General features: G+C 46.8%; 3 protein-coding genes and 2 long non-coding RNA genes across 19 annotated transcripts; 3 read left to right on the top strand and 2 right to left on the bottom strand.

Annotated features, from left to right (window-relative positions):
* Positions 1-470,188: 470,188 nt before the first annotated feature.
* KIRREL3 (kirre like nephrin family adhesion molecule 3) lies at positions 470,189-1,042,925 on the top strand. Of its 9 annotated transcripts, none has more exons than XM_058289311.2 (18): positions 470,189-470,654; positions 472,967-473,404; positions 907,966-908,043; positions 948,801-948,950; positions 953,657-953,806; positions 1,000,574-1,000,731; positions 1,010,000-1,010,150; positions 1,016,121-1,016,226; positions 1,021,528-1,021,676; positions 1,023,337-1,023,464; positions 1,024,807-1,024,933; positions 1,028,414-1,028,514; positions 1,031,097-1,031,295; positions 1,032,547-1,032,582; positions 1,035,422-1,035,529; positions 1,036,872-1,036,981; positions 1,040,781-1,040,867; positions 1,041,542-1,042,925. In XM_058289311.2, exons 2-18 carry the CDS (start codon positions 473,350-473,352, stop codon positions 1,041,695-1,041,697), a joined length of 2,049 nt encoding a protein of 682 aa, XP_058145294.1. In that variant the 5' UTR covers positions 470,189-470,654; positions 472,967-473,349; the 3' UTR covers positions 1,041,698-1,042,925. The 9 variants fall into 9 exon arrangements, with proteins under 9 accessions (XP_058145294.1, XP_058145288.1, XP_058145292.1 ...); XM_058289305.1 differs by having other exon boundaries at positions 1,041,468-1,042,925; XM_058289309.2 differs by having other exon boundaries at positions 1,035,422-1,035,604.
* Positions 1,042,926-1,050,537: 7,612 nt separating this feature from the next.
* On the bottom strand, positions 1,050,538-1,090,777 carry ST3GAL4 (ST3 beta-galactoside alpha-2,3-sialyltransferase 4). Of its 7 annotated transcripts, XM_004469221.5 has the most exons (13): positions 1,090,662-1,090,777; positions 1,083,944-1,084,031; positions 1,082,725-1,082,794; positions 1,059,572-1,059,647; positions 1,059,263-1,059,347; positions 1,058,767-1,058,847; positions 1,058,478-1,058,575; positions 1,058,288-1,058,348; positions 1,057,686-1,057,781; positions 1,057,391-1,057,580; positions 1,056,162-1,056,305; positions 1,051,510-1,051,653; positions 1,050,966-1,051,203 (listed from the first exon to the last, which is right to left on the bottom strand). In XM_004469221.5, the coding sequence occupies exons 2-13, from the start codon at positions 1,083,994-1,083,996 to the stop codon at positions 1,051,117-1,051,119; spliced, it is 1,185 nt and encodes a 394-aa protein (XP_004469278.2). In that variant the 5' UTR covers positions 1,083,997-1,084,031; positions 1,090,662-1,090,777; the 3' UTR covers positions 1,050,966-1,051,116. The 7 variants fall into 7 exon arrangements, with proteins under 7 accessions (XP_071068515.1, XP_004469278.2, XP_071068516.1 ...); XM_071212414.1 differs by lacking the exons at positions 1,082,725-1,082,794; positions 1,090,662-1,090,777 and adding an exon at positions 1,084,119-1,088,681 and having other exon boundaries at positions 1,050,538-1,051,203; XM_071212415.1 differs by lacking the exon at positions 1,082,725-1,082,794 and having other exon boundaries at positions 1,090,662-1,090,741.
* Positions 1,069,477-1,070,150, top strand: LOC131276334 (uncharacterized). Its single transcript, XR_009183838.1, has 2 exons — positions 1,069,477-1,069,697; positions 1,069,799-1,070,150. It is a non-coding gene; the product is annotated as an uncharacterized lncRNA (long non-coding RNA).
* Positions 1,090,778-1,095,605: 4,828 nt separating the features above from the next.
* Positions 1,095,606-1,098,552, top strand: LOC105747168 (uncharacterized). The gene is made up of 2 exons (XR_009183836.2): positions 1,095,606-1,096,434; positions 1,097,116-1,098,552. It is a non-coding gene; the product is annotated as an uncharacterized lncRNA (long non-coding RNA).
* Positions 1,098,553-1,100,449: 1,897 nt separating this feature from the next.
* On the bottom strand, positions 1,100,450-1,148,875 carry DCPS (decapping enzyme, scavenger). The gene is made up of 6 exons (XM_004469223.3): positions 1,148,648-1,148,875; positions 1,146,641-1,146,815; positions 1,114,437-1,114,582; positions 1,107,800-1,107,913; positions 1,102,753-1,102,863; positions 1,100,450-1,100,864 (listed from the first exon to the last, which is right to left on the bottom strand). Exons 1-6 carry the CDS (start codon positions 1,148,843-1,148,845, stop codon positions 1,100,598-1,100,600), a joined length of 1,011 nt encoding a protein of 336 aa, XP_004469280.2. The 5' UTR covers positions 1,148,846-1,148,875; the 3' UTR covers positions 1,100,450-1,100,597.
* Between the last annotated feature and the right edge of the window lie 4,558 nt (positions 1,148,876-1,153,433).

Here is a 1,153,433-nt window from a genome sequence, read left to right as displayed (position 1 = left end):
TGAGGGAATTGAAAAATAAATAGTTTACCAACTTTTTTTAATCAGGTTTTTCGAGGCCTAATTTACATATAAGGAAATTCATACTTTTTAGGAGTATGTTTTGGTGACTACTCGCCATCATAAACAATATATAAAATATTCCTGTTACCATAAAAAAAACTCTCTTGTGCCAGATTGGGGTCAGCTACCACCCCAAAACCCTGTCCTGACAATTGTTGATCTGATTTTGGTCTCTGAAGTTTACCTTTTCCAGAATGTCATATAAATGGATTCATATGGTATATAGCCTTTTATGTCTGTCTTCATTCATTTAAGGTTATGTTTTTTATGTTTTCCAAGGAAAAACATAAAATAAAGTAAGAGTTTTTGTGAGTTTGTCACCTTGGATAGATATAAGGAAGCAATAGTTTGAAGTTAGGCCATGAATCTTATCATCAAATACTCTAACTAGATGGCTACATGTTTTTGCATGCATCAATAGCTTATTCCTTTCTATTACTGAGAAATATTTCATCACATGGATGTATCAATTTGTTCACATTTTATTTCTTTAGTGGTGCATTTTATTTTTATGCTTTTCATTCTCTTGAGCCCAGGAATACTTTTAAGGCCAATAAAAGTAGGAAGTCTCTAGGCTTTCTTCTTAAAAATTTTTTCCCTAATTTTTTTGGAGTAGAACTGGCTCTAAATTCAACCTATCTTCATTGGGAACCTATTATGTACTGAATATTATATGAGGCATTTCCTTTTTAATGTTATAAAGTTCCCACAAAGTAAGAATTAATATTAGCATTGTTATTTGAATAAAGAGAGAGCTTAACTCATTCTCCAAAGCATAGACAAGTGGCAGAACCCAAATTCTCAGATTCTAGGTTCAGTGCTCTTCCTTGGATGTTCATAATCTCTCAACCAATTTTGGCCATTGGCTTAAGATATAGAAGAAATGAAGGGAACAAGGTTGAGCAGGATCAAGATAGACACGGTGATATCATTGCAGCTCTAATAGAATCCTAGCCAGCCTTTCCATTGCTACCCATCATCACACTCCATCTCCAAATGACGCCAATCTGCACTACCTACAGCCCTTCTCAGTCACAAGCTTGCTAGGTTGAGTGATCCCTGGGGGTCATAAGAAACAAACTCAGTCATTTCAAAAAAAAACCCAGAAGGGTCTAGAGAGAAAAAGGTTCTCTCCTTTAATTCCAGTGGGGAAAACCTCTTGGGTCCTCCTGAGTTCAAAGAGGATAATTTTGAGTTGATTATCCAGCTCATTTAAGTCTTCAATAGAACCATGTAGATCTCCACTCTCTATTTTCCCAAATAGCAAGAGGCATTGGGATGCAGGCAGGACTATGCATTTGGGAATTGTGGATCTAAGGATAAAACATACCTTTTCCCCACACTCTAAAGGACTAAAGGCCAATACTCAACAATCCTAGGATCTAAGAAATTACCTCCTTTGCCTGAATTAAATTAAATCTAATGAAACAGAAATCCAGGTCAGTGTAGTTCACTATCAAAACTTTAGCTCTTGCATTGCTGGCAGCAACCCTTGTAATAATTAAACTGAAAGCTGTAGGCAGACAACAGTGAAATCCATTGCTAATCTTGCCCTCATCAGCCTATCTTCGTAAATGTTTCTTAATTAAAGTTTCTAAATGCTTCACATTCCCTCTGCACCCAGAGTACCAAAATGAAGCCGACTGCTTCAGGGATGCCCAGCAACCTGAGGTGGAAGGTCTTCTAGGTTTTTTAAAAATTTTAACTCATCCAGAACAATGTAAATCATAGATAAAACCTAATAAATGAAAATGCATATGAGGAATGAGTAGGGAGATGGGAACAGAGAGGACCGATAAAGGATTTTTTTTTTCTGGAGGATTTCAGTTTAAGGATTCTGAAGGCATATCACTGGCTTTATCACGGCTTCTCCAACACACCAGGGAGCGAATGAAACAGCTGTCACATTTAAACACACACAGCGGTAATCCTCCACTGAGCACAATGCCAGGATAGAACAGAAAATCTATCAACACTTACAATGCATTCTATTTATTTAGAAATGTGTCCCCTTTTACCAAAAGTTCCATCTGCAGGGTTGAAATTGGGGCCACATGCCACTAGTGGCTTTTTGTGGTTTGGCAGCTACTGAGGGAGGAAGTGTGGGAAATGGTCAGATTTGCTTGGGGGCTATCTGAAGACGTTAAAAATCACAGAATTGGGATTTTAAGGCAACCAAAGGTCTATGGCAGAATGGACCCAAAGGCTTTTTGCATCAATAGGCCAAAAGAAAGAGAGAAATGCCCTAAGCACCTCTGCATTGCCCCTTCTCTTAACTAGAGTTCTCATTTAAAAGGATGAGAATGTTCATTTTTTCCTACACAGGGACCAAGTCTTTTATCAAAAGATGTGTGATCGCTGGGTGCCTATGACAGAAAACAAAGCTACTTCATGGGGTTGCAAAGCAAGCTGTATGATCAGGCATTGCTCAGGTAAAAAGACTCTAGAGAGAAACTCTGAAATGCCTTTATAATAATAGGATCTAAAATTATTTACTAATTAATTATAGTACACTAAACAATACGAATTGCACATATTGTATCCCGTAGTCTTCTTTAAAATCCTAAGCACAATTTGCCCATTAAACAATAAGGAAATGAAGCCCCAGGAAAGTTGTGGTTCCCTTGATGTTCACCCCTACTCCCCAGCTAATGAGGTGCAGAGCAGAGTCAGAACTGAAGACCCCCTAAGCTTGGTAGCACCTCTCCAAGGACTCTCTCTGTGCTGGTGTCAATGAAATTTAGCAGGGGAACAGCTGTCTGTAAGGGGCTCTGAAATGGAACAACGAAGCTGATAGAGAGAAAGTGAAGAAAAGATAATTGGGAGTCAAATATAATTAAATCTAAACTTATTGGCCATAAAAGGGTTCCCAGTGGGGTCCAGCACAGAGCCCAAGGAGTCTCAGAGAACAAGTGGAAGAATTAGGAGAGAAACAGGGAAATCACTAAAGGGCCAACAAACCAGCATCAGATTAATATTTATGAAGAAAGCTTCTGAAAGATCAATTAATTAATAGCCCAACTTAATTCAATTATATCCAGTGAATTAATTTATATAATATTTTTTCACTAGATTTTGTGCCAGGCATGATAGCTGATATGAAGGTAAATAAGCAAAGCTCTTCCTCCAAGGAGCTCCAATCTGGAATGGGAGAGCATAATTAGAGCAAGTAGTGAGATCTGATTGATGGAGCTCCAGATTTAGACTCAGATACATGTACATGCGAACCCTGATTCTGGCTGCTTCTACTTTGTGATATTAGACAAGTCGACCTCTACACCCTCACCCTATACATGATAGATATATGATGAAACTTAAAGAAGACATAAGGAAAGAGCCATACATATTCTGTCTCTCAGCAAAACTCAGTAATATTAGCTTCCTTTGCCCCACAAATAATATGCTATAAGGCAAGAAATGGCAGGGATAACAGAGTTCACTCCATGGGGGTGGTGGGTGGGGCAGGAGTCATAAAATGGAGGGCAATTTGGTGGAAATACAGTTTGAGAATAATCCATGAAGGAAGGGCCTGGGGTTAGGACTTGGCTGTGTAGGCAATGGGGAGGTTATAAAGACTTTTATTTAGGTCACTGATGACCTCAGAGTTGGCTTTAGGAAGAGAAGGGATACTCCAGTTAGAAGTATTGTCATATACCAGATCATGGTTTATGAGTTCCTAAGTCACTCGCAATCCTCCTTAGTCTGTTCTACATTTTCTTCTCCCCTCTGTACTTATGACTCTCTACCTTACTACATTAGTTATATATTTATAATATAAAGTAAATTTCATGAGGACCGCCATCTTGGTTTTGCTCACAGATGTTGTCCAAGCACATAGAACAGTGTCTGGCACATAGTAGGAACTCATTAAATACTCCTTGGAATGAAAAGAAAGGACAAAGTACAAGGTGTGCCTAAGGAGCTAGAAGAATGGTGTTTACAGAGAATTATATAGGAAAGGCAAGTGAGCAAGTTAGTTTTCCAGCAACCTGACCAGCTGCTTTCTATTTCCTCTGAGCACAAGTGGACTTAAGGGCAATTGTGGAAGGTTTGGGCTTAGGTTAAAGATTTTCCAGGCCTAGCCCCATGCATTGACTTGGAGGAGTGGAGAAATATAGAGATCACAGCCAGGGCCCTGCTGTCACTTGGATGCTCTGATGTCTGATACCAAGGGGCAGTTTGACATGTCTGGGGAAACACAAGAAAGGGTTGATGGAGAATCTTCCCAAATCCCAGCTTCCACTGGCTGAGTAATTCTGGGAAGGAGACCACCAAGCCCATTCTTGATCACTTGCCCCTCACTGAGACCATCTAAGCTAGAAGTCTTGATGGCAGGGGTGATGCGGCCGTTTGTCTGCCTCTGCCTCTCACGCTCTTCTCAGCACCACCCCCACCAGCAGCTTTGGAAATGTGGAACACGTTGTAATCCTTAACGCCACTGTTTTGAAATGTCCCCACAATGGCCATAATAATCATCGAACAAACAACCTAGAACAAGCTCTAATTGCTTCTAATGCTGTATTACGGTTGGGATATGGGAAGAGCAGAGCCACGCTGACTGCCACAACGCTACTCTGATTATATGGTGCCTCTGGGAGCATTTTCATGGAGGCAAAAGCAGCAACCTATTTTTTTCTCTTCTTTTTGAGCCCAGCTCAGTGGAGCCCTCCCCACATCCAGGCAGCAAAAGGCAGAGCATCCCGATGCCATCAGAGGAACCCAAACCTCCTGTTACTCTGTGAGTTTTTAAAGAATAATCTGAGATACAGACAAAAATGCAGTCGTGTCTTCTCACTTCTCTTAACTCCTGCTGGGGTTGATGGTTATGAGCCAGCCTTTTACTCCTGAAAAGTTCCTTCCCTCTTAATAACCTCCTGGGTCAGGGTACCCACTCAAGACTGTGAGACGCTCAGAACCAATGAGGGAATAAATGAATAAATAAATGGATTGCTGTGTCAGCTCTTATTGGGACCCTAAAGTGTGCCAGGCTTTCACACCAATAATTGCATTTGTCCCTTCCTATAGTTCCTTCAGATAGGCTCCAAAATCAGCTCTCATATCCAGAGGAGGAAAATGGTGCTCCACAGAGCTAAGTGGATTTGTCCAAAGATCACAATAGATGTCGTAAGTGAAGGAATCAGGCCCCAGGCCCCAAGCCCCTATGTTTCACTTATACACCACCACTTTCCTTAAAACTCAGGTTTGGGGAGATTGGTTTGGATCTGGTTCAGATGCTCATCACTGGTGGTCTTGGAGGGGAACTTGGCTGGACTTCATGGCCATTTCCTCTCTCCACCACTGCAATCTATACTGTCTTTCTGTCTCCTTCCTCTGGCATAATTTCTTACCTCTGAAGCTGTGGTGCAAAGGCTACCTTTCCTGCCTCTAGGAGCCTTTCTATTTTGCCTCCAGTTCTTTTCATAATTATCAACATGAATTACAGTTGCTAAAATCTGCATGTTAGAGGTATATATAGTTTATGCATTTCAAGGAACTTTCCCAATTATTGTTGCCTTTCATCTTCACAACTGCCCTGGGTGGGTGAGAAAGCCAGTTATCATCAACCCCATTTCATGGGCAAGAAAGCTGAAGCCTGGCAATGCTAAAGCTCCCACTGGAGTCAAGTTAGCGAGAGAATTGGGACCTGCACTCAGCCTGCTTGACTCTCTCACAAATGCAACACTCCCAAGCCCTGGATTAAATTCACCCGCAAACCCTGCCCCAATTCATAAGGGTATTTGAGCAAAAGGCACAGAATACATCTTTATTTGAAGATGCAGAGAAAAGTGTGGGAGAATTTGGCAACAGGGCTATGGATACTTGTTAGATTCTCGACACCGTGATGTCTTCCTGCCAATGGCATTGTCCTATCGCAGAAATAAAAACATCAAAATCTTAAAATCTCTGGAGATAAAAGCTGAACCCCAGTGCCGTGCCCTTGCTTGACTTTATTTGAAAAAAGGTGCAAATGGTTAAATGGTGGGCAGCTAACAAAGCCCCGGCTTCCCATCCAGAAGGCTTCCCTAGAGACTGTTTCCCCAGCAGGACCCCACTCCTGTGGGATAACGTGTGGGGCTGCCCTTGCCTGCTCAAGGGCCACATTCCTTCAACCTGGCAGAGGTAGGCTGAGGCCACCTGGCTCCTTCAGGCTGTTTGGAAACCATCTCATAAAGGCAGAGGTGTAATTACTTACTCTGCTATTCACACCACATTAGCCATTCCCCTCCATTCTCCAAGCATTCTGCAGATATTAACCCTTCAGATCTGTAGGCAAAGCAAGGCTGTGATTGCAGGAAAGACTTATTAAACCAACGTTCCATTGAATGAGTCACCCTAGGACCCCCGATTTAAAATCTTGTACACTGAAGTGTGAAAGTCGCTTGCATTCAGGGCTTTGACAGCTTGGGGTCACCAATGAAAATGAATGAAAGACACCCAGCTCTGGACAGAGATTTCACTCATCACCTAAATATTAATTGTCTGCCTACTATGTGCCAGGCACATGTTTACCAAAGTTAGAATAGGGGTCAAGCTCATGAGGAAGACAGATGATTGCAGTTTCTTTTTATAATTTATTAGACATTTATTTGAGCCTTTAAAGTCATGGGAAGACCCAGAGAGTGTTTAGAAATCAGATTGATAAAAATAAATGCGGTCCTTGGGAGAAAGACGGTGTCTACAAATGAAATGAAAAATCTCAGCCCTGCTGCAATAAATAAATAAATAAATGACAATAAAGCATAAATAAATAAATAAAAGGAAGAAGAAACGAAAAAGCCCAATTCGCCCATATCAGTTGACACTTCCCATAATGCACTGCAAAGTCAATTTCCGTAGACATGCACAAAAGGGTTCTTTTCATTTGCCACGGTGGATTGCAGCACACTTTGCGTTTCATTCATGTAATTAAGCTAACGTGTTAAAACAATTACCTCTTACGGACAGGGACTGGGGTATAAGTCTTTCCTTTTCGTAAGTTTCCTTGGGCAGAGTGATCAAGACCATTGTTTGCAGAATGTGGGGCCGTTGTTTCGATTTGCCTTTCCCTTCAAAAGGCCAACACACCACCCCACGCCTGGGACCTCAATGTCTGCAATTCCATCCCACTGATATTACACAAGGTGAGAAGCGGTGTCACAGGCGTGTGTGCTGCCAGGTGTATGAGCTACAGGAGAGCTATTTGGCAAACAATCCGGGGTAGCGTGGGGAACGATCCTTTTATAAATGAATGCATGCTGTTGGTGGCTGGGACATAAAAGCATCTTGTGAGAGTAACGAATAAAAAAAAGCTGCCAAGTCAGGTTGAGGCGTTTTGACACTGGAGCTATGAATGCTACAACAATCTGTTACCATAGGAAGCATCCTCCGTTCGAGGTGTGTGTTTGTTATAAATCACTCCAGCTCCTTTCCTTTCACGTGCAGTTAATATATTTTCTTTCAGCAAATATTATTTTCTGTGCATTACCAGCTGTTAACATTTGTGTCGGTAGTTAGCATTTTTATTCAGCTAATATTTTCATTCAGTAACACTCACCAAGCGTCAGTTTTATTCATGTCATATTTGCCAGGAATATTTTCTTTTGTTAACATTGGTTTCTCCTGTTAAGATTTTTATTTGCTAGGTATTTTTATCCTGTAAGGACTGTCAGCTTCATTTAGCATTACATGAAATTCTGATCATTTACCGCAAAGTTCTCAGAGTTAGTGGGTATTTCCCAGTGGAAACATCTGTCTGGGCATCTTTAAAATGGAGCTATAGTGGGTTTCGAATTCTAATCCCTCACAAAGACATGTTGCAGTTCTAACAACCAATCCTGTGGCTATAAGCCCATTTGTAAATAGAATGAGTTTGTTTGTTTGTTTGTACTATTTGACAGAAATAAATTTATTATCCTAGATGACCTCTGAACCAATAAGGTAATAGAGAATATTGTAACAATCAGTTAATGATTCTTTTTTGTTTGTTTAATCATTATTATTATTATTATTAAAGAAGCTTTATAGTACACAAATTTTACACCAAAAATATAGGAGATTCCCATATACCTCACCCCTCTCTGACTCCCACACTTCCCCACATTAACAACATCTTTCATTACTGTGGTACATTTGTTCCAGTTGATGAACATATATTGAAGTACTGCTACTAACCATGGTCGATAGTTTACATTATGGTTTTCATTTTGCACTTCACAATTTTATAGGTTTTGATAAAATGTATAGTGGCTGTATCTGTCATTTCAATATCATGCAGGGCAATTCCAATGTCCCAAAAATGCCCCACGTTATACCCATTCTTCTCTCTCTCTCTCTTCTCAGAACATCTGCAATCACTGCCTTTATATCAATGTTACTAGCTCTTCCATTACTAGAAAAATTAAAAAGTCTACTTAAGTCCATAGTTGCATTCCCCCCTTGTGTTTATTCATTCCTCAATCTTGAGGCTTTGGGGATGGTGATGCCCACTTTGCTTCCAGTTGAAAGGGGGCTTACATCCCTTGGGGAAGATGAATGGAAATGTCTTGCTTGCAGCTGTACATACTCTCTGTTTTTTGGGGTGGGCATTGTCCATTATCATCCTTTTGTAATTGTCCTGCGTGAATCTGATGAATTGGAGGGTAGATGTTGGCTGCAACTCTGTTGAGATTCAGGACTCAAACAGCATGTGAACAGCTGAAAGACTTAACTCTGGAATGTATATTTAATCAGTATAGTGCTAATTACAGGTTCAAATAAAAGGGGCATAAAAACTATGTGTAGGAAAACTATAAATGAGTCCAACTCCAATATATTGGGGGGAGAGTTTATCATATATTCCAAAGTAAGGAATATACTGACAGGGTTCTGAATTTCTGGAGTTACCTGCCTTGCCTATTATGACTAGATGTCTTTAATGCTCTCAGGAGTCCATCCACCCTCAACTGAGACACTGTTTCCTGCAGAAGTCAGTGACATCCTCCTAAGATGTGCATAAGCATAACCTCTGGAGTGACCTCCTGACTCACTTTGAAATCTCTTAGCCATAAAAACTCATTTGTACTCAGTATTTCTCCCCTTCGGTCAAGGTCTTTTTCCAAGTCCATCACTAGTTAGCACTTAGTAATAATGCCTCAGTGTCAGAGAGGATAATCCCTGGGAGTCATGTCCCATGCCAGGGGGAAGGTAGTAAGTTTATATACTGAGTTTGGCTTAGAGAGAGGCCACATTAGAGTGACAAGGAGGCTTCAGGAGATAACTCTTAAGCAATACATAAGCTATGTACAACTCTTAGGCAATATATAAGTTTGAATTTCACGAGAATGAGGGTCATAAGTATCAGCATCAGTATCAAGGGCCTGGTGTATTGGTCTGGCCTCCTTTGCTAGGCACTGCCCATGTACTCCAGTGATTCTTGCTATTCTATTAGAGAATATAGCAGGACTCCCCAGGATGGAAATTCAATATTCTTTTGGTTATCATGTGGGTCTCCATCTCCACTCACCAAGACAAAACCCCAATACCACATGAACACATTCATATTCCACAGAGGCTTGCCCCAGGTGCATCACTCCCCACATATCCTTCCCTGCACAGTTGCGACTCTTCTGCAGTCCACAACCTCCCCCAAAACAAAGCCAAAACAAGTTAAAATAATAACAAATTAAAATTAAATACAATATATATATAAATTAAAAATTTTTTAAACAATGGATGTCTTTCATTCCTGTAAGATCTGTTAAATTTTATGTACAATGACAATTTCTTCTGTATATTCCCCCAGTGTACTATTTCCTTCACTTTATTTTCAAAGAAGCTTTAGGTAACAGAAAAGTCATATAGAAAATATAGGGGATTCCCATATACTCACCTCTTCTCCCCTCACATTTTCCCCTATTAATAGCATCTTACATTCGTATGGTATATTTGTTACAATTGATAAACAAATATTGAAACATTACCACTAACCATGGTCAATGGTTTACATTATGGTTCACATTCTGTATTGTATACTTTTAAAAGTTCTAACAAAATGCGCAGTGGCCTGTATCTGTCATTGCAAGAACATATAGTACAATTCCAATGCCCTAAAAATGTCCAGTGCTCCATACATTCTTCCCTTCCCCTCCCCTCAGAACCCATGGAAACCACTAGGTTGCAGTTTCTTAAGAATAAGGTTCATGGGAAGCGAACTTGGCCTGGTGGTTAGGGCATCTGTCTACCACATGGGAGGTCTGTGGTTCAAACCCTGGGCCTCCTTGACCCATGTGGAGCTAGCCCACATGCATTGCTGATGCGTGCAAGGAGTGTCCTGCCACACAGGGGTGTCCCCGTGTAGGGGAGCCCCATGTGCAAGGAGTGCACCCCGTAAGGAGAGCTGCCCAGCACAAAAGAAAGTTCAGCCTGCCCGGGAATGGCACCACACACACAGAGAGCTGACTCAACAAGATGACGCAACAAAAAGAAACACAGATTCCCATGCCGCTGACAACAACAGAAGTGGACAAAGAAGAACATGCAGCAAATGGACACAGAGAACAGACAACTTGGATGGGGGGGGGGAGGGGATAGAAATAAATAAATAAATCTTAAAAAAAAAAAAAAGATAAGGTTCATAGTTACATGCATTGATGTTGGGGGCTTGACATTTTTGTCCACCTTCTTTTATTGTCTATATTCTCAAGAGACCCTTGCCCCTCTATTTGAGAACCTAACAGGACCCCTGGATGAGAGTTAAATATTTTTTTGTTTATTCATTAGGTCTCCACCCAGTGAGATAACATTCTATGACAAGATGAACGTTTTCATATAAAACATGCCCTAGGTGCATCCTTTCCCACATAACTTCTGACGTCCAATGCCCTACTCTAATAACCCTTCCCTGCCATATTTGCTAAAAGAACATTCCCACCATTGTAGTTTTAACCACAGACCTACACATCCCCAGAGTTCACCTTTTTCTTCCTCCAGCCCTCCCCCCATTTCCATGGATAGTCCAACCCAAAATGCCCCCCACACTGCTCACCCTCATTCCAGCACCATTGAGGCCACTCATATTCCTGTACCACTATCGCCCCCACCCATTGCCAAACCATCCCTTTCCACATTATCATAAGTTTTGCCCATATTCAGCATCAGCTCACCACACTCTACTCCCTTTCTGATCCCGATAATCTATCTTCCAGACTCTAGCTCTGTGAGTCTGCTCAATTTGCTTAGTTCATATCAGTTAGGTCATGTAGTATTTGTCCTTCAGTGCCTGGTTTACTTCAGTCAACATAAGGTCTTCAAGTTTCACCCATTTTGTTCCATATGTCAATACTTCATTTTTTATTATAGCTGAGTAATACTCATTGTGTGTATGTACCACAATTTGCCTATCCATTCATCTGTTGATGGGCACTTGGGTTACCTTCAACTTTTGGCAATAGTGAATAATGCTGCTTTGAACAATGGTGTGAATACACCTGTCCATGTCCCTGCTTTCAATTCTTCTGGGTATACACTCAGCAGTGGGATTGCTGGATCATATAGACGTTCTCTAGTTAGCTTTCTGAGGAACCAGCAAACCATCCTCCACAATGGCTGCACCATTCCACATTCACTCTAGCAGTGAATGAGGGTTCCCTTTCCTCCACATCCTGTCCAAATTATAGTTCTGGCTTTTTAATAGCCAACAGTCTAATAGGTATAATATCATATCTCATTGTAGTTTTTGCATTTCCCTAATAGCTAGTGATGTTGAGCATCTTTTTCATGTGCTTTTTAGCCATTAGTATTTCCTCTTATGAAAAGTATCTATTCAAATCTCTTACCCATTTTTAAGTGATTTTTGTCTTTATTTTTGAGATGTAGGATTTCTTTATATATAATATATATTAGGTCCTTATTGGTTACCAAATATTTTCTCCCATTGAGTAGGCTGCCTTTTCATCTGTCTTGACAAACTCCTTTGAAGCACAAACATTTTAAATCTTTACAAGGTTCTATTTATCTATTTTTTTTTCTTTCATTGCTTGCACTTTGAATGTAACATTTATGAAACCATTCCCTTTTTCAGGATCACATAGATGCTTTCCTACACTATCTTCTAGAAGTTTTATAGTCTTGGCTCTTATATTTAGATCTTTGATCCATCTTGAGTTAATTTTTGTATAGGGCATGAGATTGTGATCCTCTCTCATTCTTTCGGTTATGGATATCCAGTTCTTTAAGCACCATTTGTGGAAGAGGCCATTCTCTCCTCTTAAGTGAGCTTCATGGCCTTATTGAATAGCATTTGACTGTTTTATATCTTTTTCTTGCTAAATGCACAAGAAAGTACTTCTAACACAGTGTAAATAAGAGCTGTGACAGTGGTTATCCTTGCCTTGTTCCAGATTTTAGAAGGAAAGGCTTTAGTATTTCACCATTGAATATGATGTTAGCTGTGGGTTTTTCATATATACCCTTTATCATATTCAGGAAGTTTCCTTCTATTCCTAACTTTTGAAATGTTTTTCAAGAAAAAATACTGTATCTTGTCAATGCTTTTTTTCTGTATCGATAGAGATCATCATATAATTTTTTTCCTTCAATCTGTTAATGTGATGTATTACATTGATTTTTTAATTATCTTTTTTTTAGAGATACATTAATCACACAAAATGTTGCATTGAACAATATAAGAGGTTCCCATATACCTCATTCTCCAAACCCCCCCATTCCTCCCACATCAAACAACTTCTTTCCTTAGTATGGTACATTCATTGCATTTGATGGATACATTTTGGAGCACTGCTACACATCTTGGATTATAGTTTATGTTGTACTTCACATTCTCTCCCAGTCCATTCAGTGGGTTATGGCAGGATATATAATGTCCTGCATCTGTCCCCACAATATCATTCAGGACAACTTCATCCTGAAAATGCTCGCATATCACACCTCTTTTTCACTCCTCCTGCCTTCAGCAACTCCCACAGCCACTGTCTCAACATCAATGATATAATTTCTTCCATTGCTAGAGTCTCAATAATTCTGTAGTAGAATACCAGTAAATCCACTCTAATTCTTATTTTATTCCCCCATCCTGAGGACCCTGGGATGGCAATGCCCACTCCACCTCTAAATTGAGAGGGGCCTTAGGATTGATTTTCTTATGTTAAACCATCCTTGCATACCATGGATGAAACCCACTTGATCATGGTGTATAATTCATTTGATAAGTTGTTTAATACAATTAAAAGTATTTTCTTAGGATTTTTGCATCCAAGTTCATTAGAATAATTCATCTGTAGTTTTCTTTTCTTGTGGTGTCTTTATGTGGCTTTGGAATTAGGATGATGTTGACATCATAGAATGAGTTGGTCAATGTTCCTTCCACTTCTATTTCTTAGAAGAGTTTAAACAGGATTGGTATGTTAGGTTCTTTCCAGAATGATTGGTAGAATTCAGCTGTTCAGCTTTCTGGTCCTGGGCTTTTCTTAGTTGGAAGTTTTTTGATGACAAATTCAATCTTACTACTTTTGATTGGTCTGTTGAGTTCATCAGTTTCTTCTTTCATACATATAGGTCACTTGTGTTTTGCTAGACATTTGACAATTTCATCTAAGTTATCCATCTTGCTGACTTATAGTTTTTCAAAGTATCCTTTTATATTAATCTTTATTTCTGTAGGATCAGTGGTGATAAACCCTCCCTCATTTTTTATTTTATGTATTTGCATCTTCTCTCTTTTTTCTTTGTTAGTCTAGCTAAGTGTTTGTCAACTTTATTAATCTTCTCAAAGAATCAGATTTTGTTTGTGTTCATTTTTTCTAGTGTTTTTTTTTCTCAATTTCATTTAGTTCTGCTCTAATCTTTGTTATTTCCTTCTTTCTGTTTGCCTTGGGATTAGTTTGTTTTCCTTTTTGTAATTCTTCCAGCTGTGTAGTTAGGACTTCAATTTTAGCTTTTTTTTCTTCTTTAATATAGGCATTTTTGGTTTTAAATTTCCCTCTCAGTACTGCTTTTGCTGTGTCCTATACGTTTTGATATATTTTGTATTCATTTTCATTTGTTTCAAGGTAGTTACTGCTTTCTTTTGCAATTTCCTCTTGACCCCCTGATTGTCTAAGATTGTGTTGCTTAATTTCCATATCTTTGTGCCTTTTCTGGTTCTCTGTGCCTTACTAATTTCCAACTTCATTCCATTGTGGTCAGAGGAATTACTTTGTATCATTTCAATCTTTCTGAATTGGTTGAGAGTTGTTCTGTGACTTATGTCCTGGAGAATGATCCATGTGCAGTCAAGAATAATGTATATCCTACTGTATTTAGGTGTAATATTCTGTATATGTCTATTAGGTCTAGATCCTTCAGTGTATTATTCAAGGTCTCTGTTTCTTTATTGAGCCTCTGATGATATGTTCTATCTAATAGTCACAATGGTTTATTGCAGTCCTCCTCTATAATGGTAGAGGCATCTATTTCACTACTTCATTTTTCTAGTGTTTGCTTCACATAATATGGTACACCATAGTAAGGTGCATAAATGTTTATGATTTTTCTTTCTTCTGATGGATGACCCCTTTTATCAACATATAGTATCTATCTTTGTCTCTTACAATAGTTTTCCATTTAAAGTCTATTTTGTCTAATGTTAATCACTACTCCTGTCTTTTTGTGGTTATTGTTTGCATGTAAAATCATTTTTCCAACCATTCCTTGGCAACGGTCTTGTGTCCCTGAGTCTAAGATGAGGTTCTTGTAGACAGCATAAAGATGGATCATATTTCCCTATCCATTCTGCCAATCTCTGTCTTTTAGTTGGACAGTTTAATCCATTAATATTCAATGTTATTACTGTCAAGGCAGTACTTACACTAGCCATTTTTTATTTAGGTTTATATATGCCATATTTTGCTTTTATTTCTGTTTTTATCTTTTTAGTTATTCTTACTAATAATCTTCCTTTCCACACTCTCCTCCAACCCCCTTTTCCTGTTTTTTTTCCCTTTCAATCTGTAGAACTTCCTTTAGTATTTTGTGGAGGTTTCTTGTTCACAAGCTCTCTTAATTTCTGTTTATCTGTATTTATTTTGACTGCTCCCTCATTTTTGAAAGTTAGCTTTCATGGATACAGAATTCTTGGCTAACAAGTTTTTTTTTTTTTTCTCTTAGCACCTTAACTACGTCATACCACTGCCTTTTTACCTCCATGGTTTCAGATAAGAAATCAGTGCTTAATAATATTGAGCTTCCCTTGTGTGTGATGGATCTCTTTTCTCCTGCTGCTTTCAGTATTCTCTCTTCATCTTGACTGTTTGACAGCTGGATAAATATATGTCTCAGGGTAGCTCTGTTAGGATTTACACTGTTTGGAGTGTGGTGTGCTTAATGGATATGTACATTCATGTTCCTCAAAAGGGTCAGGAAATTTTCAGCCATTAGATTCTCCAACACCCCTTCTGCTCCTTTTCCCTTCTCTTCTCCCCTCTAGGATGCCTATAATGCATATGCTTATGCATTTTGTGTTGTCATTCAATTCCTGAGTCCCTGATGATTTTTTTCTGTCTTTTTATCTGTCTGTTCTAGTATCTGTCCCATTTTAGATGTACTCTCTTTGACATCACTAATTCTTTACTTTGCCTGTTCAAGTCTGCTGTTATGTGCTTCCAACATATTTTTTATTTCTTGCAACATGTCATTCATCACTATCAGATCCATTATCTTTTTATATGCATTTACAATTTCTTAAGTATGTTCCCCAGTGTCTTCTTAATATCCTTTATCTATTCCTTCACTTCATTAAGCTGATTCATTATATTTGTTTGGACATCCTTGATTAGTTGTTCCATGTTCTGCATCTCCTCCTATTTTTTTAGTTTGTTCATTAGACTGGGCCATGTCTTCCTGTTTCTCAGTATGGCTTGTAATTTTTTGTTGGTATCTAGGCATCTGTTTATCTTGACGGGTTTATTCGAATGGTTGGCTTCTCTTCCTATTCTAGGGACTTATTTTGTTTCGTTTTGTGTTATGTTTCCCTTTGACACTTTTTTCCACCTATTCTATATCCTTTTAGTTATCCATATTCCCTGGAAGAAATATTAAGACCATAGAAAAAGAGAAGAGAAAAAAAATAGTAATAATAAAAAAGATAGAAAAGAAACTATAAAAAGCCAGGAAAAAATAAGTATTTTAAGAATGAAAAATCATAAAAAATACAAAGGAATAACAATAAAAAAGGTGTAATAACAAAAATGAAACAAGTAAAAATAGAATAAAATAAAAAGACTGGAAAGATGAGAAGAGGAGAAGAAGAAGACCAAATAAGAGAAGGAGGAATGAAAGAAAAGCAATGGAAGTGGGGAAATTGAAAGAAAGAAAAGAGAGAAACAGAAAAAAAGAAAGAAAGAAAAAAACAGAAAACAACCAAGGAAAAATAGGCTTCCCTCTTAGGCCCCTAGGAACCATCTCAGGCCATCAGTGCCTATCAATTACCCTGCAGCTTGCCCTTCGGGGTACGGTAACTACTTTTAGTGAAAAAGCAAAAAATATATAAAATATATAAAATAATAGATGGAAAACCCTAAAACAAAAAGATCTCAGGCTATAAATTTCCTGTTGCAAGGTGTTGATTGGGTGCCTGAAAACCCAGTAGATCACTCTCTGGATCTCTTCTCTTAGGCAGTGCCAGGAATTGAACTAGGGACCCAGAATATATGAGGCAGGCATTCCTCCACTGAGCTATACCCACTCCAGAGTAGAGAGGCTTCTGAAATCTTACCTGCTCTCCCCAGCCTCTTTTCCCTCAGACGAGTAGGGCCTCTAATGGTTTGACAGCACTCTCCTGGCTTCCTTTTCTCCCCAGCTGGTTAGGCACCTGTCCACCTAAACCATCACTGACCTAGTTCCTCTCTCTCTCAGGAGGGTTGAGTGTGACAGACTGCCCAATCTGATCTCTGTTCCCTCTCCCTGGGACTGCTTCAGTGCTGGTCAGGCTCATTTTTGAGATTCAAAGGGGGCCCAGCTGGCCAAACTTACTGAAGAGAAACCACTCTCCACCCTCTGCCAGAACATTTTTCCTCCCATAAAGAAGGACCTTCTTTTCCCACTCAGTTGGCTCAAGTGAACCAGAGGTTTTATGGGGGCTATTTGCCTTGAGGGTGGAGTATATGTGCCATTCCCAGCCACCAAAGTCATGAGAGAAGTGGTCCTCAAACTTTCCGCTGGGACACCCCAGAGTTTAGATTCAGTATGTCTGGGCGCGGTCTAGAAATGTGTATTTCTATCGAGGTGTTGGTGCTTTTGCTGGTCTGGGGACTCCACATGAGAACCACTAACTTGGGGCATAAGAGAATAGCCTGGCAGGGATGCACAGCTCCTGAAAGAGATTTCCCTTCTCCCTTCACTTTCCCTCTTGTTTTCTCTGTTCTTTTCTTCAAGAACCTTTTGTCTTTTCTGTGCCCCTACTTTCTAAAGGTAGAATCCCACAAGAGTTGACACTGAAGTTCATGCTGGACAAGGTAAGGAGGGCGATGGAAGTAATGAAGTGGGAAGTGTAGGCAAGATGCAGGCAAAATATTTGCAACAACCTGTAGGTAGACAAAAATATTTCCAGCGACTTCGATACCCTCTACAAGTCCTGTGGCATCTTTTTTATGTAAAAGTATGTGTCCTCATGTAGATCTATAACCAAGTAACAAAGTTTGTTCTTTGCCCCCTATGACTAATGTGCTTCTCCATGTTATTACATGAAGGAAGAAAATGTTCAGTGCAGCTGCTGGCCCTACCCCTGATGTCATCTGGACTATTGCAACTGTCCAGGTTTCTTCCATCCAGGTCCTTCTTTAAGACGTTTTATCATCCTGCTGTGGCTGAATGACATTTTATGAACGCTGATACCCAGGAAATTAACTTAGATGACCCCACATATTTATCGAGAGGCTTTGGCAACCCAACTGGGTTTCCCGAGGCCAAACCTTTGAAGTCCTCTTCAAAATACTTTATGCTATCAAAGTGTTCATATTCAGTCCAAATTGGCGGTTTGTGTTTCCCACACCTGCCTTTTGGAGCTTGGTCTTGGGACTACTTGAGTGAGCAGTCGTTCCCATAGCCAAGTAGGATCCTGTCAAACCTATCCACAGGAAACCAAGTAGTGCCATATGGCAACAGGGATGGGTGATCATCCTCTGGGTGTGAGGTCTGGGAGAGGCCTCGTGCTGAGTCCAGTGACTAAAAAAGGGAGGGCACAGGGCTGGTGGCTGGCTGCCTTTCTAAAGAATACATTCTGGCACTATGACAAGTACAATTGCAGAGCTGACCCTGGGCTAGAGGTGACATTAGAAAGCTGCCAGCCTCAATTAAATTCTGGCAGACTTGGCTAAGATTTTTACTCGACAAGAGAAATGCCATCTCTTCCTCAGCAGAGTCCACCACCTCCAAGTGCCTTCCAAACCCCAGCAACAGACACCATTGTTAATCTGCAGAGATCTAACTAAAATGGGTTCCCCAAGTCAGACCCTGGGGTGCTGTTATACTATTTTACTCTCAATCATTTTTTTTCCCCAGAAAGAGGTTGTTGATTGTCCACCTGGCAGAAAGAAGCTCATGTCATCTCATTGGTAGCCCTGTTTCTATTGTCCTGGGAGGCTTACTAGGGTTTAATTATACCAGTGTGATTCTTCAGACACAGCTTCCCTGGGGATTTTTCCTTGTGTTCTATTTTGCATTTCTCACTTGCTTGACATTGCTCAGCTGTCAAAATGATTTCCTTGAGACTTGGGAAATCCGGATATGAAACCTCTAGGTATGTGAATTCTGTTTGTCGGAGAAGAGCATCTCTACTGGAGGTACCAGGAAATCTGGATTCCAGCAAGAACTTGGGAGGGAGGAAGGTTGGCAAAATGGTTCTGCAAACAGTAGCATGACAAGCTGATGAGAATTTGCTTCTCTTCAAACTGACAAATGTCCCCAGATTTCATAGAGTTTATTGGGGGGAAAAGTGGGGAGCAAAAAGGTGTGCCTGAAATGAGAGACTTCTCTCATCTACCATTCCTGGGGAAGGTGGTCATTTAGGTTGATATTTCAGTGATCTAATTCTCCCTATTCTGTGAGGATAAAGGCTTTTGTTATGATGTATTGGGAAAAACACATTTCTATACACATGCTTCAGCATTATTTAATTCTCAGTTCTGATTCCAGCTACAACCCTTAAAGGTTGTGTGATCTCAAGAAAATTATAGAAACTCATTGCACCTTACTTTCCTTATCTGTAAAATGCAAGAGGAAATAATATCTAATACCATAGTCCTTAGGGAGTACATGGGGCCACAATGGTAAAATGACTATACAATACCTGCAAGAAACTGAAACACCATTGTTTACCTCCTCTCCACCCTCTGCCTCTTCATTCATAGGCAAGGAATTCACCCTCAAGATATATACTTCCCACCCCACTGGTTTTCCTCTCTAAGAGGATGGATAACCTCTGTCCACATCTGTTAGGAATGCATTTGTGTGCAAATAACAAAACCCTGACCTAAGCAGATAGGATTCAATTTTCTCACATACTGGCCTGGATTAGGGTTTTGTTGATATTTGATCGATACTTCCCTAGGTCAGAGCTGATGGCTCCATTATTCCCCCAATCTTTCTCTCATGGAAAAATGTTGCCCTTGTATCTTCAAATACCAAACAACATGAAAGCAGAGGGACAACAGCCATGACTTTCCTTAATCAGGAGAACTAAAAGCCTTCCCAGAATCCCAGAAGACTCTAACTTCTATTTCATAAGTCAGAACTATGTTTCAGGACTATGCCACCTCTAGCTGCAAGGGAAGCTAGGAAATTCTGTTATGATTTCCCTGACCCTGTATTGGAGGAGGGAGGGAGAAAAGAAATGGGAGGTGCAGTGTCAACCCATAATCAGTGGCTGCCACCATGTTCAACAGAAATGAACGTCTCATTTTTTTTCTGGTATCTCCATTTAGTATAGATAAATACATAGCCACAAGTACAGGAGACAGGGCAGCTTCCTGGAATCCAGCTGCAGTGAACACAGTTATTGATCATGAAAGAAGCAACCACTACCAAGAATTCACATGATGTTTAATAATGTTACGGAAATTGCCATCTTCCAAGGATTTCCCTCCCATGAGAGTGTCCTTTCAATAATAATAGCCAATATCATTATGTTCTGCCTAGACGCAGGGTACTGTACTTCATGCTTTATGTATATTATTTTAATTCCTCCCAGAAGGAATTTAAAACATAGTCTTGCAGAATTGGAGGCTGAAAGAGAACCCAGGGAACATATTAAAAAGATGAGAAGCACATATTGAAGTAAACAAATCTTCTAAATAATTATGTGTTAAGGAGTGGGAGTTAAGAGCATTGAATTTGTAGTGAGATTGACTTGAGTTATCATTTCAATTCTGCCTTGTAGTTCCATGAGCAAAGATCTTATACCTTATCTTCTCTGAACACCTATTTCTTCATTACTGAATGGGAATACTAACCATACCTATGTCAGAGTTGTCTACAAGCATGAAATAAGCAAATGTATTTTGTGTCAAACACTGCTGTATATACAATGTGTGTGCACACACACACACACAAACTCACAAAACATACTATGAAGAACTCTTATTAGCCCCATTTTACAAGTGAGAAAACAACATTGTGAAGGTTTTAATGTCCCAAGGAATCAGCCTCCAGTTTGCTAATACTTTGCAAACCTGTAATATACTGATGCATTAATATCGAGTCTTTACAAAGGTTGCACGTAAATCCATTGCCCTACACAGCACCCTACAGGTATTATTAACATCCTCTTTCACAGAGTTGTCATTTTTTATTTTCTTCAAGCAACCTTTTTGGTAAATACCTTTAGACTGGTGGTTTTCAACCAGGAATGACTTTTGCACCCCCTCCCCCAATGGGGGACATTTGGAAATATCTGGAAATATTTTGTGTTGTCACACAGGGAAGATGGGATGCTACTGGCATCTAATGGTGCCAGGGATGCTTCTAAATATCCTACAATGCACATGACAGCAGCACGACAGAGAAAAATCTGGCTCGAAATGTTGATAGGGTAGAGGATAAGAAACCCTACTACGAATTAAGAACTCTTGGCAGATTGTGAACAGGAAATAGCTTAAGGAAGTAATCACTAAAAGAATACTGTGCTAATCAAAGAATGTTGTTAATGGGGAAAAGCGTGGAAGGGGAGGGAGTAGGATATACACGTATCCCCAGTGTTTTTGATGCATCATTTATATAATCTAAAGCTTCTTTAAAAATAAAATTTTAAAAAATCAGGGCAAAAAAAGAAGACCATGTGGAATGATCGGGAAGAAGCAGACTCCAGACAGAGGCTTTTCTCTTGGTTAGGGCTGAAGGTGTAGCTAGTAAGAACTGGAAATTGATATCCAAGCCCCACTGTGAAGCTCACCCTTTATGATATAGGCTTATTCTTAAATTAAATATATTGTTCTCAGGCTGAGCTGTAGATCCATACAATCTTACAGATGCTTTTTCTGTAAAGTCCTTGGTTAAAGAACCCCTGAGGGGTAGTTTTCAAAAGGTAAAGCTCTGAAATGGGTTGCCACTACCAATTAGAGTCAAGATGTTGGTGCCCAGACAGGGCAAATAAAGCAAATAGCTCTGTTTATAGAACCCACTAAACCACAGGTTTTTCAGTCTGAGTTTTCTCCATGCACGTAGGACTCAGAGTGGTCCCAGCAAAATCCTCCATGGGCTCTTGGGGTGTCTGTGGGGGAATACCCTGGAAGCTATTTTGGAGGGTCACATCTGGATCCTTCCTCCTGCCCTGCCTAGCCCTGAATTCTAATATCAGGCCAAATCTTAACAACAGCCACAATAATAACACATGTCCACATGTATGGAAGCTTTTTCCATACTGGACACTGTGATAAAGTACCTGGACCTGAAAGAGCTCCTCTAATCTTCACAACAAACCTACAGCATAAGTACTCTCTTTACCCTTGTTTTATATAGGGGGAATCTGAAGCAGAGAGGTTAGATAACTTGCCCAAGATCATGTAAGACACAAATAATGGAACCCAGACATGAACTTAAGCAATAAGAATCCATGGATTCTGGATACTGTCCTTAGACAGGACTCCATACTGCCTCCACCTGGGCCAATGCACAGATTACTTCCCTGGACCACACAGCGCTGGGTGCAGTATAGAAAATTGTGTCCATTATCCAAGTGGAATCGAAGCACCCTCTCGATACAGAGGTGGAGTGGACCTAACCATCCCAGGGTCCACAGAATGGAGAAATAGAGTATAGATTAGAGTGGACTTACTGATACTCTATTCTAGAACTAATGTGATTAGTAATGGAAGTAAAAGTAGCACTGAGATGGAGAAAGTGGCCATGGTAGCTGCTGAGGGTGGGAATGGGAAGAAGAGATGTGATGTGGGGGCATTTTCAGGACTTGGAGGTGTCCTGGGTGGTACAGTTACTGGACACTGTATGTCCTCCCATGGCCCACTGGGTGGACTGGGGGAGAGTGTAAACTGTAATGTGGACCATTGACTATGTGGTGAAGCAGTGCTCAGAGATGTATTCACCAAGTGCAATGAATGTCCCATGATGATGGAGGAGGTTGTGGTTATGGGAAGAGTGGGGTGAGGGGGGTGGGGGAGTATATGGGGACCTACCTCATATTTTTTTAATGTAACATTAAAAATATATTAATTAATTAATCAAATAAAGAAAATTGTGAAATACTTGCTCCTTTGTCTGCCAATTCAAAAAGCGTTCAAGGATGGAAACTACAGCATCCCTGGGGACTATTGTCTGTCTCACAGTGGGGCACCACGTGATTAAATATGAACCCTCAAAACTTCATTTCCCTCCGTAAACAATCAAAGAGTCTATTGGACCCTAGCCAAAACTCTAACATTTTAACATGGTCCACCTGTAGTAGAAATGGATTCTACAAGTTCACTTCCTACTGTGCACACAAAATTCTTTTTCTAGTACAAATTGCCTCTTTATTGCTTCAGAGGGCATACCTAGTTCAATTGCAGGCAAGCCTTGTGAAACAATCTCCACATACTGATTTCCGTACCTTTCATGTAGAACAAGTCTCTTCTCATGTCAATATCCCCACCTCCTTGATCACTGAAGAGGCCCTTCTCTGATTGTACTCAGTTCTGTTTCAAATAATGCCTGAAGACCCAGAGGAGATATGGTGCTCTCAGGCAGTGAGCATCCTACAAATCAGATGCTCTGTTTAATCAAATTTATCCTCTTCAGGAGATTTTTACTAACACCTGGCATAGGGAGGCCTGGAGACAGAAGCAGTTGGAGGAATTTCATGCACTCCTAAATCTATTTCTCTAATAACTAAATAGAAGAAAGAGGTGGAAGGATTGCCCATAAGAAGGAGCTTTATGATCAGCTCTACATACATGATGTAACATAAGAGTCACAACAATTCCAGAAAATGGGTGCTATTAAATTCACTTGACAGAAAAAGAAATGGAGCTTAAGAAAGATAAGGTAAGGGAGCCAAGGGTACCTGGCTAGGGTTGGTCCTGCTCTTTCTGCTCTGCCTCATTGACTCAGTCATGCCTATTGAAGACCAGGGGGTGGAGGGAGACTCTTTCTATTTCTGCCCTATGTTAATCAATACCCAGAGTGATCAGAGGGGATTGCGTCCCATTTGGACCATCAAGAGCCTGGGTTGTCCTCAGGGTCTCACCCTCCTCAGCCTGTTCATTAGAGGATCACACATATTTGGACTCCTTGAGCAGGCTGTTACTTAGCCCAGAATCTCTTAAGACACCATAGTCAAGCTTTCCATGATTTGGTAAACTTGCAAAGATGGGGCAGCTGCCTACCACCCAGAGGAATAGAAGAGGATCCTGAGAGGGGATGGAGATTGGGGAGTTAGCTGTTGATAGCAAAGCATTTGCAAGCAATCGCTACTGTCATCATTATCACCACATTTGGGATGTGACCATTTCACTATGACTGCTCTCAAGCAGAAGTCCCTTCTCCTTTTGGCGTATTTATTAGCTATCACTTCATCTATGTGCCAGAAACATTCTCAAAGCTTGACATACATTAATTCATTTAAACCTCAAACAACCCTACAGCATGGATATCATTCCCGTACTATCCCTAATATTCCTGTTTCTATTTCACAAAGGAGGAACCTGGGATACAGAGATGTTAAGTAATTTGACTGAGATCACCCAAGAACATGGCAGAGCTGGGATGTGAACCAGGTGATCTGGCTCCAGAGTCTGTGCTCCTAATCACCTTGGAAAGTTTCCTACAGCATGCAGTTCAGGAAGGATGGAGGTAGTGGTTGCAGTTCTTCATGGGTACCATTATCGGGACTGAGGGCTGAGAAAGGGAGAGGCTGAAACTTGGGAAAGGACATGGACATCTGTGCTTAGCTCTAGTGCCAACAATTGAGACTGTACCTTGTTTCTCAAACAGAAGCACCCTCAGCCTACACCACGCCTTACACTGTGTCCAGTTTTCCTTGGAGATTTTGGGCTTTGGGGCACTATATCTGATATCGTATTCTCCCTCATTCCCCCTGTCCCTGTGATTCTGATATCTCACCTTGCTTTATATCCCCACCCTTTTCTAAGGATCAAGGTCCTTCCCCTAAATCATAAGCCAGAAGCGGGAGAGGTGCAGTTGGGAGGGCCTGATAAGATTTTTGTGTCTTTTGACTTCTGCATGCTGCCCATTCCAGGATGTCCTCATTGCCTGTCAAGGCACAGTGTTACTCAGTCCCCAGCATTCTTAGTGCTCCAGTTCTTTGCTGAGCTTGTTACCTGTGACCTGGGCCAGAAGAAAGCTATACTCCAGCCTTATGGTCAAACTATAGACTTTGGTTAGTAACGATGCTTCAATATTGGTTCATCAATGACAAAAAATGTACTATGCCAATGTAAGATAATAGGGATGGAGTCATAGGAGAATCCTCCTTACTTTTGATGTAACTTTTCTGTCATCTAAAACTTCTCTAAAAATAAAGTTTATTATTACCAAAACAATCCATGCTTGTATGAGAGATATTGGCACTCTTGGGAGGTTTTGAAGAAGACTTAGCTTCTACTGGGGGTAAAGGATATTCTGCTAACCTTTTGGCCTGAACCTTTCGGTCTCTGTCAGTATCTACTTTTACTGGTATGCCCCTAGCTTTCCTGTGCATGAAGAATGCTTCCAGCTTTAGAGATGGCTTTATTTTTAGAGCCTGGAAGGTCCAGGATTGGGCACAGAAGGCAGGAAGAAGAGAGCCTGCTGTTAAACAGACCTTAGACTTATGAGGAAGTAATTAATTATGAGCATGATAATTATTTACTGCTGTTGTTATTGTTGCTTGAATCTTTCAGAAAGACAAAGATTCTGCACCATTTCATTCCATTTTTCAACAACTCTAATTGCTAGAAGTTCCTCTTTAATTAGTTGACATTAGCCTGCCTATAATTTCCATGCATTGGTCCTTGTTCTGCAAGATGAAATAGTACAGGACAGATATACTACCAAGTCTCCATGACAAGTCTCCAAGTCATTGAAGATAATCTATGATACCCTTAAATGATCTATTTATTTTTCTTTTTCAAATGATTATTTCTTTTCCTTGCCACATTATAGTCATTAATAGTACCCACATTAAAACCTCAGGGATGAATATGAAGTGGTATCCTTTGTGTGAAAATATCCCATAGGTTTTGTGGGGGGTTTTGTGGGGGTTTTTTGTGTGTTTGTTCTATTTTTTTCCCATGTTTGTGAGCTGGCATAAATAGAGGAGCACAGTAGAGGAAGATACTGGGTCTAGACAGAGCCCATTTAAGAGGGTGTAAGGACATGCTTGTTAGCCCCTACCTAGCTGATACACTTGAGTGGCAGCCCTCTGAAAACATTAAAACAGGAATGGATCTGATCGAAAGCAGTACTGAATGCATAATATGGCAGGTAGGGCACCTGATGGACAAATTCCAAATGGCAGGCTAATGTGCCAGTTGGTGGGACATTGAGAAGCCATTAGAGATCAATACATAAGTATCTGGGTCTTTAGCCTTTGACCAACCCTAGAGAAAGAGACCAGACAGAACCTTGGAATGATAATAGTAATAATGAAAATAATAATAAAATTAATAACATCTAACAAATATTAGATCATTATGATGACTTAACCACTGAACTAAGTCATTACATGTATTAACTTCCTTAAGATTCACAACTACCATGACAATCCTCAATTTATAAATAAGGAAATTAACACTAGAGAGATTAGTAAATACTTTGAGTGGAATTCCATCTCTGCTTGTCTGACTCCAAATCCTTTCACACTAACATCTAAACAATACTGGTTTACTTATTTTCTAGAGCTCAGAACATGCCTCTAATAATAATAATTTTAAAAGATGAAGAATTAGGTAAGTAAACTAGACGTGTTTAAAAGTAAGAAACTTGGTTCAAAAGAGCAGATTCCTCCAGGCTAAAATGAGGGATGGTTACAACTCAAATCTCTGCAGATGGCCCATGACTTCTTGTGGCACTAAAGAGCTCAGCTTCATTGCAAATAAAGAAAACCTGGAGCAGAGATGCTGAAGTAGTACACCCAAGAGGCCAGCATGCCTTCGGTTCAAGACTGAGATATCTTGGGCAAATTACTTGTCCTCTGCCCCCATCAGAATTGGATCAAGAGCCCCGACAGGCTGGATGTGCAGCCAAAGTACACCTGTGAGTTGCAGGGAACTGGCAAAGAACAAACAGGGGAATACAGAAGGCGTTGACCTGAGCTGGAATATAGACATCCAGAGCCAGAGAATCTTGACTCCTCTGCCCTCTTATTTTCCCCTGAAAATAACAGAAAAGGGCCTGCATCATGATGCATCTCTCTGCCTCACTGTTATCCTGAGGAGCATGCAGTTTTGCCATTTTGTCTGGGCATTTTTAACTTTCTTCCACAAATGTCATTTTGAAGCTCTTTGATCAGGTCAGCAATTCTCCTCCCACATTCCCTGTGAGATGATCATCACTCTTTCCAGGAACTCTTTGTTCTGGAAGGCCTTGGTTCAGGAAAACAAATCTTGCCTTGCCACCATCTATAAAGCCAGCTGTTCCCGACTCATGTCTTACTTCCCCTGCCAAACATACAACATCCACTTAGAACAGGAATTGAAAAGCAACACTTATTACTTCCACTATTTTCTTTTTTAGTTGTCTATCCAGAACTTCAAAATCATAAGAGAAACATACCATTTGGTGTCATGTTAAATTAGCAGAAAAGTCGAAGATATGGGTTTGTTGGGTCTTGGAAAACTTCCTATTTCTGTATCCCCTTGGACATATAACCCAGTTATCTTGAGGAGCCAGCCATGTCAACTCTACTTCCAGTAGAGAGTCAATGACTATTACAATCCTTCTTTTCCTTTGGGGAGATCAGAAAGGATACCATCTTGTGTTAGTATTTATATCTATTTAATTTGCCCTGTGAAGCACATGATGTTATTTTTTCCAACAATTCAACATTGCCAAATATGAAAATATATTCATGCTTATTGTACTGTTCCAGGAGATAATTCCTCTTATTTGGATTTGAACTAGCAAGTAAGATAGAATTTGGATGGGCAGAGAGGATGGGAGAAGAGAGTCTATGCTGAAATTGATGTCACCATAGCTAGCAAGGATTAAGAGACAGCGCAAGCCTGCCATGCTTAGGAGACAAGCAACTATCTAGCCTTGCTAGAAACTTTAATTTTGGCAATAGTATAAATAGGTTGTTTGTAAAGTGTACTTTTCATGCTCACATACTAGGTTGATTTGTCTGGACTTTGCAAATAACTAAAGAATGGATATTTGACAGCTTATGACTAGGAGAATTGCTTAATAGAAGTAATGTTTCTGAAATATTTTCTCAGAGGTTATACAGCGTGTAAGTTACAATTTAAGTGAGGAACTTCTGCTATTTTACCCATGAGCTTTCTCTCCACTTTCTAAGAGGGAGAAGAAAGGCATAATGAGAATCGCCTTGGTGAACTCCAAGATGATAAGCACATTCTCCAGGTCTTGCAGCTCTGTGCCCAGTTCAGTGCTATATTCAGGCAAACACTTTACAAATGTTTCTTGGCAACAAAGAAGAGTGTGATTATTTCCAGACTTAGTCTCTGGTCTCTGTTCTGCTGAACCTCACTTCCAACAAATCTAAGGAAAGTTCCAGATGCTTCTTGCTTCTTCAGAAATAAGGCAAGCTGCATACGTGTTCGTGCGTCAACCCACTATACAAAAAATGTTTGCTCTAAGCAATCATGGCCAATGGGAATGACCTTCCACCATATACCATGGTGTTTAATTCCCAAGAGATGATTGCAAGAACTGGCTTCTCTTTCTGGTTTATTAGCCCACAGCACATCAGAACTGAACAAATGTCCTGCCATGGGCACGCATAGCTCAAGAAAGAGGGGGAGAAAAGGCAGTGATTCATAGAGATGAGCCTCTCACCTCGGGCTTCTCACTCGCTCAGACCCACCCCCTGAAAATTGGACCTTCATTGTGTAATCTTTTGACAGCTTCAACTTATACCACAGTATTCTTGGAAAGTCAAAAATGAAAAGTATTTAGAAAACAGTTCCTTTCCTACAAGCTGAATTGGGGGTTTGTTTACAAGTGGAAGCCGCCTATTCTGTCAGGGAGCAGTGAAACAGATGGATAAAGTATAAGTCCTGGAGTCAGTCAGGCTTCAGTTCTAATCTCCTTTCAGTCAGTTTTTGAAAGTGGACTGCTTGGTAAACACATGAGTTGCTTAACCTAATTTCCCCATCTGTAAAGTGGGAATAGTGACTTACTCATTGAATTTTAGTGAGTATAAAATGAAGTGATGAAGGGCGGCAGACTTGGCCCAGTGGTTAGGGCGACCTTCTGCCACATGGGAGGTCCGTGGTTCAAACCCCGGGCCTCCTTGACCCGTGTGGAGCTGGCCCATGCACAGTGCTGATGCCTGCAAGGAGTGCCGTGCCATGCAGGGGTGTCCCCCACAAAGGGGAGTCCCACGCACAAGGAGTGCACCCCATAAGGAGAGCCGCCCAGTGTGAAAGAAAGTGCAGCCTTCCCAGGAATGGTGCCACACACACAGAAAGCTGGCACAACAAATGATGCAACTGAAAGAAACACAGATTCCCGTGCCACTGACAACAATAGAAGCGGACAAAGAAGACGCAGCAAATAGACACAGAGAACAGACAACCAGGGTGGGGGAGGAATGGGAGAGAAATAAATAAATAAATAAATCTTTTTTAAAAAATGAAGTGATGTATGTAAATCATCTAGCACATTTGAATATAAAATTTGGCAGACTGACTCACACGGTTTTAGACATGGATGGACAAACTGTGAACCTCTTTCTCTTAGGGCCTGTCCTTGTAAAAAGATTACATAGAGGAGAAGTCCAGAATGGGAGTGTATTCATCTCCCAAAGGGGTGCCAGTGCAAAGTACCACAAATCTGTCGGCTTTCATAAAGGGTATTTATTTGGGACAAAAGCTTACGGCTACAAGGCCCTGAGGATTCCAACTCAAGGTTGCTTTCTCACCGAAGTCACTTGCCACATGTTGAAGCAAGATCTTCGCTGATCTCTGCCTGGTCTCTCCTTCCCGATCTCAGCTGTAGGCTGGCATAGGGCTTGTCTCTCAAGGCTGCCTATATCAGTCTCTGGCATATGTCTCATTTCTTTCTGGGCCTTCTCAGCTGCTCCGTTCTCTTCAGCTGCAAACTCTTAGGCAGATGGGTCATTTCTCCCCAGGGCCACAGGATCAAAAATGACCAAGTTCTCTCCTCTTCTGTGTGGCCTCTTGAGTGAGTGTCCATTTATATAGGCCTACCAAGGGATGGGGATTCAACCTGAGGCACGTCTTACTGATATGGTAGAATCAAAGCCCTAATCTTAACAGGGAATTTAATCAAGGACCCCTCAACTGAATCCAATATTATCAAAGGGCATCATATTCAGAATAGATTAGTTTACAGACATCATTTTCTCTTTTGGGATTCATAAATAATCTCAAACTGCCACAGGGTGCTTCTTTGAGGCAGAAATATATGAAAAGAGAAATGCGGAAGGAAGAGCTGAATGTGCAACTCCACCCATCTGTCAAGTTATTCTTTTCAAACAGTGGAGGGGTGAAGGGGAAGAAAAAAATCCAGAAGTAACCGTAACAGATGTACTTTCTGTCCACCCACAAGGAATATGAGCTAAGGAATAAATCCATCTCCAAAATTACAATGTATATAAGTGCTTAGATGATTTTCACTTAGCATCATGCATATTCTCCCATGTCATTATTTTGTGTATGTGTGAACACTCTTTCTAATGGATGCAAACATTCCAACATGTAGATGATTTATTTAACCATTACCCTACTCTTGGACATTTAATTTATTTCTAGTGTTCTACTGTGATAAATAATACTGTGGTGAATATCTTTACATATAAATCTTTGTCTGCATTTCTGATATTTCCTTAGGATAAATGTATATGAGTGGAATTACTAGATCAAAAATGATTTTAGGATTCTCATTACATTTTGTTACATATGGCATAAAAGAAAATGCAAGTTACATTACTTCTCAATACCAGTAAATGGAGTTGTTAGTTTCACAAGCTCCTTTCCAGAATAAAATTTATTATAAACAAAGCAGTAGGATTTTATTTGTAAGAAGCAAGTATCACATCATTAAAATGTGTATATATTTGATTCGGTAAAAATCTTTTTATGTTTATCAGCCATTAGCAATTTATCATTTATGAATGTCTGTTCATGTCCTTTGTCCAAATGTTTGAGTGTTTGGTTTCAATTTGTTTCTTAACAAATTGCAAGATTTTGGAAAGTATAAAACAGGATTTTGACAAATGCAGAAAATCAGAATGGGGCCGTGATATCAAGATTGATATAATTGCAAATTTTATGGAAATGATCGAAATTTTATGAGCAGAAATACATTTATTAGAGATCCAAAGTATATGAGTATAGCAGGTAGTTCAATCCACTAATAGTATCCATGTGAGAAAAAAATTTAAACCATATATGGAGCTTCTTAAAAACTGAGTTAAGAACTTGGGGCCTCATCCAAAAAGTAACGGGTGGGAAAACATTGAAGCTTCTCACATGACCAGTCAGTGTTTCTTAATTCTGAATGCATATTAAAATTTAGGAGCTTTCAAAAATGCCAATGCCTGAGACCAATCCCCTGCAAATCAAATAAAAATCTTTAGGAGTGGAAACTTACATTGATATCAAAAAGAAAATCGACAAATGAGTGTGACTATATGTGCCACAAGGATTGAAAACAAATATTCTGAGTGAGAATTTAGATAAAATCAAATTTACCTAATGGAAATCTTTGGAAAGAATGGAATGGAGTAGAACAGAACAGGGAGAAAGTACAAGAAGAAGAGAGCGATGGGAAAATTTTTTGGTAGCATAGGAAAGGGCCTCACAGAAATGGATGGCAGTGGGATAGAAAAGAGAATAGATGTCAAAATAAAACATGCAATTTACTAGTTTATGCATAAATCGAGATCCATGAAGGTAGAATAAAGTTTGAAATATGAACCAGCAGAAATGTAAAAATCAGCAGTTATTAGGACTTCCCTGGGAGAGAACAAGACATTAATTCAATGATTTACAGGCAACATTGAAAATTAAAATAAGGAGGCAGGCAAAGGAGAAGGAAGCATCAAAGATGATACATAGATATAGTACCTAGCACAATGTTTAGTGTATAGCAGGTGAGGTGTTCAAGAAATATTTATTCAAAGGAAAAATAAAGAAAAAGAAGACTGGGGATAGAATTCCCAGGGCCCCCTTTCAATGAGTAGAAAAAGAAGGCATAGACCTGGGGATAAAAATGGAATATCAAAGAACAATTTATTTTTATTATTTTCAAAACCATTTGGGGGATGGTGAAGAATTCAAGTGATGCAAAGAGTACTGATATGGTGGAAATGGAGGGAAGTCCATTACATTTCACTAAGACAGTATCTGTATTAGAGAAGAGTTGGCAAGATAGTTGGCTGCAAGGCCTGTAAATGGTTGAAGAAAGAGGGTAGAAAGTGGAGGAAGTGAATATAGATTATTCTTGGCAAAGAACAGAAGGAAGGGAGGATTGTGGGAAGAAGGCAGACTAGGGAGCTCCAGGTCTCAGTCCTTCCAACAGAACAATTATTAAACAGGCAGGAATGTCTGAAACCACGATTTAAAAACTCTGGCAGAGAGAAGAACACTGTACAGTATCCAGGGAAGAGAAGGAGGAAGAGGCTGATAACCTACAGTACAGAACAGTAAATTGCTCTCTCTGCAAGGCAGCTATTGGCACCCTACCCCCACTGGCATGGCAGGCTGCCATGGGATCCAGCCCCTGGCTAGCTCACTGCTGACAGAAAGGGAAATAAAATCCTCTTCCTCATCACCAAGGTTGGACATGTCAGATCAGTAATCACAGCTTTATTAGTGACTTGGATTGCTGGGGGCAGCCATTGTTTCAACCTCCCCTGCGTGAAGGCAGACACAGCCTTTATTTCAACACACCTAGGAAAATGGCCATGGCAAGGGAGATAAGAAACTGGGAGCCTACTCCAGGCTGTGGCGGACAGTTAGTTGAAGGGTTGCATTTGCTATGCAGGCTAAGAAAGCTCAGCTTTAGGGAACCACCAGAGCAAGTCTTGGTGCCCGTTCTGACCCCTCCTTTAGGGCACTTTGGGGCTTGTCTGTACCCCCCGTGTAGGTCTGGCCTTGTTTATAAAGACTGGGAAAGACTGACCCAGGAAAGTCCTCTTGGGGTGACCATCTTCCCAGAAATAAAATCTGCTGTATAAGAAATTACAGAGGCAGACAATCTGAGGCAGAAATTTGCTGTCTTCAAACACTGGGGAGAGGGAGATCTGTCTCCTGGGAAACAGGGGTGGCAACCAATCACCTGTTAAAGGGACTCCAAAACAACTAAGAAGCAAAGGTCCAGGACAAAACACAGGCCAAGAAAGACAGGGAAAACCTTGCACACTGCATTTGCCTTGGGCAGACCTTCCTGATAGGAGACCTGAGCTCAAGAAAATCTCTGGTTTATCACCAGGTGGTTACAAAATCAAGAAATAGACATCTAAGGGAATAAATCCCTGAGTTAGCATTTTAAAATATTAAAATGTACAGTGTGCAACAAAAGAGTACAAGGCAAACAAAGGTACAGGAAATGATGGCTCATCCAAAGGAAGATTATAAAAATCCAGAAAACACAAATGAAAAAGTTGATACTGTGGAGATACTGAACAAATCTTCTGTAGCAGTTTGATATAGTTATGAATTCCAAAAACAGATATTGGATTATGTTTGTAATCTGACCTGTACCTGGGCATGACTGAGTTATGATTAGGTTCATGGCATGGCAAAGAACAGAGTTGAGGGTTTCTGATGTTGGAGTTTTGATGTTGGACTTTGATGCTAAAGACTTAAGCTGGAGCCCTGGGAATCCAACACACAGAGGAAAGAGAAGCCAGCCCCAGGAAGAAAGGAACCTTGACCTTGAACCCAGAGAAAAGCAAGCCCCAGGAACATAGGAACCCAGGAAGCCTGAACCCTTGCAGACATCAACAGCCATCTTGCTCCAAATAGACTTTGGTGAGGGAAGTAACGTATGCTTTATGGCCTGGTATCTGCAAGCTCCTACCCCAAATAAATACCCTTTATAAAAACCAACCAATTTCTAATATTTTCTATCAGCACTCCTTTGGCTGACTAATACATCTTCTTAAAAAAAAGATCTTAAAAATGCTCAAGGAGATGAAGGAAAGTACACAGAAAGAACTAAAGGATATCAGGAAAACAATGAATTAGCAATATGAAAATCTTAGTAAACAGAACAATTTTGAAAAAGAATGAAACAAAACTACTGGAGTTGAAGAACACATAACTGGAATAAAAAAGGCCCAGGAGGATTTCGAGGGCACATTGTAGCTGGCAGAAGAAAGAATCATTTAAATTGAAGACAAGACACTTGAAATGAGTGAGGCTAAGGAGAAAAATGAAAAAGGAATTATAAAAAGTGAAAAATAACCCAAGGTACCTCTGGGCCACCATCAAGCATACCAAAATGCACATTATGGGAGACCCAGAAGGAGAAGAAAGAGAAAAACAGAATATTCAAAGAAATAATGACAGAGACTTTCCAAACTTATATATAAATTGTATCAAGTATAAAAAAGATGTGGGGGGACAGAGTATATAAAAAAGTATATGCATATGCTACTGAATTTGTATTGGGATCAGATCATATATGATTGTTACATATTAGGATTTAAAATTTTAAAACCATGATAATCACATGGAAAATAGGTGAAAAATACATACAGATAGAAAAAATGGCACTCAGTATGCTACAACACACACACAAAAATGAAATAAATATAAAAGTGGGCATTAAAGGAAGAATTGAGGGACAAAATACTATAAGACATACAAAGGCTAAAGAGTAAAAAAGTTGGCAAAATTCAGTTGCTCATGGGCTGTTGGACTGATTTTCTCTGTTCTTTGCTGATTATAAGATGCCTCAATTTCTCGCCATGTAGATCTTTCCAGCATGACAGCTTAAAAAATTGTGCCACACAAGAAGGCAATAAAGAGTTGCCTAGCAAGATGGAAGTTACAATCTTTTCTAGTCTAGTCATGGATGTAACATTTTGTTGAATTTGTCTTATTCTATTGGTTACAATCAAGTCACTGGGTCCAGCCCATACTCTCAGGAGGCAGGGGTCACTGGGGGTCATCTTAGTGGCTGCCTCTTAGACCAGGATTATATTAGATGTGAGTGAAGGAGTATTCTTACAAGGCACCAGAGTTGACTTCAAGTCCTTTCTAATACTGTTTTAAAATTATGCTTCTGCTTAAGAATTCTTGAAAAAAAAGTTACATCTCTGGGGAAATAAACCACAACAACTATTTATCCTTGAAAGTAGCCTGGATAGAAATATCCTCAAGGAAGGAAGATAGGCAAGTAAGAAGAAAAGAAAAGAAGGAAGAACAAAAGGGGGGAAAAAACAACTTTAAATTTTTAATGTAGAGGCCATCATAGTGAAGATGAGATATAGAGTTCCATGACTCCAAATAAGTGATAAAGTGCAATACTCAGATAGAGATAAAGATTCAGGAAGTTGGCACTTTCAGTTTTGTCTTAATCAAGGTGAAGCTAAGATCATTGATTATAGTGATTGAACATATTGAAGGTCTATACACCCCAGTCACTGTGCTATGCACTTCATATAACAATTACATGATGATGATGGCGGTGTTGATAGCATTTACCAAGAATATTATTAGTTTCTTTCAGAAGTTGTACTAAATATTTTATATAGATATCTCATTTAATCCCCATAATAATTCTATGGTTAATAGTATGTTTGTTTGACAAATGTATGTTTAGGAATTTTAGAGTTTACATAGCCTGTCCAAGGTCATCAAGCTAGAAAATGGCACAGTCAAGATGAGCATCTGGACCTTGTTACCATGACACTAGGCATGTTTTTAATTGCCCTGCTATAATGCCCTAACTGCTGGAAATAGGGTGAGGAGCTTGAGGTCAATAAGGAAAGGCATGATTCTGGAAGTCAGAATAATTCCTCAAAGGGCATATGGAGAGATGAGTACATTTTGGAAGATAAAGGAAGGTAAATTCAGGTGGCTGATGAATAATGATGGTAATAGTCTTAAAAAAGGGAAGAAAGAAAGATGATTGGAAATAGTAAAAAGAGAAGACTGGTGCCTTCTTTTTCACTAATTACTTATATTTAACCTAACTTTAGTTATTTAGGAAGGATGAGGAAATTCACATTTTCGTAGGGAGAAAAAAAATCTCATACGCCATAGTAAATTAGGGATGGAAACCACCATGTTTTAGACAATCCCTTTGTATTTAATGGTGGTAATTTAATCATGACCTCGTGAAGCTTTCAAAAGAAATTCCCCTCTAGGAACTTGATAGGCATGGATGAAATAAAAGAAACATTGGTCCTGCTCTCATGATGCTTATTGTCTAAAGAGCAGGGTGACCAATAATATATTGTCCAAACCTGGACATTTTTAGAGTGCGAGTAAGTACCTTCAATAAGTTGCTTGAATAAGTCCCATAAACCAGGGCTCTTCCAAACAAACTCTAATTTATGCTCATCCTATCAATGGAGAAAATAAATAAGTAAAGAAACTAATAAATATGTAATTATAAGTATATTTGGTTTTTTAAAGGAAATAAATTGTGTTTGTATAAGATGATCAGGAAAGATTTCTCTGCAAAGGTGATGTAAAATAAAGACCTAAAGGATAAAAAGAAAGTATTCCTCTGAAGAGAAAGTAGTACTACGATTTAATAAGCCCTGAACTGGGAAATAGCTCATCCTTTTCAAGGAACTGAAGGAGGTGCAATGTTGCCCACAATTCAAAGAGGGCTATGGCAAGAGATGATGCTGAAAGAAGATAAGAGTTTAGGTATACAGGATTTTATTCTAAAAGCAACAGGAAGCCTTTGAAGGAGTGTAAGTAGTATAATGAGATTATCCGATTTACATTAAAAATGTCAGGGAAGACTACAGTAGCTGCTATGTAAATGTATTTTTGTAGAGGGCAAGAATATCAATGAAGATTGAGAGAAGTGAATGGAATCTATATGTAATCTGTAGACAAGAAAAGATAAAAGGTGATGTATGCATATAGGGATTACTAGAGAATAGAATCAAAAAGTGTTTCCAGTTTTCTGGCTTGAGCCACAAAATGGATATGGGAGACAATTTCTGGGATGGAGAAGACTTCCAGACAAGAAGTCAGCTAAATAGGAGGGGTGAGAGCATTTGTTCCCATTGGAAGGCTTATTTCCATTTCTCTACCCCAGTTTGAAAGTAAGATCTCAAACACCCACTTTGTCTGAGTTGTCTGGCTGAAAGCAACAGAAATTGATTCAAGGAAAGGCAGTTTTTGGGATGCTGGATGCCCAAGTTTGGAAACAGGCAGAAACCAAGCGACTTCAAGGCAGGAACCACAGGTCCCAGGAGGCAACTTCTGGAATGAAATGGAACGCCAACCACTTTCATTCTTTTCTATTGCTTCTCAAGAGCTCATTTTCGAGGATGTATCGGTGTAGCTTACTTTGTGTTATGTGCCCAACCAAGACCAGAGAAAAACCAAGAGGAAAGTTAATTTCATAAATGAAATGCAGAGAGCACTTTTGGAAGGTAGGCAGCTCAAACCAACATCTGACTGTACACAGGAGCTTTTCAGTGCAGAGTTTTAAAACTGATACCACCAGTCCAGCCAGCAATCTGACATTCACCCAGCCACTGGGAATATCTAAAATGGGGAAGTGGTTAGTGGGTAAAACTCTGAATTGTACTTAGGTGGGTAATGAATATAGGTACAAGTTCATGCTTTCTGGGATGCAGAGGGGATGAGTTATTTTCCACAAACCACTTTATTCCACACTGATATAAAAATAGCATGCATACTAGCATTTTATCAGACCTATTTAATTTCCTTTCTAGTCTGCATTTGGTGGTAATCCAGGGGAATTAGTGAACCTGGGTCCTCTTCACTATGGACTGATTTACCTAATGATCTGTTAATGAGCTGTTAATCACTTATTCAAATTGGGAGGGTTGGGTGACTGAGCAGGTGCTGAACCTGGAGAAAGAATCTGCTGCAATAAAATTTTCCAATTTCCATTTCATTGGGAGCAGGCCCTTCCTTGCTTTCATTTTCTGACCCCCCTCCCCTTTTTTTCTTTCATATTCTTGCAGGATCTTGAACAAACTTGGCTCTTGATGTGTCCTGAAGTGCTGAGAGCTAGAGTGTATGAGTCTTGAATGTTATATTTCTGGTTGTTAATATAGACAGGAATTAAAAGGAATTTTAAGGGGAATCATTGAACTTCAGGAAAGTAATAACTTGATTGATCCATCAATAAATCTTCTGAAAATAGCAAACTGTGAAATTCAATATGACCATATAGAAGTATATAGTATATTGAAAAATCTCACAGGCACATTCTCATTTGATCAGAAGTAGCAACCACATGAGATGAATAGAAGGGGAGGTGTTTTCCAGATATATGATGGAGGATTAGTCATGCCTAAGCCCCCTCTCAATTAGAGGCAGAGTGGTCATCACCATCTCAAAATCCTCAAGATTGGAGAAGGAACAATGGACTAAAGTAGACTTAATATTATTCTACTATATATTCATTATTCTAGCAATGGAAGAACTTTTATCTAATATCTATAGACATCATATATACCTACATCTACATCTAATCTACATCTATATCTATATACATGGCCAGTGTAACAATTTATCTGAACATTCATGTTCCTAGCCTCAGTTCCAACTTGAAATGAGAGATCTTGGGAAAATTCCCTTCACTTATTTGGTATACTTTCTTATCTTCAGAATAGAACTGGAAGTTTCTATTAATTGTCTCTCCAAAAAAAACGTATCTAAAGAAAAGTTTAAAAAGCCTTCAAAAACTGAACTCTTTGGCTCTCCCTGCTTCCTAGATGTATAACAGTTTTATTATAAGTCATGAAAAAGTAATTTCACTTAAGTGGCTGAGCATCAGAGCTGATAGATGACTGAGAGCACTCACATAATTATGTCTTTTAAAATTGAACATAGAAATTGTAAAACAATCATTCCACTGACAAGATCCAAGGAAGACTTTCAGAGTATGGCCAAAATGGTCATTTAAGAGAACTACTTCTGCTTTGTTGCTTTGTCACTGCTGTTGTTGTATGTTTGTTTTTATTGTGTTTCCTGGTTTATTTTGTTTTGTTTGTTGGTTTGTTTTATGATTCAGGATTTCTTTGTGTCACTGGCCTGAAAGGAACCTAACTAGGGTAGTTTTTCAGAGATGAACAATATTTCTAAATCTTCTATTTTTCTACTGAGCCCTAAATATTCTCATTTTCTAGAGAAAAATGATGCTTGCAGCCTACTGACCAATAAGTTTTGTTCAATAAAAAAGAAACAAAAGCTTCTCAAACCAAAAGGAAAATGGATAAACCTGTCAACCCAGCAATAGTGAGGGAGTTTTTCATTTTCTTATTAACTCCTTGTTAACACAATGACATATACAGGAACAAGAAATCCACATTTTCATATAAACATTATGGTTTGTATATAGTAACTAATTGCATTTTCTTTTAACCCCAGAATCAGAAAGGAAAATTTATTTTATTCTTTAATCATATCATCCAATGAAAGCACATAAAATCATCCTGATAGCCTCTTTAACATCATTTTGTATATTTTATCCCAGTTAAGGAATGAAAATTTCCCTTGCAATTCCCCTTCAAGATCATGAGCTTCTGTTAGATAAAGAAGAGTTTGAATTCCAAGTTGTTAACCAAACCCCCCCAAACAAAGGTTTTGCTGCTATTTTTTTTTTAATGTAAAGGAACATGGAGGGAATTGGCTAAAGGATAGTCAATTCTCCTTTGTGCTAGAAATTTCTGTTGATTTCCATGCATCAAATATACATTAATCAGAACTAAGGATGTAGTGAAATAAATGAAAGTTATTAAAGGATAGAGAGGGATGGCATTTAAAGCAACTGTTTGTTTTGCCACCACCAAATCCATTTCCAGACAACAAACCATTACCAATTTCCAGAGAATGGTTTATTCTGTCCTGGTAGATGCAGTGTTAATGTTCTGAGCTGGTGCAGTGACACTCCTCTAAATAAAGGAGAGGGAATGGCTTGATTATGCCTGTCACTGACCAGTTATTAACATTTTCCAACAAGGACATTAGAGGAAAAATTCTGAGAGGTCAATTTGTATTTCAAGAGTGGAGCCAAAAGAGAGAAATATTACTTGAAAGTAATGTGCTCATGGCAAGAGTAGGTGTGTTAAGTCCCATTCAATTTGGGCAGACTTTATTAAGCTTCTTTTATGTTACAGACTTCTTTTGAAGTCCTTGATCCTTCAAGGAGTTCATTGTGTGGGGAAGAAAAATAAATTCAATAAACGTTTGTCAAAACAATTTGACTAGACATATATACAAGATACAAAGGAGGGATTGATTAACTCTTCCCAGAAAAGTAAGAAAAAGGACAGACTTGAATTCAAAGCTCAGCTGTGAGAGATAAATCTTCAGGCAGTAGAAGTACAAGGCAGACTCCAGGAAGAGAGAAAATGTATAGACAAAGACTCAGAGGTGTAAAACAGCATAGAAGATTCTGGAAAACATGGTTCTATACTGATGGAGCATAATGTTCTTGAAGAAATAGGAAAATATTTAAGAGACAGACAGGACCTTACTAGGCAGATGTTAAGAAGCCCCTAATGGATTTCTCAAAGGGGCATTGTGTAATCAGAACTGAATTATGGTAAGATTGCTCAGACAAATTTGTAGAGGTAAGATTAAAAGACATCAAGAGTGGAGACCTGGAGATTAGTGTGGAGAATATGGTTGGAATTAATAGTGAGGGATGTGATGTTCTAAATTAAGGTGGTGGCAGTGGAATAAAGGACAAAAGTGATGGTAGAGATTGGAGAAATATCAGCTTTGCTTAGTCTTGATGTTGTTTTGATTTGGGCTAGGTGATTGACTAGATATTGACCTCTAAGTCCAAATCTACCATACCTGGCATATGTATTTCTCGCTGGCTGTCCTTCACAATGCTTCATTGCACAATCCCATGTAGTTCCTTATTCCTTCATGCCCCATTCCCAAAGCATTCTGTTCTATCTTCTGGAACTGCCAATCCTCCTACATGTGTGAAATACTTAGAGTACGTTTGCTACCCCTACTTGGTTGGCACCCCATCTCCCCTGAGGCTTTTTCAAGTGGTAAATAATTGTTCTCTCCCATCCATCTTAACTTGATAAAAAAATTATGGGTGCTGTCCCCTGGATCCTCATGATTTCCTATTATTCTTTTTGTTTAAACAAAACTGTCTGCTTTGAGGTTTCTGCCGTTCGGCGTACTGTTCTCTTAATACTATTATTTATTGACCTCCACTTCATTCCTCTTCAGTCACTAGTGTGTCCCAAGAATGTGCAGGCATTTAGATTCCATCCTACACTCTTTATATACTAAGCCATGCCAACATTCTCATATCAACTCCCATCACCTCACATTCCACAAGAATGATTTATCTAATACTTTGGTTTACTTCCATAGCTTCCTCATCTCCAAATGGCTCTCTAATCCTCTCAAGCTTATTCCTTGAACCTTGTTATAAGGTGCACTGTTCCACATGCTAAAATTTCTAAGTCAAGCATCCCTCTTTCTAAACATTTTTGCTAAATATTCCATTTGCTTATTTAATTTCAGCTTTATGGGGACCTCCACTCCATTGACCCTTCCACCTATTTCCAATCCATCAGTTCATTACTTCTCTTCCCTTCTTATATTTGGGTTCCACAATCCACACTTTAAATAATATTGTCTATACTAATCTAAACTGATTTCTCCAACCATGTTTGGCCCCATCTCTCTTTCAGTCCCACCAACACTGAATGAACCCAAATAAAGAAGTCTCTCATGTGTGCACCTGAGGTCCTGACACAGATAGAAAAAGTACCCAACAGGACAGCTTAATTCCACTACACTGACTTGGTCTTCAAACTCAAATGGGTCATCAATATTTACTGGCAAGTCTACTGTTTCTCTATTCAAATCCTTCTTTCAACCTCCAACGTTTGCATCTAAGAGAAAATATAAACCATCAGACTGGAATTTTTTCATCTTCCCCTTACCAGACATTAAAAAAACTTCCATCATCTGCACTCTCTCTTTCTCTCTTCCTTCTCCTGTTATAGTTGAGGGCCTCTCTAGGTTCCTAAAACATCTACTTTGAATTCCCTCCCTTCTGACCTTCTGAAGACTGTAACACTATTTGTTAACCCTTCTCAATTCCATACTTAAAATATCCTCCTCAAGTAGATAATTCCATCCACTTTTAATTAAGCTTAATTTACTCCAGTCTAAACAAAGCAAAAACTAAACAAAACAGAAAAACTTCTCTTGATCCAGCCATTTATCTCTAGCTACAATGCTATCTTTATCCTCCTCTTGACAAACATATCAGAGTGTCTATATACCTTACATCATTTCTTCATGCTCCGTTCTTTCCTCAACCTACTTCTATTTTCAGTCTCCACTGAAACAGCTCTAACCCAAAAAACCAACTGTCTTCAAGCTGCTAAATTAAAAAAAAATTAGTGCTCATTTTAATTGATCATGATTTAATATCGAAATACACTCTTCTTTAGCTTCTAAGAACTCTTGCTGGTTTGTCATCACTACTATGGTTTTACGCTTAATTTTTCTCCTTTTCATAGTCAAACTATTCACCTGGGCTGGTAAATGTTGGAGCTGCCAAGGCATAGCCATAGGTCTCCACAAACTATTTTATATCTATAGAGCATGGATCAGCAATTATTTTTTTTCTGTGAAAGGCCAAACAGTAAGTATTTCATGCTTTGCAGGCCATACAACCTCCTGTTGCAGCTACTGAATACTGAACTCTGCAGATGTAGCATGAAAGTAGCCACAGACAATATATAAATGAACAGACATAGCTGTGATCCAATAAAATTGCATATGCAAAATCAGACAGCAGGCCAGATTTGTCCCATGGGCCACAATTTACTGAACCAAGTTCTAGATTATTTCTTCCACATCCACGGTTTTAATTGCTAATTAAAGATGAGTCAAAAACATATATCTATCTATGACCTCTCTCCCCTGAAGACCAGACTGTCACTGACATAACCACTGGAACGTCTTAAAGGAATCACAAATGTAAATGAAGGATGTGTAAAACTACAGTCCTTACCCCACTGATATATGGGAATATGTGTGGGGCTGTTACGTGCACCCACTCATTTCAGACACAATCCCTACTCTTCTCCCCATCACTAATTCCACTCCAGCCACAAGGCCTCCTTGCTGTCCCTTGAAGATGGACATGCTAAACAGGTTTCTGCTTTAGAGCCCTTACGCTGGCTTTTCTCTCTGCTTGGATACTCTACCCCAATATCCACATGGCTAGCTAACTCACTTTGCTCGAATGTCTCTTTTTCCGTGAGAACTCCCCTGACCATCTTATTTAAATTGCTGCTCCACACCAGGACAGTGCCAATACTCCTTATTCTGCTCCATTTCTATTTACACATCACATTCTATTTCCAACACGTATCACTTTCTAAGACACAATATGATTTGCTTATTTATTTTGTTTAATTTTTTGTGTCTTTCTCCCCATACAAAACTGTAAGCTCCAAGAGAGAGCAGTGATGGTTTTTCTATTTTAAGCTCTGATAAATTCCAAAAGCCTAGACAAGTGCCTGATACCTAATAAGACTTAATAAATACCATATGATTGAATGAATGAAAATATCTAAAACCAAGCTCAGGGCTCCCATTTTATGTCTTTCGTAAAAAACAACAACAACAACACAAACAAAAAAATAAACAAAAAAAAACACCTGGCCCTCTTCCAGTCTTCCGGTATGACTCAATTCTCTCCTTCACTTCCACAGACAAGCTTCCTTCTGATTTTACCCTCAAAGTTCTCTGAAATTTCTTCATTCTATTTTCTGAACTGGCAATGCCTTGTCTAACCAGCCAGGTCTTCTCACTTGAACAAACGAATGAGGTGTCTGCCTGGTTCCAACATTTACTCTAGTACATCTCCAAAGCCATTATCCATTCTCTATCTAAAAACATCATTTTCAATGTACCTTTTTACCTCCATGCTCCCTTGGATGAAATTAATCCTTAGGTAAAGACTGAAATCCTGCTACCTACCATTTCAGCTTCATCTAGCATTCTTGATATTTTTGCTACAGTTAATTATCAGATAGATGAATAAGCAGAATGTAAGTAAAGAGGAGAACACAAATCCTTGGTTTTATTCGAGAATAACAAGATGAATGGTGCTATGTCCAAGTAGCTTAAGGAAAATAAGAACAAAAACAGGTCATGTAGCAATATAATGGGTTTGTGCTTTAATTTGTCAGGTTAGAGGTTCTTGGCCATTTGGATTAGTTGTTATTTGGCTAGGTAGGTATAGTACTTGGGGAGAGATCAAGGCCATGAAGAGAAGTTTTAAAATAATCATGGGATTGGATGAAATTCCATAATAAGAGTACTGACAGAAAGAAAGCAGGGATGGGTCCTTAATTAATCCCTTTTTTAGGACTAGCAAAAATAGATGTTTCAGCCAAAAAGACTGAAAAGAAGCACTTAGAGGAAGAGGAGAAATAGCAGCAGATGTTAACAAGGAAACTATAAAAGGAAATTATTTTAGGTTGGAGGATATGGCCACTTATTCCAAGTGCTACAGATAGGTGACTTAAAATATTTATAATTGAGGTAAAATTGATATAGCATAAAAGTAATCTTTTTAAAGTAAACAATTTGGTGGCATTTAATACATTCACAATGTTGTGCAACCACTACTTCTATATCATTTCAAAATATTCTTAACAGACTCAAAGGAAACCTTATACTAATTAAGCAGAAACTGAGTATCTTGGTTTGCCCCAAGGGCCACTGATGCAAAGTACCAGAAATGGGCTGACTATTATAATGGGGTATATTTAGGGTAAAAACTTACAGTTCCCAGGCCACCATGAAATGACCAGATCAAGGCATTAGCAGAGGCTTTCTCACCAAAGTCAGTTGCCACATAGTGAAACAAGATGGCCACCAAGCTCTGCCAAATTCTCTGCCTTCCCCTCCAGAATCTACTGTCTTCTGGAGCTCAGCTTAAGGCAACCAGCCATAGGTTTTGTCTCTTACCAGAGCTCCACTCTCAGTCTTGGCTGCTCCACTTTCTTCCTGAGCTCAGCTGTGATATGTCGGCCATATGGTTCATCTCCCCCAGGGCCTCAGCTCTTTGAGCCTCTTGGGGATTCTCTCCTTGAGCTCAGCTGTGGGCATACCTGGAGTCCTTTATCTCACAACGCAAGATCAAATATAATATGGTGGTTTTTCTTGTGTGTGTCTCTTTCACTGTCTCTGTTTATATAGACCCAGCGAGAGGGCAGAGACTCAACCTGAATCATGTCTCACTGACATAGTCTGATTAAAAAAGTCTCACACCCACAAGAATGGATTAGTTCAAATCATAATCTTTCTCTTTTTGGGATTCATAAAAGAATTTCAAACAGTCACACTGCTTATCCACTAAACTCTGCTCCCAATTCATTCTTCAATCTGCCTTGTTTCTCCATGGATTTACCTATTCTGGATATTTCATAAAAATGAAATCATACAATACGTGATCTTTTATTTTTCACTTATTTCACTGAGCATAATGTGTCATTACTTCATTCATTCATTTCATAAAGTGCTCATCTCTTTTTAGGGCTGCATAGTATTCCATTGTGTGTGTGTATATATATATATATATATACACACACACCACAATTTGTTTATCCATATATCCTTTGATGGATATTTGAACTGTTTACACCTTATGACTATTGTGAATAGTGCTGCTATGAACATAGATGTGCAAGTATTTATTTGAATACCTGTATTCTATTCTTTTGGGTATACTACTGTGACTGGAATTGCTGAGTCATAGGTAATTCTATGTTTAACTTTTTGAGGACACAACAAACTGTTTTCCACAGTAGCTGAATTTTATATTCACTCTAGAAATGTGCATGTATAAGGATTGAGATTTCTTCACATCCTCACTAATACTTGTCATTTTCCTTTTTAAATTATAGACATTCTAGTGGGTATGAAGCAGTATTAGTAGTGCTTTTGGTTTGCATGTCTCTATTGACTAATGATGTTGAGCATCTTTTTATTTGCTTATTGTTCATTGTATTCTTTTTCAAAAATTTATTGAAGTATATAATAAGCAATACATATACAGTAATAGTTGTGAACTTACAAAACAAACATATAACGTACACAAGGCTCTCATACCTTGCGCAGATACTTTGTTTAGTAGTAATATTTTAAGGATGCTCTTAAATCATTAGTACAAAATGTTTCATAACAATGTAAAGTATTGGTGTGTTTTTTCTTTGTAGAAATGTCTATTCAAAGCCTTTGCCCTTTTTTAGTTTTTGTTGAGTTGTAAAAAGTTTTTATATATTCTGGATACCAGATCATTATCAGATATACTATTTGCAATAATTTTCTTCCATTCAGTAGATTCCATTTACACTTTCTTAATAGTGTCCTTAGATGCACAAAACCTTTAAATATTATGAAATTCAATTTATCCATTTTTTTGGTTGCTGCTGATGCCTTTGGTGTCATATTTAAAAATCTATCATCAATTTAAAGGTCATGAATATTTTAGTTCTTACAGGTAGACCACTGACTCATTCTCAGTTATTTTTAGATTCGGTGTAAGACAAGTTGGATCCACATCCAACTTCATCTTTTATTTTCCTGTGGGTATCCTATACTATCCAGCACCATTTTTTGAAGAGACTATTCTTTCCCCATTGAATGGTGTTAGCACGTTTGTCAAAATCAATGGGCTACAGATGAATATGGGTTTATTTCTAAACTTGCAATTTTAATCTGTTGGTCTATATGTCTTACATTATGCCAGGATCACACTTTTAATTACTGTAGCTTTATAGTAAATTTTGAACTCAGATACTGTGAGTCCTCCAGGTTTAATCTTGTTAAATATTGTTTTGTCTATTAGAGACCTCTTGCAATTCTACATGAATTTTAGAATTAGCTCTTCCATTTCTGCACAAAGGCCCACTGGAATTCAATGAAATAAGAATTTCATTGAATCTATAGAACCCTTTTATATCTTAACAATATCAAGTCTTCAAATCCATAAACATAGGATATTTTTCCATATATTTAGGACTTATTTGTTTTTTTGTAAGTTTCAGGGTACAAGTCTCACATCCTTGGTTAATTTTATTCCTAGGATTTTATTCCTTTGGATGCTGTTTTAAATGAAATTATTTTCTTAATTTCCTTTATGAATTGTTATTACAGATGTATAGGATCACAAATGACTTTTCTGTACACTATTGATTTTCTTGATATTGTACCTTGCAACTTTTCTAAATTTGTTATTAAGCTTTAACCCTTTATGTATGTCTATATGTATATGTGTTAAAAACCTTTGGGATTCTTTTCCTCAATGTAAATAGATTCAAACTTTATGAGAATATAGTGTTACATCTTCCTTTTCAATTTAGATGTCTTTTCATCTCTTTTTCTTGTCTAATTTCTCCAGCTAAAACATCCAATTCAAAGTTGAATAGCATTGCTAAAAGAAGGCATCCTTGTCTTGTTCCTAATCTTAAATGGAAGTTTTCAGCTTTCACAACAGAGTATGATATCAGCTGTGAAATTTTCATTGATACCCTTTATCATGCTAAGGAAATCCCTTCTATTTCTACCTTTTTGAGTGCTTTTATAATGAAAGTGTTTTGGATTTTCTCAACTGCTTTTTCTATGGTAATTGAAAGGATCATGTATTTCTTTCCTTTCTTCTATCAACGTGGCATACTACATTGATTAATTTTCTTATAATGAACCGCCTTTGCTTTCCTTGACTAAATAGCCACCCCAGTTCTCTTTTGGTTACTACTTGCATAAAGTACCTTTTTCCATCCTTTAACTTTCAACCTATCTGTGTATTAGGGTGAAAAGTGAACCTCTTATAGAGAGTGTACAGATGGATAATTCTGCAGACTGTAGCTAGTTTTAGTGACTTTTCTAAACTAATTCTGTAAAGTCTTTTTTAAAAATTTATTAACTTTTTTTTAAAGATACATAGATCACAAAAAATGTTACATTAAAAAATATAAGGGATTCCCATATACTCCATTCCCCACATCTCCCACTCCTCCCACATCAACAATTTCTTTAGAATGGTACATTCATCGTTGCATTTGATGAATTCATTTTAGAGCACTGCTTCACAGCATGGATTATAGTTTACTTGTAGATTACACTCTCTCCCAGTCCATTCAATGGGTTATGGCAGGATATATAATGTCCTACATCTGTCCCTGAAATATTATTCAGGACAAATCCAAGTCCCCAGAGTGCCCCATATCACACCTCTTTTTCCTTCTTCCTGCCTTCAGCAACTCCCGTGGCCACTGTCTCCACATCAATGATATACTTTCTTCCATTGCTAGAGTTACAATATTCTATAGTAGAATACCTGTAAGTCCACTCTAATCCATATTTTATTCCTGCATCCTGATGCCCACTCCACCTCTAATATGAGAGGGGGCTTAGATCCCACATGGCTGATGGATGAGATTCTCCTGCTTACAGTTGTAGACTCTCTCGGTTCCTTGGTGTGGTGGTTGGCCATCCTCAACTCCTTATTAGCTAACCTAGGTAAGTCCAATGAACTGGAGAGTAGTTATTGCAACTCTGCTGAGCCTCAGGACCCAGCTGGCATATGGACAGTCCAGAGATTCTAGTTTCTAGGACATACACTGACCCCAGTACCTACCACAGGTTCAGTAAAAGTGACAGAAGAGGCATGTGTAGAGAACCCACACATCTGAGTCCAACTCCATTACACTTGGGTATACAAATTCCTAAGTAGGGCCCAATGGCAAGGCACTGAACTCCAGAGCTATCTGCCATGATTATAGGACCTGGGTTTCTCTGTAGCCCTCAGGAGCACCACTACCTGAGGTTGTATCCACTTTGGCTGTCTCTGGGATCCTGCTGAGAAGTGTGTAAGTGCCACCCCTCTGAGGATCTCCCGACTCATTTTGAAGTCTCTTAGCTATATAAACTCATTTATCTTCACCATTTCCCCTTTTATTCAATATCTTTTTCTAGTTGCTTCCCCAGTCAGTGCTTGGTTGTAATCCCTCAGCACCATGGATGCTCATCCCCCTGAGTCATGTCCCAAGGTGGGGGGAAGGTCATGCGTCTACATGCTGAGTTTGGCTTAGAGAGTGGCCACATTTGAGCAACATGAAGGCCCTCAGGAGGTAACTCTTAGGCACCCTGCAGCTCTAGGCCTAGTTCATATTTTAGGCACACAGACTCATAAGCACAGTCATCAGTATCAAGGGCCATCATGGGACCATCCTTTTTCCCTGGTCTTTACCCTTGCACTTGATGATTTTTGCTGTTCCATTGGGAAATGTGACAGATCTCCCCAGGTTGGGAACTCAGCACTCCCTCAGTTGTCATATGAAACTCTACCCAGTATGTCAATACCAATGAACATACGAACATATCTATATACCCTCTATGCATGCCCTGGAAAACTCCCTTCCACCCATGCATCCCCCATCAATGACACCCCACACCAATGTTCCTCCCCTGCCATAGTTGAACCCCTCTCTGATCCAAAACTTCTTCAAAAATGAAGCCTAATATGTTGCCAAATTCAATTAAAAGGAAAATGAAATAGTAATAGCTTAAAAATTTAGAAATAAAATACATAATAATTTAGAAAAACTAAAATAAAGTAAAAAAATAAATTGGGATATTTAAAAAATGAAAAACAAAAAATTATTTTTAACATTTTGCCTTTCATCACTGTAATAGGTGTTGCCCTGTATGTAAAGTGACAAGGCAATCTCTTCCATTTCTTCCTCAGTGTCTTATATCTTTTTTATTTTTATTTCTTCAAAAAAGTTTTAGGTCTCAGTAAAGTCACATATAGAATACAGGGGGCTCCCACACACCTAACATCCTCCCCAGCAATGATCTTTTTACTTATGGATATTACATGTGCTACAACTAATGTACAAATTCTTTAATCTTTGTCATGTGTCATTTTTGAAGCTTCTGTTACTTTACCTTGTGTTCAGAAGGTGTTTCAACACAGATTTCCTTAAATATAATAAGACCAAATGGTAAACAGAGAGAAAGAAGAAAAAAGAAAGCTTTTCTAACATGGGTCCTACACTGGCCATGCATGTGGCTTTCTAACTTCCACAGTATACATGGGTATATTCAAATATCCCAATTCCTCAAAGAAACTCTATTTCCCAAAACTTCCAATGCATTTAGCACTCTATTTTATACCACAACCATATTTTTACCCTAGATTATTCATTCACCTTCCAGCAGTGCTTTTGAGGAATGACCACCACTTCTCCAGTGTGGGTAGTTCTGAGTTAGGCAAAACAAAAGCAAGCATCTTCCATCAGTCCTTCAAGTAACCCCAGACAGGTTAAAACAGACAAACACTATTCTTTGTGATACAATGGGCTCTACTCCTTCTGGAACTAAGGATCAATATCCCAAACTGGAATGACAGCTGCCATCATCAGAAACAGAGTGAAGTGGGGGATGAATGGTGTGGCAAGGGCAAGTAAAAATGCCACATCTTTCTTACTATACTTATGGTAACTTTTCCTTGTTTGATCATTTGCTTGGGTGCTATAAACCTCTGATTATATTTTAGACAAAAAAGTTGGGTCTCACAATTTTGCTTGACTTTTTAATGCTTCTGTGGTGGCACAGATGTTTAGAGTTGCCTACTCCTTTTTCATTCACTTCCTGTCTTCCTAACTTAGTGATTTTTTATAGAAGAGTAGAAGACATTGCAGCAAAATGGTAAGTAGGTGGGAGTCAGATTGCAGTAGGTGAAGAAGTGAATGGAAGTAGAGGAAATGGGAAAAAAAACTATATCCACTACCCTTTTAAAGAGCTTGACTGTGAAAGAAAGAAGGGGAAGAGGCATGGGAGAATACAGATTAGCATAAATTAATTTGATTTATTACAGTATGTTTCCCAAGAGTATTTGTATATTTAAATAATAGTAACAACACTGACCATTAACATTTATTGAGGATGTCAGTATGTATCATACACCATGCTAAGTTACCCCTTATGTTTGTGAGGTATCCTAATTTTGCAAATGGAGACCACAAAGAAATGAAGTAGGTAACTATCTCCAAATCACACACCTAATAAATGGTGTGTGAAGAATTCAAACTCTTACCTACCCAACTTTAATAGCTATATTTTTAACTCTTAAAATGGAGTTTTCCAAATATTGGTTATCCACACATCTTCTTCCCCATTTTTGCTTAAACCCTCACCATGAACTAATTTTACCATTATTTACTCAATACTTTTTTAAAAAATTCACTCACTTTTCACAGTTGATTGGTTTCTTTAATGTATAAGGGGATTACTTTGTATAAAGAAAAACTCTCACCAACTGTATTTTATTAAATACTCAGTTTATTAAAATTATACATATTTAATAAAATTTAAACAATTTTATTAAGACATGGGTAGACACTTATTAATAAAATTCCCTTAAACAATTTGAACCACAATTACAACTTAGTATGACTAATCCTTCTAAATGTTTCAAGCACCTTAAATAGAAGGTAAAATATGCACAAATACAATTTTTAAAAATCACACTAAAATCTATTCTAAATTATAGGTTTTAGTTCACTTTGTCATTATTTATATACTTGATTGTATACTTGTCTAAACAATAATTGACTCTTCGTGATACTTTCCTAAGGTTGTTCAGAGTATTTTTTTTAAGATATTCCCTAAGGTTATAGTATTTACCAAAAAAAAAAAAGAAAGGATATCTAATGCCATTTCCCACTAGCCAAGATTATAGAACCTGGGTTATAAATTTATAAATTGATGAACTCTTAGTCAAGGTGCATACGGATGCTTTTCTCAAAGATGACTCAAACCTGAGCCATGTGACATCATAATGAGCTTCCTTTCATATCTTAACTTCACTAGCTATGCCAAAAAGCTTTTGGGGTTCATGATTTTCATTTAGCTTTAAATATTTTGCCACTTGAGAGAGCTTTTCCCAAAATTATATTCTCTCAAATTTTGTTTGCCTGGCGTTGTCTGGCTGTCCTGCACCATACATATTATATTAACTTGCCATTTCTCTGACATCATAATATATTGACTCACATTGTTAATATTATTCAGTATAAATGCATAACTTACCAGCATTTCATTCTAATGACAAGGGACAATTGGAGGTTGTAGGTTCTAGAAGATGTGAAATAAATTGCATATTTAGATTGATTTAGGGGCACAGGGAAGTTGAATCATCTATCACTTTGATACAAATTAAAAAGTGGTAATTTGGGGGGATTGAATTATGTATCCAAGAAAAACATGTTATTCATCTTTATTCATTCGTGTGATGTGAAACCAATTGCAAGTATGACCTCTGAAGATGCTGTTCCTTAACGCATGCTCAAAGGGTATAACGGTGGATCTTAATCCAGTATGGCTGAAACCATGAGCCAATGAATTCCTGTTGTTCAGCCACTCCATTATATAGTATTTGTTTTAGCAGATAGGAAACAAAAACAGCAATAAATTAGATAACTTTTGCTGATTAGCCAGCAGACCTCTTTTTAACTGGATATTCTACCAAGATACGAATAATCAATTTTAATTATTCTGTGTTTTAGTTCTCAATTTGTATAGGACTATTTAACTTAATCCAAGTTTCTTCTAATTACCCAAATCTATTTAAATATATAGAATTAAACAGTATCTGTGTTTTGCAAACATACACTTAGAGTAATAAAATAAAATACATATAATAATATTTCCTTGCAAATTAAATTAATAAAATAAAACTTTTCTTTGTCTTTCATGTATCCTTCTTTTGTATAACTGCCTAGACTTTCAAAACAGTTTTAAATTAATGATAATTATTATCCCCTTTAAATTTCAAATTATCATAAATTGCCCAGTAGAGCTTCTTTAAGTCAGCTTCTTTTTTTGTTATTTCCCATGAGATTCTTAAAAATATCCTTGCTTTCTATCAATATTAGTAATTTCCATGGTTATACAGAATTTTTATTGTCCCAAACAATTTTCCAGAATCCTGGTCCTTTTTTGTGGAGCACATTAGAGACAAAAATCCACATGCTAGAACTGAACATCAAAGTTGCTGACAGCCAGCAGGGCTGGGTTATATTGGTCTGGGTTCAGAGTTATAACTAAATATATATTTCTTTTTAGGGTTATGCATTCACTTTAAATTGTTTTCAATTTAAACTGGTATATTGGTGTTATAAACTATTTGTAGAGGAAACTATGATTTTAATTATTACTAAAACTGCCTATTACATAGTCATATACTTTAAAATAATTGATTTTTAAAGGAAGCTTTAGATCAGAACTGAATATTGCTACTAGTGTCATTTCCTTTATATACATACATAAAAGGAAATGCTAAAAATAAAAAATAGAGTCCAACGCACACACAAACACAAGCAAAAATACGATGTCTGAGACTACTTCTGGCAAGTAGTTGAGTCTGAGGACTACTCTATCTCTGGAGAGAAAAGAGATAGAGCAAATGTTAGAGAAAGTTAAAAACTAATAGCACCAAATTGAGACTTTCTAGTTGATTTAAGCCTAAAAAGAAATGAAAATAGAATTATAATAAGATTTCTCCGTATAGTATTCCATATTATTTAACTACATGTCTTTACCATCTGAAGTCCCTTAGAAATAGTATGGCACGATATGCCACCAAAAAAGAGAGCCAAAGAGAAAAATATGCTTCATATTGAGATTCCAGTTGTGAGAATAAGGGAGGGTTGGACATACCCAGTGGATTCTCCAGCACCTCTCAAATTATATTTTATGGAAGTAATTTTGTTATATGTAAATGTTAGGGACACAAAATTCAAGTACTGTAAATTTTATGGCTTCTTACAATTATTACACTTGTTTCATATTTAAGTTCAACTAATACTAGCCAATATACATGGCCACAAAGTGGAGAGCCAAGATTTAAACTCAGGCACTATGACCCTAGAGCTAATACGGCCCCTAATTATTATACTACTCTTCCTGGAGTCTTGATTCATCAATATTTTTAATAGTGTTGAATCACTATCAAACAGACATATAAATAGGTGACTCAAAGTGAGAATTAAATTCCTAGTTCTATTTCTGGAATAGTGGCATGATAAGCTCTGTAGACACAGTTCCTACTAAAATAACCATAATGAGTCAAACTGTTAATGAAAAAAAAACAAAACAAAACAAAACAAAAAACATCTATTTAAGGCCTGTGTAAATTTTTTATGGACTTGAAGCAAAATTCATTCAGGTAAATATACTAATTCTTGATAAGAGAAGCAAGACTTTGTGGCACATGAGCCATGACGTGCTCAATCCCTACCACCTAGCTTGGCATGATGGAAACTCCAATCTAGTTGGATGTGGCCAGGAAGATGGAGCACACTCCGCCTATGTAAAAGATAGAAGTACACAAAATATACAAATGATTTATGACTGAAAACATTCCAAATTAGAAGAAAGCTATTAATCTACACATCTAAGAAGCTCAATGAACTCCAAATGAAACAAACACAAATTGACACCCAGATAGCAGAAACACAAAGACAAGAAAAATCTTAAAAACAAGTAAAAAATGACTTTCATGTGCAATGGAACCCCAAAAATATAAACGGTTAACTTCTCATGAAAATAATGGAGGCTAGGAGGTATTGGGGGACAAATCCAAAGGGTTAAAGAAAAGAAAATGTTAATTAAGATAGTCATATCCAATGCAAGAATCTTTAAAACATGAGGGTAAAATAAAGACATTTCCAGGTAAACAAAAACTGAGAGAATTTGCTGAAATATGCCACCTAACAAGAAATACCAAAGGAAGTTCTTCAGGAGGAAAGCAAGATATTGCCTAAGCAGACTAGCTCCTATAAATCAAACCCACATGAAAAAGCACAGTGCCAGTAAAGTTAATTGTGTAATTATAAAAGACAGAATAAAGGCATATTTATGTTCTTCTCTTTTATCCATTTGTAGCTGTAAGCATGTATTTGAAAAAAAGAAGAAACGTTTCAAATCAATAACCTAATCTTCCACATTGAGATGCTGGAAAAATTAGAGCAAACAAGAAACCAACAATAACAGAAGGGAAGAAATCAAAGAGATTAGATTTGAAAAATAATGAAATAAAGAATAGAAAAGATAGAATTAACAATACCAATAGTAGTTTTTTCCGAATATCAACACAATTGACAAACCTTTAGCTGAACTGATCAGGCAAAGCAAGAGAGAAGATAGAAATTATAAAATCAAGAGTAGCAATGCTTCATTCAATATGTGTTCATCACTTGTAACAAAGGTCTCACAATGAGGGATGGTGTTGATGTGGGAAGGTGTGGGGGGGGGAGCGGGGAATATGGGAATGCCTTATATATTTTATGTAACATTTATGTCATCTAAAGCTTCTTTAAAAATAAAAAATAAATTTTAAAAAAAGTGAAATTGGGGGCAGTGTAGGGAGTTTCAGTCCTTCCACCACACTGGCTGTTGAACGGGCAGGAACTGTTGGAGACGACTCTTCTGCAGAAACAGTGGGAGGAAAAGCCAGGTTGTGTTCCAGCTCCTAACTTGCTCACTAGAGACAGACATAAAAATCCTCTTCCCCAAGAACAGGGATGGGCACAGCTGATTACAAGTTATGGTTTTTGACTAGCAAATTCTGATCACTGGCTTCCAGCTCAGAGCTCCTGTTTCTACCTGCCCCAGACAAAGGTGTCAGCAGCCATTGTTTCAACTCCCCTGGACAGAGGTGGAGGTGCTGGAGATTTAAAGACACACTACTTTCCTCATGGTTGTGGAGAACAGTTTGCTGAAGGGCTGCATTTGCTAGGCAGGTCAGGAAAGAACAGTTTTGGAAAGCCAATTGACACTAAAAGCCTAGGTAAGAGAGAAGAACTGACCTTCAGAGTAAACTCATCAAGATAATACAATTCCTAGACATCAGCAAAAAAAAAAAAAATTATATGCAATACTAAGAAACAGGAAGATATGACCAGCCAAGGGAACAAATCAAAACTTCAGAGAAAACACGGGATTTGTAACTAATCAAAGATGTTCAAATGTTCAAACAACTCTTCTAAATAAATTCAAGGAGATGAAGGAAAATACAACTAAAGAGAAAAAGGAAATTAAGAAGACAATCTATAAGCATAAAGAAAAATTTTAAATGTAAAAAGAAACATAACAGAAAAATTGAGGATGAAAGGCACAATTGAAGAGATTAAAATACACTAGAAGCATACAACAGCTGATTTGAACAGGCAGAAGAAAGAATCAGCAAGCTAGACTACAGGACCATTCAAATTTTATAGCCAGAGTCAATAGAGAAAAAAAATGGAAAAAGATTGAGCAGGTTCTCAGGGATTTGAGTGACAACACGAAGTACACAAACATGAGTGTCCCAGAAGGAGAATAGAAGGGGAAAGGAGCAGAAAAAAATTTGAGGAAATAAAAAAATTTTCCCAACACTTATGAAAGATATAAATATACCTGTCCAAGAAGTTCAATGTTCTCCCAACAGAACAAATCCTTATAATCCTACTCTAAGATACATACTAATCAGAATGTCAAATGCCCAAGATAAAAGAATTCTGAAAACAGTAAGAGCTTGGAGTAGTGTCAAAAAATGAACATCTTTAGTAAGTGTAACTGAAAGAGTAAAAAGAGAGACAAAAAAGATGTGACATATAAAAACCAAAAGAGTCTGGAGGCTGTCAGAAGGATTGCCCTTATGCACAACTGAGCAGAGTCTGAGAGACAGATAAAGCAGATACAACCCCCAGGTATTGGTTCCTTTGAGGGCTAAAGAGACCCATGGGAGTTATGGTCATCGCCGATGGGGTTAACTACCAGGTCAGATGGCCCCTCTTTGGAAATGGTGTTTATGTGTGATGAATCTGGACTCAGAAGGGATCTCTCTTCATAAGACTTTCATGCTAATGTGCTGGAGTTGCAGTTAGTGTTGGGGTTTAAGATATATTTAGGGGATTTGAATCTCTGGACTGACAATGTGATAGCCAGGTCCTGAGCCTCAACAGACTCCAGCACCTACAATCTGATTTATTGGACTCATCACACTCAGCTAAGATGGAGTTGAAGAAGGACAACCACCACACCATGGAGCCTAGAGTGATTACAACTGAAAGTGGGAGGATTGCATCCAGCATCCATGTGGAATCTGAGCCTCCTCTTGACATAGAGGTGCAATGGACACAACCAATCCAATGTCCACATAGAAAAGGTGGCATTGGATTGGAAAAAGTGGACATGGTGGCTGATGGGTATGGGGAAAGGCAGGAAGAGATGAGAGGTGGAGGCGTCTTTGGGACATGGAGCTGCCCTGGATGGTGCTTCAGGGGCAATCACCGGACATTGTAAATCCTCCCAGGGCCCACTGGATGGAATGGGGGAGAGTATGGGCCATGATGTGGACCATTGACCATGAGGTGCAGAGGTGCCCAAAGATGTACTTACCAAATGCAATGGATGTGTCATGATGATGGGAATGAGTGTTGCTGGGGGGGGGTAGAGGTGGGGTGGGGGTGGTGGGGTTGAATGGGACCTCACATATATATATTTTTAATGTAATATTATTACAAAGTCAATAAAAATAAATAAATAAATAAAAATAAATAAAAACCAAAGGATAAAATGTCTGAAGTACTGAATGTAAGAACATTGAATGTTAGTGGATTAAACTTCCCAATCAAAAGACATATATTGGCAAAATGGATTAAAAAAACAAGATCCAAAAAATTATTTACAAGAGACTCACCTTAGACCCAGGGACACAAACAGGTTGAAAGTGAAAGGTTGGAAAATTAAATTCAATGTAAATAGTAACCAGAAAAAGAGCTGAGGTAGCTATACTAATATCAGACAAAATAGACCTTAAGTGGAAAAATGTTATGAGGCAAAGAAGGACACCAAATACTAATAAAGGGGGCAATCCACCATGAAACAATAACAATCATAAATATCTATGCATCTAACCATGGTGTACCAAAATACATGAGGAAACACTGGCAAACTGAAGGAAGAATTAGAGGTCTCTAAAATAATAGTTGGAGACTTCAATACACCACTCTCATCAATAGATAGAACATCTAGACAGAGGATCAATAAGGAAACAGAGAACTTGAATAATATGATAAATGAACTAGACCTAAAAGACATATACAGAACATTGCACCCCAAAACAGTAAGAGAAACAGTCTTCTCAAGTGTGCACAGATCATTTTCCAGGGTAGATCATATGTTTGGTCACAAAACAAGTTCAATAAAATTAGAAAGATTAAAATTATACAAGGTACTTTCTCTAACCATAATGGAAGGAAGCTAGAAATCAGTAATGGGTAGAGAACTGGAAAAATTAACAAATATTTGGAAGTCAAACAATAAATTCTTTAAAAATCAATGGGTCAGGGAAGCAGATGTAGTTCAAGCAATTGAGCTCCTGCCTACCACATGGGAGATCCCTGATTCGGTTCTCAGTGCATCCATAAGAAGGCAGCAAGCTGGCACAATGAGTAGGCATGGCAAGTTGAAATAAGATGATGCAACAAAAAACCCAAGAAGAAAAACATAATGAAAGACACTACACAACAGGGAGCAGAGGTACTTGGTGCCTCATAAAGAAGACAGCAAGCTGACAAAACAAGATGAGGCAACCAGGGACATGGGGAGGAAAAGCATAATGAGAGACACAACAAAGCAGGGAGTGGAGGTAGCTCAAGTGATTAGGTGCCTCCCTCCCACATTGGAGGTCCTGGGTTTGGCTCCCAGTGCCTCCTAAAGATACAAGGAAGACAGACACAGCAAGTGCAGAACATCAAGGGGATGGGGAGAAATAAGCCTTTAAAAAATATTTTTAGAAATCAATGGGTCAAAGAAGAAATTGCAAGGAAATCAATAAATATCTGAAAACAAATGAAACAGAAAATAATCTATCAAAATGTATGGGAAGGAAGCGGCTGTGGCTCAGTCAGAGGAGCTCTGGTCTACCATATGGAAGACCCTCGGTTTGCATCCCAGGCTTCCTTTTGAAGGCAGGCTCGGTGCACACCGCAGAGCACAGCCCAGCCCACAAGCACCATGGAGTGCCACCCAGCCCGCAGACACTGTGGAGAGCTGACTCAGCAGGGTGATGCAACAAAAAGAAGAGAGACAAGCGAGAACACAGAAGAACCCACAGCAAATGGACACAGAGAGCAGAGAGCAAGCAAGCCACAAGAGGGGGGATAAAAAAATGTATGGGAAGCAGCAAAGGTAGTGCTGAGGGAAATTTATAGCCCTAAACACTTACTTTAAAAGAGACAAAAAAGCTAAAATCAAAGACTTAACTGCACATCTGAAGAAACTACAAAGAGAACAGCAATCTAATCCCAAAACAAGGAAAGAAGGAAAGAAATAACAAAGTTTAGAGGAGAAATACATGAAATTGAGACTTTTTTAAAAAACAATAGAAAGAATTAGCTAAACCAAAAGTTTATTGTTTGAGAAGATCAATAAATTTGGTGAACACTTACTTAGACTGGAAAAGAAAAAGAGAGAAGATACAAATAAATAAAATCAGAAATGAGAGGGTGGACTTTACTACTGACTCCACAGGGGGAAAAAAGATCACAATAGGATACTATGAACTGTATGCCAACAAACTGGACAACCTATATGAAATGGACAAATGCCAAGAAACACATGAACAAAGTACACTGATACTGAAAGAAATGGAAGACATCAAACGGTCAGTTACAAGTAAAGAGATTGAATCAGTAATCACAAACCTCACTACAAATAAAACCCCAGGATGAGATGGCTTCACAGGTGAATTCTACCAATCATTCCAAGAATTAATGCCAATCGTGCTCAAACTCTTCCAAAAACTTGAAGAGGACAGAGCACTTCCTAACATTCCATGAGACAGAACAGCACCCTAATACCAAAGTCAGATAAACATATTACAAGAAAAGAAAATTACAGACCAATTTCTCTTATAGAGATATAAAAATCCTCAAGTAAATATTGCAAATTGAATCAAATAGAACATTAGAAGAATTATACACCATGATTAAGTGGCTTTTCCCCAGGTATGCAATGATGGCTCAATGTAAGAAAGCAAATTAATATAATACACTACATTAATAATATGAAGAAGGAAAATCACACGATCATCTTGATTAATGCAGAAAAAGCATTTGGCAAAATCTAACATCTTTCTTAAAAAAAAACATTTAGAAAAAAGTCAAACTTCCTCAATATGATAAAGTGCACATATTAAAAACCCACAGCTAACATTGTACTCTATCATGAAAAGCTGAAAACTTTCCCTCTAAGATCAGGAATAAGACACAGATGCCCATTGTCACCACTGTTATTCACCATTAGGATAGAAGTTCTAGCTAGAACAAATAGGCAATAAAAAGAAATAAAACATATAAATTGGAAAAGAAGAAGAAAAAATTTCACTATTTGCAAATGACATGATCTCACATAAAAAAAAAAATCCAAAATATCTACAAGTAAATTACTGGAGCTAATAAACATGTTCAGCAAAGTGGCAATATACAACATCAACATGTGGAAGTCAGTAGTGTTAATATACAGTAGTAATGAGCAATCTTAGAAGGAAATGAAGAAAAATATTCCCTTTATAATGGCAACTAAAAGTCAAATATCTTCTAATACATTTAACCAATGATATAAAGGACTTATACACAGAAAATTACAAAACACTGCTAAAGGGAATCAAAGAACACTTAACTAAATGTAAGGACATTCCATGTTCATGGATTGGAAGAATAAATATAGTTAAGATGTCAATTCTACCCAAATTGATTGCAGAGTCAATGTAATCGCTATCAAAACTTCCAATAGCCTACAATATAGAGATGAAAAAAAGTCAATTATCAAATTTATTCAGAAGAGTAAAGGGTCCCAAATAGCCAAAAACATCATGAAAAAGTAGAACAAAGTTTCAGGTCTCACACAGTCAAAGCAGCATGGTAGTGGCATAAGGACAGATATATTGACCAGCAGAATCAAATTGAGAGTTCAGAAATAGACCCTCGTGTCTCTGGTCAGCTGCTTTTTGACATGGCTGCCAATTCCACTTATCTGGGAAAAAAACAGTCTCCTCAATAAGTGGTACTGGCAGAACTGGATATCCGTATACACAAATAATTTAAATAAGACTCCTATCTAAAACCATATACAAAAATTAAAGATAAATGTATCAAATACCTAAATATAAGACCCAGAACTGTAAAACCCCTTCAAGAAAAGGTTGGGAAGCATCTTCACAATTAAAAAATTTGTCCATCAAAGGACTTTGTCAAGAATGTAAAAAGACAACATAAGCAATGAAAGAAAATATTTGGAAAACATATGCCCAATACAGGGTTAATATGCAGAATAAAGATATCTTACAAGTTAACAATTAAAACACAAACCAATTAGAATGTGGGCAAAAGATAAATACACATTTCTCCAAAGAGAAAATACAAATGTCTAAAAAGTAAATAGGGAAGTGGATGTGGCTGAACTGACAGAGCATCCACCTACCATATGGAGGGTCCAGGGTTCTATACCCAGGGCCTCCTGACCTGTGTAGTGAGCTGGCCTGTATGCAGTGCTGCAGCATGCAAGGAGTGCTGTGCCATGCAGGTGCGCCCCCACATATGGGAGCTCCACACGCAAGGAGTGTGCCCCAAAAGGAGAGCTGCCCTGTTGGAAAAAAATACAGTCCGCCCAGGAGCTGTGCCACACACATGGAGAGCTGACAATGCAGCAAGATGACACAACAAAAAAGAGATACAGTTTCCCAGCGCCTGACAATGAAAGCAGATGCAGAAGAACACACAGTGAATGGACAGAGAGAGCAGACAACACCGGGGGGGGGGGGGGGTGCATCGAGAAATAAAAATAAACCTTTAAAAAAAAAAGTAAATAAAAAGATGCTCAACATCACTAGCTATTAGGGAAATGCAAAGCAAAGCCACAATGAGATATCATTTCACGCCTACTGTAAAGGCCACTTTTAGAAAACTACAAATGTTGGAGAGGATGTGGAGAAATGAGAAGACTCATTCATTACAGGTGGAAATCTAAAATGGTGAAGTCACTGTTTGGCAGTTCCCTATTCAGGAACCTGAATATAGAATTTTCATATGACCCAGAAGAATTGAAAGCAGGGACTCAAACAGATATTTGCACACCAATGTTCATAATGGAATTATTCACAATTGCCAGAAGGTGGATGCAACCCAAGTTTCCATCAACCAATAAATGGATAAGCAAAATGTTGCATATACATACAATGGAATATTATTCAGCCATAAAATGGGATGAAGTCCTGATGCATGCAGCATGGATGAACCTTAAAGATAATGAGTGAAATAAGCCAGACATAAAAGGATGAATACTGCATGGTCTCATGTTATGAACTAATTATAGTAAGCAAACTCATTGAGTTAGCATCTAGAACACAGATTACCAGGACATAGATTGGAGGTAGAGAATGAGTTGATTCTTAACATACAGAATTTCTATTTAAGTTGATGGGAAAGGTTTGGAAATGGATGATGGTGATGCTAATACATTATTGTCAGTGTAATCAACAGCATTGCACTGTATATGGTGAATGTAGTTAAAAAGGGGAACTTTAAGTTGCATATATTACTAGAATAAAAATTAAAAAGATAAAACACAAGACTGTACAACACAATGAACCCTACTGTAGACAATGTACTATATTTAATAGTACAAGTATAAGACGTATAAGAAGGTTCTTTAATGAATTAAAACAAATGTACCATGCTAATACAAGGTGGCAATAATAGGGTGGTATGTGGGAAATAATACACCTAATTTAAATAATAGATGTTAGAACTATTTTAATAATCCTTTTTCAATTGTTATAAAGGTAGCTACTTTTTCAAAAATAATACAATTATTTTAAAAAGTGTCATCATCCACTGTAGCAAGTGTTTCACACCAATGCAAAATGTTGGTGTAGGGGGTGTACGAGAATCCTGTGTTTTATGTATGCTTGTTTGGTAAACTAACTCCTCTAATTAAAAAAAAAAAAAGCAAAAGATAAGACATCACAACCAACCTTACAGAAATGCAAAAGAAATGAAAGAATAATATGAATGCTTCTGTGGAAACAAATTAGATAATGTAGATGAAATGGACAAGTTCCTAGGAAAGCAGCACATGACTAAAACTGATTCAAGACTAAATAGAAAATCTAAATAGACAATTATCAGAATTCTTTAGAGAAGTCAGGAATGAGGCCTAAGAAATGAAAATTGGATTTAATGATTAAGAGATTCCTCCACTGATCAAGTGAAATTTTTCTCAGAAAAGGCAAGGCTGGAGACAGAAAAAAAGTAGAGTAGGAAGTTTACTCCCTCCACCAAAAAAAAAAAAGAATGAGCTGGAAAAAGAGGTTGAGAATTAACTAGGTGGTGGAAAACCTGGAATCAAATTGTACAGTTAGAACAACCATAGACTGCTGGAGGAAGAGAGAGTCTGCTGAAATTCAGTTTTTCTCAATGAAGCTATGTGAAAACCAGCTACCAGTCCCCATGCTGGTTATGGAAACACCAGCCTGGTGTGGTCAGGGCAGGCAGTGGAGTTTTGTGAAAATCCATCAAAACAGAAAATGCCCAATAATCTTATATCAAAAGACTTTATATTATGAAGATGGCAATACTTCCAAATTGAGCTACAAATTCAACACAATCCAATCAAAACCTTAGCTGGTTTCTTTGTAGAACTTGACAAGCTTATTTCCAAATTCTTGTGGAAATTCAAGGGACCCAGAAGAAGCAAAACAATCTTGAAAAGGAAGAACAAAGTTGGAGCACCCATACTTTTAATTTCAAACTTACTACAAAGCTACATTAATCAAGACAATGAGGTACTGGCTTATGGATAGACACAAATACCAATGGAACAGAATTAAGATTCCAGAAATAAACCCTAATTTTTACGGTCAATTAATTTTCAAAACTGGTGCCAAGACAATTCAATGTGAAAATAAGAGTCTTTTACCCATATGTAAAGCAATGAAATTGTTCCCCTACCTTACACAATACACAAAATTAATTCAACATAGATCAAAGACCTAAATGTAATAACTAAACCTCTAATATTTTAACAATAAAATAAAGAAGTAAATCAGTGTGACCTTGGATTAGGCAATAGTTTTTTTAGATATGACATCAAAAGCATGAGCAACAAAAGAAAAAATAGATAAATTTGATTTCATCAAAATTGAAGGGAGCTTCAGAGGACATTATGAAGAAAATCCAAAGACTTCTGTCTGACAAGCACTTTATAAGATGCTTAACATCCTTAGTGATCAGGGAAATATAAATGAACGCCATGAGATGTTATTTCACCTTTTATTGTTTTTTTATCAAATGAGAAGATAGATAAATTCTGGCAGCATGTGGAGAAATTTTTAAACTGCTGTTGAAAATAGAAAAAGACACAGCCATTTTGAAAAACAGTCTGATAGTTTCTTGGAAGTTTGAAAATAGAATTACCATATGATTCAGCCTTTCCATTTCTAGGTATATACCAAAGAAAAATAAAACTATATATCCACCCAAAAACTTGGACATCAATGTTCATAAGGCATTTTTCATAAGAACCAAAAGGTAGTAACAATCCAAATGTCCACCAACTGATGAATGGGAAAATCTGTCATGGTATATCCATACAGTAAAATATTCAACAATTAAAATGAATGAAATACTAGTACATGCTACAACATGAACTTTGAAAACACTTTGCAAGTAAAAAATCAGTCACAAAATAACATAAATTGTACGATTCCACCTATATGAAATTTCCTGAATTAGGCAAATATATTGATACAGAAAGTAGATTGGTTAACTAGAGTTGGAGGCATTGTGGGAAAATGGGGCATGACTGCTAATGGGTACAAGGTTTTTTTGGACTGACAAAGATGTTCTAAAATTAATACTACTCAGATACTAAAAACTATTGAATCGTACACTTTAAATGGATGAATTGCATGGTATGCAATTTATATCTCAAAAAAATTGTTTAAAGTGCAATATAAGGAGCATAATTCTTATGGGAATATAGTTTTATGAGATGCACAGGTAAGTGGTCCCCAGCTCAACCTGGTCGACTGGGGCTTCAGTGAAGGCAACGATTTCTGAGTTTTAAGAGTCACCTGGCCAGGAGTTGTTCATACGCATATACATACGTGTGGATGTGGTTGATGTAAGAGAGAGAGAGGGGGGGTCCTACTGTGGTGGAATAGTCCATAGAAAAACAACATATAACTCAGAGACTACGATGAAAACAAATGAGACTGGAGAAGTAAGCAACATCAGTGGTTTTAACGCAGAGGTCATATTTCATAATGCCGAGATAATGTGTTTGGAATTAGCCCTTTGCCCACTGTAGTATTCTGGATGGAATTTTGGTAAAAGGCACAATATGACACATCTCAATTCTGAATTGTGGTGGATGTGTTGTTTGGGAAGAGAAGTAGAGAGGGCAAAGCTAACCCAGAATGCAAACTGCAGTATAAACTATAACCCACGCTGAGTGGCAATGCTCCAAAATGTGTTCATCAATTGTAACGAATGTACCACACTTATGAAGGATGTTGTTAATGTGGGAAAATGTGGGAGGTGTAGGGAGTGGGGCATACGGGAATCCCCCTTTTTTTTAATGTAACATGTATGTAATCTAAATATCTTTTCAAAAATAAAAAATATATTGAATAAAAGAGAGCTCACTGAAACACAGGCAAGAAATAATGACAACATGAGAAAGATCAGTGGTGCTAGATGAAGAGATGTAGAGGAGGGAACAGATTCAAAAACACTGAAGAGGTTTTAAAAAAAAGTGATTTAACGTCCTTGGTGGTTGGTGATGCTACAAAGGGAACAGGAGAAGATGGAAGAATCAAGAATCAGGCCAAGGTTTCCAACAGGATGACCCAGTAGGGTACCTGAACCAACAAGTGAGGGAGAAAGGAGGAAGGCCCAGTTTAGGACAAGGTGAAACATGTTTGCTCTTAGAAGACTGGATATATGTCATGTTCATCTGGTATCTCCAACATACAGCGTAAGTGTACACCAAATAGCTGACGGGGCAAACTGCAATATTGCTAGATTTCCAAGTCAACTGTCCAGAGGTTCAAGTTCCTGTTGGACCACTCCCCTAAAAGCCTAAAGAAAGTAATCAACATTTGTGAGGCACATGGCAAGTAACAGCCAAGCAATCTCCTATTTTCTAAGCCTGCCTGGTGTTCTATAAAATGAGGTCCTTGCCAAAGTTCATGATGACAAAATTGTAGAAGAGAGATGGATGCTTTCGGAGTGGAAAAAGGGGAATGCTTTGCAGAATTTTGATTTAGAGCCTCAGCTGTAAATGCCAGTTGTTCCACTAACTTCATTTTGCTAATGCAAGAACAGCTTTTGCAGTAATAACATATTTCAGTGTGAATGTCTTTTTAATAATCCTTAATTTGAGTCCTAATTCCCTTGATAGCCACTTTGAGGAGACAACTGCACTTCCAAAAGTAACACTGCGTGAGCACATTTGAGAAAAGGCCAACCATATGTGCACCCCCCTCCCAATCACACTCATAACGAGAGAGAGATGTTATATATATTTTAACACATTATCATATTTCTTAAAGCCAATGTCATCAGAAGACGGCCCTGAACCTCTTAATAAGCAATCACTCAGAAATTTCATAGGCATCAGCAATTAACAGCACATACCTTATCATCAGTCAGAATCTAAGCAGGATGGGGATAGAAGACAAAGATGCTCTGATAAAAAGAGCAATAATTGAGAAAGGGAGAAGAGCCAAAATCACAACTCATAAAGCCAAGGTAAGCCCACAGCAATGGGGACAGCTAGATATATTTTACCATAGAATCCAATATAATTTAGCAACTGTTTTTGTATTTTGTTCCAGTGGAGAAAGCCAACAACCTAAGGTGGGATCGATGAGTTGACATTGATGGGTCCAGAGTAACAGAGCTGCCCAATAAATAAATAAATAAATGTCAACAAAGAATTATGTGTGTGCCATCACCTTTCCCCTCCTGAGCCCTTGGTAGAACAAATTTATTTTTGTGTTATAGAAAATGGCTCGCAGAAGCACCCACACACTCCTCATCCATTCCCAACTGTCTACCTTTCTTCTTAGCTGCAGTAATTCTTAACTCTTGCTCAGAGAACATTTCGTGTGTCCAGGCTTACAATTTGGGCCAGAAGACTCAGAGAGGCTTAGACATATAATATACTTATGCAACACACATTACCTAGCCTGTCAGGTGGGAAAAAGGAGAGGCCCTTTGATTAATAAAGGATAAACAGAAGAGCCATGTAACGATATTCATTATTCTTCCCTTCTATGCCCTGCCCAGGCCAGGTCAAGTCTTCCTATTTGTTGGGGATTGAATCACAGCTCCCATGAAAGGCATGTTTAGGTCGGAACCCTGTTTCTGCAGATGTGAACCCGTTTGGAAATAGGATCTTTGAAAATGTTATTAGTGAAGGGATGCCCACATGAAATGAGGGTGGGCCTTAATCCAATACTATGGCTAAAGTCCTTAAAAGAAAAGGAAATAGGACAAGGGAAGCGAAGCCACAGGAGAAGCAAGAAGCTAGAAGTCAATGAAACCTGGAAGAGAAAGAAGCCACTCTGTGCTTTGCCATGTGACCGAAAAGTCAAGGAACCCCAAAGATGGCCAGTGAGCCAGAAGATACTGAAACTGGTAGGAAAGAAGCCTTCTAGACTCTGAAAGCAGGAGTCAATAAATACCTGCTGTTAAGCCAATGGACTGCATGTATTTTTTTTAGCAGCTAAGAAATTAACACACTCTTATGAGGGTGCTTTGTTCATTTGATTGTCTATCATTCTACAACTTTCTTTTATCGCACTTACCAAAATGGTTTTTGAATAATTTTGTAATTACTTTCTGTTGTCTGCCAGCTCCTTGAGAGCAGGGACTGTCTCTTTCTTGTTCACTGATCTCTTCTCAGATTCTCATGGGCACTCAATGAATATGTGTTAAGGGTGGAAAGAGAAAGCTAGGGATGGAATAAGGTAGGAGGGAAAAAGAAAGAAAGGGAAATGGAAGGAATGGAGGGAGAGAGGGAGGGAGAGAGGAGAAACTAACTGTAGAGTTAAGTATTTCCCAGGTGGTTTGGTTTGATACCTTTGGACCACATCATCCACCAGAGTTTTTGGCTATACACAACAGGAATCTATGTTGAGAGTCACACTTAAGTGCCTGCCATTTCTGCATCTATTACAGTGGACAAGTAAAAGGAAGAGCAGCTCCATATTCTCTGGAATTTCAGGTTCAAGGCACAACAATACAAACATTTAAGCAGAAAGAAAAGAAAAGCACAGCACAGTGATCTTCTGAAAAAAACAAAAATAAAGAAAGCATAATTTTGTCTAATCCCTGTATTAGGTAGTTCTGTTGTTTACAAGAGAAGTCTCAACCATCAGAAAAAATCACCTCCAAAGAGCAAATCAATGATGTCCTGTTACCAGAGTCCTCATAGGGGCAATAAATCTAAGGATGACCTGAAAAGTCACCACTTTCAAAGAACATAAGGTCTACAGTGCTGTCCCTGAGGGCTTTCTTGTTGAATGGAATTATTCTTTTTATGTGCTATCCAAACTGGTAGCCATTTGCCACATGTGGTTGATATGTGTCTGATGTGACTGAGTTTTCATTTTATTTACATTTAATTCACTTACATTTACATTTAAATAGCCACATGCAGCTAGTGGTTATTGCATTGTACAGTTCATGATAATTACAAAACAACTTGATTAATGGGGAAGTCTAGCTTAAGCCTCATGCTTTTTGGTTTTTTGATACTTAAAACGGTCTGAGTAGATGCTTCTAGCACTCTCTGACTGTATTTCAATTGGTGAGTCAATAATTGCAGATATATTAAATATAAATAAATCTTCATTCCACCCCTCCATTACCTGGGTTGAAATGCCCATCATTGGCATCACAATTTAGGTTTGTACAATAAAGAATAGGGCATTTCCCTTAAATGTCCCTGTTAGAATGCTCTTGTCTTCTGTGGGAGAAAATGCATCATTATATACCCTAGTGGACTTAGGCAGTACCAAATGGGGAAGCAGATTCAAGAGGATGGATCGGTGGAGATGGGGGAGTTTAAATTAGAGAAGCAGGGAAGTCAGTCAGCACTGAGTCCTATAAAATCGGGCTGGGGAGAGCAGGAGGTGGTCATTCTCAGCAGGGCTAAGCAGACAGGTCACCAAATTGTGTACAAATGACCTTCCATCTGAAGGCCACCACTGGCAATATAGGTTATCAACCCTTGATCCAGATTATGGGTCAAAATGAAATACATTTCTAGCAGATATTTGCTTCTAAAGTTTGGGAATTATCCTAAGGTTTCTATTACCCACATTCATTTCATTTTCTTTCTTTATCCATCTCCCCTCCCTCTCATATTTAATCAAAAATCTTTTATTGATGATCAACTATGTCCAGACTCTGGGAATTTAAAGACACCTCAGTAAACTACTCCTAGCCCTTACCTTTAAGAATGTCACATTATGTTAGGCAAACAAATAAGTAAACAGTATTAAAATGCTGTATAAAACCCATTAAAAACTAACAAAGTCTTGAGCTTCTGCTAAATGAGAGCTAGAAAAAAACACATGGAATTAGTACTTAGTTGCAAGCTCAGAGATCGAGATCACCAAATCCACCACCTTTACACACGTGTGTGCACACACACACAAATGCCTTTCCATACTCCAATTTAAAAGAAAAACAGTAAATAATATGGTAGGCTTGTTTCTCTCCTTTACTTCATTTTTAGAGAACACATCAAAATGACGATTTCGTCTACCTTTCATTTTCAAGACTTTCAAAAGAAATTGCTATTTAAAAGATCTTTTTTATTAATTTATTTTTTATTAATATAGTACTTTGTTATTAATTTGTGTTGCCCTTGCTTCAAATTTTTCATTACTGAGGATACCAGGCATTGGTCAAAATGATGAGATGGGAAACAGACAAAGATGCCGATGCTGCCACCCAGGCCAGCAAGCTCTGTAGCCACACACATTTTTAAAAAGCATGAGGTTGGCCATTGGTATTAGATTGCTGACACTCATGTGGAGAAAGGGGATATGGTCCTGGCCTGGCATTCTTCTCTTCCAGAGGGTCCCACTGATTTTATAATTGAGTTGAGTTCAAAATGTGAACAGATTGGCTTTGCTGGCAAACTCAGAGCACAGGTGTGTTTATTTCTTCATAAAACAATGATGTTCCTATACAAAGCTCCAGGACCCCAGGTGAATGCTCCATTTCTCTTCACACAGCCTAATCACCTGAATTTCTGATGGAAACTACTTTACTCACTCCTCATTCCTCCCATTCTTCTCTTCACTTACCTAATTACCCCCTTAGATATTGCTTATTTTTTAAGGACATATTTGGCTGGTTTTTAAATAAAATTTTATTCGAGTATGTCATACATACATGCACATACATAACAGTGAGTGTATAGTAAAAGTTGAGAACTTAAAAAACAAACATATGGGGTTCCCCTACAACACCCTGCCACTAACAACTTGCATTGTTATAAAACATGTTATAAACTATGAACTAACTACAGCCCGTATCTTACATTTGGTGTATATCTCCCCAATCCACCCAATTATTAACATCTGTAATAGTATTTTATATTTGTTATAGTTAATGAGATAACAGTCTTATATTTGTTCTGTTAACCACAGTCCTTCTTCCATCATTGCATTCTCTGGGTAATAGTCCCGTGTTTTTAAAAATCCATTCAAAGTGTACGTTCAGTGGTTTACATTTTCATCACAGAGTTACATTGGCATCATCTCAGTCAATTTTAGGACATTTTCATTACACAAAAATTAAAAATCCCATTCCCCTTTATACCCACCTATTGTTATCCCTTAGAAGTGATATACTTATTTGCCATTGCTGCAAAAACTTTTAATATTACTGTTAGCTGTCATCCATAAGGTATATTAGTTGCAATTTTCCCATGTATCACCATATTCTTAACACTTTGTCAAATAATTTATACTATTAACCACAATCTTCATCCACCACTGAAATCACTACATCCCCTAAATTATTCCCTAGTTTCCTTTCAATTGACATTCACATCCACAGACTGCCCCTGCCAGCCACAATCACATTTATGAATCACAGCGTTAGTTCTACTCACATGAAAATGGAAAAACATGGGAGGGGTTTGGAGCTCAGAGACTGTCAGTGATTTACTAAAGCCACACAGGAAGACACAGAGTCAGAATTTGAATCCATGTCTACCTCACTACAAAGTCCAGCTAATCTTTCCACTATAGTTCTTGGTCCTATATTTTGAAAGATGTTCTTAGCTTTTCAAGCTGCTTGGGAAACTGGCTTGGTAAGCAAACACCCTCTCCCCATCCCACCACCACATTTTTTTCTTGTACAGAATAATAGGGCACCAAGTGAACTTTCTTCCAGGTGACTACACTTTGACATTCCACAGGCAAGACCTGGAAGCCCAAGATTTCCAGACTCCTTTCTGATAGGTTGTCATCTCCCACCAAGTTCTTCATTTCCTGTAACCAATGTCCCTAAATTTTAGGGAAGCTGTTGGCAAGTTATGCTGAGGATAAAGTTAAATTCTGCTTGACTTTCTTCAGGCTCGAGGCTCTGGAAGTCAGTCCAAAGTCAAGAAAGCCAACAGTGCTTTTCCTGGTCATTAGGTTTATCAACTCTCTACATATAGCGTACGCTCCATTAAAGGAGCTGTGTGATATCTCCAAGAGAAACAAAACAATACTCAGGATGACAGTAGTGGCAGCTCAGAAAATAATAGAACCACTTCCTAAGGGGGGAAAAGCGCTCTTAAAAGTTAAGTCACTTTCTTATTTAGTGATCTCCACTCATTCACATAAGAAGCACTTATTCACACTAAACTAAACCTAGCAAAAGAAATACAATTCAGACCTTCACTGCAGTGAATGGATCCTAACTTTATATAAGATGCCAATTTCCTGACTTCCGTGGGGTTGCTCTTGGAACTTGTTCTTCTTTGGAATTTAAACTGATGTCTTTTGTCCATGGCTGGTTAGCTTTGGTGGTGAGGGCATTGTGCTAACAGGGCCAGGCTCTGGGTCAGATGCCAGCCAGACCCAGTCAACCATGTTTCAGCCCTTTCCATTCATCCCACAGCCATTTACTGAAAGTTCGAAAAGTGCCAGATTATGTGCTAGACAACAAAATGAAAAGGGCTCTGTTCTTACTCTAAAGGAACATGCAGTGGAATGAAAAAGACATCTAAGTAAAGTGAGAGAGACAGAAAAAGTCATCAGAGGACAAAAGAACAAGTTGTACCAATGGACGCATGCAGGAAAAATCTCAAAGCCTTTGCTGTTGTCAGGAAATGGAAGCATCTTGGGAGGATGAATTAATAGTACAGTAAAGAAATGATGTGGCCCGCCAGCCTGCCAGACTCTCTGAGGTCATGCACACACCCATAGAGAAATAAATTGCTAATTATGACATAGTCCTCCTGGAGGAGCTTTGGCCAATTCCATGAACTCCTGAGGTCATGATCTGAGAATTCCAACTAAAATTAGCACAGGGTAGTCAGAACTCAGCATCTGGAGTGAACTGCCCCAAGGTAGACTTGGGCTGATGCCAGAAACTCTTCCCCCAAAGATGAATTAGGATTAGTGAGGCTCTTCACTTTAGGCATTTTCACACTCACATCCATTGGCCATGACTTGGACTCCAAAGGCATTGCCCATTCCTAATCCACTGTATCTATTATGAGCTTAGCAACATAGGTCCCCAACTTAAGCCCTGAGAGTACCATCAGTCATCAGTGTAGTAAACCATGCCCCACCATGCCCATCACACTATCATGGAATAAGACAGCAGTGCTCATGTGGCCAATGTCTGTAAGATAAAAAAGGATAAGTGGATCAGTGCAAATCGACAACTCATGGGGAAAAAATGCAACTTATATGTTGTATGAAAAATTGATGCAGAGTGGTATGTAGTAATGTAGTATTTATATTACTATTACGTTCAGACCAAACTACCCTGCTGAATTTATATGCTATTTGGAGTAAGAGTGTTCTTTACATTTATAAATAAGGTCATGGAGTCAGGAAACATTGGAATGATTTCCACAAGATTCTGTCATAATTCAGAAATCCTGCCAGTGAACAGAGTGGCCTAAGAAGAAGGAAGCAAGAGCTCTGTCTTGAGGAGTCAGCTGATCACTCCAGAATGAAAAATGGGAGGAAGCTGGGTCTGTCTCCAGCTGGTCTTGATATCTAATCTTAGCTCTGCCACTGAACTAACTGTGTAAACTAAAGCAAGATAACTGAGCCTTCCTTTGCCACAGGTCTTTATTTGTAAAATATTAATAATAATAATTCCACTGTCACAGGATGTTGGTGAGGGTTAAATTGGAGAATGAGCATAAATTATCTTAGATGACACAGAGGAGAAACAAGCATATGCAGCTGACTTGACCTCATTTGTTGGCCATCTGAGAAATGTATACTACCTGCCCCGATCTTTGTGGTAGATTGAATTACATCCTCCACAAAGACATGTTCAAGTCTTTAAGTCTTTAACCCCCAGTCCTGTGAGTGTTAGCTCACTTGTAAATAGGACTTATGAAACTCCTCATCTCTTTGAAGATATTAAGGCCAAACTGAGCTAGGGTGGACATTAATCCAAAAAGAATGGAGACTTTATAAGCAGAGCTAATTTGGACCCAATAGGAATAAAAACCAAAGGAGGAGAAAGAAGACAGTTGGAGGGAGAGACCAAGTTATGGATTGCTGGCAAGCCACCACCAGAGAGCTCCAGACGTAGGAAAAAGTCTTCTGCCACCTTGATGTTGCTCTTCTAGTCTCCAAAACTATGAGACAATAAATTCCTGTTGTTTAACCCAACTGGCATGCACCATGTTTTAGAGCAGACTTGGCAAAGTAAGAGAGTCTTGAAGAAATCCAAAGTGATGATTTGAGTTCTCACATCATTCAAATATTCAGAAGATCTCTCCATCACTGCCCCAAAAGGTGTGGGTGACAGTGTTAGGGTTTGCATCACCTTGCTCCTGTTGAACGCTATATGATAACCTTCTAGAAACAGACATCCTTATATTCAGTCTGAAGACTAACCTGAACCTGCCTCTAGTCATAGCCTTGATTACAAACCCCGCATGTTAACTGCTGCCATTTAGCAAGCTTGGGCATTGCAATTATTACCTGAAGCAAATAATGCAGTCAACACTTTATAAAAGACACACTCGTCACCCTGCCTTTAGTTCTCAGGGCAATACCGTTAATTATGATGAATTCTTCCCATATTTGTGTGACTGGGATAGGTAATTCCTCAGTTATTCCTCTGCAATTTGACATTAATCACTGTCCGTTCTGCATAAAAATTAGGGCCAAGATTTCATGGCTACATTCAACACTTATTATATCTCATTCAGGGAAGCAAAATCCTTCCTTAACATAGGAAATGAATTGTTTTTCAGAGTTTTGTGGTTGTTCTTTTATTTGCTTGATTTGGCACAGATGTTTTCAGGCCAGGTATCAAGTCTGGGTTCCGAACACACAGAAGTCTTGCCTGGGACTATCAGCTACCTTGTCTTCCACCCCATAAGAAGGATAAACTTCTTGGAAGAGCCCTAGAACTTATACAATGCTTAATTAACATAACCACTTTCTCTAATTGGTCTATTGCCTTCCTCTCTTATTCACAACTCACTTAATGAACCAGGCAAGGTTGAATCTCATTAACTGAAAATCTGTGAAATTACTGGAGTGTTGATCACTTCTTGCCAGTGGACTTAAATTCACAGAAGATATTCATTCCCAGGAGGAGGGGCAAGGCAGCATTTCCTCCACACAGCAAGGTCACAAGACCCTAGACTCCAAGCACAGCCACCTGAAGAAATGTGTCCAACTTTTTTTCTGCCCTTCCTCCTAAAGATTAAAAAAAAAACACCTCAAAGGTGCCTCTGGGAAAATACCTGACAGCTCTCCAGAGTGACAGGGTCATGTGAAGGAATCTTCCTTATCTGAGCCTGCACTTAAAAAGGGAGTAATCCTATGGCTTCTAAAACCCAATCAGTAATCAGCAAGCATTAATGTAGCAATGTTCCAGGTCTAAATGGGGCCCTGTTGATACTAAGTAAGTAAGAAGTGTGGCCCACTGAACAACACGCAGACTGGTACATGAGACGTGCTCCCGGAACAGAAAATATTAATGGCACTTCCTATAGCTCAGTTGTCTGGTATTGAAAAATAGCTCTCCAGGTGATCAGAGATGGAAGACCTCATGGGTCTGGGAAATAAAGGAGGATTCATTAAAAGGGGAGGGAGATACTTTGAGCTGCAGCTTGAAGAATTCTTGTTCCGATACGGCATTTAGGGTGTGGGGATAAGGTAAATATTTAGACCGGCAGGAGGACAAGTAAGTAGGTGAAAAGAAGAGTGACCACTGAGATATGTCATGAAAGTGAGGAGGTCAGTCTATTTGGAGGGAAAAATTCTAACTGGAGAGTACAATTCTGGATGGGTTTGCTGAAGTCAAACCTATAATGCTCATTCAAACCATAAAACAAGACACGTTACACACTGAAGGCAAAGGGGTGGGAATTTTCCATTATTAGACATGGGAGGTACTCTAATAACTACTCCACAGAAATATCTTACAATATCTTACAATTACCAAGGACCCTGGCTACTAACCAGGGGAAACAAAAGAATCATTAGAATTTAAAATTCTGGAAAACAAACTCTTTACTTTATAGAAGAAACCAGACCCAATATCCTTTAGTGACTGATTAAAGTTGCATGGGCTTGGTAGTGGTGAGAAGAGCTATATCTCTTAATGGTCAGTTCCAGGCTCTTATTTCTTCTATCCTCATCACCTTCCACACATTCCAACTAGCTCTCCTTTCCCTTGAGAAGGAGGGAATTCTTAAACACCATTTATCAAGGCTTTCCCTTCATCCAAAAGTCCCTCTCCCATGGCAGCTTGTTAAGGTCTTACCATATTCTAGGATCTAGCTGCAATGTCAACTTCTTAAAGGTTTTGCTGATTCTGGAAACTGACTGTCATATCAACCCCCCAGAGTCCATCCCCTGTAGCTTTTCTGGCTTTTGCTCTCATCAAGTCTTGTTCTTACTCACTTGTATATTTATCTCACCTTCCAGATTAAAAATCTCTCCAGGACGAAAACCTTGTGCTGTTTATCTTGGCATCCTCTATCAGCTTAGCATGATATCACCATATAGTAAACTTTCTAAATACTTAACGAATTTGTTGAATACTGAACCAAATACATTTATTTGATAAACCAGTAGCTAAAAGATCCATGGACCACAAGTATAATGGCCAAGTGTAAGAGAGCTAAGGATGATGCCTCTGAAATCCATTTCAGAGTATTTCCTCAGATAAGTAGCACTGGACAAATAATAATAATGACTGCCATTGTTATTGTCTGCAATGTGTTGGGCATTCACTGTGACCTGGTACATTACAAATTTATGGGGATTCTGCCTATAAAGGAGCTACCAGTTCAAACAAGATATCCTCACTCTGCGAAATGCTGGCAGGTCTGATGGATTTACCAAGCTAAGCTGGCTTGGTTGTGAACTGAATTAATTTGTTAAGTTCCAAGGGGCTGTGAGCATGAATATATATGGAGGGGAAGTTTAATGTCACCCGGAATGTGAATCCAGAAATTTTAGCCAAGGCCAGGCATACCAGAAAGAAAAGAGCCCAAGGACACAAAAGTGGGCAACACAAATCCCTGTACATTTGGCTCTGGCTAAAGGTTATTGGCGGGAAAGACTGACATCTTTGATTTATAGGTAGCAAGAGTGCCAGGTTCCCATAGAAATGGGCCCCTGCCTCAAATTAAAATAGTTATTTATAGGGATGAAAGGGGAATTGAATCCCCAAACCACCACTCTAGCCCCTGACTTCTCTTCTGAAGCTTCAAGTGTTTGGGGAAAGTGTATACTGAGTCAACAAGTACAGCGAGTTGGGAAATTGCATGTGGTAGGAGCATGAGATACCTGCTGGTGAGCCCACAAGGGACCAAGATGTCCATCTTCAAGGAAATTGTCATCTAAAAAGCAGGCTAGGATCATACATGGAATAAAATCCAAATGAGGGTGAATATGCACTAGGAGGAAAAGGCAAATTGAAATTGTTCCATGTGCTATGGAGAAGGGTATTAGTGTGGAGATGAGCTGAGTATGGGGGGGTGGGGCGGTTAGGCAGCACTAGAGCTTGTTTACTCTTGGCATTTAGCAAATGTAGTTTATTCCTAGACTGAACCCTCACTCTGTATTACCCAGCATCCCAAAGTCAATTCATCCAAATCTCTGCCTAATCCTCCTTAGGTTATTTTATCAGTCAGAACTCTCCAAAAAAAAGAAGAACCAATAGGATATATGCATGCACGTATGTATTTAAATATATGAGTGTATATATGCAGATTAAGAGATTTATTGTAAGGAATTGGTTCACAAATTGTGGAAACTAGCAAGTCTGAATTAATAAAGTAGTCTGTAGACTGGAAATTCCAGAGAATGAGAGCGAGGTTGAATTCTTTTTTTTTTTAAAGATTTTCCCCCTTCCCCTCCCCCTGCCCTGCTGTTTTTGTTATCTGTGTCCATTTGCTGTGTGATCTTCTGTATCTATTTCTCTTTTTGTCTTCTCATCTTTCTCCTTGAGGATTCACTGGGATTTGATCCTGGGAATATCTGATGTGGAGAGAGGTTCCCTGTAAGCTGTGCGACCTCAGTTCCTGGTTTCAACTGAACTTCACCTTGACTCTCCCCTTTGTCTCTCTTTCGTTGCATCATCATCTTGCTGCATAACTCACTTGCATGTGCACTGGCTTGCCACACAGGCATGCTTTCTCTTCTTCTTTTTCACCAGGAGGCCCCAGGGATTGAGCCCGGGTCCTCCCATATGGTAGCAGAAGCCCTATCACTTAAGCCACATTCACTTCCTGGTTTTGAATTCTTGAGTCTGAATTCCTTAGACTAGAAACTCAAGATGAAGTGGAGAGTGTCATCTTTCAGCAAATTTCTTCTAATCTCTGGCACCATTGTTATTAGGATTTCCACCTGACATCGGATGAAATTGATGAATGCTTACCCACATCATGGAATGTTATCTCCTTTACTTGAAGTCAACTGATTTCTTTTTTTTACATTTTTTATTGTATTTTTTTGAAGAACATAGATCACAAAAAAAGTTACATTAAAATATATGAGAAGGAAGCAGATTTGGCTCAACTGATAGAGCATCTGCCTACCACATGGGAGGTCCAAGGTGCGATCCCCAGGGCCTCCTGACCCATGTGGTGAGCTGGCCCAAGCACAGAGCTGATGCACACAAGGAGTGCCATGACACAGAGGGGTGTCCTCTGTGTAGAAGAGCCCCACACACAAGTGCCCCATAAGGAGAGATGCCCCATGTGAAAAAAGTGCAGCCTGCCCAGGAGTGGTGCCCAGGTGATGCTGCAAGATGATGCAACAAAAAGACACAGATTAACGGTGCTGCTGACAAGAATACAAGCGGACACAGAAGAACACACAGTGAATGGACACAGAGAGCAGACAACTGGGGAGGAGGGGCAGAAATAAGTAAAAAATAAATCTTAAAAAAAAACAAACCTATACTCTAGGCTTTAAAAATATATATATATGTGTGTGTGCGTGTGTACATATTATATATATACATATATATATGAGGTTCCCATACATTCCACACTCCTCCACCCCCACTCCTCCCACATCAACAACCTCTTTCATCATTGTGGCACATTCACTGCATTTGGTGAATACATTTTGGAGCACAGTTGCAGGGCATGGATTACAGTTTACATTGTAGTTTACACTCTTGACCAGTCCATTCAGTGGGTTATGGCAGAATATATGATGTCCAGCATCTGTCCCTGCAATATCATTTAGGACAACGCCAAGTCTCGAGAACCCCTCACATCATATCTTGTCTTCTCTCTCCCTGCCATCAGCAACTACCGTGGCCACTTTCTCCACATCAATACTACAGTTTCTTCCATAATCTGAAGTTAACTGGTTTTAGATGCTAATCCCATATATGAAATACCTCCCCAGTAACAACTAGGCCAGTGTTTGACCAAACAAATGGAAACAATAATTTAGCCAAAGTGACACTTAAAACTAACATCACAGTTATCAGTGTGGTAGAAATGCTGGGATGGTTTATTAACTGACCTCTGTTGAACCCTGTCAACAAAAATATTAATAATAGATAATATTTGTCAACTGTTTTCTGTATAAAGAGTATTATTCTAAATATATTAAAATGCAAAGAGGTAGGAAATAGCACTGCCCACAGAGTCCAGGCATTTCACTTTGAAATCCCATGTCTATTGAAACTTGGTGCTTGAAACAAAAATTCTGATCCAATATCCTGCTAGGTTGGTGAACATGAACCGAGCAATTATTATGTGCCAGGAACTAGCCTGAGTGTTTTAGATGTATTATATAAATTAAGTTTCAAAATAATCCCAGGAAGTAAGTAATACCAATACCCATATTGAAAGATAAAGAGACTGAGAGCTAGATTGTGCACTCAGTTCTATGCAAAGTTAGAGCATGAGATACCTGCTGATGAGCACACATGCGACCCAGGGTTATTTTGGGGCTGACTCATGACCAAGGAGAGAATCTGGACTTGTGCATAAATTGTCTTCCTTTGTTACCTGCACCATTTTACTCTGTGGTCCATTTCACTCTGGCTTTCATCCTTCCCAATCCCATTAAAATAGCTTTCTTGAAAGCTATCAGGGACCTCCTTGTTGCTAAATCTTAGCATTTTAGAGTTTCCTGACCACCTTCTCTAGGAATTCATGACACTACACTCTTTCTGAGTTACTTCCCACCTCAAGGCTGTCTCTTCTCAGTTTCTCCTTTGCTACTTCTCTAACCAGACTCTGAATGTTAGAAAGACCTGGAGCTCAGGCCTGGGCCTTCTTCCCTCTGTTATTTACTTTCTTTCCTAGGAAACGTGCTTAAATACCATCTCTATGCTGATGATACCTGTATCTGTAACTGAGAATAGAATTTAAAAATTACTGTAGTACTGAATCATTATAGAGATGCCCTTTATTTTCTAGCATATTGTGGAACAGCCAAAAGTAAATACCTGGAACTACTGACACACACTGAACTGTAACCCAGATGCCTTGATCTTTGATAATGATTGTATAACTATATCGTTTTTATCTTGTGCCTGTAAAAGCCTCATAACTCATCAATGGTCCCGCTTGTATCCCACTGTCTTGTTTTACAACTTTGAAATCTGTTGATCACACAGATAGTCCCTTAATGTTTACTGATGAAGGAACACGAGTCAGCCCAAAAATAACCCACCCAAATTTCTAAGCTCTGTTACTAAACAAAGCTAGTTCTAACCAAAATTGGCCTGCCTGATATGTGTAATAACTTAAATCTTAAACTATAGGTGATCTATATATACATCATTATAATATGAAAACTCCTACCCATCATCAAGTTAAGGCTGTCATTTTCTGCAACTAGTCATGTGTATTAGTCAGATTTCTCTAGAGAAGTAGAACCAACAGGAGATATCTGTAAATAACATTATATTTCATAAAAATTGTCTCACATGACTGTAGGGATGCACAAGTCCAAATTCTGTAGGGCAGGCTGTACGCTAGACACTCTGATAAAGGTCCTCAATGAGTTCCCTAGTTGACATGGACTCACAGAAGTGAGACATGAATTCTCTCTCTGAATGCTGAAATCACTTCTTCTTTTAAGGCCTTCAACTTACTGGATGAGATGTCACTAAGTGCTGACACCAGTCTCCTCAGTTGATTGTAGATGTGATCAGCCATCTATGCAATCAACTCACTGATGATTAAAGTCCATGAAATGCCCTTGTATTACAATTAGTTCAGTGCTTGCTTGACCAAACAACTGGGCACTATTACCTGGCCAAGTTGACACATTAACCTAATCATTACAGCATGTAATCAATCTGTGCATGTTCAATAATTAGACTTTCTCTAACTTCATCATTTTGAGCCATTATACTCATTACCCTAAACCTGCCTGTCTTTAGATACTATAAAACTTTCAGAGTTACTGCAGTTCAGGGAGACAGATTTAAGGCCCATAAGCCTTCTGATAGCCTTGCTTTGCTCTTGGCAATGAAACTCTTTCTCCTTTAGAAACCTGGGTATCACAGGAATTGGTTATTTGTGCACATCAGGTAGATGTGTACTGACCAGTATCATATCTCTCTCTCCCACCTCTACCTCTCTAAGTACCAGACTTGTGCATTTTCACTTGGAGATCTTAATAGTTAAATCAAGCCAAATCTGCCCAACAATAAGCTTTTGCTGACCCAAACCCTATCCTCATCTCTTCTGCCTGCCTTCTCCCCTCTCCTTTTTCCCACTTAAAAAAATGGCATCATAATGCTTCTAGATAAATTGTTACATCATTCTTAAACACACTGATTCTTAATTCCCCACCTTTTCTCCATCCTCAAATCCTGTTGGCTGCATTTTCCAAATCTCTGAAATATATGCAATTGTTTCCAACTTCCTGGCCCCCACTCAAGCCCAGGTCCCATTTTCTTTTTCCCAGATGACTGTGATACACTCCTGCATAACCTCCCTGTTCTACATTCTGGCTCTTGTCTTATTACAATATATTCCCCACATCCAAAGTGATCTCTTCCAAGTGTAAATCAGATTGTATCACTCCTGGGCATAGTATCTTTCAACACTTTCCCATTGTACTTGCAATAAAATCCAAACTTGTTCGTTAGCCTACTTTTTCTTTCTTCTCATCTCACATTTCTTCTCTTCACTATGTTTCATTTCCACTCTGCTCCCTCTTTATTTCTTAGCATTCTAAACCTTTTTTCACTTCTGTATGCATGTTGTGTATTGTCATTGAAATACTACTGCCCCAGTTTTATGCAGGATGGGTGCCTCCTTTTTCAGATAGCACCTTAAGCTATACTTTCTCCAAAAACCCTTAACTGACCACTTTATTTGTAATGGATTTTTCCAGTTATTCTCTATCTCATCACTCTTTATGTCCTTCATAATACTATCACCACCTGTAAATAATCCCATTCATCTATGAATTTAATGGCTTATCTCCTCCATTGGTAAGAAAGTTCCATGAAATTCAGAGATTTTGGACCTCATCTCTGGTACAGTAAGTGCCCCATACACAGCTTTGAATGACTGAACAAATAATTAAGGGAAGGAAGGATGGAAGCAAGGAAGGAGGGAAGAAAGGAAGAAGGATGGATTAAACATGATAAGTAGATATATGAAACACACTTTAAAGTAGGTCACACATCAAATCCCAGATTAGAATCTGAGAAAAAGTAACACCAGAAAAATTATTAAATATAAAGATTGACGCTCATTTAAATCCCATTCTCACCCTTTCTCCAGATAGCTGAGCTCCTTCAGCAGTCAGAAACCAGAGAGCTCTCCTCCTCTCGGGGGTTCAGGGAGAGGCCCAGAGCAGGCATTCTGGGCATCCGATGAGCCTTAGGCAGCCTGGGAGAATGGCAGTGGGAGGAAAGTACCCTTTCCATCAGAAGAAAAAGTCTCCAGTAAGCCTTCAGGATCCTGAATTATAGCAGTACCGAAGCACTTGGAAGATTTTAATCTAAGAAAAATGGTTTTAATATATAACATGCTGTGGGGATATTTATTTTGGATCAGATTGAGCTTAAGCCAAATACTCTGCATTTACAAATCCAACTGATTAATAAACAGCCACAGAATTTTGCTCTTTCTTTACAACACACTCAGGAAAATGAATGGATTTTATTTTTCTACTTATTATTTTTTATCAGCAAAAAGTGAAAAAAAAAGTTATTTCCTCCATTCCTCCCAAACTGTAAAATGAAAAAGGCTGTATGATTATGTATTGCTTGAGAGAGATGCAATTATAGAAAATTATAAATCATATTCTTTTGTTTGTTTGGCTTTTTTAAAATTTATTTCTAATTCAAAGTGCAAGAGATTTACCATAATTTGTGTTCTATAACCTGTAGTACATGTGACAGGAGAAAGAAAATCTATTAGCAAAAATGTGTTTTGCTTCTCTGGGCCCAAAGCAAAATAGCACCAAGTCGAAATATTCATCTGTTTCTTCTACCAGAGTTCATTCCTTTTATTGACAGGCCCCTGCTCTTAAACAAACAAACAAACAACAAACAAAACTTTTAGGGAGTTTCCCAAAAAAAGCCATATTGGTCAAAATATGAAACTTTGTCTTCTGGTCTACTTTTCTCAGATCATTAATAACTTGGTGATACTCTTCCTTCCAAGGAAGAAAAAGATTATTTTTTTTAGGTTTTGTTTATAAAACAAAACATGAATGACTAAGTGCATTTTTTACAGTTTCTGAAAGTAGGAAATTGTGTCTGGGAAATACTTCTGCAGCATCATATCTGCTCTGGGTAGGAACACTGTGGAAGGAAGAAATGTCCAAGTCGGTTTACATGTGCTCTGCCTTCTGAGACAAGATTTCCTGGCAGCATTCAAGTCAGGGAAGGAACAATGCGTGTGTGGTAGGAGTCAGTTTTGTGGTCATTTTCTCTAGATCCATTCAGGGCATGTCAAAAGGATAAATATTTAAGTGATCACAGAAAATATTTAAGCTAGACAACTGGAAAGATTTCAGACTCAAAGGTAGTAAGAGATGAGACTGTGTTCCTAAGGGAGTCTTGATATTATAATCCATTCCAAAGAATATGCAGCTTGCAGTTTTGTGTTACGCATCACATGAAACACCTGAAGACAAAGGTGATGGTTTGGAGCTATGTACCCCCAGAAAAATATGTTCCTAAATTTATCCTATCCCTGGGGGTGTAAACCCTTTGTAAGTAGAACCTTTTGATGAATTACTTCAGTTAAGGTGTGGCCAAACTCAATCAGGATGGGTATTAAGCCTATTACTGGACTCTAAGTGGAATTAAATGCAGATACAGAGAGAGAAAGCCACAGAAGGAGAAGCCTTATAAGCTAAAAGTCAACAGAACCCACAAGAGAAGGAAGAGGCCAAGAGAGGTTGCCATGAGCACTGCCATGTAACAGAAAAGCTAAAGACCAAGGCTTGCCAGCAGCTACTCCCAGAATGCCACAGACTTCTGGGAGAAAGCATTACCTTGGTGTTGCCTTAATTTTGGATTCTAGCCGCAAAATCATGAATCAATAAGTCATCATTATTTAAGCCAATCCATTGCATGGTATTTGCTTTGGCAGCCAGGAAAACTAAAACAACAAATATAAATCAAGTAAACCAACATGTCTCTTTGTGATTTATACATTTACATACAGAGATGCACTGAGAAATAAAAACATGTAATAGTGGTAACAATATTTATAATAATAGAACAGTCAAAATGGGATGAGATTTTCGAGATTTTTAAGACAACATGAATTTCAGTCATATGTGATATGAAACAGAATTCTGAGAAGGATAAAATCCAGGAAGAGATAGTGTTGATTCTGAAGAGGCTGATTTGAAGAAGCTGAGAGTAAATAACTAGGAGAAGTACCAGAAATAGCTGCAGAAGGATAAAAACATTTGTTGGTGCAATCCACCATAATCTGCCTGAATTTGATGCTCTGTCCTGGAACTGTACTCATGCTGGTTCTAGCTCCTTGGCTTCCTAAAGGCACCACTTGTGCTCTGATAGTTTTGAAGTGACAGGTTGATTGCAGGACTGGTATGAGTTTGGTTAGATCAAAAGGAGGCTTGTTTTTAGCAAATACACAAATACACACACACGGAAACATGATGCATAGGCGCACTCACAAGCTCTTAACTCTGATTAGTTCTTTTTTTCTGTTTCCTATAGTTTCAATATCCATTGCTGCAGAACAAATGGAAAACATATTTTTTCATTACATGTGCAGATTCTGTGGGTAAGGAATTTGGACAGTGGAGATGGCTGGTCCTCTTCCATGATGTCTGGGGTCTCAACTGGAAAAACTCAAGGGCTGGGTGACTTTTTGGCTGGTACTTGGAATCATCTGGAGGTGCCTTCCATGTCTAGCAACTGATGCTGGCTGCAAGCTGGTCCTTCAGCTAAACCATCAGCCAGAACACCTACTCATTGCTTTTCCATGTGTTCTTTTGTACACAGGCTGGCTTAAGCTTCTTCAGTCAGGAAGCTCATTTCTAAGAGTGAGCATTCCAAGAGAACAAGGTGGAGGTACATAGAATTTTTGTGATCTAGTCTCAGAAAACACATAGCATCACTTTTGATGAATTCTATTGATTGGGGTATTCAAAAAACTTGGCCCAGTTTCAAAGGGAGGTACATAGACATAGATAGTTGGTGGAAAGAATGTCAAGTCATATTGGAGAAAAGCGTATGAGGCCAACTCTGGATAACAAACGTTTCCACACCAGTAAAACAGTAGAAAGAATCTGGACAATTTAGCAAGAGTAGAGAAGTATAAAAAACTCCTGACCTTTAAAAAAGAGTCATCAATATTGGGCTCTGCCCCAATCAAGATGGTGAAGTGATACACTTCAGGACTCTGTCACCCCATAGAAGCTTTGAACAACCAGCAAGAACTAGGAGAAACATCTTCCTTAAAGCTCCAGAAAACAGTTAAAGGACTGCATTAACAGAGTAAGCATCACGTTAAGAAAAAGACTGCTTACAAGTGGAAAGATTTCCTGGCACCCTGGCTGGTCTCTCCCCACCCCCTACCAGCTCAGTGAAGAGTCAGTTTGTGCTGCCAGTGCAGATCCCTGGTCCTGGATCTGCAAGCAGAATAACCCTCGTGCAAATACTGGGAGTTGTATGTCTGACTCAATCTGTCTGGGGGACTCACCACCCCAGAACTTGCCTTATGTATAGAAGGCAGCTCACTGAGCTCTCTTACAGAAGTCAAGTTGTGCTGCCTGGGGCAAGGGATTGCTGGCTATAGGATATATAGTACAATGCTCAGGAATGTGAGGAAACTGTTTCCTATGGAAGATAGGACATTTGAATCTATGTAAACAGGGGAATTCCTAGGGCCATAAACAAACACCAAAGACAAAATTCATATGTACAAAGGATCAAGGGGAATCCTAAATTTTAACCTGGAGCTATTAACAAAACTCATTGTATGGATGAATCCTGAAGGAGAGCACTTGCAAGAGTTAAGTCAAAGATTGGGAAAGATATTTTCTTTCTGTCTTTTCTTCTTTTTTTCTTTCTTTCCTTCCTTCCTTCCTTCCTTCCTTTCTTTATTTCTTCCTTTATTTCCTTCCTTCATTTCATCTCCTGGTGTTCAATGAAAGCTCTGTCACAACACTAACTGGACGCAAGCTAGCTTAAGGAACAGATGCCAGAGTGTCTAAATTCCTGCAATAATACATTGAAATGTCCAAAAATCCACACTTCAACTAAAGATTACAAAACATACCAAGAAACAAGAAGTGATGGAAGATTAAAGTATTAGAAACATCAGTGAGGAATACCAGACTTTTAAATAATGATCCTAAAATGTTCAAAGAACTAAAAGAAAAAATAGGTCATGAACTGAAGGATATCAGGAAATCAATAGATGAATGCAAACAAAATACCAATAGATAAATGTAAATTATGAGAAGGGACCAAGAAGAGCTCAAGGCCACAATAACAGAAATGAAAAATTCCCTGATGGGATTCAAAAAGAAAATTGGATCTGTTAGAAGAAAGAATCCATGAACTTGAAGATAGGACAATTGAGATCATTCAGTTTGAGGAAAAAAAAGAAGAAAGAAGAAATGTCATCAGGGTCTTAGGACTCGAATTAGCATGTCAATAGAAGAAATTGTGATAGGAAAGAAGGAAGGGAGTGAGTAAGGAGGAGAAGAGAAAGAGGTGAAGAGAATATTCAATGAAACAATGGCTATAAAACTTCCCAAATTTAATTACAAAAACAAAAAAACCCCACGAATATACTATCTAAGATGCTCAATGAATTCCAAACAGGATAAACCCAAATAGACTCCCACTGAGGCATATTATAATCAAACTGTTATATGCAAAAGATAAAAAGAAAATTCTGAAAGAGGCAAAAGAGAAGAAATGAGTCATGTACAAAGGAACCTCAATAAAGTTAAGTGCCAATGTCTCATTGGAAACCATGGTTACAAGAAGACAGTGGGATGACATATTTAAATTACTGAATGCAAAATCTTATCAACCAAGAATTCTATATCCTGCAAATCTGTCTTTCAAAGTTAAAGGTAAGATGAAGGCATTCCCAGATAAACAAAAACTGGGGGAATTTATTACCACTGCACCTGCCCAAGAAGAGAATATAAAGAGAATTCTGCAAGTTGAAAGGAAAGGACAATAGACAAGAGATCAAAGTCACATGAAGAAATAAAGACTTCTGGTGAAAGTACTGACATGGGTAAATATAAATGCCAGTGCTAATGTATTTTTGATTTGTAACTTCACTTTACTTCCTATGAGATATAAAAACCACATGCCTAAAATGTAATGATAAATCAGTGATTTTGAACTCATAATTTATAAACTAGTAATTTGTGACGGGAACTAAATAAAGGGGGGTGGAGAGGGATATAGGAACATAGTTTATGTAGACTATTGAAGTTAAGTTGGCACTGAAGCAAACAAAACTGTTATAGATTTAGGATGTTAAATGTAAGCCCCCTGGTAACAACAAAGAAAATATTGGAGAATATGGAAGCTTATAAAGACAGAAATTAAAATATAGGTTGCCAGTGGAGGGGGTTAGAAGGAATGGGGATTTAATGCATAAAGGGTATAGGGCTTCTGTTTTGGGGATGGGAAGGTTTTAGAAATAGAAGATGGTAAGGAAGTGTACCACAATCTTGTGAATTTCATGAATCCCATTGACACTGGATGGAGTCTAGCAAGGGAGGAGAAAAGACACAAAGGGGCATTATTGGAACAAGAAAAAAATGGAATATACATTAATAGCTTTACATCAATGTTAAATTTCTTGAACTTGATAACTGCTCTTATAGTTCTGAGGAAATAGACAAGGCAGTAATAGGTGCTCAAGGAAAATGATACATAAATCCTACACTCAAGTGTTCAGAAATAGATTAGATAGAGACAGGAAGGAAAGAAGAAAGGAAAGAAGGGAGGGAGGGAGGGAGGAAGGGAGGAAGAAAATGTGGCAAAATGCTAAAATTGGTGGGCTTGGACTGGGGAGTAGACATAAGTTGGAGTTTATTGTATGGGGATATATACGGGGTTTATATTATTTTTGTAACTGCCTTGTAAATTTGAAAGTATTTCAAAATAAAAAGTCAAAAAATTTTTAAATCATCAATATTGAGGTAAGAATGGGACAGATTTAAAATTCTCTCACACAGCCAATGGAACAGTTCAGTAAATTAGAGCAACCACCTCTGGTTTTCTACTTTGAAAAAGCATGTTTTACTGCATTTTTGGGCCACTGTTAAGAAGAAAACTGCTGGTGGCAGACTTGGCGCAGTGGTTAGGGCGTCTGTCTACCACATGCGAGGTCCGCGGTTCAAACCCTGGGCCTCCTTGACCCGTGTGGAGCTGGCCCATGTGCAGTGCTGATGCGCGCAAGGAGTGCCATGCCACGCAGCGGTGTCCCCATGTAGGGGAGCCCCATGTGCAAGGAGTGCGCCCGTAAGGAGAGCCGCCCAGCACGAAAGAAAGTGCAGCCTGCCCAGGAATGATGCTGCACACACGGAGAGCTGACACAACAAGATGAAGCAACAAAAAGAAACACAGATTCCCGTGCCGCTGACAACAACAGAAGCGGACAAAGAAGATGCAGCAAATAGACACAGAGAACAGGCAACTGGGGGGGGGGGGCGGCGGGGAAGAAGGGGAGAGAAATAAATAAATAAATAAATCTTTTAAAAAAAGGGAAGGAAACTGCTGTAAGAAAGAGGTGGCACTACAGCTAGTTACTAAAAAGTCTTGAGAGTCATGTGAATACTCTTGCAATCATAAAAGCAAGAATATGTACAAAACAGGCAGGACTTCCAAGGATCTTCGGGCCGTGAGGAAGACTACTAGATAACTAGATTTTTTACTACAGACTAGATACATCAGAATAGGGCTCACTAACCTCCATCCCTCTCCCACATTCATTGAAGGATTAAGCACCTGGCTGACAGCCTTCATACTTCCGCAGGCAATACCAGGACGCTAGCAAACATCCTTGTCCATCTGGACTGCCTTTTCAACATCAGGGCCTTTTAGTTCCCCAAACTCATGATCTCTGATGATGTTTTCCATCCCCCTAAGTTATGCATTTCTATAGTTTTTGGCCTTGTCATCAACTCATACCTGCTCAATTTCAAAATTTTCAATCTTCCACGTACTAGGAATGTTCCTCAAACTAATTAAGACTTTCAGCAGATTAATCATGCACTTTCCCTGAGCCATTATCTCTCTTTTTTCTTCTCTTCTCTTTTTATCTATCTTAGATTACCCCCATATTACATGGTCCACCTTGCCAATACCCTTAAACTCTATTTTTAACCCTTCCTTTCCTATAGGCTTAGAATTTTGGAAACTAAAACCAGGCGGAGCCCTTTATTCCTACCTTCAAACAACATTTTAAAAATTAGCTTTGCAAGCTACCCTAAAGGAGATATTTAGGTTACTTGCATAGCACGGCAGTGACCCTATCTCTTCCCTGATCAAAGGTGAAGAGTAATGGAGTGACAGTTTCTGCTGGATACATGTAGGAGATTTGGGCCCGAAGGGTATTGGGAATGAAGACAAAGAGAGATGGGATCGGGGATCTGTGAGTAGAGACTCATCAGACTATGCCTTTGTTTCCAACAGATACATAGATAAAAAAAACTTCAAGCTGGTAAATCTGTCCCCCATCACCAAGAAAATATAGGTGGTTTAGTCTTTCCTCCTCCAACAAAATTTTCAGCAGTCTGCCAGTCTTATGACTTCTTTTTGCCTTTAGGGGTTCCCTAAACAATTGCTTACTTTCCTCTAACTTTTCCTGATAAAGAATGATGGGTTTTTGTGTGCACGTGAGGATGGGTAACATGGGAGAGGAAGACAGAAAATATCTCTAAACCCAGCCTCCCCTTAGGATGAATCTTGGCTCTGGATTTCCACCTAGTACCTGCCACAACAGCAGCAGAAATGACCACGGATGCAGGTGATCGGGTTGGGGAAAATTGACATTCATCCTCTGTTGAGCCTTGAGAAAGAACACTAATTCCTGAGCATAAGTAGTCTTTCTTTAGAAATTAATGAGAGACATTTATGTTCCCAAAGATGGAAAAGGAAATGAGAGCAATATCCTAAATTACCATTAGGAATTAGCAGCAAATCCTGAGTCCTGATTCCAAACCCCTTTCACTCTGCCTCCAGATGATTCACTTTCTTCACACTTGCTGATCATCAGCTACAGATCACTGGCTTGGCCTGTAGCAAATTCAGGACACAATGGAATCTGTTTCCCAAGTCTGAGTACCTAAGAAAAGTCTACCAGCCCCCCCTTTCAAAATGTGTTCTCTTTCTCATTTATTTCCTGGCACCAAATCTGCCAGTCTCCAGAGGCTGGGAGGAACAAGATAACTATAAGACCCCATCCGTGTATATGGCCTGTCAGCTGCCCAAATGGGCCCATGGTGGTGGGCCCTTCTATCCATATTAGAAATCATAGCAATTCATTTAGGCACCGCTGTTCCTTCCAGGCAAATGTGCGATAAAGCAGTTGGCCCATTAGCATTGCAGCTGTATAGCAGATTAGTCACATTGTGCTGTGCTGCCTGGTGAAAACATCCACAAGCCACTTAGAAATTAGAGGCTGGTGTTGTTGCAATGAGCTGGTGCACTGTTTGCAATCATTTCCCAACACAGACAACACAATCCTGGTTTCCTGTGTAGGCTGGGTGGCTGAAAACATTTCCACCCAACTTAGTACTTTCTATATAGTTCCAGAATAAAGGAACAAAAGCCCAACTGAAGTGCATTCTGTAGGGTCTCTCCATTGGAGTAAAAAACAGGTTATAGGTTGAACCATGTGTCCCACAAAGACATGTTCATGTCTTAACTCCTGGTCCTGTGGGTGTGAACCCATCTGTAAATAAGACCTTTGAAGATATTATTAGTTAAGGTGAGGCCCAGCTCAATCAGACTGGGCCTTGATCCAATATTACTGAAGTCTTATATAAGTGGGGGAAATTTGGAAACCAAAGTAGGAATGAGGAGAGGATCAAAGGAAAAAGATGGCCATGAGATGGAGGCAGATATTGAGTTATGGATGGCCAGCAAGCCACTACCAAAATTCTACAGCTTGGTCCTGCTACCACAATGATTTTAGACTTTTAGTCTCCAAGACTATGAGATCATAAATTCCTATTGTTTAAGCGGTATAGTCTGTAGTCTTTGATTATAGCAACCCTGGAAAACTAAGGCTAAAGCTGATCGTCTTCACATATGCACCCAAGAAATTAGGCTGATTCATCCTCAAATAAACTGTGTTTTCTTATACACAGGAAATTTGATTGTTTATTAAATAGCCTGAAAATTCTTACAGGACAAAAATTGTGTGTGATTCTTCTTCTCCAGGGTTTATCATCATGGCATATGCTATGAGGCTCCCTGATTTAAATTCATCCGGGGAAAAACATTCTCCATTTTTACAAATAGCTTGTAGAGATCCATTTATGAATCTTTTTAAAAATTTAGGATCAGTGGAATTCACATGTGCAGATGCCACTTCCACTTTTGCTTTACATCTTAAATGTAAGGACAAATTACCCGGGCATCAAGGCTGAGCATGTTACAAACCCTTACTAGGGAAGGTTCTTTGACACTCTAAGTCACACATAAGGCCTAATGTGGAGGAGCTTTAAGTGCAAAAATAACTGATCGCAACTGATAGAATTTGGCCAAAGATGGCATATTCTTTGTCCTGGAGTTTAGCAGGAAAGTTAATCATACCTCTCAGTTTCTAAGCTTGGAACAAAATGGGGGAGGAAGTTCAGAGAGATGGAGGAAGGGATTCAGCTTGATAATTGGTAAAACATTTTTAAGAACTCCCCTTAAATGCATAGCCACACTTGGGTTTCCTAATACTTTCCCTGAAGTAAATGGACATATTCAACCCTTTTGTTCACATAGGACTTACTGCAGGGAAGCAAGGAAGAATCGTTTTTCCTGGGACAGCTTGACTCATAGTGTCTCAACACTTGGTTACACTTTAGAATCAGCTGGGCAACATTTAAAATTACCAATGCCCAGAGCTCCATCCCAGATGAATTAAGGCATAAGCTCTGGATATCAACAATTTTTTTAAAAATTCACTAGGTGAATTGAGATAGACTGGATTAACCCTAAAGAGGCAGAAAGAAGCTGAGAACTATATTTTCATTGTTTTTCCCAAATCACAATATCTCCTCTGAAGGGTAAAAGTAAGAAAGGGGCCAGAAAGAAAAGGGACAGTTACTTTCCCAATATTGTTTCTTCCTGAGAATGGAATAGAAATTTCTGTAGCAGGGCAGAATGCCAGGAAAAGGAGAAAAGAATTCTTCTTAACTCTTCCTCTGGCAGACATTGTAAATCCATTAAAGCCCTCTTTCCACTGAGCCCCCACCTCAGAATCTTTCTCAATAGAGCCATATAGGAAGTGTCTGATTATTTGGAATTAAACAAACAATGGAAATGCTTTTCCACCCTTCCACTGGATCCTGACTGCTCAGTCACTAAGGCTGGGTTAATCACTCAAGGTGAAGTTCACTTGCACCAAACAATTCATCAGGTTAAAGGAGAAGCTAGGAGTTATCAGCTGGGCTGAGCTAGATACAGAGAGATCACAGTGTTGAGGATTGAAGGATGTTCCCCATAAAGTCATGGTCAAGTCTTAAAGCACATTCCTGTGAGTGTAAACCCATTGGTAAATAGGACCTTTGAAGATATTATTAGTCAAGGTAAAGAGGATCTTTGAAGATTCTATTAAGTGAGGCCAAATTGAATCAAGGTGGATCTTAATCCACATGATTTATAGAGCAGAGGAAATTTAGGCACAGACAGTTGAATCTAGAGGAGGTCAGCAGTAGTAGAAGACAGAAAGAGCGATTGCCATGTGATAGACAGTTGCCATCACCAGAAGGCTAAAGACTTTGGAGAAAGCATGGCCCTTAAGACACTTTGATTTTGGACTTCTAGGCACCAAACAGTAAGCCAAAAAACTCCTCTTGTTAAGCCACCTGGTGTGTGGTATACGTTATACCAGCCCTGGAAAACTAAGGCATGCAGTATTAAGGCAAGCAGCAGTAAATGGAAAATGTATTCAGAAAGGCCAGGGAGAAGGGGATCATTGCTCCCCCACATTCCCTTAAGAAAAAAAAAACAGGAAAAGAACATGTCAAATTAGAAAACATAGGAAAAGTACCATGGCTCAGACACGCAATGGAGAAGAGGAAAGACTGAGCTCCACGAGACCAGGAGGCAGACATTCAGAGAAACAGCAAATGGACTTTGGAATCAGAAAAAAAAAAGATTTTTGTTTTTGTTTTTGTTTTATTCCATTCCCTGCTGTGAGGCTTTGGGCAAATTTACTGATTCATTGAATAGCTACTGGGTGCACCGTGAGTGCCATCTAACTCCAGCACAGTACTAGGAACTGGGGACAGGAACGGACACACAGAAAACTTCTAGTGTGGGGGTGGTGGTGAAGATAATACAGGAGGCAAGTAAGTAAAATATACAGTACATTAGAGAGTAAGTACCTGGAACAAAAGCACTTCTGGAAGGATAGCCCCTGGCACAGGAGGAGTAGCCAAGGAGCCAGCGTAACTGGAGCAGGGTGAGGGAGGGGAACGGAGTCAGATTAACACCTCAGCTTCATTCTTTTTTAATCTGTTAATGGAGGATGATAGTGCCTATCCTATTGGGAGTATTGGAGCCTGTGCCTAACGACTCATAAGAGATCTAACACATTAAATAGAACTAACTTCTTTCCCTCCTCCATTCCTCCACCTGACAATGCCTTGGTGATGTGATGGTGGACCCCGGCTACCTGTCCCCAAAGGTTCCTGACATCCACGGGGAGACCTAGGTGAGAGCTAGTCTTGAATAATCAAGCCTCATGTTTCAGTCTACAGGCACAACCTCCTTGACCATCTCACTGGGGCAGCCAATCCCCCACGCTTGGTATTCACGCAAAGCATTTGTGGACCATGGAAAGATGAAACTAAATTTTTCCATTTCCTGCACCATTCTGGCAACTGGATCTGAATTCTGGGCAGTCGGTCAACACCTCAGGAAGCCACTAAAGCAAATCATTTTGCTTCTCCACAGCAAGCTGACTTCAGGAACCACCAAGAATTCATTACAGCTCTAGCTCTGTTTATACTAGCCAGGAACAGACGGTGTTGTGGATTATTTGGAGACACCGCATTACCTATAAATTAGTTTCAAAAGATGCTTCAAATCAATGGGCCAGCATGAAGAGTTTCCTCTTTTTACCCTAACCTTCCTTAGACAAATGGATATACAGGCCTTTACAGAACATGCCATACGGGGGGGGGGGAGGGGAGGGGGGATTAATTTTGATAAAGCAAATCCTTCTTTACATGTACTTGCTTTTCTTTTTTACAGAGGTATTTTATCTTCATTTTCAACTGATTTCCAATTAAAAGTGACACTTATCTCTCTACCTTTACACATATCTTCCCTCCAATTCTGTTCTATGTAATATTTATCATCTCTAAAGAGATACTTAAATGATTTAAAGAAGATGATTATTTAGGGAACCCACAAATAAAACTTTAAAAATCAAAGGGAGAAATCATTTTTCCAAGTATGAATATAGTTAGTAGTGTTGATTACTGCACCTCATTTTTTGTTGTTGTGCATTTTAAGCAGTTAGGACCTATTAAAGGTAATTTGGCAAAGAGTTCTAAGCAACAAGGCCACTAGCACCCCTCTCCCATCTAGTGCATATCCAATCCAAATGCAATATATTGCTGCTGGAAGCAAGGCCAAGGCATGTGGAAAAAGCAAAGCCCTGTGTTTATGTTTCCTGTTTTGGGGGCAAATTCTAAAAGAGCAGGGGTTACAAATCAAACAGTCTATTTCTACCTCTGCTTAGTGGAAGCAATGAATAATAAAATGTTCAGCTCTACCTTGTACAGCAGACAATTTTAAAGAAGCTTTAGAAATGAATTGGCAGTTTTATCCAGTGATATGAACACTTACTGGAATGCTGAGCTTAAGTCCAAGAAAGCGGAAGTAACAAACACTCCTTGCTCAATGGTGACACTGCAGGTGGAAAAGGGATGGTCCAGGAAGACAAACATGAAAGTGTGGGGTTTTTTTCTCACCCAATCTGCTCATGCAGTTTTGAGTTCTGTTTATATGAATCACTAATTTTAATTAGAAAGATTTTAATATTTCTGTTTTGTCTATAGACCTTAAAATAGCCCAAATGTAAAAGAGATTATCCAGAAATTTCTCATATTTCTTCTCCCCTCACTTCTCCAAAACTGGCTGTGCCCCTCATAATCTTCTCTCCCCTCTGGGATGACCAGGCTCTGTGATAATGAGCTTGATTTTGGCAACTGAAGCAAAAATCTCACTGAATCTTTCTCCCAGGAATGCATCACTTTTTCATACCGTGTCTCATTTTACTCCCTTGGGAAATGAAGGCAAATGAACCATTTACATCAAAGATGCAATTGACAGGGGACACAAGATGGCAGAGTGCAGATCGGCGGGCTGCTCTCTTCCTCCAGGAACTGTGGGAAGGTAGGCAAGCTTGCCGGGCACAACGGAAGCTGGGGTGTTGCAGGGCAATAGGAGAAGGCAACTGGAAATGGAGATACCCAGCTGGGCGGTGGGGAGAAGGGCTGCCACCCAGCCGCACCCAGGGAAGCTGGAAGCAGCCCAGCCAGCCCTGGGAGAGTGGGGGGCTGCTGAGGGGCGATCCCACAGGCCAGCCTACTTAAGGGAGCCAGTGGTGGGGAAGCAGGCAGAACTGAGGGAACTTAGCCAGAGGGGTTTTGGTGGTTTTTTCCTCCCTCTTTTTTTTTCCAATTTCCTTTCAATCTTTTTTTTTTTTTTTTTTCTCTTTCTCTTCATCTGGGTACTGGTGGAGAGGCTCGCCCTGGGGTGATTGGTGGGTACAAGCATCCACGGAGAAGAGTGATTAGAGGTCTCTGGTGGCACAAGACGTCTGTTTTTCTTTTGTTCTGTTCTTTACTTTGTTTCTCTCCCGTCTCCTTTCCCCCCTCCCCCTCCCTTTTTCCCCCTCCCCCGCTCCACCGCTCTCCGGTACCCCATACCCCATCTCCCCTGCAGAGACAAGGGCTGTGGGGTGAATGATTGGCCAAAACAGGCAACTGTGAGGCTGAGCCTCGCCAGTCTTTGTGGTCTGAGAGAGAGCCCTCTTCTTCCTTATTTTCTTTCTTTCATCTCCTGTTTTTTCTTTCCTTCCTCTCTTCCCATTTCTCTTGTCTCTTTTACTTTTTTCTTTTTCCTTCCTTTCTTTACTCATTATTTTCTATTACTATTTTTACCTTATTCTATTTCGTCTCTCATTTTCTTTTTTCTTTTTTCTTTCATATTTTCCTTCTACTTTTTTCCCTTTATTTCTGCCTTTCCCTGCTTTTATTTCTTCTCTTCTCATATATCTGGTCTATTTTTCTTCTATTTCCTTTTTTCACCATTTTAAATTTTTCTTATTTTCTGCTATTTCCCCTCTTAATATTTTATCTTTTTTTGTTCTTTTTCTTTCTTTATTTTTTTTAAATTTTTATTCTTTTTTGAGATATATCTCTATTAATCTTTAAAAGAGTCATAGATCACACAAATGCTACAATAAAAAATATAGGAGGGGGAAGGCAAGAGGGTGGCAGAGTAAGGAGCTCCTAGAGTCAGCTCATGATACAAGGCAGTTGGTGGTCACCCTGACCTACCTCAAGTACCTGTTTGGAGGACCCAGTAGACCAGTGGAGTATCCTGCAACATCCTTGAGAGTGTAGAAGGAGGAGATTGCCCATCTACACAGAGGATATATAAGTAGAGCCTTCCACACTGAGGAGGTCTGTGCCCAAGGTCACAAGCCATCTCAGGAGCTATTCCATGACTAGAGTTGGAAGCTCCATTTCCCTCAGAAAAACAGGGGAGGAAGACATGGTGTGGCACTGACTTCAGCTATTGATTAGTGGATTTGGTGGACTGGAGTAGAATCTTAGGAAAAACTAAACTTTGAGCCTGTCCAGGTGAGAGGGAAGCAGTGGCCGCCCTTTTGACTCTGCCCTGGGCTCAAGGGGAAATGGGAACTAAATTTTATTTCCCTGAGACCCTGTTCAATTTTTTCCGTTCTTTTCTTCATCTGTTCTTTTCTTTGTTTGCTTTTGGAGGCCATGTCTTCAAACTCACCAATCCTTTCTTCTGCTTCCTCAAATCTGCTGGTATATGCACCCAGTGTATTTTTAATTTCATTTATTGCACCTTTCATTCCCATAAGGTTTGATGTTTTTCTATGTATGTTTTCAAATTCTTCTTTGTGCTCATCCAATGTCTTCTTTTTTTTAAAGATTTATTTATTTTTTATTTATTTCTCTCCCCTTCCCCCCCCCCCAGTTGTCTGCTCTCTGTGTCTATTTGCTGTGTGTTCTTCTGTGGGAATCTGTGTCTCTTGTTGTTGCACCATCTTGCTGCACCAGCTCTCCATGTGTGCGCAGTGCCATTTGTGGGTGGGCAGTACTTTTTTCACTCTGGGTGGCTCTCTTTATTGGGTGCACTCCTTGTGCATGGGGCTCCCCTACACAGGGTACACCCGAGTGGCATGGCACTCCTTGTGCACAGCAGCACTGTGCATGGGCCAGTTCATCACATGGGTCAGGAGGCCCTACCTTTGAACCTTGGACCTCCCATGTGGTAGGCGGATGCCCTATCCATTGGGCCAAATCCACTTCCATGTCTTCTTAATAGTCATCTCATTGAATTTACTAAGGAGATTTACTTGAACATCTAAGATTAGTTGTCTCACCTTCTTTATGTCTTCTGCAGGCTTATCTTGTTCCTCTAACTGAGCCATCTCTTCCTATTTCTTGATATGGATTGTAATTTTCTTGTTGGTGTTTCTGCATCTGGCTTGCTAGATGTATTTATTCTGGGTGCAGTTTCTCCCTTTAATTTAGGGATTGCCTGTCTTTTCTCCTTTGCTGGTTTTGTTGTAGGAGCCAAGGATGTAGTTGGTGCTGTAAACTATGGAGGCTGAAGCTGCCCATGTTGCACCAGGAATTGATGAAGCTTCTCCCACCTTTCTCCTCTGTCAAGGGTACAGACAGAGCTGCAACCATGTATAATAATCCAATCTGGGCACAAGAAGATTGTAATCACCCAGATACATTGATGAAGCTTCACACCCCTTCCTTCCCTACCTTGGGTGGGGATGGAGCTATACTTGTGGTCAACAATCTATGCTGTGTGGGTCCAAAATAACCACAGTTGCTCTGGTAAACTGATGTAGCACCAGGCCCTCTCCCTGCCAGGGGTGGGAATGGACTCTCTGGAGTGCCCAACAATCTAATCTCTGTGGGCCAAATATGTCTGCAGTTGCCCCTGAGAGGCTGAGGGATTATTGTCCCTTCTGCCCTTTAGGGGGTGGAAATGGAACCACCAATGCTCAACAGTTCAGTCCTGTAGGCCAAACCCACCTGCTGTTGCCCAGAGAGGCTGAGGAAGCACCAACCCCTTCCTGTCTTATTTGGTGGTGAGGGTGGTTCTATGGGCACTCAACAGTTCAGTCCCTTTAGGTCAAGAATACCTGCCATTGCCTGGAGAGGCTGAGGAAACACAAGCCCCCTTCCATCCTCTTAAGGCATGGGGTGGGTCTACAGGCACGCAACAGTTCAGTCTGTTGGCCGAAAGTACCCACCATTGTCCAGTGAGGCTGTAGACACACCAGACCCCTCCTAACCTATTGGGAGTAGGGGTGGCTTCATAGGCATCGAATAGTCCAGTCCATGCAGGCCAAAGGTCTGCCATTGCCCAAAAAAGGCTGTGAAAACACCAGCCCCCTTCTTTCCTATTGGGGGGTGAGGATGGGTCCCAAGTACTCACCAGTCCAGGTTGGGTGGATCAAAAGCACCTGCAGTTACTCAGAGAGGCTGGGCAAACCCAGTCCATCTTTTGTCCTATTGGGGATGGAGATGGAACCACAAGTGGCCAACAGGCTCGTGTAGGTCGAAACTACCTGAGATTGCCCTGAGAGGTTGAGGGAACACCCGTCTCCTCCTATCCTGTGGGGGGACAAAGATGGAGATGGGCTCAAAGGCACTCACCAAATTTCCCATTTGGACAGGCTCAGACCCTAGCTGTCTCTAGGATTATACTTTAGCCAGCCAAGTTCACTAATTAGTAGCTGAGGTCAGTGGACAACTGTCTCTTCCTCCACCATTTATAGGAAATTGAGCTTCTAACTCCAGCCATGGAATAGCTCCTGAGGTGGCTTGCACCCCTAGAGTAGGTTGGTCACCAGCCTCTGTGGCACAGGTTGCAGCTTCCCAGAGAGGTGGTGTTGGTCCCCCAGCTTCCTCCTTGCCGGAGGTGGGACTGCGGTTTAGGCTAGACCTGCAATCCATCCTGGGTGGAAAGAAGATGGTCCTTACAAGCACTGTGATTTTCAGTCTGTCCCACTTCCCCTCGAGCCCAGGGCAGAGTCAAAAAGGACAACCACTGGCTTCCCTCTCATCTAAAAGGTTTAGTTTTTCCTAAGATTCTACTCCAGTCCCCCAAATCCACTAATCAATAGCTGAAGTCAGTGCCACACCATGTCTTCCCCCCCTGTTTTTCTGAGGGAAATGGAGCTTCCAACTCTAGTCATGGAATAGCTCCTGAGATGGCTTGTGACCTTGGGCACAGACCTCCTCAGTGTGGAGGGCTCTACTCATGAATCCTCTGTGTAGATGGGCAATCTCCTCCTTCTACACTCTCAAGGATGTTGCAGGATACTCCACTGGTCTATTGGGTCCTCCAAACAGGTACTTGAGGTAGCTGAGGGTGACCACCAACTGTCTTGTATCATGAGCTGACTCTAGGAGCTCCTTACTCTGCCACCATCTTGCCTTCCCCCTCCTATATTTTTTAATGTAGCATTTTGTGTGATCTATATATCTTTAACACATATGTTGCAAATGTGTCAGCAAGAGATGTGCAAACATATGTCTTATGAGTGTCCCAGAAGGAGAAGAGAAGGAAAAGGGGCAGAAGAAATATTAGAAGCATTAATAGTGGAAAATTTCCCAACCCTATTGAAGGACATAGATATCCATGTCCAAGAAGCACAATGTACTCCCATCTGAATAAATCCAAATAGACCAACTCCAAGACACATACTAATCAAAATGTAAAATGCCAAACAGAGAGAGAGAATTCTGAGAGCAGCAAGAGAAAAGCAATGCATAACATATACGGGATACTCAATAAGATTAAGTGCTGATTTCTCATGAGAAACCACAGAGGAAAGAAGGCAGTGGTGTGATATATTTAAAATAATACAGAAGAAAAACTGATAACCAAGGATTTTATACCCAACAAGATTATCTTTTAAAAAGGAGGGTGAGAAATGAGAATATTCACAGATAAACAGAAACTGAGAGAGTTTATAACACAAAGACCAACTTAGCAGGAAATACTACAGGGAGTTTTACAGCCTGAAAAGAAAAGACAGGAGTGAGAGGCTTGGAAGAGAGTCTAAAAATGACAACTGTATCAGTAACAGTGACTAAAGAGTCAAATATAAAATGACAAATAAAACACAAAGATCAAAATGAATGAAAAAAGAACTGCCTTTACAGTAATAACATTGAATATTAATGGATTAAACTCCCAAATCAAAAGACACAGATTGGCAGAATGGATAAGAAAATATTAGCCATCTATATGTTATCTGCAAGAAGCTTACCTTAGACCCAAAGATACCAATAAATTGAAAGTGAAAGGTTGGAAAAGATATTCTATGCATGCAATAACCAATAAAAAGCTTGGGTAGCTATGTTATATCAGATGATAAATATGTTAAAAACAAAACTGTTATTAGATACAAGGAAAGACATTACAAATTAATAAAAAGAATAATTCACCAGGAAGAAATAACAATCTTAAATATACATTCACTTAACCAGGATGCCCCAAGATACATGAGGCAAACAGTGGCAAAACTGAAGGGAGAAATAGACATCTCCACAATATTAGTTGGAGACTTCAATACACCATTCTCAGCATTGGATAGAACATCTGGGCAGAAGATCAATAAAGAAACAGAGGGCTTGTATAATATGATAAATGGACTAAACCTAATAGGCATATACAGAACATTGCATCCCAAAATAGCAGGATATACATTCTTTTCAAGTGCTTATGGATCTTTCTCCAGGATAGACCATATGTTGGTACATAAAGCAGATCTCAATATATTCAACAAAATCAAAATTATACAAACCACTTTCTCTGATCATAATGGAGTACAGTTGGAAATCAACAAGTGGCAAAAAAAAAAAAGGAAAATTCATATATATATGGAGATTAAACAACACACTCTTAAATAATCAGTGGGTCAAAGTAGAAATTTCAAGAGAAATCAAATATCTTGAGTCAAATGATAATGAGAATACCTCCCATATCAGAACCTATGGGATGATGCAAAGGCAGTGTTGAGAGGAAAATGTATAGCCCTCAATGCTTACATTAAAAAAGAAGAAAGAGCTAAAATCAATGACTTAACTACACAGCTGTAGGAACTAGAAAAAGAACAGCAAACTAATCCCAAAGCAAGTGAAAGGAATGAAATAACAAGGATCAGAGCAGAAATAAATGAAATTGAGAACAACAATAGCAACAACAAAACAATAGAGAGAATTAACAAAACCAAAAGTTGGTTCTTCAAGAAGATTAACAAAACCAACAAACCTTAGGTAGACTAAGAAAAAAAGAGGAAAGATGCAAATGACATAAAAAAGTGGAAAAGGAAACATTACTACTGACCCCACAGAAATAAGAGCACTCATAAGAGGATAGTATGAACAACTTTATGCTGAAAAACTAGACAATGTAGATTCCTAAGAATGTACAAACAACCTACACTGACACTAGAAGAAATAGAAGACCTCAACAAACCAATCGCAAGTAAAGAGATTGAAATAGTACTCAAACAGCTCCCAAAAATGAAAAGCCCAAGACCAGACAGTTTCACAGGTGAGTTCTACCAGGCATTCAAAGATTTAATACTAATCTTATTCAAGCTCTTCCAAAAAATTGAACAAGAAGGAACATTACCAAACTCATTCTATGAAGCCAATATCACCCTAACACCAAAGCCAGAAAAACAAAATAATAGACCCATTTCTCTCATGAATACAGATGCAAAAATCCTCAATAAAATACTTGCTAATTGAATCCAACAACACATTAAAAGAATTATCCATCATGATCAAGTGGGTTTTATACCAGGCATGCAAGGCTGGTTCAAAACAAGAAAATCAATCAGCATAACACACCACATTAATAAATCAAAGAAGAAAAATCACATCTTATCAATTGATGCAAAAAGGCATTTGACAAAATACAGTATCTTAATTTAAAAAACTACAAAAAATAGGAATTGAAAGAAACTTTCTCAACATGATAAAGGCCATATATGAAGAACCCACAACTAACATTATACTCAATGGTGAAAGACTGAAAGATTTTCCATTGAGATAGGGACAATACAAGAATGCCCACTGTCACCATTATTGTTCAATATAGTGCTAGAGGTGCTAGCTAGAGCAATCAGGCATGAAAAAAGAATAAAAGGCATCCAAATTGGAAAGGAAGAATTAAAACTTTCACTATTCACAGATGGTATGATTGTTTATCTAGAAAGTCCCGAAAAAATCTACAACAAAGCTGCTAGAGCTAATAAATGATTTCAGTGGAGGGTCAGGATACAAGATCAATATGCAAAAATCAGTTGTGTTTCTATACACTATAATGTGCAATCTGAGGAAAAAGTCAGAATTTACAATAGCAACTAAAATAATCAAATATTTAGGACTAAGCTTAACCAAAAATGCAAAGCACTTATATTCAGAAAAGTATAATGCATTGCTAAAAGAAAAACCTAAATAATTGGAAGAACATTCCATGCTGATTGGAAGACTAAATATCATTAAGATGTCATTTCTACCCAAATTGATATACAGATTCAATGCAATCCCAATAAAAAATTCACCAGTATTTTTTAAGCAAATGGAAAACATAATTATCAAATTTATCTGGAAGGGCAAGGGGCCCCAAATAACCAGAAATACCTTAAAAAGGAAAAGTAAAGTTGGAGGACTCCCACTTCAGACTTTAAATCACATTACCTAGCTACAGTGGTAAAAAAAAACAGCATGGTATTGGCATAAAGAAAGACACATAGACCAATGGAACTGAATTAATAGTTCAGAAACAGACCCTCATATCTACAGCCAAGTAATTTTTGACAAGCCTGTCAAGTCCTCCCAGTTGGGGCAGAACAGTTTATTCAACAAATGGTGTTGGGAGAACTGGGTAGCCAAAGTCAAAAGAAGGAAAGAAACCCCTACCTCACACCTTATACAAAAATTAACTCAATGGATCAAAGATCTAAATATAAAAGTAAGTACAATAAAGCTCCTAGAAGAAAATGTAGGGAAACGTCTTCAGGATCTGGTGGTAAGTGGTGGATTCTTAAACCTTATACCAAAAGCACAAGCAACAAAAGAGAACATGGATAAATGGAACCTCCTCAAATGTAAGCGTTTCTGTAATTCAAAGGACTTCATCAAGAAGGCAAAAAAGGCAACACAGTGAATGGGAGAAAATATTTGGAAACCACTTATCTGATAAGGGTATGATTTCCATTATATAAATAGATCATACAACTCAACAATAAAAGAGCACGCAATCCAGTCAAAAAGTGGGCAAAAGATTTAAATATATATTTCTCCAAAGAGGAAATACAAATGGCCAAAAAGCACATGAAAAAATGTTCCATATCACTAGCTATTAGGAAAATGCTAATTAAAACAACAATGAGATATCATCTAACACCACATGGAATGGCCATTATTAAAAAAACAGACAACAATAAGTGCTGGAGAGGATGCAGAGAAATAGGAACACTCCTTTACTGTTGGGGGGAGTGTAAAATAGTGCAGCCTCTGTGAAAGACTGGCAGTTCCTCAAGAAGGTAAATATAGAACTGCCATATGATCTAGCAATTCCTCTACTAGAACTATATCCATAAGAACTAAAAACTATGACACAAACAGACATCTGCACACTGATGTGCATAGCAGCATTATTCACAATTGCCAAAAGATGGCAACAACCCAAGTATCCATCCACCAATGAATGGATAAACAAAATGTGGTATATACATATGATGGAATACTATGCTGCAGTAAGAAGAAATGAAATTGGGACACAGGTGATAACATGGATGAGTCTTGAAGACATTATACTAAGCAAAGTAAGCCAGGCACAAAAGGACAAATATTGCATGGTCTCATTAATATGAACTAAATACAAATAATAAACACATGGAATTAACACCTAGAGTATAGGTTATTAGGAGGTAAGAAGAGGGTTGAGAAGAACTACTGATGCTTAATGTATGTAGAAGTTTTAATTAACTTTACTGTAAAAGTGTGGAAATGGATAGAGTTGATGGTAATACCTTATAGTGAGTAGCAACTCATTTATAAATGGGATTGTGGCTGACAAAGGTAGTCTGGGCAAATAAATGTCAATAGAAAGAAAGCTAAATAATCATCTAGGGGCTGAATAACACAGTGAACCCAGAGGTGGTTGAGGATAATGGTTAAAGGTACAAATGCAAGAGAGTCCTTCTGTGAGCTAGAGCAGGTGTACATCACTATTGCAGTGATGAGAATATGAAGAAACATGGGAAAACTACCATTGGTGTGACCTATAGACTGTTTTTAATAGCAATACTGTAATATTCTTGCATCAGTGCCAAAGCTGCACTGTGTTGATAATGCAGGTGTATGGAAAAAGTGTGCTAAATGTATGCTATGGGCCATGATTGATGATAATTGATGATATTATCTCATAATCTGTAACAAATGTTCCACCATGATGTGGTGTTGTATGGGAAATCTACACTTCTGTATGATTGTTTTGCAAGGTCAGAACACTGTAATAAAAATATGTATTTTAAAAAAATAGTATGAGTTGGGGAAAAGTACACCAAATGTAAGATAAGGACTATAGTTGTTAGTAATACTTTGATGATGTGCTTCCATAATTTGTAACAAAAGTTTCACAACAATGCAAAGTGTTGGTGGAGGGGTGTTGTATGAGGCCCCTGTGTGATGTTATGTATGTTTATTTTGCAAGTTCACAATCTTTACACTTATTATATGTGTTCATGTATGAATAATATACTTCAATAAAAAAAATTTTTTAAATATGAGGTACCCATATGCCCCACTCCCCACTTTTCCCACATCAAAAACTTCTTTCATTAGTGTAGAACATTCAGTGTAATTGATGAATACATTTTGGAGCACTGCTTCACAGCATGGATTATAGTCTTTGTAGTTTACACTTTCTCCCACTTCACTTAGTGGGTTATGGCAGGATATTTAATGTCCTGCATCTGCTCCTGCAATATCATTCAGAACAACTCCAAGTCCCAAAAATACCCCCATATCACACCTCCTTTTCCCTTTCTCTGCCTTCAGCAACTCCCGTGACCACTGTCTCCACATCAATGATATAATTTCTTCCATTGTTAGAGTCACAATAATTCTACAGTAGAATACCAGTAAGTCCACTCTAATCCATATTTTATTCTTCCATCATGAGGACCCTGGGGTAGCAATGTCCACTCCATCTCTCAATTGAGAGAGGGCTTCAATCCCACATGGCTAGTGAATGGGACTCTCATGCCCTATACTTTTTCTTATTTTTTCTTTTTTTGAGGATCTAACATTTTTTCATTTGAACATGGGAAACTAGAAAGATATAGAATCTGTAAAACCAAGTGTTAGAGAAGAAACTGAAAGCAAAAACAAGTAAAAATAAAACCCTAGACTAGAAAGAAAAACTAACCAACTAAATAAGCCCATCAAGAAAAATAGATGCCTAGATATCACCTAAAAAAATTAGAACCAAAATACAATCATACTAAGAAATAAGAAGGCTTGGTCTAGTCAATGAATGAACACAAAAGCAGGAGGAGACACACAACATGGAACAACTAATCAAGGATATCCAAACAAATATTCTTAATCAAATGGTGAAATGAAGGAAGAGTAAAGAATATCAAGAAAGACACTGGGGTGACAAACAGAAGAAACTGGAAACATACATAAAAAGATAACAGAACTTATGGGGATGAAAATCACAATGCAAGAAATTAAAAATACCCTAGAGCACATATATAAAGAAATTTTACATCTTGAAAATAAAATCATGAAGAACACACTTTTTAAAAATGGGCAAGAAATTTGTATAGACATTTTTCAAATAGAAATACAAATAGGTAAAAAGCAGTTGAAAAGATGCTCAACATTACTAGCTATTAGGGAAATGCAAATCAAAGCCACAATGAGATGTCATCTTACACATACTAGGCTGGCTGCTATTTAAAAAAACAAACAAACAAAACAAAACAGAAAATTACAATTGTTGAGAATGCAGAGGAATAGGAACACTCATCCACTTCTGGTGGGAATGTAGAATGGTGCAGCCACTGTGGAGGGTTGTTTGTCAGTTCCTCAGAAAACCAAGTATAGAATTTCCATATGAACTGGCAATCCCACTATTAGGAATTTCAATTCTTCTGGGAATTGAAAGCAGGGACACAGGCAGATATATACACATCAATGTTTATCACAGCATTATTCACAATTCCCAAAAGTTGGAAACAACTCAAGTTTCCATCAATGGATGAATGGATAATCAAAATGTGGTATAGACATGCAATGGAATATTACTCAGCTGTAAGAAAGAGTGGAGTATTGACACATGCAACAATATGGATGAACCTCAAACACCTTATGTTAAATGAAGTAAGCTAATCAATAAAGGACAAATATTGCATGAATATTGCATGATCTCACTGGTAAGAACTAAGGATATTGAGCAGAATCATGGAGGTAGATTCTGGAAGATCAGTTACCAGAAAATAGAAAGGGAGTAGAGAGTGGTGAGCTGATGCTCAATCTGAGCAGAATCTATGATAAGTGTATGATGGTGGTATGACCATGCACAAGGGTGGTGGTGATGTGAGTGGGGTCTGTTGTACTGGAGTAGGAGTAGGAGTGGGAGTGCGATTGGAAAAGTGGGTTGGGCTATCTATAGAGCTGGGGGAAGGGCAGGAGGAAGGAACAAGTGAGCTCTGTGGAGGGTGAGGACTGTGGCTGAGAATACAATTGTGGGAGTGGTTTTTGGGGGCAAAATAGCAGGGGAGGTCACTGGTGCAGTGTATCAGTAGTGGGGGGAATGTGTGGGAAAGGGTGTAACTTGGGCATGCCTCTGTGGATAGGAACACATCCACATCGTTATCAGGTGTTATCTCAGTGGGTGGAGATCCATATGATAACCAACAAAAGATTAAACTTCCATTCTAGGGGGTCCTGTTACATTCTGTAATACAGTGGCAAGAATCTCTAAATTCTAGATATTAGACAGTGTCTAATAAAAGAAAACAGACCAATATACCAAGGCTACAATATTAGTGCTTGTACTTCTGAACTTTATTTGCATAAAATTGAAATTTAGCCTAATAATACGCTTGCATAAGAATTACCTCCACAAAAACCTCTTTTTTACGCAAATGTGGCCACTTTCTAAAGCAAACTCAGTATATAAACTCACTACCTTCCCAATGGCATGGGACATGACTCCTGGGGTTAAGCCTCCTTGGCACCATGGGATTAATACTAAAAGCCAACCAGTGATGCATTTGGAAAAAGACCTTGACTAAAAGGAGGAAATATTAAATACAAAAGAGTTTACACAGTTAAAAGATTTTAAAGTGAGTAAGGAGGTCTTTTCAAAGATTATGCTTATGCACATCTCAGGCAGATCTCACTAACTACCACAGGAAAAAATAAAAAGCCTCATACCAGGGTGCTCCTGAGGGCTCTAAAGACATCCAGACACTATAGTCAAGTCACACAACCCCTTGATATCAGCACTGTCAGTGAGCCTTACCTTGGAACATATAATAACCTATTTCCTCAATGTAACAGAGTTAGACTCATTTATAATTATCCTACACATGATTTGTCTCCCCTTTTTATTTGAACCTGTAATTATCACTATCTCTTTTAAATATATTTCCCAGAGACTTAAATATTCAGTCTGTTCATATGCTTATTGAGTCCTGAATCTCAGCAGTTACAGCCAACACCTACTTTCCAGCTCATTGAACTCACCAAGAACAACAAACAAAATTATCATGATGGGCAACCCCCAATCAAAAAAAACAATAAGAGTTCTTAGAACTGTAAGCAAAACAGATCCATCTGCTCCATAACATCTAAATTCCCTCTCACTCTGAAGCAGAGCAGGCATCACCTGCCCAAATTCTCAAGACTGGGGAATGAACAAGCATAAGGGGGCACTGCAACCATGGAACAAAGTAAATGTATTATTATTGTAGTAATAAAGAACTATAATATTGACATAAAGATAGTGGTCACCAGTGGTTCTGAGGGGAGGGGAAGGGAAGAATAGGTGGAACACAGGACATTTTTAGGGCCTTGGGATTTTCTGTATGATACTGCAATGACAGATGCAGGCCGTTATACATTTTGTCAAAAACAAACTTTTGTACGTGCAAAGCGGAAACCATATTGTAACCATAATTGGTTAGTAGCAGTGCTTCAATATTTGTTCATCAATTGTAGCAAATGTACCACACTAATGTAAGCTGTTATTAATAGAGGGAAATTGGGGTGGGGTCTGTGGGAATCCCTTATACTTTCAATGTAACTTTCCTGTAACCTAACACTTATTTAAATATAAAGTTTATTATATGAAAAAGATGAAATTGAAATGAATCAAGCAGTCAGAAACATCCATTCAATAAAGTATTACTTTGTGTCCATGGGGGGACCACGTCCATTGAAGAAATAAATACTCACTGCATTATGCATTAAGTCCTTTTCTCTCCTCTCAGAAAATAATCCTGTCCAGGAAGCATTTATATGTTACTCATCTCTTTACCCCCTGAAAAAGGCCTGGCACCCAAGCTACTCAGTAACTGAAGAAACACTGTAGACCCAGCTAGCTATAGAGGCCTGGGCTATAGGATACCTGGATTTTAGCCACAGTGCCAGTGTTACTAATGATATGAAATTTGGAAAAGTCACTGAGCTCATCTCCAAAAGGATGGAAGTATTAAACTAGCCATAATTTATATGATGTGAAAATCTCTGTAGGAATATCAACAGAGGAAGACAAAAGAGAGATATTGGCTATTTTTTAAAATTATTTAATTAAATTAACTAATGTGTAATTGATTACTTACTCTGTGTCAGGGAATGTGCTCTAGTGTTAGGGTATAATGAAGGATAAAATATGACCCTGTGCTGAAAAAGTTCACTTTTATAAACAGACCTTGGTTAGTATGGAACAAAAGGAGGATACTTTAAGAATGCCTCAACAGGGAAACGGATTTGGCTCAATGGATAGAGCATCGGCCTGCCACATGGAAGGTCCAGGGTTCAAACCCAGGGCCTCTTGACCTGTGTAATGAGCTGACCCATGCACAGTGTCCATGTACACAAGGAGGGCTGTGCAACTCAGGGGTGTCTCCCGCGTAGGGGAGACCCACGGGCAAGGAGTGTGCCCTGTAAGGAGAGCCACCCAGTGCAAGAAAAGTGCAGCCTGCCCAGGAGTGGCACCGCACACACAGAGAGCTGATGCAGCAAGATGACACAAAAAAAAGAGACACAGATTCCTGGTGCCTCTGACAAGAATATAAGCGGACACAGACGGACACACAGTGAATGGACACAGAGAGCAGACAACGGGGGGTGGGGGGGGGACAGGGAAGGGGAGAGAAATAAATAAATAATAAATCTTAAAAAAAAAAAAAGAATGCCTCAACAGATTTTTTTTATTTGAAAGAACCAAAAATGAAGGTTCTGGCTTCATTTATATAATGCTTTTTGGGAGATCAAAGAAGCACCTTTCCCCAGAGACAATTCAACTAGGAGCAAGGGTATAAAAAAAAAAGAAAAAGTAAAACAGAAGCCCAAACTGAAAGAATGGTATCAATATTTAATCACTACTGTGAGCAAGAGGTATTAAATGTAATTGAAGCAAAGTATCCTTATTCCCATAGTGGGAGTGGGCGGCAGGAGACAGGGCCTGTTCTCTGCGGTGTTTCCTTCCCACAACCTGCTTCAGTATTCCCTAAGTGGATTGTGCCTATTAAGAACACATCCAATCAACATTCTAGGACGTCTGGGTGTGTTCAGGGCAGAGAGCTACCTCAAGCAATTTTGCCTCATGTAACAAATCAGTCTCTTAGTAATTCAATACAGAAGCATTTTTTTTTTCATTCTACAAAATGGATAGCATGAAAGAATAATCTAGCTGCCATACTAATAATGGGAAATAAAGGTGCCTGGGAAAACTCTTTGAAATGCTCAATGGCTAATTTGGGAATTCTAGATGTTGTGCACTGTAAAGACACAGTAAGGATATTATTATACAACTCTAATACATGAGATGTATTACACTGAGGATGCACTTTTATTTTTTAATTGCTATTTATCTCAGACCTTTTATTCATGACCTCAGAGGACATTTCCAAAAGCTAATACTGGGACCACACTCTGAACAGGGTTATGGGAGGCGTTCTTTTTCATATAGAAGGATTACCATCGTGGTCTGCTCACCTGAACACTCCAGTTTAATGGCTGTGCCTTTTCTGCTATTAAACTGAGGTTCACGGTCACCTCTTGTGAACACTAGTTTAATTATTTTACCTACTGTGAGCCAGACAACAGCTTCTACATTTCATACTCTTTTCCTTTTGGATGTCAGCCCAAATTACAGCCTTAACTGTGATTGTACATGTATGTGTGTATGTGTATGTAATAGGTAGGTAGGTAGATAAATGGATAGGTAATAGACTAGACAGATGAGAGATAAATATAATGTGTGATGCATAGATAGATGGGAAATAGATGATTGAAAATAGCTAGATGACAGATAGATATAATGGGTAGGTTATAGGTGGATATGCAGAGATAGATAGATAGATAGATAGATAGATAGATAGATAGATAGATAGATAGATAGATAGATACACATACATACATAACAGATTATTGATACATAAATAGATGCTAGATAGATGGATCAGTGGATGGATGGATGAATGGATAGATACATACATACATAATAGATTATTGATAGATAAATAGAAGCTAGATAGATGGATCAGTGGATGGATGGATGAATGGATGGATAGATAGATAGATAGATAGATAGATAGATAGATAGATAGATAGATAGATAGATAGAATAAAGCATAGTTTTAGACTTCCATGTTCTCTACACTTGGATTTTAAAGGTCAATGACTGTGGTTACATTCTTGGCCCATAATCAGAAGTTCACTTCTCCAGGTACAAAGCATTAATGCATCTGCAGGCAACGGTCACACATTTGGCAGAATCAGACCCAGAGTCAAAACAGAGATACTTTGCAGATCAAGGGAGAGATGCAGTGACCCCCAGTCTCAGGCACAGTCACATGTTTGATGACCCCTCCACTAGATGCAGATACTCCTCAGGCAGTGGTACTCATGGGTCATCAGAGGAGTCCACAACACATCACTCTAATAATATCCAGTGAATCAGGAGCAGAATTTGATTTCCCCATAACTTTCTCATTACCAGAACTGTGCTCTGATGCGATACTCAAAATATGCAGCCAAAAACATGTTTTGCAATCTGCTGGACCAAAGTTATTTAAAGATTGTTTTTCCCAAGAAAGAGAGAAATTCTAAGGAAAGGATACATACTCTAGCACAGTTTGTTTCAATAAATTGAAATGTTCTAATCTCCATTGTAACAAACATTGAGACTCTAGCTAGGCAAGACACAAAACTGTGTTCTGCCTCTATTTCCCCATCTATAAAATAAAGCAGAGTTTACTGTGTAAGGGAAGGGCAATCTATATATCATACGCATTGCATATAGTGACAAGCAAATTATACACTGACTCAAGGATATATATTATAATTATTTTTAAGAAGGTATTTTTAAATAAGAAAAATAACTGAACATTTCAGTAATATGGAATTATAAATTTCTCTTCTTCCTTTATCATAGTGGATGCTCAAATGCTACTGTAGCATCTCATCTCCTGAGCCTCCAACATATGCCAGTTCCCACACAGATGCTGTGGGGGTTCAGCAGGTATAAGATTACCCTGGAAGAGAAAGCAGTCAAAGGCCTATAGTGAGAACTTGCTGTCTCCAGAGTCATCTGGAGAATTCTAGGTGAGACTGCAAATCTGCAGACTTTCTGCCTCCTCTTTCTGGGACCTGGATGATTCAGAGCATCCTAGGACAGAACCTGTGTCTTTTCCCCTAGTAAATGGCCTATATGGAATTCAGAAATGTATGTGGCCTTAGTCCAGAGCAGACTGGTTGGGTGGAGAGAAGACAGCTCAGGAGCAATGTTTTATAGAACTAGATTAGACAAGAATCTGCAGTTTAGAGGTAAGCTCAGAATGGAACTTCTCAGAGGAAAATCAGACATTTTCTTGACATATAATCTAATAATCTGATTTTAGAGACTTTGGAGATGATCTCATCTAACCCCATTTTATTACAGATTAAGTTACAGAGGTCCAGGGACGTTAACCTATGAGCTAAATCACATTGCTAATAAATGAAAAAGTAGAAATTGATATCAGATCCTCTGTCCCAATAGCCAGTATCTTCCCCCACCATAATGTGCTGCCTATTGGGAACCTGGTTCTGGCTTCACAAAGATCTGTCCAGTCCACTGGATGTAGTTGTCCAAGTACGATTGCACCGCCTCAAGAAGCAAAAGCAATGTCATGTTGCACACTGCTCCACTAACCTACCCTATGCTCAATATTGTTATGGCATCTTTATTCATGTGCTGATTAACTCCATAAATATGTATGGAGTATACACATTATATCAATTACTGTAGAGGGCTTGAGGATACAAAATCAAAGAAGACTTAGCCCCTGCCCCTACGAGATCACAGTGTAGTAAAGGAATTAGAAAAATAGGAAGGCAAATAAATACTATGCTATGAAAGACATAACCACAGAGGGTCATGAGAGCACAAAGGAGGAACATTCGATCAGATGGGGAAGGTAGACGAGACTCATCAGAGGAGATGGCCCCCAAGCTGAATATTGAAAGAGGAGACAGAAGATAATCAGATGGAGAGAAAATATCACTATTGCCAGAAGACCACAGTATGTTTAAATGAACAAAAACACTACAAGACTGGAATATGGATGCAGCAAAAGATGAGACTTGAGAAGTAGGAGGCAAATATGAAGGAGCTTGTATGCCTTCCTGCTAACAGGCTTCACATGTAATTGGAAGGCCATATGGGAAGGCACTGAAATACTACAATAAAACATCTTTCTTTAAAGGTTCAGTCTAGCAGCTGCATGAAAATGGATTTAAGGAAGAGAAATTGAAAGCCAAGAGAGACCAGAAAGGATGCTGTCTCCAGGATCCAAAAAATTATGTGTGGTGAATTCACTGTTGTACCACCCACATCCCCTTTCAGGAACAAAGAACTTATACTTGAAGACAACCTTCTGCAGTGAGCCTACCAGAACATTGCCTCTGATAAGAAAAACTATCTTGTCTGAGGTCACACATTATTCCAAGAGCCCAAATCACTAATCCCAAATCCCAATTTGGAACAACTCGAAGGACCATCCAGCTACAGAGTTCCCTCCTGGGATAGCTGAAGCCTTCATTGGGACTGCACTGCAGTTTAGCTTCTCCTGCCAGGCCTACTCCTTTCCCCTTCATCCCAAGGCATTGAACCCAAAAGCAGTCCCTAGTAAATGAAATGCCTGCTAATCCTTTATCTCCATCTCAGGGTTTCCGTTGCCAAGAAATGAACAAGTCTTAGACTTGAGCACTGAAGAATTCTAATAGCCATGGATCTGACAGAAGCAAGTGTCTGGCAAAAAAAAAATGAGAAAGAGCAAGCAAATATATAGGAGGAAAATGAGGGTACTACGGCATCCCAAGTGCTCAGAGAAAAGAGGCAGGGAATTTTCTAATGAGATAAGAATTTAAAGTCTCCATTGACTTTTTCAATATGAAAGATATTGGTAGCCTTAGCAAGGGCAGTTTGGGTAGTATAGTGGAGATGAAGTCAGACCAAAGTGGGCAGAAGGGTGAATGGAGAAGGTATTTTTGAATAAAGATATGGGAAGGGGTGAAAGATGTATGAATGAGTATTAAGTGGAGGCTACATTTCTACAGAAATCCACAGAAATTAGAAAAAAATAAATATATATATATATATACACACACATATATTTACATCTATGCTAGAATTGGGGAAAAAATCTTTCAAAATGGGACAGAGATTGGATAAGATAGAATTATGATACCAATCCCAAAACCTGTGGAGGGGAACACAAGGCAAGAGTGTATCTAGATTTGTTCCATATTCTAAGACTTTAGATATAAAAAGGAAAGGCCAGAAAATGCTGAACTGGAGGATGACTGGCTGTAGAACAAAAGAAAGAATGTCCATAAAAGGCCAAGATAATTAAAAATTTGGCAAAGGACTTGAAAAGACATTTCTCCAAAGAAGATATACAAATGGCTAATAAGCACATGAAAATATGCTCAACATCTTTGATCATCAGGGAATTGCAAAGTAAAACTCAATGAGATGCCAATTCACAACCACTAGGACGGCTATTATTAAAAAATAAAATAACACCCAGAAAATAATCATTGTTGATAAGGATGTGGAGAAATTAGAACGATTATACGTTGTTGGTGGCATTGTAAAATGGTGCAGCCACTGTGGAAATCAGCTTGACAGTTCTTCAGAAAGCTGAAATTAGAATTATCATATGATCTGGAAATCCCACTTTTGCTATATATCAAAAAAAATTGAAAGAACAACTCAAATAGATATTTGCTCACCAATATTCATAGCAGCATTATTCACAATAGCCAAGGCGGAAGCAGCCTAAATGTCCATCAACAGATGAAAAGAAAAACAAAATGTGATCTATACAACAATGGAATATTATTCAGCTATAAAAAACAAGTTATGGTGCATGCTACTATGTGGATGAACCTTGAAGATATCATTATTTTGAGCAAAATAAGACAGTCACAAAAAGACAGATATTATATGATCTCACCTGTATGAAATATCTAGAATAAGCACATTTCATAGAAAGAGAGTAGATTAGAGGTTACCAGGGGCTGGGAAGAGGGCAAAGGAGTTATTGCTTAATGATCACAGAGTATCTGTTTGAAATGATGAGAAGGTAGGGATAATGGATATTAGTGATAGTAGCGCAAAACTGTGGATATAATTAATACCACTGAGAAATAAGCTTAAAAGTGGTTGAAATGGGATTGTTTGAGTTGTGTATATGTTACTACAATAAACATTTAAAAATAAATAAATGACTGTTCTTTCTCCGTAAAGCAGAAAAGAAGAAGAGGAGGAGGGAGAGAACAGCAAGAATGAAAGAGAATGGAAAGAAAAGCCAGGAAGGAAGGGAGGGACAGAGGGAAGGAGGGAGGGAATGAACAGTCAGGCAGTTGGTTTCTCCCTCCCTTCTCTACCTAACAGCCACAACAAGGTCAGACCAGTGAGGTAGAGCAAGGGCTTGTGTCTTGTGATACCCTGAAGGAAAGAACCATCCAGAAGAATTGCTACTGGGACATTCCTCTAGTATCAAGACCTTCCCATCACTACAGAAGACCAATATCTGAAGACAGCCGAAAGGAAAATTCCTGATGAATCATCAACATCTGAGAAAGAACCACAACAACAAGAGAGGCATCAAAATCAACAGATGGGAATATTTTTAAATATCAGCACGGTAAGGCAGGATGTTACATTCATGACATGAGAAGCCATTAGGCAATGTTACAATGTGAAATGAAGAAATGAACAGAGTGACATAGCTGTGGAGCCAATTAGTAAAAAGGAACATTAAGTTGAGAAGTATGCTCACAAAGCAGGAAAGTTAGGAGACTTGGAGGATAGATTCAAAAGTTTGACACATATTTCATAGCAAATTCAGAAGAAGGGAATCAAGAAGTTTCAGAACACCAAGGAATAAAGAAAGTCAAAATAGCTTTGAGAGACTTTTTAAAAGATTACCTGTTTATAAAATAAGAAGGAGCTGGAAATAAGATTTATCACTGGCATCACTTGTTTCAAGACGATGACAGAGATTCTCTCTTAATGAATGAAAACATTTTTGAACAACAACAAAAAGATATCCCCAGCCATATTATCATTCAAGTGTGAAATCTGAAGATATTTTTGGACAGGTAAAGTCTCAGAAATGCTGCTGTTCACTGAAAATGTGTTATTCACTCAGGTGACTAAAAAAGAGGATAAGAGTAAGACAGTGGGCCAGCCACCTAGATCCCATCCCTTCTGAAAACTCTCTGAAATAACTGTAAAGGAATTTTAAAAGCATAACCCTCCAAAAATAAGGAAGATGGGGGAGGACACAACTGTCATAAAATTTGGGGAAAGTAGAAATCTGAGGGACAATGAGCAAAAGATTTTTGAGGATTGAGAAACCTGTATCCCCAGCAGGCAGCAGGGAATACCAAGAACAAACCTAATTTATACCAGAATCTCCAAAAGATGCAACAATTGGGGAAGCCAGGCACGTCTGAGGTCAGGTTGGACGGAAGTAGCTAAATTCATGAGGATTGCTTGAAAATCTATTTAAGAAGCAGTCAGATCCTCTCACCCGCTCAGTTTAGCTTGTTGTCAGCTTCTCCCTTGCCCTGGTAAAAGACTAGAGATTTATATTTAGAGAGAATATAGCAACAACTCTCTGCATTGGCAGACACCAGGCCCCGTTAGTGCAGGAGTCAGGACATTAAAACAGGGGATTACGTGCCTACACTGGGTACTGAATATCTAAACCCTTCGCCCGTTTTTCTATTCAGCTCCAAGAATGTTGCCAACCAGTTCTTTACCCACTAAGTAGGAGACTATTAGAGTCTTCTCTGGAGAATCTGACAGTTCTAAGAAGAAGGAACTATAAAAGCCAGCACTCGTGGTTTCCCAACTAGATGACCTGGCTAGATACTCTATGTGCCACTCCCATGCACTCAGAGCTTCCAATAAGCTTTGTAATGGCCACTCAAAAATAAGAGCTGGAAACCAAGGATTACCAAACATTTGAAGAAAGTTTATAACAGGAAATATGGAGGTCAAAACAAATATAAATAACCACCATTCAGAGGAAACAGAGGTGACACAGGAGAAAAACAAACTTTTTATTTCTGCTTTTCAAGGAGAAAAACAGCAGTCATGAAACAGGAATAGGATGCCAGATAAGGCTGCATAAGGAGTCCCCAAAAGAGGTCCCAAAATTTATCAATATAATACAGCAGAAAGGAAAAACTAAGGAGAATATTAGAAGATAGCATTGAGGAGCTCTCATAAAATATGTATCAAAAAGGAAAAAAAGAAAAGAGTGATGGAAACCAGGAGAATGAAGACAATGAAATTAGAGGACCAGTTGGGGAAATCCTAAATTAGATGAATGCAGCCAGATTATTGGATTAGAGGCCCTTAGGAAACTGAAGGATTACAATTTGAATGAACGGGGGTACTTGAAAGCATAGAAGGTGGGAGGAAATTAGCCAAGTGTGGTACCAGAAAAGAAAACACAAGAGGAGAGATTTAGCATTAGTGTTCTTGAATGCTGGGATGAGGGCATCTATAATAAACACGGAGAAGTGATCATTACATTTAGGGGTTGTCAGGTTAGTCTTTGCCATTAGGATCTTGGCAAGGAAAGTTTCATCACAGTCCTGGGGGAAGAATAAAGATGGCTCTGGGCTGAAGAGTGGCTGAGAAATGTGCACGTGGAGGAAGTGCCTTGTGGACACTGTGACTTTTTACTGTGACGGATATAGGTGGGGGAAGGTGTAGGCGCCACAGATGATGGATCTTGGTGACTTCACTCCAGCCAGAGGGCACAGTTGGCTGGAAGGGCCAAGACGAAAGACCACAGAGACCTGCCTCCCGTGCAATAGGCCTACAGGATCAAACCAAGCCCAAATAAAACTAAACCAGCACAAATGAAGGGAAACAGAAAGGATAAACAGCCACGTCTGCGTTGGGGAGGGAGCCTGAGAGCTGGCTCTTGTCACAAACCCCACAGAAGCCTTCCTACTCACCATCCATGATCCTGGGCTTTGAATACTGTTGCATTTTGGAATCCTTTCAGATCCTTTCCCTTGGTTTCCTTTTGACCTATCTTTACAACTGAATAGCACAGACTTTTCGACTTCAGTTCTGGATCGTATCAACTCCTTTGCCTTGTCATGTCAGACCTCCCCTTGCCTCTTGACTCACCTTCATATACATAACCTGGGCATCAGCAGCCCTTTGCTTCGTGCCCTTCCACAGCAGGAGGCTGCCGGCTCCGACAATCGACACCGGCAACTAGAATCAGGGCTTCGAGCAAGCTCTAACCTCTGCCCCGCCCAGGCAAGAAGCCAAGGGATGTGAGTGCCAGGCAAACTCTACACGCAGCAAGTGGTCGGAAGGGGGCGCTTGGAGCAGGTGCTGGTCAACTATGGTATCTCAGAAACGCCTCGAGGAGACAGGAGGTGATCCCTACTAAAGCACTCAGCACACCATCGGTTGTTTTGTTGGTGGTTGCAATTCAAACAGAACAACCAGCTCACCTACCCCCAGTAATCACAAAGAGAGAGGCGGGGTCATGGAGAGGCGAAGATGAGCTCATAGATATGTGCCAGGCTCCTGGAGTGGATTCAGTATTTCCTGCAGTCTTCATCATAATGCTGCAAAGCATCGATTCCACTCTAAATTTTACAGAACGAGGCTCAGGGAAGGAAGAAACTCGCTTCAGTTATGAAGTGGCTGAGCCGGGATTTGAACCGGTCTGTCGTGCCTACACCAAGAGGGAATCATTCAACAATTAGTGGAGATGTGACTAGGCACCTCATTTTTAATGTATTTGCTTTTTCCTATTAAGGTAACCTCCCAGGCCCAGATGCACCTCCCACAATCTGCAAGGAAACAAACTGACGGCTCCTTCAGGAGTTGAATGAGCGAAAGGTATTCCAGGGGCATGTTGTTCTGCGCCTCCGCCTGCCGAGGGACTATGAGATTACAGAATTAGGCCTGGAGGCCTTGGCTCCTCTCTCCTTTTCCAATTCTCCCTAAATCAGTTTTCATTTCCTAACAGTCATTAGCTGAGCTCAGGGAATGAAGTGTAAAAATCTCCGCTCACCTCGGAGCCCTAACTGGCAGCAGTTCCTTGAAACTCGGGCAATCAGCGCTCCATTTGCGCATCAAAACCTCATCAATTAGGCCTCGGTGTGCGGCATCACGTGGTGGCGGCCGGGCCGAGACGGACGCCGAGGAGGACCTCGGCCCTCATTAGCGGCCTTGGGCTTTTGTGAAAAAATTCCTGAATAAGCAGCCCACCGAGTGTCTGCTGAAGGGCTGCATTTTTTTTCCCGGCTTTCACAGCCGCTTTTGCGCACAATTTAACACCGAGGGTTGCCAGCTGTGTTAAAAAGCCTGACCCCCTTCTCTCGTCAAGTCGCGCCCTGCGAAGCGGCCACCGAGGGTGCGTCCGCGCTCCCTGTTCCCAGGAACGCCGTGCTGACTTTCCCTACACCCGGGACCCGGGCTGCACCCTCAGGACCAGGGCACCCGATGTGCCAGGTGCGGGGCGCCCACCTGCCCAAGCTTGGGCACCTGGCTCCTTCCGGAAGTGCAGATGGGGTGGGAAATGAGCTAGAGATAGAAGGGTCGAAGTGCGCAGAGGCTAGGCATTCCTTGGTGGGGGAGGAAGGAGAGCAGGTGAGGAGGGGAAGAGAACGCGAAGCCTCCACGCTGATCGGCCTTCTCGGCGTGTTTATTTCATTTGTTCCTGCTCCAGCTAAGAGATGGCCACGCCGTGGATATGAGCTGAGCCTGGCGTAAAGGTGTCCACCCGGATCCAAGGCTTGCTTCTTAGTGTTGCAGAAGCAGGACTGACTGTTATTGCTTTTTGATCAGCCCAATGCTGTTCTAAGGGGTTTTAATGTACCGAACACATTCTTGTCACACATCCTGATAAGTCAGGCTGACAATATGATTAATTTACAGTGAAGGATAAAAATGCCAAAAATGTTAGAATATTCATGCCCAGTGTCTTCTCTGGCCTCAAGTAAAAGAACAAAAATGAAGGAAGAGAATGAGAGAAAGAAAAGGAAGAAATAAGGAAATAAGGAAGGGAGGGAGAAATGGAGGAGGGGCAGGTGGAAGGGAGAAGGAAAAAAGAAAGAAGGAAAGAGAAGGGAGGGAGGGAAGGAGAGAACGAGTTTACAAACTAAGAAACTCTAAGGAAATTATTGGGACTATATACACAAAGATTTAGTTATAACAAGTGTTGTTAATTAAAAATCTAAAAAAAAATCCACAAATAGAGAGTTGCAATAGAAACATAGTATGGGACTTTAAAGTTAAAAAGCAGGAGACAGACTTCAGTTTCCTACAATATCAGAGTAAATAACCTGAAATTATCTCCTACTGAAGAAAAATGCTGGATGAAATATATATTAAATATATATTAACCTATTGAAGGCCTAAATATAATGAACAAATAATGAATTTAAAACATCTAGATGCTAAGCATCTAAAACATCAGATTATGGTTTTAGAATTCTATTTTTCACTAAAAGAAAACAGGGAAATAGATGTGGCTCAAGTGATAAGGCCTCTGCCTACCATATGGAGGACCCAGGTTCGATCCTTGGGACCTCCTGGTGAAAAAGAAGAAAAGAAAGCTAACTTGCCTGGAGAGCCAGTGCCTACCCAGAGAGCCGAGTGCCCATGTGAGTACCTGTGTCGTGAGCTGAGTGCCCACAGGGCACAAGTGCCCATGTGGTGAGCTGAGTACCAATGTGCCGAGCCGGGTGCCTGAGCAAGTGCCTGCATAGTGAGCCAGTGCACATGGTGAGCCAAGTGCTCTTGTGGTGAGCCAGTGCCACACAAGCGAGTCATGCAACAAGATGATGATGCAACAAAAAAGAGAGACAAAGGGGAGAGTCAAGGTGAAGTGCAGCAGAAACCAAGAACTGAGATGGCGCAATTGACAGGGAGCCTCTCTCTATATCAGAGGTCCCCAGGATTGAATTCCAGTGAATCCTAGAGGATAAAGACAAGAAGAGAAGCAAAAAGAGAAATAGATACAGAAGGTCACACTGTGAATGGACACAGAACAAAAACAGCAAGGTGGGGGTGGGGAGGGAAGGGGAGAGGGAAAAAAAAGAAAACAGGGCTTCTTGGAGAAACAGCTAATTCTGGTCTAGGGCAGGAAATGTACAGGATTAGCCTGGAACTTCTAAACTTACTTGGGAGAAAACTTGAAGACTATCTTACTGGCCAAGATGGAGTCATTTTTTGCCTCAATAAGGATAATATTTGCAAATGATTGAAATTGTTCAAATATAGTTAAATCTATGTGTTTATGTCTTCATAATTATAGATACACTATAAAGTCATAGACATAGAGATAAATGAAATTATAATGATGATAGGGATCAAGATATTAGTCACTTTCCTGTCAATGGAAAACCAATTCATTACCATAACTGGGATCTGAAAGGAACAATCACTTTTTCTGTCTGTCCTTTGTGAAGTGTATCAGTAGATAACCAACTAGTTGATGAGATGAACTCTCTGTAAAATTATTCCAATAAATGCAAAAGAATGACAATATAAGAATATTATTATTTATTTACCACCTCTCTTAATTAATGAATAGATGCATTGATCACGTAAAGGTAGACAATCAGGTTAATATGTGTTCTTGTTAAAAGAACACTCCACAACCTAAGACCTGCCAGAGGGATGGAACCTAGGACTGATGTAGCCTCTGAAGTCCACAGACAACTCACAGGAAATACAGAAGACAGAGGAATATGCTGAACATCACCAAGAATATGTAATCAGCATAATACATTCTATGGATTTTTGGTTTCAATAGCTAAATTATAAGGAAAACAAAGGGATGAAGGATGAAACTGTATATTAAAAACAGTTTATAACAAATCAAATAAAATGGACAAGACTAAACGTTAATGTCCGGGTCTACACCTTGAAGTGATTAAATTATATGGAAATGCAAGGTGATTAATAAAAAGCCAGGTAATGATTATTTGGGGATGAGAAGGAAGGGGTTGTGATTGGTAAAGAGCAAACATAGGGGCTTCTGAGGTGGCCGATAAAGTATGATTTCTTGACCTGAGTGTTAGTATAGAGTATTCACTTTATAATAATTCATTAAGTTATATATTTTTGTGTGGTTTTATGTTTCTATGTTCAATTTGTCTGAATTTTTTACAATGAAAGGTTATCATATAGTAAACGAATCATTGAAACGGCAATAAATCAAAGAAAATCCTGAAAGTCCAAAAATGGAGTAAAAGAGAAAATTCATAGAGGTCAGTGAGGACAGCTGCAAGCTTTTAGCCTGAGGGCAAACACTGAACCTTGATGTCTTTGAGCTTCTGGGTTTTGTAGGCAAAGTAAGGCAGTGGATTGGTAGCACCACAGGATCCCTTTGCGAAGCAAATTAAAATCTCTGAAAGAACACAGCTGCAAATCAGGCATCAAAAATTTCCCACAGATAAAATTCCAAAGAGCATTAGCACATAGTAAAAATGCCAAAACCCGTAAGAAAACAAGGAACTGTGGAAAGCAGAAAAAAATGGGAGCAGAATCAAACCAGCAAAGAATTCAGATCCTGAATTAAAAGAAAATAATAGATCACAAGTATTCTTGATATATGTAAAAAAAACAAAGAAGTATTGAAAGTCTATCCAAATATATAGTTTTTAAAGCATCAGTTTAAAATTCTAGGAGTGAAAAATAAGTAGAACTGAAATTTGATGTAATGGAGATATCCAACCTCAAATATGATGAGAGCAGAGCAATCAAAATAAGACTACAATACATGCAAAGGCTTTTTGGAAGAAATTTTAGAATTGATGAGGTAATTGTGTTTGGAGGGAACCACTTTTGAAAAAGGGGTAACCTCAGCGGGAACTGTACCAACATTCTGCAGCAGATTTTTACCTCAAAGTATTTGCTAATTTATGGCATAGAACAAGAGTCTGATGATCCAGGGACAGAGCTTAGACAGGGGGACACTACCAGAATGCAGAGAAACAGAACAGTTTTTGGTACAGAGAGACAAATTACAGACTTGAGGAGCCAGATACTTGTGTGGGAAGGAAGGGGTGAAGATCTGAACCTAATTGTCTGCCTTGTTCCCCCTCAAGGCATATGACAAATTCTAAAGTTGCTTGGGTGAGGAGGCTGACAGACCAAGCAAAAAGCCACTGCCAAAACAGAGGGGTGATTCTGACAGCCTCACATTGCTGAAAGAAGAAGAGTTAGATTTGGGGACCTGACAGGAGAGAGAGGCCTTAGTGGTCGTCCCCAGCTATCATTTGGAAAACCTGGAGCAGAGGCAAACCAGAGGTAGATGAAAGCTTGGAAAGCTATCACTCCGGAACTCAACCTTGAGTCAGTTCATCCCTCTTGGGATAAAGGTGAACAGACCTACATTTGTCTAGTAAAGGAAAGTGTGAAACATCTCTAAAGAAATATAACATCTTCCGAAGACTTCTCTATTGTTAATGCACAATATATGGCATTCAATAAAAAATAGCCAGACATGTCAAGACAGTATCAAATGACCAAAACCAAGAGAAAAGTACAGAATAGGAACAGATCTACAGGTGAGCCAGGTAACGGAGACAGCAGAAAAGGTCTTCAAAATAAATGGTAATATAGTCGAGAAATAAAGCAGAGGGATGGAGAATTTAATAAATAATTGGGATCTATCAAAAAGAATTTCCAAACTGAAAAATACAATAAAGGAAATTAAGGGCTCATGGATTCCACTGTAAATTATATATAACAGAACAGAGGATAAGCTTCATCTTTAATATAGTAAAAAATAACCACACTGCAGCACAGCATGAAAAAGGTCTTGAAAAACACATGAAAGTTCCCAGAAGGACAAAGAAAATTGATACAAAAATATCTGAAGAATAGTGACTTGGATTTTCCCAAGAAAGAGACATCATTACATGTATTCAAGTAGGCTTGAAAACGTCAAGTTACATAAATGAAAAGAAAACCACACCCAGGCACATCCTAATAAAACAGCCTAAAACCAAACACAAAGGGAAAGTCTTAAAAGCAGCCAGAAGGCAAAAAAATAAGGCACTATATTCAAAGGACCAACAATAAGACAGATTTTCCAACAGGAACATAGGACATAAGAAGACAATACAAGACAATTTTAAAATGTTGAAAGAAAATAACTGCCATGCTTGAAGGTTGTGACTAGTGAAAAAAATCCTTCAAATATAAAGCCAAAATAAAGATATTTGACACAAACAAAATCTGATGGTTCTCCTTATTACCAAACTTAGACTAAATGTAATAATAAGGACTGTTCTTTAAGCGTAATGAAAATTATTCCATATAGAAGGACAGAATCGTATAGAAGAATGAATAGTAAGAGAAAGAGTAGATATGTAGTTAACTCCTAATACAAATTAATGGTACAAAACAATAGTGATACATTTTGGAAAAGATTGATATATATGCAAGAATTAAAATGTAACATAATAACATAAAAGGCAAGATAGGTTTAATGGAGTTAAATTGTTTGATTTATGTATTGTCAAATGATTTTAAAATATTTCCATTAAAATGTAGGGAAGTTTGCTGTGATCTCTACATTTACTACTGAAACCATAGTAAAATATGCACAATCTAATCCAAAAGCAGGCAGAAAAAAGAGAATAAAATTCACACGGACCAAAAATATTATCAAATAGAATCCAGTGATAAGTGAAAATTAAAACCACATTATAATGGCATTTTACATTCACCAAATAGAGAATAATCAGAAAGGGTGACAATTTCAAGAACTGAAGAGGATAGAAAATAATAAGAACACATACATTGCTGGCAGAGTAAATTGATAATTTGAAAAAAAATGTGGCATTTTTCCAAATTTGGAGGAAAAGTCAATCCTAAGCATATTCTTACAAATATGCTTCAGGAGGCTTTTATAGGAATGACAGAAATCTTTAAGGGAATGGATAAATAATATGCAGTACCTTCACACAATGGAATACAATATAAGCAATAAACATGAAGGGATTCCAATTATATGATAAATCTCAGGAACATAATACAACATTGAAGTTTTAAAAAGCAAGTTACAGAAGAATATGTCCACTATATTCCCAATTATATAAAATTCAGAAACATGTATTTGTAATAAACTCTAAAGAAAATTAAAGGAATGCAAAACAAAGTTCAAGTTTGTAATACTATAATTAGTTCCAGGGAGGTATGCAAATGGCTCAGGAAGTGCTTTCAGACATTCAAAGTAATGTAATATAATTTAATTCTTATACATGGGTAGTCATTTAATTGTTTGCATTGATTAAAACAATTTATATGTATTAAATATTTCAGCAAATTCTCTTTAAAGCCAGGCTATAAAAAGTGCATATGATTATAGAACAGAGAAAGGGAGGAAGGAAGGGAAGGAAAGAGAGATTGTAAAGTTTTCAAAAAAAGCACAACAAATTGATTATTTTAAACAAACATTTATTGAGTAATAAACATGCCCCAGAAAATAAAATTTTAAAAAGACAACTTATAATTAGGTAATGATTATGTCTTTAACAGATTTTACAGAGCTGAGACTAAGAGAAGTGATTTTTCCCCAGGGTTGATTAATTTCTAAGCAACAAATCAATATTTTAAGCCAGTTTCTTTTATTTCAGATTTTGTTTTCTTTCTATTTTACTAGCATGACACCTAGAAAAATGAAAATCCAAAGTTTGGAAGTTTGTAAAAGTCTTGAATATTAATTAATATCCTCCATTATAAAGATGGCTCATGTCAATATTAAGTTTTAAAAATGATTACCGGAAAATGTAAGTGCATTACAAAATAACTGTTTATAATTCAATACCTTAAAGTCCTCATTTGAAAAAACAAGATTAGTTTCTAAGAATGATGTAAAATATAAAATCCATTCATTTAAAAGTTTGCTTAAGTAAACCACATCTATTTTTTAACTACTCTATGGAAAAAAATCACCTAGTTTTTGAAATGCAAGTGGAAATTTGGAAAATGAAACTGCTTATATCAGACAAAGATTGTATGTCCCCAATACATAATGATCTCTGAAAAAAAAGACAAAAAACATACATCTTCCCTAAGTACACCCCCCCCCCCCCAAAAAAGGAACTAAAGAAATGAACAGGTAATGCTTGAAAGAATAAATGCTAAAGATCCAAAAATAGGTGAGAAAATATCGGTATCAATAGTAAATCAAGGAAACTTGGTTAAAGAGGAGCTAAATTTTTTTCCATTAGTTTGCCAAGAATGGAATGGTTTACAAAGTATAAATTTGGTAGGTTTTGTCCATACTTATATTACTATACATTATTGGCCCTAAGATAATATGGTTTAATTTTTCAAGACAGCATTTGGAAATATGCTGCAGATTTAAAATGTGTACCTCATTTGACTAAGAAATTATACTTCTAGAAATGTTCTAAGGGGGGAAAAAAGAACTTTTCAAAGGTAAATGTATTGGCTTGTTCATAACAGTATTATTTAACATAATGAAAATTTGAAAACAACATTCATCAATAGGAATCACGTAAATCATGGTATTACATAAATGGAATATCATGCAAACATTTAAATCATGATATAAACCAATATTATTGATGTCAAATATCTGTGGTTTTTGTATTTGTTTTTTTAAAGGTTTATTTATTTATTTTATTTCTCTACCCTTCCCCCTGCCACCCCACCCCAGTTGTCTGTTTTATTCGCTACATGTTCTTCTTTGCCCGCTTCTGTTGTTGTCAGCGGCACAGGAATCTGTGTTTCTTTTTGTTGCATCATCTTATTGTATCAGCTCTCCATGTGTGTGACACCATTCCTAGACAGGCTGAACTTTATTTTATGCCAGGTGGCTCTCCTTATGGGGTGCACTCCTTGCACGTGGGGGTCCCCTACGTGGGGGACACCCCTGCATGGTACAGCACTCCTTGTGCGCATCAGCACTGCATGTGGGCCAGCTCCACACGGGTCAAGGAGGCCCGGGGTTTGAACCGTGAACCTCCCATGTGGTAGATGGATGCCCTAACCATTGGGCCAAGTCCGCTTCCCTATCTGTGGTTATGAGTGAAAAAGTAAGCTATAGAACTTATACTATTTTGCTCTGCATAGTGAAATTTTATGGAATTTTCATTTTCTTCTTTACAAATTTTTCTATTTAATGATGAGTGAATCAATCTATAAATAAGAAAAAATAGAAAATGAGCCCCATAGCACACACGAAATATTATTTTATTAGAAGAAATTATTAACAAAGGGATTTTCAGGAATATTGTAACTTACTGAAAACTCATTTTGTGTCAAATACAATTTTCATGAAAACACTGCAAAGTAAATCTCAGAGATGTTAAACAATATGCCCAAGCCTAAACAGGTAATAAGTAGTTCATCTGGCACTTTGAATTCAGGTGCCTTTGACTTTCAGCAATCTGGGCAGTTGCACAAGGCTGGAACTCTTAACCTTGAACCAATGGATGGATTTGCCATGGAGAGATTTTAAAGGGTCTGTCAACTAGCTGTAACTGAAAGCAAAACACCATTTGTATGGGAATTTTTCTGGAATGGAGAGCCTATACCTTTTATAATACATTTCTCCTGTCCACTCCCAAAAATTTAAGGACCCCTCGCTTTGAGGGAATGTGGATTCAGACAATCACTGTCCCTTTCATGATGCAAGCAGTTCCCAACTGCAGAAGACAATACTTTTTCCACGCTACCTCCTGCCTTCCATTTCTACCCCAGTCCCTTGTCCCTATGAGCTTCGAGGGCTTTCTTTGAGAATGAACATGCAACTTGCCCTGACCTGAGGTGGCTGCCAACTTCATGTGTAGATAGTAGAGGTCGTCTTGCCATCCAGTGTGCATCTATGTAGCCATGACCATGGCCTTGACATCCCCTGCATCCATCTGGTGATGCCAAGATACCAGACAGTCCATCAGTGAGGGCTCCAAATAGGACCATTGCTCCTCACCTTCACTCTTTTTCCTTCCTCTTTCAATTTATCTTTTCCACATCTCCCTTTCCCTGCTTTCCTTAATTAGCTCCCCATTCTTCCTTTCATCCCTTTTTTAATTTCTCCTCTGAATCTATCCTTTGATTAGTGTTTTGAATCAAAAATGCTGTCTCATCTTTCTCTAATAAAGCAGAAACATATAAGAGGACCACACACATTTACAGACTGCTGTGCAAAAACCAACAATCAACCTCATCCAGAGAAGAAGGCTATGTAAACAAATCCTCTGCTAATTGGTGGCAACAGTTATGAAACATGGGATTAAAGAGGAAAAGCACATTACTTATTATTTTTTTCTTGATGGTGAAAAACAATACTTCTTAAATTTTAGAACAAGGTTCTTATTAGCATGCAAATTTATATTCAGAAGTTCTCAGGTAGGAAATGGAAGAGTTTGCACAGAAATAACTGCATAATGTGTGTGGCCCAGTGCAAAGTGAAAATACAGGGCCTCCTGTTCAAAAGGTGGATGATCCAGGTATGATGGTTAATTTTGCATGTCTACTGCATAGGTTATGGCATCCAGTAAGCAATCACTGGCCTGACTGTTACTGTGAGGTTAGTGTATAGATGGACTTGCATCTATAGCAAGTTAATTGCATCTGTGACTGATTGGTTCTATAATCAACGAATAAAATGCCCTCAGCAATCGGTTAGAGGCCTAAAAGGAAGAACTGAAGATTTCAGCAGTCAGGAAGAAGAATTCCTATCTCTACTTCAGTCAGTGAGCCTCTGCTGAGGAATTCACAATCATCTTCATTGGAGTTTTCCAACTTGGGACTATTCCTGGGGAAGTCAGCGTCACCAGGGAATTCCCAACTTTTGGCCTGCCCTACAGAACTTGCCCCATGATTGCAAGAGCCAATTCCTATAGTAGATCTCTTAATAGTTGCCTAAATATTATTAACACACCATGCGAGGCAAATGAAACTGATCCATGGGCCATACTTTGAGTAACAAAGGTTTAAAGATCTTCTACGTCACCTGCCCTTTATTTTGGACTTACAGCTTATTTATTAACTCTTCATTTTGCTACAAATAAGATACTCATTTGGGAATTTAACCAAGGTATTGGATGCTAGAGTTATCTCAGAGAATAATATTTGTTTTAGTTTTTGCTGTAAGATGTTCAATAAGTACTTGTTGAATTAATATCACGGTACATGAATATGTAAGAAATTTGTCCTTAATTTCTCTTCTCTCTTTCTGTTCCTTCTTCCCTCCTTCACATCACTGCCTTTCTATGCCAAATTCTGTTTAGAACCACCTGTATGAGAATTTCCTTCTTCTCCTGCCTTCAGGTCCATTCACACTCGTTTCTTCTAGGATATCTGTACTACTCTCTGATATTCTTGTCCACATGGTTATGACTCTTCATCAGGCACATTGTTGCCCAAAATATGTGGGTAATGAGTCTGATTTCTAAAGGGCAAAGTCTTTTACCTCCTTAATTTTTTCAAACATTTTGTTATGGAAATATGTCTAAAATATATTATACAAATTTGTTGCTTTGCAAAACTGAGGATGAAGAACCTAATCTAGTCCTAGGAAATATTTTGTGAAGGGCTATAATAGATAGAACCCTTAGCATTATTGTGATTGGTCAGGCTACCTGTTCCTACAAAAAATGACCCAGGCCACTAAAACTTTGTCTCTTACATTTATGTGTTGTGTGTGTGTGTAAGTGATTTTAATTCTCCCCAAATTGGTACTTCTCCACTTCTCAGTGTTGTCAGTTTGTTTGCCTAGACCAGAACTTCCATTGTCAAATTTTGTAGTTTCTTATATAGCTTTTAAACATACATTTCTATTTTTCAAAACAGGAAGTTAAAGAAATAAAAATTTAAAAATATATTTAAAATGAATGCATTTTTGGTGCATAAATTGTACTTCATAAAACTATAAATTATCCCTATATCTGTACCTATCTATCATCTAGCTAGCTAACTATCCATCTATATTTTATTAGTGAATTCATGGGTTTACAGAAAAATCATGCATTAAATACAAGGTTTCCCCATACTACTCCATTATTAACACCTTTCATTGATAAGTACATTACAATTGATGAAAGCATATTTTTAATTGTACTATTAACTTCACTCCATTGTTTGAGGTTTCACTGTTTATGTTGTACAGTTCCACGAGTTTTTTTAATCTAGTAACATGAATACAATCTAAAATTTCCCCCTTTTAGCCACATAAATAATCAAATAAATAATCAGTGTTCTTCATGACATTCAAAACATTGTGCTACCATCAGCACCATCCATTACCAAAATGTTTCCATCTTCCCAAAAGAAACTCTGTACATGTTTACAACTAATTCCTTTTCCTTTGTTCCTACTCTGTCCCCTGGTAAATTTTATTCTAGATTCTGTCTCTATGAGTTTGCTTATTCTAATTATTTCATATCAGTGAGATCATATAATATTTATCCTATTGTACCTGACTTATTTCACTAGTATCTTCAAGGTTCATCCATTTGAACCTATCAAAACTTCATTTTTTTTTTACAGTCCAATATTATTCCATTGTGTATATATACCATCTATTGTTTATCCAGTCATCATTTGACAGGCATCTGGGTTGTTTCCATCTTTTTGCAGTTGTGAATAATGCTGCTATGAAGATGGGTGTGCAAATATCTGTTTGAGTCTCTGCTTTCAATTCTAAAGTGAGATTGCCAGGGCATATGGTAGTTCTATACTTAACTTTCTGAGAAACTGCCAAACTGTCTTCCACAGAGGCTGCACCATTTTACATTCTTGCCAGCAATTAATGAGTCTTCCTACATCTTCACATCCTCTCCAACACTGATAATTTGTTTTAATAGTAGCCATTCTAGTGGGTGGGAAATGATATATCTCACTGTGGTTCTTATTTGCATTTCCCTGATGACTAATGATGTTGAGCATCTTTTCATGTGCTTTTTCGCTATTTGTATGTCTTCTTTGAAAAATACCTATTCAAGCTTTTTGCCCATTTTTAAATTGGTTTATCTTTTTTCATAGAGTTGAAGGTTTTCTTTACAAATTCTGGACACTAAATCTTTATCTTCCATTGTGTAGGTTATCATTTTACTTTTATGATAAAGTCCTGTGAGGCACTGCAGTTTTTCATTTTGGTGATGTCCCATTTATCTTCTTTTTTTCTTTTGTAGCTTGAGATTTGGATGTAAAATCTAAGAAACCATGACCAAACACAAGGTTCTGAAGATGTTTCTCTCTGTTTTCTTCTAGAAGTTTGATAGTTTGGATGTTTATAGCTAGGTCTTTGTTCTATTTTGTGTATGGTATAGATAGGGTCTATCTTCTTTTTTTTGCAAATGGGGAACCAGTTTTCACAGCACCATTGTTGAAGAGACTATGCTTTCCCAATTGAATGGTCTTTGCCTCCTTGACAAAAATCAGTTGGCCATAAATGTGAGTGATGATTCCAGAGCTCTCAACTTAATTTCAATTTCACATATATTTTTCGTTGTGACAGTACCATGCTGTTTTTGTTTAAGTGGCTTTATAATAAGTTTTAAGATCAGGAAATGTCAGCCATCAAACATCATTCCTCTTTTTCAAGATGGTTTTAGCTATTTGGGGAGCCATATCCTTTCATATAAATTTGATAATTGACTTTGGGATTGTTTTGAATCTGTAAATCACTCTGGGTAGAATTGATATCTTAACTGCATTTAGTCTTCAAATCCATTTAGTCTTCAAATCCATTAACACAGAATGTCCTTCCATTTATTTATGTCTTTGATTTCTTTTAGCAATGTTTTATAATTTTCTGTTTACAGGTATTTTACATCTTTTGCTAGATTTATTTCTAGATATTTGGTTCTTTAAGTTGCTATTGTAAATGGAGTTTTTACTTAATTTCTTCTTCCGATTGTTCATTGCCAGTATATCTAAACTATTGATTTTTGGTGTTGATCCTGTACCCTTCTACTTTGCTGAATTCATTTATTAGCTCTAGAAACTTTGTAGAGTCTTCACGAGTTTCTGTATATAGGATCATGTCATCTGCGAGTATGGAATGTTTTACTTCTTCCTTTCCAGTTTGGATTTGGATACCTTTTATTTCTTTTCCTTGCCTAATTGCTCTGGTTAGAACTTCCAATGCAATATAGAATAACACTGGTGTCAGTGGGCATCCTTGTCTACAAGACAAGGTATGATAAGGGCTGTGGGTTTTTCATATATGCCTTATATCATGCTGAGGAAGTTTCTTTCTATTCTTAGTTTTCTAAGTGTTTTTATCAAAAAGGAGGTCTCTTGGGCTATTTTCTCTTTTTGTAATTCTTTATTCTTTCTTCTTGTCAGCCTGACTCATTTCAATTCTCTTGTCTTTGAGTTCACTGATTCTTTTTTTGCCAGCTCCAATCTGCTGTTGAAACTCTCGTGGGACTTTTTCATTCAGTTATTGTAGTCTTCAACTGCAGTAGTACTGTTTGGTTACTTTTTAAAGTTTCTATCTCTTTATTGGATTCTAATACTGTTTATTCATTGGTTTCCTAATATCCTTTAGTTTTTTCTCTGTATTTTCCTTCTTTGCCTTGAGTATATCGAAGATCATTTTTTAAAGTCTTTGGTATATTCACTGTGTGGTCTTCTTCACCGATGTTTTCTGGATTTTTATCCTCTTCCTTTGGATACATCATCATTTTCTGTTTCTTTTTCTTGTAATCTTTTGTTGCAGATGGTACATTTTAAAATTTTAAACTGTTAACTCTGAGTTTAATTCCCAGAGATGTTTGTTTCTTGAATTTGTATCCAGGTAGTGATATGATGGAAATTTTCTTGAGTGTCAGGAACTAACAAAACCAAGCAAACCTAAGCAAAAACAAACAAACAAAAAAATTTCACTTATTTTGCAAATAGGCTTTGAATAGGGTAGTGCTCTCCTTCAGAGTTCAGGAAGGTAAGCCCAAGGCAGATGCAAATTTCAGGGTCCTTCTAGCCTTTTCTGGGCCTCTGTCTTGTCCAGGGCTTGTGCTTGCTAGTGGCCTTAGGAGTTCTCCTGTTTTCAGGAATTTGAATGTCCCCTCTACCCCCCAAGAAACAGAATTTCTCCCTTTCAAGCATGTTCTACTGAAGAAATTAAAGCAGGTAAACCTTTGCTCCAAGCCACCCAACTCAATTGTTTCTTTCTCTGCTTTCGCTAGAGAGAATTTGGGAGGGTGGGGAAGGTGGGTGAAGCATGCCAGAGAGGAGTTTCTCAGGTCAGTCTTACCCAGATATTACAAGGCCAGGAGTCCACAAAAGGAATGCCGGCCAGCTCCAGCGTGTACTGGGGGGGTGATAAAGGAGTGACCAAGAATGAGCTTCTCCCACACTTTCCCAATGCTGTGCTTTCTTGGCTTGGCACCTGCCTGGCAAATGAAGCCTTTCAGTTGCCCACGGCGGCTCTGAGGAACTGCACCGTCTTTAAGTCTCCTCCACTGCCTTTGTCCAGTGCAGACTGGAACAATAACTGCCCTCAGAGCCATGCCCCCAGCCATCTGAAACAACTAAACAAAAGCAGTGGTCACCAATCAGACTATGCCCTGCCCTGGATCTTAGGGAAGTGGATTTTTATGTCCCTGGCTGGTACCAGCAAGGTACAAAAGGGTCCAGATCCTACTGCCACCCGGTGCATTCACTGGTAATTATCACAGTTTCCCAGCCTCTTCTTCCCACTATTCCCTGGATTCTGCACATCACTGGAGTCTGGAGTTTCTAAATAGTTGATTCAGGTAGTTCCTCCCTGTTTAACAGCTGTTCTGGTGAAGGTATTGATTTTGGAGCTCCTCCTCCACTATCTTTTCCTCTTGTATGTGGTTTTGAAAAGTCATATATTGAAGCTTATTAAAATATTTCTGGGTCAAATTCATAGATTAGCTGTGAATGTCAAGAATTCACTAATGGCTAAAGAAATAAACATTGAGATTTGGGTATGTGGATTCTTTGACATCAACTTTGAATGTTCATGGGATTTTAAAAAATTATTATTTCTGAATTCTTGGTGAAATTATCATCAGAAATCCAAATAGTGATAGTCTTTCCATGAATATTCCTGACCAAAAACAAACAAAAAAACCTCCAATTTTAATTTGCATTTGGGTTCGTTTAAGTTCCTATATAAATTTCAGCTTCCTTTTTTTTAAATTGTTTTGAAAAGTTGAAATATCTTTAGCCTCTGTCTTTAAAAGCTTCCAAATTCATGTGTAACAAATCCCTTTGATATTCAACTGTGCAGAGATTAATTATCCAGTATATGGATAACTTGGTACTTTTTTATCTTCACCCTATCTTCCCAGTTGTCCAATATACAGCCTCCATTTTCTACTTGCAGTGATGATGCTCCTGTATTGACACTTGAAACAATATACTAGTTGTTAAACTTCTCCCCAGCTTTCATGACAAGTCTCAAATAGGCTGAACTTGATAAACAGTCTTGGTGCACAAGGGGAGAGAACTGGGCAGGAGTGCTGATGCTTTTGCCTTCAGAACCTACCATGAAGACTATAATTGAGGAAAGTCCAGGGGTGGTGGAAAACAAGCCGAAAGCATAGTTAAAAATCTTTAGGGAGTGGATGTGGCTCAAGTGATTGAGCACTTGCTGCCTACACAGGAGGTCTTGGGTTGAGTTCCCGGTGCCTCCTAAAAACAAAAAAGCAAACAACAAGCAAGCAAAAAAACAAAAACACAACTCCTGGGAGCCGATGTGGCTCAGTGGTTGAGTGCCAGCTTCCCACATACAAGGTCCCAGGTTCAATGACCAGACCCTGGTACCTAAAAAAAAAACAAAAAAACTTTAAGGACCACTCACTCTTAAAAGGCAGATATACCATTTAAATATATATATACATTTTTTTCCAGGAATTTAAGTGTAACAAGAGAATATATACTACCTATACACACACATATAAGAATATAATTCATGTTAAAGAGAAATTGGAAAAGAGAAATGAAAGAGGATATCCTAAGGTATGTAATTTGGGGAAAAAAGATGAGATGCCAACAGTGGTGAAATAAAAACACAGCACAGACTCCTGTTCCTTACTAGCTTATGTTCCCACCAGGATTACTGAAGCAGCTAGTGTTCATTTTGGCACATTCAACTAGAATACCGAAAATTTTCAGAGAAATGAAAAACTCTCGAGGTTTCTTTAAGGAAAGTAAAACATAACCTGTGAAACAACAGAGCACCTTTTGCATCTAAGGTAAGAGTAGTTAGGTGTGGAAGTTTTTCTTGATTGAACAGTGGCCCAAAAATGCAGAACCTTATAGGTAAAAAGATATCCCTCTGTCCAAATACGGTTTCTGTGCTAAGGAGACCAAACTCCTAAAATTACCTAAGCATAAAGGGAAACTTGATATAACTTCACTCTGTATCAGATGCATCTCCATAGCATCATTTCTTTGTATAATTATTTGAGTTTCTTATCAGAAACACTGTTGCTTTCCAAAATCCTCTGCCTTCTTTCTTCTTGACCTCAGACAGCTCTGGGTGTGTATACCCAAGAAGAGAGAAATCATTTGGGAAGATATCTAAAACAGTGCACGAATCTGTCATGAGCTCATCCTAAATAAGGTAGGAGCAGCGGAAGAAATCGCTTGAAAACAAAACTAGAAAACTGCTTTCTTCTTCATTCGTTTAGCTTTGCAGCCACCAGATGGCGATGTTGCAGACCAGCTCCTGGAGCCATCCACTGTAGTGGGAGTGTGACAAATAGAAGTAGGTTCTAGTTAAAGTGAACTGTGGAGAGCGTTCATGGATGTATCTGTGGCTGAAACAACAAATGCAAAGAGCAACAGCAACATAAAGATGGGAATGGCTTTTCTGCTTCATCGTGAAGCAGCTGGAATGTACAAAGCACCTGCCATGCGATTAGATCAGTTTAACTTCGCCAGCCAGGTCTCTGACAGGAAAGGTGTTTTCAGAGATCCAAGGTCAGGGTTACAGTGAAGTCCAGACAACTGCTCCAGGCCAAAAGGAGCTTCATAACACTGCTGTCTTCCACTTCATTCTTTCCATTGATGGAGTCTCTCCTGACCTCTCTCATCCCACCCTGTGCAAAACCTGTGCACACACACAGCATAAAATGCCAAAGCTGCAAAATTACCAATAACCACACTAGCCAACCAAAGAAAGCTTCCATTGATTTCCTGTGTTATAAATTGATCCAGATAATTTCTATGGCTTAAGGGGCTCATTAACTCACTAATTTGAAATAATCTGAAGATAAGCTGAGTCAAAGTTTTCTCTTGCCCTGTGTCCAGATTCATTTAACTCAATTGCTCAAAGCCCAATGCTGAGGAGCCTGAAACTCAATGTTCAATATCCACTTGATTTTACTGTGTTCCCCCACAGATTCCTTGCCTGCCACCCAGGCTATCTGTCTAGTATTAATTGAGATCAGAAGAGGAATTTAGAGACTGGGCAAGGAAAAGAGACTGTGGATGGAGAAATGCAAGCAAATACAAATTACTGGAGAGAAAGAAAATCACTCAAAATCCAATCGCTGGTTTGGTTTCCAGGTAAGATGGAGTGGGCGCAATTCACACTGTCTCTCCTACTGAACACAGCTACCTTCACAGAATGCATGCACAAGCACTTTGAGGGCTCTGGAGAGTAAATCATAGCAGAAGGATTGGGGAAGTGTCACCAAATTGTCAGGGAGAGTCAAATTTTTCTTCCAGTCTCCCTAGTGCTGACAGGTGGCAGCATAAAATCTAGAGGGGTCAGTCTGTCCCAGACAGAGAGCATTCCAAGGGAAGCCCTCTATTTGCAGCTTTAGAATGAGGGAGGGGTCCCCTTATGCTCATGAAATGGAGAAATCCCACAGTGGCAACCCCATAGTGGCAGCAGCAGCAGCTTCTAAGACCACACAAGTGGGTAAAACTCTGAGAGAGGGGAACCTTCCTATCTGATTGAACGAAGTGAGGTCTCAGAGGGTCGAGTGAACCACAGTTGATTTTTGTCTCTGCCTTCCCACCACTCTGCCCCAAACACAGAACAATTGCACAGTGGAGAATGATAACTAAAGCCCCAGCTAGAGGACCAGAAAGGAAAGATCTAGGGACATAAAAAGTAGAGGGGATATTGTGATGAGGGAGTAACAGAAGACTAACAGCTTTCACCCTATCAGGAGGAACAAGGCAAAGATGTCCACTCTCACCAGTCGTCAATATTGTACTTATAGCCCTAGCCATTTCAGTAACAGAAGAAAAACCAGTTAAAGGCTTACAGATTGAAAAGGACAAAAAAGAAAACATTCCTACTTACAGATGACATGATTGCCTATGTAGAAAAATTCCAAGACATCTACCATAAAGCTCATGGAAATAAGAAGTGAGTTTAGCAAAGCCACAGAATGTTTATATATTGTGTTTATATATATATATATATATATATATATATATATATATATATATCATTATATATAGTAATGATGAATAATTGGAAATGTAATTTTTTAAACCTGCTTACAAAAACTTAGAAACCATGATACCTATGAATCTAACAAAAACTTTTTTCTGGATCTCTATGCTGAGCACTACAAAATGCTGGTGAAAGAAATCAAAGAAGACCTAAATAAATGAGGAGTCATAAAATGCTTATGGATTGGAAGATGCAACCTAGTAAAGATGTCAATTCTCCTCAATTGGTCTATGGGTAACACAATTCCAACATTAAAAAATAAACAGTCCAATTAAAAAATAGGCAGATATCTTGAACAGATACTTCATTTAAGAGGATAGATGATAGATAAGATACAGATAATGATAATGATGAGAAAGAGATAGAGTTGACAGTGATAGAGGTAGAGATAGAGATAGATACGAAAAGGTGTTCAACATCATTAGGGAAATGAAAATTAAAACCACCATGTGTATAAGAATGGCTTACAAAAAGCGTACTGATAATACCAACTTCAAGTAAGGATAGGGGACAACCGGAATTCTACCACATTGCTTGTAAAATAGTAAGTCACAGTGGAAAATAGTTTGTCAGATTTTATGAAGTTAAACAAATGTTTACTATATAACCTAGTCATCTCATTCCTGAGTATTGTTCTCTAGAAATATGAAAATATTTATTCACACAAAACCTTGTGCCCTGAATTTTTATAGCAACTCTGTTCATAATTGCCAAGCCTGGGAACAATACAAATGTCTTTCAATAGGAAATGGATGAACTATGGTACATCCATAGGATGGAATAGCGCTTAGCAATTAAAATGATCAGATGATTTTACGCAATAACTTGACCTCTCAAAGGTATTATGCTTATGAAAGCTCATCTCAACAGGTTACAGTCCATAATTCCATTTATACATTAGTCTTAAAAAGACAAAACTATAGTAAAAACGAATAGATCAGTAATTGTCTTGAGTTAATGTTGTAGAGAGTCTACAAAGGGATACTAGGAAAGAGATTTTTGAGGGTGATAAAACTATTCTGCATCCTGATTGTGATTATACTAATCAATAAATGTGTTAAAATTTGTAGAACTGTCCATTCAAACAGATTTGATTTTAATGCATGTGAATTTAAACAATAAAATTTTAAAGATCTAAAACTCTGCTGACAAGAGATCAGGGACATCGAGTTGGAATATGTATGAAGAGAAGCACATTTTACTCTTTGGGGGAAAAGTCTGCAAAGTAAATGAATTGTTCACACCCCTCTGTGTCTGATACTTAACGTAGATTATCTCATTCAATCGGTGCAACCATTCAATTGGTTGGGTTTTATTATATTCATTTTAAAAATTAGAAACGGGCATTTAGAATGGTTAAGTAGTATGTCCCAGGTTAGAAAGCTAAGGAGTAAAGGAGTAAAAATTCTCCTTCAAAGATTATGTGCCTTGCTGCTATGCTATAGCTTCCCTATACTTGACAAAAGGGGTTATAGTAACTCTACTTGAAAACTTTCTAATCACACTTAAAAATATATTTTCAATATAAAACTATTTATTTATTAAACTAGCCCCAGAAAGACTTCTACTTGGAAATGCCTTATTAGCCACTGATTAGTTTTTCTGTTTAGTTCCAGAAAGTACTTTCCTAAATCCTATAATTCAGACCACTATCTCACTCACATTGCCCCTACTTTTACTTACTGTACGTGGATAAGATTTTCACTTCAAGGCATACCTTTCAGAGATGAAAGGATCCATTTCTTAGGTTGTTCTAGCTCAAAGCTGAAGTCACTTACTCATTTCCTAATTAAACATGGCATGGATATTTAAACCCTCTCATTTAATCACAAGATGTAATGGTGTTCAAAGCTTTGAAGTAAATCACTACCATACATGCAGTTAGTGGAGAGGTACTAATTCATGTCTAAGTCTGAAACCTATTCACACCCTCAGATAAGACTGTCCTAATTCCCTCCTGTATTAGTTATCCAAAGGGTGTTGATGCAAAATACCAGAAATTGATTGGTTTTTATAAAGGGTATTTATTTGGGGTAGGAGCTCACAGATACCAGCCCATAAAGCGTAAGTCACTTTCCTCTATTTAGAGCAAGATGGCTGCCGACGTCTGTGAGGGCTCAGGCTTCCTGGGTTCCTACATTCCTGGGGATTGCTTTTCTCTAGGTTCAAGGTTCCTTTCTTCCTGGAGCTAGCTTCTCTTTCCTCTGTGTGCTGAATTCCGGGCTTCCAGCTTAAGTCTTCAGCATCAAACTCCAACATCAAAACTCCAACATTAGAAACCCCTCAATTCTGTTCTTTGCCATCCATGCCTTTTATCTGTTAAGTCCCCACCCACCAAGGGGTGGGGACTCAACACCCTAATCATAACTCAGTCATGCCCAAGTACCAATCAGATTACAAGCATAATCCAATATTTCTTTTTGGATTTCATCAATAATATCAAACTGCTACACCTCCTCCAATACACCTTACCAAATTCCTATCAGCACCTCATCACATGTGATTTATGGAAAAAAAAAAAATCCTAACACTAAAGCAAGTAACTTTAGTATCTTCTATGACAGACACATTCCTAGTGCCACTGGATACGTCACCAGGCCCTGGGGTCTGGCATCCCATGTCCAGAAACAGAAGAATCTAAATAGAGCAAGCATCCACATTCTAGCAAAGAGATCCCATGTAGGCAATTGCCATTGTCAAAACTTGAACCTAGTTCTAAATCACTTGTAAAGAGAAGAAAGAGCAGAAAGGAAAAGTACATATGCATGTTGGCATGGCTCTGACAGGAATCTAGGGAGGGAGATTTGTTAAAGCAAACATATTGTTTCTGACTTGCCTGTTCTTTCTGCACCTGCTTTGATTCAAGGGCTTACCAACTCTTTTCAGAATTATTTGAATAACATTATAAAATGGTCTTCCTAACTACAATTTCTCTCACAACCAAAATCCCAGAGATATATTTCTAAAGCTCAAATTGAATTGACATCACTTCACCACTTCAAAACTCTCCATGGATGAGATAGCAGCCAGACTCTAAAGCAGGACATGCAGAAGCCTTCAAAGTCAAATCCAACCTACCTTTCCAACACCGTCCCTCATTGTTCTCTGTACATCCCATGATAGAACTACACACATCTGTTTGCTATTCTCTGAACACACTTCAAATCCATCCTCTGAATTTCCTTATGCTAGTCCTTCTGCCAAAAAGGACCTTTCTCCTTTCCACCACCTGGGAAGTACTACTTGGTTTCAGAATCACCCCCTCAAAGAGGACTTCCCCATCACCTACAGTCTGAAAGAATTAAATAACCTGGATACATAATTTGCCCATCAGCATGTGTAGCATATTCTAGGTACTCAATAATATGCATTGCTCTTAATTAAGCCTTCTTTTGTTCTCTTATAGTATTTCTTCATATTCTTCCATAGTTCTTATCGCATGGCATTATATGCAGCAATTCTTCCATTGTAAGAACAGGGTCTTTCCAAGGACAGAAGGTAAGCACTACTCATTTTGCTAGTACCTATCATCAAGGAGCCTGGACTATAACAGATGCTCAACAAATGTTGAGGGAAGAAAAAAAGGAAGAGAAGGAGGACAGGAAGAAAAGAATAGACATCAGAGAGCTTGCTGGCCAGGAGGTGAGTTTGTCTCTCAATTTTCTGGAATGGATGAGTTTGCAATTAGCTTGTAACTTCAGAGGTTTCTCCAGAAGGCCCTGGTAGTGTCTTTAAATGCCTCCATTTCTCTAGATTTTACCAGTGCCAGGGAAGCAGGTAAAGATAATCCTCTTATGGTTGCTAAAGGCTGTGAAACACTAGGAGCTGTTTCCCCTGCTCACTTCCTAGACCCTGGCAGGAATTCAGTTGAGAATAAACCCATGCTCCATCATATCAGCCTCTGTAATCTCCTGTTCTGCAAGCTATTTGAGTAGATAAGACTGCCCTTATGAACAACTTTCACTGTTTTCTCTTATTTTTCCTGCACACACACAGTGACAAAAATAATAACTAATAGTTTTAAAATATTATTAATATTATGGTAATATCAATTATGCACTACTATACATGCAGGCTGGGTGTATTTTCTATAAATTACCATAGAGATAATGGAAACATCCACTCAATTTCTGTTTATGTGAATATATTAGTCAAGGTTGTCCAGGGAAATAAAACTGACAGTATGTAGATAGATAGATAGATAGATAGATAGATAGATAGATAGATAGATAGATAGATAGATAGATAGAATATATTATGAGATTTATTATAGGAATTGACTCATGGAACTGTGAGGATGGGCAAGTCTGAATTCCATAGGGTAAGCTGCAAGCTGGGATCACTGATGGTTTTTGATGAATTCTCCAGGAGAAGCTAACTGGCTGAAGTAGAGATGGAGATTCTCACTTCTGACTGCTGAAATCATCTTTAAAGTCTTCAGCTGATTGGATGAGATGTCTCCTTAGTTGATTGCAGATTCCATCATCCATAGATGTAATCGAATTATGGAAGATATAAATCCACAAAATGTTCTCACATAACAATCAGGCTAGTGCTTGCTTGACCAAATAACTGGACACCATCATCTGGCCAAGTTGACACATGAACTTAATCATTGCAGTGAATGAAGGGCCATTATTTTATCAGTCATGAACACAAATCTACAAATGAACCATAATTCAAAGTGTGAGAGAAGAAGTATCATAGGGAGAAGACACCAGGAAAAAGTGGATGGTAGGTACGCTCTGCTTTGTCGAGTGTAACCTGAGATAGTAACTTACCATATCAGGCCCGTGGTTTCCCAATCTATAAAATGAAGTGTTTGGTCTAGAGAAGTGCTTCTCAAACTTCATTATGCCTATGAAACACTTGGGTGTTCTGTTAAATACCATGATCTTATTTGGTAGGTCTGGGATGCATATTCTATATTTCTAACTAGTTCTCTGGTTGCAGCAGAGCCATTATTCTTGGGGCCACACTTTCAGAAGCAATTGGTCTACGTAATCTACAAGGTAGCATTTAGCTCTACAGTTCCAAACTAAGCAAGTGATTGCCTGGAGGTTACATGATGGTCTCCAGAATATAGTTTCAGGAATTCTATCTAGAACAAGAGATAGAAATAAGGGGCACCCCTCCTTCAAGATCTGAGAACTTCATTGGTGGAAGAGCAGTTATTTACCCCCATCCAACTGTCAAGAAGAAATGTCATGGGGAGGAAAGCAGGAATGTGGATATCATAAAATCTGCTGTCATTCCAGTGATTTCTAATGATACATTAGAAAAATCTTATTGGATTCTGAAATCCTCCTTTTGCTGCCTCCTACTGCCCACACTACCACATAACCCAATTTCTTAGAGAAATCCCTGTGGTGGCAAACCAGAGCTCAGAGCAGTGGTGGGAGTGGGGAGCTGCCAGGATTTAAATACCTCAAAATCATTTTCTCCTTTTTCTTTTAAATCTTATTCAATTCTAACCCTTTATAGACTATAGCTCATTAAGAAAGAAAGAAGAAACTCTGAGCTCTATCCCCTCTTTCAATTCCCAAAGCAGTGTCTTTCCAAAAAGTCACACCAGCCGAGTTGCATGACGATACCAACTTTATGGGAGGGGAAGCACTTGAGTGGGGGAAAAATGGATTAAAGAATATTCCAGAATCATGAAACCAGTCATCCTATTTCATTATACATCCTAGGAATTAATTAGAACCAGTTAATCTCTTATCTAAGAAAATAATATAGCATATCTTGCTTTAATATGTTTGAGCTTTGACTGACATTTCATTTGTTCAGGAAGTTTTTTTTTTTTTTTTTTTGCTCTTTCCTGACAAGAGACATTGGCAAAGCTGTGTGTAATCAACTTCTTCATTCTGTCTGGCAGGGACTGCTAGATGTTAAGACAGGAGATGCGCAGTCTCTGTCATGGGTTTGGCTCTACAGCAATATGGATATACACCAGCAAACGGGGAAGTTTTTAATGAGGCACCTCAGCCCCCAAATGCGACCTGTTTGAATACAATTCAGACTATGTCTAACTCCTCCAGTGCTCTCAGCTGACATTTTCAAGGGAAAGGAATTAAACAACAGCAAATTGTCTTCCGGAGTCTGCAAATGGCATTCCCTCGGAAGGTGCCTCCAACTCCCCCCTCTGGGAAATAGTGATGGAGATGACTTACCTTATTTAATCAGTGTTGCTAATACTTGATTAGCCCTTCAGGGCAAAGCAGCTAGGTTTAGCTAAGAATGGAAAGTCCTCTTCAAGGGGCTTTTACCTTGCCTGCTTCTGGGAGAGATGCTGTGTGCTCTAGGGCAGCTGACAAGAGCCAAATGACATTCCTTTCGGTCCAGCCTGGGTGGATGGAAAGTATGGGAGGGAGTTAAACATGAGCCACAGCTCCAATGGACTCCCAAGAGAGTGTAAAATGGAAAATGGGCCAAACAAAAGAATGTATATTTTTAACTCATAAATAGGCCAGCAAAATTTTATTCATTCCTTATAAAGTGCCCTGGCACAAATCTGGCTGCAAACAGCCTTCTTTGCCTGGCCATTCCTATGTGTTTAATGCATTTTATTTTCCTAAGTGAAGAACATAAAAGGAGGCTTTATTGGGTAATGAATCTACATTCAAAAAGAAATAAAGAATATAAGTAATTACTCTGATTATTTAAATTAATATGGCTGTTTAATTTAATCACATGGGTATTTAAGGAAAAATATATTATTTACCAATAAAAATTGCTCCCCTACCCCCAGTGAAAATTACCTGGATAAATATTGCTGTTCTCCTAAATACACTAAGTCTTCAGATTTCCCACTTAGAAATCAATTATTATATCTTTCTTGCATGAAATGCTATGAGAATCATAAGTTTTATGTTACATCACCTGCCTTAGAAATTAACAAATCACTCACTCATTCACTCGTTTTTTAAATTACATATTGACCATCAATTATTTGCCAGGCATTAAGCTAAACATAGGTCATACAAGGGTTGCCAAAACCAAACAGCTCCTCCCTCATAGAGCTTAGAGTCTAGTGAGGAAGACAAAAATCAAATAATCGCACAAATGAATCTGCGTAACAATACTAAGTACCAGTGCTATGGAAGCTTTTAAGATGGCAGGACTTAATTGGTTCCATGAAAGTAACATTTGAACCGAGAGCTGAAGGACAAGGAAGGAGCAGCCTGTACAAGGCTCTGCAGTGGGAGTAAGCATAATGTAATAAAATAACTGAAAAAGTCCAAGAATCTAGTTGCATGTGGCACTACCTGTCCAAAAAATAAGTGCTACAGACCATCAGAGGAGGAATCAGGATGGGGCTCCTTTCAGGAGGAGTGCTCAGGCAAAGTTTCTTCAGGAAAATGCAACCTGGAGCTAAACTTGAAAGAAAATGAATACATTGGACACATGGATAAGAAGATACTGGGTACTCCTGGTGGGTGGCACAAAAGAGCAAAGGTATGGAAGTTGTCTTAGTTTCCAGGATTCTAAGACAAATACCACATAATCCATTGACTTAGTAACAGGAATTTATTGGCCCCTGGTTTTGGAGCTGGAAGGCTTGCTTCCTCCCGGGTCAGGAACCTCGAGTGGTGGCTTTCCCACCGCATGGAGATGTCCTCTCCTTTCTATTTCAGGTTCCGGTGAGTAGCAGGTTCTGACTCCTCCTTATGGCTTCCCCTCACTTAAAGTCCTTAGCTTATAAAGAATTTCAATAAGCAGATTAAGGCCCATCCTCATTCAGTTGGGTCACATGTTACCTAAAGCAACATATTCGAGAGAACCCATTTACAATGGGCTCTACACACCCACAGGAAGAGAAGAAAAACATGTGATTTGGGATACATAACTCAATCTACCACAGAAGTACCAAAACATAAAACACGTTCATCTCCTTCTTACTACTTTCTTTGAATTTATATATATATGAATTTATTTATTTGAAAATCATAGATAGAGATTGACTTATGTCAAAATTGAATTTATACAGACAGGGACCTACAATGAAAAGGAGCAGTTCTTTTATACTGAATTTAACTAGAAATGGATGTCAAACTTAACTCTAAAGGGTAACTGTAAAACTTAGAAAAAATTGGGGGGAAAATCTTCAGAATTTAGGGTTAAGCAAAGAGTTCTTACACTTGACACAAAAAGCACTGTTCATAAAAAGGACGAATTGAGATAATGGGCTGCATCAAAATTAAAAACATTTGTTCTGAAAAAGTCCATGTGAAGAGGAAAAGAGAATGAAAAGGCAAGCTATAGATTGAGAGTGAATATTTGCAAGCTACATATCCAACAAAGGAATAGTATCAAGAATATAAAGAATCTAATTAGAAAATGAGATAAAGAAAGGAAGAGACTTTTAACTAAATAAAATATACAGATGGCAAAAAGCACATGAAAAAATGCTCAACATATTAGCCATCGAAGAAATGAAAATGAAAATCGTTATGATATACGGCTACACATCTAACAAAATGGCTAAAACAAAATAGTGACAATAACGAATGCTGACAAAGGTGTGAAAAAAAGTTTATCACTGCTGGTGATAATGTAAATGGTAAAACCACTCTGAAAGATAGTTGGGTAGTTTCTTATAAAACTGACCATGCAATTATGACACAACCCATTACCAGTTCTCTTGAGCATTTATCCCAGAAAAATAAAAACTTTGCATTTACCCCAAAATGTATGCACATATGCCCATAGCAGATTTATTTATGATAGCCAAAAAACTGGACATAGCCCTGGGGTCCTTTAATGGGTGAATGATTAAACAAATTGTGGTCCATCCATGACATAGAGCAATATTCAGAAATGAAAAGCAGCAGACTATTGAGACATGCAATCCTTAGATGTGATGGAAACAAAACCAGTCCTCAAAGGTTACATGCTGTGTGATTCCATTTATATACCATTTTGGAAATGATAAAATTTTAGAGTTGAAGAGCAGACTGGTGGTTGTCAGGAGTTAAGGATAGAAATTGAAAGGAGGGGAGACTGTGGTTATAAAAGAGGAACAGGAGGTTATATGTCTTCCCAATGTCAGAACTGTTTTGTATATTAACTGAGATGGTGGATACATGAACTCACACATGTTAAAAGGTACAGAAATAAATACCCAGATACATAAATGAGTACAAGTAAAACTGGGCAAATCTGAATAAAACAGGTGGATTGTATAAGTGTCAACAGCCTGGTTGCAATTCTATAGTTTCACAAAAGTTTGCCATTGAGGGAAACTGAGTCAAGGGTACAGGGACCTCTCTGTACTATTTCTTATACAACTGCATTTTAATCTACAATCATCTCAATAAAATTTTCAATGCAAAGTAGCCTTAAATCATGGCACAGCTTTCTCCTAGGAAGAAAACAGACAAAATATAGTATAGGAAGAAAAAATGAGGAAGGAACTTGCTTGCCCTACCCTCAACGCCAGACGGGGCTACTGAAACATCAGAGAAGCTCAATGCAAGAGTGGCAAGCTTCAGGGATGAGGCTGTTGAGGTAACGAGGCACAAGTGGTCTCCAGGAGCCTGAGCAGTCAGGGGATTCGAGGTCTCAGTTTAAAAGCAGAAAGCATTAATCAAAGTATTGAAATAGCAGGTATAAAAATGCCTTCAGGCAGTGTAATTGTAGTGAAAATTGCAAGCCTTTGCATATGAACCTCTTTTATCTGAGTAGCTGACATTCAGAGTCAGTCCTTCTGTGAGACCCTCAGACTGTATGGGCATCTCCTACTTTTTCAAATAAAAGGACTTGTGTTTCATAAAAAAAAGGAACAGTCTGCTGCTTTTTATTTATTTCCAAATAAAAGGACTCGCGTTTCATTTTTTAAAAAAGGGACAATCTGCTGCTCTACTTTGTCATTATGAACTATTCATACCCATCTTTACAAATGCTTTTAGCCTTAAAATATCCTATCTTATTAATACAGAGTTACACCTTCTTTCTTTTGGTTGGTAGTCATGCCATATATTTTTTCTGATCTGTTTACTCTCAGTTTTTCAGTGCCCATTTATTTTAGATAAGTCTCTCATAGCAGTTGTTGCTGTAATTAATAAAGTCTAACAGCCTTTCAATTGGAGCATTTAGTCTTATTTTTTATGTGGTTAACCATATATTTGAACTCAAATAATTAACTAGGACTGTTTGTTTCCTATTTGCCCCATACATTTGACTCTTTCTTTACTGTTTAAAAAAAAAATTCGTATGTTTTATTATTCCATTTCCTTCAATTATTTTGATGCCTATGTCTAATTTCACTGCCTTCAGTAGTTATGCTATAGATTACAACGTGGGTACATGATACATCAAATAACTATTCTGAATACCTTTATCTGTTCTTGGATAATGCAAGGACTTTAAAACATTTAACTTTCTTATAAACCCCTCCTGATTTATTTGCTGTTGCTGTCAAATATTTTATTATACATATGTCATGTGTAACTTCATTAGACATTTTTAAATTTTTATTAGACATTATTATTATACATGAAAATTATTTATTTAGATTTACTCTCATATTCACTTATATCACTGCTCTGCATTCCTTTCTACAACTCTGACTTCCAATATGACAAAAATATTGAAAATTTTAAAGCAAATTAGATACAACAGTAGAGAGAATTACCCAACTAGAAAGCAGATCCAAATAAAATATCAAAACCAAAAGACATGAAAGAAAAAAAAGCTTTGAAAATACAGAAAAGAGATAAAGGCAAATGTGGAAAAAAATGTCTAATATGCAGATAAACAGAACTTCAGAAGAGGGGCATTTAGAAAATAGGGCAGAAATCACTGAATCTAATCTGCTTTTAAACTTACATCCATTTAACTTAATCTCAGTTAATGATTATTTATGTCTAGAACTTCCATTTTGTTCAGTTTTATCATTTTCAGGGTTTTTTTGCTGAAGTTTCAATTTTATATTTCAATTCCTTTAACATATTAAGCAATCAGATTTTAAAGTTTGTGTCTGATAATTCCGTTACTTTGATCCTCTGTGAGTTTCTCTCTAGTGTCTATTGTTTCTTTTGGTTTTTAATTAAGCATTCTTATTTCCCGATATGTGATTATGTTGAACATTATACATGAAAAAATTGTAGATATTTGAGGTCTAGAATGACCTTATTTTCCTCAGAACATCCTACCGTATAGTCCATCTCAACCCAAAGCATTGGGCATTCACCAAGGCCAATATTTATTACAAATTCACCTGAATCCACTAAAGTTCTGCTAAGCTATACTTCTTGAAGTCATATATGTCCTTAAAGTTAAAAGTTTGCTTTCATAAAGACATGTTAAAGACTTAACCCCAGGTCCTGTGGATGTAAATAGGATCTTTAAAGGTGCTATTAGGATGAGGCCAAACTGAATCAGGGGGACCTTAATCAGATATGAGTAGAGTCCTTATAAGCATAGTAAATTTGGGGAGACAGAAGGAAACAGGCAGCCTTATGGCAGAGAAAGAGATGGATTCCTAGCAAGCTACAAAAGAATGCAACGTCTCCAGAGAAGGTGTAGACTGCCAGTAGCTTGATTTTGGACTGCTAGCCTCCAAAATGTGAACCACTTCCTGTTAATAATTCCTGTTAAGCCAACTCGTTTGTGGTATTTATTATAATAGTCCTGGGAAAGTAAGACATTGTTGTTTGTTTCCTCAGGAATCTTGACTTTATACATCTTCATAGACTTGTTAACTTTCAATGATTAAAATGTATTTTTTCTCCAAATTTAAGTTTTGTCTCAGTAGGAGGGTTGATGTAAACTTTTTCATCTGCTATTACTGGAAGAGAAAGTCTCAATTACCTTTTTCATATTGATTTTTGTATAATGCCACCCATTTATTCTCTGTGACTTTCTTCCAGGTTGCTCCCTTCTCCTGCTGCAATCTGAAAATTTGCTCCCTAAGCCTGTTTTTGTGAAAGGTAAAAATTCTTTGCCACAATTTCTTAAAAATATTTGTATCCCATTTAATTGTCATTCTTTCTTGATACAGAAGTTTAGTTTGACGATCATTTTTCCACACACATTTTTGAAGTCATTTGCCACATTATCTTCTAGCACTCAAGGTTGTGGATGAGAACTCAGCTTCTTTGCATCAGGGGAAATTTCTTCTTCTTCCTTTTCTTCCTTTGCCTCTTCTCATCCTTCTCTTCTCTTTTCTTTTCTATTTCCTACTCCTTTCCCTCTACTTCCATCTGTTCCACCTCCTCTTTCCTCTTTGCTGTTAAGTACTGTGATGGTTTGGAGTTGTATGTACTGCAGGAAAAGATATTTTTCAACTTAACTCATTCCTTTGGTTGTGAACCCATTGTAAGTAGAACCTTCTGATGAAGTTACTCCAGTTAAAGTGTGGCCCAAGATGGGTCTTAATCCAATGAATGGAGTCTTTTATATAAAAATACTGAACCTGAGGCAAATAGAGAGAAAGCCACAGAGGCAAGAAGTTGAAATTCAGTGGAACTCGGAAAAGAATGGGGAAGCAAGTAGAGACCACCACATACACTACCACATGGCAGAGGAGCCAAGGACCAAGGATCACAAGCAGCCAGCCCCAGAATACTACTCTTTGGGAAGAAAGCATAGCCTTGATGACACCTTGATTTGAACTTCTCCAGAGTTTGGTGCCTTGCCACCGGGACCTACTTTGGAATTTGTGCTCCCAAGGATGATGGAGTTGGACTCCGATGTGACTTCTCTACAATGCCTCTACTGTCCCTTTTATTTGAACCTATAATTGGTGCTGTAGTTGGTAGGTGTATGTCTAAGAGACTTGAACTGCTAAGCTGTCCATGTGCCAACTGGGCCCTGAGCATCAGCAGAGTTGGCAACACCTACTCTCCAGTTCATTGGACTAACCCAGGATAACTAAAAAGGAGGTGAGGATGGACAATCACAACACCAAGGAAGCAAGAGAGTCTGCAACTGCAAGCAAGAGAGTCCCATCCATTAGTCATATGGGATCAAAGCCCCTTCTCAATTTGAGGTGGTGTAGGCATCACTGTCCCAGAATCCTCAGGGTTGGGGAATAAGATAAGGAATAGAGTGCACTTACTGGTATTCTACTATTAACTTATTGTGATTCTAGCAATGGAAGAAATTATATCATTGATGTGGAGACAGCGGCCACTGGAGGTGCTGAAATTAGGGAGAGAAAAAGAGTTGTAATAAGACAGCTTTTTCAGGACTTGCAATTGTCCTGAATGACATTGCGATGATAGATTAGGCCATTATATATCCTGCCACAATCTACAGAGTTGAGTAGGAGAGAGTATAGACTACAATGTAAACTACAATCCATGCTTGGTGACAATGCTCCAAAATGTGTTCATCAGTTGCAATGAATGTACCACACTAATGAAAGAAGTTGTTAATGTGGGGAAAAGCGGCAAGTATGGAGAGTGGGGTATATGGGAATCCCTTATATTTTTTGTATACCATTTTGTATAATCTAAGTACCTTTTAAAAATGAATAAAAATATATTTTAAAAAACATGAGCTAATAAATTCTCGTTGTTTAAACCAACCCATTGCATGATATTTACTTAAGCAGTCAAGGAAACTAAAACATATTTTTCCCTCGGTTTTTTCATGTTGCATTTCCTATTGATTGGATGTCTGATCTTCATAATTGATTATCTATTGTCTTATTTTTGCTCTTGAAATTTTTGTCTTTATTGGTTTTCATAAAAAATTCTGGGCAACTTACTCAATGTCATGTTTTATCCCTTCTGTATATTTGCATGTATATATTTTAGCAATTATATTAATATTTTCCCTTAACTTTCAGTTTTTTTCTTGCTCTCTGTTCCATTCATATAGCATTCTGTTCTTATCTTAGAAATGAAGAATCTTCTTTTGCCTAAGAATATTGATTTCCTTATATATTTCTGTGTGATGGTTTAAAAATGTGTCCACAAATCCTTTGACATGCAGTCCTTTAAAAGATGGAGACTAATTTCCTTCCACTGGGTGCAGGCTGAACTTGATGACTCACTTCTAATGAATGCAATATGGCGGAAATTAAGTCAACAGTAAAATGGCAAGTTAAACCATTTAACCCCAGAATACCAATGTTTGTAACTTCAAATCTCATTTATCGGCACTCAAAAGATAGGGAGTAAATAATATCTCTGTTATAATGCTTTAGGACATCTTCCATTTAATACAAGTTTGAATATTTTAGAACAAGAATATGGAATTTAAAATTATAGGAGCAGGTTACTTTAGTAGTGAACTTAAGTCCCACAAGCTATTAAAGGCAGATTGTGTATAATCAGGTAAATCGAACATTGCTTGCCAGCAAAGCAAGGTTTATCACAAAGTCCCACGCAGAAAATAGATAAAATATTTAATCAGTGGAATATATGGGAATATATTCCACATAGAACAGAGGGTTCCAGATATATGGTTGACTGAAATCGGAATCACTCAGATGTATTGTTAGAAGCATGAGAGTAGAAGGATTTGTTTCATAACCCATTTGAGGCATGAGGCATAATGGGAAGCTTTGCTAACTTAATGGCATAAATCACTAGTTCCTGGTTGTGTGGATATTAATTGACAAGTATTTTTCTAGTACTTACCATGTGCCAGGCAGCAAGCTAGGTGCTAGAGATACAAATATGAGCACAGAAGAGACATGAACCCCATTTTGAAATTTATGCTCTTGCAAGATTGAAGCATTAATCAAATAATCACACAAGTAATCATTTGACTAAGTCAGCATTTCCAAAACTTTTTAACACAACGCGTTTTAAAAATTAAAATGTACTGCTGTAACACCAAGAGATTATAAGATATAATGGACAAATTAATGGAAGTAGACAGCAAGAAACAGTATCACAGATTACTTAATTACCACATGAAATGGTAAAAATTTGATTCATGTGAGTTTTTAATTCTTTAATAGGAAAAAAAAAGTCCAAAGTAGAGAGATAAAGTATTTTATTAAAAACAAGAATAAACAAGATAATAAAATATCTCAATATATGTTAAGAAATAAGACAAGATATACATGATAGAAAAGCAAAGACAAAATAGACCAATACATCAATATGATAGTTAGTTGATAAACGTTGCCTATGCATCAATGCACCAACCCAATGTCATTTATGTGTGCATCAGGTGATCAATCACGCGGCATTTTGGCATTCTTCATGATGGCACCCCATTTCTTAAAAGGAAGACTATTACATAGTAAAACCAACAAGGATATAAATGTTCTTAATATTTTTTCATACATAGACATTTAAAAACACTTTTTATAAGAACACCTATTTTGTGCCTCACTTTCTTTTTTTATCATGTACATTCCATTCTACACTAAGTGATTAGAGGGACATTCTGTAGAAGCACCAAATGGGGAATTCACTGGGGGAACATCTTTTAATTCTTTGCAGAATAACAAGAATGATAAGAATAAGACTAGGAGGCCTCGCCCCAAACACGATGGAGGAGTGAGCTGCTCAGGGCTCGGTCCCCCCACAGAGGCTTTGAACAGCAAGCGAGGACTGTCAGAAACATCTTTCTCAAAACTCCAGGAAACAGTAAAAGACTGTAGGAGTAGGGTGAGTGCTGAATCAAGGAAAACACAACTTAAAAGCAGTAGGATCTCATCATGCACGCTGGCTGGCCCCATCTCCCCTGTTTGCTGCTCAGCACAGAACCAGTTCATCCACCCAGTGCAGGTTCTTGGTCCCAGTCCCAGAGGGAACAATGCAACCTCTGTGCACATGCAGGGAGCATGTAGCTAAGTCTGGCCCAAGCTGTCTGGTGGTAGGTTGAGGGACTGACCGTTCCAGAACTTACCCTGCTTATAGAAAGCATCATAGAGATTTCTCGGCAGAAGATGGTGGGAGAGCAGTCAAATCATGCTGCCTGAGCAAGGGACTGCTGGCTGTGAGTAAATTGTTTCCTAGGGAAGAGGGAACACTTGTAACCTTGTTAACAGGATATTTCTTAGGGCATATGGGCATGCCCCAGACTAAACACAGGTGCAGAAAGGATCAGGGAGGCCCCTGTGCTTTAGACAGGAGCTGTTCTCAGGCTGCCCATTGTATGAATAAGCCCTGAAGGAGGACACTGGCTTTGGTCAATCTGCAAAGACTTGGAAAGGTGTATTCCTTTTTCCTTCTTTTTTTTGTGTCAGCTCTTGGCAATGAAAAAAAAAAAAAACTCAGCCGTAATAGTAGCTAGATATAAGTTTAGGGAATAGGCGCCTCAGTCTAAATTTCATCATTCATACTAAAACATCAAAATGTCCAGGTTTCAGCAAAAGGTTACAAAACATAAATGAACAGGAAGAAATAGCCCAGGCAAAGGAGAAGAATAAAGCATTTTAAACTATCAGTGAGGAGGACTGGTCCTGGGACATAAAAAATACTTTTAAAAAATGATCCTGAGAAATGGATGTGGCTCAACTAATTGGGCTCCTGTCTACCATATAGGAGGTCCAGGGTTTGATGCCCAGGACCTCCTGGTGAGGGCAAGCTGGCCTACATGGCAAGCTGGGCCATGCAGAGTGCTAACCCACATTGAAATGCTGCCCTGAGCAGGAGTGCCCCCCTGCATGGGAATGCCACCCAGCATGAGAAAGCTGCCCTGCACAGGAGTACTGGCTGACACTGAGAGCTGGCGCAGCAAGATGATGCAAGAAGAGACAAAGGGGAGAGAAAATAAGAAGACATATTAGAACAGGGAGTTGAGGTGGTACAAGAGAGTAATTGTCTCTCTCCACTCCAGAAGGTCCCAGGATCAGTTCCCAGAGCTGCCTAATTAGAATACAAACAAACACAGAGGAACACACAGTGAATGGACACAGAGAGCAGACAATGGGAGGAACAGGGTGGGGGGGCAGGGAGAGTAAAAAAGAAAGATCCTAAATATATTCAAAGAACTAAAGGAAAACATGGGCAAAGAATTAAAGGAAATCAGGAAGTGATAGATGAACACAAAGAGAATATCAAAAAAGACATAGAAATTATGAAAAGAAAACAGAGCTGAAGACCACAGTAACAGAAATTTAAAATTTCCTAAAGGAGTTCAATAGCAGATGGGAGCTGGCATAAAAAATATCAGTGAACTTGAACTTAAAACAATTGAAATAATTCAGTCTGAGGAGCAGAAAGAAGAAAGAATGAAGAAAATTAAACAGAACCTGAGGAACCTGTGGGCCACCATCAAGCATACCAAGGTATCCACTGTGGGAGTCCCAGGAGAAGAAAAAGAGAAAGGGGCAGAGAAACTATTCAAGGTTAAAATGGATAAAAATCAACCATATTTAACAAAAGGCATGGTTATTCACATCCAAGAAGTTCAATGAACTCCAAACAGGATAAACCCAAATAGACCTACACCTTGCTATATTATTATAATCAGACCGTCAATGCCAAGGAACAGAGAATTCTGAAAGCCACAAGAAGAAAGTAATATGTCATGTACAAAAGATGCCTTCATAAGATTAAGTTCTTACTTCTCATCATAAACCAGGGAGGAAAGAAAAACAAAAAAACAACCAGTGGGATGCCATATTTGAAATGCTGAAAGCAATAAAAAAAAAATGTCACCCAAGAATTCTATATCTGGCAAAACTGCCTTTCAAAAATGAAGGAGAGATTAAGACATTCCCAGATAAAACAGAAAGCTGAGGGAGTTCGTCCCAACTAAACCAGCCCTCCAAGAGAGGCTAAAGAGTGTTCTGCGTGTTGAAAGGAAAGGACAGTAGACAGTAATCAAAGCCACATGAAGAAATTAAGATCTCACTGGGGGAAATGATATGGGTAAAGATGAATGCCAGTGCTATTACATTTTTGGTTTGTAAATTCACTTTTTACTTCTTACAGGATCTAAAAGACAAATGAATAAAATGTAATGATAAATCAGTGTTTGGGACTCATAATACACAAATGTGTAATTTGTGACAAGAACCCCATAAAGGTGGGAGGATGGAGGGGTAGAACATAGTTTGAGTAGACTATTGAAGTTAAGTTGGTATCAAAGCAAATGAGATTGTTACAGATTTAGGATGTTAAATTTAAGCCCCAAGGTAACTACAAAGAAAATATCATAGAATATGCAAGTTCATGGAGACAGAAATTAAAGTATGAGTTGCCAGGGGAGGGAGATAGGAGGAATGGGGAGTTAATGCATAATATATATAAGGCTTCTGTTTGGGGAGATTATAGTAAAGGAAGGAGGTAAAAGTACCACAATATGGTGAATGTGATGAAACCCATTGAATGGTATGCTTGGGAGTAGTCAAGATGAGAAAGTTTATATCATATATATGCTGACACAATTAAAAGTACAAAATAAACAGCAACTAATGAGATAGTGACAATTAAATGCAATACATGATCCTGGATGGTATCTAACAAGGGAGGAAAAAAGGTCAAAGGGACATTCAGGGCAAAAAAATGTAATCATAATATAGACTGCAAATTGTATATCAATCCTAAATTGTTTGAACTTGAAAACTGTACTTAAGGTGGTCACATAAGTGAATACCTTGTTCTTAGGAAATGCACATGGTAGTAATAAGTATTCAAGGACTATGTTATATACAACCTACACTCAAGGGTTTAGAAAATGGATTGATAAATTAGATGGATAGATAGATGATAGATAGATAGATAGATAGATAGATAGATAGATAGATAGATAGATAGACAAATGAATGGGTAGAATGATACAGAAAATGTGGCAAAAAGTTAAACTTGGTGGATTTGGGAATCTGGGATGTAGGGGTATGCTGGAGTTCTATTTATGGATTTGTATTATTTTTTAACTGTCCTGTGAGTTTGAACATATTTCAAATTTTTAAAGTTCAAGAAAGAAAAAATATGAATGGACTTTAGAGATCATTTTGATTAAAATCCATAATTTATAAAGAGAAAATTCAAATTTTCAGGAAATGTCAGTGTAGCAGTTTGGTATTATTTATGAATTCCAAAAATAGATATTGAATTATGTTTATAAATTGGTCTGCTCCTCTTAGTGTATTAGATTGTATTATCTTCACTGGTTTCACTTTTATTTGATTAAATTACAATTAGGGCTTTAATTGGTCCACATCAGGATGTTGAGTCCCTTCCACCTTGTTGGGCAAGGACTCACTGATAAAATGATGAGGCAGAGAAGGGGGGAGTTTTGGATGCTGGAACCCCAGGAAGTAAATTCACAGAGAAGCAGATATGTGAGGAAAGAGAGAAGGCTCCAATAGATACAGCAGAGACCCCAAGAACAGAGATGAGCTATTTGTCTGATAGTTTCCAGGTGGCCTTGTGGAGAGAGCAGAGCAGCTGATCCCCAAGAGAAATGAGCCCAAGGAGAGAGACGTGACTTATCCAAGCCTAGTGCTGAAACTGGAAGAAGTTGGGACCATGGATCCTTAAGGGGAAGACAAAGGTTCAACCCTTGCAGACATCAGCAGCCATCTTTCTCCAACACACGGCAACAGACTTTGATGAGGGAAGTAACTTAAACTTTATGGCCTGGTAACTGTAAGCTTCTACCCCAAATTAATATGTTTTTATAAAAGCAAACAGATTTCTGGTACTTTGCATCAGCACACCTTTGACTGAATAATACAGTCAGTGTTTTAGAGATGAAAAGTATCCATGCCTCTCTCTGGGCTTCTATTGTTTACTGGTAATTCTTGGCTGTCCAATCTCTGCCTCTTTCTTCACATGGTTGTCTTCCATCTTCTCTCTCTGTGTGTCTCCTCTTCCCTTCTTAAAAGCATACCAGTGCAATGGCTAAGACCAATAAGGAAGGATAGTCCAACAATGAGTCCTTAATGCTAATGACTCTGCTTGTGAGCCTGTGTGCCTGAAATAAGATCTAGGCCTAGAGCTGCAGATTGCCTTAGAGTTACCTTCTGGGAGCCTCCATGTTGCTCAAATATGGCCAGTCTCAAAGCCAAACTTAGCATGTAAATGCATTGCCTTCCCCCCAGCATGGGACATGACTCCCAGGGATGAGCCTCCCTGGCACATAGGGGTTACTACCAAGTATCATTTGATGATGTGGCTGGAGAATGACCTTGAATAAAAGGGTCAACTCAGACCAGCAGAATATCTCAACCTACATGTAATATCAGGAGTTAAAAATGCTTTTTGAATCCTCACAGGGCCCACTGGATGGAATGGAGGAGAGTATGGGCCATGATGTGGACCATTGTCTATGAGGTGCAGAGGTGCCCAAAGATGTACTTACCAAATCCAATGGATGTGTCATGATGATGGGAACGAGTGTTGTTGGGGGGGGAGAGGGGGGGTGGGGGGGTGGGGTTGAATGGGACCTCACATATATATTTTTAATGTAATATTATTACAAAGTCAATAAAAAATAATAATAAATTAAAAAAAGAAAAAAAAATGCTTTTTGACCTTGAATAAAAGGTGGAAATGGAAAGGACAAACGAGTTTATATGGCTATGAGTCTCCAAAAAAGAGCCAGGAGGTCATCAGAGGGGTCACCCTTACACACACCTCAGCAGAGTCTCAGAGACAGCTAAAGTAGATACAACCCCAGGTACTGGTTCTTCTGAGGGCTACAGAGACCCACAGGTTCTATGGTCATGGCAGAGGGACTTCAGTGCCATGTCAGTTGGCCCTACTTAGGAGTTTGTGTTCCTGAGTGTGATGGAGTTGGACTCAGATGTCATCTTTGTTCACAAGCCTCTCCTGTCACTTTTACCGAACCTGTGGTTGGCGCTGGGGTTTAGTGTATACTCGGGGGACCTGAATCTCTGGACTGTCCATGTGATAGCCAGGCCCTGAGCCTCAAAAGCCTTGCAACTCCTATCCTCTCATTTATTGGACTTACCCCACCCAGCTAACAGGGAGGTGAAGAAGGTCAACCACCACACCAGGGAAGCCAAGAGTGCCTACAACTGCAAACAGGATAATTGCATCCATCACCCAAGTGAAATCTAAGCACCCTCTCGATACAGAGGTGGAATGGACATAACCATCCCAGAGTCCACAGGATTAGAGTGGATTTACCGATATTCTATTCTGGAACTATTGTGATTAGTAATGGAAGTAAATGTAGCATTAAAATGGAGAAAGTGGCCATGGTAGCTGCTAAGGGTGGGGAGTGGGAAGAAGAGATGTGATGTGGGGCCATTTTCAGGACTTAGAGTTGTCCTGGGTGGTACTGCAGGTACAGTTACTGGACATTGTATGTCCTCCCATAGCCCACTGGGTGGGCTGGGGGAGAGTGTAAACTATAATATGGACCATTGACCATGTGGTACAGTAAGTAGTGCTCAGAGATGTTTTCACCAAGTGCAATGAATGTCCCATGATGATGGAGGTGGCTGTTGTTATGGGAGGAGTGGGGTGAGGGGGGTGGAGGAGTATATGGGGACCTCATATTTTTTTAATGTAACATTTAAAAAAATAAAGAAAAAGAATTAAAAAAAAAAAAAAAGCATACCAGTCCTATTGGATTAAGGGTCCACTCTACTCCAGCATGACCTCACTGTAATTTAATGTCATAAGTAATGATACTATTTCCAAATAAGTTCTCATTCGGGGTGCTAGGGATTAGGAACTCAACATATCTTTGAAGGGGACACAATTCAATCAGTAACACAAATCAATAAGAAAATAGAAAGGGAAAAAACTGGAATAGTATGCAGAATAGATTATTGAAATGGCCAATAAAAATATGTAAGAAGTACAATTTTATTAACAATTAGAGAAAATGCATCAAAATAACAATGACATATTAATAAAGAGCACCACAAAGGCTACAATTCATATATATATAGAGAGAGAGAGAGCCAGTTCCTAGGATTGGCAAGGATGTAAAGCAATCAAAGCACTCATCTACTCCAAAGAGAGTATGAATTGGCTTGATTAATTCCAACAACAATTTGACATCATCCACTAAAGTCATATCCTATTACTTATGAATACCAAGAATCATCTACAGGAACATTCACAATAGCTTTTTTTTTTGTTTTTTGTTTTTGTAATAGCTCCAAATGGATACCACCCAAATTTCTATCAAGAGTAGAGTGGAGGGGAAGCAGATGTGGCTCAAGTGACTGGGCTCCTGTCTACCACATGGGAGGTCCCAGTTTCAGTTCCCAGGGCTTCCTGGTGAAGGCAAGCTGGCCTGTGCAGAGAGCTGGCACATACGGAGAGCTGGCACACAAGATGAGGCAGCAAAATAAAGATGCAGAGGAGAGACAATGAGAGACACAGCAAAACTAGGGAGCTGAGGTGGCTCAAGGGATTGAGTGCCTCTCTCACACATCAGAGGTCCCAGGATCAGTTCCTGATGCCTCCTAAAGAGAAGACAAGAAGAGAAGACAAGCAGGCACAGAAGAACACATAGTGAACGAACAGAGAGCATAGAGTGAGTGCAAATAATAAGGGGGGAGGGATAAATAAATAAAATAAATCTTATAAAAAAGAGCAGAGTAGATAAATTATATTTACAAATGGAATACAATACAGCAAAGAAAATTACTTAACTACAGTTTTGTACAAAAACATACATGAATCTCATAAAACATTGAGGAAAGCAGACATGAAAGAATATAAACCACATGATTCTATTGATATAATTTCAAAAATAGGCAGTACTAAAACATCAGGCTGGAGAACTATGCTTTGGTAGTAAAAATCTAAAGAAATTCAAGGAAGTAATTCTTAAAAATCAGGATAATATTTACCTTGGGAAAAGTGTGGAGCCAATGATTGGTGGGAGCACACAGGCAGGCTCTGGTTTACTAGCAGATTTTATTTCTGGGCCTGGTTATAATAACAGGGTATTTTCTTTTTGATCAATGAAGAAGACTAAACTTTTTTTTGGTTCATTTTTTTTTCTCTGTGCTTTACTTAACATTAAACATCTTAAAAATAAAATTATCACTGTTCACATAAGAACAAAACTAATTGATTTGAATAAAGGAATGATGTTATAGTGAAAGATGTGTTTGGGGAAGATGGGGCTGCCTGGAAGCATGGATGGAGTGGAAAGGCCAAAGAATGACATGAAATAATCCAGCTTAAATAATAAAATCAATGAGGGCATGAACATCGACACCCCAAATACTATGGTGGACAGACTTAATGTGTTGGTGAGGGCAATGATAAGTTACTCACTACATTTCGCAAAAAGTTTTTTTTTTCATTTGTGTTGCATTCTCAAGTTATATATAAAATAGGAGTAAAAAGTGCACCAGAAAAAATTTCCATATAGTGAACTAAAATATATCTGGTTCTGTCCTTTGGGATGCACAAAATAAACTTCACCCTCAATGTATGGTACAGTCCTTCAAGGATTTAAATATAACAAATCTAGCAGCTAAGATTTCATAGCTGTTTAAGCAATAGAATAACAGATTTGAACATGATGTTCAAGTTTACTTTGTTCAACTATTCATCCACAAAGTAGATCCTTGTCAAAATGTTTATTCCAGAGTCATCTAGCCAATAAGTGGATGGATCACATGCCTGAGAATTTCCTAAGTTCCTCAGCTTTTGATCCATCCACTTATTGGCTAGATGACTCTGGAATAAACATTTTGACAAGGATCTCTCTTAGATGCTAATAATTGCAACTAATTTCAATGATTTCCACTATTTCTTTGTGAAAAAAACTCATTTTAGAAAACAAGGTAAAAACTGATCAGAAGTCACTAGAAATAACATTTTCCATGGTGCATCTTTCTAACAATAGATTTGCCAATCTGCCAATCCAGTGAAGTAGTTTTCACCTTTTCCCAGGGAGGTTTTTTTTTTAAATGACTTAAGACAAGAAAAGAATGCTTGGGTATAAGGGAGGTAGGATGTCTTCCAAAGCACAGGAAATAGAGGGTGGAAAATTTTAGGACCTATCAATTTTTAATAAGTATGTCACATATTATAATTAACCTGTTAGAATGCCCTAGCTTAATCTTGTAGCTTGCTGTTATTTTTTATGCCTATTAGTGCAGAGAGTAGTAACACAGGGGTTTTTGAAAAGTATTTACAATAAGGTCAGTCATGACTCACTACCACCAATTTAAGATCTTGTAGGCTTGGCTTGGGGCTCCAGTTAATTCCACTGAATTACTTAAGTGAGAATAAATTGCAGCTGTTTCCTTAGCCTCTTTGCAAGCTGATAATTTAAGAGTTTATTACATACTGCCTGTGTTGAAAACAGCTAGAGTACTCCCACCTTGGAAGGTAAATAGACTTTCCCCAGAAACCTGTGGGGTAGCATGTTAAAAGGAAATAGGAGGTTGAGTCTTGGAAAATTTTCCAAGCAATATGGTATGAGAGGGATATATACTCAGCCTTTCTTTGTGCCTGTATTCTTGATATGTCATCCAAGATGTCTTTGTTCTACTTTCTCCAACTCACCAAACCCTACCAAGGACACAAAAATGTCTGGTTTCCTGCAGGATGTCTCCACTACCCACTCCAGAAAATTTTACTTCCTCTACTTTGTATGCTCTATGATTTACCAGTTTGTACTGCAAAATCCAGTTCTGAAAAATGTATAGTCCTGTTAGTAGTGGGTTGCCACATGCAATGGTTATTTCAAAATCAACCTTATAGACCAGTTCCAGTTAAGATGGAGTAAGCACACTTCACCCTGTCTCTCCTATCATAGATGACTAAAATCCCTGCAGAGAATGTACAGAACAACTATCTAAAGACTCTGAAATCTAAGTAGTGCAAGTGCTAGGGAGAGAAACTGGAGCTCTATGTGCAATCCATTTGGTAGTGAGTTTTCTGATTTGCTTTTCCTTCCAGCCTGGATCCAAAGGCAGAATAAATCCCAGAGCTGTGTACCAGGTATAGAAAGAAAGATCTCCAAGAGAAACTATCTTATTCTGATCCCTGAAATGGGAAAGGGAGTCTCTATAGGACGGAAAATTGGGATTCCCTGTCCTTTTATTTTTCTTTCCTCTTTCTCACTTTTGCCCCCGGGCAACTCCGCTAGCAAAGCTACAACTATTCTTTAGTAACAACTATGGTGGCCAAACCTTCACCTGAAACGCCAAGGGAGACTCCTCCTCTCTGACCAGAAGAACTGTACTATAGACTGAGGAGCACACAGGAATCTATGTATCTGTTTTTTATTAATCTCACTGCAAAGTCTTTGAAAACTGGGAAAACAACCCATAGAGGGCAGGTTGGAATTTGTAGCCTGAACCTAACTGGTTTGACTGCTAAACAATAAAAACAATAAAGAATTTTTAGAAGATTTTTAAAATACCCAGAATCTCATAGCAAGATTTTCAAAATATCTGAAAATTAGATGTGTTGGAACCATGAAGATATAATACTGGATAGTCTTGAAACAAAGGAAAAAGAATTTTTTTAGCAGAGAAATAGAAGCTAAATAAAAGAATCAAATGGAAAAATTTTAATTGAAAAGTGAAAGTACAGTAACTGACAAAATTGAATGGATAGGTTCAATAGCTGAATGAAAATGACAGAGGAAAGAATAAGTGAATTTGATGATAGATCAAAAGAAATTATCCAAGAATTACAAAACTGATTTTAAAAACAAGAACAATGCCTCAGGATCCTGTGAGACAATATGAAAATGTCTGATATTCATGCTCTCGCAGCCTGAGGAATGATTAAGAATTTGGTGCAGACAAATGAAGAAATAATGACTGAAACTTGCAAAATTTATTGAAAATTGACAGGTAAAGAAGCTAAGCAAACCTCAAACTGGTTACCATCAGAGAAGTAAATGCTTAGTCATATCACAATCAAAGTGCTGAAAATAAAGACAAAGACAAAAAGAACAACTTAAGTTGACAGCAATAAATTGAGATTACTACAGATTTATTATGAGGAAACATAGCAGACAGAAAATAGTAGGACAACATTTTTAAAGTACTGAAAGAAAAGAATTGTCAATCTAGAATTCTATACCCAGTGAATTTATATCTATATTTAGAAATTAAGGCAAAATAAAGACTTTCTTAGATGAAGGAATACCAAGAGGCTTTACTGCCAACAGACATTCTATTGGGGAAAAAAAGCTAAATGAAGTTCAAGTGAAAGCAAAATGTTACCAAAGAGAAACCTGGCATTTTAGGAATGAAGGGAGAGAGAAAAGAAAGTATATATACTTTCTTTAGGAAATAGACAAAACAAAATATATATAATAGGCAAATTATCTTCTCTTAAATTCTTTAAAATATTTACCCCAGTTAACAAAAATTATAATATTTGTGGTGGGATTTTCAGTTTACGCAGACAAGAACATAAATGAGGAGGATAAAAGGCCTGTAGGATGGCAAGGTTTCCATACTCAAACTGACATGGTAAAATATTAATGCTAAGTAGACTGAAAGTTTGGTATTTATATTGTATCCCTTGAGCAACCATGGAAAAATATATACAAAGAGATAAAGTCAATAGAAGACATAAGCATGGCCAGCCCTACTGTGCATGAATTGGAGAACTCATCCTGGTAATGATATCTATTATTCCCAAAATGATCTATACATTCAATACAGTTCTATAAGATTTAGAAAAGAGGTCTCAAGTTAATATGGAAAGGCACATAAACTAGAAGAGCCAAAACAATTTTTAAAGGAAACAAAACTTAGGACAAATCTATCTGATTGTCAGACTTACTATAAAGCTACAATAGTCAAGACGGTATGGTATTGGTGAAAGGGTAGATAGACATTGATTAATTGGCCAGAATACCAATACACATGTACAATATGATAGCTTAATTTTTTAAAAAGATTTATTTCCTTTATTTATTTATTTATTTATCCTCCCCTCCCTCAGAGGGTTCTCTTGTCTGCTCATTGCTTACTTGCCTCCTCCAGGAGGCACTGGGAACTAAACCTAGGACTTCCCCCATGGGAGGCGAGTGCCCAATGGCCTGAGTCACATTCGCTCCCTGTGGGTGTGGCGTCTGCTGGCTTGTGGCATCTGCACATTTAGGCATCTGCTCATTGTGGTGGGAGGCAGTATCTGGCTTCCTGCAGTGAGATGCAGGCATTGACTTGTCTTCTTTAGGAGGCACCAGGACCCAAAACTGGGACCTTCCATGTGGTAGACAGATGCCCAACTGGTTGAGCCACATCTGCTTCCCAGATAGCATGATTTTTTGTTATTGTTTTTGTTTTTTTGTTTCCTTTCTTTAAGCAAATTTTTTATTGTCTTTTTTTTTTAAGATACGTAGATCACACAAAATGTTACATTAAAATATGAGGTTCCCATCTGGCAATATATTGGGCTTCACTTTTCAGGAAGTTTTGGATCACAGAGAGTTTCAGCAATAGCACCGGAGGAATACTAGTGTGGGATGTTATTGACAGGGGACACATGGTTGGCAGGGAGTTCTACAGGGCATATATCCAGGGTACATAAAAATGTTTGGATATTTTCATAGTGGAAACAATTAAAAACAACAACTGAGGGAGTGCTGAGTTCCTAGCCAGGGGAGCTCTATCACAGTCCCTAAAGGAACAGCAACAATCCCCCAAGTGCAACGGCAAAGACCAAAAACGAATGAAGGTCCAACAATGAGCCCTTGATACTAATGACTATGCTTGTGAACCTGTGCACCTGAAATAAGAACAAGGCCAAGAGCAGCAGTGTGCCTAAGAGTGACCTCCCCATTACCCCACTCCTCCCACATCAACAACCTCTTTCATCAGTGTGGCACATTCATTGCACTTGGTGAATACCTTTTGGAGCACTGCTACACCACGTGGATAGGAGTTTCCATTGTAGTTAACATTCTTCCCCAGTCCATTCAGTGGGTTATGGCAGGATAGATAATGTCCTGCATCTGTCCCTGAGATATCATTTAGGACAACTCCAAGTTCTGAAAATGCCCCCATATCACACCTCTTCTTTCCTCTCCCTGCCCTCAGCAACTCCCATGACCACTGTCTCCACATCAATGATACAATTTCTTCCATTGCAGAGTCATAGTAGTTCTATAGTAGAATATCAGTGAGTCCACTCTAATCCATATTTTATTCCTCCATCCTGTGGACCCTGGGATGGTGATGCCCATAGCACCTCTAAATCGAGAGGTGCCAGATAGCTTAATTTTTGATGAAGATACAAAGGCTATTCAGTGGGGAAAGGATAACCCTTTGAACAAATGGTGTTCAAACAAGGGGAATATACATGCAAAAAAAATCCCCAAAGAATCGAGGTCTATACCTCATATCTCATATAAAATTCAGTTAAAATGGGTCATTGTTTTATATGTAAAATACAGAACAATAAAACTTTTAGAAAGAAACAGGAGACAATCTTGATGTTTTTTGTTCTAGGCAAAAAATTATTAAATATGATAGCAAGAGAAAAATTATATAAAAATTGGTGGATTTACATTAAAATCTTTTTTCTCTGTAAAGGACACTGCTAAGGAAATGAAAAGACAAGAAAATATTTACAAATCACATATTCAAAAAATTACTTGCATCCAGAATATATAAAGAACTCTCAAAACTCAAAAATAAGAAAACAAATAAGTCAGTAAAAAAAAAAAAAGGGGGGACAAAATATTTGAATAGCACCAAAGAAGATATATGGATGGCAAATAAGCACATGAATAAATGTTCTACATCATCAGCCATTAGGGAAATGCAATCAAAACCATCATGAAATACCAATACATACTTATTGGAATAGATCACTAAAAAAAAAGATTGGCAAGGACTGGTAAGGATGCAGAGCAATTAGAACTCTCAGACATTGCTGAAGGGATTATAAAATGGGACAACTATCCTGGAAAACAGTTTGGTAACTTCTTTTAAAGTCAAATATGCAATTATTATATGATCCAGAAACAGCACTCTGAAATATTTACCCTAGAAAAATGAAAAGTTATCATATAAGAGCCTGCACAAGAATATAGCATGCTTATCCATAATTGCTAGAAATTGGAAACACCCCAGATCACCTTCAATGTTCAATAAACTAATTGAGTCACATCCATCTAATGACTGCTACTTAGAAATAAAAAGAAAGACACTGTTGCTGCAAAGAACAATAGAATGAATTTCAGTGAAAGAAACTAGTTTCCAAAGTTTGCAAGTGGCATGATTCCATTCATATGACATTTTAGAAAAGGCAAAACCAGAGGGACTGAAAATAGATCAGTGGTTGCTAAGGGCTAGGGGTGGGAGAAGGATTTGAGTATTAAAGGGCAGCAACAGGAAATTGTTTTGGTTGATAGACATATTTTGTGTTCAGATTTGGTGGTGGCTACATAAATCTATACAATATGTTAAATTCATAGAAGAGTTCACAAAAAGTTAATTTATAGTATGTTAACCTTGAAAAAGTGGCATTACAAAGTCACTTTCATGATTGCCAACTGATACTTCTTCTAAGACCAACAACTGAAGTACATGCTAAGCAAATTTTGACTATTGCTTTTTAAATTCTGAATAGGCAACCATATGATTTGAAACAATTTATGACAATTAAACACATCTGAATATTTTAGCAGTATAATCAAGAAAATCATATCAAGTCAAATTTATTATCACAAAGTTAATTTAGCATGTTATGAATCATCATTACTGGCCTGCATAGTATGCACCCCATTTAAATTACTGTAATTAGTATTATTTTTATAGCCAATCAATTTAAAACATTTCTCCAGCATCTATAATCATTGCCACTGTTTTGTTTTCAATTCCAATGCTACCAGAAGTGTAAGCCTCATCGTACACAAAATCTCTTGTACATCACTCATATTTCTTGTAACAAGGGAAAGGATTTTCTGGAAGAGGTATAAATGAAGTGTTGAGCTACCCAAGAGAAATACAGGACTGGATAAAGAAAGAAGTTAAGACTTGAGGATTCCACTAACCAGCAATGATTTTGTACAGGGTAGTGTTAGATGCTTTGGAGGATACCATCAGATTCAATCCAAGATTTCAGACCTTCAAAGTGATTCAAAGAAGAGTAAGAAAGACAGTCCATGACATGGTAGATGTGAATTTTGTAAACTCTGAAGTGTTATGTGATAAAAAGAATTTAAAGCAGGCGTTGGTATACACCAGAATGGAAATAATAAAATAACCCTTTAAGTTTTTATAGAAGGAAGAGATCATTTCTAACTGGGAAGATCTAGGGCCTTGTTGGGAAAGTAGCAATTGCGTTAAACAGCAGTTAGAGACAAAAGCAGAGAATTCCAGCAGAGGTGACTGGAAGCTACAGTGTGGAGGTCAGAAGGGGCAGAGTGAGTTGGAGAAAGAGCATTGCTGGGGAATAAAGCAGTTCAGGCCATCCTGAAGAATGCCAGGCAGGGTGAGAAGCTTAACCTTTGTTGAGAATATAGTTAGGAGACAGTAAAGGCTTGGAACAGGCAAATAGCAGGCTCAGAAGGTAGTTTTCCAAATGAATCTCATGGTATTGCAAAGGACCAACTGAAAAAAGACAGACTAGAGTGTTAAAAGGAAAAAGCCCAGATGGGAAGTAATTGAAATATTCAGGTGAGATTGACTAACCCCTGAATTAGGAAAGTGTCATTGGGAGTGGACAGTGGAAAGTGTGAAAAGCATTGCAAAAGTCCAATTGCCAGCTTGTGTGGAGAGGAGGAGGAGTCTAAGATCTTTCCAGAGTATTGAGGCTGAACAATGAAGACTGTGATGCCAGTAACCATGCTAGGACATTGGAGCAGGTGCCGGAAAAAAGATGAGAAGTTTGGTTGGGATGGATTAAGTTTGAGTCAAATGGAAACCAAGTGAAGCTTGGGGTTGAAGTAAAAGGATGAGGACCAATATATAGAAAGGCTAACTGAAAAAGGAAATAGATGCTACCAGGAAAATGACAGAGTGAGAAGACAGAAGGACTATGAGCAAACACATCCATTGTATGAGTTTTAGCAGGAAAAGGAATAAAGGATACAAGCTGAGAAATGGCTGGAGAGGTCAGAGGAGCCAGAAGATTTTACTAAAGAGCTAGGAGAGAAGACCATTGCACACCCTCATGATGTTTGTGAGTTACTTTTGATAAGTGGTTTTAATGGAAGCCAAATTTCACACGGGTGAAGACTGAAGCAGACGAGAAAGCAAAATCACAGCATGACAATGTTTTAGGAGATTTGAACATCGAGTGGGAACAGGCTCTGCAAACTTGATTCTTGAAGACATTAGTCTCAACTGATGGCTGGATTGTATAAAGCATTGTCCCATTTTTCCTTTGAGCAAAATACCTGTCCATGCTCTGCCACCGAATTTGAGCCATCAAATTGAAACCTATACTTGTAATGGGACAAGATCAGGGCCCAGTGACTCACTGGGAGAAGCACTGTGATTCTGATGATTTGAAGTGATTTCTCTAGATAGAAAGAATGAGAAAAGAAATCTAAACAGGGCTTGTCCTGTGACCTATTCCCCTACATGCCAGTAGGACAATCAGCCTGGGACCAGGAACTCAGATTTGAGCTCCCAGTCTACCTCATCGTCCAGCCAGTAGAGAATAAGCAGGCATCACCCTTTCTCCAATTGTGACTTTCATTTTGGAGTTTAGAGCACATTGCTACAACCTCCAGGACTGATTATTGGGAAGGTCTGCCAACAAGATTTTATTGAGATTTTCAAGGCTCAGAGTCCTGGGCTAATCTGAAGATCATTTTCTTATTTGCTCTGACCTGCACTCTAGTCAACCTGGGGTAGAAATATTCACTTTTCTGGAGAAATTTTGGAAGAGCAAGGTCTTATTGGAAGAGGCCCTAGTTCCAAGTTTTTCAGCAGTCAGACATGAGGCCTGCCCCATGGAATGGAGTATGACAGTGCACATCCAAGCAAACAAATAACAAACACAATACAAAACAAAACAAAAAAGTCCCCTCTGTTATGGTGACAGCCTCTTACCCCAGAACTCAACCTCTTCAAGACAATAAAATACCCTCATGGAGACAGGCTAAGTGGATTGTTCTCTGTCTTTTTGTTTCCTTTTACACTTTACTATGGTTTTATGCTACTGCTGCGCAGACTTTGCTTGAGGGTATTGGGTAAATGCTAAATAATAATCAGGCAGAGAAGAAGAAATGGATTTCCTGACATAGCGGGTATAAAGAGAACAGGCTTAATTATTGATTCTCGCTCCTGCCTTGTTCGTACCTCACTCACATTCAAATAACTTAAGGGAGAAAATAGTTCAGAATCTAGTAAAGCTGAAACTGTTCTAACACCGTTAGTGTGTCGATTCCGTCTTTCCTTTAATTTGGAAATGTATTTCTATGCCGTGGTACCAGATCAATGAAGAAAATACAGGGAGCAGGTTTACAAATATATGGGTCTACCACAGGTTCTATGGTCATGGCAGATGGGGTTCACTGCCATGTCAGATGGGCCTTCTTTGGAACTGGTGTTTCTGTGTGATGGAACTGGACTCAGATGGGATCTCTTTTCACAAGACTTTCATGCTACTTTACTGGAATTGCAGTTGGTGTTGGGGTTTAAGATATATTTAGGGGATTTGAATCTCTGGACTGACCATATGATAGCCAGGCCCTGAGCCTCAACAGACTTCAGCTCCTACACTCTGATTTATTGGACTTACCCCACTCAGCTAACATGGAGTTGAAGAAGGTCAACCACCACACCATGGAGCCTAGAGTGCCTACAACTGAAAGCAGGAGGATTGCATCCAGTATCCATGTGGAATCTAAGCCCCCACTTGACATAGATGTGCAATGGACACAACCAATCCAATGTCCACAGAGAAAATGTGGCATTGGTGTGGGAAGGGTGGCCATGGTGGCTGCTGGGTGTGGGGAATGGGAGGAAGAGATGAGATGTGCAGGCGTTTTTGGGACTTGGAGTTGTCCTGGGTGGTGCTTCACGGACAACTACGGGACACTGTAGATCCCCCCAGGGCCCGCTGGATGGAACGTGGAAGAGTGTGGGCTATGATGTGGACCATTGACTATGGGGTGCAGCGATGCCCAGAGATGTACTTACCAGGTGCAATGGATGTGTCATGATGATGGGAGAGAGTGTTGCTGTGGGGGGAGTGGGGGGTGGGGGCGGTGGGGTTGAATGGGACCTCATATTTTTTTAATGTAATATTTTTTAAAAAAATGAATAAAAACATATATATATTAAATAAATAAATAAATATATGGGTCTGCTGCTGAAGTTGCCACTTGCCAGGTAGGAGATATTTTTTTTTCAACTTTTATTTTTTTATTTTTGTCTCTGTTATTTTGTTTGTTTGTTTTTTTATACTTTTTTAAATTAAAGTTAATAGATTACAAAGAACGTTACATTAAAAAACACAAGAGGTTCCCATATAACCACTCCCCACCCCCCTACCCCCCTCATTTTTGTAAATTGTATTTTTTTGAAGATATTTACTTTGCAAAAAATGTTACATTAAAAAACATAAGAGGTTCCCGTATAGCCCCCACCCCCCCACCGCCCCACTCCTCCCACACCAACCTCCCCCACCACTGCGGCACACTCATCGCACTCAGTGAACACATCCTGGAGCACTGCTGCACTGCATGGAAAACAGTCCACCTGTAGTTCACACTCTCCTCCAGTACACCCAGCAGGCCATGGCAGGATACACAAAGTCCAGCATCTGACCCTGCAACACCATCCAGGATAACCCAAAGGCCCAAAAATGTCCCCACATCACATCTCCTCCTCCCCCCCCCCCCCCCCCCCCCCCGCCCTCGGCAACTCCTGTGTCCACTTTCTCCAGCCAAGTGGGAAATTAAGCAAAGGAGGTGTCTGAGCCTGGCCACTGAGAAGTTCTGAAGCCACTTTTCTATAAGATTTTACCTTATTTCACTTTAGAAACTTGTGCCTTTAACTCCCAAGGAAAAACCTCAGGGAAACTTTTGGGGCAGTGGCTTGAATTTTGCTGTGTTTTTTTGTTGTTGTTGTAGTGAGTTTTGAATCACTCTAGCTTGCTGTTTTGTTTTTGTTTTTTAGCTACTGACCCCATATTGAAAATTAAAGTCTCTTCAATTTATGACACTAATTCCAACCAATTTCATGGTGTGTAAGGGTCAAAACCAATGAGTTAATTTGGATGGAAAAATGCATCCAATTGGCATATTAACTTTTCCACTTCAGAAACGAAATAGTGGATTCAGGCTTTAGGGGAAAAAAAAAAAAACCTGAGCCGTAGAATAACAGGAACATGTTTGTAATTGTACCACAGGCTTGGCTTTCAAGATGTTTCTACAGAAGCACAGTGAAAAAGAGAATTGAAGCAATTATGTATTCATTCTAGATGTCCACTGAGGTCACTCTGTCCTTTGAGATTTACATGAAATTAACTTCAACCATTATTCTCATTTTAATAAGAAGTTCAATAGCCTCTCCAAGATTTTTGCACACATCTGAAATGTACCTTTTCATGGTCATCTGTATTTTTAATTAACTATTACCACTGAGCTTACATCTCCCCTCCCACGGCTGTTCTCTTTTGGTTGCCCAGTGCCAGCTCATACACAAATGCATCCTCCTACCTCTATTTCCTAAAACTTTATTCTCACAAGGCACTAGTGTGTAGTAAATAGCTATCACTTGGAAGCAGTAGACAGAGATAATTTTAAGATTAGGGTATGCATTAGTCATGGTTCTCTAGGGAAACAGAACCACCAGGAGATAATCTGTAAATAACATGGGATTTTATAAAATTGCCTCACACGACCATGGGAATGTACAAGTCCAAATTCCATAGGGCAAGCTGCAAACCAGGGATTCCAATGAAGGTCCTCATTGAGTTCCTCAGGAGACACTGAGTATCTGAAGGAGAAATGGGAATTCTCTCCTTAAATGCTGAAATCACTTCTCCTTTTAAGGCCTTCAACTGATTGGATGAGACATCACTCATTGCTGATGGCAGTCTCCTCAGTTTACTACATATGTAATCAACCATCTATGCAATCAACTCATTCTTGATTAAAGTCCAGGAAATGCCCTGGTATTATAATTAGCCCAGGACTTACTTGACCAAACAAATGGGTGCCATTACCTGGCCAAGTTGACCCATTAGCCTAACCATCACAGTGCATTAGACATATTTTTCCTAAAATTCCTTCATTCACTCCTGCTTCCAGGAAACCCTTATGGTTCAGCATTTTTTCCATGCAACTCTTCCCACCTATATTCCACCTTCTTCCAGGTTCTTGGGCCCTGTTTTCTTTTCTCAGAACACTTTCCCTAGCCTTACTTTTGCTTCCTCAAATCAATTTCAAGCGATTGAACTCTCTTTCTTTCTTGGTCTTCTTTCAGAGCTTCATGTTCTTAGAGCTTCATCTTCCACACTCAGAGTCTGATGAAGTTATTTTGCTTGACAAAAGACCAAACTTAGAAAAGAAATCATGCCACTTCCCTAGGAGGCAAAGTGTCAGTAGTTGATTGTGTTTTGTTAAATTCTTTTCTTGATGTCACATAGAGAGATAAAGCATGCAACAAAATCAAGAATCCCTAATGTCTAGATGTTTTAGATGATATGTTATGGAGGTCTGGATTAGTCAATGAACTCTGAATTGTGTACTTCATGCTTATGCCCAGCCTCAGGCAACTAAGGGTGGTAATTTGAGCCATGAAAATGACATTAAATTGGATGTGTGCGCCTGTGAAATTGTTAAATATGTGCTCCTTTTCCAAAAGAGAAGCAGATAAAGTTTGTATACATAAGATATAATAGGCAGCAGAGTAGTAAGTTGCTAGTGAAAGAGAATGTGTTTCACTACACCTAGTTTTCTAAGCTTGTGGACATCCTGGGATGAGGACCCTCAAGAGATATTCCAGTCCCTGTTTATACTTTCATTCCTTAAAGTATGACCATGAGTTAACATATCATAAACCCTCAGTATTGGAAGAGGGCTTACAGGATATCAAATCCTCTATGAGATTCCTTATCATGTCTTTTATGGAATTTTACTAGATTGACAATAGTGCATTTGGAGAACATTGAATATTAGAAATTAAGATATATATAAGTAGAAAGAGCAATACAGCATTTTCCAGACAGTAAAATCTCAATAAACAAAATATTAATTTCTTCTCACCCTTCCCTTTAGTTCTTATTGAGACCAACATTCCCCTTTTGAACTTCCACTCATTGCGTATGTTTTCTACTCCTAAGGAGAAAAGAGCAGGTCTACTTCCTCATTCATGTAAGAATAGTTCAGATACTTAAATATAACTGTTTTTCTCCCCATTACAGTCCCTCCAACATTATTTTACAACCTTCACTATTCTAGTTCCACAAATTGCATTGTACACTTTGGTTCTAGGACTCAAGAATATAATAAAAAGCTCCAAATATTGTCCAAAGCAAAAGAGCAAGTATAACCTCTATTTAGTGTTGACAGCTAAACTATTTTTTAATATACTTTTTAATTTTTATTTTTTAAAGAAACTTAAATTACATAAATGTTACGCAAATAGTATAGGGAATTTCCATATGCCCCAATCCCTATCCCTCCCACATTTTCCCACATCGACATCCTTCATTAGTGTGGTACATTTGCCACAATTGATGAACACATCTTGGAGCATTGCCACAAGCAATGGTGGTAGTTTGCATTGTAGTTTACACTCCCTCTGCACATTTTTGCAAGTTATTACAAGATATACAATAGCCTGTATCTGTCATTGCAATGTCATTCAGGATAATTCCCAGGTCCCAAAAATGCCCCCAAATTACCCCTATTTTTATCTCTCCTTCCCCTCAGAACCTTCAGTGGCCACTGCCTCCACATCCACGATAAATGTTCCTCCATTACTAGGATCACAATAAGTCTACAGTAGAAGAACTTTAAGTCTACTCTAGTTCATTGTCCATTCTCCAATCCTGAGGATTCTGGGATGGTGATGCCTACTCCACCTCTAATTGAAAGGGGACTTAGATCCCATTGGACAGGTGGATGGGACCTTCTTGATTGCAGTTGCAGACTCTCCTTGTTCCTTGAGATGGTTGTTGTCAGTCATCATCATGTTATTAGTTGTCCAAGGTGAGTCCAATGAACCGAAGAGAAGGTATTGCAAGTCTGTTGAGATTCAGGGCCCTATTGGCACATGGACTCCCCAAAGACTTAAGTCTCTTGGACATACAACTATCAATGCTAGTTCTAACTATACGTTCAAATAGAAGGGACAGAAGAGCCATGTGTAGGGAAAACACAACTGGGTCCAACTCTACCACACTGGGGAATATAACTCCAAAGTAGGGCCCACTGGCAGGGTGCCAAACTCCTGAGCTCTGACAGTAAACTATTAGCACACAAGAGAAGTCATTATTGATTCTTTTTCTATGTTTTTTTAATAGATTCTTGTTAGGCAACATTCCTCCCATTCTTCATTTAATGCGTCTTTCTCTCTCTTAAGGACTTTACACATATACTTTTTAAAACTTCATCCTGTGTTATTTCCATTTATAAGTCCAACCTTTAAGACGTTTGAGACTTTTAATTCTCTTATCCAGAATTTAATGTATTCCAGTTTTAATTGATCTGAATCTGTGCCTCTTTTTAAATCAGGGTTTTAAAAATAATATTGAAAAAGACAGGCAGCAGCAGACACTTCTGCCAGGTCAGTGAGGTCTTCTATCAAGCTCCTAAGACAGCGGTCATTACAGAAGCCTCCCATCCCCAGCCCCAGGTACTTCCTAGGAATTGACCTTAACTCCACCTTTTCTATCCAAGGTAAGTAGATGATCCCCATTGAAAGATGGGAAAACTGAGTTTCAGTAAAAGTAAGCAATTTGTCCAAGGTTCGTAAACACTGAGAGTGGGACCAGTAGGGTAATTCAGGCCCACTTTGCTCTCAGACCCTAGTTCTTTCATCAGTAGGGACAGTAGCTCAACCAGCACCAACCCACTGTACTCTACCTAGACCACGTTTGTCCTATCATCCAAAAGGAAATCAAAATACATCTTGTGGGAAGCAGCTGTGGCTCAAGCAGTTGAGCTCCCATTTACCCTATGGAGGACCTGGGTTCAATACGACATACCTCCTGATTAAAAAAAGAAAAAAAAAAGGTATCCCAGACCTGCACGGTGAGTCACAGGCCCCCTTGCCGCGAAGCATCACACCGAAAAGAAAATGACGCAACCAGATTTTTTTTTAATCACCTTGCCAAAAAGCATGTTGCAAGTAAAAGTATACTAAGTCTAAAGCTTAGTTTAGCAACTACTCTCTTAGCCCCAGATTTTAAAAAATGAGTTAAAATTGGTATGTGGTCTCATAACAACCTTTTCATTCAAATTTCAATTCAACTGTCTCCTATGCTAAACACCCATAAGAGTAAAATATTTCTTTTCAAGATTCCAGGGATTATTGTCAGTGGTCCTGGTTTTGAATCAGTTAAATTGGTGTGGTGGTTTGAGATTATTGATGAGTCCCCAAAAGAAAAAGATTATGTTGTAAACTAATCAATTCCTCTGGTTTTGATACCCTTTGATTGTATTAGATTCAGCAGAGATGTCTCTGATTAAATTACTTGGCTTTTTTTTTTTTTAAGATTTATTTTATTTATTTATTTTTCCCCTCCCTCTTGTTGTTTTTGCACTCACTGTCTGCCCTCTGTGTCTGTTCATCTTCTTATTTTAGGAGACACCAGGAACCAAACCCAGGACTTCCCATGTGGGAAAGAAGTGTCGAAACACTTGAGCTGCCTTCTCTCCCTGCTTGTTATGTCTCTCGTTGTGTTTCCTCATTGCATCATCATCTTACTGCATTGTCATCCTGTTGCATCTGCTTACTGTCTTGCTCGTCATCTTTAGAGGTACCAGGAATTGAACCCAGGCCCTCCTGTGTGGTAGGCAGGTGTCCAACTGGTTGAGCCACATCCACTTCCCTAAATCACCTGTTAAGGTTTGGGCTTTGATTTGACCATGTCAGTAGGGCATGACTCAGGTTGAGCACCTGCCCTCGTGGTGGACAGATAGTCACTCAAGAAGACACACAGGAAGAGATAGAGCTTTGTCATGCTTGATCCTGGGGCCTTGGGGAGAGATGAGCCATTCGCCTGATAGTTTACAGCTGAGATCAAGAAGCTGGATCTATGGAGCCATGGAGGAAAAGGAAGTCCAGGAAGGAGAGACCAGGTAGAGATCAGTGACCATGTTGGTTCAAAATATGGCAACTGACTTTGGTGAGAAAACAACCTTCAGTTGGAGTTTTTAGGGCCTGTAACTCTAAGCTTCCACCCCAAATAAATACCCTTTTAAAAGCCAACAGATTTCTGGTACTTTGCATTAGCACTCCTTTGTCAGACTAATACAGTTGGATTTTTTAAATTTGGGTTCAGGTAGACCTCAGGTATGGCACTATGGGAAACTGAGGCCATAATGCATGAGGAAATATAGTTTGTTACTAACAGATCCCAGAGAGAGAGGGGTGGCAGTAGTGGGTGACAGGAAGTGTCATCACCTCGGCACTCAACCAGCAAGTAGAGAGCACAGAAGCAGAGCAAGGGGCACCCATGTACTAGTGCCTTTATTGTTGTGCAGGGTGGAGGCAAGTAGATTTCCCTTGCCAGCCAAGGATTGGTTAGTTCCAAGTAAATACCACAAAAGACAAAGTGGCTGTAGACTCGAAAGTGGTAGGGATGGTTGGTTTTTCATTTGGAGCCAGCTGTGGGTTTTGGGTCAGGTTTGTGGGTGGTGGCCACAGATGTGCTTTCAAGCTTTGGGAGACTCTTGTGCCCCACGGGATGGAAAGTTGCTTATCAACCAGGCAAAAGTTCAGTGTTGAGTAAGCAACTTAACCAAAATGAAATGGATGCCAAGGTGTCATACAACAAATACCACTAAAGATTAGGACTGTGCTCATCTGTAAATTAGAATTCATCTTTTCTCCACATTTAAATACTAAGACTACATTGCCTATCTCAAGCAGCCAATCACATGGCTCCTTTCCTCAAAGTCCATCACAATTGGTTCACCAATTGTTTCTGTCATTTTTTCTATACCCTAAGATGTAATTTGTTTATGCAAAGTAACTTGAGCCCAGTTAAAATAGCCAATTGTTACTTTACTCTTTCTGTTGTTATGGTTAATTTGTCCTCTCCATTTTGCCTCTGCCCCTCACCCCCTTTCTTTCTTTTTAAAATTAATTTATTGAAGTATATCACTCATACATAAACATATGTAAACAGTAAGTGTATAATAGCTGTGAACTTACAAAACAAACATATATAACATCCTACAGGACTTTCATAACTCGCCCTACCACCAATAACTTGGATTGCTGTTAAACATTTTTAACTAATGATTAGAATTGTGATTGATGGTACAGATGCAAGAGTGTCCTTTGTGAGCTAGAATAAATGTATATCACTACTGCAGGGTGTTGGGAATGTGGAGAAGCATGGGAAAAATACAGCTGGGGTGACCTATGGACTGTGGTTAAGGTAGTAATAATATAATATTCTTGCATCTATGCGGAAGATGTACTGTGTTGATAATGAGGCAGTATGCGAAATGTGACACCCCCCCTTTCTTTTTATTTTATTTTCTGATTATAAAACAATGGGGTTAAACAAGAAAGATGACAGTGGGTATGAGTCCAGTTCTTTTTCCTTTTTATTTAAATTGTGTCTACTATTTCATCATTTAAGTATGATGCTAACTGATGATTGCAGATAATCCATTTGCTACTGAGGCCTTGATCTTCTAATCCTAGTTTCCATAATGTGTTTGTATTTTTCTTTTAAAAAATTATGAAACATATTATTACCAAATATTTTACAACATGTTTTGATATTATATGTTTTGTGTTTGTGTTTGGCTTTTTGTTTTGATTAGGACTCAGTGATAGGATGTACTACAATCATAGCTCTCCTGCCATCCAGTCTTAGGACAAATTCTAGTTGGTTATGGTGAATGACTATTTCACAATACCACTGAATTTGTTGCTGTTGTCATTTTGGTCTTTGTTGTTGTTGTTTGTTTGTTTTGAAGTACAGTGGGGCAAAGATTGAACCTAGGACTTCCTATGTGGGAAACAGGTATCCAACTGCTTGAGCCACGCCCGTTCCCACCACTGAATTTTACTTGCTAATAGTTCAAGGTTTTAGCTTTAATATTTATCAAAGAGCTCATTTATATAAATATATATCCCCTTTTCAGACCTTTCATGTGGCATTTAAATTAAGAAAATGAAGTATATGGCAGACTGCCTTTTTCAGTACTTTAGATCAGTTTATGTAACATAGGAAACAGCTGCTCTTTGCAATTGTACCAGTAAATGATTTGATCATGTTATTGAAGCAAACTTTTTGATCATTTATTTTATATTATTGGTCAAATTACGTTATTTACTTTTCCTTAACTTAATTTTGGCCTTTGATTTTTTTTCCTGAGAAATCATCCTTCTAATGTAGATTTTAAGTTATTTACCATAATTAGTATGTCATATGTCATATTATCTTGAATTTAAAATATTCTCTGGTATTAGATCCCCTTTAAAAATTACTAGAGTTCTCTTTCTTTTGTCTCAGTTGGATTTTCCTTTTGCTTTTTTTCATTGGTATTATTCTGTGTGCTAAAGGAAACAGCTTTTGATTTATGGACAAATTGAATTTGTCTGTTTTTTAATTCATTAAAAATTTCTCTTTATACTTATGACATGTACTTCTTGTTTCCTAGGTTTATTCTGTGGTTTCTTTTCTAATTTATTGAGCTGATTGCTAAATTCCCCTATTCTATTATTTTAATAATGGAAGCATTTAAGATTATTGCCTCTGAGAACAACTTGGCTGTATCACACTACAATAATAAGTAATTTTTTAAAAATTTTTCTATTATTTTCTAAATAGTCTATCATTGTAATCTTGATTTCTTTTTGTCCTAATAGATTTTTTTTTTCAAATTACCAGATTGCTGGAGGTTTTCGTTTTTCATACTTTGGTTATTAATTTACAGTCTTATTATGTTGTGACCAGACATTTTCCTGCTCAATTTCTGATTTAAGAATTTTGTGTATGAGGTAGAATTAACTCATTTTTACAATTGTTTACTGAAATTGGAAACTAATAAATACGTTCTGGGTGGTGCATACAAAGTTCAATATATCTGTGTCAAGACACTTTAATGTTTAAATACCAACTGAGTTTCAGTCAGATTTATTCATGTAACAAGGTTATGAAGCACAATTTTGTGCCACGTACACTGCTAGGTGATGGAAATGTGGCAAGAACATGCCCCGAGGAGGGGAGAGGGAAGAGAGGAGCCTCTAGGCACAGGAGCTGAAGACACCAAGAGAGCAAAATAATTTGCCCCAGGTCACACAGTACAGGAGGCCTAAGTAGCTATTTGAACATACATACCTATATACACCCCCCTTTGTTTTTAACATAAATCCTGTGTTTTCTATATCTATTCTTGTATTCTTTTCTTTTCTTTTTCATTTTTATTTCAGTTACAGTTTTTAGATTTGCTTTCCCCTTCTTTTATTGTGTTCATGGATATTGCAATGAAGGATACTGGGACTACTAACCAGACATTTGCCAATGCCTTCAGTTCTCTCTTAAACATGCTTGGGTTGTCTGTTTTGGTTTCAGGATCTTTCCCTTAATAGAGAAGTTGTGTTTGAGCCAGTTTTCTTCCCTCTTGGCTATCTGTATACATTGCATGGTCTTCCTCAAGCACGTTCCCTAGTCCTTCTTTATTAAATACCTTTTAGTTAAAGCTTCAAATCCTCAAGGCTGTACTTCTTACTCCAACCAGGACTGCAGCTACCAGTTCCAAGAAGACTGCCATCAGCTCTGCTTCCAGCCCAGGCTGGATGGGCAGTTTGGTCTTCTCGGGCACAACTTGGAAGTGCAGGGAATAAACATCCTTGGCCTCTGAAGGGCAAGGACTGATGTATAAAATACCTGATGTCCATTTCTAGGTCAGACAGATATGAGAACCACCTGCAAGGCTCCCAGAAGGTACCATGGGGTCCAGCCCTAGTCTCTCTCAACAGTGACCAACTCTGTCTTACATCTGCCTTCCTTGGCTTTCCCTCCTTCCCTGTTCCATCCCTTTGTGCCTCATGCTTGCTCCTTGGGATCGCTCCCCAAATATAACACCTGCATGCAAGCGCTTGTGTCATTCTCTGCCTTCTGGGAGACTCAGGCAAAGACACTTTTCCTTATTCTTGCTCCACACGTAGATTTAAAGTCCCTTTGGGTTTTTGTAACCATCTTTCTCAAATCTTGTCTTATTTTAACATTTATCTACCTAACATTATTCCTGCAAGCTGGTGCTGCTCTTTTGTATTGCTCCTTGATGTTTATTCTCATCCTTCAATATTTTATAGATGTCCTTTTAAATTATGAACTGAACTTTCAGCTCCATAGTTTCCTTTAGATTTATGTCCCTTTTCTTAAATATTAGACTAATTTCTGATAATATTGCATGGATTTTTGGGGTTTTTTTTTTGAGTTTTCTTACTACCTTGTCTCTCTTCAGCTATACTATCTTTAAGTTTCTGTCCTTGGGCTCACACTCCCACACCGATGCCCTGAGGATTTTTAACTTTACCATCCTAAAGTCAAGGTTGTGTCTTTCTAGGCTTTCTCTAAGCTTCCCACTCCTCTCCTGTCAGCAGGCAGTTTTGCCTCAGTGATCAGAATTAAATCAGTGTCGCAAATTCTTCTTTGTGACTTTCTTTACCATTTAAAATGTAAAACAAAAGCAAGTCTTGTGGCTGAACAAGATGCCCCACTTTTAGAAGAATGAGACGCTTAAGTGCTGCCTGGATCTTCACAATATCCCTGATGGTCGGTGCCTTTCCCCTGACGAGTTTTGAGCTAAGTTCAAGGAGCATTTCTATGCCAGGTGCAGGTAGAGAGTCCACAGCAGCCACTACCATTCTAACACTCCGTTCATTTCTGCTTTCATGCCACATGTGCGTCATCATGCTTCCATCCTCCAGATTTCTACTCAAATGCATATCAAAGTGAATCTTTCTGTTACAACAGCTCTGCTCACACAAGCTTGTCTAGCATTATCTCGTCGTCAATTGTGGCTATGCTTGAACCCGAACAAGCTTCAGTGATAGTTTAATGAGAATATATGGTACTTTGTATCAAAATATAAAGTCGTATTATATTTATTGATTTATTGACAAGGTTCAGTGTCTGACATGTAGATATGTAAGGTCCACTGATATTGTTCCCATTTTAATCATTATTCTATCTTCTCTTTTTTTTTTTTTTTGCTGCCCTGAGACACACTTTTTGCTCTCTGTGTTACTGGTTTTGTAGTTTAATCTGAGCTAACCCCTGCCTTTTCTTAAAATGTTTATTTTGACCTCTTGATCACATTAATGAATGTATTTTCACAGTCTTCCGGATATTTTGAATGATGTCCTCCATCATTTGCTCAGAGAATATCATTCTTTTGTAACGAGCCATGATCCAGAAAATCAAATTATTTTTCCTCTTATTATCAGTATAGTCAGTAGATCATTTCTCATATCCTCTTCCTAGAAATAAAAAATAATAACAAAAACAGTTATAAGTAATTGAGCTCCTTCCATACACCAGGCTTCATGTCTTTTATGTATACTATAGCTAATCCTCCTAGCAACCAAGATATATGGGGACTCCTGGACATTTTCCCAGTAAAAACACTGAGTTCTAAAAACCAGGCTCTCAAACTTTGCCTCATCCCAAATATCTTACTCTTTCCACTACTGTAACATCCTTGGTGCTTATGCTTGCGAAATTGTTCTATGCCCTTTAGTTTTATAATCACAGGGAAGATAAGAAAGAATTTTTTTTAAAAGCCTGTATGTTTTGATTCTCATCAGATATTTAGATAACTAGAGACATTTTCTAGTGCTCTTTTAACTAAATATTTTTTCTTTATGAACAGTTGAGATAAATAATGATCTGTAGGTTTGGTGAGTTTCTCTGTCACGTTTTGGACCAGGAAGGCAGCATGCTTTGCAATTAGTCATGGCATGTACATTTGGACATTTCTTTTGTGCTCCCCATTGTACATGTTGTCCTCCTGGGGCCCATAATGAGATTCCTTATACCTGCTCAAGTATATTCATCTTTCTTATCACTGTGGGTAGCACAGATGCTGCTAGTTCTGCAAACATATTAGCTTGGTCTTCTGTTAGAAGATACCCCAATCTCTTGGGTATCCCGTTTTCTTGTTTTATTTGCTCCAACTACACAGTGATGGAAATGTAGGCAGAAAGATTTACCAAAGTGAGTAAACTAATATTAAAAATAGTTGGACATTATAAAGTGGTGTCCAAATAGAAAACTGTACAATTAGATCCATCCTTCTCACTTGCAAGTTATTGAGAGGATGTTGTGAAGAAGTATGAGAAATGGGTTGCTGATTGTCTTTTATAGGATCTCCCTTATCTTTCTTATGAGAACAAATTCTTGATAGTCAAAAAACAAGTCATTTATTTAATTTTCCATCTTAAAAAGAGTGGAATAGGCTTTTATTGTCTAGATGAAACAAGAAACTAGGGCTAAGAAGGACTAAGTAATTTACCGAATGCCATATGTCAATACCTAGGAAAGCCAGGACTTAAACTAAAGTCTTCTGGACACCAAGTACTTTTAATCAATCTCTACATTATCATTCCTGGGGCAAACACTTTGCAAAAATATATACCGGAAAAATACAAGTCCTATACTACAAAGCGGACAAATTTTAGAGAAAAGTAGGGATTTTGGAGAGTCTAGAAATTAGGCATGGGAAGCCCCCACCAAGGTAGTTTTACAAGGAATTCCACATTGCTGAGCTGGGAGTATGATGTGTACATTGAGAGTTCTGAGAAAGAAAGTCTAAAGAGGAGAACAGCAGCACCGAAGAGGTGGAAGTTCTCTGAGGACAAAATTAGCCATTTCACAAATTTGTCTACGGTAGATACTCTTGAGGTTCCTCAGAGCTCAGTACCCAAAGCATTAACCAGGGGAGAGTTCCTTCTGTTGCTTAGATAATTAAGCATTATCTTACTTTGTGGAAAATAAAATATGTGGCATGCCCAGTAACCATAATCCTTAATAAATATTAATGGATGAGGAGGTGGGAGGAGGAGTAGAGATGGCAATGGTGTTTGGCCTTGGGACACCAAGCAGAACTCACTTCTTAGTTTCAATATCCCCAGTGGACTAGATACTAGTTTTGCTGCATTGATTCCTGTTTCATAATATAAAATTTAATTATCTCTATTATTTTACAATAAGCTTTCCTGCCTTGGGGCCTCTGGCACAGGGTACAGTTAGTAACAAATCTAATAAATAAAGAAATAAAACACTTCATTTCTTTTTCAGAAGTAAGTTGTGTTTTGTTCTATATGCTTTGAGCTTAAGGAAATTCACTTTAGTTTTCCAAATACACTTGTTCTTTGACTCAAATGAGGCAAAGGCATCTTCCAGAAGATGTGCTTCAGAAACACTACCCTACTCAGGGCTCCAGGATTTTAAGCCATGGGAACCACTGTGCACCTTCCAGCTGGGATCACAGTAAAATGGTTGCATTGTCACACACCCTTTCAAAGGCTGTTTCTTATTCTTCATACATTTATTATTGAATTCCAACCCCCATCCCCTTTACATTTGTTTAGTCCCAGGGGCATAGAATTAAGAGCCCTGACTCTGATTAATCCTTCACCCACCTATGCTTTTTCACCCAATTGTTTTCTTTTAAGCAAAGCTTTCAATATTAACCGGATGCAGGTTAGCAGAGACAAAATACTGCTTTTGAGAAGATTGAAAAAAATGCTATTGAGAATGTAATTGAAGTCAAACACTAAGCAAATTGTGCACAATGGCCTAGTAAGATGAGGAATAGATGAGATGTGTTTATTATTAAGCTACCCAGGCTTTGGGGAATAGGAAATAAAGGGTCCACCATTCAAATATATGCCATAGGTCTCAACATCACACATTTAATGAGCATTTTATTAGCATAAATTATGTATAATCACTAGGTCTGGTACTATTGGGGATACAAAGAAATCTGAGACAAACAATCAGCCTTTAAAGGGCTAATAAGCCAGGAGTAAATATAGGAGAGATGCAAAATAAAAATCACAAAGTGGAATATAGAAAATCCCAGAAAATAAAGAAAAAATATTTTGTCATAGAGCAAATTGCATCTGGTAGAGAAATTGAGAAGACTTTCTGGAGGAGGGATTACTTAAATTTGGCCTTGAAAATGAATGATCTATGGTTACCTGCGTCAACATGAATGAAAGTGAAGCATAATATTGGATGAAGAAACAATACAGAAGAAAACATTCAATATAATCTATTTCTATGAAGTTCAAAAAATAAAATTGTTTTTAAAAAGTCTAAGAGTACATACACAAATGGTATCAGATAAAAATGTAAGTGGATACCTTTCACAAAAATCAAGAAAACTTTATTTTAACTCTAGGGAGGGAAGCGGACTTGGCTCAATGGATAGAGCATCCACCTACCACATGGGAGGTCCATGGTTCAAACCCAGAGCCTCCTTGACCCATGTGGAACTGGCCCACGTGCAGTGCTGATGTGTGCAAGGAGTGCCGTGCCACGCAGGGGTGTCCCCGCATAGAGGAGCCCCATGTGCAAGGAGTGTGCCCCGTAAGGAGAGCCACCCAGTGCGAAAGAAAGTTCAGCCTGCCACACCTGCCCAAAAGCGGCGCAGCACACACGGAGAGCTGATGCAGCAAGATGATGCAACAAAAACACAGATTCCTGGTGCCACTAACAAGAATAGAAGCGGACACACAAGAACACACAGCGAATGGACACAGAGAGCAGACAACTGGCAGGGGGGAGAGGGGAGAGAAATAAATAAAAATAAACCTTAAAAAAAAAAACTTTAGGGAGAGGGAACAGGAGATAACTGTGTTTGGCTTTTTAGGAACTGGCAATGATTTATTATTAACCAAGTTGGTCATTAATAGTTTTTTCTTTTCAAGTACTCCTTGAATAGTATGTAACTATGTGTTTTATGTAGACTAATCCATATTATGATGCATTTCAAAATAAAAAGATTTAAATATACATTTATGGTATATTATAATTCAATTTAAAAATTGAAATGTTAAAAATAAAATGGTGGACCATTGTAAAGACCAAACTATTGGGGGAAATGAGAAAAATCAGTTCTGCCTTATATGATTAAAAAATAAAGGGGAGGGAGAATCAGAGTCTTTGACAATGTACAAAGTGTATTGGTTAGAATAATTTTAGTTTTAAGCCACACACAAAGAGAAAGCCAGTTAGCTTAAAAAAGAGAGATCATAAGGCTATAGTGGGGTATTATGGAGTTGAGGGCCCTAAATACAAGCAGGTCTTAAGCAACTCATAAAGGACCCACCTAATATTTTCTGTCTGTCTCTTATCTAGGCTTATCTCTGAGCACCTGTTTCACTCTTTTTTTTTCTGCTAGATCTTTTTTTTATTTATTTTTTAATTGTCTTTTTTTATTTTTATTTTTTTTACAATTATAGTGGGAGATTTTATTTATTTTTTTAATTATTTATTTATTTTTAAAAATTACATTAAAAAAATATGAGGTCCCGTTCAACCCCACCGCCCCCACCCCCCACTCCCCCCACAGCAACACTCTCTCCCATCATCGTGACACATCCATTGCACCTGGTAAGTACATCTCTGAGTATCACTGCACCCCATAGTCAATGGTCCACATCGTAGCCCACACTCTCCCACGTTCCATCCAGTGGGCCCTGGGGGGATCTACAATGTCCCGTAATTGTCCATGAAGCACCACCCAGACATCTCCTCGTCCCGAAAACGCCTCCACATCTCATCTTTTAATTGTCTTTTTTTAAAGATACATAGATCACAAAAAAATGTTACATTAAAAAATATGAGTTTCCCATATACCCCATACCCCATCCCCCACTCCTCCCACTTCACATCTCTTCTTCCCTCTCCCTGCTTATCTCTGAGCACCTGTTTCATTCTTCTCTTTTCTGCTAGATCTTTCAGTCTATGGAGAGACTGAACCTCTCTTGGTTTTAGCTCCAAATCTTTGGGAAATGAATCCTGATTGACCCTATTTATATAAGGTATTCACACCTGATCCAATCCACAATGGCAAAAAATTGTTATTCAGAATTCCCCTCCATCTCTGAAATTCATTATCACCCACTTACCCCTTATCTCTTAGACATACAGCCTGGCCCCCTTGAATGATCTTCACCTCTACTCTGCTTCATCATCGTCAGGAGGTTGACCTTTACTATGCAAAATTCAAATTTTCCAATTTGGAATTCAAAATTTTGTAAATCCCTTCTTTTAGTCCAATTTCCTATCCTTCCATCTCTCCCATGGCCTTTCTTCTCATTGACTTATATTTTTTACTACATGGAGACCTGCTGTTAATTGAGCCCTCTCATCCCAGATACGTGCCAGTGGAACTGCTTACCTCACTTCCCTGAGCAGTAAACCATTTTAGTTACACTTTCACTAGCATTCCGGGTTTCTTCACACACTGAAGTTCAGGAGCACCTATTTTGCTATTGCTCTCAGTCAGTAAAGGCTACTGTTTGTATCACAGTTCCTATTTTGGTATTGGATGGTAAGCATTTCTGAAGATAGTAGCATGATAATGCATGTTGGCTTGATGATAATTTTGCATATTTTTTAAATCAAAGCTTGACCTTTACTGGTAGCCAGTGATCATTTCATTTCCTCCTTGATGACTCTGCTTTTATGCCTCAGAGACACTTACAAAATCTTTTCAAATATCAAATCCTCTAACCATCCACCTTACTTTCAGCAGATGACCTTGGCTCATATTTTATCCAATATGAGTAAAATATGTCCCCAATATTAATTCCTTAGTATTCTCTATTGTCTATTCATATAATTCATTCAAAAATAAATTACTTCTGGGGAGTGGATATAGCTTAAGTGGTTGAGCACCTGCTTCCCACATAGAAGATCCAGAGTTTGATCCCCAGTACCTCCTAAAAACAAACAAATGAAGAAAACAACTCTTTGGGGAGTGGATTTGACTCAGTACTTAGCACCTGCTTCCCATGTTTGAAGTCCTGGATTCAATGCCCAATACCTCCAAAAAAAATAAAATAAAATAAAATAAGAAGAATTACTTCACCTTATCTATGAGTTAAAAATAAAAGACAGGGAAGCAGCTGTGGCTCACTCAGTTGGGCTCCAGTCTACCACATGGGAGGCCCTGGGTTCACGTCCTGGGATCCCCTTGGGAAAGAAGGCTCACCCACACGCTGTGGAGCGCCACCCAGCCCACAGGCACTGAGGAGAGCCAACTCAGCAAGGTGACGCAACAAAAAAGGGAGACAAGCAAAAAACACAGAAGAACACAAGCAAATGGACACAGAGAGCAGATAGCAAGCAAGCGGCAGGGGGAAGGGGAAATAAAATAAAATAAAATAAAGGACAAAATTGAATGTCCAAGAGGGACTTACATTCTGGCAGAGTTATACAAACTGAACATAATAAACTACTAATATACAAAATATTTTGTCTACTATGGTAATAAAAAGGGATCTGGAGTTTGGCAGCGAGATAAAGAGGAGTAGATATTTAAGGAGTGATTAAAATAGACCTAGCTGAGAAGTTGAAATTTGAGCAAAGACTGAGTAGGTGATAGAGGTACCAGGGTCGAAGGCATTCAGATAGACAAGAAGAGAATCTAGCTCCTCTGTCCCTGCAGTGGATGGATGTCTGATGTGCTTAAAAAAGAACGAGGAAGCTAGTGTGACTGGATCAGAATAAGCAATGTGGACAGTGGTAGAAGATAAGGCCAGAAAGGTAAGAAGGTACAGAGAAGGTGGATAATAGAGTCTGTCACCAATTGTAAGGACTTGGGCTTTTACTTTGACCAAAATGGGATTTGGAGCTAAGGAGTGAGTGACGTGATCATGATTTCACATTGAGTTATAAGGGGTCACTCTGTCTACTAAGTTATAGAAGACTATGGGGGTTGGAGTGAGGAGAGACCCACATAGAAGCTGGGAGACTGATTAGGAGGCAATCACAGTACATCAGGTTAGAAAGATGATGGTGGTTCAAACCAAGGTGGTAGCTAGAAAGATGATGTGATGTAGTTTGGGCTCTGGATATATTCTGAAGGTAGAACCATCTTATCAGAATGCTGATAAGATGTGAGAAAAAGGAGAGTTAATGATGGCTTAAGCAACTGGAAAAATTAAATTGCCCTCATATGACATGAGGCTGGCTATTAGTGAAGTAGGTATGGGAAGAGTGGATATCAGTAGTTCAGTTCCAGGCACACTGAGTCTGGTGGATCTGGAATACAATCAGTGGCCCTGTTGAGAAGGCAGTCAGATACACAAGTCTAGATATGCCAAGTCCTGGGTTTTGGGGGGTTATCTAAACCAGAGATATTGCCTCCACATTTCTCTAAATCTTCACCCACGAGTCATACCTCCTTTCTGGACCAGGGGAAGAAGTGGTTTCCTTCTCAGATCTAACACCTAACCCATGCCTTTGATTCCATTCTTTATGTCACTGCTCCTTTTGTTCCTGAAGCTATTTTCTCTTTCTTTTGAAATATGAGTCACTAATTCTACTTCAGCTTTTCCCCCCTCCCCAAAATTGACTAGCACCTTTTCTATTTAAATCAGGAGTTCTCAACATTTTTTGTTTCATAGATCCCTTTGCAAGTCCAGTGAAAACCATGGACTCCTTACTAAGTCCACACTATACTGTGTATTATTTAATAAATATATCATGCACCAATACATCTCCACAAGAATAATATTGTTGTTTTTCTCCAATTTCAATTCAAGCTAACAGGCGCCTTATTAAGATCCCCTGGCCTAACTCCACCTCTTCCACCCACATAGATTAATGGAAAATTTAAAACTTTCCATTGTTCCTGCTTTACCTTCTTGCCTCAGTACATCTCTCTTCCATCTTTCAAAGCTCAAAGTCTTTAAAAGATTGTCTATGCTCAATGTCTCTAATTCCCATGAATGAACTGTAGGACATAGGACCCCTGAAAGTCTTCCTGTATTCCAAGTTCTCAGCTTTCCTAGCCTGGTTTTATTTACCACCACTAAACAGAATCTGACATATGGCCACCAAACTTCATTCTCCATTGAAAATGTTCATACCTTAAGATGAAGACCTAGGCATGGTCCAAAGTAGCAACATTGCTAGAAATTGGCCTTTGGTACTTTAGAACCAACTGGAGGAATCATTATACCTCTCCTAATTTTTTCACTATTTTCAGCCACTCTGGCCTCCTTGTTAGTCCTCAAATACCCCAAGTCCTAGACTCAGTGCCTTTGAATAAGCTTTCCCTTTTACCTTGCATTCCCCTTCCCCCAAATATCCACATGCTTCACCCCCACACTCCCCATAGGTGTTTGTTCAAATGTCCACTCAGAAGATTTCTCAACCGGCCTGTCTAAACTACCACTTCTATCATTTCCCACCCCCTTACCTGACTTTTCTTAATCCTTCATTCACATTTTTACTACCAGACATTTCATAGGTTTAGGTTTTTGTTTTGTTGCCTGTCTCTGCATGCTAGAGTATAAACCCCATGATTGCTCACTGCTGAGTCTCTCTACCCTTTGAAATAGTGCCTGGCACATAGTAAAGTCTAATAATTATTTGCTCAATTAATTTGTTTTTGCTTGAAGGACCTTCAGAGACTTGTTGGCTCTTGTGCCCAAAGACCTGGCAGCAAACCTGACAAATAAATGCCATGAATTCCTTCCCTCCTTGCTCAAATTGCTGGGCATTTGGACACCATGCATTTGGACAGATGCAGCTGGAGTGAAAGAAAAAAAAAAAAGGAGGACAGCAGGGGTATACAAAAGAATCTCTCTTTCTACTTCAAAAAGTCTTATAAAGGATCCAGAATTCCTAGTTTACCTAGGAGCAGGACCTAACGTGGTAATATGCATCAGCCTTTCACAGCCACTCTAAATAAAGGAACAACAAAAACAACAATTCCTTAATCAGTCAATAAGAACTAGGCCAGGAAGTAGATTTGGCTCAACTGATAGAGCATCTGCCTACCATATGGGAGGCACAGGGTTCAAACCCAGGGCCTCCTGACCCACATGGTGAGCTGGCCCATGTGCAGTGCTGATGCACACAAGGAGTGCCGTACCACGCAGTGGTGCCCCCCACATAGAGGAGCCCCACATGCAAGGAGTGTGCCTCATAAGGAGAGCCACCCCACATGAAAAAAGTGCAACCTGCCTAGGAGTGGCACTGCACACATGGAGAGCTGATGCAGGAAGACAACGCAACAAAAAGAGACACCAATTCCTGGTGTCGCTGACAAAAAATGCAAGCAGACACAGAAGAACACATAGCGAATGGACACAGAGAGCAAACAACTAGGGGCAGGGGGATGGCAGGAAAGGGGAGAGAAATAAAAAATTTTTAAAAACTAGGTCTGCAACACACAAGTGGCTTCAGGAAAAGTTCCTTCTCAGTCATTCCTCCCAGCCCTGGCTCCCCTCCCAAAAAGATTATCCCTCCAGTATAAAAGTTCAGGAGTCACCACTTTTGGAGGGATGAGTAAAAGGCACTTTTGATTCCACTGAGCAGAAGGAAGCAGTTTCAAGATTTTGCTAAAACAGGAAAGGCAGCTCAAATGTTGGAATAGAGAGGTTCTTCTGTGTTCCACTAGAAGAAAAGAAGTGGCGGAGTGGAGATGAGAGGAGTGGGCAAGAGGAACATTCGAGGGGTATCTAAGAACAAAGATTGTGGGGTGAGTGGAGAAGTCTCCTACTTCCATTTTCAATCCTCAGCTCTGCATAGAGTACTGTCTAGGCACCTGCCCTTTGTGTACCATGCTGATCTGCTCCTTTGCCTTCTACCAGCATCACAACCTAATGCAGGTGGCTCATTTTCTTTGTGCTTTCATGAGGTTTGGGTCGGTGAGACAAGCCCACTGTGTTCATATTCTGTTTACCTACAATACCACCATACAGTATTCAATCAAAGAGCATTTGAAAAGTGGGATGAAAGGATATGAAAGCTTCATCCTCACCTTGAATCACATATCAGGAGCTGAAATTAGATCCCACCCATGGGGAAGGGAGAGCACCGGTGTCACCCAACAAAGCTTAGCCCCCTTGGCACATCCAAAGCCTCACATCCCTGCCCCCTGGGCTTTGGCACCAGGGGTTCCTCGGCTGGGCCCAGGATAAAAGCACTGTCCCTAGCTTGCTCTGAGGCAAAGACAGTCTGCTTTTAATTAAAAGCAGGAGCCGTTGCTGGATTTGTATTTTTCTTTCATTCTTTTTTTTTCTTTCCTTGATGGCATGATGTGTGTTACATATTTAATTAAACAGGATCTAATGAACACTTCTAACAGCCCTAGGGTCAGAAAAGTCACAGCCGAGATTCATGAAAATGAGCTGGGCTTTATTACTTCCCCAGGGAAGCAGCAGTGATATTGTCCAAAATGGCAGAGTCGGTGGGAGACCAATGGCTTTCCAACTTCCACAGGAAAAACCAAGAGGAGCCAGACAAAGATGTGGAGAGTAGAATTTCAGGCTTTCATTCCGGGCCCAGAAATAAGTCTAAACATATAATGAGGTTAAGTCTAAATTTTATGAAATAAAACACAGGAATGAGCCCAATGGGGCTACAACTTGGCCTAAGAGCAACCCAAGAGAGAAAAGACTTTGCATCAGAACACACTTTTGGAAAAAAGAAGTTGAATCAGAAAAGAAGAATGGAGGACAGCACACAAAAGCAAAATGTGCTCAGGCACTTGGGTTTTATTCTATGAGAAATGGGTCATTAAAGGTCCTTATATGTATTTTCTTCACCATGCTTGAGTCTAATATCTGTTATTGCACTTGCCTTGTGAATTATCTGCAGGCATATCTATATCCCCATTAGACTCTGTACTGACTCCACGAGAATGAGGGCCATATATCTCTCTGCTCCCATGGCTCCTACTAGACTTAGTCTATTATACCAGATATTACACTATATTATAATTGTCTATTGAGTTTCTGTCTACCCTGCCTGATTGAAAGTTCCTTGAGTACAGGGATTTTTTGGTAGTATTTTTGCCATATTATTTTTGTCTTGTTTACTTGTATATTCCTAGCTTCTAGCACAGTGCCTGGGACATAGCATGCCCTCAATAAATTATTATTGAATGAATGAATGACTCAAATGTTCTTCTTCTAAGGCCAGTAAGACAACCAAAGCAAAGACAGACTACAGATTTGCCCTCCAAAGCATTGAAGAATGGTTTTGATTTTTATTGAAATTGAGTTAGTTGGGCAAATGGAGAATGATATCATATTGCAAATTATATCATATGATTTCTTTCAAACCCTCATTAAAATAAAAGGTATAAAAAGAAATGCAATGTGCCATCCTTGGATGGATCCTAGTTTTGAAAGAAAAAAAAAATCAGCTGGAAAAAACATGTTTGAGATAATTGGGGAGTAATTGGTATTAGATCTCAGGGAATTATTTTTGTTAGATATTCTAATAGCACTGTGTTGTTTGGAGATTGTCATTGCTGTGTTTGTGAAATGTGGCTACAATTCTTTGACTCTTCCTGGTGGAGAAGCGGGGATTTATCCCTTTCACTTGAATATGCCTGTGTTTCTGATGCTTTGGCCAAAAGAATTCAGTAGAGGAGATGCTGCAAGGAGCCCAAGACTTCATCAGAAAGTCATGCATTTTCCCCCTGGTCCTCTAGGAACACTCATTTTCAGGAGGTTCCTTTCTTGAGAGACTCCTTCTCAGAAACCTAATGCCATGCAGTGAAATGCCCAGGCCACATGGGTGGGCCACCTGTGAGTGTTCCATGTGACAGACCAAGCTTAACCCAGACTTTGAGTCATTTCTGGGTTTATCCAGATCATTCCAGCCCCAGCCACTCAAATATTCCCAGCTGAAACCCCAGATACCATAGAGCACATACAGCCATCCTATTGCATCAGGTGTATTCCTGACCCAAAAAAAAAAAAAAAAAAAAACCACAAAGACAAAAATGCAATAAAATTTTTTGTGTTTGTTTGTGCCACTAAATTTAGGGTGGTTTTGTTAGGCAGATATAGTACCTGGGACAGTCTTTGATATTTTTCGAAGATGCATCCCAGGAACTTAGGGATGATGTACTCTTATTCTGAAATGGTTCCAATAAATGATGGGCAAAGATAGCCATAGATAAATAGATTGAGCAAAATATTGACAATTGTCAAATATAAACAGTAAATATGTTGTTCATTGAACTGTTTTGCCTATTTTTTGTAAGCTTTTAATTGTTAATAAAAAACTGGAAAATAAATACTTCTTAAACATCTTCCTTTCTGAAACTGAAATTTATCCCTCCCATATCTTTCCATATACCCCGTCTCTGAATAGGCCCTGCCTCTTCTTTCTTCCTCCTTCACGAGCTCCTGTTTGCGAGTAGCTACGCCTTTCCTGCGAGGGGCAATTTAGTGCCAGCAAACCGTTCTTTTCTTTGGGTTCTGGCAGCCTACAAGGCACATGAAGGGATTAGGATTGTAAATAACTAATGCCTTAATGGTTTTTCTTTCAAATTAATGACATAATTTTTAAAAAGACCTTTAGGGACTGCTAAGATTAGAAAACAGAACAAAAGATCTCCTTCATTAAATTTGTAATTTATTGGTAAAACAAGGGCAAAACACCTCCTGCCTTCAAAACTTAAAATTTTCAAATCAATGTCACAGATTGTTATTCTTATCAAAGGAAAGCAAATCATTTTCTAATTCGTTGCATGGCAAATCAAGCAAAAAAAAAAAAAAAAAAGGGAAAATAGCACTGATGGGAAGAGTTTCTGCCTCTGCCCTAACTCCTAACACCAGCCTTCCCTTATTGGGTATCAGGGCAAAGCTCTCCTTCCTGTACCCGCCCCTGTCCCAACCAGCTGATTCCCTCTCTTCTTCAAGGCCACTGCTCCCCTGAGTAGCAGAACCTATTCCATATAGGCAAAATCCCTTATGTCCCTGGTATGTTCTTCAAATACTCCTGTCCACTTGCCCCGTAAATTGAAACCTAATTTTCCCCCTTACCATGCCACTTCCAGCACATCCTTTTGAATGATAATGATAAGAAAGCTTTTTTTAATTGAGGGTTTACTATATGGGGGATTCTAGGCTACTCTCTTTCATTAATATTTCATTTGTTTCCCATAGTAATCCCATGAGGTATATACCACAGTGTCGCCATATTAGCGATGAGAGACGGATGCTCAGGGTGATTAGGTAGATTACCAGTGCCCACCCAGCTAGGAAGTAACAGAGCAAGGTTATAATGCAGGTATGACCAAGAACCCATGCTCACAGCCATTATGCGTTATTGTCTCCCCCAGAGGCCTGCCTTCAACAAACCCCATTTCTGCACTCACACAGCCCCATCTCCAACACCCACAACCAGAGGAAGGGGTCAGCCTCTGATCCCTGCAGCTTCCAAACCACCTTCTCCAGGCATCTGCTAACTTTTGAAGCCCATTCCAGATTGTCTTAATTATCTCCATAGCTCCAGGACACTCACCATCTCCTTATTGACTTCAACATGTAAGTGATATTGTACTTCTTCAACACTTCCCTAACACAATGTGCCAACATCCATACTGATAAGCTTGACACCTTCCAGCATTTTCAGAGACTGCCTATACAGACACACATCACTGAACGGGACCCTCGTGAGTTCCCTGGGTTCTTTTTGTCCGGCACAGAAATTTGGGGACCACAACAAGGTTTGATCATGCAAGGGAAATAGTTTATTAAGCTGGCAGAGGTCTGGAGGCAAAGTCTCAAATCAGCCTCCCTGTACAGCAGAAGTAATAGCTCTATATTGGCTTGTGTAGGGGAAGAGTTCAAAGAGTTGGGTTACAAGATTGACAGGTGGGAAGGGGTTACATTTTGTGCATGTTCTATAGCACTACATGCTTTAACATGCTTCGTCACACATTGTCTGTATAGAAAATGGCATCTAACTCCCACTCAGAGGTGGAGAGATTACTATTACAATGAGCTGAAGTTCTGCTAAGTTCATTCCACCATCCTACTGAGACTGCTGAAAACTGGAAAGTCCTAGTTCGTGTCTATGTAGATTTTGCTGTTAGCTTCTGACCGCAGCTATTAACTGTCCTTTATTTTTGGTTGGTTAGCTATTGCTGCAAGGCTAAGATTAGCTTAACAGGGCCTGTCAGAGGAAGAGAGAAGTTGAGTGAGGTGGTTCTTACAAGCGGTCATTCCATCATCACCATTCACCACCAACTTTTCTATCTCTACTGTCTGGAATTGGTTACCTTTCTTTTCTACCCTTTATTCTCTACTCCCCTTCGCCCTTCATTCCACTGGTTCTTAGTTCTAAACATAAGCTCCGGTAGTTATACCAATCTTTATTCCCCTGTGATATGACCTTCATTTTTATCTCCCTCCTCTCCCTACTCATTTTAATGTTATGCTGTGTCCTCTCAACACCACCCTCAAATACCTCATTACCCTTGCCATTTTTCTCCTTCCCAATTCTCCACTCTGGGAAACTATACCCTTTGCTTTTTCTTTTCACCCTCCCAGGCTGTGACATAAAACTGGAAAATTTCATGAAACCATGTTTAATCATTGTTAACTATGAGTCAGTTAAATTAGTCTCAGCTTGCCTTTTCATCTCATCTGACATCTCATCACCTACTTATCTCATACCAACTCCACATTTCATTTTCCCTTGAAGTTGTCTGAAACCTTTCTATTTCATCATTCATCCATCCATCCAATCCACCTATGTGTCAGTAGATGATCTTGAGAATATTTACATGACCTGCCAAGATCCCAGGATGCCTTGCTTTGCTCACTGTCTCATTCATAACTCCTAAGCAGAAGCAGTCCCTGCTTCTTCTTAAGACCAAGCTCATCACCTGGGTTCTTTTCCCACCACTTCCTCCTTTCTCAAAGGTCTTGCTTCATCAAAAATATCCCCACCCTGGTTCAGAGCTTCAATCAGTCTTTCTCTGGCTATTTTTACAAACATGCTTTCATTTCCTCTAACCTATAAAATAAAATGTCTTTCTGTTCTCTTGCTACCATATCTCTTGTTATCTTTAAGCTGCTACTCTATCCCCTTCCCAGCAAAGCTGTGCCCCCAATCTCCCCATCAAGAACCACATTCATACCCTAATCATTCACTCTTTAACTCTTTGCAAGATGCTTCCCCCACCAATCTTTCAAAATGGTTCTCCTGAGGATGCTTATCACTCCAAATAACCAAATCCAACAAAGATTTCTTAGTCATCATTCTGCCTTTTCTAAAGAATCTGAGCTCCTTCATTAGCCACTGTATCATGAAATTCTCTCCCCTATGCATCTCTTTGTTCTCTGTCTTCCCTCTCTGTCTGTCCCTGAGGTTATGTCTTTTCACACCAGGTCCTGTCAGATCCCTTCCCTTTTCAATGCTCACCTCTGTGTAAATTATATGCAAATGAATATTTCTATCCCCTGTCTATTTTTCTGATCTCCAGAATTAAATTTCCATCCGCCTCACAAATGTTTCCATAAATAGCACGACATTTCAGACTCAATATCTAAAACAGAACTTCCAACTAGCTTGTTTCTGTTTATGGCATCACATGCTCCTCAGAGAAGTAAGTCACCAAATCCACTGACATTGCCTCAGCACTCCTATGTACATCCTAATGAATTATTTCAGTAGCCCTCTAATGTCATCAACAGCACTTATAGTGCAGCTCCAATCATAATGTTCCTCAACTAAAGAAACTTTGAAGGCTCTCTACTTCCTTCTGAATCAAACTCCACCTCTTTAAACTTGTAGTCAATTTCTTCCAGGTTCTCATCCTTGCTGATTTCCCAGCATTATCATTTCCTCTATCATTTATGCATTCATTTATCTTATAGATCAGTGTTTGAAGAGTTTAAAATATTTTTTAAAACACTGAGTCATCAGAATATTTGTAAACCAATGGCACCTACTTCAATGATCCTCTAAATACTCCACAGGAGGGTACAGTGATTAACCATGTGTATGGACTATGCCGGGGATTGTTTTAGTTTCCAAACTACTAAAATACATACATTACAGTGATGTAGCAGTTAGATATTATTGGTGAATTCCAAAAAGAAATATTGGATTGTGTTTGTAAACTGGTCTTTTTCTCTGGGCTTATTAGATTATATTGGATCCAGAGGTTTACTTGATTAAATAATGATCAAGGCTTTGATTGAGCCATGTCAGTAGGATGTTGCATCCCCACCCCCTCGGTGGATGAGGACTCACAGAGGAAACAACATGGCAGAAGAGATAGATGGAGTTTTAGAGCTGGAGCCCAGGAAGTGAACACACAGAAGAACACAGAGAAATAGAGACAGCTCCTTAGACACAGAAGAAGCCCTAAGGGGGAGAGACAGAGTTGGTTGCCTGATAGTCTACAACTGACCATGTGGAGAAAACAGAGGAGCTGATCCCTAAGAGAAATGAACCCTGGGAAGAGAGGAATCCAGAAAGCCTGAACGCTGGCAGACATCAGCAGCTATCTCGCTCCAACATGTGGCAAAAGACATTGGTGAGGGAAGTAAATTATGCTTTATGACCTGGTAACTAAGCTTCTACCCCAAATAAATACCCTTTCTGAAAGCCAACTGATTTCTGGTATTTTGCATCAGCACCCCCTTGGCTGACTAATACAAATGGGTTGGCTAAAACAACAGGAATTTATTTGCTGATGGTTTGGAAGCTAGGAGAAGTCCAAACTCAAGAAATCAGCAAAGCAATGCTTTCTTCCCAAGCCTGTGCTATTCCGGGGCTGGCTGCTGGTGGTACCTGGTCTTTGGCTTTTCCTTCACATGGGAATGCACACAGTGGTGTCTTCTCCTTCCTTTTATGGGTTCCACTGACTTTCAGCTTCTTGTTTCCCATGACTTTCTTTCTGCTTAACTCTCACTCTTAAAAGGACTATAATAAACTGGATTAAAGCCCAAAAAGATTCAGTTGGGCCACATCTTAACTAAAGTAACCGCATCAAAAGGTTCTATTTACATTGGTTCACACTCACCAAAAGTGATTTAAGATTTAGTACAAATTTTTCTGGGATACATAACTCCAAGCCACTATAGGAATTGAATTATGTACCCCAGGAAAAAAAAAACATGTTCTTAATCTTAACTCTTGGTCCTGTGGGTGTGAACCCATTTGTAAATAAGAAATTAAGATGCTATTAGTTAAGGTGTACCCAAACTGAATTAGGGTGGGCCTTAATCCAATATGGTTTAAATCTTTATCAGCAAAGGAAATTGGATACAGAAGCCATGGGGAGCAGCCAGACGCTGGAACTCACCAGAACCCATAGGAGACAGGATAAGGCCACATGATGTGCATTGCCATGTGAAAGAAAAGTCAAGGAACCCCAAAGATTGGTGGCTAGCCAGAAGATACCCAACCAGGGAGGAAGCAAGCCTTCTAGCCTCTGCATCATGAGTCAGTACATTCCAAGCCACCCCATTATATGGAATTTGATTTAGCAGCTAGGAACCTAAGACAGACTGTGTAGTCATATTATAGCAGTTTAGGATGTTAGCTCTGCCCATTTGGTAGCTGTAAGACCCTGGACAGATTACTTAATCTCTCCAAGCCTCCACTTCCTCATCTACAAAATGGGTGATTTAAAAATCTAATGAGATAATGCCTACAAAATGCTGCCCACAGTATCTAGCACAAATGTAACATTCTAAGTGCTTATTTTTATCTTGTCAAAGGCCTTTTGTAACAGCCTGTCCTAAACATTTTACAGTAGCAGTGAGCTTAAGGAAAGGCACAGCAGCCGTTCTCCTACTGAGCAGCTCTCCTTGTATTACCAGCACTTGGGGGATCTAACAAAACATCAATAATTCCTCCAGAATGCCTGTTACCAGCTTCCTTTTGCATGAGATGAGGCCAGAGAGCTAGCGAAGCACTGGCTCCTATCACCGGGTCAGTCTGCTCTCCAGGTGACCCCAGGCTGTGAGTGAAGCCCCAGAGGTGCCTCCCTGGCATGCAAACCCCTGCTGATTGGCTCCCTCCGGGCTGGGCTGCAAGGACCGAGGTAGACCTTGGCACCACAAACACCACAGCCATAAATTTCATTTACATCTAGTGAAACACAGGCATCCAATTAAACCCATAATCCTATAAACTTGCCGGCAATCAAGCTCCCGGTTTAAAATGAAGATGGACAGGTGCATTCAATCAATACCATCGAGGTTACAGCCTGCAGTCTGTAGGCTGTCCTACGTAGAATGTTCTGCTATTCTTGCTGTTGTTTGTTTTCTGCCTGGGTAGAAATAGCAAATGCCTACCTTCCGCTACACTGTCCTATGTGGTGGCCTGTGACTGAACCCTGAGACCAGCCAGAAGTGGGATGGCAGGAGTAGAGAATCCCTGCCTGAGGGTAGCCCTCCTCTTCTCACACTGCCCCAGGTCCCCCAGCTGGTCCATGGCCAGACCACAGACTCAAGCTCTTGAGATCAAGGGTAATAAAGAGACACTGCTGTCCTCAACTCAGGGTGGGAAACCTCTGCCTTGAGGACCTTATCTGACCTTAACTTTGATTTCCTTGTCCCTCTGGCCACAATTGCTGCTGCTACAGGGACAATGTATACTATGTTGGGATGCTATGGCTATCCAATTTACAGGGGATTTAGTATTAAAGATTACACAGTTGAAAGAGTGTGAAGAAAATGGTTAATCAGTTAAACAACTTTTCAAAAGGCAACAACCTTCTGGAACTATAAGAAGAGCTGTGGAAACTTCCAGCACTTTCCTCAAAGTTCATCAAGTGAATTCTTGCAAGTCGCCCTCCCTTTCCTGTATCATGGCCACACCTTCCTCTCCTTCCTTCTCCTCTGTGTGACCAATGCTTTCCTCTTCTCCCTCAGTCAATCTCCTTTACTCTTCCCCCACTCCATTCATTTGACCAAATCTTAACCAACACCACTGGTGCAGAAGGTCCTGCTTGCAGGCTTTTCTCATCCCTGTAACCCTGTCCAATACTAACCAATCTTACCTGAAGTTACAGTTTTGTCTTCGCTGTACTCCCACTTTTTCCCAGGAAAAAAGAAAGTCTCTATATATACCCTTCAATAGATTTCCTTGAATTAGTGAATTAGTGTTTCCCAAAGCCCTCCTTGCCTCTCTTATTAATTCAGATAGATTCATAATGGGAAATTTAGAAGATCAATAAGGAAAATACATCTGGGAAATAGATATAGAGCCCGTCATTTGCTAGAATCAAATGATAGTGGCTCTAATGATTTTTTTCTCTGTATATTCCAAGCGGGGATTTCAGTTTGGTCTTCTGACTGTAGGCTTCTCTCTTTTTTTTTGTTTCCCTGATTTATTTATTTATTTATTTCTCTCTCCTCCCCACTTCCCCCGCCCCAGTTGTCTGTTCTCTGTGTCCATTTGCTGCATCTTCTTTGTCCGCTTCTGTTGTTGTCAGCGGCACGGGAATCTGTGTTTCGTTTTGTTGCGCCATCTTGTTGTGTCAGTTCTCTGCGCGTGTAGCACCATTCCTGGGCAGGCTGAACTTTCTTTCGCACTGGGCGGATCTCCTTATGGAGCACATTCCTTGCACGTGGGGCTCCCCTACACGGGGGACGCCCCTTCGTGGCACGGCACTCCTTGCGCGCATCAGCACTGTGCATGGGCCAGCTGCACACGGGTCAAGGAGGCCCAGGGTTTGAACCACAGACCTCCCATGTGGTAGACGGACTCCCTAACCACTGGGCCAAGTCCACCGCCAGCTTCTCTTTTTTGGAAGTCTCTTGTTGCCTCAGTTTATCAGGGTTCTCTAGAAAAGCAGAACCCAAAGAATATAGATAGACGATATAGAAATAGAAATGGAAATGGAAATGGAAATGGAAATGGAAATAGAAATAGAAATAGAAATAGAAATAGAAATAAGTATAGGTATAGGTATACAGATTTATTTAAAGGTATTGGCTCACCTAATTGGCAAGTCCTAAATTTGTAGGGTAGACTAACAGGCTGGAAACTCAGGCAGGATTTTATGCTGCAGTTTTGAGAAAGACTTTCTTCTTCTTAGGTAAGAAGTTTGTGCTCTTAAGCCTTTAAATTGATTGGATGAAGGCCACCCACATTTTTGAGAGGCAAAATGTTAACCACATCTACTAACCACCTTCACAGCCACACCTGGCATAGCCAAGTTGACCACAAGATAACCATCTCACTCAGGGGTCAGGGCCTGGCATTTGCCAAGTCTTGTTCATTATACCAGGGGACATGAGTCATGACAACATGTAGAAGAAATATTTCTGGCAGCATGCACATCAGATCCTTGCAAGTAATGACTTTGGAAGATATCCAGGCCAATTTCTTACTTAAGCGTCTATGTTTCTCTTGTCCAAGGATCAGGAAACTCTTGAAAGTGAGGGAATAGGGTGAGTAGGTATCATGAAGAGGCTTGTTAACAAAATCCAACCAGGTAACAATAGTTTTCCCTTACAAATATACAATTCACATTCACAAAAATAAATTTTTTTATATTCTCATACAGACATGGTATTGCTGAACAGTAGGTTCCATTGCCTATGCCTCACGGGACAGATCTGAAGATGACAGAAGAGGAAGTCTTCTTTTACCAGCTCCACCTCCCAGAAGAGCTATACGTGGGCCAAAACATAAATTCCACCTGACCCAAGTCAAGACAGCTGATCTGGCAAAAATAGTCATGAAATAGGTCTTCAGACATTGGAGTTAACCAGATGAGAATATATAGTGATCAGAACTGGTGGTCTAGGCCCTTGATACAGTGCTTCCTTTTACATAGTTTTATTTAATTTTCAAGACAAACATGTGACTTGAATATAACTTGTATTTCCATTTAGTAGGTGAGATGTCATAGACAGAACTGGGACATCAGTGGGGATCTTCTGAATCTGTAGTTTGAATGCTGGCCCCTGGCTGCTGCCACTGGAATTGGGCTGATTCAACACCACAAAGAACAAGTCTAACTAGCATTTGGCAAGTGGGCACCAGAATGTATTATCTGGAAGACTCAGCCCCCGAAGAGTAGCCTTAGCAGCTTTCCCCGCCTACCTCCTGCCTCTCCAAACCTGTTGACAGGAATAAACCCCACAAAGAGGATAGACTTAGCTAGTGTGGATAATCTCCTTCAGACACCAATGGATGGGAAATATAGAAATAGAGATATGTATACTGTGTCATTAAAAGAACAGCTTTTATAAGAAGCTAATAGGATTATTCAAAATGTTTAAAGCAAAATCCCAAAGCCTGTTAATGGTTTGCCAAAGAAACGAAGTCCTTTTTATTATTTATTTTAATCTTTCTCTGAATGTTGATTCTGAGTCAGACAAACCAATGGGTGCTCGTTTCTCAGCTCTGCCAGTTGCCCATCATCCAATAACTCCCAAATTCCACTGCATTCCACCAGCATCTGAGTTCCTAGGTGATGGTCCCTTCCTTTAGACATTCTCCCACCTCCTCCCACCTCTTTGACTGCCTTGTTCCTTCTTTAAATCACCAAAAAACAAATGCATCTAAAACCAGCTCAGCAAGCCTTCCTGAGATAATCTTGGAGATAAAGATTATAATTTTATTCTTCTTCCACTTGGCATTCATAGGTAACTTGGGTAGGAAGTTGTCTGAAGGTTATTTCATAAGTGCTTTTAAATCCCTTCAAGAGAGTGTGTTTTCTCCCATCAATCAGATTTTAAGAGTTAAGGGTTAAAGCAGATCTCTGTTTCTTAATATGGGTTATTGTGTCCCACTGACACCACTACCTCATGACAATCTGTGCATTGGTGTGCACACTTTACAGAGTACTGGTCAAGCAGGGCATATGTGTCAGGCTTCAAGGCCAGCCTTTGCAAAGAGAACTGCTTTTTGTCTAAGGGAGTGACCGTAGGTTAAATTACACAATACAGGACATAGTTGTAAAAGAGAAGAATGCCGAACAGATGAAGAATAAAGGAAGATGCATAAAAATATAATATCCAGAGTGGTCAAAACATGAGGGAAAGGCATGGGCTTGCAAGGTGTTTTTAAGAAGTAGTTCATGAAATGCACAACAAGTCAACTCTCTGGATACATACATAGCTCCCGCCTGCTTTTTCTGCCTCATCTCCTCTACTCACCATTTTTATCCCCGTTTTCCTTCTTCTCCCTCACCCATATCATCTATGCCACAACCAGATAATATTAGTGAGAATAGGTTTAAATGGCTCTTTCTCCATGAGAGTGTTCCCTGATCATTACCTCCACTGCCCCCTCGCAGCTGCACAGCTCCTCCTCCCAAGTCAGAGGACTCATAATACTTTGGGTTTAGCTTTGCTTGCTCTTCTCCACTTTAATCAGTTCTTTATATTTCTTATTCATTTTTTTTTAATTCCCATTGCCAAGGACTTAAGGTGAGGTCTTCGAGCACATACTAAATTCTTGATCAGATAGGTGAAAGAATTATCAAATGACTGAATGAAGCAGACCGGTATGTCTTACTTCCCCTCAGGAAGAGTCTATGTCTAATTGTCATTATTCTGTGAACTTCTACGCTAAGTTCAAACTGCTGAAACTGGATTCCCCACCTTTCTACCTGACATGCCATTGTTTTTGTAAATATTGGTAGGAAATTAGAGTAAAATAATACAATGATATTTGTTTTTGGAATAGGATTTCCTCCTCTAGCCTTATGGTGTAACATCTATATGCACAAAAGCCAGCCTAATATGGCGGCATTCTACTAGTGGATGAGGGGGTCCTTCATAGATCTGGCTTGAAGGGTCATTTTATGTACTAGTAAGAAACAAGAGGAGGAGGAGATGATATTATGGTGTAAAAGACACACAGCATCATAGGGCCATTAAATTAGCAATGGAAGAAAGCACTGTTTGGCATTCCCCAAAGCCATCAGGGTGCACTAAAATGAGAGGCAGCAGTGATACTAAAAGAAATTGAACATACTCTTCCTTGCTTTTGTAGCCCCCAAGGGTCTTGAGTTCAGTAGAATCTTTATCTAGGGAGGACTCTTGAGTATGTTTGCTACACTCAGATACCTGCTTTTTTGGAGCTAAAGGATACAAGGAACAAAAGAAGATGGTAGAATTGCTACGGGTAGGAAATTAGAAAAATGATCAGTCAAAATTTGCCAGCCAAAAAAAGTGAAGGGTTTTAGGAGAAGCTAATGATATTTTAAAACAGTTTTAACATTTGATCAGGGACCTTGAAATATATGGGAAAAATAGAAATCTTCACCCATAAAACCCCTCATCCTCTAACACCAAACCTGCAAATCTGTGTTCCTTTCATGTATCTTCTCCTCTTCTCTATTGTTTTCATGTACATCAAACCCACTTTTTCTCAAATAAAAATAAATAAATAAATTATCCTTGATCCCTCCTGCTTTTTCATTCCCCTCAACCCACAAAGTTGTCAATTCCAAAGACCTCTTGGATTTGTCCACACCACTCCATCTTGACATGGTCATAGCCCTTCTTGGGTCAATGTTTCTCTCTTGCCTGGACTAATTAATACCTTTCTTACTGATGTCTTGGTTTCCATTCCAGGTCCTCTCTAGTCTATTTTTCACCCAGAAACCAGAATGATCTTTCAAATTTCCAAGTTGTCTAATGTCCCAATTCTGCTTAAAACCATCCAGGTCCTTCCTATTCCAATAGAATAAATTCCAAACTTCATATTATGGTCTTTAAAGCTCTGATTGGTCTGGCCCCAGCCCTTCTGTCTAACTTCTGGCCACAGTTTTCTTTGTTCATCACTCAACAGGCACATTAGGTTTCTTATGGCCCTTAGAAAACACCAAGCTTTTTCACACTTATACTTCAGGTTGAAATTATCCCCCTTGCTACCCATTTAGCTAACCCCCATCTTTCCCTATGCCTCCCTTCACTACTATGTCTAAAGCAGACCCTTCCACAATTCTCCAATTCTCAATGACATTGTTCCTTAGAGACTTTTCAAAGCTTGCAAGGTAAGGTCCATGAGGGGGGTACCATGTGGGACTGTCCCATGCATTGTTCTATCCCCAGGGTCCATGAGCATTCCTTGAACATAACCCAGGTTTATGTTAGCTGAATGAATGAACTCCAGCAATTCGGGTGAACTTAGAGATAAAATGTGAAAGTGATGTAATTTTAAAGAAACGCATCCTTATGCCTTTCGGGACATATTATGCATTCCTGATGAGGCTGACTTTATTGAACAGATAAGATTCATTTGTAGCTGGCAGCATCTATTTGTACCCATCTGCATCCCAGTAATTAATGCCATATTCTTAGAAGCAGTCTGTTCCTTTACAGAGGGCAGAATCTGGGTGTTTAAATTTGATGGAAGTGGCCCTGATAATAGGAGAACTTGACTATATTGTCTTGAATTGTTCTCTAGTTTTTTCCACATGTGAGAGGTTTTTTTCCAAACCAATTATAAGTTCCTCAATAGGAAAGATTTTGCCCTATATTTTCCCTATTTCTTTATTAGAGCTCTAAAAATGACAAGCTCTTTTTTGAGTTAATTCTAAAGAAATAATGTACTCCTAATGTATGGATAAGGAGTCTGTGTGCATCCAAATAGTCTGTTAGAATCTGTTATCTTTTAATTCAGGTGAAGAATATACTCACACTGTGCTTTCAGTTGTCATTCAGAATATAATTGAAAATAAAATGTTTAATTTCATATAAACAATCTGAAATATTTATTTCACGAAGGCAGGAGACAAGGTCTGATTTTTGGTCATTGATTTGCCAGTCGGTGTACACACTGGCAAATGTCTGGGCATTGCAGATGCTCAACACTAATGGCTGAAACAAAGAAAAAGCCCCATAAGTTTGGACTATTTCCATAGGATCTTTCTTTTGCTTCTTCATTCTGGCCATGTACTTTACATGACGCAGAGTACATGCCTGAAAAATAATCCTCAATGCCTTAGATTCTGTCAAGCTAGTACCTTTCCATGAGTCCTGCCTTCCCAGCTCTTCTTGAGAAATAATATCTTCCTGGAAGTTTCAATGGCCACATAGTTTATCTGTAGGCAGTTCATAAAAGGAGCCAAAAATAAAAGGTCCCAGGGATCCGAAAAGATAGTTTAGGACTGCCCAGCTCATAGGGGCATCCCACGGTTCTGAACCCTATGGCATCCCCAGGAGGGAAGAAACTTTTCCTATTTCAGCTCCCTCTGGCAGTTCCAGAGTTAATGCTTTGAGCATTTATCCCTGTACCTTTTCTGTTCTCAGATAACTCAGAAATGGCTGGATTAAGAACGTCAAACTTGGCCTTTGGGTAATCCTCAGTGCAGAAGGCAGCAGAGTTAAATTTGAAGGGAAAAAGGGCTATATGATAAAGAAGTTCTGAAGCAGCGTGAAGAGCTGGCATTCTTATTTTAGGATACATGGAAACATTTCAAAACCCTTTTCAGCAATTTGGTATCTTGTTATTTTCTGCATATTCACCGCAGTCCATGAGGGGTGGGCTGCACAATGGCATACACAGAGGGAAACCTTGAAAACCCTCGCATGGCTTAAACCCTAAAGCTTTTGGGTTCTTTCTGTTTTCAGTTCTGGCTCTTTGTTCAACAACTTCTGGGCTCAGATCTTATTCTTGACACTTGCAGGCAGTGGGACCTGGGACAAATGGAGGGGTTAGTTGTCTGTTTTTGTTTTTACCCCTAACAATGCTTCCTAGAAGGCATGGCACACAGGGACATCTTAATAAACATTACCCATATCCCATCATCATCATCACCAATCTTCATCCTCTTCCTCTTCCTCCTTATCCTATTTTCGCTCCTCCCAGCACCACAGAGTGGAACATCCAGGCTGTCCTACCCTGGCAATAGGGTCAAGACTCACTCCATGGTTCTTCCCACCACCACCCCCAATCCCCAAGTTCAGGCTTTTACCAGCTATTGCCTGGATTAGGACAATAGCCCTTAGTCTGATCCCTCAGCTGTCAGAGACCTTGCCCCACAAATTCCTCCTGCCCACCACTTCCAGATGAAGCTTCCTTTTCCACCTTGACCCCCATGATTTTGCTTGTTGGGGATTGAGCCAGGACCCCCACAAAAGGCATGTTTAAGTCCTAACCTGGATCTTCTGGATATGGACTCATTTATGAATAGGTGCTTCAAAGGTCCTCTTTGGATAAGACCAAATTGAATCAGGGTGGGCCTTCATCTGATATGACTGTGATCCTTAAAAGGACAGGAAATCTAGACAGAGAAACCGACGACTGAGTAGGAGATGTAGAAGCCAGAGAAGGTCAGGGAGACATACGTGTGATGGAGGAAGAAATGCACCTGTAACCCAAGGATCTCCAAGCACCAGAATGCTACATACACTGGGAGAGAACTTGGCCTGGTAACTCTTCTAGCTTCCAAAACTGTGAGCCAATAAATTCCTATGGTTTAAGCCAACCAGTGTGTTTTATTTCTCATAGCAACCATGGCAATCTAAGACATTGTTACATGAAGTCTCATGACTGAAGACAGTTTGGACATCTCACTGCTCCCTCTTAACTAATGCCAACACTATACTTTTTGCTTGGTTCCTCCCAACTCCCTAGATTGTCCTCCCTCAAAAATATAACTCATTTAAATATATTCAATTTAGGTACCACTTTTCCATGAAGTTTTCCTTGACTTTAGTTGAGCTCAAACTCTAAATTATCCCTAACACTTTATAGCCTATTTCTCTTTCCCAGAGACTTTGTCTAATCCAACACCACCTTTATTCATGATTAATGTAGAGTGTTATGATGAAAAGCAAATGAATCTTGGTTCTCCCCCCTACCTTTTTCTATGTTTATGTTTGTAGTTTTTCATGCCACTGATTTTTTTAAGAGTTCCAACCACTTATTTTTAAGAAAGTTATTTAAACTCTATGTGTCTCATTATACCATAAATAAAATAGAGCTAATTATATATATATAAATATATACCTTGAATGGCTGTTGGGGGAATAAATGAAGAAATATAAGTGAAATCACATAGCACAGGGCAGGTTCATTTTTGGAATTTAATAAACAACAGTTACATTGAATTGTTTGTGTATGACTTGTGACTCCCTCAAGGGCAGGCCTTTTATCTTATATTTCTTTACATGTTCTATGCTACCTACATAAACATCATATTTGCCATAGAGCCTTTGTTTCTGATATTTACTCAATACCCATTCGTTGAATAAATAAATGAAGTATACCTTTAACCGCAAACCATAATTTCCTTTTTCAAATAATGTGTTTGCCACACAGCTAATCTGGTGTTTTGGGGGTTTGTTTATATACAGGTATTTGACAATTCACGTCATGTATTCAAATACATTACATAAAATAATTCAACCTCTCTAGGGAAACTTAAAATTAACATCCAAGGGTAAAGAGTCATGAAGACTGAAATTCCACCTTAGAAACGCTTTCACATGAGTTCAACATTGGGCTCACCCAGCAGTCTTTGTGTGTGTATGGTTTAGGAGATGGACAACAATTATTTTGCTGACAACTGTGCAATTTGGGCATTGCTCATCAGGGATGGGCCCAGTCTGATTCACTTGCTGTGGCTTGGTTGACTTAAAGGCTAAGGTCTGGAGTCTCCACTAGGCAAGTTCATGCACATGCCTGTGGGTGAAGCTAACTTTCCCCTGGGCTCCTAGCTGGGACTGCCTGTTGGCTGGAACATCACACACATCTGCTCCATGTGGCCTGGACTGTCTCGCAAGGTGGTGTCTGGACTCCTAGTGTGAGATTTCTGAAGGGAGTTTGCATGTTGAAGATGTCTCAGCTTCCATGACATAGTCACTTAACTATACAGCACATTCTATTGCATTCTATTGATTAGGAAGGAAGCCATGGAGGCAGCCCCATACTCACTAGGAGAGGAATTAGACTCCACCCTCTGATGGGAGCAGTGGCAAGGTTCTGGAAGAGTCCTTGGGACTGGAAATATTGCTATGGCCACTTTTGAAAAATATAATCTGCCTTCCCTCCCAGTTCTTCAAATGATCCTGTGCCAAGCTGGCCCCTCCACTTGCACACTAAACCTTATCCCTTAGAGACTTTTGTATAAAATGTCCCTAAGGGACCTTATCACACACACATACACACACACACACAAACTGTATCATTCTCTTCTGCATTATCAGTGTTTCTCTTTCTCCTGGGTCAATGGAGGTTACTCACATCTGAATGTGGATTCAGTTTGCAGGAACTCTTTCCAACCGAACCAAGAGACAGTGGGCTAGGCAGGGAGAAGGGTTCCATTCTTGGAGACAAATTTCACCTAGGACTTCCAGAGCTCAAATTCCTCATGGCAAAAGTATTGCCCTTGTCCAAATGTACTGTACAATCATTCTAAATGTGTCAAAGCAGCTCCTACTCCCACCCCCAAACCTTCAGAGCTGTGGGAGAGCAGACTAGATATGGGTCAAGAATGCTCATTCTTACTACCCCACCATTTCCATTTAACCTTGGTCCACCAGCAGCTGCAGCTAAGAGATTGTATCATTTATTTTCAAGTAACTGTCTCTATCCTCAATGAACACTCCCCTTGAGCAACATCCTGATACCTCTACTCTCTCTGCTCAGAACATAGAGCAGAGCTCTCAGGAAAGAAGGACAAAAGAAAGGAAAACAGCTATTGAGTTTCCAAAACACAGTCTAAAGAAGCTTTCAAAGATAGCTGCCAGCTCAGAGGAATTTTATTTTTGTTGGTTTTTGTTTGTTTGATTTTGCTCTCTCTCTCTCTTAAACTAGACTCTTCCCCTTACCTTTATGTTTGTTGTTTTTCATGCCTCTGATTTTTATAATCAGTTGTCTGATAGAATTCTCTCTGTATCTGTCTCCTATGGCTTTGTAACAAATTGCCACAAACTTAGTGGCTTAAACAACACCCATTTGTTATCTCTTCATTTGCATGGGTCCTAAATTTAGGCTTGGAGTGAGTAGGTGGGCCCTCTGGTCAGGGTCTCACCAGGCCAAAATCAAGGTGTTGGCTGATGCTGCAATCTCATCTGACTCCGAGGGTTGACTTCCCAACTCACTAGGTGTTGGCAGAGCATCTCAATTCCTTGCAGCTATAGGTCTGTGTCTCTCAGCTCTTACAAGCTCTTCCCTGTCATATGGCCCTCTCCACAACATAGCCATTTGCTTCCTCCAGGCCAAAATGAAAATATAAATGTCTACTGCTGCTTCTCTCCCCGGTGAAAAGGCTGAGTCCTTATTTAAGGCCTTCCTACTGATTGAGTAGGTCTACCCAGGATAATTTCCCTTCCAACTAATTAACTTAGAGTCAACTAATTAGGGGCTTTAATTACACATGAAAAATCCTTTCACCTTTGTCATATAATGTAATACAATCAAAGGAGCAACCATCCCAACATATTCATTGTCCCTGCCCACACTCAAGGGGATGGGATTACACAGGCATGTAGAAGGAGAAGTATGAATTGTGGGGTCTATTCTTAGCATTTTGTCTACCACAATCTCCGTCTGGATTCATCTGATTGAAATAGGTCAACACTTTTGGCAAGTGTACTGATAAGGCATTTCAGACAGGTTGTCCTGGTCTCTCCCCATCCCTTTCACTCATGCACACCCCACTACACAATCAACCAATCAACTCACCTATCAGAGCCTCTAGGGATCCTGTTCTGCTTCTTTTCATAAGGACATGGCAAGAGGAGGAGAGGGAGGGTTGCCCACCAAAGCAGCTTCCTGCTAATAACTAATCCCATCAATGTATTAGCTGACTTGAATGGGCTCCACTCCAGGGGAACCCTTATGAGAGGAAGTATCAAGTGCGGGTTGGGATTATAGATCCTGTCATTCAAATTCTGATTACAGAACTTACTAGTTTGGGATCCTTGGGCAAGTAACTAAACTTTCTATCTTCTCAAATGTAAAATATGGGTGTTAATATCCCCATATCAGGACCACCCTGAAAAGTTTTAGGGCCCAGGCAAGAGTGCAAATGGAAACCTATACCTCATAGGCCAAAATATTCCAAAGTTAAAATCAAGTTATTAAATAAATTATTAACAAATTATTAAATTATTAATTATTAAATATTTTATTATTAAATAAAACATGTCCATGCATGGAAAGAGATTCAGTATTATTGGTCATCAGGGAAATGCAGAAATGCAAATCAAAACCACAATGAGATACCACTTCACGCCCACTAAGATAGCTGTTATTAAAAAAAAAAAAACACTCGAAAATAACAAGTGCTGGCAAGATTAAGGAAAAATTGGAATCTTAATACACTGTTGGTAGACTTGTACAATGACTCAGCCACTGTGGAAATTACTTTTCCAGTTTGCCAGTTCCTCAAAAAGTTCAACCTAGAATTACCAGATGACCCACCAAACCCACTTCTTGGTATATGCCCAAAAGAATTGAAACCAGGGACTTGAGCAGATACTTGTGCACCACCATTCCTAACAGCATTTTTCACAATAGCCCAAAGATTGTTGAAATCTAAGTGTCCATCCACAGATGAATGGATAAAAATAAGTAATATTTCGTTGTCATAGTGAAATATTATGCAGCTATAAAAAAGGAATGAAGTTCTGCTACATATTACAACATTGATGAACCTTGAAAGCATCATGTTGAGTGAAATAAGTCAGAAACAAAAGACGAATATTATTTGATCTCACTTTGAAACATCTAAAATAATCAAATTCGTAGAGACAAATAGTAGATAACAAGTCACCAAGGACTGGGTGGAGAGTAAAATGGGAATTTATTGCTTAGTGAATGTAGAATTTCAGTTTGAGGAGATGAAAAAAATGAGGTAATAGATGCCGATGATGGTAGCACAATGTTTGGAATAAAATAAATATCACTGAATTGTATACCTGAAAGTTGTTGAAATGGGAAATTTTCAATTGCATATATGTTAAGACAATAAAAAGTTAAAAATACATGTTCTATCTTCCTACCTTGACAACTATACTTTTCAAATGAACAAGAAGCACAAGGGTTGAATTTAGACTTCTTGGACTCTATGGAGTTCCCACCTGAAATGTGGTAGTGTAGGGGAGAATGGACCCCAAGCTCGTGGCTCACCCTCCCCACCTTCTCTTCACACTTCTGGCTCCATCCCATGTTGTAAGTCACATGCAATTAAGTTTGTGAACAGCCCAGCCACCCAGAAAATTATGTCCACAGCCATGCAGTTGGCCAGTCCTTGATTTCGAGACATAGGAGTATGCTGTGAACAGAGTCTGCCATCAGAAGGACAGACCCATGTAGGAGTCCTGATCAGAACCTGAATTGGGCATAGAGTCATTAGGGAAGGGTACTCCAGGGTCCTAGGCACCAGCTGGGTATGTTCTCTTGCCCCCATGGAGCATCACCTTACCCTCCCAGCTGGAGGAGGGCCAGAATGAGCTTACTAATCCAATCAGCTTGGGGAGGAACATTTCTTGTCTGAGTGTGAGGTCAACACTGACCTATCTCATTGGGTTATGTGGCAAATAAATGAGAAAATATGTGCTAAGTGCTTAGACCTGGCTTTATTAAAGTACTCATTAACTACTAATTTTATTATTCTCAGATGCCCTAAGGATTGGAAGATGGAGCAGTGGGTGGACAGAGACCCAGTTCCATGGGGTCCAGCACTGGTTGCTCCCCAGGCACTCTTGCATTGTCTAGCATCTTCTCAAACCTGATGACAAACAGTGGGAAAGGAAGGGAATCTGCAGGCAGGCAGTTGTATTTTCAAGCCAACCTCTGCAGCCAGGGATGGCATTGTGTTCTTAAGCCATGCAAGTCCAATTAAAATCCTCATATATTCCCCAACCTCAAATAGAGCCTGCCTGATCCACCCACTGATCACAGACAGGGACAAAACACACATCACAACGTGTTTGACATCCCAGATCCCTTCTTCATTTGGCCTTATTCATTTGCTGTCTCTCTGAATCCCTCATTCTGTTTGTGAGTTATTGCTAATTACAGAATAAATCAAGAACACATGAGAATCTGGGGGATCTTGTCTTCTAAATACTTCTTTCTGCCTTCCCTGTTTGTAGAGAACTGCATTGGGAAGGCTGGCAGACTTTGTCTTCCTTAGAATTTAGGTGTGATCTATATTCAAATGACAGTTTAATGAGCCTTTTCCTATTTCCAGAAACCTTATCACATCATTAAAGCATAGAAATGAATAATACATCTAGCAGTTGAATTAAGCTGAACTTGAGACCTGATGCATATCTTCAAAGTGGAAAAAAATTGGAATAGGGGCAAAATCGAGGGATGCTGAGCTGAAGAGAAGGGGTTAAATCAAGGGGTCAGGGCAGGCTATTTTTATTCTGATGTATCAACATAGGTAAATGTCACCAGCATTTTTCAAAGTCTTAAAGTGGCATTCCTATTTTACCAGGCATGGGCTGGAAGAGAATTTTGGAAAATGATCTGCCACCAGCCGTCACGGCTGAGGATCCAGAGTTTACCTGCCATGACTTCATTGTCAGCAAGCTGTACAGCTGCCTGCATTAGCACCTTCGGCAGGTCTAAGCCCCTTCCCAGGGGAGGGGGAATTCACAGCGATGGAGGGGCTTGCGTACTAGGGTTAGAATTCCTGTTCGGTCTCCAAGAGTCTATGTGTCTTTGGGCCAAGCAGCCTGACCTCAGTAAGCCTCAATGTTTTCACCTATAAAATGAAGTAATAAGGGTACCTGCTTGGATTGGGGGGGGGGGTGAGGATTTTGTGAGTGAGCCTGGACCAAATTCTTACCACAGATCTGAACACATGGCAAGAAGGCACCTAACATCAGCTATCACTTTTCATTCCTTGGTACCTTTGCATGCCTCATTTCCTCTGCTGGGAAGGATCTTTCTCCCCTCAGCCAGGACAACACTCCAGCCTTTTCTTGTTTTGATAACCCCTTCTCATCTTTCAAAACTCAGTCAACATGTGTTCCACCGTCCTACTCCCTGATAACCTCAGTCGATGCAAGTGCTTCCTTATCTAGACCCTTAGCTCCCCTGACAAGCTTTGTGAGCAAATGAACACTTCATTGGGATTTTGTGTTTACAGAGTGTATTGGTCAACTGAAAAGGGTGCTGATGCAAAGTTCCAGAAATCTGTTGGCTTTTATAGGGTATTTATTTAGGGTGGAAGCTTACAGTTACAAGACCCTAAAGAGCCCAACTCAAGGTTACTTCCTCACCATTCTCTATCGCCATATTTTGAAGCAAGAGGGCGGGCCATGGCTGCGAGGGTTCAGCATTCCTCTCTTTCTTAGGGCTCCGTGGTCCCAGCTTCTTCCAATCTCAGCTGTAGGCTGGCATAAGTCTCATCTCTCAGGGCTTCTCAGCTGTTTTGTTCTTTTCAGCTGCAAACTATCAGGCTCAACTCTCCTCCCGGGTCCTCTGCCATGTCTACGGAGCTCTCTCTCATCCTCTGTGTTCTTCTCTGTGTGTCTACTTTTGTGTTCTTGATTGTCCATTTATATAGCACACTAAGAGAGCAGGGACTCAACTCTGCATGCCCTAATGACGTGTTCAAATCATAGCCTTAATCTTGACTTAATACAGTAAAAGTATACCTCTGAATTTAATACAATCAAAGGCATATCACATCCAGAGGAACAGATGAGTTTAAAAGCAGAATCAATATCCCTTTCTGGAATTCATAAATAATATCAATCAGCCATTCAGGATATTCTTCATAAAAGTTGGTTGAGTGAGGCCAGATTCACTTTTCTTTCTCTCCTGATGTTTCAGGTGACAGAGGTGACAGCACCATTTTAGGTGGCCTCAAGCTCTCTGTCCAATTCTGATAGATGTGCATGCTGGTAATAGAGCTCCTCACTGCCACAGAGAGAAACCCTTCGATATGCACAGTGTGATGGGATGAATTGTGTCTTCCCCAAAATGTATCTATAATTCCTAATGCCCAGTTGCTCCCAATGCCAGGTGTTTGGAAAGAGCATGGCTGCAGATGGAATTAGGCAGGTTAAGATGAGGGCACACTGGGTAGGATGAACCCTGAATCCAGTGTGACTGATGTCGTTATAAGAAGGGGAGAATCAGGCACAGGCAGACAGACATAGGAAAAAATTGCATGTGACCACTGAGGCAGAGAATGTCATGGGTTGTTGGCAAGCCTCTGTTAGAAACCAGGAGAGAGGCATGGCACAGATTTTTCCCCTCAGGGACTAAGACAGAGCATGGCCCTACTGTTTCCTCGAGTTCAGACTTCCAGCTTCCAGAATTGTGTGACAATAAACTGGTTGTTAGGAAGTTCACAGTTGTAGTACTTGGTTACAGCAGCCCTAGGAGCTAAGATCTGCAGCCAATGTAGCAGACCTTCCAACCTCAGCCACACCCCATCTAGAGCATTGGTGTGAAGATGGCAAGCTAAGACCATTCCCAATTTCATCACCATGGACAAAGGGTCCTGGAGAGGCTGGAAGCCTGGAAGGCCTCAGTGACTTCTCCCCTTCTGCATTACACCACACCCTGGGAGCTACTAGGTCTAGAGGCTAACTCCTGTTTCTCCCACCTCCCCTCTCTGCATCTGTCTCACTACATTCTAAGTTCATACACCCAACACCTCAAGGTCTAATATCTTCTCCCAAATGGCTCCCATTCACTTCCTGAGGAATAAATCTAGCAATATTATCCTCCTCTTTTCTAAAAAAAAAAAAAGTATTTTTCCTAAAAAAAATGAGCTCAAATTTCTAAGCTGAATTAAATCTCTCCATACTCTGATCTCAGCTCTCTTTTAGACTTGCTTCCTTTGTGAATGTTGTGTTGAAGCTAAGCCTCTGTGCCTTTGTGACCCTCCAGCCAGTGATCTTTTAAATGTGTAAATCAGATCATCCAACTCCTCTATTTAAAACCTGCCAATTATTTGTATTACCACATTGGAAAACCCTTGGGCAGTTCTACTAAATCCAATCATGTTTATGCCCTATGACCTAGCAATTTCTCACCTGGATATATACCCTATATAAATTCATATACACACTCCCCTAGAAATGGACAAAGATGCTTATAGTAGCATTATTTGTAATAATACCAAGCTGGAAACTTCTTAGATGCCCATAAGATAATAATGGATATATTGTGTTAAGTTCACAGAAGGATATACTATACAGCAATGGTAATAAATTTTCTGGAACTATGTGCAACAAAATGAATGACTCTTATAAGTACAATTTTGAGAATAAGAAGTCAACACAAAATAGTCCATACAGTCTGGTTCCATTTATTTAAAGTAGCACATCAGGTGAAACTGCTACAAGGCACGCCAGTGTTACCCTTGGGGAGGGTGGTGACTAGAAGGGGCTGTCATGGTTTTAACTCCACCCCTCAAGAAGATATATCCAAGTTCTAACCCCCAGAACCTATGAGTGTGGCTTTTTTAGGAAACAGAGTCTTTGCAGATATACCTAAGTTAAGGACCTTGAGATGAGATCCTTCTGGTTGTGGAGTGGGTCCTAAAGTGACTGGTGTCTTTATAAGAGAGAGGAGAGGGAGATTGAGATGGAGGAGAAGGCCATGTGAAGACAGAGATTAGAATGGTGCCCCCACAAGCCAAGGAACGCCAAAGATGGTGACAACCACCGGAAGCTGGGAGAGAAGAAGGGATTCTTCCCCAGAGCCTCCAGAAGAAACCAACCTCGCTGACACCTTGCTTTTGGACTTCTGGCCTCCTAAACTATGAGAGATGAAATTTCTGTTGGCGTAAACCACCAAGCTTGAAGTATTTGTTACAGTAACCGTAGGAAACTAATACAGGCACCTGAGAGGAGCTTCTGGGATGCAGGTAAAATTCTGTTTCTTGTCCTACATTCTAGTTAGTTATGGTCATTTTATGAAAATGCATCAAGCTGTACACTTTTCTAAATATGTACTTTCCTAAATATATATTATACCTCAAAAGAGGAAAATATGTATATGTATGTGTGTACGGTATATGTAATTACTTTTCATTACACTTTGATAAAACCCTTCATACCACTGTGCAGCAGTCAGGATAAAATAGTGTGTTGTACAGCAACAAATGATCCCAAATGACCCCTAACAACAAAGGTCTATTTCTTACCCAGGTAACATATCCCTTGTGAATCTGTGACTCTGCCCCTCATCATCTTCATCTTCATGAACCAGATCAATTGTTCACTCCTATGTGAAATCTTTCTACAATTCTCTAGCTAGACATGGGATACAACAGACATGCCTCTCTCTGGTTATATCACTTTTATTTTGGTGCACTTTTATTTTTCACATTACATATAAACTCCCAGACTGCAGAAATAATATCAACTTTACAGAGTATAGCTTGATGATTGACAGCACAGATTTTATATCAGACTCAGTGGGTTTTCCTTCCATCTTTGGGACCTCAGGCAATTTATTTAATCACACTGTGCCTCGGTTTCCTCATGTAAAATAAGGATAACATTATTATGAACCTCATACTAGTATTGTGAGGATTAAAATTGATAGCACGGGTAATGTTCTCCTTAGACCAATGCAAGACCTATACATGCAACAACCATTACCTATGCGTGCATTCTGAGAGTCAGGCTCTGATCTAAGAATCTAAGATTAATGTTGAACAAGGCAAGGTCCTATACCTCAGCAGGAAAGTTTTGTTATTACTATTACTAGATGTTATGTGCATGCCAAGTAGCTAGCACAGTGCTGGGCACGTAGTAGGCCCATGATAAATAATTTCAAACAGTAATATCCAACCTTTCACTCCAAAATGCTAACCACACTCTTAACGTCTTGCCCTCACTGGAATTTTCCTTAATATTTTTGTCTCCCTTGATTCTCATTCTCATTTTTTCATGAGTCATTCTTTTATAAAAATTAGCTTTTTGCGTGAGTGTTTGAGCCTAATCATGTTAGCATCGCATACATAATAATCCATGTTAACAGATGCCCTGTTTATGGGGAAATGTAAAACCATGATGTGGGGATATCATTCATCTCATGTTTTTGTTGAAGAAGCAAAACACACAGTAAATTAAGTCTGGTCTTCTTGAAATTCTGCATTTAAAAAAATCATGATAGGAACTGGGGCGCATACTTTGTACAATGTGGCATTAATTATTTAGTCATTCTGAATAGGTTTCAATTGCATTACATGGAAAAATATAAGAGCCCTCCAGTGGCCAAATAATCCCTCTCAAATCCCAAGGGTTATTTGCTGCCGACAGCATCTCCAACTGAATGAAATGCCTGCTTCATCTTCTGTAGGGAAAGAGACGGGGCAAGACCTATTAAAGTCCCATTTTCCCATTTTAAAAAAGGAGCCTTGTCTGATTCTAAACACTCAGACAAGTTTGAAGTAAACTGTTTTATCTCCTAAAGGCAAGATAATACATCCTTTTCTGATAGCCAGTACATCCTTTCTTATTGCAACCAAATAACACATTTCTATGGAGCATCTATTGTAAGTCCAGCATACTGCTGGAAAGAAATAGACCATGGGGAGAGAGAGAGATGAAGTAGAGCACATGCCTCTATCCTCAAAAAACTTATGGTCTCTTGAGAAGACAAGACAAAGTCTCTTGGACCATAGAATGATCACATGTGCTGACTTGATCTTTCTTATAAAAAGCCTGTTTGGGGAAACGGACTTGGCCCAGTGGTTAGGGCGTCCGTCTACCACATGGGAGGTCCGCGGTTCAAACCCCGGGCCTCCTTAACCCGTGTGGAGCTGGCCCATGCGCAGTGCTGATGCGCACAAGGAGTGCCCTGCCACGCAGGGGTGTCCCCCACGTAGGGGAGCCCCACGCGCAAGAAGTGCGCCCCGTAAGGAGAGCCACCCAGCGCGAAAGAAAGTGCAGCCTGCCCAAGAATGGCGCCGCCCACACTTCCCATGTCGCTGACAACAGAAGCGGACAAAGAAACAAGACGCAGCAAACAGACACAGAGAACAGACAACCGGGGGAGGAGGGAGAATTAAATAAATAAATAAATCTTAAAAAAAAAAAAAAAGCCTGTTTGGCTCTCTCTTCAGGGCAGGAGAAAGAAAGAGTCTCCTAAGAATAAATAAAGTGTGTGATTGTTGATTACCAAGGGCAGGCACTTGGCTAGGTCCTGCAGGTGGAAAATCCAGCACAAAGTCCCAGCTTCTTGGCCCTTACTGTCTCGTGGGGAAGAGGATAAGCAATTGCAAGGTTTGGTATGTGTTGGGACTGATAAAATTCAGGAGCTACAAGGGCACATGGAGGAAGCTTTTAGCCAAAACCGAGAAGGGAATAGTGGTCAGGGAAGGCTTCCTGGACAAAATGACTTTTAAACCAATGCCTGGAATGAAGAAGCATTTATTGGCCAAATGATGACGTTGTGGTTAGAATGTTCTGAGAAGACAGAAGGTGTGATGATCAGGTGGTGAGAGAGGGTATGGTTGAGATCCCAAAAGATATTTCGTCTGGCTGGAGCCGAGGGATTTAGGGGTATGCAGAGAAAAGAAGTAGGAGCCAACGTCACATGGAGGGCAACTGTAGCTAAATCAACACGATCGTTGGCTCCCTGTCAAGGCTCTAAACAAGCACATTCTTTAATTTTCTCCTGCCCAAGCATCATTCTGTCTAATCAGAATTTATTTTTGCTACTGCAGTCATTTGAAGCTGTCTATATCCCCAAAAAACAAGTTCTTCAACCTAATCCATTCCTAAGGGTGTGAACATGTAGTACGTAGGAGTTTTTGGTGAAGTTACATCAGTTAAGTATGGCCCAGCCCTATCAGGATAGGTCTTAATACCATTCCTGGAGTCCTTTAAGGGGGGAATGAAACTCGGAGAGAGAGACAGCCAGAGCGAGCAGCCAGATGCTGAACAGCAATGGAACCCAACAGAGAAGGAAGAGACCAGGAGACACCACCACGTGCCTTGCCGTGTGACAAGCTAAGCACCAAGGATCTCCCGCAGCCAGCCTCAGAAAGCCAGTCTTCTGGGAGAAAGTGTCACCTTGATGATACCTCGATTTGGACTTCCTTTTAGCCTCAAAACTGTAAGCAAATAAATCACCCTTGTTTAGCGAAACCATTTTGTGGTTTTTGCTTGAGCAACCCTCAATACTAAAACAGGTACAAATCTCCAAATTAATACACACTTTTATTTTTGATCTTGGCTTATTTTCTAAATCCACCCCGATATTTAGGCAAGCTCCTTGGTGCCAACTTGCTCTTAGCTGCTGGTCCTCACTTTCAAATCTAATCAGGAAAATTCAATCCTCTAAACTTGGTCATTTTTTAATCATTGCTTTCAATAATGTTTTCCTCCCTTGACCCTCAGCACACACCTGGCTTAGCCTCTTGCAATGACCAGATGTTCCTAGAATGGAGTCATCTTTGAGACCTGTATCAACCAGAAGCTTCCACCACTAAACACGAGGGAAATTAGCACCATGGATAAACCAGGCATTTGATAGGGGTATACTGAGGCTTTTACTCGAACACAAGAATTACTAAATCACGAAAGTGTAAGGAGATTCTCCCACAACAAAGTCAGGACAAGAGAAAATCGGGGGTGGTTTGGGTATGTAATTTTTCGGTGGAATGAACAGCAAATCCCTCCCGAGTCTGGTACTTTGCTGTGAAATAATATTCCAGTCTCATATCCCTCTGTGGGAGCCCCTCACATGAATCCATCCACAGGAACAAGAAGAGACAACACCCTTTTCAGGTTGTGACACAATGACCTTCCCCAGTATCCCGGAGACTGCATCCCAGTGGCTATTAAACTTCCCCATACTTCACTGCCATCCAGAAAATGACCTCCGCCCTTCAGAAGTGTCAAAGAATGGTTCTCAAAGGGAAGTAAGCACACTTTCTTCTTTCATCACAGAAAACACTTTGCAGGGGTGACCAGGAAGGCGAGACCTTGGAGCTAAGTTAGCCTGAAGGGTCAGGATGACAGGGTCACTCATTCATACTTGTGCAGAAAGTAATTTGGGGACCAACAGCTTTCTGCTCAGTAGAGGGCAAACCCAGCAAATTCCATCAGCCAAGGTTGTGCGTTACCTGCCTCCAGATAACATGGTCGGGGTGTGCAGACTACAGTGACGGTGACATTGCTTCTACAGAAAAAACGCATGCGAATTTGGAAATGGAGGAGGGTTTTTAAACCACATTCAGCATCCCCAGAATTCGTGGATCCTCACATAATTATTGCCCAAAGTTAAAGGCAACTGGAGTGAGCGTTTAATTCCCTGCATGCCAACTCTGATTTCTTTCAGCCAAAAATTTCCAGGCTGGGGCTAGTTCAATCTTTGATAACATGATTGAGAAGGGAAAAGGGTACATAGATTCATATCTAAAAAATTCTAGATTTTGGCTGCTTTGTCTGAGAACCCTGGAAAGCAAATGTGGTATTAATTCCATCCCTCTTCCATGGTTCTCCTTTTCTTCCTCCTTTACTTCTGCATCATCTTTAGAATGGAGAAGGGAGAGGGAGATTGAACCCAGGGCATCTCCAGATCCAATGAGCTCAGGACAGTGCGAGGTGTTGTGAACATGTCTGTAGAAGAGGCTCAGGGGAAGGAGAAATTGGGAAATTGCAGCAGGCTTGGGCAGTGGATTCGCAGAGACTGTTTTATGTGTGTACTGGAAACTAGATGCTTTTTAGAGCCACTCAAGAAGTCGAGTTTTATCAATGATACAAACTAGCTGTGGACATCGGTCAATCTCTTCTTTGCCAGCCTCAGCTTCGTGTACTGTAGAAGGAGAATTGTAGCGTCTGCTCCCTATAAGTTGTATGGGTTGGGAAATATAGGTCACAAACTCGAATAAATAACAATAGGGCCCAGGCCATGCTGCAATAGTTAAATGCAGCTGTGTGCAATATAAAGGAAATCAGGGGCTGGGGCAAAAGGAAAATACCCATTAAAGCCTTTGCGATTCGACTTAAAACCAGCCACTCAGTGCATATCTGTGGGGCAAATGTGGCCTGCAGCTCACCAATTTTATTCCCCAGGGTAACTCCTGGCCCTGAATAAGGGGCAGTGGTTGTTTTGTTATTGTTTTTCCCTCTAGCAGAAGCCCCAGCTCTGATGCTCCAGACCCTTCCAAAGACACCTGGGCAGAACTGGTGGCCCTCTGCATCTCACATAGCTACAAGCCCTGCCTCCCTCCCTGGAGAACACAGGCAGGATAACTTCTGATTCACAGCTGACACCTGACTATTGGCTGGAAACATCTCTATTTCCAGATGTTGCCACAGCTTCCTTCACCTGCAGTGCCCCTTCCCCTCTGTCCTGCCTCTCACCCCCACTGCCAGGCCAAAGCCAGTAACCTACAAGAATGGCTGGCAAGAAAGTCTGGCAGAGGATGCACAGATGCAGCACAGCTGCATCTACCCACTGCCCACTTCAGTGTCCCCTCACCACGGTTCTCTGCTGGTTAGAGTCTGACCACGCCATAGGATTCAGCTTTCAGGAGAGAAGCTTGCCCAACTGGAGTTAATCAGGAGCTGGAGTGGAATCTTGTAACAGCAGACTCTTGACCTGTGGACCAGATCAGGAGCAAATTAGGTGGAATGTCATCATACTCTGTGGGAAAGCCTTTTATCTTTGAGGTTAGAAACTGAAAATAGCCTTTGACTCACAGCCGACCATCTCTGCAGGCCACAAGGCTTCCTCCCAACCCAGATTTATCTTCCAGTGTTAGTCCCAGAACAAGAAGTAGAGGGAAAAAAGAGGATGCTTTAGTGTTCATCTTTTAACCTGATCACTTCATTATAATCCATGGTGTTCCAGAGACCCAAGCATTTTGTGACTAGCTTATGTCTTCACTTTTTATTCTTTCCAGAATCCCCAGGGTCCAAGAAAACGGCTAGTTGGAATGAGTGACTTGTTCTTAGTTCTTATAGAATTTGTAGTTCTAAAACCCTAAAGACATTATACAGGATATTTTCCAGGTTAGACTGGGAAGAGAGTAGGGAAAACAAGTCCATCTTCAGCCGTGAAGGTTTCTTCCACGTTACCAACAATACCTCAACCTCGCCACCTCCCTTCCTCTATTGCAACTTCACTGCCTCCTGCAACCATCTCCATCCATCATTAGGATACTGTAGAATAAATCTCCACTGGTGGCTGGAATGGGAGCTTTAGAACCACCACTTTGGAGGATGGAGGAGAGATAAAAATTGATGGCCAGGGCAGTCTCTCAGTTTCTGAGCTCTAGGAGACAGAGACCATGTCTTCTAAATGTGTTGTATTCATTAGGACCTACTACTGTGTTCTAAGCTGCACTGTCCTTTGTACAACAATTGCCTAACAAATGCACAGCCCAAATAACCAAATACGCTGATTAAATCCCCGTGTTTCCTTTGGAAATTTTGGTGGTGGGGGAAGGTATGCTGAGGGTGTCAAGTGCACCAGACAGTAATGTGAGTTCCAGCCTTGGTCCTGTTACCTCTTAGCTAAACAACCTTGAGTGAGGCACTTGAACACCTTTCTAATTCCAGTTCCTTCACCAGTAGTAAGATGGGGTTGGAATAAAAGATGTATAATTCCTTACCAGTAACAAAATTATGTGATTAAATAATGATATAATGTACTTTCCATGAACGTAACTTGTTTTCCCCTTTGGAGTATCATTCCTTGGTTTCATGGTCTAATAGCCCAAACAAAAGCACTGAGAATAATATCAAGGCTATAGTTGTAAATATGCCATCAGAGTACTTTATGACCTTGGATAAGTCTCTTCTCTTCTCAGTGCTCATGTATCAAGGGAGGATATTGGGGAAAGTATTTATGCTAACAGAGCACTGGCATGTCCCCACTCCCAGAATTAGAAATGGGACTGGTAGCTTTAGGTTCCCTGATATCAAAAGGCCAAACCCAAACCAGGAGACTCCAGCTCAGGAATGCAGGAACATTGTTTCTGAAACTCTTGTCCAGTAAAAGTTCTTTTCCCATTCAAAGGTTTTGCAAAAAATAAGTAAATAAATAAATAAAAATAAAGGAGGGAGAAGAGGGGAGAAAATGGCTGTATTTGAAGTAGAATCATGACTCTAAAAAGAATGTTTTCAAAGACGTCTAAGATGCATCAGCAGCTCCTTAAAGTAATAGCAAACTGTTTAGATCCATTATTTAGTTTCCGTGGAAAATAAACAACAAGGTTGAGTAGAATAGTAATAGTGGATTTAGCTCTGAGCCCCCATTCATCTTCTGTGCCCATGCATTTTTAAGACAGGAAAGCATTTTCCCAATTATAGCTGGAACAGGAAGGAGAGAGGGAGGTGAGGTGGCTTGCCAGGCGCCTTGGTTATGTCTGCAGGACCTGAGATCAGCAGGGATGTGTTGCCGGCTGGCTGGCAGCTCAGCGTTATCTTTAGGAAACAAGGTGATGCCTGTCCACTCCAGGAAAGACCAAACCCCGGGGAAGGCCAGGTGGCTGTAGGGTTTACAGGTCTGCTTGGGCTGTGCTGGTGGATGAGCTGTTGTGTGACTTCCTGCTTGTCAGAGCTCTGGGTATCTCAGAATTCAAGTGTCCCCATTCCCTGTGTTTTGTGCCCTCATTTCCCAAGGGTGCCTCCCTACCACTTGGGCAGGAGACTTGAGGTGTCTGGAAATACCTACTCGACACACTGCTAAGTGGCCCCACCCTGCACTCTTGACCTTCGTGAACCATCGCCAGTTGCCTCCTGGGAAGCCAAGTTCTGAGACTGGCTCTGGCTTCAAGGATCAATGCTGGAGCTCCTTTATGCAGACACTGCCTGCCTGACCGCACTTCCTCACTTAAGAATAGAAATGACTTCACAAATCCAAAATAGCAGTAGCCATGAAATAAAGCACAGCGAGGCTCAGGCGATAAGAGCCAAATTGAGAAATGAACTCCAAAGTTAAAAAGGGAGGTAACCATTAGGGATGGACTGTGGGGTTTGGGTCTCATCGTGGGTCAGCAATGGGGCTTGCTGATGATCTGGGAGGCAGGAGACAACTTTGATTCTTCTCATATTCTGCTCTGGTCATTTTTGCTCAAACATTGTAGAGATATTTTGACTAAATCAGTTTTAGTATCAGATGGAGTTGTTTGAGATTTTGCTATCATTGGGGGCCCAGGGAACCTAGAATTCAAAATTCATCCTATCTTCTGGGTCCAAAGATTTCCATCCGCCTCTGTCCATGAGCGTTACCCCTGGGAGAGGGAAAAAGAACTGCAGTCCTTGTTGCTCTCATTTCACCTTTCAGACAAATTCCTCTTTAGAAATTACTGCCTAGAATATTCTCAGCTGTAACTATCGGTCAGCTCTGATCAAGAGAGGTGAGCAGGGAAACGGACTTTGGCCCAATGGTTAGGGCGTCCGTCTACCATATGGGAGGTCCGCGGTTCGGACCCCGGGCCTCCTTGACCCGTGTGGAGCTGGCCATGCGCAGTGCTGATGTGTGCAGGGAGTGCCCCACGCAAGGAGTGCGCCCGTGGGGAGAGCCGCCCAGCGTGAAAAGATCCTGGGCGCCACCCACACTTCCCGTGCCGCTGACGACGGCAGAAGCGGACAAAGAAACAAGACGCAGCAGATGGACACCAAGAACAGACAACCAGGGGAGGGGGGAAATTAAATAAATAAATAAATCTTTAAAAAAGAAATAAAAAAAAAAAGAGAGGTGAGCAAAGCAGTGTTTCCCACAGCAGCCTCAGAAAGGGTCTTCATTATATTTTTCCTTGATTTTTCACCCTGTGGCTGTTCATAGAGTATCTCCTCTCCACAGGGCTGCTCTGCTACTCCCAGGCCTTGACTATATACCATTCGCCCCTTCCCCTCACCAGACCTGAGAAGAATCCACAAGACCAGATGCTCCTTCAAGAGGTAAGATTGAGGCCTACTGGACCATTTTTGGAGAGAGCCTTAATTTGTGCATCTCTCCTCCCTGATTCCCAAGGCTGGGCAGTCTGCATCCTTGCCATTTAACTTAGGAGACCGCATGGCTCTGAGGCCCAATGTCTTCACCAATAAAATAGAAATCAATAACACTTAACTTGTAAGACTTTTATGAGGATTAACTTACATAATACATATTTTTAAAAGGTCACATAGTAAAATTTGACTTAGTTTAGCATCTTCGGTCAGTAAATGGTAGATACTATTGTAATTACAATTTCAATTATTGTTTTCTAATGTGGTTTTGTTATGAAATTTGAAAGCAACGGATAGTAAGCCTAAAATAATCCCCAACACATTTGCTGTCCTTCTCCCTTCCCCAGGCCATTCTTTGCCTCACCAGCAAATGTGCCAACCTGCCAGGAGAGGAGATAGGAGCTTGCCCACGATTCAGCCTTCTAAAGCATTTCTTATATTGCTCTCACAGTGCAGAGATTTTACATACATGATATTACTGAGTATTGCGAGAAGAACATTCTAGTCTCTCTTCAGTTTTGTCTCTGCTCAGCTATCAGTGGCTAGATCTCCAAGGAGAGGAGCTGTTAACTTGATTAGTCAGAATACACACATTTCCTTGGTCCATTTTTGCCAGCCAGCAGGATTCACATCTAGATAGAACCATGTTGCCATGTTGCCATGTTTCATCTTTTTTTTTTTCATGTTATCATTTATGTAAAAACATGCACAAAAATATTAACTTTGCAAAGACATACACAAATTAAATACACTTAAATATACATTAAATATATATAAATGGTTGCCTAAATGATTTTACTTCCAAAATAAAAATTCTATCATCCACCATTTTTTTTAAATTTTTTAAAGAGCTTTATTTATTTATTTATTTATTGTCTATTTATTATTTTAGTGTCGTGTTTCATCTTTATGCCAGCCTGGATAGGAAGATATTAGATCCATGTTACAATGATTAAAAAAAAAAAGCTTGGTCTGGTTTAGCAACTTGTCCTTGGTCACATTAAATAGAAATGGTGAGAAAAGGATGGGAATCCTGGGTGGCCATAGGATTAGAAGAGGTGGCATGCGGAATGCCAGAGCAATACCTGGAACATGCACTCTCAAGAAGTCTATTTTTCCCACCCCATCTCTGTAGCTAAAAAGAATGGTTCGCCCTTCTGCTGAGAGCACAGAGGGTAGAAGTGGGACATCTTCCAGCTGCATCCCACAGGCCGGGTTCAGCCCAGGGGGCAGCAGTGCAGAGCAGGCATGTGGAAAGGTGAAGCCCTTTAGATCAACTCAGCGATAAAATTGTATCACAGGCACTCTCCGAAGGCACATTGGACAGTAATCCTGGCCCAGTTTGTGTGCAGCTGCAGAGAACTATGTAATTTCCATGAGGGGGCTCTGGCACAGATGCACTGAATTTCCATTTTTCTTTTTTCTTTTCTCCATACATATTCCACAGCAGGACTAGGCAATCATCTGACCAGATGCCCACAACTGCCCAGCAACATTGCAAAAACCCAGACCAGATAAAGGTAGAACCTTGCAAGGCCAGGAGAAGGAAGGTAAAAGAGACTCAGGCAACTAAACACATTCAGGGATGGAGAATGGTCCAACCAGTTGCCTGGGACATGGTGACCCATAGAAACTTCAGGGCCTGAGTCACCGTCTCTCAATGAACTTGACCTAGCATGAAATCTCATCAATAAAATCAGGAGAAGAGCATTTTAGAGTCATCGCATAAGAAGGAACCCCAGAGATCTGTTAGTTTCTGTATTAACCAAAGGGGTGCTGATGCAAAATACCAGAAATTGGTTGGTTTTTATAAAGGGTATTTATTTGGGATAGTTGCTTACAGTTACCGGGTCATAAAGCATAAGTTACTTCCCTCACCAAAGTCTATTTCCACGTGTTGGTGCAATATGGCTGCTGACGTCTGTGAGTGTTCAGGCTTCCTGGGTTCCTCCCTTTCTGGGGCTTGCTTCTCTTTCCTCTGTGAGCTTACTTCTGGGCCTTCAGCTTAAGGCTTCAGCATCAAACTCCAACATCAAAACTCCAACAGTAAGAACCCTCAACTCTCTCCTTTGCCACGCCTTTTATCTGTGAGTCCCCACCCACCAAGGGACAGGGACTGAACACCCTTATGATATGGCCCAGTCAAAACCACAATCATAATTCGGTCATGCCCAGGAACAAACCAGATCACAAACATAATCCAATATCTATTTTTGGAATTCATAACCATATCAAACTGCTACAGACCTAAATCCCTAATTTTAAGTTTGAGATCAAGTCTCAGAAAGATAAAGCACATTACATAAGATCACACAGCGAGTTTGTAATAAAGCTGGAATGAGAACTCAAATCACTACCTCTATTTGTCAATCATCATGTTTCCTATGACCAGCATTTCAGATTGTTAGAGGACAACTCTCCATGCCAACAGAACTGACAGGCTTGCTTTGTGTTGATCCTAGTGGACGCAAGGAGTTAAACCCCAACTCTAATGAGGCCAGGGGCCGCTGAGCCCATTTGTCTAAGGGTTGTACCTGTGAATTTGTGTTTGTGGCTAGATGCTGCATTGAACATTAAAGTCAGGTAGTCTAAGGGAAATATAACAATCAGATATTTCTTCCCTTGTTCATGCTCTCTAACCCCAAACTTGATGAGGTCCCTAAGGATTTTTTTTAACTGTGCTTTCCTTCCAGAAGCCTCTGCAATTTGACTTCCCATCAGCTCCTGCCCTCACCGTCCTGGTTTCACATACCCACCCACACTTACCAAACAGAAATAATTTATAGTGGTCCTGCTGCAGATTGCTTCTAAACAGCTGGGCTCAGACAAAGCTCTGGGGATGAGTTCGGATCAAGAGTTATCTTCCCTGACATGCTGTTTCTGTATTTGCATACATGTGGATTGGATGTTTTAATTAGTCCTGTCAACTGGTCTGGTCACAACTCCCCACCAACTGCTTTGCTTCTAAGGTGAGTGGGTGATGACTGTTATTGAAGAGGTAGAGTGCCCTGATTTCTAGAAAATGAAAATAACACCTGGGTATCTGCATCTTATTTGTTCATGCATGTTCAACAACTACTTATGAGGGTTTATTAAGTGTCAGGCATTGGGCTAAAATGGGGGACTTCTAAGAGAAATTAGCCATGGTCCCTGGCCTTAAGGAGAGCACAGTGTTCTAATGGGCAGCAAATGTGTAATCATGACGATACAGAGACACACGGGGTGTCATGGAAGACCAGAGGAGATGCACTTCAGCCAGCCCCGGGGGTGGGAGTAGGGGGGGGGGTATGTGAGGGAGGGATGGTGGTGTTCATTGGTGAGAATTAGCAAAGGCTTCCCAGAGAAGGAGATGTTTAAATTCAGTCCCCAAGGATGTGGAGGAGCTGATGAGGAACAGGGTAGAATTGGGAAGGCTTTCTTGGCAGAGGGAATAGAAGGAACAAAGAAATGAAGGGGAACAGCAGAATGGGAGAAGAGGCCATAAAGAATAGAGGTGGTGTCATTTTCCAGGAGGACTGACAGTTGAAAATAGCACTTGGGAATGTGTGAGACATAGAGAAGGGGAAGAGGAGGAGGTCCAGGCAGAAAATACTCTCCTGACATTTGCCTAATATTTCACGTGCATCATATTGCTTTCACATGCATTGTTTTATTGCCTCCCCGCCCCCCAGACTAGCCTTATAAAGATTATAGAAAGCTGCTAATCCTTTCTAAGTTCACCAGTGACCCCCTGATCACCAACCCCATGACTCAATTTTCTATCTCCTTCCTGCTTTGCCACACAGACTACCTTGCCCACCGCCCATCCTCCCTCAACCCCCAGGATCTCCCTCACTCCTGATCTTCCTCCTAGCTGTCTAGTTTTCCTTCTCAGTCACCTCAATGCCTAGTCCAAATCATGGCTAATGTCTCTTACCTCTGCAGGTCCTTGGTCCTCTTGTCACATCACTCCCATGACTTCAGTTGTACTCATATGTTCATGATTACCAAATCCCAACTCCAGCTCCTGCCTTTCCCTTGAGGTCTAGTCATGAACTTCCACCTGACCAACCATTCACCTCAAATCTAACAGATGCCTCGCTGAATATGTCCACACCTGAATTCGTGATCTCCTTTGTGAAACCTTCTTTTCTGGCTAAAGTCTCCATATTCTTTGGGAATCAGGTACTACTCTCCAACCAGTCTTTCAAAATGAAAGTCTATAAATTACTCCTCAGTCCTTTCACCCCCAAATCTCATCAATCAGTAAATTGTCTCTTCTAATTCAGAACCATTTCCTAGATCTGGCCTTATCCTTCTGCCAACTCAGTTGCTGCCACCATTGCAATATATTATTGTCCATATGCCATATCACCTGTACCCTGCTCACCCAGACAATTATTTCTAGTGCCAGAGGAAGTCATTCCCAAAAAACTACTGTTTGGCATGTTCCCCTGATTAAAATCCTCCTTTGACTTTAAGTTAAAATTCAAATTTTAAAAAATGTTTTACTGTAGTGTGACCCTTCACAGTGTGACCCTTGCATAGTTCCCCAGCCTGGTCATCTACAGTTTTACCCATGAACACTGCACTAGAGCATGCTGTACCCTTTCATGATTTATCACCTTGATACACACTGTTCTCTCTGCTTGAAACTCCTCCCCCCACACTTCCATGGCTCAAGTTGGAGGTCCTCCTGTGTGCTCCCATTGCAGTTCTTATTCTCCCGTATTGTACTTACTTGTCTCCCTAGTCAGACTGCATGTCTTAGGAATAGGATCTTTGTCTTATCCACAGTCATACACCCAGTGCTTAACACAGTAACTGGCGCATAGTAGGTACACACACATGCACACTCCTACCTGTTAAATTGATTTGTATGCCTGTCTGGTCCTTTCCTACTCATGCCGCAAGACCTAATTCAATATTACCTCTTCTGTGAAACCTTCAAGCGAGCATCATTATTTATTTCCTCCCTAGGATGCCATAGTAAATTTTTGGTTCTTTATTATTACACTTGTTAGGCTGAATTAATATTACCTTTTCTATTCACTAGCCACTGGATTACATTCCTAAAGGGTGGAGAACAACCTATGTTGAACTATGGCTGGCTTATGGTTGAGACTGAAAGATTATCTGGCAAACAAATGAATCAACAAATTACAGAAAGGTAAGCCAGGGCTTGGAGAAATTGAACATCTTGTGAAAAGTCAAACATGTGATCACTGGTATATCTGCAACTAAAAATTCTTGGCTCTGTGTTCCCAGAGTTTTCCTTTAAAGCATAAACTGGAACCTGTGATTCCTCCACACAGCACCACCTCTTCGAAAACCCTCTCCAAGTTCTCTCTCCTTTTACTTGGATAGCAGAACCCTCCGGTGGCCATCATATCCCACTGCACATAGGGTAGCCAGCTGGTCTACCATGCAGGTTGCCAGGTATTGACAGCCCTCACAGTTGTGTAGCACATTATGCTTTTCAGATGACTGCTATGAACAATGAAGCCTCCTAACAGGTACACTGAGCCAAGCCTATGCTTCGAATCTTGAGCTGAACCAGGCTTTGAATACCAGCTCTGCCATTTACCAGCTTTTACAACATTGAATAAGTCACACACCTCATTGAGCTTGTGTTCACTCACCATGAGAGTAAAAATAACTACCCTTCATGGTTGTTGTGAAGAAAACTGTTAAAAACATTAGCAGTAACATATAAATTTTTCTTATGCTTTGTTATTGAACTTATGTAAATGTATTTACATAGCAGAAGTTCAATAATTAATAACTATGAATGGCATCAAACTATTCACTGCTTTCTTTTCAACTTTTTATTTGAGCCCTGAATCCTCCTTTTCTCTCTTTGTTGGCCTCCTAGACCCCAATAGCATGAGGGAAGAAGAATTCAGATTTAAACGAAGAGAATATTTACAGTGCCTTCCCCTACATTATAAATCTACTATGTACATGTCCTGTTCTAACATGACTTTTGAAATCCTTACTGTCTTCACTTTTAGAAAAAAAAAATGTTAGAAAAGACATGCAAAAGAAATCCAAGAGTAACGTGAGGTAAAAGGAAACCTACAGAAGTTTTCCCCAAGGGTGCCAAGCATCTTCCCCAAATGGGAGATACAGCCAAAAGGTCCAAGCATTTGGGATGTGTTAGGTCTATTTCAGGGAATTCTCACAGATTTGTTCATTTGTTCAATATAAAGCCAAATCTTGTAGGCTTTATATTATAAACCAAAAGTTCCCAACCTATGAGCCAAGGACCCTTAAAAGATAAGGAGCTATTACAAGGAGTTGGAAATTTGTAAGCAAATTGTCATCCCTCACTTGAAAAAATTATGCTTTGCAAATACACATACACATGCATTTTATTTTCAAATGAATGGTTGTAAATAAAAAATATAAACATAAGCAGAATCATCACTGAATTTATAGGAGCTGTTTGTCACTATACATTTCCCTAAAAAGTAAATTTTAGAATGATGAACAATAATACAAAGGCTTCATTCCTGGGGGGTGGGGGGGGGACGTTGGCAGGGCATATGTTCTGCAAAAAGTTTCGCCCGAAAAGCAATGTCAATGCCAGAACACTTTTTTTTAAGCCAGAACCCAGGATATTGGCTTCAAGCTGAGATTGTAGTGGATCTGGGAAGAGGCTTCCCAGAGCAACTGAGAAACATGTGCATGTGGTGGAGTCACCTTGAGAGATTCTCCTGCTCCTGAAGATGAAGCTATTCAGGTCTCTTTGCCAGCTTAATCCCCCACACAGCCCTGGCATGAAATGCAGGAAGAGCTAATCTTCCCTCCCGCCCATCTGGGGGGCCCGGGAGGGAGTACAGCAGCAGCTGCCAACGGAGGGCAAGCAGGAGGATGAGCAGAAGAGGGCAATGGCCACGCCACCCAAACAGACGCAAGCATTTCTCTTCTGTTCCTCCCAGGTCCCTCTCCATCAACCCAGATGACAGGGCACCAGCGAAAAGTAAGTCTGGCAAGCATGCGGCCAGGAGAACACAGTGGTAAAGAGCGAGGTGACTAACCTCATCAAGCCATCACAAATTAAATACTGCCTGCGCAGGGGTGTTCACCTCCCAGCTGGCTCTGGGAGCAGGAAGCTGAGATTTTCTGTGCTCTGACCAGATAAGAGACTGCAAGTCAGCTAGTCTGCCTAGGTAGGAAAGAGAGGACTGAACTGAAGTCACAGCAGGGTTTGTGTTAGGTTGGCAACTAATTACCAAGACAACACACCAGTCGCTCAAGCAGGTCACCGCCGGCCATTTCAGGCGACACGAACGTGGCCCGCGGTAGACGAGCCAAGGTCTCCTTTCTTCTATTGGGCTGGCAAGTTTGGAATAACAGGTCGCTGGTTAAGTCACTCAGCTCCACCATGTCTGTGTTTCAGTGCTAGGGGAAAATGATGCTATAAATACCTGCTTACGGTTGACGGGGGTGAGGGAGGCGGGCGGTTCAATTAAGTGTGGTTTGTGAAGTGCTCTGAAGTTGCCGGATGAAAGCCGAACTCTGAGTGCCAACTGTTATTGTTAATTAATTATTGTCAACGCAATTATTTACTCTGTGTTTTCAGGCTGACGAGCCCTTGTTTATGGGTAAAAGGAGGCTTTATTTCTATATTTCCCTTCCTATTCTTCCACTCACAGCAATGGTCCATAATCTGTCACCGTCTTTTTCCTGCCCTTTGCTTCCTCTTCATTTTTCCCATGTCACTACCTGGAAAGCAAAGCATTTAGCCTCCCCCTTCCACCCTGGAAGCCTTTCATAGGAGAGAGAAATCCTTATTAATGTAAACATAAACTGGAAAATACAACAGGAATCTGAAACAGAGTATTCTTATTGTCAGCCAGGAAACACAGAGACCCTTTGAGGAAAAAAATATGCAATTAATCCTCAGCAGACTACATAGCTAAAATATGGAAGTCTTTCTGCTAGGATGGCTTCTGCTGCTGGCGTGAGCATGACCTCTGTGGCGCAATGACACCCCCCATCAGAAAGCTGAATTGGAAATTCCCAGAGGCAGTGACTCCATCAAGAGGGCCGGGCTCCTCTCCTTTACAACCTCCTGCCCCCTTCCCCCAATAAAACAAGGCCAGCTCAACTCAACTTCAATTTCTGTCTTCAGTTGGTTCGGATAACAATCCTATAGAATTCCTAGAATAAAGTGTGTCTCTGAGATGAAAAGGAGGGAGACCGGGCCAATGAGCGGAACAAAGCAACTGCATGGAACAATGCACGTCTTCCCTTCTTGGCTGCCACCTGGCGCCCACCACGTTGGCAGCTGATTCAAGGGCATTGTGATGCCAGGCAAAGAGGATCCCCAGTGAACTGTAGCTTTTATGAATAAATTGTTCTTGCCAAAATTGGTCGGTTGTTTGTGGACATTGATTTATTTTCTCTGATTCTTTCTGATTGTTATATTTTGGATGGTGCTTACTGATGTGAAAAAGCCATCTAGTATTGCTGATAAATCTAGAGATAACGGCAGAGGTCAAAGAAAAGGAAAAGGAAGCAAAGAAGGTGTGCTTGCCATGCAGTGGTGAAAGATTTTACTGTAAAGAACAACTCCATTTCAATGTCATTTTGTCCTGTGTCATAATGAATAATTGGCTGAGTTATTTACTTTGTTTATTTTTCCTTTTGGAGTTAAAGATAGACTAGCAATCACAGTGGAAGGGCTTTGTTTTAGCTGACTGTTCAGACATCTTAGCTGTGACTTCTTTTTCCTTCTTTTCCCTTGAACTTGTGCATTTGTGCATGTGTTTGCATGCCTATGTCTGAGTGTTTGAGTGTGTGTGTAAGAGACAGAGAGGGAAAGAGAGTGAGAATGGAGTGGAGAGTAGAGGAAGAGGGAGGGAGGGAGTTTGCCAGTGTAGCAATAGCGCCACTGGAGAATGGAACATTTTTCCTGTATTGCTTTGAGTATGCACACTTACATTGTCAAGGTTGTGTGGATGGGAGCATTTGGCACCTTCAAGGTGAGCCAGAACCTCTCTCGGCCTCAGTGCTCCTCTGTGCTAGACTCCCAGTGCCAAGCCTGCATCTGGTGGGCTTTCTAAAAAAAGAGCATTGAACTCAGTTTAACTTCCAGGCAGGATAGTTTGGTTTCAAAGGAGGAGAATTAGGGAGGGGAAGCATGTGAGGAGAGAGTGGCAAGATGTTGCCGATCGACTCTGACTTCTTCCACCTTTGGATCACGAAAATTGAAACATGACACCTAAAATAGGTCAAAAGGTATTTGGGATAAAGCGGGATAAGCTTTAGTCAATTACCCCAGTGTGCAGAACGCCTGCTTTTAAATCCTGAGTTGGGTTTACTCACAGAAGGTGAAATGATCTGCCAACATCCAAATCCATTTGAAAATTGACCGGAGGGGCACTCTAGCCAAAAAAGATAGCTTCTTCCATAATAAGGTAACAAATGCAACAATTGCACAGAGACTGGAACTTACAACGGCTCATCTGTGTGCTGGCTCTCGCTCTCATTTTAGGTGGCAGCACAGCAGGCAGAATTAAAGGAGCAAGTGCTGGTTCTGATCATTTTCCCACATCCTCCCTGTCAGGCCGGGTCTCCTGAGCAGAACAAACCTCAAATTCAATACAACAGAGACAAAGAAGAGAAGAGGAACCATCAGTTGAGAGGGAAATATTAATAATAGAAATGTTGAAAATGGAGGAGGGGAGAGATTTTTTAAACCTCACTTTTAGACACACTGAGTATTTAGTATCTTTACTTTTCGATAAGATTCCATGAAGGCACAGGGTAGACCTATTTTAAAAAGGCATAGGTCTTCTCCTTGGATAAATTTTTGCTACTTGGACTTTTTGGCCATAGGTCTGGCAGCCAGTTGTTTTATTCAAGAAGCAAGTTGAAAACCATCATGCACAAGTTTGGCTTAATCTCTACTGATTACTCTTTTTTTTTTAAGGTTTTTTTCTTAACCTTAACGAAGCAGAGAGTTCCAGAACAAAAGCTCTCACAGATTCTTTCCCCAACTGCTGTCGATCCTAGCTGTACGCTTAACCCACTCCGCTGGCAAAGTCATTATCCACAGCAGCTCTAACATGGAAATGCCACTGCCAGGGGCCATATTTGTCTGCAAGCTTTATGTTTTAAATATAGTTCTGTTGTTTGTCTGCCTCCTTGTTATATATCCTTAATCATGTGCGTACAGCGGGCGAGAATTACATTCATCTCATTTTCTTTGTCCAAAACCTCAAAGAGAACTATCACTTGAAAGAGTGTTAGGCATACAGCTCGTATTCAATAAGTGGATACACTGAACTGAATTGATCTACAAAACTTTTATTGAGTGTTCAATATGTTCAAGATACTGTAATTTTTGTAAATGTTCAAGAGCCCATACCTTTAGGCAGCCTGCAAGCTAATGGAGGGGGAGGCATAAGCAGAAGACACATTAAAGAGCAGAAGACAAGGTGGACTAAAATGAGTACTGCATAAGGGGTGCAAATAACCTGCATAATAACAGCATAAGAAGGGATTGGAGACAGAGGACCAGTGGAGGCTTCGTGGAGAAGGTGGCATTCAAGTTGGGTGTGGAGGAAGCATCAGGGCTCTGATAAATAGGACAGGAGAGGGATTCCTGGCTGAGAGAGCTGGGAGGCGAGAGTGATGTTCAGGGTCCACTAGTACTGCTTTGATGTAGGTTACCTAGAAGGATATGCTGACAATCGAATCCAAGCCTTGCCTACAGAATTATTTCACTGGGCTGTTTCTAGAGTTAATAAACTCTCTTCAACCCCCAAGAATGAAAGAAAGGAGGTAACTTGCAAAATCAGAGTTACTCCAGGGCAGAATCCACCACGGGAGTCATGGGGTGCTGACTCCTCTAACTATCATGCAGATGAGGACTCTGAATTTCCCAGCTCTCCAACTATTAAATCCCTGAACCACACTGACACCCTTCCCACCCCCACCCATGGGTCATTTAAGAGAACTCACAGAATCACAGATACAGAGCCTTCCGCCAGACTTTCAGAACAATTTCACCTCGGAGGTGAGAGCGGATATGAGAAATTTCAGCCCAAAGAGTGATTTTTTTCCCCCAAGGCTGTCATGAGCTCCTGAAAACAGGGGTTTATAATGGAAGTGCCATCGCAACTGCAACTACGTGGCTGGGGAAGTGAGACCCTGTCCTGAAGGACAAGCACTATAATAAGAAGCAACACTGAAGGGATGCTTAGAAAGACAGCCAGGATGTGCAGTCATCTTTTTCTAGATCATCACCTCTCCCAGTAGCTTCCACTCCTAGCTAAAAAGATACACAAGTTTCATGGGAGAAAATGGAGTGTAAGAATAGGAAGTTTTGTAATAGGAGGAAAATGAATTGTGAAGGACATCTGTCTATGACTGGAGGCAGTTGTCACACGGAGGCTCTGATAACCTCAGGGCTCTTGAAGGTTCACTGTGGGTCAAGTCCCTCCTGGCCAGCCTCTGAGCCTCTGAGCAATCCAGGAACTGTCCCTGAACCAGTTTTCTTAACATTCCATTTGAGTTTAAACTCAAGGTGGTGGAAATTGGGCTCTCCTACTAGACACAGCAGCATTAAATGCAACCCTTCAAAGAATCATCGCCAATGTTAGCACAAAAAAGGAAGTTCTCTCTCCAAGAGTCATATGACCTTCATTAACCTGCCTCCATATGCCAAGACCATGTGGAGCTTCATCAAATTACTAACATTGCCCCAATTCATAGAGAAGAAAACTGAGATTCACATGGAACGTCAGGTAGAAAAAAGTCTGCAGAAAATAAAAATCACCCTTTGTCATCAGGAAACCAAATACATATATGCATACAAGCATACGTGCATACATTCTATATCTATCTGTCTGTCTGTCTATCTATCTATCTGTCTATCTATCTATCTATCTATCTATCTATCTATCTATCTATCTATCTGGATCAAAGCTATAAGCAAGTCCCTACATTGCTTGTCTCTTTACCAATGGCATACAAACACCCTTTTATATAACAGAAGGCCACACAAAAGCTGTGGGCCTCAGGCTTTCCCTCATGCTAAGTGGGGGCAATTGCTTTCTGTACTATGCTGTTCTTAAATACCTCATTTCTCAGTGCTTTAAAATAAAGATGATAAAGCCAAGGATGTTTCTAACTTGCTTTGTTTTGTTTTTGCTGACATGTTCTCCTTTCTCCCACCTACTCTGAGCTAGATTTCCTTCTCACTTTTCTTTATCACTAGAATCTTACTCATCACCTTCCCTGGCTCCTATTTGGATGAGTGCCTTATTTTTGGAAGTGTATTGTGGTCTTGGTCCCCTTGTTACTTATACCATACCCCACTTCCATGGCCTTGTCACAAAATGGGAACCCCTTGCCCATGGATGAAGCCATAGTTCATACTCAATATGTAGTAATTGGAATGAGCCTCTTGGGTCCAAAGCTTCTTTCTCTGCATGAAAGCCTTGCCAGCCTGCTCCTAAGACTTCCTGTGGGGAAAAGGTCTTAGGAAACCAACCTCCAAAAGCAGCACTTTTCTACCTCTTAACAATTTCCAGGATGGGAAAGCTGTGTGTTATATTAGGATCGTGTTTCTCAACTGGAGACTATTTTGTCTCCCCGGGGACATTAGACAATGTCATTACACATTTTTGGTTGCCACAACTGGGTAGAAGAAGATCCTGCTGGGAAGGTACTTCCAGGCATCTGGTGGATTGAGTGAAGCCAGAGATGCTGCTCAACCTCCTAGAATGCTCGAGACAGAAGCCCTCCAAGGAATTAGATGGCTCCAAATGTCAAGAACGCCAAGGCTGAGAAACCCTGTATCATGGTATTCTAGAAACTGTGGATATTTCTAAGACACTGTAAGGTTTCCATAAGACTTTGACCGTGTTCTCTCTTTGATGTTACAAAATTTCTCTGTCATAAGGGGAACAGGTTCCATCATATTCAAGCAGATGAAGAACAAGTCTCAGAGCATGGCTACTTGTTTGAAGTGGAACAAATGCAATGCCAACTCCGGAAGCTATGCCTTCCAACACAATTCGAGTGTTGCTAGTGCAGACTCCTACTGCTATGTAGCCAGGCTGTTGCATATGCTCTCTCTATAGCTGCCTCTTTCTGGACAGTTTATGTAGTTACAAACCCTTCCAAAAGCCTACGTATATCACAGGGACCACATGTTTATTTCTTTCCCAATCGTATGATAGAGCCCAATAATTTGAAGTTGGTAAGGCACATCTTACATAAATAAGTTTAACAATTTATGCTTTAAATCAATGAATGCAACCTTACTGGCAAGCACACACAATTTACTAGTTCCCTCTCATCTTTCCATTGCACTCATTACTGGCAGGTAGGAGAAATGATACCAGTCCGTGTATCTGAATGTTAAAAATTCCCACTTGCAAAAGAACCTTTGGTTTTAAAGGAAAACTAAATATGTGGCTTTGTGGTTAGTCCCACTCCCCAGATTTTTGCTCCCCATGACCTGCTTGCACACATACACCTGCATGTTTAATGAAGAACATGCAGAGAACCACAATACTTTTTTTTTTTTTTTTCATTTTTCCAGAATGGACCACGACCCTTCCTAAGAAAAGAGATTTCGGCAAAGTCACTCTAGTTTTCACAGTCCATGTATGGTCATTGAGAGGTAGTGCAAAGAGGAGCCAGGGAGGGGGAAGAGACCAACAGAAGCTCATGTGTAAGTATAGTGTTTGTGATGGTATTTGAGAATTGTCCTCTGGATCATCCCCAACCAGAGACAACTCATTCCTCAAAGCTGAAGCGAAGTCCTATCATTTAGATATTCACCTAATTTAAGATTTGCACTTCTAAGAATCTCCTAAAAACTGATTAATATTCTTGGAGAAGATTCCAAATGTAGCCCTTAGCAAAACAACACTAGCAATAGAGTGCACCAGACAAGTCAAATGGACCACAATGCAAATCTTGTGTCTACCACTTAGCATGACATTCCAACGCATGCCATTACACATCATTTGAAGCTTGTAAAGATTAAATGGCATAACACATGTGTAAATGTGACACTCTATAAATATCATTGCCCTCTATTCCTTAGCATGAACTAATACATCAGGTCATGGATGTCAGGGATTCCCCCTGGTATAAAGAAAAGGACAGGGCACTCTCCATGGAAGAAGGCATAGGTTTAGGGAAGGAGCTGGGACTAAGTCCACAGGGCTCCTACATGGAACCAGTGGAGGGGCCACTGAAGAGTGGCATGGAGGAACATCACCACAGGCTCCCGCTGCCTCTTCCATGGCCCTGTCTGTGTTAATTCTGATGAAATAGATCACCCAGCACCTACATCTCCACCTCTGGTCTATATCTTAAGACACTGAGAAGGCTGTGAAAGGTACAGGGACTAGCTCCAAGACATTCTGCTCCAAGAATTGGCTGAAGATGGCCCCATGCCTGGCAGCCTCCCGCCCAGTCCCTCAGCAGGCTCCCAGCCTCCTGGCCTCTTGGTCTCTTGCAGGCCTCCATCCCCCCTTCCCACAAAGCCTTCAAGGGTAGCAGCAGCCCGTTGCTGGGAAGCCTGGCTTGCAGTGTATGTCCTTTTAAGCCTGCACCATCTGTTCTGGGTCCTCATTATGAATTCATAATGAACATATGTGACAATTACCTCCCTAAAAGGGAAAAATCAGATTTTTGTGATTTCGGTTCAGGCAAATGCACTTTGTGCAAGCAAGCATCTATTGGAGGTGGGTTTTCATTATTCCTTTTGTGTTTGTTTTCATCTGTTATTTCTCTTAACCCTTGAGAAATCATTTGCCACAGAAAAGTTGTAGACTGAAGCGCTTGCATTAAGTTCAGAGTAATAAAAAATGAGATGCTAAAATTTCTCACCCTCCAAATAGGGGGAAAATTAAATGAAATAAAATAATAAAATAATAAAATACATACATACATAAATAAGTAAGTAAATAAGATAATATAAGTAAGTGAAAATTAATGGAATGGAATGGGATGGGATGGAATGGAATGGAATGGAATGGAATGGAATGGAATGGAATGGAATCAAAACGAAACTAACAAAGAATTAAAATCGCATTGGGGTGCAGCAAATTACTGTGCTGGAGAGCAAGGTCTACAGAGTCTGATTTCTGGGTTTGAATCTTTGCCCAAGTGCTTCTCCGCTGTGTGCTTCTCCTAGAGCAAGTTGCCCTAAGTCTTACAGCTCCTCTCCACATAAAAGAAATAATAATAACTCCATCATAGAGTCGATGTCAGTCCTGAGAGGACCCATACCAAACGCTACCTGACATACGATAAGGGCACACTAGGCCTCAACTTTTATCATAGGTTTTCTGAGCCTCAGTTTACCAACTGTGAATTGGGAGGAAGTTTGACATTTTATAGATGAATAGTTTGGAACACACCTGGACCTCATTTTCCAGACACCTAGAATCCTAAAATGATGACCTAGAAACTTTGAAACCCAGACAGATGTTTTTATTGTATTTTTATGTAAATATGTATGTATGTTGATGGAATAGATTAATATAGATAGGTAGATAGATGAGAAAGAGAGAGATGAGAGCTAGAGATAGATGAGAGATAAGAGACTAGATAGCTAGATAATGATAGGTAGATAGATGATATATAGATAGAGATATATATAGACTGATATAGAGACGTGTTTTCACATAGAGACAGTTTAGGAATCATATTTATCACTTTGATAATGATTATCTCTTTTGGTATGATTACAGAGACAGGGTGGAGAGAAAGTTTAGAAAAACAAACCAAAAAATCAAAACATGTAAAAGGCCAATGTCTTGGAGACCAATGTCTTGACTTGGAGCTTCAGCACAGGTATGACTATAACTGAGTGGGTCCTCCCCCTAGCAGACTGCACAGGGAAACTTGCAGAATGCTTTGGATTTATTTGCACATATGTGAGCCAGGTTAGATAAAAAGGAAGCCATTTTTAATACACAGGAAACAGAATTCCCCCACTCCCTCCCACCACTCACACACCCCTCAGCATGGCTGGATGACTGGGGAAGGCACAAGCCGGTCTTTTCCTGCTGCTCACAGAGGACATCACGAATGTGGTCAGAAGAAGGCTGTACAAACCAGCTCAAAAACAGCAATCAGGGTGTGTGAGATCCAGGAAAACACCTGGACGTGGTGGTCATGGAGCAGTTAATCCCATCCAAGCACAGCAGAGCAGGGAGGTGTTTGACCTCTGAAAGTGGGTTCAGGAAAGACCCACACTGTGACCCTACCACATGGGGCAGCTTTCATGAACTTACCACATCAGTTAGTTGCCTCGCAAAGCAAAGAGAAAGCTTAGCACCACCTGGTAAATGGAATTGCTAGCTCTCCATCCAGGAGCACATTAGGCATAGCAGTCACAGAAATGTGTTTCCCAGAAGGAGTAGCAGTGGACAGCTGGCAACACTCAGCCAACCCAAGCTCTGTGCAGCCCAGGGCAGCACAGTCTACCAGAAGTTCAGGAGAGTCTAGCAGAAGTCTTTGCACCAAGAGCACTGCCTAGGGAGCATGGGTGAATACTCAGTCCATTGTGGTAGCAGCATGCCTCACAGACAGGAGGGCATTGAGCCACATGGAGGAAGATCGTTAGTAACAAGTGTTAAGTGTTTGAATTTTCCTAACCCTACCCTTCACCTATTTCCCTCCAGAGATCTGTTCAATGTAGATACACAGATGGCCTGCAAACTGGCAACTGAATAGTCCTCTTATTCATCAGGACAATCACCCTCAGATCCCCCAAAGGCAGGGCTTTTGGTAAACTCCATTAGAGAATACAGCTTTGTTTGTTGTAGACACAAAGGTAGCATCAAATTTCCTAACTTACATCTACACTTTGTCCTTCGGTGACTTCCTTATAGAAATAGGAAATGAAAGAGGACCCCTTGGACCTGAGTCCAGAAAAAAAGCACAATTAGAGGAAAAAAATGCTGCTGGACTGGTTTCTGGTTTTTAGCTATGGGAATCCCACCTACTAGCAAATATGACCTCTACAGTTTTGAATAGGCTACTTCTCCTGTGGCCAGGGAGGGAACAGACAGTGGATTGGAATTGATCTCTCCAACAGTTTTCTGGTGGGCAAAAAAAAAAAGGGCAAAAGTTCTCTCCTTTATAGAAATGGGAAGCAAGGAAGATGAGTTCCCCTTTCCATCACAGTCACCCAACAAGTTGGCCAACAAAGAAGATGGCAATTCACCCAAAGCTTCCTTTTCTCCTGGGATCACCCCAGGAAGGGGAGTCCAAGATGTCTTCACTGTTGTAAAGCCAATTCAGAGCTGGGTGCATTCTAACCTCCTTCACCCTCTTGATCTCTTCATTTCCTTTCCAGGTGCATTGCAGTGCAGCCAAGAGAAGGTAAAGGTGAGTACAGGGAGAGGTATAGCAACACAGTCAGTGCCGAAGGGACACTGAAATTTAAAATTAGTTTTGGTTTGTTTGGGAACGAATTCCAAAGATAATTTGGGGAGAACCTGGCAATGCAAACTGCTCACACCCACAAACCCACATCATCCTTTATTTATTTATTTTAATTGAAAGTTGGGTTATTGTGTGGCCACTAACATCTTAAAGACCCTCTGGTTCAATCCTTCTCCCCAAGAACTGAGTCCTGGAAAGGGGAAATGCTTTGCTCACGTTCATCCAGCAAATTACTGACAGAGCTGGGCTCAGGATGCAGGCTTCCTAAACCCTGTGGGGTGTTCTTTCTTCTGCCTTGTTGATGAGCCAGTCTTCCTCTCTCTCATTACTTCTCATTCTCCATTTGCCAGAGATGGAACTTACTCAGTGCAATAACGCCCAGTTGTCAGCCCTCAAGTTCCTGCAGCTCTCATGTGCAGCATCCCACACCATTCGGAAAGGAAATGAGGTGTGGCCTGAGTAATCTGGTCTAGGTGGTGGGGAGGGAGGACGCAATCTCACTGTTTTCCCTCAGTCGGATCTTGAAATTGTAGCTGAGATGCCCTGGAAAGAACGCTGACCTTGATGTTCTCCGATCTCATTCTCTGGCCTCTTATCTCCTCTGCCTCCACACCATATGTCAATCTGATCCTCTTGTTCCCTATTTATTGATCTTTAGTTGGTCCCCACCTGCATGCAGGTACAAGGCACTTGAGTATCTTCAGAGATACTCCAACAATTTGAGGAAATATATTTTAATTCCTGTTTTCATTTTCTCTGAAAATATAAAAATTAACACAAACATATTCTGGGTCACCTGGATGCTGACCTTATAACATAATCTTGCCAGGCAATCAGAGTGCTTGTGTTTGTGTTTACAACAGCAGCAGTGACAAGTTACACTTCTTTAATACTGAAAACTAATGAGAAAAGAACAGAGGCCGACTAAATACATAAATTATGCTTTCATTTCAACGGGAAGGTCAAATGACCTCAATGTTCAAGGCAGAAATGAAGATTTCCCAGTAGTTTGAGCAGAGAGAGAAGGTAGAAGAATTGAATCATCACACGTCACATGGGAATAGGCATATGCCAAACTGAAAAGACCCCACGTTGCAGCAGTCGGTAACCCACACATAATTACAAATTAGTTTAGGCAAACAACCTAATGAAGTATTGAAGTATGCTGCTAATTTATATCTTGCTGGTTTTCAGTTTCATGTGTATTCAGCTGCACATTTCTTTGGTTCTCTGGTTTTACGAGAGCCACAAAAGCTGCCTTCCATAATATGTTTGTGCATATTAACCTATATTATAATAAAAATATTTAGACAACATTTGAGACTTGATGAAGACATCAACTGGGGTCCCCACAGGAAAGAGATGGCACAGGTAGAAGGATTTGCTTGAAAAGGGTTTATTAAAGAGGCCGTTTACAGGAGCATGAGCAGTTTACGGAGCCCTCAAAGGTTGGTGACAGTGGGGAACCCTTATCCCCTGGGTCTGAGGGAACAGAGCGAGGTTTCCCAGAGGACAGGAAGAGCAGGCACCAAAGGAAGGTGGACCGTAGCCTAGAGAAACTAACCACTTCCAGAACATAGCTCAGAAGCAAGGAGGGACTGGGGGATAAATACCCCATGCACTCTTTCTGCCACCCCAGCGGCTCCTATCAGCCCAAGCATCTGGAAGCCAGAGGGCAGAAGAACCTTGATGATGCAGTCCATACAGGTCAGACTTCAGGCCCAGAGAGCAGCTTAAGAAAGTAGAGACTGGATGGGGAGGGGGAGAGAGAATAGCCAGCACAATGGGGATTTCTTTTTCTTTTAAAAGTGGGTCATGGTGTATGCCTAGGCAACTTGAATCTCCATGTGCCAACTGGGTCCTGAGCCTCAGCAGAGTTGCAACACTTAGTCTCCAGTTTGTTGGACTTACCCAGGCCTGCTAACAAGGAGGTAAGAATGGTCAACCACCACATCAAGGAACTGAGAGAGTCTACAGCTGCAAGCAGGAGAAGCCCATCCACCAGCCATGTGGAATCTAAGCCCCTTCTCAATTTAGAGTGGGCATCACCATCCCAGTGTCTACAAGATGGAGGAATAAAACATGGATTAGAATGTGGATTTACTGGTATTCTACTATAGAATTACTGTGATTCTAGCAATGGAAGAAATTATGTCATTGATGTGGAGATAGTGGCCACAGGAGTTACTGAAGGCAGAGAGAGGTAAAAAGAGGTATGGTATGGGAGCATTTTCAGAACTTGGAGTTGTCCTGAATGATATTGCAGGGACAGATGCAGGGCACTATATATCCTGGCATAACCCACTGAATGGACTGGTGGGAGAGTGTAAACTACAACATAAACTATAATCCATGCTGTGTAGCATTGCTCCAAAATGTACTTATCAAATGCAATGAATGTACCACCCTAATGAAAGAAGTTATTGATGTGGGAGGAGTGGGGATGTGGGGAGTGGGGTAAATGGGAGCCTCTCATATTTTTTAATGCCACCTTGTGTGTGATCTATGTATCTTTTTTAAAAAAGGAAAGATAATACAAAATAAAATAAAATATAAAGTGGGTCATATAATTTTCAAGTTTGAGAAACACTGTCTTGAAGGCTGTGGTCCAATCTTCTTAACATAGTCCCCAAGACATGCCCTGGACTGGGCTTTGCCTCCCTCCCTCCAGACTTTTATCTTTATGTTTTCTACTCTTAGCTTATTTGCTGGCCATGGGAAACCACTAACAATTTCCATAATAAACAATGTTTCAAGCCTCTATCCCTTTGCCGACATTAAATTCTTTGCCCAAAACAGTCCTCTTAATCCCACCTTGCAAGATTCAACACAAACATCGGTCTTTCTATGAAACCCTTCCTGCCTGCTCTCAGCTCAGATGAAACAATTAACCACCACTCCTCAGTACTCCACAGCGATCTCCACATACTTCTGCAGAAGGACGGTAATTCTCCTCTTTAGCACTGTCTCAGTCATCTTTTTATTCACACCAACTAGAAGTATAAAGGAACGCAATAAACACTGGAAGGGAGAAAGAGGAAGGAGGGAGGGAGTGCTAAATGAGATGATACGAAGATTTAAATGTTGTCCTTAAGTGTTCTTGGGCAATTTACAACTTCTCCGGGTCTCAACATGCTCATCAATAAAATGAAGAGAGTAATATCCAGGTTCTCATGTGTCTTAAGAATACTGAAAAGGAATGCTCCTAGTGCAGTAGCTGGCTTCCTGGAGACACTCTTTTAAAAATGCTCATTTATCCATTCCTCCAGTATCTCCACATACCCACTCTCTTGCAGGAACTGAAAACACTGTAATTCTGTTCCTGTCAGCTTTCTAGACTGACTCCCTAACCTACTAAAGCATATGGGGCTCCTTGTATAGATCTGCTCATGACTGCCTCTAGAGAGAAGCACAGACCCTCTTGTTGAGAACAGGAAGGGAAAAAGTAAGACGTTAAAGATGGGTACATGGAAGCAGATGTTTTTACCGCTGAAGGCCAAAAACCCAGCAGAACTTTTTCCTTCAGATGTGAATGAATATGCTACTTTTATCCCTGGAGGGAAATTTTAGACCAGAGCAAAACCCAAGGGAACCTCTGGCTAAGTGAGATGCAGCACAAGGCAGTCAACACCAGCTGCCTAAAATCAAGTCAAATACACTCAACCTTAAGCTCTTATCTACAAGGTCAATCACAGCTAAAAGAGATTGTTCCAAGGACAACAGGGAACAGGACTAACATAAACTGAAAACAAGAAGTGCTCTGAGGCCCTACGCCATTTCAAGAGTTTTGGCTTTCCATATAAACTCCCAGATGTCCAATGGAACTCTATTCCCTGTTGCATTTCTGCCAAAAAGCTTTGAATGAATATCAAGGATCTGCTGGTTGAGAGAGGATATTTGCTCCCAGACTCATTCTGTTGGTGATATTGGACTGACTTTGTGAGTCTCCATTGGAATGAGACAACTCAACAGACACCAACGTTATTTTTTAGTAGACAACATATTCCATCTCTAACTCTTTGCATTGGCAAAGTAGGGAACTTACTATTCAAGTTTATGTAATTTGAATTTCAGACTTGTGTACCTTCCCAGGGAGCCAAAAATTTTACTGGTGGCGCCTTTGGATCAATGTTTTTCTGCAGCTCAGTTTTATTTAATGTGAGAGACAAGAGGAGACGGACTCACCAGGGAGGGAGGAAATCCTTCTTCATTGAAGATACGTGAGGTTGTTACTTTTCCAATCTCCTTCAATTTTTATTTATCTCCTTCAACATACTATACATTAAATCCTAAAAACATAGGATCTGAATAATAATCTCTCTTGTGGAGAAATTTTTTTTAAACATTGACAATGTCTCAGTATTTTTATTTTCTGCCCTCCAGAACATCTTATGATGACTCACCTGCAGTTTGTGATTGGTATGTACATTTAGGTTCTTCCTTCCATACTTACCAGTTTTACCACATCTTATCTTAATAGTTAGGTTTTATGACCTGACATGTACTACCTTGTACCTCTCCTTATTGAGTTTTACTACAGTTTGAACTTGCCAAGGCCATTTTGAATTTTCTTTGTATTTGCTACCACAAGCACATTAGAATTATTGGCACATTTTCCCACTCTGTACTTATGTCCTGCAATGGACTATCATCCAGACATCTTTCGGAAATGCCACATGAAATGCCGTCTGCTTACGTGTAAGCAATAACCACATTTTTAGAGTAGTCTTTCAAAGAATTGTTCATCCAACGAACAATCAAACTCATACGTTTTAAGCCTGTAGTTGAAAATATCATATGCAACACAGTAACAAAACTTACTAAGATGAATTAAGATCAAATTATTACTTTTCCTTGGCCTACTTTATCCAAGAGTCATAACAGGAAATCACAGGAAATCTAGAACCTTCGCTACTCAAAGTGTGATCTGTGGATTAGCACTACCAGGCATCATTTGGGAGCTTCTTAGAAATGCAGAATCTCAGGCCCCATCTCAGATTCCTGAATAAAAATCTACATTTAACCAGACACTGGTGATTCATTCGTACATTCAAGTTTGAGAAGCACTGCTCTAGATGATTTATTTTTTGATAAAGTATCCAAAGCTTTCCGAGGTGATTATAAATTGATAGGTTAATGATTTGCCTTATGATTGCCTTGATATTGATGGGACTAAAATTGTCAGGACAATCATTTTTCAAAGTTGGCACCACATTTGCCCTCTATCAGTCCTCAAGGAATTTTCCTATATGATTTCCCTAGGAAATGTTTAGAGGTTCTGCATTATCAACTCAATGTATTTCAAACTTTACTCCATCTCACTCCCTTCACACTCAAAGGGACACTCTGAATAGTTTAATAAATTTTTAAAGTAAAAATATGATTATTGACTGACTTACCATTGATAACAAATACCAAATTTTTAACTGATTGAGGAAAGCAATGCTTAAGGAAAATAACAGGCATAAAACCCACATTTGCACCTATGTCATTTTATTCAGAATACTTTGGCTTTTCTTCTGATAGAAAATGTTCAGTAGACAATTACTCTACTTCTCTGAACCATTGAACTTCACTGTGTAATACAGAAAGTATGAGATTTGGGGGTAGAGCTGGTTTTCAATACCAACACTTACCAATTAGGTAATCTTTGTCATGTTGTTTAATAGCCCTCAAATTCTGATCTACTATCTATAAAATAGAGTTAATAATAGTACCTACGTGTTAAGCACACTTATGAGAATCAAATAAAGTAATTCATGAAAAGGACCCCTCTGGATCAAATTGCATAGTCAATAAATGGTTGTTAATTCTGTTGCTATTGTGCTAATAATAATCTAATATTATTAAAGTCTCTGAAGAGTGAGACCCCAACTCATTCAATATTTTTTCCCCAGTGCCTGGCATATAGTAGGGACTCACTAAATAAGAATCAAATTAATAAATCCATTAATTCATTAATAATTGATAAATACTTAAGTGAATTTCTGGTTACATAGATGAATAAATGAATTGATGGAAAGACGGGTGAGTCCGGTTTCCTAATCCGTAAAATATGAGAGTTGAATTAATGATTAGCAAGTTCTAATTCTGAAATTTTGACCTAAATTATACATAATTTTAGGTTATCAGTGATTTTCAGATGTCCCAACCTAATAAATGAGAATGGGGCGTATTTAGGCGGAAAATTGTATTATGGGCCTAGGATAAACTCACGACGCTCACTGAGGCGAAGGCAAGGGACAAGCCCGCGGCCGCCCAGGGAGCACGTCCCACCAGTCACTCTGGTTGCGAATGTCATCCATTGTTGCTTTCAGCAAACCAGGGATCCAGAAAATAGGTAAGTGCTAATGACCCCAAGGAAAAAGCAGCCTATCTATTTTCATACGCACACCTAGAAGAAATTACACCTTCCTGACAACTTGATTTAGATGAAATGTCATGAGAAAAAGAATGTGCTCAATTTTTCAACAGGGAGAAAAAAATTCCAGTAGGGAACTCTGTCAGGTCTTCGGGGTGAGTTTTTCTTGGTATTAAGCTGATGATGCTCTGTGTATAATAACAGCCCCTTGACTTTTATTTGTATAAAAATAGTTTTCTTCACAGGTTCAGTCATTTGTAGCCACGGTCCACACCTGGGACCTGATCGTGAACAGAGCAAGAGCTTGGAAAACATTCCTTGAATAGCATTATCTCACTTAACCCTTGCAGCTACAGTGCTATGTGGTAGAACTGGCAGACTTGGGTATTTTATTTTGCAAAAGAGGGTATCGAGGTTCTGAGACGTTCAAAAATCACTCAGGAGCACATGGCTAAAGAAGCGGTAAAATCAAGGCTGGGGGAAGCGACTGCGGCTCAAGCAGTTGGGCTCCTGTCTACCATATGGGAGGCCCTGAGTTTGTGTCCCAGGGCCTCCTTGTGAAGGCAGGCTCACCTGCACACTGCGGAGAGCTGCCGGCCCACAAGTGCCATGGAGGGACAACCCAGCAAGGTGCAAAAAGGGAGACAAGGAAAAACGCAGAAGAACGCGCAGCAAATGGACACAGTAAGCAAGCCACAGGGTGGGAGGGTGGAAATAAATAAACAAAATAAATACAGAAGATTGCACAAAGAATGGACACAGAAAGCAGACCGCAAACAAAAAGCCACAAGGGGGGCGTGAATAAAAATTTTTTTTAAATCAAGGCTTGGACCCACCGAGTGTTGCCCCAAAGTCAATGCACTCACCATTGGATGACACTGCCTTATGGAGCTACAGAAGATAGATTGAGAACAGGGTTCATTTCTTCTCTTGATATTTATTGAGCATATCCTAGGTGCCAGATACTTTAGCACTCCCTATGTCCTGGGTTGAGACTTTTGTGGACCCCAGAAAATTATGTTCTTAAGCTAACCCATTCCTGTGCATGCAAGCCTATTGGATGTGGGTCCTTTTGGTTAGATTCAGTTAAAGCAGATGTTCTTAACCAGGGGTCCACAGACCCCCAAGTGGTCAGTGGAAAGATTCCAGGTGGTCCGTGAACCTGAATTGAAAAAAAACTTATTAGCTTTATTTTCTCTGACCTCTAACTGAAATCTAGCATTTCCTTCACTTATGAATGTATGCAATAAATTACAGTAGTATTCATTTCATATCACATTACAGTTGTTGCATATCTCGAAAAATCACTTATGCTCATCCCTACTTCAAAATTACAATAGTTAGTAGATCCAATGCTAAACAAGTGTCATAAAACTATCTGCTGCTACATCATGAAAAGTGGTCCGTAGTTTTCACCTGACTGGCAAGGGGTCCATGAAACAATAAAAGGTGAAGAACCCCTGAGTTAGGTGACCCTTTGATTGGATCACTTTTGATTAGATCTCCTCTGTTAAGGGCCGTTGATAAGATTGCAGGACCTGGGTGGGTCCTAATCCTTTTAGTGGAGTCTTATCTAAACTGAGGACTGAAAGCAGAGATGCAGAGAAAGGGAATTGCAAGCTTTCATCCTGCCATGTAAGAGAGGAGTCCAGGACCACCAGAAGCTTGCCTTTGGGAGACAGTATCTCTGAGATGACTTTATTTGGGCATTTTCACACCCTTAGAACAGTAAGATTTTAGCTTAGCAAATTCCCATTAATAAAGCCAACCCATTTCAGGTATTTTGCATTGGCAGCCTTTAAGTGCTAAATATGTCATGGTAAATCAAACATAGTAAATGCCCTCGGGTAAAATTGATAAAGAGCTATAGACAGGAAAAGGACAAAGAAATATTGCCCATTTCCTACCAGGGCAATCTTTTGACAATTCGATAATCAATTTTAATTCTTTGGGAAAAAAAATCTATAACCCCTCAAAGAACCCTGGGATAGACTTTAAAGTGGAAAGGATTTGGGCTTTGTAGTCAGGCAGATTTCTGCAAAAATCTGTCCTTTACCCCTTGTTGGCCAAGGGACCTTGGGAAAGTCAGAAAATTCACCTTTCTCAGCTACAGGATATAACATGCATTTTGAGGAATCATGAGAATTCAACGAACTTTAGTACAACAGAGCTGTAGGGTGGGGTCTGTCACATAACAGGAGCGCAATAAGCTTTATTTCCTTCCTTTTTATAGCTCCCCATCCTAAATATCTATGGTAAGCTCCCTGATATACTTCACAGACATAGAGTCCTATGAAGAGCTAACAAAAGAAAGGAGAAGCAAGGTGACAGACGCTTAATTGGAAAATGGCTCCAAATTTCAGCCAAGGTGCCTTAATGACACCCTGTCCAGTGATCTCTGAGACATCTGAATAAATGCATAAGAGTGTGATGGAGCTTGAGCAAGGGGGCAGCCGTGATTTCATGTCCAGGGGCTTTAGGGGTTGCTCTCCCCAGAAACCAGACTCAACCAGGACAATCACCAAGAGTCTGACTCCCAGCATTCTCATTTCTGTGTAAAGTGCCAAGGGTCCTTGATGAGAACATGATTATTAAAAATTATTATGGTGCTTCCATGATGTGTTCCTCACCTGCCTCACTCTTCAGTCCCACTCTTCATTCCTTCCTAAACATCCTGTGCTCAATCCAACTTGGAATTACTTGACTTTCCTTCAATGAGTTCTGAGTTTCCATGGCTTAGAACATGCTGTGTCCTCCCCCATGAAATGACTTTTTCCCCTTGATGCTTGGATTCTTATCTATCCAACGCATGACCCATACCTAATACCCCTTTTGCCTTCTCCTTTCCCTGAAATGTCCACCTTTTATCCTGCCACCAGCTGAAATTAAACTATTCCTGCTTTGGTTTTCCCAGCACTGCTATCTCCCTCTCAAGGCACTCACATTTTCTATCTGTAGTCATGTTATTCTTGTAGATGTTTTCTCTTCCTGTTTTGACCTGAACTTCCTTGGGGGGAGAACCACATTGGATTTGATTTTACATCCTGATGGAACCGGGCACAGTAACTAATGCATAATGAAGGCTAAACACATATTTGTTGAATGAATGGAAATGATGACAATGGTGTTGAGGTGATGACAAAGATGATGATGAGCAACTAACACTTACTAAAGGAGTACTGGGTGTCAGACACCATGCTTGACTTACCTTGCTGGCTCACAGGTATCTGACCGGCTTGTGCAGTAGATTACTAACCTCATTTAACAGATTACAAAATCGAGGCTCAGAGATGCTGCCTCCCACCCAAAGTCACATAGCTAGGAATGGAAAAAGCAAGGATTTTAACCAAGTTATTTTTCTTTAGAGGTAGTATTAAGAACTATAATAAAGAATTATTATGTCCCTTGTCCTGACATTCTCATAATTTTAAAAGAGCACTCCCATAATTTTAGAATCATGTAGCCTTTGAAGAAAACTTTTCAGACTTTTTTCTTCTTTTTTTCATTCTTTCAAAAATAAGACTTTTAACAACCACTTAATGAAAGAATATTTGTGGTTAATTCTGACTAGAATTGAGCTGAGAGGAAATCACCTGCTGAGCCGACTGGGAGCTTTGATGCCTACCAATCCTGGCTGAGATAAGTGCTTTTAAGTCCCCTTTAAAGGGAGGCTTTCCCACGGGATTCTATTCAAAGCCCCACAGATATTCACAAAAGCAGACAGCCAGGAGCAGCGCCACATCACTGAGGCTAGCTGGACGCTGGGGTGGGTCTCCCTAAGCCCCTTCCCCTGCTCCACAGGTCAAGGTAAGCAGTTAGTCTCCTTGCTATCTCTAAGTACCCCCAGATGATAATGAATGATTTTATGATCAAAGGCCAACATGGGGGCTCCAATACATTTCAGGCAGAATAACTGAAGAAGCAGAAAAATAAATGACAACAGCAAAACAACAATGTATTCATTAGGGTTCTTTAGGGAAACAAAACCAACAGGAAATATCTGTAAATATTATGAGGTTTTATAAAATTGCTTCATACAACAGTGGGATAGCACAAGTTCAAAATCTGTCCGCAGGGCAGGCTGCAAGCTGGAACTCCAGTGAAGGTTTGCAATAAATTCTCCAGGAGCTGGCCAGCAGAAGCAGAGAGGGAAATTCTCCCTTCCGACTGCTGAAATCATCACTTCTCCTTTGAAGGCCTTCAACTAATTGGATGCGCCATCTCTTATTGTTGAAGGAATCTCCTCAGTTGACTGTAGATGTAATCAGCCACAGATGCAATCAACTTACTGATGATTTCACCCTGTGAAATGTCCTCACAGTAATGATTAGACCAGTGCTTGCTTGACCAAACCACCAGGCGCCATTGCCTGGCCAAGCTGACACATGAGCTTAACCATCACACACAAGAAAACCTGGGGCCAGGCGCAAGTAGGGGATGTTGTATGAGGGGGACTGGACCCAGGAGCCCAGAATGTCTTTGAGTTCTCTACAACTCAGCTTCCCCATCTGCAATAGCCCTCAGGAGTTCGAAGGCATGGGGAAGTAGTACAACTTGGTGGTTGGCTGGAATGGTGTGGACTGCTTTTCTACTAAAGTTCTTAGCACACAGATGGGGAGTAATCATCTCAGCCATTCTTTCATTTCTCCTGACCTTTCTTGCACTGCTGTCACATGGCAGCTCATTTTCCATTGGGCCTCCATTCTAGCCTGGGGTACCATTTTCTCTGTATTCCAAATTCCCTCAGCTGTGTTCTCTTACACACTCCATAGCAGAGCACAGCACATGACCTCTCACTCTGTGGGTACTCAAGAAACATTTATGGCGGGTGATTTGTCAAAGACATCTCATCTACTTTTTTTATCTTTGGCACCAACTGCTGGATCAATAGAAGCTGATTGGAGTAGAATGAAGCACTTATGGCCAAAGAAGGGTCTTTGGATGCTCAATGAGCTCAATTGCTTGATTTCAGATAGCTGTTGTTGCCTTGGCAAGAAGGTATCCATTTCCAAATTTGAAACATAAATTCCATTTAATTAGTGACATGAACTGGATGGCCACAGCTGCTGTTTCTTGCCGTGGCCAAGGGCCTGGGGGAAAATGGCAGCAACAAGCATGACCATGTCGAACGGGTGGGAGAAGCAAAGCGTGGTGGGCACAGAAGGTTCTACAGGCTTCCCCCTGCTCTACTGAGTCTGGGCCCCTGGATGTGATGTCCAGAGATGCAGACACACACAGCTCCTGGCACACTGGCCTGCAGATTTGTTCCAGGAAGGTCTGGGGAGTCCAGCAAACCTCCACCTTTTTTATTGTCCAGAAGAGGCACAGCTATGCAAAGAGAAGCTGCAAAGTAGCAAAGTTTGGTGGACTAAACACAGAATTTGGAATCAAAAGAGTGGGTTGCACTAACCCTGTGCCCTTCGGCAGCTCCCGGAACTGCTTGAGGCCTTGGCTTTCTAAACTGTTAAATGGGAATGACAATTCCAATCCCTCCTGCCTCAAAAGCCTGCCATAGGTATCAAGTGAGTTCATACAGAGATTAGTGCCTGGTAAAGAGTAAAGTGTTATATAAATGCAAAATTAAAAAACAAAGGCCAGGAACTCGTGTTCTAATTGGGACCTTTTTGCTCAATTATCGCATCTGTTTCTCACAAAAAATAAAAAATAAAATCCTCTGTGAAGTTAACACTATCCGTGATTTACTATGGAAGGGAACTGAAGGTCTGGTATTTCCTGCCAAAGATCACACACCCATCTGGGCTTACAGTACCTTATTATCTTGCAACCCTTTTCCATCTATTTTTTGTCCCCACGCCAGTCCGGCTGTCTGATTCTCTCTGGGGACCCCCTGTGGGCTTAAGACCTTAAACTACCCTCTGAAGGACCAGGATTCCCAGAAAACCTTTCTGCATAATTCGTTCAACCCTTTGGCCAGCCCACTTGCCCTTCGTGTAGCATCGTTGTAGGCTCTGTGGGGGACTGTAAAGGGTATTACTGGCAGTCTCTTCCTTCAGGGAGCTTGCATTCTAGGAAGGGAGACAAACCGGGAAAAGACAGTCACAATATCACAAAGATGTCAACAGAACAACCTGAAGTATAGAGTGTTTACTATGTTTACCTCATACCAAACTCCCTTCTAAGCCTTTCACATATACTAATTTATCGATGCCTTGCAATAGCCATATGGCAGAGATAGTAGTGTTAGCCAGAGGAAAGTGAGGCACAGAGAGGTTAATTAACCTAATCAGGGCCACACAGCTAATAAAAGAGAGAACCATGATTCTGACCAATTCCCTCCAGTACCTGGACCATCATCCACTACATTAACACAGTTAAATTGAAACAATCAGCAACATGAAAGAAAATGGGAAAACAATCTGAAGAGAGTATTTACAAAAAAAAAATTTCTATGTATTAAAAAAAAGTTCAGACTCAATCAAACAAAGGGAATAGAAAATAAAATTACAATCAGATACTATTATTTACCTATCTGGTTGGCAGATATCAAAAATTTTGATAATACACACTGTGGGTGAACTTGTAAATTGAAAACTCTTCTGCAAAGGGAAATTAGATAATATCTGTCAATGTTACAAAGATAACTCTCTTTGACTCACCAATTTCATTGCTGGATATTTATTACACAGATATACATGAGAGGAGTGACATACATATAAGGATGTTCATTTATTAGAGCAAGGTCTGGGAACAACCTAAACGGCCATCAGAAGTGGATCGGGGGAAGAAGATATGGCTCAAGGGATACAGCTTCCACCTGCCGTATGGGAGGACTCAGGTTCGATCCCTGGGGCCTCCTGTGAAAAATAAGGAGAGAAACTGTGCATGGTGAGCCAGTGTCCAGGAGGTGAGCTGAGGGCCCGCGTGGTGAGCCAGTGCCCACACAAGTGAGTCACACCGCAAGATGAGGACGCATCAAAAGAGAGACAAAGGGGAGAGTCAAGGTGAAGTGCAGCAGAAACAAGGAACTGAGGTGGCGCAATTGACAGCAAACCTCCTTCCCCATCAGAGGTCTCCAGGACTGAATCCTGGTGAATCCTAGAGGAGAGAAAATGAGAAGAGAAGACAACACAGACAGCAAAAACAGCAGGGTGGGAGGAGGGGAAGGGGGAAAATAAATAAATAAAATAAATCTTAAAAAAAAAAAAAAGTGGATCAAAGGATTAAGTGTATGTCTGAAACACCAGGAACACATCTATGCCTCTTACTATGTGACATGGATCATTCTAGGTGCTTTACATATATTAACTCGTTGACTCCTCAGAGCAGCTCTGTGGGTGCTCTCATCATACCCACTTAGCAGATGAATCAAAAAAGGAACAGAGAGATTAAGTAAGTTGTCCCAGGTCACACAGGCAGGATTTAAATCCAAGCAGTCCAGCTCTGGAGTCTACATCCTTTATTTTTTTTTGAAGATTTTATTTATTTATTTCTCCCCCCTCCCTCCATTGCCCGCTCTCTGTACCCATTCACTGTGTGTTCTTCTGCATCAGCTTGTATTCTCATTAGGTGGCTCCAGGAACCAATCCCGGGACCTTCTGGAGTGGGAGAGAGGCAATCATTCTCTTACGCTACCTAAGCTCCCTGGTCTGCTGCATCTCTTATTGTCTCTCCTCTGTGTCTCTTTTTGTTACATCATCTTGCTGTGCCAACTCTCCACGTGGGCCAGCACTCCTATCCAGGGCAGCACTCCTGCGCTAGGCAGCACTTTGCGTGGGCCAGATTGCCACACGGACCAGCATGCCTTCACCAGGAGGCCCTGGGCATCAAACCCTGGACTTCCTACATGGTAGACGGGAGCCCAACTGCTTGAGCCACAACTGCTTCCAGAGAGTATGTGCTTAACCACTAAACCCTGCTGGCCACTCCACAGCTGTTAAAAGAATGAGGTAGTTTCCTACATACTGATAAATAATAATCTCCAAGTATATTATAAGGAGAAAAAAAACCTACAAGGTGCAAAATGGTATGCATGTATGATAATCATTTGATCATTTGTTTGTATGTACTATATTTTTTTTCTTGGATTTGGATATGTATGGAATAAGTGGTTATATAGAGAATATATCCCAGACATGCACTAAATTGGGAGGTGAGCTGGATGGCCAAGGACTTGAGAAGGAATGAGAAGGAAGGTCTTTTCACCATAAAAAAAATCGTCCTTTAAACATTTTTGAAAAAAAATGAAAAAAAATTTCATTGACTCAGAGACATGTATTTCTATTAAAAATGTAATTATAAAAATTACATCAATACATATTACTTTCCTGCTTTAAATCCCTTGATTGTTGCCTGTGATACCCAAATAACAAAATCCAAACTCCCTAGCACAGTCAACAAGAGCCTGCCTAATCTGCAACTCTCCCTTGCAGGGAGAGTTAGTTCACCCACCTTCCCAGGCCTTCTTTGCACTGATTAGACACGCCCAGCTCTTCCCCACCTCAGGGCCTTTGCACTAGCTGTTTCTTAGGCCTAACCTCTTTTCTCCAACTTTTATTTTTACTTTTAAAAAAAATTGATTAAAGTATATCATTCATGGCGGTGGACTTGGCCCAGTGGTTAGGGTATCCGCCTACCACATGGGAGGTCCACGGTTCAAACCCCAGGCCTCCTTGACCCGTGTGGAGCTGGCCCATGTGCAGTGCTGATGCATGCAAGGAGTTCCGTGCCACGCAGGGATGTCCCCCATGTAGGGGAGCCCCATGAGCAAGGAGTGCACCCCATAAGGTGAGCCGCCCAGCGCAAAAGAAAGTGCAGCTTGCCCAAGAATGGCGCTGCACACACGGAGAGCTGACACAAGATGACGCAACAACAACAACAACAACAAAAGAAACACAGATTCTTGTCCCGCTGACAACAGAAGCAGACAAAGAAGAAGATGCAGCAAATGGACACAGAGAACAGACAACCAGGGTTAGGGGGAGGGGAGAGAAATAAATAAATAAATAAATCTTTTTAAAAAAAAATAAAGTATATCATTCATACACGAACATACATAAACAATAAGTGTATAGTAATAGTTGTGACCTTACAAAACAAACATACATAACATCATACGGGACTCTCATACCTCACCCTACTGTTACCGGATTTTATTTAGGTTCTTGGCTATGCTGCAGAAATGAATTTCAAAAGCAGGCTGGTTAGGTTAGTAATTAATTCAGGTAGGGAGGGAAGAGAAATGGGAGAAAACAGCAGAGCAGGGGTCCCAGGTAGAGAGGAAGGGGGTGAAAAGGGATAGAGAGGGCTGATTTACAAGCTACAATTCCCCCATTATAGGTTATAAATGCCCGTGTTTACCTGAGTGGCCATGTGGCAGAGGAAAAACAGCGAGAGTGGCACACAGAGGGCAGGAGCACGTCCAGAGGCAAGAGAGAGGGATGAGAGACTGATCGGTCGTCCTGGTCTGCTTTATAAAATATTAATTATTCCGCCCCTTTGTTAATGGCAGGAGAGCGGTTCCAGCTGTTTGCTGTTATGATTGTCACCCCCACCCATCAATCTCCCAGGAGGGCCCAACGATAAAGTCCTTAGGAAATATCCCAGGCTTTTCCTTGCTGTGTCTTTGCTCTGGATGGCAGAATCCTGGGGGTGGGGTCCTCCAGCAGCCATCTTGGGGGTTACTGATGACCACGTGGACTCTCTGCCAGGTTCCAGATTCATGTATTATTTCCCTATCTTACTAGCCTGCTTCACTAACACCAATATCTTGCAGGTTCTAGACATTTTTAACTAATGATTAAAGAGCATCTTCTTTATTTATTGGTTAATATTACTCTTAGCCAAAGTATTCCCCCCCAACCAACCCTATTGTTATTATTATTGGGGTTTTTTAATATCATTTATACATGAACTCCCACGTTTTTCAAGTGCTTGGTTACTCCTCAGCCTTCAGACCTTTTGGCTTAGCTTCCCTGAGCATTCCATGTAAAGAAATTTCCCCACCCCATTATTATCTATCACAGCACACTGTTCTACTAATTTTTTTATGCCCCCCTCCTTACAGCATGCTTGCTCTCTGCTCTCTGTGTCCATTCACTGTGCATTCTTCTATGTATCTGTATTTATTTATCTTTATTTATTCCCCCCCTTGCAGCTTGCTTGTTATCTGCTCTCTGTGTCCATTCACTGCATGCTCTTCTGTGTTGTTGTTTTTTTCACTTGTCTCCCTTTTTTTTTTGCATCACCTTGCTGAGTTGGTTCTCTGTGGCTCTTGCAGGCCAGGCAGCACTGCACAGAGCTTGTGGACTGGTGGCTCTCTGTGGCGTGCAGGCAAGCCTGACTCCACGAGGAGGCACCAGGACACAAACCCAGTGCCTCCCATATAGTAGATGGGAGCCCAACTGATTGAGCCACAGCCGCTTCCCTGTTCTACTTATTTTTCAAGAAACACTATTCATGAGTTGTAGTTATTTATTTTGATTTTACTGTTTTAGTGCCTGTTTGTGGGTTTTGTTTTTTTTTTTGTTATTTCCTTTGCCAGAATAGTGCTTTGTCTTGTTTTTCTTGAGAATCCAAGAACCTAACCCAGTTTCTGACCAATAATAGACTCTCAATAAATATTTGTTTAATTGTTTTATTAATTTATGGATTAACCCTGTCATTCAAATAGAAAGAAACCCAGTGTGTAAGGGAATTTGAAGGACAGGCTTTCCATTCCCAGCCTACAGAACAACAGGTGGAGACAAAACGTGTTCTCAAGATAGAATTCATCAAGTCATTGAAAGGGGCCGAAAAATCTTGAACTGAAATGGTTGCATGGTCTGTGAGAGAAAAATCAATGCATAAGCCTGGAAATTAAATGGGTCAGAATTCAGATTCCTGTCCAGCCACAAGTGTGATTTTGGGTAAAAAAAAATTGCTTAACACCTCTGAGCTTCAGCTGTATAGTCTATAAAACTGGAATTGTGGAAATATTGTAAGGATAAATGAACCAAAATATGTAAATTTTGGCTCATGGTAGTCCCTCAGTTAGTGACAATCGTAAGTATTTCCTTCCCCAAACTTTTCCTCATGGCACTGAGGCTTTCAGAGGCCAGAGACACCAGCTCCTGGCATCAAAGCCTGCCCCAGGCCTGGGCATCCTTCAAAACCCAGAAGGAGGGCCCTCCCCCAAGGCCTTTTTTATTCTGTTGTTCTGAGTCTAATGATGACGCTGGGACAATAGCAAACCCTAAAGCATAATGGCCCTTCACTCTATGCAGCCCCCATTGTATTCTCCTCGCAGTGCAGAGCTGCATTTCCATAAATAGAGCATTGTGTTCCAGCAGATTGCTATTTCATTAGTATTACCCAAGTTCTGTTGTAGTAATAAATTTGGAGCACAATGACTGCATGTCAGGTCCTTTCAAATGCTCTGATTAAGGAGGATTTGGATGTCATTTTTTTTCCTTATTATTCTACTTCCCTTTGGGCTGTGGAACCAAAGTTGGCTGGGAGGCAACCAAGTTTTCACTGACCCATTATTTTCCCTTCCTCCCTGGAGAGCAGGGTGCTTGTGCGGACCACGTGGCTGCAGAAGCCAGGATCTCAGGCAGGCCTGGGCAGTAGGGCAGGCTGAGAGCCCTCATACAGGTGCTTCCCCTGACTGTCCATCCTGACTCACGGGGACCGTGGCAACATGAGTTCCATGTGATCCTGGCGAAGGGTATAATGAAGATTGAGAGAAGAAGCGGGAAGCTGGAATTTCCTGAATGGATTTGCCCAGTGTCAGAAGGAAGGGCATGGTGTTTTCCTAAATCAAGTTTCCAAGCCCCTCAGCCTTCTTCCTACCATTACATGAGGAACAAAGTTAGACTGATACCGGCTGGGGGGGGTGTGGGGGAGCTGTGTGTTTCTTCATAAATAACCTGGGCTGTGTGTGTAAGCTAAATGTGTTAATTCAAGCTTATCTGGAATGTGGGGGTATGTGTTAATTCAAGCTTATCTGGAGAGTATGTGTTAATTCAAGACCTATCTGATACTCAGATAAAACACTTGAAACTCTAGGAAACTAACACAAAGTCCTTTTGCATATAAGCACCATTTGACTCTGCACTCCTACACCCTCTATATAAAAGAAACCCAAAGACCCTATTTGGGGTTTGGGTTTTTGAACAGGAGTCCCTGAGCCCGGCTGGTAGTTAACAAATTTTCCTTCCCAAGAATGTTACTGAGTCCTGGCCTTCCATACATGATCATTGAATCTCTCTGCTTCCACAACAACATAGCTAGCTAAAGGAAGAACTCTGCCAGCCAAACTCATTGGTCTGTCGTCAGGCTCTGGGAGTGTGAAATGGAAATGGATGGTATCCAATGAGCCTGCTCTGATTTTATTATTTCAGAATGCTCTGGACACAGATTAACTCTCTTTGCCTGATGTTTCACTTTTTTTCCTTCTTCATCTTCTAGGGAATGGAGACAAGATGCTCAGTGATAAAGGCGTTGGACAGCAGTATGTCTCCACCACAATTCCTCGACATGTTCCCCTCATCCCTTCTGGATAGAAACGTGCTGTCTCGGAGCCGTGCTTCCTCAATGAATTAACCCAGGAACATTCCTTCAATGCCACCCTATCTAAGCTACACCAGTCAGGAAACAGGGAGGAGGGAGGGCTGGCGGGATGGCTATTCTTCTCCACGCACGGGCAGATGCCACACATCCATCTCCCAGCAGTGTGCTTTCCACCAGGGTTTCCATCCATCCTACCATGATGCACAAGTTCTCTGTCTGGCAGTGTTTATCTGCTTGGCTTCCAGCACCTCGAGGAACCCTGGCAGGAGGTGGGCCATCTAGGATGAGTGATGGCCTTGGTCTCCTCCAAGCTGTCACTGAGGGAAGTCACACTCAACATTCCAGACACCATCTGTGTGGAATACAGATGGCTCATTCTGCAGAGAAACCACTGCCCCACTGCTGGGGTTAATGGGAAGAAGGCTGTTTTAGGCATTAAAGCGAAGAGTTTCCCTCTTTCAATGACAAACTCTTGAGTTCCAGGGCACATTTGTCAGTCTTAAGTTTAGTATCTTTTAAATGGGTCAACTCTCAACTGAAAGAGGAATATATATATTTTTGATACTGATCATATGCTGCTTTGAATCATTTGGCATCTTTTACTATGTGTAATATCTTTTTGTGTGATCTATGTATCTTTAAAAATAATAATAATAAAAAAGGGGGGGGGGGGAAATATGTGTAATACCTACTTTTCCAAGGCAGCATAGTTTAGTGATAAAGCAGAAAAGAATGCTTTGTTGGACCAAATTGTTTTTACCTCTTTGTGTCTCTCTGTTCCCATTCATGGAATGGAGTTATCTATCTTGGAGAAGATGAGATGATGGTATGGAACCACCCAAAACATAAGTGATAGCACCTCTCCTGAAGAGCTCCTTTCATATAAATTCCCATTTGCCTTTCATACCTAGCCCAGTGTTGGCATAGAGTAGCCACTGAGTAACTATTTGCTAATTGATGGGCTCTCAAGCTTCCAGGCAGGACAGAACTGTATCCACTAAGAGTGTCCTTCCTGCAGAACGATTTTATAACCCCGTTAGTTGGAGAGAGCTAAATGGAGCTAAAAATGTTCACGTCAAAAGTCGTAGTATCCAGGCCACTAAAACATTTGATTTTCTTCTTTCCGCCATCAAGGGCCAACATGTGAGCAAATTCATCTCCACTCTCCATTTTGATGTCTGTCTTGATTCTGGGAATGAGCTGATGAGACCCAGACTGTATCCTATTAACACATCTTCCTTACAGAAGCTGCTGCTATTTTACAAAATGCCTTTGGGTGCATTGCAGAGAAAATGCCTGTGACAAAGACATCCGGGCTTTGATCAGAATTGTTTTCCTTTGCACTTCTCTTCGGGCACTGCAGGAAGTTTCCTCTCACAGATTGACACAGTTATCAGCAATTCTCATAAAAACAGTGTTGAAATGTTGCTTCTGATATCCCAGCATTTCTGGTCCCAAATGCTGTTACTAAGGAGAGCAAACAACACAAGCACTGTAATGTCCTGGAAAGTGTTCTGTCCAGCTCTGATAATATTGCAACCGGCACTTAGACACAAGAACTGGATACTCTATGGAGCCCTGAATTCTCCCAGGCCTATGAAGTTGGGGCCACTTGGCCACCATCTGCAGTCTCAGGGTCTCAGAGACCAATGCCATTCCTGGGCAGGAGGGAGCTCAAGTTCCCAAATTCAGCATCTAGTCCTACAGTCCTAAAAACATTGACTGAGTCTATTACACAAGTGGCCTGCCTTGTCTCATTTACTCTGCTCAACAGCCTTGCAAGAAAGATAGTAATAGGTTTTCCATTTACTTATAAAGACACAAGGTTCTAAAGACACTGTAAGGTTAAGTAGCTTCAAGATCCAGAATTCAGGTCACAGAAAAGGAAATCAGAGGTGAGTTAACTGAGAAGTGGGTACGCTGGTCCATACAGGCAAAATAACAAAGGCCAGTCAAGAAGTGGAAAGACCTGGTTTAACATAAGACTTAACGTTGGAAGGATCCCAGAGAATTCAAGATGCAATGCGTCAATGAGCTTATCAGCCAGCCAGAGTTAGCCAAGCCAACAGCCAGGGAAGGCAAAGTTTCTGGCAAGAAAGAAGTTCTTGATAGAAACATCTGGTAGACAATCAAATAACCTGCATTCACTAGATTCTTGTTATTCAGAACATGGTCTGAGACATAATGTCACCTCTGTCGTGCTCCTGCCAAAATATATAACCTGAATCTAATGATGAGGAAACAACAGACAATCCCAAATTGAGGGCCATTCTACCAAAATAACTGGCCTGGCCTGTTCAAAATTGTCAAGGTCATGGAGGACAGAAACAGCTGAGCAACTGATCCAGATTACAGGACTTGAACGAGAAACTGCTGAATTCAGTGCATGACCTTGGACGGGATTCTGGATGGAGGAGGCTGGGGAGCGGGGATCACTGTGAAAGATGTTACTGGGGAATTTGGCAGAATTTGAATATGGACTGTGGACCAGACAACAGTACTGTATCCACGTTCAATTTCCTGGCTTTGGTAAATTAAGGTAATGTCTTTGTTCTACAGAAAGATACACCAAAGAATTTAGGGGTAGAAGAGCACACTGTCACCAACTTATTCCCAAATTGTTCAGAAAATAATACATAAGCATATAAAGAAGGAATAATAAAGTAAATGGGGCAAATATAAGCAATTGGTGAATTTGATTGGGGCAATGTATACAAAAGTTTCTTGTTCTATTGTTGCAAATTTTCTGTAAGTTTAAAATTATAGAAAGAATTTGTTAAAATAATAACATTTAAGAGATGTAAATACAGAGTTGTCCTTTAAGCAATGGTTTGTTATGAAGGCAGACTCTCAGACCCCAACTCAAACCCACAGAATCAGAATCTACATTTTAACAAAGTGGCCAAGTGCTTTATATGCACATTCATTTTGAGTGTGTCTGCTGCATTACATCAAGGCTGTGCACCTGATTCTGGCTAGGTGACATCCACTTCTCCTGCCATGTCCCAAACTCCTTCTCATCCTCCAAAACACAACTCAGAAATAATCTTCTCTAGCCTTGCCCACAGCTCCCTTACAAACGATTGCTCTGTATTCTGTCCTTTCCATGGATATTTTGTATGGTCTCACCATTTTCCCATTCTAAGGGAATTCAGTTTTATTTTCCTCTTATACCGAGAGACTCTGATTCTTTGTCATTTCCTCAGTACAGGGTCAGGCAAGCACTAATGCTAGTGAAACTTTGGAGTGAATGAATATTTGAATGAATGACTTCAACCTTGTGTTTTCAACTCCCATGACATATTCACGGCTCCATGAAATACTGCAGCGGTCTCCGAAAGGACCACTGGTAATTTAGGTTTTGACTGCAGTCTCTCCGTCTCTCTCACCAGCAGGAAACTCATTTGTGGGTAGGAAGAGGAGCCACAGCGCAGAGAAATCCAGCCTCCAACGCCACATCGCTCCAACACACTACAAAGATAACTAGTTTCAAGCTTCCTCACAATTCTTAGCAGCTGTATAAATTGCCACTGGCTTTATGACTCAGTAAAGCATCGTTATAGTAACAATTCATTGGTAACATCCACTTGCCACAGATGTGTAGGTGTTAAGAAAATACAATAAATAACAAAAGATAAGATTAGCCAATGAAATGGTCTGATCACAGTTACTTGGGGGGGACTGGGGACCGAAGAAAGAACAAAGAGACAGATATTAGGACAGGCTTGTGTGAAAGCTTGTGACTCTGTTCTCCTAATAGATCTATGCCTTTAAGAGACAGCCCTTTCTCTCTGTTCTGGCAGGTGTGGGTGGAGATGGAGGGCTCGAGCCTCAGAAAGCTCCAAATGACTGAAAGGAAAGGAGAGGCTTTGGTTAGGAAGGCAAGAGCTCCCCTTTTGCCTTCAAATGCACAATAAGGAATGGATTTATAATGAGCTGCTTCCATCCAAGAAGTCAAGCAAATTTAAAAGGACCTACTAGTTTCAACCCAGCCTCCCTGGTGTTTTCAGTGAGGGGCATCATTTCAGATATCAAACCCGAGCGGCCGTGGCTCCGTGAGGCGGTTGGACCCCGGGACCTTTAACGCAGACAAGGTCTGCTACCAGCGTCCTTGCAGACGGAACACTTTATTGCAACTCGATGTGGGACTTTTTAAGAACTCCCTCAGGAGCTGGGTTTTGCCAAAAACTGGAGCTTAATTTAATGAGGGTGAAAAGTTTAAGGAAGAAATATAAAAGGAAGCCCCTGAAAGGACAAAAGAGACTTGGAGCCGGAACCTGTGTCCAACTAGCTGAAAAATATCAGAGATGGCAGCGGGCAGATTCAGGCCATTAGGCGGTTCCGAGCCTCCTCTCCAGGGATTTGCAATGAGCTGATCAGCCTGCTGCACGTGCAGGCAGCTTTGCAAATGGACAGGCTAAAGAAGAGCCATGGAGAACTGCTGGAGGGAGCTCGTGTTTATTTCCATACCTACTATGTGCCCGACAAATTCCTTTGAGCCTGGAAGCCAAACAGGATGACCCTGATTTTGCTAACATGCAGGGAGAGGGAGACTAATGTGACTTGCCCAACTTCACAGGCACAGTTTTCCTAACGACCCCATTCTCTAGCAAGGGGGAGGCCAGCCCTTTTAAGAGCTGCCTCTTTGTTTATGGAGCAATCAAGAAACATCTCTGCCGTTTTCACCGCTCTACCTCCTGGTCCTTGCTGGCTTGCTGACACCCGCTGGGACTCTTCACCTTGGACCTTTTTCCCTCTCTCTGGGCCTCTCTGGATTTGTCTCTTCAGCCTCCTCCTGCGGTTTAAAGCCCACCTGCACTCATGGTGCTCCCAGTTCCTTTTGGTTCCCATCACAGCAGCCGAGAGAGAGCCCATGCCCCCAGCTCCTTCGCCCAGTCCTGGCTCCCAGAGCTCCAGCAGCGAGAGCGCAGGTTCCTGGTCCACGGCAGAGCCAGGTGAAATCCAGATCTTGCCAATTCGGTTGACACTAAGGAGGTTAAACCTCTTGTGCCGTTCAGTCTCCAGATGTGTGGGACTCGGTTCCCAGACCTCGAACAAGAGCCTGGGTACGGCTGGGTCAGTCACGCAGGATGCGGGCTCACGTGGTGTCCTGAGGCTTCAAATTTGGGCTCCCTGATGAAGAGCCTGTGATCACTCCAGTGTTGGCAGGCCTGCAAATCACCTCGGTACCACCTATGAAGAAAAAATCTGTTAAGCAAATGACTGATACATGTGGAATCCAAGGGGAGAGGAGGAGGGCTGGGGGGAGAGTGGCAGCTGAGAAGTAGTCAGAGCAGAACGGGAAGAAGGAGAAAGCCCATGCTGGGGTCTGGTGATGTCACGGAAGGAGGAATGAAACAGGAAGAAAATCAGAAGCAATTCCTTAACCCACTTCAGAGAGGAAACCGTGTCCAAATATGGTGTGTGATGCGTCTTAATTATTCACATACTCATTTTCATGTTTTGTTTTTCATTCTAAGCTGGTAATGGAAGATTTGCTTTGCAGTTATCGTCCTGTTCTGAAACACACGTTTGTGCTAACCATTCCTTTTAGACTCCGCATCCAGTGTGCTCGTGTCACATGGTGCCTGGCCCACAACTGCCCAATGGATGTAAGGGTTAGTAAACACATCGTGCTTTTAAACAATGCACTAGTTAGTTATATTGCTTATTTAATTATCTTTCTCCATACATACCGCCAGCCTGTAAACCGCATGAGGTCAAGGCCCATGTCCTGTTTTGTTTTGATCCTCAGAGGCAGCCAGAGTTACAACAGAAAATAAAAGCTCTTTTTTGTAGATGATAATCCCCTAATGACTCAGCCTGGCATAAGAGATATTTAACAATCTGACCCAATGCAGACTCATGAACACAATCTCCCATTAATCCATTACCCAAATACTGCACTTCGCTCCAGCCAAGAAGTCTTCTCATCCATCCCCAGGCACGCCAGGGGCATCTCCATTCCATCATGCCTTTGTACGTTTTGTGTCCCAAGCTAAATGGCCATGATGCTCTGCCTAGCAAATCCCTGCCCTTCAAAACTCAGCCCCATTAGCTTCCTTGGGCCCCTCCTCTTTGCTCAGGAAGCATCTTAGACTTAGTCTAACTTGTCTAGTGCATTTCTTTATCTTTTTCTTTTGCTTTTTTTTTCTGGTTTTTTTTTCCCCCCGTTTATCTTTTTGAATGCATATCTGGTCTTCTCAATACAGCTGGTAGAAATATGGCAGCAAAAACACATCTTATATTTCTTTATATCTGCCCATACCTGAAATAAAACCAAGAAAACAATAAGAATTCAATTACTTTCTGGGATTGGGCATAATGATGACAATAGAGTGACATTTTTTTTAATATACTTTTTTTAAAAATTTAAGATACTTAGATTACATAAAGGTTACACTAAAAATGTAAGACACTTCCATATGCCCCACTCTCTACCCCTCCCACACTTTCTCATATTAACAACATTCCTTATTAGTGTGGTACATTTGTTACAACTGATGAACACGTATTGGAGCATTGCCACTAAAGGTGGATTATAGTTTACATTATAGTTTAAACTTTCTTCCACACAAGTTTATAAGTTATGACAAGATATATAACAGCCTGTACCTGTCATTGCAAAGTCACTCAGGATAATTCCAATGTCCTGAAAATGTCCCATATGGCACTGTTTTTCCCTCCCCTCAGAAACTCCAGAGGCCACTGCCTCCCCATCAATGATAAAAGTTCTTCCATTGCTAGAAAAACAATAAGTCCATAGTAAAATAACAGTAAGTCTAGTCTAATCCATCATTCATTCCCCAATCCTGAGGACTCTGGGATGATGATGCCCACTCCACCTCTAATTTAGAGGGGGTTTAGATGACATGGGGTAGAGTGACATATATGTTATCATAAATTCAGAATGCATTACATCTAACATTCAAGACCTTTGACTCCATTAGTAGAGATAAGTTTCTAATAGTCCTTGAAATAGAAACAGGGCGACAATGATAAAAGAAGTTGTTGATGTGGGAGGAGTGGGGGGTGGGGTATATGGGAACCTCATATATTTTTTAATGTAACATTTTTTGTGATCTTCAAAAAACAATTAAAAAAAAACAACTTAAAAAAAAACAATTTACCAAGTACCAGCTGATGATGTAACTAGAAAATGACCTTGAATAAAAGGGTCAACTTGACCAGCAGAATATCTCAGTCTACATATAATACCAGGAGTTAAAAATGCTTTTTGACCTGAATCAAGGGGGAAATGGAAAGGACAAATGAGTTTATATGGCTATGAGTCTCCACAAAGAGCCGGGAGTTTATCAGAGGGGTTGTCCTTATGCACACCTGAGCAGAGTCCCAGAGACAGATAAAGTAGATACAACCCCAGGTATTGGTTCTTCTGAGGGCTACAGAGACCCACAGGTTCTATGGTCATGGCAGATGAAGTTCAGTGCCATGTCAGTTCACCCTTCTTTGGAGTTGGTGTTTCTTGTGATGGAGCTGGACTCAGATGTGATCTTTTTTCACAAGTCTCTCCTGTTACTTTTACCAGAACTGTAGTTGGTGCTGGGGTTTAATATATACCCAGGGGATCTGAATCTATGCACTGACCATATGATAGCCCTGAGCCTCAACAGACTTCAGCTCCTACACTCTGGTTTCTTGGACTTACCCCACTCATCTAACATGGAGTTGAAGAAGGTCAACCACCACATCAGGGAGCCAAGAGTGCCTACAACTGTAAGCAGGAGGATTGCATCCAGCATCCATCTGGAATCTAAGCCCCCTCTTGATATAGATGTGGAGTGGATACAACCATTCCAAGGTCCACAGGATGGAAGAATAGAATATGGATTAGAGTGGACTTACTGATATTCTATTCATGAACTATTATGATTAGTAATCGAAGAAAATGTAACATTGGTGTGGAGAAAGTGGCCATGGTGGCTGCTGGGTGTGGGGAATGGGAGGAAGAGATGAGATGTGGAGGCATTTTCAGGATTTGGAGTTGTCCTGGGTGATGCTGCAGGGACAGCTACCAGACATTGTATGTCCTCCCATGGCCCACTGGGTGGAATGTGGGAGAGTATGGGCTATGATGTGGACCACTGACCATGAGGTGCAGCGGTGCTCAGAGATGTATTCACCAAATGCAATGAATGTCTCATGATGATGGACGAGATTGTTACTATGGGGGTGAGGGGGGTAGGGGGTATATGGGGACCTCATAAATTTTGAATGTAATATTAAAAAAATAAAGACAAAAAAAAAACAATTTAAAAAAAGAGTAAATGACAGGAGAACTCCCTCCAACCATGTGTCCCCCATCAATAACACCCCACACCAGAGTTCCTCCCCTGCCATATTTGACCCCTCTGTGGTCCAAAACTTCTTCAAAAATGAAGCCTATTATATTGCCAAATCCAATTAGTAGGAAAATGAAATAGTAATGATAGGCTTAAAGATTAGAAATAGAATACATACTAATTTAGAAAAGCAAAAATAAAGTAAAAAATAAATTGGAGTATTAAAAAATGAAAAACACCATAAAATGTTGTTTTTGATGTTTTGCTTTTCATCGCTGTAATAGGTATTGTCCTGTATGTACAATGGCAAGGCATGTATATAGGGTATATAAAAATGTTCAGATATTTGTTGGGTATTTTCATAGTAGTTATAGTTACAAATGACAACTGGGGGGTGCTGAGTTCCCAGCCAGGGGAGCTCTGTCACATTCCTCAATGGAACAGCAACAATCCCCTAAATGCAAGGGCAAAGATCAGTGAAGAAGGATGGTCCAATGATGAGCCCTTGATACTGATGACTATGCTTATGAGCCTATATGCCTGAAATTTGAACTAGACCTAGAGCTGCAGGGTGCCTAAGAGTTACCTCCTGAGGGCCTCCATGTTGCTCAAATGTGGCCACTCTCTAAGCCAAACTCAACATGTAAATGTATTACCTTTCCCTCAGTGTGAGACATGATTCCTGGGGATGAGCCTCCCTGGCACCAAGGAATTACTACCAATCACTAACAGGTGATACAACTAGAAAAAGACCTTGAATAAAAGGGGGAAATGGTAAAGACAAATGAGTTTATATGGCTAAGGGTCTTCAAAAAAGAGTCGGAGGTCATCAAAGGGGTTGCACTTATGCACAACTCAGCAAGATCCCAGAGACAGCCAAAGTAAATACAACCCCAGGTACTGGTGCTCCTGAGGGCTATGGAGACACACAGGTTCTATGGTCATGGCAGATGTCTCTGAAGTTCAGTGCCTTGTCAGTGGGTCCTACTTTGGAATTTGTGTTCCTGAGTGTGATGGAGTTGGACTCAGATGTAACTTTTCTACACATGCCTCTTCTGTCACTTTTTCTGAACCTGTGGTTGGTGCTGGGGTTGGTGTATACTCAGGAGACTTGAATATCTGGACTGGCCATGTGCCAGCTGGGTCCTGAGCCTCAGCAGAGTTGCATCTCTTACTCTCTGATTCATTGGACTTACCCAGGTCAGCTAACAGGGAAGTGAAGATGGTCAACAACCACACCAGGTTACCAAGAGTGCTTACACTCCAAGCAGGAGAATCACATCCATCATCCATGTGGGATCTAAGCCCCTCTCTATATAGAGGTGGAGTGGACATCACCATCCCAGAGTCCTCAGGACGGAGGAATAAAATATGGATTAGAGTGGACTTACTGTTATTCTACTATAGAACTATTGAGACTAGTAATGGAAGAAACTGTAGCATCGATGAGGAGAAAGTGGTCACGGTAGTTATTGAGGGCAGGGAGAGGGAAGAAGAGATGAGATGTGGGGGCATTTTTGGGACTTGGATTTGTCCTAAATGATATGCAGGGACAGATGCTGGACATTACGTATACTGCCATAACCCACTGAATGGACTGGGGGAGAGTGTAAACTACAATGTAAACTATTATCCATGCGGTGCAGCAGTGCTCCAAAATGTATTCATCAAATGCAATGAGTATGCCACAATGACGAAAGAAGTTGTTGATGTGGGAGGAGTGAGGGAGGAGGGAGTGGGGGGTATATGGAACCTCTTATATTTTTTAATGTAACATTTTTTGTGATCTATGTATCTTCCAAAAAATACAATTAAAAATTTTTTTTTAAAAAGAGTAAATGACTGATAACTTTTCTTAGCAGTTAATTTTGGTAGGAGGAAAGGGAGGACAAAATGGAGGCATTAGGCAATGGGCAGATCAAAAAGACACAGCTGGGAAGCGGACTTGGCCCAGTGGTTAGGGCGTCCATCTACCACATGGGAGGTCCGTGGTTCAAACCCCAGGCCTCCTTGACCCGTGTGGAGCTGGCCCATGTGCAGTGCTGATGTGCGCAAGGAGTGCCCTGCCAGGCAGGGGTGTCCCCGTGTAGGGGAGCCCCACACACAAGGAGCGCACCCCATAAGGAGAGCCGCCCAACGCGAAAGAAAGTGCAGCCTGCCCAGGAATGGCGCCACCCACACGGAGAGCTGACATAACAAGATGATGCAACAAAAAGAAACACAGATTCCTGTGCTGCTGACAACAACAGAAGCGGACAAAGAAGAACACGCAGCAAATAGACACAGAGAACAGACAACAGGGGTGGTGGGGTGGGGGAGGGATTTAAAAAAAAAAAAAGACACAGCTGTGAGATGGCAGTCACGACCTCCAACTCAGAAAGGCAGTGAGAGAAGAGACAGGATCAACTCCAGGGTGGTGGGTCCCACACTGTTACTGGGCTGGAAGCACCTGCTGACATTCTTGCTAACTCCTGGCCCCTCTGGAAGAAAGTAAGATACGCAGATATTGACCCCACCCTGACCCTGCTTAGCGTGTCGAAGTCTTAGCAGACAAAGGCTAAGTAGGGGCTTGGTTTGATGCTGGGCTCTGTGTGCCACCAGGTCAGCAGGGGTCAGCCTTTTAATGAGAATCAAATAAGCTCAGAGAAAGCAAGGAAGTGCTTTGGCTTAGTGCATCAGTTATCCTTTGTCACCCTCATGCCATATATAATAGGAACAAATTGAAGGACTTAAAAAATGAACATGTATTGCTGCTCACAGGGACGGGGCTGCTGGGCACATCTCTGGGTCTCAGCTAAGCCCCCGGATGGATCCGTATCTGGGGTTCGGCCACCTCTCCTGTGCCCTGTCCTGTGTCCTGGTGTCAGGATGCTGGTGGGCAGCTCATGCTCGGCAGGCTGGCTCAGCCTTGTTCTCAGGGAAATCCAGGCAAAGAAACAAGAGAGGGAGCAGAAGTCTTCAAGCCTACTGAGGCTCGGGCTCCAACACTGTGACTTCCAGCACATTCCATCTGACAAAACGAGCCAGCTCAGCTTGGAAGGGTGAGAAAATAGACCCCACCCCTCAAAGGCAAGCCTGATGTTGCAAAGGCTGTGGACACCTGGAAGACATTAATTGGGACCCTTCCTGGAAATTAACACCCTTACAAAGCAGGCCGGTAATGTCTTACTATTAACCCAGTCCCCACCCTCCATCTAACTTGATGACTAAACCCCCCTCGTGGAAGAGGGGCCTGTGTGACTGTCATCTGTATCTGTGCTAAGTATTCTTTGTCCGTGCAGCTAGGCTGTTAAAAGGAATCAGTGCTGTCAGATCAGAGTATCTTGACTACAATAATATATTGATTTTATAGTTCCATATATTGATACAACACTTACCAGTTTACAAAGCTTTTTTACACACCTCATCAGCTTCCATACACAAAGCCCAGGAACTGCCGAAGGTGCAAAACGGAACAAAAAAAAACCCCAACAAACAAAAGGGAGAGGAAGGGGTGAAGAAAGAAGGGCGTGGAGGCTTAGAAACATCTGTGCTGAAAGACATATGCTAGCAAGAGCTTTCCTGCAGAGAGTTCTGTGGACCCAGGGGACAATTCTGAATTGAATTTGGAGAAGGATAGTGAAGAGATGAAGATGACAGATGATATCAGAAGGCATATAGGGCACAGATTCCAGGAGCAAGAGAGCAAAACAATATCTTTAGAAGATGAATTTAAGGAAGACCGTCTTTAAAGGTATAAGCCGAAGTATATTAAACACAGATATGTTTTTATTTGTTTGAAACACATTTCTTTCCATTTCTCCATTCTTAGAAAAAGGTGAGGGAAACAACAGGGGCACAGTTGAGGATATAGAAGAGGGAAGGAGATGGGAAAGCCGAATGAGGGCTCCTCTTCAAATTACTCAAAGAGCCAAAGGAGAGAGGTGGGAGCCACTGGGTTGGACCACACCACAGTTGGAGCAAGCCGTGCCCAAGCCAGAGTCAAGGAAACCGAAAGCAGCTCTGAGGCGTTCACAGCTGGAGTTCTCCTTGGAATGACAAGAGATTTAGGCAGATGTGTTGCGTCTCAGAATCACTGCCACAGTTGGCATGCTGACAGAGCTCCCATAATAGCTGTCCCTGGGGTAAGGTCAAGTGTTACATGTGTCCAGGATTCAACTGTCTGATCACGGCAAGTAGGTCTTTTCAGTGGCTCGAGAATACCAGGGCAGCAGTTTGATATTTATTGGACATCAGCAGGATGGCTTGTAAAGTGCCAATCCCCTGGAAGCTCAGGTCCCAGCCTGGGGAAGTCCGAAAAGTGTGGAGCCCACCATAAAGTCAGGCTGCCCTTTGATATGCTGATCATGTGAGCAGGAGAGGGACCTGCTTTAGGAGATGTTTTATTAACCTTGACTTTCTTGGAAACTTTTCTACAGAGTCAGCCCTCAGAGAAAGCCCTGGATGAGCAGAAAAGGGTCAGCATTTTCTGGAAATCTGTGATGGTGGCAACGGCCACCATCCTGCCGTTCCCTCGTCCTTTGCCAGTCACGTGTGTTAGTGAAATTTCCTAGACTAGAGGGAGAGGGTCTGCTGGGGACAGATAGAAGAAGGGAAAAATAAATGAGGCTCAGTGAAATCGGACAAGGAAGTTCATAAAAGAAAGTCTGAGGAAAGAAATGTTTAAAACTATATCCCACACCCAGAGATCAAAATAGTTATGAATACAGCATGGTATTCAAAAAAGCACAAAACTGGGAATTAGTATTGGTGTCGGTTCAATTTTTGACTCTGTCACTTACCAGCTGTTACTTAATCTCCTTAAGTCTCAGTTTCTCCCTAGTAAATGGGATAATAATCCTAATTCATGTGATTATTGTGAGCAGGGAAGGAGACAAGTCCTATGAATGTGCCTCCTAAGCTATGAATTTAGCTATTCAAATGTTAATGTCCATAATTAGTATTAGCGTTGAGCTTGATAAAAAGGTGATTCTGGAACATATATTTGCATATTCATTAAAAGCTCTGAAAATGCTGATGTTATAACTGTGGTCTCTGCTGAGAAACCTGTAGCAGTCTAGATCTGTCAAAAAGAAAATTATAAACCTATGACTCCCATAGAACTGCCCTGCCTCTGATGCTGATAAGAGAAATGAAAAACGGACCACATCCTTAGCAGGAACATCACTCTGACTGCCTTTAAACTAAATATTCATTCTGGCCAACTCTCCAAGCCATTCGGAGACAAAGCAGAGATCATGGTTTCTCTCTTGAGCTTTTAATATCCCCCATTTGTGTGCACTGAAAAATTGAGGTACGTGGAAATATAAGACAGTTCATACCAAATCCATGTCTACTGGACGTAGTCAAGATTTGCACCCAAAAGAACGCCCCTTCCAAAAGCCTGAGCTCCAGGCTAGGGCAAAACACAGAAAAGAAGTAAAATATTAAACAAAGACCAAATAGGGAAAAGCAAAAGATGTATTCTGAGACATATTTTCAAAATAGGAAAGATAAATTCCGAGAATGAAACATGCTGGGAGAACAAGACAAATGCTAAAATAAATATGAAAAAAAGACAAATTTCATCCACATAGAAAGTAAAACTCTGAAACGTTAGGCAATGGTTGAAGAAAAGGTGAAATTTGGAGAGGAAGATAAACACCAAAGGGCCATAAATCATAGAAATAACTCTTCTGAGAATTATTGCGAATAAAACACATCCCACGAAGTAAGCCAGCGGAGGAGTAAGACAAATGCAATGTGACTAACAAATGCAGATATCAGGACAAGAATGTAAGCCACTATTAGGAAAAAAATACCCAGAGTAGAACTGACCTCTCTGGCCTTCCATAGGGAATCCAATTTACATGAATTTCCCTGAACTCTTCCTCTGGGGTTGTTCTCTAGTCTCTTTCTGTTCAGTGCAAGAGTGGAGGTCACCTCTCCCTGAGCTGATAGTGGCTCTCATTTACTTTGTAAGTGACAGCTGGGCTCAATCCCTTTAGGAGAGACTGTTCTCCTTCTATCACTGATAACTTTTCCCTGGGAAAAAAAGCTGAACACTGCTCTCTTGTTCCCAAATTGGGCCTGTCACATGGAGGTGGGTGACTTCAAATGTGGTGTGTGCTGTCACACAATTTGCCCACGTATCACAAAACATGGTCTCATTGCCCTACAACAGGGTTATCAGAATCCAGGCTCATCGCCAGAGCGCCACTGCAAAATCCTTGGATGAGAGGGATGAGCAAACGAGTGTCATAGTGAATGCAAGCCAAGCATAGAAGTAGACATACTGTTTCAGTTTCTTAGGCTGCTTAAGCAATATGATGAAATGGTTGGCCTGAACAATGGGAATTTATTTGCTCATGGTTTGAGGCTGGGAAAAACTCCAAATCAAGGTGTCATCCAGGTGAAGTTTTCTTCCCAAGGCCTGGCTACGAGCATCCTTGGCTCCTCTGTCACATGGCAAGACACATGGTGGTGTCTGCTGGTCTCTTCCTTTTCTTCCAGGTTCAGTTGACTCCAGCTTCTTACTTCCATGTCTTTCTCTCTGTCTGAAGTTCATCCTCTTCTAAAGGACACCAGTAATAGGATTGAAAGACATCCTGGGAAGCAGATTTGGCTCAACTGATAGACCATCCATCTACCACATGAGAGGTCCAGGGTTCAAATCCAAGGCCTCCTGACTCATGTGGAGCTGGCCCATGCACAGTGCTGATGTGCACAAGGAGTGCCATGCCACGCAGGGGTGTCCCCAGTGTAGGGGAGCCCCATGCTCAAGGAGTGCGCCCGGTAAGGAAAGCCGCCCTGCGCAAAATAAGAGTGCAACCTGCCCAGGAGAGGCACTGTACTCACAGAGAGCTGACACAGTAAGATGGCACAGTGAAAAAGAGATGCAGTTTCCCAGTGCCGCTGACAAGAATACAAGCAGACACAGAAGAACACACGGCAAATGGACACAGAGAGCAGACAACTGGAAGGGGAGAGAAATAAATTTTAAAAAAACAAAAAACACATCCTGATTGAGATGGGCCACAACTTATCTGAAGTAGCCTAATTAAAAGGTTCTACTTAAGATGGGTTTGTACTCACAGAAATGGATTAACTTTAAGAACATGTTTTACTGATGTACATACAGCCCCAAACCACTACACTTGCTAAGACTTGAATCCTGTACCAGCTCAGTTTTAGTTGTGTAATCTAATCTTGAAGTAGTTATTGAGAACTGGAGGCCCCTGCTCCCTCATCTTTAAAATGGGAATAATGAATTTTCTGAGGTAATTAGAAAAATGCTTGTGGACAATGTCCACAAGTTGATCTTAGGACTCAAATTGCTAGCTTGTCCAACAGTTATGATTCATCACAATCATAACCTTTGCCTGAATGTGGGATCTGGGTCCCAGTGGATTGGGACCTTGCCATTACAAAAATAACCAGAAATGGCAGGGATTAGGATGGGGAAGGACCAGCATCTCATCCCTGAAAGCAGGAATGAGGGAAAGATAAGGAAAGATGCCAACATTCCAGGGCATAGAATAACCATTATGCCTAGCATCTGCACCACACATTACACATTTACCAAGTGCCTTCACTCAAGAGGGCGCTCAGACCTTGGATGATGGGTATAAATGACAGGATGATAAGGCTGCTCTCTTGATAGTACAAATTTTTTACTTTCAAGTAGTCTCACATCCACTCTCTAATGTGATCGCAATGACTCTGTAAAGAAAATGGAGCAGGAATTTATTCATCTCACTCTTTTCAATGGGGAACCGGAGTTGAGGAAAGCTGGTGACTTTCCCAAGGTCATGTAAGCAGTAGGTGGCGGCTAGTGAATGGCTCCAGATCCATAACAGAGGATGTGATTGCTCCCAGCTGTCCCCATCCCTCTGGAAAGAGAAATATTGCTACTTGTGCTGGATCAAGAGGACCTTCCTTGCACCAGAAAAAATAGCTCATGCAAATGAATTCTCATTGTGGGAGGATAATGTATAACCAAACATTCTGAGCACAGTGAGGGGTAAGCACAGTTAACACAAAAATGGAGAGCGAGGCAATTGCCTGGCCACTTGCCATTCAAAGAGCGTTCCTTGAACCAGCAGTGAAATGTGCCCTGGGTGCTTGTGCAGAATGCAGTTTTAGGGTTCACCTCAGACCTACTCATGATTCTTATGTAGATTAATATTTGAGAAGTGCTGGTCCAGAACAATTCAGAGAGCAAACCATTTTGCCAGTCATGGAGTCCTGAATTCAACATGTCAGTGAAATCTTCTGCTTTACAATGACTAGACCAAGATGACTTTCAGTATGTACCTACCTAATTGCCTACCCTCACCCACTCCCTGTCCATAGCTATCCAATTCACTATATCAATGTGTCTACCTGATCTTCAGGTAGCTTTTGTCTTGACAGAACACATGCAAGGAGATGATAGTTGAAGGCAACTTGGTCTCAGAGACAGACTTCCAGGAGCTAAAAAGCAATGAACCAGACCTAACCTAGATGATTTTAAAGTCTCTTGCATACCTAAAATTCCATGAGCTACGTTTCTCTGTTGCATCCTTGATTAGAGTCCCTTATTCTGCATAGCTTTCTGAATCTGTGCTTGCCCTGAGCTCTGGCACTTCCTGGCCCCATCGCCAAATTACCTAGGGTAAATTTACATGGTTAACTGACTACTCTCTTAACTGCTTTTGACCTCTAGTATCTGAAGAGTCACCCAACAGCAACTGCCTGTACATGGTCACTATTATTTGAACTGCTACTGCCTGGGATCCAAAGGAACTGTGCCCTCAGAATATTCTTGAGAGATGCGGGCTTTGTCTATGACCTAGTTTCATTTGTTTTGCAAAGATAAGGCAGCTGTACCTGGCCGTTCCCCCTGGAGATGTGGGGATACATTGCATCATGCAAGGGAAGGTCTCCAAGGGTCTTACACAAAGGTGCCCCATTATTGCACAGTGTTATTATCCTATTGCCTCTCAATTATAATAAGTGCCACTTTAAAATACAGTAACAGCTGCTCCCAGCAGTATCTTCTTGCAGTGCATTTGTGTTCTCAGTTTTCACTTTTCCCTACAGCCTGTTACATCTTTGTTTAAGCCATGCTTCACACTCACTATTGTGAAATCCATAGGAATCCCAAATGCAAAATGCTCATCAGTCCAGAACCAAAAAATGGACCAGGAGAATGCTATACAATTCTGACACTTAGACCCTGAAATCACTTTGCCATAAAAGCATGTTCCCACAGAAACGTTACGACACCCTACTGTGACACTGCGAATCCCACAGGCTTCACACTTGGGCCCTATAAGAAGCCGGTGGTATGCTTTGGCAACACAATATGTCAGCTACATATGCTTACCATTGAAAAAAATATCTGAATGCATCTGACTCAAAAGAGAAAGATCTTTGTGCTTATTTTCCATGGTACACATTATGCCATAAAATATTCCATGCCAAATATGGAAAACAAAACACAATCAATAAAAGTTAACTCTACTCAAATCTCCAATAACTCCTTCCTCCATATTCTGGGCTGATGACCTTGCTTCCTATTTCCCTGAGAGTTACAGAGAAGAAGTTTCACAAAGTTGTATCTTAGTCCTTAGTCAGCCCTCCTTTCTGTTAAACACCTACTCTAGGGCACTAAATGCCATCCTCTCACCCTGCTCAAGGATATCACTAAGAACAGTCTCTCCCCTCTCAAGACATCATTCCTTTTTCCTCTCTATTCCTGGATCATTCTCATGAGCACACAAACATACTGCAATTTTTCACATCCCAAAAATTAAAGGCTGTCTTTAAATTACATCCACATCTCCCTCAAATTATGGACACTTTTGTTCTACATCCTTCTAAAACAAAAGTCCCTGGAAGTTATTATGAATTGTCTATATTCACTGCCTCCAATTTCCTTTCTTTTATTCTTTCTTGAACATTCTCCAATCTGGTTTTTGCAGCTTCTGCCCAAAGTTGTCGAGGTCAGCAAAGACCAACATGTGGCTAAATCCAATAACAAATTTTCACTCCTCATTCCACTTGATCACTGGCAGTGTTTACAGAGTTAATCACTTTTTCTTCTGTAATAAACTTTCTTCACTTGACTAAAAAAAAAAATTTTGGGGGGGGGGGAGTTCATTTTACCTTTTAACCTTTGAGAATTCCAAGACCCAAAACTTAGTCCTCTCTATCTTCTGTCTACATTCATTTCCTTGGTGATAATAGCAGTATCAAGGCTTCAAATGTCAAGTTCATGCAGATGACTCCCGATTTTATTTAGCCAGCCTAGGCATCTACCCTTAACTTCACAACTTGGATATTGAATAGGCATCTCAAACTTTATATGTCCAAAATTGAAAAACCAGACTTTCTCCTCAAAGCTGCTTTTCCCATAGTTGCTCCGTTAGAGTTAATCACAACTCATCCATTATTTGCTCAGGCCCAAAACCATGTTTCATTCATGACTTCTTTCCTTCTCTCACACTCAAGAGCCAATCTATTAGAACTTTTGACTTATTTACCATTAAACTAATGAGAAGGTAACTACTTCTCATTAAAAACACCATTTCCACTTCAGTCCAAACCACCACCATTTCTCACCTCCTAACTGACCTCTGGGCTTTGATGTCTCCTCATCCCCTATGTCCACACAGCAAAGTGACCCTTTTTAAATATGTTATTATTATGCTGCTAAATGTTATTCTATTAATCACTATTCTGCTAAAAATCTTCTAATGGTTTCCAGGCTTCCAATCTTGCTTAGTAGCTAGGTCAGCTTATCATTTCCAAGATTCCTCTTATGCATTCATAAAATGATGATAATAATGGTATCCACCGTATTAGGTAACTGGAAAAAGTAAGTGTGATAATGTCTGTGGCTTGCCTAGAAGAGTGCTAGGATGTTTTAAGAGCTCAGAAATGTAAGCTATCTTCATTATCATCATAATTATCCATCGCTAATATATTTAACCAATAGGATTAGTAATGTTTTATGTCTATAAATCATAATAAGATCTAAATATAAAACTAGAAATTCTGCTCTATTCTCTGTCCACTTATTCCTAAAGAGCAAGATTTTAATGCCAGGTAATGGACACCATAAGCCTTCTTTGGTACAGGGCATGTTGAAGGATTGCTCTGCTGTCTCTAGCAGTGGAATAAGAAGAAGCAATGGCAATGATAATACTAAAGTCAATGGGGAGGAGAAATCAGTGAAAACCAGCAGTGTTGGGATTAACTCAAGTCCTCTATAAAGAATGTTCAAGGCTTCATCCATGTTCCAATGGGTGTGAACCCATTTCTAAATAGATCCTTTGAAGATGTTATGATTAATTAAGGTATGGATTCATTTGTAAATAGGATCTTTGAAGATCCAGTCATATATTACAGAAGTCCTAATGTGGACACAGACCATCAGAGAAAGTCACAGAGAAGACCAAGAAGACACATCACCCTGTGACAGAGGCAGAAATGCAAGCCAAGGAGCCCCAAGGATTGCAGCCAGCCAGCAACAGAATGCTACAGACTCCTGGAGAAAGCATGACCTTCAAGAACATCAAGTTTTCCAGCCTCCAAAACCATGAAACAATAAATTTGTGCTGTTTAAGCCAACCCATTGCATGGGCATTTGTCCTAGCAGCCCTGGCAGAGTAAAGTTGACAGCAAATCCTGGTCACATCCAGGGTGGTTCCACCTCCCTGTCTCCTCTTCTGTCAACTCTAACTAGAGGCAGCTCTGTCTCATGGGTAGTAGAAGGCAGTCAGAAATTCTCAAGACACTTTGGACTTGGACCACACTAATCTCTCATCGACTTACCCTTCTCTCCAGCCCTTGGTTCTCTCCATTTCTGTCCTCTTCTTTGGTCCTGCTAGCGAGGTCCCTTTCAACTGTGCTGTGCCTGCTCTTTGAGAAGAGCTGTGTCAGCTCTGTGCCAGCTGGCAGAGGGACCCAGATGAAAAGGTGAGCACATCTTTGTGCTAGCGTCTGGTATTTTTTTCCCTGTGTACATGCTTCCTTCCTCTCCCCCTGCCCTCCCCCACGCCCCCCGCCCCGCAAATTGACTATTACAGTTTTCTTACATTTTTCCCTTCCCGTCTGAATGGTGGTACTAATGCACAAAGAGAGGGAGAGAGAGAAAAAGAAAAAGAGGCAAAGTCCATTAAAATATAAAAACAAAATAGCCCAAGATTCAGAATGCTGAGGTGGCTTAAGGAAGTCTCTCCCCTCCTTTCTTATCTTCTCTCTTATTCAGTCACCTTTTTTTCTCACCAAGTCAGTTCTATTCCTTTTCCTTCTTATTCTGCTGCCCCCCTTTTTATGATCCTTTGTTCCCCTTAAATGTATTCCCCTCTATTTGGCTGCCTCAGTCACACTTTCTGTCTTCCTTCCTTCCTTTTTTTCATCCTTCCTTCTTCCTTCCTTCCCTCCTTCCCTCAAAGAATTCTCTTCACAGCCTCAATCTGTTCCTTTCTGCTATCTCCTGGGCTATTCTTACAGGGTCCTAGGTACCATTAACTCTCATAAAAAGCAACATCCCAGAGGACATGGTAAAGATGGCAGTAATGAAGAATAAGGGAAATAGGAGACCAGCTATTCCTCTTCAAAGCAAACCAATAACCAGAGGCAACCGAGAAGAAAGCTGTAATGGAGATGAAGAACGCTGATGGGGAGAGGGTGGAGGGGATGGCAAAGGGTACCGGGCTCTCAGGCAGCAAACTGTAGAGAGGAAATTTTGGACCAGAAGATGGAAGATGATTTCTGCCATTTAGGTGTTTTGTAGCTACATCATGTCACTTAACTCTGTGAGCCTCACCTATAAAATAAAATAATAAACCCTCCTCACCTCTTTGCAATTGTGAAAATCAAATGCATGATGTGTGGGAACAGTTTGTATATCTACAAACAGCTGTGTGAAATAGAGCGGTTGTTATTACTTATAGTCCTAGAATCATCAGATGATGACCTCACACACCATAGGCAGTTAATGAATTGAATTCCTATTTTTCGCACACACTCTGGACCTCCCTAGCTGTTTTATTCCAACAATAGCCATGTCTTCTACTTCTCAGAATTACCAGGACTAAATAAAACATGTGACTGTCGAATGATGAAGTACTAGGCAGTTCTTTAAAATTACTCTTTTAATGAGTTTGAAAAACCTGACAAAATGTTCTTTTACTTATTAAATTTTAAAAGTAAGGCACAAAACTGCCTATATAGTATGAGCCCAATTATTTGTCTTGTGTATTACATACTATAAATATTAATATCCAAAATATCAATACTCCAAAATATTGATTTCTCTTATTTCTGGATTGTGAGCTTTGGTTGACTTTGATATTTTTGTCTTTTGGGAGTTTTCAGCAATGATTAAGAAATACTTTCATAGTTTAAAGAAAACATGAAATGCGCTTTTAAGAAAAGATTATAATGGTCAGGAACAACTATATGTATATCTCTCCACTCCCATCTCACCAGAGTTCTAAGGCAATGAGAATCTCCATAAAATACCAACGAGGTTATGAATTACTTTATCTCCAGAGTGTCACTCCTAAAATCCTAATGCCTCACTCGCTGAAATACCACCAAGCCCATCTTTCCATTCAATAAATTTAGCCTGGATCTCATGTTAGTGAGTCCAGAGATGGGATACCATACAGAAAAGAAGCAAGTGCCCACATTCATAATTCACATGGACTTCTAATGTTTCTCTTGATCATCTGAGAGCTAAGGTCCTTAAGTGATTTGTTTCTGCTTCTTCTTGAAGGAGACCATTGAAGCAGATTTAGCCAGTTGCTTTGGCCAGTGTGGGATTGACAAAGCTAACATGGCAAGGCCTTGGTGGAATTATGCAAAAGAAGCATAATCTGGGTAGAATATTGCACTTGGTAATAGACAACGAAGAGAGAATTTATGAAAAACACCTTTCGACTAAGAGACTCTTACTTTGCTGTGATACAACTTTTATCCAAACACTGACTCATTCAATATCATGCTCCTAATCTTCCCAAAGAGAATGGGGAGAGCTCCCTTGTACATGTTTATATAAGTCCTCACAGTCCAACCACCTTGGTTCCATTATTTGTTGGAAAGGGCTTCCATCTGCAATTCTGGGACCATTCCTAAATTAAGTGAGGATTTCTGCTTCAGTGAGAGAATACAAATTCATCCTCCCAAAGAGAAGTATTAAGTAGTTTAATCCTTCTAGACATTCTGGGCTGAATCAGAAGGCATCGCAATCTAAAACAGTGGGGTCAGAAAGTAGGCCTCCTGTGAGGCTGTGACTTGAAATGTAATTCCACTACTTTATGAAAAGTGAGCTATTGGCAAAGTTAAGCAAGAGCTCTGAAGATCAAGAGAAATTTCTTGGTTTCCAGAATTTACCTTGTTCCCCAGAGATAGGATCCTTGCAGAGAAAATCCTATTCTTGGCCTTGCCTTTTCTGGATAGTTTTGGAAGCATCTAAACAGAAATGTGTTTTATTTTCTAAGTAATCACTGTGGCTCCAGTCCTTTGTCTTTTAACCAGAAGAACAGCTCAGAACAGAAGGACCACAATAGTTATTCTTTGGTGAATGTAGGCATTTCACCCATTTTAATTTCTGGTAAGAACTTTGGAAAGGGAAGAGAGGTTTGTAATGGCCTCTCTTTTGCATTCAGGCCATGTTTTTGTCCAGTGTAGTTGCATGTTTGGTACCTTCCAATGAGTACCCCCAGTTTACCTGATCTTCTTGTAACACTGAATTAATGTAAAGAAAGTAAAACAAAACACCAATGACAGAAATCTGAGCCTCAAGGATGTAAATGGTATGGCGAACATTCTCTCTTAGTCCCTCTAAAACCTTATATATTCCATTCCTAGTATGTTAGTTTTATTTCAGACTTTTACCTGGGCTCACTCAACTCTCACTAATACCTGAGCCATTTATCTTAGCTTCGATTCCAAAAAAAATTTTTTTTAACTTATAAGGTTTCAAATTGTGGTTGAATACAGCATCTAGGACACGTCTCAACCTTCAAAATAAATCTTTTTGATTTCGGGTCACTGGGTACCTCATACTTTCCTACAGTGCTATTTATCTTAACCAATGTATTTTCTCATTGACTGTATAAGTACATATATGTTTTCTTGTTCTATTCTCCTTGCAGGAGAGGGACAAAAAATGAACTCTGACAATATAACTTGGTTATTCCTCTTCTGCTCCAGTCACAGAAAGAAAAAAGTAACAGAGAATGTCGAAAACCAAAGAATGCCTGAAGTGCAAAGCCTTTTATAACTAGATTTTACAACATAAACCACTTTGAGAAGCTTCCAGAATGGCAGGCACAACAGTAAATCGACAGTGCCATCTGCCAAATGGCCTGGAGATGCAGAGTACCATTGGACTCATTAATTATTGATGACAATCATAGTCGATTTGACTTCATTATGGGCCAAGGAGAGGAAATCATTGAGAGCTTGTTCTTAATGGACTTAAGTGTTATGGGGGCTGCAAGAGTCCATCTATCCCACCTCTCTTCTTCCATCTCCTTGAAAGCAGCTTTGTGATCAGAACTAGATAAAGTATCTGAATAATTTAGGCAAAAGTCAGTTGGTAGGAGGCCCTGAATTTCCAAAATCTAACATCTGTCTATACCCCTCACATTTCATCAGATACTTATCCTATCTTCTCTCCTCTCTTTCAGGGAGTGTAGTCATTTAACCAGAAGTGGATTTCTTCAAGAAAGTTTACTCCTGTTTTTATTCCCCCTCTACAGGGAATGAGGCAAGCCTCCTCTCTGAAAATAAGAATGTGGAGGTAAAGCATGCCTTTCATCTGTGGGAATGGAACAAACTGCAGCGACCGTCAGAACTCGCTGTCACAGCTCCCCAGGTTCCCGGGCCGTTTGCACAAGCCTTGTGTGCAGCTTTTATTTATCAGTGTATAGGCTTTGGGAGAGAAATGGAGCTGAGTACCATATCTGATTGGAACTGCAGGGGGGCGTTCGGCAGGCAGGATGCAATTACTCAACTTGGATTTCAGCCAGTGCCAACACTCCTGTGATCACGTGGATTCCTTTGTATTTCTCTAGCACCTTCTCTAGCTCATTGCAGCTCTCCCATTTGAGCTTAAGAAGAGCTTGTGCTTCCCCAGCAGCCCTTCTTTTAAACAAATCACTTCAGCTGAGCAACACTGAGCCTGTGATATCTCCCAGTGTTGTATAAGTCAATCTAGGAGTTATAAACAAAGTATAAGGCATAACTATGATACCAAAAAATATAATTTGCAGGAGCAATTTCTGGACCAAAGGAATAATGAGAGAATAGAAACCATAACCAAGTGCAAAAACAAGGGACCACAAACTATACTGTTATTGTTGCTCCCAGATATGAAGGAAACTCATATATTCCTTTTGGCTACAGGGGACATAAAATTTTTCTTCAACTGAGTTCATTGGGTTTTGGTCAAATCAGTGGAAGAACTTTTAACATTGATATAAAGACAGTGGCCACTAGAGGTTCCAAGGAGAGGGAGAGGGGGAAAAGGTGTAATATGGGGGTACTGTTGGGACATTGGAATTGTCCTGAATGACTTTGCAATAACAGATACAGGCAATTATATATTTCATCATAACCAACAAAACTGAGCATGACAGAGTATAAACTATATTGTAAACTAGATTCCATGGTTAGTAGCAATGCTTCAATGAGTGTTCATCAATTTTAACAGATGTCCCATACTAATGGAAAATGTTGCTGATGTGGGAAAGTGTGGGAGGGGGAAAGAGTGGGGTATTTGGGAATCCCCTATATTTTTGAGGTAACATTTATGTAATCTAATGCTTCTTTAAAAATAAAAAAAGTTAATTGTTTAATAGGTGTGGTTTGATGATCTACTATCCTGATTAGTTTCTAAGTGTGTAAAGATGGCCTTTCCCTCAATCCTAAAATTGTTTTTTAAATCGTTCTTCTCTAAGATCACTCTTCAGCAAGTCACTCCGTCACTGTGATAATCCACACTGCTCACCCTCTCTCAAAAATGGATCTGTTTTGAGCTTCTAAGCAATATGCATTCTCCTTGATCCTTAGCATGGTGTCATTTCACTCATATCTTGATATGTACGCTCACACCTTGCTCATTGGGAACTATAAGCAATTAAATCACAAAAATATCTTCTGCTTATTTTTGAAGAAGTGCCCTGTGCTATTCATTTACATTTGTTCTTTTTAATTATTACTTTGGATTTTGAAATAGACATTATCATTGAATCTAATGAGAGGTAAATCAAATGCAAAATGAGAAATATCCATACCCCTTGATATCCACTCTGCATCTAGTGTGGTCCTTCCCAAAATCTATCCTACAAAGAATATGTTCCTTGGAAAAACATGTTAGCAATATCACATTTTTTCAATGTGATAACTTACTTCATTACTAATCAAAGTACTTGCATATGCATAATCACAGTTGACTCTCACAGAGATCTTCTAAGGAAAATAAAGCCTATTTTATTATCCCAACCATTGTGGCAAAGAAACAGGTTTTGCAAGCTTATGTGACTTGTACAATGTCACACCACTAGTAACTATCACAGCCAGCTTTTCTGACTCCTGGTCTGGAGCTCTCTTTGCTATTACCTCTTATGACAATTATATATTCTAGATTTTAAGAACTGAGAAATTAATTAGGATAGATTTCATACTACTTGCAAGCTAGCAAGTTAACCTGCCACGGTTTCAGGGATGCTGTCAGAAGACATGAAACTCCTGGTTCAGAGATAGAGGATTTTATTAACTCAGAGCAATAGTCATAGCCAGAGCAAAAACATTTTCTGTCCTGTTCCCATTGACCCAGGCACAGGCACACTGGGCCAGGTGACCTCTGGCCATGCAATAACTTTGTTAGGGGATAGCACCTCCAAATTTAGGGAACCCTTTTACCCTTTTTTTTTAGGAGGCACTGGGGATTGAACCCAGAACCTTATACATGTGAATCAGGTGCTTACTCACTGAGCTGCACCCACTCCCCTAAACCCAATTTTTTAAAAATTGGGTGAGCAATAAGCATGCTTGCCCTTTGCTCTGAAAGGAGACATTATCTTTATTAAACTGGAAAGTAAAACAATCTACCTTTTTCCACAGGAATATTTTCTACACAGAGATCCTTTAAAGTCTGGAACAAGGATAATTCTGTTTACCAGTGTTAGCATGATGTGCAGAAATGAGGCCCTCGAAGAGTTTAAGTAAACTATTCTATGTGTTAACACTATTAAGCGGTTGAGTTAGAATTTAAACTCAGGCCTTTTGATTCTAAACTTCATATTCTGCTATTATATGTTGCCTCTCCAAGGCTGAGATGGTATCTAGGGACAAGGAGTATTTCTACATCCATCAGATTATACCTTCTGATCAGCCAACCTCCTTTAGTTCTGGTATAGAGGAACCAACAAACATAAACTTCCCATGCACCCATGCAATACCCCGTACATAATAGGAAATTGCAATGCTGTCGGTAAACGTGTCCACTCTCTAGAGAGAATGGATCACGACAGGAGATAAGCTTTTGATCTGCTGAGCTCCTTTTCATTTATGTAAGTCTAAGATTTGGAGCCAGAAAAAACTAGATTGAACTACATAAAAGAGTAAGCAGGCATTGAAATGGGCAAGGGGACTAGGGAAAGAGGCTGAGTGGTATAAAGTCAGAGAGAGAGAAACCCTGGTTGCAGACACTTAAGAGAACAGAAATATCTCATTTTAATTTTTCTGTTGCAACCTAATGCTTTTTGTAGGAGTGGATTCTTTTGGGGGGGAACTGGCAGAAGTGCTGAATTTTATTTCTGGGATTCCATGGTAGAAAAGCAGGGGTTCTGAGGGAGAGAAAATCAATAGCTCATACATTTCCAGAAACTCGCAAAAGTCACAGGAAAAATAAAAAACAAAACACACACACACACAATAAAAGTCCCAGGAAGGTTTAGACATTTCCAGGGATGACCTGTTCCACCAAAGATGAACACGTATGCCCTGTATCAGTCGGCTCATTCCCCCTCCAGTTTCCAGTCCAATTCAGCTGTTAGAAGAACCTACAGAAGATCCAGAGGGTAAGGGAATAATGTGGTCAGAGAGTTTATCTTCCCAGCATCCTTCTACAGTTGAATTCCTCCCTTTACCAAGATCACAGTTCTTGTTGGCCTGTTGTCTCCATACACCTAGTTTCTCCTAGCTCTTGATCTCAAGAGTAGCCCAGTTGCCATGAGGGCCGTTTAAAGTAAAGTGCCATCTCTTGGGTAACTGGGTCTCACCATTTGCTAACTGTGTGATGTTGGATGACTAATATCTCTGTGCTTTGACTTCTTCCCAAGAAGTCAATGGGCTAATAATCATATCCACATCAGAGAACTGTTAAGAGGTTTAAATAAGAAAGTCTCGAACACAGTGCCTGGCATACAGTGAGCAGTCAAGAAGCATTAACTACTTCCTATTGTTATTATTATTGTTATTGCTATTCCTAATTTAAAAGAAACAGTGTGGAAAGAAGCAGGGAGCTTTAGTGTCAAAGGTTCACCTAAACTTTAAAGTTGGAAGATTTCACCAGGAGCCCAGTTAATGTCAGTGGACATATGTCCTTCCCAAATTAGGAGAATGTCTAGAACCTACTCAGTGCACAGGTTGCAAATGTTACAACTGGCATGTCAAATATTAACAGCCCACGTTTGAATATGTTCATTCAGTTTTAGAAAATTTGTCATCTCCATATCAAAGGATTACTATCATCGTGTGAATGTTTCCTCTAAGCTGAGATTTCTTTCACATTATAGGATTTTCTGTTATTAATCATTTTCTTTAATATCTTAATAATATGATAGGAAAACCAAATTAAGCTGATGGAAATTTCCCACCAAACTGTATTACCTTTGCTTAGTAAAGACTTCCGTGTTCCTCCTACTGAGAACGCTGACAGCCAGCTCAGGCTGCATGCCGCTTGTATCAAACTAGCTTGCAGTTCCCACTTTTTTGGAGAGTCACCTTGGACATCTTTGCCATTTACAATCAGTCAGCTTCAGGTGCTTGCCCCTTCTGCCTTTAAATCAATTTCCTATTCTCTGATCTCTATACCATTGCATGGATCTTTATTAACATTTGTCAAGGATCCTACCATCGCCTCCAACAATGCCCCCCAGCTGGTCTGTTCACACTCTAATCCATTGTTGCCTAATTAATCACCCAAAGCTTACCTCTGATTAGATCATTTCCTTGTTCGAAGGTTTTCTAGGATTACTCATTACCAATTGAAGTGGGAAAAGCATTTAAAGCTCTCTATATTCTGGTCCTAAATTACTTTTCCAACTTTGTTTTTCACTACTAACTTTCCTTGCTATCCAAACTGGATTTTTAGCTATATGAATATTTTCACTGAGTCCTTGCAGATTACTCTCTACTTTCTCTGCCCTGCTCTATGTGCCAGGAATCTGAACCGTCCAGTCTTCCTTGCCCTCTGGCTTCCAGGTGGGTTTGGCCATTGGAAGATACCAACGGGAAAGCAGAAAGCTGGATGAAAGTGAGTAGTCATCCCACCTCTCTACTAAAAGCCACATGCAGTCAGGAAGAATTCTCCATACAGCTCTCTATTCATGTTTTAGGAACCTTCTGGAAAGAGCCAGTATATTAGACCATCCTTTTTGGTTTCCCTGAAGCCTGAACCACAGTTTTGTGGTTCCCCTTTTGGGGATTGAATCATAAAAAGCATGTTCATGTGTAACCTGTTTCAAATTAGTTAAGTTGGATTTTGAGTTTTCATCTGGATGAAAGTTAGATGTGACACAATGGGAAACTGAGCCCATAATGCATGAGAAAAGATGGTTTGTTACTCACAGTTCCCAGAGAGAGAAGGGTGCCATGAGGGGTCAACAGAAGGCATGATGGGCTCAACCAGCAGAGCAGAAGGACCATGGGTTTTGTGCCTTTACTGTGATCGAGGGGTGGAGGTTAGTAGATTTCCTGTGGGAGTCAAGGACTGGAGTTAAAAGCAAAGATGTGCAAAAAAGGAAAGGAACTGGAGATCTGAGCACAGAAGGAAGAGTCAGCTTATCATTCAGGGCCAGCTCTAGGTTCTGGTGAGGTATGTGGACAGTTTTGTGGTATTTGCAGGTATGGGCTTAAGCTCTGGGGAGTCTAGGCCCTAAGGGTGGAAAACTGTTTACTGGTGGGCCAAAGGTCTCTGTTGAAGCAAGCGTCTTAGCCAGATAAGATAGATGCGGGCACAGCACTATCTTTTGATAATATTTTGATAGTTATGATGCAACTCTTGGTCCATTAGGTGTGAACCCACTTCTAATAGAAGCTATGAACATTTTAATAGTTAAGTGTACACAAACTGAATGGTCCTTAATCCAGTATGGCTAGAGTCCTTATAAGCAAAGAAAATTGGACACAGAGAAACCACGGGGAGCAGAAGTCAATGGAACCCAGAAGAGAGAGAAGATGCTGCCATGTGCATTGCCATGTGAACCCTCAAAATTGTCAGCCAGCCAGAAGATACAAATCTTGAGAGGAAGCAGGCCTTCTAGTCTCTGAAACCATGAACCAAGAAATTCCTGCTGTTAAGGCAACCTACTATGTGGCATTTGTTTTAGCAATGGAAAAACTAAACCAGTCCCTGTCTTAGTTTTCTAGGGCTATTGTAACAAAGTAGTACAAACTGGGTGGCTCAAAATAAGAAATTTATTAACTCACAGTTCTGAAAACCAGAAGTCTAAAATCAAGGTGTCGACAGGACCATGCTCCCTCTTAAAGGAGAGAATCGTGCCATGCCGCTCTTCTGGCTACTGGAGGGTGGTCGGCAACACATGGCTTTCCTTGGTTTGTGGCAGCATGACTCACTCTCTCCCTCTGTCACATGACCATCTCTCTGTGTCTTTCTCCTACTGACTGTATCCAAATTTCTTCCTTTCCTTATAAAAACACCAGTCATATTGGATTGGGACCCACTCTAATCCAGTTTAGCCTCATCTTTACTGACAACATCTTCAAAGATCCTATTTCTAAATAGGATCAATTCTCAGGACCAGAGCTTAGGACATGAACACATTTGGGGAGGGGATAAAACAATTAAATCTGTAACAGTCCCTTTATTAAACTCTCATTAACTACACAGTTTGAGTAATTTGTGCCCATCTGTTTCCTGCCGGGACCCTCACTGATACAGTCACAGGTACCTGGAGTGGCTCCAAGAAACTGACCCTCAAGTGTGATTAACGGATGGATTTGAGAAGCAGCACTTAGATAACCTCTTGCAAGGGGAAAATAAATGGGACACTGGTTATTGTCTTGCAATGGCATTGGGATTATTCAAATTAACACCAATCATAACATGGGGCAGGTGGCTATCATGCCACAGTGGGGCATAAGGCTCTGGGATGACAGTAGCAAGCCTAATGCTGTGGAGTGAGATGGCACTGCTCCTGGCATCTTGGAGAAAGCACACAGGGAGGAGGGCACACTGAACACCTTCACTTTCCAGGTCAATACTTGAGAAGAAAGTCAGAAGTCTCCCATGACAGCTTGGAAGGCATCCTCATCCTTGGAGTCTCAGGGCAGATAAGGCTGAGCAGAGTCACAGAGTCGATGAAACATTAAACTCCTCCAGATAGCCTCTGCAAAGGTAAGGAAACTGGTGAGAAAGGAGTGGAATTCTATGGCATGAGATGAGGACATTGGAGCAGATGAATCAGACGAAGCCAAGAAGTCTGAATCCCCAAATATCTCTGACTATCCCTTATATTAGTAGAGGCAGCTACCCCTCATTTCCACTTACTGGACAGATTCTGCCTTCTGCTGTATATGAAAAAAAAAAAACTTTAGAGACTTATGGGAGGCAATTACTTCACAAGGCAATACTGATCCTCCTGAGGAACCATCCCTTCCCGTCCACCACCACCCTTCATCACTTCTAGAACTATGGTAAGTGCTAAATTCCAGACTAAGTATGAGGCCTGATCTTAGAAGGCTTAGCCTATTCACAAGAAGAGTTGCAAGACCTTACCTATTTGTAAAGGTGTGTAAGGAATGTGAGGGTGTTAGAAGAAGGCTGCCATTGATGAGGTCATGCCATCCAGCCACAGTCATCCTTCTCCCTATAGGTCTTCTCTCTGGGTTTCGGTAACTTCTCTCTCCTTTTGCCTCTTAGTGCTCAGGGGTGGCAATGACCCCCCGTTGTTCCTAGTCCCAAGATACTGCATTATGCCTTGCTGACTCTCCTACACCCTGCCCTCTACATTGCTCTTGTCTGAGTGCCAATTCCTTTCCTAACCCTGCCCCTGATGAAAACACCTCCCAGTTTCCATGCTTTCTTGCCCTTGTGTTTTTTATTCATACCATTCCCTCAGTACAGAATTCCTTTCCTACTCATCCTTCAAAGCCCACCTTAAAAATCAGCTTTTGAATAATGTTTCCCTATTCCCTATCCCTTCAGGGTACTAATTTATCCTCTTGAGGCATGTGGCCCTTCTACATAATTTTTTATATTTCGTAGTGATTTATCTCCTGCATTGTTATTTCTGCACATGATGTATTTCCTTTCTTAATTTATAAGCTTCCTGAGGGCAGCATTCATGCTTAATTATTGTTCTCCTCACTGGACCTTCTCAAACTCCTTAATAAGTAATAATAACCAACTTTAATTGAATCCTTTCCTCATTTCAGACACTTTTCTAAGGAACAAATATGACCTTACTCTATCTTCCAACACACTTTAGAGGTAATTATAATGTCTACCTTACAGAGAAGGAATTGAAGTACCAGTAACTTGCCATAGATCATATATCTAATAAGTGGCTGAAGAGCCTCTGAGCCCAGCATTCTGGTTCCAAAGTGTGTGCCCTTAACCACAGTAATATACAATCTTGCTAAAATGAATGGGAAGAATGAATGAACAAATTAAGAGACAAACTGATTAACGAATGATGAAGACTTTAGAGTAATAGCAGCAAACAGCCTGACCAGGTAAGTCAGGACCTCCTCTTGGCATGCAGCTTCATTGTAGAATGCAGGTCAATATTGCCTCTGAGGCTATGGTTTACATTCCCATGTATGTGCTGCTCTCATTTTAGGGACCTTAGAAATTACCAATACATGGCATCACATAGCTTGAGGGAGTCACCTATGCCCAGTCTTAGAGGTAAATGTCCAATTGTCCTTATCTGTAAAAGAACTACTCTGGATATATCAGGTTTGTCAGAGGAAACAGTGTTATTACTAGGATTATAGAGAATGAGAATGGAACTTCATGACTTTTGATAAGAAGGCTTCTTGCGGGGGGAAAGTCCACTAACTCCCAATGATGGAAGGACCAGTCTCCAACATTGACTCCCTTTTCTCCTATTATCTGCCCTTTCTCCCTGCAGAAACTAATGTTGTCATGAGTGTTAAATACCCCTTACCTGCCAGTAATTCCCAAAGCTTTATCTTAAACCTTGACCTCTCCCTGGAAGTCTAGATACATATTTCACCTGCCTGCTTGATATCTCCACACAGATGACTAATAGTCATCTTAAACACAAAGTGACAAAAACAAAATCTGCTCCTCACCCCAGCCCTCCCCATCCCCTTTGCAGTAAATAGTACCACTCTCCAACCAATTGCTCAAGCCCTGCAACTAGAAATTATCCTTGATTATTTCACTCACTGAACCCCCCGTCCCCTAGCACATGGTGATATACAAATCCTCCCTATCTCCAAAATTTTTTCATCAACTCTGCTAACATCTCCTTTATCCAATTCACCCTCAATTTCCCCCTCGACTATTGCAGTAACTCCTCACTGGTCTCCCTGCTTCCATTCTTCCCCACCCCTCAGTCCATTTTCTCCATTTGAAGCAAGAGACATGACTTTAGACCTAATGAATACCATGGGTTTAAAATCCTCCAGTGGTCTTTTTTTTTTTTCACTGTGAGGGACTTTTTTTTTATAAGAATTATTTCATTTACTTCTCTCCCCTTCCCCCCTCCCCCCCAGTGTCTGCTCTCTGTGTCCATTTGCTGTGTGTTCTTCTATGTCGGCTTGCATTCTTGTCGGGCGGCACCCGGAATCTGTGTCTCTTCGTTGTGTCATCTTGCTGTGCCAACTCTCCATGTGTGCATCACTCCTGGGTAGGCTCTGTTTTTCGCACGGGGTGGCTCTCCTTGCGGGGCACACACCTTGCACATGGGGCACTCCAATGCGGGCAGTGCCCCTGCGTGGCATGGCACTCCTTGTGGGGGCAGCACTGCACGTGGGCCAACTCACCACATGGGCCAGGAGGCCCTGAATACCGAACCCTGGATCTCCTATATGGTAGGCGGATGCTCTATCGGTTGAGCCATGTCCACTTCCCAATGGTCTTCTTTTGAACTTAGAATATAGTCCAAATTCCTTATGTTGCCTTGAAAAACCTTATGTAATTTGCACCCCATCTACCGCTCATACTTCATCTCTTATCACTTTTCCCTTTACACTCAAGTATCTCTGGCCTCCTTACCATTCCTCCAACATGACAAGCTCATTCTTGCTTTTGGGCCTTTAACTAACTGTTCCTTCTGTCCACATTTCCCTTTCCTAGGATGATCGTTCATATTATTCAGATTTTATCTCAAATATCACTTCCTCAACAAGCCCTTCCTTGGCCATCCAATCAAATGTAACCACCAACTTACTAATTTTTCTGAATTAAATTAATTGACTTTATCACATTTATCATTATCAGATATTTTCCTCTTTCCTTCCTTCCTGTCTGTTTCCCCAAACAGAATGGATGCTTTATACAAATAGGGACCATTTCTGTCTTGAATATATTTCCAAGAATATAAAACAATGCTTAATACATAAGTGCTCAATACATATGTGATGATTGTTACATGTTGAACGTATTTTTTTGTAAACCATTTTTACAAATGGAGTTCATATCCACTTACATTTCAATTTATGTACGAGCTTCATTGAGTTCCTAGCCTAGGAACCAAGCAATAAGTTCAAACCCAGTGTAAGGCATTATTCATAATACCCAAATGTGAAAACAATCCAAATATCCATCAGCTGGTGAACAGATAAACAATATGTGATATATCCATATAGTGGAATATTATTCAGCAATAAAAAGGAATGAAATACTGAAATATTGCTACAACATGGATGAACCTCAAAAACCACAGTTCTAAGTGAAAGAAACCAAACACAAAGGACCACATACAGTATAATCTCATTTACATAAAATGTCCAGAATAGACAAACGTATAGAGACAGAAAGTAGATCAGTGGTTGCCTGAGGCTGGAGTGAAAATGGAAATTAACTATAAATGGTCATGAAGGATCTTATTGGGATGATGTAAATGTTCTAAAATTGGATTATGCTGATGCTTGTGCAACTTAGTAAACTTGCACAAAACCATTTAACTGTGCACTTAAAATGGATGATTTGTATACTATGTAAATCACTGCTCCAATAAAGTTTTTAAAAAAGACAAAACACTATTCCTCTAATTCCAACTCCACAACAACAAAACAACATTCCCTGAAAACCATCCCAAATAATGCTAAAGAAAGAAAGAAGGAAAGAATAATTGTCTTCATTCAGGAATCTACAGTTTATTCCATTGCCAGTGGCATCATGCTTAGCTCATCAACTTTTTCAGCTTTTCCCTTTCACTGACACTTAACACATCAACTGCTGTAACAGAAACACAGAGCAAATGAGTTGGAGTTCCAATTTATAAAATCCACGGAAAGAGCAAAAGATTCCCAGAAACTGAGATTTTGAAGCAGTAACATGTTTAAATATCTTATTCTAGTAAATGGCATTTAGAATTTTTATATTTACTAAATTGCTAAAGAACTGTTTTTCATCTTTTAATCTTACCAAAGACATGAAATTTTCACTGTTAACATGACACCACAACCCTTGTCCATGGCAACATTCTCAATAACTAGACAAATTATTCCTAACAGTGGCTTCCCTACCTTGAGCAGAGAGACAGAGGAGGGAGTCAGGCTATCCTGGTAGCACAGGAAAGATTCCTATGGTCTGGAGATAAGTAGATGGAAGGAATGAGGGCACCTAAAGGCCAAAACAAACAAACAAACAAACAAAAAACCTCCAAAGGATCCTGGAGGCTGTAAATTACTTCATAAATCCAAAAAACAAAGAGTTAGCTATGAGAGAGAATCCAAAATTTTTGGTAGACATCATTTTCATGGTATATTACACTCTTGTTCAATCATAAAAACTAAATATTATTTACCAAAAGATTTCAGTTGTATCCATTGTTCAGAGAACAAATATTCATAGAACATATATTATTCATAGAACAAATATAGAATATAGGCCTACTACATATCAGACACTATGTAGTGGAAAGCATAGTGGTGACCCAGACGGAAAGCATATGGCATGTTTCTGAGTACAATTTCCAAAGGCAGACTCCTCAAGGTCAAATCCAGGATGTTCTGTTTATTAACCGTGGAGGCTGAAGGCTCAAGAAATAATCTTAGCCTCTCAAAGACTGTTTTCTCATCTATAAAATGGGGATGAAATATGATTTGACTCATAGAATATTTGGAGAATAATATAAGAAAAGATATGTGAAATTCTTAGGTCAGAAGCTGGTAAGAACTCAATAAAAGTTAACTTTTATTTTCCTGAAAGAATCTGTGAAGAATGGTATTCTTTTTACTAAAATGTTTGAAAGAAATCACCAATTTTTCCCTAAAATAAAAGAAATCACCAGTTGTTACCTAAAATGCTTGAAAGAAATCACCTGGGTCTGGAACTTTCTTTGTGAAATAACAAATTTAATTCCTTTAATAGATATAGGACTGTTAATATTTTTCTATTTAATTTTGTATAAATGCTGGTAATTATATTTTTCAGTGTTCATTTTTGCAACTACATTGTCAAATTTATTGACCTAGGTTATTCATAACATCCCCCTTGTAGTTCTTTTAATATCTGTATTCTCTATGGTGAGATCCATGCTTTTATCCCTGATGTTTGTAACTATGTTTTTTCTCTTGTTTGTTCTTTTAGAGTCTAGCAAAGAGTTTATCAATTTTGTTGATTTTCTTCAAAGAGGTAAATTTTGACTTTGTTAATATTCTATATTTGTCAGTTTTCTATTTCATTGATTTCCATTCTTATCTATTATTTTCTTCCTTATACTTATTTTGGGTTTACTTCACTCTTCTTTTTCTAGCTTCTTAAAGTATAAATTTAGACCATGATTTTATACCTTTCTTCTTTTTAAAAAAAGCATTTTAATATTATAAATTTAGGTATTGCTATAGGTACCTCCTTAGCTGGGAAAAAAATCAAACATATTGTACTTTCATTATTATTTAGTTATATATTCTAGTTTTGCTTATGATTTCTACTTTGAACCATGGGTTATTTAGAAATATGTTGTTTAATTTCCAAATTAAGGTTTTTCTAAATATCTTGTTATTATTGCTTTATAATTTAATTTCATTGTAGTCAGAGTACATGCTCTGTATGACTTCAGTCCTTTTAAATGATTGAGGTTTGATTTGTGGCCTAACGTGCTCAATATTGGAGAACATCTCAAGTTCACTTGAAACGAATGCGATCTGCAATTGCTGGGAATAGTAGTCTATGAATATTAATTAGGTCAAGGTGGTCAATAGTGTTCAGATATTCTATATCTTTAGTAATATTTTCGTCTTAGTTTAGTTGTTCAATCAATAATTAAGGGAGGAATATTTTAAAAGTCATCAAAAATTGTGTATTTTTCTATATCTACTTCTGTCAATACTTTCTTCTTATGTTTTGAAGCTCCACTATTATTAGCATATTTATTATTGTTATCTAGACCTAATGAATTGGCCCTTTCATCATTATGGAATGTGCTGTTTTATCTCTGTCCTAAGGTCTACTTTAACCATCTCAGCAGAAGCCAAGAGGTTATCCAAGAAGGTAATTGTGGAGAACCCTTGCATTTTATGGCAGGGATCCTCTTGACATCCACTGAAGCCTGGCAAGATTTGTAAGAATTTTATAACAGTAGAAATGCTGCCAACCTGGACTTAAAGGGACAGAGACAGAACGGAATGAAGGAAGAATGTCTCTGAGGGCAGAGCCATAGAAGCAGAGACCAGAGAGGGCAAAGTCACTTCAGAGGGTCAAAATGATGGGTCATAAGACAGGGCTACCCCGATGATCCCAGAGGACAGAACCTTGACCACAGAGGATTATTCTCAGGCCATGAAAGCTAATGAACTTTGGCCCACTGGGCTGCAAACTTGCTTTAGAACAGTGGCCTCTTTCCTCTCCATTTTCTTCCTTTTTATAATGGGGGTATCTATCCTATGCCTGTCACACCATTATAATTTGGAAGCAGACAACTTATTTATTACTTTCACTGGTCCACAGATGGAGATGATTTTTCCCAGTATGGACCATATCCAGGGTCTCACACATACCTAATGTAGATGATTTAGTTAATTACATTTGGGACTTTAAAAAAATAATAACTTTATTTCAAATTTAAAAAATTAACTGAAAGGCAGCTCAATAAGTTATGAAGCATTACTCCTAATAAGTTCTGTACAGGCACTTTTATCTCATCTAATTTCAACTACTAATTCAATTGTTCCTCCAGTGTTTAGAAAAATATGCGGATAAACACAGATTAGTTAAATGACTTCTTAAATTGACATTTAAATGAGATTTGAAACTTAGAGTTGACGTTGAAATGGGTTCAGAATTTGGGGGATGTTCAGATGGGGTGATTGTATTTTTCATATAAAAAAGATGTGAATTTGGGGGGACAAGAGGTGGACTACAGTTGAAGAGTGTCTCTCCAAAATCTGAGAATTCTACCCAGAATCTGAGAATGTGACCTTAATTGACCTTAATTGGAAATAGGGTCTTTGAAGATGTAATTAAAGATGAAATCATACTGCAGCAGGGTGGGCTCTAAATCCACTTACATGATCTATTTACAAGGCCATGTGAAGACACAGAGACATATACACAGGGAGAATGGCATGTGACACAGAGGCAGAGATTGGACCAAGGATTGCTGGCGACCACCAGAGCCTAGGTTAGAGTCATGGAACAGATTCTCCTTCAGAGCCCACCGAAGAAATCATTCTCTCCAACACCTTGATTTCAGACTTCTAGCTTCCAAAAATATGAAGCAATAAATTTCTGTTGTTTATATATAGCTACTCCAGCCTTCTTATGTCTACTATTCATAGGTTATATCTTTTCCATCTACTTACTATCAATCTATCTGTATATTTTTGAAGTGCGTCTCTGGTAAATAGTATGTAATTTTGTTTTAAAAAATCCATTCTGATAAGGTTTGCCTTTTAATAGGAATGTTTACTCCCTTTACTTTTAATGTAAAAATTGGTAGTTTGGATTTAGATCTTCCATTTTATTATTTTCTATTCATACTACTGTATTGTGTTTCTCACTTTCTCTTTCTAGATTTTTTAAACTATTATTTTTTTTATAATTAAATTATAGTTTTTCTCTTGGTTCATTTAGCTAAACCTCCTATTGTTTGTTATTGATTACTAGGGGATAACACTATACAGTTAATTTCCCATGGTCCTCTAGTTAATATTGGACCACTTCATGTAAAAATGTAATAACTTGGCAATTATATGGATTAATGTACAAACCTCTAGTTTTCTGTGCTATTGATGTGGGCTATGGGTGGGAGGCTCTTTGTCTCTTTGGAGATAACCTTAACCTAAGCTGTCTGTCCTGACTTGTGGGTGTGGGATGGTGAGAGGCTGCAGCCCTACCCTTGGTAACCATGGCAATGACTCCAGCCCCAGGAAATAGTTTATCAATGCAAACTCTATAAACTTTAAATATTCAAGGAAAACGCAAACCAAATGTGCTAAAAGCTTATCTAGAATGTATGAAGTCCATGCTAAAAGCTTACCTAGGATGTGGAAGATATATGCTAATTCAAGCCTATTAAGAACTGAAACAAAAGGACCATTTGGCCTTTCCTCTCTGTATAAAAGGGACTCAAAAATCTTGTTCAGGGCTCGGGTTTGAAACAGAAAGCTCCCGAGTCCAGCTGGCCGTCAAGAAACCATTTTTCCTTCTCAAAATCATTCCTGAGTCCTGGCCTTTCCATATTCAAATAATTGAACCTTTCTCAAATTCTACAACACTATGGTTGTGATATGTAGTATACCTACATATGATATAAACCCTGTAATACAGTATTATACTTTTGTTTAGTCATATGTATTTTTAAATGAAGATAAAAAGTTAATTTTTATATTTACCTGTGTAGTTACCATTCCGGATACCCTTTCTTTCTTCTTGAATACCTAAATTTCCATCCTATGTAATTTTCCTTCAGCTGGAGGAACTTCATTTAGTATTTCTTTTCATGCAGATATGCTGGTGATAAATTCTTTGTTTTTGTTTATCTGAAGATAATCTTTTTTTTTTTCATTTTAGAAGGATGTTTTTGCTGAATATAGAATTCTGTTGTCAGTTTTTACCTTCAGCACTATAAGGATATCATTCCTCTGTCTTCAGACCTCCATTTTTCCAGTGATGAATTTGTATCACCTTATCATTGTTCCCCTTTAATATTATGTCATTTTTCTCTGGCTGCTTTCAAGATTTTCTTTTAAACATGGGTTTTCAGTATTTGATGATGATATATCAAGGGAGAATTTTCATTGTATTTATCCCCCTGGGGGGTTGAAGAACATCTTGAATAAGTATATGTGACAGTCTAGGACTTTTTATGAATTCCAGACAAGATCATATTATTGGAGTTGCTCCATTCCTGTGCATGTGGGATGCTTTGATTGGATTACTTCTTTTGCTGGAGTCCTTTATAAACTGAGGAATAAAAATCTTACAGAGACATAGGAAAAGCCACAGAGAAGCCAGGAGAGAAGAGCAGAGCTACCATTGTGTCCTGTCATGTGCCTGATCACCAACAGCTGCAACTTGGTGAGAGAGCATCTCCACATCTTCTCCAACAGTTGATATTTTCTATTTTTTAAAATAATAGCCATTCTTGTGGATGTGAAGTGGTATCTCATTGTGGTTTTGATTTGCATTTCTCTAGTGACTAATAATGTTGAGCATCATTTCATATGTTTATTGGCCTTTTTCATAATTTCTTTAGAAAAATATTTGTTAAAGTCATTTGCCCATTTTAAATGTCTTTTTGCTGTTGTGTTATAAAAATTCTTTATATATTCTGAATATTAGCCCTTATCTGATATATGGTTTGCAACTATTTCCCCCCATTCTGTAGGTTGTCTTTTTACTTTCTTGATAATATCCTTGGATGCACGAAAGTATTTTTTTTTATTTTGATGATATGCAATTCATCTATTTTGTTGTTGTTGCTTGTGCTTTCAGTGTTATATCTAAGGATTTGCTCCTATATGTTCTTCTAAGAGTTTTCTTTTAAGAAACTCTGAATTAATCTTTTAATTCAGAGTTTCTTAAAACTTTAATTTAAACTTCTGAATTAATTTTTGTATATGGTGTGAAGACAGGAGTCAAATGTCATTCTTTTGCATGTGGCTGTCCATTTACCCTAGTACCATATATTGAAGAGACTGTTCTTTCCCCATTGCATGTATATGGTACCCTTGTCATAAATTGACTTGCCATAGAGGTGTGAGTCCATATCTGATGTTGAATATCATTCCTTTGAAATATTTGTCTATCCTTTTGCCAGTACCACACTGTGTTGATTATTGTAGTTTTGTAGTACTTTCTGAATCAGGAAGTCTGACTCCTCCAATTTGTTCTTCAATTCCAATATTGTTGTGGATATTTGGGGCTTCTTGCAAGTTCCATGTGAATTCAAGGATCAGTTTTTCCATTTCTGCAAAAAAAATCTGCTGTAATTTTGATAAAGGTTGCCTTGAGTCTATAGATTGCTTTGGGCAATATTCAACATCTTAACAATATTAAATCTTTCAATCCATGAATATGGAATGTCTTGCCACTTATTTAGGCCTTCTTTCATTTCTTTCAGCATTGTTTTATAATTTTGAGTGGACATGTCTTTTACATCTTTAGTTAAATTTATTCTTAAGTGTTTTATTCTTTCAGATGCCATTGTAGATTAGCTTGTTTTCTTAAAATCTCTTCAAGTTGTTCATCACTACTGCATAGAACCACAGTAAATATTTGTGTGTTGATTTTGTTCTCAAAATCAATTTGTGCTGAATTTGTTTATTAGCTTTAGTGGTTTTCTTGAGAATTATTTTGGATTTTCTACATATAAGATTATGTTGTTTGCAAATAGAAATAATTTTACTTATTCCTTTCCACTGTGGATAAATTTTATCTCTTTTTCTTGCCTACTTCCTCTGTCTAGAATTTACAGAATAGTATTAAATAGCAGCAGTGAAAGAGGGTATCCTTGTCTTATTACTGATCTTGGGGGGAGTCATTCAGTCTTTCATTACTGAGTTTTATTTTAGCTGTGGGTTTTTCATATATGGCCTTTTCATGTTGAGAAAGTATTGTTCTTAGTTTTCAACATATTTTTGTCAGGAAAAGGTGTTGGATTTTTTTTTTTTTTTTTTTTTTTTTTTTGAGGAGGTACTGGAGATTGAACCCAGGACCTTGTTTGTGGGAAGCAGGCACTCAACTACTGAGGTACACCCAATCCCCAAGGTGTTGGATTTTGTCAAGTGCCTTTTATGTGTTTATTGGGAGAACTATATGTTTTGTTTTTTCCTTCATTCTATTAATGCAGTGTCTTACATTGATTGATTTTCATATGTTGAACTGACCACCCTTGCATTCTTGGGATAAATCCAAACTGGTTATCTGGTATAATACTTATAATATATTGTTGGATTTGATTTGCTAGTATTTTATTGAGGATTTTTGCATCTATGTTCATAAGGATAATTGATAAGTAATTTTCTTTTCTTGTAATGTATTTACCAGGCTTCAGTATCAGGGTGCTAATGGCCTCATAGAACGAATTAGGACATTTTCATTCTTTTTGAATTCTTTGAAAGAATTTCAGGAGGCTCGGTATTAATTCTTTAATAAGTGCTTTGTACAATTTACCAATGAAACCATCTGGCCCTGGACTTTCCTTTGGCAGAAGTTTTATCATTATTTATTCAATCTCTATTTTTATAGTTTTTTTGAGGATTTATATTCTTTCTGGGTTCAGTTTAGGTCTAGATTCCTTTTTCTAGGAATTTTTCCATTTTGTCTAGATTATCTAATTTATGGTGTATAATCTTCATATTATTCTATTATAATTCTTATTTCTGTAAACTCATAATGATGTCAGCATTTTCATTTCTGATTTTAGTTATTTACATTTTTTCTCTTTTTCTTTGTCAATCTATCTAAATGTTGACTAATTTTATTGATTTTTTCCAAAGAACCAACTTTTAGTTTTGTTGATTTTCTCAATAGTTTTTCTATTCTTTATTCATCTCCACTATCATTTTAATTATTTCCTTCCTTCTGCTAACTTTGGGTATATTTTATTTCTTTTCCTAGTTCCTCAAGATGTGAGTTTAGGTTTTTTATTTGAGATGTCTCTTCTTTTTAAACAGGCATTCATAACTATTTCCCTCTGAGCCTTGCCCTCACTGTATTCTGTAAGTTTTGATATGTTGTGTTTTTATTTTCATTCATCCCTAATTTTCCAATTTTGCACATAATTTCTTCTTTAAATCATTGGTTGATTGTTTAAGAATGTGGTGTTTAGTTTCTACATATATGCAAATTTTCCAGTTTTCCTTCTGTTATTGCTTTCTGGCTTCACTCCATATGGGCAGAGAAGATACTTTGTATGATTCAAATATTTTAAAATTTATTGAGACATTTTATGCCCTAACATATGTTTTAAACTGGAGAATGATCCATATGCACTTGAAAAGAATGTGTATTGTGCCATTGTTGGGTGGAATATTTTCTCTCTCTTCTCTTCAAGTTTCAAGCCTTCAATTTCCTGGTTGATAGTCTGTCTAGATGTTCTCTCCAGAAATCTCCAATTATTAATATACAACTCTCTGTTCTGCCCTTCAGTTCTGTCTCTTTTTTTCCTCATATTTGTTTGGGCCATGTTTTCAAATTCATATATACTTATAATTGTTATATCTTCTTATTGAATTGACCCTTTTAACAATACATAATGTCCTTCTTTGTCTCATGTAACATATTTTCTTAAAATATTAATATACCATCCCAGCTCTCTTTACATTTATATTTGCATTGAATATTTTTCCATCCACTTCACTTTCAATTTGTTTGTTTCTTTGAATCTAAGATTAGTTTCTTATAAACAGCATATTATTGGATCATGCTTCTTTATCCACTCTGTCAGTCTCTGCCTTTTAATTGTAAAGTTTAATCCTTTTGCATTTAAGATAATTACTGATGAGGCAAAACTTACTTCTATGATTTTGTTAAAATTTTTGTATGTCTTATTCCTTCTTCCATCCCTCTTTTCCTCCATTACTGCCTTTGTTGTTGTTTTGATGGTATTTTGTAATTAGCCTTTTTGAATCACTTCTCATTTCCTGTTGTGTAGCCTTTTTTAGTTATTTTCTTTGTCATTACCATGAGGTTTAAATTTAACAACCTATATCTACAACAATCTTGTTTGCTTTGATATCATCTTAATTGCAGTGGTATACACAAATTTTATTCCTATCACTTCCATACCCCACTTTTCATGTTATTCTTGTCACAAATGACATCTTTATACGTTGCATGCCCAATAACAAAAGTTTATGGTTGTTTTTCATGCATTTGAATTTAAACCATATTAGAAGTAAAAGATGGTATTATGAATGAAAAAGGCAAAAATACTGGTATTTGTATTTAAACATATAGTAACCTCTACTGAAGGTCTTTATTTCCTGATATATCTTCATATTACTCTCCAGTGTCCTTTCCTTTCAACATGAAGGACTGTGCCTGGTATATATGTTAAGGCAGATTTAGTGGTAATGAATTCCTTCAGTTTTGTTAATGAAGAAATATCTTTATTTCTCCCTTATTTTTGAATGACAGTTTTGCCAGATACGTTATTCTTGGTTGACATTTTTTTCTTTCAAGATTTTCAATATTTAATCCTATCATCTTCTCTCTTTCATGGTTTCAAATGTGAAGTTGAATGTTACTCTTATTAAAGATCCCTTATATGACACAATTGCCTCTTTCTTGATGTTTTCAAGGTTCTTTCTTTGTTTGGGTTTTGATCATTTAGCCCTAATCTGTCTCCATGTGGGTCCATTTGTGATTATCCTGCTTGGATTTTGTTGAGCTTCATGGGCTTCTATATTCATAGCTTTCATCAGATTTGGGAAAGTTGGGGCCAAATAACCAACTATTTTTGTACTCCTTTCCTTATTTCTTCTTCTGGAACACCTATGATGTATTCACTTGGTACACTTGATAATGGCCCATGGGTTCCTCAGGCTTCTCTTTTTTCCCCGTCATTCTATTTACTTTCTACTCTACTGACTATTTTTCTTTCTTCAAGATCAGCAAATCTTTCTCCTGTCTGCTCCAATCTGCTAGTGAACCCCTAATTTAAAATTTTCATTTGTTATTGTAATTTTCAGCTCCAGAATTTCTAATTGGTTCCTCTTTATAATTTCCATCTTATTGAAGTCTCATTTTGTTCATATACTGATTTCCTTTCATCTTTGTTCATATTTAAGAGTATTGATCTAAGATCTTTGATTAGTATTTCCAGAGACCAGACTTTCTCCAACATAATTATTATTGATCTTTTTTCCTGTGGTTGGGCTATACTTTCCTCTTTCCTGGTATGTTTTGTAAGTTTTGTTGCGAACTGGACATTCAGAGTTATGTTGTGGTCACTCTGAAAATCCAGTTCTCCTACTCAGTCAGACTGAGGAAGAATCAATGAAAGAAATTTTTAAAAAAATAGGAAAGAAAGAAATAGAGAGAGGAAGAGAAAATTGCTAACAAACAAAACAGCTACAGGAAAGAAAAGAAAAAAAAATGCACTGCCTTTTTAAGTCTCTCAGTAGATGTCAGTGGGAATCCAGAAACTGCCTCTGTTAAGGCTGAAACTGAGGTCACTGACCACACTCATCTCTCAGGGAAGAAAGAAAAAAAAGAAAGAAAGAAGAGAGAAAGAGAGAGAGGAGGGAGGGAAGGATGAAGGGAGGGAGGGAGGAAGGAAGGAATTAAGGGAGGGAGGAATTAAGGGAGGGAGGGAGGGAGAGAGGAAGGAATTAAGGGAGGGAGGAATTAAGGGAGGGAGGGAGGGAGGGAGGAGAAAACTCAGCCAATAAAAAAGGTGCACTGGTACCTTACATTCTGGTGTGAGTCTCTCTTTATTGAGAGGAACAAAATTGAGACTAGCATCAGCACTGGTCCCTCAAGTATCCACCAAACCAAGAAACACCCCCAAACACACACACACACATACACATACACATACACATACACATACACATACACAAAAGAACAAGAAAAAAGGAGGGAAGGGAGGGAGGGAGGGGAAATATAAAGGAAAAACAACCAAAACATCCTGGTGGATGCTGGTGCCAGACTGGAACCCTTGCTGCTGAGCAGGCTCAAACCCAGGCTAGTATCCACCCTGGTCCCTCAGGGATCTGCCAGACCAAAAAGTACCACACACACACACACACACACAAAGAATGGAAAAGGAAGTGCTCTGGCTCTTTACAGCTGGTTGATGCTGGTGGGAGGCCAGAAGCCAGTGCTGCTGAGAGGGTCAAAACAAGCCTAGCGTATGTGTGAGATTCCTCAGACTGACTTCTACCTGGAACCCCAACCTCAACTCTTGGAAGATGGTATTTCCTTTGCCTACTCTTTCTCCAACTAGCTCCTCCCAGAATCTGGGCCTCATTTCTGCAACCAGCGCCATTTCCATAGCCAAGGTTTTAGGGTAGAGGAGCACGGGCTGGTCGCTAGTTTGCACTTGCCTTCACTTATGAAAGTTGAAATCTTGGCAGCTCTCTCTTTCTCCAGCTCTGCCATCATTGTTCTCAATGTCCAATCTGGTTCCAGGGTTACCATCTAATTAATTGAGCCTCTTTTCCCAGCTCATTCATTTTTCTGGTGGAGGGAGGAATCAGTAAACGATTCCTACTCCACCATTTTCTGTAGAGTTTCTTTTATCTGGAAATCCTTTCTCCTACTTCCGTACACCCTGAAAGCCAATTTATCCTTCCAGACACAGTTCAAGCCTCCTTACCTAACATACTATTATTTCTCATTTCCACAAAAAATCAAGCAACTTCCTAGGGTTGTGTCAGGTTCTGTGGAGGAGACACATTATGCTCTCCAAGTTGTTTTCAAACTCCCTGAAAGTAAGATATATGCTTTACTCATTTTTAAATGTAGTCATAGTGCCTATATTAGAGTAGGTTCTCCATAAATACTTTTGATTAGTTGATTCTCCTCCTAATTTTGCATCCCATGTCTCTGATAATAGAGCAAGAACTCCTAAACACCTCCATGCTTCACCATGCTTTGTTAATCCTTGTTGAACCTCTTTTCAGAAAGAATTGCTATCCTTGCTGAAAAGCTTGCTGATCAGTTTATGGCATCAGGTTTGGTTGAAAGTGCCCATTTTAAGGGAACTTGTTCTTTTCTAATAGCTACAGACTGAGGAAATATACTAGACTGGTAAATATGTCCCTGTAGAATGATTCTAGCAACCCAGTGCTGTCTCAGATGAGGAAGAAGGAGAAAGAAAGAAAAACATAGTTTTTAGCCTTGGGCACTCCCTTTGCCCCTTACCTGTTGATATGGTTGCAGAGTAAATCCTGGACAGCTCTTACAAATGTTGATGCACTAGAGTGCAGGCATAATAAATGATAATCTGTAGCTGCTCACACCCAAAAGCTTCTTAGTATAATAAGGAAATGCAGAATTATAATAAATGGAGCATGTGTACCTCCAGAAATTTCCAAGAAGGAAGCAAATGGAAGTACCACCAAATCCTAAAAGCTATACTAACAAAGGAAAGCCAAGGTGCCTTGAATTATAGACCTCTCAGTGAAACCAATGGAGATTTTCCCCATGGGAAAATCCTAGGACTAGCTGACAATATGACAGAACCTGTTTTAAAGTTATGTGCACACATTCTACTCCCTCCTGCAATGAATGGAAAGAGGCAAGTGTAAAACACAGAGAAGTCTCCTACTCTCATTTACTTCATCTCTTCATAATACCAGGATTTGTCAGATATGAAGAGAAAGAACTTTGTTAGAAACCCCTGCAAATTAAGGACCAATTAGGGGCCAAGAGAAAGGCAAGCATGGAACAGGACCAAGAGCAGGTTAACTAACCCTCACCACCACCATCCCAACTCTCCTACACACCATTCCTAAATACACAGTTGACAGTGCAGTTTCCCTCCAGCTTCTCTTGGGATTGAGGAGGATAGAGTGAGAAATCAAGGGAGAAGAGAATAAGAGTGGATGAGGGCCTCAATACATCTATATCAAGTGAACCCAAAAAACTCTGACCATGCCATCCTTCAAAACCCAGGCAATATGACGCCTTCATTGAGATTTTTATAATCTTTCACACTAATAAAATATGTCATCCTCTCTGTTCTTCTTTATATGGTACCTAGTTCTATTGTTACTATCCACATTTTTACTCCATACTGTATAAGAATCAAAAAGGGGGGGGGGGGGGGGAAGGAAAAGTAGAAGTTGAGAAGAGAGAAAGAAAGTGAAAAAGCTCAAAGCCTATGAAAACAGAAATGGGGTTGAGTAAAAAATCCAAGAGCTTGGAACTGCTTTAGTTTGTGACTTCTGGCATGTGGGTGAGAGGTGAGAGCCCAGGAATCTATTGCTCTAATGCTAAAGAGCAACTGGGAACATGGAGAGTTGCTCCTTGGGTTAGGCAGCAATCAAGAGTAAAAGTTGTCCAATGTGTTTTACTTTAAGAGGAGGGTCCCTTATCTCAACCCCCCCACCCGGGCTCACCCCCAACTTCCCTCCCCATTTGGGAACACAGAATCATCACACCTGTGTGGCACCTCCTTTTGCTTGCTCACCATCCTGCAAACGGGAGTACAGTAATCCCTTGCCTTTCCTTTTTCTGGACCGCTCTAGGACATAAGGTCCATAAGAGCAGGGCCTTGGCGTTACTGGTTTATCCCAAGCACCTGGAACAGGCTGATTTATTTCATATTCTCCACCTGCTAAAGGTAAGTAAATCAATTTATCACCAGCTGTCTTTAGGCCAGGAGACAGCAGGGAGGCCCCACAGCAATCTCCCACCTCATTGTTCCCAGTGGTCCCTGCGTCTCAGGGCTTGTGATGGCTAGGTTCACATGTCACCTTGGCCAGATATGGTGTCCAGTTGTTCGGTCAAGCAAGCACTGGCTCGATTGTTACTGTGAGGATATTCCCTATTTAAATCATCAGTAAATTAATTGCATCTATGACTAATTACATTTACAATCAAGTGAGGGGATTGCCTTCAACAATAAGAGACATCTCATCCAATCAGTTGAAGGCCTTAAAAAGAGACGTGATGATTTCAGCAGTCAGAAGAGAGAATTTCATCCAGTCAGCTTCTCCTGAGAAATTCATCGAAAACCTTCATCCATGTTCCCAGCTGGCAGCCTGCCATACAGGATTTGGACTTTCCCATCCCCATAGTCACATGAGCCAATTCCTAGAAAATAATTTTATCATATTCACATCGTGTGTCTGTGTGTGTGTGTATTACCTGTTCCCTAGAGAACACTGACTAATACAAGGCTGGAGAAAAAGTACTGATCACTCAGCTATTAGCAAAGATAAATTTTAATTCCAATTTGAATATTGAGCCTTATGTCTATTCTTTATTAACTAGCATGTGAAGGGAGAACAAGTGCATTCAGGTACCCCGACATTCCTGAAGCTTCCACAACCCTGGGTGGAATCACTTCAGCCTAGGGACATGACCTGTTCCTACGTCGCTCTCCAGTACTGGATTATGAGCCCAGGGAGTTCAGGTGCTAAACTCAATAATCCCTGTAGCCCTCCTGTATGCCAAGCCAGATGGGATTTAGCAGACAGCCAGCATATAGCACATGTCACTGCCTAGCTTTGCGACCTGTAGTAAGGATGTAAGTGCTTTGTGCCTCAGTTTCCTCATCTGTTAAACAGGTATAATTAAAGAAACTCATGGGACTGTTATAATGCATTAAATGAGTTTAAATAGATAAAGCATTTCAAGAAATGCTACACCATGGCAAATATCCAATAAGTGTTACTCATTATAATAATAGCTGTTATTGCTCATCTTATTACATTGGACCAGCACAACTGGTCTTTTGTGAAAAAAGTCATCTGATTTTAAGGAGACCTAAGAAGACTCCCCCTTTAGACATCTTGCCCTCATTGAAATAAAGGTTCCACATAAAGATTAACATCTTTTGTTGGCAATTTTCTCCTTTATTTACTGATATTGTTTTTTAACACAAAACTTCTGCATGGAGAAAAAACATGAGTTTCTACGACTTTGTTAGGTTGGAGTTTTAAAATATGACTATCCCCTCTTCAGAATGTAAACACTGAGAACTTCAGGGAGTAGGAGGGGAGACAAGGATAAAAGCTGTTGGAGAAGGTGATGACAGGAAGAATAATGACAAACTTCTCTGGGGGTTCAGTGTTTTTTCATTTATAAACTAATTGATTAGACTAATTGATTTCTGTTTCAGTTTGCCAAAGGGCTGCAGATGCAAAGTACCAGACATGGGTTATCTTTTATAAAAGGGATTTATTTGGGGTAAAAGCTTACAGTTCCAAGACTGTGAAAAGTTGAAACCGAGGCAACATCACATACACTTTCTCACCAACATCAGCTACGGTTGATTCTGTTGTTCAGGCACATGGCAAAGCAAGATGGCCGCTGATCTCTGCTAAGGTCTCAACCTTTCCCTCCAGGCTCACCATCTCTTCTTGAACTGCTCTGTGGGCCAGTCTCTTTTAGTCTCTCAGGGGCTCGTTTTCCTACAGTCCTCTACCTCACATTGCAGAATAAAATGTGCTGGCTCCCTTTCCCTCTACCTGTCTGAGTGACTCTGTGTTTCCATTTATATCAGACCTAGGAACAGGGTGGAGACTCAACCTGAGTCATGCCACATTGACGTAGTCCAGTCAAAATCCCTAAAGCAATCTTATCAAGTAATCTAGTCAAAGTCCCCTCAGCTGAATTTAATGCCATCAAAGGGTATCACTCCCAGGGAAATAGTTTATTAACATATTTCTCTCTTTTGGGTTCACGAAATAATTTGAAACTGCCTCACTCCACCCTCTGAATCTCAAAAAGACTTTGCAATATTCCAAAACATTTACATCATTTCAGTAGCAATGCTAAGTACAAAACCATAACAAAATCAGTTATAGAAATGCAATTTGTCTTGGGTCAAAAGTCTCCTCTGGCTGAAGACCTATGAAACTTACAAAACAAGTTACCTGCTTCCAATATACAAAGAAGAGACAGACATAGGATAAACATTTGCATTACTATGAGGAGAGATTGCGAGGGAATCATATGTCATGTATCCCCAACACTTCTGAAACCCTGCAGGGTACACTCCAAGAGATTTCAAAGTCTAAGAGTCACCCTTGAAAGGATGGTTCCATCTTCTCCTTGGGGTCTCATGACAGCCCCCCCTTTTCACAGGCTTGCCCAACATTTATTTCCTCAATTCCACCCTTATCAAGCATCTCGGTGGTGACTGAGCTCTAGACCTCACTCTCCAAGAACACTGGGGTCTGACAGCCCCACTTTTCCCAATCTGTGTGAGACAGTCTCAACCCCCCTTAGTACAGGGAGGTGCCGGAACATTCTCCCTAATCTCTGGCAATGGGGTGTCAACCTGACTCTTCCTAATCTATGGGGACTAGGCCAACACCTCAGAGAAGTGGGGTGGTGGCCTAACTCTTCCCAACCACCAGGGAATGCATTCCACCCTCTTGGCAACCTGGGGCAGCCAGATTCTCCCTGAACAATGATCTAGGAGATCAGCCCTCTTCAAATGCCAGGAGAAATTCACCCTTTGCATACACACATAGGTGGAATCCCTCTCTTGGTCTGAGCAGATGTCTTCATTCCAGACCTTAGCTTCCATAGTTTTTTCTTGATACTGTTTTCCCTGCAGTCTCTCCCCTCCTTATTCCTTTTAGCCAGGATGACAGCAGCTTCCTTCATTCAAATTTTGCAAAAAGCTTGTTGGTTTAGCATTTAGGAAACAGGGGTCCAAGCAATCAGAGAGTAAAACTTTCCTACAAGTCCTTCTTGGATAACTGCATTTCCAATCCTGACTTTCAAATTCCACATTTAGTAAACTTGGGAGTTTGTTTCCTGGAAGCTTGGAATTTCTGAAATCAGTCTCTGGTTTCTTTGTGCCCCACAATTCAGTTCTAGTTCTCAGTTTTTCTCTTTCCTCTCACATTTTTCTTTAAGCTACAGGGAGAAGCCAGGTCCCATTTTCCACATTTACTTTGGAAATCTCCTCAGCTAAATATCCAAGCTTATTGGTTTCAAATTCTGCCTTCCATCTAACATCAGGAGTCAATTTTGCCAAGTTCTTTGCAATTTTAAAACAAAGATCACCTTTCCTCCAGTTTACAATAATATTTCCATCATTTCCTTCTAAGGTCTCACCAGAAATAATTTTAGAGTCCATATTCCTACCAACAGTTTCTTCAAAGCAATCTAGGTCTTTTCTATCAAGGATCTCACAACTCCTCCAAAAAATATCTCTTATCAATTTATAAAACCATTACAGGATTTTTTATTTATTTCTCCCCCCACCCCCAGTTGTCTGCTCTGTGTCCATTCGCTGTGTGTTCTTCTGTGACCACTTCTATCCCTATCAGCAGCACCGAGAATCCATGTTTCCCTTTGTTGCGTCATCTTGCTGCATCAGCTCTCTGTGTGTGTGGCACCATTCTTGAGCAGGCTGCACTTTCTTTCATGCTGGGCGGCTCTCCTTATGGGGCGCACTCCTTGCACATGGGGCTCTCCTATGCGGGGACACCCTGCGTGGCAGGGCATTCCTTGCTTGCACACATCAGCACTGCGCCTGGGCCAGCTCCACACGGGTCAAGGAGGCCCGGGGTTTGAACCGCAGACCTCCCATGTCATAGGCAGACGCCCTATCCATGGGGCCAAGTCCACTTCCCCATTGCAGCATTTTTGCAGTAGCACAGATTTACTCCTGATACCAAGCTGTATCAGTCAGGGTTCCCTAGGGAAACAGAACTGACAGGAGACACCTGTAAATACTATGAGATTTTTATAAAATTGTTTCACACGACAATGAGAATGTGTAAGTCCAAATTTCATAGGACAGCCTGCAAGCCAGGGACTACGATGAAGTTCCTTATTGAGTTCCCAAGGGGACATTGGCTATTTGAAATAGAGATAGGAATTCTCTCTCTGAATGCTGTCATCTCCTCTCCTTTTAAGGTCTTCCACTGGCTGGTTTTGCTTTGGAACCAAGTTGGTTGATTATTGAGCTTCCTTTGTCCTATCTGTCAAATGGTATGAGCAGAAAGACTGAAGGGTCTCCTCAACAATGAGGAGACAACTGCTATCAGTTTCTAAATGAGGGTCTAAAGAAAGCCCATGTCAGGAATTCAAGCAGTAAGGGCTACTACAGGGAGATGGTCAGCACTATACCAGCCTACAAGAATCTGCCCAACTGTTCTTAGAGTTGTGAATTCATCGTTACACATAAGCAAGCTCTTCAATACAAAATCCCTGTGTTCCTGCACCGGTTGTGTGTGTGTACATGGGCTGGCATGACACAGGCTACCCTTAAACATTCTTCCAAACATGAGATTGATGGAGACACATTGTATTGTACCCATTTTACAGGCAGACAATATAACTTAGTGTCCTATGCGAAGGTGGCCCAATCCTGAGGACTATGCTTCCTAGTTAGAAACTAGTACAGCAGTCCTTTGAAGCACTCTTGTGCTCCAAGAATAAAGGAACGCCTTGAGACTTAAGTAACTTATCACCAAGAAGCAGTGACTGTAAGACTCACATAAAACTCATCAGTTCCTGCCTTTGCATCACTCCACCCTCCAGAGAAAACCCATCCTGAACTGTAAAATACTGCACATTCCCCAAAGAGCAATTCTATAATAAGAGCAAGAAATCCTCCAAATAGGAAAGAGTGAAAAAAAAGGCTGGTGTTCCATCTAAACATGCAAATGAGACCTTGCCTATAACATCATGCCTGGCCTCACTGACAGTCACAAAGCCCGCTCTCCCCATCCCAGCCTGGCCAGGACCTGTGGCCCTGCTCCAGGCCATGCCCTCCTCCTCTTTTCTATCTGCCCACGAGATGAAGAGGCCCAGTGAGTGTTTTCAATCCTTCAGCCTCTTCACCTCCAAATTTAAGAAAAAGAAGTGGGGGAGGAAGGAAGGTTAAAGTGCTGATCTTTCTCCTCCCTCTTCTTTTAGCTTTTTAAATGGAAAGAAGAGGGGGAAAGGTGAGCTGGTTTGGCTGATGTCCAAACCAAGAAAAGAAAGATCTGAGGCCCTGCTTGGGAGATGAAAGAAAAAAGGTCTCATATCCAGAGGTGAATAATGAGGTATTTCTGCTGGCCTGGTAGAATCTGAGGAAAATAGTTATTTACTGAGAAGCTCCCTGGGCCCTTGGGGTGATTAGGAGAAAGACGCTAGCTAGCTCATCAGCATCCCATTGGCAACTGCGGGAACTCTAAAGGATTCAAACAAGGAAGAGCTCTCTCTAGCCCAGTGTAAGAGACAGCAGTGAGAAAGAGGGCTGCTCAGGGCTGGGCCATGTGTTGTGGGTTATATGAGCAGCCCCAGACAAGGTGAAGAGCCAGAGACCTCTAGAGAGCTGGGGGTCTTGTTGCAGGCCTTAGATGAGTGGCAGAACCACGGCTGTAAAGGTGAGTCCACACTAAAAGGGATCCACGCATCTGGCCCAGACACCAGGTGGGCAGCGTTGCGGCTGAGCTCCCAGAGAGGTGCGTCCGCCTGAGCTTGAAAAGCTCCTGTTAATCCAGAAAGCAGGTGGCGCCGGTCGTGGAACAAAGACATTGTGGCTGGAGAATCAAAGAGGGGAGGAGGAAGGAGGGAAGGCACCAGGCATGGCACACTAGCCGGCAGTGGTAGACAGGTGCAGGTGAGCCATAGGCTGAGGCTTCTGGGTAAGAGCTCAGACCTGTATCTTGGATGACTTCTGAGAACTGTTCCGTTTTCTGGCCCTCTACCTGGAATCTTCTGGGAGGCCTTTTGGCAAGGGAATGAAAAGTATTGCAGCTGCACACAGTGACTTTCCTGGGGAAGGATATGGCAGGGAAATTGTTTGGAGTCCCTAAAATCTGACTCCGATCTGTAGATTCTTTTCAGCAATAGGGTGACTAACCTCACCTTATTAAATTGAGAGGAATTCCGGATTTCTGTTTTTGATAGAAAATCAGAGACACTGAGGAAAATTTCAGATATGAATGTTCGTTACACAAATAAACGTAGTTCAAGCATTGTAAATTAAATGGTGCAGGGCTAAAACTGGCCCCAGAAATACTGTTTTGACCTCCAACCTTTTTTTTGCATATTTTTTTGAATGTTTGCCGAAGCGGCGTGCATCTTCCAATCCAACATTCACATTGTCAGCTCACAATGGTGAATTAAACAATTCACCATTTCCTACTGTAGGCATCGTAGGTAGTTAAGCCTGTTATCCCTTGTGAATTTACTCCAATTCCTTTTCTTTAATGTAGGAGGACACTGAGACCCAGAGAGTTAGGGCAAGAGATGCTTTTTCTTCAGGGTCCTTTCCATCATGTCATGTACCTTCCTCTAGGGTAAATAAGGACCTGCATTAACTCTCCTAGTCACCCAAGGTTTTAAGTTCCTTATTAAGAATTGAGTCTTTTTCTGCCCAGAAATCCTTTCCCTCCCTTGCATTGGCTCTGGAATGGCATTGTTCCTTTGTAGACGGAGTCCAAAGTACAGGTCCTGGACCTGAATAAACTTCTCCATTTGGGTCCTTCTGACCTTTCCCAGCATTCATCAAATTCTGCTGGGTTGTAAGACAGGTAATAGTGCCTTTTCTCTCTTCTGTTCTCACAATTCATCACCTGATTCTCAATTCGAGTCTATTACCTTTGAAAGGATCGTGAAGAATTGTTTTCCTTTTGTCAGCTCTCAGGTGAAGCAAATACTCTTATTCAAGCATGGGTCGGAGACTTAACTGGCTTCATTTCTAGGATCACCTGTTAAATACCTCTTGTGGAAACTAAGTTACCGCTAACATGGTAAGAGCTCAGGAGTTTTGTTAATTAGGCAGGCTTTGCCTTGGTATTCTTTACTACCCTGAACTGAAGGGTGCGAGGACCATATGTTAGAGAGATGGACTTCCTTCGAGGCCCTGGGGCACCTCTGTCAGCTTTTGGGGCAGTACACTTAAACCTGCTTTCAGAGAAAGGTTGGAAATCTATCTGGGTTTCTGATCTCACAGCATCCCTTTTATGGGCACCTCCACTATTTGATTAAAAAACAAATATTTGAGATATTTTATGAAGCAGATGAATGAATCATTGAATGAATAAATGAATAAACACATAAACAAATGCATGAATGAAAAGAAAACAGCAAACCATGTAGGGTAAGACCTCAATTCATAAGTTGAGCTCTTCAAATGATCAATTCTATAGTCCTATAATTTCAAGAAGAAAGGAGCTGAGCATTGTGTAGTGTAGACAGAATTCAGTGCTGCAAGAAAACTTAGAACTGAATTCATTATCTCCCTCATTTACAGTGAAGAGACAGAGTTTCCAAAACATGATGTCACTTGTCTTTTTCATGTGCTCTGAGTCTAAGGCATCCAGTTAAGAGATGAAACGGGGAATGAACCCAGGTCTCTGCTCCCAGGCCAATGAACTGTCCACCATCCCGGGGCCCGTCCCTGGCTGAAAAAGTGACAGGGAATTGCTTTTTAGTCTAACAATGCAGGTGATCCAATAGCCATTCTGTAACTCTGTTTTTAAAGTACTTGTTTCTTGCTGTTTTCTAATGCATATGCCAATCTATGAAGGATAATGCACCCTTAAAAACAATTTTTGCCTGATACTATAGTCTCAGGGAACAGTCAATAAATATACATTTCTCTAAAATGCAACAAAACGACAGAAAAATGATTACCTATCAAGCCCATTTGGCAGCAGAGAGGTTGGCATTATGCCTAATGGGCAATAGCCTGGGGTCACTTAAAAAAATCTGTAATCTTGACCTGAAAACCCACGTACTTCCTCAAGGAAAAAAAAAAGACTGCTTAGACCAAAGGAGAGCCTGCAAAGTAGGAGCAGATAAACAGCAGAGAGAAGTGATGTGACTTGAGTTGCCAGTGTCCCTACCAAGACTGAGCAATAGAGTTAAACAGGGAAAGGTGACAGGACCTTTGATGGACCAGGAAGGGAAGTTAAGAGTAGTTGAGGACCTCTCCCCCACTGCTGTGGGCAAGTCCTCTCTGTCACTCACCAGTTCCCAAAGGCCACCATGCACTCTTGAGCCCTTCTGTCTGACCAGGGTGTTCTCCAGCTGATAGCCTGACAGACAGGTGGCTCACATATTGACAGCCCAGACAACCACCTGCCACCCGACTGGTCATCCATCAGTACTTCCAGAGGAGGCTGAGTGTCTCTTAGAGGAAACAAAGGAAAGCAAAGAGGGAGGGACACGCTTCATTAAAATGCAGTCCCAGAATATGCTCTGATTTGAGAACTGCCCTCCTTTCCCTTTCACGTCAATTAAAGTTGGGCTAGGAGATGGGCAAACACATCTGAGGCACTCAAATAGTGTTGAATGAATGAATGAATGAATGAATGAATGAACGAACGTTCCCATGACAGTCATCTAAGAACTACTCCAGGAATCTTGGCTTCATCATCTTTTGGTCTAACCAGAGCTGGGTAGACGCTCACCCCTCTGAATCCCCACGCTGTCTGTAACTCATCTATGGCAGTTGTCATTCTGATTTATTATAGTTATTTTTACCTTAGTAATGAGCTCTTTAGAGCAGAAAGACCTGGGCTTGATTCATCTTGACATCACTCATTGGACACATACATACTGAATGTTGACTCTACTTAAGGGTTTTAAAGAATAAAGCTATAAATGGGTATACACTTCCTCCAGTGTGTGTGTTAGTGAGGAAAATAACAGTGCCTGGACTGCAAGGTAAGGAGTAGGAAAGTGGATGAGAAGTAGATAATCATAATAATAGTTCATATTTATTGCATACTTACTGTGTAACAAAACCTCAACAAGCATTATCTCAACCTTCACAAATAAATTCATTTCATGAGTTGTACCCATTTTACAGAGGAAGAAACCAAATGAGGCTCGGAACGGTTAAGTAATTATCCAGGCAAAAGAGCCAGGAAGACTTTTCTGATTCCAGAACCAACTTCCACCTCCCTCCCTTCCCATCATACACACACACACACACACACACAATGTTTTGGCTGAATTTGTATATTAATGACAATAACATCTAAATTATTTGAAAAGCAAGCCTTGCATGCGTAACAATTTTGCTGAATGAACCATATTTGATAAAGTGCAACCCAAAGAGTGAATTTATTCTTTCTCCCATGGTCCCTCCAAAACCGCTCTATGCATTAGTCTTCTCAATCCCTGGGGCAAACATTCAGAAAGTCTCAAAGCTTCTCAGGTTACTTCTCATCACAAAAGCAGTTTCGATTGGGTAATGAAAATATTCAGTTCCCTGAAATCATCCAAACTTCAACTGAAGGATCCTCCCAGACCCAAGGCCGGCCTCCTTTAGATTTGGAAACCTGAAGTGGCCAGTGGGTATGGATGGCTTCCTCTCTACATCCCGCCCTGCTCTTCCCTTCCTCTACCCCATACCTACCCAGACAAAGAGGGAAGTAGAAGAAAAAGGCAACAGTGTTCAGGGAACGTAAAGATGCAATGTAGAGATGGTCACCCTCTGGCTAGCTAGACTTTCTCCTGTGTTTTGTTTTGTTTTGTTGTATTTTGTTTTTAAAATCCTTCTGCTGGGACCTCTAACTAAATCTCCCTTTATATGAAAAATGTCTCTCCTCCCAGGGTCACCTAGGATTCCCCTCTTCCAGATGCCCAGCCTACCCAATTCTCACCATGGAGCTTTCCCCCCCTCCAGGCAAAATCCCCTCTAAAACATCCGCACACCAGTGCCCCCTGTGGAGTCACCATCTGGGTCCTGGGAACACCCACCTTTGTATTAGGAGAAGAGCAGGTCATTCCAAAGAGCCATCTGTCCCAGCTCTGACACCAGGCAGCCACATCCAGCCACAGCTTTAGCCTTCACCAGACAGAAATTAAACACCATTCTCCAGGGTTCCCAAGCTTTAGAGGCCCCCGACACCTCTGCCTTGGGATAAAAAGAAAGAGAAATGCCTCAGTACTACAAAGACTCCTTCCAAGGAGCCCATCTCTCCCAGTCTCTCCAAACTGAACTGTTCCTATAGGTTGGATGTGGGTGAAACTCTGGAAGAAGCAGTTTCAGAAATCCCTTAGAACGTTCTGCATAAGTCGTGCAGCATTCGGGAGGCAAGGTACTTGGCTCTTTCTAGAATGTTCTCAACCCAGCAGGTCTTAGGCTAAACTGAGACAGAGGAGTCACATTTTATCATCCTGTTACACGTGTGTGGCTCCCCCTCTCTCCAATCACACTTACCCACTACTAGCAACACTGTCTCACTCCAAGGTTGCTAAGGGCATACCTTGTTCATTACCCTTTTTCTAATTCTCGACATTTGAAAGAGACCAAAAGCAGTGTATATAATATACATAGCACTACAACTTCAGTTTTTAGATTGAGCTAACAAATGATATTTTAGTTTTAACTACACAACTTCCCTCTTGTAATCCATAACATGTAGCTGTGCATTGTTGCTTATTAATGAAAACTGCTGTTTTTAGTCACAAAGCAAATTCCTGTTTTCTATTCCCTAGCAAGTTCCCTAACAAGCTCCTGGTTTTCTTCTCCCTCTTACCTAAAACCTAACAAAACATACATCAGATGGAGAAGGCTGAGACCAAAGACACTCTAAGGAGTGGCTGTGAGCTCACTCCTTCACCCACCCCATAATGTCCACTTTGCAGACCCCAGTTTGCAGGTGGACTCAGCCAATGGCATGCCTGCCCCTCCCCGCTTTGTCTAATTCTAATGAAAACACTCCTTGCCTCCTTTTTCCGGGAAAGCAGACTTAAGTCTTCCTCTTCTGACCTCTGCTGACTTAATGAACTTTTTCCCTTGTGTGATCAGTCTTGGTGTGGACTTCAAGTCTCTGCAGTGTGCAAGGACCCAGAGGACTCACAGGGTTCCCCTTGACATTTGTGTCCTCCTATTGCTTCCAGTGGAAACAAAGATCCTCCAGTCCCTGACCCTGAGTCTTCTACCCTGCTTTCATCAGGCTCAGAAGCAGCTCCAAGGGGCTTTCGAGGTGGGACTGACCACTGCTCTTGGACATCAAGAAATGCCATGCTTATAATCACCAAACAGGTGGCCAAGCTAGAGGAGACCCATTTTATGGTTCTAGAATCTCAAAGGTGGAGAGATAGGAGGATGTAGAACAATATGAACCAGGGCTTTGGGATAGAAGGCCGGTATGATGGTAGGGAAAGTTTTATGACCATAATGGCTAACTTTGGTCAAATATTTATTACCTGCTAGACATTGCTCTGAGCACTCTACACGCATTAACTTCTTGAACCCCCACAGCAATCGCAGGAGGTCTTTACAACTAGCTCTATTTTGCAGATGAGGACACTGAGGCACAGAGAGCCTGCCTAGCTCGTTTGAAGCCACACTAGTAGTGGCTGGCCAGCAGCAGCCTGGCTCTAGAGCCTACAGTTATCTGCCTCTAAATATAAGGTTGTGGCAATTCAGAGGAGAGCCCCTGTAGCAGTTTGATATTATTGATGAATTCCAAAAAGAAATATTGGGTTATGTTTATAAACTGATCTTTTCCTCTGGGCATATTAGATTATAGTGGAATCATAGGTTTACTTAAGTAGTTATGTATCTTGAGTCAGTTGAGCATTGAGTCCCCACCCCTTGGCAGGTGGGGACTCACAGATAAAGGCATGGCAAAGGACAGAGTTAGAGATTTTTTTTTTTTATGTTGGAGTTTGCTACTGAAGCCTTAAGCTGGAACCCCAGGAATAGAGGAACCCTGAACCCAGAGAGAAGCAAGAGCCTAGAAGGGAAGAACCCAGGAAGCCTGAACCCTTGCAGATGTCGCTATCCATCTTGCTCCAACCCGTGAAAATAGACTTTGATGAGGGAAGTAACTTATGCTTCATGGCCTGGTTCTGTAAGCTCCTACCCCAAATAAATACCCTTTATAAAAACCAACCCATTCCTGGTATTTTGCATCAGCACCCCTTTGGCTGACTAATACAGCCCCTAATGTCTTAGGGAGTCTTGGATTATCCTCCGCAGGTGTTAGCAAACTGCGGCCTGTTTTGGTACAGGCCAGGTGCTAAGAATGGTTCTTACATTTCTAAAGGGAAAAAAAAAAAAGATGATGCAACGAAACAATGCAAACTTTATGAAGCCTGCAGAGCCTGAAGTACTCACCACCGGTCCCATCACACAAAGGTTGCTGCCCCAGCGCTGGGCAATGGTTCTCCCACCGTATAACCTCGAGTCCTAGGGCCCTGCAAGGGTCTCTGTGGTCATCAGGGAAGCAGCAGAAGGCGGGTGCAGCCAAGCTGTCAGTGCTTTGAGTTTCCACCTTAAAATCCCCTCAATGGAGCAGTGCAGCATTTTTTAAAAGTTTGGGTTTTGCATTGAAATTTTGTTTAATAAGGACTCTACACAAAAAGAAGACTGCAGAGCCACAAGTATGAGCTAGGGCAACCATTGCAGGGCTCTGACTGGGGACCTGGTCTACAAATCAGGGAGGAAAAGAAGCTTCAGCAGGCTTCAGGAGCTAGCAGAGGAGGAGAAATGCACAGAGAGAGAAAAAAGCAGGAAACCGTTTTAATCACCTTCTCACGAGACTAGGGAGGGAGGGTCGGAAGGGGGTGATGGCAGAAATGGAAGGAGAGCTGAGAACACCGCACAGGAAGATCCTGTAGGACTTAATCAACTATCACACTGGAAGGCGATGGAAATCTCTAGGATAATGCCAAGATTTCAAACACGAGTGCTTGGAGGAAAAGGATTCTATTGATCGAGGTAGATAATATTAGAAGGAAGACCCGGTTTGGATGACGAGATGTGGGACCAAAGTTCCTATGTGAGGTTCCTTATAGAGCCTCAGAAAAGAACTGGATGTTGGTCCCTTCCATTGCCCAACCTAGGGATATAGGAAGATACTGCAGAAAGTCACAGAACACAGGCCAACATGTGACATTTGAAATGCAGTCAGCACAGGGGAGTTAACGGATAGCGTAGTACTAAGATGTACGATAAACACTTCCCTCTAAATTTTGCTTTGGAAGAGGAAACCTGGAGTTCGTGCGTCATAGCTTTCTTTCATCCTCCTTACTTTTCTCTTTTAAGAGCTATTTTATCAGCAGATAATAACGGCAATGACAAGAAGATCAGATGTTTAATCTGCATAGCTGAAATTTTTTTCCATGTGTCTTTATTTCTACCCCTTTAGAGCTTTCTCTTTCCCTCAGAGGCCTCCTGGACTCCCTGGTACTGGATTCGATTTCTGGGAAAAAATTCAAACCTTCAGCCCAAGGACTTTAATTCTCTCCCACTCTAAGATCGGTGCCTGTGTCAGCAGGCTACTATTACAACAAGAGACTTTATTACACTCCCAACCGTTGGCAAGTTCTGAATCTTAAAGAGAACTGTTTTGTAGTACAAAGATTAGCGTGCTCCACAGAATACTAAAAAGGAAAAGAGAAAAAAACGAAGTCATCAAGAAAAGTTTTTTAAAACCCTCTCTGCCTAAGCTTATCTGAAGAGCCTGTATTATATTATGCACTTGGAATTTACTTTAATTATTAACAATGAAAGACTTTTTTTCTTTCCAAGCATAACAACATCAAAGGGTAAATAGTCATCGGGGTTAAGGTGCCTTTTGCTTAAGTACCATCTTAGTAACAGTAGCAGCAACGCAGCCCTGTGAAGGGGTCGTTGATGTTGTTGTTTGTTTTGTTTTTGTTTCGCTCAATAATTGCAAAATGCTTTATAAGGAAAAAATCAATAAAACTCCTACCCAATTGGGGCGAACTGAGACACCAGCTTTTTCTTGGCCAGAGGTCATTTTGGTAACCCTCAAAGAATAGCCTCTTCTCTACACTCAGCAATGACTCAGGAGCTGGCTTCCAAAGGGAGAGTCAAAGAAGGGCTGCATGAGTGGCAGCTTGCTAAATGATATATATCCAAGACAGGCCAAAGATACTGATGCCAGGAGGAGCAAGATTGATTCATGATACCCAAACAGGGAAGGATGCTAAGAGTCAATGAAAAATTCCCCTGAAGTAGTTTCCATTGTTGGTGCAGTTTACGCCAAAACCAAAGACCACACCAGCCCTCCTGCCCAAGGACAAGAGAATCGCCTGATCCTTTTTTTATTTTGCCATTCTCACTTCTTCACCTCCATAGGACTGGGCAGCTGGAGTTAGAGTTTCCGGTGTGAAACAATTGCTCAGAGGTCAGGAAAGTGGTTGCAGGGAATGCTGACCTCTTGAAAGAGGTCGTCATCATTTTTTAAGTTATAGGGTATTTTCCCCTCGAGCTCATGTTTGTCCTGGTTTTTTCCTTGCAGTCCTTAAATATCCATTTTCACCTAGTTACCCTTAGCTGAAAACTTTCTTTTAAATTTTAGTCTCATGACCTTGTCTCTGCCTATTAGAATCTATCTGACTCTCCAGGATTAAGCTACAGTGGAGAATGTAACCTTTAATTCTCATTTATTCTCTGCCAGTGACAAAGAGACCAATGGCTAGAAATACTGGAAGTCACCTTTTCATTCAGGTAGGAGACATACTACATTTACACACACACACACACCCAACACACTTTGGACTTTTCTTTTATTCATTTACTATGGATTGTTTTGAAGGGGGTAGGAGAATGGAGAAGGAGACCTGAGACATGGGCAACACTGAGCATTTGGTCACCAATTCATTCACTGAACAAATATTTATTAAATCTGTAAACTCAAAATACTTGTACAAACCCTGTTCCTCAAGGAACTTGATTCTACACAGAGTTCAGCAGAAACAATTATCTAATCAATTCAGTCCTTATCGATTGACAATCTAAGCAAAGCAAACACTATATGCTCTCTTTTTTGTAATAATAAACCCTATTTTTAGAGAAGTTTTAGCTTTACATTTACAGAAAAATTACACCAAATGAATAGGAAATTCCCATATAAGCACCATACCCATATGCATAGTTTCCCCCATTATTAACATCTTAACGGAAAAAAAAAAACCCTTTTCCTATTTTGCCTTCATTTTTAGACAAATGCAGCAAAGAATCATAGGCCCAGTTCTCCTAATATCACCCATTTGGCCTAAGTTCAGGCTTCTTATTCTGAATTAGATGGCACCATTTAATTGGTGCCATCATTATCACTGGCATTGTCATCAATAAATATTTATGGAAAACCACAGGGCATCTTGTACTGAACCAGAACTCTTAAGGGTTTTATAATCTAGAGGATGTATAGTCCCTGCTGTCTAGAAGCTTAAAGCTGTCGATGTTAAACAGATTAGCTAATTAATGTCAGAGAATTTTGTGAAGAGGCTAGGGAGCTGCCCAAACCTGAAAAAAAAAAAAAAAAAAAAAAACTCTTATGTATAATCAGTTATTTGTGATTTATGGAAAATACACTCTCTTCCCCTCTAATAACAAGCAAGGAAATAGCTATTTTCTGTTTTCACCCATAGGGATTTCTGCATACAAAATATTCAAACAAAACTAAACTTTCTAACTTCACGCTTTCTCAGGGGAATCATCTTTTATTAGAAATAGTCACTTCAAAGGTTTGAATAAATGTGGTTTTCTTTTTAAATACTGGAAGCAATTTACATTTTTGTATGTACATTCACTAAATGATTCTGATCAGATTCTAGGGATTCATTCTGCCAGGGTGCTAGAAAAGTGTGAAACTTCATGGCACAGCAATATCAAGCAATTAGTGACAGGAATTGGCTGGGTTTTCAAACCCCCCAGATAAACTTGAGAGCCAATGAATGCCCAACCCAAACTCAAGCAACGATAGTAGGAATTTAAATTTATTTGGAACCTCTTCTCCAACGACATCAACGTCTTTCAAAGACATACTAGTTTCTGACAGATGCCATTTACAACAAGAAGACCCTGCCATTTTCTGTAGCACCTTATCAAGGATTACAAGTGCTTCCTCAACCAATATTTTATTTATATCCTCGTTAAGCAATTCTTTGAATTTGATCTTGTTTTCTTCTCATTTTATAATCAGAAAATGCAAGAGCAGACTCAAGAATTACACAGCTAAAGCATAGGACAACAGGATCTTGAAGCCAGATTTTATTTTTAATATATTGGAATCTATCTTAAGCTGATCGGGCCCAAACTGTTCAAATGGTCTTATATCAAGCAGTATGGAGAGAGTGATGGAGGCAAAAGGAAGTCACATTCCCCAGGATGAAAGTATCCTGTGGCAAATATGTAGACGAAGAGTTTTTTAGCCCCGTGGTGCTGAGCAGGCCTACACCAATAAAAGACGTATATCAAATTGCTGACTTGTCCAGTCTTCTTAACCATTAAAATCTTGTAATGTGAATAAACCAGCAAAAAAACCAAGACTCCGTTAATATCCAGAGCTGGTCACCACGGGTGCTCTTTGGCCCAGCTATGCCAGTCGTTAATGCCTGGCATCCTCTCCAGGTAGGGTGTGCCTCGGCAGTAACAGTGGTTATGCACTGACAATATCACACCTGGTTAGGTCTGAAACGCTTTCTCTAAGCCTGACTCAGGGCTGGGTAGTTTCTTGTATTTTAGCCCATAAAATCCTTACACCACCATTCTATGGTTAGCATCAGCCTATTTCTTGTTGCGTTTTCTGAATTATTATTTCTTTGTTTTTAACACCTTCAATAAATTGTAAAATTTGTTAACGACAAGGTTCTGTAATGCACACAGGCTGGAGCTATAGGGACATACAACCAGGAAAAGCAGAAGCCAGCTATATTTAGATGGAGAGGAGTAACAGTAGGTATTTTGTACTTACGGTAATTATAATCTCTTGTAGAGTTATTATAGGAGATTTTTTAAAAATCTGCTTATCTTCCATTTAGGCTTTATTTGCCTTTGATAAGACCTCATTCCTAGCATCATCTTGCAAAACACACAGCAGAATGCAATGAAGCCTGGATAGCATTCAGTCCCAGAAATCCTAAGGAAATCATCAATTCTCCACAGGGACTGGAGTCATTGATTCCCTCCTGGGAACTGCCTTTAGAAAGAATGATCTCAGAGGAATTTAGAAGAAGCATTAGTTTTGTCAGTAAGCCCAGAGGGAAAACGTAGAGACAAATTCTACTCTCAGTTCAATTCAATGCAGCAGGTATTTATTGAGCTTAACACAGTCTTCAGGAGGTAAAAGTAGAGGGCAGTCCTTGACCACAAGGAGCTTGTCATCTTAGGGTGGGAGGAAAGGAGGCTGGTCCCTGGGCCAGGTTCTTGACCCCTTTGAGCCTGTTTTCCTCCAGAGTGGACAACTAATACCTACCTCTAAATTATAGTTTAAATGAGATAATGCATATAAAATGCCAACTATCTGGTGAGAATGCAACTAAGTGCAGTCATCATTACAAAGCAATTAAATACCGTTGCTCTGTTGACAAGCCGAATGCTTGTATAAACAAAAACTCTACCCTATTCATAAGGATCCAGATGAGTTGCTCAAGTGGTGAGCTGAATATGCCTTTGGTGATAAACTAACTAACAGATGTGTCTAAATGGTCACAAGGAGATCTGTGCACTAAGAATGAACAGGGCATATTCTGAAATATTTTGGATAGAGCTCAACATGGTCCACTGACATTCCAGCTGTTCTCTGGAATGTGCTCAGTCGTTTGACTGTTCACAGTCGTTTGTCAGCTTCCCCTTGTTTGGAAGATTTGTTTAGTACTGCAAACCTTGATAACTATAGCATAATAGTCTCTTAACACTACTGCTTTTCCTAGCACGTCACCAGCTTCTATCTTTTTCTTTTTAATTTTATTTTATTTTATTTTATTTTAATTTTCTTCTTTTCTGTAGAAAGGACAGGAGTGTCTAGACGTACTCTTTCCTTTGTATTAATAGTTGGTGTTTGGCTTAACTCTGATTTTTATTGTGCTTACATATGAATCAAATGTCCTAAAAAATAGAGCTAATAGGACAAAGAGGGCCAAGCATGCAGGGGCAGTGCTTGGAAAACAGACCTAAGTACCAATTAAGAAAGATGATTTTGAAGGGGAAAAAATAATAAAAGCTCACTTTCTACCAAAGAGTGTGAGGTGAGTTATGCAGGTCAAAAAATACTAATTAGACTTGCTTAATTTTCCTGAGTTGGAAAACACTTCTTGTTGAAGTGTCTACTTCACACACAAACACAAACACATGACACAATTGTATCAGCCATAAGGAGGCTTGCCTCCAAGTATTGTGGGGAGATGTGCATAAGGAGACCCGTGGATATGTCTAAATATTTAAAAACATCTAATCAAATAATAAACTATTAATTAAAATCTGTTCTATCCTCTTATCTAAAAACATAAGTCACAATGCCCTGAAAGGTCAGTTTTGACTGTGGAATTCTGGACTCCTCTGAGTTCTAATTTTTATTCCATTGTTCCCACCTCTGGCTCAGATCCTCACCACAAAGAGCCTCATTTTCAAGTCTGTGGACCCCCAGCCCATATGCTGAAGCTCCACCCACGCCCCTGCCAATAGCCTCCCCTTGGTTACCCTCCATCCCAGTGGTGTGCACATAAGTGCAAAAATACCCTCAGAAGGGCAAGGAAGAAGACCAGGGAGATCAGTTCAGATTCACCAAGTTCAGAGCCATTAGGGAAGGGAATTCTGGAATCCTGGGTACCACAAGAATAATGTAGGTGATGGGTGCAGGTTCTGGGTATGCACGGAACCTGGGGCCCATGGACTCCTTACCCCATGGGAATAGATAGGGCTCTCCCCCACCACAGAATGTGGTCTGTGGGTAGCAGTACCAGCATCACCTGGGGGCTTGCCAACATGGAGAATCTCAGGTCATCCCAGACCTATGGATTCAGAATTTTCACCTTACCAAAATTAAGGAAGAATCGGATGCACACTGAGGGTTTCGGAAGAGCTGCTCCCAAGTGTGGAACATGTACTCCTCTGTCCTTCTTTCCCCACCCCTAAAGCGTACAGCAGAGAGCAGAAAATCAATGACTTAGCATTCTTTCCTTATGGCGTGACCACCCCTGATACTGGTTGGCGGCTAATGATAAATCTGATAAGAGATGTGAGTCATTCAATAACAAGTGAGGCTACCCAGTTATTTCAATCCATTTCCTGGACTCCTTGTGTGGGTTTTGGAGGGTCTGAGATTAACACAAAACACACAACTTCAGTATCAAAGAATGTCTCTCTTACTCTGAGTTTTGTGGCCCCAATGCAAAGTAGGTTCGAGAAACTCAGAAGTAATCAAAAGCATTTTAAATTGGGAATCAGCTCCCAGTGCCCTATACTGGTTTACATATGCAGGTTTATTGCTTCTCTATTGAATTCCTTTCAGTAGATGCTGGTAGAGAGAGGACTACTTTATTCTTCAGTTACAGCCCCTAGATTCTAGGTACGGAAAACATTACAGCATCGATCAGGGCTATGACTCCAGGCTAAAGGGTGTCTATTATTGGAGGTCCCTGCTGCTAAGCAACATAAAAAGTGCTACAGGGAATTTAAAAGGATTTAAGAGGCTCTAAGATATGAAACAGTCCTCCGTACACTCAGGCCTCGGATGTGCAGATCCCTGGAAGAGGAAAGAGAGAGCAGCGCAAACGCCCTGTGAGAAAATGAAGAAACTGACTTAGAAGACTCCGTATTTCGGAGAGGTTTCTTCCAACCTCTTGAATACTTGAAGCTCAAGTTTTCAGGAGGATCAAAAGGAATTGACCTCAGGTCTTAGAAAATTATCTTCTTCAGCCAGGGCTACGTCTGCAGCTCTAGTAAGCCAGAAAGGCTGCATGTGGCATTTCAGCATTATTTTCTTTTATAAGAACTTTCTTTAGACATGTTCCCCAAAGTACAGGATTTTTTCATCTGCATTTGCCAATTCATAAGCAAATAGAGGCATTTGCAAAGTGGAGTTTTTATTTTGCTATTTAGAACAGGAAGATTTTCCTTTCTTTTCTAGAAAGCCCATTTTTAGGAAAATAAAGAATTATGTGATTAGAGTCTTTACTAATAGAATAGATTGACATGTCTCAATGTGGAATGTGTAAGGGATTATCAAAATCCTTTATAATTTGGCCCAAATGTGCACCAGAATGACTGCTTTATAATCCCAACATCTAGAGCAGTGGTTCTCAAAATACAGGGCCCAGACTAGCAGCAGCAGCACTTGGAAATGTGTCAGGATCACAGATTTTCAGACCCCACCCCACACAATCTGTGTGTTAACAAGCCTTCGAAATAATTATGATGCACAATAAATTTAAGAGCTGCTGCACTACATCAGCGATTCTCAATCCTGGATGCTCATTAGAATTACCTGGGGAGTGTTTGAAAAATACCAAGGCAGGGTCCATCCTAGGGCAATTAAAACACAATCCAGGGGAGTTCTCAGTGTTTTTTAAACTCCCCAGGTGGTTCTAAGGCAAGGCTAATGGGTGAGAATCCCTATGCTGGATAATTATTTTAAAATAATCATTTTTGCTCTCATTTACTTCTAAGCAAACTTTCGTCTGTGAATTGGTTGGCCATTTTAAAAGGGGGCATGTTCTGTCACCAACGCAAGGTCTAGATGTGAACGCGGCTTTGTCCCATCACCTCACTGAAGACTCCTGTGTTCCAGGCTAGGTTGAGCATCATTTGCACAGCTACAATTATTTCAACCACGGTTAAAAATAAGAAGAGAATTAAATTAGCTTGCACTCTTTTTGCATGTTTCTAGAGAACATGTCACCTGTCACTCGGAATGAGATGTGCTTCTCCCTCTCAGGATGTGGTGTAATGAGGTCTCTCTCTGAGCTCTGAATGCAGAAATGTGTTTGTGGCACAAAGGGAGATTTATGTATTTTCTAAAACTCTTGGCAGCCAATAATAGCCTTGACTGACTCTCTAGGGCTCCAAATGCAACTAGATTGTATTTGGATAGAAATCTGGAGGCATTGTAATTTTAGCCTTGTTTCCCTCTATTAAAGGCCAGGTGGGGTAAAGGGGCTTGGAGGAGGAACCATAATAATCTTACTGATAAAATGTGTAAAAAATAAAACACTAAACCGGAGTAGGCCATTTTGATTTAATCTTCGCAAAATCCTCAGATAACATGCCTAAGTCCCATCTTGGTGGACTGTGCTAGTGGAGTCTGGGATAACAAGGACACTCCACAACCACTGCTTGGTGAAGAACTTATTTTTTCCCCCTTAATGTCATAGGAAGTTGTAATGAAAGTATACTCAGTAGAGGATCTGTCCCAGGGTAAGGGAGAGATTCCCAAATGGTTCATCACCTGCCATGTGATATTTCCTCTCACCTTCATCATTTTGTCATTCAAATATTCTTGAAGCCCAGTCTGTCATAGAGGGGATAACCCTGGCCCCCTAGAAGACTGAGGGTGAGGCAAGGGCACAAAGTCTCAGAATCACTGTGCCTCTGGGGTGAGGCACGTATGACAACAGATAAATAGTATAAGAGTTTCATAAGAACTGAGAAAGGGTTGTCACCAGAACATACGCAAAAATGTGCTAAATAAGCAGCACAATCAGTTATTCAGAGAAGGCCACATTTTGTACAATGGGGAGTTAGAATTTCAACATATCTTTTTGGGGGTCCAGATCAACTGTTAGTAGAGACCTTGTCTTGACTGTCAGCCAGTGCATTCTTTGAACTTACTTATTTTCAAACTAAGTATCCTCCAGCACCTCTTGATTCCAACACATTGCATGCATCACCCATCATCTGGAAGCATCTGTAGGTTCGTGATGACACACAGAAAGGGGACATCAGGAGAAGACCAAGTTAGTGGAAGCTGGGTGACAGAAACCCGAGGATAACTGTGAGTGTCCTGGCCAAGGGTGGCAGGTCAGCATGGCCATAAATTCCCATCCTCCTGGATGATGACCTATATTACTTTCGGCCACTGCCATTTGGGAACTTGATATATTTAAAAAAAAAAAAAAAACCCTGCCCTGTAGTGCTTAACTGAGTATAGCACAAATGCCTAAAGACATTTCTTCCAACTAAATTGCATGCATTTATTTTTCACCATGGGGGTCTGAATCGAAAAGCTAACAGGCTCCAGAGGGACAGTGCATGCTAATTCCCCTCATGGTAAAGGTCCTTTCAAATGCCACTCGTGCCCGGAGCAGTGATGGGTTTGCAAGGCTCGCATAGGTGGTGCAGGCTCCCGTTGGACCCCATTAGACGGCTTACAGCTGAACGGGCGCTGCACAGCCGCACATGCACACACGCCGTTCAAAAGTTTTTAAAAATTACTCAGCAATTACACAGATTTCCCAGCTCTAACAACAAGGCTAATGGCAGCCCATTTGCAATCGAGTACAGTAGATTAGTGTGGCACAAAGAGAGCTAAACTGTTTAGCATCCGGCTCAAAGCTCCCATACAAATTACATTCAACTCTGATTCATAGAAAATGATGGGGAAGGGTTTTGTTTTATGCCACATACACTGGGTGCCACGTTCACCCATTGTGGAGGCAGCCACACTCAACCCCCCAGCCTGCATACACCAAAAGTTACACGGATGCTCTCCTAAGCATCCAGTGAAATACACATTTTTTTAAGCACCATCTTCAAGTACCTGTAAGGAAGCATAGACCTTTACAGCTGGAGGGGAGCTATTCGCCCGCCTCCCATTTTACAGGTAAGGAAACTGAGATCTCCAAATGTCTACACAAACATTTGCATGCACCTACACAAACACATGGTGATAAACTGTCCCACTTTGCCTGGGATTGTCCCAGTTTTAGTACGGACAGTCGCACAGGCTGGGAAGCCCTTTAATCCCAGCAAATTGGGATAGTTGTCATCCAGACACACACATGCTCCTGTCCTGAAACCCAGTCGAACTTCCAAAGCCAAAAAAGGCTGAGTGTTGTTAGAGGGTCTTCCAAAAAACTGTTACACCAACCAAATTCACTTGGTGGGGAACCCTAAGCCAATTACCCAGGTTGGGTTACTGTGAGAGCCAAAAGAACAAAGTGTAGACGCTAGGTTTCAAACTATTCTTGCCCCAAGCATAGTGTCCTGCACTTTTCTCTCATGGCACTATTTGTAATGAGCTATTTGTTTGCACAATTGCTTTTAATGCCCATCACTTGCTGCTGCAAACTTCATGAGTGTAGGACTGTGGTCACTGGTCTTGTTTACGGTTTGAAGATAACATTGGAACAATGTCTGATGCCTGATAGACATTCCATAAACATGTGTCAAATGGAATGAGCAAGTTCAGAAGAGAAGTCTGTGGTGTGTCTATGTGTGGACATTTCCTCTCTCTACACAGGAAACCTAGACAACAGGTAGTAGATCCTCCACAGGCTCAAACTCCCCCTCCCCACCCTGAAGCCCTGATCTCAATCTTTGCTTCCCATGAATACCTTTATTTATAACCACCATCATCATCACCATAGTAAGAAAATCGAGTGCTTTCTACACAGCAATGAAGCATAAGGTAGATCCCTCAGTCTGCCTGAGGGCAGAATCATCATTTCTATAGTAAAGGATATTTGGGACAGAGTTTTCACCTCCCCCTGTGCTATCAGTCTCTGGAAGGGACTGGCTGAACTCATTTAAAAATAGTAAGCCCATCACTATCCTGCTATAAAATGCACGGCATGTGAGCCCAGGCCTGCATCTGATGCTGGAGGCTGAGCACTGCTCAGATGGGTCCTACACCCCCATCGGCATTCTCCAAGTCTAGAAGGAGAGTGAGCAGCACAGAGTAGGAGCTCAGATAATGTTCAGGTTTGGAATGGGGTAGTAAGATATGGTCAAAGGTAGAAAATAAATGAGTGGTGACAGAGGTTATGCCTTGCTTCCTTTGTGTCTCCAGTCCTTGTAACTATACAAATGGACACTATGAGAGGAGATCACAGTTCCAAACTCAGTCCGACCTTCCTGAAGTCAGGGGAAGGATCCAACTCCTTTTGACTCTCCAAAGTGGTAAATGCTATGATTCTTCACCAACATATGAAGGGAAATTATCTGGCTTCACGAGTTCAGCAAGTAGCTCAAGTCTCACAGCATGAAGCTCAAGCCATATATGATACAATCCATTTGCTCATTTCTTCTACAAGAAGCCTCAGCATCCAAGGGTGGCCCATCCACTTTCTCTCCTCATCTGTTTAATTTCCTCCTGCAAGACCAGCTGCAGGTCAATTGCAGACGATGTAATTCAATAGATTCACAGATACATCTTGAGTCAATTCTAATTCTATTTAAAGGACAGTCAATAGAGTCATCTCTGGGGATTTCTGAGATGAATTTTATATCCCATACACTGAACAAAGTAGAAGGGAGAAATGTACTTCTCTTTAAAGATATTGCAGATTGGGTTTCTAAAGTATTCCATGTCCATCTCACTTCTCCATTTCAATGAGACTCAGCCTCAAACTTGGGAGATTATTTAGGAAAGCTGCATGGCAAAGGAGGCATATAGATGTATGTGCAGAAAGTTTTGGAATAGCCATGCTCTTTTGAGTTTGCCACAATGGAAGTGGCAGTCACAGTCCTTGATTTCTCACACTTTCCCTTCGTTCAAGCTCTTCCCTCTTGGTTTACTTCCTTCATGCTATTTCCTCTACCCAGGATACCATTCCTCACTTCCCCATATGTTCTCATCCCTCCATTCTTCAAGTTTCAGCTCAAAAGCCATCCTCCCCTTGAAGCCTTCTCTTATTCTGTTTTGTCCCCCTCATCCCCACTCCTTTACTGGAAGGAACCTCCCATGGGCATTAACAAGTGATGTGTCACTTATCAAGTTTGATCTCATATACTTGCTATGAAATCTATTTGTCTTCCTTTCCTTACTCAACTGAAAGCTCTTTGATGGCAGGATTTATCTCTCTGGTACATTTTAGTATCCTACTGTATTAGTCAGGTTTTTTGGTTGTTGGTTTACCAAACAAATATCCCTAAAGACTCACTAACTTACAACAACAAATATGGATTCTCCTCTCTGTCATGTCTGATAATCACCTGTTCTAGGGGCTAAGTTCAACCTTCCCCATAGGTCTCTCAATCTGGGACCGAATTTGAAGAAGCAGCAGCTCCTAGTGCAAGCTCTTCCTGTGGCAAGGAGCAGAAGCACAAGCACATTTAAAGCCTCTGTTTATGTCATGTCCACTCTCAGGCCATTAATCAAAGTATGTCATATGGCCAAACGCAAAGTCAGTAAGGCAGGAATGTATCCTCTGCCTTCTCTACTGGGAAGCACTACAAAGTCATATGGATGCCTGATTTGATTCCATTTGCACACCCCACAGCCTGCCAGCTCTCCATGGCACTTGAGCAAGTTGCTAGAAAGTTCAGTGGTGGGCACACCTATTCCCAAGGGGTTTAAACACACTGTTCACTGCTTGTCTTTGGCCCAGCACAATTTTGGAAGTGACTTGAGATTTCAAGCCACAAGTAAGTGAACGGGTTCAAGTAAGTGACAATTTATGTGTTCTTTCAGCCCATTGTGTATACACGATGGATAAAAAGGGTAGATGGAGAAAGCAGACAGCCTTTGCTAGAATCTGGTTGGAAAGCTTTGGGAGAAATTAATCTATCTTCAGACATTGGTACTAGCAAGAATAATTGCCACTGGTCTTTATTACTGGAGTTCTGATGATGATACAAGAACTGTGGTTCTTAAGATTTTCATCCACTCCTGCTGCTTTTTCCCACCTGAAGTGCTAATCCTCTGTTGGCCGTGTCCTAGCTGTCTCTGTGGCAGGACTCACTGCAGTATCTGATCAAAAGATTGCGGGTTCAGGTGGTGAATGACCAGCAGGTGTGTCTGAAACAGACAAACAACCATAATCACAGTTTCTCCAGGACTATAAAAAATAAAAAGAGGGAAAGGAAAGCAGAGGCTCGAAGCCTGGTCTCTTGCGGGGACTTGTCTTAGCCAAGATCCCTGTGTTCTCCCTGCATTAACTCATGAATACTGTAGAGCAAGTAGGATGGAAAGATGCTCCATACACACCTGCACTTTCTCAGTGGAGGAGAAAAGAGAGGCCCAGAAGAAGGAAGTCATTTGTGGAAGGTCGACAGGATTCAGTGGTTGGCAAAGTGTGGCTTACCGTGACGCTGGCTCTCAAAGGCACTGAACTTGTCCCCAGACCACAGTCTGTAAAACGTTATCATTAAAGCACTCTTTCTGCTGTAGGGTTTTATTCCAGACAGTGTCCAGGAGGTTTTCGTTTGTTTGTTTTTTCCGTAGGTTTTTAACTGTATAATAAAACCCATTTGTTTGATGCGTGGTTCCAGGCTTGCTAAATTGCATTTGCTCCCATACACTCTAATCCACGCCACTCGCTGCTCAGTAATTAGTCAAATCTATCCCAGCCCATAATGCCAGTCAGTGAGGTTCAACCAGAATGGGCTTCGGAGGTTTTGATGAGAACACAAGAATGGTTCTCTCTCCCCTCCTCCACTCTCATGATATATGATCAATTTATTTTACTCAAATTGCATTTTCAATAGCCCTCTCTTTCCAGAGTCAGCATGTCTGCTGTAACTTATACTTGACAAAGAGCCAGTGGCAGGGTGGTGGGGCTGGAGATAAACTGGGTGGAAATAGAAGTGCTTTCCTTTATGCCACCTTGGATAAGTACAGAGACATTTTGAGCGAAGACAACAAAGTCTGGGGCAGCCACAGTCCTCCTTAGCCAGGGACAATGATCAGAAGAGCATGCTCTGTAAGTCTCCTGGTCTGCTGCTATGGGAATAATTTATGTCTATCAAAGTGGAGCCCAGGCTGAGTGAGTATTTATACAGTGTGCTGGTTCCCTTGCAGAATGTTTTTTTTTTAACTGCATAGAAAATCCCAAGTGAACACTTACTTTTCTATTATGCCTTAGAAATGAACTTAGATCGGCACTAATAATAGCATCCCCTTAAACATAAAGTCGGGAGAACATATCCTCCAGTGTCACCAGTATGGCATATTTGTCTTCTGCTTAATTTGCCCTCACTGTGTATTATTAGGAGTTAACACTGTAGTTTTGTTTAATAACTGGCTTCGCTGCCCATGGCTGACTCCAAACTGATCACTCAGGCCTGCTGATGAAAGTCCTAATTCATCCTTGTTAGAGCAATTAGGGGGAAATTGGATAACCGTGCTACGTCTGCAAAGGTCTACAGGCAGCTAGAGCCTATCCCCCGAGAGGTTAAGCAAAGGGTGGCCTTGGCCGCAAATGAAATAGATACTTGCCCTGTAAATGAGATAGGACCAAATTAATGTAGACTTCAAGAAGTTTTTAACTGGGAGCTGGAGGTTGGCTTCTCGTCTGCCCCTCACTCTGTTCCCCTCTTTCTGCACACGTCCAGGTTAAATGTTCTCTGCCATTAGAAATCAATTACACTTCTCTGTCACACTGCATAGGCTGTTGTGGCACAAGCCACACCTCAGGCCCACTGACTTCAGATGACTTTTCATATTGCCCTTGACATTCAAGCTGTAATTTGAAGGTAGAAATCTTCTCAGAGGGTTACGGTACGGCCTGTCTCAGATGGAAGAAATTTGCCTGATGGGAATGTGGTCATCTATGGTTTCAAGCTTCTGATTGGGAAAGTGGTGTTTCCTGTTATAAATGGATTTTTAACCAGACTGGAAAGTTTCAGGAAGGAAGGAGAAGGCTAGGGAGGTTAAGAATGAGGGGAGAGGGAAGGAAAAGTGTAAAATTATATGAGATGCACTGAGGTATTTATTGGTGTCATAGAATATTAATTTGGATCCAGGAACACAAAATGAACAAGCAGCAAGTGTCATCAAAGAACCACGACGTTCTCAACCCCTGGGCCAAGAAGACCCTTTTTGCTCATTTTGTTGCAAGCCATGAGTAGAAGTGAATTTCTTTGGCCTCAGTTTCCTTATCTGTGAAATGAGAGCCTGTGGTCTCAAAGATTATTTCAGGAATGCTTTTTGCTTCCAACAGAACAAATGGATTACTTTCTATTACATCATGAGGAATCGAGAGGTAAGTGGTCATTGACAGTGGTTGAGAAGCCCGAAGTTGCCAAGGCCAGAATTTCTAAAGTTCTTTGGGATTTGTTCTCATCTTGTCACCTGGTTGATGGCTGACAAGATGAATGCTGTTTTTCAAGCATGACACCATTGGTTCATTCGTGCAAAGGATCTTTATCTTTGTAAGAAATAGGGGACCTCCCAACAGATTTCCCATTTCCCTTTACTTGTACATTGGTGGGTATTAGAAAAGATGGGAAACTGAGTTTTCAGCTTTCCAACCTCTGTAGAAAAAGAGGCAAAGCAGAAGCGTTGGTAATAAGTATTGAGTCAACCGACAGGCTCTCGGGCTCTAAAGCTTGACATGAGAGCCCCACCTCAGCTCGCCTATCCCATCACCTGTCTCAGACACAAAGTAGGAGCGTGACCTCTGCTCATAAATACCGTCACCCCTTTTCCCCTTCTGGCCACACTGCAGGATGGCCCTTCCCCATCACATGAAGCTAGCTGCAGCTATGTACCTTGCTTTGGCCAGTTACACGCCTGCAGAAGTAACAGGTGCTTCCAGGTGGCACTTGTGATCCAATGTGCATTCTCCACGTATTCTCATCTCCCCACCCCTACATCTGGTGATGTTCCCAATGATGGATCCTCCATGAACTGGAGTCCGGGTATGAGAATGAGATGGGCAGAGCTCCTGATGGCATCCAGTGGATAGGTAGTTTGAGTGTGACTTGGGGCTTTCCTTGCTCTCATACAGTAATTCAGTGTTTCTGGACTCAAACAGGCTAGGAAGAGAGTTAAGTACCTATTGTCAAAAACCCACAACTAATGTTATGGTATGCATTGTATTCACCAAAAAGACATTTGAAGTCCTAGCCATGAGTCCTGGTGACTGACACTTGGAGTCAGTCATTGCAGAAGGAATTAGGCAAGTTAAAATGAAGTCATACTGGAGTAGGATGGGTCCTTAATCCATTATGACTGCTGTCCTTATATGAAGAAGAAAAGAAACACACAGACACAGTGGAAAAGGACACTTGAAAATGGAGAAGGCCAAGAGTGGAGTGATGTATCTATAAGGTGAAGGACACCAAGGATCATCAACCAATAAAACCCAAAGCTGGAAGAGGCAAGGAAGGTTTCTTCCCTACTGGCTCAGAGGGAGTGAGGCCCTGCAGACACCTTGATTTCAGACTCCCAGACTCTGGAACTGTGAGGCAATACAAGGTTGTGATTTTAAGTCACCAAGTTTGTGGTGTCCTGTTATGTCAACCTTAGGAAATGAAGATGGCCCTCAGTCTAGAGTCACACATCTCCAGTTTTCCCTGCATATGGTCATTTTCTTTGTGCCTTCCCTCATTTCTTCCCTGCAGCCTTGAGAGCTCCCCCAATTCCCAAGTACTACATCAGCCACAGAGAGAGGATGACATTGACAACTACTGAGACGAGTGCCTCGCAGAGCTCTGCATTTTTGTGTAGTGCTGTGAGACCACTCTGAGGGCTTCCTTTCAACCTCCTTTTTGTTAGTTTCTCTCTGGCATCTCAAAGGGGAGAGACCATGGGGATCTTTCTTGGGCTGCAGCTCTTGAAATCATTTTTGTGCTCCTGCAGATATTACAATAATAATGGCGATGGTTTTGCAACAAAGTTCTGTGCGATCCATTATCACCACTATCATCATCACCACCACCATCATCATCATTTTATATATATATATATACACACATATATTTTTTTCTATCTGGTTACATCATCTTTTAGGTGTGTTGCTTCAACCCCCGGGGGCTGCGCCTCACTGTGCAGGTCTGGGAGGCCTTTTTTTTTTTTTTTTAACCAGTCCCGGAGATCGAACCCACGTCCTCCATATGGTAAACAGGAGCTCAATTGCTTGAGCCACAGCTGCTTCCCATTATTTTTATGGTTGCCTCTAATGACATTTAACATTTAGGGAGCAGGATCCTAAGGCTGAGACCTGAAACGTCATCTTTTCCTACCATACATCCTAAAAACACCACCGGGATGAGCAAGTCATAGACGCCCCAGGAAAGGTGGATAATCCTCACCTGTAAAGAAAGGCACAGTCGGGGAGTGGAGAGAGGGGTGGGTTTGGCATCCAGGAAATGTGCCAACTCCTCCCGTGACACTAAACAAGGCTCTTGTCTTTCAGGGTTCCAATTTCTTTACTTGACTATTAAATATAAAGGACATATAGCTCTCTAATCCTTTCTGTATTTTAATAGACCCAGAGAGACCAACATCGAACTTAGAAAAATCTACTCAGTAGCCAACTTGCCTAAGCCACAGTCTGTAGAGGTAGTAAGTAACATCTCGGGGCAGGTGGTAAGTAACATCTCGGGGCAGCCACTTCTGCAGATCAAAGGCCGGGTCTGAGGTGGTAAGTATGCCTCCCTGCCCTGTCGGAGCTCTTTGCTTATTTGGAAGGAGAGAAATGAGCAGGCAACAGGAAGGGCTAAATAACATTAGGCTATTTATTTGCAAATATGTACAGTCCTGTGGAGACTGTATATGTAAGAAGATATTGGATAGGAAGGAAGCAGCAGGGCTGGTCACAGCAGCTTATCAAGCCTAGAGCTCCTCATTTCCGGCTTCAGACTCTTACTCCTGCCACTGGGGGCTTGTCGCCAGGGGACTTCTCTTGCAAGAGGCCTCGAGTATTCTGATGAGCAGTGAACCTCTTCCCCCTTCTCCCTTTCAGGTTAAACAGAGTAAAGGGTAGTCACCATCCCTAAAGACTTTCAAGTATCTTTTCCGTGTCAATTTCCCTTGGAAGGAAATATGTGTATCATGACTTCTTCCTGTGATGCTTCTCTTTCCTAAACTTTTTTTTGGATTTTACTCTAACTAGACTATAGACGTCATTTGGATTTCACCAGTGTTTCCATTGATGGCCTTGTATTCCATTCCAAGGTCCCACACTGCATTTAGTCATCATGCTATCAAGGCGACTTACCCCTGGGGGTGTAAACCATGCTCACGCGGGTAAGGGGCTGTCTTCCAGGCTTCTCCGCAGTAAACTGTAAAGTCAGTTTTCCCCTTCCAGACTCTGGTCCTTGGAGGGGAAGTCAGTAGGTCCCGCCTACACTCCAGACAGGGAGCTTACTGGAGGGAGGATGGAAACATATTATTTGCAATTTGTAAGGAAGATTTGTCCCTTCTCCCTCGTTTATTTGTCTACTCAACCATTTATTTATGTATGTATGGACTTACATATATGTGTTTTGGATTTGGGGTTATAATTCAATATAATGTTATTTATTGCTTGCTCAAAGCGTACCAGCTTTAGTCGGGGAGCGGGGGGACTCTTCAGGTTCATGCCTGTGTCCTTTTGATATACCCTCCCTTCCTTCCTTCCTTCCTTCCTTCCTTCCTTCCTTCCTTCCTTCCTTCCTTCCTTCCCTCCCTGCCTCCCTCCCTATCCTTCCGTTCTTCCTTTCTCCTTTCAAATTTTAGCACTTCCTTGCTTTCTGGCACTACAGCATGTTCCAACTCTTCATCTACTTTCCCACCCCTGCACTAGAATCAAGCATTTCTCCAAGGAGCCTGATTCCTTTCACCAGGATTTGCGTGTAGCTGTGTGTGCTCCCTGGGGTATCACCCCTTCTAAGCCTTCTCAGCAAACTGAGCTAGGAAATATCCGTTTTATTATATATCTATACTATAGACATGCATCTATAATTGTCTTGCTATCTGTCTATCTAGTTTTCTCTATCATCTACCGATCTGTCTACAAACACACACACACACACACACACATATGACTGCATCCTGATGTCTCTGGCATGCATCAAAGAGTTCCTTCTAGCCTTTTTCTACCCCTTAGTTACCAGGAACTTCTTTCTCTGACGGTGGGAAATGTGGCTCCCATTATCTAAATTCTGTTTACTTATTTGTTTCCCTCTGAACCTCATTTTAAGTCTCCTTCAGTCTAAATTGAGTTCCCCTGCTGTAATTTCTCATCACACCATTCCCATCTCATTCGTAATATTTGGCACAAAGTTACTGTCTATTGAACATCTGCCTCCACCACTGGACTGAGCTACCCTGGTGGCAAGACCAGCCGTGCTGACTTACTTACTCCTTTATCTTCTGTGCTTTGCACTGTACAAGTTTTTACTAAATAATGAAAGAAGGAAGTAAGAAGACAAGTTAAAGTCATCGCTGCTTTTCCAAAAATCCCGCCATCCAGTCCTCATTTATATTACTGTTCCCATTTTACAGTTGGAAGGTTTTCCTTGATAACCCAATTTACAGGTGGCTTTAGCACTCCATCACATCGTGTCTTATGATGCTCATAGAGATTACCTCGCTCATTTTCTTTCTGTCTTCCCCCACTAGACAATAAACTCCATGCAGGCAGAGACTTTGTTTTATTTATCACTCTATCCTAGAAAGCCATGTGATTCAAAGCAATGCATGAAAAAATTCACTGATTAATGGATAAACTGCATATTCACAGCATGTAGAAATGCTATCAGAGTCATTGGTAGTCTTACATTATATCATTGCAGACATTAACCAGATGCAGGATTAAGTATTGTTTATTTTTAAATATTTTTATAATCTTGCCATAGATGTGGAAGCAAAAAACCTAAGTAAAAATGGAAAACTAAATTAAAACCCTAAATAGCCAATGGTGGGCATAGATAAGAAAAGAATTTTTGAAAAGTGTAGGTTTTAGAATTACAGAGACCATTGTTTAAGTCCCTCACTGCTTGGCTGTGGTTTTCTAACACTTTTCTAGAGCATTTCTCCTATTTGCTTGGGTAGCATAGTTTGTGCAAATTGCTGCTTTATGCTCCTTCTTATTTCCCCTCCATCATCCATCTATGCCTCCTCCTTCAAAACTTATGAAAAAATATAAATCATTTCAAAACACAAACTGGAGATGCGTTGGCTGAAGCAAAACAGGAAAAGATTTTCCCAGGGGTAGAGATTGTGGGCAGGTTTTAAGAATTCACCCATTAATAACTGGTGCCTTCATCCTGGTTCCAAGTCTTTCCGCCTGAGTTTTACTTCATAGATCTAAAAATGGTCTCCCTTTTAGAGCTGAATCTTGTTAATTCAGGACATTCTTACATCAACCTCAGGAAAATTAAGACAGGAACACAGATAACGCTCTTTGCTGCTGCCTAAAGAACTGGTTTCCTACACTTGTGCTGGTCACAATCTCCTGAATCACCACTCACTTGTTGAAATACAGTTTCCTGGAAATCACCCCACACCTATTGAACCAGACTCTCCAGAGGTGGAGTCCTGGAACATAGATTTTTTTTTTTCTTCTCTCTTTATTTTTTTAAAAATGTTACATTCAAAAAATATGAGGTCTCCATATACCCCCCACCCCCCTCACCCCACTCCTCCCCATCAACAACCTCTTTCATCATCATGGCATATTCATTGCATTTGGTGAATACATTTTGGAGCACTGCTGCACCACATGGATAGTGGTTTACATTGTAGTTTACACTCTCCCCCAGTCCACCCAGTGGGCCATGGCAGGACATACAATGTCCAGCATCTGTCCCTGTAGTACCACCCGGGACAACTCCAAGTCCTGAAAATGCCCCCACATCATATCTCTTCTTCCCTCTCCCTACCCTCAGCAGCTACCATGGCCACTTTCTCCACATCAATGCTACAATTTCTTCCATTACTAGTCACAATAGTTTCATAGTAGAATATCAGTAAGTCCACTCTAAACCATACTCTATTCCTCCATCCTGTGGACCCTGGGATGGTTATAGATTTTAAACAATTTCCCCAAGTGATTCTTAGACCAGCAGTCAGCCTTGGGCTGGACCATCCATGTATATACAGTAATAATATAAACAAGTTTGGGACCTTTTGTTTTAACTTAATCATCGAAACTGTTTCAGCAATTGGAACTCGGTTTCTGCAAACAACCAATGACTTAATTTTAAAATATTCATGTTAAATTAAGGAAGTCAAACTTGCTTTTGACCATGACCCACAGTAAGAGATATAGTTGACCCAGAATTCCAGTATACACATGCATACATACATGTGCGGGTGAGTATGTATATAACCAATAAAAAAATCATGAAAATTCAATGAAAAAATCATGCTTACTTTACAGCATGTAATAAACACATATTTAATATCAAATATAATGTTATTGATGTTCAAATAGAAAACAGAAATAGTACTACATAAACAGTAAAAAAAATTCTAGTCACAATCTATAAAAATTGATTTTATAAGCCTCTAATGAATGAGTTGCAGCCTGCAGTTTGAAAAACCCTGTGGTTCTCACCCTGAGAGCTCCTTTCGCTAGTCCCTCCATTTCAAGTACTTGGAAATGACAAAACTGCATGTTTAAAAATCCACAATTTAGGAAATATGCCCATATTATGAGGTGCTAGCAAATTCATGAAAGTACTTCAAGCGCTTTGGGTAAAAAGAAGCATCCTAGTTATAATATTTTACTGTCTGGTGTCCCATTAACTTTAATATCTCACTTAAAATTCACCCCACTTTCCCACCACCATTTCCCTTCTACTTACTAAATTCCCTTCTCACTTTGGATAAGGTTTTGGGGTATTATTTACTCTGTAAATAATAGAGCAGACCTGACTCTGACAATAACTTTTAGACTTAACGCCGTAATAAACTGCTCTCTCCTGAGGTTCACTGACTTTGCTTTCACTTATTTGTGAGCCATTTCAGTAAAACAGGTACAACATCCCGTATGTTGTCACCCATCTCCTCTGGAACCCTACTTCCTTTCTACCTAGTCTACAAAGTCTTAGCCAAACATAGTTTGTCCAAGCAGCTACTCAGACCACAAAGCTTTTCTTTTCCCCTGCAAACATTCTCTTCCACTCCTGTATGCTAGTAGCTAGTGCTCACCTGTCCATTTACCCTTGATTCTTTTATTTTCCCTTTTTGTGATAAAGTTCATGAGGTCAGAAGCAATAACTTCACCTGGCTAGATAATAATATCAGAAATGTTGATAATGATCATAATAAATAAAATTTATTTCAATCCCTCCTCCAGCACTTCAGGAGGGCCCAAGCTTATAAAAATAAAGAAATCCCTCATTCTTTCAGACCAGAGTCAAACAGAGAGGAATGCATTCTTTAAAAAGCTGAAGAACATACATATAATAAAGAAGCTCAGTTTAATTTATTTCAAATACAATCAATAAGGGAAATCAGGATTAAAATTGTTGCTCACTATAGATCCTAAGGGACTTGCTTTAGCATATAAATAAATGCTTTATGCTTGGCATGGTTGATACTAAACCAAGTTTAAATGCTAGTTATCAAAACTAACCACAGAGATCGGAAACTTTTCTCAGGTGCTTGCTATGGTTTGTCCCAAAACCTTACAACAGTGTGTTATAAGTATCTCTATTTTCAAATGAGGTAATTGAAACTTCAAGAAGGAACTTGCCCAAAGGCTAACAACTAATACGTGCTGAGACACAAACACCAATTTTAGAGCCTCTGTCCTTATCCCCATTTCCTAAAACTTCGTTTATTTTTATTCACTTGCTATGAAACCCCTATAATAATAAACGCAATTTCAAACCTTTACCCAAATCATTAAGAGCGAGAGTGCTTAAAATTGGTGAAATGTTACCACAGTTGATGTAGGATTTTAGGATATGGGAAAGGAATGAATTGCTAGAAACGGCTCCATCCTTTCAGTGTTCAAAACAATTCCCCTGTGAGCCTTTATTTTCAACTCTTGTAAATATTACTAAAGCAAGCCTTTGGGGATGCCGCTTGCTCCCATCTGGCTTTGCCTCAGCAGAGAGTCATTTTGAAAAGTTTCAGCTGAAGCGGAGGTGCCCTTTTGTGAGTTATAGACCTGAGAAAAATTAACGTGCTTTGGTTTGCTTGTTTGGTGTGGGTTGTTGTTTTTTTTTTTTTTATTTTGATTTTAAAAAGTCAAGACCTTTTTTTCGCCAGCTTCCCATAAGTCACAAATAGCTTTTCTTTCAAAGTTCAACCTTGTCAGGCCGTTAATCCTCCATGAGGAAAAGTGCACATGATAGGTTTAGAAAGGTTTACCTTTCAAATATGGAAGTCCTTAGCTTTTACATTCCTGTTCAGTCACCTGCCTCTCCATGGGTCTGGAAGCCCCTTAGGACTAAACATTGGAGACGCTCCCTCCCTGGGCCACTAGGCAAACCACTTCCTCTCTGACCACTTGCCCATAGCTCTCTACTTTCTCCGGGAGAAGTGGTGCCCTCAGCATAAGAAATCATCATAGAAAGCAGGGCAGGATGGGAAAAAAATGGCAGCCTCTCAGAAGGACACCCAGGGACTAACCAGCTCTCTGGGAGGATACTCGTGGGAGCTGAAGAACGTAATTTAGGCCTACAGTGTTCCTTCAGATTCCTTATCTATCAGTTAACTCAGTTACTACTAAAACTGGATTTTTCAAGGAAGCTTAGAAAAGAGTATGGAGATGGGGATTTTAAGTTAGGACCTCTGGTTTTGAATCCCAGCTCTAGTTTAGACAGCTCTCTTAACCCTTCCGAGCTGGTGTTTCCTCATCTATTCCTTAAGGTTTTCGATGAGAATAATGATAAAAGCTGGCAGTAATTGTGTGTGCTTGATGTGGCTTTCTTATTTACTCCTCACAGTAACCCTAGGAGGCAAGCCCAGTTACTATCCTCATGTGAGGAAACTGAGGCTTAGAGAGATTAGATACTTGCCCAAGTGAACAGAGTTAGTTCCCTAGTTAACCCATTCTCCTGGCCATGTACCACATCAAAAGATGGCATAGTTGTGAAAGCATTTTGCAAACTGTAAAGGGCCACACAAAAGGGTTTTTCTGTATCATCTTTATCAATATGTGCCACGCCGAATATAATTCCAGACTCTCAGAATAAACCCAGCAGGCAATACACAACACCAGGAGGCATTGGAAGATGATTTCTTAAATGCAGGTGTTTCTCAAACTTTGGAATGCTTCAGAATCACCTGGAGGGGTTCCTGAAACACAGGTAACCAGCCCTGGGTCCAGACTTTCTGTTTCCGTAGGTCCAGGGTGGGCCCTTGGGAATCTGCATTTCTAACCATTTCCCCAATAAAGTTGACATTGTCAGTCTGTGCATACTTTGAGAACCACTGGGTTAGTGGGTAAATGCACAGCCTCTGCCGCCAGAAGGCTTAGGTTCAAACACCGATTCTGCCACATATACTGACCTAACAGGTTCCTCTGTGACTCAATTTTCTCATCTATAAAATGGGAAAATTATTAATACCTACCTTCAAGAAATTTTATCGGTTTCAAAACAGTACTGCACAGGTCAAGTCCCCAGAAGAGGAATATAAAAAACACTGTGGTTCCTCTGTGCACAGGGAGAGCCTGCCCTCGGCAGACCCTGCTTTGTGCTCTGTAAGGAACTTTAATACCAAATCCTGTAAGAGTTAAGTACGCAATCTTAATTTTGTGTCTTTTAAAAGTCTATGATTTCACATTTCTTTTGGAGAAGGGATGAAGTAATACTAACACATTGGATCTGCCAGAGTCCCATCAGGAAACAGATGGTACACTCAAAATAGGAAAAGTCTAGAAGGGTTTGTTTACAAAGGGACTATTTGTAATGTGTAAGGGTTGGGGAGTCCCAAGGGAGAGTACAGAAACTGGGGGCTTAATAGCGGCTCAGCTGATACCACCTCGAGGTCAGAAGGCATGAGAAGAGAAGAAGGAATTATTGGAAACTGCAGAGAATTCTTTAGGGTTGGCTGCCTTGCAAGAAGCAGTTATCCAAGATCAAGGGACAAAACCGGCTCCAGGTCACCTGGCAAGAAGTGAGCCCGGGAAATTAACACCTTGGCCCTCCCTCCCATCCCTGCCAGAGCTCCCTACTAACTGCACCCGACTGCAAACCAGAGGGCATGGGCTCCAGGGATGAGCCCAGCAAACACACCTTGACTGTTTGCTATGAATACCAGCCACCCCTTTCATGGCTTTTACATGCCTGATGTCCTTTAATCCTGACACCAACCCTGGATAGGTAATAAGAGTATCCCGTTCTGACAGAAGAAGAAACGGAGTTTCAGTGAACAAACTTAGTTTACAGAATTTGTCCAGTGCCATGCTGTTTGGAAGTGGCTATATACCCGAACCCAGGCAGCCTGACGCCTCAGCAAGTACAGTAGAGGAAGCCTCAGGAGAGAAATAAAAGAAACTGAGATGAGTAGTCTTGGTTAGGGTAAAAATAAATCCTGCCATTGGTGGCATGATAGATTGAATAAAGTACTGGGACGCAGACATGCCCTTCATGGGAGCCCGCATGCCTGTAAGTTGGAACCCACTGTAAACAGAACCTCTGGAAGACATTATTTTTATTAGTTGGGATGTGGCACAACTGAACGAAGATGGGTCTTAACCCATCTTAACTCACTCAAAGCCTTAGAAAGAGCCAGAAGGAGGAAGTCAGGCAAAACTGGAGGAGGAGATCCAAGAAAGAAGAGGACCTTGGCATGTGACCAGAGGCAAAGATAAAAGCCAAGAAACTCCAAAGATTGCCAGCAGCCAGCACCGAGTGCCACCAACCCTAGGAGAAAGCAGGGTTGCCAAGGCTTTGTTTTGGACTTGGGCCTCTGAAACCATGTGCCAATTAGTGTTTGTTTAACCCATTGTGCGGTATTTGTGACAGCAACTGTCTCAGACAAAGACGGGATGTGGCTATGAATTAGTTGTGGAATCTCCTCTGTCATAAGCTTTAAAAAAAAATGAAAGGAGACAACAACATCTGTGCCCTCCGATTACGAGGTGGTAAAATATGCATGTGATAATTGATAACCATGACTAAAACAGGGCATTAGGCCAATGAATGATGTTCTTTCTATTTTCTCTATTTTCTAAAGGTCTGTAATATGGCCAGATTGAACTTACATCTTCTTAGCATAAAAGCAATCAAATAAAACTTTAAAAAATAAAGTAAAATGAAGGGTGAACCAGACAATCTCCAAGTTCCCTTGAATGTTTTATGAGCCTTACTTTCTTGGTGTCAATCTCCCTGTCTCTCCTCTTTTAATATTAAAGCAATCATACAACTATGAATAAAGGACCATAGAAAGCCTGGCAGGACTGAAGGACTCAAGCTTTAAGAAAATTCAAGCACTGGGAGAGAAGCCATGGAAGAAGTGACGGGGAAAAACTCAGAAAAAAGTCCTGCAGAGTGGGAAAAGTTGTTCTTACGCTCCTGCTGCATCTGATCCATCTTCTGTGACATTTCCATGACCTTCAGAAAGGTCACAGAGGTTTAGAAGAGGGCTGGGGCAAAACAATTCCAGGCAGATAGCCTGGATTTGGAAGCATCCTTGGTGGAAGCTGCCCCTGGAGCCTTATTTACTTGAAATGAGAGTGGGAGCTTCCCTTGATGGGAGTTGGCAAAAACGGCTGAGAAGGGAAACCTTTGACAGGTCAGAACAAGATATTTTAGAGATGTCCTCCCATAGGCACCAACCTTCTACAGGGCTTAGGCCATCGTCCACAGGTGTTACCCTACAGGGAGGTCATGGAAAGCCAAGCCCAGGCCTCTCCTATGAAACAGCACATTGCTCAGGAAGGAGAACTCCAGGTCAAGTCTCTCCTTTTCTGATGGTACTTACACATATGGGAAGCTAACAGAAGACGAACTATCAATTCGTAATACTGCGATACAGTGAGGGCATCGTTTCCTTTATGTTCTCATTTGCCCACCACCCCTATCAGAAATAGTTTAGCTCTATTCTTAGTCAAGAGATTATTTCTTCTGGCAAATTACCCAAATTTTGCTCAGCATCTCTATGGGGCACCAAGTCAGTTATCACTCACGGGCTATCTTCTCGAGCCGTATTTTCATAGAAACAGTACAATCTTTCCACACAGGCAGCCCATCTTCTATTTTTTAAAACCCTGCAGAGTTCTCTATGTAGAACCCCGTAGTGGCGGCAGGCAGGGGTGAATATCCAGAGAAGCCCAATAATCTTAGCCTTCGGTGTTCCTCACTCGCAAGAACTCACTCATGGCCCTAGATTTTAAGTTTGTAAACGTTGCCTCCCTTATTTAAAGAGAGTTCCCTCAAATTGTCTAGGTTTCAGAGCTCACAAAACTTTGATCCACCACTGAGTGTGACAGTAAAAATTTCAGACTATTCTGATGTCTAAAATTCAGCTATGTTGAAATAACAAAAGCATGTTATTTCCCATCAAGATATGTTTTCCTCCATCTATCCCTGATTCCTTAACAAGTAGTCAATAAATAGAATGAGAAGAGGAACATTGGTTACCTGAACAGTAACAGGGACTGACAGGCTTTACTTCAGGGAGGGAACAGGTTCAAGCTGAGCTATAGAGACAATGAAGGGTGAGAACTAAGCAGACCATGTCTGTCGGGCACCAAGGTCAGCTCAGGTTCATTACAAAAGCGGGCTTCTTGTGTGACACCTTTACTCCTATTATGTCCATGACCCTGTGCCTCGACACCTAAAAACTTGAACCTCAGTTTCCTCATTTATAAAATAATAAAGGCAGCATCTACCTTGTGGGTTTTTTTCTTTTTTACTTTCTTCATTACCTTTTTGAAAAATAATAATAAACTTGATTTTTAGAGAAGTTTTAGATTTACAAAAAAAGTATACCAGAAATATAGGGAGTTCACATATAACCCCCCCCCAAATACACACACACATAATTTCCCCTATTATTAACATCTTACATTAGTGTGGTACATTTATTACAATTGATGAACCATTATTGAAGCACTGCTACTAACCAAAGTCTACATTATGTAGTTTAGATTATGAGTTACACTCTGTGCTACAGTTTTATAGGCTTTGACAAATGTATAATGTCATATCATCTTTAAGTATCAAACAGAACAGTTTCACTGCCCTAAAAATGCCGATTCCACCTAGTCATCCCTCCCCCTGCCCTCTGAGCCTCTGGTAACCACTGTCTTTATACCAATGTTACAAGTTACTCCATTAACACGCTAGCTACAATAAGAATAAATCTACTTTGGTCCGTGTTTACACTCTCCCCTTATCTTTGTTCATTCCTCAGTCTTGATGGATTGGGGATGATGTCCACTCTGACTGCTTCAGGCTGAGAGGGGACTTAGATATTATGGGACAGATGGAAGGAAAGCCAGCAGAGCTGTGGCCAACTCTCACCCTCCAGTTCTTCAGGCTTTCCCTCGGCAACAGACAAAACCATGATGATGCCCAAGTCTGATCCTCTGGGGGTTTGTATGAAGACAAAATGAAATAATATATGTAAAATATTTGATGGTGTCTGACTCATCATGACTTCTCTGCAAACAGTAGGTACTGCTTTTATAATTACACCAGAAAAAACAAAAACAAAAAAACAGACCATCTCAATGAAATGTGATGTTCAATGTCACGTCTACTTGGTAACTTATATTATTCCCTTGCTGCTCTCTTTCTCATGCCTTTACTCAGTTAATCATTATAATGATTTTAACCATTTACTATCATTTTAATATTTTAAAAATATCAGCATTTAGGAGGAAAAAAAAGTGTGTGCAGCACTTCTCAAACTTATTTAACCATAGAAGTCTTTACTCATGAGTATCTTAATGGTCTAGTGTTCCAGGAGGATGCTTTGGGAAACACCAGATTAGAGGACTACAGCCAATACACAAATGACTCCAAGACAGGCTAAGTGAAGTTCCACATGTTATAAAAGTTGAGTAGAGAGAGCAAGTGTTCTGATCAGTGAGATTCTGGGAAGACTTCAGAGAGAAGAGATGATTTGAGATGGACCTTCAAGGTAGCATCAAGTTTGGTTTGATCAATACACAAGAAAGACTGTTCCAGGTGGCAAGACCTGCTCAAGTCAGGAAGGAATGAGGCCAAAAGGGTAGAACAGGACACTGGCTTTTTTTGATAAGTTCATAAAATATTTTTCAAGCATGCAAGAGAAACCAAGTCAGAGAGATTAGGTGGGGCCATGTCATGGAGTAGAATGAAAACCAAGGCAAAGAGTTACCAACTGTGATTGGGCAGGGACTGATCCACACTTTGGGAAGGAAAGTCAGACCAAGTATGAAGACTAGATGGGAATGGGGAAAGAGGATTCAGGGAAGACCAAGTAAAGGTTATTTCATTAACCTCAGCAAGAAGTAAATATGTCCTGGACTAAGTAGGTAACAACTAAGAAGTTGGGGGCAAAGCATTTTAGAGGAAAACATATCAGAAATAAAATCTGGATGATTTGGCAGCTTCTGTGTCTCATCAACTTGAGAGACATCATCTATGGTAGAGTAGTGTTATAATGAGTTTAAGACATGGAACTCAGTCTAAACCATTCTTTGCTAGCATGGTGTGTGCTTAGAGAATGTGGTAAAGATACTAGTGGACAGGTACATAAATTCTCACAAGAGAAGATTTCATGGGCAGGAACCACTGGCACAGGGTGAGACCAGATGATGACAGACTCCTCTGATTCCCCAAAAAATGGCACTTGGATGAAACTGACCAGGAAGAAGAGCTGAAATCAAATGTGCATTTCTCTTCCTTGACAGTTGAGGCTGCCAATAGCTGTGAGGGTCCCTGAGACACCACTCATTTAGACTTCAAGGTTCTACAAATAAGAAACCATATTTGAAATTTCTCCCTGCACTGCATACAAGTAGACCCTTAGAGCAATTAAAGCTCCTGGTCTCTGCTCTCTTGCAGACTAGTTGGACACAGTGCAGCATGTGGTGTTGTGAATTTAATTGTGTAGAGAGCAGCAGGCTCTCTCAGGTCTCCTGACCTGGATTCCGCAGCCCAGAGATTGCTCTCCCACTATTGTGCCGGAAGAACACAAGTGAGCAGAGAGGCCCAATACTTCACGCATCAGATGGAGACCTCACTGCCCCCTACTGTGGGTGGCAGATGTTCCTCCTTAATTGTTGAAGATTAAAATTTGCAAAGCAAAAAATAAAAACACTTCCCCCAGGCAATGATGGCCAATCAAAGCACAAGCTCTGGGCAGAAAGGCAATGGCTACATCCTCTGCTCTACCCGTGAGTGACTGACCCTTCCTAGGATTCATGTGGCCACGTGGGGACTTGATTTCCTTCATATCCCACGTTCTCTCTAGTTGTCTCTTCCAGGAGCTGGGGCACATGAGAGAGCAGGGAGGCTAGACACTTCTGCCCTTAGACAATTTGTGTTTTCACCTGTTCGTTTATTCGGAACGCAGATGGTTTCAGTGTCCCTGTGCAAGGAGCTGTGCTTCAATAAGAAAGAAAAGTAAAAGGCAGAATATGGCCAAATTGAGGTAGAGATTAGAGTGTTAGAGAGACCACAACTAAATGAGAGAAACAGGGAAGTGATCAAGGAAGGATTTTAATAGGCAAAGATGAAAATAGAGGGCATTCTTCAGGAGAGAAATAGTATGAAGAAGAAAATAGTAGGCAAGGAATTAAAGTCGTGTTTGGGGTCCAGTATAGGTAACCCAATCTGCCTGAATTCTGACAAACTGATAAAACAGTAATGACCATATTTAGGTTTTATGAAGACTTTGCATAATCTAAGAGGGCTTTAAAAAATTAACTTAGCTTCAGAACAATGTACAAAATCTAATTAGATTTTAAAACACACATACACACACACAAATTCCAATTGTCCTATAAGAGGAGCAAATTGATTTATCAGCAATCTTTCCTAATTAGACAAGTCCACTCCACTGTCTGTCTACCCAGCTGGCAGACACAATAATCTTTACACATCAAGCCTTGGCAAAAAAGAACTACCATTCGTTTTAAATCTCCAAGTTTGTTTTGGAAGCATGTACACCTCTGTAGTATAATGAGGCACATTCTGAATGATAAATATTAGTTGATTCATGTATGCAGAACTTCAGTTTAATAACTGTTTAACAAAAAATTATTTGGCTATTGTTAAATCTTAATAAATGTTTTAAATAATAAATTGACCTGTATTAATGCCTGGTTATTAGCTCTCTTGCTGGTTATTATCCACAAATGTAACTCTTTAGATTGAATACGGTATTTATCATTGTTTATTTTCACAGTTGTTGCTTAGACTTATTACAGCATTTTCATTCTTGCAGATTCTCAGAGCTCTGGTCTAGTATTAACAATGGCTGCTCTCTTTTTCTAATCCTCTCACGACCTCCAATTAAATCCAGCTGCACAACTGGGCTTACTTAAGGAACTACCAGATCAAATGAAGCATCGACTTCCAGAGTGTATCAAATGAAGCACCAGCTTCCAGAGTCTAGCCTGACTCTCACCTCTGTAGGCCATGAGGTCCAGTTGGTTTCCTTTCCATCGACCCCTTCAGAGCTTACTGCAACCACAGTTCCTAGGGGTGATGGACACCTGTTGAAGGGACATCTTGCATGAGACTCTCCATCAATATGAATCGCACTTCCTGGTCCTTTATGACAACGACAACATTGAGGAGTGTATCTAATGAGAACGAATCTAGGCACGAGAACAGAGGGTGCTGCTGAGAATGCAGCCAGAGGCCAGATGGTGCTCCATTCCAGCCCTCTATTGGGACATCTTTTCCACTTGAACCTTTGGAACAGGCCCCGGTTCCTTTAAGAGCCTCCAGTGAGAATTCAATAATTGTCTTGGTGGAAAGTACGAGTTCCCCCTAGTGCAGCGTGATAAATCACGGATAATAATAGCTCTTTCCAAAATAATCCTTAGGCAGAAGCAAAATCCAACTGAGAAGGTTGTTCAGAGTCAAAACGTGGGACCTGGATCTGTCTTTTATTTAGCTCTATAAATACAATGAGTGTCTCCTTTGTCACCACTGTTGACATTATGTATTATTATTACTATTCAGCTATTATCCCCTTAATGCCTGTGCTTTTTTGTCTCTTTATTTCCTGCCAGGCCTTCATTCAATGGGCTCACTGTCCACTTTTAACCCTTCATCTTCTGCTGACTAGATTATAGGCCCATATCTCACCACTTTTCCCACCAAGAGTTAGTACCCGACTTCAGGGAAATTTCTAGAAACAATTCCCTCGTGTGAGTAGAGCAGAGCCAAGGTTCTCAATTACCTTATTTTCACTTCCTGGTGGTGGAAGTTACTAGAGATGGGATTTCATTTATAGCCATAATCTTCATAATATTTGTTTCATCATTTTCATTGTGTTGAACCACTTATGTTCATACAGGGGGATGCTTAAAATGACTTTGAGCACTTTTCTGATGGTGATTTGAATTGGCCAGAAATGGTTTTAGAGTGATTTAATTGGCAGAGACTTGGACATTTTGTGGACAAGGAGTGGGCCTATTATTCTGAATTTACCATAGTCTGGATGGTTTTCTGGAAGATCAGGCATCCCATCCTAAAGTGTCCTCCACATATCTGCATGCAAAGTTTTCCCTCTTCTCTAGGGTAACTTTAACTAAGGGTTAAATCAAAGTTTAAGACCCCAGGTTATTACCTTACCCATAATTCAGTGCTTTGCTTCTTTTTGACTTTAGGAGCAAACCAGAATCATAATTCTATTTTAAAAGATCATAAGGCAGATTGTTTCATTTTCCTTCTTTAGAATGTAATTATTCCTAATTCCACAATTACTTTGCAAAGTGACAGTGTAGTGATTAAGAATGTTCACTTTTAGCAAATTTTTCTTATCACCAAACTCTATAAAAATTTAACTTCCTCCTAAAATTATGACGTTTTGGGTAGTTTTTATTAGACAACTTTGGGACTTGAACATTCTTTGTGACTAGCTCTCCCATACTCCAGCACATATATAATTATAATTAATTGCTTCTCTGCACATTTCCCTTTTCTCTGGAAGGAAAGAAACAGTTTGGGGAAAAATAAGAACTGTGGGAAAAGCAAGGAGAAGCCCTTTTCTTTGTTAATTGTATGGGGCTGACTGCCTGTCTAGTGTACAGTTAGCATTTCAATCAGTCCAACTTTTCAAATCAGGGCTCTGAACAGCTGGAATGTGCTATGAGACATGGGCCAGGATAAAAGGCCATGGCATTGCATGGTTTCAAACTACCAATCAGTGTCTCTTGCTTTCTCTCTCTCTCTCTCTCACACTCACACATACACACATACATACATACACACAAACTGGGAATAGAAATTGAACTACCCCAGAGTCTGCCATTATGCTGAATGGCATGAGCTTTACAAGCATGTGAATGAGCAAACCTCTGCTCATAACCATCTTTGTGTCCCAAGTCAGGAAAAACCCGGGAAAACAAGTAGCCTGGTCACTCAAGTGCATGTCTCCCAGTGAGCCAATGGACTATGCACACTCATGGTTTGTAAAAATCAAGCTGCCAGGCTCTGGATCCTCGCCCCTTTGAAAACCTGGGGGTGAGGAAGGGAGAGAAGGTTCAGATGTCAAGGCATATTTCCAAAGAGCCCACAGCTGTCCAAGGAACAGGCTTGCCGATATTGGCTTTTTTCTTTTAACCAAAACGGAATCAGCCTCAGTTTATGGGCCGTGGTTGTGGGTTCAGAAAAGAACCATGTGCCTCGCTGAGCCAATTACAGCAGAAGGCTCCCAGAAAAGCTTGGCATTTGAAGGAGACCAGAGAGATGAATACTTCCTCATCCGTGGTTCAAGGAACTCCGGATAACCTTCCCTTCATTATCTGTGACACCTGATTTTTAACTTCGGACAATGGAATTTGAAGCCGAAAGCTGGATGAAGGGCAGGAGCAGATCCTCAGACTTTTTCCAGGAGGAAGTGCCGGGGAGCTTGTGAAACTTCTGTGTTAGCGAGCCCAAGAAGTGGGGATAATAATAGCTCCCTGCCTTGCGTGCGGGCGTGCGCGCCTTCAACGCGCTAAGTGCTTCCCAGACATTACCTCATGCAGCCTCACAGCTCCCTGGTGAGGCAGGTGAAAAGCTCCAGTGCCCGTCGCACACGCGTTGAGCTCCAGCCACGAAGGCAAACCCACACTGAACCTCAGGGAAAGTCATCAGGGCTGAGCCTTTCGATGGGTACCCTAAGATCTGCTCTACACACACGGATTACATGCTTAGTGTGGGCCTCACATTGGTCCGAGTGAAAAGGATGTGTTGGAAGAACGAGAGATGGAGCCCTTCATCTTGAGGACCTAATTCTCGCAAGTCAGGAAAGAATACAAAATAGGTAGGTAAAGCAACTAGAGAGGAAAAGAGGCAGTGCGTGGGCACGTGTGACAGGTGGGGCGTGGACTACAACTGCCACTGAAATCCTCACCGCTTGACCCCAGGGCTATGACTTGGTGGGAGGCTGCTGAGGTCCTCTTCTCGGCTTAATGGTTTGATGGCTTATTAAACCACTCGGGGTGCGTGGGCTCCTCTATAGAACCATTTCACTGGCTTCTATTAGAGCAAGCCTCCAGTGGTTTTGTTTTTGAGGCGCTGGCACTGCTCTCAACATTCGATCTCCCTTGGTGTCCTCCAGCCCAAGTCCACAAGGACAAACACATGCCCTGGAAACTGCCACATGACCCCTCAGAGAGGCAGCTGGCACCCCCGCATGTCCTGGCGTGGGTGGCTGATGGCTTCCTGTGGGGAGGGCGCGCTTCTTGTCGTGAACTTAGTCGCCGCGGTCCTTCCATTAATGAGCACATGGGTCACCCCGAGAGGCAAAGGTGGAGCCCGACTCCGCGCCGCGCCCCCACCTCCCACCTTGGGGTTGCGGAGGGGAGCCTGGAGGGCCCAGCTGGGCGGGGAAAGGCAGTCCCCCCTGTCTCTCTGTCAAAGAATAAAACAATAATAATAATAATGATGTTGATGATGAAAAGCCCATTATGCCTTGAGGGCGAAAATAACATTCTCATTCTGAAGTCTACACGAGGCATCAGGACATCTTCCGATAGAAAGTGATGAACTTGCACATCGCCAAGTGCAAGGACTATTTAATCAAAGCCTTTAAGAAGATCAAATATAATCATGAGATGTTAAAAAAATATATAAAAGCAGATAAGATGAGGTTTGGGCTGCATGACCAGAATCTGAAAATCGGAAAAGGGCCTTTAAGGTTCTTCCGTGACAAGTGAAATGTGTCACTTTTTTCTCCCACTCAGCAATCCAATTTATTCGCCACAGAGGCTATGAAATAGGACTTGAGAAAGCCTGGAGAACTGGGGGACTCTTCCCAGGTTCTTGCTCTCCAGATGGTTTGCTTTGACCATCCCTGTTTTCTTACCTTGATGCATTTTATATATGACATTTTAAAGAGAGAGGTTCCATTTGGTACGAATGAATAGGTGCCATGGACAGAATAAATGAAGTCTGAGAAGGAAGGATGTGAGTCCCCCTTTGATTGGCACCGGAGAGGCTCAAGGGTTCAGACCCTCACTCCGAAGTTGGAAGCAGCTTCACAGGAGGCTTCCTGAAGAGAGAGGGGCTCAAAGAAAGCCTGTAGTAAACCACAGTGGACGCAACACCGTGAGGACAAGATTGAAGGCTTTAAGGTGGGCCAAGAGTTCAATGCCAATGATGTTTGGTATGTGTTCCTATTACCGGCATGCCAGCGGGATCATAGGAAGTCATTGCAAAGCAGTATGGGATGGAGAATGTTAACACCTACAGCTAGCCGCCACTGAGCACTTACTTAGTAAGTGCCAAGCATGAAAAAGCACATGCATGCGTTATGTCTAATTCTCTCCATCATCCCTCAAGATATGTTATTATATCCACCTCATTTTGTCAAAAGGTCAAAAGGGTAAGTCATTTGCCCTAAATCTTTGGAAAAGCAAGGCCTGGAACCCAGCTCAAGTCTGCAAGATTTCAAAGGCTTTGCTCTTGTACTTGCTGAGTGACTTCTCAACTCTTTACTAATATGAGGACCCCTTACTATATCCAAAAAAGGTCTTAAAAGTTCTAGCAACTCTTTGGAAAAGTAGTTACAAGCCCATGTATGCCGTCTATGGGCCACACTGGGTATGCACTTGCATTCATAAAGGCCCCTAGCAATCTCTTTCCCCCCAGAGGCTGCCATCCCTCGTCTCGAAGAGCTTACTATCAGAAACACTCGGAGAAAAGTCAACATGAGTGAGGACCGAGTTTCCTGCATTCTCCCTCCCACCGCACTCTGCTAACGAAAACAAGAAGGGTCAGCTAGCAAGCCAGCCAACCGTAGTAGCAAACCCCACCCCTCTTGGAATTCCTTCAAGCTTTTTACCCTTTTGTAGTGTTCTTTTCCTCCAACATGTTTGCCAGTTGACTGCCTTCTTGCCTTTTACTCTCCAGGTTGCCTTGATGGCAGCAGCTGCTGTTGTTTCATCAGGTTTCACGGTTCAGAAAACCAAGGAGTTAGGTTCCCAGGTCTCATACCCTGCTCAGGAGCCCATGGGTGGTATCATGGTTAAGGAAAACACATCAAATGCAATGGCTTATGAGTTCATATAAGGAATGTAGGTATGCATATATGTATATACGTGTACTTAACCAGATATATGATATATATATTAATAGGATTCATTGCTATGCATAAAATACATAGATGTTCTAAGGGGGTGGGAAAAAATAGAGGAATGGTAGCATTATCAAGTTAATTATTTGCGATGTTTCACTGATGGAAGGGCATGAGTTATTAGCAGATTGTGAAAGGAGGAGAGAGAAGATAAAATGAACACTCCTGCTATGAGAAGTATTCATCAAGTAGTAGTGAACAGGCAGAATACAAGACATGAGTTTTGATATGTTTACAGTTTTACAGTTTGAGGACAAAAGAATAATCCATGTTAAAAAAAAAGAAAGAAAAAAAAAAACCTAAAGCAAACATATGAGAGCCTATAAAATATCACCACTAAATTTGGCATTGCATAAATGCTTTCTCTTTTCTACATCACCTTTCCAGGGAAAGGATGACTCTGCAAAGGAAGGAAAAGGATGCAGGCCAAATGCTGGCTTTCTACCCTGCCTGGGTTTCCTGTCCTGCCTTCTTCCACAGCCAAGTCCAGGCCCAGCAGAGCCAAGCAGAAGCTGCACGTGGTGAGAAGACACTTGCTTTGAAAATCATAAATGTGCCGTCCCCTATTTGGAAAAGGAAAAAGATGGACATAAGAAGTGTCCCAATGTCTGCATGTGTCGTGATTTCTCTTTTGCTCTGAAGGACATGAAAACAAGTAGCCTTTCGAAGGGGAGGACAGGGGCTGGTTTGGCTCTGCGTTCTCTGAGCAGCAGCATCTGCACCAGATGCCTGAACTCTGCGACAACTGATTCTGGGAGCCAACCCATTACCAAGGGCCTCACGGTGCTTTGGAAATGTTCATGGGGCAAGCCTCCCACTGCTTTGGGGAAGCTGCCTTTAATTTTCTCAGGACATATATATAAAATCAGAAGTGCTCAGAGATTATGGATCCAAACCTGAAAGGAAGTCATTAGGATACAGAATGGGAAGTACTTATCTCTGCAGGGCTTTCTTGCTACTTTCTCACCTCGGTGACTAGATCTGATTGCAGGAGAGAAGGCCACCCAGGTTTACTGAGCGCTTCTCTGCATTACATCTTTCCATGTGCTTGATCTCATTTAATCCCTACAACAAGCCTTCAGGATAGATAGTATCATTAGTATCCTTACTTATCAAGGACGAAGTTTCCTTGCCTACTATCAAATAGCCAATGGGAGGTTGATAAAAGAACAGAACAGTCTGATCCAAACCCCAGACTCTTTCCACCACAACGTGCTGCCAAGACAAGAAGGCTGATCCTGGGACAAATTTAGCATACAGAAAGTTATGTGTGATGCCTTAAAAAAAAAAAGACCCTTTGGAAAAGGGAAGTCTGCAAAGTGCAGACTTGAAGAATAAAGCACTCAGTGTAGGCTGCTACATTATTTGCAGCGAGGTAGGTTAGGACAGTGAAAGGGGGAAGGTGACTGGCCCAACAGACAGAGAGGTCAACAGACCATGTGGCGGTGAGACCCCGCCCTGGAAACCTCCTGAAAAGAAGGCTGCCAGAAGCACCCTGCGAGATTCTGGCCATGAGAATCTCATTTGGAATGAGAATCCGTTGGGGTCAAGGGGAAGCCCAGGATACCCTCAAAAGGCCTCACTATTGAACCCCTGAGAAATGGCAGGTGGGGCAACCAATCAGAACAGCAAATGCTAGGGCCCCACCCCAATATTATGACACAGGAGGAGGAAAGACTTCAAAAAGCCCTGGCCAGAATCCTGAGTTGATGGTGTGCCCACAGAAAATGAGGCTCATTGAGCAGTGTTCTGAGGACATAGGAATACCTTGTTGGATCGTACCAATGCCAACGCCCTTCTGGCCAAGGAACCACTTCCTTTGACCTTCAGCAAAAGAAGAAAGCAAGAAAAGTTTGACACTGGCATGCCTTTCCATCCATCCAATTACTTTTCCTTCCCTTACACTTCTCCTTCCCCACCATTGCTTTATAGGCACATTCCCAGAAAAATCTTTTTGTTGATATTTTTGTTTCTAGGTGCATGGTCTTTATTTATGCTCTGCTCCTAATCTGAGATCTTTTTCCCATCCTTCTCATCTTGCCTTTTGCTCTCTGTAACATTCTCCTGCTTCTTGCTCTATTTTTCTCTCCTAACATGGAAAGGAGAACAAAAGCATGAGAATGGGAGTGATCCTCTGCCTCTCCCTGAATGATTCATTATTTGATTTTTTTTCTATTACATTCTTTGAATGAGCCTCATAAGATCTATGGTAACTAGATACCCCATTTGTGTCAAGTGACCGTTTGATATGTTGGCACTGTCGAAATAAGCATTTCAGAGCCTCTTCATTCTGCTTTCTCCATTTCATGAATCTCATGGGTGGGTTTCCAGCTAAAGAGAGAAGGAGAAGACATGACGCGAGGAAAGGTTTATAGAAAGGGCAGACACTCAGAAAGCAAGCTTTTGTCCAGTCCTTAGGTTATTCAGCATCTTGTGATTTTTTTGGAAGAGGGAGAAGTAGGCAGCAATTCAGTGTTTTGTGTACACACACACACATTCATAGACTTAGGGAATGTTAGAGTCAGAAAGGCACAAACTCATGTAGACCTGTCTAGACACGAAGACACAGAGAAGCAAAGTGACTGTTAAAATCATAAAAACAGCTTATGATTAAGCTAGGAATAAAATTCAGGCATCCCAACTCCCATTTTTCAGTGTTCTTTCTACTAACTGTCTAAAGATGGAACCCTGAATCTTTCTAACTTCCCTGTTAGCAATCATTCAGGGCTCTATTATCCAGGAACTTGTCTGAAGTCTTCTTGAAGCTATTTCTGTTTCCAGTGTCATGCTCCCAAGCAAGAGCCTGAAGCCACAGGGACAGAGGAAGATGGGGAAATGAACGGCTTTATTTTTGTACTCTCTCAGATACATGACCTCGTTCCTTCTGAGGGAGTCAGAGGCCTTGCAACTTATGAGAGAGATCTAGTGGCAAAGGGTTTTGTTTGGGTGGCCTCCTGGCAAGCTGTGTGTTAGAATTTTCCAGGAAATGAATGATCATTCCTCCCACAGACAGAGGTTGGCAGCAGACCCAAATATGAAGGAAACTTCAGTTTGCCTCTGGTCCTGGACACCTGTCCAGTTCTTACATCATACAACCTGCAGGCTCCAAGTCCAAGTAGCTAGGGAATAGATGTCAGCCTGGGGCTCACCTTGCTGCAAAAAGTGCATTAGCTTCTTGCGCATACTAGGGCCACACTGCCCAAATAGCCCCCAAATTACTGTAGGAACAGCCAGCAGAACAACTGATTCCTTCTCCAGGACCAGCTCACTGGAGATTCAGGGATAGAACCCGAGGATCCAGATGCACAGGCAACCAGAGCCAGCTGGGCCTTTGTTCCAGCAGAGGTTTTTTTCCTTGGTCAGCTGTTCCGAACTGAAGGATTTTCATACGTTTCTACAAAATCAAAGATTGGGAAAGGTCTTCTTTTTTAATGATCTCAGTCCCCTCCTGTTACTTTCCCAGCCACGCGGCCTTTCATCTTATCTTGGGTTCAGTATAAATGGTTGGATCTGGTGGAGAAATAGGGAGAAGGAGCTAAACCACGGGGCTTCAGGCTGGGATCCTTTTCATTTGAAGGAAGAAGATCCCAGCTGCTTGGGAAATTTCTTTGATTAAAGGAGCCAGACTGTGGGTGCAAAACTTGGCGTGGCGGGGGATGCACACGTCTCCCCGAGAAAGAAGGGGTGGGGGCTCATTGGAGTGGTGAGTTACGGAAGTAAAAAGAATTCAGACTGTGCCACAGGGAAATAAACCAAACTGTTCCTTTTCCTCTTATGGAAATTATTGTTTCAACTTTGCTTTGTCTTCTCTCTGACCATTTTGAGGAAAGAAGACTTGCAATCTGCATTTAGATGGAATGATTTCAGGAAACTCAGAAGAGACTGGTGGCTCTTTACCCCTCCTCTGGAGGAGAATGTCTCCCAGGCATTAAAAAAAATTTTTTTAAATTTGTTTTTTAGTTTATTTCTCTTCCCTCCCCCCGCCCCGCCCTGCCCCCATTGTCTGCTCTCTATGTCCTTTGCTGTGTGTTCTTCTGTGTCTACTTGCACCCTCAGTGGCACCCGGAAACGTCTCTTTTTTGTTGCATCATCTTGCGGCATCAGCTCTCTGTGTGTGCGGCACCACTCCTGGCGGGGCTGCACTTTTTTTCACGCGAGGGACTCTCCTTGCAGGGTGCACTCCTTGCATGTGGGGCATCCCCACACAAGGGTGCCCCTGCGTGGCACGGCACTACTTGTGCACGGCAGCTCTGCGCATGGGCCAGCTCACGTCGGGAGGCCCTGGGTATCCAACCCTGGACCCTCCCATATGGTAGGCGGCTCTATCAGTTGAGCCACATCTGCTTCCCAGGCATTAAAATTAACAACTGCTCTGTGCAGAGCTGAGGACAGCAGTTCCCTTTGGCTATGGCCAAGGCAGACCACGGCCTCGGTGATTTGGTTTCAGGGATGGAGAGGAGTGTCCTTTGCTCAAAGCCAAAGCCTCCCCTTCTGGTTGAAGGCTGTCTGGAATGCTACCCTCTGATTTCACAGATATTTTCATTTTAAAAGCAGGATGCCCAGCCTGGCCCTGGACTAGTTTCTGAGAAGAGACTCGGGGTCAAGGCAGGGACCTTGGTCGAAAGAAATTCACAGTGGGTGGGTTTGCACCTTAGTAAGGTCGGAGGCCACAAAATGGAGAAAGAGAGAATGTGAGAAGAGTGGGAGGGGCAAGAAAAGAAGGAGAGGAGCACCAAAGACACACTTTAATGACATTTTCATGATTTTCCACTTCCATCCGGAACGAGTCCTATCTCTGATAAATGACTCCCTGTTTGACTTCTGGGGATAAAATCACTCTGTCCTTATCCTTGCTGTCACTGAATGGAGAACAAGGAAAGGAAGAGGAATATTTAACAAACACACCAGGCAGGGTGCCCCTCCCACCCCCACCCTGAACCCCTCAGGGCCTCTTTGCCGCTAAAGCCAAAGTCCCATCCTCCTCTTGAAATGTCCCCATCCACCCTGCCCGGTCAGCTCTGGAGAATGAGCCTTTTCATTAAGGTCATTTCTATTTCTGACAGGCCCCCAGGGGGTCCACCGGGATGGACACCCCAGGCCAGGACTGAAGAGCCTTCTGCCGAGCTGTCCCAGTAAACGACTTTCTGCTGGCACCTGGCACGCCTGCATGGCCTGGGGACCAGGGAGGAATCTCAGCCCCTCCCGGTGGGCTGGAGTTACAGGAGGAGCCCCTGCTGGGAGGTGAGAGCCAGCAGGCAAGCTGCTTAAAGGCTAGCGGGAGCTGCGCGCGAGCAAGACTGCGCTTCAGGCAGGAGAGGGGTGAGGCCGTGTGCCCCTGTGAGGACAGCCGGGAAGCCCCCCATCCCGGGAGGGAAGGATCAGGGCTCACCGGGGGCATCTCTGCCAGCCTGGAAGCGTCACCAGGGAAACAGAACCTCCTTCACAGGACAGGCTCCTCATGGCCCCGCATCAGCCACACAGATAAGACCTGCACTCCATTCTTTTCTTTTTTTTTTATAAAAGGTATTTATTTGGGGTAGCATCTTACAGTTTTTTTTCCCAAATTCTACTCAATTTATTCATGTTTTAAAAAGATATTACATTAAGAAAATATGAGGTCCCCATTCACCCCCACCGCCCCCACCCCACCACTCCCCCCCCAATAACACTCTCGCCCATCATCATGTCACATCCATTGCATCTGGTGAGTACATCTCCGGGCATCACTGCACCCCATGTCCCGTATTCCACACCATAGCCCACACTTTCCCACGTTCCATCCAGTACTCCATTCTTTTCTTCCGAGAAATTAATTCCGAGTTCTGGCTTGGTCCAACAGGACTTTGAGACTTTGAGAGGTATCACAAGGTCTGCAGCCGTAAAAGGCTCGCTCTGGGGCCGCTGTCAGATGATGGCGGGGTGGTTGGCAACAGGCATCCATTTGGAACGGCCCTGGAAAGTGGCCATCCTGTCCGCCCACCATCTGGTGGGGCATGGGAAGTCTTGAGGATTTGTCAGGTGGCTTGGGGGGGCAGCGGGGGGGAACGTCACATAAGTCAACACCTAGCCTGCAACTGTTCTCATATCTAGGTCAAAGTGGGACTGGGCCTGTGGTCAGTCGGGGAAGTTCCTTATTATGTTTATTTTACAGCTGAGGCAAGTAAGATCCCAGCAGTGGGAAACGGATGTGGCTCAAGCAGGTGGGCTCCCGTCTACCGTATAGGAGGTCCAGGGTTGGATGCCCACGGCCTCCTGGTGAAGGCAAGCTGGCCCACGTGGGAGTGCCTCCCTGCACAGGAGGGCTGCCCTGCGATGCAGAGAGCTGGTGCAGCAAGATGGTGCAACCGGAGACACAGAGGAGAGAAAATAAGAAAATAGCAGAACAGGGAGCTGAGGTGGTACAATAGAATGATCGCCTTTCTCCCACTCCTGAAGGTCCCAGGATCAGTTCCAAAAGCCGCCTAGTGAGAATACTAGCAGACATAGAAGAACACACAGTGAATGGTCACAGAGAGCAGACAGTAGGAGGGTGGGGGTGAAGGAAAGAAATTTTAAAAAAAGGTCCCAGCTGTGACAAGATTTGCCCAAAGTCCATCAGGGATAGACAGGGCTGCTAAACCTATCTCCTACCCCCTAAGGCAGAGATTCTACTAAGGCCTCCGCCTTCCCCATTAGGGGAATAAGACAGGCACAGTTTCCTGGGAGAAGGAATTAGGGGCTGTGCAGATGGAGGGGGCAGTGATTTCACGTATCAACTGGTGAGGTTGTGGTGTCCAGTTGTTTGGTCAAGCACACACGGGCCTGAATGTTACTCTGAGGGTATTTTTGTAGGTGGATTTGCATCACTGGCCAATTGATTGCATCTAAGACTTGCCCACTGCATCAAAAATCAACAAACAAGATTGCCCTTAGCAGTGAGGGGCATCTCCTCAACCAAATAGTTGGAGGCTTTAAAGTCAGAACTGAGGATTTGAGAAATCAGAATTTCTGCCTTTTCTTCAGCCGGCTGGCTTCTCCTGGGGAATATAATTTCACCTTCATCAGCGTTTCCAGCTTGCGGCCTGCCCAATAGAATTTGGACTTGTCAATTTCCAAGGTCATGTGAGGCAATTCCTATAATGCATCTCTTAATATTAATATATATATAAAGAGAGAAATAGAGATGATAGATATAGATAAGATAGATCTGATAGATACACAGATTTAGATTTAGATTTAGATACAGACATATCCCATTGGTTTAGTTTCTCTTGAGCACCCTAATTAATATTGGGAGTCGTGCCACAACAGACGCCCCACCCCTTCTAGTTCCTCGACTTTCTGCTCACCCTCCATAGAAAAAGGGGAGAGGAGTCAGTGTTAAATAAGTCAGACAAATGGGTCAGGTTTAGCTTCTTTAGAGACACCATGTAGTATCAGATGGAAAGAAAACCTGGACTAGATAGGGAGAGATTTTATTCAGAAAAAGAGATGACTGCAACAGGGAGAATGCTCTGATCTCAGGAATCTGCAAGCATCTGAAAGTCAAGCAGAAAAGAATTTTTCTTTTATAAGGTAAGGAGGAGCAAGTGGAGATAAGCGAAATCTTCGAAGATCAGCTGAACAAGCCCTGGGGAGACAACCGGAGAGGCCTGACAGGAAGTCTGGCTGTGGTCAGCCGCTTCCCGGGAGGAGCTGACAAGGGGCACCTTCGCTTCTTAGTGCTTGCTCAGGCTCGGGACCCCAGAGTTGGTCGAGGCAAAGCAGAGGATGAGGAACGGGCCACTGGGGGCACTCAGCCAGCAGCTACTGGAGCAGCCTTTCTTGGGGACCCCAAGAAACCTTTCCCACAGGTGCTTCTCCCTCTCTACCGCAGCTCTGTCTTGACACAGGTGCCAGAACCTCATGGCAGCCGTGCCAGTTCCGTTTAAGCCTTCACATGTTCACCCGCATTGGGCAGCCACGCCGAGGACCGGTGGGGAATTCAGGACACAGCCCTGGCCCTCTGGAGGCGTTCTGCCCAGTGGAGGCAAGAACCTCCTCTCCTCCCCTCAGAGCTAATGTGTAGAAGCCCCAGTCCCTGCCTTCGTTGCTTCACACACACCATGTCCTTACCCCGAACAAACCCGCCAGGTGGGTACCAAGCGGTTCGCCAAAGTTGGGATTCAGAGTCCATTCTCTGCTTCCATGTGGCCACTAGGCTGGACAAAAATACCCAGACCATGAGGTAGAAAGTGAGAAGGGGTGGACAGACAGAGCTGGGGTAGTTCGAGGAAGTCCTTCTCTTCTACCGCCCCCAGTCGCTGCCAGGGGGTCTTTGACAGCTGCTTCTGGATGCCCCACTGGCAATGACAGACTGGCAGACAGCTCACAGTCAGGAACACAGGGACAGATGAGTTGGATTGCACCCTGTGTCCAAGAACAGGAACTACTTCTCACTCCCCACCTTCCATTCCCCAGGCGCTCTGCCTCTTAGAGATGACATAAAGATTTAAACTGGGAGAGGTTTTGGAGATCATCTGGTCAACCTGTCCTCTCCAATTCTACCTCCCCCAACAAACCGACTGGGAGGAAACTGAGGCTCAGGCCAACTTATCACCATTCGCAGCAGAGGAGGAAGGGGAAGCCAGACCTGGTCCCCTATGTCCTGACCCACTGCTCTTTCCCCAAGTGGAGCTTCCCAGAGAAATACAAAGTCCTCCTTGAGGGAGGGAGTTACTGGCTTTAGCATGTGCCATCTCTTAGGTCAAGATGATGATAAATAGAGAAGAACTGATTGGCGGGGGGAGTCTTAGCTTCTGTCCGTCTTAGCTCTTTCCCAAGCCTTTCACTGAACACCAGCCTCTGAAAACTCCCATTTAAAGAAAATCTCCTTTTGCTGATTAGCTCTCTGCTTTATCCTAACCAACAGCCTTTATTGAATACACCCTGCTAAGCTAAAGGTCTCTGGAGAATTGATTGTACAATCCTTGCTCTCCTAGTCAAGGGACTGAGTCTTTGGGAACACCTGGACTGGAATTTCTCTAGACGGTCTGGTTATCAGTTGCTCGTCTCACCTCCAGCCCTGAACTGGCAGTGAAGAGCAACTTGGAGATATTCTGGGACTAACGGAATCTCTGTGTGTGTGAAATTAACTTTCCGCTGTCAGGGGCTTTCTGAATGTAGACCCAGGTGCAGGCTGGACTTGGAGTTTGGAGAGGATGTGATGATGAGGATTGCTGCTATAGTAGGAGAGGTTAGGGAATAGCAAGGGACGGGAAAAGAATGCCAGCGGCAGAGACGGCATCTGCATCTGAAGACCAAGGGCACAGACTCACGGGGCCTGTAAGGCTAGAGCCTGCATCAACAGAAACCCTCTGTTTTACTGCACCCTGTGAGGTTCAATCATTCCCAAGGCGGGCCTTTGCCCATGAAGCGGGCAGATCTGGGCTCCAGTGGAGTTACGATTACATTACTCATTGCAGCAGATGAAAACGGTTCTCCCATTTGCAGAGAGTGCCTGGAAAGGTAGCTCAGTTCTGTCAATGAAGGGGCTGTGGACAGGAGGAGGGTTTGGATGAGCTTCTGGGGACAGACCATTCTATCTGGATACTTTAGGGCCCCTTGGACTTACCACTTGGACTCTCACATTTCAAAGGGCCAGTTTCTTGCTGGAGTTCCTAATATGTCTTTCATATTTCAAAAAACCAGAGGATTATTTTCTTTCCAAGTTGGCACAGTGAGGGAGGCAAGGAGAGGACGTGTGAGCCCAAGTTCTTCAGGACTCTTACCCTAGGGGTGTCTTGTGGGTTTTGGTATCAGTGGCAAAAAATTGCTTGGCCTTGGCCCTGGAGACTGATGTTACCCCTCTGAGCTTTCTTTCTGGAAAGCTGGGAAATATTCTCATCCTCCTTCAGCTCACTCCACTGCAGAGGCTGGTCCAGCCTTTGTTTATTCGCTCGTAGAAAAGGGAGAAAGATAGCTGCTAGCATCGAGGGGTGGTATAAAATTTCATCTTCAAATATCTCCATCTAAAATGCAAATACAACTTAGGCCAATGACTCATCAGGCAGCACATTAGCTTGGCTTAATAGCAATCAAATGAGACCAAAAACGAGGCTTAGCATACACAATAATGATATTATCTATCAGCTATTGAATAATTACTACATACCAGGCCTTTTGCTAAACTCTCTACAAAACAATATTTTTCTTCCTTTCCTTTCTTTTTTTAAAAAATCCCCACAATAGCCCTGAGGCAGGTATTATATTTTACAAGCCTAAAACTTTCAACCATGTATTTAGGGTTACAGAATAAATAAGTACAGAATGGAGTCTAACCATGGTGTTCTCACCTTATGCTACAGGTGCTAGGGGTTGAAGCAAAAGTTGGAGAAAATGCAGGGGGTTGCAACAAATGTTGGTGGGAAAGGAACATGAGTGAGGAGAGATGTAGCTCCAAGGTGAGATGGAAAGGAACTGAAAAGAACATAATGTGGTTGAGCAATTGATTTCCTCAGAGTCTCAAAGACCCTGTTTCAAATCCCCATCCATATATTAGTCATCCAAAGAGGTGCTGATGCAAAGTACCAGAAATCTGTTGGCTTTTTTAAAGGGTATTTATTTGAGATAGAAGCTTACAGTTACAAAGCCCTAAAGAGTCCAACTCAAGGTACCCTAAGAGGTACTTTCTCACCAAAGATGTTTGCCAATCTGCAAGAGTTCAGCCTTCCTTGTTCCTCTTAAGGCTCCATGGATCCAGCTTCTTCCAATCTCAGCTGTAGGCTGGAGGGCTCGTTTCTTTGCAGGCCTTCTCAGCTGCTCAGAGCTGTGGTCTCTCCAGCTGCAAACTGTCAGGATGATGGCTTAACTCTCCCCCAGGGCTTTAGCTGTTTGTGCCTTCTCCTTTCTGTCACCTGGCAGGACCGAAACGACCAAGTTCTCTCCTGTTCTGATGATTATGGAACTCTCTTTCTTTCTGTGCCTTCTTCTGTGTGTCTTCTTGAGTGTCCATTTTTATAGCCCACCAAGGGGGCAGGGACTTAAACTGAGTTACACCCTACTGACCTGGTCGAAGCAAAGTCTTAATCTTAACATAATTTAATCAGACATCCAGCTGAATCTAATACAATCAAATACAATCTGCACCCAGAGGAGCAGACCAGTTTACAAATATAATCTCTCTTTTGTGGAATTAATAAATTATCTCAAACTTCCACAATCCAAAAAATAACCTCTTCTTGGCTTTTGTGCTATCTTGGGCCACTAGTCTGTCTCTGATTCACAGTTTCCTTCTCTGGTAAATAGGAATAATGACATCCCTTTCCACCTATCTATACTTCAGGTCTCTGTTTAGGGGTTCTTGGAACCCCTTTTGAAAACCTCCACTAACCTTTCACCCCACACCTGTTTTATCCTCTTCTGAAAGCTCATGATATTTATCATACTGTATTTTATTTTTTGTTTTTTTGTTTTTTTTAAAGATTTATTTATTTATTTAATTCCCCCCCCTCCCCTGGTTGTCTGTTCTTGGTGTCTATTTGCTGCGTCTTGTTGCTTTGTCCGCTTCTGTTGTCGTCAGCGGCACGGGAAGTGTGGGCGGCGCCATTCCTGGGCAGGCTGCTCTTTCTTTTCGCGCTGGGCGGCTTTCCTCACGGGCGCACTCCTTGTGCGTGGGGCTCCCCCACGCGGGGGACACCCTTGCGTGGCACGGCACTCCTTGCGCGCATCAGCACTACGCATGGCCAGCTCCACACGGGTCAAGGAGGCCCGGGGTTTGAACCGCGGACCTCCCATATGGTAGACGGACGCCCTAACCACTGGGCCAAAGTCCGTTTCCCTATCATACTGTATTTTAAAAACCACCACTGGACTTAAACTATTCAAAGGCAGGGATTGTTTCCTGTCCACTATTATATCCTCAGTGCCTCATAAACACTGAATGAATGAATAAATGAATGAATGAATGAACAAGCTAAAATATCATGTCGCACAGAAGACATTCAAGAAGTTAGCTCCATCCACCTGCTTGGCAATTTTGCCTGGGGTCAGCCTAAAGGGTAAGGATCAGGGTAAGGACCTATGGAGTATTCCATAGGTCAGATAACAGCCATCTAGGACAGAGAAGACCTTTACAACACTTCTTTACATTTCCCAGTGTTGGTCCCTCAGGTTTTTGATCTGGGGCCAAAGCATCCAGTGGGAAGGTGGAACTTTAGAGCATTAAACTTCTTGAAGGCAACCACAATGTCTTCTTCAGCCTTGCTCAAAAAAGTCTTCCCGTGAAGGCTGACATTTCTTGAGGAGAGGGCGTTCTCTGTCCAATGCTGAGGCCATGGAAACAGAGTGGAGAGACCATGGTTTTTCTGTAAAAGGAATAACCACATTCCAGAGGTTAGTCAAGTACAGTCTCTATGAACATGGATATAGGCAAGTTTGCAGGAAGGATCTAATCCACAGAGCTGTCCAACTTAGACTGAGCCCCTTTATGAAGAAGGGAGCCTACAAAGAACATCCCAGGAAGGTGTGGGGGAAGTAGGTGGGGGCAGAGGCTTAAGGCAGAGACATAGTCTGGTACCACTGCCCTAGAGCAATGTCCACATCCCCATGATGCAAACAGGGTAACCACCTAAACTTGAGAAGGCTCAATCCCATCTTTCTAACTTCTCCTCTCCTCCCAAGTGGCTCTTCCTATCCTCCAAACTAGCTCACATCTAACCATATGCTTCCCATCGATGCCTCTACTACTCCACACAGCAATATGTGGCAGTAATGATAATAACAAAAGCTAGTATACATTGAGACCACTACATACCAGGCACTGTTCTGAGCTCTCACAATAACCCTTGAAAGGAGGTAGGTACTGTTATTCTCCCTAGAATAATGAGGACACTATGGCAGAGAGGTTAAGTAACTTGCCCAAGATCACACATGTAAGGAAGCCTAGAAAGAAAGCCAGGTAGTCCAACTCCAGAACCTGTGCTCCTACCTACAGTCTGTGCTCCCAGGAGATAGAGGACGAAAAGGCAGAGAAGGGGCAGAGGATGTTGTGTCAACAGGAAAATGAAAACATCCATAGGTGGGCAGTGTGGGTCCATGTAAAGGTACTCTTTGCCCCCACGGCTTCTTATTTAAATGCATTTGTTTCTCCCACTCACAAACTAGTATTATGCTTGTTGGTGAGTGTGGTAGGTTGAATTATGTACCCCAACATGTTCCTAATGTTCTTAATCTTAAGCTCCATTTCTATGGGTATGAAGCCATTACCCGTAGGACCTTTTGAGATGTTATTTTTACTTAAGGTGTGGCCCAACTGAATGAATGTGGGTCTTACTCCAGATTACAGGAGTTTTTCTAAAGAGAAGACTGGAGTCAGTGGGAATGAGAAGGAGAAAAGAGAGGACATCATCATGTGATGGGAAAGTCAAGGATTTGCCAACAAAATCTCATGGGCAGTGCCAAAATGCTACCAATCCCCTGAGGAAGCAAACCTTCCAGCCTCCAAAACCATGCAATAACAAATTTCCATTGTTTAAGCCAAACCACCATGTGATATTTGTCATAGGTGCCTGGGAAACTAGGACAGTGGGCATGACAATCCAAGAGATTCTTTCTACATGGAAGGCAGCTGACGTCATGCTCTGTCCTCTAAGTAAACATCAGAAATCTTCCCTCATCCAGCAAGACCAGTGGGTGGACAGCCCTCTGCCAGTCTGTCCGTAAGTCCTTCAAAGCATGCTGGAAGTGAACCTCTCAACATCTACTATCTCTGTTTCCTAGGGCTATTGTATCAAAGTACCAAAAACTGAATGGTTTAAAGCATCAGAAATTCATTATTTCATGGTTTTTAAAACTAGAAGTCCAAAATTAAGGTTTTGGCAGGGTCCTCCTCCCTCTGAAACCTCTAGTGGAGGATATGTCCCATGAGTCTTCCCTGGCTTCTGGTGGTAGCCAGCAATCCTTGGCTTGACTCAATCCTTGGCTTGAGTGGCATAACTCAACCTCTACTTCCATTGTCACATGACCACTTTCTCTCTCTAGGTCTGTCTCTTTACATGGTGTTCTACTCTCCTGTGTCCAAATGTCCTTTTCCTATAACAATACTAGTCATATTGGGTTGAGGCCCACCTTGATCTAGTTTGGCCTCATAGGACCAGGCGTTCATATTCAAAAGACTTGCACATGTCTTTCATGAGGGAACAGAATTCAATCCATAATATCTACCTACCTTTGGTCCTGCCATAAACAACAATGCTCATCCTCACCAGAAAATGGCCAGGTCCCCTGTGCTACCAACACAACTCTTCTTCCTATGTACCTTCCATGCCGGTATTGGCTTCTGACAACCAGGCAAGTTTTCAAACCCCTTTTGTTTTTTTTCCTGAACAAAGAATTTTTAAATTATTCCTCTCATTGTTCACTGTGCTGTTCCTTCCATTAGCTCTGCTAAAATGCACCCAAAGAAAAGAAAATACAATTGCATACAATTAACAATGGAAATTATTAATAGAAGCAAGAGATCCAATCCATTCTACAAGTAATTCTGTAGTGATTTTAGTAATTGATAGTAATTAAACACTAATTAATTCATTTCCTATGTAATGTATTTACTTTATTTATGGGTATTCACTTTAATTACACTTGTTTGCATTCCTCGGGCTAAGTAATACAAATTTGGTCTCTTTTCTGAAAATATTTATTTGGGCTTCTCAAAGTCATTCTTTGAGAACATGTGGGAACAAAACTAATTGCCCCGAGTTGCAGCTAAGTACATTGATTTCTCACATTGGAAAGTGGAGCTAATAATGGAAGGTGAGGCTTTGCTACCTCCTGGGGTTGGACCTTTCTTTCTTGCTCCTAATTTTGATCCAGCCATCTGGTAAACTTTTTCTCTGAGTTCTTCTCTTGGAAGATCAGAATATATGTTCTGCATGGACCTGAAATATCAGGGAATGAAAATTTAACCTTTGGACCTCATTTTGGAATGAGTTTCCTGATCTTAGAAAGACATGGCAGATGGGTGCCTATTCTTTAGATTGAGAGGTTGTTAGTCATTTAATTAGTAGATAAAAAGCATAGTCTGCCAGGTCTAGAAGTGAAGTATAAGGCTGCCTGGTCCTGCACCCCATCCCCACCTGAGGCTCACAGCCCTCTGTCAACTGGCCATGTGACCTGTCTAGACATCGCCCCAAAGGGGCTTACCCTTCCAATGTTCTATCTCTACCCTGTTTCCTCTATTCAAAATCCTTCCTTCCACTGAGCTGAAATACATTATCTGAAAGTATCTTCCTCCCCTCCTACCTCTCACCCTCAACTCTCTGCCCATGGGGACATAGAGAGTAAGCACAATCTTTTTCCCATAGGTCAGTCCATCTGACCCCTCCCAGTTAACACGGTGACACAAAACACTCCAGTTCTATTGTTCTCAGGCAGAATGCTTTTGCATGCCTTCAGCATCCTCTTTGCTGAAGGGAACCTAGCCTATTTTCATCTGCCTTAAAGAAAGTGAACGGCTATGGTCCGACCATCACAAAGAAAAATGGAAATGACCTTCCACTGTCGGCTCTGTACTTGTATTAAAGAGTGCATTAATTTGGTTTGGCTACATAACAATAATGACTCATTTTCACTTGTTGGACCCTGCTAGGAGCAACAGGCAGTGGGCTGATCTTTCTGAAGTCTGTTTTGAATAATGGGTAAGTCAGGAGTATGAAAGAGATTCCAGGTCATGGAAATCCCAGCCCCGGCATCAGCTATATGGACAGAGAACTTTCTGTTTGACTCATTAGGCCTCCCTTCTATACAAGTCACGTTTTCTGTCAGTCCTGCCAGGAGCAAAGGTGGAAAGGGGCTTGCAAGGACACAAAATATGTAGGATGCAAATGGAAAACAAGTCTACACTCATGATGAATTATTTTAGCACCAAGGTTGCCCTTTAAGTCCTCAGCATTCCAGGCCTCAAGCCTCACCTTCATCCTGAGAAGGGCAGGGAGAGCAGGACAGAGAGCCCTAGTTGAAGTAGGAATGGTCAGGCAAAATGGGGTGCTCCCATTCTAAGAAGGCCAGGGTTGAATGTCTACATCAAATTCAATGTCAAAAGAAGAGATCTCACATACACTTAATTCCTACACTTCAGAGCCTGCCCGTAATACTGAGTCAGTATGTGTTCCATATTTTTGCTTTAGAGCAATGGAAAAGTTAATTGGTCTGGGTGAAGACAGATGAGAAACTGAGGCCAGGCAGCAGGCTCATTGCCCATTCATTGGCCTGCCAAGCTACAGGCGCTCCTGCCCCTTAAGCTGGCACCAGGCCTGAGGAAGGGGATGAGAGGGCAGTGGCATGTTGGGTCAGAGGTCTCAGTCCTGGATTGCCTGGCAGGGCAAGTGCTGAGTCAGCCCTCCCCTCGGGATGGAAGGTCTGTAGAAGATGCTGCCAGGTCTGATGTCTGGCCATTCATTTTCCCAAGGAGGACAAGTGGTGGTGGAAATAGCCACACCACCAGATTATTAAAGAATGATAATTGGAGTTTGAACTCTGATGGAGAAGGGGTAGGGGCATCACCATGGAAGAAAGATCCATTCCTAGCCTAGGGACACCTGTGCACATCCATTTACATGGAGGACATCTGGAAGTACAAAGAAGGCTAGCAGGAGTGACCATCATTCCCTCCTACTGCTAAGTAGAACTGAACGTATCGGTGTGCATTTTAATAACAATTGTGTGCATGTCTGTGTCTGTGTGTGTGCACACCATCTAGACATACACAGAGATGTGCAGTCTGGTTTCATCAGCATGCAGTTCAGGATTTGCATCTGTTAATCAGTTCAGGCTCCAGAAAAGTAGCTTCTGATAGAAGAATCCCATTACTAGTCAGCCGGCTGTGAAATACTGTACCTGTTCCATACCTTATAAAGAAAGACCAGCTTTCACCTCCTACATGCACACACAAACACACACACACACACACCATGTGACCCAGGTATGCCACAAGGGAAATCAGCTAAGAATTCATGATAAAATCCCTAAAGTGGGAAAAATCAAGGTTTTTGGATTTCGTTTCTCTATGAACTGGAATGAGATTTCTATGAGATTCAGCACCAGAATCTTCAATATGCTGTTTGTAATTAAAAAGAAAGAAAATGGAAGGGAGAGAAGGAGGCAGGATTCTTGCAGATACAGAGGAGTATGTGCTCAATAAATAGATGTTAAATGAAAAAGCACAATTTGGGGGATAAAGTGTCCGTGATAGGGATATCACCCAAATCATCTCACCCTCTTTCCCTCTCTTGTCCCTTCAGGTATTGCCTGGGGATTCAACTCAGAGCCATTCCTTACCGGGACCTGGTTCTGAGAGTTCAATGTTAACTGAATTTTAAGAAAAGAAGAGTAGAAGGAGAAATGATATCAGGTGGAATATTATGGAGTACAAATATTGGGACACGACTGAGAGTTCACTCCTATTTTGCTAGTGATGAGACACCTTGGTCTCTCGACTAAATTTAAGACAGGAGATTCCTATCCCAGAGAAACAAGTGGTACAAAGCAACCCTACCACAGGGGACTAATTCAAATGGGAACTGGCACTGTACCCAGCCTGGAGCACACATGCCGGCACAAGCTAAACATTCTGGCCAGCTTTCTGTTCAAAGTGAATTTCATAATCAAGGGCCTAATTACAGGAAGGCTCTCGTTGACATGTGAGGAAAACTGGAGCAAAGCAAGTGCCCCGGCAATTCCATCCCTAATGAAAGAGTAGGAGCCTAAAATGAAATGAAATTAGCCGAGGACACCAGACAGAATGTAATCCAGTGTCAGAACCCAAGAAAAGGGTTTGGGAAACCAATGCAACTATCAGAAAAATATCCCTTTGGATATACATCTGTTCTGGTAGACGATGATTCTGCTTTCTGCTTATCTTCCCATTAACAATGGCACCCCTCTCCTTTCCTTTTTCTTTCCTCCCCTCCAAAACTTGAATGTCCACCTACATGCCAGCATTGCAGGTGCCACCTTCATCTATAAAAATAGCTGTTGGTCCACCATGTGTGTTGCTGTCTTCCCCTGGTTTTGACATCAGTGATCCCCTCCTCTTACCCTGGTTGCTGAGATACTATCCCTGTGGAGTTGAATGTATCAGTAATCTGGATGCAGGTACATTTTAATCTAAGTTCTGTGTGTTTTGTCAGGCGAACTAGGAATACGCTGATGCATTTCTGCCTCCTCACTCTTCTCCCTCTCTTCCCTCTTCCTGAATATAAATATTTACTCCCCGCCAGCCCTTTAATCCTTTCCCTGTATGTTCTCCCATAACAATTCTATTGGCTTATAAGGCTTCAGCTATCACCTCTATAAATAAGATTTTTAAATTTAAATTCAGTCCTGAACTCACTCCCAAGTGCCACTTTCAAATATCCAGTGACTTGCTGAACTTCTCCATCTAGATGTTTCCACCCAGTGCTGTTAAACTCAATGAATCCAAAACTGAAATCACCAATCCTCCTCAACCCTGTCAATAGAGAAGTGCACTCCTCAGCCTATGGTCCCTATTTCTGTTACATTACCTCCATCATTCTTGGCTCCGAATCCTCCTCCTCATCCTTCCTCTCCCCTCCTGCTGCTCATTCATTTTTGAGCTCTGTCCATGTTAATTCCAGGATATTCCCTTTACCCACTTCTCTGCCACCACCCCAATTCACGCACAGACTCTCTTTCTTCCATTTACTGTAATAGCCTCTGAATGGCTTTTTGATGCCTCCAGCCTCCGCATCTCTAATTTGCCTTATAAATCCCTGCCAGAGTGATCTCCCTAAATCACTACTCTGATCATTCTACTTACCTGCTTAAAATATTTCAGGGTCTCCTGATTTGCTAGATCCAAACTTAAAACTCTTTAATCTGCGTCCATAACCCTCTGCAGCTCAGCAAAATCTGACTGCATCTCCCACTGAGCCCTCGGTCCGCCCTGTCTGAACCACTTGTTATTGCTGTGTACTTGTATTTCTATCTCTGTGCCTTTGTTCATGAGGCTCACTCTGTGAGCCCACTTCTACCGGTGCAAATGCCATCTCCTCCTCTAAGTCATCCCCGGTCTCCAGCTGAAAGCAGTGTGATATACCTCTGCTTTCATTTTATCTATGTCCTCCATGACCCTTATCACTGTCAACTTTGTCTTAAAATTACATGATGGTATCGTGTCTTCTTTAGGAAACTGTAAAAGTCCACAAAAGCAAAGCCTCTATCTCTACATCTCACCTAGTACTTCATCTAGAGCCTTCAACCCACAAAGTGCTTAATATGCACTGAATTTTTGAGAACACGTGAATACAGGTATATGGATGCCCGTCCTTGCTCATGATACATACATGCATGGCAATAAAAACATAAATCAATTATGATACAGCTGAATCACTTCACCCCAAATTTACCCTGGGCCCATGGTGAAAGCTGTGGGTATATAAATGCATGCCCAGAGACACCTACTCTTAAAAAGACAGGAAAACCTACTCTTTGAACAAATGGGGAATGACTGTTGCTCAGAGTCCTGCAAACCATCCTAGCATGGACACCTGAATGAAAGAAAATGAAAACACTGGATTTACTCCGAAAAATGCCCAGATGAAAGAGCTGCTGGGACTGGAAGAAATCCATTTGCACTGAATAGATAAAAGAGCAAGGACTGGGAGCCAACCCTGGCTGCCGCTGATGGGGTAAGGAAACCCCGCCCAGGAAGGTGCTTGGAGGGGAGAAAACGAAACTGCAGCCCCCAAATATACAGTGAACAGCAGTGACAAGGCAGGTGTGTAACAGTGTGTGTATGTGGGCTTGTGGGATGAGGAAGAATATGAGAATGAATGAATGAATGAATGGAATTCAGGGTACCCTGATCAATTCCCCCAAGGATAAAATCCAAAGCATCTGCTTCTAAGAGATAACCAGAAAGCTCTGCTCCTGGGAGGCATGGCCAGTGGCTGAACACCACGCTAATCTCCTCTGTACCGGGGCCCGGGCACCACAGCAGATGTGTGTTAAAAAAAAAAAAAAAGGGAGGCGAAGAAGAGAGATTCTCACTAAAGGCAATAATGTGAATTCAAATACTCCTTGCAGTTTGGATCCAAGCAAGCAAAATTGATGTTGTTTCAAAGGGGGAAGAGGAACAAGAGCAGAGAAATAGATTAATTTGGCTGGATAGACGGAGAGGAGTCCCTGGCAAAAGGGGTGTGGCCGGGCCAGCTGCCAGGGAGCATAAAAACGCCATAAATTTCCTGAGCGCTGTGTGCTCGTCAGAGCTCCTTTCCATTTATTGTGTCGTTTGATCTTCTGAACGCCCCTGAGTAGGCAGCGCAGGTGCTCTCACTCCCTTCCGTGGAGGAAGTCCACTGAGGCCCAAGAGAGTTACCAGCTGACATCTAGTAGCCTTTACACTGAACCCAGGGCTCCTGGAGCTTTAATGTATCACCTGAAGAACGTATTGAAATTCAGCTTCTACCCCAGGAAGCCTGAGGCGGAGCCTGAGATTCTGCATTTTACAGGTTCCCAGGTGCTGCTACTGCTGCTCATTATAGGAGCCAGTTCAAAGAGGAAGACTTCCGACGGCGCGTCCGTGGGGGCTGGGTTTGAAGGAGTTGTCGCAGAAAAAAGCTAGACGATAAGCCCTTCACTCCGCAGGGACCCGTTTAACTTAAACCGCTGACAATTCTGCAGCAAAGGTCACCAGCAGACCCCAGTTAAGGCTGAGGGAGCATAAAGCGCAGCCGCGAGATCAGCCGGGAGGGCAGGTGCCTTCCCGGGCCTTGGTTTCTCCGTCTGTGCAGGTCAAAGCACATCCTCTCTGTACCTCAGCCCTGCCCCAGCTGAAGGAGCCGAAAGGAGACTCCTCTTTTGACTTGGCTATTGTGGGGCCCAGGAAACATCCTGGAAAACTGGGGCCAGAGGGAGCCAACGTGCACCACTACCCGAGGAGAATGGAAGTCCTCATCGCCTCAAGGATCTCAGCACAGGTGACTGCCATCGCCACCCCCTTCCTGGGTAAAGGCCAACGCAGGTATATTTACCTCAGTCTTTCCTGAGTGAAAAGGGACACACAAAGAGCAAGTGCACCTTATCCAGCACCCAAGAACGGGGCAGGGGGGGAAGCCAGAGAAGGCGCCTGATGGCTCATCTAATGCTTTAGCGTTCAGAGGGTAGAGAAAAGGCTGGCTCTTCTGCCACCTGCGTTGGCCAATCGCAGTGCCTGCCTTCCATCATTTGAAAGACAGTCCTCCGTTGTGATGAGTGCACAGCATTGTGAGTACACTAAAAACATTGTGATAGAGCATATGCTATGTGACTATATCTCAATAAAACTGCCTAATAAACAAATAAATAATTGTCCAAGAATAGCCAGAAATGAGCAGCTATGTACAGCAGGGGAAACAGAGAGATTGAGTGGGAGGAATCTTCTTGTTTGTTTGTGGTCTGCTTTTTGTTTATTATTATTATTATTGAAATAATGAAAATGCTATAATAATGATTGAAGTGATGAACACACAACTGTGATTACACCAAATACCATTGATTGTACATTTTCGATAAATTGTATGCTTTATTAATATGTAGCAATAAAACGGATGTGCTTTTTAAAAAAAAGAAAGATAGTCCTTGGGAACAGATGTAGCTCATGGTTTGAGAACCTGCTTCGCATGTACCAAGTCTGGGGTTCAATCCCCAGTACTTCCTAAAAAAAAAAAAAAGATAGTTAAAAATACCCCAGGATGTCAAAAGGATTTTAAGTCCTTTTTAGTTTTAAAAATATGTCTTTCTAAGACCATAAACATAAAATATGGATTAGAGTGGATTTACTGGTATTCTACTATAGAACTACTATGACTCTAGGAATTGAAGAAATTGTATCATTGATGTGGAGCCAGTGGCCACGGTAGTTGCTGAGAGCAGGGAGAGGGAAGAAGAGATGTGATGTGGGGGTATTTTGGGGACTGGGAGTTGTCCTCAATGATATTGCAGGAACAGATGCAGGGCATTAGATATCTTGCCATAACCCGCTGAATGGACTGGGGCAGAGTGTAAACTACAGTGTAAACTATAATCCATGCAGTGCAGCAGTGCTCCAAAATGTATTCACCAAATGCAATGAATGTGCCACAATGAAGAAAGGGTTGTTGATATGGGAGGAGTGGGGGTGGGTGGGGAATGGGGTATGTGGGAACCTCTTACATTTTTTAATGTAACATTTTTTATAATCTATGTATCTTAAAAAAAAAAGACAATTTAATAAAAAAAAAACATAAAAACAAAAAACCATGAACATCTCTGGAAGGACTGTTTAACATCTTTAAACTCTCATCAAATAACAACCTGGAGGGAATGTATCGATTAGATTTTGTGGGACCACCAGCTGATGCAAAAGCACTACTAGAATGGTGAGAAAGGGAACAGGTGAGAAGAAAACTGAGAATGCCTAGACGCAGTGGTGAGGAGGCACTCAGCCTACCACTGGCTGCTTCCCAGCTTTGCTATTTTCATGTTCCCTGGGACCACCTGGGAGCCTGGGTCCCCGGGCTGACCTCAAAGCTCATGTGGCCACCAGAGGCTCCCAGGACACATGCAGTCCTTGGTCCTTGATCCTCCCTGCCCCACCCATTCTTGGGCTGAGCTACCATGGATTCCGGCTGGGGAGAGCCTTGGAGCCTCCATGCTGTTTCCAAACGTCATGCTTAGTCCAACCGCTGGCTGATTTTGTAGCAGCTCAGAGCAGAGCAGACTGCCCTGAGTGGCTCACAGAGGAGATGACAAAGAATGAGAATTCCAATGTCTTCATTCTCTGCTCCAGGGTCTGCTTCCCTGGCCTCACAGCCAGCCGCAAATGCCCTTCAGAGACCGCAAACCTCCAGGAAAAATTAAATCCTTACCAAACACCCTTTAATTTTATCCACTTGGCTTAATGAAGATTCTGGTATTAATGACCTCGGAGGCTCTTTGTCTGACAGTTCTGCTGGTAACTAAACCCTGTGCTATTTTCCCCCCCTGCAGCCTGAAATCTCAAGCGTCGCCTCTAATCTTATTTTCTATTTCTGGGCTATATTGCATTAGCACCTTTTTATTTCTCCTGGCATGTTTGACAGTGAGTTCAGGCTAGTGAGAATCATCTCTTTGTGCTGGCAAATGGGGATTGCATCGGTTGTTTTAGAATAATGACTTATAGTTAAAATTACCCCCAGGATGTCATAATTACATGGTTGCAGCTTTCTTCTTTGACAAGGTGGAAAGGCGGGGCTGAGCTGGCCTGGGGGAAGTTGCTTGAGGTAGAAGACAGAGGAGGATAAACAAATATATCCCCAGACCCCCCACCAGGAAGCATGAGGACAGAGAACAGAGTCTATGATATGATGTGATCAGGAAAGAAATGGTTGTTCACCACCCCTGATCTGCATCCTTCCTTCTGCCCATCCAGGCTGGAAATGGGAGAGACACAGCATCAACTTCAGCAAAGGTGACACAATTTTCAGGATCCCCTCCAAACTCCCCAGTGCCAAGAATAAATATCACACCCTCTGGAATCCACCAGTGTCTGGAATTCACAAATGGAGCTTACCTTTGGCCTAACTCGTACAGCAAAAGGTCTTTACTAAAAGACAAATGTTATTTGTGAGGGGTCCCACTTCAGCCTAAATGATATAGGCTACACACATTCAGGGTGTTCTATCACAATTTTTTTTAAAATTTGCTTTTATAGAGAAAAAAGCCTTATCTCACCCAAATGTATCCAATAGGGCAGTAGGTAGATGGCTCTATGGGTAGAAATCTGCCCACTTGGTCCTCTACCCAGCCTCACCACTGGAGCCTTCATTGAGGAGGGACTCTTGGTTTCACAGCCATAGCTCTGTATAATCTTCTAGCAGGGGCCTGAGGGGGTAAGCCGTAAGCCATGGAATTAATGAGAGAGGGAAGGACAATCATTTAAAATGCTGATTTTGGCCAAGGTAGGAGGTCAAGGGACAACTGCTGGGATGTGGGAGGGTACTGGTCCAGAGGATATGGCCTAGGGCAAGGAAAGCAGAACTGGAACATGGGACCACATAAGCACACCCTAAGAAAGTAGCATCATACCAAGGGGTCAATAGGGTTTAGCGTGTGGGAAGGTAGGCTTTGGAGGCAAATCTGGGGCAGATTACCTAACTTTTCCATGGCTCAATTTTCTCATTTTCTAAAACATGAAAAATAAGTACCTAACTTGCAGAGTTTCTTGGAGAACCAAATATTGTTAATACAGGCAAAGTGCTTAGAATAGCATGTGGCGTGTGGCTTACTCTTAGTAAGAAAATGCTATTAATCTTATTATTTTAATGTAGCTACTGGTGTTCTAGTTGCTGCCTCCCTGTTCAAGCCCCCAATCATCTGCTATTATCTGGTTCTTCTCATTTGCAAGTCTCAGAAATGCTGCATTCAGCTGTAACCCAGGTCCTAGGAAGAGGGCCAAGAAACAGTCCAGGGGAGGTATGGAAGCCAGACCTGTTGAGTCCTAGGAGGCCATCGTGCCCTGGCAGGGGGTAGGCTGGGAGGCCTGAATGTGGTGTTGAGACAGGGGCCCCTACCTGCATTTGTCTGGAAAGTAAGCAGGAGCCCAGTGGAGTACTGAGAAGGGAGGCAAGATGAGTCTTTAAACCCAACTTCTCATCTCTGTAATTACTGTCTCTGGGCTGGGGTACTAGGGAATAGGAACCTTGTTGACCATCTTCTCTTTTAATTGTCTTCTCCTTCTCCTCAAGACCTCCTCAAGGTTTTGAAAAAAAATTGCATTTTCCTGTAGCAGATTCAGCCTGCAGGAATGAGCCTGTTTCACAGCTCCCAGGATTGTCCACTGAGTGCCCAGCAGGAGCAAAGGTGCAACAGGCTACTTTTTAGATGATACTAACTAATAGAGAGTTATCAGGAGCACAAATCTACTTTGGTTGCTCAACTAAAACCCTCTGGGCTGGTTTCTGGTCAACCAAGATGGTGGCATAAGACCCAGGGATATTCCCTTACAGATTCATTAAGCAACTTGCCAAAACCAGAAGAATCATCTTCCACAAAACTCCAGAAAATAGTTGAAAGGTTACAGTAAGTTAGTAAGGGAAGAATCAAGAAACAACAGTTTTAAAAAAGATAGGAGAAGCTTGCTGGCCCTTCCCCCTCCACAGCCTGGGGTGGTCCCAGCCGGTGCTCTAACTGTGGGTCTCTGGCCCTGTTCAGGAGGGGGCAGAGTAACTGCTATGTACCTCCTGGGATGCCTGTATATTAGTGCCATTCTATCAGGTGGCAATCTGAGAGACAGAACCAGGAAACCCTTCTTGGGCTCATCCTCCCAGAACCTGCCTTACAGGCAGAAGGAGTGCAGTATAAGAAACAATTAACTCAAGGCAGCCTGGCTAAGGACTACCTGCTTTAAGTCATAAAATAAAGTAGAAAGAAGGAAAGTCTGTTTCAGTGGGAGCAAAGGAGCATTCAAATTCCTTTTAAACAGGGAAATTCCTAAGGCCTGAAGAAAACACAAGCCCCGGACAAGCCACGGGTTCAGAAAAGACAAAGAGGACCTGAACTTTGCATATGCCTCAGGTTGATCTTGATAGGAGGGCTAAACTCTGAAGGAACATACAAACCAATGCAGAGCCAATTTGCAAAGACTGTGAAAGGTGTTAGGTTGTTTGTTTTGCATTGCTTTGTTTGCTTTTTGTAGCTCCTGGAATTAAAGGAAATCTCTGTCATATCATTAGCTGGATGCAAACTCAAGGAACCCACAGCTCAGGGGCTAAATACCAGAGCTAACAACTTGAAATATTGAAACATACAATGTGCAACAAAAGATTGCAAGACAAGCAGAAACAGGAAATGATGGCCCATGAAAAGAAACAAGATAAAAATCCAGAAGTGATCAATGAAGAAGACCAGACTTCAGACATATAGAACAAAGTCTTTAAAATATGTTCCTCAGTGTGCTCAAGGAGATAAAGGAAAACACAGAGAAAGAACTAAAGGAAAATGGGAAAACAATTAATGAGCAATATGAGACTCTTAATGAAGAGGGAGAACTTTTTAAAGGAACCAAACAGAAATACTGGAGTTGAAGGGGGAAATTCCCTAAATGGTTTCAACAGCAGATTGGAGCCAACAGAAGAAAGAACCAGTGAACTCAAAGACAAGGCAATTGAAATGATTCAGACTAAAGAACAGAAAGAAAAAATAATAATTTAAATGGCAAAGCCCAAGAGACCTGGGGGATACCATTAAGAAAACCAATACATTCACTATGGGACTCCCAAAAGGAGAAGAAAGAGAGAGAGGCAGAATGGATATTAAAAGAAATAGTGGCAGAAAATTTCCCAAATTTGACAAAATACATGAATACTCAAGAAGCCAAGTGAAACCCAAACAGAATATACTCAAAAGGAACCATATCAGACACGCAATAGTCAAACTGCCAAGTGCCAAGGACAAGGAGAGAGTCCTGAAAGCTGTAAGAGAAAAAGCAATGCATTATGTACAAGGGAGTCCCAATTAGATTAAGTGCTGATATCTAATCAGAAATCATGGAGGCAAGAAGGCAGTGGGATGAAATATTTAAAGTACAGAAAGAAAACAGTTGACAATTGGGAATTTTATATTTGGTGAGACTGCCTTTCAAATATGAAAGGGAGAGACTAAGACATTCCTTGATTTAAAAAAAAAAAAAAGCAGACCTGCCTACAAGCAATGATACAGGGAATTCTTCTAACCAACAGTAAAGAACACTATGGTCAAAGCAACATAAAAAAGGAAAGATCCCCAGTAAAGGTATCTATAGATGTAGTTATAAATGCCAGTACTATTGTATTGCATTTATGGGTATATAACTCCACTTCCTTCTTACAGATTCTAAAATGCAAATGCATAAAAGTCATGATAAATCTATGATTTTTGGACTTCCAATGTATAAATATATAATTTGCAAAAAGTACAATACAAAAGTGGAGAAGAGAGGGAGATAGAAAAAATGTTTGTTTATGCTATTGAAGTTAAGCTTGTAGAAAAGTAAACATGATTGTTACAGATATAAGACATTCAATTTAAGTCTCATTGTAACCACACAGGAAAAGCCTGAAAATATATACAGAAGGAAATGAGAAGGGAGTCAAATCATATACTACTAAAAAATTTTTTAAAATATGAAAGTAAACATTAGATGAAGAATTGAGGTGTGAAAAGGTATAAGACTTACAAAGAAGAAATAGCAAAATGGCATTATCAGTAATTACTTTAAATGTAAATGGATAAACTTTCCAATCAAAATGCAGAAATTGGCAGAATGGATAAAAAAGCATGATCCAACGATATGTTATTTACAAGAGACTCACCTTAAATGCAAACATACAAGAAAGTTGAAAGTGAAAGAATGAAAAGAAAGAAAAAAAAGAGTATCCAAACAGACAACAAAAGAAAGCTGGGTAGCTATACTAATATCTGATAAAATAAACTTTAAATCAAAAACTCATAAAAGGGACAAAGAAAGTCATTATATATTGATAAAGAAGTCGATTCAATAAGAAGACATAATTATAAATACATATGCTCAGAATGACTCAACCCAAAAATATATGAAGCAAATATTGACAGCTTTGAAGGGAACCACAGATAGTTTTACATTAATAGTAGCAGACTTCAATATACCACTTTTAATAATGGATAGAACATCTAGACGGAAGATCAATAAGGTAATAGAAGACTTGAATGATACTATAAACCATGTAGACCAAACAGACATCCAACAGCTGCAGAATACATATTGTTTTATGGTGCACATGGATAATTCTTCAGGACGGACCATATATTAGGTAACAAAACAAGTTTCAATAAAGTCAAAAATATTGAGATCATACAATGTATCTTCTCTAAGCACAATGGAATGAAGCTAAGAATCAATAACCGAAAGAAAACTGGAAAATCCACAAATATGCAACAAAGAAGACAGTCAAAAAAGAAATCACAAGGGTAATTAGGAAATAATTTGAGACAAATAAAAAGAAAAATACAACATACTGAAACTTATGGGGTGCAGCTCTAACCCTTTCATTAAAAAAGAAGAAATATTTCAAGTCAGAGAACTAAACTTAGAACTGGAGAATCTAGGAAAAGAAGAGCAAACAAACACAAAGCAAGCAGAAAGAAGGCAAGGACAAATTTTAGATCAGAGCAGAGATAAATGAAATAAAAATTTTAAAAAACAATAAAGAGAATCAACAAAACCACAAGTTGGTTCTTTGAAAAGATCAATAAAATCAACAAACCTTTAGATACACTGACAAAGACACAAAAGAGAGGACACAAAATAGCTAAAACAAGAAATGAAAGTGGGTCATTACTGCTAACCCCACAGAAATAAAAAAGGATTATAAAAGAATACTATGAATAATTCAATGCCAACAAATTAGATAAGCTAAATGAAGTGGGAAAATTCTGGAAACATATAAACCAACTTCTCTGAGTCAAGAAGAAATAGAAGATCTGAACAGACCAGTAACAAGAGATTAGATCAGTAATCAAATAGTATAGCTTCCAACAAAGAAAAGACCAAGACATGATGGCTTTACTAGTGAGTTTTCCCAAACATTCTGAGAAGAATTAACATCAGCCCTGCTCAAACACTTCCAAAAAATTGAAGCAGAGTGAACACTCCCTAACTCATTTTATAAGCTCATCACCCTATTACCAAAACCTGTTAAAGATACCACAGGAAAAGAAAATTACAGACCAATATCCCTTATATAGAGAGATGCAAAATTCCTCAAGAAAATACTAGGAGACCATATCCAACAGAACATTAAACAGTTATAAGCCATGATTAAATAGTGTTTTATCCTAGATAGGATTCCACATAATAAAGCAATTAATGCAACATACCACATTAAACATAAAAATTAAGGGAAAGAAAAACATACTATCATCTCAATTGATGAAGAAAAGGCATTTGACAAAATCCACCATCATCTCTGGTAAAAACATGTAGAAAATATAGAAATAGAAGGAAACTTCCCCAACCTAATAAAAGGCAGATACAGAAAACCTACATCTGACATTATATTCAATGGTGAAAGACTGACAGATTTTCCTCTAAGGTCAGGAACAAGACAAGGATGCCCACTGTCACCACTGTTATTCAACATCATACTAGGTATTCTAACCAGAGCAATTAGGCAAGGAAAAGAAATAAAAGGCAACCACCTTAGAAAGAAAGAAGTAGAACTTTCCAAATTTGCAGATAACATGATCCTGTATACAGAAAATCTTGAAAAATCCACAACAAAGCTACTGTAATAAATTCAGCAGTGACAGGGTACAGGAAGTAGATGTGGCTCAAGTGATAGAGCTTCCACCTACCATATGGGAGGACATGGGTTCGATCCCTGGGGCCTCACGGTGAAAAAGAAGAGAAAGTGTGCCCACACGGCAAACCAGTACCCACGTGAGTGCCTGTGTGATGAGCGCAAGTGCCCATGCAGTGAGCCAGTACCCATGAGAGTGCCTGCGTGGTGAGCCGATGCCCACAGAAGTGAGTCACAAACACACATCTTTTGATGATGTCGCATCAAAAGAGAGACAAAGGGAAAGTCAAAGTGAGGTGCAGCAGAAATCAGGAACTGAGGTGGCATAATTGACAGGCAACCTCTCTCCACATCAGGAGTCTCCAGGATTGAATCCTGGTGAATCCTAGAGGAGAGAAAATGAGAAGAGAAAACAACACAGACAGCAAAAACAGCAGAGTGGGAGGAAGGTAAGGGGGGAAATAAATAAATAAATCTTTTTTTAAAAATAAAATAATACTTACATTTTAAAAAAAAAGATCAACATGCAAAAATAGTAGTGTTTCTATACTCTAGTAATGAACAATGTGAAGAGGAAATCAAGGGAAAAAAATCATTTTTAATAGCAACTAAAAGAAACAAATACCTAGGAATAAATTTAACCCAGGATGTAAAGTCCTAAAACATGGAAAACTACAAAACACTGCTAAAAGTAATCAAAAACTTAAATTAATGGAAGTATATTCCAATCAATGTTCATTGATTGGAAGAATAAATATTGTTAAAATGTCACTTCTACCCAAAGCATTGTACAGATTCAACAAAATCACACTCAAATTCCTACAGTCTTTGCAGAAATGGGAAAACCAGCCATCAAATTTATATGAAAAGGGAATGGGCCCTGTATAGACAAAATCATCTTGAAAAAGAAGAAGGAAGTTGGAGGAATCAAACTTTTCATTTTTAAAACATACCATCAAGTTACATTAATCAAAATAGCATGACAGCATGATACTTGCACAAAGACAGGACATCAACCAATGGAATCAAACTGAGAGTTCATTTTTTAAAAAACCCTCACATCTGCATCCAATTAATTTTTGATAAGTTGCCAAGTCCACTCAATTGGGGAGGAATAGCCACTTCAAGAAATGGTTCTAGAGATGTTGTCTGATGATGCCTTGATTTGAACATTTTCACAGCCTCAGAACTGTAAATGTGTAAGCTGATAAATTCCCAGTGTAAAAGCAAAAAAACAAAAAAATGGTTCTGGGAAAATTGGATAGCCATATGCAAAAGAATTAAAGTCGACCCCTACCTCATACCATATACAAAAACTATCTCAGAATTGATCAAATACCTAAATATAAGGATAAAAACTGTAAAACTCCTAGAAAAAAATATAGAGAAGTGTCTTCAGGACTTTGTATTAGGCAATGGTTTCTTAGACTTCACTCCAAAACTCAGGCAATAATAACAACAACAAAAATAGATAAAAGGGACCTGTGACCATTTGAAATTCTTTATGAATTCCAAAAAAAAAAAAAAGAGAGAGATTATGTTGGTAAACTGATCTGTTCCTCTGGGCATGATAACCTTTGGTTGTGCTAAATTCAGAGGTTTTATGCTTACTTTATTAAATCAAGATTAGGGCTTTAATAAGACAACATTAGGATGACTCAATTTGAGTCCCTGCACCCTTCGATGGCTATATAAATGGGCACTTACTCAAGAAGACAAGCAAAAGTAAATACTCAGAAGCAGATAATTAAGTGTTTCCACAGGATGGCTTCAGCTTAGGTGGGTACTCCCCAGCTCTTTCTTAAAAAATGGCTGAGAAGGGGCAAAATCCTACCTGAGCAAGCTGGTTTGGGAACCTACAGCAGGAGGCTTCAGGGCATAGATCTGGTGGGAACTGGAAAAAAGAGATAAAGGTCCCAAGGAATAATCTTGGTGTTGGAGTTGATAGGTGTACATCCAAGAGACTTGAATCTTTGGGCTATCCATGTGCCAGGTGGGCCCTCAGTCTCAATGGAGTTGCAACACCAACTCTCCAGGTCATTGAACTCACCCAGGATAACTAACAAGGAGGCAATGATGGACAACAACCACACCAAGGAAACGAGAGAATCTACAACTGCACGCATGAGAGTCCCATTCATTGGCCATATGGGACTGAAGACCCCTCTCAATTAGAGGTGAAGTGGGCATCACCAACCTAGAATCCTCAGGATTGGGGAATGAACTGTGGAGAGTGGACTTACTAGTATTCTACTATAGACTTACTATGATTCTATCAATGGAAGAAGTTATATCATTGATGCGGGGGCAATGGCCACTGAAAGCTCTGGGATCAGGGAGAGCAGAAAACAGTTGTAATATGGGGGCATTTTCAGAACTTGGTAATTGTCCTGAATGACATTGCAACAACAGATACAGGCCATTATATATCTTGCCATAACCTACAGAATTGTGCGAGAGCATAAACTACAATGTAAGCTATAATCCATGCTTAGCGGCAATGCTCCAAAATGTGTTCATCAATTGCAATGAATGCACCACACTAATGAAGAATGTTGTTGATGGGGGTAAATGTGGATAGTGTGGGGAGCAGGGCTTTTGAGAAGCCCCTATATTTTTTATGTAACATTTATGTAATCTAAATATCTTTATAAAATAACTCTTTACTTCTTTGCTTAAAAAAATAAAATAAAATAAAAAGCTGCTAACAGCATTGATGTACAAAAAAAAGAAAGAAAGAAAGCCCCAGGAAGAGAGGTGAGCCTTATCCCAGCCTGCAGCTGAGATTGAACAAGCTGGGACCATGGAACCTTAAGAGAAAAAAGGAAGGCCGAACCCTCGCAGAGATTGGCAACCATCTCTGGTTAGAAAGTACCTCTTACAGTACCTTGAGTTGGACTTTTTAGGGCCTTATAACTGTAAGCTTCCACTGAAAATAAATATCTTTTATAAAAACGAACAGATTTCTGGTACTTTGCATCAGCACTTCTTTGGCTGACTAACACAGGACTCAATAAAATTAAAAACTTTTGAGTGTCAAAGGACTTCATCATGAAAATATAAGGACAACCTACAGGATGGGGGAAAATATTTGGAAGCCACATATCTGAGGGTTTAATATACAGAATATATAGAGATAGCTTTCATTTCAACAGCAAGAAGACAACCTAATTTAAAAATGGGCACAAGACTCAAATAGACATTTCTCAAAAAAAAAAAAAAAGGGTACAAATGGCAAAATGAAAAGATGCTCAGTGTTATTACCCATCAGAGAAATGCAAATCAAAACCACAATGAGATGTCATTTCATATCCACTTGAGTGGCCATTATTCAAAAATAGAAAATAATAAGTTTTGGTAAGAATGTAGAGAAATAAGAAAGTTCATTCATTGGGAATGTAAAATGGTACAGCCACTGTGGAAAGCAATTTGGCAGGTCCTCAGAAAGTTAAGTTTAGATTTGCCATATTATCCGGGAATCAATTTCTAGGAATGTATTCCAAAGAATTGAAAACAGAGACTCAAATATTTGTTTAACAGTGTTCATAGTGGCATCATTCACAATTACCCAAAGATAGAATCAACCCAAGTGTCCATAGCAGATGAATGGAAAAACAAAAATGTGGTCTATACATACAATGGAATACTATTAACCATAAAAATGAAGTTCTGATACATGTGACAACATGAATGGATATGGGAGACATCATGTTGAGTTTGAAAAAGCCAGACACAAAATGACAATAATTGTGCTATCTCATCAATAGGAAATAATTAGAATAAGAAAATCCATAGCATCAAAAACTAGTATACCAGTTACAAGGTTCTAAGGAAGGGGTAGGGAATGAGTGGTTCATACTTATTGGTACAGAATTTCTGTTTGGGGTAATGCAAAATTTTTGGTAATGAATGGTGGTAATGGTAGTTCATTTGTTAACATAATCAACACCAAGGAATCTAAGACTTCTCTAATTTTAAAAAGGGAAAAAGGTGTATGCCACTAAAGAGGCTGCATGAGCTGGTAGGGGCGGGAACGTGGTCTTTGGTCAGGCCTTTGTGATAGGGCACCTGGTTCATGTATTGGTACCCTCTCCTTCTTAGGACCAGTCTGTTACCTGCAAGTCTGATTCAGGTTCCACCTGCTCTCTTTCCATGGAAGGTGTGATCAGCACTGAGGAAGGAAGAGACAGTGTGCTCTCCTGCAAGGACCCAGAAAATGTACATCCAAAGTCACCTTTATCCTTTGCTGCTCAGGCTACATAACCTTAATATCCTTGACTGTTAAAATATTATTGCTGCCCAACTTCCAAGTGCATAATGAGGAAGAACCATGATAAAGGATAATGAAGAGCCTTCTAAACCCCAGTGTACAGTTCAAACATGATCATTAGGGTGACATTTGGAGACACGGGAAGAGTGGAAAATCAGATCCATCTATGCCATGGCATCCTGTGGAAGTCTCAGTGGAGTAGGAGGGGTGAGAGTCATTGTCTAAAGTGAACTACAGGGTAGCCCTGCCCTGTATTTCTCCAGGGACAGCAATAGGGGTGTGGTATTAGGGAGAATGCCAGGCCAGGCTTGGCATTCAGCTCATCTTCTGACAGTACAGACAATGTCTGAGTCAAGGTCTTCCTAAGCCCCGCCCCTCTGGGAGGGACCCCAAGGACAGCCAGTGCATCCTCCTCCCCCAGTGGTCACTCACTTTTAGTGACACTCCCGTGGCTCTTAGGTCCAAGGAACTCTTGGTTTTCTTTCTGATGTGTAGATGTCTTGTCTCCTTGCATGCACAGTACACATTCTGAAACTCTTTCTGCCTTCCATGTACCGTTTTGTGTTTGCACCCATGACCTGAGCACATAGGAGGCTCTAAAAGCAGAGTTGCATGAGTGGGTTAGACTCTGTTCTACCTAATTCTCTTAGTGCCTGGCTATGTAAAGACCTCCTGGGTTCTTCATTTCCTAAGCTCTGCACCTCTATGGCTCTCCCTGCCTCCAGGGGCTTCCTGTAGAGAAGTGATGCTCTTAGAGATTGAAGCATGTACCCCACAAAAGGCATGTTCAGGTTCTGTGGGTATGAACCCATTTGTAAATATGACCTGTGAAAATGGTACTAGTTAAGGTATGCCCAAATTGAATGAGAGTGGGTATTCATCCAATATGGCTTTAACCAATATTCATCCAACATACCATAATGGATGAAGCAAAGGAAATCAGACATGGAGAGGCCATGGGAGAAGAAAGAAGCTGGAAGTCAAACGGACCAGGAAATAAAGGAGAAGATTCGGCAATAGGCATTGCCATGTAACGGAAAAGCCAGGGAACATCAAAGACTGTTGATCAAACTGACTGTGGCAGTCTGAGATTATTAATGAATCCCAAAAAGAGAAAGATTATGTTTGTAAGTTAATCAATTCCTCTGGGTGTGATATCCTTCAATTGTATTAAATTCAAAGGTCTTAAGTTTACTTGATAAAATCAATTTAGGGCTTTTGATTTGATCATGTCAGTAGGGCATGACTCAAGTTGAGTCCCCAGTCACTTGGTGGGCTGGTATAAATAGGCACTCACTCAAGAAAATAGGATTGGATTTGGGGACCCCAGGGAGAGATGAGCATTCACCTGATAGTTTGCAGCTGAGGAGAATGGAGCACCTGAGCAGCTGAGAAGCCTGGAACTAAATGAGCTCTAGGCCGGAAACTGATATAGGAAGCCCTGAAGGGCAAGGCAGAGATCGTCCGCCATCTTGCTTCAACACGTGGCAGCTGACTTTGGTGAGGAAGTACCTCTTGTGGTACCCTGAATTGAACTTTCCATGTGTGGTCTTGGGACTATAAGCTTTTACCCCAAATAAATACCCTTCTAAAGCCAACAGATTTCTGGTACTTTACATCAGCACTCCTTTGGATGACTAATATACCCACTCCAGAAGGAAGCAAGCCTTTCAGATTCTGAAACTGTGAGCCAATAAATTCTTGTTGTTAAACCAACCCACCATATGATATTTGTTTTAGCAACTGAGAAACCAAGACAGATGACTTCCCCCAACCCTCCATGCCCACCAGAGAAAGAGCCAGGACAAAACTTTGCAGTTTACATGTAAGAGGAGAAGATCATCAAAAGATGCATCCTATAAGTCAGCAGAACCAGCTTACTTTCTCTTTATATTTAGCTCTCCTTTTTTTTCTCTGAGCTTAACTTCCTTATTTGTAGAAGAGAGGGCCTGGACCGGGTAATCTCTGCCAGCCTGTCCCACCTCTGAGATGCTATGCCGCCTCCTCAAGATAGACAGGGAGAAGAGCCAGAAGACACACAGAAGCGCTGGTTAATCCATTTGACTTCAGAGTTGGCAGCTGCTGTTGGAATCCCAGATTTGCCACTGAAGAGCCAATATGCTTTGGGACAGGTGATAATGGCCATGCCCCCCGGTTTCCTCATTTTCAAAATGGATGGCATTTCTACCTGCCCCATAGATTGTGGCTAAAGATGAAATAATGCCCATGGCACAGGGTCGGGTCCATTGTAAGGGCTCAGAAAATGGTAGTTCAGGTTAAAAAAAAAGAAGCCATAACTGCATGCCGAAATCAGAACCAGGACCAGCTGAAGTTTTACCCAACTTCTGAGCTCCAGCCTCGTTTTTATGAATGCTCTTAAGTCATTTTCTTTTAAATGGTGGAATTCTTCAAAATCGCCCCCTGGGTTCTAAGATTAGGAGGGTGATGTATTGGGGTCTAGTGGTTGGCTAGGCTGGTTCTGAATCTGGTGTGCCAGGGCTTTTCCATGGATTTTCACCCGAAATATAAGCTGTTGCCTGGTTTCTCTCTAAAGCATACCTGAGACACTCTGCCTCTCTATGGCTCCCGCACCACACTGCCTCAAGGCACAAACTCCAGGTTACGACCCCCTGTTCCGGGAGAATACAAACAGTCTGATTTCTTGGCATCATAAAGCTGCGTCATGCCACTCTCTGGAGTTGGCAATTTCTTTTCTGTTGTTTTGTTGAATACATTTTTTTAAAGAAGATTCCTTGGGCTGCCGCCGCCACCGCATCACATTTCTTTGTGGTTAGACGCAATGACTAGAATCCTGCACATACTTATAAGTCAATTTCCCTTTAATGATGATTTTACCTGCTCTGAAGCTTATCAGAAGAAGAGTTCACGCACCCGGGGTCTCGGCTTGAAGCTTTTAGTGGGCCCCGGCAGCTGTTCTCTAGGCAGTTGCACCTGTTTTGAATGTCATCGATGTAATGCTAATATGCGAAAGCGATTTTCAGGGCAGGAAACTGGAACCAAAGAGTGAAAGACACTGTGTTTGGGATTATAAATCACATCCCCATCAGCCGCTGAGCTTTCTTTGGGATGAAGCTGGGGAGGTTCTGTGGGTCTTGGGACCCCACAGCACCCCCTTTGCTGATTTCAGGTCTCCGAGAGAAGGGTCCAGAGTCACAGTGTTAAATCTGGGAAGAAGGAATTAGAAGGGGCTAAGTGGAACAGAGGCCTTAGGCAAAAGGAGTCGGGGGGGAGGGGAGGCTGGAGGGGCACCTTATATTAGGCCAAAGGCACTTGCTTAGATCTGCTTTTATCTGTGGCTCACAACATTGGCAGAGGTTTGAATGGAAAGTTCTAGAAGGGCCACTCTACCTCTTGCCAAAAAGGGTTCCATTACAGTTCATGGGAAATGAAAGCCTATAATCCCCACCCCAGACAACTCTGCACTTCAAAGAGTTGCTCTTGCAAAGAGTTTTTCTACTTCCCTTACAGCAAAACAGGAGGGGTGAAAGTGAAGGGTCCAGTAAATGAAGGTGATAGGCTGGCTAATTCAGAAACCAAGTTTCTTGACCTCTGGGGACCCCAGGAGATCTCCTGAAATGCAGTCTAGGGCATGGCTGCCTCAATTTGCACATCTGGAAAACGGATCCAAGCCATCTAATGAGGAGTCAGACCTCGAGAGTCCCTCTCCAAAGAGAATTTGCTATTTACCTAGGGCCAACCTTGCCCTCTCTATTTTCTCAGAAAGTATATGGATGGGAATAGCATGACCAATGGGACATAGCTCTAAAGACCATCACCACCCTTTTATTGCCACTTCAAGTGAACTCTCAGGCACAATTCAAATCCATTTTTGGGACTAGGCTGGAATTCTTCAGGCCACGACATAGAGTTCACGCTGGGTTGACAGTGCCAGAGTTATGGGTTGTATTGGGTCTCCCAAAAAGATCTGTTGAAGTCCTAATCCCCACTACCTCCAAATGTGAAGGCCATGGTCTTCTGAGAGAAAGCATCACCTTGACTTGGAACTTCTCCTAGTCCCCACTGGGTTGTTGAAGCCATCCCATTGCACGGTATCTGCTTCCCCAGTCAGAAAACTAAACTGGAGGCCGAGATTGAGTTAGGCCATGATCCAAGGAACACCAGGAAGCCCGGGGAGAGGCACGGAGCAGATTCTGCCCTAGAGCCTTCAGAGGGATCATGGTCCTGCCGAATCCTGGACTTCGGTCCTGTGGCCTCCAGCCTGTGGGACAATCCATTTCTGTGGCCTCCAGCCTGTGGGACAATCCATTTCTGTGGCCTCCAGCCTGTGGGACAATCCATTTCTGTTCCTTTCAGCTACCCAGTGTGTGGTAATTTGACTGGACTTTGATTGTGGTAGGAAACTAAGACAGCTGGTAACCCCAAACCCTCTAGAAAGTTGACAGAGACACTTTGGGTTGAGGGAGGTGGACAACAAGCTGTGGAAGAGAGGGAAGCCCCTTGATGATATAGAAGGTGCTCCCACCACAGGGGCTGAAGCAAATGTTGCTGCAAGGCTTCAGTTCTGTGACGTAAGCGAGCACAGGGCATCTGCTCCGTGCAAGACCCCGGTCCACATCCTACCTTCAAAGAGTTTGCACGGCCATCAAATAAGCTAAATAAAAACACAAGGGCAGGTCTCAAACCTAAGATGTTGGTGCCTTAAATGCCACAGAACTTGAAGGGAAGGAGAAATTCTTACAGTGCGGCACGAAGACAAGCTGAAAGTCGACCTAGACTATTGCAGGAAGAGAGAGTGGGATGAACAGAAGTGTGGAGATAAGAAGGGGCGAAACGGGGAAGGCACTGCTGCCTGGGAAACTGCCTAAGGAGAGCCACACAGCATGGGAGAGATGAAGACCTTGGGTATGGGGTGGGGTAATGAGGGGCAGTTTAGCAAAAATGCAATGGGGCCACCGAGGAACTCAATAAACCCTAAACCAGGAGTTCTTAACCTTTTTTGTTCCACGGACCCCTTTGCCAATCAGGTGAAAACCGCAAACCCCCTACTAAGTCCATACTACACTGTGTATTATTTAATAAATATATTGCACCTGCACCAACATGTCCCCACAAGAATAATGTTGTTTGAATTTCAATTCAAGCTCACGGACCCCTTGTTAACAACCCCTGCCCTAAACTGTTGGTCTTAATACTGTGTGCCCGAGAAGCAAGGCCTGGAATGTGGGGGAGGGAAACCCACACAAGGATTTAGCACCCAACAGTCCAGGTTCCTTTCCCACAGCTGCAAATAATCTATTGTAACCAACACTAGAGGGGGTTGGCTCTCAGTGTGTGAACCCGCAGGAGTCGGGGAAGGGCAGATCCAGCCCTGCGCACTCCGAGGCTAACACCTACACTTGTTGGGTGACCGCAGAGTCCTGTCCTCTCCTGAGGACAAGGATGAGAATCACCCAGAGTGTGAGCACGGGAGGGTCTCTTGGCCCCATTCCTGGCATTGTTTTCAAAGTTGCAATCAAATTCTAGTCCCTCTGGGTTTCCTGGGGAGAAAATAGTTATTTTCTTATTGGGTTTATTAAAAATGCACCCATTACCTGAATGCCTCTAGGCAATAGCACACAAAAATATATTTTTAAAAGGATGAGAACTCAGTGAAGCAGAGAGGCAGGTGCTCATCCTGCAAGTATGACATCGGGGTCAGCCCCTGTAGGGTGAATGAGGCCCAGAATGAGCAGCACAAGAGGTGCCTTCACCTGCAGGTCAGTACATCCTGGCGCCCTGAAGCCAGGGGGAGCAGAGCCACAGAGAGGGCAAGCTTCACAAGTGGTTCCCCTCCTCCCTGCTCTTTCCCAGTCCATTCCAGGGCTTCAGCAATGCTCCTCAGACTAGGCTTTGGGGCCAGAAGGAGCTCTGAGGTCTCCAGTGGTGAAGGTAGAAACACCAAGGGAGGGAGTTTGGAAAGCACTGATAATTAATCACTTGCATCTGTGATTTTTTGGCTTCGTGCTCAGCCACAATCTGAAACAGTCTTGTGGTTAAGCTGTGATGATTCCTGCAGAAATCTTGTGAGGTAGGCAGTGATGTTTCTAAAACCGGAATCGGATGACGTCACTTTCTGCTAAAAACCAGCACGGGTCCCCCATGCTTTAGGGTCCACGTCCCTTTTTTACACGGTATGTGTGGCACTTTAGGCTTAGACTCCATCTCTTTCTCCTCTCGTCCTTACTCCGGGCACACACGACTTTTTGCAGGTCATCAAACTGTGCTGAACGAGTCTATCCTACCAGGTCTTGGAAGATATTTTTTCTCTCTGACATAGTTCTGTCTTGCTCCAGCTGGGTAATTTACTTTCCTCCTTCAAGTCAGTAAGGAGTAGACAGTCACCTACTCCTGGAAGCCTTGTCTCCTCTTCCTTTCTGGGATAAATGGTCCCTCTCAGTGACCCTAAAGTACCCGTACCACCCTGCATTAACATCCTTTGTCTTTCTCCTGGATCCCAGTGTGGTTCACTCAGAGGGGCCCAGGTCATTCCTTGCAGGAGTCCCAGCACCTACTGGTAGAACGTCCAAGCTAAAATAAAGGCTCCGGAGTCAGAGACCTACCCCTAACACCGGCCTCGTAGCCTTCAGTTCTCTAAAGCTCAGCCTCCTCTTCTGTAAAATAGGAATTATAATAGCATCTAGCTCATTTTTTAAATTTTTGTGAGGAAGAAATAAGACAAAATGGGAAAACCCAGCACCCCTTCTTGTGCCTGGCCCATGGCCAGATGGAGAGGACAGGCACCCAGTTTACGATGGGCGAATTTTTCAAGAGAAGAGACTGAGATGTAGAAAAGTGAACTGATTTGCCCCAAGTCACATGGTAAGGAAGGACTTGGCAGAACTGGAATACGAGTCTGGGCTTAGCTGAGGGCAAAGCCCGTGCTCCATCTTCTGGGCCTTTAAAGGTTTGCAGACCAGAGGCCCTGCTCCCAGGGTCCGTTGTCCACACAGATGTCAAACCCAGAGGCCAAGCGACTTCCTCCACCCGGGAAAGGCAGGCTGCTGGTTCTGCTGGCTGGAGAACTCAGGGAACCTTTATCACCCTGACCATCTAGGACAGCGGTGCCAAGTAAATGTGCCAATTGCTATAAGACATATTTGTTCGTATTTGAAAAACAAAATAATTTAATGGAATTAGCAACAGACTGGAGTCAGGTGCTACCCAAAGAGAATCAGTTCCTTTCTTGGCCTTGTTTTCTCCACTGTAAAATAAAGCTTTGGGAATAAATTACCTTATGGGCCCATTCATCTCTTAGTTCCTGGGCTACATATGTGACATAAAACAGCTAATGCTTCGAAAGTCTAAATTGGGCTTGTGTCGCCCACTCTTCCGGATAACACAGGGCTCTGCTCTGCTCCCGGGGTTTGGGTCATCACGAGCTATCAGTACACGAAGGCTGGTTCACCCAGGGAGGTCAGCCAGGGGAGAAAACATTCGGGCCAAATAAAGAAAGTTCAAGCCTCCCCGAGCTCCGTCGGTTTACTGGGGAGAGACAGGTGCAGGGCCCAAAGCCAGCACATTCTCCCAGCTCCCTGCTCAGAGTCCATTCCATCTCCAGCCCTGTGGTCCAGCGAGAGGCTTAACCTAGAGGAGGAGCCCCACGAGGAACCTGACACTCTCCCATCAGCTACACGGCAGGAGCGGGCTCCGGCTGCTGGCCCAGCAATTGCTACTAAGAGACCGTTGGCCGCTGGGGACCACAGCTGTGCTTGCACCAACTCTCTGCGGTGTCCTGCTCTCCCCAGGGGCCCCTTCCTCACACGCACGCACACAGCACCACGGCTCAGCCCAGAGAGGGCCTCGCTTTCAAGGAAAGGAGCGTGTTTACCACCAATGTGATCGTGCACCAGGGAGCCTTGAGACCTGCCTGGCTTTTGCTGCAGCTGCATAAATAGCTGCCATAAACTTTTCTCTGTGGGGCCAGGATCACGCAGAGCCATTGGCTAAGCCCCCTCCCTTCTCATCGCAGGCTCAAAGCGACGGGGCGCCCGTAAAGATGCCATCGCCACTCTCGCCGCCTGCCCCTTATGTACCCACAGAGCAGGCCCCGTTTAAGAGGCGCCGTTCCTCCAGCTGGGCCCAGGCGGGGCTGCGCCAGCTTGCTCCACCACCAGCTCCTTGGCATTTATTCATCGCAGAACCTACCTCATACGATTGTTGTGGAGATTAAATGAATTCAGAGAGGTGAAGCCCTTAAAACAGTGTCTGGCACAGAGTAAGCCCTAGACAAGCCTGAGCTGTTATTTTTGTTTGTTCATTACATGAATATTTATAAGGGAGTGCCACGCCATGCCAGGTACGGTGCCAAGCGCTGGAGACACGTGGTGGATAATAAAGGCCTGGCTGTCCCTGTCCTCAAAGAGCTTAGGTTCTAGCGGAGGGAGGCCTGTCATTCTCGGGAACCCTCCCTAGAGCCTAGAGATGATAGCAGCATCTCTCTCCTTATTCCTTTGAGACGGAAGGCCAGTCACTCTCAGCTCAACTTTCCAAGGCAGCCGGCCAGAAGGCTCGCTCTAGCTGAACTGCTACCCGAGAATCAGGGGAGGGACACTGCCTCTGGGCTTCCCTCAGGCTCTCTAAACTATCTGCTCTCAAACCTGTTCCTTAGACTGTCCCTAGACTGAAATCCTAGGCCATTCTGTTTCAGCCCCATGTTTTTATCTCCTGAAAAACTACCTTTCCTCAAGACCCCAAATTCTATTTCCTAGCAGAGTCATTCCAGTTAGAATTAATCCCCAAGCCAACCCTCGCAGTAAAATTGCCCTTTGACTATAAGAAATCTGTAATGATGATAGTAATAATAATAATAATTACATGGAGACAAATGATTTCACGGCCACCCTTGGTCACTCATTTTTGGTACCCCTGACAGTTTATTCTTAGGTGATGACTTGAAGTTAAATAGCCAGTCTCCCTGCTGCAGCCAAAAGATCTCAGCCTGGTCTTATTCTCATCAGACATGGGTGATACTCAACATCTCCCCGGGAATGTCTCTGGAAAAGGTGGCCCATCTCTCTAAAACGCCAGGCAGATACAGCGTTAAGAAATCCACCATTCCTCTTAGGAATTGATTTTAATCGAGTCACCTGTCCCCAAATATTTATTCAGTACATAGGCACTAGGGGTAAAAAATAAATAAATAAATAAGAAACATGTTTTCATTCAATGAGTTTCCTCCAAGGAAGACAAATACAGATAACTTACAATACAGCTGGGTGAGTTTGATAATGGAAATATGTGCATGCAGTGACTTTTCACTGCAGGATCATTTATTAGAACTGTGATGTCATTGCTTCCAGGTTTTCCATCTTCAACAACTGCTGCTCCTCACTCTTCATCTATTCCTTAGAAATTCCCTAGACTTCTAATTCCCTCACCTATCATGCCCTTTGCTCTTGCTCCATGCCCACATTGCAAACTCCTATCCATCCTTCAAAACCTTTTCCTGACCATTCTGATCATTTTAAGCACCTGCTTTTCTATAACACTTCTCTACTCTTCCATATTTTTGTTTTTGCATGCATTGTTCTATAGCATAAATAATTATTTGCATATCCATCTCCTTGACTAGACTATATGTTTCTTGAGAGCCTGATCATAGTAGATATTCTTAAATGTTTATCAAACTGACCTATGTATGAGATATATGGTACCTCTATCACCATTACCTCTAACTACTATTTTTGAGGGATTTTTTAATGAGCCAGCCATTATAAGTGTTCCACATACAATTCCTCAGTTTTTCCTCAAAACACTTAGAAAGCAGGATCAAATTAGTAAACCCATTTACAATGAGAAAATTAAGATTTATACAAGTTAAGTGAATTGCACACATCATATAAGCATCCTAACCATAAAGGTAAGTATCAATAATTCCAGTGAGGAGGAGGGAAGTATCATAGATGACGGTTCCAAGTAAGTGATACCTTTGACGAAGAATGTCCTACCTGAGTTATTACCTCTCCTCCATTCTCCATCTCTTTCTCTCTCCTCTCCACATGTGCAGACACACACACATATTCAGAGAAATTTTGTAAGGCATCTTTGAACCTCTTTTACTTTTTTGTTTGTTAACTTTATTTTTAAAGAAATTTTCAATTACAGAAAAGTTACACCAAAAATATAGGGGATTCCCATATACCCCACCCCTCCCTCTTGCACATTTTTCCCTATTAATAACATCTTACATTAGTGCATTACATTTATTACCATTAATGAACAAATATTGAAGTATTGCCACTAACCATGGTCTATAGTCTACATTATGTTTTACACTTTGTACCACACAGTTTTATAGGTTTTGACACAGTGTACAATGGCATATATCTATCATTGTAATATGCAGGACAATTCCAATGCCCTATATTCCACCTATTCTTCGCTCTCTGTATTCTTCAGTCAGAGGGGTGCTGATACAAAATACCAGAAATTGGTTGGTTTTTATAAAGAATATTTATTTGGGGTAGGAGTTTACAGATTCCAGGTCATAAGGCATATGTTACTTCCTTCACCAAAGTCTGTTTTCACGTGTTGGAGCAAGATGGCTGCTGACGGCTGTAAGGGTTCAGGCTTCCTGGGTTCCTCCCTTCCAGGTCTGGCTTCTCTCTGGGTTCAAGGTTCCTTCCTTCCCAGGGCTTGCTTCTTCCTGGGCTCAGCGTTCCTCTCTTCCTGGGGCTGGCTTCCCTTTCCTCCATGAACTTACTTCCCGGGACTCCAGCTTAAGAAAACCCTAGCATCAAAAGCTCCAACACTGTCCTTTGCCATGCCTTTTATTTGTGAGTCCCCATCCACCAAGGGGTGGGGACTCAACGCCCTAATGATGTGGCCCAATCAAAGCCCTAATCATAACTCAATCACGCCCAGGTACGGACCAGATCACAAACATAATCCATTACCTATTTTTGGAATTCATAACCATATCAAACTGCTACACTCTCCCTCCCCTCAGAATCTCTGGTGACCACTGTCTTTATATCACTGTTGCAAGTTCTTCTGTTACTACAATAATATTGTCTACTTTGGTCCATAGTTTCATTCACCCCTTATGTTGTTCATTCCTCAATCTTGAGGATTTGGGGATGGTGATACTCATTCTACTTCTCACTGAATGCATCTTAGATCTAATGGGCACTATGGAAGGAACTGGCTTGCTTGCTGCTGTAGATACTCTTTACTTTTTGGGATGGGCATTGTCCATCATCATCATTTTGTTAGTTGTCCTGGGCAAGTCCAGTGAACTGGAAAGTAATTGTTGGCCCTTTTACATTTTTAGTATTTGATAATCTGACTTCAGGAGCTCATCTCTGTGTTGTTAAAACACCTTGCATAGTTTCTGTAGCACAGATCAATCTAGTACAACTATTGATATGGTTGTCTACTCCTCTAATTAGACTGTAATTTCCTTGAAGTCAGGCATGTTGTGTTCTTTTTTTTTAAAATCACAAATGACTAGCATGATACAAGAGCATGGTAAGTGTTCAATGAGTATTTATGCTAAAAGGAAGGATAGAATTAAGGAAAAGAGGGAGAGATGGATGGAGGGGAAAAGGAGGACCTTGTGCGTTATTTAGACATAAAATTTTCCTCATAAAACCCAAATACTCTTTAGCCGAGCAAAAGAAAAACAACACAGTCACTGAGCATGGTGAAGTTTGCTAAAATTATGGGGCTAACCAATCTCCTGTTATGCCCCAGGCATCCCATTTTACAGAGGGAAAACTAAGGTATGTTGGTGAGACCAATGGCCTCTGTTTTGTCAACTGCCCTTCAGCAAAGAGTTCTTTTAGTTCTATCCTGTGGCTTTAACTATTGGATCTCACACCTCCCAAAGACAGTCCCACTGGCCTCTATTGCAGTTTATTTCCCTAAGAAAAAGCAAGCAGGATCAACTAGCCAATAACGTTTCTAAAACTACCTAAGGACCGAGGAAGGGGATAGAATAAGCACCTGAAATCGAATTGGCCTGTGGCTTTGGGAAAGAAGGTTTGCATAGAAAACGAGAATGAAATGTGTCCCTGCATCATGGTTTTCTGCATCAATGTTAACAGTCACGTTATCTGCGATAAATGCCATTCTAAGGAAAATCTCTGGATTTGTCAGAAGCTACCTAGACACCCAAGCCAGGCAGCTGCAGCCCGTCCCACCCAGAATTTACGATCTGACCTGCTGTCCACCTCCTGCAGATGCCATGGCAGAGGATGGCGGTCACCTGGCAAAACTCACCCAAGCGGGGGGTGGGGGTGGGGGGATGGCAGGGTGTGCTCAGAGCTGCCCACCGATGGGGTCAGTCAGGTAGGCACACAGCACTCCCCGGATTTCTTTCCCCATCTTGTCTGCTAAGAGTTACATTGTTCTCCTCCCACTTCCCAACTTCCAAGCCAGACAGTTGCCCGGGGGCTATTTTATTTCTCTTCCCCTGCCCCTCTCACCCCCACCCCTCCATTCCATTGTCTGCTCTCTGTGTCCATAATTCGCTGTGTGTTCTTCTGTGTCCGCTTCTATTCTTGTCAGCGGCACCAGGAATCTGTGTGTCTTTTTGTTGTATCATCTTGCTGCATCAGCTCTCCGTATGTGCGGAGCCACTCCTGGGCAGGCTGCACTTTTCTCGCGCAGGGCGGCTCTCCTTGTGGGTCGCACACCTTGTGTGTGGGGCTCCTCTATGGGGGGCACCCCTGCATGGCACAGCACTCCTTGTGTGCATCAGCACTGCGCGTGGGTCAGCTCATCACACGGGTCAGGAGGCCCTGGGTTTGAACCCTTGACTTCCCATGTGGTAGGCGGACGCCCTATCCGTTGGGCCACATTCGCTTCCCTTGGGGCTATTTTAGATGGGTCAGCCCTTGGTTCCCATCTGGTAATAGTTTTCCAGCCTGAGCCCTATGTAGTGAAGCTGGGGAGTTGGAAAGCCAGCTGACACTTCCCTCCATCCAAAAACCTCAGCTTTCCTCATCCTTCACCCTGCGACTTCCCAGACACCTGTGGCTACGAAGCCCCTGGCAAGTGTTGGGCTGTCACCATCCCCCGATGCCCAAAGCGCTCCCCACGCACCAGGGCTGCTCAGGCAGCGGGAAGGCGATTGTAACCTGTAATTTTTCATCGCGATTAGCAGGTGACAGGCTCCCATAACATGGCAGCCATATGGCATCACCCCTTCTGTTGAGCACAATTTTAGGGCAAGATTCATACCGTTTCTCTCTGCGCTCAAAATAGATGCCCAAAATTGGGATAGAATTTACATAAGTTGGCTGAAGAGACTGTGTTCAATTAAAAAGCTTTTGTTGCCAAGGAATTTTTTTAGTTGATACATATGCTCGTTTATTACAGTCCTCTGGGGGGGAGGGGGGCAAATTTGGAGTCTCTCACTCATTCTCTCATTCTTTCTATCTCCCTCCCTCTCTCCTCTTCTCCCTTAATAAATTGGGGGGCAGAGGGGGCATTTGTCCCCTGGGCTGAGTAAGCAGCAAATGGAGAAGCAGCCCATATGGAAATGACAGGGAAGCTGGCCCGGGAAAAACAGAAGCAAGTGGTGCCCTCCTGCCTTGCCTGGGGCCAGGCAAGCTGCAAAGCTCTTCCCTGCGAGCTTCAAGTCTCAGTCCCAGAGAGAATGGGTTGCCCCACTTTGCATAAATTCAATGGGCTGTGTTTCTACTCCCACGGATACAGAGGCGGGCGTTTAAAATTAGAAAACGTGTAATAAATTCATTAAAAATATAAACCATGAAGGAATATTTGTTCTTTGGGGGGAAAAAACGGGGGAAACAGAAAAATAGAAAAGGGCAAAAACTTCAGCTGTCATTTTACCATTCAGACATGAACTCTGCTAACATTTTAGCGTATTTTCTTCTAGCCTTTACTAACACAAAGTGGGGATCATAATCTATAACTACTTTTGTATCCTGGCATTTTGTGTAATGTTGGAGCATAATTTCCCGAGCAATTTTCTATGTCAAGTCCATTTCAGGAGCATCACTTTTCATGGCTATATTATACCGTATTTAACCATGTCTTTCTATTGTGAATGTTTATGTTATTTCCAATTCTATTGCTATCCCTATATAAATATTGCCACAATGAGCAGGCTTGACTTCTTGTGGGCACATCTGATTCTTTCCTTAAGATAAGTGTGTATGGATTGTGATTTGTGGTGTGCATTCCATATCGTGAAGACAAGTTACGCAGAGCCTTTCACATGCTTTAGCACTGGTTCATCTTACGACTAACGCCTGCATTTTTCACAAAGCTTATTTAGCATTGGAAATGAAAACCGAGTTTAAGAAAGTAATTTGTCTGCTGCGTGTTTTTCTGTGGACAGCTAGATGACACGGGAGTGGACACTGGTGGTTTCTGTCTGCTCAGCCTCCACTCCTTCCCTCTGTGTACGGGTATGCCCCCGTCCCAGAAGTGGACCATCAGAGTCACGGTGAGGGTCAGGCTTGGGCTTTTGTTAGAGTTAATAGGAAGCGGTTCTCTCTTTCCACTGAGATCACCAAACAAGCAGGACGTAAGCCCCGTAACACTACGCACCACCTCTGCTCCTATACGGGAAGAGTTGGCTCAAGATTCAATCAAGGTAGAGAAAACAGAGCCAAGAGATGGCAACATTTATTATAAATTCTCATCTACCTGTGCCTAAAGCTAACAAAACCACTCCCACGGGCTTTTCAGTCACTTGAAAAGTTAAGCCTTTATTATGTAAAATGGTTTGAAATGGGTTTCCCTTGTATGCAAAACCTGAATTGTACTGTGAACACAGACCCCATTCAAGGGTCAAGCTCAGACTCTTGGGCTCATCCTTCCTGCATCCCCTGCAAATAAGCTCAGTGATAAACTATATGGCTATCCTGCTCCTGCTATGAGTCAGGGTCTGTGCTCAAATCTGCCAGCAACACTCTAGTAAGACCATCTCCAGGTTTCTGGATGCTTAGAATGTGGTAGGGAGGGTCAGGGAGAAAGAGCCCAGAAAAGAAACCTCAGGGCAGGGCAGAGCGAGGGCCTGAGCAAGGAACCACTGGGCATCTCAGAGGACAGGCAGGTCACATCTTATTGAAAGGAATAGAAATAACTTTGTGAAGGTGGGATTTCATTTGAGCCTTGGAACATCAGTAGAATTTTCCTGAAGCAGCAAGTGGAGAAATCGCTTGCCAGATAAAAACAACATGAGCAAAAGGGCCGGTGCAGGACAGCACTGGTCAGTGGTCGGGAAAGCATGAGTGGACACTTGTCGGGATCTTTGCCTCTTCTCTGCTCACCTGAAGTGTCAACACACTGTTCACTGAAGAGCAAGCTGACCATTAGGTGAAGTGGTATAATGATGGGCTTCTAATTGTCCTCAATTACTTCTTGCAATGCCATACTCTATTTTCTCACCTACTGAAGTGAAGACTCCTTGAGGCTGGGCATAGCCTTTCCTCTGAACATCAAGCTCTTGGCGCACTGCCCTGTATTCTACGGACGTTCCCCAAAGACCCATTAACCAAAAGATTGCTTCGAGCTAATTGTAATGTTCAAGTGAACATAGTCGAACAGACACTGCAAGATAAGATTCTCACCTGGTGTCAGTACCTTCCTGGATGGTAGGTCAGACAAGTGAGCACACGAGTTTTTTAAAGTCACGAAATGCTCTGCAGTTTTGCTAACTGGCTTTAATTTTCCGAGCTCGCATTCCCTGCGCATCCTGCAGGACCTAACATGGTGCCTTGCTCGTGAATAAGAACTCAATGCATATTTGGTGTATTTAATTAATAAGCAATGGATGTTACTTTGTTCTTTTTTTGTCCATCGAGCTCTTTTGCCTGTCCCCTACCATGACCTTTTCAGATGTTCCTAAAACAGCTCCTCTGATAACAGAGGGGTCCAAAGCTGACCAATGAGTTTTCTTGGCAGAATTCTCTTGCCTGGGGTTTCACAAACTCTCCTGATCATGATAATCTCCTGGGGCACTCATTAAGCATAAAGATCACAGGACCTTCTCTCCTGGAAATCCTGATTCAGTAGGTCTGGGTTGGGGCCCAGAAATCAGAGTTCTAAATAAGCCCCTGAAGTGATACTTTGGGTAAGTGTGGGAAACCCTGCCAGTCCGACAGAGCCATCCTGGCTGTAACACAGTAATGACCCATAATCACAAACAACTAGGAAACGCTTAGAAAAGCAGCCTTGTAAAGTGGAAAGACCGGTGTCAAGGGAACCAGAAGGCTGGGAGTCAAATCCTGACGCCAACACTTGCCAGCTGGGTGACTTTGAACAAATTATGTAAACTTTTTGAATGTGTACTGCTGCCTTTGGAAAACAAGGATGGTACTGCTCTTTCCTTCTAAGAAACCTAATTAGATGATGCATATAAAAGTGTTACCATATATGGGAGGAACTTCTAGTTCTGTCTCTTGGCCAAAAACAAGAGCCTTACGGTGATGACCTGTTTGATGGAGGAGGCAAGCCTTGCCACAGTCACCAGAGATTTATAATTATTAACTCCAAAAAACAACTTACTGCATGCTTGTCCTATTTTGTAGCAAGAAACCAAAGCTAGAAGGTCATCTCAATAAATACCAATTAGCACTTATTGAGTCCTTATTGCATGTCGGGCATAATTCTAAATTAATTATTCAGACTGATCGGTTCGATCCTCACAACATATGTATGTATGAAATCGATACTGTTTTTATTGCCATTTTGAAGTTGAGGAGACTGAGATAGGACAGAGGGATAAAGAAGCTCCCTGAGGTCACACAGTCAGTAAGTGTCAGAGTTCAGCTCTGACCCTGGACAGTCTGGCTCCAGAGTCCCTGCTCCTGACCCTATCAGACCCCGTGGTTTCTCAAGGTGATGGGCAGGGACTGATAAGCAAAACATGCAGGTTCTCTAGCCGTTCTATTCCATTACCCCTCTAGAGGCAAAACCTGGTAGTGTTTCTAAGGACCACCCCGCCCCCCCAGTAGATGCCCAATTGCCTCGTGGAATTCAGTCTCACCTCAAATGCTCCTTAGTAGCTATCATAGAATATCAGAGTGTGACAGAACGTTGGCGATTATCTATCTAATCTAGGGGGTCTTGGCCTAGAGACCCCTACCTCCAATGCTGCCTGCAAGCTTGTGGCGATTTTCTTTTTGGAGTGAGAATGCCTTTAGAAAAGGTACACCATGTGCACGGTGCCCTTGTTTACACCTGACCATTTTGTGCCTGCATTACCTGCCAGCACCTAAAGGCACCTGAGTTTGCTCCTTTAGTCCAATCCCACCCCTCCAAAGGAAAACAAAAGGCCCGGGCAAATGAAATGGATTGCCCAAGTTCAAAGCAAATTCATGGCAGAATCTAGAAGAGATCCCAGGTCTCAGAGCTCAGCGCTCCTCCAAACCACAGTGGGGGGCGGGAAGGGAACACAGCAAAATCCTGGCTGGATAGAGCGGGGGTGTCATCGCTGTCGGAGAACCTCATCAGGCATGGCAAGAAGGGCAGTCAGCAGAGCTCAGGGACAGGGAGCCCAGAGCACTCCCACGTCCCTGCAGGGCCAGGCTCGCCTCTGAGTGGATGGTCCCCATGCTCGGATGGCGGCAGGGACAAGGGGCCAGGCCGCAGCCACTCTGTCTTCACCGCGCCTGGGAACAGCCTGGCCGCGAGCCTGGAAAAGGAGAGCACTTGGAAAGGGCCCCCCACCCACCGCTCCAGGCAGGAGCAGCGAGGCTGCCAGCGCGATTGTGGCGTTTTAATTGAAGGCGGCCGAGAAGAATAGGGGAGCCCGGCGGCTTCCGCCCGGCCCTGCCGAGGACGGAGCTGGGGGAGGAAGGCAGGCACAAAGCCGCCTGCTCCCCGGGCTGGATCGAGGTTGCCGTCTCAGAGCAGCTTGTAGCGCTGGAGAACTTTTAATAGAAATCTTCGGAATGAAATGGGCTACAGCTGTTTGCCTTGATAAATATATTTTATGCTACATGCCTCAGCCGCCATCTGTTTGCTGATACGAGCACTTCTTCGTGGCAACTAAGGAGAAGTCATCAAAAGGCATAGCGGGAGATGGAAGCCGGAGCAGGTAGAGAGGCTGAGGAGGACAGGGGGCAGGGAATTGTTTCCAGGCTGAAAGGGGCGGCCTGGGGATAAAGAGACGGGGGGACAGGCCCGGCACCGGGCGCTGCGCTGGGCAAGGCAGATAACGCGCCACTCGCCGGCTCCTCCGCCGGTTTTCACCCTAATCTCCCTGTTGTTCTCCGTCCTAAGCTTCTCCTCCCTCCACCTCCCACCCTTGGTCCTCATCTCGGGGTACATTTTAAGGACCGGAGGTGGGAGGTGGAGGGAGGCGCCAGCGCTGGCCTGGCCAGCACCCTTGGCTGAAGCAGCTGCTCACCTGGGTGCGGCCCAGGTGGCCTGCGAGAGGCCCCAGGGCCTGCAGCCCCTTCCACTGTCGGCTGAGCCCACTCCCAGCCCTCCGGTGGGAGGCGAGAACAAATCAGAGGCAGGGGTGGGCAGAGGCCAGCGCCTCTGCAGGTCGCGAAGACCCACCGGACCTGCCGAGTCAAGAGCTCATCTGCAGGGCCCCATGACTGCACGGCTCGGATCAGAGAGAAATGGGCCACCACTGCTGAGAGGGCTAGGGGCAAAGGGATTGTTACCCATCCTGGGACCCTCCCGTATTTTCAGGAAAGGCCACAGGTTTGCTGCATCTTGGACCATCAAAGCAAGAGCACAGGGGGTTACTTTTTAAGCAGCCGCAGGGGATGGCTGTGGTACTTGGAGATGTCTGGTGGCTGAGCTCAGAATCTAGGTGAATTTGCCCCTCCTTCCTTCCTTGTTTCTTCCTTCCGGAAAAACGCAAGAGGTTGGTATTTCTCGCCACTGTCCTGAGCAGCCCCTGGGGAACCCCAGCCTGGCTGGCCATGGGAGCCACCGGGTGTGGATCCTGGGAAGCGGAGCACCACGCAGGTGTCCCTTAGAAACCTCTCCCACAATGGCCCTGGTCCCTTTCTCCTTCCTCTCTGCATCCCTGAGTCTTTGTGTCAGGACAGATACAGCTTGTTGCTCGCTATGGAGATTAAAGGGCGAAAGGGTCCCTAAGGGCTGTACGTGGATGTCCCCTTCCTCATCCTTCCGGGGCAGTGAGCCCCTAGAATGGCAGGGCAGGGTGCAGGTTTTGATCTCGGGGACGGAGAGGCGCTATCGCCCCTGGCTATGACCAACAAAGGGGCCTCCCACAGAAAGGCTGAAGCAAAAGAAAAGCCGGATGGGGAGAGCCGAACAGGGAGCTCGAGCTTCCAAATTCCCAGCAGTCAAAAACAAAGTGGTCCGAGTCCCTGCCACGCGGTGCCACCTCCGCCCAAGGGTGTGGGCAGGATGCCTGCCGGTGGTGACAAGCTTTGAGGCGCGCTGACAGCAGGCACTAAATCACTGTGTACTGAGCACCGTGCTTCTCGGTCCAAGAAACCAAGCGCTTTGGACGTGCTTCAGAACTGCTGGCTGTTTGTCGGAGGCAGAGCAAGCCTCCGGCTCCTTCACGGCCCCAGCCCCCACCACGCCCCCCATAGTAATAAGTGTTTCCATGGCACTTGGTAATTTGCAATCATCTTTGCTCACACATCTGCTTTGGCAGGAGTAGCAGGCCAAGTGTAAATCCTTCTGCCCTCCCTTCTGCCTGCCAGCCATTGGGGGACAGGTCCCGGCTCCCTGGCACACCCTGGCAAGATTATTGGGTCCCCAAGTTGGCAACCTCCTTCCTGCCACCTTTCCCTCCCTGACCCCCACCCCGCTGCCCCATCTACACTCACCTCTCTCCCACTCTTCTGCCAATGTTTCCATCACAGCTCGAGACAACCTCCATCCATTCATTCAATCCACCCATTCACTCCCTCATCCAAAAGGCATTGCACACCTACTATATGCCAGGTAGTCTTTTAGGCACTGAAGATACAGCTGTGAACAAGACAGGCAAAAAAATCCCTGTCTTCATGGGGTTCACAGTCAATTACGGGGAACAGAATAAACAGATAAACATTGAGTGCTAGGAAAAAATATGCTAGGAAGGGTGTTCTTAGAGATCTAGTGGTCAGAGGACATGACATTGGAGCACAGGCCTGGACCAATGAGGGGCAAGCTATGCACCAGGGAGGAATGCCCCAGGCAGGGGTGCCGGAGACCAAAGGCACTGAGATGTGAGCCCATTTGGGTGTTGGGAAACAGCAAGGGGCCTGATTTTGTTGGACTAGAGGGAGGGAGGGGAGCAGATTGTCTCACTAGCTGTGGTGGTTAGGCTATTGAGTCAACTCAGCCAGGTCATTCTGCCCAGTTGTTTGGTGAAGCAAGCACTGGGCTAACTGTAACACAAGGGCATTTATGGACTTTAGTCACCATTGACTTTACTGCAGTGGTAAGTCATAGATAGCTGGTTATAATTACATCAATCAGGGAGATTGCCATCAGCTATGAGTGATGCTTAACCCAATCAGTTGAATCCCTTAAAAAGGTAAATGATTCCAGCATTGAGAATGTCCCAGCTTGTCTTTGGACAGCCAACATCTACTAGAACTCATCAAGAACCTTCATTGGACTTCATTGCAGCCCCTGGTTGCAGCCTGCCTGCAGGACCTGGACTTGTGCATCCCCATGGCTGCATGAGGGACTCTTTTAGGATTGCATACTATTGACAGATATCTTTTGTTGATTCTGTTTCTCTAGAGAACCCTGACTAATACACTAGCTTTTGATATATGTGGTCAGAGGTAGCCAGACTGTGGTGGAGAAGCCCTTCTCCAGCTACTCCAGCCCCTCCATTTACCCCTTCTCTGAACTGCTCTATCAGCCTGCCTAAAGTGACATCTGTGACAGCCTGTTTTGTAGCTCAGCCATTTCACACACTTGTGTTTTCTTTACCCAAAGCAGCCAAAGGTTCTCCATATTTCCTTCCTAATTTCTGCATCTTTCCAAGTTCATGGTCACCCCATCCATCCCTCCTTTCTAACATCCTGGGCTTATTTCCACTGCCCCTTTGACACCTAAAGCCACAAAAGGACCTTACCATGCCCCGTGAGCCTATGCAAGTACCCAGGAGCACTTGCATCCTTAGCTTGAACTTAGGTCAAACATTGGTCCCACTTTTCAAATTAATCTTGGGCAGGAATCCATGTTTTGAGAGGGCGTTGATTCAATCAGCAGTCATTGATTTATTTGTTGAACATCTTCTAAATTCTACTATGTGCCAGACGCTGTACTGGATGCTGGGGATAAAAGAGTGAACAAGACAGTTTCCCTCCATAAACCACCAGTCTATCAAACAAATTATAAGAAAATACAAAACTACAAATGAAGTGCCTGAGGGCCCAGAACACAGGACAATTAGAATTTAATTCTTTCTGATGAAGACAGGGAAGGATTTACTGTGGAGGTAACATTACAGGTGGACCTTGAAAGATGAATAGGAGTTTACCAGCTAGAGAAAGGGGAGAAAGGCCCTAGAGCCGTGGTTCTCATCTGGGGGCGATTTTGACCCCAGGGAACATTTGGCAGTGTCTGGAGACATCTTTGGTTGTAATACCTAGAGAGGAAGGGGCTAGTGGCATCTGTGTAATGGATGAAGGCGAGGGAAGTTACTACACATCCCACAATGCACAGCACAGCCACCTAGCAGATAATTATCTGTCTGAGCATGTCAAGAGTGCAGAGATGGAGAAGCCCTGAGTTGGAGGTCAAGGGTATGGCTTGTACAATGACATCAAGTTGTATGAGGGTCTGGAAGGTTTAAGGGACAGAAGTCCAGCCACGAGGTAGGAGTATGGCATTAGCAAAGGCATTAGCAGGAGATGAGGCTGGGAATGTAGACTTGAGTCAGATAGGGTAGGGTCTTCTACACTAAACTGCCAAGGTCTGCTCCTGAGACACAATGAGCCAATGCAGACAAGGCTCATGTAGACAAAAGCGACTGCCAGTGACTGAGCCGCTACCAGGGTGCAGCAGCTCTCCTGCCTCACCTCTGATTCTCAAAAGAAAGAGGAAACAAAGGCAGAGAGAGACAGACACACAGAGAAAGAGAGAGAAAGAGACAGAGAAAGACAAAGAGAGAGGCATTACAGTTGAGGAAATGAGGACGCCAAGGCTCTGAGAAGGGAAGCGGCTTGCCCATGCTCAGCCATGGCATACGGAAGACGAAGAATCCAGATTCAAGGGTAGGGCTGTCTAACTCCTGAGGCAGTGACCCTGTTAGGTCACACAGCCTCTTCCTGTGCTGGCATCCACGCTGGTTTCATAGAAAGCTGTCCCCACCCAAAGTCCATAACCATGGTGCTTGGACTCTGGGAGGTGCTGAATGAAATTCTTCCTAAGTGAGGGAAGACTGGGCAGCCCGAACATGCATTTTGGAGTCCGTTGGCATTGATCCCATGCTTTATAGACGCATTGGCACAGCTTGCATTCCAGAAAATATGTTTTAATTAGCCCTGAGAAATTGAACATTTGTCAATTTCTCCTTTTTAAATTTATGGATATATTTATTATTATTATTATTATTTTAAATAATAATGTGTTTAGAAAACTGGAATGCAGTCATAAAACTCCTTTCCTTTTTCTCCCAAGCTCATAGACAGATTATACTTCCCAGGTCCCTCTGTAACCGTGTGACTGAGTTCTGACCAGTGAAATCTCAGTGAAAGTGACAATCATCTATCCAGGTGTGGCCAATTAAATATACCACATGATATTCTTGGACACTTTTTCTATTGAATTTGGAGGGCATGTGGTTTGGTGGAGACCCCAGATGGAAGGAGCCCCAGAAAGACTGTCTGCCAGCCCATTACTTCTGCATTGGGCTTATTGTGAATGACACACTTATTGAGTCCAGCAATTGGCATTTAGAGGTGTGATTGTTGCAGCAGTTAGCTTTACTTGTCCTAACTAACACAGGCAGTGTAGAGAAGAGACATCACGGATGAGCTGGACTGCATAGACAGAACATTCAAACAAGTGACTTCTTTGAAAGAAGTCCCAAAGCAGATTGGCCAAGGCAGGAATAGCAGCCACCGTGGATCAGTGTCATTCTATATTTCTGCTTCCTTATCTCTAGTATCTGATTCCACCATCAAATTTGCCTCCAGAGTCAAGAAGACACCCATATTAGATGTCAAAAGAAGGAGGAAGAGCAAAAGAGAAGTGCTTCCCAGATGAGCAAGCTCTAATGGAGGGATTGCCTAAAAGACTCATCTAATCGCTTCCATTTACATCTGATCAGTCATCCCTCATTGCAAGGGAGCCGGAAAACTTATTATTTTTACTTGCTGTTGGTAGCTTTAATTAGGTACCCCAATTTAGACATGTTCTTAATCTTAATCCACATTCCTGCGCATGTGAACCCATTGTAAATAGGACTTCTTGAAGATGCTATTTTTAGTTAAAGTGCGACCAAATGATGCAAGGGCAGGTCTTAATCTGGCTTCCTGGAGGCCATTAAAGAAAAGGTCACCAGGAGAAGCAAAGTCAGTGGAACCCAGAAGCGAAAGCAGAGGACAGGGCCATGTGCTGGGAAAGCCAAGGAACCCCAAGGATCACCTACAGCCAGCAACCTCCCCTTCTCTTTGAGGAGAAAGCATGGCCTTGCCAATATCTAGATTTTGGACTTCTAGCCTCAAAATTGTGAGCCAATCAATAAATTCCCATTGCTTAGGCTATTTATGATACTAACTCAGGAACCTTCCTCGGGTGTCCTGCCACCAAGGTTAAAACCAGGATTCAGTTAGTAAGGAAAAGGGTGAATTGATATTGGATGGGAAATGAGGAGATGCGGGGGCTTCTCCTCCTGACGGGGGCGGCTGGAGGGGTTAGGAGGGCCGCACCTTAGCGGGGTTCGAGGTCGCGGCAGACGGCCTCGGGGGCTCTCAGGTGTGGAGGACGCACGGCGGGGGAAAGGAAGATGCCGCGGAGACTAGGTCTGTGTGCAAGTCCGATTTATTGAGGAAGTACAGTGGGTTATATAGGAGACGCAGAGGGTGGGCGGAGGCGGACTTGCGGTGGACTGCCGTAGCAGTTACTAGGGATGGGGGCGGGTATCAGGTTAGCTCTGCTGTCTATAGGGACGGGGATTGGTGCAGGCGGGTACTGCCTTCCGATAGGTGGTTGCGATTAGTTGCTAGGCAGAGGGCAGGCGGAGAGGCTAGGGGCGGGGGGAGCGACTAGGCAGGAGCCTACTATCTGAGCTTCTAGGACAGCTGTTTGAGGGGATAGGCCAACAAGGAGACTTTGCTAAAAGAAGGGAGCAAATAGGGATTTGCAATCAGAATATACCGCACAGGTTTGCTGGGTAAATTTTGCTCCTCTTCCTGCAAGGAGCCATTTCTGGTTCCAGCGGTCTATGGGCTAAACAGATGGGTGTTTAGAAAGACTCTGCCCCTAGGAAGGGGGCTTGCAATGCTGGACACCCCAGCCCCCTTTCTCATTACCTCTGACACATGATTCCCTACTCAGCCCTCACACTTTGCCCAGAACCTCTGCACACTCTTTTCCCAAGAGCCAACGTCCTACTGAAGCAAGGCACCTCTCCTTTCCCTCTTATTCCTCCTTTCAGCAGGATCTCCAACAACAGGGAAGCAGCCAGGAGCCACCCTATGGCTGCCTCCGTGTTCCCGGGCTCCTGGGAAGGAGCCACTCTGCCACTCACAAGCAGCAGCTGCTTTTCACCCCTTCACGGTTAACACTATAAAAAAAACACACTCTCCTGCCATCAGACCGAGCCAATTTCCAAGTCCTATTTGGAGTTAAAGCTGCTCTCTCTTTCTCTTCTGCTTGGTGTTACTAAATGCGCTTCCCTGTGGCACTCAGCAAAGGCCTGCAGTGAGAAAATAATGGAGAATTAACCTTGAACATAGGTATGGGGGTGAAAAAAACAGCTTTACCAAAATGAGAATAATAAAGGGCCAGTAATCACCCCCTTAAAGTTTGCTCTTTGGGGTGTCACCTGGAAAAAAACAACTGTGTTGGATTTTCCGATTTTATAATAAGACTTACTGCAGCCCAATCTTCCCTCTTCTTCCCACCCTCATGTCCAGGCAGCAACAGCAAAGAAGTAAGCTGGGAAAAATGAAAATCAGCACACACTGGCCCCTGGCCCCCAAGGTACCAGGCAGAGGAGGAAAGGGGCAGTCTTAACACAAGTGTGCACTGCTTCAGGAGCCAAGGCTGGCTCTCACAGCATGTCCTCTGTACACCAGTGTCCTGGTGTTTTAAGAACAGACTTTCCATAGTTTGGTATAATTCAGCGATTTCCATGCATGTCTGCTTGCCTCTTTTTGCTTTCTCTTGTTTCAATTTCATGGAATCTGATTCCCTCATATCCTTTTTTTTTTTAGGATTTGTTTTATTTATTTGTTTCTCCCCACCCACTCATTATTTGCATTTGCTGTGTCTGTTGTGTGCTGGTCTTCTTTTTATTTTTTCAGAAGGCACCAGGAACTGAACCCAGGACCTCCCATATGGGAGGCAGGAGCTTAGTCTCTTGAGCCACATCCACGTCCCTCTCATATCCTTCTTGTATGAGAAATTCTTGTTTACCTATTGAGGGGATTTTGATAATCAAGGGCAATGCTTCCCAAATGTTAATGTGCACACACATCTCTTAAGGTATCTTGCAAAAATGCCAAACCTGATTCAGTGGAAATGGGGCGGGCCCAAGATTTTGAATTCTAACAAGCTCCCGGGTGATGCCCATGTTGCCAATCCTTGGACCACACCTTCACCTTGGTGTGAGTAGCAAATACATCTTACTGGTTAGCAAGTGAGATCTGGAGGTACGTTTGTGACAGTAGGATCCAAAGAGCTATCAAGACCTTCTCGAAAGACCCTGTGACTTTTAGAATTGCTGATCCCCGCACCTCCAAAGATCATGAATCAAAGATGTACAGGCATGTTTGAAGTCAGAACACTGGGATAAATGAACCACCCATGCAACATCCAGTTGTATTTGAGTCATATGCATTTATTGTTCCCAGGAAGCACTGTTAACTTTACCTCAGTTATCTGCAGGTATCACTGCATTGTAGACCTGTGGAAAGTTGTGCTTGCAAGTGGCCTTCGAAGCAGAGGGGTCCAAAGAACCATCTGCTTCCTTCCTTCTGTGATATCACCAAACCATTTCATCCTCTGCATTTCAAAGGCTGATGATCCTGGAGAATCTAAGGCAGAACACAAGTTGCTCACCAGAGTACAAATCTGAGGACCTTTTCACTTTAACCTATCCCCACAAGGATCGCTTGACAAGGTCAGGACTAAAACCAGTGTGTGCCCAGCCCAGCATTGCTTTGCAATGCACCCATGTCCACATTCCAAGCATTTACCAGGCATCATGGGAAAAGGCCTCTCGACACTAGAGCATCCTTCAGAACCAAGCACTGAGTCTCTCTTCCTCCAAGCTTTTCTTACTCTTCTTCAAGACACTAGCTTCCTCCTTTTCTCCAGCTGTTCTTTATTTTATCTTTGCTCAACCTTTTGTATATGACACTTTCTAGTGCCTCCCCAATTACAATTGTATAACTCTAGTTTCCCTTGTCTCCACTGCTGACTTTGGAATGAGAAATACATGCTTTGGCCACATGAGGCAAGACTTTTCCCACTGTAGCCTCTCTTCCAGGTGACCTCAATCCCACTCCCACAGCTTCAATTACCATCTGCGTGCTGACGTATCCCACATTTCTATCTCCAACAAAGCTCTCATCAATGTTCCACACTCAAATATCCACAGGCCCATCAAATTCAGTGGGTACTGAATTGCACCGACCATCAAACCTGAAAGAAGGAAGGAAATACAGAGAGAACTTGCTCTTGACTTCCCTATCCCATGGAATGGCTGTGACCCATCCAGTTGCTGAAGTCTGGCATCTGGGAATCATCCCTCCCTCCTCCCTCGCATGCTCCCACAGCTCCATCAATTTCCAAGCCCTATAATGTCCATCACCTAAACAGCTATATAATCTGCTGGATTTTCAACTGTTTTAGGGTCTCCACACAACTGGTTCCTTCTGCTTTGAAACGTTTCCTCTTCTTTTTAAATGGCTCACTGTGAACAACCTTGAGATCTTCTTTGACTCTTCCACAGTACATGATTGCCTGTTGCTGAATGAGTGGCATGAGGAGGTGATAAATGAATGAGAAAGTGGGTTGTGAAAGGCTGTTGGTAAGGTGGGAGCTATCACCAGAGCTGTATCGCCCTTGGAATTCAAGTCATTTAGGCTACACCACTGGGAATGTTTTGCTCAGGAGAATGATTCCCAATTATTCCAAGAAAGAACTGCCGCCCATGACTCAGCAGAGCACAGCAAACTCTGTCCACTAGTGATGTTTTTCTCTCCAGAGATCATTTCCTTGCCAGTGAAAGTTTACCACGCAAATTCCCCTCTGACTTATTTCTGGTCAACAGGGAGAGCAGAGAGATTAGCGATTGTTTGGAAGAGGTTAATGAGCCCATGAACTGGCTGCTCCTGCAGCACCGGCCTCGTTTTTTCCTCCCTTTCTTTTTGCCTCTCCTCCTTCTGCCTGGGCTTCTCCTGATGCAAGAGTCTTTCTAGGTTGGTGAAATTCAACTCGATTTTCTAGAGGGCCTCATACCACATACCCCAAAATGCTTTACAGAAGCCGATAAATGATGTGTGATTATGTGAGATGAAGCAGTGGGTTCAAATCTCAAAGCTTGATTTCCAAGAACAGGGTCTACCTCTTGCCCACACACGAGCTGAAGGCGGGACAGTTCCTCGGCACCTCCAAGCCTCATGGTCTCCATGTGTGACCCTGATCCCTGTCCTCCTCGAGTATCCTCCTAGCCATTTATATAATAGCAACACTTAATAAATTCTCAATTGGGGATCCAAGAAAAATGCTATTACTGATAATAGCAATAACTTATCAACAGGTTTTTTTAGAGCTGTTTACAAACGTCTCCAAATTTTCTAGTGTTATCATCAGGGAAGAAGATGGGGCAGAGGGAAGGTGATAATGAATCAAAGAAAGAAGACCCTGCGACAAGTTGGGGTGAAGAGGCGTCGGCACCTAGATTTGGCAGGTAGGGATGACGAGAGGTGGGTCTGGGGAAGTAGGCAGCGCACAGTTCCAGCAGACGCTGGGAAGCCACTGTAGAGGTTCTCAGGTTTTTCTGAAGACCATGGTGGCCCTTAAAGTGTTGTAAGCAGAGGGGCAGCATGAGGAAGTTCTTCATTTAAGAACGCTCACTTTTGCTGCGGTGTGGAGATGGTACCTGAAACCAGAAGACAGGAAGTGGGGAACCCAGTCTGGGTCTGTGGCAGTGATTCCTGTACCAGACAGGGTGGCTTGGACTTAAAGAGCAGCAGCAGGGGTGGGGAAGGGTGGGTGGATTCAAGAACTAAAGAAACGGTCGGATCTACCCACCATGATCTCATCTAAGAAGGCTCAGCCCAGCAATCACGAAACACCACCTGCAGGAAGGCAGACGGGACAGCCAGAAAGACACGTGTCTTCACGTCAGAAAACCTGCATTTGATGCCTAGCCTTACAAATTAGCACTAGCTTCATGGATTTGGGGCAAATTACTTAATCTCGCTGAACCTCAGTTTCCCCAGCTGTAAAATGGGATAGTAATGATTGCCCTGCCTAATGTCCTAGGTAGTTGTGAAGCTAAAATCAAATAAGATAACCTGTGTGAAAATGTGCTTTGTAAATTGCCAAATGTGACTTAGTTGTAAAGAAGTCCTAACATCCTCCAGAGACCTGTTTGAAACAGACACAAAAGGAGCAGGCAGAAGAGGAAAGGAACTTTCCACTTCTCACCTGGGCCTCCTACCTGAGCCTTACTTGGCCTACCTTCATTTGAACTGGTCTGGGGCTTCTTTTTTAGGGCCCTTTAAATTTTGTAAAGCTTTTCATAGTCAGGAAACTTTGCAAGAACCGTTTCTTTGAGCATTTTTATTGAGATATATTCACACACCAGAAAATCCATCCAAAGTGAACAATCAATGGCTCTCAGTATAATCACAGAGTTGTGCATTCATCACCACAATTTCATAAAGTTAAAATCTAGAATATAGGTTACCAGGCGATGAAAGGCGGATAAAGAATGGGGAGCTGAAGTTTAATTTGTGCAGGAATCTTATTAGACACAGCAAAGACCAAAATCAGCACAGAGCTCACATATAAAAGCTTTAGCAAAAAATAAAGATTTCTCTGGAGGCTCTATATGTGCTTAAATGGCTCAGAGAGCTAAATTGTGAAATTACAAATGAGATGTAGATGGCATATTTAATTATACAGCATCATCTGCAGTGTCTCATACCATGTAAGAAATTTGAGAGACTGTTTATCTGGCACTGAACTCCAGGAGGAATCTAAAGAACCAAGCAGAGCATTCAGAAGACAGAGGATGCGTTTTTGGGGAAACCACGTGGCCTCCTCTGCCTGTCTTAGGCCTCCATTGCACTTTCTTCCTCAAATTTCCTAAAGCTCACGTGGGCTTCATTGGAACTGACTCATTGTGGAAGCGATGGAAAGATGACCCTTGTTCCACGGGTAATGAGACTGTGTCATAAAGCAATTATCAGACGCACTCCCTACTCTCTACTGGTTTGCAAGCACATAGGGTCCATAAGATCGTTCTGTGATACATATAACTACCTTGCAAGGCTCGAGGCTAAGACATGCAGTGGGAGATAGCTTTGGAGCAGGCAGACCTGGAATGAAATCCCAGTTCTGCTGTTGAGTGGCCTGAAACTGTGGGTAAGGGAACTTAACTGCCCCGAGCCTTGGTTTCCTCAACTGTACACTGGGGATAGCAATCCTGTGTCAGAGACTAGGTGTCACTAAATGAAATGATGTCTGGTGTCCACTTGCTGGAAGGACTCGAGGGCTAGTGATACCCTGTGTCTGTGGTAGGTGAGGCTTATAACAAAGGGCATCATGGAGGTCATTCAATCAGCCAGGGACTATTGCAGGGGAGCATGTACCCTCTGATTTCAAGACCAGCTCTACTGCTTCATCAAGTCCTGGGCATAGCTTAGGAGTGCCCAAGTCTAAGCCACTGTGTGCCAAGATGCAAATATTATTAAAGCAGCAACCTAAGACTTCTGCATTTCTCCAAGTAGAAGCCAAGAGGATCAGCCCCAAGCCCAGTTGGAGCAGCCAGAAGCAGGTTTCTGTCCCCACCCCTGTCCTTATCCTCCCTCTCCCTGCCTCGAGCCACAGGACCTCAAGACTTCGAAGGCCCAGAAGCCACTGGCCGGCTGACTTCTGCAGGCCAGGCTTGGAGTTGCTGACGCTGCAGCAGAGCCGGCTAAGCCCGGCACGCAGGTGTGCAGGAGGCACACGAGGAGAGAACAGATTGAGAAGTACTTTGGGAAGTCTCTGGCACAGATGCAAAAGCAGAAGGGAAAGTTTTCCCTGTGATCCATCTTCCAATCCCTCCCAGAAACTCAAGGAGAGGGATGTGGAATTTGAGAGAGGAAGGAGCTGTGCATTTGAACCTAGCAATGTTCTGTGCCTCCTCTTCAAATTCAGGCAGGGGAGGCTGTGATCTGGTGGTCACCATCAAAGCATCTTAATTACAACCTGCATGGAAACCCACAGCACCCACAACTACCAGGAATTTGTGATCTGACTATAGAAAGCACAGACGAGTTGAGCACACTTGACAAAACAAATATATAATACATCCATGTAACTGTGCACATGCATGTGCAAGCCTGTGTCAGGATGGAGGGGCTAAGGAAATAGGACACTACGCATTTTAATTCAATTTTACCTCCTAAATGGCATTAAAAGAATGAGGATGGGACTTGGAGAGAACCAAGCAATAGGACAAAGGCATAAAGAGGTTTCCTCCTGCTTTTCCTCATGCCACAAATACCCCCCAAGAAGAGTCTACAATAGCATTTCCTAAAATTTGTCCCGTTTTATAAGGCTTACAGGCACACACACAGACTGAAGTAGCTTTTCTCAGTTTGGGGAGGCACTGTTTGTTTAACCTACAATATTTGAGCTTGTCATAGAAATATACTTCAGGGAACCCTGCTTACCAGGTCCCATGGATGATCATATCAGAGGTCTTCGTAGGTTCTGCCCAATGTCTCACCTAAACCCATCAAGGAATACTTGTTAAACACTTGCTGTGTGCAGTGTATTCTACGAGGCTTGTCAGAAGGTACAAATAGGTCTGGTATTATTTTTTTCTACACCTCCAATCAATCACAAACCCCCACAGACTTATACTGGTTATAAACTATGGTTACAATCTGCCATCCCTCTTTCCTTATTGCCCGCATCACCTTTTGCCCAGAACTACAACTGATCAGCTCTCGTGCCATGTCTTCCCTGATCCCGACACCCCGCTTTCCTCAGTGTCCCTCATCAGCCTCCTTGAAGACCTCGGGTTTATATTTTTTCTAGCACATAGTATTAAAATAATTGGGTTTTGGATCTGCCTCTAACACCAAATTGAAAGACTTTGTCAGCCTGGCAGCTAACAGAACCTGCCTTCCGGTAGACTCTCACTCGAATGGCATTTGTGTTTCAATGCCTGGCCTCCATCACAGCCCATTTTACTGTGGGTTGCAATTCCTCCATACCTGGATGTCTCACCAGCGGACTGTGGCCCCTTGCAGGATAGGAGCTGATGCAGCTTTGAATCTCCAGTGCCTAGAACGACTTATGAATGAACGAACAGATGAATGAATTAATTCGTGAATGAATACATCTCTAAATTCCCTATAAGTTCTCTAAGGTGCCTTCTGCTTCTCAAATAAGAGTTGCTGTGTGTCACATGAGCCCCACAGATAATAAGAGCTGTTATATTTCACAGGAGGGAACGATGGCTGTCAGCTCGAAAGGCTGGGAGCGGTTCTAGAGAGACAATGTGACCAGCCCTGGCGAGGTGGGCATGTGGATGGAGAGAGGAGGACGTTTCAGAGGAATGAAGAGCAGAAGGAAGGGTTCAGTGGTGGGAAAGAGCTGACCCTTGGGCCACTGCGATTTTGCTTTTGTTCTCTGTCTGATCTATATGGAAAATGGAGAAAAGGCCTTGGCTGTTTTTCACCTTCACCTTCAGAATTCTCAGAGCTAGCACGTCACCTGATTTGTTCTTCCCACGTGATCCTTGAGAACGAACAATTCTGGAGTGGGTGAAGGGGTGTGCAGTAGGGTGACCGACTGTCCCAGTCTGCCTGAAGTAAAGGATTTCCCAGGACACAGAACTTTTTATACTAAAATCGGGGGAATCTGGGACAAGCCAGGAAGAGCTGGCCCACCTAGCCCTGGTGGACAGATGGAGAAAACCTGAAAGTAGCCCAAGGAAGATTTCAGAACCACTTGCCACCTCTTCCCTACCAGGAACCCTAATTCCTGATTTACCTCCTCCTGCAGGGACAAAAGAAAATGGTTTTACAACTACAGAAAAATGTTTCACTCTCTTCAAGAAGCTCTCTCTAACCCCTCCCCTCCTAATCTAGGTTAGATGCACCATCTCGGTGCCAGCATAAAAAAATTACTATCGTGCATTTACCAGTTCTTTTGAGGCAGTCATCTGTAGTCTATGTTCACCAAATAAACAGCTTAAACTCTTTGCTGGCAGGACTGTGCCTTATTTAGCCTTGAAGCCCCAGCTTATAGCCTAATGCAAGCAACCCAGGATATTTTATTTTAAGAACGGATGCATTTATTAATTGTGGATTGGTTTGTTAGATGGTTTGGATCACCCACAGGAACGCATGGAGCCATCCAAAAGCAACTGGTATAAACCTCCTCCGGGAAACCATCGATGCCATTTGCAGTCCCCCATGTCAAAAGGAAGACAGGCAGCTTTTGCTGTTGAGCAGAAATTCATCGTGTTCCACCAGGGTTTAGTCTCAGGAGCCGGCTCTCTAAGGCAGGAGGGCTCGCAAGCCTTAGGCCATGAGGCTGGGAGCTCCCTAGGCACTCCCCTGTTTCAGCAGTAAGCCAAACAGCTCCCACTAAATGGTCCCTGATGGTGAGGTGGCAGAGCTCAGCAGTAGCGGCCTTGCAAGCCTTCTCTGCAGACTTGTATGAGGCCTTGGCTCCACCGGGCCTTTTGGCCCCAAGCAACTCTTCCTACAGCATGCTGAGATTTAGAACTACTGCATTACCTTACCTAGTCACAATGTTTTTGCCCTCCCAAGACATTGATGTGGAAATATTATTTAATATACTGTCCATATATACATTTCCCCAATTATCTTAGTAATATTCTTTACAACATCAAGGATCATCTAATGGGGGAAGTGGATGTGGCGCAAGTGATTGGGCTCCCATCTACCATACGGGAGGTCCAGGGTTCGATTCCCAGGGCCTCCTGGTGAAGGCGAGCTGGCCCATGTGTAGTGCTGGTACAGCAAGATGACACAACAAAAAGAGATACAGAGAAGAGACAATAAAAGATGCAGCAGGCCAGGGAACTGAGGAGGCACAAGAGCTTAAGTGCCTCTCGGCCACTCTGGAAGGTCCCAGGATTGGATCCCGGGGCTGCCTAAAGAGAAGACAATTAGACACAGAAGAACGCACAGCAAATGGACACAGGGAGCAGACAATGGGAGGGGGGTGGGAGGAATAAATAAATCTTTAAAAAAAAAAAAATCACCTAATACATGTAACTGTCATTCTTTTAGTCTCCTTAATCCAGAAGAATTTCCCACCTGTTTTGTTTTTTGTTTTTTGTTTTTGGTCTTTCATGGCTTATAGTTTTGAAGAGTTCAGGCCAGACTCTTGTAGAGTGACCTGTAATCTACATGTGTGTGATTGCATCTTCATTATTAGATTTGTATTAGACATTTTTTGGTATGTGTACTATCTAGGTAATACTATATACTTCTCATTGCAGCATATTGTGAGGCTCATAAGACCATTTTGTCTCATTATTGAGAATGATCCTTTGTGGCATCAAACATTCAGGAAGTGAGAACTACTAAGACAGTCAGGTGGGGCATTTTCTTGTTACTTTGTTAAGGTTAAGGCAACCAAATTTCTCCCCATAATGTCGTGTTTATGTAGGTAAAGGTTACACTGAGATCTTGTGAACATCTTTTTCTCCCTCCATTGGTTTTTATCATCCATTGGTAATCTTTTCCTGAACCAATATTGCATTGGTGGCTGCAAAATGGTGAGTTTTCTCATTCTGTTTCTCCTTCTACATAAATAAAATAGCATTCTTCTGTAAAGAACACCACTCCACCTCTCACAGATATATACACTTTTTAAACTTGTTTTTTTGAAAGTCAGTTTAGACTCACAAGAAGTTGCAAAAATAGTACAGAGAGGTCCTGGGGACATACAAGCTTGTTTCCTCCAATGATGACATCTTACTTACCCACAGTCCATTAACAAAAACAAGAAACTAACATTGGCACAATACAAATAAGTAGACTGCAGACTTTCTTGAATTTTGCCGCTTTTAAATTTCTTTAGCATTTTTAGAGCAGTTGTAGGTCTACAAAAAAATCATTCAGAAAATACAGAGTTCCCACGTATACTCACTAAATACACACACAGTTTTCCCTTTTGTCAACATTTTGAATTAGTGTGGTGCACTTGTTACAACTGATGATCCAATATTATTATAACTATTAACTATAGTCTATAATTTACATTAAGGGTTGCTGTTTGTGTTGAGTAGTCAAATGTGTTTTTTTTTACATTTTTATTATGGTAATATATATACAACATAAATTTTCCCATTTTAGCCACTTTCAAGTAAACAGTTCAGTGGTGCTAAATACATTTACCATGTCCTGCTACAATCAACACCATCTTTTACCAAAACTTTTCCATCATCCCAGACAGAAACTCTACCAATTAAGCATTCACTCCTCATTCTCCACTCCCATCCCTGCCCCTGCTAACCTGTATCCTAATTTCCTAATTTTAATTATTTTTTTATTTTATTTTTAAGCAGTTTTAACGAGCTACCTTCACATACTTTATGATCCATCCAAAGTGTACTATCAATGTCTCTAGTATAATCACAGAGTGTGTTTCACTTTGGACTTGTATTTATCATTGTGTTATAATCTATTCCCATTATATTCTTTTTTTCTTAATCGTGGTCTATACTTTACATTATGGTTAACACTTTGTACATACAATTTCATAGGTTTTGACAAAATGTATACTAGGCTGTATCCATAATTGTAATATCATGTATAATAATTCTAATGTCCCAAAAATGTACCATGTTCCCGCTCTCTTCCCTCCCCATCTCCTTGGAACCTCTGGTGACCACTATCTTTATATCAATGTTGCAAGGTCTTCCATTACCGCAATAATAATGTCTACTTTGGTGCATAACTGCATTCCCTCTTTATGTTTGTTCATTCCTCAATCTTGAAGATTTGGGGATGATGATGCCCACTCTGCTTCTGACTGAGAAGGGGCTTAGATTCCATGGGTCTTGCTCACAATTGCATATACTCTCCATTTTGGGGGGATGGGGTTATCTATCATCACATTTTGTTTGTTGTCCTGGGCAAGTCTGATGACCTGGAGAGTAGGTAGGTGTTTGCTGCAACTCTGCTGAGATTCAGGACTCAACCAGCTTATGAACAGATGGAAGATTAAGTCTGAGACTTATATTTAATGAATATAGTGCTAATTATAGGTTCAAATGAAAGGGGCAGAACAACCAAGCGTAAGGAAGTTATAAATGATTCTTACTCTGGTATACTGGGGAAATAGATGAAGATATATTCCAAGGTAAGGCCCACTGATGGGGTGCTGATTTCCTGGGGTTGTCTGCTCTGCCTACAGTGTCCACGTGTCTCTAGAGCATCAGAAGCACCCCTGCTTGAGGCACCGTTTACTGTGGCAGTTGGTGAGATCCTCCTGGGACGCACATAAGCATTCCAAAATGACCTCCGACTCCCTTTATATCTCTTAGCCATAAAAGCTCTTTTTATTTACTATTTCCCCCTTTTGGTCAGGCTCTTTTTCCAGGTAGACTGCTGGTCGGCACTTGGCAATAACCCCTCAGTGCCAGGGAGACCTGTCACCAGAGTTCATGTCCCACTCCCGGGGGAAGGCAGTGAGCCTATATGATGAGTCTGTCTTAGAGAAAGGCCATGTTGAGTAACAAGGTTTCCAGAAGGTGACTCTTAAGCAATATATATTACTAGGCTAAGTTTCAATTTTACAAGAATAAGGTTCCCAAGTACAAGTATTAATATCAAGGGCCTGGCATATTGATCTGTCCTCTTTCACTAGGCACTGCCTATGTACTTTAGAGACCCTTGCCACTTTATTAGAGAATGTAGCAGGACTCCTCAGGATGAGAATTTAATATTTGTTTGTTATTGTGTGGGTCTGCACCCACAGAGATAGCACCTCGTGACCACATGATCACGTTCACACTCCATAGAGGCATGCTCTGGGTGCATCTTTCCCCACACATACCCCTATTCCTGAACCCTGCACCGGTGATTCTCCCCGGCCACAGCTGTATCTTTTCTGTAATCCAAAACCTCCCAAAAAACAAAGCCAAAATTTTTCTTGTATTATGTCTTTCATCACCATAAGATCTATTATCTTTTATGTATGTTTACAGTTTCTTCTGTATGTTTCCCAAGTGTCCTTTTTTTTTTTTCACTTTATTTTCTAAGAAGCTCTAAGTGACAGAAAAGTCACATCAAAATATAGGGGATTCTCATATACCCCATCCCCTCCCTCCTCACATTTTCCCTTATTAATAACACCTTAAATGAACATGGTACATTTGTTGCAATTGATGAACAAATATTGAAGCACTGCTACTAAAACAGGCAATAATTTCCATTATGGTTTATACTTTACACAGTACAATGTTAGAGATTTTGACAAAAAGCATAATGACCTGTATCTGTCACTGCAAAATCATGCAGAACAATTCCAGTGCCCTAACAATGCCCTGCGTTCCACCTATTCTTCCTTCCCCTTCCCCTCAGAATCTATGGTAACCACTAAGTTTCAATTTTTCAAGAATAAGGTTTATAGGTACATAATTAATATGTTTATAGGTACATAATTAATATGCATTAATATGGAGAACTTGGTATATTGGTCTGTTTGCTTTTATTAGCCATTACCTATGTACGCAAAAGATTCTTGCCCCTTTATTTGAGAATGAAGCAGGACTCCCCAGGATGGGTGTTTAATGTTTTGTTGTTTGCTGTGTGGGTCTCCACCACTGAGATAACACCCCGTGATGAGAGCAACACTTTCATGTTCCACAGAAGTCTGCCCCAGGGGCGCCCTGTCCCACCATCCCCCCACCACCTACGCCCCGCACCAGTGATCTTCCCCTGCCATATTTGTCAAAAGAATTTCTAACTCTTTTGAATGTCACAGTGTCTCAAACTTAGCCAGTGAGAAGCCCTTTCAGCCAGCAACTCTGTCCTTCTGACGAGCCACATCAGGCTTTGGACTATTCTTTACTTTCCCGTACAAGAACAGGTCCCAGGCTTACCTGGTATTTTCCCTGCCCCAGGCCTGTAATTAGCCATCTCTCCACAGAGGCCTGCTTTCTTTTAGTGGGGAATGGTATTTAGAAATGAAGATTTGGGTGCTGGGTGAACTAATTACTACCAGGATATTGTTTCTTCTCTTTCAGTGGACAAAGCTGAGTACAGTCAGATAAGATCTAACTCCAACCCAACTGCACAGAGCTCTCCCTCCCCTTTCCCTATTCTGTACTTGCATGGCCTTTCTGTCTGGTTCTTAAACCACCCGTATATTTTACTCATTTGCTCAGCCCTGCAATACACCCAATGCAGTTTGGAATTACTCTATGAATACCACTAGCAACAACCAAACTATTAAGTTCAAGATAGCTTTACGGTTCTTTTATTCCTTAGACTATAACCTGCTAAGGACGTACAATCAGAACACGATGCTGAGATGCTTTTGAATTCCTTTTTTCTGAATGGGTATGTTATCAATTTGCTATATAGAGAGGTTCCTTTGTTTCATTTTGTATTCAATTTTTTATAGTTAATCTCATTTTTTAAATGTGATGACCTATATGTAACATAAAATTCTTCATTTTTACCATTTAAGTGTACAATTCAGTGATATCAATGGTACTGGCAATATTCACCATCCATTACCAAAACTTTTTCATCATCCAAACAGGAGCTCTGTATCTCTGAAGTAATTACTCCTCAACTCCTCCCCAAAGTGTCTGGTAAACTCTAATCTTTCTGCCTCTAAGTATGACTCTGATGTGCCTACATGTGTGTTTGTAACACATGGCGATGTGTCTGTGTTGGAGCATGTGTACAAGGCATCTCTGCTTGGTCTAGGTATTTCATATCTAGAACATTTGCCTTTTTGTGTCTGGCTTATTTCCTCCACAAAATGTTTTCAAGGTTTATTCCTGTTGTAACATGTTTGATAACGTCATTCTTCTTTATGGCTGGATAATATTCCATTGCATTGATAGACCACATTTTATTCATCTGTTCATCTATCAGTGGACACCTGGCTTATTTCCACCATTTCTCTGGAAAAAATGCTGCTTTGAGCACTGGTATATAAGTGTCTATATTTAGTTTTAAGATTTGTTCTGTATTCACCCTTACTGATGTTATTTTATTTTTAGATACATAAAACATTTATATGATTTATTAGTCAAAACAATGTAAAAGGTATACTCAGAGAAGTCTCACTCCCATCTCTAACCTTGTGGCCCAGTTTCTGCACATGCCCTGAGAGGTAACCATTTTCATGAGTTTCTAGTTCATCTTGCCTGATTTTCTTTTTCCTTTATGAAAAAAGAAGCAAATAAGTACATTTCCTTGTTTCCCTTTTTCTTGTACAAAGGTAGGGTACTATATGCACTCTTTTAAACCTTGTTTATGCTCTTAACAACAGATCCTAGACAACAGTGTATTAGCTCATAGGATGCTCTTCATTATTCTTTACATTGTGTGTATTCTATTCTGTCCATGTGCCATAGATTAGTCAACATCCCCCATATAAGTGGGTATTTAAGTTGATTTCAATATTTTGTTACTATAAATAATGTCACAATAAATAACCTTATCATAAGTGGTTCAAATATGCAGAAATGTATTTCAGGGTAAATCCCAACAAGAAGAAATTCTAGGTCAGGGGTAAATACATAAGTAGTTTTGATAGTTATTCCAGATTTTTCTCTATGGAGACTGACCATTTTGTGCACTCATTGGCAATTTATAAGAGTACCTGTTTCCCACAGCCACAAAAAGAGCATATTGTCAACATTTTTAATTCTGCCTATCTAATAGGTGAAAATTTTTATCTAAGTGTAATTTTGCTTGGCATTTCTCTCAGGCATATGGTTAAGAAACTTTTTTTTTAAAGATTTATTTATTTTTATTTATCCCCCCACCCTCATTGTCTGTTCTCTGTGTCCATTCACTTTGTATTCTGTGGTTCTGTGTTTGCTTGCATTCCTGTCAGCAGCACCCGGAATCTGTGTCTCTTTTTGTTGCATCATCTTGCTGCATCTGCTCTCTGTGTGTGCAGCACCACTCCTGGGCAGGCTGCACTTTTCTTGTGAGGGGTGGCTCTCCTTGCGGGGCACACTCCTTGCACGTGGGGGTCCCCTACGTGGGGGACACCCCTGTGTGGCACGGCACTCCTTGCATGCATCAGCACTGAGCATGGGCCAGCTCTCCACATGGGTCAGGAGGCCCTGGGTTTGAATCCTGGATCTCCTATATGGTAGGCAGATGCTCTATCAGTTGAGCCAAATCCCCTTCCCAGGTTGAAAAGCTTTTTATATGTTTAAAGACCATTTGTATACATTTTTGTATGGAGTGTGTATTTGAAGCTTTTGCTCATGTTTCTTTCTCATTTGGAGATTTCTTGATTTTTAATTGTGCTGTATATACCAGGGAAATATTAGCCCATTATATATGAGCTATATTGCAAATATTTCCACCAAGTTTATTTGTATTTTGACTTTGTACTGCTTCTTACCATGTAAAAGTTTTGTTTTCAAATATAATCAAATTTATCAATCTTTTCTCTGGATTTCAAGACATGATTAGAAAAGCTTTCTCCATACACAGATTATAAAGAAATTCAGCCATGTTTTCTTCCAGTACTTGTATGGCTTCTTTTTTTTTACATTTAAGTCTCTGATCCGTTTGGAGTTTATTTTGAGATATGGAGTGAGATATGGATCCATTTTTATCTTTTCCCAAATGGCTATCCAGTTGTCCAACCACTTATTTAAAAGTCCATCTATTCCCTAGAGCTTCTTTAATTTGAAGGTCTTCTACATCAAGGAGTCATACAGTCAACATTAACATGTCAAAACAGAAACCAACACATACAGAATTTTCCCTCTGTGTCTGTTCAATATGATACTGTCAAGCCCTGAGAGGAAAGGAAAACTCTGCTGGTCTTTACTGAATAAAAGAACCAAGCTTTAGGAATCCAGCATTTCTAAACATATATTTGACTTAATATTTTTAAAGAAATGCATGCCAACGACACAAATTTCAATGGTGTGAAAAGCTGTACTGTGAAAAATAAAATCATCCTCTTAGATTATAGATTCTCCAGAAGCAACCACTATTGCCCATGCCTATGTACCATCCACAGGTAATATATCCTGTGCAGAAGGGAAATGAGAGAGGGGTCATGTGGGGAGAGAGAGTGAGAACTGCTTTAAGTGAAAGTGGGTGAGGGTCAGCTACACCTATTGAAAGACCTTAAGTGCCAAGCCTGGGCATCTGTTATAGCACCCATCTTCCAATGACCCTCCCTGGGTTCTGTATTTTTATTATTTACTGAGATTTTCATCTCATCTACAGGTGAGAACTTGAGGTTCAGAGAGGCACAGTGATTTGTCCAAAGACCTCAGCTATCAAGAAGAGGACCTGGGATTTGAACCCAACTGCCCCTCCTCTGTACCCTTAGGCAGCCTGCAGGGAGTGAGTGGTCCCCACATGCAAACCACATTCAAATGGCTCCTTGGGGACTCTTGGAGGCTCTCTAAGTGCAGGATTGATCCCCCTCTCCCCACAAAATGATCTGGCCATCTGAGAAAAGGGAAATCCAAACTATGCTGAGAAATGAACATACCATGTAATATTCATGTGCTACTCAGTGCGGAGCTCCTGAAGGTGGTATGGGTGGCTCATGTGACACCAAATTCTCCATCCTCAACACTTTGAAATTTTTCTGAAAGCTCTGCTACCAGGAGAAGGGGGAAAAATCATAATAAAAACTTGATTGAGTCAAGCAATATTAGCAACTATGACTCAAAGATACATGGGGAAGGGCAGATCTGTTGACTCAGAAGGGTCTGTTTCTTAGTCATTTCGCAGCTTTTGCCACACTTTAATATTTTAGAGAAAGAAAATGATTTCCTAAGTGGGGGTTGGGGGTGGGGTAAAAGAAATGATTGTAACAGGGGGATGGGGGATTTGCTTCACAATAACAGTTCATGACAGCATGCAAGGAAAATATAGAGGAGAAAGCATTATTATGCTCTTCTGGAGAGAGGGTTTTTGACTACTGAAGTAGATGGGTGTCAATTTCTGTATATTAAAACATTCAAAACACAGCTCCCATTCTCACAGAAGTTCCCTGCTATTGCAGTGGAAATTTATTTTTTTCGCATGTTTACAGATGACAGACTCTGTAGAATTAGACATGATAAAAAGGGGAGGGGGTTGCATCTCCTCTGGGAAGTGCGCAGGTTGTCCTCCATTCCCTGGGGATTTTACTGCATCCGGAGTCAGGTTCTTTAAGTGCTCCATTCCTTGAGAAGCTGGTATGTTTGATCAGACTCTCCAACAAGCACTTCACTGGAAAACTGCAGAGATCTAGTTCACAATCAAACCCATGTATTCCCACCCCATCCTCTTTCACTATTCCCAACTTCGTAACCATAAAAGACTTTGGAGGCACTGGGATTCAGGACTTAGTACCTGAGCTTGACAGGACTTCCTTCTATCTACTCTTTGTTCACCAACTGCAGCCTGTGCTTATCTTGCCAAGAGGCTGTCAGCTGATAGAATGCCCATGCAACCAGCTGTTTGCTCAAGGAGAAACTCCATCCCAGCGCCACCTCTGGCTCTCCAGCCTCTCATGATGTCTCCTGTTTTTCTTCATCCTTTACCTAATACTCTTCAACTCCCACTCTGCTCAGATTCTAGCCAAGGAAACATGCTGTTCCCACGCAGGTATATCCTTCTGCTCTTCCTCAAAAGGCTTCACCCTCCTTCCCATTTGAAAATTCTTTGAAAAATCCCTGAATTTGTGTAAATCTCACTTGAGTTTTCCAAATGTTTCAAATTACTCCATTCTCACCCCTTAGCATCTGTTTCCCCCTCTGTCTCCTAACATATTTTTTAGGCACTCTCACGAAGAGACACAGAAAACTGACGTTTGTGTAATGTTTTACAGTTGGCAAAGCATTTTCACATCGGTTTTCCTACTTGATCTCCACAGCAAGCCCCAAGGTAGGGATGGCAGAAATAATTACTGGTCCCATTTTAGAGATGAGACAACTAAGGCCCAAAGAGATGAAGTGGCTGCTAGGAAGTGACAAAGTCAGAGTCAGACCTTATTTGCAATTTAGGCTCTATTATCCATAAAGCGTGTACCCCAGCCCTTAGCCCGTATACTCGCAGTCACATGCATACACACGCATGCACACACGAGTCTGTCCAGATAGTTGTAATTAGTTGTAAGCATGTTTTAATCTGTTTTTCTAATGTGTTTGTTCTGTCTTCCCTTTAATCAATAAGGTCCCCATAGACCAGAGCCCAGAGTGGTTCTCTGTGCTTGGTGATAAGAGCAGAGAAGAAAATCAAATAAATTCTTAAGGGCAAAGCTGGATAAAGGTTTCAGGGTGCACGACGCTGTCGCATCTGAAATGGGAGACTTAGGTATTAAGAGCTAAGGCAGGTGGGCTCCCCGGTGTTTTCCCCGTTTACTAAGTGTAAGTGGGTTTTTTATATTTTATTTCTTGGAGCAATTTCCATTCCGTTCCATCTACAGAGCTGAATGAATCAGCTCTGTGGACTCCATCCCAGCCATCCACCCTCCCGGCGACACAAAAGCCTGTGTACATGAAAAGCCCCCATAGCGGGCATATAATTATCATCAAACTGCAAACCCATTTCTCAAGGATCCTTCCCCATTGCTAGAGAGCCAGATTAATCAGCACCGCTCACTGTGGTTCTTGCATCTCTTAATTTACCACCAAACACTCCTTGTCTCCTGAGAGGAGCTGTTTTGTTACGTGTAATTAGACCATGTACGCAATCCTATGTGGGACTTGTTATTTTGGCACAGGAGGATTACGGCGCTGTCTCCAGGTGGGGAACGGTGACAGGCTGGAAGAACAAAGGTATGCCGCGCTCATTTGCAACCCTCCGCCGGGGGCGCAGGCCGGGATGGGGAGGCTGTGGGCTGCAGGCTCCCGTGGGCGCCTCTCCTCGGACTAATCGTCTGGGGCCCAGAGGCTCGGGAGGTAATGGGTGAAGCATATGGAATCGACTGCCTCAAAGGCTGTCCGCCTCCCGGGAGCAAGGCCAGCAGCGGCCGCCGGGGCAGGGACTGCGGGACCTCTGCTTCCTGGGCCGGGAGGGGACCAGGACACCCGTGTCTGATCTCAGGGAATGAAGAAGTGCCCGGGCTGTGGGGAATAAGGGCCACTGAGGGCCCAGAGCCCCGACCCTGGGACCGTTCTTTGTGAACGCTTGGTCTCCGCCTAACCCTCAGCATCTCCTGAAATGACCTTCTCGAAGCTCTGTTACACCAGAGGCAAAGCGGGAAGACAGCGGGCGCTGGAGCCCCTTCCGAGCCTGTCTGAAAAATCTCATCCCTAACTTGCTTGGAGCCTCCACTCGCCGCTCTCGTTTGCTAGAGGCAGCTGCAGAGACTTAGAGCCCATCAGGAAAAAAACAGACTAAATTCCCATTGTCCCTCGGCTGGCTTTATTTCCCTGTGAATGGTGAACAGGTAGGGTCTCACCGATGACGTAGGCTCAAGTGTTTCACACAAGCAAGAAGCGCGATGGGCAGACGGGAAGAAGATGCTCGTTGACACCAACCTCTGGATGATTCCGGGAGCTGGGAGCGGGAGACAGGCCTTGGGTCAGAGATCCTGGCTCCTGGCCCGTCTCTTACTAGCTGCGTGACCTTGGGCAAGTCACTTCACCGCCTGAGCCTGAATCTTGCCACTCGCCTGAGAATGCTAATAGCTACCGCGCCTGACCTGCCTCGCAGGGCCTGTGTGAAGCTCCAGTGAGATAATGGGCCTGAAAGAGCTTTGTAAATCATAGTCCACTCGACAAAGGAAAGCCCTCGTTATTCATAACAGTGTCTCTCCCCGCAGATAATAGCCCTGGTCTGCGAGCCGGGGTAGTCGGCTCTCCAGCAGCGCCTATCTCGGTTCCGGCGGAGCCCTCTGTGCAGGAGCAACTCTCAGGAGCCACCGGCGTGTGCCCGTCACTCACCGGGCGACGTCTCTGGGGACGGCGGTCAGGAGGTGCTGGGGGAGAGGAGACGCAGCAGCCCTTCCCTCAGGTTTGACACAGCGTAATTGCTTTGACATATGATGGAATTTGTCCTCGCACGGGTCAGAAAAATGTCCAATCCTGATGCTTTTCATCTAATTCCAATTACAGTCATTAAAACCCTTCCTCCTGAGTCAAACCTTTCCAAAAAGCCACCCATGACAGCCCATTATAGATGAGTTATTTATAGCGGCGCATGTTAATTTTACAGTACCGCAGACGAGTGATTCATGGCTTGGCATTAGTGAGAGACGTCGCTCACCGGGCAGAGTGATCCCTGACATAACAAGCAACCATCGAATCTCTGCAGGGACAATTCAAGGCCCCTGACTCCCAGGCCAGGAGGTGCAGAGCAGGACGACCGGAAGCTTTGCCTTGGCCCGTTCCACCCAAGGAGACCCTCTGCGCAAAGGGATGGTGCAATTGGCGGTGGGAGTGGAGTGTCACATCTGCAGGATTTCTGATGGAGATGACCTTTGGCCTGGCCCAGAAGTGCAGCTTTTCCTTCCTGTACCCACATCTATTTGTGTGGGCATGCTCAAGACCTCCTGTGATTGGCTGCCATTCAGTAACTCCAAGGGGAATTCTGAAACTCACCTGGACTTGATGGAAAAAGACGTCTCTGGAGCCAGCAAGAGCCCAGCATCCTTTTATCCAAACTGCTTCAACCTTGGGTTCGTAAGTGCCACTCTGAGCGATCAATATTGGGCCTCTTGATTCTCTGTCTATTTGTAGCTGAATTCTCCCCTTGATTAAAAATTCACCGAGGCAGCCTGATGTGACATTTACGAGTTCCTGAAGTCCATAAATGTTGAATGTTAGAAATTAGTACCGAATTGTTTAGATGATAAAAAACAGGCAAGAAAGGGGTTTAATACACAACACTCCTTTACTTTTATTGTCTAATAGGAACTCATGAGTAGTGGATCTAAAACTTCATACAAATCACCTCCATTTTTTCTTACTTCGCCCAGTCTTTAAATAAAACTATCTTCCAAATGAAGATGAATTACGCTCAATGAATTTAAAATCAACCATCTTCCTTATTTCCTTCTAACTTGATAACAGTTTGCAAATTAGTGGCTTGCAGAAGTTCCCTGCTCTATTTTAATAGAGACTATGACAATAAATACTGTCATTCATGCAACAGTAGCTCTGTAATCCAAGGGAAGATAGGTTGGTGAAAATAAACCTTGTGACTTCATTATTTTGGAGTTCTACCACAGGACTGTTTCACACTCTACCCATAAATATTTCTTTCAAGTAATTTTCTATCCACATCCCAGATCTTTTTCTAAGCACCTCTTCCCTTCTTTTAAGTGACTTCTTCAGTCTTCTTCATAAGAGTCTCTCTGTAGACCTTTCTGGGCCATCGATCACAGTTTAAGGAGCATCACACACTTAGTGGGAGACCTGATCTAGTACCAAATGACCCTGTTGGCAGAAGAGGTTTGGGGCATAAAAGATGGAGGGGGAAGGAAAATGGAAGTTCTCTCAGTCATCAACATGCTCACCAGATAGCCGATTATACATGGAACATTTCCTGATGCCTGATTTCAACCCAGGGGATTCCAGGAAACAGTCAAGAAGAGTGGTTCCCAAATCTGACTGCCTAGCATTATTGCCCAGAGTGTTTTTCAGAAAAATATAGATATTTCGGGAAGCGGAGGTGGCTCAAGTGATAGAGCTTCTGCCTACCATATGGGAGGACCTGAGTTTGATCCCTGGGCCTCCTGGTGAAAAAGAAGAAAAGGCGTGCCTGTGCGGTGAGCCAGGGCCCGTGCGAGTGCCCATGTGGCAAGCCACTGCCCGCACGAGTGCATGTGTGGTGAGCCAGTGCCTGTATAAGTGAGTCACATGGCAAGACGATGATGCATCAAAAGAGAGACAAGGGGAGAGTCGAGGTGAAGCGCAGCAGAAACCAGGAACTGAGGTGGCACAATTGACAGGGAACCTCTGTCCATTGGAGGTCTCCAGGATCGAATCCCTGTGAATCCTAGAGCAGAGAAAATGAGAGGAGAAGACAACACAGACAGCAAAAACAGCAGGGCGGGAGGGAGGGAAGGGGGCGGAATAAATAAATAAACAAATCTTAAAAAAGACATTTCGTATTTCTCACCCCACAGCCCCCCTCCCCCAAAGCACACACAGTTCCCCTAGATTCTGATTCAGTTAGTATGCATTTTTCAAACTCCTCAGGGAACTCCAAGGCAGAAACAGGTTCAGGAAATTTTTTGTAGAACAAACGTTCAAACTTTAATCTGTCTCAAAACCACCCACAAGGATTATTAAAATACACACTGCTGGACCCCATCCCCAGAACTTCTGATTGGGAAGGTCTGCGGTGGGGCCTGAGAATTTGCATTTCTAACCAGCTCCCAGATGATGCTGATCAGCAACCACACCTTGAGGACCACTGCCCATGGGGGCTTGCTAGAAACGAGAGTCAACTGTAGGTCTCCTGTCTACTGTAGACCCAATGAGCCCGAGCCTACCCTTGGTAAAGTCCTCCAGTGGTGGCTGCAGGCTGGGAAGCACTGCACTTGAAATCTTGCCTCTCTTGCCATGTCCAAGGTCATGGTGGGAGACCTGGTGTCATGGACTTGGGGCTGGAGTCCTTTGTGATAAAACTCCATCATTTCACCTCTAATGGTCCTACTACCTCCTAAATAAAATGGAGAGACTAAGCTAAAAAAAAAAGGAAAAGAAAAAACAGAAAACAAAACTGTTCTCATTCTTTCATTCCTTTGAATCTGATTTGGTCATTTCCAAGTATTGAACTGTGTAACTATATCCAGAATAGATTCTTAACACAGGAATCTAACTTCACATTAAGATTCATTTCAGTATCAGACTGACTAGCTCCCTGAACCAGGATCTCCAGCAATCCCAGCTCCTTCTGCATTGCTATTGCTCTGGTTTGCTAGACAGTAATTCAACAGTGGTGGAAATTCATTTCCTGGATTCCATAGCCAAGAAGCATGGACCCCTCATTTGCCACCAAACACCCCTCTTTCCCCTCCCTCACTGCCTCTACAACAGCTCACCTTCCACCAGCCCTTCTTTCTCCAGCTGGGTCTGGTGTTAATCTTTGACCTCCAATCTCCCTAACCCCTTCTCTTCACATTGGGCCAAGCATATTACTCATCTACACCCTGGCCATGGCTGTTTCATAATCCCTTTGCCCAAGAACAAACTTAAGTTGATTGCATTTTCAGTCAGATCATTATGTTTTTTCTCAGCTAAACTGGGGTACCTTGATAGTACAGAGATAAAGGAGAAAGGTTGTATGGAAATCTTTGAGAGTAGATGGATTCAGATAATTTCTCCATTTCATCGTAGTTACTAGTGTAAGCACAGCTAGAGTGGAGGATCCTACAATTCCTCTAATCGAATGCAAAGACTCGGGCATTGAAACGTTAACACAAGAATTGCCATTGCTTTTGAGAGCTGTAAAGTCTATTTTTTCATAGCAATAGGATGCATATATCTATGGCATTTTTCAGTAAAAAAACAAAGTAGTCAAAATCCCACAATAAGCAAGTGTTTAGAGTTTTTTTGACACTTTCTGAGCAATAGGCAAACCATCAGAACTTAGCTTTCCACCTCCCCACCCCCCATCAAGAGGGACTAAAGCTGTAGTTCTTCAACTTCAAGGTACTCACATATCCCCTGAGGATCTTGTTAAAGTGTCAATGCTGATACATGGAGATACATATTAGCATGACCCCAAAATTCTGTATTTCCAGAAAGCTACTAAGGGAAGTCTATATTGCTCATCCACAGACTATGCTTTGAATTGCAAGGATCCTATGGCAACTATTTTGGATCTGTGGTTTCTGAAGTTCACTGATGGCTGACCTTTAAATTCTATGATTGGCTTTGGATGGATGTAGCTCTCCTCTGCCAGCAATGGTGGACATTCGAGAGACAAGAAAGCTTGACTCCATTCCTTCAGGCTCTTAACATTGCTTGAGCTTGGAAGAGGCCAGTGAGATGAAGCCAAGGCAACCAGTTTCCTGTAGAATATGGGGTCTGTCCCAGCTCACTCTTCCTCACTGACATGGAAAAAGTGAGTACAGCAACCAGTAGTTTAAATGTTTGAACCTAATAAATGTCCATTCTCTACCTTATCCATGTGCATGGAAATAGACCCTAAGCCTGGGCAGAGAGCTCAGATTTCTTGCCTGGTTTTGGAGGGCACTGGGGACTGTGTAACTGTTACTGTGGAATCCACAAGAAGAGGCAATCGTGGCGTCTGATATATTGTATTGAAATTTCCATGGTAACCTATGAGAGCTTCCATTTCCAAATTTTTTTAAAGATTTATTTGTTTATTTGTTTATTTATTTCTCTCCCCCTCCCCTTCCACCCTGGTTGTCTGTTCTCTGTGTCTATTTGCTGCATCTTCTTCTTTGTCCACTTCTTTTGTTGTTAGTGGCATGGGAATCTGTGTTTCTTTTTGTTGCGTCACCTTGCTGTGCCAGCTCTCCATGTGGGCAGCGCCATTCCTGGGCAGGCTGCACTTTCTTTTGTGCTGGGCAGCTCTCCTTATGGGGCGCACTCCTTGTGCATGGGGCTCCCCTATGCGGGGGACACCCCTACGTGGCACGGCACTCCTTGCACGCATCAGCACTGCGCATGGGCCAGCTCCACACGGGTCAAGGAGGCCCGGGGTTTGAACCATGGACCTCCCATGTAGTAGACGGATGCCCTAACCACTGGGTCAAGTTTGCTTCCCCCCATTTCCAAATTTTCCACACATTGGGACCACCTGGGAGCTTCAGAAATTGCTGATCATGATCCACCCCACCCCCTAGGATATTATGATTTAATTGGTCTGGGATATCACCTGGGCTTTAGAATTTGTCTAAATGTACAGACAAGTTTGGGACTCACTGCTGTAGTGAATATTGGTTAAGTACAGGGAATGAGGTAGGAGAAAAACCGTAGTACTCTGAGGACTCAAGAGAGCTGTCTCTCAATAGAGTGTTTTGTTTTTGTTTTCAGGAGTATTTCCTTTGGGGATAAATAAATAAATAAATCCAAGCAATATCTGACCATGAATTGCTCAGTCTCCTTTTTGGTAAAAATACAGGTTTTAGAGAATCCATTCTACCATTCCTTTAGGTGCATAAATGAAATTCTGAAAAGTAAGTCAGATCATAAGCTTGGATGCTCTTATAAAAAGTATTTAAATAAGGCTACACCTAGTTAGCAGCTGCCAGCTAAAGGCTCATAGAGCAGATGGAAAGACATATTCCGGGTTGTTCTCTTCGTCTTCTAACAAGTGCCTGAGAAGCTTTCTAGGTTCTAAAAGACTAGGATGGAAATTTTCATGTTCTGGGTAGACTTACCAGGTGATTGGGAATGACAGATGAAGAGGAGCCAAGGAAATATTGCAAAGATTGTGAGGCCAGATTGAGGACTGATTGTTAAACTAAGGGTATCTTTTCACCAAGTATTCTTAATGTTTCTAAATGCCTTTCAAATTGTGCTCTCATTTGCAAACATCCTAACATTTTTGACCAAACTCTTGTCATTGCTGACTTAAACTAATGCAGCACACTCTCAATTAGTTTTCTGACCTGGATCAAGTAGCATTCCCATCCCCAGAGACATCCGGGGTCTCTCCTCCACACTGCTGCCACAGTGATCCAATCACACAATCTGCTTAGAAACCTTCATGCTTATCCTATCAATTGCAAATAAGGCCCAGGATTTCTGCCAGGACATATTTTGCCTCTTCTTATCTATCAAGTCTCCTTTTCTACCGCTTTCTCTAACACGACACAGAAATACATCTAGTTCACAACATGTGCTAGGCTATTTCAAGAATCTGTACCTAAACTCATTGCATTCTTTTTATCTGGAATGCTACTAGGAAACTCCTATTCGTCCTTCAAAACCAAATTCAGATATCCTTTTCTTCAGGAAGCCTTTCCCAGAATCTTCTCACCTTGACAGGCAATCCCTCCTTCCTCTGTACTATATTTATAAGTTTATAAACTTTTCTCATCTAACATTCTGTTATTATATATTTGCCCTTAGATCTAAATTTTGAGTTCCTTTAGGATAAGACCAGTTTCTTATTCATCCCCCTATCTCTAATGCCAGGCATATTCCCTGATATATATAGTAGGCACTCAGTAAATGTTCTGTGACAAGAACTAATTATCTGTGATGCCAAGTCAGTGATTTTAAAAGGAAAATTCTGAAAATCTGGGGACAAGATAAGAATTGGTTTCATTCTGATTGATAATAACCGAGAATTAGTGATAAAAAGTTTATCCAAATGTTGATGTATTTAAATGTCTTCTCTAAAAGAGTATCTAATTTAATATATAAGACTTGCCATGCTTAGGTTTTGAATTGGAAGTCATAATATGACTAATATTTAAAACCATATAGTTATAAAGTGTGTAGGTTTGAATTGAAATCTCCATAGAAATCTTAAATACATATACATACTTAGACACAAACACCTCTCTGTTCATGCTGGAGAAAACAGGAATGTATTCACCTACACTAAATTAAGTAAAAATGCCTTAGGAAAAGAAATTCCTTTTCAAAATGACATTCCCTTAAGTCCTAAATATGCAAAGTATATTAAAATGAACTAGTTGAGCTCATCTAGGCGGGACCCAGGAGGGTCAGGGAAGGCAAGGAAGGAAGCAAATGCCCCGCTCTGCCCTACCCCCTTCGCCACCCTGCCACCCTGCCACCCTGATTCAGGAAACCATGCCGAGCAGTGACTTTGAGGCAATCATGCGCCAGATGGCCCTACCTGCTTTCTTCCAATTCCACCCTCACCGCTGTTGGATAAGCCCTTCAGGATCTGGGCTGTCTGCATTCCTAGTATCTGTTAGAGTTACAGCATCACTTTAAACTAGCTTCCATAAAAGAAGGAGAAAAAAAAAAAAAAATACAAGCGAAAGGGAGACGGAAGACTGCCTTGTAAAATGGGCAAGGGCTTCCACTTGCTTTCTGCTGGTGTTTTTAAATCGTGGTTGGTTTCAGTGTTCGGGGACCTCTATTTTGTGCCTGATACTCAGCAGAAAAACTTAAGCGGTTAGAGGGCAATTTCCCCCATTTTCCCTCTTTGTTTAGCATCGCAATTTCCTCGTTAGCAGAACAAGATTGGCCTCGCCCTGCAGTGAGAGCATTGCCTCCTCCGTGCCAGAGCCGTCAAGTTCATAAGTATGATAAATACTTTTTTAAAAAATCCAGCCTTTGAGAAACAAATGTAACAACCCAGAATTTCTAGACTCTTCTTCACTAATCCACTTACAATGACAATGAAAGGACATGTATCTAATTAAACCACCAACCAAACCAAAAGGATGTGTATCCTAATTTATATAACTGTTTTCTCTCATGACTTTAACCCACCATTTTGGCACAGGGCAAACCAACTGGAGATAAGACACAGGTGTGGTCATATGTCTCCACAAACTAAGTGGCAAGTGACTTAGCTTTAACTGGAGGCTAAAGCACACCTTCTTCTTGTACTCCCAGGCTCCTCTCCTTCCCTTTCCGCTTCGTCTCATGTTGTAGAGTTTGCAGAATTTCCTCAGCCCTTCCATTCCTTTCCATTCTCTGAAGCATTGCAATCCAAGGGACAAAAGCTTGAATTGCCTTCCAGAGCACCACAATCTCCTCCTTTTCCTTCTTAGTCTTCTTGACTCATTCCTTATCTCCTCAATCTCTTAACGTGGGAATGCCCTAAACTCATCCCTGACCTTCTTTCTTCCACTGCTCTGATTCACCCCCTCTGAATTGCCCATCACTGCCGAGTACTCAAACCATTTCCACCTCCGTGGCTCCCAGGCACGTGATAGGAGTGTGTTCCCTTACTTCCTACTTAGGTGGGGCCATGTAGCTGGCTCTGGGCAATGGTTTCAGAGCCAGAATATTTACTTGCCAATACAACTGTCCCTCTGGAGCTCTCTTTTCCCTCTGCCTGCTTTATCAGCCTGAAAACAGTGGACATACAACATACCCAAGAAATAAACATCTTGTGTTTATAAGCCAGCAAGATTTGGAGGATGTTTGTTACCATAGCTAATCAACCCCCTTCTAACTGATACCATGAAAACGTCTAGTTTCATGAATTTAATTATGTCATACTTTGGAGAGTTTCCAGAGGATCTGTCTTCGCTCACCTGCAGCCTGGACTCACTTACTCATCTGTCATCTCTAAAACCCATCCTGAGAAACTAAAAGACCTCTCAACCTTAACATGTCCAAAATGCAATTCCTGGTCTTTCCACCCAAACTTGGAACACCCCAGATCTTCCATATCTCAGTCAATAGTACCTATACTATTCCCATTGTTCAGACCAAAAACCTTGGGGGCATTCTTGCCCCTTTCTCTTACACCCCACATTGAGTCCATCAGAAAACCATGCTGGTTTTATTTTCAAAACATACCCAGAATCTCACCATTCCCTATGTTATTTTATTCTAATGTTAAATACCATGACCTTTTATTCAAAAATCCATTCTGGATATTTGGTGTTTTTGCCTACCCCGTGTTTGAAATTTTCTCCCTCCCTCCCACTCGGTCCCAAACCTATTTGCCATGATGCTGTATTACATGATCCTGGTTCTTCTATACTTTCTTTCTTTGTAATTCACTGGCTGCTTTCCTCCCTCATAATAGCTACCTGATCTTCTTGCCATTCTATTTCCATGGGAGTGTCTGTGCTTCTCATGGCTTTAATTTTCATTTTTATCAGTGTTTCACAAACTGGGATGTGTATTACAATGGTGGTGCTGGAACTGATTTTAGGAGGTATATGGATGAATATTTCTATTTTAACAGTTATGATTTTATTTTAATGTGTACTAGACAAAATAAAAACTAGCACAACAAAGCCTGAGACATCACAGATATGATTGCTTAGAGGAAGCCAGATAAATCAGTTTAAGTTGAAAACAAGTAAAATATTGAGTTAACAATACTGCAGGATATATGAGATAGGGAAAAAAGATTTAAGCAGTAAAAAAAATTAAGTTTAGGAAATACAGGATATACTCTCAAATAATAAATGCTGTCAATTCTCTTCAATGGATGAAAAGTCCTGATGGTTCCATTTGGACTGCCTACTGTACCCTAAATATTAAGAAATAATCTCAAAATGTTTCTTCCCTTAAAACCAGTTCCTCAATTCATTCATGATGCCACCATGGTATTAGGCTAGGCCTGAAAACAAGAAGGCATCTTTGGATCCTCTGTTTTGTCCCCTTCATTCATTACATTTTAAAATCCTGAAATGGCTGTCGTATTTGCCCTTTCCTTTTTATTCTCATTAACATCATTCCAAGCCATGGCCCAATTACCTCATCCCCAGATCATTGCAGTGACCTCCAACTGTTCTCTGACCTCCGTGGAAATGCAATTGCTCACTGCCAGTGCCCTAAAATCATCATTCCCATGCTCAAACCCTTCAGTAGCTTCCTTTGAAGGCAATGTCCAAAATTCCCTAACTCCATGCTCATAATAGTTAATAAGTGTTCTGTGCTCAAAGCCTTGCTGGGATTATCTTCTCTAATCCTCATGACCACCCCATGAGGTAGAGTGTATCAATGAAGAAACTAAAGCTTAGAGCTTAAATGACTTGCCAAGGGCTGGTAAGTGGAAGAGACAGAGTTCCATCCATCTGATGGCACTGTCATTCTTTATTGCCTAATGACAAACCTCACATTACTTCTCATTATATATCTTCTTTGTGGTCCCTTGTTCTGTTTCCTTTTCCCTCATTCAAGTAAGTTTCATTCCTGTACCTACTTCCTTGCTCCTCTCCCAACCACCCCCCCATTCCACCTTCTGATGCAATATTCAAATTGTTCCTCCCCTTTGGGACCCAGCTCAAGATCAACCTCTATAGTGTCTGTAAAGCCAAAATTACACTAGAGAAAATAGATGACGGTTGTACCCGATCTAAAACCTATTTGCCAGGCCCTGAAGAGCCTATTCTAGCTCTGATATTAACCTGACAGAGTGGGCACCTGGCTGGAAGGAAAATAATCAAGACTTTGATCCTATGACCAGGAGATCCCTTCACCTCTGAATTAAGAGCATTGCAAAGTCATGCAGATGGTGGCCGTTCAAGACTTTCCAACTTTTTACATGCACTAAAGTCTTTGTCAGTTCCCAATTCTTTGTGTTTCATACATAATTATAATAACATAGGCTGCTTTTTAAATATGCCAGCTATTTCAGAGCACAGAATCCAATATGAGTCCTACCCAGAGAAAGTGGGCCTTTATTGAACCTTTGGTTGACCAAGATAAACTTGTTTGCCCACCAAGAATTTTCCACTTGATCAACGAATTCACTGAGTCATTGTCCACAGAGAGCAGAAAAAAAGTAGATGGTAAAGATGAGCCATCTCTTCTGTTTCTTTTCCTAAGATAAAACTTCCATAGAAAAGACCTCAGCATTTATGTCAGTTAAGGTTCTTCAGGGAAACAGAACCAAGAGATTACATATATACTCTCTCTATATATAATATATACACATATGATATTACGAAATTTATTATAGGAATTGGCTTTACATGACTGTGGAGATTGGAAAATCCTAATTCCATAGGGCAGGTAAATTTGAAGCTCTGATGAAGGTTTCAATGAATTTCCCAGAGAAATTGGCTGGTGAAATACAGAAAGAATGTTTTTTTCTGACTGCTGAAATCATCAGTTTTCCCTTGAAGGACATCAGCTGATGGGCTAAGACTCCTCTCATTGCTAAAGGCAATCTTTTTTGTTGACTGTAGATGTGATCAGCCATAGATTTAATTATTTAAATCCATGAAATACCCTCACAGTATCAATCAGGCCAGTGCTCCCTTGACCAAACAACTGGAAACCTTAACCTCGTCTAACCTGATGTGTAAATGGAACCATGACAACACTACAAAGGAAATTTAGGCATTATCTAGTCCCACCCCTTCATTTAGGAATGAAAACTAAAGTTCTGATTGGTGATGATGGTGTTGGTGATGATAAAGTGATGGTGATGATGAAGTTCTGATGGTGCCTAGGGTTGCACAATTAGTTAGTCTGGGATTGGAACTCAGAACTTAGAGATCCAGTGTAGCTTTTTCATCCTGGCTGTACATTTTAGAGTTATTCATCCGGTCAACACAGATGAACCATTTAACCTTTCTGATATTCAGTTTTTTTAACCATGCAGTGAAGATAATATTGATGATTACACTAATTTTAAAGGATTGTTATGAGGCTCTGTGATGGTTAATTTCACGTGTCAGTGTGGCTAGGTTCTGCTGTCCAGTTGTTTGGTCAAGCAGCAAGGCCCGATTGTTACTGGGAGGGCGTTTTGAAATTGGATTTGCATCTGTGACCGATACAGGAGATAATTGCCCTCAACAATGTGGGGAGTCTCCTCGTCCAATCAGTAGGCCTTAAACATTAGAACTGAGGATTTCGGAGGTCAGCAGAGGAATTCAGACTCACCTTCAGCACTGGCTTTTGCTGGGATTTTCAAGCAGCCAGCTTCCCATGGGGAATTCTGAGGCCTCAGCATCACAATTATCAGAGTTTCCGACTTGGAGCCTGCCCTGAAAAGTTCGGACTTGCCAACCCTACGGTTGTGTGACCCAATTCCTTATAATAAAGCTCCAGATACTTCTATATCCTGCTGGTTCTGTTTCATCGGAGAACCCTGACTAATACCAAATCCAATAAAGTCCTGTGCAGTGAGGGATGTGAAAGCATCTAACATAACAGATGCCCAATAGATGCTCATTTATTTACTCAGTTGAAGTCAGGTGACACCCAGCAAGAATCTAATCTGAAAGAGACATTTTTAGGGAGAATGCCGAAAACATTGAACATTTCATTGTACAAAGTTTTTGAAAGTCTGAAAGAGCCTTGAAAGTGGGGTAAGGAGAAAGGAGGCAGCAGTGAAGGGGGCAGGAATGTTTAATGCCTCAGGTGTCTCAGTTGTTTGTTTTCAAATGAAAAGGTGTGTGTCAGCTGTGTGACTCATGAAACCCTAATTAAATTTTTTACCCTTTTTATCCTGGTAAAACAAACAAAAGCACTTTTAGTAATGCTGAGCTTTCCGGAAACCCAAGAAAATTATTGCCTGAGTTGAACATTAATTGTTTCTAAAAATTAAAGTTTTAAGTTTTGTGGGACTTGGGTGTGTTTTTTTCCCAAGTATTAAGGCCAAGTCACAATTCAGGTGGTGGCATCTTATTGAGGATGATCAGAGGCAAAGCTGAGGGCGTTGCTGCCAACTCTGGCACTCAGTAGAAGCTAAGCTCTCCGTCTCCTTGGAGGTCTCTGCTTAGCTCAGTGTGGGGGCCATGCCTGAATCTACACGTCACACCCCAGCCCCATGCTTGGCTCGCCCGGAGGCAGACAGCTTCTCCGAGAGCCTCTTCCTGCCCCCTTCTGTTTCCTCTGGTCAGGCCTGAAGGGGTCTGCGTGTGCTTCTGAGCTGATGTTACAGCAGCAGAAAACTGATCTGGCACAAGGTTTTTCTATTTTTTAAAATTTATGAAATATATGAAACGTCCATAAAAGTACAGAGAATAATTTAATAGACACTCATGTACCTCATTTTCCCTTTTGCAAGATCAATCTTACATGGATTTAACACATTAAGTGGTATTTTTCCCATCTGTTTTAGAAAAAAAATATGTAAGCCAAAAGTTACAAATATAATTGAACTCCCCATACTATTTCCCTCCATTTTGAAAGGCAATCGCCATCTTGAAGCTGGCTGGAGTTTTATATCCATATTGTTAATGTTTTTACTACCTCTGTATGTATTCATAAGCAATATATAATATTAATTTTTTCTTAAATTTTATATAAATTATATCATCGGCACATGTATTTTTGTAACTAGCCCTGTTCATGCAACACTATGCTTTTCAGAGTTATCTATATTGATGTATTTATACCAAGTTCATTTATTTTAATTACCAAAGATTATTTCTTTGTATGAATGGACCGTATTTATCCATTCCCTAACTGATGGACATTTAGTTTGTTACTAATTTTTTGCAGTGAAAAATAAGGCTGCAGTAAATACATGTGATCATAACTGCTTGTTTGTGCATGAGAAATTTTCCCTAGGCTATACATATATAAGTCAATTCTTAGACTGTAGAATATGTATATCTTCAACTTGACTTGATACTGCATGGTTCTCCAAAGAAGCTGTACCAATATATCCCACTTTATGACAGTTATTGTTTCCTCTTCAGTGCTTGATATTATGAGACTTTTAAAATGTTTTCTTAATTGGGTGGATGTAAAAATAATCTTGTTTTGTTTTGTTTTGTTTAATTATGCTATTAACTATAGTCCATGGCTTAACTTAGGGTTCAGTGTTTGTGTTGTGCAGTCCCGTGGATTTATTTTTTTAATTTTTATTCTAGGACCATAGATATAAACTAAAATTTCCACTTTTAACCACATTCCAATATATAATTCAGTGCTGTTAATTATGTTCACAATGTTGTGCTACCATCACCACCATCTCTGCTCCAACATATGTTTTATTTTCTGCTAATAAGTTTGCACATTTTTAAATGATTATTGGCAATTTGTATTTCCTCTTCTGTGGATTACTCGTTCATGTCCTTTGCCAATTTTTCTCTTGTTTTTTTTTTTTTTCTTTTGAACTCATATGTAGAAAAAAATTCTTACTATTCTGGAAACGAAACCCTTGTTGGCACTACGATATTGACATCCATATTCTTGAACGCTCTATTATTTCTCATGGGCGGACTGTAACATGAGAGCAGCCATGGGGAAGCCCTCATGTTCACAGCCGCCCCGCGCCATCGACAGTGGGCGGCCCCACCAACCTCGAGCAGATCCTCCAGCAATGCGGTGGAGTGGCAGAGCACTGCCCCGGGGTTCAGAGGCCCTGATGTCTAGTCTCGGGTTGAACACTGGTTATGGGAGAGTTCCCAGGCCTCTCTTTCTTCATCTGTAAAACGGCAACATTCACTCCAGCCTTAAGGACTTTGGTGAGAAGCAAATGAAATACAGGAAGCCCCCTGGCCAAATGCTTTTCCAACGCCTGCTGTAATTAGCAGCAACCACCCCAATACAGGCCAGGGCAGGTTGGCGCCTACTCATTTTATTTCCAAATGGGTCTAGCTCGCCCCGGCTTTCACCAGGGCTGGGAGGCCTAAATGGGAGCACCATGAATTTTGCGAAGTCATTTTCTCTGGCTTGCTCTATTCAAAGGCATTATTTTTATCAAACAAAGGTTTGACCATTTCCGTGACAGTCACTCATAAGGGACAGATTCTGATTTGAAGTCATTCCCCCACACAGAGCCACTTAAACCTGAATGGGAAAGGGAACTGGACCGGCGCTGTCTAAAAGAACTTTCTGTGATATGGAAAGGGTCTATAAAATCTTCCCTGTCTATTACAGCAGCCACTAGCCACCTGCAGCTCCGGGGTACTTAACAATGGATAGTACGATGGAGGAATTCTAATTTAATTTTATTTCACTTTAAGAGATTAAAATTTAAATCTAAATTGCCAGTCGTGGCAAATACGTTGGACAGTGCCGCCCTAGACCGTTTGTGGCTCCCAGTCAAGAAGGGATGGTTCCAGCAGCTGATTTCTCCCCGTTTATCATGTGGTCTGGATTCTGTGCAAAATGGAGTCTTTGATCTAGCAATATATCTGAGGACAAGAAAGAAAGAAATGAAAATTTGAATCCGAGTGACTGTATGCATGTGAATGGGCTGAGGCTTAGGAAGTCATGGAACAGTAAAATTAAGGTATGAGAAAGGGAAAAATTCTGAGGGAAAAACCCTGCAGAAAGTGCAACCCTGACTTATGCTCCATAGGCCAAGCGTTTGGAAAGCATCCAGTTTTTATCTTCCCCATTTTTCTCTGACTTTCAGGAAATCTGTGAAATTATCCTTAACTTTTGAGGGTTTCCAGGACGATGATAGAGAGGTTCCCCGTGCAACGACTCTGTACTAAAATTCAGAATGCAGCCACCGGTTATTTCAAAGTTTTTCCACCTTTAGAATGATTTTGCCTGAGCCCCACATAGGAGCAGCTTGCAGATGTGGACCCGCAGCAGCGTGGGGGTGCCGGGGCCCTGGCCGCAGCCTGAGCTCCCTATGCCGCCCCTGCCACAGCTCCTGTTAGGCCTCCCCAAGGAAGGTGAACAGGTAGAATTTCCCAGAGCATCTGAAACAGAGAACAACCAGCCCAAAATAAGCAAAGTCCCTTGGGCTCTTGATAAAACAGAACAATATCTAAGATATTTATGGAAGCCATAATTCTGAATTATTGGTCAAAGCAGAAGATGGTCTGGCCTAAATCCGCTCAGAAGAGGCGTGCTTGCAAATACTAGCTGTTCGATAAAGTGTTTGGAATCCTGACAGCTACTTCTCCAGGCTCGGAGTCTGAACTCTCACGCACTGTCTCCTTTCTTTGGCTTACCCCTGCCACCCAAGCCCTCCTAAATTGTGGGCGCTGGGTTTGTGATTGCGCAAATGCCTCTGCGCGTCTGACAACACGGGCAGTCGCATTATGGGCACCGTCTATTGTGGCTCAGATCAATAGGCCAAACCCACACTTTACTTTTTTTGCTCAGAAAAAAGCTTTCCATTTTTTCCCCCATAATGGCCTTTCACATCTGTGCCAATAACCATCAAGCCAGGACCAAACGTCCCCGGGCTTGAGCTGGGGGTGGGACAGGAGCCAGGGCGCTGGGTAGACCTGACGACTCACCTTCCATGTTCTGAGGTCCCGGAGGAACCCCTCGCCCCCCAGGGTCTCCCTTCCTTAGTTAGGTCACGACTTCATTGTGTAGACAGTTCCGAGAGCCAACCCCACGGCCTGTCACTGAGTCGCGCTTGTCACTGCGGCTCTCCGCAGAGGTGTCAGAATCCAGGTCACCCCAGTGACACAATCTGGGCTGGTCTCAGGGAGGAAAAGCCCCTAGGAATCCAAGTGACTGTGCAAAATGTCTTTGTCTAGCCCTATTGTTCATTCAGTGGGTCATACTGATGTGGTGGTCCCTCTTAATGCCTCACGGTTTCCAGGCCAAGAGTAACAGTCATGAGCAAAGTTTGAAAAGTGATTTACGGTTAACAAAGAGCTTTCTGGAAAATGGGTTCTAGTCGCCACTCCACCCTTTGCCCTCCTTGGCCTTGGGGAAAATCATTTAACCTCTTTTCCAGTGAATTACTTCACCATCTCATCCATGCCATGGGGATTTTCATCATCATAAACTGCATGCAGTTACTGAGATATTTGAAAGAGAAAATGTATTTTGTTTTTAAAGGGGCCACCAGGGGCAAAAGTGCTTGCTCGATTTGATTCCCCGTCTATATTAAACTTACAACAAGGAGGGAGTTTGCACCGTTTTCTCACCACCTCATCTCTCACCCTAGTCTCAGTAACAACAAATCATAATAGGTACAACACTATCCCGTGGTGGCATTTGGGCATGTCTTGCACTTATAAATTTGAAGAAAAAAAAGAAAAGAAAGTCTCACTTGGGCGGTAACACAGACGGAACAGAGAAGAGCTCAGGCACGTGCTATTTCTCAATCCAGCCCACTCTGGCTTCCTCCTGCACTTGTCCCTTCCCCAATTCCCTTACCAAATCCTATTTCAAACTCACTTGAATGACAATGGAGCCCCTCAGAAGGTCCAACCTGGAAGACGCGGTGCTTTTCCCGTGGTTTGCATGCATCCATAGCTTTTCCCTAAAAACAGAGGTGTCCGTGTTTTCTCCAAAACTTCACACACTTCCAGCTTCCGTCTCTTTCTCCTTGAGTTTGCAAACACAAAGACAGCTGAGGAAGAGAGGGCTGATGAGAACTTACTTTTCAAAATGATGCCACAGGGGAGGTGAACAGCTAAATTATTTTTCTTCAGAAGACTTACCACTGTCCCACCCCACCTACTATCTCCACAGTCTTTGGGGGTAACCTACAAATGACTTGCTTGTTAATTCTTCCCCCAGATTCCCGAGACTGCAGGGCAGATGAGTGAACATACTAGAAATCCTGTATGTGCTGAAACAGGACTGTGTCCACCTACTGGTGAGAACCAGCAGGGACACAGCAAGGCAGGGCTCATGCTGGGCAGGACATAATCAAGAAAACCGGGACTCTAAGAATCAGAAGAAAAATGCTTTTAAAGGGGAAGACGACATGTTTGGAGGTAGAATTTGCTTCGAATTGTCATTGCACATGGGAGGAATTTGTTTCCAGAAAGGCTTGAATTTAAACCATCAAATTCAAATTTTGTAAAAGGGATATGGGGAAGTCAAGTTTTACAAAATATTAAGCATGGGTCTTGGCAAAACTGATCTTACCAGCCCCTCAGATTTTTTTAATTGGACAAAAATAGGATGTAACTTTGTTTTAATAGATAAGTCTGGCCACAGGCTGTGATTTACAATCCATTCTAAAGAAACTAGTGCACAGTCTCTGGTGTATCTGTAATGCATCATTGCATACCTACAGTGTGTGGGCAAGGTCCTTTCCCAATCGCAGAGCCACAAGTAGGAGAGAGAGCTATTTTTCCCTACGCATATGTTGATATGCAGAAAAGAGGACAGCACTACTCAGCGCAAGCTGTCCTCTAGAAGCCTCGTTTCCTGTCAATCTTTCCTCTTTTTTCCATGAAGCTTTAATTTTTTGCCACAGCACTTTTTACATTTTAGTTTCCTGCAAACCTCAGGAAATAGACTGAAATTAATATAGTCAGATGCTTCTAAAAGTGCTGGCTTGGCGGCATTGCAGAAAGCTTTCAGATGCCATTTTGGGATTAAAATATACTAGTTATGCCCCATTGTTTGTAAGAGCGATCTGTGAGAGGAATTGTGTCTGAGATTGGACCAAATTGAAATGTAGGTTTAAAAAAAATAGGAATGGAGACCTGAAACTTCAGAGTAGGCAAAGTTGGTAGGTAAGCAAATGGGAAGAGCAAGATAACTGTGAAGAAGCATGCCTTCAACCACCACAGTGGCTTCTCAACACCTCGTCATGTGCAACTGTGTCAGGAACATCTCCTACTTGTTTGACATTTAGACTTTCAAACTTAGAGTAAAATAATAGGGTTAGCTTCTCCAGCTCTGACTCCTGAGAGAAAAGCACAACACATCATGGGAAGTAAAAGAAAAAGTGGAAAGGTCATTTATTAGAGCGCACATTCTGGAAATAGTAACAGTTGGGGCAGGGAGCTTCCAAATCTGAGGTTTTCTCATGTACCACATGACCCTGAGGTGCCCCAGGCAAGGGATAAGGCTGACTTAATTTCCAGTCCCACCTCTGCCCCTATCTTTGGTTCTTTGTGAAGATCCCCAGCCCTTCAGCTCGTGATTTGTCTTAACCCAATGGGGAGAGATGACAAACTCTTCTCTTTTCACTGTGTCAGGCCATGGCAATGACTAACGGGTAGCAACTACCTACACATGCTTTGGGTTCTTGAGGGGGAAAGTGTGACATGACTCAAAGTTATTTTTATTATTGTTGGCTTCTGCATCTATGACTTCCTAAGAGTGTCAGTTAAGGCCACACACGATATCAGCATCTCGGAAAATCAACTCAAAATCTTTGTAATACTGAAGAATACTCAATCTCTAAAAATTCTTTGCATTTTATTTGCCTTTGGACCATTCAACTCCTAATTCTCCCTCCCCACCACGTGACCTCCTTCCAAGGGAATCCTATTGATTCCACCACCAATTCCTTTTCCTGCCACTCAATGTCCCTGGTTCAATCCCTCACTGCCTTCTACTGCTTCAAAAACCACAGAACTGTCTTTCTTGCTTCTGGGTTCTTCCCTCAACATGCTGCCACCTGCTACCCTTCTCATGAATTCCTCTAGCCAGGAAATCTGGGAGATGATGGTCCTCAGAGACCTAAGAAAAATCCAGAAGAGTTGAGTGAATAAATCTCCTTGAGTCCCCTGTATAATCAGGGTCAGAGGTAGACCAGAAGCCAATCCCCCTAACACAGTTCTACACCATTACTTGTCATATCCAGAGCTAGAACTGGACCAGAAGCCAGATCCCCTTATATTATGCCTACACTATTATGCATTAGCCTTCAGCAGTTCCACGTATCTTATGGAAGATGCTTCAACACTGCAACATCATATAACAAAAATGACTTCAAACAAAAATGACATATAACAAAAAAAGGCTTTAAAGACTTAGGGTTCATTTTTCTCACATAGCAAAAAAAACAAAAAACAAAAACAAAAAAAACAGGATATAGGCATTTATAACCTATATATGATGCTTTTTTTCCAGGAAGACATCATGGACCCAAGTTCTTTCGCATTTCTGCTCTGCCTTTCCAAACATGGGGCCTTTGCTTCCTGGTCACAAGGTGTCCATTCCACCTCCAACATAAAGTTCACCTTCTAGAGAGGAACAAAGGGCACAAGGTATGGCTAACTGAGTCTCTTTTTCATCAATGATACAATAGCTTTCCCAGAGACCTTGTCCAGCAGGCTGCTACTTATGTCTTGTAGGTGAAACTAGGTCCCCTGGAGCCCCTCTAGTTGCACAGGTTGGGTGGGTCATAGTTTTAAATGAACATCTTGCATCTCCAAAAAAGAACTGGAGTTCTGTTAGTAAGCATGACAAGGAGAATTGAATATCGGACAGGCAACTGGCAGTCTCATCCCTAAACATCTTTGTGTGATATTCAGGTCCTTTAAAATCTGACCCCAACTCATTTTTCTAGTCCCATTTTTTTCTTACTGCCCAATCCACTATTCTATCCTCGGTCTCAATCAGAATTCTCCAGATTTTTCCAAACCGTGCTGTTTTTTCCTACTTCTCTGCTATTACTCTCTGTGTTGCCTTCACCGGGGAAAATCAAAAGCTCACATTTCCAGGGCCTGGCTGAAATCCACTCTGCTTTCCCTAATGGTCAAAGTCAGAATGAACCTCCAGCTTTTCTCTTCTTCTTTATCATTTTGCATTTGACTCTATTAGAATATCAAACTCATCTCACTTGGAATTATAATTTGTCATGCACATATCTGCCTCATTCACTAGAATGTAAATTTCTAAAAAGAAAGTACTTCTTGTTAATTTCTGTATACAAAGTTGAAAACTCTTTATGTGCCATTGTACTGACCCAAGAAATGTTTATAGTTGAAATTACTTTTTTCCATTTTGACTGTATTACTCATGATGAATAAAGCACATCTCATAAAATTATGTAAGTAAAAAGATGAGATGTCCCATCTCCCTACAAGAGTCTAGCAGTGCCCAAGATACTAGACAGGGAAATGAGCAAGAACTCTGTAATTCTCTCCCATCTTTGGACTCTGCGATGTTGTCAATACCCAAGGATCAAGAGCTGTGTGGACTGGTGGTTTACTCTGCATCCTTCGAGGTCTAAGGCTGCCATACAACATGGACAACACTTTCCTTACCCTTTTGATTTGATACTGAGCCTCATGAAATGCTGCCCAGTTTCTCTGTTCTGACCTGTTTTATTCACCTGTCTGACTCTCCCTTAGGCTGAAATGACAGTTATTCTCCACACCGAGATTCGTTGTCTGACCTTCTCAGCTTTGACCTTCTCAGCTTTTCTCTGTGCCCTGAGGTGCTATCCCTCTGCAGACATCTCCACAGGCCTTTACCTTCTGACCTCCACTTGGATTTAGCCATCAAGAGTCACCAAAAAAGAGGTGGGAACACAGGAGGAGAGGTAGGCGCATTTCTACCAGAGCTCCCTTTCTGCTTTATTCTGCATCCTGTTCCTCTAGGAAGGACTTTGGGTCCTGCCAGGGCGCCCCTCCCCACGACTTCTGTCACCTCAGCTCCAGCATCACTGGTCCCTCTCCTCACTGCTTCAAGCCTAGGAGTGGTAAAGCTTCGTCCCTGATGGCCTCAACATCACCTCTTCTTGGTTCCCTCTCTACATAGTCTCTTCATGAAATCTCCATCCAGAGTCCCAGCCGACAGTGCCTTGGTGTATGGCAGGGCACCGACTGGCATGGCCACCCAGACCTTGCTCCACCTGCAAGAAACCACTCCAACTTAAGGATTACTGAGAATTTTGAACTAGCTGTACAAACACACTCCCTCTGATAGTCTCTAGAGAAGTCCTGGGTAGTGTTTTCTTTGCATTCTCCAAGGACTTAGTGAATCTTCACCAAAGACTGAGATGTTTGTTTCATTTCTACAAATACACTAAACTATGTTGCACATTTAGGAGTTAATCTTCTCTAACACAAAAATAGTGTTTCTCTTGTCTAATCGGATTGCTTATGTTTTCGGAAATGGGTAGGGGGGTGAGGGGAGAAGGGCCTAGTGGATGTCAAAGTCTCTGGTTAATTGGGTCTAAAATCAAATAAGCTAGAGAATGCTTCCCCAAAGCCTTTCTCTCCAGAATCAAAAGGTTTGAGTGCCAAAAGCTGATCTAATAAACTTCAGATGGTCTCACCTTGAACTCAGAATACACCCTTTTCTGGTTATTTTGTGTGCACCTGGATAGGCTGAGAGACTGGAAATCTCCAAACTCTCTGCCGTAGAAACAAGACTGCAAGCCTGCTGGGGGCAGGGACAAAGTCCAACTTTTCCCTCCCCTCCCTTCCCCTCCCCTCCCCTCCCTTCTCCTTTCCTTCCCTTCCCTTACTTTCCTTTTCCTTCTCTCTCTCTTTCTTTCTTCCTGTCTTTCTTTCATGGAGAAGGGGTAGTGGCAGATAGAATATCTCTAAATTTATCAACAAGCACGGGCTTGATAGTAATTGGTTCAAGGTCAGGGTTGTCCTTAAGGATAGCTGATCATCTTTGTCCCAAAGTTTTAAGAATTAATTTTTTGCCCTGTTTCCATTGCCTAGATTTGGGGCAGAGTTTAACAACCCACAGACTGACTGTTGATCAGTCTTTCTTCCTCTTGTGCCTTCACTGCTTCCTTTTTGCCCCTTTCTCTCGCCAGGACCGCAACCACTGCTTCCTTGGGTGCCTGGATCAGATATGGATGAAAGAAGCTAAGGACAAAAGGAAATGATTACTTTGATTTCTGTTTCCTTCAGGCATATTAAAGCAGGCTTACCATTGGAAAAATCTGTAAGATACACTGTTAAATTTAAAGAAAATAAAATGGCAGAATAATCAGTATTGTGTGCAAGTCCATTTATGTATATGTATATATACTACTTAAATACATAGAAAAGATTAGGAAGAACTCACAGCAGATTGTTAATAGTGGTTTCCTCTGGGGAATGGATTAGAAGCGAAAGAAGATTTCGATATTTTACTCCCTACACATTTGTAATATTTATTTATTTTTTTAAACAAGATTGTCTTTTTAGTTTTTGATTACATAAGTGATAGATGGATTCATTAACAATTTTTTACATCTTTTCTTGTCCTTATATTCTACAAAGGATCAGGTTATTAAAAAAGAAAGCAAGAAAAGAATGGAGATTTCTTCACTTGACATATATTCTCTGTCGTTTTGGGGTGTCAGTGAGCCTCCTGATCATGATTTAAAATAGATAGTAATGAATCATCTTCCTCAGCCAGCTTGACTCAGTCAAGTGAAAATGGTTCAAACGGAATCAAAATTAAGAATTAATCTCCTCTATTACCACAATTACGCTTCTCCTGTCAGGTTTTATGGCTTATGTTTTGGGAGCTGGAACATGAAATGGAGAAATAGGGGGGCAACAGAATCAGGGTCTCTGATGTAACTGGAACTAATGTCAGATTGGGACCCTGCCCCTTCCTGCTGCAAAGGGCCAGCTAAGCACCCTCTCTGAGCCTTCCCTGCTCAGTCAGCCCACACCGCGGGCTCACTTCTGAGAGTCCCTCTCTGCCCAGATCACTTTCAGCTCATCTCAAAAACATACACTGGGGGAGCGGATGTGGCTCAAGCAGTTGCACACCTACCTCCCACGTGGGAGGTCCCAAGTTTGGTTCCCTGTGCCTCCTGAAGAAAACAAAAACCAACAACCAGCAAGACAAATGAAAAAACTAACTGCTGTGGACGCTGATGTGGCTCATTTGTTGAGCGCTGGCTTCCCGTATATGAGGTACTGGGTTCAATCCCAGGCCCTGGTACAAAAACATACACTGTTGTTCCTTTGTCTCACTAAACCCTACCTGACTTCTTGAGGACCCAGAGCCTATCTTTTTCATCTCCATGTCATTAGCCCCACATAGAGTGCCTGACACAAATTATGTGCTCAGTAAATATCTGAAGCATGGACATTTGAGTGGCTGAATAAATGAGTGGCTGAATGAGACAATCGAGGTCTCTTATGTTTGTATCTTCAACTGGATTGGAAGGTACTTGAGGACAGAGCCTATATAACTTAAATCTTTTCATGTCCTATTGGGTGCCCTAAGAAAAAGAACCATTCAGCATTTGTTTGTAGTTCAACTTCTCCTATTTTAAAGGATGATAAAAAAATAGCCACAGAGACTTCTACCTTGATTTTTTTTACCAGCCTACTGACAACTGATGGGAAGAGAGAGGGCACCCCTACCATCATCTTAGAGGTAAGTCAGGTGAGAAGCCTTGACAAATGAGAAGAGTGGAAATGCGCCTCTTGGATATCTCAGACTGCCGTCTCAGGAACTTTCTGGCACCTTGAGATCCCAGTGTTTTCTAACTGTGTCATTTCTTGTCCTCTTCAGGGCACAGACTGAAGCTCAGTAGAGAGTCCGTTGCTGGGTGATCTCTGAATTTCAGGTAGTTAAAGTAGAAAGTGGCACTTCATAATTAGACAGTAATAGCGTAATTATTTGAAGGCGCCTTATAATTACATCCTTTCTCCCCAAACTCCCTCAGCTGCTTCAACTGGGATCTCAAGTTCCTTTCCCTTCCTGCCCTGTGCCAGGCCAATGCTACTGGGCCAATAAGAGCGTTTACCAGAGAAGACTGCATCTTAATGAGGGTGAAACCCTCCAGTGGATTCTTTCTCAAAAACTCTGACCCCATGGATTATCCTTGCTATCCCATGACAAACTCTCTATCAAGTCATTTTTCATATGGTGGCAGAGAAATGAGGAGACTGGGAGATCATTGTGAGGCCATTTAATTTAGGAGCCTCTCCCATATTTACCTCAAAGGGATTCTCGGGTTTTGGAAAACCATCCCTAGGATTCCCCTCATTAACACATGCCATGCGGTTCTTCTTTATTTCTAACTTCCAGTCCCATGGAAAACAGATTTCCTACTGGTCTATCCTTGAAAGACAAAAATCACCACCTCCCTCCATCACAGAAAAACTTTCTACCCCTTTCCTTCTTCTTGAAGTGGAATATAGCTCCAAACTGACAGCCTCTGAGCAGGCAACCCACCCATACACTAGGCGGAGAGTGAAAACAATCAGCTCAGGTGGGGACTGCAAGGGAAATTTCAGTCAATAGCATACATCACCCACTTTGAAAAATGGCTGACTGAATGAACACCCCATCTCCAGAAAGGAAGGGCCAAGGGAGTCATTAGTGAAAGCCAGAAACTCAGTTTTACATCTCATTCAAAAGATGGATTCTCTGTGCTCCTTCGGATCCAGGTGGGTGAGTTGGGTTAGTGTGGAATTTGTCTGCCCTCGCTGAAAACTACGGTTAGGCAATGAATTATTCCAAGTAAATTAAGTATATCGATCCCCTCCCTTTTCTGACACTTTGCAGATATTGCTCTCAAATCATCCTCCATGCAAGTGTCAGTTTTTGCCACAGATGTCTGAGGAGGGGTGCAAATATTCTCTCGGGTTTCTCAGAGAATTTGGCAACTATTCATGGGGTGGAATAGGACTCAGTGGGACTGGGTAATGGCATGTGTCTGTGATAATCCTGGCCTGGCTGGTTAGCACACTCAACTGGTGAGAACAAGGTCAAGGGTCAGCTCCCTGCATCTTTTAAGACAATATCAGCTGAGCTGGTGGGTTGTGGCTTAACTCTAGGCAATTTTCATATAAATGAAAGCAGATCAGAAAGAAGATGAGGCAAAAAAGTGAGGTTAAAACTTATGAATCAATCACAATTCTGGGAAAACAATCAGACCACACACTTTATGGAAGATATTTTTATCAACCATCAGGAGTCTGCCTCTTTCAATTCTAAGGTTGAGTGGTCTCAGGACAGACAAATGGTCTAGCCCATATTTCTAAGAAACATATACTAAAAAGTACTATTTTAATCCACATTAAAAGTCCTTATCACACACTGAAATACTTATGGATGAAAGGATGTGATGTCTGAATTTGCTTCAAAGTGATTCAGTGAGATGGAAAGCAGCAGAGCAGATTGAATGAGAGTATTGGCCATGGCTTGGTAATTGTTGAAGGTGGGAAATAGTACATGGGGCTTCCTACAACAGTGGTTCTCAAATGTTAACATGCATCAGAATGATCTGGAAGGCTTGTTAAAATGTAGATAGCTGGGCTCAACCCCCAGAGATTCTGATTCAGTAGGACTGGGGTGAAGCTTGAGTATTTGCACATCTAACAAGTTCTCAGGAGATGCGGCTGATCCAGGGACACCACAGTGAGAACCACTGTATTATCCTGTACTCCCTATTTCTGTATGATTAAAAAGAAAAAATGAAGCGGGGCCATGCTGGGCTTGCACAACAAAACAAGGTGGAAGAGAAGGAGTCTGCCTCTGACCACTCATCACTGAACAGATAGCAGCTGTGAAAGACCTAAAAGGCACACAGACCATAGAGAAAGCACTGAACTGTCAACTCAGTCAAATTGGACTGAGTCTGGCAAAAATCAATGCTGGTTTTCCTCACTTACTTTGAATCTCTCTCGATATAATTGTTATGGAGTGCGATTGCTTCTCAAATGATGTTGGGCTGCACAGTTAAGTCATTTGAATGAGGAGGTTTTCTAAGTGTTCTTTTTTTTTTTTAAGATTTATTTATTTATTCTCCCCCTCCCCCCCCTCATTGTTTGTGGTTGCTGTCTGCTCTCGGTGCCCATTTGCTGTGTGTTTTCTGTGTCTGCTCATTTTCTCTTTAGGAGGCACTGGGAACTGAACCCAGGACCTCCCATGTGGAAGAGAGGTGCTCAATCACCTGAGCCAATTCAGCTCCTTGGTTTGTTGTGTCTCTCATTGTCTTTCCTCTTTGTGTCTCTTTTATTGAGTCATCTTGTTGTGTCAGCTCACCTTTTCCAGGAGGCAAAGAGTACCAAACCTGGGACCTCCCATGTGGTAGGTGGAAGCCCAATTTCTTGAGCCGCATCTGGTTCCCTCTAAGTGTTCTTTTAATGCAAGAGGTAAAGTTAGGTTGTGAATTAAACAGACTGATAGCACCACTTCCCACACTTGCCCAAGACTTGGGTTGAGCTCAAAATGCAGTCAGAAATCTTTTCCTCCAGCCCTTCCCGATGTATCTAGTTCCAGAAGATAAGATACAGAATTTTCTGCATCTAGCTGGCTAAAAACATCATATGAAGAGGAAAGAAATTTTCAAATTTAATGTTGGGTAATTATAGGAAAGACACCAGGACCTTTTTTTTTTTTTGAAGCTACAGGAAGTCCAAAATCAAGGTATCAATAAGGCTTGCTATCTTCCCCAAGCCTGTAGCCTTCTGGGCTGGCTGCCCGTGATCCTTAGGTTCCCTGGCTTTCTTGTCACCTGGCAGTGTTCGTTCCTTTCTCTTCCAGTTTCCCACTGACTTCTGGTTTCTGATTTCTCCCTACTGCTTTTTCTTTCTATGCCTGAACTTCTTCCACTTATAAAAATGCTAGTAATCCAGATTCCTGGGGACCTTAAGAATAGAAAGAAAGCAGAAACCAGAGTTAAAGGAAAGCCACTGGGAGGAACCAGAAGTCAAGGTCAGTGGGAAACCAGAGGAAAAGGAGAAGATATCTTCAGCTGATGGGAAAGTCAAGGAACCCAAGGATTGCCAGCTAGCCAACATGCTACCGACTTCAGGAGGAAGCGCGTCTTCTAGTCTCCCTAACCATGTGTGAATAAATTCTCATTGTTTGAGCCAACCCATTGGCATTTGTATTGCAGCTTGGGAAAATGAAGACAAAATACAAATAAGTAATCATAATATAATTAACGGTTATATAAGATGATATCATAAGAATGCTATAGAAACCCAGATGGGTAAGCTATTCATTTTTGACAAAGAGGAGGAAGGATGAAATTCCAGGTGATTCTTGAGCACTTATTGATTAGGCAAAGGGGTGGCTAAATGGGGAAAGGCATGCCAGAAAGAGGAAATACAGGAGAAAGTACAAGAATAGTTATGGCAATGTAAAAGCGGCTGCTGTCTCCAACCAATAAAGAGTAATTTTGGAACGACTAAGGTGTGGGCTTTGAAGGGTGTTCTGGATGAGACAGGAAAGATTTGTTAGTTTGACATAGAGCATGATGAAAAGTTTATACTCTTTCTTGAGGACCATCCACATTTTTAAGAATGGGGGAGATATTACAGAACTGTGTTTAAAGCAGACAAATGCAGGAGAAGAGTAGAGTAGATGGTGGGGAAGGTTTTGTTAGTCTGGAGAGAGGATGATGAGTTTAGGATCCTATTTCAACAGTTCGGGGGTAGAGATATGAAAACCTGGTCTGGGGCTTGGCAGTTGTAAATACTTGGGTAGGAGGTCACTGCTAGCATGTTAATAGAAAAGTGTGTATGTGTCTTTAAAGATATATATGTATGTATAAGATATATAACTGTCTATAAAGATACATGTATATAAACTTATATAACTTTATATATAATGCCTATAACAACTATTTATGGATCAATAATATGGAAATTATATATAACTCATATATCTATTTCTATTAAATTTATATATTTAACTTGTATATATATATAACATATATACATGTGTATATGTGTGGATATATATGTACACACATATATCAGGGGTTGGAAGGGAGGGAGGAAAAATACTGTATGCCCTGGCCAGGAAAAAGAAAAGAAGAATGCCATCTAGAAAGAAACCTTGAAAGCTTACAGGGACTTGAAGTGAACTTCAGCTGTTCACATGGTGGCTATAAAGGTTTACTAATTTATAACATAGGTTTCTAGTGTATATGTGGAGGGGGGCAATGAAAAGAATAATGGAGGAAAAGAATAGATGCAGTACAATTTCCAAGGCTCTGAATACCACAAATGAGTCACATAACTGGAATTTCACTTTGTCTTTCCATATTTTCCACATAATTAGCCTCTTCATATACACCAAAGGAGCATACTGCATATTGCAAAAGGACACCAGGCTTTTTCCAAGTGCTGAAGAGGGAAGCCGAGTTTGCCTTCAGGGCTGTCCCTGGAGTAAGGATGAAAGCCCTGGCCTGTGCAAAGGGACACGGCCATCTCCTTTCCATAACACTTCTCCTATCTCCTCTTCCCTGTAAATTATATTCTCTTCAGGCCTTTGCTGAGAAAGATAATGCAGCTCCCCTGTGAACTGAATACCCAGCGCCCCACACGCATGACTGTGTCAGGGCTAAACAGGTCCATTGTTCTAAAACAGCGCTGCCAGAGAATTGTCTCCTTGTGCAGAGTGATGCTGGAGAGATAAAAATATCTTTCATTTCTATAGTGCTATGCATCTTAAAGTGTGTTCCACATTTTGCAAACTATATATAGCCTCGATTCATTACCCATCCCCATAAAACACAGCCAGAGCAGTGGCAGGCACATGCCAGATGTTTGACAATGGTTTAATAACAGAGTGAAGAAGAAGTTAAATTGGATTCAGAAAACAGGAAACGGGAAGTGGGGCACTAGGTACAACTTTACCACTGATTCCGCGCGTGCGTACTGAGTGCCTCCTGGCAGCAGCTCTCCTGGGAAGCACAGGGGACAGAGCTGCGCCCTGAGACACACTGTCATGATGCTGACAAGGTGTCAGTGAAGACACACAATTAAACAAACTTTACAGTAAAGTGTGATTAATGTGATGATGGAGGAAGCGCAAGGCGACATGGTCATCACTGCCTTCAAAGGATGTCTTTTCCAATTAACCTCACGGTGACATCAAATAATACAATAATGAAAGTTTGCATCGCCGAAGCAATTAGAGCGCGTACGTTGCAGGAAAGCTGTTCCAGAACCAAGAACCCAGTCTGACGTGGGGCACGGTTGTGGGGAAAACAAAGAGAAGGGGGGAAATGGGGAGAAACCAGAAGAGGGTGAGCATAAAACCTCTTGGGGAAAGGTCGGGACGCATGGGAGGAGAGGGGCCGGAGCAGATCTCCTGGCCACCGCTTGTTTGCTTGGGGGTGGGGATTGGTCATTCAAAATGATCTCCCTCAGCACTGATTGCACAAAATCTCTCCAAACTGGAAGGTTGTGGAAAATGGACACTAGGATGTCAGAGGAGGATCCCAGAGGTCAACCGGCTCAAGTTAGTTCATTTTACAGATGAGGAAGTTTATATGCCCGGATTCATTAAGAGGCTACAGGCCTTAGCAGGGGGCAGGCCAGAGCCGGGTCAAACTCGTCCCCACGAGCCCCTCACTCAGGCCTGGTCCAGGGCAGATCACTGCGGGTGGTTTCAAAAGCTGTATTTCAGGTTCTTTGGACCATGGAGAGACTGAGCACAGTGAACAGGGGTTAAGGTCTTACAAACCACTTACAGAGATGTGAGCAAGAAATGTGGTTGAGATAAATGAAAAAGAAATCAGTTAGAAGACGGTGCCTGCCTGGGTCGAAGGGGCTGCCACCCAGAAGCTGATGGCCACTGGGTCTTGGGAAGTACATGGAGCTTTGAGCCCTTATTAACTTGTGGAGGATAGAAGAATCAGGTTATCCCGAAGTCCCAGGAGGGGCCTTTTTGAAATATGTTTAAATCCCTAGACAAGGAAGTTTTAACCAGAACTGGCAGGATGTCTGACAAAACAAAAGGAAATGTGGCTTATAATTTACCTGTGCCACGGATATTGTGCAAAGGCATAAAGCAGATTCCGGGTGGCCGTGCCTCCCAGCTCTGACGATTCGCCCTCTCCTTACCAGGGGCAATGACACCTGAGGTGTGTTCATCTGCATTCCTGGGGGTGAACCCATTGTAAAGAGAGCCTCTTCAAGATGTTAGCCTTAGTCAAGGTCTAGGTGAACTGAATAAGGGAGGGTCTTTATAAGCTGGGGTCCTTTATAAGCAGAAGAAACAGAGGCAGTGAGAAAGCTAGGGGAAGGAGCCAGAAGCTGGAACCAGGAAGTAAAGGGACATGGCCATGTGACCGGAAAACCAAGGCACTGACGGATTACTGCAAACTAAGAGGAGGCAAGCCTTCCAGCCTTGGCAATGGTGGGCCACTGGGGTCCTGTTGTTAGACCACCCATGGTGCGGTATTTGTCCCTGCAGGCTGGAAACTAACAGAGCACCTGGGGAAGAAAGGAAGAGGTGAGTGAGCGGGTCCATCCGTGAGGAAAAGCTGGAGTAAAGGTGGGGACCCTCCCTTTTCACCTCAGCCCTGCAGCTTCCAGAACAAGGGACTCAAAACCTCCAGGGCAAGCTCTGTGTTAGTCAAAAGCCAGTGAGATGCTCTACAAGTTTCCCTCCTGTATGCGCTTATGTATACTTCTCCCCAGCTAGAGGAGGGGCTTCCCAAGAACTGGAACCCCTGTATTGGTTCCACACCTCCTTATTAAGTACCCCAAACAGGCTTCTGCCCAAATCGAGAGAATAATACCCGGTCCGGACATTGCCCTAACAGCAGAGCACCAGCCTGCTCCTGTCCCCAACCGCAGCGCTCCCACACTCCTCCCCGACACGCGGAACCTCCGCCTTGCAATCTTTTTACCAAGCTCAGAAAACTCTGGGGCAAACCGGCCGCCCAAGAGCGGGCTTTGGAAGCTGTGTGTGGGGGGCGGAGGCAAACAGGCCCTTCTGTAACTTCTTGGACCCGGAGCAGTGGAGTCTGGAGCCAGATCTCCTTCCCGGTCCCCCTCCGGCCTCGCCGCACCCCTGGGCGACGCTGCTCGGGCCGGCCTGATGTGCGGTGTCGGGGAGGGGAGGTCAAAGGGCACAGCCCTTGGCACGGAGGGCTTGGTGAGGGGGCTGGGGACTGCTGAACTCGGCCTCTGGGCGCAATGCCAGGGAAGAAACGCTGGAGAGGATGCCACCTGCTGGCGAGGGATCCGGGCAAGCAGGGTGGGCGCCACGAAGACCCGGAGCCTGGCTGTGCAGAGAAGAAGAATTCGGGCGATCCTGCAAGTTGCCGGCTTTCTGCTGTCTCTTCTTGTTAGGACCGCCACCTGCACCCGGCTGCGCCCAGGGACCCCGCGACCCGCGCGCCCTGCTCCACACGCGGAGGTCCACCCCCCGGGCCGGCGCTCTGCCTTCTCCCGCCCCTCGCAGCGCGCTCCCAGGTCCACGGACGCTCCACTCTCCTCCATCACGTGGAGCCGCCCGCGCCTCCCCGCCGCCCTCCTCGCTCCTCGCCAGCCAACGACGCGCAGGTCCCCGTGCAGCGCCAGCAGGTTAACCGCGACCCCGGAGGAGGTGAGGCCAAGGACCGGCCCGGGCGGAGATGGCGGGGCCGCCGTCGGGGCTGGCGCCAGAGCCCGGCCTGCTGTGGGTCCTGCAGGTACGGCTCTCGGTCCCTCGGCCCCACGTGGTGGCTGCTGAAGATTGCCGTGGTTTTTCCGGCACTCAGGGTTAAAACGCCTCCTGGTCCTTTTAGAGGCAGGCAGCTCATCACTTAATCCGGGCGTGTTTCCTTTCCACCGGAGACCGCAGGCGGCGGGAGGGGGGCGGGAGGGGGTGGGGAGGAAGGCAGGAGGAAGAAGGGGACCGACCTAGCTGATGTGGGGGCGGGGGTGGAGACACTTTCATGCCCGTGAGATCAGTCTGAGACCAATGGGACAGCGAAGCAAGGTCCTTCCATCCTCACTTCCACTTCCTCTCACCTTCTCCAGCCCCACAGTGAGTGAGTGTGGATGTGTGCCTGCCCGATTCTAGTGCATTACACAATCCGCTAACCTAAGGACCCTGGTTTTGTAACATTTCCCTCCAGGGGGGACCCCAGGCCACTTAGAAACTCCCGATCAAAATTAAATTACAATTTAAAGGATAAATCTTCAGTCCAATCCAGCATGGCTTTGTAAAGTGGCCTCTTTACCTCTAATAATTAGTCCCATTCATTGCAAAGTTTGGCCTTAGGAACTGGCGGCACCCAGACCTTAAATTCTGCCCCCCCCCCCCCCCCCCCCGCATAGATTTAATGGGTAGTTACTACTAAAATTATAGCATGATACATGCCATGCTTTCATGGCACATGTTTAGAATTCTTGCTCATCTTTCGTGTGTGGTTCTGATCTGCCTCTTCTACTTCATGGCAATATCTGTTGTATCAAGTCAGTAGGTTAAGTCTCACTGACCCTTTGCTTCCTTACCTTGCCTGTTAGTTTAGCTAATGGGATGCCTCTTTGGGGTCCTCTAAGTTTCAGTTGCTCCACATCCCCCCCCCCCCAAAGCTTGCTTACAAATTTCGCTTTGAGATGTTTAACAGCCTCTAAGTGGTGCAGTTAAATAAACTATTAAGTCAAGAATAGAAAAGTCAACAAAGCAGGCGCCTACTAATTTGTAGATCTGTGATGTCAACTACCTACTAGCACTCACTTTTACATGTGCCCCTACTTCTTTCCTTCTTGTTTGTACATATCACACACACAAAAATTAAAATCCACATGGAAACTTGGAGATTGGAATGTATATTGCCACCCACAAAGTGCCCAAAAGGTGTGAGACTGATGGAGGAAAGGCTAAGCATTTCCCTCCAAGATCTCCCCAGGGTCCAGTGACTGAAGAAGGCAATGATTGATTTGATCATTGAATGGCACAAATCGAGGCAGCATGCTTCATTTTCCTCTCAGGGCTCTTCCACCTTCCCTTAACGCAGTCTGTAGCATGCTACATATTCTTTATGTGTTGTTTGGTACCCATCCCTACAGTTTGTATCTTAAATGTGCACGCTGCTTCCCCACTACTTTATGGAGTCCTAAAGGCCTGGTCTTGGCTAATGGTTTTATTTTCCCCAGTGCTCTGCTTATACCAGGCATGTCTGAAGGTTTATCAAGTAAATAGACCTAGAAAATTCACTTTGAAGAAATGGAGTTTGATTTGAATGTGGATTTCACGACAGGTAAAAGATCTGAAGGAGAGAGTTGTCTGTGACCTTGACCTCTCCTTCTCCATAAAATTCACAGCACCTCTTGGAGAAAAGACACGCTCAGAGTGATGGAGCGCTCATTAGAGGAGAGGCACCACATGCAAAGGCGGGCTGCTCCCCTGTCCTTGTTAAGAAATGCACAAACCAAAATAATGATAATAAATGGGCAGGTGTCACAAGCCCACTGGCTGCCCCTCTCTCGTTCCTGCATTTTGTTTTCAAGGGATGTTGCAAAGCAAACCCATGTCCAAACGTTCAGGTTTTCTACCCGCCCCCGCCCCCTCCCCAGGAAAGTCTCAAACAAACATGCAAAGCGTGCTTATCTTTCCTCCAACTCTGAGGCTCCCGCGGCACAAGTTGGCCAAGTCCTTCCTAGAGAAAGCTGCACAGCCCTCCGTGCAGCTTTTCCTTTTCAGCCCCCGTTTCCCGTCCCCTCCTGCACAAAGGCAACGCCTGCCTATTTTAATGCACATCCACGCACCGAGCCATCGTTAACTTCACTCCCGTGGAACCACATGGCAGCGAATGGACCAAAAGTCACAGCTGCGCTTCCCGCTCAAGATGCCTTTTGGTCAGGAACGGGGACAAAAGCCGAATCTCCCCGTTTAGGATAAAGAGAGAGAGCAAGCACGCGGCCTCCCCCTCCCCTCAGTTTGGCCCCGCTCCCCCCCGGGGCGTGCGTTTCCTCTTTCCTGCTGACCTGTTTCCCCTCCTCTCCCCCGCCCCAGCCTCGGTGAGCAGCCCTCCTGTCACTCAGCCGCTCGCGCCCTCGCGCGCCGCTCGCCGTGGGAGGAGCCGCCGGAGGAAGCCGAGGGCTGGGACGCGGCGCAGCCCGAGCATGGACCTGCCACCGCGAGCGGGGACAGCGCCGGCGACCGCGGCTCCCCGAGGCGACTGAAAAGAAAAGAAAGAAGACAACTTGGGTCGGTTGGCTGCTGCTTTCCAGAGGCCCCGACGAGCGAGGCCGCCCGGAGGGACGGACGGACAGACGGATGGTCGGCGCGAGCCGGAGGGGACCGGCGGCCGCGGCTGAGCAGGGCGAGTCGCGGAGGACGAGAAAGTGACTGCACCCCCAAGTTGCCCCGCCGACTCCCCTCGCCTGGCGAAAGGAATGAGACCTTTCCAGCTCGACCTGCTCTTCATCTGCTTCTTCCTCTTCAGTCAAGGTAGGACCCGCGCGCGGCTGGAGTCGCCGAGAAAGTGGGGTGGGCAGGGCGGCTGCGGGCGGCGCGGTGGCGGGGGGGCCGGCCGCTCGGGCGGGGGGGGTGCGCCTCGCCTTGCCCGGCGGAGATGCCCTGGGCATGGCTTCTTTTCCTTTGAAAAATGCCACAAAATGGTACTGTTTATTTTCCTTTGAAAGGAAGGAGTCTGGGGTGGGGGGGGTGATTTCTTCTTGCACTTCTCGACACCCAGCTCCAACTCAGCAATGCAAATGAGTTCTTTATGCTCCCGGTATGTTAATTAGATAGTGTCTCTGTGCAGATGCCACGATGAACTTCTGGGCATCCCTTGGCCTTCGGACCCAAGGTGGGGGCGGGGGGTGGGGGGAGAGTACCGCGAAGGGGAGCTTCGTTTCGGGGGGGTATGTGGGCTCCCGGGCGGGTCTGGCTGGTGTTCGAAAGCCAGCCTGTGCGGGTGCACAGGGGCAGAAGGGCCGCCGTGACCGAAGGTGCCGTGGGGGTAAATTGGCAGCGGCTGGGAAAGGATTGTGAAGAGTTGGCATTGAATTTCATCCAGTTCCCTGAACAAGGCGGAATTCCGAGTCCTCCACAGCCCTGGATGCAGGGTCTAAAATGGAATTTCGCCCCTGGTGCCAATTGTTTCCTTTCTGCAGCCTAGCAGGAGCGAGGGAGCTAGCGGAATCTCCAAAAAGAACTTTGCCACCTCTCAGCTCCCTGCTCCTGGAACCTCGGGCTGGTGGGGAGGAGGGGGGTGGGGAGGAGGGGGAGGGAGATCCTTCCAGCGAGGGAGGGGAGGCACCTATTCAGGCAAAGGCATCCGGAGTCACCTGTGGAACTGGGTTTGAAGGGAATACATAAACAGGCTCCTTCCCACTCTTTTGGAATGCCAGTGCCGCCCCTGCCATCTGAGGCAGCATTTGTGCCAGCCAGCCCAGCTCTTAGAGGGACAGCACTCTTGCCGGGAAAAAAAAAACACAACAGAGCATGTCCATCTGTTGATTAAATGAAGGGTAAAAGTTTTCGAGAAAGCAGAGCACCGACATGGGTGGCTGGCTTTGCAAAACCCACAGCCTGCCTCCCGTTTGAAACCCTGTCAGGGAGAAGCCAAGTGAAAGCAAGGTCCCATGTCTCCTTCCTCCGGGGCTGGTGATGACTGCAGATTTTCTCCTTATCTGTGCTGTTCAAACTTTGCTTATGACCATCCTGGCTAAACTTGAGGGCGCCCTTCCCCCATGTGAGTATGTGTGTACCCAATCCCGTGTGTACTTGTAGCGTGTACACACACACAGTCATGCATTCATGTCGTTGTGTACATCTCACCAGGGCGTCTTATAGCAGCGGGAAGATAAATGGCCTTCCCCAGAGTTTTCTGGCTGAATGAATAAGAACTATCTCAGAACACTGGTGTGGAGATGGGTTCGGTTATATTACCATTCTGTGAGGTTACTCTCTTGCTTGGACGTGTGCATGCTTGCTTACGGGCACACACAGGCACATGCACGCGGACACGGTCACTCCCATTCGTCTTTGCCTCTTACAGGTTCACTCAGGAAGTTGCATGTAGAATCCCAGAAGGCAGGAGAGCATGGGCTTCTGACTGCATGTACCACTCCATGTTTACGTGGGATCTGGTGCCCTTTTTAATTAACCTGGTGTGACTTTAGCAGCTTCATCTGTGATTCTTCTCTGGATTGGCATAAGGAGCCTGCAGGTGCCTAAGGGGCCTGCTCAGCTATCTGAATCATTACGGTGTGCGCCTTTTTCTCTGCTTCATTTCTCAGTACAGAGAGAATTCTTGACTGCCCCGCCTGACCTGTCAGGTTCAATGCTCTGTTCCACCTACCCTCAGCGCCAAGGCACAAGGAGGAAACCACGGCACCGTGTGCTTTTGAGTTACCTGATATTCTTGAGTGTCCTGAGCTTGGCCAGAGCTGCTCACCCCATGATGGAAGATGCAGAGTCCAGGGGACTCCAAAACAGGTCTAAAGAAAGGCTTTGAGACCAAAGAGGACCCAGAGAGAATCCCATGTGTAGTTAAACAACTCCTGGCTGCAGGAGCTCAGGGTCAAGGGGGAGGATGATTTACGGGCTTCGTGGCTGGGTGATAGAGGTAGCTTTAGACTTGATCTATAGACAATTGAGGTGGATTTTGTGCTGAGTATTGTGAATTCCCCAGAAGATTCTATTTGGCCCTTTTCACTTGTGTTACTTGGTCTGTATATTGTACCCCTGCCTAGATTTACCAAGTTATTGAGTAGGGCCTGTCCACTTTCAACTGGTCACAAGGGGATGAGCTCATGTGGCTCCAGATGGCTCCACTGTACCCCCTGATTGAGGACTGAGGTTCACGCTCCCCTGGCACCCCCCCCCCCAGAGCCAGCTGTCTGACCCCCGCCTCTCACTTGCTCCTTCTAGGATGCTCTTTCATGTAAGTTTCTGGAGACTCAGGGATGGATGGCCCTTCACTCAGGAGATAAATAAATAAGTAAAATAAAAACAAAATGAGAACAAAAAATACACCCGTTCAAGTTTCCCTTTAGGGCTTTTTCTAGCAGTCAGGTAATAAGTCCGTATCCCTCTATCTCACGGTGGGAACCTGCATGTCATTTTGGAGTTTGAGGGGCCATAATTCTCAGGCTTCTAGTTCCTGATTGTCTGTCTAATCCCCAGGCAGAGGGAGTGCCCCCAAACAGTGCCACAAAGACTTTAATGGGAAAGAAAAAATTAGGTAAACTCTAAAGTCCATTTCCATTGTCCTTCCTCTCCTAATCTCTTGAGGGCTTATTCACACAGACTCTTTTCCTAGCCCTTTAGAGAGCAGAAATTGCAGTACATGTAACGTCAGTAATCTGCTGCATCACCTTTCTTTTAAAGTTTGGGCTTTTAATGTAGTTTGGGATCAAATATTTATTTATCTTTCCGACGGCGGCAGTAGAAAGGCTAAATGACACTCCTCTGTCTGCACCCCTGCCAATGTCCCCCGGTCTAGCTCCCAGCAAGGAAGTGGAGAGCTGCCAGGGTATGCTGCATTTGTGGGTTCCTCTCTTGCTGGGGTTGCCTCTTCCCTCCGTCGTTAGGATCGCGGTGCTTAGTATGGAGAGGGATAATGTCACCGCACAATTTACCTACCACAGAGAAGAGGCATGGTCTGCTCCTGGGTGAAAAAGAATCAATGCTCTTATCATCCATCAACTTAGAACTTGCTATATTTTTTCCCTTTATCATTCCGGTTTGCCCACAATTCCTTTCTTCCGTGCCTCCTTCATCTTCGAGCCCTGTGCCCTCTAATCTCCATGTATGTGCCTGTCCTAAGGAGATCTGGAGGCTTAACAACTTAGCAGGACAGAAGATGCCCCGGATCCCATCGGATCTCAAGTTCTGACATGGTTTGGGGAATGTGCAGTGGGACAAACATGATACCTTCTCCTTCTGTGGCTCTGTAGAAGGGTGCTCTCTCCCCTGCTGTCCCACCCTTTGCTCTCGTGTTCCCAGAGCCTCCTCTTCTGCCCAAGAACTTTGTGGTTCTGAAGGTTCCCATCCTGGTGAGCTCCATACCCCATGCTGCTCTGACTGTTGGGGTGAGAGTGAAACTTAACCTTGAACTGGATATCATCTCCCTATTGGGAAGAAGCCAAGCCACCCTCTTGCTCTCCTGAGCTGCTGGCAGGAAACACCCAGAGGGGCTGTCAGGTATCTACCAGAGGGACAGAGGCTTACGGGCATATGACTCTCCAGGGGAGTCGAAGAGTAGCAAGTAGACACAAGGGAAAGTAGAGTGTAAGTAGAGAGAGCTGGCCAGGGTGACGGGGGCCATGGATGACAGGGAGCTTGGAAAAGGAGGAACAATTGCAAGAGGCTTGAACTTGCCGGGAGCTCCCTTGGGGAGGGGAGTGGAGCTTCAGAAGAGAGAATGAGGACATCAGAGGCCGCTGAAAGAATGGAGCAGAAAGTAGGGGGCACAGGCTGAGCAGACATTAGAAAAGGAAATTGTCAGTGGAGAGCAACTTTGGAAACATTTCCTCTTACCCAGAAATGTCATATAACAAAAGACGAAACAAGTAATACGTGTGATTCGCCCCCATAGCACCCCGAGTGGTATGGTGTCTTGCCTCAAGGAGGAAAAATCACCCCTTTTGTCCTGAAGGGCAATGTCTAGCTGCCAAGGATGTGGGACCACTTCATTATCAAATATTCTGGGTGTAGGGAACTGAGACGTGTCTCTTGGGGAGCGGGGAGGGGGCGGCGTTGCAATATCTGCCACCCAGCAGGGACTTTTCAGTTGCCAGCCAGATTTATTGAGGATGGAAAAGAAACTCCATGGGGGGAAATGGGGGTGTGGGGTGGGGTCAATGCCTCCACATGGCACTTAGAGGAGACCACAGCCCCCCTCTTGGGTGTTCAAAGGAGAATCTCACTTGGAACGCGGAGCAGTGAGCAGGCATGAGACCAAAGAGCGGGCCTTCCTGGGGCGCGCCTGTGTTGGCAGCAGCCAGGGCCAGCAGGAGACCGGGTGGAGCAGGGGATTAGGCCTGAAGATGCAATTTTTCTTTTTTGTTCAGCCCAGTGGGGGTGACTTAGACAGCCTTATATTGCAGACCCAAAAAAGCACATGAATAATCCTGAGCGGATTCAAGAGATTTCAATACCAAAATAATAACAATACTAATGATACCTTTGATTTGCCGAGTATTTTCTTCCCAAGGAGATAAAAAGATAAACTGTTTTGGAAACACGAACGAGCAAAAGAAAATTGCCCCTGATGGAGGGCGGGGGAGGAGGGCCACGCTCGCTCGTTTTAGGGTCTTGAGGTGAAGGAGGGGGCGGGCAAAGGCATCATTTTTCGGCCACCGACCTCACCCTGGTAAGATGCTGAGATGACTTCGAGCTGAAGGTGTTCAGGTGAAAAACCAGAGGTGGCGATTTTTAGTGGGGGTGGGTCAAGAAGCAGAGAGGGCTGAATCCCACCCGTGCACGGAAGCTGGGCTCGCGGATGTTTGAATTCCGCCGCGGAGAAGGGCCCGTGAACTGCCACCCCTCGGTGACCCTGACTTTACCGGCCGTTCTTGCAGTGGAGTGACTGGAACCCTGGGCACCCCAGCCTCCCTGGAGCAGAGTTTGGCTGGAGCTGCTGCTCCAAGGCAGGTCCCTTCCCTCGGATTTCATCCCATTGCAGCTGTCCACAAAAAAGTGGAGCAGATCCAGCCACTTCCTGTGCCCCTGTTGTCATGGTGTCACCCTGCATTCCACCTAGACTGGGGTTTTATTTCCAGTTAGGGGAGGGAGGCAAGGAATCTATTGTACGGAGGCACAGCACCGTTCCATGCGTCATCGCGTGTCATTTTCTTTTCCCAGGTGCCAAACCTGAATATTGACCCCGTTACTTGTGTCAAGTAAAACTAGATCCTGACCCATCGTAGAAATGCTAGCCCTGCTCCTTGCCTCTATTCCTAAAGGCTTCGGCCTTCCTTCTCCTCTTGGGACCCACAGTGTTGTCACAGAGTGGGGATCACGAGGCCACAGACATGTGCTATCCGCGCCCCCACCCCACTTTGAACATTAACTTTCATTAACTTTCTGTTTGGATCCCACAGAAGAAGCTGGAGAGGAAACATTATTGTTTCATTCTTTGCCTCTTCTCCCAATGGTGAAACTGAGTATTCTGGGTGAATACTTCTAGAAGTCAGTAAATGCCAATATCGGATAAGTGTTTCCTTTATGTCGCTGCAATTTAGCATAAGCTGTTTGGAAACAAATGTCTTCCGCACGCATGCAGGGCTTCCGTGAGCACAGTCAGTCCCGCTGTGAGCATTAACTAGATGCAGCCTTCCTGGGCACCCTTGATAACCGGTGGCTAGCACAGGTGCCTCCTGCTCCGTACAGAGGTCTGTTGTGGCCCCGGCTCTCCAGGGAGATTGAGGGGCGGGCACTCATCCATCAGCTTTCCGGAAATAAAGGTGAAGGAGGAGGCCAAACCCTGGCACCCCCAGGCACACCAGGAGCCTGGGGAGGTTTTTCCTGGCAAGTCTTACCCTATGCCCTTCTACCTCTGACCCCGCTACACACACACACACACATACCACTTATCGCTAAAATGCCGTGATGTCCAGAACTTAGTACAAATCAGCTGTTTTCCTCCAGTGGGATGGGAGCTTCCACCCTAATCCCACCTTATTATGCTTATAGGCAAAGTAAAGTAGATTTACTTGAGGCCAATTTTGGGTGTGGGTGAGCTGGGGGGATTGAAATTAAACAGCAACAGTAGACGGTGGCCATTATTTAAAAGGATGGGTGCATATCAGGTTGGATTATCTTGATGGACTACCTACCTGGCCTATATCCACTGACAGTTGTTTGATGGGTTGTCTGATGATGCACAGCTCAGCCCTCTCTGCTTGGCCAGCCCTTGCTGTGGGCCTACTGTGTGGCAAAAGCGGACAAGGTGCTTTTGGTTCTGAGATACCTGAGACCACCTTCCTGGTCGGGGAGCCGAGTCTTCAACTAAGGGTTCCAATGAGGTGGGCTCAGGCTGTTCTGGTTCACAGAGGAGGTGACGTCAGTGACACACGAGAACGTTCCAGGCTGTACCTTCTTGCTGAGGCAAGAAGGCCCGACAGAAATGTGGTACGTTCAGAAGCACTGGGTGTGGGTGTGGGTGGCTGGAGCCTTAGTGTGCGAGTGGGCGAAGAGGGAGAGAAGCTGGGGGAGGGAAGGGAGGGGCAGGTTGTATGTGACGTGCATGATATGCTACATATGTTGAGGACCAATTGACACGATGACATCTATACTTTAGAAACACTGTTAGTAGCTTATGGCTCTGTAGTCCTCTCCCTCCCAGGCATCTACCCACAAAGAAGGGGATCAATATTTTATTTATTTCTCTTGGTATTCCTAGAGTTTCACATGGGGCTTAAAAATGTAGACTGGAGTGGAACTATGCCAACCCTTTCTAGCTCACCTTCTTTGATTGCTGGCATGTAAAAGGGAGTGGAAGGGGAGCAAGAAGATAAATCAAGGGAAGCTGACCTTAAGTGTTGGCCCTACATTAGAGAGGAGGTAGAGAAGGAGAGGAGGTGAATGTATGCTTGTAGGTGATGTGTCAGAGAAAGAATGTGGCACATGGAGCGTGTAGAAGTTTCTGAGTTAGCACTAGACCATTAGGTATATAGATGGAATGCATGGAGCAATGGGATTTGCCAGTCTGGGGTGCCTTGAAGGCTAGCCAGAGACTGCGACAGCCTAACACTGAGGATTCATGGTAAACCACAAGGGGAGATAACGCTAGGGTCGAGGCAAGCAAAAGATACCCAGGGACATTTTGCTGATGATTTTTCCCCGATCTCAAGAGGAAGCTAAGCTGTACTGGTTTGGGGGAAAATAAGGTTACAAAGTCATTCTTTACAAGTCTCTAACACCAACTAACCTTCATTGAAGAGTAGAGAACGTTTTGGGTCTACCTGTGTGTCCCACGCCTCATCGGTTCTCTTCAAGAACTGATGGGGCCAGGCAGGGCAGGCTCAACAAGAAGTAGAAACCTCAACCATTCTACAAGAAATGTGGTGACATTTTCCTAGTCTGTTGATACTGACATTTAGTGTCTAAGGTTGGCCCATAGAACAGTCCCCCAATGCTGAAAATGGCCAGAACTAAGAGGGGAATTTGAGCTCTCAGGGATATAAGTTGATACCTAAGAAATAGGTTAGGCCAGCTGACATCCAATGTCTTGCCAACATGAAGATTCCCTGAATGTTGTACGTTAGCACCCACTTATTTACTTGGGATATAAAATTCCTAGAATGTGTTGTGATTATCTTTGACCAGCAGATTCTTTCTGTTGTTGGTGGCAGGGTGATGGCAACACCCAAGCTGATTTTCATGGTTAACATTTGTTTAACACCAGTGGCAAAGGGCCTTCGACAAGGAGTACCCCATTCCATGCCCACAATGAGCAACCGTGAGAGGTGGGTGCCATTGTGGCCAGACGCTCGGAAAGCTTGCTTCCCTTGACCAAAGTCACTCCAAACCCACTTCACTTTTTATGCCTCTGAGATGCTGGCAGAACCAGCTGCTCCAACTTGTAATACGAAGAAAAGTACATGAGAAGATCCTAGGCTGTGGCACAAGTCATGTTCTAATTTGGGTGAAATTCTCAATGTCTATGCATAGAAAAGGGTTTTAGGGGTTCCCTACAAAAATGGGGGAGCAGAGTGCTGAGCCCCAGAGCCGGCTCTTTTATGGCAAGCCATCCTTGTAGCGCTGTTTCTGCTGGATGCCAAACTCTTTCCGAGCCGGTTCCTTTATCCGTCTGGCATTCAGCCTCACCCTGAGAGCAAGACCTTGGACCGTTCCTGCCCGGGGAAATGGCCAGCAGCCTTTTGGTTATGAAAAGCAGTTGTGGAGGAGCTATTGCTTGGGTAACTCTTTTTGTGACTGTTCTGACCAAAAAAAAAAAAGACAAGAATAGGGACTTTCTTCTCTTAAGTGATTGAGTAAAATACTCACGTGTTTTACCTGCCTGATGCTTAGCACACTGGTGGGCACAGGAAGGCTGTGAATAAAGGCTCATGAACGGGAAAGAAACATCAGCACTAGAGAAAGGAGGAGGAGGAAGCGCAGCCTGCGACGTCGCCACGGCCGAGATGCTGGGAAGGGCCCAGGGCAGCCCCCACTCCTGGAAGGCTGGTCTTGCCCGGTGGAAACTTCCCACTGGGTTGCCAGGGACCCTGCCAGGAGGAACGGCCTCTGGCCAACCGCCCCCCTCCTCGGTGTCGGCAAGGGGCAAACGCGCCCTCTGCTCTTGAATGCATGTCAGCTCCCATTTCTGCCATTCACCTGCAGATGTCACAGGTGACTCTGCTTGGGTGCAGCGTGACAGGCCACCTGTCACCCCGGGCGATGCTGGGAGCTATAACAGCTTCAGAGCTCCACCAGGGCCTGGGTGGCATCGCATGCAGGGATTCGTGGAGGCGAACCTTAGCCCACTCTCCTGGGTTCCCACCTGGGACTGAAGCACAGGAAAGTCGACTCCCGCCCTCCCCCACCCCACTGTCCCGGGACAGGCAAAGAGAGAAACGGACACTTAATCCCCAAACGGCGTCGTTTTCGTATCCTAGGACCTGCGCTTGCCGGACTCGTGGGCGAGGAGGTCCGTTCTGCAGGGAGCTGGCCTCGAAGCCGTTTGCTTTCCTGGGCCGCTGCACCTGTGCCGGGGGAGGGCCTCCGCTCTTTTCCTCGGGGCCAGGCGGGCGCTCGCAGGTCTGGGGCCGGCAGACTCGGGCACGCTGTAGTTCCCACGTCAGCCTGATGGTGGCAGCAGCAGCGCTTGCAAAGCCCAGGCGTGGGCGGGGAGAGGTCGGCGCGAGCCCCGTAGTGCTTGCAGAGAGCTGGGCGCTTGCAGTCAGGGTGCCTGGCTCCTGCTCTCTCTGGGACCTGGAGGCTGGGAGCCTGGGCCAGGAACCGAGGACGTGGCAGGTGGAAGGCCCAGAAGGATGCTTGTTCCCTGGGCTCTGGGCGGAGTGGACGGGGTCCGATGGCGGCAGTTCTCCCTGGGAGCTAGGTCTTGCTCCTCGTTCCTGTTGGGTGTCAGTGCAGGGCACCCAGAGGAATCCCTACAGGGTAGGTGAGCACAGCCACAACTGCTAACGGGGCTCGAAAGAGCCGCAAACAGAGAGTGAGGGAAACCCCTCTGGCCGTGCCTGTTTCCCTGCCATGAGGCATTTCGCTGCAGTGGGGACTGTCAGTGCCCCCCAAGGACGCAGGCAGGCCACGAGGACCCCCCTTCTCTCCAGTGAGCCGCCTCACCATCCCGAGCCCACCGCCATCTCTCTGGTGCTTAAACAATGTGGGAGCCAGTATTTCTGCTCCTACTCCCCTGGCATGCTGAAAAAGCAAAAACAAACAGAGGCTAAAATTAGTCTTCATTACTCCGGATCTCCCGGGCAGGCTGGGGAGGTGCTGCCCTGGCTTCACCTCTGGACAGAACCAGGCACCAGGGAGAAGAAATCACCATGCACTGTTTGAAAGAGCAGCTGACCAGGCAAGGTAGCCAGAACCTGATGGCCAGAAGCCAAGAAGCAGGGGCCTGTGCTCTGCAGGAGGGCAGGTGGGGGCGCCCTGGGGGCCCTGAGAGCTCAGTGCAGCCTCTTCTATCTCTAATGGGGGACAGCTCGCCTTCAGCACCTTTTTGATAATTCCAAGTGAGCTGTATCCAAGACCCCAGCGGGGTCAGACTTCCGGCAGCCTGAAGAGCTTTAGAGGGAAAGAGGAAGCAGGAGAGATGGCAGCCATCCATCCTGCGCGCAGGCCGCAGCCTTGCCCTGCTCCTGTGGCCCTCTTGCCTGGTGGAACCAGCTGCTCATGTGGCCTCAAGGCCACAGAGGGGTTGGACCTTACACTTGGTCTTGGTTGCCGGTGGGATTCTATTTGTCAGCCCTAAGCGGCCTCCCTCCCCGGTTCCCCACCAAAGCCCTCACTTCTTTCTCCAGAACCAGGTGAGCTGCCACCTGCCCATGTGGGTCTCCACACTGCCTCTCTGCCGGGGATGGGGGCAGTGGAGTTGGGGAGAAGTTAGGAGCGCTCTGTGCTTTTTAGAAAGTTCCGCCGGCGACCAGCGGGTGATTTCTTGAGTGTCTCAGGTGAGAGGAGAAAACTTTTTGCACGAGGTTTGCAACGCTTGATTCTTCACTGCTAAGTTTTATGCTGCCTGGTCGGAAAGGAAACGCAGAAAGAGCTGTACAGTTTGAGGATTTGCTAAAAATAACAGGACCGAGCTCTCGGCAAAATAAGATGATGGTGAACCATCGTGGTCTGTGAGCTTGGCCTTGCTGCCCGCCTGGTGCCTTGGTTTGGCTGCCTGCTCCCTCTTCCCAAGTAAGACCTTCACGTGGGCATTGGGTGCTGCAATAGAGAGTGGGGGGCGTGGAGGAGAGCAGACAAGAATCAAAGCTGCAGTGGCCTCAGGGGATTTCCTGTCTTGAAGCGGTGTGCTCAGTGAATTGGGGCCAGCCGGGGGGAGGGGGGAGGTTTTCTGGGAGCCTCTTACCAGGACCTTCCTCAAGCTTTCCATACACTGACTTTTTTGATCCTATTAGCAACCTCATAAAATTGGGAGTTTTATACCCATGGACCGATGAAAATCACTGAGGCTTAGGCAGATGTGATAACTGGGCCAGAGGCCACACCAGGTAAGTGGGAGAGTCGTGATTTAAACACCAAAGACCTTGCTGCCCCTTCCCTTAGGAAAGAGTTTTGGGCCCCGACAGCTTCAAGGGTGTGGGAGGAAGAGCCGCTAAAAGGGGAAGAAAACAACTCCACCGCTATGGAAGCTGAGTAAGAATTCGAGAAGCTTTGCTGCACAGCTATCGGCTGCTCTCTGCCTCACGTGCCTGCCCCAGTTTAGCTTTTCCATTTTGAAAGCCAAATGCTGATTTCTTAACAAGACTCCATCGCCCCCTTACTTTCCTTCAGCGAATTAAAACACACACAAATTAAACCCCACTCTTCTTAGAAGGAGGTTGCCCTGGTGTTAGCTGTATGTTGTGACAAAGGAACTACTCTACATAAAAAGGCATTCCAGGACATCAAAAACTTCCTTTTTGTCAAGTCTGGAATAGTAAAAATGTCAGGAGACCACATGGCTCCGAAATGATTAATAATGGTCGTTAGGGAGAAATAAAAAAGGCTCTTGGAATGTGGGAACACCTGAGTGCCATTCAGCCTAAGAGCCTTCTCTCTTTGGCTCCAGCAGGGACATCTTACCTTGTGTCAGAAATCATTTTGGAAGATGGCATCTGTCTACCCGGGCCATGCTCAAAATCATAATGTTGTTTTAAGATAGACACGTAAGATAAACGAACAAAACATGAAAGTCTTTGAAGTTTTCAAAGCTCCTTTAGATCAAATCAGAGGCATAGAGGGGAAGAATGCAAGGCAGATAGATCTCCATTTGGAAGATACACATTTCCCTCTTTTTATTTCACAGTCTGAGCCCTTTGGTGGAGCACACTGATCATATCAGCCATGCACTGTCAGCTCCACCAGGGCTGCAGATCTGCACTGGTGCTCCCTCCCAAGGCCTGAGCCTTGCTTTGGGTTTTCTTTTCATCAAAGTAGAGCAGAGGTGCCCACCGATAGAAATCCACGCTTTCCGAGCGAAAACAATGGAATCCCAGAGCTCATCAGTACCAAAAAAATACCATCCAGAAAGAAAAAAACCCAACTTACTATTCTTTTCTTTTGTTCTCCTCTTAATCATAATAGGAAACCTACATTTTCCTCTCATTATCCACATATTTTTTCTAAGATTCAGACCACTGAACGCATACTGAGGAAAATAAAAATATGTATTGCTGTATTTTATTAAGTTAATTTGCCTTAGTCTTTTTGTGCTCTTGACTTTAGACACAATGTGGACTCTATCAGAGTTGCATCATCACGATTGTAGTGGGAAAGGAATCTTAGTTAATCTATCCTGATCTGGATTTCTACCTCTAGTCAAGGACTTTGTCTATGTGTATCTAAAAGGGAGCTCTTTTGTATACCCGGGAGTAGGAGGTCTTTAATATGGTTCCCAGGTTGTTTGAGCTCATGGATCTCTCCTCACAATGATTCCCCAAAGTGTAACAGAATCAGCATCACGTAGGAACTTGTTAAAAATGCAGGTTTCCAGGGCCCTACCCCAGACTTACAAATGCTGGGGCTTGTCCCAGCCTCAAGTGTATTAACAAACCACTTAAGCTTTTCTGAGAAATGCTACAGTCTGAGAACACTGCCGTCTCGCTCCCGACGCTTACTTGCTGCGCTTTGCTCCTATTAACTTGGTCTGGGAGACGGGTTTGGCAGGAGTTGTAACCAGAAGATTTAAGGTGACTTCTGGGAGCTGCTCCTCCTGGTTTCTGTGTCCTGTACTCGTAGATGACTTGTACCGACACTGGGAATGCGCCAGGAATGGCCATCAGCCCTAAGCACGGAAAGCCGCCCCTATGGATGACAAGGTCAACAACTTAGCCCTGACGTCCCTGCTTCCTCTCAACCGAGAAGCAAACCTGCGAGTCGTTCCTTTTGGTGTGACTTTCAGCTCTGTCCCACCTCAGTAGATCTCAAGAAAGCAACATCCTAATCTGCGCTGGCAGGAAAGAGGGTAGCTGATGATGGCCATAGATTTTCTTCCCGCTGCACCGTAGAATATTTGTTTTAAAGTCAATGCTGTACGCCAGAGACGTGCTTGTCCATAAAGGATAGATTTTCTGTTTTGCATAGTGAAGAGACTCAGTACCTAGGTAGCCACGCACGCCGAGAATTCTTGTTGCATTTTTTTGACATCTTCAAGGTCAGTGCAGACATTGGTGCTCACATCACTGTGAACTGGAGCCTGATAGCTCCTTTCTGTTGTTTGTTTTTCAATTCATAAGAAAGGTGTTCTCTTCACTAGGCCTCTGGGCCCACCCTTTCTTCAACCCAGGTCGCCAGTGGGAAACCAAATGTAGTAGCTGATAAACACAGAAACCCAGAGAAGAGAGACGGAGCCGTGCCAGGTTTCAAGGCATCCTCAACGCCGCCGTGGCTGCCATCTATGCATCATGCTTATTAACGGACATCTGAGTGGTGTGGTGAGAGGGGCAGGGCAACGGCAGGATGGTGCTGTGTGTGATTGCACACTCTATAGAGGAGAGGCAAGTAGGCAGACAGAGAAAGATGGTGCTAGCTAGAAAGGAAGGTGAGAGAGAGCCCAAAGGACAATGGGAGACACCGTTTAGTCTCCAGGAGACCACACAAGATGATAAAAACTATAGCGTTTAAAAACAAGACTTTAGTTCTCCCCAATCCAGACGGGAACCCAGAAGACACGCTCCTCATGCAACCAAAGGTTCGAGGTTCCTGATCATCAGTGAAATAAAGACTTCAGTAGCTTAGTCATGAAGGTAGCCGAATGTGCCAGAGCCTTGAGCAGAGGGCTCTCGGCGTTCAGGATGGTTGTATGTTCCAATGAAGGCATCCTGACACCTTCAGGATAAAGGTCTTGGGGAAAGGGGGCTGGTCTATCTTCTTCCTAAAGGCTCACAGTCACCCTTCGCTCCAGCCACGCTGAGCTGCTGAAGTTCGCTGATTGTGCCCTGCTCCGTCACACCTCCTGACCTTCTCACCCATCTGTCCTACCCTGTGGAAGGACCTCCTCACTTCCTCCAGGCTGACCCAGCTCACTTCCACTCTGTCATGAAAGAAGTTTCCTGGATCTCTTTCTCCCCACGACAGATTGTGACAAGCAGTTGAAATTCGTTGTGGTGCTTGTCACAACATATTAAAGTGGCTTGTGGTCTTGTCTCCCTTCTCTTTCAGGCTATCAGCTTCTGGAAGACAAGGGATGGGTTCTCATGGGCTCCAAAGCTCAGTGCCTTTATTGGACCTGGTACACAGCTGGCTCACTCCCAGTGTGAGTTTTACAGGGGAAAAAAGAAATACCTTGGATCCGCTTCTAGCATTCTGTGCCCAGCATTTCACTTAGCAGCCCGTGAAGGTGCTTCATCCGAGAATGTTCTCTATTTATCATCGTCATTGCCTTTTGCAACCGGACTACCTCTGAGCACCAAGCACCCTTGGGGGAAAAGTGATAATAATTTAATCCCTTCTTGCATTTATATAACATTTTAGAGTTTCCGGAACACTTTCACATTATTATGGTCATCCTCCTCAAATCAGTCTCATTTTTAAAAATAAGGAAAATGAGGCCAAATCACATCCTGCGGCCCATCTACAGTCACACAGATAGTAGTTCAGTTCTGAATCTCAGCCTAGTGGTTCCTCCACCCCTCCTGATCCCTCCCAAGGGAACAAAGACTTGTCCCTGCCCCCAAGGAGTGTACTGAGCTGGTGCCTGGCCAGGGAGGCCCCTCGGGGTATTTCCTTGCATCAGTACATGGAGCATAATGGGGTGATTATCTCCGTGGAGGCGGAGGATAGCAGTTTAGGAGGGGAGCCTAGGCAAAGTTTCTGGAGAAGTAATGGTGTCTTATTCTAAGTCACAAGGGACTTGGTGCAGAAGCTAGATGGTTAAACTGCTCTTGATGGAGGCTCTCTCTTGAAAATGAAGCATAATAAAGAGAAAAAATAGTTCCATTATACTTAGGACTTCACAGCACCAAGCTAGAGCAAGTGAGGATGGCCCAGTGAGAAGAGCTGGAAGCTTCTCCCAGGGCCAGCTTTCCCTGGGCCCCTCGGACCTGAACTCCCACCGTGGGTCTGCCATGAGGGTCTGTGGAAGAAGAATTTGTTGAGAGCCCAGAGCACCCATCACCACTCCTGGCCCCCAAGTAGGTGGCAAGGGCTTTCAGTAGAGGCCAGGAGGCCATTTGCTCTGACACAGGGCCCTTATATGGCCAAGGGCCTTGCTTTCTCTCCTATCTACCTCGCAAAGCTGAGAAGACTTGCAAACATTGGAAAGGGCACCATAACCAAGGTGAGGTACTCACTGTCCTTTGCTTCCCTGTTTCCAGATGTGCTGAGCTGGTGCCCAAGGTCAGGAGGGGCCTGCTCGGCACCCTGTCTCTTTTTAAGGCAATACACCATCTGGCTTCCTGGGAGCTTAAGGGAAAGGTGAGATCAGGCAACCTTTCTCAAACAGATTCACCAGCAGAATTAAGTTCGAGTACCCTAAAAGGTGTCCACGGTGTGTATTGAAGCCAGTTCTTTCCTGTGTATCTAGAATGCTACTAGTTATGTAACTATTCTTGAAAGTTAATGGGAGAGATCTCTCCCAATTGGGAAAAGTGAGAAAACAGTTACCCACATTATCGTCTGGGTTCCTTGGTTCAAAAGAGGAACCCCAGTTGAGAAAGAAAGAAACTATCTTAGTCTCCTGCTGCTACTGTAACCAATTGCCCCAAACTTCTTGGCTTGAGACCACACAAATTTCCTCCTGCAGGTCTGGGATTCAGAAGTCCAAAATGGGTCTTGCCTGGCCAAGGTCAAGGTGTTGGTTGGGCTGGTGTTTTCTGGAGGCTCCAGTGGGGAATCCGCTTTCTTTCCTTTTGCATCTTCTAGAGGTTGCCCACGTTCCTCCCCTCTCAGCCCCTCCCTGGCATCGCTCCAGCCATTTGCTTCTGTCATCACATCTCCTCCTGCACCTTCTGACTCCCCGACTCAGATCATCCAGGGTCATCTCCCCATCTTAAGATCCATAGCATCATCACATCTGCAGCGTCCCTTGTGCCGGATGAGGTGACACGTTCCCAGGTTCCAGGGATGCAGATGTGGATATCTTTGGGCAGCTCTCATTTTGCCCACCCCAGAGACCAAAGGTCAAACGAAGCTGGTGGCCCCTCCCTGTAGAGCAAATATTTGTAGGTGTCTGTGTGAGCAATTTGTGCCTCTGTCTCTATGTCTGTAAATTATGGGAGAATGATCTCCCCCTTCCCCATTTATATCTATAAAAAATGCTTAGCATGAAATGGTTTTTAAATTATTACCACATGACCTGGTGTAAACTATACCCACATTAATTAGTGGAGCTACTACTACTAGATGCAGCTACCACTGTGACCCATGGGAGAGAGATGTGGGTGAGGAGTATCTGATTCTGTAGTTAAGCCTCACTAAATGATTCTTAATATGATTTACTTTGGCTTCATTAGCATGGAATCTCTCTTTTAAAATACCACATACCCCAGCCTCCTTCTGGGTTTGGGAATAATTGAAATGAAACAGAGTTTTTTAAAAGTATAAGAGGACAAATGGCAGGGGGGTTAGCACGAATGTGGAAGTGAATGACGTTGCAAGCTGGAGTGTGTGTCTGCGCCTCTTACCACTTGCCCAGAGTACAGCATACATTATTTTCATATTAGATACCATGTTGGATCCTCTAGGCCTTGAGCTGCAATTAATGTGCCTTAAAGGCTTTAAGAAGTCTCCTGCAGGTTAGACATTTTTAAAATTTGGAAACGGAGTCCCGTCTTTGCACCCAACTCACTACCAGAGGCATGAGAACTTCTTAGAAGGTTTTGGGCGGGCTACCCGTTGGGGCTCAGCTCATTCCTGTGGGGTCCTCACCTCCAATGCACACAGCCAAGGCTGGCGTTTCTGCCCCTGCCCAAGGCCAGCTCCCGAGCCTACACATGTAGAAAAATGTGAGGTCCAAATCCCTGAATTCCACCTTAAAAGCTCAAGGAGAGAAACCATCAGTGGACACTGATTCCATCTTTGAATGGGTTCATAAAGTCTTCAACCCTGGAAGGACCCGTGTCCAGGAAAGATTCCTTGGCCGCTTAATAGTACTAGGTGAAGCACCATGATGGACTTGGGACCTCTAGGCTGTGGGAATTTAAGGAGAGAGAAGAGCCCTGAGAACGATGAGAATCCCATTATGCAGAGCTTCCCCTATTTATTTCTTCATATGGGTGAATTTGTATATATTTGCATTTTGTTCTATCTGATAATATGCACAGAATTCAAATTGAAATGACTTGAATAGATTTGAATATTAACGAGGCATTTAAAGGCCACTCTCCCTGGCAGAGTTCCCCAGCAGGGGAGTGCCCGCAGAAGTGGGATCCCGCCTCTGGGCACGGCCGCCCGTGGCCCAAGGCACCTTCAGGAGGGTGGAAAGGGTTCCCCCATGGCCCCAGACCCCGAGTCCCCTGAGTGTGTGTGGCCCGAGGTCTCCTCAGACTTCCAGACCCTAGGATTAACATTTTAACCATGACATGCAAGGCAGGATGCTTTCACAGCTTAAGAAAATACCTAATTAAGGGAACAGAAGTGGCTCAAGCAATTAGGCACCTTCCTCCCACGCTGGAGATCCCGGGTTCAGTTCCCGATGCCTCCTAAAGAAACACGGAAGATAGCAGAAACAGCAAGGGCAAACAGCAAGGGGGTGGGGAGAAATGAATACAATGATCTTTAAAATAGAAAAGAAAAAGCCGAATTGTCTTTCCCTCATACAGTAGGGTGGTAGGGAAGAGTCGAGATTGCAGTGACACAGGGGTGTCTTTTCCTCAGGGCTCCAGGGAGAAGCAGAGCTGTCTTCTGCCTGGAGCCCGACAGCCAGCTCCAGCAAGCATAACGCCTGCTGGTTATTTTCCCAAAGAATAATGGCAGTGTGTCTAGGTGCTCTCAGCAGGTCTGAAGAGACGGAGCATCCAGAGACGGCCAGTCCTCCTCCATGGCTCTGACAGGAAAGCGCATCTGTAGCCTCCCCGGGCTCTGCTCTGGACCCTAAGAATAAAGAACAGAGAATAGCTTATAAAAATAAAAGGTCCCCTCCATGGTCCAATTGGCCGTCTTTGCTGCCTTTTGTCTTGAGACTTGGATAACAAGATCCAGAGGTGAGCCTGTGGTACCAGACTTCAAATATTTAAGACTGGACATCACCTAGGAAATCGGCCTTTGTAGCAACTTAAATTGGAATGGAGCTCTAAATGCAGCATCATTCATTGATAATGTACTAGGGATCACAATTCTGCAGTGATTCCTGAATCATTTTATTTTGTCCTAACTGAATCTTGGCGACTTACATGTTTAAATGCCTGTCATCCATTCTGGAGCATAAGTAGAAGAGCAAGTAACAATGGAAATGTAATTGTGAGGCATTTGGTCTCCTGCCCCATGATGCTGTCATGTGTACACCCTGTTACCGCTTCTAATTCAACATTTTGAAAACAACCCATTATCTAATCTCAATCAGTAATACCAGCATGACCCGTGTACCTAGTTTGGAAACTTCTGTGCCATCGCCAGCCTCTTCCTCATCTTCTGTATCCAGGTAGTTTTCAAGCCCTGACAACTTTCTGTCTGCACTAACTTTCTTATCTACATGACTCTTCCATTGTCCTGCTTTTCTCATCATTTTCTCCCAAACCATCATAGCACCTTATCAAGTTCTTCCCTTTTTTCCAAAGTCACCGTTTATCATGTTCATTCTTCACTACTTGTATCTTCTGAGGAGACAAGTCAGATTTATGACTTCCCTTCTCAGCCTATTAAACAGAGCCCAAACACCTCTGCTGGCTATCTAAAGTACTCACCAATGTGGCACCAAATGTCTTTCTAGCTTCATCTTCCTCTCCATTACACCTTGCCCTCCAAGCTTTAGCCAAGAAAAGAATACAAGATGGTCCCTGGCCATACCATGTCCTCCTGTTTTTGCCTCTGCTATTCTCTAGCCTAGAATACCCTTTTCCTTCATCATTTATTGAAATATTCTTCCTTTTTCAAGGCTTGGCTCACATGTCACCTCTTCCATGAAGCTATTTCTTGGCTCCAGCTCATATTTGCCCCTTTCTTTTTTGTTCTTCTTTGGCATGATGCTTCTCTTCTAGCATATCACATGTTCAATTCCGTCCAGTTTGTTGTTTACATGATACCTTACCTACTCAATTGAGAGGTCCATAAGGAGAGAAACTCCAATGTTTAACATGGTTTATATTATATCATCTGTGACAGTGCCCAAAAAGTGCTTAATGAGTGAGCAAATGAATGAGTGGAAAAAATCGAATGTTGTTTAGAGCGTCCCCATTTCACAGCAGCATCCTGTTCAGCCTTCACTCCCTCCTAGCTCCCTTGAAAAGAAATGCACATTTCCTAAGCACCTACTGTCTATCAGGCATTTTCCCATAATCTCAGTTAATTCTTCCCAGAAACGTTATGATGACAATAGCCTTACTTCCATTTTCCAAGTAAGGAAACTGAGCCTCAGCAAGGTTAAGCAATTTGCCTGAGGTCATACTTCCAGTGGAAAAGTGTACCAAAATTAAACCTCAAGCTGCCGGTTCCATGGCTAGTGTTCTTTCCACTACCCCAAAGTTCCTCTCTGAGTCGGCTAAAGAACAGCCAGACTCTCAGCTTCCCCAGACTCTGTGTCAGGCTTCAGTGCTCTGGGAGAATGAGTTTCCCTCAAATCAATCCTGGATGCAGTTATTATTTTATAGGGATGTTGTAAGTTGATAAGGTAGCTGTTATATGTTAATAGCTATTTTAATGTTGTTCTTAAGGCCTATTACTTGTGCTGGTTTGTATTTTAATGTGTGCAAAGGTGATTACAACTTTAATATGAATGTTAAACAGATTAGCTGATTTATATGTAAAATAAATAAATAAAAGAAACTCATACTCTGGTTTCTATTCATTTTGCTCAGCCTTTCTCCCTTCCGCCTCTGTCCGAAAGCAGCGATGGTCTGTGGAGCATTGACAATAGAGCAAGTCGAGAGTGTTTTCTGGGTGATAAATAATGGCTATAGACAGGTCTTTTGTTCTGGGTGAATTTGGACTCTTATGTTCTTAATAGCTGCTTGTCTGAGAGTTGGTGCTTTTAACTGCCTTCGGGGAGTTCATCTTTGTTTGAGAGTTGTGCGTTCATGTTTCCCACTGCTGGCAGCCCCTGTTGTTTCCTCAGTACATCCGGGATCCCTCTGTATCCAGGAGAGCATGGAAAGAAGGAAGAAGAACACAAGGAGTTAGAGTGCAGCAAGATGGGACCTGGGAGAGGTCTGCGCCGAGTTATTTCTGTGGGAGCAGGCAGAAGGAGGCCTGAGTCACCTCGTGGCGCAGTGCTCTGAGCAAGTTCCCTCCGCGAAGCAAAGCTTGAAGGATGGGTGGAAGTTAGCTAAGAAAAGTGGGAGTGTGGCGTGGGGATGGTTAGGGAAGGAAAGGGCATTCCAGGCAGGGGGAATAGCATGGGTTAAATGCAGGAAGCCTGAGGCAGTGTTGTCTGTTCAGGGAGCTATAGGGAGCTGGGGATGCCCCATTCCCAGGGGCATTGACGCCACTTCTTGCACCAGTGGTTTTGCAGGATATACAGAACCAGACAATGGGAGGCTTTCTGACCAGGGAGTGTAAATACGATATTGGATAGGAGAGGAAATAATCCATGTGATATCTCCAGTATGCCTTCCTTTATGATGTAATTGATGCAAAGGATGGAGAGAGAGAACAAAAAGAGACGGGTTGGTTAGAGAAGCCCATATAGAGAGTGGAGGAAACCTGACTGACCGTACTTTTAAGTGAAGTATGCAGGGGAAGGTAAAGAACATGCGCACTTTAGGGGGCAAAAGGCATGGCACAGAAGGAATGGTAGTAGAGGAAGAGGTACCTAGCAACCCTTCAAAGAAAATATTGGAGAAGTGAAAGAATCACATCATTTATGACCTGCACACCGTGAATAGTCATAAACACAGGTAGCTTTAATGTCTAACACCCCAAAGTTTAATAATTATCTCTGGAACCTTGTTGTCCCAGACTTGGTGGGAAGCACTTTGGAGAGGACCGACCGCAGTCTTGGGGAAAATGGCCATCCATAAACTGGGCATCTGGAAGCACAGTCTTAGTACAGAAAGCCATGCTCCAGAGGGCAGGAAGCACAGGGACTGGACCTGAGGGAAGATCTCAAAGAAAAAGAAACTGGGGTGACTGCTGTGGGGTACCCCAGATGGGGATGCTTTTTCCTAGTACAATAATAAGGTTGACACAGAGGTAGTTACAGCTATGGTGGCGGCGGTGGGGAGACTTCAGCTCTCTGAATGTTGGCTGGAAGTCTAATCCTGCTAAAAGCAAAGTTCTTGACATATTTTTAATTGCCTTACAGGCTGCTTGATCACTAAGAAGGTTGGGGGAAAAAAATCAATGAGGGACTCTGCCACTCTGGGCTCAAGACTAACTAATTTTCACTTTTTCAACAAATACGTATCGAACACCCAGTATGTGCCAGGCACTGTGCCAACAAGGCATAAACCTCTTGATGAATCAGAGAGGCACCTAGGGATTTCAAAAATGTTTGTTGGAGGAAGGCAGGAATGCGTGGGCCAGAAGAGTGGAAAAGAAAGTGAGCGCTTATCTCAGGAATGCCAAATAAAAAGAGGACACTGGACATTGTCCGATGCCAATCCTAGTCATTAAGAAATCACCACCCCTGAAGCCCATAGGAAAGAAAGATATAAAAAGATGGGTGATGAAAAGAAGTGGTTCTGGAAGGGTGGGTGCTTCAGAAAATAAACCTTACAGTGATGGTACAATTCACATTATCCTGATGAAGAAGGAAAGGGGCAGAACCTCAAGAAACTAATGTGGCCACACAGATAACTCTCTAAGGAGCTTGGATGTCAGAGACACATACAAAGAATGGAGGGTGGGGCACCCAACAAAGGATGAGGACAAAAGAGCAGGGACCTGAAACAGAAGTGCCAGGTGGCATAGTCTCTGAATAAGCTGAAGTTTGCAGGAAAAGAATAAAAGAAATGGAAATTCATGATTTTCAGTTCCTAAGAAAGAATAAAATGGATGGTATTTGCTGGGAACTGTAGTGTACTATTAATTAGTTACAGAGACGTGAAACCCCTTCCCTTCTCTGTCAGTCCTGTCTTTCTATCAAGGAAATGCTTTTCATATTTGAAATGAGAAGAACAATGTTGGTAAAGAAATAATTAGAGCCTGAGATAAGTGGTGTGAGTGTAGGAAACTAAATAGCGCAGTAGTTTGGAGTCATCCCAATCAGGGAGTAAGTGCCAGCTCCACCAATTAATAATCTTGTGCTTGGAATTATCTCTCTATGACTCAGTTTCCACTGCTGTAAAATAGAATGAGAATGCCTATGTAATTGACTTGTGTATATTAAAAGACATGATGTAAGTAAACACTTAGTATAATGCTGGCACAGGAAAAAATTCAATAAATGTTAACTATTATCTATCATCATCATCATCATCAGATGCTTAAATAAAAGTCTGATTAGAAGGCCCAAAGAAACTAATCTCTCAGGATACCAAAACAATTTGCAGATATGTTCCTGGCCTCATTCCAAGTGAACAATATTTAAAAAAAAATAAAGGAAAATAGAAAAGACCGGAAAAATAACATGATTTTTTTTGAAATGGTTGAGTAGATGGCAGTGGATTGTGGAAACAGTGGTGAAGAGGACTTCATGCAGATCCCTAAAGAAAGAAATCAGCAAGAGATTAATTTGATGGTCCATAAACACTTGGAAAATCATCCATGGTCCCTAGAAGCCACCTTGGGTTCTCAAAGAGCAAGTCATGCTAATAACTCATTTACAAAAGGAAATTTACATTATAATTTCTTGTTCCAATCTAGCTCTCCTTTGTGATGTCATGTTATTCACAAACTTCTTTGTCAGGTGTAGTCTAGAATCTTAACTGAAGGAGTTTTATGTTATTGAAATCTCAATATGAGTTAACAGTGTGGCATGGTTACAAATCCTGTGTTCTTTGGCTTCCTCAATAGAAAGCATTGGACTCATCTGGAGAAAGGTAACCGTCCCATTGTGCTCTGTTAATGAGGCCACATCTGGAATGGGTGTACGCCACACCACATCTTAGAAAGCAGTGTACATACTAGTGCCCATGCAAGGCTTGGAGACCCAGGGTGGTACAAAACCGAAAATTATGTAATATGAGGAAGAATAGAGGAACTTAGCATTATTTAGGTAGAAAAGACATAATTTAGGGATTCTCCAGCTTTATTATGGATGAGAATCACCAAGGTTGCTTGCTTGACTCCAATCCCTAGATGAGATTCTGATTTATTAATCCCAAGAGGAGCCCAGGAAATTGCAGTTGAGTACACACTCCAGATGATTCTTATTTACGTGGCCCAAGAACCATACTTTAGGAAACACTGGCTTATACAATCCCATGTTTCATCCTCTAGTGACATGCATGACCCTAAACTTCCACTTTCAACCACAATCACATCTGTAATTCAGCACTGTTAATTACACTTGCAGTAATGTGCTACCATCACCTCTATCCATTTCCAAACATTTACAATCAACTTAATTAAGAATTCTGTCTGTGCAATATATGTGTGTAACATAGTGAACCTTGTTGTGGATGATGACTTCGGTTAATACCACAAATATAAGACTGTTCTTCCATGAACTAGAATAAATGTATGCAACTACTACAAGATGTTGATGATAGTGGTAGATGGGAAAAATTCACCTAATGCAAACCATGGACTGTAGTTAACAGTAATATTTTAATATTCTTTCATTAATTGTAACATAGGTACCACATCAATGCTAAGTATCAATAATAGGGGGTTTACAGGGGTATGGGGTTTTTCTTTTTGGAGTAATGAAAATGATCTGAAATAATGATTGTGGTGATGAACGCACAACTCTGTGATTATACTGAGAGCTGTTGGTTGTACATTTTGGATGTGTTTTATGGTGTGGAAATATGTTTCAGTAAAACTACTTTTTAAAAAGGAGGAACAGTGGCTTAGAAGATAAACTGATCTCAGATATAAGAGTTAGACTCTCCCATGTGATTTGGAGGACAGAGCTCTAATCAACAAGTCCTCAATTCTGCCATCAGTGATTGGAAGGTGAGAAAACCCTGGTGTTCTCATTTCTGTACACACAGTTCCAAATATGGTGTTTGGCACACAGTAGGTGGTCACCAAATCTGTGTTTAATGAAAGGAGAAAGAAATTTGCACCATGAAAACTTCTTGTTTATGCAGTCTGCCATCAACAACCACCTTTGTGGATAGATGAGATACTAGTCCTTCAGAGATGTCGGAAAAAAGATTGTTGTATTGGAAGAGAGTTTCAATTAAGGTGACCTCCGGGACATCCCACTTTCTTCAAACTCAGTCAAAGAAATACAATACCTTGAAAGAATTGTTTGACTATAGTACAGAGATAACAGAGTCAAAGAGGTAGAGATCAGGAAGGACAGACAGTGATAAGCACATAGGAAAGAGTGAGAAGCCAACATTTGGAAAAGGAAGACATTATCAGCTCAGAAGAAGCCTTTGAACAACATGCTTCAGTTATGGCTAGGGCACCTGCAGGGTTTTGTCTTGTACAGGACAATTCAACCCAAGCACACGTGGAGCACTTCCTCTGGGCAGGTAGGAAGAAGAGTCAGACCTGGTCCCTGCCCTCCAGGAACTCACAGGGTGACTGAAGACATCATAGGCCCTAGTTCTGCTCCTCGAGATCTAAAAACATAAGTCTGACTCTTTTAGTGGGGAGAGAATATGTGAGTACTGCAAAGTAAAGTCATTATCTGTCTTGGTAAATCAGTATATCCCCAGCACCTAGAGTAGGACCTGGCACCAATAAATATTTATTGAATGAGTGAGCGAATGGATGAATAAAACTATCATTTATTGAATGTCTCTTTGCCAGGCAATATATCACATTTTTTGCATACATATATTGTAACTCCTAATTCTTCCAAACAAGGTAAAATGTATGTCCTCATTTTACAGATGTCAAAAGGGAGACTGTTCACTTGCTTGCCCAAAGCCAGAAAGCTAGGAAATGACAAAGCTGAAGTTCCTGAACTTGAGATGATCTACCTCTTAAATTCCTGGCATTTCTACCATAACATACTAGTCTAGATCACTCGGTTTTTCAGACCAGCGACTTGAGATTCATAGAGGTGCAGTGACTTGCTCAGGGTCACTTGTTACTCTGTAGTTTGTAACAGAACTGGGTCCAGCCCTAAAGTCTGAACAATGGTGTCAGTAGCAGCCAGAACTCTGGCCGCTGGCCTTGCTCCTTCCGCTCACTCACTGACTTATTTCCTTCAACCCCTGCAGGCTTGTGGCCTTCCCCTAAGGAAGGAGGGTGAACCAGAGCCAGCTCTTTCTGTACCTCTGAGTGGTGGCCCCTCAAAATTGGTTGGGTTGGTTTGAACTCAGTAATGTGCGACTGGTAATCTTGGAAATACAGAAACTCCAAGAAGATTCCAGACCATAAAAGTGGGTGGAGTTTTATGCCAGGAGAAATTCTACCTATTATTTAGAAGCTCACGCAGATTGGTCTGACAATTCAATTTGTCCCTTTTTTTTCCCACAAACTTAGAGTGGGCAGTGATAAGTTGCCTCTGTATTTCAGCCTCTATGTTTCAGCTCTGCCCTTAGTTATATAATTCCCATTGACTTTGTCCAGCATCTTGCTGAATGAGAAGGAGGGTGGGATTTAGGGATAGCCACTGAAATAGATTTCTTTCTGTTCCATCACTTTTCGTGTGGATGATGGGGGAAAGTGGGAAAAAAAGAGCTTTTCTTTTCACTCATCTGCGGTCGTTTTCAGCTTGCTGCATCACGTTACTTTTCAAGCTAGGGAAAAACAGAAAGTATAGGGAAGGAGGAGAAAGTGTGTGCACACGTATGGCCTGACTGCTTGCATAGGTGAGTCCTGTATCCAGCTGGCCCTTGGTGACACGCAGCAGAGGCCATCTGGCTGATAGAAACAGGAAAGAACATTGGACAGGGCACAGAATTTCCAGTAAGGCTGCCGACCTGGGCTCTGAGGAGGTCTGAAATAACACCCCACGCCATTGTCAGAGCCCTTGCTCCTGACAGCAGACACCGCTGACCCTGGCCTTGATCTTGCCACAGCTGCTGGCCCTGCTAGAAGGATGCCCAACAGTAGCCTCCTCCCAGCAGTCTTACTCCCTGCAGCAAGTCTGGAGATGGGGGCCAGGGGGTGCGTTGAGTCAGATTATCAGTGCCTGGGTCATGGGCCTGCACTATGTCTGCAAGGGAGGCAGGGCAAACCAGGATCTGGAATGTTCCACTGTCTGCACTTAACAGGAAGGAATCTCTGTTTCGACTGAGACACTCACAGAGCAATGAATTTCCCCCAATATAGGAAGGGCTACTGCTGCTGGGCAACCAAATAGAATATCAAAGATCCACAGGCACACCTGAGGGGTCTCTCCCAATTCCTCTTGGGGAAAGCACAGTGTGAGAAGGAGTCAGCATGCACAATCCTCGTCTCTCTCTACCAGACCTTCTCGGCACCATCACCAGGTCTAGGCGATGCGTACAAATCGATTACACCCTGCAATGAAAAGGTGCTCAGGTGTCATGCCCTTGAACTCACTGGGAGTCCTCCATTTTCCAAAGGAGAGAAACCAGGTGACCTTCCCTGTTACTTCCGCAGCAGTGGGTTTAAAGCTGTAAATTGGAAAAGGGGCTGTGTAAAAATTCCCTCACATGAATCTGTCTATCCAGGCTGATGGCATTTTCAGAAGTTGCTCCTACCTCACTGGGTTTAGATGCTGGCCATCTTCTCGGTACACTGCACCAAGCCCAACTCCCCCAGAACAGACATATTTGGAAAATGAATGCAAGTGAATTATTAGGGTCTTTGAAAATAAATAACCAGATTTCCCAGCCCCTTCTCTGCAAGCCTGACTGGACAGACTTGAGGGAAGATGCACGAGGACTGTCCAGTGCCCTTGGCTAGTTTGGATAGAGATGTTGATCCACAGAGTGCCTTCCCTCCGGTCAGGCTGAGTTCAAAGCAGAGGATCAGCTGGTTTTATTTTTGTTTTGTTTTCCCCCATTTCCATGATTCCTTTCAGAGTACTGAACTACAGTAACTCTCCCTCCTAAGTTGAGGTAATGCGATCTTATTTTATGGGTGCAAAACCCAACAAGATAGAGCCTCAGTTATATGGCAAAGGTCAAATGGCCATATAGGAAGACAGCACCCGGAATAGAACATAAAACGCCTGCCAACCCTGGAGAGCATTCCGCAACTCTCATTTTCACACCAAGCTCCTATCCCTTGAGAATTTCCAAGCAATTTGCAGTGATTACAATCTTTTAGATAAAGATCATTATTCTCAGGTTATAGCTGAGAAAACTGGGGCACTGAGTGAGTTGTCTCTGCAAGCCCCTACTCATTCAAGAATCAGAAATATACCTTACTGAAACCTGGGGTTTCACCTCGGAAACACTGCATGATCCATTTTATGGTCTGGATTCAGTTTTGTTTCTGAAATTTCTGCCCCCAGAAATGTTGATGATACATTCAACTCATAAATAGCCAAAAAAAAAAACAAAAAAAAAAAAAACCCCAGAACAAAACAAATGAGAGGATCATCTGATTCTTGGAGGAGTTTGTAGCTAAGGAAGGTAAAGCTGTTTTAATGGGGGGAAAACAGTAAATTAAAAGAAAATTGAAAGCAATATTTATTTACTATTTCAGGTCTAGAACTTCCTTGAGCTCACTGCAGTGCTTGTGAGGGAGATAAGGGAAGCTCAAGCCAGGCCCTTCCCCAGCCGTGGCCCTTTCTATCTCCAGGGCTCTGGGTACCTGGTAGTGGATGGGCCTCTCCAGGTGCAGACTTGCACACGTGCCTACGGTTTTGTAGATGCCACTTAGCTGGAACTCAGAAGACATTTTTTTTTCATGAAAGCAATGTTCTTAATTAAACCAGGTTCCTTAGCCAAACCACAAATTTAACTTAAGTGGTGATATAGTTGCCTTGCTACATGTTTATAATTTTATATATAATAGGAAACCGTCTTGACACAATGTCAGTAAATTCACTGGCAATTTAATAATTGATTAAATAAAGATAAAATTTGACACTGTCCTGCAATTTGGTATTTATGAAAATCAGGTTTGTTTAGATGACAATATATTGGCACAATAGACAGCTTTTCTGGGCCCTCTGAGGAGGTGACAAGGCACTTTGAGGAATTTTAAAAACTGATGGCACTGGTGAAGTTATGTTTAATTTCATTTCAAATCTGTGGTTTGCCATCTGCTTGTTACAGATATATCACTGAGCTTTATACTTACCTAGCTGTAATAATTAGGGCACCATTTAATGTAGAGAGTGGGAGAGAATAGAAAAAAAGAAAAGGAAAGATAACTTTCTAGGAAAACTCAATTAAAAGTAAGAAAAGCAAAAATAGAGCCAAAGGAAATTTGTATAAATTATGGAAGAGACTGTCTCAAGTGGAATTAACTTAGCTGTGAATAGTGAAAAACCAGAAGAGAGAAATTTCCAAATGCCTAACATCCCTGAAGGAAAGGCAGATAGAATAGGCTACATTTCCCTATTCCATCTGTAGGTGGCAGTGTCAACACAGGGCAGCTTGGCTATTATGTGAAAGGTGAATTGAGTAAAAGAAGACTAATTTCCACCGTGTGTTCTTTTGCATTGCGTTGTCTCCACTCAGAGAGTCTTACATTAATCACATTAACACAAAACGTTTTTTTTGTTTGGTTTGGTTTGCTTTGCTTTGGTTTCCCCCCACTGGTTAACCAAATACCACTTCCTCAAAACTATTTTTCATTCGTGTATTTGAACTCCAGCATTTCCCTGGGAGAATCCTGGAAGGAACCCATCTTTAGCTTTGACTGACCCACAAAAAGTGAGCCTGTAGGGATGTCATATACTATTGCGAAATTACTCAAATTAGCTTTGGATCTTCAATGAGCTGAAAGTACACCAAGCAACCATCTCAGTTTTCTGGAGCCTCTTTGACTACTTTATTCACTGGGTAGAATGTGCCATGCTGTGCACCTTTCTTGTTCTCTAATATGGGATTGCTTGTATTCTCCTGAGCACATCATGTTCCCTCATCTCCCTACCTCCAGCCGCACATGCTGAAGGCATATTCTTTCTCCCTTCTTCTCCTGAGTCACACCTCTTTATTCTTCCAGACTCTGCTTGGGCATCACTTGCTCAGTTTTCTTTTACCCCTCCTCTGGGTTCTCATAACACCCCATGCTGACCTCCATCTTTGTACTTAACGCATCACATTTAATTGCCAATATCATTTCCCTGGTAGAAAACCCTCTCTCCCAGAGAGTTCTAAAAGATAGAAAATCCACCTTGTCTTTCACTCCCTGTGCCCACAGAAGGCATTCAGTATTTACTGAATAAAGGGATAAAATGAACTGCACCTTGACTGTGATGTTGTCTACTAACCCGCTGGCAGCCAGCCTGTTTTTCTTAGTGTAGAAGTGGCTTAAATGGCAACCTGAGCACCTTCTTCTGTCTGAGCAGAAGTTTACTGGGAAACAAGCCTGGGTTTCTGATGGGTAGACCATTAGGTAGTCCAGTAGATAGCTTCTCATACTTTCAATGGGTAGACCAGAGAGCTTCCATTCTCATTCTTCTCAGCCTGAAGTTACACCCTTCCAAGATCTCATCAAGGATAAGTAAGGATTTTTTCTGTATCTGAAGAGATTGCCAAAAATGCATCTTATTGTAACCTGTTGGAACTGAAAGGTCCTTAGAAATCACCCAGTTGAGCTCCCACTTTTCATAGATGAGGAAACTGAGTCCCAGAGATGCAATCTTTCTCCTAGAATCACAGAGCAAGCTTGCTGGCAGGCTCAGAACTTTCACCACCACCCCTTTTCTCTCGCCAAGTCCTGTTGTGTACAGTTCCTGATTCATGAACTCCTGAGAGCTTTCTCCTGGGTGTAAAGTGACCAAAAAGGAGTTCACTTTTATAAATAGTCTAAACAAATAGATATGGCAGCTTACCCATCTCCGAGCAGCCTTTTCCCAGAGGTGCTTAGCACATTTAATAGGGTGCTTGTGAACAGGAGCAATTTGAATAGTTTCTTGGCACACTGTAACATTTATATGTGCCCCGTTTCATCTGTAATCTGCTTTTACAAGGCACCAGTGGGCCTCTGATGGCAGCAACACCTGACCCAGACGGCGTCATCCCAAATTGTTAAAACCGAGTTGAAAACGTAGGAGAATCTAGGGCATTCATCTCTGTACAAAATCCAAACACATGGACGAAAATTGCTCTTCTCCATCCAGATACATTAACTTTTGCTTCGTTTCTTTCCCCCCACCCTTTCTTGCCTTTGCATTTTGCCATTACCATGTTCTGGTTATTGCCCACATCTGGAGCATGGCAGCTGTCCTGTAATGTGCAAGCTGCGGTATGTAATTTGGAGAACTTGAATACAAATATCTGTTAATTAAAAAAAAGTACAGGAGCATGTTTGTCAGCTTGTAATTATGTAAAGAAGAACACCAACTCCCAAACTAATTTAAAAAGCAAAATGAAAATAACTTTACCAACAGCTTTACAAAATCCAACAACTCTACATTTTGCTATTAACTTTCTTCTGAGTATCCCAAAGTCCTTTGCAAAGGTCTCTGAAGTTTTTTGGGGGAAAGCAGCTTGGGTGAGTAAGAGAGGCAGGAGCACAGGACTGGGCTGAGAGTCAGGCCACCAGCACCCATTATTTGCCCCTTATTAAAAGTCGACAACAGGGATTCTCAACTCTGACAATACCGGTATTTTGGAAAGGTAATTCTTCGTTGTGGGAGCCTGCCACGTATAGTGTAGGACGTTTAGCAGCATGTCTGTTCTCTACCCACCAGATGCCACTAATATCCACTCTTTCCTTTGTGACAACTCAAAACGTCTCTAGACACCACCAAATGTCCCCAAGGAAGGGGGGGCAAAATCACCCCCAGCCGAGAACCGCTTTCATGCCCATTTGCTGTGTAATATGCCTTTCCCTTGTTCTAACTGTGTGACCCTGGCCAAGTCACCTGGCTCTTCTCTGTGCTGCTTTCCCATTGCTGAAATGGTAGCAGTTCCAACCATCCATTTCAAGGGGTTGCTGTGAAGCTCAAATAAGATGGGGAAGATTGTCACATGTAGTAAAAGGCAAGATGAAGGGAACTTTTATCATTGCTATTCTTATTGCAAGATGGTCCCACCAGTGGACCACAATGGTCTAGAGATCATAGGACAGATTTTCCCTGGGGGGAAGCCACTCCCTTTCGGGAAGCAGTCTGTTGACCTTGTACCTCATTAGTCTAGCTCTTCTGGACTGCAAGACTTGGCGAGAGATGCGCAAAAGCCCTGAGAAAAATAAAATGTCCAGGGGAAGGCTAATGGAGATGGTATCCTTTCACATACGCAGGATTCCATACTCTCTCCAGTACCCCTCTCTTCTCCCTTTAATGTGCCATAGGCGTGTGAGCAACTCCAGCTGCTGGTAGGTTGTTGAAATGCCAGGTCAGAGAAAGTTGCAACATCTCACATAATGGCCTTTTAACTCTAAAGAGATTGGCAGGTGTTTGCTGATGGGAAGGCAGGTGAATGGATGAGATAACCTCTGAAGGACTCAGGATTCTGGGTGTAAAGCCAGATATTCTAGAATCCAGTCATTTCTTTTCCTGTAGATTTCCATGGACAGCATTCTTTTTTTTTTTCCCATTTACAGAATTTGTTGAAGCGTATCATTTATACATGGACATACACAAAAAAGTTGTGAACTTAAAGAACAAACATGTGTAACATCATCAAGCCTCCCATACATCATCCCATCACCGACACCTTGCATTGTTGTGAAACATTTTTTACAAACTGTGAAAGAGGTGACGGACTTGGCCCAGTGGTTAGGGCATCCGTCTACTATGTGGGAGGTCCGCGGTTCAAACCCCGGGCCTGCTTGACCCGTGTGGAGCTGGCCCATGCGCAGTGCTGATGCGCGCAAGGAGTGCCCTGCCACGCAGGGGTGTCCCCCGCATAGGGGAGCCCCCTGCGCAAGGAGTGTGCCCGTAAGGAGAGCCGCCCAGCGCAAAAGAAAGTGCAGCCTGCCCAGGAATGGCGCTGCACACACGGAGAGCTGACACAACAAGATGACGCAACAAAAAAAAGAAACACAGATTCCCGTGCCGCTGACAACAACAGAAGCGAACAAAGAAGACGCAGCAAAATAGACACAGAGAACAGACAGCCGGGGTGGGGGGGGAGGGAAGAGAAGCTAATAAATAAATAAATAAATCTTTAAAAAGACCAAAACTGTGAAAGAGCATTGTCAAAACACTACTATTAAATATAGCCAATATCTTACATTTGGTGTTATTTTCCCCCAACCCACCCAATTATTAACACCCTGTATTAATTAGTGTTGTATATTTGTTGTAATTCATAGTAGAGCATTTTCATATTTGTTTTGATGACCACAATCCGTCTTCTATCACAGGGTTCACTGTGTTATATAGTCCCATTCTTTGTACGTTTCATTCAAAGTGTATACTCAGTGGCTCTAACATTTTTCAGAATTGTGCTGGTATTGCCTCAGTCAATTTTAGAACATTTTCATTACTCCAAAAGAAAAAAAGCCCTTACACCCCTTATACCCTCCTATTGCCCCTTAGAATTGGCACCATATCTTCCTTGCCTTTGCTGTAAGAGTATTACAATATATGGACAACATTCTCAGCAGCAGCTGCCACTTGTTGAAGGCAGCTGTGTGCCAGCAAGCGTGCCCAGCACTTCAAGTTTTTATCTCATCTAATCTTCTCGACAGTTCTGAAAAGTAGGTATGATGCCCGTTTTACAAATAAGGAAGCCGAGGCACAGGCAGGCTGAGTGCCTTACCTAGGATCAATCAGGTGGGGCACCAGGACCTCGCCTAAGCTAATCCGCGGAAAGTCAGTCCTGCCCTAGACTCGAAGCACATGGGCAGGTGGGGAGTGAGTCCAAGGGTCCAAGGAGAAGCCGCCCACACTGTGATGCTAGAAAAGAGCCATTCAGCTGCCACCGGGGCAGAGAACGAGCATGTCCAGTAAGGCCACCGGGGTCTCCTCCCGCGAACCCTCTGTGGCCCAGACGAACGTGAGGGCTTAGAAAGATGTCATGATGTGAAAAAATAAAGAAAGAAAATAAAGACAGGAGGGAGAAGCTGACAGCCTGACTGGAGCACACACAATCAATACGCCCAAGATAACAATTTCTGCAGAGGAGCACCTTGCTTATTCAGATCCCCAGGAGGCGCGGGCCGCCCTGACAATCGGCAAAAATTCTGACTCAATACAGATCTTTTCATCTCCAGCCTGCTTTTGCAGACTTTTTCATTTTATATGATTAAATATTAAACCCTGTAAACACTTTCATTTGTCTGTACCATGTTGTCAGTCAAATTACCCTTTTGCAACAATATCAAATCTTATTGGTATCACTTACTTCCCTGGGCAACAACTGCAATTCCAATATTCTTATTGCAGGATAAAACTAAGCTGCTGCGAGCCAGGACTCCTAAATTCTTTTTTCTGACACCAGCATCAACTAACCATTTACATCTATCTATCTACTCAAGCCAAATTGTTTCCTATCTAATCGGATGGGATAGGAATGCTACTAAGACCCACTCCTTCCCACCAACAGATTTAAAGTAGGTTTAAGGAACTTTGGAAATTCAACTTGCTAAATTTTGCACCCAGTCAAGCCAAGTGTCTATCTGTCTGTGGTACATGAAGCACAATGTCAAGGCTACAGTCTTGTGACCCAGTGCGCATCCCATTCTGTTGAGACAGCTCCTCTGTCTGTCATTTGCTGTATGCTCTGGAGATGCATATTTCCTACTGTTAAATATCTGAAGAAAAAATATAATGAGCCACCATGGCACATGGGAAAATAATGTTTTCCAAAGTCAGAAGGAAATAAGATTGTTGGACAGGCTCATGTTTTGGATTATCCATGCTTCTGTCCTCTCCGTTAGCAAAGGTAATCAAAACTTCATTAATAAGGGAGTATATGGAAAATATGTACCTGACACAAACTGTGGATTATGGTTAATGGTAATATTTTAACGTTCTTTCATCACTTGTAACAAGCACCATGAGTGCTAAGTGGTGATAATGTCGGGGGGCGGGGGGGCGGGGAGCAGTATAAGGGGTATGAGGTTTTTCTTTTTGGAGCAATAAAATGTTCTAAAATTGATTGGGATGATGAATACTCAACTCTATAATTATACTCAGAGCCATTGATTGTACCCTTGGGATGGATTGAATGGTGCGTGAAAAAAAAATCTATAGTATTTAAAATACAGAAGAAAGGATAATTGGATCCATGTATTAATATAATAGCCAATTATTGAATGTTAGTATTGTATTTTATGATGTTTTTCAAGAGCGGCATCCAAGGACCCGATTGTGAAAGCCAGGGAATTCCTGAGAATTGTGATCTGATGGTAACTACCATGCACATTAAAGAATGGACCACGACTCTGTCCCTTTCAGAGACCACTAGTGCACTCTTTCCTTCTTAAGAGTTGAGTTCAGGTGTTTGAAGGCAGAGCTTATGATGTGTAGGCACCCACAGGCATCCCTGTAAATGAGCCATACAATTGACCAGCATGTGGAAATTGGTCCACGGTGGGAAGTACGTCGTTAAATCGTATGGAGTTATAATGTTGACTGGCACTTTCCTTAAGGCATTGGCCCGTAGACCTTTGCTAGTTCCCCCACACCCCTCTTCCAGCCCTCATCCCAATTTTTTGTGCTTTTCCCATTTTTCATGCTGCTTTTTCTGTGGCCTGGGAAAAATTACTTGACCTTTTCTAGGCTCAAATAACCCATCTGTTGGATTTGGGAGAGCAACACGTATATACATCTGGCAGGGGATGGTGTACTTTGATGAATGTTTGGAAAGTACTTTGAACATGCTGTGCTTAGTATTAGCATTTCGAATGTCCTAGACAAAATCCAATGAAATGATATCTTAATCTGTGTACAGCTAATTCACATTGGAACTGAGTCTACTGTATACAGATTTCAGTTGGGGGTCTCTAGAAAGATTCATTTTTGCCTTTGGGCAAATATTGACCTCCTGAGCCTCTGTCAATATTTACCTCTTGGGTCAATACATCTCAGTGTTGACCTTGATAAAAGTCAACATTCTCCACAGAACCTCAGGGTCTTCTTCATCTGTGCTGCCTTAGTTGTAAGTCTGACACTTGATTCTGTTCTAATAAATCCTTATTTGCAGGAGCTTCTAACACAACTGTTGACGTGCCCTCAGGGTGACATTGTTGGGTGGATCCCTGGGTAGTTGTAAAGAATTGCTGAGGTGAGACTATCATCCTGCTTCTAAGGGAATTTCTGAGCTTATGTTCTTTCCTTCGTAGGGGGAGTGGCTCTCTAGAAGATTCTACCCAACACAGAATAAAGTGCAGATTAAGCAACCTCCAGGTAGAATCTAACAAAGCAGACAATTGCATTCACTGACTATTTTGAAGTTTTCTTTGGGGTAGAGAGGCAGTGCTGCATACAAGTTGGCCAACCTTGTGTTTGTAGACATAGGGCATCAATCTGGTCATGCTGACTACAATCAATTATGTGCATGGCCAAAGAGACCATGGAGCTTTCATCCCAAACCATGGGCAGGCCTGCAGGATTCTCTCAGCTGTGCTGGAATCTGTTTTTTTGTTTGTTTGTTTGTTCAGATTAAATTATTCAGTAGTTATCTGTTCCTTCAGTATTTATTGAGAAAACAATGTGGCAGGCTCTTTGCCCAGATGAAGTTCTTGCTCTCTTTCAGAATCCACAGTTGCCCCTCACTTGCAAGAGAATACAAAAATACATGAGACACCCTTGCACCAAGGAAAGTTTCCTATAACATGAGATGGTGTGACAGTTTGAAGTTCTTTTTTGAATCCCAAAACATTATGTTCTTAAACTAATCCATTCTTATGAGTGTAGGGTCCTTTGATTGCATTAAATTCAATTAAGGGGATTTGGATTAGATTACTTGATAAGATCACCTTAGGGCTTTTGATTGGATTACATCAGTGAGGTATGGGCCAACCTGGGTTTCCCCCTCTTGCTGGGTCTGATATACATGGGGACCAACAGAGAGAGAGAGGAAGGAAGCTGCCATATTGATTCTAACATGGGAGAGAGAGGACTGCAGGAAAACAGAGAAGCCCTGAGAGGCTGAGAGGCTAAGAGAGGTCCTGGAGTCAGAACCAGCAGAGCACAGAGGCATGGAAAGGGGTCCCCAAGGGGCTGGTCCTGTGCAGCAGCTCAAGGCTGAGGAGATGAGCCCTGCCTTATGCCTGGTCACCACATGGCAGGACACCAGGATCACCAGTAGCTGACTTTGGTGAGAAGGCATCTCTGATGGTGCCTGGATTTGGACATTGTAAGCTTGGAATTGTAAGCTTTTACCCTAAATAAAAGTCTCCGTTTTTTTCTTCCCCTCTCTCTCCCCACCGTGCTGTTTTTGCTGTATGTATCCATTCGCTGGGTGATCTTCTGTATTTCTTTCTCTTTTTGTCTTCTCGTCTTTCTCCTCTAGGATTCACCAGGATTTGATCCTGGGGACCTCTGATTTGGAGAGAGGTTCCTTGTCAATTGTGCCATCTCAGTTCCTGGTCTCTGCTGTGCTTCACCTTGACTCTCCCCTTCTCTCTTTTTGTTGTGTCATCATCTTGCTGCATGACTCACTTGCACAGGCACTGGCTCACCCCGCAGGCACTTGGCTTGCTACGTGGGCACTCGGCTTGCCACATGGGCCCTAGCTCACTGCACAGACACTGCCTCGCCACATGGGCACTTGAGCAGATACTCGACTTGCCACGTGGGCACTTGGCTTGCCACACAGACACTCGTGTGGGCACTTGGCTCCCTGCTTGGGTACTCGGCTCGCCACGTGAGCACTGGCTCACCACTCAGGCATGCTTTCTCTTCTTCTTTCTCACCAGGAGGCCCCAGGGATTGTACCCAGGTCCTCCCATATGGTGGGCAGAGGCCCTATCCCCTGAGCCACATCCGCTTCCCAAAAGTCCTGTTTTGAAAGCCCACCCATTTCTGGTACTTTGCGTCAGCACCCGTTTGGCAAACTAAGACAGTGAACAGTCTTCCCCGTATTTTCTGCATGTGCTTTACGTATGCACCCCCATTCCACTAGGAACAGGAGCAGACTGGGGAGGTATCACCTGAGAAACTGCTGAGCCCTGGGATCCCATGAAATGGGACTGCAGAAGGTCCTTCACACCATGGCCAGCTCTTCCAGCCACCTCCAGACGTGCTGCCACCAACACAGTTTGTCGTCTTTGGGGTAGAGTTGGGAAATTTGCATTCGTTGAAGAAATAAGAAACAAATTTCATAAAAGTAGGCATTATCTGCCTGTTAGGGCCTATGGAGAAGATGATATTCGAAAGGGAGAAGGGCGGATGCGAGATGCCAAATCAATAGTGTGGCTGCTGTGCTCCTCACGTTTTGGTCTTTGGAGTTTGAATTTAATCGCTCTCCATATAGATTCAAGTGGAGGGAATGGTTCATCACAAAGCATTTTGTTTAGAAATGTTGCACAGATAAACAGATTTCTAGAATAAATGTATGTAAAACTCGAAACCCTGTCTAACATGTCTTATAATAAATGAGGCTCTTCTATGCATTTCCCATTGATTTATCTGCTTTTAATGGGCCCACTTGCAAACAGTACTGATTACCAACTTTCAAGGGTGTCATGTGTTCGGGTGAGTGAGTTGCTGTTTGGTGAAGGATGGTGATGGAGAAGGCTGGCACTTCATTCATTTCAGAAAAGTAGACGAGGGAATGCTGCTTCTCTCCTCTTCCAGATACCCTCTTTTCTCCATTATTTCGCCAGTGTTATTAGTTAACTCCGGCTACAAAAGCCTATTTACTTAAAACCTATTAACTCACTTGCCTGTGTTTTTCCAAGTTGTTGAGGAAAGTACGTTCATGAGAAGATGACAGGGAGGGGGCTTCGAAATTATTCACTAGATGGGTCCACGCAGCCTGAACTTTTAGCTTAACTGTCTGCATTCTGTTCTGCCTTTTGCTGGAGAGCTTGGGCTGCCTCGCCTCCCTCCGGGAGCCAACTCAGCAGTCTGAGCTCTGGATTGTTGAAGGCTGCCTGGAACCGCAATTCAAATCAAATGCATCTTGATGAGTTAGATTAATTGAGCTTCAGGAGTTTTTCTCTGTGCTGATCCTTTGAATCAAAGCCTTAAGATCCAAGGCAGTGTGCCTTGGGAGAACTTTAAATATACTCTGGGGCCTCTTTACCGAGATTGGGTTTGCCTCAGTGTCCTTGGCTCTATTTCTGAAACCAGTAAACAAAAACAAACAAACAAAAGCCTTTTTTAGCAGAGTTTGCCTTATCCCATGGGGGTAGTCAGGATATTAGCTACTCTGCTCCTAAGAGTAGCTAATTATCTACTCTACTCCTTGTTTCTGTTTTCCTCCTGTCACTTCTAACCAAGGAGAATTTGCCTTTTATTTACTTCTGGCTAATAAATTACCTTCTCTTTCTGTTTTCTGTCTCCTGAGTCATGCCAAGGTCTCATCAGATGCTCTGCTTCTTCTCCAGGGACTTCCAATGGAAGTCCTCCTTTCATTCAATCATTCGTTCAATCATTCGCTGTTTATGAAGCATCTGATATTTCCAAAGACTTTGATGGGGATTGAGTGATAGGAAAATGGATCCGTCAGGAATTCTTCCCCAAAGGAGGACAGAATCTAGCACAGAAAGACACACCAAAACACACATGTGCAATAAACACAAGAGAGGAGGAAGAATGAACTAAAGCAGTGGTAATGGAGATAGAGGGGTTTAGATGTGAGAGAGGTCAGAGAGGTAGAATCTACTGTCCTTGAGGCCTAGTCGGATTTAAAGAGGATAAGAGAAGGAGTAGTTTCAGATGATTCTGAGACTGACTAACCGAGTCGAAGCTGGGGCTTTCCCTGAAATAGCAACCAGCAAAGGAGAAGCAGGTTCGTTTAGAGAGCGCTGTCAGCTTCTTCGGGCCGGCTGAGTACCGGGGCCCTTTGAGACATCCAAGGAGAGATATCTCGATGGCAGTTAGATAGAAGAGATCAGAGCTTGGAGCTTAGGAGGGAGTCCTGGGCTAAAGAGAAGAGGTGGAGATTTTTCAACCAGAGGCTGGTGACTGCAGTCGTGGGAGTGGGTGAGATTACCCAAGTACATCATGCCGAGGGAGGGAAAACAAATGCTAAGACCAAGTCCTGGCCAAAACTAACATTCATGGACATGTAGAGGAGAAGGTAGGGGCACAGGAGACTGGGAAGGCAAAAAGGGAGAAGAAAGGCTGTCACCTGTGTGGGTGGTACCCCAAACCCCCAAACCTCCTCCACTACCCTTTGCTTGTCAAGTTTTGCTTATGTGTTTGCATACATTTGCATACCCGCGTTCACATGAATGTGAAATGCACTGTGCCAGGTATCGTAGGAGAATTCACACATGCTGCGCATCTCAGCTCAGTGAAAGAGGAGAAGACGGAAGAGTGAGTGAAGAGGCCTGTGGGGAAGGAACGGGGCTGATGGCCGGGCTGAGAGGGTCCGGATATTGGGCTGGCCGGGCTCAGGGTCCTGAATGCATATCTCTTTTTTTTTTTTTTTTTTTTAGATTTATTTATTTATTTATTTTTTATTTAATTTCCCCCCCCTCCCCTGGTTGTCTGTTCTTGGTGTCTGTTTGCTGCGTCTTGTTTCTTTGTCCGCTTCTGTTGTCATCAGCGGCACCCGCTTCTGTTGTCGTCAGCGGCACGGGAAGTGTGGGCGGCGCCATTCCTGGGCAGGCTGCTCTTTCTTTTCGCGCTGGGCAGCTCTCCTCACGGGCGCACTCCTTGCGCGTGGGGCTCCCCCACGCGGGGGACACCCTTGCGTGGCACGGCACTCCTTGCGCGCATCAGCACTGCGCATGGCCAGCTCCACACGGGTCAAGGAGGCCCGGGGTTTGAACCGCGGACCTCCCATATGGTAGACGGACGCCCTAACCACTGGGCCAAAGTCCGTTTCCCTGCATATCTCTTTTAAACCCCATTTCTTTTTTCTTTTTTTCTCTTTCTTTCTTTCTTTTTTAAAGATTTGTTTATTTATTTATTTCTCTCGCCTCCCCCCTCCCTCCCCATCCCGGTTGTCTGTTCTCTGTGTCTATTTGCTGCATCTTCTTTGTCCGCTTCTGTTGTTGTCAGCGGCATGGGAATCTGTGTATCTTTTTGTTGCATCATCTTGCTGTGTCAGCTTTCCCTGTGTGCAGCACCATTCCTGGGCAGGCTGCACTTTCTTTTGCGCCGGGCGGCTCTCCTTAAGGGGCGCACTCCTTGCACGTGGGGCTCCCCTACGCAGGGGAAACCCCTGAGTGTCAGGGCACTCCTTGCGCACATCAACACTGCTCACGGACCAGCTCCACGCGGGTCAAGGAGACCCAGGGTTTGAACCGCATGTGGTAGGCGGACACCCTATCCATTGGGCCAAAGTCTGCTTCCCATTTTCTTAATTTTCAAAGAAGCTTTAAATTATGTAAATGTTGCATCAAAAATACAGGGGATTCCCACATACCCCATTTCCTCCCCCTCCCACACTTTCCTCCATTAACAACATTTCTCATTAGTGTGGTGCATTAATGGCCACATATTGAAACATTGCTACCAACCATGGAATAACAGTTTACATTACAGTTTGCACTTTGCACCGCACAATATTATGTTTTGACAAAATGTGCAATGGTCTCATCTGTCAGTGCAATATCATACAGAACAATTCCAATGTCCCCAAAATGCCCCATGTTACACCTTTTCTTCCCCCTCCCTCCCCTCAGGACCTCTGATGACCACTGCCTTTATATCATTTTGTTACAAGATCTTTCATTATTAGAATAATATTAAGTCTACTTTAGTCCATAGTTTCATTCCCCCCTTATGTTTGTTTGTTCCTCAGTCTTGAGGATTTGGGGATGGTGATTCCCACTCTGCTTCTGATTGAGAGGGAGCTTAGATCCCAGGGGGCAGACGGATGGAACTGTCTTGCTTATAGTTGTAGAGACTCTCTCTTTTTGGGGATGGGCATTGTCTATTGTCATCCTTTTGTTAGTTGTACTGGATGAGTCCAATGAACTGGAAGTAAGTGTTGGCTGCTCTCTACTGAGATTCAGGGTTCACCCTGCTTATGAATACCTGGAAGATTTAAATCTCTGGGACATATATTTAATGGCTATAGTACTAATTATACGTTCAAATAAAAGGGACAGAAGAACCATGTGTGGGAAAATTATAAACGAATTGAACTCTGTTAATTCAGGGAGATAGGTTATCATATATTCCAAGGTCAGGCCCACTAATAGGAAGCTGATTTTCTGGGAAACTCCATTTCTTAATGTGACCAAGGTGAGAGGGACCCTTAAGCCAGAGGCTAGGAGGTGGGCTCCCATGAAGGAGCCTCTTTTAGATACTTGCCCAACATCAGAAGGAGAATATCTCAAGGAGCACCAGCCCATGTCAACTTCATTTTAGGATCTGGGCTCCTCTGGGACCCAGAAACAAACATGATTCCATGTCTTTGCTTCTCTCTTTATAGTTGCTTCTGTCTCAGTGGACATTTAATAGTCACAGTCACACAATCATTACTTCTTTCATATTCACACCCCCAAATGTCTCCCTTTTACCTACTAGAAGGGGTCGGTTAAACATTTGTTGAGTGCCAGCAGCTCTACATACCTTATCTCCTTCAATTCTTCCAACAGTTCTTGCTGATAGGCATCCAGGGTTTCACATCTTGCCCAGCAAAGCAAAATCTTTGATCTATTTAGACCATAAGAAACTACAAAACTTTAGAAACAATAGAGGACCCCTATTCTTTGTGCTTGGTGAGCTGTGGAGCAGTACACATTTACATAGTATTATTACTGAATGTCACAACAGCCCTTAAGATACATGGCACCTTGTCCATTTTACAGAGGAGAAATAAGAGTTCGTTGAGACTGATGTGCTGGTGAGTTGGTAAAGCTGGCACCAAACCCAGGTCTTCAGCCATCTAGGTCTGCTGATTCCTCCCTGGTCCTCCACTTACCTCGACCTGCTGGTATAGCATCCTATAGCAGAGGTCAAGGTGGAGCTTGGCCTCAGATATCTGTCTTACAGAAGATCTGAATTGCAGAAACCTGCACTTGACTCAGCAGGCAGCCTGCCACCTGTGTCAGGGCCAATCATGCCTCCTGCTTCTTAGAAAGTTCTCCCATCCAAGAACTCACTAGCCTGCCATGATCCAACCTTTGCAGCCCAGACTCTCTCTTAGACTCAGAAACCGCAGAGCTGGCAGTGCTGGAGGCTCCATTCTCAGGTAAGATGAACATCAGGTAAAATTCACATAAGCTCCCAACTGCACCTGGCAAGCTTTGACAAGCTCTTGCAATTAAAAAAAATTAAATATTAATACTTGACAATTAGTCTCTGATTTGAAAGAGCCATATCCAGCATATGCGTAACCCCTGGATCTCTCCATTTCCAATCGGCGAAGTAAGACAACATCCTGAAAATGAAAAGTGATCATCCATTAGCGAAGTTCCTTAGGACAGAATGATTTGCAGGAGCGAGCAGTTTTCACAACCTGAGTAATGTTGATTATAAGTGAGAGGCAGGACAGTCAAAAGAAGACCGATGAGCATCTGTGCCTTGCGGGAAGTTGCAGAAGCTGGAAGGCTGAAGACCAGCTGTCACCAACTACCAGCTATCCTTGTGGGGCTTTATGGGTCAACGATGCCATTGGCTGGCACTCAGTGGGCTTGGGGCTCAGTGGGGTTACCTGAGGCAATGTAGGGAGATCCCAAAGAAGCAGACAATGTGGCTTCTTTGAAACTGTGCACAGGGGAATTTGAAACTGTGCCAGAGAGTTAGGCCATGTACATGTGAAGTGAGTTAAGCATGCTACACAAGAGCATTCTCATGTGTGCAAATTAATACAGGGCCTGGTGGTGTCACCAAGGGTGACAGCTAGAATTGCCTGACAGCAATTGTAAAAAGTGCTTGTAGATCCTTGGTGAGAAGTCAGCAGGCCTGAACAGTGCATTGTGATTTCTTATTATATTTAATGGAAAATTGAAGCACTCAGATATTTCCAAAGTGTAATTTGTTCTGATGGGTAGGCCGACAGTGGATTGGGCTGCTTCACTAGGGAAGAGGCAAAAAATAAATTAAACAAATTAATGACTGTGACGCATTCCAGGGGAAAGAAAATGCAGTTGCTAATCCACCCCCACTCCCACCCCTAACAAAAATCATCATTTTTATTGCAGTCACATCTCCTTGGGCTGCTGCTTCTTGTGGGTATTTTTAAAGAAAACTTCCCCTCTAGTCGTTTTCTTTAGCCCAATAAGCACAGTTGCTAATTTTCTCTCATTTGGAGATTCCCCCCTGGAACCATATGCCATTAAAATGCTTAGACATGTGGAAATGGACTGATGAAGATATGAGGAGACAGGGAGTTGCAGACGAGGAGCGAGCTTGTCAGCCGGAATGGCTCTGACATCAGGCTCGCTAACTGAAGGAGAAGGAGCCTGCTGCAGGAAGGGCGAGGATGAGAGCTGGGCCCAGGCTCTTGGAAGGCTCCAGGAGGCTGTGTTCCCTGGAGGCCAGCGAGAGCTCATTGGCTGAGTGAGCGAGCGAGCGAGTGAATGAACGAACAAATAGAGGAGAGACTGAATGAATGAATGGGACGGACAGAGAAAGGCTGATCAGGGTCTGGGAAGCTGGTGGCCAGAGGAGGGAGGGGTTGCTCCCACGTACTCAGCAACACAGGACAAAGCTGAGAGGACAACCTGTAGTATCTGGCCCTGGTGGCAAGAGGATCCCCTGGAGCCATGCCCCTCTCTTCGTCGTACATTGGACATTTTGCGTTTATTTGCATAACTCTTCAGTTAATGTTTCCAGGGTGATGATATTCAAAATATTGAAGAACTGATGTATCTGTGGCACCAATGTATCAGAATAGATAGTCAGAACGGGCACGGCAGTGAAAACCCAACCTGTCTATCCAGAATATCATGTGCCTCCCCCATCTGACTAGGATTGCTGCGGGCAAGGGTTGTGCAGGTTTTTAACAGAACGAAGGCCTTTGATGTCAGGATAGTGCCTCAGTTTAGACCCAGGGCCTCACCTGCCTGTAGCAGCTACTCAGTAATTGCCAGTGGCCTCATGGATGCGAGACGTAAGGAAGGAGTGATCTGGAATGAAGCAGAGCCAGGGCTGTCTCTCCAGGTCCTTCTCAAGCTGCAGGGTGACCCCCCGTGGGCCTGGACATTCAGGGAAGGGAAGGCAAAGGCAGCTGCAGGCCCCTAAGGAGCCAGGCTTTCCAGGCGCTGTCCTCGGCTGCGGTGGGTCAAGGGGCTAATGCTCTCCCACCCCCGCCCTTAGCGAAGGAGCCCAGCATCCTAATTAAAAACTGCGGGCAGCAGTAAGTAGCTCCAGAACAAGGATTAAACCAGCCTTCCGTCTGCTGCTTTCAAAGCCATTGCTGCTCGTTAGGAACCGCTTTCTTGAGGGGCTGAAGCAAAGTGCTTATCATTTGCCCATCTTGTTAGGGTGAGCCCCTTCCCCTAATTCAGATTTCCATTGGAAGGCCACGGTAAGATGCCAGGTGACCACTGAGCAACGCCCTCAGTGAGGCCAGTGGAGTGAGAAGGTCTGTTTCCCCCGCTCTACCTCCTCAGGTTCGGCTGAGTTGAGGGATGTGGGCCGTATTTGTATTAAATTCGCCTAGGTGGGCCAGTGGAAGGGAGGGCACAAGACAGAGATGCTTCCCATGCACCGTGCCTTGGAGAAGGCTTCCTTTTTGCTTCCATCCCAGGAGTTGCTTACTCTGTGAAAGTAAGAGAGCCCTCCAGGAGAGACATTCTGACCTTGGCATGAGGAAGACCTTTCTGGTGGAGCTGCCCAGCTGTCGACAGAAATGAGGCTTCCCGCGGTGGGCCCTCAATAAACGGCTGCCCACGCGAGCTGCTGAAGAGTCCCTGGCAGGTCTTCCCTTGCTAGGCGGAACTCAAACGCTGGGACTCGAGCTGTCTCCTGAGGCTTGAGCCGAGGCGGGAAGCCAGGGCGGTTGTGCATCTCTGGGCTCCCAGCTCTCTCCCAGCTGGAGAAGGACATGGGGGTGGGGATAGGAGAGAGACGGGAGAGCACAGGAAAGGCAGAGCAGAATTAAGGCTGTCAGAGCCCCAGGACAATTTGAAATTTACCGACCTATCCTGTGATCAGCAGTGAATACGAAGTTCATCGGTAAATTCTCCATTGAAGTTATAAATAATCAATTGACTATAACGGTGCAAACGTAAGTCAGAACTCAACTCTAAGGTGACTGTAAAATAAAATGTGGAATCTGAAGAAGGCTTTCTTTTTTCCTTTGAAGAAGCCTTATGTGAACTTCCTGGACTCTTCTTTTATCCTATCTTGGGCCCAGGCGATGCTCACTTGGCATCTTCCAGTTCCTGTGGTGAAGACCAAATAAATTCTCAGTATCCCCTCATCGGGAAGCCCCAGTGGAACCGTATAAGACAGGACAGGCATTCACAGGCCCTGGAGAGAAATTAGATTCTGTGGGTGCAATTGTGTGCACACAGGGGAGCTCACACTGGCACAGGGCAAACATGTGCACATACGCACACACACACATGCACACCTGCTCACACACACATGCACATGCACAGTGAACCCACACTGGAACAGGGCACCCACATATGGACAAATGCACACACTCACACATGCACATACTTACATACCTGCGTGTGTGCACACACATGCACACACTCACACATTCACATGCCTGCACATACAAGCATGTGCACACTCACATACATGCATACACATGCACGTGCACACATGCACAAATACACATGCTTCCCCACGCGCACATCTCTGGCAGACACGTGCCTTGTCTGCATCCCTCTCGGTGGATTGCCTTGTGACATCCTAGCCTTGGTTTGGCAGCAGCAAAGACAGAAAGGGGACAAGAAAAGATCTAAATCAGGATAACGTGAATAAGCCTGCGGTAGGCAGAGAAAACCCCCACAACCAATAATACTGGGAAAAAGTTGCTGCAGAATTTATATAAAAACAGTATATCAGAAAAACTGAGAGACTTCTGAGAAGCAGAAATCACTAAACCTCTCTGCCGCTAGCCTGTGGTGTGAATGTGTAAGAATTACTCTTGTGAAAAATTGGTGACCAATTCGATTATTTTCTTTCAGCAGTCAACCTTTTTGTCTTGTCTTCATACTTGGAGGTTCTCTTCACCCCTCCTCTTTAATGCCTATTATATATTTTTATAATTATAGTTAGTATAATTATAGAATTATAATATATATAATTTGGGGAGGGGGGATGATGCTAGCTAATATCGAGCCTCTGTCTTCTGATCATCCTTTCTTTAAAAATGTATTTTTGGTTCTACTTTCCCTTTTCCTTTAGATATTTCCTTCTTTCCTTGAGACACATTTATTGCCACATACTTCAATAAAGTGGGAGGATGTCCAGGGAGCATTTGGCCAGTCCCTTTGTCTCTACAGGATTGGTTTGACCCAGTAGATTTGTGGCCCCTGCTTTATTCCCATGACTCAGAGGCTTAGCTTTCCCTCTGGTTGCATTGGCTCCAGTGTTTCAGTTGCCAAAAAAATGACTGGCTCAGCTGTCTTGACCTACTGCCTGGCACTTCCAGTGCAGTCCATCATCCTGGGGTGATGATGTTGAGGTAGGCAGATGTTCCTCATGGAACCTCAACCTTAAAGCATAGTCTTCTAGACACAGTAGGGTCTTCTTGGTCAGGATTGTCTATCACTCTCTGAATCATTCCTACGTGTACTGCACACTTCTACTGGTAGCAAATACCCTCATAACCTCCTTCTTATGCCCAACACACACTCACATTGATCAGTCAGACATTACTGATCATCTACTGTGCATTTTCCAGTGAGCCAGATGCTATGGACAATAAATGGGAAAATGTAAGACATGGTTTCTGACCCTCTGAAGCATCTGTTCTAAGAAAAGAAAATTCAAAGATATTCAAGTCCTTATCTTACAGATGGAGCTTTGCAAATTTGATCAGGTTGAGGATCTTGGATGGGAGATTTTCCTGGATTATCTAGGTGGGTCCAGTGTAATCATAAGAGGCAAAAGGGTCAGCATCAGAGGAGATGTGATTAACAAAAGCTAAGGTTGGAATGTTGGGGCTACAAGCCAAGGAATATGGGCAGCCTGTAAAAGCCAGGGAATGGATTCTCCTTGGAAGAGGCAAGGAAATGGATTTTCCCCTACAGCTCCCAGAAGGAGCATACCCTTGCCAACTCATTTTGGAGTTCTGACCAACTGTAACATACTATAAGGGTAATAAATTTGCATTGTTTTAAGCCACTACATTGGTAGTCATTTGTTACAGCAGTGGTAGGAAATGAAGACAGCTGTCATGCCATCCAGGGCTGACCTACCTTTGCAACTTTCATCTTAGCCCCAGGCTCTTCCCTTTTCCTTATCAATATGTTCAGGTCCTAAAGAAATCAACAAAACTCCATCTGTTCTTAAATCCTCATTGTTCTTCAATCTGCTATCTTTTTTTCCAACCTTTCACAGCCAAACTATGTTAAAAATAGTCTATGGCAGTGATTCTCAGATCTGTCCCCAAAATCACCTGAGTTTTAAAATAATACATCTGGCCAGACTTCCCCGTGTACCTGCTATGTTGGCACTGCCCACCTACTCACTGGTCCATCTACCACACCATTGTAACTCTTCTGCAGAAAGTTAACAATAACCATCCCTCTATCACCTTCACTGTCACTGAATCCACTAGCTTTTTCTCCATTCTCATGTCTGAAGCTCTTCAGCATTTAACCGGTCTTCTTCCTTTTGGAGATTCTTTCTTGGCTTCTAGTCTGCCTTTGCTAATTTCTCACTAACGGGTCAATGATTTCTCTTTCCCAACTTTAAAACCTGAGTCTTGGGAAGCAGACTTGGCCCAGTGGTTAGGGTGTCTATCTACCACATGGGAGGTCCACGGTTCAAACCCCGGGCCTCCTTGACCCATGTGGAGCTGGCCCATGTGCAGTGCTGATGCTCGCAAGGAGTGCCCTGCCACGCAGGGGTGTCCCCCGTGTAGGGGATCCCCACAGTCAAGGAGTGCACCCCGTAAGGAGAGCTGCCCAGTGCAAAAGGAAGTGCAGCCTGCCCAAGAATGGCGCTGCACACACGGAGAGCTGACACAACAAGATGACGCAACAAAAAGAAACAAGAGATTCCCTTGCCGCTGACCACAACAGAAGCAGACAAAGAAGAACACACAGCAAATAGACACAGAGAACAGACAACTGGGGCAGGGGGGAAGGGGAGAGAAATAAATAAAATAAAGCTTTAAAAAAAACAAAAATAAAAACCTGAGTCTTCAAAGTATTTTATTTTTTAGTATCATTTAACATTAACAATTATTTATTACTTTTTTTAATTCAGTATTTAGAAGTGTTATTAATCACTTCTCTATCTCTGTCACAAAGCTCATCTACTGCCATGGTGCCAACTATAAGCCTGTGTAGACAACTTCAAATCTCTAGCTTCTACCCTGTCCTCTCTTCTAGCCCCCATATCAACTTCCAAAATGGTAATACTTTCTTCTATATAATCGCCACCATTTGTGAGCTGTTTTTAATCTTCACAAGACCTCTACTGGGTCTTTGCCCTCTTCTTACAGAGGAAGAAACTTAGACTCATGAGTGTTATGTAACCAGCCACAACTCATGTCTCTGTGAACCAGTTTCAAAATATCATAGTCAACTCTGAGTTCTGTATCTCTCTCATGTTCCCTATAATCTATTAGTCTCTGGTCTTCTCAGTTCTTCTTTTGCCAGTTTTCAGCATCTATCAATTCTTCATGATTTCATGGCAATCATCCTCCTCTGAACTTACAACTCCTTCTACTTTGACATTTTCAAGGGTGCCCTACCTGGATCCCCTTATATTTACTCTACCTCCTCTCCAACCCATGTTAAATAGAGCCATCAAATTAGTCTTCATAATGGCCTACCGTGATTGTCATTTCCTGTTCAGAAATTTTCTGTAACTCCCCTTGATCTTTAAGATAAATTCTAAAACCACTCTTGTCTGATTTTTAACAGCCTCCATTATTTGGTACTAGTCTTCCTCTCCGATCTTAATTCCCACTGTCCTTTTATTCCATTTGAATCTTATGGTCTCACCATTTTAGGCTACTCAGCTGTCTCTTCCCCATCTCTGCCTTTCTTTCTCTTATTCCCTCTGAAATTAATAGAAATTGGCTTCTTCCCTGTCTTCAAATTGCAACAAATAAAGTTCTGACCTTGGCATTTGGTCTATGTATGCTAACACCCCTTGGTAGCTAAAAATGAGTAGCAATCATGTTTTTTGTTTTGTTTTGTTTTGTTTTTACAATAAGACAGAAAAGAAATCCTACAGTACATAGTTAGGGACCAAACATATGGTGAACATGTGCCTCTCCTGTTTGTGCAAAGCAGTGACCACAGAATTTCCCTCTACACCTGGGATACAGTCAGAGAACAACTGGCCTTTAGTTAGATTGAAGGCTGCAGTAGCTGGGGAGCATATGCGACATTCTATGTTTGGATCCATTTCTATAATTCCTGTGAGGTGTGGGGTATTGAAGGTTGGTTAGGACCTGGAAAATGTCAGTACTAGAAAGATTCCATGGGGATTGTCATTGTCTTGTTGGGGCATAATACAAGTAGAGGAAAGATAACAGATATTGGACAAGGTGGGGATAGAAAGCAAATCCAGCTCAATTGGCCAAGATGTGTAGTAGGAGAGCTAGAAAATAGGGAGGTATAAGGAGAGAGCCAAAGCGAAGTTGAGTTTCTTCTCCCTTGGGATATGAAGTCATAAATCCACTACGATGCTATGTTCTTATTACATCAAAGAGTGAATATATTTAACAGTTTACATCCCAGAGATGAATTGTTCAAGAGAAGATGCCAGGATTTCTCAGAGTAAGGAAGTCCCTACCTTTTCATTTATTTAAAATTTGCCCTTCTTTCATTGCACACCTGAAATGTCACTACCCACATGAAGTCTTATCAAGCTTTCACAGGAGGAATTATTCCTTTTCTGAACTGGGAGTTTCAGGACAGGAACTGTCTCGTAAACGCTTTTATCCACTACTATCCCAGCACCAGGTATCTGGGAAAATGATTCAAAGGCTTTTGCCAAAGATGATTTGGATGATGGCTCTTGGTATTGAACTTGGAAGCATTTCTTTCTGAACAAGGTGCATCACTTTGAACATCCTCCTAACTCTGAGTAAGTTATCTGCCTTCATGGGGCAAGAATCCTCTCTAAACTGGGCTGGTCTTGGAAATTCCCCTTCATTTGTGAGTCAATCTCAGTTCCCCAAGGGCCTTGACTCAATCCAAGTTAGCTTCATCATTTCCTCTACCGGTGGTTTTGGATGCCCTAAACAAGTGAGGCCTTTGATAACCAGTCCAAGTGTTCCAGAATTCCTATCATAAGCATGAAGATGGGTAATGTGAGACAAGGGAAGAGAGAGCAGTGCAGCTCAGCGCCAACTGGGGAAGGCATCACCAGCTGAACCTCAGAGAAGGATATATCTTCCCATGTAAAGAAGAAAGGGATAAGCTTCCCTCATGATGTACTAAGCACGTGTAGAAATAAGAATGAGCTGTGGGAAAAAGGAGAAGTTAGTAACGAGAGTGGCCAGGCTGAATTGGAGAATTTATGAGACAATGAGACTGGATAAATAACGGAGGCCAGATTCCCAAGGATTTTAACCCCAGACAGTAGAGATTAGCCTTGGTGCAATGGGCAGTGGGTGTCTTTGTGTATTCAAAACCTGGAAAATGATCTAATGCCTAAGTTTCTGTGAAAACACAAACCAAAAGGGAGGAAGAAAAGATGGCCAAATGTCTTAAATTCTTCTTGGGCCCATTGCCTGATTTATCTTGGCCCCCAAACACACAGACATGTGCAGCTTTTCTTGGCTATTTATTTTGGTGTTAATGTACACAGTAGAGAACTCGATGTGAGCTTGGCTGGATGCTTCAGAGAAGAGAGCTGTGTTGTGTATGCATCTGTTGATGCAACTGGTACCCAGACCATCTGTGGGTGGTTCCTGCCATTCTTAGCTGCCCTCCTTCTCTCTTGGAGAATGGAGTATCCTCTACTGAGTCATTTGGTGGCCACTGAGTTTTATTTTAGGAATGTGTCCTAAATACAGTGGGCTTCCCACTCGCTATGCAGAAGAGAGTGCCCTTCGAAAAGAGGAGTCCTGATTGTCTAACAACGGCACGCTGCTCAGGCAAGCTCTGTCTTTTGTCAGAGGCTGAATGGGGAGATTCTCACCAAGGATGAGTGCATCCAGGGAAGAAGCTAAGTGTCCAGTTATGTTACCAGTGTGAAATGCACTGTCATGTCACACCACATGACGATGCACACAGATCCATCATTTCAATCTTCCAGAAGAATCAGAATCACCACACTGAAGAACAGGAAGGGATCTGGCAGTAAATACATACATATGTACATGCATACATATTCATACGTATATAAATGTGAGACAGATTGCTCTCAGCATCCAGCAGCAATGGGGATTATTTAAGTCCATAACAACCATGTTATAGAATAGTAACTAATTAATACAGGATAATAATAATAGCTCACATTCTAAACACTTGCTGTGTGCCAGGCACATTTCCGAGAATTTTACATATATAATTTCATGGCTTATTCACTCATGAGTTTGAACAAACCTTTGCCTCACTCTGCATGCCCTATGAATGGGGTCAAATTCACCTTTTACTCCCATCCAATTGAGGCAGGCTCCTTAAGAAGTTGGGATTTTTAGGAGAGCATTGGAGAAAGGGGGAAAGAACTATTGGGCAAAGCCCAGGAGAAGGAAACCACACCCCATGGTTCTTTTAAAAAACATACTTGTTTCTGATGTTCTGTGGGTATACTGAAATCTCTGCTTGTTTTCCTGACTTCTTCACCCTGGGAAAGAGCTGCATTGTCTCTCAGGGCACTAGATTGTGGATTAGGAATCCTGCCTGATTTTCAGCCCTACTCAACTGTCTTCATAGCCACAAGCACAGCACTTGACCTTAGCTTACCATCACAATAGATAGAAGAGCACTGAGGTTCCCGAATTGCGCTTAGATGGCAGGTTCATGTCGAAGAGTTTTTCTTATGCCGCCTTGAAACTTGACCAATTTTTTTTTAATCTTCAAGTACAATTTCAATAATATAGAATTGGTTTTTTATTAAATCAAAGGAGAAAGATATGAAGCGTGGTAGGTATTGTACTTTAGCTTGATTACAAAAAGCATTTATTGAGGGTTAACCACTAGGCAATGGATAGAAAATCAATTACACGGTAGTTAAGCATCCAATAATATGTGTTTTAATGAACAATTCATATTTAACACCTTTTTATTAAATAATGTGCTGTCTTTGGAGTAGCTAAGTGTCTTGGTTTGCCAGGGCTGTCGAAACAAAATACCCCAAACTGGGTAACTTAAAACAACAGAAATTTATTGCTCACACTTTTGGAACCTGAAGTCAAATATCATGGTGTCAGCAGGGTCATGCTTCCTTCTAAATTTGTAGGAAAAAAGTTTCATACTTCTCCCCTGGCTTCTGGTGGTGACTTGCCTGCAACACACAGAGTGCTGTCTCAGTCATCATTTGATGTTCTCCCCTGTGTCTGTTTCCTGGGTCTCCTCTTGCCATAAAAGGTGACCAGTCATAGTGAAGTAAAGGCTCACCCTACTCGGGTATTATCCCATTTTCACTTGCCTACTTCCATGCGTAACCGCCCTTTTTCCAAATAAGCTCCCATCCTGGGCTCCTAGGGATGACTTGACCATGTCTGTGGGGGTACACAATTCCATCTGTCCCACCAAGCTCCCAGGTGGGATATGAGTTCATTCTTGAGGAGTCCAATGCCCTGCTTTATCGAAGAGCAGCTCACGGGTTTGTGGGATGTGGGGGCAGGTGTGCTGTCCACACTAGTGCTTCTGGACAGTGTCAACAAATGGCTTATAAGAGTGACTGGGGCCAGAGACTGCCCCGAGGTCAGCCTGATCTGAAAGAGCCCACCCTGGTTTTGGAGAACTCACTAAGATGCTGCTGCACATTGCAGAATTAACACGTCCAGATGTCTTTAGGTATGTGAAAAGCCAGCGGGACCTTTTTCAGTCTGTGACAGCTATCGAGACCCATCTCTCCATTGCTTAACACATTGTCCCCTCCAAGATATGTAAGAAGCTAACTCAGGGCTCTTTGTCTGCAAACTGTTTGTATGTACTATGTACCTGTATAACTCACTTTCTAGCCACACTTTTCCTTTGAGCTACTCTGTTAAATCAGTTTGGGTTTCCTGGGAGGAAAAAGACGGCTTGTTTCAAAATTTGCCAAGTTACTTGCACTTTCGGCATCCTTAAAAGTTGGTCTGGGGAAGCTGATGTGGCTCAAGCAATTGGGCTCCCGTTTACCATATAGGAGGCCCAGGGTTCGATGCCCAGGGCTTCCTGGTGAAGGCAAGCTGGCCCACACAGCGAGCTGGCCCACACGGAGTGCTGGCCCATGCAGGAGGGCCGGCCAACACGGAGAACTGATGCAGCAAGATGACACAACAAAAAAGAGACACAGAGAAGAGACAAGAAGAGACGTAGCAGACCAGGGAGCTGAGGTGATGCAAGAGAATGATTGTCTCTCTCCCACTCTGGAAGGTCCCAAGATTGGTTCCTAGCAGCCGCCTAATGAAAATACAAGCAGACACAGAAGAACACACAGCGAATGGACACAGAGAGCAGACAATGGAGGGAGGGGGGAGAAATGAATAAATAAAAATCTTTCAAAAAAAAAGAAAGTTGGACTGGAATTCTCTGTCACTCCTTCTGCTCTGGATTCTACAGTGTGCAGCTAATACTTCCAAAGGAGTCCACCGTTTGCTCCTCTAGAATCAGACCATGATAGAGTCCTTCAGTGTAGCCAATTCACAGAGATTTTACAGAGTTATAGGAGAGGTGAAGGAGAGAGCAAAGAGTGGAAGACAAGGAGAAAATAGCAGTGTTCAGGTGGCAATTGAGAATGAGAACCAGCAAAGCATGGCGAATACAAAGTGGCTGATTTATAGGTAGAGGACTGCTGCAGAGAAGGTTAGCTTACTCGTGGGAGAAGCAAGTGAGAAAGGACAGTGGGGATGGGTAAGTCATCGACTCAGAAAGCTCAGCCTTGGGCTGACATCGCGGAGATCATGGAAGCAGGCTGAGGTCATCGTGGTAGTGTAAGAGGAACGTGGGCTTCGGAATCGGTCAGACTAGATTTATGGTTCTACCACTCACTAGCTGTATGGTGGGACATTAATATCTCTATGCCTCAAGACGCCATATCTGCATGCTCATACCCCGTACCTAAGTACAAGGCTTGCCACATTCTCGTTACACAATAAGGATTTGTTGAATAATATGTGTATAGTGACATCTACCTTACATGATTCTTTTGTGGAGATAAAGTGCAAAAGTCTATGTAGAACATGGAATATATTGCCTGATACAAGTGCAAAACAAAGGATAGCAAACTTTCTTACTCCTTTTATTAGCGTATCTGATCATTTGATTTTCTATAGCCATTTAATCTTAGCTAAGTGATATCCTTCTTATTATGGGTACTGGGACATATTTTATGAGTTTTAACATAGTGAATGACATAAAACATGTTCTCAAGATATGCTAAATAAATTAATCAATCCCTTTGTAGAATTGTAGAGAGTCACCCTACTGAACTTGTAGTCTAGCCTGTAGATTTTCTGGGCATAGCCTGTAAATCCTTTCTGACTGTGTATAAATAAATACATTAGAACAGCATTTCATTAATGAGAAAGCTGAGGCCCAGGGAAGCTGTGTGATTTGGGCAAAGTAAGCCAGCACATGAGGACCAAAGCAGAATTGCAGTTTAGGTCTTGCGACTGCCATTTGGGAGGCATGTGGTAGCCACGAAGTCTCCCCTTCTAGGGAAGCAGAGTTCCTGGCCAGCTGCAGGGCCGGGAAGGTCTGGTGAGTCCATGGGCAGGGGTGTGGCTCCTCACTTCACAGTTCAAGGGCTGCAGGGTCCATTCAAGGGGGTGAGCTGCGAATTGAGTCCTGGCATCTGAGCTCAGTGCTCTTGTTCTCACCAGGGGGTCGAGCTCCAGCCCCAGGGCGCTACATTCCAGTTCCGAATTCTGAGCCGCCCTGGCTAGGATTCCGGACTCTTCTCTCAATTTCTCAATCACCCTGCTCAGGAGCTGAGATGCCAAGGGCAGGAATCGGGCAGCCACGACCGTGGGCCGCAGGAAGGGGTTGGGAACAGGACCAGGGGGAGGCAGGAGGAGGTCAGTGCCATTCGGGGAAGGAAATGGGAGCTCTGCTTCCAGGGCAGCACACGCCTAACTGTGATGGTCAGTGTGCTGGGGCAAGCTCAGGGACCGAGGAAGAGAAGAAATGTGATCGTGGGGGATGCCCAAACCCGACGCAAAGAGGGTGCGTGAGAACTGCAGCCAGGAAGCAGCTGGTCTCTTCTCACCTCTCTCCTGGCTGACAACAGCTGCTGCCTCGGGGTTTCAATCCAGGGAAACTCTTAGCAGAGAGCCTGACCCCTGGTAGGTTCTTCATAAGTGTTGATGAATGAACTGATGAAAGAACAGAAAGATGGATGAAGGAACTAGAAGGGAGCTCAATGAACCTCAAGCACATGGCATACAACCAATATCATTGCAGTGATTAATTCCAAAAGGGTAACTCCTAAAGCCTTAGCAAGCTTTGAAAATGCAAACTTTTTCATTGCGGCCTGGTTATTGTCAATGACTTTGGCCTGCCTGAGATTTCCCTGTTTCTGCAGCCTTCAGGAAGAGGTGGGAGGCTGAAGTGGTGGTGCTGTGTGTGGAGGAGGGGACCCTCTGTGGTGAATATAATACAGGTTAGCAGCTTCCCCTGAAGGCACCAGAGGAAACTTGAGAATGGTTTCCTGATGGCCTGCGGGAGCTTATCTAAAGATTTGCTAAATGGCAAGTACAGATAAAAATGATACTGAGCAGCCCCAGGCCACTTTCTTCCAGAGACTCACCTTGAGGCAGGTGGCAGAGAATGGCTCCTTTTTGGAAGGAGGGTGTCGGTGGTGGTGTCTTATTTTGCCACAGGGTTGCCAATGCAAAGTACCAGAAATGGGTTGGCTTTTAAAAAAGGGAACTTATTAGGGTAAAAGCATACAGTTCTAAGACCGTGATAGGTCCAAATCAAGGCATCAGCAGAGATTTCCTCACCCAAGTCAGCTACTGGTGATACTGGGTCCTGCCAGTGGTGAAGCAAGATGGCGGCCCACCCCTGCCGAGGCCCCTGCCTTCCTCTATGGGTGTACATCTCGGGGAGCTTGGCTGTGGGCAACCAGGTATAGGGCTTGGCTCTTTCTGGGCCTCGTCTCTCAGTCTCCATTGCTCCGCTTTCTTCCTGAGTTCAGCTGTAGGCTCTCAGGCATACCGCTCCTTTCTTCCACCTGGAACTTCTCCACGGGCCCAGTCTCTTAGTGGTGTCGTGCTTGAGCTTTTGGCTGCTAGCGATCCTCAAGAGCTCTCTCACATGGCAGGATAAAACAGGGTAGCTTTCTTCCTCTCTGTCTCCGTTTATATCAGACCCAGGAACAGCACGGAGACCCAACTCGAACTACGCCTCACTGCCGTAGTCTAATCAAAAGGGCCCCACAACCACAGGAATGGATTAGTTCATGAACATAATCTTTTTCTTTTGGGGATTCATAAAAGAACTTCCAACTATCCCAGCAGGTGAGACAGGAGCCTGGGATCTTGCTCCTTGGTCCCCCCACGCAGGGAGTGGAGGTATTGGCTCACACCTGAACCCTGCCCATCAAAACCTCCCTTTTTGCTGAGTGCTGCTGATACGTGACCGAAAAGCTATAGACTCTGGGGCACCTGAGAAGGATCATTTTGTCATGACAAAAATCACACCGGACGGCAGAGATGGAGGAAGAGAACACAGGTCTGAAACACCGCGAACATGTCAAAGCAGTTTTGTCATCGCCAGAGCAAACCCAAAGCGAAGCCCTAATGGAGAACTCGAGGCAGACAGAGTCTGTCAGGAAGATTTAATTTGCTTCAGAACTGAGAGAGTTGTGAGAGCCCCCCGTTCTTGATTGCCGTGGACAGCGCAGCAGTGGGCGCTGGGGGAACAGAGCAGTTCATTCCAGAGAGGACTCGGGTAAACCAATCAGATAAATCTCTTCATTATGGTCTCGAATAAAAGGCAAGTGGAAAGAGGGCAGAGCACAGCCTGTAGATTAAATTTGGTCAGAGCCAATATCTGACAATCCCCCATGCTGTTATCCAAATGAAAGCTAATGCAACTATGAATTAGCAGCCCCCAGGAGCCACGGAGGAGGGAATTCAATTCTCTGAGATTCTACTCCAGCCTGGATTGAGAGGCCCTGCAGGAGGTCCATGCCACTCTCTCCAGGAATAGTGGTGCTTTTGAGGATGGCTGGGGTGCAGGGCACCCCATTTGGACGACCTGCTCAAGGCTCAGAATATTAGAGGCAGCCACATGTCACCTCGGATCAGCCAGCTCCAAGAGCAAGGCAGACCTTTTAGCTTCGCCATAACCGGGACACACCTGTGGAGCCCTGCCTCTTCTGGAAGGTTCTGGAGGCAAGGGAGCCCCCATCGCCATAAGAACTTGGCTTCACCCTCTCGGCCTTCCTCCTTCCATCCCTGAGCTTTTCCTCTTTCTTCACAGTAACCCATGGACAGAGTTTCCCAGCCTGACATTTTATAGCCAAATTAAGTCCCACCCAGCTGGAATCAAGTGATAATGGATTCCCCCCAACCTTCCCCATTTTGTCTGCACTCATCGGAACATGATGTAAATGAAAATAAGGGGACACAGTGACCTCGGAAGGATGGCCTGTCCTTTCACTTATAGGCCTTGCTCTTTGGTGCTTCCTTAGAGGAAATGGCTGTCCTTGACCCACGCAGCCGTGTTTCCACTCCCACTGACCCCACAGGCAAGCCTTTTCCCGCTGTCCACCCCAGAGGGCACGGAGGCTCTGAGCTGTATTAATGCTTTCCTGTTTATTTGTCCTTTGGTCTGCTGATTTAATCTGGCCCCGGGTTTGTCCTTCACCCATAGTCCTGGCATTGTGAAAATATGCTGATGAGCTCCTAATAACTGGCCAACTCGGCCATGTCTAGGCAAGTTCTGTGTGTGCAATGTAAAATCTATAAAGAGAGGGCATCTTTAGGTGATTTCCATGTTAATGACATCAGATTGTACGGAGAAGGGCAGAGAAAAGCAGTGATTCGTGCCAGGAGGGAGGCTTTCAGAGGCGGAGATGGCCTCTCCCTCCACCCGACCCTGGGGTGGGGTTTCCACACTAAGTTAACGGTGAAAAAACGGAAAGGAGGACGATGAATGTGTGATGAATGTGTTACCGTGGGGACTGCTCCAGGCCCATGGGCGTCCCAGAAGCCAATCCCCAGGACCCCAAAGAGAAAGGCCCCCTGGGCCAGCCCCAGGGTCCACAGCCCTGATGGGAACATTCCTCAGAAATCTGTGCAAATGAGAGCATCGAAGCAGAGGCTTGCCCGAGACACATTGTCTGCAGCGGGCGGGGGTTGGAGGGAATATTTTAGAATAAAATCTTGCATGTTCCACTACACAGCCTCCTTTGACAGAACAGTGGGGGCTCCTGCTGCACCTTACTGATTGCCCATTAGCGAGCCGAGCCATGCTCCTGTGCCATTTGGGAGTGAAGGGGGCTGGGGGGCTTACAAACGACTTGGCTTTGAGATTCTCAGAAAGATAGAGGCACCCCTGGAGTGGGAGCTGCCTTCCCTGGAGCTCTGTGACTCAGGGGTCCCCAGGGAGAACCTCTGCTCCTGGAGTTCCTACACAGAGTGAGGGGAGAAGCCAGCCCACTCGGGGCCCTGAGATCTCACTACCCTGGAGGACTTCATTCATTAAGATAATAGACAGAATGCCCTCCAGCCCCTGCCCCACACCTGCCAGGACGAAAAGCCGCTGTCCTTGTCTGGTGGCCACTCCATGGTGCTTGAGGTTTGAGGGACCCTCTCAGCTGGAAGAGAGCAGGGGTGGGGAGGGCAGGGGCTTTCACAGCAGGAGGCAGCTCCTGCCTTCTGAATCTGGGGTTAGTGCCAGGCCCTGAGGTCACCCTGGCAGGGTGATAGAGTAGGCCCTCGGGAAACCTGGAGATCATGTTACCGATGATGATGATGATGATGATGATGATGCAACCATCATGTAGCACGTTCTCAGTGTCCACCACGTGCTGGGCAGGATGCAAGCGTTTTCAGATGCATGCCTCATTCCATCCTTCCATCAACTGTGTGACTGAGAACACTATTATTCCAACTTTATTAATGAATAAACGGAGGTCCCAAGAGCTTAAATAACTTGATTGTAGTTATAAAGCTGCTTAGTGGTGTCGAGTGCAAAAGTATTAATCATTGGGAGAACACGTACTGAATCCCATTGGAATATGTTACATTACAGAATGTCTGGGCCAGAAGGAAATTTAGATATCATCTGGTCCAACCTTTCTTGTCACTCAAGTGAAAAAAACAAAAAAACAAAAACTGAAGCCGGGAAAATTAAAGTGACTTCTGCAAGGTCAGGTCACTGGAAAACGGCAGGGCTGCTAGTAAAAGTTACTTCTTCTGAGGTCTAGTCCTTTGTTCTTTTCATGATGTCACATGCATCATTTCATTTGTCTTCCAGGTTGGAGTGTTGAAGGAGTTTAATTTTTTTTTTTTATTATTCATTTTTAAAAAATATTACATTCAAACAATATGAGGTCCCATTCAACCCCACCGTCCCCACCCCATCACTCCCCCCACAGCAACACTCTCTCCCATCATCATGACACATCCATTGCATTTGGTAAGTACATCTCTGGGCATTGCTGCACTTCATGGTCAGTGGTCCACATCATAACCCATACTCTCCCACGTTCCATCCAGTGGGCCCTGGGAGGATCTACAATGTCTTGTAATTGTCCCTGAAGCACCACCCAGGACAACTCCAAGTCCCGAAAACGCCTCCACATCTCATCTCTTCCTCCCATTCCCCGCACCCAGCAGCCACCATGGCCACTTTTCCCACACCAATGCCACATTTTCTCTGTGGACCTTGGATTGGTTGTGTCCATTGCACATCTATGTCAAGAGGGGGCTTAGATTCCACATGGATACTGGATGCAATCCTCCTGCTTTTAGTTGTAGGCACTCTAGGCTCCATGGTGTGGTGGTTGACATTCTTCAACTCCATGTTAGCTGAGTGGGGTAAGTCCAATAAATCATAGTGTAGGAGTTGAAGTCTGTTGAGGCTCAGGGCCTGGCTATCATATTGTCAGTCCAGAGATTCAAATCCCCTAAATATATCTTAAACCCCAGCACCAACTACAATTCCAGTAAAGTAGCATGAAAGTCTTGTGAAAAGAGATCCCATCTGAGTCCAGTTCCATCATGCAGAAACACCAGCTCCAAAGAAGGGCCAACTGACATGGCAGTGAACCCCATCTGCCATGACCATAGAACCCGTGGGTCTCTTTAGCCCTCAAAAGAACCAATACCTGGGGTTGTATCTACTTTATCTGTCTCTGAGACTCTGCTCAGGTGTGCATAAGGGTAATCCTCCTGACAACCTGCAGACTTTTTTAGAAGGGAGTTTAATTTTTAAGGAACTTCTTGATGGCTTGCAGTGACTTAGGTGCATGGTAGAACTAGAATATCAAGAAATTGGAAAATAACCAAGTGAAAAGCTTGTGTCCTTCGAGCAGTTTGATTAACCACTGAGATAAGTACCTGGGAGGCCACCCAGCTTCCCACGGTGCCATCACCTGGCAAGAAGCAGCCACTTGTGCCCAGCTCCCTTGGGGAATAAAATCCTTGTTCATCCAGGCTTGTCTCTGAAGACGAAGAAAGAATGATGGGGTGGAAAATGGGTCTTCTCTCTTACTATTCCCCTTGGGCGGAATGCATAAGAATCACCTGGAGATTAATTTTAAAATGCAGATTCCTAAGCTCCACTCTCAGAAATTCTGATTCTGTAAGCCAGTCTAAGTTAGGACCTATCGTAATTTTATCCTTGCTTCCTAAGAGATTCTGATTATCAGCCATGCTTGGGGCCACCATTGAAGGCTCTAGAATCACTGGGCAAACACAGGGATGCTGGAAAGGTCAAGTGACAACTGTAGCCAGCTAAATAAATGAAGGAGAGGTTTTCTTTTCCTTTTTTTTTCTTACCATAACTCCTGAGCCACTGCCGAGAATGACATTGAGGGTGATTCCAACATGGAGGGACAAGAGAAGACAGACGTGTCCTCAAGAGTCATTATTTTCATGCAGATGAATTTTCCATAATTACAACTTCTTGTCAAACATGAAGACTCAATTGAAATGGAATCAGAAATCGTGTCTGAATGATCTAGATCAATTCTCCTCTCTGCATTGCCCCGGGTCGTCAATAGCTAAAACTTCAATCGAGCTAGGAAATTATCTGGATATGTGAGGCAACTAATAATCATGGCGAAAACCACTCACCCGGTCACGCAGCTGTTGGCATAATCACTAGGACAACTCAGCTATGTAGCTGGAGAAGAGGCGGGGGACCGGAGCACGGTGTGCAGCTGGCCTCGAGACTGTCATGGTGCTTCTGGCATGAGAGGACTTTTTACTGCTTGTAGGAGGAAAGAGGTCAGGAGAAGGGAAGTTCAAAGAATTCTGAGTGCATGCCTCAGTTTCCCCGCTGGTGGGCTCCTAAAGTGAAACCTATGCGCCACGTGGTGGGAACGAATATGGCGACTTCAGCACTTAGATTGCCGCCTTAGAACCTGCCACGAGTGCCTGGCACAGACACACACGCGCACACCCCCCCCAAAGAAATGGGGAAGAGTTCCTTCTCTCTGTTGTAAATTTAAATCAAGTCCAGAGTAGTGAAGGCCATTTGTAAGGTCTGTTGAGCTAATGGATTCATAATGACTTTTAAAGCGTCACTTGGATAAGAAATACTGTTCATTTTTTAATTGCATATAATTGTATTTTTTCATAATCTAGGGCGGCATAGCAAAAGTAAATCTACTGGTTTAATTATAAATCTTTTTATTATCTGGAACCCTGCTGAAATAAAAGGAAAGAGAAACAACTATTGTTCTTTCTGATCTAGGAAAAAGGATTTAAAAAAAAATACCGCCCGTGTTAAATGAGTTGTGATGCTTTTGATGGTTGCGCATTGGCTTCTTTCTTGTCTGGGGCTCCTTTGAGGGAAGGCTGTCGGAGTGCAGGGACATTCTGCCTCTAGTCCTGGGGGAGTGGGCTTTTGATGGCCTGCTCACTAAGCTGAGAGTTCTTTTCTGGCCCTAGAAGGGCACTTTGGGGAAAGCTTCAGGCTCGAAAGGAATGGAGGTGGGAAGATGGTGGGAATGGAGAGAAGTCAGAGGAGGTGAAGCTCCCAGAAGTATCATCCGATGTGTCTTTCACAAGGTTTCTCTGAACAATTTCCCCAAAGCCCTCGTGTGGCCCTGTGGCAGCTTCAGATTGCCAAGAGTGACCCTGAGGGAGAAGGCCCAGCTTTGAGGGACACAAGGACGATGATGACTTGGCAGGGAAGGTCCGTTTCCTTCATGCTGATAAGTCTCTGTTTCTTGTAAAAGTAGAAATGCTGAATCGATGTTATCTATAGGGAAATAACACCATCTGGGATGGGTGAGGGCAGGCCGGGGCTCACACAGCTGTGCTGGAGGGAGGGACAGAGGCACAGCCCCATGAAAGTCTCTGGAGTGGTTCCCAAGGGCAGCCCTCCATGTGGCCCCGGCTACAAAGCTGAGAGACGCTGCCACCTGTGGAGGGGCAGCGAACGGGATGGGCAGGAGGGCGGTGCGAGAGGTGGAACCTGTGAAGGCCAGGTCTCTTCTCCCCAGAGCCCTGGCCGAGCTTCCCAGGGGTCTGCCTTCTCCCCAGTACAGGCTTCCAGGAGCCCCTGAAAAGGTTCCTCCTCTGTCAGTTCTGGATGCCCCTTGTTTAAGTGAGTCAATTATCCAGTCACTGCCGGGGAGGCAGGGAACCCAGAAAGAAAAACTAATTAAGCTCTTAAAGGTTGAGCAACCCATTTGGGCCTGATGGAGATGGATGATGAGGCTGCCCATCCCAGAAGGGGGAGATTACTTCTGTCAGGAGACAGCAGTTGGCAATTAGCATCCCCAGATCCCTTTGAAATACTTTATCACCGACCCCAACTCCAAGGCAACGTGCACAGACCCCCAGGAAGGCCCGGGGACGTTATCCATTACCAATATCACTGCACAGACAACACGATGGCTGGCCCTGATTTCAGTGCAGTATGTCCTGGCGCTGGGATAGGAGCTGCCTTCTCATTGAAGCTTTTTCCCCGCAGCCCGGTGGGCTGGCCTTTACCCTCAACCTGGGGGCTCTCGCCCACCTCTTATTTTTTCTGAGCACCAGGCTGTCCTTATGCCTGGTGCTTCCGACAAAGGAAGTATTCATTTTTAATCCCCTTTCTACAGGGAAGCAGAGTCTCTCATCTCTTGTAGAAAACCCCCATAGTCCTCTGTATCCTATCATCAGTATGGGATTCCTGGAAGGGCTGGACTTAGGAGAACAAGAACGACTGGAAAAAATTGAAAAGATAATTGTGCCCAAGGAGGTTTCTTTATGTTACAGTTTAAATATGAAAATTGCAACACATACCCACAAACGTGATGAGTTTGGCTAACCAACCTGAATCACAGTAAATTTTACCCAGATCCATTTCCTCGTACTTAATATTTTTTAACCAATAGCAACCTAGAACAGTTGGTCACTTAATCCCAGGGAGTATGTTTCATTCCTTTAAACTTCCCTCATAGCACAGAAAAGACCCATGCCAGTTTAGAGACCTGCCACCCCCCACTTACTAGCTATGGGAATTTGGGCAATTTACCCCTCTCGACCTCAATATGCTCGTCAGAAAATGGTGCTAATAATACTTAGCTTAGCGGAGAAAACCTGAAAGTCAGGGTTCCCGAAGAGTTAGAGGCTTGGTGACTACTCAGTGCCAGTTTTGTTGTTGATGCTGTTTTTGTTGCGTCACTCGATGGAGAAACCTAGGAACCCCAGCTCTTCTGCCTGCTGCCAATTTGACCTTGAATGAGGTGATCTTCAAAGCTTTGGCTTTTGCATCTGTGGTGTGCGAGGAATAATGGCTGACTTAGCAGTTAGGAATAGTTTTTACACCAACCAACGGCACATCCCACCACAAAGGTCTGAACAAGCAGGGGTGCTGTGGTCTCCAGGAGCAGGCGTTCCACGGTGTTGCTGCTACAGGTGGCTCAGCAACTGGACTGTGCCAGGACCAGTCTCTCGGGGATCTCTGGGAGCCTCTTGGCCTCTTCTTCGTGCTCCTTCCTTCGTGGTCCCAATACGACTCCTCATCCTTTAGGAGTTATGTCCTTATTTTAGGCAGAGAGATGAGATGGAATAGAGCCCTTGCCTCTTCACATTAGAAAAGCAAAAGCCTTCCTACCCAGCAATGCAGTTCCCAGAACTGGGACCCAAAGCACCTAGGAGAGGAAGGTTGAGGGTGAGGTCGGTCAGCCAGCTGTGTGCACCCCATCTAACTCAGCTGCTAGAAGGATAGAGGGGCTAGAGCATGCTAAAGACTTTTGGAGGCGCTTTTCAGAAAGAAAGTGATGATTCTTAGGTGTCCCTGACACAAAGAGAAGCCTGTCAACTGGTAAGTGATACAGGTATCATCCAGGCCTTTTAAGCCACATTGAGATAAATGGACGGCATTTGGAGGGCGATGATTGTTTAGCACTAGCTGACAAGTCATATGCTTTGTCAGACCAAGCTGGAGGTAACCTCGTTTCCTTCTGCCGTGAGATGCTCTTTGGTTTGGGCTTGGTGGCTTCAGTTTTCTCTGTTTGATTTGAGCATGAGGCTATGTCCTAGATAAAGAGAGTGAGTTTCTAGGAACAACAGGAAGTATTCCTGGAAGACTCATTCGCCAGTAATGGGATTAGGTTAAATTAATCATAGGGAGTCTCCTTAATATGCGCCCTGCCCACTCCTGTATCCTTGTGTCATCTTTAATAAGCATCTGTTATTTTTTAACAGCTCTATTGAGGTATAATTTACATATCATAAAACTCACCCATTTTACACGTACAATTCAGTGATTTTTAGTAAATTGATAGTTACGCCACCATCACTACAATCCAGTTTTAGAGCAAATTCCAGATCCCCAGAAATATCCCTTATGCCTATTTGCAAACAATCCCCATTTTCACTTCTGCTCCCGGCAGCCACTAACCTACTTTCCTTCTTCATAGATTTGCCTTTTCTGGATATTTTATATAAATGGAATCCTACAACACGTAGTCATTTGCATCTGGCTTTTGTCATGTAGCATATTTTGAGGCCCATCCATGTTGTAGCTTGTATCATTATTTGTTCTTTTTTACTGCTAAAGAGTATTCCATTGTGTGGATAATTTCACATTTTTTCTCTCCATTCACCAGCTGATGAATATTTAGATTGCTTCCACTTTGAGGTTATCATGAATAATACTATGAACATTTGGGTACAAATTTTGTGGGCATGTATTTTCATTTCTCTGGGGGTAGATACCTAGGAGTGGAATCTACATTGTGTGGTAAATTTATGTTTTAACATATTAACAAACTACAGAAGGGTTTTCTAAAGTGGCTGCAACATTTTATACTCCCACCAAAAAGTATGAGGGTTCCAGTTCTTTCCCATCCTTGCCAACACCCATTATTTTGCCTTTTTGATTAGAGCCATTCTAGTGGGTGTAAAGTGGCATCTCTTTACGGTGTTAATCTTATTTCCTTAATGACTGATGATGTTGAGCATCTTTTCATGTGCCTATGATCTATTTGTATATTTTGCTTGGTGAAATGTCTTTTCAAGTCTTTTGCCCAATTTTAAAAATTGTGTTGTTTGCTTTTTTATTATTGAATTTAAAGGTTCTTTACATATCCTGCATATAAGCTATTTATCAGATATATGACTCGTGAAATTTTCTTCCAATATGTGGCTTCTCTTTTCATTTTCTTAATGATGTTTTTAGAAGTGCAAACATTTTTAATTTGATAAAGTCCAAATTCTCAAATTGTTCCTTATGAATTGTTGATGTGTATCAAAAAAATTCTGCCTAAACCAAGATCACAGTGCTTTTTTACTATGTTTTCTTATAAAAGTTTTGTGGTTTTAACACTTATATTTAACTCTATATCAGCTTTGAGTTGTATTAGGGTGTGATATAAGGAGGGGGTCTAAATTTATATTCTGCATATGAATATCCATGCACATATTCCAGCACAGTTTCTTGAAAAGACTGTTCTCAGATTTAATTGCCTTCACACTAAATCAATTGACCATAAATATAAGGGTTTATTTCTTGACTTTCAGTTCATTGATCAATATGTCTATGCCTATGCCATTATCATGTTGTGTGGATTACATAGCCTTCTAATGTGTTTTGAAATCAGAAAGTGTGAGTCCTCCAACTCTTTTCTTCATTTTCAAAATTGTTTTTGCTATACTGAGTTCTTTGTGTTCCATATAAATGGTAGGAATGGATTGTCAATTTTTGAAAAAAAAAAAAAAGACTGTTGAGATTTTGATAGGGATGGCATTTAATTTTACATAAATCAATTTGAGGAAAATTGCAATCTTAACAATTTTGAGTCTTCCAGTCCATGAACTTGGAATATTTCACCATTTCTCAGCAATATTTTTTAGTTCTCAGTGTACATATTTTTCACTTTTGTGGCTAAATTTATCCCCAGTATTTTATTTTTGATGCTATTGTAAATGGGATTGGTTTCTTAAATTCATTTTCAGATTTTGTTGCTACCAAACATAAACTTATGAATTTTTGTAAGTTGAGCTTGTATCCTATGATCTTGCCAAAGTTGTTTGTTAGTTCTATTAACTTTTTGTAGATTCCTTAGGATGTTTTACATACAGGATCATGTCATCTGAAAATACAGACAGTTTTCCTTCTTACTTTCCAATCTGGATGCCAAGCGTCAGTTATTGAATTTGAGACTTGATAAAACACTGCAAAGGAGGATAGAAGAGGTGCCAGGGCAGATAACCAAATGACTTGGAGGAGGCAGGCTTGTGAGATGGGGCTGGGGTGGCAGAAGGGACCAGGGAGTCCCTGATCGATGCCAGGAGTTTAGGCTCATAGGACCACAGCCCAAGGTGCTAGGATATGCAGGAACCACCAGGGGAAAGGCCTGCCCTGGCTTGATGGTGGGGACTCTGATGGCGACACAGGAGATGAATCATTGTGCTCCTCCTTTCAGAGAAATCTGAACTGTCTCAGTATCTTCACCATGTTCCGCAAAGAAATGGTGTGCTCCCTTCCCATTAATTTGGGTGCCCTTCTTCTGATAGGCAAATGCTGACTGGTACCCCCCCTTCCATATGAAAATGGGGGAAATAATGGCATGTGAGTATCCACTTAGACGCTCAAGAAGGTCCTATGTGCATTAGCTAGCTGCACCACAGCAATAATTCCAAACTTTAACAGCCCTGCCGCCTCCTCTCCAACGAAGTGCCTTTTAAATAATCCCTCATTGCTTAAAATGTAATGGCTATTATGGCTGTGTGAGCTGTTATCTATTTATGTTGACTATTAATAAATTATTAGACTATATTGCGTGGGTTTTAATAACTCCATAGGAAGAGAAGCGTGGCCAGGAGGTGAAATCTCAAGCAATTACAAATCCGTAGGTTGAGTTTATTTTTTTCTTTAACACCTAGAAGCTGTTCACTTACAAGTAAATTAAACACATAGGCCCGTTGCCTTTATTTAGGATTCTGGCCATGAAAAGAGAAGGAATGCATGTGAAATTCCTGGTGGGAAGGAAGGTGCTGGGCTCCGGCTAGGGCCGTCTGTGGCATGCACCTGCTGCTCATGAGGTTGAGTGCGTTGAGCCCTGCCCTTTCCGGGTGGGCTGTAAATCTCCATAGAGACCAGAATGCTGGCTGCTGGCGGTCACATCCGTGTGTGTCTAAGCAGGGCTTGTAAAATGTATTATTCTAAACCAGCCTTGAGATGGCTCCCCCTGCCCCTAGTTGGCCAGCTTGACTGCTTCCCAGATGAGACACAGGAAGGCGCCCCGCGTCCTTCACACATGCCCTTGCTTGTCCTTGACACGCGGGCGAGAGGCTATTTGAAAATCAGGATTAGAGAAGGCCAGCCCGGGAGAGCCTTGGTGAACTCTGCTGTGGGAGGTCTGGCCGAGGCAGAGAAAGCTCCAGGCCTTAGCTGCACAATGGGAACGGTCTCAGATCATTTTCTTGTCAGCCAGGCTTTTCAAATCAATACCGGGCCTCCTTGCTACATTCCCATCCTTTCTCTTCTCTTTGTGCTGTCTGCTGATGACGAATTTCCTCCCCCAGGTCGCTGTGGAAATAGAGGCCTCAGCGCATCCTTGCCTGCACCCACACAGGCGAGGATGCAGCTCGCGTCACAGCACTCCCAGGCTGTCGGGGGTGCCCCAGGACTCAACAGTGCGTGCTTCCCGTCCTTTCTCTCTCTTGGCTGTCAGGGGATCGAGGTCCCCTTGCTTGCCTCATTAATGCCACCGGAAACTGGCCATGATCCTTCCCAGGATGTTGTAAGGAAAGATGAAAACAAGTTTAAGACTATGCCCATTCCGTGTTAGAATTATTTAAATAACCACTGAGGATCCTCACTCTTACACTTGCTACTTGAAAGTAGAATTGGATGTAAAATGGGCTCATCCTTTATCCTGGAGGGTTTACTCACTGGAGCGCTCAGATGAAACGTAATCTAAGGTTGTTCCAAAGGCTGGATCCACAACACCGTGAGTTCCAGAGGGTGGAGAGGCCCTTTTTTGTATCCTCCATCTCTTGCACAGAACCAACAGGGAATACTTAGGGAATGACTGTAGGAAAGAGGGAGGGAGGGCTGGAGAGAGGAGGGGAGGGGAGAAAGGCAGAGGGAAGGAGGGGGCTAGGTAATAGATTCCAGTTTGTCCATTCATTCATTCAGTTTTGTTGTCAGCACGTACCATGTGCCAGGCACTGTGTTAGGTGTTGGAGACATAGCAGCACCCACGAAATAGGCCTTTCAAGGAGCAGAATGACGAGTTGGGGGGGCAGAGAAGGTGAGCAGACAGGCATAGCTGCTGGGCATAGATCTATGCTGGGTTAAGCCCAGGGGCCGTGGAGGCTCAGAGGTGGGTGCTCAAATCCTCAAAGTGTTCTGAGAGAAGGTGATGTCATCGCTGCCTCATGAGTGAGAGCAGGAGATGGGGGTGGGGGGTATTCGGCAGAGGGAACAAAATGTGCATCGCCTAGAGAAAAGTGAGGGTGGCACTCAACAAGCTGTCCAGGAGAGCAGGGTGGGTCATGACATGCAGTCTGTATGTCCTCGGGAGCTCGGCCAGCCGTGTGAAGGATTTCAAACCCGATCCTGAGAGCCAGGAGGGGCTGAAAGGGTTTCGAAGCAGGACAAAAACCTGATCCCATCTGCGGTTTGGTGAGCACCCTCCACCAGCAAGGGAGGAGGAGGGGCCAGGAGCGATGCTGGAAGCAGAGAGACTGGGAGGGGAGGCTGAGAGTGGTCCTGGTGGCCTGGCCCATGGTGGTGGCTTGGGGACGAAGAGAAGCCAGGATCCTTTCTTCATCCTCAGCACGCTTCCTTAGGATAGGATCCAAACAACCACAGTAGGAAAGGGCTGGTCGTTTAACCCAAGAAAATGGAAGCCCGTAAACTGAATGCTTTTAAGTTAGAAGCCTTGTGGATGGAAGGAGAATACCCCAGTACAAAGTTCTGGAGATCTGAGGAAAAGCAAGAAAAGACCTTCTGAACCAAACTCTACAGTAAGCAGGGAGGCGATGGGTATCAAGCATGATTTTGGAGATATTTGGGAGCAACCTGGGGCCAGAGCATTGACTTACAGGACTCAGCATGGGGATTGCGATCCACTATTGCAAAGACTGGTAGAGGAGAGGCTTTGGAGGGCACAGGAGGTGCATTCAGGAACCAGCCAAGTGGCCTCTGTTACCACAGTAACATGTCAAGAGTTTCGCAGATCTGGGGGAAAAGGAAAAACAGAGTTACAGTATTCAAAGCAAATTAGGTCACTGTTACGAGTTATTAATTTTAATGCATTAAGAAAAACGTGCAGGGGGGAGTGAAGGTTTGTGTGTGTGTGTGTTTTTGCCTTAAACATGGCAAATGGGAAACAGCAAAAAGTACAACAATAATTATGCTGAAAGCCAAGTGAAGTGTTCCATAAAATGTAAGAAATGAACAAATTACGTGGCCCTCCTCCCTCCTCCCTCAAGTGCCGTTAGCAGTCGGTGCGATGGGGGTGGGGCGGCTCCCCCACAGCCCGCTGGTGCAATTACGAGCTCTCGTTTCACTTCTTTGTGTGTGTCGCGTGGTGATACTTCAGCCAAGCTGAAATCCAGCGATGAAAAGAAAGCACAGAGGGGCATTTTTCTGGGCTGAGTTATGTTTAGCGTGGCATTGCTCTTAGGCGAATGCGCAGCCTGATGAGGGGAAATTGGAAGCCGCGAATAGATTCTCCAAGAACTTTCGGAACCCAGGGGGAATCCAGGCAGCCCGACGTGTTTGGTTTCCGGGCCTGGTGGACTCAGGGCGGCGGCCTACTTCCCTGATGGAGCTGGGGGTCTCGTCGGTGCAAAAGTGGGTCACCCGTGCCTCTCCAGTTTCAAGAGCCTTTGTTTGGTTTGGTTCTGCCTTATTTGACATCTCCTTTCCATTGTTTTATTTTTCTTTTTGCTTTCTGTCTGCTTGGTTTCACTCTGACTCTTTAAGGGCAAGTGGGAAACTTCTGCATTCCTCCCAGATGGGAACATGTATGGAGTTCTGACCTCCTTTAGGCTGTGCATCAAAGGTCTCCCTCACCCCCTGCCTCTCGCCCTCTTTCTGTGCTCACCCTCTTCCCCCACATGTCCACACCTTTCCCTCTTGGCTCCCTATGGGGGTAGCATTCAGATCACTAAGTGCCCTTCAGGTTTGGAAGGAGATGCTGGAGCTCAGTCTCGCAGGTGGAGACATTGCCTGCCCCACATGCCTTCCTGGCCAACATCAGCCACCCTGTCCTCCTTGACACCCTTGACTTATAAGATAGATTCCTCTCTAGTGTCTTCTTTCATGGGTCTGAGCATCCTCAGACACACTTGGCTACTCATCCTCTCCTTCTGAATGCTGTTCCCTGAACACATTCTGAAAAGCTCCCAAGAGACCTGTACCTGAGTGTGCCTCTCTCATCTCTATCTCTATCCTATCTCACCCTCCCTCTTTCTCTTCCCCTCCCCCTCCATATTTTCCCCAGATGACATCATTCATTCATTCTCATAGTTTTACCTATCTTGAATTCGCTCATGAACCCCAAGCCCATAATTTGACCTTAACTTTTCACCTAAGCTCAGAGAAACAACTAAATATCACCCTCATGTGCTTATGACCATTTGCTCTAAAACTCAACTCAATTTCTCTCTCAGACACTCTTCCACTGCCTTCATCTTCCCCAACAAATGCACAAAACAGAACAAAAAGGCAAACAAACAGCTCCACTTCTCTTCCTCTCTTCCTTGTTGCCGGTCACACACAGCATCTTCCCGTTGGTAACGCAGGTGAGGAGCTCTTGCTCCTCCCTCTTCCCACATCCATAGCCCTTGTGAGATAGCCCAGCATCTCCTCTGTTCCCACTGCTATAGTTCCAGCATTATCATTTCCAGCTTTCATAGAAAGAATCAGCCCATATTCTCTTAATCCATTCTCTACACTGATTTCTTTGGAAAACACGGACCTGATCAGCTCATGCCTTGATCATGGGCGTTGAATAGCTTCCCATAGCCTAAAGGATGAAGTGGGAAACATTTCAAGACCAACAGAATGGGCCCCAGTCTCATTTCAACCCTCATTTCTGGCCACTCTTCCCCACCCTGTACATTCTTAGCTCTAGCCCCACACCTGCTAAATGCTCTGTGCACCTCTATATGTCTGAACATCCCTCTAATGAAATCCATCCCATCTCTCCTCTGCCTAGAAGACTCCTTTTCATCCCTCAAGGTCACTGAAGTCCCCATGCAGAATCCATCTCCATTTTCTGGACTCTTGAAAAATGCCTTCCCTTTAACACTTACCCAAAGGCATGCATTTAATGGCTCTGAACTCCTTAAGAGGCACCATTTTGAACCCTCACCCAGCATGGGAACTGCAGGGACACACCACTAATGTTTATTTTATTCTTCTCCTCAACTAAATTCTCCATTTATTGAGAGCAAACCCGAGAGTTCCAGGAAGACAACAGAGCAAGGCTCTGTGCCCTAGCTTTTCCACGTGTATGGTCTAGAGGTTCTGGAGTGGGAGAGGGTGGTATAAACCCTTGAACTTCTGGTTTCTTTTCTACTCTATTGTTAGGGAGCTATAGTCAAGGGCAAAAGGCCAGAGGAGGATAGTCAAAGGAGAGCTTTCATTTTTCATTTATCAAACTAATGAATTATTTTTATGATAAAGAGAGAAAGAAAAATAAAAGCCTGGTAGAATCTCAAAGCTATCTGACAGATCTCGTGCCCAGATTGCTACATGGGAACAAATATAGACTAGTATATATGAATAGGTAGCACATATATTGATTAACTACTCCTTACCCGGTATTCTGTGCATGTGTATGTCCGTGTGAATGCATGTGCACGTGTATAACATGGAATGCAGGAGGGAGCTTTTCCTTTCAGTATTTTGGGTGGCCCCCATTTCAGCTGTATTGAGAACATTCTGGACACTGGGGGAAAAGGTACATTTTATTTTCATAAACAAATTCACCTGGTGAGTGGAGAGCTCAGTTTAATTGATTCTACCTTTCAAGATCCAAGCACCCTGTAATCTCAGCTCAATTGTCAATATTTTGCCTGCATCCTCTCGCAGCCCTTTAGCATGCAGATAGGGCAGGCAGAAAGCTGCTGTCACAGTCAAGGATGAAAAGGAAGAGCAGCCCAGGGTAATAATCTACTTTTGATATTTTTTCCCCCTCCTGTTCCTGCACCCGCTCTCAAATCCACTAAAGCTGAGGGGAAAAATCCATAGCGATTAGAAAAACTTTTGACCGAGCCATCTTTCTCCTTTTCCTTTCATTTTTTCCCACCCTCTTTAGTATTCAGAAGCCACCCAAACATCAGAGGTTTCCATGATGCTTGACTGTGCACAGCATCCCAAGCACAGAGTGGCAAAAGAAATTCTCATTGGAGATTGTGCAGTTCCTTTCGGGCTGATACCAGACGGCTTCCGCTGCCTTCCCAGGCGTGAACGCTGGCCGCAAGCCAGGGGGACGGCGGTGCCGCCAGGGGAGGGATGTGTGTCGAGGTGACGAAGGCTTGTATGAATTAAATGGGGTAGGGGTAGCCGCTGACCGTACAGGCTCCTCAGAGAGGTCTTTCTACATTCCCCCAGCCTCGCCTAGGGGGCTGGGTGCTCAGAGGACTTTCGGGCGACCTTCAGGCAGAGTGCCCTGATCACAAAATGACGGGGAGTATTCAAATTAACCTGATTACGTCCGATGACGATTTTGAGCCCTGTGTTAGGAATTCTTAATGTCAATTCTCACAACATGCCTGTTGGATATAATTTTCTCCAGCTTCTGGAAGGAGAGGCGGAATTACTCACCTGAGGGCCTCTAATGAGTAGGTGGCCTGGCCAGGTGGGCCAGGCGCCCCCCCTGCCCTTCCTTTCTGAAGGGGCGGTATGGGTGCCAAGAGGTGGGCTGGGGCCGGACGTTAGTGTCGACGGGCAGCCTGGGGCATGGGGAGACATGGGCCAGGTCATGGCGTGAAGGACCTCAGAAGATGGTGTGTCCAACCTGAGACCGAGCTGTCCGGAGGTGTGACCCTCCAGGCATGAAAAGGTCACTGCCCCGTTGTCCTGCTCTCCCCTTCCTCCCGGGCTGTGGAGCCAAGGGCAGGGCCCGCTGCTGCCTGGGGGCTCCATTGAGCGCCTCTGCCTCCCTCTGGCTGGTCAGGATGCTGGCATGTTCAGCGCATCCCGGCCTGGGAAAAGGGCAGGACGACCCTTCAGCCCCTGGTGGATTCTAATGATGTGTGGCAGGTGGAGAGATGGCAGAGGAGGGGCACCTGCTGGGGTTTTGCAAGGGTGTGCCCGATCCTGTGATCTCCCCCCTCCTCCCCCGCTTATTCTTAGGAAGGGGAGGGAGCTGTGATAAAGGGCACGTGTCTCCCTAGGACAGTCCCTCTCGAGAGTGCGTGCCCTTTTCCCTAACAGAGAGCCCCTAGGGATTCTTTTTAAAATCCTTTCCCTGCTCCCATTGCTCACACACTCACACGCAGCACAGTCACACTGAACCTTGCGCATGACTATTTCCATTCTCAGCTCACTGGGCCGGGCAGGGGCGTGGGAAGGCAGGGAGGGTGTCGATGGGGCAGGAGTGAGCACCCCCCAGGCAGCCACTCAGTCCCATCCAGCAAAGGCCAACGAGAGGGGTGAGCACTGGAGCAGCCACATTGGCTCGGGAAGACAGGGATTTTAAAGGGCACGAACCTGCTGCTTTTTCTTGAGCCCTTGGTCAGAATTCCCACGTGGCTCTGCCCTTAACTGAATGCTACCCTGGGGCCAGCTTCTGGGAGGGAGCTGGGAGAGGCCGCAGCATGGTCTACACGACTGGTACAGGAAGCCAAATATGTTCCTTATTGCAAGGGGGCAAATCCAATCGTGGCCCCAGATTCATGGCCATTAGCCTTCCTGCATGCCTGGAAATGCTGTTCATTTCATACTCCAATCACTTTTTTGTTGACCAAATATATGTTGAGCATTTAATGAGTGCCCGGTGCTCTGCCAGGAGCTGGGGATGTAGCTATGAACTGGAAAGGGCTTTCTGGAGACTGTAAGCAGGAAAGCGGGAAGACTACATCCATGCTTTAAAAGACTGTCTCTCCGTGGAGTGGAGGGAGTATAAGCCAGAGGAGGAGACCAGGGCAGGAGAATGGGTGGGGCAGATTCATCCAGAGAGAGGTGATGGTAGCCTGACTAGGACAGTGAAGGAGGGGAGAAGGGGACAGAGTCAGCCCATGTTATATTCACCAGCCATGAAACCACTGCTTCTTGAGTGTCTGCTGTCCACAAGGCACTATGAAAGGTGTTGGGAATAGATAATATTGAGGAACAGTATTTAGGAGTAAGATACAAACAAATTCAGGCATCGGTTGGTCCTGGGGCCTGAGGGCAAGAGGCAAGCTATGGTTGACCTCTAGTTTCTGGTTTGCATGCCTGCATAGATGGGGGAGCCATTCGGTGTGATTGGGGGAGCCATTTTGGACATGCTGAGTTGAATTGCTTCCAGGGTCTCAAAGTAAAGATGTCCAGTAAATGTTTGCATATATATGGAGCTAGAGCTTGGGAGAGAAACCTGGGCTGGGATTATGGATTTGACAGACCTGAGCAGACATAAGACTTAAAAGAAGCCTACACAGAGGTGAAAGAATCCCGGCAGAACTTACACAGAATAGCAACATTTAAGAAATGTGCAAAAAAAGAGGAGTGCTCAAGACAAAGTGACAAGACACATCCAGAAAAGGAGGAAGAAACCAGGAGAGCATGGTGTTGTGGAAGCCAAGGCGAGAACCTTTCAATGAGAAGGAACTCAGTCTAATGACACAAAGACTGACTAATGGCCATTGGAATTCTGAGCCATGAGGTCACTCATGACCTCAGAGAAAGCCGTCTAGGAGGAAGAGTAAACATGCATGTTAAAATGCTGCTGGTCGAAGAAGACATTGGAGGTGAAAAAAGGAAACAGTGAATGTTGTCTTCTCTTTCAAAAATTTGGGTAAAACAGAAGGAGGTAGCTGCAGAGGAATATGGGGTGAAGGGAGAATAGTCGTTGCTGTTCTCCTTGTTGCTATTTGTTTGTATTTAAGTCCGAGAGATTTGCACATATTTTAATCCAATTGGGGAGAAGGAGAGAGGATAAAATTGATGTGCAAGGTCCCTTAGAAATGAAAGACTAGGATGCACAGCACTGATGGAGGAATTAGCCTTCTTTAGGAGGTAGGAAACTTCTCTTGTAACAAGGTGGCAAGGATGCATACAGCTGAAATCAAGATTATGAGTTTTGAGATAAGACATTGAGAAAATATATCTGTTGGCTTCTGTTTTCTCCTAGATGTAGGAAGTGATCATTTGCTGATAGTAGGGGTCAAGTGGAGGTAGCAGTAAAGTTTAAGAAGAGCGAAGAAGTTGTGGAGAATGGAAGATCTGACCATAGAAGCACAGGGTTGGAGGCAGGCTTGAAGGCTGACCCGAGAGTAGAGATCATATGACAAATGAGGCCAATCTGAAAGTTTGGGTAATTGTTTCTAGCAACTCTCAGCATCCAGACATATCAGATCATGAAAGGATCAGGGTTGGGGTGTTCTGGGCAGGACAAAGGGCGAAGTCCATTGGTTGAGGTGATAGGCTGTTGGATCTAAGCTGGCTCGGGAAGAAACTGAATAGTCAGGGTTCTGAAGGCCAGGGCGAACCTAAAGAGGCCACAGAGGGGGTTGGTTTCAGTGACGTCAAAGAGCATACCTGTCTTAAAATATATTCTGAGAAACTGCAGAGTAAGATCAGGATATTAGAAAGTTGTGGGTAGAAAAGAAAATACTTCAATTTATCCTCTCAGAAGAAAGGGCCATGGCACTACCCAGCAAGAAAAAAGCGAGCCCCAGTAGTATTCCCTTCACATAAAGACTTCTTTACCTGGAATCCCAAATCCAGATCAGATGAACTAAATTCCACAGCCAAGTGAGGGTGCTTGCATTCAGAGAGAGATTTAAGTCAACCTTTTGTTCATCAGTGCAGTGACTCAATAGAATTATTATAGTGCTGTGCATTTATCTTTGTGTAATCAATAGGTCTCTTTGAAATTTATAGATGCGACTTACAGTATCGTTGGCAGCGTTTTGAGAGCCTGAGACGGTAACACACAGTTTTAGGAGCATGAGTTTGGGGTCAATGTCCTCACCGTCTGACTTTTTAAAAATTATTTAATCATTTGAAGCTCCCATTTGTACAAAAAGGAGAACGCTAAGTACTTCATGGGATTGATATGAAGGTGATGTGATAAAAGAAAATGGTGTGATGGTCAACATATTTAGCATCCTCATTTTGATTCCAAGCAGATAGGGTAAGGAAGACTCTCAGGCACAGCTCTACCTCACAAGATCACGCCTGCATTTGCAGGTGTCAGCCGCAGCCAGTTTCACACGCCTTCTACATTACCCCCAAGCCTGTCCTAGAGCTCCTGCCTCTCTTCCTTTGACCCCTTAAGCCCTAAAGCTTCTCTGCATCTGACCTGCAGTTGATTTAGCCCTGTGCTTACGCACGTATCAGGGGAAGCATTTCTCTTACAAACCACAAGGACCTCAGCTGACTGCAAGTGCAAAAATCTGCTGTACAACCGGCGTCACTAAAGCAAGGCATGTCCTCCACCGCTGCAGCTTGAGTTGGAGCGGAAGCACGGCCCTGTCTCAGCTCTGTTATCTGCTTCACCCAGGGAATCCGCCCGCCACTGATGTGTTGCAGGCCTTGGGTGGTGACTCGACAACAAGGGCCTGGTTATTAATGATTCTAATTGTTATTCCTCACCATGGCCAGGACTGCCAAGGTTTAAAGTGGTTTCCATCCTCCAGATCCATAAACTTGCCCTTGGCTGATTGAGCCAACTGCCCTAGTTTAACAGAAGTGATTTTAATTACTCACTAGAACTACTGAAATGAGCACATAGGAAGAGCATGTGGCTGTGATCAGTGTTCAACCAAGGGCCCAGCGGTCTCCTACCTTAGGGCAAGGCCATGGATGATGGCTACTCCTGCCACAGGGTTCTCTCCACTCACGACCTGTGGGTATCCACACTGAAGAATCAGGCTGGTTGAAATCCACACAATCCCATGCTTTAATGCTACTAATGCACATAAGTTGATATTACAGCATTATTTTTCGTTTGATCTTTAACAATCCTTTCCTCCCTCCGCCAGTATCATAGGGTCCAGTTCCCCACTCGATACAATGTGCAGAGACCAGGAGAGGCCTTGCATAGACTGCAGTCGATGGCTGGTGGCTGCCTGGCATCCAATAGAGGGAAAGACTCTGAAGTATCATCTGAAAAAGAACACTGTGCTTGATTAGTAATGTCTGCCAAGGGCACTGGAATGAGGAAGGGGGCAATCTTTCCATGTATTCTCCATAACTGTCTTAGAGCATATTCTTCTAGGAGGCAGGGAATGTTCAGTTTAGTTCTCTGTGTAAGTGTGCCTGACGTATATCATGAGTTATTGAGGTTGATGGATATTTCTGTGGAACTCTTATATAATAACTTGACTAGTTTGTTAAAAATCTGATGGTTGTCTCCACCCGATCAGCTTTCTCCTCACCTTGTCATAGAATAAGCAGCTCAGTTTACAAAAACTTCATTTTTACACTAAAACTATTGGGATAGCCTAAAGCACTGTTATAAATATTTGACCCTAAATTGTCAAAATAAATGAAGGGGAGAAGTTTTGTGATGTGGCAAGTTCCTCTCTTCCACTATTAAATCACATTTATTTGCTTGCTTGCAATTCACTGGCTCTCCCCCCGGCATTCAAGGATGTTACTGAGGCTCAAGTGGACACTTGCAGGGGAAGGGGAGCAGCAATTTGAGCAAGTGAATGATCAACGTTTCTTTTTGCCTCTGCTACATCCATCTCACTCGAATCATGTGTCCTTCAACTGCCGTGCCATCAGTCTCTGTCTTCTCCCAAAGAAGCATGTATATCATTACGTGCTAACCTCATATTTCTGAGAATGCACAAAACCGGTTTCCCAGGCAGCAATAAACATGCCAGCCATCAGTGTGGAGTCTTATGGACGTCCCACGTGGAGAGATGAGTCATAGACTCTAAATTCAACCCCATCACCTGAAGCTGTGTAATCACACACACCAAATGAAACAGGAAGTTCAGCCATCATGAGAGGCATGGCCAGGGATGCATGCCTGAGGCACAGGATTGAAAGAACAGGAACTGTCTCTTCCCCCAACTCTGAAAAAGGTTGGGAAATTAGTGGAGGGCACTGTGGTAGTTTGAGTTTTTTGTGGGCCCCAGAAAACTATGTCCTTAAATTGGTCCATTCCTTTGGGTGTGGAACCCTTGGATTGGGTTGGATACAGTTGATGCTGTTTGATTGGATTGCTTCAGTGGTGCATAGCCCAGAGTGGCTCTTGGTCCTCTTGCTGGAGTCCTTTATAAAGGGGAGAGGAAAAGCTGCAGGAACAGAGAAACATCCAGAAACTGAGAGAGAAGGTCACAAGAGCCAGAAGCTGAAGTCAGTGGATCACGGAAGCTGAGAAAAGCCACTGAAGCCAGGTAGGGAGGACAGGGGAGAGAAGAGCAGATGCCACTGTGTGCCTGCCTGTCCACAGCTGCAGGTCGGGGAGAAAGCATCCCCTCATCTTGCCTTGGTTTGGGCACTTTCATGGCCTCAGAACTGCAAGCTTATAAGTTAATAAATCCCCAAATCCCCAAACTGTGGCAGCCACCAGAAATCTCATACCAGGAACTAAACTACTCCATTTCATCATTACTCATTACCCACAAAACTTACAACTATAGGGTGGCTATTGTCCCAGTTTGCCTGGGCCTGTCCCAGTTTTAGCACTAAAAGCATCATATTCTGGGAAAGCCTTTGGTCCCAACAAAATTGGGGCAGTTCCCCTTAATATTGGTGCATACATTAATTGTTGAAAGTTGGGAACCATTGTGCAGAAAAAGTGCATATCAGTGAGGGCGTGGTGACTGCTTACACCCTCATTCTTATTCTCCTGGGCTACCCAAAGCCCCTGAAGGTGGTCTCCTGTGCAGCTGCCAGAGAAGCAGGCTATGAAAAGTTCCCTTCTGATTATGGCCTGCAGCCTAAGGATGAACCTGAGTCCTTGGTTCTGGAGGCCTCTCGGACCTCCATTATCTTTTTGCAGGCGTAAAAATGAGAAGGTTGAAGCAGGCAATTTCTCATGCCTTCTCCAGTTCCAAATCTTCTATTCAGGACCTGAATTTATATCACACACACACACAAAATCCCAGCTCACATCCATTCTACGTTGGGATATTCCATCCTGCAATCTTTATCTGTAGGTTTTTTTCAGTTGTTCTTTTTAATAAAAAGACTTTCTATACCGTGAGTGTGATACTTCAGTTGTCTTCTCAGAGAATGTTTTAAGATGTGTATATCTCTCTTACATAACTTTGTTTTGCTCTTGATAAGATCTGATCTGAATCAGGGGTTCTATTTACATGGTCCTAGGCCCAGGGACATCAAGATCACAGGGACAGAAGCGTATGTGGCTCAACTGATAGAGCATCTGCCTACCATACAGGAGGTCCAGGGTTCAAATCCAGGGCCTCCTGACCCATGTGGTGAGCTGGCCCACACACAGTGCTGATGCACACAAGGAGTGCCATGACTCGCAGGGGTGTCCTCCGCATAGGGGAGCCCCACGCAGAAGGAGTGTGCCCTGCAAGGAGAGCCACCCAGCCCAAAAAAAAGCGCAGCCTGCCGAGGAGTGGCACCGCACACATGGAGAGCTAATGCAGCAAGATGACGCAATAAAGAGACACAGATTCCTGGGGCCACTGACAAGAATGCAAGCGGACACAGAAGAACACACAGCGAATGGACACAACAGACAATAGGGTGGGGAAGGGGAAGGAAAGGGAGAGAAATAAATAATAACTCTTTAAAAAAAAAAGATCACAGGGAACTTTATTAGCAAGGCACACACTTCTGCCCCACCCTAGACCTACTGAGGTGGGCCAGCAATTTCTGTTTTAATAAGTCCTCCAGGTGATTCTGCTGCATAGACTTAGCACATCCTTAGAATCAGGTGAACTGCATTCTATTCCAATTTTGCCTTGATCAGCCAGAATTGCTTAAGTTACTCCCTCAATATCTGGACCTCAACTGCTTTCCACATAACAAAGAACACTCGACCTGTGCCACCCACTCGGAGTATCATTAGAACAAAATCAGTAAGTATGAAAGCACTTTCATACGTATTTACCTATGGTTAGACTTTCATTTCTACATTCATTCATTGAACAAATATTATTATTTTTTTAAAGATTTATTTATTTATTTCTCTCTCCTTCCCCCCCTCCACCCCGGTTGTCTGTTCTCTGTGTCTATTTGCTGCTGCTTCTTTGTCCGCTTCTGTTGTTGTCAGTGGCATCGGGAATCTGTGTCTCTTTTGTTGCGTCATCTTGCTGTGTCAGCTCTCCATGTGTGCAGCGCCATTCCTGGGCAGGCTGCACTTTCACACTGGGCGGCTCTCCTTACGGGTGCACTCCTTGCACGTGGGGCTCCCCTATGCGGGGGACACCCCTGTGTGGCACGGCACTCCTTGTGGACATCAGCAGTGCACATGGGCCAGTTCACACGGGTCAGGGAGGCCCAGGGTTTGAACCGCGGACCTCCCATGTGGTAGACGGACGCCCTAACCACTGGGCCAAAGTCCACCGCCTGAACAAATATTATTGATCACCTACTATGTGCCAGGCACTAGGTCCTAAGGAGGCCGCATGAACCAGAGAGAAGAGGCCCTTGCTATCACAGAGCCTACATTCAAGACTGGAACATTTGTAAAGCACCGTGATACTTGAGAATGGTTATAGGACCCATTTCAATATTAGGCTCAGATCTCTCAATGAGAATAAGGCAACACAAACTGCTCTAAGAGTAAGAGCAAGTGCTGTCAGGTGTAACAAAGATAGATTGACTACCTGATGTTACTAAAGCAAGGTCAGCTACCAGGAGAGAACTTATGGAGAATTTTAAAAATCATCAGGCTAGACATTGCCTTGATGAGGGCAGGATTTGGGTTCAGGGAATGCTAGGTTCAGCTTATGATACCACAGTTCTATCCTGAAAGATTCTGGCTAGTTTGGGACAAAACTGCACACTAAAAAGAATAAGGCATAAAACCCCTAAGCTCTTTGCCAGAATCCTAACTGACCAAACCTCTGTGTTCTGAGATAGAGGCCCATTGAGACTTAGACAAATGGTTCATCAGGTGGTTGAACCCCAGGAAAAGTTTTTTGAGTTTTTGGGGTTTTACTCCTATCATTGACAATCAGCTGCCTGCCCCCTTTAAATCCAGAGCTAAAATTCAATTTCCTAATTTTTATTAAAAGAAATGAAAAATATGCTGGGGGGAAAAAGTATAGCTCAGGAGAGTTATTGGACTTCAAAAACCCACAAAACTCTTTTAATGATTTAAGTGTAAAGGAATCAGAAACATACTGATGAAATTCCCCTTGATATCCACATGGTGCTTACAGATTCTGGAGGGAAGATTCCAGCAATGAAATCTGCTGCTTTTTTATCAAACCCAAACCATTTGAGATGCCTGGTGAACTCCAATATGGTATAATCATATCTTTCTCATAACAATTCTTTCTCCCCAAAGACAGAGGGAAAGGAAAGGCCTAATTAAGAAGCATTGGTTTTTAAGGTCAGATCTTAGGGGGGTGTCAAATTATCATATGCTGAGTTGTTTGTGATGTTTACACTGACCCACAGATGTGCTGTGAATATACAAAATGAAAGCATTCTCTAGTCTTGTGCTGCTTTTCAACATACATTTGGCAAGACTCATTGCATGTTAGGTTCGAAAACAGTACATTTCCAAGCTGTCATAATATTGAGGTCTCATGTGTATTGCTTGCTCTGCATAATTAATTGTAAAGTGATAATTTGTACACTAAGATATTTTCATTCAAACGTGAAAGGGAAAGTCTCATCATCTTTGCCTCTGGCAGGCAGAAGAAAGAATGGAGTGGCTTGCTCTACTGGGGCACCTGCCAGCCTCTTCTTTCCCTCAGGCCAGCTGACAAGGTGAATGGGAAATCATCAGTGCTCAGGCTGACATCCCATGGTTGGTAACCTTGTCCGCCACTTTTCAAGTCCTGGTCATTGTTTAGGGTCAGGCTGGTACCACTGCCTCCTCAAGGCCGTCCCAGCTTTCTTGGTCCTTGCCTCTGAATTCTGGCCCCACAGCCTGCATACTCAGAGTGTTCCTGAATTCTATACTCCCTACACTTCTGATGCTCCCTGAGTTTGTGATCTCCCTGAGACCAAAAACCATGCCTCTTAATTCTGTATCCTCCAAATCACTCAGCAGAATCCTAAGGTTATAATCGTGCTCGATACTCACCTGGAATGGCTTTGCCAAAAATTCCGAACTCTTAGTGGCCTTCAACAGCAAGCCTTTATTTCTCATTCATGCCCCATGTGGGTGGTGGGTTGGCTGTGGCTCTTTTGCATGTCCTTGGTCAAAGGAGGAGCACTGACCTGAGATGTGCCTTTCTCATGACAGAAGGCAGAAATGAGAGGCCAAGCCAGACCCATGCATGCAAAGCTCCTGCCTCTTGGCCAGTATCATGTTCACTTCATTGGCCACACAACCAAGCCTGACTCTGTGGTGGGGAAAAAAATCTCAGCCTAGAGGAAATACTGCGATTCACCTGCCAACAGGGTGACAAATAGCTGGGGACAAAATATAGTCTACAATGAAACTAGCTGGTTCACTGGGTTCCAAGTGAAGAGGGGTGCTCCATTCTTCGTGAGCATGGAGTGAGGTGCCTCCTGGTGATGAGCACCCTCTAACATCCATTCTTAAGACATTGCTTCCACAGAGCCCTCTCTCTGCTTTTCCATCTTGCAGCCCACGTGCACTCCCTGCTTTGCCAGTCCACCTCTCATGTTCTTTCACCAGCTCTTCCATGAACGTCTTCTCCCAAGAGACTTGGGAGGAGGTACACTTTTCCTACAGTAACTGCTATAGTAGCATTCTATGAGCTGCAAATAAGAGAGACTGGCTCAAATCGGCTTAGGGGATAAGAAACGGTGTTGGCTAACACAGTCAGGAGGCCAGAATCAGGCATGTTCAGTGAAGGTGCTGGCTCTGTTTTTCTGTCATTGTCTTAGCTCTTTCAGTGTTCATGGGTGGCCTTCATCCTCAGGCTGCTTCGTGGCCTCAAGGTGGCTGCCAACAGCCACCTAGGCAGTACGCCTAGGGTTCCCATCTGGTGAGAAAGAATGGGTAGCTCTCCACTGCTGTCTCGTAAGAGAGATAATTCCCACACGTGCCTTCTGCAATCTTCTCTTACGTTCATTCCATTGGTCTAAACACTATCGCATTTCTCAATCATTCACTGACAATGGAATCAGATACCCGTTGGGCCAGTCAGGCCTTATTCATCCAGGCAAAGTCATTTCCCTACACAGTGTTGCTGCTGGTCAGTGAAAGAGAGATGGAATGAATTTGGGGAGTCTTCCCCAGCCACATTTGGAAAACTTGGTGTATCAGGCAATCACCATTGAACCTACCTGTCTCACGGAGAAAGAACACTGGAAAATAGGAGAAATGGGCCTCACCTCCCCAGTCTCTGCTCCAGGTTTTGGAGAAGAGCATTGTAATCTCTTTGGGTAGTTAAAGCCAGAGTTGTAGGCTCAGTTTCACCTGCCTCAAAGCCACTCTTGCTAACTGCATTCCTTGTCTGGGAGCCTCTTCAAGGAAGCTGGTGGTCCCTTCAGGTACTGCCTCTCTTTCCTGACCGACCGGTGCACCCCAGATGCCCACGACCCAGCATCCTTTCCCGGGTCATTGTGACAAAACGGTATTGGGAATTATGTCATGCACTGCCAGTGGTGGCGAACGTGGTTTGTCAGGAGTTCCATTCCTGCTATGCCAGCGGGAGTGCAGAGAGAGGCTGGTAATGAGGTTGATACGGCAGGAGGCTTTGTGGTGCCTCTGATTTGAACAAAGACCCTGGAAACATAATGAATGGCAGGGGCAGGAGCCCAATAGCTACACAGCATGGCCTCTTGAAGGAAGGTGAAGTCTTTTTCCCTTCCCCTGTTCATCAGGTTCTTACTCCAGACTAATAGACAGGATGAGTTCTTTCTACCCCGCAGCTCCTAGTGGGTTGTGTGTTTTGTGTGTGTGGGTGCGACGGCTCCTCGGTTGATGCCTGGTGTGAGAGGTGCCCAGGGCTGGGGCTGACGGCCTTTTTAAGTGAACCTACCAGATGGGTGCGAGATGGGAAGAGATGATTAGTGTGGAGGGAAGTGCAGAAATAACCACGGAAGGGGGCAGCCATGAGAGGGAAGAAGAGTCAGGAAGGGGGCACGGACAGCACTTTTCGGGCCTCAGAGCCAGTGAGACCCAGGTGAGCCTGCTTGCCGGCGGGGGCGCGTCTCTGGAAGGTGCTTCCGGCCAACTTTTCCTTCCTGAGAGGAGAGCCTGTCATCCAGACTGACCTAGCCAGAGGCTTGAAGCCCTTTATGTAGGTCCACAGATCTAGCCCAGGCCTTGCCTGGGGGCAGGGTGGGAATTTGGGCCCCTCCACTGGTGAGCTGGAGGCAGCTGTGCAGGGCCTCCTCCAGGCTCCTCCGAGTCACTCCAGATGCTGTATCTCAACCATGGGGTCCAGAAGAGGAAACACATTCAAGTAGTCCCCTCTTCCCCCCATCACCTCCTACCCCACATGCCCCCGCAGGGTCCACATGTCAAACCATTACTCTTGGGGGCAAGGGGTGGGTGGAGGAGAGAAGCCTGGGCAGAGCCTTCCCTCCTCTGCCTGTCAGTGGCCGGCCAGGCCACAGAGGTAATTTAATGGCTGGGCAGCTTTGCTGCTGGAGTGCCCCATTCTGTCTCTGCAACAGAGCACACATCGGATCGGGCCATATGGGGACTCTACCAGCAGATGCACTGGCGGCTTCCCTCTGTTTGAAGAATCTCCATTAGGTTTTTTTAATTAGACAAATGTCAGTGTTTTATTCAGGGTGGGAAACTGTCTTCCGAGTTTGACAACAGTGCCATCTCAAAGAAGAACCTCGGCATGGCGACTGCCGTTTCCTCCGTCGCCTCCCTCCCCACCCGCACCCCCGTGTCTCCTACTTGGACAGGAAGGGTGGATCTGGAAATATGTCATCATCATTGTCATCCCCAGGACCGCCCTCTCCCTCTGGCATCCCTTGGAGCTTCATGCTCCTTGTTTCTCACTCTGCACATCCCCCATCTCCTTCTGCCAACATTCTTCAGATCAGAGCAGCTTTCTCTATCCCTCCCCTTCTCGGAGAATAAAATCCAGGAAGAGTCACTGTGGCCCAGTGCACTTGCAAGGGTCGTTTTAAAGCCCACCCTTCCTTTCTCTGCCGTTGGAACTTGCATCTTTTGACCTTGCCCACTGCTACACTGGAGGGCATGTCTGGAACCACCGTTGACCTGCTATCAACACCATCTGATAGCAAAGATACGCAGCGGTATCCTCCGTCGGAAGTGCTGCCTCCTACCAGCTGAGTGGGGCTGGAAGCATGAAAATTTACTGCATTCCTTAAGAGTCAATACACTGTTTGCTGGAGGAGGAACACGTGGCAGTCACAGGACTGGTTTGTTGGGGTTTGGACCTTGCCTAGCTGCCTTGTTTCCTGTGTGATTTTGAGACTTGGTATGGCTGAGAAACTTGCCCTATTTCCTCATCCATAAAATGGGCATGTTATTATTTACCTCATGGGACTGTTATAAGAATGTAATGAGTTAGCTTATGAAAACACTTTGGCGCGGGGCAGCAAGACATCATTAGAGCTACCCACTGGCCCCGGAGTCTGACCAGGGTCCTTCTAAATCCACTCTCATTGCTCCTATAGACAGCTACGAAGTCCTCATCACCTGCTGTCCCCCCCACCCCCACCCCGTTTTCCCTCCTTGTGCGCTCCAAGTCTGCCCGCTCCGGGAGGTGTGTGATTGGCTGTTTCAAAGCCCTCTGCCCCCCTCCCTCACGCACGCTCTTCTGGTAGTAGGAGATTGAGCCTGTGTCAGATCCAGGGGAGTTGAAACACTGTAACATAAAATATATCTGGCAATAGACTTGGTCCCACGTTAGTTTGTTGCTTTGAGTTCAGACAGACAGTTTAGGCTTGATTTTAATGACTCTGAAATGCTTTATCTTTTACAACCTCTGGAGCCGCGGCTCTGCAGCCTTAACAAATTGCCAGCTTTCCATTCCTCTCTCCCTGTCATCTTCAGTTAATACAGGGTCCATTAGGAGTTGAGAAACTTATTATTGCAATAAAAAAATATATCCTATCCATATCACAGACCATATATCTGAATCTTGCATAACACCCTCCCAGGGATTAATCCATATTTTAAGCAAGTGTTTTATAATGGCGGTGCTTCATCCCCATGCACAGCTGTTTCCATGAGACAATGATAGTGAAAGGTCATCTCTGAGCCCAAGTTCTTCCTCTACAGGGTTTATGGCAAACAAATAGCATCACCAGAGGCCGTTGCCTACCGAAAGAGCGGACAACACGACCATGATGCCGCTATGTAGGCTGGTTCTGTTGGGACCCATTCAATGGAGCCCTTTCTCAGCTGTGGACCACCACGGTGTGTGTGTGTGAGTGTGGAGGGGTGTGCATATCTGAACTCAGAGCACAATTTCCTCATCAAAGCCACACCCTGAGAGTGGCACTTAGGAAGTGCCGAAGGCAGGCATGCATCTTCCTTCTGTGGGTACCTTGGGGCCAGGAACTGTGTCAGGTGTCAGAGACAGAGAGATGCAAGGATGACCGGAGAGTGTCCTCTTGCTGGGAGGAAATACCAAGCTGGGGGAGAAGTTCACACTGACTCCCATGGGCTGGGACCTGGGTCCTATTTCCACAACTCCCATTAACTCCTTCCTCTCCAACCCCACACCTTCCTTGCCTTGTCATGGCTAATTTCTGCTCTGCCTTCTGATCTCAACAAAAGCGTCATTTCTTTAGGGCTGCCTTCCATTTCCTCGCAGCCCTATGAGAATACAGATTAGGTCCCCTGTCATCCTTGCTCATGATTCCTTGTGTCTTCATCGCTCACATCCAGGTTGTTATCCTCTGTTCATATGACTTTTGGTTCAATGCTCTTCTCTCTAACTAGATTCCAAGTTCCATTAAGTCAGGAGTTATTCTATTTCATCCATTGCAGAATCCCCAGTTCTTGGTATACAGGAAGCATCAAATATTTGCTGAGTGAATGAATGAATGAATGAATGAACTGTGTGATTTTGAGCAAATCCTCTCTCCCATGCTCTTCAGGCTTCTTGATAGTAGCAATAATAATAGTCAACACTGGTGTAACGTTTACCCTAGACCATGCCCTGTTCTAAGGCTTCACGTAAGAATGATATTTGACCTTCAAAACAAGCCCATGAGATAGACATTATTATCATCCATATATGACATATGAGAACCTGAGTCTCAGAGAAGTTAAGTGACTTGCCCAAGATCTCACAGCTAGTGAGTGGTAGAGCCATGGCTTGAACTCAAGCAGTCTTGCTCCAGAGTCCCATGCTTTGGTTAGACTAAATGAGCCCAAAGATCTTTTTAATGCTCAGTGTCCATGAATGTAGAAAGAGCTACTCACTGGACTGTCCACCTAGATTCATTTATTTAAATGGCTCCTATATATCTAAGAATTAGAGATACAACAGTAAACAAAATTAAGATCCTGCCTTCATGGAGTTTACATTCTAATTGGAGGGGGCATGAAAATAAACTAAATAAATCGAAGAGTTGGTGTTTTAGGTAATGGTAAGTGCTATGGTAGACAGTAAAGGGAGAGGTCTAGGGAATCTTGCGGGTGCTAGAGTGATTCTGTATATTGTGGTAAAGGAAAGCTCCATTGTAAAGGTGACTTACGAGTAAAGTCCTGAAGAAAGAGGAAAAGTGAGTCATGCAAATACCTGGAGGAAGGCATTGCAGGCAGAAGGGGTAGTAAGTGCAGAGACCCTGGGGGGAGGGAAGGAACTGGACTTGATGGAGGACCTGAAAGCCCAATGTGACTGGAGAAAAATGAGCCAGGAAGAGAGTGGTAAGAGATGAGATTGAAGGGCTAGCAGGAGCCAGATCCTGCTAGCTTTGTGTACATCTCTGCCACCATGTTCTAATGCTCTGTTTACACATCTGGTCTACCATTCCTGTTAGACTAAGGGCATGATGCATTCATCCCTGTAGCTCCAGAGGTAAGCACTGAGCCTTGACCTCATTAGGCTGCAGAATGCCTTTCTACTTTTTAAAATTTTATTGTGGCAACATATATAAAACATAAAATTTGCTATTTAAGCCAGTTTTAAGTGTGCGTCCAATTCAGTGGCATGAATTACAATCTCAATGTTATGCTGCCATCACCACCATCCATTACTAAAACCTTTTCATGACCCCAAACAGAAACTCTGTACCCATTCAGCAATAACTCCCCATTTTCCCCTCCTCCTGGCCTCTGGTAACCTCTAATCTACTTTCTGTCTCTCTGAATTTGCTTATCAGTATGCCTTTTGAACAAATGCCACCAGAGCTCCAGTACTTTTTTCTTCCCCTTTGGTTTTGTTGCTGAAGTTCTCCCACGCTTTTCAACTTGTCCTTCCAGTGAAAGTTTCCTTGCCTGGCCTGGCATCTGCAAGATATCTTTTTCTTATATTCCGCTGTGATGCATGCCACTGGAAATGACCTTCCATTTCAATTTCCTCTCTATCGTGGCCATCAGAAAGTACTGGGGAAACTATGATATCCTTTGATGGAAATAATCAGAACTATATTTGACACAGATAATGATTTGATAAACACGGCGCTGCCTTCTCACTAGCAACCCACATCGTGTTCAGACCTGGGAGGCAAAAACTCGCTGGCAGTTTCAGTGGATGGGGAGGCTGGGAAGTCAAGGGACATTCCCAAACTCATACAGCAACTGGAAGAGAGGTAGCTTTACACGTTGACCGAGTCGCAATTCACAAGTCAAATACTCAACCACAGGGATAGTGATACCATTTATTGATTGCTATGCATCAGCCCTCTGCTGAGTGACGTGACCTGCACGGGATTTTACAAAAGAAAGGAACTGAAGATTCTTTTGTATGTTGGCTTGCCTTCTTTCTTTGACTGTCCAAAGGATCAGCCTTCGTTGGTGGCTTTTCTCTGTCGGACAGAATAACTCAGAAGAAGAGTGTTTGAAATTCAGCCAAACCCCTCTGGCTTCCATGCATGGACCCCAGAAAGACAAAACCTTTGACCTCGAGATAAAGCAGGCTTCCCAGTGGGAACAAATTCCACCTCCCTCTCAGTGCTACGTGGGCGACCCTTAGGGTCCGAGCAGATTGTAAACTTGTAGGATCTGTTCTTTTAATAATGTGTGCAGTTCGTATCTTCTGTTTTTAATATTATTGTCAATTATTACTGAATACAAAGTTTCCATGCCTGCTAAAAGGATATGATGTGGAAGCACCCTTTACAGAGGAAAGAGAGGCCCCATTAGAGTTATTAGGCAGGAAAGAAATGAAATCACTTTTAAGGTTCCCGACATCTGGTGGGGTCCCTTTGGGAGCAGTCCTGCAGTACATGCTTCCTTCTCCTCAGCCTCAGTTTCCCTGTATTAAAAAAGACTAAGGATCCTTTCTCTCCTCCCATGCCTCCTTGTCTCTTAATGCTTCTCTTTAACAACACACACAACAAGTGGCATTGCAACCAAGCAAGGCAAGATGGCTTTGGTTTCAGAGAAAGGGAGGCAAGTCTTTGAAAGCCTCTGACTCTGGAGTGGTCAGCGCGCAGAAAGAAGGCGCATCAAAAAGTCTTCAAAGGAAAGTGAGAATGTGGAGGAGAAAGAAGCCTGTCTCTGCACTGAGGGCATTAAGAGAGGAGCAGGACGGGGTTGGAGCCTGCTACAAGGGAGTGGAAAGCCTGGGGGCACCACACACCTTCCCTCCGCGGAGGTCAGCCTGGCATTTGATTCTAAAAAGCATCTGGTTTAGCAGAGAAAGTGATGTTTGACCTGGAGACCTGAACCGACAGCTGTGTTTACAAACCCCAAACAGCACTGCTCTGCCTGCCAGCCTGCTTTATGTCCTCCTCTGTGCTTCCCCACGTTGTTCTGCTACACCAGGAATTTTTCCCACCTGGGTGCAGTCTGGGCAGCCCCTCAAGCCCTTTGGAGAGTCCCAGCCCCACTGCGGCATCTTTCCCGGGGACTCGTTAGCGGTCAGTGAGGGCTGACTGGCGGGTGGAGAGGGCGCTGGGTTGTCAGGTCGTGGAGGTGGGGGATAATTCTTTTTTTTTTTTTATAATTACTTTTTAATTAAAAAAAAATTTTTTTTAAAGACACTTTAAATGACATAACTGTTACATAAAAAATGTAGGGGATTCCCATATGCCGCACCTCCTGCCCCTCCCACATTTTTCGAGGGTGATAATTCTGATTCCCCTCCATCTCCGGTGTTTTGTCCAGGGTTCCCAGCCAGATGGGTTAGACAATGGCGAGGTGTCTTTTAGCACCCCGAATCCCACGCCAGTCCCGTGGGCAGGATGGGTTTGCAGTGTGCTTGCCAGCCGCAGTGGGACAGGTCCAAAAGAGCCACAGACAGGCCCTCTCACCCCACCCTCTGACCCCTGGGCAATGAACCGGAAACGCCAGAGAGGGCCTCAGAGGCTTGGGATGTCAGTGAGAAAGGACGTTATGAGAAGGCCCACCTAGGGTGTGCCCCTGTGTCAAGTTGATGAATTGCAATTATTTAGGGCTGCTTACCCCACAGTACCATATTGCAAATGAGAAAATAAGGCAGTTGATTTTTCCATATTGTCAAAAGGAGCTTGTACTTCGGATTCAGAAGCTCTATGAGCATCTCCTTTACACACACATGCACAGAAATATTAACCAACCCCTTCCTGGAAGTGAGACAAGCCAAGCCTGCCTTCAAGGAGCAGACCCTCTGCATCAAAGCTAGCTGTCCAAAAATAAAAAATAAAAAATTAAAAATTAAAAAATTAAAAATTAAAATTAAAATAAAAAAAGCTAGCTGTCCCCATACACACCAAGCAGTGGACCATCAGAGCCTTCCACTGAAGGTGCAAAGCTTTCATCACCCTTCCTAGACACTAAGCAGAATATAGGCTGTATTTGTCAGCACTCTAAAGAAATGGAAGCTCCAGGACAGTGAGATTACGTGTGTGTGTGTGTGTGTGTGTGTGTATTAAGGGATTTGTCGTAAGGGATTAGCTCATGTGACCACAGGGGCTGGCAGGTCCACACTCCACCAAGTGCAGACCACAAGCTGGAAACTCTGATAAAGATGCTGCTGAAGTCTTCGGTCTGAATTCCCAGGGGAAGCTAGCTGGCTGGAAATTCCAGCAAGAGCCAGTGCTAAAGTTGAGGCAGAAATTCATCTTCTGATCTCTGAACCTCTCGGTTCTGGATATAAAATTTCCATCTGATTGGATGGCGAGACCCCCCCACATTGCTGAGGGCAAGTTCTTCTTCATTGGTCATAGATGGAATCAACCTTATAGATGGAGACCCCATCTATGAAATACCCTCACAGTAACAGGCAGGCCAGTGTTTGACCAAACAGCTGGACACCATAACCTGGCTGAGTTGACACATGAAGTTGGCCATCAGAATGCCTTTTTTGCCAGACCAGGCCAAACTGCTTTCTCCTCAGAACCACTGCCCCAAGCATCCATCAGAAGATGGTTTTCACAACACACATTATTTTGGTATCATCATCACCATCACCACCTACAGCCAATTACTCATTACTTACTTAGCTGTGCTTGGAGCTGCCCTAGATAACCTTCAAGGAACATTTTCAGTTTCTCTTTTCCGGGGTCTTAATGTCTCAGAGGGATAGCATTGATGCTTAGAGACGCAAAGAGAATGTTGCAAATATCCAGTGAACACAGAATAAAAATAGAGAAGACAAGATTAAGTATGTATATTATAGCACTTCCTCTGTGACCCTTCTCCCCCAGGCTATAGATGTGCTAAGCAGAAGCAGGAAACAGATTTTCTTGGTTCAAGTAGGAACAGTCTTCTAAAACAGATTATTTCTTTTCCTGCTGTCAACAACGTATACTTAAAGTCGTCAGCAGAATGCCATCAGCGATTGAGCTAAGACATGTCACTAAGGAGTTTTTAAAGAAATGCTATTAGAGATGACCTCTTATTCATAAAAGGGTCTAGACCGAAAGTCTATTATGTTAACGTTCAGAGCAAGTCTCTCGTATCAGCTGTAATATCCCTACCTGTGATCAGTCTGAGTGGAGTCAGAGATGCAGCATATAGTGAGATACAATTTAACCAACCACAGCGAAAGAGCCAAGAATCACAAGTTTGGCGGCCTTTGACCTTAAAAATGCAACGGTTTGCCTTGAATGTTGATTTAAAGCTTCTAGATTGTGTGCCAAATGAGGCTTGAAATGTATCGTCTGAAGTACAGTGTCCAGATGATAAAAATAGCCCTAAAAACTTTACCTTTGCCTTAAAAAGATGCTTCAAAGGGGATGGTCCTCCTAGAGGTAGGCAGTTGGCTCTAAGCCAGCCTCATAAAATCCAAGCACTTTAAAGTTGGAAAAAGGACCCTCAGGGTCTTATAATCCAGCCTCCTTTCAATGTGGAAATCTCTGCTTGAGAATTTCCTCCAGGTCGGATTTGAAATGCACTGTCTCCAAAGGAAAGACCCATTTTAGGCTTACCTGGCTGATGGTCCGTTCTTTCTCTGGGTGAAACAACAGGTTAAGTTCATTGTCGGGCCGCTAAAGCTAAAGCAAGTCTGCCAGCAAAGTTCCCAAACAGCCCAGCCTCCTTAGAGCTGGTGGCTGCAGGACTTTTAATATATTGAATTTTCTTTGATTTAGAACCATCTTCTTATTTTTTTCCAGCCAGTGACATCCATTGTTATGTTGACCTATTAAGGTGATTACAGAAAGTGTTGGTGGCCCAACATATCTCATTTTCATCATCGCCGGCCTCCTGCAATGGCAAGCTGTGGAACATGTCATAAATCCAATAGACTGAACGTCTCCAGGAGCTCAGCAGAGAGGCTACCGCTTTTTTGTTTCCACTTAGGCCAAGGTTATGGGTAGTAATAAACTCAGCAGTCAAGGCCAGAAATGTGATAATAGTGGGAAATGAGAAAAGGGTTCAGGGAAGAAAAGCAAAGCCAGAAAAATGCTCCGCTCGCCTTGCTTTGCTGAGTTTTCAAATTCATTAGCAACCTCAGTTATTCAATTCCTCCGTTTTAATCTCTAATTAAACACTGCCACAGACACTGTATCTATGGAGGGTTGAATTTAAGTGGCCTCTTCTTAATAATTGTGGAACTGTGTGCCCTACATTGTTAGCCCAGAGGAAAAAAAAAAGTTTATTAAAAAGAGAGAGAGAGAAAGAAAAGACAAAATGTGAGTGCCTAACTTGAAACCAAATGAAAATTGCAGAGGAATTCTATTTTCCCTCTAAGTGTAGCAACAATGACTACAAGACTTCCAGTATTTTTCTAGAATAATTTCTTAAAAGCATATTTGCCAATGAGAGGGTGCTTTACCACAGCTATTATTTTTGGAATAATTAGGCCGGCAAGGAAAAGAACAGGCAGTGGTACAATATGTTCCAGGGAGAATGATGAGATTATTTTTTGCTTATTTCACAAGGTCCTAGGATTCTGGTTTTCCTTGTTTGAAAAAAAATCAGTATTTAGATGAAGTAATGAAATAAATATAGGTAAAGACTTTGGATGGGTACATTCCGGTAGCTGGATTTTTATATAGTTAAAGAAAAGCCTTCCCAAGAAAGGAAAGAAGCATCCAGATATCCTGAGAAGGCAGTGTGATACAAACACAGGTAGGAGAAAAATAGAATATAAGATTGCATCTCTTCTGTGATTGCAGCCATGTAACAATGAGGCATTTTACATAAAGAAGTTTGGAAGGGAGCTGTGTCCTCTACGTCGGCCCACATTCTATCCACTTCCTGACACACAACTTGTTTTCTATTTTCTTATTCCATTTCCTTCAATAGACTAGACTCTTGAGAAGAAGGAGTATGTATGCCTTTCACTGCTGTATCCATGGGAATCAGCATCTTGCCTGACACATAGCAAATACCAAGCAAAGGTTTGCTGATCAAATTCACCACTTAAGGTGGTATCATTCTAAGTATGTTCTTTCAAATGCTTTACTGTAAAACCTCAAACTAATTTCATCAGAAATACACGTTTTAGGAAAGCAGATCTGGCTCAAGTGATTGGGCTCCCATCTACCATATAGGAGGTCTAAGGTTCGATTTCCAGGGCCTCCTGGTAAAGGCAAGCTGGACCGCACAGGGGTGCTGGCCTGAGTGGAGAACTGGCACAGCAAGATGATGCAACAAAAACAGACACAGAGTAGAGACAATAGGAGATGCAGCAAACCAGGGAGCTGGGGTGGCCAAAGAGATTGAGCACCTTTCTCCCACTCCAGAATGTCCCAGGATTGGTTCTCGGTGCCACCTAAAGAGAAGACAAGCAGACACAGAAGAACACACAGCGAATGGGTACAGAGAGCAGACAGTGAGCATGAAAACAACCGGGCCGGGGTGGGGAGAGGTAAATAAAAAAAATCTTTTTTTAAAAAAAGAAATAACCATTTTAAAATAAGGCAACAAACACATAGTATGTCAATACAAATAGTTGGATTAATTTGACCCACAGGATGTAGGAATAAGCCAGAATTATTAAACAAAAAGAATGGCTTCCTTCAGGGGGAGGACACAAGAGTAAATCCCATCTGACCAGGAACTGGGTCTCCTCTGTGCCGTGGGGGTTTCCTTGCCAGAGTCTCCATCAGCACCCCAAGGGGGGTCAGCTGGTCGGCCAGTGGCCCCAAAGCCCCGTACGTGATCTCGATGGCCGGAGCCAGGCTCTGTGGGTATTCCTGACGAAGGGAGCCAGGCTGCGCTCAGTAGACCCTCAAGCTGTGGGCACTGAGGGCATCATTTGTGATCCCGTGGAGGGGAGAGATGCAGCTAGGGGGGCCCCTTCACACTTCTCATGCCCCATGGGGGCGTGGCTGAGGCTACCTGGCCGCCATCTGGGGCCACTTCAGCGGGGACTTCTAGGGTGGCATCCTCTCCAGGCAAAGTCATTGGCCGTTTCTTCATGATGAGGGGGGACACCAGGTAGCCAAGAAGTTTGTTCTGAGCATCCTCAAGATACCACTGTTGGGAAGCGGACTTGACCCAGTGGTTAGGGCGTCCGTCTACCACATGGGAGGTCCGCGGTTCAAACCCCGGGCCTCCTTGACCCATGTGGAGCTGGCCCATGTGCAGTGCTGATGCGCGCAAGGAGTGCCCTGCCATGCAGGGATGTCCCCTGCGTAGGGGAGCTCCACGCACAAGGAGTGTGCCCCGTAAGGAGAGCCACTCAGCGTGAAAGAAAGTTCAGCTTGCCCAAGAATGGCACCGCACACAGAGAGAGCTGACACAACAAGATGACACAACAAAAAGAAACACAGATTCCTGTGCCGCTGACAACAACAGAAGCGGACAAAGAAGAACACACAGCAAATAGACACAGAGAACAGACAACTGGGGTGGGGGGAAAGGGAGAGAAATAAATAAAATAAATAAATCTTTAAAAAAAAAAAAAAAAGACAGCACTGTCGTATTGAGAATAGCCACCTAGGGAAGGACTTTTTCCCAATCTCTGCCCTTAAGAAGTTAACAGTCATTTACTCTGGACTGACAATGTGATAGCCAGGTCCTGAGCCTCAACAGACTCCAGAACCTACAATCTGACTTATTGGGCTCACCACACTCAGCTAAGACGGAGTTGAAGAAGGACAACCACCACACCATGGAGCCGAGAGTGATTACAACTGAAAGTGGGAGGATTGCATCCAGCATCCAGGTGGAATCTGAGCCTCCTCTTGACATAGAGGTGCAATGGACACAACCAATCCAATGTCCACATAGAAAAGGTGGCATTGGATTGAGAAAAGTGGACATGATGGCTGATGGGTATGGGGAAAGGCAGGAAGAGATGAGAGGTGGAGGCGTCTTTGGGACATGGAGCTGCCCTGGATGGTGCTTCAGGGGCAATCACCGGACATTGTAAATCCTCACAGGGCCCACTGGATGGAATGGGGGAGAGTATGGGCCATGATGTGGACCATTGACCATGAGGTGCAGAGGTGCCCAAAGATGTACTTGCCAAATGCAATGGATGTGTCATGATGATGGGAAGGAGTGTTGCTGGGGGGGGGAGAGGTGGGGTGGGGGTGGTAGGGTTGAATGGGACCTCATATATATATATTTTTAATGTAATATTATTACAAAGTCAATAGAAAATAAATAAAAAACAAAAAACAGTCATTTAGGGCAAATGAATTAGAATTACAAATCCATGTGGGGGGCTAGTCTCCCATTTGTGAGCATCATATATGATGGCTTTAGACCATCAAATTGTCTTTGACTTGAATAAGGTCATGATTCAGATGACTGGGCCGGGGTCAGTGACTCTTAGGCACCATCAAGAGATTTCCGCCAAGGCCACAAGTGTTCCAGACCACATTCTTTCTCCAGTCAGTGTCCTAGTTCAGCTGCTAATCGACGTGTCCCTGTGCTCTCCTGACTCTTTGCATCACCTTTCCAAGAGAATGAAACTCGAAAATATGAGGTTGTGCAGGTATTTCAGACTAGAGACTGGCGAGCTCCTCTTCAAGAAGTCCCTGCTCCCCAAGGGGAAAAGGACAGCTTCTTGGTGCAAGGGTGAAGATGACACCTTTGTCAGCTCTTCCCACAGGAAAGAAAAATGATGAGAGCTGACACTAAAAGGAGTAGTTAACTTGCAGCAGGCACTGTGTGCTGGTTTGTTCGGATTACTCATTGCCTGGCTGTGGGTTCCAGATTTTGGTCTTTGCCAGTGATTTCTACCCCAAGTCCCCTCCAGGGTCCTCCTTTCTCCTCTTTCCCCTCCCCAGCATGCCCTCTTTCCCTCGTTTCCCAGAAAAAGCAGTTACTTGAGTTAGCTTGCAACTTGTTTTGAAATTGTCTTGAAATAAGTGCAATGCATTCCCTCAAACAGACTGTTCTTTAGGAGCTCAGCAACCCTGAAGATAATACAATCAGTAATTCGCCTGAACCATTGATACCCTTGCCCATCACTTAAATATCATTACAGGAAAGATTTCAACAAGATCAGGGCACATTATACTTTAAAGTTTGACTTTAAAGAATGCCTGGGCTTCACTGAAAGGCATTAGTAATGGAATTCTTTATCTCTGAGCTTAATTTATTCTGAGGAGAATAGGGCCATTATCTTAAATCTATTTTTTTTTTCCAGCAGAGAAAACAGGTCTCAGAAGTCCAGCTCTTATAAAGAAATCATTGTTTAATTACTTTTTTGTTTAACCCTTTGCAGAAGGAAAGGGAGTGAGAATGCATTGTTGGAAAATGGACATGAATTCCTATTGGACAGCCATCGATAGACTTGCAGGATTTCTTTTTTTGTCATTTCTATGCCTTTGCTTCTCTGCATTCCCCAGGTGCGGAAACACCCGCAGCCAAGGAAATCTGAGCCCTGACTGAATCCACTTTCCCCTTGGGCATGGGTGATGAAAGGGAGGTGGGTCTTTGGTTTGAGGAATGCAAGCTCTCAGTAATTTTCTGGTAGTATGTGCCACATGCTATCAATCAGGCACATTAGTGCTATGTGTTTACACACTTGGGAACAGGCACACTCACTTGCCCTTAGCCATGGCTCTCTATTGTGCAAAATAACCAGCTTGAAGAAGAAAGTGATCCATCATCTGGTTATTCTTTTTCCATGATACCAACCACCAAGCAAGTCCCATAATTGTTGTTTCCCACCATTTGCAAATTTGCTTATCTTAAGAGGGGCTTTGGCTTTGTAGATTCACCCAAGGGTTTGAAAAAGAGGGTCCAAGCAAAGGAGATTTGAGAACTGGGAGAACCTCTAAGAAGGGGCCATACTTCTAGGGTCCTCTTCTAGGACGTCCACTGTTCTAATACCTAAAAGTCAACCACTGAGCCTTTAGGAAACATTTCTGTCCAGAGTTGGGGATCACTTGTGAACTAAATGTTGTATCCAAATGGCAGAAAACTTCAAGGACAGTCATCCTTAATCGACCCACCATCTCAGCCCTTTTGCTTGCTAGTATCTTTCAGTGCACCTGCTTCCATAACTTCAGTCCTAGGATTCATGCCTTTGGATTTGCCAGTTGGTGAGAATGGCATGGCTTTCCAAAGGGTAGAGGAAAAGACACAGCTTTGAGGAAGTTTCCACTTCATTTGTTTTATATTCTTCAGATGGGTGGAGAAAAGCAAGCACCATATCATGCCAGGAGCAGGAGGCTTATCAGAGTTTCACATCGCACTCTCAGCCCCTTCCTTTCCTTTGTCAACTAGGATAGGTGACACTTTATTTTTTTACTGCTATTAGAGATTTTGTGTTTAATAGTTTTTGGGTCGCATTTTACAAGTGCAGAGGATTTTGATGACCTGCACCCACTTCCTCTTAGCCATCTCCATGTCTACAAGGAGTGAAGTCTATAAAAATTTCAGGCAGGCTCCTGTTTTGATCAGCATCTCCAGATGATCATTAGACCCAAGTCAAAAAGCACTGCCCAAATTAGAATCATAGATATAGGAAATCTCCATTTTCACAATCCTGCACTGCGTTCTCCTGGGCTTTTCCCCCCAACTCTTGTGGGTCAGTGAATTTGTAATTGACTCTAATTGGCCTTCCACCTTTTGTTAGCCTGCAGTTACCTGCAGACACCTGCAGATCAGGAATAGCAGAGATTTCTCCCCCCTGTCTTTGAAGGCATCAAAGCCCCTCATCACACAGCCTCCCCACTGATTGCACAAGAGGAGGAAGCGGGTTCAGAGGAAAGTTGGCAAAGGAAGCCTGGGTTGCAGCTATGAGAACCACCACTTATGCCGGCATTTACTCTGTGTCCTAAGGAACGTGCTATTTTTTAATTGAATGTAAGTTGCCAGAACTTGGAGTCATCATAATTCTCAGCTTCTTGGTACACTGTCATCCTTCCAAGAAGAACTCTTTTTTCTGGGTTTTTCCACCTTAATCCTTAATCTCCACTCCCATTTCCCCCCACCCACCCACAGGTAACCATTGTGATATGTTTAATCTAGGTCTTTGAAGGTATATGTAAAATATGTAACATTTTCAGTGCACATGTTTTTAATTTACCCAAATGGCACTGTGATGCTGACCTAATTCTGTTTTTTTCTTTCTCCAACAGTTTTTAAAAGAATTATTCATATCATCAGCTGTTTATGCAGTTCATTTTAAATTGCTGCAGTCACTGTTTCGATTGCTCATTTCCCTTCAGATGGATTGCTAGGTTGTTTCTCACTCCACAGTACCACGGACCTTTATGAACGCCCCCCCACCCCAACGTTCCTATGGCATGGTGAGATTTCTGGGTCTTAGGAGATAGGCATAGACAATTTCATGAGACAATGCCAGTTGTGTTCTAAGCCACACTAATGAAGGGTGTTGTTAATGTGGGAAAACATGGGAGGAATGCAGAGCAGGGCACATGGGAATCTCCTGTACTTTTTATGCAACCTAAGTATCTTTAAAAAAATAAGTGTATTATGCTGGCAGTTTGGGGGACATTGGAATTGTCCTGAATGATGTTGCAGTGATGGATACAGGGCCATTATATATCTTGTCATATTTACAAAAATAGGTGGGAGAGAGTATAAACTGTAATGTAAACTCTAACCCACACTTAGTGGCAATGCCTCAATGTGTGTTCGTCAATTGTAACAAATGTATTAATCCCACACTAGTGAAAGATGTTGTTAATGTGGGAAAGTGTGGGAGGGGGAGGGAGTGGGGCATATGGGAATCCCTCACATTTTTCATGTAACATTTATGTAATCTAAGTATCTTTAAAAAAGTATCTAAATGTAAACCTGGTCAGTTTCATATTTCAACTAAACGTAAACCTGGCCAGTTTGTATGGGGGGCGAAGGAGAGTTCAGCTGAGCTATCCCCACGTTCTCACGAATCCTTGCTACCACCCGCTTTTCTCATTCTTGCTAACCTAATTGGTATAAAGTAGTGTTTGATTGTTATTTTCACTCTCCTCATTCCTAATGAGTTCAGGCATCTCCTGATAAACCAGATCTTTACTCTCCAAGGATAGGAGTCATAGCATCCGAGAATAGGACCAGGGCAAACGCAATCCGAACATCTGAAACAAAATCCTTTAACTTCCCGGGCTCTGCGAGCTGCAGGCCTCATGACCACGGGGAAGAATCTGTGGGCTCAGACCCTGCTCACCTGGCTTGGGACAACCGAGCACCTGCCTCGTCTCCCCAGGCGCCCTTCCCCGCCCCAACCCTAACCTGAGGTGTCCTCCGTCCAGGGATATGTGCCGTCTCCCTTCGTTTAATGTTTCTGTCCATGTAGCTCACAAGTGCCGTCTTATCGGAGGATCAATTTTATATCAGAGGGTCATTAAATTCTTTTTCATGGGAATAAAATGGGCTTTTGCCGCTGCATGCTGTACTGCTGCTCGCCTGAAACTGGAGATGAAATCAAAGTGGAAGAGATTTAACCAAATTATCCATCTTCAGAAAATAAGCTCCACTGCAAATGTATTTTTGATGTGTTATTGTGCAACACAGAGAGAGGAGAGAGAACGATGCCCTAATGTACAGTTACACACCGACTGGAGGAGGCTGTGCATTTAACTGGCGGCGGGAGCAGGGCTGCACTGTCTTTGCACTGTCAATGAGGTGGGTGGCGGGGTTGTTAGGAGGTCGGCAGGTGAGTCACAAAGTTCCAGTGCTCACGGTGGGCTGTGGTGAGGTCCAGTTGAACTGCACATTCGTTTGCTGTTCTTTCCCCAAATACGAGAACACTTGAGGAAAGCCTTGCATTGTCTGTGAAGGTGTCCTTTTCCTTCCCATGCCATCTCAGCATTTCCTACCAGCCAGGGAAGAACCCTCCGCAGGCATCTCCGCAGACCCCGTGGTCCTGTGGCGCAGGCTTTGCGCTGGCCAGTGGGGCTCATCCGGCCCATGTGGCCAGAAGGGTTTGTTTGCGTTGTGGAGGTGTTTGCAGTCCCTGCTCACGAGATGGTTTTCTTATTTTAGTAACCTGGCTAGTGGCAAGAACAGGAAAGAAAGAAGCTGAGGCAGCATGCTTCAGGGAGCTCAGCAGAGAAAAGGCAATTTTGGGGTCATTTCATACATCTGTTCCTTTCCCGGCTTCTTCTTTGACACTCCAAAATCTTAGAGGAACAGAAGAAAGGAATGTCTGGTAAAAGAAGTGGCAGTTTCCCACTAAAGCAAAATGGTGTGAGGGGCACATGATGGTATGCGATCAAGGATAGGGGTGTAAATTCAGGACAAGAGGGTAAATGTACTCTAGCAAATATAAAGCCCTAAGCAGATACATTATTATGCAGGTGGTTATCCAAAGGCCAAGGAATGCCAGAATGAACAATATGACCAGGCCACCCTGACACAGGACATCAGGCAGAGCCAGGCTTTCTGCAGCATTTGAATCCGGGCCACTTCAGTCATCTCCTGTGCTCTGAGTAGGGGTCCTGTAAGCCCAGGGATAGCCCCACGTTCTCTGCAGAGACAACTAGTTCCAGCATTTCATCCACTCAAACCACCTCAGCTCTGGCTGTTTCTCAGCTTTCGATGTAGTTTCCGTTCAGGGCACAGGCCAGAAGAAGTCTCGGAGCATTGCTGTCACTGGTTCTGTGAAGGACCCATATTTAACCAAACCCTAACCTTACCTAACCCTACCCCTACCCCTGGACCCTAAACCTTATTCTAATGCCTAACTCTAACCCCTAACCCTAAACCTAACCTTACCCCTAATCCTGATCCATAATCCTAACCCCTAACCCTAACTCCAACCTCTTACCCTAACCCTAACCCCAACCAGAGAAGCTCCCGATCAGCTCAGCTTTGCTTTGAGATGCTTCCGTTTCTCGGGATGGCTCTCTCCTTGCAGACAGACTGCATCAGATGATCTGGGGTTAGTTCCTTCGATACCCCACTGCCTGGCAGTGGATTAGAAGGCTCATAGCCTGCTGGAGAATGACTCTCTCCGATTAACAAAGGCCTTGTCTTTAAAAGGTCCAGCTACATTTTATAGTTGCCATAAGCCAGGCATGGGCTCTTCAGGGAAAACAAGAATAAAAAATCTATTTGCAAGATAAGTAAAGAGAAATGTAATCCCTGGGTGGAATGAAGGGTGCTTTGAAATGAATGGGGGATAATCCTTTCGTCGGCGATGACAAATGCACTTTATTTCTGCATTATCTGGCTATGAGAATTCACTGCTTGCTCTGGTGACAAAGCCACTGCAGTTTCTTCTCCTGGTGTCATAGTAAGTGTGAGCAGCAAGGGGTGTTTATTGCCTGGGGGCCTGAGGCAGCTGCCCAATACGGACAGCTGGGCCACGTGGCTGCTGTGGTTTCTGACAGAATGAGTCTGTGTCAGGCAAGGGATGATAATAAAAGGGAAGCTTAGGGACATGGCTGAACATATCCAAACCCTCAGACTGAGGAACCCAAGGCTCTGTTCACACGGGTTTTTGATGGTCAGAAGCATCACAGCTTAGTCCCTCACTTGACCTGAGACATGGGACTTCTCTCTCTCTTCCACTCTACCTTATGGGGGTGGTTGGATAATTCCAAGGGCTTGTCAGAGATCCTGGCTTGGGAAGTTCCTTTCTTCCTCCTTCAAGCCCTCTCTGCTTTCCTCCCTTTCCTTCCTGCCCTTTCTTCCTTTCACAAGAAGGCAGCTTCTTGTTGGGAAGCAGATATCATGGAACCTCTCGGAACCATCATGAGTGGCACCATCTGGGAATCTCTGTGCCTGGGAGTTACTTTAAATCTCAAATTCCACAGGTTCATCTGATGATCCTTGCAGAGTGGCTTGGGGTCAGAGCCCTTGCAAATTCCCAGAGAAGATGGCACTCATTGTGAATGAGCTTTGAACCTCTCACCTTTGGTGGGTAAAATGACTCCCAGGTTAGTGCTGACAGGGCTAAAGAGCTCTTTTCTGACCACCGGTCGAGGAAATATCTGAAAGTTAGGGGTGATCAATTATCACATCGCTGTCCTGCTTCCAACCCTCCAGTGGTTTCCCATTGCCAAGGACCAAAACCCAGTTCTCTGGTCTTGGAGCTTCCCTGCCAACCCCCGCCTGACCTGCCAGCCTCGCCTGGTATCACTCCTCTCTTGCCCTTCCAGCTCTCTTTCCTGCTTCCTGCCTTGGGTCCCCCCACACACCATCTCTCTGTCCAGTAGTCTCTTCCCTCCCCATTGCTCTGACAACTCCTGTTCCTCTGTCAGAGCTCATCTGAAGTGCCGCTGCCTCAAGGAAGTCTCCTGGCATCTCTGAACAGAGCAGGGCCTACGATTCTTTGATGGCACCTCATGCCTCTTCATTCTACTTGAAAAAACTTAAAATATAGAGTCAAGTGGAGAAAGAGCGGCTTGCTACCTTGCCTCCCACCCCAGAATCTGAGCTCGAGAGGCAGGGATCATGTCCATCTCGTTTACTGACTCCATGCCTGCTTCTTGGCTGGAAGGGAATAAATGCTCCCTGAGTGGATATATGAAATGAAGACAACCCTAGCTGTGGTCGTCTGGATTATATCCCTCAGCAAACATATGTTCTTCAATCTTAATCCATATCCCTGTGGGTGTGAACCCATTGTAAACAGGAATTTTTTTTTTTTTACTTCAACAACAGGAATTTATTGGCTCACTGTTTTGAAGCTTAGAGAAGCCTCAAATCAAGCCACCATCAAAGCAAGGCTTTCTCCCAGAAGACCGTTATGCTCTTGGCTGACTGTTACTGATCCTTGCTTCTTGGATCTTCTGACACCTGGAAATACACGTGGCGACCTCCTCTGGCTTCTCTGGATTCTGTTGACTTCTGGCTTCTTCCCTTGGCTTTCTCTCTGTGTACCTGAATTTCATTCTGCTTAAAGAGGACTTAAAGAGAAATGGGTTTAAGACACATCATGAACGACACATATAGCTTTTACTTACCTTGTCATAACCTACAGAATTGGGTGCGAGAGTGTAAACTACAATGTAAACCATAATCTGTGCTTAGTGGCAATGCTCCAAATTGCGCCCACCAGCTGCAAAAATGAACACACCACACGTGAGTGACGTCTTGGCACAAATGACTGAGGATGGGACCTAATCCATATGACTGGAGGCCTTTAAAAGAGGACCCAGGAGTCACAGAAGCCAGAAAGGAGAGGATTTCTCCCCATGATGGAGGCAGAGGTGAAGCCACGGAACCCCAGAGGTTGTTGGCAGCCTGCACCAGAACCCTAAAATCTTCAGGAAAGAAGCAAGCCTTGCCAATATCCTGATTTTGGACTTCTCCCAGCCTCAAATCTGTGAGCCAATAGATTCCTGTTGCTTAAGCCAACCCACTGTGTGGTATTTGTGATAGCAGCCCCAGCAAAAGAAGATGTTGGCTTTCTCTAGTTGGCATAAGCGTCCCTGAATCCATTGCCTCCTTTCTGTCTTAGAAGGAAGGCAATAAACCTAATTCCCAACAGCGTCTCTCAAAACCACATTCATCCTATGAGGTCACCCCCTGATGATTTAGACATGTCTAGCAATGGAAATATAATACAGTCTGCTGCGTTTTCCAGTTGCACCAGGGAGGATTCTGCGTAGGCTGCTGGAATCTCATCATTGCCTTGCCCATCATCTCATTATCTACAGCAGCCTCCAGAAGCCCACAGGAAGTACCAAGTCACACGGGCTCTGGGATGGACATTTCACAGGGATGTGCTGATGGGTGTGTATGTGCTGACTCCCGAAAACATCATGGTCAAAGAAATAGAAAACTGATTCCTGCAAATATATCCAGAATATGCTGACAGCAAGATTAAAACATGAAACTATGACTGTCAGGGTATTTATGACATCCAGAGTTTAATAACAATATTTTTCTTAGCCAGAGGGAGCAGGTTTAAGTTGCATTTGGAGCTGGGGATGGGAGTAGAGGTTAGCTCCTAAGTCCAGGGGAAAATAAATAATTATTTCTCAATAACTCAAATAGCCAGACTTTAGGTAGGATGGATTCCACGAGAGTCTGACCCTCCTAGCGTTGCAGGTGGCTAGTTCACTGGTTGAGTTTAGGGCATGAGCTCAGCAACAAATTAAGTAAAATGTCCCCAATAGATGTTAATAAGTCCCAGGGGGAAACCCGGGCATCCCCCTGCTTACCAAATGCACTCATTAGCATACCTGCTATTATGAAAAATAGCAAAATGACCTTGCAGTCATGAGAAGTTTAAAATGCTGTGACTTAAGTTTAGAGGGACGCACATTACATTGTAAAGCCTAATTAGTGTTACCTTTGCTAATTGCTGCCGAGCACTAAGCTGGGTAAAATAAATGCATGATGGACATTCCGGGGCATAGACATAACCCCATCACTATTTGTAGAGAAAGTGAAATTGGAGGAGGAAAGCCATTTGAAAAGGTGTTTATCTGAGTTGTTGTGCATGGTTTGAGGGAAATGGGGGAGGAGGGGGACCAGGCAGTCAGAGTATTTATCTGTATGAATCCTAAATGTGGGAATTTTCTCCTGAGACTGTTCCTCTCCTCTACTTCCCTAATGTGAATGCAGGGATACCGAACCATGGGGAAATTACCAGACCTGACATCCAGCCCCAGCAGGAGAACAGCCGTGCAGGGATACAGTGAAAACCTAGCCCGCAGGGACTTAGAAGAGTCAGCACTATCCCAGCCCAGATTTGCATCAAAGATGTCCGGGGTGCCAGTGCCCCACATGCCGGAATGTGGGAAGTTGAGGAAACTCCCAGCCCTTCTCCCCACCGTCAGGGATATCGCAGCTCAGAACTCGGGTCTCTCTTCCCTGTACTGCATAAGAATAACCAATATTAGCACAAAGCAACATTGCGCCTCACCCCACACCACCCTCCACACACACACACCTACGCACGCACTCACGCACGTGCATGCACTTACGTACTCACGCACATGCCCGCACTCACGCACATGCACGCACTCGTGCACATGCATGCAATCACGCACACGCCCGCACTCACACACATACATGCACTCGTGCACATGCATGCAATCACGCACCTGCACACACGCACATGCTCACACAGAGACACGGGCACACACACACGCCTTCCTTCCAGCTGTGCTCAGCATTCCTAAGAAGGTTGCGAAAGGCAAATCATTTTCTCAGGGATGTAGGGCTTTTTCTCCTTAAGGGTAAATGATAGCTGGTTTTTCAAGGAATAAGTATGCCACTGGTGCCTCTCTGAGGACCCCTCCAAGGAGGAGATCCTAAATGGTACAGATTAACGTCAAGTCATAAAGTTTTACAACTAGAAGGCTTCCCTTGTAAAGATCGTTAAGCTGCTTTGTTTACCAGTTGAGTTCCAAGGGGGTGGAGCATCCTCTGAGGTCACTTGAGCTTTGCTGGAGGCAAGCAGGGCTCTTCAGTCAGAGCAGCCCGTCCTGTCTATTTTAGATATTGAGGTGCCCTGTACAATTTCACTTGGGGCAAAGAAAGCGGCTCCCCTGCTCAACACTGTTGGAAAATCCTAATAGGCCCTTGAGGACAAGCGAGGCTTGAGGACTTTCCTTGGGTCACACCCAGACGCTGATGGGGCCAGGACCAGAATTTAGGCTTCCCGAGTCCCATGCTGTGTCTCCTTTTGGGTGATGGCGCAGTAAGGGAAGGAGAGGGACGGGAGCCGCCCGCCCCCAGAGAGCTGGGGATGGCTTCGTGGTCTTTCCAGGTGACTCCCTAAAGGAGCCTTCTTCCTCTAGATACCCTTAGGTCCTGCCTGGAGGGCTCTTAGGCTGCTTCCCCTTCTTCTGATGCTGCCCCATCCTCACCCCCCACTGCAGAGAGCAGATCTGGGAGCCGTGTTTCTTTGGCTCACCTGATCAGGACTGGGTCTTAGAAGCTGAAGGGCTTCAGTGTGATTTCAATCATTTGTCTTGACTGCTGGGCCTCTGTACTTGCTGGGCTAAGCTTCTGCCATGCGCTTCCTCCACAGGGGAGTCCCAGCAAACCAGACTTACACTAACCCCCGCCTCGCCAGCCAGAAAACCAGCCATGCAGGGAGAAGGGGACCCCGGCAAGGGCAGCCACCCGCTCAGGGTTTGAATGGGACAGCTGGTCTACCCCCCACTTTCCCCTCTTCTTCCCTTCCTCCCAGCTCCCCTGGACTTCTACAATAGCTGAAGCTGGAAAAGAAATGGAGCAGCTGATAATTAAAATGAAATCTTTGTTCCGCCAATGTCTGAAACTCTGGGAAGTCATTATCAGAGGCACACAGTGGTATTTTGATATCACAGAATCTTTTTGATAGAAGCAATAAAGTTCTAAGGAATGAGAAGATAGAGAGCCGTGCTATTTCCTAATCACCCTTTATAATTTGCAGTATCTCGGGATGCTTCTTGGTTCTTTCCACCGAGGCTTATGCACACTTCAAACCCATGTGCCTTTAAATGCAGAAGCTAGGTACTGAATTAATGAAGGTAGCTTCAAAAGCCCACCTCTTTGGCAGGCTGAAGATCTAAGGGTGAACTCAAAGGAGGCGATGGGCCTTTGAAAATGACTAAGCACAAACAATAAACCTCATTAAATAAAGTCAGCCGAGTGAGCTTCGAAACGGAACTGGGGTGATGGGAAAGACTACAGGAAGTCTCAGGATTGATTCTCCCGGGCACCTGAGGTTAGGGTTGAAAGAAGGGATGGGGTTTTGAAAACTCATATGACCCGAATAGGAGCAATGCTAAAGAAGGTGGTGAGTAGGATGTGGAGAGCAAAGGGGACAGGCAGGTGTGGTGGAACCTGTCCCTTTTGCTGGACTTCTGAGTTTAATGTGTTTGGACCACTGGCTGCCCTTTTATCCATGTCCCCCACCCCAGCCACTTCAGTAGTCTAAAGAAGGCTGAGATTTTGAGCAGCGCTTTTAAAGCAAGAGAGAGAGAAGCTGATAGAAACCGCCTGGCCACCAAAATGACCTCCCTGAGGCCCTTTGCTGGATATGCTGTCACCTTGTCAAAGGGAAGCTGAGCAGGGACTTCTAAACCTCCCCCCACCCGGGGTGCCTCTGTCTACAGCCGGGAGTAGGAAACCTGGGGGATTCGACCGCCGTAAGCAGGAGAGATCTTGGTGGGGGTCAGTGGAAAACAGACCAGTGGATTGGCCAATCCCAGGGCCTCCGTCCAGGCCTGGAGTTTGCAGAGGTAGATTGGGGCTGCCGAGCTAGATGCGGAGAGAGGGAAGAGGACAGATTCAGCAAGTCCATGCTCTTCCTTCTAGACCTTTTCCCCAGAAAAACTCAAGGCCCTGGGCTCGCCCTCTGGAATGCCACTGGCCGCCTTTTCTTTGCGAGTCAGTGCCGTCCAGCGCCTGAGGCCCTCTCTGAATGCTGGGATTCTGGGAGCAGGAGACTCTTTTTAGGCACCACGCATCATTCTCCTCCCGTGCCCACCCCTCAGCTTTCTTTTTCACCCCTCCCACCTTGAATAATTACGTCTTCAGTTTAATTCAAGAAGTTAAGGACAATGATTACGCTGACCCTTTCCCCAAGAATGAAAGGACACGGGCTTCTCCACCAGAGAGCTCTGTGTGATTGTGGCTGGAGGTTTATTTCAACTAATTTTATTATTCATGACACTGACAATTTATGCACTGAATGCAATTATAGGCTATGATTGGCTGCCACAGCTAAGGGCTAAAAGTGCCACTTCCTTGGATATGCGAGGAAGAAAGGCGAGGAATATTAGAAAAATAATCAGTCATGGTGCTCTTTTTTTATGAAGTGATCCCCACAAACCTTCATTTTAAAAAAAAAACTAATTTAATTTCCCAAACACCCTGCAAAAGATATCTAATTATGCACTCCTAAATTGTTCTCATAATTTTTCCGAAGTCCTCTATTGTTTATGCCTTTCGAGTTCTCCTCGTCTACAAGCAGAGAAGCTGTTGTCTCTACGTTCAGGTCCCAGTAAAACCTACCCAAAGCATTTCCCCGCGCTGCTGGCCCAAAAGACCTTGTCTAGCCCTAACGTGCTTGTCCATTTAATCAGGAATTATACGAGAAACAAGACCAGAGTTGTATTCGTCTCCAGTCGTGGGGGGAATTGAGGGAACTGACTTTCCTTTTTCCCTAAGAAGAGCAATTTGAAAAAAAAAAAAAAAAAGAAGGGATGGACATCAGGCATCCAGTCCAAGCAAATGGTGGCCATGCCATGGGACACTACTTAGCAAAAGTCTCAAAATAATTTCGCTAAGTGAAAGAAGCCAGACAAAAAGAAAAGAGCCCATGCTATGAGATTCCATTTCCAGAACATCCTAGAAAAAGCAAACTAATCTTCAGGGATATAACACTTATAAGTGGTTGCTTGGGCGAGGGGATGGCAAAAGGCAACGTTACAACTAGGCAGGAGGAAACTTTGGGGGTGATGGACAATTACCTTGATCATATGGTGGTTTCATAGGGCTGCACGTATGTCAAAACTTCTCATATTTTATGCCTTATATATATACCCAGTTCATCACAGGTTGATGATAGCTCACTAATCCTGTTCAAATGCACACACACTTTGGTTAGAATCTTGACGCCACTGTTTACTAGGTTTGAGACCATAACCTCTCTTGTCTGTTGTTTGCAGAGCAGCTCACCCCATAAGCTTTTGATGCACAGTAGCAAGGGAAGGCATCAATACTACTGTTTCAGGCCAAGGCTATCGCCTCGCGCCGAGCCAGAATTCAATATTTGTTTAATTGAACTGAAGGGGAGGACATCCGATGCCTAATACTTAGGAAATCCTGAGCGGCTCCATGAGTGAATTATTATCTGTTCATTGAAATCCTGATAGGGGATCATGGAATCCTGGAGGAATGCATCTCAGAATTGGAGGGGCCCAAGAGGGCCTTGGCACCTCATCCCATCTCACACAGATGAAGTCTAAGACTTGGATTGGGCCTCTGGCTTGTCCTTAAAAAAAAAAGATAAATGGAGAGTGTGACAAGTGGGGCAGTTAAGGCTTAAGTTCTAGGACTTCTTTTGCGTGCTCTCCTAGGCTCTTCCCTCCAGTAGGAATTGGTCTGTAGAGAGCCTGGTAAGACTCTGGTAAGAGCCCTTTAAATTTCCTGGGCAGGCAAAGGGGGATTGCGCTGGAAGAAATACTCTGGTAGTTGCAGATTCCAAGGCACATGCACATACTTGTTGCACTGAGTCTTCACCTTGATTCTGTGGAGGGTATAGTATTGGTCTTATTACTATTTCTATTTATGATTGAAGAAAGTGATGTGCATGGCAATACAAGATTGGCCCAAGCAACCTTGTATTGCTTGTAAACGTAGGCATGCAGCCTCTCTCTTCTTGCCTCTGTTTTCATAGTCTCTCTCCCATATTGTGCTGTCCCCATGCCATTCCCAAAGACATGGAAGTCCTCACCTCTGGCTAACTTATTCTAAAGGCAACCTTATGCCTAACTCCATTTTTCAGACGTGACCCAGCAAAGTCATGTGACTTACCCACGGTCACGCGATGGCTGCGTAGAGACTAGATCCTGCCAAATGCGGCCTTCTTTTCACCTGATATTTGGTTGATTTCGGACATTACTTCTGCAGTGTGCAGGTCCATTGCCTGTCCATTCATTGTCCCTTGGGGCAGGATGGGAGGGGCGTTGAAAATGGAAACCTCCTCAGTGGATCAGCCCAGATCCCTGACTCTCCCCAGCCCTCCCTGGATGGGTCGCCGAAGAAACACGCCTGACAGCTTGCTGAGCAAAGAGCGGTGACCCTCTTGACTTGGTGAATTTGGAAAAAGAATAGCACGGCAGCTACATTTGGGCAGATAGGAGCATCCTCCTTGGAAAGCACGCTGTCCATGACCACAATCAGTAACGCTCCTCACTCCTTAACCTCCAATTCCCCAAGCATCCCTTCCCCGTTCCACTGACAACACACGCTTGTCTTTTAGTCTTAGAGTGATGAATGCGTGCTTGCTGTAATATTTATGGGCTACATTCAAAACCGAACTTCAGCGGTTATCAGGAGTTTTGGAAAGTCAAGCTCGGATGTCGCGGATGACATGATACCTCAATTATTCAGAAGGATCCGTCTCCCAATTGTCCACTAGAATCTTGCACGCAGTTCGCCTGGTCCAAATCCCTACTATCACCCTTCCACCATCCGGCCCTGCTTTTCCTAAATTCTTTTGGGAAGGTACTCGAGATGAAGCAATGCAGAGCAGGGCGGACGAGGGCCCACTCCGGTGTTAACCTTAGATGTTGACTTCCTGAGCCTACTCAAAGTGGAACCATTATCTTCCCCCCATTTGTGAAACCGATCACCACTGGAATGTGAATTTTCCTGTCAAGGGTGGGACACAACAAGGAATGGGACCGTTATTCTCTGCCCGTAAAAGAGGCCCTCCCTCCGGCTGTTATTCAAAAGACAGTCTCAACTCCTGGTCTCCTGCAGACTGGTTTCCCCAGTCAAGGATCGGGCATGATATTAAGTGCTTGGGACCAAGCCGCCGACCGGTGGTGGAGCTCGGCTCCCCAGCCCAACTGCTCGATAATGCGCTAATTAACTACTGCAAACTTCAGAGGACCCAGCTAACAATAATTGAGAGATCAACAGAGGCTGCATGGAGTTAGATGTGCATGCTAATTACTGAATTATCCAACACCTGTGTTGGAAGGTAGCACGGAAACATGGTGGTGTTTTCAGGCAGAAGACCTTCTGTTTAAGAAAAAATATCCGTCTTTACTTGAAAGAGTGCAAGCCCAGCGTTGTCTGGGCTTGCCCTGGCAGGAGAGAAAGAGGGTGCTGGGCCACCCTGGGGCTTGGCTTTACAAATGAAGCAGGTCGGTGAGCTCTCTGTGTCCTGTAGACTTCTGCAGGGGTAGGAAGGGGCTGCTGAAAAGCACGCTAATGACTAAGTCGATGGCACTGGGGCAGCAGCGCGCTGGGTCGTCACCCAGGGTTGCCGAGGCTGCATTCTTTGCACGGCTCCACCGGCGCTATCAGTGGGTCAGAGCTACCCAACACCTTCACCAAGCCTAGGGGCAGTGAGATGGGTGGGGAGCCTCGAAGGACAATGAAGATGAGCGAGGTTAAGGAAATCAGGATTCTGTGCTAGAGAAGAGCAAAAGAGCCTGGCTGGGAAAAAAGAGTGACACAAAGTTAAGGTGAGAAGCCGGCTGAACTTGGGAAGAAAAGAAACTCTTCCTTAGTCCCATTCGTCCTATTTACTGATTAGGTCCAGGAACCGTTTATCAGTGAATTCAGCCAGTGGTGAGATCCTTACCCGGTGAGAGAGCCCCACAATTGTGTTGCCAAATAGATTGGGGAAACCTCTTTTCAAAGCCCTGTATCCTAGAATTACACAGCTCAATGGGGCATGCCCGAGGCAAACAAACTGAGCTCAGCAGCCAGCCAGCTGTCCTGAGCTCCGTCCTCCAGCTAACGAACGTGTCTTCTGCCTTCTTCAGAAAAGAAGTGACTTGAGCTCCCAGTTTTCATGAAAGAATTACCTGCAAGAAAATAATAGGGCGTTTAGGTAGTACTGCTTGTTCTCAGTTGGGAGAAGAAAGCTCGATGATGAGAATGATGAGAATGTTGGCGACGACAGTGATGGCCAGTATATTCATCAGCATTCACAAACAATGCAAACAAAATTTAAATAGATCTCGGGGAAGCTGGGATTCTAGGATGATCTCTACTTAAGCTGTCTTTCCTAAAAATTCAATATATTTGGTAAGAACATCCCTTAAAATTCCTCACAATATCCATTTGGGGAGCATGCTATGTTTTCATGGTTATCATCCTTCTTTCTCTAGGAAGGCTGTGTTACTAATGAGCCCAATACATAGGCATTGCATAGGCATTGCATAGAAATTGTCACCCGCCCGAGATTGCTTGTGCTTCCCACTTTGGGATGAAGTTATACTTTAAAGTGAATCTTTTCAGACTTGACACACCTTTGTGTATAGGATCTTTTTCACTGCTGAAATGTAAAAAAGAAGTAAGTGGTTGACCAAGACCGAAGAATATAGTAGCCCTAGGAATCTCTTGACATCCGCTTCCTCTCTCATACTCAAAGCCTTGCTGATTGTCAAAATAAGCCTGTTTCCTCCCACTGTCCAAGCTGAATGTGGGTCCCCTATATTAGCTTTGAATCCATGGAAGGGTTTTAGTATTTAAAAGCAATAGAATGTTCAAAGGCATTGAGAATTTACACCCACACAAAAACCTGCACGTGAATGTTGGTAGCAGCTTTAGTCCTAACTGCCAGAAATTGGAAGCCACCAAGATACCCTTTAGTAGGTGAATGGATAAACAAACTGGCACATCCAAACAATGGAATACTATTAAGCTATTATAAAGTGAGCGATTGAACCAAGCAAAAAACATGGAGAAACCTTAGGTGCATATTGTTAAGCCAAAGAAGCCAGTCTGAAATGGCTGCATAGAAAAAGCAGACCTATGCAGGGCAGTAAAAATACCTGTGGTTGCCAAGGGTTTGGGGAAGGCGGAGGGATGAATAGGTCAAGCAGAGGACATTTTAAAGGCTGTGAAACTGTTCTGTATGTGGCCGTAATAGTGAGTACATGATGTGTCAAAACCCTTAAAACTGTACACCACAGAGGGAACCCCAATGTAAACTATAGACTTTAGTTACTAATCATGTTTCCGTATGGACTCAGGTGTAACAGATGTGTCACATGAATGCAAGATGTCAATAATAGAGGAAACTTTGTGGAAGCGGGCAGTATATGGAGACTCTGTACTTTCTGTACAATTTTTTCTGTAAAGCTAAAACCACTCTAAAAATAAAGTTTATTATTTTAAAAAATAACCCCTGTACCCCTTCACCCAGTATCTATTCACAAGTGATTGGGTAAATTATCAACTCCAAACGATGTCACACTTTGCAAACATTGCCATGTGTTGATTGTCTCATTTGAAACTATCCCATGGCCAAGCAGCCCTCTGTTGTATTTCTTCAATGCTCACTGCGCACGCCACCAAAATATGGTTGCTGTGCCCTTCGAAATCAGCTTCGAGCTCTTCCAGAATATTGACATATCTCCTTGTCCCATTTCCCTAAGATTATGCCCCCAAATCTGCCATCCCCCTGGTCAGTAAGTTTCCTTGGGTCATAATCCTTGCTTGCTTACTCACTTGTTGTGATATCCCAGTGGAGCACTGCGTTATCTTTGACTTCGGAGATGTGAGACCTGGACCCATTGGCTGGGCACATCTTTCCTCCAGGTGCACAGCTTTCCCCAGAGCCCTTTAAGACACTTTCAGAGGGCAAGATCTTCTTCCTGACAGTCAGGCTGTATAGACTTGTACTTTTCTCTGTGCCCGCACTTTGAGCCAAAATCGTAAACTTTTTCACACACATCTGTTGAGACGCACAGGGCCTGTTGACTTCGTGTCAGCATGAACAAAGCTTTGTCAGGTACACATGGCCTAGAGCAGCGTTTCTCCAATTGACAGTCCTAGGGCTACCTCCAACAAAATCGCCTGAGGTGATTGTTTAAAATGCAGATTCCCAGTGACCCCTTCCAAAGCGCTGAATCAGAATTTCTGGGGGTGTAGTGGAGGGATTTTGGTATGACCCACAGGTGAGCACCGTGGCACTGGGGGGACATTTTTATAACTAGGTCGCCTGAGCAATTTTATTTATTCACCAATATAGGTCTAAATGCTTCGTAGAATCTTAAAGTCAAAAAGGATCATTTATAAAATCTCCCAAAGCAACCAGTGCTCCCCCATTTTAATAACTGCAGGGAGCTCATGACTTTAAGCAACAGCGTTCTACATTGTCAAACTGCCCTCATCATCAGTAAGTTCTTTGTATTGATTCAAAATCTATATTTTACGACTGCTCAGCTCCAGTTCTGATTTTAGAAAAATATAGAACTGACCTTCGTTTACGTATCATTTCTAATATTGGAACTTTGATTTAAGTGGACAAGTATTTTTGAATACTTCTTATGGATCCATCCTGTGTTAGGCCCTGGGATTCCAAAAGTAAGTTTTGGACCCAGTGTTTGTCTGTGAGATTCTCAAAGTACGATCTGAGGAAGAGAACACCATGAATGCTAAAATAGCGGTGTCAAGGGGAGCCCAAAGCTGAGAGCAATTAATTCTTCCTGGGGCATTGAAGAAGGAGCCCACAGAGAAAGTAACTTTCATGAAACTTCAAGGAAGTGTCAGAATTTTTCCAGGTGAAGCAAAGGAGTAACAAACATTCCAAGCAGAGGTGCCAGCATGAGTCCATCCTCGAATCCTGCAAGTGGCCCTGCACTTTGGGACTAGACCAAAGTCCCATGGGAATAGACGGCAGGTAGATGAGGCTGCAGGGAGATGGACGTGGTAGGAAGCAAGGCTGGAAGAGTTTGTTGGGAATGGGTTGTAAAGGGCTCTCAAGGCAGTGCTGTCTGCAAATCTCTCTCCTACCACCTCAGGTGATCTGCTTTGCCATTCCCAGTTTCCTGCAATTTGAGCCAAAATTGTAAACTTTTTCACACCCATGTATGTGCCTGAACTATTCCCGGCTTCTCAAGGTCACTCTATGGCATGTGATGATTTACCTCTCTCCTGCTCAACTGCCCAAGAGGCCCCAGATTTAGTATCTGACTCAGTCTCTTGACAGAAAAGAAGGATAAGGTAATGAGCCCTACCTCCTTTCACTTAAACAAAGGGCGATCGATTACTTTGAACTGACATGGTACTGCAGGTAGCAGCCATCCACTGCAGGTAGCAGCTGACCTCAACAGGCACATCTTCAGGCTGTGTCTAAGCACTCACCTCTCGTTGCCTCTACTGCCTGCTCTTTGAATGTCCAACAGGTTGCATCCAGGAGGTGAGAGTCTCTGACTCTCTGGTCCCTGAACCTAGAAATGCCAAAGTCCTCTTTGCTTGGGTGAGTTTGCAAGTTTCTGCCAACTAGAAGGCTGTTACTCAAAAGGTACCCGTTCGTCAGCCCAAGCAAGTAATAGACAATTTTTCTGCAGTCTCTTTACTCACAGCTGTGTGTTGTACTTTTGGCAGCCACAAATGTCCAAGACTGGCTTTTGCCATTGCCACATTTTTTTTTTTTGCATCATCAGAGAGCACAAAAAAATAATGGAAATAAGATTGCCAAAGAAAAGAGGGTTTAAAGATATGGGTTTCCCCTTTGTTCTGCTTTCTTCTGGGATGCCTCCTCTATCTCCTTTTCCTGGGAACCAGAGCTTCTCCCCTGGGTGCAATCGCGTCCTCTTGCAAAGGGCATAGTGAACAAGCCACCCAAGGATTCTATGACAGCAAAATGCAAATATGTTGGTCTGGTTTGTGTTTGAGTGGCTTGACCAGGAAAGTAAATATTTAATCACAGGGCTAGAAGGAGAGGCCCAGCCAAGGCCTTTTCTCGATTGGACTGTCCCACCCTATACAGGCAAGGTGAAGTCCCCAAATGGGGGAAGGATTTGGATTTACTAATCTAAAGGGGAGGGTGATGAGTGCACCTGCTCCTTCTTTAACAAGTGGTTGGCAATTTTAGATACATTTGAAAGGCTCCTTCAGTGAAAAGTGTTTCAGAGAATGTCAAGAGGGCAGGAGTCAGGGTGAACGCAAAGTTTCCAGAACCAAAGTGCTCATACCCTAGATGTCCCACAGTGGTATGGAAAATGACCTTTTCAGAGGTGTACTTAATACTCAACCCACTCTCACACCCCGGGAGGCTCTCAGATGAGCCTTCTAGTCCTCAAGCACTGTCGTGCTCGGTTTTGGCACTTGTTCTCCCAAGCCAGGTGCTGGATCTTATCGCTGTCATCGTCGTCGTGTGTTTGCTTGTTCAGCCCCATTAAGAGCTTGAAGCAAAACCAGCTCGGCCGCCTGCTGAGATGCATCCTAGCCCAGGACTTCCTGTCTTGGTGACCGTGAGGTAGGAGAGCATGGCAGGGCTTGCTCTGAGCTAAGGGAGCCAGGCCAGCTGGCTGGGAAGTCGGCCTGAAGTGGGCTTTCATCATGCCAGCCCATTTGCGGGCTCAGCCGCCTTTCACAAGGACACTGCCCCAAAGAAGCTTAAGGAAAGGAAACGGGATCAGCTGGCCCGGAGAGAGGCCCCCCTGGCAGAACGCGGGGAGGGGGAGAGGACACGGAGCCGGGCCCCTGGCCTCCACTTGGATCCATTCTGGCTAATAAAGGATACACTCCTCCTATTAGGTGCATTACACTGACACGGCGATTGGTGGAGGGGAGCAAAGTACTTGTCAGTTGAGTGAGTATTGGCTGTCACTCCTGCTATCAAGCTGCCTGCTTATTTGCGATTTTATTTTCAGATGTGATTGACAGCTGGATGGCTCTGACATTCTCGGCGCAAACATACAGCCTGTTATTATGCTTGCATTAACATTTTGATAAACACACGGTGCAGCATTGGAAAAGTAATTACATGTCATCACTTCAGTGCTTCATCAAAGAAAAGTTTACTGTGTAATTGCTCTGTGATTTACCTAGGTAGAATGTGTTACATTCCACAAAGGCGCTCTCTATTTAATAGTTTACATTTACTCTTTAAAATGCACAATATCCCTTCCCAGGGGCTTCCTTGGTCTAAAATAAACTTGGCAATATAATTTAGCTTTCCATAAATATACTTAGATATTACTATGGAGTACTTTTGCATAATAGTTATTTAATGCTAAGCGTAAATATGCAGTGCATTATATTAACTGAGCTATCCACCAAAAAAAAAAAGAGAGAGAACTTTTTGATGACAAAGAAAAATAGAGTATTGTTACCCTTGGTTTCTGCATTAGGAAAAAGGCCTTTTGCTCTTATATTTATATCCATGCTTTTCACAATGACATCTAATTTTACAATAAAGTGACTTGAGCTGAAGCGCCTAGCAGCAGAATCTAAAATATTGGTTCTTGTTAGCGTTTAAAGAGCTCTTCTGATGTAGCACTGAGAGAGGCATTTTGGAGGAAAGCACAGATGATTGCAAGGTACTTGGAAACCAGAGACAGAGGGATGATTTGACTGATGTTCACTCAATGGGATAAGTCTGAACAGTGGGATATCTAGGATGTAAAAGGTGGGCGGTGGTGGGTTGCAGCCAACAGTTGCTGAAGAGCCCCCAACAGAATCTCAAAAATATAAAATTCGAGATTGGAAGGGCACTTTGAGTTGCCCTGTGATTTGGAATTACCGACAAGCAAGCCCTTCCATCAACAGCCAAGGTCAAAAGACAAAGCTTTTCCAGGGTGCTTAATGAAAATTTGTGCACCTGGATTATACTTCCACCATAACTCAAACCCTTAGCTTCTCCAACTCAAGGCCCCCCCCCTAGGCACAGCACTTCCCAGTAAAGGCCAGGGCTCCCTTCCTGAATGATTGTGATGCAGTTGGGAGGCAACGGGCTGTTCTGGGTTGGGAGCACCAGAAGGGCCAACTGCCCAGCCAGGGGTGATGCGTTGTAAACCTCTGGAGGCAGCTGGTCCTGGGTTAGGAGAGCCACTGAGCCCTTGACATGACCTTCACCAGTCATCTAAGCGACCTCTCTGCCAAAGGATGATTCTCTCCGATGTCCCGCTCAGTACTGTGCAAACATTAAATGGCTGAACCACAAAACGCAGATCAAATTCAGAAGCTTCTGATTATCTGGCTATTTCCCTTTTCTTTTGGGAGACCTCATGGGTGCACAGAAAATGGTCTGGTAGTGAGAGATTAGGGAGGGGTAGAAAGGATTGCAACGTGATCTTAAAAGTGAAAGTGGAAAAGTTGAATTTAGACAAAAGATAAAGAGGAGAAGGGAAAGAATGGGAAGGGGATGAAGGCCATGATCTTCATCAGAAGAGCCTCTGGTTATCCTAATAGCTCGACATTGACTCAGCAGGGCCGGAGGAGGCACCGCAACCTCATCAGCTGCATCTCCAATGCAGCTGGCAGCCACAAAAAGAAATTGTTAAAATACTCATTTCCAGATGTGCGTAACAGTTCAATAATTCCACGTTAGTGTATATTAATCCTCTCTGGAAATTGGCTTTAACTCAGCTTTAGCACTAGTCTAAATAAACACATCAGCTCTTCGAGCCGGAGCTTCTTTGCATAACAGCTGCATGCAACATCTGCATTCTGCTTACAGGTTCCCTGTGCATTACCTCGGAAATGAGCTCCGGTTTCCCTCTTTACATTTAGCCAGACTCAGAATGGTCCCTCCTTTTGCTGTCAGAAATGAGAAGAAAGAAGCCATTGTAATTGCTAGTTGGCCTGCAGAGTGAGGCCCTGTAATTGACGGCGATTGCTTAGCTGCAAGGAAGAATGATACACTGATTAGGAGCGATCGCCTTTAATAGTGCATTTAACCTGTGCTCTTTCTTCCCCTCCTCTTTTCACCTGAGCCCCGTACAGGATGTCTTACTTCTTTGCCATGCCACTTCGCTTTAAGGGAGAGATAAAGACCTGAACAACAAGGTCCCTCAAGGAGCACTTGGTTTCTTAGGAGTAATTTCACCGAGTTGGAATGCTTAAAAACTTTGATAGGAATATATATGCGGAACTGTCCCCAAATAGAATTGCTTCTCCATACATTTAACGTACCCTGTGACCTGCCAATCCTGGAGGCGGCCGAGGCGTGCGCCACTTTCCACCTGAGCCCCAGATGACTAGGTCAGATCTTTTGATCTTCATCGTTCTTGGCTTTTGCCTTTGCTTCTGAATTCAGGGTTGTGTTGCATTTTTCCTTGAGAATCACATTGACTTTTTTTTATCCGTAAGCGTGCTTTAAAAAATTGCACTGTTAGAAAAAAATATATATGGGTTAAAATGCATTTTTCATGTCCTTTCATGGTCTATTGATTTTTTTTCTCTCGTTTTTCTTACCACAGAAAGTTTTAATGCAGTTTTCAAAGAAAAAAAGGTAGTCAGCAGTTGCTCCCTCCCCCAAGAGTAAAATATTGGACACCTTGCTTAGCATGCATCAGTGTGTGTGTGTGTATGTGTGTGTGTGTGTATGTGTGTGTTATAGGGGTTGGGAGGTAGTGAGACCCCATTAGTCACCGGTAACACAATTCTTCTCGCTATACACTATTTTAATAGCTACAGGGGACTTTTAACTCTCCACAGTTTTTAACTCTGCAGTAAAGTTTAAATGTCCTACAGGGAGTTTTTGATATGCCTACAGGACATTCAAGCTGAAGACAGAATAATTATGTCTAAAAACGAACACTACCAAGAGAATATGTATTTATCCATCGAGCTCTCATCCATGTACCTACTTAGCTCTCTCTCTATGAATGAAAGGTCATGTGATGGAGTGGGGAAAGCGCCATTAGGAGTTGGGGGTCCCCAGGTACTAATCCCAGTTCTGTGACCTTAGAGGAGTCATCTCCACTTCCTTGAACCTCAGACCAGTCACCTGTGATGTGAGGAGCTTAAACTCTTATCTCCAAGGGTCAATCCAGCCTTTTTCCACCTACTATATCAATATTCTGCTTCCCCATTGTAGCTGTTTGATATGGTTATGAATTCCAAAAATAGATACTGGATTATGTTTGTGACCTGGTCTATACCTGGGTGTGATTAAGTTATGATTAGGGCTTTGATTGGGTTACATCATTAGAGCATTGATGCTCTAGAGCATAGGGGTGGGGACTGACAAATAAAAGGCATGGCGAAGGACAGAGTTGAGGGTTTTTGATGTTGGAGTTAAATGCTGAAGTCTTAAGCTGGAGCCCCAGGAAGTAAGCATGCAGCAAAAAGAGAAGCAAGCTCCAGGAAAAGAGGACCTGAACCAGGAGAAGAACACAGAGGAATAGAGACAGCTCCTTAGACATGGCAGAAAGCCCAGGGAGAGAGACAGTGACGGTTACTTGATAGTCTACAGCTGACCTTATGGAGAGAGGCAAAGTCTAGAGAGCCTTATAGTCTATAGCTGACCTTGTACAGAAAACAGAGAAGCTGAGCCCAGAGGAACCCAGGAAGCCTGAACCCTGGCAGATATCAGCAGCCATCTTGCTCCAACATCTGAAAATAGACTTTGGTAAGGGAAGTAACTTATGCTTATGGCCTGGTATCTGTAAGCTCTTTCCCCTAATAAATACCCTTTATAAAAACCAACCAATTTCTGGTATTTTGCATCAGCACCCCTTTGACTGACTAATATACCCATGCATAAAAACAGTGAGTGATATAGTAACTTTGACAAGTTAAGATAGTTTTCCTAATAATCCAAGTCAAAAATGCTTTTGCCTTAGTCAGTCAATGCTGAAATTATCTTTGCTCTAAATAGAATTTACTTCATTTTTCTAAGGACTTTGGATGCCCATCAGCTGAAGGTGTATATGGCAGGGGTGGGGAAGGGAGGTGAGTGATGGACAGAGATAGTTTCCATCGGGTTTCATAGGTAGATGATCTTCTCCCACCCTACCTGGTAAGTCTTACATTTCACTTGATTGTACAGAAGCCACAGGGAGATTTTGGAAATTCATCTATGTATTAAATCAGATTTTCCTATCTGAGCCCAGTTTCAGGTTCAGTTCAGCCCTTGGCTTGTCCTGGAAAGAAGCCTCATCTCCCAGATGATCCATGCCTCTTCCTGTCAACTAAGAAGCATGAGACTGCTCCTTCTTAATCAGTACTCTCGTAGCAGATCTGGACATCTGCTTGGCTTCCCATCTTCCCAGTTGGAACATCTGCCAGGCCTGCTATCTGCCCAGCAAGGGGTCCCCAGCCCTGCCTTGGCCAAGCGCCACAACCACCTCCCATGCTCATGCAAACTCAAGCAGCTTCCCACCCCTTCCCTATCGATTGCTCCTTTTACTGGGTCGCCATGAATATATCATCATTTCAGTGTCAATCTGTCTTAAAGCCCTTTGTGCTCTACTCTAGGGGTCAAGCCAACCAACCATTCAATCAATCAGTCAAGAAATATTTTAGCTTACTGATGAAGCCATTTGTTTCAGTTTCCTCGGCTGGTCAAACAAATACCATGAAAAGCATCAGGTTAAACACTGGGAATTTATTCACTCAAGTTTGGAGGCTGGGAAAAAAGTCCAAATCAAGGTATCTTCAAGGCATTGCTTTCTTCCTGAAGACCGTGACATGATGCCTCTGGCTGTTGGCAGTCCTTGGTCCTCGGTTTGTCTGTGGCAAGGAACAGGGAGGCATTGCCTGGTCTCTCCCTTCTTTTCTGGATTCTGTTGAATTTCAGCTTCTTGATTCTGTGGCTTTCTCTCTGTCTGAATTTTGTTCTCTTATAAAGGAGTCCATTCTAGAACTAAGGCCCATCCTGATTGGGCTGGAAAGGAGTCCATACTAGGACTAAGGCCCATCCTGATTGGGCTGGAAAGGAGTCCATACTATGACTAAGGCCCATCCTGATTGGCTGGAAAGGAGTCAATACTATGACTAAGGCCCATCCTGATTGGGCTGGAAAGGAGTCCATACTAGGACTAAGGCCCATCCTGATTGGCTGGAAAGGAGTCCATACTAGGACTAGGCCCATCCTGATTGGCTGGAAAGGAGTCCATACTAGAACTAAGGCCCATCCTGATTGGCTGGAAAGGAGTCCATACTAGGACTAAGGCCCATCCTGATTGGGCTGGGCCACGCCTTAGCTGAAGTAGCCTCATCAAAAGGTCCTACTTACCATGGGTTCACACCCACAGGAATGGATTAAGTTTAAAAACGTTATTCAGGGGTTCATACAGCTTCAAGCCACTACATCATTTCTTTTGCCCCGTTTGTTCAGAAAACATGTATTGAGTGTATACTATGTGTCAGGTACCATGGTAGATGCTGTAGGTACTTGAGTGAACACGTATGACATAGCCTGTTCAAACTAACCAGTTGTGTGACTTATTTTTACTTGAGCGTAAAGAAATTTTTCAGGTAGTTGATAGTGTCTTTTTTGCCGTATTCTCCACATGCTGTTTCCTCTAGTCAATGTTTTTAACCTGAGAACCTGAGTCCGAGTGATCTCTGCATCTAGCAGATGCATTTTTCCCAGACAGTCCTGTCAGGTCAGTCATAGGAAATCTTGGTGAGTTGAGAACATGTGCCAATGCTTATTTTTGAGAGAAGAGACCTTAAGTAGATCTCAGTTGTTTATTGAGCCAGTGGTATTTGGTTGATAAAAAGTTCTGGACCTGCAGGGTAGATGGAAAAATGAGTAAACTTTAAAGTTATTATTCCTAATGTGCGGTCACCTGCCAGTCTCCCTGTGTACGCCCCCCCCTCCCATCACCAAAGTCAAGCAGTGCCATGCTGTGCTCTTTACCTCTAGAGAATCAGAGATTTAATTTCAGTTTCACCTCCTCGACTTTGCTGGTTCCTAACATCTTATGATATAGGAACAGATTCTCCCACAGGGCATCATGTTTTCTCCCAAAAATTATTTGTTTCATTAATGACCGCACTGTGTTGTTTTGTTTTCCCTGTCCTATTTTGGAGATCATTTTTTATGTAGATACAAACTCTTTGATATTGTGATTTCGAAGTGCCTATTATGAAGACAAATGCATTGGGCATAATGAAAATGGATTGCCAATAAAAGTTGAAAAACAGTGAACCATTTTTAAAAGCTCACCCTTATCCAGAGCTCTGTCACTTTGAATGCTCTGGAGAAAGGCCCTTGGATGGAAGTAGCTCATTTTTAGCCTAATGTTGATAAAGGTTTGACTTTGGTAGCATCTTAATTATCTGATAAAAGCCAGAATCCTCTGCCTTTCTCACCTCTAAAGTCTAATGCCTTCTGCTGGCATTAAAATTACTGCCATGACTCGAGAGAGAGAAACGAGAGATAGCGGCATTGTATTTCCAAGATGTGAATTAGAGTTTAAAGAGTCACTTGGTTTTGTTTAAACAAATTACAGAAATAATGGGTTGCCCTTAAAAGGTCTGTTTCATATATTGTCATCCTTCATTTGTGACACCCCTGACAGTGTCATTCCCAATATTATGTCTTCCATTAGTTGCTAGGAGAGAAGAGTGATTTCTAGGGGGTCTCATCTGTGATTTTTCTCTTTACACCCATTTCTAAGAACACAGGGAGGTTAAGGGAAGCCAGTGACCGCACGCCCTGGACACCCGGTCATACATGGAGAGTGTGCCAGAGACTCTTTTGGTTGGTTGGTGGATCAGTCAATCGAGGAATGTAAACACACAACCTCTGAAATCACAGGTGGGTTGGGAGAAGGGGGAAAAGGGGCCGGAAATTGCAATAGGGGTTCCCTAAAGGATAGTGGCTGTTCCTAGACATAGGAAGGCAGTGACAGCTGCGGAGACCTCTGGCAGTTTAGGGTTGGAGAGGGGTAGAGGAGAGCAACGTGACCTTGGGCATGCCAGGGGCGACTGCTCTATGCCTTCTCTGCACCTCTGTGCCTTGGCTATCCAAGGGGGAGGCTGGACCGGGATTTGTTGAAGTCGCCTCGCGTTGAATGTTTCATGAGCCTCCGGGGGCTGGAACCTATGCAGCTGCGATCCGAAGCACAGCCAACCGGGAGGCTTAATTCAGAAAACCTCCCCCTCTCAGTTAGAAAATGTGCCAGTTGAAGTATTTGAGGAAACATTTTGTAGGGTTGACCCAATTCCCACATTAAGAAAATAATGCCTAGACCCATATGGCTAATTCCTTCCCAAACTGTTTGTTTGCCATCATGCGGACCTACCCTGAAAACAAAGTGTCTTGTCGAGTTTCAGAACCCAAATGGAGCAGAATGCAAATGAGCACGATAATGGTGGAAAGTACATTTACTCTGAAAATTCTTTCGGGGGCGATCACTCGCGTCGGTGGTGCTGCGAGCGATGAGTTTTAAAACTATACGCGTTGTGATTCGAACACTTCTTTTTTTACCCTGGATTACAGGGGCCTTCTCTCGAAAGCCTTCCTCCGTTCCATTTGTTAACCTATTTTAACTTCCTCGCTCATAATGCAGGATCAGGGATCTGAAACGCCGGGATTTTCTGTTGTGGCCCTGGAAGAGACCTTTGACGCCGCTCTAGCCGTGGCCCTGGAAACCATGGCCAAGGTCCTGGGAAGGTTAGGAGAGTTCCTGAAGGCCAGGTGCTTAGTTCATCTCAGCGTTAAGTTAAATGATGTCAGCTGGGAACAAGAAAACGAGAATAAAACCAAGGCATGGCCAAGCTCTCAGGCCAGAGGGTTTAATTTAAGTAATAACTGGAGATGGATACTGTGTATCACTTTGGTATGTCGGCCCCACAAAGCACAGAGATGCAAAGACTGGACATGATTGGATTAAGTTCAAGGAGGCTGAAGAGATGAGATACCCTAGGGCAATTTTTTATGGGGACGGTGGCCTGGGTGTCCCTTTGTGTGGCCCCACTGCTTGGATTAATCTGATCATTTCCTAACCTGCGGCTCTTTGATACTATGTAGATAGTGACAGCCTTTTCCCTCCCAGCAGGCAGGTAACTCAATTTCCTAGATTCTTTTTTTCTGGGAGGCAACTAATCCTTGAGGGCATGGAAGTCCTTTGTGCGGCCTGTGAGTCACTCCTGTCCTTACGCTTAGTATGTTGAAAAATAATTTTCCATGGGCTGGTAATTATGTAAAAATTGCTTTTACTTTAAACAAGAAGTATGATTGAATCTTTTGAGCAAGAAGAAAAATCTACGGAGGGAAACATTAATTTTGAATAAAAACACTTACGTTCCTGTAGCCAGCCAGGGAGGGAAATGCGAAATTGGTGTTTTCTACAAACAGCCCAGCTCGCCCCCCGATCTGTTTGCTTGATCTATTATCCAATCACCTGCAAAGTTGAATGTGTTGTTTGGCCTGAATCTGACTTTTATTCTTTTCCCTCTACCTATTTTTTTTTTTCCGGATCTGTGTTATATGCATACCTCAGCCTTCATTTGCATCACATTAAAGTGAAACATTTTAAATTTCTTCACAGCAGAAGTAAATCTGACAGACTTTATGAAGCTATTATACCTGCAGGTATTTTATACTTTTAAAATACATTCTTGTCAAGCTATCTTAATTATATTATTATATGTACTTTTGAACTTGTAGCCGCTATTCCATGATACATTATGCTTTTGACAGAGCCATCCCAAAAAGCTACGATTTATATCAGTGTTCCTTGGGCTGAACAAAGATGGATCTGTTATGGATTCTGGGGAATTTGTTAATCTCCGGGCCGGAACCGTGCGGTCATTGGCTCAGCAGGCGGCTTTAAGTTTCCATCCAGGTGATTATTGGAGGAAGCGTTGTCCACTGGTCTTCGGGACTGGTGGTCAGGGAGTACCTGGTCCCCAGGCTGCTCTACAGCCCTGCGTCAGTAGATGACCTCGCGCCCTCCTGCACATGCCCGGGGGCTGCTCGCGGAGCTGAGCTACCTTTCAAACAACCACCCTTGACGTCGGAGGATGATCCATCACGCTGAGGAAGCGAGAGCCGATCGGTGTCTCATTTGCTTTCTCATTCATATTCTGGACCATTCCAGTCTCACCAAGCAGGGAAGGGCCCCCACACACGGAGCAAATGGAAACAGGGGACTAAAAAAAAGTAAACCTAGCTGCTCTGTACAACTTTTTTGAGGGTGACAAGGGCCGAGGTCCCTTAGAGGGGCTGCCCTGGTCTTTTGATGCCGCTCCTCTCTGCATTCAGTGCCGAGTGGGGGGCAAGGTCCTGGCAGCCTGATCATATTGGGGGGGGAGTGCCCCGAAATACTCCAGACCACCTGCTGTCCCCTCTCCTGGAGGCAGGATTCCGTCGGGGTGTGTGCCCCACGAAGGCAGGCACATGGCTCACCAGTGTCCAGCATCTGCCGTGGGGCCTGGCACCAACCAGCCCCCGGTGAAATGCTTTGCTGAAAGGCAGCATGGGTTTCAGTTGCGAGCGTGCATGTCTCTCTGTCTCTGCTTGGCTCAGCTCCCCTCTTCTGAGGCCGTTTGTCTTTTTTAATGACCCGCTTTTCTTCTTCTTACAGAGGACCGTGCTCTCCTCTTTCAGCTCCTCCCTCTACCCTTTTAACCTAAGGAAGACAAGCTCCTCCCCGGTTATTGGCATGGAGGGGCTCATGCTACAGGGGCATTTCCTTCTCCAGGAAGAAGTTGGTGCAAATGACCAAAACGACTCCTTTCCCTTCTAATGATCCCTTTTAGTGGATCCACAACATAACGCAGCTCTCCAGAGAAAAAGCCAGGAAAATGGCCGTTTTAGGCTTCATTGAGAAGCCTCATCTCTTGCATTGTATAAAAAAGCCTGTATTCCCTCCTTTCTCACGGTCCCACAGTCCCTGTGAAGTGTGAATGAGTCTCACCTGTGTCTAGGGCAGTTGGAGGTTCAGAGAGATTAGGCAGCTTGCCTGAGGTCACACAGCACAACGTAGCTGTGCCATCTGTGCCCAGTCTCTGGGCCTTCCCATAGATTTCCTTGGAGGTCAAAGGCAGCGCTGCATTCTTCCCTCCCACCTGGACTTTAAGGTCCTTATAAACGGTGGAGGGAGCCACCAGTTTCTGTTTATTCTTCCTTCCTTCAAACACATCACCCAAACCCGGGCATCGCAGCAGCTGCCTTCGTGCTTGGCATGCCCTGGGCCACAGTACGCAGCTGTCAGAGAGATGGCGATGGCCTCAGAAGGGTCCATTTGGACTGCTGCTGGCACCGTCTGCTCCCTTTTCCAAAGAGGGCTCCTCGGCGCTCTTGATGTCGGCTCTGGCTCCAGGCACCAGGCCAGGCCAGCTTCCAGGTCCAAGCAGACCTGCTTATTTGGAGAAATCTGCTCCTACCTCTGGAGGCCCAGCATTAGTCCAGTCTCTTTCTGGGAGAGGAAAATCCCCCGCTGCCCTGCCCAGGGATTGCTCTCCCCCGGCCTCGCTGTGTGCATCTGCGGGGTCCACGCAGCACCGCACCTCCGTGATCCGCTAATAATAATATGGAGCTTGACCGCATCTTGTCGCTGCTGCCTTCTCAGATGACCTGTGCAGAGCTGTGGGCAGCCAGTGGCACAATTGGCACAGAGGTTGGGGGCAACATCTGTCTGTCCAATTCGGGGACTGCCGAGACCGGCGGGGCAAGGGCCTGGTGCAGGCCGGAGATGCCGGCAGGGGTACAGCAAGGGCTGTACTCCAGGGAGTTGTCTTCCTCTCCCCGGGTCAACACCCTCCAGGCCACCTGCATCCCACGACAGGGAGCCGCAGGGCGCGCTCTGCAGCTGCGGTTGAGCAGTGTGATTCTGACCCAGCTGCATGGAGATGGGGCCCCGCTAGAGGAGCAGAGCCCCAGCAGACCTCCACCCCAGAGGCTGGCCCGGCTCAGCCGCTGCCTCCTCGAATGATTCGTTCCAGCCCCCGCGGCAGCGAGGCCTCTGATGGCTCAACCGTGGAGCGCGGCTTGAGCAGCACGGGCCTCCAGGAGGGGGCCCAGGGTGGGCAGGGCTGCCTAGGCCCGGGGGCAGGTGCAGTCCAGACAAGAAGGCCGGTGGGCAGGAAGGAGCCCTGCCCTGGGACGGTCCCTGCTGTCCGAAACTCAAGCCGCGCTCAGTATCAGAGAGCTGGGCAGGACGTTAGAAACTGAGCGAGGACAGGACCGCTTGAGAGGTCGCTCACGGGCGTGACAACAGGAAAAATAAAATAACTGGCCCGTTACAGGGCACTTGTGAATCGCTCTGGCTTCGGGAACTGGCTTGTATCACTTTGGAAGCCAGAGAAAGGCCGAAGGATTAGCTCGCCCCTGGACAGAGGGATGTCCCTTCTGCTTAAGGTGATCCAATTGAAAACCTCTTCACTGAGCTCCCATTCTTGGCAAGGACTTAGAGTCCAGACTCGAAGGGACACGGCCCTGCTTTGCGGGACTTTCCTATCGCAGTTGGGGTGGGGCACGATGGGGGTGCATTAGGTAGACACAATGACAGGGAGTCCGTGAGTGGGAGGGGGCGGCAACTTGAACGTGGAAAAGCCTTCAAGCAGCTGGGAGCGGTGGGCACAGCACCCTGTCCTTGAAGGGGGGCCCTCTGGGCAAGTTGAAGAACTTATCTGGTGGCAAATGTACAGAGCTCGCCAGTTAAGGTCTTCATTTGGGTTCCCCGGAGGTAGCTCCCGGGAGGTGACCCCAGGAAGGGGAAGGGAGGCAGGGAACGGAAGGGAGCCGAGAGCGTTCCTGCGCCAGCAGGTTCCCACGTGGTAGCTGGAGCTTAATGTGGGATAGAGCAGAGCTCCAGCCATCTCAGCCAAGGCAAGGGAGCAAGGGCTGCTCACCGGGTCCCTTCGTCATGCGGGTTGAGGCTGCTTCTGAGGATTAACTCCCCAGGGCTGCTGCCTGGCCTGCAAAGAGCCGTCGGGCAGGTCACCCGTGTTCAGCAAGGGCAGCTCCCACATGTGGTGCTGAGTGTGACTAGGAAGCTAACGGCCAGGCACTAACAGTGTCCACGACCAGGACAAGTCACCATCAGACCTCACCTGTGTAGGAAACCTTCAACAGTGTGTCCAGGGTTCCTAGTTCGTATTGTATTTTACCCTCACGACCCACTCGTGAGAAAGACTGAGCACACACCTGAGCTTGGCTGCTGTTGTGACTGGTGCTTTCCCCAGCACCCCCACTGTTCAGTCCCTACACTGAGGGGGATGCATGGGTCAGTCTCTTTCTCCTTTCTCCACCCGAGGCATTTGTGGGGGGTTGACTCATGACCCCCACAAAAGGCAATGCTCAGGCCCCAAACCCTGGCCCTTGGGTGTGAAGCCATTTGTAAACAGCACCTTCAAAGACGTTACTGAGTCCGGCTGGCCTTTAATCCGGATTCTGGAGTCTTGTATAAACAGAATAACATTCAGACAGAGAGAGTGCAGGGGGAGCAGCCAGACACTGGAAATCAGCGGAACCTGGAAGAGAAAGGAGAACACACCGCCATGTGCATTGCCATCTGACGGAAAAGCCAAGGAACCCCCAAAATTACCGGCCAGCCAGAAGATCCCAACCTCAGGGAAGCAAGCCTTCTAGCCTCCAAAAGCGTGAGCCAACAAATTCCTGTTGTTAAGCCAACCCATTGCATGGTATTTGTTTCAGCAGCCCGGAAACCAAAATAGCATCCTTCGAAGCGCCACTGGCTCCGCTCCCTCCCAGAGCGCTCTCCAACTGCACGGCCTGCTTTGACCCACGGGGCTTCCGACTCCCCGTGCCCACACGACCCGGAACTCACCGCGTTCTCTCTGGTTTTACTCTCCTGTTGCATCTGCCTCCGGCCTGAGCTTTGCTGCCTTCGTGACAGGAAAGGTTTTGATTTCTCTCCTGTCCTCCATGTCTGGCACAGTGCAGCTGGTCACATCAGTAGTGGGTGCTGACCAGCGCTCTGCTTGATGAAATTAAAGCAGTCCAGGATGATCCTCTCCTAAGGAGAAACTGCTTACGCGCGCCATCCCTCCCCGCTGATGATCCTTGAAAGTGCTAGTACTTAGGCTTCTCCATCATGAGAAAAGAGAGAAGCTCCCAAGTCTGGAAGCTGTCTGGTCAATGAATGAACGATCAGGTTTATGTAGAATGCCTAGTGCACGTCGAGCTCTGGGATTAGGTGCTGAGGGGACTGCAGATAGCACATGCGTTGAATCCTTGGAGAGTCCACAGTTTTATTGCTGAACTAAACGGAAACCTAAAAATCAATTAATTTAAAGTAAAACTGTTAAGGTTAGTGGTTAAAGTCTCATAAAAAAGCAGAAAAAAATGCGGATCCAACTTATTTCCTAGCTGGATGTAAGTTTAAATAATTACCTAACAGAGGTTAAGCCTCCGTTTCCCTTATGAGGGCGTAGCAACAGCACAGCCCATTGGGATTGTTGTAAGAGTGAAAGGAGGCATCGCATAGAAGGCACATGGCACCCAACAATCTCCCAGTGAAATTTATTATTAATAAGATCAGTAGAATCGTTGAGTCAAAGTGCTGTGGGAGTTTGCGGAACTGAGTAAGCAGAAAGGGCTGGCTTAGTCATAGAAGGAGTAGCAGATGAAGTGGCTATTGGGTTGGTCCTTGAAAGAGTTTTTAGAAATGGAAGAGAAAAGAGAGAGCGTTCCAGACAGGGAGAGCAGAGAACAGCATGACTGGAAATAGGAGGACTGTTGCATGTCTAGTTCTGAGATCAGGTGCTGCAGAGGGTGCAGACATTTAAGGCAAATCTCTAAGGCAGTGCAGGTAAGTGGGAAGAGAGGGCGTGCAGGGCATCTGCCTTCGAGAAAGGGGCTGAGGGACTTAGCAGGAAATAGCATCATAATGGTGGAGTTTCGAGAAGATAATTCGTTTATGGGTGTTCAGGATGGATCTAAGTGCAAATGCCTGGAACAAGGGGACGGCACCCACAGGTGGTGGGGCAGGAAGCCACGCCCTGCCCAGCCAGGCCAGGTGGAAAGGCAAGCTGTCTCTCCCTGCCAAGCACGATCTCGTCCCTTTTATTTGCCGTCTTCCTAAATGCTGAGAGATTTTTGGCCTTTCCATAGTATTTAGACAAGGAAGACAACCCTCACCCACCCTCCCCTGCTCAGTCTCCTAGGATCCCGGTCTGGAAACACAGGGAAGCGTACATATTTCTCTTTCTTCTCTCTTTGTGCTCCAAAGACGGCCTGACATTGGTAAATAGCTGCAGCAGGCTTTAAATGATGTATGAAATGAAAAATCTCTTCCCCTGTCTATTGGGAGCCTCCCGCCCAGCAATGGGTTGTCTCTACTGGGCCAGCTACTGTATTATTCAGCCCAGAGGCAGCCAGAAATTCAGTGGAGGTGAGAAGCGTGGAATCACAAAGGGAAAACAAAGTTAAAATTAAAAAAAAAAAAGAAAGAAAGAAAGAAAAAAGTATCTACTGAAACATATAAAAACTAGCTACTGAAACATATCCTTGTCTTTCTCCCTGGTTCTCGCCTTAAAAGAAGAATCTCTGCTTAAGTTTTTGGAAAATGAAACTTTTCTCTCCTTCCTTGTATATTTTTCTCCCACCCAAGTCCCTGCTCTGGTTCCCTAACTTCATCAAAAGACAGAAACATTTGTTACAATTGATGAGCACTAATGAAGAGTGTTGTTAATTTGGGAAAGTGTGGGAGGGGTAGGGAGTGAGGCATATGGAAATCCCTTATATTTTTTAAGTAACATTTATGTAACCTAAAGTATTAATAAACAAAAAAAGACAGAAGCAAAGACTCAGCAGAGTCTGCCAGGCTGGTAAATGATGGATATTTCTGCAGGCTCCGCAATGGCCCTTGCTAGTGTGACTTCCTTGCCAGCAGTTCAGGAAGTCCCCTGGGGACGGGGCGAGAGAGCCACATTATGGGTTTGCTCAGACCAGCTCCCCCAACCCTGCACGGGCGCTGCTTTGAGAAGTCGGGAGCCGGGGGGGGGGGGGGGCGTATTGCTTGCCCCACCTATACCACAGAGTCTCCTGGTCCCCGATGAAACCCGTCAATGGTCACTCTGAGAGCACGGTCAGTACAGAAAGCAACAGGTGGCCTCTGCTGAGAGCTCATCAGACGGAGCTACAAATAGACCGAGTGCCTCCTTCATCTGCTGTCTGCAGGGAGGGCAGGCTTGATCAATTTGCTTTTAGCCGATGAAATAGTCATTGACGTTTAGACAGACTTCTCATCTTGGCTCCAACAGCCAAAAGGCCTTTAAGCTACAGATGGCAAATGGGTTCCTACTGGGATATATTTAGCAACGAGCCTGGGGGCAGAAGAGAGAGAGGCCCTGGAATGCAGGCAGCGTGGGAGTGGGCGCCTGCCTCTGCTTGCTTTCACCTTCTGGAACCGGCCCTTGTGCGTGGCAGGCGCTGCTTCTGGTCATCCAGGGCCGGGGAGGGGCTCTGGGCTAACGGGGGCAGGAGACATACATGCGAGGCTGGCTCTGCCCGTGCTGACGGGCTAGTGGGAGGACAGGCAGGTAGAAAAGTGTGGGCTAGCAGCGTGGGTCGGTCGGTGCGGTGGGTGCGGTGATGGAGAGGGGCGTGGAGGCAAGCCTGCGTGGCCTGGACTGAAATCTGACTCCACCAGCATTAGCAGCGTGACCCTCCAGCCCATCTCCATCCCAGCTCATAGGTGCGTCACGAGGGGCTGACGCGTGCCAAGCGCGAGGTTTGGTTAGCGGAGGTGATTCTTATGGGGAGATCAAGTACAGCGGGGGCTCAGAGGAGGGACACCTGCTTTGGAGTTGGGTGAGTGGGGAAGGAGTCCACCTGGGGTCACGGGCACAGATGGTCCACTCACGTCCCCTGTGCTTCTCCAAGGCGGGACGCTGCACCTTCCAAAGTGAAAGGAGTCACGCAGTCGGCCACTGCTCCCTTCACCTTAAACCCATCCTGTGTCACAGTGGCCGGGGGGGACCACGCCTCAAGGCACGAGGCTCTCCTGGCACCACACCCGCCTCTCTCCAGATGGCACAGCAGGAGGGAGAGGAGATGGGCGACCCTGTGGTCATCAGCCTTCCTAGGATTACCTTGGAAGCCACCGTCTGCCCATGACTTCTCAATCAAGCGAAAGACTGAGAGACTGGGTTTGGATTCAGGCACGCCCTGTTCCTCCGTGGGGTCCAGTTTCCCCATCCCTAAATCAAGAAGAGAACACTCACTTTCTGTACGTGAAAAATAGATGAGGGAAAGGCTCTTATGAACTGCAGTGGGCTCTCCACACTGTAGCACGTATTTCCGGGCCCGGCCATGTCTTCAGCCGGGTGCCGGGCTCCAGAAGGGGCCGGAAAGCAGCACCTGCTCAGCCTCCTCCATCATCCGAGCCAGCCTGGCCGTCGGGGGTTGGTGGTGCAGCCAGGTATCGGCGGTCCAGCAGATCTGTTCTTGGCTCTGCGGCTCCAGGAGAGTTTTGGCAGGACCTGTAGGCTCCTGAGCTGTGTGTGGTTTGATGTGGGCTGGAGGGACAGCAGCTACCTGGGGTTTCTGAGAAACCTGTAAAACCCTTCCTGAAATGCCAGTGTAAGGGACTTCAAGGATCTGAGCGTCACTGACTCCATTCCTTTCCCTCTGCAATCACCCACCCCACACACACACACATACACACACACACGTCCTGACTCGGTCTGAGCTGAAAGAAGAGAGGACTGGGGTGCCAGCCCTGGGGCCATCGGGACGATCACACTTCCAGCACAGAACCAGAGCTGAGCAGTCCTCTAACCTCCTCAGGTAGTGCTTTCCCAACCAGCAGCCCAGGTGCAGCCCAAAACACCTCTGTGCTTCCCTCCACACCTCCGTGAGGGGGAGGATGGCGGCGAGGCCACCGCGGCGGCCAGCCTTCAGCGAGCTGCTGACAGCCTTTCAGACCGGAGGGAGAGACGAGGGAAGGGCGGGGCCGTCCCTAACCATCACACTTCCCAAGCCTTGAATTAGCGCCTTGTCACTCACAGCTCCCGTCTCCCAGCGCCGGCTGTCACGGGCACGGAGCAGGTGTGGTGCTCGGACTCTCCGTGGGTCCAGCGGGAAGCTGCCAGCAAAGCTCCCACCCTGTCAGTTTCTCAAAGGCCTGGCAGCTGTAGACTCAGCCACCAGGGTCTACACTGTCAAGCGCATCACTCTCCAACAGGTTGATTTCCGTGTGCTTCTCAGTCTCTCTCGGGATCGTGGAATGCCAGGACTGGAAGGGAACGTTGGTACTTTCTGGTGAAATAATGAGGTCCCGTGGAGGCGGGCATGTGGCGGAAGCAGCCGTGGGGCTGGAGACCTGATGCCGGGCTCCTGACTCCGGGGGCAGCGCTCTTGGCCGCCTCTGCACCATAGTGTCCAACCTCCTGCCCTGGCTGTGGCTTCGCTCGCCAGAGCTGCTCCTTGCCAAGAAGCGGCAGGGGCCAGAGCCCATTTCCCCAGCCTGCAGCCCGTGTGTCCACACACGTCACACTCCAGCACACCTGGCTCGGCCTCGGATGGGTTCACATTACCCAGTGGAAGGAAAGCAACTCCCTGGGGGAAGAGAGTTTTTGTCAATACCCACAGCAGAGGTCCGACCTGGCTTCCAGTAAGAGTCCGTGGGGCTGGGAAAATTACTCATGACGATTTTATCGATATTCACTTCACTCCGCAAACGACGTGGGCTGGCTCGGACAGGACGTCTTAATGGGACTGGCTGAGAATCCATTTGGGTGGAGGTGGGTTAATGGGGCTGAAGAGACCAAAGGGTTCAACTGCCGGCCCCATTACCCGAGCATCTTCTCCCCCCTCAGGAGGAAGTGTGTACACCGCGCCGGCTCAGCAGGCTGCCGGGAGGAGGGCGCGGGAAATTCAGGGTGCTGCTTCCTTTCCTTCCCTCCGTCCCCTGGGGAGCCTTGATCCTTTTCCCTTGGTGGCGGTGTCATCGTCCCGACCACTCGCTGCCCAAGCCTGGTGCTCGTGTGACCGCGCATGTCAGCTGGGTCTGACTCTCGAGGCTGAGGTACGGGTGGCTCGCCCCTCGCCTCCTGCAGGAAGATTCCCTCACAGGCCACGTGCTCCTCGATGCAGTGACAGCCTGTGGGATGGACGATCCCGATGGACTAGCCCTGGGGAAACCCAGTCCACTGCCCACTCCAGGCTCAGGCAGGGAGAGAAGTCAAGACTCTATGGTTAAAGGTGGATTTTCTTGGACTGCCCAAATAAGACTCCAGGGTTCAGATGTGAATTATAAGCTCCTGGAGTTTATAATCTGATAATCGTCATCTGGGGAGCTTTCTAGGGTGTACAAAGTGCTGTCACCTGCAGCAGTCTGTGTGATTCCCCAAGCTATTCTGGGAGGGGGAGGGAAGGATATTTTTTGGTGAATTTCCTATATTGGTCATTTGTCTGTTAGTTCTCAGTTCCATTCCCCATGCTTCCCCTACAAGTCATATAACCTCGATGTCCTTGCCAGCTGGCTTCTGGGGGGCTTCTGCCAATGGCAGACACTAAGGACTGGAATGTACAAGAGGGCAGAAGCCACGGCCCTTTGCCCCGTCTCTCTCCACTTCAGGTGGCATCTCAGCAGCTGTACCTCCTTGGTTCCCCCAGTTCCCACTGTTCTGAGTGGCCCTGGTTCCTGATAGCTCCCTCCTTTCTCTGTGCCTCCAGCCCTGCACTGGCCACCTTCTCTTTTTTCTGTCTATTTTTAATTCCCCCCCGCCCCTATGCCTTTTCTTCTGTGTTTTTGCTTGTCTCCCTTTTTTTGGTTGCATCCTTAATGAGCTGGCTCTCTGCGGCGCTTGGAGACCGGGTGGCACTCCGTGATGCTTGTGGGCCAGTGGCTGTCCGCAGTGTGCAGGTAAGCCTGCCGTCACAAGAAGGCCCCACGACGTGAACCCAGGGCCTCCCCTATGGTAGACGGGAGCCCAGCTGCTTGAGCCACAGCTGCTCCCATGGCCACCTTCTCTTGCTACCCTTTGGTCTGCCTCACTCTCCCCTTTTAGTCTTTGCAACCCTCCAAAACCAGTTCTCCTCATTAAATTTCTTCTGTTCAACCACCTAGCATGGGCTGTTTCCTTGTCCAATCCCTGACTGATACCTTCCCAGAAACGATGAAGCCAAGCCTCCAAAGAGGTAAATTAAGTAAGCCACAGCTGCCAAGGTGCCCGGTCCTCAGTGCAAAACAAGTCCTCAAGCTTCCGGAACCCTGGCCCTTCCCCAGTCCATGTGAGGGCAGTGTACACGGGCTAACAGCAACCCAGAGGGAAAGGCAAGGCACACAGAAGGGAGATGAAGGGAGCAGTTGTCGGCTGCTGGGGCATCTGCAAGGCCTCATGGAAGAGGTGGCGTTTGAGCTGGGTAGGATAGGCAAATCGTGCTGTGAAGGAGGCAGTGTTTCTCAGACTGCAGTGTGGGATCAAGTGTGTGGATGATCACTCAACTTGTACAGCAGCCACACATGCTCTGCCCGTGCCTGTGCCTGCTGGGATCCTCTGGCTCACACTGGAATTACGGCAGTAGCCCATTCTCACTCTGCCTGCAGCCCCTCACTCGGTCCTCCACCCCCTCGGGCTCTAAAGCGATTCTATCCCTGTTGCTTCCAGAATAGGTTCCTTCTGCCGAGCCCTGGACCAAGGCCCCTGGCAGCCTGCTCTTCTACTTCCCTGCTGCCCACCCTCTGGCCACCCCAGTGAGTGACCGCTAAGCCTAGAGTAGGTCACCCACTTCTGTGCCTTTGCTCAAACTCTCCTCTCTGCCTGGAATGCCCTGTCACTCTCGCCTTCATCCAGCCAACTCCTCCCCCGCCCCATCACTCCACTTCAGTAACTTCTCCCTGAAACATAAACCAAGGCATCCCTCTCTAAGCTCTCAGAACCCTTTGTCCACACTTTTATTAAAGCGCATTTTTAAATGGTCACCTCATTACGCATTTGCATGTCAGCGCCTCCACTCAAGGCAGGGAAGAGCTTACCTTCTGGGTTCCCAGCCCCAAGTCCCTGGCACATGAATGCTCATTAAATTTCTTGTTGTATCTAAAGTAATTCAGTGGCATCCTCTCCTCATCTCCTTAGCCTCCTTCCTTTCTTGTGGAATTATTCCTACAGAACTATTCGTCAAACACCTCTCCCCTTGCAGAGTGTGCTGTGCTCTCCCAGAGGTGTTCCTGGGGCTGGGAGAGGGGGATGCTTGGTGACAGATGACACAAGCACGGCCTCGTTTCGGACGGCGCCTTTCATATAGTGGTTTGCGGACAGAATTAAATACACCTTTGAAATGAAATAATAGTAGGGAAGAACTATATTAGGAAGTAACCTCCAAAGAGAAATGAGTTCTTTTCAACAGATGTGTGTAGAGATATAAAGACAGACACTGGAAGAGGGGCCATGCCGTGGGAAACAGGTTGAGGTGCAGTCACAAGCAGCCTCAGCCATCCCATGACTCTGGGCTCATTGTCCTCCTTCTCCCCAGCCCTGGCTCAACTGGAGGTCACTTCATCTTGGCGGAGCTGGCCTTGCACATTAGGGAGAAACTTCTTTCCACAACTCTCCTCCTTCTCAGGATTGGACTGTAGTTTGGCAAGCCAATGGCAATTAGATGTATAGATGGCAATTAGGCTTATACGTGCATTGGTCAAAGCTTTGTCTTTCCCATGTGTATTTATTTGTGTAGTTTCCTTTGTTACATTATTAATGTAGTATGCATGCATTACATTACATAATTAATGAGCTCATCAAGGACGGAGGCCCTTTTGGGGTTGTCTCCTCCCCTTCTTTCCCCCAGGCCTTCGAGACCTCTCTCCATTGTCCAGATAATTGTCTCCTTGTGCACAGAGAAGCTTTTACAGCACAGGGTAGAAGCATAGACTCTGGAGCCAGATTGCCTGGGTTCAAATCCAGCTCGGCCAAATGGTAGCTCTGTGAGCTTGCACGAGGTACCACGTCTCAGCCTCTTCATCAATTTCAATGGTGATAATGACCCACACTTTCTCCTGAGTCTGGGGTGAGGATTAAAGGAGTTAATTTCAGTAACCTGCTGGGAACAGTACCCAGCACGGAATAAGCGCTATGTTAGCATTGCTATTATCGTTATTGTTTTCTTATTATTTTCCACCCGGTTGCAGCCTGTAGGGCTCTCCTCTTCCCATCCTTTGGACCAAGGTCAAGGCTCCTTTCCTTCCACTTCCTGAGGCTCTGCCTACGAGGGTAGCTCAGCCAAGAGCAACTGTGATCCTCGCATAAGTTCTCTGAAAGGGTGTGGGGGCCCCGACAGCCACTGAGGGAACGTCAGGGAAACCACCAGCGGCCCCCGTCTTCAGCTGAGTGCTCCTCGCCAGTGGCTGGGGGCCGCTGGGCAGCTCGAGCAGCCCGACCAGGGGTGGTGCCCCAGCCTCGTTCAAACCACGAGGACTTCAGCCTCCATTTTTGTCCCCGGGGGTGGGGGTGGGGGGACACAGTCCCCCGTAGCAGCCTGGCATCTAGCTGAAGCAGGCGCGGCCCCTCCAGCCGGGATGGTTTGGAGGACAGTCTTCCCCTGGGCGTCACTTTGCAGAAAGACCCTGCGCGTCGGCTGTGTCTGGGCCGTTTGCACATCCAGCAACACAACCAGTCCTGCACGTCTTCCTTCTCACAGGCCAAAGAGAAACCACACACAAGCACACACACGGGGTACTGTGCCCTCCTGGGATCCGAGCCAAAAGGGAAGTCTGCCTCGTGGATGACAAATGAAGAGTCACCCTGGCTCTGCGTGTGTGCGTGTGTACGAGGGAGAGATCACCAGCCTTTTCGGGGGTCAAAACTGAGAGATTAATCTCTTTCCCTGACGGCAAGCCGCACCCGGTGCAAGCCACGTGCACCTCGCTTGCGTTTCTACCCTTCCCGCACACCCCCTCTCAGCATTTGTGATGCAGCTTCAGTGGATTAAGAGGGAAAATGCATTTGGCAGTGCTCATGTCTGCTCCTTCAGTCTATTGCCTCATCGGACCTGGCCGGGCAGCCTCTGGAGCAGCCCTGGCCGGGATGCGCGTCATCCTTCAAGGTTAAGGAGAGAAAAGCACCTTTGCAGGAGTCTAGTCTATATTTGTACCTTTCACTGCCATGCTAGCTGAGATGGACTAAATTGCTTCCCAGCATGAGCCCATGGTAATATTTCTCCAGCGCTCGTACGTGAATCTCCTGGCTGTTTGGCTGGGGCGGTTTGTGCTGTAAGAGGGGTGCTGGCTGGGTGCCAGCGTCCCAGAGGCACACGTTGACCTCTTATTTCATCTTCCAGGCTGAGCTCGGAGCCCTTCGGCTGTCTGGGGCAGGGCTAGGGCACTGACCCAGGTAATTTCCCAGCAGTTGGGGATGGGGAGGGGCCAGGGAGTTGTTGGTGTCCATCTCCCAGCTACCCATCAGCTATAGCCACCTGCAGTCCTTCCACTTGCATCTCAGCAGAGCTGGAGGCCCTAGGAGCTCCCCCCGCAGCTGGGATGACCTGCCCCCAGATGCAGCCCACACAGTGAGAATCCTGCTACGGGGGGGTGGTCGCTAGGGTGCCAGTGTGGGCTCTGGGGTCTGAGAGACCTCCGTTCAAGTCCCGGAAATGCTGCGGATGTGAGATGTGGCCCCAGAGGAGGCAGCTGCCTTAGGGCAGGTCACAGATGCACACCCTGATGCAAGGACTCCCGTGAAAGGAACATGGAGTAGAAAAGGGGAAAGACACCAAGGAAGAGTGGGAGTTTAGGCAGAGCACCTCAGCTTGATCCCACAGGAAGCTCTGGGGTGTAAGTTACGCCTTAGCGTTTATTGGACTCTGAGCACACGCTCATCCTCCGATGCCAGTCACTGACGATGGGCTCTGAAGGGCACAAGCTCCCAGGCACTTCCGGTTCTCTGCAAGTTGGGACAAAGAGTGGGGCGCAGCGTCTCCACTCGCCCTAGGCTAGGGTGCACAGAGAGCTGCTGGAGTGGAGGCTGTGAGAACAAAAGGCCAGAGTGGGGGGGGGGCGCCCACAGAGTAAGAGAGATGGAGGCAGGGGATCTGGGTGCAGCACCGACTGCCCCCCCATACCACTAACCCTCTGATCTTCGTGCCCCTCAGTATACACGGGGGACGCCAGCAGGTCCTCTGACAGGTGTGATGTGAGGTTAAGGGGCAGCCACAGGTACACGTGATCCCACACCTTGTAGATGAACCAAAATGTAGTTCCCTTCTTTTCCATACCTCCATTAGGTTTCCTGCCCCCCCCCCCCCCATAGAGCTATACTCAGTTAAGAAACAGAAAGGAATGCTAAAGTCAGCCTGTAGAACTATCCCTGGCATGCTTACCATTCTATAAACATATAAATACATAATTATATATATATATAGAGAGAGAGGAATATTAATGGAAAATACTCAACTTGCTAATAGTGTTTATCTCTGGAGGTTGGGCTTATGATTTTTTTTTATTGTCTCTTCAAACCTTTTTGATTTTTCTATCAAGAACATAGGGTTTTATTTTTAAAAGTTATTTTTTAATAATGAGGCTTAGAAAGATCAAGTCTTTTAATTAAATACCGTGAGAAAAATGTAAAGGCCATTTGTCTTCGCTTGTTCCCAACGCCTACATTTAGATGCAGAGGCAAAGCTGGGTGGTGGGTAGATTTTATCTTTGCTCCCTAATTCCTGTCCTCTTATGTATTTGCATTTTAGCAGAGATCTTGGCAGATGCCGTGCCTTAAATAAAGTTAAATTAGGTTTCTTGACTGCGGAACTGCCTGGAACCATTACTATATTAAAGTGCGTGATGCCTCTCCTGGACTGTGACCACCCACCAAGTGGTCCCCAAACTTACTTGGAGCATCTCAGGAACTTTTACTCCAAGAACCAGAGCACCAGGCTTAAGGCAAGGGGCCATGGGGTACTCGAGTGCCCTTTGGGAGATGACTTGCAGCAGAAACGCCCTCCATTGCCTCCAAATCTCCCATGTTGGCACCTGCAGATTCCACAGCCCCCCTCCGCCCAGAGCCCAGATAGGGTTCTGGAGCTCTGATGAGGATGTAGAGGTGGTGGACCGGCCGGAACTGGTGGCAGGAGCGAGCAGCGGGTCATCCCGAGAGAAGTCAGCACCGAGAGTGCCGTGCCAGGCGTTTGCCCTCCCCCGGAGCTGCCCAGAGGCGCCTCCAGGAGCAGAAAGGCTGGTGAAGGGCTGTGGGGGAGAAGGGCCACCGCCAGGAAGGACCCTCCAGCCAGTGCCGGCCACAAGTGGCAAGGGCGTCAGTGCCGCATGGTCTAAAGCAGTTCGGAGCTGCGGCAGGGGGGCTTTAGAAAATAAGGGGGTTCTCCTTAAGGCATTTTCTCTGGGAGGCGATAAAACACGGTGGTGACGTGCCCAGGCTCCTGAGCCAGGCAGCCTGGGTGTGAACCCTACCCCACCCCGCTTGTGAGCTGCAGACCCCAGACCCCGCTTGTGGGCTCCAGGCCCCGGCTGAGCGTCCCCGTGCCTCAGACCCTCAACTGCAAGATGGGAATTGCTTAAAGACAGCGATGAATATGGCTCCATGGAGGATGGCTTTAATGAGGACTGCAGCTAATTATTCCATTTGGGGGCAAGAGACCGAGGTCAATGAAGGGGAAAAAACCTCTCTCTTCTCAAGCACTTTAGAAGCAGACTTGCGTGGGTCTATTCACAGGCATTATTTGTTGCTACAGAGGGTTGGACAAATAGAGCTTGGAGGTCAATCCCTGTGCATTTATGTTCTGCCTCGCTAGGGATATAGTTAGGTAGAGACCGAGAAATAGATGGTGTGTTCCTGAAATGTAAAGCCACCGTCAGATATCTAGAATGAAAAGGAGAATGACGTTTTCTGCAAAATTGCTTTGGAGGTCTCCGAAGGAGGTCGAGAGATGTTTTTCTCAACATTCATGTAAAAAATATTTTTGAGAACGATTTTCGCAGCACCGTTACCAGTGCATGGAAAGCATATGTGTGGTGACAGCACTTGGAGGGCGCACGGATAAATGTGAGGAGCTGTCTTAGGCTGGTAGCACCGTGGGTGGGTGTTTTTCATGTTTTATTTTATGGCATCAAATATTGTTTTAATAATAAATAAAATTGACAAGATGATAAAAGTAATGTTTGAGACGCTAAACCCATGAAAAGCATATTAAGAACGACATCGCTCCTTCCACTCATTTAGAAGCCCGAAATGGGGAGTGGGACGAGAGAAAAGCAGAATGCACTGCTTATTATAAATAAAAGCAGTCAGCTCGTATTAAAGATTCAAATTACGGCCACCAGATAACTCTATGCGATGGCAGTTCACAGAATCAATAAAACTCCAGTTTGTTTGGGAAGCCAAGTTGCCTATATGCCAAAATACATATTTCACAAATTGCTTAATTTACATTTGAAAGAACCAAACCTTAATTCCTCAAGAAGCTGAGCTGGAAGGATTGAGAGACTGAAGGGAAAAAAACAAACACATACAAGCAACCATTTAAGCATCCTTTTTTTGGTCCTGCAATATACATAATTTGACGGAAATTGATAGCATTTGGGAAAAAGGAAATATTTTTTCCATTAAAAAAGAAAAAGGCAACAACACGGAAAACTTGCCAGTTACATTTAGACTTTGTCGTCTGTGCATTTTTATGGACTCCGGAAGGAGAGTGACAACAGGTTCCCCTGGAGGAATCACCTCCCACGGCCGCGGCTTCCTCCATTCACACCGCACTCTTCTGCAAGGTTGCGGAAGGAGCAGGTGCTCCCTGCAAATTCCAAGGGCGTCTTCGCTCCCGTTCCAGCACCAAGCCTTCTGCTCGGGAAGGAGATCACCGTCAGGGCCCGCCAAGGCCTCGCGGAGGGTCCTGGAGGCGCGTGTGTGGGCCGCCGTGCCTCCGTGTCGTCTTTGAAGATGAGTGTGATGAGCGCACAACCGAGATTTTTGAGCTCGAATCTAATGTCTTCGATTTGTAACGGGATTTAGAATCCGTAAGGGGATTTCTCCGCTGTTGCTGTGTCGTCCGGCTTCCCAGCCCTCTTCGTGTTAAAGTGGAGAGCGCAGGCATCGGGGTCTGGAAGATTCACGTTCTCACCCAGACCCAGAGCTGGGTGACATAACTAAGCAATTGATTAAGTAATTAAGCAAATTAGTTGTTATCTCAGAACACGGGTTTTCTGGTTGTGTTGGAACCTGGAAATAATACGCATGATTAAGTCATCTGACCTAGGGTAAATGCCCAGCTCTCGTCAGTTCTGCCCTTTCCAATTACGATTCAAATTGTGTATTATTTTATTTTACAGATGGGGGCTTAAGGGAGAAAACATAATTGAGCTATGGCTATAAGGCTAATAAATAGCAGAGTGGGGACTAGAACCGAGATCTGAATTTAGCCAAGCCCCGGGGTTGTTCCTCTCCTTTTCTCCCCTCCCTTTGTTTTTCCGTGAAAGTTCTGAAAAGTGGTGCTTGGTGGTAGACTGGCAAATGGAAAGCCAGCGGGTCAGGCGAGGAGGTGGCGGGCACGGAGGCCCCCACCAGCCCCTCTCTCCCCGCTGCAGAAAGGCCCTGGCCTGTTTTACAGCAGCCGGTGAATCTCCAGGCCTCTTTATTGGAACTACCTGCCCACGTGGACTTTGATGGCCCCAAGGGAGCACAGAGGAACGAGCAGCTTTATGCTGTCCCCATCAAAAACGAACAAATAAAGAGCTTGCCTCCCCGCCAGGATGTCTTCATCACTCCCACTGTGCGTCTGGCTCCACAGTTCACATCACCGAGTCCAGAAAAGAAAAAGAACCACCCTGAGCAGAGAGGGTGACTGCAGCAGAATGACTTTGGGCTGGGCTGGGCCAAGAATGTGGCTCCCGGGCCAGGCAGAGAGAGCATTTCAGCACGTTCTCTCTGCCTCTAACAGAGTAGATATTGCCCAGATATTGCCCATGGCACCCTTCTCAGTAGGTCCAATAATCAATCACTTCCAGTCATTTAAAAATAAATACCTGTCTGTGTAGCACCAAAGTGATGTGCTTAGAAAGCATCTATGGAGCCATCTAGAGAGGTGCCTCTTGTGATGACAAAGTGATGTATGCTACCTGAAAGCCTCGAGCAGCCTTTTGACATTCAGCAGTTTATAAGTAGTATTCTGAGCCCTTGCCCGGTACTTTTCCAGTATGCCACCAGCATATCATCTAAGACTCTGTGGCCCAATTACCCACACACTTAGATATCCACAACACAGCTCTTTCGTTCGGTGAGTCACCTTCAACCGCAATGTGTGTCCATGCTTACACACACACACACAACGATGGCAGCCTGGTCCTATGTGTGCTTGGACATTAGCAATGTGATTTGTGATCAAGGCGCTCTCTATCCAGAATCCCTCTCCTTTCTCCTTTCTAACCTTACCTGAGATAGCCCAGGGCCCTTTCACCTTCAGAATCAGAGATGGGCCCCTGGGAACCCCGTGCAGACTGGCCAAATGAATCACCTGAGCTTCCAACAGCTGTTGATCCTCTGGGCATCTTGCTTTCACTCATTTGGGTTGAAGGCTTTCCCTTGCACTTTTTACCTAGCTCAGGGCCCCATTTCTTCCACTTGTCTCCTGGTGTAACGGCCTCTTGGCCAGGCTTTAGACGTGGGGTTTCCTGATGAACAAGATGGTTTCCCCCAGCCACCAGTCCTACAGGGTCATTGTCCATTATCCTCGGCTTCCCTCTTCATGGACTGGAGTCCCAAGCCTGAAATTTCAACCGAGCCTTACCTCTGATTTTGATAGTGCACAGGGGCTGAAACACAGTCCTCTAAAATTCCTGGCTTAAAGTTTCCTTGTTGACAGCCAAGAAAGTAACCAGGGTAATCCATTCCCTCTCTCCCCTTGACCTTTGTTAGTTAATATGATTAGCTCATGGGCGTCTTGGAAGGTGCATAGAATCTAACCCCAAAGCAGCAAGATACAAGAGTCACCAGTTAGGGTGGAGGGGGAGTTAGGGAAAACCTTAGGAGCAGGCCATAATCAGCAGCCCCCCAACCCTTTCTCAAGACTAGATTGGCCAACAAAGAGCGCCTCCCCATGGCGGTTCCCTCCAGTGGGAGAGCAGCCGTCGGAGGCAAGCCTTTCGTGCTTCCTCACTCCACCCAAGGCCCACCTGCCGCTCATGCAGAACGCTAGCCATGTCCTCTCCCTCCTTGATTTTCTCTTCTGAAAATAATGAAATCTATCGGACAGGGCTGCTAGGAAGCTCAAATAAGATGACGTGGGCAAAATCTCTGGGAATTCCAAAGTGCTCTGCGGCCAGGAGCTGTCAGCACTACTGTTTCACTCTGACAACTAACAACCTATGCCCAGGCCAGGCTGGATTTCAGGAGCTTCACCTTTGACTAGTAGGTAAAGAAAGATGTATGGTTGCTACCCGGCCAAGAATGGATGGCTTGTGATTATTATTCACCTCCTACAAAGCAAAACGAATGAGATGTATGCAGGCCATGGACACCAAAGAACCTTTTCATATCAACTGGGGAGAAGTTGTCAGCTTTGATTCATTACATGAAGTTCTGAGACAGGCTACTGGTGTGTTCTCCATCTCCTGACAATGGATGGACCTCACAGCTGGTGCTGCACTGACTGTGCTTCCCGAATCTTCCAGCTTCCATCCGGGCACCATTTAAAAAGCAGCAGACATTAAGAGAGCCACATCTGGTGCTGCCTTTTCCCATTGTACCTCCATCTTTGGTCCCTTACCCTCGCCTGCAATCCCCCCTCCCTTCCCAACAAACCCATGCACCAGCTCCTTTCCCCCAGATATCTCCCTGTGTCAAGACTTTATGAGTGGAAACATCCATTTTGGAGTTCCCAAGTCTGTCTCCTACCTCTGATTGAGCACCTGTCCATAGGGAGAGGGTGAATGGGAAGACTTCATTTGAGGCTATTCTTGAGACCCTGTTTCTTGACCAGGCCTCATTGTCCCACTGATTAGCTATTAGCCCCTGTTATCAGTTTGGCTCACTTTGGGTTTACAGTACTACTTAGCAGGCTATGAGAAGTCCTTGTAGGATAAAACTGGGCACATCAAAATTGAAAACAATACTTTTGGATTGGAGTTTCTCCCCATTATAATAAATGGTCGAGGGAGAGCACTCACCTACCCCGACACCATACTACCATGAAATCTCTCTTACTGTAAACAGTTCACAAGCACCTTTCCAGTTGGAGATTTAGCAGATTCTCTTTGATTTGAGGCCAGATCAAAGCCTGCACACATACCTTTTAGAGCAGTGGGGACAGTTTGAGCTGCACCAGCGGGCTTTCCATTAGAGGCTTTTCCTGTTTTTGTCTTGCTCAGAGGCCGTGTATTCCTCCCAGAGAGCTGCTCTGTGTTGTCTCTTGCTGTTCTGATCATGCAGGACATTGTCCTAAAGGCCAGGAGAGAATGAGGGCACAGCTCTCCAGAGATTCGGGCCAGCCCCTCCATTTAGTTTTGGGTTGTGTGCAGTTAGGCAGGGAGTCCAGGGATCAGATGAACTCAGAACTCTCAAGTTCTTCACAGCACCAGGTAAAGGCCTTGCAATTGCAAAAATATATGTGTGTGTGTGTGAGAGTGTGTGATGCTTGGTCCTTCTGAACTTGACCCATATTCTCTCATGATTGAGAGGTCAACTGTGCAGATCAAGAGGATGTCAAAGTTATGGTCAGCTCAGTGTTCTGTCTATGACAGGGACCCAAGGGGATGCTTTCTGGGTATAAATATGTGCTCTGGTCACCCATAACTTGCACACCACAGCCCCATATCTATGGTTCTGTCATCCCAATGCCACCTCTTGTGGTAATGAGTGATTTGGCCTCTGTAGGCCAGAGCGAGATGTGACCATTAAAGCTCTGTAGGTTCCTCTGCCCAATGCGTGGGGACTCCAACCCACTCATGAGCACTGTGCTCCCAGGATTAGGTCCCGATAGAGTTATGGTCCTCCAGTGAGTAAGTGCTCACTACAAGGATGGGGCCCAAATGTCAGCCTTCTCCACTTTGAACAGAATAGATGAGAAAGGCTTCTTATTACAGAATTCAGACAGATTTAGACTAGATAGTAGGAGCCATTTTCTCTTGGCTAAGGGAATCTGGCCTTCAGACAAGTTCTTAGAAGTTCTTCAAAAGATAACAGACATTGGAGCAAAAGAGGCCACATGGCAAGGGAGTGGATGGGACTCTACACCACAGGTCCTGGGTGCAGGTGTGCCCCTGATGAGGCTGAGCATCCGAACAGCAGTCCTATCAGAGCAGCCTCTAAAATCCATTCCCTCTCCCCTCCTCCAGAGAAGGTTCTCCTCTCCCCTCTGTTCTACCCACTTGTAGAGCTCAGTGGTGTCTGGACGCACCCAAGCACACTTCACCCTGTTCCATCCCCACTTGACCTTGACCCTGCCCAGGGCTGACACAGAGCTGGGAGAGAAAAAAAAGGAGGAAGCCCATTCCTATAGAATAGGTTGCTTCTAGTCCCCCTTATTTCAATGCAAAGCCCCTGCTTTGACCATATATGTGGCCTTTAGCTTTTGCTGCAGGACCTAAGAAGAAAAAAGACATTTACGGGGTAGGTGGGCATAAGAGTGAGGTGAGACCATTTGGACAGTTGAGAGAAAATCAGGGAGGCCACTGTCAGCAATCATTACACAGGACACCGAGGCCCCAAGCATGCCTCTGAAGGCCCAGTTGGTAACGCAGCGAGAGCTAACGGCGATCAGGGCGGTTGTTGGTATTAATTGAAATGCAGTGGATATAACTTTCTTTCTATCAATGAGCAAACATTTGGCAAGTACTTATGGTGCTCGGTCCTGAGAATACAAGATCAATAGCACATGACCACAGGGTCTGAGAACGCTGCAGTCTAGCGGGCCAGACCACACAGAAACAATAATACATTACAGCAATCTTTTACACGCGACAGAGAGATGTATACAGAAAGCTGCGGACTCCAGAGAGGATTCATTCTGGAATGCCTGGCACTGAGCTCGCTAGATGCAAGGGGAGGGGGCGGGGCGTGGCGGTGAAGAAGCAAATGTAGGCTTTGCCCTCTCAGGGCTTATAATCGAGAGACAGTGCCTAATTCAGCCTGGGGCTCTAAGACCTGGCTTCAGGAGAGAGAAGTCCCAGGTCATGACCAAAGAGTGCTGTGGCTGTTCAACAGACAGACCACGGGGACAGGGCTGTTCAGAGAGAAGGAAAACCACACAAGAAGACAGAGCTACAAAGGCATGGCTTCTTGGGGGAGCTTGAAATAGTTTCCTATTTCTTATTTTGCAGTCCCACCCCCAGCTGCCCTTTCAACCGAGAGTCTCTATAGAAGTAATGGAAAATAAGACCATCTTGCTGAGATGAAGCCAGGAAACACGGACGAGAACCCAGGCTTGACCCTGGAGCCTGGAATGTACTTGAAAATTTAAATATGGATGAGCCAATCCTAGTGACCATGAGATTTCTAAAACAATCATATATAAACTGAGAAGGAATTTGGATTTCAAGAGCTGCCTTTTCCCACATACAGGAAAGATAAAAATAATAACTCCTCAAACTCTGTGATTCCGAAACAGTGAAAAGGCAAGTACCAGTGTCAGTAGATACCCATTCCAATTCAATCCCTATAGTGGATTTTATTTTATTTTTTGTATTGCTCTTCCATGCCAGGTTCCTCAATGCACTTGTCCCCAGAGAGGAGTATATTTTGTTTCCCTGGCTGTGTGTGCTTTCCTTTCCAAAATCAGGGAGACAGAGAGCACCCTCTATGCGACACAGCAGGAAGAAGATTCATTCTTGTCCACTTAAATATTCATGACAGCTTGCATTCGGGTTCAAAAAGACACTTGTGTATTTAGATAAGATTTAATTTATTCATAATTTACCTAAATTTGCAGGCGCGTGCATGTACATTTTAGCGTATAAGTAGCATAATACATAAAACATTACTGAAGCATGCAAATTATACAGCGAGAGCAGCAGAACCCGCCCGGATGTTTTAGGGAGATAACGGCTGTTTTCTCCCAGAGCAGAGACCTTAACACAATGGCCTGGAAGCTGTTGCCTACAATACGCTGACTCATCATTATCTTTTTTACCCAAGGCAAACTCCTCATTAAAAGCAAAATGTATATAATATGAATCCCTTTCTGGACCCAATGTTGTGTACTCGCCTCTTCTCCCAGGTCATGAGTCATTGTTTTACCTCCAGTCCTTTCTCTTCTCCCACCTCCTCCCCAACCAAAACAAAACAAAACAAAAGCTTGAATGCCCTCTGTAGTTCCAGAGTTCATTAATGACAACCTTATACTCACATCCATTTATTCACTCATTCAACTAATATCCATTGCCCACTTGTTGCACTTACAGACTGTTCTAGACTATTTCAGCAGCATAGTGGAGTATCTGACCCTTTTCCCCCGGGAGAGCGTGAACTCTCTGAAGCAGATGTTGTGTCTTGTTCATTCACTCCTGTATTGCAACACCCAACATGGCCTAACATATTTGTAGATGATCAATAAATGTCATTGATGATCATTGTTTTTCGGCAGCATATGGAAATTCTTAGGAATAGAGAGCAAAATGAGAACCTTTCCCATGGTTTGTTGCTTTCTCTGAGCCTGACATGCTCTTCACCTTGACCCTTGAGAAAGAAGGTCTGAATCTTCCCCTACAGCCCTGCCAAGGGTGTGCCTTTCCCTTGTCGGTATGCAGAGACTCTCCAGCTGCCACCATTTACAGGATTTGGAGCAGGAATATGAGAGACACAATCTGAAGACAGTGTAAGAAGATTTAAAGGAAGGGGATTTGTGAGCCTCTGCCACCTAAAAGCGTTAAAACTTTATAATGCCAAACAGGTCCCGTTTTTCTTTATTTATGGATCATATATTTCCCCCTTTATTACTGCTATACATTTTTCCATCCTGACAGCTGATACCACCAAAACTTTGCTGCTGGCAAAAAACAATTGCATTTACCACTTTCTCCTAGACAATATTTTAGAATTAAAGGGAACAAATACATATACATGTCTATGCAAAAAGGTCCATATTTATTTATTTTTGTGTGTGCGTGTTTTCTTTTTCTAATTTTTTTAAAAGAAGCTTTAGACTACATAAATGTTACCTAAAAATATAGGGGATTCCCATATGGCCCATTCCTTCCCCCTCCCACACTTTCCCACATCAACAACATCCCTCATTAATGTGGTACATTTGTTACAATTGATGAACACATGTGGAAGCATTGCTACTAACCATGGATTACAGTTTACATTATAGTTTACACTCTGTCCTGCACAATTTTGTAGGTTATGACAAAATATACGCCTACTTTCCAGTTCATTGGACTCACCCAGGACAAGTAACAAGGAGATGATGATGGACAATGCCCATCCCAAGGAACAGAGAGAGTCTGCAACTGCAAGCAAGATAGTGCCACCCATCTGCCCCATGGGACCTAGGCCCCCTCTCAAAGAGAAACAGAGTGGGCATCACCATCCCCAAATCCTCAAGATTGGGGAATGAACAATGACTAAAGTAGACTTCTTGTTATTCTACTCTAGACTTATTATTATTCTAGCAATGGAAGAACTCTTATCATTGATGTAAAGGCAGTGGCCACCAGAGGTTTTGAAGGAGAAAGAGGGAAGATTTTGTGTAATTTCAGGACATTGGAGTTGTCCTGCATGGCATTGCAGGATGGATACAGGCCATTGTATATTTTGTTATATTTATTTTTAACCCCTGAACTCACACTCCACACTGAATATCAAGCTGAGGCTTCCAAACATATTTTGGTCAGAGTTCCATGGAATGGGGGCGGGGAAGTGTTAAAAATATACCCCTCAAACCTCCTCTCTTACCTGTTAACTGTTAACTTGGAGAAGAAATATCAAAGCAGGTCATCTTGGCTTCCCCAGAGTTGGTGCCATATAATTTCAATTTGTCAAATGTGGCACTTTGGCAGAGATTTATTTTTCCTCTTGATTTATTAGAAATGTTCTAAAATGGGCAGTCTATCACTCAAGCTATTTCAGCCAGTCCTCTTGTTGAAGTTTCTTTTCCTTTGGCTTGCTCTCCAAATCCACAGGAAGGGGAAAGCAACCTGAGAGATAAAAACCACAAGGGGGAAAAAAAAGAAAGAGAGAAATCAATGTGTTTTAAACATGATGACAGGGTGGGTTGTTTAAATTGCTTCTACACATTGATTTAAAGCATGCCCAGTAGAAACCTCTATTATATTAACAATCTTTTCCCTTCATTTCAATCATTGTAGTTGCTGTATCTTATTACCTTTCAGACAGATGATGTCCAAATATAATGTTGAGTAAGGTTTTTTTTACTATTATTATTTGTTAGAGGAATGATGGGCAATGACTTAGAGGTCTGGGGACAGGATTAGTAACATAAATAATGTGAATTCCAAATAACCCAAGATAATGATAAATCAACTGTGCGTTTAACTATAGATTATATCCTAGATGTGTTTTGGTAAATGGCCATTCCTTCAGGCTTCAGGGAGAGAAGATGTATTCCCAGCCATGGACTGTGAGCTGTTAGAAATAGATTGTGCATTGTTGTCCCATGTGAAATAAACAAAGCTCCCAGGGTTGTGAGGTTGTGTTGTGTTTTGACAAAAGCACCTTTCATCGCAAGTTTGTCATTGCCCGACCGCTGACATCTTCGTGAAGTCCAGATGCCTGGACTTCCTGTGCTGTTGTGGTGTTCCCAAGCTGGAGGGAGGCCCTGGGCGATGGCCAGGACAGGTGAGGGTGAGGAGAGGAGTTCTTTCAAAGCTGGACCCATGGCCTAGGTAATTCTTAGGGGGGTAACCCAGTGATGGAGAATCCAGACCCCAGGGCAGGAGTCAGAACATCCTTTTCTCTCTCAGGAGCATCATTTTCCATTTAGGAATTTGAACTGTTGTCCGAGTTATCTTTGAACGTTTCTCCTTGATCTTCAAAGAAAAAGAAAGGGAGCAAGGGTCTTCCCCCATGGTACGGTCCCCCTCCTCTCATCGGGATGGTCGCCCAACACCCATTTCACAGCCAAGGAAGCTGGGTTTTAGACAAAGTTGTTATTCATTCAAGGTTACACGTGTGTTAAAGACAGATTGAATTTGAACTCAAGTGGAGTTTTACTCCAAAACTTCTGTTCTTTCCTCTATGCCACGATCTTATGAAGCCATTGGTTAGGTCATTCATTCATTTAACCAAAAGGTACTTGCTGAATACCTCCAGTGTGCCAGGCAGTGCTGAGCGGCTGAGCAGACACAGGCCCCATTGGGGGCCCCAGGTCAGTAGGGGCAGGGAATGGATAAGTCTGGTGTGCAGTTAAAAGGCTGCACCCAGGAAAGCACATCGGAGGGCTCCACTCAGGGAGGGCTCCTGGAGGAGGTGGCCCTAGGCCAAATCTTGTCATGAAACACTGACATGCTTTATCCCCTGGATAACGTTCATCTGGGTACTAGGGCATCATTAGTCTTTATTGACTTTTTCTGCAGTTAAGGGGTCAAGGGAAAAAAAATCTCTGGATATATGCAAAGAGAAAACTGACCTTCTTGCCACCATATTATTTCACTGGGTTAAAAAAAAAGAAAAACTATTCCATCCTCTAGGAGTCTCAGAAAGACATTCCTAACCAGATTGTCAAGACAGTGAAGACTTTTAAAATGGTATGATTTAACTTATGATCAGGAAATTTGTTCCTCCTGCTTATTTCATGCTTGACTCAAACCCTTTATTATATACCCTAGAATACTGGCATGGGTAATAAGGGCTATTTATCAAGGCTCTGTTAGAGTTAAGATTTATACCAGGCAAGAACCTTAAAGATACCAGATTTTAGAGTTATTCTGCGACATCTTTATTCTCTGCCTAACAAACTCCTCTTCGTCCCTCAACACCCACTTCCTATATTACTCTTCCATGCAGAATGTTTTCTCTGCTTTGGACCCCTATAACACTTTTCCATGCGTTACTATATTGTAAGCTCCTTGGGGCTAGACTACATCTGAATATTCATCTGCCCCCAGCATTCACCTCCTATAGTGATAAGCACAGAGTAGGTTAATAGTTGGATTGATTTTTTTTTTTTTTTTAATGCAACAGGGAATTCTATCTTTGGATTTGAAAGGAGTTTGGTTCTTATTGGCTGGGTTGTTGTTGTTTTATCCTTCCTGGTTGAGGTTTACTTTGTTTTAATGTAATTCTTTCCTTACTTGTAAGTACAGGGCATCACACATTTGAAGTTTCTACCAGATTATGAAACCCTAAGCTGCTTCTAAACTTCCCCTAATGATTAGAGAAACTCCTTAAGCCTGAGCAGGTGCCATAGACCTTCCTGAGAATTTTGATGTTGTTTATAAAAGAAAATCATTTCTAGATCCTGGAAGACACAAAGCAGCCATTCCTTCCTTTGTATTATTTCTTCATCATTATTAAAGATGATCTGAAGGAGAACTCAACCTATTGGCATCAATTGTGGGACCTAGGTTGGAAAACTCCACTACGGTAGAAACAGAAAATTTCAAACAAAATTACAGAAAGTGGGAAAGTGGCAGGAGAGCCGCTCCAAAATGCACGCCAGGATGCACCTGTGCTTGGTTTGTTTCTTTCCCTGCAAAGAGAGCTGGTGTCATGTGGGTGAAGCTGCTCTGCTCCGAGCATGCTCAGTAGGAGGAACACTCCTAAAAAGCCGTGATTTGCTTGCTCTGAGCTTCTAATTTTGTGCCAGCTGTGGAATGTTCCTAATGAGTCTGGAGCAGTGGTACGGACGAGGGTGCCAGGATGCCAGCTGTGCACACGAGAGCGCTACTGGCAGAGCCGCTCCATGCAGCCTGGCATGCGGTGGGATGGATTACAAAGGAAGGAGCACAGGACCTGGGGCTGAACGCTTGCCCTGGGAATTCCGTTCTTTAGAAATTGGGCTAGCAAAATTTCAGACCAATCACTACAACAGCAACCTAGTATTCAGTATTGGTATTCACACAGCTCCTCATACCACTAATGTCTCGTTTCTTTCCTCAGTAGTGAGTAGCTGAGATGATCTATTATGCCATCGATTTGCTTCCTCTCCTGCCAAAAGCCGGAGTCTAATAGAGAGAATAGTTGGGACTTCATCAAAGGAAAATAGTTTCCATGTTGTAGCTGTGGCTCAGGCTTTTGTCTTATCCCCCATGAATAAGGCACTAACCATTATACCAATCAGTAGTTTCATTCTCTCTTTGACTCACTCTGTGGGTCCAGTCACCTCAAAAGTAAACCCTTGAAAGAAATCAAAGGCACCTCCAAATTCCAGGTGATGTGAGATGGGGCGGCCTCAGCTTCCAGCCTGCACTGGGGCCATCATGGGCTGGGGTCATCAGCCCATCCAGAGAGGTGTTGGGGGGGTTACAGCCCCCTGGTCTCAAACCCCAATTTAAGATTCTGCATGACTTGAAACAGGCCCGATGCTTGGATCTTGGCTGTTCCTGCTACATAAATTATAAAATGGGGAGAGAACCTTCAGGAAACACAAATCAAGTCTCCTCCCAAACAGTTGTACGTCCAAGTGAATGCAGAAGCTGAGAGCTATGAAAGTTGAGAGAAACAATGTGGCGGGCCCTGGGGGCTAAAAGAAAATGCCAACTTTCAGGGGAATAGAGTCTCAGGGAGGTGTTCATTCTCCCGCTGGAGCCTAGAGTCGATGTTGGGTGGACTGAGCATCATTTTTGAGAGCATAAAACCTAACCCGACCTGTAAATACAACAAGCCCAGAGAAATGAGAGACCGAGGGAGGTGGGGCAGGCTATGATTTCCAGTAGGGGTTTGTCCAGCACAATGGAGAGCTCCCCGTGTCCAAAGCTTGTTCCTCCACCTTGTGAGCGCCGCCGTGCTGGGGCGGGGAAGGGCCGAAGGTGCAGAGACCGTGTGCGCTTCAGGCATGGTGGTCTGTCACCAGCTGTCTTCACCAAGGAATTCCAATTTGCATGTTTCAGGGTGAGGACGCACTTTCGTGACTCCCATTTTACGGCTCTCCAAATGGAATGCAGCTGATGTCCGAAGGGATGCTAATTAAGCTGAAGTCATGGACAGGGCTAACTAGATGCGTTCCTTGAGCTAGCACGGCTAGTGCCATGCAGGTAGAGGTGACGCGATCTCTTCAACAATAGGATGTGGCCATGTGGACTTGCAGTGAGCTCAGGACCTCTAGTGAAGCCAGTTGGCCATAAATTGTCTTAGCGTGCGCTTGCGGGTGCATTTCTGTAATGTGCTGGGTGTGCCTACTTCATGCTTTTAAGGGCTCATTACCTCTGTAAGTAAAATACTTATCGCAGAGAAAGGAAGATCGGGCCGCGCATTAGAGCCAGCTTGCTTCTTTCTTCCTGGCGCGGCTTGCAGGAGGAAGGGTGGTGCCGCGTGACAAATCACTTCTGTTTGAAAGAGTTGGAGCAGAGCATCTAGGAGACTAGATAAGAGAACTTGAATGATCCTATTATAAGGATAACAGCAGTGAGAAGAGTCTGCGGACAGCCGTACACGGGCGCATTGAGTTGATTTAAAGGTGGTGTGGCAGCCCGAGACACCGAATGTCCTGCTCTGGATTGCTTTGGTGCAGAGCTTTAACATTATTTTAACATAGCTGGATCTGTGCATCACTGCAAAGCCTACTTGAACAAATCCATGGAAAAAGGAATATGCCGACTGTGCAGCACACAGAAACACAAAATAACCACTGTTTGGTCCTGGAAAGATAAGAGCACGGGCATCGAGTCCAGACTGAAAAAGGACGAGTTTTCTGTTTCCCCCATTGCTGCATGTTAGGCTACACTGACCCTTTCGGCATCTACATCTGCTCATTAAGACATTCACAGCATGTAAGCCTGACGCCACCCCTGAGAGCAGAGCCCTGCGAAATGCCGACCTTTCAGGTGCATACATTTGCAAGAGTAATAGTGTGGCACCACCACATGTTCAGTTTGTGCTCTGGTCCTACCATAATGAGATCTGGAGCTCCAGCTCTGCATATTTTTGAAAGTGCAAAGACTGCTGTCTTGAAATACACTCTTGCCTCAAGCTTTCTTCAGGATAATCTCAACTACTGAGAGCAGGGAAGAGAGTTGCACCTCTGTACGTGCATTTCCATGTATCCTTCTAGTAACAGGTTCATTTTAAAGGAGTTATGATTTTCTCATGTTGATTTCGTTTTCTCCATCCCTTTGGTCTTCCAAGTGTATAATCATGAGGACTTCACTTTTGCACTGACCCATAGGCCTTATGTTGGCAGATGCTCCTCACGCCCACTCGATTCAGCCCTAAGCCAAAGGGAGAAACGTCTCTTCACACAGTGTCCACACCTGTGATGGTTCCATACCTACCGTCAAGCTGGAGAATAACTTGACCCATTTTTCCACTGTGACTTCAACTTGCTGTGGAAACTGGGACATGTGGCACATTTTCTTCATCTTAAAAGTAAGTGCAAAAATACTTGATAGAGATATACCAATTGAATTGAAAGCCTTAAGAAGTAAATTATGTGTGCAGTTTAGACAGGTAGATGACTAGATAGATACTTAGATAGATGGATATATAGCTATAGATAGATGTTTACATACAGATACATGATAGGTAGGTAGGTGGGTGGATGGATGGATGGATGAGTGGGTGAATGGATGAATGGATAGATTATAGGTAGATGACTAGATGCATGGATGGATGGATAAATTGTTAGATTAGATTAGATAGATAGATGATAGGTAGATGGATAGATAGATGTTTAGTTACAGATAGACAATAGATAGCAGGCAGGTAGGAAGGAAGGTAGAGAGAGATATGATTAGATGGATGGGTGGATGGATGAATGGCTAGCTGGATAGAATGTTGATTAGATAGGTAGGTAGATAGATAGATGATAGATAGATAGATAGATAGATAGATAGATAGATAGATGGATAGATAGGCAGACAGCTAGATAGATAGGCGCATGCATAAATATCTGCGTGTCTCTTCTATGCTATGAAGGCAATTTCTGGACAAATAAAATACATGTAAAATGCTCAGGCAGTAGTATGAACTTGTCATTAGTCCTTTGACAACCTCCTACGATTTGTATCTCCTTAAACTTACAACTAGAGTTTGTTGCTTTAATAAGAAGGAATTAGGATCATTTCATGATACTCCAGGCCAAATGCACATTTTAAAAAATGCTTATTTTCCTCTTTCTAGCACACAAGTTAATAATAAAACTCATTCAGGGGCACACTCATCAATTGCTGAGCCAATTGAGGCTTGCATTTGTTGCTTCTAAGGTAACTTGCGACTCTCAAAGATACTTCTCCCTATTTGTTTGAAAAGAATGATTTGAGATAATGCTTTCATTGTACAGAAATCACTCAATAGCCTATATGGCTATTCAGAATAGATGTGGATAGATGGAGAGAGAGAAAGAGAGAGAGAGAAACTTAACAAATAATGAGCATTCCCTCCAAGGAAGCTGTACCCTGACTTTATTTACTAATCCCAAAGCTTCTCTCATCATCACCCTCCTCTTAGAACATTATTGTTTTGGTGAAAGTGACCTTGCACCAGAAAATAGAAGGAATAGTGGTAATCTCAAAATTGAGCCAAAGCCAAGCACTATCCTTAAGAATCATGCCAGGTGCTTGATAATTACCCAACGACCCTAGGGTAGATATCGTTTCCCTGTTTCACAGATGCAGACATTGAGGACCTTACCAAATCAACACTTTGCTTCAGACCAGAGAGACAGTAAGCAGCAGTGCCAGGATTCAAACTCGTTTTTGCCTTAACCACAGTCCATTTTGCCTTAACCACTAAGCTAATAGTCCCCACCTATAAAATCTGGGTGCTAATGATAGCCAGGGTGGTTGTGAGGCTTGAGTACAGACCTAGATGTGGACATATTCTTTGGCCATAAAGCACCATTCAGGTAACCATAATGTCATCTTTGATCTGATTGTTCTAATAAAGGACCAAGGAAGACTAAACCCATGGAGGCCCAGGATCCAGCCATCGGTGACATAAGCAGTGATGCCATTTCTTGGCACGGGAAGTGCACTGTTGGGGTAGAACTCATTTCAAGAGCTCTCACACTTCAGCGGCTGTGCTAAGTTAGTTTTTATCCAGGCGGTTAGTCAACAAATGCATCTGGCACTAACACCTTTCTAAATGCCTGCTTGTCCAATCCCTGCTTAGCTGGTTTTTAACAGCAACCCTCAAATCGAAGCATTACGAGGCGACTGTCTCCAAGCCACCTGTAGAATCCAGGGTTGCAAAAGGATAAGTCCCTCATTTCATTGTAAATGTGAGCTCCTTGCAGTCCAATTCAGAGGCCCATCACTTGGAAATGTTAATGCTATTTATTGTCGCATGCATGGGATAATGGCATTTCTCAACATCTGCTTTCATTTAAAATTTCCAAGTTGCCTCTGTGTTCTGTTCGGTGGGCACCACTTGGTAATGATGCTGTTCATACTTCTGAAGCGGGAGGATGGAAAGTGGCAAGTGGGAGCCCAAACAAAGTATTATTAATGAATATTTGCAGCTGCTGGTGGGACTTAGTGAGTAGCTGCCAGCACTGGTGACAGAATTCATCTTGTAAAATGTACCTGTGATAAATATCAAGTAGGAGTGATTAGCAAAGCTTGTTAATTCATGAGCGGCTTGCACAGAAGCCAGCAGTTTGAGTTCCACCAGTAACAGAATATATACATATTTTTTTTCTCTTCTAAGGCAGTCAGGGACTTCAGATCATAAAATGCCCATCGTTGCCCCAAACTTGATTTTCTTTTCATCCTCTGAGAGGTTTAGTCTAGTCTGGAAGGAAAGAAAGAGGTAGAAGTGTCTTTGTGTTTAGAGAAATAGATTGTGGAAGTCTTCGTTGCAACTCCAGCCTTTGGGAGTCCACCCTCCAAGCTTCCATTGTGCTCGTATAACTCTGTTCCACGCATTTAGCGTTTAGCCATATTTCACCTTTTTATGGTAAGGTTTTTCATTTGTGTGTTTCTCATCTTCTGTCTCCACTGCAAGCTCTTCAAGGGCATCCATCTCCCTCTTTTTTCCCCCTATCTTGACCCCAGCACAGCCCCAAGGCTTGGTCCAGGTGCTTATGAACTATTTCTGATGAATCCATGAGGGACCTGCAGACAAGCAGCCTTCCCCGTGCAAGGACTTGACCTGCAGGCCATGGATTTTAAGTAACTCCAGGGAAGGTCAGAAAAATTGACCAGGATCTTTTCAATCAACTAGGAGTGATTAGCAGAGGCGGTTGATTCATAAATGACGTGTACACATTGATTCCCGTTCAATCCTTCTCTTTGTCTTGTAACTTTCATGCTTTGCTCTTCTTGGCATGTGGGAAAATTCTTTCCCCCTCATCTCTAGATCTCTATGACACATCCCCTGGGGCCCCCTCTGATTTTAGCCCACACTGTGCCAGAGAGCTCCTTGCAAGCTCAGACTCTCCTCCATCCTCTCTCTTATTACTCTCTAAGGCTGACCCTCTGCCAGCACCACGGGAGCTCCTCAGCCTGCAAACAAGCCCTCCCTGGAAGTGTCAGGAAGGTGCCTCTGCTGGGGCACCGACCATCTATGGGGAACAGGGAGAGATGGTAAAATACTTGGCCTCCTGTCTTTCAGGAGCGTTCTGGAAGGCATTCTGTGCACTTCCCAGACGATACCAGAGGAACGAAGCCACGTCTGTTCACACAGGAGCCTCCCTCTCAGGCTCTTTGCTCCTTCTCTGTCTTACCCTCCCTGATCCCTCATTCCTGCTTCCTGGAATCACCTCCCAGTAAACTACCTGCACTCACAGCCTGGCTTCAGGTGTTACTTTTGGAGGAACCAGAGGATTCAGTCTGGCTCAGTTCTTACCTAACTAACTAAAATAAATAAATCCCAGACCGTAGACATCCAGGTGGAGAAACCATCTCCTTCAAAGGTTGTGGATCATTCAGAGGCTGCTGTTGACCCGGGCATTCTGGAGAGCACCTGCAGAACCTATTTGCTGGGGTGGGGTTAGGGTGAAACAAGTCCAGGCACCTAAGGAGCAAAATTTAATGAGGCCCTCGGGGTCAGGCAAGGGCAGGTCTGCACCTGAGCTTGAGGCCGGCTTTACATTTTTCATTTTAGGTGCCTCACTGGCCTCACCACTCCCTGGCTCTGCTATTTACAAATCCCATTGGACAGCGACCCTCATTTTTAGAATCCCATTTTGTTTTAAATTGCCCCAGACTTGGAAATCCAGGCTCTTTATGCAGTGACTTCCCAGATGCCTCAATGGAAGAGAGCAAGGGCCAAGCTGGGGAAAGGCAGCCCAGATGAGGCCACCAGGCCTGCCTGCCGCCAGCATGGACATGTGATGAAGCATTGACAAGGGACTCGTTTTAAAAATTATTACCATTTAATGAATGTTCACCAAATGCCACGCACCATGCTAAATGCTTTGCATACCTTATATCTCTTAAGACCCCTAATAATCCTTTGAGGTAAGTAATGTCCCCATTTACAGATGAAACTGCTTCAGAGAAGATAAGATAAGGAACCTCCCCAGGTCTTCCCATTGTGTGACTCACTGGGGCTGTACCTGGCTGGGATCATGTGACATGGCAATGCCTGCTCCTTTTTATGGTACATTAGGGACAGGGGAAAAGAAATGGCTGCTTTCTACTTCTTTTATGACAACTCCTTCCCACACCTGGCACCCCGTTAACTTCCTTATGTACAAGTCCAGTGAAACGACACATACTTCTACACCCAAATGAGCTCTAAAGTAGTCCTTTTGAGATACACCCTCTTATTATGATGCAGCCACACACTTGCACACTTTTAGAAATCCTTTAGAATTATTTTCTAAACTGGCCCATGTAAATAGCCTCTAAAGTGCATTAGTTTGTCTAAGCTGCAGCGCAATGTCTTCTGGCCAGAGGAGAGGCCATAGGGCCTGAAATTAAGTGTCCCTAGGGAAGTACTTGTGGCCTCGCGGTAGATACAATTTTGTTCCCAGCCTTCACGTTATTTCCCGTCTGACAGCAGCTTTCCCACAGCCAAGCAGAAACACCGCGCAAGTTTGAAGCCCCGTGGGCTTGCACCTTACAGCAGGCCCCTGCACATAACTTTGGGCCAGACCCCGCATCTGCAGGGCGTGACATCTCCCAGCAGCTCCAACAGGTATTTCCCAGAACCTCTGAGTCCTGGAAGTTCAAAGCCGAAATAGTGCTGGAAAACATTGGAGGAGACTCAGGCGAGGGGGACAAAGGGGAACCATTGAATAAACAGCAGTGAAGACTCAATCTACTGACCAGTTACTTGGAGGCACGGAAGGAAGGATCAAGTAATTTATAGTAATGAGGAAACAGGTGGCATCTCGAGGGCTAGCGATTCATCCGTGCTTTGCTCATTCGTTCAGCAAGCATGCAGTGAGCATCAGCGCCGTACTGAGCACACAGGTTAGGTGTGGGGGTGCAAAGGCGATCAAACCAGGCAGGGTGCCCTCCCGATGCCCTGGCCACCTGGTAGGTAGACAGGCGTTAACTTAATCGCACACATAGACGTGCCTTTGCTATAGCGACGTGTGCTGCAAGGAAGAACGCACGGTGTATTCAGAATGTCGGGGTGGGTGTCTGTTCCGTGAGGTCAGGGAAGGTGCTCCTGGGGAGGGGAGAGGGGGAATGTCCACCCTGGTCATTCTCCTCCTCGGTCCCCGCCCTGGCGAATTGGGTTCAGTAGGAGTATCTGGCTCAGAGCCTAAAAAGAACCTGTCAGGGTGATGCCAACTGGGAAAAAGCCAAAAGGAAGATTCTCTTTCAAAAGACATTTCCCACAATGGTTCTAGAATCCCAGCTTGGAGATAGGAAAAGAAACAGATGATTCATATCAACCAAGTGACTGTGTGACCTTGGGCTAGTTATTACTTCTCTCTGTGCCTCAGTGTTTTGGTCTGTAAAATGGGGCTAATGAGAGGGAGAGAACCTACCTCAATGGATTGTTGTGCGGATTAAAAGTATTAATATGTAAAGGACTGACCCTGGCAGAGTTCAAGGGGGTCGATGAACTTGGATGGGGAAAGAAGTATCTTTATTTTCCTTTTCACTCACTTCTAACTGAAATTCAGTATTCCCTTCATTTATGTATGGCTACAACAGACCCAGTGGTGACAGCAGAACCTGTGTTCTTGTTTCCAATTAAAGTCAGAGTTATTTTCATATCATATTACTGCTTTCCCAGAAAACTCAAAATGTTATCGATACTGATCACTACTTGAAATTACAGCCATTCCCAGGCCTTTGCTGGATCTCATTATTCATTGTGTTGCTAAAGAAGCACACGCATTACTGTCACAAGTTTGTTTTTTAATATTTTGATAATGGCATGTCAGTGTAATTGCGTTCTTCTGTAATCCTATGTATCTGGTTTTATACATTTACAAACATTCCTCTGAGTTTATTTAGGGGAGAGCACCTGGCACAAGGTAGGCACGCAGCAGAGGCATCTGAATCCGAGTCAAGACTGAGCACCTGTCCGTCTATTTGCATATGCAGACCTTGGCTTGTGGCATGAGGAGCTTTCTTCTCTCCCTCCTGCTGGGACTGGGGGGCTGCTGGGTACTTGGGGATGGCTCTGACAGCTTAGTGCCAAGAGGAAACCCGTGCTTCCATTTCCAGCCCTGTCCCCACTGGCAAGCCACGTGATCCGAAGAGTTGAGTCTAAGAGTTCGCAAGGAACGACATGAAAAGGAAAAACAATTTGTTCAGGGGCCCTGGAGTCAGACCCTCAACCTGCTGGGTTTCTGGGGGTTTTCAGCTTTAATCAGCATCAAGTTGATCTTATTTTGGGAGATGCTAATGAATCCAGAACTTCCACAGGTAGCTCCAGCCAGATCCCCCCTCGGCTCTCCACCTGGTCCCTGCTCTGCCTTCCTGATGACTGCTTGACACCAGGGTTCCTGGACCACAGTTTCAGACCCAGTTGTCAGCATTTGTGTCCATGCTTCATCTTGGGGGCACTGTAACAGCAGATATTTCATTTTCCTTTCAGATTGGTCAGGTTGGTGGTGGGGTTTTTTTTTCCTTTTTCTTTTTCTTTTTCTTCTTCTCTCTTCTTTTGTTCAGTTCCGTTTTTCTGAAAATTAATTTATGGTGGCTGAAAAGATGGCAGACAGAAAATCCCAGAGACTGATTTCCCCCTATTTATCCAAGACACCAGCCTGGTGCTAGCTGTAACAAAGCATCTTCCCCATTGCAGGGACCCACCAATGAGCTGAACCAGGCACTGGAGCGAAATAGCTTCTGTTCTCTGAAGGGCCCAAAGCACTTTAGAAACATGAGCTCATTTGGGGTCCATTCTGACCCAAATTCAAAGTGCCCCAGAATTCTCCCAGGACACAGATGTCTAAGACAGCCTGAACTCCTGCTGAGGCCATTCTGTGTGCTCAGATTCAGAAAAATGGAGGCATAAAGCCCAAGTGAGAAGAACCTGTAATGAAAGCAAATGCACTGGAAGTTGGAGGAGTGGTCTTTCAGTTGGCCTCTATGTCCTCCAGGCTTTGGTTTCTACCTTGGCTGAAGCACAGTGCTTTCCTTTCTGAGGCTCAAAAGAAACAATTAATATGAGAGCATCTATTGCCATGCCTTGCAAATAGGAGACACTCAATAAATGTTAGTTGAACCCAGAAAGATTAGGGGATGCAGGCCAAGGGGATGCTTGCCACATTGCTTCGGATAGATGGTTTCTTCCCTTTCCCTTAACCCCCATCTTTCTTTTCCTGGGCTATCTCTAGGGGATATTAGAGATGTGCAGTGGACAAAAGATAGCCACAAATTTCTTGAGCCTTCTCCCATTGAGAGGTGGAACCATTGAATCCCTTTGAATCTGGGCAGGCTGTCTTACTGCTTTGACCAGTCGACTAGGGTGAGTGTAAGCAAGGCTTGTGAGTTTCCTGGCTTAGCCCCTAAGAGATTCTGTCTTAAAACCCTCTGCCAGGAAGCCCTGCCATAGGAAGTCCGAGCTAGCTGCCTGGAGAGGCCACAGAGAGCAAACAAAGTTGGCCAGACCCCACCTCTCACTGCCATCCCAACCCAGGCACCAGGCACATGAGGAAAGCCATCTTGGGCCCTCCATTCTAGACCAGCTGAACGACACTGACCTGGATCCACACCATGTGGAGCTCAAGAGCCACCCTACCACGCCCCGCTTGAAATCCTGACCCACGGGCCTTGAGCTTTAAACAAATGGTGATCAGTTTAAGCCACTAAGTTTGGGGTAGTATTTATGCAGCAGTAGAAAAATCTGAACACTACATGAGTTGCAAAGAGTCCACAGGGTCCAATCCCCTTCCTCAAGAATACAAATAAATCCTAGGAAAGCAGGTAATTGACATTTCAGTGGAGAGCCTCCTGGAACTTGTGATATTTGCCTGGGTTACACTGGAAGCTATTGCAGTTAGGGGAAGGGAAGGTCCTAGAGCAATAGCTAAGATCCTTTCTCCCATCTCCTTCCCATATCACAAAATAATCAAGGTTGTCAAATTTGGGAACATGCTATGTGCCAGGCTGTACGATATACAATACCATTCGCTAACACTTGTATCACGCAGCATTTGAGTGCTTTACATAGACTAGCCATTTAATCCTCACAACAATCCATGAGGTAGCTATTATTATTATCCTGATTTTACACTTGAGAAAAACCAAGGAACAGAAAGGTTAAGTGTCTTGCCCAAGAGTACAAATCTAGAGGTCCATTATAGGTTATTCTCCCATTAGTCCTTTGTTTCTTATCGCTCCCACAAGAAATGACCACGAGCTTGGTGGCTTAAAGCAATGCACCTTTATTATCTTACAGTTCTGCTGGTTCAGAAGTCTGAACTGCATCTCACTGGGCTAAAATCAGGATGTTGCCAAGGCTGTGCTCCTTTCTGGAGGCTGTAGGGGGAGAATCCATTTCCTTGCCCTTTCTACCTTCTAAAAGGCCATGAACACATTTTGTCTTGTGGCTTCCTTCTTCCATCTTCAAAGCCAGCAATGTAGCAGCTCTCCAATTCTGTTGTCACATCTCATTCTCTGCACATTCACCCCATTCTGCTCCTCCTTCTACTTTTTTTTTTAAGGATGTACCAAGGATTGAACCCAGGACCTTGTACATGGGAAGCAGGTGCTCATCTGCTTGAGCTACATCTGCTCCCCCTCTTCCACTTTAAGGATCCTTTTTCTAACATTGGGTCCCCCAGGATAATCCAGGATTATCTCAAGTCCAGCCAGTTAGTGACCTCAATTCACCCTTGCTGTAATATAAAACATTCATAGGTTCTGGGGATTAGGACATGGACCTCTTTGGGGGCCATTATTCTGCCCACCACACCTTACACAACTTCCCTTTTACAAAGGAAGGAGCTGCAGGTCATGGCAGTTAAGTAATTTATCTGAGATCACACTCACTATACCGCCTCCCCCCAAAACTGTGGGGCTCCAGGTTAGAAAGCAGGGCTGTCTTAGTAAATGGACAGACAAGCCCTTCCCAAGGGCAGGGATGTCATTTGGAAGTGATAAAAAAAAAATCACTGTCTTTCTAACAGCCCACAGAAACATAATTTTCCATCAGCTTTCCCAATGGTAAGAAGCAATATTGGGGGTTTCCCCCCTGCCAGCTTCTCTAGTCTCACAAAAGGGAGAGAAATCTTGTTTAGAAAACCCCCCTCAGAGATTGCTCACTTATCTGTCCCTGGGAATAGGAGAAACAGCCTTTCTCAAATCCAGTAAAGCCTTTCGATAATGAACTTGGTGATAAGGGGACTCCATTCATAGCGAAGTTGCAAATTGTTCCAGTGCATCAACCCTTTCAGTCCCAAGATTGATAAAGAAGGAATGTTTTGGAGCTCTTTAAAAAATGTCATGTGCCCCTGGTATCTCAGACCTAGAAAGCTCAAAACACTTTCCATAGAGCCTTTCACCAGCCTGCCCCCAAGTGCAAGGCTGTTCCTCAGCCAAGAGGTTCTATCTTGCTCCAAAATAGCTGGTGTCTAGTGAGCCCCTGTCTCAGTTGCTTGAGATATGAGATCTTTCATCCTCACCAAACTTCCTCAAGGGAGCTGTTAATCTCTCTGACCTTTAGTTTCCACATATGAGAAGTGGGGATAACAACCAGCAAATGACCATAGGAAGAGTCAAACCCAGGTCTGTTTGGCCCCAAACCCAGGCTCTGGTCACTAGGTCAGATGCCTCTCACCTGCTTGTTTTGACTGTTGAACCTCTGCTCATGATTTGCCTTCCCAGGAGGCTCTCTCTCCGTCACTCCTTCTACCCATACCTGCCCTCCATGAAGCAATCCCCAGTTGCCATTCACTCCCTCCTCTCACCAAATCCCTCTGTTATAATGTGTGAGCCTGTAATTATGTGCCTTAATTCATCCCTATTCCTGGACTTTATTCTTTTTCCTAGGACAGACTGTAAACTCTACATCAGAAACCATACTTTATGCAATATTTCACTCGTGATCATCAAGGAACGTTTCATAGCATCGGCTGTGCTGGTGTTCAATTAGTGCATCTTCATCCATACACTGACTGACTTTGTTCTCAGACCTTGGTGATTCTTTTAGAGAGTCTCATAACTTTTCATCCAGAAAATTAAGGAACATGTCTAGCATCTATCTCTAGTTTGAATGTAATACTCCTACAACCCATTGCAACCTTCTCTCTACTCTGTAGGTTAGCTACAACCCTTTTCTAAAACAAAGAGGACAGGGATGTCTTTGTTTTGCTCCCAGCCATATCTCCAGCAGCTGGGAGAGTACCTAGAACATTGTAGGTACTCTAAAAAGATCTTTGGTAAAAGAATGGATGAGTGAGTGAAATTATGAATGAAAATTGTTGGAAGCACTTTGAATATAAATTTCAGATGACAGTCTTCCCATGATTACATAATTAGTCAAAGTCAGATGGAACCCAGGCATTCCAGGCCCTATACAAGTGCAAAGAGTCCAACTCAGTGTTTGGAGTGGGGTCACGACAGTGGTACAGCAAAGCTTAGGAACTGCTGCCCTAGAGGGAAATTCTTAGTGGTTGGTTCTGAATCTGTCAAAACGTGCTAAAGTATATAGATAGGTGGTCTGCAGGTAAATTCCTTTTGACAGGCCCAGGCATTGGCCCAGCTGGCCTTTACCCTTATGCTCAGAGAAGTATAGCTAATGGTCCCTGCACCTTCTGTTCACTTCTTCAAAGACTGACCTGAGCCCATCCAAAGGACCTGGTGCCATTGTAGCTATAGGAAGAGATCCACTGAAGCACTCTTAACTCGGGTGGCTGCCCACCTCTAATTGGGAAGCTGCCTGGAAGAACCATCTATCAATTCTGCCAGTGACTGCGGTCACCCCTCGGGCTGAAGTGTGGTTTGCTGGCCTGGCGGGGGAGCAGCCGCGGCAGGCCAAGCCGCTGCCCCTATAATAGGGTGGCTGGTCGGACTCACCGCCACCCCTGAAGGAAGCTCGGCATGGGCGCAGAGTGCCCTCGGGTCTCCCCTTCTCGGCAGCCATGCTTCCGCGGCCGCCCCTCCTCCCGGATGGCGCCACATGATGCCTTTGAGGCAACACCCTTCTTCTTCTTTCTCCCTGCGCAGGCGCAGGGCGGAAAATTCCAGTCTGCCCTTTTCCCCTCCCCCGACAGCAGCAACAGCCAGGCGTGGGCGGAAAAATCCAGTCTGCCCTTTTCCCTTCCCCCGACAGCAGCAACAGCCAGGCGTGGGTGGGAAACTCAAGTCTGCCCTCTACCCCAGCAACAGCAGCCACCAATCACTAAGCCCTGCCACTTCCCCCAGCAACAGCAACAGCCAATCCCTAATCACCACCCCTCCCCCGTCCAGTACCTCCCACTGACCTTTCGCTGGCAACCAATCAGAACAGGGCGTGGCTTCGACCAATCAGCCTTCCCCAGCCCCTATAAAACTGTTGCCTCTCCCTCAATAAAGTGGACTTGCGTGTTTACCTTGTCTCCGCGGTAGTTCTTCTGCCGTGCGCCCTCCAGTCCTGAGAGCCCCCGACAAGGGCCTGGCCTCCCTTGTCCCCAGTTCGTCGCCTGCTTCTCCGGGCGACCCCTTCGTCGCCGGCTTCTCCGGGCGACCCCTTTGTCGCCGGCTTCGCCGGGCAACCCCGTCAGCCGAACCACGCAACCCCTTGTGAGACCGATCCCTCGTCTGCTGCCGGACCGACCCCTCGTCCCAAGTGGGACCGACCCCTCGTCCCAAGCGGGACCGACCCCTCGTCCAGAGCTGGACCGACCCCTCGTCCGCAGCCAGACCCCACCTCTACCGACCGAGCAAGCCGCCGCAAGTGACAAATAGCAGGAAGAAGCAGCCTCCCACACAAGGGAGCTGCCCACTCCTGCTCCTCCACACCTCAGCAAGTCGAGGGGTTGCCTGAGAAATGAATATTTGCGTTGCCTTGTCTTGACAGGCAGGGTGGAGGGATGTCCGGTAGTTGCTTCATGTTTCTTTGTCCTCTCTCTGCACAGTCCCCTGAGCAGCACATGGGGCTGGACTGCTGGTTGGATGCATTCCCTGCCATCTAGGAATTCACATTTAGATGTTGACTTGCCATGAAAATACTCTCAGACCGAATAGTGGACTCTAGGTGGAGGCTGACCTGGAATAAAAAATTATAATGACCTTTCAGAGGCCATACAGTGGGGGAAGAGCCAGTGTATTTTCAGGAGACTACCTTCTATTTCTCAGTAGTAGGCCCTACACCTCCAGATAGGCCTGGAGCACTGCCAACTCCCACCCACCACCACATACACCCACACTACTTCAAAACCAATTTCTACTTTAAACATCATGCATAGCAAAGTGGAATGGTTAAATTTCACTGAAACCCTATAACATTCTAGGTGCTTTGCATACTTGCTTTCATTTAATGCATGCAACACCTCTGTGAGAGAGATGCCTTCCTAATAAATGGGAGAAACATAGGCTCAAGGCTTTGCAGAACTTGACCAAGATCACACAGCTCGTCAATGTCCCAGGCAGGATTAAAATTTCCTTCTGCCATACTACAAAGCCTATTGAGTGTCTTATATTCTGCCTTGCTACAAACACATTTTCCTTTCTGATCCCTCATCTTAAGTCCTTATTTGCCTTTCTTGATGAACCAGAAGCAATTTCAAAGAGGTCCCTGTAATCTCTACCTTTCTTTCCTATTGGAGGTCCCACCCCAGCTATGGTGGATTGGAGCTGCATGTGCCCCTGAAAAACATGCTCTTAAATTTAATCCATTCCTGTGGGTGTGAACCTTTGTAAATAGAACCTTCTGATGAGGTTACCTCAGTTAAGATATGGCTCAGCTTAAGTCCAGATGGGACTTAATCTTATTACTGAAGGCCTTATAGGGAAGGTCACAGAGAGAGAGAAAGCAGAGAGAGAAGCCCAGAGCCTAAAGGCAATGGAATCCAGAAAAGACAGGAGAAGCCAGGAGAGGCTGCCATGTGCGTTGCCATGGGACAGAAAAGCCAAGGACCAAGGATCACCGGCAGCCAGCCCCAGAGTGACATAGTCATCTGGGAGAGACATTGATGCCTTGTTTTTGGACTTCTCTTGGCCTCAAAACTGTGAACCAATACATCCCCTTTGTTTAAGCCAATGCACTGCATGTTGTTGGTATCTGCTTTAGCAATGAAGAAACTAAACCACCCCTGGCCATGAACACACTGCACTGGCCCTGTGTCTGACTGCGCCCTAGACTGTGTGGCACCCCTGGTCTAAACGTTAAGCTGCACCTCACAAGCTGCACTCTGACAGGTGCTCTTGCCCACCTAACAGAGCAGCTGTGCCACTTATCTGCTAAGTTAAGGCATCCTCAGGTTCCAGAAACTCTAATCAAGATTGATCCACACTTCTGGAGAGCTCAATGACCATCCTTAATCAGCTGGGGCACTTCCGAGTCTCTGCTCCTGCTGAGGTCACTGATTAGAGAAAGGGTGATGTGTTCACTAGAGGCATTTGCGAAGGGAACTGTCCCAGAGCCAGAAGGAAGAGGCACCCTAGGCAGAATCCGGAAGCTTGAACCATTAGGGAGGACAGAGCTTCCCACAGCCTGTGGGTCACCAGCACCCAATGTAATGACAACCTCACCCTTAGTTCAGGGGAGATGGGGACTGCCAAAGCCCTCAGGGAGTCAGATCCAGATGAGACCCCCTGTTTCCTCCATGTGCAATAAAAATATTGCCATTTTCTGCTTGTGTTGGACTATGACTAAGTTTGGGAAGCTGTGCCCATGGAGCTCAGTGGAACTTTCTAATCCCTTAAAGCCTGAAATTAAGTCTGGCTGTTCTTCTGCATGTCATTTCATGAGGACCGTTTTGCTGTCAATTGGACTAGAGGAATGAGAAAGCAAGGCATCCATTCCTCGGTGGGAGAGCCCTGAGGCAGGGATTCCAAAGTCAGGACACTACAGTTCATGGAAACTTGATTTCTGAGTGGTGAGAGGCAGGGCAGGTATGGCCAGTCCCTCCCTATGGTCTTCCTTTGAGCAGCCTTACTCCTCCATCCTCTTCTGGCCATGGAGACCAGTGCTCTTGCCACTCTTGGCCAGCAACGTCAGCCAAATCACCATCAGCTTTTGTTGACTGGCTCTGCCATCGCTACTGCCCTTGGCATGCTGCATCCACCCTCATTGGAAACACAGTGTGACTCAGGCAAATTCTCATTTCCTTCCTTTTCAGTTGACAGATGCAAAAATAAACATCTTCAGCAGAGTGTGAGCTGTTTATCCCCTCTACCTCCTCTGTCCTTGAGTAGGCAATTTGTATACTTGGCTTTTCTGCTATGTATTGAGGATCGAGGTGTTTAATTTTTTCCCATTCCCTGTTAAATTTCAATGCAGTTGGCGTCCCCTGTTTGGTCGGTTTTCCCATGCATTCCTACAATTACATGCTGTTTACCTAAACCCTCTTTTTAATGCAGCAGGTTCTCTCTTTTACCAATAACATGTTCCCTTTAAATGCTTTTGATTGTGCCCAGTACATCTACATTTGTTTAATAAGGCTTTGCTCAGCCGCTCCTCTAGGTGCTGAGCCAATGATTACAAGCAAGGCTGTGCTTGTGCCATTTCCAGGTGCCTTTTTAATAAATCACTTATTTCTCATCTCTGAGTTTGTTTCCTGGACAATTATTGATTGCACTGAGCCTCCCACGGTTCCCAGAGTAGCTTCAGTCTGTAACAACATGGAGAATGTATTTTGGGCGCCTTGAGTTTTGCTTTTAAGGTGGCCACTAGCCTCTCAGCTATGGGTAGGGAGGGGTTGGTGAAAAGGTAGAAGTGGAAGTGCATATTTGAAACTTGGTGAGTACTTGGGACATCCCTGATTGGGAGATTTTTACTTAGGTCTGACTTCAAAATTCAACCTTAGGGATTATAAATGGAGACAGAACCTGGGTTTTATTTTTCCACAAGCATCCTACAAACAGTGCCCATTATAATTCTGTTGGCTTGTCAAATAATGAGCTCCTGGTCCCATCCCAATCAAGATAGTAAAGTGAGAAGTTTCAGGGCTCCCATTCATCCCCCCACCCCAGAAGCTTTGAACAACCAGCAAGAACTGGCAGAAACTTCTTTCTCAAAGCTCCAAAAAGTTTGTTAGAGGGTTGCAGGATTGCAGTTACAGGGCAAGTACTGAATCGAGAAAGGGGCAACTTAAAAGCAGTAGGAGCTCATGGCACCCTGTCTGGCCCTTTCCCCACCCCCTCACCAGCTTGGCATGGGGCCAGCCCACACTCATAGTGCACATATAGAAGGCAGCTCACAGACTTCTCCTCTGGAGCACTGTAGAAGAACATTCAAGTCATGGTTGCCTGGGCAAGGAATTGCTGGCTGTAGGACAGACAGTGCAGGATCTGGGACTGTGAGGAAACTAGAGGGAAGAGGTGACATTTGTATCCATCTAAGTGAGGGAAATTCTAGGGCTAAACATGCCTGCCCAAGGCAAGATGCATGAAGAAAGGATCATAGAGGCATCTATATTTTGACCTCAAGCTATTCTCTAAAATCATTATATTCAAAAGTTCTGAATGAGAGCACATCCCTGAGTCTATCTGCAAAGACTGGGAAAGGTGTTTTTGTTTTTTTTTTTTTCTTTCTTTCTTTCTTTCTTTTTTTTTCTTTTGTAGCTCTTTAAAGGAAAGTTCTGCCATAACACTACCTGGATACAAGCTTAAGGAATAGGTGCCTCAGAGTTCAAATTTAAGGTATAACACCTTAAAATATCAAAATGTCCAGGTTTCAACAAAATATTACAAATCATGCAAGAAACAGGAAGCAGTGGCCCAGGCATAGGAGACGATTAAAGCATTAGAAACCATCAGTCAGGATGATCAGACCTGGGTATACCAGACAGAGAGTTTTAAAAAACAATGGTCCTAAATATGCTCAAAGAGTTTAAAGAAACATAGACAAAGAACTAAAGGAAATCCGGATAACAACAGAGGAATATATAGAGAATATCAGTAGAGAGGTGGACTTTATGAGAAAGAACCAAACAGATCTGAAGTGACAGTAATTTAAAATTCCCTAGAAGGGTTCAAACAGCAGATTAGAGCTGGCAGAAGAAAGAATCAGTGAACTTGAAGATAAGACAATTGAAGTCATTCCGTCTGAGGAGCAGAAGAAAAAAGGATGGAAAAAAGTGAACAGAGACTGAGGACACCAATAATCATACCAAAATCCACAATGTGGGAGTCCCAGAAGAAGAAAGAGAGAAAGGGGCAGAGAGAATAGTCAAAGAAATAATGGCTGAAAACTTCCCAGATTTAAGAAAAGACATGAATATACAAATTCAAGCTTATTGAACTCCAAACAAAATAAACCCAAATAGACCACACTGCAACATATTGGAATCAAGCCATTGCGTGCCAAAGATAAAGAAAGAATTCTGAAAGTGTAAGTGAGATGCAGCATGTCCCATACAAGGGAACTTCAGTAAGATTCAGTACTGATTTCTCAACAGAAACGAGGGAGGCAAGAGGGTAATGTGATGACATTTAAATTGCTAAATGCAAAAAAAAAAAAAAAAAAAAAATTCTATATCCTATATTCTGTATTTTGTCTTTCATAAATGAAGGAGCAATTAAATCATTCCCAAATAAACAAAAGCTGAGGGATTTCATCCCCACTAGACTGGCCCTATGAGAGATGCTAAAGAGATTTCTGTAAGTTGAAAGGAAAGGACAATAGACAATAGATTGAAGCCACATGAAGAAATAAAGGTTTCTGGTAGGCATAATGACATGAGTAAATATAAATTCCAGTACTATTGTATATTTTAGTCTGTAACTCCACATTTTACTTCCTACAGTAGCTAAAAGGGAAATGCATAAACTGTAATGATGAATCATTGGAATTGGACTCATAATGTATAAGTATGTAACTTGTGACAAGAACTACATAAGTATAGGGGGTGAAGAGATATAGAAACATAGTTTGTGTATACTTCTGAATTTAATTTGGTATCAAAGCAAATGAGGTTGTTATAGACTTAGGATGTCAGATTTAAACCCCAAGGTAACTACAAAGAAAATACTGGAGACTATGCAAGCTCATAGAGACAGAAAGTTGCCGAGGAACGGGTGTTATTAAGAATGGGGGAGTTGATGCATGATGGGTGTAAGGTTTCTGTTTGGGGAGATGGGGAAAATTTTAGTAATGAAAGGTGGTGAAGATGCCAGAACATGTGAATGTGATTAATCCGACTGGATGGCTTGCTTGGAAGGGGTTGAGATGGGAAAGATTAGGTTATGTATGAGTTCCCACAACTTGAAAAAAAAGAGCAGCCAAAGCAGGGATTCTCAACAAGGGGTCCATGAGCATGAATTGAAATTTTAAAAAGAAAAAAAAAATTCTTGTGGGGATGTGTTGGTGCAGGTGTGATATATTTATTAAATAATACACAGTATAGAAAGAGGTCTGTGGTTTTTTACCTGACTGGCAAAGGGGTGCATGGAACAAAAAAGGTTACAAACCCCTGAACTAAAGAGACAATGATAATTAGATACAGTACTTGATCCTGGATGGGATCAAAAACAGGGGGGGAAATATTAGAATATAGACGGTGAGCTTTATATCCATGTTAAATTTCTCAAACTTGATAACTGCCCTTAAGGTAGATACATAAGTGACTATCCTTGTCCTTAGGAAATGTGCACGGCAGCATGAAGTGTTCCAGGAGCAGAGTGTATACAACTTACACTCAAGTGTTTAGAAAATGGATTGGCAAGGTCCACAGAGAAAATGTGGCATTGGTGTGGGAAGGGTGGCCATGGTGGCTGCTGGGTGCAGGGAACAGGAGGAAGAGATGAGATGCGGAGGCGTTTTCGGGACTTGAAGTTGTCCTGGGTGGTGCTTCAGGGACAATTACTGGACATTGTAGATCCTCCCAGAGCCCACTGGATAAACCTGGGAGAGTATGGGCTATGATGTGGACCACTGACCATGAGGTGCAGCGATGCCCAGAGATATACTTACCAAATGCAATGGATGTGTCATGATGATGGGAGAGAGTCTTGCTGTGGGGGGAGTGGTGGGGTGGGGGCGGTGGGGTTGAATGGGACCTCATATTTTTTTAATGTAATATTTTTTAAAAATGAATAAAAAAATAAAAAAAAATGGATTAGTAAGCAGATAGGCAGGCAGACGGATAGATAGAGAGAATGATATGCAAATGTGGCATAATGTTAATATTGGTACATCTGGTACATCTCTGTGTCTGAGGGGAAAGAGGTATATTAGATTTCTCTGTATGGGGTGTATATCATTTTTGTAACTGACCTATAAGTTTGAAAGTATTTCAAAATAAAAAGTTAAAAAAACAAAACTGATTTCCTCACTCAACCTCAGGAAACAAACTCAAAAAGAAACCTTCCCCCAAAAGGAGAAAAACAATTTGTCTATTGTCTGTGCAATTTCAAGATAATTGAGCTAACATGCATTTGAATAAATACTATTCCTATTTGCTACTTACCTACTTTCTAATTTTAACATTAGAAGCACTAGTGATAATTACCAAATTCTATATTTATAGAAAACTGACACTTTCTTAAGAAACCAATGGGGCAATTATCTCCAAACTGTATATGCTGTTTTTCTATGAATGTTGAAATTTCAATAATTATCACTAGAGCTAGCTGTGGCATTTTGAATACAGATACATAATAAGGAAGGAGGTCATTTATTCATTAATATTCAAAACACATGCTAATTCCTCCTCATCTCTGGTAGTTGAACTCAGCTTTGGGTGTTGGAAAAACTTTACATAAGCCTATTAAAAACTCTTATTTTGTGTGGTTTCTGTTTATTAAAAGTCAAGAAGAAGAGTTGTATCAAAGAGAAAAATAGCACAAGGAATACCTCGTAATAAAAAATAACAGCTCACTTTTATTGAATACTTATTATATGCAAGGTATTGTGTGCTTTCAAAAACTGTCCTATTAATTCCCTCAACAACCATATCAAATGGGCTCTGTTGTTTCCATCGTGGTGTAGAGAAGTGAACTGAGGGTTTAGAGAAGTTAACAAATGTGTCATACAGTTAAACAGTGTCAGCTCCAGGAATGAGCCGGGCTGCCTCCTTCTCATCCTGTCCCTGCCACCCAGAATCGAGATTAGGCCCAGATCAGCTCAGAGGCAAGAGCTGGAAGTCTGACGTCCCCAGTTTGATTCACTTGGGAAATACAGTGTGCTAAGGGTTGTTCCTGAAGTGGGCTTCGAAGAGCTGTTTGTTCCTTTTGGTTGAATAATGAAACCGCCAGCCAGAAGGCTTTTGTTATCTGTTTTTCAAGGAAGTCAACACCACGGAGTTGTGAGGTGGGGTTTAGATTTCTTTATTCTTATTCTTAAAGCTTTGCAGCAAAAAAAAAAACAAAACCCAACATGGCACCACGGACTTAGGTATTTCCATGTCAGTGATGAACCTGCTACATTTCAGGTACAGAGGCAAGAAAGTGACCTCAAGGAACCCACTCGTGTTTTCTGCTCTAGTTTTATTCCTTGTAGATTCTGAATAAGAAGTTTCTTTTTTTTTTTTTAAAGATTTATTTATTTATTTTTAAATCACCCCCCCCCACACCCGGTTGTCTGTTCTCTGTGTCTATTTGCTGTGTCTTATTTCTTTGTCCGCTTCTGTTGTCATCAGCGGCACGGGAAGTGTGGGCAACGCCTTTCCTGGGCAGGCTGCACTTTCTTCGCGCTGGGCAGCTCTCCCTATGGGCACACTCCTTGGGGCTCCCCTACACGGGGGACACCCCTGCGTGGCACGGCGCTCCTTGCGGGCATCAGCACTGCGCATGGGCCAGCTCCACACGGGGCAAGGAGGCCCGGGGTTTGAACCGCGGACCTCCCATGTGGTATTCGGATGCCCTAACCACTGGGCCAAGTCCGTTTCCCTGAATGAGAAGTTTCGAGGCCCTATTCGCTTATAAGTGAGACCTCGTCATGTGTGCAGACTTCACTCTCAGTTACCCAAGCTCATGAGTAAAAGGGTGAATGTTAGTCCTGTTGATTATGAGGAGATTAAGCTCTAAATGAGCAAGGAAACTCACTCTTTGGGCAAAGTTCCCACTCACTTGGGTGCTTATCAGGCAGGCAAAATCTCAAGGTAACATTCTGGGTCAGAATATTTATACCTTTTTAAGCGAAAATATCATCTTGGCAATGCGGATGTGCGATAAGACGATAAACGAGGGGCTACCGCAGGAGCAGCAAGCAACAGGGGTCAGAGTTCCCGTCCGTTTATTTGCTTCATACACAGGTGGTGAGAAGTGCTGTGGACTAATGAATGTGTTTTTAATGGTCTCGAAGTAAATCCCTCAGCTTCGTTAATGCCTTAGTCACAGAGGAAAAGCAGGCTCTGAACCCTTCCTCTCCCGAGTCCTGAGCGTCTGAAGGCACAGTCCTTGAATCAAGTTATTTTCAGCTCAGATGAGTGGCTGAGTTATATTCCCGAAGTTTCTGCCCCCTCCCAGTCTTGGGTTGTGACAAGGAGAGGCAAGTCCTATTTCAATGATGGAAGCTAGTTTCCGTGTCTGAAGGGGAGGAAAGAGGAACCTGACACAGAGTGAGCTGTGGCTAATGAAACGAGAACCAAACACGGTGGCCTTGATCTGCTCCATTCTCTGTGCCGTGGTCCCAGCTGGACTGTGGACCACAGCCTCTCAAGTCCTCCACTGTCAGCGGCTCCCATGAGCCTCATCCACCAGGACCAAGTCCCATTCTCCAGTGAGTGAACGGGACTGATGGTCCTCCAGGAACTGAGAGGCAGTGCCGTGGCCCGTTGCTTGAGCTCAGGCGAATCAGTGCCTTGGCTACTGGATCCTAACAGAGAGAGCCTTGAGTTCCTGCACAATGCTATGGGGAGACCCCAAGTCAGGGAGGATGAGATGGTCTAATTGCCAACTGCTGCATTGCCGTCAATCTCCTGTGCGCCAGATTCTGTGATGAGTATTGAGGATCCAGAAGTGACTAATGTGGATGTCCTGCTGCACCTTTTTTGGAGAGAAGGACAATTGAAGGGCATCTTTCTGTTCATTGGGCAATATTCTTGGTTGATATCATCAGACACGTTGTCACAGAGCCTCAGTAAATTCAGACAGGAACACTGTCTGCCTAAACCAGAGAAGTTTAGCCTGGGGAGCATACCTCATTTTCCCTCTGAACTATTTCATTATCAACATCACCTGCATCTTCCAAACAATATCACTGAATGTCTGCCACACACATGGCACTATCATAAATGCCCCCAATGTTTCAAAGGAGCAAAATAAAAAGTCTTTGGCCTTCTCTTTTCTGTGATATCAATAGTAAGAATAGGCTAAATGGGAGCAAATGACAAACTCTTTTCTCAGTAGACAGAATCTGCTATATTGGGTCATCGGGATAAATTATTCTTATGTAAATCAGATTTGAAAATTCTCCAATCCTGAAATGTACCTTATTAACCTCCTCAGATTTACCAGTGACTGTGGAAGACCTGTAGTACATCAGCATCAAGGCTGGGGTAACAGGAGGGAAGAGGACTGGATTCAGAAAGAGTCCCTTTTCTGTCAATGTTTCAAGGGCTTCTTCTGATTTCTTTTAGGCTTAAAGAAGTTCATTGCTCATGTTCAGTGCTATAAAAGAAGGCTGAACTATAGCCAGTCACACTTTTGTCCACTGTGCACAGGTGCTGATTCAGGTCCTCACCCATTTGTCCATCCACCCAGGCAGTCAGCAACCACTTACTGAGAATTCTTCGTGTCCCAGGCACTTAGAAGGTTCTAGGGACAGAGCAATAAATAATCCAAGTCCTTTGCCTTCCTTTTTTTAAAGATATATTTTTTATTTATTTCTCTTCCCTTCCCCCTCTGTTGTCTGCTCTCTGTGTCCATTCGCTGTGTGTTCTTCTGTGTCTGCTTGTATTCTTGTCAGCGGCACCAGGAATATGTATTTCTTTTTGTTGCATCATCTGGCTGCATCAGCTCTCTGTATGTGCAGCGCCACTCCTGGGTGGGCTGCGTTTTTTTCATGAAGGGCGGCTCGCCTTATGGGGCGCACTCCTTGTGCATGGGGCTTCCCTATGCGGGGGGCAACCCTGCGTGGCACGGCACTCCTTGCGAATGGATGATGGAAGAGAGGGCCAGAGAGTGCTCGGGGCCCCCTCGATGAGAGGCTCCGGGGTCTCCAAGGAGGAGAAAAGAGGCAGTTGTGAACATCCAGGGGCCCCGTGAGGGCTGCTGAAGCACCAAGGCACGGAAGGCTCTCTGGCTTCTTCTGGCCTCAGCAGGGACTCAGAGTCGGGGTCGGAACACACCGGGTGCCCCGGGGTGCAGGCAGAGCAGGCGCACGGCCTGGGTGGCCCGCAGAACCAAGCAGATGGAGCATGCCGGACGGAATGGTGGCTCTTTAGCGCGCTGCCTCCTTCTCGCACGCGTGAGCGCATGCAGCCCGCACCCGCAGCTGTCAGGGGGAGAGCGAGGGCCGTGGGGGTGCTTACGGCAGCCCTCGCAGCAGCCGTCACGGGGCTCTCTTTGCCTTGTTCCCGAGGATGCAGCCAGGTCTTCAGCCAGAGGCGGAAACAGCTCCCTCTTGCTCAGCCTCCCTGATTTAATTTGGTGTTTCGTGCTCAGCAACCCGTGAGGTCTCTGACTCTTTCAGTTGCTCCTCCAAACAGATGTCCGTTTTATGAGCCATTAAGGGGCCCTTCCTTCGGAGCCACCTTGCCCCTCCTTTCACAGAAATGCCTCTAAAATGCTAGCTAAGCCCAGGTGTGAGCCCTGAGCACGGAGACGCCCTCTGGACTCAACACTTTTCCTTGGGGTTCCAGCCTCCCATTTATGAGATGTCTGCAAGCTGCTTACCCGCAAAGGAAAATGCATCAGCTTCAAAACATGTGGAAACGGGGAAAGCAGAGCTTCTGGAGGGACCCAATGGGACTTGGGGGTTGATGCAAAATAGTTTTAAAGTGCTGTCTAGAAGGAAGGCTTCCCAGAAAGTCCCAATATAGGAAAATCAGGGTAGAGTGGAGCAGCTGCAAGTTGCGACAACGTAACGAGGAACTTATCACTGTTTTCCACTGTTGCTGCATATTCCTAGAATCCTTGTATGCTGGAAATGCGTGTAGAGAAGATTTATTTTGTATTGTTAGACTGTCAAGGCACTCTAGAGCAGCAGCTTTCAAATGATAACTTCCTGAGCTTACAGAAGTAGTGAATTACATGCTTTTAGTTGGCTGAGCGAGGGGCTGAAGGCTCTCCCTCTCTCCCCCCGTCGTCCTTTCGCTTCCCAACTTGGGTGATTTGGATGATCAGTGACTCAACCCACTGCTGCCCTCCACCAACCAAATGGGACCATTATTAAGAAGGAAGGACTTCCACTTCGAGCCAGGAAGCCAGCTGAGCTAACCGGCACATCGGCCCAGAAAGTGAACTCTTCTCACACTTTGGCCAGGAGAATCTTTCGTGCCAAAATTCAGACCATCTCAGGTTCCCTGGATGTGAGAATGAATTCTGGGGGCCCCAAGGTTGGGTGTGGAAGGTAGAGAGGGCTGGGCAGTGGCGTGGCAGGCTGTGCCAGAGGTTTCTTGCCTCTACTCCACCTTAGCTGGTCCCTTAGATCATGGAGAGATCACGGCTGTCCCCTCTTAGAGGGATGGTCGCAAAACCTTGTATGGGGCAGGATCTCCAAACAGCTGGCAGGCTCTGGTGAGTCCTCTCGTACCTCTGGTTGGCACAGTGTGATTGAATTGGTTGGTTATTGATGAATTCATTTCTCACATGCGGTTATCACTAGGTCACTGGTCGAAAAGACAGGGGGTGGGGCAATTTCATTTGCACTTGGTTCTTCTCCTGTCTTTTGCATTTGCATAGCACTTGATAGTCTTAATCATCCATCTGGAGCTAATTACTTAACCCTCTGGCTCCCCTTTCTGCCCGCTGAATCAGAAAAGCCTTTGGGGGCATGGTCAGTGCCTGCTTCTCCATCTTCTGTGTGTCCCAACATCCAGCAGGACGTTCCTCGACAACTGGTCTTTGGGTTGAATGAGGGGCCCCCCCTGATAGTAACCCGGTTCTGTTTTCTCTTCTGCCTGATTTCACGTACTCTTAAGGCCTGTGAGTCGGGCCTTGTTTCCACGACCGGGTGAGCCTCCTCTCCCCCACCAACCCTTAATGAAGGTTCTGCCAAAGCTGAAGGCTCGATGTTGGGAGACTTTGTTATTGCAGGGTTACTCGTGACTGCTGAGCAACTAGCCGTGCCTTTGCGTGTATTATTAGAGGCCTGTACACAGGGCTGGCTTCTTGCCTATTTTCCCCCCCAAGGCAACTGAAAACAGAATAGTTGCATTTGATTTGGGAGGAGGGGGGGGGGTGAGGGAAGAGCAAGAGATTTTGCAAAGTTATGAAAACAAAAAAACAGAATTGGTCCATTTTAGAACCTCTCGACCTTGACAGTGTCCCTCTAATGCTATATAAACATTTGTTTTGGGTATTTAATAAGCTGCCAGCTGACAAATGGCAGCACTTTTTGCAAGAGCCCCTTATCTTTTTCTAGAACCACTGAGATGGCAAAATATATTCTCTGTCTCAACAATTCACTCTATATTTACATGTGGAAATTGGAAAGCAAGTTGTTTTTCTTCGTTTGCATGACAAAACTCAGACCCCAAAATACAGTTCAGCACTTAATTTGAGCTAGTTAGAGAGTGCAGAGAAGGGCCCCAGACCCTTTGGCTCCGTTGTTTTGCTGCTGATATTTCTGTTGTTACAATTAAAATTGATTTATAAGGCTAAGGACGGAAACTACCTCCTTGCGTGTGGCTGGAGTGAACCTGTGGAGTCTGCTGCCTCAGGAGGTCACGGGGATAAAAACAAGCTCAGGAAAAGAATGCCCTGATTCTACAGCCTCTCTAACTCTGCGACCTTCTTAGCAGAGGCCCCCAGGGGTTTGGGGGATGGTCAGTCAACCCCGCAAGGACAGAGCTCCTGCAGGGCCCTCCCCAAGCTGCCCCTGGCTGCAGCTTGACAAAGGCATTACGGGGAGAACAAGAATTGAAGCTACTTAATTTTTAAATAATGGGTCTCCTCTGCTTCTGACTCCCCAACTGCATCTCATCTCAGTCCACCAAAACCCCTACTCTTTACCTTGCCAGCTTCAGAGGCGTTGCCCCATTCTCTGCATGGCAGGTGCATCTTTCACCCCTGGGTGTCAGTCAAGAGTCCAGGCTGCTTGCAGGGAGGGGCTCTCCAGCAGGCAGTGGGTCCTCCTTGCTCACCTCCCCCCAATCCACCCCGATGTGGGCATTCACTCCTTCCACAGCTGAATAAGGCTGACCGGGAGCCGAGCACCATGCCAGGCACCGAGGGACACGGATGTCCATGTCCTCAAGTTCTAGTGACTCAGCTGGAAATCGGTCAAATTCTGATTCGGACATATACAAGGTCTGTGTCCTGGGGCAAGCTCCTCTCCGCACCTAACCTGAGTTTCTTTTTATCACCTTCCTCATAGAGTTGTGATGAGCATGATTTGGGACAATGCTTACAAACCTCCTAATTCGGGCATGGCACTTAGTAAACACTAAATAAATTACAGTCATGGCTGTACCTACAGAGCGTGACGGGGGCTCACGAGAGGGGCCCCAAACCACATGACAGAGTACACGTGGAGTAATCTCAAAAGCTTTCTAGAAAAGGCTTAAGGGACCATTTTTGCAAAATACAGGGGAAGGGCTTGGGGTGGGGGGGGTGGGGGGGTGGCTCATTCCAGGCATAAGAAGGGACAGGTACAAAGACATGAAGTTGGGAAAGAGCCCTGTGTAATTGGATAACTGCAGGTGGTTCAGTACGACCAGAAGCAGGCCAAGCCCCTTGTTCTCCACCCTGGTATGTACATCCTGGGGGATGTGGGGTGATTTTAGGTGGCATATACACATTTAAAAATTGGTAATAGTTCTATACATACTTGGATGGTTAAACATATACCTAATGGAAAGGACTCAAACATTAAAAGATGAGGGTACGTCTGAGAGCCACCTGCAGTTAGACGTGTACGCACTGCAGAGGGATGGAGGGCAGGGCTGGGCAAGTCTCATTTACCAGGACTATCCTTTTTTTTATAACATCTTTCCCACTGCATGGAATCGCAGCCGTAATTCACCTGCGCAACCTGACAGATCCTCGGGCTACGTTCTAAAGCTGCAGTATGAAAAGTTCATTTATTAGTGTACCTCTAGATGAGAAGTGCAGGGTTTTAGCAGTGGGGGTCAGTGTGGGCAGAAGAAAGATAACTCTGGGCCGGGGTGGGGCGTGGGACTGTCAGGACATCTAAGCTTCTGTATAACATCCTGCTCCCAAACACCTTTGTCTGAGGAGGTCCCAGTTGACCGGCAAGAAGCAATGCCATTAACATCTGACCCTTACCTAATAATGCTATTATTATTCCTATTTTAGAGGTAAGGGCCTGGAGTTAGACCCAGCGAGTACATAATAGAACAAGGATTTAAACTGGGGCAGTGGCACTTCAGTGCCCACAAGAAGTTAACTATTAGACGAAGCTGCCCTATCTGGCTCAATAAAAGACTTGTAATTACCAGAATGCTCTGAGCGCCCTGCCATGAAATTATAGCCTCTTAGAACTGAAAGGACCTAAGTGCTCTACCAAACCATCCCCACCCACCCAGTTTACTGATGGACGAGAAGATCCAGGCACCCACGGCCACCTACGGGCAGGGCTGGGCAAAGGGCAGTGTTTGAGGCAATAGATTCTCTTTATTACCGTTGCTATCACTTCTTTTGTTGTGGGTACAAGAGGGAGAATATTATTCAGATTTTTATTGTTTCCGCGAGGCTCATCCAGGCTGAAGAATGAAGACAATAGCCTTCCCTGAAGATCTTGGCTTTGTTTCCATCTTCCTCATTCCCCAGGCCCTCTCCTTGTCATTCTGCGGTTTGAACTCCAATTGGGATTCAAGGTCTGGATGTTTGAATGACTGCTGGGCTGGTGACTGTTCAGGCATTTAATGTGACACTTGGATTTTTAAAGTTTTTTCCGATGTGGATGAGGGAAGGAATCTGGTGCACGGCGCATCACAAGGACCCTCGAGAACCAGGACAGTGGGGAGCGTGGCGCTGGGGAGCGCGTGGCGCAGTCCTGCCCAGCCCCAGCCCCCTGGTCTGGCTGGAGTTGGTGCAGGGGCTGGAAAGGAAAAGAAGAGGGAAAAACTTCTCCCTCCCACCCCTCCTTCTCTCCCCACTCTCTTTTCTTCCTCCTTCCCTCTCTCCCTCTTTCCTTCCTTCCCTTTCTTCCTTTCTGCCTTCTTTCCTTTCTCCCTTCCCTCCTTGTTTTATTTCTTGCTTCTCTCCCACACTCCCTTCCTTGTCTCTGTCTTTCATTTGCATAGTAAATAAATATTTAATATCTATTATATACTTTGTGCCGTGGAGATTAGCAATCACTCTGAAAATAAATGTTCTTCCGATGTCAGGGCGGAGAAGTATTATTTAATTCATTCATTAATTACTGAATGGCAAGTTAGAGATGGGCTGCAATCAGACCAAGATTTCTTTACTTCTGATTCTGTTGATGGGAACCAGCCCTGCCTGAACACGGAAATTCAGAGCCAGACCTCAGCAGACGGGGCAGGGGGGCGGGGGGAGGCTGTCCAAATCGTGCCCTGGGCCTTGAGAAATTAAAGCCCCTTTGCCAGTGGGACGGCTGGCAAGGTAATCCCCTTTCCCCCTCCGGTCTCTGTTTGTTTGTTATTCAGGGCTGGTCGCCCTTCTCCAAACCTTCAGCGTAAGATCTAACTTTATGAACACATTTTTGTTGTTTCTTTTTGAGCACTTGTCATTACGGTATTGTTTCCCATATTCGTTTATGAAGGAATTAATCCAAATGCAGAGATGTTGTTTTAACACCTTAATAGATAAATATACACATACGCACTCTTTCATTACATGTTAAAGCCTCTCTACTAAAACTCCTCAGACGTTATGAACCATGCTCCTCATATGATCAGCCAACCTTTTCAAATCTTAATCCCCTCTAACTCCTTCCTCCACCCAACCTCATCCCCCCTCCAGTCTCAGCCCCTAGCCAAGAAATGTGACCCAACTTCCTGGAATGTAAGCTTTGCTTTCTTTATATCAGCTATCACTTAGAAAGACCTCATTAAATCTGAGAGCCTTTTCCCTAAAAAGATACATACAACATTTTGCATATTTTTCAAGGTTCACAGATGCTCAGAGATCTGAGCTTCTCAGGTTAGGGACCCTGGTTGGAGAAGAGGTTGTTATAGACCAACGACCCTCCAGCTTCCTTCATTAAATACTGTTGGAAGTGTGGTTTTTCTGACTTTTCGTTTCTTTCTGTCTACAGATGCCTATGTAATTTTTTTATAGAAAAAAAAAAAAGAAGTGACTAGTTAAAGCAAGGAATGTATTTCATAGTTTCTTTCTCCTTTCCTAAAAGGCTTTTGTCAAGAGATATTTGCCCATATACCAATTGTCCCTCCTCTTGACCAAAAACCAGCTTCAAAATATTTTTCAAGATTAGATGCACCAGAGAACTCACGCTTGCTTCCTCTGACATCTTCTTATAGGCCCCTAAGTGGATCACTGTGCCTGGCTTTCCACAAACAAGGGACAATTGGCCATAGGACAGCATCGTTCTGTTTATAGACATTTCCCTTCCACTCTTATGTATTTAAGGAAGAAAATTGCCACTTATTTGTACAAAGTAAATTGGCTTATGCTCCATTATGGGCTTCTCCCCTCTCGCCTCTGCAAGGAAAAGGTCATCTACAGACTTCGGCACTCCACAGAATTCGGAGGTTCTTGACAGCAAGTAGAGGAATCACACGCACCTAAACTGTAATTTCCTGCACGGATTAAGACCTCAGCGGTCACAGGTTTTTGGTTTCAGCAGGTTTATTTTCCAGCCTGTTGCTGGCTACTGACCAGGATGTAAATTGTACCTTGTGCACCCTGGTTGCCATGCAGCCTGAGTTTCTGAAACACACACGCACCTACACACACAGACATGCATGCATGATGCTTATGGGCACAGACACACACAGTCATGCACAAGCACCAACACAGAGGCCCTTGTCCACACACAAAACCACACAAACATAGGCACCTGCACACACGCACACATGAACAGACGCCCACCTACACACTAAGACACACGTAAACCCACAAACATACACATACCCACGCGCCCACACACCACTTGTCTTCCCTCTCTTGAGTTTGTATCACTCTTCAGGGTCCCACTTAGCTACGTCCTACGGCAAAGGGCCGTGTTCCAATCTGATGTTATTAGCCATTGCCTCGGCAGCAGATACAGATGTTGTGGAGTGGCGGTAACTATCCCCGGTCCCCGTGGAGCTCTTACCCTTGAGTGCACCTAGTTGATAGCTTAAACAAAGTGAGCATTAAAAAAGCAGGTTGGGAAAGAGGTGAAAAGTCCCACCAACTGTCGGGAGGGAGAGCGATGTCGACAGCCAGCAGTTACTCAGGGGGGTGAGTGGAGAGGGAGTTCCCGTCTTCCTGGGAGCAAAGGACACCTTGGATTTAGAGGTCATCTGCTCCAGCTTAACCTGAAGACTTAGTAATTTCCAGGAGACCTTCATAGTGGAAATAGTATCATTTTTTAGATGTTATAAATCCCACTGTTTGTATCTCCCAAAGGAGCTAAGAGTTGCCTAACCTCAACCCTCTGAGGAAGTGCCAGCGGCTTTCATACGTCTCTGCTTTTGCATAAGCTGTTCCCTCTGAGTATCACACTGTTCCTTCCGTTCTCACTCGGGGGTCTGTTTCTCATTTTCAGGGCCCAGGTCAGTTGTGTCTTCCTCCGTGAGGCCTCAACACGTCCCCTAAACAAAACTGATTTATTGTACATTCTCATGCAGTTGCACTGCACTGGGAACATGCTACTGTTAGAGCACATGGTACATTGAAGCAGCAAAACTCTGCCGTGACGCCACCTCCTTCGGCTCCTGGCCTTTCTGTCTGCTCCCAACTGCCCCGGCCGTAGTCCACTCTGCCTCTAAGATCTTTTATTCCTTGTTGGTTAACTTCTCCACCTGAGGTAGGACTGCAAGCCCGTCGTAACTGAAATTCCCAAATGGCTGTTATCTCTTGCTATGCTTCTTCTTCCCAGCCTCTGGCTGGTAACATCCTTCACTGGTGAAATAATGATCAACCAGGTTCTAAGCAACCAATGTGCGGTGTTTAGGGTGAGTGGGTGGAAGCTTGTTTTATGTTTGCTTTCCTTAGCTCCTAAGAGGATGATTCGAACTTTTTAAATTGCAAACTCACGTTAATTAAGAACTTGTTGCATGACAGGCCTGTGTTAGGCATCTCGTGTTTGTTACAGGTGCCTTTCCTGCTAGGTAGGGTGAGTGCTATTACCCCCTTTTACAGCTGAGAAAACAAGGGCAGAGCCTGGATGAGTGACCTAGCCAAGGTCAACCCCATTGGAGAGTGGGGGCTTTGAACCTGAGGCCTGTGCATTAGAACCATGTGCTCTTCGTACCGCACCCCAGAGCCAGTGCAGGGCAGAACTGTTCTCTCATCTGGGAATGGGTACCCAGCACAGGGGGACCCCGGGAATCACAGAACTTCTCTTGGATTTGCATTCAGGGGCTGCATCAACCACATCCACCGCTGTGTCCTGCCTTACAGTAGAAACTCCAGAAGCGTTTGACTAAACGAGTGGATGGTAAATGATGTTATCCGTCTGATGTGGAAAGACTCTGACATAAGGAGTCCATTAAATTAACTACACTCTAATTCTTAGGAGAGCAGAGTCCCCTACTACCTTTTAAAAAGATGGACCCAAAAAACTGAAATTAAAAAGGGGCCTGGAGTTTCTAGCTCATCATCAATTACGCAGAATCAATTTAGTTAACCATAAATCTACGGTTTCGCAAGCCTTCAAGTTAACAAAAAATAATCTGGAAATCCAAGGGAATACAAGCATTTGCAAATGTAGGTCGGTCGGCATGCAGACCCCGGAGGCCAGGTAAAGCGCCGGCCCAGTGCCATCACTCCCAAATAGCCCTGTCCCTCCCCAGCCCCCAGACATCCTATTAAACTGAGCCTCCTGAAGCTGTGCCTCGAAGCTCTGCCATCCCATTATCCCCCATCCCAGCTGCGTCCCCTGTGTAATGACACCCGGGCTTCCCATTTGCGCCCTCATCGTCCACGGGTTGGAGAGTTCTGCGCTGCCGGCAAGCCTGGCAGTCTGGCCTGGGCCCCCGAGGCAGCTTGTTTATACGCTGGGGGGCAGGGGAGGGGAACTGTCGCCTTTCTCTGTCACTAATGGACCTGAAAAGGTGCCTGGGGCTCATTATTCCTGAGATCATCTTGAAGGTCACAGTGCCACAAATGGCTGTCTGCCTTCCGAAAAGGGAGGAAAGGAACGTATTTGAGAAGCCTGGCACCTTTTTTATTCTTTTTGCACTTACAAGAGGTGGAAGGTTTCTGAAAGCCCATTGCAGTAGAACCTTAATGAAGAGGGTAGCAGCTCCCCGCAGGCCTCCGTGCCCTGGTGCTGGTGCCCTGGTACGACCTGTTCCTTCTAGTTCCCCAGCCCCTCTCGCCCCAGTTATAATAGTTGGGAAGCCCCTGCTTCGAGGTGGAAGCCAGACTGTCCCCACACAAGAAGGTGGGGCAGGGGCTCGGGTGAGCGGCTGGGAGCTCAGATGAGGATGGGGGGATGCGCCCAGGTGCTGGCGGCAGAGAAGGACGGCCTGAGTCCCCCCAGATTCCAGATGTGCCTGCAGGGGAGATTCTGGATACACATCCAGCTGGACCAGGCCACTGCCCTGGTGTCTCCGGGGGGATCCTTAATGATGCCAGGGTCAGAGTCACACTGCTCTACGCCAGACGTCAGCCAGGGGCCGGCGCCCTTGAGGTCTAGCTGTAACCGTCGAAAGGCAGGGTCTCAACATTGCCTGTGCACCAGGGACCCCCGGGCAGCTTTGAAATCAATTTCAATGCTTGGAGCCCCAGACACCATGGTTTCGTTGGTCTGGGGTGGGGCCGGGGTATGGTCATTTAACTCCTCAGGTGGTCAAAAGCCTTCTCCAAGGGGCCAGCAGCCCCCCTTCCCCTGCTCGGCACCTGTGCTCTAGGAGCTCTTTGTCCTGGAATCCCCTGGGAGGCAGGCTCTGCTCCTTTAGAAGCTGCCCTGAGAAATCACTCAGGGCGAGCCTCCCACCGTTCCATGAGAAGTGCATAAAAACTGGGGGCGGAGGGGTGTCCAGAGAGAGGGAAAGCTCTGCCAGCTCCCTGCTGCCCCCTCCCCTCCTCCCCAAGCCCTTTCCTTCCTCCTGGTGCGCCCCCGCCTCGGGAACAATTGCCACATTTCCCTCCTAGTTTTATGCAGAGCAGGTCCTTCCTGGGAGTCTCTTCTTCTCTCCCCAAGCACTTACCATTCTGTATTTTCCAACAAAAGCCATACCCAAGAGAAAGTCTGGGGGATGCTGTTAACATAATAATGTTTTCTCCTTCTCATTACACACTCACACAGACACACACACACACACAGCGTTTTACATCCATAAAGCACTTCCGTGCAAGTCCTTCCATTTGCTCCTCTCCTTGTGTGACGAAGCTTCTAGACAATTATCTTCATTTTGCAGATGAAGAAACTGAGGCACCGTATGGTTAAAGTCACAGAGCCACTAAGGGCTCCAGCCCGGCTATAGACCCCAAACCCATGCCCTGCCCTCTATAACATTTTGCCTCTTCAATTAAAAAAAAATACGTTTACTGGGCTAATGCCGCTCTGTACCACTTCTCTAAATAGGACCTGGCCCTACCCATTCTAAACCTGAAGAGGTGGCCACCTGTCCAGGCAGAACCAGAGAAACCAAAAGGACTGAAAGAACCTGGACCCAACTGAGCTGTTTAGATGCTTTATGTGGGGTACAAAGATTATCTGAGGTCATCCACCCTTTCCAACCCCATGCCAATATGGCCTTAAGAAGAGAAATAATACTAATCCATAAAGTGTGTATAAGGAAATCCATCAATGCTCTCGTTTTTCTGATGGTGGTTTCTTCATTCCTTTTAATGAAATATCAAATAGGAAATTAAAAGACCAAAAAAAACAATTTCCTAATGCTTTGGTTATCCCGGCTCTTTCAGGGCCCGGAGCACACATTTCTGCTGCCCAGTGGATCCTGAAGCCCTGGGCAGGCGTGGGCCTCAGCGGGCAGGTGGGGAACCCCAGCACGGGCCAAACTGAGGGTCTGGCAGAGGGACAGAAAGGGAAGAACTAGCGAGTTCTGGAACAGAAAGGAGCCAGGTGCCCGGGATCTCAGCGTAGGACCCCTGCAAGTCTCCCCAGGTCTCCCTTGGGAGCTCGTGACTGAGGAAAGCAGAAGGGGGCTGCCCAGATGTCTACGCAGGGCCCCCAAGCACACGGAGCATTTTCCTCTCCACCTGGCCATGGTGGGCTCAATGAGCTGTGACTTCCACAGTTTTCAGAGTCGCTCAGCGGGGAGCCGAAAGCCACCTGGCCCCCAGATACCGGCCACCTTCCTCCTTTCCAGGTACATGCTGGGGGGGTGGGATACGTGAGTTATTTTACAGTGCCCACATGCCCTCAGGATTGGCACGTGCATGCAGATGGATTTCTTTAAGCCAGTCAGAATGCAATTATTTCATTTTTCCTTCCCACTCTCAACTGTTGATGTTTAGAAATAAATTGCTCCCAGTGCTTCTGATTTACAAGGACAAAACACAAATGCAGAAAACAGGTTCAGTGGAGTGATTTGAATTTCCATTACAATTACAGTTCTTTTCAACCATATGATTCTGTGCCTTCCTTGTATACATCAACCCAATGCTGCTTGCGCACAGACGCTGAGACTGCCGGTGCCGGCTGCACCCCCCTCACACGGGCCGAGGGGTAGCTTAGCACTGAGCCCCACTCTCAGCCACAAACAAAACTGCAGTGGCAGGCATCAGGGACCACCGGCAGGCAGGAAGGGCAGCGAGCAGTGAACCGGGGGACTGGGGGGCATAAATTGGCGTGGGCTTTGACACCGACCAGCAGATTCTTCCTTTGAACAGCAGTAATGCTATTAGGTGGTCCATAATTCTAGTCCTAGACACACATCCCAGATCAACTTGCATACAAGGTTAGAAGGAAACTTTCACAAGACTGTTCAGTGAAGCACTGTTGGCAAGAGTGAAAAATCTCAAACAACCTATAGGCTCATAATCAAGAGACTGGATGAACTGTGGAATGTTCGTACAATGGAATGCTAGACAGCAGCTCAAATAAGCAAACCAGCGCCATATGCATCAACTCGAACAAATGTCAGCAATTTAAGCATAAAACAAGTTGTGGGGAGAAGGAGAATAGGACTGGGGAGAATTACACAAAGGACTTCCATTTAGTTTGTAATATTTTTATTGTTCATGAACACTCATTATTTTCTATTCTTTTTGGAATGCCTGAAATATTTCATTTAAAAATCAGTGACAAAAAATAGTAATGCTATCAACTGTCCTGTTTTACCTCATTCAGTCACCATGGCGGCTCTGTGAAATAAGGTTAATATTAATCTATCTTAGAGATGAGAAACTGAGTCTCAGAGAGGGCTTAAATCCGAATCTGTCAGATATTCAGAGGCCCGGCTCGTAAATGCTTCCCCCAAAATCAGTGACACGCCATTCAGAAGGGTGAAGGGACATCTGAGGCTTCTGCATTGCTGATTCCAGGGGGTCCTGAGTTGGGCTGGGGGAGTATGAAAATAACGCTTTCTTTCCCCCTTTCCCTCAGTCCCATCACCTCCCGCCCCCCACGCCCACCCCCCAACAGTGCGTAGAGAAAGAGCCAGGATCAGCCCTCCCGGACCAGCCCTGAGATGAGACCCACCTGCCCACCCCAATGGGCCTTCAGTCTCTGGCCTCCCCTCTCTGTGCACTTCCACCTTGTTTTCAGGCCAGCCTTTTGCTCTGACCCGCAGGAGCTCCTGTCACTCTAGGATGCAGCCCTGCTCCATCCCAGGGAGCAGAGAGTGTCTACAGCTGCAGGAAAGACAGTTCCTGCCCCTGCCCCCTGGGACCTAGGCCCCCTCTCAATGAGCAGCAGAGTGGGCATCACCATCCCAGATCCTCGAGACTGGGGAATGACCAATGGACTAAAGCAGACTCCTTGTTATTCTACTCTAGACTTATGATTATTCTAGCAATGGGATGACTCTTATTGATGTAAAGGCAGTGGCCACCAGAGGTTCCGAGGGGAGGGAGAGGGAAGAACAGGTATAAAATGAGGGCACCTTCGAGACATTGGAGTTGTCCTGCATGACACTACAATGACGGAGACAGGCCATTATATATTTTGTCATAACTTACAAAATTGTTCAGGACAGAGTGTAAACTGTAATATACACTATAATGCACGGTTAGTGGCAGTGCTTCAATATGTGTTCATCAACTATAACAAATATACCACCTTAATGAGGGATGTTGTTGATTTGGGAAAGTGTGGGAGGGGGAGGGAGTGGAGCATATGGGAATCCCTTATATTTTTTTATGTAGCACTTATGTAATCTGAAGCTTCTTTAAAAATAAAAAAAAAATTCAGTTAAAAAATATATATATATTTCATTTCTGAATTACAAAAATAAATAAAGAGAGCAGGACAAGGAGAGCGTTGCTCAGCCCACAGGGAGCCAGTGCTTGGCACCACCAGCGCCAGCGCCTGACTCCCCAGTGGGTTCCTTCGAAGTCCTTCACACAAGGGAGGGGGAGTTTTGGGCTTTAGCCTAGAGACTCTGGGGGCCTTTCAAATCGCACCTGCTTTGTTGAAGGCGCGAGCCAGCTCTGCTCCCCACGGTAGTGGAATCCCCTCCTTGGGCCTCTCCATGTGCTCGGCATTTTCGTTTGGAAATGCCCAGGGCCTCTGCAGGAAGATGGGGCCCCGCAGAATGAAATCTGCCCATCAGAAATCCTCCCATCTGACGCTCCGAGCCAGCTGAGCGGGCCACCGAGCCAGGCAGTTAGCAGGAGGGCGCCCTCCCTTTTTATCCCTTTAGCTGGGTCTTTGGGGTTTCGTTCACCATTTTAAAGTAACATCAGTCTGATCTTATTTTATGTCTCGCCTTCCCCCCCACACCCCATCTCTTCCCCATCACCCCTAGGGTCTGAAGAATATGTTCAGGATTCCAAATTTATTGCATTAGCCAATGTAAAATAAAACCTAGGTCCACCCGTGGATACAGAAGTGTCCCGGGGGAAGGGTAGTTTAAATAACAAATTAAATGAAGACATGAGAGCGGAGATGCTTATTATTGGCTGTGTGAATAGCCAAACAATCAGACAAGGTAATGCTGCGGCATGAAAAACGTGCTGTCATTTTTGATTCACGCCTGTGCGAGCCTTTACTCGGTGGGGATGTGCCTGGCATTAGAGAGGCTGGGCCGGTGTGGGATATCTGGCAGGCCGTCTCCAAAGAATTGATTCTCTTGGGGTGTAGGGTGGGGAAAAAGAGCCAATGGCTCAAGGAGTTGTGTAATTAAGTTTTAGAAAACCTTTAGCTTAGAATATCTTTGTGATCATACAAATCATGTATGATATTTTCATCGATCTACTCTCCTTTCATCTTTGTTCCTAGCCTGTGAGAAACTTTTATTATACCCATTTTACAGATGCAGACACTGAGGCTCACTGATTAAATGAAGAGTCCAAGGTCACCCACTAAATGCCAGGAAGAAGGGGTGGTATCCAGTCTTTCTGACTGTAGATTCCGGGTTCTCCTGACTCTTTCCCACTGAAACACCTCCACAGGCACGAGCTGGTGGTCTCGGGAGGGGGCTAGAGCCCTGGCTGGCAGCCTCTAGAGGCCTAAATTTCCCAGTATGTAGGACAACAGCCAGGTGGAGGCACATAAAGCATTTTTGGATATAATTCGATATTTAATATTTAAGAAGTGTAATCTCAGCCTGTCATGAGAAACATTAGAACTTGCTTGGACTTCCTCACCATTGTTCTATGTCTTAGAATCATTTTTTTGTTTGTCTTTAGCTAACGTAGAGAAGTGCACTGTTTTAGTTTCCTGGTTGCTCAATCAAATACCATTCAGTGGGTTGGCTTACACAAGGGGAATTTACTGGCAAGCAGGCTAAGAGAAGTCCAAAGGCAAGACACCATCAAGGGAATGCTCTCTCCCAGAAGACAGTGGCATTTGGGGCTGACTGTCGGAAATCCTTGGTCCTTGGCTATTCTGTCCCATGGCAGTGACACCGCAGCCACTCCGGCTTCTTCTCTTTTCTCTTCTGGGTTCAACTGACTTTGGTCTGCTGGCTGCTCCCTCCAGCTTTCTCTCTCTCTCTGGGATTATAGGATTAAGACCCATCCTGATGAAAATGGGCCATACCTTAACCGAAGCAGTCTCATCCAAATACAACAGTTCACACCCACAGAAATGGATTAAGTCTAAGGACATGTTTTGTTCCGGGGTCCATAGCTCTAAGCCACGGCAGGCACTATACTAGTTTCAGGGCTTCATACCCCTGTAAAGGAGTCAACCCAGCCCGGGTCTCTCCCCATTCAAGATATCTTCCAGCCCATCAACGGCCCTGGAAACTCAACCATTAGAAATGCATTTCTTTAGGTCTTTATATAGCTCTCAGGATTTTCGGTAGGCACCTATTAAAATCTAGGTACTAGGAGAGAGTGAAGAGAAGCCAAATGTATATTTGGATTGCAGATTTATTCAGAGCCGAGCTCACATGGGCAGAGGACTTGGAGTTATTCATCTGTCTGCTCCTTACCCGAACTCCTTATGAGTGGGCTTTTAGGCCTCTGCAGTCAACTGGGTCCAAGGCAATAATTTACACATTCCCTTCTCTAATCCTCAGCCACTTGGGGTGGAATTGCTCGGCGTCTTAAATTCCTTCCCTCCTCTCACCCCTCCTTCCTCTTTCAAAGGACTCTTGCAGAAGACTTCTGATGCCCTTCCCAGTCCCTCAGCGGGGTCCCTCTGGGTGATAAGGGACAGATAATCGGTGCTGGCCAGGAGCCTTCTGCTGGAGCCCCCTGGTAACGTCTGGGGCTCGTCTAGCTTGCTCTCGGCCCATCTTTCTTTCTGTCTCCTTCACTCTCTAACTCAGCAGGCCCTTGACCCAGCTCTCTTGTCCAAGGGAGCTAGAGAAGGGGCTACAGCGGTGGGACTACTGTCCCGTGCTTTCCTCCCCGAGGGTAAAGGAGTTTGGGGCATCCTTGCCTTCTGCCCTGATCCCACCTGTCATCTCATGAAAAAGATCACTTTCTTGTCCTCCCTGCTTTGGAGCAATTCACCTTATAAAAGTCTGTCTTTAGAGAGGAGAACGCTAAAAATAAATCTGTTTTATACATGGGAAATAACAAACACTTAATTCACTTAGATTGGTAGTGGGATATTTGAAACATCCAAAGGAATCCACACAGCAGAGCTGTAGACCTCGAACCCCACACCCAAGATCAGCATTAGAGCTCGCCCCAGCACTCCCTCCTGTGTCTCTTCTCTGTCCCGTTCTTCCTGAACACTCCTACAAGGGGAAACTAGTGTCGTATTTCATTTTTTCTTGCCTTTTTGGGTCTTAGGGGGTTTTGTCCCACCTTTACATCCCTAAACCATGTATTTTAGTTTTGCTTGTTGAGATTTGTGAAAACTGGATTCAGACTTTATATAGCATTTTGCAACTTGCTTTTCTCCACTCATTTATTATGCTCTAAAGTTTTATTGACGCTGTTGCCGGTAGCTGTCGTTCATAGCATTGCGTGTGTATACCGGAATTTATTTATCTGATTTTCTACTAGTGGACAATTGGGCTGTATCCAATTTGGGGTGCTTATAAAAGACGCTGCTGTTTCCCAAGGCAGTAGGATTTATGCCTGGGAAAACTGCTGGGCCATTAGCCACATGAAGATGCCACGTCACAGTCTCATGGAGTGGAATGGCTACACATATGGGTTTTGGCACCAAAATGCCTAGTATCAAATCCAGTCTCTACCACTTTTTAGCGTGTCACTTCGGGCAAACGGCTTATCTCCTCTACATCTCCATTTTCTCAACTGGAAAATAAAGCTATTGATAACACCCGCCTCACAGAGTCATTTAAGGATGGAATGAGTGGTACTTTGGCAGGACTGCTTATTATTTTATTTCATCTTTGCAACAACCCCATGAGGGGTTTGCAGTTATGCCCATTTTACAGATAGGGGGAAACAGAGTTAGGTTAAATAACTCATAGCTAATAAGAGGCAGAACTGGGATCCGTATCCTGGTCAGTAGACCTCCAAACCTAGTTTTCATCAAAGCCTCCTGTCCTAAGGCTTTGCCAGCTTGATTCCTTTCCTAGCCAGCTAAGAACCAGTCCCCCCAAAAGGGAGGACAAGGCTGGGGAAGTAGGAATGACACCAAGAATTGAAGAAGAGAGGCACATCAAGAACTGAAGCTACCACGATGAGTTTCACCTCTTCCCCTTCATCCTACCCCGATCTCCCCAGGCTATTCCTGTCTCAAACAGAGACATCTCTCACTAAGTCTGCTTGCAGCCCTCACAGCGTTCTCTCACATGTGAAACTCTCTTATTAACAAAGGAAAGCTCAGTCCAGCCAGGCTTCTCACCTCACCTCTTCTTCCTCCCCTGGGCTTGGATTCCTTTACACCTGGCCCAGGATCCTGGGAACCTCTGCCATCGCAGGGAGGTGGGATGGGACGGCTGGCCCAGGACAGTGGCCTGGTCCCCCCAGAATGCAAACTCTGCTCAGATTCCTTTGCCTACAAAGGCTTGGCTTGGCTCTCCCCTCCCCTCCGCGGCTGCTCATTTTCATAAGCACCCAGTGAATTCATTTCTTTGGGAAAAAGGGCAAGAAAAGAAAATAGATCTGCATGATATGTTCAATTTTCTGCAAATCCCGTAAACATCGGCCGTGGCTGGGCTTTCATTTCCCTGTGTGCTTAGGCCAAGATGACACTCATGTCTTTCTCCCAGAAGCCTGGTGAGTTGGCAGCTGCCCGGGCCGGGGAAGATGAATTGGGTTTTTGATGATAACACCTCTGCCCTCCCCTCGGGATTTAATACCTCAACTATTTCCCATCTAATCGGGTCAAGAAATAACAACCAGATTGTCAGTACATGCCCCCAACCTCACTGAGAGGTTTCCTAAACACAGACATTTCTTCCGAAGCAGACAGTCGGTCCTGGGAAGGCAATTTCTGGTCCTTTGTTAACAGAGATGATGTTCCCCATACCATACTAATAGCAGATAAAGGCCATTTCTGGGGCCACTTTATTTTTCCTCCCAAACCTAACAAGTGACCTCATCCTCATTTGCATTCTCATTTGCAAATCCTCTACAGCACACAGTTGAGTCAGTATATTATCTTATTCGTAATTTTTAAAGAAGCAGAGTACAATGGGCATTGTTCTTTGTTCCTGATGTTTCCATCCATCATCTGTCTTTCTGAGAGAGGGAACAGGGGACAGCAGCAGAGCGGGGGAGATACGGGCGATGGGACAGAGACAGGACCCCAAGCCCAGGTGGCTATCTCCAGAGCTGAGCTCCGGCCACCCCCGCCTCAGCCAGGCTCTGCTTCCCACATCTGGGACTGGGGGCGAATCACTCTTTCCCCTGACTCATTGGTGATGATGTGTGTTCACTGTTTACTCATTTGTTCATGTGCTGTTTTGGTTTCTCTCTTTATTTGCCAGAGCAGCTATCACAAATACCAACCACTGGTTTGGGCTTGATAGCAGAACTTTACTGGCTCCTGCTTTTAGAGGAAGTCCAAAATCAAGATGTCAACAAAGCTTGCTTTCTTCCAGAGCCTGCAGTGCCCTGGTGTGCTGGCTGTGGGCAATCCTGGGGATCCCTTGGCTTGTATTGCCACCTCCCCTGATGGGTCAATATCCTCTGCTTGTACTGCTTCTCCGGTTTCCACTGACTTCTGGCTTCTCTGCCTTCCCATTTCTTTCCTTTTTAAGGGCTTCCAGTAATATGGATTAAGACCCTTCCTTCTTCAGTGGCCATACCTTAACTAAAAAAGGTCCTATGATAAGAGTTTATGTCCACATGAATGGGGTTAAGATTAAGAACATGGTTTCATCTTGGGTATATAACTCAATCCACCACCCATATCAAAATAATAAGAAAAAAACATTGGTCAAATGGTTGAGTTTTTTACCACGCAGGTATTTTTTAATTAATCATGAATTGAGCACTAACTGTATGCTAAGTGTTATGCTGCTGAGTCTTCGTAAATAGCCCTATGAGTTAAGTGTTAATAATTCACAAGGTGTGGATTGAGAAACTGAGGCTTAGCAGATTAAATTCCATGGCCAATGTCATCAAATTAATCAGAGGAGAACTTCTTCCCATGAGGACTGTGAAGCTACAACTTTTGCCTGGGAATCTAAGGTTTTGGGACTTTACTTTTATTATTCACCCAGTCTTTTATCCATTCATTCATCCAACAAACATGTATTGAGCATGAGAACCAAGTCTTTTAATTCATTGAGTATATTTGGGACCCATGTATGCCAGATGATCTTAGATTGGGGGAAGAGAGACAAGTAAACAAGTGGGGAGCAGAGCAAGGAGCCACTCAGAAGAATGGGAGAGGGGAATTAAGGGTGACTCTCAGTCTTCTGGCTTGAAAAATGAGATGAATAGAGTTTTTAGTTGCTAAAATGAAGAAGACTGGAAGAGGAAATGGCCTGGGGAGAGTGATAAGAAATCAAGCTTGCTATAGAACTAGGTAAGTTTGAGGTGCCTGTGAGACATCCAAGGAAAGGTGTCAAGTAGACAATTTGATGTAATAGATGGAGATGTGAATATGGGAATCATCAGCCATATCTGATGGAATTGATGAGGTTACTAAAGAACAAAGTTCAAGGGCAAGGTCCTAACCACAGAGAATGGGAAGATGAAGAACCTACCAAGGAGACAGAGAAGAAGCTGAAAGAAAGGGTATGAATGTGGCCTCACAGCTGTGGAGAAATGTATTTGGAGAGGCTGAGAGAGGGCAACTGGGTGGAGTGGTCCCAAAGGTGAGGTAAAGGTGGAGACAAAGCCAACCCTAAGATTCGGCAACTTAGAGAGTTTGACCATGACCTCAACAGGAGCAGTTCTTTTGGAACCATCTGGTATAAGCTTGAGAGTAGCCCGAAGAATGAACAGGAGGAGGTGACATGGATCCAATGTATGTGGACAACTTTTTCCAGAAATTGGGCTATAAGGGATACTGCATGATGGGATGATAGGCAGAATAAGGAGTGAGGTCTAAAAGAGATTTCAAGAGCAAGAGATAGTTGGATGTAGGTCTGCTTGCTTTTTGTTCTATAAGAATGATACAGGGGAAACCGAAACGGCTTCAGGATGCAAGAGAGAAGGCAGGACATAGGCACATGGTGTTTGGAGGGAATGCAGAACAGAACAAAGGGTGGAGGACCAGATTTTATTCTCAGAGTCACTAAATAAAAGAGGAAGGAGGAAGGAAAAGATGAGTGTAGATGCAGATAGGTTTGTAGATTTGGGTAGTGGGAACATCTACGTTCTCCTTAAAGAATGAGAATGACCAATATCTAACAAACCAGTGTTAGGTGACTTCTATGTGCCAGGGCTATGGGGCAATGGGATTGCAAAGGTGATGAAGAAGTGGTCACCACTGCTGAGGAGCTCACGGGTTCATGGGAGAGATAGATGTCAAATGATTCCATGTAGAAAGAGAACTGGTCCCAGAGCCCGGGGAGTACAGAGGAGGGCCACAGTTCAGCCGATGGTCAGAGGAAGCTACTTGGATTTGCTTGGCAGCCTGCCCAGCCTCACATGCCAACAGGTGCTTAGTTTGAGGCTAACGATGACTTAGAATCCTAATTTTCTACCCATGGAGGTCATGATTTGAGAACTGGAATCTATAGAAACATCCCTTGTTTCTCCCTCTTTTTCTGTAACCCTGATCATATAATATGCCAGTGCCTGGACAACTCCTGATTGAACTGTGTCTCTTCTCCACATCAAAACATTCAGTTCCTTTAATGGTGATTTCAAGGTCTTTGGGGTCAGTAAGGGGGAGAACTGCCGCTATGGGCCCCATTAGCATAAAGCTGTCTTTCGACCCCAAACATCACAGAAACGACAATGTGGACTGGCGGAATGCAGGTCCTCTGCCCCTTGAAGCAGCCACCTCGCAGGGGGGCTTATCCCTGCAGGCTTCCCTCCAGCTGGCACCCCAGCAGGAGGATGGCCTGTTCATTTGGACCTCTTTGACCGGCCTGTTCGCCCCTCTGCAGAGCTACAGTTAGGAAACAGGCAGGGGAGGCTCAGCCCCGGAGCTGAGGGCCACAGACCTGGCAGAGCTGCAGAGCACAACACGCCTGTGCCGTCTGCATCAGCTCAGTGAGAGGAATCGTGTCTAAGTAAGGCACAGTGGAAGCCCAGCGAGACAAGCTGAAGGCTAACAAGAGGGGCTGCGGTGATGGCATCAGTGGAATGGAAAGGGCGTGGTTCTGATCCATTCCCTTCCAGGTGGTGCCGACAGCAGTGGAGCCTTTGTCGTATTTGTCCTACCCCCAACTCCACTCCCCACTCCCTCCCACACCCACAATGCCCAGCAGATGTCAGCCCCATGGGAGGCAGAAACGTCATGCTTGAGAGGATGGGGTCTGGGGCCAACTGCCAGTCTGTCCAAGTTACTTGACCTCTCTGCACTTCAGTTTTCCCCATCTGTAAAATGGGGATGATAATGACAGTTGTAGCTCTAATAATGGAGTCATGGTGAGGATTAAATAGAACAGTGCTTGGCACAGAGTAGATACTTATTAAATAAAAGCTCACTCACTGGTCAGGAGGCCCTGGGTTTGAACCTCCCATGTGGTAGGAGGATGCTCTATCAGTTGAGCCAAATCCGTTTCCCAGTAAATACTTTTTAACTGGCCATTCTTGAGTGAAGCTTATATTTATATAAAGCTGCATCATCTGTAGACTGTATAAACCATGTTCATAAATAGGCTGGGTGTAGAAGCTTAATTGTGACCTTCCTATGAATGGGTAACTTCTTAAAGGACAACAGTTAACATTAAAAACTCCACATTTGCTCTATCAATTTCAACTTTCCTTAAGCAAAATATGCATTCTTTACTATATTCATTCTAACACACATTTGACTCACCAAAAAAAGTGAATAAAATCCCCACCACCCCACCCAACTCCCTGGTAAAGTGCTTCACCCCACCCCCTCAAAAAACAAAACCCATCTGATATAGAAGAAATAGAACCAGTTCCATCAGAAATACTGGTATATTTCTTTATTAGCTGGAAAAATAGTTGTATCATGTTATGGCTGAGTAAATATTGCTAACTGTAGGAGAATATATGTGGGTGGTCAGCATGGTTCAGATTTGGCCTTTAATAATTTTAATAAAAACTGTTGGTAGTTTTGATGGAAAAAAAAAAAAAGAAAAAAGAAAAAAGCTCAATGAATGCAGAGAGAAAGCAGGGCAAAGAGTAGATATGTCAGCACAGACCCACTTCCCTTGTTAGAAGTCAAGCCAGTGAGCCCAGTTCACCAAGAGAGTTGCCTTGCACAGCAAGCTGTCTCTGCTAGCTGAGGATGTGGCATGCTCGCAAACAAAGGTGCCGGCTGAGAGTATTCGGCTTTACTGGGTGGTGAAAGGGAAAAGAAATCACCAGAAGCAAGTCAATTGTATTTCTGAGATGAGCTATCCAAGCTGTACCATCTCTTCTGCCAAACTAAGGAACAGCGAGAATATTTGCATTCATTAAAAATGTTATCTCTCCAGGAAAAAAGGACCAGCTTTCTTCTCTTCTAGTGGAAACCATAGCAGGAAGTTTCCAGAAGTCTTCCTGAAAAGTGAGGTCTCTCTCCCTGAGCTTTGGAAAGGAAAACAATGCGAAGAAAATTCTGTGGTGTGTTGGGGATAGGTTTTTGTTGATCTGGGAACTAGGTGATTCATTTGGCTTTAGCATTTGGCAAGGTTTAAAGTATGTGCATAATAAATATCCCAGGTTGCTGACTCTTGTGATGTTATTAATTGTACAAACTCCCCCCAGGAAAAGCAGGCTGTTTCCTAGTGGTCCACACATTGCAACACAGGATCCCAGGAAGGCTTACGACGGGGGGGATAATGAAGCCAACCAACGGTGATGATTGGCTTCATCATCCCACCATACTGTCAGCTGTTCTATCCTGTGAGTGGCCCCCTGGCTCAGCTAAAATCATATTCAGCCCACACTCCTCCTGACAACATAACTGGCCCACTCTGCTGACCATGGATGCCAACAAATGCCCACCGCACTCCATCCAGCTAAGATTTCCTCCAACTGCAGATAAGGGAATGCAGAGAGCCTCTCCCTTGGGATCGCCACTCTCAGGGATAGCAGCTACTGATTCCTCATTAGAGAAGGCCAGCTGCATTTCCTGACACCTCCTACCACCACCCATCACAACTGGCTGGCTGTCCAGGGGCTCTGGCCCAATTAGGGGATGGAGCAATGGCTTCAACCATGGTGCCCTGCCAGCAGGAGCAGCAGAAATGCCCAGACCAGCCCGGGGAGCACAGTGTGGGGAGCACTGGCAGAGAGTTAAGTAAGGCATTTGCTGCTTGGCTGTCAATCTATGAGCAAGCCTAAGTTGGCCATTTTTCCCCAAGCAGTTGCCCCCAATGGTTTTCAAAGCTCCAATCACTTTGATAAGGAAAAGCCCCTAAACCTGATCTTGGAGGAAGTCAGTGTGTCTCTGTGGGGAAATCGTTACACCATTCTTTACCAGGCTGTGTTTCTTTTGGTGTTATTATTTTTTATTAAGTTTATTTCATTATTCATGACCATTATTACATTTTTCTACAAATACAATGGAATCCCATTCAACTATTTATATTCACTGGGGGACAGGACTTGATGCATTTTAAAAATAATGTCTTCCATTATAATGCAATAGTACCACATCATAGAAAATTTGAAAACCAGAAAGAAGAACAAAGAATCGACCAAATCCCATCAGTCTAATACAAACACTGTTAGCGTTTTGGTGAATTTCCTTTGAGTCTTTTTCTTATGCATATTTTAACATAGTGGTAATTATCTTTACTTATATTTTTATCTCCTCTTTTTTTCACTTAGCATAGTTATCACATGCAATTTCCATATTATATAATCCCCATAATCATTTTAATGATTCCATAGTATTCCATCAAGTCTATGAACCATAATTTATTTAACCATTTCCCATCTCTTGAATAGTTAGCTTATTTTTTTGCCATTATACTTTATAGATATTTTGGTGTTTAGAATTATTTTTTTTAGGCCAGATTCTCAGAAGTGGGATTACTGAGGCAAAGGATACATGACTGCCAGCACACTCTGCCAAATTGCTTTCTAATCCATGATTTAGCTTAACCACGTTCCATGGGGCTTTTTAATCAGCAGGGTTGTTCATTTATACTTTGAGGGTACATGATAGGACTCTTACAACAGTTCGGTGTGGTAACAGTCTGAGCTGGAGCTGCCGCTCACTTGCCTCTTAGAAGGAAGGTCCCTTGAGCAGGCCCTCCCACCTCCCAGGAACACTTCTGCCCAGAGCATTTGATGGACAAGGAGACCTTTGATCATTTGGAAATGGAGGCAGCCTTGGGATGAAACACATCAGTGCATTCCTTTCTTAGGGTGAAAGCAGAAAATGAATGTCCAACTTGTCACGCGTAACTCAAAATGCTTGTTTCTTCTGTAGCAAGAGATTTCCATGCAGGGAGACACATGACTAGCTGTCACCAGGCCACGTGTCAGTAATGAGGAAACAACTCTCTGAAGACCACAGCTCAAGACAGACTCCCCTGTGTCCCACCCCAGCCCCCAACACTCCTTTGGCCCTTTAGGAGTTCAGCAGAGTTAGGTCTAAGGCTCTCCCCTGACTTTATCTTTGCAGGAAAAATGTTAGTTGAGGACGTTCTCCCCATAGGAACACCGTCTTCAGCACCCATGGCACACTTGGCTTCAGGCTGGCACAGACCAGAGAGGTGACCTCTCCAGGCTTTGACCGTGCTCCTGAAGGTCGGATCCATTGGCCATTGACGTTCCATGAGGTTTCTTGTGGAAATTCAGAGGTGATTCTCTGTAACATACCTGCTTGTGATGCAACTGACTATACTTTTATTTCTAGCACAAATTAGTACTATCTTCAGATGCAGGTCAAGTTGTAAGTCTGACTTTAGGAGTACAACATACGGTTGTTCAGGTTGTTCATTGCACAAAGGCACTTGACTGAGGGGATAAATGGAAGGTGATATCCAGCTTGCTAGCCACTAATTAAGTCCTATACCTTAGCTATATCTACTTTATCACCCTCATTATTATTTTAGGGATTACTCTTTTTATAAATAAACTTTTTAAAAATTTAATGCAGTTTTAGATTTACAGAAAACATCCAAAATAAGACAGAGTTTCCATATACCCCACACCCAGTTCTCCTAATATTGACTTTGTGCATTGGTATGGTATATTTGATATAATTAATGAATCGACATTGGTATTGATATTGATTATAACTTAAGATTATTCACATAGACTTAGTTTTGTCCAAATGCCCTTTTTCTGTTCCAGGATCCCACATTGCATTCAGTCGTCTTGTCTTCTTAGGTTCCTTTTGGTTGTGATAATTTTTCAGACTTGCCTTGCTTTTGATTCCTTAACAGTTTTGAGGAGAACGTGTATTTTGCAGAATGTCCTTCAGCTGGAATTTCTCTGATGCTTTTCTCATGATTAGACTGGGTTTATAGGTTTGAGGGAGGAAGATCACGGAAGTCAACTGCCATTTTCATCTCACTTTCTTGATGTTAGCCTTGATGACCTCACTGAGATCATGTTTGTCAGATTTCTTCACTGTAAAGTTCATCTTTTTTACCCACTTCCCAAACTGAATTCTTTGGAAACAAGTCCTCATGTGCAGCCCAAGTTTAAGGAGTAGGGAGTTGTAATTTGAGTATTTGCACAAATTATTTGTAATTCTGCATGGGAGACTTGTCTATCCTCTCCTACTTATTTATTTACTTAATAATTTATTTACATTGTGAATACTTATTTTATACATTGGATTATACTCTATATGCTACTTTATTTATTCTGTTGCTCAAATTATTCCAACTTTAGCTACTGGAGTCTCTTTCAATTGACCCTTTAACATACTCCCATTGTTGTGTTTTTGGTTTTTTGTTTGTTGTTTGGGGGAGGTGGCAGAGTACTTCCTTGCTTTCTGGAGCTACAAGATACTCCAGGCTCATCTCATTTATTTCCCATCTCAGTTCTAGAATTGACCAGTTCTCGGGGAAGCTCCATTTCTTTTTATTGGACAACGGTCTTAGAAACAAAGATGTGGATGCTGGGTGTGTGCACTGCTTCTAGGGGTGACATTGCTTCTAGGCCATCGGGTGACATTGCTTCTAGGCCTTCAGCTGACAGCAAGAAAACACATGTGTGCATACTGACACCTGTTTATACATAGATCTATAAATATTTCTATGTGTAACCATCTGTATCTATATTAAGCTAAATATGAGTTCATGCTGATGTCTCCAACTCTAATATATCAACACATGAATCATTCTAGCCTCTTCCTTTACATGTTTGTAACCTCCTACTACAACAGTGAGAGACTGGCTCCACTTCTCTGCCATCCATTTACTTAATTGTTCAACTCCAGTGTACAGCAATATCAGAATTGTTACCCTGGAAGTACCTTTTTTGTGCGTGTGATTAACATAACATCTTTTTTTTTTTTGGTCTTTGTTTTTTTAATGTTACATTCAAAAAATATGAGGTCCCCATATACCCCCAACCCCGCTCCCCAAAGGTACCTTTTTAATTCACATAAAAAGTGCTATATAGGCTAATAGTAGTCATACATCCCCCTCCAAACTGAATTTCCACCCAACCAGGTTTAAGAGCCAACAGCCCCTGTGCTTTCTCCCTCATCTTCCGTAATCTGGTACCAATTATCAGTTTTTCACTTCATTGTATTTGTCAGAATAAACCAGATAAAGCTGCAGTAACAAATAAACCTCAAAATCTCAGTTAGCTTAGCCCAACAAAGCTTTATTTTTGATTCACATCACATTCTGATGCAGCTTGGATAGTCTGCTTCACCTATATACCATCCTATTATTAATACCTTGCATTGGTGTGTACATTTGTTACAATTGATGAAAGCAAATTTTTATCTTTGGATTGTACTATTAACTATAATCCAAGTTTTAACTTAGGTTTCACTGTCTACGTTGTGTAATTCCATGGATTTTATTTATGATTTGTATTCTATTAATATAAATAGAACTGAAATTTCCACTTTTAACCACATTCAAATATATAATTCAGTGTTGTTAATTATGATCACAATGTTATGCTACCATCACCGCCATCCACTACCAAAACTTTTGTGTAGTCCCAAAGAGACTGTACGTTTTAAGCCTTAACTCCCTACTCTCTACCTCTACAACATCCTCTGGTAACCCATATTCTAGATTGTGATTCTGTGAATTTGCTTATTCCAATTATTCCCTATCAGTGAAATCATACAATATTTGTCCTTTTGTGTCTGCCTTATGTCACTTAATATAATGTCCTCAAGGCTCATCCGTGTTGTCTCATGCATCAAGACTTCATACCTTCTTAGAGTATATACAATTCCATTGTATATATATATACACCACATTTTGCTTATCCATCATTTAATGGACACTTGGGTTGCTTCCATCTTTTGGAAATTGTGAATAATGCCACAATGAACACCAATATGCAAATAGCTATTCAAGTCCCTGCTTTCAATTCTTTTGGATATATACCTAGAAATGGGATTGTTGGTTTATATAGTAATTCCATACCTAACTTTCTGAGAAACTGCCAAGCTGACTTCCACAGCAGTTGCACCATTTTACATTCCCACCAGCAATGAATGAGTGTCTCTATTTTTCCACATCTTCTCCAACACTTGTAGTGTTCTGGGTTATTTTAATAGTATCCTTTCTAGTTGGTATGAAATGGTATCTCATTGTAGTTATGATTTGCATTTCCCTAATGGCGAAGGATACTGAACCTCTTTTTCCATCATTTTTAGCCATTTTTATATTCAAGTATTTTGTCAACTTTTAAAGTGGTTGTTTTTCTTCTTGGGGTTGAGTTTAAGGACCTCTTTTTATATTATGGGTATTAAATATTTTCAAATATTTTCTCCCATTGGGTAGCTTGCAATTTTATCTTCATGATAAAGTTCTTTTAGGCACAAAAATTGCTAATTTTCATGAGCTCCCATTTATCTATTTTTTCCCTTTGTTGCTGTGCTTTCAGTGTAAAGTCTAAGAAACCATTGATTAACACAAGATCTTGAAGATACTTCCTTACATTTTCTTCTAGAAATTTTATAGTTCTGGCTCTTGTATTTAGGTCCTTGATCTGCTGTGAGTGTATTTTTGTATATGGTGTGAGTTAGGGGTTCTCTTTCATTCTTTTACAAATGTAGATCCAATTTTCCCAGCACCACTATTTAAAGAAGCTATTATTTCCAGTTAAGTGGTCTTTACCCACTTGTCAAAATCAATTGGCAATAAATGTGAGCATTGATTTCTCAACTTTCAGTTCTATTCTGTTGGTCTACATGTCTGTCTTTGTGCCTTATGCCTTATTTTGCTTACTGTGGCTCTGTGATTTTTGAAAGAAAGTCTCACTGGATATATAATTCTTGCTTGGCAATTGTCTTCTTTCAGCACTTTTAGTGTTTCAGCCCACTGCCTTTTGCTCCCATGGTTTCTGATGAGAAATCCGCACTTAATCTCATTGGGACTCCCTTGTATATGATGCATTGCTGTTCTCTTGCGGTTTTCAGCACTCTTTCCTTGCCCTTTCCATTCAACAATTTGTTCATTATGTGACAGGGCAGGTTTTTCTTCCAGTTTATCCTGTTTTGTGTTCTCTAGACTTCTTGGATGTGCATATTCACATCTTTTGTTGTGTTCAGGAAGTTTTCTGTCATTATTTCCTTGAATATTCCTTCTGCCAATTCTCTTTGTCATCTCCTTCTAAGACTTGTGTAATGCATTTATTGGTGTGCTTGATGGTACCAGGGGCCAGAGATGGAATCTGGGACCTCATATGTGGGAAGCTGGCTCAACCACTGACAATTGGTTTTACACTTTGTTTTGCTTGTTTGTTTTTGTCTTTTCAGGAGGCACCAGGAACCAAACCCTGGGCCTCCCATGTGGGAGACAGCCACATCCACTCCCATAAATGATTTTTTAAGACTTAGCCCTGGGCATTAATTACCTCACCCACATGCCCATGGCCAAAACACAGTGTCATAGGCTGACTGACTATAATTGATAGGAAAGCTGGGCAGGAAGGGAGAAATACATGCCGAGCCCATACTGTTGTATCTGCCTTTATTCTAGTGTGAATTTTAGTCTGAGTATTAACTTACCCCCAAATCATATAAAATTAAATCTTATTTTAACTTTATAACAATTGGTATTTTCTGATAAAGGAAATTTAAACATGAGTAGCCAGGGGGAAAGACCAAAGGGGTTAGGGAATTTTTCAGCCCTCCTCCCCGTTCAAAAAAATCATATAGGTTGTCCTTTTTTCTACCAATGCATAATGGCAAACTTCCTGATGATATTTATATTTTTAAAAACATATCATACTTGCTACTGATTCATCAAAAGCAGCTCCGCAGTTGCCTTTGATTCTAGAGAGCTTAGGTAGCAAAAGAACGTTTGTGGGCCAGGTGGACTGTGGAGCCCCGCTGCGAGCGTTCAAGAGGCCAATGGAAACGGAGCGTCCCCATTTGGGGCACTTCCCCCAAGATGATTTCTGCTGCTGTAAAACAAGTGCTTTAATAGCCAGGGAGATGAGCCCCATTCTTCAGAGAATTTTAGTGTGAGAAATAATCTTAAAAAATGAGGCCCGCGTATTTTTTTAATGCTACAAAGAGAATGCTTAAAACAATATAACATTAAGGGGAAGAAAAAGCATGATACAAATTGAATATACAGTCTAATTTCACTCTGCCCAACAGTATCCACAAAAAAAAGCAGAATGTAACCAAATACTAACTGTGGTGTTCTCTGAGTGTTGAAATAATGAGTGTTTTTTAATTATCTCATTTATACTTTTATGTATTTTCCAAGCTTTTTGGATAATGCTCGGAGCTTTTCTAATCTGAAAAGGAATGCTAAAAAGCAATTTAGAAATACATGTATCCAATCCAGCTCACCTCCACATTGTAGAGATGAGGTAACAGATGCCCAGGAAGATTAACTTATTTGTTCAACATCACAAGGATATTAAATTGAAAGGTCAGGAACCAAGGTCCTAACACAGAGCTTGTTCTTCTACCTGCTTCTCTCCTCCAAGACTGCTTGTTACAGAGACTAGAAAAAGCCCTGGGGAAAACACCAGCCTCCCTCAGACCCACTCCACGCACATTTCCACACCCACCCTCTCCACCTTGATGTGGTATTCCCAGAATGAAAAAGGATTCCAGTTCCCAGATCCTCCCTAAGTCTTGGCCCAGAGGCCTGGGAGCTCCCTGTAGACAGAGGCAGTGGCTTATTGGTCCTTGGGTGTAACCAGAGAAGAGAAAGGAGCTTTTAACTAGCATCCCTGATAGGCCAAGCATGGGGCTGCTGCTTTGTAATTCACAAACCCCCATCAGTGTGACTGGGAAAAGGAAGATGGAGAGAGGAACATCTGAACTCATAAACTAAGCCATAGAGATGTTTCCGCCCCATTTTATAGATGACAAGTCACATGCCCACTCGTGGCCACCACTGGCAGAGCTAGCATCCAGCCTCAGCCCGGCTTTCCAACCCCACGGCCCCGGCCCCCCCAACACACATGCACCAGGCGCTAAGCCCCCCTGCTGGACCAGGGTTCTGATGTGTATGAAAAAGCTCAATATGTATTTTTTGAATGAATGTAGATTCCACAATTCTGTCCTCTTCCTGAGATTTGAGCGGGCTCCCAAACCCACCCTCGAGACACCTGTCAGCCCAGCACAGGTGGCCAGCCCAGATTCCCAACCTGCTGGATGTGCTGCCAGATGTGGGCATCTGGTCACCTCTGGAAACCCGTTCACCTTTGCGCAGGACATACGCCAAGCCCGGCACCCTGTCAGGAGGCTGCTCAGGGAAGATATATACTGATGAGAAATCTCAGCCCCCAAATTCATTTTTCAAAGAAGCCAAGCAAATCTGGTGATTTATTCTCTGTCATTCTGATCCCAGCATATGTTCCACATCAGGTAAGTGAGATAGAAGGGATGGTTCAGCAAACATTAAGTTAAAAAGAAACCCTGTCAGGCTTCCCCGTGAATAGCCAGTTTTTATTTAAAGCCATAAAGTAATTAATTACATGGAGTAAAAAGCGGAGGCTATCTCCTGCACAGCACTTCCCGGTGTCTGCCGCAGAAGATGCTGTTCTCACAGGATCGCAGTGCACACACCCACGCTCGCTCGGCTTTCCGCTGCTCCTTGGTTTGCTTACCTCTTGTCTCCCCGTTCTCCTTTCGTTGACTCTGAATCCTCCCTGCTTAGCTCTGTCTGTGCTTCTCCTGATGCCTCTCTATCTCTCCGCTTGTGCTGTCTCCCCTGTTGCTGAGCTCTGAGCCTCAGGCCCCCCTTCTGCCTGTAACAGGGAACTCCTCTCCTACCAGGTCACCAAACCAGGTTCAGCTGAGCCAGCCCCTCCAGCCACTCCATTTTCTCTAGGCCTGTTGGCTGACCTAGAGATTTTCCTCTCCATTCCCCACCAGTTCTGTGTTTCCTGAAGCTACAGATGGTGGCGAAAGCACGTTGGTTCCACCATGGATTCAGCATTGTCCTGAAAGGGGAGTTTTATGGTGGGCCCTTCATTCATGAAACCTGGAGCACAACAGAAATAAGAGAAGACTCTGTGATGACTCCAGCCTGCTTGCCTGCAGCCTTCCGCTGTAGTGGCTGCTGTAGATGAATGGAGGGAGGGAGGAAAGGAGAGAGAGAGGGGGGAGAGGGATGGAAGGAAGGAGGGGATTATCTTTTCATTCATTCAAGAAGCATTTATTATGCATCTTCTGTATGCTAAACTCGGTGCCAAATGCTGAGAATATGGACACATGTAAAACATGGTCCTGATTCTAAACAGTCTAGTTCAGGAGATACACATGAAAACAGTAATTACCATAGAAGGGGAGACATGTTATATGAGTGAGAGAGTAGGATTCTCTGGGAACCAGAAGGAGAGGATAGCTTTGCTGGCATGGAGTAGGTAGAAAAGGGTGTTAACATAGATCCCCCAGCAGTTCTCTAGACAAACAAGGAAAGGAAAGGAAACCAAGATGCTTGGGGGAGCAAGAATGATCATGGCCCAAGTCAGAGAGGAAGGGAGCGTTGGATGCTCTTGAGTCCCATCCATACAGCAGGTGGACCACGGGCAAGTGGGGGAGATCCCTGGGAGCTGAAGTTGCCGGGGCCAGGGGTGGATCGTGGAGCCCAGTAAGCCTTGATACGGAGTCTAGGTATTAGCATGTGGATAATGGGGAGCAACTGAAGACTTTCAAGCAAGGGTGTTACATGGTCCATTTTGCCTTTTTGATCAAGCCTTCTGGCAGCTAGAGAGGTGGCCTTATAAGTTGCCAAGGCAAGAGGCAGGATAAAGCCATCCAGATAAGATCAGGGCTATGGCCACAGCAACAATTATGGGCCTGGATGGCAGGAACATTTGCTGAGTACCTGCTGTATACTAGGCATGGCACCTGTGCTTTGCATGTATGACCTCATGGGTCTAGTCCCAAGCAGGTAAACAAAGAAATAGCTCCTTCTAGCAAAACTGAGTGCACACATCTGGCAGGCTATAAATTAATAAGAATGGCAGCTCTTCCATGCTGAAATGATAGATATGGATCCTTGAATGGAATTGAAATAGCTTATCTTGGTATTTCCATGCACCCTACATCACAACTTTTGTACAAAAAGAACTGACGTGACCCTCCCCATGCACCACTGGCAAGGGTGTCAGGACAACCTTTCTGGAAAGCAGTGTAAACCTACTTTTCAAAAACTGTAAAATATGCTCTCTTTTTTTGTTGTTGCTGCAATCCCTACTCTAGAAATTCAAACTAAGGAAAAATTAGGGATGTGAGCAAAGATTTTGTGAAAGGGCATTTATTGCAGCTTTGTTGTGATGGTAAAAATGTCAAAGTAATACAATGTCCAACAATTGAGGACTGGCTTAACATGGGATGGAGCCACCGTATCATAGAATGGTTTGCAGCCATTAAATGCTATGGTGGAGAAGCATATTTATGAATATGGAAAGATGTTCACACTGATTTAGTCCCTTTGCAAAGATACGGTCTAAATCAAACTGGGTGACTGGTATGCAAAAACAATTTCAAGACAGATAATCTGGCCTCCCCTTGCACTTGTTCCCAATATATTTTTTAAGTGAAGAAGCAGGATATTGAACAATATGTATACTATGATCCCACTTTAATTAAAAAGAAAAATATGTGTGTGTGAATCTCATGAATATACAGCCCTCAAAAGGGCAGCAGGCTATCCACTGAAATGTTAAATGTATTTGTCACAGGGTGGAGATTACGGGGAGTACATAATTTTTATTTTATTCTTTTAGATTGTCTGTAGTATTTTTCATTTTTTTCCACAAGGAGCATGTATTTCTTATGTATTAAAAATGGAGAATGAGAAAAGCCCATCAGAGTCCTTGTAACTGTGCAATGAGTTGGTCCATGCCATCTGGTTGCTTCATTCATTCAACCGTCATCCTTTACGAGTCCACTATTCCCAGGGATACAAGGACAATTTGAACATGGTCCCTGCCCTAGAGGAACTTGCAGTCTAACAGGAAGACTCATCTGTAATAAAGACTTATCATTTACTATGGTGGGTAAATCAGTGATGGACATGTGTAAATGGCTTTCTGGCTTCCCAGAGGAGTCTGCATTGCATCCTGTAGGGAATAATGAGCGCCTCGCTCTGGACTGCCGCAGTTCTGCCAGCCAGCCCTCCCATGGGCCACTCTGTTCTTGTCTTGTCTAAGAAAGTGGTGGGGAAAGAGGCAGCCTGGGAAAGTGGGACGAGCACTGTGATGGAAGTCAGCTCTAGTCTGGCTCTTCCGCTAACCCAAGAAGCCGTTGTTGTAGATGGAGCAGACCTTCGTAGTTTGATGTACAAAACCCCTCTCTCTCTGGCTCCGGTCTCCATTGAGCCACGCCTCCCACTGTTGCTGTCAGCAGCTCCACACTCCTGCTTTACCCCTGAACTAGACCTTAAGCCCCTCCTACTGCTTGATGCCTCTGTAGGTGTCATTCCATTACCTCTAGGGCAGGGTTTCTCCACCTTGGCATGAGCAAATTGAGGCTGGGTGACTCGGGGAGGAGGGGCTGTGCTGTGCACTGGAGGCTGTTTGGCACCCTCCCTGGGCTCTACCCCTAGAGGTCATTAGCACCTCCCAGTCCTGACCATCACACGTGGCTCCAGATCCTACCCGATGTGCCCCCGGGGGGACAGAACCACCCCAGACTGAGAATCACTGGCATCACCCGCCGTGGAATCTTGGAAAGGTCACTGAGCATCTCTGGGCCTGATTCCTCAATCAGACAGTTAGGAAGTAGGGACAGATGTGAGCAGCACTCTGCTGGGTGTTCAAGGGGTGCTCTGGAGGTACCAGAAAACGGAAGATCCTGCTCCTGCTCCTGCTCCCTCAAGGTGCTGGGGAAACAAAGCACGTATGTGACAAACGCACATCGGCAAGCGCTGCTGCGCCACGCGGAAGCAGAGCCCAGTTCCAGGGCATCGGGCATTCCAACAGCCACGGTCCAGCTGGTCACGCGGCCGTAAGGCCCTCCGGACAGGAGAGCGTGTCTCTCCTGACATTTTGGGGTTGAGGACAGCCCGCAGATGGCAGCACTGACATTTCTCAAGAAGCCGCACAGGGCATCTGAGGCTGCTGACTCCAACTCCCCCTGCCCTGGCGGAAGCCTGCCACAGTCACTGCAGCCCTGGACATCAGCCGGGCACTGCGGGCCAAGCCAGAGCCCACACACCGGGCCTTCTGATCATACTTCCGATGGGCGAGGACGGGAGGGAGACGGTTCTGCTCTAAGCAATTTCCCCAGTCCTCTTGGGATCACCAGGAGGTTTTAGCAGTTGATGTCTGTGACCCCAAAGTCCCTGGTTGACCCCAGAGACTCCTTCGACCAAAGTTACTCCCCACATTTTCCAAGACACCCTGCATTGGCTCCCTGGAGGTACCTGCTCCTTCTCAAGGGGACTGGTTAGCCCCAGTATTTGCTTTTCTGCCAGCAAAACCAAAAGCAGACCGAGTCTCGCCGGCCCTACTCGGCAACACGATGTTTCTGCTCGAATCTGCGTTTACGGCACGACAAGGCACGTTTGGGGACTTGACGGCATGTGCTCTCACTTCCACCTGGCGCAGAGGTGTAGCCCTCTCGACTCCACCATCGACTCTACCCCGGGGCCGCAGGTTCCTGGGTCCAGACCCAGTCCAGGCCCTGGCTCTCGGGAGGGGCCGATGCCCCCTCAGCCCCTGCCACCCCACCACCCCCAAGTCCTGAGAGCCGGGGGTCCTGAGGCAGCCTCTTCAGGCATAAAGGACAGGGACACGCAGGGTGCGGTGGGAAGGAGCCCCCTGCTCGATCCGGCAGGTGGGGCTCCGCCCAGCTCGGCTCCCCGAAGGCAGGTCCCTCTGCTGTGGAATGCAACCGTCGCCCGTCCACCTCCGAGACCGGTGTGTGGCTTAGAAATGAAAATTAACAGTCACAAGCATAAAGTATGTCCCAGCACCTGGTTCACTGAAGGTGTTCTTGGGTTGGGAATTATTTCCTGAGGACCTACTATGTGCGGGGAACTCTAACAGGGTCTGAGGACAGGGGGAGACAGACACAGCCACAGCCATCGGAGGAGGAACGGGGGGAGGAGGGGACCCCCTGAGCAGGGAGTTACCAGCCTGTGCCCCCCACACAAAATTTACTTCCCCACAAGCCTCCATGCTGGGCGGGAAGATATGTAACTCGGTGCTTAACTCAGTGGGACTGGGGAGAATTCCATTTTGCTGTCGGGAACCAAGTTCCAACACATCTATCTGAATTTTTTAAATCGATCTGCTCCTTAAGTGAGCGCGTCTGGCGCGGGGCTCCTTCTGCTGGCCTCCCGGGGCGTGCTTATTCTTCGGCAGAACAACTGGGAGGTGCAATGCAGGGATTTCTAAGGCTGGGGAGGTGTTCGGGGACCTGGGGTGGTGGGGGAGTGTTTGTTGCTTGCCCCACAGGCTGAGGATAATGACCTTGGGAAACTGTTTATTTACTGAGCTCAGTCACCTTCAGGAGTTCCAGGGTACAGCAGGGCTGGGTGGGTCCCGGCGGGGGGAGGCAGAGGGGTGGAGAGGCTTCCAGGTAGTGTCCCCGGCCGTTACCCGTTACGGAGCTGCCAGGGGGCGGGAACAGCCGGTTTAGGAGGCAGATCCCGCTGGTTGGGAAGCTGAGCGAGCAGCCCAGAGAGCCCTGCCCTGGAGAAACCAGCCAGCCCCAGGGCTCAGGGTCCCAAGGAGGGTTTTTCTAACTGGGGCCCTGTTCTGTCTCCCCTCCCCGGGATGCACTGGTCATGAAAACGCAGTGTTGAAGTAGAGGAGCTTGCAGCTGCGATCTCCCACCCCCGCCACCAGCTCGCCGCGCACACGCAGGGCGCCACAGTTCCCCAAGCACAGGCCCCTAAAGCAACACGGTCCCTCCGTCTGCATATCCTAGGGCAGAGCCATCCTGAAGGCCAAGGAGACCCCCCGTCTGGCGCCCCCGGGGGCCCACCCGCTCGGGCTCTGAGCATGACGCGCATGGCCTCCTGCCCCTTCCTGCAGACGAGGGTTCCTGCTCAGGGCCCAGGCAGCTCTGAGATTTTAGGGCCCTTGCTCCCAACTCCTAGCTCTGTTTCCTCCTCCCTCTTCCTTTATTTAAATAATAAAAGCGTTAGTCTCTACGTTTTCACGTTGCTGTTGACAGGAGGATCTAATGCTAGAACCTAGACCCGAGCACCCCCAGGTGCCAGCCGCGAGGAAGGTGTTTGGACAAGTGCCTGCCCCTCCCTTCCTCCCTCCTCCTGGCTCTGGTGCTCCCTCCGCTTCACCCCAGGACCCCCATCACCCCTACTTCCCATCAGAGGCCCCACCGTCTTCCCTGTCCCCGTTCCCATTTGCCAGGGTGCTCGGTGCAGGGGGTGCAGAGAGGGTAGCCTCTTTGTGTCCCTCGGGTGTGCCCTCCCGAGCTTTGGAGGTTCCCGGAAGTACCCACATAATTCAGAGTCACAGAACACTTCCCCATCATCAGGCGTGCACCAAACAGTCACTACCTGCCAGGTCCAGAAGTGGAGGCCAGACAACGAAGATGAATCAGACCTGTGGGCCCGGCTTCCGCAGAGCCCGCGGGAGCACACACGCACTCAGGGCACATTCGCCCACGTTCCACAGACACCGCACAGCCATCCCTGCTCCCGCACTCGTCCATTCACACGCGCACACAGGCTCAGGTGCACCCACACGGCTCACACCCTACACACATTCGCCACGACTCGCACGGATGCACACACCCACGTGCTCCTGTCCGCACGCACACCTTTCACAGGCCTGTGGGAGGGGCAGCGGCTAGCGCCCTCGCCGGAAAGGAGAAGCGCGCCCTGTTTCCGTCATGTCCGGCTCTCCGGTATCCCTCACCCCCTAGCTTTACCCCTTAGACCTCGTCGGGCCGAGAAAAGCGAGAGCTGCCACTGCAGGGCTCTGGTAAAGGGAGGCAGCGCAGCCCTAGTCTTTGGGGACTTTTTAGAGAACCAGGATCCCCTTGGCCGTTTTCCCAAGATTAACGATGCCACCAAATGTTGGCACAGCGTCAGCTCCCCACCTCTTGCTAACTTCAGATGACAAAACATCACCTGTTCTCACGTCTCCAGGCTCCTGGGGCTCACCTAAGAAGCTTGTCAACCAAGCAGCAACCCAGCCCCATCTGTAAAAAAGCAGATATTTTTGGTTTGGGGTCGGGGGTGGAGGCAAGAGCCCTAAAATCTAAGCAGCAGGGAAAAGAGTTACTTGGGTCCTGAGAGGGCACCCCTCCTTCCCCTCCCGTGCTGGAGGTGGCAGAGACTCTGTTCCAGGAAGCTGCACGCTTTAGGGGTCTCCCAGGTGGCTTTTATTGCGGGTGGTACGCGGGTAACACCTTGAGAAACACCGACGGGGCCAGTTTCCAAACCACACCTTCCAGCACTGCCCCGAAGGGGTCCAGGGTGTGGGGGTCCGTGCAAAGGCACCGTTTGAAAAACACCAGTTAGCGCTTGCCTCCCAGCTCTGTTCTCCCCACTCCAAGTCCACTCTGCTCGCCTGCCCCTCCCGCCCCTGAGCCACATTGGCTGGCTCAGGGAAGACGCTGCCCTTGAAGCCCCCACAGTAACATAGCTGTCCAAGGCGGGTTGGAAGAGGGGATGCCCACTTCCTCCTCCCACAGCTCTTCCTCAGAGTGACAACCCATCCTCCCCGACCGGGGGAAGCTGCTCAGCGTGGCATTTCACCTGCCCGCCTGCTGCTCGCCATTCCCTACCCCAGGGACGCTTTCGCAGTTTGAGGATCTGGTCTTGCCAAATTTGACCAGGAAGAAACTGGCATCCTTCCTGAACCACCCCCCGCACCCCAGATCTTACCATTTTTCACCCTCGTGTTGCATCTTTCCTACGCTCTAACGTCAAAACCATCCAAACCCGCTCTGGTAGGTTTAAGAGTCTGGGATAGATGATAGCTGACCACGAAAGAGGACCTGTGCTGGTCCATCTGCCCACAGAACTGCCTGGGGCCTCCAAGCTCTCGGGGCAGGTAGAGAAATGGCAGGTCCCGTGAGTACCACTGCCCCTCCACCTTAGACAGGAAGCAGGGGGCGAGGGAGGGGTTTAGGGAGACAGGAGGTCACGAAGACGCAGGTGTAGCTAAGGCAAGAGGATACCTCCTCTACTGATGGAGACTCAGCTTGCCAACAAAGGAGCTGCAGAGCTGGGCCTCGGGTAGCTTCCTGCAGGACACAAGCCACATCTACCTGGATTCACCAGCACCAAAGCCTCTGCGTCATGTGAAAAAGCTTTTTGATAAAGATGCACGTTGACCATCAGATGATCAGGTATAGTTGTGTCTCATTAGACACATCCGCGCCAGAGGAAGCCAGTCATTCAATCACCAAATAATTGTTAGCTTCCCACAGGTAGCCAAGAGTTCAGAAGACAAAAGTGTCTCCTAGACCTGGTAAAGCGTACAGGATCCAGGAAAAGAGGCAAACAAATACTTAGGCGAGTGGATAAGTAATAACAGTTTTAAATACTATGAGGGAGAAGAGCAGAGAATATTGGATAGTGGAAAAGAGTTTGGGCTCTGGAATCAGGAACTTCTAGGTTCAGTTCTCATTTCTGCTACCTATTAACGAAGTGCCTCAGGCGAGTCATTTAACCTCCCCAAATCTCAGTTTCCTCATCTGTTTGTTTGTTTTTTAAATAAGATGAGGGGTTAGAGCTCCCTCCCTTGGACTAGTGTTTCAGCATAGAATGAGATCACAAGCCTTTTGTTAATAAACGGGACTTCCTCTTTCTGTCCCTGCATTCTCAAAGGATGCTGATGGATTTTCAAGTTCCTTTCCTGCCCTGGGACAGAGTGTGGAGCAGAGGAAAGGGCTTCAGAAAGAAGCCAAAGCAAATCTTCCTCAAATGCCATTTCTGCAGAGGAGGTCCAGGGGTCACAGACGGAAAGTTGGCGGAACATCCGCCGTCCAGCTTGACCGGGTGGGAATAGCTGATCACTCAAAACCTGTGCCTAACAGCCCGTCCCAGTAATTACTTGCAACAAGAAGCCATGATGTGTTTCGCCTTCCGTTTTATAACCATCAAGGCATTTTTTTAAAGATTCTGTTAATTGCCATTTGCAGACGATTATTATCTATTCAGAATCCCCTGGTGCAAATGAATCACACAGTACATCGTGTCTGAGTGCTCGCAACCCACTCACCGACCCCAAGTGCTTTCTGTGATGGTTATGACAGGAAGAGAGATGACTGAGAGTAGGGGAGAGGCAACCGTCCCGGGAGCCAGCTGGAAGGCTCTTCCGGGTGTCTGCAGGGCAGAGGGGGAAATCAATTTTTGATCACCCTGGGGTATATTTAAGGCAAGAGAAGAGAAAGGAAGTCTGTGGGTGGATCCTGCTTGCAAATGGGGAAGCAAGAGGAGGTGGGCGCTGGCAGGCAGGAAGCAGAGAGCTTCAGCATGCTCCCACCCCACGCAGGTTCAGTCAGACTCTTGAAGGCTTGGGATTTAGGAAGGTAGAAGGCTGGACACACCTACCCAAGGTCCAACCAGGGTTTTGAATGGGACCTACAAATCCTCTCATAGAAGGAGCTGTGGAACAATATGTAGGACAGTGGATGTGGCTCAAATGGTAAGACCTCTAGCTACCATACGGGAGGACCCGGGTTCGATCCCTGGGACCTCCTAGTGAAAAAGAAAGAAGAAAAAGTCTGCCTGCGCAGCGAGCCAGTGCCCGCGTGGTAAGTGAGTGCCCACGCAGGTGAGTCGCACAGCAAGATGATGATGCAACAAAAGAGAGATGAAGGGGAGAGTCACAGTGAAGCGCAGCAGAGACCAGGAACTGAGGTGGGGCAATCAGCAGGGAACCTCTCTCCACATCAGAGATCCCCAGGGTCAAATCCCTCTGAATCCTAGAGGAGAAAGACAAGAAGAGAAGACAAAAAAGAAAAACAGATACAGAAGATAACACAACGAATGGACACAGACAGTAAAACACAGCAGGGCAGGGGTGGGGGAGAGGAAAAAAATAAACAAATCTTTTAAAAATATATATGGGGAAGCGGACTTGGCCCAGCGGTTAGGGCATCCGTCTACCACATGGGAGGTCTGCGGTTCAAACCCCGGGCCTCCTTGACCCGTGTGGAGCTGGCCCATGTGCAGTGCTGATGCGCGCAAGGAGTGCCCTGCCACGCAGGGGTGTCCCCTGCGTAGGGGAGCCCCATGTGCAAAGAGTGCGCCCCATAAGGAGAGCCACCCAGCATGAAAGAAAGTGCGGCCTGCCTAGGAATGGTGCTGCACACATGGAGAGCTGACACAACAAGATGACACAACGAAAAGAAACACAGATTCCCGAGCCGCTGACAATAACAGAAGTGGACAAAGAAGACGCAGCAAATAGACACAGCGAACAGACAACCAGAGTGGGGGGGGGGAGAAGGGGAAGGGGGAGAAATAAAAAAATTATATATATATATGTGTATATATGTAATAATCAACTGCTCACTGCAGTCTAGCTATGTGTTGATGCCAAGCCTACCCTAATAGGCATGTAGTATTACCCTGATTTTATGAATGAGGAAATAAAGGTTCAGAGAGGTTATGGTTCTAGATCATACCACTCAACAGAGCGAACAAGCAGGCCCACCTCATCTGACTCCAGAACCCCAGCTGGAAACCACTGTACTGTTTGCCTCTATTCTGAGAGCCGGAGTCCATGAGTTCACCAAGAACAAGGCTCTACCTCTGTATCTTCCAAGGGCCAAGCAAATGCAGGCTAGGAAGGAGACATCTAATTAAAAGTTGATAAATGAAGGAAGGTAGGATGGAATGAACTAGGGGATTGAAAAGTCTGCCCATGCATTTTGATGGTAACTAGAAATACGCAAAATGCATAAAGATCGCATGCAAATCAACATCTATCATTTGCCCTGAACTGCCTGTTTTCTTGTACACTGGAGAAAGGAAGGGTCACATGATTTCCACTGAGGGTGGGCTCCCTTTCTTGATGGCAGTATCTTTCCAATCATGTCTCGTGTTCACTTGAGCAGATATTGCAGGATTTGAGAGACTCCGGCCTCTCTTTATCATCTATCAAAACTCTATCCGTCCTTCGCTGTGTGCTGCCATAGAGCCTACCCTGCCTACTGGCCCATATCAAATCTATTAAGCCCCTACCATGTTGCAGGCCCTCCGCTAGGGGAGACAGGTGTAAACAGATAAAGGCAACCTATTGAGAGCATGCTGTGTTGGAGGAAAAGGAGTGATTGGCAGGGCTCGGACCTGCTGGGAGGTCAGGGATTCTTCACAGAGGAAGAGATGCTTGAGGCAGATCTCAAAACCTGGGTAAGAGTTTGATAGGTCAACAAAATGAGGAAAGCACAACCCAGGGAATAACCTTTGCAGAGGCAGGAAAATACAGGAAGTAACCATTTAAAACAATTTTGCAACATGAGCAGATACGGTTACTTCTCTGCTTAAGACATTCCCTGAAATGTCTTGCCATGGCTTGTGGGCTCTTCCACCTTCTGCTCTGACATCATCCCACGCTGTGCTCAGCCCTTGCCTGTGCTCTTGCTTCAGCCACAGCAGCCTAGGACTCCAAGCTCCATCCCAGCTCGGGAATGCTTCCTTTGCACTCACCGTCCCATCTGCCTGGCACTCTCTCTCCTTGGTTCCACCCCCACTGTACCCCTGTTGGTCTGAGCTGAAATGTCACATCCTCCAAGAGCCCACCCTGACCACCTCAAATTAAGTAGTCCCCCAACCCTACCTCTGGGCACTCGCTAGCTCATTACACTGTTTTCCTTTCTCTTTTGCACCTCCCACTATGGGAATCTATCTTGATATTTATTTCTTTATCTTGTCTATCTCTTCTTACACATACTAAACCGTAAGTTCATGAGTTCCTCAGCCTGCCCGACTAAACCGCTTGCCTTCCCAGGGCTTTCTCAGGGTCAGCACTTTGGAAGCGCTCAGTATTTGTGTAATGGGTGGAGGGATGGGTGGAAGGAAGAATAAATGAATGAATGGTATTTGCTGGAAAAGGCTACTATGAGGAACTGTAATGTTTTGAGGATAGAGAGATGTTCAGGGACCAGGTACTTCAGGGCTTTGTATATCATGAGGTTTGTTGGAACTTCATCCTGTAGTTAATGGGGACACTAGAGATATCATTCTCATCAATTTATCACTGACTTACTCATGCCTTGCATTGGCTTCTCACAGTTTTTGTGCCTGGACTTTATCTTGCCAGCCACATAGCATCACCTAACATTTGCAGAGAATTCTGTGTTGTCTTTCAACAGCCATCATTTCCTTGCATCCTTGTGGGCAGGTTTCTCGTAAACTTCTCTAATAAAGATTATTCATATAGTAGGTTTTTAATAAATGTCTGTTATTGACTGAATGTCTGAGGTGGTCCTGTAAAGAGGTAAAAGAAGGCAACTAATGTTTATCTGGCATGATGCTCTGGGCACTGGGCTAAGGGCCTCCCAGACCCAGTCCCAACAGCTGCCTGGTCCTGATTGGTATCTCCATTCATGAGCAAGCTGGGCCTTAGAGAAGGGGAGCAGCCTGCCCAAGGCCACTGCTGATCTGGGAGAGGTTTCACACCCAAGACTCAGGATGTTCCCTTGTTCCAGGGTCCGTTGTCTGTCCACATCCTGGCCTCAGCATTCCCTGGGAGTATCTGTCCCGGAAGCTGACTCAGTGGCCACAGCCGGGGCAAGAGCTCTGCGGGCCCCCTCGACTCTTCTGGAGCCTGCTCGCTGATGGCATGAGCCCCACTCCTTGCCCCAGGGATGCACCAGCTCCCTCATGTCCGATCTGGTAGGAAATGCCCTTGGCCTTTTCAAGACATCCTTTGGCCCTTGAGCTGGGGCCTTATGGAGAAGGCGTGGGGCGAGAAGCTGATTCTGAGACTTGCTTTCTCTCCTTGGGTCCAGGTGTGAACCCCTGGTCCCTGTCTTCCCATGTGAGCCTGAGACACCACCCGGAAAGCCCGGCCCTTCCACCGATATGCGTCACGTGTCTGTTCCTACCCTTCCCACACTCAGCAGGAGCCCTGGGGGTGTCAGCCTGCGCACCTCATGCCGAAGGCATCCTCAGCTGCGATACGGCCACCCTAGCACCCTCTGCCCTATGTGGAGCCTTAAAAGGCATGCCTAGGCCGTCTCTTGTGGTCATCCAGGGCTTGTGCTTTGTCCTTGATCCAGGCACCTTTGCCCGGGACACAGAAAGAGTGCTCTGGGACTCAGTTCGCCCATATGAGAAATGGAGCAATCATTTTCTCTCACCTCCGTGGGGGAAACTAACTACTCCAAGCAAATCGCTTTAATTATTATATTTATCATCAGCATTTTATGATCGCTGTCAGAAAGATGGTCATGAAGTTCCACAAACCAGCTGCCCACCCGCCCACCCCCCACACACCTCCAGCCCCGCGTGGAAAATTAGTTCTGCAAGTGCCTGTTGAGGTTACTGAAGCCCCAGCAGAGTGTCTGCCCGACGGGGGAGAGGATGACGCAGTGGCCCTGTCAGTCCCCACGAGGCGCAATCGTCTCCTCTGGATGGTTCCCCAAGACCCAAGCGGTTTTGCTGTCATTTTCCCTGAAAATGCGTTCGCTGAGTTAGGGATCCAGGGCTGCACCCTGGCTTTTCCTTTTAATGGAATAAAAGGAAAAGAAACAGTGCCACATCCTAGGAGGAGAAAAGAGAAAGAAAGCAAAAGAACACACGATTCCAACCCTGCCCCCTCGCTCCCCAATTTTTCTCGGCTCTATGTAGGAGTGAATGTTCTAATTCTGCAATGCTGTCATTACTGTAATGGGTTTGGCAGGCCCGTATTAGAGCACCGAGGCTGTCAGGAATGGATGACATGCTGTCTGTTACGGACTCCTACTGTTCTCAGCCAACCGAGGGCCAGGAAGACAGGGGAGGCAAGGAGGGGCGGAGGGAGAGAGGGGCGCTCGTTCGTCTAGGCACCCGAAGCGATGATCGCTTTAACCCACTCGCAACATTAGAGATGAAATGATACTAGAGACCACCCCTGGAGGACTGGCAGAAGCAATGGGTTATGGGAAATTGGAAGTAGGCAGCAAAACAAGGAGGTGACTCTACTCAGCTGAGAGCTCCTGCCAGGGTGGCCCTGCTCAGAATGCTGATAATGGAGTCTGTACAATAAAGGTGCGGTAGACAGTATAGACCACTGGGTGATGGGGGGGAGGCTGCTCCTTTACCCAGGTAGGAAATTAAACATGTATATGTAATATAGTTACATTTGCATGTATAAGTATAGGTAGAGGCTCAGGTACAGGTATAGGTGAAGGTACAGGTACAGATATAGGTGCAGATACCGTACAGGTACATGTACAGGTACAAACTCAGCTATAAATGCAGGTACAGGTACAAGTTCAAGTACAGGTACAGGTAGAGGTACAGTATGCAGACATAGGTACAGGTAGAGGTATAGGTACAGTGTACAGGCATAGGTACAGATGGAGGTATAGGTGCAGGTACAGGAGTAGACATATGCATATTTAACTAGGAAAAGAACTTGACCCAGGTGGAAGAACTGGCTACAGTCACTTTCACTTCCTCACCTTTGATCCAGGCTGCAGAAGCCAAGAGCAATGCATCCTCCCGAGGAGGGAGTTAGGCTGCCCAAGGTCGCCATGTTGCTGTGTGTTTCCTTCTAAAACTCCTGGCTTCCTTTGCCTGATCTTTGGCCACGTTAAAGTGAGGCAGTGAGGAAAATTATAGCATTGCCCTCTTCCTGGAGCCAAAGGGAAAGGGGTTTCCTATTAAAAAAAAAAGAAAGAAAGAAAAGAAAAACAATGACAGCAGAAAATAATGGTGAGGCAACAATGATCAGAACATGGTTTATTCCACAGCTAAATGCAGGAGGCCCAATCCCAAAAAGAGCGAGCGTTACGAAAACCCAGGAGAAGCGGGGAGGAAAGCCGAGGGTTCTGCAGGGTGGCTTGAACAGGTGCAGCCCTGGGGTCCCAGCTTCAGTGGAGACGCCCACCTGGTCTGCGGGGGCTCGAGGCCAGCGTCTGGGGCCCTGGCAGAGGCCGTGTGGCATCTCCAGCCTGGGGCTGGCCTAGGTGGATAAGAGAAAGAACCCAGGGCGCTCCCTCTGCGACCTTCCTGAGGGTTGGACTCTCACTGGCAGATAAACGTGAAAACCATCTTGACAAGATTCTCCTCACTGCAGCCCTGGCAGATTGTCCATCGTCACGGTCCCCATTTTTACAGATGTGGAAGCTGATGCCTGGTCAGCCAAGAGCTTGCAGAGCCCTGGAGTCCAATCAGGCTTCAGAAGACTCGAAGGTTCCAGATTCTTTTTATCACCTCTGCTCTTTGAAGAATGGAACGGGTCATGCTGGTGCCCTTGGTGCCATCTCTCAGCTGAGAGCTTTGAGGTTGTAAAAGCAGCCCAGAATCCCTCCAACAATGGCAATGCTCCCTTGCACTTGAAAAAAAGATCTGAGGTGTTGACGTCAGTGACACTTGGATGGCTCCTTGAGGAGCATTCGGGGTGTGGGACTCTGGGCCTGTGGCATGGCCTAAAGGGGAGCTGCCCTTTGGCATCCTAAAGTAGGACCAGGGAAAGGGCCATGTTTACAGGGTCCCAGAGACTGCAGCCCAAGCCCTAAGCTGCTGGATAGCGTGTTTCACTCAGGGGGGAAATAACTCATGGGACCAGCATTTGGAGCCTTCCCTGAGGAACATGTGTGCGTGTGTGCACACATAACTGAGGCTCACGGAAGGAGGGGGGCCACTGCTTTAGGGATTGAGATCTGGCTGGCTTCGGCTTCCAGAGTCCTGAGAGGAGCCTCATGAGGCAGCAAGGCAGGGGGTGGTGGGCAGCAAAGGAGGTAGGCGGGAGAAGTGGATGTGAGCGGAGATCTTCAGCAAGGCTGGAAGAGCTGCCTCTCTGGAGAGAGCAAGTCAGGGGCACATCAGCACCTCTTCATCGGACAGAAATGTGTAGCTTCCATTTCAGGCGGAACTCGGCACAGTGCGGTCATCTCCTTCTGTCTAGTAAGAGGTGGCGAGAGGCAAGGCGCAGGGCAGAACCGGTATTTGCCCAGACCAGGCACTGCCGCTGGGTCCTTTGACTAGAATGACCTGCTGTCTGGTGCCTTCTGTGAAGAAACTGAGTTATGATTTATCTTGCCCCAGGGCTTGTGTGGATGAATGGGTTAGACAGGAGAAGAGTGAGCATTTTATTCATTCTGGACTGAATCCCTTTTAAAACTCAAATGGCATGCATAATCTTCCCCTTAATTAGAGCCTCTGAAATATCACTGGGCATCTGTCTAACCCCACCGTTCCTTGCCCTCTAAAAAGAAGAAATGATAACAGAACTTTGCTTGGAGGGGTGGGGGAAGCATAAGGGAAAAAATATACAGAAAAAGGAAAAATGCAGGGGGCGAGAGAATTGGAATGTCAGCTGGAAACGAAGCAGGACGCTTGGCCAGAGCCCATTGCTTTCCGGGGGAAAAGAAATGAGAGGAGACTGTGAAACTAGAAGCCACTGAGCCCCTACGGTGTGTTGGCTGCTCGGCATAAGTTCCCTCCCCACATTTGAGGGCGTCTTTCTAGCATCACTATGTCACAAGTGAGGAGACTGAGGCTCCAAAAGGTTTGGCAAGCAGGTGAGGAGAGCAGGCTGCAGACCTGAGCTGGTTCCACCGCACCCCTGCTCACCCCCAGCCTGAGCTCACCCACTCTTGCCCCCTCACATAGGCACATTTCTTGTGTAACATATATATTACGTTGTTCTCACAGATTCCGTGGGTATGTGTTGTGTGTTTCCTCCAGAGGAAGATCCCTGTTACCTGTTTCCATTGTCACCCCCCCACACCCTCCCCTCGGCCCCTCCCCACTCACTGCTATTGGGGCCTGAACACTGACACGGCAGCCACGGGGCTGGTCATGGAACCGCCACACAGCAGCATGCTAAAGCCAGAAGAAATTCTAGAAATCCTCCAGCGGAACCCTCTCATTTGGCACCGAAGGAGAGAGCTGCTCGAGCGCACACGGCTGGGCGACGAGAGGCAGGACCCCCCCCCCCCCAGCCCTCCCCCCTCCCCTCCAGACCACGGCAGGGATGCGCCTGGGAGGCAGGCAGGACCGCCAGGCACCAGCCCCTCGCCAGCCCCCCTGGCTGTGCTCTCAAACCTGAATCCCAGGAGTCCTGAGAGTGTCACCAGAGCTGTCAGCCACAGCCAAAGGAAAACAAAGAAGCAAAGGAGAAATTCAGGGCCAAGCGTGGACTGGAGGGAGTGCTTACAAAAGGCGGTCCCCAATTCAATGGTGTTTTGCCCCAGCTCCCAGTTAGCCTTTAGCCAGGCAGGTTGACAAGAGAGTCCTCCACCAAATACTTCACAGTGAAGCTCTCCTTTTAGGGTCATGGAACAAAGACCCAACTCACCAATGTTGTAAACCAAGAACAAGTTTACTTCTCTGTCCCCAGCAGTCTGGTGGGGAAGGGGGGTGCAGTAGAGCTTGACTCCCATTTCTGGTACACAATGGTGGCTCCAGCTCCCCACTGTCATGTCTAGATTCCACTCAGTGGGAAGCACGTGCCCCTTTCTTTTAAGGGCATTGTTGCGAGGTTGTACACACTGCCCTGCTCATACCCTGCTGGCAAGGACTTGGCCACATAGCTGCAAGGGAGGCTGCTGCAAGTGCAGTACTTATTCTGGGCAATCATAGTTTCTGCTAGTATTTAGGACTTCCTCTACTAGTAGCTAAAGAAAGTAGGAGAGTGGACATTGCATTTAAGGACACTGGTAATTTTTTCTCAATGGATATGATTTCTGGTACAAATTATACATCTGCTTTGGCTACCCTACCCAGCCCAGTTCCCCAGCCCAGTGCTGCTACTGGACCAGGACATAAAGGAAAGGCACATCAGCCACGGTAAATAACCAGACCCAGGTGAAATTCAATTATGGAAAATGCAGAACCAGATATCAAAAAATTAAATTGAAAGCTGGGAGCAGCTTCCTAGGGAAGCTCCACCCAGAGATTTTCTAGGAATGAAGATAAAGCCAAGAAGAAATAGGGCAGCCCATAGCTCCGCTCCAACCCCCAGGAGCTACCTCTCTGGTCTGCCTCATGAGACAGAAACTACCCAGCAATTACACTTCTACGGGGTTGTTAGCGTTAGAGTTATTACGTGCCAAAGTAATAAGCATGTTTCCGTATTATGTGCTCTGTGAGTTGGGCACGTATTTACTTTTGAAATCTTCTTCCTCTTGCTAATCTTGACACTTCAGGGCATTTACATTGAAATATCAATAACTAAACAGGCCCTGAAAGAGAAGGGAGTAGGACTGGCGCTGAGGTTGCTTTGTTCCACCTCAGTGAGGAGCCAGGGAAACAACCTCTAGACATGACCCCGATGGTGACTTGCAGGGGAGTCCCCTACACCTCTGGTCCTGAGGAGGAGGAGGGGCTCCCAAGAGGCCAGTGCTTCGGTCCCTGCAGTGACTCCCCATCATTAGCCTATGCCTCAGCGGAGCGTCGCGGTCCAACAGCCTGATGCCCACGAGTCGTCCTTTAGGCCTTACCTGGCCCCAAGTCTCTGTCAACCCCACTTCCGCCTTGTGTCTCCATTCCTCACAGGCTTGTCAGAACTGTTATTCTAAGCTCAAGCAGATTCTCCAGAAGAAGCAGTGGGTAGAAGAAAATGGGCCACCTCCACGCCCATCCCATACAACCTCTGTGGTCCAGTAGCAAGGGATTGAGCGTCAGCCTCCTATTGCCACATACCCTGAAACTATTTTTGCTAGAGGGTGTAAATGGACAAGAGAATTAAGCCTTCCTTAACCACTCGAGACCCCGTGTGGATCACCCTCCATTAATAGTAATTTCCAAAATGTACACAGCTTTTTCCAGTTTTTAAAGCATTTCTACATTCATTGTTTCATTTAATCCTCCAAATGGTCTTTATCAATAGGTTTTATCATTCCTATTCTATTGATGAGGAAACTGAGATCAGTTTGCCCAAGATCTCAAGGCTAAGTCATAGAGCTAAGACTTGAAGCATGACCACTGGACTTCAAGTCCTAAGGCTCTAATGCATCACAGCTGCCTCCCAATTGCCGGTAGATATTGAATAGACACTAGCACTTACCATCTCCAGCTATGTGATCGTGTTTCTGTATAGTCTCTGGTTGGTATCTAATTCCTTTAACCATTGGCAATCTCCGCAAGACCAGGGAATGACCTGTCATTGCTTATTTGAATCACTCCAAAATCAAGCTCATGATTGAGCATGAAGGAGATTCTCAAAAATGAATGGAAAATTTTTGATGGTCCACAGAAATGGAATATTTGTTGATGGTCCACACAAAGCTGTAAGGGCCTGCTAGAATTAAACATCTGAAGGAACACAGTGCAGGAAGGCTAAGCATGGAAGCCTCTCACTCTTTATGAGGGCTCTCACCTCTACTCCTACCTTTGGAGCCCTATTTGAAACAAATTTGGTGATCTAGATTTCCCAGTAGGGGAACAATGCACAAAAAATAGGAGTCATGAGTTGGCAACCTCTCAAAGCTCTCGAATAGAAACCTATGGGGGATCCTCGGGCAGAGGGTAGGGAGGAATACAAAATCTCAGGATTGCTAGAACCATCCTTGGTACATATTAAATACCCAATTAATACTCGTGATTGAATGAATGGAGAACAAGGGCAGAAAGCCAATGGAGAACTGCATAGACAGAACTGTGCAAGATAAAAACCAGTTGCATGGGGGAAGCAGATGTGGCTCAATCGATTGGGCTCCCGTCTACCATATGCGAGGCCCTGGGTTCACTTCCCAGGGCCTCCTTGTGAAGGCAGGCTGGCCTGCGCCCGCAGATAGCTGACAGCCCGTGCCCGCGGAGAGCCGGCGCAGCAAGATGATGCAACAAAGGAAGACAAGCAGACACAGAAGAGCACACAGCAAATCACACAAGAGAGCAGACAGCAAGCTAGCAGCAAGGGGGGATAAATAAATAAAATAAATCTTAAAAAACAAACAGTTGCATGGGAAGTCTGAGATCTTTCTATGTAAGGAGTCCTCAGGCTGGGTTGGGGTTGGCATAAGGTGCCTGTGGATTCTAGACCTAGTGCTTAACTAGTAGTATTTCCTGCTATTTTTCTATTTTGGCCATTATTCTCTGAAAACACCTCATTCTATTTCATTCCCCATCTATTTCCTCGAGAGAATCAATGAGGATCAAATAAGTGATTCTTCACTTTGAGAGACTATATTGATAACTGTAATTTCTCAGAAATGCATTATTTCTTTATATCATCTGAATAGAAAGGCATATAAAATGTTAGCTATATTTATGTCTAAAACGTACAGGTCAGGCTTCTTGGTCAGTCTCCATGGAATCACCTTCTTGGATAATGAGCAAATGAGCTCATCCTTCTAGGAAAGTCTCTTTAAAAAACAGTCCTTCCTTCTGGCCAGCTCACAGTGGACATTGTCTACTAATGGTCTCCAAAGTTTTATCACTATTTCCCATTAGTAAAAAAAAGTTCACATACACCCAGAATATCTTCATTTCTTTACAAGGGTCAAATGACTTTCCCACTACCCATGCAAATGGGGCCAAGTGAATGGTTGTTTGGAGTCCAATGCAAAATAAAAGAATGGTAGAACTTTAGAGCCAACCCCGTGGACAACTACAACCCACTTTGGAGGCCACGGGTTTATACAAAACAGCCCCCAATGCACACCAAGTAAATATAAACAAAGAAACATTGTAAATTGTTTTCTTGGTTAGCTGCCGTTTTCCAAATCAGTGCTCAAACATCTAATTCAAAAAGGTCCCGTTCCATTTTGTGAGGGTTAAAAAAATAACAACATGCCACACTTCATAGCAGTCAAAGCTTTTTCTGCTACGGAAGCAGTTCTGAGGGAGAAATTGTCATCCAGCCCCACAGTTATGCAAATGCAACAGTTATTTTTGACATTGGTAAATAATAGTTCTGCATGCACTGGCACTGCTTTCTTACCTTAGCATGCAAGGTCTCAAGTCCTAATTTAGATGTTTGTGAGAGATTAGCATTTTGGGGCTTATGGCAGGCAATTTGAGTAGCATTTCCCAGCTACCTTCTACCCGGAAACAGTGATTAGCACCTTGTGTGGGGTGGGGAGAAAGAGATGCCTAACAAATTGCTCCTCTGATCAAGGTAAATCAAGCTGTCTGATGGGATGATTGGTTGACATGTATCTACAAGTCAGACTCTGGGTTGAACCATATTTAGATTGGAATTGCCTTTCTTCATCTGATTTCTCTTCAAGTGCTATGAAAAAACTACCCCTCCGAGTAGTATTGCTATAAATTATTTGATGCAGAATAAAAATAGAAGGAAACTATACGTGTGACACTAGTAATACAACAAACAGTACTGTTATGAGAATTGTAAAAAGACAACAAGACAGCTCAAAATAGCTCGTCGACAGAGATTCCTTTACACTGATGTTCTTAATTTCCTGGACAGATTTATAGAAATATCAGTTACTGGCTAGGCCTTCAAGAGTCTTCTGAGCCCAAACTAGGAGCCCTGTTAAATGATGTCCTATCAGGAACCCTGGTGCCTGCCTGTGGGGGGGGGCATAAGCAAATGGGCAACTTATATCTTTCCCTACCATCCATGAAATGAGACCAGCTGAATGGTTGTTTGTGGTCCAATGCAGAATAAGAGAAAGATATCATGCCCTTGGAGATCTCCTGGTCTAACTTTCCCATTTTTCAGATGAGGAAACTGAGTCTTCAGACGTTAAGACCTTTTCCTAGATCTCCTCAGCTGATTGTGAAGCCAGGCTTAATTCCAGGCCTTTGAACTTCTAACAGACTCTTTTAATCCTGCCTTTAATCTTGATTCCAATATATGATCTTTGGTAATCAGCACACAGAAACTCAGTGGACCCTACTGTCACAACGGAGAGACAAAGGTGATATAAGGAAATGTGTTATCAGGTCAAGGACTCAGGAGACATACTTTGAGATGACCCTAAAACCACAGCACTCCCTGCCCAGCATGTGGATCTTGAGCCTTTCCCTTGGGAAATTCCTTTGACTTATAACACCAGCAGGAAAAGGAAAGGAGCATGACTTTCACAAGCCCTTGAAACGCCTTCCACACCTTGCTTAAGAAATACCCAAGGTTTCTGTTTCTCCCCCAGAGGTCTGAGCGCAGGTCAATGGTACCAGGAACAGCAAATTTGTGTCATGAAACCTCTGCACTTCTGAATTGTTGGGGCTGGCTTTTTCTTTTCTTTTCTTTCCTTTTTTTCCAATTCCCTTTGTAATCATCTCAAAGCCAAGTGCTCATTTCCACCAGAACTTTAAACATTGTGCCTTTATGTAGCACAGCTTTTAATTTTCCTCCCTAACAGAAGTGATTGTTTATGTTGTAAATGCCACATTAGTCTCCATGAAATGGAGATGGAATTGATTTTCATTTCAGAGATTTCACAGCTTGCCCCAGAACTTTATGCTTGATTGCCAATGCTCAGAAATGCATGGGCTTCTGAGAGGTTCCAAAATGATGTGTGTAACATGGCATATAAAAATGTGAGAATTGGAGCAGTGTTTGTTGGAAGACAGACCCCTGTGTCTCAGGGGATGTGTTTGGCCAGACACTCCAAGAAACCATTGTCTTCAGGGCAGGTGACACCTGCAAGGAACAGCTTCAGTCCTAAGTCAGTTCACTCCTAGTACCGCCATCTCTTAACCTGCAAGAAAGCTCTGGAAGGTTTCAGTAAGCATATCCTGAGCACCTGCCCAGAGGTGCCAAGGCATTTGGGAGAAAGAGGAAGGGTGGCATACACCTTGAGAAGCTTATAAGCTAATTGAGGGGAGGAAACACAGGAGGCCACCCGTAAATTTGGCAGGGACATACTGATGAATTCCAAACTGATTCCAGAGTATACCCTGCACGAGACACAGGAAGGGGAAAGCTACACTGGCAGTGGATGGAAGTGGAATGGATGGCAGATGCCAGATTGACCCAGAGGAAAGGTTTTATTTTTGTCTCGTCTCCCTAGCTGCCCTCAGAGCTGCAGCCCCCTCCTCCTTGGGGAGCCTGTTGCATTTTAACTGCTGAAGCCAAGATGAGCAGATGGCTCCACTCTCTTCCAGGGATGTGAGATGATGATGTGCCACTGGCATTCCATGGGCTTGGACCGTGGTGCATCTGTCCTGGTCTTGGTCAGCTGTTGGCCTGATGGTGCAGAGGGCATGTCCTCCAAGGGATCCACCATGCTTGCATCTGCCTCATGCTGGAGGCCTCCTGGAAGCCCCTTCCACTTCCAGCACTCCTCCATAACTGGAGTTTTGATAAAATAGTTGACATTCGATGTAATTAAGACATTCATTATCATTCTATTCACCATTTAGTACATCTGACAGACTATTTTAAAAGGTTTACGTTTAAGTATGGGGTGAGCAGAATAACATCTCAGCAGCAATTTATGAATCAGGATGGAGCTGCCTGCTGGGTGACATTGGGGGACTTCTTTTGAGTGACAATCCTCATTGTTATCATGAACATTTCTACTTAATTATATCTAGGTCCATTCAAGTTACAAATATGTATCTAATAAGGTTAACAATATGAGCTATATTGGCCAAATGCATAATCTGTGATTAAGACAGAAATCTCCTGATATGTCCAAACCTACCACCCTAAATTATGAGAAAGGATAAAAGAAACCCAAGTCCATTGCTATGCAATTAATAAAACCTTACCTTTTGTCAAGGTAACTGGGGTTGATTTCATATTCCTGAATGGGGCCCCAAATTTTAGTGTTAGGTGATTCCAGTGGGAATGGGACCCAGTCTTTTCTCTCTCCCTCTCTCTAAAGGCTGGGTGCATGGATGAAGGTGGGGGATGAGAAGGGTGGAAAAAATGTGAAGAAGTGGCAGAGAGAAGAGTTACTTGAAGCTGGAAGGAAGGCACATTTGGACAGGTAGAGCTGGAATTAGATTGCTACCTGGGGGAAGCTCTCAGTAACAAGAGGGGGAACTTGGGGGGGCGGGGTGGAATGGCAGGTGCTTCAAGGCACTCAGGAAATCAGAAACTGTCAATATCAGACATTTTCCTTTTGCAGGCCTTTTTCTTCTTCTCCTCCATTCCCTCTCCCCCACCCCCTTTATTTTTAACTTTCTGATATGTTCCTTTTGTAAAGAGAGAAAGGGAAGGAGGTAATTTTATCAAGTCCAGTCCTCATTTTGCATCAGAGAATAGTATTGATTTTCCACCCATGACTGCTGAAAATTAGACTTTCTTCATGAAGCTGGCTTCTTTTCTTGTTGTGTTTCTTATCTTCTTAAACATGATCACCTGCCCTTCAGGATTTCATGGCTAAAAGAATGAACTTCTCCTACCCACCCCGGCCAAGGGATCAAGGTGGAACAGCTTGCAGGCTTGTGTTTGTGTTTGTAGGAGGGCAGGCAAGGAAAGGCCTTGGACTGGAATAAAAATTTTTCCCTCTGGTTACTTAGCGTCCTATCTTTGGGCCACAGGCGTATTGACTTACTACTAATTTTCTTGTCGGAATAATTCTTCCAATCAAGATTTAAAGCAAACTAGGAGGTTACTAAAGTGCTGGAGATTAGAGCCTAATGCTTTTTTTTTATTTGATTAAGATACTCTTATCTGGGTTCTTTGGGTCCAATTTAAACTAGCACAGACCTTCCTTAAAGGGCCAGGCCTGTTTGTTTCAAGCAAAGCCTTCCCTTCACATCTGCCTCTCCTGCTGTGTGTTTGCTCACCAGGAAGAAGAAATAGATTATTCCCACTGCATCAACTCTCAGGCAGCTGCTCGGTGCAATTTTCCTCAATGTCTTGCCATGGAAAAGAGACCAGTCATTTCCTAAGTGGTGATTTGAGGTGACCTGTATTTTAGGAAATTGTTGGATTCACCATCAGCTTCTCTCCTTCAACCTGTAGACCCAAAGCCTCAATAGAGAACTGTACTTTAAGGAGAGATTATTGAGAAGGAGAAGGCAATTCCAGAAGAATGCAGCACAGCTGCTTGGCACCTGTACTGTATGTACACAGACTCCCTGATGACATTGTATGATCTTTCTCATTCATCTCTTATCCTCTTTCTTTGTTTCTCAGCTAATATTGATCCCCTTCGCTAGTATCTAGTGAAGACATTATCCAGCATATGGGCTTTAAACCAAAGAGACGTTGCCCATTCCAGAATGTTCTAGAATTTTCTGTAGATGTTAAAATAGCGTGATCAAAAGAAAGCTCTCCAACTGAAACATCAAGCCTAGCTCCACTGTCTGAGTTGAAGACAGAGATAGACATGTAGAGAGCATAAGTTAGAGAGGTAGGTTCTGAGGATGCTGTTTTCAGCCCTGAACATCTTTATTTTCCACCAAGTTTTCTTTTAATCTCGCTTTCTATTAAAAGTCTTCTCAAAGCTAATGTAATAAATTTAGATCTGTAGCCAGATGCAAAACAAAACTTTTGGCAGGGAATACTCCATCAAAAGACATTGCAAATGAAATATGCTCTCCCTTGGGAATTATTCTACAGTTTAATTTAATTTGATATTTCAAATTAAATTAATTCAAATGGTTATGCAGTTTCCAGGGAAAACAGACTTCATTTATGATGTTCTGCCACCAAATTGTTTAGCAGCCATCATATATCTCACATTGTTAACGAAGAATGATGAATAGTGACAAGATAGGCTCTTCTCCTTTCCTGTCTTCAACAGAACGCATACAAACCTTCCGACAGCACGCTCCCTTACCGCGCAACATCCGTATTTATTAAAACCATTAATGTTAAGACTAATGCTATCTATAGGGCCTTCTGTCGAATCATTTCAAAGATGCATGGAGCCTCGTGCAGGGACAAGATGGGAGGCTCCCATTTTCTAGATGAGCCAGCAGATGGTGGTAGGACTTACCCAGCCTCATGCAGGGAACCCTGGAGGAGAGGCGGGAGCTCAACTCGAGAGCCCATTCTGCCCACCTGGGCTTTGTCAGGTTACGCTCGACTCAACGAGGTGCAGCGAGGAGACTGCACCCCAACCGAGTCAATGCATCAGCAGAGACCTTCTGTCTGGGGAGGTGGGAGAAAGGCTCATGTCTCCCACAGGTGTCTTTTCATTTCAAGTATCAGAGTAAAACAGCCCTTTTTTGGTTGTCCTTCATGTTTGTTGTTTTTCCTAAATCATTTAGGCTATCTAACTTGATTTCGCCAGTGTAGACATGTGGGAAGGAAGGTTGGGCCCCAGGGTGCAGAATGGAAGCTTCTGGCCCTAAGGAAAGGACCGCTCACATCTCATCCTACAAAGAGGGAGCCACAAAGCCCCTGAGAGGCAACGAGGGGTCCTTTGGCTGCTCAGAGGCTGGGTCCCTTGGACCTGAGAGGCATCCTCAGGCGTGGGAGTGAGCAGACTAACATTTACCCAGGTGCTGTGTCCTGGGCACTTGTTTTTCGCCTCTTTCCCCCTTTGTTATAGATCAGATTAATGGAGCATACACTGTTCCTCGGGTCCCTGTGCCTCTTGTCTCTAAATGGTGCCTGCAAGAAGGCAGAACCATTTGTGGAGCGCCTTCTTCTCTGCTATCGCCTTCGAATCTGCTGGCCACACGGAAACCCCAAGGCTTTTCTGCCAAAGCAAAATTCAATATTCTTACGAGAGACTCTGGAGTAACAGAGAAAGCTAGATTCACTGCAGTCAGCTGCTACTTCCTTCAAGGAAGGGTACCTGCTCTAGAGAGAGAAGAGGATTTACCTGCATCAGCATCTTCACCACTTCCACGACCACCCAGCCCAGCCGCATGACCCCCTAGAATCCACAGTGAAACACGCAAATCTTCTTATTCTTTTTCATGCTCTCACTATGTTCCCAAAAATTTGCACAGGAACAGCTTGGAGTGCCCGTGAATTTAATATTCTTTGTCCAGAGAGGTGGAATTTGCATTTCTTCTGCACAAGAACCTTATGGGGGTAAAATAGCAGTTGTTAAAACGCCAGTGATAATTTGTACAATCAGTGCCTGTAAACCGCACCCAAACTTGAAAGAGTTATGTGTTCCCTAGTTCTGTGTCAGTTTTTGGGTACAACCCCCAGTGGGCTTATTCTGCTGTAAGGATAATGCTATTAGGCAGTCATTATTATTAGCATAGTAATGATAATGTTAATTGTACAGCTACATAATTAACTCACCAGCCAGTTAGCATCTAAGATCCCTTGAACTCATAAATGCTTAACAAATCCTGACATCTTTTTCTTTTATAAATTCTTTTAGAGAAGTAGTAAGTTTACAGGAAAATCACACAGAGGATACAGGATTCCTATATACCCTACCCCCTCACACACAGTTTTTCCTATGATTAAAACTTTGTGTTGGGTAGGACCTTTGTAACAATTGATGAAGCAATATTATCGTTGTTCTATTAACGATCATCCATAGTTTATATTAGGGTTCACTGTGTTGTAGAGTCCAGTTGTTGTTTTTTAAATTTTTATTCTAGTAACATATATAACCTAAAAATTCCCCTTTAGCCACATTTAAATTTATTATTCAGAGGTGTTCATTGCAGTCACGTTTGTTGTGCTACCATCACCACCATCCATTACCAAAACTTTTCCATCTCCCTAAATAGAAATTCTGTACTAATAAAGCATGAACTCCCCATTCCTTATCCGCACCTTCTATTCTAGCTTCTGACTCTGAATTTGCTTACTCTAGTTATTGCGTATCAGTGAGCTCATACAATATTTGTCCTTTTGTGAATGGCGTATTTCAGCCCACGTGATGTCTTCACTCGTGGTTGCATGTATCGGAATTCACTCCTCTTTAAGACTGCCTGATGTTCCACTGCATGCATGCACCACATTTTGTTTATCCACTCATCTGCTGATGACACTTGGGTTGCTTCCTTTTTTTGGCAATTGTGATCAATTGTGGTAATTGCGTTAAAGCCATTTTTTCAATTCTTGGGAAAGGGATTTACAAAATCCAAAAGTGAGGAGACCCCTAAAGATAGTTTTAAAAGCCAAATACCATAGGAAATGGCTTGATTTTAGAGAATAATAAGACCTACAGTGTCTTATTATTACAGTCACTTACCATGAGCCAAGGGCCGTGTTTTAAATATGGTATTGTTTTCCATTTTCAAAATTCAATGATAGATATCTTTGTTCCTATTTTTGCTAAAGAGAAAACTGAGACACAAAGAGATGATATAAATTGGTCAATGTCCCACAGTGAGGCAGGGCTGTAATTTGAAAGCAGTCCTTTCTTACTCCTGGCTGGAATAATCTACCTACCCTTGATTTACAACGAAACATAAATTGAGGAACATGGACTTTTATCTGTATTTTTCCCCATTCATCCTCTTACACTTTACCCTTTCATTTTTTTTCCTCTTTATGCCTTTCTTCCTGTTATTCAGATAGAAACTGGCATCTAGAATTTGTTTCCACTTTCTTTTCTCTTTTTCAGTCAACAAAAGTATTCATTAAGAATCCCTTTGCAGCAGATACTGTGATAATTACTTTTTAGCCAATGGCCATCCTTACCCCTAAGAGCTAACATTCCAAAATTGTCGTGACTCTTTAACAAAGCACTGGAGGTGTGGAAAATAGCCCCTGTCTGTGACAAAGCCTCAAAAGAATCAAGTTTATTTAGCCAGCAGAAGGAACTTGAGTGGTGTTTTTACAGCAGCTTTCAAGTTCTTAACAGAGATATTGAAACCTTCCCAGCTGTTCTTCATTGCTAGCAAGAATAGAACAGAAGGAAAAGTGGATCACTCAAAGCCATAGACATTCTGATTATGCACAAGAACTTTCTGGCTGTAAGGAACTGTTAGACAACGAGATGGTTGACTAAGGCAGGTTGTCCTTGAAAACCTCTCAGAATAGGTCAGTTTGCTTCCCCGGGCATTTTCGGCATGGCTGGTCTCAGAATCTCCTGGTTCTACAGAATGCATTCAGCCACTTTGTCTACACTGTCAACAAAAAGTAGAAATATCATCAATTTCTGGTAAAGTCCATAGCATAAGTTAAATAAATGTATTAGGCCTAAATGATCTTAATTTATTTCCCTGTCCAAATCTAAATTGTAGACATGCACATGAAGAAATTAGACGAGATTATATTACGATGACGAGCTTAACTGGGTTTCAAAAGATCTATAAGTTGTTTTTCACCCCTTAGAGATAGGTGCCATGTAAATGCCAACCATCTCTAGAGTGATATCCACCCTTTATTTTATTAGCACACTCATGAAAATGGAAAGGGCATGAGCATGGCTCACTAAGGGCCTGGGTTCGAATCCCTAAGCTGCCATTTGCTAACTTGTTCAATTCCTGTGATGCACCTGAGCTGCAGCTTCCTTATCTTTAAAATGGAAACTGAGACTGATTTCCTGGAATGGGGGAGGGCAATTAACATAGACAGCATAAAATTAGCACCGGTTGGTTTCTTTCCCACTGAAAAGTTCCATAGAACCTTTTTTAAAAAATATGTTTTATTTATTTTTAAAAGATACATAGATCACACAAAATGTTACATTAAAAATATAGGAGGTTCCCATATGCCCCCCCTCTCCATAACCCCCACTTTCCCCACATCAACAACTTCTTTTCGATTCCACGAAAGGCGTGGCTGCTACATTCCCTGCCAAGTCCACGGGGCATTCTTGCATCTCTCTCAGCCACTCCTCTGCAGACTGGGTCCCTGGGTGCCAGCGTTCCTCCCTGGCTCACTCTGAAGCTTCATTGTGGGTATTTCAGAATCAAGTGTCTTTGCAGCCCGGCAGCCTTAATGGAGAAGATTTTCATGGAGAAGCCCTTTCGGGGGTCGATGTTGAAGAGGTAGCATCCTATTGGAAATAAAGGCCCTGGGCCCTGACCCCAGAGAATTTAGGCAGGTCACTTCACCGCCCTGTGCCTTGGTAGCAGCAATCACCATTCTGTGCCCACGATGTACCAGGCTCCTCTTTATTGCAATCCTTCTTTCCCATACCCACAACAAGCCCCGAGGTGCATCCCTGGCCTGGAAGCTGAGACACAGCCTTCCCCTTACAGACGAGCAAACAGAGGTCGCGTGCGAGGCCGCCTGCTGGCAGGCGTCGAAACCCACCTGTGTGACAGCCGAGCTTGCACGTGGCCCACCGTACAGCTCTGGCTGCACTTGCTCACGTGTAAAATGAGGTCGGGGTAGGATCTCCAGGGCCTTTCGTGGCTCAGAGAGCTATGAATGCCCTTCTGGGCTTCCTCCCAGCTTCCACAGCCAGCCTGCGGGGAGCGGTGAAGAAAATGACCACAACAGCCAAGCCCTCTCACTATCCTCTCCCTTAATAATTGCCTCCGCTTCCCTGTAAAGACAGTTTTGGAGGACTCTTACATTTCCTTCTTGGAAAAACAGTTGTTGCCTTTTTTTTTTTTTCCAAGGGACTCTTTAGCAAGGGGAGAATTGGAACAGAGTGTTTTGGTAATGAAATCACTTGAAAAATGATCCTGCTCCCTTTGGAGGATGCTCTTGTAACATCATTACGAGCCATCTGCTTACCTCCTCCCCTCTGGCATTGGTCTTTCTGGCTGTCCCTGGCCGATGACCCCTGGAGAAAACGGGCAAGACAGGGACGGGCCTGTCTTCCTGAGCCTGGAGGAATAGAGCAACGCCAGTCAATGCAGTTTAGCAAAACCTAAATACCAAGAATGGTATTAGGGATTAGCAGACAGGTCGTATGCAGAGAGAGCCAGAGAGCCCAGGACGTGTGTGGCTAAGAGGGATCCGGCTCGGAGGGGACAGCGTCGTGGTCTACAAATACCTCCACGGAAAGAGTCGAGCCGAAGGCAGGGGGCGCATCCCGGCCTCCAAGCTGGGATGGAGGTGCCGTAGCCCTCAGGTGGGGAGCGAGGTGGAAAAGCACCATACCGAAGCATTCAGAGCTGAGAGACACCCGCTGGGCACAGCCAGGTTCTTGGGGGGATGTGGCCCTGCCTCCCCCCCTGGGCTGGAGACCCACGGCCAGACGAGACTGAACCCTAACAGGAGTCCAGTCTAAGAGGCCCGGGAAGGCCAGATAGAGGTCAAGTACGATGGCCGGAGGGCTCCTCCCACCCACGACTCAATGAACTGCGGAGTAATTAATGACTCCGTAAATAGGCTGAGTAAATCAAAGAGCAGTTCGATTCCAGAGCTGACTCTGTGCCGTTTCACTTGTCCGTGAGACTTTTTAATCATAACCCGGGATGGCCACGTGCCCCCACTTGAATTCACATTTATTAACGCGGTCACCAGCTTCTCTCGTCCAAGGGCAGCTACTCGACCAAGGGCAGACTCTCCCTGTCCCCAGTCCCCACCCAGTCCCTGCCCGAGGCCCGACAGATCCTTTCCCCCCTCCCCACAATACCTACCTCCTCGCCGTCCCTCCCCAGCCTCCCCCCTTTCAACAATACTGATGGTTCCTGCCTAAGTACTTGAGCGAGCCGAGGCCGCCCCTCCGCAGAGCCTGTTTAGAGATGGTCTAAAACGTCTGCTGGGAATCATTCTAGCCGTAGGCAAGCACAAGAATTATTGATGAAATAACCTTTTGGGGCCTGAGTCTGGGGTTTTGCAGATGCGGTGGCAGGATGATTGTTTAAGTGGGGACTTGATCAGGCGGTGACCTAGAAAACATTTAGTTCTTTTATTGCTTTCCCGGCTTCCCGGGGCTAACGCTGTCTTCTGCCACGGAAGCCTGGGCGGCTTATTGGCAAAGGAAGTGGGCAGGGAGATGGGGAGGCTGACTGCACGTCCCGGAGGCCAGAAAGTACCCGGGTGGCATCTTGCCCCAGGATGTGAGGGCCCTGGGCCTCCTTGGAATCACTGGCGCCAGAGTGTGTATACAATAATTCAGCTCATCAGTGACTTGGGTTTTTTCCCCTTTAAAAGCTCAGCCTTATCAGATTCAAGGAGCAGCCAAATCACCAGGGTGGCAACTATGAAAGGAACAGCCCATTGACGGCACCGCAATGCTAGGTGTGGTTCAGGTGGCAGCTGAGACACTGCAGGGCAGAGAGTCGGCTGGGGGGCCAGAAGAAAGGACAGGGGGCTCTGCCCTTGGGAGTGAAGGCCCCTGATGACCACCGGACTCTGAATGGCCAGGATCGTCCTGAGTACCTTCTGCAGAAACAGTGCCACAAAGCAGAGAAGGGTCACAGGGCCGTCTCACTCGTCTCATGTGTAGCTGTTCCCTGGCCTCATTCGTTTCATTTCTTCTGAATGCCTTCCCTGGGTCGGGCACTTTGCTAGGTTTGGAAAGTCCAGAATAAATAAAAAGTCTCTATCCTCTAGGAGATGCATTCCTAGTCACCCCAGGTCCTTAGCCCCAGAGCAGAGGGATACTCAAAGCCTTCTCTGTGAGCACAGCAGCAATGTCATTCAGGAGGCTTTTGCAGCAAGGTGGCATGGGAACAGGCCTTTGAAGGATGAATAGGAGTTTTCCAGCTAAAGAAGGACAAGCCAGGCAGGAGCAATGAAATGGCATGACTTAACCAGGGAACAGCAGATGGCCCAGTATAATCAGGTTGTAGAGTGCCTGACGGGGTAGGGCATGAGCTAACAATAGCTTCCAGGCTTGCTGTCTTACTACATGCTGGCTCCTGGGCTAAGAGCCCTACTTGTCTTACATACTTTAATCCTCACAACAGTCCTCTGCAGCATAGGATGATTGTGTAACTTGCCAGGGTCACAGCTTCTCAGGGGCAGAGGAGCATCCTGAGCCATGCTTGTGCGATGAAGCCAGTTGCCCAGCTCTATGCTAAGTCAAGCTTGCTGCAAGCTGGGCTGGGAAGTGTGAAACTTTCTGAGCTAGAAGCCAGTGTCCCCGGGCAGGAAAGTACCTTAGAGGCCCCTGCTCGTTGGATAGAGAAGGAAAGTAAATTAGGTTACAGAGCTGCAAGGATTTAAGTCATTTTTTGAAGGGCCTCAGATGTCCTGTTCAGCACCCAGGGTGTGAGCTGCTCTGTGCTTCAGAATCACGCTGGAGGAAGTGAGGAGCAGAGGTGGAGATTGAAGGCAAAACGACACCGTGGTTCACAAACCACCTGCCTGGAACCCTTCCCCCAGACCTCCTGAATGAGGGTCCCTAGGAGGGGAGCTGGAGAAAGGAGGCTCGCCACAAACTGCCCAGGTGCTTCGGAAGCACGCTGGGGCTGGGGGAGCCCTGGGTTGGGAGGCAGTCACAACACTTGCAGTATTCCAGGCTAGAGAAAAGGAGGGCCTTGGGCGCAAGCCATGATAACAGAGAGAAGGAGGCAGGTCAGGAGTTTTGTAGAGATATAATTGTGGGAATGTGGTTGAGTGAGGAAGAGAGGGAGGGGTGAAAGATGACTCTGAGGCCTCCAGCTGGGGTAACTGATGAGGCCCATGCAAGTGGGTTGGGTGAAGCAGGAAGGAGTTTAGTTCTGAAGGAGCAAACCTTGAGTTTGCTCTACCTGCAGGAAGTGCCCGTGGAGGTGCCTGGCAAGTTGTTTGGAGCTCCAGTGTAGAGCTCAGGAAACAGGTCATGGCTCGAGCTACGAATTCGGGAGTCTTGATTTACTGCCGCTTCCTGCAGACTTGATCCTATCTTGCCAGGCAAAGCTCATCACTGCCTCCTCGTCTGTGCCTCCAGCACATTTTGCACAACACACATTGCATTCTTCTGTGTTTATTTGGATTATGTGCCTGCTCCTCTCCTAAAACACAGGCTGAGTGTTTTAGTTTCCTCATTGCTAAAGCAAATAGCATGCCGTGGGTTGGCGCAAACAACTGGAACTTATTGGTTCAAACTTTTGAGGCTAGAAGTCAGAATCAAGGCATGATCAAGGTGATGCTTTCTTTCCAAACCCTGGGGTCTGGGGGCTGGCTGCCAGATTCTTGTCCTGGGCTCCTTTGCCACATAGAGATGCACAAGCCAGCCTCTCCCAGCCTCTCCCTTCTCTTCCGTGTTCTGTTGACCTTCAGCTTCTTCCTTTCCTTCTGTGTGTCTGAATTTCATTCTGCTTATAAACGACTCCAGTAATAGGATTAAGACCCATCCTGGTTGAGGTGGGCCACGCCTTAACTACATAACCTCATCAAAAGATCTTACTTACAACAGATCCACACCCACAGGAATGGATTGTTAAAGAACATGTTTTTCTGGGGTACACAGCTCCATACCACCATAGTCTGCCCTCTGGACCCCAAAAAGACACCTTCTTTCTACATGCAAAATACATTCATCCCATCACAACATCCTGAAAGTCTTAAGTCATTTCAGTAACAATCCTAAAGAAGTTTTGGGTATGCTCTGTCATGAGACAAAATTCCCCTCTGTCTGTGAACCTGTGAAAACTAGAGAACAAGTTATCTGCTTCCAATATACAAGCGAGGGAATTCCAAAACCCAGCAGGGCAACTGCCATTAGACTTCAAGGTGTGAGAGTCATCCGTGGATTGATGTTTTGTCCTCCAGGCCTGATGCAGCAGCAGCCTCACCCCTTCCAAGTCCTAGTGAAGCATCCATGCTCTCCCAGAAGATTGGGGTGAAGGCTCCACAATCTCTAAGCATCAGGGAGGTAGCCAGGTTCTCTGCAAGCGCCAGGTCACATCTGAGAGCATGTGGGCTGTCAGCACTCTCCCTGAACAATGAGTTACAAGGCCCTCCCCCTTCAAGCAGATGCTAAGTAGATGACCGCCCTTTCCACACTTGGGTGAGCCTGCTCTCTTCACCCAAGGAGACATCTTTGGTCCAGACCTAGGCTTCCCTGGTTCTGCCCTTGAAGTCCTACTTCCTTCAGTTCATCCCTTCTTTCTCCTTTGCAGTCCAGGCTGGCAGTCATTCTGCTCATACAAATCTCACACAAACCTTGTCAGTTTTGCATGCAGTCCGTGGGGGTCCAAACCATCAAACCATAGAACTTTCCACAGATTTTTCCTGCATAATACATTTCCGATCCTGATTCCACTGACATGGCTGACCGGACTGTGTTCAGCTGAACCCTCACGTAGAGTCCTATTCTGCAGGGTCTCACCTTCCAGAAGTCCGGGGAGATCCTTGATAGCACTGTTTCCAGCCCTAGTCTCAGAGCACACTATCTGAAATGACTCCAAATTTTCCAGCATCAATTTCTGTTTTTTCGTGCTTAAGAGTTCATTTCTCAGCTTATCCCTTTCCTCTTGCATTTTAGTATGAGCTTCAAGGAGAAACCAGGTAGCACCTTCTACACTTAGCTTGGAAATCCCCTCAACTAAATACCCAAGTTCATCACTTTCAAGTTCTGCCTTCCATCCAACATCAGGACTCTATTTCACCAAGTTCTCTGCCACTTTAAAACAAGGATCACCACTCACCCATTTTATAATAACACATTCAGCATTTCCTTCTAAGGTATCATCTGAAGTATGTTTAGTGTCCATATTTCTAAACAACAGTTTCTTCAAAGCAATCTAGAATTTTTCTATCAGGCACCTCACAATTCTTCTAACCTCTACCCATTATATAATTCCAAAGCCATAGCCATACTTTTTTGGTATTTGCAATAGCAGCATCCCACTCCGGGTACCAAAACCTGTTTTAGTTTCCTTGTTGCTAAAGCAAATACTGTGTGATGGGTTGATTCAACAAAAGGAACCCACTGGCTCCCGGTTTTTATGCTATGCTAGAAGAAGCCCAAATCAAGGCATCATCCAAGCAATGCTTTCTTCCTAAAGACTGACATTCTGGGACTAACTGCAGGTGATCCTTGATCCTTGGCTCCTCTGTCACATAGTCGTGCACACTGTGGCCTCTTCTGGCCTCTTCCTTTTCATCTTGCTTCCCATGGCTTTCTTTTCTGTTGTCCAAATTTCATTCTGCTAATAAAGGACTCCAGTAATGTGATTAAGACCCATCCTGATTAAGCTGGTTGACACTGTAACTGAAGCAACCTCATCAAAAGGTCCTACTTACAATGGATCCACACCCACAGGAATGGTTTATGCTGAATGGTTTATGCTGAAAACCATGTTTTTCTGGGGTACTGAGTTCCAAAACATGATACTACATAAAGGCAAGGGCCCATCACTCACATTCATCTTGCCAAATGCCAAGCACAGTGTCTGGCACATACAAGGTTCTTTTTTACAACTGATGAATAAATTAAAGAGAATAGAGAATGTAGGCAATGTTGAGAAAAGTTCTGAGGACCTAATCTCAGACAACATCACATGTAAGGGGTAAGTAGAAGAAAAAAAGTCTGCAAACAAACCCAACAAATGTTGGTTAGAATGGAGAGAAGGAAGAAAGGAAGAAGTGCAGGAAGGAGGGGTGGCCGCAGCCTTCAGGGGCTACAAAGAGGCCAACAAGCTCTGGCTGGCTGTGGGGACCGTTAGTGATGACCCTTTCATGAATAAGACTAGGGCTTCCACAAAAATGAGCACCCCAGCGCCAGGCTTGGTCTCTGGAACTTTCATATGGGTCTTTGCTTGGGAGTCCAAGCAGCTCTAGCATCATCGGGGCAAGTTGTCAAGCCATGGAAACCCTGGGACTATCAAGCAGCAAGACAGCCAGAAGAGTGCAGAAGGCCCTGCAGGCTAACCTCTAGCTTTAGACTCTCCAGGGAGTGATGCTCAGTGGATAGATCACCTGGCATTTTGCTTTCTTACCTCTTTGATCTTGGGTTTGGACCTTGTAGGCTTGTTTCATTCAGATGTTTGTGAATTTCGTGAAAAACAAAGAACCACTGGAAATGGCCATACCAAGAGCTCCCAGTAATGCTACCAGTTATCTGGGGGGTTTTTTGTTAGGATTTGTTTTTTGGCTTGGTCTTGTTTCACTGGCCACATCCCATATGATCACACTGTAAAATTCCATTTTGTCTTTTTTTCTTGATGTTGAAATGTGAACCAAACACTGTTTTTAACAAGCTAAGAAATTGTTCAGTCTTCTCCTTTTCTCTTTTGAATTGCTATAGGGTACACTACAAAGCTTCCGTTGGAAGCCTGCAATTTCTGAATGGTTTTCCTTTAGGCAAAAGAGGCTATCCTGTGTCATAGAGATATCACCACAGACCAAAATCAAAGAGCCTCTGGTGGAGAATCCAGGATATGAGGCTTGGAAAGCAGGGCTTGGGTGTGTGGAGGTTCTATAGGATCCTCCCAGGGTGAATTCCTGGTTGGGAATTTTCTCCCTAAAAAACTCTCTCAACGGGACCTCTGGGCAAGAATACCCAATGACCCGGGGCCATTTCCCATCACCTCAGACCTAATAGGTCTACAAGGAAAGTGATGGCTTTCCTCCGTAAACCAGTTTTGCAGTTATTTTCTCAACATGTGTTCAGGCTCTTCTATTGACAGACACAATCCCAGGTGGCAGGGATTCAGCAGGCAACACACAGACCTAGTACCTGCCCCATGGAGCCTGTGTTCTAGCTGGGAAAGCAGCATTCAGAACATCATCACAGTGTCTTGAGCGCAATAAGTAACTGCGATGGGAATACTGTTCCTCGGTGTTCACACTCTACCAGGCACTGTTGCTCAACACCAAGGGACGGAGAAGAGGGAGCCCCAACTGGCTGCAGAGGGTCAGGAAAGGCTCGAGTCCTCTTTCTCGATGTTCTCCCAGATGCCGACTTTGGAAACTGAGGTCTCTGCCTCTTTTGTCTATACTTTGTCTTCTCATGGGTCACCCCAGCTTGGCATTGCAACCAACCTGCTACAGCCTGCACCTGCCCTTCCTCATCATTCCTCCCAGCCCTGCCCTACCCCAGCGGCAACCTGTGTCCCACACCTGGGATACTACAACAGCCCTGGTCTTCCTGCCTCCAGTCTCTTCTGTCTTCTCTGGTCTGCACACCTTTTCCAGGTGAACTTTCCAGAAAAGTCATTCACCGTCTCAGTCATTTATTCAACTAACCTCTACTAATATTTCTCAAAGACTTGCCTCATCCAAAGCATCAGGCTGTGTGTTTCCAAAGAGAAACTGATCCTGGTTGTGTCCCTTGACTACACGATATAGCCCAACGTCCTCAGCTTGTCACCTCCCCACAGGCCAGTGTCCAGGTTCATCTCCCAAATGGCCAAGTTCCATTTCCCCAAGCAAAATTCCTGCCTTCCTGAGCCCTTATTCCCCTTGTTTAATACCTCAGCTCCTGGAATGCTTCCTGCCACTCTCCATTTCTACCTACGAAAATTCACCCATCATTGCCTCCTAAAGAAAAAAAAAAAAACAAGCAGACAAGCAAAAACAAAACAAAACAAAAAATGAGCAGACAATGAGCATACAGATGAGGGAGCCACTGGGGAGATTTATTTTGGGAAATTCTTTTATTTTTAATTGAGTTTTTATCAAAAGTAAAAAGAATCAACAAGTATCAATAAAAAAAAAATCACCCATTGTGAAGGTCCAACTCTAGTGCCATCTCTTCCATGAGGCCTTCCCTGATTCAGTCATGCAGAAGGTGTTTCTCCCATCACGGAGTTTTTTCTGGGGTGTTCAGCATGCCCAGAGCACAGGTACACATGCTGTGGCCCTCACACATAGATACATGTTCTCCTCCTCCACCGAAAGCTCCCAGGAATCTGTGTGTGGCGTGTGGTGTGTGTCGGCCCTTGGTGAGCCCTGACTATGCTCCAAAATACATGCCAAGCCACTCAGCCAAAGAGCCCATGGGAGCATCCCAACAATCTCATGAAGAAGGCCCCACAATTACACGCCCATATTATAGCTGGGATCAAAGAGGATAGGGGGCCTGAATAAATAAGGGCACAGCTAACAAGGGGCAAAGCCTAGATTCAGACACATCTTTGACCAAATCCCATGTGCATAATACTGTGCTGCCTCTCATGGGGCAAGAATTCTTTCAACAACTATGGACCCCAATTGCCTTGCAAAGTGTTTTCATGCAATACTTATTCACTTTTATTTTTCTAGTACCTAATACAAAGCCTGGAACATCTCCTAGATGCTTAAAAAATATCTGTGAATGAATGAATGAATGAATGAATGAATGGAATCGTTGGGCAACCACCCCAAACCTTCTAAGTCAGAATAGCTGAGAATGGGGCCTCAGCTGTAGTTTAACAAATTCTCCAGGTGTTTCTTGTGTAGCCAGCCAGCACCTGTCCAGAGACAGAATTTATGAAACTCATCCAGCCCCCCATTTTTTGAATTAGGGAAACTGAGGCCCACGCTAGTGAAGGGACTTGCCCAAGATCACCAGCCTCCACCTCGTGTCCCCAACCCATCTCCTGGACTGGCCTTTTCTAGCCAGCTCCTCCTATTTCAGCCCAGCTGTCAGGTAAGATACTGCATGACCTTGAGCAGAAAACAAGCCCTGTCTCCATCTGCCCTTTCTAAGGGAATCTTGTTTCTTAATATAACAAACTTGATTTTTAAAGAGGTTTCAGATTACAGAAAAGTTCCATCGAAAGTGCAAGGGATTTCCAGATACCCCACCTCCTCCCCCTCCCACCTCTTCCCCTAGTAATAACATCTTACAGTAGTGTGGTATATGTGTTACAATTAATGAATAAGTACTGCACCGTTCCTACTAACCAAGGTCTATAGTTTACACTGTGGTTTACGCTTAATCCAACACCCTATGTTCTACCTATTATTTCCTCCCCTTCCCCTCAGAACCTCTGGTAACCACTCTCTTTATATCAATATTACATATTCTTCCATTACTACAATATTAATAAGTTCTCTTTGTCCATGGTTGCATTCCCGCCTTATGTTTGTTCATTCCTCAACCTTGAGGTTTTGGGGATGATGATGTCCACTCTGCCTCAGACTGAGAGGGAGCTTAGATCTCATGGGGCAGATGGGAGGAACTGTTTTTCTTACAGATGTAGATACTCTCTTTTTTGGGATGGGCATGGTCCATCATCTTTTTCTTTTCTTTTTTTTTTTTTCATTTTCCTGGGCAAGTCTGGTGAATTGGAGAGTAGTTGTTGGACTCCACTCTTCCGAGATTCAGGGCTCAACTGGCATATGAACAGACCAAAGATTTAAGTCTCTGAGATATACATTTAATGGTATAGTGCTAACTATAGGCTCAAATAAAAGGGGTAGAAGAATCATGTGTAAGGAAATAATTACTCTGTTACCTTGGTCATATATTCTAAGGCAAGGTCCACTGACAGGGTGCTGATTTCAAAAGATTGTGTACTTATAGTGTCCAGATGACTCTAGAGCCCCCAGGAGCACCCCTATTTGAGGCTTTGTTCACAGTGGCAGTTAATGAAATCTGCCTGCGATATGCATAAGAATAACCTCTGGAATGACCTCCCAACTCATTTTGAAATCTCTTTACCATAAAACTCTTTTGTATTGATGTTTCCCCCCTTTGTCAAGGCCTTTCTCCAGATCACTGGTTGGTGCTTGGTGTTTAATCCTTCTGTGCCAGAGAGGCTCATCCCCAGAAGTCATGCCCCATGCCAAGAGGAAGGTAGTGTATTTATTTGCTGAGACTAGCTTAAAGAGAGGCCATATTTGAATAATAAGGAGGTTTTCAGGAGGTAATGCTTAGGCAATAGTTATTATTAGTCTAAGTTTACAAGAATAAGGTTCATAGTTACATGCGTTAATACTGAGGGCTTGACATATTGATCTGTTTTTTTTTTATTAGGCACTGCTTATGTACTCAAGAGAGTCTAGCAGGACTCCCCAGAATGGGAGTTTACTATTTTGTTGTTTATTGTGTGGTTCTCCACCCACTGAGATAACAGCCTTCCCACAGTTTATGGAGGAGGAGGGCAGCCTGCCGATACCTACTCTACCATCTTGTATCTCTCCTCTAAGGGAATCTTAACTTGATGTTCCTGACTCTTCCCTCTGAGAAAGTTCTTACTGATGGCCTCGTCTGAGATTAGCTGAGCAGGGGACAGCCTCTGGGCAACTGACCTGGAAACTCCAAACCACAGCAAAGCAACTCTTTGACCTGAAAGTACCTTGTTATTGAGTTTTGCTTAATGCAGCTCCATCATCTTTGGAATTTCCTTGTTTCTTCAGAGAGGAGCCACGTTGCCCAGCAACCATTGTGTCAGTGATGTGGCAAAACTGTTGATCAATAATACTCCAACTGCCTAACCTCTCCTTGAAGCTGTGTTTGGTCTGCTTGGTTCTAAAAGTCACTGCCTGCTGATTTCTTAGCAGCTGGGTGATGTATTAAAAGGGAAAGAAGATTGGACTTAGACATACCTGGGTTGGTGTCCCAGATCAACCACATACTTGACTGTGTGATCTTGACAAGTCACTTGCCCTCGCTGAACCCTGGTTTCTCATCTATATGGTAAGGAAAGTTTTATGGAAAACCTCTGATTTCTTCCAATTCTGTTTATGTGCCATGATCTGGGGTGTGATGTGCGCCTATGACCCAAGTTCAACCTGACAGAGAGATTCAATTTGTTTCATGCTGGCCCTTCTGTGGTCATAGTCTAGCTCCCTGAGGCATGAAAACAAATCAGGATCACTAGGAGGTAGGATACGCTTTCTTTCCATGAATGCCACGCCCCTCTAGGCCCTCCAGATTTGCTTGATAATTAAATTGATCAGGGTTCTTCAGAGAAACAGGACCAAACTGACAGAATCTGTGTATGTGTGTGTGTAAATAACAAAAGATATACCAACATATGTAAATATTATGAGATGCTATTATAGGAATTGGCTTACATGACTGTGGGGATTGGCAAGTTCAGATTCCACAGGGCAGGCTGCAAGTTAGGAACTTTGATGAAGATTTTGATGAATTCCCCATGAGAAGCTGGCTGGCTGAAGTAGAGATAGAAATTCTCTCTTCTGACTGCTGAAATCATCAGTTCTCCTTTTAAGGCCTTCAACCGATTGGAGGCGCTTCCTCTTGCTGCTGATTGTAATCTCCTCAGTTGATTGTAGATGCAGTCAGCCAAAGGTGCTCCCAACTGGCTGTTGATTTAAATCCATGAAATACCCTCACAGTAACAATCAGGCCAGTACTTGCTTGACCAAAACCTTGACACCATAACCTAGTCAAGTTGATACATGAATTTAACTATCACAGTAGTAAACTTCCCTTAGCATCAAGAGACAGCAAGACTCTGAGAAATCCTCAAGCAATGCCTCCCATATGTTTTTGAGTCATTTACACTGAACCCATCATAATATTGTTCTTTGAAGATCCATTTACATTTGTTCTAAAGGCTTATTTTAAAGCGTATGCAAATGAACTAGATTAAGGTTGCATTCTGGAAGCTGAAGCTAGAAAATGGGACATTCAGTTTAAAGCATGGTGTAAATAGAGTTTCATATGTGTTCTAAATAGTTCTCCCTTCCTAGCCCAAGTGTCCTCTTTCAACCCCTAGTATCTTCAGAGCCACAGAGGTTCTCCACAAGTGACAGGCTGATTGATGGCAGTTAGAAGCAACGGAAAGAACAACAGAATGGTAGTCTGATTGTCCTTTTCATAACTAGCTGTAGGTCATTGAATCACATCACTTAATTGTCCTAGGCTTCAGTTTCTTCGTTTGAGACCACACTAGAGTTCAGTGGTTCCCTAAGGTCAAATATATTAAAGTTGCCTGGGAAGCAGATTCTGGATTTCTAACCTTGGCCTTCTGAATCATAGTCTCCAAGAGCGGATCCCCAGAATCTGAACTTTTCTCCTGCTCTTCAAGTAGCCGCGGTGTGTGGCCAGAAATGAGAAACACTGGTCTGTATGAGCTGTAAGGACCTCTTCTCCCTGCCTTCAAGATTCTATGATTTGTTGATGAGTGTCCTTTTTCAGCTCCTGTTTCCCTATTGCCTCTTGAAATCTAGAATATGCTGAACATTCCCATTCATCATATGGCCTGTTGGGAATCTTGCGTATTTTCTTTGAAGAATGTTGATGCATCTGTTGAACTCTGACTATAAAGAAACTGTCCCTTGTCACCCTCAACACCCTTGGATGGGGAAACAGAAGTTGTGGAGAAGTATCCAGCCTCTCATGAATTATAGAGACATTGCACTTGTCCTGCAGATGCTTATAGGGTAATGAATAAACAACACAAAAATATTAAATTAGAGAACTTGGTAGACCATAAAGACTCAACCTTTAAAATTGCATGCATATTAGCATCCTGATGCATAGTATTATGGAGATCCGGATTAGAACTTGGATCTGTGCTCCAAAGGGGTAGTAAGAGTGGAAAGGGGAGAGAGAAAGGTACAGCTCAAACAAACTAGAGAAGAGGCCTCTGCCTAGGAAAGGACACCCTGTCTTTGACCTGAATTGCCTCTTCCTACCGTTGAGAAGAGAATTAGCCTGTGTTACATAATACTTGGGAGTGGTTTTCCATTCAGTGCCTGCAAAAATGAGCTCCTCTTGGTGAAGCCTTCTCCCTGGTCTGCCACTTCCCCTGTTCTCACACAGCCCCAAGGCAAGCGCAGTCTGATGGTATTTCTAAGAGCTTTGTCATGGGCAACTCTCACGAAACAATGCACATCTGCTCAATGAGTCTGGCATTTCCCAAGTTGCATGACCTTGTTTTAATGTTAAGTCTAGAAAGGGTTACTTTCTCTGCTCCCAACAAGAAAAGGATGTTAGTGAGCCAGGTTGGGCAGAATTAAGAATTCGTGAAATTCATCTTTCAGTCTATTTTTGCACCCCTTTTCTTGCCTCCCTACTCCACGGAGGCTCCAAGAGCCCCCTCCTGGGTCTTTCTTCTGGGGGCCTCAGTCCAGCTCAGGGATTGTTGCCTTAATAGTCTTCCCTCCCAAGAGAAAAGAGGAGGCTGGGAGAGGACAGGGCTTTACCCATAGGTATAAATAGCCCATATAAGCTCCACATTTCCTGGTAAGAAAGTGATCTATGAGTGGGGGGCTTTCATCTCATCCCCAAATCAGAGAGTACATGACCTTGGACGGTTTGCCCCGGGTGTCCTACGGGCTTTTCTCCAGACAACTTTCAGACTAGTCAGCACCAAATGAAGAATGAATCCAGCTCCATTGAGTTTAGCAATGGAGCACTTTCATGTCTTTCAATCCTATTTATAAAAACATATTTTACACCGCTGCTTCATTTCAGCCCCATCTGCATATTCTTCCATTAATCACAGTAAAACTCCCCCACCGTAGCCTTCATTACCTGCTCGAAATGAATGTGGAGAGAAAACATAATTAGATGCCACTTTTTAAAAATAATATCTTGAAAGTAGAGCAATGATTTAAATTTTTAAAAATGGAGGGAGGGGGAAAAAAACACAATTTGAACTAATGGGCCAAATTACTTCAGGTTAAGCTGGATTTTAAATCAGCTTTCTCTTGCTTTCTTTCACTCCCTCCAACCCCTCCAGTGAATCATGACAAATCTAGAGTTCGGCTGGATGGATGATTAGATTTCCTCATCTCTGCCGAAACAATGAAATATTTCTATAATATTAAACCCGTCAAACTGATCAAAGTGCAGTGTCAGAATTCTCGGTTCTCCTTCTTGCCCAATCCCCTCAGCACTGGCAAAATAGAGCACATTTTATTTGCTGGCCCTGAACTCCTTGAGGTTTTTTAAACCTTATACCTGCTGCCTGCTTTGCGATGCTTGCTGCAATTCTCTTGTAGGTGTTTGCCACCATCCAGCAGTGTGTTGTGGGCTGCCAGCCTCCTAAGCACCCAAATGCACCCTTAATCGTGGTTTGCTTCAGCTTCTCCTCTCTGCCTGAAACCTCCTGGAAGAGTGTAAATAGATTGTTGTGAGCACATGCTGCCTGGGTATTAGATGGTGTAAGAGACACAAGTAGCTCCTGGGTATCTATCTATATCTATCTATATATACATATCCAAAAGAGTTGAAAGCAGGGGCTCGGATTCTATTTTTTTTTAAGATTTATTTTACTTATTTCTCTCTGTCCCCCTGCCCGCCTTATTTTTTGTGCTTTCTGTGTCTGTTCATTGTGTGTTCATCTTCATTTTGGGAGGCACTGGGAACCAAACCTGGGACCTCCCATGTGAGATGGAGGTATCCAATGGCTTGAGCCACCTCTGCTCCCGCTTGTTCTATCTCTCATTGTATTGTGTCTCTTAGTTGTGTCATCTTGATGCATCATCTTCTTGTGTCAACTTGCTGCCCCAGCCCATCAGGTCAGCTCACTGTCTTCCGCAACTTCTGTAGGAGGCACTGGGAACTGAACCCAGGACCTCCCATGTGGTAGGTGGGCACCCAACTGCTTGAGCCCCATCTGCTTCCCCCAAACAGCTTCTTGAACACTGGTGTCCATAATAGCATTATTCACAGTAGCCAAAAGGTGGAAGCAGCCCTCGTGTTCATCAACAGATGAGTGGATGCACAGAACCTAGTCTACGCATGCAACGGGCTATTATTCTGCCATAAAAGGGTATGAAGAGTTGATGCATGCTACAACAAGGTTGAACTTTGGAAACATTATGCTGAGTGAAATAAGCCAGATACAGAAGGGCACATATTGTATGGTCCCACTCCCATGGAATTTCTAGACTAAGCAAATTCACAGAGTCAGAAAGTGGTTTGGAGGCTACCAGTGGCTGGGGTTACCAGGGAATGGGAGTCCCTGCTTAACAGGTACATTTTTTCACTCTGAAATATTGAAAATGCTTTGGTCATGGATGGCAGAGATGGTAGCACAACATTGATGCCACTGAACTGTATGCTTACAGTCCAAATGACAACTTTAATGTTACATATATAGTTACCATGGTCTCATTTTTAAAGTAAAAGAGACCAGATAGGATCTTGGTGCTGCCTGACACCTAGCCAACAGAGCCGTCCAAATCACTTAATTTCTCTGTGCCTCAGTTTCTTCCTTTGTAAAATGAGCTTAATTCAGCAATGCCTGCCCAGCTTGTCATTCAAGGTTGTTATGCAGATGAAACTAAAATGATTGACAGAGAAACCCTGTAGCCATGACATTATAAGGCCACATGATTATTATTATGAGGATCATCTGATGCTCCATGGGCAAGTCATGGGCAGAAGCTGGGCAGTTCCTGCAGGTGGGTCCACCCTGGGTGCTGGTCACATGGGGGTTCTGCTTCGGAGCCTGACCCTTCTGGATTTGAGTTTCCATTCTGCCTCCTGCTAGCTGTGTGGCTTGGAGCAAGTGACTCAGGCTTTCTGAAAGATGATGTCTTCATGTGTGCAGTGGAGATAATACATACCTGCTGGTTCAGTCTGCTAGGCTGTCAAAAGCAATGTACCCTAAATGGGCTGGCTTTTGCAATGGGGGTTTATTCACGTGCAAGCTTACAGTTCTGAGGCAGAGAAAAACGTCCAAATCATCAGGGAATGCCTCTGCCACATGGCAAGGCACGTGGTGGCATCTGCCGGGCTCTCCCTCCTCCCCCCGGCTCCCTTGCCTTCAGCTTCCTGCTTGCCCGGCTCTCTCTGTCTGAATTTCATTCTCTTATGAAGGACTCTGGTAAGAGGATTAAGACCCACCCTGGGCCACACCGTACAGAAGTAACGTAATTAAAAGAGGTCCCGCCCACAGGAATGGATTACATTAAGAACACGATTTTCGGGGTCCATCCAGCCTCAGCCTGTCCCAGCTGCCTCTTAGGAGTGTTGTTGGGTTATGAGAAAAGCAGGAAATATGTGTGTAAGCAGCGGGGACCCAGTAGGCCCTCAATAAATGAAAGCTGTCTGTCCCTGAGGGTGCTCTGTTGAGGAGACCTTGTCTGGAAGACGTGCAGCCTCTGCGGACAGGACTTTCCCTGTCGGATTCAGCCGGGGTGGGATCAAGGGGGCCAGAGTCCATTTCTTTGCTTTTTTCATAAACTTTTTTTCAGGTCACTGCCTCACTGATAGAAGTGACCTTCTCTCTGGGGTTGGTGGGGACAGGGGGTGGCCCTTCTGTTCCTAAGACCTGCCTGAGTCAAAACAGGGAGGGAAGCTTCTGGGCAGGGAAGAGAAGGAGCCAAAAACGGGGTGGCTACAGCGGCTTCATTTCTTAGCAAATGAGGAACAAACACACGATCTACTGATGAAGGGCTATTAATTACCACCCAGCAAATACTGAACCACAGTGTCGCACTCCTAGGAAAATAGAAAATTCCACTTGAATACTAAAGGGCTGAATTTAGGCTCCGTGGAAACCCTGCATCAGACACAGTCGTTTGGCACCGAGGAGCCCACGAGAGGCTCTGCCGCGGGCCCCCGAGAAGCCCACCTCCATCTGTGGCCCCAAAAGAAAGGCAAAAGACCAGAGAGGGCAGGGTGGTTGGAGGAGGGCCAACAGGAAGCTGTATGAGGCTTCTCTCTCTCTTTTTTTTTTTAAGATTTATTTATTTACTTTCTTTATCCCCCCTCCCCCAGATGGTTTTCTCTTCTGTCTGCTCATTATTTGCTCAAGTTCTCCAGGAGGCACTGGGAACCAAACCCAGGACCTCCAACATGAAAGGCGAGCCCCCAGTGGCCTGAGCCACATCTATTCCCCACGGGCTGCGGCATCTGCTGGCTTGTGGCATCTGCAGGTTGTGGCAGGGCCAGCGGCTAGCTCATTGCCATGGGGGGTAGCGTCTAGCTCGTTTTGCAGCAGGGGCGGCATCTAGCTTGTGGCAGTGGAGGCGGCATCTGCCCATCTTTTCTTAGGAGGCACCAGGACTCAAACCCAGGACATCCCATGTGGTAGGCAGGCACCCAACTGGTCGAGTCACATCTGCTTCCCAGATGTCTCTCCTTTAAGCGAAGGTTTTTCACCTCTGCACTTAGCTCTTGGCTCTGCGCACCTCGTGGCTAGCACACAGGAAGGTTCAGGTATGCTAGTGGATTGACAGCCCCTGCCCTGCCCAGCATTCTGCATACAGAGGCCCCCCTCTAGCTCGCCAAACCCCAAAGGCCCTCAGACACTGGAGCAACCTGAGGTGGAGAAGAGGCTGGCCTCTTGCTGTGTCCCCGTCTTGGCACTGTGCTAAGTGCTCACACAACTTACTTCGTCCACCCTTGCCGTCATCATGCCGTGGGGGAAGCTGAGGCTCCAAGGTGCTCAGAACCTGCCCAGGTGCCCAGCCAGAGTCCACCGGTGACCGAGACGTCCCTGTCCTCTCAGCTCCTCATGCTGCCTCCTCCCCAGAGCCCAGCACCGCGGGGGCTGCCGGGCAGTTGCCTCATGGGCCACCAGGGAGCGGAAGGGCCAGTCCACTGGCTGCTCTGCCCTGCCCCTCCCCACCGAGGCTGGGGCCTGTCTCTCTGCTCCGAGCTGAGCCGGCATCGCTCTGCCCTGCCCCTGAAGGAGGGCCCCAGCCCAGTGTGGTGCCCGCCCCCACTGTCCCTCCGAGCCGCCCCCCCCCCCCCGTGGGGGCACACACTCCTGCTCCCCCTACGCCACACCGTCTCCCCCAGATTCCGCAGAACCTGCACTGGGAAAGTGCAAGCTTGAGAAGACGTTAGGCTTTTTCTTCTTGGATCTAAGCAGGCGCTGCTCCTGAGGATAACATTTTCTGATGTAACAAATCGCAGGCTCCCTACGTGGCGCGCTAGCCCATTTCCACACCTCTCTCCGCCGCAGCCGGCTCAGGACACATGCACATTAGGCCTTTTTCCTGGAAGCAGGGAAGCAGGGAAGGACGTGGGGTAGGCATTGTATCCCCATCGGCCATGGCCCCCGAGGAAATGAGCACGACCTTTAAGCTCTCCTCTTCCCCCGTGCCTGCCTCAGTTTCCTCATCGGTAAACCCAGGAAGTTGGTCTAGATTGGGGTTTCTCAACCTGAGCACATTTGGCGTTCCAGGCAGGGGTCTGTCCTGTGCCCTGCACCCTTGACCTCTACCCTCTAGGGGCCAGTCGCATGCACCCCCTGCCCAGCTCTGACAACCAGGAAGTCCTCCGTCACTGCCACAGGCCCCAAGGGGCACAGTCTTCCCCAGTTGAGAATCTCTGGCCGCGACCATCTGCAAGGGTCCTTTCAGTCTGAAGTTCTTTTGAAATGCACCAGAAAGAGCTTGGGCGAGGGGGGCAACTAAACCCCTCTGGCTGAATCCCAGCTCTGGCCCTTACATTTTCACTCTTTGTGAATTTGGTCCAATTACTTCACTTCTCTGAGCCTCAGCTTTGCTTCTCTGCAAAATGGAGATGATAGTACCTCTTTCATCGGGTTGATTTGAGGATTAAATGAAAGAGTGTTTCTAAAACTTCTGGCACCCGGTGTATTGCCCATTAAATGGGTCCGTGATTGCTATGATTATGAATGAAAGTAAAACCAGGCCATCTGTGCTCTCCAGACCCACTTGCGACCAAATTCACACAAATGCAAGGTAGCCAGCTGCGACAGCTAAACAAAGAAAGACCCTAATAAATGGACTGGACACCTACTATGTGCTGGACACCAGGGAAGGTAGTTTCATGAAAAATAAAAAAAAAAAAACCTCCCAAGCTAAATCAGGAGTTGAAAGAGCAATGTGGACTAATAAGCGCAGTGTTCCCTGATGAATGGAGCCAGACCTGCCAGGCGACCGGCATCTGGAACTAGGTGGGTATTTATTTTGCACCTTCAATTTCAGGAACGGGTCCTCTTCTTTTTGCCGTTAAATCAAGACTCATCATTCCTCTGTTCCCCGTGATAAACACAATACATGAGGAGGGAAGGAATGGGAAAGGCATCTTCTCGTTGGCTTGCTTCCTGGTAATGAGTTCATGTCTTGGCTTTGTCTGGTTCTGCCTAAAGGGCAATTTACTTCAGTTCATACAGAAAGAGACAAGGAAATAATATCTGTCCTTAAACCTGAGTTACAGGGTGCGATTTCCGCTCCTCTAATTTCCCATTTTCCGGAGCCTGACAGCTGTCTGCTACCTCCAAAGCCACCTTCTCCAGTAAGCTCCAATTCCCCGAAGCGTGTGACTGAGAGTGCACCCCTGGACGGGCCTGCCCCATGAGAGGTTTTATCCTCCAGTGGAAGTATTGATCTGTCGCTGGTTACAAGCCTAGTGTCTATGTTAAGTGTCAACAAAGAGTAGGCGCGAGGAGGCTGGGCACCTGGCCAGCGGGAACGCTCCCTTTTTTCCTCCCTGTTAGCCATCTGCTGGGTCTCTGTTGCTCTAGGGTTCAAGGATGCTCACCTGGGCTTGTTGGGCGGTGGTGGTGGTGGTGGTTGTTATCGTTGCCTTGTCTTTGTTATTACTCTCCTCCCTGCGCTACTCATCGACTCCACATTCAAACTCAGATCCAGCCAACGTCATAGCACCCCCTCTTGAAGGGCCAGTCATTGTCGTGTATTTTATCTCCTCTAGCCATCCGAGAACCCATTTTACAGATGTTACAGAGGAAAAGGTTGCCATCAAACAATGGGTAGAGGTGAGTTTGGCATGGACGCTCCAATTCCCCATCCCAGGGCCGGCTCCTCTGCCCAGCAGCAGCCAGACCCTTTCTTTCCCAGGATGGCTAACCATTCCATCGTGAGCCTTCCTGCAGCAGATGCTGTGATTGCCCAGAGCAGCCACACCAGCCCTGCCTTTGACCAGAGCCAGAAATCAGGTTGCACAGAAGACAAGGTTGTCCACCCAAAAACCCCAACTTTTAGATCCGGATCCCTTAGGATCAAATAACCTTAACCTCTCTGACCACCCACCCTTCTTCTTCTACCTGGTATACTCTTATTCATCCTTCAAAGCCCAACTCAAAAACCACCTCTTCAGTGAAGTCTTCTCTGACTTTTCCACTAGGCTCCATTGCTGGGTGTCCTTAGCACTTTGCACACATCTCTGTTGTATTTATCCTTCTTTCTTTAGCGCTTAGCACCCAATAATACCCAAGAAGGCTTTCCTGAGTGAATGAATTAATTAATGGAAAATGGGGGGAAATCTTTGGAGAAATCATGAACACTGGAGTAGAAATACTTACTTGGACATGGCATAGATACTGAAAGTAGAGCTTTTTTTTCCATGAAAGCCTGGGAACTGGGGGAGAGAGACAGAGAAAAGCCCGTTTTCTTCACACACCCCTGATCGATCTCCTTTAGTGTAGTGCTTCTCAAACTTTAATGTGCAGACACATTGCCTGGGGAGCTTGTTAAAATGCAGATTCTGATTCAGGAGCTCTGATGTGGGGCTTCCAAAAGATTCCCTCCGCTGCTGCTGGCCCTCACTTTGAGGAACAGGGCTTGCATCCGCCCACGTCCTTCCTCCTCTCGAGTTGCAGGTCCATCCCTCTGAGCACCCAGCAGAACCACAACTCCCAGGCATTGCCATGCCAGCCTGGTACAGCAGCAGCCTGCTGGTTTATTTGCTCCTTTCCTTTATCACCAGGGGAAGAGCATCCGTAGACAGGCCACATCTTGTTTACAGCGAACCTCGGAAATGTTAAAAGTGAAAGGTAAAAAAAAAAAAAGTATCTGCGCCCCCTTAGAATCTCACATTGCAGGGAAAAACCAAACTAAGTGAAATTCATAAAATATTAAATGACACTGTGTCAAGACACAGATAGGGGCAGAACGGTAATTAAAGTAAACAGCACATCAAAACTCTGGCTAAAACCGTTATTTAAATTGAAAGTAAATGTAGGAACTGATCGTGTAGCCTTGTATAAATGTGTTTTCGAGAGCCTTTTAAGAATATTAATGATTATGCAAGTCTAATGGCTGAATATCAATGATGGTTTTTACAGCAAGTGACAGCTCAAAGGGAGAAGGAAAGTGCCCAGATCTTTCCTAAGATGCCAACTCGTTTGCTCCTCTCAGCACATCGTGTCTCTTCAGGGGATGGATGGGGGCTGAGAAAGATGGTTAAGGTGTCCCGAGCTCGTGATGCAGGTTAGAGGGGCTGGAGGCCATTCCCAGAGGGCCCCTCAGTCATGACTGTGAGCCCCTTCTCAGCAGAGGCACCTGCTGGGTGCCCGGTGTGTGTGCCCCTACGAGTCCTTGCCATCTCTAAAAAGACTTCCTCAAATGCCTTAAAGTTTCTGAAGGGTTCAGCCAGAAGCCAAAAGTGAGATTGTAAAGTACCCTGCCTTTCACAGCAGCTAGCGCCTCCACGTCTCACCACGCGTTTCTCCCATGTTCCCCGTGGGAGCCGCTCTTCCACCACTGACTTGGGTCTCACCAAAAGTCTCTGCAGTGAAGTTCTGTGAATTCAAAGGGATGGGCAAGTGGTTCAGGGTCCAAAAGGAGACACTGGGGCACTGGTTCGTTTTTACCTCGGGGCCCAGCCTCCCGCTAACTTCTGGTTTGGTTGGTTTTCCAGTGGAACAAAGGGGCTCCCATCACTGCCTTTTCCGACCCTCCGGGTTGTGCCCTGGACTCTCCTTGGGTGAAATCTGAAGGGCAGCCTCCCGGCCTTCGAAGGTGGACTCCCTGAATGCATCTTTTCTCTGTCCTCTCTGTATCTCCCCAGATGCCAGCCAGGCCCAGAGCTAGTGCCCTCGTGCCGGCCCGGTGGCTCCAGGCCTTATGGGAACTCACTCACTGTGTGTCTCCAGGTCTCCTGCCTCCTCCCTGGGGCTGGCGGACTTGACGGCTTGGCCATGGCTGGGAAGCTGGGTAGACCTAACTCACTTAGTGGAGAGTGCAGACTGCAGGGTCCAGCTGACGCGGGCGCTGTAGTCTCAGCACAAGCCCTGTGAAGAGTCAAGCATTGCTTTGCTCCCCTTTGTATGCTTATACTTTATCTAGGGCAAGATTTGGGCATTCCTGCCTCCCTGGGCCCAATACAGTAATTTATTAAATCATTTTTGATTAGTAATAGTTTCCTCTTAGTTATTATATGATTCCAGCTGTTACTTAGAACCCTCATTTCCAAATCTCTAGCTCAGACTGCAATTCCTGTAGCAAACCTTAGCCTCCAAATGGGACAGATTTTAAAGGCCCTGAGGCAAGGCAAGAGTTGGTGAGATTAATGAGCTGTCCTGGCTTTTCCTTTCCTGGCATTCACCAGAAAGCAACAGCAAGGCTCGCAAGGGCCCCCCTCCCCGTCGGTGGTTGTGTTCACCTGCCGGCAGCAACTCTTTCCTCCTCACTGCTGGGGGCTCAGTCCTCAGCTGCCTGCCTCAAAGCAATGGCCAGCCTCTTACCTTCACAGTCTGTTTTGTTCTTTGCTTTTGATCCACAATGTGCTGGGGTGGGGTGGGGATTTGTCTTCCAGCTTGTGCATAAATGGAAGTGCTTAGGGAGGTGCCCCAGGGAAGCAAGATGAGTTTCTTGTCTCTAACCCAGAAGTAGATGGGCTAAGAAGCTCAGGACCAAAGAGTGACCTCCTTACAGCCACCGAGTCAGCAGGAAAAGCAGGGCTTGGAAGTCAGAGGACCCGAACGCCAGCCTCAGGCCTGCCACCAACAAAGTTTGCGATCCTTGGCAAAGCCCACTTCCTTAATCCACTCATTCCCTGGGCACAGTGTGAGGCTCTGGGCATGCAAAGATGAGTGAAATCATGTTCGTGACCTCAAGAAGATGGCACAAATGTGAGACGTAGTCAGAGAATGCATGCACGCTCTGGTGGAAGCACAGAAGGCAGAAGGCTTTGCAGAGGAGGTGAGGCTTGGGCTGCGTCTTGAAAGATCTGTCCAGATGCCGACAGTGGAGCAGGTGGAGTGGGAGAGGGACATTCCAGACATGGACAAAGGCCGGGAGGCATGAAATAGCCTGATCTACTCTGAGAACTGTAAATTTCCTGGTGCTGCAGGAACACGTTGAGCTGGGACAGGAATGGAAGGTGGCACTGGAGAGGCAGGCAGGGGTCAGCTTGTGGAAATTTTTGCAAACAAGGGATGAGTAAAAGGGAGAAATGCAGACAAATTTGTTTCTAAATTAAGAGTCTTCCAGCAGGCAATGAAGAGAATGGCTTGAAGAGAGAAACTGATGCCAGGGAGACCACTTAGGAAAATATTGCATAGTCGAAGCCAGGGCTTCTCAACCTTGTAGCTGTTGACACTTTGGACAATTGATTCTTTCTTGTGGGGGGCTGCCAAAGAAATGGTAGGATGTGGAGCCACAGGTGACATTGGCCTCTACCACTAGATGCCAGTAGCATTCACTCAGTTGTGACAATCAAAAATGTCTCCAGAAAAATGCCAATTGTCCCTTAAGGGCAAATCGCCCTCAGTGATGAACCACAGGTCTTTCTAAGCAAAAGATGACAAGATCCCGAACTGTGGCGTGAGTGTGGAAAGATAAAGGTGCGGATAGAGTCAAGGCACATTTAGGAGTCAGACTGGAGGAGCTTGAGACTCCCTTCATGTGTGGGGTGGAGGAAGGGCGGCTGGCAGGCTGACGCTCGGGTGTCTGGAGGTCACCTGGGAGGTGCTCGGAGGTGCACCTGGGTGCTAGGAATGGGGTGGGCCGGCCTTGGCAGAGAAGGAAATGAGGTAGTTTAGACACATTGCACTTGCGGGGTCTGCAGACCCCCTCGGAGGAGGACTCCAGGAGGCATTTGACTCTGGGAGTGGTGAGATTACCCAGGACATGTGGTGTTTTGAGTGAGAAGAGGGTCAAGGCCTGAACCTAGCACAATCTACATTTAAGGGGCTGGAGAATGGGAGGGACAACTTATCATGGGGGGCGGGGATAGGATTAGAGCATGTCCCAGAAGACAAGAGTTACAAGAAGAAGGAAGTGCCCATTGCAGAAATGTCCAGGAAGGTGGGTACCCCAGCCAATGCATGTTCTTGACCTTCCTCTGTGTCCCTGTGGGTGAGAGCCCACCGTCAACAAGGCCTTTGAAGCTGCGGCTTATAGCTAAGGTGTGGCCAACTGCATCAACTCCAGGGATCTCAATCCATCTAACTAGAGACCTTATAAAGAGGAGAACCTGGAAACCAGAAGTCAGAGAAAGCCCCAGGGAGAGGAGGCGGAAGCCAGAGGAGATGGAAGCCAGAAATCTGTGAACTCAGGAAGAGCTGACACAGGAGAGAGGAATGACTGTGGGATGGGGACACAAGCCAAGGCAACCCGTGATGACCACAAGCCCACACCAGAGCACGACAGACTTCGGGAAGAAAGCGTCATCTTGCCGACACCTAGATTTTGGACTTCAGCCTCCCATCCTGTCAGCCAGTAACTTTCCATTGTTTTAGCCACTCCGGTCTGTGCTATTTGTCATAGCAGCTGGGCAAACTCAAACAAAAGGCAAGGGCAGGAAAGTGTTCCATCAGCCACCTAAAGGGACTGTGTGTAGAGCAGGTGAACGTAAATGTGCAAGAGCCCAGCAAAGGTTAAAAGCACCAGACAAACAAGATGTGATTATTAGTGATTATTAGATGTCTCTTCCTTGACCAGGTGGGGCTCACCAGCCCCTGGAGGCTTCTGGAGGCAGTGACCTCTTAAGCATATACAAGAGCAGGAACATGCCCTGAGGCGGGACTGCTGGCTTGGTGTCTGACCAAGGGAGAGCCCTGGGCCCCAGAATGTCCCCAGAGAGAACCCCAGGCTCCCACCGTGCCCGTGAGCTCCTGCCATCGCAGCAGCAAAATGCCAGGGAGCTGGCACCTGTCTCACCTGTCAGCTGTGTTGTTTGCAATGGTAATCCCCTGGTACAGGAAGGCTAATCACTCGCTCCCTGATGCAGCGCAGGATAAGCACCTATTGACCGGTCGATTTCCTTCTGTGGAGCTGGAGGGCTCCAGCAGCATCGGTGCAGCTGAACAGCCCGGAATGCAACTTTGCATCTCTCAGGGGGAGGTCCCTGAAATGACCCTTGCTGGCACCCATTAGCCCTCACCTGGCCCCACTTCCTGCTTTCCTCTTCCCCTCTCTCTTTATCTGCACACTGCTCCCCTTCCCAAAAAAGGAATGAGCTTTTTTGCTACATGGGCACTTGCGTTTCTTGTGAGGTCTATTTCCTAAGAAAAATGTCGCCGTAGTCTCTTGGGCACTTCCTTTCTCCTCACCTCATCATTTTCTTCGCTCTGCCTCCCAATTCAGGCAGGGCTCAAGTGGGACCAGTGAGGTCACTGGGCTGATGGAGATGAGAGGAGAAGGTCCAGCCTGTGCTGCCCGGCCCCGAACGTGCTGTCCATTGCCTTTGCCCAGGTCAAGCCCACACACGTGACACCCGCTCCCCAGTGCCACCTGCCTCAGTGTCTGCTCAGCAACCGGGTGGCCCCCTGCCCACCCCTCTCCCAGCATTACTGTCACCCCTCAAGCTTCTGAGCCTGGCCTCTGCTCCCCGAAAGCAACACCCCGAGCATGGAAGCAGCATCCACAAGATGCAGGGCATCCAGGGGTGCAACCTTGGGCCACCCTTGTTGGAGCTGGGGGGGCAAGTGAGTCCATGCAGCGTGGGTGGTGAAGGGAACTCAGGGTCCAGAATCCTTCGTGCCAGGGCTCTGACCTACTGCCCTAGCTCTGCCCCTTAAAACTTTAACAGTCTTCATTCCATCCATAAATACTCAGACGTCTCTTCCCCTCATTCAACAGAAAGTCAAGGTGGCCGAGGGCCTTTGAGGTCTGACACTGGCATCACCTTATCCTGAAAACTGATAGCTATGGGCATCGGGCGGCAAACAGTCTACAACCACTGCCTTGGCTCAGGCGGGCAAGCCCTGCTGAGCTCCCTGTGGGCCAGGAAGGGTGCTCAGCACTGGGGGTGGGGCCGTGGCACCCACCCCTGTCCTCTCCGGGAGACGGCACTCGAGTGGAGAAAGCACATGCACAGACAACTCGTTTTAACCCCGGGTCAGTGCGGCGTGCCCTTCCAGGCATGCACAGGTGCTACGGGAGAGCATCCATCCTTATATCAGCCCCAGGAAGCAGGGGTTCTTTCCTCCTATTCTGCAGATGGGGAAACTGAGGCTCAGCGGGCTTCGAGTGACTCCCGCTAGGTCACATGGCTGTTTCGAGTTCCTCCGGCCCTGCGTCTCCTGGCGCTGGCTCTCCCCGCCGAGATGGACAAACTCTTCTGCGTCATGGCTCCTTCACCAGCCCTCGCATTCTGGGTGCGGCTGCGAGTCTGACACGCCAGTCCAGAAAGGACCATGCCTTTGTCCCAACATTGCCTGACCCCAAGCAAACCCCGCCCCTCCAGGTCTCCTCCTCCCTGCCCTCCGCAGGCCCAGGCCCCAGACCCGCGCTCCGCTGCCCGCGCGTCTCCCCTCGGTTCCCTCCCGGACGGCCCGTCGTGCACAGCCCTGCCCCCCGCTCCCGTCCCCCGCATTTGAAGTCCCCCGTTTAGCCCTGTTGTCCTCACCGAGCCCGTTAGTGTTTCAGGAGCAATTTGTGCAAATGGATCAAGCTAGGTCAAATCTGATTTTCTTCGGGAAGAAAATCAAATTCTCCACTTTGTGAGGTGGATGTTGAGATCAGAAGGAGGGCCGAGGAACGCAGTTCCCCGGCGTGGGGTGGCAGAGGCCGGGGAGCAGGGCGCTGTGGGGGGCGCGCCCTCCGGCAGGGTGCACCACGCCACCCTCGGCCTCCTGACTTAACCCGGGAGCCGGGTCCTCCAAATGTAGACCCAGCCAAGAGACGACCGTGCTTTTGCCCATTCATTTTAATTTTAAGGTCCACGAACTCTGTGGCTTTTCTTATCCAGGTGAGACCACCAAAAAAGGGGCAAAAACCTGTGATTCTGGGGGAGAACATTTTCCGAGAGGTGGGGAGCGGGAGGTGAGGACGCAGCCAGCGCCTCTGAAAACCTGTGCATGATGGCCTGGCAGGGCCAGCCTGTGGGTGCAGAGAAGGGAACGGCTAAGCGGCTGCCTCTTCTGGGGAAACACCCAAGGGGACATGTGCCTTTGCTGCTTTTCTCCATCATTCCACTAACATGTTTTAAGTGCTTTCTGTGTGTCAAGCTCTATGCTGGGCACTGGGTATGCAAAAATAAGTTCCTGCCCTCAGTCTGGTGGGCACAGCTACGTTAGCCATGGCAGTGTACGTGGACCTGTCTGATAGAGGTGTGGCATCTCAGAGAAAGAAGCAGGTGAGTGCCCCATGTGAGTGAGCGAGATCTGCAGGATTCAGGAGGAGAGCACCAGAGCCAGGCCTTTGAAGGAGGAGTAGGCATTTTCCAGGAAGAAGGACAGGGGACATTGCTAGCACAGGGGCTAGCTTAAGGAAAAGCGTGGAGTAACAATGGTATGTGCTCCAATGTCCAGTTCAGATGGAGGAAGGGAAAAGACAGGGGTAAGGAGAGGTGGCCAAAAAGTAGGCTGGAGCCCCTCGTAAAGAGTGTTTGCGAGTTAGACATAGGGAAATTGGTGAAAGAAAATTCTAGAAAAGATGGCAGAAATCTTTCATAGACCTGTGAGTGATTTTAAGCTTGATGGCTTCCCTAGAACTACCAAATGTCAGAGCTTTAAGAAAGTTGAGAGACCATCTACTCAGCGGTCATCAAACTGGGTTCCATGGAGCCCTTGGGTTCCAGGGAAAGGCCTTAGAGACCCACTGCAGGGTGCTGAGGCTGAGAACAGGAGGGAGTGCGCTAGGCACTCCCAGCTGTGCTCGCAGGAGGTGGGGGTGAGCTCCACTTTCATCTTTATGTATTTGCTTTCATTCTTTCATCAGATATTTTTGGGGCACCTACTCTGTGTAACTTATTACAATTTTATTTGAAACATTTTTCCAGAAGAAAAAGTGGGGCTGACAGGGACAAGCCTCGCCCGAGCCCCTCGCTTTGCAGATGAGGAAGCTGAGACACAGGGTGGTACAGCAACTTGGCCAAAGCCCCTCAGTGAGGCAGTGGCCAGATCCTGACTCTCAGCCCAGTGCTCTTCCCACTCCCTGGACTTGTCTTCATACAGGCTGGACCCGGGGGCCAGAGAGCCCACCCCCACACGTCCACGCCAGCCTTCCTCCAGGGAGGGCAGGGCAGGCGTGGCGCGGTCCATCCCAGAACCAGCCTGCTGGGAGAGTCTATCCCACTGCACCCACCAGTGAGGATGCTTCCACCAAAAAGTGCTCCAAGGAAGGTGGGAAAGGCTGCTGAGCACACACACACACACACAGAGAAGAGAGAGGAAAGGCTGCTGAGCACACACACTCACAAGGAGAAGAGAGGAAAGGCCGCTGAGCACACGCACACACACACACATGGAGGAGAGTGGAAAGGCTGCTGAGCACACGCACACACACAGAGAAGAGAGGAAAGGCCAGTGAGCACACGCACACACACGGAGGAGAGAGGAAAGGCCAGTGAGCACACGCACACACACGGAGGAGAGAGGAAAGGCCAGTGAGCACACGCACACACACGGAGGAGAGAGGAAAGGCTGCTGAGCACACGCACACACAAGAAGAGAGAGGAAAGGCCACTGAGCACAAGCACACAGAGGAGAGTGGAAAGACCGCTGAGCACACGCACACACACAGAGGAGAGTGGAAAGGCTGCTGAGCACACACACACACATGGAGAAGTGTGGAAAGGCCACTGAGCACACACAGACACACGCAGAAAAGAGAGGAAAGGCTGCTGAGCACGCACACACACAGAGAAGAGAGAGGAAAGGCTGCTGAGCACACGCACACACAGAGAGGAGAGGAAAAGCCACTGAGCACACACACACACACGGAGAGGAGAGGAAAAGCCGCTGAGCACACACACACACACACACAGAGGAGAGAGGAAAGGCCACTGAGCACACGCACACACACGGAGAGGAAAGTGGAAAGGCCGCTGAGCACACGCACACACACGGAGAGTGGAAAGGCCACTGAGCACACGCACACACACGGAGAGGGGAGAGGAAAAGCCACTGAGCACACGCACACACACGGAGAGGAGAGGAAAAGCCACTGAGCACACGCACACACACGGAGAGGAGAGTGGAAAGGCCGCTGAGCACACGCACACACACGGAGAGGAGAGAGGAAAGGCCGCTGAGCACACGCACACACACGGAGAGGAGAGAGGAAAGGCCACACGCACACACACAGAGAGGAGAGTGGAAAGGCCACTGAGCACACGCACACACATGGAGAAGAGAGCGGTTCGGGAGGGAGGGCCAGCTAGACAGGACAAGGTTTTTGTTGATATACGAGCAACAGTGAGGTGGAAGGAGGTGTCAAAAAAAAAAGTCCCACGTGGGTGTTGGCAGTTTCCACACCATGACTGTTTGCTTTGTGCCAGGATCAGTGGGCCAGCCGCTCACGTCCAGGGCCCGGGGATGGACCCTCTTGTCTAGCTTGGATCTCTCCTGATAGCGTACTCTGCCAGAGACAGCGCACCTCGGCTCTCTTGGCACTGATGTGAAGTCTCTGGAGCTCAACAGCATCTCCTTGAGAGTAATTCTTCCGGGCACGCCTGGCACCCGGCTGTCCTCTCCCACATTTCTCACAGGGTCATGAGCCCCTCGGGCTGCTGCCTCAGTGGTTACCCGCAGGCTTAGGACATGATCCCCTCTGCTCCTTCTTGGCCTCCTCTCCCTTAATACCCACATTCCTGAAAACCTTGGTGAAGTGAAGAACTTATGTCTAGGAGATTTCTGACTCAGACTCTTTCCTCCAGAGAAGTGACCTTAGGCAAATCTCTGAACCTCTCTGAACCTCGGTCTCTTTATTGTAGGTACAGGTGTAAAAACACCTACCTCCATGCCTAGCATACTGCCTGGCACAAAGTCCACTTAAATAAATACTGAATTAATGATCGATTGATTGCCTGGTTGATCTATGATAAAGAAGAATGAAGGGAAGTTGTCATTATGGTTATGTGAAGGCTAGTAAGTACCCTTAGCACATAAGCAAGTTTTATTCTTCCCAGTCTCAGCATTCAAAAGATGTCTCGTTGGAATTCAAAAGGGGAAAGAGAGGACTCAAGAAGGAAGGCAGCTGGAGCATATACCTGGGTTCGGTCTTGGCATGACACATCTACTGATCAGATGAAGACACTTTTCCTTTCCCCTAGGAGAAGAAGGTTTCTCTCCAGCTGGAAATTCATAGCGCCCACCCATCTATCTCATCAGCAGCCCCTCCCAGATTCTTTCTGGATCTTTGGAAAATGCTGATGGGGAGTAACATGACCCAAAACCTCCAGGGCCGCCCTCCGCCAGCTCACTCACTCTGCATCTTGTCCAGAGGAGGAACGAGCTATGACAATGGTTCTGCTTGTGCCTGCACGTGCGTGTATACACGTGTGTGCGTTGGATTCAAGGCCTGTCCTAGGACTATTTTGATGTATGCTAGTACAGGTGTTAAAGGTATAGAGAAAACGAATCAACCTCAAGGAGACTAGAACAAGAAATCTTGCACAGGAACTCATCTTGCCATGGCAGAAGCTACTCACCTCTGCGATTGAACGATGACCCTCACTTAATTCTCTTAGGTCATCCATCAGTGAGGGAGGGTGTGGTCTCATCTCTCACCAGCAAGGGGCTCGGTTTTAACAAAGAGCCAGGCAAGAGAGGGAAGAAGAGATATGGTGAGGGGGCATTTTCAGGATTTGGAGTTGTCCTAGGTGGTGCTGCAGGGACAGATGCTGGACGTTGTGTGTCCTGTCGTGGCCCACTGGGTGGACTGGGGGAGAGTGTGGACTATAATGTGGATCATGTCCATGTGCTGCAGCGGTGCTCCAGAATGTATTCACCGCATGCAGTGGATGTGCCACAATGATGGAAGAGTTTGTTGATGGAGGAGGGGTGGCGTGGATGGGGTGGGGGGTGTATGGGAACCTCATATTTTTTAATGTAACATTTAAAAGAAAATAAAGAAAAAAAAGAAATGCAAAAAAACCAGGGAAGACATAGAAGCTCAGCAATTGCCTGCATCGTGCCCAGCCATGGAACTGGCTGCATCTTCTTTCATTATCCTGGAACTCAGACAGCAACCAGACCTTCAGTCCAGTTCTTTGCAACTGTGTCTAGAATAGAAGAAAATCCCCAGGAACAAGACAGAGAGAAGGCAGCGATGCTTTTCACCCTCTTTTAAAGTGTTTTGGATCTTTTTTTGGTTGTTGGGTGTTTCCCAAGTTCCAAGTCCCAGCAAATATTTGTGCTGGCCGTTCCTCCCTTCTCTTCCTTCTTTTCCTCTGTTCTAGTTTGCCAGGCTGCTGAAAACAATATACCAGAAGTGGCTTGGCTTTTACACTGGGATTGTATTAGCTTACAAGCTTACAGTTCTAAGGGTGTGAAAATACCAAATCGAGGCATCTTCTAGCTGACACCTGCTTCCTGAAGAAGCCGGCAATCCTGGGCTCTTCTGTCACATGGCAAGACACATGGCAGTGCTTGCTGGTCTCTTCCAGATTTCCTTGCTTCCAGCTTTTTGCTTCTGTGTCTTTCTCTCTTCCTCTGAATTTCATTCTCTGATAAAGGACTCTAGTAAGGATTAAGGCCACCCCAAATGAGGCAGGTCACATCCTAACCTAAGATCCTACTCACCTGCTTACCCACAGGAGTGGATGAATGCTGAGAACATACTTTCCTGGGGCACATAGAGCTTCAGACTATCACACCTTCCTTCCTTCCGTTTTCATGCCGTATCATGTCTTTCACATAATTAAGCGAAAAATGGCTTGAGCGTCTACTGTGGAATCTAGCACTGGTCTAGATACTAAGAACATAAACAGTAAGACACACAAACTGCCCTCGAAAAGCTCGCAGTCTAGAGGGCTAGAAAATGTTAGGTTTGCTTTGAGAACTCTGGGGGCCTTTATATCAAAAGCAGGTAGAGAAGGGTCCAGGAAATGCTTTCTTGCCTGCTAAGATGCGAAGCAGTGGTCCCACAGAGCGTGCGTGGGGAGGCTAAGGAGAGGTGGCTTAAAACAATCGTGACCTCCTCCTGCCAGAGTGAGATGAGGCACAGTTTCCCCTCCCTTCTTGGCTTCTCAGTTTCTGTTTTCCTCTCCACAGCCACCACTGGCACAGTGTTCTCTGGTCCCAGTCTGTCCATCGTGCTCAACCAATGTAACTGAGCCTCAGATGAGGGGTTTGCTGGACAGTTCCATTCACTGAGCACCTGCTGTGAGCTGGTGTCTCAGGAAAGGAGTGACTAAGCCACAGCCCCTGCCCACTGGGCTCTCAAGTCAAGTGGAGAAGTGAGCCATGTTCCAAATATACAGAACTGTAAGATATGTGCAACCACAAGTGGTAAGAGGAGCAGAGAGGAGAACGGTCAATTCTATATTGGGGGACAAGGGAGGGTTTCATGGTAGCAGTAACTCCTAGAGCTTACATCATGTGGGAGAAATAAGGTTTTGTGCAGCAATCACTATCATACAAAGTAAAATGAAGGTCCTATGGGAGCAAAAAGGAAGGACAGTATATCTGGCTTTTAAAAAAATCAAGGACTGCTTCATGGAAGAGGCGGTAGCTGAGCTAGACCTTGCCAGTGGGGATTCAACATTCATTCATTCATGTATCCAAGGGAACTGATTGAGTAGCCACTATGTTATTCTGGATCAGGGGGAGGGGAATGCAATAAATTACAAGACAGATAAAAATGATTGCCCTTAAGGAGCAGACAAACTAGTGGGGGAGACAAAAAATAAACAATATAAATTATGTAGCTCAGGGGTGGTCAAACTTTCCCTGTAAAGGGTCAGATAGTAAGTATTTTATTCTTTTCAGAGCCCATGGTCTCTGTCCAAATGACTCAACTCTGTAGTTGGAGCGCGAAAGCAGCCATCAATAATATGTAAATGAATAGGCATGACTGTGCTGCAATAAAACTTAATTTACAAAAACAGGCAACAGGTTGGATTTGGCCAGTGGGCCATAGGTGGCCAACCCCTGCTAAGGAGGATGTTAGATGGTCAGAAGTGCTCAGGAAAGTCATCCAGAGAGCAGTCTGGGAGTGTGTTCAGTAGAGTCCTGTACAGAAGACAAGGCTGGAAGGCAAAAGCAAGCCTGTCCCATAGCAAGCCCTGAATGCCGTGGAGAGCAGTGCCGACTTTGTTCACAGGGCAGGACTCTTCCTGGAAATTCACTCACCCAAAAGGCTCAGGAACACAGGCACATTTTTGGCCACGAGACACCATCCTGGTATCAGCTATAGGTAGCTGTCCTTTCGCAAGGACCGAGCTGGGTGACCAGATGGCTCTGCACAGGTGGGAGCTGTCAGCACCCCTCCTTCAGAGTGCCAGCCTCCCCAGCAGACCTGGGCAGAGCGTGCGGTCCTGAGTCTCCCGGCTCATTCCCCCGCCTTCTCCTGGCAAGTCCGAACAAGCGCCTGGCCTTCATCGTCGCTCCGTCCTCCTGAGGAGCAGGCTCCTCCTCCATCAGCTGAGAGGGACCCGGTGCATGGCACACTGGAGGCAGGATCTCATTTATTCGTCACACGTCTTCAAGGAAGACACGTTAGCCTCATTTTGTAGAAGACGAAACTGAGTCTGAGCGCAAGAGTCAAGGTTAACACTTGCCACAATTGGGGACTAACTCAGTATGGACTCAACATGCCTCTCAAATCACCAGGCTGCTTCTCCTTCAGTCTGCCCAGAAAGCTCCTTGGGTCCAGCCCCAACTGTTCTCATCTCCTCGGCCCCTCCTTCGCCATCTCAGCTGGTGCCCACTTAGCCTCTTCCCTGGGAGTCCCAGTTCCCCTCTCTCCTCTCAGGTTTATTAACTAGACCCCCCTTCCAGACCGTTTCCAGCCCCTGCTCTTCTCACCTGCCACGCCACCTCCGCCTGACCTTTCCAGCTACTCTCTGGGACCTTCTGCTTCTCCTTCCTTCTCCCCCCCCAGCCATCTCCCCCAGCTCCAGCCCTCCACCCTCATCACGTGCCTTCCAGGGCCAGCCACAACCAGCCCTTTCCACTCTGGTCCAGAAGATCCCAGCCGGTCCTGGGCATACGTCCTGTCCTAACGATTCATTCATAACGCCCCGTTCAGGGTCTCGGTTTGCACGATGACTTTCTTCCCCGCAACCGGCCACGCAGGTGGCTACAAATAGAAACCACTTCTATCTAAATTGAAAAAATAATTTTCAGTTTGTCACTTTTTGCCCACCTCATTTTTTTTATTTCCTTTTATACATATTGCAATCTAGCACATTTCCTTGGGGTCTGAGTTTTCACTACTGTGGTAAAATCCGTCTTAGAAGGCTGTAGGACCTCGTGGGTATTTAAAACTCCATATCACTGGGGAACCAGACCGATACAGCCTTTTAAGCAAAGCCCCACTGTGCTGGCACGGGTGCCTGCTGCCTGCAGACACCACTGCACAGGCAGATGGGAAAGGCAGTGACTCTGGAGTCACACCAGGTTAAATTCATCCGCTCAGCAAATGCTTATCGGGCGCCTACTCCACGCCTGTACCATTCTCGGCCCTGGGATCCAGCCGTGGACAAAACACATCAAGTGCCTGTCCTCAGAGACCGCTAGGAGCCGATGCTGTCATCCAGGCAAGGCGTGAGGCTGCCAGCGCCCAGGGGGAGAGCGGCCACTTTCTGTCTACAAGGCGGAATGTGGAATGTGCCAGCGAGCTGTCAAGGATGACTACTGAGATGGTGCTTGAGCGAGGGAAGAACAAAGTTGCCGTTGACCGAGACGGGGATGACTTCAAGAGGCGGATGGGAGAGGCTGGGAATCCCTGCATGGTTTCCATTTTAGATGCTCAGAGGACCTCTACGTGGTGATGTCAACAAGCAGTTAGAAATGCATGTCCAGAGCCATCAGGAGGTAGACAGTCTTGAAGCCATGGGACTAAATGAGGTAACCTAGGAAGTGAAAGTAGAAAAGGATGCCCACAGCCTTTGGGAGTAATGGAGATGGGGAAGAACTGACCAAGAAGACTGAGAAGAAGCCACCAGGAGAGAAGAAAGGATCCAAAAGAGATTGCTTTCCCAGAAGCCAAAAGAAGAAAATGTTCGAAAAGGAAGAGCTGATCCATGTGTCACCTGGGAGTTGGCCATTGGACATAACAAGATGGGTCATCAGTAACCCTGAAAAGAACTGTCTCGGTGAGAAGCTGGATGTAAAACCTGAGCGAGCAGGTTCAAGAGGGAATAGATGAGGGGAACTGGGCAGACTGAGAGAGAGCTCTTCAGAGTTTTAAAAAAGAAAACAGAAAAGGAGCTGCAGGAGGAAGGAAACAGGAGTCAAGGGAGCTTTCTCTGTTTTTTTAAATTAGAGATATTACAATGCATTTGTAAGATGATCAAATAAAAATGTACACAGTCGATGGTGCTGGAGGGACAAAGGGCAAATGCCTGGTTGACTACATGTCCTGGGGTAGGAGAGAGAGGCGGGGATTCAGTACTACAAAGATGGGTTTGTCGTCCTCAGGGGGCAGACAAGACACAGCGAGGGCCCTCTAATATCATGGCTAGTGGGCATCAGGCTGGCATGGTGCTCCCTGGAGCCCGGAAAACTGCAAGAAGCCCTGGCAGCTCCATCTATGGCTTCCCTGCCCCTGGTGAACAATTGGCAAACCACTTACTCTCCAGTTCTCAGTTTTCTCATCTTAAATATTCGCTTACCTTAGCTTAGCCTTGTCCTAGTGATCATTGTGGGAAGTGAATGAAACAGCATGTGTAAGCCTGTGTGTGGGCTGTAGGAGAGGTCCAGTCAAGGCCAGCTCCCCTCTATCCTTCCTCCCCCTTCCCTCCAGCTTTCTCTGGTGTTCTGCAGCTCATCTGGAGGAACTTGGGACTGCCCGTCTGCTTCCAACTGCTGCTTAGAGGCCAACGAGGCTGAAGGCAGGCAGATGCCCCCTCCTTGTATCTGTCTCCCTAAGTGTTCACCTATGAATTTGATGAGTCATCTTCCAAGAGGGATTTTTCCATCTCTGTGCAGCGCCTAGAGCTGGGTCTGAAATCCATACCACCCTCCACCTAAGGGTGACTTCCCACAGAGAGAAGCCCAGGTGACTCCAGGCAGAACCCAGGAAGGGAGGTCCCACCCCCTCAGAGCCACAACACAGGACAGGTTCATCAGGCTGCAGGTCCCTGGGGCCCAGCCTACCTGAGCCCGAGGCCGACAGCTGAAATGGGCTCCAGGAGATGGGCGTCTTCTGCCTGACACAGCCTTGGGTTGCTCAGGGCAGGAAAGCGTGACAGGCCCCAGATGCAAGCCTTCCTCTTAGCCAAAGCTGCTGCGATGCTCCTTTGCACAGGTAGATAGGTAGATCCCTGAGCCAGAAAGCCTGGGCTGTTGTCATGAGGCAAAGGACTTTTCAACTTCCACCCTCGAATCTCCTGAGGAAAAAAATCTAAAGTTCTGTCAAAACAGGTTAGCATATTGGCAATCACGGCTTGCTACCATCTGTATTTGTTCCATTTGTGGCGTTTATGACGGTTATCCACATTAATTATTTTGCTGCTAAAGTCCCTTCTAATTTCTGAACACTGTTATTTCTAAGAAAGATGGATATTAAATATGCCACACATGAGCGCAGGGTGGCATTCCAGCATGCTATTAAGTTCAGATGCTGAGGATCGGCAGAAAATAACTTTGCATTTGTAATCGCAGTAAAACTGTTCTATGTCATGGCTCAAAATGTAGTATAGTATTGATGGAAACGGACTTCTTAGTTTGGCAATGACCCCGAACAAGAAAGACAGGAACCACTGGGCTGTCCTGGAGCAACTTGGGCAAGCTGTGGAGGTGAGGTTGGAGGAGAAGGGTCTGCAGAACAGCAATTCCCAAGCCTGGGGAACTTCTACAAGGACTGGTTCTCAGAGAGGATTCCCAGTTCACTAGGTCTAGAATGCTGTATAGACAGCTGCTGGAACATTCCATCATCGCTGGTTCATAGAAACTTTCAAGCTCCCAGAAGGAGAATGAAGAGAGGGTCCCCCTGGAGGAGAGTGTCTTAGTTTGCCAGGGCTGCTATGACAAATACCACACACTGGTTGACTCAAACCACAGGAATTTATTGGCTCACTGTTTTGGAAGCTAGACGTCCAAAAGCAAGGCGTCGACAAGGCCATCCTTCCTCCAAAGTCTAGCATTCTAATGATGGCGGTTCTCGGTCGCATGATGATCTCTCTCTCCTTTTATGTGCCTGCTTCTCCAGTTTCCCCTGACATCTGGCTTCTCTTTCTGAGTCCAATTTCCTTTGCTTATGAGGACCTCGGTAAAGGCTTACCCTCACTCAGTTTGGGCACAGCTTAACTAGACACATCTTCATAGGTCCTGTGACAAGTGGGCTCACACCCACAGGACCAGGATGGGGTTAGGCCTTAAGCATGTCTTTATGGGGACCTAATTTTATCCCCAACAGACAGTGACTTTTCTCAAAGTGCTTCCACTTGCAGACTGCACTCACCAGTCCATTATCTCACTGAGAAGCACCACAGCCTTGGAAGGGAGGCTTTATCTTGGTTAGTCCCGGGAAACAACAAATTTTAAAACCCTCCTCATAACTCCCAACGCTACTTCCCCAAAAAGACACCAGTTGGTTAAGCTAGTTAAAAGCAAGGAAGGACAGTCCTGGGGTCAGGTGCAGCATGAAGGCCTGTAGAAAGCAAAGAAAACTGCTTTTTTTTAAAAAGCAACACCTGCAATTCTGGTCTGAATGAGGTTAAGTAGGATTAAATTCTTCTTCAAGAGTCCTTCCTGCTCACGCATGTATGCATTCTCTCTTTCGTTTATTCATCAAAAATGTCACAAATGTCCACTCTGCACGAAGTTCTGTAGTGGGCAGAAGTGAATGAAGCAGACATGCCCTGCCTTTCAAGGGGGAGGGAAGGCTCATGAGCAAAAACAAACCAATATGTGGTCACACGTTGGGAAGAGGAAGCAAAACAGGTGCTGATGAGAATAATGGGCAGGTCCCATTTAGATGGGGTCTCAGATGACAGGAATCACTTTTCTTTCCCTGATCATCGCCTGATCCCCCACAAACTCAAACTAGGAAACTCTGCTCGAAGTAGCTTCAAGATGAATTGGGCTCTTACTTCTGCTGGGGAGATAGCTCCCCCTGGCGGTTGGAGGCCCAAGCTTTTAAATGCTACAGTGCTGGCAACCTTCGGTGCTAAATTTGCATGCTTGAGATGGGAAGCCAAGAAAAGGAAGCTTCTGCTTGTTTCCCTGGGATGGGGCAGATTTTGAATCATCTTAATCTTTTTTTTTCCCTGGGTCTGGATCTCCACCACCCTGCTTCCTCAGACCATTTATGTAAACTTTCAGGGCCCCTGTTTTCCTCCACTATCAAAATGAAGGTGAAAATGCCAACACAGTGCTGTTTATCTGAAATTAGATAGTAAGATGACAGCTTGCTCACTGTGTGACACCTAGCAGGACCTCCATATATGTTAGCTGCTTTATGCTTTTTAGTGTTGTGTTCCAACCCCTGCCTTCCCAAGTTCTCATCTTATCCATTGACTTCTCCTCTTTCAAAGCTCCCTTCCTCTCTCTTCTTCTCTTCCTCCTCTCTTTCTTTCCCTCTCTCCATCTCCTCTCTTCCTTCTCATCACCTCCCACATTTCTTCCTCACCTCTCTATCCTCCTCCTTTTCCTGAACCTCTATCTCTACCTCTTCCAGAACTGATCTCTTGCCAAGGTATCTAAGGGCTAAGGTCGGGTGTTTTGAAGATACTCTCCAAAGATAAATTGCATCCTGTGCTGAATCCAAGAGGAGCCATTTTTCTGTTTGTCAATAACACTGCAGATTGTTCTCGTACTCTTTAGGGGAGCGCAAAGAGCTTTTCTGCACACTTCATACCAGAACACTGGCCCCTCTGCTTCTGTCTTCATCATCAGTGATATTTGAACATGCCTTGTCTTCCCTGTCACTCTTTTGAGTTCTTTCTAATGTTTGCATCCTCTCTCTCAAGCTTTCTCTCCTCCCCCTGCCTGCCCGCTCCTTCTTCTTTATCTCATCATACTTCTCTCTTTGGTCCCATTTCATGTGCTCTCTGTCCCTTCTCCCCATTTCTGATTTGCAGAGTGGGGCATGTTTCCTTGTAATCCCAAACTGCATTTTCTCAAGCAGCCGGTGCCATCTCTTCCTGTCACTGTAAAAGCATTTTCATCTCCATTTGAAGCCATTTGCCCTGATGGCTTCTGTCTTTAGAATCACACTGATGAGTCCATGTGGTCTTTAGCTGTCAACAATCCCCAGGAAAGAATAGCACTTAGTTAGATCTTGCATTTTAAATTGGGGACCCATCGAAGACTGGCCAGTGCAGAGTGGAAGTTCTCCCATTGGCCCAACCTGGCTCTAATTGTGAACTGAGATTTGGGAGCTTGGAAGAAAACTAAAAAGTGCCAAAATAGTTGTGTTTTCTTCCTCACAAAACAGGTGGAAAGGGTAGGTAGACCAGGCCTGCTTTTCTCTATTGATTTCTTACCTACACATTTTTCATTAAGGGAGAAAGAAACAGAATCATCAGATGAAAAAAACAGAAATGATATCCATTGTCTGGGCGTTGTTCCTGGGGGGACGGGATGCTAGGCTTGCCCAGGGACCCAACTGCTGGGAGCATGGTGTCCCCAGCCGTGCAGCCAGGCTCCCACGAGAAAGGGCCGAGTGAGCTTAGAATCCAAGGAAAAGATTGAGCCCGATGCTTCACTTGTGGCTTGAGGCCTGGGGGCTGTGCGGACACATACAAATAAAACTCTACCCGTCACCCAGGAGAAGGCCTCCCTTCCCTCTAGTGGAACTTTGGCCGAGTGTCCTCCTTCGGGCAGCTTGAGGATTCCCACAGTCTTGGTTCGGGTTCCCCTCAAAGCAGATTCTGAGACGAGGATTTGGCATATTTGGGGGGTGATCCCAGGAAACACCGGGAGGGTGGTGAGAAAGTGAGCAGAAAAAAGGAGGCCAATGAAGAGCCGGCCATGGGACCAGGTCCCATGAGGGCCACCGGCGGTCCCTCCCACTGAGGGCCCTGGACCAGGGGGCCACCCCCACTGAGAAGCAAGGACATTGCAGTAATTGTCCCCAACTCCCTGTCCATCATCAGTCCAGGGCTGTCTCCCAGGCCATGACTCTCCAGCACTTCCTGTTTGCCCTGTACCCAGACTGGGCATGCTACCATAGCTAGAAACTGTGCGCCACCCACTTCCTACACACACATGCACACACAACACACACACATGCACGCCAGGAGATGGGAGGCGTGGGTGCAGAGCCCAGTACCAAGGGGGTGGACCCCTGCGCCACGCTCCTGAAGCTCCAGCCCAGGGGTGCGCCGAATGCTTCTATAAAGCGCCGGTAGATAAATCTTCTAGGCTTGGCGCCCAGACAGACTCTCTTGCAACTCTGTAGCAAGATGGGGCTGGACATGGTATAAGGCAGAGTGAGACAGCTATGGAAGTTAGGGAACTGCTGGCTGCAGGGCGGCAGGGCGTGCAGGTTGTATGGGACCCAGGCCCACTTCAGTCCTGGCTCCCTAAAGCTTGGAAACAGCCGTACTCAACCCTGAGTGAGTGGGTGTGGCCAAGTGCCAATAAAACTTTACTTACAAAAACAGGCAGAGGGCTGCATTTGGCCCCTGCGCTCAGCCCTGCTCTGCCAGGCAGGCGTGCCATCCTCCCCAGCAGCTGGCTTTGCCCTGCTGCCCTCCTCCTCGCGTCACCTGGTTGTTTCCACCTGAGCGCTCAGCCTTCAGGTCCAGCTTCCCCAGGGAACTATCCCTGATGGCCCTGAGCGGCTCAGATGCTCCGCTGGCCAGCAAGCCCTCCACTCTCCTTCAGAGCACTTTATCACAGCGGTAATTGCATAATTAATTGTGTAATTAGTTGTTTAACGTCTGCCGCCCTCCCCAGAATGGATGTTCCCATCAGTGTCCAAGGCCCGTTAAGTCTCCTTCCTAATAGGCCTGGAAGCGGGCACGTCCTCAGCGCCCCGGCCGGCGCTGCCCCAGCCCGGGCCGCCGTGGTTTCCCACCAAGGGCTCCGCAGCAGCTGCTGGATATGCCGCTGCCCCGTGGAGAACCGTGCCGCAGCTCCCCTCTGCACTCCTGACAATGTCCCGACTTCTAAGCCTGTACCAGAGGCCCTGCCCAGCCCGGCCCCTCGCCAGCCCGCTCTCCTCCAGCTGCCCTCGGCCGACTCCCTTCGCTTCCATCGTCCCTACCGGGGCCGGTCGTCCCTCTCTTCCTAAGCACGCCGCGCTCTGTGTTCTCGCAGGCCGCCGGCCCTTTGCACGTGCTGTTTCCTCCGCAGAGAATGCCCCTCCTTTCCGTCTGAATGCCCAGGCACTGGGGGTCCCCGAGAGGCCTCCTCAGCCCCACTCCCCACCTCGGTTAGTCATCGTCATCATGGGCTTCCACGGTCCCCAGCTTCCCCCGACCTGGGCGTCCTACACCGAATCGCAGCTATCTGTCTGCCTGTCCTCAGTCAGTCCTCCAGAGAACCAAACCGGCAGGCTCCATCATTGTGTTCTGAGAGGTTTATTTCAAGGAAGTGGCACACACGGCCGTGGGAGCTGGCAAGCCCAGAATACACGGGGCAGGCTGGAAGCTCACGCAGTCTTTTATGTTTTTAATTAGTAGGGTCTATAATTTACATTAGCGTTTACACTTTGCACCGCACAGTGTTCTAGATCTTGACAAAATGTATACCGGCCTGGACCCGTCGTTGCAACATCATGCGGAACAATTCCAACTTCCCCAAAATGCCCGGGTCACACCAGCTCTTCCCTCTCCCTCCCCTCGATCTCTGGTGACCGCTGCCTTTGTACCAATGTTCGGAGTTCTTCTATTACTGGAATAAGGTCTATTTTAGTCCATAGTTGCCTTCCCCCCTTATGTTTGTTCTTTCCTCAGTCTTGAGGATTCTGGGGTGGTGAAGCTCACTCTGCTTCCGATCGAGAGGGGGCTTAGATCCCAAGGGACAGAGGGGAGGAACTGTCTTGCTGGCAGGTGTAGTTACTCCCTATTTTGGGGGATGGACGCTGTACATCCTCCTCCTTTTGTTCGTTGTCCTGGGTGAGTCTGATGAACTGGAGAACAGGTGTTGGCTGCAACTCTCCTGAGATTCAGGGCTCAACTGGTGTATGAACAGCTGGAAGATTCAAGTCTCTGGGATATATAGTGATGCTGCAGTCTTAGGCAGAATATCTTCTCCAGGAGACCTCAGCATTTGCTCTCAAGACCTCCCAACTGATTGGATTAGGCCCACCCACATGATGGGAGGGCAATCTCCTTAATTCAAAGTCAATTCATTATAGAGGTTAATCGCATCGACAAAATACTTTACAGCAACACCTAGATGAGTGCTGGATTAAATACCTGGGTACCATGGCTTAGCCAAGTTAGACACCTAAAACAAACCATCACACCTGCCCGCCATCCTAGCAGACAGTGGGTTCCCTGCAGCCAGAAACCAAGCACCTGGCACCTGGCACATGCCCAGGGCTGGGGGGCATGCAGGAAGTGCCTTACAAATGGCTGACAACCCTAGAAACACCCAAGCTGTGATTTCCTGCCAATGACTGGATTTAAGTGGCCTCTACACCACCTGTCACTTTGCCAGCAATGGATGGGAAAAAAGGGGGTCTTGGCCAAAAAAAAAAACCAAAACAACGTAGCTGCTGTCTCCACCTGCTCTTTTTCCTCTCGCGGCAGCTTTCCGGTTGTCACCAGCCTGAGAAAGCCACAGCGCGAAACTCACAGGTCCCGCGCCCCTGCCCCGCCTCCCCGCCACCCCCGCAATGACTGAGCCGAAGCCGTGGCTTCCGTGGCCAGGGCTTCAGGGCACCGTGCTCCAGGCTCTCACCTGAGTCCTGGCCCCGAGGCAGAGGTGCCAGCACCAGGAGGAGAAGGGCAGAAATCCTAGGCCACCGATTTCTCCTCTCCTTCCCCATCTCTAGAGAACAGCAGGGACAAAGCGAGATGGGCTAGAGTCCAGGGCTGGAGCGCTGGGGCAGGGGCAGCAGCAGCTCCCTGGCCTGGCCAAGGGCTGGCCTTTGCCGTCAGAGCCTCATCCAGGCTGTAGACACTCTCGGGGGGAAGGGGAGCTCATCCCATCACTCAGAAGGGCCCCCTCGGGAATTGCTCTGATAACTCAAGTCGCCTTCCCACAAAGCGTACACACGGGCACCCCTCCCCACCTGCAGCGCACATTCGCTCCAGGCCTCGGCAGCCAGCTGTACTGTCACTTTTCTTACTCTTACTGCAGATAATTCACATTCAACAAACTCTGACTCACCAAAAACAGAGAAAGAAAAAAAAAACGCTGCTCGAGTGGGAGCCCCCCAGGCTACTGGGCGTCTGCTCCTCTCCTGGCATCCTTCATGTCCAAAGAGGACCCCTGGGAGGGGGCTGGTCAGCAGGAGGCAGGCACGGGGCACCACTGCGCTGAGCAGACAGCAGGCCTGATGCTCCGGGGGCGCCTTCCGGGACCCCCCAGGGGGCATCTCCAATGGGGTGGCGACTTTCTGGTGTCCCTGGAATATCATGTTCTTAAGATGTGACTGCCTGTTGTGATAAAATGCCTCCCAAATCTGGCTGTAGCATCCAATCCCCTGGACAGGTGGGACGGCAGGGGGAGGCTCTAGGGCTTGGAAAAGCCCTGGCCTTTTGCTGGTGGAGCGTCGTCAGGCCACGGGGACTATGTTAAAAGTAGTTTCTGAAGGTTTCAAAATCCCAAACTTAGGACATCCTACCTCGTAGCCCATCTCTACTAAATCAGAATTTCCGTGGGATTCGCGGGCAGGGCGGGCATCTCTATCTCTTTTTTCTAATCACCACTCACATGGTATGAGTTCTACTGCCTATTTGGGAACCAGGGATTTCAAAATCCTACCATCCGTCTTTTGGCTCGCGTTGTTCCTCGCTCAGGCACGGGGGCTGTTTTGCAGTCACCCCACCCCCTCTGCCACCCAGCGGACCCACGAAGGGATGGGAGCAAAGCCCAAAGATCTCAAAGCACTTTACCGCCCCTGGGGTTAGTGCTTGAACCCTGAATGCTGCCGGGATCTACACGGTAGACCACACGTCTGGATAACTCAGGCCCCAAAGCAGCTGTCCTGGGGGAAGATGAACTTCTCCTGTTTCTCTCTCGGAGCCGAGGGAGGGGCCAGGGCTCTCACTGCCAGGAGGGAACCCCGGGCCTGGGGGCTTTCCGTGCCATGAAGCTGTCATCTCTCCTAGGAGTCTCCCCTGCAGACGCCATCCCCATCGCACCTGCACCTTGGAACAGATCTCTCGGGTTGAGACTGTTACTGTGCATCAATTAAACTTCAATTAATTATTAAATAGTATTTACTGAGGTTTAGCAACTCTGAAATAAGATGCGGGTTTGTGGCAGTTGTTGAACTTTCGTAATTCCATTCTTTATAATCACCTGTGATCTGTTTGACTTGGAATAACTCTTCTTATTAAACCCAAATCAAACCTTTGTTTGAGACACTTAATTGCAAGCGAGACTAATTTGCTTCCCCTCAGGGCACCGGGGGCGCTGAGTCCACAGTGGGCTGAGGGGATCCCGCCTCTGAGACCGAGGGAGGGGTGGCCCCCTCTTAGCTCTGAGAGGTGATGCTCGTTCGCGTGGAGCAGCATTTGGTGGAATATCTCCCTGGCTCCCGTCTGCACACACGCTAACTAGGCTCTGAGGACGGCATCCGGCTCTCGTTAGGAATGTCAGCACACCGTGGAGAGTTCCTTCAATAATATTGAACTGTCTCGGGAAGCTAGAGCTGGCTCCCCGTTCAGGCGCTTCCGGGACCATCCTGAGAAGAAATCGGAAGGAGAGGCAGGTCGGTGGAAAGAGCGGGGCCCGAGCTGAGCTGTTATCTTCTGAGCTCTGGGAGGTGCTGGGTTCCTGAGCTCATGAACTCTGGTTCCTCCTAAGACCAGTCGTCCCTCCTGGAGAGGACCCGCTGCCTATGGACAGAACTGGGGTAGGCAGACCTCCACTCATGCGCTGGCTAACACAGTGCACCTTTGTGAATGAACACAGACTTTGCAGGGGGGAAACTAAGCTCGGATCCCAGACTGATGCCTACTGTGTGTGTCTCCTTGGGACGTTTACTGTGGCTCTGAGCTCGGAACCCTTCTCTCTTAAATGGATGTGACAGTAGTGCCCTTAGAAGGTTTTTATGAGGATGGGAGAAAAATGAAGGTGAAATGCTTGAGTAGTAGGCTAGTGCTTGGCATGGCGAATGGAAGATGCTCAACAAAGAGTAGCTTTTATCATTATTATCCACATGGTGCCCCATTGCCCGGGTTCACCTATGGGTCCAGATTTTACTTGCTTGGGCTCCCTAGTGTCAGTCCAACCACCTTTTCCAGCTGTTTGTCTGGATTTCAGCCAGTCAGGTGTGAACTCTGTGTCTTTCTTGCTAGACCCGCCCCTCCACCCCCATCCCAGGGAGGAGACTGACCTGATTGGACGTGACAGTTCACCTTTGGTTGGAGTATGTGACAAGGCCAAGTGGTTACATCAACAGATGCCAGGAAAAGGAGCTTGGAATTGATCCAGTCATTTCTTGATCCTCTTGGTTAGGGATAATAAAACACACTTTATAAGGTTGTTGATGGAAATTAAATGAAATAAGCACAAAGCATCTGCCATGTCTGATGCAATGCAGGATTTGAATATTGCTTTCCTTCTCTCTTGATGAGGAGAGAGGTGTGCTGTACTTGATTTTCTAGGAAGATCGGGTTGACCCTGAACATACAGGCTGGGCTGAGCTGGGGGCAGAAACTGTTGGATTAAGACTGGGGGGAGCAGATGTGGCTCAAGTGGCTGAGCACCTGCTTTCCACATGGGAGGTCCCAGGTTCAGTTCCGGTGCCTCCTAAAAAAAAAACAAAACAACAAACAAACAGCAAGCAAACAAATGAAAAAAAACAACTCAGGGGAGCCAGTGTGGCTCAGTGGTTGAGCGCTGACTTCCCACAGACAAGGTCTGGGGTTCAATCCCTGGCCCCAAGAGATCACATAAGAAAAAAAAGACCAGGGACGTTATGGGCTTGGGGGGTGAAGGGGGGGGGATGTAGAGAAGAAAAAACAGGTGCAAGAGACACCCTGAAGGAAGAAACCTTAGATCTAGTGAGAGGACAACAAAAAGGAAAGGGTTCATCCGTGGTCTTAGAGTGGGCTTATTGGGTAATGGTGCATTTGACAGAAAGGGGAGACTGCAGAGTAGAGGGAGGGGGGCTGGTGAGGTCCGTGGAGGTTGGGTCCAATGAGAGAACCCTGAGGTGTCAGAGAGATGGAAGAGGAGTCTGGCTCCATCGGCCAAGGGGTGTAGAGCCGAGAAGGCTGCTCTTGGCCTTCGCTTCCATGCCACTTCTCCTGGCCTTGAGCTGCACGGCTCCTGGACCAGCCAGAGGAAGCCCCATCGGGAAGGACCGTGTGTTAATTGAGCTGGTGTGGCTGATGGGGGTGACTCCTGGTCTCAAAGAAAATAGGGTATTCACAGCTGAATTACAGATCTCTTTTCCCATTTTCCACGAGGAGGAAAACAATGCAATTCCTAAGCAGGAGTGCTTTTCTAGTTAAATCCCCTACGTGACGAGGACATTGTTATTCCAGTATTATTTTGGACATTGAGGACAGTCTCAGGTACTTGACTGCACTTACTCATTCCAGCTGCTTTAGGGACAATCTAACACTGTAAACGGCCAGGGACGAAAAGAAGACGCACGGGCAGGTGGCTTTTCTGGCGGCAGCAATCTTTTCTGACTCCTGGGGATTTCTTTCACACGGGAAAAGCAGGGGGAAGAGGGAGACTCCGCTCATTTCTTGGTCATCCAATGGCCCGGGGATGCTCTGGGACCTGTGGAAGCCATCTCCTATTTGGGGACGTCTCCAAGAGGCCCAACAGTGTCCAGTTTACTCTGCCCTCGCCTGGCCAGGCCACCCTCACGCAGGTTTGCAGGTGCGGGAGCAGGCGAGAGAACGAAGGAGGCCGGGTGGCCCACAAGCAGAGGGCTCTTCTCCCAGAGGCACCAGCCAGATGATGCTTTGGCTCAGGACGGAAGGGCTCTAGGAGAGCCATAAAGGAGCATTGCTGTCTCCATGAGGGCAATTATTGAAAGGAATGTTTTTAGGCACGGAGAAATGATCCGAGGAAAGGAGACCTTCTAAAGAAGGGCAGAGAGGGATTTGTAGGAGAAAATAATGGTTTCGATTCGAATTGAAACGGGGCATGGTTTACCTTTAACCCTGGTTTCCAGAGCAAACTGCAATCCCAGAGGAAATGCAGGTTGGAAGGACTAAGAACTGTACTTCAGGGGTGGGCAAAGGAACAGAGACTGATCAGTAGAGCAAAATAGACGGGACGGAAATAGACCCAAATATAGGGAGGAAGACAGATAATATTTTGAAGGTGATATTTCAAAGCAGTGGGGGAAAGATCAATTATTCAATAAATGCTTTGGGGCAATTGGCTAGACATTTCGGAGGAGGGAATTGAACAGGATCCCCTCCACACTCTTTATGCCAAAACAAAGACTGACAAAACTATAAAATAGGAGGAAAAGAAAATACATCACATACACGCACATATTTATAAATACATATATGTAAATACATAAATATATACTATATATACACATGTGTTGTGTGCATGTACATGTATGTATATGTGGATCTGTGCATACACATATGTATGCTATGTTAAAGTCAAAAGCTAGAAAATAATCTGCCAAAAAAATACTTGCCATGCCAACGACAAAGGACTTACTTCTTTCGTCTGTCATCTGAGGGCTCTTACAATTCAATATGGAAAAAAAAAGAGTTCTTACAATTCAATAAAGAAAAATCTCTTAAGACCCAATAGGAAAATAAACAAAGAACAGTCACAGAAAAAGAAAAAGAATGTCATATAAATATATCAAAAGACGAACCACTTCACTCATCACTGAAGAAAAAGCAAACTAAAGCATCATTGATTTTTTTTAACCTGTCAGACATGAAAAGATTAAAATTTGATTATCTCCCATACCCCTGTGAGCAGGGCTATGGAAAATCAGATACAGGCATACACTGTGTGGGACTGCAAAATAGTGTGCTTTGGGAGAATAATTTGGCAATACCTAGCAAAATTTTAAATTCACATGTCATTTAATAAGAATTTTATTTCTAGGAATTTAGCCCATAGATATATATTTATACACATGAACAAATACACAGGTACAGGATGCTCATTGCTGTATCCCTAGAAAAAACTAGGTATAGCATTAATGTCCTTTAATAGGATGTTAGCTAAATAAATTATGGAACAGCCAAGCTATGGATCACTAGGTAGCTACTCAAATGATAAAAAATAATTGGACACATTTTGGGGAGCGGATGTAACTCAAGTAATTGAGTGCCTGCTTTTATGTACGAGGTCCCAGGTTCAATCCCCGGTGCCTCCTAAAAACAAAAACAAACGAAAAACCCAACTCTCATTAGGGAGCGGATGTAGCTCTGTGGTTGAACACCTGCTTCCCACGTACAAGGTCCTGGGTTCAAAACCCGGTACCACTTATTAAAAAAAAAAAAAATTGACGTATTTCAGTTATCAGTCTCTATGTAACAAACCACCCCAAACCGTAGCAGCTGAAAACAGCCGCCACCACTTGTTATCTGGCAGGGTCCTGTGGCATGGCTCCATGCAGCTAGGCAGTCCATCTGCACTCACCTGAAGGTTGAATGGGCTGCAGCGCCAAGATGGCTTGCTCACGTGGCTGGCAGTGTGCCGGCTTTCCACTGGGCGCTCCACTTGCAGTGCCCACCAAGCCCCTCTGTTCTCCTCCGTGTACCTCCTGTGGCTTGGCCTCAGCAGGGTGGGCTGGCTCCCAGAGGGCACATTCCCAGGGCCCCAGAACAGAACCAACAGCTCTCCAAAGACTCAGTCTTAGAAGTGGTGCACAGTCCTTTCTCCACATCCTAGTGGTCAAAGCAAGTCCCAGGGCTGGTCCAGATGCCAAAAGAGCGGGGAAGGTCTGTCTAGAAGTGGTTGCCTTTGTGGTCACTTTTAATCTACCACACTGTATTTGTTGTTTTCCATTTATGCAAACACACACATATACGTCCATATGCATAATTTCTGGAATGAAACACGAGAAACTGTTTATAATTTGAGCATTAGCCTCTTCGTACCATTTGCATTATTATGATGTACTGTTTGAATTTTTTTTAATTCTGACTTTTTTTTAAGGATACCAAGCCCATTTCTGAACCTATAAATCTACCACCCACATATATGCTTAGAGTTTTGCTCCAACATTCCTCCCACTCTAATAACGCAGCTCTACCCTCCAAGGAGTTGACCAGTAGTTTAAAGAGGCAGAAAACTGGCCAGACATAAAGGGGAGAGGCTTTTGTCCATGGTTTAAGGAAGAGAATCTCAACTGAGGGGGACCCCTGGCTTGTTTTGTCCTAGGTTCTCATGGTTTATGTGGAACGGCCTGGGATTGCTGTAGATTCTGGGCCCTAAAAGGAGTTGCTGGTGTGGACGGCCGGAATCAATCAGGGAAGCCCGGGTGCTGGGAGGACATCAGCCCTCCTGGCTTGGCCGCGACCTGTGAAAACCACGATGTCAGAAAATAAGGTGTTTTCTGGGGGTGGACGGTAAGCCTGAACCATTCGTGTGTGGGCCAGATGGAGGAAGATTCCGCAGCGCTCTGCCCCCAAAGCTGAAGGTGCACCCTGCCAGGCTCTGTCCCCCGCCGTCAGCTGGGACCTGGCGACTCTTTGCTCTAGTAGCCCCCGCCTATTTCTGCCCACCCTCTGCCTCCAGGCACGCACACCCCCTGCTAGCTGCTGTTCTGTGCTGCCATGCTCTTTGGTTCTGCAGTTAAATGGACAGTTGTGCACAGGCGGGTGCATGAAAATATTTATGTGGCAGGCGATGTGTATACACACAGGTGTGTGAGCACAGATTGCATGGCTAGATGGTTGTGTGCAGAGGTGTGGGTGTATTGCAAGATTCTGTCCCAGGTTTCTAGGAATGTGTTTGTGTGGTACCAGGGATGGGGGAGGCAGGGAAGATTCAAGGGTCCTTCTTTTTTTTTTTAATTTTGCATCTTTTATTCCCAGTTATATATAGTATAATAAATTATAATTTAAGTGTATTTTATTTAAGTTAGTTTTTCTGCTACAATTAAGTTGTGAATTCCTTTTTTTTTCTTTTTTTTCTATTAAATGTTACATTCAAAAAATATGATGTCCCCATATAACCCCCACCCCACCCATGCTACCTCTCCCACATCAACAAACCCTTCCATCATTGTGGCACATCCACTGCACCCGGCGAATACATTCTGAAGCACCGCTGCAGCACATGGACAGTGATCCACATTTTAGTCCACACTCTCCCCCAGTCCAGCCCGTGGGACACGACAGGACACACAACGTCCAGCATCCGTCCCTGCAGCACCACCCAGGACAACTCCAAGTCCTGAAAATGCCCCCACACCATATCTCTTCTTCCCTCCTGACCATCAGCAGCCACCGTGGCCACCCTCTCCACATCACTACTACAGTTTCTTCCCTTATTAATCACAATAGTTCCCCAGCAGAACACCAGTAAGTCCACTCTAATCCATACTCTATTCCTCCATCTTGTGGACCTGGGATGGCTATGTCCAGTCCCCCTCTACATCAAGAGGGGGTTTAGATTCCACATGGATGATGGATGCAATTCTCCTGCTTGCAGCTGTAGGCACTCTTGGCTCCCTGGTGTGGTGGTTGACTCTCTTCACCTCCCTGTCAGCTGGCCAGGGTAAGTCCAAGAAACCAGAGGGTAGGAGCTGCAAGTCTGCTGAGGCCCAGGGCCTGGCCGTCACATGGCCAGTTCAGAGATTCAGGTCTCCTGAGCATACACCAACCCAACACCAACCACAGGTCTGGTAAAAGTGACAGAAGAGGCATGTGTGGAAAGGTTATATCTGAGTCCAACTCCATCACACTCAGGAACACAAACTCCAAAGCAGGGCCAACTGACATGGCCCTGAACTCCAGAGCCATCTACCTTGACCATAGAACCTGTGGGTTGCTGCAGCCCTCAGGAGAACCAGCACCTGGGTTTCCTGCCTCATCATTTAACTCTCACAGCAGATCCACGAGGCAGGTATCATTCCACGCATTTTATAGACGAGGACCAGAATGGGAATCAGAAACCACAGGTGGCTTCCCCAAGATGATCTAGCTAGTTAGCGGCTACAAGCACTTGACTGCTCTGCACGTTCAGAGCCATCACGCTTTTCTCATAGGTCAAATCAGGGCTTGTGTTATTACCCTGTTATAAATGAAGAAACCGAGGTCTAACAATCGGTACTTAACTTGCCCAACTGAGCAGGAAGTTAGTAACGGGTCTAGAAGCCGGGTCCTGCCTAGCACTGACTAGTCTAAGGCTCTTAAAAAGATAACTAAAAATGATAAACCAGAACAAATTTTCATGGCACCTTCTAGAACATTTTCCTTCCCACTGTAAAAATGGAAAGTTGAAACTCAAAGCCGGAAGGGATGACTCCAACTTCTCCAAGTAACTCGATGGGGATGGCTCCTTGGCCCAACCCAGTTTCTCGACCTTCTGAGCTCCTCTCTCCTCCTCTAGTGGAGCAAACTGTGGTCCCCAGCTCCCCCGCTTTAGTTAGTGTGCCGTAAGAGTTCCCAAGCAGAGCAGGAGAGAAACTGCTTTTCAAGGAACCCAACCTGATGGCTTTCCGAGGAGCCTCGGGTTTCTTAGGCTGCAGGTTGCAAGCCCCAAACCACCAAGGAGAGTCATCGATTCCCAGCATCCTGCGCAGCCACCCCCCTGCTGCTTCCCTTAGATGGCCTCTTGCAGCAGCGTGAGCAGAGTCCCCACTGCTTCTCCTGCCACGACTGAGAGAATCCAAGGGGGTCAGCGCTTCTCAACCTGTCAGGTTGATGTTAGGGATCTATGTTGAGAGAGCCAATCGCTTGTGATGGTCGCTCCTCCAGGAAGGCATCATGAAGCCGCGCGCACACGCACACACACACGATGTGATTCATTTACCGTCCAAGGGCCTGTGTTACTGAGAAACGAGCCTTGATGTTGGGAAGTGATTGAAATGCATGGAGATCATTTCCCTCTGGCTACCTTGTTCAAATGGCCCTTTCATGACCATGCAGTGTGGCTCCGGCAAAGAGACACTGACGTATGCCCAGGCTTTCAGAGGCTATTTTGGGATGAATGGGCTGCTGGGCTGGCTTTTGTGGGTTCTTCGTTAAATGCAATGAATCTGGGGTCCTTAATTCTGGGTTTTGTCTACATGGCCAGACACAAAGCCCAGAGTTGCTGGGAGGGGCTGAGGCAGCGGCTGCGGTGCAGGGACTGAGCTCGGCTCCGCTGAGGATGAAGGCTACACCTGAGAGAGGGCTGCAGGGGGAGGACCCGGGAGAGTGACCACCCCAGATCCAGGCCTGCCGGACATGGGGGGGTGGGAGGAGGTGCTTTTCACTGAGTGGTACGAGGAGCTTCACAAAAGAGACCATGCCATCTTAGCGTGTCCTAGGTGCTCAGTGGCCGTCTGCTGAATGGACCATCGTGGGTGGGTCCACACGCCCCACCCAGGAGTCCAGATCCCAGACCCGCAGGCGCAGTCAGGCCCCACGCCGCCTTCCCAGCGTCGCCTTCCGCCGCTGCCCCGCCCGGCCCGCTGCAGGGAGGGCCATTGCTCCTCTCCAGGCGGAGCTGGTGCTTCCCCGCCCTACCCTGCACCCATGAGTCCCGCGGGGCGCTGTCCGCCCCCCACCCGCCTCCCCCACCTCTCTGGGGCAGGTGCCTCACCCCTGGCAAGGCCCAGGTGGAATGCCCGCTCCTCCCCCGAGCCAGAGCAGGTCAGTCTAAAAAGCCGTGCGCCTCCCGTGAGTTGACGAGGGGAGGAGTAGAAGGATGTTCGCTTCCTTCTCTGAGGTCACAAGTCACTTCAGGCCCCTGAAGCTCATTTTTATTCATCTGCTTAAAAACACGTTAGCATTAACTGTCCTTATCTCACCAAATTGCCGAGAAGATCAAATGAGGTAATGCATGTGAAAGTGTTTAGCAAAGGATTGCCTGGGGTTAAACTGTAGTCATTATTATTCACATATTATAACTAGATTATGCATACATGTTTCTCTCCTTGATTAGGTTTTTTAATGGGGCCAGTGGGTGCTTGAAATGGGGCCAGTCCAAACTAAGATGTGGTCTAAGTGTAAATACATGACAGCTTTTGAAGACGTGGTACAAAAAACGAGTAAAATATCCAATTAAGAATTCTTACAATGGTTATATGCTGAGTTAATAATGTTTTAGATATACTGCCTTAAATAAAATACAATGTTAAAATAAATTTTGCATCTTTCTTTCTATGTGTTTTAACATGGCTATTAGAAGATTTAAAATTGCGTGTGTGCTGGGCATATTATTTCTCTTGGGTAGCAGGAAACGTGTCCTGTGCGTCTCCACAGCACCTTATGGGGACACCAGCTGGGCATGTGTTGAATGGATTGCGATGGGGATGACCCCTGTTCTTTGTCCACTGACCAGTCTTGCTGGAGCTCTGATGGTGCTTTGGATCGTGTGAAATTGCCGGGTGGTGGGGCACCGGCTCCACCACCTTCACCCTCCACGTGAAGTTTCCCTGCCAGTCCACAGCTGGCACAGAGGCCGCTGCCCGGCGACATCCACCACTGCACCCCTCGGCCTCCAGGAGGATTCAGGGGTGCTGGTGTCCACTCGCCTCCATGGCCGGTGTCCCCTGACTCGTGGCCATCCCTCTCCTTGTCTCATGAGGATTAGTTATTGGAAGGGCAGGGGCGGGGAGACTGGGTGTGAGTTTTCACATGGAAACAACTTCCAAAATCTGCCAGCACCTCCCCGTTCTAGCACCCTGAGCTCGCGATTCACAAGCTTGCCCTCTTTGTGGACGAGGGAAAGGGGAGTACTTTGTCTTCCGCCCGTGAAGAGATGGGGAGCCTGGAGCCTTTCCCGCCGGGCTCTGTGCACCCGGGCACTCGTCTGCCCTGAGCTCACCGCCAGGGCAGGGAGAGAAGCCAGAGCAGAGCAGGCACCACAGGCCATTGGCACGCCCGGCCGCCTCCCCACGCCGTGGCTCCTCTTCCCTTTGGACTCTTCTTTCCTCTCAGGCAGCAGAACCAGCTTGGATGCCCCGAACACTCTGCAGGGAGGCTCTGAAGAGACGCTTTCACGCCCTGCCACCGTCAGGGCCCGTGGGCCAGCGCCTCTGCCGGTGGAGCCTTGCCGCCGCCCCTCCCAGCTGCAGCTCGGGGCCCCCTTGTCTGTCCAGGGCTGGCCCACCCAGACACGTCAGCAGACGAGGACACCCAAAGTGGGGGGACCCTGAGGCCCGCTCCCTTTGACTCCATTCCCCTATTTGAGGAGATGATAGGACTTTTTAAAATAGAGTCTTAGCAGGCCTGGGAGAGGGATTTGTCTCTCCTGAGTGTACTTTCTTCAGGATGTGTGTCGAAAGGATCCTTAAATCTTCCAAACCTCCCCATCTCTCCGCGAGCACGAGAACGTGGTAGCAGGAAGGCACAGTAAAAAACCTGCTGATAGACAGATGGAATGGTGTAATTATACGCAGGAGGGAGAGAGGGAGCGTTTGCTGAAATTATTAGTGTGGGCAGACAATTAGAGGCTTTTCCAGAAGATTACACTTTTCCCTCCCATCTGCGCTCCATTTAGGAGTTTTTACATTCACAATGCTATTTCCTCCTCAGCTGTGCCATTTGCCATTTTGCCCAAATTATTATTGTGCTTGACTTTGCGTTTGTTCAGACTTCACCAGCATTCCCGGCTTCTCCTCTCGGCGCGCGCGCGCTCTCCGCGCCTACCCACGCTTGCTCTTTCTCATCCCTTTCCATCTCTCCTTCCTTCACTCTCTCTTCCTCCCACTCCCTGATCCCCCAGCCAGGGTTCTAAGACCCTCCCTCACCAGTGTGGCTGCTCTTGGTGGTCCCAGTGGGACCATGCCCTGTGGGGTGGGGGGGTGGCGAAGCCGTCTGCGCAGCTCTCTGCCTGGGCTCCACTCTGCAGTAAGCCTGGAGGAACATTCTGGAGCACTGGTTGGACTGGGAGGAAAGAGCCAGGGGTCTCTTTCCCTCTAAATTTTACCTGAGCTCGGGTTCTTTGGATGGGCTTACATCTTCAGATCTCTCATGGGCCCAAAGCTCTAGATCCCAGGGCCTCATTCATTGTCTCATTCATTTATTCATCCACTTGCCAAAGAGTTACTGATCGTCTACATCCCAGGTGCCATATTTGACTCCAGAAAGGGAGAGGAGAGCCAGCGTTTTATTGACTTATCTGCTCTGAGTCTGGGCTGTGCTTTGGCAGGTAGCAATTTGTACCCCAGGCCTAATTTTGTTGTCTGGAGCGCTAGTTTCTATCATTCACCTCTCCTGACTTTTAATCCTCTGTGACCCATCTCACAGATTTTAATGAGCTCTTGATAACAAATGTATGTAAAAAATTTTTCACATTGAAATGGTACAAACTCGACAGAATAAAACCTTGGTAGTTTGATATTATAAGGGATTGAAACCTAACAACGGTACTGGAGAAATAAGAATCGGTCTCCAGCCACAAAGATACGTTTTTTTTTGCAAATTCACATCAGCCCTAGGTTTCAGGCTCTTAGCTGCAGTGCCAGTTGGCTTTCATTAACTGAAATTCTATAGGAGATATCCATGGCCTACACTAAATTGCACTCAAAATACCCAGGGTCAGGCTAATGAGGTTCTGTTACAGAGCCTTTCTTTTAGGCTGAAGGAAAAAAATGCCCAGGGCTTCTAAACACTAAAGAGAAAATACTGGCTTCGACCAGTGCTCATTCAGTCTGGTGCCAAACTTTGAACGAAATTAAAATTCATCCAACCTGAATTTTATTCACAGAGGATCGCCTAATAGAGTAATCCTTCACTTTGCTCTATTCAGCTGTCTCAAAAATATCCTATTTTTTAAAAAAACAGAAAACAAGAAGAGAAACAGCTTCAGAGCGGTTGAGTTACTTGCCCAAGGTCAGAGAGAGGATGGCAGAGCCGGGGCCCTGGTCTGGCCTGTGGCTTCAGGCCACGCTCTCCACCGAGAGGCAGACCCGCCCTTCCACCGTCTGGTCAAATTCCAGACACATGAACTCCTGAACAATGCCAGTCGCCCCTGTGGAGGGCCCTGAGCCAGGTGAATGGAGGTCTGGGGGTGCTGGGAGGAGCCAGGGCAGGGCATGCCTCAGCAGCCGCCTGGAGGGCAAGGAGAAGTTTGCCAGGGAGAGAAGGCAGGGAAGGGAATTTCAGGCAGAGGGAAGGGCATGTGCGTAAAGGTTAAAGGAAAGGAGCTGGCACTTACGCGGCACCTTCTCTCGGTCCAGCCCTTTCACATACATCATTGCCATCGGATCCTCGGTGCCACCTGAGGCAGCCAGTAGGGTCCACCTCTACAGGTGAAGTGGTGGAGGCTCAGCAGGATCAGGAGCTCTGCTGGAGAGGAAGTGGTACAGTAGAGCCGCCATCAGTCTGATTCCAGAATCTAGCTCCTGTCCTTTGTCCTGAGAGAGTCACACTGTGTCTGGAGGATGGGGGATATCAGGAGCACGGGGGATGAACTCGTGACTTTCGGGGTGGAGAAGGCAGCCGGGGCTGCTCGCCGAGGGCCGAGGGCACCGTGCCCTGAATTGGACCGTCCTGCGGATACTGTGGTGCCACTGGACAGTTAAGTTGGGACGGGTGCATCCCACCGTTGCATGGAGCACAGCGGGGAGGGAGAACAGCCTGGAAGCTGGGAGGTCCGTCGGAAGGCAGGTTCAGAAGTCAAGGCAAGAGGCCGTGTGCCAGGTGGAAGCGTGGACGTGGGATTTGGTGTTGGAGGCTGGAAATGAGCAGGTGGCAGAAGCCGAAGATAAACTGGGTGGGTGATGCTGCCCTTCGCCAAGGAAATCAGGGAAGGAGAGAAGGTTTGAATAAATGGAGACAAGGATAGATTAATTAAGAAAGCTCCATACCATCGAGGCTCTGTTACAGCCACGACATCTGAGGAGGCAGCAATGCCAAGGCACTGGGGGCGACGTTATGAATTAGAGACAACCCCACTGCTCCCCCACCAAAAACAAATAAGCCCAGTTGTCAGGGGCTGTGGCGCCACACCCCAGCCCCATGGCCACCCAGGCCCCCTGCCCAGCTTCCTTCCCCTCCCTCAGGTTCTGTCCCAGCTCCCCCTTGCAATACTGCAGTGTCCCAGAGACATGAGCGCATGGACAAATGCTCCCACGTGGACACACACACGGAACGCCCTTGTCGGAATTCCCTGGCTCGCATCCTGGAGGACGAGCCGCAGCCAACGCAGTGGGTCTTAAAGAACTCGGGGTCAGGGAGGCAGCAGGGTCTCCGGAAGTGTTTTCTGGGTCTGGGGAGAAGACAGGGGTGCAGTGACGAGGAATACAGAGGCGGAGCCTTGGTGAATGTGGAAAGACCAGTGGCAACTGGAGCAGCCAAATAGAATTCCACTGCCTCAGGACTTAGACACTGTTGTTGTGCAAAGCCAACCCCACTGACTTTTGGGTTTGGTCCTGTTAAATCATGGAAAAACATGGGGCCAGGAATCAGATTCCTTGCCATGCTAACATTTTCAGGATATGTGGTTCCTTTGATTACTCAGACCAGAAAAACACCAGCAAAGCCAGTGCTTTAGAGCAGGGCAGACATTCCAGAAGGGGCCAGGTAGTCAGTAGTTTCAGCTTCTTGGGCCATACGGTCTCATTGCAGGAACTCGACTCTGCTGTGGGAGCACAAAAGTAACCATAGATAATACATGAACAAATGGGCATGGTGTGTTCCAGTAAAACTGTATTTACAAAAGCAGAAGGCAGCCAGGTATGGCCATTGTTTGCTGAGCTCCAATAGTCTTAGCAAAGGGAATGAGGCAGCCTCGTCCATTCTCAAGGCCAGGGGCCTGCTGTTCTGGTAAAGAATGTGAGGACAGGTTGGGGATTCAAGGTTCTGGACTTTTCCAACCCTGGTCCTAGCTCTCCTTGAAAGGGAAGTTTAATTTTCGTGAGCACCTACTGCATCCTAGGTCAGCACTTTCCCATAGCAATAAATACCACCCGTCATTATTATTATCAACAGTAGTGTATTTTTTATATACTTTTTTATTGTTTCAAGGATACTAAGATTACATAAATGTTACATAAAAAATAGAGGGGATTCCCATATGTCCCACTCTCTCCCCCTCCCACATTTTCCCACATTAACAACATCCTTCATTAGTGTGGTACATTTGTTAAAATTGATGAACACATTTTGGAGCATTGCCACTAAGCATGGATTTTAGTTTACATTGTAGTTTACACTCTCTTCTGCACATTGTAAGTTACAACAAGATATATAATGGCCTGTATCTGTCATTGCAGTATCATTCCAGACAATTCCCAAGTCCCAAAAATGCCCCCAAACTACACCTATTTTTTTCCTCTCCCTCCCCTCAGAACCTCCAGTGGCCACTGCCTCCACATCAATGATAAAAGTTCTTTCATTGCTAAAATCACAATAAGTCTATAGTAGAATAACAGTAAATCTACTCTAGTCCTTCGTTCATTCCCCGATCCTGAGGATTCTGGGATGGTGCTGCTTACTCTGCCTTTAATAGACAGTGGTCTTCAGTCCCATACAGCTGATGGATGGGACTATCTTGCTTGCAGTCATAGACTCTCTGTTCCTTGAGATGGTCATTGTCCATCATCATCTCCTTATTAGCTGTCCTGGGTGAGTCCAGAGAAATGCGGAGTAGATGTTGCAACTCTGTTGAGATTCAGGGCCTGACTAGTACATGGACAGACCAAAGATTTACATTTCTTGGACATATACTTATCAACTCTAGTATTAACTATAGTTTCAAATAGAAGGGACAGAAGAGTCATGTGTAAGGAAATCACAACTGAGTCCGACTCTGTCACATTGGGAAAGATAAATTCCAAAGCAGGGTCCACTGGCAGGGAGCCAAACTCCTGAGCTGTCTACCCTGCCTATAGTGTCTGGATGTCTCCAGAGCCTTCAGGAGCCCTGCTATTTGAAACAATATTTACTTTGGCAGTCAATGAGATCCTGCTGTGCATAAGCATAACCTATGAAATGACCTCCTGCCTCACTTTAAGGTTTCTTAGCCATATAAATTCATTTGCCTTTACCTTTCCCCCTTTTGGGAAAGGTTTTTTTCCGGTTGCATTGCTAGTTGGTGTTTGGTAGTAATCCCTTGGTGTCAGGGAGGCTCATCCCTGGGAGTCATGTCCCACAATGGGGGCAAGATAATGCATTTATATGCTGAGTTTGGCTTAGAGAGAGGCCACATTTGAGCAACAAGGAGGCTCTCAGGTGGTAATTCTTAGGCACCCTATAATACTAGACTAAGTTTCAATTTAAAAGTTAAGGTTCATAAGTACAGTCATCAATATCAAGGGCCTGTCAATGGACCATCTTCTTTCACTAGTCATTGCCCCTGTACTCAGGGGATTCTTGCTATCCCATTAGAGAATGTGGCAGAGCTCCCCAGGATGGGAATTTGATATTCTTTTGGTCATTATGTGAATCTCCACCCACCATGACAATGCCCCACAAACAACAGTAGTGTATTAGCAACCACTTTTACAGACTTTTCTTTTCAATGTGGCTCAGGGAGGTTAGGTAACTTTCCTGAGGTCACACTCCTTAAAGCACAGCTGGGACAAAACCTCAAAGCTTCAAAGACCATGGCCTTTTCCTCAGAGTGTGCCACCCGTTCACTAATCCCAGACAGCTGACACCTCTTGGTTCGCAGGCCTGGTTGCCAGCCCCAGACCTCTGCTCACCCTCCTTCTTCCTCTGCAGTATTTTCCCTTCCCACTTTTAAATGCCTTGGAGCACGACGCTGACACAATCAGGCAGAATCCCCAGTCCAGACAGCCCCACAGCCAGGGGAGACACAACACCAGCACATGCTCTGCTCTGCTCGCTGGGATGCAATGGAAAAGTGCAATTCACTTTAAACAGATTCCCGTAAATAAGCAATAAAACAGGAACAGCCATTTGTGTGAGCATTTCCAAGGTTTGATGAGCTAGGAGTTCGGACTGGGGGGAAAACAAAGAGGCTTTTTCATTATTTCCCCATCCCTGCAATTTTCTTTTACTGCCTGATGACTTTGAAAGGGGAAAAACTAACGTGGCTCCCTTAGGGACGGAGCCCCAGACTCCCCCTGCCTGCTCAGCCTGCCAGTTCAATTTGCAAACTGTCCACGTGTTACTCTGTAAAAGCACCTCTTCCCTTCTCCCTCCTTGACCTGTGGCTGCCTTGGCCCTGCCCCTCCCTCCAGTCTGGGAGATGAGGTGGACAGAGGGGGGCAGAGTCTGAGAAGGATCAAGGACTGGGCGACTGAGACCAAGGAATGCTGGTTTCGTAAAGTTGTACCCAGAGGCTGATGGAGGGTGGGCGCTGCCCAGCCAAGGCATGGTCGGTTGTCTAATTTCCCTTCCCTTTTTGCGCCTTCTCGGATGTCCAACGCGGCCTCATCTCTGGGAAGTAACCCAATCTCAGTTAGGGCTAAGTTTAAATGCAGATAGCTGTACGGGCTGTCACTGTTGGCAGGTGAGATTTCCTCTTTGGAAACTCAGGCTGACTTGAAATGGTGTTTGCCAAGGCCTCCTCTGGCTCAGTGTGTGAGTGTACGTGTGTGAATGTGTGTCTGCATATGTGTGTGATTGTACAGCTGTGTATGTGTTATTGTGTGTATACATGTGTGTGCATGTGTATGCATGTTTGAGTATGTATATATGTGTACATTTGTGTATTGTGTTGTGTGTGTATGTGTACACATATATATGTGTGGTGCATGCATGTGTGCATATGTATATGCATGTTTACGTGTGTGCATGGGTGTATTCTGTTATGTGCATGTGTATATGTATACACGTGTGTGTGTGAAAGTGTATACATGTGTGCATATGTGTGTCTGTATGCATGTTTACGTGTATATGTGTGTGATGTGGATGTGTGTGTATGTGTACATGTATATATGAGTGTGCATGTGTATATACGTGTTTGAAGGTGTACTGTGTTTGTGTGTGACTGTATGTATGTTTGTGCATGAATGTGTGTGTTTGTGTGTACAAGTGCATATGTGTGTGTGTGTTTGATGCAATGCACTCTTGCATGTTCAGTCTGTCTGGAGCCACACCCCATGCCATGAGTTCCACTCTCCAGTGGCATTCCAGCAGAGTCTTTCCTCCCTTGTTGACTTTTCAAATGCCTCCTTCCCCTCTGATGGGAAGCTCCCACGTTAGGACTCCCCATGGCACCCAGCCCTCCACCACAGCCTGCTGACGGCCTCCTCTCATGGTCTTCTGACTTAGCTCCTCACCTTGAGTTGCACTTAAAACCAAAGGATTGGCTTCAAACCAGACACAATTTTGCTCCTAATACCAAGCCGTTCTTACCATTTTCCTAAACTCCCCACCTTCTTAGGACTATTTAGTGTGTGTGGAATCCCAGCTGAGTTGCCGCTCAGTGAAGTTCTCTTCCATGGCCAAGGCAGGCCTTGGTTATAGTTGGTCACACGATTTAACACTTTACTTTATATTATGATTTATTGCTCATCTGTTGTTCTCAAATTGTTTCTTCTGTGTCTGTTTCATCTCTGAAGACAAAAAACTGCCCACATACACACAGACATTTCTCAATTGTCCTCTGAGTATCAGCTATTGCTGTGTAAGAAACAACCCCCACAACTTAATGCTTAAAAACAATAAGCATTTCTTACTGCTCATGTACCTGTGTGTCAGCTGGACAATTCTTCTACTAAGGGCCACCTCAGCCACTCCCTAGTTGGCAGTCACCTGGAGGACCATCTCAGGGACTGGTCATGGATAGCTTCATCACAGGGCATGGTGCCTGTCTGTTGGCGACAGCAGTGGTGGGCCATACACCCCTCATCGGGCAGCCACCTGGAGGACCATCTCAGGGACTGGTCATGGATAGCTTCATCACAGGGCATGGTGCCTGTCTGTTGGCGACAGCAGTGGTGGGCCATACACTCCTCATCGGGCAGTCACCTGGAGGACCATCTCAGGGACTGGTCATGGATAGCTTCATCACAGGGCATGGTGCCTGTCTGTTGGCGACAGCAGTGGTGGGCCATACACCCCTCATCGGGCGGGCAACCATGGGCTTGTTCACGCAGTGGCAGCAGGTTTCCCAGGGAACAAACAGAAGTGTGCAAGGCCCCCTGAAGCTCATGCTTAGAACTGGCATGCCACTGCTTCCATCACACTCCATTGGCCAAAGCCAGTCCTGAGACCAGCTGACAGTCAAGGGTAGGAAAAGGGACTCTACCTTTTGATGACAAGAGTGGCAAAGTTGTGCTGCAAAGGGTGTGGGTACAGAGAGAGGTGGGGAATGGGTGAGTTTTTGCAATCAGTCTTCCATACCCACTCATGGGTGGATTCCAAATATAAACTAGCAAAAAATCCAAAAAATCAGTCTGCAGCAACCATCCTCTTTCGTCCCCAGCTCTCTTTCAGGCTGTTCCATGGTTATCCCAGGAACCAGCTGCTGGTCAGGGGAAGAAAGTCTTTGTTACTGCCAAACAGATAATCCGACTAAATAGGATGGAAGGATGAGTCTCACCTATTGTTAGATGAACCAACATGGGAATTGATAGAATGTTAGTAAATCAAATATGTATCCAGCGAGTTCCTTTATTTCTTTTGATAACCAATCATCAATGCAATGAGATGCAATGATGCAGCAACTGTGGCCAAGAGTTGATAGCCGGTGAGTCTAGATATTTGGGTGGGAATATGTTGGATTTCATATGGGTTTTGTACTATTTTTATAACTGTCCTGTATGTATGAAATTATTTCAGAATAAAAATTAAATATATATATATATATATGTATTTTTTTTTAAACCCAACCATCAAGAATTCAAGTCTTATTCAGTTAAAAATTCTGACCAGAAAAAAAAAAAAAAATTCTGACCAGATCAGCTCAAAGTTCAAGACACCCTTAGAATGGGCTGTGGCTTTCAGCCTCTGGCCAGGCTCCCTCCTCCTTGGGAAGACCCCATGGTCACGTGACCTCAGGGCTTCCCTCAACTCAGTCTTGATGGGGCCACAGGCTGTGGAAGAGAGAAGTCCCTCTCTGTGGACTTACCCCATTTTATACGTACCAGCAATCCAAGATGAAAATTGGATTAAACGTAACCCTTGCTCTTCACTCACTCGTCTTTGGTCCGTGGTTGCCTTTTTGTGTTTCTTTATTTCTTAATGTATTTATTTACCCTTCTATGTATTTATTTTAATATTATAATAAATATACATTAAATCACCAGCAAACTTGAAAACTAGAGCACTGACATTCATCTGCGTTGCCTTGCCCTTTCCGTTTCTCTCTGTCTAAAGTCACCAAGCATTATCTTGAGTCTCATGGTCATCAGGGCATTCCTTTCTTTTCTTTAAAAAAGAGTTTTATAATATCTATATATGTTCTTTAAAATAATATTTTTGGTTTCAATTGATTTTAACTTTACACAAAAGATATCATGCAATATGTATTCTTTAGGGACTTGACTACTTTACTTGAATGCTATTAAAATTAAATCATTTGGTGGCATTAGCTATTGTTCATTCATTTTGACTGAGATTTATTATTCCATTTTTATATACATCACGATATAGTTATCCGTTCTCCTGTGAGAGTACATTTGCATTGTTTCCAGGCTTTTGCTTTTTGTGAATAGTGCTTGCAAGAGCATTCTGGTACATGTCTCATGGTATACTTGTGCAAGAGTTTCCTCTCCATACATTGCTAGAAGTACGATTGCTGGGTTATAGGGTATAGAATGTTCAAATTTGCCATATAATGCCAAACTGTTTTCTGAAGTGGCTGTACAATTTCACACTCCCACGAGCAACGTGAGGAAGGTTCTGGAGAGCCACATTCTCTCCAACACCCCATCTTGTTGGACTCCCTGATTTTTGATAGTCAAGTAGGCAAAGGTGGTGTCTCATTTGTCCTTGATATGCCTGTCTTGATCATTAATGAGATTAATCATCTCTTTGTGAGTTTATTGACCATATGAGGGTCCTTTGTCAAGCTAAGAACTTCTGTTCAGCACAACACTGCCAAGAAAGGGAAAAACAAGTCGTAAACCAAGATGAGTTTCTTGCCATATACATAGCTGACAAAGAATTAGTGTGAAGAATATGTACAAGAAGAGGACAGATCACCTAACAGAAAACAGACAAAAGGAATGACAGGTATTTTCACAGAAAATCCTCCCAGTTATCACAGTTAGCTATAAAGTTGAGGTTTTATTCATAACGACAGCTAGTTATAGAGTGGAGTTTCCTCAACATCAGGTGGAAACTTCTTTCAGTGGTAGCTACAACTTTTTAAGTCCTAGTCCTTAGCTAATTCAAGATCTAGTTTTAAAAGCCTGCTACTTCCTCCCCTCCCAGCTGGAGGATTCATTTGAATCCAGAAATGTTATTGCCAGGGACAAAAACTCAAAGCCAAGATACTCACACAGATGATGGCCTGGGAGCACCCTGACTGTGGAAAATCCTACAGTTGAAAGCATGAAGCAAATCCTCCTTCCCGAAAAAATAACATTTTCCCAATGAGAGCCCCTCCAGAGTAATCTCAGGGGAGATAGAGAAATTTCCCATCATTTTCTGTATACTGAGGAAAAGGGGAGGGGGGCCATTTTCTTTGCCCTAAAACTGCTCTCAGACTCATAAAAAAATCTACTCAGAACTAATTTCTCTCAAGCTTTCCCTGGAACCAAAGAAATGGTTAGGTATGAAGGCTTCCAAGGAGTTCCCTTTTGGGGGGTAGGTTCCTGGTGAAAAGAAAAGAGAAGAGGTATAAGATGTCAGCAAAAAAATTAAGGGGAAGAGTCTAAGAGACAGATAAAGTAGATACAACCCCCAGATATTGGTTCCTTTGAGGGCTAAAGAGACCCATGGGTGCTATGGTCATGGCAGATGGGGTTAACTGCCATGTCAGATGGCCCTTCTTTGGAGCTGGTGTTTATGCGTGATGAATCTGGACTCAGATGAGATCTCTCTTCTTAAGACTTTCATGCTACTGTGCTGGAGTTGTAGTTGGTGTCAGGGCTTAAGATATATTTAGGGGATCTGAATCTCTGGACTGACAATGTGATAGCCAGGCCCTGAGCCTCAACAGACTCCAGCACCTACAATCTGATTTATTGGACTCACCTCACTCAGCTAAAATGGAGTTGAAGAAGGACAACCACCACACCATGGAGCCTAGAGTGCGTACAACGGAAAGCAAGAGGATTGCATCCAGTATCCATGAGGAATTTGAGCCTCCTCTTGACATAGAGGTGCAATGGACACAACCAATCCAATGTCCACAGAGAAAAGGTGGCATTGGAGTGGGAAAAGTGGACATGGTGGCTAATGGGTATGGGGAATGGCAGGAAGAGACGATATGTGGAGGTGTCTTAGGGACTTGGAGCTGCCCTGGATGGTGCTTCAGGGGCAATCACCAGACATTATAAATCCTCACAGGGCCCACTGGATGGAATAGGGGAGAGTATGGGCCATGATGTGGACCATTGACCATGAGGTGCAGAGGTGCCCAGAGACGTACTTACCAAATGCAATGGATGTGTCATGATGATGGGAATGAGTGTTGCTGGGGGGTGGTGGGGTTGAAGGGGTCCTCATATATTTTTTTGTAATGTAATATTTTTACAAAATCAATTAAAAATTTTAAAAAAAATAAAAAATAAAAAATAAAAATAAAAAATTAAGGGGAATGGACACTAGTTGTCCATAATCCTAAAAACAGTGTGCACTGAAGGGCCACTGAGACACGGGGGTTGAGAGACTTGAGCCTGGATGCCATCTCAGTCACACGGACTTGGGCCCAGGCTTCCTTCTCAGTCTTCCTGGCAAGAGGACAGGCCCCAGCTAAGAGAAGAGCAGTGTAAGGCAGAAGGATAAATAGGGGCTAAGATGGGAATGGGCTCTCGCGCGCCTGGTCCTGCTCCACTAACTAGCTTTCCAGGATGTTGCTTGCCATTTGCAGTTAATAGCAAGTGTCTTCCCACATTTAGTCACTTACCTGTCAAGGCTATCTCTTCCCTGTGCAGCCGTGTGAAATCTGACTAGCAGATTATGCCTTTGGTGCTAAGCTGTCAGTCCCAGGACACCCTCTGCTGAGACCCAGGCAGCCACAGAAAAGCGACAGGCAGGCAGGTAGCTGGGTGCACCTGCACAAAGCAAAACTACCCAGAAGCTGGACCCTTCCAAGGGAGGTGACCAGAGCAACTGGCTAACGAGACCTCTTTGCGAATCTTCAGGCTGGGCTTGGATGGAATCATGAGACATGTCTACACAGGGGAGTGTCGTGGGCAGACAGAGGTGGGTGACAAGATAAGCAGCTAGCAGGCCTGAGGCCTCATCCTCCTTTAGGGTGTGGGAAGCTTCCTCTTTGGGGCACAAGGCTCTGGAGGGGCCGGGCCTGTGACCTCAGGCACACACCTTGGAGGAAAGTGTCAAACAACAGGGCCTTGTGAAGACCTAGGACACAAGACTGGGTCCTTGAAGTCATGAACAGTGTGTGTGGCTCTGCAGCCTGCTTAAGCTCCTCCTCCAGGGCAGCTCATTCTCCCCCACTTCTGGATGGAACATTCTTCTGTTCTGTGGATTAATTTCAGAGGCCTCCGGGAGAATGTTGCAGTTTGATATAGTTATGAATTCCAAAAATAGATATTGGATTATGTTTGAAATCTGGTCTGTACCTGGGCATGATTAAGTTATGATTAAGGCTTTGATTGGGCCACATCGTTAGGGTGGGGACTCACAGATAAAAAGGCATGGCAAAGAACAAAGTTGAAGATTTTTGATGCTGAGGGTTCTTAATGTTGGAGTTTTGCTGTTGGAGTTTGATGTTTAAGTCTTAAGCTGGAGCCCTAGGAAGTAAGCACACAGAGGAAAGAGAAGCCAGCCCGGGAAGAGAGTAACCCTGAACCCAGAAAGAAGCAAGACCCTGGCTGGGAGGAACCCAGGAAGCCTGAGCCCTCACAGCTGTCAGCAGCCATCTTGCTCCAAATAGACTTTGGTGAGCGAAGTAACGTATGCTTTATGGCCTGATATCTGTAAGCTCCTACCCCAAATAAATACCCTTTATAAAAATTAACCAATAATTGGTATTTTGCATCAGCATTCCTATGGCTGACTAATACAGAGAACATATTGGCTCATTTGAAAATCATTGTTCTTAACTATTTTTAAGATTCTGTCCAGTCACTGAAACAGCAGACCACAGCTTGTTGAAGTTCCCAGCAGGACCAAAGAGGGCCAGTTATCTCTACCTCACCTGGTGAAACTGAGCCAACTCATGTGCCCAATATATCAACACTACTGTCCTCTCCTTCTGTCTCTCTCTCTCTCTCTCTGTTTCTCTCTGTCTCTATCTCTCTTTCTCATACATACACACACAACACACATTTCTACGTAGCTTTATAGCCAAACACAAACAAGATTGGGAAAAAAATCCCCCTGTCCAGCCATTTTTTTGCTTTTATCTCAACCTGCCTCATCAGCTTCCCACTCCTCTTTGGGGCCTGGAGAGCCCTAGTTAGTTCATGTTCAATATTATTAAGCCAAAAATTTCTTGACAGCTCTCCTGTCATCTCTGAGCCTTTCAGCATCAACAGAGACAAGAAAAGAGCTAATAAAATATAGTTTTCCTTGCTTACAGGGAAAACTGTCCCCTTCTTACTGAAAACAGACTTCCTCTCTCCTTCCTCCTCCCTCCCTATCTGTGTATATTCATATACATATGTGTGTGTGCTCAATGCAAACAGCAATTCCTTCCTTTATTGTTTAATTATGAACTGACAAAGCCAAGATAAAGACCCAAGTAATCCAGGGCTCAGGTGCCAATCATTCTCTGAAGAAAGCTGAGGCTCACTCTCTCCTTTTATTATGTTTGTTATGATTTTAGTTTGTTCAGCAGTAAATGCAATATTGACATTTAGAACCCCCCAGAAAAAAAGGAAAGAAAGAAAGGGGGGAAAAAGAGGCAACCAAAACATTATTAAGCTTCAAGTATTTGAGCAGTTTCCAACTTGGGGCCAGGGGTGTTTTCTTACTCTCTCTTTTAATTTTATTTCTTCTCCTCCCACCCCTTCCCAAGATCTCCACAGAGGCATATCTTCCAGTCAACAACTTATTCTCAATCAATACCCTTTATGTACGGCACGCATGCAATCATGTTCCAAATGGAAAAGGGACGTTATTGAGTGCACTCATCAGAAATCATCTGAATGTGGCCAGAGCTGGGTGAGGAGGTAGCCAGAGAGATGAAATGGGACAGGTGGGGGGAAAATGCTCTCTGCGTCACTAATTCACGGTGTTGGCAATAATGCCAAGCTCTCCAGCTACATCCATCTTGAAGGCCCACATTATTTTAGGCTTCTCGGTATTGACAAACCTGCAAAGGCAGGAGTTATTCTTTAAAAAGGTGTGTAGCTCTTGCCCCTTGACATTTTCATAAATAAAATTATTTCTCTCTCAAATTTTAACCAGTGCCCTGGATACCTTTCGTAGATCTTAAACACTTTATTTTTCTAGATACTTCCTTTTTCTTTTTTCTCCCTTGTCAGTGGTAGTCTGTAGCCCACTCCAATATGCTTTTGTGATTGCTCTCACTTCCCTATGCTGCCTCTTTCTTTGTATTGTCTTTCTCTCCAGACTTTTCCAGCTCTCTCACTAGGCTGTGGGTTCTTTGCGAAAGAGGGCCTTGAATTGTTTGTCTGTGTAGCCCCAATATCCAAAACAACAGCTGGCACATTGTAGGAATACACTATAAATTTGTTAAATGAAGAAATTTTTAAAAATGTATTAATGAATGAATCCATCAATTAATTGAGCATGTAAGAGATGGGAGCAAGGAGAATGACCCCAGGAAATAGTAAAACCTGTTTGAAGCTAATAGAAAACCCTGCAGTTCTCACCTCCTGCCCCTTTTTGTCTCTAGAACTGGCAACTCCAAAGGATGGTGGGAAATCCTAGACTTTTGGCTGTGGATTCTTGTGGTTTCCCCATAAAAGAGCTTTCAGCTTAGTGAGATTGCCTTGTTTCCAAGGTTTTGTTCGTCAAAAATAAAAGGATATTTTTAAATAACTTCGGGCTAAGTGACTTTGAGTGTGTTGTGTTGGATTGTGTGCATGTGTGTTGAGTCTTCCTTCTCTGTGCCAATGGGAAGGAGACTTTATGGTGCAAAATGGCGCTCCAAGGCAGGGCAGCTCTCTGAATGAGTTTTGGCAAAAAAGCCATGAAGGAAATAAAGGACTAGCTCACTGCTAGCTCAAGCAGGGCTCAGCAATTGTTTGATGGTAGCTCTGTAAAAATTAAATAGCTCCTCTCTGCAGATTGCTCTTTCATGCCTCCATTTGCCAACGTGAGACTTTTCGGGAATGCCCCAAATGAACTTCATGATCTCGGCCCTAATCACACCTGCAACCTCACCTCTTACCTCTTGCCCCCTTGAGCCCTACTCTCCAGCCACACACTCACGACTGCACTTCCAGGAAGCCTGTGTCCCATTGGGCCTTCGTGCTTTTGCATCCGATACTTGCTCTTTTCAGTGTGACCTTCCCTGTTATCTTCTAGATAATGTCTGCTTACCTATCAAAATGTAGCACAGGTGCACATGCCCCGGGAGGCTGTCCATTACCTGCCTTCCCCCAGTTTGTCGCCTCTGCAACCAGGGCTGACTCCATCAGAACTGTCAATGCACAGGACTCCCTTTGTCTAAGAGTCTTCCTTTCTTTTCCACTGATCAATAAGGTTTGTGGGAAGCAGATTTGGCTCAACTGATAGAGCATCTGCCTACCATATGGGAGGTCCAGGGTTCAAACCCAGGGCCTCCTGACCCATGTGGTGAGCTGGCCCACGTGCAGTGCTGATGCGTGCAAGGAGTGCCCTGCCATGCAGGGGTGTCCCCCGCATAGGGGAGCCCCACGTGCAAGGAGTATATCCAGCAAGGAGAGCCCCCCTGTGCAAAAAAAAGTGCAGCCTGCCCAGGAATGGTGCTGCATACACGGAGAGCTGATGCAGCAAGATGCCACAACAAAAAAAAGGGACACAAATTCCTGGTGCTGCTGACAAGAATGCAAGCGGACACAGAAGAACACACAGAGAGCAGACGATGGGGTGGGGAGGAGGGAAGGGAGAGAAATAAACATAAATCTTAAAAAATATGTATGCATAAGGTTTGTGAGAATAAGGTGGTGCCTTTTGTCTCTGTAGCATATCACCAAGCACCATGCCTACAACACAATGGTCTGTGAAAGTTTGCTAACGAGGGAATACATGGGTGAATTGAAGAAAGCCTGCTAAACACCGTGGGAAAAAAAGGCCAGCATTCTGAGGATGACCTTGGAGAAGGCTCTACAATATATGGAAACCTGCCTGTAAATGTCTATGAATTGGAAAGTACCAGTAGATGGATGGGCTGTGGAGGAGAAGCTTAAGGTGAAGGGAGAAAGTCAAGAGACCCCCTGCCACTAAGCGGGGGTCAGAGGGGAAGGAGAAAGTCGGGGAGCTGCCTGAGGCCAGGTGTGCTCTAAGCCCAGGGAGGGTACCTGGAGGACCAGAGAGGAGAGCCCTCTCATCAGGTCTAGCATGGCGTGGAGATGAAGCTAATCCAGGGAATGGAGGCAGAGTTGGATGGGACCAAGAGGAGTGAGGACTTCATCCTGGGGACTCGATTCAGTGTGTATCAGGCATGCGATGCCGCGTGGAGGGCCAGCACCAGCGAAAGGCTGGGGTGGACGTTTTCGTCTCTTCTTTCGGGGATTGGGGGGGTTAAGCGGTACTTGGACAAATCTCACTGACTGCTTGGTGGGCAACTGCTTGGAAGAGCCGAGTTGCTGCCAGCAGCGGGAACCACTCTCTGCCACAAGCAAGAGATCAAAAGGAGATGGAAACGACATGTCACAGCATCTTCATTCAGCCATTGTATTTCGGGATGTTTTAATTAAGGTTTATCGCTTACCATTGTGACTGTAATGCTAAGAAGTGCCAAGCCTACCCTGGCAGGGGGGAAACGAGGAGGAAAACACGTCATAATTAAAATAATTATTAATTTAATCTCATTAAGTATAGATTATTAATTATCATTGCTATTATTATGCACTGGGGGCAGGCCCCTTTCCTGAATCAAAACCCATCTCCTCGGCTTGTGGGAAGCGGGAAGTGTGACAGTGGAAGAGCGTCTCCTCCCTGCTCCCAGCCCGCCGCCCCTTCTCCTTCCCTTAGGATTCTACCCCCACCCCCACCGGTTCTCCTCGGAGGCTGGAATTCTCCAGCACCAAATCAGCTTCCGGCTAAATGAGAAGGAGAGGTTCCACGCCGCGTGTTTCCTTGTTTGACGGTTGCGTGGACCCCGCGCCCACCCCCCTCCGGCCCTTCCCTCCCCTGGGCGGAGCTCGCACCCTGAGGACCCTCCCCCATCCTTAAGGCACAGCCCCTCCCCATGCCCTTCCCCCCTTCCTCTTTATACTTCCTCCCACTTCTCTTGCCGTCCCATCATCGGCAAGAATGAGTGTCTGAGAGTGCTGCGGGATGGAGGAAGGGAAGGAAGGAGGAAGAGAAGGACGCGGGGAAGAGTGAAGCAAGGCACAGGATCCTGCCCAGCTGAGAGTCATCAGCCACCTGGGCCCGCAGCTTCCAACGTAGCCCATCCCCGCAGGTGGAAGCCATCAACACCCCCACCCCCCACCCCCACAAACAACCTGCTACATATTCCCATTCTTTCTAGGTGTCCATGACTAATGAACATCAAGTAAAGCGATTAGGTGGCCTTTACAAGCTTCAGCACCCACCAGGCTAACGATAAGTCATGCTGACATCGTAATTGCCTTCACAGAGAATGTAAACAAAGGAGGAGGCCTACCCAAAGGAGTGGATTTCATTCCACCGTGTTTTCTCTCTTTTTTGGATCATCATCGAGCACCCTTAGTCCGGTCCGGTGGAGGACATTTATCACGATGATAAAACGTTGGCACCGTTGACCAGATGAAATCATAACGTGATAAATCCACGAGGCCCCCTAGCTGTCATTTACTCTAATGGTTTCTCTCCTCTCCCTCCGTTCCCCGAGGGCTGGGGGAGGCACCTTAAGACTTTGGGGGTGGGAGAAACCAGTTTCACCGGAAAGTCTTGCTTTGAGATATTTTTATGGTGCCGTTTTTCTGTCTAGAGCTAATTTGTGAAAAGGATTCCGCTCTTTAAGACGACAGCTGTGAAAGGCCCCGATTCTGGTCCAACTCCCCTTTTTGGAGGAGGAAATAGGTCCAGAAGGGTTGGGGGGTACCTTTGGCTAGTGGCGGAGCAGGGGAAGGCCCCGCTCTGCCCACCACCTTCCCCACCCTCCTCTCCCCTTGACCGTGCACAGGGAACACCCCTGTTCTGCGCAGGCCTGCGGGAGGAGCCTCCCGAGACCACCCGCCCCCGAAGCGCACGGCCCACGGCCCGGGCACAGGTCCGCTTGGCCCACAGCTGTCAGCGGCTCGGCTGTGCCAGGCCGGGCTGCCACCCTAACAGGGAGGCCCAGGGGCCCAGAGCCAAAGCCGAGCTGGGGCTCGGCCGCCCCCACAAGGGGCTCCCCACCTCCCTGAGAGGGGCAGCAGCCGTCCCCAGGCCGCACTGGGCCTGCCCCGTGCCTCAACAAAGCTCCTTGCTCCCCCACTCCGTGAGCAAGTGTGCCTCCCGAGAAAGGAGCCGAGCGGAGCCAGGCTGAACCGAGAAGGGCTGACGTCAGCACACTTCTTTTCAGCTCGTTGTGCTCTGGAGCGACAGACCTGAGGTCTCTGTGGGCCCCAGGCTCGGTGGCTAAGGCCCCAGCCAAACATTACCATTGACGGAACCCCTTTCCCCTGCCTGACAACATACTGAGAGCTCCCGGCCAGACCTCCTGCCTTAACCGTTCCTCTCTATCATTCAGCAGGTGAGAAGCGAGGGCCCTGAGAGCCTGGTAACATAACCACAGTCACCTGTCGCCCCCGTGGCTAAAAACACCGCACCCCTGGTCCCCTCCTCTTAGGCAGACAGGAAAGGGTCTCCCTTTGTGAATGTATCCTTTTTTGTGGAATTCTCCTCATGTCAGATAGTCTGTCCCATTTACAGACCATCGAAATATCCCATCATTCCAGGACTTGGGAATCCTTCCGCAACGACCCAGATTCAGTTCCTGCCCTTGCAAGTAGCTCTGATCACACTCGTCCCCCCCGTCTGCCCCGTTCTCTTCTGGGGTTGGAAAATTTCAATCATGGCATTTGTAGGATGTGGACTCAAGGGCTCAGCCCTGATGCCCAGCCCCAACCATAGCTCACAGGATGACCTCTGAACTAGCACTAGTTGCGCTGGGTGTTTCTGTGATGGTGCTGGTTGTTCGTCTGAAACATCAACATCTCCCTGTGGTACTTTCTTCAAAGTCTTACTTACCCCCCTAGAAGGTAGGAGCGTCTCAGGGTGAATCCACTGACCAGGTTTCCTATCCTCTCCCGGAAGGGTAATGAAGGAGCCCATGGCTTAGAGATCGTTGCTCATTTGGTACAAAAGGGCCCCAGGAAGAGGAGTTCAAAAGGACGAAACATACTGCTCGGGTGCCCACCATGCGTGACCAGGCACTGGGCCACGTGCTCATGTTCATCTCAGTTATGCCTCATACAACCCTGAGAGACAAGTGCTATTATGCTCGTTTTACAGAAGAGGAGACTGTGGTTCCAAGAGGACAAGCTCTCTGCCAAAGCCGCCCAGTCCAAGCAGAGAGGAGAGGCTGTGGGGGTGGGGAGGAGGGAGCATGTTCAAGAGATGTTTCAGAAATAGAGTCCAGTAATTTCAAGTCTGACAGAACCCATGGGCCAGTGCACAGATTTGGCCACACACAGTCCTCACCAGCTTTGAGAAACCCAGGGCCGGAAGGTGACCTGTTCATTGTTTAGGGGAGGGAGGAGCAGTTTGGTGCTTTGTATCAAATAATAGATAACACAGAGCTTTAAATCTGGAAGCGGCTATAAAGATTTAGTTCAATCTTGACATCTGGTCCCCTGATTCCCAAACTAATATTTTTTCTTTCTACTAGATTGCATGACTTGTTGAAATCTAATGCATTAAAAAAATTTTTTTTTCTGAAAACTTTGCATTGCATGATTTCATCTTTTTAAAGGTCCATTTGATTTGCTTGCAAAGTATTTCTTTTCTCTTAGGACCTGGGACTCTGGAAGGAGATCTCTTAGGAATACTGATCCAAGAGTGTTAGCCCTGCAGTGCCCTAAAAGAGAAGAGAATGGGAGTGGGGCTGACACTAAGAGAAATTCTGTTCAGCCAATGCCGACTGAGCCCCTACTGTGTGGGAGATTCCAGGCTAACTCCAGGGCACAGAGCCAGAGGGTGGGGGATGAGTGTGTGAGTGTGTGTGTCTGTGTGTGTGCATTCCCACGGACAGACACTTGGGCAAATTATTACCCTCACGGTCCTCCATTTTCCCACCGTGAACTGAAATGAGTAAATCCCCATAAACTGCCTCCCTCGTGAGCAACTTTGGAAATAAGGCCTATTTACAAATATTTCATCAGCCCACCTACCTCCAGCCCCACTCTCCCCTGACGACTGGAAGCAATAACATGAATAAAATTCAGAATGATTTCCCTCTACCCGGCATCAATCATCACTTTCCTGAAAAGAAAAGCAAGGGATTCTATGCACGGCTACTTTGAAGGGTCTAGGGGATGTCTGCAAATTCTGGACACACAAAAATCCACCATGTTTAGCCTGGGACCCTAAACAGCCTAGCTAGGGAAAGAGTAAGCTTCATCCAGGTGGGGGGGACAAGAGGTACCTGTGGGAAACTCCTGACAGTATTTCTCACATTTTGTCACCTGGGAGGGAGCTGCAAGTCCCCTTAGTCATTGCTGCAGGAAAACGTTTTGACAAGAACTCTCATACATCATGACGGAGGTTAGTTACCAAAATGCACACATTTGCCTTAACCGGTTTCATTTACTACCCTTTAAATTATTTCTCAGCCTTGCAAATCTTGCTGTGACAGACTGAGCAGGGGGGAACGACTAAGTGTTCATTTTTCATATAATATATTCCAATCCTGTTAGGCTGTGCTGCTGAAGGTAATATTTCTGGCATTCATTTAATGAAATTGACATTGATGAATGGTTAATTATACAAATTACATTCTTATTAAATCCCCTAGAATCAGTGCCTTAAAATTTCCCAGCTATGGGCTTCTTATGGTTGAGACCTTTTTTTTTCCCTGAGTATCTCCTCTGTTGGCTGCTCTAAGACTCACTCTGCATATTTTTGCTCCTCTAAGAAACTCTGAAAAGCATTAAAAAATCCCCTAGTTAAGGCAATTACTGCAGATAAGTTAATCTTCCTGGGATGTTTAAACCCCAGCTCTTGCATATGTTTATTCTGAATTTTTTCCCTCTCTAGACAGTTTCTGCCCTGGAGAGGTTTGGAGGGAGGTAAAGATGTGAAGGAGCTGGATGGGAAGAGAGAATTAACTGTGGCCAAGCCCCTCCTTTGGCTACCAGCTATATATATGTATATATAAAAATCCAGTGGAAGAGGTGATGAGCATAGGGCTAATGGAAGAGTATCAATAAGCCGTCCTTCCCATGCAAAATACCATCTACTGGCATGGGTTTCCAAGAGAACAGCTTGATTTTTGCCTTGCCACTGGAGAATAGAAGGATGAATCATATTCTTTATGAGACTCTTTTTTTCCATCACTCTGGTTGGTCCCAGATATTTACTGAGCATCTGGTACGTGCCCCACACTGAGCTAGGCACCCCAGAGAACTGGAATCATCTCAAGGAGTTCACAGGTTTGGAGGAAATGCATGTCAAAGAACAATTGCAGGGAAGCCGATGTGGTTCAAGCAATTGGGCCTCCTCCTACCACCCGGGAGGTCCCAGGTTCAGTTCCTGGTGCCTCCGAAGAGAAGACAAGCAGACACAGAGAGCACACAGCAAATGGGCAGAGAGCAGACAGTGACCTCAAACAATGAGGCAGAGGCAGGGAGAATAAATAAATAAAATAAATCTTAAAAAAAAAAGAACAATTACAAACTTGGATTGTTTTCTCCGACAAAGAGAGGCAATCAAGGTATAGCTGGGAGATCCAGCCCCGGTTTTCAAGGCCATCTTACTGTCATGCCAAGTTTCCAAATGCTTCCTGCTCTGTCCTCCCAAGCGATGACATGTCCTCTGATGGGCTCCTCATGAGCAGGCTCTGGAGTCTTCTGACCTGAGTTCACTCTCTGGGCCCTCTTCTCCTGCATCCATTCATTTAATGGAAGTAACGGTGCCATCCAGTCGGCTGGGGCAGGTGAGGGTCATTTGGTTCATTTTAATCTCTAAATAAATGTGGCTTATCAGCATTGTCACAATGGGTGGTGAGAATAAACCTACCGATTCATGCCAAGTGCTGTTGAGCCAACCAGACTCTAAGGAACACTCATTCCCAGGGATCAGTGCTCAAGTGAACCATCCAGGAAGTCACAGGGTACGATGGTTAATGGCACTAACTTTCTAGAGTCAGAAAGGCTTGGGTTTGAATCCTGAATCCGCTCTCTCTTAGCTATATGACCTTAGAACAACTTAAACCCAAGTGTCGTCCTTTATAAAGTGGAGGTAATAATAGGGCTCATAGGGATGTCATGAAGCTTCAAAATGACATCAAGCACTTAGCAAAGGGCATAGCACATGGGACCCAATAAATCATAGCCATTCGAATTGGTGTTATCCAGAAATGTTCTTCAGCTGCAAGTTGCATGCTCTCCTACTAACTGTGGCATAAACACATAATGATGTATATTGTTTACTTAATAAAAAGTTCAGAAATTGATGGTCTCAGGATTAGTCTCCAGCCTCTTAATGTAATCAAGAACCTAGGCTTTCTCTATCTTACTATTCTGCCATCCATAGCATATTACCTTGACATCCTCATAATCACAAGATGGCTGCCAATGTTTTCAGGTATCACATCCACCTTCAATGCAGAAGGAAAAAAGGGCAGCTCCAGCAAGTCATTGTGGTATGCTTTTCCTTCTTTTCAGAAAACAAAACATCTTTCCCAGAAATCCTTCAGCAGAGTTCTTCCATCTCCTTGGTTAGAATTTAGCCAGATGTCTAGCTCTTCAGTAGCAGGTGGATAAGGGAATAGGAAGTGGGGAGAGGCTTTTGAGTAGCCACATTGTTATTACATCTACTTTAGCCTCACACCTTCTTATCTTAGTAAATGAGGTCAAGCCCAGCCATCCTTTTTGCTAATTACAGGTGTAGGGCCACCTCCATGGGTATTTAAAAATAGGCTTTACTCTCCCTCTTTGTGCCCTCTCCTGCCTGAGATCATGGGAAAGGATAAGAGGAGGCCATGGAAGTAGACAGGTCTTTTTCTCTTAGGTCATTTCATTCAGTAGGGTCACACCCTGAAAAATAACTCTCATTTAAGCTGCAAGAGAGCCGATTTCATCATCATGACCTGGAGGAAAAGTCCTTCTCCACCTCTTATCTCAGCATCAGATTCCATACCCATCTGTGCTGGAGTCAGCTTGTGCAATCACATATTACTAGTTTTAATTGTATAGCAAGGAGGAAGATGAGAGATATTAATCAGATGCTGTAAGCTCAGAGAGTGAATGTAATAAATAGACTATTAAGTTAACCAAGTTTTCGGCTTCACTAGTGAAAGCTGCCATCTATCTTGTGTAGTTTTCTGCATGCTTCATTACCACACATAACCATATTGGGAAAAAAATGTGCCTTATCCTTTGTAATGAGATGATACGTTCCCCCCATGGAGGCAACGAAGCCCTACCTCTGAGGCTCCATGAAGCAGTGACTTGGGAAGAGGGTTCTGGCAGGGTCTGACCCTGAGGCCAAAGACAGGGCAGACCTTAATCGTCTTATCTGGAACATTCCCAGAGCTCCAGGGTGCTGGGGGGTTCTGGCCTTCACCACTCCCTCCCCTCCTGGAGAAGCAGTAAAAGAGACAAGTTCACCCAAACCACTGGACAAACATCCGTCATTCCTGGAATCAGCCCCATCCCACTTCTGGCACCAGGAGTCCCCACAGGAATCAATCTGGGAGCCCCCACTTACGCAAACTGGTGAGTTCCTTGCCTCCCCTGGTGCACCCCAGCACTCAGCAGCAACCTGCCGAATGTCGGCGGCCGGACAGAGCCGATGCGGGTCCCAGTTCTGACACTCACTGTCCCTGGGACCTAGGACAGGTTGTTTCACTTCACTAGCCTCGGCTCTCTCATCCAGTGGGTTAATAATGCTAGCTTTCCGTGGAGGTGGAGAGAATGAAGTGGGATAATAGCTAGATTAAGCATTGGACTTAATGCCCTAGCTCCAGGGTAAAGATTTAGATATCAGATGGGCTGGGGAAATATTAAAAAGTTCCAGGAAAAAGAAGTTGGTGCATGATGGCATGCACAGCAACAAGCTGCGTCTCGGTCCCACACACATCTCTAGTTGGGACTGGCCAATGCAGGCACCTCAAGTCCAGTTAAGGGAGTCCAGGGCCTCATCAGAGTTTCCCGAACTTGCAGACTCAGAAGCCCTGAAAACTGTGAATTCCCAGACTGCCAGGTGCAGTTCTTTAGAGAACTCTCAGCCCAGGCCACCCCACCTGCCCTCAGAGAAACTCAACACTGGCAGATCATAGTTTCAGAAACACTGGTCTAAGAGCAGCATTGGTGAAGCCATTCCACAGAAACAGACCAGGGGTCTTGGGAGCTAGAAGCCCCAAGGAGGGGGAACTGTTCCCAGCTCCTGGATATTAGCATTTCCTGTTGCTCCCTTCAGGAGCTTCGCTACCTCTGCCTGCCCCTTAGATATGGCGCACCGGATGGCTTTGTGCTTTCTTCCGCAGGTAATTTCATCTTTGCCCATGAAATCCACTCTCACTCCATGTTGATGGTGCCCCCACTTGTATCTCTAATAGGATCCCTGTCCAGAGCTTCAAACATGTATGGTCTCCTAGACCCCTTGAATGTCCCCAGACCTTCTCAAAACCAGTATGTCCCAAAAGAACCTGTGATCCTCTCCCTTTCTAAAATTTTTTCTCCTAATGAATTCCTTATTCTGTGTGTTGGTCCCATCATCCATCCAGTTCTCCAAGTCAAAGTGATGGCGTCATTGTCAACTTCTCTCTCTCCTTTCTCTCAGTCAACAAATTTGTTCAATTCTTCCAACTAAATAACCTCCTCTTCATTTGCCTGGATCACTGCTGTGACCTCCTGAGTGGTCTCCAAACTCCCAGCCTCTCCTCATTAATCCGTTACCCATACAGCTGCTGAAGTGATCGTTTCTCTGCTTCAAACGGCTTCCCCTTGCCTACAGAATTAAGTTCAAACTCCTATGCATGGCTTACAAAACCTTTCAAGAGCTGACCCTGTTAGTTCATCTCTTTTTATCCCCTACCTCCACCATAGCCAGCTCCCAGCCATCCAGGGAGCAGGTTCTTTGTTCTTGAGAATGACAAAGACAGACCGGAGGCAACTGGAAGCCCCCACATAACATGCTGGCAATTGACCCTTTGTGCCCACCACCCCCAGGCTTCCAAGTAGGGAGAAATCATCTGATACTGCTGCCTGCAGCCTTCAATCCGATGGTATCAAACTTCTCTCCCCACGATCCTACTCCATCCCCAACCCCCATGCGAAAACAGATGTGAGCCATTGCTAAATGTTTTTCACTGTTGCCTCAGTCCAAAATTGTGGACTCTTAAAATATAGAATTTAGCCATAATTAATAACCTGCTCAGTGCCTAATCACAGAGCAGAGCAAGGAAGGCCCAGCCCATTAGGTCAAACATGCTGAGTGCCGTGGAATAGCAGATATCCATTTCTAAAGACATGAACAGTAGCTGGAAACATAAAAGATCTGATCATTGGCACAGTTGGGCTAAATTATATGAGACTAGTGTGTCGAGAAAGACCCCAAAGCTGGGATGGTGTGTTTAAGAGATAAACGAAGTCAAGCAGGAGAGGGGTGGTGCTGATGTCACATCCTGGATTGGGGGCTCAGGAGACAGCGAGTCCAGAGCTGAGTGTCTTTCACAGAAGCTCAGACATCAACTTGGACATGGTCTTGGCTGAACCAGCTACACTTCCTCCTCTTGAAGCAAGGTATATCCCTTCATGTGTTTACTGGTTAACATAATCTGCACCACTTTATCTGGTTCACGATTTTTTTCCGGTAGAAATAAAACTTGCTATGCCATCGCTTCCAGCTATCCAGTCGTCTAGAAGTAACTCATCTACACGGCTGGGCCAGGCACTAGAGGGATGTGCAGTGGGGACAGGTCAGCATCTTAGAATCCATCAACTGTGACCATCCCTCAAAGATTAATAGTCTTAGCTCCCAAGCAAAGGAGACACTCAGAGCCCCTGCCATCCTCCCCACCACCCCTTCCAGGGCTCTAGCCATGAACTTGGGGAGAGCAATGAAAAGACTTTCTCCTTTTGTGGGTCCCCAAGCAGTGCAAGGGCTGCAGGTAAACATGAGTATTAGACAATGATTTTTCTCTTTGGGATTAGGGAAGGGGATGGGCCCTGGGCCACAGGATCAGGATTCAGAGTGTGACTAACAGACTGTTGTTGGAAACTGAGCCCTTGCTAAGTACACTGAGCATCCCCTGCCCCAAGCTGTGGACTCTCTAGCCCTGTTCAAGCTAATCCTTTGTGCCGCTTTATAGTGCAGATGTCTCAATATGGAATCAGAACTTACTAGTAAAGGGCCTGGCACATAGTAAGTGCTCAAAAAAATGTGTAAAGGCAGTTAATACTAAGATTACATAGTATTTTAGTTTCCTGGGCAGGTCAAGCAAGTAGCATGCAGTGGGTTGGCCTAAACAATGGGAATGTAAGTGCTTATGGTTTTAAGGCTAAGAGAAAGTCCAAATCAAGGCATCGAGGCAATGCTTTCTTTCTGAAGACTGGCATTCTGGGAATGGCTGTTATTGATCCTTGGTTCTGGACTCCTCTGTCACATGGCAAAGCACATGGCAGCCTGTTGTAGCCTCTCTTTTCTATTCTGGGTTCCCTTGACTTTCAGGATCTTGTTTCCCATTGTTTCCTCTCCCATGTCTGGTTTTCATTCCACTTATACAGGATTCCAGTAATAGAATTAAGACCCATCCTGATTGGGCTGGGCCACACCTTAACTGAAGTCACCTCCTCACAAGGTCCTATTTAACATGGGTTCATACTCACAGGAATATATTAGGTTTAGGGTACATACAGCTCCAAACAACCACATATTGTACACCTGTGAAGTCCCCTCCCCTAGAGAAGTAAATTGGGGATAAGTCTCACATAGAGGTAGAAGATACAGCCTTTGAAGTCTTTTCCAAGCTATGGAATTCCCAAAAACAGCCCTTAGAAAGGAATTACCCTTCTCTTCTTTCTATAACATCCCAGTAAAGTCAGAATATTTCTAATACAGACCCTGGAAAGGTTGACCATTGGAGCCCCAGAGGCTCCTAAGCTGTCACCTCCCTCTTACAGGTGAGAAAGGTGTGGCCCAGAGAGGATTAAGGGGCTCGCTCAAGATCACACAGTGAGTTTGTGGCAGAGCCATGACCAGGCGTAGTTTTGCTTTCAGGAAAGCCTTCACATAGATGAGCCATATTAGCGTATACTTAGGTCTGTTATGCCTCAGCTCTTCCGATAGTTAACTCATGCAAAAACTTAAATGTGGAGGAAGGAAAATCTGCCCTGGTGTTTAGCGCTGCTTCAGATGCTTCTATGAGCAAAACAAGGATTAATAAATTTCCCAATGGAGGAAGATATTATAGACTCCAACCCAGAATTATTCCTGCATTGGGGAATCTTCCAAAAACTCTCCAGTGTTCTGCCCCAGGAAATTCCATATAAGGCATATACCACGATGAGCGAGCCTCCAGGCTCCCATTTATGTTTTCTCCCCCAGTTCCTGTGCCAGCCCCAACTGTGGCAATGGGTAAAAATACAGATGAACTGGGGAAATGTATTAAGCAATTATGGACTCCTTACCTTTAGATGCTGCCTTCTTCCCCTTGGGTCCCAGGAATTAGCATCAATTCCTAGGTCAGGAGAAGCCACCCATGTGCCATCCATCTGGATCTAATTTTCAGAGCCGCTGGGCTACAAAGCGATCAGTGTTAAAAGTCTACACATACATTTGCCTCTCGGTGCCACCTGCCTAAGTGCCCCTCTGCTCCTGTCCTGACCAAGCAGATGGGAAGGCTCCGATTCTGCAAATGCAGCACAGCTGTCTCATGGACCAACTTCTCACTCTGCCCTTCCAAGCCAAGTGTCATCTTCATTTGCCTGGGGTCATCTACTTTCTTGCATGCTTTTGGCCAGTGCATCTGAGTTACTTTAATACAACCAACTGTCCAAGGTCCAGACCTCCTTCTTATTGGGTTATCCAAGTCCTGGACTGTATTCCTTCTTCGTGGCTCCAGCTGGACACAAGAGACCATTTCAGTCTTTGTTAATACTTTCCCCAGAGAAGTGGTTTAGTAGGCTACTTTTTATAATTTAGTGAAGGGCAGATTACTAAAAGCAGGCGACAGGAAAATAAAAAGGTCAGGCTTGAGAAAAGATTAACTCAAAATAATGAGGACACAAGGCAGTGATTATAATGGGGGAGAGGGATAGTTAGGCAGTGTTAGTGTAGCGTAGTATGGGAAACTCACTGCTATAGATACAAGAAAAGAAAGCCTATGCCAAATACTCTACAAGATGGCAAATTCCCTGTGTACTTTTAGGGTTGCTTTTATGATTCTTTGTATCCTTCTACCTCAGTTCCTTATACGGAGCAGCTGCTCCGTAAATGCTAGTTAATTTATTCATGAACTGTAGAACACAGAAGTAGGAGCTGAACACATGGGGTGATGAAAGCCAGGTTCCTACACTCTTGGAGCTTAGATTCCAGTGGGGGAAATAGAGTGTCAACAAATAAAAAAAAAAAAAAAAAGGTCATTTTAAGCAGAGAGAAGTCTTATAAAATGAAAAAGGGTGAAGACAGAGTCACAGTGGGGATGCGTCAAACAATACTCAAAAAGCTGAGCAGGAATGGCCTTTCCGAGGAGATGGCATTTCAGTGGCGGCAGAAGGAATGGGCCACGTCGTCTCTAGCGGGAAGAGGGGTCCGAGCTGAGAAAACGAGGGCAAAGGTCTTGAGGCAGGAATAAGCTTGGCCTTTCCACCAAACAGAAACGAGCTCACTGGGCTTGAAGCATGGGGAGCAGGAGTGGACAGAGGTCTGAGAGGCGGACAGAGGCCAAGGCCAAGTCCGAGAAAGTCGGCAGAAGCTACCAAAATGCTCTTCATGTGGATCTGATTTCCAGAGCCGCTGGACTCCAAGGCAAGAAGACTGGGGTGTACATGCACAAAAGGACAAATATTTTATGATTTCACTCTCATGACTGAAATATAAAGAGCAAACCTGTGGAGTTAACAGCTAGAACGTAGTCACTAGAGAGAAGGTGGTTAGGAAAGCTGAGGTTTAATCTGTGCAGAACTGGTTCAAGTTGTTTGGAAATGAATAGAAATGGTGAAAGCATATCCTAAGATGTATAATTAATAGCACTAACACCCGGGTATGATAGTGCTTTGGTTTTTGTTGTTTTTTTCTTTGAGTAATGAAAATATCTTAATATTGATTGAAATGATGAAGGCACAACTCTGTGATTGTATCAAATGCCATTGATTGTACACTTTAGATAAATTGTATGGTTTATGAACAACAACAAAAAATAGGGTTCTTGGTTAGGGAAATACAGCAAATGTAAGATATGAACTCTAGTTAGTAGTAAGACTTTGGCGATGCTCTTTCATAGTTTGTTACAAAGGTTTCACAGCAATGCAAAGTATTGGTGAGGTATGGGAGCCCTGTATGATGTGTTCGTTTTTGTTTTGTAAGTTCACAACTTTTACTATACACTTATTATTTATGTATGTTCATGTAGGAATGATATACTTCAATACTTTTTTAAATGAAAAAGAGAAGAGTAGAGTTTGAAGCACAGAGAATCATAATAAGATTCTGCAGTGAGTTGTTTTTTTAATAAACTTTTTATTTGACAACCATTTTAGATTTACAGAAAAGGTGTGGAATGATAGAGGTCCTAGGTACCCACGCTCCATTTCCCCTGTTGTGAATATCTTTCATTACTATGGTACATTTGTCACAACTGGTAAACCAATTTTGATGCTTTATTATTAGCTAGAGCTCAGAGTCAGATTTTCTTAGTTTTTACCTTCCGTCCTTTTCCGTTTCAGGATCCCATCCTGGCCACTACATTACATTTAGTCGTCACATCCTCCTAGGCTTCTCTTGGTTTTGACGGTTTCTCCCACATTCTTTGCTTTGGATGACTCTTACGGTTTTTAGGAAGACTGGTCAGGTGTTTGGTAGGATGCTCTTCAGTTGGGATCCGCCTCATGTTTTTCTCATGATTAGACAGGAGTTACAGGTTGGGGGGAGGAAGGCCGCATGCTCCTCACATCCTCTTAAGGATGCAAAAAATGCCCGCTCTCAGGATGACTTTCCACTGTTGCCATTAGCCTCGATCTCCTTGCTGAGGCCATGTCTCTCAGGTGTCTTCATGGTAACACCACTCTTTTTTTTCTCCCCTTTTCCATGCTGGGCTCTTTAGAAGGAAGTCACTGTACAGTCTTCATTCAAAGGATGAGAAGTTACACTTCTTCTTGAGAGAGGAGTACCTACATACGTTATTGGAATTTCTCTGCTTAGGAAATCTCTCCCTCATTTATTTATTTATTCAATCATTTATTCATATCAGTATGGACTTAGGGATATTTATCCTTTGGGTTGTAGTTCAATAAGACTTTTTTCATTTTGTTGCTCAAATTGGTCCAGCTCGTGCCATTGCAAGCTCATGTCATTTGTTCCTGTGTCCCTTTGACACACCTCATCATTGTGGTTCTGGCTGTTTTTTTGTTGTGTTTTGTTTGAGCACTTTACTTTCTGGCACTCTGAGATCCTCTAAGCTCATCCTGCCCCAGCCCTAGAATCTGCCAATTCTCCAAAGTGCCACGTTTCCTTTTATTAGAGAATGGTCTTAGGAACCAATATCTGGGCAGTAGATGTGCTCAAGCTACTGGGGTGTCATTGCTTCTAGACCCTTTCAGGAGTCAGAGCAAGGAAATATATGTGTTTGCACCAAGCTTGGTATGTGCACATATCTATAAATATTTTTATATATAACCATCTGTGTTTATAGTCAGTGAAACATGTTTCTACTGATGACCCAACTTTAATCCAGTACCTCATGGCTCCTCCACCCCACCTCATTTGTCTACAGCCTCCTACTCCAGCACTGAGAAACCTGGCTCACACCTTCCACCAGTCATTTATTTAATTTTTCAATTCCAGTACACGTGTATAGTAGCTTCAGAATGATTAATCTGTGCACTGCTGGAAACTCTATAGCTAGAGCACAGCGCTTAAATACAGTTCCTTTTGCCTTATTCTTATAGCCTCTACTCCTTTACAAAGTGACTTAGGTCAGCACCTTTTCCCCACCCCCCTTCAGTGGGGTTTCTACATATATGTGCCACCATCTGCATTCTATCCTGAGATACCTGACCCCCAAAATATATATATATATTTTTAATTTACAAAAATCCCCATTGTAAAAGCCAACCCATTTCTGGTATATTGCTTTTGGCAGCTTTTAGCCAAACGCAAACAGTTTTAAAATCATGAATAGATAGTGAATTTTGCCAACTGCGGATTTGCTTTCTAAAAATCTCACTCTGCCTGCTGTGTGGGGCATGGATTTCTAGAGGGGCCAGAAAGAAAGCAGAGAAAGCAGTTGGGGAGACTAACTCTGGCCCCCATACAAGAGCGAGGGCAGCTTGGACTGGAATGCCACTAGAGAGACGTCACCCGATCCTGGACGTAGTTTGGAACAAGAGCCAACGGGACTTGCTGGTGTGTTGAACATGGTGGGAGATGGAAAGAAGGGAATCAAAGAAGACTTTGAGATCGAGAGGTCTGAGCAGCTGGGTGGATGGTTTAATATTGTACTTGCATGACACAGACTGAGAGAGCAACAGATGGGGAGAAGGAGTTGTAAGTCTGTTTTGAATATGTTGCATTTTTTTATAACTATTAGGCCACCACAAAAATATTCTTGGAAATTGTTAAACATATAAATCTGGAGCTCAGGGGATAGGTCAGGGCGGGAGGTATAATTTTAAAAATCATCTGTATATACATGGCATTTAAAGCCATGGAATTTTATGCAATTACCTGGGGAGAAATTTTAAATGGAAATGAGGGGGAAGCCCCCAACCAAGCCCTGAACATTTACTGGCTGACTGGGTAACCTGACTCATGGGAGGGCTTGAATGAGTCAACCACGGAGGAAGTGAGTAGCTGGTGTGCCGCTGAGAGCTGCAACAGTGTACTAGAAAAGATGGATATCTTCCCAAGCAGGGGTTACAAATCTAACCAGCCCACAATCACCAAAAAGTCCTCAACTACCTGCAGGCTTTACAAGAGTTTTCTGAAGATATGGAAACATTGGGATGATGCTAGCATGTTTAAAAAATAAAACAAACATAGATGGGATTAAATTGGGGCAAGTTTCCAAGAGGAGACTGTCCAAGCACTGAGGGCTGAAGAAGGAGAGGAAAGAGGGCTGGTGAAGAACCACTGGTAAGCATTTGAAATAGTAAATTCCCACCAAAACAAAGAATAGAAAGATCCACATCCCAGAGAAGCAGAAGAACAAAAGCAAACAGATTGAGAGGTAACGATCCTTTGATAAGCCCCAAACAGCAAAAATTTCCACCAAGAGTTGGGCTGGAGATCTCGACAAGTGAATAAAATTCAAGAGCATCCCTGGAAATCTCCATCATCCCCGCAGGAAGAGGAAGGTTGGAATTCTCTTTACCTCTAGAATAAACAGTACCCATAGAAATAAGTGCCTTAGCTGCACAGTCAGGGCTAGGGGTTCAAGATGGAGCTGAAAGTTATTAAAAGCCCAGGTAGGACACCTAGGGGAGTTGAATTTAAAAAAAAAAAAAATGAATGGCCTGCCACCAGCTTTTTATAGATATGGGGCAGCAAATGGCATGTTAGCTGCCGACTCCAGCCATCCTGGAAACCGGGAGAGGGACCTTTCTGTCATCCCAGGAAGTCAGGCAGAGACTAATGAGAAGGGGCAAGCAGAAAGGTCACCACATCCCCCTGACAAAGGCTCCTCTTCTCCAGGGGAAGCTCCCCAGCTTGGACAGCCCGTCAGCCAGGGGGAGAGAGGACAGCAATCTGGGGAGAGGAAAGTTTGGCCTATTTTTACAGCCAGGTAGTTGCTCAGGTATCACACCTTTCAGAGGCACAAGATTCGCTATAGGGAAGCGGACTTGGCCCAGTGGTTAGGGCGTCCACCTACCACACGGGAGGTCCCCATTTCGAACCCCAGGCCTCCTTGACCCGTGTGGAGCTGGCCCATGCGCAGTGCTGATGCACGCAAGGAGTGCCCTGCCACGCAGGGGTGTCCCCCGCGTAGGGGAGCCCCACACGCAAGGAGTGCGCCCCATAAGGAGAGCCGCCCAGCGCGAAAGAAAGTGCAGCCTGCCCAGGAATGGTGCCGCACACACAGAGAGCTGACACAGCAAGATGACGCAACAAAGACACAGATTCCCGTGCCACTGACAACAGAAGCGGACAAAGAAGAACACGCAGCAAATAGATACAGAGAACAGACAACGGGGGGAATTGGGGGAGAAAGGGGAGAGAAACAAAAAATAAATCTTAAAAAAAAAAAAAAGATTCGCTATAGCTGTGCATCGCTGAAGAGCATGATCGACAGGTGCCAGCCCCATGCCCTGGAGAAGGAGGCTATGGGATTGTGCTCCAGGACACAGCGGTGCCAGCATTTTAACTGCTTTGTCCCGAGAGTCCGCAATACCAGCCTCCCCAGACCAGCAAGATCCAAGATCTTGGGCTTTTTGTGCAACGTTCAGGTCACTCCTCGACTGCCCAAAGTCAGAGAGTTTCCCTAAACACCCCTGGCCTTTTCTGTTCCCTGAAATAGTGCTCCCCCCAAAACACAGACACGCACACGGCCATTCCCAGAAATGGGAGTTGCCAATATCCAGGGTGAGGCCTGAGGAGGGTCTCGGAATCCACTTGGGACGCCCCCTCAGCCGGCCATTCGTCAGTTGAGCGTCCGACTGGGAGCAGAAGCAGGGATCGAATTGCTGGCTGGGTCCACCGCAGCCACACAGAAATCGTTATACCTGCGGACCTCCAGGGAAAACAGGTTGTGAAGAGGCTGCACTTCTCCCTCTGTTCTCCCCCTGTCTTCCCTCCACCCCGCGTTGGGAGTCAAAAGTTCATCTTTAAAAACCCACTGTTTCCCAGGCAATTCCCTTCTGCAGAACTCCATCAAACACACAGGCTACACCCTTGTGCAAACAGCCCAACTCTCTCTAAAGCCGCATTATTGTCATTCCAGCAGCCATTTCTAGGCAGGCAGTTTTGATCCGAAATGTTTGTCAAGTACCTTAATATCCAACCGTGTGTGTACAGTACCTCTGAAAGATATTTGCAACTGGAAATTGTTTGCGTAGAATGCAAGGGAATGGAAATAGACTTCTGCTGTGATTGAATTCATTAGGGGCACATTCTCTGATTTTTTTTTTCATTTCCTCTAACGCTCAACATGCAAAGTTATTTCCTTGAGAGGCTTTGCCTTACATCGTGGAATAGTCTAGACTGTTTTTCCTTTGTTTTGTTTTGTTTTTTTTTAACCCAAATGATATCTTTTCCTGAAAGGAAATAGACAAAACAATGTAGCACTATTGACAAATTAGAGTGTCTTGTTTAAAAAGTTTCCTCCAGCCCTTCCTAGGATGGGGATCCTGAGCTTGTAGGGCTGAGGACTTGACAGGGTATGGGGCCCTCCTCTCCCCAGCCCTCCTTACCCACTCCATCCCACAAATGAACATACCTGTGGCACCGAGACTGGTTACATCCCATAAACTCCGTGGCTAGCCCCTCCAGAGCACGGTCTTTTATTCTTCTGATGAAAGACCTCACAGCAGATACGAATGAAAATGGGAGAAGCAAAAACCTCACCGGTGAGGCAAACGCAGCTGTGCTCAGCCCTAAGTGCTAATATCGTGGAGCAAGAAAATAAGCTGAGTTAGAAAAGAGGCCCGATAACTAGGCAGCACAAATCACTGATATTGTTTTCCTTGTGCGATGGAAGTGAGAAAAATGTTTCTTCATTGTTTCTAAGCGAAGGAAATGGGTTATTGTTCAATAAACTTGGCTGTAACTTTCTTATCATTAGATTTGTCCCATCTTGGTAAACTCTCAGGCTGCTCAGCAACCCCCAAAGGGCTCTAACAGTCGCCAGCCCTCTATTTTTCAGGAACTGGTTATATGGTTGGTGGAACCGCCATCCCCTACTTCTTTCCCTTCCCTGGCTCTCAAGCACTTCCCGGATTATTCGCAGCGCCCCAGGAAGAGGAGCTGGGGCATGGACAGGGCACAGAACCCAAGGCTGTCCGCTGTAGATGCGGCAATAAAGAGCATGGAAAGATAGCTTGAGATAATTTGCCAAATGAGAATTGGATTCCGGAAATCTATGTTCTCTTGTTCTTATTTATTAATGGCTGATGCTTCCTCAACTCCTATGATATAGACCATCCAATAGACAAGTGGCTGTGAATCAAGAGTACAGATCAGAATCTCCAGAGCAGCTTTCTCAAATTACAAATAACTTCAGGGATTCCGATTCAGTAATAATCACAGTAACAGCAGTAAGAGTTTATACTTACTTAGTATAAACTATTCAATACCTTTATAAAAAATTACCTCATTTAATCCCCACAATTGCCCTAGGCGATACTTCTAGTATGATCCCCATTTTACAAATAAAGAAACGGATGCACAGAGAGGCTAAGACACTCTCCTAGGATCACACAGCTGGTAAGCATTGGAGGGAGGCCTCCAACCCTTGTAGCCTGGTTCCATAGTCTAGGCTCTTCACCATTGGGGCTGGAGCATGTTTCTGTGGAAAGACGTCCTGAAACAGAAACCTAGCTAAGAACCCTATGCCAAGCTTCTTTTTTTTTTTTCAAAGATTTATTTATTTAATTCCCCCTCCTCCCCCAGTTGTCTGTTCTCTGAGTCTATTTGCTGTGTCTTGTTTCTTTGTCCACCTCTGTTGTCATCAGTGGCACGGGAAGTGTGGGCAGCGCCATTCCTGGGCAGGCTGCACCTTCTTTCGCGCTGGGCAGCTCTCCTTATGGGCGCACTCCTTGCGTGTGGGGCTCCCCTACACGGGGGACACCCCTACGTGGCAGGGCTCTCCTTGTGCGCATCAGCACTGCGCATGGGCCAGCGCCACACGGGTCAAGGAGGCCCGGGGTTTGAACCGCGGACCTCCCATGTGGTAGACGGACGCCCTAACCACAGGGCCAAGTCCGTTTCCCCCAAGCTTCTTTTAAAGATTCTCACCGGAGGGTTTTCCCACCAAGCTGACAGACGGCAGGACACATGCGTGGTGAAAACTGAGCGCGTCAAATGCATCATCCCCCAAATGCCATTGGCGGGCGACGTGTGGATTTCCTTTCAAATGGGTGTCGTTTTCTGCAGGTTGACTGGTTTCTCAGGCACAGCAATGGGTCTCGCCTAGCTAGGTAGCAGGAGATTTATGGCAATTCAACAAATCTTACCAGGAATTACTCTATGCTCTGTCCTGTACTTGGCTGAATAAAGTTGGGTCTCTGCTCAGGGTATGAAGTGGGGAAAAGCAACCCGAACCAAAATAATCATAATAATGTAAATACTGTGTTGAAGGTTACGGAAGCCTGAGTAAGATCCCTCCCAGTGAATGCCGCCGGGGGTTGGGGTGAAAAGATGATGACTTTTGAGCTGGACGTTGAAGGGTGAGCCAGCATCACCTGGGGGGTGCAGCCGGGAGGACTTGAGGCTGGGGGTGCTTATGGAAGAGGAAGAGTTGGAGCTACAGATGGAAAGGAGCATGAACCACCCTTAGAAGGATGGGTTCCTACAATACCCCCCAACCCAAGGAACAACAGAGGGCATCTACAAGACATAACTGGCTTTGGGGTGGAGAAGGGGCACAGTCCAGCTCGTAGGGGTGGAAAAACAACTCCAAGTACCAAGAGGGTGAGACCTGAACGCCTTCTAGCCTTTCAGCATCCTCGGCCCCAGCAGAGGAGCAGGTGCGTGCGTCCTTCTGCGATTGCCCCAGTCCAGTGTAGCCAGAGCAGCCTCCTTTAGAGAAGTAGGTGGGTGGGGGGAAGAAGGAGAAACCAGCCTCAGCACTGAAGGTGTGACCTCCGAGTTTGTGAGCTCCGCCTCACGTCTGCGCTCTACCTCTGTCTGCCTGTGCTTTTATTCATTTCCCATACATCGCATGGGGCCACAAGGGGTGCTGTGTGGCCCTCTTTGTCCTTTGCCCACTATGTACAATAGGTGCTGGGGTGATGACAATAATGCTGGTAAATACGCTGATGGCCCCGGCAAAATACACGACCTCGGTGTGCTCCTCAGAGTAGTAATAGAGTATGGAAGGTGTGTTACAGCCATTCCCACTCAGCTCGCTCTAAACAGCTCCAGGATTAATGGAAATTTTAATGAAAAACTAAGCCTTGATTAGGTTGCCAGGCAGAATTCCCACAACATGCAGAGCGTGGTTAATTTCCCTCGTGCCAGGGCCCAGCCGTGCGCACACACACACAGACCGACTTCCTCCAGCCTCCACGTACTGACCCTGGTGCGCTCCTCTGCCGTCCTAACCCCCCCCCCCCCCCGCCCGTACGCGGAGCAGGTGCGGCGGCACGTTGGTGGAAGCAAAGTCCTCATTGCATCGCGCCCACGCCGACACCGGGAACTGCCAGGCAGCTCCCAAGGGGGCACCCATCGCCCCCACCCTTGCTTTGCTGCTTAGATGGAATCTGGGACGGGCTCGGGGAGCAAGAGGTGCAGAGGTTAAAAATCGCAGGGCTCAGGTGCCGTGCCCCTCCCTGGCCGGGCAGCCCCAGCTCGTCACCCCCCACCTCCCTGGGAACCTGCCATCCCCAGCTCTTGGAGAAACACAGAAGAACACGCTCCCTTGAGGTGCTTTAATTATGACAAGCAGATCCCTCGCTCCCCTTGTAGTGGAAAGCAGCTCCTCCCAGGAGAAACCAGGAGTTGCAGGAGAGGTCTTATTAACACCAGGCATGAGGCAGGAACTTCCTCCACAGCCCCTCCCGCCCTGCAACCGCCTTCCCCATCCTCATCGATCCCCCTGTGGAGACGCAGCGGCAGGATCTTCCGGAAGGTTCTTCGTGTGCCAAGAGTGAGCGGTACCCCTGACGCCTGCACTCACGCAGTGTTTCTGTGAGAGGAGAGGACAGGCGACGGGGAGTGTGGATCCCGGCTCTCATGCTGAGGCAGAAACGACTTTGGAGTAAGGAAAACCCGACATTCTAGGAAGCCGAAGACCCCGCTGTGGTGATGGCTGGGTCTCTTATTTCTCTGCCCATCTGTCATGTCCTTGTTCTTTCACAGGCTCACGAGTTTTGGCAACTCGTAATCTTACAGAGGTGCTGCCCCATGAGCTTTAGTGGCCTCCAAGGGGCTACCCCTGTTTTCTAGCCTCTTTGACGGTCAGAGGGCAGGTTTCCCAAAGCTTTAGAGTCGCTGCAGTAATGGGCTGCCAGTCACAGTGTTGCAGTTTTCCTTTTTTTTTTTTTTGGAGGTACCAGGACCGGGGCTTGAACACACAGGACCTTGTATGTGGGAAGTCAGCGCTCAACCACTGAGCCACACCTGCTACCCTGAGTTGGTTTTTCTGTTTGTTTTTTTCGTTGTTTGTTTTTCTAAGAGACACCGAGAACCGAACCCGGGACCTCCCAAGTGAGAAGCAGGCACTCAACCTCTTGAGCCACATCCACTCCCCCGTTATTCCTTTGATTTGTCCCAAACATTACTGTTCACCAGTTTCCTTACTCCTCCATGCTCACATCTAGAAACACTCAGTTTCCCCAGATGGTACACTTTTTTAGGAGGTCAGAGTGAGAAAACTTCTATCTTGCAGGCCCTGGTGGCAAACACACTGCTCAGGCAAGGTCAGTCTCCTCTCACCTCTCTCCTGGCCATAGGCCTTTTCGCCTCCCTCTTTTTCTCTCTTTCCCTCCTTCCTTCTTACCCACCGCCTGTCTCTTCCACTCTCACTTATTTCCTGGCATCGTGTAAAGGTGAGAAACACTATGGCAAAGGCTGAGTTTGAGCCTCAACTTTGTGAATTGAACCAGTGTCTCCTGGTTTCACTCATTGCACAGCAGAGGCTTTTGCTCAAGGGTTCTCCCTCTGGTTTCACCAAGAATGCCCTCGGAGCTTTTTCTTAACTGACCCTCTCTGGGGCCCCACCCCAGACCAATTAAACCAGAATCCTTGGGGGTGGAGAATACCCGGATGTTTTGTGCTCCCCCAGGGATTCCAGCGCACAGCCACTGGTGAGAACCACTGTGCTGGCCCCATGCCCAACGCCGCTGGCAGCTGACCCCACAGCCGTGGGCGGGTCGCCTGGTTCTGATTAGGGGCTGGGGCCAGGGGTTCCCCGGGCAGACATGGGGTCAGCAGACCCTCCGGCTGAGATGGGGACTGATGAGAAGAGAGTAACCCTGTGCACTGGATTTCTGACCCTACTGAGGGATATGCCACCTCCTTCCATTACCCATCAACGCTGGTGATTCGTGTCTTGTTGTTGTGGGGGGACAGAACATGGACCTGTGAAAGTTGTAGAGGACTTCTCTCATTCTTCGTACAAAAGGCAGCTTGTGAGCCTGTCTGACAATCGTATCTGTTCTCTTCGTGATAAACAGTGAACAACCAAACAATACTTATCAGAAACCCACATGAGGCGTGACCCTCTGCTAGTTGCTATTTATTCTAAGAGACAAGCGTCTGTGCCATCTGGGAGCTTATGTCATAAGAAAAATGACACCATCCAAACACAGTTACCCAGAAGGCAGTTACAACTGTGTGCTTTCTTTTTTCCTTAGTATGTTTTGGTTTTGAGATCTATTTGGGGTATTTCACCAAGATGTTATATGACAGGAGAGGCTGGCTAGATGCATAAACAGAGGTAGTGTCTTTAAAGCCAGGGTTTCTACAGAGGCTTATATTTTCCAGACCTTTCATCTGGCCTCGACTCATCTCCCCACCGTCCTTTATCTCATCCTCACTGTGCAAAAGTCAAAACAAGAGCACAGTTGATTGCCAAACCTACCTCCCCGATAGCTTCCCTGATGGTGTTAAGATACAGCCCAGGGGAATCCATATTGCATCTTTTATTGGTTCTTGAAATAGCTTCATCCTTTACTAACCAAGCCTCCTCTCTCTCAGAGTCAGTGCATGTTCTAGCTGTGGGACAGCTTTATGGTTTACTGACTTAGCAATCAATGTGACATGCCAAACAAGAATGCTTCGCTGGCCTGAGAATGGGCAGGTTTGCTCCTCCTCCAATGGGCACTCCGCCTGATGTTTCCAGCCATTTCCTTGGCTGTCTCACGGAACCCTTGTCATCCAGGCAATGGGTCCCCCTTTTCTGGAATGGTCCAAGACACACAGTCAGTTCTCAGCCAGCCCTGCTAATGGAGAAGGGTGGGTAAGGATGCAGATCATCAAAAAGAGCAGATTATCTGAAAATCACTTTCATTGACTTTGGAACAAATGCAGAGATGTGCGTGTGCATTTGAGTGTGTGTTTCCCAGCAGCATCACGTTGTACATGGGTTGTCTTGTGTTTTATGTGCATCAGAGTTCACGTGCTCTGAGAACGTCATTTAGAAGGAAGGGTAAGCATCCCAGTGACATCCTGAGTGGCAGAGGGCAGCAGCATGGAGTGAAATGTGTTCTCTAGAGTGCTGGCAGAGGTGATAAAGAGGTTTCAGTGGTCTTATGGGCACCTGCCCAGCAGGGTCCTCACTTTCGCCTTCCATGCCCCTATGTGCCAGCCAGTGCCCACCCTGTGCCCCCAGATTCTGGCAGGGCTGTCAAGGTTCTCCAAAAGCAGGAGCACCCTGCTCCACAGTGACCTTGAGCCCCAGAGCACCCCCTGGGGTGTGGGGCTGGGCAGATACCCTATCAGGTTGTGCTGCCATTCAGCCTCTAGCCTTTCCCGGACACTTATTACAAGACAGGAAGGTTGCCTCTTAAGAAACCACTCAGCAGGAAGTGCTTCTCCAGCTTCATTGCACATTAGACTCCCCGAGGGAGTTTGTTTTCATTGCAGAAGCCTGGGCCCTACTCACAGAAATTCAAGTACAGCGGTCTGGGGTGCATCCTTTGAACTCGCACTGTAATCAAGCACACCACCCGCTGGAAGACACCCTTTTGAGAACCTTTTTCTAGCACCACATTCTCACTCTCCTTCTGACCTAACTTTGGACAATGACTTGAGTGAGGATCGACACTCACCTTTTTCCTACACCAACCACTTTTTGGTCCAATGCTGACATGTGATGGGCCAACAGAGATGGAAGGACACAGAGAAGGTCAAGTTCCCCAGGTGGGCTGGGCACATGCTGCCCATAAGCAAAGTGTCCAAACGGTCAGGCCAATGACCCTTCTTCCCAGCCTGACTGGTCCTGAAACATATGGCTGGACTACCAGTCACAGAGCAGTTGGCCGTGTATAGATGAGGCCGTAATAATAGCTACAATTTATTGAGCACTTAGTCTGTGGCAAACATTGTGGTAAGTTTTCCATGTGAATTTTCCCACTGAATTCTCTTAACCCTATGAGGTGTGATTTCCATTTTGGGAGGACCCATGGCCAAGCTATCCCAGCCTTTGCAGAGCCAATTTTAAAATAAGAGAAAAAAAAATAAACAAACCCAACATTTTTTTAGATTCTTAAAGGGAAGACAGCATGTAAACCAACGAATTAGTATTAGCATTCAAGACTATATACTTGCAAGCAACAGAAAAAAAAAAGTGTGGTCTTCTGTAGTTTTCTAAAAGGAGGTTCAGACTAGATCAGTTAGCTAACTAATTGACCGGTCTAATTGGTCTGTGATTGCCCTTGATGGAAGCCCACTGGCCTCTTGTCCTCGGGAGGTATGGGTGTTAGGACAATCCAACAGCTCTGACCAGCTGCCTGAAGTGGGCTAGTATTTTGGACAACTTCCCATGCTCCAGAGATCAACCAGGATGAAGCATGAAGTCCAATCGTTTATGTGATCTTTGGCTCTCTAAAGTAAGCCATAGGATTTGTGGGCACAGAAAGGGCCTTACTCCTGGCAGGGGAACCAAGCGCTGTCAGTGTTTGAGGCAGAATCGAGTCGATTCCGAGGAGGAGCAGGGCGTGGAATAAAGGCCTGGAGGCAGCCGGAAGGAGAGGAAGCTATTGACCTGAGGCCCTAAAGAAAAAGGAAAGGTCTTAACGAGATGCAAATCCCATTCAGGAAAGCTCTTCAAGTCTGTAATTAAAGTATATCCAGGAATGGAGGGCCGGCAAGGTATAAAAGATCAATAGGTTAAAGACTTGATGTTGTTTAAGCAGACACTTAGCACAAATCAAATTCTGCCTTACCGAGTTAGGCTAAATGAGGGGTGCCTGGTGGGGAACGTTCATTACAGAGGTGCCAGTGGATCGTGAAAACAGCAAGGGGACCCAACCCGCCACCCACTGCTTTGACCTGAGCAGCCTCACATCCAAAACATACGCGGAGATTGCATGTAAAATCTCATGTGAAAAAAATCTGCTACTTATGATAGAAAGGTCAGAAACCATTATTCTAGGTCTTCTGAGGACTCCAAAGACAGTATCATCAGGTCTACGTCCTTCCCCAACTACACCAAAACTACCGTAATCATAACTGACAATTTCGAAGGCTTATTAGCGCCAAGAGTGCTCTGTACCATGTTTGCTTTAATCCCTTTGGCCAAGGAAGAAACGGAGGCCCAGAGGCTGGGGTGGAGGGACTAGCCTGAGCTCTCACGGGTGGCGGGAGGCAGCACAAAGCAGAACCAAGCAGCGCCTCCCGGCACCGGAGTCCAAGCTCTGGGGCAGCCCTGCACCTCACCCACCCGCACACGCTGCCTTGCCCCCTGCACCCCTGCACCCCACCCACCCGCACACGCTGCCTTGCCCCCTGCACCCCCACACCTCACCCACCCGCACATGCTGCGTTGCCCCCCGCACCCCCGCACCCCACCCACCCGCACGCGCTGTATTGACCCCCGCACCCCACCCACCCACACACGCTGCATTGCCCACTGCACCCCCGCAGCTCACCCACCCACACACGCTACATTGCCCCCTGCACCCCCGCAACTCACCCGCCTGCACACTCTGCATTGCCCCCCGCACCCCCACCTCACCCACCCGCACATGCTGCACTGCCCTCCGCACCCCCAGATCTCTCCCACCTGCACACGCTGCATTGCCCCCTGCACCCCTGCGCCCCACCCACCTGCACATGCTGCATTGCCCCCTGCACACCCACTGTGTTTCTGGCCCCAGAGACATCCCTGCTTTGCAGAGCACACAGAATCAATGGCCCCCAAGTCCAGGGTGTCCGCACACCTGTCCTGGCTCCAATGCTCAATTCCACCCACTTCCAGAAGATTCAAGTTCACTTCCAACACCTCCTCTCTCCTTCCCTAACCCCAGTCCCCTTTTAGAATCAGTGTTTTATTATCAGGACCAAACAGTGTCAGGGACAAAAAGAATAGGAGAAGAGTTTGTTTTGTCCTCAATCCAAACAAAAGCCAATGTCTGTTGTTGTTGCAGCTGATATTGTTTTCTCCCATTTCAGTAGAGCAGGGCCGGGCTTGTATCATCCTGTTGCCACAGAGCAGCCTCAGAAGAGCCAGCCACCAGGACTCTCCTGAGTCCCAGTCCAGAACCTTCCCCAAATACTGCAGCGCACCAAAACCGCTGAGGCAAGACCTTCTTAAGTCACGCCCGGGACAGACTGGCACTCCACGCTCCGGAGGGCAGCTGTGCCGTGAAAGCCGCAGCCGCTCTCTTCTCCCGTCCCGGGAGTGGCGGCAGAGTCGCGTCCTTCCCCCGCTAGGAAGTAAAACAACTTGGGAGGAGGGAGAGCCTTCGAGTTGACAAGTGAAGTGATTTTTAACCTTCCAAATTCAGTTGTTTGTGGGGGGAGTGAAAGAGCGAAGGAGAAAAGAGCAGGCGTCCCTGCTTCCGCGAGTCAGACTGTGCAGGGAAACAAAGAAGGCATTTGTCAGAACTGAGAGCTGGGTAAGCCCACTGAGAATTCAGGCAGTTAGCACCTTGGCGAGGCCCTGCCTTCGCAAGCCGTGACCTAATTTTGAGAGATGCTGCTCACATTCGTTTTCTCCGATAAAAGCAAGACACAGCAAAAGCTCTCCAGGATGAGGCCTTGACATCAGGAAAAATTAGCCTTACCCAGCGACTAAACTTCTCTTGTGCCCCCGCCCCCAGCCACCCCGGCACTCTTCCTCCTCTCTTCCACTGATCTTCCCCGCGGCTGCCAAGTCACAAGCCACCCCACCCTAGAGACCGACAGCTGTGCTCCACGCAGCTTCTGCCGTGCGGGGAAGACCCACGTCCAGTGCAGCCCACGGGTGAGCTGGGAACGGCCAGCGAGGTCTTCCCTCAGCTGAATTAAAAGCTGGCAGTTTGAGCTGGGCTTTACAGGCCAGGAGTTACCTGTGGGGTAAATGTGTTGTCCTCTGCAGACCCCTGGCCTCTTGCCTAATAGGCCAGTGATAATAATTAGGGAAGGAAGGGAGACCCCATGATGAAGCCAATCCTGAAATCACCCAAGTTTTTTGAAAAAATCAAAAAGGATGGACTGTGTGAAAGGGAAAGTGAGTCATGATTAAATGAGCTGCAGAATCCCCTCGAAGCTCAAGAGTCTAATTCTAAGGGGTGCAGCCCTCCCATGATGTCAGGCCGTGTAGCCATACAGTTGGAGAGTTCTGGGGGTGGGGTCCAAATCAAATGTCCCCTCCAGACAGATGCAGGAGGTGGTACTGGGGAGAACATCCAACCAGGGCCATCCCGTTCCCCAGTGGGGTGAGGGGGATACCTGCCCAAAGCCAGGGAGCTCCCAGACCACCCAGGCTCATCCCCATCTTGAAGAGGTGGACCATAGGTGGTCTCTTCTCCATGGAAACCCTTTCCTGGAGGTCTTCCCAGAAACGCCAGTCCTACCTCAAGCTTCAGTATCCATTCAGATGCATGGAAAACTGGGCAAACTCTCTACTCAAAATCCCTTTAGTCTAGGTTTTCTAGATGCGTCTTCTTGGGGTTGGACACTTTGTTCTATCATCGAAGCAGGGGAAAGTCCAGGCCACAAAGGAGAAAATTCATCTTTCAGCAGCTCTTAGCAGTCAATCCAGGACCCCAGTAGGGGCTGCCCCTGCCCCCACTGCCACGTCTCCCAACATGGACCCTCACTTTCTAGCCCAGTGAGGCTTCCTGCAGAGCCCCCCCCAAGCAGTCAGAGAGCCCCAAGTCAGAAGTTGGTGGGTCTGGGCATCTCTGGGAACCAGAAGTTCATGTAAGAAGAGCCAAGTAGATCACATTCTAGAACCGAGGGCCGTGGCCTGTCGGTGATTGAGGTTGGGAGATGCATCAGGCATCGGGGCCAGTGTAGTGAGGACAATCAGGCCATATTCCACAGCCCTCGCTCTCCAGGAGCTGCCCCTCTGTTTAGGAAGAAGTTATGGGAACTTCCCCTCAATCCGGGGATAGGCACTCACAAGTTATTTTTTCAGCTCCCATTTTCTGGTGCATGTAAACGCGTATCTGAATATGGCTTTGCTAGAATAAAGAAATTGCTTCCATTTGAGAGCGCTAAAGACCAGAAAAACTTAAGGAGCCCTCCACTTTTTAATTGACCACATCTCCCAGGTACTGGAGAGGTCCTGCAGGCTCGGGGACTTGGTCTTGCCACACCTCACCTGGCTTCTCCCAGTCATCCGAGGGCCTTCCCTCCTGGCCCCTGCCAGTAATGTGTCCACCTGAGTGCTGCAAGGTAGCTGGGCCCAAGTGACCAGGTCGTCTTGGAAAGACCTTCTCAGAGCCTGGTCCTGGGAGAGTCACATTTATAAGATGCCTGTCTCTGGTTTTGCTTTCCCTTGCAGCGTGTCTCGCGTGTGTACTGTACTTGGCATCTTTTAGAGCCGTTTTGCATCCATTTCCCTGTTTGAATTTCATGACCACCATGTGAAGTAGCATTATCTCTACCTTACAAGGAAGGAAGAGAGACTTAGTGATTTCCCAAGGTCAAACGCCGACTCCCTGATTGGTGTCCTGCCCAGGGCCAGCTGGTGCCCTTCTGCCACGCCGCCCCGGGTCACCCTGGAATGAGCAACACACAGCCCCTCTCCCCCCAGGCAGCCTTCCCAGCCCATGCCAGCCCCCGGGGCTCTCTCTTCCGTTTTCCGGCCGAGAGCTCACTCCCTGCACCCCCCAGCTGCCAGGCTGTCCCCTCGCTCTGTTGTTTACCTACCTTTTCAGGTGTGTTCATATATTCATCCAAGAAAATTATAAACAAGGTGTCTGGCAGAAGCTTTCTTCTGCCTGTTCCCGTTTCCCTCCCCACCAACCCCCCCCCAACAAAAACCCAATTAAGAGTATGTGATCAGTGCTAAGTGTGTAGGAGACATTTAACAAATACCGGCTGCTGAACGCATGAATGAATGACTTTTTAAATCAAATACATTAAACCAGCACCTCATCCAGAGCAGAACTTCTTTTTACATTAACCCCTGTAGAGCTTTATCTCGGGGCAGCTGGAGGTGGCCGGTCCTTCTGTTCTCACTCTGTGGAAGAGGGCTCAGGGCAAAAAGCTCAGGCCTCAGTGCTGGTGGGCCGACCGCAGAGTGAGAATTTGAGATTAAGATTTCAAACAAGGGAAGCGGATGTGATGCAAGCATTTGGGCACCCGCCTACCACATGGGAGGTCCCGAGTTCAGTTCCCAGGGCCTCCTAAAGAAGATGAGCAAGACAGCAAGCTGACGCAACAAGATGGTACAATAAGATGGCGCAACGAAGAGACACAACGAGGAAACACAAGAGACACAGCAAGCAGGTAGCGGAGGTGGCTCAAGTAATCGGGTGCCTCCCTCCCACATGAGAGATCCCAGGTTCAGTTCCCGGTGCCTCTTAAAAAGAAGACGAACAGAGCACAGACAGTGAGCTCAAACAATAAATAAATAAAACAGGGAAGCAGACTTGGCGCAGTAGTTAGGGCGTCCGTCTACCACATGGGAGATCTGCAGTTCAAACCCCGGGCCTCCTTGACCCGTGTGGAGCTGGCCCATGTACAGGGCTGATGCACACAAGGAGCGAAATGCCATGCAGGGGTGTCCCCCGCGTAGGGGAGCCCCACACACAAGGAGTGTGCCCCGTAAGGAGAGCCACCCAGCGTGAAAGAAAGTGCACCCTGCCCAGGAATGGTGCCACACACACAGAGAACTGACACAGCAAGATGATGCAACAAAAAGAAACACAGATTCCCGTGCCGCTGACAACAACAGAAACGGACAAAGAAGACGCAGCAAATAGACACAGAGAACAGACAACTGGTGTGTTGGGCGGGGAAGGGGAGAGAAACAAATAAATAAGTCTTTAAAAATAAATAAATAAACAAATCTTAAAAAAAAAAAAGGATTTCAAATGAGAGTAGCTCATCCACGCTCCCCACATGGGGTGGTAATAATGGCTGGTGATAATGGGATTGCAATGACAGCAGGAGTGGGAGACAGCCGGGAGGCCTGATAGCATCGTGACGCAGGGTGGACTTCAGAGTCCAGCTCTGCTGTTTACGGATGGGATGGGTAACCTTGGGCAAGTGGCCTGGCCCTTGGCCGCAGTTCCCTGACCGTGAAATGGAGATAACGGTAGTGTCCCTACCGGGAGGCTGTTATGAAGATGAAATGAAATGAGGCAGGCAGGGCGCCTGCCACCGCCCTCGGGCGTGGTAGCTCGTTACTGTCAGCTTAGCCTCCCTCCAAGAGCTGGACCCAGGCCCCCTTTCTTGCCTTGGAAAGACCACAGTTGACCACCCAGCCTCCCCCAAAGCCCCCAGCCCAGGCTCATTGGCCAGAGGGTGCCGATTCCCTATAAAGAACAGCGAGGGGCTAACAGCCCCCAGGGCCCCAATCTCAAGATGCCCCAATTCCAAGACGTCCTTCCATTCGGAGCCACTGAAAGCTCAGCCTTCCAGAGGCCCCCAGAAGCTTGGCTGCTTCTTCCGGAAATTTCCAGACAAGTCAGAGATCACGTGTGCCTGTCCTCCTGGCCCAGAGGTCCCAAGCCCTCGTTGTTTCATCTGATCTTCTTTTAGTAGCAGAAGGCCGAGCTCCCCTTTCTGCCTCGTTCTCTCGTTGGTACATTGACTTCCCCCACCTTCTTTTAACTCTCTGAATTCGGAAACGTTAATTAGGGACTTCCCACGACTTTATGGAGGTGTCATGATTAGACCTATTATTACCAGCCCAAATGGGGAAATTGAACATCTACCGCTTTATGAACCCTTTATCACAATTAATGCTGTCTCCAAAGCTTCCCATTTATTGGGTTCTCTCATATAATCATTCCTTATATGTGTTTCAAGACCTTGTACAAGTACAAATAATTTAAACTAATTAGCTTATTATAAAAAAGGAATGAAAACAAATGGCACATGAATGAATTGTGAGGTTTCATATGGAATTAATATCTCCCTAATACCCACAAATTTGGTAAATTCATTATGCATCTATAATCAAACCTGATGAATCCCCTAGATAATTCAGAAGTAATTATGCATGAACTGCTGCCACTTATTTTTAAAGTGCTACCAAAATAAAAGATTTATCCTCTCAAGATCCAGTTTGGCTCCAGGGTAACTGGCACTAACCTGGCATCTGTTAAAAGCAGCCCGGAGCCTCCGAAATCTTCCCTGCTTGAGACACTGAGCTGGCTTTTCCCTGGGATTTGTCTGTGAGATTTGGAGAGGGTGGCGGGTCCCGGGCTGGACGCGCCCCTGCAGTGCGGTGAGACTCGACTGCCCTAGGGCCTTTCTGTGCCTGTGGCAAGGAGCCATTTCTCACCTGCTGGTGGACTGAGGGTTTTCTCCCAGTACTATATGCCTGTGCTTATTGGGTCCTGATTTTAGGAGGCTCATTCGATCAGGCAAAATGAATTCTCTACCCTTTAAACTACCCTAGCCTTTTATTTCTGGCTTTCTTGAAACGTTGTTCATTATTCATTCTTGGGCAGAACTCCTACGTTTCTTGAAGACTGGCAGTGCACATATATTCATTATATGTGTGTGTTGAGCATGTGTGTGTATATAGTCAACAAATATGTATTAAGCATCTGTATGCCAGTACATCAATAAATAAAACAGACAGATATCGAAGCCTGCATGGAGTTGACATTCCAGTGGGGGAGACATAAAGATAAACAAATAGTAAGATAAGTAATGTCAGATGGTGATAAGCATCTGGAGAAAACTAAAGCAGGGAATGGGGATTTGGACCGTCAGGGAGGGGAGCACATTGCACAGGGAGATTAGTCTTTACAGGGTGACGATTGAGCGTTGTCCTGGAGGAAGTGGGGGGGCTAAGTCCTATGGGTAACTGAGGGAATGGCCAGCGCAAAGGCCCTAGGGCAGGGGTGTGCCTGGTGTGCTTGAGGCCAGAGCTAGTAGAGCAGGGAGAGCTAGGGGACCCGTGGGAGATGAAGTTAAGGAGGTAACAAAGGTGGCACAAAGGTGGCAAGACCATGTGTTGTGCTGCAGATCGTGCAAAGGGTTTGGGTTTGGGTTTTTACTTTGGAAAGCCACTGGATGGTTTGGAACAGAGAAATGATACCACCTGACACTTAGGCTTTAAAAGGTATCGCTCAGACTGCTCTGTTGAGGCAAGCGGAGACCAGGGCAGAAGCAGGGAGAGCAATCAGGAGGCTCTGGCGATAATCGAGGGGTGGGATGGTGGTGGCTGGGGGGGAGAGGGGTTGATCACATTGTGAATTTACTTTGAAGGTAGAGCCAACCTTGCTGATAAATCGTCTTTGTAAACTTTTCAGCTCCCTGAAGAGCGCCTTATGCCTACACACCGCCTGATAAATGTTTGCTGAATGGATGGAGTAAATGTGTGCATGAATGAAGTATTCAAATACTTTGGACCTCAGTGGGAGGGATTGGGGTTGAATTTGATTAGAGGAGAAAGTACAGATCTCATACAACTCAGTCTCTCTCCTAGGGCTGTGTGTCTTTACCTCGAAGAAACTCATTAAATATTTGTTGAATAAGTGAATAAATGAGTTAATTAAAATGGGCGGGCATGACCTGGGGTCTTGTTCTGACTTCTACCCCAAAACCCCAGCAGGTAGGGACTGGGTATGGGGGGAGGGTCCCTTCTGTGGCCCCCTGGCAGTGTAGCTCTAGAGTAAGTCCAGGCTCATAAATATTGCAAAATGATGCTAATGCTGACCCCATTGAGCGTGCCCAGAAAAATGCCTAAAATGGTAATCTGTCCTGTTTGTCATTGGTTGGAAGAGAAGAAATACTTTCTAAGTGCTTAAGTGTCATCATTACTAAATTGCTGTAGGAATAAAAATTCAGTTTATACTACTGAGGATCATTAAACTCTCTTCTGAATCTGATGCCAAAATTGAAATAATTGGCTTGTCATCGATTGTACAACATGGAATGTAGCTACATCAGCTCGTGGGGAAAAGTGTTGTTTCAACATGAAGAATGGAACAGGAACTTGGATAGGTAGACTGGTTTTGTTGGCAGAGTGGGGCTGCGTTGCAATTACAATTGACAGCAAAGATCATGATTAAAAATACTTGGATTACAAATTTAGAGTTACAGGAAAATAAATGGATTTTGCAATTAGACATGAGTTTTAAATCCATCGGATTTTCCAAAACGTGGGTAAATTCTGTTTCGGGAGGTCACCTGCAAATCAGACGGAGTGCTTGCACAAGGAAGAGACTAAACAGGAACAAAATAAATAACGATAATAATAGACTGAGCTACAGTCCAAGAACAAAGATGTGTTTTAAATGAAAATCGTTACTCACAGATGCACAAACCCAGAGGATTCAGTGCTGACTCCAAGGTATGTGGAGAGCAGGGACCCACTGGGTGGACATGTAGCCTACCTTCAGATGCTAATGCTGACCCTTGGGGGCAGGGGCAGGTTAATTAGCTACTAGCTGTAAAGCATTATTGCCTTGCTGAGTATTATTATTTTAATAAAAGAGGCTCATGGAACGTCTCTGGTGGTAACTCACCGAGGATCATCTTGAGGACAAGGGTACTCATACATCATTCCGAGTGCCGCGTATGTATTTGAGTATCAACAAAAAATTTACTGTTTAAATATAAATCTGTGGAAGAAGCTGAAGTTAATTAAAAAGGTTTAACAGCATATGCATTAGTATTAGCCCTGGCCCTCTTTAGCATGGGAAGGAAGGAGAAGAAAGAAAACCAGGTATGTGCAGAAACAGCCGGCGAGGCGTTTAATTAAATGAGGTCCGGGGCGCAGGTAAAAATTCCACCTTATCTGCCTCTCAGTGCAAGGAGAGAGAATGGGAGGCACTGAGTGTCCCCTGGGCAGCTCTTCGTGTTTTTAATTAACAAAGGCTTTGAGAGTCCTTCCCATAGTTTTCATTCAGAAACCTAGAGTTTCATCTTGGGCCATGATGTTTTCTGTCCAGACGTAGGAGTCCAGTTTCAAGTGCATATTCCCTACTTTATGCCCAGCTATTTCCTGTTCATTGATTGGTTCATTCGCCCCACAGGTATTTATGGAATCTCACCTTGCACAATGTCTGGTGCCAGATACAACGGGATGGGGGAGGCGGTGCTGCCAGGATGATCTGGTTCCTCCCCTGGAATGGCTCACTGCAGAGTGAGAAACGCCAGCTCCCCACCAACAGCACCATGTGAGAGAGAGGCGTGTATTTAGGGACCACAGATGAGAAAGAATTAAATTCTGCAAGTGGCCCAAGCCTGCGATCACAGGAAAGCCAAGTTGGGGATGTTTCATTGGTTTGTCAATTCTCCTAACATCAGTCTGCATTGCTTCCAATTTCTCGTCCCGCTCTAGCCTTCCCAACTCCTTTCTCCTTCCACCTCTACTTCTTATTCACACTCTATTGCTTGGAAACTCTCCTTCCTTCAAGGCTCACCCCAAACCCATCTCTTCCGTGAAGTGACTCTAGCTCTGCTGGGACGCTCTGGTGCCTCACACAACTCAGAATGGTTGCCACTTGTCGAAATGGCTGGTCCGAGGCACCAGACTCAAGCTGTCCCTGACCAGTGCCACACGTTTTAGCACTTAACTTACATACTAGCTCCATTACTCCTTGTTTATTATTTGTTTCATAGCTACCCTTTGACCTTCCAGTTTAAAACCATGACTTTTTGAGCCATTTAGAAGGAAATCAGTATATCTTTCCTGTAAATTGTGTTCCCCAGCCACACTTGAATTTAAGTTCTTGCCCCAATAATTCTATCCACCCTGTCCATTCTCATATCCCTCTGTCCTTCTTGCCTCATCTGTAAGTTTTCTGGTCATGGCTCCCAATTTCCTCTAGGACTTCAGCACCAGGCTCTCAGTCTTTCCCTGCCCATCTCATGCCCTGCCTTGATTCTTGGTGACTTCAGACCCCCCCGACCCACTGGACTCTTCAGGTCTTAGCGTTCCTCAGCCCAGTGCCTTCATCTCTGCCCTCTTCTGGCACCTTGGAACTCACAGCTCAGAACTACTAAACACTGAGATTTTCAGTTGTCACCCTTCCCTGTTTTTCCAGTTTTCTCCCAGGCTTCGCAATCACACCGGCCCCACATTTTGAGCCATCACCCCTCTGAAGATGACTCCACATCCTTATCTCCAGTTCTAGCCTGCAACCTGGCCTTCAGGCGCATGGTCCCAGCTAATACAGAGCTGTCAACAAGTTCTTTAACTCACCATCTAGAGCACGGCTTGCCTTCCTCTAAACTATCTTGCCTTTTTCTGCATTCTTTGAGTGATAGTTGACATCCTGGTTTTCTCTATTCTCCTTCCTGAAATGCTCAGGGTCAATTTTCGTCCTCCCCGCTCTTCATTCTCTATATCCCACTGGCCACCAGGTTTGATGGACTTTTTCCTCTCCTTCATTTCTACTGTCACAACTTTGTCAAAATAAGATTCTCATTTAATATCATCTAGATTATTGTTACTTCTAAACCCATCTCCCTGTCTCCAGTTCATCTGCAGGACAATCATACTCATTTAATTGCCAGATTGATCTCCCTAAACTACAATCACTCCTTTGCTGAAATCTCCAATGATTCCTGTTTGCCCAAGGATCAAAGTCCCTCGTCTTTAGCATAGCAATCAAGGCTTGCCACAAAGAAGTCTCCAGGCTTGTTTCCCTACACTCCCCTCTCCTGGAATGGCATCTATTCTTTTCCACCTCCATGTTCATGCTGTTCCCTGTGCCTGAAATAGCTTTTACCTCTTCACTTTTCAAGGCTTAGCTCAAATACTGTCTCTTCCGTAAATCTTAATGCAGTCTCACCAACTGTTTATGAGCTCTCCTCTGTTTCCCTAGCCTTTTCTTTCTTTGTAATTCATTCATTCAACTAATATTTATTAAGCATTTGCTCTGTGCCAAGCACTCTGATATACATTATCCTAGTTAATCCTCATATTAACCTTATGAGATAGATATCATTAATATTCTTGTTATAATAATAAGAAAAATGAAGCTATGTGAGTTTAAATTTCTGCCCAATATCACAGTAAAGTAATGGTAGAGTCAGTTATCAAATTGAATTCCAGGGCTCTTTCCATTACCCCATTCTTTAGTACAATCCACCTTATATTGGATGGAAAGACAGAAAGAGGGGAAAAGAAGAAAGAAAGGAGGGAAGAGAGGAAGGAATGGAGGAAAGGAGGGGAAAGGAAGGGAGAGAGGAAGGATGGAAGGGAGGGAGGGAGGGTGGGAGAAAGAAAAACTCCTTCTTCCCCCTATATTGTAGAATCCTTGAATCCAAGAACCTTTGAACTCTTCTCTTAGAGCCTGATGTTACCGGATTTTATTTAAGTTCTTGCCTATGCTGCAGAAATGAATTTCAAGTGCATGCTGGGTGAGTTAGGCCAGTAATTTATTCAGGCAGGAAGGTGCAAGAAATGGGAGAAAGTAACACATCAGAGGTCTCAGTTAGAGAGGAAGGGGGTGAAAAGGGATGAAGAGGGCTGATTTACAGGCTGCAGTTCCCCTTATAGATTATAAAAGCCCAGGTTTACTTGCGTAGCCACATGGCAGAGGAAAAATGGCAAGAGCAGCACACCGAGGGCAGGAGCAGGTCCAGACACGAGAGAACAGGGAAGAGAGCTTAGGCCCTGTGCCTGCCTTTTGAACCATTAATTATTCCGCCCCCTTGCTAATGGCAGGGGAGGGGCTCCAGCTGTTTGCTGTTTTGATTGATACCCCACCCATCAGTTCCTACGAGGGCCCAATGATAAAGTCCTTGGGGACTATCTGGGGCTTCTCCTGGCTTCCAGAGGGAAGTCTTTGTTCTAGATGGCAGGATCTTGGGGGTGGGGTCTCCCAGCAGCCATCTTGGGGGTCCACGTGGAATCTCTGCTAGGTTCCAGATCTGTATATTGATTCCCTACCTTACTAGCTTGCTTCACTAACACAGAGGAGATGCTTGATAAAGTCTTCCTTGATTGAGCTTGTTGTACTGCTTACAAAAACATAAACCTGGAAGGGACATAAGGATATTATTTCATCTCTTCCCCTCCTTCCCAAAGACTATTTCTATGCTACTTCCTGATTCTAGGCTAGACCCTTTGGTGAAGGGATAGGGGTCCTTACTAGCTGAAATCCAGTCTGTCCATTTCTGCTTTCCTTTCCTGTCGGATGCTCTTGACTTTTCTAAGGCTTCTTGTTTGCTTGTAGCCTGTTCCTAAGATGGTAGCTTGGAGATGGTAGTCATCCAAGCAAATCAGACCTGTCCTTCTTAGACTAAGAGTTTGCTTGGAAAAGGCAGAGGAGAGGGAATAGGATGAGGAAGGCAGTGTCAACACTTGTGAGTCTGACACGGGCTAGGACATTGTGATAGGCTTGTGCAGAGAGGCAATTTCATTTCCCTCCTGTTCTCTGCGGGCATCCTAAAGCAAACTCAGTACTATCCCCCAGGAGCACATCGTCTCATGGAGGCATCATCACGGTATTTACAGGGAGACTTGGCACAAACAGAGCCTCAGAAGAGGAAACGGCAGGAACTAATCACCCACCCCTGGGAGACCAGTGCGGGGTGGATTTCGAAGTCGGGTCTAGAGACAGGGAAGTGTCTACAAAATCTGTTATGTGACAGACTAACAAGATTGCTGAGGCCCCCTCCCTCCCACAAGTTGTGGAGAGCTCGCCTTTCCAAGGCCTTTGCTCTATGCGAATAACCCACAGCCGCCCACTGGGACCTGGGCTCCACCTGAGCATCCAAGGACATCCGCACATTCCACAGGGGGATCCCCAACACCAGATCCCTGCCTTTTCTATGGTGGAAAGAGGAACCTTTTGCAACTGCCCCTTGGAGCCTCAGGACTGATAGTCTTGCTCTAAGGGGAAGTCAGGGTTATGCTCATCCAAGCAAGGGCCCTTGAGAGGGGCATTCCAGAGAGTACCCCAAGATTCTATGTGGAGTCACATTTATTCTGAGTTCTCAAGTATCCCATAATTGATATTTAAATGGCTTCCACCATTCCAATATGCTTTGGCCATCTGAATGCAAAGAGAGACTTTTGTTATATACCAGGGAAATGGAGTCCACCCGCCGCAAGGGTGGGTTGGACATCATGTAGTCCTAGTTTCCCCAGAAGAGGCCAGGAGGCCCATGTCAAGGAGACCCTGTAAATGTCTTGGTAACACATCCCACTGGCTGGAACTTTCTTTGCTTGTTGTTGAGATGGGAATTGCAATTTCCTGTAGTTACTAATATCAAAGGTATCCTTTGCCTCAGATCTTTGTGGCCAAAATCTGTAAAACACCACGTGAGACCCTGACCCTTGGATCTGAAGAGAGTGGTCAAGAACAGCTGACAAGTGACCCCTAAGTGCTTCCTCTGAGAGAATGCTAGGAGAAGATGTTTAGTTAAGCCCAGCGCCCTCAAGAGGCTACAACAATCGCCTGTGCAAGAACTTGGACCAAAGCAGTAGTGGAAGAAGGGGTCAGAAGTGGCCTGTTATGGACCTATTTTGAGTCAACAAGATTTGTTGATGGATTGGATGTTGGCATGAAAGAAAGACAAGAGTCAGGGATCACCCCGAAGGGTCTGGTCTGAGTGGCTGGCAGGAGACAATTGCCATTTGCAGAGCTAAGGAAGATGGTGAGGGTGCAGGTCTATGAGAGAAGATCCAGGGTTCTCCTTGGGACATGTCAAATTTGAGCTGCTCTATTAGACATCTAAGTGGAGATGAGGAGTCGGCAGCTGGATTTGTGAGTCTGGAGGTGGTCCAGGCTGTGCTGATGGCTTTGAGAGACACCAGCATAGAGGTGGTGCTTAAATCCATGAGATTGAGTGCAGACCAAGAAAAGGGGTGCTAGGCCTGAACAGGGTACTCTGACGTCATAGACAAGGAGAAGAGGAGAAGTCAACAAGGAAGAGAGGACAGTGACCTATGAGGAAAATGGCTAGAGTGGGGAATCCAGGAATATTCTTTTCACACTTGCCTCTCCCACACTGCTCACACTGAGCTGGGCACAGTCCTCTATTCCCAGGACCTCAGCGTTCACCCTGAGATTCAGAAAGAGCCAGGTAAAAGAGCAGCAAGTAACACAGAGGGGCTCTCTTTAAGACCAAGTTCTGCAGCGCAGACTAAGTGCCATGGGGTGGCAAGACCCTCTTAGCCACACTTGCCAGGTGCCTGCAGCCCAGAAGGGAGAGCTAACCTAATTCAGAGGCCAAATTCTTCCCTCAGATCTGTGCATGCAGTGTATGCAGGGAGCAGATTGGAATGCTTTTGATGTTGGTAATCTGAATTGACAGCCTGTTTGCTGGATCCAGAGGAGGATGCTTTTCAAATCTGCGCATGTGTGTGTATGTGTGTGTTCAGTCAGCCCCAGCAGCCTCCTTCTCCAAACCAAATTGCCACCCCAGAACCCCACTTCCCTCCTGTCCGTGGCTATTCCCACGCCAATCTCCACTCTACAAATGACGGGAGCCCTGGGGGCTCGCAGCAACTGAAGGGAAGTGATGGACTCAGGAAAATCATAGGGCATTCATGCCTTATTTTTTTTAGCACAGTTCAGGGGGAAATAAAACAGTAATGGCTTGGGAAGGTGGGAGATTAATTGTCTTCTCTGGGCACGTTCATTTCATATTCATTGTCACAGCACTGATCGTAATGCAGCCATTTAGTATTCATGCAGATGTCGCATCAAGTTCCTCCATAGATGTTTTACTGTAATTTAGCATAAGTTAATGGATATCTATATTAAAGTGTTCCCAATTAAGCAAGTGGCCTTTCTCTTCTACAGGCCAGATCGGATTGGATGGCCATGAAGTGTAAGCAAACTAAGCCTTCTCAGATCCAGCCTCAGAGGTCAAACCTGAAATGAGTTTAGCTTCTTCTTGGGTCTATTTCACAAGAATCCTAGCGGCTCAAAAATAACTTTGTAATTGACTGATCCAGACAGATGAGTTGGAAAGTGGGTGATTGATGGGCCCAATATATTTGAACAAAATCAACACCAGGGAGAATACTAATTGCACAAGTCAGGCCAGCTAGCAGAGCAGACACAAAAATAGAGTCCGGATTAGCAGATCACATCTCCAGCTTGCAGAGCCCTGAGAATTTCCTGCAACTGTCCTGGGATGCAATTGGTGGTTATTTAGCATCTGCCTTCTGGACTCTCCTGGATTAGAAGCTGCCACATTGGAAACGGTTTATCGAGCTCAGTGGAGGGGTCTTCTAAAGGCTTAAAGGATTGGGTTCCATTAAAAAAAAAATACAAACAACTTTTAAATGATGTTTTGTCAAGCCAAAGAACTTTTCTCCCCTTTCTACTTGCCCAAAAGTAGAAAGAGAAAAGGATTCAAAAAATTCAAACAGAAATATGAACAGCTGCCCAGACCTTCATTGGAGATAGAACAGATTCAGTCAATACATACCATTTCTCTTTTTTAAAATGTTATCAAAAGGTCAGAGCCAGTGGCCTTTGAAGGCAATCTCATCGGACAGAGGTGTCCTTCCTGAGCTTAAGTCTCCAGATGCATTAGCTCTGAGGTGTTTCGCTTGACAGGGATGGTTGGGGGCTGGCCAAGTCACAAAGGAACTGCAAACTCTGGCAACACTGCCCAGCACTGAGAGGCGCCAGCCAAACAAAGGGACACTTCTTTCATGTTATTTGTTTTTTTTTGGTTTTTTTTGTTTTTTTTTTTTAAGATTTATTTATTTATTTAATTCCCCCCCCTCCCCTGGTTGTCTGTTCTTGGTGTCTATTTGCTGCGTCTTGTTTCTTTGTCCGCTTCTGTTGTCGTCAGCGGCACGGGAAGTGTGGGCGGCGCCATTCCTGGGCAGGCTGCTCTTTCTTTTCACGCTGGGCAGGTTATTTGTGAATCCTAATTCACCCCTGAAATAATTTTGAACCTCACTGTCTCAGGCCCTGGGGATACTGTGAAGGGCAAAGCAGAGCTTACATAATCTAGACAAGGAGACAGGCAATAAATCAGAGTCCAAACCCTGACCCTTCTGTCACAGGGGTATGGGGAGACCAGGGAGTGCTTCAGTTGCCACCTCAGGGCTGGTGTGTCAAGCTTGGAGCCCTTCTGCATAGGGCCCGGCCCCCTTCTCACCAAGGTGCCAGTGCTAACTGAAGTTCAAGCACTCTGTCTGGGCTTCAGCCCACCAGGGTTGGTCCATGACTGTGGACGGCCACCAGATGGCTTCAGTGACAAGAAAGCCACAGGGTAAGTGAGGAAAGTGGAGGAACGGGGAATTACCACTGACCATGGGGCTGTCCACCCCAGCCCCTTCCAAGGCAGGCTGTCTGCCCCTTTACCTGAACACTTCAGTTTTGTGTTACTACTGCTCCACATCCCTGCCTGGAATCTGTGAGTCCAAGCCAGACTTGAAAGTGGGGGCTACAGTCTGCATACTCCTGGGTTTAGTGGAATGGGAGGGCTGGTGAAACATGGAGCATTCCTGAGTTCCCTAGGGAGGAGATTGGCTTTAGTTGCAGCCAGAGGACAGAAAAGTCTTTACAACAACAGGAGGTAATGGAATGAAAGCAGAACATTGAAGAGCTTTGGATTCTCTAAGAACAAGCAAGATGTTTCTTTTCCAATCTCTCCAGCATGTTTTTGGAACTCCTGCCAAGGGGAAATGGGATTACCTAAATGTTCTGAGTTCTCTTATTCTGAAAAATGTCAGTTCTGAACCCCTAAGCAAAATCAGTTATTGTTCCTGTTCTGAGCTCCCCATCCCCAGGGCAATGCAATTCCCCCCAAATTTGAGCAAGTAAAGAATTGATCATCTGGAATTGACTGAGTCTTGCTACCGTACATGTGCCAGTGAAAGAGTAACCTTGCAAAGCCAACTTCTCTTCATTCCTCAGTCTTTAATTCAAAGGTCCCCTCCTCTAGAGGAGCCGCTCCTTCTGTACACTGACTTAGATGCCTCTCCCCTTGCTCTCTTTACCCTCTCAGCATCTATCACACTGTACAGTGAGCATCAGTTTACTCCCCTCTCTCCCCCCCATCACCTGTGTCCCCAATGCCCGGTGCTAGGCTTGGCTTGTTGTAGGTCCTCTGTAATATTTACTGAATGCAGGGCAGGTGGGTGGATGGATGGATGGATGAACAGAGCTATTGATTATTAGTTTTTTGCTGAGGAAAATCCTTCTCTGCATGTGTCTCCTTTTTCAAGTGGCCAACCTGCAGAGGTAGACACCCATAGAGAGAGAATTCAGTACCTTACTCTCCAGGCTGGATTTCATCAGCCCAAACAGCATTTGCCATAGTTTTGTTCAGGACTTAGACATGATTCATTGTTGATTTTCTTCCAGGACTAAGAATTGAAGTAGATCCATAGATGGAATTTGCAGGAGGACAAGCTAGCTCAGTGTGCTTGTGGTGGGGTAGGGGTGGTCTCAGCAACAAGGTGGCAGAGGCTTGGGCTGGGGGCAGGATCAGGGAAGGGAGAAGATTGTGGGAATGATGCAGGAAACATGTCATCTGCTAGAGATAACAGTGATACTTCTGGGCCTGGCAGGGCTCTGCCCCTACCTTTGAGGGAATGCCTGATACTCCTGAGCATATTCGGAGCAGGAGAAGCCCTTTGTCAGGAAGGGATGAGAGCAATTTCTATGCCCATCTGCAGATGAACTGTCGAGCCCAGCCTCCCTGTAGACCCTTTTGTTGGTACCATACTTTTTCAAAAGTTCAGTCTTAGAGCAGAGAGACAAAAGGCCAATCCTTAAAAGAAAAAAAAAAAAACACTATTTGTGATCATTCTCACACCCAGAATTACTCCTAATCTAGGAGAAGTTTAAGGGCAAGGAGGGCAAGAACTGGTCCCCCATCTTCCCAACTGATTGGCTCCATGTAACTGTAACTCATGACTGCACGAGGTGTGTGCTAGCTTCCTTCCCTGGATGCACATCCCTTGCTCCCATAAACAAATCAGTCACCCATGGAGACCAAAGAGGCACCAGAAAAGTTTAGGAAAGCCAAGAGAGACCAGCCCTGCAGCTTAGAGCTCAGTGTGGCTTTTTTGCAAATATGATTCTTCACTGAGAATGGAGCAAGTGGTTCAGGCTGGTGGAACTGGGAAGTGAGGATAGATAAGGGAATGCTGTGTTTCACTAAATACACTCCCTGCCAGGAGTACCCAGGAATGTTAATTCAAGGGACCTGCTCCCCTTAATACTTTCTCTGGGGAAGAAAAAGGCAAACCCTAGGGACTCATGCGTCAGGCTCTAATTCCCGCATGAAGCTCTCTCAGCCTTTCCAGCCCAAGTGGTCCTTCCCCCAACCTGACACAGAGATTGTCTGCCCTGCTTTATTGTGCATTTGGCCTCCAACCCTCTGAGCCCATTAGCTGCTTCGTCTTGGTCAGACACAGAGGTGTCCCAGGCATCAAGGGTGGGATAGTCATTTGCCCAGGGATGCTGACAGTACAGTGCTCTGATAAGCATGAGCTTTGGGGTCAGAGACTCCTGGATCTCTCATTAGCTGGCTGTAAAATGGAGAAAATATGGCTCCTTCCTCATTCGTTTATTGAAAAAATTAAATGAAGTGATTGACGCAAAGTGCTTATCACTGTGTCTGCCACAAAGTACATGCTCAATAAATGGTAAGTAGCCCTTGCTGCTGCCACCATCAAGCCAGGAAAATAAAGTAGGGTCTGGTTCTACCCTACTCAGAGCCTTTGCCTGTGAATGGATCAGTATAGACAACACTCATGCAAATTGTGCATGTAAATTGGTCTCCTACATGGATCACTCCCAGAAAAAGAGACCATTTTCCCTTTGAATTGGAACTTTGGAGGAAGCTAAGTCAGTTCACTAAAGAAGACCTCCAGAGGGAAGGGCTCCTCGGTGCTCAAGACCGATTCTCGTGGAGTAGACATACTTTTTAGAAGAAGTGCAAGGAGGCTTGAGCATAGCGGCAGTAACATGACGGAACCATGTGAAACAAGATCTCCATTGACTACTTCCTCCTGCTGCTTTCTTCACTACTCTGTAGATAAGTTGTCAGCACCTAGATTCTGCTTAAATAATATATTTGCCCCTACAAAAATACGCACTTGGATGATGAAAAAGGAAGAAAAGATAGTGTTTAAATTGGGTTTTAGTAGCTAGAGAGTGATTTTTAAGCAGTCATTTAGATTTCAAGTGGCCGGGCATAGAGAAAGAAGGACTGGTGAGAAGCTGTAAGTATAGTCCACATACCCATAGCTAACGCAGTGGGGAGCTGTCCGTGGTCCTGAGAAGAACCTTCTGTCTGATATTTGGGTGCCCAGAGCAATGAGTAGCAGGTGTCCCCAAAACCAGGCATCTGGAGTCAGAGTCTGGCCTCAGAGGTTCTGAAAAGGGGTACAAAATAAAGGAAACGCCAAGACTCCTGCCTCCAGCGGAATGTATCGACCTCACCCCAACACTCCAACAGCAGTCGCCTCCTGGCACAGAGTGTGTCCCCTCAGCCCTCACCTGTCACGAAGTGCACAGCTGAGCTGTAGATGCACTGCCCCTAGAGGCCTTGGAGGAGATGGACGATGAAGGAGAAGAGAGCGACAAGGGTTAAGAGCGAGAGTATAGGCAGGTCTTGCCAGGGCTTCTCGCCAGGTTGGACATGCCTGTCCACCCACACTCCCTGGGATCCACGGCCCCTCACCCCATCGCTGCCTCCCAGGGCTGTTGTTCAGGCAGAAGAGAAAAGAAGCCCCACAGGGGAAGGGGGCTGGCAGCAGGGAGGAGGGTGAGCAAAGAACAAGCAGACGAGGAAGGAAGGACTCAGCGCTGGGAGTAGGGAGAGGGGAGGGTAAGAAGGCAATCTGTGTTATTGCCAATGCATCAGTCACAATTATTCACCAGCGAGAAAAGTAATAAAGTTACATTATTCACACATTACGTGGAACAAGCTATTCAATGTTGCCTTCCTCCGAGCCAAATATTGTGATAATTTTAGAGATCACAACTTAATTGAACAATGAATTAATAATCTCATGTGCGGACGTTTTTCCTTTTGTGTGGGTATGAATCAAAAAGTCTGAGGTTTTCTACCCATTCTCTGGGCCACACAACAGTCAGTGAAACAAGACACTTGGGCGTTTCTCACCTCAGGAAGAGACCCACAAGGGGCAAGTCTTTCTTTATCTGGGGTTTTGTTAGTCCGGATGTGAACCCAGGTCCAAGAAATCTAGTTAAATATCTCTTGCTTTATATCAGGGATTCTCAAAGTGTGTGGTTCCCCAACGTCACCTGGGAACTTACTAGGAATACAAATTCTTGAGCCCCACCCCAGGCCTCCTGAATTGCAAATTTTGGGATTGGGGCCCGGCAATCTGTGTGTTAATAAGCCTTCCAGGTGATTCTGGTGCCCAGGAAAATTTGAGAACCACTGCTTTACATAGTCAAGGTGGCCTGGAATCCAGGAGCCTGGAAAGTCACCCCATCTCCCCAAATAACTCAAAACCAAAAAAGAATGATGAGAGATGTGAGGCTTGATGCATGGCGCATAGATTAAGAGTCAGGGACCCCAGATTTTCATCAATGCTCCCCCACTAATTCATGGATTGGGTCATATTACATAACCTCAATGAGTGTATTCATCTGGAAAACAAGATAGCAATTCCTGCCTCTTGTGGGGATAAAATGAGCTAATGGATTTGAAAGTGCTCTGCAAACTACCAAGTGCTACACAAAAGTGTAGGGTTGTTATGATGTCAGTACAGGGAAAGGCTGTGACAGAGTGGCTGTGCACCCTTCTGCTACAGATGCAAATCAGCCGTCGCAGGGTGAGTTGACCCTGCCTACAACCACCACACACTTCTCCCTGAAGGTTTTCTCTCCCTGACTCTCTCCCTCTCTCTTTCTCCCATACACCGTTATACCTGCTCAGAGCAGCCAATACAAGCATGGCTTGGGGAAGAAGGAGAGATGGGATCTGCTCAGGACCCTCTGTGTCCACATATGAACCATTTCAAATGGTCTGTGAATAGGAGTGTTGGGTTAGGGTTTGAGAGTTTGAGAGTCTCTCATATTAGGTTGCCTGATTCAAACCCTGCCTGCAACTAGTTACCAGCTGGGGCCCTCAGCAAGTCATTTAACCACTTTTTGACTCAGTTTCTTTGTATTTAAAAATGCATCCTAGACTATACCTGATAGAGATATAGGAGGATTGACTGAGATCATATTTGTCAATTCTGGCACCTAAAGGTTGCTCAATAAACAGCAGAATGAAAGAATGAACAAATGAATGAATATTTACTGGATGGACAGACAACTGAATGAAGAGTGAAAATAAACTAAGTAGCTTTTGTGTATAAGGAGAAAGGCTCATTTCATATCCCAGGAAGGGGGATGCTGGACAGCAGTCAATGCTGATGTATTAGGCTGGACATGCCAATGGGTCAGGGGCCTCCGCTTGGGTGAAATGGGAAGGAGGAGAGGAGAGGCATGCAGAGAAGTGGTCCAGCCTCAGTGTAACTGGTCACAAAAGGCCAAGAGGGCGGGGACCTTGGTGAGCCACTGGGCGTGGTAGCATTGTCTGGAGTCCACTGCAGTGTGGAGTCAACACCACCAACATGACGGTCAGGGGAAGGAAGCAACCAGGAGTCAGAGACCAGCTCCTCGGCTGGGGTGGCGTGTGTCCGTGGCACCAATTGGAGGCAAGCAGGAACCCTGAACCCGGTCAGTCTGCTAAGCCCAGGCTAGAAATCCTGTTCAGGGTGGAAGTGGAGGAGGTAAATTATCACTGGGAAAAAAGAGCCTGAGAGCTCGGCTGCATCTTAGAATTGTTCCCATCCCAAACACAAGGCCCTCTTCACTGCTGTACAAAATCCCTGAAATCAGGTCTTCATACCCAACAGGGAGCAAACACAAAAGGGAGGAAAGAAAGAGGGGGAGATTCCCACCTATTGTCAATGATTGAGAGAGAGCACGCGCCTGAGATTCTTGCCAAATCTATAAAGCGAGAGTAGCACCGTAGCCTGGTTGAAAACATCTTGGAGATGTTTTCATCCACGTAGAGGGTTTTGAGTCTACCCCAGAGGGACCACTGGATAAGTCCACGAGCATCACTGGTTCCTGGGAAGCAAACCCACCAGCACTTACCCAAACCCAATTCACCCGCCCTGGGAATGGGGACCATCTTCACTCTCAAGACTTCAGTCTTCGGGGTGTCTGCTCCACATCAAATCCAGGATGCCAGGAATAACCAGGATCCAACAGGATTTCTGCTAAGAAGGAGTGGTTGGGAAGAGTTAGCTGGTTCTATGAGGGCCTGGGACACTTTGGAGGGAATTTCAGGAAGGGGTTGTTGACCGGGTTGTGTTCAGATAGCAGCAGCACAAGGATGACTGGGGCACCCTCTGGCTAGTGCCCTGAGCCCTTAGTAGCCCAGGCCGGGAGGGCACGGGGAGAGCGTGTTCAGGAGAACTGCAAGAACATCTCATAGAGGAGACACCTCGACAAGAAGTCAGGGGAATAAATACTCCCGCCTCGTTTTCCTGCATCCCTCCCAACGTCCTGCCAAGGCCTCCTCGTGGCCCTCCCCAATCCAAAGCCTACGGCAGGGACATCTACCGATGGGGCCACACATGTCAGATTCCCCGAGCACAGAGCAGAGCCGAGATGGGTCTGCAGCAGTGGACGGAAACTAGTCAGGGCAACCAGTACTCCCGTCCCCGAAGAAATCATTGCAAAGCCCTTTTCTCCCAGCTGCTTTGGCTCCCCCACTCCATTTAGCCATTTGGAAAGAAAAGGATCACGAGAGACCCAAGGAACGCCCCTTTGGCCCAGACACCCCTCAGCTGCTCCCCAGCCCTCGCTCCCAGAGCTCCACCCCAGGAAGCTCACTGGCTGGCAGCTGCCACTCACCCATCTGCCCCCTGGGATCCCCGCTGTGCTTCCTGGGGACAGATACCTGCTTGGCTCCGGGCAGCACCCCCTGGCCCCCACACAGAGAGACACACGCACATCCCCTGTCGATCCAAACCCCACAGCGCATGCCCCCTAGAGAACAGCGCTAACCCCCCAAAGTGCAGCTTAATCCGAGGAAATGAGGAAATGTGAGACGTTTGATTAAGTCCTGGTCCAGAAGCAAGAGATATGCCTCATGTGGGGGTGGGGGCGGGGGGCAGAGGGGAGGGGAAAGCTGAAAAGACAGAAGCATTTTAATTAAAATCCTCAGCCTGAGCTCCGTGGCCAGTGGTCCCTGGCTCCTGTCATTACAATGTGCCCTTTAAATGCTCATTATCAAAGACTTACAAATAGTGTGGATTTGATGCCACTGATGGGTTGGAAAAGTCCCTGCCATTGTCAGGTGCCTGCACTGCACCCTCAGTGGCTCCAAATTTACCCAGGACAGGCCCTACCCAGGAGCAGCAAGCCTGGAGCAGGGCGCAGGCTCTGGCTCCCCGTCTCGGGAGGAAAGCTAAGGAAGAGGAAGATGGGAAGACGGGAGGTGGCGGTGCCTGGCCCACCTTCCGGGACAGGTGGAGAGGATGGCGATCAATTCCTCTGTTCTGCTCCAAGGGCGACAGGGCTGAGCCCTCAGGACGCTGTATGGAAAGACCGACGATTGCACCTGCTGTGGAGAGGAATGAGCAATGCCCCACCACGGGGGTGGGAACGCTGAGAACGGGCTACTGCCCATCAGCCGCCTACCGTGTGTTCTCAGGGTTCAGAGTGGAGGCGGCGCTCCGAATCCGGTGAGGAGCTAGGCGAGGGAAGGCCACGCGAAGGGCCCAGGGTGGCCCACTTGCCCCCACGGGAGGCACTCGGGCAGCCCGAGGACAGGGCGCGCCTCCCTCCGGGGTGGTGCCACGTTCCTTCTGGTGGAGAAGCTGAGGCCGGGCTGGGCCTTGAGGGGGGAGAGCGTTTGGGCAGGATGAGAGGGTGGAGAGCAAGGGCTTGTTGAGACGGGTGGGCAGGAGGCCCTGGCCAGGTCACGTTGGTAAGGACCAGCCTTGCAGAGCAAAGAATACTCCCCAAATTGGAGCACCTTGACATTGGTATAGCATTTAGGGTCCCCCCTCCCCCGAATGATCCTTTCCTCACTAGGTCAACCAGGCTGAGGTACGTTGGGCAGGATCACCCCTGCTTTTCAGATAAGGAGATGTGCCCCCCAATCCTGGCCTGTTCACCCCTGTCCTCTCACAACACAAGAAAGGCTGCTGAGGTCCTCAAGGAGCCTGGCAGGTGGGGCCGAGAGCACCGCCGGCCCGTGCGTTCTCTCCAGGCACCCGGCATCTCTCCGATCCCACCAACCCCCCCCCCCCCCCCGCACCGGAGCGCGCCCCTCTTCCTCCCCGCGAGCTAATGAAGCAGCAGGCCCCATGCAGGGTCCCGGTGACAGCTGCTGGGAACGTGTTTACTGAAGCCAACTGCTGGCCCTGACAAGACATGTTAATTAGGAGATGATGGACCGTGGTAGGACGCGACAGCCGCGCGGCAGCCAGACGGGGCGCGCCTGTCACCCCGGAGTCGGGGAGGCTGCCGTGAGGCTCTTCACGAAGGAGAAGCTTGCCCCCATCACAGGCGACTTCTCCAGACTTGGAAAGTCAGCACCCCTGTTGGCCCAGCCAGGGCCCCCTGCAGCCACCTGAGCAGTGAGGCTAGGCTAGAGGGCGGCCGGGAACGGAGCACGATAGTCACTCTTCCAAGGAGCTTCCAACACCCTTCTCTTTCCTCCTCCCCTCCAGGTACCCCAAGCATCATCGTACCACCTTTTCCAAATGGGTCCACTGATGCTTACAAGCCTTAGCTCACTCGGTTCCTCTGCCCAAAATTCCCTGGCCTCCGCCGCCTTCTCCTTCTGTAAAAGTAAAGGTCCCGCACAAACGCTGCCTTCTCGTAAGAGCTTCACCTCATTCCTCCCAGGCACCCCCAGCGCACACGTGCGTACCCACTCCCACACACACTTCAAAACGTTGGCTGTCCTTTAGTGGGACATAGCAACAGGCTGGTAGCACCAGTACAGGCAGTACCGGTGCCGGTTGTTAAAATACCGAAATCTGGGAAGCGGATTTGGCTCAATGGATAGAGCATCCGCCTACCACATGGGAGGTCCAGGGTGCAAACCTCCTGACCCGTGTGGAGCTGGCCCACGTGCAGTGCTGATGCGTGCAAGGAGTGCCCTGCCATGCAGGGATGTACCCTGCATAGGGGAGCCCCACGCGCAAGGAGTGCGCCCGTAAGGAGAGCCGCCCAGCGCAAAAAAGTGCAGCCCACTCAGGGGTGGTGCCGCACACACAGAACGCTGACGCAGCAAGATAATGCAAGAAAAGAGACACAGATTCCCGGTGGCACTGACAACAATGCAAGCAGGCACAGAAGAAGACACAGTGAATGGACTCAGAGAGCATACCACTGGGGGAGGGGGGAAGGGGAGAGAAAAAGTGAATCTTAAAAAAATTTAAAAGCCAAAATGCTTTCATACCGGTCAGTAAAGAGTCCCTGTCCCAAGCCCCCTCCCCCAGAGCATTCCTCCCACCATGCCCACACCCTCCTCCAGACATCACCTACCACCCAGCAGCCAAAGAGTCTGTGCCTGGCATGGAGGGGAACCCCGGGAGGACACTGCTTCAGCCCGTGTCCACTCTGACGGCCAGTGCCCATGCTGTGCCAGGTAGTGGATATTTTGAGCGTCAACCCGGCTCATCCCTTTGGCTTACATCAGCGGAGAGCGAGCGGTTTCATCGGCAGGGTGTCTGGCTGCACGTGGCCGTGGCCCTGGCTTTCGGGGACTTGGTGGTAAAGGGCACCCTAGGCCCCGCAGACCCCTCCAACAGCCCCGGGATCCCACTAGGTTGGGGCGGTGCCTCCTTGCCTCCAAATCTCCATCCCAGGAGGGTGCACCCTGGACCCAGAGCTGCAGAAACGTGTGTGTCACAGGCCAACCCACGGGACACAAACTCCACCAGCTGCTCCCACCCCAGGAGGTTTCTGATTCCGGAATCCCCTCAGCCATTCGCTGGCTCAGCATATAGAGTGTGTCTACTGCGTGCCAGGAAGCGGGATACAAACTGTCAGGCACATATCCCGACTAGAGCAACTCAGGTTCCAAAGGGAGAGAAGATGGACAGGAGAGCAGATCCACATGGTACCGCAGGAAGGCTGTGAGGACACGGGTGTCATAAGTGAACGAGCTCCGTTCTAGGGATTTCTGAGAAGGGGCAGCTCGTGACTGCACCTGGGAGAGGCAGGGTGATTCTCAAGGGCGGGATAGTCCATCTGGCTCTTGAAGGATGGATAGGAGTTTCCTGGGCAGCCGATAGGGGGCCCGATATTTAAGACACAGGGGATGGCGTGTATACAGCATACCTACGAGGAGGTCAGCAGTCAGGCGAGGCAAGGGGAGGACCTGAAGCCGGAGGCTTGAGGCAGACGGTGAAGCTCAGTCCGAGGGGCTTATCTGCTCAGCGGAGAGGGGCTGATGGAGCTCTCGATGCCGGGAAGCGACAAGGTCAGATTTGTCTTATAGCAAGATAACGTGAGAAGCAGTCCTGAGAGTGAATTGGAGGGCGAGCAGGATTGGGCAGCCTGCAGAATGCGACTGAAATGGGATTTGTTTGGGGATAATTGATTTCTTACAATTACCAACCCTGAGGGTTTTGCAGAGCCTTTTGGGGAAGGATGTATCGCTCATTTCAGGTCATATATTCAACTAGTTTCCAGAGCGTCTCCCTAAAGGTGACTGGGAATAGACTGGATTAGGAAATCCTGAGACCTGGATTCTGGTCCAGACCCTATTTTGCTGTGTGACCCTGACCAAGTCACCCCACCTCTCTGAAAACACTCACTGGGATGATACACTGAAGCAGGTGCATGCCCCATCAAGCAGGGACCAGAGTAGGGGCTCTTAGCCAGGGGCTACACTGTAGGATCGAAGTAGTTCCAATCAGGGACTTGTGCTTCCGGTTGAAGAGCTGGGAAAACCCACCCTATTCTCTGCAGCCTCGCAGGGTCTGACCTCCCAGGGCCTGGCAAGCTCATGTGATGGGGACTCAGGCGGCCTGTGCCCACACCATCAGGCCCTTTGTGATGAGCCACTAGTTAGCCCCGGCAGCAGGCACCCCCACTTCCACCACCACCTGTCCCCCCCGCCCCCCATCCTTACCTGGGCAGGTCTTGAAAAGGTGCAGGCTACCTCCGCGAGCCTCCCAAGGTTGGCCTCGAGTCAAGCATCTTTAGGTCGCCCCACATCATGACAGATGTTATTGACGATTGGGAATTACTCAGCCCTTTGAAAAATCACAGCCACAATATTTGTCTCCATTAAAATCCATGGCAGCACTTCAGTGAATCAATAGGATACTTAACGCTGAATTACATGACATGCCCAAGCATCCTGCCTCCTCAGAGCCCCATCTGTCCGGTGACCAGCGCGTGAGGGTGTGCAGGGCCCCCTGTGCTTGCATCTAGGGGGGTCTTGAGAATGGGATGGGGCGATCTGAGCTCTCGCACCGGTATAAGTGTGCACTGGCTCACCTGCTGGAAATGAATGACTAACTCTCTGTCCTCCCAGTTAGAAGTGCTTTTTAAGCACCTGGTGGTGCTTTCCTCATCTTTCTGATGTAAGTGATTCGTGGTACATGTTCTAAGAAAAGACCTAGGGTTTTCTTTTGTTGCTAGTGGAAATCTGAGGATGAGAAAACAATCATCTTTTTCGTGGGCCTAACAGACGATCCCGGCTGCAAAACACTTGTCCCCCTTCCCTGACCTGTCCGTCTTTCACTTCGGCTTCCCCCTCTAGGTGTCCTGGGCCGTCATTACTGTTGATTTGACCCAAGAGGCCTGGCCTTTCCTCCTAGAGTCTCAAAGCACTAAATCCCCGCCCATCACCAGTGAGGACGCTCCCTCCCAGGCCACAGGTGGAGAAGTAAAGTCGAGCAGAGCCTTGCTTGCACTGTCCCTGTCTGAGCCCCTGGGTCTTCTACTGACCAGTTCAAGCATCATTTACTGAATTCAGGCATCTGCTCATGGTTACTTTCTCCATGTGGGTAAAATATTCATTCGCCAGCCCCTTCTGAACGGAAGGGGGAAAGAGCTTCACTTTATTGTTGGGTTCAACAAGGGGCCCCCACACAGGAAAAAAGGACCTTGTTAGCAGGTGTTGTTCATCTTGAAAACCAAGACTTTGAACACATGCCTTTGTCATCTAGCTCGATAGCAGCCTTCTCCTCTCCTCTTTTGGCTCACCTCTTCTTTTGTTTTAAGATAGCAATAGGGAGCGCCCTCCACAGCCCCACCTGGACCACAGGTACCCTCTCTTTCCTTGCTCACCTACGAGCAGGTGCCCATTCTAGCTTCCTGCTGTCTCTGGCCTGGTTTTCCTCCTTCATTATTCAGGACTCACAGAGGCTTTTCTGAGCATTCCAGTGGCTGTAGCATCTCATCAGCACATCAAGCAGCCAGCATCACAGGATACCAGCATACCCCCATCCTTCAAAGAACTTGTAATCACCGTGAAGGAGCAACAGAGGAGAGCACCGTGAGGGGGCCTCCCAGGGAAACACGGGGGAGCCCAGAGGCTCCCTCCATCTGTTCACACATGTTCCGACGGAGGCTATTTGCTGCCCTGAACACCGACCCCTGGGGCCTTGTACCCACACCACCCGGGAGGTGCCATGTTTTCTTGCGAGGCAGGCTGCTCGTGCACAGAGGTGCCTTTAGGTTCCCTTCCCCTGGCTGTGTTTGGGGCGCTCTCGCCCAGGTGGATGTGCCTAAGAGAGGGAGAGCAGAACAAAGCCGTCCTGGGGCCAGCTCCATCACCTTGGACACTGACTACCTCTTTCGGCTTTGTCTCTAGAGCCAAAGTTTGTTGGGAAGCTCCAACGAGCTAGTGAGTAGGTAATGCTTTGTGGATTATACATAGGGTAAAAATGCAATTAAAGAACAGCTGAGGCCCCAGAGTCAGATGACCTAGACCTGGGTTCTGGATCCACCACTCACCAGTTACCAACCTTAGGGGAAACACTCTACCTCTTGGAGCATCGGCGTCCTTGTGTGTGCAATGAGGATGCTAGTACCTGCCTTGTGACCTCTACTGTGAGGACTAAAAACATGAATATAGAACAGGACCTGGCATTAGTTAGCACTATTAATCCCCTTTAGGATGTGAGCTCCAAGTGCTCAAGAATCGAGTCTCCCCTAAGCAACTATAGCCAAACGGTGACATGAATTCTATCCCAGGTGCCACCTCTAATGTGTGTCCAGGTTACCACAGCCCCTCGTCTCCACCCACCGTGTGGACAGCCCCTCAGACCTGTCTCCACTCCCAAAACGATACTGCTGCCAGCACCAGGGACACACCCATCCCCCAGCCCTTTGGGCAGCCAAAAACGAGCATTTCTCACCCATGTTGGACAAGATAATTATCTTCGTAAGGTTTGAGAAACATGATGATAGCTCTCGTTCCCAGAAAGCACATTAAGGCTAGACTTTAGTGCAAGGCAGTAAAACAAATCTAAAAATATAAGGTAATATAGTAAAATCAATAGGGATGATTAGAAGCAAAGTGTTACCTCTGAGCAATAAAGCCTTGGAGATCCAAGAAAACAATGTTCTAGTAAAAGTACAATGAATGACTATGATTTAATCACTAGGTAAATAACTTGGTATTTCAATGTATTTTATCGTTTCATCATATAAAAAAGTGCACATTAGGGATTCATCCAAGGTGGTTCTTATGACAAGTGTATCCAAAAGTAGTATCATTTTGGCAATTTTTGCTTTTAAATAATAGTGTACTATTTTCTGTGTGGATCCACTTTTTAAGCCTCTCACATGCTCTTAAGATATCACTCACCATTAAGCCACCACTCTGCCGATTCTTGAGTCTTTGAGCACACAAAATTATTATGGCTCAGAGCCTTGCCACTTTATAGCCCTGTCAAAGACTTAGGAATACCTGATAGAACTCGATTTTCTGTTTTTCCCTTACCTGGGAACTAATTGCAAGGAATGCTGCTTTAGAAAATCGAGGCCATTTGACTTGAAGTTCTCATCACTTATTTAAATAACACAAATCAAAAGGGGGTCCCTCCCATCCCCCACCCAGAGCTGTTCTGAATAGTCAAATGAAGATTAAACTCCTGATTTAAGTAGCTACATCTTTGCCGTAATTAACACGTACATCAAATACTTTTCCTCCTTTGATATGACATGGTACTAGAATTTAAACCCTGATGAAGGTGCCAAAATTAACTGCAATGGGAAATGAATAATAATTCTTTTAAGATGGCTTTGCCCTTTGCATTAGCTTTTATTCAAGCCCTTTACCAGACTCTGTGCCCTGCTCTTAAGAAATCTGCAAGTGTGGCACCCAGGTCAGTGCCAAAGATCTGTACTAGAAAAAAAATTCCCTCTGGCCTTCTGCCCATTTCTTTGTGTGTCCTTCTTCCTGCTAGCTGGGCCACAGCCGTCCTCACTAGACTGATCTGAGAAGAAAGCAAAGGTTGACCTCTCTGGTTTTGGATGATTCATAAGAAGCTAGAGAAGGAATGTAAAGTGGGGAATGAGGCAGGAGAAAGAGCTCAAGAGACTTGTAAATACATTTGAAGCAGGAGGAAGAAAATGAGGGAGGGACTAGAGAAGGACTGGTGGTAACTTCTTGATCTAGAAATCCTTTGATTAAACTTCCTAGGGAAGTGGTTCTATCTTTTCAAAGGTGATGGTCTATTTGAGACTTCAATGAAAACTCGAGTCTTTTTCCGTGCATACACAACACACACATGTACACACACACACACACATATACACACCATTTGAATAGACTCTGGGATATATGGACCTATCATGTACCAGAAGCCCCACATTCAAAACTCCTGTCTCGTAAGGACTCAATCTAATATTCTGCATTAATGGACGTCTGTGGACATAACAGTCCCTCTAAATCTTGTGCCGATCAAAAATATGTTTGAGACTGTGTGTTCGGAGCCACATATTAATAAGGGTATGGGCGAACAAGAGATCAGCCCATGAAAAATGACCAAGATGGTGAGAGGTCAGGAGTCCAAGGACCAGGTCAAAGAACCCGGAAAGTATAGAAAGAACTGATGGGAAGCATGATCGCTGTTTGCAAAAACTTGAAGGGGGAAGTAGTCTTGTCAGTTTTGTTTTGGTTTTTGGTGCGGGAGTCATTACTAGAAGAGCCAAGCTTTGATCAACAGGAGAAAGAACAATTAGAATTCCCTCCTTGCAGTCCCAATCTCCATATGGCATCTTTTAGAACTATGAATCAGATTATGTCACTTTGCCATTCAAACCCACATGCTGGCTTCTCACCATACTTAGAATAAAATCCAAAATCTTTACTATGCTAAGTGGGCCCTGCACCATCTGGCCTCTGCCTTCTCCTCGGGGCTCAGCTCCTTCCGTCCTCCCCTATTTGATTATCCTATAGGACAGGGGCTGTTAACCTTTTTTGTGCCACAGACCCTTTTGCCAGTCAGGTGAAAACCACGGACCCCTTCTCAGAATGTAGCGGCAAATAGTTTTATGACACTCAACGAGTGTTAGGTCTCCAACAATTACCGTAATTTCCAAGTACGGATGAGCAGAAGCAATTTGTCAAGATATGCAACAACTGTAATGTGATATGAAATGAATACTACTGTAATTTATTGTGTACATTCGTAAGGAGATGCTAGATTTCAGTTAGAAGTCAGAGAAAATAAAGATAATAAGTTGATTTCTTTCAATTCAAGCTCACGGACCCCCTGAAATCTTTCTGCGGACCCCTTGGGGTTCCACGGACCCTCGGTTAAGAACCCCTGCTCTAGGCCATTGGCCTTCTTGAATATGCCAAACTCGGCCTCTCCTGAAAGCCTTGGCGTCTCCTGCTTCCTCTGCATTGAACGTTCTTCCCAGATCTTTGGAAGGTGGATCCTTCTAGTCAGCCAGGCCTTAGATCAGCAGCCACTTCTTCAGCAAGGTCTTCCTCAGCTCTTCAAGCCAAGTGGTCTCCAGGCCCAGGCATGCTCCACCACTCTTTCATCGTCTCCAATGCATTCATCACCACCTGAAACCCTTGTTCATGGACTTGCTTATTGTCTAGTGATCTGCTCCTCCCACTATAAATCAAGATCCGTGAGAGCAGGGCCCTTACCTGGCTTGCCAGCTTCTAGAATAGTGCCTGGCTCACAGTAGACACTCATAAAATATCCACTGGGTAAAGAAACAAAAGAGCAAACAATGGAGCCGCTGCCTCATCAGGAAATTAACCAGGCTTCCATCTGCAGAACTGGGTGAATCAAGTCACAGCCTTTATCGGGGATGCTCCAGAAAAGCTATTGCACTGGATGGGTAAGGCAAGCTGAAGTCTAGTTTTCAGCTCTGAGATTCTCATAGTTCATAGCCACAAGTCACAGAGTGGAAAGAGAATGGAATTTTTTGTAGTTTTATTTCTTTTCTTTAAATTAGAGAAGTTGTGGGCTTACAGAAAAGTAATGAATAAAATAGAAAGTTCCCATATACCACCCTATTATTATAACAGCTTGCTTTAGTGTGCAATTTATTAAAATTGATAAATCCAAACTTTTTAATTTGTACTGTTAACTATCACTGTTTGTATTGTAGAGTCCCATGCTTTTGTTTGTTTGTTTTTCCCCCGAGATAGCTCCCTTGTCTGTCTGCTCACTGCCTCTGCTCACAGCCTCTGCTTGCTGTGTCTGCTTGTTGTCTCTGCTCATTGTCTCTGCTCATTTTCTGTGCTCGTTGTGTCCATTCATTGTCCACTCATTGTCTGCTTGTCTTCACTAGGAGGCACCAGGAAACAAATCCAGGACCTCCCATGTGGGAAGCAGGTGCCCAACTGCCTGAGCCACATCTGCTTCCTGCTCATTGTATCTGCTTGTGTGTCAGCCTAACACATCAGCTCATTGTGTCAGCTCATTGCACGTTCTTAAGGAGGCACTGGGAACCAAACCCGGTACCTCACATGCAGAAGGCAGTCGCCCAACTGCTTGAATCACATCCACTCCCCCATGGGTTTTTTTATTTGTATGCTAGTAACACATTTACAACCTAAAAATTTCCAGCTCTAACCACATTCAAATATATAATTCAGAGCTGTTAATTACATTCACAAATGTTGTGATACCATCACCACCATCTATTACCAAAAATTTTTCACCATCTAAAATAGAAATCTGTACAAATTTAAGCAATAACTCCCTATTCTCTACCCCACCTCATCCCCTGGTAATCTATATTCTAGATTCTGACTCTATGAGTTTGCTTATTCTAATTATATCATTATCTCAGTCAGATCATACAGTATTTGTCCTTTTGTGTCTAGCTTTTTTCACTGAACATGATGTCTTCAAATTTCATACGTGTTTTCCATGTATCATAACTTCATCCCTCTTTACAGCTGAATAATATTCTGTTGTGTGTTAACACCACATTTTGTACAGCCATTAATCAGTCGGTGAACGTTTGAGTTGCTTACATCCTTTGGTAGTTGTGGGAAATGCCACTATAAATATCAGTGTGTAAATACTTGCTCAAGCCTCTGCTTTTGATTTTTGGGGATGGATATCTAGAAGTGGGTTTGCCAGGTCATATGGTAATTCTATACTTAACTTTCTGAGGAAACACCAGTCTTCCACAGTGGCTGCACCATTTTACATCCCCACCAGCAATGAATGAGCGTTCCCATTTTTCCACATCCTCTCCAACATTTATAATTTTTTCATAATGATGTTGAGGAAATTTTCATGTGCTTTTTGGCCTTTTGTATATCTTCTTTGGAAAAATGTCTATTCAAGTCTTTTGCTTATTTTTTAATTGAGTTGTCTTTTTATTAGTTGAGTTGTAGGATTTCTTTATATATTCTGGATATTAAACCCTTAGCAGCTATGCAGTTTCCAAATATTTTCTTCTGCTGGTAGACTGATATTTTACTTTCATGATAAAGTCCTTTGGTGCACAAAAGTTTTTAATTTTTATGAGGTCTCATTTACCTATTTTTTCCTTTGTTGCTTTTGCTTTGGATATAAAAGTCTAAGAAATTATTGCCTAACATAAGGTTCTAAAAATGCTTCCCTATATTTTCTTCTAGGAGTTTCATAGTTCTGGTTCTTATATTTAGGTCTTTGATTGATTTTGAGTTGATTTTTGGATATGGTGCAAGATAGGGGTCTACTTTCACTTTTTTGCATATGGAGATCCACCCAGCATCAGTTCTTGAGATACTACTCTTTCCCAATTGAGTAGTTTGTCCTTTTACAAAAATCAGTTTGCCATAAATGTGAGAACTGATTTCTGAAATCTCAGTTTGATTCCATTGGTCTATTATGCCTGTCCTTGCACCAATGCCATGATGTTTTGATTACTGTGACTTTTTAATAAGTTTTAACATTGGGTAGTATGAGTCCCTCAACTTTGTTCTTTTTCAAGATGACTTTTGCTCTCCAGGGCCCCTTAAACTGCCATATAAATTCAATGATTGTTTCTTCCATTTCTGCAAAGAAGGATATTGGAATTTTGGTTGGAATTGCATTGAATCTATAAATCACTTTGGGTACAATTCACATCTTAATATTTAGCCTTCTAATCCATGAACATGGAACATTGTTCCATTTAGGTCTTCTTTGTTTTTTAGTTTTAAGTCTGTAAGTCCTTTACATCCTTGGTTAAATTTATTCCTAGATATTTGATTCTTTTAATTGCTATTGTAAATAGAAATTTTCTTGATTTCTTCTTCCGATTGTTACTAGTGTATAGAAACATTGCTCATTCCTTGGTGTTGATTTTGTACCCCACCACTTTGCTAAATTCATTTATTACTCTAGTAGCTTTGTTGTGGATTTTTTCAGGATTTTCTGTATATAGGACCATGTCATCTACAAAGAGGGAAAATTTTACTCCTTCCTTTCCAGTTGGATACCTTCTATTTCTTTTTCTTTTTTTTTTTTTTTTTTTTTTTTGCCTAATTTCTCTAGCTAGAACTTTCAGCACAATGTTAAATAACAGTGGTGACAGTGGGCATCTTTGTTTTGTTCCTGATCTTAGAGGGAACGTTTTCAGTCTTTCACCATTAAATATGATATTAGCTGTGGGCTTTTTCATATATGCTTTTTATCATGCTTACGAAGCTTCCTTTTATTCCTAATTTTCTAGGTGTTTTTAGCAACATGTGCACTGGATTTTATCAAGTACCTATTCTGCATCAATTGAGATGATCATGTTTTTTCACCCTTTATTCTGTTAATGTAGTATATTATCATAGTTGATTTACTTATGTTGAACCACTCCTGCATAACTGGGATAAATCCCACTTGATCATGGTGTATAATTCTTTTAACATGCTGTTGGATTCAGTTTGCTAGCATTTTGTTGAAATTTTTGCACTTATATTCATAAGTGATATTGGTTTGTAATTTACTTTTCATATGGTATCATCTGGCTCTGATGTGAGTGTGGGGTTGGCCTCATAGAATGAACTAGGAATATTCCCTTTTCAATTTTTTTTGAAGAGTTTGAACAGGATTGATGTTAATTCTTCTTGGGATGTTTGATAAAATTCCCCTGTAAAGCCATTGGATCCTGGGCTTTTCTTTGTAGACGATTTATGATTACTGATGCAATCTCTTTACTAGCTATTTGATGAGATCTTCTATTTCTTCTTGAGTCAATGAATGTAGTTTGTGTGTTTCTAGGAATTTGTACACTTTATCTAGGTTATCTAGCTTGCTGGCCTACAGTTTTCCATAGCATCCTCTTGTAGTCCTTTTTATTTCTGTGGGCTCCATAGTAATGTCCCGTTTTCATTTCTTGCTAGTTATTTATGTCCTCTCTCTTTTTAATTCCTCAGTCTAGCTACAGGTTTGTTGATTTTATCGATCTTTTCAAAGAACCAACTTTTGGTTTTATTCGTTCTCTCTATTGTTTTATTATTCTCTATTTCATTTATATCCACTCTAATCTTTACTTCCTTCCTTCTGCTCATTTTGGGTTTCATTTGCTCTTTTTTTTTTTCTAGTTGTTCTTGTTCTGAGGTTATGTCTCTGATTTGACATTTTTAAAATTTTTTAATGTAAGCATTTGGACTAAAAATTTTCCTGCTTTTGCTGCATTCCATAAGTTTTAGTATGTTCTATTTACAGTTTCATTTGCCTCAAGATACTTCCTATTTTCCCTTATGAATTCGTCTTTAAGTCATTGTTGTTTAATTTCCACATATTTGTGATTTTTCCATTTCGCCCTCTGTTATTGATTTCTAAGTGCTTTCAGTTGTGGTCAGAAAAGATATATTCTATGAGTTCAATATTTTTTTAGTTTATTGAGACTTGTTAACATATCTAGTGACCTATATGCACTAGAAAAGAATGCATACTTTTGCTGTTGGGTAAAGTGTTCTATGTATATCTGTTAAGTCTAGTTGGTTTAGAGTGTAATTCAAGTCTTCTATTTACATATTGATCTTCTGTCTAGCTATTCTATCCATTATTGAAAGTGGTGTATTAAAGTTTCCCACTATTAATGCAGAACCATCTATGTCTCCCTTCAAATTTGTCAATATTTGCTTCGTATATTTTGGGCTGTTCCTATACCCCTCTGCCCTACATATTTTGCACTTGTTACAAATTATATTTTTGTACATTGTCTGACCAGAACTATAGATTTATCCTTACTTTTATGCATTTCCATTTTAGCACTTATGAAAAGCAAGAAGTGGAGTTACATATCAAAAAGCACAATAAAATATTACTGGCATTTATAAGTTGCCATATGGTTACCTTTACTGGAGGTATTTATTTTTTTTCTGTCACTTTGAACCACTGTCTAGTGTCTTTTTTTTTTAGTCTGAAGAACTGACTTTAGAATTGCTCATAGGTCAGGGCTAATGGTGCTTGACTCCCTTGGCTTTAGTTTATCTGGAAATGTTTTAGTCTGCTCCTCATTTTTGAAAGAAAGTCTCACTGAATATAAAATTCTTGATTGGAAGTTGTTTTCTCTAAGCACTTTACATATTTCAATCTACTGCCTTCTTGCCCCTATGGTTTCTAATGAGCACTTAATCTAATTAATAACTCCTTGTTCATACCACACTGCTTTTCTCTTGTAGTTTTCAGCATTCTCTTCTTGTCCTTTGCATTCAACAGTTTGACCAGTATGTGTCAGGGCATATTTCTCTTCAGGTTTATCCTGCTTTGTGTTCTCTTGACTTCTTAGATGTATATATTCACATTTTTTACTAAGTTGGAGGATTTTCTGTTATTATTTTGTTGAATATTCCTTATGCCCCTTTCTCTCTTTATTCTCCTCCTGGGGCTTATGTAAGACATATATTGGTATGCTTGATATGCTTGATAGTGTTCCAGACATCTCTTAGGCTATTTTCACTATTTTTTTACTTCTTTTTTCTTTCTGCTTCTCAGCCTGACTCATTTCAATTGTTTTGTCTTTTTTTTTAAAAAAAAAGATTTATTTATTTATTTAATTCCCCCCCTTCCCCGGTTGTCTGTTCTCTGTGTCTATTTGCTGCATCTTGCTTCTTTGTCCGCTTCTGTTGTTGTCAGCGGCACGGGAAGTGTGGGCCGCGCCATTCCTGGGCAGGCTGCACTTTCTTTCGCGCTGGGTGGCTCTCCTTACGGGTGCACTCCTTGCGCGTGGGGCTCCCCTACGCGGGGGACACCCCTGCGTGGCAGGGCACTCCTTGCACGCATCAGCACTGCTCATGGGCCAGCTCCACACGGGTCAAGGAGGGCCAGGGTTTGAACCGCGGACCTCCCATGTGGTAGACGGATGCCCTAACCACTGGGCCAAGTCCGTTTCCCTCAATTGTTTTGTCTTTGACTCCACTGAATCCTTCTCCTTCCAGATCCAATCTGCTGTTGAAACCCTCCTGGGAATTTTCATTTCAGTTATTGTGGCCTTTGATTCTACTAGTTCTATTTAGTTTCTTTTTTAAATTTCTATCTCTTTACTGAGATTCTCATATTGTTTTCCTAATATCTGTTAGTTCTTTCTCTGTGTTTTCCTTCATCTCCTTGAGCATACCGAAGATCTTTTTTTTTTAAGTCTTTGTGCAGTATGTCCAGCATGGTCTTCTTCATTGGTGTTCTCTGGATTTTTATCCTGTTCCTTTGTATGGACCATCATTTCCTATTCTTTGTTTGTCTTGTGATCTTGTACACTGTACATTTTAAAATATTAAAATGTTGACTCTTAGATTTATTCCTTGAGATGTCTATCTATTGAATTTGTTTCCAGCTGGTGATATGACAGAGATTTTCTTGAGTGTCAGGCGCTAACTACACCAAGCAAACCAAAGCCAAAAAAAAATCAATTTTCACAGTCTTTACAAGATGGCTCTGTGTTAGCTGGTGCTTTCCTTCAGAGTTCAGCCCTCCTATACAGAAGGTCAGTCCAAGGCAAATGCAAGGTGCAGGGTGTTCCTCGGCTTTTCTGGGTCTGGGTCTTGTCCTGAGCTTCTGCTTGTTAGAGACGTTAGGAGTTTCCCTATCTAAGGAATTTAAGTGCCCCTCTACTCCCCAGAAGACAGACCTTCTTCCTCTCCTAGGTGTTCCAGTGCAGGACTTAAAGCTGGTAAGCCTTTGCCCCAAGCCACCCAACAACTCAATTGACTTTTATTCTGCTTGCACTGTCTCAAGGTGCTTTTACTTGAAGGGAAAATTCTGGTCCAGAGACAAGTTTTCCAATTCAGTCTTTCCCAGACAGAATAACACCAGGGACCCACAAGAGAGTGCTGGCCAGCTCCAAATTGTCCTAGAGAGGAGAAAAGGGAGGGACCAGGAGAGGCACCAGAAGCATCTCCTATGGCTCCCAAAGTTGTGCTTTCTTGACTTGGCACCTGCCCAGCAAATGCAGCCCTTCAACTGCCCTCTGCAGCTCTGAGGAAACACACTGTCTTTAAGTCTCCTCTGCTGCTTTGCTCCAAGGTGGGTTGGAACAATGGCCACCCTCAGTACTGGACCCCTAGCAATCTGAATTAGCGAACACAAAACACTGATTAGCAATCAGACCTTACAACCTAGGATCCGGGGTAATTACTCTTTATGTCCTACCCTGGCACCAGCATGCTGCACCAGGAGCTGGGCTTGCACACCTCGGTTCTACCAGCCAGGAGACTGAGGGTGGGAGACAGGCAATGGCACCGCCAGGTGGACAGTGCAATGCACTGGTGTTTACTGCAGTTTACCACCTCTTCCTCCCACTCATCCCTGGATGTTGCACAGTGTTCTACTGCACTCTGGAATTTTTAAATAGTTGATTCAGACAGTTCCTGCCTGTTTAATAGTTGTTCTGGTGGAGGGACTGATTCCTGGAGCTTCCTACGCTGCTATCGTCCCACAGTCTTGACATGGACTTTTAAAGTCAGACAGGCCTGGTTTCAAATGTCCAGGCAAGTCAGGTAACCTCCCTGAGTCTCAGTTTTATCATCTGAAAACTGGAATAAAAATACCTGCCTTGACGAGTTATAGGGCATATTTAAGAAGACAATAGATGTAATGTATCCAAGAAAGCATCAGGGTCAAAAAGTGATAGCCTCTAGTTGTTCATTCATAATTTGCTCTACAACCCATCAGTATTTGATAAGAAAGCCAATTTACTGGCAATAGACTAGCAAGAAGACCATTATTTCCCAAGAAAATAAAAAGCCTTTTAAAATTCATTTTGAAAGTAGGTGTTAAGTCCTGAGAAAAAGAAATCAAAACGTATGGTCAGCCTTGTACCTCTGTCCCAATCTTGGTTTGTCCATACCATAAATAGAGCTCTAAACTTCTTTTCAGTGAATCTAATGACCCCACTCTACTTTCAACCTCCCTGCAAGGTTCAGTGAACAAAAGGGACTGTGTGTCTTCTTGGCCTACTCTAATTTCATAGGCACTACCCATCTAACATCGTTTTGATGATGCAAACACCTTTCCAAACTGCGTGTAATTTAGCTTCCCCCGTTCAGTGGGCTGGGACAGCAGCCTGAACCTGGTCAGGCTGGGAGAACCCCTCGGATCCTCCGCCCAGGACTCACTTAGCAGAGCAACAAGGCTCTGTTTGCCTGTGAAAGCTTCTTCAGAGAGCATCCTCCTAAATTCCACCTGCAGACTGCCCTGGTATATCTCATTTCCAAGATAGCATGATATGGTGAAATGAGCATGAGTATTTGAGTCATGCTTAGATAACACTTACTCACCGTAGTTTCTATTTAATCTCCAAAACACTTCTGAGCCTCAGTTTCCTCATCTGTAAAATGGAAATCATATCACCCATGCCGTACATTCATTACAATCAATAAATAGGATCATGTATTTTACGTCCGCATCCTCAAATGTTTGCTGTCTTCTTTGTCCTTCCCATTTCACCACTACTACTACCCCAGACGCCCCCAGAGACAGGGATCTGGGGGAGACCTCCATGCCAAGGTCATCGGTGCACCTAACTGAATTCTCTTCTAGTTGAAGCTCGATTGGGTCGCCTTTAAGAACGCCAAGACCTTTGGAGCACACACCATTTTAAAGCACTAGCCATTCCCACCAACTCTTTCCCCCCTGCTCTTTCCTCTTCCTGCAGCTCCTTCCCTGTTCTAGCCCCCTCTCCCATCCATCCCACCATGCCTCCCACTCTCAGTTCTCCTCGTAACCGGCCACAAATTGGCAATGCCAGCTCGGTAGTATGATTTCTGTGCCTTGACCTATGTCATCACTTTAACGAAAGAATTCCTTGGAGTGTCTCTCCTTCGTCGGCCACTGTCCCCACCCCCAGTCCGTGTACCCTGAGCCGTGAGGGAATTCAGTCCCTGTAATAGGTAGAGCGAACGGAGGACCTGGGACCCTGTTCCCTCCCAGACAGTCCTGTGTCCCCCTGCCCCTCCAGGATGCTTCTCTCCATCCTCTGGTTGTCACCAGGGGTCTCCAAAGGAGTCTGCCCTCCACATGTGACCGTGGGTTTAATGAGAAATGCAGGCAGGCAACAGGCGAGGCCAGGATGCCCTTACCTGTAGATGGCCACGCTTGCTGAAAGAGCATCCCTGCCTGAAGCCTGCGTGGCCACGGCTAGGAAGCCTCATCCCTGGACCAGGCCAGCCCCTTGCTGGTGGGCAGGAGGCCAGTGGGAGCAGGTATCAGGACACCTGGGACTTTAGAAATCTGCTCTGCCTCTGGCTCCACTGTCTTACCAAGGAGGGACCTGTTACCTGGGACTCCCCTACCTCAGCCCGTACGCTCGCCCGCTCGCCGTGGCAGGTAGAGGGGTGTCTACCCCTGTCGCTCCAGAGAGCCCGTCCAGGGCCTGGCAGCAGGGGATGGCACCTCCTAGGAGCAGAGGGTCTGCATGATTTGGGCTCTGCTGCCTCTGGCTCTGGAGCTTTAGACGTTACTTAACCCCCTTCACCCTCATAAGGCCTTGTAAGGAGATAAAGAGGGAACGGTGCTTCCAGACTGGACCTTCATGACGGTAATTAATAATCACAGAAAAAATAAGAGTAAGCACCTGTTGAGGAATGTGTCAGGGGCTAGATTGGGTGTAAGGAACAGAATTGGGTACGGTCTGGTGTCAGTGAAGGGAAGCTGGTCATACAAGCAGGTGTTAAGACGGGAGCTTGCGCAGGGATCGTGGGGCACGGCTCTGCCTTGAGACGGCTTTCCCTTCTCATGCAAGAACATAGTTTCCCTGACTCGCTGCTCACTGGTTTGCGTTCAGCCCCCTGGAACCCTCCAGAATCACCCTAATCCCTACTTCACATGACAACCTTTCACCCACTTGAAGACTGCAAAGGCTGTCCTCCCTAAACCCCCCCTTTTCTAGGCTAAACAGTCCCAGATCCACTCTGAAAATACTAAGCCTACCTTTCCTCTCTACATGCCTTTCTCCATAGAGCAAGAGCTATTTTACGAGCCCTGGCCCATCCCTCTTCTCAGCACCGTGAGCCCCTAAAAAAGGAATACATACCTGCCCCAACCCAGACCTGAGACTGAGAGAACCTAGTTCCATTCGGGAGCCCCCCAGAGCCCCCCCAGCTGACACACCTCAGACCCCAGCCCAGAATCACAATCCAGTGATCACAGCCCTCTTGTCTCTGAATACAGCTCACCAAGCTTGGTCTGGTAAAATACCACTGCCCACGCCACGGCTTCATGCAGCCTTAAATCTGAAGACCAAGCATCAGGACCAAGGGTTCTAGCCTGCTCTAAAGGATTGACTCACCTGGGAAGTGTTTAAGAAAGACACTCACACCAGGCCCATTTGCCAAACCCACAATAAATTCTGATTTCATTCATCGAAGGCAGGCCGTGAGCATCACTATACTTTTCTGAGCTCCCCAGGGTATTCTGATATGCAACCAGGATTAAAATCCATTCATCTAGCTCAGCATTTCCTTTGCAGTTGAGCAAAGAGTGCAAAGAGTGAAAACAATTCATCCAAAGTCACAAAGCTGGTTAGAGGGAGAAACAGGATTAGAACTCTGGACTTGTGCTCCCAATCTATCATCTTTCTCACTAGGCTACCCAAACTGTGGAAAGATCTCTTTCCACACCTAAAAATCACCATAATAATCTGTCCCCCCCTTCTCTAATCCTCTCCACTCCCCAAAACTCTATACCTCAGTCTTAGAACTTGTGTCAAAATGCCATCCACAAAGGGAGAGCTCTATTCAATTTTCAACCAAAAGAATTACATAGGAAAGAACGTCATCGTAAATCAAGAGCCAAAAGCAATTCTTAAAACCAAATTAAGGTCCTGAGCATTCAGCTTTGCCTCCTAGATTCACTGCTCTGCTAGCTAAAGGCAGTTGTAGGGGGGAAAAAAGGCAACAATATTAAAATTCCAGAAATGTAATCTGAAATAAATAAGTGATATTTTCTGGCCAAGGTAATGCAAGGGTTTTAGTTCCCAATGTGATGGAGCTACTTTACATTTTAATAAATGCACATTGAGAAAATAATATTATTGCTCTGATATTGGGAGATTATTTGTGAACATAAAATATTAGAGCTTGTCAGAAAGGCATTTATTTTCTTTTTTTCTTCTTCCTCTCCTGCAATCTTCCTTCATCCAATGGAAGATGATTGCAAAAATAATTATATCAAACCGTGGCCAACACACACAAAATAAAGGGAAAAAAATGAAGGTTATCTGGCATCAAATTGCAAACATGAGAAGGGGGGAAGCATGTGTCGGAGCAGGAGGAGATAATTGCACATCAATCAGATGATTACAGAGTGGGTGGAAAAATTAAGGCAACTGATTGGCTGCTGAATGTACTGATCCCAGATGAAAATCAGAACATGGATCGGAACTCATCAGGCAAATTATCCATTTCCTATATCCGTATAGAAACACTGAAAATGTAGATGGAGCTCTGCTTTTGGGAAAAAAAAACAAACCTTCCTGTACTAATCTAACCTTAACATGCTCCCACATGTGAGTCTTTTATCATGGAACGTGAGCCCTGTAAAGGAGACTAAATCTGGGGGCCCATGGTCAATTGTTGATGGCTCTTGAACCCCTGAAATGGAGTGCATTCACACATATGCATTTGTCTGGACAGAGATCCCATCATTTTTAATATATTCCCAAAGGAGTTCTTTATTAAAAATAAATAAATGACAATAAAAAATCAAGAACTACTAAACTGGCTCACCCCATTCGTTTAAAAAGGACAAATATAAAACTGTCCCCAGAAAACAATTAGGCAGCTCTGCAAAAAGTTAGACATAGAGTTGCCAAATGACCCAGCAATCCCACACACCTAAGAGGAGTGAAAGCGTAAGGTCACACAAAAGCTTGTAACCGATTTTCAAAGCTGCATTATTCACAATAGCCAAAAGGAGGAAACCACCCAAGTGTCCATCAACAGATGAATGGATAAACAATATGTGGCAGCTGCATACAGTGTAATGTTATTCAGCCATAATGAATGAAATTCTGATACAGACTACAACATGGATGAACCTTGAGAATCTTATGCTAAGTGAAAGAAGCCAGACACAAAAGGCCACATATTATATGACTGCATTTATGGAATATGTACAGAATAGGCAAATCCACAGAGGCAAAAGTAGATGAGTGGGCTACCAGGGGCTGAGAGAAAGGAGGAATGGAGAGTGACTGCTAATGGGTTGGAAATTTCTTTTGGGGATAATAGAAATGCCCCAAAATTACATAGTAGTGATGGTTGCACAAGTTTGTAAATATACTTAAAATCCTATGAACTGCACTTTCGACAGGTGATTTTATGGTATGTGAATCTTATCTCAATAGTAAAAAAAAAAAATTAGTCCACTAAAAAAAAACAAAAACAAAACAGAACTGTCCCCAATAACTTAATGCTTTCACCATCCAGTTAGTAGCAGAACCAGATAAAAGGAGAGCAGAGTGAGACCAAGTGTCAGGTGGAGAAAATAATCCCAATTGGTGTACCATGAATGTATCCGTCCGAGCTCAGGAGTGTTCTGACAAGCCAGGCATGCATGAGCCCTGCACACACGTGTGCACAAAGCGACACACCGGCTGCTCTCTTGGTGCTGATTTCTCTAGTGAGGTGGGGGAGACATTCTACCAAATACCCAGCTGATTGTGTAATTACACTCATGACAAGGGCAGTGAATCAATAAAGAAATAAAAAGTCAAGAACACAGAACTGGTCCATCCCCTTCAGGGTGAGATGAGCACGAAACGGGAAGGCTTCCTGGAAGCTCACCAAGTGAGGGGTGGCACGGGGGCAGCGAGGTGGGCGCGAGTGTGGCGTGCTTACAGATCTGAAGGAAGATTATCACGGCTGAGGTGGCAGCGGGTCCTGGAGAGATGGCAGGGGCCTGCCGCCCGGGGAAGGGAATTGGGTCTTCAGCCTAAGCCGATGGGTCAAACTGGGATGTGATCTGTCCCCAAAGGAAAGATCAGCTGGTCCGTGGAGAAGGGTGGGAGGGAAGCAGCCGTGGACAAAGGGAGACGGGTGAGGAGGCTCCCGGGCTCCTATGTCACCAGGAGGGTCTGGGGACCAGTGTGACCTGCCCTCTGCCCGTAGCCCAGAGAGCAGCCAACCGTGGGCTGCAAACCTGGACCGATTACGTGGCAACCCCCTCCAGAACCTGCCTTGCCCGCCTTCCACAGGAGAGCTGGAAGAAGTCCAGTGCCAAGTGAAGGATATGGAGTGGGAAACGTGAAGGCGGCCAACGAAAGTCGAGGTCCAGTTTGAAGAAGCATAGGTCGAAGGGAACTGTAGCCCAGATTTATATTCTCACCAAGGATATGAGCAAGATGAGTGTAGACTGTGTCGTAAATTGAATAGAAAAACACCCTTGAAGTTGGAAGGAAGCCTAGATCTCCAAGAGACGTGATTCCTCAAAAGGCGACAGGAGCTGAACAGATAAATAGGTTCTATTAGGAAAGTAAGGGAGGGGGTGGCAGTCCTGGCCACTTAATCCCACTTGGTTTTCCCCACGGCCCTTTAGGGAGGCCCCGTTATCGTCCCCAGCTCTCAGACGAGGACACCGCCCCGGGTTAAGGAGCCCTCCGAGGTGGCATAGCTGGGAAGAGGCAGAGCCAGCTTTCGACACGGGGCAGGCTGTGTCTACACCTGCGCCTTTCTCCCAGGAGGTTGGCCCGAGGCTTTCTATGTCCAAAAGTCCCAACCTACAGCCTCCTGCCTCAGGCCGGCCGGTAAGGCCAGGAGCGCCACCCTTAGGCTTCTGGGAAGACCTGACTTTCCCAGCTCACTCAGTGTGAGGCCTCGGTCCAGACCTGCGTGGATCTGGAGAGACCACTGAGCCACTTCCAAGAGCTCCAAGAAGGTACCCGGCCGAGAGCGATGGAGAGCCCTTCCAGGGGATTCCTCCAGCCACCCCAGGCCTCCCCACCTGGGATCCTGGCACCTGCAGAAGGAGACGCCCCCTCAGACTCTCCCCGGCTCCTCCTCCCCACTTGGCGAGAGTGCCAAGAACCTCCCTTTGTGGAGTCGGGAGAAGATCGTCTCCTCCTGAGTAGGCGGTGGGCGTCACCCGTGTCCCTGTGAGGAGGCAGGCCAGGTGCGGCTATTTTATTATCCAAGGTGTGCCCCTTTTGTCCTTGAACCCGGCGCATTCACTTGTCAGTATGAAACTCTGCTTGGGAAACTGTTCAACAAGATCCACTTACAGGAAGGGCATCAAAATGCACCCCCTACCCTCCTGCCCCAATGCTCTTTTGCCTTCTGTAGTGGGATACAGCATCGTGTACTGTTCAAGAGCACAGGTTTTGGAGTCAACCCCTAGCTTTGCAACTGAATAAATGTTGGCCTTGGGCCAGTTCAGGGCAACTCCCTGAGCTTCAGTCTCTTCTTCTGTGAAAAAGAAATAATAATAACACCTTCCAAAGAGACTGGGTTGTTGAGACTTCAATGGACAATTTACGTAAAATCCTTCTCTCTGTGCCTGTCACGTAAATAGTATTCAATTAACGTTCGCAGTTATTATTTGTAATTGTTAGAAAAACAGTCACAATGAGAGTGATTGCAGAACAGCAGTTCTCAACCTTTGCTACATGTTAGAATCAACCGGGGAGCTCCTAAAATATCTCGAGGACCAGGTCACACCCTGTAGCAATTAGCTCACAATCTCTGGGGAGAAGCCCGGGCGTCAGTATTTTTCCAAGCTCTCCCAGATAATTCCAAAGTGAGAAGGCTGATCTAAGACCACGGATTCATTCTAGCTCCACAGCTGGATTTAGTACAAGTGAGCCAGGTCCCCTGGCGAGGAGCTAAGTATGACATTTATCTCCTCCTCCGGCTTCAGATACACCCACCACCCTCTCCCCCGACCTCCCCAGCACCCGCCTCTCACGGAGCCACTCTTGGGCTCAAAATCACTTCGGGTAGGTGGGGACAAAGACCTCCTCACACATCTCTCAAGGCCCATTAGCCACAGTTGTCACACTCAGACTAGACAAAAGGAAATCATAAATAAATAATAGATGCTACATAACAACGGCCAATTAGCCCCGCCACCAGCCCCAGGGGAAGGCGCGGCCGAGCCCACTTGGCAAGAGTCTGAGCAGAGAAAAGAAGGAAGCGGCCCCAGGCGCCTCCATCCTTTGGCAGCTTGCCCTGCTGCCCCCTCCTTTCCTGGGGTCCCAGGCTGGAAGGACAGTCGGCTCTCGCGAAGCCCTCATCGAATGCGTGGGGTGCCAGTGCTTGTAGCTGTCTCCACGCAGGAGCTGTCCCCTTCGTCTTTCCCCTTCTCTCCCCTCTGCCCTGAGGAGCTCAGCTCCCCACCATGCGGGGTCTCAGGGGCTTATCAGGGGTGCACGGTGGACTGCACAAACCGCTGAGCCCCTCCGCCCCACCAGGCCAGCCACTGCGTGGGCGCCCTCTCCTCCCACCCCAGCCGCTGATATCTGCCCGGGGCACCCCCACGGCCCATTGCAGGCGCCCCCGCACCTCGGGCACCACTGCCGCGAGGCCCCAGGAAACTGCCTTACCAGCTGGGAAGGGGACCCCGGACGCTGGCTCTGGGCTGGCCTCCCTGACCCGTCCCTGCCTCCCTGGCAGCTCTGGGGGATCAGCACCCCCTTAGCCGGGGAGGGGAGAGAAGGGTCCTAGCGCAGCCACAGCCCTCTGTGGGTGAATCCTGCTCAAGGTAATTCTTGGGCTCAGAGGAAAGGAGCTTGGAGACTGAGGATGCATTTGGGGAAGGGGGCTTCTAAAAGCCCCTGACCGCCACCGCGCTGTTGTCAGGCCAGACGCGCACCGCCCGCCCACAGAGGAAGGGCACCAGGGGCTAAACGCGGTGGAAAAGCAAGGTTAGTGGATTTAATGAGGTGATCTTAGGCAGCTTAATTCCGCTGGATCGCCTGGGGCTGGAGGAGGAGCTCTGCGCGGGAAGTCAGAAGTTAGGGCTCCGCTAATGAGATTTCACAAATGCCTTTGTTACACAGCACCTTGTTCCAAGGCCCTGCCAGGTGGATGGGAGGCTCCCCCGGGGGCTTCCGAGACCACCCCCTTCTCCTGTCTCTCCTACCTGCCTCTCTCCTGTCTCTCCCACCTGCACCCCCACCCCTAGCAGAGTTCCTGGAATTTGCACCCAGTTCACACGCTGCCAGAGGGTCCACCCTGCCCCCCACCCCCCCACTCCCACCCCCCCCACCCCCGCCTCGCGCTGGCTGGAAGGACCGGGCAGCAGCCACCACCCTTTCCTCCCAGGTTGGTAAGGCCCGACCAGCCAGTGGGTGGGCGAGGAAGACTCCCAGCCAGCTGGCCCCGGTGCCCTGGCGTGTCGGGGCAGCTGCCTGCCGCCAGCCGAGCAGCTGCAGGGCTTGACCAGGGGGCATGCTGAGCCTGCCGTGGGTGACAGTCTCATGTTGGCTGCGAGCTCTGTACCCCTCAGGGTTGGGATTCCAGGGAGAAACCCTGAAGGAAAGGGGCGGGGCATCCTGGATGTGCTCCACCTGTGAGCCAGGAATTGAGGACTCAGTTTCTCCATCTATAAAATGGCTCGTTGCAGAAGGCCGGCACGGAAGGAATGTGGAGCAAACTCTTTCAGTGCGGAAGCCTTGTTTTGACCTTGCTTTGACCTTGCCAGAAGCTTCCTGAGTGTCACAACTCCAAGGGCAGTGGAAGCTGCTCGACGCCTGCGTGACGATCATGGCAGTAGTAGTTCCTCGAACAGGGAGAGCTGCACCTCTCCGGGAACCGAGGTCCGCTCCCAGGGTCAGCCCCCCCCCCCCCCCCCCCCCCCCCCCCCCCGCCAAGAGGCTGCTCCCTCCGGTGGAAGGAGCCCGTCCTGCCCCCTCCAGCCCTTCCCCTCCCCACCCACAGCCCCGACCACTCCAAACCCGCTGGTCTGTCCCCAAACCACATAGTCTGCCGCCTGCCACTCTGACCTCAGTTTGCTTTCCTGTGAAATGAGCTGGGCCATTTGCAGCTTGGCTACTCGGGCTGTCTCCCCGGGCTGGGGAGCCGGACCGCCGCCCACTCCGTGGCTCCCCGGGAGGCCCTGGCTGCTCGGGAACCGTGACGAGCCCCGTGGCTGATCACGGCTGCCTGGGAGAGCCCCGCGGAAGCAGATCCCTGCCTAATGAGACGCCCTTCAGCGTGCAATTAAAAAGCACCGCGTCCCTGACGGCGTGGTGGGTGGGCAGGGGCTCCACTGCTGATTTCAGCTAGAAATTCCTTGCCTGCTAGCCCGGCTGCTGCCCTCCCCATCCTTTCCGTCTTTGATCAGTCTAAACTGGGGGGGGGCGGGAGTGTGGAGGGAGAAGACAGAGGAAAGCAGGCGTGCTGATGCGTAGCAGTTGGGGGAAGTTTTAAGGCCTCTGCGGAGTCGGAGGAGGATGCCCCTAGAATATTCAGACGTCTCCCCTGGGTTCCCTCTCCTCGCTGCCAACCCCAAACCCTTCACACGGCTCCCAGAGCCCGGAAGCTGGGACGCGAGTTGTCGGGTCTCTGCCCTGCGGCAGCCTTTCCTTCCTCCCCACGCTGGACTTTCTAGGGTCCCTACCTGGCATCAGCCCCAGGGGAGTGCTGGGCTGCAGGGGGGTCGGGGGTCGCCTGGTAACCCCACCCCAGCTGGTGAACTGTGCAGCAGGGCTCCCAGGGAGCCTGGCACCTCCTTGACACTGACCTTGTGAATTCAAGACCATAATAGTAATCCCTGACGTTTACTGAGTCGTCCCAGGCCCTTTGGACCCAAGGACACAGAGAGCTTGAGTAACTTGTCCACAATCACAGAGCTTATAAGCCGCAGGCCTGAAACTGGAAGCCAAGCATCTGTCTCTAATACCCATATCCGTAATAGTTTACCAAACTAGTTCTTTTTTTTTTTTTTTAATTTTATTTTTTATTTCTCTCCCTTTTCCCCCTCGTTGTCTGCTCTCTATGTGCATTCACTGTGTGTTCTTTTGTGTTTGCTTGTATTATCAGGCAGCACTGGGAAACCGCACCTCGTTTTGTTGCGCCATCTTGCTGCATCAGCTCTCTGTGTGAGCAGCGCCTCTCCTGGGCAGGTTGTGCTTTTTTTCATGCAGGTCGGCTCTCCTCATGGGGCGCACTCCTTGCGCATGGGACTCCCCTACATATGGGGCACCGCTGCGTGGCACAGCACTCCTTCCACGCGGCAGCACTGCATGTGAGCCAGCTCCACATGGGTCAAGGAGGCCAGGGGGATTGAACCCTGGACCCTCCATATGGTAGGCAGATGCTCTATCAGTTGAGCCATGTCCTCTTCCCAAACTATTTCTTGATAAAAGTGATACCTGGAAGTTGACCATGCTACCTGCGTGCTACGGTAGGCTAGGCACTGTGCTGAGACTTTGGCAGACCTTATTTCATAGAGGGCCCATGGCAGCCCCCGGGTAAGTGCTCTTCTTACCAGGTGCTGTTATCAGATGGAGAAACAGAGGCTCAGGGAGATTCCATCACTTGCCCCAAGTCTCAGAAGTGGTGGGATCCCTTCCCAGCCTGCACCTGCTTGGCAGCATGACCCCTCAGAGGAGGGGGCAGCCTGCGCGCCTCCTCTCCCTGCGCCACAGAACGCGGGCCACGGCCTCCGGATGTCCCTTCTTCCCATGTGCCGCTGGTGTGACCCCGGAGAAAAGGTGCGGTGCGAAGGATTTCTCCACCTAGTCCGCCACCCTTCCAGGCTGCGCTCTCCTCGAACCTGCCCCGTGCTTGCCCCCCCACACCCCTTCCCCCAGCTCCCGGCAGCCCTGCTGCACTCAGGCCCAGCATGACTGATCTGTATGGCCAGGAATGGCGATGTATTTATTAAGTGAAACAGACAACTTTCATTAACCCAAGCAGACATGATTAAAATGCACGGGTTGTCTCTGGGAAGTGAAGCGCCCGGCCCGGGATGTGAGCAGCGTCCCCGCCTGCAGACTCCCGAGTTGCTGAGGGTGGGCCGGGCCTCTCCCTGGCCTCCTGTGTCCCAGCCGTCACTTCCCGGGCCCCTCCACCACCTCTGACCGGGGTTGCCAGCACACCCCTTGCTCCAGCGTCCCTCTGAGCCATGCACCCGGGCTGAGGCGGCCTGAAACCCAAGGCCATGGGCGCTCCGTCCCTCCAGCTGCCTGCACCTGCAGACGGAGTCCCCCCCCACCGCTGTGCATTAAACCTGGCTTGGGGGGGGACCAGCCCCCTGGAGTCAGATACAGAGTGCCACCCATGGGGGCCCCACGTGGGGGCAGGTGGGAAGGGGTGGGGGGTGCCGAAGAGGTAGCAAGAGGATGGGAAGAAGGGGATGGAGAGGGAGGGAGACAGGGCCGGTGGGCCTGGGGCCTCTTCCGTCTGGTTCCTCTGCAAGACGCCTAACAATAATCACGTCTGGGCGTTGCAGTTCACGAAGCGTTTGGGAACACACCGTCTCACGGCTCCCCCAGAGTCCTGCTGTGAGGCAGCGTGGCGGCCTGATTCGGCTCTCGTAGGATGATGACAGGAGGCTCACAGGGGTTAACTAACGGGAGCAGGCAGCAAGGCGGGAAGTGGCCGTGCGGGGCGGGGCCCCCCCATTCTGGACCGGGCGCTGTCAGCACCACCCCTTCACCTCGTCTCGCAGAGCGTGTCTTTATTCCGTTCCAAACGCCAGGGTCTGGGGCGCCAAGGCGTGCTTGTTCAAGTGAGTGCCAGGGAGAACCCATCTGAGGGTGGCACCCTGGGAGGCTCGGATGCCAGGCCCGGGCACACGCTCTGCCCCCCCCGTGGCCGGCGGCGCTGACCAGCCCACGGGAGGGGTCCGCAGAGCGAGGAGCCGTGCGACCAAGAACTGCTGTATCCGTACGGCGAGTCTCTCCGCAGGGCGGTGACGCGACCACCAAAGGCCCGTCCAAGTCAGCACGTAGTAGGTGTTCAACAAACGGAGGCTCTGCTCGTTCTTACAGAAGAATAGAGGAAAGCTACCCAGAGGAGAGAGGGAGGCAGGCGTGCTGGTGGGGTACGGCTGCCCCTCGGACCCCCGGTCTCCTCCTGGTTTGGGAACCGCTCGTCTCGGGCTTTCACGCGCCATCCCGTAAGGCCGCCGGCTCGCGCTCTTGTCAGCTCTGCACCCTCATCTTGGGTGCAGAAAAGTGGCCGTTGTAATTCTGGACACCCCGGGGAGAAAGGACAAGGACTGAGGTCTCTGCATCTTTTTATTTCCACTGCCGCGTGCTAAGGATTACTGAGAAATACTAATAGATGTGTGGAAAGGAAGAAGGGGGGGAGGAAAACTGTTGAACAAACAAAAAGCGGTTAGATGATAACAATCGTGACATTTTTCTGCCAATTGCCAATCCCCGACAGACTAGGAATCCTCATAACAGGACTGAAGTGTGGACCGTCAGTCGCTAGGCCGTGGGAGGAGGGAGCATCTATTTGGGGGACGTGCGCTCAGCCTTGCGTGTCAGCAGGGCGGTCTCCTCTCTCCCCGCGGGCCTGCCCACCCTCCCCTCCCATCCCCAGGCCGGGCCAGGGCTGCCGGGCCCCTCGGGCCGTGGAGGTGGCTGCTGGGCACCAGGCAGAGCCAGAGGCGCAGCGGCCACGAGCCCCGGACAGCAGGTGCCGCCGTTTACTCCAGGGAGACACCCAGCACGGATGCTGGCCCGGCTCAGGGTGTCTGCGCGGAGAAGGCAGAGGAGGTGGGGACCGATCTCGGCATCCTCTCCCAGTTTCTGTCCCCTCTTCTTGGTGCACTCACCCCCAGCCCCACCCCTTCCCGGGAGGCTCCCACTCCCCAGGCTCCAGGAGGCACCTGCTCACCTCCTTATCAGGAACGCGGGGAGGGAACTGTTTCCCTCCAAGCCAGCTGCTCCCAGGTGATGCCAGGAAGGAGCCAGGGCTGGCGTGTGCAGCCCCCGCCTGCCCACCGGGATACAGTGAGAATTTATTGTTTTAATCAAAGCACTCAGTTAAACAAGGAGCCCCGAGACCCTTACCCCGGCAGGGCCGCGCAGCCCTTCCCATGGGAAAGGAGTCCCTGCCCAGGGTGCAGCTGACCCCTTCCCCGCAGGGCGGCCGGGGGTGGGCCTGTGACACAGCTCTAAGCTTCCTCCAAGTCCAAGTTAGTAGGGAAAGCACCTCATACTGGTCTCTACGCCTCAATCCGTCAGGTCGCCCGTAAATATTGATTGGGACCCCGGTACGCATGGAAGGGTAGCCTGGCCGCTCTGCCGTGGGCTTGCCTTCATCCAGCCCTAAAGTGCCCCAGACCAGTCCCTCCCTGTCCTTCCAGCCCCCACCACACCCCACACAGAACCCCCCCTCCCCTCCAGCCAGGTGGGCTCTCCTGCAATTGCCAAGGTCCCAAGGAAGGCCATGAACCGGGACCCCAGCCTGAGCAGGTCGGGTCCGAGCGAGGGCAAGTCTTGCACACTGACCGCGGCCCCCGTCCCTGCGGCCTGGAATGGAGATGGCAGGGCCGGGAGAGCGAGCATGCGGACGCCTCACAACCCAGGAGCACCTGGAGCGCTGAGCTGCTGGTCTGCGGCTCCCCTGGCCCAGCGGGCAGGGCAGGCTGGCCTCAGGGAAGGGGTCTGGACGCTCGCTGTCACCCAGGATGGGCCGTCGCTCCACGGGCTCCGGACCCTGAGACCTGGGCGCGCAGGGGCGCGGGCTCCCAGCCAGAGGCCTCTGGTGGTCCAGACATAGGAGCATCCTTCTCGGAACGGCCAGACCCAGCGTCCTCTAAAGGCAAACATGCTGCCCCCGCTCCTGCGGAAGGGCGTTGTGTTTTGCACGAGAGAGGGGGGCTGGTGGCCCTAAAGAAACAAAGCCATTCGGTTACTTCCTGCTGCTGTCCCAGCCCGGAGGACTTTGCATCACCAACCCAAGAGGCAGCCCGGTGACCTTGCTTCACCGCAGGCGCTCCCAGGATCCCTGGTCTCCTAAAACTGACGCTGTCCTACGTGCAGATCCCCCAGGCCGAGAACTGCGCTCCTAGCACAGGGCCCTAAAGGCCGGGCCAGAGGCCTGGGAAGCGGGAAGGAGGGGAGGAAAGGGCCTTTAGGAGACACCCACCGGCAGACGGGGAGGGGGAGGAAGGCACCCGCGCTCGGGGTCCTGCTCGCTCCACCGCCCTCTCTGTTCTCCAGGTTCTGCCGCCTCATGGCTTGAGCAGGCCGCCATTTTGGAAGGTGGCCACCATTTTAGAAAGTGGCCGCCATTTTGGAAGGCGGCCGCCATTCAGAGCAGAGATGGGCAAAAGGAGATATAACTCAGGAAAAAAGGGAGCAGCAGGGGGACATTGTGGCTTTGAGATGAGGAGGAGGCAGAGTTCAGGAAGACAGATGCGAATCCAAGCAGGGGCTGGGGCATCCAGGTGGGAGGGCCGGTGGCATTGCAGGGAGGCGCAGAAGGGGCAGCTGGGAGCAGATGGAGAAGCAAGTCAAGGCCTGCTTTTCCCTGCTGGGGGGGAGAAGACCTGGCTGAGGAGTGAAGTCGAAGGCTTCTGTTTACAGCCATCTATCTCCCATAATTAGCCATTTAGGAAGAAAATAGCCTTCAAATTCAAAGGTAAATTGACTTACATTGGGATAATAACATTTGATCGAGCACGGGAAGTTCATCTTTAGAGTACGAGAGCAAACAAATTGCTTTTCTGCCCCCGGTGCTCAGGTAAGAAACAAGATGAGGTCGCAGGTACCCCCAGAACCCCGTTCTCATCACCTCTGGGATCTAGCCAGCCCAGCACCCGGGACCCCAAAGTGACCACAAGGTGACCGTGGTGGGCAACAGACCTTTTCCGCCGGCTGATTTTTCGATTGTTGTTTCCGAAAGTTTTTAAATTATGTTGCATCACCTTGATGCCGCCATCAGTTATTATTGTCAACAAGAGCATGAAGGGACATAAATTCCCTCCCTTAGATGGAGGCTGGTTCATAAATAAATTTCTTTATTGCTTCCTAGATTGAAGAAATTGCTCTGTGCTTTGGCTGCCTGGAACCTCAGGGAGGGGGCGAGGGGTTTACAATTGCGCTTCTGAGATGTGAAATCCTGGAAGCTCCTGCAGATGTCACTGGATTTTGAGCTTCCTGGGGAAGGGATTATGAGAGAGGGGCAAGAGAGGGGGTGAGAAAGTGTGGAGGGGAAGCTGCATCTGATTAACATTTCATAAGATACGGGCTCCAGTGTGGAGATGTCCTGAGCTGGGAACTCAGAAGGGGAACAGAAGCTCTAACTGGAGAAGTCAGAGAACTTCGTCCAGAGGAGAGAAGTTTGGGTCCAGCTTTGAAAGGTGAGCTGGGGGAGTGGATTATTGGAGGTACACAAAAGCCCCTTCTGGAACCTTGGGTTCTAGCAGGATTTCATCTTTTCCTTCTGTTATGAATTGAAACCCCGGAATCGCCTTCATGGAGCTTTGCCTCAGCTATGTCTGTCTTCCATTTATTCTGATAATGTATTTTTACAAAAGGAGTGGAAGGATTTGGGCAGTCCACAGATTTTAGTGTATGTGAGAGAGAGAGAGACGGAGGGAAGAAGAGAGGGTGTGTGCCTCCAAAGTGACTCGTGGGTAAGAAAAGGCTTAAGAAATTTGAAACAAATATGCAGGAACAAAGCAAAAAAGCATGTTTAACACAAGTTGTAGCTAAAAAGGACTGGGATTGGTGATCCATTGCTGTATTAGTTATCTACTGCTGTGTAACAAATAATCCCAGAATTTAGTAGCTTTAAGCAATGCCCATTTCTTATGTTAGTGTCTGTGGGTCAGGAACCTGGGCACAGCTTGGCTGGGGTCTCTGTCGGGGTCTCTCTCAGGCTGCAGTCAGGGGGTCAGCCCCACTGGGGAGGGAGGGTCTACTTCCAAGCTCACTCCCAGGGCTGTGGTCTGGACCCGCTGCCTCCCAGACTGTCGGGTTGAGGATCTCGGTTCCTCGCTGGCATGGCTGGAGTTTCCTCCTTGCCATGTGGGCTTCTCAGCATGGCAGCAAGGGAGAAGGCAAGAGAGAGAGGAGAGGGGAAGAGTGCCAGAGGGACAGGACATGGAAGTGGGGGGCTTTTATAACCCACTCGTGGGTGTGAAATCCTACCGGTCTTGCTCTCCTCTATTTGTTAGAAACAAGGCACTAGCCGCAGCCCGCACTGAAGGGGGGTGGCTTCCAGTGGCAGGGTCGTTGAGAGCCAGGCCGGAAGCTGCCGACCACAGGACCTTACCCATCACTTTGAGAATGTGAAGCCGGAAGTCCAGCTGGCACTGAAGCCAGGACTAAGCTCCCTCTCGGTGTGTCCCTTCCCCCACAGAGAAGGCTGCACGTCCGAAGGGTGGACGGTGCATGGAGCAGAGCCAGGGTGGCTCCTTGGAGAAAGCTGCCCAGAGCGTTCGAATGCAACAGCTGTAAATAGATCCCCTTCAGAGGCCTGTGGAGATCCCGGGGATCTTCGCCAGCCGTGCCAGATCCCTGGGTGTCTTCATTGGAAGGGGAAGAAGCCACCTGGCCTTCCTATGTGGGACCCCGCGTGCCCAGCCCAGGTCCAGCCACCTGCCCGGAGAGAAAAGGATGAAGCCAAGAGCCATCCCGGGGAGTCAGAGGAAGGAGCAGCCCGAGAAGAGCCAGGCACCTTTTCATTTTAAGAGTTAAAGGAAACAGAGAGGAAGAAGAAAGGGGTCGGGGAATGAAATAGCAAGTGCAGCCAGCAGCGTGCCTGCCTCGGAGAGAGTCCATTAGAGGCCAAGACGCCAAAGAGGGACAATGGGCACAGCTGAAAAGCCCTGGAAATAGGTGTCCAGACTCCCGCTTCGGGGACGTCTTAACAGATTAATAAGGCTTTTGAAGATTTCCAGGAGCTTTTCTGTGAGTCAGAACTTAAGAGAGGCCAATGTGGGGCTCTTTGAAGGCTTCCTTTCAGCAGCTTGAAACAACAGGCATCTCTGCACCAGCAAGGAAGGGCAAGGCCTGGGCAAGCCAGGAGATGCTATTGTGGCTCTAAAAATGGGAGCCCACAAGGGGACTTTGTCACAGCCCTGAACAAGCCAACTGAAGTTCGAAGGCAGCGTATTCCTTAGTCCAGGAACAATTACCTGGCCCAACAAAGGGAAGGGAGGCAGCCACCGCTCAGTGCAAAAACCAGGAGATCTTCAGACAGAAACTGCAGCTGATCTGTGGGCCCTAGAAGTCATAGGTCACATTGACACAGCCAAACAAGAATTGTTACTCCCTTGTAAAGGCAAAGAGACTGATGCTCAGAGACATTAAGTGACTTACCCAAAGTCCTTCAGGAGTAAATGACAGAGCTGACAATCAATCTGTATCAGTTTGGCACTCAACTATTAGAGACAGAGATACAAAACATCACGGCATAAAAAAACTAGAAACAAAATTTCCTCTCACATAACAGGAAATTCTAGAGATAGGTAGGCAGGCAGGCAGCCTATCTTTAGCGTGGCTTCCATTCTTAGGGTCACTTCACGGTCACAAAATGGCTGCTGCAGTTCCAGCCATCCATTCCACATTTTTCATGCAGGAAGATGAAAGAAGAGGAAAGAGGCAAAAATAGGGGTGCCTTCCTAGTGAGTCAGCCATCTTTAGAGAATTTTCTTAGAAACCCACCCAGTGATATTTTTGTTATATCTCATTGGCCACCTCTATCTGCAAGTGAGGCCAGGACATTTGTATTTTATGAACTTAGGCACATTGCTACCCCAACAATATAGGGATTCTGATGGTAAATTCATGGCGAATGGGTACTAGCACTCTTTGCCATGAAACCCAGATCTCCTGAATCTAAACCCAAAGTTTGTTCCAACACCTGCACTGCCTATGGTGATGATGCACAAAATGTAGCTACCAAGAAGCAGATGTGACTCAAGCAAGTCAGCTCCTGCCAACCACATGGGAGATCCCAGGTTCGTTTCCTGATGCCTCTTAAAGAAGACAGAGAGCTGGCATGACGAGCAGGCGCAATGGGCAAGTGCAGCAAGCTGATGCACGAAGATGATGCAAAAAGAGACACAGGGAGAAAAACATAATGAGAAACACAACAAAGCAGGGAGCGGAGGTGGCTCTAGTGATTAGAAGCCTCCCTCCCACATCAGAGATCCTGGGTTCGGTTCCCAGTGCCTCCTCCTAGATAAAAAAAGGAAGTTGGAGAGACACAGCAAGTGCAAACAACAAAGGGTAGGGAGAAATAAATAATTTAAATAAATCTTTAGAAAAACGTGGCTATCTTTCCCCAATCCCAACCTGAAAGTCCCTGGCTGCGCTGAGCACTGAGCTACCCAGCGTCCAGGGGTGCCCTGCTGCCCGGCATTGGTGCTGAGGGGCCCAGGAAGACATTCCCATGCAACTAAATCTCCAACCCCGTGAGCCCTTGGCCAGCCCAGATTTCCTCTCCTGGGTCTAATGTATCCAGATGTGCCGTCTTCTCTGCTCAGTTTAACTCAGGTCTCTCCTCTTAGGGCTGTGTCAAGCCAGGCACGGGTCCTTGCTTTCACTGGAGGATCATTATGGGGTGCTGAGGGGGAGTTAAGTGGCTGCTGTGCCCCGAGCTAGGCAGAACCGGGCTTGCCCCTGATGCCTTAGGGGCCAAGTTAATAGAGAAAAGTGGGTTCAAGAAGCTGCCGAAAACCGGTGGCGAGTCGCTTGGACAGGCTTTGTACGAATGCCCCTGACACTGAGGACAGGTTGCCACGCTCTGCCCCGGGGATCCCAGTGTTCATTCCACGGCAGGAGACACAAAGGCCTTGTTTTTCCAACAAGGGGCCCCATAACCAGCTGTGCGCGAGGGGTACCTAAGGGCGTGGGGCGGGGCCACTCACCCTTGAGACTGGAGCGGCTGGGGGCGCCGCGTGGGAACTCCGAAGCCGATGGCAGGTGATGTGACAGAGCCATTTTTCCCAGCAGCTTCCTCTTCCCCCGTTTCTGACTTCCGTCCTGTGACATTTCGAGTTACAAGGCTCCCGTCTCAGAACTTTGACTTTGAATGTCTTTTCACATTGGCCTGAAAGAAGCTGGTGTCATCGCTGACCTTTTTAAAAGACCGCGGGGGCTTAATTAAAAACTCGACTTGGCCACTTCATTCCGACGGTCCTGTCGACTCGGCGACGCTGATGTGGACCCGGCCTTGCCGGCGCGCGGCCGGCTGCAGCGCTGCCCTCTGGGGTCCGGCATGGGGGGCCGCAGAGTGCCGGGCAGGCTCGGGCCCACGGACGAGGCTGACCTTGGCAGGAGGGGCGGCCCTGGCCACGTGTGCCGGGCAGCTCCCACAGAGCAAGACGCGAGGGGCCGCGTGGTCCCGGTGACAGCCGGTTTGGAGGAAGGGGAGTCCTCAGAGGTCAGCCCGGCCGCTGCCCCCCAACGTCCCCCTTTCTGTGTCCCAGCTCTCGCCTCCGAATGGCTCAGTGCAGGGATAAGAATCCATGCAGTGCCCCCACCCACTCCATCCTCCACCTCTCAGGGTCCCGGCAAGGCGACGTGGATGCCCCGGGGGCCAGGGGAGAGCGGCGGCCAGCCCGCCCTTGTCCTCCGGACCCCGGGAGCCGCAGCCTGGCTCTGTCCCTCTCTCCCGGGGCCCCCTGGGTGGAGATGGCCCAGACGCCCATCCCCAAAAGCCAGCCGCCGAGACTGGAAGACGAGACTGGGGGGGCTGCACCTGTCCTCTATCGACTTCCCGAAGGAGGAGGCTGAGCCCGAGCGGCAGAAATGGACTGAGCCGCGTCCTCCGAAGGGACAGGGTGGGCGCGGGGCAGAAGGACCTTCCCCACCCCGTGCTCCTACCAGAAGATGGGGAGGGGAGTCGCGTCAATTCCAAGAGCAAAACCAGTTCAGACACAGGCGACTGAGAAATATGGAAAGAACTTTACAGAAGTCAGCTCAGCCGCAGGGGCCCTGGAGCCAAGGTTGCCACTTTCCTGCCTTCCGGAAGGCAGTGAGCGCAGGGAGGCAGTGAGCGCAGGGAGGCAGTGAGCGCAGCCGGGGGACGGGGACGAGGCCCTGGTGCTCCCCCGCCCCCGCTCCCCTGACTCGAGGCTGCCCTCGGGCGGGCGTGTCACCTAACCAGCCTGGGCCTCGGCTGCCTCTTCCACAGAAGGGGTTGAGGGACACTTTGCTTATCCGCAGGTAGTGACCTTTTAGGTCTCCTGTCACATAGTTAAGCCGTTGGACAATTTGCCGACCACCCCTCCTCTGCCAGGCTCCGCGTGGGGTCTGGGGTAAGGCAGGGAACAGGCCGTTGTTGCTACATTGATGTCAGAGATACCAGGACCGTGCAGGCAGCGATCCTGAGATGCATGCATGACCCTGGAGGAGGCAGTTCAGCCCAAGCCGGGCTCAGGACGTGCGTCCACAGAGCCGGAGCCCAGGTCAGAGCGATTTGCCCCGAGAGTGCTCCCCGCCTCCTGGGGCTGAGAGCCCCCCTTTCCCGTAGGAGACTGCGGCCACGTCCCCTGCTCCGAAAGGAAGAACCGATGCCAGCCCACGACTGGCACGTAAATCATAATTTATCACAGTTCTTTATGACCACACACACAGCAAAAATGCCCGTGCCAGCAGAGCCGGAGAAGGTTCTGGAAGGAGGTCCTGACCAACTGATCCTAGCACTGCTGGGCGGTGGGTCTTCAGAACAGTGGGACTTGTCGTTTCCTGCCATCCTGTCACCCCCGGGGGGAGGGGGCCCGGCTGGAGCCCTGGGTGTTGGTTGCAAGAGGAGAAGTCAAGCTAGTCCTGTCATCCCTGGCCGTGACCTTGGGCCAGGCAGGTCACCTCCCAAGGTCACGGTTCCCCAGCAAGGTGATGCTCGCAGCACGAACCCCCCGAGGCGGTTGTGAAGAGTGAAGAGACGATGTGTGTAAACGCTTGGCACGCTAAAGGCGAGCGGGCGGCAGTCGGGTGCTGGGTCAGGAGACCCCTGGCCCACCCAGGCCAGGCCGCCAGCTGGAGCCGCCGGGTGCCCGCAGCCGGCGCGACCCAGCCTTGGCCCCGGTGTTCGCCATCCCCGTCTCCCTCCCGGAGCCTCCAGGTCCAGCCGCGCTCAGCTCTGCCTCGAGGACTCGCCCCCTGCCCACTCCCCACCCAGCTGCAGAGGGCGTGGGCTCGGGCGCCTTCGTCCGCCCCAAGTGGGCCCTGCACCCCCGGACCCCTCCCTCCCGCTCAGGTGGGTTAAGAGCCGTGGAGAGAGAGAAGGATGTCGATGCTCTCGATGCGTCACCAGCCCCTCGGCTGCTCAGAAACGCGGCAGGGGCAGCCGGGGTGGGGGGCTGCCTCCAGAGGCGGGGTCTGTTCAGGAAGGGAAGCCTTTCCCCAGGAAACACTGCCCCCAACCCACACCCGGGGGCCAGGGCTGTGGGTGCAGAGGGCAGATGCGCGTGACGGAAGGTTCCGGAAACACCAAGCAGGACATGGAGAACAAGCCCTTTTTCTGGGGCTCAGAACTTGGCATGATTTTTTTTTTTTAATTCTGTAATCTCTTTGTTGTTGTTTTTTCAATGTTACATTCAAAAAATATAAGAGGTTCCCATATACCCCCCACCCTCCTCACCCCACTCCTCCCACATCAGCAATCTCTTCCATCATTATGGCACATTCCCTGCATTTGGTGAATACATTTTGGAGCACTGCTGCACCACATAGATTCTAGTTTACATTGTAGTTCACACTCTTCCCCAGTCCATTCAGTGGGTTACGGCAGGATATATAATGTCCAGCATCTGTCCCTGCAATATCATTCAGGACAACTCCAAGTCCCCAAAAATGCCCCCACATCTCATCTCTTCTTCCCTCTCCCTGCCCTCAGCAAATCTTGTGGCCACTTTCTCCACATCGATGCTACAATTTCTTCCATTGCTAGTCACAATAGTTCCCCAGCAGAACACCAGTAAGTCCACTCTAGCCCATACCCTATTCCTCCATCCTGAGGACCCTGGGATGGTGGTGTCCACTCCACCTCTGTATCGCAAGGGGGCTTAGATCCCACATGGGTGATGGAGGCGATTCTCCTGCTTCTGGCATGATTTTTGGGACAACTTTTTTCTGTGTTCTGTACAAGCCTCTGCCTTTCTGTGGGGACTCGTGGCAGGACTGAGAAGGGGAGTTGGCCGGAGGATGTGTTAGAAATCAGAGTTTTGAGCAGGCAGGGGCCGTGGAGGCACTTCCCGTGGCCGCTGTACTGTGCTCTTCGAGGGCTGGCTTGGGAGGCCCCAGAGCCCAGAGAGGCTCTGCAGCTGGCTCGGGACCCCCAGCAGTGCAGGGAGGGTGGCAGAGGAGGGCGAGCCTGGCTCCTGCCCCACCCCTCCACATTCCTCCCTCTCCAGCCCACCGAGCCCTGCCTCTTCCACAGACCCTCACACTGCCAGGACCAGCGGGGCGAGGGCTTGGCGTAGGAAGAGGTGCCCCGACCCCCAAGGGAAGGGAGGCGAGCGAGGTAATTGCTTCTCCCTGTTAAGGCCAAAAGGGGAGGGCGGGGGCTCCTGCGAGTGCCTCCCTGTGATCTGTCAGTCGGTCAACAAACACCCAGGAGCATCCATACGGGCACATTGAGTGCTCTGTGGGCATCGTGCAGTGCAGAGGCCACCACTGACGCCCCGAGCATCCCCCAGCGATGACGGCAGTGCAGGGGTTCACCGTGCCACTTATGGAGTGTGGGTCCGAGAATGTGGCCTAGACAGGGTGGCCCAGAGCCTTGCGAGCCCGCACTGGACGGCCCAAGCGAGGAAGCACGCAGGTTCTGCTGTGGCCCGGCTGGCTCTGGGCGGGGGCAGCCCGCGGCCGTTCTAGCTTGCGTGGCCACAGCCAGCTGGTGAGGGGAATGGCCACCGGGCCGCCGGGCCGGGCTGCGCAGGAAGCAGGGCCGGCTGGGTGCGCCATTGCCCACCCTACGGCCCAGCAGGGCCTCTGCCAGCGAGCAGCGCCGGCCCGTGACTGCACCCACTTAGCACCCTGCCCGGGCGAGAGCGAGCTGGCCGAGCGGAAATGCCAGCGCCCCTGCGGCCTCCCGATAGCGGCGGCTGAATAAAGGTGATTTTCGCGTCACGGGTTAACAATGGCTGAGAGCGAGAAGCGGTGACGGAGGAGTCGGTCCGTTACCGGACGAGCTGTCGGGGCTGCTCTGAAGAGCCACCTGGCCCACGTCCGCAGCCACACCAGGGTGACCTGCGGATGACCGTGTCTTAGCTCCGGGGAAGCCGAGCCCGCGACATTCGCTTCTCCAGGGCCCTGGCGTCCTTCCTATCAGAGCACCGTTCAGACAAACCGCCAAGCTGCGGAAGGGGTGGGCTGCGGCCGAGGGCCCTTCGTGCGCGCCTCCTGAGTGGGTGGGCCGCGGGCGCCCTCCCCTGCAGCACCCCCAGCCCCACTGGTGCCCAGCCCCCACGCAGAAAGGCACGTGGGCCAGCCTGGCCCCGGCCCCGGGCAGCAGCCTGTTTCCCTTCTCTAGTTCCAGGTCCCTTCCCCGCCCTAGCCTTACCCAGCTCCATACAGCAGCTTTCACTTCCCAAAACATACAGAGCACGGGGCTTACCCGAGGCAAATTCCAAACTCACTTCCTCACCAAGGTCTCCCCAGAGGGACTCCCGGGCCCCCCGCTCTGGCCGTCCCGGCCTTCACTCCACAAAGGGGTCGCCCGGGGCCCAGGCCCACTGCTCGCCGCCAGGTGGGAGAGCCGAGGCGCCAGGTTTCCTTCACCTTTCCACCCCGGTGTCTTCTGTCTTCCCCCCTGACCAGAAGGTCCCCAAGGCAACTGTGTCTCCTCCAGATGCTGATTTTCCGCCCAGGGAAGGGGACAGCGTGTGCTTTTGAGTCAGCTGCAGCCCTCTCAGGCCTTGGCTCCCCTCTCTCCCCTTAGCTGTGTGACGTTCGACTTCTCTCAGCCTCGGTTTTCTCATCCCTAAAGGGGAGGATGCTGCTTCCGTCACTGTGTTGACACGAGGGAGAAAGTGCAGGCTTGGAAGACCCCTAGGACGGGGCCTGAGAATCATCAGTGCCCCGTGCTCACAGCTGCCCTCCAAGGGCCCCCAAAATTCATGTAGGGTGGTGGGCAAGCCCCCTGCTGGGTCAGGGCGTCATCTCTGAAGAGTCACACACAAGCAGCCCCCAGGCCTGCAGTGTCCTGAAGGAAGAGAATCAGGGTAGGACTGCGGGCTTGGCGAGTGCCGTCGCGGGGCTTGGGCCCCAGGAATGGGGGGTGGGTGGGGGCGGTGCTGACTCAGGGTCCCCTAGACCCCTGCCGGGGCTTGCTGACGGGTGACCTTGCACAAGCGACTTAAACTTTCAGATCCCATTTGCTCCCCGGTAACGCAGAAGGCGATAATACATACTCCAAGTGGATGCCAGCTTTTAAAGAGCCTGAGTGTCTGGGGCACGCAGGAGAGCAAGAAGTTGTAGGTCGCTGGCCCCACTCCCCACCCAGGTCTGCAGGACACAGAGCTTTCTCTAAACATGCCAGATCCTTCTAGAGGCAGCCTTAGTCGGGGCGAATGCACGTGTGGCTGGGGGGCTCAGGCTGTAGCAGGAAGAGACCCCCCGCTCAGAGCAACAGACCTGATTCCAGGGCCTGCCCTGCCACCCATTAGCTGGGTGCATCTCTTCTGCACACGTTGCCTTGAGGACCAAGGAAAGGGCTTTGAACAGTATCCAGGGCTGACCGAGCTGTCCCAGGGAAGCTGTTACAAAGGACCACAAACCAGGTGGCATAAAATACCAAATGTGTTCTCACAGCCCTGGAGGCCAGAGGCCTGAAATCAAGGTCCTCCTGGCCTCTCCCCGAGTCCTGGCCATTTGCTGGCCCTCCTTGGCGGTCCCTGGCTACAGACACGTCCCCTGTCCTTACCTCTGTCATCCCATGGCCTTCTTCTCTCGGTGTGTCTGTCCGTGTCACTGTCCAACTTTCCTCTTCTTCCGAGGTTTAGTCCAGTTCGGCCTCATCCTAATTGACTCTGTTTGCAATGACCTTGTTTCCATGCTGAGGGACGGGGGTTCAGGCTCCAGCCTATTTGCTGGGGGCACACGACTCAACCCCGAACATCAGAAGTGTTGCCCCTGGCATTAGAACTGCCCCAAACTGTCTCGGACAGAACACAGGGAATTTCACTGTCAGGGATTGATTTATGCCTTTAGGTTAAGGAATCGTCTTGTTAGAGTATTTACACCCTTGGGTTATAGCCGGTTCCAAGCATCAAGCCAATTGTTAGACTTTCACATCTTAATTCCAGATTAGTGCATTAGATCACTTACTAATAAGACAAGCCTTCGGGGGAACGGGGTGAAATTAGACACACAGGACAAATACATTTTGATGAGGGATGGAAGAGAGAGTAAGAAGCTGTCCTGAGAGCCTGGGCCCTGGGGGCCAAGGTGGGGCAAGACAAGCCGGAGAGGAGAGCTGGAGAGAAGCTGCAACACCGTTTTTTCTAGAGAGATTCCTTACCCCGCTTCATCCCCATACTTACTGCCCCTCCACCAGGCACAGGCTCCCCGGAACGAGCAGGGGTTTGCAGTTACAAGGTCAGAAGGCCTGCGTATGCCCACTCCCCTGCGCTCTGCACAAGTGGGCTCTCCTCCCACAGAGACGACGTGGGTCCAAGCCTCCTCGAGTGAAGACAGCAGCCCCCTAATTACCCCTCCGTCGCTCTCCCACTGAGGTCAAATGGGGACAGACCACTCACCAAGCCCTGCCAATGACCTTCACCGGCCCTCCGCCTCCACCCAGCCCCCAACCGCCACCTCCTCTCCTCTCGTAGGCCCCGCCCTAAAAGCCATGTTAAAGGTCAAGTGAGCCGCTAAGTCAGGGTCTTTGGGGGTGGGGTGGGGGACGCTGGGGGTCCAGGCCTCAGCTGCCCAAGGGGGCAACCAAAAGACCTTCACCAACCGAGGCTCATTTCAGGATTTAGGGCAGAGCCCTGGGACTTAAGCTTGACCAAAGCACCCAGTAGGAGCCAAGCCTGGGACCCTATGGCCAAAGAAGGGGAGTTCGACCTCAGACCGTGTAACCTGAAAAAGAATGCTCCAAGCACGGGGAGCTGAGGGCCTCTGGGCTTGCTTGCTCGGGCCACATCTGGAACTTGGGGTTCAGTCCAAAGAAGGGTATTGACAAAACAGGAAATGAAGGTCAGAAACTTAATTAACAAAGGCTAAGATCAGATGGTTAAGTCCTGTGAGGAAGAGGGAAGGCGGTTTAACGGTTAAGAGCGCAAGCCTCTCGGAGTCAGAGTCCTGGGTTCCCATTCCAGCTCCTCTGCTCCTGTGATCTATGTATCTTCAAAAAAAATACAGTTTAAAAAAATGATGGGGGTGGGGGGAGTGGGGAGTGGGGTATATAGGAACCGCTTATGTTTTTTAATGTAATGTTTTGTGTGCTCTATTAACTTTAAAGTATATATAATTAAGAAGTAAAATTAAATTTTTAAAAAAGAGACTCTCCCCCAAAAAATAAGTAAATAAATAAATGGTCAGCAAGGGCAAGCCAGCACTAGCACCGTGTTAATATCTGTATTTAAAGGACTGTGGAATGTCCAATTACAGGTGGGTCCTGGCTGATATTTGAGCAGGAGCCCCCACCTCAGGGGGGCTCTCAGGGGTACCTGAAACAGGACCTCACCCAGCAGCTGGGGACAGTGGAGCCCAGAGAGAGCCCAGGGAGGGGGGATGAGGATGCCGGCAAGGTTAGCAAGGAAGCAGAACTCTCTGGAGGAGCAGGGCGTCAATAGCTGGTGTGCAAACCAGGAAACTGAGGCTGACAGCTAAGAGGCTGCCCTCACACACCCTGCAAGGGAGTCTGCCAAAGAGGGGGGTTGCACGTTGGGTTCGGAAAGTAAGAGGTTCTTAGTCGGGGGGGCCTGGCTGCTGAGGAGCTGGGTGACCCTGAAAATATGACCCAACCACCCTGGGTTTCCGTTTCCTCCTTGGAAAATGAGAGCAGCTGCTTCCCAGGGAGGCTGAGAGGGGGGCGCACTAAGCAAAACACCTGACGCGGGTCAACGCTGGCGCTCAGGGCAGTTACCAGCCTCCCCGGCTGTGCCTTCAGCCAGAAGCCGGACCCCAGACCCTTCCTGCTGGCGCGTAGGCAAGCAGGAGGACGCCGCCGTGGCACGGGGCGTGGACGAAGCCGGGTCCACACCCACGCGGGCTGTAGCTCGTCCCCGTCTATGCGGACGCTGCCCACGACTCAGTCCTCTGCTCTGGAGGGGCTTGGAGGGCCCTTCGCCGCCTGGTGTTGTTTGTTGTCCCTGAGAGCATGATGAGCAGAAAATGCCATCGCCTGCGGGGAGCGGTGGGGCCAGGCACCTCCGGAGGCATCAGCGCCCGGCAGGCAGTAATTGCTCTGATTGGAAGGCGTTTGTTTGGCCAGGTTGCTAGGAGGGAACGGGAAAATGCAAGGAAGCTTCTGGGGCCTGGGGTGTTCCTGGGAAAAGCTGGGGGTGCTGGGGGTTTCCTTGAAGGATGGGTGCCCAGCTCCATGTACCAAATTGCTGTGATTTCTCTGTCCCTGCAGCCAGCCCCCTGCGGATGCCCTTTCTTAGCTTAGCCTGCCCCCGCCACCACCTCCCCAGCCGCTCAGTTATTCTCTGAGACCGAATTCTTTTTTTTTAATATTTATTTATTTATTCCGCTCCCCTTCACCCCCCCACCCCGGTTGTCTGTTCTCTGTGTCTATTTGCTGCGTCTTCTTTGTCTGCTTCTGTTGTTGTCAGCATCACGGGAATCTGTGTTTCTTTTTGTTGTGTCATCTTGGTGTGTCAGCTCTCCATGTGGGCGGCACCATTCCTAGGCAGGCTGCACTTTCTTTCACACGGGGCGGCTCTCCTTATGGGGCGCACTCCTTGCACATGGGGCTCCCCTATGTGGGGGACACCCCCCTTATGTAGGGGACACCCCTGCGTGGCACTCCTTGTGCGCATCAGCACTGCGCATGGGCCAGCTCCACACGGGTCAAGGAGGCCTGGGGTTTGAACCGCGGACCTCCCATGTGGTAGACGGACGCCCTAACCACTGGGCCAAGTCCGCCGCCATCTGAGATTGAATTCTAGCCTCGCTCATGAGTCCTCCCGCTCCACGTGCACCTGCTGAGTGCCTGCTTGGGGCCAGCTGTGCTCGGGGTGCCTGGGGTAGACCTGTGAGCAAAGCCTGCCCTCGTGGGTCTCACCTTTAGACCAGGGGGAGGCACCAAACAAAAGCGTAATAAAGCGGCCAACCATATAGACCCGTTAGCAGGTGCTTAGGGCCATAGGCCGTTAAAATAGAGCAGGGGAAGGATGGGGAGTGGCCGGGGAGGGCAGGGCTTCAAGTCCAAAGGGAAATTCCCACCAGGATATCGTTTTTCCCTTCTCTATCCCAAGACCCCCCCAGCAGGCTCCAGTCCAGGGGGTCCAGCAAAGGGCGTCTGCCCACCCCGGCCAGCCAGTGCAGCCCCTCAAGGGGCTTACGTCTAATTTCCCTTTTTCTTTATTAGAGAAGTTGTAGGTCTGCAGAAAAATCACGCACAAAATAACAGGTCCTCCATACTCCCCCCGAAACACACACCCGGTTTTGCCTTTAATGAACACTTTGCTTTAGTGTGGTACTTCGGTTACAGTTAGTAAAACAATATTATTATAATTGTGCTCATAGCCCTAGTCCACAGTTTACATTTGCGTTCCCTGTTAGTGCTGTATAGTCCTATGGATTTTTAAAATTTTCATTCTAGTGACAAATATATAGCCTAAAATTTCCCCCTTCGAACCACGTTCAAATATAATAATTCAGTGGCAGTAATTACATTCTTCCCACCTCACAACTGTTGTGCTCCCATCACCACCATCCATCACCAAAACATTTCCATCACTCCAAACCAACCGCTTCAGCTTTCACTCCCCATTCCCTACCCTTACCCCCGCCCCCCGGAACCTGCATTCTGATTTCTGACTCCATGAATTTGCTCGTTCTAATTATTTCCTATCAGAGAGCACATATGACATTTGTCCTCCGGGGTCTGGCTTCTTCCACTCCATGAGAGGTCTTCAGTGTTCGTCCGTGTTGCCGCATGGGTCAAAATCGCATTCCTTTACCTGGCTGGAAGGTGTTCCGTTGGAGGGAGAGAGCACATTTTGTCTAACCTTTCGTCTGCCGGGGCGCACTTGAGCTGTTTCCACCTTTTGGCGCTGGTGAGCAGTGCTGCTATGAACGTGGTATCCTGAACTGTGGAAGTGGCAGAGCACTTTGAACGGGGAAAATCTCAATTAATCCTGTCCACTAGGAGACCCGCAGCCAAGAACACCCGTTCCCATTTTGTGGGTTAGGAGACCAGGGTGCTGAGCTAGAAAGGGGCAGAGCCAGAACTTGAACCAGGCGTTGACTCCTCCGCCCAGCTCTCTGAACCCACCCCCCATCTCATCTCAGCTCTGCAATCCCAGGAGCCAGAAAGAGTAAGCCCATTTTGCTGATGGGGAAACTAAGGCCCAGGGAGTCCAAGTAATTGTCCTAAGGTCACACAGCTAGTAAATGGCAGAGCCAGGACTTAGAGGCCCCATCTCCCGCCTCCTGGTCTGGGGCTCTTTCTCTGCAACCCAGATCCCATATCTTTTACACCAGCCCCCCCCCCCTTCCTCAAAGCCATCCAAAGACAGGTCTCAGCCCCACCCCTTGCACCCAGGCCTTAGCTCTTCTTAAAATCATTCATTCCTTGAAACTCATCTTCCCCATGAACACTAAAAAGAAGAGAAAAGATAGATGGCCATAAGAATTGTGTTCGGCTATTTTACTTAAGTCATAATCATCCCTAATCTAAATTTGCAGGAATGTATTACACAGCCTAATCATTCACATATATTATACGGGGGTTTCAATTTAGTGAAAAGTAAAAGCCATCCAGAAGGCAGAAATATGTTAAATGAACATCTCCCAGATCACAGTCCTTGGGTTAGATAAAGCACAGCCAGTTGTTTGGATTTTGCAGTTGGCACCGCCTGCTCCACTTTGCGTGCGTCTCCAGTTCCTCCTCTGTGTGCAGCTGAAAGCTGAGAGTTCAGAGTAATGCTTTCCAGGCTATGGGGACAAAGAGCTTTAGGATTGGGAACAGGGCGCCTCCATGGATTCCCTGCCTCTGATTGACGACACCCCATCTGGGATCTGCCAACTGCTCTTGGCTTAGCTCTCAGCCTCACACCTGCCACTCTCCCTCCAATTCCATGCCCGGGTACAGACCAATCCCTGCCGTTCCCCCGAGCATAGCACAATCCTCCTTACCCCTGGCCTTTGCACTGGCTAGCTCCTCTACCTGGAGCCCTCTTCACCCATACCCACCCCCATCTCCATCTGCCTACGTCTTCTCAGTCCCTCGAGTTTCGGCTTAGATGGCCTGGTCCTAGGAACATTCTCCAAGAGCCGTCACGTCTGGGATCGGTGCTCTTCCCGTGCATTTCTGCATGGCGCCCTCAGCCCACGCTGCCCAGAGCATCCATCGCTCCGTATTAGAATGGTCCATTGGCTTGTCTCGCCCAAGAGTCTGTCACTAGACTCTTTACAGCGTGTCCCCAAGCTTCGCCCAGTCCCTGGTACCTGCCAGAGGCTCCATAAATATTCCCCGAATGCCTCAACAATGCCCCTCCTTTGCACACTCGTTCACACCTCTATCTACACTTGCACAGACCTTGGCTGTTCTGGCCTTGAGATCTCTCTGGGAGGTTGGCCAGGTGTGAGGCTGACCTTCCCGAGCAAATCGCCAATGAGAATTCAGCAGATGAGTGGCCAGCGGACGGGAGTGAAACCATGGCCCTGCTCCTGGCTGGCACCTTTCCCCTGTGCCACCCAGGAGGAGCCGGGCAACCTGGGGGAGTGGCAGCACCAAAGTCGTTTCCACCCAGGAGAGGGATGGGACGTGATGTGGTGCTGTGAAAATTGGATTTGAAGCTAACAAACCAGAGTTCAACTCCCATTTCTGCCACTGTACACGTCACATAGTCTCTTGGCTTCTGTGTTCTCTCGTATGTAGAGTGGAAGTTAGCGATACCCAGCCTTCACCTCTCCCAGGGCTGTTCTGAAGATCTCATGGGGAGCAAATCGGGAGGGGGGTCGTGTGCATCAGGGTGAGGCAAGGAACTCAAGCACCCCTTCCCCAAATTCATGCCCAATGAGAGGCTCAGCCAGACAACTGGGAACCTGATGGGAGCTCAAGTTGGGTTCCATCGGTGCCTACTTACTCCATGATGGTTTAGACAGGAAAATGGCAGCAGCTAAGAGGTAGGATTTGTCGTGATTGTGGCTCCATGCTGCGCGTGAACAAGGACAGGGGAAGAGGGGCTGTTCCGACTCCAGGGCCCTCCGAACGTTCCCAAGTGGGCGCTGCGATCCGAGCTCATCCCTCACTCCCATCGGCAGAACGCAGCCTCGCCTGGGAGGGCTCCCGCGGCTGAGCGATGCTCTCCAATCGAGAGTTTGTTTTTAAAGAGAGAAGTAAAGAAGAATGTTCGTGGAGGGAATTAGGAAGGCAGACGGTCATTGCTCAGGCTGGAGGGATGCCAGGCCTTATGATATCATATTTATTTGCCAAGAAAAACACCTCCCTCCGCGCGCCCCAGCCGTGGAGGGAAGCCGGAAGCCGATCTCACGCCGTGTGGTGGGTTTAAGACACACAGACAGAGCTCAGTGGCAGCGACGGTCATTTTCATTTACAGAGTGCCTTCTAGCGAGATGGACCCCCAGGGTTTGATAAACATCACAGACAGATGGACAGACGGGAAGCCCTTCCCTGCATCTCCGAAAGGCAGCCTCCCTTGGGCCCCCTTTGCCATTTGGCCTGGAGGTGAAAAATCAAGCAGTGTCCCCCTCCAGACCTCTGCTTCCAAACCCTGTGAAGAGAAGGTGATGACAGCTCAGCCCGTTGATTCAATTCCACAGCCTCCCTGATGAAGGCTAATGCCTTTAGGAGGCACTCCGGAGGGCTACCCAGATAAATCCGACATCTCTGAGAGCTGCTAGAATTGCATTAAATGACCATTGTGGGGGGCTTCCGGCCTGTGCATGGTGAGCTGCATGGGAGAGTGGCATCGGACCTGCAGCTTTAATGATAGCATGATGGGAAGTTCTTCCTCAAGTCTGAACTAAATCCCTCCTGCTTCAGCCCAGTCCAGAAGGGGAGAAGCGAGTAGTGCCAACATCAGTCACTGAAGGTGCCCTGGCACTGGGGGAGGGGAGCAAAGCCCACGTGGAAAATTTGGGAGAGGCCACCTTTGTGTCCCTGCCTCCCCCGATGGCAAGGCTGAGGCGAGCCTAACAGACGGGGGCAGAGCCAGAGGAGCGTATCCAAAAATGGGTTTTCAGACCCCCCGGGGCCAGGGGCAGGTATCAAGAAGAGGAGAGGGGGGCCCTGGAGACTCCGGGAGATCGAGGAGCAGCTGGCCGGAGACGGGGGACAGGCAGGATCCACGGGAGGTGGTCAGGCCACGCGCGGGTGTCAGGGTGCGCTAGACGGGATCGTCCAGCAAGGAGGGAACCCCAGCATCCTACTTCTGGGGCCCCGGCTGGGCACATTCCCCCCAGGGTAGCCGGACCGTTCTCCAGGGCCCGCATTTGTCCTCCGCCCCCCTCCCTCGGGCACTGCATCCTCCTGCCGCCGCCACGTCTCGTAATCCTCCCATTTTCGCTCGCAAGGACAGCTCTGTAGCGGCTACATCGTCTCGTTCTCCGGGAGGTCCTGAGGGGCAGCCACCAGACTGCACCCGCTGGCTGTCAGCTACGTGAAACTAACACACTCACGCCGTTGAAAAGCCCCATTTATGCGTAATAAACATGGGGATAGATGCCGCCGAGGAAATAATGCAGTATCGATTAAAACAACCGCTCGCAGTGGCCTCTGCAAGGCTGCGCCCGGCCACCTCCCTCCCTGGCAGCCTCGGGCCTGCCTTGGGCCACCACTCTACCCACCGGGAGGACGGCCATTTTCCATGGGCCACGCAGCCACGGCTGGAGCCTCCCTCGGGGACCCCCGCTGAGGGCCTGGCACCTTGCCCTGCATTTTCCCTGCGTGATCTCATTTTATCCCACAGCGGCTCCTTGCAGCGGGTGGTACTGATTTCCACTTCACAGAGAAGGAGGCAGGCTCCCAGAGGCGTCCCGTACCTTGCCAGGGTTGCACAATTAATAAGGGGCGGCGGAGGTGGGATTTTTTTTTTTTAAGATTTATTTTTTATTTCTCTCCCCTTCCCTCCTCACCCCCCGCCCCATTGTCTGCTCTCTGTGTCCCTTTGCTGTGTGGTTCTTCTGTGTCCACTCGCATTCTTGTCAGCGGCCCTGGGAATCTGTCTCTTTTTGCTGCATCATCTTGTAGTGTCAGCTCTCTGTGTGTGCGGCGCCATTCCTGGGCAGGCTGCACTTTCTTTCCTTACGGGGCACACTCCTTGCTCATGGGGATCCCCTATGCGGGGGACACCCCTGCGTGGCACGACACTCCTTGTGTGCATCAGCACTGCGCGTGGGCCAGCTCTCCACGGGTCAAGGAGGCCCGGGGTTTGAACCGCAGACCTCCCATGTGGTAGATGGATGCCCTAACCACTGGGCCAAGTCTGCTTCCCTTCTTTTTTTTTCAAAGATTTATTATTTATTTCTCTCCCCTTCCTGCTCCCCCCCACCCCGTTGTCTGCTCTCTGTGTCCATTCACTGTGTGTTCTTCTGCGTCAGCTTGTATTTTTGTCAGCAGCACCCATATTCTCTTCTTTCTCCTCTCTCCTCCTCTCCCAAAGAATGGCCCTGACGTGGGCTGCCAGAGGGAAGTCTGAGCCTCCAGGAGGCCAAGCAGCCCCGGAGAATCTATCTGTTGTGCTAAATCCACTTCCCTGGAGCTGGGATTTGAACCCAGGTCTAACTCTCTAGCACATGCTCGTCGTCGTGATGCTGTGCTCGTTTGTGGATTCATGGTAGGTCTCATATGTAAATATACAGACAGAGAGCGAGAGGTCTCTTGTGTGCTCGGCGGTGCGTTTAGTGGCTGGGCTTTTGCACCTGTGGGACCGTGGAAGGGGTCCCACGAGGAGCCGTGCTGGGACCAAAGGCCTGCAGAGAGGCTCAGCGTCTTAGAAATGGAAAAGCCTGTTTTAGAAAGAGAACCCGTTACCCCAGAGCCACCGGGGAGCCTGGACGGAGAGCAGCCTTTCCCTGGGAACCACGCAGCCTCCTCGACACGCAGGGGTCCACGGTCAGCGGAGGACAGCAGGAAGCTCTGTGACCACAGATGGGCTTGTCAGATGGAGGAGGCTCCAGGTGGACCCCGGAGGTGGGGGATGGGAAAGCAGGCTCAGCACACGGGGGGAGTTGCCGTGCCGATCTGGAGGGCAGGGAGATGGGATACCCGCCATGAGCAAGTTCTCCCTGTTCCGTCGTCTCTGGAGGCTGTGACTCCAGGCAAGCCACTTAAGCTGGCCCAGCCTCTTCCCTAACCAGGAAGATCCTACTTCTTCCGCCGATGTGTGGATTGACCAGGAGAATGAGAACAGCTGTGCGAAGCGCCGGCCCGTCAGGCGGTCAGCCCTCGGTCAACACTGCATCACGGTCCAAGCGCAGAGTGCGCATCCTAGGGGGTCTCCCCTTCCTTCCTCTTGGGGAGATCTGGACAACCTTTTTGGGTTCAGTTCTCACCCTGTCCCCCCCCCCCCCAACCCGGGGCAGAAGGCGGCTGGTTGCAGCTCCGCCGCCCCTGCCGAGCCGCCTGCATTTGGTAGGTAAACGGGCAGGTTTTGCATCTGCCGAAATCCTTGCTTGTCTGGATCCTGCTATCTTCTGCTACGGCGGAGGATTTCCACTAAGCCCAAGCCGTGTCTGGATTATTGCTTCCGGCAGCACCAGGGGACTGAGCACTGATACCAGTTCTCGAAGGCAAAACACAGAAGGCAGAAACACTAACCAGGGCTCAGCAAGGTCGGAAGGGACGGCCATGTGGGCTGCTGGCAAAACGCAGAGGGCACAGGCCGGGACTCCACCGGGCTCTGCAGCCCTGCGTGGAGAGGACGGGCCAGGCAGAGAACCCTCGCTTGGGAGTCCCCCTTCGTCAAGATGAGAACATGGAGGCCAGAGAGGTTGAGTGATCTGCTCGAGGTCACCCAGTGAGGCCAGGCAGATTGCACAGGCAGAACCAGGGCCAGAACCAGGGCAGGGCCCCGGCGTTGGAGTCAGGCGGACGCGCTTGGCTGTGGGTCCTGGGGCAAGGTACAGAAGTCCCAGCCTCTGTTTCCCTGGGTGTGAAATGGAACCTTGGGTGTCGACCTCGTGTAGCCAGGTGTAAAGGAGGTCGGGGCTGGCCTGTGATAGGCACCCAGTAAATGGCAGCCCCTTTCCAGAACCTTCCACCCTCTGCCCCGCAGTGTTCCCTTCCCTACTCATCAGGAGTCCAGATGCTCTCAACAGGAGGTGCTCAGATTCCTTCTGTGGCTCAGGGGAGACTCCTGGCATAGGGCAGGGCCAGGCAGGGGCAGGATCCCTCATCCAGAAGAGTCTGTGGCTGCTCCTTCCTTCCAGGACACAGCAGGGGAGCTGGGGCAGCCCCAGGCCACGCACCGCCCTGCTGGCCCAGGGTGTGCAGAAACTAGCAGCTCCCTCCCCACAGGAGACTCTGTGGGTGCACGTGCCTTCCTGGGACCACCCGGGGAAGCTGGAGACTCCATGGCAGGCTGCGCAGAGGCGAGCGTAACGAGGAGGAGAGGGAAGTGCTGGTTCCCTGCCCAGTGTTCAGAGCCCTCCACAGTACGCCTCAGCCTACCCTCTAGACGTCCTTACACAGATCCTGTCTTCAGGCCGCCTTGCCCATCCTTACCCCAGGACCTTTGCACAAGCCATTCCTCGCCAGTTCCCAGCACCCTATCTGGCCCAAAGCTGGGCTTTCTCCGGGCAGCCTCCCCTGGCCAGACCAGCCACGTGGCTGCTGGCTGCCCTTCGTGCGTGCGTCCCAGCTCCCCATCCAGGAGGGTCTCTGAAAGGCTGCAGGGGAGCCTGATGCATCTTTCTGCTTCAGCTTCTGTCAGTGCACAGCCCACTCAGCAAGTCTGCATTGAGCTCCTCGTTTGGCCCGTCACCGTGGAGGCAAGGGCCGCGTGTGAAAGGAGACTCGGCCCTGACTTTGAGGAGCTCACACTCCAGGGAGATGGACAGACGCATGAGCAGACAGGCAGTAACACAGCGGCGGGGAGGGGCCGAGGGGAGCCGGGGAGCAAGGAGGCTGTGCGGAGGGGGTGCTGCCAGCAGTGGCAGCCCCCATGCAGACCAGGTGCAGGTCCCGGGTGGAGAGAGGCTCCTGCATGCCGCACCCAGTGAGCTCTGCCCCTCCGAGCCGAGGTCCTGGGGGCCTCTTCCGCTGGCCCCCTGCTTGAGCCCACGTCCCACCTTGTTCCCACCAGCCGTTATGGGTTACACGTGAGAGCGGTGGCTGGGGACACAAGAGCTCAGCCGACGAAGGGCCCTGGAGAAATGTAAGAGGGAAATCAGAGGCGTGCAAGCCCAGCAGCGAGCGGAGGATTGAGGGAAACGAGCCACTGTCGTCCCAGGGCGGCGAGGGCCGTGGCCCACAGAGCAGCTCCGGCCTCCCCAGACCGGATGCAGCGGAAGGATGGGATTTCCCACTCACCCGCGTGTGGGAACCGACCACCCTCCCGACGATTGGTCCTGAGGGAAAGGCCCGGAGACCACACACCTGGCGTCGGTTTTAGCCTCTGCTTGCTGGTCCCTGGGACCATGGAAGGGGTGGGAGGGGGCCCCTCTGGGAGGCGAGGCGAGCTCGGGCGGCTGGGCCTTGCTCTAGGGGCAGTGTGTGTGGGCGGCAAGGTGCACAGACTCTGGATTGGATCTGGGACAGTCGCCGCTCTCTAGCCCTGTGACCCCAACATCTGCACCTCCTTTCTGGTCCTCGGGGGGCTTCATCCGTCGAGCGGAGAAAACACTTATCCCCTGGTGCAGCGAGGGAGAAACAAGAGAAGGTCGGAAGGGTCTTGTGGGGTGGAAAAGGTTCCTTTGCTCAGAGGTGGTCAGCGCAGACCCGTGGTGGCACAGCGCTGGACCTGTCCCAGCTCTGGCCCGTGGGACCGTCTCAGAGACAGAAGCAGCAGGACTTGTGCCGAGTCCGAGGTCCGGAAACCTCTGGGTCAGGAAGAGTTTGCCACACGCCTTCCGGGAGTTCTCCCCCCGATGAGGCCAAGTCTGAGCCCCGGGGGGGCTCGTTCCGGCCCTTCCTGGAGCCCGCGCAGGCAGCGCCGTCCACGCACGCCCTCCCCCTCCCCGCAGCCTCGGCGCGCCCTCCCTGCTCTGCCCATGCTCCCGCGGGCACTCGCCGCGCCCCGTCCTCTCCCGCCCACACTTGCGCACGTGCCCTGGAGTGTGGACACACCGCGGTCACTCCGTGCACAAGTGCACGCTGAGGTCCAGCCTCGTCGCCTCCCTTCCCTGACGCCTCGGCCCAGGGTGGCACCAGGGAAGATGCTTCACCCCGAGCAGGGACTGGTGAGCGAAGGTGGGGACCAGCCAGGCCCAGAAGCCCGGGCCCCCAGCACCCCAGGCCCCAAACTCCCTGGGGACGGTAAGTTGGAGAAGAGAAGGACACCTGCTGAACTTCTCAGGAGCTGAGTGGAAGAGGGATGAATCTTGTTGGGGTTTTTCTTGTTGTTTTTTTTAAGATTTTTAAAATTTATTTCTCTCCCTTTCTCGCCCTGTTGTCTGCTCTCTTGTGCCCATTCACCATGTGCTCTTCTGTGTCCACTCGCATTTTTGTCATGCAGCACCAGGAAACTGCATCTTTTTTGTTGTTGCGTCATCTTGCTGCGTCAGCTCTCCGCGTGTTCAGCGCCGCTCCTGGGAGGGCTGCGCTTTCTTTGCATGGGTCGGCTCTCCTTATGGGCCGCACTCCTTGCGAGTAGGGCTCCCCTATGCGGGGGACACCCCTGCGTGGCACGGCACTCCTTGTGCACATCAGCACTGCGCATGGGCCAGCTCCACACAGGTCAAGGAGGCCCAGGGTTTGAACCCTGGACCCTCCATATGGTAGGCGGATGCTCTATCAGTTGAGCCACAACCACTTCCTAGGATTAGTCTTGTTGAGGGCAGATTTGGGACTAACGAGTCAAAGTGGAAGACAGTAGAGGACATTTAAGCTCAAAATGAAAGAAGTTGGGGAACGGGAGGGGTTCAGTGGTTAAGTGCCTGCTTCACATGTACGAGGTCTTGGGTTCAATCCTTGGTACCTCCTAAAAGAAAAAAAAAAGATTAAAAATAAATAAGTGAAGTTTAAAATTCTTTAGCTATCCAAACATGAAAGCACCGTCTTACAAGGTTGTGAGCTCCCTGGCACTAGAAGGGCTCGAACTGGAATGACTCCTTGTCAGAGGTGCTGCAAGGGGGTTCTGCCCTGGGGGTGAGGGTGGGGCTGCACTGCCTCGAAGGCCCCCTCTGCAGAGAATCTAGAACTGGAGGAGTCTCCCCGCAGCTTCCCTCTCGCTCAGCTTTGCTGCCCTGGATGGGGTCTAGGACGGGAGGGCGTGCCTAGTTTCTGGGATGCTGGTTGCCAGGTACCCGGGTTACTGGACCTGCCGGGGTACTGGACCTGTCGGTCCACCTTGGGCCCCAACCACCCTCTAGAGACCTGGCCTCCCAGTTTCTGCCCCCCGCCCCCTGCCATCAACCTGACCTGGGTGGAGACGTTCAGAGGCTAAATTTGTTTCAGATGACATTTTGATGAATTCAGACCCAAACGCACTTGGCTTGTTGATCCTTGAGGAAACATTCACCCTTTGAAGACAACACGTTAATCCACGTGCCACACCCGGCTCGGTAGGAAATGCTGCCAAGTCCTTCATCGAAAGGTGGCTTTGGGACGTCCTGTTTCTCTCTTCTTTCCATGGCCCCTGCACCTCCCACCCAGCCCCTGACATTCAAGGAAGCATCCCCCAGAGAGTCCACGGCCTCTGGTGAGAGGCCCAGGTTCTCCACCCAGTCCCCTGCTGACCAGCTGGGTGGCTTTGGTCGTGCCCTTTAACCCTTCTGAGCCTTTGTTTTCTCACCTGAGAAATGGAGGAGCAGTGCCTCCCTCTCCAGCTGTAGTGTGGATAAAATGAGATAACAGCAGGTGCCCATGACGGCTGGTGTCCGTCTCCGTCCTTTCTTTCACGGAGGGTTTGACCTGTGGCTCTGAAACCCTGTGCTTCTCAGCTGCTTAAAAGGGGCCCTCTTGGTGTGCCTCAGGAACCAGCGCACTAGGGAAGAAAGAAACGGGCAAGCTCACCGGGAGGCATGCTCCCACGCTCGTTGCAGCGGCAGCACTGAGCCCAGCCGCCCACTGCAGGGGGCCCCCGCTGAGGGCATTTTGCAGGTGGAGATGCTGAGGGCAAGTTGAATGACTTGTCCAAGCCCACGGGGATCTTCCTACTACGAAGCTCTGTGCCAGAGAAAGAAAACAGATAAATAGATGCCGTGTTCAACGGAGGCTCCAAGATGGGGAAAACGTGTTGTCTGTCTTGTTTACCACAATATCCATAGCAACCGGAACTGACACATAGTGAGTTTGCAACAAAAACTGAGTGAATGAACGATGAATAGCAAAAACCCCCAAAGAGGAAAGCCTGAATGATCAAAGCTTAAGCGTCAAAGGCTGGTTCGCCTCTGAGGCTGGCTTATGGCCTAATTCAGTGAAAGGGAGAGAAACGATGGTAAAAGAAGGTGCAAGGCTGGGGGCCTGTGCAGAACCCCGTTTTCAAAGCATCACCTAAGCTCTCAGCTGACTGGGGACCCCTGAGATTTAGGAAGGACTCAAGGGGCAAAGACAAATGGCAATCTGTGGGACCTTCGGGTAGCGGGTTCTGGCCGTGATGTCACCCTTCAAGTGTATTTATTTACTGAATGCCTTCTACGTGCCAGGCCCTGTGCTAGGGACTAAGGGGACAGGATGAATCACATGCTCCCCACTTCGCAGTCTAGAAGGGCGGAGCAAAAGAGGATAAGCCATCGCCGTGCCATCCATGGGAGTCCTGTATCTTGTAACAAAGGTGCGGCATGGAGCCCAGATGAGGGGGTGCCCAGCTGCCTGGGTGGGTGAGAGAAGGCCACACTCAGGGAGAGCCTCTCGAGGGGCCTCCTGATCCATGAGCGGCAGGAGATGTTTGAGGGCAGAGCAAGAGTCCTGGTAGCAGGAACGGCAAAGGCACAGAGCTGGAATCGGCAGGGCCCAGTCGCTGAGCTGGAAACGGCCTGCCGGGCAGAACTAGCCCAGCGGGGGTGGGAAAGAGGCTAGGGGAGCCCCCAGGGGCAGGAGCACCCCTGCCGTTTGGGGCACTCACAGGATCGGAAGGTGACCTTGGGCAGGCTGCTTTCCTCCTTGGAATTTAGCTTCCTCTTCTGTGCAAGGTTGAATGGAGCGATTTCTAAGGTCCCTTCTGGTTCTAATGGGCTATGAAATTTCTACCTAAATGCACAAGATCAAATGCGTACATAAGACCAGAGGCAAAAAAAAAAAAAAATCATAAAGGGGTGGTATACGACCGCAGTAGGATGGCTCTGCTGGCGCTTCTAGGAAGTACCTGTGGGTCCACCCCCAGGTGGCATATCATGGCCTCCAGACCCCTGTGCATGTGCCCCCTTCCAGCTACCACAGCCTTCCAGGGGAGGGGGCTTCTCCTTCGTCCCCTTGGGAAGTCTCCCCCTACCAGGCAGGAGGGCTGCCTCCATACTGCAGCCAGGAGCTGAAGCTGAGACTGAATCACGTGCCACAGAGCTCCCACCACTCGGAAGAAAATTACTTTGCTTAAAAAAAAAAAAAAGTAGTAGAAATGCTGTCCATAGCCCCAGAGCCCTACAATCTGCCTCCTTGCTGAGCTCCAGTCATCAAGGAAGGGGAGGTCTTCAAACCCGACAGATCCTAAAGCCAGAGGGCCCTTAGAGACCCTTTTGATTTTGAGGCCATCAGCCCCTTTGACACAGAATGGAAGCCACGGTCCCCTCCTAGACAAACGTATGCCTATTCAGGTGTGTGTGCAAATCAGAAGAATGTAACAGCCCCCCAGCTGGAGTCTCCTAGAGATGCTCAGGCCCTGGCTCAGCCCCCTGCCCCAGTTCAAACACTGTGCTTGGCAAATAGAGAAACTGAGGCCCAGAAAGATCATGGGACTCACCCAGCTCGTTAGAGCAGAATCGGGCCTCCCTGAAATTGAGGCCGCATGTGCCTCGAGCAGGGTGGGCCAGGGGGCATGGAAGGACAGCGGGGTGGGGGCCAGGGAACAGGGGTCTGCCCTCAGCAGGGAGGATTGGGGGGCACAGGTCACAGGGTCTGCCCCGAGCAGGGAGGGTTGGGGCACACAGGTCACCAGGCTCTAAGGCAGGGCCTGGCCTGCAGCAGAGGTCGTGGCTCACGTGGGCAGGAAACTTTGGTCCCCGCCTCCCTGTCCATCCGTGGCCCCTGCCTTCCCCACCGCCCCGGCCAGCGGAAGGGACTCGGGAACTATCTTCTGACTCAGCCCCCCTGAGCACCTCCATTTCACGCATCACCTAGGACTCTCCACTGAGGGAAACCTGGGGTGACACTGCTTCCCCACTACAGCTCTCAGAGCTGCCCACGTCCTCAGCCCATCATGCGGCCAGGAGGTTTGGACGTGAGCACGGCTCATGTCGGGGGTGGCAAAGTCGTCCGCCTAGGTGAAGGTGGGGCTCAGTGGCCCTCCATCCGGCCCCCAGGCGGCCCACCTGCAACCTCGGCTCAGCTGCTTCCTAGGCCAGCTGTCATCCAGCAAGGCATTTACTCTTTTTTTTTTTTGAAAGATTTATTTTTATTTATTTCTCCCCCCCCCCATTGTCTGCTCTCTGTGTCCATTCACTGTGTGTTCTTTGTCCGCTTGCATTCTTAGTCAGTGGCACCAGAAATCTGTGTCTTTTTTTGGTTGCTTCATCTTGCTGCATCAGCTCTCTGCATGTGCAGCGACACTCCTGGGCAGGCTGCACTTTTTCGTGCTGGGCAGCTCTCTGTGTAAGGCGCACTCCTTTTGCATGGGGGTCCCCTACGCAGGGGACAGCCCTGAGTGGCAGGGCACTCCTTTTGCACATCAGCACTGCGCGTGGGCTAGCTCCACACGACTCAGGAGGCCCTGGGTTTGAACCGCGGACCTCCCATTTGGTAGGCAGATGCTCTATCCATTGTGCCACACCTGCTTCCCTGCATTTACTCTTGGCAAGCCTCGGTTTCCCCCTATGCACACCTGCGGTCGTCCTAGTACCTCTTCAGAGGATTGGTGTAAGAATTAAATGAGATCATTTATGGTTATTCATTTCAGCAGTTCTCATCACACTGTTTGGGGGGGGTCTCAGGGGACCCTAGGATAGGAGAACCTCACCTGCAGGAGCCACCTCCAGCCACTTCCTATTACCCTGGCAACAATGGATTGGAGGACTTCACCTTCCCACGATTCCCAGCATTTTCCGGGGAGCGCAGCAGGGGCCCCCAGGGCAGCACGGGGAAGGACTTGCTGCCATGACCACGTGTTGCCCAGGGGAGGTCATGAGTTTGCCCGTCTAGATTTTGAAGACAGCCGTGATCTCTCTGGAATGGCTGGTTGGCTCCAGGCGGGAGCCCCGTGAGCTGTCACGGCCACCACCCACACGCTTCTACTCGGTGGTCAGCAAAGACAGGGCGAGGTGTGGAGGGACCATGACACACTAAAATGAAGCAGAAAGCGCAGTGGGGGCCCTAAGGCACCAGATGGGGGCCGAACAGCCTCACCCCAAGTGCGTGTTGGTGAATGGTCTGCTGGGGAGGTGACGGGGAGGAGCAGGGGAGAGCCATGACGGCTGCCTGTTTCCTGGGTGTAAGCGCCGCCACTGTACTCCCACTGTGCCTGAGGCTGCCCAAATGCCATCCTGGGCACAGAGCTGAGCAGAGAGGCGCACGGCCGGTTCCTCCAGGCTGGGACCCACTTGCCTCTCCACTGCTGCAGCCCACCCCAGGCAGGACGGGTCGGAGGACAGCCATCCTGGGCACTGTCCCCACAGGCCCTCTGCCCTGGACAGTCATTCCTTCTGCTGAGTTGAAACCTGCCCCATCCCCTCCACCACCTGGCCCCAGTTCTTTCCTCTAAAGCCCTGCAGTCTGTCTTCTCTCTCCTCCCTGAGAGGCCCAGTTCCCCCACTTGGGCCCCTCGTGGCAAGGCTTCAGATGGCACCTGTCCTGACCACCTCCTGATAGAATGGGCCCCGGTCCTTGTGGTCCGGGCAGTGCCAGTAGAACTCCTTGCACATGGGGCTCCCCTATGCGGGGGACACCCCTGCGTGGCACGGCATTCCTTGCTCAAGACAGCACTGCGCGTGGGCCAGCTCATCACACGGGTCAGGAAGCCCTGGGCTTGAACCCTGGACCTCCCATGTGGTAGGCGGACGCCCTATCCGTTGAGCCACATCCGCCTCCCATCCCCCTGCCCTTTTCAATAGCACCATATCATTATTTTTGGATCTACCTGCCGTCCACGGGGCACTCACAGGGTGCCCCAACCTGGGTCACATAGGCTTGCACGGGTTCAAAGAACCCTCCTCTCTCCCCTTCCCACGCCCTGGACTTGGCCTGGCCAGTTACATCCAGTGTCTCTCACGCTCACCCCACCCCAGGGGGTCTCCAGTCTATGGACTGAAGAACCAGGAGGTGGACAAGAGGCCAGAGGCAGTCTAAGAGCCACACTCCTTTGTGGGGCATCCCAAGCTATAGGGTCAAGGGGCCCGGCTTCCCGGCCCGGCTTCCCTCAGCCCCAGGAGCCGAGCCGGGAGGGGACCCGGCACTGCCGGGAAAGCTTCGGAGCCAGGACATCTCAGCTCGGGGCCTCCCGCTCACCAGCCCCGTCCACCTACAGGACCCCTACGTCTTAGACCTGCCTCCCTCCACCCCGAGAACCTTCCCCAGGTGAGCCAAGGCCCGCAGCCCCCGCCGGGCCCCCAGCCTCTCCGTGGCATTGCCGCACCATCCTCTGGGGCCTGGTGTCTGAATCCAGGGGCCCCGGCTGTTTCCTCTGCGCCGGTAGGTCCCAGCCGCACGCCAACCCCACCTCCAGCGTGCACGGAAACCTTGTACGCTTGGGGGCTCCTGAGCAGGCCCGGAAATGGCCAGCGTGGGCCCAGCAGATCTCTTCTGGGACCACCCTTCCCTGTTTCAAAGAGGAGCATTAAACAGCTCCTGAAGGACCCACTGAACAGGGCGGTGGAGGAGGAAGGCCGAGGCTGGGGTGGGGATTTCTCCTGGGGACGATGGAAGCCTGAGCTGTCTGCTCTCGTCTTTGGAACTCCTTCCCATTCTCCCGCCGCATTACACGGTGTGCCAGGCAGAGACCCACGAGCACACGCGGGCACGCCCACTCCCTCCCAGCCGCCTTGGTCCTCTCCTCCAGGGGGGCTGCCAAGCTAGAGGGCCCCAAGCGGGGCCCTGTCTCTGGGGCTCAGCTCTCGACGTGGGGTATCTGCAGCCACAGAACCCCCCCTCTGGGCACTCCCTGGGCAGGTCTCTGCATAAGTAACCCTCCGCATTCTCGTGAAGGGCCAGCCGGTGGCCTTACATCCCGCCCCCTGGTCTGTCATTCAGCTTGATTCCTTAACCGAAGCTATCAGTCTCCCCTCTGCGAGGTTACGGAGAAGAGAGGACATTTGATTTTTTGCTGCCAGGCTGCTAGTTAGCTCTGGGGCTCTGGGTTAGCCGGTGGGAGGGGGGATCGGTTTTACCCCCAAGTCTTGTGTTTGAACCCCAGCTCTGCCATGACCAGCTGGGGGACTTTGGGCAGGTGAGAGGACCTCGCAGAGCCACTGCCATCCAAAGGCAAGGCTTGAAGGGCGGCCAGGAGGCTGGTTGCCACAGCCCGGGCGCAGCCTGGCTGCCCCACTCTCCTGCCCACGTCCCCTGGCCCACCCGGGGCGCATCAGCAGGGTGCCCCAGAACCCGTGGGTCTTCCATAAGGGGTCTTTGGGGAACACAGAGGGAGGGGCAGGGGCAGGTTCAGGACCCACCTGGCAGAGCTGCCCTGTGGCTCCCTCCCCGATCCCTTCCCCGGGCAGGACTATCCCTGCTCTCCTCACCCCCTCCTCTCCCTGTGCACCAAGCGTGAAAAACCGCAGATGAGCCTCCTTGGAAGAAAGGAAAAAAAAAAAAAAACGGGCCTGGGGCAGCCCCCATCTAGCTATCTGCTAAATAATTACCAAATAAATAAATAAATAAAAATAAACAAAGGCCGCCTCCAAGGAGCTGGAGCAGCCGCCTTGCTGCGAGGTAAGCGGCAGTCTCCATTTAATTACAAGAGACGGAGTTGTAATGGTGTGTGCGAGGCTCCACGCGGCTTTCGGTCACGGGAGGACAGCAGGGCTCCTGCCTTCTCGGCTTGGCGCCCCCCCCCCCCCCGCCGCCTTTCCACGCCTTCTGGGCTGCGTGCAGGCCTGGCACGGGTGGGGGCCGCAGGCAGCTTCCTGAGCCGTGCACCGCCCTGCAGGGGGACCAGCCCAGGCCCCCTGCTCCTCCCCTGCCTCCCCTCCCAAGGCTGCCCCGAAGGGCAGTGGGAGCTCAGGAGGGAATGGCGGGGCCCTCGAGGACACACACAAAACGCACAGCCCCTCCGCCGTCGGCCCTGGCCCAGTGCCCAGCGGTTCCAGATGGGAGAGATTGGCACTGCCAGGCCTGCTCCCAGACCAGAGCTCGGGGGAGGCAGCCGGGGCAGCGCCAGCGGGCAAGCGCACCTCCACCCCCGGCCTCCCTCCTGGGCGGCTCTTCTACCCAGAGAGGGCACCCCTTCCATGTCAGCCTTACCACACCCCACCCCAAGCACGGTTTTCTCTTCCTTCTCTCTGCCCTCTTCCCTGGTACCAAATGAGAGCAGGCCTCTCCACCCGGACCCGCCTCGGTCAGCAGGACATCAGGGTTCGAGGGCCGAAGCAAGGCGTTCCTGTGTGACTCCAGATACCTTCTTTGAAGTCAGCGGGCGGCCCTGGCGGCACCCTTTCCGCCTCGCCTTTTAAGATTTTATTTGGGCCATAAAGGGATGACAAGGAGGTTTGTAAGCACACAACCAATCAGCAGTGCCTCTCCGTGGCCCAACCCATCCCGAGCGGGTGGGTGCTTTCCAGGCCCCCCTCCCCACCGCCTGTCCCCCCATTCTGCAGGGGCCAAAGAGCTGGGATGACCTCTCCAGCAGCCTCACCCCTGGGAGCCCATCCCGGGGCTCCTCAGCCCCCCGGCACCAAGGCCCCGTGGCTCCATCGGGCCCCACCATCTAGAAGCTGCCACCTCTTCCCTGGGGGGCTCCTCTGAGCTGGGTTGGGGGCATTGAGGCATCGTCCTAGAAGAAGGGCCTGGATTGTAGTCCTGGCTCCCCCACTTTCCAGTTGTGCGACTGCAGGAAAATTCATCCCTGAGCCTCTTGTGTAGAATGGGACTAATTGACGGCATATGCCCTAATGCGTGTGAAGGTTCAATGCTGCAAATTGATATTACGTTTATAGCCTCTTTTTGGACTCTGCCTTCCCAAGTTTCTGGGCCTCAGGAGAACCATAAGGGATGAGAAAAGGGGTTCCCTGGAGCTGGGGTGCGATGCCCAGGCCCCCTCTTTGCCTGCAGTCTTTGTCTTTTGGAGATTCTTGGTTTTACTGGGAAGCAAAGAGAGACAGAGTTCCCTCCCCGTGCCTGGCCTCCAGGCTGGGCCAGGCTGAGCCTCTGCCGGGGTGGGGCACGCAGCTGTCGGACATCTGGCCTCATTCAAGCAAGAGTCACCCGCTTCTGGCTTTTCTTAGGAAAAGCCTAAATGCCTCGCAGGCGTCTGGCCCTCAGCAGCCCCTGTTCCTCCGGGGGCAAAATGTCTGATGGGAGTGGAGAGGAATGGCCTCCGTGAGCCTGTTTCTCTGTGTGTTTCCAGCAGGACATTGAACCCACGTCTTAAATCAGAGGTGCCCCGAGTTGTTCTTGCATTTTCCCCATAATTCTTCAGTTGGCATTCCTAAACTCCACCTGCCCCCTGCACCCCTGGCGGGTTCTACGGATATGCTGGGAGCTCAAGGAATCAAACTTCTAAACAGTTTTACGGGCCTCAGCATTGACTAACGTATGACCCTAGGTTAGTTCATCTTTCTGACTCTCGGTTTCTTCTATCAAATAGTGATTATAATTGTCCATTCCTTGTAGAGATGTTATGAGAATTCAAGAAGACAAGGCATGCCAAGTGCTTGGCCCAGAGAGGAATAACTCATAAGCTAGCAGTAGATGGCAACTGTAATTGTGATGGTGAATTGAGTTAATTTGGCCCTGGGTGATGCTGGCCAGCGGAGAGGGGCATCCAGTCCCTCAGGTGGGTACCCAGGACCCAATGCCAGTGTGCAGAGGGTGTCATCAGCTATGCCAACCTTGGACCCTTCACTGATGGCCAAGAACCCCAAAGAAAGGTCACATTTGGAGTCTCTGCTGGCCATGTTGGAATTCTAGGCAATTCATCAGTGGAGAGGAAAAACCCTACACGGTGTTTGAGGGTGGGAGGTATAAGTCCAGCCCTCCAAGGAGAGAATAATAGCAAGAGCCAGGCAAGGTCTCAGAGACCCAGCCAAGTGGGCTGTGACTCAGACCTGGTGAGGAGTCATATCAAGCCGAGAGCACGAAGCGCGGCATGACGCATCAAGGCAGGTAGACAGGCTTTAGCTCCAGGCTTGGCCACTCACCAGCTGTGGGACTCTGGGCAAGTTCCTTACCCCTCTAAAATGGCAATTTATTTATAAATAAATTTGTGGATAATAAGACCAATTTTCATATGGTTGATGTGAGAGGAAAACTAGACCTGAAGTCAAACGTCCATTGGTGATCAATAAATCACTTGGTCTTTTTCCTACCCAAGATGTACAGACTTAGGCCAGTCAAGCAGCGATTTGGAGGAGCCAAGGGTTTGATGATCATGAGACAGACACCCAGCTTTCCCACAGGCAAGTGGGATCTTGGGCCAATACACCCTACAGCTGGTGGAGCTCCATGGTGGAGCTGCTAACATGCTGCCTTCTAGCCGTTGGGGAATGGATGAGACGATGTCAGCTGGTAGATGACAGTGCTGGCCAAGGGCTTCCCCCACGTTAGTCTTTGCTGTTGTGTATGAATCTGTAAGGGACTCCCTCGGTAAAAGTCGGGAAGGATGATCTGTGGCCACAAAAAAAACTTTTGGAATTATCAAAATGATTGTTAATGCTTTCTAAAAGAGGATGGTCCACATGAGCTTTTTATGTAATTCATTGTTTAAAAAAAAAAAAAAAACTTAATTTAGGACCACAGCTGTTTCAGGTTTCTCTTATAAGAATTTAATTGGTATGTAATAGCATAGTTAATTAAATACAAATCAATAGTTTAAAACAACTAATTGATACTTCATATGAATGGGGGAAACTTGGTTCTAAAATAATTAACTCATATTACATCAGCAATGAAATAGCAATTATGTCTTTACAACAATGTAAAGTTTATAATTCTTTAATAAACCTAGAATTAGCAAGCAGTGGGATTCAGAAATTACGAAACAGGTATTATTGGGCTATTAAACATTTATTACTCGTCCTTGAGGGCCAGAACCATGTGCTAGTCAGGATTAATAAACCTTTATTATTCCTCCTTTCTTCAGGTCCATTTACTGTAGAGATTGGTCAGAAAACTGTGATCTTTGCATGATTTATGGGCATTATTATTGCCTGGGATGTGAATAATTATGGTGAAAACAGAACTAGGCAGAACCAATGCACAAAGCAGGAGTTTGGCAGACTCAAGGTGAGAACTTTCCAGACGTGAGGTGCAGCTGCCTGAAAGCAGCGGGTGTCACTGGGCCAAATGGCTGTTGATGGGCCATGGCCTGTGAGAGGAGCTGGGGGTCTGAACCCACGGCGAGCCCCGTGCAAATCCCCACCCTCCGCTCACCACCCCACAGCCTGCAGCTCTCTCTTCCTCCCCTGGATTCCTCCAACAAGTACCACCATCCACGTGGAAATGATTCATAGGCTGCGCCATGACCTATTTTTTTAAATCGTCTTTGATGTGTATTTACCTTCTCAGAAGGGTATGCCTTGTACAACCAACTGGATTATAGTCTTGGCATCAGAGGCTTACCTGGCATATTTTTGCTTTGCCCATAGTGCCTGGCACTTCGTGGTCTCTCGCTGTCTGTTTGTGGATTGGGTTTTATACCAGTCATGTTTTAGAAACACATCTGGTTGTAGAGGGGGCGGTATTAACGCTTGCAGCTGAGTCTAGCCATGTTGCCTCAATGCTATTTCTCTAGAACAAGCCATTCACTCTCTGAGGTCAATGTAGCTCGTTAAAAGTATATTTCTTCAGTCCGAAACTCCTGCTTGGATTATCATCTAGAACCCCTTCACTGGAGAACCCCGTCACCTCAAACACAAGAAGTCCTCAAGTGCACCATTCTCCATCCCTCTGTGGCCTCATCTGCTTCTTTGCCAGTCACCCCCTTCTGAGGCAGACACAGCTCTCCCTCCAATCTTCCAATTAAAGACCCTTTGGTCATCTCTAACCCCTTCCCCTGCTTATTCCCATATCACTAAGCTCCAGTGTCTCTCCTACCAAACGCCTCTCAGATTCTGCATTTTTTCCTCTCCATTCCCAGCACCACTCCATTCCCAACTGCTGCCATCTGGCTCTTCTTCCCAACTTGTTCCTCCTCTCCATTCCATCTTACTCTTTACTACCACATTAGCTTTCAGTGACTACCTTCTGATAATCCCTCTATCACCTTGGAGTGATCTAAATCCTTTCACCTCTACCGGTCAGCATTTTCACATAATAAAGAGGGGGTGGACTTGATGATCTCTAAAATCCCATGCTATATTTAGTTTCTTTCTACTGAACTCTCCCCTACTAGGCACTTCATTCGAGGTGCTTTTGATCACAGGCTGGCCCACTCGATCTTCATAGTAAACATGTGATGTATTGACATTTCCTAAATGAGAGAACGGAAGGTTGGAGAAGCCCTGAGGATTGCTCGCTGTTGAGTGCTACAGTCGGGCTCCAGCCCCGTCTGTTACTTTTGAAGCATCCATGGCTTCCACTGTCCCATATGGTCTCCTCGTGACTCCAACCAAGTCCAGCTGACATCGTCTCCATATGGCCTCAGGAACTTCCAGGGAATTCGAGCTATTCTTAGCCCTCCACTGCTCTCTTGTGCCAAGGTGGCAGGGATCTAGAGACTCTGAATGTCCCCATGACAAAGTTCATGGTCCTTTCGCTCACTTCTGGATCTCATGCTGTCTTCAAAGAGCAGGAAGAGGGGGTAGACTTGGTTATGTGATTTAGACAGGTGAAGACTCTCTCCTCCCTCCCCTCCCTTCCCCAGCCCACTTCCAGCTGGAGAGAGAGATCAGGCAGGGTCCTCATGACCATGACTTAAACTTTCTACTCAGAATTATTTCAAAGAGGAGAAGGGCAAAGCAACCATGACCTGATGAACCTGAAGTCTCTGCTCAGCATCTCCAGACCATGAGAATACATCAAGTCATCTCTGAACAGCTTAGCCCACCCCGCTGAACAATGTGGCTGCTAAGAGAAGTTGTGGACAGAAGACCCTGGTATGCTGGATGGTGGGGTGGGAAGGGGAGAGAAGTTCATCAGTGGAATGACATTTAAACACAGACTCTGGGAAATTGGATGTGGCTCAAGCTATTGAGCTCCTGCCTACCACATGGAAGGTCCAGATTTGGTTCCCAGTGCCTCCTAGCAAGGATGAGCAAGATGGCAAGCTGGCATGACAGGCTTGTGCAACGAGCTGATGCAACAAGGAAACACGAGAGAGACAGCAAAGCAGGGAACAGAGGTGGCTCAAACGATTGAGTGCCACTCTTCCACATGGGAGGTCCCAGGTTTGGTTCCCAGTGCCACCTAAAGAGAAGACTTTCCTATGTCCTATCCCATAAAATGTAAGCCCTTCACCTCTCACCTGGAGAGAGTATTGCAATAGTCTCCCAACTGGTCTCCCTTCTCTAGGCTTATCTCCTCTGATCTATTATCCATACCAGTGCCAGGTGATCTTTTTAATATGCAAACCTGGCTTGCTGTTCCCTTGCTTAGAACTCTTCAGTGGCTCCCCACTACCTAGAGGAGAAAATCCAGACTCCAAGGCAAAACTGATCCAGGATCCAGTCTTGACTACATCTTCTGCCTCATCTCATTCCCTCTGCTCCTGAGATTTTTGCTACAATGAGTAATAATTTAGGTCTTGTTCAATAGGCTTCCAGGGACCAGATCAAGTCTAATAACTTCAGGTGGGCAAGTAACCTGAACTGCTGTTATTTTGACTGGAAGTGGGAGTAGGAAGGCCACTCCCAAGTAGCCGTCCAAATGCACCAGAAAGCCTCAGAAATGGTGACCACCCAGCTGCCAGCGGTCACCAGCTCTATCTGCAGTTCCTTGAGAACTCATTCACTTCTGGATGGGCCAACAAGCAAGCACTATGCTGGCCAACATGGCCCTCACCCTGGAAGCAGGAGCCCTGAAGTCATCCTGAATGGCCACCAAGTGTCCCCACCCAAGCAAACACATAGCCAGCCCTCCCTCCCCACCTTCTCTCCTTCCCAGGCTCTCTGTACCCACCATCCCCATTACCCACCTTGACATTCTCAGTGCTGCTCGCCACTCCGTTGGTGACTTCTGATGAGCCTGTAACCCATATCTTACAGGGACTTCTGAGACCTGGACAGTTGACCTCAGAGGACCATGACCAATGGAAATAGCCAGGTCCGTCGATGACCAGCTCCTAGCCAGGACCCCTGCTCTCTGTTCTCTATTCCCTGGTCCATCTTCATCCACAGCATCTCCAGCCCTGGGATCCTGGTAGCCAAAGACTGCAGCCCCAAAGTCTACTTGGGGAAGACCCCGTCATCTAGAACCTAAGAACTAACCCAGAAATAGAGCCTGGATTCCAGATGGAGCACCATCGCCAACTAGAGCTCGGAGACTTGAAATGGCCATTTGACTTCTCTGAGCCTCAGTTTCTAAAGCCAAAATGGAGGAAATACATTCTGCTTGCCAACTTCATGGAGCAACTATGAGCAGCTAATGAGAGTGGATATGACAGCATCGTGAAAAAATAAGTATCCTGCAAATGTGAAATAATCTCACTGCATCATTGTTATTACTAGTAAGAATGAAGGACTACTCAGACTATCAAAAACTGAAGGAAAACCACCCCATTTATAAAGCTATCCCTTTTTATTCCTTCTCTATCACCCATTCTAGTGAATTACGAGTTTCATTCTGTCTACAACCATCCTCACCTAACCTGAATCCGTTGCGCTGCAGTTAAACCCACTGGTATTCATTCTGATCTGGGTGAAGGAAAACTGATCATTACCTCATATTTTTTTTGTCAGCCCTTTAATTGAACCAGCAGGCATTTCCTGAGCCAGGTATCAGGAGCCCAGAACTGGAAGAGGCGCCGCCCTGAGCCTTGCATTACCCACAGTTGCAATCTTCCCAAATCCCCGAGAAACAGACCCTGTTGCAATAAACATTTCCTTACACAGACAGTATCTCCTAAGCCTTCGTTTTCCACGACTGTGCCCTCCACTCCCCAGTCTGTGGGCGCCCCTTGACTTCGTGTGCCATGAACTTTCCTTTTCAGCCAGGGCTACATTCCCATTAATCATTTTCCATGAACATCTTCCATATAGCTGGGTGGTTCTGCTACTAGAAAGGACTCAGCCAAAGACTATGGCCCCGGAGCCTGCTGGGGGAAGACCCTGCATCTCACAGTTTCAAATTGGGCATCTCTGATCGCTGCTTTGCCTCCCAGCACCACGTGACAAGGAGACGCTGTCTGGCAGGTGGCCCAGTTCTTTCCGTCCCGTTCTATCATCTCTCCCCAAATTGCTCGGAGTTTCCCCCAGCAAAATGGCTCGTTCCCACTTCCTGCAGGACTGCCCTGGGGTCAGCATCTTGGCCAACATCCCTCCTCACCGCCCGTGTTTCCCAATTCTCCTCCCCTTCGCTCCCCTTCACCTTCCTCATGGGGACCCAGTGACCTCTGATACAGCTCCGCAGCGCTCTCCAAAGAATGGCCTGATTTTCCGTTTCTACGGAAAGCGAGCTGATTCTCACTTCACCCGTCCTCCGACCTGCTCGTTCCTGCAGGGATCCCAGTGGCTTCTCCCCACTCCTCGGTGACGACTCAGAGAGCCCTCTCACTTAATAAATTTCTGCATTGTGCTTCTTAGCACCTTGTAATGTAGCCACCTAAATAATTAAGACTAACCCACACATGTCAAATTAAATGAGCTGAATACATTGAGAAATTGCTGCGTCCTCAATTTCTTTCATTAATCTGTTTTTTTTAAAAAAAAAAAAAAAAACCTTCTTTTCCCGCTCATTTGCTAAGCTCAAAACTGGCCATGGAGACTCTTCCTCATAACGCCTGTTTGTGCATGCAGCCTCTTTCCCCGGGCAGTCCCCCTCCGGGGCAGCTTGGGTGCCACAGAACAGGTGGAATTGGGTGCAGAGACAGCCAAAGTAGGTAATCCGGCCCAATGGGTTGCTTGCCCTCTCCGAAGCTTTAGAACCGCGCCCTTATCCATTCCCCCGGGCATTCAGGGTGCTTTCCAGAAGGCCCGCTGGCACGCTGGTCTAAGTCCACCCAGCATCTCTGCCCTCCCACCTCAGGGCTCCCTTCCCTCCTGCACGCATTCCAGCAAGCCACGCTCCCTTTCTCATCGGGAGCCACCGCTGAGGTGCTTTCGACGGGCCTAGGAAGTCCACGGAAAATAGAATCGGAATCGTGGGCAATTGTATCACTCTGACGGCGAACAATACGCGTGCCATTATAATGGGCTGGTTAGCTGTGCCTGCCGCCAGCGTGTGGAGCTTTCAATCCAGGCTCCGGCAAGAAGCTATTGTTGGCTGCAGCTCGGCGCCTCCTCGCAGCTTGTACTTCCGCCGGCCCCCTCCTGGCATGCTGCATTCCTGCTCTAGAAGGTGGTGGTTAGAAAGAATCCACAAATATAGTAAGTAAGCATCAAAGGGGCTTTGATCCACACGGCCCTCGGCAGAGCAGGAGCCCCCGAAGAAAGGGCCAGGGTCTTGGATGTGGGAACTTAACATCGTCAATTTGGGCGCCTGAGATGTAAGGCCGTTTGAAGTGAGGGTGGTTTGGCCGCACCTTCAGACGAGAGAGCGTGGGGGAGAGGAAGAGAAGTGAGTGCCTTTTGAAAAGGCACGCTTAGATCTGCTTCTCTGCTCTTTACTGATAGTCAATAAACCCCTTTAGAGAATCAGGAGATCAAAGCCGGCTACCTCCTTGGGCCACGGCGTTCTGCCATCACCAGCCACGCTTAGTTTTTCTCTAGGGCAGGACACCACCCCCCAAGCTTGACTGATCTGTCTCTCACGGGCCCCGTGCTCCCTTTATGTCGCTCCCCATGATGCAGGACCCCCCACCTGCACTCTAACAGCCTAGACTCTGCCTGGGCTCAGAGACACACCCTGTGTTGTGGGAGAAGTTGCCGTGCCACGTCATTCAGTGGGACCCTCCTTACCTGAGAAACCAGTGGCGGAGAGCTGCTGGGTCCCCGGAAAGCTCGGCAAGCCTGGAGGAAGTGGGAGGCGCCGTGGTCTCCTTGCAGAAATCGTACCTTTATCCATGTCTCTGGTGAAGGCAGCTGTCACTCTTGAGTGATTTCTGAGTAAAGAGGTGGGGATGGGAAGTCTAAAATAATCTTGGGAAAGTCACTTAGCATCTTAGAACCTCAATTTTCTCATCTGCGGAGCGTGGATAGCAGTGCCTGATTTGCCTACCTCAAGGGGTTGTGGAAGGGGTCAAAAGAGAAAGTTGGCATGACATCACTCCAGAACCTGTAAAACACGTGAGGCAAGTCAGGATTAAAGGATAAATACTCGGAAGAACAGTATAATATAGTGATTTCGGTGGTAGATGAGAATTGTGACTAATAATACAAGTACAAGAATGTTCCTCTCTTACAAGGTTATGGTGGTACATGGGAAAATACGACTAATGTAACTAATAAACTATAGTTAATAATATTGTAATGTTTCTGTAGCAAAGGCAAAAGAGGTGACATACCAATGCTAAAGGTCAAAAAAATAATATGGGATTTAGTTTTATGATATGTGAATATATGATCAAGCTTTTTTTTTCGTTTTCTTCATTAACAAGGGGGCCTTGGTCATGTCATTTAACTAATCTGTGTTCATTTATTCTTCTCTCAGAACACTTTTAGGATTAAATAAGATAAATATGCCTGGACAGGATTTTTTTAAAGTAATACTTCCATGATTTGATACACTGCCTCTTGTCTGGTGCTTTATTTTTTGACGTTGAAATAAATTTTTATATTTAAAAATACCAGGAAAGAAAGCTTGCTTTCTTATCAGGCAGATAGACTCCAGGCCAATGCCCATGTGCAATGGACACTGATCTATAAAATATTGTGCAAAAATTTGTCACTTGCACTTGCCACCTGGAATTGTTGTACATCTTGTAACAACTCTCAGCTCTCTGGTTGGGTGCTAACACCTGTGAGCCTGGGCTCTAGCTCCTGTGTCTCTCTCCCATCCCAACTGCCGTACTCCACAGAGTCCATGCCTCAGCAGGACTTGACGATGGCGCAGAAGTGCACCTGGGGTCACTTGCCGTAAGATGGCACAGGAATCCCCAGTCCCAGCAGCTTTCCATCTCCCAAAACAGAGAGACACCCCTGCCTGTGCCTCGACCCCTGTCACTCTTCCTCCAGACTCAGCCCAATCACTTCTTGCCCCTGCTCAGCCACCTGCTGTGTCCTGTTGGACTGCTCCGTCCTGGACACAGCTGGCCGGACTCTGTCTGCCTGGCAGCCTGACCACATCCCCGGGGCCATCTGGGCACAGACCCTGAACCTGGGCCATCAGGGGCCTTCAAAACTCAGACAGCACTGATTCAGAGCACGGGCTCTCGAGCCAGAATGCTACGTTCAAAATCCTGGCTCTCCCTTAATACGTCTGTAAGTGGGGATGATGGAAAAGAACTTCCGAGGGTTATTGTGAGAATCAAATGAGGACGTATGGGCTTTAGATTACAGCTGGGATAGAGTAAGTGCTGGATAAATGTTAAATACATAGCTCTGTGCAGCAGAGCCACAAACTTCTCACGACCTTCCGGGGGGTCCTTTGCTAACACCTGACCCATTCCCAGCTCACCTATCTGTGCTTTTCCTTCCAGAGCTGGGCCTCCAGAAGAGAGGATGCTGCCTGGTGCTGGGCTACATGGCCAAGGACAAGTTTCGGAGAATGAATGAAGGTCAGTAGGAGCTCCCCCACCCCAGGGGTACGAAGGAAGGAAGAAGCTCTGCCCCACGATTGTGATACAGAGGCATCAGGGAAGGGAACCTGGGGCATCTCAGACATGACCATGGGCAGATGAGTTTTTATTTCCCTAAGTCCATTTGTACAGGAATATAGATAAGAGTAGCTAAGGCCTGAAAACAATGACGCTGATTCCTAAACAATTTTCTTTCTGCTATCTTCCCTCCTGCCTTTGAGTCCCCTACTTCTCTTCTCCCTTCTCTATCTTTTGTCCTCCCGCACACATACTGCCAGATCAACTGAATGTGTTTCTATTACCTTTTCTAATCCAGACCTCTCCACCTTTCTTCACAATCATTCATCTTTCCCAAATGCCTATTGAGTCAACAGCATCTTTCAGGCCACTTAGGAGAATACTGAAGAAAAATAAGACATAGTTTTTATTCTCGAAGAACTTACTCTTGGAAACCTTCCTTCTTTTTACAACTCCCTTGACCCTCCCTCCCCCTCTTCTTCGTGAGCTGGTCCACCTTCCTCTGAGACTTGACTGGGTCCAGGAGGCCCGGGGAAGGCCTTGACATTGATGTGGAGACTGGGATTTGAAAGGCGTGCTGTCACTTATGGGTTTGCGGTAATGAAGACCGAATCCCCTCCACCCCCCCGCCATCTGTCTCCGAGCAGCTAATAACCCTCTCCTTCAGATGCCGCCGACTGTTTGTCAGGACTCAAAAGTAGATAAACAATGGCTGGGGATGCCATTTATTCATTAAAATCAGACAAAGGAAGCCCTGGCTTCCCACCAGCCCAGCTTGCTGTGAGCTGAGTCCCTCCCCTCCCAAAGCCAGGGCCCCCCGTAGCTTCAATCCCATCCCAGGCCTGGAGGGAGCAGTTCTCCTCCACCATCTCAACCCTTAGGTGAGACCAAAGCAGAATTCCAGGACCGTCCTCAGACGCTCCTCACAGAGCCCACGGCCCTGCCCGACCTCCAGCCTCCCCAGCTGTGGGTTTGTCATCAGCACCCATCTCGGAGAGAGTTGGAAAGAGTTAGGTCAGCACAATTCAGCACCAGAAGTGATCACCTCCCTTCTCTACCACCTGTCTATGTTAGAAGGTGGCACCTGGAAGCTTCTTCCCATTTGTAAGAGCCCTGTGGTGGAGTGTAGCCAGGAGGGGAGGAAGGTTGCATTTTCTACACCTGCCAGTCAGCCTCCTTCAGTGCCTTTTCTCTCCTTTTCTTCCCGCTTTCTTAACCTACCCTCCTTCCCCACCCGCCTACGCTACTTATTTGTGGGAACTGCCCGCCTGTCTCTGTCCGTGGTGCTGAATTGACACGTTCTCTGGCTGGCAGCCCTCCTTAAAGAAGCTGAAAGGAGATTCATGGAGATTGGGGTGGTCAAAAAGTCAGGAGCTAGGTGTCTGACCCCAACAGGACAAGGCTGACGCCAGTATCCCAGGAGGGGCCGGAAAAGAATCATAGCACGAGGTGGATAAACAGGATTTGTCAAAGGTGCCTTCAAGGAGGGGTCTGAGTGTGTTTACTGTAAGCAGAATGGCACAGTGGCCATTCTCTAAGCTGGAGGACTGGAAAAATGGAAAGAGGAATTCAGAATTAGGTAGGGAGGCCCTTCTTCCCTATTGTGGAAGAAATGAAAGAAGAAAGAAGGCAGGAAAAGGAGGGCTGGGAAAGAAGACCAGGTCCTGATATCTGTGGGGACTGCCATCCTTACTTTGTGCAACAACTAAGCTAAAAAGACAACATTTTAGAGAGGTTTTCCTTGTCGAATAGCAAGATGCCCAAACAATGCTCATTCTCTCTGAGTCACCTCTCCAAACGCACACAACCCACACAAACAGGTTATTCCTTTCCACCGATTTTGGATGGCTTGGTTAAGATCGAGGGCTCCCAGGGGCCTTACCCCATCCTCCAGCCCTTGCCACCACTGAAGACCAGGTGGGAATCCAGCCAGGTGTTCAGAGAGGGAAGCAGCAGAGGTGGCGAAAACTGGGGCGACGCCCCACCCCTGCATCTTGTCCTCGCCCCCCCCCCAAATGCACCGACACACAGTCACACACATACTCACGCAGAGCCAGACGCACACAGTAGCTGCTGCTGCTTCTGGTGACCAAGGAGGGGACGGAGGTAGTAAGCAAGCTAGCCGCCATGTGTGTTGAGTTGTGCATCCCAACTAACAAAACACAAAGAGGAGACAGGCCAGGAGGAGGGGGCGACAGTGGGGCAGAAGGAGAGACTCTTGGAGCCAGTGGGTCAGCTCTAGCTCTGAAGGGGGGAAGGAGTAAGGAGGAGAGTGAGAGCAGCCTCGCCACCTTGTGTGCCACATTATACAGTATTTTCTCTTCTTAAACCTCACATGCCCAAACGCCAATATGACTGCAAATAAGAAAAGGCATCCGCAAGCATGAGGAGCTGTTTTATGGTTTATAATTATCTTATACCAATACTCACAATAATTATAACTCCCACATATTAATAATTGAACTGGGCTAGCAGTCATGGCGTAGAAACAAAAATCTCTGTCCATGCTGCACAATACACCTTGGTATAAATTGAGCCATTGGTAAAATAGTAAAAATAATTATTTTTCTCCAGATGCTAGACTTAGTGAGATATTGGAACAATTAGCTCTTTCTTCCATTAAAGATAAGGTGGTGATCATTGTATTTCCAATTTAGAATAAATATAAAAGACCTACTTTTGCTGTATTAAAGCATATTTGTTCTCTTTAACAGTATCTAATAGGGTATCTGTCACCCAGGGAGAAGTGGTCCCGTACTTCATTTGTTTTCCTGTTAATTTGATATCTGTTTATATTCTATTTCTAAACCCCCTCGAAGCTACCGCCCAAACAATAACAACCTGAGAAGGAACAAGAGAGAAATAATGAATGAATAGGAGCTCTATAGATCTGGAGTTTATCATAAGCTGGAGTAATCGCAGTTGGTACTGTTAAACTACACAAAGCAATAAAAAGAAAATGCTATTCAAAGATCGTTTAAGGAGGCAGGTGATAGCCTGTGAGAGGTTAGCTCTATACAGGAGTGTTTAATAGCTTCTCGGATAGAATTTGCAGCACTTGCAGGAACGGAGGTAGCTGGTAATGTTTGGGGTATTTGTGTGTGAGTTCTTTCCTGTTTGGACTCAACGTGTCTGAGGCATCAAATGGTGATATAAGCAAAAATCAACAAAGAGCAGATGAGAAAGGAGGAAATGAAGACAGACGATAGCATAAGAATATCAGATTGCTTTGGCATAATTGTCTTCTTGTGATTAAGTGCAGCCTGCTTTAAATGGGAACTGCTGGAAGGAGATCATTTATTCATCAAGCATTCATTGAATACCTACCATAAAAATGATACCAATTTTTCATAATAAGTGCCAGGCACTGGAGATATAAAAGTAAATAAGATTTAGCCCCTGCCCTCAAGGAGCTCACTATAAAAACATGCAGGCCGATCTCAGTATCACTCTCACCTCCGGGAAGAAATCCTGCCTGACGGCGTAACCGGAATTAGAGACCTCTTTTCCCCCTGCATTGTGCTTTCTCACGGCAATCAGTTTGTTTATCGTGTGGCATTTATCATGGTCTGTAATTATTTCTTAGACTCTTTACTCGTGTGCTGTCTGCCCCAACTAGATAGTGAGCTGCAGGAAGGCAAAGAGGCTTCTCCCTTCTTTCCTCTCTGACCCCGGGGCCTTTGTCCCAGGTCTGGCCCACAGGGAGGAGTCAATTCATTTCTATTTAGGCGATTAATTTGCACCGGGAGTGACAACAGAGGAATGCACAAAGTCACCCACGGGTCTTTGTACCAATATAAGGTCTTGAGAAGGAGCTCATCGGACAAACAGACAGATGGACGTTCCAGGAAATGGGCGTCTCCACGTTTTCAGTAATTCCGTATCTTCCCTGGTTCCTTTGCTTGTGGTTCTACAGCCCCTTCCAGGCAGGTCAGCCGGGAGGGAGGACTGGGCAGGAGGCACTCCCAAGGCGGGGCTCCCCTTCTGTGGGCACCAGCTGTCCTTCCTCGCCCCGTTCGCTGCTGAGCCATGTTCTCAGGGGACCGAGGCAGACATTTCCCATCAGGTCTTCAAAGGGGAACTTGTGTCCCTGAGCCCTCTCCCACCCACCCCAGTCCTCACACACGCACCTGCCTCCCGTTCCCCAGCTCTCGCCCGGATGACCCCTTCCTCTTGGAGACTCCAGCACCGCTCACCTTCCCGGGTGTATCACTGATCCTGTCCCCGGGCAGAAGAGAAAACTCTCACGTGGACTCAGATGGGGGCTCTGCCTGCTGCTCGGTCTTCCTCTTTAGAGCTGTAAATGACCCTCAAGATTGTAGCGCAACCCACAAAGTCAAGGAGACCCAGGGGCTTGGAGCAACTAGCTCAGGGCCAAGAAGGCATTGCCGGAATGGCCGGGGCTGCAAGTTGCCAGGGGCGATCGGAAAGGAGCTGTGAGGGACACAGGCCGGGGAAGACAGTTTTTAAGGACCTGGAAAATTCTCTCAGGCCACAGGCCTCTTGAGAAGGAGCAAGGAGGAAGAGGCTACGTAACGGCGGAGAGGGGAGGACGGGGCTTCGCAGCCTCCTGGGCAGCCCTTGGAAACTGAGCTGGTCTGCCGCGAGGACTCTCCTGCCTTGCCCACTTCTGGATCCCACGAGGTGGGAGTTTTCCTGGACCTTGGGCAGCAGCCGCTGGCTGCCTCTCTCAGCTCAGTGAAGGGAAAGCAGACATGCTTCCCAGCTCTGTCACTTCTCTCCTCCTAGGCAGAGACCATTGCAAGGGCTTAGCAAAAGCGCCTTCTGTTCACCAGAGGCCCCTGTGGCCTCTTGGGGAAGGGCTGGAGCATCCAGGGAGGAAAACGCCTGGTTTTGAGGAGGGTCCCATCAAAGACCCTTGGAGCCTTTGCAGCCCCTGGGCCATCCTAGCCCAGGCTAGCCCAGGCTCCGTGCATGCACGTGGTCCCCAGTTGGTGCAAGCCCTCGCCTCCCAGACATTCGGGCAGGTGCGTGGAGGGGGGAATAAAGCTGCAAGGACAGGAATCTGGAAGTCTTCAGCAGCTCCAAAGCTCCTTGTGATGACCCAGGGGCCTATCGCTTTCCTGCATCCCTGTTTCCTAATCTGGAGACATGAATCTAAAACTTCCACTACCTCCTGCCTGTCCCCTAAGGGAGTTGACCAAGAAAGAGGGGTGCCCTCCAGTCGGGATGCTAAGTGGAAGGAGCACCTCCCTAAGAAGGAGGGGTCCCCCTCGTGGTCTTGGGCAAGCCACCGAGCATCTGGATTTCAACTTTCTCACTTGCAAAGCTGAGTAATACTGAATGAGATCATCTGTAAGATTCTAAAACATGATGATTCAAACATCTATCTTGGCTCTCCACCCCTGCTTGCAGCCTCTTCTCACCACCTGTTTTAGTTCCCCAGCTGCTAAAACAAATACCATACCATGGGTTGGCTTAACCCACAGGAATGTATTGGGTCAAGGTTTGGAGGCTAGGCGAAGGTGAAAATCGGGGTGTCAGCCAAGTGATGCTTCTCCGCAAACACTGGGGCATTCGGGACTGGCTGCCAGTGATCCTCGGTCTTTGGATCCGTCACGTGGCAATGCACACGGTGAAAGTCTTCTCCCCCGGGTTCTAGAGGACTCCCCGCTCCTGGCTGCTCCCTGTGGCTCCTCTCTCCATCCGACTTTCACTCTGCTGGTAAAGGACTCTAGTAATCTGGATTAAAGCACAACCTGATTCCGCTGGGCCACGCCTTAACGGAAGCATCAGCTTGATGAGATCTTATTTACAGGAGGTCCACAGCCACAGGATTATCCCGCCTGGGGTACACAATTCGATCCACTACTCCAGAATGTTAAATACTTTGATCCCCGAAGAACCACTCCTAGGAAATCAGCTGAGGGACTCTGCTTGGCAGCCTCCGAAAGCCGATGCACACGTCTTTTTGCTGCGCAACCTCAGAGCGTGAGCCCAGGCCCACCCTGCTGCACCCTGGGTGGGGAAGTTGATGGGGAGCCCACAGGACAAACCGGGCTTTGTCCAGAGCAGAGGGAGGCAGGAGTGGGATGAACTGGGACCTGGGCCCGGACACAGACCCAGGAGAGGGTGGGCCTGGCTGCCACGTGGGCGCCTTCCTCTCGGCAGCCCCGCAGAGGGCGGTGCTGCTAAGGGCCCAAAGCCGTTTTCCTGCGACGCTTCCCCCCACCCCCGCCAGGGCCCCAGGATATCGGCTAATCCTGTCATTGCATCAGCTGGGGCTTTGGGGTGAGTTTTTCTTATTTCATTTTTCTTACTGATGTGTTTCCTTCCACCGGGGCTGCAAAGCTGGTTATTTGTATAATGTCCCTGTTTATTATTTATGGCAAGACTCCCGATTTCCAGAGTACTTTATGATTGTTATTTAATTCGCTCGGTGTCTTGGAACAAGAGACCCACCGTTTCCGTGCTCCTGTCGTGATCTGATGGAGGAGTCCCAGGGCTTGTTTACAGTCTGTTCCTCCGGCCACCTTCCTCCTGGGAGGCAGGCTGTTCTAAGGGCCAGCGAGGCTGCAGACCCTGCCAAGCTCCTTCTGAAACCTCCCTGACCCTCGCACCCACATCGACGCCACGCCAAGTCCTAGGAACTTGACCTCCTGAGGCTCTCTTGCATCCATCCCCTTCTCTCCACCTTAACTGCCCCTGCCAAGTCCCTGAACCACTGCTATGTTCTCCTCACTGGTTCCCTGCATCCGTCGTTCCCAATCACCTCCCTCCCAGTTGAGTGATATTGCAAAATTCAAATCAGATCATGCCCCATTCCTCCTGCAAATATAGTTCAATGGATTTCCATTGAACTATTAGGAAAAATATCAAAATCCTCGGTATGTTGTACAAGGTTCTACATGTCTCCTAAACTACCTCTTTGGCCTCGTCATACCCAATGCTCTGTACTCCAGCCACATTGGCCTTCTTTGCGCTCCTAAAACAAGGCATGCTTTCCCCTGCCATAGGGCCTCTGCATACACTGTTCTCTCCTCTTGGGATGCCTGCCACACTTGCCACACCCCAACCCCAGTTAATGCCCGCTCATCCTGCGGATCTCAGCTCAAGTATCTTTGAGTAAAGCCCCCTCTGACCCAGCCCTCCCCAGCCTAGGTCAATTTCCTCTGTTATATGGTCTCATAGAACCATATTCCTTCTTCCCAGAGCCCTTAGCTCAGTCAGTACATACAAGTTCATAGGGTAACTTCTCCTCTACTGGTCTATTTCTCACCTCCATTCTATCTCAGGAGCCTAGTGCAGTCTTTTCAACGTGGGACAGAGCTGGGACCACCTCTGTCCCGCATCAGTGCCTCCCAGGTGCTGGGACTGACTGACCCGAGCATCGTAGACTCTCAGAAGGAGCGTTAGAGATCACCTGAATAAGAGGAAGCTGAGGCTTGGGAGAGTGATGTGACTTCCTAGAGTAACACAGCTGGCAAACAACGGAGCCAAGACAGAATCTCAGTCTCTGGCCCCGAGTCTAGAACTTTCCGTGTTCCATGCCAAGTTCTTAAAGTCTGGGGGAGACCAGGTCGACTGGAGCAGGTGGGGGGCCTGACTTCTAAAAGTGGGTTTGGGGCCATGTTTTGAAAGAGACAAGAAGCCAGAGCCCCTGCAGCCCAGGAAGGGAAGAGTCCTCCACGTGTAGTAACAGTGACGTTATCACCTCCCGTGAGCGCAGCCTGTGCGGGCTCGGGGACCTCAGAGAGGGTCAGCGTCGGGAGCACGGCACTCTGCCTGGGAGCTTAGACATATCCCAGACCCAGCTGCCTTGTCGTGTGGTTTTGCTCTTTAGCTCTGCGGGGCAGCATGCAAAGTGGTCGAGCACTGTGGCTTGGGTGTCAGAAAAATCCAAGTTCAAACCCCAGGTACGGTCAAGGCAGGCTTAGAGCCCCGTCAACAAAGATCTCCAAAGCCAGGAGGGACCAGAGGCCATCGAGCCCACACCTTCTAATGATGCCTACGGGTACCCATGTGCGTAAACGCTGCGGGAAGCCCCGGTGCTCCGTGCCCATTGACTCATCACGCCTGCATCGGGTGCCTTCGCTCACCGCCGCTGGGCCCTTGGCTGATGGAGACACAGTCCTTGCCCCCAAGGATATTACAATCCCGGAGGCTGAGGGGAGGGACACAGGCATGACCAATCACAGCATGGTGCCAGCAGCTCTATGGGACAGAGAAGGAGAATCGAATCCGTCTGTGGACCACAGGAGCACTGTCCAGGACAGCTTCCTGGAGAAAGTGGTATCTGGGTTGAGCCCTCTGCGCCATTTCTATGATAAGAGGCTGTGGTGTCTATGCTTGAATACCTCCAAGGATGGGGAACTCACTCTCTCCCAAGGCCATGGCTTTCATAAGGGGGGTTCAGGCATTAACCCCCAGTCAACCCTTAGGGTCTACGGTTGTACCTGCATGACGAGAAGGGGACCCCGTGACCTCCAGAGGCAGAGTCCCGGGGTCTCGCCCTACACCGACTGAGTCCCGGAGGGCTCTCTTTTCCTCTCCCCCCACCCCCAGCCCGCCTCACAGCTTCATCACTGAATCCCGAGACCCCCACCCGCCTCCCCGGAGGAGCCTGAATCAACGAGGGTGCCTAACAGCCTGCGGTGCCGTGAAGTTTTCAGATTCGTGCACTGGAAATGAGCGGTTTCGGGCCAAGATGAATTACCTAGGGCTTTTTATCCAAGGAGAGTCAACGAAACAAAAACCTGAAGGAGCTCGCCCCACCGCCACGGAGCAGGCACGTCACACCGCCGGGCCCCGGGCTCGGGAAGTAATAATTGGCCGGACCTGTCTTCCCCCTGCTCCATCTGCATTCTCCTCTGAACCTTCCCTTCTAAAATGCATTCGTTTCTATGGAAACCATGTTGTTACTGGTATGGGAGGAGTTTAATGACATTCAGAAGTGCCAAATCAAGTCCATTTATATAATGGTTTGAAATACACATAATGGCCTCTAGACTATAGGACGCGGTGACAGTTTCAGTAACTGCGTGCGGAGTGTGGGATAAATAGAGCAATGCAATAGTCCCCACCTCCGAGTCAAATGGACGAGGAGTAACCACTATTCTTGGTACTGAAGAGCAGCACTTCTCAACCATTATTCATGAAAGGACCTCGAAACCCTCCACCGAGCCGCTCTCCTCTCCTGGAGGAAGGACGCCAGAGCTCAGGTGCTCTGCTCCCACCCTGGTTGGACGAGGGAACCAGGCGGACAGGTGCAGAAGGGAGAATGTGGCTTCCAGACGCACAGGAGCCGCCGCGTCCTGCCAGCCCGCTGTCCTTTGCGCTGATTGACATGACGCCTTTTTTCTGTTCTTGCGGCTCTTTTCCGTTTGATTTGGAGATGAATAGGGCACCCACTGAGTGTCCGGTGCTGTGGGGGCATGGAAACAAGACCCCACCGAGGACCTCAGCTTGGGTTTCCCAGAAGCACTCGAAGGCCAGGACCCGAGCTCCGTCGCGCATCCAGGCAGGGCGGCGAGCGCCAGAAGGAGGACGAGGCGTTGGCACAGCAGAGAAGGCACCTGACCGTGCCCCACTGCGGGGACCTGGTGGGAAACAGAGAGGCGCCCCAGGAGAGCAGGGGATTTCCAAGCCGACTCTCGGCCGTCATCTGTTGCAGGCCACTTGGGGGGAGGCAGGTTGGCCCCGCTGCCCTTCCTGCCTGCTCCATGCGAGGGTGGAGGGGCCTTTCCAGTCCGACCTCAGGGAAAGCGCGGCAGGTGGTGGCAACAGGAATGGGCCTGTGGGCCCTGGACAGGCGGGGCACAGCCCTCGAAGGGTGTCAAGTGGGGAGCAGAAAGCAGGGTGACGAGACAGCTAAAGAGAGGGACAAGTGGCTAGGGTGGAGGTGGGGGGAGCCACTTGTTCTGACGGGAGTGATACCGGGAGGCTTCAGGAAAGCGGGAGCGGCGGGGAGCTGGCTTGCTGAGGCAAGGGGCTGCAGAGGCCCCTTCGCACACCTTCTCAGTGAATCCTCGCCACATCCCAAGGTCAGATTATCCGCATTTCACAGATGGAGAAACTGAGGCTCAGAGAGATTAACAAAGCCCCCTAAAGCCGTGCAGCTGTTAAGTGATGAAGCTGAGCGTCTCAGCCGGGTCTTCGCGTTTCCCCTCCGCCACGCGGGCTCTGCGTTCTGGGAGACGGGGTGAAGCCATCGAGAGCAGACGTGCGTGGGCACGGAATGAGGGCACTCCCAAGGACTGCCTTCTCCTGCGTCGCCCAGGGATCCCTGCGCAGCCACCGAGGCAGCACCTCTCCCCTTCCCCCGACATGCTGGAAACTGAGCAAAGTCTCTGGAATTCAGTGCTGGGGAGACGGAGGGAGCCATGGTCTCCCGCCCCAGCCCTGCCCCAGAACACATCAGGAAGAAGAACCGCGCGGCACAGCTTCCTGGAGCAGCATTTCGGGAGCGTTTGAATACGTTTCCCGGGGAATACAGGCTCCGCAGCTGGTGGGGAGCTGGGAGAAACCCATGTCTGTCCTAAAAAACCACCAGGATGGACACACGGTCTGTGGAGGTTCCCAAACTTTGTGGACCACTAGCCAGTTTTCCTAGAGCATCTCTCAGGAGTAATGCTCCTTGGACTCCACTTTGGGAAATAGCCCAGGTCTACCTACCACTCACTAGTTGTGTGAGATTTGTCAACTAAGACTAAATTGTGTCTGCCTTGTGAGGAGCAGGAAAATAACAGGGGTGAAACGCCTTACAACTTGTAAAGCACTTCTGCAGAGAAGGTGATGCTTGTATTTATAGGCATGAAGCAAACACACTCAGTTTCCCGGAGAACATTGCATTGAGAGGCAAAGCAAACAAAATGCAAGGTTCAATTCCTGCCAAGGTAGGCGAGTTGGCCTTCCTCTCTTCTGCCCTGTTTTCTTATCTGCAGAGTGGGGGTGCTCACGGCGCCAGCCCTCTTTCCTCCACGCATCTGTCCATTGGCCGTGAGGATGAACTATGCGCAGTGCTTGTGCAGGGGCTTCGAGAAAACACCGAGCCCCATCGAATGCCAGGCTTCCCTTTTAGCATTCCAGGTTAACACCCCCAGTTCAGTCCCATTTGTGCTGAGATCAAACCGGGAGGTGCATTGGGGGAGCGGGGAGGGCCGGTGGGAGAAATAACAACGACTAATAATCTTCATCCATATTTATAGATGTTAGGAGCCTTGTATAAGCATGTCGCTGAAGGGAGAAAATGAATATTTCATGAGTGAACGCTCAATGTAGTATGAAGACGAAATGGACGGAAAGATCGCCCCATGTCCCCCTGCCTCTGCGTCAGCCTGGGGCGGTCAGGGGTGCCTTGGACAGGTGGTGGCCAGGCGGCGGGGGCAGCCGGCCAGGAAGGAGGAGCTCAGCCCCACAGCCCAGTGGGGAGGGAGCAGTCCAGGGCAGACGGGGCAGGGAGCCCACTTTGGGGGCCTGGAGAGAACCCAAGTCCACTCCATTTACCAGCTGGGTGGCCTTGGGCAAGTGGCCTCAACCACGCCTTGGTGCCTCTGCTCCCACGCCGTCAAACGGGGGTCAGAAGGCCCGACTTGCGTGCTTGGGGGCTAACTCCAAGCTCAGCTGCTGGGAAGAGAGCCTTGGAACATGCACAAACGGGAAGTGCTGTCATTCAGTTACTTGCTCGATAGGCGTTTAGTGAACATCTACTATGTGCCAGTCACCGCCACACCACTCGCTTGCCGCTTTCCATGTGCCAAACCCCATGTTTGTCACTTTGTGCAGATTGCCTCGTTTCATCGTCCCCACAACCCTGTGAGGAATTTATCATTGTCCCCATTTTAAGGAGAAGGAAATAAAATTCAGAAAGGACCCATAACTCGCCGGAAAATGGCAGTGCCCAGGGTCCCATGCAGCCCAAACCCTGACTTCTCCATCGAAAGGCCCATCCCGGTCAGCGGTCCTTCCGCAGAGCCAGCCCTCCCGTCCCTGCCGGCTCCTCCCCGCCGTGTCCACGCCTTTTGCTTCCAAACATCAGCACCCTTTCCCCTCCCAGAGGAGGGAGGCGATCACCCTTCCTTGGTTCCTGCAGGGTATCCTCCCTTGGTTCTCCTTCCCACTGTCTTTGCCCAGGCTTCTTTCTGTCTGTCAGTCCTCCATGGCTTCTAACGTCCATTGCCATTCATCAGGCTCTTGGCCTCCCAAGACCGAGACCTGAGCCAGCGTCAGGTGGTGTGAAGCCCAGAGCTCCTCGAGCCCTAGAAAGCCCTGAGAAGACAGAGCAAGGTCAGCTGGGGCAGTGCCAAGTCTAGCCCTTCTGATGGGCACCTCCGGAGGGCAGAGACAGCTCCCCTCGGTGCCATCTCGGAGCCGCTGCTCCCTTCCGCCACCACCCAGCCCTGGGACACGACCATCCCTGCACATCTCTTCCCAATTGGGCAGTTCCATGTTATCTCAGCTCGTTCCTTCTCCAGAGATGAAGAGATTGTCCTAAACCTGCCACCCCACCGGCCCCGCTCCTGGCTTCCAATGCCATTAAGTTTCATTATAAGAAATAAACACCACAATGACATTTATAAGTTACCACTGAGCACAGAAGCACAAATATGAAGCAGATAAACTGTATTTGCTCCAAATAATTACTGCAGGCAATATCGGGCTTAGTCTGAGCTGGCAGCCGGGCACCGCGTAATTTATTAGGTTGAGTAAGGCAACGTTGCGCGTTGAGGTTTTTATGATTGTGTCTCTTCCCCTCTCCGTGGCCTAAATAGGTTAGAGACGTAGAGACGCTGCTCGGCCAAACAAAGACAGACTTTGCTCAAGCAGATGAAGGCTGGGAACGTTGGCCAAGGGTCCAGGCATGGCCACCAGCCAGCCCAAGCAGCCTCTCTTGCAGGCGAAGGGAGGTCCTCGGCGATTTTCTTGGCTCTGCTAGACAGGGACAGACAGGTCCCCGCCTGCCCCACCACTAGCCCGATACAAAACAGGTCCCTACGGGGGAAGCCGAGAGCAGGATTAGATGGAGCCCCCAGGTCCCCAAGCCTGAGCCGGAGACTCTTAGCCAAGAGCCTTGTGTACCAAAAGGCCCCTCCGTTAGCCCCGGGGAGGCTGGGCAGTCCCTGCCCCCAGCCCCAGACTGCTCCTCCGGCAATAAATACAGCGGAGGAAGCCGCCTGCCAGCTAGCTCTGCGAAACAAAGCACCGAGGGCTGGCTCCCAGCCGCCGCCTCCCTGCCAAGCCCAAACCCATAAAGTTTGATTCAAGGGGTTACAATACCTCCAATTCGGAGTCCCTCCTGCCCCATTCTCCCAGCCTTAGTAAATTACCCAATAAGCAGCAAAGACCTGTAGTTATTTTGCAGTTAAATGGTATTTGCCCAGTAAATCCTGCGCTCAGTACTAACGGTGATATACAGTAACTAATTACGGACATGAATTCTCTCCCCGCGACGCCGAGCGTTACCAAATATTGCGGCGCTTAGGGGAGGAGGCTTGAAAACAGCTCTGCTCTCGCCGGTGGGGCCGGCAGCAGCTCCTCTGCGAGAGGACCCCTAGGCATCCCCGCTGGCACCGGAGCCGGGAAGGGAGACCTGTCCCGGGTGGTGGGCAGGAAGGAGCCGGCGTTCCCAGGCGCCCCCCCGCCCAGCCCCGGCCCCGGGCCCTGCCCCAGCGGGCCCTCCCGGCTTGACTCCCAAGTCATTGGCTCCTGGCCACCGCGGCTGCTGTGAAGGCAGGGCCCCAGCAGCGCCGGGAAATGGAAGTCATCATTCACCAAAGCCCAGGACCGCACTGAGAAAGCAGTTGCAGGGCTGGGCCTGTGCAAAGAGCTTCCGAATCAGGACGCCCGGGCCAGGATTAGACACGGGCCCTGGCCGGGCGCCGCTGGCTCGGCCCTCCTCCACTGCCGGGCCCGGGGCTGACCTGGGCGCTCCGGGCCCATCGTGGGGCTTGGGCCCCTGGGCAGGGGCGGTGTCGCTGGGCACGGAGTGGACAGCCCGTCAGCTTCCTAGCTGTCTTCTGGAGCCCCCACTGGGGCTGCTGGAGGGCACAGGGGCTGCTCTCTGAGCTCAGCTGGTACTGCCATGGAAGCAGAGGCCGAGAGCTGGGGTGAGATGATATGGGTTCAAGTCCTAGCTCCACCACGCACTGACCGGGCACCGGTTCCCGCGCCCCTCTGCGCTTCTTTTTTTTTTTTTTTTTTTTTAAAGATTTATTTATTTATTTAATTTCCCCCCCTCCCCTGGTTGTCTGTTCTTGGTGTCTATTTGTTGCGTCTTGTTTCTTTGTCTGCTTTTGTTTCTTTGTCCGCTTCTGTTGTCGTCAGCCGCACGGGAAGTGTGGGCGGCGCCATTCCTGGGCAGGCTGCACTTTCTTTTCACACTAGGCGGCTTTCCTCACGGGCGCACTCCTTGCGCGTGGGGACTCCCCCACGCGGGGGACACCCTTGCGTGGCACGACACTCCTTGTGCACATCAGCACTGCGCATGGCCAGCTCCACACGGGTCAAGGAGGCCCGGGGCTTGAACCGCGGACCTCCCATATGGTAGACGGACGCCCTAACCACTGGGCCAAAGTCCGTTTCCCCTACGCTTCTGTTTTCTAATCCATGAGCCTGGAACGCCGCTCACTGCCTCCAGGAACGCCGACTGACATGGCTTCACCTGGAGGTGGTCTCTCCCAGCTCCTGGGGTCTCTGTCCCCATCGGGTCTTCTCCTCCCTGTCCCACCTCATCTTCTGAGATTCCCTGGGGCTCAGTGACCCAGTCGGAACCTTCCAGAGAGTGAGAAACACCCTCAGCCCCTCCCAGGCCCCAACCTGCTTCCACCTGTACGGATGGCTCCCCCTCAGACCACGAAGGCCAGGGCAAATCGTGGCGAGGGAGTTCCACTGAGCTCTTTTTCTCTGCTGGCGCGTTCTCAGGACTGATGCAAATCATCAGAGCCAGGCCCCGGCCCCTGCTTGGTGGTGGCTGAAGAGACAGAGTGAGAAGAGGCTGGACTGGGAGGTGTGAAGGGTTAAAGCGTGCCCTGCCCCCCAAAAGATAGGCCCCAGCCCTCATCCCCAGGACTGGATTACGATGGGCCCTAACTCGTGTCCTTAAGGAGAGGAGAACTGGACTCAGACAGACAGACAGGCTACGCCACCCCTGAGGCAGAGCCTGAACCCCCAGGGTTGCCAGATGCCACCAGGAACTAGCAAGAGGCAGGGGGGTCCTGCCGAGGGATCTGGGACTTGCAGCTTCCTGACACAGCACATTTCTGGTGTTTTAAGCCACCCAGTGTGTGGTACTTTGTTAGTGCGGTTGTTATGGCAACTGAGACAAAAGGCATGAACTTGGGGGGGGGTTGGGGAAGGGGAGTCATTGCTTTGAGCCTCAGCATCCACGTCTCCTAACAGGGCCTGATGATAGAGCCTTCTCCCCCAGGCGCTGGGAGGAAGGGTTAAATAAGATGACGTCTGTGGAATTGCTTTGTGAGGCAGGAAGAGCACACGGAGTGAGCTGGTCATGTCCTAAACAACGCCACAAACCCCGACCCAGACGCTCAGGGCAGTGGGAAGACAGATCGTTTTTTTAATTAGGGTACATGTAGAGTCAGCTCTCCATTATCTGTTGGCAAACCGTCCCCATTCCTGGCAAGTGCTATCACCAAGATTGCTTAATGAAGTCCTCTGCTAACATTCCACAGCTTCTTATTTTGCTCTTCTTTGCATCAGGCCCAAAGGGAATGGAAGCCCTTTAAAGGCAAAATCAGTTAAGATCCCAGCCCTCCCAGGGAAGGGGGGAGCCACAGAGACCGCTAGGCCAGAGGGCGCAGGTGGCCCAGCTCTACTTCGGCCAGGACCCAGGGGTCTTCACCTAGTCCACGTAGGAAGACAGGGAGGGAGCATCAGCACTGGGTTTTGTCGGATTTTTTAAACATTTAAAATCCCCAGAACATCAAACATATCCATATGCATACAGGAATATCAAACTGTATTCCAAAGTCAAAAATAAACGTGGCGAGAGGATTCATTATTTGGGATTGTCCACCCCTTTGGATTATTCACACCCTTGCTCCTCTCCACTAACCAAGAGAATTAAATGCTGATTGTATTTGGGCTCCCAAAGGGGAGGAATTCAGGATATTGCACCCAGATGATCTCCTGCCAACTGGGGACAACTCATGCAGCCCTGAGACGACCCCTCTAGAACACAGGGTTAAACTGGGGCTCTCGGTGCAGAGTTTGAGAGACTTCTCTCGTTAATCTAGGATCGCAGAGGGGTTAGGATTGGAGACAAAAGTACCCCATGCTTCAGAGCCAGCCTGCTTACCCACCAGGGACACTCCGGGACCCAGGTCTGCCTGGGCACCTGCCAGTGTCGGTTCCTTCCTGGAACACCTGGAGGTCCTCAAAGCTGTGCGAGAGCTTTGGAATCCTTGAGCATCTCAGACAGGGACCTGGGGATCCACTCCAGGGGGACTGAATTAGCTTCCAGGGGCTGCTGTAACAAATCACTACAAACTTGGCGGCTTAAAATAATAGAAATTGGGAGTGGATGAGGCCCAAGTGGTTGACCACCTGCTTCCCACATGGGAGGTCCTGGTTTCAGATCCTGGTGCCTCCTGAAAAAAAACAAACAAGCAAGCAAAAATACAACTCAGGGGCGCCAATGCGGCTCAGCGGTTGAGCGCCAGCTTCCCGGGTGCAAGGTCCCAGGTTTAATCCCTGGCCCCGGTACCTTAAAAAAAAGGGGAGGGGGTGGAATTTATTCTCTCACAGTTCTGGGGCCAGAAGTACAAAACCCGTGTCCCTGGGCTGAAACACAGCATTGGCAGGGTGGATGTGTCTATGAAATCTCCCTCTGCCTCCCTCCTACAAGGATACCTGGGGCTGCATCTCGAGCCCATCTGGAGCATCGGTTCATCAAGGCCCTTAACTGAATCACATCTGCAAAGCTCCTGTTCCCAGATAAGGCAGCGCTCGCAGGTTCCAGGCATTAGGATGTATGGATGTCTCCGGGGGGCGTTTTCAGCCTCCTGCAGGGGTACAGGGGCAGGACTCTCTCCCTCCAACTCTGCTTCTGCCCATTTTATACATTGGGGTTCCACATAAGATTTCATTGACAAAAGGACTCCATGCACTAAAACAAAAAACAAAAACCTGGGGAACGGATGTGGCTCAAGCAGCTGAGGGCCCACCTCCAACATGAGGTCCCAGGTTCGGTTCCTGGTGCCTCCCGAAAAACCAAAAAAACAAGCAACAAGCAAAACAAACAAGAAAACCAACTCCGGGAAGCCAGTGTGGCTCGGTGGTTGAGCACTGGCTTCCCACCTATGAGGTCCCAAGTTCAATTTTGGTACCTCAAAAAAAAATGCAAAACTACCAACCACACCCAGCGCCTTCACTGTGCAGATGAGAAATCCAAGGCATGCCCAGAGAGGGACAGCAGCTTAGCCAAGATCACAAAGTGACAGAGGCCAAAGCAGAAAGGACCCCACCCCCCTCAGTCCCGTGCTGTTTCCAATAGAAAAGCATTTCTCAGAAGTGGCCCAAAAGCCACCTGCTGCAGGATCACTGGGGAAGCTGTTCAAATGCAGACTCCCAGGCCCAGCTCACACCCACTGTTTCAGAATCTCTGGGGTGGAGGCCAGGAAACTTTGCTTTTAGCAACTTTCTAGGCATACAGATGGTGATCCCTAGGCACATGGAAGTTTTAGAACCATTTCCAACTGTCAAGGCCTATACCAGCATAAAATGATTTTAAGATGTGTGTTTTGTTGTTGTTTTTTTTAATGTCCAGGACATGGATCTTCTGCCAAACAGACCAAATGTCCTGGGGAGATTTAGCTTGTTCTTCCTTTTTCCTCGGTTTTATTCTTTTCAGCCTGAGGACCTCCCCAAAAGAGGCCTTTGGATCAATTGGAATGTAGAAAGCTGAGGTTGGAAGGCAGGGGCCTAGTGGATGAATGAATGAATCTACACCCTGCATTTCACAGATGAGGAGTTTGAGGCTTAGAAGATGGAAGAGCCGGGCCCAAAGGACTCCCAGCCTCGAGGGGCGGGCAGCCCCGTATTGGTAACTTCTGGGCCTGATAGTTTGGAGTAGCTTTTCTTTCTGCTCCCTACAGCGGCTCTTAGAAAAGGGAGGAAGAGATGCTGGACACAACGGGGCCATCCAATCAGGCCCCTGCCTGCAGCCTATCCCAGGGGTACTCTAGGAGGGATCTGTAGGCGCCACATCTGCACACCCCCTGCCTACAGCTACCTCGTGGGGGAACAGCACGCACAGTTCTGTCCCTGCTCTTCAGTGCTGCTGTCTTAGTTTGCTCAAAGCTGCTGGGAGCAAAGGGGTGGCGGACTTGGCCCAGTGGATAGGGCATCCGTCTACCACATGGGAGGTTCAAGGTTCAAACCCCGGGCCTCCTGACCCGTGTGGAGCTGGCCCATGTGCAGTGTTGATGTGCATAAGGAGTGCCGTGCCACGCAGGGGTGTCCCCCACATAGGGGAGCCCCATGCGCAAGGAGTGTGCCCCGTAAGGAGAGCTGCCCAGCACGAAAGAAAGTGCAGCCTGCCCAGGAATGCCTCCACACACACGAAGAGCAGACGCAGCAAGATGACACAACAAAAAGAAACACAGATTCCCGTGCCGCTGACAACAGAAGCGGACAAAGAAGATGGAGCAAATAGACACAGAGAACAGACAATCGGGGAGGGGGGGAAGGGTAGAGAAATAAATAAATCTTAAAAAAAAAAAAAGCTGCTGGGAGTAATATACAGAAACAGGTTGGTCTGAGGCTGTTAAAACGTCTGAATCAGGCTTCACCAGGTGACGTCCTTCTTTCATGGGGCAGGACACACAGTGGCGTCTTCTGGCCTCGGTCCCTGCCTTCTCCTCCAGGCCTCATTGCTTTCCACTTTGGGCTGCTCCATCTGTGGCTTTTCCCTCTCCCGAGTTTGTCAATCCTGGAGGTTTCTCTCTGTCTTGGTGGCTTTTGTTTCTGTATCTGTGGCTTCTTATTCCTCCACTCATAAGGGACTCCAGTAAGAGGATTAAGACCCACCCTGGATGATGCAATCTAATCAAAGTCCCTTAACTCAGTAATTTAACCAAAAGGTCCCATGGATAATAGGTTTACAGGCACAGCAGTGGATTCGCTTCAAGAACAGCATTTTCCAGGGGCCACCCAGCTTCAAAGTGTCACAGCCAATTTGTTTCTCCCATGCTGCTCCCTCCCCTCCCCTGGATGATGTTTCGGGGAGTGCCTCTTCCAGATCCCTAGACACAAGAGCCTGAGACTCAGAGAAAGAAGAGAAGGGGCACGGAGCCCCTGTGCCCCAGAACCAGCGGGCAGCAGGCTCGAGATGGCATCCAGGGTCCTGGGGCCATGGGCTGCCTGAGTGTCTCCCACCTATACCCTCCCCCACTGTCACCACCAACACCCACACCCCTCTGTCCTTGCCTGTCTCAGTCAGAGCTCCAGGCTGACCGCAGGCCAGGGCACTGATGAGCCAGTATTTCCAGCAGCACTTTCCCGTTTCTTCTTGGCCTGCAGGCTAGGCTGACTCGAAGGAGAAATGCCTCTCCCTGCCACTAATGAGTGCAGGGCAGCCTCTGGCTGATGATCAGGAAGCACAGGATTTATAGTGACTTTGGAGTCCCTCTGCCTCAGCCAACCCCATTGCTCTTCATATGAAAGAACTTCCCAGGACAACCTTGGCGGATTTTGCAACTTGGAAAGAGGAGCCCAAGGCTGGGAGGAGCACAGGCTGCTGGGGCTGCTGTTCCCAGCTCAGGCAAGGAACGAGGGTGGCAGGAAGTGCTCCCAGGATGCCCTCCCCCTCAATCGGTCATGGGAAAAATAGTCAGGCCTCTCTGTGGAAGCCCAAACAAAAATCCGGTGCAAGTTGGAGGACATGGGATATGACGTTCGTGATATTGGCAAGCTTCTCCTCACCTGGGCACTGAAATCAAGTGGGCACTGGCTCAAAAGGGCAAACGTGGAGTTGAAAGTCTCTCCCAGCAGAGGTCTCGGAGAACCAGACAATGGAGAGAAGGCCCATTCTTCCACGCTTGCCTTGTTCTCCTGGCTTCTCTGCTTGTATTTCCAAGCCCAGTCCAAAGGCAGAAGACTGGCCAGGTGACCTCGTGCCTTTCCGGGCAGGGTCCTAAGTCTGTGCAAACCTTAGATGTCCCATCCAAGACCATCTGGAGCAACCCCCTCCCTCTTAGGTATTCACATCAACTTCTATAACTTTGCATATTTGGAGATAATTTCTCAAGACAGCTTCAGGCGAGAGGACACATTGGAAAAACACTCCTACCCATAGAGCGTTCTCAGTGTGAATCATGCACACCTTCTCCCCAGCTGCAGACCCACAGCTCTAACTACACCCAAGACCTCTTCCCCCAAGTCAATGGGCCCCATCCATTAATATACTCACATCTGCATCCACTGCCCCCCAAAGCCTGCTGCTCTTCCTAAGGCAGCAAATACAGCTCCATCAGTCACCCGCTCGTCCCCCAGGCCAAGGGCCTGGGTCTTCACCTCCGTCTCCCTCCTCCCCTATCAAGTGCTGCCAGTTCTGTCTCAGGACGGGCTCCTGCATCCATTTACTTCTCTCCATGGATGCAGGCGTAGCCCCAGCCCTTATGGCAGCAAGTCCTCCCGCCAGTCTTCCCACCTTCAGATGCTCCCACTTCATCCACCCCCTCACCGGTGCCTCTGACACCTTGCTAAAGCTCAGATCTGTGCATGTGCCTCCCCTGCTCTAAAACCTCGGAGGGCTTCTCAGCATCAACGTCTTAGCCTGCCCTCCAGGGCCCAGCCTGCCAGTCGGACCCTAATTTCCCAGATCCACATCCTACTAAATACACCTGCTTGCACATCCTCCAAGCACCTGTCAGACCAGGGCAGAAGGTCAGTGAGAACACACAGTGGAGTGCCTGCAGGCTGCCCTTGACACAGAAGAGCCTGGTCAGCAGCCAAAATATACTCTATATGTGATATACTATGACAGCTCTCATTATACAGTCTATGTAATATAATAGCTGTTCTCACATAGACTATGTGACATATTATAATAGCTATTATTATATAGATTTTATAATATAACTATTATGTTCTATATAATATACTATAATTATTATACATATATAACACACTATAATAGCTACTATAATTATTATACATATATAACACTATAACAGCTACTATATAGACTATAGAGTATGTTGAGCTATTATTATATAGTCTATATAATACAATAGCTATTATATAGACTGTATGATATACTAAAATAGCTACTATCATATAGACTATGATATACTGTGATAACCTTTATGTACTATATAAAAAATTTCATAATTATTATACTATATAATATAATAAGCTATTAGAGGGTCAAACTATGATAACAATTATTATATAGGCTATTCAATAACTTTTTAATATACTATATTTTATACTATAATACGTATAATTATATATAATATATAGACTATGTAATATACTATAAACATTACATATATACTATAATAACTATGATATATACTATAAGTAATATGCTATAATGGCTAGGATTACATGTACTTTATAAATAATATACTATGATGACAAATACAGTAATAATTATTACTGTCCCTCTCTGGAAACTGAGGCTCAGTCCAGAGGCCAAACCCAGAATGCGTGACCTCAACGCTTGCCCATTCGACCTCCATGTGCCCCCTCACGCTGTCCCCCCTTGTGACAAGTGCAGCCCTGACCCCATCTCCCAGGCCTGGGCTCCGGGAGGACTCGTGGAGAGAGGTGAAGAGAAGGGCAAGCCTTTAGGAAACACCTCCGAGGGCCAGGAGCCCCGGCACATCCTCACAACGGCTTTGCAAAGTGGGCGTGCTGTTTCCATTTTACAGACAAGGCTAGTGACAGACCAGAGTTCTCCTGGCCAGCCAGTGCTCTTTCTCCCGCCCCAATTCCAGGCTGTGCAGGTGACGGCTCAGTGGGTCCCTGGGAGCTACTCACCGCACTGCCTTGGCTTATATGTTTTCCTACGCCCGAGTGAAGTTCCATCCATCAAATTCCCTGTGCCAGGACGCCTCCTGCAGGAAGCCTTCCTTGCTCTCCCAACCCCCAAGAAATTTGTCTGGCCTTTTTGATTTGGGGTCACCCACAGACTCCCCGTAAGTTTCACCGAACATCCCGAAAGCAGGAGCAGGCAGCTTTCAGCGGTCCTGCCCCGCGATGCAGGTGAAGCAGTGGGAGCGGCTGCTTGTCCAGGGGACAGGAGGGCTCGTCTCTGGCCTCACCGGGCACAGCTCCCCTCTGTGTGGAGACCTGCCCCTTGGTCTCCACAGCTCAGGTTTTAGTCCCAGAAAAAAAATGTCCCCTAAAATCTTGTAGATCAGAGGCTTTCAAACATTCTATGAGAATCTAAAGAAATTATTCAATCGAAATCATAAGTGGTTCACAAGGAATAGAAGCAGAAAAGCTCCCGGCGGGAGGAGAGCAGAACCTGGAGCCCAGTCCCTTCGACCCCACAAACCCCCTTGCACAGGTACACACAAGCATGCACACACACAGCATGCACACACACACACAGCAGCACACGCACACACAGCATGCACACACACACGCATGCACACGCACACGCATGCACACGCACACTCGCACACCGAGGTCACACCCAGCCTCGTTGCACTCTGGGCAGTTCAGCGGGGTGACCTCCGCCCACCATGGCAAAGGCCTCCTTCCCACCCCGGGAAATGCCTGGGGATTGAGGGTGGCTCTGACCGCAGCCCCAGGCACCGGAGCTCTGAGTCCTGGCTGGTCAGCATTTTAAACGCTTCTGCTCGAGGACAGCGGGGACTTGCCAGAGCCAGATGGTGAGGGTCGGAGCCAAGCTAATGTGTGCTGAAGTCCCCAAAAAGAGACTAAGGTGAGGGGTGCAGTGGGGCTGGGAGGGGCTGCCCCTGCAGGGAGCCTGGGGGGCTGATGAGGTGCGGCAGCAGGCCATCTCGATGGGTTTCTGGGGAGAGGAGCCGAGGAGCAGAGCTCCGGGCGGAGCACAGAGTCCGAACGGCCGACCCCGGGGGCCAGGCCGCACCCCGCCACCAGCCCCGGCCACCTCCAGCATCCCCCACCCACCCCCGCACCATCCTGATCGGGCCAGGGAAGTGGGGCACGCCTGGCTTGTCGGGGCCACCCCGCTCTGCGTCCTTCTCCACCACGGAGGCTCCGGGAGGCCGGTGCGGCCTGCTCAGCACCTCGACCCCCCGGTCCTGCCCAGGGGGTGCAGAGCGCCGCGCAGGGAGCCAGGGGACTGGGGCTCTATGCCGACAGCTTCCTCAGAGCCTGAGCGGGGAGAAGCAGCCCCCCACACCCAAGCCGTGGCCACCGGCCCCCTGGAGGACGTTAGACTCAGGGTCCCTGGGACCCCGACTCTGCAGGGCCCTCCTTCCTGTGACGGTCAGGGCAGTTCACCCAGCCTCTGAGGAAGTCAGAGAGTTTTCCAGCAGCCACCACGAGGACCTGGCTCCCCTCCACCCAATCGTGGTGGTATATCCCAAAGGGGGCTCCATCTGGGTCCCCTCCACTGCTCTGCCCCAGTGTGTGCACACACACACCCCACACCAGCATGCACGACCACCGCACCCACACACTCCATGCACACAGCACACGTAGCCACCACCACACACCACACACAACCATGCACAATTCCACGCACATGCATGTGCACACACCAGCACCCCATAACCACATGTACCATGCACACGTCATGAATGCCACACACACACATGCACACCCACCACACACACACGCAGCCTTTCTCTACAAACGGAAGCCAAGTCAATGCAAGTAAACACAGAAGCAAGACCACCATCAGCAGCCCAGGACTTGCCCCGCCCCACCAAGCCCACGGCCCCGAGTAGCCATGTGAGCCGGTTCTGCCCGGCTCCTCTCCGGCCTGAAGATGCCCCTCCCCAATGTCCCCCCCACCAGGGCATGACTCACGACAGCCAGCCAGTTGCCTCCAACCTCGGTGCTTAGCCACCCCAGACCCAGCCCAGCCCTGAGACCCAGCTGAGAACTCGAGAAACTAAACCACAGTCCTGCCAAGAGGAGAACGTGCTTCGGTACTTAGGGTAAACCTGTCTCCTAGAAAAGTCTCTGGACACTGAGAGCCCACGCTGGCCTCCCCCTCTCACTGTCAGTAGAGAATCATCTACTGTTAAGTCCTGCATCCCCCCCACGTGGAACTCGCTGCCCGTGGCCTTGGCTCAGGACGGGGGTGGCTTTGGGAGAGGGGGCAGATGAGGAAGAGCCTGCTGGTTTCCCCTGAGCGATTGTGGGCGAGGCGCTGAGCTCAGTGAGCAGGTGCATCCTCTCACAGGTGGATATCGTTATCCCCATTTCACAGTTAGGAACACAGGCTCAGCAGGTGTGGGGAGGGGCAGGACTCAACCGGGTCCTGAGCCCCACCTTCACCACCACACCCTCTCCCTCCCTCCCGAGGGGCTCCTCCAGTTCAGATGGTGCAGGGAGCCGGGGCTTCTTTGGCGTAATATGGTTGTGAGGCGCTGGGCAATTGGCCTACTCACCTTTTCTGGAAGCTTCCATGGCTGGTTCACCCAGAGAACAGTGACCGTGACGTCGTTCGGCACAGACCTTACGATGTGAGCTTGTTCACGTCTGCCTCTGCGGGTGCCCTCGGGACTTTTCAGTACTGGCCGAGGGCAGAGGGAGAGGGCGGCCTCAGGAGGGTTCTAGCCGCCTTCTGAGCTTGGCTGTATGAGAGTGTCCTGAGTTAGACAAGAGCTATGGAGTAAAGTTCTGTAAGATACAGTCGAGGCCCTGGGGGTGTGGCTCTGAGCAAAACCGCGGGGGTCCGTGCCCCTTCTCCACGCCTCATCCCTGGGTGCCCCTGAGACAACATCGATTTCAAACTTCACTTCCACCTGGGTTTAATATGGCACCTATTTCACAGAGGAGTTGAGAGAATTAAATAATCTATTTGACAGTCGATAAAAGTTAGCTATTATCAACTTTATAACAATTAAGTATCATTATTTATAGTATATAATTATTTATATAATATTGGTATCATTACACCGCCTTTCTTTTATACTTCCCTTTCATTGCTAGTACTGTGCTCCTCCCTCAACACTAACTGGGTGTTTTTTGTTTTGTTTGTTTGTTTGTTTTTAAAGATTTATTTTTTATTTATTTCTCTCCCCTTCCCCAGATGTCTGCTCTCTGTGTCCATTTGCTACGTGTTCTTCTTTGTCCGCTTCTGTTGTTGTCAGCGGCATGGGAATCTGTGTTTCTTTTTGTTGTGTCATCTTGTTGTGTCAGCTCTCCGTGTGTGCGGCGCCATTCCTGGGCAGGTTGCACTTTCTTTCACGCTGGGCGGCTCTCCTTACGGGGTGCACTCCTTGCGCGTGGGGCTCCCCTACGTGGGAGACACCCCTGCGTGGCAGGGCACTCCTTGCATGCATCAGCACTGTGCATGGCCAGCTCCACACAGGTCGAGGAGGCCGGGGGTTTGAACCGTGGACCTCCCATGTGGTAGACGGACACCCTAACCACTGGGCCACGTCTGCTTCCCACTAACTGGGTGTTGTTGACCAACTTCATAAACTTGGCGAAGAATTGAGAAATTGCTTTTCACTCCAAAGATCTTCTGCCTCCGAGGCTGCCTGGTTGGTGGGATGAGTGCATGTTTGAGAATCCACAGCCAGGTTCCAGGCCCTTAACTCCATAGTCAACATGGGATAGTGGCAAGAAAACACAGTTGGCAGCTGGAGACGCTTGGGTTTGAATTACACCTGGGCTAATAGCGTGCCCTTGGGCAAGTCGCTTCATTTTGTGAGCTTCACTTCATCTGTCAAGTGTGAGTGATGACGTTGCCTAACAGCGTAGGTGCAGTGTACACATTTAAAGATGTGGCACAAAGCCGGCCTTTGAAGAATCACTCATAAAAGTCAGCAGACGCCAAGGTGATTATTTCTCCTGTAAAGCCTGTCTCCCTCCTTTATTTCTCGCCTTCCTCCTTCCATGTGGTGCATTTCAGCAAAATATCTGCCTAGACAGTAGTTTATGGTGCAAAAAACTCTTTTCCAACAATGACCACAGATCTCCAAAGGCAAACTATGTACTTAATAAGTAAGCTACATGGGCACAGTGAAACTTAACAGCAGTTTAGTCAATGTTTATGCACGGAGAACACAAAATGGGAGAAATGGCCATGGTCCCTGCCCTCAAGGAGCTTACACTCTGCTTTTTATTTTCAGTTCTTCGGTGTCTGACATACGGTAGGTGCTCAGTGAAGGCTTGAAAAATTTGAAGGAACTGTAAAGAAAGAAAATGGGGAAAGTTGGGAGGGAGGGAAAAAAGAAAGAGGAAAATCTCCTCCAGGTGATGGAGGTACCCAGTTCGTGGGGTGAGAATTGGACCCTTGAAGATGGTAGGGCTTGGTTAAGGGGGATAAGGGGTGGTACATTCTAGGCTGATGGAACAGGTGAGGACACAGGGCAGGGAACATCAGGGGAGAGCCAGCAAGGGGTTCTGTTGCACGATCAGGGAGAAGGGAGTCAGATTTTGAAGATTGTCATCCCAGATGGGAGATTCGGGTGACATCCTACAGACAGTGGCGAGCTTTCAAGGTTCCACCCCTTGACAAGGGGGAAAACATGACAAAAGCATGAATTTGGGAAGACAACGGTGGACCAGCACTTAAATGGATTGGGAGAGCGAAGTATTAAGTCTAATGAAATGACCCACGATGATGTGACAAGGGCCTGGACTTTGGATTTTAGCAGTGAAGAGTAGAGAAGAAAGGGTCAGTCGCGGAGATGTGTCAGAGGAGGACTGGGTCAGATTTGGAGTGGTATTAAAAATAGTGGTATTAAAAATAAAGCATGAAAAAGAGGGCCTCACTGACTGCCAAGTTGCATGCCAGGAGAATGGTGTTGGAAATGGGAAACTGGTTCGGAAAAACAGGCATGAATGGTGCAAGGTGTGTGGAGTCCAGGAAATGCATTCTGAGTGGTGAGAGTTATCCCAGATGTGATGGGGAGTGTAGAAGAAAGCTCCCTGGGGAATGGGCCAGGTCTTACTCACCTGTGCTTCTCCCAAGACTCAACCTACTACCTGACTCCTAGCAGGTTTCAATAAACGTGTGTTGAAGAAACACATGTTCTCAGGATCTTACTGTCTACTTAATACAATATCCAGGGGGATTATAGAAGATAATCCCAGGGTTCATTCATATTGCACTTCTTTGGACTAGGAAAGAAACAGGGCATAGAAAACAGACCAGAGACCAGGGGAGTGAGTGAGCATTCTTTTTGGCAATCACTTATATCCTCAGATGCAAACTGGATTCCTGGGAGCCCTGGAGCCCAAAGAAGAGGCCTCAAGCTCTGCTCCCTGGGTGAACAGGACGTGGGCCCATCCCCCCACCTTCTCTTCATCTCCAGCACCTCAAATTTTATCCACTTTAGATTGACACTCAGTTTAAGATTCTGTTTTGGGGAAAAATAAATATTCCATTGGTTTGAAGGGGGGGTCGTTTAGTGACTTAAATATTATGTGCAAAAATTAAAATCAGACCAAAAAGGAAATAGGCGGGGGGGCAGGACAATGATCCACCCTAAGCACTCCTAATCATGGGCATTTGCAGAGGGCTGGGGCCATGCTTTGTTTAAGACCTTCTCATGATGAGCCCCCCAGCCCCAGCTGACAGGCTGATCATCCTCTCTGACGACGCCATGGTTGGCAGCTATCGCTGCTGCTTTGACACCGTCCTCCTTGCAGGAAAGATTTTGAGATTTAAAAAATGTGAAATCATCATTAGACTGAAGAGAAACAAGAATAGGAAGGACTAGCCCCTGCCTCACACTCTCTTCCCCGATCCCCCATCTTCAGGCCTGCATGCCCTCCTCCTCTCCTCTGCTCTCTTCTCCCTCCTTCTTCCAGCTCTTCCTTCTCTGCCTCTCCCTCCCCTTCCTTTCTCTCCTGCTCCCTTCCTTCTCTCTTTCTCTCCTCGCTGCTCCTCTCTCTTGCTCTCTCTAGACTCCCTCTCCCCCGCTTTTTCTGCTCTCTCATCTCTTCCCTCTTCTTCTCTCTTGTTTCAGTGCCAGAAACAGTCTAATTACAACAGAGAACTTGAAGAGACAGAAGGAAAAAAAAACACCGCACAGAGCTGATTAAAATGTCCTATGAAATCTAATTTGTAAAGCTCTCATCAGAATAAAAAGTGCTACTCCCACAATTCAAGGCCAATTTGATTTTTAATGAGACTCCTCAGAGCCCAGCCGAGATCTCATCAGGTTGGGAACCCCGCTTCTTCCTGTCTGCCACACACTCAGTGATGGGGGTCTCTTGCCCTCTTCTTGGGGAGCCTCCACCATGTACCCCGCCAACCCTCCACCATCCCCAGCTCTCCACTGTTGCATACACCAATTTCTCCCTTATTTGGACTTTCTGCTGATGATAGTCCAGCCCTTTCTGGGGTCCAAGCCTGGAATTTCGTGTCCCCAGTATGGGCAACAGCCAATGTCCTCTGTGCCAGCCCTGAGTGGGGGAGGAGAGGCCGCAGCAGCAGCCAGCCCATCAGTTCTACATTTTCCTCATACAAACCCTTGTTTTATCTCTACATCTGTAGGGCAGGGTATTGGGGAAAGGGTGAGGGCTCAGAAGCGAGATAGACCATAGCTCAAACCCCAGCTCCACAATGCATTAGCTGGGTGACCTTGAGTTGGTTGCTTTACCTCTCTGATCTCCATTCTTTGTTGCAAAATGGGGGTATTTTCTCCCCTGGAATATAATTAAATGGGTTACAGCAGAGAAGTCATGTAAAGCACTATTGCGCTGGGGCCAGGTTCTCAGTAAACCTCAATGTCCTGATGTCCACCAACATGAAGAGGAATCATGGATCACGTTATCCCCTTCTTCAGCAGCTCCTTCCAGAACCAGACTTAAGGACCTTAGTGCAGCATAGCTCAAGGTATGGGAGCATGGTCATGGTGTTCAGAGCTAAAAAGGCTAGGATGGGATTTCTGGTCAACCCAATGGTAGCCAGGGTGCCATTCCCCCAGAGAATCTTTGGACAGCTAGCAAAAGCTAGTAAGACCATCTTTCTCAAAAGTCGGTGCTTTATTTGGGAACAAATATCGCTCATGTGGTTGAGCTAACGCCTCCCACTTGGGAGGTCCTGGGTTTGGTTCCCAGTGAACCCTGAAAAAACAAAAACAACAAGCAAAAAAAATGAAAAAAACCAACTCAGGGAGCCCATGTGGCTCAGTGGTTAAGTACCAGCCACTGGCTTCCCACATACAAGGTCCTGGGTTCAATCCCAGAACCCTGGTACCTTAAAAAAAAAAAAAAGCTATTCTTCATTTGCTAGGCTACTGAAAGCAATATACCTTGAAATGGGTTGGCTTTTACCAGTGAGAATTTATTAGCTTACAACTTACAGTTCTGAGGCCATGAGAATGTCCAAATCAAGGCATCATCAAGATGACTCCTTCTTCCTGAAGACTGGCTGCCAGCAATACTGGATCCCTCAGTCACATGGCAAGGCGCATGGTGGCATCAGTTGGTTCCTACCTTCTCTTTCAAGTTGTGTTGCTTTCTGCTTCTTGCTTCTGTGGATTTGTCTCTCTGTATTCACCCCATTTATAAAGGACTCCAGTAAGAAGATTAGGACCCACCTGGGCCATTCCTTAACTGAAGTATCCTCATGAAAACCTACTTACAAAAGGAGCAGCACCCACTCTACACATACTGGAGCACCTATATGTCCATGCCAGTCTATCTGGTGGCAACTGAAAAGACCAAACCAGGAAACACCTTGGGCTCTCCCTCCCAGAACTTTCCCTGCAGGCAGAAGCAACTTGCTGACTACCAAAACAGTGTAAGAAACAATTAGGCCATCATGACCTGGGGCAAAGTGTTACCAGCTTTAAATCATACAGTAGAGCACTCTGGAGGGGGAGAAAATCTGTTTGACAGGGAGAACCAGAAGCACTTAAATTCCTCTAAATGGGAGAATTCCCAAGGCCATGAGCAAGCTCAAGCCCAGAACAAGACACAGGCTCAGAAAAGGCAGAGGACACTGTATTTCATGTTTGTCTCAAGCCAATCGTTTTGATAAGAAGGTTAAACTCTGAAGGAGAGCAGCATCCAACAAAGAGACAATTTACAAAGACTATAAAAGGTGTCTTTTGCATTGGTTTTTTTTTTTTTAGTCTCTGGCTCTCAAGAAAATATCATATCATTTGCTGGATACAAACTTAAGAGACAGCTCAGGAACTAAATCCCAGAGAGTTAATACTTTACAAAATTATTAATAAAATGTACAATGTTCAACAAAAACTACAAAAGAAACAGGAAATGATGGTCTATCCAAAGGAACAAGATAAAAACCCAGAAAACATCATACTTTGGACATACTGGGAATAGACTTTAAAAAATGACTCTCAGAAAGCTTAAGGAAAAAAAAGGAAAACACACAGAAAGAACTAAAGGATAGCAGGACAACTATAAGGAACAATATGAGAATCTCAATAGAGAGTAATTTTTAGAAGGAACCAAACAGAAATACTGGGGTTGAAGACCACAATAACTGAAATGAAAAACTCCCCAGAGGGCTTCAACAGGAGATTGGATTTGGCAGAAGAAAGAAGCAATGAACTCAGACACAAGACAATTGAAATAATTCAGGTCAAGGAGCAGAAGGGGTGAAAAGAATATATAAAAAATTAACAGAGCCTAAAACCCCTGTCAACACCATCAAGCATACCAATGTGTGCAGTATAGGAGTCCCAGAAGAAGAAAGAGAGAAAGGGAAAGAAGGTATACACAAAGAAATAAAGGCAGAAAACTACCCAATTTTAATGAAAGACATAAATATGCACGTTCAAGAAATCCAACAAACCCCAAACAAGAAAAAGTTGAAGAAAACCATGCCTAGTAGTCAAACTTTTGAATGCCAAAGACAAGGAGAGATTTCTATACTTGATCTTAGCCAAAAGGCCAAGAGGCAATGGAGGACAGAGTTCTGAAATCTGCAAGAGTTAAGCAACATATTATGTTCAAGGGAGTCCCAATAGATTAAGTGCCAATTTGTCATCAGAAACTGTAGAGACAAGAAGGCAGTGGGATGAAGTATTTACAGCGCTGAAGGAAAACAACTGACAACCAAGAATGTGTATACAGCAAGACTTTCTTCAAAAATGAGTGAGAGGGAAACGGACTTTGGCCCAGTGGTTAGGGCGTCCGTCTACCATATGGGAGGTCCACGGTTCAAACCCCGGGCCTCCTTGACCCGTGTGGAGCTGGCCATGCGCAGTGCTGATGCGCGCAAGGAGTGCCGTGCCACGCAAGGGTGTCCCCCGCGTGGGGGAGCCCCACGCGCAAGGAGTGCGCCCGTGAGGAAAGCCGCCCAGCGTGAAAAGAAAGTGCAGCCTGCCCAGGAATGGCGCCGCCCACACTTCCTGTGCCGCTGACGACAACAGAAGCGGACAAAGAAAGAAACAAGACGCAGCAAATAGACACCAAGAACAGACAACCAGGGGAGGGGGGGAAATTAAATAAATAAATAAATCTTTAAAAAAAAAAAAAATGAGTGAGAGATTAAGACATTCCCAGATAAATAAAAGCTAAGGGAGTTCATCACCACTAGATCTGCCCTACAAAAAGTAGTAAGGGGAGTTCTTCAGGCTGAAATGAAAAGACAACAAACAGTGGATCAAAGTGGCATAAAGAAATAAAGACCTCCAATAAAGGTAACCAAATGGGTAATAATAAATCCCAGCGTTATTGTATTGTATTTTTTGGTATGTAATACCTTTTTACTTCTTACAAGTTCTAAAATACAATTGCATAAAAGTAATGGTGAATCTATGATTTTTGGCATGAATGTATAGAATATAATTTGTAATAAGTACAACAAAAATAGAATATGGTTATGCTATGGAAGTCAATTTGGTATAAAATCAAACATGATTGTTACAGATTTAGGATGTCAAATTTTAGCCCCATCGTAACCACAAAGAAAATATATGAAAAATATATACAGAGAGAAATGAGAAGGAACTCAAAATGGTATAATACAAAAAACTCAAACAAATAAGAAAGTAGGCATTAATGGAAGAATTGAGGGAGAAAAAAACTTACAAAGACCAAATAACAAAATGGCAGGAGAAATATCAGCATTATCAGTTTTTTGCTTGTAATGTAAATGGATTAAACTCTCCAATCAAAAGGCAGAGATTGGAAGAATGGATAAAAAAGCAAGACACAACTATATGCTATATACAAGACACTCAGTTTAAATTCAAAGACACAAGTAGGTTGAAAATTAAGGAATGGGAAAAAAATATATGCCATGCAAGCAGTAACCAAAAGAAAGCTGTGGTAGCTAAGCTAATATCAGGTAAAATAGACTTTAAGTCAAAAACTATTAGAAGAGACAAAGAAAGTCACTATATATTTACAAAGGGGTCAATTCAACAAGAAGACATAACAATTATTAATATTTATGCACCTAATGGTAGAGCCTCAAAATAAATGATACAAACATTTACAGATTTGAAGGGAGAAATGGGTACTTTAACATTAGTATTAGGAGACATCAATACACTACTTTCGATTATGGATAGAACATCTAGGCAGAAGAGCAATAAGAAACTAGATTACTTGAAAGGTACTATAAACCAACTAGAACTTAAAGATATATACACAACACTTAATCCAACAGCAGCAGAGTATACATTCTTCTCTAGCATATGACTCATTCTCCAGGATAGACAAAATAAGTCTCAATAAATTCAAAAACATTGAAATCATATAAGGTATCTTCTCTTATCACAATCGAATGAAGTTAGAAATCAATAACTAGAAAATTCACAAATTTGTGGAAATTGAATGACACTCTCTTCAAAAACCAATAGATTAAAGAAGAAACCACAGGAAAATTAGGAAATATCTTGAGGTGATGGAAAATGAAAATACACCATATCAAAACTTATGGGATACGGTAAAAGCAGTGCTGAAAGGGAAATTTATGGCTCTAAATGCTTACATTAAAAAGGAAGAAAGATCTAAAATCAGAGACTTAACATCACAACTGGAAGATCTAGGAAGAAGAGCTGGGAAGAAGAGCAAACTAAACCCAAAGTGAACAAAAGGAAGATAATAAAGATTAGAACAGAGATAAATGAAATACAAAATTTTAAAAAAACAGTAGAGAGATTCAAAAAACCAAAAGTTGTTTCTTTGAAAAGATCAATAAAATCAACAAACTTTAGGTAGACTGAAAAGAAGAAAAAGAAGACACAAATAATTGCAATCAGGAATGAAAGAGCGTCATTACTACCAATCCCAAAGAAATAAAGGATTATAAATGATACTAAAAGCAACTGTAGGCAGCGGACTTGACCCAGTGGTTAGGGCGTCCGTCTACCACATGGGAGGTCGGCGGTTCAAACCCCGGGCCTCCTTGACCCGTGTGGAGCTGGCCCACACGCAGTGCTGATGTGCGCAAGGAGTGCCGAGCCACGCAGGGATATCCACCGTGTAGGGGAGCCCCACGCACAAGTAGTGCGCCCCATAAGAAGAGCTGCCCAGCACGAAAGAAAGTACAGCCTGCCCAGAAATGGTGCCACACACATGGAGAGCTGACACAACAAGATGACGCAACAAAAAAAGAAACACAGATTCATGTGCTGCTGACAACAACAGAAGCAGACAAAGAAGACGCAGCAAATAGACTCAGAGAACAGACAACTGGGGTGGGGTGGGGAAGGGGAGAGAAATAAATAAATAAATCTTAAAAAAAAAAAAAGCAACTGTACACCAACAAACTAGATAACCTAGGTGAAAAGAACAAATTCCTAGAAAAACACAAGCTATCTACACTGACTCAAGAAGAAATTGAAGGCCTCAACAGACTACTAATAAGTAAAGAGATTGGATCTAAAGCCTCCCAACAAAGAAAAGCCCAGGACCATATGGCTTCAGTGGTGAATTTTACCACACATTCCAAGAATTAACATCAATCCTGCTCAGACTCTTCCAAAAACTAGAATAGGAGGGAACACTCCCTAACTTCATTCTATGGGGCCAACATCACCCTAATACCAAAGTCAGATAAAGATATCACAAGAAAAGAAAATTTAAGAACAATATCCTTTATGAATATAGATGCAAAAATCCTCAACAAAATACCAGAAAACCAAATTCAACAGCACATTAAAAGAATTACACAGGGAAGCGGATGTGGCTCAAGCAATTGAGCGCCCACCTCCCAGTTTGGTTCCCAGTGCCTCCTGAAAACAAAACAAACAAATAAACAAAATACAACAAGCCGGCGGCGGATTTGGCCCAGTGGTAGGGCGTCCATCTACCACATGGGAGGTCCGCAGTTCAAACCCCAGGCCTCCTTGACCCGTGTGGAGCTGGCCCACGTGCAGTGCTGATGCGCACAAGGAGTCCCGCGCCACGCAGGGGTGTCCCCGTGTAGGGGAGCCCCACGCACAAGGAGCACGCCCTGTAAGGAGAGCCGCCCAGTGCGAAAGAAAGTGCAACCTGCCCAGGATTGGTGCCACACACATGGAGAGCTGACACAACAAGGTGATGTAACGAAAAGGTACGTAGATTCCTGTGCCACTGACAACAACAGAAGTGGACAAAGAAGCAGCAGCAGCAAATAGACAGAGAGAGCAGACAACCGGGGTGGAAGAGGGGAGGGAAGGGGAGAGAAATAAATAAATCTTTAAAAAAAAAAATACAACAAGCAAAACAGACAAAAAAAAAAAACTAAGGGAAGCTTATATGGCTCACTATTGAGTGTCACATACGAGGTCCACATACGAGTGTCACATACGAGGTCCCAGGTTTGTTCCCTGGTATCTAAAAAAAAAAGAAAAAAGAATTACACACCATGGTTATGTAGGATTCATCACAAATATGCAAGAATAGTTCAACATTTAGAAACAAATTAAATGTAATATACTAAATTAAGAGAACAAAAGGAAAAAACACATGATCATACCAATTGATGTAGAAAAAAACATTTGACAAAAGCCAGCACTCCTTCTTGGAAAAAACTTAAAAAACTAGGAATAGAAGAAAATTTCTTCAACATGGTAAAGGACATATATGAAAACATCAATAGGGAAAGACTGAAATCTTTCCCTCTAAGATCTGGAACAAGATAAGGATACCTACTGTTACCATTGTTATTCAACATTGCACTGGAAGTTCTAGTCACAGCATTTAGGCGAGAAAAATAAAGAAAAAGCATCCACATTGGAAGAAAGAAGTAAAACTTTGCCCTATTTGCAGATCACATAATCCTATATATAGAAAATCCTGAAAAACCCACAACAAAACTACTAGAGCTAATAAACAAATTCAGCAAAGTGGTGGTGTATAAGATCTACACCCAAAAATCAGTAATGTTTCTATACACTAGTAATAAACAATCTGAAGAGGAAATTAAGAAAAACTTCTATTTATATTAGCAACTAATACAATCATATATCTAGGAATAAATTTAATCAAGGATTTAAAGGACTCATATATGGAAAACTATAAAACATCGCTGAAAGAAACCAAAGAAGACTTAGGGGAAGAGATGTAGTTCAGTGGTTGAGTGCCTGCTTCCCATATACGAGGTCCTGATTTCCAACCCTGATAGTGCCTAAAAAAAAAAAAAGACCTAAAAATATGGAGGAACATTCATGTTGACGGATTGGAAGACTAAATATTTTTAAGATACCAATTCTACCCAAAGTGATTTACAGAGTTAATGCAATCCCAACCAAAATTCCAAGAGCTGCCTTTGCAGAAATCAAAGAGCCAATCATCAAATTCATTTGGAAGAGTGAGGGGCCTCCAATAACCAAAATCATCTTGAGAAAGAAAAATAAAGTTTGAAGACTCACACTTCTCAATTTTAAAACTTATTACAAAGCTATGGTAATCAAAGAAGCATGGTACTGATGCAAGGACAGACATATAGACCAATGGAGTTGAATTGAGAGTCCAGAAATAACCCCTCACATCTATGGACATTTGATTTTTGGCAAGAGTCCTAAGTCCAATCAATCGAGAAAGAACAGTCTTTACAGAAAATGGTGCTGGGAAAACTGGATATCCATATGCAAAAGAATAAAAGCGGACCCTTATCTCACACCACATAAAAAAATCAACTCCAAATTAATCAAAGACCTAAATATAAGAACCAAAACTATAAAACTCCTAGAAGAAAACATAGGGAAACACCTGGGACCTTGTGTTAGGCAATGATTTCTTAGACTTTACACCATAAACATAAGAAACAAAGGAAAAAATAGATAAATGGGACTTCATCAAAATTTAAAACTTTTGCTCATCAAAGGACTTCATCATGAAAGTAAAAAGACAACGTGTAGAATGGGAAAAATATTTAGATGCCACATATCTGATAAGGGTTTAATATCCAGAATGTTTAAGAAATCCTCCAACTCAACCACAAAAAGACCAAGAACTCAATTAACATTTGGACAAAATAACTGAATAGACATTTCTCCAAAGAAGATCTACAAATGGCCAAAAAAGCAAATGAAAAGATGCTGCTCAACTTCATTAACCATTAGGGAAATGCAATTCAAAACCACAATGAGATACCATTTCACACCGACTAGAATGACTACTATTAAAAATAAAACTGAAAATAGCAAGAATTGGAGAGGGTAGGGAGAAATAGGAACACTCTTTCATTGTTGGTGGGAATGTAAAATGATGCAGCCTCTCTGGGAAACAGTTTGGCAGTTCCTCAGAAAATTAAATATAGAATTATCATATGGCCTAGCAATCTCACTTCTATGTATACACTCACAAGAATTGAAAGCAGATTTTGCACACCAATGTTCATAGTGACATTATTGCCAAAAGATGGACCCAAGTGCCCATCAACTGATGAATGGATAAACAAAATGTTATGTATAGAGAAGCGGACTTGGCCCGGTGGTTAGGGCATCTGTCTACGACATGGGAGGTCCTCAGTTCAAACCCTGGGCCTCCTTGACCCCTGTGGAGTTGGCCCATGCACAGTGCTGATGTGCACAAGGAGTGCCCTTCCACACAGGAGTGTCCTCTGAGTAGGGGAGCCCCACGCGCAAGGAGTGTGCCCCATAAGTAGAGCTGCCCAGCGCAAAAGAAAGTGCAGCCTGCCTAAGAATGACGCTGCCCACACGGAGAGCTGACACAACAAGATGACACAACAAAAAGAAATCTGTGAGATTCCCATGCTGCTGACAACAACAGAAGCGGGCAAAGAAGAAGATGCAGCAAATAGACACGGAGAACAGACAACCGGGGTGGGGTGGAAGGGGAGAGAAATAAATAAATAAATAAATCTTTTTTTGAAAATGTCATGTATACACACAATGGAATATTATTCAGCTGTAAAAAGTAATGAAGTTCAGATACATGCAACAGCATGGATGGATTTTTATGGTAGTTTGAAGCTGTGTGTATCCCAGAAAGGCATGTTCTTCAATTTAATCCATTCCTGTGGGCTAAATTTAACCAGGACCTTTTGAGGTGGCTACTTCAGGTAAGGTGTGACCCACTTCAATCTGGATGGTCTTAATCTTCTTACTGAAGTCCTTTATAAACAGAATGAATACAGAGAGAGAGAGAAAGCCATGGAAGCAAGAAGCTGAAAGCAATGAAACCCAGAAGAGAAGGGAGAGCCAGTGGATGCGGCCATGTGCCTTGCCATGTGACACAGTCCTGGATCGCTGGCAGCCAGGCTGTGGGAAGAAATCATCGTCTTGACGATGCCTTGATTTGGACATGTTCCTCAGCCTCAAAACTGTAATCTAATGAGTTCCCATTGTTAAAAGACAACCCATTTTTGGCATATTGCTTTAGGCAGCCTGAAAAACCAAACAATCTTGAAGACATCATGTTGAGACATAAAAAGACATTGCCTGATCTCACTGATATGAAATAATTCAAATAAGCAAATTCTTAGGGTCAGAACTAGAATACAGGTGCCAGGGTAAGTATAGACAATGAGGAGGTCATGCTTACCTGGTACAGAATTTCTGTTTGGGGTGATGGAAAATTTTGGTAACAATGGTGGTGACAGTAGTAGCACAACATTGTGAATGTAATTAGCATCATTGAATTATATATTGTGGCTAAAAGGCAAAATTTTAGCTTGCATATATATTACTAGAATAAATTTTTGTTTAAACCCAGAAGAATGTACAGCACAAAGAGTGCTCGCTCATGTAAACTGTGGATATAGTTAATATTTACTTACAATAACGTTCTTTTATCAACGTACCGAAGGTATCACACTAAGGCAAAGTGTTAGTAATAGGGGAGTATATGGGAGCCCTATATTTTCTGTGTGATTGTTCTGTAAACTTACAACTTCTCTAATAAAATAAAAATATTTAAAGCAAAGATTAGGATTTACAATCCTTGTTCTGCCGCTAAACAGCTTCCTGAACAATTCAGTTAACCTGCTAATCGTCTATTTCCTAAACCCTGTACAACAGGGTTGATAATCCTGTGTCATGAGTGCCAACACTGTAATAATTAAACTAAGTCAGATAGACACAAAACTTGATAAATAATAACAAATACATCTCCTGTTACTAGTATTTTCAATTTTATGCGCCTCATTTCCTCAACAGAGAAATGGGGATAAAAATAGTACATACCTCCTCGGCTGTCGTGAAGATGCAATATGTTAATCCTTTAAAGCCTGGCATACTGTGAGTGTGTTTGCTTAAAAATGGTTCAACCCAGCAGAATATCTCAGCCTACATGTAATATCAGGAGTTAAAAATGCTTTTTGACCTTGAATAAAAGGGGAAATGGAAAGGACAGATGAGTTTATATGGCTATGAGTCTCCAAAAACGATCCGGGAGGTCATCAGAGGGGTCACCCTTACGCACACCTCAACAGAGTCCCAGAGACAGCTAAAGTAGATACAACCCCAGGTATTGGTTCTTGTGAAGGCTACAGAGACCCACAGGTTCTATGGTCATGGCAGGTGGACTTCAGTGCCATGTCAGTTGGCCCTACTTTGGAGTTTGTGTTCCTGAGTGTGATGGAGTTGGACACAGATGTGATCTTTGTTCACAAGCCTCTCCTGTCACTTTTACCAGACCTGTGGTTGGCACTGGGGTTTAGTGGGTTTAGATTCAGGAGACCTGAATCTCTGGACTGACCATGTGATAGCCAGGCCCTGAGCCTCAACAGACTTGCAACTCCTGTCCTCTGGTTTATTGGACTTACCCTGGCCAGTTAACAGGGAGGTGAAGAAGGTCAACCACCACACCAGGGAGCCAAGAGTGTCTACAACTGCAAACAGGAGAACTGCGTCCACCATCCAAGTGGAATCTAAGCCCCCTCTTGATACAGAGGTGGAGTGGACATAGCCATCCCAGGGTCCACAGAATGGAGGAGTGGAGTATGGATTGGAGTGGACTCGCTGATGCTCTATTCTAGAATTGTTGTGATTAGTGATGGAAGTAAATGTGGCATTGAGATGGAGAAAGTGACCATGGTAGCTGCTGGAGGTGGGGAGTAGGAAGAAGAGATGTGATGTGAGGGCATTTTCAGGACTTGGAGTTGTCCTGGGTGGTACTGCAGGGACAGTTACTGGACATTGTGTGTCCTCCCATGGCCCACTGGGTGGACTGGGGGAGAGTGTAAACTGTAGTGTGGACCATTGACCATGGGGTGCAGCAGTGCTCAGAGAGGTGTTCACCAAGTGCAGTGAGTGTCCCATGATGTTGGAGGAGGTTGTTGTGGGAGGAGTGGGGTGAGGGGGTTGGGGGGTTATATGGGGACCTCATATTTTTTTAACATAACATTAAAAAATAAATAAATAAGACAAAAAGTAAAAAATAAAAATGGTTCAAGGGGAGCAGATGTGGCTCAAGTGGTTGAGCGCCTGCTTCCTTTACAAGATCCTGGATTTAATCGCTAGTGCCTCCTTGAAAAAAAAAAAAGGTTCAAAGACATCACATTTTGGGGTGTATATGGGAAGGCCATGGGGGCATGCTGTCTAATTTTCTGGGTGATGGTGAAGTTGGCGAACAAGGGTAGGGAGGACACTTTGGGTCATTCTGCTGTAGCTACGCCCCCACGCCATCCCAATGAACGTGCCCGACGCCCATCTGGGAGCCACTACAGCAATATCGTTTCTCTTGGCATCTCAGCTGTAACCAAAACTGCACCACTCCCCACCGCTGCCCCCGTGAGCACAGCCCTCCCCCAGAAGAGTTCTAACTGGAGGTCCCTCCTGCCTCTGCCCTTTGGTGAAGGGATGCGCCACGCAAGGGAGTTGGACCGGAGTTTGCCAGAAGAGGCAGGGATGGCACGTGCACAGTGTGGCTGGGCACGGCCCGTTTGGGGACCTGGAGGTATAGCCGGGCCCCAGGGTGGGTACTGGGGAGAGACGAGCCAGCTCCGGGATGGCCTCTGTGTGCCAGTGCCGCAGCGTTTGGGGCTTAGCCCAGAAACTCTAAGGTGTCCTTACAGGATTCTGGACCCACGAGTGGCTTCATCGGGTTTGCAATTTTGGAATCTCCCTCTGCTTGCAGCGTGTGGGATGACTTGCAGGGGATGAGCTGGGCCAGAGGGCAGTTAGGGAGTTGCTGCTGGGCCCCGGGCAGGGCGTGAGGTGCCCTGGAGGGCGGGGGGCTCCGGGCCAGCCTCGGCTCTGCTCTGACCTCTCTGCTTGTCTCCTCCCTAGGCCAAGTGTACTCCTTCAGCCAGCAGCCCCAGGACCAGGTGGTCGTATCCGGGCAGCCGGTGACGCTGCTGTGCGCCATCCCTGAGTACGACGGCTTCGTGCTGTGGATCAAGGATGGCCTGGCGCTGGGCGTGGGCAGGGACCTCTCGAGTGAGTACTCCCTGGAAAGCTCGGGAACCTGCCACTGCCTCGGCTACCAGCCACTCTACTAGGGGACACCCCTCTCCATTTGCGTGGGCAGCACCAGCCGGGCAGGCCCCCAGGCCGGGGCCCTCTGACCACGGGCTACAATTTAGAAGTAAACCCTCAGTTCTGGTGCTTGGACCTCAGCTTCCAAACATGAGGCAGTGTCAGGTCAGATTTCCAGAGTTAAAAGAGCTCCTGCTCCTTGGTCCAAAGCGTATCCCTCGCTTACCAAAGCCTGGTCACCTAGGCAGGAAACAAATCACCAGCTGGCTCCTCCTGGCTTCCTGCCAGTTAAAGGGAGCCAAGTAAATCAAACACTCACCAGGAAACCTGGTTGCTCTTAGGAGCCCTCGTGCTGTGGGAAGAAACGGCATTAGCTGGTGAAGGCAGGGAGAGGGAAAACGGGGTGTGAGGTGGGGGCATTTTCAGGACTTGGAGTTGTCCTGAATGAAATTGCAGGGACAGATGCAGGACATTATATATCCTGCCATCACCCACTGATTGGACTGGGAGACAGTGTCAACTACAACATAAGCTATCATCCATGCTGTGCATCAGCGTTCCAAAAGGGACTCATCACATGCAATGAATGTACCACCCTAATGAAAGAAGTTGTCGATGTGGGAGGAGTGGGGGATGTGGGGAATGGAGTATATGGGAACCTCCTATATTTTTTAATGTAACATTTAGTGTGATTTATGTCTCTTTTTTTAAAAAAAAGATAATGAAAAAAAAATGGGAAAAAATTAAAATCCCCAGCCTGGCCGGGCCCACCCAGGCTGATTCTCAGCAAGTGCGCACCGGTGCGGCCCCCGTGTTGTAAAGGGGCGGCTGGTGTCTGTTCCCCTGGTCGGTGACGTGCCCCGTTGTTTGTTAACTGTTTGGACTGTCAACACTCTAAGCCCGTACAGATGTCTTTCTAATCCATCCTTTCCCCGGAGAGAAAAAGAAATGGGCTCATTCTCTGGGTCACTCACCCAGAGCAGGAGAGGCCCGCGCTGTCTGCTAGGCTTGGCATCAACACTAAAACCCGAAACGAGGGATCTGGGTGTCTCTGTGATTGGGGATTGGCTGGGGCTGGGGAAAATATGTATGCTGTGGAGACGCGCGCTTTGCCTCTCTCACGGTGCACAGCTGCAGGAAAATAAAAATCGAAGTGCACTCAGAATCATGATGGTTGGGAAATTAATATTTTAAAATGTGAGTTATGCCTTGCCAGAAATGTATTTGGAAACATTATACCATGGTCAATAGCATCGGAAGGCGTGGGTGCTGCAGGCCAGCTGAGCACGGGTAAAAGACCCAATACTATCTCCAAAGTAGACCGTGCGGCCGTAAAGTTTCAGGATTTATGAGACTCAGCCAATTTCGGAGACTGGGAGAACGAAGCTCCTTCTGGGGCTCGAATCTGCCGCGCTCAGGGCGGCTCTGCATGGGGTCCTGCGTTGGTGCCTGTGAAGAGGCCATCTGGCTCCTGGTCAGTGCTTTTCAGCCTTGAGTCGGGGCCTGGCATCTGGGCCAGGGGCTAAGAGGAGCCCGGGAACCGTGAATGTTTCATAAGTGGACATAGTCTCGGGGAAAACTGACCCTCTTGCATCCAAGTAGTTCCATGAGAAAACAAGGGAGCTGTTCTGGGGTGCAGGGGTGGGTTCTGCTAAGAGCTGAAGGAAAATACACTCAGGCACACTGGCTTCCTCTCCAGGGAAACCCCATTTATAGAAAGAAGATTGCCCTCTCCTTCCAGAGCCAATGTCAACCGCTCCTAGTAAAGCCCTCACTCACTTGTCCCAAAAATAACATTTTGATGAAAATGATAAATCCTTGCATGCTCAATAAACACTGTTGGCTTCCCTGATGAGGATGTGAGAGTGATAAAAGTCAAATGGATTCAGCAAGTATCTGTGGTTAACTTAATCCTGCAAAGGTTTCCCTGTAGGGAAACTGAGGCCCAGCGTTGCAGGACTTTAGCCTGCGGCAGTGGCTCTTGTCCACTTCTTTTTTAACTCTGTGGCCCCGTTCAGTCGGCCAGGAGTCCTTCCTTGAAAACCTAAATGCCTTTCTGGTTACAAAGGCTGGAAAAATCAGTCAAAGAAAATGATTTATAAATCCACTCCCTCATATTGATGGAACATTTTTCTTCTAAGACGCTCAAGTACTTTGCAGACATTATCTCATAAATCTCCAGTGATGGGGGTGGGGAGGATAAAAGAAGAATTTTTTCCCTTTCTTTGACAGGTAAGCAAAGTCACAGTTGAGAGAGAAATTGTCTCAAGCACATAACCATTCCCAATGCATGGAACCCTGATCCCTTGCCCCCAAACTGCCAAGATACCTTGTCCACTCTCGCCTCTAAAGATGGGACCTCTTTGCCAACACCACCTCACTCTTGGTTTTGTTTAAACTAGAATTTATTGGCTGCTTGCCACGTGCTAGGCATTTAACAGGTTTATCACAGTCCATCCTCACCAAAACCCTATGAGGTATTAGAATTGTTCCCATTTTACCAACAAGGAAACTGAGGCCCAAAGAAGTTAAAGGAACTTACCCAAGGCAAGAGAAGTAGGAAGGGAAAGAGCTGACTTTGAACTCAGGCCTTTAGACCATAGCACCCAGATGCTCAATAATTTTCCCTCCTCTGGGAGTAGCAAGGGAGGGAGAGAGACTGTAGAAGGAGCTAGAACATCCTTAGAAGTCTACTTCTGGGTCTCTGTTTTCCAAAGACGCTGCCAGTCCTTGAGATAGCATCGCAGCTCATCGCCTAATTAGGCAAATACAAACAAACCCATCACTGATGTTTTCAGCTGCTCATGAGAGCAAAATCCTGCTGCTGATCGCCTGCAAGACAACAAAAACACAAGCTTCAGCCAAGAAGCCTGCAGGAGCCCAGAGCCTAATCACAGGACAGCGGGACCAGAGGCGGGGCAGGGGGGAGGGCTGGGGGTGGCGAGCCAGCTGCACGGAGGGCAGCCGCAGCTGGGAGAGGATTGCACTAGAATCCGTTCCCAGCCCCTCGCCCTGGCCCTGGGGGGAGCCAGCTTAACTTACCTGGGCTCCTTCCCAAAGCTCAGCAGAGGCCAGGAAGGGCGGGCAGCAGGGGGAGGCAGTTGCTTTCCGGGCAGGGCTGACGGCCTTGTGAGCAGCTCCATCAGGGCCTGCACGGCTGGGGTGGGCTGGGCCATCTGATGGTGCGACGAGGACAGGGGCAGCCGGGAGGGTGTGAGCCCTAAGGGAAAGCATGCAGGCGAGCCCGGCAGAGGCCCGCAGCTCCCTGCGCCAAGCAGGAACGGGTGCTGATGGCCCCTGGTGCCGGCACCCCCAGGAAACCCTGCCCTGGCCACGGAAGGCTCTCAGCTTCCAGAGGTGGAAGGAGCCCTTAGAGCACGTCGAGTCCACACTTCCTTCCAGTGTGGGCCTCTCCTCTGCTGCACCCTGACCGGGGACCAGCCAGCCAGGGATGGGGACCTTGTGATGGCCTCAGGCAGCCCAGATCACTTTCTGGACACCTCAAATAGCTTTTAGAAAATCCTGCGGTATTTACCACGCTCATTCTGCCCGTCAGGCTAGCGCCATCCTTGGTTGCTATGTGAGCACGCCTGAGCTGCACGAAGAGCCTTTGCACTATTGGAAGAGAGTGTGTCTCTGCATCTCTCTCTCTCGGTGGGCCCTAGGCTCCCCTTTAAAGGCCAGCGTGACCCCCTCCTCCCAGCATGCATTTTTGAGAATGCATACTGTCCCAGTGAGGGTCCTTCAGAAAGAGGGGCAGTTTGGGGCTGGCAGAGGTGGGTGGAAGCAGCAGGATGGCCTCTGGGGGGATTTGGGCGCCAGGATGGGTTGGAAGTCCCCAGGGCCAGGGGTGCTCCAGTTCCAGGTGGAGACAGGTGGAGCTCAGGTGAAGGGGGTGGAAGAAAGCAAGCAGATGCTGCATTTATATTCAGCCCTGCGTGGCCCCGGCAAAGCTGATTAATGAATGATTTATCGTCCTCAAGCTTATTTTTCATCTATTATTCATCGCCACTGGTATAAGGGGCCCCAGTTTCCTAACATCCTGAGTCCCCCCCAAAGTGGTTCTTCAGGTCCTGGGGTTCCGAGATGGGAGTGCAATGACTTTGGGAGGGACCGCTGTGGTTCAAGGTTGGTCCAAGACCCCCAGGCGCTGGAGGATGGACTGGGATTTCTATATTCTGCCCATCCTGAAATAAAACTTGCCCAAAAGCCACTTGTGGCCCTTTGCACACAGCCCCCTCCTTTTCTTCCTTCTCTTTTCCCCACTCTGCCTTCTCTAGGTTTCCCTTCTCATTCTCTCTGGCGTTTCTTACCAAATGCCTGTCTCTGGGGCAAACCCCCAGCAGAGCCATCCCACCTGTAGTGCTCCCAGCTCCTTGCTCTCTTTTCCTCTCTAACAATGGCTTGCCCAGGTTTCCTAAGCTTGAAACCAATGGTACCCTGACTTGCATGCGCGTGTGCATGCCCACACATGCATGCCGCCCCGGCACCCTGGTCTGGGGCTCCTTGCACTGAAATCAGGGCCCTGGGCTAGTGCCAATTTCCATGCTCAGCCCCCTACCCACCCACCCCCACCCCTGCTCAGGTCTCCCACAGCTGCGCCAGGTTTTCGTGAATGTCTCCTCTACCCCCACCCAGCACCCCTTGACCGCCTGCTGTCTCCACAGGTTACCCCCAATACCTGGTGGTAGGGAACCACCTGTCGGGGGAGCACCACCTGAAGATCCTGCGGGCAGAGCTGCAGGACGACGCCGTGTACGAGTGCCAGGCCATCCAGGCTGCCATCCGGTCCCGCCCCGCCCGCCTCACCGTCCTGGGTAAGAGCCACACGGCCGGCGGGCGGGGAAGGGCGCTGCCAAGGCAGTCTACCAGAAGTGGGTGGGCTTCTACCACGGGGACTATCAACTTACAAGCTTGCAGTTCTGAGGCCAAAGTGTCCGAATGAAGGCATCGTCAGAGCTGCTCTGTCTCCCCGAGCTGCAGCTGTGGTCGGGCATGTGATGGCCTGTGCGCAATTCTGCCCTCTCCTCCAGGCATCGTTGCTTTCAGCTGCTGGCCTCAGTGGTCTCTTTTCAGCCTCTGTGTTCTGTAGATTCAGCTTCTGGCTCCCCGGACCTTCTCTCTCAGCTCCTGGGAGTTTCTCTCCGTTTCTGTGGCTCCGCCGATTCTAGTTTATAAAGGATTCCAGTACGAGGATTAAGACCCACCTGGGTTACACCTTAGTGGAGTAATCTAACCAAACTACCCTTAACTGAATCTATTCAGAGGTTCACGATAGGTTCTCCCCACAGGAACGGACAAATTCACAATAAAAGACTCCAACTACCACATACGGGAAGCACCAGAGACAGCTCCTGAGGGTCCCTCCTGGCCAGAAGCGGGGGACTGACTCTCTGTTGGGCAAAAGCCCCAAAGCATCAGCTCACCAGCTGCCCACAGTTCAGTGCCCTCCTCACCCCACAAAAGGGGGGCAAGTGAAAGCTCCTAGACTAGGATATCAGAAGGCCAATGTCCAACTGATGGATCACCCCACCCGGGGTGTCTGACTCCAGCTTAGGGGGCTAAGTAGGGCTCCAGAATGCTTAGAGATCACATCCGAAGGCCAGTTCTGTGCACCTGCTCTGGGCCAAACCCTGTGCTGGCAGTGGAGGTACAGACACCACGGCCCCGTCCTACCATTATCAGTGGCCCACTGTCCTGGAGTCCCTTCATTCTGAAAAGGTCTCCCTCTGGGTGCCAACAAAGCCCTCTCGACCCACCTCCCCTGCCCGAATCAGACTTGCACTTGATTCTCCCATTGTTTCAGGACCCATAGGGTCACCCCCAGCCCCCACTCTTTCCCCGACTCCCAGGTGGAGAATGGGGCTGTGCAGAGGTGGGTGGAAGCAGCAGGACAGCCTCTGGGGGGAAGTGGGTGCCAGGGTGGGGCAGAAGTCCCCAGGGCCAGGGGTGCTCCAGTTCCAGGTGGAGACAGGTGGAGCTCAGGTGAAGGGGGTGGAAGAAGGTAAGCAGATGCTCCATTTATATTCAGCCCTGCATGGCCCCGGCAAAGCTAAATCATTCCCAGGAAGATTCATTTCAGACCCTTGTCCCCATCAGACGGTTTCCCCTTGATTTTCCTTCATCTGTGCTTCCCAGGAGCCTGGCGTTCCCGGGACACCCCACCTAACAGGTCCCACTCCTTCACAGGGGAGGACCTGGCATGTGACCCCCTAAACTGCCTGCTTCTGGCATGGAGGCCGGCCCATGTCACCTCTCTCCACCAGCCAGATGTTACTAAGGATTAGGGACCCCGGGAGCCAAGCCCGGCGCGTACATAGCAGTAGCTTGCGCTCCACAGCACCTGCAGCGCCTGCCAATGCTCCTTCACCTTCGGTATCTCGGGGGTTCCTGATGCAACCCACTGGGACAGGGTGGGGCGCTAGCCCAGGTGAGAAACGGGGGCTCAGGAAGCCAAGGGCGTGCCCAGGGTCTCCGGGTTAGAGCAAGGCGGCCCGCGCTCGAGCCGCCCCTTCCACGGCCTCACTGCCTTTCCCGCGCATCGTCGCCAGGTGCCCGGGTCCGAGCCCACCCCACCTGCCTCCCAGCAGCCGACGTGAAGGTCTGACAACAGGGCCAGCAGCTGGGCCGCTGCCTACCTGCCTGGCAGTTAAGGCGCCCACTTGGAGATTAAATATTTAAGCACATGCCAGGTTATCTTCAGATCTATGCAACCAAACGCACGTGACAGGTACTTCCCAACTCCACAGCAGGCAGGTCCGGGGGTCGCTTACCCACCCTGAGCTGGACTTCCTGAGTGAGGGAAGAGGAAGTCAGGGCCAACCCCAGAAGCCTCCTTCAACCTTTGTGTCTCCTCTGACCTGCAGTGGAAGGAGGAGAAGTGGGTCTGGCAGAGTAGAGCAAATAAACTAGAATTACCTGGCTTGGAAAAGGACCTTCAGGAGGAGACACAGCCGTCTTCATTTGTCCCAAACTAGTGGCTAAAATGGGAATGGGTGTAAAATGTTGATGTGAAAGGCTGGCAGAGAGGGGAGGAATAAATAAGACCTGCTCTTTTTTTTCTGACTTTGGGGGTTGCAAAATGCCAGAACTGATTTGCTAAGGGACGTTGGAAGATCCTCATCTTTGGAGATTATTCAGCCCCCCTTCCTCAAAGGCATCGGCTTTCTGCTGCCCTACACCCCTTCTGGAGAATGCCACGAGTGTTAGAACAAAAGGAGCCTAAGAGTCGTCCCTCCTCTGACTTCACCCAGAACTTCAAGTAGAAGGAGCAGCATCTTGTCCTTAAGTAGTGTCAGGGCTTCACCAGAGAAGACTCAGCCATTTCGGGTCCCTTTGCCCCCTGTGAGCTCAAATTTGCAAAGCCCACATTCTTCCAAGATTCTTCCAAGCCTTTTACAGAAAAGGACATCTGGGTTCAGAGAGGCACACAGACTGGCCTGAGGTCACACAGCCTAATTAGCACTCAAAATGGACTCTAGATTTTCCAGCTCCCACTCAAGACCCTGTGTTCCGAAACGCCAGCAGCATCTCGTCGTCTGGCTGGCGAGGGGCCAGGCGTCTGAGCACAGGGCCTCAGGTCTGATCTGAATGGCTGGATCTTAGGGCACATGGAAAAGGCATTTGCGCCCCTGCTTCCTCTCCGAGGTGGCCTGGCACTGCCCTCTGGCAGAGCTGGATTTGCCCACGTGGGGAAGATGTTTCATTCGAGCCTGGAGATGGGTAGAAGAGGGCGGTGACGGGGGCACTTTCCAGGGAACAAGCAGCGTTGCCTCCGTGGAATTCCTGGGAGTCCTACAGGGAGCCTGAGCCTCAGTGGTCCATCACGCAGGGCACGCCAAAACCAATCCTCATAGGCAGACTCAACCCGGGCAAGAAAGAGCCCCCGGGCTCTGCCTCCAAGCCTCCTTGTCCCCCTTGCAGCCACCCGGGGCCTCACCCCCAGCTGGTCCCGTAGGGTCTGACCAGGATTCTCCCGGGCTAGAGCCCCCACCTCACTGCCTGGAGCAGACCCAGCCGGCCAGAAAGGGGGTGCTGGGCTTGGCCCTGGGTAGCGGGCGAGGGGCTCTTCCAGCAGAGGGGAGGAGCTGCTCTCCAGCCGGGCCCGCCGGCCTTCCCAGCAAGCTCCCCTCTGCTCGGCTCTGACATCCCAGCTCGGGAACATGTCCCAGCTGGCTCCCCGAGGGAGGGCTGCCTTCCCTGCGTTCCAGCAATGAGAGAGCTTCCTAATTTAGTCTGTATTTGCCTGCGATAGATTTTTAATTAAATAAAGTAAGAGCCTGATTAGAACCTGCAGAAGACGGGAGAGCCGAATCAGATGGTGTTCCGGCAAAATTGCGAAAGCAAACACTTTGACTGGAACCGAGGGAGCCCCCGGGAGTCTTCCATCAAAGCAGCAAGTGAGGAGGGCAAACACCGGAGAGGATGCATCCCATAGATGTGCGCTGTTAAATATGCATCTGCCGGCAGCCTGCCCGGAGAAGCCGGAGGGCCAGCTCGCAGAGCCCGCCCGGCCCCAGGGGCGGCTGGGACTCGGCCCTGGCAGCCAGGCCCAGAGCCACAGACACGTTAATTAGGGCTGTGCTTCCAGCTCGCAGATGCAATCAGGCGAGGAGCAACTCTGAGCCCAGCGCTGGCTACCCCAGGAGGCAGAGGGAGGGAGCAAGGTGGGGTGAGGAGGGGAAGGGGAGAGAGCTGAGCTTGTGAAGCTGAGTGAAGCAAATTGTGGGTTGGAGGGCACAGCAGCAGGGACCCTGTGGTCAGGCAGTGCCCCACTGTGGTACAGCCACCTGCAGAGCACTTGATCTGGGCCGTGTCAACACATGCTTCTTTGGATTCCCCACATCTCGGCCATTGGTGCGATGGAAAGAGCAGCAGACCTGGCAGTGCTGGCCTTGGTCCCCCCATTAGCCAGCTGAGTGGTCTCTCCTGTTCCTCCTTCCCTCGGGGCCTCAGTTTCCTCATCTGTCCACGGGAGGTGGTGACAGATACGATGATCTCCAGGAGCTCCGCATTGTTTGCAGGCATCTCTGTGTCGGTGTCGGGGGGAAGGGCCCTGGGCTGGGGGCAGCGCCCGGAGTCACCTTCCTGATGTGTGGCCTCGGGAAAGGCCCTTTGGGTTGGAACCGGGCTTCTTGGCTTCAACTCTGCAGACCCAGCACTTAGCCCCGAAGAGATGCTCAGTAATACTTGTTTTTACAAAAATGAAGGACTGAAGGAATGAGTTTGTGCATCTTCATCTATAAGATGGAGATAATAAAAATACCCATTGCATAGAATTGTTATGTTTATCACACACGCTCTTCCTCTGTAAACAGTAAGCATCATATATTTTAAAGTCATCTGCACACATACACACCTACACTCAGACGCGCCCACTGCTCCTTTCCCCACCTGCAGGGACCCAGGGTTGAAAATATCTAAGCTGGCAAGAGCCAGGGTTGTGTGTCTTTGCACTTGATCTTCTGATCTGCCTGGAAATTTGGGAACCAAGAGCTGGAGGTCCCAGAGCAGGACAAAAAATGGGTGCCACGGATTCCAGCACCCGATATTTCCTGAGCACCTATTTTGCGCCATGCACTGGTGGAGGCATGTGGGAGTCATCAGTGAATGGGAGAGAAAACTGTCTCAGCCCTAGTGGAGCTTGTGTTCTAGTGCCCGCACAGTAGGTAAAAAATAAGCACATTAAGCATGTAAATTGTGTAGAATGTTCGCTGGTAATGAGCGCTATGAAAAAGAAAAAGTAGAGCAGGGAAAGGGGCATGAGAAGTAGGGGGGCGGATGTTGGTTGTCAGATAAATTATTAAGAAGGGTATTTCCCAGTCTCCCTCCCCATCTCCCTCTTCTTCCTGCCCATTCTAATATTAATTCCACTGTCTGTGGCTCCCATTAGAAATAAGTCTTCCTAAATCAACATTAATTATTTAGTTTTGGAGACTAAGTCCATTCAAATAAAAAGGGTATCTTTTAAAGTGATGCCAAGCCCCAAATATGGGGACGGACACACAGATAAGACCCAAATGTGTCCTTAACTTGTTTTGTTTTGATTTTTCCGTAAACCCGAGCTCCCTCTGCCGCCTCCGGGAGCGGCAGGGCAGAGGTCCCCTAAGACCACGGCATAGTCACATCCCTTAATTCCCAGGCCCCCTCATGTCCTGGGTAGAATGGAGCCCAGAGAAAGATGGTCCATAGCTCAGGGTCAGGCAAGGGAAGGCGGAGCTGAAGCCCCCTGAGCGGGCTGACTTCTAAAACCAGCCTTCCGGAATCTGGTTGGGGAAACTCACCCACAGTCACGCAGACCTAAGGAGGCCAAGTCTCCAGGGCAGAGTCTGAGCGGCCAGGGCTCACGGCTGGGAAAGCACCTCCAAAGAGTCAAGCCCAAGCGCCCGCCACACCACCCAAAGCCCCCTGAAACCTGGCACCTGCGCTCTCCCCAGCTCAGAGCCCCCTGCTCCAGGAATATCAGCCAGCTGGCAGCACCCCCCGCCCTCCCCGCACTGGGTCTCCCCTGGCTGACTCTTGCGTGTTTGTCGAGCTCCATCTTAGTCATTGCCTCCTCCGGGAAGGCTTCCTGGAACCCCACATGGCCTGACTCACTGCCCGCGCTCCCTCCGCCTTCTGTGCTGACCTCCATCATGGCGCTCCACGCGGTCTATTGACTCTGTTTCCCCTGCTGGGCTTCACGGGGGCGGGGCCCATATCCACAGTCCAGCCTGGAACACGTGCGAGGTACACCATGAATGCTTGTTATGGCGGTTGCACGGAAGGAACAGGGCTTGGGGGCAAACTGGGAACTGACACAGAGCCTCACATAAAGAACAGAGTCCACAGGCAGTTGAGCGCCTGCCTCCCACATGGGAGGTCCCGGGTTTGTTTCCCAGTGCCTCCTGAAGAAACGAAAACAAACGACAAGCGAAAGGAATGAGAAAACCAACTCAGGGAAGCCAATGTGGCTCAGTGGTTGAATGCCAGCTTCCCACATACAAGGCCCTGAGTCCCAGCCCCCAGTACCTTAAAAAAAAAAAAGCCTGGCATATAGTAAGTCGCAAAAACACGTGGCGCCTTTCTTTGTTGTGTCTACAGAAGCAATACAGCCTCATGAGTCAGAGCCCCAATTCCAGGAGCTAAATCATCTGCACATGAGACCCCGCCATGCCACTTTACCAGGGCCTGCCTCAGTTTCCCCACATGTGAAATGGGAGAAAGGATGGCACCTGCCCTCGTAGGGTTGTAGAGGGCATTGGCGTCTGATACACAGGGCAGGTAAACACTGGCCGTTATCGTAAGTGTTAGCATCGTAATTCAGGTACTATTATCCCGGCGATGTTAAGACCCCAAGAAGCGACCCCGCCCACCTGGGGAATCTTCTGTCCTGGAGAAGCTTTTCCATCCGCAGACAGGCAGAGAGGCCCGCGGGCCCCTCCCAGCGCTCCCACCTGGAAGATGAGTGGAATTGATTTTCTTATCTCCTCCTTAAGCGCGTCTCGCCACCCGGCCTGGCCCGAGGTGTGGCGTGTCGCTTGTGCTGCATGCCCGTTTCCTGCCACTTTCATTACCTTGCAGTCACCCCAAAATGGGGGCCACAAACAAGCCCGAGATGGGAGAGGGCGCAAAAAAGAGAAAGCATCCTTACCTGCTGAAGTTCCACAGGGGCGAAGACGACCGAGCCGTTATGCACCTCGCACCCCCAAGTCCCACCCCTGCCACCTGCTCCTTCCCCTCCCTTCCTGCTGCTCCTCCTTAGTGCCCAGGCCACCCCCAATGTCCCCAAGTGCAGCATCACGTGGCCCTCCTGCCCCTCTCCTCAGCCACCACGCACCCTCTCCAGCCTCCCTGCTCAGCTCTGGGCACCCCTGCTCGGGCTTGGGGATCTCTGGGCTGCTAGGCTGACTCAGCATCTCCCCTGCATACTATTGCAGATGCCCTGACCTCTGCGTCCACACTGTGGGCTCAGAGCCACACGCCACCCTAAGCAGCTGCCCTTAGCAGTGCTGGGGGGTGGGGAGATAGAGGGTCTCCCTGGAAGTGTCGCTGTAGCCGTTGGGTACAGGTGTGTTGGCTCTGGTTGGAGCCCTGGGGACCATCCCTCCTGAGGACTCTAAGTCTGTCACCCCAACAGCCTCCCTGTCCCCACTGATCTGCCATATTTCCATGGGAATGAACGCCCCCCTCTATCCCCACTCCATCTCCCTCCATCTCCATCTTAGCCCCAGTGGGGTATCAAAATAGCTCCTCTTCTCTCCAGCCTGCAGCCCCCCTGTCACAGTGGGGAATGAGCAGTAGAAAGAGATGCACAGGTGCTCAGGGCCTTCCAGGGGAGCCTCAGGGATGGGGATGGACAGTGCACCCTTCTCCATCTGCAGCGGCCAGGCAGGCTCCTCTCCACGAAGGGAGGGCACACTGCCAGGCACCCCACCCCTCCCCCCACCCCAGCACCACCACGGTCAACTGGCCCCAGAGGAGACCCAGCCTGTCCTACTTAGTGGCTTTTCTGGAGTGGCCCAGATGCCTGACCCTGCCTTGGGCAATGCTCGCCACTTCTGAAGCTGGGGGCAGCATCCCCTGCCCCACCCCCAGGGCATCCCTCCTGCTCCCTCTTACAGCATCTCTTGCTTTTGACCCCAGAACAGGGGAAGGCAGGGAAGTTCCACAGGAGCCCACTCAGAGTCTGTTGTACATGGAAAGTGCCACCTCCTGACCCTGCCACCCACTCCCCCCAGAGTCCCACCCCATCACCAAATGGCTGGAGCTCTGGGCAGCTCCTTGCACAGACCCAAAGCCTGCCAGCAGGTCGCCACCATGCTGAGAGCACCGGCTGTTCTCCAGGTCCAAGCAGGGCAGTGGCACCTGGCCTGGGGGTCAGGAGAAGAGTGTCCTCGCCCCGATCCTGCCACCAGCCAGCTGTGTGACCCAGGATAAAGAGGCTTAACTTCTCAGGACCTGCTTTCTCCCTGGTAGCGCCTAGGAGCTGGGAAGATAGCGTGCAAATCCACTGCGCAGTTTGACCACAATTCTCCCTCTTTTGACCTTGAACCGGAGGCGGGGCACCAAGGGCATTGTTCTCTGAGTCCCTCTTCCTCCAGCTCCTGAGAGCAAGGGCAACATGTCCTTCAGCTGCTCTAAGCAAGCATGACCTTGGAAGGTGCTGAGCAGGCTCCACGTCTCAGCAAAGGTGAGCATGAGCTCAGACCAGGGAGATTTGCAAAAGTCAGGACCTGGATCCTCTGGCATCTTCCAGCAGCAGCTGCCCCAGCACACCCCAGGAAATTCTAGCCACTTTCCCACAACCTTCAGGATGGAGCTGCCTTTGGAGGCCTCCACCCACCTGCCCATCCCAGGGCTGTTTCCTCTGGCCTGGACATGGCTTGCAACATCCCTGCAAACCTGAAAAAAAAAGTGCAGGAAGAGCTCACATCTGTCCTGGTGTCCTCTTGAGGTCCTCAGGAAGCCCAGCTGGCCACTGGCCATTTATAAGGCTCCCTGTGTATGTGTCAATCATCCATGCACACACTCATACACATGGGCTCCTTAGCCTCAAGGACACCCATGTACACACATACACATGCATGCACATGCATGCACACACAGGAGCATGATTCCGAGCCTGGTGTCATCATCCAAGTCCCAAGATGGAAAAACACAAGAACACTCTATCAAGGGAATCAGGCATTGTTGGAAAGTGAACAGATTCTTGAAATTTAACTCTCATCCCTTGTCAGACCTGACAAAGAATGGAGTAGTTGGAGCATATCAGCACCAGCACATGCCTCGCTTGCCCCTTCTTGAGTCCCCCTAGTGGAATGGACCAGGCAGAGGCCCAGCAGGCCTGGGAGGGAGGACAAGGCCAGCCCTTCACCCTGGATCAATCAGCACTTCCCTGGCATCAGCCCTCCTGGGCCTCCCATGTGTCCAGCCCAGGTGTCCGTCTGAGGCCAGCCTTGGGGTAAGCTCAAAGAGGTAGCAGCTGGATGGGAAGATCTCCAAGGGCCAAAAATAGCCCACTACTTCTCTGCTCTGACCTCAGCCTGAGCCCACAGTGAGGGTTTCACGGCAAATTATGGATTTGAAGCTGGCCATGAATCTCCATTACAGCATGAAATGAGAAAGGAAAAGGCCAAGAAACAGAAGCCTTCCCCCCAGCAGCCAAGCGGGTAAGGGCAGGGCGAGAAGAAGCCATACAACCCAAGGCAGATGCACGATGGCCAAGATCAGGAGCAGTCCCAGAAAGAGAGGGGCAGTGGGGAGTGGGCAGGGCCCAAAGTCCAGGGGACGCCCTCCGAGCCAGGCCACAATAAGACAGAGGGTGCCAAACCCCAACCCAGGAGTCATGGCCCATTTTTCTGCAGAGGAAAAATGCACAACCCCCTTGGATGTGCACAGACTTGTGGTCTGGGGCTGTGACAGCGTCCATGGTGCAGGTCCAGGTGGAGAGAGGCACATGGGCACCATGTCCCTCTGCCTCACCAGGCAGCCTGGGGGTGGCTCTGCAGAGTCCTTGAGCCCTCCCCCTGAGGTGGGAGTGTCCCTTTCTCATCACCCCATGCCAGGGTGGCATGCTTACAGGCTCTGGAGTGGAGAGGCACCACCAACAGCTCTGTCTGCTCGGCTTCCCCCCACTCCCCACGCTCACCCTGCAGAGCTCTAGTGGGCTTCAGCAGCTGGTCCTTGTGTGACCCTCCCTTCCCCACCTTTGACCATTACTCTCCATACGTGGGCTGGTCCCAGAGGCACCAGGAGGTCCTCACGATGGAACCCAGGCCGCGGGGACTTGATGGAGGGGAGCAGCAGCAGAGAGCACTCACCCATCAATAGCCCTGGCAGCTCCAGACCCAGTCCTCGGCCCAGACCAAACTGTGATGGTCAGCACCACGGACAGCGGCCCAGATCAGGCTGTGGTTGGTCAGCACCACGGACAGCGCACAGACCTCCTCTGTCTAACCGGACCCAGCACCTGTAAGGCATCTACTGTGCAGGCAGTGAAAAGAACTGGGAGGTTTGGCTTGCTAAAGAGAAGACTTAGAGGAATAGGAACCCTCTCAAATATATGAAAAAGGGAAATAGATTTATTCTGTGCAGTTCCACAGGGCAGAACCAAGGCCAGGGAGGGAGAGTTTTATCTCCACAAATAAAACTAATAGTTTTGTCAGGTAGTAAACGCTCCATCTCTGGCAGTATGCAAGCAGAGGCTGACCTTTCCCACAAGTCTGTCGCTAGAGTGAAGAAATTGATTCCCTCTCCACAGAGGTGAGATGATAGCTGCAACCATCCCGACTCTGCAGTTGCATGAGTGTTATTGGGGTTGACCCAAGAGAGGGGAAGATGCAGAGAGAAGAGATCCAGACCCACAAAAATGTGTTCCCTTCCTATCCAGGTGTCCCCATAACACAATCTATAACAGACTGCAGAAAAAATTCCAACCCAGAGTGGACCATTAGCCCAGAAGTTTTCAATTGGAGTGTCGGGACACAATTATGTTTCCATGGTGAGGTAGAATTGTCACAAGGGGAAGTAGTAACAGAAACTGTTGTGCGTAATTCAAAACTATGCTCCTACCCTGTCAACAAAATCAGGATATGGCATGGAATGTCACGATTAAGAGCATGAACATCATGGCTTTAAAAAAAGAAGATGGAGAACCTGATATGCCCATCTTGTGACATACACAATAAATAAAATAATTTCTTCTCAGCATTTTAGGAGAAAGGTACTAGAAACAGTGGAAAGGCTAGAGGCAGTGGGCTGTATTCCTGGAAGCAGTGTGCTTGAAGCCAAGTTTGGAAGGCAGCAGAGAGTTGGTTTAATATGAAGGAAGGATGTGGGCACTCCCAGGCTGGAAGTTTACACAGGCAAAAGAGCATGATGAGAATTGGCCAAGGAGGAACCGGACCTGCAAGGTAGGGGTCCCAACAGGAGCAGAAGGTATATGGCAGGAAAAAATGAGCAATGACAGCAGGATGTCAGGGCAAGGACGATGATGCCCATGCTTATCAGACTGGCTTTAACTCACAAGAAGCTCTCATGGGTTGATTGAGGACATCAAACCTACCATTCAGGGTTACTGATGGTCCCAAATGCTGGGCACTTGCACTGTGTGTGTGTGCCTTGGGGCAGGGATGGAGCAATCCAAGGCCAGGTACATTGTCTGTCCACAAGAAGAACATGGCTTCAGTTGGCCTGGAATGGAGAACAAAGAAGAACGGGCAGCACTAGTGATCATCTCTATATGCCAGGCACTGCACCAGACAAGCCACACACATGCCTTTATTTACCCTCTTAGCAACCATGCCAGGTCAGCCTGATGTCCCCTTTTAAGGAGGAGTTGCTGATGCACAAAGATACCTATCAACTTGCCCAAGTCATACAATAAGAAAGAAGAGCCAGAATCAGAACTCAGGTATTTCTGACTCCAAAGCTCTTGTCCTTCCTGCTAAGGCATGTCCCTCCATTTTCCACACTCTGCTCATGCTTACTGCTGCCTCCCTTAAGAACATGGACTGGAAATACATGTCTCTTTCCAGCCCCAGAGACCCCCAGAAGACTGGTCTGAGCCTTCACACTGCCCCAGGGCCCACTGAGCTGGGAAAGTCTTCAGAAACCAATCTTGGCACCCCCTGTTCCCCAGATACACTTTTGGGAGTCAGGGACCCTAGCCCCACAGCCTTCCTTTTCCACACTTCATGGACTGCCCGCTGCTTCCTTCCCCATCACTCTGGGCCTCTAGAAGGTTCTAACCTATTAGGGAGGATTTTCTAAGTGAGAAGTTCGTAGGCACCTGGAAACCCACATAGCTGCCTCCATCTTGCAAAATAAATATCTGAGCCCCACAGCCCCAAGAAGGCTGATTTCCAAAAGAGTGTCACATTTTCACAAGTTGATCAAGGTGTTTGTAAATGTTTATGCAAAGCAAGAGCTTTCCATATGTAAATATGTCAGGAACGGTGCTAGCAGCTGAGAAGTTACCTTGTGCCAGGAGCACCATTCAGCCTCAGTAGTGGCAACGAGAGGTGGGAGAAGGCTCCTGGATGGACATATAACCCCTGGGAGATCTGGTGTTGTTCTGCATGCCAGCACACACCCTCTCCTGCCCTCCACTTGCTTCCCCTCTATCATCACACACAAATGCACGTTCACCAGTGTGCTCAAAAGAACTCTGTACAGACGGATCACCTGACATCAGAAGGAAAGGAAATATGGCAGAGGCTACACATGCATAGGAAGGGAAAATGAGTCATCTCTGACTCCTGAAAAAAGGGAAAGTTGGACCCTTAGCCAGGGGGCTTCCCTGCCTCACCTCTTGCCCCAAACCCTGATACCAACTTAGTCTGGGCAACAGTTCTTCTGAGAATGAAGAGAAGCCTTTAGAAACACACCCCACCACCACCACCACCAAAGCCTAACCTTGATCATAGAATTTTAGATCTGAGAAGAATTCACAAAGATTCTCCAATCAAGCATTCTTCATTCATTCAACTTTTCAACATATATTTATGTGCCTCTGTGTAGTAGGTGAAGTTCTAGGTACTGACTGTATACATCAGTGATCAAAACCAACTAAAAGCTTCTGCCTTTGTGAAACTTATATTCTAGAAGAGGGAGTTGTAAGGAAATCTTACAGCTTAGTAGAAGGTGATAAGTGCTTAAAAAAAAAGTTGAGCCAAGTATGAGGGGTTAGGTTTCCTGGAGGAGACAGTGGATTGAGGGGTCAGAGTAGACCTCATAATAAATGTGACCTTATTTTCTTTCCTTTTTTTTAACAGTCTTTATTGATGCATTATTTACATACCATCAAATTCATCCAACTCAGTGAGTTTTTGTACAATTATGGTTGTGTAACCATCACCATTAAAAAAATCCTTTGTCATCTCTGCTCCCACCCTCAGCCTTGGCAGTCAGTGATCCACTTTCTGTCTCTCTAGATTTCCCTTTTCCGGACGTATCCTATAAATAGAATCATACAATACGTCATCTTCTGCATCTGGCTTCTTTCACTTTAAATAATACTTTTGAGATTCATGTATGTTATAGGATATATCAATAGTTCATTTCTTTTTATTGCTGAATAGTTTCCATTATATGAATGAGTCACATTTTGTTTATCCTTTCATAAGTTGATGGACATTTGGGTAGTTTCCAGTTTGGGGCTGTTATGAATAATGAAGCTGTGAACATTAACATACAAGTGTTTGCATGGCCACATGTTTTCATTTTTTCATGGGTAGATTCCTAGGAGCGGAATAGCTGAGTCATATGGTAAGTTTATGCTTAACTTTTTTTTTTTCAGTTAGGCCAGTAAAAGGAATTTATTTATTTGGGAGGTGGGGGAAAGAACAGAGCTTGGTGAGAAATGAGAATGATGGAAATACACACCAAGATTTGGTGTGGGCTTCTCTAGGCAGAGAGAGCCTAGGCTAAACTTTTTAAGAAATTGCCGAACTCTTTTCCAAAGAAGCTGTACCGTTTTACCCCATTTTCACCAGCAGTGTATGAAGGTTCCAGTTTCTCGACATCCTTATCAACACTTTTTATTGTCTTTTTCATTGTAACCATTCTAGTGTGTTTGAAATGGTGGCATTAATTTGTAGCTCCCGAATGACTAACGATGTTTAGCATCTTTTCATGTGCTTATTATATTTTCTTTCATGCAATGTTGCATTCAAATCTCTGGCCCACTTTTTAATTGGGTCATTTATTTCATTATTGATTATAAGAGCTCTCTATATATTCTGGACACAAGTCCTTTATCAGATAGATTATTTGCAAGTACTTCCACTCAGTTTGGGCCTTATCTTTTTATTTTCTTAATGATGTCTTCTGAAACTCAAAAGTTCTTAATTGTAAGGAAGTCTAATTTACTATTTTTTTCTTTAATGGATTGTGCTTTGATGTCATATGTAAGAACTCTGCTTAACCTGTTGTCACAAAGATTTACTCCCATATTTTTCCATAAATTTTATAGTTTTATCTCTTATGTATAATGTATAATCCATTTTGTATAATCCATAATGTATAATCCATTTTGAGTTCATAATCAAGTAACTTGTGAAGTAAGGGTCTAAAGTGCACCTTTTTTTGTGCTCAGATATCCAGTTGTCCCAGCCTCATTTATTTAAAAAAGATTATCATTTCCTCCATTGAGTTGCCTTAGCACCTTTGTCAAAAATCAACTAACCAAAAACTTAAAGCTTATTTCTGGACTCTCCATTATGTCCCACTGATACATATGTTTATTATTATGCCAGTACCACATTATCTTGTTTACTGTAGCTTTGTAGTAAGATTTGAAACCAGGAATTGTGAGTCCTCCAACTTTGTTCTTCTTTTTCAAAATTGTTTTGGCTATCCTTGTTCTTTTGCATTTCCACATAAATTTTAGGATGAGATTGTCAATTTCTGCAAAAACAATTGCTGGGATTATTAAAAGTAATTGTGTTAAATCTATAGGTCTAATTTGAGGAAAATTGTCATCTTAACAATATCTAGTCTTCCAATCCCTGAACATGGAATGTTTCTCCATTTACTTATAGCTTTAATTTTTCTCAGCAATCTTTTATAGTTTTCAATGTACATCTTGTACTTTGTTAAATTTATTCCTAAGTATTTTATTCTTTTTAATGCCATTATGAATGGAATTATTTTCTTATTTTCATTTTCGAATTTTCCATTGCTCGTAATATAAATACAGTTGATTTTTTATTGGTGCTGAGCTCTATAACCTTGCTGATTTCATAGATTAGTTCTAAAGGATTTTTTTAATCTTTAAGATGTTCTACATAGAGGGTCATTTTTTTCTATGAGTAAAGACAGTTTTGCTTTTTCTTTTCCAATCTGAATGTCTTTTTCTTTCCTTATTGCACAAGTTAGAATTTACAGTACAACGTTGAGTAGAAGTGGCCTAGTCCCTCACCTCAGAGGAAAGCTTTGAGTCTTTTGCCATAAAGTATGATGCTAGCTGTATGCTTTTTATAAATGTCCTATACCAAATTGGAGACGTTTCTATCTGTTTCTAGTTTTGCTTTGTTTTCTCGTTTTTACCATGAATAGTGTTGGGTTTTGTCAAATGATTTTGCGGCATCCACTGAGATTATCATGTGGTTTTTGTTCTTCGATTTATACGGTATAACATATTAGTTGATTTTCACGTGTCAAACCATCCTTGAATTCCTGGGATAAAGCCCATCTGGGCTTTATATGTTGCTGGATTCAGTTTGCCAATGTTTTGTTAAGGAGTCTTCATCTTTATAGACCATGCTGGAGATATATCTATGTTTATTGTTGTTGTGATGCCTTTGTCTGGCTTCAGTATCAGGGTAACACTATAGCCTTACAGGATGAGAGAAGTGTCAGGGTCCTTCCTTCTCTACTTTCTGGTAGAGTTTGTGAAAGACTGATATTTTTTCTTCAAATATTTGCTAGAATTCACCTATTAAGTCATCTTGGCCTAGGCTTTTCTTTACAGAAGTTTTGTAATCATGAAGTCAATTTCTTACTTGATCCATTCAGAGTTTATTTGTGAAAGGTGACTTTTGAGCAAAGAAGATGAAGGTCTTAGCTTTGGATCTCAGAGCCAAATCTCTCCTGGAAGTGAAAAGCAGAGCCTTTGAAGAATCTGAGCAAAGTAGTGATGTGATCTGATCTATTTTAAGGGCTCACTCTATCTGGGAAGACGGACAAGAGGCTCTTGCGTGGTAGTCGTGAGAGCAAGAGGGGTCAAGGTTTTTGGTCTAAAGCCTTTTGTCTCTATAAAGTCGCATGCAAGCTTCTGAATACATATGAGCATCTCTGGTGAGAGAATTCCCATTCTCGAGGAGTCAGCGAGAAATCCCCCAAAATTTAAGACCGATTAATCTAGCCTAACCTCTTATTTTTTGGAAAACTGGGGCTCAGAAGGGTTGAGTTACTTCCCCAAAGGCACCCAGCTAACTAGCAGTTAAGCCAGGGCTTGTTTGGTGGGATATGTGGTCAGGCCCGTTACCCAGACCAGTGAAGTCCCTTCACCCCTACCTATGAGTGCCCAGGAGAGAGCAGCTGCTTCCAGCTCCTGACGCCCACCTGCCTCCCAGGCCGGGGTCCCATCTCAGCCCCCAACCTGCCTTTACAGCTGCGTGCCTTCCTTTCCCATCGCTTTTGATTGGGTCCAATCCACAGACCCAGGCTCTACAAACTCCCTAGGGAGATCTAAAAGAAAGCCTTCCTGCCACTCACGGCTCCCTTTCCACACAGAAGGGCCAAAACGCGGCAGCTTAAGGGAGATTTTCGTTTTTTATCTGTGCGACAATCTTATCTAAACAGGTTCAGGTGGCAAGAGTGAGGGAGAAAAATAATTAAGGAGGAGGCAGGTGAAATGCCGACATTATTATGACTTAAGTGCTGCAAAGCTTTTAGTTCATGTTTGAATACGGGTGACACCCAGCGATGGGGGATCCGCTGGGCCGATTATCGGAGCCGCACAGCCGCTACCCCCACCTCCCCACCACCTATAAATCTTATTAAGTAGGTTCCATTGGCAAGACAGAAAAATAATTAAGGCGAAGGTAAGTGAAATGCTGATGTTATTACTGTAAAGCAACAGCCTGTTTAGTCTCTACACCAGTGAAATGTAACCCAGGGAATCAGTTTTAAAGATTACCTTTCGAAGATACAAATCTGAGAACCAAAACCTGGGCTTAGAGAAGAAAACGGAATCAGACTAGGAGCCATTTCCAAGTCCATCCCAGTCTCTTAGGGGCTTTTAAGCCCCCAATTTACCTTTTGACTGCATTCTATTTTCTCGCAAATCCTTTATTTCCCACTTATTTATTGACTAGAGACACGGCACCAAAAGAAGAAAAGAAGAGAGAGAGAGAGTAATTCTCCAGCCACTGCTCTTAAAAATCCACAGCAGGAAATGGTTCTCCGGAGGGAGGATTTTAGCACTCGCCGAGAACCAGTGCTTAATTGAATCGCTCCCACTCAGAGGTGTGCCAGCCTAGAGGGCTCGGCTTCTCTGACTACTGCTGGACAGGAGGAACTGCCCAATCTTATCCCACCAGGAGATTTGGGGGGCAAGATAAGGCCTGTAGGCTGAACACGTGGGTAAGGAATCGAACTGCTCTGTCCTTCCCTTAGAGATGTGTTGACCCCAAAGATGTGTTCCCTGCAAACCCTGTGCCAAGCAGCTTGGGGTCTGCAAAGGAAGGAGCTGTCAGTGGGCAGAGATGACTCATCGAGCCCAAACTCAAAGAGGGCAGCTGCCACCTCACGGGCCAGGAGAGACACAGACATGTCTCGTCAGCACCCAGACGATCTTTGTGGAGTGGTGTTCGTTCATCGCCAACATTTACGATGCTGGAGGCTTTTGCATTAACAATTCAGATTCCTGGCTTCTGTTTGCATAGATCTGGCGGCAGGAGGCCCATTTGCCTGCTTGGCAACGCTGGGCAGTGGCTGCTCCCTTGGATGGGCTCTGGCTCCCCGCCTCCCCGCCCCTCCCCTTTGCTGGCCTGGGCCCCTGGATGCATGTGCTCCCTGCATTTAAGTTTTGCTGCCTCTGGTCTGGCCAACTCCAGAGAGAGGCCCTACGTTCAGGGAGCTCACAGCGTAGATCCGGGGTTAAACTAGAAAGAGAAACAGGAAAAAGATGACCGCCGGCAGTCGACCCTGCCAGGGGAGGGGGCAGTGGGGCAGGCTTTAAGGAGGATTTTAGGTGAGGTTTGAAGCATGAGCAGACTTTAGACAAATGAATCGATGTGTCATAGATGCACGGGCAGCATGTTTCTTCCCTGCCAACAGCTGTTGTATTTTAAAGAGTCCAGAACTTGGCCCTGGATGGCCTGGATTCAAATCTTAGCTCTTCCGCTCCCTCCCCGGTAAGGAAACGCTCCGTAGGGCAGGCAGCGTGACCTCAGGGCATGCGACAGGCTGAAGCAGGGTCTCTGCCCTCTGCTCCTGGTCACCCTCGCACCTGCCTCCAAGGAGTTGCCCAGGCCCCGCCCTGTCGCCCCTCTCCCTCAGCACCTCCTGAGTTTCCCATCTTACAGGTGCTAAGACAGAGGCTGTGGATTGAGGAAGCTTCGGCACACTTCCGTTCCCTGGTGTGGTCAGGGGGCGGTTTATACAGGGTTAATCTCATATTCTGGTTAATAGAGAGTGTTCAGATCAGTGCCATACCCAGAGTAGCACTGGAAACAATTAAGAACACTGTAAAAAAATATATCCTGTTTCTCTTTATCAAGGTACTGGGGATTGAACCCGGGACCCTGTACATGCAAAGCAGGTGCTCAACCACTGAGCTATACCTGCTCCGCTCCTGTTTCTTTTTTCAGCTAAATTAAGGTGGGTCTCTGTAATAACTTGTGGCCAGAGTCATTTGACACCAGAAAAGCTTTGGCTCTAGGCTCCTCGCACTACCTAAGTTCTGGGGTTCTCCAGGGCTCCCAGGGACCCTCAGGAGCTGCCCTTAGCCACAAGTGGCAACTGAAAACACAGCTCTTCAGATGCACCAGCTACGCATCCAGTGCTTGGTGGCCACTTTGAGAAGGCTGGTTTAAACGAGATTCGGGTATTTCTGGGTCCTCTGGTCAAATTCCACCAAATCATACTCCAACCACCCAACAGCGTCCACTGAGAGAGGCAGATTCCAGGGCTGTGGCCCTGCAGGGGAGGGCAGCTTCCCGTGGCCCTGCAGGGGAGGGCAGCTTCCCGTGGCCCTGCAGTGGATGTCAGCTTCCCGTGGCCCTGCAGTGGATGTCAGCTTCCCGTGGCCCTGCAGGGGAGGGCAGCTTTCCATGGCCCTGCAGTGGACGTCAGCTTCCCGTGGCCCTGCAGGGGAGGTCAGCTTCCCGTGGCCCTGCAGGGGAGGTCAGCTTCCCATGGCCCTGCAGGGGAGGCCAGCTTCCCGTGGCCCTGCAGTGGACGTGCAGTGGACGTCAGCTTCCCGAAGCTTTGACGATGGTATAGTAATGTCCTCCAAGGAGAGCCTTCTGTTAACCCATTAGCCCATTCACTCATTTATTCCCGTGTGTAAAAGCATTGTTTTAGAAACAATAGGGAGATGTACAAAGAGTAAACGTGGTCTCTGCCCTCAAAGACTTTTCAGATGAGGGAGGGACAAAGCCTATAAACCACTTACTATCATCCAGGGCAGGACGGAAATGCTGAATAAAGAGAAAGCATTCATTTCAACTCAGAAAGCCTGGTTAGACTTCCTAAGGGAAGTGTCTGTGGAACTCTCCCTTGGTGGAACAAGTAGAATTTTAGTACATGGAGGATGAATAATATAATCATAGTAATAATAATAGCAATAACACGAGCAAAGACACGGGGAGCTCAAAGAACACAGCACTCTGAATGAGCAGCCAGTGTCCTGGGACATTGGAATGAATTTCTGGAGTGAGAGGGTGGAGCTCAGCAGGGAAGGGCCTGGAGCCGGGCTAAGGGGTTTGTACTACGGGGGCGGTGGGGAGCCATTGCAGGTGTTTCAGGGAGAGAATCACGTGATGTGTGGGGCTGGATCTGAAGGCAGGGAGCTGAACCCTGGTTAACAGAAAGTAGGACAGCCAAGAGTCAGCAGAAGCACCTGCTGGAGAGGAAAGAGAAGGGGGAGTCCTGGAGTCATGGGTGCTAAGGTGAGGCTAGAGGGTTACCCCTCTCAGTTTTTGTTAGGGCAGTCCCTGTGTAATGCCTTTGATCCCAGTCAATTCAGCTACGGTTCTGGCAGGAAATAGTCCACTCTGCCTGAGCAACGTGCCACTTCTCTAATGACCAGGAGTTTCCAGGCCTCGACGTCCTGACCGGGGTCCCCTGTGGGCTCAGAGGCCGTGGAGGGATCTAAGACGCCCCCAGCGGGCCCGCGGCCCCTGCCCCTGAGCGGCTGCCCCTCCCGCCGCTGCGCCCCTTCCCTCCCCGGAAGCTGGGGGTCCACGGCACGGAAGAGGGGAGGTCACCCGCTCCTCCCAAGCCCCTCCCCGGGTCTGCGGCCGAGGCCCCACGACTATTAGCGCCTTTCTGGGAATATTTAACTGAAAACAATTTCTAGCCGGGATCGGTTCTAATTACTAATTAGACCTGATTATAATTATCTCTCGCTGCCATCCCCTTACCTGACGTACAGGATGGTGCCGGTTCCTCACGACAATTAGCCACCGAGGCTTTCCTGATACACCAGCTGATTAGGAACACAATTGCAGGGTCGGGGGGAAGAGCCTTACTTATTAAAGGGAGGCTGCTGTTTACCGAGAAATGTTGTGATCAAATTAGATTAAAATTAATGAGGGGGAGACTTGGAGCCAGGAAATGGGCATTTCCTTCCTCCACAATTTCCTTTTTGGGCAGCTAGGGAAGCAGCCCCCCTCATCTGGTGCTCCCCTTCCTCCTCCTTCCAGGGGCTTCTAGCATTTGATGGGGGTCCCGACTCAGCCCCTTCCCTCCACCAGCCTTGTCCAATGCAGGGCCATGCCGTGGACCAAATGAACAGACTTGATGCGCTGTGTGGCTTTAGGCCAGTCGCTTAAACTCTCTGAGCCTCAGCTATCTCTGAAAGGGGGAAAACACTTGCTTCTGAGCCAGATCTTGACCCAATTATCTGCAGCACCTCTGGGAATGTTTGGAAGGGGCTGTGTGAGGACAACAGGGACCCACAAGCCCCTTGGGGGCCAGGCTGGGTCCTCTTGGATTCTTTGGGTTCCACCCCAAAGAAAAGGCTAGACAGTTACGATGCCACCCAGGGACAGTGCAGGAGCTTCTGCCCCCTGAGAGCGGCAGGTCCTGCTCAGTAAAAAACGCCAGCTAGGTGGGGCTAACGGCCTTAGCCCTCCGTGCTGAGCGGCTCGGCCCAAGTTCTTCCCCTGGTGAGTGGAATGCACAGCTTCTGGCCGGCCTGGTTCATCCCGGAGGGGGACCCTGGGAGCAGCTGGCAGCTGGTTCTGGGCTGAGCACCGTCCTCCACCAAGAGCTCCCCGAGGGCCCTCAAGTGGCTCCTGAAGCGGCGGAGGGAAGAGGTAAAAGGCCCCGGAAAAGAGGGATGCGGTCCTTGCGTGATGGGCCAGTGGACTGGGGAGACCAGGCTCATCTGTGTGACTCACCCAGACTTCCAGACAGTTCTACCCAGGACCAGCTGCCCACCCTGAGAGGCCGCAGAGGGGCCAGGCGCTCAGAAAGCAGCTCTTGTTTCAGTCGGTGAGGACTGCCAAGGCAGTAGACCAGAAATGGGTTGGTTCTTCCAGTGGGGACTTACAAAGCTAGATGCTTAAGTTCTCTGAGGCCAGGAAGTACCCAAATCAGGGCATCACCAGAGAAGCTTCCTCCCCGAGCTGCAGCCATGGCGTCTGCTCAAATCTCCCCTCTCCTCCAGCCTCGTTTTTCAGCTTCTGGCCCCAGTGGCCTCCTTCTAGCTTCTCTGTTCTGTTCATTTCAGCTTCTGGCTCTGGGAGTCTTCTCTCTCTCAGCGTCTGTGGATTTTTCTCTGTCTGAGGCTCCGCCAGTTCCAGTTTATAAAGGACCTTGTTAAGAGGATTGAGATCCACCCTGGGCCATGCCTTGCTGGGGTAATCTAATCAAACGGCCCTTAACAGAATCTAATCTAAACCTCCCAAGAGGTTCACACCCACAGGAATGGACCAACTTAAGAGCATAATTTTCTGGGGTCCTCAAAAGACTCAAGCCACCACAACTCCCTCCTGTCGTTTTGTTGTTGTTGTTGTTTTTTTAAGATTTATTTTTATTTATTTCTCTCCCCCCCCCCCCCCCCATTGTCTGCTCTCTGGACCATTCACTGTGTGTTCTTCTGTGTCCGCCTGTGTCTTGTCAGGTGGCACCAGGAATCTGTAAAGGGGACACGCCCACCACCAAGCAGGCCCCTAGTCAAGCACACACCGAGTGCGGATCCTTCTGTGATGTGTGTTAATGTATGCAGCTGCTAGCTGAACATACGTATTCAACCACTGTCTGAAAGGACTCTCAGAGGAATCCGGGGCACCGCCCTCCTTCCCGGCCCCTAAGAGGCAGTTCCAGGCAGTTGTTGCCCTGGTGGGACCAGCCCCAGCTCCCAGGGGCCCCAGAGTTTCCCAGACTTGCCATCAGTCTCAATCCCGCTGGGCTGACTCCCTCCTACTGCCCCTGGCCTTGGAACCCAACCCCCACCCCCACCCTTGGGAACCCATTCCCCCACCTCTCACCCCTGCCCCAACTTTTCTGAAGGCTTCTGTCCAGGGTTCTGACCCTGTGGAGACGAAACCAGGGGTAGCACTTGACCCCTTGTCCCCATGCCGGACTTCAGCTCCTCCTCCAGGGTCCACCCTCAGCCCCACAACCCTGGACTCCGTGCATGTGGACTTCCTTCCCTTTTCCTGTGTCAACCCCACCCCTCACTCTGACCTTGGCCAAGGACTTGGGCTTTCATGCAGTGAGAAGTGAGATAGAAAGGATGTTAGCTGTGGTGTGGTGGAGAAAGCACTGAATTTACAATCAGCATTCCTGGGCCCCTCGTCCTGGCCCTTGCATTTGTCGGCCACGAGCCCTTCTCCAAATCACTTAGCCTCTCTGACCCTCAATGTCTTCATCTATAAAATGAGAATACAGAACGCCTGCCCTGCTGGTGCTCAGTGATATCATAAAGAAAAAGACGAATATGTACAGGAAAGCGTTCTGCAAAAGCACAGTGCCTCCCAACGTTCCCAGCACAGGTGCCTGTGCAAAGAGGTTGGCCATTTCTGCGACATCTGTTCTGGTTGTCTATTGCTGCATAACAAATCAGCCCCAAACTCAGCAGCTTCAAGCAACAGCAGCCGTTGCTTAGTTCCCAAGTTCCTGCAGGTCAAGAAACTGAGCCCAGCTCAACAGGACCGTCCTGGCTCCCTGTCTGGAGGGGCTGCAGTCAGATGGTGGGGGGTGGGGTCCAGGCCATCTCAAAGCGTCTTTGGTGCCTGGGCTGGGGAGACTCGAGCCTCGGAGACCTGGCATGCTGGGGCTTCGGGCGTACCTCCCTCCTCCTCCGTATGGTCTCTCCATGGGGTCTCTCCAGCACAGCGGCCTCAGGTCCTGGACTTCTCGTGTGGCTGCCTGGTCTGTGGGTGCACATTCAGTCCCGCTGGCAAATGCACCTGGCGTGCCCTGTTGCCTCCAAGGGCAACCAGACCCGTAGGTGTTTTCACCTTCCAGGTGTGTGAACGAACCCATCAGAGAGCCGAGGGTCCTTCGGAGCAGGGCGGGCCTCGCCCATCTGCCCCTCCAGGCCGTCCTAGCCTGGGAGCCCTGCCCACCCTCCCTCCCCAAAGCTCGGCCTGCCCGGGAGCTCCCACCAGAATCCACGCCGGGGTGCTTGCCAGCTCTACACATCTCCTGGGCCCTCTGCGTGGACTTTCTCTGCAGCTGGAGTGGGGAGAGCAGGGCAAGGGCAGGGGGAGGCCAGGGGCACCTCTCCTGCCTCCTCTGGGCTCGAAGGAGCTGGAGACTTAGCCCTGGTGAAAGGGAGGCCAGTTTGCCCAGATCCCGAATCCAGACGTGGCTCTGCCTGGCTCTGGCCGGGCTGGCGTCTGCCACTCCACAGTCCAAATTCCAGGGCACAGAACAGGCCGAGCTGCTGAGCATCACGAGGCTACTGCGTGGCAGCTGGCAGCACAGGCCGGCCTGCTCTGGTGGCAGAGCCCTGGGGACACAGCGCCCGGCCAGTGACTCAGGAGCCGCTTGCCTCTCCAGCCTCAGCCCCCTACACCCCGTCTTCTCTCTTGGTACCCACGGTGCTCTCTCGCCTTCCTCTTCTTGGAAGATTCCTCTGCCCCCTCTCCCTGCAGATACTGCACTGGTCTCAGCTTCCCTGGCCTGCCAAATCTGGTTTTGGTTCCCTTTTTCTGGGCTCCCGTAGCATCCCACACCCCCCTGTGGCGGCACGTCCATTCAGTGCTGTGTCACATAGGCCCTGGGGCTAGGAGCCATATGCCCCCTTCTCGTCCTAGCCCAGTGTCCAGCAGTAAAGGTCATTGATCAAAGGAATGACCACCAAGGTCACCCACACCAGCCAAGGGCGCTTTTACCTTCGCCAGCAACTGTCCAGCTCTTCTGGAGCCAGGGCCGGCTCTGGCTAAAGGGGAAGAGAAAGGGATCCTGCAAGAAGTATCCCAAGGACAGGACTGGGCTGGCCCCCCATCGCTCCTTCCCTGCCTGGCCTCACCTGCCCCCATTTTGCCAACATTCCCAGCAAGACACCATCACCCTCCTGCCTTGAGCAAACCAGTTGGCCTTTCTGAACCCCCGTTTCCTCATCTGAAAAATGGGCATAATAGCAGCTGCCCATCTAAAGGGCTCTTAGGAAAATCAGGTGGGCGCCGAATGTGAAAGTGCTTTATAAACTGTAAAGCTCTGCGCAGAGGTAAAAGGCCATCAGCCTGGCCCAGGGGTGTGCTGGGGCCCCTCGTACTGGCCGTGAGAGCCAATGGCAGCCACGCATCCCTTCCCAACGTCATGCTTAGCGGTGTGTGGGTAGCTGGAAATCAGCCACAGTGGAAGTACTGACACCGGAGAAATTGGCAAACACTGTACAGCAGGGCTTTGTTTGGTGTGTGGTTTGTCTTTGGGGTGTTTTGGAGAGCCGTTTTACCAGCAGACCATTGCCCTCACCCCCCATCCATCTTAATCAGAAATCTTGGGCTAGAGTCATCGTGCCTCCCTCGGTCCCTATATTCCTAACAGCAAAATAAGAACACGTGTTCTGTCCGCCTCCCCCATTCCGCCTGCTTGAAATGACTGCAAGCACCTCGAGCTCTTTAGCAGAGCCACGCTGGAGAAGCCCCAAATCTGGACCATCATTCCCCAGGATGAATGTCCTTTATTAGACCCATCCCTCATCCTAAAAGTAAGCCAGAGCGGTGACAGAGCAGTGACTCACAGCTGGAGCCGTGCCCAGTCTGGAGAGGTTTGCTCAGCAGCCGCCCAGGCCAGCCTGGCCAGGGGCCCTGGTGGAGCCGCCAGCCCTCAGGCCACAGGCCACCCAGCGGGACTGGGGTGACGACGCGGGGCCCCAGGCCTCCCGGGCGCTGGCCCAGGCTCTGCCCCTCCCCTGCGATGACCACTGTGAGCCTCTGAGGTCCCAGCCACCTCCCTCCAGGGCTTGCCATGAAGATAAAACTAGGACTTGAGGGGGAAAGTTGTTGGGAAACCAGTAAGTGCTCAACTAGCTCGGAGCAGGAAGGCGGCATGCAGAGCGGGCCTGAAAGCTGGTGGGTGTAGGCCCATCCCCCCATTGCACCTTGGGACCCCAAGGCCCAGGCAGGGAAAGGCTGTGTCCCTCCCTTGGCAGCTTGCCCTGGCCCGGCTGTCTCTGTTTAGCATCTACTCCGAGCCTTCACTGTTGTAGCCACCAAAGATACAACAGTGAACACAATGGAAAATATCACAGTTCTCATGGAGCGTGTCGGGGGGCAGGAGACAGATAATACACAAATACTGTAACGTCTTGAGTGCCGTGAAGAAACCAGCACAGGCAAGGGGGTGGAGGCGGGTGGTTCACAAGGACCATTTTATACGGAAAAGCCAGGAAGGCCTCGTCCAGGAGGTAATGTGCCACCAAAGACCCGAAGGAAGTGAGGGAGAAGCCAAGCCATCCTCCAGGGGGAGAGCCTTGCAGGCAGTGGGCAGAGCGAGTGCAAAGGCCCCGGGGCAGGGGTGTTCTTGGCATTTTCCAGGAATGGCAAGAAGGCCTGGGTGGCTGACGCGGCGTGACTAAAGGAGAAGGCTGGAGGGAGCTGGATTTTATGCAGCATGAGAGAGGAAACCCCCAGAAGCTCTGCGCCAAGACGTGAGATGAGAAGGATGGCTCAGACTTTGTGCTTTAAGGAGAGCTATCAAACTTGGGGTGGAGGAGCGACGAATGCCAGGAGAGCTGCGAGGAGGCCCCCGCCGCGGGCCCGGTGGTGGTCACGGGGGCTTGCACTGGCACAGAAGCAGGTGTTGAGAACGCAGCAGGTGTGTGCATATCCCGAAGGTGGAGCCCACCGCTTTCGGGATGTGGGTGAAAGGGCAGCGCCAGGGTACGCAGCCTGAGAGCCACTGTTTGCCGGGAGGAAGAAGCCATGCCTGGGGCCCGGTGCCTCGGGCCGGCGCACCCACTGCCTCTGGGCGGGAGGGCCGTGAGAAGGGCAGGTAGCACCCACACAGGCCTGAGTAGGAGCAGAGGCCATCCCTAGGCCACTCTCCTGCTCCAGGGGCCCCTCCCTGGGCAGCCAGCCCCTGCTGCTCCCCCTCGGACAGGGAGGGGTCCCAGAGGTGGGAGCAGAGGAGGGCTCGTGCAAAGGGTCTCTGCTAGGTCCAAGGCAAGAGAGGCAGCAGGCCTGGAGTCACGCTGAGCGTGCAGGCTCCATCCTGCAGGGCGGGGAGGCCTCTGGAAGCTTCCAAGAAGAGCGAGTGGCACATTCCCCCACCCCCGCCCTCCCACCGTCTCCCCTCTTTCCTGCAGTCTCTCCCCCAGCCCCGCACAGGGTCTGAGCGGGGCCCACCTGAATGACAGAGGGGACCAGCCACGTGTGCGGAACGCTCCGGAAGTGGTCGGTGCGCCGGGCCCCCTGGCTGGGCCTCACAGTCTCTGAGCACCAGAGGCTGCAGGAGCCTCTGCTCCCCTGGCTTCTCCCTGCCTCTGCCTGTTGTGGTATCCCAGGGGGCCTCCTGGCCTGATTAAGGTGAGCGCCAGGGACACTGATGGATGAGCCAGGAATGGCCGCCCATCCCTATCTTTAAGGCTCCGGGATGGTGGCGGACTTGGCCCAGTGGTTAGGGCGTCCACATGGGAGGTCCGCGGTTCAAACCCCGGGCCTCCTTGACCCGTGTGGAGCTGGCCCACGTGCAGTGCTGATGCGCGCAAGGAGTGCCCTGCCATGCAGGGGTGTGCCCGAGTAGGGGAGCCCCACATGCAAGCAGTGTGCCCCGTAAGGAGAGCCGCCCAGCGTGAAAGTGCAGCCTGCCCAGGAATGGTGCGGCACACACGGAGAGCTGACACACGATGATGCAACAAAAAAAGAAACACAGATTCCCGTGCCGCTAACAACAGAAGCGGACAAAGAAGATGCAGCAAATAGACACAGAGAATAGACAAAAGGGGGGGGGGCAGGGGAAGGGGAGAGAAATAAGTAAATAAATAAATCTACTAAAAAAAAAAAAAAAGGCCCCGGGGGGGCATCCATCTTCTCTTGGCAGTTTGCTCCCACCCCAGTGCTCACCTCGCCCGGGGCAATGCTAGACCTGAACAAGCCCCAGCTGGAGCCCAGGAGCCTGAGGGGGCAGGCCTGGCTTTGTCCCATGGGGAACAGGCCGGTCCCCGGTTGTCCTTTGCGGCGCTCCGCTGGCACTGGCCTCTGTGGCCGCTTCGCAGATGCGGTCCCTGAGAACCCAGAAGTGAAATGACCCACCCACGTTCACACAGCCGGAGAGCAGGGGCCCTGCGACTCACACCCTCCCTGCTGCCCACTCAGGACCCCTCCCCACTCCTGGCTGCACACCAAACCCAGTCAGAGCCCCATCTCCATCCTCCAAGGGGACCCAGCTCCTCTCCCTAACATCCACCTGGGCACAGGCGGGCTGGGAATTAGGGAGTGTGTGTGCACCCCTCGCCCCGCCTGCTTCTTTAAAGGCCAACGAGCATTTTTGCCCAACCCCAGGCTCTGGTCGAAAGCAGAGGAATCTTCCTGCCTGGCCCCCAGGATTCTCCTGGGCTGCTTGGCCTCCTGGGGGCTCAGGCTTCCCTCTGGCAGGCCACATCCGGGGCAGACCGGAAGGGCCTTTCTTTGGGAGAGGAGGAGGGAGCAGAGAGGAGAGAATGTGGGTGCTGCTGACAAGAATACAAGCTGGCACAGAAGAACACACAGTGAATGGACACAGAGCAGACAACGCGAGGGGGAGTGGAGGGGAGAGAAATAAATAAATAATAAATCTTTAAAAAAGAGAAAGAAAAGGGGAAACGGACTTGGCCCAGTGGTTAGGGCGTCCGTCTACCACATGGGAGGTCCACAGTTCAAAACCCGGGCCTCCTTGACCCGTGTGGAGCTGGCCCATGCGCAGTGCTGATGCACGCAAGGAGTGCCCTGCCACGCAGGGGTGTCCCCCGTGTAGGGGAGCCCCACGCGCAAGGAGTGTGCCCCGTAAGGAGAGCCGCCCAGCGCGAAAGAAAGCGCAGCCTGCCCAGGAATGGCGCCGCCCACACTTCCCGTGCCGCTGACGACAACAGAAGCGGACAAAGAAACAAGACGCAGCAAACAGACACAGAGAACAGACAACTGGGGGAGGGGGGGAAATTAAATAAAATAAATAAATCTTTAAAAAAAAAAAGAGAGAGAAAGAAAAGAATGGGTGTCAGCGGAGCCCTGCTTCAGGGTCTCTCTGTTGTCATCTCCAGGGCCATCCTGTTACCAAGCAGAAGCTGGCTTCTCCGCCCAGTGCACCCCAATGACCAATTCCCGCGACAGGGTTTCAAAAAGAGAAGAGTTTATTGCTAAGCTCGAAGCAAGGAAACCAGAAGGCCTGTCAGCCTAAAATCTGTCTCCCTGAACTGTGGTCATTCTGAGAGTTTCATAGTATCCAAAGGTGGGCAGGTTTATGCTACTGAGTCTAGTGGCTGGAGATGACACAGTTGGAGATGATCTGATTTTTGCGCCTGTGCAGATCGGTGACGCGGCTGCTCACAGAAAGGGCGGTGCATGTCAAGCAGCGGGTCTTGGTTAGATCTAGCTCCGTCTAGTAGGAGAGTTTGGAAATGGGCTGGGTTGGTTCTGCGCTGGCACACGTTCCTTCGTTAGTTCGCATTAGGGAGGAGCTGTCTAGTGATAATAGGGCTTTCGAGTTGTAAAACAGGATAAGGGGAGGTACAAGTGGGGGCCGGTCAGAAGGTTTTTACAATCACAAGATAAAGGTAATATAGTTTTACAATCATTATCAAAGATCAAGACATCTGGGAGCCGGCTCTGGAAGTTTCGATAATTTCAGATATTTACTTTAGGCTCTTCTACAATCTATTCGAAAGTAAAAAGGCATCTATCTATAATGACTCAGTAATCATAATCATTTCTGAAGTCGGAACTCCCAGTTACCATCCCAGGAACCCTTCGGAGAACGTATTATTATCCCTCCCATTTTAGGATGAAGAACCTGGCTCAGAGACCTAATTACCTTGTCCAAGGCCAGGATTCAATCCCAGATCTATCTCCAAACCCAGCCCCGCGTGCCCAGGCCCCATGTGTGCAGGCAGCATGTGTGCTGCGGCAGCGTCGCAGCCCTGAGCCCTCTTAGCCCCATCAGCACAGGCCTGGCCAGGCCATTCCCAATGACCTGCCACCTCAACAAGTCCCAGGCTGGCGAAAGCTTCCTGCTGGAGAAAGGGCTGCCCCCCGCCCTCCGCAGTGACCGCGCCCAGGGAGTGCAAACCAGCGCGAGGAGAGTCTCATGTAAGCAGGACGCGAAAAGTCAAGCCGCCTTTTCTCCCCGGCTGCGCTCACAGGCACACACGCACGCCGGCAGATGCGTCCCAAAGGTGAATGCAGGTGGCATTTTCAACTAGGTACCTGATTTGGGTTCTCCCTTCCTTTGACCATACAGGGTGAGACCCATCACAGGGTGCCGACGGTGGCTTTTAGACACATCCAATACATTCCACCTGGATCCAGGATGGAAGGCCCCACCCCACCCCTCCCTGGGGGCAGCTGGCTGGCTGCTCCCAGTGGTGCGTTTTCATTTTGACCCATCTGTCGCCCTGCCTGCACCCCCAGATTCATACACAGTGACAGTGACGTCTGTCTGAGCTGAACCCCACATCTTTAGGCTCACGCGGGTCCCAGGGCATCCACGGCCACTTCGTGCAGTCCCGTCTGTTTTGTTTAGTTTCTTTTATTTTTTTTTTAATGTATTAACTTGATATATTTTTTTTTCTTTATTTATTTATTTATTTTTAAATGTTACGTTCAAAAATAATGGCTATTGAGTCTCCAAAAAAGAGTCAGGAGGTCATCAGAGGGGTCACACTAACGCACACCTCAGCAGGGTCCCAGAGAGAGCCAAAGCAGATACAACCCCAGGTAGTAGTGCTCCTGCGGGCTAAGGAGACCTACAGGGCCTACGGTCATGGCAGATGGCTCCGGAGTTCAGGGCCATGTCAGTGGGCCCTACTTTGGAGTTTGTGTTCCTGAGTGTGATGGAGTTGGACTCAGATGTGACCTTTCCACACAAGCCTCTTCTCTCACTTTTACTGGGCCTGTGGTTGGCACTGGGGTTGGTGCATACTCAGGAGACCTGAATCTCTGGACTGTCCATGTGATGGCCAGGCCCTGGGCCTCAGCAGACTTGCAACTCCTACCCTCTGGTTTCTTGGACTTACCCTGGCCAGTGAACAGGGAGGTGAAGAAGGTCAACCACCACACCAGGGAGCCAAGAGTGCCTACAGCTGCAAGCAGGAGAACTGCATCCATCATCCATGTGGAATCTAAGCCCCCTCTCGATATAGAGGTGGAGTGGACATCACTATCCCTTCTGTTTTTACAGAACGTCCACGAGCTACAGAACACTTTTGACCGCAGGTCAACTGCTCATCAGAGGGGAAGGGAAGCTCGAGAGGGGAGACAAAGAGACGGACGCGACTAAGGATCAAGGGCAGAGAGGCCCAGCTCACGGCTCCTTCGGAGGGCGTGGTGGGAGGTGGAGAGCGGGGAACCCGCGGGGGAAGGGGCTTGCCCAAGGTCTCAGGAAAACCAGGGACACCTGCTGTCCTAAATCCCCAACTCATACTGGTTTGAATGCCTGCATTCAGCTCCCACGTGTACCCCAAATTCCAGCATCTCCCCAAATTAGCCAGTGACCCCAACCTGGAGTACCAGGAGGCCCAAAAGAAGCTTTCTGGAGTGTAGTAGCCTCTCAATGCACATCTGTTTTTTCTAGATCACCCCCAACCCGAAGTCGCCCCATCCGGAGTTGTTTTCCCTGCCCGACCACTCATCGGTTGAGCACCCACCCTGGGCACACCCCAAGCGGGAGCAAGAGAGGCAGGGAGGACTGCGACGCGGCTGCTCCCTTCGGAAGCCCGCATCTAGCTAGGCACCCCGACACAGCCGTCAGAGTCTCTGACACGGCAACCCTACAGGGAGGACACGCCGCTCCATCCCAGTCAACCCCATGGCGCTGGCCGAGGCACCATGCCGGGCGCCCGGGGGCCGAGCCAAGCAGATGTGCCGCCCTCCCGGTGCCCATCCCCACACGGCCGAGGACAGGGGAGGCCTGGGAGCAGAGCCTGGAGGCCACGGACATGCTCACAAGTTGGCAAAGGACGCAAGGGCCCTCCAGGAAGAAAGCAGCACGGCAGGGCCCCGAGGCCTGGAGACGTGGACGCGGCGGGCTGTGGACCACCCAGGGGCTGCAGATGGGGTGGGCAGAGGCTCACGCGGGCCTGGTAAGCAGGGGCCCTCCTTTCAGAGGGGAGCAGGGGGCGGCTGGAGGAGAGCGTTCTCCTAAGGACCGTGAGTGGTGGCACAGACCCCACTTCCGAGGACCTGTTCATCTTTTCAGGGGGCTGCACCCCCCACCCCTGCCCCTCCTGCTCTGCTCCTCTCCTTCCCCGCTGCGCTGTCCTGTCCCCCTCACCCCACCCCTGCGCCCCCAGGCCGAGGGACAGGGGGATAGAGAAGCCCCCCGTCCTCGCACCCCATAGCCGAGGCCCGGCCTCCCCGAGGGCAGCAGAGAACCCACAGGCTGAAGGAGACGGGGAGGCAGAGCACCTGTCGCTGCTGAGACGCCGCGGTCCAGGGTGTGAGTGCTAGGGGATGACAGCACACCGAGGGTCCCCTCCCATCTGCCTTCCCAAAGCGGGAAGGGCCAAGCTGGGTCCGAGTGTCGGAGAGCGGGAGCGTGCGGGGCCCGGTGGACCCAGGGGACCTGCGGACTCCAGATCTCAAGTCAGGACCAGGGCAGAGCCGTAAGGGGCTCTCCCCTGAGCCCCTGGACCCCCGCGCTGCCCCGGGCTGCCCGGCCGGCTCACGGGAGGAGCGTGAAGCCCGGAAGCTCATCCTCCACGAGAAGGCTCCGCGGCCTTCGCCTGCAGCTTCGATTCCTCTCCCTGAACCGGAGTCCCCGCGCCTCCCTCCCTGACTCCCACGGTCACATGGGTGGGGGGGGTCCAACGGGGTAGCCGGGTGGGGGGCTGCGGACACCCTAGCGCAGCGAGCAGCTAGAAGGGTTGTAGTCATTTTTTTTTTAAGATTTATTTATTTCTCTCCCCTTCCTCCCCACCCCGGTTGTCTGTTCTCTATTTTGCTGTGTGTTCTTTCTCTGTCCGCTTCTGTTCTTGTCAGCGGCACGGGAATCTGTTTCTTTTGGTTGCGTCATCTTGCTGTGTCAGCTCTCCATGTGGGCGGCACCATTCCTGGGCAGGCTGCACTTTCTTTCACGCTGGGCGGCTCTCCTTACGGGGCACACTCCTTGCACGTGGGGCTCCCCTGCGCAGGGACACCCCTGCGTGGCACAGCACTCCTTGCACGCATCTGCACTGCGCATGGGCCAGCTCCACACGGGTCAAGGAGGCCCGGGGTTTGAACTGAGGACCTCCCATGTGGTAAACGGATGCCCTAACCACTGGGCCAAGTCCGCTTCCCAGTTGTAGTCATTTTTGTTGGATCCAAAATCTCTTGGAAAAGTGCAAGTTAGTGTTTTATTTGGCTAAAGAATGCTAAGGCAATATACTAGAAACGGGTTGGCTGTGACGATGGGGATTGATTAACTTATAAGCGTTCTGATGCAGATCAAGGCGTTGGCAGAGGTGCCTTCTTCCCGGGCTGCGGCCGTGGGCAGACGGCGGCTCTGCCGGCCTCTGCCTTCTCCTCCGGGCTCCGTTGCTTTCAGCTTCCAGCTTCCTCCTTCCCGGGTTCTGTTGCTTTCAGCTTACTGCCCCTGGAGCATCCATGGGTTCCTCTCCGTCTCCGCCGCCTTTTTCTCTGTATATTCGTTCCACGTATAACAGGCTCTGAAGCGGCTAAGACCCGCCCTGGCTGCGCCGCCCTGGAGTGATCTAATCACTTGGCCCTTCACCGGGCTGATCCAGTCAAAGGTTCAAGCCCACGGGAAGGGACCGATTTAAGAACATAATTTTCTGGGGTCCACAATGACTCCAAGTACCACAGAAAGTAAACATGTCAGGGGTCCCTGGGGAGCATGCTTCTCCCTGCCAGACCTGACCCCTGCCCAGTTCAGATTCCCACCGCCGGTCACCGCTTGCCTGCCCTGAGAGTGTTCCCGGCAGAGCAGACGTGGTTACCTGTTATGAGAGGCCGTGGCTTTTTCAGTGTTGCTTCTTACCTTGCACGTTTGAACTTGATCTGGGCTTTCTTGACATTCTGTTTAACCCAAGGGGGCAACCCATATGATGTGGGAGAAGACAGGTGAGCCTTGGGCAGCACCCTTCAAAACTCGGTGCCCACCCAGCCCTCAGCGGCTGCGACGGAATACCTACGACATTCCCAGATTTTCCCTATGCCTTCCCATGTAATCCTCAGCTGCAGAGTAGCTTGAGCACGTCTTAGCTCCATCCTACGTGAAGGCTTGGAAGCTTGTCCAAGGTCACCCAGTGGGGAGGTCCCCAGGTCTGCCTGAAATCGAAAGCTGAGTTCCTCCTTCACCCTCGTGCGGCACCACTTCACTGGGGTTGAAGAAGCAGGGGCTACGCACCCCAAACCCAGCCCCTCCTGCCCTGTCCCACAGAACAGGGCGCAGCGCAGGGGCAGGGCCCCGGGCAGCGCGGGGTCTCCCCTGCACATCGACAACACTTTGCCAAGGGTGCCAGGCCGTGCTCCTGTGGCTCTGTGTTCTGAATACAGAGCACTCTGGTACCAAACCACCTCCATGTGATGGAAAGAAAGAAAAACAGGACACTCTGGGAGAAGGGGCAATTCCCATCCCTGTAGTGAATGCTGTGCCCCCGAGACTTCCCTTCCCACCTCAGGACAGAAGGACCCATTCCCCGGTGGCCAGGCTGCGGGAGGAGGACGGCTCTCAGCTGTGTCCCCTCTGGGTGGCACCTGCGGCTCGAGAGAGGAAGGCCTGTTTAGGGGCTGGTTTTATCGGGGTGTGGAGTCTAGGGCCCCCTACTCAGAAAGGGCCAGCTCTGACCATCAGCTCAGCCTCCACGTGCCTGTAGGATCCGCTGCCTCGCTGGGACCGCCGTACGACCCTACTTGTCCCTCCGTCTGATCCTGTTTCCCTCCCTCCTGTCGGGCTTGAGCCTGAGAAGACCCCAGCCCGTGCCCCCCCTCACCCACCCAAACCCTCCGCTGGCCGCCGGGACCTGACTTCTCCAGGTGATTCCCGGCAGTTGCAAAGAGGCAGCCTCCTCTCTACCTCTTTCCTTGCAGCAGCCTAAAAGATCCTCAGGCGGGAGTAGTCACCTAGAAGGCACGCCCTCCCCAGATAAAGTGAGGCGCAGGGCCTACCAATGTCAGAGAAGCGTGCTTTCTCTCCCTGAAAAGTGAGGACGATTTTTAAAAATCTATTAATGCCAAGCTGTAGGTGGAAATTAGAGCACTTTTTAGAACGAATTCTGAAAGTGTCGCCCTTTTTTGAATTTAGAGGCTTGCACTGTTTCAGCTAAAAAGCTCAGGTCAGAAAAAGGATTCGACTTTTTCCTGGCAAATAGCGGATTCGGTAAACTTACAAAAAGTTGGAAGGTACGTTTTCATGGTTTTCTGGGATTTCCCTGGAATGAATTTTTGTGGTAAAGTCCTGGAGAAAGTCTCCTGGCTTTTCTTCCCTAACTGGCCACGTTGTCATCTGGTTTTGCCCTTCTCCTTACGAGGGACAGTGCGTTTTCTCTCAGCTCTTCGTGAGGGGCTAAGCGGCCCCAGCCAGGCCTTTGGCCCCCGCTCACCGACGCGGAGCAAGGCCTTCTTGTCCGCTCCCTCGCAGCCCCCACTGCAGTCGGGGGTGCCCGCCGGGGTCCCACGGGCCCAAGCTGGGTTCCTGGCCCTCTCCCCACCCCTGCTCGCTGGTTGTTCGCCTTTTGCCATTCTGCACCTCAGTTTCCTCATCTGTGAAATGGGGATGAGAAGAGAGCCCGCCCGCCGCGTGAGGTCACCGCGGGGTTTGAACGTGGCGACAGGCGGCCAATGTCGCTGCACTAGATCTCCCCCTACCCAGTTCCAGCGCTGCTGAGCAGGAGGAACCCCAAAACCGGGTCCAGCTCAGAACTTGCTGGAGAGACGCCGCGAGGGGCGCGGGCTATGATTCCCGAGAACCTGCCTCAGGAGGGCTCTGGCGCCGTCCTGCTGCCATCTGTCCCCTCCTCAGCGGGACCCTGTGAGCTGTCAGTGCCCCTCCTGGGAGCTCCCAGGGACCCCGGCCCTCTCCTCTCCTCCCTGCCCCTCGCTCCCCGCTGGTTCCCCGGCTGCCCGCACAGGTCACCCTGTCCCTGCTGCTGTCTCCCAGTGGCCCCGAGGGGCCCCCCACCCCAGCCACAGTGTCCCCGAGCTGGGCACACACATGTGCACACGTGTGCACACACCCACGCACCCACGCCCACCCACGAGTCTGTGTGCCTGGGGTGGCTGCCACCCCCCTCCCATCTCCCCTCTGCCCGCCCTCTGCTCTGCACACACTCCGTGACCGGTTTGACTGTGCAGGATTAATGCATCTGCCCCCGGATGAGGTGGCTCAGACCCTCTCTCAGGGCTCAACCGGAAATGAATAGGCAAAGCTGCTCGCCCCCTGTACTCCGGGGGCAAAACGAGTGACTTTGTTTGCCCTTGTCCCTGGCAGCGCCTGTCTGCCTTGCCCTCCCCCACCCACCTGAGCCCCCTCCTCCCCCGAGGGCCTTCTGCCCGACGAGAGCAGGGTGGGTCCACCACCCTACCGCCCTTGCCTGGGCGGCCTTCTCGCCCGTTACGTCCTTCACCTTCACGGTGGTGCTTTGCAGGCGCTTTGGGGCAAGGTGCTGGGGTGAGTCATGTGGGGAGACTGAGGCTGGGGAGGTGGGTGGCAGAGCAAGGGCTGGAACCAAGCCCGCCTGGCCTGTGGTATGCTGGTCTCTATTTCCACGGAGTCGTTTGTTGAAAAAACAGTCGTAGTAAGAGGCTTCCCCTGGAACGGGAGGGAGCCTAAAACAGATGCAGCACATGCTGATGCCAAAGGGACTAGCGAGGGTCCAGGGGAGCAGGGGAAATTTATTTCCAGGGCAGCGGCAGCGGCAAGGCACCCCTTTGTGTGGCTGCCCAGCCTCGGCGGCTTACCGCCTGCCCGCCCTTCTAGGCTGTGGGCTGCTGGAAGGCTGGTCCTTGCCAGGTTCTTCCTTCTATCCCAGCGCTCAGGACAGCATCTGGCCCAGAAGATGGGCTCAGTAAACGTGTTACCTGGTGCCCTGCCTGATCCCAACGAGGAGAAGAGGCAGGAGCTCGAGGATTGAGAGAGAGCTTCCGGGAAGGGGTGACAGTCACCAGGTTTTAAAGGTGGAGGAAAAAGTAGCTTTGGGCTGATAGACGAAAGGATGGGACCCCAGCCGGGCAAGCTCTGGGGAGAGGCAGGCCTAGCAGAGACTGTCATGGCCAGTCTAAAAGCGCAGGCTCCCCTGACAGAAGCGTGAGCAGCTCAACAAAAGCACAGGAGATAAAGCCAGAGAGGTAGGCCTAGCTGTGGAGCACCCCCAAGGGCCTCCATGCGGAGGAGCAGCGGGGACCCACTGAATGTCGTGAGCAGCAGAGACTGCGCTTCAGGAGTAGTTGCTCGGCCACCTGGCAGGTAGGGGGATTGGAGGGGAACAGAGAGAGAGGCCACACTATGGGCCCAGGTCTGAGATTATACAGGAGCCCAGCGTTTCGGGTAGTCAGACATGAGCAAACCAGGCTACTGGGTGTATCAGTTAGTGTATGCTGCATAAGAAAGCGCCCCAAAGCATAATGGTTTAAAACCACAAAAGACGTATTTGTCCATGACAATTCTGTGAGTCATCGATTTGGGCTGAGCTCGGCTGAGATGGCTCATCTCTGCTCTGCAAGTTGTCAGCTCAGCTCACCAGCAGCCAGTGGTCTCACTCCCATGGGCACAGAATGTGGGGAGCCTGGAGAGGGGAAGTTGAGCCATGTAGAGTAGGATGGGATTGCCCCTGAAGAATAGCAGAGCCTTCAACCCGTGCCCAGTGGGACTGGGCAGGAGACAAGGAGAGATCCCTCTGCTTTCCCAAGGGGACAGAGCACCAGATTTCTAAGCTCCAACCACTCTGCCCATCACCTGTCAAGGGAATGAGCCCAGTTGGATCAAAGCAGTAATAATGACATGCCACATCTTCTATTCCTCACAACTACACAGTGAATCTGGATTTTCTGTTATATTCCCAGTTTTACAAAGGAAAAACTGAGGCACAGAGAGGTTAAGCAACTTGCCCATGGCCACAAGCTAGTATATGTGGGATGCAGGATTTGAACCCAAGCTGCCTGGCCTTCAAGTCAATCATACCAAGGGAAAGGAGCAATTGGAATAGAGTGATTTATTCTAAGAATTGCAGGTGGACTTATCCATATTTTGAGGTGAGTTCAAAAGGCATTAGCCAGAAGGCAAAGCAGAACCTTTGCATAATTTTCAACACAGTTGGGTTAGATACTGTTTTAGTTTGCTAAAGGCTTCCACTGCAATAAACCAGAAATGAGTTGACTTCTGCAATGGGATTTATTAACTTATAAGTTTACCGCCTGAAGGCAGGGAAAAACGTCCAAATCAAGGGAGCTCTCTCCGGCAAGGGTGGCTGCTGGAGATCCTGGACTCCTGCCACGGGGCAGCTCTGCAGCTCTCTGCCTTCTCCGCCAGGCTCACGTTCTTTCTGAGCTCAGCTGCGGGTGATCAGGCAAACAGTGGTGTCCACTCACCTCTCCCCTCTCCTCCAGACCTTGTTGCTTCAGCTTCAGGCTCCTCCATCCATGGCTTTTCTCTCTCCCATTGATTTCAACTTCTGCAGGCTTCTCTGTCTCTGCCACTTTTTTTCTGTGTCTGGGGCTTTTTTTTCCTCCATTTATAAAGGAATCCAGTGAGAGGATTAAGGCCCACTTCAGATCATGCCCAAATGAAGTGATCTAATCAAAAGAAGGTCCCTTAACTGAATCTAATCAAAAGGTCCCACCTACAATAGGTTAACATGCACAGGAATGGATTAGCTTTAAGGACAGGATTTTCTGGGATCCACCCAGCTTCCAATTGTCACAGATACTTAGATGGCTCAACAGATGGTGATTGAACAAGTGAATGAATGACTGCATGGATGACTTAATAGATTTTTATTTTGTGAAGGTCACTCTGAGACATTGGAGGATTGGAGGAGGGGGAGGTATTATAATCCAAGCAAGAAATCATGAGCACCTCTATTAGTTTCCCACGGCCGCTGTAACAAATGACCGCAGACTTTATTAGCTTACGGTTCTGGAGATCCGAAGTCCAAAGCCAGCCTCACCGGGCTAAAAGTCAAGGGCAAAGGAGAGGTCTGGGCCCAAGACACATTAATAGATGGGTCCACGGGAAGCGATGAGGTTTTCCACAGATAGGGCAAGAGGAAGCCCTGGAGAAGAGCTCCAGTTAGGGGTGGAAGGCCAAACAGTAACCGCCAGGGAGGAAGACAAAAAACCAGGAGAGAATTACAAGGGCTGGCTGGCTTTTCTTTTTTTTCTTAGTACTTACCAACATTCTATATTATGTGTTGGTTTATTGACTGTCTCCTCCACTAGCAGGTCAGCTCCACGAGGCCAGGAGATTCGTATCCTCAATGCTTAGACGAGGGCCTGGCACATAGTGGGTGTTCAATACAAATTTTCTGAGAGAATGCTGAGCTAGCACTGGGAAGCAGACCCTTAGAAATGGTCGAGCCTGTCTTTACAGCCTGCAGTTATACATATTGGCCATTAGGTGGCGCATGGACACAAGGTGAAGCGAGGACCCGGGGCTCACCCGTGTCGGGGAACACGGCATGGAGCTCAACAGGCCAGTCCCACCCGCTGAGCAGTGCGTGACTCTAGACTGCAAAGCCAGTTGTCCGCTCCCTTAGCAGACATCTCTCAAGCGCCACCTGCGAGCTTCCTCCAGCCCCCTGGAATAGGACCAGCCACGGACATGGGCATTGATTGGGAGATGATGTGATTGCAAAGGGGGCAGGAGGGTTGGCTGGGAAGAAGGGCTCCTGAGGCTGCAGGGGCGCTCTGAGAGTTGTTCTGACTCTGAACGGGACCCATGACGGGAAGTAATAAAGAACTGCTGCTCCTAAGCCAAACAAACCAGGGTCTAAAGGCCAACCCACCACTCACCTGCTGTTTGATCAGAGGCAAGCATTTGACTCGCTCTGAGCCTCAGCTTCCTATCCGATAAAACGGAGATGCAATCGTGTCTGCTCCGAGGATAGCGAGAGGAGAACACGAGGCCCTTGGTGCAGTGCCTCTCCTATAGCAGCAAAGTTAAATATCATACTTAAAGAGCAGGCGTAATAACCAACGTTTGTGGAGCTTTTTACAAAGCTCCCTCTGCATTCTTCATATCATAAGGTAATTTTCGTAATAAACCTGGAAGGCAGGTATCTTTATTATCCCACTTCCCAGGTAAGAGGGCTCTCAGTGTCAGATTAGATAACTTATCCACACTCATCCAGCTCATGAAGTGACGGGCTCCAGCCAAGTTCGGCTCCGCCAGGGAAGACAGAATATCCTGGGTGTGCCAGGAGCCACGCCAGGAAAAGGCAGGCAACGAGATTCAAGTGTGTGGAAAAGAGCAACACCAATGGGTAATTTCCATGGGAAATATTAGAATCTGAAGCAGATGTTATGAGACCAGAGAAGCAAGTCAAAAGGCCCAACTATGGGATTCCAGGAAGACCTCCTGGAGAGGGTGATCCCTTAGCTAAATCTAGAAGGTTGGCTGAGAGCAAGCCTGAAGAAGGGGGAAGAGAGCTCCAGCCTTCCCGGTTGAAGAGACGGGCTATGCAAACACACCTGCAGCACAACGAGATCCCCTAACTGCCCACCCAGCGCACAGCAAGCAGCTTGCACTCTGGGTCCAACCTAAACCCGGGAAGAGCAAGGGAGCAAGGAGCCGAGGAAGGGCTGCCCGTGAGTTCTGATGGTCTTTGAGCCTTTCCCTCCAAGCACTCACCAGTTTGCAATTTTATTCATGACCCTTCTAGAGCAGAGCTCCTCAAACTTTAATGTGCATATGACTTACCTGGGGCCTTTTTAAAATGCAGATCCAAGAGGTCAGAGGGGAAGCAGAGTCTACACAGGTGAGGCAGATGGGGAGCAGGTGCATCCTGGTGAGCTCTTCCCATACAAGGCTCTCACCACCAGGCATTGTACCCTCAGTTCCTGGCACGGATGGGGTTGAAAGAAAGAAAGGGTAGCTGGGAGAGATGGAGAGGGGAGTGTGAGCTGTGCAGGACTAAAGCTGGGATGTGGGATGGAGGAACCCTCTGGAAGGGTGTGGAGGCTGGGCAGGATGAGCCCAGAGGCGCTGGGGCGTGCTCCCCCTCCAGGTGACTCTAGCCCTCCCAGCAGGAATTCCCCCCACTCCCCGCCCCTTCCCCAGAGTCGCTGGGGCCCGGGGCTGAGCACTGAAGCAAAGAAAAAAGAAAAGAAAAATGCCAGCAGCAAACCTCCACTGCTCAGCCAAGCCCCTGTGAGCTGTCACAGGCTTAGCCTGCAGCCTTCGTGCCAGCCTACCATCCAGACAAACCTGGACCAAGAGGACCGGGCTGCGGACCCAGCTGGCTGAGGGCCGCCCCCAGCCCCTCTCCAGCCCGGGCTCCCCTCTCTCCAGGAACAGCAGGAAGTGGCCAATCCCTCCACGCCACCCCCGAGAATCCCCACATGGCAAGGCCGGGGGCCAGATCGGTGCCCCTGCTCTTTGCCTGGCCACCTCAACTGTCCCTCAAATCCCCCAGCCCCCTACACACACACAGGGCATAAAAAGTGCTGCCCTGGGAAGAAAATGCCCATGGCCACCCCCGCCCCCCATCCTTTACATATTTAACAAACCTTACCGAGCACCTGCTACCCCTGCAGTGGCCAAGCAGATGGCTTCTCCGCACCGGGGGGCCTCCTTTCCAGTGAGGGGGGACAGACCCTAAAGAAAATAAAGCAGGGTGGGGCGTTAGAGACTGTTCAGGGGCTGTTTAGACAGGGCGGTGAGGGGAGGCCTCGCCGCGGGGGCGTCATGTCAGCTGAGCGCTGGTACACAGGAAGAGGCTGGCAGGGCCGAGATGCAGAAAAGAGCATTTCGGAGGGAGACCCGCAGGGACAGCCCCGAGCCAGAGTCAGCTGGGCTTGTCCTGAGAACGGAAAGGCCAGTGGTGGTAGGAAGCGATGCCCCGTGTCCGAGAGCAGGCAGGGCCGTGGGTGCGGTGGAGGCGACGGGAGAAAGTCTAAGCCACGTTTGAGGGCCCCTGGGGAGCCCCTGGAGGGTCTGGGGGTTTCAGGTTCATCCCAGAACAGTCTATCTGCTTTGTGTCCGGGTGACAGCGTCTGTGAATCATGCAGTGTGGGGCAGGCCGAGCTCTCAGGCCACCCCTGCTGCGAAGGTCAGCACGACCTTCTGCGTTTGTCTCTCCCCTGCTGTCAGTGGTCAGTCGGTCATCCTGGAGCTGAGAGGCTCCGGGCTACCAGCAGGGCCAGGGGACTCTAGAGGAGCACCCCTCATGCACACGGGCTGCCGGTGGCCTGCACCCCGAGTTCCCCCAGCCTGCCCGGGCGAGATCGGCCGACCCAGCGAGTCCAATGAGCCTGATGCCAAGCAGGCGCTGGGCAAAGGGGTCGTGAGCCAACAGGCAAGAAGGAAGAGGACGGATTTGCCCTCTGTCCAGCTGATGCCCCATGGGATGGACAGTCAGATGGTCACCCCAGCATACCCAAGACCTTCTGACCACAGGAGCCTGTCTTACAAGAGCTGGCTTGGGGACCGGATGTGGCCACCACTCAACTTTTAGCAGCAGAATCTCTAGTTTAGGGCACACAGTACACAGGACCTTGATGCTAAAACAGCCGGGGTGCCCTTCCCAAACCTGCTCACACCCTCCCTTTGCCTTACCCACGCAGGGACTGGGGCCACCACCTGCCCGCTCTGGCCTCAGTTTCCCCATCAGGGCAATGCAGACCTGGACGGCAGAGAAAGTCCTCAGGGTCTCCCTCCCACCCCACATGGGCCACTGTGCAGGGAGACCCTCAGCTGCCTTCCCGAATCCTGGGTGACAGAGGAAACCGCCAAGAGGCCGGCAATGGCGGAGTCCAGCTTCCAATGATTTGCTCCGTCCCTGGGCGCTGCCCCCGGGACCCGGGCCGTGCTTGGGCAGCGGCCACTTCCCAGACCTGCTTCAGCTCCCGGGACAGGCTCCGCTCAGATCGGCTCAGGTCCCCCCGCCCCCGGGCCCCGGTCACCCAACAGTTAATGCGCTTTTCCCCCTGACTGACAACAAGCACGCTACCACAACAGTCAACTATTTTTATCTCCAGATTAATCACAAAAGGCTAACGCTTCCACCTTCTCTGTGATTAAAAATTAGGAGACCAAACTCCATCGTGGTTCGGGATAATAACCAATCGTGGGGGGGCAGAGGGGGCATGAATAATACATGTCCCGGCTGGGGCTGTGGGACTCCCCCCTCCCCGCCCACCCCACCCCGGCCTGTGTCTGAATGGAGGGGTAATGAGCTGCCCTCCTTCCATCGCAGCTACAGCTGCTGAGAGCTGCCGTGTGATTTCTATTCAGCCTGCTGGCCCCCAAACATCCTCTCTCCTCGCCCCCCCGCCCCCCCGCCCACGGCCCAGCCCCCACCGCACCCCACCCCCACCCCCATCTGGTGTGTAATGAGGCGAAGGCCAATCCATAATGCATGGCTACATGAATAGCCGGTGTGATAAGCACTTATTTGGGAAGATGTAATCAGGACCCATTCTGAGAGTGTTTGTGTGTGTGTGTGCCTGCACTGGAGTACTCAGACAGCTCCACTCTGCGCCCCCCCCCCCATCAGCGCTCCCTCAGATTCGATGTCCCCAAACCGAGACACTGGAGAAGCACGAAGGAAGGGTTCACGCGTCACCGTGGGTGATGTTTGGAAAGGCCTCCCAGCACCCAGGGGTGGCCAGTTCTCGATTCTCCAACTGGAGCGCACGTTGGAATCGCCTGGGGTGGGGATGGGAGGGGGGCATGCAAATTAAAAATGCCTGATGCCTGGGTCTGCCTGCAGTGCTGTGCATTTAGTTGATCAGGGTCTAGTCCGGTTTGAGGAGCCTTAAAACCTTCCCGGAAGATTCTAGAATGCAGCCAAGGTTGAGAACCACTGTCTTAGACCCTGCGAATATGGCAGTGGCCGGAGGGAACTCTCGATCGCCTACTCTCCGTTCACGTTTTCTACCCAGAGAAGAAGGTCTTCGCAGGCCCGTTTTCGGGCACTTTCCACAAGACCACACCACTGGCCTCATCACAGGTCCTATGAGGCTACAGAGACAAGGATGGGCCAGGTGTCTCTTCTGTTGGAAAATAACTCCTTCCGATTTTCCTGGCTTTCCGCAGCTCCCTCTACAGGGAGGGAGAAAGCTGCTGCCGCGGCAAGAGGCAGGAACCCCCAGGCTGCTCAGGGCTCCCCAAGCCCCAGCCCCCCTGCTCGAAGGGGCCTGGCCCGCTGCCTGGAGATGAAGGTCCCCTCCTCGGCCAGTCACCCACCCCTCACTGAGGGAAAGCTTTAATTAGCCTCGCGGGCATTCTGGCCACACCCCTGCCGGAGAGGTTGGGGCGCATTAATGAGAGATAGTGGGGGGCGGGCCGGGGGAGGCTGCTGCCATCCCGCTGTCCAGCCCACACGGCCCACCTCCCCCCCCCCGGCGCCCGCTGCGCCGCCCCCTGGCTTGCGCCGGCCTCTCGGGTGGAGTGGAGAGCCGGGCAAGGCTGGGCCACCTGGTCGGCAAGGTGGACTTGCTCCCTGGGCAGGGGCAGGGCTGGGGTCCACAGTGACAGCATCTAGGAAGCCCCAGGGGGAGGGGATGTGCCTCAGGAAATAGGACGGTGGGGGCGAGCGCTGCCTGGACCAGTTGGTTTTAGACCAGGCCTCCCCCGAGGCTGGGGGAGAGAGCCCCCCCGGGGGGGGGTAGATGTGCCTCGGATACTTGCCTGGGTGGCGGAAGGGGGCTCTCCTGTCCCTCAGGAGTTTCCTGGGGAGCCAAAGTGGAGGAGAGGACCTGCTTGGGAAACGCCGGGAAGGGGAGGGAAGGCGGCAGGTTCACCCGGGAGGTAAGCGAGCTATGCAGGACCTGCCGCCCAAGGCCAGGAGGCCTGGAGGTCAGGAGGCCCAGAGGCCAGGGGACCTTGGAGCCAGGAGGCCAAGAGGTCAGGAGGTCAGGAGGCATAGAGGCTGGGGGAGCCAGAGGACAGGAGGCCCAGAGGTCAGGGGGCCTAGAGGTCAGGAAACCTGAAGGCCAAGAGACCAGAAGCGAGGAGGCCTGGAGGCCAGGGGCCCAGACATCAGGAGGCCCAGAAGCCAGGGAACTTTGGAGCCTAGAGACCAGGAGGCCACGAGGCCAGGAGGCCCAGAGCCCTGTCTGTCTAGCGCTGAGCTCCCCCTGCGCCCCTGAGCCCACCAGCAAGCAGCAGCAGCTGGCTCAAGGGCCAGGGTGGAAGGATGGGCCTTCCCTGGCAACCCCGACTGAGAAGTCCTGGGGGCCAGGTCTGTGGCCGTCCCCAAACCCAGTCATCTGGTTGACTGACCCAGCCCCTCCCCAGGGGAGGAGGCCAGGGGCTCTTTGGGGTGGTCTCCAGGGAAAGCTGCACCCGTGGCATGTCCAGGAAGGACAAGGGGCAGCGGCAGAGGCCCGAGCCCCGGTGTCCTCCCTCGAGCCCTGTGACCTTAAGCGGGTCGGCCTCTCGGGGCCTCTTCTCTCAACGATGCTCATGGTGTCCGCCTGTCCATGTTGCCTGGTTATCGGGGGGAACAGCGGGGGGACCCCCCTGGAGGCAGCAAGAGTTTGGGATGCTTCCACCTGCCCAGAGCTCTGTGCTGGTTGCTGGCTGAGACGCTCTCCAGGCTGTGGCTGTCCCCCCCGCTCCTGGGACTCCAAGTCTCAGAGGGACCACAGGACCACACTGCGAAGTGTAGGGACCAGCGAGCCCGGTCGTGGACGGTGGACTGGGGTCAGCAGTGCAGGTAAAGAAGGTTTTTTCATGAATTATATCAAATGTACACCACTAATACAAGGTGTTAATAACAGGGTGGTCTATGGGGAAAATCCACCTAACGTCAACTCTGGGGCTTAGTTATACTGTTTTAATATTCATTTATCAGCTATCACAAAGGTAGCCCACTAATGTGAAGTGTCAGCAATAAGGCGGTGTACGGCAGCACTGTATATTTATGACTTTTCTATAAACCTGTAACTTCTCTGATTAAAAAATAATTTTTTAATGTAGTGGAAAAAAAATGGGGTTTATCCACAAGATGGGATATTATGAGCCGTAAATGAAGGTTGCTCATCGTTGAAAACATGCCGAGTGAAATAAGCCAGACAGAAAAGGACACATAGGCACATTCGTAGGGCCAGAAAGTAGATTCGAGGATACCAGGGGCTAGAGGAAAGAGAGAACCGGGAGCCACTGCCTAAGGGGCGGGGAGTTTCTGTTTGGGGTGAGGGAAAAGGTTTAAGAAGGATGAGAGGGAGCTGGGGTGGCTTAGGAGATGGAGCGCCTCTCTCCCACGTGGGAGGTGTCAGGGTTGGCTCCCGGTGCCTCCTAAAGAGAAGGTGAGAAGAGAAGACAAGCAGACACAGAAGAGTGCACAGCGAATGGACAGCCAGGGCAAGCAGCGAGCGAGGGGGGACACAAATTTAAAAAAAAAAAAAGTATGAATGTGAATATACTTAATGCCACTGAAGTATATGCCTAAAAATGGTTAAAACAGGAAATTTTATGTGTTATGTGTATATATATATCACCATAATAAAATTGTTTTTTTAATAAATGTAGTGAGAGAAGCAGGCAGGAGGGAATAATTCCGACTCTGGGGATGGGGTAGGGCAAAGTCGCTCTGAAGGAAATGCTGGTTCTGGACCCCTTGGACGCGCCATCTGCTCTTCCAGGGGGCTGCCCTGGCCCCTGGCCCCTGGCCCCTGGGCCCTAGCCCCTGGCCCCTGGCCCCTGTGCCTCGGACCCGGCTCTGCCACTTCTGCGCTGTGTGACCTCGAGCAAGTCCCTTCTCCTGCTGGGCCTCCGTTTGGAACTGGGATCGTTGCGATCATCATAATGTTTAACTTCATGAGGTTTACATGAGACAACAAAGACGACAGAGCTTTGTTTAAGAAAAGAAAGAAAGGAAGAAAAGAAGAAACTTCGGATGGTCTCCGGGCAGCCGGGCTCCGCTTTCCCGTCCCTACCACGAGGCTGACAAAGCCCGCCCCAGCCCCCGCAGGCCTGCTTAGCCCAGGGAAGAGGATGAACCATCATCTCTGCAAACAGATGTGCAGTGCAATGTCAGGGGTCATTTTGCTGGGTGGCCATCTCTGTAATACAAGACGATTACACATTTTATTAAAGTCGGATAATGATGGTTTGTCAGCAGCTCCATAAAATGCGCCTGTGGCCTCAGCCTAACCTCTCCGCTCCTCTCCCCGCAGTGCCACCAGACGACCCTGTCATCCTGGGGGGGCCCGTGGTCAGCCTGCGGGCCGGGGACCCCCTCAACCTCACCTGCCACGCCGACAACGCCAAGCCCGCCGCCTCCATCATCTGGTTGCGAAAGGGTGAGGTCATCAACGGGGCCACCTACTCCAAGGTGAGGGCCGGGTGCCGAAGGAGAGGGGGCTGCAGGGGGGGCACGGGGCAGGGAGGCCCTCTCTCCCGTCTCCGCAGCTTCCCACTCCGTCTGTCTGATCTGTGGTCCTTTTTTGTTCCTCTCCCTCCCCCTCTCCCTCCCCCTCCCCCTCTCCCTCCCCCTCCCCCTCTCCCTGTCTGTCTTTCTGCTGACCTCATTTCTATCTTCCTCTCTCTTTCCTGGGCTAACCGCAGGGCTTCATGGTCAGAAGAGGAGACTCAGGGACAGAAGCGTCAGAGCCCAGGGCTGCCAGATATGATGCAGGTGCCAGGGAGCAGATGCAGCTCAAGTGCTTGAGCACCTGTTTCCCATTACGAAGTCCTGGGTTCGATCCCCGGTACCTCCTAAAAACAAACAAATGAGCGAAAAAACTAACTCTCATTGGGGAGCAGATGTGGCTCAAGTGCTTGAGCACCTGCTTCCCGTGTACAAGGTCCCAGGTTCGATCCCCAGTACCTCCAGAAAACAACCGACCAACCCATGAAAAAACCAACTCTCATCGGGGAGCGGTGTAGCTCAGTGTTTGAGCGCCTGCTTCCCATGTACGAGGTCCTGGGTTCAATCCCCAGGACCTCCTAAAAAAAGAAACCTCCAGGATGCTAGTAACATTTGAATTCCAGAGAAACAACACATAATCGCTTAGTATAAATATGTCCTACGTATTGCAGGGGACAAACTGATACGAGAAAGGGATCCGTGTTTATCTGAAATTCACGTGTAACTGGGCATCCTGGATTTGTAGCTGCTGAATCTGGCAACCTCGCCAGGGCTGCCGGGTAAGGCTGCTCAGGTTCCACCTGTCCAGGGGGGCCAGGGAGGGTGGAAGCAGCCCGTGATCCTACCAGCAGCGGGGCTTTTCTCTACTCATCCGTAGTGTCAGGTGGGCTAGAAGTACGTGGAACTGGCCCCCTCCAGAGTCCTCTCCAGGAGACAGTAGAGAGTCAGAACCAGGGTCCAGGCACCACAGAGCCTTCAAAGGTGAAAGGGACCCCGGAGAATGGCCCACCCGGCCCCTCAGATGGGCAGCTGAGGCCTGACAAGGTGTCCCAGCTCGCTAGGCTGCCGAAATGCAGGTGCATTTGAGGATTTATTAACTTACTAGCTTACAGTTTCGAGGCTGAGAAAAATGTCCAAATCAAGGCACCCTCAGGTGACACCTTCTTCCCGAAGGCCGGCTGCTGGCGATCCCGACTCCTCCGTCCCGCGCCAAGGCTCATGGCGGCGTCCGCTCCTCTCTCCCTTCTCTTCCGGGTTTCGTTGCTTTCAGCTTCTTGCTTCCATGGCTCTCTTTCTTTGTCTGAATTTCATCCTCCTATAAAGGACTCCAGTAAGGGGAATAAAACCCACCCTGAACGAGGTGGGTGACACTCACCAAAAGATCCCACTAACATTGGGTCTGCACCCCCCGGAGTGGATTAACTCCAAGAACAGACTTTTGGGGGTACCTACAGCCTCAAACGACCGAGTGAGGAAAGTTACTCTCCTCCCGGTGGTCGGGGGGCCGCGCCAGGCCCGGGCCAGTCCCACGACGCTCGCCCCAGGCCGGCTGCAGACCATGGCCACTCTTCAGCTGAGGGCACCAGCTCAGGCGTGCCTGCCCCGCGGGCTTTGGCGCTGGGGCTCTCACCTCCGGTGTCCCGGCTGCCCTCTCCCCGTGGCCCTCCTCGGCCTCAGAGCCTGGAAGGACACTGCCCCCCTCCAGGCCCACCCCCTGCTCCTCCTCCTGGGTCCCAGGAAGATATGCAAGGCCTTGGCCACCAGGAAGGACGGTGCGCGCGGCCAGGAAGGCGTCTGTCCAGGCCAAACCTGGCAGCCTGCCCGGGCGCGTGACTCCAGGGCTGAGCGTGGACCCCTGGCCCCCGGAGCCCAGCGCAGACGCCCCTCCCTGCGGCACTGCTCCATCCCTGGGGAACAGCTCATTGCCAGATAAATCCTCCCACGTCCTTCCTACGCCGGAGCCACCCTGCTGTGTCACGCAGTAAAAAGCATGACAGAGAATATGTCATCCAGGCGAGGGAGAAAAGGAAGGAAAAGGGGTGGTCCTCCAGGCCGGCATCTGCTCAGCCCCTTCCTGAAGGGACCCGCGCGGCCCCCTCTGGGCTCCCGACTTCCAGGGCACGCCCCTCCCACTGCTCGAGGGCACGCCCCTCCCACTGCTTGAGGGCACGCCCATCCCGCCGCTCGAGGGCACGCCCCTCCCACTGCTTGAGGGCACGCCCCTCCCGCTGCTCCAGGGCACGCCCCTCCCGCCGCTCCGGGACACGCCCCTCCCACTGCTTGAGGGCACGCCCCTCCCGCTGCTCCAGGACACTCCCCTCCCACTGCTCAAGGACACGCCCCTCCCGCTGCTCCAGGGCACGCCCCTCCCGCCGCTCCGGGACACGCCCCTCCCACTGCTTGAGGGCACGCCCCTCCCGCTGCTCCAGGACACTCCCCTCCCACTGCTCAAGGACACGCCCCTCCCGCTGCTCCAGGACACGACCCTCCCGCTGCTCCAGGGCACGCCCCTCCCGCCGCTCGTTACTCCGGGACACGCCCCTCCCACTGCTTGAGGGCACGCCCCTCCCGCTGCTCCGGGACACGCCCCTCCCACTGCTTGAGGGCACGCCCCTCCCGCTGCTCCGGGACACGCCCCTCCCACTGCTTGAGGACACGCCCCTCCCGCTGCTCCGGGACACGCCCCTCCCACTGCTTGAGGGCACGCCCCTCCCGCTGCTCCAGGGCACGCCCCGCCGTGGAAAGAGAGGCCAGGGTCACCTCGGCCCGCTGGACCTGCCTCACCCCCCCTGCCACAGCCCCGCCGTCCACGTCCACGCGGACGTCCCTGGGAGAGCCTGGCGCCTTGGTGCCGGAGCCCGCGCGGGGAAGGGTGCAGGTCGCCCCTCTGCCCCCCGCCCGGGTCACTCTCCCGCCACCAGCGAGAGCGCGGCGAGGACCTGGGAAAGCCGCAGCGGCACCCGGCCGTGCAGCGCCCCCCGTCTAGGGGCCAGGGACCGGGGTTCCTGCCCGCCCCAGTGACTCGAGCTCCCTGAGCCTCAGTTTCCTCATCCGTAGAACAAAGGGGGGCTCACCCCCTCGGGGAGGTGCCTTCCAGCCCCGCCGTGGAGCCCGGTGGAAAGGAGCCGGCCGCTCGGGGCTGCTGCCTCGGGAGCAGGCTCTACCCACCCCTCAGCAGCCCCTCCCAGGCTAAGAGAGGGAGAGAGACGGGGAGAGAAAGAGCGAGAAGGAGAGAGGGTCGATGGCCACGGCCAGGATCCTGCAAGGCTCTGACAGCCCTGGGGGCCCGAGCAGGCCGGTGAAGGCTGGAGACTCAAGGTGGGCAGCCTTGAACCTGGGTCGCATCGCCTTCCAGCCTGAGCAGCTGTGCAACCCGCCGATCCTCGTTGTCCTCAGCTGCACAACAGGGCAAAGTAGCCCTGCCTCCAGGCTGGCTGTGAGGGTGCAGGGGGAGCCCACGGTGAGCGCGGCAGAGGGCCCGGGGCTAGCGTGACCCTTGCAGGCCCATTGGCTTTTAACAGATGCAGCATGGGGGGGCCAGAGTGGAGCCGGCCCCGCAGCCCCACGGACCTGGGTTCCACCACTTTTTCCAGTGGCTTCCACTCTCTGCCTCAGTTTCCCCAGCTGCAAAACAGGGAGGAGGATGGATACCAGACAGGGTTGCTGTGAACCTTCGAGGAATGCAGGCATTTGGAGCACTTGGTAAAGGATGCTTCTGCCTCACCCACCCCAGAGCCCCCTCCCCACAGGTCCCTTGGGCGTTTCATAAGGAACCAGCCGGGTTCCAAAGTCTGATTTGCCATCAGATGTCCTTGCCACTGCCGCTCTGAGATGGGAGGACTGAAGGATAGCCTTATTCCCAGGGGACCCCTCCCCAGGAGGAGCAGGGAGGGGCAGCACCTCGGGTCCCTCACCCAACTCAGGCTGCTGCAAGCTCCGCACACGGGTGGCCGGGTGCTGAGACGCGGCCAGTGGCACTGCTGCCCAGAGCGAAGAGGGGTGTCTGGGAGGCGACAGGGGCTCTCTCCGCCTCCTCTCTTCCTGGACCCCCAGCCCGCGGCACCTGGAGACCCTCCCCCGCCACCCACTCCTGCTTCTCTGGGCCTGGTAAAGGAATAGAGGCCGTTCTCCTGGAAAACCAGCAAAGCAGACAGGGAGGGGGAGGAGAGGCTGAGGAGGAGGAGCGAAGGGAGGGTGGCGCTGCCTCTCAGCTCACCCCAACTCCAGCCCACTGCCCACCCCAGGGACCCCCACCTGCCCGCCTCCACCGCCCCCGAGCTCCAGAGCCCCCTCCCCGCAGAAAAAGCCCCTGCACTTCCCCCCCTGCCAGCCCCTCCCCCATGCCCTTCCCCCCGTCCCATCACCTCCCACCCTATTTGTCCAGCTCTGGGCCTAGAGTCCCTCCCCTGTGTGGCAGTCCCTCCTCCTCCAGGGCACACGGCTGGGGCACCCGGGGGACACAGGGTCTGGGGTCCAGGGCACCATGTAGTCCTCCTCCGCCCCAAGCCCCTGGTCCAGGATCCCCCAGGCAGCTATAAAGGAGGAGGTGGAGGTGATTTTTTAAAAATTATTTTTAAAGGCTCTAGCTGGCCTGGGGTGGCGGGAGAAGTAGAAGCAGCCTTGTGGCCAGGCGATGGGCCTCTCTCCAGACCTTAAGGGCTGTTGGCATCTCAACCAGCGGCCCAGACATAGGCAGGTGCTCCTTAGCGCAGATGCTCCTTAACGTAGGTGCTCCTCATTGCAGGCGCTCCTTAACGCAGGTGCTCCTCAGCGCAGGTGTTCCTCAGCGCAGGTGCTCCTCAGTGCAGATGCTCCTCAGTGCAGGTATTCCTCAGCGCAGGTGCTCCTCAACGCAGGTGCTCCTCAACGCAGGTGTTCCTCAACGCTGGTGCTCCTCAGCGCAGGTGCTCCTCAACGCAGGTGCTCCTCAACGCAGGTGTTCCTCAGCGCAGATGCTCCTCAGCACAGGTGCTCCTCAGCGCAGGTGCTCCTCAACGCAGGTGTTCCTCAGCGCAGATGCTCCTCAGCACAGGTGCTCCTCAGCGCAGGTGCTCCTCAGCGCAGCTGCTCCTCAGCTCAGATGCTCCTCAGTGCAGGTGCTCCTCAGTGCAGGTGCTCCTCAGTGCAGGCCTTCTCGTCTGCAGGCCCAGCTCTTGGCCACTCCTCTGAGGGCCCCCGCCTCCTCCCCGCTGCCCCACGAAGGCCCAGGGCTCTGCAGAGCTGGGCTCGGCTGCCGGACATCCTCACCGAGGGCCACTCCATCCCCAGCTGGCCTGGCAGGATGACCAAGGTCCTGCCCTCGGGGTCAGTGGGGGAGGAGCCCATGCCTCGGAGCTCCCAGGCTGCCCAAGAGCAGGAACGGTCGCTGGAGAGGCCACGGAAACCCCGTGGGGGCCGAGGGGTAGCCCCTGGACACACACACAGAGAAAGCTGACCGCGCGTGCAGGTGGCAGAGGGGGCGCCTCGGTCCTGGGCTCACCAGGGACCACCCAGGCCCCACCCAAGTCTGCACACACACCCCAGCCCCAGTGACCTGAGTCCCCGTGTGTCCTCAAGGGCTGTCCCCAGCAGCTGGGCTCAGGTGCCCAGAATGCCCAAACGAAGGGAGGGCAGCATGAGGCTGGGAAGGGGGGACCTTGCCCCGGAGTGTGGCCCCAGGAACCCGAGTCCCCACAGCTGACCCACTCCCCTGCCCGAGCTGATGTGCCTGCCAATGAAGGTTCCTGAAACAGGAGGTCGGGGTGCCAGCAGCAGGTCCCCAAAACGGGGAGGAGAGGAGGGAGGGGCTGTGACAAGAAGCAGTGGTAGAACACTGGGACAAAGCCAACTCCAAGACCACAAAGCCCAAAGGCTCCTTTTGCAGAAGAGAAAAGTGAAGGTGAAGGGAGATGCCAAGGAGGAATTTGGCAACAGAAGAAAGGAGAGATGGAGAAAAAAAATAAAGAAGGCTGGACAAGCACAGACGAAGGCTGACGGGCCCTGGGCGAGCGGAGGCCCAGCTCTCCCCCAGCCCCCGCAGGCTGCACCCAGCGCGCTCCCCACAAACATCCCGCGTCCAAGCCGGCAAACCAGCCCCTGCTCCCTGGGGTCCGGGGTCCACAGGGAGCAGGGCGGGGGCCCGTGAGGCGCTCCCGCGGGGACGCTCGCCTTCTCCATTCTCTCCTTGCTTAATAAACTCATCTCCCTTTTCCTCTAATTGGGTGGAACAAACAACTTGAACTAGAATTTTTATTTCCCAGGAAAGCGCACGCCTGGACCCAGTAAATATGTCATTAATCTTCATTCCGAGGCGGAGCAGCAGCGGCCCGGGTGCAGGGAAAGCGGGAACAGGCCAAGGGCCTCATTAGGGGCTCAGTCGGCCCCCCTGCCACCCACACCCAGCACCCCATTCCGCCCCCACCTCCCCACGGTGGCCAGGGGAGACCAACGGCGGGGGCTCCTGACCAAGTCAAACTTAGATAAATGCCCCTTGTGAACGCCACGGAAAAGTCGGGAAAGAGCAGTAAGCACCCCCTCCTGCCCCTCCTTCCTCCCCCACCCTACCCCGAGGTCTGATTTTCATCCAGGAAATTGTTCTTATTATCAGTTGGCTATTTATAGACCCAGGACTTGTGCTGAAGAGCCGGAGCCATCAGGGTAAGGGCTGGCTGCAGCTCCCGGCTGGCTCTGGCCTTGGCTGGGGGGCTAAACTACATGTCCCCCCCAAACCTCCAGTTTAGGCCAAGCCCTGGGACTCAGGCCCTGAGGCTGATCCGGAGGCCCTTAACCGTTGGCTAATCAGACTCATCCCTTGGCACGTGGGAACTGGCTCCTCCAGCTCCTTTCTCAGGACACTCTGCCCTGGCCCGGGGCTATGGCCCCAGGTCCCGGAAGGAAGCACCATCAGGCCCCGAGCGCCCCTGGCTCCGAGCCTGGCCCAGCCCCAGATTTAGAGGGTGTAGGAGAGAGAGTCCAAGACCGCGGCCCTGCTCTGCCCGTCTCTCTGGCATCTCATGGTGCAGTTTGCCTGAAGCATGATGAGCTGTGCCGCTCCTGGGCTGGAGCCACCACCCAGCCCCAAATCATGCAGGACCCCACAGTGCCGAGGACCAGAGAGCGGGGCTCCAGCGGCCCCCGGGGGCTGCTCACCAGCTCTGCTGGCCCCTCAGGAGGCCCCATGTCCTGGGGAGCTGTGGGGACAGGCTCAGGGGGTCACCCAGTCTTGGGTACAAATCCCAGCTCTGTCCAGCAAGCTCCTGACTAGCTTTGAAGCTCAATTTTCTCTTTGTCTCAAAAGAGCTAAAGCACCCCCCCATCCAAGATCTTTGTGAGAATTAGAGACAACGCCACTAACCTTTGTTAATTTACGTAAGGTGAGGTTTCTACAAAGGGAAGTTGGCTCGTCTGTTCCTTGGCTCCAATCAGGACAAAATCAGACCGTATCAGGTGCCCTGTTTTAGTGTGCTAAAGGCTGCCAAGGAAGTATATAAGAAATGGGTTGGCTTCTACAATGGGGATATATTAATTCATAACTTACAATTCCAAGGATAAGAAAAATGTCCAAATCAAGGCATCAAGCAAAACTTGTCCCCAGAAGATCCTGGGCTCCTGTCTCATGGCAGGGCCCATGGCCACACCTGCCGATCTCTACCTTCTCCTCCCAGGCCCTGTTGCTTTCAGCTTCTTGCTCTTGTGACTTTCTCTCTCCTGGGCTCCATTGATTTCAGCTTCTGCCTCATAGGACTTTCTCTCTCAGCTTCTGGATGTTTTTCTCTGTGCCTGTGGCCTTTTTTCTCTGTATATTCCTTCTGTTTATGAAGGCTCCAGGAAGAGGATTAAGATCCACTCTGGGCTATGCCTTACTGAAGTCGTCTAATCAAATGGCCCTTAACTGAAATAATTTTATCAAAGTTTCCCATCTACAACAGGTTCACACCAATAGGAATGGGTTAATTTAAGAACATAACTTTCTGGGTCCACAAGAGACCCAAACCACACAGGCCTTCCTTGACGGAGGAGCAGAAGTCCAAGTAAAGACCAGATTCCAGTCCCAACCTAACACTCACTCACTAGCCATGCACACACCTCGCTGGGCTGCTGATGAGCTCAGGGTGTAGGGCCACAGACAGATGGGGAGGTGGCTGGAAAAGGGGAGCCTGGGGAGGAAAATTATCAATAACATGGAGAAACAGGCTGCAGAAAGACATTGTAGTCCAGTAGAAAAAAATTCATGATCTTGGGAGACAGGAGACCAAAGGCTTTAGGGTTCCACTAATTATCCCACCACCAAGTTCAAGTGTAAGTGTGCTGAACTTCCTTAGCCTTTCTCGGTCCCAGCTCTTTCTTCACCTGTTAAATGGAGGCCCCTGGCCTGGTTGGCGCTCTACTGAGGTCAGGAGGTAAAATGACTTGAACAGTTGAAAGGGTTTCTGTAGGGAAAGTTATCAAAAAGCCAGCACTGGGAAGCAGACTTGGCCCAGTGGTTAGGGCATCTGCCTACCACATGGGAGGCCCATGGTTCAAACCCCGGGCCTCCTTGACCAGTGTGGAACTGGCCCATGCGCAGTGCTGATGCGCGCAAGGAGTGCCGTGCCACGCAGGGGTGTCCCCCGCGTAGGGGAGCCCCACACACAAGGAGCGCACCCCTTATGGAGAGCCACCCTGCGTGAAAAAAGTGCAGCCTACCCAGGAGTGGTGCCGCACGCACAGAGAGCTGACGCAGCAAGATGACTCAACAAAAAGAGACAGAGATTCCCGGTGCCGCTGACAAGAATATAAGCAGACACAGAAGTACACACAGAGAATGGACACAGAGAGCAGAGGATGGGGGAGCAGACGATGGGGGAGGGGGGGAGGGAGAGGGAAAAAAAAAGCGCCAGTGCTCCCAGACTCTGCCAGCAGCCCCACCTGAGCTCCTACAGTCCCAGAGACTCACCCCAACACCAGAGATAGGATAAACGTGAGTCCATTTCCATATACACCAGCAGCCTGGTTTCTGTTAGGCCCAACCTAGTTTCTTTCATGCTTTGGACATTCTTTGGTCCATTTTTACACAAGATGGAGAATGTCCTAGTTTGTTTTTCCTTCCACAGTCTCAGGGTTGGCCAGGCCAAAGGACCAGGTGACCCCCCCACACTGCGTGGAGACAGGCCCCCTGGGTCTCCTGAGCTGCCCCAGGTCTCCTGCCCCGGGGGTCCCTTCTCCCGGGGCCTCCAAGCCCGGTGACACAGTGCCTTCTCTCCCCCCACCCCAGACTCTGCTTCGAGATGGCAAGCGTGAAAGCATCGTCAGCACCCTCTTCATCTCCCCGGGTGATGTGGAGAACGGGCAGAGCATCGTGTGCCGAGCCACCAACAAAGCCGTGCCCGGAGGAAAGGAGACCTCGGTCACCATCGACATCCAGCGTGAGTCCCCGGCCCGCGCAGCCAGAGGCGCCAGGAGGGAGGGCCGAACAACCGGAGGGAGGGCCGAACAACCGGAGGGCGGGAGCCACGTCCACCTCCGCGAGCCCTGCCCGCGGGCCGGCTGAAGGCAGGACGCTGTCAGAGGGCTCCGCGGACTGGCCGCCGCGTCGGAGGTACGGGCGTCTGCGGGACCGCCTTGCCCCCTGGTCAGGTGGGGCAGAACATCACAGACGATGGTCCTGTGCAAATGTCCAAGCCCCATTCCCACACCTGTGCTAGGTGGAACTTCCACACCAATAAATACCGTGGCCCAACCCTCGGCCCTGCTGGCCAGAGCACACATGCTGGGAGCTGACGGTGCTCAGCGCTTCTCGGAAGGGCAGTCAGGGCCACGAGAGGATAAGAAGAAGAGTTATTAGCTCATCCTGTGTGCCATTTTGCAGGTATTATCTCATTTAATTGTTTTTAAACTTTTTATTATGGTAACATAGATACAACATAAATTGTCCCAATTTAACCGCTTCCAGGTATAAAATTCAGAGGTATTAATTACATTCACAATATTGTGCTGCCAAAACTTTCCCATCATCCCAAACAGAAATTCTGTGCCCATTAAGGAATACTCCCCTCTCTGCCTCCTGCCACCCCTGGTAACCCGTCATCTACTTTCTGTCTCTGTGAACTTGGATATTCTAGTTCTTTCATATAAGTGAAATCATACAATAACCTCTGAAGGCTGGGTTATTTCCCTCAACATGACGTCTTCAAGGTTCATCGGTGGTGCAGCACGCATCAGCACTTCCTCTTTATGGCTGAATCATTTTCCATTCATGGACAGACCACATTTTGTTTATGCAAGCAACGTGGGTTGCTTCCACCCTTCGGCTGTTGAGAATTATGCTGCCATGAAGACGGGTTTACCTCATTTATTCTTTGCAGCACCTATTTGGAGTAGGTATGACCGTTTGGGGACACTGAGGCACCGAAAGGTCGATCGGCTTACCAAGGCATCGGTTTCAAACATCGGCAGCCTAGCTTTGAGAGCTTACCCCGTCAGCCCCCTTCTGTACTGCTGCACGCGTCTCCCAGGCACCCAGGAAGCGCTGCTGACCGTGTCCGATGGCGTTTCACACTATCAATACCCAAGCGTTAAAGCTCTGAAAAGTCTCCTTCAGGGCGATGCAGGACCTGTTAGCCCCAGAGAATGAGGAGCTCAACTGAGCTAGTGGGGTGGTCCCAGTGGCCTTACCCTCTGTACCTGTTAGTAGTATCAGCACTCAGAAGTCACTTTTCTCCTCTGACCGCCCTCCCTGCCATGGAGATGGGGCACCAGGTGCTGGTGGCTGCTTTCTTTGGGCCAAGGCTGGAGCTGCTGGTTTACCATCTTCATTTCAAAACACTCCTTAACAGCGTGGCTCCTTCAAGGCTTCTGGGTTCTCTGCCCCATGTGGTTCTCCAGGGACCCGAGTCCAGAGGAGCCGTGTCCTAGGGTTTCGAGAGCCCATCCTGGGAGCCAGCCAGCAAAAGTGTCCACATAACGTCTAGAATCCTGATGGACTCAGAGTAGGTTCTAGAGGAAGGACGAAACCAACTAGGCTCTGGAGGGTTTTCAGATGCCCAGATGTGCAGGAGGGCTCCTGGAGAGGCCATTATCCTCATTCAAGGACCCCGCCGCTCATCCTGCACCCCCCCAAGTTAGGTTCCTTCCTCTGCTGCCATCAAAAAGAGTCAACAGGAACAGCTCTCTGGCCAGAGCCAAGATTAAGGAGGCGCCCACTCTCCAGGGGTGGTGCATGTGCGGGACCCACCCTGACGTGGGTGCCTCCTTAAACTTTGCACCCTAGGCCCCACCCCCACCTCACCCAAATCCAGGCCCTGGCTCCTGTGCACCCAGCTGCTTCTTCAGTGGGGAGCAGCTGTGGGTAGGCTGGCAGGGCTCAGCTGTGGAAGGGAAGTGTGAGGCTGTGCGGTCAGGCCCTCCAGTTTCCAGAAAGGCCCCCGAACCGTGTGAGCCCCAGCTCGTCGCCCCTTCGGCTGCCTCGCCCCCACCTGGTTTGGCCAAAGGAAGTCCAAGGTCTCTTCTGGCTCTAGGATGAGCCATGAATCAGCCAAACCTGGGAGGGATGAGCCGTGGGACCCCCAAGACATCAGCCCCTTATTTCCAGGCTGCAACAGCCCCCTGCCCGCCTCTCCTAGGCCAGGTACAGGATCCCTCACCAGAGGAACAGCTCGAGCTGGCGTCCCACAGCGGCAGCCTGGACCCTGGCTGGGAGAGGCAGGGAAATCAGCGGTGCTTCTCTCCAGCCATTGTCCATCACACCAGGAGAACATCTCCTGTGAGCAAGAAGGCCACCGTCCCAACAGCCCACCCGACTATTAAGAGACGTTCCTCTAAATACACTCCAATGAGACGACCCATTTAAGAGAGGACACGAAGGGCAGAGCCTGCGTCCGCAGGAGGTCGGCGCAGTCCTTGCCAGGTCGGGAATTTTTCCAGCTTGCTTTCCAAGGAATGAAGGCAGAGTGAGGTCTGGAAAGAACCCAGGCGCCCCATTTCCTAGCTTGCCTGCCCCCACCCCCCCGAGGCAGGTGTGTCGGCTCACACAGCCTGCCTCCTGGATGCCTTGCCGGCCCTGACACTGGCTAAGGCTGCAGCCCGGGCCAGGCTGTTTCACCTTTGGTGCCTCGATTGGCTCACCTGCCAGCGGAGGTGTTGATGCCCACCTCCTAAGGGCGGGAGGACTAAGTTAAGCGGCTCACATCTGCCCCCAGCAGGTGCTGGCACGCTGTGAACACGCCATCCGCAGCAGCTGTGACGACGCCCCACCACCCAGACCGAGGCCCTGGGGTCCTGGGTGGGGGCTGCGCCCCCAGTCCTCATGGGGAGGGCCCAGGCCTCCCTGGCCCTGGCGGTGTCTCTCTGTGCCCGCCAAGCAAAAACCCACCCTCCCTCCCCCTCCCCGCCCACCTTCCCCTGCGTTTATTCGTTTGCTCATTCAGGAAGCATCCAACCATTTGCTGTGGACACCGTGAGCTGGATCAGCTCTGCCTACGCAAACCTGCTCATTTTCTCAGTCAACCAAGAAGCCTCCAAACTCAGCAAAAGCACATTTGCTGTTTGTTTCCCTTCGTCTTTATATGTTACACAACGCAAGACAAAGCCCCTAGATTGAGTAATGGGGGAGAGGGAGCTTAGCACCCCCAAAGCCTCGCCACATCTGGACTCTGCGTCCAGCTGCCAAGTTTCAAGTGGATGTGCTATCAAAGCACTGAGTCATGAAGTTTCTCTCTTTCGCCACCCCCTCCTCGAGGTAACGCTTTCTCCGAAAACACACAGGCGCCCGCCCGCACGCCCGTAGGTTGCCGCTGGAAACGCTAACAGACTCTCAGCTGTGACATCTGTTCACCGGTGGTCTCACCAGCTACATCCGAGCTGCCCTGCAAGTTATGCAGCCGACATCACCAGTGGGATTACAATCATGTTTAGTCTTTGGATGTGACATCAACTATTTATACCTCAGCAGCCTGGCAGGTTCCTGTAAATTCAGATCCCAAAGAGGAGTGGGGGGGGCAAGGATGCCTTGTGGGGCTGGGGGGGAAGGTGCAGGTGACACTGGTGGGTGTGGATCCAGGGCACCCCTTCTCCCAAGGCCCCTCCTAAAGACTGAGTACCAGGGATGCTGCCAAAAGGCAGGAGAGAGGCACCCACGGGATGAACCTGGGACTGGCAGGGAGCACTGGAGCCACCCCTGCAGGCGCTGGTCCACCTCCCTGCCTCCCCAAGCCTCCGCACTTAATGCAAGACACCCGGGTAAGGGAACCAGAACTGCCCGCAAGTTCTGTGGTGCGTTTCTAGACTCCACTGGACTGGGGCCCGCACCCTGCAAAGGAGTTTGACAGAGGCAGAGGCACCCAGCCACCCAGCGCTGGGCTCCCCGGGGCACGGCCTGGGGCCAGCCTCACGCTGGGATCTAGATGGCTGTCACCGGGGTCTCCACGGGCCCCGGGGAGGCGGGGACACGTGGCTCAGCCTGGACCTGGACACCAGTGTCCCTGGCTGGGGGCGATGGCAGGGCTGGGAGAGGCCCCGGGCGGTCGTAGCTCCCCTGGGAGGCGGGCAGGCTTCCTCGTTGCTGTTATTCCTCGCCTCATCTTGGCATCCTTCTGAATTGCACTTGGGAAATGGAGATTGGAGTAAACTAAACACCCGCTGACAACAGAAGCGGACAAAAAGAAGAACACGCAGCAAATGGACACAGAACAGACAACTGGGGTGGGGGGTGGAGGGGAGAGAAATAAATTTAAAAAATAAATCTTAGAAAACTGAAAAACAAAAAAAGGCAGGCGCGCCGGCTGCTCCTGCCGCAGAGGCTTCCAGGGTGCGTGGCTCCCCCTGGGAACTTGGGGGTGATGGGGAGATGGGGTTCGCCTGCGGCTCAGGAGACAGAGCTCTCGCTTCCAGGGCCCAACAGGGCCTAGCCCGGCTCTAGCCCCGGCGAGGACCCAAGGGGGCTGCAGCTGGGGTCTCAGGGCCCCCCACCTGTGGATCCACCCGGGAACCCGGGCAGGGCCGGCTGGAGTCTTGCTTCTCCTTAGGGTGACTCTCACGTGGACCCAGGGGGTCAGCGGGGAGCAGTGGAGGGACTGCTTTGGAGCAGATCCGCCGGCTGCCCCACTGGCCGCCCCGGCTCGGCCTCGCCCGCCCCCCGCCTGTCCTCGGCCCTCGGGGGCAGCCCCCTCCACCTCCACTTCTGGCTCCTCTCTCGGTGCCTGTGTGTCTCTCTCTCCTCTCCTCCGCGGTGTTTTGTTTGGTCTTTCTCTCTCTAACGCCCTGTCATTTTCTGTCTCCATTTGTTTTGTCTCCTTTGGTCTTTTTTGCTTTTAGTCTGAATTCTTTGTCTGATTATGTGTCACTGTATAAATATCAGTCTCTCTGTATGTGCATCTCTCTCTCTCCCTCCCCTTTCTCTTTCTCTCTCTTGCCCTGTTTCCCCCTTTCTCCTTCTCTCTTGCCCCTTCTCTTTTCCTCTACCTCCCTCTGTCCTTCTCTCTCCCCCTCTCCCCTTCTCCCCCTCTCCCTCTCTCCTCTCTCTCTTCTCTCTCCCTCTTCACCCGACTCCCTTGCTTCATCTCTCCCCCTCTCCCCCCTCTCTCTCCCACCTTCTTCCCCTCTCCCCCCTCTCCTCTATCTCCCCCTCTCCCCCTTTCTATATCCCCTCTCCCTCCCCCCTCCTCTCTCTCCCTCTTTCCCTCTCCCTCTCTCCCTATCTTTTTTCTCTCCTCTCTCTCCCTTTCTCCCCCTCTCCCTCTCTCCCCCTCTCCCTTTTTTTCTCTCCTCTCTCTCCCCCTCTCCCACCCTCTCTTCTCTCCAGTCTCTGCTGTCCCTGTGCCCCCAGGCCCCCCTCTCTGTGTGTTTCCTCCGCTTCCTCTCTGACTTTCCATCTCCCCACCTCCCACCAGGCAGCCCTGCAGAGCGTGGCGTCTTTTCACATCACATGAGAGAAATGAGCCCGGCCCGGAGCAGAGGCCCTGGGCCACTGTCAGGGCTCAGCGGAGTCGATCAGGCTGAAGAGAGGGTGTAAATGCCCTTTCCAGGGAGACATGCACCCAAACTTCTACACAGAGCCATCCCCAACTGACGTTTAAGAGACAGAGCATCTGTGCTTAAACGGGGCTCAGCGTCCACGATCCCCCTTTGCCCCCTAGCCCCCCATCCCACCTCCCCTTTCTGAAGTGCTCAGTTCTGCCTGAAAGTTGGACGATGGGCGGCTGTGCTCATTGAATTGACGGCCTCACGCCTTCTGGGGAGCACCGAGGCAGTGGCTGCCCTCTGAGGTCCCTGGTGGGGAGGGGGTCCCTGGCCTTTACCCTCACAGCACCCAGGGAGGGGCTTCCTGCCCCCCCTTTCCGTTCTGAAATCATGCACCCAGCTCTCCGAATCTGCAAGTGAGCAAGCTCTTGTCCCCGCAGACCCCCCGCTGGTCAACCTGTCCGTGGAGCCGCAGCCGGTGCTGGAGGACAACGTCGTCACGTTCCACTGCTCGGCGAAGGCCAACCCTGCGGTCACCCAGTACAGGTAAGACGGCCGCGAGGACGCACCCGGGTCCCGGGCCCCGGCCGCCCGTACCCCACACCCACCACCAGGCAGCCTGTGGGTGTCCAGCCCTCCTCCCTCCCCCCACCCCCCGTCCAGCCCTGCCCCGAGAGGGCTCTTCCCACCCCCATGCCCGCTTTCCCTACCCGTCCCCATCCAGAGGACACCAAGCATTTGGGGGCAGGCAGGCGGCCTTTTCCTTTCCTTCGAGCATGCACACAGTCGGCTTCCGCGGGCGGGGCCGCCACCCTTCTGATCGGATAGGAGGTCGGTCTTTGTTTCTGAGAGTGAGGAGGGAGGAGAAGTAAAAAAGCTGCAAGAGCCCAGAGAGCAGTCCCTTGGGAAGCTGGCGTCCGGGGAGGGGGCAGCTCCCACGGGCGGGCGCCCAAGATCGTGCGTGCCCCGGTGCCCCCGGCGTTGCCCTCTCACGGCCCCGTGAAAGCGTCACCGCAGGTCACAAGCTCCTTCCGACGGAGCCTCGTGGAGGCCAGAGCTGCCGCTCAGCTGTGGCTCGCAGCAGGTGGCACCCACGAGGCCCCCGGTCGCGACCGGAACAAGCAAAGAAACCCACGGGGCTGCTCCCGCGGGCATCTCCTCTCCCGGGATCCTCAAGATTCCAAGGCACTCAGCCCCCTCGGAGGGTCTCCAGGCCCGGAGAGGGCTCCCCTCCTTTAAGATGTCTGAGTCGCTGGCCCTCCCTGCCCCCTCCGCCCCCCCCAGCCCCGGGCTTGCGGGTGGCACCTGCAGGGGCATTTCGGCCACCGGGGCGGGCTACTCATTTGCAGCCCAGCAAGCTCAGGGGAGCCCTGGTTCAGGCTGTGAGAAATAAGCCGGTGGGAGTGGACAGCGGGGAGCCCAGCAGCCCCGGAGGGCAGAAGGAGAGGAAATGGGCAGAGGGTGGGCGGAGAGCCTGCAGGACGCAGGGGGAGCCCCTGCAGTGTCCATAATTAAACCACTGCGGAGCCAGGAACCCACAAAGGCCCGAAGAGTCTCCATCCCTGAGGGTATATCCAATGGAGGAAACCGTCTGTCCTGCCCGGTCATCCGCTCCCTGGCCTGGAGGCAGAGCGAAGCCTCCTGCGAACGCCCAGCTACCTTCACGCCTTTGAACCCAGGCTTTCCTGAGCCGAGCGGCTCAGTTTGGCCCAGAGCGCTGGTTGTCTTGGGGGTCTCCACCTGTCCGTGTGCTGTGGCGTCCGCCTGGCCACTGCAAGGTTTGGTCTTCTCCAGACGGGTTCGGCGTCGTTCAACCGGCTGCTGCCAGCTCGCTGCTCGCGGTCCCTGAACGCCAGGCACTATGAGCCAAGAAAAACCGCTCCTGCCAGTGTCCCCAAGCAGCCCTTCCTACCCAAGGACCACGCCCCTCTGGGGGGGGGGCAGATATGCCCTATAGCAGCTGGATATTGCTTATGAATTCCAAAAACAGACATTGGATTATGTGTCTAAACTGCTCTGTCCCTCAGGGCACATTAGATTATACTGGATTGAGAGGTTTCACTTTTACTTGATGAAGTAACGATTGAGACTCTGACTGGGCCATGCACCACAGAGAAGGGCATTTAGAGTTTTGGGTGCTGGAGCCTGGGAAGTGAGGACACAGCAGAGCAGAGAGAAGGCTTGATTAGATACAGCAGAGGCCCCGGGAAGAGAGGCGAGCCGTTGGCCTCGTAGTCTACAGCTGGCCTTGTGGAGGAGCAGAGCGGCTGAGCTCGGAGAGAAACGAGCCCTGGGAAGGGAGGAACCCAGGAAGCCTGAGCCCTCACAGATGTCGGCACCCATCTTGCTCCAACACGTGAAAATGACTTTGATGAGGGAAGTAACTTGCACTTTATGGCCTGGTAACTGTAAGTTTTTACCCCAGATAAATACTCTTATAAAAGCCAACCAATTTCTGGTACGTTGCACTAGCACCCCTTTGGCTGGCTAATACACGCCCCGTCTCCCATTCACCCACCGGGCATTCCAGGCCACTCGTGAGGCCCTGGAGGCCAGAGCGTACAACACCCGACCTCCGAATCTCTGCTCTTCCCCTGGTCGCCGCCAGCCCCAGGGACCTTGCAGGGCTGGTCATCAGCAGGCTGGGCGGACAGCAGGGCGGTGCGCCCTGACCTGGCAGCGTCTGCCGAAAGCCGGGACCCTGCCCCACACCTGTCTTCTGGCCAGCACAGGTTGCACAAATGCCCTCTGGGCCTGGTTCCCGGGTCACCGGTTACCAAAAAGCAGAAGGCTATCAGGGCGTCATTTACACAGGCGAGATCATCATGAACGCAGCAGAACGTTAGCAGCTGGTGAGTCTAGCTGAAGGGAATTCATTGTCCTATTCTTGCAACTCTTCCATAGTTTTGAAATTTGCTTTTATTTTCCAAAATAAAAAGGGAATGGAGAAACCCAGAATGCACCGGTCTCCCCACAGGCTGCGGCGCCCTGTGGGCCTCCCTCCCCGCACCGGCCTGGAGCTCAGGAGTCACGGCTCTGCCCCTCACCGAACAGGGAAGCACCGGGGGCGAGGACTCCCCCACGTCCACGTGTCCGCATTCGCTGTTCTCATTTGCCAAGCTGCCGGAAGCAAGACACCGGAGATGGGTTGGCTTTTACGAGGGGCGTGTATTAACCGAAAAGCTTACGGTTCTGAGGCCGTGAGAGTGTCCAAATCGAGGCCTCATCAGGCGATGCTTTTGTCTCCGACAACCGGCGACCGGCGATCCTGGACTCGACCGGGCACCCGGGGGCACCTGCTGGCCTCGCCCTTCCCACCCGGCTTCCGGGGCTGCAGCTTCCGGCTTCCCCTGCCGGCGCCTGTGTTTCTCCCTGCTCTCTGCCTTCCTCCATCTATAAAGGACTCCAGACCAGGGTCAAGACCCACCCTAGGCCACGCCCTCGAGGTCACCTAAGCAAAAGGAAGGTCCCGCGGGCACTGGGGTCAACCGCAGGAAGGGAGCCGCTCCGAGAACACGGCTTCCCGGGGTGCATCCAGTCTCAAACCACCACATCCGCCATCGTCCCCGTGACCGTGGCCTTGGCCTTCCCCAAGGGCCCTGCAAGCCACGCCGGGCGCTGCGATAAAAATAATTAATCCTCCTGCGTTTTGCTCGGAGTAAATGAGACATTGATTGGGCAAGGCTTAAGCCGGCTCCTTTTCCAGAGGGGCTGGGAGGAGAAGGGGGGGTGGAGCAGTGGTGGGAGGAGGGGAGTGGGTGGGGGGTGGGAGGATGAAGGGACAAGGGGACAAGAGGAAGCAGGGGAAGCCAGGTCGGAGAGCAGAGGAGACACAGAGCGGGTGGCGCTTGCTCAGGCCCCTGCCCGAATGCCAGGGCTGGCTGCAGAGGTGGGGCACCTGGGCTCCTGGCTGGCAGGACCGAGGGACGTTTAGCGTGGAGAGGAAGGAAAGGATGGAGCTGAACTGAGAGATGGAGGGGAGGTGTGGGCGGGGAGCTCTTGGGGTCCCAAGGAGCGTCCCCAGCTGGTCCCAGCCTTGGGCACCCTGAGGGCCAGGACCCCCACAGCCGGCCGCCCCTAGGAAAGGAGAATCCAAGGATAGCCCCCGCCCTGCCCTCTGGTTGGGGTTGGGAGAGTCTGAGGATAGCCCCCGCCCTGCCCTCCGGCTGGGGTCTGGAAGGGGCGGGAGCTTTAGGCTCAGCTTGTGGTACTCCGGCCCGTCTCCCCCAGGACCCCTCCAAGGAAGGACCCGGAACAGCCCGTGAGAACCACTTACCCAACCCGACCCCAGTGCTGTGAGGAGCCGGGAAGCAGAGGTCCCCCTTGTGCGCTCCCCGGTCCAGCCGGCCCCTGCCCGGCCTCCCCCGCTCTCCCGCCTCCCCCCAAGCGCTGCCCCTTGAGCAGGGCAGAAGGAGGAGGGTGGACACTGTGTCTAGGCCCGAATTCGCCCGCCTCAGGCAGGGGCTGTGCCCATTAAATCTGGTCATTAAATTAAAGTCAGAAATGGAAATGATTCATGAATAACTCATAGTGGTTTGTCGGGAAGCTCCTTAAGCTCTCGGGGAGCTAGGGTTTGCTCTGCTGTTAAACTGTAATTGTTATTATTAATCGTGTTCTTAATAACGGCCCAGTATTAATTAGTGATAATAACCGCGTGGTGCCAACTAGGTACTCCATCTGGTGAGCAAAGCGCTCCTCTCCAAGGGCCGGGGGCCAGCGCCAGGGAGCTAAAGGAGGGGAGGCGTGGGCAGGGACGCTGCAGTCCGAGGGCGCCGGGGACGAGGGGGTGACGGCGGAGGCCGAGGAGCAAGACCGAGAGATGGGCCCGAGCCGCCGCGGCGGAGGCTGGCTGGAGCGCAGACGTTTCACGCTGGGAAAGGGAGCGTTTCCCACAGGAGGATTAAGCCAGGGGAAGGTGTGAACCCCCACCTCCCACACGCACACCCCTCCGGGTCTACCAGGGCCACCCCCCAGCTGTCAGCGCCGGCACCAAGACCGACGCCAGCCTTCAGTGCCTGCCCACGGTGCGCGCGGATATGGGACCCTGGCTGGCCCCGTCATGCCAGGATGGGTGGAGCAGGGCCGGGTGGGGGGCAGAAGAGGGGCTGGAGCAAGAGCAAGCACCATTCCAGGAAGGAAGGCAGCATGAGGGGACCCCCCCTGGGACTGGAGTCAGGGCAGGACTGCGGAGAGAGCTGGGCAGGTGGGAGCGGAGGGACAGCAGGGAGCACTTGGTTACACCTCGTCCAGCTTCTCGCCTGGTTTAGAAAGCAAGCTTCCCGAAGCCTCCTTTCTGTGTGTGTGTGTGCGTGCATGGATGTGTGTGTGTGCATGGGTGCACTATGAACATGCATGGGTGGGTGTGCACAGGTGTGTGCCCTTGCATGGATACGTAGGCGTGTGCATGTGTGGGAGTGCTTGGGTGCACAGAATTTGCACGCACGAGCGTGGACGTGTGTGTGCTTGCATAGGTACACGAGTGTGCATGGGTGTGTGTCCGTGCATGTCTGCGAGTACATGAGGGCGCGTTATGTGTGTGCCCAGGGCAGGACCGAGAGCCCAGGGCAGGAACGCCAGCTGCCCAGTGACCCACGGGTGCATTCTCTATCCCCCTGACCTGTATGTGGGCTGACCCGCTGACCGCTCCACCCCCCTCCTGCCGAAGTCCCTTGTCAAGTGGCCCCTGGACAGCCCCGTCCATGACCCCAGTCGCCCGCCTCCGTGACAGTCTGGGCGGGATGAGACGAGCCCACCCAGCCTGAAGGGGCTCCGCGGCGGCCCCCGCCCGGCCTGCGTCTCCCTGTGGGTGGTCAGGCGGTCCACGCTGAGCCCCGGCCTCTGCCGCAGGTGGGCCAAGCGGGGCCAGCTCCTCAAGGAGGCGTCGGGGGAGGTGTTCCGCACAGCCGTGGACTACACCTACTTCTCGGAGCCCGTGTCCTGCGAGGTGACCAACGCGCTGGGCAGCACCAACGTCAGCCGCACCGTGGACGTCTACTGTGAGTGCCGCCGGGGCCCCGCGGGCGCCAGAGCGTCTCAGCCTGGGCCGGAGACGCGCTGCACTCGTCGCGCCCCGGGCCCCCCGCGCACGGCGCTCTGCGCTTGGCCAGCGGCTTCCCCGGCGTTTCCGGGGGTGTTTGGGTCCCCGCGACATCACCCGGACGTGGCCTGGGCCCCGGGCAAGCAGGCCCGTGACCGGTGCACCTGCCAGATTCACTCCTAGTGGGCGTCATTAGCAGGTCACTGCCGCTTGCAGGTCAAACAGCACTTGGACAAACTTCTTTTAAAAATCTGACCCCCCCTTCCCCACCCCCAGCAGCCTCAATACAAATAGAAAGTACCGTTACTCCATTGTTTTTTTAAGTACCAGGCCCGGGGATTGAACCCAGGACCTCATATGTGTAAAGTTGGTGCTCAACCACTGAGCCACACCCGCCCCCTGAGTTGGTTGGTTTTGTTATTTGTTTTCTGTCTTTAGGAGGCACCAGGGAACAAACTTGGGACTTTCCCTGTGGGAAGCAGGTGCTCTACTGCTTAAGCCACATCTGTTCCGCACTCTTTTGTTTCTTTTCTCCACCTGAGATTGCCCCCACATCTGTTGGCTCACTGTGGGGTTTTTATTTGCTTGCTGTCTGCTCATTGTCTGCTTGTTTCTCCTTTTTTTTTGGAGGCACCGGGAACCAAACCCAGGACCTCCTGTGTGGCTTGAGCCACATTGGCTCCCTATTTGTTGTCTGCTCATTGTGTCTGCTCATTTGTCAGCTTGTTGCATCAGCTCATTGCGTCTGCTTGTCTTCATTAGGAGGCCCCAGCAACCAAACCTGGGACCTCCCACATCATAGGCAGGTGTCCAACTACCTGAGCCACATCCCCTCCCCGTCCACTCCCTTTTTTATCAAGTCCCTGTCTTCCAACCCCAGATTCCACGCTCTTTCTGCCTGCCCAAAACGCTCTCGCGCTGATTTGGTCACAGGGCCTGCTTTCCACCTTTAGGCTCCCCTGCAGGCCAGGAGGCTCCAGCGAACCCAAATGTGTTGCAGCAATGAGGAAAGGCTTCCTCACCCTTGGCAGGGAGGTGGGAAACTAGGACTGAGGGACCATTTCACTTGATGGGCTTGAAAAAGAGCCTGGGAGCAGGCTGGAGCCCAGGCTGACCAGAGCGTGGTGCGGGAAACGCCCCGGGGCAGCCCGGCCCTGTCAGCCTCCCTCCTCCCTCTCAGGGACCCCTCACGAGGGCATCGGGGAGGGTTTGGGGAGCTGGCCGGAAGCCCAGGCAGCCGAGGCCTGGAGGGGGGCAGGAGGAAAGCCCCTAGCCCCCCGTGGGGGAGGGGGCTGCCTCACCTCTCTGAAGCCAGGTGGGATGCCCCAGGGGGAGCCCGGAGGTGGGACAACAGAGCTTTTTCCCCGCTCAGGGCTGCCCACTGCCTCGGTGGGCCCAGGGAGGCTGAGCCCGGGGGAGAAGCCCCTGCCGACGGGGGAGAAGCCCCTGCCGACGCTGCCCGGGCCAAGCACGACCTGCAAGGGATGGGCCAGAACGGATGGAGGTGGCTCAGGCAGCCCCTGCCCCTCTCCTGGCAGCCCGGGTGGAAGGCGGCGGGAGCTGGAGGGACCCCGGGGCTCCCCGTCCCGCTGAGCCCGGCCTCTCCTTCCTCCGTCCAGTCGGGCCCCGGATGAGCTCGGAGCCGCAGTCCCTGCTGGTGGACCTGGGCTCCGACGCCGTCTTCAGCTGCGCCTGGACCGGCAACCCGTCGCTGACCATTGTCTGGATGAAGCGCGGCTCGGGCGTGGTGAGTTCGCGGCTCCGGCCTGGGGGCTCCGGCGGGGCAGGAGGGGGCGCAGAGGGAAGCCGCCCCCCAGGGCTCATCTCGCTCTTAGACCAGGGGGTCAGCCTGAGTGGATTGGGCCCCCTAAAGCCAGTGTCAACCAAAAGGGGAAGGACCCCCAAAATAGGAAAGGGAACCCCAGTGCCCACGGGGACCCGCCCAGCCTGGAACGCGTCCCGCAGTTTGTTTTGCCTGAACCTCCCAGGAGAAGCAGGTGCACTGGGAAGGATGTCACTGGGGATGGTGGAATGCAAAACGCGCTGAATGTATGTTACCGAAATTTTTTTTAAAAATTTTTTTAAGCACGAATCATGAAAGCGTTCGTGGTTGTTGTTGTTTGCTATAAAAGACATTATATTGGAACAATTGGCAAAACATATCTGTGGCCTCTGTATCAGATAAGAGCATTGTATCAATTACTAAATTTCCTGAATTTAATCACTGCACTCTGGTTATTTAAGGGAAAGTCCTTCTTACCCTCACTCAGGACGAAAACACTTGAAGTATCGAAGGGCGAAGGGCCCTGCCGTTGGCAACTTACTCTCAAAGGGTTCAGGAAAAAGCCTAACGATGTGTAAATGTGTACAGAGACAGAGTCCAGCAAGTGTAGAAAAAATCTTAACAAATGGTGAAGCTAGAATTGCTCTATTATTCTTTCAACCTCTATGTAGGTTTGAAAATTTTCCAAAGGGGAAAAAAAGTCAAGTGGAAAGGCTTTCAGACTTGCCCCAATCATAAAGTCCTTTGCCGGGTGCAGGGACCTTGGGAGGGGAAGTGCACAGGAGGGGGGCAAGGCAGATGGAGGTGGGCGTTAGTGTGCCTGTCAGCTGCCCCTGCGTGTCATTGTCCCCATCCTAGAGATAGGGAAGCTGAGGATCAGAGAAGACGAGTAGCTTTGGTTATCCTTCACTGGCGGAGCCAGGATTCGAACTCAGGTCTGGCTGATGCCAAAGTCTGATTTCTTTCCATCACCCTAAGCTGAATCACGCTTGGCTGTAGATAACCTCACCCTCGGCCCACCCGGGCCATCCCTGTCTCCCCTGTGCCAGGAAAGCCCCAGGCCCCCAGCCGGAGAGCGGCCCCCCGACCCACACCTTGGGCTGGGACGCGGCCCCCCATCCGTTCACCCCGATCGGGCCGCACAGGGGTGGAACCTGCAGGGCGGAGCCCTCGTGCCGGGGGGTCTGCTCCGGGCCCAGGGCGCCCAGCGCGTGCTAAAGCCTCTGCCCCCGGGCTTCCCCGGTCCCCCCAGCTGGCCTCCCAGGCCCCCCGCTCCTTACGGCTGACCCCGCCCGCCCCCTCCCAGGTCCTGAGCAATGAAAAGACGCTGACCCTCAAGACCGTGCGCCAGGAGGACGCCGGGAAGTACGTGTGCCGAGCCGTGGTGCCGCGGGTGGGAGCCGGCGAGCGGGAGGTGACCCTGACCGTCAACGGTGAGCCCCCCCGCCAGGCCGGGCGAGGCCCCGGGGCTGCCGGGCTGTCCAGCCGCTGGGGTCAGGGTGCCATTTCTGGTGGCCTCCCCCCTTCCTGACCTCCTCAGGGGATCCCAAATGACCTTGACTCTGATGGGGGAATTCCAGGGCACGTCTCTTTGCCTTCAAGCCGCTCGACCCATCGCCTCCCCGGCCTGGTGGCGTATATAACGAAAATAATGACGGCGGGGGAGCGTTTTCACGTCTCCAAGACCAGGGTGGGGGGGCAGCTGCGGGGTGGGAGGCAGGGGCTCACCCCGCGCCTCGACCCCACCAGGGCTGCCACCGCTGCTGGTTTGAGAGGGCGGGGGGTGCCGGGGCCCCACCCTCTGCCTCTTCCAAGCTGCCTCACCCCTGCCCAGCCTGGGGCCTCCCAGGCTTTGCCTCTAATCAAAGCCCCAAGACGCTGAGCTCCTGCAGGCACCAAGCAGCCTCAGGCGGGACGCCCACGTGTGCAGGGCTTGGGGGTCCCGGCCCAAGACCAGGGTGGGACCGAGGGGCCCCCTGAAGTTCTAGAAATTAGCCCCCCCTGCTTCATCTCCGCCCGGGTAGCCGCGGCGGCGGCCTCGTCCATCCTCCCCCTCTGCCACGAACCAGCTCGGGGCCTCTCAGCCCTGCTGGCCCCCGCAGCCTGTGGCTCCCCGTCTTTTCCCTCTCCCCCGCCCCCAGGAGCCTCGGAAACCCCAGGGGGAGGAGGAGCCTACCCAGACCCCTCCCCGGCCCCCCAGCCTGGGAAGAGCCCTGAGTCGGGAGCCTTCCTGCCCTGCCTGTGGGTCCCCAGGACACCTCCAATAATTTGGCACCGCAGGGCTAAAAATAGCAGCATCTGCGCCTCCCTTATATCCATGACAACACGGGCTGCAGCCTTTCCCTGCCGCGGGCTCCCAGCCCCAGGCCACGGCGGCACCAGCAGCGCTCACCATGGCTGCTCCCTGGAAGAGGGCCCCCGGGAGTGGGTGCAGCCGGCCCCGCCCGCTGGCCCCTGACCAGCCCACAGCTCCCCAAGCCCGAGGCTACCACATAGCATCCTCGTTTCTGGGGAGCAGGCGCTAGGTGCAGGAACAGCCAGCATCCACGGACACTTTCAGCATTTTCCCACGTGGTTTCTGGAGGCGAGAACAGAGAACACCCGGTGGGGGAACCCACAATTCCGGGGGGGTGGGGGTTTGTCTTGGATGCCGCGCCCCATCTACCAGAGTTTAATCCGCGGTAACGGTCCGTCTCTCCTCTCCACTCAGCACAGCCTCCCCTCGGCTGCCAGACGGGAAAAGCCTACGGGTTTGGGGTGCAGCGAGGAAGCCCAGCATTTGCTTCCGAGGGCCAGGTCATCCCGGCCTGAGGCAGGGGCATGGATCGCATGGCCCAGGATGGGGCAGCCGTCCAGGGCGGGCGTGGGAGCCGGCCTCCGGGGGGACAAGGCCTCCGGAAAGCCTGAGGGACCCCACGTTCTGGAAAGATCCAAACTGAGGTCCTTGTCAAAACAACCCCGGGGGGTGACCGCTGCCCGGGCCTTTATGGGGGGAAATTGGCTCGGAGCTCAGCTGCTTTGGCTCAAACCTGGGACCTGCGGGCGAGCAGATACCACCACCCCCAATGCGGTTTGATGCCCCCAGCCCCATGTCCCTTTATCCTGACCTCTGTTTTCTTAGAGGAAGCCCATAAACTTGTTTGCATTTGCCTGCTGGCTTGAAGAATGAGGACCCCTGCCCCCACCCTCAAGGGGAAACCATTTTATTGGGTTATTTTTATTGGGCTCAGTTTCCTTAACTATCAAGCCCTCATCCCCTCTGGTCAAAAGGCCTCTTGGGGATCTGGGATTTAAGAGAGGAGAGGAGGGTTCAGTTGACTCTGTTTTTTGAGATACCAGGGTGGAACCCAGGACCTCATTTGTGGGAAGCAGGCTCTCACCCACTGAGCCACATCAGCTCCCGAGTTGGTTTTAAGTTTGTTTGTTGTTTGCTTTTTGTTTTGGTTTGTTTTGTTTTAATCCCCACCCCCCCATGGCTTGCTTGCTCTCTGCTCTGTGTCCACTCGCTGTGCGTTCTTCTGTGTGTCTGTATTTAATTTCATTTATCCCCCGCCGCCCTTGCGGCTTGCTTGTTGTTTTGCTCTCTGTGTCATGTTGTTTTTAGGAGGCACTGGGAACCGAACCCGGGACCTCCCATGAGGGAAGCAGGCGCTCAACCACCTGAGCCACATCTGGCTCCCCGTCAGGCGGCTCTTATAAGGGGTGCGGCGCTTTGAGGAGCCCCAGTCTAAAGCCGTTTGCCATCCCCAGCGCCACAGAAGTCATCTGACTATTTCCCAGAACGTTTTGTCCTCTCGGTCGAGAGCTACTCATAGAAATGCAAATCTGTTTTAATTAAGGTGGCTAATAAACAGCAATTATGTTTGCAGCAATTTTTGTTTCGTTCCCAGCATATTTTGCCTGGTCTCCAGATCCCTTGCTCCAGCTCTTTTCCCCGTTTTCCGCCACCCAAGCCCCACCCTTACAGCGGAGGACGTAAAGGGGGCCGAGGACAGCGGGAGGTCTCCGTCCCCGCGCCCCGTCCCCTTCCCCCTCCCACTGCCAAGTTGGTATCACCCAGGGAAGCCTCGGAGGGGCCGAAAACCCCCCTCCGGGCAGACGCCCTGCGGGGCTGCAGTCGGTAGCCGAGGCAGGCGCTCTGGGGACCTGACACCCACAAACGCGCACACGCCGCGTACCTCTGCCCGCGGGAGCCTACACCAGCGCGCGCGCCCGCGCACACAGCGTGCCCACACGCGCACAGGTTGGATGGGATGACGTCAGGTCACCCTTGGAGCCGGGGGACCACCCGGGGCCATCTGGGTGTGTCTGTGGACTCGGGCACGGCAATGACCCACCGGCCTCAGGAGGCCTCAGACCCGGCCAAGGCTCTGAACGTACCCGGCGCCTTCCTCCCAGCCAGGGAGATTCCCGCCCTGGGCCACGAACCGCACCGTTTCGGTCCCCGCCTGAACTTGGCCGCCCTGCAGAGGACACCCAGTTTCTTAGGCAGGAGCGCCTTCTAGTGGACATCTGAGGCATGGCCGGAGCTGGAATTGGCTCTAGCGGCATCCACGGCACCTCTCCCCTCTCCCTGACCAGGCTCTACTCCATGAAGCTTTCCCGTCCCCCGAGAGAATCATTCTCTCTCCTCTGAAGCCGGTTAGCACTTTTTCTGCACCGTTCCTGCAGTGCTAACAGGCGCCACCCTTTGTTACAGGTATTTGTGTCTGCTGGGGTCTCGGGCGTAGAATCACGGTCCCTTGGTGTCTGTCTAATCTACCTTGGAGCCCCTACCTTGCCCTTTGCCTTACACATAGAGGCCCCAGGAAATGTCTGCTGAGTGATTGGGTTAAGTCTTGGATTAACCTGCCAAAGAGGCACCGGCTGGGGACCCTCCCCGGGCCCCCTGACGTGACGCTGTCTTCCCCCAGGACCCCCCATCATCTCCAGCACCCAGACCCAGCACGCTCTGCACGGGGAGAAGGGCCAGATCAAGTGCTTCATCCGGAGCACGCCGCCCCCCGACCGAATCGTGAGTGCTCCCGGGGCAGAAGGGGTGGGGGGGCAATGACAGGCTCCTGGGGGAAAGGTCTACCTGCCTTGGGTGTCTGGAAAGTCATCGTGAAGACACAATCACAGGGGGCCTCCGTTCTCAGAACAGGCCGTGCTGCACAGTCCACCTGCGCCTGGGTTTACCCCATTCTACCATTCGGTGGAGAGCAAATATTGATTCTAACTGAACTCTACGGCCCGGGAGCAGAGGGGCAAGGGGTAGGGGGTGGGGAGATAAAAGATTTCTTCCCTTTTCCTGAGTTCAAGGCCAGTCTTTGGTAAACTCGTAAAAAGGGTGATGTTTACTCTTGGCAAAACCCTTTCAGCACCTCCCAGAGCCTTCTCTGTGGGTCTCCACTGCCCTTAGTGTCCCTGGAGAACCCTGCCCCATTTTCCAAGAGCTTTTTGCTGCAGAATTATCATTTCCCCTCCCTTCCTCCAGACTCAACCCCACAGTTGGCAATCTGGAGAGGTCACACTTAGGCCTCGCCAGGATTTGCATTTTTAAAAGCAATCGTCTGCCACCCGGGGCCATCTGAAACCGGTGGACGCTCAGGCAGGAAAACAAAGGAAAGTGAGCAGTTTATAGCCATGCTGGGGGAAAGGTGTTATTTTCAGGAAGCCCCAGTGCCCGAGGCGACTCTGCTAGACTCTGCGCAGGGCTCGTGTCGCCAGGCGGCCATCTGGCGGAGCAGCAGTGCTGGGGAGGGAGGGCTGGCCAGGCTGAGACGCCGAGGCTGCCCGTGACTCGCACGTGAAGAGACCGTAAAAACTAAAACTGTTATGCTCGTAAACGAAGCTATTATTAGAGTATTGTTGCTGAAGCACACTTTCTCAGACGTCCAGTCCATACTATCGGCAAGATTCATGCAAAAAAATGGCAAGAATTCACGCCTAGAGCTGATTCCTCCACCTCTGCCATTCACTTCACCCCTTAATATTTTTTAATTTATAAATGCAACACGTGCCCATTGTGGCGCGTTCCATTCATTCTTAGCATAGCCACACAATCTTTCTCTTCCTAGATCTCCAACTCTAGGTTAGTGATTCTCAACTGGGGATGATTTTGCACCCCGTTTGGGGCTTGGCCATGTCTGGACATTATGAACTGTCACAGGCCTCCGGTGGGTAGAAGCCAAGAAGCAGCTGCACATCCTATAAGGCATAGGACAGCCCCCACCACCAAGAAACACCTGGCCCAAAATAACAATAGTGCCAGGCGGAGGCTCCACCCACTTACCTACATGGACCCGCCCCTACGTCCTGCGCGCCAGCGTGGGCCAGGGCTCAGACGCTGAGGGGCTTAATGTGTCTGCAAAGGACTGGAAAAATGTAAACTGTCGTGCCCCTCAAAGATGCAGCAAATGCAATCCTCTAGACACAGTTTTGTAAAACCAGACATACAATGTAACAAAACTGACCTCATGCCCTCGGGGGGCCGGGAGCAGACCTATTGACCGAGTATCGTGGACGAGCCCGAGGTGTGGGCACAGGGCGAGGGGAACAGGCTGCTGTCGCCAGAGCTCCCTCCTTGCTTGGAAAAAAGGTCCCAAACACAGATCCACATGAGGCCGCCTTCCTGGATGGAAATCATTTCTGAGGGGGCCCCATCCTCCGGGTGTGCATTTGTGTGTGTGTGTGTGTGTGCATGTGGGTGTGAGCCTATATGTGTGTGCGTTGTGTGCACATGTGTGCATGGACACCCATGTGTGTACCCTGGTGTGCATCTGTGTGCATGTGTCCCTTGTGTATCTGCATGCATGCACATGTGACTCCCATGTGTCCGTGCTTGCACATGTATGTACATACATGTGCAGTGTTTTGTGTGCACATGTGTGCGTGCATACAAGTGTGCCTCCCTGTAGGCGCATGTTTGTGCATACATATGTGCCTGTGTACAACTGTGTGTACCTGTGTGTTGCTCTGTGTGCATGTATTTTTGTATGCATGCATGCATTTTTGTACCTGTGCTCATGTGTGTACCTGTGAGTATCTGTGTGTGCATGTGTGTCCTTGTGTGTATCTTCTGTCTGTGTACAAACGTGTGCATTGCATGTGTGTCCATGAGTGCATGCCTGTGTGTCTCTGTGGCACAAATTTGCCTGTGTGTACCTTGGTGTGCAGGTGGGCATGTGTGTATCTGTGTGCACATGTGTTTTTGTGTGTGTGTGCACATATCTGCTCGCACATGCATGTGTGTCCATGAGTGCATGCCTGTATGTGTGTCTATGTGGCACACGTTTACCTGTGTGTGCCTTGGTGCGCAGGTGAGCACGTGTGTATCTGTGTTCACATGTGTTTTTGTGTGTGTGCACGCATATCTGCTCACACATGCATGTGTGTACCTGTTGCGTGTGCCGCCCTGCGTGTGTACATGTGCGGTGCATGTGTGCCCATGTGAGCACGTGTGTCCCTGAGCATGTTGCTGCGTGTGCACGTGCATGCATGTGTGGTGTGCATGGAGAGCCTGGATGGCCCGGCACTGCCAGCCCTGGAGCAGGGGCCGGCCATGGGACGCGGGGCTCTGAAGGGGCCTCCCCCTAATTCCGGCGCCCCGGGCAGGCCTGGTCCTGGAAGGAGAACGTGCTGGAGTCAGGGACGTCGGGGCGCTACACGGTGGAGACGGTCAGCACCGAGGAGGGCGTCATCTCCACGCTGACCATCAGCAACATCGTGCGGGCCGACTTCCAGACCATCTACAACTGCACAGCCTGGAACAGCTTCGGCTCCGACACCGAGATCATCCGGCTCAAGGAGCAAGGTGGGGGCGCCGGGGCTGCGTGGGCACTGTCGGGCTTGGGCGGCCCCGGGGGGCTCCCAGAGCGCCTGCGGACAGCTGCCGGCCACAGGCCCTGCTTAGCTGGGCAGCGGAGACTCGGCGGCCCTGGGCCCCGCTCCCCTTCTGCACAAGGGCTGCCGGCCAGGAAGCCAGAGGGGGGGTGGCTGAGCGGGGCCCTGGCGGGAAGTGCTTCAGGGAAAGTGGCCCCAAGGGCAAGCTGAGCTCATTGACACATGACACCCGACCCCAAAAGCCCTGGCTCAGTGCCCTCTGATTCCTTAGGGGCTCTAGCCTGGGGCTGGCCCGAAGAGGGGGTGATCCCTGAGGAGCAGCCTGGGGGCCCTGGGTGGCAGGGGATGAGCCTGGAGTAGATGTGCTAAGTCCCCCAGAGGGCACCCACTCCAGCCCAGGAGTAGCTCCTGGGATGTCCCAGTCCCTGGTGTGTGCAGGGGGGTAGGAGGATGGGGCTGGCTGAGACCTTCTGCCGCTCCCCCCCAGGGGAGAGAGACAGACGGGTGAGCTCTCGGGGAGACCCGAGCCAGGCTGGGTGGGAGGGAGGAGGCTGCGGTGGGGGGTATAGGCCCTGCGCTGACTCAGGGGGCAGACACCCCAGCTCCTGACCTGAGAGATGCAGAGGACGTCGGGGCTCTGTGGCCTGGGCTGCACCGAGGTGTGGCCCGGAGGGACTCGGGGACACCTGTCCCTGGGCCGAGCCCTGCAGGGTGCTGCAGGCACAGGGCCTTTGGGCAGGAGGCAGGGCAGTCCGCCCATCCCCCGGCCAGCAGGGCCAGGTGGGTGGTCTGCGTGGGGCCTGCTGGGACCACCCTAGCGATGAGACGGTGGCCCCGACTCCTGTTCCCTACCCGGTGCTGCTTTGCATCACGCTTTGCACATCACCTGCATAACATCATCCACACCTCGTGCCAGACCCTCCCGGTCGCTTACCCCCACCCCCCGTGTCTTCCCCTCGGTTGCCCCTACCCCGTGCCCTCCCCTTAGTGTTGTCCCCCCACCTGCCACCCAGCCCCAGTGCCCTCCTCCCCTTGACTTCTCTCTGGTCCCCACCCCGCCGGAGGCTCTAAGCCAGTCTGAAGGGACCCCCAGCTCAGTCCTGCCCCCGGCCTCTGCCGAGGGGCCCCGGAGATACGCCGAGGTGGGCGCCCCCCACCCCAGCCCTGCCCCTCCCTGGCCAGCCAGGCCGTGGCCGTGGACGCTTGCTTTATTTCCAAACAGGTTCGGAAATGAAGTCGGGAGCCGGGCTGGAAGCAGGTACGGAAGGAGATGACGATGAGCCCCCACCCCGGGGATGGGAAAGGGGGCTTCTTGGCTAGGAGGGGAGGGAGCCCCGTGGGGGTAGGGCCCCCCCCCCCCCGCACAGGCCGCTAAGGCGCTCTGCCCTCCCCCGCTTCATCCTGCGGGTTAGCGCAGTCAGAGCAGCAGGGTCGGGGACCCCAGAGCCCCGTCCCCCCCACCCCCCCACCCCCGGCCTCCCCAGGGCTCCCCTTCCTTCCAGCCCTGTCCGGCCTCCCTTGGCCTTGGGGCGCCCCCTGGCTCTTCCCGCTCTCCACATCATCACCCAGCTCACCCGCGCGTCCCCCGGGGGCGCTGCAGTCCACGCGGTCCATGCTTTCTCGCTTCGCCGCCTCGTCGCCTCCTCCCCCACTCCTGGGACCCTGCGGCTCACCCCCGGCTGCTGCGCAGCGCCCCCTCCCCGGGCAGCGAAGGGGTCATCAGGCTGCCCCACCGGACTTGCTCTGTCTTGGGATCCCACCCCCACCCCGCCCCAGGACACAACTTCTCCTGCCACCGCCATCAAGCAGAGAACCAGTAAAGGGAGCCAGGACCCCCCGGGGTGCCCCCACCCTCACACCCATCGGAGCACCCATCCAGGGTTGGGCAAGCTCTGCGAGGCCCCACCGCCCGGGGCCCTTCTGCCTCCTACTGAGGCCCCACAAATCCCAGCACCCAAGGACCCCTCAGAAAGGAGGCTGAGCATACACAGCCCCCCCCCCCCCCCGCAGTGGCCTCAGGAAGGACGCCCTGCCCTGGGGAGCGGCAGCCCGCGCACAAGGCCAAGGGCACATCTCGGGAAGCCCCCCAAGGACAGGCACGCCAGGCAGGCAGTGAGGGCCGGGCCATCCCGGGGGTCCCTCGGGTCGCAGCATCCCCTCTTCCTCTATTCCCTCCCACCCCTCCTGCGCAGTGCACTCGAGCTCACAACGGCTCAAGGAAACGTGCAGTCCCAGGACGTTTCCGTTTTACACCAGGGCGGGAGAGGTTGAAAACCTTCCAACTGTCATCATGTAGCTCCGAGTTCAGCTGAGCCAGGACCAGAGGAACTGGAGAAGTAATGAGCTTCCAAAGCGGTTTTCCTTTCCTAATGGAATTAAAACCTGGGACAGAATCCTCCATGCACAAGCTCAGCTGGGCTGGCGGGGGTAAAGCCTATCCACCCTGACTGTGGAGTCCAACCCAAACCTCCCCTCAGCACGCCCCCTTCCTCTTGCCCCCACCCCCGCGGGGGTCTCAGCCACCAATAGGAGGTGCCTGACGAGTTCAGGTGTGACAATCTTCAGGTGGAAAAGGCACCCGCCAGCACCACCACCAGTGCTGCACCCCGGCCCCGCCACCTCTTCCCTGCAGCGTCTCCAGGGGGCCAGGTTTGAGGTCTTCTCCCTCTTTTCCTCTCTTTAAAGGAAAGAACAAGAGGTTAACCCACAGCCCCAGAGCAGATAGCTGCTTGTCCCATCTGGTCACTCATTCTGAAATGTGGGGTGTGGTGGTTCTTCAAAAGGAACTTTCCTCTCCTTTAAGGTCTTATCGAAGAGTTGAACAGGACTAAGCAGGCTCTGTTAACCCGCCTTCCCTCGTGGAAACCCCGTAACAAGTATTGCCATCCCCTTTTCACAGATAAGGGGGTAAAGTAACGAGCTCAAGGCCAAGGCTGTGGGAGAGCTGGGGCTCCGCAAGCCCGCAGGCTGGCTCCAGGTGCTTGCCTTCCCCCGGTGCTATACGGAGGTTGTGAGACTTCCAGGATGCCAGGTGGCAGAGCGAACAGATTTGGGCCAGGACAATGGTGCCAGGGGGGTGGAAGGGGACAGAGGAGACCCGGGCTGGCTCTACCGAGCTGTGTGCCCTTGAGCATGATGCTTCACTTCTCTGCACCTCGGTGGCTTCGTCTGTCCAGTGGGCGGCTGGGCCCAGGGGCCCCTGGTTCCTGCCTGCTCCAGCACCCTCAGATTCTCCTCCTGATGGAAACTTCAGGGCCCCACAGCGTGTCCTCAGTCCCCAAATGCAGCCCTAGAAGGGCCAGGGCTGTCTGGAAGAGGCACCGCCACCCACCTTCTCCCTCCGCCTCCCCAGGCCAACTCGGCTAGGGCAGCAGGGCAGTGCGGATCTGCCTGTGGGGACGGGTGGACGTGGCGCTCGGAGGGCTGACCTGGAGGAAAGGCGTGGGGTGAGCAGGCCCAGGGAAGGTGGAGTTGCTCCTTAGAGAGGGGACAGTGCCTGCGCCATGTTCCCCTGGCCCCCAAGACTCGGGAAATGGGGGGCCACCCCCTCTGATGCCCAGCAGGCCTTTGGGGAAAGCTGCCTCGGACCCGGAAACTCTCTGAAAGCTGGTTGTCCATGTCCAGCCTCTGTACACTTGGGAAAGGGATCAACCAAGGGCTGTGACCAGAGTCTTTTTGTTCAAAGAAAAGCCAGAACCCACGCCTCATGGGTCACGGCGTGATAAAACGTCCCTTAGCTTCATACCAAAAGGAACTCAACGGCCCCAGCCTTGCCTCTCCTCTCCAGCGCTTCTCTCCCAGGCCCGCCCCCCTGTGTGTCTGCTTGCTGCCCCCTCCTTCCTCCTCTGCCCCCAGTTCTTCCCTGCCCTCCCCTCCACCCCCATGCCCCTGTCCCCTTCCCCGCTGAGCTGGCTCCTCTTGCACTGTGCGCACCTGCCCAGGTCCCACCGAGGCCCTTCCGAGGAGGAGCCCATCTGTCGGTGGTCGGGCCCCGGCTGGCAGGGGGCTGTCCCCGAGGGAACCGGGCAAGGCCCTGGGGGTACGGGTGGGCCTCCCTGCCCGGTCCCCCATCAGCTGCGCTCGCTTCTCTCCCACAGAGTCCGTGCCGATGGCCGTCATCATCGGGGTGGCCGTAGGAGCCGGCGTGGCCTTCCTCGTGCTCATGGCAACCATCGTGGCCTTCTGCTGTGCCCGCTCCCAGAGAAGTACGGGAGGGAGACCCGGGATCTCAGGGAGGGGGACAGAGGAAAAGGCCAGGCTTAGACTGCCCCGGAGAGCAAGTAAGCCGGAGTGCCCTGGACTGTGAGCTCCTGGGACAGGGATGGGGCCACGCTCACCTTTTCATCCGCCATGCAAGGCACTGGGCACAGAGTGGACGCTTGGCTGATGTTGGGCTGGACGAACCTGAACTTCGCAGATGGGGCAGTTGGCCAGCACTTTGCATTGAGCATATGTAGCACCGTTGATTGGGAATTATATTGAAATCCAGGGGGAAAAAGAAAGAATCTGGTGTTCTGTGCACCCTTGAAGAATTGTGTGTGCGTGGAATTTCCATGCTGGGCCTCACGCTGAAGTCATGTGTGATAGACAGACACAAGTGTAGGACAGGAAGGAAAATTGTGGGGATGATGGTGGAGACGCCGTCTTCTAGCCCTACATCTCCACCACATGACCTTGGGGAAGATGCCGTGATTCCAGATCTCAGGGTCCTCGTTTGTAATAGTAAGGGGCTGGATGGCACGACTTTATGAGCCCTCCTAGCTCTAAAAGTCTACGAACACATCATTAGAATGAGTCTACTCCCTCTGCCACTTGGCTACCTTCACATCTTAGAAGAAACCTGTTGTGCTCCCCTAAAAGTTTTCTCCACTCCAAGCTAAGCTCCCCTGACTGTGTCGTCCCCCACCCACCCACCTCCACCCCATGATGTGGTCTCAGGATCCTCTTAGGCCCACTGAGTGGAAATCATGGGAGGGCAGGTTATAGGAACCAACAGAGCTGTCCAACTATGAACAGGCTGAGTCCTCCAGAACTAGTCAGGTCTCTGTCTCTGCAGCATGCACCAGAATCTGGATCACCAGGCAGCAGAGATATTTTAGAGGAGCTTTCTGCTTCAGAAGGGAAGTTGACCATAAGAACTTACAGTCCTTTCTAACACTAAGATCTGCAATTCTGTGAATGGAGATATCAGAGACTGGTAGAGTAAGTCAGAGAGGACTTCTAGAAGGACATAAGTACTCAGTGGGAAGTAAAGGACCTAGTTCCGTACGGGAACGTGGGAAGGTGGACGAATGGATGAGGACATCCTTTCGGCCAAGGGAAGAGCAGCTAGAGGCTGGAGGTGCATGCAGCCAGGGGCCGTGCAATCCACAGCAGATCCCTCCCCAGGGCTTCTGGTGGGTGTTGGGGGGTGGGGTGGGGCTGCTGAGTTCAGGGCTGGAAGGTAAACGTTGCTGGGGGAGGCGGAGAGAGACCTGATGTCTCGGGCCCTGATGCCCGAGGATGAGACCTGAGTCTGTCCTCTATACTTCCCTGTTTTATGTTCAGATCTGAAAGGTGTTGTATCGGCCAAAAATGATATCCGAGTAGAGATTGTCCACAAGGAGCCCAGCTCCAGCCGGGAGAACGAAGAGCACCCCACCATCAAGCAGCTGATGGTGAGAACACCGTCGTGCTTCCCACACCCATCCCGAGGGAAGGGAGGTTTCCTAGGTGCCGTGGAGGCCCCCCAGGAAGCAGAGCATCAGTCAAAATAGGCAGCCCTCCCCCCAACCCATAGTAAGCCAGACGCAACAAATAGCTCTTGGGAGCTTGTGATGGGCACGGTGTTGTACTTGGTGTGCTAGGAGACTCAGAGGCATCTTAGATGCAGTTCTGAACTTCAGAGAACCCGAAGATTCAGTAGGAGAGAAGACACGTGCACAAATTGCCATAATATGTCATTATGCAACGGAGAATCCTACACACAGGGATATTAGGGATATTCGGTGCATTCTTCTTCCAATGCCTCCGCACCTCCCTTCCCTCCTCCCCAAAAAAAGTCTGTAAGAGCATGGATTCCTTCTCAGGAATTGCCCTCCCAAAGCCACAGCGTATCTTCTCCAGCAAACCCAAGCCTCTTCTCCCTGGTGCCCGCCATGTTGGAAGCCTCTTCCAGGCCAGGGCTGGCGTACCCCGGAGTGGCAGCAGCCAGAGCAGGGTGGCCACCAGCATGGGCTGCCCTGAGCCTTGGAGTCTTCCTCTGTGAAGTGGGGATGGGGTAAGAGTGCACTGGGCTGAGCGGAAGGACCCCAAGGGGTCAGACCTGTCAAGAGCTTAGAACACTGTGGGATGCAGTGAGCGCCCGAAGAACGTTCGCCATTTGGGTTCCTCGGAAATGACCTGGTTCCTCCACTAGATGCTGAGCAGCTCGAGGGCAGCTGCTGCCTTCCTCCCCTGTGCCTCTGGGGCTGGCACGGTCCCCAGGAGATGCTCGCCAGCGTTTATTGACTAGAACTCTTTGCCACTCTTTGTGGACCCAACTGATTTTCGGGTCCTGTCCAACCCCGTTCCTAAAATTTCTCAAGTTTGTTCCCCCACCTCTACTCATCTCTCACGTTCTCGGTTGGGGCCTCACAGCGACCTCCGAACGGGTCACACAGCCACTGCAGTCTGTTCCACCACCTGGCTAATCTACCCTCCAGAGTCCCACAGAAGGGTCTTTCCAAAGCGCCAACCTGACCGTGTTGCTCTGCTACTTGAAAGTCCTCCAAGGCTCCCCGTGCCCTGCTGGACAGAGGCCAAACTGCTCGGCACATCCCGGAGGCCCTTCTCGGGGGGACCGCTGCCTGCCTTTGCAGCTTCACCTTCCTGCCAAATGCATCCTGCACCCCGACCACCCGAAAGAACTTAGGGCTCCCGGCCTCTGGGCCTCATATAGCGCCGAGGCCTTTGCACCTGTCCCCGCTGCCTGTTGATTTTGTCTGTGGAATTTCCCGTTCTTCTAAGAGACTGCTTGAATGTCATCTCTTCCCTAATGGTCCAGGTGGCCCCCCAGTTCCGGCGGGGTTACAGACACTTGCTGCCCTCCCCAAACGCTTTGCCCGCCGCTCCCTTCCCCAGTGCTTTACCTCATTACGCATCAGCCTCCCCGGTTTCCTCCAGGGCAGTGTCGTGTTTCCAAGTCCACTGAGGCCTAACCTGATGCTGGACGGTCAGCAGAGTGTTTAATTCCACACGAGAGGAGACCAGAGCCTGGGCCTGAGAAGGAGTGAGCATCTCTGCAGATGAGCTTCTCCCGTCTCTTCTGCAAGCACCCCGGCTCTCCTTTGCCTAGAAAGGGACCTCGAATTCCCTCCTAGTGGGACACCCCGACTCCTTCCCAGCATCTCCACACCACCCAGCCCAAGCCCGCAGGAAGGAGCTGGGCTCGCTCGGGGAGCCAGGGAAGAGCAGGGGCGAGCGGGCCGGGGGCTGTCGCTAAGCCTGCCCTTGGGGACAGTTTCGTCCCTCGTGCCCGTCACTTCCCGCCCCCTGGATGGTCCCGGCTCAGGAGAGGCTGGCTTAGCCCTTGGCTCTGGTGGCCGAGAAGAACCCCAGTCGGGACAAAATGATTTAAAAAAGCAGTGTTAGGGAAACGGACTTTGGCCCAGTGGTTAGGGCGTCCGTCTACCATATGGGAGGTCCGCGGTTCAAACCCCGGGCCTCCTTGACCCGTGTGGAGCTGGCCATGCGCAGTGCTGATGCGCGCAAGGAGTGCCTTGCTACGCAAGGGTGTCCCCTGCGTGGGGAGCCCCACGCGCAAGGAGTGCGCCCGTGAGGAAAGCCGCCCAGCGTGAAAAGAAAGAGCAGCCTGCCCAGGAATGGCGCCGCCCACACTTCCCGTGCCGTTGACGACAACAGAAGCAGACAAAGAAACAAGACGCAGCAAATAGACACCAAGAACAGACAACCAGGGGAGGGGAGGAAAATAAATAAATAAATAAATCTTTAAAAAAAAAAAAAAAAGCAGTGTTAGTGAGGAGGTAACAGGATGGAGACACTTTGGCTGATTTCCTAGGAGCTCCATAAAGGGACGGGAAGGCGAGAGGCAAGGAAGGAATGTCTCAGCTCCGAGTAGGTGGGAGCCTGGCACGGATCGTGTAATTAGCCCAGGGGATGAATGGGAAGCATCTCGTGTGTCACCGGCTCAGCATCCCCGTGGTGGTTCAGATCAGTTAATACGCCCACTGTGTGCACAGCCGTCTCTACTTTTTCATCCATGTCTAATTATTATTTTAATTTTCAGCAATTTAGAGCTACGCCACCCCGTTCCTTCATTCAACATAAACACAGCACCCGGTACGACCCGGCTGGGTATCAGGCACTGAGCTAGGTCCTGGCGAATCAGATGGGTAGAGCACAGTCAGCTCTGACTCCATTCAAAGAGCCTTTTGAGGGAAACAGATGGAGCTCGAGGGACTGAGCACCCGCTTCCCATGCACGAGGTCCCGGGTTCGATCCCTGGCAGCTCCTAAAACGAAAAAACACCTCTCATTGGGGAGCGGGTGTAGGGCCTGCTTCCCATATCCTGGGTTCGACCACTGGTATCCCCTAAAAGGAAAATAAAAGCATTTTCAATCAAAGACCACAACACAAAACCAGGCTGATCCTTGCCCTTGGGCTGCTCGGCCTCAGCTGCGGAAGCTGTTTCTTAGTACACCTGAGTCACTGCTGAGCATGGCAGGTACTGGCCGGCCTCTCACCTGTGATGGGTCAGGGGGGTCAGGGGGCTCCCTGAGGCCTTCGGTAAGCCCTTGCCCTGGTGAATGGACTGGCCTGCGAGGAGCCCCCCGGTGCCTCGTTGTGGATTCAATGTAACAATTTATCTACTTCGTCCTGAGGAGCAGAGATGCCCCTTAATGTATCTTTTTTTTTAAGGGGCCGGGGCCGGGGCTTGAACCTGGGACCTTGTATGTGGGAAGCCAGGGCTCAACCACAGAGCCACACTGGCTCCTGTGTTGGTTTTTTCATTCAGTTGCTTGTTGTTTGTTTCTGTTTTTTTAGGGGGCACCAGGGACCAAACCCGGGACCTCCAGTGTGGGAAGCAGGCGCTCCACTTTTTGAGTCACCTCCGCTCTCCTTGCTGTATTTTAAGCTGGGAATCAGCACAGCCTGGTTTGCAATTCAATACACACTTGGTGAATTGAGTTGAATCAGCCGAGGGGGAGCAAGTGAGCCTTAGAGACCCGCTACACCCGTCTGCTTTTCGCCTCTCCCCTGTCCCTTAGGTTGGGGGACCAGACATAGAGAGGAGCCCCGGAATCCCACCCTGACGCCTCCACTTGCCTTCAGAGGTCCAGCAGCGAGGGGTGGGGTGAGGGGGGGAGGAGGTGGCCCAGGGCCATCGATTTGTGCCTAGATTCTCATCTTTTCCTCGGGGGCCGTGGAGGTCTAGCCCACCTGCCATCCACTGAGCCGCCGTTTTTTGGGTTATAGATGGACCGGGGTGAATTCCAACAAGATTCAGTCCTGAAGCAGCTGGAGGTCCTCAAAGAAGAGGAGAAGGAGTTCCAGAACCTGAAGGTAAGACAGCCCTTCAGGACGCAGAAGAGCCCGGGGGTCCGGTTTCAGCTCTGAGGGCCCCAGCCCCAAATCCACAGGAAGCTCAGAGAATGACAGCGAGCAGGAGAAAAAGGCCAGCGCCACCTGCCTCCAGCTCTGTGCCTCCCCCCGGGCTAAGGAGGCTGCGTTCCTGCAATTCTCCCCCCACGAGCACATTTTCAAATGAAGTATCCGTGTTCTGGACCAAAAATTTTAAAAACTGAAGTCTGATTTGCAGATCACCTTGCACGGCCCTGACCTAACAAAGCCTACAGAGCAGGGAGCAGGTGTGGCTCAAGTGGTTAAGCGCCGGCTTCCCACATTACAAGGTCCCGGGTTCAATCCCCAGGCCCGGTACCTCAAGAAAAATAAAACACACAAACAAAAAAAAAAACAGAGCGAGACCGCAAGGCGGCCCTGCCTCTCTTCCGTCTCCTTGCCGCCCCATCCCACCTCCTTCTGTCACCCCGCATCCCTTCCCGGGTAAGATGGGCCTGGCTCAGCCTCGAAGCGCCGGCCCAGCCCCCCCGGGCCCGGCGCGGGCTGTGCCCAGCAATGCCCCTCTTGCTCTCGTCATCCCAGGACCCCACCAATGGCTACTACAGCGTGAACACCTTCAAAGAGCACCACTCCACCCCCACCATCTCCCTCTCCAGCTGCCAGCCGGACCTGCGGCCTGCAGGCAAGCAGCGGGTGCCCACGGGCATGTCCTTCACCAACATCTACAGCACCCTGAGTGGCCAGAGCCGCCTCTACGACTACGGGCAGAGGTTCGTGCTGGGCATGGGCAGCTCGTCCATCGAGCTCTGTGAGCGGGAGTTCCAGAGGGGCTCGCTCAGCGACAGCAGCTCCTTCCTGGACACGCAGTGTGACAGCAGCGTCAGCAGCAGCGGCAAGCAGGACGGCTACGTGCAGTTCGACAAGGCCAGCAAGGCGTCCGCCTCCTCCTCCCACCACTCGCAGTCATCCTCCCAGAACTCCGACCCCAGCCGACCCCTGCAGCGGAGAATGCAGACTCACGTCTGAGGAGCGCGGAAGGGCCAGGGAAGGGGTGAGGGGTGGCGCTTCCTGGCTCTCCAGGGACCGTGGATACCTCCCCCAGATGGCCTCCGGGTGCCTCTGCCCCCACCTCCTTGGAAGCTCTGATCAAGCACAAACCTGGGGCCCCCGTCCTGGCCGCGGTGAGCTGGAGGACAGGGGGTGGGGGAAGTGGCCAGAGGAGGCGGCCGAGAGCCCAGGCCCGGTGCTGGGCGCCCTTCGCCCCCAGCCCTTTCCTGAAGGCTCCCTCTCCTCCCCGCTGCCCCCACGGGCACTAGTGGCAGCTATTGGCTTTAAGGAAACTGCCGTCCACTCTCCGGTCTCCCCAGGGGCTCATCCTCTTGCTGCCCACAGCGCCACCCCGGCGCCTGCGCCGCTCCTGTCCCACCCTGCAGGGCAGAGGGGCCGAATCCTTCCCAGCAATGAGCTGCCCCAGACATCCCAGCTCCCCTGCTGCTCTCGCCCCACCGGCCAGGAGCCCGCCCCCTGTCTGTTTGGTGTCTTGTGTCCATACTCTTGTCCTTGGACTTGATGCCTCTGAACTATGGGGCGGGACTGGCCCCATCAGAGACTGGCACGTTGGGAAGGAGGGGAACGGAAGGAGGGAGAGCGTGAGTACTGGAGGGCGCCCGGCCCAGGGGGAGGGAGGCCGCGTGATCCAGAGCCTCCTCCCCACCCCGCCCCTGCTTCCTGTACTTCCTCTCCCCACAGCACAACTGGAGTTAATATAAGTGTGCGAGCTGCTCCACCAGGGCTCTTTAACCAGCCATTGGAGAGACTGTTTCCAGGCGGGGGTGGGGTGGGGTGGGGTGGGGGTGAGGGTCCGGTCTTCGAGGTGATGAGACTGCGCCTTCCCAGCTGATGAATCGCAGGCGGCCTCGATTCCCACATGGAACAACGATCCTGTCTTCAGGAAGACTCCGCGGGCAAGAGAGAAAGTCTATCCATGCCTCCCCCCTCCCGCTCCCCACCTGAGAATAAATGTTAGGGCCCTTGCTCCAACAAGCCGTTCTATTCTTTTGTTCCGACAAAGCCAGAGGAAGGACCCAAGAGCTCAAAGCATGCTTTGGGAACCCAAGGTTCTCTGCCCTTCTTTGATTCAATTTTCCTGTAAAGGGAAGGCAATCCGTAGCGCTGGTTGTGGTGGTCCTACGGGCAGACCCCTCCCCTTTGGGAACCTGCCCGACCCCAGAGAGCGTGCAGAAGCAGCATGGACCAACCACGTGATGCGGATCAGCTAAGCGGCAGAGCAGTCACGCTGGGCACGGGAGGGGCCGCTCTAGGTCTTTTCTCTCAGCAACATTCTGCAAGGGAAGCTCCTCCACTAGGGATTTGGGGGGGGGGGACCCTGGTGAAGGAGTCTAGACCAAGTGCCCTGACATGCGACTCCAAGGCTGTTCTCACAATGGCCTTGCTGGACTGGGAAGCATGACATAGTCATGGCAGAATGGATGGATAAACCAGGGAAAGTTAGTGCTGATGCAGGAAGCAGGCTTCCAACGGAGCTTTGGAGGACCCAAATCGTCCCTGAGGCTGGGGGTTCCCCACGAGGTTACTATTTTCCTCTTCCAACCTTCCCTAATACGCCTTGCCCAGCAGGAGGGACGTCCTTCCCAAGAAGCTTGTGCTTCCTTCCACAGCTTGATTCCTTGAATCCACCCCCAGATTCTATACATAGCTTTCAGAGCCCTCCACCCAGAGGCGTGTTTTGCTTTGACCATAATTCCTATTGCTTCAAAAGTTTCCCATTCCCTACATGTCTTCCCTGCCATCCCCCGAGGCTAAGGGAGCCGAAACTGGTGAGAAATGTGGGAGCACATTCATTCTCACATCCCACTCCTAGCACGGTTCCGGCCTGGCCCAGGTGCCAGGATACTGGCCTCTGCCTTTCTAGGTGAGTCTTGATAAGTCTTCCTTCTTTGCATACATTTTTTTCCCTTGGCCAACAGGGAAAAAGGACCCGGATGTAAAATGCCTCAGTACGCACGAGTAAGGAAGAGAGGGACTTAAGAGGATTTGTTCACTGATTTCCCTTGGTTCTCCACCTTGGAGATGGGGCAACATCGACCTCTCAGGCCTCACCACAGCCTGCCCTGCCCCACCCCACCCCTTTGTGCACACAGCTTCAGCATAGGATGGAGGCGCCCGCGTTCTCCTGGCACCCAAAGTTATGACACGTAATCACCAGGACAGAAAAGAAAGCTGTCTTCCCGTAGAACAGAACGAGCCCGTCTCCTGTGCCCAGGTACCCTCAGGCCGGCTCAGACGGGAAGCAGAAACTGCCAGGTCTGCTGCCGTCGAAGAGTCAGCTCTGCAATCCTGAGCTCGCACAGATGCAGCAAAGAATTGCTTTGGAAGCGACACGTGAGGTCTTGGTGAGAGTGAAGAGCAGGGAAGGCAAAATTTCAGGACCTGGGGGTCTCTGGAGCATTGAGGCATTGAGAAGGCGCCTAGCCTGAGTGTGTCCAGGGCAACGACTTCTCAGGAAGGGCTGAGGGTGCAGAAGAGCTGGTAAAGGGAGGTGGTACAACAAAAGGCAGCGGAAAGGCTGGAATCCCCCTGTAGGTGACTTCATGTGAACCGAAATAGGTGCTTTACCTTTGTTCACACTCCTGAAGGCTCACAGTCTACAACATATCACCATTTCACAGGAGAGGGAGTGAGGCTGAGAGAAGCCCAAAGACTTGCCTAAGGGCACGGAGCGAATAAGTGGCAAACGCAAGACTTGAACTCACATCCCTTCCACTACAACATGGGACCAGTGCAAACTCAAGGCCACTTTCATCCCAGTATATGAATGAAAACAGCCGAGAGTAAAAGCCGTCTGCTAAACAGCCATCCCGGGGCGGGCTGAGCAAGGACGAGCCGCGGTTCCATCAGAAAGGTGGACTGGCCACCACCACCTTAAGTCCCCCAGTGATCGGGAAGGACCACGCTGTCTGGGAAACAAAGCTATTTTGTGTATCACCCCATCTCACCCCGCTTCACCCCAGAGAGGCCAGGATCCAGTTTTCTGCTCTCTTTAAATTCCATTATTGGCTCAGAGTTCCTGGACTGGAGCCCAGTTTCTTCTTTGCGAGCTTGCTATCGGTCTGGCAAGGCCAGGGTTATTTCCACCACCTCTTCAACCTTCGTGGAATAGGAAGCGCTCTCACACGAAGAGCTAAAACCTCTATCAAGTCCGTTTCGGACCAACCCTATTTAACTAAGTCCGACAAAGTCAAAGGCTGAAGCTGCCTTCGAGCTTCCTGAGAAAGGACCCAGGGAAAGGAAGACAAACATGGCGCAGTCCCTGGGAGATTTCTCAGAACCAGAGAAAAGGCGCGGACAGGACTTTCATGTCTCACTTCCTGGATGGGGAGGAGTACGTGCTGCTTATGGCCCATGCTATTACTGAATCAGAATTGGAACTGCAAAGTACACATTCCACAAGTCTGATTAGCTCTTCCCCAGAATCCTGATTAGCACTTCCCCAGAATCACGTGTGCAGTTTGTAATGGCAGCAAATGTAAGACAAAGGGGAGTCCTGCAATGAGTTTCTTCTCTAGGAGCTTTCCCTGTAAAATAGACTCTTTATTAATATAAAGGTATAAATATTTAAATAAAACTGTCTTAATTTGCCTAGAGTTTTACTTAAAACGTCACTTGGTGTGCCTGTGTGCTGAAACATAGATTAGTGACGTCTCAACCAAATCTTGAATTTTACTCCCCCTTAACAAGGTCTTTTAATTTTCCACTGCTGCTTATCTAAGTTGCTTTTAGGAAATGTAACCATAAAACCACCATTTGCAACTTTAGCGTCAAAACTACCAGCAGTCTTTGGCAGGCACTGATAAAGAACCCTCACTCTGATAGTTGGCTTCTCATTTCCAGTAAGTCTTCAATCTTCTTTTACCCAAAACTTATGTCTCAAACTTCCTAACCAGGTCATAAACTGGAAGAGAGGGGGGTGGGGGAACGTCAAGCTACTCCTCTTTCTAAAACTAAGGATTTGTTTTCCTGAATGAATACATTTTTGTTGTGGCGGGTAGGGCCATCAGTTCTTTACCTCGCTAACTGCAGCTCGTCCTTGGTCCACCCTGACCCCTAGCCCCAGTGGCAAGGTCTTTAACGCAGGCACTAAGAGCTTTCATTACTACATCCTCTGTAGTTTGACCACAGCCCTCAACTTTAAAAGGCATTTTGTGTACATACCCCATTCCACAAGACACGTGGTTGAGCTAGAGTTTACATGTTCAGCCACAAGTTCAGGTGGATTAAGAAAAATATGCCACTTGCACCACCTAGAAGGCCAGCAGGGCCCTGCTGCCTGAGAATGAGAAATACATTCATGGCACTAACGGGCATTATATTGAATGAAGAAGCAGGGACAAAGCAATAAAGATAAGGACTCAGGACTTCTAAAGCAGACTTTTCAGATAAGGACCTCCTATCTCTCAGTTATAAAAATTTCTTGTAGTCCTTCTGCCTGGCAAGTGCTACATCAGTGGAACATAGCTAAGCCCGGAGAGAAAAAAAGGGACTCTTCCTGCCAGATTCTCACCTGGACTCTTGAAATTGTCCCCTCACCTAGAGCAGCTCTATGCTTAGTGTGGAAACTAATAATAATCGACTGTTCTGGAATAGATTAGTTCAGTGATTCCAACTTCAAATGCTTTGGGTTGTTTCAACCTCTGAGCCCTGTCTGGTTCCCTGGGTCCAACCCCACCCTCCCTGTCTGCAAGCTCTGGAGAGGAAGCTATGCCTCTTTTGAGGGGGTGGGTATAATTTAAAATGCTGAACTTTCCTGGGAACCTGAAGTTGGTGAAAATCAGCATCTGTCTCCCCAAGTTCAGTTTCCTAAAATCTTCTGCCAAGCCCTCCTGCACTAACCCGCTGAGACAGGACTGCCTCTCCCATCTGCCCCCAGCTCCCTCTAGGCCCTTCAGATGAAGAAGTGCTTTCAGGCTTCCCCCAAATCGGACGCTGAAGACTCAAGTTTCATCTCCCCACCGTTTTTCTCAAATCTCTAAAGAGAGAGGTAAAAATTGGCTGCATCTACACACACAAACATACATACACCCCTTCTTAAATTTTTAGGTTGGAAAGAAGATGATTTCTGGGAACTGCGTTTTGTACAGAACTATGGGGATGCTCAAAGCCAACAGTTTCCTGAAGCTGTAGTTAAGCCATCAAAAACGTCAGAGGGTTAGAGAGAGAAGATCCTACCAGCACTGAGGTTGTGCCCCTCTAAGTTTGAAAAGCTACTGTTATGTGCCTGCCGTTGCTGGACAACGTCTCCCCAGAAACCACTTTCTCCAAGAACCCGGAAAGGTGTCTGATTCCAACTGAAAACCACTGCTAGAGACCAGTTGTACTCACTGCCTGTTCATTGATTTGAATCATTTCATTTCCCTACAAAGCTGGGGGTGATCGGAAGATAAAGACTTTCAGCTATTCAGTACCTGGGCAATAGCTGGGCAAATATTTGGCCGTACCAATGTACCTTGCCTGTTTGGTACGTTTTCTGGTATTTTCCATGATGCAAGGCAGCTTTCCAATCTACTACTTTACCGTCTACAAAATGTTTATACACGCGCATTCCCATTAGAACCTTAAAACGTCATGACAGTGACCCACACGTATCAACACTCTTACAGGTGGAGAAGCAGAGGTTTCCTTGGCTGATTAGATGACAGCAGGCAGGGGCGGCCGGTCAGGACCCACCCTGTATATTCCCAGGGCTCTATATGTCACTGCCTCGCAGACTGAACTGTTGCAAAGCTCGGACGTCCCGGAGGCTAGACAGTCTTTGGGGGAAAGCAACTGGATGTACTTTTGTCCTCCAAAAGTGTAAATAAAAACCTTAAGTGTCCGAAAGGAAGGCCCCCCTCCCCCACTGTGATGTGAATATAGACTGTCATTTGCACCTCCTCCAAAGCCACTTAAAAGGCCGAGCTGGGGGTCCCTTCCCGTTCTGGGGGCTGGAGGAGGGCCCGGCTTCTAGAAGACTGGATGGAGGAGCTCTCTTCCGCTCCCCTCCTTCCGCGTCGTGCTCCACCCGGGCCCCCCCTCCAAGGCTCAGTGAGCCACGTGCCAGGCCCGCCCGCCGCGCTGCAGAGCACGTCTGGAATCCGGAGGGGACGCCGACCCCCGGCCAGACGGGCTCGCCCCAGCGCCGGGCCTTCCGCCCACAGCCGTCGCCAAGCCCCGAGCCGGTTACCAGGGAGGCGCTGGCCGCGCACCAAGCGGGGTGCTCGGGTCAGCATCCCGCGGCGCCGCGGGCGGGGCCTCACGGACAGCCGCGGGGCGGAGGAGCGCTCGGCCCCGCCCCGCCCCGCCCCTCCCTGCCCCTCCCTCAGGGCCGCCGCCGGCCCCGCCCATCTCTCTTTCAGGGCCGCCGCCGGCCCCGCCCCGCCCCTCCCTCTGGGCCGCCGCCGGCCCCGCCCCGCCCCTCCCTCAGGGCCGCCGCCGGCCCCGCCCCTCCCTCTGGGCCGCCGCCGGCCCCGCCCCGCCCCTCCCTCAGGGCCGCCGCCGGCTCCGCCCCGCGAGGCGGAAGGCGCATGCGTAATCCGACCACCGCCCCCAGAGGGCTGAGGCTGCGGGGGAGCTTTTATCCTACCGCTCCGAGTACGCCGAGTTTCTGCCTAATTTAACAGTTGAAGGACACTGGAGATTAGGTGGCTTTACACCCGCACAGTAGGATGAGAGAGGCTAATGAGGTCACCCTGGAGTCTAGACTACTAAAGCAGTGGTTCTGGGTGCTTGTTCTGTTCCAGGTAAGACCCAGGGATCTCTGTTCTTAATTATCACACCCAAATAATCCTGATAAATGGTCCCCGCGGGCTGGGCCCGCCCACGGTTTAAAGAATGTAGAAACTGAAGCAGAGAAATGATTGGCCCAAGGGCATTCGGAATTGGGCAGTGCCTGGCGTAAACCAGGTTTCTTAGCTGGTGCGGGGCGCTTTCCCTACCCCGTTTTCAGGGCACGGGTTCATCAGGGACAGGCAGGCCGGCGGCTCGGTCGTCTTGACTGGGCTCCCCGCAGCCCAGTTCCCGGCACGCTAGAGAATCCCTTCCAACAACGCTGCACCCAAGCTCCCGCTCCCAGCGCCCACCCTTTCCCAGGCCTGCCTGCAGCTGCTTAGGGATTGGGGCGCCCTGGGGGAAGCTGCACCCACGAACGATGGCCCGCCTGGACGCGCGCTCCCCAGGACGCCCCCGCATGCCCACACTGCTCCTACGTGAGCCTAAATTGTAAGAATGCAAAATGCTCCGGGTCTCGTGAGGACTGGGGGCGGGTGGGCGGCGGCTGACCCATCTGCATGTGGGTTGCTGGCTCAAGTTTGGGCACATCCAGCTACAGGCAGTGACCCCAGCCCCGGGACAGCTGGATCCTGTGTGCAAACAGCCACTTTCGGTGGCCCTGGAGAGGGAAGCCGGCACTCCCTTGTCTCCTCTCATGAGAAGCAGCTGGGGAAGCATCAGGGCTAAGGAGAGCTAAGATTCCACCCCCGCCCCACTCACGACTGGAGCCAAGAAGGGCCCTCCCCAGGACGAAGCCAGGAAGACAAAGCCTGCCTGTGTGGAGAGAGAGACCTCGGGGGCCCCCCTCGACTAGGGGGGGCAGGGAGAGGCAATACGTAACTGGCCAGGCTCGGGCGAGAACCGCTGTCCCCTTCCCTGGGCTGGCCCTGTGGCCCCTGTTTGGGAGGAGGTCCTCTCGGGGCTCACTCCCAGGCCGTCCAGGACCTTGCCGAGTTCCTCAGCCCCTCCCAGGCTGCCGCCCTTCTTTATCTGTCCTGCCCCATCCTGGCTGACTCAATGTCTCAAGGCTGCAACTCTTTCCGAGAAAGCCATGAACAGAGCTGAGCGGCCCATTCCCCGTGGGGGAATTCTCACTCTCCCTCCTGGCTCCAGATGTAAGGGAACAGCTGTGGGGGTGGCGGGACGCCCACTTGGCAGCTGGAACAGGGCCGGGGAGGACGGAGGACCAAGGGGGGAGGGGAGACAGGAGAACAGCAGAGGGAAGGAACCGCTTGGGCCCCTCGCCTGGAAACCGGCTGAGGGGCCTGGCCACATCTCCAGCTCTGCCCGGCAACCCTGCCCACTCCGATCCTGGCAGCCTGGGCGGCGGGCCGGGCCTTCCGCAAACTCCATTTTATATTCCCACTTAAGCTGGGAAAGGGAAACTTGGCTTCCTTTGTCCGGCCCCACCCCTGTCCTCAAAACACACGCCTCCCAGCTCGCCTCCCAGCTCGAGATGTGGATGCGATGCGGGAAGACTGGTGGGGAGAGGCAGGAAGGTGGGAGAGGGCCCTGCTGCTCCCACCCGGTCCCGCCTGCTCCCTCCCTGCCCTCGATGTGATTGGGAAGTCATCCGGGGCACAGGGTGCCAGGCTGTGCCGGGGCACAGGCCGGGGCACAGGGTCCACTCGCCAGCCGTGGCGGGGCGACGAGGCGCAACCCAGCACCAGGCACTGCTCTCCATACTTTCTCGCTGAGTGGCCATGCCCAGCTCTGGGTCCCACCGGAGCCCAGAGACGCCACTTCCAGGAGAAGGGGCCCGTGGACGAGCCCCCCCACGCACATGCTCCCCACCCCGCCTGCACACGGGGCACCACGGCGGCTTCCGTTGTAGGAAAAAATAGTTTAATGGGAGGCTTGAAACCTCTTCTTAAGATGGGTCCCCTTTTCCAAGGAACCCCCACACCATTCTAGGCTCTTCCCATGCCTGCTGGGACGAGCAACCCCTTGCTGGAGGGCTCCCGACTCCCCGCCCTCCTGGGAGGCCTGCTCTGGGTGCAGAACTCAGTGGGCCCACGCCAGGGGTGTTTGTATAAAAAGAGGGCAGAACACGCCGCTGCCCTGGCACGGGTGCCACGGGGACCAGCCCGCGGCACCTTCCTACCCCTTAATTAAATAGCCCATTAAATAATCTCACAGCACTGGGAGAGAAAGGCAACCAGGGCAACAAGCCCCGTTCCTGGCTCCCACGGCCCCAGGGCCTCCACCCCGCCTGGGTCTGGGCTCACAAGAGCAGCCGGGGGCCCCGGCCTCCCTCGGCCCCAGGCGTTCCCGGGACCCTCTCCCCAAAGCAGGGGATGGGGAATCCGAGGGGGTCAGGCTGGCACCAGACACCCCCAAAGCCACCAGTGGGGGCCTCTCCGGCGGTGCAGTGGGCAGACGGACAGGTAGGCAGCTGGGGCCCAAGTCAGAAGTAAGTGAGGTTCTTGACTGCACCGATTTCCAGCATCCGCTTGATGGCCAGGGCCTCCTGGGAGACGTTGTGGCCCGATCCCTGCAGAGAAAGCCAAGGCAGTGAGCTCAGAGACGCCCTCCAGACCAAGAAAACAAACAACAGCAACATAAAAAATAAAAGACAACATTAGAAAAAAAAGGACTCGCTCTCCGCAGCTTGCGCCTGCAGGAGCCCCCTTCCCCGAGCCGACTCTCAGCCGGCGTGGCCGGGGCTCGCGTCCCATTCTGCCCCCCCGAGTGACCGCACCGTGCACCACCTCTGGGCCCCGGCGCCCCTCTCCCTTGTCCGGCCTGGACCCCCGGCCCATCCACTCCCCGCTCCGGCGAGCCAGGGGCAGCCGCTTACCGCCATGGACTTGAGCGTGATCTGTTCGTAGTAGTGAATGGTCTGCTTCTTGTTGTAGGCGTCGGGGTAGCCGAAGCCAGCTATGTGCACCAGGTCACAGAGGTGGAGGGCCAGGGTGATGGCCAGCAGACCCGTGGTGGGCTTCTGAGGGGCGGGGGGGAGGGCAGGCATGAGTGGGAGTCGCCCCCCCTCACGGGCTCCTGGACCAGCCCCATCCCGCTGGACTTTGTGCCGCCAGCAAAAGGTCCCACATCAGGGCCGCCCAGGGTGAGGGCCACTGGCCACGCGTGGCTGCTGAGCGTGAGTGGGGCTACTGTCGCTGAGGAAATGAAAGGCTTAATTTCCTTCATTTACATTTAAATATAAATAGCCACACGCAGCTAGTGGCTACCACACTGGATCATGCAGCCCAACCCACCTAGGGTAATGATGATATGGCAACGAAGATGGCGCTTTACCCAGTATAATATATAATTTCATCCAAACCTTATAAAAACACTGTGGTAGAGACTATCGCTGTCCCCATTCTACATATGAGGAAACCGAGGCTTACAAATGTTAAGCAACTTGCCCAAGGAAAGGAAGGGTTCCGCATGCTTCCTTGGAGAGCCTCAGCTCCTTCAAAAAGCCCAGCGGCTCTCCCCTCCCTGGCTGTGGGACCCTTTCTGAGTGTGGGTTCTCCCCTTCTCGGCTGCTAAGGGGCTGTCACCTCCTCAAGCCCTAATTCGCCCACAGGGATGGGCGATCTGATAGTCTAATCCTGTTAGAATCCTGAATTCCTCAGCAAAGAACCAACTGCTTTCCAGAGCCCTCCAGCTGCCCGCTGCCGCCTGGGAGCCACACCCGGGAACTTGTCAGGTTTCCTATCCTCTGACCATTTCCTTCCCTAAGCCCGCTGACTGCCAGGTTTCTCCTGGTGTCCCTTTCCGCGCTCTCCTCCCTGCACGTTCTTCTCTGCCTTCCTGGACCTTCTTTTCACCCCTGAGGCTTTCTCCCCAGGGGTGCATGGTCTCATCCCGGTTTAAAGCCCTGCTGGACCACACACCTCCATCACCTTCTAGCCAGCACTGCCTGGACCTGGGCACCTGACACCCCAAAGTCCTCCCTCCCCCTCCCCCGCTGTTCCCCGCCTTAGTTAAATATATCGCCACGGACCCAGCTGCCCAAGCTGGAAACCCAGAACTGGAAAACAGACGTCATACAGGAAGAATTCTAAGATCCCTCCCAGTGACCCCTGCCCTGCCCAGTCTTCTCCCCTTGAGCGAGAGTGGAACCTATGACTAGGAGGAGATATCACACCTGTACTTACTGGGTTTTATGACATGATTGATCTTAAGATAGAATAGCACTAATGACGGATGTTGTTAATATGGGTAAGTGTGGATGATGTGGGAAGCAGGGCATATGGGAATCCCCTGTATTTTTTATGTAACATTTATGTAATCTAAATATCTTTTTTAAAAAAGAAGAATGATTGGGGGAGCAGATTTGGCTCAAGTTGAGTACCTGCCTCCCACAAGGGGGGTCCTGGGTTTGGTTCCTGGTGCCTCTTAAAGAAGACAGACAGGGAAGCGGATTTGGCTCAATGGATAGAGCACCCGTCTACCACATGGGAGGTCCAGGGTTCAAACCCAGGGCCTCCTGACCCATGTGGAGCTGGCCCATGCGCAGTGCTGATGTGCGCAGGGAGTGCCATGCCACGCGGGGGTGTCCACTGCATAGGGGAGCCCCACACACAAGGATTGTGCCCCATAAGGAGAGCCGCCCAGCGCGAAAAAAGTGCAGCCTGCCCAGGAGTGGTGCTGAACACACAGAGAGCTAATGCAGCAAGATGACACAACAAAAAGAGACACGGATTCTCGGTGCTGCTGAGAAGAATATAAGCAGACACAGAAGAACACACAGCGAATGGACACAGAGAGCAGACAACTGGGGGGGGTGGGAAGGGGGAGAGAAATAAAAAATAAAATCTTAAAAAAATTTTAAAAGACAGAAGACATCAAGTGAAAAGAAAACAATGAGCTGACAAGGAGCAAACAGACAAGGGAGCCATGGGGGCAGGGGGTGGCCACAGAACGATTGCCCTGTGTGACCTAATCACCCGAGCCTTTAAAAATTGATCCAGAGTTCAGGACAAAGGAAGTCAGATATTTGAAACCCAGGAAGGAGTGGATGAGCTATTGCTAGCTTGACGAGGAGGGGGACAAATGGCAAGGAAAGTGGGTGGCCTCTAGGAAGCAAGGAAGCAGGGACCTCAGTTCTACGACCTCAAGGGACTAAATTCTGCCAACAACAGGAATGGACCTGGCAGTGAATTTTTCCCCAGAGCCTCCAGACAAGAACTCAGCCCAGCTGAGAACTTGATTTCAGCCTGAGAAACCTTGAACCCGTCAGGCTGGTCTTTTTTTCCCCAAATTTTATTTCAAATTCAAAAAATAACAGGCAAAAGGCAGCTCAACAAGTTACGGAAGGATTGTTCCAAAAGAGTTCTATCCAGACACTTTTATCTCTTCTAATTCCCAAAACAAATTCAGTTGCTCCTCTAGTGTTTAGAAAGATACACAGATGAGTGCAGCTCAGTTAAATGACATAATCAAAGTCCCCTGGTTAATGAAGAAAGTGACGAAGAGAAAAAAAGATGCTTAATCATATTCATGTCTCACAAAACCAAACTGGTCTTCTGATTATAGAACCGTGGGCCAATAAATGGGGGTTGTTTTTTTGTTTGCTTGGTTGGTTGGTTTTTAGGAGGCACCAGGGATCGAACCTGGGACCTTGTACATGGGAAAAACACTTGAACTACATCTGCTCAGATAGGGGTTAAGCTGCTCAATCAGTGGCAATTTGTTACCCAGTAAAAGAAAACAAAAACAGGGAAACAGATGTGGCTCAACCAACTGGGCTCCCATCTACCATATATGAGATCCAGGGTTCGATGCCCTGGGCCTCCTGGTGAGGGCAAGCTGGCCCATGTGGAGTGCTGGTCCACGTGGGAATACCGCCCTGCACAGGAGCGCCGCCCTGCATGGGAAAGCTGCCCCACGTAGGAGTGCCAGCTGATGCAGACAGCTGGCACAGCAAGATGACGCGACAAGAGACACAGAGGAGAGAAAATAAGAAGATGGAGCAGAACAGGGAGCTGAGGTGGTGCAAGAGAGTAATCACCTCTCTCCCACTCCAGAAGGTTCCAGGATAATTTCCTGGAGCCTCCTAATGAGAATACAAGCAGACACAGAAGAACACACAGTGAACGGATGCAGAGAAGACAAAGGGGGGAATGGGGCGGGGGAGAGAAATAAATAAAAAAAAGAAAAACAAATACAGATGTCAAGTCCATCCCCTCCTTTCCTTCCCACTGCCAGGAGCTGGGTTCAGGTCCTGACGCCCTCCTGCCTCTCTCCCGCCTTCACTCTCACTCCCCGAGCACCAGCATGAGACTCTTCCTTCCCATTCCTCAACTCCACCTGCGCCAGCACCACTCAGTGCCAGTCCCCAGCCCTCCACCTGATGGATCCCCCAAGACCCAACTCTAGGACCCCCTCCTCTGGGAAGCCTTCCCAGACCACCCCAAGTACAAGTTTGCTTTTCTGCCGAGATCCCATAGCATTTGGAGCAACTGTCTCTTGTGGCATTTTATTGCTTCACAGTGCCACCTGTTTGTTCACTCTGCTGGACTGAGTTTACATAGGGCAAAGAGCAAGCACATCTTACTTACCAAGCATGCAAACTTGGGGCTTGGCACTTAGAGGGTACAAAAGCAGCTGTTAAATGTCTGTCTAATGAAACTGAGTAACAATAGATACTCCATGAAGAATACAAATTATTCTCAAGTTGGCAACTCTTTAGGTAGCATCCACTATGTACCCATCTCCATGGGCACTTTACAAAATCCATTACGTTTTTAACTCCTACCCTGGCCCTTAGAGGTCAGTAAGAATATTATCCCCATCATACAGCCAAGAGCCCCGAGGCTCCAAGTGGCTGACCTGCCCAAGGCCAAGGTAAATGGCACAGCCCTATCCGTGCCTGCTAGTTTCACCTCTTCCCACTATCCCAACAGCCTCCCTGGGGGGATTCCAAAGTATGTGAACAAACCCGGGAAGCTACAGAGTTCACCGAAGCCCGCTGAGAGACTGAAAGCTGGAAGGGAGAACATAACTTGCAAACCAGTGTACGGGGACTCACGAAATGGGCAGACATGCAAAACGAACTAAGCTCAAACTCCTTTATCTCGTCGAGACCATTGTGTTCAGGTGAAGACACTTAGAGATAAACTGAACTAAGAGTAATGCTGCACAGGCTGGTTGCTCCGAAGATAAGCCCACTGACCACTGACTGTTCCAGCCGCTCCCCACTTGACAAATTCCAGCAGAATCCAGCCCCTAAACCTGAAACGCCCCCTTCCCGACCTGCCCACTTGTGAGGAGCCCCAGGGGTCTCAGGAGTGCGCCTCCCCCCTTGCAAGCTGAGCAACCGCCCTGACTGCAGGAGTGTTCTGGAAGAAGTTTGGTCCTCAGGCTTTCACGGGCACAGCTCAACGCAAGCTGCCATCTCTACTAGCCCCCTCGTGGGGTCCTCCAGGGGCGTCCCGCCTACTCCCCATCCAGACCCAACCCTCTGGCCTGGCCCCCCTGTCCCCGGCCCCTCGTCACCTGCTTGATCTTGCGTGGCTGCTGCATCGGCAGGCTCAGCAGTTTGTCCGCTGCGATTTCCATGAAGAAGGGGTTGAGGATGCGGATCTGCTTTGGGTTGACGTCCCAGATGAGGGGAGGCTGTTTCCAGAAACCCTTTCGCACCTAGGGGAGCGGGGTTGGAAGGGGAGGGTGGGAGTGGGTCAAGACCTGCTTCCGCTGTGTGGAGAGCACAGGGGAGAGGAAGGGGCGGCAGAGCCCAGGTCTGACGTGGTAGGGGTGACCGAGGAGAGCGGACACCCCTGGAGAAGGCTGGGGGCAAGGCAGGTAGAGCACGGGATCCGGCCGGTCCCCGCTTTCCAGGATGCCTAAACGGGTGGGAAAGGCTTGAGCTTTAGGTGTTTTTAGACACTTGCCAAAAATGCCATATTGGACAGTTCAGCCTTTGACCAGATGACAAAGAGATGTAGTGGACTGCTTCTGGGGTCTGCCCATGCTGGGGACAGAACCACATCTCCCGCAAAAGGCACGTTCGGGTCCCAACCCCTGGTCCTTGGGGACGGGGCTCCTGTACAACCAGGGCCTTTGAGGACATGGCTAGTTAAGCTGTGCCCGTGAGGGGGGGCCTTCGCCCAGTACAGCTGAAGTCCTCAGAAGCGATGGGAGCTGGACACGGAAGGAGAAGCCACTGCCACGTGCACTGCCACGCGACAGAGAAGCCGACGAACCCCGGCGATTGCCAGCCAGCCCCAGGAGGCCACCGTCTTCGGGGAGAAGCGCCGCCTTGCTGACGCCTCGATTTTGGGCTTCTTCTAGCCTCACCCTGTGAGCCAAATATTCCCACGGCTCAACCCAATGTACGGTGTTCGAGCGCCCGAGAAAACAGAGCAGCCGAGAAGGGCACCAGCACCGCCCTCAGCCTGGCACCAGCCTGGAGTTGACTTCTGGGGCGCCCCAGGATGCCCAAGTTTCTCCCAGGCACATGCACCCCCAATAGCACCCAAGCCTTGGCGCAACCCCTTGGGGACGGGGGGACCCTGGGCTGCCTCTGCCGGGCTCCCGCAGCCTGTGAGAAGCCGTGCAGCCCGGGGAGGCCCGGAGGCAGTTCTGGGCGCTGCCTCCCTGAGGCCCGCCGCCCCCACCACCCCGCCGGCTCCGTAGGGTCGCAGGACAGACGCCCTGGAGCTCGAGGCCCTGACCCACGTGGGGTCCCCTCCCCGGCTTCTGGCCGCCGCCAGGCCCGCGCTCACCCGCTTCTTGTCGCTCAGGATGGTCTCGATCCAGTGGAAGTCCATGGCCTTGAACGCCACCAGGACCAGGAGCGTGTCCGGGTTGTTCTCCACTTTGGGGTTGAAATGGGCGGACTCGGGGTAGAAGAGCCGCATGGTGGTCTTGGAGCCCACGTCCCCTTCGTAGCCAGCCACGGGGGCGTTGTTCAGTCTGGGGAACGGGATGCCCGTGACCTCGGGTCTCAGAGCCCCACCCCTGGGCCTGCTGAGGTCACCCCGTCCCCACCAAAAGAGGGCGAGGGGCAGCCCTACGGACCTGATGACCACGTCGTACTTGTTGATGGCGTCTCCCAGCGAGCTGTTGCGCAGCCGGTGCCCGTTCCCCACCACCACGCAGCGGCGGCACTTGAGACTGCCACAGGAAGGGGGGGTGGGGCTCAGACCCGGAAGTGACCCCTGCCCACTGAGCCCTTGCGGTGCTGGACGTGCGGGGCCTGTCCTGGGACACCTTCCTGGGGCCCCTGCATCCCAGGGACCCCCAAGGGGCCCTGCTGGCATCGCAGCCCTGGGCAGTGGAGGGAGAGGAAACTGGGCAAGCACAGAACAGAGTGAGGAGGGGAGCCACACGGGGCAGGTACCAACAAGAAACCCCGTGCCAGGGTCCCCGCCTGCTGCCCGGCCCTGCCTGTTGCCACGGGGATACCCTCAGCAGCCTCTGCCTGCTCCGGCACCCGGATGCCCAGGCTACGTTGCCGTGGGGACCGGCGTACCCAAATCCCCTGGGGGTGGGCGGGCGAGGAGGCAGGGGCAAAATTGGCCACGGGGGATGGGAGGCGGGGAGGCTCCCTGGAACCGCGCTGGGCACGACGGCCCCGGGCCGGGGCGGGGGGCGGGCCGGGCGCAGGCGCGCGCCCTTACCTCTGGATGCTCTCCGGCATGGAGTAGCTGGTGATGGCTAGAACCCGGAGGAGCAGGTCTTCTACAAAGAGACGCGCGTTGGAGGGCGCGCGGGCCAGCAGCTGGCCTTCCCGAGGCTGCCAGCCCGCCCTCCAGGACGCACGTGGCCACGGGGGACGCCGCCACGCCTAGCCAGGCGCCGGCAACTCACCACTCCCCTTGGTCCCGTAGGGCAGCTCGTAGGCAGAAGGCGTCTTGACCCAGAAATAGTCCTTAAGCTGCAGGAAGATGGGCTGGTCGTGCGAGTAGCTGCACAGAGGATGCAGAAGGGATTGGTTCTGACGCCCGAATCCAGGCCAGGCCCCTGACTCACACGACACGGGCACAGCTGAGGGCCACCCTGTCCCTCCCAGGCCCTGCCCCGTGCCTGCCAGCGTGGCCCGCCCTCCACAGAGCCCGGGGACCCCCAACCCTGGCTCAGCCCGCCGCGTCGTACGTACTTGCCAAAGAGCTTAGCCGCCTTCCTCGCCACCTCGCCCTGGAGGCACGGCTCCCTCTTCTCAGGAACGGGAAAATAGAAACTGGAGGTCGACAGAAGGGGAGCCAGGAGGTCTGGTCAGACCTGACGGCCCAGGGGCCAGCGGCCCGGGCAGCCGCAGCCTTCTCCCGGGGCGCGCGGGTCCCCCCACAGCGCTGGAGAGGGACCTGGGGGCCGAGGCCACCTGCAGCCGGTGCCAGCTTGACTTCACTCCACTAGGAAGTCCGCTGAGACCCCAGCCCTTCCTTCCCCAGCCCTCTCTGCCCTTCCTGGATGGGGGGCAGGGGGGAGTCCCCAGACCTCACCCGCCCGCCCTCACCTCCCTCCGAAGTGCTCAGAGTTGACGGCGAGCGGTCATAGCCTGGCTCACTGCACCCCCTGGCCGCCTGCCCCCTGACGCTGAGGGGCTAAGGGTCCCCTCCCCGAGGAGAAGCAACGGGCGCGAAGGCCGGACTCACAGCTCGATGTATCGGTCTTCTCGGGAGATGGAATACCACACCATGACGGCCAGGACCAGAGCCAGCATGGCCAGCAGCTTCCAGCCTGCGGGGCACATGCAGAAAGGCGCTGGAGGCAGAACAGGCAGCCCATCCGGGTCCAGCCCTGCGCTGGCCCCCGGCTCCCCACGTGGGCCCCCCAAGCCCCCGCCGCCTGCTCCCCTCCAGCCCGCCCGCTCCCTGGCCCTCTCCTGGCTCCCCGTGTCCAGCCCCCCAGGCCCAGCCCTGCAGAGGCCCCGGGGTAGGCGGGTGCCCTGGGGCAGCACTCACGGGATTTGCTGATCATGTTTCTCAGCAGGTAGCACGGCTCCTGGGGAGAGCTGTCATCCCGGCTGCCTCGGGCCACCTGGCAGGGAGGGGTCACAGGCGAGCGTGGGGTCAGCTCTACCGTGGGGTCAGCTCTACCGACGCACCCATGGGAGACACGCGGGCCGCAGAAAGCGCAGGACGGCCTTTCTCCCGGCCCCTCGGACGGGTAGCGGCAGGGATGCAGGTGGGTCGCGGCCCACCCCCACCCCCCAAGGATGCGGTCCCAGGCCGGCCGGGCCCATCCCAGCTCCCCTCGCCTGTGTCTGCCCCGCTCCAACTCCAGGGGCCACGTGGGCGCCTCCACCCGCCTTTCACAAGAAGCGAAGCCACCTGCAGGAGGGCTCGACTCTCCGCCCTCTCCCCCACCCTCCCCTGCGTGCCTGGTTCTGCACCCTCCCGCCACCTCTCCATCTTCAGTCTCCAGTGCTGGGAGGTGAGGGGGTGCTGCGAGATGGTTCCCCGGAGACCCCCGCATCCTCCCAGGTGCTGACCAAACGCACGCAGTGGGGCCACCCCAGGGCAAGAGCCAACTCAGAGAGAGACATGCCAGGGTGAGGGCGAGGGGTGGGTGGGCTGCTCCAGGTCCAGAAATGGGCCGAGGCCAGGCCCCAGCGGCAGGTGCTTCTGCAGCTCCCGCAGCCGTGCGAGGGCCGCGGGGGCGCGGAGGGCGGCGAGCTCCGCCCGCGCTGTGCTCCCCGGTCTCCATCCTAAGAATCACCGGGGCTGGTTTAGGACCCCCCAGGACCGACATGGTCCTGTGGCCCCCGCGGGGTGGGACCCCAGGCGCAGGGGGACTTTTCCCGGCAGGAGCAACAGAGGCCCTGGCGCGCCTGCCCTCGGGGACCAGTGAGAAGCCTCCAGGGGCTTTTCGGGAGGCATCATCTCACCAGGACTGGTTTTTGTTACAAATCATAAATCAATTATGCAGAAATGGAGGCCGTGCACCGTCCTGTTACCGAGTTGATGCCGCGCTCCCCAAGGCACGGTCCCCAGGCCCCGCTCGCTTGGAGTCAACAAACACGGCTGAATGTGAGTCTTGACGGGGAGGACAGAGGGCACCGCGGAGGGGCCAGAGCCCGGCTGCTCGGTGGGCTCAGGAGCCCTCCACCCTCAGGATAGGGGTGGCCCTGTCCCATCTGTGGTTCTGGTAACTTCCCTGACCTCTCCTCCTCAAGGGGCACCTCCCCTCCCCACCGCCTGCCCCACCCATGGGCGCAGCACCTCCCAGGTCTAGCTCCTCCAGGGCGGCTCTTCAGCGGGTCATTAGTGGATTCCCTTGTTTGCTTTCTGTCTCCCCATTGGAATGTCATCTCCGTGGGGAGGATTCGGAGGGCTCGGTCCACAGCTCCAGCCCCTGCACCTAGCACGTTGCCTGGCACACGGCCGGCACCCAAAAGGGACTTCTTGAGGGAAAAATGGGCTGGTTCCCGGGGCTGAGGCACTGCTCCCTCTGACGCCCCAATTTCTTCCGTGACAAGGTTGGGGAGTTGTTTGAATAGATCCTTGCTGCTCAAAACACGGTTCTCTGACCAGCAAGCAGCCTGGGTGTCACGTGGGTGCTCAGTAGAAAGAGAGAGCCCCGGGAACCCCAGAGACCGAATCAGAACCTGCATTTTCACACCATCCCAGGGGCTCCCTCTGCACTTGCAGGTTTGAGAAGCCCTGGGGTCTTAAAAACAAACAAACAAAAAAACAACAAACTTAAATTCTGATGTAACTGGTCTGCAGTTGAAGTTTTTTTCAAGCACCCCCGGCTGACTCTAACGGGCAACCCCTCATCTGGGCGATCTGGAAAGCAGGCTTCTCAAACTTCCATGCGCCCAGGAACACCCAAGGTTCCGATTCAGTGGGTGCGCAGGGGTGGGAGCCAGGGTCTGCAGCCCAGCTCCCGGGGGTGCAGGGAGACTCTGCCGCAGCCTGGGACCCCACCCGGGGCTGCAAAGCTCGAAACCAGGTCCGTCAACGCAGCTGTCACGCGTCGCCGCCTTCAGGACGGCACGCTGTCCTGCACGCCCCCCGTTCTTCGTCTCCCCTTAGTGACCAGGACTCACCTCCTCTCCCCACGTCCCCATCCCCCAGTAGGTCCCAGCCCTGGCTGCACAGAAGAGCTTTAGGTGCCCAGGCCTCTCCACAGGTTTAGGCGCCGGGTCCAGGTATCAGACACCAGAAAGAACAAAAAAACGACCTCCCCTGGGATTCTAGCAGGCGGCCAGGATGGAAAACGCTCCACAGGGCGCACCCCCAGTAGCTCCAAGAGGCATCCTCAGCCCGGTGCCCCCCAGAGCCGAGTAGCACTGACCAGTCCCCAGCAACGAAGCCCCTCTTCCTGCATCCCAGCAACGCTCGGCTCATCTTAGGGTTCACTTCCAGACACCCAACATCCCCGCCTTCCGGGCCTCCCGGGACCCCTCGGTGCCTTCTCCCCGCAGCTGCCTCGCGGTACCGACTGAGCTCCTGGTACAAGAGGCAGGACGGCCATCCCGGCAGTGTACCTGGAGGACAGCGGGCACCTGGTCCACTCGCGTTCAAATTGCGCCAAGCTCTACCCGTGGCCAGCTGCCAAGACCAGCTCACCCCGCCGACTTGGCAACACTGACCCCGGGGCTCAAAGGGCGCCCGGGCCGGAAGGGCTCGCCGTGTTCCGCCAAGAGCCGAGGTGTGCCCGGCTATCGTGGACGCAGTGCGTGCTGTGCGGAACGTGCCGGAGGGCAGGGCCGGGGGGCCCCGCGGAAGTGGGCGCTGCCTGGAACAGCCTGGCAGTCCAGATGCCCCAGAGGCTCGGCAGGGACCCATTGTCCCAGGGGGCACAGAACCAAAAATCCCCGCAGGGGCCCATCAGAGGGACAGGGCTCGGTGTTCCCGAGGAGGAGGCTGAGGCTGGGAACAGCGGTGGGGGCAGAGGCCCACGGCTAGTTACTCATTAGTTCTGGGGTCTCGATAAGGTCAGCGAAATGATCTCACTGTCCCTCGGCTCTAGGGAAAAGCTAGAGCTCCCTGCCTGCCACCTCAACACTCACCTGCCTACACTGTCCCTCCTCATCTCCCATGTGGATCCTGGATCCCGTCCCCACTCACCTTCCCGGGATCAGGGTCTTTCCCATCACTTACCCCGCTTTCCCTTATCTTCCGTCTCTCCCTTGTTCTCTACTCCCTTTGGCGTGGGAGCCTCCTCGGCTCTCCCTCTTCCTAAAAAACCCTCTTGCTGCCTCCATCTCCCACTCCAGCGACCCTCTGTCTCCTTCCATATCTTCAGCCGTCAAACTTCTTCACCCACCTGACCTCTTCAGTGCTCACTCAACCCTCCGCCCGCTGCCAGTCTGGCCCCCACTCATATTTTTGTGCTGAAATTGTTCTGCCTGAGGCCATCAGGGGCCTCTTTTATTTTTTAAGATTTATTTTATTTATTTCTCTCCCCTCCCCACCCCCAGTTGTCTGCTCTCTGTGTCCACTCGCTGTGTGTTCTTCTGTGACCACTTCTATCCTTATCAGCGGCACCAGGAATCTGTGTCTCTTTTTGTTGCGTCATCTTGCTGTGTCAGCTCTCCGTGTGTGCGGCGCCATTCCTGGGCAGGCTGCACTTTCTTTCGCGCTGGGCAGCTCTCCTTATGGGCACACTCCTTGCGTGTGGGGCTCCCCTATGCAGGGGACACCCCTGCGTGGCACGGCACTCCTTGTGCGCATCAGCACTGCACATGGGCCAGCTCCACACGGGTCAAGGAGGCCTGGGGTTTGAACCGCGGACCTCCCATGTGGTAGGCGGACGCCCTAAGCACTGGGCCAAGACCACTTCCCCAGGGGGCTCTTGATTGCCAAGCCTAAGAAGGGACTGTTTTCCCTGAGTCTCTGGACTGCTGGCTGATGCCTCGGCCTTAGCTTCTAGAAGGTCAGCATTCTCTGCTGGGTTTCCTTTGGCGTCTCTAGGTGCTCTGCTTCCTTGGCCGGCCCCTCAACCGCTGGTCTCCCCTAGGGGCCTGTCCAGCACTTCCCTTCCCTGTACACATGTGCATGAGGCCGGTTCATTGGTTTTCTAGAGCTTTAACTACCACGCATAGACTGATGATTCAACTCTGTATTTTCAGCACCAGTTTCTCTCCTTGAGCCCCTCTTCATGTTTCTAATTTTCTCCTGGATATTCTACCTGGATGATCTTCAATTCTTCAAACTTAACTCCCGAACACTTCTCTCCCTCGCCCTCGCCCTCGCCCTCATGTGATCAGCACCTCATTCTCACGGGATCTCCCTCTCCTTCCCGCCACCCCTCCGGCTGGCTGTCAAATATGATCACTTCCACTCCTGCTGGTCCATTCCTGCAAGTGCTTGCTGAGCTCCCTGCTACATGCTCAGCCTCAGAGAAGGCATCAGGGATGCAGCACGGATTAAAACTCAGCCCCAGGAAATGGGATGTGGCTCAACCAATTGGGCTCCCGTCTACCATACAGGAGGTCCAGGGTTCGATGCCTAGGGCCTCCTGGTGAAGGCAAGCTGGCCCACATGGTGAGCTGGCCCCCCACACGGAGTGCCGGCCCACACGGGAACGCGGCCCTGCACAGGAGTGCCACCCCGTGCGGAAGCGCCGGCCAACATGGAGAGCTGGCTCAGCAAGATGATGTAACAAGAGACACAGAGAAGAGAAAATAAGAAGATGCAGCAGAACTGGGAGCTGAGGTAGTGCAAGAGAGTAATCGCCTCTCTCCTACCCTGGAAGGTCCCAGGATTGGTTCCCGGAGCCACCTAATGAGAATACAAGCAGACACGGAAGAACACATAGCGAATGGACACAGCAAATGGAATGGAGGGGTAGGGGGCTGGGGGGTGGATAAAAAATTTTAAAATCTTAAAAAAAAAAAAAAAACTCAGCCCTGTGTAAAGGTCTAGAGCCTCAGAGCAATGTCAGGACGCAGCTGTCCATCTCACCTTCCCAAGTAGGGCGGCCTGTAGCTCTGCACCCCAGAAAAACACGTTCTTCATCTCAGTCCATCCCTGCGGGTGTGGAGCCATTGTGAACAGGGCCTTTTAAGCTGTGCCCCGGCTGCATCAGGATGGGTCCTTAATCCAACTTAATCTCTTAAACCTTACGGAGAAGGCCACAGAGAAAAGCTGAACGTCCACGGAAGCAGAAAAGAAAGGAGGAACCAGGGGAGGTGGCCGCGCGCGCCACCACGCGCCGGAAAGGCAGGGACCCAGGATCGCCAGCCCCAGAAGGCCCGGCTTCGGGGAGAAAGCACGCCTCGTTGATGCCGCAGTCTTGGACTCCTCCAAGCCTCAAAACCACGAGCCGCTAAGCTCCTGTTGTGTAAGCCCACCCACTCTGGAGTGTTCGTTTTAGCAGCCAGGAAACTAAGATATCAAGCCACCGACCCGTCCAGACCTCATCTCCATTTACCTGCTTCCTAAGGCGTCTCTCTGCTGCAAGCTTTTCCTCACCCAAGCACCTTCTTCTAAACGGCCAGCAAGGTATCTTTAAGGAGTTCAGCCCAAACCAGCCTCCCGCTTCAGTCGCTCCCCATTCCTTAGACGACAAAGCCAAAGGCCCTTGGCAGACAACCAGGCCCTTCGCCCTCAGGCCACCAGTCCCGCCAATCCTCTCCCCACACCCTGCCCTTCCTCGCTGGAAGCCTCTGCACAGGCCTTGCCCACCAGGAACACCCAGCCCCTCTCCCCTCACTGGTTTTTGCAGAAGCCCACGCCTTCTTCCCCACGGCACCTCCTCTAGGAAGTCTCTTCCTACGTGTCTAAGCAACCAGTGCTTCTGTTCCCATAAAATACTGTTTACACCTGGACTTCAGCACTTAACGCAGACACAAGTTTATATTAGAAAACGACTGGCTTCTCTGTTTTGCTCACCACCCTGTGACACCAGGGGCTTGCGTATGTCAAGGGTATCCAGCGCCATGCCTGGGATGGAGACGATGCTTCATCACATATCAAAACGGTATAGGACATTATAGCAGTTTGATATGGTTATGAATTCCAAAACTAGATATTGGATTATGTTTGTAATCTGGTCTGTTCCTGGCCCTGATTATGATTAGGGCTTTTATTGGGGTATGTCACTAGGGCATTAAGTCCCCGCCCCTTGGTGGGTGGGGACTCACAGGTAAAAGGCAAAGGACAGAGTTGAGGGTTCCTTTTTTTTTTTTTTTTTAATAAAGGGTATTTGTTTGGGGGTAGGAGCTTACAGAAACCAGGCCATAAAGCTTAAGTTACTTTCCTCACCAAAGTCTATTTGGAGCAAGATGGCTGCCGACGTCTGCGAGGGTTCAGGATTCCTGGGTTCCTACGTTCCTGGGGCTTGCTTTACTCTGGGTTCAAGGTTCCTACTTCCTGGGGCTGGCTTCTCTTTCCTCTGCATGCTGACTTTCCGGGGCTCCAGCTTAAGTCTTCAGCATCAAACACCAACCTCAAAAATCTAACATCAGAAACCCCCAACTCTGTTCTTCACCATGCCTTTTACCTATGAGTCCCCACCCCTTGTTGGGTAGGGACTCAATGCCCTAATCATAACTCAATCATGCCCAGGTACAGATCAGATTACAAGCATAATCCAATATCTAGCTTTGGAATTCAGAGTTGAGGGTTCTTGATGTTGGAGTTTTGATGTTGGAGTTTGATGCTGAAGTCTTAAGCTGGAGCCCTGGGGAAAGAGACAGAGCCATTCACCTGATAGTCTACAGCTGACCCTGTGGAGAGAGGCCCATTCTAGAGAGCCTCATAGTCTACAGCTGACCTTGTGGAGAAAACACAGGAGCTAAGCCCAGAGGAACCCAGGAAGCCTGAACCATCGCAGACGTTTTCAGCCATCTCGCTCCAACCCGTGAAAGTAGACTTTGATGAGGGAAGTAACTTATGCTTTATGGCCTGGTATCTGTAAGCTCCTACCCCAATAAATGCCCTTTATAATGCCCAGCAGACTTCTGGTGTTTTGCATCAGCACCCCTTCGGCTGACTAATACAGACATTGTACCTGTTCTCACATTCTGCCCACAATGACCTTTGTGGTCAAGGCCTTCTTTCTATCTCCAGGTTTTCCATCACAGTTGCTGAAATGTAGCAGATGTTTTATGGATGTTCGGTAAACAAGTAATAAAAGGAGGTTTTAAAAAAAAAGAAATGTTTTGTATCTTTTCTTCACAAGTGTATCACATACTTATTAGGTACACAACCAGGGTTTCTCAATCTCAGCACCACGGACATTTGGGTGCTGGGGCCGGGAATTGAACCCGGGACCTTGTACGTGGGGAGCCGGCGCCCACCCACTGAGCCACATCGGCTCCCCTGAATTTTTCATTTGTTTGCCTGTTGTTTGTTTTGGGTTTCTTTTAGTTGGCACTGGGGACCGAACATACGGGAAGCAGGTGCTCAACCACTTGAGCCATCTCCACTTCCCTGGATGACTCTTTGCTGTGTGTGTGTGGAGGGGCTGGCCCGTGCATCCCGGGCGACCCCGTGCTCTCCCCACGAGATGCCAGTAGCACCCCTTTCCCCCACCGTGGCAACCGAAATGTCTCCAGGCTGGAACCACTGTGCTGGATGCAGCTAATGGCTTTGTAGGTCTTATCTCAACCCCGAGTTTGATACTATCACCCCCACTTTAGACTGAAGGAACCGGGGCAAGGAGAGGGTGAGCAGCTCGCCCAGGTGGTGGTAGAACCCTCTAGCTCCGGGGCCCACCCTCCAGTGCCTCTAGAACCATCCCTCGAGGAGTGGCTCCCTCGACTGCAGGAAGCCTGCAAGGGCCAGCGTCTGACCTCTGGAGCAGCAGGGGAGGTCGGCCCGTACCTCGCCGAAGGCCTTCAAATGCCCAGAGCAGCGCACGCAGCCGCCGAGCTCCTCCGGCGGGCTCCCTCGTGAGCCAGCCTCCAGCCTCCACGGCCCTGGGGGCTCCCCTGCCAGCCCCCGAGTGCGTTTCCGTGCCCCACCCTGCGCTCAAGGGGTCATCACCCCTTTCATCTGGACACCAGACTTCCCCGCTCACCGCCGAAGCCGGCGTTTGCTGCCCCCCTAGGAACCCCGCCTTTGCCTGCAAGTCCTCGGCCGCCGGGCCAGCTCTTGAACCCCCGGGGCCCCCTTTTTGAACCTAACTGCAGGGCGTACACGGAGCCTGCGCACTCGTGTGCCACCTCCGGGGTCTGGAGCCACGCTTTCCGCCACCGTCCACGAATCCCGATGGTGTCAGCTAAGCCCCAGCAGCTCCTTTCAGCTTAGAGTCTGCGTTCAGGGTGTCGGAGGGGATTCGGGCTGGACTGTGAATTTCACGCACTTAAGGAAACTGCTAAATAAGGCAAGAGGAGGGCACAGCCCCGTGGCGGGCCGCGGAGTCCCCCCGCAGGCTGTAACCACCTCAGCCAAATGCTCGGCTACAAAGGGCCGACTCCTAGGAATTCCCTAGAAGGGACCAGTCTTCCGTACCCACTCCTCAGCTCTGAAAGCCTCCATCGGCTCCGCGTCTCACGCAGGGACAAAGCCCAAGCCTTGCTCTGACCTGTGCAGAGCCACACGATCTACCCACTTCCCTCCTTTGCTGGCCTCTCCCCCTCCCCGGTTCTGCTCCAGCCTCACAGCCTCGGCCTAGGGGCCCCTGCTGCCTCTGGGCACCGGCAGATGCTGTTCGCTCGGCCACGCGGTTCTCGGCCCGGCTGCACACTCGTTCTCCCCTCTCCTCACCCTGTCAGGGAGGCCTCCCCACCTCCCCTCGACATTCCACACGCATACCACTTCACACCCACGAGGACGGCTGCTGTTTCAAAAAGCAGAGAAGAGCCAGTGTTGGCCAAGGATGCAGGGAAACAGGAAGCCTCGAGCGCTGCGGTGGGAATGTGAGCGCAGCTGCTCGGGTACAGTTTGGCGGTTCCTCAGGAAGTTAAACATAGAATGACCACATGACCTGGCGATTCCACTTCTAGATATGGACCCCAAAGCACTGAAACCAGAGACTCAGATACTTATACACCAGTGCTCACGGCAGCCTCATTCACTGTAGCCAAAAGGTGGAAGCAACTCACGTGTCCATCGACTGATGAATGGATAAACAAGATGTGATGAATACACACAGTGGAATAGTATTCAGCCATAAAAAGGAACAAAGTGCTGATACATGCAACAACATAAGACATCATGTTGCGTGAAAAAAGCCAGAAACAAAACGACAAATATTATGTGATTCCTCTTTTAGGAAATATCTAGAATAAGCACATTCATAGAGTCAGAAAGTAGATTAGAGGTTACGAGTGGATGGGGAGAGTTATTGCTTAAGGGTACAGAGTTTCTGTTTAGGGTGATGAAAAAGTTAAAAGAATAGAAGATGCAGTATAATTGCATCGTGAATGCAATTAATGCCACTGAACTGCACACTTAAAAATGGTTAAAATGACAAATTTTATGTTATATAAATGTTACCACAAGAAAAGAAAAATGAAAAGAAAAGAATAGAAAAGAAAAGAGAAAAGGAAATTCCTCACACACCCAATAGTTCAGATCCCCAGCCCCTACTGGCAGATTTTTTTTTTTTTTTTTTTTTTTTTTTGCTGCTGCATCACCAGTTCTTGAATTGTGGGACACAGAGGGGGCTCCAAACATATCTGTTGAATAAATAAAGGGGTTTAAGCATAAGGATTGGCTCTGCCGTAGTGCAGGTGGCATAAGAGGGAAAGAGCTGGGGAGGGGCTGTAAGCAGCTATCCCTGCAGGCACCTCACAGCACAAACAGCCCGTCCCTGGCTGGAGGCACCCTGCCCACAGTGTCCTGGCCCCATGACTGAGCAGCACAGCAGGACCACAGCCTCCGGGGAGGAGGGGCTCAGCAGAGGGCGGGGTGGTTGACCACTGCCTCCAGGGCCTGGGGGGGGGTGGAGGTGGGGGCTCTCTAAAGCTGCCTAGGGAGGCAAAGGGGCAAGGCAGGGCAAAGAAAGCCCGCTGCTCCCACCCCAGTCCCCGCAGACGCAGCGCCTGCAGAGAGACACTGCATCAGCCACTTCATCAGCTGCCTGTCACAAGACGCCAAAGGGAGTCACTTGAAAATGCCACTTCTGGTATCTGCCATGGAGGGGTGGAGGCTCTGAATTCCTTTCTCCGGGAGAGCGTGGAGGCTGGTGAGACAGGGTGGGGAGGTGGGAGGCGGTGCTGTGCCCAGGGGAGCACCTGCCGCAGGTGAGGGGTCCAGGCACACGGCGCCCCCATTGCTCCCCCACAGGAGTACGGGGTCTGGGGAGCTGAGGAAGCCACGCGTGGGCTCCCAGGATCTGCAGGGAGGGCTCCGGGGCTTGGACCTCGGCCCTCTCCAGCACCGCCCGTCCCCGCCCTTCTGGCTTCCGCTGCCACCTCTGAAATGGGGGATGGAACCAGAACCTGCACCGCCAGAGGTGGTGGCACCGGCTCCGCGTGGCGACGGAACGCTGAGCATGGAGAGCGCCGTGAGAGGAGAACACAGCCAGGCTTCAAACACCAGCACCCAGAAGCCCGAACTACCTCCTTAACAATTCTTTCCTATTGATTATACGTTGAAATGACAATGTTTTGAATATACTCGGTGAAAAACACTGTAATTATTTCTACTTCTTGACTTTTTGTTGTTGTTGTTTTTTAATGGGGTTACTAGAAAGTTCCAAATTATATACATGGCTCACATTTGTGGCTCATATTCTATTTCTATTGGGCATCACTGGCTAGATGCCTTCTAGCTCAAACTTCCTGCGAGTGGAAGGTGGCAGTTTTGACTCCTCTCCCCCCCGCACCTTGCCCACTGGAACCACCTGGAGAGGGCACAAGTCTTCACCAGGGTTCACGTTGGAAAGGCTAAACCACGGGAAAAGGACATGGCCCAGTGGTTAGGGTTTCCGTCTACCACATGGGAGGTCCGCGGTTCAAACCCCCGGGCCTCTTTGACCCATGTGGAGCTGGCCCATGCACAGTGCTGATGCGCGCAAGGAGTGCCGAGCCACACAGGGGTGCCCCATGTGCAAGGAGTGCACCCAGTAAGGAGAGCCGCCCAGTGCGAAAGAAAGTGCGGCCTGCCCAGGAATGGCGCCGCACACACGGAGAGCTGATGCAGCAGGATGACGCAACAAGGGGAGACACAGAAAGGCTAAACCAGGAGGCCCAGGGAGGTGGGGACCGGGGGGCGAGGAGGGTCCTGGTGACTCAGCCACACAGCCGAGGGATGCAAGCGCATCCGTGGGCACCTCACTCACCCCCTGCTCCCCTCCTTCGCCTGTGGAGAGATCTGGGTGACAATTCGAGGTGGCACTGCCTCCTGTCCCACGGATCCAGCCAGGATTTTCCCAAACCCAACCTCTTCCTGATGCTGGCATCTCGCCCCCAGCCCTGCCCGTCAGCCCCTCAGAGAGCCCAGGCAGGCGTGGGGCCACGCTGGGACGGCGAGCGGGTTGGACGGGGCTGCTGGGACTCGGGGTGTGTGGCTTTGGACGAGCCCCTGGGCATCCCTGAGCCTCAGTGTCCTAATCTCTACACGATGGAGGCAAAATAGTCCCCACCAGGGAGTTTCACTGTGGTGGTTAAAAGGTAATATAATATACGCCCAAAAGAATGGAAAGCAGGGACTCAGCAGGTACTAGCACATAGAAGATCATGGCAGCATTATTCACAGTTGCCGAAAGACGGAAGCAACCCACGTATCCATCAACTGATGAATGAGCAGAGAAAGAGTGGCATACGGACACAAGGAATATTATTCAGCCGTGAAAAGAAGTGAAGCTCTGATCCACGGGACAACAGGGATGGGCATCCTGTTGAGTGAGAAGCCAGACACCAAAGGACAAATATCATATGCTCTCACTGATAAGAAAAAATTAGAATAGCAAATTCACTGAGTCAGAAACCAGAATACAGGTTCCTAGGGGATGTAGGGAGTGGGATAGGGGAATGGGGAATTAATGCTTAAATTGTACAGTTTCTATTTGGGGGTAATGGAAAAGTTTTGATAATGGATGGTGGTGATGGTAGCACAACATTGTGTACATAATTAAGAGCACATTGAATTATATATTTGAATGTGGTTAAAAGAAGAAAATTTAGGTTGTATATATGTTAGGAGAATAAAAATTACTTAAATAAGACCATACAACATTAACACTATATTAATTTTAAAGATAAAAGAAGCATGTGGGGTTTAGTTTTGTGAGATATAAATATAATTAAGCATTTTTTTCTCCTCTTCATTTTTTTCCCATTAATAAGGAGACCTTGACTATGTCATTTAACTAATCTATGTTCATCTATGTATCTTTCTAAATCCTTGAGGAACAAATGAGCTAGAGTTGGAATCAGATGAGATAAAAGTGCCTGAAAAAGAATTTTTTTAGGAGTACTGTTTCTATAACTTGCTGTAGCAGTTTGATATGGTTATGAATTCTAAAAACAGATATTGGATTATGTTTGCAGTCTGATCTGTACCTGGGCATGACTGAGTTCTGATTAGGGCGTTGAGTCCCCACCCCTTGATGGCAGGGCAAAGGACAGAGTTGAGGGTTTCTGATGTTGGAGTTTTAATGGTGAAGTTTCGTGCTAAAGACTGAAGCAGGAACCCTCAGAAGTCAGCTCACACAGGAAAGAGAAGCCGGCCCCAGGAAGAAAGGAACCTTGAATCCAGAGAGAAGCCAGAGCCCAGAAGGGAGGAACCCAGGAAGCCTGAGCCCTCGCAGACGTCGGCAGCCATCTTGCTTCAACTCGTGGAAATAGACTTTGGTGAGGGAAGTAACTTATGCTTTACGGCCTAGTATCTGTAAGCTCCTCCCCAAATAAACACCCTTTATAAAAACCAACCCATTTCTGGTATTTTGCATCAGCACCCCTTTGGCTGACTAATAACACACTTGCTGAGCTGCCTTTTCCTGTTGCTTTATTTTTGTGAATTTGAAATAAAGTTGTCAATTTTTTAAAAAGTAAGGCTGTACAAGACAAATAGGGAATGCTAATGTGAACTATGGACTATAGTTAATAGTGAATTATAAAGATGTGCTTTCATCAAGTATTAACAACTGTCCCACACTAACGCCAGCAGGTGTGAGTAACAGTGAAGGGGCAGTACATGGGAGCTCTACATCTCATGCACGATTTTTCTGTAAACCTGCAACGTCTCAAAGAAGAAAAAAAGATGAACATAAAGCACACAGGAGATGCTCGGTAAGTAGAAAGCTCCATTTCAGTACACTAAGGGGAATCCAGAAGGCACCACTGTGTAAGACACGGGGCTGCCTTATCAGAAGGTGAATTGAAACAAGAGTTTTCAGTCGGTCTGTTCTGTGACCTCAAGACCGTGAGCCTTACGCCACATGCAAGGGACCCTCCACTGACCTGAGAAGGTCCCGGAGATCCCCAGGATTCCTGAGGATTTCCTAAACACGCTCTTCCCCCGCAGAGATGAGGAATTTTAGGCTGCATGCCCCATGCCCACCTCCCACCCTGCGTAAGAATGCAAGCTGAGCAGGGGCTGGGGGCGGAGGCCGCGAGTGTCACCTCCGAGTCCTTGTCCCGGTGCGGGCTGACTGCATTATAAACATTGGGGGTCCTGGACCAGGGGGGCCCCCGAGCCCAGACCGCCCTCCCGGCCTCCGCTCCTCCTGGCCACAGCTCCCTCCCCGGCCCCCGCGCTCCCCCACCTCAGCCTGTCTGGCTCCCTTTAGAGAAGCTGGGCCAGACTGTCCCTCCCAGCCGGCTAGACTGTCCGCCCCGGAGAAGCAGGGGCGGTGCTCGCTCCACCGTCTCCAGCACTGGGTTTACTGCCCATCGCACGATGGGTGGGCAACAAATACTTAAACGAACAGACGCCCGAATGAATGCGCAAATGAACAGAACCCCTGAGAAGGAAGTGCCATCAAGTTAAAACATCCCAGGCCCTTATTTGGCAAAGAGCTGGGCAGGCAGGGGGCCGGGACTGCTAGAGGCTCAACCAGCCACGTGCTCTGCCAGACAAATGCCCCTGGGCTCCCGAGGACACACTCGTCACCAAGGACCTGGTGGGGAGAACCACTGCCAACTCCAGGGCAGCAGGACACGCCCTGAGCCAGCTGGGAGACAAACTCCCTATAGCCCAGAGGGCGTGGGCTGCAGGACAGCCTGCGGGGACCCAGGGCGCCTCCCGTCTCCCTCACTTGCTCCTCTAAGGGCCATCCTGGCATAAAGCCCTGACCCCAGGCCCCAGCTCTCCAGGACCTCCAGCTTTCGGTGGGAGGCAGTGCAAAGGATGTGGGCTCCGAGACACCTGAGGTGGCTCCGAGCCAGCCTCTGCGGCCCTGTGGCCGGGGACCCTGGAGCCCCAGCTGTAAAATGGGGGGTAACAAGAGCAAGCTCTCGGAGGCAGAGCGAGTCTCTGCGACGCCCCAGGATTCGGCACGCAGCCTCGTGTGGGCAGGGCACAGAGCGGGTATCAGCCCCCAAGCACAAGAGGGGCCTGGGGCCAGCACGTGGCGGCCCCAGACAAGAGGACGGCGACGGCTCCCCCTCCTGTGCCCCACACTCGCCCTTCCCCCTGGCCACCCACAAGCTCCACGGGGACACACGCAGCGGCCACCCAGGCTGCCACGTGGACTACAACCCACCCACGGGCAGACTCCAGCGAGCGCTGTGGGGCAGGGTCAGCGGGGAGGCCGCAGGGAACCCCGCGCTCTTGCCCTCCGGCTGTGCCTGGACACAGGCCTGAGCCCCTGTCCGGTGACACCCGTCACAGCCATCCCTAAGGCTTGGACACGGAGCCCTCGCCCGGGCCAAGCAGTCAACCCCCAGGGCAGTGTCCGCTTCCCTGAGCCCCGTCCCCTCCCCTGAGCGGTGTCCCCTTTCACCCCCTTCTCCGCAGTGTCCCCGTCTTGAGGCCATGCCCCCTGTCTGAGGCGAAGGCCCCCCCCATGGAACACATCCTCTCAAAGCCCGTGGCCACTCCGCGGGTCGGTGGCACCAGTGCGTAGTGGGTCAGGCCCTCTTCGTAGGTCAGAAGCAGAGCAGAGAACCAGCAAATACCTGGATGGAGTGAGGACCCGTGCAAGGACCAGTGGCAAAGAGAAAAAAACAAGCTGCAGCACAGAAATGGAACACCAGCTTCCCGCATATGAGGTCGCAGGCTAATCCCCAGCCCCCGGTACCTCAAAAAAAAAAAAGACGGGAAGCGGATGTGGCTCAACTGATAGAGCATCCACCTACCATATGGAGGGTCCAGGGTTCGATCCCCAGGGCCTCCCGACCCGCGCAGTGAGCTGGCCCATGTGCAATGCTGCTGTGCACAAGGAGTGCCCTGCCACGCAGGGGTGTCCCCGCGCAGGGGTCCCCCACGCGCAAGGAGTGCGCCCCGCAAAAAGAGTCGCCCTGTGTGAAAAAAGTGCAGCCCACCCCCCAGGAGTGGCGCCGCACACACGGAGAGCTGACGCAGCAAGATGACGCAACTAAAAAAGAGATGCGGTTTCCCAGTGCCGCCTGATAATGCAAGCAGACGCAGAAGAACACATAGGGAATGGACACAGCAGACAACCGGGGGTAAGGGGAGAGGAATAAAATAAATCTTTAAAAAAAAAAAAAGGACAAAAGCAAAGGCCACGGAAAGGAATTTCCCATGTTAAACCAAACACCTGCGCAAAGGTACGCCCCTCACTCGGGACCAGAGAGGGCAAGGAACAGGAAGCACCACTTCACTCGCCCGCTGGATGGCCACCGCTGAGAAGTGACAGGGACAGGAAAAGCGGGCCCCCTGTGGTGCACCCGGCCAGTGGGCGGATGCCCTGACACTGAGGCTCACGAGAGCAGTTCACGGCATCTAGTAAGGCTGAGGTCCGCACATTTTACATCCAGCAGTTCCGGCTCTGGGCCCATCCCGGAGTGTCCTCGCCCGGGGTGTTTCCACCCCGGACCGAGATACTTATCACAGCATTGCTGCAATAGCTAAACCCTGGACACGACTGGAGAGCCCAGCAGTGAGGGACGCTGACTCAGCTGTGGCATCTTCATACTATGGAACACTGTAGCCGTTTAAAGGAACCATGTAGGGGGATGTAGCTCAAGTGGCTGAGCGCCTGCTTCCCATGTACAAGGTCCCAGGTTCGATCCCTGGTACCTCCTAAAAACAAAAACAAACAAATGAGAAAAATAACTCAATGGGGAGCGGATGCAGCTCAGTGGTTGAGTGCCTGTTTCCCATGTATGAGGTCCTCGGTTCAATCCCTGGTACTGCCTCAAAAACAAAAAAAAAAAGGAATCATTTAATCTGTATGGATCAAAATAGATAAACCTGGTAAATATGATGCTAAATGATGAATGTTGTGAAAAGATGCACACAGGGTCATATGCTTTAAAAACACACAAAACATATTCTGTGTGTGCCTATGTGTAACATATAGCATTGTTCTATGTCCATATGGATGTAAGCATTTGTATGTATATGCACATGCGTATGTGTACATGTGGTAAAAATAAAAACAGGCAGATGTCCCCCAGTGTTACGTGAGTGCTAAGTTCTGGGGACAGATCGAGGAAACAGGATGAGTTGGAGTGAGTAGGACTTTTAATTCAATACTTGTAACATTTTATTTCTTAAAAAAAAAAAAAAAAAGATTGGCACCCCATAAGAAAATGTTAATATTGGTTAAATCTAGATATTTGTCACTTGGGGTTCTGTTATATTATGTGCCATAGGTTTTAAATATTATCATACTGGAAAGAAAAAGAGGGAAGAAGTTTTGAAGACATAAAAAATCAGAGGCTATCAAATTAAAGATGGATAAACCCATTAAGATAAAAATTTAAGAGAGAGACCAAAGTTGAAAGATGAGTGACAAACTGGGAACTTTATCTGGAACGTCTACATAAAAACAACCAGTGAATTCTCCTACCCTATACCAGGATCACACAAGTCAATTAAAAGAAGATCAACAACCCCAACTGAACAATGAGTGGACCGGGATCATGAAGGTAAAAAGACAGAAAAAGAAATATAAATGGCCCGTGGGAAAGGATGCCCACCTTCCCTTAAAAATGCCAGCAAATGGAGGAGGTGTAGCTCCACGGCTGAGCATCTGCTTCACACGTCTGAGGTCCTGGGTTCAATCCCCCTTACCTCCTAAAAAAAAAAAAAAAAAGGCCAGTGATGCTGAGGGGGACAGCAAGGCACCAAGCACCCCACAGTACCCAGTGTTAGGGGACAGCAGGGGGGGTAGTGGCCTGTCACCTGTCACAGCTGGAACTGCAAATGGGACAATCTTATCGATGGGGGATTTGGCAAAAGCTATCAAATACCTCCTGAAAAAACACAAATGAACACGAGAAAGGGGGAGTAGGCGTAGTTCAGTGATTGAACGCCTGCCTTACATGTTGAGACCCCAGCTTCAATCCCCAGGACCTCCTTAAAAAAATGTTTTTTAAAGCTATCAAATACCCTTTACCCTGGGAATTCCATTGCTAGGAGTTTGTGCTACAAAAGATTCTCCTATGTTTGCACAGAAACTGCCTATAAAGATCTTTACTGCAGAAAAAAAAAAAAAAAAGGATCTTTACTGCAGCACCGATTATAACCGTGGAAGATCGGAAACGCCCTGGAAGTCGATCTGCAGGAGACTGAAGATAGCCCTCCCCTGACAATGAAACGCTTTGTGGCTGGGGAAAGCAACAATGTGAATCTACACACGCCTGTGTCAAACAATCTCCGAAGCACATGCTACCTTTAAAAAGGGGAGGAGGGCAGACAACAGGGAATGGTGTATTTCCCAATGTGCTTTTAAGGAAAGGAGTTCAGGGCACACTCAGACGTGTCCACATATGAAAAGATAATTGGAGGGATGCTGAAGAAATGTTGGGGTGGCCTCTTGAGAAGCAAACTGGGAACTGGAATGGGAGGGATACATTTTTACACCCTCTCTACTACCCAGTGTCTTGTACCTGCAATAAGATATACTTTCAGTTAGAAACGTGTGAGGGGGAAGCGGCTGTGGCTCACTCAGCTGGGCTCCCGTCTACCGTACGAGAGGCCCTGGGTTGGCGTCCCGGGGCCTCCTTGCGAAGGCAGGCTGGCCTGTGCCCGCAGAGTGCCGCCTGGCCCACAAGCACCGTGCAGAGCCGATTCAGCAAGGTGACACAACAGAAAGGGAGGCAAGTAAAAACACAGAAGAGCACATGGCGAGTGGACACAGAGAACAGACAGCAAGCAAGTCGCGATGCAGGGGGTATAAAAAAAAAATTTAGGGAAACAGACTTGGCCCAGTGGTTAGGGCGTCCGTCTACCACATGGGAGGTCCACGGTTCAAAGCCCGGGGCCTCTTTGACCCGTGTGGAGCTGGCCCATGCGCAGTGCTGATGGGCGCAAGGAGAGCCCTGCCACACAGGGGTGTCCCCACATAGGGGAGCCCCATGCACAAGGAGTGCACCACGTAAGGAGAGAAGCCCAGCGCGAAAGAAAGAGCAGCCTGCCCAAGAATGGCGCCACACACACTTCCTGTGCCGCTGACAACAACAGAAGCGGACAAAGAAACAAGACGCAGCAAATAGACACAGAGAACAGACAACGGGGGGGGGGGGGGGGGATTAAATAAATAAATCTTTAAAAAAAAAACACAAAAAACGTGTGGGAGCCGATGTAGCTTAAGTGGTTGAGCGCCGGCTTCCCACATACAAGGTCCCAGGTTCAACCCCCGGCCCTGGTACCTCAAAAAACAAACAAACAAAAACGTGTGAAAAACAAAAGAGAAGGGAAAAACCAGTAAATACAAACTTGGGGCTCTCACGACCCTGGGTAAGAATTCCAGATTGACCATGGACTAGCTGTATGAGCCTGGACACCTCACCCTCAGCGCAGCCTCGGGTTTCCAGCTTGGTGAAATGGACATAAAAACCCGGTACGGCCCTCCTGGGTGGTTGTGTGTCCGGCTGACAATGCGCTAAGGATCATTATTATTGGAGAAGATGGGCTCAGCTGGGCCTCAGAGCACAGGATGTTCTTGGCCAGCCCCTCCCAGACGCTGCCAACCCCTCCCTCCTGCCCCTCCTTGTCCACCCCCTGCTCAGCACCATGGCAGGGGCAGGGTCAGTGTCTCGTTACACACACTGGACCCTGCACAGCCCGGCCAGGGAGTCGAGTCGGGGCCAAGGCCCGGCCCTGCCTCTGCGGTCCAACAGGACGGCCAGCTCAGAGCTGTGCCCGCCTGGAGAGGTCACTTGCCCTAGATTCCAAAAGCTCTGCACAGGCTAGAAGCACCGCCAGGGGCGGCCCGCTCCCGCCTCTCCTCTCCAGGCAAGAGGCAGCCCAGGCCACTTACCATCCTCAGGCCTGGCTTTGCCACGTTCCCCTTGGGGAGAGGGCAGAGCCAGCCCTTTCCAGTCTCCTTTCCTGCTTCTCGCTGCCTGTGCACAGAAGCCCCTATATCACCAGGACTTGTGTTTTATCAGGCAGGTGTGGCTTCCACACCCGATGCCGCCACCTTTATCAAGTCATTAATTCTCTGAAAGCTGGGCAGTGCCCGAAGGAACTGTCCGTCCCAAGGACGCTTCACCCAAGAATAAGTCACTGTGTATTTTCAGGAACACCCTAGGGTGTTCCCTACTTCCCCACAGAAGGGCGAGTCAAGATACTTTCCCACTCAGCCCCGACTGGGATCATTCAGAGAGGGAGACCCCACGTCCTCTCTGCACTGAATCTGGGCACAGGGGACACAGCCGAGCAGCCGAGAACCAGCCCATGGGAGAGGTGGTAAGTCAGGAAAGGAGCAAGAGAGCAGATTGGTGGCCTGTGCCACAAAACCAAGAAAGCAGGGCAGGGGGCAGAGAGGGGTGGGAGCAGCAACCTTGCATGGGCTGTGCGCAGGGCTCTCTAGACCGACACGGAAAAGGTCCAGCCAAAGACGCAGGCACAGAGGGTTCCATCCCAGGGAAGTACGAAGGCTCGTCAGGTTTAAAAAAGAGAAACGAGCCCGACGCGCTTAGCGAGCAGCAGGAAGGGGGCAACGTGGTGCGGCAGAGGGCCATGGACAAGTCATACCCGGTGTGGTGGGCTCCGGGAAGGAGCCTAGCTTATGTTCCAGCTGCAGTGAGTAGTCACTGGAGCCGTTACTCAGGCGAGCCAGGACTGGAACCGGCTGTAAAAGATCCCTGGGGCTGGCCTGTCCTTATTGAGTAAATTCTTATTTACTCTTTCTAACAGCCCACGGGAGGGGTCCTCCTTTATTCTGATTGTAAAGATAGGGAAACTGAAGTACAGTGAGGCAAAGTAAAGGGTGCAAGTTCAATCTCTTGGAGCCCCAGCTATAAAGTAAAAAGGGGGTGACGAGGGAAGTGGACTTGGCCCAATGGATAGGGCGTCCGTCTACCACATGGGAGGTCTGCAGTTCAAACCCCGGGCCTCCTGACCCGTGTGGAGCTGGCCCACATGCAGTGCTGATGCGCGCAAGGAGTGCCCTGCCATGCAGGGGTGTCCCCTACCTAGGGGAGCCCCGTGTGCAAGGAGTGCGCCCCGTAAGGAGCTGCCCCGCGCAAAAAAAGTACAGCCTGCCCATGAGTGGTGCTGCACGCACGGAGAGCTGAAGCAGCAAAATGATGCAACAGAATGAGACACAGATTCCGGGTGCCGCTGACAAGAATGTAAGCCGACACAGAAGAACACACAGTGAATGGACACAGAGAGCAGACAACGGGGGAGGGGAAGGGGAAGGGGAGAGAAATAAACAAAAAATAAAAATAAAAAGGGGGTGACAAGCAAGCTCTCAGTCGCACAGGGAGCCTCTGCGACGCCCCAGGATTCAGCACGCAGCCTCGTGTGAGCAGGTCACAGAGCGGGCATCAGGCCCCAAGCACAAGGGGGGCCTGGGGCCAGCACGTGGCGGCCCCAGACAAGAGGACGGCGACGGCTCCCCCTCCTGCGCCCCACACTCGCCCTTCCCCCTGGCCACCCACAAGCTCCACAGGGACACACGCGGCGGCCACCCAGGCTGACACATGGACCACAACCCACCCACGGGCAGACTCCAGCGAGCGCTGTGGGGCAGGGTCAGCGGGGAGGCCGCAGGGAACCCCGCGCTCTTGCCCTCCGGCCGTGCCTGGACACAGGCCCGAGCCCCTGTCCAGTGACACCCGTCACAGCCATGCCCAGGCTTGGACACGGAGCCCTCGCCCGGGCCAAGCAGTCGACCCCCGGGGCAGGGTCCCTGTCCTGTCCCCCCCAGCAGCTACTCCCATGGTGACAACCACCCAGGGGTGACCAAGCAGCATCTGGGCAGAGCTGAGGCCTGGGACCCCCACAGGACAGTCCCACGAAGTGTAAGCGTGGGGGGGGGAAGGCTGGGAGGGGGTACAGAAGCCCCTCTCGCTGCCTCTCGTTTCGGGGGGACCCGCCCTACTCCCTTGCCAGGACCCATGGTCAGCCGTGAGCCGATGCGGCTGCGCCGAGCGGTGCGGGGAGAGGAGGCCACGGGGTCTGTGAGGAGTCGAGGGGTCTAGGGAGTGGAGCATGAGGCGAGCGGCGAGGGCTCTGGCACCCGGGGAGGCAGTGCGTGGCAGTGGGGGTTGGCGGCGCGGTACCACAGTGAACCCCGCGCGGGACACGGAGCCCATCTCCTGCCTTGGCCAGGCCCCGAGCTCGAGGCGCCAAGCCCCCGCCCATCGGCCAGCCTTGCCGAGGACCCTGCTGCACCCCACCCTCCTCCAGGAAGGGTCAACAAGGGGGAAGAGGAGGGGCGGTGGGCACGGTGGGTCCTGGAGCGGGCAGGGACGCCAGGGAGAGGCTGGACGTGTGGCTTCTCAGAGCCCCCAGGCCACCTGTGCCCTGGTGCCACCTGGGCACCCCCAGCTCCACCAGCTCCCAGCGCCGGGGGGCACCGGCAAGACGCTTGGAGCCCCTTCCCAGGCCCTTCCCGCACTGCCCAGCGGCACGCGCACACTCAGACCCTCCGGGGGCCACGACCGGCGCACACGGGTCACAGCACAGACACACGGGCAGGCACCCAGAGGAAACGTGAACGCACCCCGGGGCGCGCTGGGCCCCGCGGGCGCGCACGCACCACGCACCGGCACACGTTCTCCCACTCGGCGCCCTGCTCGTCTCCTCCTCCGCCCGCCCCGCGCCCTGCCTGGATGGACGTACGGCTTCTGAGCCCTCCTGGGCGCCCCCGGCCTGGCCGCTCTCTTCCCCCATCCCCGCGGGGTGCAGCTGCTGCTCCGGCCTTCCCTCGGGCCCACCGGCGTCCTTCCACTTCGGCCCCAGCCAGGGCCGGGTTTGTTTGTCAGGCGGCAGGTCCCTGGAGCTATGAGCCAGGGAGCCGGGAGCTCCAGGAGTTGCGGGGCGTGGCTACGCCGGCCCTCTGGGAGCCTCCTCCGCCGCCTGAAGTTGGGTGAAGGGAAGCCCTGGGTGCCCATCCGCGGCCCGGCCCAGGTCCCAGGTCCCAGGGAGGGAGCCTGGGGGCGAGGGGGCTGCAGGGGCGCGGACAGAAGGCGGGGGCTGGGGGGAAGGCGGCCCCTGCACAGGAGCCAGGGCTCACGGGCCTCAGGGGGCGGGCGGTGGTCCCAGGAGTGTCCAGGACAGACACGGCCCCGCCCGTGATGGGAGGGTCAGGCTCAGGCCAGCTAGGGCCTGGGGACGGAAGATTCCAGAGTGAAGGGCTTGCCCAGGCAGGTCTGGGCCCTGCCCCAGTCCCCAGCCCTCCCTAAAGCAGCTGGCCAGGGTTCTGCAAAAATATCCACTGGGAAGAGACCCTAAGTCCAGCTGGAGGTAGGGACGCGGCCAGGCCAAACTCCAGCCCCTGGGTCCTCTGTCACCCACTCGGCCCAAGAGCCATGCCCGGGGCCCTCCCTGGTGGCTGCTCCTCCCTGCCCCTTTTGGAGCCATCCTCTGACCTCTGCCATGACAACGTGGGGACAGGTACCGGCCGCAGGGCCAGTGCAAATCCAGAGGCCCCGTCCAAGGAAGCCTGGTGCCAGAGAGTCGGAGAAACCGAGGCACACAGAAGCAGCAGAGCTGAGAGCACCTCGAGACGCAGGACGCCGGGGAGCCGCTAGCCCACCTGAAGTGGGAGAGCACCAGCACCCTCCTGGGCACCTGGGACCACCTCTTCTCTCCTGCCTGGGAACTGAAGGGCTCAGAGCTCCGGGGTCACGGTACCCACTCCCACTCCCCAAGAACACACCCCAGCCTGGCTGGCTCACCTGGCCTTGCTGGCCTGTCAGTCCAGCTGTTCCGGAAAGAGAACATTTTCTTCTCACTCTATTTGGACAGCTGCGGGGATGGTGACGGTGAGAAGAGAAGAATGTCTAATCACTGAGGGTGGGAGAGGGCAGGGCCCCAGAGCCTCGGAGGGCCGTGGGCTCAGGGTCGCGGAGCCTGCACCTGGGGGGGAAGGGTGAGCTGCGAGGGGTCCTGGGGCCAGCCGGGGTGGGGAGGGGCTCCAGGGAAAGGCTGCAGGTAGTCTGTCCCTCCTGAACTCGGCCAGGACTGGTGGCCAGGAAAGGTTCTGGACCAGGACTGGGGGAGCGGAGGGAAGAGAAGCCAAAGGGGAGAGAACGGTTCCTCTACGTGTGGAATCTGCCCAGCTACAGGGTGGGGCTTCCTGGCCCCAGCCATGAACTTGACCCGGCCTCATTTCCAGCCGGGACCCAAAGCCCCTCCTCAGCCAGTCCGGGAACGGTAAGTAGGGTCCAAGGAGAGGAAGACAAAGCACCACCAGGGCCGAGGAGACCTGGGAATCGAGCCCCTTCCCTACCCCAGGTGAGCAGGAAGTAGAACTGTGGGGTCAGGACAGACACTGCCACGCTCGTTCTCCTCGGTGCTTCCTCTCCCGCTCCTGTCGCCTCGCGTCCGGTCCCTGAACCGCCTCTAGGCCTCCCACCCTGGTGTCTCCCCGTCCCCATCTCCACCTCCTTCGGCCCTGCCTCCCCCCACCCGCATCCCCCGGTTATGTAAGGGGCCTGGGAACACACAGAGAGCGCTTTGTTGTCAAACCAAATCCATACGGGGCCCGGCATCGGCCCGTGCAGCTGTTCCCCATTCCCTCCGCCCGGGCGGCGGGGAGGGGCTGGGCAGGGCGCCCCTCCTACGCCTCCGCCTGGGGAGACGGGGTCAAACCCTGGCCCCCCCGGGAAGCCGAATGGGTGGCCAGGGATCAGGCAACACGGCCTGGGGCCACCACAGGGGCCGGGGAGCCCTGAGGCCAGAACACAGCCTCAGTGCCCAGCCAGGGTCTCCAGGACACGGGGAGCAGGCTGCCGGCGACGGGGAGGGCTGCGCCCGCACAAGTGCACCCTGGGACCTCACTGTCTGCCCCCCAACTGCTGCACACACTCATCCCGACGCTTCCATAGCTGCAGGTGGTGCATGCACACGCACACACACGCTTGGAGCCCAGCACCTGGGCAGCTGTGTGCTCACCTGGAAGGGATCTGAGCAGAAACCTCCTCTCGGCGGGGGCCAGCTCCCTCCATCCTAGCAGGCACCTCTAGAGGAAGGAACTCGGGCTCTGCAGAGAGGGGAAGGCAGAAGTCAGGGGCAAAGGGGCTCGGCCTTGACTGGAGACACTGCCCCTCCAGGATGAGGGCCCACCTACCTGCCCAGGAAGAGGCCCCAGGAGGTCTGTGAGAGCTCGGGGAACGGGGCCGAGGGGACACGGGGTTACTGATTTGGGAGGCCACGTCCCTTCACCAAATGCCAGAAGAGTCATCCAAGCTTGACAACGGCGCCACCGCCAGCACCAGGAGAAGCTGGGGGCTCCCGACGACGGAAGGCTCGCCCGCAGGTCCCCAGTGCCCCCCCTGCACCCCAACGTCCAGCTGCCACGGCGGAGACACTTTGGACACTGAGGCCCGGAGATAAGGGCGAGGACCAGAGGGGCAAGGAGACAGAAGAAAAAGAGGAGGCAGAAAACAAGGGAGGAGGCACGACCAGAGAAGGAGGCGAGGCTCGAGAGGAGGGAAAGGGCTGGAAGGCAGAGAAGGATGGGCTGAAGAAGGGACCAGCAGAAGAGGGCAGGAAGTCTGGAGACGAGGACCCACCCAGCCGGCCCGCAAGTGTCCGTCCCGCTGAGCACCCCTGGGGGGACCGTCCCTGCCCTCCTGCCTCTCCCCAGTCCCGGGGTGCACACAGAGGGTGCCTTCCAGACTCATCAGAGCCCACCCTGTACGCGGGGTCCATGCCCTTCCGGGGGGCTTCACATCCCAGAGCTTTGGGTCCCTGGGAAGACACAGGCTGAAGGCCACCAGGCTCTCAGCGTGATGTGGGGGCTGGGGTGGGACAGAAGGCCAGAGCGGAGCAAGGTCACTCCTGCGGCCTCCCCCGGCCTCGGGGAAGGGCTGCTCTGTGACCTTGAACAAGTCCGTGGCCTTTCCTGAGTCTCAGTTTCCTCATTTGCAAAAAGAAACATTCGATGGGCCACTCCTGAGTGCGGGTCAGGCCCCCGGGTGATGGGAACCCCAGCACGGGATGGGTCCTCCCCAAACCTCCGAGGCATCTCCCAGCATCCGAGGCGGGTGGGGCAGGGACCCCCAATCGGCAGGTGCTCTGGCCAGGACCCAGTAAAGGCTGAGACGTGGCCCAGCTCAGGGCGGGGAGCAGAGGCCCAGCCCAGGCCTGGGAAGGAGCTGTACTTAAGCTTCTGGACCCCACCCTGGGATCATAGAAAGCACAAGCACCCGCCCAGTACCAGGATGTCACCTGCAGTCCTGTCACTTAAGAGGTGTTAATTCCTGAGAGGAGGCCTGGCCGACAAAGGCTACGTCCACCCCAGGCTACGTGGGGGAGAAAGGGCTGAGAGGGGCACTGCCTGCCCCTGCCCCGCGTCCCCCTCCAGGTCACAGGCCTGGGGGGCTCCGGAGGAGACAGGGCCCCGGGGGCAGGTGGAGGCTGAAGGACACCTGCGACTTAGGAAGGGGGTCACAAGTGGCAGCCAAGCCACAGGACGGGGGTACCACCTGAGGAGCCAGGAGGCAAGAATCCATGTGGCGGGTCACCGAGGAAAGGAGCCAAAATGGGGGTTTCCAAAAAAAAAAAATTTTTTTTTTTTAAGCCAGGAAATCCTCTGTTCCAGTTTCAAGTGAAGTTTTAAATAGAAACCCAGTATCTGAAAGGAATGGAAGTGCAGTTGTTCGGGTAGAAGCAAGAATGGGGGAGGGGGGAGTGTGAGGGTGCCACCCCTCAGGGGCGCCCTGCCTGGGCCCCGAGAAAGGAGGAAGGAGGGGACCGATGTCAGCTGGGGGGTTCGGGCAGGACCACAGTTCGCAGCGACAGGAAGGTCAGGCTGGGAGGGGCTGGCAGGTGCAGAAACGTAAGCGGCTGTTCCTGGGGTGGGTGGGATGGGGGGCATGCCTGCGTCAGGGGCGGCCTCCTGCCTGCCTCCCTGGTGCCTGGAGGGGTCTGAACAGAGACCCCGGAGCCAGGGCCTTCTCTGCCAAGCAGCTCGCCTGTCAAAAGGGGGACATGTCTCCCCCCCCGCCCTACAAAAAGTAGGGACATAGTAAAGACAAAGCTAGAAAAGCTGGAGATCCATTTACTGTTCATTCATCAGACAAGGGTTTATTTGAGTACTGATTATTTGTTTCTTAAGAAAAGAGCAGCGAACAAGACTGACAGGTTCCTGGAGTTTACATGACCAGAGAATCCGAAATTCTCAGGGAGGAAAACACCCCAAAGGCTTTCAAAACTAGTTCCGGAACCCACCGTGAACCCCTGCTCCCAGCCAAGGCCATCAGGGTCACTGGTCAGTGGGGTGCCACAGGTTCCTGAAACCTCCAGCTGACCCCAGTGCGGACTCCCCCAGCCTATGCAGCGTCTCAGAGAGGAAGTTTCTAGTACATTCAGGGGACTGTGAGAATGTGCATTTGATTTTCTATCTGGCCAACACGCGTCACCCTGAAGCTTCATCTCTGTGGTTGCCAGTCAATTCTTTGGGACAAACAGAACAAGGCAGACCCGCCTTCACGTGCCCCGCAGCTCCCAGGCCCCTCGGCCTCCACAGCCGGGGCAGTGGGTCCCCAGGGCATGCCCTCGGAGGCCCCCCTTTCCCGCCGCGGGGCCCCTCAGTGCAGTCGGCTACCCTGAGGCCGGGGCTTCCCTCCCGCTGAGCAACTTCTAAGGGAGCCAAAAGGGGGGTTCCAAAGAGGACAGCTGTGGCTGCCGAGCCTCTGTGCTGGGCAGGTGGGACACCCACCCCTGCCCGACAGTGCTGGGCTGAGAGTGGGGTCTTGAAGCAGACAGCCCGGGGGGTGTGGGGGGGAGGGCGTGAAGAAAGCCCAAGGAGCAGAAGGTGGTCTGGCCAGGGAGACGGAGGAAGCGGATGCTGGAGGTGCCACCTGGCCCCGTCCTGAGCTCAGACCTGGGCGGCCCCTCCCAGGGCCCACGTGTCCCGGCGGTTGCCCGAGGAGGCCTTGCAGCCTTGTGGGCGGCAGCCTAGGAGCCGCGTTTCCAAAAGAATACGAGCTGGCCAGATGGAAGCAATTAGGCGGGCGGGTGGGCAAGCGAGCGGGAGGGGGGCTGGGAGGGGACAGGGAGGACGAGGGGGAGGGACGGAGGGAAGGGGAAGGCAGGAAAAGAGGGAAGGGAGAAAGAGGGAAGGGGAGGGAGGGGGAAAAGAAGAGGAAGAGGGAGAAAGGGGAAGGAGAGATGGGAATGGGAAAAGAAGGAAGGGAGGAAGAAGGGAAGGGGGGAAGGAGGGAGAGGGCTGACAGCCAGCTGCCTGCACTCAGGGGACACCCTCACCAGACAGGCAGAGTGAGGGCAGGGGGATCAGGGCAGGCAAAGAGCTCGGGCATCAGGAGGCCTGGGTTTGGGATTGGGTCCCGCCCTGTCACCAACACCCTGTGACCTTGAACAACTCCCTTCCCACCTCTTAGCCTGGGTTCCTTCTTCAAAAGCATGCCCCACGGGATAGGAGTCACAGGAGCCTTGGGAGCCGCAGGGAAGGGGGCTGGAAAGCACAGGTTTTGGAAACCTTCCTACCGGTGTGACACTGGACACGGCGCTCTCTCTCCTTCCACGTGTGGTTACCCGTGGGCTCCTGTGAGGCTCCCAGGGGGCAATGTAAATAAGGAGAGGCTTCTCTCAAGTTTACTGGGCCTGGCTTTAAGGCAGGCTTGATAAATGTTACTTGTCAAGTGCTTTTGTGTTTTGAGGGCAGGTGATCTCGCCCCTGCAATGGGTCCCGAGAGCCTCCCAGGCGCCTCTGTCCCGGGGGAGTCAGAACACTGCAGGTGCACGCAGCAGTCTCCCAAGCAGGTCCCTGTCCTCTTCCTAGCTGCGCCCCCACCCCCCACATGCACACACCCCTTCCCCAAATGGGAAAGCAAGACCTGGAGGCCCCCACCCCAGGGGGCTTTGCGGTGACGCTGCAGGCAGACGACGCTACTAAAACCATAGCTTCCCCAGGGCTTCTGCGGCCCAGCCTTCCCGGGCGGGAAACTGAGGGCCTGGCGGCTGCGCGCCTCCCCGCAGCCCCGGGAGCAGAACCCAGGGCTCCAGATTCCAGAGCATCCCAGATGTCACTCAGTGAGGAGCGGGGAGGAAGGTCAAGGAAGGAGCAGAGATGGGGCCTTGGAAGGGTAACAGGTCTCCTGGCCCCAGGCAAGGGCCAAGGCAACCTGCTGCTGGGACATGCCCCTGCTCCTGCCACTGCTCAGCCTGTAAGGCACCCAAGCCAACACAGCCGCCTGGCAGACCCCCACTGGGCTGGGGACACCTGGCCGGGATCCCCAACATCGTATGTTACTACATTCAGCCACTTCCTCTAGGGCTTCAAAAAGACTTACACATGCCTCACACACACCCCGCCCCCCGGGAAGGCAGCAGGGGTCAGATCCGGAGGCCCAGGAGCATCTCTGGGGAGGGGGCGATGAAGGAGAGGGGGAGCTAAGGACGGCAGTCACCAACGCTCCCCCCCACCCCCACACCCCCCCCCCTCCGTTTCCTCTTGGAAACCGAGAGCTCGGGACTCGCAGGACTAGGGGAGGAGAAGCGGCTGCAGCCCCCGCAGCAGCTCGCCCAGAGGGCGCCTAACCGTGGGCCCAAGGCAGAGCGAGGCGTGAGGAGCAGGGAGCCGCTGGCGGGGTGCAGGCCCTGCACACTTTCTGAGGGCCCCCAGCCCTCATGACCGCCTGCTCTGCTTCCCGGCGCCCCGGTTCTGTCTCCACCCGCAGGCCGGGACCTCGGGGACGTTCTGGGACACCCACTGGGGGGGTCTTTCTGTCGCCTGGCGCATCCCATCGTGTGGTTGCTCAGCCGGCTGTGCTGTTCCCACGGTCGGCCCAGAGCCCTGAACCTCCTTCTACTACGCTGAGGCAGATTCACCCCTTTCCTGCCACGGACAGTGCAAACCTTTGAGCCGCTCTGAGGAGGGGCGGGGGGCTTCCCAAGAGCCTGTGTGGCAATTCCCGTCGTTCTCCCCAGAAACCTGGCTCAGGGGGTCTGCAAAGGCTGGGAGGGCGGGGGTCCCAGGCACTCTATTTCTGGGGAGTGGACAGGGAAGGGAGTTGGGGTGGGGAGCGAGGCAGCCAGAAGGCGCCTCAGACCTCCTCAGGCTGGGTGGCCCACCCACAGGGGAGGCGGGCCCTGCTGGCTCTGTGGAGCAGCCCACCCCCAAGCCAGAAGATACTACACGGCCCAAGGTCCAGGCAGGTGGCTCTTCACTTACTTTTCTAGCCTCATCTCTTTCCATCTGTACGTCCCCATCCCCTGTCAACGGTGGAGTCCCCTGTCACCCCCCTCCATGGCCTCATGTCTTTGTGGAGCCCAGCACCCAGTCGAAGTGGAAGGCAAGATCTCCCACCCAGCACAGTGGTGCAGAGAGAGGGGCACACAGAGGCCCCTGGGAGGGTGGCAGGAGCAGGACAGGAACTGGCTAGAGAGACCTGGGCCCCCTGGGCTTGGGCACGGGGTGCTCCCAGACCCGCTCCCTACAAAGCCCCGGAGCCCCAGAAGTTAACTTCTAGCCCCGAACAGCTGGCACCTCCCTGGCACCCTCGGAGAGTAAGCGCGTGGGAGAAATATTAATAACACTGACAGAGCTCTTACTCTGTGCGGGCACCCTTCGAAAGCACTTAACACAGACCAGCTCGTTTAAAATCTCCCTGGCAGATGCCAGTGCCAGAGTCTGGAGGCCGGCCGGCGGGTGGGCGGGTGGGGGGGTAGGGCTCGTAGGGACGGGTCCCGGGCAGCTCCAGGGAGAGTAGCACTGGTCTGTGCCTCCTGTGACAATTCAGCGGGTGCCAGGCCTGTTCCCAAGGCTCCATAAAGAACGAGGCTCTGCCTGAACTTGGCTGCTACACTGTGCCTCCCTCCAAGGCAGGGAGTAGCCTGAGGGGGTAGGACCCTGTGGGTGGTCATGAGGTCAGACGGGGCACCGCTGGGCACCCCCACGCTGCCTACATCCCCCCGCCTTCTGGCGGCAGCCCCCAAGCCAGGCCCTCAGGGGAAGCAGCAGCCCTGGATGAGGCCGCTGGCTGCCAGGACGTGCTTCCCCCAAGGACAGGGGATGGAGGGGGCAGTGCTGGCAGAGGGCTGAAAGCTGCAGGCTGGGAGGTCCCTGACAGCAGGGCCTCCTGGGGAGGCACCCAGAGTACAGAGCTAGGCTCGCCGCAGCCCCTGCCCTCCCCAAGACCCACTATCCAGAGAGCTCCAAGGCAGGGGGCCTAGGCCCAAAGCCCCCCACCACGTGGCCCCCAGCTTCGGCTCTGTGCAGCGACTGGTGACTCCTGGACACAGATGGCCCCGGCAGAGCCTGTCACCTCCTGCAGAGCCAGCCCACCTCTCCTGGGCTTGACCTGGGGAGCCCTGGGAGAAACCGGCGCTCAGAGGATGCCCGGGCGCAGGGATGGGGGCTAGAAACTTTCCGGAGAAGAGGACTGTCCTGCTGGCTCCCTCCAAAGGAGCGACGGGAGTCGGGCTTCCCGCTCAAAGCCGGTCCAGAGAAAGGGACCCCGGCACCCGGCTGCGCCCCGCGGCGGCCGCCCCAGCGCGCCCCGGACCCCGCGCCGCGCCCACGTGCCGGGCCCGGGCCCCCTCCCCGGCCGCGGCAGGGCCGGGGCGCCAAGCTGGGGCCAGTGGCCCGGGGCCCCGCGGCGCTCCCCGCCCGCGGCCCCCCGGGGACCCGCCGCCGCGTACTCACCCTGGCGGGTGGAGCGGGGCGGGGCGGCCGGCTCCGCGCGCGCCTCGGATCCGCTAGGCGCGGGCTGGCAGCGCGGCGCTGGCCGGACGGCTCGCTCCGCCCGTCCCTGTCCCCGCGCGGGGCCGGCGGGGAGTTGGCGAGGCCGCCCGCAGGGGGCGGGGCGGCCGGCGGGGCGGGCCGGGGCGGGGCCGGGGCGGCCGGCGCGTGCGCAAACGGCCCGGGGCCGGCCCGGCGGGCGGCGGGCGGGGGCTGCAGAAGGGCGGGGCGGGTCCTGCGGGCGCTGGCCGGGAGGCCTCCGAGGCGGCGGGAAGGGGCCGGCGCGGGGACCCGAACGCCCGGGCCGGCTGGGGCAAGGGCAAGGCCAGGGCGGGCGCCTGCGAGTGGCGGCGCCGGGAGGGATGTGCGCAGCGCAGCCCCCGCACTCCTGCAGGGAACAATGAGACCCGAAGCAAAGGTTCTCCGCTTTCCCACGCGGTGAGCCGTGGCCTTCCCTGACGAAGGAAATCGAGGCACGGAAGGGGGTGGGGCGCCTTGTTCCGGGGGCCCTTGCTGTCCCCCGCCCCCCGCATACCGCCGCAGGCCTGCCGGCTTGGTGCCCAGGACCCAGATTCGGGTCCTTGCGCTGCCGGAGTGAATTGGCAGCTCCCAAGCTGCGCCCTCTGCTCTTGCAGACCGTATCTTGGTCTTTAGACAGCTTCTCAGTTTCCGTTCCCTACTGGAGGCGCCAGGCATCCTGTCTGGAGGAGAAAAACCCCATCAGGCCCCTGACCCCGGGCCCTGTGCATCCCCAGCCAGACCTGGGAACTCCCAGGACAGGGGCCCAGAGGGCACCATGGCACACATCCCCTCCCCCAGGGCTGGCTGTGTCCACGGTCCCAAAGATGCTTGGTTTCATAGATCAGCAGTGTTTACTGAGCGTCTCGTGTGGACAGCCTGGTGTTGGGGCCGAAAATAGCTGCACAGAAAGTGGGACGCAGCCCCTGTCCCCAAGAAGCTCACCATCCAGCTGCAGAGAAAGGTTCACAGTGGACCCCATTCGAGAATAAGGCAGGACAGGATATGACTAAGTGTAAGGTAAACAACCCCTGTGGCTAAGTGCAGTGGGTAACTGACAGTGCAAAGGGGCTTCAGAGAAGTGCCAGCTCAAAGACAGCTCCGGATGAAGCTGGAGGGCGTCTCTGTTGAGAACAGGTGACTCAGAAAGCTCTGCTCTGCTAGAGCAAAGTGGAGACGACTTGATGGTGGAGAGAACCAGCCACCCGAGTTCTTCCACAGGTGACTCCGTCCAGCCCTAAATCGTACTTTGCACGAGTTCTTCCACAGGTGACTCCGTCCAGCCCTAAATCGTACTTTGCACGGGCGGAAGTTTGTTTTCATTTCACTAATGTCTAACAATTACGTTTGAATGGTGCCTTTGACTTTGTCGTTCAAGTATTTATTCAACAAATATTGCATATCAGCTCCAGACCTGGAACTAAGCTGGTTAGAAAGTACAAGAACACAATGACGAAGGCCCTGCCTGGGGGGGATCAAGAGGAAGAAAGAATATCCTCCCTGTTTTACCGAGGAGAAAACTGTGACCCAAAGATAATAAGCAACTGTCATGACAGGCGAGGCTGGCAGAACAGAATGGGAACCAGCCCAGCCTCTAACCTTTGCTAACTAGAGCTCCACACGGTTTGCAATTCTTGCTAGAATGCTGAACCATATATACTTCACTCTGCCAAAAAACAGAATTTAAGGGCCAACTTTTGCTCCTGGAGAAGAGTTCCAGCTCACTCTGCTTCTGTGACTAAAAAGCTTTAGTCTTCTTACTAGGAAAAAAAAAAAAAAGGAAATAATTGTGCTTACTCAGAGCGCTACTGTTGGTATTAAGTTGGGCAGTGGTTTTGAACTTGCTCTGAAAACACAATGTGCTGTGATTATCCAGGTGGAGTCTCTCTTCTAACCCACAACTTGTGTTCGGGGCTCTCCCCTCCCCTCTTGCTTCCCCAGCCTAGCCCAGGCCTGGTAACTGGGCACCCAGAAGCCCCCTGTGATTCTGATCTCCTCTCGGGCCACAAAGTGTTTACTCAGGATCTTTCCCCTCCAGTTTCTTAAAGGCCAGATGCTTAGCTAGCTGCCTAGAAATTGCATCATTGGGAGGGCAGGAGGGAGGCTTTTTGATGCCAGATACTGGGTTCTAGAGCCATCTAGAGCCCCACCCAGCCCCCCTGCACTCATTTGGCTCAAGACAGGAAGTTACTCAGCAAGAGGCAGGGTGATGGGGCAGGCGAGGTTTTGGCATATGCGGACCTTTCTCCTTGGAGGCTGTGTGTGCCAAAGGCACGCCGAGACCACCTGAGGACCCAACGACCTGGATCCCAGTCTCCTTTCAAGCCTTGTTGTCTCCATTCCCATGTCCTCTACCTCTCTGTGCCTCTCCATCTCTGTTTCTCCCTTGAGGGAAATGGCAGGACACTGCTCCGCTGGGGCAACCTGAGGAGCCTCCGAGGCAGAGAGGCAGGGGAGGGGCGGGTGGACACAGCGCTGGGGCGCCCTGGCTCCACGTGTCACCTCCGCTTGACACATGCGTCGTGGGACACGTTTACATCCTGCCCACCAGGAGGAGTGAACAGCAAGATGCCGTTTGAGGAAGAAATAAACTCAATCCGGCATCTCAGACGCTTTTAAAAATAGCAACTCTGGGATGGTATTTCAGCGCCTATTTTTATCAGATTTCTATGGCTGGACCATGGACCTGAGCTGTTCCCAGGGTTCTCAATAGCAGGGGACATCACTGTTGTAGGTAGGCCAAGCTAAATGCATTCCAGGAACCTTGAAGCTGGATGGGATCCCGGGAAGTCATTGCACGCAGCTCTGCCTGTTAGTTTAGGGTCACGAGCAATTAACCACAGTTTATGGCTTGACTTTTTCCTTGAAATTTCTGGGTTGCTGTGCCACCGCTGCATAGTCTAAGATTTCACAGCCTTTTAAGTAAGACCTTCTTTTTAATATCTGGCCTAAATGTCCCTACTTATACCCTTTTATGGCTTCTCTGCAGTAGAAGTGTCAGCTGACATTTACTGAGCGATTACTATGCCCCTGTGTTTTATAGCTATTCTCTTATTTAATCCTCACAAAAACCCTCTGGAACAGGCACAACTCTCACTCCCATTTTATGTGCAGTTATGTTAATTTGCCCAAGATCATACTTGCCTATGGTGCAGATTCCATGCCAGGACCACCAGACCACACTGCCTCCCAAGCGGCGGGGAAGGAAGCTTACAGAATTTCCCCTCGCCTTGGCTTTCATTTCTTCATCATGATTCTGAAGGGAAAACTGGCTCGTGGTCTGATTGGATGTGTGTGCCCCGTGCTAGAAGCTGTGCAAGCCTCTCCTGCTGCCACTCCCTGGCTTCAGCTAATTTTCAGCCCTACTCGTTTCCCTGACTTTGGGGCCTTTGTTGGGCTCTGCCAGTTGGCTAACTTGGAAGGCTTTTTTTTTTCCCTCTCCCCTTCCCCCCCACCCCCCTGTTGTCTGTTCTCTGTGTCCATTTGCTGCATCTTCTTTTTTGTCTGCTTCTGTTGTTGTCAGCGGCATGGGAATCTGTATCTCTTTTAGTTGGTGCGTCAGTTCTCCATATGTGCGGCGCCATTCCTGGGCAGGCTGCACTTTCTTTCGCACTGGGTGGCTCTCCTTACAGGGCACACTCCTTGTGCGTGGGGCTCCCCTATGCGGGGGACACCGCTGCGTGGCAGGGCACTCCTTGCGCACATCAGCACTGCGCATGGGCCAGCTCCACACGGGTCAAGGAGGCCCGGGGTTTGAACCGCGGACCTCCCAAGTGGTAGACGGACGCCCTAACCACTGGGCCAAGTCCACTTCCCACTTTGAAGGCTTAACCTCCCTCTAGGAGAGGTTCAGATGAAGGCTTAACCTCCCTCTAGGAGAGGTTCAGAAAGCAAGCCCCCACTTCTCATTACTTTTCAAATTGTTTTGTAATTAATGTCTACATTTATTTCTCACTAAACTATAAGCTCCTTGTGAGCTCTTCCTCCAGCATCTTGCTTAAAAAAAAAAGGCAGGGCATGATGGAAGAGGTTGTTGATGTGGGTGGGGTGGGGAGTAAATGGGGACCTCGTATTTTTTTAATGTAACATTAAAAGAAAATAAGAAAAAAAAAAGGCAGGGCAAATACTCAAAATGTGCTTATTAGATTGAATCAAAATTGAAACACTGTAAACAGATTTGGTCCCTGCTTATTCTCTAACAGTGGTTAAAACTTGTAATTTCAAGTTTATATTATTTCAGTAAAAATAGTAATAATGGAAGAACAAACTTAGAGCTGCCAACATTTATTTTGCTGAGCGAGGATACTTTTAAAAACAACTATCAGGTGGAAGAGGATGTGGCTTAAGCGGTAGAGCTTCCGCCTACCATATGGGCGGACCTGGGTTCGATCCCTGGGGCCTCCTGGTGAAGAAGAAGACACGGCATGCCCACGTGGCAAGCCGGTGCCCACGTGGCAAGCCGGTGCCCACCCAAGCGCCCGCGTGGTGAGCCAGTGCCTGTGCAGGTGAGTTGCGCAGCAAGGTGAGGACACAAGAAAAGAGACAAAGGGGAGAGTCAAGGTGAAGCGCAGCAGAGACCAGGAACTGAGGTGGCGCACTTGACAGGGAACCTCTCTCCCCATCAGAGGTCTCCAGGATCGAATCCCAGTGAATCCTAGAGGAGAGAAAATGAGAAGACAACACAGACAGCAAAAACAGCAGGGCAGGAGGAGGGGAAGGGGGGGAAATAAATAAATCTTTAAAAAAAAACTATCATAAATTATGCCATCTTCTTATACCAGAAAGGACATCTTAATGGTATACATACACGTTCAGAATATAGAGTGCTTTCTGAGAATGAAGAGCTAGCGAATCTACCTCAACCTTTTCAGAAATAAAGATAAATTATTTTGGATTTGGAAATATTATAGCAGAAACATTTCAAATATTTATTTGTTATGTAATTGTTTCTTGATTTGTTTCTCCATTTGAGGATCTGTATTCAGCAGGGACACCCAAAGAGGGGCTTGTCTGGCCAACTCATTCTCATATGCTATTTTTCTGTTTCATGAAGGAAGGTTGATGATGCAGGACACTCAGCAATTTTGCTCGATTAGGAACCTTTTGGGCTGAGAGGAGCCAAGGAACAAGAGCGATTATGCCTCCAGCTGCTTCTTTCCTTCTCCATTCAAGCCAGGAGGTGTAGACCAAGTGTTAGGGTTGTAGGTCAGTGACGAAGCACCTGGGGCTTGCCTGGGAAGGGGGGCATCGGCCACAGCATGAACAGAGCAGGGATGGGGACATAACACCGATGGCACCCCATCGAACACATGAGTAGCTTTGTCTGGCACAAAGGACAAATGTATCACACTGCCAGGGAGGGGGCTGGCGTTAGGTATCAAGTAGGGCTATGAGAACTTGTGTCTTGCTTGGCAAGTTTTCTCTGGGGAGCTAGGATGTTGGGTGCTAGGAGGAGGAAAAGGATAAGGAGGGAGGGGTGACTATGATTCTGCACCCCCTGGACTTAGATCCAGGGGCCTTCAATTTGCAGGTGAGAGCCTTCGGGTGGTGGCGGGAGCCCATTTGGAGCCTCTGACCTCCGACAACAGAAAACTCCTGGAAACGGCTGGGAGCGGAATGTCTGGCTGGAAAGCTTGGGCCTTCACAACCTGCTCCAGCAAGTCGCTGGCCCTCAACTCAGCCTGGTTCCCTGCAGCTCTTCAAGAGTCCCAGGTTGCAGGTAAGAGGCGGTGAGGGAACCGTTTTTGGTAGCCACCAAGGCAGGTAGACCTCAGTGGGATTTTCATGGCACATCCCACCTCTGACCAGCTGTTTCCTGGACTCAAAGCAAATGTTCTTTTTTTTGTTTAGGGATTTATTCATTTTATTTATTTATCCCCCAGCCTTGCCTGCCCGCCCACCGCTTTCACTTGCTGTCTGCTTTCTGTGCCCATTTGCTGCACATTCTTCTGTGTCTGCTCGTCTTCTCTTTAGGAGCCACCGGGGTCCCACCCTGGGACCTCCCGATGTGGGAGAGAGGCGCTCAATCACTTGAGCCACCTCCGCTCCGTTTTGTTGTGTGTCTGTCTTTTCCTCTGTGTCTCTTTTTTGTTGTGTCATCTTGTCGCGTCAGCTCTCTGTGCAGGCCAGCTCTCGGCACCAGTGAGCGTCACCGTGCAGGCCAGCTCGCCTTCACCAGGAGGCCCAGGGACAAACCTGGAACCTCCCACATGGTAAACAGGAGCCCAACTGCTTCTCTGCATCTGCTTCCCAAAGCAAATATTGCGGGCAGTGACAACAGCCACTGCCGGGGGCAGGAGGCAGAACCCCCGAGGCCTTTTCCCAGAGCAGCTTCCAGCTGGCAGGGTTGCTCCCTGGCATTTTGTCCAGCATCACTGAGTCTTCATTTCTCCCATTCCAGCTGCTGAGGCAGAGAACAGACCCGTTTTCCTCTGAAAACCCTGCTGGTCCTGACCCACCAGAGAGCAAAGTTAAGCTTCTCCTCTACAACAGCCCCTACTGAGTATTTCATCCAGTGCTCTCCTGCCTGCCACTGAACTGCGCTTCTTGAGGGTACAGGTTGACAAGGTCTTACCGACTTTGTGTTTCCTCATCTTGGCCCATGGAAGATGGTCGGGAGATGGATGGATGGTGAATAAACTGTGAGGAGGGAGAAGACAAAGGACAGTGATTGCCCCATGGGGACAAGTCAGACTAGGGAGTCACAGCCAAGAACAGGGAGTCAGGACTGGAAGGGCAGGGCTTCCTTTAGGGTGTGGTTCCGGGGAGAGACTTGGCACCTTGGAAGGCTTGCTGCCTCCCCTGGGGGCAGCCAATTCTGTCTTCCTTTTAATTCACCGTTGGCTACCTGCTTCGTCTTTTTCAAACATACACACTCTGTGTGAAGGCAGATGAGAGTCCCGCTGATAGAACTTGGTCTGTATGATGGAAAGAATGTTCTTAAAGTTAATCCATTACTGTGGGTGTAAAGCCGTGTAAGTAGGGCCTTTTGATTAGGATGACTTCAGTTAAGGTGTGGCCCAGGGTGGGTCTTAATCCTCTTACTGGAGTCCTTTATAAGAGAATGAAATTCAGACAGAGAGAAAGTTGTAGAAGCTGAAAGCAACAAAACCCTGAGAAGGGAGAACTCGGCGGATGTTGTCACGTGCCTGGCCATGTGACAAAGGAGTCCAGGATCACCGGCAGCTGGTTTTCAGTAAGAAAGCATCACCTGATGTTGCCTTAATTTTGACATTTTTCTCAGCCTTGAAACTGTAAGCATGTAAGTTAATAAATTCCCATTGTTAAAAGCCAACCCATTTTATGGTATCTGCCTGAGCAGCTTCAGCAAACTAGAAAGTCTGACAAGGAGAAGCTGTTCCCAGGGTTGGTCCTTCCACTCTGTGAGAAGGGCTCTCACTGGGATAGTGTCCTTTCTGCTCCTCTCCCTGGCTTCGTGGACCTTCTTGGCAGTTCAGAAGAGGTCTACTCTTCAGATTTTGCTGGGGATTGAATCAGGCCCTCCACAAAAGACATGTTCAAAGTCCTAGTGCCAGGTCCTGTGGTGTGAACCCCACTTGCACATAGGTCCTTTGGAGATGTGATTAGCTAAGGTGTAGCCTGACTCAATGAGGGTGGGCCTAAATCCAATATGGCGGAAGTGCTTATAAGCAAAGGAAATTGGACGCAGAAGTGGAAACCAGAGGAGAAAGAGACAGCTCGATACGTGGCAGAGGTAGAAAATGAGCCACCACTAACATGCTACAGACTTTGGAGAAAACATGGCCTGCTGACACCCTGATGTTGGACTTCTAGCCTCCAAAATTGTGAGCCAATAAATTCCTGTTGTTTAAGCCAACCCATCCTGTGTTATTTGTCATAGCAGCCCTGGCAAACTCAGACAGTCCTCACCACTTTTATTTTTCTTGATCACTGAGAAAAACAAGCCTCTGCCTAAGACCTGGAAAATGTTTTCAACTCATGGGCATCCGGCATCTGCTGCTAGCTTCTCTGGGAGAAACAGGGCCACCTGGCGGGAGCCAAAGCTGCCCATCCCAATCCTGCAGCTCCCTCAGCTCACCCAGCTGCCTTTTGCACGCAAAGCCTATTCTAATTAACTTCTCTAGGCAGGCAGCCCCAGCCAGGAACCCAGGGTGTGTCACTGGGCTGAGGACTGCTGAATTGCCAGAAATGTACCTCATATGTCTTTGTAGAATAATCATTTATACCAGATTCTCATGGATAACTATTTTCAGATTAGCTTCACATGCATTGTCTATTATTCTTACTTTGAACAGTTTGTCTGCCTTCCCTGCTAGACTGACAGCCCCTGGAGGGCAGGGATTTTGTTTGAGCTATCTCTGTACTGCAGCACTTGGAAAGCTGTCTTGCTCCAGGGCCACTCAGCAAATCAAAGTCTAGGGTAAAACAACATTATAATACTTTACATTTACACAGCAGACTATTTCATGGGACCCTCATCCTGTAAGACATAAGCTCCTTTTTACAGATGAAGCAACAGACTCAGGATGCCTTGTGTCTTATCTGAGGTTATGGGGCCACCATCAGCTCCAGGGAACAGAGGCTTTAGGCCATTTATTCATCAATTTCCTGGTTCTAGAGTGCCTGGCTTTCCAAAAGTGCTGAAAAAAAAAAAAATGGATTTGATGGGTGGGTGAATGAATGGGTTTGAATCCGAACCCAGAGCTCCTGGTTCTAAATCCAGGGGGTAGAGAATCATAGCTATCTCTCTTTGCCTTATGCTTTCCTCCTCCTATCACTTAGCAGCACCCAACAACCTAGCTCCCCAAGCAAGACACAAGTTGTCATAGCCTTACCTGGTATCAAATACCAGCCCTTCTCTGGCAGTGTGATACAGTTGTCCTCTGTGCTAGACAAAGTTACTGATGTGTTCAATGGGGTGCCATCAACACGATGCCTGTCTTTGTTCTGTGAGCATTGTGGCCAATGCCACCTTTCCCAAATGAACCCTGGATGGCTACCTAACAGGCTGTGACAATGACATCCCTTTCCAGCCTGAACCTTCTACGAATGGAGATCTGTGGTGCTGTGCAGGGGCCTTGAACCTGAGCCCCTGGAGCTTTTGTGTTCAAGTGCAACTACGGCATTTTGCCCTTGCTGATGCATTGTTTTGTACTTGATCTCCATGTGAGCCTGTTTTGTCTTCCTGCCTAGATAATAAACTCAAGGACAGGGACTTGCCTGCCAAGTAACTGGGCAGAGGCAGGTCTTTGGGCTCATATCGTCTGATTCCTATTAAATCCCTCCCACTTCCAGGCCTCAATCCTGTCCTTGTTAACAAGAAGTTTATCAACAGGGTTGATGCAGAAACGGGGAGATGTGACTCTCATGTTGGGAAAGGGAAAGAGGAACTGTGGTCAAAAAAACTCCATAGATTAATTCCAGAGAAAGGTCTTGTAATTGGTGGTTTGGGGGAACTTCCGGACATGCACAGCAGAAAATTACAGGGAAGGTACAGGAAATGCAAAGAACGAAGAGCAACACGGGAGAAGAGGAAGTGCAGGCAGGGAGAGGCACTGTCAGATTAGGGACAAGGAAACGGACCCAGGGTGGTGAGCACAGGGATTCTGAGCAAGCCTCTGGAACCTTCCAGAGCAGCTCCCACATGTCAGCAAAGCCTCCCCAGCAGACTGGCCTCCCTGCCCCAGAAGGCCTCGCCCCCTGGCCTGCCTCCACCACTCGCCTCCCCGGCCATGTAGTCGGTCTACGCCCAGTGGTCCCAATGTTTTATTCACAAACTAGGAATAAGCCAGCACAGGACACATTGAAAAAATTCCACTTGGTGATAAAAATGCCCCCCGCTCCCTCCCCCAAGTCCCCGCCTCTCTGTGATCCTCTTCTGCAGACAGTGCTCAAGTGGCCTCAGCTTTTCTGGGCCTCCTGCAGCAGCTTGAGCAGCGGGTCGTCGGCCCTGAGGGCAAAGGTGAGGCCGCACCGCTGGTAGTGCTTTGGGTCACGCTCTAGGTTTTCGATCACGTCTGCCAACAGGTGAGCCCGTTCCACCCCGGAGCCAGGGGCCTCGAAGCCCAGGACGGTGAAGTGCACGTGCAGGTGGTAGTAGGAGGGCAGGTAGTGCAGGTACACGCGGAGGCGGTCGCCCGGCACCTGGTAGCGCTGGAGGATGGCGTCCTGAGGAAGAGGGGCGGAAAGGAGGGCGTGGGAGGCCCAACCGCACCGAGCCCTCCCGCCAAAGCCTTCTGCTCCCTCATCTGCAACCTGCCCTCAGCCCACTGCTTGCTTCGGGCCCCTCTGCCTCCTCGTCAAGGACACCAACAGATACAAAGCTGAGGCTCTTCCCCGCAGCGGACGCAGGCAGTGGTCCTGTCAGGGCTCCTCAGGCCAACTGCACGCCACGTGCGCTTCCTCGAATGGCTGCGGTTGGGAAGGTGGGCCGTCCCGGTGTGGAGGGATGGTCTCTGATGTCTGCGGCCATAATTGTCCTGCCCCCATGATTGATAAGCACTGAGTAAGCCTGTCTCTTTCTTAGTGTAATCCAGGGTGGAGCTTGGAAAGATGGAGATGGAATAGGGCTGAGCCAAGAACTTGGAAAATGTGAAAGAATTAGGGGTGGGGTGGGGCAGGGGGTGAGAAGAGCTGCTCCCAGACGGGAAGGCCTCAGCCAGACTCCTAGCGGGAGAGGGACACCTCGACATCGGTGCTGGCTCCCTTTGCCCACCTCTACCTTGCTCAGGGTAGGTCTTTTTTTCTACTGAATCCCTTTCAAGAGCCTAGAAGCCTTAGGTTTAAGAGGAAGCTTGGATTTCCACTGTGGGCAAATCCCTGAGGGGGTCAGAGGTGAGGAGAAAGAGATGAGAGCCTCTGTCACGGCAGAAGACACCTCGCGACTGTTGTCTCCACCTGGAGCTCACCCCAGGGATGTCTGCAGCAGGCTGAGACGGGGGCCAGGGCACCCAAAGGGCTTCCCGAGACAGGCAAGCAGGGCTGGCCTGCCAGGGCAGGTGAAAGGGTTGGCCCGGTGGCCCCCAAGAAGAAGACACCGTCGCTGCTAGCCGTTGTATCCGGTGCCTAATGTTACAGGATAGAAACAAGGCACATCCACCAAGATAAAGGCAGCCCGCCAGCGGAGACGGTGAAGTGGGCGGGCGGGGAGTGGGGTGGGAGAAAGAGGGCTCGGCCTAGCGATGGGGCGGAAACTGGGGACCGGAGGGTACCAGGAAGCAGAATCCTGCCCAAGCCTTTCCTCAGTTTCCATTAAAGCCTCAGAGCAAGTGCCAGGAGGGGGCTGGGCATCCCGGGGCAGTCGGCCCTGGCAGTAAAGGCAGCATCTTAACACGTTCCAGGGAGGAAGAAAGGGTGGGCACCAACGCTGGGGGACACTTTAGAAGGATCCCACAGACACTGGGTGGAGGGACCCACCTGAGGTCACTGAACTGGCTTCGAGTGTCAGACCAGGACCACAGCCCCCTGCCTGGGTGCTCCCCCCACCCGCCCTCACTCCCGGGGCTCCTGTCAGCTCCCCTGTAACTTCCTTCAGTTCAGCTGGAGTCCCAGACAGAGGAACCCGATGGCAGGAGCTAGAGAAGTCAGGCCGCCTGGAGCTGGGCAAGGCACCCACACGTGCACATGCATGCACACTAGGACGTGTATCCAAGGAACACGGGGGACACCTGCTTGTCATGTACGAGACAGGTGACCCCTGGGGTGAGAACCTAGAAAGCCTCGGGGAGGGGCCAGGACTCGAGGGCAGGGCTCTGGGGTGAGGGCAGTGTGGAGCGGAGGCCTGCGTGGAAAAGGGGGGCAGGCAGAGAGGAGGAGCCGCGCTGCCCGAGCCGGGAAGGCGCCAAGGGGAGGGGGAAGTGGGCGGCGCGCTGGAGGTCGGGCAGGGGCGGGCCCCACAGGGCCTCGGAGGTCAGCTTGGTCCCCAAGTGGTCCCCGGGCTGGGATGCAGAGGCCCTTCCCAGGATGGGCTTCTAGGAAGGGCAAGGAGACCGGCCCGGGGAACACACTGGAACCTTCATAGAATTTCTCCGCTGCGGATGCTACCAAGGCAACTCACCTGGCCCTCCCGGAGAATGTTCCTGAGCAGCGGCAGGTGTTCTGGAGTCAGGTCACGAAGGGACTTGAGGCCCCGGCGATGGCAGATGGCAATCAGGTACAGGTCGTCGAGCTGGGCAGAGACAGGTGGGGAGGCCACAGGGAGCACCAGGCGTGCCTGGGGTTCCCCACCTTGGCCGACAAGCACTGAGCCCCAGAGACCCCCGGCAGAACCCATCCCCTGGCAGCGTGGGCGCCCAGGTGTCCGGGAGGTGGGTGGGCCGATGTGAAGAACAGACCTTCTGTTCATCCTTCCTGCCCAAGGGTGTCGGGGGTGAGTACTTATAGGGTACCCACTATCCAGAGACCGGGCAGGAGGCTCGAGGACGAGCCAAGGATAGCTCTGTCCCTTAAGGAGTCTACAGTCTCATGGCATGGCCACAGACACCACCGCTCTACGATACAGAGCGATCAACACGCAGCGCCAAGTCCAGGAGGAGGCAGGGAGGACAACAGCCAGCTGGGGCGATCAAGGAAGGCATCTTGGAAGAGGAGGCAGGGGGTGAGGGGACAGTGTAAGTGAAGGCGCAGAGGCGAGAGAGCACAGGATATGTAGGAGGGGGGAGGAAACGATTAGATCTGCCTGGAAGAGAAGGCACGTGGGGTGGGGGCGGGCGGGACTAGGATGACAGGAAAGGAGCCTGAGACCATTCTGGCAATGGGCACCCCCGGAACGGTTGGCCCGTTTCTGGCGTCCCCCATCTCAGGGGGCTCACAGGTGGTCCTTCCTGCTGTCCTTCCTCAAAAGGGAGCCGGCTGAAAACCCTGAGGCCGCACAGTGCGAAGAATCAAAGTCAACAAAATCCTGAGCCAGGAATCAAGTGAACTCTTCCTCTTGCCAAGAAAGCCCTCCCACCGCTCCCCGCTCCCCGCTCCCCGGCCTGGCTGGGGTTATCACACCCCTGTGCAAGGCCGGGCGCAGACATCACGGCTCCAAGGGGCAAGGCCCAGGGAAGGCGGTGACACTTGGCCCCTAAGCCTGAGGCCTTCCCGCGGGGCTTATCTGAGCTGCTAGATTCTACAAGGAGATAATCTGGGGACCGTGAGTCACCCAACCAAATGGCCAGGGGCCCTGATTTAAAAACTGAGGAGATTTTCTGTATGATTTGCTGGGTATCCAACCGTGTCACACTGTCTTCCCACCACGGATGGTCTTCTATGCCAGAGCTGAAAGAGTCTGGGATCTCTGCCCCAGACCCGCTCCGCACGAGGGTCCCTGGGGCATCTCCCAGCAGGTGCTGGGCTGTGCCCACCCAGGCCTCGGTCTGGCCCACAGGTAACTTCTGGTCTCTTCCTTCTCAATTCTGTACCCAGGAACCTAAGCGGTTTCAACTGGTGGTGGCAGTGGTGGGGGGTAATGAGTGTATGTATTTTCATCTGTGTCACCGTCACGGGACTCCCAAATACCAGCAGCCTTTGCTTCAGATGATGTGTGCTGACAGATCCCCAACGTGACATCGCATCACATGTCCCCGATCCACTGCCGCGCGCGTCAGCTCCCAGGCTGGCAGCGGGAGGGAAAGAAGCCTGTTCTTTGATATCAGACGTGACCCGGGATTCTCTGCAGGCAGCCAAAGGGCCCCCTGGGCCAGAGAAATTCTCTGGAAAAAGCTAGGCGAGGGGCAGGCGCGGGTCTCAGGCTCACACCCCAGAAGGTGGCCGGCCTGTTCATCGCTCTGGGGAGGGAGACCCCAAAAATCTCTTTGTACAAGGCAGCAAAATCAAAATGCCAGTTTTCGAGAAAGGAGCAAGGCAGAGAAGGGCTGGAGCTCTGGAGAGCCATCTCTCCATCGCTCCAGTGACTCCAAGGGACACTCTTCCCTGGTCTGAGAACTTTGAACAAATCAGCTTAAAAATATAGGAAGTAAAATGTGTGACTGTATATGTGCAAACGTGTGTCCTTCTACACACAACCTCTCTGGAAGGAGAAACAAACTAGCAATAGTTGTTTCTAGGGGAAGGGATGTGGGGGAATGTGGGGCAGGGAACTGACTTTGGTACTGTTTGCATTTTCACCAAGTGCAGGTGTTAACTGGATCCAAAGAATGAATGAGAGAGAAAGAGAGAGAAGAAAAGAAAAGAAGAGGAAAAGAAAAGGAAAAGAGCAAGAAAGAAAAGATGATCACTTAAGCAAACTGAAAACTGAGGAAGGGATGTTTATAATAGCCAGGGAAGTAGAGTCCCTAGCAACTTGATACTTGATAAATATTTGTTGGTTGACTAGTTGGATGGATGGGTGGATGGATGGATGGATGGATGGATGCATGAAGAGCCTCTAATATGAGATGGGTGGATGGGTGGATGGATGGATGGATGGATGGATGGATGGATGGATGGATGGATGGATGGGTGGGTGGATGGGTGGGTGGATGGGTGGGTGGATGGATGGATGAAGAGCCTCTAATATGAGATGGGTGGATGGATGGATGGATGGATGGATGGATGGATGGATGGAGGGATGGATGGATGGGTGGATGGAGGGATGGATGGATGGGTGGATGGATGGGTGGATGGATAGGTAGATGGATGGATGGAGAGCCTCTAATACGAGACCACGGGGCTGGGAGGAGACAGGAGGGGAGGAAAGGTGGCTGCAAAGGCTTGTGCATGCACATGTCAGTGTTCCTCTTTCTCCACCGGCCCTCCCTGGTCCAGGAACAAAAAATTAAAAGTCCAAGTGTGGCACGTTGGACACATTACCTAATTCTAAGGGAGCTACTGCTCTCAATGTTCTGTTATAAGTCATGGATTTGAGAAGTTCAAGTATGGCACTATCAAAAGACAGGGAGCAGGGAAGCGGATTTGGCTCAACTGACAGAGCATCCGCCAGGGTTCAAACCCAGGGCCTCCCCGACCCGTGTGGTGAGCTGGCCCATGTGCAGTGCTGATGTGCACAAGGAGTGCTGTGCCACGCAGGGGTGTCCCCTGCGAAGGGAAGTCCCACGTGAAAGGAGTGCGTCCTGCAAGGAGAGCCATCCCACGTGAAAAAAGCACAGCCTGCCCAGGAGTGGCACTGCACACACAGAGAGCTGATGCAACAAGATGACACAACAAAAAGAGACACACGTTACCAGTACCACTGACAAGTATGTAAGCGGACACAGAAGAGCACACAGCGAATGGACACAGAGAGCAGACGGGGGCAGGAAGGGGAGAGAAATAAATTAAAAAAAAAAAAAAAGACAGGAAGCAATTAAGAAAAGGTTAAGAACCACAATAACTAAGCTGCCACCAAGGAAAGGCTGACGTTCCAGCCGCTCATTGGCGACCCCGGCTTCCCTGAGGGTGAGGAGCTCAGCCATGTGGCTGGCATCCACTGGAGTTCCTCAAGTCTGTTCTCTGAGAGACAGGACTTCCTGAATGGAGATGCACAAGTCAACTTCTTGTTGTCCCTCCGTGACCCTCTGACCACAACCCTCCTGAAAATCGCAAGTTCTTCAGTCTTCAAGGGTCCTGTGAGTCAGAAGTTCTTCCTGCCTCAGCCCCACCCCCTCCCATGACCCAGCCTGGAACCCAGAACCCCCAGGCATGACTGTAGGGGGAGACAGAAGGGGCGGCAGAGGGGTGCAGGGCTGCCCAAGGGGCACTGCCTCAGCTGCTGCCTGCCCTTCCTGATCCGGGGGCCGCAGCCCAGCTCCCGCACCTCCCTGCAGGCCTGGAGGTGGGTGGGTGGGGCCTGCTGCAGGGGGAGGGGCGAGGGGAAGCAGGTGTCCTCTCGACTACAATACCCCACACTTGGAGGGGCGACCTCCTTTGATCTGGCTTGGCTCTAACAAGTCACCACTCTGTGCTGCAACGTCTGGAAACTCCCTGAAAAATCCTTACCACCCTTTGAGCCACATCCGGGAACTCTCATGAGCCCCTGTCAAGAGGCAGAGGTGACACTCCCTTGCCTACCTGCCCATGAGCCAAATCCTGTCTCTCCACCCCAACTGCAGACCCATTGTTGGCAGTGGGGGAGAGGCAAGGCGGCTCTGGAAATCTCCCAATCAGAAACAAGCAAACCACGGGGGAGCACAGCTTAGGAGCACCAGCTTAAGGGCAGGCCATGATGGAGGAAGCAAGAGGAGAGGAGCCCCCAGAGAAGCTGCTGGGGCCCAGCCCCCACACGGCATCCCCGCAGGGCAGGAGCGCAGGAGGCAGGTGGCCCCACTGCAGCAGAACAGCAAGTCCCGGCCTGGGTCACTCAGGTTTTAAGTGGAGGAGAGAGGACGCTCATCTCTGCCCTACTTCCTCCACTACCCACCTCTCCCCGGATGTAGCTGCTGTGAACGGCCCACCCAGGCTGGGCACAGCCTAACTCATCTAGGGTGGGGACAGACTCCCTGGGACGTGGCTTGGACCGTTGGGGTCTAGAGCCTCAGCCAAGGGGATGGTGGCGGTTATCATTGTGGTGATGGGCTGGTATGGGAGAGGTGGAGGGAGAGGGGAAAAGGCCACAAGGAACCAGAGAGGGATTCTTGTGAGTGACGATTACTCACCTAAAAAGCTGCTGCTCCTAAAAAAGCTGCTCCTCCTAAAAAAACCTGCTCCTCTGATGGGGCTCCCAGTGAGAGCCTGGACTGCCAGGACTACCCTGCCTCGCAGTCTAGGTGGGTGGGTGGCCCTAGCTCAGGCCTGCCAGTGCTTCAGGACCTGGCCCTGCCCGGATCTGCTGGCATCAGAGGGGGCAGGGGAAAGGCAAATATTCCACTGCAGGCTCCTGGGGGGGAAAGGGCAGCCCAGGCTGCTCGGCTGGTTCGGGAAGGGCTCGTGGTTGGAGACACAAACATGACCACATTCCTCACCCCTGGGCTGTGTGGGGAGCCAGAGAGGGCGTGAGAAAGCCGACCCACTGAAGCGCAGGCGGTGGTGGGTGACAGCCGCTGCAGAGGGCGCAGGCCGCCCCTTGTTGGCGGCCTGGGATCTGCTCACAGAGCCTAAGTGAGGAAGAAGGGCAGTCCTCGGAGGGCTGGCGACTTGGGGCAGGGAACATGGAGACCAGGAAGGGGCGGCAAGAAATCTCTCACCTGCTGCTGATTCCACTTGAGGTCGGGGATGAGGACAAAGCCGTCAGAAGGATCCGGGTTCTCAAAAACAATCCGATCGGCTTCCGCCTTCTTCTCCAGAATGTTATAAACCCACTGGAGGGGGGAAGGGAGAGAGGGTTCACGTTTCCCTGCTCTGTCCTGGGGCTAACACCCAAACGGGTTAGGTAAGCCCCCTGGCCCCTCGTCATGCCAGAAATCCCACTGAACTCAGGGATTAGGAGCTCAGGCTGCCTGAGGACCTGCCCGTGGGGTCCCGCCACCGCCAGGCCGGTCACTGCAGTTGTCCCCACCGGGGCCACCCTGGTCATGGGGTGTGCATGTTCGGCTGGGGCCTCGCAGGTTGGGTCTGCACCTGCTGCCCCCAAAGCAGTGGCCCTTCCCACTGTCCAAGGACGCAGGGGAGACACTGTCTCCGCACACCCCAGTGCACCTGCCCAGGACCACCGGGAGCGGAGCGCACCGCGGCCGCCTCCTCTTAGGGAGCCAGCCACAGGCTGGGAGGGGGAAACCTCCGGGGCGGCACGTCAGTGTGGGTGGGTCTCCCACGCTGCTGGACGCTGCCCCTGGAACCCCGGCAGACCCCAGCGTGCCAGCAAGGACAGGGCCTCCCGCCCCGTGGTCAGCTGCTGACGGTGGTCTTCAGAGGGGCCTTCTCTCAGGCCCTCTGCAGGTCCTGGGTGGCCGCCCCAAGGAAGCCGGACTGCAGGGAGGGCCAGGAAAGAGTCCCTACTCACGGGGCTCAAACCCACGGACCTCAGGCTCCCCTCGGGGGCCCGCGGCGAGTGTGACTTGCTTCCCGGGCAGTGAACCAGGCTGCGAAGCCAGAGAAGGGGAGGCTTCCACCCTGCGGCCTGCTTCGGCCTCAGTCCCGAGGGGCTTCCGGGCTCCCCGAGGGGGAGGGGAGCTGCAAACGCAGAGTGGGGTGCGGGAGGGCCAGGAGCCCACCCGACCAGACCACTTGGCACAGGGGTCCCCTTTCCCAACCCCCAAAGTGCTGGCACAGCCAGTGGCCACTCAGGGTGATCACCAAGGGCCAGGGGCGGGGGCAGCGGTTTAGCAGCAGCAGGCCCAGCTCACATCCTGCACCTTGGGGATGATGTAGTAGCTGTGGCTCGGGGCGGGGCTTGGCCAAGGTCAAGCACCCAATTGATTGAGACGGAGTAGAAGGGCGCAGAGGGTACCCGCTGGGCATATCTAGTCCTCAGGACAAACCCCGACCCACCAGGTCTCCTGTAACTACCGCAGGAGGCATGTCAGGGCAGACGGTGGCATCCTGGTAAGACGCACAGGCGGTTAGGCGTGCCCCACCCACCAAAAGAAGGGGCCCTTCGCGAGAAGAGCCCAGGCAGTGCCACTTCCTGGGAGGGGCTCGGGGCACAGCCGGCAGGGACTTTCTAAGGTTTGGTGGCCAGAGCAGTGCACAGCCAGCCCGCAGGTCAGATCCACCCAGAGACACCACTTCTCCCACTGGAAACCTCTAGGGCAATGTGCCGCTGCTGAGCAAAGCCAGCTGGGACCTGACCTCCAGGATGAAACTGGAGGAGGAGGTGCCCCTCCACGGGGAGCCCTGGTGCCACCTGTAGGAGCACGTCCCCCACCCGGTGCACTTTCAAGTCAGGACTCCCTGTCCCCAGGGCCCCTCCTAAACAGGATGCCCCCGTCCCCAGGGCCTCTCCTAGGCACCCCCCCCCAGCCCCCCTTTTGCCCACCGGCAAGGAGCTCCCGCCTGTGGCAGGAGGGAAGGAAGGAGGCTCGGTTTCATGTCCTGGCTCTACCACTAAAGAGCCCGTCACCCTGGGCAAGTGATCTAATCTCTCAGCCTCGGCTTCCTCCTCTGTAAGGTGGGGCTAAGCACCACTTCAGCTAGAGCCATGGTGGGGACAGTTAAGAGAGCACCCAGCTCCGAGCCCCGCCCGGAGCGTCGTCCTCAGAAGCAGAGGTGCACACTGCTGCCGGGACGCGCGCTGGCGCAGCCACGAGGGAGACGCCTGGCAGGGTCTTTAAAGCTGAACACGCAACCACCTGACGACCCAGCAGCAGCCTCCTGGGCAGCTGTTCCTGAGAAATGAAAATGTATGTTCCCACAAAAACCCGTATACAACGGTTTCGGAGGCCACACTCTTAACAGCCCCAAACTGGAAATGACTCGGATGGCCTCCAGCAGTGAACAGTAATCAAAAGGAACTGGTGACACACTCAAAAATGTGAACGAGTCCCCAGGGACTTAAGCGCAGTGAAAAAAAGAGAAAAAAGCCAATCCCAAAGCCCGCGTGCCCTGTGACACCATTTATAGAACATTCTTGAAGTGACAAAATTACAGAGATGGAGAACAGATGAGTGGTGGCCAGGGGTTAAGGAGGGAGTGGGGGAGGCGGGCACTGGGTGTGGCTCTAAAAGGCAGCTTGAGGGGCTCCTGGGGGCTGGCACTGTTCTGAACCGTGACCGTGTCGAGCCCGGCTTTGACACTGCACTAGACTTTTGCGTGGTGGTGTTACCACTGGAAGAACCTGGACAAAGGGCACTATTTCTTTAAAAGCAAATGAACCGACGATTACATCCAAACCAAATTTAATTTTTAAAAAAGGCAGAGGAAGGCACCTGGAAAGCTTGAAGAGGTAATGCTGGGCTCTTGGGGCGTGACGATGACACTGGAACCGTTTGCTGGATGCTACAAGACTGACTGGGCAGAGGGGAAAAAAGGAGAAAGAGGGTGAGAGCAAAGGAGGTGGTGATGACAGAAGAGTAAGAAAACAGGAATTGGAGCCAGGGAGGAGGAGCTGGGGGCCACCGGGAAGGCAATACTGGCGCAGGAGGGGGGCCCTCACCACAATTCTAGTGTCTGGGTGCTGCTGTCACCCCCATTTTGCAAATGAGGAAACAGCAGGGAGGACAATCTCCTGCATTCCAGGGCCCATCCTTGGGGCCAGCAGGCCGCCTGTCTCGGGAGGAGCAGGAAGCGGGAGCAAGACAAGGGGGAGCGTGGGGGCCCTGCCTCCACATGAGGTTGCCAGGCCGGAAGCCAGATAAGGGAGAGAGGAGAGCAAGGGAAGAGCCCGTGGGCCAGCTTTCAAGGGTACTTCCGATGCAACTGGTGACCCTGGCAACTCTTTCTGGGCCCTCTCTCTTTCCTTGGCCTCCTCTGTGCCATCCTACGCCCCCTTCACTCACCCCCTGCATATCTCCTTCTGTTCACTTGCCTAGCCAGTCCCTTCCTCGGGCTACCCTGTGCGCACCTCCCAGATGTCCTAGTCCTGTTCACTTGTAGGGCTTGTAAGATGCAAGTTCTTGCCCTGGGCTCCTTGTAGATGCAAGTTCTTCCCCCGAGCTGCTTGTAGATATAAGTTCAGCTACCTGCAGGTAGACAACAGCAGCTACCATTCTGGCACCTATTCTGTGTGGGTAACAACAGCTGGCATATGACAACTCTCAATTTCTCAATTTCCACAGTGATCCGAGGAGGTTTGGCAAACTGTTTATCTCATTTCCAGATAAGGAAACGGGCTCAGAGGTTAAGGACGAGGTTGTGTTGCTATTGCATGGCAGGATGCCAAAGGCTGACTCAGTGACCCCCAGGCTGACATTTTCAGCCCAATGCTCTCTTTGCTCCGATCCAAACATCCCACTACCTTTTGGACACTTTCACTGGGAAGTTACAAGAATGCAAAGTTGAGGAGGGGAAGAGCACAGGCACTGGGGCCAGACAGCCCGACCTTGTTCCAGCTCCACAAAGAGCTGCGGTGAAGATGACGTACTTAGAGGAGTGCAAAACGCTCCGACCAGCGTCTGGCTCTTAACGAGTGCTCAGTAAGGCTAAAAGGAACTCACAAGCCCACGCCTCTGCCCACGCTCCTCGTCCAGCTTCACGATCTACTCTGTACTCGTCCTCCAGGCCAGACCTGGGATACCCTAGACGCTAGCCTCTCTGCCTCACCCTGTCAAGTCCTGTGAACACCCACCTTTTAAAGTGCTACTGAATCTGTCCCCCCGCCTTGCTTCAGACCGTGCTGGCTTCTGGAGTCTTCCTGCTTCCACTCTCACTCTACTCCATTTCATTCTGTAAATCTGAGCATGTTAACCTCACTGCCTAAAGCAATAGCTCTCAAATCTGGTGCTCATTAGAAGTAGCAAAAAGATTTAAAAAAAAAAAAGAAGAAGAAAAAAAAAGCAACACATTTCCCATCCCTGCTCCCTGAAAATTCTGATTCAGGACAGTCACACTTAAAAAAGTCTCAGCAGGCAATCCTGATCTTCGGTAAGGTCTGGGAACTCCAGGCCTTCTGGACAAAGTCCAAACTTCTCTCCGCAGGGACACTGCCCTCTCCATGCCGCCTCCGGCGCGCCCTTCAGCACGCCATCCCTAGTCATCCCACACCCCTCGCAGCCCCCCAATGCATCAAGGGATCCGAGCCCTCTGCGCCCCTGCTCCCTCAGCCTGGAGCGCCCTCCCCTGCCTTGCCCACCCGGTAAACTTCTGTTGCCCCTTGAGACCCAAGCAAAGGGTCCCCTCCTCTGTGAAGCATCCCCGCCACCCAAGTCAAGCCCCCCCCCCCCGTCCCCGTATCACTGTGTACCGTGCAGGGAACACTGCCCAAGGGCTTGGCCTCCATTGCAATGGTCTGTCCACATGTCCATCTTCCCCACCAACTGAGGGCATTACCAGGGCTTTATCTGGGGGGCTCTCTGGAGCTCAGCACGGGGCCTGGCACACCAGAGGTGCTTAATAAATACAATGCCTGATACTGGCTAAGCCAAGCACTTATATACTTGCTAGAAATTGCCAAGAAAGGATAAGTGAGTGCTCATGTCAGAGTAGCAGAATGTTTGTGTTAAATTCCAAGCAGAATTGCAGAATGGTGTCCATGCGGGCTACAGATGGCTCACGCCGCCTGGCTTCCTCTCAACTCCCAGGTATGTGCAGCCAGCACAGCAGGGCGCCTATTCCAAGGGGTCCCTCCAGGAAGGAGGCCCCTTTGGGAAGTTGGAGTCATAGTGCCTATGTCCACTTAGAGGACAGGACAAGTGCAGAGAGGCTTAAAAAGAAAAAAGGAATCAAGACAGCTCGAGCCAGAGAACCTTGTGCAAATATCGCCCAGGGGGTCAGCACTGACAACCCGCCTAGGTCTCACCCAAGGGGAGAGAGGGCTATCAGCTCCCAAGGGGATCCCCCAGGGAAACGTCATGCCCCTAGGCCCTGCTGACCTCCCTCTACTTATTCCTCCCAAGGACGATGCACCTGGGGGGCCCCCACGCTCAGGAGCCCCTGCCTTGTTGGGATACTCCCACCATCACTTGAATCTTGGGAAAGTGAGAAATGCTCAAAGACAACAAGAGCAAGTAATGAAGAGATGGATTCAGTGAGAGCTGGTGAGTGAGCGAGAAAAGGAGTCATCGATTTTGAGCATCCATCACATTTAACTCTGAGGATCCACAGGAGGCCCATTCCAGGCTGAGGCTCAGGCTGGCGTCGGGCCTGGGTGTGTGGGGATGTCAGGAGCTCAATGCTAAACGGCCTCGCATCTGGCCCGGTGGCTGAAGACACCCAGAGGACTCTGTCACGCTTTGTATGTGGCCCCTGGGAGACGATGCCAGCGCCAAGCCCTCAGCGGCAGAATGAATCAGGGAGAAGGTTTTACTCTGAGGCTCAGCTCCTGGAGGCTGCTGGTCTGCTGCGGGCTAAACAGGGAATGGAGTCTGGACCGGGGCGGGCCTATCCCCGCACCCATCATCACCCATTCACAGACCCCAGTGGGGCCAGTCACTTGGAAACTGCATCAGGTCCACTGTGGATGCACGTTCTCCCTGCAGACAGGGCAGCTTTGAGATTCCCCAGAAAGCCTCGGTGATAATGTCCCAGCACCTCAGGTGGGACCCAAGACCAACGTCCATTTCCCTTTTCAACAAAGCCTTCTGGGGAAACGGATTTGGCCCAACAGATAGGGTATCCGCCTACCACATGGGAGGTCCAGGGTTCAAACCCAGGGCCTCCTGACCCGTGTGATAAGCTGGCCCATGAGCAGTGCTGGTGCGCGCAAGGAGTGCTGTGCCACGCAGAGGTGTCCCCCGTGTAGGGGAGCCCCACACGCAAGGAGTGCACCCCGTAAGGAGAGCCGCTGCGTGCGAAAAAAGTGCAGCCTGCCCAGGAGTGGTGCTGCACACATGGAGAGCTGATGACGCAACAAAAAAGAGACACAGATTCCGGGTGCCGCTGACAAGAATACAAGCAGACAAAGAAGAACCCAACAGCGAATGGACACAGAGAGCAGACAACTGGGGACGCGGGGATGGGGAGAGAAATAAATAAAAAATAAATCCAAGAAGCCTCTCTGATTCTCAGGGATAAAACAGCAGCTAACTCTTGCAGGGCCCTCTCTTGCAAGTCTGTTTATTTTCCTCCCCCCAATCAGCTTCACGTGTTATATAATCACTTATCTACCTGTGCACTGACTGCCGCCCAGGGACTAAGCGCCACGAAGGCAGGCTTTGTCCCCACCACCTGGGATGGCGCGAGGCGCCTGGTACGACCTCCGCAGACCCCTGCAGGAGGGTAAATCGGGCTCGGTGATGGCACTCGCAACCTGATGCCCCCGGGCCAGGCTGGGATGTGGGAGCTGGTCACCTGGATGCTGAGGCTCTGGGACTCCAGGTGGGGTAAGGTGACGTTCCTGTAATCCTCTCCCGTCTCTCGGACCAGGCGGAGGTCTTGCCGCAGGTACTTCTGCAGGTGCTTCTCTGTGGCAGGGTAGACCACGGTTGTCTTCACATCTGCAAAGAAACAACACGGCCCGTGGTTGGGGAGGTCAAACCTGCCCTCTGTGCACAAGTTCTGTCACCCTCATCCCCATACGCACCCCTAATGGGGGGAGCGGAGTGGCAGGAGGTTTTCACCGGTGAGGCATCGCGTGTCATTAAATTCACGGGAGGAGCCACGCAGAGAACCCGGACAACATACGCTCTCCCCCTTGCCACGGGCCCCCCTCACCCCAACCCTGGCCCTTCTCCCTCCACTTTATAGGCAAAGGAATGAAATGTTTCTAAGCGACTCAGGGTCTTCCTCTAAAGTTCTAGCTCCATGGCTTTCAGGACACGGAGCTGAAGCACTGACTTAGGGCCACGGTGTGTCCCTTTAACAAGGGGCGGTGCAGAGCACAGCCCCGTGGTTGGAAGCATGGGCCCCGGGGCCAGCTACTGAGTTCCCATCCTGCCACTTCCTGTACCTTGCTGACTCCAGCAGGACCTTGTGGGTTTATCTAACCTCCCTGTGCCCCTCCTTGCCCAGCTCTCAAGTACAGATTAATAGCTCTTGCCTAATAGGCCTGAGAGGATTAAGTAACGTGATACCTGTAAACTGTCGAGTACGCCTGGTAATGGCAAACAATGCGTAGGTGCTGGCTATCTACCCAGGGTTTCTCAATCTTGGCCCCATCCACCTTTGACTGGGTCACTCTTTGTTGTGGGGAAGGGACTGGCCTGGGCACTGTAGGATTTTTAGCAGCATCCTTGCCTCTGCCAGGGTGCTGGATACGACACAGATTGCATCACGCCACCCACAAAAACCTGTGAAAGTCCTGCGGCTGTGAACCCATTTGCAAAGAGGTTCCATGAAGACATCTGAAGTAGGATGAGGCCAGACTGAATCAGGGTGGCCCGAATCCAGCATGACTACATCCTCAACAGCAGAGCAAAACTGGAACCCAGGAGCAGCAGGCAGACGGGAGAGGCAGCCACATGGTGGAGGCAGAGACGCGGCAGTTTTTTCACCCTTGAGGTACCAGGGCCAAGGATTGAACCTGGGACCTCGCATGTGGGAAGGTGGCACTCAACCACTGGGCCACATCGGCTCCCTTGAATTGTTTTCTTCTTCTGTTTGTTTGCTTTTCTGTTTTGTTTTTGTTTTCAGGAGGCATTGGAGCCTGAATCCCTGGACCTCCCATGGGGAAGCAGGCGCTCAACCGCTGGCGTCACATCCACTCCCCGAGGCTGAGCTGCGGACAGCCCGCCAGCCATCACTGGGACGCTGCAGACTTCAGAGAAAGCCTGATCCTGCCCACACCGTGATTTTGGACTTCCAGCCTCCAAAACAGCCAGACGATGAATTCCTGATGGTCAAGCCAACCAGTATGTGGTACTTTGTTGGCACAGCCTGTAAAACGACGATACCCATGCTCTACTGTGACAAGCAAAAACGTCTCCAGACCATGTCACATGTATCCCGGGGGGCAAATTTGCCCCTGGTTCAGAACCACTGTTTCAACTCAGAAGGCAGCCGGTATTGTCCTAAATAGACTCTACTGCTTAGGGTCATGGGCTACCACCACCTATTTCTGGTTCAGTCCTTTTCCCTCTTTTTAATATCTGCAACTTATCACCACTCTAATACCACATTCCCCTTATCCCCTCACCAGAGACTCAAGATACGCTCAGCAGGAGAACCCAAAAAGGAGAAGCCCAGCAGGTACATTTAACAGCCCAGGAAATCCTCACTCAGCTATGTACCTGGAAGCCCATAAGGACCACCAATCTGTGCTTTCGTATTTGGTCTGAAGAAATAGGTAGAATTTTTGGTCATGTTTTTTGAATTCACCAACTTCTCTATACCCACCAAACAAAAACTTCCCACCCCCTACTCCTCCCAGTTCCTGGTAACCTCTAATTTACTTTCTGTCTCTGAGCACTTGCTATTTCTAGATAATTCATTTAAGTGACATCACACAATATTTGATCTTCTGTGTCTGGCCTCTTTTACTTCAGTGTGATGTTTTCAAGGTCCAACTATGTTGCAGCATGTCTCAGAATGCCATTCATTTTTATGGCTGAATAACAGTCCACTGTATGGATATGCCAAGGATATGCCAAATCGTGTTTATCCATTCATCTGTCAATGGACACTTGGGTTGTTTCCACCTTTTAGCTATTGTGAATGATGCTGCTATCAACGCTGGGGCACATGTTATCTGTTTGTGTCCTGTTTTAAATTTCTATGGGTAGTGTCCTGGTTTGAGTCTCCTGCGGACACCAGAAAATTATGTTCTTAAACTACCCCATTCGTGTGTGTGTGAGCCTTCTGTATGTGGCACCTTTTGGTTAGATGCAGTGAAGGGCCTTTGACTGGACTGTGGGGCTCAGGATGGGTCCTACTCCTTTTACTGGAGTCTTCTATAAACGGAGGACTGAAAGCAGAGATGCAGGGAATGAGGGCTGCCGTTTTACCTGCCACGTACGAGAGGACCCCAGGACTGCCTACAGCCAGAGCTGAAGCGGAGGCCCCGTGGACCAGCAGTGAGACGGCCACGTGGCTGGCCGCCCACAGCTGACCTTGGGAGAGAGCGAGCCTGGAGGAGAAGGTGGGAACTGGCCGCCATCTCGCCTCGCCATGCAGCAGGAGCCTGGACCTGCCAGCACTGACCTCCGGTGAGAAGGCATCTCTGATGATGCCTTGATCAGGACATTTTCACAGCCTCAGAACGGTGCGATTTCACCCTAATAAAATCCCATTATAAAAGCCATCTCATTTCTGTTATTTTGCTCTGGCAGCCCTTAGCAAACTTAAACAGAATACACCTAGGAGTGGAACTGCCAGATCATATGGCAATTTTATTTTCTTTTCTAAGATTTATTATTTTATTTATTTTCCATCCCCCCCGTTGTCTGCTCTGTGTCCATTTGCTATGTGTTCTTCTGTGTCCACTTGCATTCTTGTCAGCGGCACCCAGAATCTGTGTTTCTTTTTGTTGCATCATCTTGCTGTGTCAGCTCTCTGTGTGTGCAATGCCATTCCTGGGCAGGCTGCACTTTTTTCGCACTGGGCGGGGTGCACTCCTTGTATGTGGGGCTCCCTCACGTGGGGGACACCCCTGTATGGCACAGCACTCCTTGTGTGCATCAGCACTGCGTGTGCGCCATCTCATCACACGGGTCAGGAGGCCCTGGGTTTGAACCCTGGACCTCCCATGTGGTAGGCGGATGCCCTATCCAAATCCATTGGGCCAAATCCGCTTCCCTGGTAATTTTCTATACCACTTTTTGAGGAACCGCCACACTGCTTGCCACAGCAACTGTGCCATTTTACATTCCCACCAACACTGTACGAGTAGGTAGTTTTTTTGGAGGTACTGAGGCTTGAACCTGAGCCCTCATACGTGGGAAGCAGGCACTCAACCATTCCCCAAGTTGGCAGTTTTAACCTCATTTCACAGGTAAGTGAAAATGTTCACAGGGGTTCCCAGGCTTATCCAACATGACGCTGTGAGATGTGGCAGAAGCCAGACTGGAGCCCTGGTCTACAGACCCTAAATGCAGTGCTCTTTCAGCACAGCTGTCTTCCTCAAGGCCCGATATCTTCTCCCGGTAGCCCAGTGGAGATGTACAAAGGTTAGGGCCAGTGGCTGCTGAAGAGGGATGACACATTAAGCTTGTGACTTCCGGTGAGCATCAAACGCCCTGTTCCATCATCTCTGGGCGCAAAGTCATGGACTCCACACCTGAGCTAGACAGACGGCGTTCCCCCAACCAGCTGTGTGACCTTGGGCTCATGATTTAACTCCCTGGAGTCTTGGTTTCCCATCTGTTAAAGTGTGGCCTCTGGGCTCCAGGGGTGCTAAGCGAAGGGCGCTCCAATTCCTGGGAATCCCTGGATTTGACTCCGCCAAAGGGGAGGCACGCGGGCCTCCTCACAACCCTCCAGGCATCCCCACTTCTCACTCTCGTTGCTCTCTAACAGCCAAGGGTCATAGGCCAGTGGTCAGAGGTCAATGGACCAAGTTCTCAAGAGGCAGGAGACAGCCTGAAATCGATCGAGGGCCCACCTTGGCCCTTGCTGCCTGCAGGGCAGCCTGGTGGGTAAGCACAGGGATTCTGGAGCCCATCAGCCTGGGTCCAGATGCTGGCTGCTGGTGCTGTACTTCCTAGCTGTGCAGCCTTGGGCAAGCAGCCAACCACTTTGTTGCCTCAGCTTCCTCACCTGTGAACAGGGGATGTCGGGAATTAAACAAGTTAGTAGGTGAAGAGCATTCAGAGCGCCTTGCGCATAGAAAAACAAAAGTGCTTCCAAAAGTGCTGGCTGTTATTCTTGTTTTTGTTGTTCCTTCAGTTGCCTGGGTTGGGCAATGGGAGAAAAGCTGTTAGCAGTGGAATTCCCTGGGAGTGGGGCAGAGTGGCCGAGAACAAAGGCAGAGCTGATGCTGGAGAACGGCCTAACTCTGCTGGCACAAGGACATCCCTGGCGGATCCAGATCAGGAAGCCACGGGGCCTCCAAGCAGGCTCTTGTTTGCCAAGGCCTGTCGAAGGCCTGCCCCAGCCACCCAGGGTGCTGAGGAAACGGGCACCTCACCAAGCCTCCTGGCCGGCACCCTTGGCTGCACAACACCAGCGCAGGGGGGAGAGAGGAGGAGAAAAAGGCATTTTCTTGCCAATTGTTCCCTTCCTCCTTTCCTGAGAAACTCCTGCTTGGACCTAGAAGACCCACAGCTGCCCCTCTCAGAGCCCTGCAGAGCCAGTCGCTCCTCGGGGGCCCAGCGCCTCTCGGGTGGCTATACGCTGGCCCACACACCCTGGTCTCAGGGCGGGAGGAGGAGGCCGTGCCCTCCTGAGGGGCTGCTGCTGGGAAGGAACTCAGCACGGGCCCACCGCAGGGGATGCCCCTTCTCCAGCTTTGTTCGCCACCTGCCATGGGATGAACGGTGCCCCTCCGAAGACGTCCCCAAGTCCTAAAGCCCCGGCCCACGTAGCTGGAGCAGGGCCCCTAATCCACTATGACTGGAGTCCCCAGGAGGAGGAGGATTTGGACACAGGCAAAGGAAGAGGCCCTGGGACCGCAGAGAAAAAGTGAGGCGCCTGCAGGCCAAGGAAGGCCCAGGCCCGCAGGTAAACCGCCAGGGCTGGGAGAGGCCAGGGAGGCCTTGCCCCGCCGGGGTCAGAGGCGGCACGGCCCCGCTGACGCTTTGATTTCGCCTTGTCGCCTCCAGAACTGGGAGTCAACACACGGCAGTTGTCTGAAGCGCCCCCCCAGTGGGTGGAATTTAGTTCAGGCTGCCCCAGGACATGGAGGCAGCGCCATTCTCCTCTCACTGTCTCTGTTCCAGCGCGCCGACGTCCCGCCTTTGCCGCCAACACGAAGGCGTGTTCAAGGCCTTCGTGGCAGCTGTGCCTGCTGCCGCCGGGCAGACTCCGGGAGCTGAGAAGCCCCTGGCCGCTCCCTCGCCTTGGACGTCCGTGCCTTGGAGCTCCGAGAGCGCCGGCTACAACAGCGCCCTTACCCCAGCACACTCTTATCTCTTTTGCCCACGTCCTTTTCCTTCACTCACCGCCACCTACAAGAGTCCAGGTTAATTCTTAGGTCTTTATGGTCTGACTCCCCGTTAGAATGTATGTTCTAGGAGGGCGGCGGTTTTGTCTATTTCTTTTACCATTTTATCCCTGGCACGTAGAAATGCCTGGCATAAAGTAATAAGCATTCAACACTTGTTGAACAAATGAATGAATGAGCCAGGTCTTTTCAGACATTTAACCCAGCAAGGGCATTTTTGTCCCAAATGGAAAAAAACCTCACGGATAAAATCAACCTATTTTTCAATGCTAAGTTTCTCATTGGCAGCAAAGGTACGGGGTGGTGTTTACCTAAATGCCAAGCAGGATGCTGACCTGCAGCTGAACTTCAGGTGGGATGTGGCCAAGAGTCAGCACCTGGCTCATGCTGCAACACAGGTGAGCCCTGAAGACATCATGTTGAGTGAAATACGTGAGACACAAAAAGACAATACTGCATGATCTCACCGATATGAAATACTGAGGAGAACCAAACTTCGTGGAGACAGATGGTGATTTACAGGTTACCAGGGGCAGGGCACAGGGTGGGAAGAGGGAATTAGAACTTAGTGGGTGAAGAGTTTCTATTTGAGGAAATGAAAAAGAAGGGGCAACAGATGTCAGTGATGGTAGCACGGCATTGTGAATTTCTCTTGAATTGTACACTGGAATGTGGTTAAAGTGGGAAATTTTGTGCTCTATATTGCACAATGCAGTAAAAAGTAAAAAAAAGAGTCAATTGCCCAATAAAGCCTAAAAACATCAGTGAAAATATGCTGGGGAACAGGATACACTTTCCTAGTTGCAAAAATACCTCCTCATAGATTACTTATTAATTATAAAGGGGAAGCTAAGTACTTTTATAGCAGGAAATCTTTTTTTAAAAACAAATCAATTTTATTGATACATATTAATAAAGGATACAAGTCATCCAAAGTGTACAATCAATGGTATTTGGTATAACCACATAATTGTGCATTCATCATTTCATTATTAGAACATTTTCATTACTTTAATAATAAAAAACAGACAAAACAAGAAAACTCTTCACCTTGCAATCTCTGTTTTCCCTGAAAAGAATATTTTTTCTTTCTTTCTTTTTTTTTTTTGGAGGTACTGGGAAATGAACCCAGGACCTCGTGTATGGGAAGCAGGTGCTCAACCACTGAGCTACATCTGCTCCCCAATGAGAGCTGATTTTTTCATTTGCTTGTTTTTTGTTTTTTTTTTAGGAGGTACTGGAGATCAAACCTGGAACCTCGTACAGGAGCTTAACCACTTGAGCTACATCTGTTCCCCTAGAGCCAGGAAATCTTCAGGCTAACACCTTCACTGAGTGACCAGAGGTAATATCATACATAAAGGGACAAACGGACATCATGTGATGCACCTCCTGACGGGAAGCACTGGCCCGAAATGCAGAACCTGAATCTCATCATGAAGCAAGTTTAGCAAACCCAAATCTTAAGACCTGCTACGGAACAGGTGGCCTTAGTTCTTCAAATGTGGCAAAGTTATGAAAGACGAAGAAAGGCTGTGGAACTGTTTCAGATGAAAGGAGACTGAAGGGACCCGTCTGTCAGGGAAAAGCTACCCTTGGCTGGTTCCTGGGGCTGGGAGGGGGAGAGCCCTGCCTTAGAGGCAGTAACTAGAACAACTGGTCAACTTTAACAGGGATTCTGTTTACATAATAGCATTGTACAAATGTGAAACTTCTGGAAAGTGATCTTTTTAGGCATTTCCTTGCTCCTGGGAGACACACGCTGAGGTGCTTACCAGTGAGGGCTCATGATCTCTCCCACACAGTTTTCAATAATAAATGATGGTAATAATTGCAGTAACAATTAATATTCTACATATGAGTGTTGAGAGAGAAAAAGCAAATGGGGTAAAATACGAGCAACAGGCAAAGAGTTTTTATAAGGGAGTTCCTTGTCCTCTTCCTGCAACTTTCCTGGAGGATGGAATTTTTTTTCAAAGATACAATTTTTTTTTAAAAGGTGTCAGTGCCCTTTGGAACCTCAGGGCTAATAGCTACCAGACGTGCCAGCGAGTCTAAGCCTCATACATAAAATAACTCATATATTCCTCATGACAAACACCAGGAAGCGCTAAGCGCCTCAGCAGCTGCCCAGGTTACCCAAAACTGGTATACCTGGGTCAGCAGGTGAGACCTGTCCACCTGCATCCTGTGCCTGCAGAGCCCCCACTGAGCTAGGAGACCTGAGGGAGCCACCTGCTCGGGAAGAGCCACACCTGGCAATTCCTCTGCCCAAACGCTTGGCCCTGAGGGTACAGAGGCTGCCCTCCTGCTAGCATTCATAAAAACAAAACAGCAACAATAAAAAACAAACAGCTCTGAACGACCTTAACCGCTTCAAAACCCAGCCTATGAAAATATCGCCCGAAATAAAAAGAGTTCGCCCTTTACTCTCCTCACAGAAAGCATCCCTACTCGTCATGCTTTTTAAAAATTTGTTTTTATTTTTAATTCAAGTTTTATTTGCACATAGGTTGAAGAGTCAAATGGAGCTTGTTTTAAAACACTTCTGCCCCTCCCTGGTCCTCAACTGATACCGCTTGTAACACTTCTAGCCATTTCTTTGCTTATGTACTTCCACAGTTCAAAATTATAAATATTTCTCATAGTATAACTCCTTGAATTTTCAGTTTTACTCTTATTTTTTTTTAACCTCCTATGGTGGAAGAGAAAGCTTTAACTCTTTTTCTTTTCACCAGCCCTCTACCAGGAGCATATTCACCCCCACACACTCCCAACCCATCCTCAGAAATACAACCATATTACAATTTTGGATAAACCAGTATTCAAGGTTGATGCTATAGTGATATTGCAAATGCCGCTTGCTGAATAGTTTGCTGTGATTATTTTTCCTTTTCAGCACAGTTTGTGGTATATGGAATTAGTAATTACTTTAATTGCTTAATCATCTGTAAAACTGTCATTACTTCATCTCCAATTCACGTCTCCATTTGTACAGACCTCTTCTCGATATGTTAAGGCTCGTCAGTGACACTAGGAAGGGGTCTGGTGCCTGGCAGTGGATGGCAAACAGGCTCTCGATGGGGAAGTTACATGGAATTAGAACGTTTCAATTATTTTTCTGTATTTTTTGTGTTTTCTAAAATGAATACGGATCACTTTTGTAACAAATCTATAAAAAATAGAAAAACAAGCCATCCCTTGAATCTGAGCCCCAGAGAGGTTAAGTAATTTGCCCAAAGTCACAAAGCTAGAAAATGGCAGGGGTGGGACTTGAAGCCCAGCAGTCTGGCTCCTCTGTGCAATAGCGCCTTCCCTCTGCCATAGGTCCATCCTCCTCTGGGTGTTTCCCTGAAAACCTGTGTGGGAGCCCTGGTCCCCTGCAGACAGCCCTATCTGGAGAAACATGAATAGCTCCAACCCCTTCTGGAGACACAGAAAGAGCCGTCAACAGAACCCAAGGGCGCCAGAGCGACTGGGGCTCCGGAGTGGGGGGTCTGGTAGCACTCAGTGCATGCTGGGACCACCACCAGCAAATGTGCAGGCTTCCTGGAGGGGGTGCAGGGGAGGGGAGCCCCACTGGCCTCCGGCTTTGGAGCGATGCCTGAGGAACAGCCTCACCGGGCACACTGCAGGCAGATGCGGGGGAAGAACAGGCTCTGGGGGGAGCGAAAGGGTCCGAGGCTGATCCTGCCTGGCCACACCTGCAGCAGGTGCACCTGGCAGGCTAGGACAGGAACCATCGCTGTTTTGATTTTTGCCTGCAGGGACCAAGCTCCCACAGCAAGGAGGGCAGCCCTGGCATGTCGGAGGCCCAGAGGTCCCAGAGAGGGGCCTGGTGGTGGTGTGGCTGTCCCCTGTGCGGTGGCAGCTCTTTACCTGCAAGGCGTGTGTTAACAACGCCAGTGATCACACCTCGCCATGGGAGTGGACAAACGGGCTGATGAGCCCCGGAGCTAGGGCAGCCCTGTCCTGCCCCTCCAGACCCGTGGGATTCTCCTGCCAGGCCCTCTCCAGTCCATAAAGCCACCCCTTGTCTGCCCAGCAGACACCAAAGCGCGACCAACGGCTTTCAGAGGGGGGAGGCAGGGCTCTCTAGAGCAAAGCTAAGAGCAGCTGCCTCCTGCTCTCTGCCAAAGCTAGCCTAGCCAAATCCCCAGGAAAATACTGTTGCACATGAAACATGAAAATGCAAACCACAGACAGTCTGCTCTCCTTCCCATACACATGTTCAAACAAGACTGCTTTCCAGCCATTGCTGAGGAGTTCTACCAGATGAGGTCATTTCCATGGCTCAGCCTGTGGCTTTTGCTCTCCTTTCATTATGATGAGCCAGTTTCAACTTATTTGACCCAGATGTGGGAGCAAGGGAGAAGCAATGGCCAAGCATGATCTGAGAGCGAAGCTGTATCCCCCCTCCCACCCCGAGAGCCGAGCAGAGCCACCCTGGTGGTGGATCAGATAGCCCAGACTGGCAAGGTTTGAGTCCAGGCACACCATCAAAGGAGCTCCTGAGAAGGCTTGGCAAGGGAGCGGGGCTGCTGGGAGGGTCTCCCGGGGAGCTGTGCTTTCTCCCTTTCACATAGGGATTGCCCCTCTCCCAGCAACTCTGTCTTCAGCTCTGGCCTCGGGGTGCCCAGGGGGGCCAAGCCAGGGGGCGGAGGGGAGGCTGGCTGCCGCTGCCCTCAGCCCGAACCCCAGCCGCAGGCATGGCGTGGGGGTGGAGGGGTGTTCACGGCTGGCCCTGACGCTGGAAGCACTAACGGGGAGACCTGAAGAGGCCTCCGGGTCGAGAATAAACAGGGCTGGAGGGTGTGGCTGGGCTCCTTCTGGAAGCTTCAACCACTCAACAACAAACCACCAAACCACTAATAACCTGTTTCTACAAAAGCAGAGATGCTGTTAGAGACAGAGGCGAGGCAGACGCTGATTTTAGCAAGGCCCTGGATCTGGCGGGTGCCTTGTGCAAGTCCCCAGCTTTTTGTTTCCTCCTCCCCTCCATCTGCCAAGGTCCAGGAGGGAGGGGAGAGGGATGGGACAAGACTCCGTGGCAAACACCCAGGGTCTCCCGGCCCACAAGCAAGGCCGGCATCTCTGAGCGCAACCCCATGGGTGGGGCGCGGCAGCCCAGGAGGCGGCCCAGGCCGACGCGTCCATCTTCGGTTGCGACACACGGAGCTGTTGGGAAGAAAAGTCCAGGCCTTTGGGGAGCGGGGATTGTTGCTGCGGAGGGCGGTGGGGCTTACGTCACTCAGCAAAGCTCCACGGGAAGAGAAGGATCAAGAGCTGGTGGCTAATGAGATTAGGGAGCTGCTGCTGTGACTGTGCTGGCCCCCTGTGTCCCCACACTTGGGAAAGAATGTTCTGGGATTGAGCAGACCATAATAAGAGGTATCAGGCTGAACACTCAAGAGCTCCAAGGAGAGGCTGCCTCTCAAATGCCTGTCCAAAGGTATTTGCCTAATTCACATTGAAAGGGGCACGGGTACTAGTTGTTCCAATGCAACTCCCCAGCGCCCCGCCATATTGTGTGCGTGTAGAGTACAGAAGGGAGAAGGGAGAAGGCCAATGGCACGGGACGAATCCCCCACCGCGAGGAGCCCAGGACACCCAGCACTCAAGGCTGTGGCTCAGAAGGAGTGTGGCTCAGGAGCCGACGGCAGAGCCGGCTGCCGCGGGCTGGCACCCCCAGCCAGGGCTGGGCGGAGAAGTGGAGTCAGCGGTCCCTGTGCAGACCCGCCCCTCCTCGCTGGTCCTGAGTGAGCTGGCTTTTCTGCTGACTTGAGCCTTAAGACGGCCACAGAGTCTTGGACTTGCCCCATCTGGGAATGAGAACATTTAGACTTGCCGTGGGTGGCAAACAGGCTCTGAGTGCAACCGCTTCTCCCAATCTGGGGGGAGGCCTGAGGGTAAACAGTGAACTGCAGAGCGGCCCTGGGCCCTTGGCTGGCTGCTGAGGGGAGCAGAGAGGGGCCTGGCGCCCCGGGGGAACGCTCAGGGCTGTCTGAGCTGAGGCAGGGGAGCATGGGGCCATCAGAGAGCCCAGGGGTAGATACAGAGCCCAGACTCTGGGTCAAGCATTTTCCTCTGGGGCAGGGACTTCTCCATCCAGAAACCTTTCTGCTTGCTATTTCTCCACCAGACTTCCAGGCCCCACACTGGCATCAGGAGTGTGGAAGAACCCAAAGGAGAAAGCGGTCAGAAATCCAGCATTTTTAGGGAGCCTTAGCTCAAGAAAACAAAGGAGTCGAGAGAGACTCATGTGGCCTCACTCCCCTTTACCCCGTCCCACTAAGCTCTGTTTCAAAGTCCGATTAATGTTGTTCTCCTGAGAATGGACGTGAGTGCACTCTGCCCAGTGTCGCCCCCAGGACCCCCCTTTCAGCTCCTGCCCTCAGCATCACCACATCCTGCCCGTCCCTGGGGCCCTGCCACGGCTCCAGACGCAGGAGCCTCTGCGCTCCCACCCACAAGCGCACGGCGTGTGTGAGCATGTGACGCCTCATGCCCGTAGTTATCTTCTACATGGGTAGATCTGTTGGTAGATGGAAGTCCCCACAGGCTGGGGTACACGTGGCTTTGGGGGATGCAGCACTTGTGGACAAACCTACAGCTTCCGCATGATGACAGGCATTCAGGCTGTAGGAAGCACCCAGAGGCCCTAATCCAGGCTAATTTTTTAAAAATTGTGACAACGTATGTATATATAACATAAAATTTGCCATTTTAACCATTTTTAAGTACACAACTAAGTGGTGTTAGTTATATTCACGATGGTGTGCAAATATCACTACCATTTATTACCAAAACTCTGTCAAGCCCAAAACAAAATCTCTGTACCCATTAAGCAGTGACTCCCCATTCTCCTTGTCCCCACCCCCCAGTAGCCTCTAATCTACTTTCTGAACCTATGAATTTGCCTATTCTATATAGTTCATATAAGGGGAATCATAGTATCTGTCCTTCTGTGTCTGGCTTACTTTACTTAGCGTAATGTTTTCAAGGTTCATCCGTTTCGCACGTATGAGAAATTCATTGATTTTTACAGCTGACTAGTATTCCATGATACGTATACACATTTGCTTATTCATTCATTTGTAGAGGGGCACTTGGGTTGTTTCCACTGATTATTGTGACTAATGCTGCTATGAACACTGGCACACAAATATCTGTATGAGTCTCTGCTTTCAATTCCTTTGGGTACAAACCTAGGAACGGAACTGCTGGGTCACAGGGTAGTTCTGTTTAACTTTAAGAGGAACCATCAGACTTTTCCACAAGCTGTACCATCTTACTTTCTCACCAGCAATGCCTGGGGTTCTAATTTTGTGACATCTCCCAACACTTGTTATTTTCCATTATTTTTAAAGCCATCCTAGCAGGTGTGAAACGGTATATTAAGGTTTTGATTTTCATTTTCCTAATGACTGATGATGTTGGGCATCTTTTCATGTGTTTTATCAGCCACGTGTTTACCTTTTCTGGATAATTGTCTACTCAAGTCCTTTGCCCACCTGCACCCCTCCCCCATGGCTCCTTTGTTGGCTTGCTCGTTGTTTGTACTTGTTGACAAGTACAATGACTTGTCTGCTCATTGTGGGTTTTTTTTTTGCTTATTGTCTGCTTGTTGTTTGTTTGCCTTCTTTAGGAGGCACTGGGAACTGAACCAAGATCTCCCATATAAGAGGCGGCCGCTCAAGTGCTTGAGCCACATCCACTACCCATCCTTTGCCCATTTTTAAATTGAGTTGTTTGTTCTTTTGTTGTTGCATTGTAGCAATTCCTTACACAATCTGGATATTAAACCCTTGTCAGCTATGTGGTTAGCAATTATTTTCTCCCATTCTGTAGGTTGTCTTTTCACTGTTTTTTTAAGGAGATACCAGGGATTGAACCTGGTTCCCTGTACATGTGAAGCAAGTGCTCAACCCTTGAGCTACACCCACTCCTATCTTTTCACTTTTTAAAAAAAGATTTACTTATTTTCCCCCTTCCCGCCGCCCCCCCCCCCACTGTTTTTGCCGTCTGTGTCCATTCGCTGTGTGATCGTCTGTATCTATTTTTCTTTTTGTCTTCTCATTTTTTCTACTCTAGGATTCACTGGTATTCGATCCTGGGGACCTCTGATGTAGAAAGAGGTTCCCTGTCAGCTGCGCCACCTCAGTTCCTGGTTTCTGCTGCACTTCACCTTGACTCTCCCCTTCGTCTCTCTTTTGCTGTGTCATCATCTTGCTGTGTGACTCATTTGTGCGGGCACTGGCTCACTGCGCAGGCACTTGGCATGTTGTGCGGGCACTGGCTTACCACACGGACTCTCAGTTCGCCATTCGAGCATTTGCACAGGCACTTGGCTCACCACATGGGCACTGGCTCACCGCACAGGCATGCTTTCTCTTCTTTTTCATCAGGAGGCCCCAGGGATCGTACCTGGGTCCTCCCATATGGCAGGCGGAAGCCCTATCACTTGAGCCACATCCGCTTCCCTGTCTTTTCACTTGTGATGCACAAAAGTTTTTAATTTTGATAAAGCCCAATTTAATTTTTCTTTTGTTGTCATATCTAAGAACCCACTGCCAAATCTAAGGTCATGAAGATGTTCGCCTATGTTTTCATCTAAGAGTTTTACGGGTTAGCTCTCATATTTAGGTTGTTGATCCATTTTGAGTTAATTTTTGTATATGGTGTGACATAGAGGGCCCAAACTTCATTATTTTGCAGGTGGATACCCAATTTTCCCATGACCAACTTGTTGACCAGGCTAATCTTTTTGCATGTTTCTGTTTTGTTTGGTGAGGAGGTTTACATCATAAAAAATATCTACCTATCCAAGCATCACATGAATACATTCTCAAATATTTCGGAAAAAGTATAAAGAGTAAAAAGTGAGGGACAGCCCCCCGTTTCCCCACCCTCAATCCACTTCATTGAGGTAAACAATGAATGACAGGAGCTTGGTATCCATCATTCTAGGTCTTTTTAAAAATGAGTTTACATTAACATGAATATATTAATATATACGTAAAGGTCTTTTTCTTAAAGGCCAAGTGAGTTCATCCTTTATGGATTATCTGTGCCCTTGGAGCTCTTCCAAGGCAGTCCATACAGACCCTCATTCTTCTCAATAACTGCAGAGCAGCCCATGATATGCAGGCACCACACCGTATCTTATTTAACCACCCCCCTCCCAAGGGTCAGTTAGGTTGTTCTTGTTTTGTTTCCTCTCCTGAGTGATGTGGCAATGAACATTTTGGGTAACTCTTTGCTCATATTTATGAGCAATTCTCTAAATCAGGTACCTAGAAGTGGAAATGCAAGGTCACGGGGATGTATGTTTCCAGTTCTATGATTATGACCACGTCTAGTTTATACTCTCTCCCATTGTGTGTGAGCATCTGGAAATCTCTCTAGGCATGAAAGTTTGGGAGAGTCTGAGGTCTCTTGTCTATCTCGGCTCATGAATGCCAAGGCTATTGCAGCCCCAATGGGGTAACTTCTCTGTGGTCTCAGCTGCTGATAACTGCACAGAGCCCTCGTCCAGCACATCTGGAGACATATGGAAGCTGCCCACCGCTATTTAGTGGGACTCTCAGACCATTTCAGAAAGCCACTGCAGCGGCAGGAATGAAGTACAAAAAGGAATAAACCCACGACAGTGAAGAGAACAAGACAGGGGTGGCAGCAGCGGATAAGGCTTTACAATTCATTTCTCTGTGTTAGGAAGTGGAAGAAGGCAGCAGGTAAACAGATGAGGCAACCTGGAGGAAGCTGCGGTCTGGAGCCTACCGAGTGCTACGTGGAGGTGACTGCCAGCCTTGCCAAGGGAGCTTGGAGAGGATCTGGGCTCAGAAAAGGCAGGCACAGTGGACAGGAAGGGAAATGGAGATGAAAACCGGGACCACTAACGGGCCACCTACAGAGCAGCGGTGCTGACTGGCTCCCTCCGTTGCTGCATCCCGGGGGCAGGCACTTAACTCCAGGTGGAAACAGGAGGGCCATACTCCCAAGAGTAAACCCAGGGTCTAGCTGGGGTTGGCAAACTTTTCTCTAAAGGGCCAGATGATAAATATTTTCGGCTTTGCGGGCCACATCTGGCCTCTTTCTCATGTCCCTCCTTGTTTTTTGTGTTTATTTGTTTGCTTTTTACCAACCCTTAAAAAATGTAAAAATCATTCATAGGTCGCAAGGCCATACAAAAACAGACAGGCCAAATGTGGCCCATACGCCGTAATTCACCGACCCTGGACTAGACAGCGTGAGGTCTCCAGAGCAGGTGCTGGTGCCCCAGAATGCCAGGCGAGGACCACATGTTCAGCCAAGCCTGGCAAGCACAAGCCTCACTCCCCAGCCCCACGGCACCTGGGCCTACGAGCAGGGGCCTACTGTAGAATCAGACCTGCCGACGACGCAGCGGTAGCAGATGAAACCCACGTAAGCTCCCTGGAAACTCAGCCCGGTTCTTCATTAAATGCAAATGAACTAACACAAGTCACCAAATGTTGAAAAACCAGCCGCCTGAAAAAGAATGACCAAGATAAACAACCAGAACCAGATCCTGGAGGAAATGAGATAATTCAAGGGCGAGGAAGATAATTTTTTAAACAATTCTAATGAGTGTGTCAGAGAGATTCAACCCAATTTGACTTCCATAATACAAGATCAAGATGCTATGAAAATGAATTAATCAGAGAACCAGAGAAAGGAAAATTAAAACTATGGTTGTCAAATTAAAACCTTCCCTAGAAAAGATGGAAGACAAAGTCAAGACAATCCACCAGGCTGAGAGAAGAAAACACAAAGAAAGAAAAGAGAGAGCAGAAGCAGCACAGAGGAGCAATCTGGGCAGTCTAACAACAGGGTTTTCAGCAGGAGGAAATGGCAAAAATGGTGGGAAGGAAATTATATATATGTATATATAATATATATATAACATATTATATATATATAAAACTTTCAGAGCAGAAGAATGACAAAAGACTTTAAATAGAAAGGGTCCAAGAAAGAGTACCCAGCACAATGAATGGGAAAAAATCCACACACAGACTCAGCCTTACTGAACACACTGTAAGTTCCCAGACAAAAAAAAAACAACTCAACTTACTTACAAAGAAATGTGAATCAGGAATCAGACTGGCATCAGCTAACTTATTAGCAACAATGGATGCTTGAAGTCAATAGATCAATGCCTTTAATGTTTAGAAGGAAAAGTACATTTAAATTCTGCATAAAGTCAAACACAAAAGTGAGGGCAAAATAAAGGATTCAAAGTTTTTCTCCTACATATTATTTCTGAGGAAGTACTTAAGTGTGTACTTCAGCTACACAAGAGAGTAAAACAAGATAGAGGGAAGTGGATGTGGCTCCTGGCCCGTGTGGCGAGCTGGCCCATGCGCATTGCTGCCACGTACAAGGAGTGCCACGCTACACAGAGGTGTCCCCCACGTAGGGGAGCCCCACTCAGGTAGTGCACCCTGCAAGGAGAGACGCCCTGCACGAAAAAAGTGCAGCCTGCCCAAGAGTGGCGCCACACACTCGGAGAGTTGACGCAAGATGATGCAACAAAATGAGACGCAGATTCCAGGTGCCGCCAAGAATGCAAGTGGACACAGAAGAACACACAGCGAATGGACACAAGAAAGCAGACAATGCGGGTATGAGAGAAGGGGAGAGAAATAAATAAAAAATAAAAAAATCTTTAAAACAAGATAGAAAAGACAGAATCTAGAAAACAGGAGATCTATTCCAAGAAAGCTGTGAAAGCAAGTCTGAGGCTGACAGCTTTACAGCATGCCTAAAGAAACTCCTGTCCAGATTGGAGTAGCAAGAGAGAGAGTTCTGGAAAAAATGTTTTCAGGATGAAAAAAGAGACACCAAGTAACAGATGTCAAACTAAACAGCTTGACAATTTCAAGAACATAGTACAGGTACATTATTCTTTGGTTAGCTACAATGAAAAAAGAGGCAACTAGAAACTCCATGAAAAACTAAAAAAAACAGCATGCTGCAAAAGACACTGTTAAGGCAATGAAAAGACAAGTCACAGACTGGGAAAAAATATTTACAAAACACATATCTGATAAAGAACTTGTATCCAAAATATACAAAGAACTCTTAAAACTCCATATTAAGAAAACAAACAACCCAATTTTAAAAATCGGCAGAAGATGTGAACAGGCACCTCACCAAAGAAGATACAAGGATGGCAAATAAGCATATAAAAAAGATACTGGCTTTTTTTTTTTTTCCGTGCTGATAGCGCTCAGCAGGCATGGTGAATGTTCCTAAAACCCGCCAAACTTTCTGTAAGCAGTGCGGCAAGCACCAACCCCACCAAGTGACACAGTACAAGAAGGGCAAGGATTCTCTGTATGCCCAGGGAAAGCGTCGTTATGACAGGAAGCAGAGTGGTTACGGTGGGCAGACTAAGCCAATTTTCCGGAAAAAGGCTAAAACTACAAAGAAGATTGTGCTGAGGCTTGAATGTGTTGAGCCCATTGCAGATCTAAGAGGATGTTGGCTATTAAGAGATGCAAACACTTTGAACAAGGAGGCGACAAGAAGAGAAAGGTCCAAGTGATCCAGCTCTAAGCTTTGTCTTTTGTTATGACAATAAAATCTTAAGGTTACGGTCAAAAAAAAAAAAAAAAAAAAAAGATACTGTATGTCATATGTCATTAGGGAATTGCAAATTAAAACAACAACCAGATACCACTACACACCTATTTAAAACAGCTCCAATCACAGCACTGACAATGCCAAATGTTGGAGGAGACACAGGCAAAAGGAATTCTCATTCACTGCTGGTAGGAATGCAAAATGGTACAGCCACTTTGGAAGACAGTCTGTCAGTTTCTTAAAAAGCTAAATATAGTTTTACCATGTGACCCAGCAATTGTGTTCCTACTATTTACGCAAATGAGATGAAAACTGATGTCCACAAAAAAACCTGCCCAAGAATGTTTACAGCAGCTTTATTCATAATTGCCAAAAATTGGAAGCAACCAAGATGTTCTTCTGTAAGTGAACAGATAAACAAATCATGGCACAGAATCTTATTCCGTGGTATAAAGAAATGAGCTGTCAAGCCATGAAGTCATGGAGGAACCTTAAATGCATATTGCTAAGTGAAAGAAGCCAGTCTAAAAAGGCTATGTTCTGTATGACTCCAACAGTATGATGTTCTGGAAAAAGCAGAACTAGAGAGACAGTAAAAAGATCCGTGGTTGCTGGGTTTTCGGGAGGTGGGGGGTAGGGATGAAGTGGTGGAGTGTAGGACACTTCTAGGGCAGTGAAACCACTCTGTGTGCTACTATAATGGTGGATTCGTGACATTATGCATTTGTTAAAACCCACAGAACTGTACAGCACAGAGTGAGCCCTAATATAAACTGTGGATTTTAATTAATAATGTATCGATATTCGTTCATCATTTGTCACAAATGTACTGCACTCATGCAAGATGTTAACAGAAGAGACTGTGGGGGCAGGGGAATGGTATAAGGGAACTCCATACTCTGTGCAATTTTTCTATTAACCTAAAATTGCTCTAAAAAACAAGAGGATATATATTTTAAAAAGCATCACGTTTTGGAGGAATTGTGAGTATGTAAGAAAAGAGAATGCATCTGACCTAAACACCAAAGCACTCTCCCTTGAGCAGCACGAGGATTGGGGCTCTACTCCGGGCAGGTAGAGAAGGGGTGATATAATCCTAGCACTCTGCTTGAGTCCGCAGGAAATATTAAAATGGCCATAGTAGGGTAAATACCGTTTACTGGTTTTCAACTTAGAGACAAATCATAAATGACTTCATTATAGTTATGCAACAGAACCTGCTGGAACAAAGGCACCATGTGAGTACAGCTGAAAGAACTTGGGAGATGGCAAAGGACAGGGGAGGGGTGAGGAGGGGGAGGCACTGATATGCTCCCCTGAGCTGGGGGTCTCACTTGATAAAACCTAGAGTAGATTATGAAATAAGGACTTGAGATTTTAGTAGATTTAGGATTCCAAAGGCAACTAATTAAAAAAAACAAACAAGAAAACTGTCAGAAATTGAGAGGGATGGGGAGCGAGTCTGGGGAAAGTATGAAGGAGTTAAACCTTCCGCTGTGGGGAATCAACAGATAATCTCAAAATCTGATAAATGAAGAGTTGCATAAGCAGAGGTTTCAGTTAAGTATCCAGCGAGAACATCCAGAGAGAATGAACAGAAGGACCAAACCCAGAACGGCCCTGGACTGTGGTCACTTCTGGGAAGCAGGGCCAGGGTGGGGCCGAGGGCTGGAGCAGCCTGCCTCTTCCCCTAAGCCCTTGTGCTATTTGATTGCTTTACCATGTTCTGGTTTTACTTTGACGAACGCCCGAGCCCTGCACCAAAGATTCTTATTCAGTAGATCCAGAGTCTGTGTTTGAAAGAGCAGCTCCTTGAGCAATTCCGCCGAATAGTTCTAGCTAAGAGTCACTTTAGTAAAGAAACCTGAAATAGTACCCTCCTATGATCTGATGTAGGGTAGCCAGCTGTTTGAGTCCTCACTTTTCATTCAGAAAAACTGAGTCTCAGAGGAATCCACCGATGTCCCCAGACTGGCCCCTGGCCATTCACCGCTCACACTGGATGAAGATGTCATTACCAACACCCCTCTCTGGGGGGGTGGTGGGGAGGTTCTGGCCAAGACCTGCTCTGGTCAAGGCGTTCCCTGTTGGTCAGATGACTCTCGTCCTTCTGCTGCAGTGGGCGGGCGGCCGCAGGGCCGGGGGCTGGGGGAGAGGCCCGTGCCAGGCTGTGCTGGAGCTGGGCCCGGGAGCCTGGTACCCGGTCTTGTCTTTCAGTTGTTGGCGGAACATGCCCACTGCCCTATTCTGCCAGGGCTGGCGTCATTCTGCAGTGGACGCCCCCACAACACAGAGCCCTCCACATCTGCCAGGGAGGAAGTGGTCTGACCTGGCCACTCCTGTACCCCAGAGGAGAGGAGGAGGATGCAGCAACGGAAGGAAGCCGACACCGTGAGGATTTATGTTCCGCAGCAGCTACTAAAAAACGAAACCTGAGAACAGGGGTGGAGCCCTGTGATTTCAAGGGTGACCATTCTCAGTTTTTCTAAGGTCCGGCCAGTTTCCCTTAACTTTTAACTGGGAAATACACTGTACATATAAACAAGTATAAAAGAAAAGGACACCCGTGCATCAAACACGCAATCCAAGGAATAGACAGTATCACAACTTTTGATGTCTTTTCTGCACACACCCCCCAACCGGGGGTAATCACTTTCCCTGCATCCTTAAACAGTACTTTTTTCAACTTACAGATCACTGGAATCACACTGTCTGTACGTACGCTGTGCCTCACTTGTCTTGCTTATGTGAGATTCATCCTCGTCCTTCACGTTCACTGCCGTAAAGAGGTAGTCCGCAGGAGGAGTACCCCTCAATTTATTTTTCCATTCTACTGTTATTTGACATTTGTATTGTTTCAGTTTTTTCTATTATGAACATCCTTGCCAGGGAAACCCTTAAAATGTTCCTCCCAAATAAGTCCCCTCACCCGTCCGTCCAGAATTCTCGTGTTTCCCCTGCAAAGAGCCAGGGAGGAAAACCCCAGTCCGCAGCTGAAGTCCCGGGAGCTCTGCAACCAAAGGGTGATGTGATTTCCACCAGCCTCTCCTCCCTGCCCTGGCCTCACCTGCACACTGTCACCCACCTCCTCCTGAACCTGAGATTCCACCCCCTTTCTTTATGGCGGGGCAAACAATCGGGCTTTTTAGAGGCAGTTTGGATTTCTGAATCACATCGCTCTTCCTACGGCCTCCCACCCCCTTTATCCCCAGGTAAGAGAACACAGAGCCCTCAATGAAAGGGCCCCATTGACAGGCCCCAGACCTGAGCGCCAGCACAGCAGGATGACTGAGCCCTGCCCGGAGGACCACAGGAAGCTTGGAGATGCCATCAGGCCCGCGGGCCGCTCGGGTTTGCCACAGGGCAACCGGGGCAGAAAGGAAAATTACCCCGTGCGTGGTGGGGCACTTCTCCATGTTAACGACATATTGTTCCATTTAAGACTCATGCACACATACATATGTGTGTATATACAAATTTATGCACATGTGTGTGTGTGTATATATATATATATATATACTTTAACGTAACTTACTTTCTCTTTTATTTTTCCACTATTAGGCTATTAAAAAAAAAAAAAGCAAAGAAAAAAAAAACCCAGACTTCCAACTCAAAAGGAAGGATGACCAGGAATACCAGAATGAATAAGAGTCTCATTAAGAGTCTGAATAAAATAGACTTGTGGCAATGACAAACATCAAAAGACATTTGAAAAGTCATCTTTAACAGCCTTTTTCCTTTTAAACATTTTAAAAAATAATTTCAAACTTTCAAGACAGTTTCAAAAATAATACAAAACCCACGCTGAGAACTTTAACATACCCCCCCACCCAGATACCCAGATTCCCCAACTTTTAACAGTCTGCTGCCATAGTTATGCATCATTCTCTATAGCCATCTATGTATCCATCCATCCATCCATCGGATGGCTACCTACTTCCCTGTTTTCTAAACGTGTAACAGTAGGCTGTATGAATCATGCTCCTTGAACACATGATACTTTTATGTACATTTCCTGAGAACAAAGATAATCACCTATATAACCAATTTAAGTAGTTATCACGTTCAAAAACTTAAAACATTGATAAAAGGTTACAGTCTACATTCAAGGTTTTTTCATACGCCCTAATAATGCCCCTTTGAGTCTTTTCTCCTCCCTTGCTAGATCTGTCCAGGGTCAAGTATCGCATTCAACATTGTCTCTTTAGTTGCTTTTTTTTTCTAATTGTGGGAAGATATATGCAACATGAACTTTCCCATCTCATCCACTCCCAAGCATTCCTTCAGTGGGATTCATCGCATTCACAATGCTGCACTACCCTCACCACCATCCATTACCAGAACTTTCTCATTACCTTAAACAGAAACCCTCCATCCATTTTGCATTAACTTCCCATTCCCCCATCCTTTGCCACTGGTAACCCATACCCTACTTTCTGTCTCTATGAATCTGCATATTTTAGCTATTTCATGTAAGTGGAACCAAACAGTATCTGTCCCTTTGTGTCTTAGTTTACTCAACGTGATGTCTTCCAAGTCCAGCCACGTAGCAGTATGTGAACTTCACTACTTTTTAAGGCTGAGTGATGTTCCATTGTATGTATAAATCACATTCTGTTCACTCCATCTGCTGTTGGATGCTTGGGTTGCTTCCATCTTTTGCCTATTGTGAGTAGTGCTGCTATGAGCACTGGTGCACAAATATGTATCTGAGTCCCCAATTTAAATTCTTTTGAGTATACACCTAGGAGTGGGATTGCTGGGTCATCTGGTAGTCCTGTTTAGCTTTTTGAGGAACCGCCAAACTGCTTTCCACAGCAGCTGCACCATTTTGTATTCCTACCAATAAAATACAAAGGCTCTCATTTCTCCACATCTTTGTCAGCACTTGTTATTTTCCATGTTTTTAATAATAGCCATAAGTGGGTGTTAGGTGGTACCTCATTGTGGTTTTGCTTTGCATTTCCCTAAAGTCTAATGTCACATAATTTCTTTAAGATGGAGAAACAGTAATATGATAACTAGTACTTACTGAATACATACCACAGCCAGCCATTGTGCTATGTGCTTTATTTATCTCATCTCAATAGATCATAACCCATGACAGCTGTCATGACATCCATCTAGGAAGTTAAGGCCAGCATTAAAAAAAAAAGACAAGATTGGAATTATTTTAGGATCTATGTATCTTTAAAAAAATAAAAAATCTATTAAAATTTTAAAAAGATTGGAATTAAACTGAAAACACTGGAGTCACTTGAAATGAAGGTAAATATGATTTCACTTATATTCGTGCGTATTTATTTATGGGTCCGAGGTCATAATGTGAAACGTCTCTCTCACTATTCGCAGAGGCTAACATGCTATAAAACACTCCCTTATCTCATTTATTTTATAACCAATCCTTTGAGGTATATTCAGTTACTAATCTAATTTAACAAAGACAAAAATTAAAGCTACTTCCCCAACCTCATCTGTGCCACAGCCTCAATCCACCACCCTCCTGCCCCTGCTCTGCTCCTGACAAAATGGCCTCTGATTTCTGTTCCTCTTTCCTGCTCCAGAACACGTGCGGTTCCCTCACCCAGAACATTCTCACACGCCCCGCCAGCTCTCTGCAAAACCGGTTCAGATCTCGCCTAAGTCTCTGCAGAGAGCCTTCCTGGGCCACCAGCCTGAGCAGCGCCCAGCCCCTGCTCACGGCCCATTTAGTCTTATCTCCTTGTTGTGTTGTCTGCCTTCCCGAAGACGGGGACAATGCCTGTTTCACTCAGCAATGCACATCTAGCATCTAGGGCAGGACCCAGCACTTCCTAAGTGCTAAATGAATAAATGCAGAAACTCGCCCATGTCTTCATGGTGACCAGATGGCAAAGCCAGGATTCCAACCCAGGCCCAACTCGAGGGCGCTCTCAGCCCCTGCGCTAACTGCGCAAAAGCCCAGGAACAGCACGCACTGCCCCGGGTCACACTGTGGGGCAGGGTCTGCCCCGATCGGGCCCAGGTAGGTCTAACTTGGAAGTCCACATGCTTTCCATTACGCCGTCGGGGTAGGGCACTGGGGAGCTCCAGCAGCAGCCTCTGATTGGCAGCTGGGAATTCTGAGGAATCAACATAGAGACGGCCAAATCTTCAGTCTTAAAGAGAAGAACCTTGCCAGTGACTAGAGAAACACCACAAGAAAGCAGGTGTTAGGGGTTGAATCATGTGTCCCCAAAAAGACACGCTGACATCCTGATCTCCAGCCCTTCAGTGTGTGAACTTATTTGGAAGTAGGGCCATTCCAGCTGGAATGAGGCTCAAATGAAGTCATGCTTGAGCAGGGTGGGCCCTTCATCCAATCTGACCAGTGTCCTCGGGAGAAGGGGAGATGGCCAGGTGAGGACGGGGCAGAGACTGAGTTAGGCCACAACCCAAGGAACAGCACGGGTCATGGCCACCACCAGAAGTCAAGAGAGAGGCAGGGAACAGACTCTTCCCTACCAACGTAGAAGGAAGCCTGGCCCTGCCAACACCTTGATTTTGAACTTCTAGCCTCCGGAACTGTGACAGAATAAATAATTCCTGTTAATAATTATTTATTAAGCTGCCCGGTCTGCGGTCCTTTGTTACAGCAGCTCCAGGAAACTATGGCATCGTGGAAAGCACGATGATTTCTGCCCAGTTCAGGAGGAGAGCGGTCAGCTCCAAAATGGGGAGGGGGCCTCCGCTAGCCAAGCAGTATTCTGGGAAGGTCTGGAGATGGGGTCAGGGACAGGGGGAAAGCTCAGAGGCGCCATTCCGCAAGGGACGTGGACCGCACCTGCAAGCGCAGTGCTCCCCAGCCCCTCCAGGTGGCGTTCGGAGTTCGGAGTCCGCAGCTGAAATGAGAGGCGGGTGCTGAGAAGGCTCTGGCCGGCAGGCCCTGAGGCTGCAGGAAGGACACAGGACTGGTGTGGCCATGCTGCCCCCCTGTGGCTGTGGAACGCCTGGCCCACAGGAAAACGCACCTACAGATGTTTGTGCAGCAGATTTAGGTTCACAGCTGCTCAAACAAACGCCATTCGATGGGGTGGCCTAACCATGGGAGTTTATTGGCTCACGGTTTCAGAGCCTACAAAGGTTGGCTTCCTGCAGGGTTAGCACCTTCTGGCCGGCCAGCAAATGTTGGGGCTCCGTGGCTTTTCCATCACACGCAAAATCCACAGCAGCATCTCCTGCTTTCTCTTCCGGGTTCTGTGGACTTCCGGCTTCTGGCTGCTCCCCGTGGCTTCTCGCTCCGTCTGGCTTTCATGCTGCTTATCAAGGACTCCAGTAATCTGGGCTAGAGCCTGACCTGACTCAGCAGGGCCACGACTTAGCTGAAGGGAGGCCTTGACGGGATCTCTTCTACAGGGGCTCCGTGCCCAACAGGACACAGACCAAGGCCAAGAGCAAACTGGAGCTCACTATTCAATCCACCCACAAACACATGACGGGGGGCTGCTGGGGACGGGAAGGGGAGCTGAAAGGCCTCCCGTCCCTTACAGCCAAACCCTGCTGAGTCTCCTTCCATAAAGCCTTGTGTGAAGAAACACCCTCTGTATGCCCTCTGCACCGCCTGAGTACAGGCCTCCAAATGCCTCAGTCTCTCCCATGGTTACTTGTGTCCAGTTAGAACAGTCTCTACCTGTCCTACACTCTGTGCCTAAGAGTGTAAGACACTCTTAAGCAAGGGACTGACCAACCTCAGTCCCTTGCTTAAGATCCCTTCAGGACCCCCATGTCCAGGCATCTCAGCAGGGAATGCCACCCTCTGCGACCCCATCCTCACCTGCCAGGAAGCATCACACCCGCGGCCCACCAGGAGCCCCAGGAAGGCCACCTCCAGGCTTCGGCTCACCCTACGCCCTCTGACTAGACTGCCCTGTCCCCCAAGGCTGCCTGGCAAATACCTACTCGCTTTGTAAGCCTCAGGGAAAACAGTCATCTCAGCCCCCACCTGTTTCTTGACAGTGTTTCCCCTTCAGGCCCTTCTGATTTCTACCACTGTGCCTGCAACACTGGGTTACACTTCACGATCACTTTGCAGGTCCCCTACAAGACCAGGAGGGCAGGGATGGCACCGTCCTCATCCCCGATCCCAGGACCCCGTAAAGGGCCCAGCACATCACAATAATAATGGCTGCTCTTCAACCCCAGCCAAGTGTTATTAACGACATCAGCTCATTTGATTTGCACACCATTTTACAGATACGGAAACTGTGGCTCACGGGGCAAAAGCAACTTCCCCAAGTCCCGCAGTTACTGAACGAGTAGCAAAGCCAAGTCGGCCAGATGTCAAAGACCACGTTCTGAGCCATGAGGTCAGTGGTTCCAACTTGTCTGCACAGGAGAATCATTTGGGGGTGGGGTAGAGAGGGGCTTTTAAAACTTTCCCCATACCAGTTCAATTAAATCAGAATTTCTGGGGGTGAAGTCTCAGCCAGGGCTGACAGCCAAGGCACTGGGCTCTTTCCAAATAAATAAAGAACAACTGGCAGGGCTCAGCTGGAAGAGCCTCCGACTGGTAAATAAGCAGCAGGCTAAGGGGCTCACGCCGGGTGTTTAGATCCAGGCCACTGAGTGGTGGGCATTCCACTCCAATTGAGATTCACAACTGAGATTCTCAGTCTCCAGTTAAGACTCGCAGCCCTCCCTGGCTCTTAGAAGCCATCTATAACGATCCGTTTACTTGTTGGTTGTCTGCCTGTTCCTTGTCCAGAGTGTAATCTCTATAAAGCTACAGCCCATGTCTACTTTAAGTTCTATTCTGCCTTTTATATTAATTTCACTTCACATGGAACAATGCCCTATGTTTGGATGGAAAGCACAAACACCTTGGAACCAGACTTATCTTAGAGCAACGCCCCCCCTTGCTCTGCCTCTGCTTTAGCTGTGGGAGGCTGGGCAAGTCACTAAACCTGAGTCCCAGTTTTGTCACTTGTAACAAAGAGATCGTACTACTACCTAACTTGCCAGGTTGTTGTGAAGATGACACGACAGTAGGGTTTCTGTTTGGGGTGATGGAAAAGTTTTGGAAATGGACAGTGGTGATGTAGCGCAACACTGTGAATACAGTCAACAACACTGAACTGAACACTGGAAGTGGTTATGACGGGAAAGGTTATGCTGTATTTACGTGACCACGACACAAATTTTTAAATTAAAAAATCACACGACAAACTGTATGTGAAGAAGCTCTGGAAAGTGTAAAGGCCTATACTAAATGTAAGCTACAACTATTTCTGAGGCTTTGCCAGTCTTAGAAACACTTCTTCATTCAGTCAGCACGTATTGACTGAATAGCTAGTATATTCTATGCGCTTGTGTGCTGGAACTACATCAGTGAAAGAGACGAGGTGCCAGTTCTGGTGAGGTGTAGACTGTAATTCAGGGAGCCTGAAGAAATGAGTGAGCAAATAGCATGAATAGAAAGAGACGGAAAAATGATAAGTGGTGGAAACAAAGAGGTGATGCTAACACAATGTGATTGGTGGCAGGGTCCTAATTTTAATTTCATGGGCAGCCTAAGGAAAGAGGAGGACATTTGGGTGCATGATGAATGCCAGATCTGAATAATCAGAAGGCGCTCTCTCTGTGAAGATTGGTGGGGAGAGGATTTCCGGCAAAGGAAACAGCCTGACATGTCCAAGAATTGGAAAGAAAGTCACCAGGCAGAAGAGTAATTAAAAAACATGAGGTCAGGAACTCAGGGGCCAAATTGAAAGGCTTTGAGTAGGGGAGTGACGGGCTCTGTTTCCTGTGTTCCTAAGGTCACCCTGGATGCTCTATGGGAAATGGATGGGAGGAGAGCAAGACAGAAAGCAGGAGGACCAGGAGCGGCTGCTGCAGAAATCTCGAGGACAGCCGTGGAGATGAGATGGGAGCAAAGAGAGGGGCTCAGCTTGGTTTTGGAGGTCGGACCAAAAGGACTTGCTAACAGATGACTTTAGGAGTTTAGCTGGAACTGCTAGGAGGATGACAGGGCTAAAATGGGGAGGACCGGGGGGTAAGTGAGGGTTCAGGGGAGGGAGGACAGCCAAGAGTTCTGTTTGAGCCCTGTTAATCTCAGATACCTGAGACCTCCGAATAGGGGTACCAAGTAGGCACGTATTTCAACATAAGAATGGCATTCCAGAAGAGGCCGGGGAAGGGCATCACAAGGACACAGGTGGTACTTCTCAAAACGTAATGTGCAAATAGCCAGATATAGCAGCTACATACAGAAGGGGAAAAAGAGAAGGATTGAGAGGTGAAGAATTTTCTTATTTGTTTATTATTTTTATTGAAATAATGAAAATGCTCAATGATTAAAGTGATAAATATATAACTACATGATTATATTAAATACCATTGATTGTATACTTTAGATGAATTGAATCCTTTATTATTAGGTATCAATAAAACTGATTTGTTAGAAAAATATAGAACATGCATACCAATCAGCTGGGGATGTTGTGAAAATGCAGATTCTCATTCTGTATGCCTGGAGTAGAGGCTGAGATTCTAAATTTCCAGCAAGTTCCCAGGTGGTGCGAATACCACTGGTCCACAGACAGTGAGGCCTTCTGAGTGGCAAAAATCTAGAATAGAGGTTGGCAAACTATGGCCAGAGGGCCTAATCTGGGCCATGGACTGCTTTTGTCCAATGCGAGAGCACAGAGTGAGTTTATGTCTGTTTTCGTTTTTAAAGGGGTTGTTAAAAAAAGAGGAACATGCAACAGAGACCTTATGTGGCCCATAAAGCCTAAACAAAAGAGGCCTTTACAAAAGAGTCTGTCAACCCTGATCCAGAAAATCCTCTAGGGACAGGGTATATAGCTAAAGAAAAAGAGAGCAATTAGAACTGCCCTGAAGCCAATTATTTTGACTCCCAAATCAAAATGCCTGGTTTGGGTAAAGAAATAAAAATATCATGTACTTGTCTATGTTAATTACTTAATGGTAAGCTGCCAGTGAGCCCTGCATAAGAAGAGCTAACATCCAAGACTCCCAGGTGGACAGGGGATAATAGGGGAAGAGCTAGAGAGAGATTTAGGACTTTGAGTGGGAAATAGGAGCTGTGGAGAGCCTGTCTCTTTCAGTGCTTATCTTGGAACAAAACACTGAAAAGAAAAAGAAGGAAGCGGATGTGGACGCCTGCCTACCACATGGGAGGTCCTGGTGCCTCCTAAAAAAGACAAGCAAGACAGTAAGCTGACACGATGGGCTGGCATGGTGAGCTAACACAATGAGATAATACAGCAAAGAGACATAACAAGGAAATACAATGAAAGACACAACAAGCAGGGAGCGGAGGTGGCTCAAGTGATTGAGCAACTTCCTCCCAAATGGGAGGTCCCAGGTTTGGTTCCCTCTGCCTCCTAAAAAAGAAGACAAGCACTCAACGGACAGACACAGAGAGCAGACAGTGAGAACAAACAATGGGGAGCGGGGATAAATTTTTTTAAATCTTTAAAAATAAATAGAAAAAGAGCAGTGACTGGCTACCACTGTGTGCAGTACCACAGAAGCAATGCAAAAAACAATCACATAAAAAGGGAAGGCCACAAATTCTACAGGGTTGCTCTTTGGAGCAGAGTCCTCTGAATTTTGGCTGGGGGTGTGGAGGATGAGTGGAGGAACTGGGGAAGGTGAGGGAAAGGGGTGACGGTAAAAATGCCTGCAGTTTGGGGCTGTCCCCAAGTCATGTTTGGCTATATTGCCTTCCATCACACTTCTTCTAACCTCCCCTTGGGGAATACATTTGCTTAAATGTCAGTGCCAGAGAAGGTAAATACAGCTGTCCATTTCTGTCAACTCAAACCATCAATCTTGCTTTCTTTCAAAGGAAGATTAGGATGTTTTGCTTTCAGGCGTGAAAGGTTTCCTTGTCTCATACCAAGTGTTCACATATATTTCCAAAGGACAACAATAGTACCCTTTCTTGAGGGGGTAGGAAAGGCTAAACCTATAAAAAGACTGTGGCAGGAAATCTGTAAAGCCAAGCTGTGTTCTTAAATGCTGGAGGGCAAGTAACAAGGCAGAAGGATATAACAACACTGCCATGTGCTGCAAAACACATTTCAGAATTTCCTGGTTAGGAGGAAACTTTCAGATCAACCCACATTCCCCATGCTTCCAACAAAGCTGCCTACAAAACCTAAACCAGCTAAAGAAAAGAAGTTCCTGCCATGCCTGGCTTTTAGCATGGAATATCCTTTTATTCTTAAAATAAATTTGAAATTATTTGCATTCAAAACCAAATCCTGGAGAAGTGGATGTGGCACAAGCAACTGAGCTCCCACCTACCACATGGGAGGTCCTGGGTTTGGTTTCCAGTGGCTCCTAAAGAAGATGAACAAGACAGTGAGCTGACATGATGGGCTGGCACGGCAATCTGACACAACAAGACAACACAACAAAAGACACAAGGAGGAAAACATAATGGGAGACACAACAAAGCAGGAAGTGGAAGTGGCTCAAGTGATTAGGTGCCTCCCCCCCACATTGGAGGGGAGGTCCCAGATTCGTTTCCTGGTGCCTCATGAAAAAGTAAAAACAAATAACAACTAAAACAAACAAAAAAAAACCAACTCAGGGAAGTCAATGTGGCTCAGTGGTTGAGTGCTGGCTTCTCACATACTAGGTCCCAGGTTCAATCCCTGACCCCTACTACCTAAAAAAAAAACAACTCAAATCTCTGCCATTAACCCACAAGTTCCTCAAGTCCCATCCCCTGGTCACATCATTCATTCCACCCACCAGGAAGGGAGTTCCTTTGGGATATAACAGATCTTTGCAGCACCTGGCACGTTGCTTGGTCCACAAAGTTGTGTGGTGAGAGAGATCTATCTACTGAAAGATCTTAGTTTTTCTGCCAACTACTGACTGTGTGATCTTAGGCAAGTTACTTAACCATTTGTGGTGGTTTGGAGTTATGTACCTCCAGAAAAACATGTTGCTAAATTTAATCAATTCCTGTAGGTATAAACCCTTAAAAACAGGACTCTCTGATGCGGTCACTGCAGATGTGTGGCCCAGATTAGGTCTTAATCCTATTACTGAAGGCCTTATAGGGAAGGTCACAGAGAGAAAGCAGAGGGAGCAGCCAGAAGCTGGCGGTCAGGGGAACCCAGAAGGAGTGGGAGAGGCCAAAAGTCCCCCATATGTACCGCCATGTGACAGAGGAGCCGAGGACCAAGGATCAACCGCAGCCCCAGAATGCCAGTCTTGGAGAAGAAAACATCGCCCTGATCAGGCCTTGATTGGGACTTCTCCCAGCCTCAAAACTGTGAGCCAATAAATTCCCATGCTGTAAGTCAACCCCTTGCAAGGTATTTGCTTTATCAACAAGAAAACGGAAACACCTTTGAAAACCTGTTTCTCCACCTGTAAACTCTGATCACACAGGGTCATTCAGAGGATTAAATGAGATGATACATATAAAATGCTTGGATGACGGCTAGTACAATACTAAGGGTTGACTAAATGTGGACAATATTATTAATCATTTAGTGGATAAAGCCAGACTAACCCGTCAATCACATGCCCTCCCCCAAACACACTGCACTAGAACAGGATTTCTCAACCTTGGCACTCACTGTTGACACTCTGGGCAGGATGATGCTTTGTTTTGGGTGGTGTGGGTGGGGATGCATTACAGGACGTTCAGCAGCATCCCTAGCCTCCAACTAGACGAAGGTAGAGCCCCTACACCCCTCACCCCAGTTCTGACAACCAAAATGTCTCCAGACATTGCCAAATGTCCCTTGGGGGGGGATGAGCAAAATATCCCATCCTTCTATTGAGAACCACTGCACCAGAAACACACCAGTCGGATATGGCAAATCCTGGCGACCACAGTCCCTAACTCCCCCTACCCCTCTCTCCCCATCGGCAGCGGCTTCAGCCAGCAGGTGCTCACCGCTCAGGTGCTTTGGAGGCAACAGGTTATAGGTGCTATAGACATCATTGGAGAACTGCAGCTGGAGCTCAGGGCTGCCCTTCAGGAGCTGGGCCACCTGTTCCACTTGAAATGGCGTCTTCTCCAGGATCACAACGGCGTCCTCTCCATTCCTGTCCCCAGAGGACTCATTCACCTGTGGGCAGAGACTTCATCAGTGGGACCCAGGGGCAGAGCCTCAGGTGAGGCCTGGACAGCAGAGGCAGAAGCTTCCAGCGTCTCTGAAATCCCAACACACGAGTTGTTTTCCCTCGAGGAAGTCTAGCTGTGACAGTTTGGGATTATTTATGAATCCCAAAAAGAGGAAGATTATGTTTGTAAACTAATCTCTTCTACTGGGTGTGATACCCTTTGATTATATTGGATTCAGTTGAAGGGCATTTGATTAAATTACCTATTAAGATTAGGGTTTTGATTCAACCACATCAGTAGGGCGTAACTCAGGGTGAGTCTCTGTCCCCAGGTGGGCCAATATAAATGGACACTTACTCAAGAAGACACAAAGGAAGAGAGAGAGCTCTGTCATTTTTGACCCTAGGAAGAGAGATGAGCCATTTGCCTGATAGTTTGCAGCTGACCATGGGAAGAAAGTAGAGACTGATACAGGAAGCCCTGAGAGGCAAGCCCTAGGCCAGCCTACAGCTGGGCCCATGGAGCCTCAAGAGGAAGACGGAGCCCAGGAAGGAGAGACGAGGCGAGATCAGCAACCATCTCGCCTCATCACATGGCAACTGACTCTGGTGAGAAAGCCACCCTAAGTTGGTCTCTACAGGGTCTTGTAACTAAGTTTTTACCCCAAATAAATACCCTTTATAAAAGCCAACAGATTTCTGGTACTTTGCATCAGCACCCCTTTGGTAGATGAATACACTAGCCAATGGCACTCATTTTTCTTCTCTCAGAAAAAGCACATCATTAACTTAAATCCTTGCAGCAGCTCTCACAATTTTCTTTTCCAAAGAGGCAAAGCTTCTCCTCAGCTGTCTTTTATTTTAGGCTGGCAAGACTTGGTCAGATTCTCTCCCGTTTTACAGGTGAAGAAACAGGTCTAGAGAGATTAAGGAACTTGCCCAAAGTCACACAGCCAGTCAGTCTTGAAAGAGGAGCTTTTAGAATTGGGGGTCTCCCAACTCCCAGCTCAAAGGCTCCAGTGGCTAGTCTTCCACAGGTGCTGCAAACTGAAGACAGGTGGGCTGAGAACTACGTGGAACCGTGTAAAAGGCAAGAGACAGAAACCTAGGCAGGGACCCCGCCCCCACCAGATCCCCAGAAAGGTCCACGTTTGCGAGGAGCTCTGGAAACCCCCACAGCTACCCTTGGGGTCCCCACTGTCACTGACCAGTTCCCAAGACTGACTCTTCAGCCTCTGCTGGAGGGCTGAGCACGTGGAATGTGAACTGATGTGTAAGTGTGGGTGTGTCCCCGGGACACGTGCACCCCTGAAGTGCAGGTAGGGTAACTTTTCATTTCTATGTCCCCAGCACCTAGTTCGCTGCTGTCGGTTCACGCCTGTCAGTGCGTGAGATGTGGAATTAATTAATTACATAGTGAACTGTCTCCTCTGTGGGAACTGAAGTCCTGGAACCATGTGTCCTACGATCTGTTTCGTCCCCAGGAACAGAGCACAGCGCACCTTTATAGTTGAAACGCACAAATCAACGATTGGGGGAATGTGAAGCGTGACTTTTGATCTGCCAAACACTCTACAAATGTTGTTACTTTTAGAGGAGAAATTAGGAAAATTAGGCTTAGGTGTGTTCAATTCCCTTCACGCCTGGGTCAGCATCTCTCCTCGACACCACCCCCACCCCCCGCCGCACACTCTAGTGGTGCACTCCGCCTCCCCCGAGTAGCGCGATTGGAACTTTCCAGCCGGCAAAGGGGAAAAAAAAAAAAAAAAACCCGCCTCCAAGGCGATGATTGGCTCACTCCCTCCCGCGACCCCTCGCCAGGGCGGCCTAGTGGTACCTTCCCATGTAGGAAAATGATTTTGTCCCGCGCAGACTCCCTCAGCACTTTTTGCACTCTAAAGCCGGAGAACGGTAAGCGAGCAGGGGCAGAAGCACCATTCCCAACGCCGGCATTCTCTTCTGCGCCGGGGGCTTCTGTCTCCTCTGCGCCCAGCTCGCGTTTTCTCTTTAGGGGTTGCACAGCGGCATCCGCCATGCTGCCCGGAGACGTGATATGCGCCTGCGCAAAGGCACACCCCCCCCCCCCCCCCCGACCCTGCCCCTCCCGGCGTTTGGACGCGCAGTGCTTCCTGGGGAGCAACGACTACAACTCCCGACACGCTCTGCTCAGGCCGGGGAGCCGGGAGCCGGCTCGGGGTGGCGGGTGCTGAGGGAAGAGAGGGCTGGCAGCGAGCCCCTAAACAGGTTGGGGACGCCTCCGTCACCGCTCGCTTCCCGTGGACAGGGCGGTCCCAGGAGTAGGAAGGTCCCCATCGGACCCTGGACTTGCTGTGATACCGTGTTTGAATAATAACGTTTAAACCAGAATCACGTTGCTTAACAGACAACATTGATTCTCGTGGAGGGAATATTTCCGAAAACAAATCTATTAAGTCCATTTTATTTTTTTGGTTAAACTTTTGTGTATACATACATATATATGTATGTATATACATATGTACGTATGTGTGTATGCATAAAGTTAAGTTCTGCATAAAATAATTTCCTTTTAACACATTTTTATTTGAATTCAGCACTTAGAGCTGGTGAAAGGTAGACGGGCTTAGGGACCATTTGTAACACCTGCTTCTTCTGAGCCGGTAGCTTCTGCTTCCTGTACGTATCCATCTGGCAGATGTGCCCACCATGCTTCCCCAACATGAATGCTATTCATCTATCACGGTTTTGTTTTTTGTTTCACGTAAAAATTTTGCTTATAATTTCTGCCATTATGCTTTTTTCGTGGCTTTTATTTCTGGCTTGTCTGTTTTTGGCATTCTATACGTCTAAATTTTGCAAAGATGTGATGAAACAAGTATTAGTCAAAAACTTTATTCTTTAGGCCAATAACAATTTTATTTTGAGTTTCAGACAAATCTAAATGGATGGGCAGTTTTTGCAGTTTTCAACATTAGATGTAATCCTTGAGTTAGTTTTTGGTCAGTAACAAAGTGTATCCCACGGTGTCAATGACAGTTTGATTTGGAGTTAATTATTTCTACCAGAAATCTAGGAATTTTTGGATAAAAGGCTAATTGTTTTGTGGACCAGAATTAGTAGGAGAAACTGAGGATCTGGAATAATAATCTTCAACAAAAAATATTTGCTATGTGTCCACATGTTTTTTGGATCCATTCTTTGCCTTCTGGGAATACATATAGTAAGAAGAATGTAAGATGTTATAAACTATATGCAGAACAAAATGTCCTCCAGGCCAAGGGGCAATAGCAACACCAATTCCAACCTCCAAGGCCATGAACTCCTTAGGAAACTTTTGGGAAGGGGAAGCCACCTACCATCTCCAGGTCTCTGTTTCCTATGTGCCAGGTATTATCAGCCCTGACAAGACAAAGGAGGTCCCTACGTTCACAGAAGCCATATTCAGGTGGGGATCAGCTGCGGTAAACAAATGAGAGCATTTTACCAAATGATTAAGTGCTCTGAATAGAATAAAACAGGGTAATGTAGTCGAGCCTGTAGATTGGGAGTGCTTTAGATTGGGTCAGGGACGGCCCCTCAGGTAGTGACATTTGAGCTGACACAGAAAAGATAAGAAGGAACAAGCCCCGTCCAGGGACTGGAAAGTATATGTCAAGCAGAGTGTTTGGTGCTAAAAACCCTGAAGCAGGTTGGTCGGAGGTTTGTGGGTTATTGTTAAACTGTTTAGCATTGTCTCCCCCCACAACCACATTTGGCTAACTAAAAAATAAATAAAAACCCTGAAGCAGAGGAGCCTGATGAGTTTTAGAACCAGGAATGGCTCATGTGGCTAGAATAAAGTGAGCAAGGGTATTACAGAGAAAGGCATTCATTTCTGGCAAATTCATCATGGGGGCATAATTCGATTATAATCTCCACAAGGACAGAATCTTACTCTAAGAAGGCCTAGCTCAAGGAAAGGATGAACTCATAGGAAGCCTCCAGAGGTTCTATTAAAATACCAGACTTAAGAGTGCAAAGAACCCTTAAGGTAGGTCCTATAGAGCTCAACTTGACTTCAGAGGTAATCTGTTGAAGATTTTTTAGTTCACCTTATTTGGAAGCATTAGAACAGTCTGCATTGTCAAATGATAGCCATTAGCCACATGTGGCTATTTAGCACTTGAAATGTGGCTTGTATGCCTGAGGAATCCAATTTTTTTATTAAATTTTAATATCAGCCACATTGGCTAATGGCTACCAGCACAGATGTAGAACGTTTCCATCATCACAGAATGTTCTGTTGGGCAGTGTTGTACTTGAAAGCCCTCTTTTATAAGTGTTCAACCTGTCAGTCTTCTTGAGGAATCTCTAAGCTTATCCTGAATCTTTTCTTAATCTAAAGAAGGACCAGGCACTTCCATTTTGAGCATTATGCAGACTAAATAACCTAAAAACAAGTTGTTGCAAAACACCTAAACATTCTGAATGCCAAGTTAAAAACATATTACATTGCTGAGCTCTCAAGCAAATGAGATATTCAGGAACCAAGAATCATGGGGAGTAGTAAATGGATATTGAAGCTGGAAGCTATACTGAGGGCAACTGCTTATACCTAGAAATCTAGAGCCTTTGGTTTTAAATGTGTCTGTTCAAGGGACAGGAGGCAAGACCTGATCTTGTACAAAGTGAGGTGGAGTGGACTATTTGCCATAGAGCCAAGATCTCTAAGGTCTACCACCTCAAGAAAAGTACCAACCATCAAAACAAAACAAAAAAACACTACAGGAGACAAGATGATTAGGAAATGTATCTGCCTCAACCTCTGGCTCTGGAGAGAAGGGGGAAAACATCCCATAACCACAGGCCAGCCTTCATGCAGATTTGGAGTTCAAAGTCATACTTCCTGTATGACCCAGGAAATTCAAATTGAAAAATCTATTTAAACTAGTCTTGGATTCTTTATTGTTTGCTTACTCTATGTGAGATTAACCCCAGAAGAAATAGAAAACCTAAATAGACCTATAACTCTTTAAGACATTGAAACTGCAGTTTCAAATCTTCCCAAAATGAAAATGCTAGGCCCAAGTGCAAGTGATTTTACAGATGAGTCTACAATAAATTTCAAGCATAAACTCTTCAAAGAATAGAAAAAGGGACCACTCCCCAACTATTTTATAAAGCTTAATGTGAGTAACACAACCAGAGAAGAATACAAGAAAGAACAAATAAGGGTCAATCTTCCATTTGAACATAGATGTAGAAATCATAAAGAAATGTTAGCAAACTGAAATCTGGAAGTTATAAAACAGGTAATACATTATAATCGAGATGTGTTTTTACACCTGGAACGTAATGCTGGCTTTTTAAATATGAGAAAACTTACTAAAGGGGGAAGAATACATTATCTCTGTAGATGTGGGAAATTTTGAAGAGATTTAAAATCCTTTCAAGATAAATAAAGGGACTTCTGGGAAGGGAGAGGACCAGAAAGACATGGGACTCTCTTCTTTTCCAGAAAAATAGCTAGAGGACAGGCAGAAATGGCCTGGAAAAAAATCTCCAGGGGTTTAGAACACCAAGGGAAGACTGGACACCACCCAGTGGAGAGAAGGGCAAAGGAAAAGAACTGGGATGGCAAAACTCAAACACACTCGGACCAGGCATTGAATTGAGAGGGCTGCCAAAGAGCGCCATCTGCTGGCGCCTCCATGCCGGGTAGTACCAAACCATGGTTTGCCCTGAGAGCCAGCACTGGACTGAAGAAACCTGACCCTTGGCAATCTCCCTCTCTTCTAGCTGAGACTGAATGTTGAGGACTCACCTCCCTAGGAAAGGGGAGAGAGAGGGACACAGTTTAAGCTGACTCTGCTTTTGATTCATAAATTTGGTCTGCTGTGTCCCAGGAGCCCTTCCAGGCCGAGTGGGGTTGCGCCATTATTTGCCTTGGGAGCCTGTGGGGGCTAAAGAGATACGATCCTCCCAATCTCCTCTACTAACCAGCACTGATTGTTGAGCATTTAGAAAGGAGTGGAAATATTTCCTAGCAGGGAAAAGAGAGGGGGCTGCCAGAGAAGGCTGGAGAACTGTCTCAGAGAAAGTTTGAAGTACAAGACTCTCAGGCTTCAGGCAGGAAGCTCTGTCACACTGATCCAGTCTGCGTTAACAGCAAATACGCTCCAACCAGGCATTGAACTGAGAGCTGCCAAAGAGGGGAGAAAATTAAACCTCCCTCCCCAAGACCCTGGGCAGCTATTCCACCACCAATCACTGGGTCCAATGCCCAGTTTTGAGCAACTAGCAAGGACAATCCTAATAATCCAGGTCGAGACAAGAATCAAAGAGCAGTGGTAACACACAGCCTCCTACCACTAAATCCCTACAAAAGAGAAAGAAATTGAGCATCTGAGTAAACTACATCCTAATCAGATGCCTAGACATCAGCAAATAATCACGAGCCATACTAAGAAAATAGAAGATGTAGCCTAAGAAAAGGAATTTATCAAAGCTCCAAAAGAAATGCAGGATTTGAGAGAACTGATCAGCGAGATGCACACAAATTTCCAAAATCAAATTAATGAGTTGAAAAGCAATATGGTTAAAGAGATAAATGACATCAAGAAGACATTGAGGGAAAATGGACTTGGCCCAGTGGTTAGGGCGTC

The sequence above is a fragment of the Dasypus novemcinctus genome, chromosome 27 (assembly GCF_030445035.2).
Source record: "Dasypus novemcinctus isolate mDasNov1 chromosome 27, mDasNov1.1.hap2, whole genome shotgun sequence".
In the NCBI taxonomy this organism is placed as follows: Eukaryota; Metazoa; Chordata; class Mammalia; order Cingulata; family Dasypodidae; genus Dasypus; species Dasypus novemcinctus.
The sequence above is the reverse complement of the archived record's forward strand: the minus strand, read 5'-3'. Positions and strand labels throughout refer to the sequence as shown.

Excerpts from the sequence above, each read along its gene's own strand:
- KIRREL3 (XM_058289305.1), top strand. The coding sequence starts at position 473,350 with ATGAGACCTTTCCAGCTCGACCTGCTCTTCATCTGCTTCTTCCTCTTC. Across the intron at positions 1,035,530-1,036,871 it reads CTGTGCCCGCTCCCAGAGAA|ATCTGAAAGGTGTTGTATCG; the intron begins GTACGGGAGGGA and ends TTTTATGTTCAG. Across the intron at positions 1,040,868-1,041,467 it reads AGGAGTTCCAGAACCTGAAG|GACCCCACCAATGGCTACTA; the intron begins GTAAGACAGCCC and ends TCGTCATCCCAG.
- ST3GAL4 (XM_004469221.5), bottom strand. The coding sequence starts at position 1,083,996 with ATGGAGGGAGCTGGCCCCCGCCGAGAGGAGGTTTCTGCTCAGATCCCT. Across the intron at positions 1,082,795-1,083,943 it reads TCTGCTCAGATCCCTTCCAG|CTGTCCAAATAGAGTGAGAA; the intron begins GTGAGCACACAG and ends CCATCCCCGCAG. Across the intron at positions 1,059,348-1,059,571 it reads AAACATGATCAGCAAATCCC|GCTGGAAGCTGCTGGCCATG; the intron begins GTGAGTGCTGCC and ends TGTGCCCCGCAG.
- DCPS (XM_004469223.3), bottom strand. The coding sequence starts at position 1,148,845 with ATGGCGGATGCCGCTGTGCAACCCCTAAAGAGAAAACGCGAGCTGGGC. Across the intron at positions 1,146,816-1,148,647 it reads TCATTTTCCTACATGGGAAG|GTGAATGAGTCCTCTGGGGA; the intron begins GTACCACTAGGC and ends CTCTGCCCACAG. Across the intron at positions 1,100,865-1,102,752 it reads ACATTCTCCGGGAGGGCCAG|GACGCCATCCTCCAGCGCTA; the intron begins GTGAGTTGCCTT and ends CCTCTTCCTCAG.